Below are 1,153,433 nucleotides of genomic sequence, written 5' to 3' on the forward strand. Positions count from 1 at the left end.
AATCTCAGTTTCTGCTGTGGAGCGATTTCCGGCCAAATAAAGCAGGGATTGGCTGCAGGCCACCAGATTGACTCTGGGCCAATCATCTGGCACAAGGGTAGACTGAGTGATGGGAGATACACAGCTAAAGCAGGAACACATTTTGTTTTGCAGCTGCTGGAGGGATCAAACCAAAGTGCAGCCTGTACCTATTATGAGCAGGCCAGGAACGGCTTAGACCTAGCACGTGTCCTGACCAACGCAATGGCCATGAGACTGGGCACCGGCAACACAGTGGCATTTCCAACTCTGACAATTTTATCGTGACTCTAGCAATTCTGGGGTGTTTTACCTGTGTCATGACAACATGATGGAAGGCTGCCAACTGATGAGTTTTCCTCATTCAACATGGCCACCAACCCCTCTTACTGCCAATGGCGTTGGAGCCAGCAAGATGGCCACCATTTCCTTACAGGCTAGCTGTATGTGACTGTAAGACTGCCCTTGAAGTTGGCTGCCACCTCTTGCTGTTTTCAAGGAGATTGAAGGAAGACAACATGGCTGCCACTCTGTGGTTCAGGGGGTTAGACAAGACACAGGGCCTGAGGACCAGAGTCGTCCTTGTGAAAGGTGGCTGGGGGAAGTGAAGGGGAGCAGGAGGAAAATTTAAGGGTTTCATTGGAATAGTGTGCAAGGGGATCTGAGGATAAGAGGGAGGCTGATGGGAGTGCAGGGGGATATTGATGGGGATGAGAGACAAAGGGATCTCTGATGGCTACTCCTCCAGCCTGGGGTTAGTGGTGAGTAGGGGGAGTCCACTCTGAGCACCCAGGAGAAGGCAATGTTTCACTGTTACCAACTCTTGAAAGTTGATTGAGAGTCATGGGATTGTAGCCCCTGCAGGAGGAGCTGTCATGATGACATAAGAAGCTCCTCCATTGCCACGATTTTCAGAGCTGGGCAGAGTTTCTGTGAAAGAGCCTGGGGGATAAGGACCAAGACACTGAGTCCTGCTGTCAATGTATGGCCGTAGAAGAGGGTTCTGAGGCATGTGGTGAGGGGAATTGGAGAAAAACTGTATCTGGGGCCCACTTACAAGTGAGACTACTTGTGCACTCACAAGAAAGCATATTTTTATAGTGCTTTGTTCAATCGGTCCCAGAGTATGCAGTATCTTATAGGACCGAGCCCTAGCTGTATCATCCAGTCTCATTTAATAGGATTTTGATTGCTATAAATACCATCTTTGAGTTACCTTTCTACTGGTAGTTTGTAATAAAACTGAGCTCTATATTTGTGTTTTACATGCTGTGTAACCCATACTAGGAAAATCAGCTTTTTGTCCTCCTCTAGTGACTGGTCACATAAGACGTTAAAGAGTTGCTGCTGTTTCCAATAATGGCATTAGAATAGTCTTTTATTTTGAGAGGTAGAGCCTATGGGTCTTAGCACCTAAGTTCAAATCTCACTGTTGGCTCAAGAAGGGTTGGCTACACTATCATATCAATAATATGAAAGGCAAACTTAATTTAATCCCTTATTTACCTTTGTATTAAAACTCCAAAATACAGAGATGTATCCTATAAAGGGGAGCTCCACCTTAATATTGCATAAATATCTGGTCTCGTTTTAACTGGAATCTGTGCAATTAAAAGATGTAAGTTTGGCCAGGTTCCATTTGACATGTTCAGATTCTGACATGGCAAAATTAATTTTTTTTATTACTTTCATTTTAATCCATAGGTACTGGAACTAGGGGAGTGCGGAGTGCTGCTGCATTCCCTGGCTGGAAGTGCTTTCCTTCATACACAGGGTTTACAGTTTGGTTAGATGGCTCTCAGCACCCCCACTATGAAAAATTGTTTCAGAACCCCTGAATCTACTGTTTCTTACTCAGTAAGGACCTGCTATCAAGCTTACACTTACTTTACTGTATTCTCTTATTGTAATGACTAGGCATAGAATGGGATTGCCAGTATTTAAATACAGTAAAAGCTGTTTTATCCAGCACTTTAGCAACCAGAAAATTCCATTAACCAGCACTTCTGATATCTCCCAACATAAATCTTCAAGCTAGTAACCAGGACTTGTATACTGCCCAGGAGGTTATGGAATTTCACATTCTTTACTCTACTTTTATGCAAAAGAGGCAGAAGACAAGTAAGTAAGCTGATATCAGGGATTTATTTGAAAAAGCAGCTTCCAGGGTGTGTCACAGAGTCATTACAGATTCAGCCCAATCTCCTACAATTACCATGATAATAATGTTGATAATGATGGTCCTGAGGCACTGCAAGATCCTGAAGTGCCTTCTGAATCATCAAAGAGAGATTAGATTATATAGTACAGTATAGTTTTAGTATTAAGTGTATTTTTAGTGATCTGGGTGTACACCATGCACTGCCCATAGTGATATGTAGTGTCATAAGATAACCTACTGTACAGAAAATTTTACCGGTATACACCTAAGTGTTTCAAGAAACCAAACACTCTGCAGTGCAGTACTATTACTGGGATTGGTGAGTACCTGTATACTATTTAATAATTTATTCATTTTTTGACTTCTAATTCTTTGAAAATTGGTATTCCATTGGTAAGCATAACGTAGCTTTTACTGTACCAGATAACAAAGCTTTTATTGTACTTAAGAGAGGCAGGAGGCCTTGTGGTTAAGGCACCAGACTACTCAGGAAATCTGGGTTCAGTTGTCGGCTCTGTCACACTGCTGTGTGATCTTCAGCAAATCATTGAGTCTGAGTCTCAGTTCAGTTCTCCTGTTCATTCGCTGCCTATGTCTACAAGCTGTTTGGGGCAGGAAGTAGCTCATATTATGTGTACTAGCAAATGGCCCTGTGATTTCAGTTGGTGCTTCTGGGTTCTACTGTAATGTAAATTAATGATGAGTGTGCTAAAGGGGAAAGGACCTATTCTTCCAGGGTCTACAATTTTGATGTCTTGGGCAAATCCCAGTCAAAATAATGGCATGGCTGATACAGAAATAATTCAATGAATAATTAATGAAAATTATTGTAATAATGCCAAGCAACAGGGTGTATGGAAAAAAGATCTTGTGAATGTATCTGATGTCTTTTTGTGATGAGATTACATGTTTGGTTGATAAAGGCAAATAGTGTTGATGTAATATGCTTAGAATTCTCTAAGGCATTTCACTTGGTAATGACATTTTGATTAAGAATGGTACAAAATCAACAAGACACACTTCAAACAGATTAATAACTGGCTAACTGATAGAGTAGCCTCATCAATTGAATGTTTCTAGAGGGGTCCTGGAGGGATTGGTTCTTGGCCCTATGCTATGTAACATTTTTTATCTATGAACTGGAAGGAAACAAATCACTACATGTAAAGAATGCCCATACTGGGTCAGACAAATGGTCTATCTAGTCCAGTATCCTGTCTTCTGACAGTGGCCAATGCCAGGTGCTTCAGAAGGAATGAACAGACCTGAATCATCAAATGATCCATCCCCTGCATCCACTCTTGCTTCTGGCAGTCAAAGGCTAGGGACACTCAGAGCATGGGGTTGCATCCCTAATCATCTTAGCTAACAGCCATTGATGCACGTATCTTCCATGAATTGTTTTTTGTTTTGGTTTTTCGTATGTACAAAGATTGGGGGGAAATGATCAATAATGAAGAGGACAGGTCACTAATACAGAGCTGACTGGATCACTTGGTAATCTGGTTGCAAGCAAACAATGTGCATTTTAATATGGCCAAGTATAAAATTATGCATGTAGGAACAAAGGCCATACATACAGGATGGGAGACTCTATCCTGGGAAGCTGTGACTCTGGAAAAAACCTGGGGGACATGGTGCATAGTCAGCTGAACATGAGTTCTGAATGCGACGCTAATGCAGTCCTGGATGTATAATCAAGGGAATCTTGCATAGGAGTAGAGAGATTATATTACCTCCATATTTGGCACACAGGAAAAACCAGTGGAATACTGATTCCAGTTCTTATGTCCACAATTCAAGATGGATGTTGAGAAATTGGAGCGGGTTCAGAGAAGAGCCAAAGAATAATTAAAAACATCAGAAAACATGTCTTATAGTGACAAAGTGTCCTGTGGCACCTTATAGACTAAGAGATGTATTGGAGCATAAGCTCTTAAAATCTCCTATGATGGGTATCCACAACCTTCCTAGGCAATTTATTCCTGTGTGTAACTACCCTGACAGGAAGTTATTTCTAATGTCCAACTAAACCTCCCTTGCTGCAATTTAAGCCCATTGCTTCTTGTCCTATCCTCGGAGGTTAAGGAGAACAATTTTTCTCCCCCTTCCTTGTAACAACCTTTAATGTACTTGAAAATTGTTATCATATCCCCGCTCAGTCTTCTCTTCTCCAGATTAAACAAACCTAGTTTTTCAATCTTCCCTCAAAGATCATGTTTTTGAGACTTTTAAACATTTTTGTTTCTCTTCTCTGGACTTTCTCCCATTTGTCCACATCTTTCCTGAAATGTAGCACCCAGAACTGGACACAGTACAGTTGAGGCCTAACCAGTGTGGAGCTGAGCCAAAGAATTAGTTCTCATGTCTTACTCACAACACTCCTGCTAACACATCCCAGAATGATGTTTGCTTTTTTTTTGCAACAGTATTACATTGGTCACTCATATTTAGCTGGAAATATCAGCATCTGTAACACTTTCTACCATATCCGCATGGCAAGGAAACTCCATCCTTTCCTGGTGGACAAAGTTCTGTCCTCATTTATTCTTGCCTCACCTCTCAGCCGGAGTACAGCAACATAATATTCCTGGGCATGCAGCCTTCAGCATATAAGAAACTCCAATTGGTTCAGAACACTGCACCATGTTTCCTCAGCAACACAGGCAAACCTGTCTGTCCTCTGTTCTCTACACTGGATTCCTATAGAATTTTGAATCCATTTCAAGGTCTCAGGCCGAGACCATGATGTGCTATTTAGAAGATAATCTAAAGCTCTGGGATGAAGAACATGGTATGCTTATAGCACAATGGAACTCTCAACAATAAGAGTAAGCTCATCTGTGCAGAGACAGAGCTTTCTCTGGAGGCAACACACAAGAAAGGGTATGTTTATATTAAAAAAAAATCTCAAACCCCACGTCCTGCTAACAAGACACTCCCCACTGCACATATTTATCTCCCTTGGGAGCGAATGAGAAAACCACCAACACATGACACATGCGTAGTCATGTTGCTTAATGCACTACTGGAAGGTTCTCAGATACAACAGTGGTTAGTGAGGTATAAAAACCTATACAGAATAGAATAGAAGGTCTTGTAGTTAAGGCACTGGACTGGGACGGGGGAGATTTAGGCTTAACTCCTGCCTCAGTCACAGACTTTAATTGACCTTAGGCAAAGTACTTAATGTGGGTTCCACATCTGTAAAATGGAAATAATAGTAGTAGAATTCCCAGATAGGCAAATTTGCCTTTCATGTTATAAATGTATATGAAAGACCTGATAACACTGATCTGCAGAATAGCATTTGTGTCTAACTGAATGGTGTTGTCAGGTTCATTTGTATCTAGTAGAGTGAGTTCAGGCTATTTCCAGTCAAATAACTTCCCTGAAGGTTAAGGAAGAGTTTGAGGTATTCTGCTGGTATTCTGACCAATTCTGCCAGTCCAGAGACACTTGGATAGAAGTGCTTATAAATCCAAGCCATTTAAGCAAAGCCAATATATCTCATCCTGGATTAGTGACCCCTTTACCCACCCTACTACATAATATGTGGTAGGAGATCAAGTGAAGCCCACTGGAGCCAGTACACACAATTCTTGAAAGAGAAATATGTACAAGGAGGATTCTTAGATGCTAATCACTTCTCTTTCTCTGTAATATCTTGTTTTGACTCCCCAGGCTTTGCCCTTTTATCCACGTCTGTGACTCCTCTGCAAGTGTTATGACCTGCTGTCAAGTATAATTCCCAAATCTGGACCTTAGCGTCCAGGATATGGGTACTAGCATAAAGTCCTCTAAGCTTAATTACCAGCTTAGATTTTGTAGCGCTGCCACCAATCAGGAATTTTTAGGGCCTGATACCCTCTGGTCCCCCCAAAACCTTCCCAGGGGACCCCAAGACCCAGATTTCTTGAGTCTCACGACAAAGGAAAATAAACAATTCCCTTCCCCCTCCCTTCTTCCTCCCAGCTCCTTCCCGCCCTGGGAACACTAGGAGATTGCCTGATTCAACTTCTTGAATCACCACACCGAGAGGAGTGTTACCTTCCCCTCACCAGAGACAATACAAGCTGTGTGAAATTTATCCTTCTCTTCTCCCCACCAATTCCCTTGAATCTTAACTAGGAGAAAAAAATCACACAGGTCTTAAAAGCAAAACTTTTAATAAAAAAGAAAGAAAAAAGTAAAAGGTTTATCTCTGCACTTTAGATGGTAAAAAGTTACAGGGTCCTTCAACTATAAACAATAGAAAGAAACTTTCTCCAGCAGAAACACAATTTAAGCTACTTCCAGCAAGTATACATATGCAAATGGAAAAAAAACAAATTAAAAGACTAAGACCGCCTTTTCTTACTTACAATTCTGAATAGATAAGAGACTGTAGCAGGGAGATTGGCAGAAACCTGGTTTCACCTCTAGTCCCATCCAGGACCCAGGGAGAACAAAGCCAAACCCCAAACCCACAAACAAAGGCTTCCCTCCATGAGATTTGAAAGTATCTTGTCTCCTGATTGGTCCTCTGGTCAGGTGTTTGCAGATTACTGTTTGTTAACCTTTTATAGGTGAAAGAGACATTAACCCTTAGCTATCTGTTTATGACACCTGCTCTGCTGAGCTGGCCATGGTGAGGATTGACAGGAATCTATGAGTTTCCATGCAGGTGCAGGAGTCTGCTAATTGCAGGACTGGGTAAAGCTGTTAGGAGACTGGAGAAGTAGATCACTTCAGTCCAGGCTTTAATGGGCAAGGTGTTTCCAGAAGCATCAATTTTCCTTTGTATTTCATAATATTGTTAACAAGGATGGAAGGGGAAAGTCATTGAATCGTAGAAGTCCAAAATGGTAAGAGACCTATTCTGACATCCACTCCATCTCCTGGCCAACATGGGATTCACTTTCTATGGTATATCTAGCACTGAGTTCTAGCTTGTTTTAAAATATTTTGAGTGATGGGGCTTCTATCACATCGATTGATATTTCACAATTTGTTCAGATTTCCCTGTTTTGAATTTTGTCCTTATTTTTCCCAGTTTAAGTTGTAATTAATTTCAATATCAACTAAGATCAGTATAGCCAAATGTATCACACTGACATCATTGATATAGCATCTGTAATCTTGTAAATAGAAGCATTTCTCTTAAACAATATTTCTGAGGTTATTTCACATATTCCTGACTTTCTCCTCCAAAATATGCCAACTAAACTTCTAAGTCATTATTTTAGCACACATTAATAATGAAGATTTTTCCTCTAAAGAGGGTTGGATATATGGCCAATTGAATACTCTATGTTCTGTCCTTGAACAGAGTTCATATCCATAACCATTTATCACATGCAACAACCAAGCAATTTCAGTACATTAATTCTGCCCAAATCGGCAAAAGATTCATTTCTCTGTTTAGTAGATAGGCTTAAGATGGAAAAATAAATAAAACTTATCGATATAGCACATCACAGAAATGGCCTTTATCAAGCTAGATTCAATGAATAAAAGCAGGCATATCAGAGCAAGTATTCTTAGGAGGTATATACATTGCCATGGGGTGATTGATTTCCTCAGCGGTTGCAGATTGTTAATGTTATTTGTGTTTGAATATTTAAAACTGTTTAGGAATAGAACATTATGAGAAGGAACTGATGATTTTGTCAGTCTCTGTAATTCTCCTGGTTAAAAAAGTGAAGGAAAAACAAGGTTAGTTTTGTGCCCAATTATATTTATTCTGTTATGCATAAAAAGGCCATTTCCCCTCTTAAAGTTTTGTTGTTGCTGCTAGAGAGCTTCTTGGAAGACTAGAGATTTTAGTTGCCATTTGAAGAGGTCAGAGCACTGAATCCCTTATAAAGAGATGCCAAGTCCCAACCGTGTTGCAGTTGTTTGTTGTTAAAGCAAAGGTTTTAAAGTGTGACTGTGAATTCCTTCACCTCAGTTACTCAGCTTTCCCCTTCTTTGTCTTTGTGAGGCCACGTCCAGACTAGATATTAAAATCGATTTTAGATACGCAACTTCAGCTACGGGAATAACGTAGCTGAAGTCGAATTTCTAAAATCGAGGTACTCACCCGTCTGGACGGCGCTGCATCGATGTCCGCGGGTCTCCGTGTCGATTCTGGAACTCCGTTCGGGCTGATGGAGTTCCGGAATCGATGTAAGCGCGCTCGGGGATCGATACATCGCGTCCAGACTAGACGTGATATATCGATCCCCGAGCAATCGATTTTAACCCGCCGATGCCACGGGTTAGTCTGGACGAGGGCTGAGTCATTGTATGAGTTCTCCCATCATTAACAGATGGATTAGAGCAAGCTGGCTGCGTGGTCAAAGCACTGGCCTCTGATGCAAAAAATCTATGTCTTGTCCCTGCCACACATTCTCTCTGTGATTTTAAACTAGTGGCTCATCATAAAACAGGAACAACAACGTTTCCCTTTTCTTGTCTCGTTAGACCAGTGATGGGCAACCTGGCGGGCTGCCGGACAGTTTGTTTACATTGACTGTCCACAGGTCCAGCTGCCCACAGCTCCCAGTGGCCACGGTTCTCCATTCCTGGCCAATCAGCGCTGCAGAAAGTGGCAGCCAGCACGTCTCTATGGCCCAAGCCGCTTCCTGCAGTGCCCATTGGCCAGGAACAGTGAACTGGGGCTGCAGGTTACCCACCACTGACTTAGACTGTAAGCTGTTTGGGGCAGGAATTCTCCCTTCTATACGACTGTACAGAGCTAGCACCGGGGGCATTCTTTTTACACAGCCAGCCAAAGAGGGCACCATTCCCTTTTTCTTTTGTAGGGCACCTTTAAAAAGCTTTTGACCTCCCAAGCTTTGTTTCTGTATCAGAAACTGTTTCAAATGGAGACTCAATCACTCTGCCCTGGCTGCTGAGATGAATAAAATAGTCTACCAATTTTAATAACCTTCATCTCTTTCTTTGTGCCGCAGGTAACTTGCACTGACAGACTTGAATCACTGAGCTTAGGACATCACTACATCTGTTAAACTGGCATGTGCCAAGTAGCCTCAACCCAACTCTTGTAAAGGCAAATGATTATCGATGACTTTTTGACTGTATGTTACCAAGGAACGCTCCAGACATGGAAAAAAACAAGCAATGAGAAGATCAGTGTCACTTCCTCAGGCTATCACTACCATGACCCCTTTGCTAGTGCACTTTGTAACTTGAGATTGGAATTTTCCAAGTTTGCCTATGCCCAAGTGGTCCACTGTGCACTTTTAAACTGGGGCTCAGCATATGTAGCCTTTTTGTAGAAACAGTCTGTTGGTGTACCCAAGTCTCCCGAGAGCTCCGAGTGCTGAGTGCTCCAAGAGGCTGTGCCAAACATGGTGTGTGCTCCTGCAACATTCACCCAGGTACTCAGAGAGCCCTATGTGCCCGGTCAGGTGCTTCTGACTTAGTGGTGCCAAAGGCACAACTAAACCTGAAGGTGCATGTTAAGCCACTCAAGCACCAGTCATTTGCTCATTGGTTTCCTGGATCATCCCACCTTGGAGAATCCCAGTACAAACGGATTCAAGACATCCACTGATGTGGGTGGAGGCTGAGAGTATCAGAAAAGTGGCAGGGAACTGTGTATGTGTCAGATAGGGCACAGGGCCTGAGAAAGTATTCCTCTTGGGTTTTGCACTTCTGGGTGAGGGCTTCACCAGCCACTGATTTAGCCCAATGCCCAACCCTGTGAGGGTGCATATGTGGAGGAGAAGGAAGGAAGATTTGTCCTGGCTCAAAGACGCAGGCAGTACCACTGCCTTCCCAAAAATGAGTCTGAGAGAAGTAGGACCTTCCTTAGCCTCCACAAGGCACTGGTAGTCCTGTGGTACAGATTAACTCTGGATGTCATCATATGATGAGTTGAGGTGTGATCTGGAGAAGGCAACACAGGAGTCATAACCACAGAACCTCCCACCACCTCCCTGCAGATACTACTAGTATAAGCTCATCTGCTCCCTCCTTCTAAAATACTTAGTATCATGGCGAGAAGGGCAACACATTACTCCTCCATGGACAGAAATACACAACTATCCAGCATGCAGCCATTCATTTTCTGTCAGTGCTAGACAGGGTGGCTCACAGATCAAATATGCAACATACAAAAAACACCCATGGGTTCATATGTTATTTCCCATTGTTATCCATATAATTGGCAGACTATCATGCCCAGCAATGATATTATGATTTAATAGTTGTATGTTGGTGAGTCCCACAAACCCATTGTGCTAGACACAGTGCAGGATGTGGCCCCAGCGCTGATGATCTTCCCAAAAAGTGTTCACTTTATTTTTGTGCAATGCCCTATTCTTACACTGAACATGTTGTGAGGCACTGTGGTTCCTTCAAACTATGTGACAAATGCAGTAGAGCAGCTCTGTGTTCCCTGTTTGTCCTTGTGGATGACTAGATGCACGCAGGGGCTCACTTGAGGTTCATTTCCTTGGGATGCCCTTAGCTCTGGGAGTTTAAAGCACCGATGCATGATTAATTGCTTAGCTCTCAGTGCACAAAGTAAAGGTTAGTTTTCTCTTGGGAATAGGGGAAAGGGCAGGGGGAGGGAGGGGAAAAAGAGAAATGGGTCTTAAAGGAAAACACTTATGAGGCCATGTCTACATCTAAAATTTTGCAGCGCTGGTTGTTACAGCTGTATTAGTACAGCTGTATAGGGCCAGCGCTGCAGAGTGGCCACACTTACAGCAACCAGCGCTGCAAGTGGTGTTAGATGTGGCCACACTGCAGCGCTGTTGGGCGGCTTCAAGGGGGGTTCCGGGACGAGAGAGCAAACCGGGAAAGGAAACCAGCTTCCCCGCGGTTTGCTCTCTCGGTCCCGGAGCCAGCCAGCAAACCGCAGGGAAGGAGACCTGCTTGCTCGGGGTTCCGGGACCGAGAGAGCAAACCGGGAACGCCGCGGTTTGCTCTCTCGGTCCCGGAGCCAGCCAGCAAACCGCAGGGAAGGAGACCTGCTTGCTCGGGGTTCCGGGACCGAGAGAGCAAACCGGGAACGCCGCGGTTTGCTCTCTCGGTCCCGGAGCCAGCCAGCAAACCGCAGGGAAGGAGACCTGCTTGCTCGGGGTTCCGGGACCGAGAGAGCAAACCGGGAACGCCGCGGTTTGCTCTCTCGGTCCCGGAGCCAGCCAGCAAACCGCAGGGAAGGAGACCTGCTTGCTCGGGGTTCCGGGACCGAGAGAGCAAACCGGGAACGCCGCGGTTTGCTCTCTCGGTCCCGGAGCCAGCCAGCAAACCGCAGGGAAGGAGACCTGCTTGCTCGGGGTTCCGGGACCGAGAGAGCAAACCGCGGCGAAGCTGGTTTCCTTTCCCGGTTTGCTCTCTCGGTCCCGGAACCCCGAGCAAGCAGGTCTCCTTCCCTGCGGTTTGCTGGCTGGCTCCGGGACCGAGAGAGCAAACCGCGGCGTTCCCGGTTTGCTCTCTCGGTCCCGGAACCCCGAGCAAGCAGGTCTCCTTCCCTGCGGTTTGCTGGGTGGCTCCGGGACCGAGAGAGCAAACCGGGAAAGGAAACCAGCTTGATTACCAGAGGCTTCCTCCTTCCACGGAGGTCAAGAAAAGCGCTGGTAACTGTCTACATTGGATTACCAGCGCTGGATCACCAGCGCTGGATCCTCTACACCCGAGACAAAACGGGAGTACGGCCAGCGCTGCAAACAGGGAGTTGCAGCGCTGGTGGTGCCCTGCAGATGTGTACACCTTCAAAGTTGCAGCGCTGTAACTCCCTCACCAGCGCTGCAACTTTCTGATGTAGACAAGCCCTGAGTGTGCCCTGGAGGAATTCCTGAGCCAGCCAGCACTATTGGAATTATAAGGATGCATAAGGCAAACACGGACAGGACAGGAAGCCTGTGCTTGCACCAAGTACTGCAGTGACTCAACATGCATCAGTGACTTCAAAGGATGCAGCACAAATACATGTTCAGCAAATGAACTCTATGCATATAAATAACCTCCTCCTCCTCCTCCTCCCAAATACTAAAGATAAAGGTTTTACGTGAAAGCACATTGATGTAACAGTGTCAAGTTTGACTTTAAAAAACAAACAAACCAACACCCCCCAAACCATATAGCAACATTTTCTTATTAAACTCTATTGATTTATTTCCCGTACTGTTATTTTGGTATATGAAAATCTCAAAGGGATTTAATTTATTAGGCCCAAGGGAGGACAACTTCTTTTTGTGCCGGAAATAAAAATATTCCCACTTGGCCAATAAAATACTGCACCATGATCAGTTTATTAGTGTGCCACTATTTTAAATTCAGAGTAAAACCTCACACATACAATTCATCATGGCTTGGTTTACCCTACACTCATATTTCTCTTCCCTTAAATGTGATATAACAGAAAAGGCTTCCATTAATCCCGACTGACAACCCCAAATAGATTTTTTTTCAAGGACTCTAGCACAAAAATAAAAGCAGTGGTTTAGAACATATCCTCAGGTTTGCACCTGGATCATCGTTTAGAGCTAATGATTCACCTCTTTCATACACCAGGGCAAATCAGGAGTAATTCATTGAAATCAAGTTTTAACAGTGTGAGAGGAGACTCAGGCCCAGTATCAATGGACAGGAACATAGTCACAGGATAATGGTCTCCTGTTGCTAGATAAGTGCCAGGCACGTTTCTTTTGCTGATAATATTCTAATCCAGGAACTTCCCTGTCTACAGAAAAGATGGGGCCTGACTTTCCCCACCCCTGTACCACATTTACACCAGCATAACCCAATTGATTTCAATGGCATTGCCACTGTAAAAAGAACAGGAGTACCTGTGGCACGTTAGAGACTAACAAATTTATTTAAGCATAAGCTTTCGTGGGCTAAAACCCACTTCATCGGATGTGTGGACTGCATAGAATATCTGTAGTATTTATTGGTGTATCTTAGGTACTTACGTGTCCCCCATCAGCAGAGAATCTGAGCACCTCACAATGCATTTATCCTCACAATATTTCTGTGGGGTAAGGAAGCGCTATTATCCCCATCTTGCACTTGGCGAACTGAGGCACAGAGAGATTTAGGGCTTGTCTTTTCAGAAACAGTTTGCACCAGTCACTACAGTCCAAGACAAGCCCTAAGTGGTTTGCCTATGATCACATAGGAAGTCTGTGACTGAGCAGGGAAATGAACAAGGTCTCCCAAGTCCCAGGCTGGCATCTTAAGCACTGGACCAGCCTGTCTGTGAAGACTTATACCCCTGCCACCTCATTGACCTAGAAATGGATTTAGTTAGCTAGGTCAGAAGGGACAGCTGTGATCATCTAGTCTCACCTCCTATATAATAGAGCCCGCAAAATATTCCCTTTTGCTTTGTGTGGTCCTTTAGTCTCTTGGCTGGCTTACTACACCCAAAAGGGAATATTTTGAGGAGGTTCTATGTAGTGTAGTAAGACAGCTCAGAGGGCACTGTCTCATATCATGCTGGTACTACTTTGTCCTGTACGCACTAGCTTCCTTCCTTTTTCCCAACAGCAAACAAGCAGAAGCATATTAAAACACCTGTCCCTTCGGCAGGTTACACAGTTCATGCTTTCAGTGTGGCCAGGCCTAAAGTGTCTGAGCCCACTCACCAACCAACATTTTAAAGAGCAGATGTGACATGGGAGAGTATATGAAAAAGACAATTCCCCTTTCCCTTGCCTCAGAGGCGACCAGTGAGAATGACCAGAATAGTTCCTAGAGTTATAGCAGGCCAGTTTCCTCTCGTGTTGGCAGTCTCATTTGCTGTGACTCAAGAGCTTATGAGGTGAGTCTTCAGATGAATAATATCTTGGCATTTCCCACCCTTTCTGATCATTTTTCCCCCCTCAAGCTGGTGCATGTATGAGCTGCTTTCCAGTTTGCTGATGGTTATATTCCTCCCTCCTTCTCTCCTGCTTCCCAAACACACAGAAAGAGCAATCCCATGCTTTCACTGGAATGATTTCGTTTAGATTAAAAGCCAAGTCGCATACAGGGAGGTGTTTGCTGTTGTGTTAGTTTTGGTGGAATAGGCCCAGAGAGTCGAAGGGTTAAACAGGATCCTGTCACTGTACAAAACAAAACAATTTAAATGGGTTAGGGTTAGGTGGGCCCAAGATGCCCCCCATATTAACACACTCGTTTGATGCCTTTGTAAGATATCCCATTTTGATTCTGTTCACATTCCTTTGGGGAGAGGCTGAATTTTTGCTATCAAAACTGCAGAATGCTAGCAATATACAGTGTACTCTAGGGATTATGGATTACCCTACCGGCTGGCTGTTGAACTAAGTATTACAGTACCTTCCTCTGGCTAGATCCTTTCCATCCAGCTCAGCGTGGGCAGAGTCAGCACGTTTGCTACACTGCACCACAACAACTCTTTAGTTTATCAGTTAAGTAAAGGGCTAGTCATCTTGCAATTTTGATGACTGGAATGGAGTTCATTTAACAGATCACCTACATTCCTGGATCCTGTTTGACTTGTCCTCTAGGTGATTTCCTACCCAGCAGGATAAATTCTGAATAGTTCCTGTAGAAAAATCTCTTGCAAGACACGAGGGGCTATAAACCTCTATGGCTGCAGCCCAATCATCTTTAACACCAATCGATGCTTCCAGAAGGAAAGTCTAAACTATCACCTGCAACCGCTGCACTGACTCCAGTACCATGTGTCCACACTTGCATTCCTGGGGCAGTCATTGGCTTCGGTGAGAGATTGGGAATGGGCAAGGAACTCAGGATCAAGCACAAGGTATATAAGCCCTCATTTTTCACAAATGAGCTGCAGTCTTTCGTGCCTCAGAGGCTGTGGATGTTGGGCTTTGTGTAGGTGGTCAGTTCCAAAGTTCTTACTCACATAGGTAAATCCTTAATTGGCTAAGCCAGCCTCTTGGAGTCTTAAGAGTCTCAGGCATGTAGCAGAGTCATGAGAATGGGTCTGCTACTGTTAAATCTCAGGTTTGCCTCTGTCATAGGTTTCACCCCCACTCTGGGCTTTAGAGTACAGATATGAGGACCTGCATGTGAACCTCCTAAGCTTAATTACCAGCTTAGATCTGGTTTTGCTGCCACCATCCAAATGTTTGAGTCATCTGGAAAACTCTGTCTTCCTCCCCAAAATCTTCCCCTCCCTGGGTAGCCTTGAAAGACTTCTCCACCAATTCCCTGGTGAACACTGATCCAAACCCCTTGGATCTTAAAACAAGGAAGAATTACTCCTTTCCCCTCCTTCCCCCCCCCCCACCAATCCCTGGTGAGTCCAGATCCAGTCCCCTTGGATCTAAAAAAACAGGGGAAAAAATCAATCAGATTCTTAAAAAGAAGGCTTTTGATTAAAGAAAAGAAAGATAAAAGAAAAAAACCTCTGGGAGATAGCATACAAGCTGATCTCACAGACAACAGATTTAAAACATAGGATGTTACCCTGGGCAAAAACCTTAGTACACACAAGAATATCCAAATTTGATTATTCCCCTAATTGCACAAAGACAAGCTACAAAAGAAAATAAACATAAACCTATTTATTCTTTTCTAAAACTTACTACTCTGATAAGAGGTTGGTTTCTTGATCCTTTTGTACTCTGACTGAAACTGACCAAGACAAAGGGAACTTCCTTCCTTCCTTCCTTTTGAAACATCCTGTCCCCCCACTGGTTCCTCTGGTCAGGTGTCAGCTAGGCTAGGTGAAGTTCTTAACCCTTTACAGGTAAAAGAGGCATTAACCTTTAACTATCTGTTTATGACAGCATCTCTGCTACTTGGGGATGTGGAGCCTGTTGCTCTAGCAGAAAATGTGTCCAGGAAGCATCTCCATGCTGCCCCCTTTTCTTCCACTGTAATGACAGGTGCCTACCTTGTCATTAGTGAAATTCTAGTGCAGGGATAAGGGGAGGGTGCAAATACTCCCCCAACTTGGCTGATTGGTTGGGGTGCTAGCATAGGTGATATTAATCTTTGAGTTGAGCTACTTAGCTTTTCAAGTTACTATCTCTAGTACAGGGCCCATCACTGCAGTATCTAAGAACCCCCCAAAAACTGACAACCAGAATTGACTTGTCACTCAGGGTGAGCACTATAACTTCTTGGTATGCAAGTCACACACTAGCTAGCTCATGAAAGTTACATGACTGGATGCTGTGTGTGCCTCTTGCTGTCTCCTCTCCGCTGAGGTGTATGAGTTTGTTTTTGTTCTGTTTTAAATCCAAGGACATTAAGTTCTTCCTTCTGCAAATTCCCTGGTTGTTTGTTTCTCTATATTAACTTTGAAACTTTAAAGTCTCCTACCAATTTGATATTGTAATTTGGCACTGCTTGGTACCTGAAGCACCTTAGAAATTCTTCTGCAATAATTGACATGTGAGAGAGAGAGAGAGCAAGAGTAAGAAGGGCCATGGAAAATGAGCAAAATGACCAAGACAACCTAGTTATGGGGTTCACTCACCACTAGGCACCTCCTCCTCCTCACTGTGCTGGAGATTAACTCTTTCCACATATGCCATCCCCTTGCAGTTGCTAATGCCATCACTTTGTCAGGACTCAATTTCTCCATTTTGTGCTTGACCCTCCAGCCAGTTCACTGTAGTTTGCCCCTTCCTGGAGATGGCTTAGGGGGTTGGGTATTAAAGTCTTTCTGTACCAACCAACTCAGGCAGCCTTCCAACTCACTGCCTTTCAATGGTGCCACTTCCCTTGTGGCTTGTCAGGAACCCAGGCCCACTCTCTTCTGCTCAGAGATCCTACAACCAGCAACTGAGATCTGCACTGTCCCACATTGTTGCCTTTCCCCTGGACTACTTCCTACAGCGCTTCTCTCAGGCTTTATCTCCACACGGCCCAAATAGGCCTGTCCCTTTGGACCAAGCAACCTAGCTTCAAAGAGAATGACAACAGAACTCCTCCCTACCACCCCTTTCTGGCTTTTACCTGGCTTTATATAAATCCCAGTTGTTCCTATTCAGATAAGCTTCCTCCTTTAATTAGTCCTCTTTGCTCCTTGACTCCTCCTCCAGTTGCAGTCTAGGCAGTTAATTGGCTCATCCATACGCCTTAACTTTTTCAGAGGCTGGTGTGGGATAACAACCCCCACCATAAACCTTTAACAGGATACATGAACCCAGGGGGATAATGTTGTCCCTAGTGATTTCCCATTAAATGTCAGTGAAGCGAATCATAGAGACTCTGAGATGCTTTTTTTTTTTAAATGGATTTTAATTGGAAGGGGACATACTAAAATACCAAAGGTTCTAAGAAATGCTGACTTTAGCTTTATTAGGATTAAATGAACATGAGAAATGCATCAAAACACTACCACCACCACAGTGGAAATGGAAAAAAGTGGTTGATGCTCAAGATTATAGAATCTGCAGGAACTGTTGGACTAGAGGAAATGTTGGAAAGCAAGAAGCTTGAGGGATTTTTTCAGGGATGATTTATTAAATTGCCTGGGCTGGACTATTTCTTGATAGGTCACAGTAGAAAATTGCTATTCATTGAGCAGGATCATGCCATAGAGAGAGGCTGTGCTGTTTCATATAAATGCTTAAGTATTATTTTTTAGAGCAGGGATTTGAGTAAAAGCTTCCAAATATCTGGCCCTTATAGCAGACATTAATTCTCTTAACCAAGATTTTTAGAATACAAAAAAATATTTTTTTGATGTGTTACACTGGATCACATGGCCTCAGAAATAAATACTTCAGGGAGGGGGGGAAAAAAAGCAAATGTTTTGTTCCATTAAAACACTTCCCCAAATTACCTAGTGAAGACAAACTTAGTGAAACAGAAGAAACACATTTAGGAATAAAATACCACTTTTAAACAAGACTGAAGCTGTGCCAATGCCTCAGGAAAAAGGAAAAGGGAAAAACATAACAGGAGCTAAGGATAGCAAGCCTAAAATGGCTGCCCCTCTGGTTACTTCCTCCACTTTCTGGAACAAAAAGTTATCCTTGATACATTCCAAGATCTTATTGGCGATTTTATGTTTTGCTGTATTACTTTCTCAACAGATGTCTGCTCTTCCTTTTTCCCCAGAATTCTGTCTCTTCCCACCTCTGGTCTACCAGCATGCAGACCTCACATGAAGAGGTGCGCAAGAGCAGTGAATGGCCAGCCATCAGGTGGGCAGGGAGCCCTGGGAGATGGCAGCAAAGAGGCGTGAGCAGCCCCCCGGGAGGAGGGCTGAGTGGCACCAGGTGTGGAGCATGGGCAAGGCTTTTGGGAGGAGGAAACTGAGCAGAGGCGGGCCTTGTGGTGGAGCCACAAACCAGGTGTGCGCAGCCTCCCCAAATGGAGGAGTCATGCACTGCCAATGCCCCTCTACATCAATATTACAGTCATGAGACTTAGCCCGTCAAGTCTCTGTGGTGCCAATTAAATAATAATTTAGTTTATATACTAGTGAAATGTAGTCTAGCTGAAAATACTATAAAGTGGGTGCACAACTGGTTGAAAGACTGTATTCAAAGACTAGTTATCACTAGTCACACTCGGACTCCCCTGTTAAATGGGCATAGCTAGTGGGATCCTGCAGGGTGGTTAGGCCTGGGTCTAGTATGATTCAATATTTTCATTAATGACTTGGCTAATGGAGTAGTGAGTATGCTTATAAAATTTGCAGATGACACCAAGCTGGGAGTGGTTTGCAAGAGGCTAGGTTTAAAATTCAAAATGCCCTTGACAAATTGGATAATTGGTTTGAATTCAACAAGATGAAATTCAGTAAAGACAAGTGCAAAGTAGTACACTTAGGATGGAAAAATCAAATGCACAGTTACAAAATGGGCACTAACTGTTTAGATGGTAGCACTACTCAAAAGGATCTGGAGATTATAACGGACCACAAACTGAATATGAGTTGTCAATAAACTGCAGCTGCAGAAAAGGCTAATATAATTCTGGGTGTATTAACAGGCATGTTGTGTGTAAGACACAGAAGGTAACTGTCCAGCTGTACTTGGCACAATTGAGACCCCAGCTGAAGTAGTGTGGCCAATTTTGGGCACCACAATTTAGGAAGGTTGTGGACAAATTGGAAAGAGTCCAGAGGAGAGCAACAAAATGATAAAAAGTTTAGAAAACTTGACCTATAAGTAAAGGTTGAAAAAAACTGGGCATGATTAGTCTTGAGAAGACTGAGGTGTTGGTGGGGAACCTGATAGTCTTCCAATCTATTGTAAAGAGGATGGTAAACAACTAGTCTCTATGTCCACTGAAGGTAGGACAACAAATAATGAGTCAGAAAGTTTTTCCTATTTTGTAACCTAACTATAAGGGCATTTAGCTCTGGAATAGGCTTCCAAGGGAGGGCATGGAGTCCCCATCGCTGGAAGTGTTTAAAAAAACAAGTTGGACAAACACCTGTCAGGATGGTCTAGGTTTACTTGGTCTTGCCACAGCAGAGAGGACTTGATGACTTCTCGAGGGCCCTCCTAGACAGACATTTCTACGATACTTTCCAGATTGAAAGGAGGGAGCCTACAGCAAAGAGACTTCTTTACAAGTTATATCTTCTTTTGTCGCTTAAAGGATCAAAACATGCCAGGAAAGTATCTAGTAAAGGCAAAGTTGAGAACTAAATGCTACCTATGAATGTATTAGAGGGAAAGGACTAAGCTCCGAACTCTAAGCGTTGGAGAATCTGTGCAGAAGACCACCTTCTGAGGTGTTCAGATCTAAATGGTAGGGTGTTTTGAGATATTTCATGTCTTTTCAGTTTCCTATGACATGTTTAGATAATACCAACCTGGATGCCTTTTTGACATCAGTTATGGCCCATGCTTAAGTTTACAACCAGCTCATTGTGACTTGTAATAGGAATGAGGCAGATACACTCATTAATTCTCATGTTCTTTTAAATTTGTGAACCCATTGGTGTAGCCAATTAGCACTAATCAGGCTGTAACAATAGTCCCTGTACTCAGTGGATAATGACTCTTCTCATGTCACAAGCCCTGTCACAATATTAGGTATAGACAAATATTATCAATGGTACGTGTTAGGGACTGATTCAGAGGTGCTGAAACCCACAGCTTCCACTGATTTCTACTTTGGGTGCTCAGCACTTTGAAAATCAGCCCCCTAGATCATTTTCTCTGCCAATACAGTAATATTCCCTATGGCTTTTTAATAGTGCATTGTCCATTCTAAGGCCCCCAATCATAAAAACACTTAATTGAGATTACTAATCTAAGTAAGAGTGGGCCCTAATTGTTCCAAGCAACAGGATTTCTACCGCTTCCCAGGGTGAATTCTCACCCCACTCAATTGAACTTGCTCACAGTCAAGTAGTGTTCCCTTATATTCAGCATAAATCTTCACTTTTCTTAATTATATTCTATTATTCCTAGTTATACCTACTTTCCCCCTTTTCCCCTAGTTACATTTATTCTTATTTCTACTCCATCCCATTTTTCCAAGTTCTACCTTAAAAGTTCCTCTCTTTCTTTAGGTCTCAATCCTGCAAACCCTTATGCACAAGCTTAATTTTAAGCATGAGTAGTTAGGTTGAGGTCAATAAGATTCTCCGTGTGGTTAGAGAATGTACCCATGTGTTTTCTATGATCAGGGCCTTAGTGCTCATAATTTTCAACCAGTTCTTGCCTGTTATTTACCCTTTCCCACCCACCCTTTCTCCTCATGAAGTTACACTATCTATTCTGATTTAGATTGGGCAAACTTTACTTATACTGGTGAACAATCACTCAAAGGAGGAGCTCAAAGGACTTCTTGGGTGAGTAACTGCTTGCCAGTGCATCTAAGAGTCATCCTAGATGTACAGTCATCCTCACTCAAACTCTTTAATCTCTCTTCATAAATCAGTCTCTAGCCTCCTAATTAATTTTTGTTGCTCTCTGTGAATTCAGCTGGATAAAGCTTACAGACTTTTTACCTTTGCTGTGTTGTGACAAATGAAAATCCTCATGCACAAAGCTAGTGAATGTTTCTGTTTTCACTTAGGGTCACTCAGTGCAAATAAAAAAATGCCTGGACTTAGTACACCACATCACACAGGAAGACTTTTGTATCAAAACTTTATTTATTAAACAAAAAAACGCACCATTGGAATAACATTGCTATAAAAATGAATATGAGACTGTTCTACAGTGCATTACAAAACCCCTTTTTTCTTCATGTAGTTAGTATACAAGATTGTGTGTAGAAACAGTCATTTATTTTTAAATCGTAAGCAAGTTTCCTTTCGCATAGAACAAGATTTACACTTAAATATTGCAGTCACTAGTCTAATTTGGTTAACAATGCTAGAATTTGACAATTTAAAGAAACTGTTTATAGGCTCAAAATGCCATTTTTAGGCCTTTTGAAACAACAAGATTTTTTTTTTTAAACTAAGGCTAGTTAAAACTGTAGTGTAACCCATTTCGACCAGATTAAGGTATCACTAGTAGGCTAACAATTTGTTTGAATTACCTTGCAAAGCCCTTTAAATGAAGAGTTAGCACTGTTTTCCTCAGTGTTGTAACAATTAACAGCTTATGTCAGTGTTTCACAGTCAACATCTTTTGCATGACCTCAGTGGCAGATACTAGTGAATATTTAGCAAGACAGCTTTGCCAGTTACTCTTGAATATTCTTATAGTTAGGTCTGAATAATATAGTTTTAAAACACAACACACTGATGAGACATGGGACACGGCAGCTTTAACAGCCAACTCTAGGTTTCCAACCAGATCTCCCTTTTATCATAAATTATCCAAAAGAAAACACTCTAAATAATAAATTATTACTTATAAAAAGTACACCCCTTCCCCCGAACCCTCCCATCCTACACATGGTGACAATTCACAAATATAGGAATTGCCAGGTATATTTTACAATAATAAAAACAGCAGTTTTCCCTTCTTCTACCAACACTGCTTTCTTGCACTTCAAAATACATGTACAGCATACAGTGAAAAACTCCGGCCTGTGCCACTTTATGACATATGTACTGTATTGTTATTGTTTTTCTCTAATCAAAAAATTTCAGAATGAAGATGCTTAAAATGCTGTCTGCTGAGATCAAAAAAGAAGACTGAGCAAATTCAATTTGCAATCAGACAGGACACTTGCTGGCCAATACAGAGACAAGTCAAACAGATAAGAAAAATAATCTCGGATCACATTCAGTTGTTTGTGGCTTCGCTAATAATCATATGTTTGTGACCTGAAATATTTTTATTTTCCATATTTTTACATGTCTATGTAGAGATTCAATAACATTTAACACCCTGACCCTGAAAACACATATGCATGTGCTTAACTTTATTACCATGAGTAGGCTCACCAGTAAAGTTACACATGTGCATAAGTGCTTGCATAGGATTGCCAACTCTCCAGGATTGTCCTGGAATCTCCAGGAATCGAAGATTTATCTTTAATTAAAGATTATGTCATGTGATGAAACCTCCAGGAATACAGCCAACCAAAATTGGTAACCCTACGTTTGCAAGATTGGGGCCTAGCCATTTAAAAAAAATAAAGACTTGGCATGCCTATTAAAGGATTCAGTGAACAGATTTGGCTGTCAAATACAAGTGATACGGTGCTGCTGGAAACAGGATCAGAATGTTCTAGTGGAAATAATCATTTCATCATGAGGTTGAGTCTTGATGCAGTATCAGACATGATTTTCTAAGGCAGTGGTCCCCAACGCAGTGCTCGTGGGTGCCATGGTGCCCACTGGGGCATCTATGCGCGCCCGCATACTGTCCGATGGACAAGCATCCACCAAAATGCCACCAAGAAGCAGCGTCATCCCGAGGCGTTGCTGTTGAAATGCCACTGATTTTGGCGGCGACGCCTCTGGATGATGCTGCTTGTTGGCAGCATTTTGGCGGCGACGCCTGATGTTGCCACTTCTCAGTGGCATTTCAGCAGATGCTCGTCCGCCGGCCATGGTCCTTGGTGGCTCGTTGTCCAGCGTTCGCCAGATGAAAAAGGTTGGGGACCACTGTTCTAAGGTATCACAACTGCCTTGGTTCTCAACTGTGCTACTCTAGTTTTTGTTGATTCAATTGTGTTGATTGCAGTGGGGCTGCCTTAGTGTATAACTGGAGTAACACTGTGGAAATTCAGACTTGAGAATAATATGGCATTTAAGAGAGGACATTTTTATAACGCAATATAAAACTCAACAGCTCCCACCAGACCCAATGGCAAAACTCCCATTCACTTCAGTAGTGAGCAGGACCAGGCCTTTTATCAACATAACAGCTCACAAAACCACTCTTACAATAAGGATGTGAGATTAGTAAATTATGATTCTGCTCTTCGTGTTAAAAACATTCTTAGGGAAAACTTTGAATTGTACAAGTAACTTGGCCATCATATTTCGTCCATTTAAGTCAGAGTGGTGCTATTTATGTTTGTGGTATATTTGAATATTAATGGGGTGTTTATCAGAATTTATTTGTTGAACAATACAAAGTTATGAGACTAACCTGGGAATTGTATGCACAGACAATGAAGTTCCTGGCAGAACTGTGAGGTCTTGCTCAGAAAAATGAATATGATACAAGATATACAGCTGCAGAATTCTTGACTGCAAACTCCAACTGCTACCTGTGATGGTCGCCCAGGAAACTATTCCCAGGTGTGATTAGCTAGCTACTTCCCCATGACAACTTTACAAATTTGTTACAAGTTAATTTATCTTTCTTTACATTTACAAGGGTGTTTAGGGTAGAGAATGATTGAACATCAATAATTTTTCAATTTAAATATTCTGGAAGCTTAGGAATCAGACAAAACTGAAATAAATTTTACATCTGAATTCACTGCAAACGCAGCACTATCAAAATATGCCTTTAAAGGTTTTGTGCTGTTACACTCATGTGAGTCTCCCATGTCTGGATGTTTATTTAAAAGGTCAGTATCTTTGTTATTGGACAACTAAACTGAAATATAAAGTTAAGTAGCTATTTATTTAACAATTCCTTCTCAGTCTCTGGACTTCCTCAGATCAAGTTTCTGAAGAGCATTATTTGTCCAGAGATCCTTCATTTTTCCTGTACACCCAAGTTTATTTTTATTTAGCTTGATGTAAGTCACAGGGCTACAGCTTCTTTTTTACCTATCAAGTGAAACCTTAAAGGACTCAGACTTGTGCGCTAAACCGATACACTATATAAACTGGATTTGCAAGAGAAACAAATAGAGGTAACCTACCAATGTTCATAGCTTAGTACTTGTCTAGAGAATTTGGAATATAGAGAAATTAACAATTAATCTAAAAACTCGGTTACTTTTTTATATGAAATTTTAAACTCAACTTGCAGCAGAAGCATCTTACTAACTAGAACGAAAGGTGTTAGCATGTCTTGGTATTAGCTAATAGAATGAGCTGTTCTTTCCCATCAGGGCTGGCTTCAGGCACCAGCATTCCAAGCATGTGCTTGGAGGGGCAATCTGCAAGGGGTGGCAATCTGTGTGTTTTTGCCCCAAAGCAGCATGCCGAATTGCCACCCCAGACGACGGGGGCAGTCGTTAGGGCAGCATGAGCATTTCCGCGGTGGCAGCAATTCGGCGCCAGCTTCTATCTTCAGCCTCAAGACAGGAGCTGCGCCGCCGCCAAATTGCTGCCGCCGTGGAAATGCACAAGCTGCCCTGACGGCACACTGATTGCTCCTGCCGTCCTAGGTGGCAATTAGGAGTGCTGTTTGGGGCAGCAAAAACAGCAGAGCTGGCCCTCTTTCCCATAGTTTATTTATAGAATAGAGAGCACAGGAATTTATTTTAGCTTAGATTTTGTCCCCAGTCCTGCAAAGCTGTATTGACTTAGATGACACAACTCACTTCTGTAAAGTTAAACACAAGTGTTTGAAGGACTGACACCTATATTAGGACACAGCTATGGCTGCATATGCCTGCAAACTAGGGATGACTGAATTACTATGTAAAATTTAAGAATCTCCTCTTCCGGACGACTCACAGATATAAAAAACCAAACTTGTTCTGGATCTTCTGCAGGTTCTGAAATTTTGCATTTCTCTTTTCATTTCCAGTTTCTGGCTGAGTTTAGAGATGGAAATGCTTTAGAATTCACAAGAAAGGCTGCCCTCAAGAGAAATCCAGACCAATTTTGCAGACATTCAAGGGTCTAACATTTAAATCAATGAGAGTTGCATTCACAAAATGGCTATGATAATCAAAGCCACAGGACAGACATCACAATAACCAACGTTCAAATAAGCATTTAAATATTTGGTTGCTTATCCAAACAAAATCCAGTTGTCAAAACTTTTGAGGTTTACCTATCACATATTTTAGATAATTTTGTACCATGGATATATTCAGTTTTGCGTTAATGTTCTATGATTAAAAATTGCTCATTAAAGTCCTATGAGTCAGATCTTGTTTTCCAGAGTAACTCAGATTTACTCCAGGATAAGACAGTGCAGAATTTTGCCCTGTGGACCTATTTCAAAATAACTGACAATCTCTGCTAGCAGGGAAGAGGCTCTTTTTCAGAAAGGTGTGTTTAAACCTGCTTTGCAGAAACAAGACAGTAGGCTGGGACATCATGGGATCAAATACCAAGACTATGAATTTGGTTGTCATCATGACAAATTTGCTTGCTTTGTTTTCAGTGGAAGTTCTTAGTTACAGATCTGACAGAACATAAAAACTCAACCTCTCACACAGATATGACTTCCTTAACTCTTAGGAAATATCTGACTAAAATCTTAGTCAATTGAATAAAATACATTTTGGTAAGAAACATTTTCACAAACACACTAGAGTTCCCTAATGATGCATCTGAATTCCATCCTTTGCATCTGATTTCTTCCCCAATACATGTAGAAAATGGCTGTAGAAAATAATCTGAATTATTACCTCTGTTACAGTGCCATTTTACTCAAAATATTTTATTCAGGGGTTCACATATAATTACCCACCTAATAAAAGGGACTACTAGTTGTAAAGATCCCAGCCCTTCTGTGCTCTTTTAAAATTATGACCTACTCAAGCTTGAAATCAAAGGCAGAACTGAATGGAGTAATTCATCTGAAATTCTCTTATTGGGTTTTGCAGCCACTTAACTGATAAATATGCAAATCAGTTCCCTTTTGGTGATTCAGCTGCATAAACAGGGATTAACTCTGAATGCAGCTGAAAATTCAGCAATAAAAAATATGCTCACAAAATTTAGTCAATTCAAACAGTTACAGTTATCAAACACTGTAATATGAAGCTAGACTACTAGATAAGGGGGGAGAACACTGAAAGGGTTTCTCTAAGTTCACAGCAGTGTCCTGATGCTAAATTGTGGTTGGTTGGTTGTTTTTTAACTATGACTGAAAAAGGAATATCCTACTGCAATCAAGCACCTGTAATTTTTTCCCAATCATGCACCAACTTCTTAGTTCATTTTCTTGAATTTGTTGTTTGTCTGTAAAAACTGTGCTATGTCCATCACTGCTAACCGATACGTCTTATCTTCCACTGTGCCTGACCTAGGGTTGCTTTCCAATTTCCGCAGCCTCCACTGAGTTAAGGAGAAGTCATTGGTGACTGAATCACAGAGTTCATGGAACTGAGCAGTCTCAAACAAGAGCTGGAGCAGTAGAGAAAGGGTGGGAGGAACTTCACCCATTTTCCTCTTGCTGCTGCGAAAGGTGGCTCTGGAGGAGCTTTCAGATATCATCACAGTGCAGCATGGCACAAAGACCACCCATATTTAGAAGGTTTCAGAGTAGCAGCCATGTTAGTCTGTGTCCGCAAAAAAGAACAAGGAGTACTTGTGGCACCTTAGAGATTAACACATTTATTTGAAGGTGCCACAAGTACTCCTGTTCTTTTTCCATATTTAGTAGTGTTCTAGTCCAAGCTTAAGCACATCATCACTGTGTGTCAGAGAAGATTGCATATCATATCCTCTTTTTGTAAGTATACGGCAGCTGGCAGCATGCCACCAATGCAGATTTTTTTATGTTCCCATTCTCTGTAGCCAGATATAAAATGTTACCTATGGGAGGATTTCCAAAACCTTGCAAAAATGGGTGGACTTTACAGCAACTTGCTAATGCACACTGCTTGGGCAAGATGAGTGATTGAAATTACAAAAGAAATGGGAGTTATTTGTCTTGTTTTGTGCTGTTGGTAACACTTCCAATCCTTTGGTGCTATGTCATGATTATTTGTTACGGGTGCTTTCACATAAAAAAAGTATATAAAAAACAAAAATACATGAAGAGTGAACTTCCACACTGACAAATTATGGCATGGTATATGTTTAAAAATACATTTGAATGATGTAAAACTAGATTTTCATCAAGAACTACACACCTCTATTAAGTAAAATGTGAGATAGTCATGACATCTCAAGTATTACAAAGGCAAGCAGATCAAAATGAGCAATCAAGTGGCAACACCTCGAGCTCTGCTGTCATTGTTTCACTTATTTGCAAGGGCCACACTTTAATTGCTTTAGATGCTTGATCTACAGTAATGTAGCGGATTTTTAGTTATTTATTTTTTAGGACTCATCAAGAATCTTCCTTACGTTGAATGAATGGTACTGAAGAAAGAGTGGTTTTATGGGGTTGCGTACGTGTGGTGTATATGAAGTACTTGTATGCTGCAATGTTCCTGGATAATACAATTTATCTATTCATCAACAGCTGTTAGAAGGCCGAGCCAGTAATAGCATTAAGTTGCTTCATTAGCCCCTCCAAACTGGCCATTTGTTCACTCAGATCATCCTGTTCATATACCTGCAAAAAACCCAAATCAATAGTCAATGTGAGCTATAACCAAAAGTCTGTTTTAAAGGACACAGAAATGACAAGCAGGGGTAGAGCCTCTTGAAACAACACATTAAAACAGTTGTTCTCAGATTCATCACTTCACCCAACTGAGACCCAGTCACCTACTTGCTCCCCTTCCACTGCAGTCAGCAACCTCCTCTCCTATATATCTAGTTGGTGAATTCAAGGACCAAACTCTGTGATGAGTCCTAGAGTTCCAGTATATGCCTTCCCACCAGCAATGTTGCTTGCAATACTCCAAATCTTGGATGATTCCAGAATGGCATGAGACTGACTGACTGAATGGGAATGCAGCCATAGCGCATTGGGATGTACTACAGAGGCTGCTCCCAACTCCCATTATAGCCAGTGAGTCTTAACTCTTACCATTGCTGTTAATGGGATTTGAGGACACTCAGCGCCTTGCAGGAGGTGTTCAGTATTAGGGTCTGTGACAGAAGTGTGTGTAGGGGGGAAAGGGGATGGGTACAGAGGACAGCCAACTGAGTATCTGTCATGAAACCTTAAACAACTGGCAAATGTACCTGTCATTGGGAACCACTGACCTCAAAAGTTATGGAGACAAGAGTAAAATGAATGATTCTCTGCTTTGGATTCTCGGAGAGAGAACTCAAACACTAGTTATTTATGTGGACTTTTCAAAGTAGATGATTTTGAAAGCACTGTGGGAAATCTGCAGCCTAAAGATCTGGACAGAGTTAAGAATCCAATAGCATAATCATGCTTTGCAGAAATAAACTTAAAAAATGCCCTCAATTCACCCCTTCACCCCCAAAACTCTGACTACCTGAAGAGCCTATTAACTCCTGTGCCATTATTTCCTGTAAGTGTTCACACACTTGCTGAGTTTGAAAAGTGTCCCTCTTGGGAAATAAATTGTGCTGCTGTTCTAAGATATTTAGAACCGAAATAGCATTTCATGTTATCAAATGTTCTGTGCTAAATTACTCTTTATGTCAGTAATTTTACCAAAGACGTCATTTTCATTCCTCTCCCCCAATACAAGACTCCCATGTCCCTTATCTCCTCTATGTGGTAGAGCCGGCAGAACTTGGAAGAAGTTCAAAGAAAGAGGCTGCAGTAAGCCACAGGACTGCTCTGCGACCACATTGTTCAGTAACGGATTTTACCCGCCAGTGCGCTGGCTCAGTGCTACACTTCATTCAAAGCACTAGTGGTTTCAGTTGTCAGGTTAGACTGTAAATCATGGAATCATGTTACGCTTGTTGAGTGAAGGTCCAGGTGATTGCCAGAATCAGGAAAGAAAAAAAAACACAGCAAGGGGAGTAAATGCCACTTTGAAAAGTAACCTCTTTAGTTAGGGGAGGACATTTATCTTATCTGCTTTGGAAATAGCTTTGAGATCTGTGGACAAAAGCACCAGGTCATCAATCCTGCAACTAGATATGCATTTATAGGAGTGAGTGCAAAGCATTATCATCATTACAAAGAGCCACTGGTAGCACAAGCACCACTAAAAAAAGCTACTGGGTTAGGAAAGGGTCAAGTAATAAAAACCTATTTTTTGGAGATGGCTCCACACTTTGACAGCCTTTACTCTAACATAGTGGGAGAAGAATTCTCTCAGAACAACACAATAGCACATTGTTTATGATACTCCTAACAATAAAAGGGAACATAATTTAACTGTCCTATATTTATATGGGCAGCAGACCAAAAATCTCTCTGTGCATGTCAAAAACAGATTTCTTGCTTTTTCCCTTCCCCAAGGTTTCAAACATAAGAGGATTAGGTAACAAGATGCCAGATGAACCTGTCTCGCGATGCATAGTAAGCCACTCGCACACACAAGGAAATGAAAATATTGTACATAACAGTCTGTCTCCTTAATTTTTTTCCTCTTTTTTATTTAGTTTCTTTTGCTCTTTCTCTACTTTTTGTAAAGTGCTGTGTCTAAGACTCTTAATAGGAGTTAATGGGATTGCTCTACATTTTCTGATTATTTTTTCAGACATCTTTTCCCTCTGATCCTTTTTCATCTTATCTATCCCTTGCACATTATTTTTTTTCTCTCCATTGTCTGGTATTGCTTTATAATCTTTTATTCCTTAACTTATTTTTTCTGACATCAGTTTTCTCATTCATTCTCTCTTCCATCAGTCCCGTTCTCCTTCTGGATCCCGTGCTTGACAACTAGAATTGTTTTGATCTCTCAGCCGGTACAAAAGAGATCATGTAAATAACAATATGAATTATATATGCACACAACACAGGTTATCTGTCTATCTGTATCAGACACAGGCCCAGATCCAAAGGCACTGAAGTCAACAGAAAGAATCTTACTCACGCTAGCAGGCTTTGGATGAAACCTGTTGTTCCTTAACTGCTACTCACTGGTATAACCTAATACATCAAGTAGGCAGAGATGAAGCTGTTCAACTAAAGTGATTGGACAGAATATGATTTACAGCTATGACCCTGCACTTAAAGTTAATATGGTTTGCGATGAGACACTTTTTTTTTTTTTTTAAAGATTGTTCTTACGTTAGCTGGATCCTCTGTCTGTTTGTGGCCCTCTTCTGACACTTCTGGGGCTGTTGGCACCGAGACTGGAAGCAGAGGGGATCGTGCTTTTCCAGCTAATCCAAGTGATGCTGTTTTAACCTGAGCCTTGGGAAGATTAGGCCCTGAAAGAGGAAACAAATGACAATAATAATGTATGAATAATACATATAGGGGAAAATGAGGTTTAAGCCTTCTGTGCAAAATGCACTTAATTTAACTGGTTATAATTGGTTTTATATTTTCAATCCTAAATACAGATTATCTTTTCCAAATGTTCTTACATTGCTTCTTCCTAAAGGGAAGCCAGTGCCGACTGGAACACTTGTTGAAACTCTGTCAATTAGATTTCACTGTGAGCAAGCTCTGAATCCTCTTGCTGCCACATCCAGATTGTCAAGTATTTTGGGATGTCTTTGTAACTCAGATGGAAGCCATTTTTGCCACTAGGCCAGACCATGATGGGCTCATCTCCCAAAATAGGACTTAAAATCTGCCCAGTACTAACACTTCAGTACTTGTGGGTGGTGGGAGAAGTAATGGTTGCTACACTTGCCACTCCTCTAATGAGTCGTGATGAGGTCCCCGGTGGTTTTTCTGGTGGAAAATGAAGGTCCTCTCCCATGTTTTATCTTTTAAAACAACAGGTAATAAAACCACTGTCCTGTTCAATGTGTCCTCTCAAAATACAATAGCTTCTAATGCTCATGGCTATGTGGAAGCTATTGCTGGTGACATAATGGCTGGCTACTGCAAAGAGTATATGATTCTGATTTTAAAGACACTGGAAAGGTTTGAAAATGAAACAAAATGTGTAGTATTAATTAAGGAAATGGGCACATATCAAAGACTTATACTATTAGAGGTGAGATTTTCAAAAGTGCTCAGTATTGGCCTAACTCTGCTCCCACTGAAGTCACTAGTAAAAGTCCCACACTACCAGTTGTGTAAAGCCAACTCAATCCATTGCATCTACTTCATCCCTTCTCTTGAATATCCCTTAATCTGACTCTCTTCCGCCTTGCCTCTATGGACACTCAACCACAGCAAAGCATGTTGGTTCCCTATGGTACATTTTAGGTTGATATGCCCAGGTTATCAGCACTCTCCAGACTGAAATTTGTTTGGCAGAGTACATTGCTTGCTAGGGTTGTGGACTCTCTCAAAGCATGGCTGCTATCAGTTATCAGGAGATCACTGCCAACACAGATGATCCCATTAGGGACAATGCTACATTTTCTACATTGTGTAAGACATTTTTTTATTCAGCTCATTTGTCATCCTGGGAATTGAGCCCAAAAAATATATCTGAATGAATGAGCCTGGCTCTCCAGCCTCCCCTCCTTATCTCCCATAATTTTACTAGGAGCAAGGCTTTTAAGATTTCCGTGCTTTTGTTTACCCATGTGTAAAATGGGTATAATGATAATTACCTACCTCACATAGGTGAATTATATCTAGATATGGTCATAAAACCACCACCATCTCTGCAGTATCGGAGTCATTTTTGGCTTAATTAATGAATGTTTGTAAAGTGCTATAAGATCGTTGTATCAAAAATGCTAGGAGAAGGTGCAAGATGGCATTATATAATATTTTCTATGTCTATTATTACATCAGTTTTCTCTCCCTCCTCCATCTATAGACTAAATCATTGGGAGTAAGGTGCCTAAATACTTCTGAGGATCTGGGTTTACCTTACCAGATTGGATTATCGTGCCATCCAGTCTGATATCCTACCTCTAATAGTGGCCTATGTGTGGTGCTTCAGAGGAACATGAACATCCCTCCTGGCCAAATAATACACCAATAATACCATCTTCTGATGTCCTGACTCTGGTGGGAAATATCTGATGCCATGAAGCATGAAAACTGATTATCCCATCTTAACAAGCAAATATCAGTTTTGGTCATACAAATTATCCAGCCACTATTTAAATCCAGACTGTCCTTTCTAAATTATAGGGTTTAACTTTAATCATTCATTGCTCTTCTTCTTCCCCAAATAGGTTCCAATCTAATGAGCTCAGTCATTGTAGATCATTAATAGATCATGAAAAATAATTCTCTGGGGCCATCAGTGGTGCTACCAAGAGGAATAACTGTACTATGGTAGGAAAGGCAGTTGCTGCCGCTGGAGAAGAGAAAGTACTCCCCTCCTCCCAATAAATTATTGCAGTCATGACAGTTTTTAGTATTTTTACAGTTCTGGTGAGTAGTCTGGGGACAAAAGCTGCAGATTAATTTTCCTGCATTTCAAAGAATTTTTTTCACATTTTTAATTAGTTTAAAATGTGTATAACAGAGCTAAAGGACCCGCAGCAGAGGAAACACAAAAAAGGAAAGAGAGAATGAAATTCCCCCCTCATTAGAGACCCCCCCAGCACATTAGTTATAAATACATTAACTTCCAATAAAGAATTATAAGACAAAGACTAAAAAGAAAAGAGACCCATGTATGTACACTCCCCAAGTGTCAGTCTCTTTGATAATACAAGTTTAACTGAAACAACAAAAAAAGAAAGTCAATACTGACTAAAAGAGATCACTAAAAAGATAAAAACCCTTTGCCAGCTCCAGTTTAATAGCTAAAAAAGTTATTCAATAACTGGCGCTCCAAACTTCCCAGTACTTAAAAGAAAGACTAGACAACACAGCTATCTCCAACAGATACAATCTCTTAAATGTCACAAATTCAAGTAAAAATTTTAAGCAAGAAAATGTGTTTAGCTTTCAGTTCCTCAGATAAAAGTAATTTTCAAAGGGGAAGAGGCTTTTTTTCCCCCTCCCCTATTAAAGGATTTCTGCTGATATGGAAGTGAATGCATACACTCTTGTTTGCATTCGTGGATGCATTCTTTAAAATTTGTGTTTGACCAAGCAATTTCTGGACCTGGCTGTGGCATCAGAATCCATTTGATATGATAAGAAATCAGTACATGGTGCAAGGCATGCAGAGGAAGAAAACAAAGATCCGAAGATAAAATGAGAATTCATCCAAAACCGAACTCTTACATTCTATTTACACCAAGAAAAACATGATGAGTCAGAGGACGTACATGGGCATATCCATATTGATTTAAATGGAATTATGTCCACTTACACCAGCTGAGGATCTGGCTCTATAAATTATTAATACCCTTTTGTTTGTACAGTAGTTTCAAAATGCGTTCTGTATTTATCTGTCTGTATGATGCAGCGGGACCAGAACTGGCTGTGAAGCCTGCATGACCCAAGCCCACAATACTGGGGGCCTTTCACCTATGGGTCACAGGTGGGAATTTTGCCAATGTTTGTAGTGATCAATGTTCAGTGGTCTACTATATATGAAACAGTAGAGTAGTTTCAGCCCAGTTGTGAAAGGCTGGGCACCAACTGAGCAAAGCCCTTCCGCACATAGCGAACTTTAAACATATGACCAGTGACTTCAATGTGGCATACACACATTCTGAAAGTACATGCTGAAATGTTTTGGTGAATAAGGACTTGGGCCTCCATATCACAAACCCCACAATTTAGTTACCACTCTTGTTGGAGGTCTCACTGGAGAGACCAACGACTGATTGCAATCACAAAAGTGGTTCCCCTGGGTCCCAGTTGAGACACAGTGAAGGGTCCTTTGCTGTATCTATTGTGGATAAAACAGGATTTCAATCTTCAGTACTATCCAGGCAGTGCCTTTTGCAAGCTCTGAATTCAGTCAGCATTGTTTTATTTATACCTAGCTGCCATGGTTCCTATAGGCTTTTAAAGGGCTCAAGAGACCCTGGTTCAATTCCTAGCCCTGCCACTGGTTTGCTGGGTGACTTGGGCAGGGCATTTCCCTCCCTGTGCCTCAGTTTTGCCATCTGTAAAATGGAAATAATGATACTGCCCTCCCTTTGTAAAGTGCTTTGACATCTAGAGATAAAAAGCACTATATAAGTGTTAGGTCCTCCTCCTCCTTCCTCTTCTTCCAACCAGTGCTCACTGGAACGCAGGAACAACTTGAATGGGAACATATGTCCTTGATTACTCTGATGTGGTACAGAATAAAATAATGCAAGCCTGCTCTCCCAATATATTGTCTATACAATATATAATGTATTGTTGTCACAAGCACTTGCTTGGTGTTTGTGACCATAGCATCTGGGCCTTGAACCATGCATCCACATAGGTTTAGAGCTTACTTCAATTGTTTGAATGCTGATGTGCAGTGCGGCTCAAATTGAGAGCAGAGTAATGTAAAGTGTTCAGTAATGCCTTCTGAAATAAGACACTACCTGGAATGTGCATCCGGCAGTCACAGATTATATAACTAATGCGCAAATTAAGCATTTAATATTTTAAAATATTAAAGATTAAAAAAAGTAAAAACACAGTTTAGATGCTGGTGTGCAGAGATCATAGACTATCATGCGGACCGATATTGTCTTATTGTTCACTCATACTCCCCATCTGCCTGTATCCATCTGTTGTGTCTTATGTTATACTTAGCTCGGAAGCTTCCAGGGACAGGGACTGTTTTTTGTTTTGTGTTTGTACAGCGCTCAGCACAATGGGATTCTGGTCTAAGACTGGGGATTCTAGGTGCTATGGTAATACAGATCAAGAATACAATAAACTGTAAGCAGGTATGGGCAGGGACCATACTTATACGTTTTTAAAGCACTAAGAGGACATCTGCATTAACCTGTGAAGAAAAAGAGTGCAACTGTGACCTCTGTAACTGTAGGATTTATTTTTATTTATATTAGCACCTAAAGGGCCCAATAAAATATATATTTATTCAGGTTCCTATTGCAGTACAATTTGACTGGAACCTTTGGCTACCACTGTAACATAATGAAGAATAAAACTAAACAATTGCAAGTCAGACTCGAACCATGCTTGTTCCCTGGTTAACACAGATGTACTGTATAATGTTTCTTTCAGCAAATGACTTCATCCTGTGACTTGCTTGATCTTCATGGATTTGGGGAGAAAGTAGACATTTTACATGGAGGAGAACGAGTTTATGTGAACTGCAGAAATATTCTGCTATAATATTCCTGTTGCAATGCATATTTGTACCTGTAAATCCCCTGGTAAAAATCCTGTTACTCATATGTAACTCATTATAGTAATTGACCTTAAAGAGCTGCTTTTCTGCACAAAGACAGATGTTCCCTCCTGGATATTGTTAATGAAAAGCCAAAATGACAATTAGCATTTTGTTTCCCCTTCAGCTCACAAAAACAACAGGCAATTTCTAAAGCTTGTAACGAAAATGACAACCAGAAAATGTTACTTAAGTAAACCTACATTTAAAGTTCCCCACTAAATGTTTACAGATGATAATCAAAACACCCACTGTATGTAATTTGATTAGTTGTACATACAAGTAAGAAACAAAGAATATTGAAAAGACCAAGTCGACCTTTCAATAAATACACTGGACACAGAAGGCTGATGAGCTAAGTAAGCTAATGTATGCAAATGAATTACTAATTAAATTAACAACCATTTAGTTTCTAATGCTTCCAAACCCAGCAGGACCCTTAGAAGAAAAATAGGAACCGCTGGCTCATGAAGAGAAAAATGACAGTGCTCCTCAGGTGTAGTTCTAAGTAGCCACAGCATGAATTTACCATTTTAAAGTTTTATTTCGCAGAAGGGTTATTAATTAAACACTTCATTTGCTCATTAGTTATACAGCATATGGCTGATAGGTGAGAATTCCAGCTAGTGTTTTATTTCAAAAGGCCTTATTGAGCACATTACGTCACTCTGCATTATATATCAACAGCACTGCACATCGGTGGGCAAACAAGTGTTCTGTAACATCATTAAATGAAGATAACTGTAAATATATGTGTTTGCATGGGTGGTGGCCTAGATGCTGTGATATGGACACCAAGTAACTGTTTGTAACAGTAGTATATTATGTACTGTATGGATATTGAGGTTAATAGCAAAACTCAAACTGACTTCCGAGGGGCCAGAATTTCACTGGATATGTTCAGTACTGGTCAGTCTATCTCCAAAAGGGTCTAGAAGTAATAGAATGGTTCCAGAGACAGCCACAAAATATATTAGTCTTGTTTAGTTCAGAGAGGACATGAATAAAAGGGTGACATGTTAGAGGTACGTAAATCAGGCATGGTGAGCAGGGAGTCAATGGTCCACTTACACTTACCTTCTCTCATAAGGCAAGAAAGGGGAACATCCAATGAAATTTGGACACATCACATTGAAAACTGATTATAGGAGATATATTTTTACAGAATTCATAATCAATATAGAATTCACTGGCATGGGAAGTCGCCTGGATTATAAGAACACTCCTAAGTTTCAGTACAAAAGTGCTCAATACCTGAAGCTTCTATTGACATCATCTGAAGGATGGGAATGTCTCAACACATCTGAAAATTAGGGGCATGGAGGCTGATCCAAGACAATGAGAGTCTATTGACTTTATGAGCTTTGAATCAGGTCCAGAATATAAGAGATATAAACCTTAATGTTTAAACATGAAAGCCAGCCACCAGCTGCCTGCGTGTAGGAAGCAATATCTTCAATGGAAAGATAATTCCATAATTGTCCACTATAGGATTTCTTGCACTTTCTTCTGAAGCATCTGGTTCTAACCACTGAAAAAGGGTCCCTGACTAGATGAACCACTCGGGTGTGATTCAATATGGCAATTCCTACATCCCTTTCTTATATTCTGTTCTTCCTACAAGTGTGCAGCCATAAACATCAATTGAAAACTGATTATAGGAGATATCTATCAGATATAGGAGATATCTGAGCAAGGCATCAGAGAGGATATGAAAAGAGAATTTTGCTCTAAGAGGTATTGTATGGGTATACCTTATTGGTTCCAGTTTTTAACTTACTGGTATTGAATCCTCTGACTCCATAAAGAGTATTGGAGGACAATAACATGTAGCCAACTTTAATTCTGAATGAATTCCCCACCCCATTCTCCATTCCAGCTAGTACAGATCATGGAATGTTTAGGGCTTACCCTCAGTAAGTCATGTAGCCAATTCCTCCCCACTCAACCCCCAGGATTCTAACATGTCACTTGTATAACTAGTACTTTTAGCGTCAATCTCTTTTTTTGAAAATAACTCTTTCATTCACAAAGGTGCAGTTATTTAAAGAGTGGTATTTCCCCCTCTTTTACACAGAGAGTTCTTAGACGTTCTTTTAAGGTTTCATTGAACAATACTGAGAATGAGAGGAAATACTATGTCTGATGAGGTTAACAATTTTATCTATTACTCACATATTGTATTTTCCCAGTTTCACCATAAAGTGGGAATTTGCAAATTGGGAATCATTTTAAAGTCAGAAATTGCTAGGCTCAAAAGGCAGAAGTTGACTGAATGTTTACACACTCTCCAGGGATTTAAAAGCTAATTAGGTAGGCCTTAAAAGACCACAAGAAAGAGACCAAGTGAGCTCAGGTAAAAGTCAAGCTGTTAACTAATTAACTAGCCTGTTACCATTGCAGGAAGGATCAACACATAGCAGCAGTGATTAGAGAGTTTGCCTGTAAAAAGGAAACAGTTCCCAACAGACTCCGTAGAATTTAAGTTAGTCCCCAGTCCTGCAAACATTTATACATGTATTTGGTTTCCAAGGGACAACTAATAGTAGCAAAGTTAAGCACATGCATAAACTTTTGTAGGATCAGGGCCTTATTTCCTATACAGGCTCCCAATTTTGCAAAACATTTAAACACCTGCTTAACTTTAAGCATAAATAATTTCAATATAGAATATAAATATATTTAATCTATAATAGATATTATATACCGTGGGGCTGAATTAAGTCTTTAATTTTGTAAGAACTGGAGCCATTTCCTTGCAGCATTAACAGAACTGTGAGACACTCTGTAGGAATGGACCATAAATGTCTACGTAAGGTACTACAGACACACTGAAAGATATTTAAGCATTTCATTTAACACTTTCTTCCTATGTCTCAGATGCTTCTGACTATAAAGAAGGTGACAGACCAAACTTGAATCTTTATTTTTTTAGTTAGTAATAAAGAAATGCGAGGGTTTTATTGTTATGAACTAAATATTTGTGGAGGGTTTTCTGGGGTTATGTATATCGCAATGTGAAGAGGTCTTTTCTTCCTCCCTTTCAGTTCCAAACAACTACAACAGGAAATCACAAAAGGATCAAAGACAACTAACAGGTTATTTGATACTAACTGTACTAAAATGTATGTTCTAACTGTTTAAATGCAGTTCTGAGCTTGCTTGTACTACATGGCAGAATGTCTCCATTAAGTGAGATGGTGCCTCTCAAGGGAACGGAATGTTAAACTATATGACAAATATTTGAAGACTAGACTTTTTTACACTATAAGTAAAAAAAAATGAAAGAAATAAAGATATTTACATCGTCAGTAAAAATGGAGCTTTTAAAAATGACTTTCCCAGATAATAATGAACAGCAGCTTGACTTATTCTATAGGGAAGACGCTTTTACAAAGAGCCTAAGTTTCATTTGTTTAACTTTGATATTATGGGGAAAGAAATTCAAAAATGAAACCAGAAAAGATAAAAAGGAAGAGGTCATTTTGTGAATTTCAAATGTACAGTACCAACTATTTCATGGAATTGCCCATTGGGAAGACTTGTGAAGGAAGTTGACAAGCCTTTTTTTTGTATGTAATAAGTCTTCATGACAGGTGTAACAAATGGTGGGTATAGAAAGGACACTTGAAGATGAAAACAATCACAGAGAATGTTAACACCTAGAAGAAGAAAGTCAAAGCCTTGAAACATACAAGATGTTTCTTCTGTCCTTTCAGGGCCTCTCCTTCAAAATTGCAGCTATAAACTTTCAGAACATGAAGACATTTACAAACTTCAGTTGGGCATTATGATGTTTTCTTACAATTCCATTATATGAAGTTAATGCGTATGTCAGAATTCCATGAAAAATCCGGTGACTGTTAGGGTTTTACTTTACAACATCACATTGATCCTCTTTGTCTTTTACTTCTCAAAGAGGAAAAAGGCTTTTCATCTCTCCTCGGGAAATATGCAATGAGATCAGTGAGCTGTCAGTATAAAATGGATGTTGCTGGTAGTCGCTGGTCAGTGATATGAACACAATCTCAACTGCTTATTCATATACCCCAAAAAGGTTTGCTCTTCCACCTGTGTGACACTGAGGGCTTGTCTACACTTACATTTTACAGCGCTCTAACTTGCTGCCTCAGGGGTGTGAAATGCACTTGTGTAAACAGGGTCCGAGTGCTGGGAGCCGCGTTCCCAGTGCTCGGAGCTAATCCTCTTGTGGAGATGGATTATCAGGAGCTCTCTCCCAGCACTCGCACGTGACCGCACTCACACTTCAAAGCGCTGCCATGGGAGCGTTCCTGCAACAGCGCTTTGAAGTTTCCAGTGTAGCCATGCCCTGAGCCAAGCCATATTAGACTGACTAGAGCTTTGAAATGTAGACTTGTATTCTTAGAAGAGTTGGAGGAAGGTAGTGATTGTATTGGTCTGTGTTTACCTATATCTTGTTAGAGCTTAACAACATAACCAGATGGTTCCTGTCTGTTACTATCCTTTATCTTCAACTCAACTATATTCAACTCAGCAAGCAGCCCTAGGGTTGCTCCCTGTGCTTATATCTATCATTCTTGGTGTAGCACCCCACACCCCAGAAGGTCTCGCAGAGCCATTAAGGAAGCATCCTGCCAGCCCAGTGGGAGCCCACCACCTCTCCAACAACCTCGCAGTGTGTCCCCACAAAGTGCTTTAGCGTGGTGGGGGTACCTTTGCCCATGTGTCTGCTCTGGCGACCTGCACTCTGTACTGTGAATAGCAGGGAGCTGGCTCTAGAAGGAACCAGACTCAAAGTCTCTGATCCCTCCTCAGCTGGATAAAGGTGTTACACTCTTCAGCCTCGGCACATGGCATTATGGCCAGTGGCTGCCAGGACAGGGGCCTCTGGGGCTGACTATGATGGTGAAGGAGGGGAGAAGAGGTAGAGAGGGGGAATGGGCCAGAATCACCAGTGGAGTCATTGCTGGAGCCTGGGCTGTGTAGCCTGTGGCCCAGAGAAGGCCAGTGCAGACCCTGAAGTGAGGAGGGTGGAATCAGAAGGTGTACAGATTCAGTGTGTTTCCCAGGGAGACTTCTCCTGCCAGCAGAACTCCTCTGGAGCCCAGATGTAACTGCAAATCCTTGGTGAAGGGGGCCTCAGTGCCACTGCCTGGCCTCCCCCCAGTTGTGGGGGGTGAGGGGGCTGCTCCAGGACAAAGCAGCAGCAATGGCCAGGGGACAGACGGATCAGTTTACAGAGAAAGCTCAAAAGAGATCGAATCTCTAGGGCAGAGCTCAGCAAAGGGTGGATGGGGAGTGGCCATGAGAAGTGACTGCAGGCTACTGGAGGATGCAAATGCCATGGAGCAGGGTGGATAAAAATCAATGATTCTTTTTTTTTTTAAATCAAAATCAGATTGTTTTTTAAAACGTTATTTTTAAATTAAGTAGAGGTTCAATTTTTAAAAATAAACCTATTGTAAATTAAGTTTGAAATTGAAGGCCTACATTTATTATAATATATTTAAATAATTTTAATTAAATACAAAAAATAATATTAACCAGTACAGCTTTGCTGCCAAGCATTAAAGCAAGTCAAACTGCTGAACTGGTGGAAGTCACTGACTAGGATCTTGGAACCAGAGTTTGCTGAAGTGGATCACTTGAGTATTACCTGTTTTATTCATTCCCTCTGGAGCACCTGGCATTGGCCTCTGTTGGAAGACAGGATACTGGGCAAGATGGACCTTTAATCTGACCCAGTAGGGCCTTTCTTATGTTATTGATTCAGAGATCAAAAGGGGATATTAACATTAACATGGAAATTGGGTGTAATAATATCACTGTCTATGTTTCTCTTTGAAATCTGTAGTAAACTGTTTAGGAATTGCTTAATGGATAAGTACCTTATGCTGATGAATGCAACTAATTACCTTGTATACATAGGAAATAGAACATTTTACTTCAAAGCCACTATTCTTCACCCAATGAATATTTGCTGTCAAGAGATTATCATAGCCCACCAGAGGTCTATAAACATTTTCTAGGGCCCTGATCCTGTATCGGAGATCTGCTTAAGCTTCGTCAGGGAAATTTAAGTCTCCTCAAGACTGAGGTCTCTAGCTCCAGTCTGGATCACCCGGATACTAGACATGGTTTGCCTATTTTGGACTATAACCTGATGAACTGATTCTGAAAAGAACTTTTTGCAACTCAAAAGCTCACCATCTCTACTGTGAAAGTGACCTAACAACTTTACTCATAACTGTATATGTAATGATCTTTTAACCGATACTCTGTCTCCTTTTCTTTTTTAATACATTTTAGTTCAGTTAATAAGAATTGGCTGTAAGCATGTATTTGGGTAAGATCTGAAATATCCATTGACCTGGTGGGTAATGTGTCAGGTCATTTGAGACTGGTAGAATTTTAGATGCGATGAAGAAGATTTTCCATAATCCTCATCATATTTGACTTGAGTGTCTGGGCTGTAGGCCTAAGGCTGAGCTGCTTTAAGGGAGCTGTGTTTTTGGCTTCTGAGTAACCAGCAAGGTATTGTAGAACCTGTTTGGTTGCTGGATTGGTGAATCTAATGATTAGAAATAACCATCAGTTTTGGGGCTCACCTACCACCCCATTCTTTGCAGTTTGCTCTGATTAAGCAATCTCAGTGTGCCCCCCGGACCCTGATCACAATCTTTAACCAGGTGGTAAATAAGCCATCCATGCAGTCTTTTTATGGATTTGTATTGGATCTTTTGGAAAAACACTCAACATTTTCAAAAGAGAGTTGTTTAGAGACGATGTAGTGATTCTTCAGAAAACCATTTAAAAAAAACAAACAAACAAACTGCTGCCTCATATTAGGCAAAATGTATAATTAATCAATTTACTTCTATAGGGGCTTGATCCTGCAAAGCACGTAAGCACATGGTAAAATTTAAAACCTTAACTAATCCCAGTATAGTCAATAGTGCTATTCAGTAGTTAAAATTAAGCATGGTCTTAAAGTGTTTTGCTGGACTGTGGCCAGACATCTCATTAACATGCATGATTAAACCCCTGTGATCCTTCATCACCAAAGTATCCGAGTTGAATAGAGGAAGCCTGATTTCATAAAATGATATGGGAGCCGAAAAGTTTGAAAGGGTTTTTTTGGGGAAGGGAGGGCAGGGTATATGGATGTGGGGGTGGGGGGCGGGAGGAGAGATGTGGAACAGAAATGACAACAGTCTTTGACTGCAAAAGTTGTGATTTTTTCATCTGATGCTAATGTGATTTAATTTAGGATTCCAACACCAAAAGGTTATGAATATGCCATTAGTTTCCCAAAGAAAGATTCTAATATATCTCCTGCCCTACCAGTGTTTGCTGCATTCTGAAGACATCTGTTACTTTGTATTCTAGATAATTTATCAAGAGAAGAATCTAAAACTCTCATTTCCAGCCAGCATTAAAAGATGAAGAACTGGAACTAGAAGAACCAGAAATGTTCTCATAGTTTTTATGCAAAGAAACTAATAGTTGAATTGGTGGGAGTTAGAACTATATAAAACAACAATATGCTTTTATTTACATTTTCCATTAGCAATGGGAAATATTGACTCTGAGAGGTAAATGTCTAAAAGAGCACACAGATTTATCTGTACAGTTAATTAATTAGTGTCAGTTGGATTAATGTGAATAAATGTCCCGTTCCATCACTAGATTATACCTATCTGCTTTTTTTTTAAGTACAGTTCTGCTCCACAGGGCGTTAGATTTATAGTCTCTCCTAGTTACTTCCTGATCAATTATACTTTGCTTATAATTAAAGAGTTGCCTTTGCACTTGGAACACAATTAGGAGTTAACAGCTATTAATTATTATTATTATTATCATTCATATTGCAGTAGCGCGAAGGAGGCCTAGTGCTGGACCAGGAATCCCTTGCCCTCGGTGTGGTACAAACCCAGAACAAAACGATAGTCCATGCCCCTGGAGAATCGAACCTCCCCTCTCATAGCTTTGTTGGTTCTGCAGTGCCAACAGAAGCAAAACAATAGCAGCCTTTTGTTTGTTTGTTGCTATACTAAGCAGCTATGATTCTAAACACACAGAAGTGTAATGGAATGGTTTTAGCCCACAAAAGCTTGTGTTCAAATAAATTTGTTAGTCTCTAAGGTGCCACAAGTACTCCTCATTCTTTTTGCTGATACAGACTAACATGGCTACCACTCTGAAACCTGTATGATATTGTTCAACTACTTTGTGGCACTGTGAAAAGCAGATCTTATTTAAGGTAATCTCAGCCTGTATTTGTTTTCCCTTTTAGGTGTTTATCATGGTAGGAGGCATTAAATGAATTACATTGGGTCCGTGGAATTGATGGTACAGCAGAGGAACGAGGTAGTGACCATGTGTGATGTTGCACTCCATATGATTTTATGTAAGTATGCTGATGAGTATGAATATAATGTAACTTGAATATGCTTCATGCAAAAGGTCTCTTGTAAGTTATCATTACAAAGCTTACAATCTACTGAGTGTGGTCATCCTGTTTGTATAAATGTATCACTCTTGTATCTGAAACTAGAAATATAAAAGATAACTCTGAGGGCCTATTGTAATTATGCAAAGTGTGGGCCATTAATGGTGGTTTGGAATCTTGATGGCTCCCATTAACCAGGACAATTGTCTGTAGATGGCTTTGTTTTACTTGTGAGTCTTCCTGTATACGAGTGTGCTGGCAAGTGGGTAATGAAGTCTTACAGTGACATGTGATTATGTCACCTGAACTGGAATCCATCTTTAACCTAGTGCTTTTCCATTGAGAAGGGGTGGGTGGGAACTCAGAGGGACAAAGGGTTCCTGCTTATGCAAAAGATATATAAGTGGGTGGAACAGAGAAAAGGGGGCAGCCATCATGAGAAATCCCCTAGCTACCACCTGAGCTGGAACAAGAGCTGTACCAGGGGAAAGGATTGTGCCCAGGCCTGGAAGGTGTGGAGTCTGTGAAAGAAACATATTGAAACATCGCTGAGGTTGAGATTTTATACATAAAGAGGTCTTTATGTATGTGCGAGATTACTATGGCACAGGATGAATTAAGTTATATTCAATTCATTGTTTCATACTGATTTTACCTCTCATTTCTGTGGGTGTGATTTTTGTATTTTTTTTTCAGTTTTCTCTCTTGTTTTTCTGGTTCTTTCTTTGAAATCTTCATACAGAGGAAGAAGTGGCAGACACAGCAACCATCAGATCGAGCTGATTTCCTTAGGCAGGTATGCTTGCTGTGGTAACCTCTAATGAAGGCACTTAGTGGGAGGCTACAAGAAGGCACTGGTAGGGACTTGTACTAATGTGCTGCCATAATTGATTACTTAATATATATATATACACATAGGCATGCATGCTAGACTACTTCTTGCAAAAAACAAACAAACAAAAAGTTATGCCAAGAATACATGATTTCCTGATGAGCCAGAGAACATAAACAAGTCCACATTCTGTGCAACCTTCCCCTACAACTTCCAGATCTTATCCAGTTTAGATCACACCTTCCAGTGTGTAAGGAAGAAAAAAAAATCAAACTCAATTTTGCTGTACAATGATGTACTTTTTAGTTCTGTCATATCCACTGGCATATTGATCCATGGAAGATTGAAAAGATGGGAATTTTTACTTCTGTTTGTACATATTATGCAAAAAAAAGTAAAGTGGCAATAGAATACAGCACTTTTACAACTGCAAAAAATACAGGGGCTAAAGTTATAAAACTGAGATACAGTATAAAAGGCTCTGCTTAAGAGGTCACATTTTCTACCCTGCTAACAGCACACTTACAGCTACAAAAGACAAATGATCTGCTAATCCAGGTTCATTTAAAGTGCAGCGGATCATTTCAACAGTTAAAAGGAATTTCCACTTGTCAGGAATTTAAAAAAAACCACACTCCTTCCCTGGCCATTTGTAGAATTTATGTCAGATCCATAAAGCAATAAGCTCAACACTCCATCAAGCATTTTCTATTTAACCTGAAAGGGGACTAAGTCAAATCGCTTAAATGTCTATGTCCATGATTTGCAAGGAGAAATGACGGCAGCCACAATGGAGTGTAGAAAGGAAAGATTGTGAAGCTACTCTCATGTCTTCAGATTTAGTATTAAGAATCTGAACCACTGTATCATAAAGTGATGATGAAATGGTGTGATCTACTATAAAATATCTATGAAATGGGCCAGCTTAAAGCAGAGAGAGCAAACTCAATGGACTCAAGTAAAAAGGAGTAAATTTCAGCTTTGGGGTATGTTGAATGTATGACCTGATAAAGAAGATTGTGGCCTTTTAAGTTATTTATTAGTTCACTTATGGTAAAATACTATAGAGTTGAATAAAATACGTTAACCTTTCTACAGGTTTGTATGTACTAGCTTATAGATGTTAATAGCTAATTATAACACTTCTATATAATTCTATTGGATGCTAAAATACCTATAGAAAAGATCTTCAATTAGGGCTTGATCCAATGCCCATAGGGGTGCATGTGTGTCAACAAAAAGACTCCCATTGACTTAAATGACCATGACATTTGGCCCTTAAATTCTATGGCCACAATTTTGAAAAACAGGCTTAAAGTTAGTCTCCTAAATCCACATTTACACACATGAATAAATGGTCTGATTTTCAAAAGTGCTAAACATACCCAAGCTTCCACTGAGATCAGTTAGATCTGCTAGATAGTCATAATCTTTAAGAATCAGGCTGCTTATTTAGGTGCCTGCATATAGGCTTCTACTTTTAGGGATCCACTTTTGAAAAAATCTTAGTCCATACAATTCCTATAGAACTCTGTTATATTTCTATAGAACCCTGTTGGCTTCATCCCAGTTCAATTAAACAGGAAGTTTCCATCATAGTTCTTTCTGGAGGGATAAGACACTTTCCCAACATGTTTGAGAAATGAGAGAGTAATGTTTTCCATGACACTCACTTAAAGTAATAAACATTTTGCTTGGTCTAAGTAATGACAAATTTATTACTAATTACATTATTATGTTCTGCAAGTAGAAATTCCTTGAGATCTAAAAAAGCCTAGTGAAAAATTAATTCATTCCATCTATCTGTTGGAGCCAAGTAAATATTTTTCTCAAAAGAGAAATTGCTAGCATTTAAGGGTTGGCATGCCCCCACCTACAGTAAAATCAGAAGGGTTTCAAAGAGGGATATCTCCATGAAGGTGCTCGCCTGGAGTTCCTCCCTAATTGTTCTGTCACTGGGGAGGAAGGAGGAATTGCCTGTCCAGAAACCCTGCTGATCCTCTGAGCTCCATGCAATTATCAGGGACTACCCACAAACAAGCCAGTGTGCCTCCACAGTGGCTCTGGTCCATGGCAGCCACCTTCTCTGGAAATGTGAGTCCAGTGGTCACAATTAATGTAACCTTTTGTCTAATTAACAATACAGACTTATACAGCATAGGGAACACAGAAAATTCTGAGGTAACATAATTACTCACAAATAGCAATTTTAATGTTGATCACTGAACTTTATATGGGGATGGCTGGCTAACATGCCTCTACTTACTCCTCTGCCCCCACCACCAAAGCATGAAGATCAAGTATGAAAACCTGATTGCCTTACTTATGCAAGTAGTTCTACTGAAGTAAGTAGGCTTATTCACATAATAAGGTCAGTAGGATTTGGCTTTCTGTAAACTTGTGGTATTACATAAGGACAAATAGACCCTATCATATATAAAAACATAATTCAGTTGTAAGAGTTGGTGGAGGGGAGACTTTCCAACATTGTAGGGTTTCTCTGCTTCTGTCTGATGTCAAAAATAGAATTACCTAGTGATGGATAGCAGGTGTTCATAATAAAAACATGGTGCTTTTTTTGGTAGTCTTGTAATCACTTACAGTTAGGTAACATATGTTGTGTGGCAAGAATGCTATGTTCAGAGAGCAACATCTGAATATAGAACAGAATTCAACAGAGTTGAAATTTCTGATCTGCGGGTAATTCTGCCAAATTGAGCAACCCATCACATTGCATAGTGTGATTTATCAATATTGGGTCCGATCTTGCACACTTTATTCACACAAGTAGTCCCTATTTACCAGATAATATTATTGACTTCAAAAGCACACCTCACATAAGAATTATTCATGTAAGGATTCTAGGATTGGGCTGATATATATATGTATACATATATATATGAACTCATCTCATTTTATTGCATTTAATACAATATAGAAGAGGTGTGAAATATGGGGTGGTGTGTAGTTGTGCTATCCTAGTAGCATCCCAAGAAAGGAATATCTTTAGTTAAGCACAATCCCTCTCTCTGCTCCATAGTCCATACTAGCAGCAAACAACTACCTTCCCCATGACAGCTCCAGTGTGGAGATGGTGCATTGTGGAGGATGGACCTAAGACTCTACCCTTTCCCCACTTGCTTGTGAGGCAGGGTAGTGGGTGGATCAGGTCATTTTTTTGACAAATACTATATTTGCCGAAAAACGCAGTTTCAGTCAACATGGTACTATTTGTAAATTTGAACCAGGCCACAGATTATTTTGGGATGGGGGTGCACTCAATCTCTCCTTTTGAAGCTGTTCCTCTTAGTATAAATAATCACTGGAGCAGGGGCTTAAACTTGAGTCTCCCTCACCTGAGTGAGTGTCTTAAACACCAAGCTAATGTCTGGGTAGTGATTCTCCTTCTCTCTGGCCAAATGGCTATTCAAATATTTTATACAAAGTGAAGGAGCTTCAGCAGGAGAATCTGAAACAAATCCATCCCTATAGCCTGGAATGGGATGAAATGCAGGTTCAAATGCCTGCTCCAGAGCAGGGATTCAAACCTGGCTCTCCCAATCCCATGAGAGCACCTTAACGACTGGGACACAAGCTCATGTTTTGTTTGATCTGAAATAGAATTTTTCAATTTGCCAACATTTTTTGGCATTTCTGGATTTGGTTTGATCTGACTGATTTCCCCCTCGCCTATTTTTGGAACTGCCAAGAGAACCAAAAAATCTAGTAGTGAGAACTCCTGGCCCCTTACCTCTCTGCACCTGGACCCATGCTGCAGGGGGGGCAATGCAGGAATTTAAAGAAGGGTCTTTCTAGCATCATTCTTATCTCCTAGTGTTTTTTTTTCTTGTCATTGTTTTCTATTACTTCCCATTCATTGCATATTTAATTTTTATTTTTAACAAGTTTGCTGTCAGGACTGGATTCCAGACAGTTTTTCTGGCAAATATACATAATCCTTTCGTTATCAAGAAAGTAAACCTTGAAACTGGAGCCAAGGATTTGGCATTGATTTAATTTATTGTAGTAAATACGAAATCTGAAATGAGACCAACTGATTCATTTGGCTCCTGATTTATTTAATTCTCCTCCCTTATTAATTAACTCTAATTTTAAACTATTGCCTTATTTTGAATTCCCATTCCAGAAAATCCTAATGAAATGCTGGAATACTATCATAAAATGGTCTGAATCATTTTTTCTTTCTACAAGAACTGAAATAAACTTCTTTAAGCTACAGGACAGTCTATATTTTCTTTCTGATGGTTAAAGCATGTATTTTTCTTTCAAGTCTGGGCTGGATGAATGGACTATAAGGTGGATAGAAAGCTGGCTAGATCGTCGGGCTCAACGGGTAGTGATCAATAGCTCCATGTCTAGTTAGCAGCCGGTATCAAGCGGAGTGCCCCAAGGGTTGGTCCTGGGGCCGGTGTTGTTCAATATCTTCATTAATGATATGAAGGATGGTGTGGACTGCACCCTCAGCAAGTTCGCAGATGACACTAAACTGGGATGAGTGGTAGATATGCTGGAGGGTAGGAATAGACAAATTAGAGGATTGGGCCAAAAGAAATCTGATGAGGTTCAACAAGGAAAAGTGCAGAGTCCTACACTTAGGATGGAAGAATCCCATTCACTGCTACAGACTAGGGACCAAATGGCTAGGCAGCAGTTCTGCAGAATAGGACCTAGGGGTTACAGTGGACGAGAAGCTGGATATGAGTTAACAGTATGCCACTGCTGCCAAGAAGGCTAACAGCATTTTGGGCTGTATAAGTAGGAGCATTGCCAGCAGATCAAGGGATGTGATCATTCCCCTCTATTCAACATTGGTGAGGCCTCATCTGGAGCACTGTGTCCAGTTTTGGGCCCCATACTACAAGAAGGATGTGGAAAAATTGGAAAAAGTCCAGCGGAGGGCAACAAAAATGATTAGAGTCCTGTGGCACCTTATAGATTACCAGACGTTTTGGAGCATGAGCTTTCGTGGGTGAATATGTCTGTTAGTCTATAAGGGGCCACAGGACTCTTTGCTGCTTTTACAGATCCAGACTAACACGGCTACCCCTCTGAAAAATGATTAGGGGATTGGAGTAAATGACTTATGAGGAGAGGCTGAGGGGACTGGGATTGTTTAGTCTGCAGAAGAGAAGGATGAGGGGGGATTTGATAGGTGCTTTCAAATACCTGAAAGGGGGTTCCAAAGAGGATGGATCTAGACTGTTCTCAGTGGTAGCAGATGATAGAACAAGGAATAACGGTCTCAAGTTGCAGTGAGGGAGGTTTAGGTTGAATATTAGGAAAAACTTTTTCATCAGGAGGGTGGTGAAGCACTGGAATGGGTTACCTAGGGAGGCGGTGGAATCTCCTTCTTTAGAGGTTTTTAAGGCCAGGCTTGACAAAGCCCTGGCTGAGATGATTTAGTTGGGGATTGATCTTGCTTTGAGCAGGGGGTTGGACTAGATGACCTCCGAGGTCCCTTCCAACCCAATGTATTAAGATGAGGCCCTGAAACATAAACCCTTATCAAAGGCCCGGTTTGAGGCCTAAGACCTGAACTAAAGCAATGGTCAAGACTTTGCTAACATAAAGCAAAGTTAAGCTGTAAGCCAGAAGCAGGCCCTGCTCACAGACGCTGGCAACGAAAGGGCTGATGTTGCAAAAATACACATACCTAAAAGGTACTGGACACTAGAGATGCCAGAGCACTCCGATACTTGCACATTCCACACAGATAACAAGGACAGGGGCAAAAGGGGAATATGATGGATAGAGTTGTTTTGTTCGAACCAAATGTACAAGGTGAGAGGTGGCACCTTACTGAGTAGAGTGCTTGCACCTTGCTATGTAGAGGGATTGCACCTCAATACGTCAGAAGTGATGTATAACTTGTTTGTACCTGTGTACAAGAACACACCTCTGAGTGGATATCTTTGTCTGGCCTAGGGGGCAGTGGAATGTCCCGCCACTGACTGAGCTGGTCCATTGCCAGGGAGCATATATGTACTAACTAGCAGCACCTTAGTAGCACCTTGGATAGCTAATCCAGGGAGCTGAAGACTGTGTTTCTCTTCCATAATAAACCTGGCCCGGGTGCCTTCGTACCTCACAAGAGTCTGTGGTCATTGGGGGTTCTCTCGGGGTCTGCTGTGTCAGCTTTCTGCACAGAGCTGGGGCAGCACACAGAGAGAACACATGCACACAGCTGACTGATATCAACACTGAATAGAACAGAGCACCACACTGGCAGCATCTGACCACACCCTGATATTCTATGATTTTATGATTCTAAGTGAGAACTTAATGGTATTTAATAGAGCTTCCCAGTAGAGAATAAGGAATTTTAAATGTAGAGGGTTGCAACTTTTAAGAAAGTCAAAATATAGGTAAAGGTTGACCTTTTAATTCTACAATTCTCACCAGGATGTCACTTAGTTTCAGTTCTACAAACGGCCTCAGTCCGCAGGCACAACCATCACTGATGTCAATGATGTGACTGGGAGCGGTGTGCATAGATAGAAGGCACAGTACACGGGCATTACGATTTATAGTCAGAGTGTGCTTATTAGGGTCTGGCCCAGGTTGCTGGCAGAGAAGAGCTGCTTTGTTCCAGGGGGCAGCTCTGAAAGCCACAGGAGGCCTGATTAGCATTTACACTCAGGCCACTTTGGAGCACTTATGTGGGCATTAAGGACATTTACACTCACTTCAAGGCCCCCTCCAATGGTCAGAATGCTGCAAAGAAACTTTAGTGCAAGTGAGTGTGAGGCTCACCCCTTAATCACTGCTGCTCCTCCCACTCTCCTTTGAGGTGCGTAGCCCTCCAGGGAGTGTTGAGAACAATCTCTGTATTTAGGAGAACACAAGAACTGCAACTGTGGCTGGCTCCTATCTGAGGTTCTGCTCCAGAAGGGAAGGTCTTTGTGTCCTTCACTTTCCTTGCACATCCGTGCCGGGTCCCAGCATAATACAATTAAATGCAAAACGTAAAATGATGGAAGTCAGTGGAACATAAGCAGAACAAAAATCAAAGCCCTACTGCAGAAAGAGGAAGGATAATCCAGTGTCTAGGTCTTGGAAGATCTGGGTTCAAATCCCTAATCTGCCCAAGAATTTCCTGCATAGCCTTTGGCAAGTCACTTAGGGCCAGGTCTGTATAGGTATTTAAGTTCCTAAAGATGCAGATAAGTACCTAGTGGGATTTTTCAAAAGCACCTACCTAGGTTCCTGCAGGCTTGTGAAAGTCTCACAAGGTGCCTATCTGCATCGTTAGGCACATAAATACCTTTAAATATTTGGCCCTTAGTCTCTCCATGTCTCAGTTCCCCACCATTAAAATAGGGATAACAGCACTTTCCTGCCTCACACGGGTATTGCGAAGATAACTAACTTAAAATTATGAGGTGCTCTCATATTATTCTGACGGCAGAGGGCAGATAAGTACATTAGACAGATAATCCCTGCATCCAGGCTCAGCTTGAATACTGCACCTTGGCGGCTACTAAATAATATCAGTCATTCTTTCCTGAATTATTACCTGTTTGAGACAAAAGTGGTGTATAAGGGACTTTCGGTTCTATTGCACTCATTGGTGGAGGTAGCAAGGGGTTGGCAAAGCTGCGGAGAGGGTGCGTAGGCCGGACACAGGCTGTGGGAATCGTTCTGCTCGGGGCGTCCTCGTTGCTGGCATGTTCAGGCTGTGTCTGTGGCAGCATGGATGGCTGTTGTGGGACTGGTCCTTCACTCACCGCTGTCAGGGAATAATAAAATGAACTATTATTGAAATATTTTTCCAAATCCTATTTCTTACTTTTGTGCTCATTTCCCAAAGAATGGGAAGTGCCAGCCTTTAACCTTTGAGGAGCTGTAAGAAATATGTAAACATTTTTTTTCAAAAGATATTAATAGATGAATTAGAAACAAGACATTCCTAAAAGCAGCCATGTGCCAGAGTGCTGCAATAAATTGTCCTTCAAATAAAGTACAGAAAATGACATTTTTCGCTCCCTCTGTATATTTTATTTGTATACAAACTTCCTAAGTTCCTATCACTATTGGATCTAGGTGCCTTTAAATTCTAAATATCAACCAAAATCATAAGTATATCATATGGATAGTGACAGAAATCTCAGCTGCTGAAACTCTTTACATCCTGCCCAATATTATTGTTATAGCCACAGCTAATGAGAGTTGAAGACAAAGAAGGGACATAATTTCTCTTTAACCAAATACCAATGTCATTTTTCCTTGAGACAGCAGTAATATTCATTGTGCCAAAGCAGTCAGTTGCTGTTTTATTATCCTATACCCAAAGTCAATTTTTCTGTGATTTAAACATGCCATGTCAACCTTCAAATATAAATCAAGGTTACTTTATGTTCTAGAGTGTTTTTTATAAAAGGCTCTCAAAAAGTATCTCTCTCATGAACTTTCTATGCCAAAACACTTGGCTAAAGTAATGTGAAAGAAAAATTAAAGAAAAGGAAAACATTTCAGTGGATGAAATAATTTCTTTTTTTGTCTGCTTTGTATCCAAACTGGTAATTTGAGTGTGATTACAACTGTTTAAAGCGACAAAGAGTCCTGTGGCACCTTATAGACTAACAGATGTATTGGAGCATAAGCTTTCGTGGGTGAATACCCATTTCGTCAGATGCATGTAGTGGAAATTTCCAGAGGCAAGTATAAATATGCAGGCAAGAATCAGTCTAGAGATAACGAGGTTAGTTCAATCAGGGAGGATGAGGCCCTCTTCTAGCAGCTGAGGTGTGACCACCAAGGGAGGAGAAACTGCTTTTGTAGTTGCAACAACATGGTCTGTTACTGAGAATATGCACACATTGCAAATGGAACTACAGAGAAGCTGCTCAGTGATATTTTCAAAGAACAATGTCAGGATAAAAGAGATGCTGTGTGACAGTGCCAACGCTTCTAGACATATTAAGGGCTTTGTATTAATGCTGTAATCCACTTTATTTGCACAGTCATGGGCCATACGTGAAAGTGATAAATGCTCTGGGTTCATTTTTTTTTAACTTAAAAAATTCACGTGAGTTGAGTTCTTATGAAAGGTGTTGGATTAAGAGTCCTGAAATCTAAAATTCTGTCATGGAACTTGGAGGGAAAAGCAAAGGTTGCAGGAGGAAAGAGTCAGGAGGCGGCAAAGGAAGTCAGTCTGTGTACACGTAGCTGGAAAGCTAGCTGCAGTTGCAGAACCTCTGTAAATAGTTCTATTAATAAAGAGCCAGTTTTGTTTTTGAAACATGGAGTTCTCTTATGATAGTACCCAGCATATGGTACATAAAATGCTATGCACAGAACAGGTATAGGACAAGCAACAGCATGGTTTAAGTTTCCCCACACTACTCTGTCAGTAGTTTCACTGGATAGCCTGTGGGGCAAAGGGTAGTTCAGTTTCCATGCCCATTCATTTCTTGGCTACAGATCTCTTTAGAGCAAGAGCTATATTACATTATTTCCTTCTCAGATTGAGCCTGCAAGCGGATCATGTGGTATGGAGGAAAAACATGAAGAAGGTGGGGTCCAATTGAGCAGGGAGGATAGCGGAAGTGTTGACAGACTGGGGTGATATAGTCAGGTTAACAGACCACAAAAGGATCTTAGTGGTTATGGTTTGTTTGTTTATTCTAGGGTGACTAGATGTCCCGATTTTATAGGGACTGGCCCGTTTTTTGGGTCTTTTTCTTATATAGGCTCCTATTACCCCCCAACCCGTCCCAATCTTTCACACTTGCTGTCTGGTCACCCTAGTTTATCCAGAAGATAAAACCCAGGAGGTGAGCAACTTGGAGGAAGAGGTATCTCATTGCATCTGTATATGGAGGGATTGAGGCATAGAAAATGAGAAGGAAGGAGTAAGATCAGATGTCACTTAATCTGTGTGGAGACTGGGTATGAAATCCTGACCCCATTGAAGTCAATGGAAGTTTTGTCATTCACTTCAATGGACCCGGGATTTCACCCTGGGTATCTCACTTTACAAAGTTATCTGCATTCTGTAAAAAGTCTGAGTCCTCCATCTAGTGCTGTCTCTAAGTCACTTAGTGTACTGGTCTTTGCTATTTTATACAGAGACACAATACTGCACCATCAGAAAGCCACTATTGTACTGCAGGACATCCTTCAAGGGTACCACACTGTCTAAATGAAGTTGCTCTGCCAATAGATTAATCAAAAATATGAGGGTGGAGGGAATAGATTATTTTGTACTTGAGAGAAGAATTTTAATTTTGAAGTAGTACACATCTCCAAGGAGTAAATCCTAGTCACCTCTATCTACCATGACAGGCCTAACTAGCTAGAGTTATCCATGAGGAAATAAGACTGTGAGGAAGAAACATTGTCTGGTTATGCCATGGTTATGGGTATAATATACTAAACAGAAAGATGGCCAGGAATCCCCTCTCCCATGTCACGAGTGGTAGCCACTTCTGCACAATGCCCAGTCAACCTATGGAACTCTTTGTCAGAGGATGTTGTGAAGTCAAGCCTATAACAGGGTTAAAAAAACAACTAGATAAATTCATAGAGGATAGGTCCATCAATGGCTATTAGCCAAGATGGGTAGGGATGGTGTCGCTAGCCTCTGTTTGCCAGAGGCTGGGAGAGGGCAGCAGGGGATGGATCACTTGGATATTGCCTCTGGGGCACCTGGCATTGGCCACTGTCGGAAGACAGTACACTGGGCTAGATGGACCTTTGGTCTGACCCAGTATGGCCGTTCTTAGGTTCTTATATGTTCTCATGCTCTGCACAGTGTCTCAACACTCCCATTCCAGATCCTGCATCCTAGGCAAATTCATGGAGGCCCTGCAGCCCTGGGCTTTACTGTGTTTCCTGATGATTTCCAAAACCCTGCCTCATTGTGTAGAGGAATCTCACTACAGCAGGGTTTGTCCATTAGTAAGTAGGCCAAGAGCTTCCCTAAATGACTAAAAATCTTTACCTTACTTGCAAACAGAGCAGTGGAAGGGTGCAAACAAGTTAACAAAGTATAATCAGAGGAGGGATGTATTCCTTTGGAGCAAACTGGATTTGTCCAGTATTGAGTCAGGTAAAAACTCCTTAATATCTGTGCCAGTCAGAATAGCTCATAGCTCAACTGTTAATCTTGTGGCTGGAGCCCAGAAAGCAAAAAACAAACAAACAAACAATCAAGACCCCAAACAGCTCATCCTTCTACTACAGAAAACAACCTTCCTGACACTTAGATATCTGGCCTACTTGTTATACTGGGAATGAAAATGCTCTAAGGATCTGGAACTCCAGAACTCGTTGTAGAAATAACATGTAATTACAGAGCCAGGACAAATCTCAAGGCACTTTATAATAATTAATGTCCATGTATATAAGTAATTACATCCTACTAGGTGGCAAAATTATTTTGAAAAATGGAAATGAGGATTTTTGTTCCAGAATCCTTGTATCTGTTCCTAAGGCAATATTGCAGACCTCTTCAGCAATTTGGAATTCCAGGCAGAGGAGACTAACTACAAGATGTGACCAATTTCACAATCATTTGTAGTTTGTAAAAGTTTACTTGGTTGTAGTGAAGTTTCCTTGTCCTCACTTTCAGTGCTCTCTGCAAAATGACGCCACTGACTGGCTCTCCACTCTTCTTTCCGTCCGCTCCCTTGCTCTGTGTGCCCCTTCTACTCTTCTTTCTTGACTGTTCTCTTTGGACTAGGCTTTGACTTGGACCACATGCCAGTGCAGGAGAGTAAAAGCACCTTTAAATCTCTGACTTGGTGCACAGAGGTAAACTAGTGCTGTGGGAGTTGGTTGGCAAATAACAAGGATGGAGAATGGTGGAATGTTGGCTCCATCCCTACTACTTGCTGGCCAAGGAGAATCTGGAGAATTGTGACTCAAAGGTGTGTGTCTCAGTGGCAAGGTCTTTGAGGGTGACTCCTTGCTCACAGCTGTGCTTAAAGGAAAAAATCCAGCCTTTTGTCTTTTTCTCCTGCTCTTGGCCTCACATTTTCTTTCATGATATTAGGAAGAGCCTACTTCTTCTACTGTGCCCAAGGCGATCACGTCTTTCAAATCCACTTCTTTTGGGAGTCTGCTGACCCACACTCATGGACAAGAGAGAACAGGCACGTATTGCTAACCTCCACTGACCTGCCTGCTATCATCTGAGTTTATGGTCTCGGAGAGAAAAACTTGATCAGCTGGCACCAGCAGTGCAGAAAGTAATATTCTTAACATTAACAGGCATTAGATATAGCTCCTGAGAAAGTTTCTGTTTAAATCCAAGTGGGCTAGAAATGAAAGATGGAGATGGATATTGGAAGGGAAGCACAGTTGTAAAATCTGAAGACTACAATACATTTTATTATACAAAAGTATAATACTATAATACTTGATGGCATTGAGCACTCCATCTACAATTGAAGGCAAGGATTCCATAAAAATTAGAAGGTTTGACTTGGGCTGTAAATATTGAAAGTAAGTTGTCTGAGGAAGATGTCTAGTATTTGAGAAGGGAGTTTTAAAACAATAAAACATTCATGCTTAAAAACCTAATGAGAGCCATCAATTCGCAGTTAGTTCGGTTCCTGAGGGAATGGAAGATGGAAGCTCTGAAAGTTTATTTAAATAATGGATGAAGAGGAGTCTGTTGCTGGTACCACATGATCCAGTTACCTCAATTTCTCACTTAGAAGCCAGACATTTGCCCTTACTAAACACAGCACTGATGTCTAATCCCAGAAGAATTCTTGATTACTTGAACAGATATTGTATTTAAAAATAGGATTTTGATGGAAGCTAGGCTCTCAGAGAATCCTGAATATGAAAAACATTGTATTGGGTCCCAACTGTCCTCACTGCTGAAGTTAAGAGCTTTGACAAGGTAAAAAAAAAAAAATTTGCTGTACCTTGGCATCTGATCCAAACCCCAATGAAACCAATAGGAGGACCTTCCACTGACTTCTACAGGCTTTAGATCAGGCCCTAACTGGAGTACTTTTATGTCCAGGTAAGCTCCATTTACAATGTGGAAGATTTATTTATTTCTTCAAATCCTCTGCTGCTGTCATGTTTTTCTGGATTCCAAAAGGAATGAACTATCTACTAGAAGAACAAAAGGCAGCTGGTGGACTTAACATAGTCTCAGCATTCTACTGTATACTTTTACTTTTCTCTTGCATTTGCATATAGACTAATAGAATCGTAGAAACATAGGCCTGTAAGAGATTTCAGAAGCTTATATAGTTCAGCCCCCTATGCTGAGGCAAGACCAAGTAAACGTAGACCATCCCTGACTGGTGTTTGTCTAATCTATTCTTAAAAACCTCAAATAACAGGAATTCCACAACCTCCCATGGAAGTCTATTCCATTGCTTAACTGATTATCCTTATAGCTTGAAAGTTTGTATTAATAACTAACCTAAATCTCCCTTGATGCAGATTAAGCCCATTATTTCATGTCCTACCTTCAGTGGACACGGAAAACAAATGATCACAGTCCTCTTTACAACCTTAATATATTTTAAGACTATCAGGTCTTCTTTTCTCAAGGCTAAACATGCCAGGTTTTTTTTAACTTTTCCTTCTATGCCAGGGGTGGCCAAACTTACAGACCCTCCGAGCCGCATATGACAATCTAGTGAGATTCCTCTACACAAACTAGAGCAGCTTTAAAGATAATTCTTTGGTCCATCATAAATGACTTCAGAAATATTTCTATTGAATACAGTGAAGCTGGATCTGTCTTATTCTAGCAAATGCAAAAAGAAATAAAAACAAAAACCAACACCCACAGCACCTTTTCCCCAAGAATACAAATATAAATACCTAAACCTCTCACCTGAGAATAAAACTCGTGTTCTAGCAAATTTATTATTCTTATTTGTATTACAATAAAGCCAGAAGCCCTAACTGAAATGAGGGCCATATTGTGTAGGTGCTATACAAATAACTAGAACCTGTCCACAGAGAGTTTATAATCTAAGTAGAAAAGACAGACAATGCATGGAAGGGGGAACAGGAGCACAGAGAAGTGCAGCCCAGGGTCACACAGAGCTAGTAATAAAACTAACAGCTCCTAAATCCCAGTCTGGTACCCTGTCCTCTGGGTCATGATTGCCATTCATGATTAAACATACGCTGGTATAGCCTGGGCTTATCTCTGACTTCATGTCAGAGTGGAGCTAACAGCCACATTCAAAGTGGGAGTACTTCTCAAAGATATCACTGAGTAAAAGATATACAATGAACAGTTCATACATCTGATATCATTATACTTCTCAAATATATCAAACCAAGACCTGTGGGGGGAATAGACCAGAATATATGGAAGTACTAGTCCACAAGCTAAATTATGACTTAACTGGCATTACAGAGACTCAGTGGGCTAAATCTTATGACTGGAATATTGGTATAGATGGCATAGAACAGGGGTGGCCAAATCGTGGCTCGCAAGCCACATATGGCTCTTTTGACAGTTAAAGTGCAGCTCATTGATCCTCCTGCCCCCAAGGCCTCTCCATTCTCTATCTATCAGACAGGGGAGGAGAGACTCAGGGCTTCTGTCCTGCGGCAGGGTGGTGGGTTTTGGGGCTTCTGCCAGAGACAACTGGTGCCTGCTGAGAGTGGGGGGCACAATTTAAAGGTTCATGCCCCACCCAATAGCTTGAGTCATGCCTCCCCAGGCATGCCCTGGCAAAAAAACTCCATGCATCGCCTCTAGCTTCTGCCTGGTGGAGAGGGGGTCTCGGGGCTGGAAGCAAAGTGGGGTTTTGAGTGGAAGCTGACAGCTCATGATCCCCCATATAATAACCTCACAACCCCCTAAGGGGTCCCCACCCCCAGTTTGAGAAACCCTGTACTAGTCCTTAAAACTGCTTCTTCCTGACCAGTGCCACTTCAGTGGTTTTTCCTAGTTAAGGATGAATCATCAGGTCTCATCCAGTTGTTCATTTCTCTCATATTCTGAGATCTCAAGGGGACAGAATTGTCTGTGCTTGATGGGGAGGAGACAAACCTGAGATCCTCTGCAAGTTTGATGACATTGCAGCCTACAGCATCTCACAATCTTTCCCCAGAATCCTGAGGTACACGTGAAACAGCTCAAAATAGAGACCAGACAGATTCCTTAGGTGAAGGCTAATGGTTAGGAGGAACTGCAGAACAGGGTGAAGCCACCTTAATATGACATAAATATATTTCCTGGCAGCAAGGATAGAAAAGCAAGTGTATAATAATTGGTTTATATAAACTTCACTGATAGTGTAAAACAAACAAGCAGATGTATTATTCAAGGAGGTTCTGGTTGATTGTGACAGTCTTTTTTTTTTTTTTTTAAGTTTTCTTCTCAGTAGAAGATGAACAGTAAAACTTGGCTTAAGGAAGATTTTCAACACTGGAAGCTTTGAGGTCAACCATGAATGGTTTCAGGAACAGAAAGAGGCATTCAAGCATGGTCCACTTTACAGAACGCACAGCAACACTTTCCCTAATGACATTGCACATGATATATTCAAAGATTGCTACATCCTGATCAATAGTATGTTCAGCCATGTAGTACAGTAGGTAGAATTCACCACAAAGGAATTATTACAGTGCATGTATTTCATTTTTTTAAAACTTTACTGCAACGGGGCAAGAGTCTCATGGGGTTTTAACTGTGTGGTTCAAATGGATACAAATATACCTTATGCACCTTCCCTAGTATGATCTTCAATTGCCATCATTGTCAAGAAAACCCCACATGATCTGATTAAGACAAATAAGTGGATATGACTGAGTCAGAATCCTAGAGTTATTTTGCTGAAACCATTTTCTGCAGAAGAGAAGCCCTGTGGGAGAGCCAAACATGAAGCAGATTCTCCAGCTGCTTTTTAATGTTGTCTGCTAGCTGAGTGTGTAGGAGGGAAATGTGCAAGAAGGAGCACAGCCATTCTTTCATATTATGTGCTGCTGCCAGTCCCTGTGTTCAGTGGTGGGAGCATATGTGTAGAGAGCAAGAATGTACATACATACACACACACACACACAATTCTATCTATCTGTCTATCTAGCCTCTCCTCCATTCCACTCAGGCAGAAGGCTAACCCACCACTCTGTTACAGAAAGCTAGGAAATTGCTTGGCTGTTTATTTGATAAAACAAACGTATACGAAAATAGTTTCTGCCTTACGGATTTTTTTGTGTATGGAGTTTTGTGGTGCTCCTTTCTGTCATATTTTGCAGCTGAGTCTCCTGCATCTCTGATGGATGCTGCAGAAGTAACAATGTCTTCTTTGACTTCCCACCTGGTTTGCTGCATGTCTGGGAATTTATCCACAGATAATTCTCCTCACTTCTACTCTGCTGTGTAAAAGCGAAATATTTAGCCAGAAATTTTCAAGATGTCATTCTGACAGTAGTACCTCACAATTCCTACTGGAGATCTGCAGAAATATCTGCTTTGGATCAATCACAGCTGTACAGAAATGCTCAGTTGCTCTCACCACCTGCTTCCCGTGATGATTCCAGGGTGGGTAGGTTGGTCAGACTCAGTTCAAAAATGCATTTTTTTTCACAAGAAAAGGGTGAGATATTGATAAGATGACTGAGCTATGACATTCTCTGGGGGAGAAGTCTGGCAATGTAAAATAATTGTTTGTGGATGAAGGCACTTGATGGGGTGAATGCTGTGAGAGGTCACAGGAGAGGTCTGGAAGTATTAGAAAAAAGATGAGGTAATGCCACAAGGAGGACAAGATGATAGCGGCTGACCTAGCAGAGTCCAGAGAGGGGAGCAAAGGGCTTTCTCTCAAAAGGAGGCAGTCATGTTCCAATCCATGCTGTGGGAGGCCATCTACAAGATATGGGGAACAGGACACCAGCCTCCTGTCCAGTGCTCTTCAGGCGAGTGGCAAGTTTGTGCATGCCTTAGTTTGTGTTATACTTTTGAAAATTTATTAAATATATAATCCCTTGTGAAATGTATCATGAAACATACTTATGAAATGTATGATCCCTGCTCCACATTGCCCCAGTGAACACTATCAAAGTGCCTATCAGAGGTGCAATTGCCCATGCATCCACATTTTTAAAAAAAACTCTCCAGGATAAAGACCACACATTCCAGTCTGCCAATCTTCTCTTCCATCTCCATGGGTATCCAACATCTTGTAATATGAAGTTAAAATTCTCCTCCTAAGTTTGGTGTCCATACATCACAAAGCTGAAGATCCTGTGTTTCTGCACGTTAAATCTGTGATAATTTCGGGGTGAGGGAGGTCTATACTCTCACACAGAAACATCCAGCCAGGAGTCAGCTGCCCCAGCCAGGCCCTCCAGAGGCAACTATCATTTAGCCTTGTATTGGATCCAGTCATTGTAGGGGAAGAAGGTGACAATGATACTGGGTTCATGGATAGAACATCTAGGTCCACAGTCTACCAATAAGCCTTCTACTGAAATGTCAATTGCCAGTGACTCTGGGTCTGACCTTAATGACTGAAAGCAAAAATCAAACAGGAGAAAAACCACTCATGGAATTTATTCTCCATGAACTAGCAGCACAGACTGCCAGCAATATGAAAAATGTGTGTGATAGATTGACATAAATATGTAAGTAATTCATACTGAAGAGTAAAATAAAGTTAAGAGGGAATTATAAGAAAATATGAGCCCTCAAGCTAGGATAATTAACATGCAAAAGCATGGTCATAGGCTAGAACAGGGTAGGCAACCTGTGGCATGTGTGCCGAAGGCGGAACGTGAGCTGATTTTCAGTGGCACTCACAGTGCCCAGGTCCTGGGCACCAATCTGAGAGGCTCTGCATTTTAATTTAATTTTAAATGAAGCTTCTTAAACATTTTTAAAACCTTATTTACTTTACATACAACAATAGTTTAGTTATATATATTAGACTTATGAAAAGAGACCTTCTAAAAACTTTAATGTATTACCAGCACACAAAAGCTTACATCAGAGTGAATAAATGAAGACTCGGCACACCACTCCTGAAAGGCTGCTGACCCCTGGGCTAGAACATATGGCCTATGATGTTAGGAGTGCTTATTTCAAAATAAGATGTGAAGGTAAGGCTGAGGGACAACTGTTATGTGCGTATGCTTTCCAAAGAACATTATAAACTGTAAAGTGAGTACAGGAACAAAAGTACACCAATCTATTTCTCTAAAGAATATAAGTCTGGTAAATCTACGCCACGGCAAGCAGTGTGAGCTAGTGGAGAGTGTAATGGTCTGGAATTCAAGAAACATGGGTTCTATTCCTAGCTCTGCCATTAGCCTCCTAGACGACCTTGCACAAGTCATTTTACCTCTCTGTGCCCCAGTTTTCCCATCTGTAAAATGGTGATAATGATACTGATCCATTTTGTAAAGTGCTTTAAGATTTACTGATGAAAAATGCTATGTAAGAGATAGGTATTATTATTTTATGCAAGACTGTTATATCCTTCCTGAAGGGTCCATATATGGTAATATCTTTGTGGAATATGCCATAGGAAGGCAGTTTAAAGTAAACTGAGAGGATGAGGGGGCAAAGGATGATACGAGATGCCTGAGTCTAAGAAATGCTGCCCTGCCAAACTGTCATGGACAAAGGAGCAAGCTGGTAAAAGTATGCATTCTCCAGAAGCATACACTATTTCTTCCAAGTTTAATGACATGGCTTGGACTTATCTAGATAACTTGGTGCAGAGTTTAAGGCTAGGTACATTATGCAGATTTTTTTTTTATTTTGATCCAATTCTCTTTCAGTTCTTAATAAATCTTGTTTTGGTACAAACCAAGGGGTTTTAAAACTTTGGGGGATTTGACACAGATGATCCTGAAGAGGTGCAACAACTTTCAACCTCTAAGAAGAGGTGTGAAGGAAGATTCTCTGGTGTCTCCCCTGATCAGTATTCTCAGTCCACCTGGTACGAACTAACGAGCTTTCTACCATAATATTTTGATTCTCCAAATGCACAAGAATGCCTAATTACACATAGATGAACACCGAGTTTAAGGAGTATATGATGACAATGTTTTATAAGGAACAAATCTGCTGGTAAGAAAATACTAGAGCAATTTTGGCAAACCTGGGTTTAACATAGAGAATGCTGGGTGGGATTTTGAAGACCAATCAACATTGGCCTAATTCTGTTCCCACTGAAATCAATGGGATTTTTCTATTGATGTCAATGTGAATTTTGCCATTGATTTCAAGTTAGACCAGGATGGAGTGCTTTTTGAAAATGCAACCCACAATGTATTCTTTTTATATTGTATACTGGTTAACTTTGTGAAGAAGGAATTAACTGCAAAGACTGCATGCATTCTTACTACACTTCAAAATTATACTGTACTATACAACTGCAGATATTTTCCTTTTTATTACTGGCTCATACCAGAAAACACCCAGAGGAACCCAGTCATGAAGTGAGATGTCATTTTGTTCAAATTAATGTGTACACAAACTCTAAGCTAGTTATAAGCCTTCCTTTAAAGTATACTGTCCTCCTGATAAGAAATTAATACTGTGTTTGCTATTTCATAGATTTATAGATTCCAAGGTCACAAAGGACCCATTGTGATCATCTAATCTGATCTCCTGCAGTCCATAGAACATTCACAAAATTATTCCTGTTTGCAGTAGAACAGATCTTTTAGAAAAGCATCCAATCTTGATTTAAAATTTGCCAGTGAGGAAAATCCAACACAACTCCTGTTTCAACGATTTATTACCCTCACTACTAAAAATGTATGCCTTATTTCCAATCTAAATACCATTTCAAAGCACTTCATCAGAAAACAAACATCAAAATAAAAGGTAAGGCACTGTACTGACTTCTTCCTGTTCCAAAAGTCCGGTCAACAGAGAGTGTTGGGAATGGCACAGGCCGGAGAGTGAACTGCGGATGCGGATATCCACATGTTGGAGATGGCAGAATTCCTGGGTACTGGGCACTTTCTAGTGTTGGCACAGGGATGGCACTGACAACAGCTGAAAAGAGAGAGAAGGGGAGAGAGAATGAAAGATCTCTTAACATTCTGTGGGTATTTATAGAAGGTTAAAAATAAATGGACGGATCTAGCAGAAAACTAGCCATGGCTACATTTTCAAAGCAGGGTGCCCAAACTGTAGCCACAAAATATGTATTTTGTATCATACCTGATACAGTGAGGTCCTGATCCATGACTAGATCCTAAATGCTATGGTAATATAAATAATAGATAAATAAGTAAACAAACAAACAATACGTGTATGCTCTTTATAGACACACCAACACACATACATATACCACATCTGTATACAGAAATAGGCATGTTTCATGTGACTGAGATATTTTCACATACAAAAAGCCACTTTTATGTATGAAACTATCTGCAAACATAAATGCCCATTTCAAGGGTTCAGATTAGGCAGACAAGTTTGAATATTTTCCTGTTAAGTGACAAATATTTGAAAGGAAAATGGATGGATCAAGGCTTTAAGGGCCAGGATATAATCTTAGTGACTCTACTAAAGTTATTCCTGATTTACACCAGTGTAATTGAAACTGGTCCTACTTCCTCACTCAGTGCGTACATTTAACTCTAATAGTTCTAATGGGAATTACAACCAACAAAGACAGGAAAGAGAAACAATGGGTTCTGCACAGATTAGTCACCTGAATATTTAAGGCTTCTCCAAAGCATATGAATAATTTTGGTTTGGAAACTGGCTCAAAATCTAATGAAATCAGGATTTCTTGTGAGTGATTTCCAATATGTTCTGGTTTTGAACAATCCAGGAATAAACAACCAATAACAAAAATAATGGGCCAAATTCTGAATTCCTTTACCAGTTTTTATGCACTTCTTACTCAGGGAAACTCCCACTGACTTTAACAAAAGTTTTGCCAGAGTAAATATTGAGTAGGAACTTCAGGATTTGGCCCAATGATGATTTTTTTTTTGGCTTATGTAGCACTTTTCACATGTGAATTGCAAACAATATTATAAATGTTAAAGTAGACATTATTATTACTTCTAGCCTTTATTATAGCCACCACACAGAGTTGTAAACTCGGAAATTTGCCCCAGGTCACACAAAGAGTCAGTGGTTGTGCCAAAGCTTATTCCTTATTACTTCTTTAAGCACTAAATGACAGTCTTTGTTGGGCATTTCTGTACTTACAAAGGAAAATGGGAAGTATAGAACCGCACAACACGTTTATTAAGTAATGATAATCATAGTATTTTGAACATTCAAAATGTCTAGGTTCAATTTACTCATCCTTAGAATAGTAGTCTTACTATTCAAAGATTTAATTTTATCAGTGGAAATCATTTTATTCACACTTTTGAAAGGTTAAATAATAGTCTTCCTGCTTGTAACACGGTTAATGCACTGGAAAAACAATCATTCTGTACTGAGCCATAAAAACCCAACACATTTACTGAAGTCCATCCCTTCATTCTTCTCCAAGACATAGGTAATAAGAACTTAAAAAAAAAAATCAGAGTATTCACTGTAATGTAATATTTATGTAGAGAAGCTAAAGGAAAAGATAGCTTCAAGCATTTTCAATAAACCTCTGTAATATGACAAGAAATTTGTTCTGACATAGCCTACCAAGAATTGAATTTGTATTTAATACGGATGCTTTAGAAGTTTGAAAGCAGAAATTCCCTTACTAAATTTTGGAGCTCCCTGACCACTGCCCTTCTGCATCAAACATTTTTCACTACGCCCTATAAAAATGTAATCTAAGTATGGCTCGTTGAGATTATGAAGTAGAAACTCCAAAGCTGTGCTCAGAAGCCCAAAGTCTCCAAATATTGCCCAACACAACATCATCATGATCACCTCCACCCCCAAAACGGGGTTGTTGTGATTTTCCACAACTTTGGAAAAAATACTTACATAAAAAAATCAGTGAAAATAAACCCCCCAAAGTGATTCGTTTTATGAGCATATTTTTTCCTCATACAGATGTAAGTTTTATAAAAAATGAATAGATTGGAATTGTGTAGGTAAATCACAAGAACATAATACTAAGTAGTCAAAATTTTTCTACTTTTTTAAAAATTTGCCCTTATATAATGATACACACTTTTGTCAAGTTATTTGTTGTCAGCACCTACCCTACTATAGAGTGACCAGACAGCAAGTGTGAAAAATCGGGATGGGGGTGGGAGGTAATAGGAGCCTATATAAGAAAAAGACCCAAAAATTGGGACTGTCCCTATAAAATCGGGACATCTAGTCACCCTACCCTATTAATACGTTTTGACTAAGCTAATCAGAAAATGAAAAAAATGTTGTGTTGGGGCTGAGAAGGAGCACAAGTCTTTCACCAGTAGATAACACTGAATTCAACTGTCCTATTTTCCAAGATTTCACTCCATAACTTGTCACCATTTTGATACAACAAACTTGATGTAGCCTCCTTCACAAACAGACTTGGGATCGAAATCCAGATCTTCAATTTTAAATGCTTGTGGAGAAGGAAGGTGTTTAGGACTATGTATCATCAGCTGTATTTCAGCCTCTTTTCTGGTTTTCAGCTCAGGTCTGAGATCTGCATATTTGAGATCAATTGCGATGGTTATGTATTGGAAACAATGCTCTGAATTTTTTTTCAGTTTTGTCCTTGTGTGGGTCCAGGTCATCATTATTAATGAGATTAAGCCAGTTTTCCACTAAAACTGACTTTAGCGTCATTGGACTGTAATCTGCCAAAACCCTATGAAACCCCCTTCAACTGCTTTATCAAGTTTAGTGCCTTTTCGTGAAGGAATTTAGAGATTTAAGAGTATCATCATGGTGACATTTCAATAACGATGATGGCTTCAAACAGTCTCACTTGTAGCATCATGAAACTCACCAATGCTTTGCCCTTTCATGTCAATACAAAAAGTTTCATTCAATAGCTCATTTGATCCTGAAGAACTCAAACAAACTGATTTTCTGTGTTTTTTAAGATCAGCTTAAGTTGCTTCTATTTTGCCACTTAACAGTGCCAATGTGTTTATTTTACTTCAGAATAATTACCTGTTTTCATTTCTTCAGTCCTTTCTATAGCGTATTTCCTACCACTTTCAATGTTTGGCACATTGAGTCAGAGAAATGAAAAAATATCACCAAGTCCCTTAAAAAAATACCACTTTTATTTTATGTAGAAAGAAACAGGTTCATTACAACCCAGGCTAAAAAGTTCACAAATTAGACCTGAATGTGAGATCGATTTTCCCCCCATGTATCATTATATATTATAATCTATTAGACATATATGAATGAGTGTAGGATACAGATAGAAAACAGGACCTCACTCTTCTAAAACTATTTAAGATTTGATCCTAAAAAACACAACAGCACGTTTATCCATATACACTGACCTACTATGACGTGGACTGATTACTTATACCGGCATTGTACCATTGCAATTACCATGAGTTTGACTCTGATCTTGCCTATAACACTTCTACGTCAGTGTGATTCCACTGCCGTTATTCATCTCTACCTTGTATCAGGGTAAATCAAGAGTAATGGCTACTACAGCTAGTGCAGTTATTGCAGCGTAAGTCTAGTGTGAGAGAGAGAGGATTATCAGGCCCATCAACATCAGTGATGTAACTTCTGATTTTCTCTAGCGTAAATGAGATCAGAATCAAACCCATTGAATCTTTATCCTGTGCATTCTTCAATATTTTTTATGTTTACAACTCCCCCCTTAGGGAACAGCATGTCAGGCCGGAATGTCAAAGTGTGTATGTGATCGCGTTATCTACAAGTGGACACAGCCAAAAAAGGAGACAGTTCCCAAGAATGATTTTTGCCTCAGTACATTTAAGTACTTCCTTACCTTAAAATACAAGTTGTTTCATTGACATCAATGGGACCTCTCGTGCTTAAAGTTAAGCACCTGTGTAATGGGTTGCTGGATCAGGGCCTTATAGATTACTGGTAATGTAACATGTATCAAATAATGTTTAGATTTAATGTATGTTGAGCAGTTCATTGAAACCAAGGGATTCTTTCCAGAGATAAACATCTCCATCCTGTAATCCATGTTGGGAATCACACTGCACAGTAATGCATAAAATGACATTTGCTGGCTACATTTTATAATGAAGAACAGCAATCATCATAGTAAATATAACTCTTTGTAACGTGTGTCCCCAAGAACTGTACACATAGGATATGTACATATAAGAAATGTGTGGCCTAGTGGTTAGAGCAGTAGACTGGAGGTTAGGACTTCTTGATTCCATTTCCACCTACTGAATTATTGTGAAGCCTTGGGAAGCCATGGTTTACTCCCTTGTAAAATGTGGTTAATGCTACTTATCGTAGTTGTATTATGAGGCTTAATTAATTAATATTTGTAGGATGCTTTGAGATCCTCAAATGGAAAAGACTCTAGATGCACTATTGTTCTCACATAAAATTGTAAGCAGGAGTAAGAGATACACTACTCACAAGGGTTGCTTGGTTGTGAATCCATCGGAATCATGAGCTTGGCACGTGTGGCTCTGCGGGCAGCAAGTGAGCGCTCTAACGTTGACATACTACTTCCCACATCCTCTGTGTCAGGACCTAGTGAAAAGCAACACAGTAGCTATGTTAACAATGGCTATACACAAAACTGTTTCCCTCTTTACCGTATGTCTTGCAGTAAAGTGAATGAATATTTTTTCAGACATCTATCACTAAAACTAGTCACTTATATAGCATCCTCTCCTAATAGCTCTGCACACATCACTTCAGACACCATTCCTGAATAAAATGGTTGTTTCTCATCTTCTTTCAACTGTCTTTAAATGTAAATTTCTCCCTTTACAATCACATCTTGGTTTAACTCTCCTTTCTCCCTACTGCTGAAACAAAAATTGCTTTATAAAAATGATGCTAACTCTCTGCCTCAACATTACTTATTACCCACTTGCTTTAAAGTTCAAACAAAGTATCATGGCCAGATTTGGGTGCAAAAAGTTGGACATCTAAATCCATAATCTAGCACCTATATAACTGGCTTTATTTGCAGAGATGCTTTATATGCACCCACTAAGTCCCAGCCAATTCAAATGATTGGCTCAGCAGCTACAAAAATCAGACATTTCATTATCATATTATTTATACTGAAATATAGATGTAGGTATCTTCAGGTAGCCAAACTAAAAGTTTTAGTCCACTTACACTCATACAGAGATGTTTGGTGTAACCAAAGAAACTATCTCTGATCATGGAAGTACCTTATTTTCAGTGGGATGTTTGGTACAGTAATTCCCAATGAAACAGAAGATATGTTTTCTGGTTCTCAGATTGTATCATATCTGATATGTATATTATATTAATATCACATACGTAGTTATACAACCATGGGGGAAATGAGTTTATTATTGCCATAACAAAATAAACTGAATTTATTTGGTATCTTTGAGTAGTTCAACTCCATTTTGCCTACTCATCTCCACTGAGGCTATTCCTTTCTAAACCTCTGAGCAGCTCGTGACATTTTTTTTTTAATAAGACTCTCCACAAATCTCTTTCCTTTTTTCCTTCAAATTATCTTGATTTAGTTTTCAGGAGTAAAATCTCAGTCTTGCACCAGTAACTGTTTTAAGGTCCAAAACCAGTGATTAAATAGGGCAAGGACAATATGCTTTATTCAATTGGATATTCTAGGATTCCCGGTACTATAAAAGTATTTGTATCTGGCCTAGTTGTTTGCATGTATTTTTATCTAGCCCTTCTGGTTAGGCAACTGGTGTACTGTGACCACTGCTTATCTTGGGTCTGATCCAAAGATCATTGAAGTCAATGGAAAAACTCCAGTTGATCTTAATTGGTTTTGGATTATGCCCCACAATCATCTTACTTATGAATAGATTATACAGCCTTTTGGGCAGGGATTATCTTTTTGTTGTATGTTTGTAAAGTGCCCAGTGCAATGAAGCTGGGGCCTCTAGGTGCTAATCCAATACAAATTAAAAAAAGACAAAAGACAAACCACTATGTAAAATATCAAACACTAAAATCCTGACGGCAACCTATGATTTTTAGATCATTTTAGAGATTTTAAATCCTATTAGGTCTGCCATTTCTTTAACACTAAAGTCTGTACCTCTTATGGTAGGTAAGGAATAGAGATACAAACAATGGTAGCAGCTGAAGAAATCTAAGCATTTAGCATCATATATATCACCAAAGAATCTGCATTATTTAAAACCCTATCTGATTTTCCAGATTAACTTGTCTCTGTCACTCTGTCTGGGTGATGCAGCCATGCAAATGCATGCCAGATACACTTATATTTTGAATCTATATATTGCTTCTTCTTCCCCACCCCATTAAATTTTATTACTGAAAAAAAATTCTCTAACGAAAAGGAAGCCTGTACTGTTTAAGTATAGAAAAGAAAAGCTAGGCTGCCTATATACAACACTTAAATTGCATTTTTTGTATGAGAGTTTCTTTTTCTCTAGGCCAAATTCTGGTCTCACTTACGGAGGCGAAACTCTTTTTTATTGTGTTGTCTCTCTGCTCCATTTTTCATTTGACCTTTTCCCACTGTGTTCCGCACCCCCACTCTGTCACTCCCATCCTCCCCCCCCCCACCAATACAGTCTCCTAAAGTGGAATGCAAACTCAAGGCTTGTCTACATGGAGACTTAGTGCATCACAAGCCAACATACTCGCCTGCCGTGTCCACCATGTGGAGCCTGCAATTGTACACTAAGGTACCGTAGGTTTCAGAGTAGCAGCCGTGTTAGTCTGTATCAGCAAAAACGACGAGGAGTCCTTGTGGCACCTTACAGACTAACAAATTTATTTGGGCATAAGCTTTTGTGGGCTAGAACCCACTTCATCAGATGCATGAGGTGGAAAATACAGGAGCAGGTATAAATACATGAAAAGATGTGTGAGGTCAATATAATGAGACAATTCAATTAACAGCAGGATACCAAGGGAGGAAAAATAACTTTTGAAGTGGTATGAGAGTGGCCCGTTTCAGACAGTTGACAAGAAGGTGTGAGTAACAGTGGGGAGAAATTAGTATTAGGGAAATTAAGTTTAGGTTTTGTAATGACCCATCCACTCCAAGTCTTTATTCAGGCCTAATCTGATGGTGTCCAGTTTGCAAATTAATTCCAGTTCTGCGGTTTCACGTTGGAGTCTGTTATTGAAGTTTTGTAGTTGTCGAAGAATTGCCACTTTTAGGTCTGTTATCAAGTGACGTTACTTTCTTTGTTAGGCCAGTCTTGTAGTAGATGACTTCTGAGTACCCTTTTAGCTCTGTATTTTCCACTCCATGCAGGAATGGCACCAAGGTTTTTGGCGCCGTAGGCGGGGGTCCTTCTGCGCTCGCAGTTGGCGGCAATTCGGCAGCAGGGGGGGCCTTCCACACTTCCAGTCTTTGGGGCACTTCAGTGGCAGGTTCCGGAGCGAGTGAAGGACCCGCCACAGAATTGCCACTGAAGACCCAGAGCGCAGAAGGACCCCCCGCTGCCGAATTACCGCTGAGGGCAGCAAAATGCCACCTCCCCAAATTCTGGTGCCCTAGGTGACCGCCTAGGTCACCTAAATGGAAGCGCTGGCCCTGACTCCATGCATCTGATGAAGTGGGTTCTAGCCCATGAAAGCTTATGCCCAAATAAATGTGTTAGTCTCTAAGGTGCCATAAGGACTCTTCATTGTTTTTGCTAAAGTACCATAGTACACTTTGACTAGCTGGGTCATACAGCAGGGTCCACATGACCAGTTCATATGAGCAGGCTCGGGCACTGAAGATTTACACCCCGGCTGGCGGTGCACTAATTGACTGTGCAGACAAGCTCTCAATAACATTTGATTTCCAGCTGAAGTTGTGAGCTAATCATGAAAGAATGGAGTAGAAATCAAACCTGATGCATACTCTTCTAATAATTAACAGATGCAAAATAGCATGTCATTTTGGAAAAATGAAATTTACCTGTTCTGCAGACACTACCTGTTCTGTAGACACTTCTGAGTTGTTTAAAGTTTGAATTAAAACAATTGGGAATATTTGATTATGATAAGCTAAAACCTTCTAATATTGTATACAATATACTCTATTCATCAGTTGCGGGTCCAGGTGATTTTTCATTCTCTCAGATCTAAATTTCAGCATATGTATTGCTCCACTTGCATTAGAAGCTACCCATGCAGCTAGTCATGTTATTATATTAGACAAGAAGTATCTGCCACCATGCCCAGTTGCAGTGTTGCCAACTCTCACAACATTATTACAAGTCTTCTGATAATTGGTGTGTTTGCCAGAGCCCAGTTGCTAGAATCTGGTTATTATCTTGACAGCATGACTCTAAATATTCCAACACCAGAAGGCAAATAAACAGAGTCTAAATTAATTATTTTTAAATCTTGTGATTTTTAAACCAATCTGTGGATGGCTTGACTTGTGATTTTTGAATGCCTGGAGCTGGCGATACCACCAGAACTCTATTGGGCCTGTTAATCATGGCTGGCAATGGTGGAAGGGGCCTGCAGGAGGGGAGTCCCTCAGAGGCACATTTTAGAACAACCACTGTAGTACCCTTTACAAATGCACACTGCACATTTCCACCCTGTGTTGGCTTGATTTTGCTGAAGGCTCCCTTTGCTAGGTCTAGACTCCCCAGTCCTTATGTCTAGGAATGAAACAATGGGAGGGTGGCAAGTCCATGTACAAGGATTATGAGCACCTTTTCCTCTCTCTGACATAACTGTAAACAGGTAGGCCAAATCTGGACCATAGCACCCAGGTTTATTGATTTCAGGACTGACTATGTTATTCTGCCCCCCAAAGAGAATATTTTCATATCACTACAGATGCTTGAAGTTAAAAACAGCTCCAGGCAGGTTAGAGCTGGAACATTTCATTGAGCACAATGGCAGTGATATTACCAGACTGTGAGGCACTCTTGCTGCCCAGCTGAGTTTCAGACTGGCTGTGGCTGACTGGCGTGATGTCTTGACAGCTCTGCATTGGCGAGTCTCTTCCTGAGGGGTCAGAACCTGATGGCTTTTCAATATTCTTCATCTCCATCTCTTCATGGTGTATCCAGAGGTCGGGGGGCCTCAAGTCTTTCTGGCTGCCCTTCCTTTTTCCAGCACTATGGGTAGCACGCTTTCTGTTGAAAAAGTCCAGATTGAAATCTAAGAAAATATCCCCCAACAACAACAACAACAACAACAAAAAGCCCATAAAATTTAAGTGATCTCAGGTTATGCAACAAATAAATCTGTTTAGGTTTGTCCTACAAGGCTTAGGAACCAGTTATCTTGGATCTGACTGCTATGCCTTTAGGCCTCTAGAGATAAAGGTATTATAGCCATGATATGTTAAATTCCCAGGGCCTGGGGGGGGGGGTACCAGGTGTCTCACTGTCTAGCACTAGCTGCTTGCTGATCCATGAAGTGGCACTGGTGTTAGTTCCAGATGAGGCCACTTGCCAATCCCTTAGAGCTAGACATGAAGGTGTCTTACTGACAGCATATGTTTAGGACATGAATGAAAGGGGCAAGTGAGAGGAAATACAGCTAATTGCTCCAGAGGGTGGGCTTGGGGCTCAGCAGGGTACATCATCTGTGCACCAGCTGATGTGCAATTGGAGAAAAATTCCTTCCAGAAACAATAGGGGAATTGTGAAGTTCCTCTTGGGAAGACTATAATTTTTGATTTAACTACATATAGCAACAGCAATTGAATAATGCAGAATATATTCCCGCAGTGTCCTGCAGGTCTCATACTTTCCATAAACAGCTACAGCATACATTATATTTCTCAAAAGTATATTAAAACATGATTTTTATCACACAAAAGCTAAGAAATTCAGAGTGATATACTCCATAGCAACATTAACTTTCCTCCTTATGTATATTCATTACAATATGTTCTAGCCTTACAAGACCATACAGTGTGTGTGTATATACACAAAACATGCACAAGAAACACATTCAGCGACATATGTGCATCTGCTGTTAAAGAAAACGTATGCAACTAAAATATAAATCAAGAGCTCTCTGTTGCAGCTACCTAAAAAGTCTCATTGGCGATGCATTATTTAAACTCACTTTAAGCAGTTTAAAAATATGGAAAACATGCAGCCCTTCTATTTTATTTTTAATGGTATTTGTAGAACAATCTGTCTGAGCATTCACATAGCATTTTTCATCTGCAGATCTCAAAGCACTTTACATAAATGGATAAGTATAATCCAGTTTATTGGTGAGGAAAGTGAGATACACCCCAGTGAGGCCAAAATTTTCAAACTTGGGTGCACATTTAGTCATCGGAAAAACAGCAGCTTGATTTTCACAGGTGCTGAGCACTCCCAACTTCTGTTCAAACTTGAAAAACAGACTTCAAAGAGAAACTTCTGAGCTACAATTCATTTGCAAACTTAACACCATCAGTTTGGGCTTGATTAGGGCCTGGGAGTGGTTGGCTCACTCAGGACCGGCACTAGGGGTTTTAGCGCCCTAGGCACATGGCAATTTCGCCACCCCGCACCCTGGTCCCACAGCTCTGGTGGAGCTGCCGCAGTCGTGCCTGTGGGAGATCCACCGTAGCTGTGGACCAGCGGACCCTCCACAGGCACAACTGCGGCAGCTCCACCGGAGCCGCGGACCAGTGGACCCTCCACAGACACGGGTGTGGCAGCTCCACCGGAGCCGCCTGCCACCCCCTCTGACAAAATGCCGCCCACCAATAATCCTGGCGCCCTAGGCGATTGCCTAGGCTGCCTAAATGGAAGCGCCGGCCCTGGGCTCACTACAAAAGCAATTTTCCCTCTCTTGGAATTGACACCTCCTCAGGGAGTGGACCACATGCACCCTAACTAAATTGGCCTTCAACATTGGGTCTCCACTTGTAAGGTAACTCCCTTCTCTTCATTGTGTCAGTATATTTATACCTGTTTCTGTAATCTTCACTCCATGCATCTGAAGAAGTGGGGTTTTTACCCATGAAAGCTTATGCCCAAATAAATCTGTTAAAGTGCCACCGGATGCCTCGTTGTTTTTGTGGATACAGACTAACATGGCTACCTCTCTGATACCAACTCCTGATGAACCCCACGAGCTATTCACGCCAAAATGTATTTTATACATCTACCAAGTCATCACAGGCCTGATTCAAAGACAATTGAGCCAGGACCTCCTGAGCTCTAATTCTGCTTTGCCATTATTTGATCAAGTTGCAATCAATAAAATGAATAACATTTACTTACTGCAGCAATCTTGCATGGGAGTCATGAACATTCATTTGTAAAGTGCTTTGAAGATATATGGTGCTGAGTGCAACTACTATTAAATCTTAAATGTCTTTTTGGTAACTGAATTAAAAATTAACATGCACTACTCTTTACTCTTTAACTTTGCAATACATAGAGAGAGTATGGAATTATACAGTACAGCTTGTGGAATTCACTAAGACACACTACACATTGAATCTTTTAAGAAAGCTCTTTCCACTTTGCCGAAACATTGCTTCTTGTTATGCAGACACTATCCCAAACAGCTTGGATGAGGCAAATAAGTGAAGATATAGCTGATAACTCATTAGCATCCGACCTTGGAAAGGATGTTTTGTCCCCTGCAGGAGAACAGCTTTTTGTCTCTGATTTAAACCAATTATTGTACCATCTCATAAGTCTTCCAGCAGATAGGGATTCTATCTCCCTGCAGCTGTAGACAAATAAATAGAAGAGAAGCTCAACGAAGCCCTTTGCGATTCACTCCATTTTCCCTGACAGCATCGTACATATAACAATTGTCTGCACTTTTGTTTTTGTAACAGGCTGCAGTAAAGGGAACGCAGCTGATATAAAGGTGCAAGTAGGAAAAAAATCTCTTTACAAATGAGACGTGATTTCACTTTCAGCTCAGTTCACTTTCAGCTCAGTTATTTCCTGCAGGTTACTATTAAAGGAGTGGAAATGACACGTCTCCCTCACCACTATTCACACTACCAACAAATGCAACCTAATGCCTTGCAGGCAAGAGTCAAAACCATAAGCTGCAGCTAATGAGCAATGTCAAGGTGGGAGATGCAGAGTGAAACGAAAAAAGAAGACATATCCCAAGGGAAAACTGCAGTGACATACTGAGGATGTCTAGTGGTTGCTGACTTATTTGCCTGAATTTATTTTTCTTTCCTTTAAGTCTCCACCTAGTTTCTCCTGTCTCTGTACACATTTGCTACCATCAGTTATAATAGTGGCTTGCAGGCAATCTTTATTTATTTCTCATACTTTTACTTTACCCACTTCAGATGCCCAACACCATATTCACTACTTGACAACTTCTGAAGGACAACCTCCTATCATCTAGCTGCTGTGCTCTGGAGTGGCATAGGAACATAGGATTTACCTAACTGGATCAGACTGGAGGTCCACCTATACCAGTACCTTGCTTCTTGCAGTGGCCAGTACCTGAGTTTTTGGAACTTCTCAGGTTTTCATTTACATTGCACATGTGAGATTTCATGATTTTAGCTTGCTGCAAAGGCCATTAATAAGCATTATATTATACAATCTAAGCACAGTGTCATTTACCATCCAGTCCTGACAAACTCCTGCAGCAGTGAAGTCCACGGGTTGGCTATATACTGCATAAAGTAGAATCACAGACACACTGGGGTAGGAAGGAGCCTCAAGATATCATCATCTATTTCATCCCTCCACGCTGAGGCAGGATTAAGCATATCTAGACAATCACTGCCAAACATTTGTCTAATCTATTCTTAAAAATATCCTGTGATGGGGATTCCACAACTGGTGCTTAACTATCCTTATTGTTAGAAAGTTTTTCTTAATATGTAACCTAAATCCCTTTAATGCAAACAAAGCCGATTGTTTTTTGTCCTTCTGTGGACATACAGAACAATTGATCACTGTCCTCTTTATTACAACCTTTTACATATAATAATAATAGGAGATATACCTATTTCCTAGAACTGGAAGCCATTGAGCCCAGCCCCTTGTCTTCACTAGCAGGACCATGTACTGATTTTTGCCCAGCTCCTTAAGTGGCTCCCTCAAGGATTGAGCTCATAACCCTGGGTTTAGCAGGCTAGTGCTCAAACCACTGAACTATCCCTCCCCCTGAGTGAAGGCTGTTACCATGTCCCTGAACAGCCTTTCCTTGTCCAGTCTAAATGAACAATTCTTTTAATCTTTGGTCCTAGGTCATATTTTTAATATAATATTTAATTTGGTCTCTATTTACTGCCCTTTAGTTTATTGAATTTTGTCTCCTTGTTTACTTGTACTCCTCCATCTGTCTCTCCACCTGTTGTCTCTTGTTTTGTACATAGTTTGTAAGGTCTTTGGGGCAGAGACCATATTTATATTCTGTGCTTCTCCAGTGCCTAGCACAATGGGGTCATGGCCCATGACAAACAAATAAATAAATGTATACACACACATATGGACACTAGGGACACGTGTTACATATCGAAGTTAAATTGCCTGTTCTTTTATTAATGAACAGTAAGGCTGCACATGAGGATGGGTCCGCTGCAGGCACTGGCCAATGAGGGCAAACAGATGCAGTTCCCACCTGAGGGAAGTACCAGTGGCCATGTACCGAGTGCATGCCAATAAACTTCTAGTACTACAGAGGATATGACTACTGAGATGTTTCAGAATGTGAGACAATTCAACATACTTCAAGAGCTGTAGCACCTGCTTTAGGTACCACAGAATAACATAAACCTGAATACTTAATCATCCCACTTTCCTGCTTTTTACGGACATCTAAATTACTGGAAAGCTAGTATGGCTGACACATTATTCCTCCCTGAAGTCAGAGACAGAAAATAGCTATTATATCTCCTAATCCATCCCTCCATCATACAGTGTTTTCCTACAGTATATTTTATAGTGCTTTGCCCACTCATATTTTAAATGCCTCAAGAAGTATGGCCTTCCCTGCTCTTGGGAGATTACTGTATACTACATTATTAAAAACTTTCACCATTAGGAAGGTTTCACTCATATTCAACATGAATCAACCTTTTTCTTGATGTCATCTCATTCAGAGGTTTTGAAACTTACTGATGATTTTAAAATCAGAGGCAAGTCCACATTGGAAGCTGGATCCCAAACCCCTTGTTTCAGCTTAGGTATCTCTTCATAATGGTCTGAACAAGAGGCTCCATTACTCTCAAATTTGAGGAAGTTTGGCTTCGGACTTTTGAATTCTGGAGCTTGAGCCTAAATTTACTTGTTTATTTATTTGTTTGTTTGTTTTTATGTAACGACTTTCCCCCTTCTCCCACACCTTTAGTATAAAAGGTTTCGTTTCGGTTAACTTAGTCGCCACATCCTTCAATCTCTTCTACACAGTAGCAAACCAATAAGAGCTTTAGGCTGCATTCAGAGACCATTGCAGTCAACAGAAAGGCTTCCATTGTCTTTCGTGGGCTTCGGGGCCAGACTTTTCAAGAGCTCAGAACCCACAACTGAAGCTGATATTCAAAATAGCTCAGCATTCAACACATTGAGCTCTTCTAAAAACCAGGTCACTTATTTTGGTGCCTAAATAGGGACCACATATTATGAAAATCTAGCCATGAGTTTAGGTACTAAACTCTTTTGGAAATTTGGGTTAGGGTTAGGGTTATATTATACTATAACCCTATATATTATAATATACCAGTGACTATATTATACTTTAAACTTCCCTGCCTCTGAGCTTGACAAGGTCAAAGCTAATTTCAGCAGACAGTGAAACAGTTTATTCACATAAGAACGTCCATACTGGGTCAGATGGACACCTACGCTGCCCATGACCATCCTTTTGTTGCTCTGCACTCTTTTTAAAACATCAACAAAAATCAATGCAATAGATTTTTGACTTGCACTTCGACTAACTATTTGTCATCCTCATATGCAAAATATGATTAAATTTTATATCATAAAGTTCATTCTTTCACAATAGTATAATTACTGTATAATTCTGAACCAATGAACTAGTAAAATCCAGCTCTGCGGCAAATTAGGTGACTCCAGTGGAATTTCTTCTTATACCAGGTCCAGATGTCACCCTTAACTTTCTGGAACTGGAGCACCCACGGAAAAAATAGAGCACCCACCGGCAGCCTCCCCGATCAGCATCCTGTCCATCAGTGGGCCCTGCTGATCAGCTCCTCCTCCTCCCTCCCAGTGCCTCCTGCCCACCGCAATCAGCTGTTCAGTGGCATCCAAGAGGCGCTGGCGGCAGGGAAGGAGTAAGTACGGGGTGCGCTTGGGGGAGGGGGACCAGAATGGGGCAGGGCAGGCAGGAGTGGGAAGAGGTGGGCAAGGGTGGGGAGTTGGAGGAATGGGGCAGAGCGGAGCTTGAGCATACCCCAGCAACTTAAAAAGATGCCACCTCTGGTGCACCATATACTGTCCCTTTAAAATATATGAAAATGGTCTCAAATGGTCTCAGTGCTGTTTTCTGGCATTTTTTATGAATAATAGGAATAACAGATGTTGACGTCCTTTCGCGGGACAAAAGCCTCACAATAGACTGAAAACTGAACCTGAACATCTCCATTTTTCACCTAGAAGGCATTATTAGCCACACAGACAGATAACATTTTTCCTTAAATCAATGGAATTCATTCTTTCCCCTCTTTGATTGAACAGAAAAAGGGTGGGCCATGAGGGGGCTGTTCGGCTGTCTGATTCTGAGGATCAGCCCTTGGCCCCAATAAGTGTTCGAGCTACTTTTTAGCATCTCTAACTTTGCCCCACCACGCCCTCTCCCATTCTACTGTGTGCTCCCAATGTGCTCCCTCAACGGTAAGCCATGTGTGGCAAAGGCTCTGGAACAGGGGATTCCCATATGACCGGGAAATTCTCTCCAATGGCCAGTTGCATCCAGTTTCTGGAATGTTTGCATCCCTTAAGTGGCACAGTATGACTGGATCAGATCACATATTTCAGCCTGTGACGCCACATCCTCTCAATGCTCATTGAAGACCTTGATCATATCATCTTTGAAACCTAACAACAGAAAAGTGGGCATTTTTTTGTCTGTTTGTTGAGGTATTTGCCAGCAACATACTTTCTCTGTTGCGCTGAAGAACGCCTGGTGCAGATCACAGCCACGATCACCACCACCACCACCGCAATGACCCCAACAGTGACCACAATGATTACTAGAAGGTTGCTGTTCTTTTGAGGTGTTACGCTGCCATGCGGAGGGTGCATCTGCCCTATGGGAGGTTCTGAAAAAATATAAATGATGGGAGAGTTTCAGCAGCAAAATTTAACAACAGAGTGTAAAAAACAGATGTGATGTACAACAGTTGGCAGAGACTGCTAGATCCGGTATATAGACCTTTTGCCCATCAGGTTGCCTGGATAAGTTTTGTCCCCCGTTGAAAGAGACAGGAAAACAAGACATTTTATGCCACACAAATACTTCTCTGACATAATTGATGAAAGGTCATGGTTTATGAGAAATAGCCTACTTATTTCATGCCCAGGAAGACAAATTGCTTGACACAGTGTGATCACAATATACCCTCCTTCTCCTTCAGAAGCCACCCATAAAAAAAAGTCACAATTTAAAGCTTGTCTGGCATGTGTGAATTCTACTTAAAAACAGACAGTTGGTTCAGAATGGTGTCACAAAGCACTGAAATTTATGTTTCACTGTATTGAGTGAAATGTGAGGACTGAAGTGCAAGGTGCTTACTGGAAATTAATGACCAGCGGCTGGGAGTTGATAGCTATCAGCTCCCTATTGCTATTAGCAGCTAAAACTGAAAAAAAAGGTGATATGCATTTTATTCCTTACACAACCTCTATTGATATTTACCTGAAAATTAATGTCTTGTGTATTAGCCAATCTGAATGTGTGATTCATCTCTCAAGATTCCATTCAGCCCATAATCAGCCACAGATTATATTGTATTGTATTTACTGATATAGCTCCTCTGGTGAAAGGTGTTAATCATGCTTCACTTTGAACACAATGGCAGATAGAGAGGTCAATCCTCTGAGAATCTGTGCTGAGAATCCTCATTTTCCATTAACTTCAATGGAACAACAAGACTGGACCCCAAATGATCAAGTTACATCATTTCTTGTTTCAGATCCCAATAACACTGACTTCTAAGGTTGGGCTCTTGCTCACTAGTTTTTATGGATGCTATTATGTGACGGATGGCACATTTTTTAACTGTGTTGACAGCTTCTTGCATAATTTACATAGAAAAATAATTATTCCCCTTGCATACCATCCAGAGAGGGCCCAATCCTGCAGTCTTTATTCAACAAAATTTCCATTTCGGTCAAAGGAAGTTTTTGCCTGAGTAAGGACTGAAGGTTCAGGATCATACATTATAAACACTAGCATAGGACAATATGCAATTTAGTTATTTTGTCTGCTAATGGATCCTATAAAGACTAAGAGCTCAGGAAAACCAAGAAATGATGACACTTAAGTTTGGAGAACTTGTCAATAACTCATGAGCAGAGTCTGTCAAGAGTTTTCAAACAGCGTCATCATCCCAAAAGCCCATCTGTAACTAAAAAAAAGTGACCATGAAATAATTTTGCCTTCATTAGAACTGAATGAGCACAAGACAAAGGTCAAAGCTTTCTAAATTGCCACTTTAGCGAGTGATAAATGTAATTTTCTTGTAATTTTCTATCTTCATTCTGTACTATAGTGTGATTACTTTACACAACAAATTAATTTGCTTAAATAAACTGACTTTTTCTCATAGTTCTTTTTCAGGCAATAGAACATGACAAGCAGTTGTGAGTTTCATGGCTTTTGTCATTAGAATGACCTAGTACAGGAATTCAGTAGTTTTTTCATATCCATATTGTGTATAAGGAATATGACATGTATAGTAAACACCTGTAAAACAAAATTGACCTTTCTTCCTTCCCTAGTTCATGCATCCATCCTCTGTTCTCTCCACAAAACTCAAATTTTCCATGAAGCCAACAACTATTAACCCAAATCTGTAAAACTGCTGTCAACCACTTGCTATATCAAGCATAATAAACAAAGCTGCATGATAGAACCTTTCTGAAGGCTTTTCAGTAAATTTTATCTCAAAAGTCTACTTAGACTATAAGCGTCGCAAAGCATGGACTGTGCCTTCTGTGTCTTGTACAGAACATGGGGTTGATGCTTAAATAATAATTATTATTCCTATAAAAACAGTAAATAAATGGCAGGTTGGGTGTTCCATTCTTAACCGTGTGAAGCAGGAGTAAGTCCATGGACATAGCACTAGTGTGAAATTGATACAAGATGGAGAAAATTGCTAAAGGCTTATTTAAGTTTTTCTCTTGCAACCCAGGATAGTGATTCATGTAATAAAGTACTGACTTGATTTGTCTGATCATTATTAAGGTTGCAGAATCCATGTTCACACATTTTCCTCCAAACAAGATGTCCTGGACTGCAAACCCTCCTCAACCTCTTTCAAGCCAGGAACAGCCAACCAACAGGAATAGACACAGGGAACTTCAAACAAATGCCATAACAACTTAAAGACACATCCAGACAGTAGTAATCATTTAAGCACACACATTACCTTTAGCATCTGAACATATAAACCACAAACTGATATTTTCTAGAGATAATAGGAAGGATTTTCTTTTGTTTAAAATTATAGTATCTCTCACGTCTTCATATAACACATACTGAAAAAGACTAGAGAAGCTTCCATTAAAAAAACCCCACCAGGTTAAATAACAGCCTTCATTCTATCTTTCACACAAAATAATATCCTTTAGAAACATCCATATTTTCTATAGTTTTCTCAGGGATTTAAGACTTGTTATAACCTTATTCCCAGATTCTGGACCTTAGCGTCCAAAATTTGGGGGTTAGCATGAAAACCTCCAAGCTTAGTTACCAGCTTGGACCTGGTACTGCTGCCACCACCCAAAAAATTAGAGTGTTTTGGGGCACTCTGGTCCCCCTGAAAAACCTTCCCTGGGGACCACAAGACCCAAATCCCTTGAGTCTCACAACAAAGGGAAATAATCCTGATTCCCTTCCCCCCTCCAGGTGCTCCTGGAGAGATACACAGACACAAGCTCTGTGAAACTACGCAGAGTGAGTCCCCCTCTCCGTTCCCAATCCTGGAACAAAAGCACTTTCCTCTTCACCCAGAGGAAATGCAAAATCAGGCTAGCAATCCAACACACAGCTCTCCCCTTGATTTCTTCCTCCCACCAATTCCCTGGTGAGTACAGACTTAATTTCCCTGAAGTAAAGAAAAACTCCAACAGGTCTTAAAAGAAAACTTTATATAAAAAAGAAAGAAAAAATACAAATGTTCTCTCTGTATTAAGATGATACAACACAGGGTCAATTGCTTAAAAGAATATTGAATAAACAGCCTTATTCAAAAAGAATACAAATCAAAGCATTTCCAGCACTTACATTCATGCAAATACCAAAGAAAAGAAACCATAAAACTTACTATCTGATCTCTTTGTCCTTACACTTAGAAACAGAAGACTAGAAAATAGAACTACTTCTCCAAAGCTCAGAGGAAAGCTGGCAGACAGACAAAAGACTCAGAGACACACTTCCCTCCACCCAAGGTTGAAAAAATCCGGTTTCCTGATTGGTTCTCTGGTCAGGTGTTTCAGGTGAAAGAGACATTAACCCTTAGCTATCTGTTTATGACAAGACTACATAGTAAATATGAATTTTTTGGAATCGAGAAGCTTCAGATTGATCATTTGGATTTTAAACAGGATTATTTAGCTTCACAGAAGTGGCATATAGCAGTGCAAATATCAGAGGGGTAGCTGTGTTAGTCTGGATCTGTAAAAGCAGCACATAATCCTGTGGCACCTTATAGACTAACTGATGTTTTGGAGCATGAGCTTTCGTGGGTGAATACCCACTTCGTCAGATGCACGTAGTGGAAATTTCCAGGGGCAAGTATATATATGCAGTCAAGCTAGAGATTATCAGGTTAGTTCAATCAGGGAGGATGAGGCCCTGTTCTAGCAGTTGAGGTGTGAAAACCAAGGGAGGAGAAACTGGTTTTGTAGTTGGCAAGCCATTTACATTGGTGGACATGCAGGTGAATGAACCGGTGATGGTGTGGCTGATCTGGTTAGGTCCTGTGATGGTGTCACTGGTGTAGATATGTGGGCAGAGTTGGCATCGAGGTTTGTTGCATGGATTGGTTCCTGAGCTAGAGTTACTATGGTGCGGTGTGCAGTTACTGGTGAGAATATGTTTCAGGTTGGCAGGTTGCCTGTGAGAGAGGACTGGCCTGCCACCTCAGGCCTGTGAAAGTGTGGGATCATTGTCCAGGATGGGTTGTAGATCCCCGATGATGCGTTGGAGGGTTTTAGCTGGGGACTGTATGTGATGGCCAATGGAGTCTTGTTGGTTTCTTTCTTGGGTTTGTCTTCAGTGGGAGGCTTCTGGGTACACATCTGGCTCTGTTGATCTGTTTCCTTATTTCCTCGTGCGGGTATTGTAGTTTTGAGAATTCTTGGTGGAGATTTTGTAGGTGTTGGTTTCTGTCTGAGGGGTTAGAGCAGATGCGATTGTACCTCAGTGCTTGGCTGTAGACAATGGATCGTGTGATGTGCCCGGGATGGAAGCTGGAGGCATGAAGGTAGGCATAGCGGTTGGTAGGTTTTCGTTATAGGGCAGTGTTAATGTGACCATCACTTATTTGCACCATGGTGTCCAGGAAGTAGACCTTCTGTGTAGATTGGTCCAGGCTGAGGTTGATGGAAATCGTGGTGGAATTTTTCCAGAGTCTTCTTCCCATGGGTCCAGATGATGAAAATGTCATCAATGTAGCCCCAGACAGCTTTCCAACACCAAATTCTACAGGCCATTTCCCTCAGATCCCACTGAGGAATACACTAAGAAACTGCAACATCTACTCAGGACACTCCCTACACTAACACCGGAACAAATCAACATACCCTTAGAGCCCCGACCAGGGTTATTCTATCTACTACCCAAGATCCACAAACCCGGATATCCTGGATGCCCCATCATCTTGGGCATTAGCACTCTCACTGAAGGACTGTCTGGATATGTGGACTCTCTACTCAGACCCTATGCCATCAGCACTCCCAGCTATCTCCATGATACCACTGATTTCCTAAGTAAACTACATTGCATTGGTGACCTTCCAGAAAATACCATCCTAGCCACTATGGACGTAGAGGCTCTCTACACGAACATCCCACACACAGATGGAATACAAGCGGTCAGGAACAGTATCCCTGATGATGCCACAGCACAACTGGCTGCTGAGCTCTGTGCCTTTATCCTCACACACAACTATTTCAAATTTGATGACAATATATATCTCCAGATCAGTGGCACTGCTATGGGCACCCGCATGGCCCCACAATATGCCAATATTTTTATGGCCGACCTGGAACAACACTTCCTCGGCTCTCATCCATTCATGCCCCTTCTCTACCTACGCTACATTGATGACATCTTCATCACCTGGACCCATGGGAAGGAGACTCTGGAAAAATTCCACCACGATTTCAACAGCTTCCACCCCGCCATCAACCTCAGCCTGGACCTATCTACACGGAAGGTCCACTTCCTGGACACCAGGGTGCAAATAAGTGATGGTCACATTAACACCACCCTATACTGAAAACCTACCAACCATTATGCCTACCTTCATGCCTCCAGCTTCCATCCCGGGCACATCACACGATCCATTGTCCACAGCCAAGCACTGAGGTACAATCGCATCTGCTCTAACTCCTCAGACAGAGACCAACACCTACAAAATCTCCACCAAGCATTCTCAAAACTACAATACCTGCACGAGGAAATAAGGAAACAGATCAACAGAGCCAGACTTGTACCCAGAAGCCTCCCACTGAAGACAAACCCAAGAGAGAAACCAGCAGGACTCCACTGGCCATCACATACAGTCCCCAGCTAAAACCCCTCCAACGCATCATTAGGGATCTACAACCCATCCTGGACAACGATACCACTTTCACAGGCCTGAGGTGGCAGGCCAGTCCTCGCCCACAGGCAGCCTGCCAACCTGAAACATATTCTCACCAGTAACTGCACACCGCACCATAGTAACTCTAGCTCAGGAATCAATCCATGCAACAAACCTCGATGCCAACTCTGCCCACATATCTACACCAGTGACACCATCACAGGACCTAACCAGATCAGTCATACCATCACCGGTTCATTCACCTGCACATCCACCAATGTAATATATGCCATCATATGCCAGCAATGCCCCTCTGCTATGTACATCGGCCAAACTGGACAGTCGCTACGGAAAAGGATAAACGGACACAAATCAGATATTAGGAATGGCAATATACAAAAACCTGTAGGAGAACACTTCAACCTCCCTGGCCACACGATAGCAGACCTTAAGGTGGTCATCCTGCAGCAAAAAAACTTCAGGACCAGACTTCAAAGAGAAACTGCTGAGCTTCAGTTCATCTGCAAATTTGACACCATCAGCTCAGGATTAAACAAAGACTGTGAATGGCTTGCCAACTACAAAACCAGTTTCTCCTCCCTTGGTTTTCACACCTCAACTGCCAGAACAGGGCCTCATCCTCCCTGATTGAACTAACCTCATTATCTCTAGCTTGCCTGCATATATATATACCTACTCCTGGAAATTTCCACTACATGCATCTGACGAAGTGAGTACTCACCCACGAAAGCTCATGCTCCAAAATGTCTGTTAGTCTATAAGGTGCCACAGGATTCTTTGCTGCATTTAGCAGTGCAAATGTAATTATTAGGTATTTCTGCACTTCTTCCCAAAGGGTGTCCAATGTCCCACAAACAAGCCATTATTTTACTGTGCAACTTCTTTCTCAATCGTGTGCTATAGAGGAGTTACAAAAGTCTTCATCAGTTCTTGATTTTCAAATGCTTTGTGCCTTTTTTTAATCTTGAGAAACAGCTTTAGAAAAGTTTGTTTATAACTGAACCCTACCTCATGTGGTGAGGTTTCGGCTGATAATGTTATAGTTGGTAAAAATGATCTAAAGTCCAGGCCTACCTTGATCTGATAAAAGATAAGTACAAAACAAAGTAGGGTACTAATTAGATAGCTCTGATTGTGTCTAAGATACCATTACTAAGTTGTGGGTAACAGCAGGAGCTATGTCTAAAATATGAAGTATACATCTATCAGATGGCAAAATATAGCAGGGAAAGGTTACTGAGTTCAGTATTCCCTCCCTGTCTTGTCTGTGGAAAGTAATCAGTCTCACTTAATCAGTTAGGTGCCTTGCAATAATTGTGTATTTTCCAGATTGGCTTTATACAGTACCTCAGGTGCTCTGTTCTTCTCATTTATTCAATAATGTGAAAACTAAAGCTCCATTAGGTAACTGGGGAGGAAAAGGTGTTGATAGCATATCTAAAACTCAGGTGATAGTGGTCAGATTCAGTAATCCACATCTTTTCCTCTTGTGTCTTGCTATATCAGCTCAGGTTTAATTAAGATTGCATTTGACAACAGGAGATTTAACATATTGAAACAAAATACTATGACATATTTTTTATGATGTCTTCCCTTTAAGATCTTTTGGTTCTCTGTTTTATTTCTTATACTTCCTTCTTATCATTTTTCTTATGATGTGAGATATAACTAAAATATCTCCTACGAAGAAAATAGCTAACTGGTTTTACAATAAATTTCTACTAGGGAAAGAACATCTTTTTGACTGGAAATGTGACAGTGGATTTATTTATTTTTTACTTTCCTGGGTCAGCTTCAAACAGCCAAAACAGATTTTTTTAAACTTGTCACACACAGAAAAAGAGGGCTACCTTTCCAACATGCTTTTTTAAATGGAATAATTTCCGCTTTCTGTAGTTTACATTTGCTAAATCTACAATCCATATAATAACTATTTAGTCATGGTTAGAAGCTGTCAAGGAATAATTAAATTTTCTCAATTATCTATTTCATTTTACTCTTTAATCTTCCTTAATTTCTTTTCTTTTACAGTCTATTTTGCCCTACTGCTTACAGAGATACCTCAGTTGGAAATGGAATGTAATACTACTACAGGCTTCCTCATAGCAAAATCTTAACAATGTCAGCCTTGTTTAAATTTCACTTCCTCTCTCAAGTGTACTAAGATCCATTAATGTCTATCTAAACTATAATATCTAAAATATGATTTTAACTCATCAAAACTGTTATTTCTCTTCCTCTCGTGACCTAGGACACACAGGGGAAGCAGTAGACAGGATATATCTTGATTTTAGAAAGACTTTTGACACACTTTCATATGACATTCTCATAAGCAAACTAGGGAAATGTGGTCTAGATGAAATTCCTACAAGATGCGTGCATAGCTGGTTGAAAGACCATACTCAAAGAGTAATTACCAATGGTGTGCTGTCAAATTGGGAGAGTGCATTTAGTGGGATCCCACAGAGGGCATTTCCGGGTCCAGTTCTATTCAATATTTTCATTCATACTTGGATAATGCAGTGGAGAGTATGCTTATAAAATTTGTGGATAACACCAAGCTGGAAGAGGTTGCAAGCACTTTAGAGGACAGGATTAGAATTCAAATGACCTTGACAAATTATAGAATTGGTCTGAAATCAGCAAGAAGACTTAGGGGGGACATGATAACAGTCTGCCATTCTCTTAAGGTCTGTAATAATGAGCCTATTGATCAATTGTTATTCATGTCCACTGAAGGTAGGACAAGAAGTAATGGGCTTAATCTGTAGCAAGAGAGATTTCAGTTAGGACACTTGTCTAACTATAAGGGCAGTTAAAAGCTCTGAAATAGGCTTCCAAGGGAGATTGTGGCATCCCCATCACTGGAGGTTTTTAAGAAAAGATTGGACAAACACCTGTCAGTAGTGGACTAGGTTTACTTGGTTCTGCCTCAGAGCAGGGGCTTGATGACCTCGAGGTCCCCTTTCCAACTCTATATTTCTATGATTCTGTAACACAAACTACCATACTCTGAATGGGATTTTGAAAATTTCACCCATATATGAACTGAACGACCTTATAAGTGGTGAAGAAGATTGTGGGAGGGAGTAGGAGGGAGAGAGAGGATGGGGTTTACTACTGAAAAAGGGCTTAATAATGAAACTTAATTGGATGGTATCTAATTTAGTCTATATTTACCATTAAGGCTGCTTCTGTCAATCAAGTTCGTGTCAACTGGCCAATAGGCCCCATCTCCATGACGACCTGTTAACAGAAAAGCATGTGTCAGAAACAGAATGACAGATAAACTGATCTAAGTGCAATCTGCTGCTTCAAACAGAGTTTATCTGACAATACTTAAACCATTAGACAGTGAGGGGAAAAGTAATTCTGTATGTGCATGAGAAAATCTGTCATAAAAGTCGACTTTTAAAACAAGCTGAATTTCAAGCCTTTGAGAAGCTTGCCTCTTTAAATTCTTTCACCAATAATCCTTGTTAAAGTGACAAAATAAGGTGAGGCAGTCATATTAGTCAGAACGGTCTTCCTCAAAAGCTGACAGATCTGATGGAAAAGTTAGTTCATAGTTTAGGTAACAGACATAATATTGGGCTTCCCTCACATTTCAGTGGCTTATGTTCATTTATGGCTTCCAATTGACATTTCTCTGAGTGCAGGTAAATTGTGATTATTATTCTACAAGGTGACAGTACATCTCATTTAGTGTCTGGGTGCCTAGTATTCCTTCTGTTACTTGCCACAGAAGATAAGTTTAATATTTGATTATATTCTTGTATGAGGGAAATAACCCCTGCATAGTTCAGTTTATGAACTGGCATTCTTGGAGGGAAGTGGGGGGGTTATACTTAATATTGAATCAAATCAGTCAGAAGAAAGTAAGAACACTGCAAAATTGTCAAATAGTATTCTACAAGATATTAAGCAAAAAAGAAATCATTTTATTCCATCCCCAGAAATATGATTTTTCATGGAATTGTCATTTTTTACATTGAAAATGCAGGAATTTCAAAATGGATATGATGTGATTATTGTTCTAAAGAAATTACAAAATCTCCTTCAAAATTAATCTTTGTTGTTTTTTTAAAAAAGAACATTTGCCCCATTTCACAGGTTTTGCACAAAAGTGGAAAGTAAGGAAAACTTTGACCTCTGAGATGTTTATACTTTGACCTTAATTTGTTGTATGCTTATACCAATAAGCAATTTTAGGCCCAAATTCAAAATGGTGGCTATGGTCATCTTGAGCCACCCAGGTGATGAATCTGTGCTGTTGCCAAGGACTATGCTTATGCCTTCCCCATACCTGGTAGATGAGGCCTGGCAGGGTTAGTAGGGGGCAGAGTAGAGCTCTGGTATACTATCCCTATCTTCCATTGGTGTAGGATCAATCAAGGACCATAAACCACTGTTAGAATGTAGTGCAGCTCTGGTGCAGGACAGAATCCGAATACTATACCAGCAACATACTGCTAATATGGGTGCAGTTTATACTAGCAAATCTGTGCTTTTGGCAATATTGCTTATTCCGCCCCCATCCCCCTCAGCAAAACAACCTGTACCAGTAAAAGTGCGATTTTGCATTTATTACTGCATTTACATTAGGGTCTTCTGCTGGCACATTTATGTTTGTCAGGGATTGCACCCTTTCACACCCCTAACCATTACAGCAATACAGCAGACATCTGTAGTGTCTGCATGGCCTGAGTAATGTACTTTCCCTATAGATAATGAGGTGACTAAGTAGATGGTATTCTTCCCTCAGTGTCCTAGCATGGAGTCATGGAGCCCAGTTACTTCCATCTTTCAGATGAGACATAAAAACGAGCCGATGATCAATTTTGGACAATAAAGAACTCATGAGTCTTTTTAGAAAAGTTGTATGGGGACATTTAACCCGAAATGTTCTAATTAAATTCCAGCTCTGGTATCTAGTGTTTAGCTACTTCAAATAGCTTAGTTGTTGCAGCTGGAAGATTTTCTTCACTTCCTACCATACTCTATTATTATTGTTGTGCATTGTTAAACAGTTGCTGCATTTCATTCTAGAGGTAGCTGCGTTTTGGGGGAGTATGAAATGATTCCTGGTGTAATTTTGTCTATCAATTTATAAAGTGCTTTTCAATGAAAGGAACTATATAAATGTACGATCATTATCATCATAGGTGACTTCAACATAATCATCTTTTCAATCAGCATAATTACACAGCAAGGTTGTACAATATTTAGCTGTAACACGTAACAGGCAAAAGTGATATGAATGTTGGATGCACTGTAATTCTATTTACAAAGACTGCACTGTATAGGAGTAATATTCCCAGGTTTGCAATAAAAGCTTTCAATATATGGGGATAAATTGTCAATAGAACTAAGTATATTGGGTTTCTCAGTGGGAGATGCTGGTGAGAACTCATATTTGTTTAAAAAATTGTCCTTATTTAGGCATTGAAGTGGGAGTTGATCTCTTTTGAAAATCTAGCGCCTACTGTCTGCTTTAACACCTCTCTAAAATTTGAGATATTAGACTCTTCAAGGCATTACATGTCACATTAACTGATGTACAAATATTTTAGAAACTGGAGGCCAATTTAAGGTTTCATGATCCTCATGAAATCATGGATTGAGCAACTGAGCAAAGTACAAACAACATGGTGATTTCAGAGTCCTAAGGTCAGAAGGGACCTTCAGATCATCTAGTCTGACCTCCTGCACATCATAAGCAACAAAACCTACCCAGTTATCCCTGTACTGGGCCCAATAATCTGAATTAGACTACATTATTTACAGCTCCCAGGAAACTAAACTACTCTGTCCCACAAGCAGAGAATAGGAAGGACCGAGGCACCGCAATAGCTAGACCCCTGCAATGGCAGGGAATTGATTTGGTGAGACTTCTTCCATGTTCATCTCCAACTGAATCCCACCAACTGAATTGCCCTATAGGCAAACCATGGTGAACCTGAATAGAGTAAGAGGAACACTGGGATTCCAAAGATCCAATAACGCTTACTACAGGGCTAGGTTAAAGCACTGGTAATATAGGCTTTTACCTAGAGATCCAGCTCTTGAAGTCATATGATTATAAATAAAATGAAGTTTCTAGCTGTAACAGTTATTCTTGAAAATGTGACCCAGAGGTAATCAACACAGTGATGTCTGTCTGAGTGGGCACGCATTAGGAAACAATAGCACTGAAAGGAATAAATGGCACTATACATCTTCCTGGGATGCTACCACCAAGAATGCTGCTTTTAAGAACATATGAATAGCCATACTGGGGGTAGACCAATGGTCCATCTAGCCCAGTATCCTATCTCTGATAGTGGCCAGTGCCAAATATGTCAGAGGGAATGAACATAACAGGGCAGTTTTGAGTGACCCATCCCATCTTGTCCAGTCCCAGCTTCTAGCAGGTGGAGATTGGGGTTGTGTCCTTGATCATCTTGGCTGATAGCCATTGATGGACCTATTCCCTATGAGCTGCTTAGGATGACCCTGAAAACACTCAGTGTATGGCAGGAGGAGAAGAGTGCAGCCATACCCACTTACTTAAGCAAATACACACCAACTTCTGGGTAAACAATGGGGAGGAGGGCTCTGCTGTCACTCTTTTCTCTTTTGGGAAGGACCTTGCTTCTGTTCCTGGGGGAAGGAAGGATGCCCCTTGATGCTCTGGTAGGGGAGGGGAACCTCTGACATTGTGCAAGGGGTGGGGGAGGCATAGGCACAAGCAGTGAGGTTAGAGCCATGGGGGATCTTGTGTTGTGATGTCCCCAGATTGCCTTACTCTGCCCCGACCTACCTCTCTAATAAAAGGAAAGCTTATTAAATGCTTTTTGGGGGGGGCGGGGAAATAAGCTTCCTGGTGAAGAAAAATGATCTAGTTTTATTCATGAAAGCGAATGTTTTCAAATGGTCTAACTTTTGATAACTGTTCATTAGACTAATAACAGGGCAGAGAAATAAATAACACTTAAGCCCAGCACACAATATTTCAACAAAACTGGATGTTACCAGTAGCTAAAATTGTATTTTGGTTCATGGTATTAAGATAAACAAACAAACACAATTGTTCAATACTTTGATTATCTTGCAAACCAACACATTAGGAGGCTGTAAAGCTGTAAGGTAAATCCTCAACACAGTGTGTTGGAAGCTAGATGCTAAAGAGTAAATGGTGCTGGTGCAGGACTACTAATGCTGTACTTCAAGGCAACATGCCTTCTTGGAAGCTTTCTTCATCTAGCTCTGTGTGGAGTTTACCATATTCTTCCTTTTGAAAAGTAAAATTATGCACAAGTCCATTGCTACTTTGAGCCCAAGTGCTTCATTATGGCTTGATGTCTCATTCTCACATTAGCCTACATACTTAATCTCATCTACACACAAAAACACACCCTTTGTGAATCCTTCTGCACTTCCAACATCATCTCCTACCTTGCTAATCCTACCTCATGTCACTGTGATTTTTTTTTCTGCCACACTCAGAACTGTTACTATTCCCCTGCACAATCTTTCCCTGGATGAAACCCCACCTTTCTCATTTCTCCTTCTTTAGTGGAGACCTTATATTTTCCCCTCAATATCTGACCTATGTAGTTGGCACAAGGCTGGGTTCTTGATACTCTTCAGTTTTTCTCTGAGTTGTGTAATGGATGGCAGAATTATGTTCAAGAAGTGCCAACTTTTCACTCAAATTATGCAGAAAGGATGGTTTTAACTTTGGACATCAATTCAGTGTGAATTATTTCTGACTTTTCTATTTCCCATTTGTGCTCTGTCTTCAATTAGCTCCTTCTTATGAATGTTCTATGACTAAAGTCCTCCACTGAAAAATGTCCTTTCTCCCACAACTATAGATCAACTACCATTATTTTCAATACATGTTTTAACTTTGCCTCATCAAGGCCACAAAACTTGAAGTTCCCCATGACTACAAATTTTCTGTTTCTTGTTAGTTCTCCAGCATTTGTAAATCTGGCGTCACTTCTGCTGTAACTCTAGTGGATTTCTTCCTTGTTAGCTCATTTTTCCTGATTTATGCTTCAGCATTTATATTTTAACTACTGAAAATCCCTTATCTCCAAATTTCAGGTATTCCAGAATTCCCTGGCCAGACTACTCTCACTCCAGGAAATATTGCTTCCATTCTGCTTAATGTTCACTATATTATACATGGGTACTTGCTATGAAGAGTAGTGACTTCATTATAGTATGTCTTGGTCTCCATGAAGTACTCATCATCAAATTCATCTGGCCCAGACATATCCTTTCTCTACCAACGTTTTCAGCCCTATACTCTTTTAACGCTAGCTGAGAAATACTCTTATTTCAATTTACAGAAGCTGTAAGAAATTTTCCTTCCCTCCAGGAGCCATAGTTTGAGACATGATGCTGACTATAAGTCCTTCGGCGCTGTGCATGGATACCAGCCAATGCGAGGCTGTAATATGACCATCATATTTTACTTCAGCAAAAAGCCATTTTTTTATGGGGCACATGATTTCTCTCTATGGGCACAACAGCTGCCAGAACAAACTCCAATACACTAAGGGATACTCCTCAGACATAGTATACAATGGGCAAAAGAAAATGTAAGATAGCCCAGCTCTATCATTTCGCGCTTCATGTTATTCAAAGACATCTTCACTGCCAAGTTTAGGATTGCCTCCTGGTTGTTCACCCTTATATTTCCTTGGAGATAATGACAGTTTTCAATCATAAAAAAGAAAATTATATTTAGTCAAGAATGTCTCAATTAAACCACTTCATTGTGCCACAAGCAGTTCTTCTGCCATAGGATTAATGTTAGCACAGACAGCTTTGGACGTAAGCTGCAGCATCATCCATTCCAGAAGCCACTGAGCATTCTATGTGCCCACAACCATGGGTGCTAACTTGGCCATGTGCTTTGTCTGACTCTGCAGGCCTTATCATGCACAGAAAGGTCAATCTTGTGACTAAGGCACTGGACTGGGACTCAGGAGATCCAGTTTCAATTCCTGGCTCTGCCACGGTGAGTCTGGTCTAGTCACTTAAGGTACGGCTGTACTGCACTTGGGTGTGAGCCTTCCACCTTAAGTAGAGAGACTTGGATTTGTGGGGCTCATGCTAACATGCTAAAAATAACTGTGTGGATGTTGTGGCACTGGCAGAGGTTTGGACTAGCCACCTGAGCTCATATTCACCCTATTCCCTAGGTCTGGGCTCAGGTGGTTAGCCTGAGCCTCCACTGGTGTGGCAACATCCACACAGCTATTTGCAGTGTGCTAGTGCAAGCTCTGCTAACACAAGGCAGCCTACCCAGGATGCAAGGATGACTCCCACCCGCATAGACGCACCCTTAGGGGCAACTTTTTCAAAATTGCTCAGCATGGTGGGTGCTCATTTCTTTCGACAATCTGGTCCTTAGTGTTAGAATGAGAGCTGCTGTTAAGTACTATTGATAATTTGGCTCTTATTTAGGTGGTTAAATGAAGCTGAACTCTTTGGGAAACTTGGTGCCAGTTGAGCGTGCTCAGCACTTCAAAGGCTTTCCTTGAGATATAAAGCAGCTGCAAGAGAGAAGGTCTGAAACAAACTGAGGCTGGCCTTCTACCAGCTTTGGAGAGAAAGCTCAAAGTGGATTGCCAAGCTGCCACCTGGGATACTGGCTATAAAAGCTGGCAAGGTGTATATGAAAGCAGAGTAAGGAAGGCTGATGGAGAGGAAGGAGCAACAGGAGTTTGAGCCTGGAATTGACAGACAGGAATTTGCAAGAGGAAGTAGGAATCTGATTACCCGGAAATCCATCCACAAGAAATCTACCCACAAGGATCACTCGATCCAATTCTTGGGTCTGAGACAGCCCCTTTTGCACCACTCCAGTGGCTAAGCAGGATTCCTCCAGTTCTGGGAAATTCCTAGCCCTGTTGCTACAGTCCTGGTGTAGAGAGCATGGCCAAGATGTTATTGAATTCCATCTATCCTCAGCTGCTTGAATGGCCTCTTAGAGGTGCTGGCACCTGGGCATAAATTAGATCAATTCTAGTGGGCCCCAGGATTAAGCAGAGGATGCTGTAAGAGACATAAATCTATCTGTGCCCCCTACGAGGTCCTGTACCAAGCAGAGTTCAATCACATCCAAGAATGAAGGTCACTAGAGTGGGAAATGGGGGAGGAGAAAGGCCACAGGGGAGAATGTTCACAGGGTCTTAAGCTAGCTTTCCTTCAGCCAGTTAGATCCTGATATATTTCCTGGCAGGGAAACTGGAGTTTTGAGTAGAGATGAAGTTATCCCTTGACTACATTAGCTATATCACCTCTGGATTTGCTCAACTTTTAGTTTCAAACATTGTATTGTCTCAGCACAGCAAAAAATAAAACCAACATTCAGTTATATCTGTTTAGCTTCTTCTCCAAGCATGCTAGCTATGCATTGCTCATTAGCAAAGCTTTCAGTGTCTCTAACACTAAGGATGACTTTCTATTGGTTGTTTCATAATATTAGCCATATAACTGAATCCCTGCTGACTTTGGTGGTGGGGAGATGTTCCACAGACAAACATGGCATTTTAATTCCAGTTTTCCTTAATCTCATTGCTTAATATTCATACAGAAACAGAGTATTTCAACCCACAGCATTATTTGTTTAGAAATAAATCAGACATGCTGCCAAAAATGTGGCGCATGTCAAAAGTCATCGGTCTCCCAATACCTGGTAAAGACCCAAACCAGGCATCAAACTACCACCTAATATTGTTGCTTTCTATGTGTCTTAAGATTTTAGAGCACCTAATTTTACAGTGAATAACATGAGAGGTGGAGAACATCCTGAATGTCGAGGAAGGAGACTTTCAACAAGATCAAAGCGCATGCGAATACTTGTGCTAACCACATTAATCCAAAATGGTTTTCAAAGAAACCTGAAAACAGGCACTATTTTCTTTGACCTCACTGTAGCATATGAGGTGGTATGGCACATGAGTCTACTTGTTAAAACATTAAGAATCCTTCCACCATGGGTCACTGATGTCATCAAACTGCTACTCCGAGACAGATGGTTCAAGGTGCATGTAGCTGAGAAAACAAGTGCTTGGAAAAAAAAATGAACGGGTTGCCCCAGGGGTTTGTTCTAGCCCCAACCTTATTCAATATATATATCGATGACCTGCCACCAACCCAGTCACTGAAGTTCATCTATGCAGAAGACATCTGCCGAGGGCTACAGGCTTCAACTTTCTCTGAGCTGGAGAAGACCCTGGTACCAGCAAAACAATCTCTGGCACATTCCACCTCCACTACACCAGTGCTAAGAGGGAACTAAACATCATAATAAATGGCCAGAGGCTGAAGCATAAAGCATACCCAGTTTACTTAGGTGTGACTCTCGACTGAACGCTGACATACAAAAGATACCTGAGGAAGATAGCAGTGAAGGTCAAGACACACAACAACCTTCTTAACAAACTGGCAGGTTCTTTATGGGGCACGAATTCTCCAACACTAAGGTCTTCAACCCTTGTTATCTTGTACTCAATAGCAGAATACCGAACACCAGTATAGAGTCAGTCAGCACACATCAAACTTGCTGACGTACAACTCAACTCAACAACGTGCATCATACCAGGGACTCTCTGATTGACTCATCTTCCATGCATAGACAACTCGTGCATCTTAATACTAGTGAGGCACAATCTAAAAGGGAGGACACATGACCACCCCATTTGTCTCCTGTGCCCAGGACACCCTAGCCCTGAGCCCGGCCCGGACCACTGTGCTCTCCCTACCCCACCAGAGTTACCTGTGTGGAGAGAGGCTCTCCTTCTCCTACTGTGCCTCCCCCAGGCACAGTCAGACACTCTCCCTGGCAGCTGGGCCAGGAGGGGGGAAGCGGAGGTGGTGGGACAGAGTCACTTCTCATGCTGGCTGAAGGAGGCTGCTCAGGGTCACTGCTCTGTGCAGTGCAGCAGCTGCCTGAGACAGACAACCCAGTCACCACTGTCACTGCCCCAGCCAGGCTCTCACAGGCAGTAGCAGTGCTGCACAGTGACCTGAGTGGCCGGCATGAGAAGTGGCTGGTCCCACCACCTCCACTCCCCACCTGGACCTGGCTGCCAGGGAAGGGGCCAAATGTGCTGGGGGGTAAGGCATGGCAGAAGGAGGACAGAGCCCTTCTCCCTCCTGGTTGTTTAAGCAGAAATCTTGAGGGGCATTTGACCCGGTATACCCCCACACACACACTTGTTGCCTATGGTTCTGTGGCTCCCAGTGCTGAGTCACAATGCTCCCCCTTACATCAAGAGGGAGATTGCAGCTGGCAAGTTGCTCTAGAAGGTATGTGCCAACCCAAGCTTGCCCTTGTTTAATGACCTTTTTAGTTCACCAGCTATATCTCTTTCATCACAACACCTATTGTGGTTGAGGCTGCCATGCCAGGATGTGACAGCAGTGTGCCTGGAGTGGGAAGACTGGTGCTTAACTTCAAGCACTAGTCAGCTTCTTGTCACAGACCCTACTGCCTGCTCACCCGGCTTTGACCTGCCAGGTCATCCGTTGACCCTTCTTAACCGATTCCAGACTGGACAAGGCCTCTGTGCAGTCAACCAGCACCACTGGGGATCTTCAAGACAATCCAAGCTGCAGCTGTGGTCACCTAACAATGATACATATTGTGGAGGAGTATCTGCAAACCAAATTCAGTAGTGGGCTCCAAGAGCTCCACTTGGCCACTCGCAACATTATTGCTTGACTCAGTGAATATGCAAACAGTAAATAAATAAATACATTTGTTTAGAAAGCAGCTGTTTGAGATGCTCATGAATTACTCGTCTTTTTACTATGCTATGTTCACAGCTTCCATGAGAGACTTTGGTATAATACCAAAAGCCTGGAGCAAACAGAAGCTTCAGTAAAAGGTAAAGAGGGGAACTAGCTGCCTTCTGCTGTCACAGTATGGGAGCAGGTTGCTGTCTCTAGGCTGACATCAGGCTATAGATGTACTTGCAGTTGTTTTCATACTGGCTGGGTGGAAGCAGTAAGCAGAACAATGAGATAGTTTATAGTTTTTAGATTAATGATATTGAATACTGGATGGTTTATGCTTCAAACAGCCAAACCGCAACATGCCCACTGTAATCCAAACATGGCAAAGGTTGAATGACAGTAAGTTAAGTTCCCAGCATGACTAGCCTGCCTTACAAACCCTATTTCCCTGAAAGCTAAAACAATTAGTGCTCTTTTTATTCGTGAACTCAAAACCACTGAGGTGTAAAGTGGTTAGGTGCACTGCCAAGTATAATGCATTCATTCCCTATCCAGAAAAGTCAAAATCCTTTGAATTCACAGGGATCTGTATGCTCTCAGAATGATGAAGGCCACCATTTTCTCCAGGGTTTAGAGACATGAGTCTTGGTTTTCAGCCCTGAGTGATCTTTCAGCAGTGCTTCTGATGCTAGACCCATCTGAGGAGAACTTCTTTACATCCTGCCAAATATGCTTGTTAGATCGGATACTCAGCAGGTGTAAATTGGCATAGTTCTTCTGATCCATTGTTTTTTAAAGGTTTATAAATTATAGATAATACAGATAGCACGCCATTGGACCTGTACATTGTGAAATTATTCCTAATGATAGTATATTTTATACATGCACCTGTAAATCTCTAACGCATGGGCTACCACCAAAACGGTAATGTCAGGTGAAAATCTGACTTCTCCTCAACACACTATGTTATTCTAATTTGGAATAACACAGATGTCTATTCTGGCAAATTGAACCTAACCAATTCTGGAAAGCTCAAAGGAGTCATTGCATAGATGATACATTTGAAGAAAAAATACCTACTGAACTTCCCCCAGGATAAGGAAAATATCAACTCAAAGACTCACATGTTTCCTTTGACCAAACATTACAAATCAGTTATATAACTTACCTAAGTCTAAATATAAGAATCAGCTTGTCACCTGAGAAGACATGATTGTCAAATTTTGAACCAACCTTAATTCTGCATGCAACTGCTACTATGTTCTCATTACCTACCTATATACTAATCTGCTCCTATCCAGAGAAAATATGGAATGAAGCACCTGATATTAGCTTATCATATGACAACTGGGATAGGATAAAACAAAATAAACCAACCTCTTCCTCACCCACTGTCCACTTATTAAAAAAAAAAATCTTAAAGAGAAACTAAACAGAAAAGGAGTACTTGTGGCACCTTAGAAACTAACACATTTATTTCAGCATAAGCTTTCGTGGGCTACAGCTCACTTCTTCGGATGCATAGAATGGAACACACAGACAGGAGATATTTATACACACAGAGAACATGAAAAGGTGGAAATATGCATACCAACTGGAAGAGTCCAATCAATTGAGATGAGCTTCCGGCTGATATGTATATATCCACTTTTTCATGTTCTCCGTATGTATAAATATCTCCTGTCTGTGTGTTCCATTCTATGCATCCAAAGAAATGAGCTATAGCCCACAAAAGCTCATGCTGAAATAAATTTGCTAGTCTTTAAGGTGCCACAAGTACTCCTGTTCTTTTTGCGGATACAGACTAACATGGCTGCTACTCTGAAAAGAGAAACTATTTAGACTTCAACAAGACTTTGCTATTCAGCAATTCTAACAAGCTGTTTGAAAGTGTCTACATACCACAGATCCTCTTTCATATGTACTTTGTGCCTCTGACAAAAATTCCTTCTCATATGACCTGGTCTATAATTTTACTTTTACCTTCATGTTGACAGTTATTGCCTTGGAACTTGAGCAGTCCTATAAATCTCACACATTCAGAGTAAATAAGGGGAACCTAAATTCCATTTCCAAATGCACATAACCCATGGCATGAAGGCTCTCAAGGGATTTGGATACATTTGGAAACAAGATTTTGGCTTCTGAGTGACTTAGGCACTTTTGAAAATTTCACACTCAGTGTACATTGCCTGTGTATCTCTAACCTCTGCAGAGGGCAAGGGGGGCTCCCTATTCCTGGACATTCAGGGATGGATTTTTAAAGGTGTTTAGGTACCTAAAGATACAGATTGATGTCTAATGGGATATTTAAATGTGCCTAGGCACCTAATTCCCAATGAGAAGTCTTTTGAAAATAAGAAGGTTTTTAAAAAGCTCACTAGGCACCTATCTGCAGCTTTACAAATCTGGCCCTCAAGCCCTTAAGTCCAATGTAGTGGACATTTTTGCTAATAAATCAAGATTAGCTCTTAAAAATGCCAAATACAGTGCTGTAGTATTACAGTTCCACCTATCCTGAATCACATTTCCTACCCTGGAATAAAATTTTGTTTTTAAAGCAATTGTTTTGCTGAAGGAAGTGGGAATTTTAAAGTTCAGTCATAAAGATGGGAAGACTTCTTGTTCTGAACACAGGATTGGGGATCCAGCTTCTAAGTGTTTTCTTAAAGTCATGGCTCCATCCCTGATTTGCAGCATGACCTTGGAAAAGATTCTCACTACAAATGAAAAAGGGTATTATTCTAATCTGTTAAAAAACAACTTCAAATACAAAGAGAATCAGAGGGCAAAGTTTTAGTAAATCAATTAATTACAAGTCTCAGATGCCCCCAACTCTCCCTACCATAAAAAGTGATCCTCAGTGCTGAATGACATACTATACTACGAGCATGTCTACACTACAAAGGTAAGTCGACTTAATGCAAGTCAACTTCAGGTCTCCACAGTAATTAAGTTGGTCATGTGTGTCCACACCACGCTCATTGTGTTGGTGGAGTACGTCCTCACTAGTAGCACTTGCGTTGATGCACAGAGTGTGCAATGTGAGTAGCTATCCCACTGTGCAACTAGCTAAAGGGGGTTTTGGGAAAGTCTTGCAATGCTTCATGGGACCAAAACTTTGTCGCAGGGAGGAATGGGAACATGATGCAATTTCCTCTCTGCCTCTACCTTCTGCTATCAATGGAAAACAACCCATGTTTTGTTTGTTTGTTTGTTTGTTTTCTGGGGGGAGCTTTAACAGGGGAGAGGCTGTTTTCTGTGTATCTGGCTGCTGTGCAGTGGAGTTGAAAATGATCTCCAGAGCATTCACAGTGGGGCATTATGGGACATCTCCTCTGGAGGCTATTTCAGTCAAATTATACAACTATGTATCTACACTGCCTTTCTGTTGACCCACCAATATTGAATTAAATGCTACACCTCTTATGGAGGTGGAGTTATTAAGTCGACATTACAGGCGAGTTAGATCGGCAGAAGGGATCCGGTAGTATAGATCCATACATTATTAGGTTGACTTCGGACGGCTTCCGTCTGCCTACGTTTGTAGTGCAGACCAGGCCTAAGTAGTCAACAGAAATGTGCTATTTCTGAGTGGCCCAATATATGCTGTCCCCAAAGGTGCAAAAGTCTTAATATTATACATTGATTTAATTTCTATACTTTTGAGAAATTCTAGCTCATTTTGAGAATTATTCTGGCTGAGATTTTACAAGTTAAATGTTGCTGCCATTTTCATCCAAACAAAACTAGGATGAACCTTTAAGATCAAGCACAGTATTCACTCAGTATAACAGCTGCCACTCACAAACGTGACAGAATTAGCTGCAAGGGTTATTATTATTGACTTTGTAAAATTGGGAAAAATGTGATTTGTCACCAGCTTCAGCGGAAGTGCTAATTTTTGAGTACATCTGGAGATTCAGTTCAAATGAATCCAGGCTATTTTGATTGTGTAGAGCAGGGGTTGGCAACCTTTCAGAAGTGGTGTGCCGACTCTTCATTTATTCATTTATTCACTCTAATTTAATTCATGTGCCAGTAATACATTTTAACATTTTTAGAAGGTCTCTTTCTATAAGTCTATAATATATAACTAAACTATTGTTATATGTAAAGTAAAGAAGGTTTTTAAAAGTTTAAGAAGCTTCTTTTAAAATTAAAATAAAATGCAGAGCCCCCCAGACCGGTGGCCAGGACCCGGGCAGTGTGAGTGCCACTGAAAATCAGCTCACGTGCTGCCTTCGGCATGTGTGCCATAGCTTGTCTACCCCTGGTATAGAGTTTTCTTTATATCCTGACACTTTGTAAAATAGCATTGTTCCGTGCTGTTAGACAGTCCACTGCAGAACTGGCTGCATTTTGTTGGTGCACAAGATGATTAGTATACTATACCTTTCACAAAAAAAGTGAGGACTGTTTTGGATGAATGTGAGCTGCATAAATATCTGACATAATTCTACTCAAAATGCCTCTCTGCCTCTTCTTCTCCTTCATATAACAGGGTGCTTTTAAGCAGTTCACTGTGCTCTTATTTGTTTTCTTCATCTACTGCGCTTCTTTTCCCTTCTCCTTTGTTGACAAGTCCCTGCCTTGTGCTCTTGGCTCTTTTCCTACCTTGCTCTTCTGACCTTTCAGATACTGAGCAGCTGACAGCAGGAGCTAGTTGCCTAGGCTGAACTAGCAGTGTGGCTTTGACACCACCAATGCTCCCACCTACTTCACTGGGTGCAGCTCTCATGTTATTGGAGCATGCTGTGGTGACATAGCTGTCACCAAGGGTCATGGTTAGGTCCTGCTGAGCCATGTGAGTTTCTCATCCTCCCTCTATCCCCTCTTTCCCATAAATCTCTTTCTTTGCTCCATCCAAACCATAATACTAGTGGAAGGATAGGCAGGGGGTTAATGAAACAGCTGCAGCAAAAGAAATGTGATGGAGCACAGGTAGATAATTGGAAGAAAAAAAATAATGCATGGGCACATTTCTCAGTAGCTGCTTCGGAACCTGGGGAGAAAATAGATCTCATTATAGGCATGACAGTCTTTCTAGATGCCAAGGTGGAAAGCTCTGTGGGAGAATAACTGGAGATTATGTTAGAAGGAACAATCCTGCACTAACAGTAGAATGAAACAGATGCCATAACAGAGTTAATTTTGTTATTCTATGAGAAGGATATATGTGATAGAATAAGCCCTAAGGGCCTGATCCAACAATTTCTTAGGTATGTCTAGGGTGATTATCACCTTATAATCTAAACTCAGCTTCAAATTGGATTTTATGTTGGTGTGTGTTTTTATTAGGCCAAATCCTGAGATCTTTATTAAGGTTTTACTTGGGGCTTACTTACCTCCACTGAAGCCAATGGCAAAATTACCTTGACTTCAGTGGGGCCAGGACAAACAGTAGTTTGCATAAGAATTGTATGAAAACTGAGTAAGAACCTCAGGATTTGGTTCATATGCTTTAGAAATTTATTAGATGACTTTAGTGTACCTCTTTACTGATTTAGGACCTGATCCACTGCACATTACATACCATAATAAGGGATCCCTAATGACATACCATATTATGTAGTCCTCAGAAATGTGCTATTTCTGAGTGGCCCAAAAGATGCAAAAGTCTTAATATTATCCCTAAAAGAGATATCATAGATGGATGGGAAATTAAAGCCTGGCTTATATAACACAATCCTAAATAACTCAAAATAGAACTATTCTGAGAGCATACTTTTATAGAGGTAATACTAGAACATTTCACAACACAGACCATGAATTCAGAATATCCTAATGTCTGTTAAAGTTATAAACGTAGGATGTCGCATGGGAGTAATGAGATGCAGACTCTTACATGTAGGCCTTTACAAACTACATTTATCAATAATGTGGCCCAGTCAAAAAACTTCCTAAACAAACTCCAAATCAAAACAAACTAGGATATTCGTAGACTATGTCTGAAATCTCAATATTAACTTAACCACCCAAAAGTATTGGTTACACTGGAATCTCAGAATACAGTGGATATAAAAGTTTTTCTGAAACCTATACCCAACCAAATCAAATTTTATTCAAAGTTTATTTCATCATGTATATCACAAACATTCCTCAGATTCTACAGATTGTTCTGGTGACACTATTTTAGCCTTTAGTTACTTCTAAAATTTAATTTTGTATACATGAAAGTGGCTGGACTCAGAGCATTGAAAGACCTACACAGGATATTTCCAGTATGAGCAGAATTGGTAAAATCCCGACCAGCTCTAGGATTCAGAGTTTTTCAGCTGTCAGTCTTTGGTCTGCCTTTTGAGACTGAAAACTAGACTGTTGAAATCTGTACTCTTGTAACTGAGTTGAGACCATTAACTCATTTAACCAAAGAGCAATCCAGTGATAACACTTTTGTAGCTGCTGATACTGACTTTCAATTTATGGCTTACATGTAAGAGTCTGCTTCTCATTACTCCCATGAGACATCCTCAGGTTCTTTTTGCATTTATTTATTTCCTTAATTTTAACTTTTGTGTCATAATGATGATTAACTATGGACTGAAGGAGTTTAATTTTCATGTCTCTAACAATCAAACCTAACTAGTACATTTAAAAGGGGTTTTGATTTTTTAAGAATAAATTTGTGCCTGCCAATACCACTGGTAATATTCAAGGTGCCTTTCCACTCTATTTGACACAATACAGATTGCCAGCGTTCAATTCACCAACAATGCATCCAGCAGGAGCCCTACTGCTATGGCTGGCATAGCTCTGGGGGGGTGTTTTAGACTATTTTTCATTTATGGGACACCTTGGTGGAGAGAATCATCCACAGGAAGTGAGTTGTGATGATGTAGTGGAAGAAAGCCATGAACATGATTTCCATGTGGGATTGAAGGACTGTGCTTGAAAATGGAAGTCAGAAGAAAGATACAGTCTAGCGACACGAGCATGAGAATGGGGACCAGAAGCATCTCAATTCTAAATTTGCTTCATAGAATGGCAATAACCACCACCACCCCCTCAGCCTCAGGGAAGTCACTTTGGCCAAATCTTCAAATTTGTATGCACCTAAACATGTAGGTCAGCACCCACAACTCCCATGTCACTCTCAATTTAAGTGCCTAACTTTAACTGCTTGACAGTGATCCTGACAATAGGTTAGACATAGAAGTCCCTGCATGAGGATCCCAGAGTCTCGATACAGAGAAAAGACAAAACACCCCTATCTTATTCTGCCTGAAAACTTGAGCTCCTACTACACCTATTCGCCAACCTTGCTGTGCTATCTATCCATCCTGTAGTTTTTACAGTATTGTTATAGTTTTCTGTATCAACTTCTATGTGTATTATGAGTTCTCTGTATAAGTTATCATGAGTTACAACTGTGTTTAGTCCTATAACAGGACAGAAAGCCCTGCATGCTCAGTTTCGGTTCAAAAGGATTATGTTAGTGCTGACAAAACCTTAACTGTAACATTACTCATGATACTACACTTGTTCTTTTATCAGTGAATAGGTTACCACGTACATTCTCTGCATAAACTGATACCAAGCCTTTCTGAGCAGTAGTTCTGGGCAAATGGAGCTATTTTCCTAGCAAATGTATATAAACAAACTTGAAATAGCCTTGTTCATATCCTGGTATTATATTTGCACAGTGTTCAAGACCTTATTTGAATCTGTAGTAAAATGCATGTTTATTATAGTGGAAAAGAAAGTGCCCTGCACAGCAAACACTTTGCTGTGATTAGATCTCTTGGTGATACAAGGAATGTATATTCATATATGATACACAGGCTAGTTCCACCTTCAGCTGACATGCTTATTTAGTTCGCCACATGAATTAAACTACAGCACTGTTTTTCAAAGGGGGTTCAACCAGTTTCCCTGCTGAGGCTCTGGTCTTTTTCCAAGAGGGACTCAAGCAAGTCTAGAGAAAATGAAGAGAGACTATACTCCTCCCCCAGCCCCTGCTTATTTATTTTTTAAAAGGGCATAGCCAATGCTGTATCTAGAATATTCAATAAATGTTCCTATATTCTTGCTGGTTTCTACATGAATACAAGCCAGTAGACAAGAAACAAGAACACCGCTGACCCTGACTTCATATTTAAATTATGCACCTTTTTCATGGGTAGTAGTTGTGGGACAAATACAGAAGAATCCTGAACTAGAGGTAAGACAGGCCTGGATAATTAAGCTATAGTAATTTTGTACGCCACGCATTCAGAAATGTAACCCTAGTGCCCACAGAAAAACTACAGCCCTCAGCCTTTAAGTAACTCTAGGTAGGCAAACACAAGCGCCAGTATGGAGCCATATTGGGGTTCCATATGGGTGCAGGTGCCTGTTGTGGGCAGGCGCCTAGATTAGTTATTTACCATCTGAAGTGATAGCAAGTGGGGCAGAAATAAATATATTTTCTCACTTTTCATTCCAAATAATTGTGCCATGACACTAAACATGAAATTGTGTAATATTATATTACGTACATGCAATTTTACATCTAACTTGAATTAATGCACCATACCACAATGCTTTGAAGATCAACAGTTATAACTTAAAAAATCCCACCCTTTTGTTTTCAAGCCTATTTCATGTTATATTGTTGGATTTTAAATTGTTAATCCCAATTTATCATGTGGGTAGCAAGTTAGCTGAACTGTTACCAAAATGATAACTCAAGTTTCCCTCTATTTGCATTTATTTAAAATAATTCCCGAGGTATCTGAGCAAATTGGCATCTTCTTTAAACTCTCAATTTTCTATTAAGATCAGAATAGACTGATTACTTGATTGCCTCATTGGTAATCTGGCACCAAAAGTAGAAGGAACATTTTGTAACTGACACTCCTGGAGTTACAACAGCTGGGGATCTTACTAAAAATCAAGATGCCCCATTTGTTTTATCAGCTAAGGCAAGTCTAATGAAATATGCTAAGATTTTCGCAGTGATCTGATGGAGTTATGTGCCCATCTCACATTGTCTTTAATTAGAAGAAGGGTGCCTACGTGGTTTAGGCCCCACTAAAAAATCATCGCCTATCTACATATTATTCTTAACTGTTTGTCAGTACTGATAATTTTATTATTAGAGCTGTCAATTAATCACAGTTAACGTATGCAATCAATGCAAAACCAATGAATTAGATTAAAGAATAGTCACAATTAATTACCATTTTAATCGCACTGTTATACAGTAATAGAATACCAATTTAAATGTATTTTATATTTCTGGATGTTTTTTCTACAATTTCAAATATATTGTTTTAAATTACAACACAGAATGCAAAGTCTACAATGCTCACTTTATAGTATTAGTTTTATTACAAATATTTGCATCATAAAAAAATATAAACAAAAGACATAGTATTTTTCAATTCATCTTATACAAGTCTACTCAGTCCTACTTCTTGTTCAGCCAACTGTTAAGACAAACAAGTTTGTTTACATTTATGGGAGATAATGTTGCCTGCTTCTTAAGTACAATGTCACCAAAAAGTGAGAACAAGGGTTCACATGGGACTGTTGTAGCCAGCATTGCAAAGTATTTATGAAAGAGATATGCTAAAACATTTGTATGCCCTTTTGTGCTTCGACTTGTAGGCACTAAAGTTTTACACTGTTTTGTTTTTTAGTGCAATTATGGAACAAAAAAAATCTACGTTTGTAAGTTGCACTTTCATGATAAAGAGATTGCCCTATAGCACTTGTATGAGGTAAATTGAAAAATACTATTTCTTTTGTTCATATTTTTTATCGTGAAAATATTTGCAATCCAAAATAATAAAGTGAGCACTTGTACACTTTGTATCCTGTGTTGTATTTGAAATCAATATATTTAAAATGTAGAAAAACTTCCAAAAATATTTATAATAAATGTAAATTGGTACAGGTAGTCCTTGACTTTACAACGTTCGACTTACGATGAGAGGCACTTACGACGTTTATGAATTGATACCCTGATTCGACTTATGACAACTGGTTTTGATTTTAGGACGCTCAGTCCCGCAATGGAGTGGATTGCGGTTCCGAGTTATGACGTTTTGACTTACAACGCAATTTTCAGGAACCAATTGTGTCATAAGTCCGAGGACTGCCTGTATTGTAATCTTTAACAGTGTGATAAAACTGTGACCTATCACAACAATTTTTTTAAATCTCATGATTAATTGTGATTATATTTTTAATTGTTTGACAGCATTATTTATTGCTTGTTAGGCCTGTTTGGAAAGAACAATTATTTTAAAAAGGCAATTTTGGAGAAGGGGGAGTAAACTGAATCTATTTTGCAGCCTATAATTTTTCACATTTTCCAAAACACAACAAAATTGGCTTTTTATGTCAAAGCATGATATTTGTGTGTGTTCTGGTGAAAAACCTGATGTTGGGTGAAATCATATGTCAAGTTTCAAAAAGATAAATGTTGAGATCCCTGTCCCCAAAAATAAAGAACAAAATCCTGAAACTTTAAGGTGTTTTTTCAAAACTGTCTAAGGACGCATCTTCACTGGGATGGGAGATATGTTCTTATCTTGTGGCAACTGACATGATGTAAAATCCTACTTAATATACAATTTATGGCTTTCACAGGTGCTAGCAGGTTGAGATAAAGAAGGGGCAGGCAAACTTTTTGACCCGAGGGCCGCATCGGGTTTCGTAAATTGTATGAAGGGCCGGTTGGGGGAGGGGGTCGTGGTCCAGCCCCCACCTCCTATCTGCCCCCGCTCCAGGAGTCCTGCCCCATCCAACCTCCCCTGTTCCCTGATGGCCCCCCCAAGACCCCTTCTCCATCCACACACCCTGCTCCCTGTCCCCTGACCACCCCCGGACTGCTGCCACTACCACATCCAACCCCTCCTCTCACTCTTGACACCCCCCCGGGACCCTTGCCCCATCCATCTACCCCTTCTCTCTGTCCCCTGACTTCCCCCAGAACCCCTGTCCCTGACTGCCCTCTGCCACCCCATCCAATTCCCCCTCTCCTTCCTGACTGCCCCCCAGGACCCCTGCCCCTATTTAATCCCCAGTTCCTCCCACAACTGCTCCAACCCCTATCCACACCCTCACCCCCCAACCACTACTCCGAACTCCCCTGCCCTCTATCCACACCCCCCCCCCCGCTTGATCACCCCTTACTGCGCTGCCTGGAGCACCAGTGGCTGGCGGCGCTACAGCACGCCACCCAGCTGGAGCTGGGCCATGCCACTGCCACCACCATGCAGCACAGAGACCAGGTCTGGCTTTGCAGCTGCACTGTACCAGGAGCTCACAGCCCCGCTGCCCAGAGCATTGCACTGGCGGCGGAGCGTGCAAGCTGAGGCTGCGGGGGAGGGGCCAGGGGCTAGCCTCCCGGGCCAGGCAGGACGGTCCTGCAGGCCGGATGTGGCCCGTGGGCCATAGTTTGCTCACCTCTGAGATAAAGACTATGGGATTGTATAGGCTTTACTGTGACCTGCATACATAAATGAAAGCTACAAACTTCCTTGTCTTCACTAGGATTTTACATCATGTTGGTTAACTTGAGTTAGCTAACGCACGGTAAGACTACACCGTTTCTCCAAGTGAAGAGAAACCTGTGGGGTTAGGATACCCTATTTACATTTAAATTAGTGTGAAATGGGAGTTCAAATCACCTAAATGGCTTCGTAGCCTTAAACCTTTCAGATATCACTGAATATTTCCCTCTCTCAATGTATTGAATTACCTTACTTATATGGAAGATGCTATAGTTGCATTGGAAATAGGTGCTTACAATAAATCAGTTTGGAGTAAAAAGAAGGTGAAAATTTCTAAGCAACAGACATCACAAATAATAAAAAAAAAACTATAGTAAGTTAACAGCAGAAGAAACATGACTAAGTAGACAACACTTCATATTTGGTAAACATAGCAATAATAATGCCTTGAAAAGCTGACTAAACTTTGCATTTATTAAACAGGGCTGCTGACTTGAGAAAGAAAATGATTCATGATTTTTCACTGCAACACTTCAGAACTTTAATCTATAACCCATGAAAGGGTGCAAGAGCAGTTTGAATATTATGCTGAGCTTAATTACACTTAATGTGAATTATTCAGAAATGCAGCAGAGAGACTAAAAATTTATTTCGTACAAAGAAGCTTGACATTTTAATTGGTCCTTCAGAAAAGAGACAAAACAATTTCCTCTCAAGAAAATTTACATCTTCCTCATCAAAGAAGCAGCCTTAGCGAAGCAGAACTTCATTAACAAGATTAATTATCATGCCAGTGCCTGCCTCATCAGGTGTGCAGCCCAGGTGAAAAGCAGAATGCAAAGTGGTGAGTAACATCGTTCCTAACGTTCAGCATTGATTCTATGATTCAAAGAGAAAATGTGACAGATTGAGGCCACTGTACCTTGGTCATTAGCCATTTTGTCAGGGTGCTCAACTGCAAGAAAAAGACAATATCATTAGACTGTGACAGCTCCTAGTAGCCAAGCTGACATATCAAATCAACAATTTTCTTAGCAGGTTTTCCTATCAAGTTGCTGCTCGCCTGCACTTTTGGCAGATTGATTGGGACAAAGAGAGATATTTTACCTTTCCCTGTTCAAAGAGATTCTGAGGAACAGAGAAGACAAGTACAAGTCACACTGTGTTTCACATCAAATGTAGTCACAAGTTCTTAAAAAAATTAAGCAATTAAAAATGTATATTTCCTCAACTTGTTGGTCTCTGAACTTAGAAGCGTCATCTGGGAAGTTTAATTAAGCTTGGAAGTAAGTGAAAGAGAGAGACTGTTCCTTGAATAATTGCATACAAATCACCTACATATTGGAAGCTAGATCTGAATTATAATGTTATTGTTTCAGCTTTTTACAAAAAAGGATTTAAATTATGTACTTTTTTTGTATAATAATTACACAAACGATGGTGTGATTTGAAGTGCACCAGACAAGGCGTCAGAATTCAATAGACACATTGAAAGCTCTTCTGAACTGTTAGCAGCTCTCAGCATTTTATTAAATGATAGATAGTATTAAGCTTCCCTTCAGATTCAGAAATAACTACCATTACGGAAAATTATCCAATTTTCAGGTTAGTAAAATTTTAAAGGAATTTAAGCTACAGGAGATTAAAAAAAAAAAGATTTTGACACATCTGAGTTTAAGTAGCTGAGTAAGCAGCCTATAAATGTAGGGTGTTTTTTAAAGACTGGTCTATTCTCCCTTTGAAGAATACTACATTACTTGGTTACCCACCTTCAGGTTATGACCACCATGTTATCCCATGATTTAGTTTACAAGATGCTGCCATGAACAATAAAGGCCCAAGATGGTGGACATTTACATGTAGCACAATGACATTAGTGTGTCTATTTCTGATAACAATGTCATCAGCACCTGTTATCATTGTAACTCTCATTAGTACTTATGAAAGTTCCATGCCTGCAGCAAAGGGAAAACAGACCCCTGAATGATCACCATGCACTCAACTATTTTAACTATGTTAACAGAGAAAAATGTATAGAGTTGTACATATTCCCTCAAAGTTTCCAGAAATCTTTTGGGGAGAATGGGTTTCCCTGCTGAGTCATATCTGGGATTATGACCTTCCCCAGAGAACAAATTTATTTATAAAAACGTTAAACTCTTGATTGAAACTGCAGTTACCTCATTCCAAATATTTATGACATTTAAAAGCTGACCTCAACTTTTTCTACCTTCTTCGAGTTATTAAGAAGATGTAAGCTCTGTGACATCTACAGTGTGGTGAAATACTGCTGTGGTGGTTCAGCAGGTAACATTTTTCTCTGGCAGGTCATAAAGGTTCATGTTTTGAACAGCTTAGGAGCAAGGATTTGCTTTTTAACCACCACTCCAATACAGCATTAGAGGGCACTCTAATGCTAGAAATGCTGCCTCATATCAGCTTTGACAAACAGAAATGGGACATCAGCAATATGTATTCCTGATGTCCTGCAGCAAGTCCCCAAATAAAGACTTTCCCTGCTTATCTTGGTATAATGGCATTGTAATATCTGACAAAATTGAAAAGCCAAGATAATTCTCTCTCTCTCCTTTATATAAACAACTGACCATCTATTTCATTCATCCTTGAAATAAAGCCTATAGATGTACAGATTTGTACAAAATGCACTATGTGCATTTTCATATTGTTATCTATGCATGCTGGTTTATTTTTGTGTGTGATATTAATAAACAGTTCAAATACTATTATTTTATTTGCTTCACTGAAAGTTCAGTAGCAAATTATGGGCTGTTTCTAAATTGAAGCTGAAATTTAGAATCAAATTATGTTTCAGTTGAAAAGAGGTTAAGTACAGTTCTGAGATTAATCAGTGTCTGCTGCAGGTGAAAAAAAGTCATTAATAAGTTAATTTGAAAGAATGAGGGGATCTCCTACTGATTGGACATTACTACATTCAGACTTTCGTAGCTAGCCTTTTCATAAGGCAGTCAGAAGTAAATTCCACACTGGAGTTGCTTCCCTATCTTGCTAAATGGATTCCAATTACTTTACTTCAGAAATGTACCATTTAATGTTATTAATTTACATACAGTAAATCTTGTGGAACATTGAGATTGATGTTCTGCTTTCCCACCTGTTACTGCATGCATCTTTAACTTCTAGAGGAATCCATGTCAATAAGCAGTTTAATATTTCAACACATACAAATATAATTTACTTCTAATTTTCTTTATATTTTTTTCAGGACATCTAATGAAATCAACTGGAACTTGTTCACATAAGAACTAAATAAAACCTGAACACCTGATTCAGGTTTTGATCCATAATATATAACAGTAAAAAAGTGACGCATTCCCTAGTAATTAATTATGGAGTAGATGATAACATCTCAGACCCTCATCTCCTCCAGTCACATAAGAACTGCCTGGTAATGCCTGTATCAGAGCAATTATGTCTTAAATTATGAATATGACTAGCCAAAGAACACGTAGGCTGATCCGCAGCTGGAGTTATGACAATTTAATACAACTGGAGATCTCTCCATTGGATTACATTGTTACCAATGGATCTGAGGGGAAAAACCATGAGCACTTTTGCTTATCTGGCAGTGATATTTACAATAAAAGGTATCTGATCTCACACAGATCACTGCATTTTTCATTACTAAAGGCATGTTACTGTGAAAAAAAAATCAGCTGCAGTTTTATACCTGACTAGGGGCTTGGTTCCTTGAAAGAGCTTTGTGTGCTATAATATCTTAAATCAGATAAGGGGTGACATTATAGATGTTTGATGCTTACTTAATTCCTTGTGGTTTAAAATATCTTGTGATCAAAACATAATATTTGCCAACAGAGCATTCATTACCATAAATCACATGCATATCTCCTGTTAATAATCATTAAGGTCAGGAAACCAACATTTTTGCATAATTCAGAATGCACTCAAGCCTTCAGAAGCTCTTTTCATCTTATATGTAGAGACAGATTTGTCAAAAATCAGCTGATTTTTATTGAACATGACATATTTAGGGTGGATAACATTAAATATTCATGTCAGAGTATTAAACATAGTCCTTGTAGACTATTACAAGACGTAACAAATGTGTAAATTTATCTTTTTGGTATCTCTTGATTCTCTGTGATATAGACTTCATTTCTCAAATGAATTTTATGGTACTCTGTGTAAACACTACAAAGTAGGTGATATCTAGTCCATTAATCTTTTTGTTTAGTTAGATATCTGAGTCTCTGTATCTTTTGATGTCTCATTACTCTGTCATTATCATATTTTGATTCTTTGACTCACTTTAAATTCTCTCTAACAGAGTTCTTTTACTTGGCACAAATTGAGAGCATGAAATTAAGTTGGCACCCATCTAGTTGATAGAGACCAAGCATTTGCAAAGTGCTTTCTATTCACATTTCATGGTAGTTGAGAATGAATAATCAGGATCCTACAAATAATTAATTCAGAGTGAAACCAGACTCGGACAAGTAAGTCCTGAAAATCTGGATAGACTGTGATAAGCTCTGAACAAATTGATACATTCCCCCCACCATTTTTCTGATTCATGTGAATTCACTAAAACTGTTATATGAGGGTTTTCACAGTTAGCCTGAATATTTGGTAACATGCTCTAAATACACATAGGGCTTGTCTACATCAGAAAGTTGCAGCGCTGGTGAGGGAGTTACAGCGCTGCAACTTTGAGAGTGTCCACATCTGCAGGGCATCACCAGCGCTGCAACTCCCTGTTTGCAGCGCTGGCCGTACTCCCGTTTTGTCTCGGGTGTAGAGGATCCAGCGCTGGTGATCCAGCGCTGGTAATGCAATGTAGACACTCACCAGCGCTTTTCTTGACCTCCGTGGAAGGAGGAAGCCTCTGGTAATCAAGCTGGTTTCCTTTCCCGGTTTGCTCTCTCGGTCCCGGAGCCAGCCAGCAAACCGCAGGGAAGGAGACCTGCTTGCTCGGGGTTCCGGGACGAGAGAGCAAACCGGGAACGCCGCGGTTTGCTCTCTCGGTCCCGGAGCCAGCCAGCAAACCGCGGGGAAGGAGACCTGCTTGCTCGGGGTTCCGGGACCGAGAGAGCAAACCGGGAACGCCGCGGTTTGCTCTCTCGGTCCCGGAGCCAGCCAGCAAACCGCGGGGAAGGAGACCTGCTTGCTCGGGGTTCCGGGACCGAGAGAGCAAACCGGGAACGCCGCGGTTTGCTCTCTCGGTCCCGGAGCCAGCCAGCAAACCGCGGGGAAGGAGACCTGCTTGCTCGGGGTTCCGGGACCGAGAGAGCAAACCGGGAACGCCGCGGTTTGCTCTCTCGGTCCCGGAGCCAGCCAGCAAACCGCGGGGAAGGAGACCTGCTTGCTCGGGGTTCCGGGACCGAGAGAGCAAACCGCGGCGAAGCTGGTTTCCTTTCCCGGTTTGCTCTCTCGGTCCCGGAACCCCGAGCAAGCAGGTCTCCTTCCCCGCGGTTTGCTGGCTGGCTCCGGGACCGAGAGAGCAAACCGCGGCGTTCCCGGTTTGCTCTCTCGGTCCCGGAACCCCGAGCAAGCAGGTCTCCTTCCCTGCGGTTTGCTGGCTGGCTCCGGGACCGAGAGAGCAAACCGCGGCGAAGCTGGTTTCCTTTCCCGGTTTGCTCTCTCGGTCCCGGAACCCCCCTTGAAGCCGCCCAACAGCGCTGCAGTGTGGCCACATCTAACACCACTTGCAGCGCTGGTTGCTGTAAGTGTGGCCACTCTGCAGCGCTGGCCCTATACAGCTGTACTAATACAGCTGTAACAACCAGCGCTGCAAAATTTTAGATGTAGACATGGCCATAGATAACGGCTAGCCCTCTGCCAATGCTGCTGAGTGCACTGGCCCATTCATTCTGATGTTTCCTTAATGGTAAATCCTAGGCACTGACTGAAAATGGAGTCTCCCTTCCGTCCTTCAAAAGAAGCAGGAGTAGGAAAAATTACATTTCTGTTCCAATATTTGTTAAATGCTGAACTTGCATAATACCTCTCTCCTACAAGGAAAACAAGGATGAGATATATGTAGATCTACAAAGTATTGCATATGAATTATCTTTTTGATCAGTCTTTTTTCCTGGGCTTTCATATATATGTTTAAATTAAAGATAGGCCTGAAGCAGAATATTGGAGCCAGACGTCCCTCTTACTCCCCACAAATGGAATTGGGTCGGAAACCTCTGATCAGAGCTTTTCAGCTCTGGTCCATCTTCATTTTAAGCAGCCTTCTATCAAGACATTATTTTTTATACTCAAAGCTTTGGAATTTTTGCTTTGGAAAAGCTACAGCTCTACTACATGTGACCCTAGCTTCCTAAAATAGGCACATAGCTTATGTCACTCTATTTGTTTCCTTAATGAATTGCCTTTTAAAAAAGAAGACTTTATACTGTCATGTAACTACATGAGTGACAGTTTCGAACATAAGGTGCACAGTAATATGGTCTACCTTTTCATGGCTAACATTGTAGGGGCAGACTGTGACAGATCTTTGCGTGTGTGGATTATATCTCCACTTTGAATTGCTATGGGGCCAAACATGGTTGCAGTCCAGACTTCCAGTGAGCACAGGCACTGCTCCTCATTAACACATGCTGAGGCACAAGCCATTGAAAAGGTCCCCCTCATCTTGTTTTTCCTTCATGCTGGCCAGCAGGAGAGATATCTGGCACAGGCCTACAAATGGTTTGTTCCAAGTAAGAGAGAAAATTCCATATGTACCCAATTAGACTGTGCCTCTGACAGTGTTGATCTGTTCTTTAATTATTTTGTATTTGTTTGATCAATTAAAAAGAAGGAAATCATAATTTTGTATCCTTATTTTCTAGATATGTGAGTGAGTCACTACTAGTTCTTTACAGCCACCAACAGAGATAAAATAAATATCAAAGTGAAACAGTGTCTCACCAGAGAAATTGCAATCATGTGCAATTAGCTTCCTTGCTCATGGGAGGAAGTTGAATAATGTCATAGTTTTTTTACCCAATGGTATGCATGTGAATACAGCTGCTGCATTATTGTGGTGTTCATTTTTGTCTATTGTGCTGCTAGCTACAGTCTCTCAATAATAGTTTCAGAGTGCCTTCTAGAACTTTCTTATTACATTAGCATAACGGACTCCTAGTGTCACTGAAGTAAACTGCAAGCATTGAAGCATGAGTATGTTGTACATCTCATTAATATCCAGCTATCTAAGAGAAAAGTTCAAACCTTTCAGAGTCCGGAAGAGAATAGGATCAGAGAGCGGTCCCACTCCTTTGGCATTGCGAGCTTGGATTCTAAAGTAATACACTGTATCTAGGTTGAGGTCCATGATTTGATGAGTAAGTCGGTCACCACTGATTGACTCCATAACCCAGTCATCAATTGGAGCATTCTTGTCCAAGGTGTAGAACAGAATATAAACTGCATAAACATTGTCTTGGTTAGTACATATACTGTATTTTACAAACCATATTCAAAATTCAAATTTCAGACATGATAAATATTTTTATTTCACCTACATTAATGACATTAAAATCTATTTTGATGAATGTTACAAGAATTAATGCATAATTTTCCTATTTCAAGATCAGAGTATCAATAGCAGTATTCACTGCAATATAAAATATAGGATTAACATTATGGAAATACTTAGCAAGCTTTATTGTGTTATTCTGTGTCAAGTATCAGAGGGGTAGCCATGTTAGTCTGGATCTGTAAAAGCAGCATCTGTACTGGAGCAGGACATGCATCTGACAAAGTGGGTATTCACCCACGAAAGCTCATGCTCCAATGCATGTGTTAGTCTATAAGGTGCCACAGGACTCTTTTCTGTGTTATATTGGTTACTCGTACATTGCATTGTCAAATTCAGACTCGTTATCCAGTATGATATCAGTCATAAATCATATGAGATACGTCTTTAGTGTTTCAGGGCTGGAATAAAAGTCAACTAAATAACTAAATAACATTGATGATGAACATCCTTTAGTGGGTGCTCATAAGAAACCATGCAATATTTCTGGTAACTATATGGTAAATCCATTTGAAAAACCCATGGTAACTCATTGTAATGCTATCACTGTATCTCAAAATCCCCAGGAAAATAAACTGAATCGCCACTGTAGGTAATTTGATTTAATCTTAGGTGGTGCACAGGAGCCTGTCCAAAAGTGAATACAGCTGACCCGCTAAGTAATGATTACCATAATGTAATTAAATTTAACTTCCTGGTAAGGGGGGAAATAGCAAAGAAACCCACCACAGCAGCATTTAACTTCAAAAAGGGGAACTAAACAAAAACGAGAAATTAAAAGGAACAGTTACAAAAGTAACATGCCTGCAAGCTGCATGGAAACTTTATTAAAAAAACATAATAGAGGCTCAAACTAAATGTATACCCTACATAAATGAATAAAAAAAAACCAATACAAGGACCAAAAATGTCACCATGGCTAAACAACAAAGTAAAAGAGGCAGTAAGAGGTAATATTTAAAAACTAGAAATAAAATCCTAGTGAGAAAAATAGAAAAGAGCATAAACTCAATCAAGTTAAGTGTAAATAATTAGGCAGGCCAAAATATATCAGATGACTGAAAGATTCTTCAACAAAAAACTTCAAAAACACACTTCAATGAGAAACTGCAGAGGGCCACTTCATCAGATGCATGGAGCGGAAAATACAGTAGGCAGTATACATATTACAGCACATGGAAATATGAGAGTTGCCTTACTGAGTGAGGGGTCAGTGTGTTAATGAGGCCAATTCAATTACGGTGGATGTGGCCCATTTCCAACAGTTGACAAGAAGGGGTGAATATCAACAGAGGGAAAATTATTTTTTGTAGTGACCCAGCCACTCACACCTAATTTCATGGTGTCAAGTTTGCAAATTAGTTCCCGTTCTGCAGTTTCTCATTGAAGTGTGTTTTTGAAGTTTTTTGTTGAAGAATGACCACTTTTAAGTCTGTTTTTGAGTGTCCAGGGAGATTGAAGTGCTCTCCTACTGTTTTTTGACTGTTACAATTCTTGATGTCTAATTTGAGTCCATTTATTCTTTTGCAAGAGACTGTCCAGTTTGTCCAATGTATATAGCAGAGGGGCATTGCTGGCACATGATGGGATATATCACATTGGTAGATGTGCAAGTGAATGAGCCCCTGATGGTGTGGTTCATGTGGTTAGGTATTATGATGACATCTCTTGAATAGATATGCGGACAGAGTTGGCAATGCAGTTTGTTGCAGGGATTGGTTCCTGAGTTAGTGTATCTGTTGTGTGGTGTGTAGTTGCTGGTGAGTGTTTGGTTTAGGTTGGGGGGCTGTCTGTAAATAAGGACTGGCCTGTCTCCCAAGGTCTGTGAGAGTGAGGGATCATCCTTCAGGATAGATTGTAGATCCTTGATGATGTGCTGGAGAGGTTTTAGTTGGGGGCTATAGGTGATGGCATTCTTTGTTGGGCCTGTCCTGTAGTAGGTGACTTCTGGATCTATCTGTTTCTTGACTTCTCCAGGTGGGTATTGTAGTTTTAAGAACGCTTGATTGACAGAGCCAGAAGGGTACCCAGAAGTCACCTACTACAGGAAAGAGAGTGAGAGTGATTGCTGGACCCAGACTAGGAAGGAGTTTAGTCTGTGAAAGAAGCTTATCGGAACATTCTGAGGGTGAGATTTACCTGCATTTAGTTTCCTACTGTATTAGGCTTAGACTTGCATGGTTTTTGTTTTATTTTGCTTTGTAATTTAATTTATTCTGTCTGTTATTAGTTGGAATCACTTAAGACCTACTTTTTATATTTAATAAAATCACTTTTTGCTGATTAATTAACCCAGAACAAGTAATTAGTTCCTGGGGGAGCAAACAGCTGTGCATATCTCTCTGTCAGTGTTACAGAAGGTGGACAATTTATAAGTTTACCCTGCATAAGGTTTATACAGAGTAAAACAGATTTATTTGGGGTTTGGATCCCATCTGGGTGCTAAAGACAGGAGCACTTCTTAAGCTGTTTTCAGTTAAGTCTGCAGCTTTTGGGGGACGTGCTTCAAACCTAGGTCTGTGTTTGCAGCAGGCTAGTGTGTCTGGCTCAACAAAAGAGGGTACTGAAGTTCCAAACTGCCATGGAAAACGGGCTCAGAGGTAGTCTGAGCACATCAGGTGGCAGTTCACAAGGGGGTTTCTGTGACCTAACCTGTCACAGAGTCATTTTGGATATTTTTCTGAAACCACCTGCTTAATGTGCAATGGCAGTCAAAAAGGCTAACAGAATGTTAGGAGCCATTAGGAAAGGGATAGATAATAAGACAGAAAATATCATAATGCCACTACATAAATCAATGCTACACTCACATCTTGAATACTGAGTGCAGTTCTGTTTGCCCCATCTCAAAAAAAGATATATTAGAATTGGAAAAAGTTCAGAAAAGGGCAACAAATACAAGTAGCAACGGTGGTGTTTTTATAGTGGAGGTGCTGAAAGCCACTGAACAAAACAGCAAACCCCCATATATGATGGAAACCACTTCACACCAGGGGATGCTGCTGCACTCCCAATACCTCTACTCCCAGCACCCCTGATTAGCAGGATGGGACAGCTTCCATATGAAGAGAGTTTAAAAAGACTGGGGCTATTCATCTTGGAAAAGAGGCAGCTACGGTAGGAATTGATACAGGTCTATCAAATTATGGATGGTGTGGAGAAAAGTGAATAAGGAAGTGTTATTTACCCTTTCACATAACACAAGAAACAGCGATCACCCCACTAAATGAATAGGCAGCAAATTTAAAACAAACATAAGGAAGTACTTTTTCACACACGATATTGCCAACCTGTTGAACTCATTGTCGGGGTATCTGTGAAGGCCAAAAGTATTACTGGATTAAAAAAAAGAATCAGAAAAGTTTATGGAGGATAGGTTCATCAATGACTATTAGCCAAGATGGTCAGGGATGCAACCCCATGCTCTGGGTGTCCCTAGAGTGGACAACGGAAGCTGGGAATGGACAACAGGGAGATGGATCACTTGATAATTGCCCTATTCTGTTCACTCCCTCTGAAGAATCTCCCACTGGCCATTGTCAGAAGACAGGATACTGGGCTAGATGGACCATTGGCCTGGCCCAGTATGGCCATTCTTATGTTCTTATGTAACTTATAAAATTCCACCATATAAAGCCACAATAATTGTAAAACACACAAAAAATAAAAAATAAGTATTTATATATAAAACCAAAGTGACTAAAATCACAAGAATTATACTATGAGCAAATTAAGTCCCTGATCCAACAACCAGACCTATGACGGGACTGTCATGCTTTTGTGGACCCCCACCAATTTACATGAGACTCCACATGGGTAAAGATGGGTTTGGTTAGGATTGCAGGATTAAGCCTTCTGGTATTATCTTAAAACATAAGATGCAAGCCCACAGAAACAGAAATTATAGTAGCCCTTAGAATAACAGAACTAACGTGAAATAATAATTGCCTATAGAAATAATTTCCTTGGCTACTCTAATTCTTGGGCAACTTCTTGTGTCTAAATCTTCAGCAGGTGCAAATCAACGTAAATATCATCATCAATATCCCTCTATTCACTTTAAAATAAAATAATCTTTGCAAGCCCCTGTTTCCAAATGAATTGGTGTATTAATACATGGAAAAATAATGTCAGAATGAAAGGCCATGATTGTATTTTTAAGATTTTTGGCATTGTATGATAGGGTTATGTTTACAGGATTGTATGCAATTATTTAGAGGTTGTTCTAACTATGAAAGTTCTTTGTAGTCACGTATCAGTCAGCCCATTTAGGTTAGTCTTTGTGATGATATGAGTGTCATGTGTCAGATATTACCTCAACTATGTAACATATTACAAACCATTCAATGGGATTAGTCACTTTAATAAAGTTTACACACTTGCTTAAGTATTTGCAGATATAGAGTTTTCGTCGTTTTGCCTTTGCTTGACATTTCTAAATAACATTTGGCCACTCCTGGCTGCATTAAAGATTTTCTGTAAGTCTCATTTTTCAAACAATTCCACAAAGAAGAATAGTCATCCATGGATATTTTCAAGCAAAGTCAGCTCTCACAACACTGTAAATAAGAAACTTTATTAAAGTTACTGCCTTTGATTCTTCTCTCACTTACACTTATGGAAATCAGGAGTAATTCTATTTAAGACAATGCAGTTACACAGCAGAACAGAGAGAAGACTCAGGACCACTGACTGCCAATTAAAATGACCATTTTTTCCTCTGAAATTGGGTTAATATTAGAGAAAAACCATTTTCTATGAAAATGCTTATCTTTAACATGCCTTTCTTTTGGATGTGGTCATTGAGTATAAAGTACTGAATATAATGTACAGGGAAATAATGAATGGAGCATTTCCAATCTGAGGTGTATTATCCCTGGGAAACTTCCTGACAGATCCAAATATACCTTATTTTACTGGTAATACTGGACCAGATTCTCCACTGGTGTAAACCACCCTAGTTCTACCAAAGCCAATGGAAATATGTTGATATACACAGGATGAGAATCTGATACAATAGGCTTTGAATTACTCACACAGAACTTATATTTAGAAGGATTCTTGTGCCAACATTTATAGTTCAGGATGCTTTAGCGATGTGTGTCAGGAATTATTAGTAGTATGGTGACATACACAGACTATCTCTGACATACAGAAAATATGCTGCATGACTTCCAAGTGTCTAACCCAACAGTTTGTGTTAATTAAACCATTATGTGCACATTTTTAAGTTGAATACTATTTGTCATAATAATTATATGTCTCTTAGATGTGTATTAAAATCCTAAAGTGATCATTTAGATGCAAAATCTCTGATAGAGTCTATTATACCTTTCATACTAAATTAACACTATGGGCTTGTAATGGATGCCTTAATTATGCATTGATGTTATCAGCAATATTTTGAACAATAAAATTTGTCTTTGTGAAGCATCCATTAAGTTCAGTCGTTGTCAGTCAATATTAGAGTTTTTCTGATCATCAGTGCTTTAAATTGTTATTATAAAGTTCAACATTTACAACAAATCCTACCATTTATGTGTTGTACTAAGCAACCTATCATTATATACTTTATGTATTACATTATTGACAAACAAGCTACTTTTTATTAGTCATTTCTAATTGCCACCAGAAGACCTTTGCTTGGAATTACTACATTTAGAAAGTATATTAATGCCTTCAGCAATGAAAACTAAAGGATTTATATTCTCTTAATTCTCCATCTCACTGTAACGCTGGCACTGAATTAACAACTAACACAACTCAACACTTCTATGAGAAAAAAAAGTCAGTTCAGATGAAATATTATAGTGGAAACAAAGAAAGATGTAAGAAGAATAACTGAGGAATGAAACCAGAAAGTGAAGAGAGCTGTAAAATAAAAAGATAGACATGGGATAATGAAAACATTTACCAGTAATTTTTCCATTGGCTTCTAATGGAGGCTGCCAGCTGACAATGACAGCTCGAGGCTTCCCTTCCCGAGTAATGACTGTCAAATCCTTGGGTGCAGAGGTTGGTGCTTAAAAGAATGGAAATAATAGAACACAAACAATCAGATTCTCAGCTATATATTTGTTTTCCTTAAAATGCTACGTCAGTCATAAACTACTCATTCTGCATTTACCTCTTTTCTTAGATCTGCTCATGCATTACAGATACATTCTCAGGTAATATATGTTGAGAACTAAAACCTAGATTTTTAAGGGAAACTATTGTATGATTCCATTGGTTATGGGTACTTCTGGAAATGTGGATCTTTTTTATCTCATTCCATTTCACTTTGGTTCTCATCTCTCATGCATCAGTGTGGTATTTAAGCACCTATTTTACATGTTGGGGTCTCAAGGCATCACCATATTTAATATTAATACCACTGCTACTATCATATTACAAAGATATTTTAGGTGATTGTCACCATGTCTGAAATGAAATGAAAATACATCTAACATGAAACATGGATATAGTAGCAATACGTGTAACATGGGTATAGTAGCAAAGTCCTGGGAGTATTGTGTAAGAATAGTACAAAAAGAGTCCTAAATAGAGCAATATATCCCATTAAATATAGCAGGCTGGGTTTGTGAGTGTATTGTGCCTTCTTTATGCTGCATTTCCATTGCATGTTTGCCACATAATCTTGCAGCGTGGCTTTGGAATGGATCATTTTAGGCTTAGGGATGATCATGGGATCTTCTGGTGGTGTACAGACTATCAGCAGAGTGGAGAAATGAGGGAGTGGTTATTGTTAAAGAACGTTATCAGGACTGTACTGAGCTATACTTTTCCTGAGCCAGCTGTTCAGTGTTTGGGGTATAATATAGTATGTGTTAATTTAGGGCTTGTTGTCACTACCAGGGTAAATTGACCTAAATTACACTAATCCAGCTACATGAATAACGTAGCTGGAGTCGACGTAGCTTAGATCAATTTACCCCAGTGTTTTCACTGAGCTGGGTCAATGGGAGATATTCTCTGGTTGACTTCCCTTACTCTTCTTCGAGAGCTGGAGTACCGGGGTCAACCAGAGAGTGCTGTGCCATTAATTTAGCAGGTCTTCACTAGACTTGCTAAATCAACCTCTGCTGCATCGATTGCAGCAGCGTTGATCTCTTTGTGGTGAAGCGAAGCCCTTAGAGAATGTCTATACGGCAATCTAAGGTGTGATTTCAGCATAGGTAGTTGTAACCATGCTAGCTTTACCCATGCAAGCATAACTAAAAATAGCCATGTAAATGCAGTGACATAGGCTTTAATGTGGGCTAGCAATGCAAGTAGGTATCCAGGATCCCTGGTGTGCTTGTACAGCCATGATGAAGACTATGCCTCTTTCCTAGATTCATTCATAGATTCATGGATTCTAAGGCCAGAAGGGACCATTGTGATCATGTAGTCTGACTTCCTGCTTAACAGAGGCAACAGAACCTTCCCCAAAATAATTCCTAAACCGTATCACTTGGAAAAACAAACAATTTTGATTTAAAAATTGCCAGTGACGGAGAATCTACCACCAGTCTTTGTTAAATTGTTCCAGTAGTTAATTACCCTCATTGTTAAAAATTATACCTTATTGCCCGTCTGAATTTTTCTAGTTTCAACTTCCAGCCACTGAACTGGGTAATACCTTTCTCTGCTAGATTGAAGAGCCCATTATAAAATAGTGGGTTCCCCATGTAGACCCTTACAGATTGTAATCACATCAGCCCTTAACTGCCTCTTTATTGAGTTAAACAGATTGAGCTCTTTGAGTTTATCACTTTAAGGCAAATTTTCTAATCCTTTGATCATTCTGGTGGCTCTTACTTGAACTCTCTTCAATTTATCAGTATTCCTCTTGTGTTGTGGGCGCAGTATTCCAGCAGCAGAAAAAACAGTGCCAAATATAGAGGTAAAAACACCTGTCTACTCTTTCTCAAGATTCCCCTATATATGCATCCAAAGATCACACTAGCTCTTTTGGCAACACCGTCATACTGGGACCTCATGTACAGGTGATTATCCACCACAACCATAAAATGTTTTTCAAGGTCACTGTCCACCCCATCCTGTAAGTATTGCCTATATTCTCCATTCCTAGATGTATATATTTACCTTTAGACTATTAAAATACATATTGTTTCCGTGCACCCAGTTTACCAAGTGATCCAGATCGCTCAGGCTCATCCTCTTCCTTGTTTACCATTTGCCCAATTTTTGTGTCATCTGCAAACTTGGTCAGTGATGATTTTATGTTTCCTTATTTTAAACAGTGTTAAGTCCAAGAACTGCTACCTGAGAGACCTCGCTGGAAATAGACCAACTTAATGATGATTCCCTATCCACAGTTACATTTTCAGACCTACAGTGCTATTTTCAGCTGTGCTATTGCAGGTAAATCTCATACATGTATGCCTACACATGCTGCAATCATACCTTGGCTTGCAGTACAGACATACCCTTAGAGCAGTCACACAGCTCATTGTGAAAGGCATATGCAGAATAGAAAAAGAACAGGGCAATGCAGTGCGAGCTCCACAGCTCTATTCACCATCTCCTACCAGACTTCCAATATGTGAAGTTTTTGAATATTTGAAAATCTGCCTCAAAGTCATTATTTTTTAAAATACTTTTTCTAAAAATTTCGTTGGGTTGATGTTACATTAGAAGAAAATCTATATTAAACAAAGAGGTTCTAACTGAACATCTGACCCAAAATGAAAAATATATAATGATGCTAAATACTGTAAAACAAATGAACAAACACACATTTAATAAAGAAAGGATTATTAGAATATCGAATACAGGATTCAACAGAATACTGATTAGCTAATCTTATAATTAATCTGACAAATGACAATATTCAAAAAAATGATCTGAAACAATCAAGAAATATGTAAAAAGGAAGCTCACATTATAATTAATATTGATACATTGATAAATAGGTGAGACGATAATTCACTGATGTTTTGGGTGAGGCCTAATGGCTATTGGATGCTAACTTTAACTATTCTATTGGGTTTCCTTATAGCTGAGCCTGGTCATGTTAAGATTTTTCATCTCTCTATTTATAGGGCCAAAATATTCAAACAAGGATTTCCAAAATTAGGCACATAATGCACAGTCTTAGTTCTTCAATCTCTTAATCTATATATATTTACAGTATGACATGCCTGCACACTTAACTAGGAAAATTAGTGTAATAACAATAGCCTCTAGTGGGTGTGCTTCATAAAAAACATTCAACTAATAACCTGTTTATGACATTGGCTCATCAATTTCTGTTGAAAAACTGAAGTTTGGGGTCTGGGATTCAATAGATTGTGAACATAAGGAATTGGGAGTAAAATTAAAAGACCAAATTTTGTTCTCAGTTTTCATTAACTCCCACATGCAGAATGGGTACAAAATAGGCAATAAAGATCAGAAATACAGGATCCCTTTAGCTAATGCAGCCGCATCTCCGGTTTAATTAATTGTATGTAAACCACACAGGAAAATCTAAAGATACATATATTTCCACTGAGTTTCCCCCTGAGAAATAACTGATGTGTCAGCAGTTGCCATTAAAAGGTCAATATTTACCAGCAGACATCTCCACATTTAACATCTGTTGGTAAATGCTGATTTTTAGTTGTAACTATTGTATTTTTGCTGGTTTTTGTCATGCACAGAAAATAATCACACATATTACACAGCCATCCAAGTTTATATATTAGAATCAATAGTCAGTTAAAAAGGAAAATATCATACTCTTTTACTCATACACTTTTTATTGAGCATGGGAAATACAATAAGGTAACTGAACAGCACAGTATATCCGCAGTCTTATGAGCCACTTAGTTTGTGGAAGATCTACCAGCTCTGTAGAAGGCCTACCTACTCAGAAGAAAGACTGGCCTACTCTGGAGGGCAAAACACAAAATGAAAAAAACCCTGTGAACAAGAGAGGTCAAGTTTTGTAAGTGCATTTAAGAAACTCCCTGCCTGCTCTTCTCCCTGTTTAGATTATGTGGCTCTCCCTATGCTGCGGCAAGGCAGCTTATTGGCTTGACTCAAAAGCAATTCTTCTGAAGAGCCTCTAGGAGGAAGATGAATAATTTATTCTAAACACATATAGAATTTAATAGAAAATACTAATCATTCTGTAGAGTAGTGATGCTCAGACCTCAGTGGTTCAGGAGCCAAATTAGTGATCAACATTACCCAAAAGAGCCACAACAGTGTGAATTCATTGTTTCATTTTATATATTTTATACATATGATTCTCACAGAAAATAAGTGAATAACTGAGTGCAATTTAATAACTTAATTGGTTAATAACATAGTAAAAGCATCCTGACTAGTTAATAACTTAAATTGGTTAATAATTAAATCATACAGTGTTCTAATATCATGTACTGCAAAGAACCTCAGGAGCACTTTAAAGAGTCACTTGTGTTTCACAAGCCTCAGTGTGAGTATCACTGCTGTAGAGCATTGCTTTTAACCGTTCAATAGATTTCTATACTTTGGGATACACTTCACCATTAATGTCATTAATATGACAGTTAAAAAACAAAACCCAGAGAAAAGGCATCATTCTCTATTTTTTTAAGGGAGAACAGAGTGGAAGGAAAATAGAAAGGTTGGGACCTGACAAGCTCCTTAGCTTCCTTTTCCTTGTAGATAGAAATAAAGGTCCCAGCCAGAGACCTCCTAACTCTACAGCTCTATTAATAGACGTTCATTCAGCTTCCTTGAGTTGTTATCTTACAATAAATATTACATGACTTCTACCCAAACAATACTTTTCCTCAAAGTCTGAAGTAGCTAACATAGTTGTATTCCTGAGAGACCGCACTGAGCATCTGAGGCCAGCGGCTACGTAAAATCCTTATGCCTAATATCTATTCAATGATATAATAATAATTCTAATAACAGGGGAAGAATAATGGTGACCAGTAGGAGCCTGAATACAGAAGGAGGTATGAAAATAATGGGAGTGTCATCCAGGGCTTAAATTCTCATTCTCATTCTAGGCTCGGGACTGTAGGCTTTTGTCCTTCAGGGGATAAGCGGGGCACTGGGTTTTCAGTACCCACGGTGCATGCTGGGGCTTAAGCCTCCAGCCCCCGGTGCTTCCCATGGGACTGAAGCCCTAAGCTCTGGGGCTCCCACATGTTTGAAAATATTTAATAGAGCTCCACTCTGGTGGGTTCTGGCTGAATTTAAACCCTGGTGTCATCCAAGGAGCCTCATCCATCCAGGCAGTGAGCCTCTTACATGAGACAAGATGTTCTACAGGTAGAAAGGTTGTATCTGTAAATAACATGTAATTTGAAGAGCCTGCTCAATTTCATTGTACATTTTTTGTTTAATTTTGTAGCTGTACCAGCTGCTGTAACTCCAGTTCAGGATCTTTAATCCATCTATGTAACGTCCACTTACAAACACCTCCAGAGTCCACAGAACTGCACATATAGTGAATAGAACTGTGGGCCTCTGGCTTCAAAAGCATCTTCACCTCTTCAGCCAAAAAGAACCTCTATTAGCTGGCATCAGTATTTGAACCATTCCCAGAGGCACTAGAGGGCTAGGACAGAATCACACACACTTGAGCCAGTACAAGTAGCCTTCTATAAATTAATAAATGAGAGAGACTAACAAAGCTGCCATCCTAGTCATAGAAGACTATTTTCATCATTGTTCTCATCTGATGCCAACTAAGTCACATCATTAGTGAAAAGGATTTTTGAAGCTCACTATATTTATGATTCATTTACTAAATTCCAACATCTTGGCTTTGAGTAACTTTAAAGAAGAATTAAACGCCTGCTGTTTTGTTGCCCATAGAAAAAAGTGAAGAAAAGAAATTTAGCTTTTAATATACACTGATGATTTGTTTCGCTGGCATGAAAGTTATATAAATCAGCAGTAGTTCAGGAATTTCAATATATTTAGTCAGTTCCAGATTTTGAAAATTCCTAACTATTTTACACTAATATGGGCACCTTGAAACAAAATCACTTTTTAAGCTATCAAAATATCTAGACATACCTGCTTCATATGTTGTGGCATGTGCAGTCATGCTCCACGTGCTTGACCTTCGACCTTTTGTTACCATGACAGAGAATTCATACATAGTGTTTGGCTTAAGGCCTATTACGCTATGGCTCAAAGCTGTTGTATCTGATGACTACAAAAGGGGGGAAAGAGGAAAACAAATATATGTTTAAGCAAATAAGACTTGAAAAATGCAATCCTAGAAAACTAACTTCCACACACTTTCTCCAGAGAAAATGGAGAGCATAATACAGTAACACTAAATTCCTTTTGTAAGCATACTTTTCTGAGGACAGAAATAACCTTGACACTGTAGCATGTATTTGGGTGGAACTATTATTAGTACTATAAATAAGATACTAAACTTGCTTTCTATAATTTAGACAGTTAACTAAGGTAAGGAAATGCTCCTCCTCACAACCTGTTTTTCTCACTAGAATGGTTCTAACTAAGGCGCTCTGATCTTTCTAAGTTTCTTGGATGAATATGCATTTAATTTCTTATACAAATTAGAACTTTTCAGTCTTGTATTTTTGTTTGTTTAAATATGCATTTTCTTTGTGTTTTATATTTTAAATATGTATTATTTATCTGGTTCACTACAGTATGTTAAGCACAGGTATATAAACTATAATTGATGTGTATATTACATTTTTATAATGTAGATTTACCTGATCTCAGCCTGTTCTAAGAAATGACTTAAGAGGCACAGCACATTTTTATCACATGAGTAGAGCCAGAAGAAAATTGCAGGATAAAATGGGTGAAAATTGAATGAAACCCAATCTGTGTTTTCAGAGCATTATGAGCCCCATCATATTGGGCCCAATTTCTGAAGAGTTAGGCACTTCCAGTAAGGTGCTGAGCAGGGCCGGCCTTAGGATTTATGGTGCCCTAGGCGAGATTATTAAACTGGTGCCCCTGTGCCTGATCTGCTCTTAGCAACACAAACATAAGCTTACAGTATTGGAAAACTTGCCACATTCACGTTATTAAAACCAGTTTAACTTAATTAAGCACACTGTAATGCTGATGGACTAGCACTAAAGAAGCAGCACTATAGAAAAATTCTGATGACAGAATGATGCAAATTTTTTTTTAATTTATCAAAATTTTATTGGAAATTTATATGAAGAGGTATTGAAACAAAGATTTGTTTTTAATTAAAAGCAATCTTTCTGGCTTTTTTGGCTGCAAAATCAATAATAATGTCATCGTATGACAAAGACAAAGTCGTGTCTTGTTTGATTGCAAGAATAACAAGACCAGTTAAGCGTTCCTGACTCATTGTAGAGCAGAGATAGTTTTTAATGAGCTTTAGTTTTGAGAAACTCCTTTCTCCTGATGCTACTGTTAAAGGAATTGTCAGTAGAATACGAGTGGCAATGTACACATTAGGATATATGTTAACAAGTTTGCGGGTATGAATAAACTGTACAATGTCCATCACCGATTTTGCATGTGGCAACATTGATGACAGTGTACTCAATTCTTCGTACAGTTCAAGTCCATTTAAATCAAAACTATCACCGTGCTTCAGGAGGCTCTCTAGGTTCTTGCACTTTGTCATTAGTTGCTCTTGTTTTCCTATTTCGTTGAATTTAGTTATGTCATACAAAAATCCAAACTGTTCATGGTGTACTTGCAAGGTATTAAACCTTTCATCAACAGCAGATACTGCTTTATCCATCACAACATTAAAAAATTCAACCTCAAATTTCTTTTCTGGATCATCTATGGGCATGATCTGCTGTACAGATTCTTCGCAAAGAAGTGTCCCTGGCCTTTTTAACTCATATTAACTATGTATTTACTTTATGAAAGTTGGAGAAAACATTGTGAAAACGTAAAACATTGGCTGCCCAACTTCTGGGCTGGCAAAAGTTATACTGACACACAGGGAAAAAAAAAAGCAGGAGAATCTTAGTACAACATATGGTCACTCTATACCAGGGGTCGGGTCGGCAACCTTTCAGAAGTGGTGTGCCAAGTTCACTGTAATTTAAGGTTTCTCGTGCCAGTAATACATTTTAATGTTTGTAGAAGGTTTCTCTCTATGTCTATATTATATAAATAAACTATTGTTATTATCTGAGGTCTTGGCCACCGGTCCTGCTCAGGCCACTGCCAGGCTGGCAGGAGGCAGAGTGGGGCTGGCGGCTGAGCTCCTGACTGGCAAGGGGCCGGCAGCCGGAACCCTGGAGTAGCAGTAGACAGAGTGCTGCTGGCACCCCAGACTGGCAGCAGACTGAGCCACTCAACCTCCCATCGGCCCTGCTCAGCCCGCCACCAGCCCACTCAGCTCGCTGCCGGCTGAGTGAATGGAACCCCAGGCTGACAGCAGGTTGAGTGGTTCAGCTGGCCTGCTCAGCCCGCTGACAGCCTGGGGTTCCTTGGGGGTCCCCAGGCCAGCAGCAGGTGCTGAGTGGGGCCTATGTCTGGTATGCCAGCTGGCAATAGGGCAGCAGCCGGAACCCCAGAGCAGTGATGGGCTGAGCCGCTCAGCCTGCTGCTGCATACCATCAAAAATCAGCTCACCTGCCACCTTTGACACGTGTGCCGTAGGTTGCCGACTCCTGCTTTATACACGAGTAAGGAGATGAGCATATTACAGTTGTTGGAGGGCTCTTATCAGGAGTAACAGGCTATAGGAAAGTCAGTCAACATTTTTTGTTTCTCTGATGAAAACTGGCCCACTCCCTGCCTCAAACCAAACCTGTCACTAATAATTGTCAATAACTTAATTTTCTGTTTTTGGCTAAGATATTGATTTTTTTTAAAATAATATTGAAATTGGATTCAGGATTGTTAGCAAGAATTTTTGGCAAACAAAGTTGTTAAATGACAATCTAAATGGCAACACAGTACTGCTTTCATGGTTGGCTCACCCCCCAGCCCGCTGGTCCAACAGCTGCAGTAGAGGAGGAGATAGGTGGAAAACTGCAGGACCCCAAAATCTACCTCTTGGGGTGCAGAGTGGCAACAGCAGCAGCAAACCCTCAGGTCCAATCACATGCCAATGGGCACCACCACCAGCCTTATGGACCATCGTGAAGTTAGCACAGCATCTGATCTCAGGGACCGGGCACCCATGGAGCCACAGCAGCTCATCCTGCCCTATGCAGCTCCCCCCGGATGAGATGGATAGCTGGCAGCTGCCAGCCCGGGGAAGAGGCGCTCCCCAGCTAGGGTGGCCAGATCCAGATGTCCTGATTTTATAGGGCCAGTCCCGATATTTGGGGCTTTGTCTTATATAGGCACCAATTACCCCCACCTAGAGTGACCAGACAGAAAATGTGTAAAATCAGGACAGGGATGGGGCGGGGGGGTAAAAGGAGCCTATATAAGAAAAAGACCCCGAAATTGGGACTGTCCCTATAAAATAGGGATATCTGCTCACCCTACCCCAATCCCGATTTGTCACACATCTGGCTAACCCCATCCAAACCCTGTGTGACATTCCAATTCTGGCTGCCTGCCCAGGAAGTGAGTTACTTTCACTTTCATTCCTCAGCAAGCAGCCAGCCTCACCTCCCCCCACCTACCCCCAGCACCTCACCCAACCCAGCCCTGACGGAGGGGAGGGAGGAGAGAGAGGGGTGCTCCTGGGGAGGAGGGAGAAAGGAGGGGGTGCTCCGTGGGGCAAGGGGGAGAAGAATGGATGTTATGGGAGACAACAAAGGATACTGGTTCCAGAGCCACAGCCTCACCTGACCTCAGCGGGGGGGAAAGAGTCACACTCACAGGTGAGCTCCTTTCCCAACCCCCACCTCCTCCCCTTCCCAGAGACCCCAGCAGCCAATCCCGTCCCTCAGACTGTGCTGCATTCGGCTCTCTCTAGGACCCAGCAGCCCTGCTTCTACACTGTCTGGGCTGCCTGCAGAGTGGTGCCCCCAGGCAGTGTGAGGCCCTACGCCGCTGCCTATTCTGCCTATGCCTAAGGACGGCCCTGGTGCTGAGCATCTTCCGTGCCTACTCACAGAAATGAGACTTGACGGCATGCCACATCCAATATAACATGCAATCTCAGCTCATTTTACTGAGCTGTAAATCTTTAACTTGTGTAATATAGCTGATGGCCTACAATCTGCCAAATGATGCCTGAACCACTGGAGTGGGTGAGTGAAATTTATGCCCAATTATGCAAAACTTCTGAATTTCATCATCAGAATGGATCCTTTTTCACTGTTTGGTAGTATGTGTTTGGAACTATTTAACTCTCTGGTATTCACCAATAATGTTACCCTCATGTTGACCTTAATCATCAGCCCTAAAGATGCAAGTTAAATATTTTAAAATGTTACAATTAGCTTACAAGACAGTGCAGAATACTACTTTGCTTTGCTACTCCATAAGCATTCACACTGAGGCTTTGCACAGCAGTTAAACAAAGAAGCTTCTGTATTCAGAGCCAAATTCCGTCATCTTTATACTCACTGGGAGAAATCCTAGTCCTATACAAGATAATGAGAGATTTGCAGTTGACTTCTTTGAGACTAGGATTTTCACTCATTGAATAGTCTCCCACTCTGTGAGTAATCCTAGTGAAATCAAGATGTCAACTCGTGGAGTAAAAGTGGCAAAATTTGACCATTAGCATGAGGTTTTAAACTATGGGACAGATTTCACTGTGGTGGGAAGTACTGTTCACCATAAGTAGCCCACTGACTTAAGTGGGACTATTTGTGGAATAAGGTACTATACAGCATGACTGAAGGAAGCTAAATCTTATAGACAGCACTGTAGAAATCAGAGCTATATTGGTAGGATGACCCTTGCAATGATTGTTGATGGAAGATGACCAAGGGGGAGGCCAAAGACTCAGTATTTGGACTAGATATAAGCTGACTGTAGCAGGGTGGACCACTGCTCCGGCCCTGAAAGGGTTAAAACAGCCCTGGAAAAGGGCTGGGGCTGGAGAAAGCAGCCTTTTAGGCTGGGCTGATTGGGGGAAGTGGCGGCAGCTGGGGTCATGCCCCAAACTGAGCAACAGGCCCTTATATAAGGCAGAGAAGCCAGGAGCACAAACAGTCTCCCTCTGCCTGTAGAGGGAGAAGGGCCTGGCTGCAGGGAGCTAGTACTGGGGGTTGCAAGGTGCAGCCCAGGGGTAGGCCAAGGCAGCAGGTCCAAACCTTCCTTGTCAGTGATGAGTGGCTGATACTGCAGTCTGCCCCAGGGTGTGGGGCTAGACAATGACTGGCAGTAGCCATACACTGAGGCAAGGTGGGAATAGAGGGCAGGGGTTCCCTAGGGAGGGGAGATCCTAAGAGCAAGGGGTCACTGCCAGGGGGCAGCACCCTATGTAAAAGGGCACTGGGTCCAGTGAGGGACACGGGGCCAGTAGCTGAAAGGCAGATCACCGGCCTGCAGAGGGTGCTCTGGACACTGGACTGAGCTAATTCCCGAGGACGACCAGTAGGAGGCGACGCAGGGGTGAGTCCACCTGGTTACACTGACCTTATGGAGACCAATTTGCATGACAGTAGGCATACTATCATGAGTTCTGGAAAAAGGCTATAAAAGCTGCCAACCCCAAATAGGAAAGAAGAAGAGGAAGAGGAAGAAGAGCACTACAGAAATTAAACTTTTTTTTTTTTTTTTTCAAACTTGCTTAGATATTTCACATGCTCAGGATGAAAGGACAGGAACAAAACAAAGGTCAGGTCTCCACTACAGAACTACACTTGCACAGCTGCGCTCCAGTGGTGCATCTGGTGAAGACATGCTATGCTGATGGGAGAGTGCTCTCCCACTAGCATAATTACTCCACCTTGACGAGAAGTGGAAGCTATGTCAGCAGTTGAGCATCTCCCGCTGACATGGCGCCAGTGTGGACAGTACAAAACTTGTCACTCGGGGTGGGGAAGGGAGAATCTTTTTCACATCCCCGAGTAACATAAATTATATTGACTTAGGCTGTAGTGTAGACCTGCCCAAAATGTTTGGCAAACAGGCTGGGGTTGAACATATTCTAGACAAAATAGGCTTTGAGTGAACATACGTTCATTGTGACTTTTTAATTAAAAGTAAAGTTGCGAGATTGCTGCTTCTGGCAGACCTGGAAATAACAAAGGAATAGACTAGTGTGACAGATATTGCAACTGTATGCAGCATCTTTGGGAGAAAGATTGTATTAACACTGTATACTGGGTGTAGAAAACCTATGGCACGAGTGCTGAAGGCAGCACTCGAACTGATTTTCAGTGACACTCACATTGCCCAGGTCCTGGCCACCAGTCTGGGGGACTCTGCATTTTAATTTAATTTTAAATGAAGCTTCTTAAACATTTTTAAAACCTTCTTTACTTTACATACAACAATAGTTTAGTTATATATTATAGACCTTATGGAAAGAGACCTTCTAAAAACGTTAAAATGTATTACTGGCATGTGAAATCTTAAATTAGAGTGAATAAATGAAGACTTGGCACACCACTTCTGAAAGGTTGCCGACCCCTGCTGTATACATACAATCCCTGGCCCACAGGGATTGTATGTCTGACTGTGTTCTGCTCCACAGAGGAGTGTTACCAGAGCTGCTTCAAGAACTAAAATAGTGGGGGGTTAGGAGGAGAGGGAACTATTAAGGTGAATCACTCACAATGTAAACTCCTCCAGAGAGGTACTACTCCCTGGGGAGATTCAGTCTGGATTTTCCAGAGACTGAGACAAATACATGGCTTTTTGCATTAAAAAAGCTGTGTTTAAATTGACTCAAGGCCTTCATTCTGATCCCGCTAACGGACAGAACTTTCTGTCCAAGGGCCCCAACCCCCGAATTGGAAAGACTTTGGTCTTGCCAGGGCCTCAGAAGATTGATGGGTGACTTTTGGTAAGCTTTTTGCATGCGGATAGAAACTTATTGGTTTTTGTATGTTTTCTCTTAATGCTTTTACTATAAGAATAAATGTGCCTGCCTAGAAAGAGCTGTATGGTACTGTAACTGTTAGCAATACACTGTTCATAGCCCTCAGAGAAAAAGAAACACACTGGGCAGCCTTTAGGCAAAGTGGCTTTTGGGGGTATCAGAGTGTAAGGCAGGGAGCTGTACAGCCTTAAAACCTCCAGGCAGAAGGGAATGGGACAAAGGTCCCTGCCCAGAGACAGGTGAACTCTGGAGACTTTAGGCCTGACTGGTCACTCTAAAGTGGACCATGGAGGAGGGGATACAGATGCAGTTACTTGGAAACTGTGACAACCAGTTCATGACATTTCAGCTACAGATTGGCTAAACAAAAAAAAAAAAAGCAGATCTGGAGACTGTCTTGAGTTCTGGATCAACTCTAATTTCCATACTTCTCCTTCCAGCTGGAATCAACATGAGTCACCTCTTTTGTAGTCCGGTTCATTCAAAATAACCCTATCTGATCACCCCACCTTACGTTTTTCTATCAGGCTTGGTTGCCCATACAGTTACTTTATCTCAGCTTAAGCCTTTGTTTCCAGACTTGACCATTCCTAGGGTTCTTTCCTATATCAATGTGCTGTAATAACTTAGTTTCTTCAGTGAGTTCCACTTATCCATTTTAACAGTTTCCCAGCAAGAAACAGGGTACTGACAGGGTGGGTGTCTCAGGCAAACATAGTTAACCTATTAAATTCATTTTACATAAATATGGTCACTTGGCTCTACTGAGATGACACTAACAAAGCTATCTTCATATTTTTTGTTTGGCACCTGCAATTTTCTATTGAGCCGGCACATGATGAACATACAGTGACAACATGGGCAATTTCATCACTGTCTAAATGTCAGAATAAATAATGTTGTGCTCTTTGGATCCTTGCTCTTACTATAGAAACTAAATTAATAAAACTATAGCTTATTCTACTGTATTCCACATTTTAGTGGGAATGGGAATAAATCTCTCAATGGGTATAATTACATCAAAATACAAAATGACACTATTTCAGAAGCCTTAATTCTTCTACACTGGAGCTTACTACCCTGCCAGCAAGCCCCAGTATGTAAATTGACAGAGTTTATTTTTTTCAGGTTAGTGATTGTCACTTTCTGTGCTGTACAAGTGCCAAGCATTATTAAGTATTAATTATCATTATTTTCTCTCCTATCCTATCCCAGATATATATTTTATATTGTTTTGTTGGCATTAGTGTTTGAAAACATCTTTCATTTACAGGCAGTAGGATATTCATGCTATTACAGGGTACTTCCTAACTGAGAAGTTTTCTGTTCTTTTCTGTGCTTTTTGAGTGTTTGTTGTTAATATAATAAAGCAGGGATTTCCAGTGGTGTGGCTGATTTGAAATTGGCAACCCAGTTTCATTCTTGGGCATTATGCTGTCCAATCAATGACTTTCTAACTTACATATGATATCTAAAATTAAAGATCAGAATTTTCAACAATTAGATTTTTAGTGTGGCATTTTCAGACCAATAAATACTCTTAAAAGAACTCCAAACTATATATATTTGTGACCCTATTAAATGCTTGCTATTCAGGACAAATCTCCCGTTGACTATATGAGGAGTTTTTCCTGAGTGAAGTACAGAATTGGTAGATTCAGGTTATTATCAAATAAAATATGAACACAAGAAATTGCAGATCATCAATTCATATCCCTTTATAACTTCACCTTGTATTTAGCACTTGTAGAATAGCTGGTTCTCCAACGGACAGTGTAAAAGCGAACCTCAGTAGTCTTTTGATTCTTTGGGACAGAGTTGTCTGCCCAGCTGACTCTCACTGCATCATGGGTAAGTGCAACAGCCTGGACACCTACTGGTGGGAGCATGGGGGTGGAGATATCTGGGACTGAGGTAGGGAAATCATCAAGCAAAGGATAAAAATCAACTTCTAATGGATCAATGGGATCTGGGTCAAAAACCACCAAATGAGCATTCAAAAAAAAAAAGAATAGCAGTTAAAACAAAAACAAAACAAAACAATCACCAGTGGATACACATCACAATGGGTTAAATGATGAGAGGGGAACAGGAGAAGAACAGAAAGAGAGGCATTAATTGAAAAAGATTATATATAAATAACATTTCACTTACATTATTATAAATAAAGCTACCTAGCAATTAATATTATTTTGCATGGCTTGTTCAAATACTTCCAGGTGTGCTTTCTTTTCTTGGCTCCAAAATGAAGTTGAAATGCATTGTTTCTCCTTAAAATGATTTACTTTGCAGTAATAAAATTTAAATACATAAATGATACATTATTAAAACCACGTACAAAATAGTGTCATTTTAAAAGACACTCTGGTGTGTGTAGGAGTTACCTATGCTTTTTTCTCTCTCTCTCTCTCTCTCTCTGCAGCTTCTTTTGTTCTTTTAATGCTATTCAAAGGAGCACTTCTACATCTGCTTAAATATTTGTCAGGCAAAAGAGAACATAATTTTAATACTAAGATGGAGGTCCATATTGGTTGATTTAATAATGCCAGCATGATAAATGTGTGCATCCAGGTATGGATATGCAGATTGTTGTTTTCATCTCTGAGCACGTTTCTTCGAGACATAAGCACACTTCTCTATGCATTTGGTGGTCATGCTTCCTTCAGACAGATCAATAGACTGAACATAATGGTATGCAGTGGTAGGTGAAGTTAGCACAACATACAGACGCAATCTGTGGTAGGTTTTATTACACAGAAAAGTTTGTTTCCATTTCCAAAAATGCAGTTCCATATTGGAAAGCCATACTTGGCAGTTAGCCAATGCTATCTAGAACATCATGGGCCTGATTCTCCTCTCACTTCATTATAATTGAATTGACTTCAACAGAATTAACCCTGATTTACAACAGTGTGATAGAAGAATTGGATTGCATGTCTTTTTTTAACCTCTGAGTTTTAGGTAATAACTACTGCCTCTTAATGCAGAAAATGTTGGTAAGAGCAGTCTCATTATGTTAAAAATGTTACCTTTTAAAATTATATATATTTGCAATTTAAAAACAAGATTATGATTTTACTAACCAAAAATTTCAGGCTGCAGTAATTATGACAGTACATACAACCATATTTTTTGAAAAATAACAGACTATGTAATTAATCAAAGCACAAATTAATCTGACATTTTCCAATTGATAATTACTTCAGTTTGTCAGCTCTATATGTATTTCAAACTGCTGACACTTTTTGATCACTTTTTTTTTGTAATTAATTATTTAGGACTTCAAGAGACCACAGACTTTGGAATCAAAAATACAGGAGAAAAGCATGTTTAAAATTTATGATGAGCAACTAGATGAACCTTTTAATGCTGTTGTTGTTGCTGCTTCATTCATCATCAGCTTCTTTAGAAGCTTGAACATAGATACTTGGGGAAATAGAGAAATCTGGTTGTTCACCTACAGATCCAAAATTAATTTGGACATTCTGCATAGTAGGATGGGTTGAAACTTCTTTGCCTAGTCACAAAGAATATTGCTACTATAAAGATTTCAATTCCAAGTTCTAAACTGAAATTTTCAAGGAGATTTGTCTACAAGCTGTGACAATAAACACTTTTCATTTTTGTTTCTTTTTTGCTTACATAGTTAATACTGTAAGGTAATATTTATTTGGCATTTTGGCAAAAAATAACACTGCATCTTTCTTTCCTCTCATAGTGACAAACTGAATTCTGAAGGTCTGTTGTACAGAGGATTATGAAGAAAGACTAGGTCTAGCAAAGTAAATGATTAGATTCAATCAATCAAGATAATTCAGTTCTTGAAACATGCCATCACTTAGCTGAGAAACAGTGGAATTTGGTGTCTGAAAATAGTATAATCCTTTTGGTGTCTGAAAATAGGTCCCTGAACACTTCCTCCACTTTTCAAAACAGAGTTATTTGCTGCTGTTCATGTTCGGACATTTGTCGTTTAGATATTGCATACCTTTGATAAAAATTTCTGCTTCCTTTAATTCTTATTTTGCTTGTCACATCATTTGAGATTATATATTATACACATAAATTTCTATATCTGTCTATATACAATTCTTATGCACTGAAATAAATACAATAGTTAAATTTTCTTTTTTACTCAGGGCAAGTCAGTTCAACAACCACTCAGGGAGTTCAACTAAAATGTTTCTCACTTTGTTGAACGTAGTTTTTGAAATACTCTTCCATGAATAACTCAACGGTATTGACTCGCTTCAGAAGCCGCATCCAGAGGGGTAAGAGATTAGATAGGAAGCTCCTTGTTAGAGCTGCTCTTAGAAGTAAAAGAGAAGATGCAAAGTGGCATATAGTATAGAGTTCTTGGGTCAAGTCACCAAAGTAGAACCCAAGCTTGACATACCTTTTTCACATCAGGATAACATTTCATTTCTGAGAGGTCACATATATACGCATACATAAAAAAAAATTCCCCACAGGCTACACATAGATAATTCTTGATCTAGCATCAACATGGAACAAAAGATAAAAAAAAAAACATGGATTTTGAACCAAGTTCATCAAATAAAGATTTCAAGACACATTTGTAATCTCACATGCCTAGCAGGAAGAACTGACCCTTGTAGATACCACACCAGAAGTGATATTAACAATGTTGAAGCCACATGCTCATGGCTATGTATTACATCTGGATATGGTTTCTCACAGTTGCCTTTGCTTTTACATTGAATGTATTTCCCTACCTTTGGGACTTTCCAAGATTTCTTAGGGGAATACTTCACAAACACATATGGACAATGGATGGTTTTCCATTTGGAGCCAGAGTGCTGCCATTTGATTTAATTATCCTTAATGGTTCACCCTAGTCAGTCTGTCTGTCAATGGTCCTTTTGCTCTCAGTGACATAAGCTTCCTCCCTTTGAGGAAGTTCTTAACATGGTGGGTGAAACACAAGGAAACACTACCAAATGATGCTGTTACTCCAGAGGAAAATCATTTTTGTTTTTGTATTTATTCTTTTTGTTATCAGCTCTCTGCAGTTTCAGCCACTCATCCCAAAAACCCATACATGCACAAAGGTCCGATTGGACCAAAGGATCCCTAAACTTAGTGGCACCCTGTTTTTTGTACCAAGAATACATCTATGAAGAAAAATGTTGCATGGTAAGTGAGTAGCCTGATTAATACTGGGTATTCTGTTTTGTGTGAGTTTATATTGTCATTAATTGTTTGCAATACTTTCCTTCATCTTATCTGAGACCTGGCTACCTGACCCTATCTATGTCTGTGACTGTTCTTGGCTTTAATTAATGAATTTCAACTTAGCAAAAATTATAAGAGATACAGAAAATAATTAAATTCTGTGTTTGATTTGTGACAGCAGCCACAATTTTAACCTGATCTTCAGATATTCAAATTGCTCTGGGATTCATGCTGCTCCCAAGCCAACTCAATCAAACTACTAACGGATATGCAAGCATTACATTATTTTATATCAGCTAATGAAAATTTACTGCTGTAAAATATATTTCAGGAAAGTGTAATTAATTAATTATCTTACAGCCATGGAGTTCAACCATTTAAAATGGGGTGGAAAAAATAATCTGATTTATTTTAGCAGAAACTTGGATGTTGAAGAGCTCTTTCTTTATTGGTTTCCCAAAACAGTTTGCCTAATATGTACGTAAGAATGATAACTGATATGGAACAAAATCAGAATCAACATTTCCAACTCACCTGTCAATGATCTAGTGGTGGCGCTTTCATAGAGAGGGACTCCTTCACCCACGTTGTTAAAGGCTTTTAAAGAAATTACATAATGGGAACTTGGTTCTGCAGGCAAAAACAAACAAGGCAAAACACACATTGTTAAAATCAATGCTCTGAATCAGACTGGATCAGCATTTTCATGAAAAATAAATAAAATATGTTAAGTGAACGCCTGTTCAAACTAAACCAACGGCTAGTAGAGCCGCTTAGAAAGCTGTCACGTTTTTGCTTTCATTCCATTCAGGCTTCTAATTTACGGCCAACCTTATAGTCCTTTCTCAGTCTTTAATCAACATTCCCATTTAAGTCAATGAATGTTTTGCCTGAGTAAGGACTGCAAGTTCAGCCTTTTCTTCTATAAGAAGTAACTACTGGTGCACAACTCTGCATGGAGATTCATTCAAGAGTTCACACTCCCCCTGCATGTTGTATGGGGTCTTGCTTCATGTTACTGTGCAGCATGGATTTAGCGGTACATCAGAAATTGGCTCCACTGGCCCCTATATGGAAGGAAAGTTGTCAGTACAGATGCTATGGTTGCTATTCCATTTCAATAATTGATGAGGTTCCCAGCTCACCACCCAGGTACTCAGGCCGGGTATTTGGGGAAGGATTTGAGGCCAAGATTTTAAGATCACTAACTATATATCTGATTTATTTTTTGCATGTCAGTGCATTTTAAATGCCTCTCCTCTCCCCCTCCCCCCCACACCATTTTGCTGGAGATTTTGTTGTGAACCAAAATTCCAACTCACATACCATTACAATTGCTAGCTTGCTGCTGAGGAGTATATCTCACTCCTTAACTTCTTTGTGACAGAAAATACATTGGTAATAGCTATTTTACTACTGTTGATCTTACTAATATTGAGAATTTATCAAGCCTTGAGATATATGAATAATGCTGGCATCCTGACTTGAAATTCAGCCATTGTATATCGCTCTGGTGTGCAGTTAGAGATTTATAATTTACTAACTGTTGTACTAATGAAGACCACTAATCATCTAGAGATATACACCCAAAGCTAACCAGCTATTCTGGCTATGCTGTAAATGTGTGGGATGTGGAGGACAGAAATACTGACATACAAGAATTAACTTTTGTCAACATGAATATTCTGGGATACCTTTATGTGTCATAGGTTGCAATAGGAATATTCTAAATATATCCCAGAAAGAAAGGAAAGTAAACAGAGTAGGTAATGCTTTTTGCTACTGTTTTCAGAAGAAAATAAAACAATCCATTCTCCTGCATGTTCCCATGTGATACCTTGAGGGCCACATTTGCTTCAGTAGGGAAGTTGGTTGTTATTGTATTGACGTAAATTTTAACCAAGAATGCAGCATGGTCACATACGGACCAAACATAGGGAACCACTTTCTTGAGATTCCTTATTTCACAGAAACAAATGCTTTAAGTGAGAAGACATGAATTAATGTTATGTTACAAAGTAATTGCTGTAGAATTACATACTTTATCCACATTAATATTACATGAGTTAAGAATTATAAATATTATACTAAATACTGAATGAAATAATAATAATTAAAAATATATTGTATAGTGTTGCTAGTACCCCTGAATTTTGTAATTAATATTATGTTGAGCAGAAACTGTGACTATTTGTTTAATATTCAGGTAGATGCCCTGTTCATTTCCAAAAAGAGCTAAATTTTTAAAACTGGCTAATGAATGACTGGAGCATTATCCATTAATAATGCTCTACACTAAGTGTTCCACGGTTGTTACTTCAATTGGTATTCACTGTAATATCATTCGTCATGATGAAATTATTTAATATTCATGGAGACATAATACAGATATTCATGTTATTTCCGCGACTCACTAGCTTATTATCTTAGATTTCTAATCTTTAGGGGTACCTGACTTTGTTAATCTTTAGGTTCCATATGAAGATATAGTAGTTGTTATAATAAAAAAAAATGCCTAGTATTCTGCAACTTTTACAGTATGATTCTACAACTTATTTTCTGAAAAGAAACATATGTGATCTACATGTCTAATCAAAACAAATCTTGAACTTTCAATATTGACTACTTGAAATTAACTGCTCACAAATAATCTACTGACCAAAAATTATTCCTAAGAATTATTTGGCAAACAATTTCAAAGAAATTCTTTGTAGAAAAATGTGATCTGTTCACAGAAAATCCACAAACAGAGGCTATATTCAAACACATTCTTCCTTACAACTCTCTATCGAGCTCTAAATTATTATCCATCAACCATTTACACACACACGATACTTTCCTGCTTTCAGCTATATAACTAATTTGAGTGAGGGTCTCATTAGCAAACACGTTTCAAGAGAACTTGGTTTGAAAAGGGGTGTGAGGAAAAGAATTATGGCTTTGAGTAACAAACAAAAGTTCAGGGGTTTCAGTGAACTCTGTTGCTAACTAGGACAATAAGTAATAGGCTAGGTCTCATTTAAATATATATAAAAAATAACATTCACCATACTTTAAAATAGGTCTTCATCCTCTCTTTTGAGTTTACGCCCAGATGCATTCATAGAGATCAATCATATCCCTTCTTAGCCTTCATTTTGCTATGCTAAACAAGCCAATCTCGTTTAATCTCCTCTCATAAAATTCTCTTGTTCATCCTAGTAACTCTTCTCTGCAACTATTCCAGTTTGAATTTATCCTTCTTGGTCATAGGGTGACCAGAAATGTCTTCCAAATGAAGTCTTACCAGTGCCTCTTTTGATGTTTTAATTTATCTCTACTGGAAATAACTTGCATGATAAATCCTAGGATGACAAAATGGGTGAGGTACTTTCTTTTATTGGACCAACTTCTGTTGGTGAAAGAGACAAGCTTTTAAGCTACTCAGAGCTCTTTAGTTCTGACCTGCAATGAAAATTAATACATTGTACAAGGTTTGACCTAAAGAAGGTAGCTCAAAAGTTCTGTGTAACTCAAAAACTTGTCTCTCTCACCCACAGAAGTTGGTCCAATAGAAGATATTACCTCACTAACCTTGTCTCTCTAATACCCTGGGACCAACACATCTACTAAACATGGCAAACATCCTAGGATCACATTTGATTTTTTTTCAAAGTTGCAGCCGTGTTAGTCTGTATTTGCAAAAAGAACAGGAGTATTTGTGGCACCTTAGAGACTAACAAATTTATTTGAGCATAAGCTTTCGCGGGCTACAGCCCACTTCATTGGATGCATGCAGTGGAAAATGCAGTACGAAGATATATATACACAGAGAACATGAAACAATGGATGTTACCATACACACTATAAGGAGAGTGATCACTTAAGGTGAGCTATTACCAGGGGGAGAGAAAAAGAACTATTTGTAGTGGTAATGAAAATGGCCCATTTCCAGCAATTGACAAGAAGATGTGAGGAACTGGGGGTGGGGGGAACATGGGGAAATAGTTCAAAGTCATTATGAAATTTACACATCAAACCCACAACCTTGAATTCTGCCTGAGGAGCAAAGCAGATTTCAGTGTAATGTGCTCTTGACAAGATAGTCTGCTTAACAAGTGGGCTATCACCTCCTGCTCTAGCTCCTTGTACCAAGTTGGTTTAAGATGTAGTCCTGTGTAGCACTTGTTACAATGTTCTACTCTTGGGAAGACAAAGGCCTGGAGGCTTGTAGTGAGGTCTGAAGAAAGGGCGGGTAATCTCCAAACCAGATGCAGCTAAAACAAAGCCATCTTGGTCATGGCTGCCGTATGACTGTCTAACAAGTAATAGGATTCTAACAAGGCATACGAACTGTAAATGTGATAAGTTGAGAGGGACTGGCCCGGATGATACTTAGGAGCTGCTTGAGGGAAATTTGAAGCTGTGCCCCTGACATAATGTCCTTAGACCCCCTCGCTCTTGAAGGTTTGCTATAGTGAGCTCTGCTTCACCACAGCCACTTACAACTCCCCTCCCATCTTCCACCTCTTCTATACTGAGAGTTGAGGTGGAGGTACAAAGCCCAGCTGCACAGGATGGAGATCCCCTCCAGCAGAAGAAAGTTATACTGGACAGTCACAGCAGAATTACGGCTCCTTCGAATCATTTGAGTGGCACAAAGGGGACATAACCTGAGAATCTGGCCCATTCTGTTTTCCATATCTTCCAGTTACCTATCTCAGCCTGCCAACATCACTTCTGTCTTCTCTGGATTGAACCTTATCTGCACCCTTTGGGTCCCATGAAATGGAGAGAGAGCTGAGTGTTGTCAGCACACTGAAGACACTTCAATCCAGGCCTCAGCCCTACTAACAACCCCAGATATATTGAATGGTGGGGGTGGGGGAAAAAGTGGAATCCTACATGAGTGAGCCCTCAGGGCAGGAAACCTATCATTGAAAATTATTTAAGAGAGAAATGAAAGAGTCACCAAAAAGCAGTCCAATCTGCTCCCATTTGGATCTGCGAATGAACCACATGTCATGACTAATAGTATCAATATATGTTGACTAATCTACTGACATCAGCATTACATATTGCCAGAAAGAGATCATTATGGAATACAAGAAGTGCCAAATGCAGGTTGAAAACCAGATTGACAAAAGCCATGGACATCTGAGGCATTAAGAGATGTTCAGAGCCCAGGTTTGGAACAAAGGTTTCCCAGCACATGCAGCAACTTGTAAGCTACACCATTGTATTTTGAGCAAAGACGTCTGAGTCACTGCCTACTTAGGATTTTGCTCTGTGAGACAACTCTGTGTATCTGAGGAATGCTCTCTGTCAAATAAGGAGGAATTTCTTCATAATGGTAGGCACTCAGATCTGTCCCTGGAGAAAACTGCTAAAATATAGTATAAGCAGCAAAGAATCCTGTGGCACCTTATAGACTAACAGACGTTTTGGAGTATGTTACCCTATGCACAATACATCTGCTCTTTGAGATTGATATGGTGAAGGCCATGCAGAGCTGGTCAAGGACGCCAAGGGAATTCACTGCACTACCGGTAGGAATATTGTAGCAGATGTGATTCCCTTGAGGACTGGAAAGCCCAGGGAAGGATTCTACCTTCTTGAAGTGCCCTCTGAGGCAGCATGGGTGTGCACCACCACCAACACAAACATCTTGAACTTGAAAAATTGGAGAATTGGTCTGATATCCATTAAATGTAATTCAAGAAAGACAACTGAAAGTACTACATTTAGGAAGGAAATATCAAATGCACAAATAGAAAATGGGGAATAACTGGCAAGACAGTGGAACAGCTGAAAAGGATCTGGGGATTATAGTGGATCACAGATTGAAAATGAGTCAACAGTGTGATACAGTTGTGAAAAAGGGTAATACAATTCTTGCATGTATTATCAAGAGTGTCGTATGTGGCTACGGGAGGTAACTGTCCCACTCCATTCCGCACTGGTGTGGCCTCAGTTGGGATACTCGGTCAGGTCTGGGCATCACACTTTAGAAAAAATGCAGACAAACTGGAGACAGACCAGAGGAAAGCCATAAAGAATGATAAAATGTTTAGACAACCTAATCTATGAGAAAAGGTTAAAAAAAACTATGTATTTTAGTCTTGAGAAAAGATGGGGGGGGCAAATAACAGTCTTCAAATATGTCAAGTGATGTAAAGCATACTATGATCAATTCCTCTCCATGTCTACTGAACGTAAGACAAGAAGTAATCAGCTTATTCTGCAGCGATGGAGAATTAGGTAAGATACTAGGCAAAACTTTGTAACAATAAGGAGAGTTAAGCACTGGAATAGGCTTCCAAGGGAGGTTATGAAATCCCTGTCACTGGAGGTTTTTAAGAACAGGTTGGACACATACCTGTCAGGAATTGTCCAGGCATACTTGATCCTGTCTCAGCATAGTGGGTGGGAGTAGATGACCTTCCAGCCCTACATGTCTATGATTCTATGTGCCTTAATGTCACAGTTAAGCCCTGATTCAGCTTATTTTCACTGCCATTAGGTGCAGTGAAATTACAAAGAAACAGCAAGATTGATAGGTTCTCCATTTTGGACAATCTTTTCCTTTCCCCTGTGAAAAAGACTGAAAAGTAGACTTGAATCCAGTATAAGAAAATTACATCCTATTTAGAAACAATCTTTTAATCCTATTAGCAGTCTTTAATCATATTAGCTGATTCTCTTTATAAAATAATGTATTAGCATAGTATTAACCACGGGTCATGGTAATGTTCAAAGAAGTTAATTTCTTCTTACCAAAACTTCCCCTGTAGTTACAACTAGATAAAATAATTTTTACTTGCGGCCTTTAACTTCTGCTATGCATTGTATAAAAGCCACCATTCAGAAATGGTTGCATTTCAGTGATGGATAAGATCAACACTGTAATATCAGTGGATAAAGTAGGCCAGGTGATTTGGAATTTTTGCTTGTTTGGCAAGGAACACTTAAGTGATAATTATTATTAAGAATGAAATGGAAATACATGCCTTTTGAACACATTTTTAGTAAATTAAAAGAACTACCAATATATTGGCCATTCTGTAATATACTAGAACTTGCATTTGTTTTTCATCTTTCTGTTAAATTATATGTTGCATTATATCAGGGAGGAAATTACTGTATTTAAAAAAAAAAACATTTTAGTACAATGCAATTTAAACTAGCCTGATAGAGTGCACTTCAAACATTTCTTCTGTATGTCTATAAAATATGGGTCTATCTCTCCTATTTGTGTAAATGAAAAAGCAAGGATTTGTGCACACAACTGTAAGCAATGAGAGCATCTATAAATAGTGAAGGTTGAAGTTTGGCTGCAGATGTGAAAATTCAGCCAATAATATTTTCCTAGGCCAAAAGGTTTAAACTTGTGCCCAAGTTCAACCAGCTACATACATATTTGGACATCTAAGTACATGGCCTGAATTTTGAGATACTGAAGATAGGAGAGTGTGAATCTCCTAAAAGAGATCAGGCGGCTATTGTTTAGGTTCCTAAATATAAACTTAGGCTCCTGAATTAAGTTTGAATGTTTTGGCCTATCAAAATATGATGAGCTGAACTTTCCAACCTGCTGCAGAAAATAAAGACTGGTCTTATGGGCTCCTATCCTGGCTCTGTTACAGACTTCCTGAGAGACTTCATCTTTCCATGCCTTAGTTCCCTGTTTGTAAAATGGTATTAATCATTCTGCCATCTTTTGTCTCCTATGTATTTAGCCTCTCTGTATCTCACTATATGTTTGTATAGGACCCGGTTGTACTAGGCATGGGTCTCAGCTGGATCAACCAGACACTATGGTAATACAAATAATAACAACATAATAATATTAAACTCTTGGTTATATTTAAAAAAAGTGTTTAAATTTAATTTATAATGGTGCCCAAGGACTACAGTGTTACCATGCTGCTGCTGCCCAGGGATACAGTGGGTGGAGAGAGGTCCTGGCTCACCTGGGTTGCAGAAAGGCACAATCTTGCCCTCCATTTTTCATCCAATGCCAATTATTAACCTAACCCACTAAAAATTTTGTGTGGAGTGTTATAGGAGCAAATTCTGTAGTCTTTATTCAGGCAGGCCTCCTACTAACTTTCCTGGAAATTTGACTGGAGTCAGTACCACAGGATTTGGCCTCTTCTGTGACCAGTATAGTAACATTTCATTTTGATGACTCCTCCAGCACTCTGCTTCCCTGACTTCCGAAGACAGTCAATGAATCATTACAAGAATTAGATGTATGCATATCCATAGGGCCAATGTCTCTCTTCAGGCAACAAACAGTTTTAAGGCACTCAGGTAGTTCAGCTGGAGAGTTTCATGATATTAAAATGTTTCATTGTGATTGACTGTTAATTGTGCCACAATATATTAGAGACAATCGTGTATATATATAGATCCGTGTACTACCTCTAGAAATATATTGTTTCTAAAAAATTAGGGAGTTTAATTCTCATTATAAATTCTCTCTTCTCTGTTAAACAATCATCTGCATTATTTTAATGCAGGTCAGAAGATCCCATCAGGAGTAAATCCCATCTATACAGTAGCTTTTAAGATGTCATCTCATCATGCATTATACCTCCTCACTGATTTCTCTTGAGTCATGTCCTGTGTGCATCATAACAAAGCGTACAGGCTTTCAAAGAATGACTGTAACTTGAACATGCTTAGAAATAGGTCTCCTCCCCTGTGGAGACATGAACCTTTACAGCTCCCACAGTGCATTACAAGCTCAGTGCACACTGTATAAGTTATAAAGCTAAACCAAGTTAAAAAAAATAAATGGCATATGTGTTTGGAATTTATGTTACAAACACAGCTGAAATCAGTAAAAGTTAAACAGTGTAGCAGAAACTAAAGCAAAAGACATACGGACAAATGAATTAAAAATGAATAACCACCAACTTACAAGGCATTCTGGCTTCCTAATAAAATGCATTCACTGTGTGAGTAGTGTAAACTCATTTTTGTGCAGGATTTCTTTGGGTACCTGCACACAAAGTAATATTGAGATTTTTGGAGCAGGAAAAGGCTGTTTGGCTTCACAGAAATGGTACTTACATTCAGGGAAATGTAAATATATGTACTTAGCATCTGTTTCACGGTGTTACTCTGCTCTGCATCGGCCTGCTGAGGCAAGCTGAGGCAGATGTAAGCCTGTCTAAGGCCGGGCACGCCACTGAATCTGTGCCCCTGTAGAGATAACAAATCTTTGACAAAATTCACTGTCACTGGATTATTACCATTTGGTAACAACCCTGTCATTTTGCCAATATTTATGAGTAAATATATGTAACTAACTACTCCTTTGTGATATTTGTATCATTTATAAAGGAAACTGGGCCTAAGAGCATTCTTGGGCATTCTGTGCTCTAGCAAGGAATACTACTACTAAAATCTAGCTCTTATATAAATCTTTTCACCAATAGATAGCAAAGTGCTTCACAAAGGAGGTAAATGCCATTCTTTCCATTTTACAGATAGGGAAATGAAGGCAAAGAGAGATGAGTGACTTTCTCAAGGTCACCTAGCAGCCTAATAGCAAAGGCAGGAATAGAACGCAGGTCGTCGGAGTTTCTATCTAGTACACTTGCCACTAGGCTACATTGCAGCATTGCCCTGGTCTCTTGTTGTCCTGCTCAATTTTCATTGTCTTTCTCTTCTCTCACTCTCAGTAGGACTCAAACCTTGCACTTCATGAGTGAGGAGGCAGACACAGCAATTGCTGCAGTATTGTGGTGCATGGGGGAGAGGGGCAAACTCTGGGAGCTCATGTGAGAAATATGGGTTTGAGGGAAAGCCTGTGTGTGCTGCAGTGTCCATCTTTGGTCTAGAGTCTGCCCATCCATTCAGAAAAAGGACTAATAATACTTGATTTCTCCCACCTTTGTCTTTCTTGTCCATTTAGACTGCAAATTCTTCAAAGTGGGGCATATCCATTACTATGAGTGTGAACAGTGCCCAGCACAATGGGGCCCTGATTTCTATTGAGCCATTCTTTCTGTAAAGACACTATTGTAATCATAATAACAATAACAAGAGTGATAGCAGCTTGAGAGGTGCTCTCTGTGAACTTATATTTGGGCAGGCAGGGAGCAAGGCGGAACTAATGGATCTGCAACGGTGAGGATTCATTGTCTCTTGCCCATGCAATGGAGCAAGTGTGCCAGATTTCCAAAGCCCACTCCTGCCATGAGACTGTGGTAGTAGAGAGGCTCTGCAGCTATGCTGTGATCTGGTGTGGGAAGATTCCTCTTCTGTGGAATATCCAGGCCCAAGCCTCGTTACACAGGTTGGCTGAAATTCACCCTGCCTGAGGACCAGGACAAAGCCTCTACACCAAGACCGAGACTAAAGCAGCAAATAAATCTTGTGTTTACCTTCTGCCCCAGAGTAAGGCCTGGTCTGTACCTAAAAGAGAATGACCTAGCTACCTCACCCAGGGGTGTGAAAAAGTCACACCCCTTAGAGATGTAGTTAAGCCCACCTAAGCCTTAGTGTAGATGCTGCTAGGTCTCTGCACTGAAACCAGGATCTGTAGCCACAATACAGAGAGAAGGAAGGAAAATCAGTCAGTGTAATGTTTGGCGCGATGAACCATTTTCCAGACATTTCTCAAAGGAAGGAAACAGAATGAACAGTCCCTGGAGTTTTGAAATGCTTTTTCTTGTTGTTGCTGTGCTTTAATTTGATCTTTGAGGGAGGCAGGGAATAACATGTTTTTGTTTGATTTCTACTGTTCCATTTTGTTTTTAAAAACTGTAAATGGAAGAGAAAACCCTAAACCTATAATAAAAAAGCTCTTTCATTTCCTTTCATGTCTTTGTTGGAATCCACAACTGTCATCTACAGAGACTAAACAAAATGAAGAGCTCTCTCTCTCTTTGTGGCAAACCAAAATAATTATTTGCTTCATTTATGCATGAGGGTCAAATTTAATCTAATCTGTAGTTAAAAGAAAGGTGAATTCAATGAAGTCCTTGATGTTCCTTATGCTACATCCATTAAAATATAACTTCAGATCTCAAGTGATTCATCTGCATTTCTCCTTGTTTGTATTTGTCGATATTCTCTTTGCTCTCATTCTGTGAGCAATGAAGCAATCTCCAGTGTTTGATAGACTCAGAACTATAGTGCACTACCATAACGGTGCATGGTAGCTGCAGGAGGCACGACGCTGCAGAGATAGTTAGGCATTGATGTGCCTCAGAAATGGTCTCTGAACTGGCTCCACATAGGCCAGCACTGAGGCATGTGATGGGGAGAATGCTATGGGCTCCAGGTTTACTTTGAACCAGTAGCTTCAACACGCTCTGTGAGCAGGTTGGCATGGGTACAACTGCTCTTGCTACCATGAGCCTTAGGCTGGTTGGAAAGTGGATTTACCTCACCAACCTATCTGGATTTATCCTGCCCAGAACCTGATTGCTCAAGTTCTGTTGGTGAGAAGCAGATTTCAGACAAAATTAATACAATGCTGCAACACATTGAAAAGCCACTAAATCAAATTTGACACATCCCAAAATTTTCTTGTACTGTTCTACTCGCATATGAGAGATGATTAATGTGAAGAAATTTGAAATAATTCGAATTCACTTTTCACCATTTATTTTTTATACTCTTGTTGCTCTCACTACTTCATTCATTGTTGGAAACAAAAACTATCTAGTATTTTTCAAGTCAATTTAACCTTCCTGCTCCTCACAGTTATTGCAAGGCTGCAACATTTGGTTTGCAAGCACTGTAAGAGAACTAAATTAACACTCATTTAAGGAGTGAAGCTCTGGTTATAGATAACCACTACTTGGTAGTCTTAACAGGGTATAATACCCCTGGGGAAATTCTGCGCCACTGCACATGCGCAGAATTCATGTCCCCCAGCAGATTTTATTTCCTCTGCAAAAAATACATTCTGCCAGGGGCTGCTGTGGTGCCAGAACAGAGGACAGCCAGTCACCAACTGGAACAGCTGATAGGGAGAGAGCAGAGGCTGCATTCCTCAATGTGTCCTGTCTGCAGGGCCAGAAGAAGAGGCACATATGGGGGGAGCAGACAGAGTGGGGCACATGGGGCTGCTGGGGAATCACAGACTGGGGTTCAGTGGAGGGGGACAGACTGGTTCAGAGGCTGAATGGGAGTGGGGTGCAAGGCCACATGGGGATGGAGGGAGTGGCTGCATGGGGACAGGAGTACAGGGACACATGGAGGCAGGGGAAGGGAGGGTGCATGGACACACAGGAGTGGGGCAGAGGTGCCTGACTGAATGAGAGAGGCTAGAGGTCATCCAGGGTCTGCATGGGGGAGGCTCCTCAACTCCCTATCTCTCCTACCCAAAAATGTTCCATGCTTCTCCCACCCACACCCAAAAAGCCTCCAGCTTCACTCTCAGTCTACTTCCCAACAATTATTTCCTTTTCCCTCAGCTCCTCCGTTACCCTTGACTCCCCTAAGTCTTTGCACTGCTTCTGAAGAGTGCAGAAAATGTTTCTGTATTTTAGTTTAAATGAATTATTACTCAAGTTCTGTATTAAAATGTCTAGTAAGGAATCTATTTGTTGGGGAAGTGAGGGGGGTTAGAACATTTCCTGAATTTTTTTCATGTTCTCTATTGTTATAGACATATTGTTGGCAGGTATTTTTAAATAAATTACCAAAATAATTGAAACTGGCATGATAATATTGTGTTATTTTGACAAATAAAATATGCCCAGAATTCTGCAGAATTTAAAAATATTATGTGCAGAATTTTTTAGGTACAGAATTCCTTCAGGAGTAGTATGTGAAGAGCATAGAACTACAGTGTGTAAGTGCAGTTAAAATGTTTCTCTCTGTGAGCTTTATTTGTAGTACTGATGCTTATTATTTATAGTTTAACCTTTATCTTCCAAACTGTTGGTTAACAAAAGGTTGGTTACATCCCCTAGGCTTACACTGTAGAGTTCATTATTTCCATGTATGGTCAGCTTCAGTCCCGCAATGCCATTAATCTCTATAGGACGTAAGCGAACCAAAAACTTCCATATAGGTGCTCTACTCCACAGCAATGGAGTGCCTCTTCCATCTATCCTCCTAAAAGCAGCACAGGGGCTTAGTTTTGACTCTGCAAAGTTTAGCAACTCCACATAACTGAAACTCTCACTTTAAGAAGTGTTCAAATAGCCCTGAGAAAATTTTAAAATCAGGATTTATCTGTAGATAGTGCCAACAATGTACAAAGTATTTTATATGGAAGAATGAAGTCAAAAATAGAAGTCCTTATCCGAGGAGTTAAATCAGAAAAAAACAAATACTTTAAGAAGTCCTTATCTAGATTATGTACAATGGCTGTGTTTCAGGAGATTCAGTTCCAGGGGTGGTGAAAAAGCATCAAAGGTCTATATTAAAAGAAGAAGAATATTTCAAGATGTGTACTCCTGTTACACAAAGATACCCTTTCATGTGCTTGTAGATGAACTCCTACATTGCCATCACATTCAAGGAGACCAATTTGATTTCTTTCTTAGGTCACATGAAGATGCTTAGACATAAAGGTTCATATTTTTAAAAGGTATTTAGCCGTTGCTGCACTCAGAGTTGGAGCACCTAAGTCTCATTTCCAAAAGTGATTTAGGTACTTAAGAGCCTTTGAGATTTTGACTTCTAAATTATGTTTTCTTCTTTTGTTCATAAACAGGTAAAAAGGGAAAGGTGTACTTTAAACAATGAAATTCCCCTTCCTTTAATTTACTGAAATTCAATACGGTATTCATCTGAAATTTGACTAGTAAGGGTTTTTTCAACAGTTAAATAGTAGCAGGTAGTTTTTTATAGTATTCCTCACACATAGATCTCAGGGTATTTTACAAAGAAAAGGAAACATCATTATAAGGGAAACTGAGGCAGTGAGAGTTGAAGTATCTGCCCAAAAGTCACACAGCAGGTCAGTTGCAGAACTGAGACTAGAACCCATGTCACTTGGCTCCTAATCTAGTACCCTATCCTTCGGCACACACTGCCTGCCCTTTCATATGCTCACCAAAGTATCATTTAATATTGTTTAGTTGCTCTCTCACATATGTTATTAACACAGAAATGAAGCTTTAAAGATCAGAAAATATTTCATTCAGATTATCATAGCAATTCAGTTGTTCCAGTGCCAGTCTTATTCATTTTTCACTTACTCAAAGTTTTTGTTGATAGTTGCACATTTAGTAAACTCTCGTATGCTTCTTTCCTGTTCTTTTTCACTTTGATTTCATGTGTAAGTTTTAACACAAAGTTCCATGGATGTGAACCCAGTCATCTCATTACAAGGTTTAATGCCTTTTGAGTTGGAACAGTACAGAAATCATTATAAATTATGCATAAAAGATTAGAATGGGCATGTGTGAAAGTTCCACTATTGAGCATTTGTTAAAACATCCATTAATCAGGCAATAACCTTGCTAGTTATAATCATAAGAGGGAAAAAGAGCACACTGCAAATGGGCCTTCTTGTTAGAATTATTCATTTGGGAATCAGTCAACCACTGATTCCTTTGACACAGAAGAGGTTGAATGAGAGCAGTGGATGATTGCACCTGAAATTTATGAGACTGACACAAATATCTTTCAAGCACTGCAAAAGAAAACATAGCAAATTCTTCACTGACAAAGCTGAAGTCACTGCAGATTTTTATATTCTGACATGCCCAAGAAGAGTATCTCCCAGGCATTATGACCACTTTCTCATGAGATTAATCACGCTGTTTAATATATTCTGACTTTCAGGTGTTAGTACCAGCCAATCATATTCAAAATAATCACTACAAGAAAGAGAGCCCCAAACAGTTAAGACAAAGTGAGTGCTGGCCTTTAAGCTTTTGAAGTGATTTACTCAATATTCAAGCTGTATTACTTGGGCAACTTCTGGAGCAGCAGCAGTTGAAGGCTGATTAGGTAATTATGAAGGCTTCTGGGATACTAAAAGTCCATGAAAACCTGAGATGAGGTGCAGGTAGACAGATTAAGATGAGAGAAAAAGAAGAATTCAAGGTATGATGTTTTGTTTGGGAGATCGCATATTATGAAGGAATCACTTATTTTGGTGTGATATTGCCAGTCATTGAGAGAAATAAAGTAATGTATTTATTGCAGTGCTACAATAATCTATTGCAGGAGATTGTGGGTCTTTGGCTCCATCTATGGATAGTCCTTTAAAAGGCTGATGACTCTGCTACTGCTTCCAGCTGGTGGATTTAGGGCCAGATTTATAAAAGTATTCAGGCACCTAATGCTGCTGATAGAAACCTAGTGGGATTTTGAAAAGCATGTAGGCACCTAACTCCCTGTTGAAATTGGCATCTATCTGCATCGTGAACAAGAGGAGAACACTTACTGAGGAGATGCAGGAGCCCCCTGCATTAAAAGTTTCTAGCTACTTATTGGCTAGCTTGGAGAAGAAGGAAGCTGATTGGTTCCTCACCCTCCCTTTTTGAACACTAGCCGAGGCCATATGGAGCCTCTTTTTGCTCTGTTCCAGCAGCCCCACCCTCTCTGTCCTGAACTGTTACTTCAAAGCTGTAATTTGCAGATATTATGGATCTGACCAATCACTGGTTTTGGAGTCAGGAAGGAATTTTTGATTCCCAGAAGAACCAGACTGGCAGAGGCCTGGAGAATTTTTATGCTCTTCTCAGAGCATCCTGGAGACACAGTTATGTTAAATAGGAACAGGATTTAATTATTGATAGTACTCGGTAAGGATGTTAGTTCATTGCAACTTGTGGCCAGACGTAAAAAACCTGAGATTTTACTGATGGGCCTTGTGCTCATGGGATACGGATGGTCTTGTGGCCTTCGAGGGCCGAGGTCCCCTCCCCCCCTTTTAGTACCCTCTGTCATGGAGTGAGTGGGTGGTAGAACTCCGAAAAGCAAGTTAGGTACTAGGGCTAGGCTGAGGAGAGTCTACGCCAAGTTATGGGTTAGATGGTAGAAGCCCTGTAATCCCAGCACTTAAAATGTGTGCTACATGACAGGATGGGTGATCCTCTCCCCTGTGTTTAAATTTAATAAAGTTGTGGCCTGCCACTTAAAATCCATCCCTGCAGCGTCTATATTAATTTCTTCTGCTTACATTTCTAATACTAATGTCCAGCTCAGGCACTTGCTGATTGCCACTCCCCTGCCTGACCATCACTAGATTTAGGGTTACAAGATATTGGCCCTTAAGCCTTTAGCTAGTGCACTACTGAATATATGGCCCATTCTGCATCTTGGACCAAGCTAATTGGTGGAAACTTCACACTAGAGGTGAAAAATGCTCAGGAACAAATTCTGACAGGCTGGTATCTTTTAATTTTTTTTAAATAGCAGGTGATGGATCTGCTTAAAAATTTAACACCTCAGAATTAGTGAGCAGAGTGTAGGTTAGGCACTCAAAGGTGCGTGACAAATCTAATGACAAACCTGGCTCAACCATGCATGACAAATATTATGTTACCACATATTTGTACACCCGGTACATATCTATATAATGATTGCCACTGTATGTCACTCTGAAGTTTTACTTCATGTTTGGACTTAGAGCAGAGAGAGGTTCATGGGGCAAGAAGTAAGGAAGTGGGGAGCTGGAGAAGTGGTACTGCTGGGTCCAAACAACTGGGAGGGAAAGTTGATATGTTGTGGTTAGGTGATATGAGCCAAAGTTGTAACATGTAATGGGTCCAGTCCTATTGAACATGTTCATAAGTGATCTGAAAAAGGGGAAAACAGTGAAGTGGCAAAATTTGCAGATGATACAAAACTACTCAAGATAGTTAAGACCCAGGCAGACTGTGAAGAGCTACAAAAGGATCTCTCAAAACTGGGTAACTGGGCAACAAAATGGCAGGTGAAATTCAATGTTGACAAGTGCAAAGTAATGGACATTGGAAAATATAATCCCAACTACACATATAAAATGATGGGGTCTAAATTAACAGTTACCACTCAAGAAAGAGATCTTGGAGTCATTGTGGGTAGTTCTTTGAAAACATCCACTCAATGTGCAGCAGCAGACAAAAAAGCTAACAGAATGCTCAGAATCATTAAAAAGGGGATAGATAATAAGATTATATTGACTCTATATAAATCCATGGTACACCCACATCTTGAAACATAAGCCAAAGGATGGAAAAAGGAAGTGTTATTATTCCTATTTTACAGATGTAAGTGCCTCATGACAGTAATTCACATGTACTAGATGAATATGCAGTGCCTCGCTTAATAATAGCAAACTATAACATGCCCCCAGGTTTATAGGTAAAAAAACAACAGTAAGTTATCCTCATGTTTATATTTTCATGTGCATCTCATTTTCCATGTCTATCTTTTGACGGTAAGATCTTTGGGGCAAGAACTCTTTCTTGTTGTGTATTGTAGAGTGCCAAACAATAGATATGTTCTTGGAAAGAGGTTTATGTATGCACACATATACTTCTACTTATGCACACATGTATAGTGTGCACAGAAGTGGTAGCAAAATTGCAAAGTCATGTGATAAACTACATTTATTTGACAGCCTCACCTGTACAAGAATATTAATGCGTTCCACACACCATTTCTTCTACTCTTTGGTAGCCCTGCTTTATCTTATACCTTGTTATTCTAGCCTAATCTATTCTACACTGTTCTACTAGCCTAATCTGTTCTACTCTGTTCTTATGTTACCCTCATTACCACAGTATCTAAGCAGCTTCCAACAGTACATTAATCTGTTGGTTACTTTTTCTGCTACAATGCCACTCATCTACCAATTGATACTCATGCCAATTTGCATCAACTCTCAAATGTTTCACTTATGCCTCTATGTTGCTTCTGTAGTGGATCCTATTGGCCTGATTTTCAGACTGGCTGAGCACCTACAATTCACATGGATTTTAATTGGAATTGTTGATGCTCAACCCCACTGAAATCAGGCTACTCATGTCTTCCTGCTTCAGTCAGAATCCTTCTCTCACTCCCATTTCTAAGCTGTCTGCCATTCCCCCCTAAGACGTCCCTGCTGTCCCAGTTCATGAAGGCAATGCATTTTTCTTCATTAAAGAAGCTCATAAAAGCCATTTCCCTGAGGTCCTCAAAAGTAAGTTTATAATGTTATTTATATTAATTAAATGATCTCTAACCATGGATTTAGGTTGCTAGCTTTAGGTATCCAAATTGCAAAGCATTTCCCAGAGACGTGAGTCAGCATGGATTTGTGCAAGGTAAATCATGGCAGGCAAATCTGATTGCTCATTAATGAACTAACCTATTGCTCTGGAATCCTAATTATACTTAATTCAATATTTAGCATATTTCAAAACAACACCCAGAGCATAAACAAACCAAACACACACTACAGTGCATTTCAATCATAGGGAGGTCAGATAAAAATTAAGTTTGAGCCCTTAAACAATGGCCTAGATTCTCAGTTGCACCTGTTGCCCACTGGGTACAGCTGAAATGGGAGGCCTGAAAGGAGATGGTTGAAGCTCTGCTATTCTGGGGCTGGATTTACAGTGGTTCCATCATGGATTAGAGCAGCTTTTGGGCTGCTCTAATCCACAGTGGCTGGCAATGGCCTTTACTAGCTGGAGGCTCCTACACACCTAACAGGAGAAATCCTCTGTTGGGAAGATCCTTGGCCTTCCAGCTTATTTGCATCACCAGAATAGTACAAAAGGGTCAAAATAAGTAATGGGCTCTGGCCTAAAGAATTAAAAAGAGGGTAACAGATGAAATATGTTAATAAATTACCCCTTTAAAAGTCTAATTGAAGTGCTGATATTCATAATTTGGGACCTTGCGCCAAATTATGAGTAACAGCCCTAAAATTAAGCTCATATATGTACATACAAATATACACTTGGTCACAAAGATTCTCTGTCCGATTTGAATGTGTAAATATGTGTTCTGAACTGACAGCCATTGTGATGCTTTACTAGGTCCTAGACTTACAGAAAATAATTACTAGGTCACCATTGCCACATGCACAATCCTCCAGTGCAGGATCATTCTCTGTTCCACACAAGACAGTATAGGATAGTTTGAAATGTGCCAAGAGATAGGGCTTTCGAACACTTCCACTGGGAGACATCTCTAATAGTTCTCATATTCAGGAAGCTTTTTCCTGATATTCACATATTTTCCCCTTTCTGAATTATATTCTATTACCCCCAGTTATGGGATAACTTTCTTTCATTATGCAAAATAATTCCTTTTCCTCCACAAGTAGGGTGACCAGACATCCAAATATTATTGGGACAGTCCCGATTTTAGGGGATTTGTCCTACGTCCTGACCTTACATCGGTCGGGACACCCTTTGTCCTGATATCAGGGACTGTTTGCACCGCAGCCGCGGCGCCACTGCTCGCTTCCTAGGGCAGCTCCCAGTGCCTGCCGGCAGGAGTGCCATATGCTGCAGGGGCGGGGCTCCTCCCTTCTCACCCAACCCAACCCAACCCGTGACCCTAGGAGCCAGAGGGACCAGCCTACCAGATGCTTCTCGGGACAGGAGCCCTCCAAGTGAACACAGCCAGGACTCCCCACCTCCAGGGGTGGATCTAGGTATTTTGCCACCCCAAACACGGCAGGCAGTCTGCCTTCGGCAGCTTGCCTGCAGGAGGTCCCTGGTCCCATGAATTTGGCAGCAGCCTGCGGGAGGTCCGCCGAAGCCGCGGGACCAGCGGACCCTCCGCAGGCATGCCGCCGAAGACAACCTGCCTGACACCCTCGCGGCGACCGGCAGAGTGCTTCCTGTGTCTTGCCACCCCAGGCACACACTTGGCGTGCTGGTGCCTGGAGCCGCCCCTGCCCACCTCACCCCCTGGCAGGTCCCTCTGGCTCTTAGGGTTGGGGGGCTCTGCTTGCTGCCAGCGCCTGCAAGCCCCACTCTGCAGCTCTGGCAGCTCCCATTGGCGCTTTTCCCAGCCAATGGGAGCTACGGAGCTCGCGCTTCTGGCGGACGCAGCACGTGAAGAGTCTGGAGACTCCCTTCACTGCTCTCACTCTAGGAGCCAGAGACCTCCCAGCAGAGCCAGTGAGTACAGCCAGGGAGAGGGGCAGGGTGTGATGGAGTGAGTGTCTGGGAGGTGTGTGTAGGGTGCTGGGCTGTGAGACTGTGGGCGGGGGGGGCACTGGGTGGGATGTGTGTGCACAGCACTGTGCATGTTGTAGGGGAGCTCTGGGCATAATGGATCCAGGGGGCACTTGGCAGGGGAGCTGTGTGGTGCAGCATGGGCCCACCCCCAACAGGAAGGGGCACGCTGGTAGCACAGGGCCAGGCAGGTCAGTGTGCCTCTGGCTCCGGTTGGGGCTGTGCACCTGTGTCTGTCTGTCTGCACTGTGTCTCCCCACACTCAGACCCTCCTCCCCACCGCTCGCCCAATGTGTCCTGATATTTCACTCTTGCGGTCTGATCACCCTATTGACAAGGTTTCAACATTTAAGATACTTGTAGACTGTTACTGGTATCATGTTGCCCACTTATTTACTGCTTCGCTAAAATACATAATTATCTCCTTCACTCTTGTCTTGTAAATCCTTCAACACATCTGGGCTACATGATCATTTTTGTTGTCTTTCTCCAATTTGTCAGTATCTCTTTGGTAACAAGGTGCTCGGAACTGAATGCGGTAGTCCAGGTCCCGAGCTTAATTATCAAGGTCCCTTTCCATCTCCAGTTATGTACATCTATGTAGATGGAGCTGAAAATAACCTGTAATTGCAACTACCACATTACACTGCAAAATCACGTCTAATGTTCTGCTCGCTATCACCCTTTGCTACTATTACTGATTCAATAGGAGTCACACCCTTGAGAGTGTCTGGAGGACAGCATGAGCATTTGTGGAACTGGGCAGGAGATGAAGGATGGGAGCAGGAGTCAGAACTGGGCAGTGAGTGGGTGAGAGGTGATGCACCAGCAGAGTGGGAATGCAACAGGTGCTGTGTTTGTAGAATGAGGGGTTGGAGACATCATTTGGGGCCCAGGAGGAGTGGAGCTGGGAAAAGGAGGGATGAAAAACAGTGGAGTACAGGGGAGATGGTCCATGAATGGCAGAGTTGTTGAATGGGATAGTAGAAATTTGTTCTTTGGAGCACAGAAGGAAGTCTGAAGTTTCACCATTTATTTAGGAATCCGATTTTTATTATCATATTATGTATTAACAACAACAGAATACATAGGCACTTAATATGTATAGGTTGTGGAACATTTTACAATGGTTCGGATGAGTCCATATAATATCTATCTTTTTTTCTTTCTGTCAGTGAGTTTATTTTGACCCATATCTTCTTGAAAACAATATTTCCACTAGAAAAAGAATCCTGTCTAATCATTTTGTAGTAATTTTCTTGTAATGGCCTCTAATAGAGTTTGGTGAATAGCGTAAGAAATTTTGGCAGACATTTGTTCTAATTTTTAAAAGCATTCTCTGGGCTCTTGGTTGCATCCCTTCAGGGTTCATTTTTTGTGAACATTTGAGCAACTGAATTTAACTAGTGCAGTTGTTCAACAAAAATGATTTTCAAAGTTGTACATGAGAGTATTCACAGAAATTAAGTATAAAAAGTACACATGCCAAAATTCACACAATTTTGTCCCTCAACCAATTAGGGAACAAATGGAAAATCACAACTAACTAGCATTGCTTATATTTTGAATATTTGTGATCAACCAGAGTATGAACATCCAAAAAAACATTTGTCCATTACATTTGAATACTGGTGAAATCTTGAGCTGCTGGAGAATGTTCAGAAAGTAAAAAAAAAGGCTACATTCAGTGAATATGTTATTTATAACTAAATATTTGCTCAGCTTTAAATAGTTTCCTCACAATTTTGGTAGAAGTTGTAGAGTTATTTCTGGAACTACAATAAATTAGAATAATTGAAGCTGCATGAAGCCCTGTTATGAGGCATTTCTTCAGTTGCTAGTTAGAATATCTCTAGTGAAAGGTGTTCATTAAAACCTTTAAAGAATTTGGGTGTATAACTATCTTCTCCTGGGGCCTTGCCAGAGTCCAGAGAACATACTGACCTATGTAACTCTGTTAATATAATTTCTGTTTCTAATACCTTCAGGTCAGTGGAGGTGAGACACTTCAATTCAATCTCATGAAAGTTATGAAACAATTTAAAGTAGGATGATTAAATTTGGAAGACTATAAATCCATTTTGAAATCTAAAAAAATGTATATAATTTCACCTGACTCATTAATTGTTAGACCTGTACAGTCATTAGTAATCACTTTTATCCTTATGTTCCACTCACCTTCTTTGATGGCCCATTCAGACCTCTTTCCATTTTGCATAATAACTTTAATCTCCATCAAAACACTTTCAAGTCAGCCTTTATCTACATAACACTTTGAGTCTTTGGACTTTGGTGGAGAAACCTACACGTAGCTCCTGCAAGTACCTTCACTGGCACAATTTCGAGAAATTCTGAATATTATAAATTTGAGGGACATGGAATATATTAAATGGATTCAGTGCTGTTCATATGAGTTTCTGGGTTGTCCAGAAAAAAAATAGCTCTTTTATTATAAGGGTGCTGAGAATGGGAAAACTACACTAATATCTAGCACTGCATATGTTATGGTTAATTACTTAAGAATTAACCATAGATGAGAATTGCGACAATGCTATCATCATCAGTCATGTACTACCAACATTAAAGGATTTAAAACATTCTGGAGAGATTTTTGATATATGTTACCTTTTTGCATTACGGCTGTTTTTGTTTTTTTTTCTAATTTTGCAAATGACTTTGTCAAGCCAATTTGATTAAAAATACAGATGCCCTAATAGCCCCACAGAAGCTTGGTGAAGTCACAGTAAGCAATTTCTTCACAGTGCCCTTTATTGTAACACCTCCCCCGCAAAGTTTTCCTATGTATGAAGAAAGATTTTATCTGTATAAGACTTCCCTTGAGAACAGGGTGACCATCGAGTTGAATCATATCTGGTTTCTTGTGCTACTGAATGCTATTACCAAAACGGTGTATCTACTGATCAGAGAAGATGACTGGAAGACAAGAAGTTCTGTGTTCCATTCCCTGCTGTTACAATAAATATCTGTATAAATTCTAGTGAGTCATTTAACTTTTGTGCCCAGCCCTAACATACAGGTCATTACGAGACTTAATATTTGTAAAGCATCTGAGCACGCCTAGAGGATCACATACAAATGTTAAAGAACAATAATAATAATAAAGAAAAATAATGTCCTTGAAAGAAAAACGCTATAGAAGGAAAACAAAGAAAACTGATTATTTCTCATGACTTCATTCAAACTTTGAACCATTTTCCCAATTCTTGAATATCAGTATTTCATCACCAAAGTACCCAGTTCCAGGTATACCATGCCCAGCATCTAGATGAATCATCAAAGACAGTGTGTAATGAATAATGGGATAAGAGAATATCTCCTTAAACCTTTTTGACAGATACAAAATATGAGTATTGTGAGTGCCATTAAATTCAAACACTTGGGCCAGCTCAGGGAATAGCCCTGCCAGCTCCTGCTCTCTTCAAAATAGGGGGCCACATAGTGAAGTGCTTATTTAATATTTAGATTTGCTCTGAAGTGTAGGAGCCAAGCTGATATGCCACCAAAGTTGCAGCCCAGAAATATAAAATGCTGATTATATTTTGGAGTCTATCTTCAGCTCAACGAGCTTTCCATTGGTTCATCAATTAAAGGTCAACTACATGACATGCCCACTTGATTAAGAAAACTTGATCTTTCCTGATCTGGCTATTATAGTTTTTGGCACATGATCAAGGACAGAGAATAATTTCAACCAATCGGTTACGAACAAATAAATTCATGATCTCAGTTTAGTAGATTCATTATTTGTTCTAAATTCCCTGATGACAAACAATTCTTATTTCCCCTTTTCCCAGCACAATCCTTGATGTATCTCATTGTTCTGTAAAGGCCAAGCAAAAGATAAAATAGCAATAATTTCAAGCACATGTGAGACTGTATGTGCTGATTAGAATCAAACATTGTAATGCTGTATGATCTATTATTGATTATTGTTTCCAAAGTTATAAATGTAATGAAACTAAGGTTCCATCTAGACTCTAAGTACAACTTTATTCTGGCAACCTGGTTATAACACCCTCATTGACATCCATGTTGCAGAATTATAGTGTTACCACCTGGTTACAGGAAGGCAACCAAGTGCCAGTTTTGGTCAACTGCAGGAGTGAAATCTCAGTAGCCAATGATGTTAGTAGCTGAACAGTAACCATTGTGTGTGTTGGCACAAACCATACTATGGCAAACTCGACCATTAAGTGGCTACAAATTTGGTTTGTACACAAGATCTTAGTGATAGCCTAGGAAAAGTCTCCAAAATTAATAAACTCCAGAAAAAAAACTTTTTTCTTTTAAAATCCCTAAAGAATAAAGAGCTACTTACCCAAGTTTTCAATGGAATAGTAGCGCTGTTTGCTGTCTACTCGCACTGTCTCAGCATACGGACTGCCCACTCCATAGCCAATGATGTAGCCGCGTACAACAATGTTTGGATTCAGTGGTGGGGTCCAACTCATGACGATACTGGTTGTCAATGGCCTGACATGAAGAGAGCTTGGCTGATCAGGAACCTGAGATTCTGGGATACAAAGAAAGGATCCATTAATATCCTGCTCATTGAGTTTTACCATTTACAAAGGCAGAGTTTAGATTAAGAAATATGTTATAAGAAAGCAACCAGGAATCTCACAGCTACATGCATAGTCTACATGCAATTTCCCTTTTGAACATTCAGCCTTATTTTGAACTACATTCTTCAGCAACAAGTGCATTAAGCAGCTTCTTCAACATATAAGATCCCCTTTCCTCTTAAAAAAAAATAGAATATCCCTCTATTCATCCCATTTTTAGTGTATGAATACAAGGCAGATCTGAAATTATGCAGGAAAGTGGAAAATGGAAATGTTTGGAATTGATAAAAAATTCCCCATAACAAATTTTGAAGTCTTCCTGGTTTATTTGCAAGTCAAATAAGATGCTGAAATCAACTAAATGACTTATCATTCGCCAGTAGTTTAACTACAGTATTTAATGAACTGGTTGACTTTGTGAGTGATATAATAGCATTTATAACAGCAATGACCTATCTCATGCCTGTGAAAACTGTAATGTTAATCACGAGCAAGCAAGCTTGAACTTTCTTGGACATGCCTCTCTTGGCTTGGAGGTTGTTCTGAATAATACAACAGCACTCGGATAATAAAATGAAATAATACAATGATATTTTTATACAGGTTCTCTCAAGGCATATTCATTTCTTAAGTAGTATTTAATGACTTGATGTGTAACTAGCACACTTTGTCTTCAGTGAACCCATTTTTACTTTAAAGAATAGATAATAAATGCCTTTTGTTGGAGTGTATGGTAGCTACTATATCACAAGTCTTTTTAGAAGAGCAGCAAGTAGCTTGTCTTTTTGAGAGCAGAAAGAGACAAGCTACTATTTTTCCCCAGTGAAGAGGCCTGTAATATAATAGACAAATGCATGGGCGGAATGTGGAGTGGTACAAAATGCAGGCATAAAACTCCAACAAAAGATATTTTGAGATTGTGAAGCATTCCCACTATAAACCTTGGAAAAGACCATTAAAAGATGGAAGTAATACTTTTCAGTCCTATTGTCATATATGGTACAATGATGTCTTTGGTATTTTATGTGCTTTGAAATGAATTCTATTTAACACATTTGAAGAACTACTGAAACTGGTTAGTATAATACCAGTCTGATACACAAGTTTTAAAAGTTTTTTGACCTCAGTTTTCTTAAAGCTGCTATTCATGGTCATACACTTTAAGAATGAAGGAAATGCATTGAAGGATAGCTAATGACAAAACAAAAACCAGATTACACCAGCAGTGCCACCACAAATCATATATAATTGTCATTCATCTCCTTCTGACCTCCAAACTTTGCTTCAATGCAGAATCTAAAGTTACTTGAATCACTGTCTGTGAATACTGATGATTTTCAAAATTACAAAAGTAGTTCTTACATGAATCAGACATATAGTAGCAGTTTAGCACCTTGTAATAGGAAGTCGTAGAATGAGGCGATACTGGATTCCTTGCACACGGTAGAAGCAGTAAATCTTAAGCAGTTCATGAAGTCAGAACATTCAAAAAGCTATTGGCATCAAGCAATAATCTTTACATCTCACTTATACAATACATAGAGATTTTAACACCAGCATAGACATCCTCAAGTAGCTGTTGGGGTCAAACAATTTTATTCTGATATGCTGAACTGTTCGTATGAAGGAATTCAAACATATGTATCATACAATTTTAAACATCAGTGTCACTGTTGTCTCATTAGCAAAAACCAAACTATAAAGAATTTACCCTTCTTGTGAATCACAGAGATAAAAATGAACATAGGGTGAACTCAACCATTTTGGACTATTTGCCCACGTAAAAGTTTTATGAACATGGGAACAGAGGGCATTTCAGGGGCAGAATTCATTTAGAGACAGAAGAATTCTATTTATAAGTCTAGCTTAAATCTAGCACCTGTCCTACTCCTTTTACATTGTTACTTAGATGATGTCAGGTCTTGTCATAAAGGTTTAGGAAAACTGCAAATGTGGTAAACAGTAATCTTTCTGAATATTGCTAAGTTTTTAGCGTAAACAATCCACTCTTGGAAGAGCTTATTTCCTGCTGGCAGACTCATGGAAACTAAATGAATTGGTTCCCATTTGAAGGTTTTGTTCACAACCAGAAGGAACAGAATTGTAACATCACTCAGATTCTGCGAAAAACACTGTAAATGCTAAGACTTCATCAAGAAATCTTAATTATATGCCAGACTGTGGAATTTCCATGCACAGCTGCTGGAACTAGGAGTGGTGGGGGTAATACTGCCCCCTGGGCTTGAAGTGGTTTCCATTATATACAGGATTTACAGTTTGGTTCAATGGCTCTCAACACCCCCACTATGCAAATTTTTCTACCACCTCTGTTTCCATGGCTGGTACTGGTCTAATTATTATTAGAAATGATACAGAACATAGTCCTTTTGCTTAACCTTATTATCTGATATTTTTCTAGCCTCGAGTAAATGAAGCAATCTATCCATACTCCTGATCTATCCAAGTAATTCTGAAATGTATTGCCTTTGTACCGTTTCTTTTGTGATTAAACAATTTCACCACATTGTTAGCCAGTATTTCTTTGGGTCACACATCTAAAATGATCCAAAATATTTCCCCTTACACGATTACAATCTGCTTTGGATATCCACGTCAGTTCTTTATCTGCTCAAGAAGCTCATCCCAATACTACCCATGTCAATTCTGAGCATAAGCTTATTGGATGATAATGCACTGCAAACTTTCTTAAACAAAAACTATATTACTTTAGGTCTGACCCCAAGGTGGTGTAAATTGATGTAGCTCCATTGACTTCCATGGAGCTATGGTGATTTGTGCCAGCTAAGCATCTGGCTCACTGTGTTCACAGCCACATTCATTCATCAATGAATACTGCCTAGTTTACCATTTTATCTCTCCTGCTTTATTTAATGTCTATATCTGTATACTAAAGCTGGTCAGAAACATTAAAATGGAACTATTTTCCATAGGAAAATTCAATTGTTAAAACCAAATGCTTTGTAAAACTATGTCAAAGTTGTAAAAATTTAATTCCTGACAAAAAATGAAAAAAAGGCCCAATGTCTTCATTGTGCATTAAGCAGTGGGGCCCTTTCTCCAGCTGGATGTAGGAGGCAACTGTTCCCTTCAACTTTAGTAATGAGGCTTGTACAGAGGCTGGTGGAAAGGGGGAATTTTCCCTCATCACTGAATTGGCCTAGGTGAGATCAGTTTATTGCCTTTCCCACAGTGCGGGACTTAATGAGGTAGAATGTCACAATTCATTGTGTGACAATGTGGCAGATGTCCAGTGCAGGTATTCCATTGGGAATGGATGTGGATCAGATAAAAAATGGATGGGTAAAGTTGCTACAGAAGATACACTTTAAATAAGCAGAAAAAGGGGAAGGGATGATAGCTGCCCCCAAGAAATGATCATGGAATTACCTGCACTGTACAATCTTATCAGCCAGGTACTCCCAGGTATTTAAAAAATAAATTTGTGGTCTAAATAATACCACATTCAGGGTCTCCTTCTCCTAGCATAGATGGGCAATGTTGTAATGGGACATTTCAGCATCATTTCCAGAATGAAACATTTCAATTTTTTTCATTGTGAAGTGACTTTTATTTTGATATTTTCTTTTTTATAATATATAATGTGAACCTTTTAAAAAACTCAGAAATGAAGCCAAAGCATTTGTGGTGCTTGATTTGAAACGATTTTTTAAATCATCCCTTGAAAAAAATGTTAAATGTTGGTTTTGTTCTGATTCAAAACAATGCCAAATTTCAAAATCTGAAATACTTTGTGAAACAGAATTTACATCCTTCACACAGTTCTCCTCTTTACATACCTTTTACGTTTAGCTCCAGGTAACTCTCACCTCCCCATCGTCTTCCAGCTAAATACATGTAAACATCTACTTAGACTCAGTTTATAGATATACCTCTTACTCTCTTCTTTATTGCATTTTTTTGCACTTTTATACTCAATATCCAGTGATGCCTTTGTTTCTCACCGTTTTTCTGTCTACCTGATATTAAACATGGTGCAAGAAACATTTCCAAAAGAAGGAATCTTGAAATTCTGTTTCTATACATAAATCCTCAAACCTGCTTTGAAAGATCTACATTCTACATTTGTCAACACTTCTAACGTGAATAAAGATTACACTCTCCTTGCGCTCTGCAATTGTGCATGGAGTTTCTCTGACTGTAATTTGATGTCTCCTGTCCTTGTTCATTGAAGGAAAAATTCTATGTGTACATCAGCTGCTGAAGTCAACCAGAATTGCACACGAGTATCTGAAGGCTGAATCTGGCCCATAGAACTAGTGTGAAACTCTTACTTTTTCTTATGTCTGAGGTTAGGAAACACTCCATGTTACTTTGATTCTGCATTCTTTACCTTCTGCACTATGCACATTTTGAGAACCTTAGGGCTTGTCTACACGGTACCATGCAGTCAAGCTAGATTCTGTAAGAAATGAAACCCTATACCATGCTGTCTCCTTTATTTCATCCTTAATCAAAGACTCTTTTATGTAATGGTCCAAGCACACGTCTTTCATTCAGGGAATGTCGTATGTTTAATGGTCCTTAATTCCTCAGCCTAACTGAGGAATATTTATATTTGGGTCACTTTAGCAATTGTTGTAGAGGGTTCTCTGGAGTTCATAGTTGTATATTTTACAGATTAAACTAAGGCTATCTGATATTATTTTCATTTTCTTCCTGTATTGCCATTTTCAGAAGAAACTACACTGTAATACAGGTTTAGTTTGTCATGCTCTTAAACACTAATTTAGGGTTGAAGTTAAACTATATCACTAATATGTATAATAGCTTCCATCTGTTTAAGGCAGTAAGCAGAAACTGAAAATCCTAAACCCGTTTTCCTGGAGGATACCTTTGCAAACTTGAGTCTCCTGCATCCTTGCTCAAGCTATTTAAACCAAACCCTATGGGGAAAACTAAATTTCCATTTTTTAAAGCACAAAATTTGAGGCTCAAAAATAAATATTTAAAAGCTTCCCAGCTGTCAGTAAGGGCACACAAGCTTTCCAGGGAACCTTGAATAAGCAGTGATGTTTGGCTTTCTAATCACTTTAACAAAACACGCTAATTAAAAGGAAAATCCATAGGGAGTTACTGTAGTTCTCCTAGAAACTGTTCATCTTTGTGTTGCTTATGCCAAGCAGACATACAGTGAAGGCAAGAGAAACTGCATAAACCATAAGAGCAGAAAAGGAATTGCCGTTAACAATCTGTGCAACAGCATTTCAACTATTTAGCTGACAGTTGCAGGACTTTGCTTAACTACAGTAATAAGTCTATCCCTCTCTAGAGTTTATCAAAGTATCTCAGTGATATATATATTATGCAACACAGTGCATGCAAAGTGTCGGATTGCGGCAGCTTCACTACAGATTTTTCATTGGTACTGTAAATGCAAATATGTGTAGACACAATATATGAAAAAAGTCTTGGGTTTAATTTCATTATCAGTGTGTTTTCACTTTCATTGCATGTCCCTTATGATTACACTGCTAGTATCTTTGCATGCATATACATATATATTGTTGGAGGAAAACAAATATCATAATATTTTGCTGTGGATTAAATGCAAATAAAAACAAACATGTTCCAAGAAATGCATTGTATTTCATTTTGCAGCATAAATAAATAAAGCCAAGGGATGTATTTGCTTTTTTAAAAAAAAACGCGATACTGTATTAAATATTGAGACGTGTTTAGAATATATTTAGCTTTACTTACTAAGATCTATCTCCAAATGAGTGGCCAGCTGCTCTCATCTTGAGTAATATTTCTGAAAGCGCTATCCACCCAAAATAGTAGTTAGTAGAATGATAGCATACATCACCACATATCATAGCATATTGTGACCAGTCAGTATGGTCACATCACTTACAAAAGTGTCATCAACTCTTTAAAATGTTTATTGGAACCCAGTTGCATTGAATACAACGTTTTAGATGCCGCAGTGGCTCCAGGCACCATGTGCCTGGGGCGGCAAGCTGTGGGGGTTGCCCTGCAGGTCTCTGCGAGGGCAGCAGTCAGGCAGCCTTCTGCGGCTTGTCTGCGGGAGGTCCGCCGGTCCCACAGATTCAGCAGTAATTCGGCAGTGGGACAATTCTTGACAATTCTCCTTAGTTTTTTTCCCTCAATTTCTATCTGCATCTTTTTGGTTCCATTTTACTTGCACTTTCTTTACTTTTGAAAGTAGGCAGCTGTTTCCATTACTTTTCCTTTCTTCTTTTAGTTCTTCAAATGTCTCAGTCAGTGTATATGTCTCTTTGCTTTCAGTCACATTTTCTTTTATATCAACATCTGTACTCATTTTTACATTCAGTATTTTTCAGGTTCCTGTATCCTATCATCTTTCATTTATTATGTGGCTTCATTGCCAACCATCTGAAAATAGATACGTCAAAGACAATAATCCTCAAGACACTTGTAGGCTCATTTTATTGAGTTAGAGACATCACTATTATTTTAAGTGTTTCTCTGATTGATTATGTTTCTCTTTCATGGTGTTATTGATTCACTTCATACTAATTTTCTTTCAAATAGTCCTGACACACAGGCATGAAATTCTAATACCTGATAATTACAACAAAGACTTTTGACTCTTTATTGGCGACCAGACCAGAGACATAGCTTAAGAAATATTAGTAGTGAAATCTATGTACGCATTATTTGGTTAGTAATTATCCAAGATTATTGTATATTTTTGCAAGTGCAGCAAAAACTGCAAAAAAAAAAAAAAGTAAGACTGAAAATGAGAATTCTTAGAGTGCCAGTGTAAATGAGAGAATAAAATTAAGTTGTCTTGTCTTGTCCCTTCCACTTCACTTGTTCAGAAAGCAGCAGACAATCTTAATAATGGGTAATCACTGAGTTCTTCTGCTCAAAAACACTCAGACAACAGCTCCTGCGACTATAATCATTGGTATCTAACCCAAGACCTGCACAGCATCTGGGTAAAGCCCTAAGTAACAATTAGAATGACACCCAACAGATAAAAACCTAGAAGGAATGTGGTGATAATGTCTGAAAAGAAATGTAATTACCATCAAGATCATTCTCTGGAGTTTCTGCTGTATACCAATCTGAGGAGGGTCCGGTCCCATTGACTGTCATGGCAGCTACCTGGAAACTGTACTGACTTCCTTTGTCAAGTCCTGTTAAAAACATAATATAAACCAAACAGAAGGGAAAAAATAGTTTTATCAAGATTCCAAAGTTTGCAACAGAACTAAAGCAAAATTAATACTCTCCAGTAAAATTCCAACTTCCTTGCCACATTTAGTTGTGTAGATAAACAGACCTGCACTAATATATTCATTTACACAAACAGCAGTAGTGAGTATGTTCCTACAGACATATTTATTTACAACAGAACCACTGGTCACTATAAATTTCTATTACTGTTGCTATTTAGTACCAATTCAGTTTAGCTCATAGACTCAATTCTGGATCCTGTGTAGCTATGGTGAAACAATCTGGCTACCAAACCTCCTGCAAGTGTTTTATCATTTTATTTAGTCCATCCTGACCATGAAGCACAAGAAAAACTGTTATGTTCAATTGCAAACATTCTTTGGGGAAGAACGATCAAAATTAAAAACAGCAAATTAAATTGATCAGACATTGGAACTTACAATAAAACAGATAGCAGCCTTTTAAAATCTTTAAGTTACTTTACTGTTAGAGGTTTCTATATTATCCTGCAAAAAAACCCTGCCTAACAAATAGAGGTTTGTAACAAGTATTTACAACTGAATATTTAAGTCATCCATTTAAAACAACTGTACAGTTCAGCTTCTCTAGCAACTATTTTCTTATTTTATTTTTTAATATTTTATGATAATGATATCTGAAGGAAGTTTTGTTTTTAAACCTGCAAATTTAAATATGTATTTCCACTACTTTTCCAAAACAAATACCTAACCTAATATTTTGAAATGCAGAAAATCTTCCACACATTGAGCGCCCCCACAGAGACAACCAGTGCCCAGTCTTCTATTCCAGGTGCATGCCAACATTTGAATCTCACTTTACAGTTAGAGTCAAAACTTCAAGGACAATCTTTCTTCCTAAGCAACGCTGAATTTTCCAAGATCAAGGTCGCTCTGTTATATTTATTTATTATTACAGTACAGTATGCATGCATGTGTATATTTTACAGAGGGATATATCATAGACTGTGATGATATCCGTGGAACAAATTATGGTGTCATGTGATAAACTCCCTTCATTATGTACCTTTGACCATATCACCTGCATTATTCCCACTAATCTATCACCACTCAGAACACTTTTAACACTTCAAGTCTCTGAGCAGCCACCACTTTTTATTTTGAAATCACCTATCATAGAAATGTTTCATTCTTTCCCAAAAAACCTGAAATTTTTATCTCCCCAAAACTACCCTGCTCTGAATCCAATAATCACTAGTCCTACAACCTTTACTCAAGTAGTCCCATTATCTTAGAGACTCTTTATATGAGTAAGAACTACTCATGATTGTATCATTAGATCTTGATTATGTAAGAATTATCTTCTGCTTTTGATTTTCTGTGACTCTAAACAAAGTTGGTGTTTTTTCAAAATAAATAAATTTTTTGTCCCTTAGATATGTACTTTCATGAGACAGAAATATTTTCAACTCTCAAACAATACTATTTGATTTTAAAATAAATGGAGTGGGGATATTTCAGGGGAAGAGCCTGGGTTTCACCTATGGAACTTAACTTCTTTCACAATAAACACATATTGCTGGTGCAATATGAAAATATACCTGTCATAGTCTGATGATATTCTGGACAAACATTATGGAATTAAGATAAACTTTACTGAAAATAAGTTAAACATTACTCAGAGACTCAGACTTTAAGACTAGAAGGGACTATTAGGATTAATACTTTTGGGGGCCTATTGGTATTAAAAATGAAATGGTATATGCATTATTGTGGAACTGATGTATCTTCTTGGACAGGGAGGGGGATGCTAATATATTTCCTCCATTATCAACCCTTTGAAGGCACCTCCCAAGAGAGTTATGCATATACTAGTTCAACCTGGATTCTTCAGGATTTTTGGATAAATAGCCTGGTTTTAAACAGACTCAGGGCCTTCTTTCTGATCCACAAAATAGACAGATCCTGGTCCATGGAGGGCCCCAGTCCTTAGGGGAGGGTTGGAAACACTGGACCTCCTGAGGTCCATAAGACTATGTGCTTGTTCTGAGCTGAAAAAGTGAGCAACTTGTAAGCACAAGGAATCCCTTTGGATGGGGATTTGAAGGACTGCTTCTGCCAGAATCTATGTTAGGGTTGGGGTGAACCCTGCTAAGCTTATTAGCATGTGTGTAGGTTTTTTATTGTTTTACTATGTTTTCTGTGTAGCGCTTTTACTTTAAGAAAAAAATAGTTTAGTACAGAACAAAAACAAAAACAAAACAGTGTGGTGATGTATAACTGTAGCAATTACACCTGTTAACTATCTCTGAAGAGAAAGCAAACAGGTGTGCTTGGGGAACCTGTCTATGCTAGGAATAACACAGTGAAGGCAGGGAATTATGCAGTCTAAAAATACCCCAGTCAGAAGGCCATGAGATGCAGGTCTCCACTGAAGAAAGGCAATGGCTGGAGAGCTGGAAGCCTGATAGTGGGTGCCTTGGCTGGGCCCCTGAGGAGAAATACAGGTACATCTGCTCTGTGACAACATCCTGCTCCAGAAATGAAGTTATTCTTTGTTTAATTTAATGTTACCTTTAAAGTACTGATTTGGCTGATTACACTTAGCATGGCAATTATATTTTTAAAATAGTGTAGTAGTGTTGGACCTTTCACACTGGGAAGAGAGATTCTGTCCCCGCTAAAATACAAGAAAGACAGATGGAGAAAAAATCTGTGTGGTAGATGCCATTGTACTAAGAGAAAGGATGTGTGATTGACTCAGTGGTCTGGAAACCAAGGTAGGTTTAAGATGAACAGAGGGAATTAGCTTTCATTAAAATGAGGCAATCCAGGGGACAAAATGTATGAAAAAAAGCATTAAGGAGAAAAAGTAAAAAATATATAAAGGTTGTTTCTGTACAGCCCAATAAATGTCACTTGCCAGAAAAGAAATCAATGTTTCCTTGAAGTGAAAATATATTTTATTCCCAAAGCATTTAGTTCATCAAAACCTTGCAAGGCTACACAATGAACACTAACCTGCAAACAAGTACCAGAGGTTGTTTGGCTCCAGTGTTTCTATATCACCCCTGCGAGTAGTCTTTCTGTGTCGGATTTTATAGCCGGTAATAAATCCATTTTGTGTGCCTGACGGTGGAGGTAGCCAACTAACTTTGATGCTCTGTAAAAACAGGAGATGATAATGTTGAAATTTTTGCAAAAGAAGACGAGAAATGCAGTCACAATAAATGGAATCACAAGTAAACAAAAGTGTGTTGGGGTGGGGAGGGAGAAAGGATAGGTGTCAAGGCTGTTTTTTTATAACAACATAGTAACAATAATTAAAATTAATCAAACTTTAGAACAAACAAATGTAATTTAAACCAGGCACCAAATAGGTTTGAAAAGATTAAAACAATGATATCACTAAAACTACCTATCAATTGGCAAAATTAACTATGTAGAAGGTTGAAGCTTGGGAAATAAATAGCATGGTCCCTTGCTGGAAAACTCTTTCAGTTTCAGGAACATTTCATTTCAACAGGCCAAAGGGATGTCTCAGTTCCTTCATGCACTTCTGTGATATTACAGCCGTCATCTTTATATGTGAACATATACTGTGGCTCATCTCCACTTTCCAGTGAACCTCGAAGTTACAAAACCACCCCCATGCTTGCTGTACAAATATTTAGAGACAGGTTCTCATCAAGAGCTCCCTACTTCCAATGACTTCAGTGGATTAATTTCTGACTTATACTAGTCCCCATCAAAAATCAGTCCCCTCGCCTTTAACCTTATTGCTGATTCTAACACAGAGCATTTTAGCAGAATTGTTCGATGAAGTCAACAATAAACTTGATCAAAATTTGTGTAAATACTTTGGCTTGCCTTTTCCAAAAGAGGACTTTAATTGTCTCATTTTTGGAGCACCTTAAAAGGAGCCTGATTTTCATAAGTACTGACCACCACACCCTCTGAAAAACAGGTGTCTCAAACTGGGCATTCCCAATACTGAAGTGCCCCTAAATCACTAGTCACTTTTGAAATCTGAGGTAGTTGCTTTTGGGATTCTTTATGATAATCCACTTTACACCATGTTATCAACAGATACAATAAAATCCCCAAAGGTATGAGTCTTATCTGAAAAGTGAAATCTGAGCTACCATTTGTCAGGGAGCTTTTGTTGTTCATCAATATCTCTTCCCCAGGGTCACTGTCTGGGAATTAACTCTGCAAGATTCTGGTCACGTGAATACTGAGTGCCTAACTCCCATTGACATCACTGGACTGTTAGGATGTTCAAAACCTCACAGGATCAGAGCCCTATAAAAGTAACATACCCAGTCTTTAATAGAACCTATGTAACCAGCTTTTGGACAAAAGGAAGAGTAATCTACAGGGCAGTGGATAGGTTTGACCATATACAATTAAATATCATCATTGAATTGCTTAGTCCATGCACAAATAAAAGTTATGGCACATATCAAATTAATTACTGCAATATAAAAATCAATTTTGCACATCTACTGCATAGTGATTTATTGGTCCAAATCAATTAGACATTTCAAAATCAATAGGTGGGGTTTTCAGTGCTGAATGATGTAATGTAGCAATATGGTAGAACAAGCTTTATTTTTCAATTCAAGGAATGATTGTTTTTTAAAAAATGGAGTTAGCAGCTGTGGCTATAAAAATTGCATTCATGTAATATGTTTACGGGAAAATGCAACTGCTCAGAAAAGAGATGCTATAAACATGGACATAATGGAGAACATAAAAAAAAAGGATTCTGAATTCTTTTGAGAGGTTAACAGCAATTCTGTTAACATTTGCTTAAATGAGGGATTTTAGCTCATAAAAATCTGAGCACTCTGTGGGCCCTAAAAACTGCATGGTACTGTGCCCCTTTGTATGATCCTGTACATCTTTATCTCCCTTTGAAGTTAATAGTGATGGTAGACCCTTGAATGATTGGCCCCATAGGAGCAATGGGTTTGATCTCACATTCAAGGTGTAATGCATAAAACTACTTTATAGCTAGACAAGTCCCAGTCCCTTACAGCTCTACCCAAAGCTGTCACCATTATGGCAACAGTTCACTTTCACCTCAACTCAGTCTCCATGGACACTGCAGCAATGCTTTTTATCAATAGTACTTAACATGTGACCCTTGCTTCTCAAAAATCAATGGCTAAGGCTCTGAAGTGCCTCTTGTCCTTTACTCAGTTTGAGAGAGAATAGTAATTACTCGTACTTTAATCCTTTATGTTTTATAGAAGGGACAATTTACTGAAGGAAAATATTTCACTTCTATTGTGCCAGGATTCCTAAGGAAACCATAAAAAGATTCGGCTATTGTGCTTGTTTTATGAGCCTTCTAGGCATGGCTGCAATGAAATTTTAATAATGCATTGAAAGGATTTTTCACCACCTATGTATTATTGCAATAATTTCACTGTAATCGGCCTGCACTTCTGTAAGGTCATCAGCATCAGCACCGTATGGGTCTCAGCAGCCAAAGATATTGGCTTCATTCAGAGCTGCACTTTTGACCGTCAGATCCTATGCTTATTGTGGCACAGCAATGGACATGGCACTACCCCACTCATAACATGTGGCATAGCTTGCAACTCTCCACCATAACGTTTAGACACATCTTCAAATGTTTTCAAAGGGCCTATTATTTTAGTGATTGCAAACTGCATTGCATGATACACATTGGTGTTAGAAGAAAACGAGCAGGTGGACTCAGAGGTGGAATTGAGTATTGGCTTCTTTATTGCGATACTTGCTCCCCTTGACCCAATTGTTGAGTAAACACTGGATTAGTTACAGCACAGTCTTTTTGTCTAAGTTAGTATGTGTACGCCTACACCCAGTACAACACCTCAAAAACACTTCCTGAGTAATAAAAAACACCCATTCTGTTAGTAAACCCACCCTATCTATTGTGCACAGAATTACACATATCACACAGCATGTCATATCATACAATTGGGTCTAGGGGAACACGTATTGCAATAAAGAAGCCCGTACTCAAATCCACCTTAGGGTCAACTTGCTCTTTTTCTTCTAACCATTAGTTTGACTGAGGTCCAGAAATAGGTAAATCTGTTCAGAAAAAATAGGTATTGGCCTGAACTTTCATCCAACATTCATGCCCTGTTTTATAAACAATGTATACATGGTGTGCATATGCTGCAGCTGCTGCTTTTCTTCTTCTTCCTTTCATTTATTTATTTATTTTGGCAGTGCTAATGGATAATGGGGACACAATTTTCAAAGAAAAGGTCAACTACACTTTTGCATGCTCATTTACAATTACACCATGTAGATCCACAAATCAGGTAACTGCACCCAGGAAAGATCAGTTATGCACCTATTTTGGACATTTTTGAGTTCAAATATGTACCTGATTTGCACATGCCCTTGTTAGAAAACCTGGCCTTGAAAACTGTCAAAAATGTGGGAAAGGGAAATAGAATTAATACAAGAGGACTCTAGAATGAATTTGTGTAACTGTTCTGCACAATACACAGACACATACAGTTTGTATAAAGTTGAAAAAAATAAAAAGAAGAGGATAAATTCAAATCATCTACTGTGGCCACATCTGATGACTTAGAAATGGACTATAGCTCTCTGAACATTCTAGAAGCCAGAAACAACTCAGTTCTAATCCCAGATCTAACTCTGACTTCCTACGTGACCTTGGACAATCACTTAACCTATTCATTGAACAGGGCAGGAAACTTGGGCATCAGGAGACCTAGGCTGTATCTTTGAATCTGACTCCTAGGCAAGCACTTAACTTTTATTTGTTTTCCTGGGGATAACATTTACTAATTTTTGTAAAATGACCTGAGATTGTTGCATAAAAGGCTCTATTTTAAATATTATTTCTGCCTCAGACTAACCATATCTGCCTTTTACCAATACCAACAGCAATGGTGTGAAGATTATTTAAAGTGTGTAAGGTGTTGTGTATTGTATGCATTAAATATTAATAATAATTTCTGTTCAAATTTTATTCTTTCAAATTGTTTACTGCACATACTTACTGTGCATTGAAAATTAATAGAAATGTTATGTATTAGACTTTGGTACATATTCAGTTTAAACAAAACTCCACTCTCCCTCAAAATGAATTCAATTTAGTGAGAATTTATATTAAATAAGAAAGTAAACCATCATTATGGAAAGTAGAATTTTCTGGAATAGACTTTGAAGCATCAGTCATTCTGAATTTCTAGCTTAGCGATGCTAGTTCCTTCAAAACCAGCATATTAAAGCATATTCTACCATATTCCAGCAAAGTAATGGCATCCTGTCTACACTGCACAGTATCAGTGGTCCAGTACTTCCAGGGAATGACATCTAAATGCAGAATACCATTCCCAGAAGACACCAGTTACAAATAACCAGGGGCAACTCCAGGCACCAGCACACCAAGCGTGTGCCTGGGGCAGCAAGCCGCAGGGGGGGCAGCCTGTTGGTCGCTGTGAGGGCAGCAGGCAGGCAGCTTTTGACGGTGCACCTGCGGGAGGTCCACTGGTCCTGCGGTTTTGGCGACAATTCGGTGGCGGGTACCCTGAAGGCGCGGGACCAGCAGACCTCCCACAGGCATGCCACCAAAAGCTGCCTGACTGCCGTGCTTGGGGCAGCAAAATACATCGAACCACCCTTGCAAATAACTACAACCTGCTAAACACATTTGATGGAAGATTTTAAGATTAGTTTGACCCATCTTCAGTACTTAGAAAGGAATAAAGGAATTGTCTCATAGGATCAGACTAGTAATAGTAGCCCAGCTAGTCCAGTATCCTCTCTCCAAGAGCGGCCAATGCTAGCTGCTCTAGAGAAAGGTACAAGATATTTTTCATTAGGCTTCAGGAAAAGTCTGTCTTCAGGAAAAATGTCCTAACCAACTCCCAATATTCAGATGCTGCCTTATGCTGTCAAGCATGAGGGTTCCAATTTCTCCCAAACTCTTTTTAAAAAAAAATTAATTTTAGAACTCATGATAGATTTATTACCCATATAAATGTCCAATTGCTTTTTGAATTCTGCTGAGTTCTTGGCTTCCATGATATCCTGTGTCAATGACTTCCATGGGCCAACTGTGCATTGTGTGAAAAAGTGTTTCCCAGTATTTTGAATTTTCCATCATGCCATTCAATAGAATGTCCCCTTGTTTTTGTATTATCAGAATGGTGCAGTCTGTCCACCCTATCTACCTTTTTAATTACAATTAAGTCCAAGTCTCTTGAATAACCCTATAGTTGTTGAGCCAATCAGAGGAGAAAATGTAGACCATTTCCTGAATCTAGTATCTTTTGAAAAACGTGGGACTTGAGAAGAAACGTAAAGATTATATATGAGAAACAAGTATAGTCTTCAGGTGTATTTTAAGGTAAGTTATTGCTTCAGCTTTCTCAAGTAAATGTTTCCTTTTGCCTGAGAACATGAAAATCAATGTATTATTTGAGCAGTAAGATGTGCTAACGTTGGTATAACTGTAAAGTAATTGATTTTACCAGTAAGTTAACCATCCTGAGGTGAAATGAAGGCAGCTTAATGTACTGACACTTTGCTACATGTGAATTCTCTCACTCATGGGATAAGATCAATTTCCAAGAAAAGCCCATTAGGTTTTATGTATGTGTAATTGGCTTCCATGGAACACAGATTAAGATTATATGCAACTCTCTGTTTAGAAACCAAACTATGGTAGTCTCTGGAATTGCTGTATGATGCTTAGTAAGAAATAAGTGTGTCTCACTTTGAAAGAGGTCACATGTGCCTCAGTTCTGTGAGAAAACAAATGAAGCCAAAGCATTACAAGACCCTCAGACTTGCACACCCCTGTTATCGTGACTGAAAATCATTTACTTGTCCACCTACATTTCAGTCCTTATCTATATATATGCATATAAAAGAGTAACCAAACTACAGAACTCTCAGTTAGGGCCAAATCCTGAATTATTGGCCTGATCAACCAGGCTAGGTCCTGAGGCTCATTGTGAAGGTCCGGATGGAGGAAGTTTTTCCCCTGACGCTGCAAGGCAGCTAAAGAGTTACCTCATGGCCAGTACTGTAGTCTTCAGATTGAAATAACTCTCATTTCTCTTTCCCTGGTCACTTCCCTACCCGTGTCTGTGCACAGAAATCCCTGTGTAGAACTACCTTCTGCACAGCACATTGGGGGTTCATTTCCTGCACTGACTCCCCAAACTGATCTCTCTCTCTCTCTCTCACACACACACACACACACACACACACACACACACACACACACACACACACACACACACACCAGAACCATGATAGTTTTTCTGCTTATGAGAACCCCTGAAAGCATGAGGTGAGGGAGGGCAGAATTCACTCCTTATCCAGTTGCTTTCCATTAAAGCTAGTCAGAAAACTTCAGAAGCTGATGGAAAATAGGGATGACATTTTTGTAAACACTGAGTAATTTTTCAACCAGTTCTAGCAATTCTGCTTATATATGGAAAGCGATGCAATGGATATAAAGGACCTGAGTTCCGTCTGTGCTGCTGAGACATCAGGAAAAAACAACTTAATTCATGATGTTTGATCTCCATAATAAAAATATTTAACCCACAATGTCCGTCTTGTCTTGCATCCTGCATCCCACGACATTCACTTCCTCTTTTGTAGAAGAGGTCTAGCACTATGGGTTAAAAAAAAAAAAAAGAACAGATCCAAAACTTCACTTTAATCTAAACCCAAACAGAACATTTTTTTAAAGTTCCTAAATTCAGATAACTTGTGTTTTCTTCTCACCCCTGGAATCATTGCATGTCTTGACTTTGGCTGGGACTGGAAGTGTTAAGCTATCTTGTAAAAAGACTGTTTACATGGTAAGCCTGGAATATAAAATACATTCCTTCTGACAGGAAAGCCTGTTTGCTCAAGCTTACAAACTCAATATTTAAGACAATTTTTGGGAGGCAGGTCAGCTAAGCCTTCCTCCTTAGAAGGCAGATCAGAATTGAACCTCTGAACACTCAGAGATTCAATCAGAAGTTCAATCACTAGCAAGATGACTTAGGTCCCAGGAACAACACTGTACATACAGTGCAAGACACTACAAGGGAAGGGGGCACAGTTAGAGGGGTACGTTACTCCATGATACATTATTGCAAATGCCCTACCTACCTTAACACATTCTCTTGTCCCATTAGTATGTGTATGCACAAGAGGCAGTGGAGGTTTTATGTTTAATGTTAAAGCTGCATTTCCTCAAATATACTTGCTGCTGTCAGATCTATCTCAATCCTCAATCCTCTTCAGCACCATCGTCACTCCACACCTGACTTACTCTGCACCGTTAGGGAAGTCTCTATTGTACAACTACATGGAAGCTGTAAATTGATTTACAAAACAGGCCTGATGTCAGTGAACTTGGGTTCCAGCAGTTTTGAAGTCCCCAATCATGTTGCTTTTATTAAACCACTTTTGCCCCACTGTTCATCATAACAAAAAAAAATTATAGTAGGGTTTTTACAGCATTCAGACCCTTCCAGTGTGTTTAGGATATTTCTCTTCTGCAAATATTTCCCCAGAGAGCACTCCTATTAAAATTATACTGTCAGATATTCAATACCATCTCAAAACCACAACCTTAAAACCATGTGTCTAAAGAGTTTAAACAACAAGTAAAGAGAAGAATTATTTAGGGTGGCACAAGATAGTTTAACTAAGAGTAATGGGATGAAATTAAGTATAGAAAAAATCATTTCTAATATCCACCCCCTATTTTCAATGCTTCTGTGGTACAACTGCAGTAACTGCATATGCCGTGATATATTGGTCATTCAGCTAACTAAATAAAAAAAACAATAAATATTGCTCTCATTCTTTATAAACTAGCCTACTTTACTATTGCATTTAAATATGACGTGGGTAATAAATATGTACAACTCAGTGAAGTCACCCTAGGAGGTAAAAAATATAGCATTAGAAATACTATCTAGCTGGTTGGGAATTTTTCAGTATTTTTCCAATTAAAAAATGCTGATTTGTTGAAAGCAAAACTTTTAATGGGAAAGGGTCAGTTTTGATTAATTTCCTGTTTAAAAAAAAATGAAAAAAGGTTTTGAAGTTGTCAAAATTCCATTTTGACATTTTCTAAAATGAAAAGTTCCAGGGCTTTTTTGGTTCAAAACAACTTTTCATTTAGAAATGTAAGTAAATTTAGTTAAATAAATAAATAAATAAAATAATAAAGGTCAAAACTGAAGTGAAACATTTCAAAACTGTTGAAGCAAAATGTTTCAATTGACCCAAACCAATTTCCAATTAGCAAAAATTTTCAAGATTTTGACTGTTTGTTCCAATTTGGAATAGGAACATTTTTTGAAAACTCAAAATTTTCCAAAGAGGAAAACCATTTCCTACCCAGTTCTAATACTATATCACAACAGAGGTAAAATATTACTTTTCAGTATGAACACCTTCCCTTCTGACTCAGGTCCATTCATTCCAGTGATATTTGCTTTTTCCCCCTCATCAGTATTCTAGCTTCCAAATGGCTATAAACATGCAGACTAATTAACCCCCCATAAAGGCCAATCAGCAAATTGACATTGATACTGACTGCAGTCTCCTGGCAAAATAGGAATTCTATCATTGTTTATTGACTGTCACATTGCATATGTAATGGCCCTGGCATTTGCCAGCTCCAGACCTACAGGGACAGCAAAACCATTTGCAGAAAGCTGCTTGTTCTCATGCAAATAAACCTATTAAAATTCAAACACCCATTCAACAGCCAGTCAAGCCAATTCTGATCTACAGTACCAATTTTATTCATATGAACTGGAGTGGGCAGGGCCATTGATGCTGATTTTCAGAGCCAATTTTATTCTCCTAAAACTCTATAATATTACACACCTGCAAAATGCTCAAGTCAACTTTCAGAATACCAAGAGGCATTTCACTGCTCCAAGGTCCCAGGCAAGTATCAATACTTCAACTGAGTTTTCAATTACAGATGCAATAATTATGCATTTGACTGAGTAATAATTAGCACCACCTGTAGTTGGCTATCATTTAATTACTGATTACAACAGTGCTGATTACTTAAATGATATCTGCATGAGAACCCTATGATTAACAGTTTATAAAGCAAAGGGCACAACAATTCCAAAATAATTAAGCTATTAAGATTCAGATTAAAACCAAATCTCTAAATATTTCAAAGAGATTTCCATTTTAAACAACAGTAATGTTCTTTTCCTTAATTATGCAGCACAGATCTGAGGAACTTCTAGCAATTGCTCTAAGGGAGCTAATTTCCTGCTTCTCCCTGGCATATGGAAGATGTAAGTTGTCCATTGGAGCAAAAGACAAAACAAAAATAAACAAAAATAATGGACCCCACCCCTTCTAATTTTGTTTATTAAATATTTATACTTCAGCAATGAGAAGTTTGATTTTTTTAAATAATGCATTCTGTGACGCTGGCTGACCAGATGCTAGCTCATGCCAATGTCCCCAGGTCTTAATGGAATGCTGAAATCAATCACACCTGTGTGTGAGTATTGTTAAAATAGATATTAGGATTATAAGAATGAGTTTAGTGTTTACATTTTACGGAATGCTTTTAAGTTGCTGCCTGCATTCATCTCACTTGTAACATCTGCATCCCACATTATAAAATAATATCTGAGTGTTTGCATTGTGGCCCTCTGTCACCATGTAAATCACTAGACAGAAAAGAGACATTAACTAGCATGAAATGCCGATCTCCAACAGAAGGAAGGCTCATCAACAGACAGACAGATTAGAGTGGAACATTAAAGAAGACAAAAGACTTCATCGTTTACCCCATGAAGATATGTGTTGCAAGTGAATTCCTCCCATCAGATGAATTTGCAGCTCAGAAGCAGAATGAGGAAGAAAATAAAAAACTCTAAAAAGGAGGAACTGTGTCTTATTGCTGTTTGGACTCTAGGGGGCAAGATTTCTGGGCATAAGGACATATAGAGCTTACTTACAGAAGCTTCTATTACCTTCCGAAACTTAAGATTCAAACTCATTTTTGTACACAAGTTTACCTGCTTTAGCCTTGGAAATAACTCACTTCCATTTCCTATTAATACATCTGTATATAGTTTATTATAAGGTGGCTATAAGCATTTTTTTGGGCGTGAGATCTAAGGTGCAATAGACCTGGGAAAAATGACTGGTCTTTTGGGACTGGAAGTAACTTGAATATGGCTGTGATTCACAGTGTAAAGGACCATCTATCAAAAAGTTGGGCTTACCTCAGTGGCAGATCGGAGAACACACTCACACTGTGCAAACTCTCCGTGACTCCATGTTAAAGTTGTTACAGTGCCTGAGGAGTTTACAGTTGATAACTGTTTGGTGAAATCTAAGTGTAGAACTCACAACCAATCTGGGGTTTGTGCCCTGGTTTTTAACAGTATGCCCTAAGGTTGGATCTACCTAGGGTGACCAGATGTCCCGATTTTATAGGGACAGTCCCAATTTTGGAGTCTTTTTCTTATATAGGCTCCTATTACCCACCACCCCCTGTCCTGATTTTTCACATTTGTTGTCTGGTCATCCTAGTTCTACCACTGTTAAACCACTGCAAGACAGCTTGACATATTCATCAGTCATTCCTTTTCCAAAGTGCTCTTGATTTCTCTGTCATCACAACAAAAACCAGGTCACTGTGACCACATTAAATGGATGAGAGAGTTCTGCAGAAGTCTACAATTTACTACTTATCTAAGGCCTGATTTTACACTCTTGCCTTATTCATACTGAGTAGTACCTCTCTGCACAAATAATCCCTGATGAGCGCTACTCAGTGTGAATAAAAGTGCCAGAACTGGCCTCTAAAGGTTATGGCACCAATCCTGTTCCCACTGAAGTTGAAGTTAAAACTTCCACTGACTACAGCAGTGCAGGACTGAACTCTAAAACTCAGAGTTTACTCTCTCTTTTCACTGCTTTCGTTGCTGCTTTGACACTGACTGTGTGTGACCTATAGAAAGTCACTTAACCTCTACTTGTCCCAGTGCAGCTGTGTGCAAAATGGGTATAGTAAGTAATTATATACTCCCATAGGTTGTTGGGAAGCTTATTTAGTGAAGGTTTGTCAAACATGTTAAGAATCTCAGATGTAACATGATACAGAAGTGCAAAGTATGACTATCATTACTATTTACTTATTAAGGCTGTGAGTCTGTCATGGGGGTCACAGATTCCATGAGTTTCTGGGATCTCTGTGACTTCTGCAGTGGCCAGTGCGTCTGGCCTAGGGGGCTGCCGAGCATCTCAGGCAGCGCCTGGGTCAACCGCACCGGCTGATGCTAAAGCAGTCTTGGGCCACCACACTTTCCTGCCCCAGCAGCAGCAGGGGTCCCAGGCCACATGCCATCATCCACGCCTCTTAAGCACCAGCTGGGGGACCCAGGCTGTGTGCCACTGCCCACTCCCCCACCCAGGGCCACCTGGGGGGGGCAAGTGGGGCCCCCACAAGAATATAGTATTCTATAGTATTGCAACTTTTTTTTATGGAAGGGGCCTTTGAAATTGCTTTGCCCCAGGCCCAAGAAATCCTCTAGGCAGCCGTGCCCCCATCCCCACCCAGCACCAGCGAGGGTCCTGGGACGCACGCTGCCAGAGCACATGCTGCCTACACCAGCACCCCCTGGCAGCTTGACTAGGCCCTTCGCTCCTGCCAACACCAGGGGCTGAACCATCCTGGCCCCACACTGAGCTGCCTCAGGAGCTACTTGGAGATGGCCTCCTACACAGGCTGCTTAGTAAAAAAGGCTGGACACAGGCCACCACTGCCCCCTCCCAAGAACCAGAACCCCAAGAATCTGCATCCCACCTTCCCCCACAGCCCCTTCCCCCTAGTCCCCAAGCCAGTTCTGCGTTCTCAGCATACTCCCTCCCCCATGGGCAGTATGCAGGGAGTCCTAGAGAGTCAGAGCCTTCTCTACCAGTTGGCAGCAGTAGCAGCCCGAGCTCCTATGCCACTGCCATTCTCTACAGGCAGGGGTAGGAGACCCAGCAGCACGGCACCACGCTGTCTCTGAGGCCACAGCTGGAACAGCACTACCAGCCAAGGGACAAAAGTTTACCAAACGTGTCAGGTGGAAAGCCAGGGGGGCGGGGAGGGGGAAACTTTGCTCATCTCCCTCCCCTCCCCCTGTCCCCGCCTTGTGGTGCCCCTGGAGGTATAGGATGATCCCAATAACAAAATAAAATATGTCTACACCTGGAGATGTGTGTGTGTGTGTGTGTGTGATTCCCAGATCATGTAAACATACTTGCACTGGCTCTCATTAAGCTAGAGCACTAAAAAAGTAGTGTAGCTGGGACAGCGAGGCAGCAGCAAGAAGGTTAGCTGTGCCGAGTATGTACCTGCAGGGCTCAGGCAGCTTTGGACTCAGCCTGGCTAGCCCGTGCTGCTGCTGTTGCCGCTGGTCATGCTACCCCAGCTACACTTCTATTTTTAGGGTGCTGGCTCAATGTGAGCTATCACATGTAAGTCTGTGCAAGCTGGGAATCATACAGACTAATACAGAGTATTTGTAGCCTAAAAAAAAAGCAGAATGAGACGCAGCAGTCTGCATACATGGCAGCTTTGAGCTCTCGAAGGAAAAAAGAAGCCACGTAACTTGCATCAGAGCAGCTGACTGAGGACAATCTATAGTGGCAAGAGAAATGGCTGGGGAAGTCACTCTGCAGGAGGCTGAACAAGCAGCTAATCAATGAGGAGGCAAAGTTACAGGTGGTGTGTACAACTGCTACTGAAGTGCTCAAAGATATAAGAACATGAGACCTAGGAGAAGGTGACTGCATCATCAAGCCTGAGGCAACCAAAAAGCAGCTTATGACTGGAAACGGGCAGGAATAATTCCAGACTATTGCAGTTTAACAACTATTATGAATGTGTGGTTTTTAGAATGAATGTGCAATTACACATTCACACTGTGCAAACTCATAACAAAGACAGAAATGGATTTCCTACCCAACAAGACACTTCACATTTCTTTTAAAATTCTCTTAAGAGGTAACATTTCATATGCCAGGGTCCAAGAATACCATTAATTCCTATTGACTTCCATAAAAACTACTGATATCCTTTGGAGAAACAAAGATGGGGAATGACAGGGCCCCAGAAGTTAATAATTAAACCTTACAGACACAGGCGCTGGCTTCCTCTGGGCCATGGAGGTGCTCAACCCATCCAGTTCTGCCCCCTCCCCCAAGAATGCTCCATCCCCACTACTCCCCCTCCACCCAGCGCCTCTTGCACACCACAGACCAGAGAGCTGATCCTGGCAGACAAGAGGTGGTGGGAAGGAGGGAGGGGGAGGAGTTGACTGACAGGGCTTCTGGCAGGCAGGAGGTGCTGGGGGAGGTGATGGGGAGAGCTGGCTGCCGGTGGGTGCTAAGCACCCATTAATTTTTTTCCATGGGTGCTCCAGCCCTGAAGCACCCAAGGAGTCGGCCCCTATGCTTACAGATACTCTTGGGTTAGCATATGAAGCTGTTTGTTTATTTCTACTCAGTCCCTTCCCCTCACAAATGATAACTGACTCCTGTCTACTCTTAACATACCATTGTGCACAGGATTGGTCTTAAACTTTTTGGGAGGGGCATGGGGGATAAAAGGGTCTGACTGTAGGACAAGTGGAACCTAGGTGTGTGTGCTGGGATCTGCATATCATTTCTGAAATTTAGGAAAGTGTTTCAATGGACAATCCTCAAAACAAGCTGCGTGGGTTGTGTACTAAAATTCACCTGAATGCACACTTATTAGCACGGTTTTACAAATATTAACTAAACAAACACACAACACCCTTGGGATTGGTATACGAGAACATCCTCCTCTTGTAGAAGGAAAAACGAAGGCAGGAAGTTTTAGTGACTTGACAAAGACACAGATGGAGTCAGTGTCAGAGATGGAATTAGACAGTACTTTCAGAAGTCAATGGTTAGTATTTCCAAGGAATCATGGATTTTAAGGCCAGTAGGGATGATTATAAACCTGTAATCTGACTTCCTACACAACACTGGCCATAGAATTTCACCAAGTGTTTCCTACATCAAGCCCATAACTTCTGATCTAGAGCACACATTTCAGAAAGACAGATTTCCCAGCTGCCCATGGGTCAAATTCACCTTGCCCAGAATGCCAACACAAGGCATTTGCAAGACTTTTAGACCTCAAAGTAGTGCTTAAGTTGGACTTAAGTTGTGCATAGGCCTTTTGTAGACCCCCTGCTTGAGGGTAAATTCTATCCTATGTGAATAGTTCAAGTGAGCTTAATTTTGAGGTTCTTCAGCTTTTATGAAGTTCTTACTCAAGACTTCAATGTCAAGAGAAATTTTACTTAGCTCGATCCTTGCTCAAGGTCTTTTGAATTTGATCCAATTACTTTGGTGGGGTTTCCTGGCATGAGTGTGTAAAACAGAATTCAGCACTGAGCTATGCATGACTTTTTAACAGGCATAACACCTCACGCTTTTCAATACAGTGTTGTTACAACTTGAAACCCACAGTGACTATGGGAGGAATAAGTCCTCTTTGTTACTGCTATTCTGCGATTGCTCTATCCTGTGTTTTATACAATATTCTTGATATTATGCTACAATATTATAGACATTGGAAATAAAAGACTTCTCAGACATAGGTAAAGATAGACAGGCAAGGACCAAGTCTCTGATACTGTCTAAAATTAAAATGTGAAGTTGGCATTTTGGTGAAAAAAGAGGGTGCTCGGCCACTTTCCCTAGAGTAAATCAGAATACATTAATCCATATCAAAGAGCAACTGGCAATCCCACCTTCGGTCTCCTCCCCCACCACAGTTTTATTATCTTAGCATTTTAAATCCTGCTCAGAGTTCACTTCTCCACATTTTGCACCCCAAGGCTGATCTTATTCATAAATTCTGATTGAACTTTATCTATTCTTTTGCTCTAAGCTTTTTGAATTCTATAAAACATTGGCTGTTTAAACAAAAGTACTCCAGCTATCACATATCGCCTTAAATATCTCTGGCTGCAGCCAGCTATGAAAATACATGATCTTTAATAATTATCTTAGTGTTGATCTCTATGTTTTCATTTTTAAATTTTAGGTGCTGGAGGGTCCTGTAATTATCCTGGGCACCAGACACCAAATTCATCTAGAAAAGGTAAATGACTAGAAGTTACTAGACAATGCAACACATTATATTGATTTTTAGGATTAATGACTAGAGTCATTCAGCACAGGTCTTTAAATTGTGCACCCACTGGCATCTGTTTAATTATTTTTTCCCCTGCTGCTTGTGCACATTCAATAACATTCAGCAGAGTTCTTAAAAAAAAACATCTTTGCCATAAAAATACATTTTACTTTTTTTCCCTTGAACTGAATATCTTTTATAGCTGCAGGAAAATAAAACCCTCTTCAGCTGAAAAAATAAAGGGAATATGCCCCAATTACAAACCAATTACACTTATAAGAAACAAAGTCAGACATTTGAAAATACATTTCACAATGAGACATTTTTTCATTTTTAATGCTGGTTGAAGAGGAGCCATTTGAGAAGCCAAACGAACTTGTACAGGACTTCTTTAGCTATCAGCTACATGTTGATGGTATCTTTGCAGAGAGTCTTGTATCCATTAAGAAAACACATTCTACCTATCTGCAACTGATGTTCATACAAATTGTGAGAACACCAACCCTTTCTGTCTATCTGGCTCAGTTCCTTATATGACACCAATCAATGTAGTATGTACACAGGAACAATTCTACTTCCACAGAAGTCAATGAGAGTTTTGCCACTGACTTTAACGACAGCTGGATTTTCAGGGTTGCCAGGTGCCTGGTTTTTGATGCAAAAGTCTGGTAAAAAGGGGACCTGGCAATGTTCGGTCAGACACCAAAAGTCTGGTTACCGCGGGCTGGCTGGGGGTGGTGGAAGGCACCAGGTCATCAATCTGTGCCAGTCTCCGCTCAGCCAGAGGCCACCTCCTGCCTGCATCTCGTGGACAGATAGCAGGCTGCAGTTCCCATCTCAGCCCTGGAGCAGAGGGAGCCCAGTTGGGGAGGGCAAGAGAGGTGGAAAGGATCGAGCAACAAGGAAGGGTGGGAGGAAGAAGAGGGGGAGCAGGGGGCAGGGTCTTGTGGAAGAGGCAGACTGGGGGCAGGGTCTGTTTTGGCAGGCCTAACTGGGCTTTCTTGGATTAGTACTAAAATAAGCAAATTTGAGGGATCTCTCAATATAAATATTTGAAGTAGGAAACAGAGTTGGAAACTAGAGCGAGGCTTTTCAAAAATAAGCCAAAGTTAGGCTCCTAAAATAATAGCCTGGGCTTTCCAAGTGCTGAGTACGAACGGCTTCAATGGGAGTGCTGGATACTCTATATCATTGAAAATTGTGACTTAATTACATTACAAAGACTTGATGGGATACCTCCCATGACTGGAACACAGAATAGAGTGTTAATGAAGGACAGCCAGGGGAAAAAAGGAGGAAATGTTGGATTATACAAACTTGTTCAGAGATTCAGAAAGAGGTGAGAGAAAGACCAGTTGAAAGTCTCTGGGTGAAGATAAAAGAGTAAAAAACAGGGGCAATGTCATAGTAGGGGTTACTATCATCCACCAAATCAGGAAGAGGAGGCAGCTTTTCCAGAACAAAGAACAGAAATATCCAACACCCAAAACCTGGTAGTAATGGGAGACTTTAACTACACCCGGACGTCTGTTGGAAAAGTAATACAGCAAAATACAAAATGTCCCATAGGTTCTTAGAAAATGTACCTGGGACAACTTTTTGTTCCAGAGGTGGAAGAAATAACCAGTGGGACAACCATTTTACTCAAGATTCTGACTAGCAGGGAGGAACTGGCTGGAAATCTAAAGGCTGAAGGCAACTTGAGAGAAAGTGACCATGATTCTAAGGAAAGGAGGAAGTAAGAGCAGTAGAATAAGGACAATGGACTTCAACAAACTCAGAACTAGCAGGTAAGGGCCCATCGCAAGAAAATCTAAGGGATAAAAGGAGTTCAGGAGATCTGGCAGTTTCTCAAAGAGGTGATATTAAAGGCCTGAGATGTTAATGACCTAAAAATCAAAAAGGAATCCTACAAAAAGTCATTTGCTCACTGCATGATCTCTCTCTCTCTCTCTCTGAGACTCTCTGGCAAGATCACAAAGATATATTCTTATATAGCCCCCCACCTCCTTCCTGGATATCAAAGTCCCTCTGGACCAGATGTCTGGTTGGCATCTCCCATAATCCTTTGCCACTTCCTAGTGGCTAATAGGGGAAACTGGACCCACCCACTACTCCAGATTCCAGCTGAGGAACCTTACAATCAGCAGTCATGGTCTGTGCAATCTTTATCTTCTGGTCTTGCTGCTCTTTTGCTCAGCTGTTTCCTACTTCACTGCCCACAGGCTTTCTGCTCCATTCAGTGTAAACCCTTCCCTCTGGGCCAGGATCCCAAGGCTTCTCTCATTTCCCCCTCTAAGCCCACATTGTGATTACTGGCTTCAACACCACAGCCTCTTTCTCTACAAGCTTTCTGGCTTTGTACCTTGGCTAGCTTCTCACCCACCTGGGCTTTATCATCCATTAGTCATTTTTGGTCAAGCCAGATTCTCTGCCAGATGCAGCCTAGAAGATTAATTTGGCCATTGTGTGCCACTTAACTCAATCAGAGATGATGTGGGGTTAAAATACGATCCCAGATGGGTGTAAAACTAGATGAATGATGGTACGCAAAGGATAGTTATCAATGGTTAACTCTCAGACTGGGAGGGCATATCTAGTGGGGTCCTGCCAGGATCATTCCTAGGTCCCATACTATTCGATATTTTCACTGATGACTTGGATAATAGAGTGGAGAGGATAGCATCAAGCAGGGAGAGTTCGCAAGCACTTTGGAGTACAGAATTATGATTTAAAACGATCTTGACAAGTTGGAGAACTGGTTTGAAATCACATGATGAAAATCACGTAAAGACAAGTGCACTATACTTCACTTAGGAAGGAAAAATCAAATGCACAGCTACAAAATGAGAAATAACTGACTAGATACTACTACCGATGAAAAGGATCTGGGGGTGGCAGTGGATCACAAGTTGAACATGAGTCAACAGAGTGATACAGTTGTGAAAAAAGCTAATATTCTAGGGTGTATTAACAAGACTGTCTTATGTAAGGCACAGGAGACAACTCTTCCACTCTACTCAGAATTTGAGGTCTCATCTGAAATATGGTGTGCAGTCTTGGGTGCCACACCTTAACAAAGATGAGGACAAACTGGAGACGGTCCAGAAGAGAGCTTAGAAAACATGACATATAAGTAAAAGTTAAAAAAAGATTAAGGGGGGAATCTGATAACAGTCTTCAATATACTAAGGGATTTTATAAAGAGGATTGTGACCAATTATTCCTCCATGTCCAGATTATTTTTCTGGATTACAATTTTGGAAAATAATCCATTATAATAATCAACTCCTTTACCAACCCTCGCTGGATTCCCAGTTGCTGATCACAATTAACTTCCACAACCTGGAAGAATATTTTAGAACAGTGAAGTACCTCAGCCTGGCAGAATTATCACTTTTAGCAATTTTAATCCTTATTCTTTGTAAAAAAGTTTTTAATACAGCAATATTGGTGAAGATGAATTTGAATTCTCACCATCCTGATTCACATGGACACAATGTTCATGTCATTAGCGGTTTAGAACAAGAACTGTTAATTTCTTGGAAAGTATAGACTAGTAAGAATTTACCAAATCACCTCATGGCGTTGTGCAAAGCACACCAATGAATCAAGCAAATTATGTGTCTGGTTTCAGAACAAGTGCAAGCTTTAGCACTTCAAACTGCCTTATTAAATATTATCAACCTTTCACAAGAGGGAATGCTAGAAGAGACTGTCCTGGAGCTTCCTTCATGACATGTTAGAGTTTAGGTGCTGGCTGTCTACTCCATTACACCAGTTTTACATTGGTGAAACTCCAGTGGAGTTTACTTGAGTTAAACGCACCTAAATCCAGAGTGAATCATAGAATCATAGAATATCAGGATTGGAAGGGACCTCAGGAGGTCATCTAGTCCAACCCCCTGCTCAAAGCAGGACCAATCCCTAACTAAATCATCCCAGACAGGACTTTGTCAAGCCTGGCCTTAAAAACCTCTAAGGAAGGAGATTCCACCACCTCCCTAGGTAACCCATTCCAGTGCTTCACCACCGTCCTAGTGAAAAAGTTTTTCCTAATATCCAAGGAAGAATCCAAAGAAGAATCAAGCCCTTACTTATCTTCTGACCAAATAATTATATGCATAACAAAATTCTGCACAGTGAACCATATTCAATGCCTTTATCACTATTCAACAAAGCAAAACCCCAGAAATCATCCCACACCATGTCCTTCTCAGAGCCCTAATGGGTACATGTCAGGAGCAGTAAATTGCCAGTACATGAGCTATTCTCAGAACTACTGGTTTTATGAATTTGCAGAACAAAGCATTGGAGATACTGGCTATAAATAAAAGCCAGAGTTGGTGTTGATGTGCTCTGCTGAATTGAGGGACTGCTGTTTTTTTTTAACATAGTGTTTTCATCAAACAAATGACCAAAGATTGCTCAGGCATGGTCCATAGAAGAAGAGAAACGTAGATTGTATTCCTCAGAACTTAGTTTGTTCTACCTTTAGCACCAAAACTCTACAGGAAGAAGAAAGCAGCTTAAAAAAAAATCTTTGAATGTGACAAACCACTTCTATGATTTTTTCTAGTTTGCTTAGTTTTTACCTGATGTCAACTCTCAGAATATTCAGGCTGTAGTTAAGATGACAGTATAAATTAGTGTTTACGTCCCATTTCTATTTGGCATGGAAACCTAGCACGCAGAATAACAAACATACAGAATAAACTGTCATCCAACAGCAAAGAGTGACATTTCCATGAACTTCCTTAAAAGAGACTGGCTTCAATCTTGTCATCTGGGTAAAGGCACTCATCTGCATATCTGAACCTAGACAGATAGGGTCATAACAATGGTAATTAGGTCTTATGTAGAATTTTATAAACAGAGATCTCATAATGATTTACAAAGGTAGGTAATCATAGTATTACTGATAAAGAAACAGATAGAGGGAGGTTAAGTGTCTTGTCCAAGGCCACAGAGCCAGGAGAGAGAACACAGAGAATGGGCAAAAGAAACAGTGAGGGCAAAGAATAGTATGGACCCAGCACATTCACATGCAATGAGGGAAGTAGCTAGTTATGGGAGGAGAGCACGAAAAGGTCACTGGAGGCCCAGATGTGGTTTTAATCTAGTCAACTGGCAGAGTTATCTGAAGAACAGAGATGGTTGAAGCCCCAAATCTGGAACTAATTCAAATTTCCCCAAAACTTTCTTTTGTATCCAGTACTACTGAAAAGTGCTTATCATGAATAATAATTATCATAAGCACATACAAGGGCAGAGGGATTTTACAACACTTGGTTGCAGTAAGTAGATCTGTTAAAGCACTGGCATTGTCCCTTTAATATAATGAATAAAGATGATTGCAACAAGGATGTTGCTGCAGATTCTTCAAAGGTAAAAAAAAATACCCAACCCTCTGAATCTGTTTCTCGTGCGGTAATTTTTGAGATACATGCAGAATTTCTCTTTAAAGTTCTCCTATTATGTGTCAGCACTGCTTATCCAAAACCACATTGATTATCTCCTTGCCTCAGGCATGCCCAGGGCCCCATTGTTTAATTGGGAACCCATATTAGCTTAATTGGAGAAACAGTTATGCAAGCATGTGCAGCATATGTCTCTGGTCCATACAAACGCGGCTTCTCTTGGTCCACGTGGTATGAATTCAGTTTCAATAGCTCATTTGGACAAAAGAAGCAAGATGCTGAAGTACTGCTGTGTTCAAATGAAAAGAGAGACACCAGACATCCAGAAGACACCATAAAAAAATGCAGGGAGGAATGGAAAGCAAGGAACTCCCTGAGCATTCAAAAAACAAGCAGAGGAGGGAAGAAATGTTAAAAAGATTGTCAAGTGAAAAGTGCAGTTTAATAATTCAGTATGAGAAAACATACAGATGTGGAGATGTCATAAACAGATAGCTAAGGGTTAACGTCTCTTTCACCTGGAAAGAAGTAATCTAAAACACCTGACCAGAGGACCAATCAGGAAACCAGATTTTTTCAGGTCTGGGTGGAGGGAAGTTTGTGTCTGAGTCTTTGTCTTAAATCTCCCTCTCGGCTATGGGAAGGATTTCTCTATTTCCTGCTTTCTAATCTTCTGTTTCCAAGTTGTGAATACAGAGATCATAATACAATAGGGATTATTGTTTTTTTCTTTTGTATTTACATGGTATAGTTGCTGGAATGCTTTGAATTGTATTCTTTTTGAATAAGGCTGTTTATTCATAATTCTTTTAGGTAATTGACCCTGTATTTGTCACCTTGATACAGAGAGACCATTTTTATGTATTTTTCTTTCTTTTTATATAAAGCTTTCTTTTTAAGACCTGTTGGAGTTTTTCTTTAGTGGGGAACTCCAGGGAATTGAGTCTGTGCTCACCAGGGAATTGGTGGGAGGAAGAAGTCAGGGGTAAATCTGTGTGTGTTAGATTTACTAGCCTGACTTTGCATTCCCTCTGGGTGAGGGGGGAAGAGAGATTAGCTCTCGGTACTTTTGTTTTCCAAGGCTGGAAACGGGGAGGGTGGAATCCTTCTGTTTAGATTCACGGAGCTTGCTTCTGTGTGTCTCTCCAGGAACACCTGGAGGGGGGAAGGGAAAAGGTTTATTTCCCTTTGTTGTGAGACTCAAGGGATTTGGGTCTTGGGGTCCCCAGGGAAGGTTTAGGGGGACCAGAGTGCCCCAAAACACTCTAATTTTTTTGGGTGGTGGCAGCTTTACCAGGTCCAAGCTGGTAACTAAGCTTGGAGGTTTTCATGCTAACCCCCATATTTTGGATGCTAAGGTCCAAATCTGGGACTAGGTTTATAATAGGAGATATTTAGCTACACACATATTTAATAGTAGTTTTCAACTCAAAAAAAGGCAAATAATGTATTCCATGATGATCCCAGATCTAGCTCTCCCTAATGACAATGAAAAAACAAAGAGGTCAACAGCATCATTTGGTTTCATTATTTAAATGATAATATGTTATCAGTCTGGGCAGCTGTGACAACGTCGAAAAATGAGCCGGCTTCATGTGCACCAAACCCCATGTATTTTTCACATCCAGATCCAATGCTCACTGAAGTTTATAGGAGTCTGACTTCAATGGGTATTGGATTGGGCACACAAAATGGGTAATTGTGGACATAAGCAAGTAGTGAAATACACATTTATACACCAAAAATTCAGGTTGTTGTGCATTTGCAAATTGATGCAAACATCAAAACTTCAGGCCCCACTTAGAGGCCAAAAAATCTTTTCTATGATATGTGAGATTACCCACTGCATGGAGACGTTTGAAACATTGTGCTTACAGTAGGCAAATATGAAGGGAGCACAAGTTAGAATTTAGCTTTAGTTCAGAATTTTCCTATATTAGTTTGTTTAATTAAACTTTTACCCTTATTCAAATGTAATTTTGTGGAGATTAAAACTTCTTTGATGATGATTTAACTATTCTGGAAGAAATGCAGTTGGATAATTAGCTGCATTGCATGCTGTGCAATGAAAAAGAGTTAGAGTTGTGCATAGTTTCTGTAATAAACTCAAAGATGTTGAAGCTACTTCTGGAATGCTTCTCCAGAATAACTGTAGTGTTGCTGCATGGATAAAAAAGAACACCAAGTACTCTCCTGCACTGGTCCCTCAATTCCTTTCTACCCAAAAAAAGAAAAAAAAACTCTCAATAACACTGGAAATTTTACATACTTTCTGAATTCTTCCTGAAAGATAACACAGAGTTTGTGAAAGGAATCAATTATGCTTTACTTTACTTTAGGCAAAGTTTTCCCAACATGAATGATTTCACTGAGGATCATGTAATTTAGGCCTGAAGACAGACTATCTTTAAAACTGCTATGTTCTGAGGAGAACGGCTTCTGGATTCTCAATTTTCATGTTGGCTTCAGTGGAGCTATGCCATTTAATAAAAACTAAATTTGATTGAAAAAGTTAGCCTATCCAAACTATCCTCCCCACCACCTGCAACCACCACTGTTTTGGGGGCATACAAAACCCTGCTGATTCTGCAGCATCAGTTAACAAGCAGACATTAATCCCACTGCTGCACTGACCTTGGCAGAGAAAAGCAGAGAAGAATTTAGGATACAAAATAATTAGCAATAGTCTCAAAAATTGTCAAATGAAAAGAATATTAAGGGCCTGATTCTCATTTACACAAGGCCTCTTCACACCACTTGGGCACTATAAATGAATTGTTCCCACCTTAATGCTTCTTTACATGGTATAAATCTGTAGGACACTTTTTTTATATTTTATTTTTATTTTTCAAGCTTGCAGATCAGGTTGAGACAATAAGAGGAATGCAGTAGTATCCCCACTTCCTCCTTGGGATGTAAAACTGAGGTCCGGACAATCTGTGCTCATGAAAAACAATTTTTTTAAAAAACCCACATAACACTATTTTCAAGAGTACAAGTGTGAACTGACCCTATGATCTTGACCAAATTCTTGCTTGGGTAATTAGGTCAACTTAACTCCCACTCCTTCCCATATAGTTTTAACTGGGTAGAATATTTCCTTCTTTTCAACCTCTCAAAACTGTTCTCCAGTGTTCTGGAATTATATTTAACAACTGCAGCATTTCATGCCACAGGAAGCTAGATTTCAGCAATAGATTTCAGATTCCTACCATAATGTACACACACATGGACTGTGCAAGTATGCCTTTGAATGTACATGTTTAGTGAGTGTGTAATCTACACCCACTCAGTGTGGCATCCATGTGTATACACAAATCTACACACAATGTGCATATCAGAAAAATGTAGTCTGTCAGGATGAAAGATACTTTCAATGTGTTTGATTCAAGGGCTAACTCTGGCCCTAACTGGTAATTACAAGCAACAAAAAGCTGGAAGACAATAAAAGCATTTTAAAGTATTCAGCAGTGTGACGTTTTATATTATTTTAAAAATAAATCCTAACATGATTTTCCCATTTGGGGCACAGTGGTAGGTCCCTAATTTTTGATATGGAAACCAGTATCAATAGGAGGAACAGTGTAACATTATTTTTTCTTTTGATTTTTTATCCAAGCCAACACCTGTCCCATAGATGACATTTCTGCTCAGACCGTGCATTCACGGTCCCAGAACAAGGAGTAATGGTCTCAAGTTGCAGTGGTGGAGGTTTAGGTTGGATATTAGGAAAAACTTTTTCACTCAGAGAATATGATTCACTGTGCAGCATTTTGTTATGCATATAATTATTTGGTCAGAAGATAAGTAAAGGCTTGATTCTTCTTTGGATTCTTCCTTGGATATTAGGAAAAACTTTTTCACTAGGACGGTGGTGAAGCACTAGAATGGGTTACCTAAGGAAGTGGTGGAATCTCCTTCCTTAGAGGTTTTTAAGGTCAGGCTTGACAAAGCCCTGGCTGGGATAATCTATTTGAGGATTGGTCCTGCTTTGAACATGGGGTTGGACTAGATGACCTCCTGAGGTCCCTTCCAACACTGATATTCTATGATTCTATGACTAATGTGCTTTTATTCCAGAAAAACGCATTGCTATTGCAAATGACATGGACGATACTCCATAAAGGGAAACTGCGTTTTCTCCCAAAGGTGGTCCTCACCAGCTGGCTTCCTTACTGTTCATCTATCCTCATTTTACACAGATCCTAAACAAACCCAGAGAAACATTTGGCTTTATTCTTGCTCGGATAAAGTGGAAAATAATGCTGCTGTTAGAAACACTCAGGATATCATCTGAAAGACTCAGAAATAACACAGTAATCATGGTACATTCTAAAACTAATGTGACAGCCTAGGTTTGCCGAGTGAAAGTGCTCCCATTTTTACCAAACTGACTTGAGCCAGGTCTATATGTAAATACTGTCATTTTTTTACATATAAAGAGAGGGGAGGTTGGGAACTTACAGCGACCTAGCTACATTGCTCAGGGCTATGAAAAATCCACACTTTTGAGCAGGGCCAGTGCAAGGAAGTTTCATGCCCCAGGAAAAACTTCCACCTTGCGCCACCCCCTACCCAGCTAACCTCGTCTGGGGAACCCACCCCAGCTCACCTCGGCTCCGCCTCCTCCACTGAACACGCTGGCGCCACTCTAATTCTCCTCCCCTCCCAGGCTTATGGCGCCGATTGGAGGAGACTTAGAGTGGGGGCTGTGTGCTCAGCAGAGGAGGCGGAGTGGAGGTGATCTGGGGTGGGGAGCTGTTCCCCTGCACTCCCCCCTCCCGTTAAGGCGGGTGGCTCTCCCCGTGTCCTCCCCCCAGCCCCAGCTCACCTCCACTCCACCTCCTTACCTGAGCGGGCTTTTAGGTGTCCCCAACCACTAGGCACCCTAGGCCCTGCCTCTGAGCATCGTAATTAAGCCAGCCTAACTCCCAATTTCGACAGCACCAGGTTGACAGAAGAATACCTTCTCTCTGGCCTGGTTTACACTATGCGTTTAAACCAATTTTAGTAGCGTTAAACCGATTTAACACTGCACCCATCCACACTACGAGGCCCTTTATATCGATATAAAGGGCTCTTTTAATCGGTTTCTGTACTCCTCCCTGACGAGAGGATTAGTGCTAAAATCGGTACTACCATATCAGATTAGGGTTAGTGTGGCTGAAAATCGACAGTATTGGCCTCTGGGTGGTATCCCACAGTGCACCACTATGACCTCTCTGGACAGCAATCTCAACTCGGATGCAGCGGCCAGGTAAACAGGAAAAGCCCCGCGAAATTTTGATTTTCATTTCCTGTTTGCCCAGCGTGGAGCTCTGATCAGCACAGGTGGCAATGCAGTCCCAAATCCAAAAAGAGCTCCAGCATAGACCATACAGGAGATACTGGATCTGATCGCTGTATGGGGAGACAAATCTGTTCTATCAGAGCTTCGTTACAGAAGATGAAATGCCAAAGTGTTTGAAATAAAAATCTACAGGCTACACAGTGCTGCGTGACAAGCGTAACGGGAAGCCAGAGACTCAAATGGGCGCTCATGGAGGGAGGGAGGGGGTACTGAGGACTCCAGCTATCCCACAGTCCCCAGCAGTCTCCGAAAACTATTTGCATTCTTGGCTGAGCTCCCAATGCCTGTGGTTCAAACACATTGTCCAGCGTGGTTCAGGGTATAGCTCGTCAATTTACTCCCTCCCCCCACCACGTGAAAGAAAAGGGAAAGAAATCATTTCTTGACTTTTTTCAATGTCACCCTATGTCTACTGAATGCTGCTGGTAGACGCGATGCTGCGGCAGTGAAGAGCAGTATCTGCCCCTCTCCCCTCCCTGGTGGCAGATGGTACAATATGACTGCTATCCGTCATCACCATCAGCCCATGCTTGATAACTGCTGAATACCCCTGGCTGGCCTCAGGGGCGGCTGGGTAAAAATAGGAATGATTCCTGGTCATTCCCAGTAGATGGGACAGAATGGCTGGTAATCATTCTCATCATAGCAACTGGGGGCTGAGCTCCATCAGCCGCCTCCCTTTCCTGTGTAAAGAAAAGATTCTGTACTTCCTGGACTATCATAGCAGTGGCATGCTGGGCTCCTCTCCTCTGCACTGCTTAATGTCCTCCCTGAACTGTCATAGCACCGGGAGGCTGCCTCCCCCTCATTTTATTTCACTAACAAGTCACTGTTTCTTATTCCCGCATTCTTTATAACTTCATGACACAAATAGGGGGGACACTGCCACGGTAGCCCAGGAAGGTTGGGGGAGGAGGAAAGCAACGGGCGGGGTTGTTGCAGAGGCACCCCCCGTGAGTGGCATGTAGCTCATCATTTCTGCGGGATCTGACAAGGAGCAGCTGTGCTCTCTGATACACTGGTTCTCTAGTACACTTGCCCCATATTCTAGCTAGGACTGACTCTATTTTTAGAAACCTTAAAGGAGAGATTGACTCGGGGAGTCATTCCCAGTTTTGCTTTTGCGCCCCCGGCCGATCTCAGCCAGGGGCACCCATGATAGCAGCAGACAGCACAGAAGGACAGATAACCATCATCTCATTGCCAAATGACACTGGCAGCAGACGGTACAGAACGACTGGTAACCATCTCTGCTATCATGCAAAAGCAAATGAATGCTGCTGTGTAGCACTGGAGTATCGCCTCCGTCCGCGGCATCCAGTACACATACGGTGACTGTAAAAAAAAAGCTGAACGGGCTCCCTGGTTGCTGTGCTATGGCATCTGCCAGGGCAATCCAGGGAAAAAGGGCACAAAATGATTGTCTGCCGTTGTTTTCCCGGAGGAAGGAATGACTGATGACATTTACCCAGAACCACCTGCGACAATGATTTTTGCCCCATTGGCCAATGGGCTCTCAACTCAGAATTCTAAAGGGCGGGGGAGACTGCGGGAACTATGGGATAGCTATGGAATAGCTACCCACAGTACAACGCTCCGGAAATCGACGCTAGCCTCGGACCATGGACGCACACCACCGAATTAATGTGCTTAGTGTGGCCGCGTGCACTCGACTTTATACAATCTGTTTTATAAAACCGGTTTATGTAAAATCGGAATAATCCCGTAGTGTAGATGTACCCTCAGGGAGATCGATTACCTGCACCGACAGGAGAACCCCTTCTGTCGGCATGCATAATGTCTACACTGAAGAACTACAGTGGCACCACTACAGTGCTGCAGATTCGCCACTGTAGCATTTCAAGTGTAGACAAGCCCTAAAAGTACCGAAGGAAAGACAGAGAAACTATGTGGCCCAACTAATATAAAGCTGATATTTCTCACTGGAGACATATAGAATATTGTTATGACAATTATATTATTCCTCTCTTTTCCATGGACAAGGATTTAAGTTCAATTTTATTATAAAAACAAATAACCTACATTAATGCAACATTAAGTTTACACTTTTAAAATCTCAACAGTCAGAAATTGCAAAAATTAAGTTTCCCAGAGCAAAATTCACTCAGCCTTGTTACACGGGAGTGTTTAGTCTGTTTTTCTGACTGAATGTTTATCTTTTTGTGTCATAAAATGCATAACTTAACATATACATTATCTGCAATTTAGCTAACATTTTTGTTGAAACCTTATTATGCATTTCTTCCTTGTGTGTGATTTTGTCTGTACAATCTTAATAACGCAATAACAGTTTATGACATTTAATGTCCTTAAATTTTTGAGAAAAAGAAAAATAGATGTTGTTAGCATGCAAGTGGTCCTAATTAGGCTTTGAAATTCACACCAAAGGAGGTGAATATGGTTGTGACAAATGTGAAGGTAGTCTTTAATAATTATACATATTGTATCTGGATCTATCACTACCTTGGCACATCTGTACTATATATGAGAAGAGATATTTAACCCTAAGGGTTTGACTGGATAGCAGAGCCCTTTTAATAGTCACCTAATCTCTTACACATAAGTGTCATTAAGATGTCAACATGAGTAGTCTTACTAGGTCTAGTCTTTCTCCTCAGGAGCACCAAAACCAGTTTTCAAAAGGATAGGTCATATGAGAGAACCAGATTAAGAGACATACAGGAGGGCCTGGGTTTGCCAGGACAATGTCAGATGGTTATGCTTTGTTCCTGCAATGGAAGAAGAAAATATATCTAATTTAGTACGTGTGAAGAGGCAAGATTAGATGAGAGTAACCATGCATGTTGGCTGTTTGTGGTTTTAAATGCCTTTTGCCTCTAGTGTATAGTTCCAACTATTAAATAAAATGATTTTGTTTCAAGATGGCCGTTGGTCACTGTAGCACTGGTCACAGGTTCTAGAAGACAGGACAGGCAGGTGCCCAAACCCCAGTTGGAACTGCAGGGTGATAAAAACGGCTGGAATATGCTGCAAGGTGTGCCAAGTTCCCAGTCTTAAAATGGAAAATTTGATATATTTCAACTGAGATACATTACGATCAAGAGGCCTTACACCTGAGGTGCACTCAGAGAGGACAAAAGGGGGCTGGGATGCAGTTAGCTCTATACTGTGACCATGGCAGTGCAAGTTCCAATCTTTGTTTTCTGCAAAACTGGGTTAATGAGACAACAGCAATAGGGCAGTTTATACTCTTATGCCCTGTCTTTGCAATGGGAGAAGACAAAAACCTGGGGCCTAACCCTAGCACACTTAATTCCTATAGAAGTCAATGTAATTTGAGGAAACTAAGCACTATACAGGAAATGGTCAGCACCTGTCAGGACTGAGCCTTATGTATTTTGTTTGGTTGTTTAAATGAGAGCCTAGAATATGACAAAATTTGTACCATGTAGCAAAAAATGATAATGGGATTATGGATCCATGATTTTTTTTCATGCCAACAATTTTTCTCTTGGCCTTGATATGGATTTTAAAATAAATAAATAAATAAATAAAAAAGAAAGACTTAGGGCCAGATTTTCCCACAGAGTTGGCACTTCAGCTGCTTAGATGCTTTTAAAGATTCCACTAGGTGCCTCGCTGCATCTTTCGGTGCCTAAATACCATTAAAAATTTGGCCCTTACGAGCCAAAGCGGCATTGGCACTTGTTCCTAAGTCTCAAGTCTCTTTTGAAATTAGGACACAGGCAATGCTGAAAATTTTACCCCAAGAACAGAAAAGTTCAGCTCAAAATGGGAATATTCCAGAATGTTAGGAGGCCATGAAAAATGGGATTTACAATAGAAACTGATTTGTAATCATGATAGTAGGCACAGCTATTGATGCCTATAATACATTGGATCACGAAATCAGACTGGTAGCTTATTAAACAGCTTTTGTTTTAGGTATTGATTATTATGTGTGTTATAGTAGTGCCTAAAAATCAGGGCTCAATACAGTGTACAAACACATAGACAGAGACAATAATTGCTCAAAGAACTTTTATTCTAAATAGATAAGACAGACCAAGTGTGGAAGTGATTGGTCTAACCCAGCAGGTCAGTGTAAGAGCCAGGAACAGAATCTAGGTCTCCTGAATCTCAGGCCAGTGCTCTGCCTAGTAGACAAACCTGCTTCTTTAAAGGCAAATATGTTGCAAGATTTCATTTCAAAGTGAGTGTGTGTGTATGTGTGCGCATGTGCACACACATTTTTAGTACAAGTCAACCTAAATTCCTGTGATTTCTACCTCAAACACTCAAAATTCATGAAACTGCAAGAATGGAAAGTGAATTCCTTTCTCGTTCCTCATGCTCCCAAAATAAACATTTCAAAGAAACCCATAGACAGCTCTTAATATTAATCTTGTTCATGGACAAATTTGCTTCAGAGACCTTTTAAATACTCATTCCAGTTGCCTGTGTTCAAGTGGAAATCAAATATTACTGATACAGTGGAAGCTCCCAGCTACATCGAAGCAATAAGTCTGCTGTACAACTTTCTCACAGGGGAATCTTTGAGAGTTTCAAGTGCTTTCTTTTTTATGACTTCAAAACAATTATTTCTGTAGTTAGAACACAAAAGAGCCTCTATGGATGAAAAACATCTCTTCCAGGTTTATCCTTTATTGGAACATTATACCTTGGAAGAATGCCAACGAGGAATCTAAACATCTCAGCTTCAATTCACCAGATATGACAAGTCAATGCACATATAGCAACTTTACTTTCATCATCAGTGCTTAAGGTGCATTTAATAAAAAATGTGTGTTTTATAAGGGAATATTCCTTCATAAGTGCAGAGTTTGATTTAAGCTAAGAGTCAAAGGGGAAACTAAAACAAATCTCTCAAAATCCTGAGGGTGACAATGTATTTTGGACTAACACATCAGATCCCAGAACACATCATGGATCATTTTCTACAAGTAGTGACAGCTTATGCCTGTAAACTATGTAATCTATCCTCACCTCCACAGCAATAAGTTATGCTGCTTTGCTATGAGAGTGAGGAAGCTTTGAGAATACATTTTTTATCGAAGGCATCTGGGCTACCATGACTCAGTAAATTTGGATAATAGAGAACTGTGTACCTCTCTCGCAGAAGTCATTGCTAAGGAGTCCATTGTTGGGGGTCATAACTTGGTATTGCTACACGGAGCAGCTTATTCACTCTTTTGACTCACAGGAGTCACAATTACAGACAAAAAAAAATGAAGTCATATTTGTACAGTTTGACACAGACCCCTAACATCTAGGGCAGCATCTCTATCTAGCACTCAGGTGAGTACTTAGAAGGAGGCTTGGGTTCATCATTAGCCACGATTCATGACTCCTAAGGGGCACATAGTCTGTGATTGGGAAACATGGTTTCAAAAGTGATTGCTAGGGGCCAACAACACTGTGTAGCTGGCAAGGCATTCTGCTAGTCCAGCCTGAGCCATCTGGCATCATCATGATAGCTTATCTTTGCACAGTCAGTCCCAATCCACTCCCTCTGCTCACTTCTGATGGGCTCAAGATACTCCTTTAGTAATTGCATATCTGTAACAAGATCTTATGTCATACAAGATAAGTAGTGAAATCATATAAGTGATGATTTTGCTCACTGGTTGCAGGAATTAGCATGAAGAGTCCTAATATTACATATTAAACAAAACTATGCAGCCAAAATTAGAAGACTGTTTTATACCTGGATAAACAAATGACCAGAAAACTACTGATAAATTTGAGAGAGTACAGAGAATAGCAATTCCAGTGATCAGTGAGTGTAGGGGAATTTAGTTATAAGAAAAAGATTACAGGAACATGTTCACAAAAAATGTGTGCGTATTTGCAGACTCAGTTAATATAATCTTGCAAAGTACCAGCTAGGTATGCAAAGTTGTGTGCACATGCAATTTTCATGAATGTGCATGCCAACAGAGTAACTGGCCACACAAATGAAGCACACATTTTTTCTGGAAATATATCCCTAAAAGAAAAAAACATGTATAGCTTGACTAAGTGAGAATAAATGCAGGAACAAGACAACTGTCTAAAAACATATGAAGGTTATAAATACCAAAGGAGAGGCATAACTTGGAGCAAAAGAATGAAGTTAAAAATGGAAAAATTTAGGCTGAATCAGGAAAGACTGATAGTGAAATATTAGCCACTGGAATAGCCTCCCAAGAGAAGTGACCGATAAGCACTATCACTCGGAACTTCCAAAATTAGATGTTGATAAACACCAGAAAAATGCACGGTAGGCAACAAAGGGTGAATTAGGCAAAGAGTGGGACCTGATGATGTAATGATTCTTTCCATCTACAGTTTCAACCATTCTGTGACAGAATCACATAACCCAGAAGCTTTTATTTGCTGGTTCACCGTGAATGTTAAATACCCTCTTACTCTAGATTAATGAACCTCAGAAATAAAGTTTTCATGAAGCCAAGCTTAGATGGACATGTGCTTCATCAAAGGCATTTATTGCCTAATTTGTTTTAAACTGTCTCATATTTCTTCACTCTCCCATTGCAGTGCTCCTGTAATTAAAAACTTTTCCTAAAAAAGGCAATACAAAAGAGAAAGATTGCACCCAACATTATGATTTAAAACCTATAGTGCAAATAAATAAATAAAATAAACCCTTATGGTAACAATTCTACAGACCTGCCCAGTCACTTCTGATCCTTTGAGAATGAAGGATTGTCCTATTATGTTCCCGATCTTCACTGTATATTGCACTGTAAATGTTGCATTTCATTTTCTGGCCTGCTAGTATATTGTGAAAAATTATTAGAATTATAGAGCTTATGAGGAGAGCTCTCTGACGACTAGTTTATAATTGAACTGGGTCTGGGAGTAGCATACCTCTCTCACCTCACTCAAAGAGATGGATTATCATCATCATCTCTCTTAACCGAATAGAAGCAGCAGAGTCAGGTTCACTATTGACCCCATCCACAAGCCCATGAAAGTACACCATTAATTACAGTTAAACTTTAAACCAAGGGTGGGTAAGTGAATATGTTCACTGAATATATTCTACTGTACAGGCACACTGAAGCTATAAATTTTAATCATCTGCAGAGAAGTCCAGCAGAAGAAGTAGGCTGAATGTAGGCATCAACCATGGAAACTACAGCTTGTGCAAGTGTGCACAAGGCGCTATCCATAATTACAGACTTTTCATTCTAAGAGAGCAAAATCTTGAAGCAAGTGTTATCAGTGGTACTAGCTGCTTAACGGTGGGTAAAACTATGGCTATGCCTTCTCTGCCCCAGCCAGTGGAGCTGACTTGATATGAGAGGAATGCCTGCTGCATTCTTTCGGAGTATACAAGCACCATGTTAGTCTGAATTTTCAGAAACATTTTGCCTATCCCAGACACAAATGCACACAAAACATACAATATGCAACTGGTCAAGGCTTATCATTATCCACAGTTGTAACAGAAAGGTCTCAGCTCCCAACAACTTGTCTTTAAGGACAACACTGATTCACAAAATAAGTGCTGTCAACTTATTTCTTATTGGATTCTCTGTCTGGTTCAGATAAATAATATCTTATATTTATTCAGTGCTTTTATCCCAAATGATTCCAGAACACTTTGCAAACTATGAACCAGTTTCTTTATCCTAATGTAGTTGCATCCATTTTGTACATGGTATAAATTACAAAGCAAGCTATAAGGCAGTGATGAATCAGCCCCCTATGCACACAGAGTACCACATTTTCAGGAAATGGTCTCTGGTTATGGACATGTAACTTTATAAGCACAAACACATGGGCAAATGTATTTTGCTCTTGTAAATTCATCTTAGCATGCGGCGGTTAGAATCTACCAACTGTGCACACTGATATTTGTGCTCAAAAATGTGTGTGCAGGTATCTATACATTACAGATGGAGGCCCCCGCACTCACCATAAGCATCATGGAACATATAGCCTGGTGCACACTACATTACACTCAGAAAGGTGGGGAAATTTTTGCTAAGGACACTTTGGCTGTGCCCATTTTCATTAAATCTTTGGGAGCATATTTTGTAACAGTCCTCTGTATGACCTTCTTGTGTGCATGCACATATGTACAAACATTTAGGCATGCAGATGATTGCACAGTAATGTGCAAATTCCAGTTGTGATGACAAATCACACACCAATGTGTGAATATGAATATAAATGGTTACTTATACATAAAAACTGTGCACACACACGATTGTGTGTTGCAAGCTGTTCATGCACAAATGCGGGTCATGTTTTGATAATTTAGCCCTGCACGTCCAAGGACAGACATGCTGGCAGCTTTAAAGATCTTCTCCACAATGCCAGCATACAATAAAATCCATCAATCTATTTCCTTTCTCTACCTCTGGAATTTGCTTCCTTGGATTCCAGAGACTAAATTTGGAGACCTTCACAAGAAAGTTCTCTCAAGTATGTCTTTGGAAGGGTTTAGTGGAGGTTGAGTGAAGGACTGATTGGATAGCTGTGTAATCCTCGCTTGGAGTTGGCCAGCTCTGGCACTCTGTACTGAGCCTGTAAGGGGTCCTCCGTAATAGACTACAACAATAATGACTATCCCCAGAGGCCTCTGACACCATTTACCAGCATGCCCATGGAGTCAGTGGAAGGAGTCAACTGGGGACAGAATGGATTTGACACACCTGCTGAGGCCAATAGGGAGGGTTCTGCATGGGGTGATATGCTCAGACAGTTTGTTAGGCCTATAAAGAGCCAGGGCTGCTCAGCCCCTCAGTGAGACGGGACAGCCTGACTGAGACAACAATTAGTTTCGGGTTTGAGCTTTCAGTTTGGGAGCTGTGAGACAGAGAAGCAGAAAAGTTCAGGAAATGTCTTATTAACTCTCCCTCCTCACAAAGTCTTTGAACTGCTGTGGGATCTACTGCATGGCTCAGGCAGTTCCAGCCCTGCAGAGTCCAAAGTGGCAGAGATAAGACCTGGTGCTGGCTGTTAAGAACCAGCCGAGATCTCCACAGGACTCCAGAACAGGGAGCCAGGAGAGGACCTTGCCCTGTGCAGGGAAAAATACACTCCTCCCCCTCCCCTTTTTTGTTTTATTTAGGCTGGCCATCACTCATATCAGCCCTCATTTCTGGATTCATCCCCAGCATACCAACTGCCTGGGAAGGTGCTAGGGCAGAATCTGGGGTCTGGGAAGAGCAGTGAATTGGGAAAATAGGCATTTATTGTATGTGTCGGGCATCACAGAAAAGAACCCAGGATCAACCCCTTGCAAGGAGAAGGAGGAAGCCACTTCAATAACAGACACCAGGGAAGAGGCCTGAGTCAAACCTCAGGGGAGGGGCTACAGTGAACTGAGAAAAGCTGTTTTGGGTGTTGGTGATATTATAGAAAGCCTTTGTTCTTTTTTTTGTATGATCTCTTTTCTTGTATGACTGGAGGTCTGATCTGGAAAACATTCTATTTCAAATATTATATACAGTTTTGAACAGCAGTAAATCCTGAGATAGGTGCAATGGGTATACTTGATTGAATAAATATCCTTAGAAGGATAAAGGATAATATTGCACAATGCCGCTAGGGATTGGTTCTGTTGAAGACCATCACACAAATGTTTCCAAAGAGTGGGTTTTCATTATTCTATGCTATTCCAAGTTGTCTCTCTTTCAGCACAGGCAAGTTGTTTATCCCTTTGCAGATAAGTTTGTAAATTGTTCTTTCTACTGTTGAAAGTAGTAATTTCCATTACGGCATTATCGTCAGAGGCAGAACTGCTGCATATTCACTTGTGAACAGGAAAATTTCAGGCCCTGAACTTGCATTCTGCTATAATCTATCAGCAAAAACAAATTAAGTCTCCTCCTGTTGGATGTAAAGGATTCAAATTTAATTATAAAAAGGCCAGCATAGCTTAAGCAGGTTATTTGAAAGATTACAGTATCCTGATTCTGATTTGACCAGACTCCCTGAATCAGTCTAGAGGTCTGGAAATATATATTACCAGATTATGTATTACTTCTTGGTTCTGCTTTCCTGAATGTTTCAGTCACCTCTGTATTCCTTTCAGGATCTTATGGATGTCTGGGTAAAGGAATTTGAGCTCAACTCAATATGAAAGACAAACAAATTAGGGTTGTTTTTTGTTTGTTTGTTTTTAAGAAACTTTTCATCTCCCATGTAGAACCCTTGGCCATTATTTTCATTAGGTTTTGGAGAAGATTCCAATAAATCACAGCAACCCACCAATACTACGGGGAGAGGAGAACACCAATCCACCTTGCACTGTGGTGTTGCATTCTTAGGCCTGTCTACACTATGCGTTTATACCGAATTTAGCAGCTTTAAACCGATTTAACCCTGCACCCGTCCACACAACAAAGCCCTTTATATCGATATAAAGGGCTCTTAAAACCAATTTCTGTACTCCTCCCCAATGAGGGGAGTAGTGCTGAAATCGGTATTGCCATGTCGGATTAGGGTTAATGTGGCTGCAATTCGACAGTATTGGCCTCCAGGCAGTATCCCACAGTGCTCCATTGTGACCGCTCTGGAAAGCCATCTGAACTCAGATGCACTGGCCAGGTAGACAGGAAAAGCCCTGCAAACATTTGAATTTTACTTCCTGTTTGGCCAGCGTGGAGAGCTCACCGGCACATGTGACCACGCAAAGCTCATCAGCACAGGTAACAATGCAGTCTCCTGAGAATCGAAAAAGAGCTCCAGCATGGACCGCACGGGAGGTACTGGATCTGATCGCTGTATGGTGAGGATTCCGTGCTAACAGAACTCCGTTCCAAAAGACTAAATGAAAAAAACATTTGAAAAAATTTCCAAGGCCGTTATGCAGAGAGGCCACACCAGGGACTCAGTACAGTGCCGTGTGAAAGTTAAGGAGCTCAGACAAGCCTACCAGAAAACCAAAGAAGCAAACGGAAGGTCCGAGGCAGGGCCAAAAACATGCTGCTTCTATCTTGAGCTGCATGCAATTCTAGGGGGGTCCACCACCACTACCCCACTCCTGTCCGTGGATTCCGAGGTGGGGGTGGTAATCTCAGCCATGGCTGAGAATTCTGCTGACAGGGAAGATGAGGAGGAGGAAGAGAAGGACGAGCTTGCAGAGAGCACACAGCACTCCATTCTCCCAAACAGCCAGGAGCTTTTTCTCACCCTAACGGAATTACCCTCCCAGCCCTCCCAAGCCACTATCCAACACAATGAAGCCATGGAAGGGACCATTGGTGAGTGTACCTTTGTAAATATAAAACATAGTTTAAAAGCAAGCATTTTTTAATGATTAATTTGCCCTGAGGACTTGGGATGCATTCGTGGCCAGTAAAGATACTGGAAAAGTCTGTTAAAATGTCTGGGGATGGAGTGGAAATCCTCCAGAGACATCTCCATGAAGCTTTCCTGGAGGTACTCCAAAAGCCTTTGCAGCAGATTTCTGGGCAGGGCAGCCTTATTCCGTCCTCCATGGTAGGACACTTGACCACGCCATGCATGTAGCAAGTAATCTGGTATCATTGCATGACAAAGCCTAGCTGCATATGGTCCCAGTGTTTGCTGGCATTCAAGCAACATCCGTTCTTTATCTCAATGTGTTATCCTCAGGAGAGTGATATCGTTCATGGTAACCTGGGTGAAATTCAGGAATTTAATTAAGAGGACAGAGATGGTTGGGCTGTTTGCCTGTAGCTTAAAAGAAATCCTTCCCTGCATTTAGCCAGCGAGGGGGTGGAGTGATTGGCGCTGCGCTTTTTCGCCTTTGACTAGCTGGGATCTTCCCTGCTACTAGCCACGCGGTGGGGGGGGAGGGTGGCTAGCAGCAATCTTCCATGATACCAGCCACGCGGTGCGGGGAGGGGTAAAGCGATCATTGTAGAGAATTGGATGGGGGTGGTTCTGGTGCTGCACGTTAACAGGAAAGAAGCAGCACTCAACAGGCTTTGCTTGCTATTTGGGAAAGGAGGGCGCTGGATATATGAAGGCTGCAGAAGCCGAAAGACAATGGCTTATCGTGGCTGCATGCAAGCTGAATTCTGATGCTCGGAACTGCATTTGTGATCTTTGATACCAAAGCCACAGGCACTCAATATTAAGATGCAAAATGCGACTTTGTAATGAGATTCTATGTGCTATGTAAGGTGAATAGTGCTGTTCACTGTGAAAGAGTATAACCATTGTTCTATAAAATGTTTCTTTTTAAATACTTCTTTCCCTTGTTTCCCTCCCTCCTGCAGCTGCAAATTTTTCAAGTCTCCCTCCTCCATCCCGAAGGCTATCTCAGATAAGGCGGCGGAAAAAAAGACGCGAGATGAAATGTTCTCGGAAATCATGGAAGTGAACCGCAATGAAAGAGCTCATCTGAATGAGTGGAAGGATGTGGTATCAAAGTACAGGAAAGATGCCAGTGACCGTGAGGACAGGAGGGACCAACGTGAGGATAGGAGAGATGAACACGAGGAGAGGAGAGACGCTCGAGATGAGAGGTGGCGGCACGAAGATCTGAGGTGTCGAGATGCAACTCTTGGGCTGTTGTGTGATCAAACGGACATGCTTCGGTGTCTGGTGGAGCTTCAGGAACGGCAGCAGGATCACAGTGCCTCTGCAGCCCCTGTATAACCGCCCTCCCCCTTCACCATGTTCCTTAGCCTTCTCACCCACCAGACAACTAAGAATGCGTGGAGGGAGGCTCCATGCACCCGCCCATTCCACCCCAGAGGACAGCCCAACCAAAAAGCTGCCATTATTTTGAAATTTTTTTAGTGGCCTTTTCCTTCCCTCCTATCCCCCTCCCAAACCCCTCCTGGTCTACCTTGTCAGTTCTCGCCCTCGTTTTATAATTAATTAATAAAGAATACATGATTTTAAAATGAGAGTGATTTTATTTCCTTAGGAAGCAAGCGGTAATCGAAGGGGGAGGGTGGGTGGCTTACAGGGAATGAGCCAATCAAGGAGGAGGAGGGTTTCATCAAGGAAAAAAAACAACAATCACACCGTACCCTGGCCTGTGATGAAACTGGTTTTCAAAGCTTCTCTGATGCGCACCGCTTCCTGGTGTGCTCTTCTAATCGCCCTGGTGTCTGGCTGCGCATAATCAGCGGCCAGGTGATTTGCCTCAGCCTCCCACCTCGCCATAAAGGTCTCCCCCTTACTCTCACACAGATTGTGGAGCACACAGCAAGCAGCAATAACAATCGGGACATAGCTTTGGCTGAGGTCTGAGTGAGTCAGTAATGTGTGCCAGCGCACCTTTAAACGGCCAAATGCACATTCTACCACCTTTCTGCACTTGCTCAGCCTGTAGTTGAACAACTCCTGACTACTCTCCAGTATGCCTGTGTATGGCTTCATGAGCCATGGCATCAAGGAGTAGGCTGGGTCACCCAGGATAACGACAGGCATTTCAACATCCCCAACTGTTAATTTCTGGTCTGGGAAGTAATTCCTTTGCTGCAGCCATTTAAACAGAGTAGTGTTCCTGAAGACGCAAGCGTCATGAACCCTTCCTGGCCATCCCACGTGGATGTTGGTGAAACGTCCCTTGTGATCCACCAGTGCATGCAGCACCATGGAAAAGTACCCCTTTCGGTTTATGTACTGGGTGCCCTGGTGTTCCGGTGCCAAGATAGGGATATGGGTTCCATCTATCGCCCCACCACAGTTAGGGAATCCCATTGCAGCAAAGCCATCCACTATGACCTGCACATTTCCCAGAGTCACAACCTTTCGTATCAGCAGATTAACGATTGCTTTGGCTACTTGCATCACAGCCGCCCCCACAGTAGATTTGCCTACTCCAAATTGATTCCCAACTGACAGGTAGCTGTTCGGCGTTGCAAGCTATCAGAGGGCTATCGCCACTTGCTTCTCAACTGTGAGGGCTGCTCTCATCTTGGTATTCTGGCGTTTCAGGGCAGGGGAAAGCAAGTCACAAAGTTCCATGAAAGTGCTCTTATGCATGCGAAAGTTTCGCAACCACTGGGAATCGTCCCACACCTGCAACAGTATGCGGTCCCACCAGGCTGTGCTTGTTTCCCGGGCCCAAAATCGGCGTTCAATGGCTAGAATCTGCCCCATTACCAGCATGATCTCCAAAGCGCAGGGGCCCGCGGTTTGAGAGAATTCTGTGTCCATGTCTTCATCACTCTCGTCGCCTCGCTGCCGTAGCCGCCACCTCCACCACTGGTTTTGCAGGTCCTGGTTCAGCATTGACTGCACGAGAATGCACGAGGTGTTTACAGCATCCATGATTGCTGTCTTGAGCTGAGCAATGTCCATGCTTGCCATGCTATGGCGTCTGCACAGTTCACCCAGGGAAAATGGCACGAAATGGTTGTCTGCTACTTACACGGAGGGAGGAATGAGGCTGTACCCAGAACCACGTGACAATGTTTTTTGTTCCATCAGGCACTGGGATCTCAACCCAGAATTCCAATGGGCAGGGGAGACTGCAGGAACTATGGGATAGCTATGGGATAGCTACCCACAGGGCAAAGCTCCGGAAATCGACATTAGCCTCGGTAAATGGACGCACACCGCCGAATTAATGTGCTTAGTGTGGCCGCGTGCACTTGACTTTATACAATATGTTTTAAAAAACCAGTTTCTGTAAAATTAGAATAATCTTGTAGTGTAGACATACCCTTAGACCCTGCAGTAAGGCAGCAATGAGAGTGGACTCCATATTATCCTATCTTCCCGAGACTCTTTCCCTCTATTCTCTAGCTATAGTTGCAGAAAAAGTAAAGTTTTCAAGATTTTGCACAAACAGTTCCAGGATCCTCCCCTTTCAGATGGAGGCAGCGGGCTACACAGGTTGGAAGTAATTAAAATCCCCCCCTGAATTCCTTTAGCTCCTCAGAAGAGATAAAAAAGCACAGGAGCTGATTCAGCCATTGGTCATGCTCTTAGTGTAGTCATTTGCACCAGTGGGTGTAAAATGCTACTGGATCAGATTCATCTCAAGAAGTGTAGGTCAGATAAATAGCAGCACTGTTGACAGCCTGTTAACAACCCTGGTTGTCTGCATCTCCTCCTTTTTATATTTGATAGGAAATGTTTCTACCTTTTGATCACCAAAATGTTTGTCTATATAAAGTGTTTTGGAGGCCAAAAAAGTATTTATGTAACACCTGGAATGCCCAGGAGATACAATTCTTCAGTCACAGCACTTTAGCACTAAACTGTCTTTGAGAGGCATACTGTTATTTTTATTCACCACGTATGTTGGAATAAATATTAATCACACTTTAAATTCAATGATTTTCTTTTTATGGTATCATAGGGGTTCTCAGTTTCTCAAGAGTGAAGAGATATAAGCTTTCTATATGCTCCCAATAGAATTTTCTTTATTTTACATAACACTTATTTTTCCCCAAAAGTTTGTATTGTTTTTTGATAGCAAAATCAAGCATGGTGTTCACTGAATTCTAATTTTACCAGCAACTAAAGGCAATCCCACTACCTCTCATATTATAGACTTCTGAATAAATAAACAAAAAGTAGGGAAAGGTAGAACAAAAGTTAGTGTTATTCCTAGAAGTTAACCTGAGTGCCTACAATAAAGATACTCCCATTCTATAGGACAGGTGGGATTTCACAGCTCTGGAAATGAATTGCTAAAAGTTGCATATATTGTTTTCACAGTGATAAAAAATACTGAAAATGTCAAAATCATGTAAATCTATATGCTGCGCCATCCAAATGTAGGAGAGGAATTTTCTTAAATAGCATCAGTTCAATACATCTAAGGATACTAAAAGAACATATTGTCAATGTATCCATCTGTATAAAAGGCAATTAAAATATAATGTTAAGAAATTTCAGAAAAATGAAAAGAAAGACACCACTGTCTTTTTTTTTTACACTAACTAATACAATAAAAATACAATACCATCAAGAAACTTTGCAAATGCTGCAAAAATCTTATGACTCATTACACAGCACCGGAAATCAGAAGATAGACGCCGTGAGCAATTGACAACCTAAACCAAGTATATCCAGAGACAGTGGAGGAATGAATTGCCACCGTGTTCCTGATTCAGTAATTCTTTTTATAGTGAATCACTGTAAACATTTCCAAGGCTCATTTTATTTTCATAGTGTTTGAGCTGAGAAAAAAAAATTATCATAATGAACAAATAGACTTTTATAACAAACACTCACATGGTGGTGTTTAGCAGGTTATTTGAATGGACACATCACTTTGGGATGAGCCTTCACCATCTGTTTAAGTCTCTGATTACCAACATAAAAAAAGAGCAGAATTCACAAGTGCATCACAAAATGAAAGCTAGTGATTGGAATGCGTGTGTGATCTCCCCAAGCTTTTTTTATGCATTAGAAACAAATCACTAGGAAAATCTACTCACTCTGTACTGGTATGCAGACTATTGTATAGGCCACTAGAATTCACTGTGAGGGGACTATAATGTACTTATCAAGAGATGATTTGGGTCCTTTCTAGAATCTAGATGGTTGGAAACAATGGGAGTTGGGAGCAGTTGGCTGCTCACAGGCACACTTAGCACTTTTCAGGATCAGGTCCTAAATCAGTAGCAACACTCCCATTGACTTGAACAGGTGAAAGCTCATGTCCTTAATTAGCTTTTAGAAAAAATCTACATACACAAACTTACAAGTATATTGACCAGGAAACACTACTGAAATGCTCTCTGCCCCAAGTTACCTGTTTAATTGATAACGACACCATTTTGGATATCTTATTTGATGATTTCTGTAATCACAGCGGAATAGTCAAAATATCCATCAAGTGAAGACTAGCTAGAAATAGGTAACAGCTACCAAGAAGGTCTGTGCAGTAGAACTTTTAAACCTGGAATACAATGTTTGACTACTCAAGGTCATGAGACCTAATTCCATTTAATGTAAATACTATTTAATAGAGATCACGGTTATCCAAAACCTGAGATCCAAAAATTCCTGAACTTCGAGGTAATGAGGATCCAGATCCAAACATTGTGGTTTTTGTCCATAGATTATTTAATGAGCACTGACTGCTGCGACTGGCATGTTCAGTCCTGTACAATACACAAAAGAAGAGTCAGCACCTGCCACAAGAAGCTTGTGCTCTAGAAAAGACTTTACTCTACAAAACTGACGACAATATGCTGTAGCAGAGGGATATTAGCCATCAACTTAAAAAGGGAAAGTAAATCACAAGAAAATATGTGCTTCCTTAGCACTCTACACACTTCCGTACAAGGGGCAAATCTGGTTTGAGTATTCTAATTTCTTATTACTATTGAAATCCACAAGGGAAAAGGTAGGACAAGGCTGGAATCCTCCCACCAAGGCCAGACCACTGAATGAAAGCTAAGTCTCTGTGCCCATCTCAGGGACATTGAGGAGAAGATCCAAAGGACACGTGCAGTTGTGTTTCTTCTAGTCTTGCCTCTCTTCCAACCCACCTTTCCTCATTCTTGTCCTCAAATGGTCCCAGCTTGCTGCCAGGCAGGAAGCTCTGTAGGGAGGAGCTTCATGCCATATACATGGCACATATCCCCCTTTTCACCCTCAGAATCCTGTTCTCTTGAGCAGAAGGACTCTACCAATTCTGCAGCAGGGAGCCCTCTGCATCTATTCAGATATGGCCAGACAATGTCCCTAATGATGGGAGTACCTTCTAACAATGTTTGCAATGGTTATAAGCTCCTGTTCAAAGGACCATGAAAAACTTGCCTGAGATACTCTCTTCCAATTAAACCAGCTAAAGGCATACTTCAGTGACCTTGTGTAGATCTGCACAGGGCTGTGCAAAACTACAGTTTCACTCTGTGGAAGCTGCATTCAAACATTCTCCTCTGATTCAATCTGTGTCAATTCCCTCCCACCCAAATTTTGCTGAAGTTCAAAGAATCTCAAAATGTCAAAGCATGAGGTAGTCAAACTACCTAGTTTCACTTGATTTTTTAAATAAAAAAAGTGTCTTGTACATCTGAGATGGAAAAATATAAGCCATCCCAAATCCACTCAGAAGGTTTCACTGAATGAGTTTTCTATGGTTCTAGTTCTCTACTGAATGTATTTCCTTTAATAGCTGATAAATTAACTCTGCTCTAAACATAATGGTTCTTAGTGTCATTAAATCATAATATCCTATAAATAACCAAACACTGTCAGCTCCATATACCCTCTTCCTATACACTTGTTGCATTAATATTTTTTAAATAATTCTTTTTTTAAAAAAAAAAGTCATTGACAAACTCAATAATAATTCAAATAATGTGTTTCACAACAAATCTGGAATGAGACATATCAGGGAGAATCGCCCATGACTATTTTTATAAACCCATAATTGTTTGCTTTACTACTGGTAATAACTAGTTGTGTGCCATGCAAAGGGTTGTGTGTGTGTGTATGCATACACCTTTTCTTGCTGTAACCATACACAATGTCTTCAGTCTCAGATACTATACCTACTGGATTAGTATCTTTGCGATTGACCTATAAAACGTATTAGTAATCCACAAACAGCCTACATTATGTTTTCTTTAGCCTTATTAACACCTTTACAATTGCTAAGAGATTCCTATTAAATCTCTTTCTAATAAGCACTTTCTATCTATTAATCCTCCTTGGTCTGCCTGTGATCTGAGCTGACAGGGAAGGGTATGAGCTCTAACTGCTTGGTCATGCAAACTTCCAGCTTGTTTTTATGTGTCTGTATAAACTGTCCACTCTGAAGATGGAAGATCTTAAAATGGGAGGCAAAGTACAGATCAGCAAAACGGCAAGTAACAAACTGGATGTCCAAATAGCCCAACAACCTGTCTGTCTACTTACAAGCAAATAAAATTGATACATTAATGGAAATCCTTTTATTCTCATAAGTACCATTTCTGGACATTTGCATTTCCAGAGATAGTGTCCTTGTGTCAGCCTGATTAGTATCTTTCTATGCTCCAAGTAACATAATTCCAGGAATTTTCAACTTTCAGGAAAACTCCCACTGACCTCTATGGGTTTTGGATTGAGGGCTGAAAATATCTAACATACTTACAGGCTTTCTGAACACTCTTAGCATTAGAGACTCATACAAACTTGACTGAATCAATTTTATTTATTTCTTTTCTGTCGGCCAGAGAAATATTTTCCCAGTGTCCATGCTATTTGCTGTCTACAGTTAATCCTGATTCCTTATTAATTCTCAGATCCTATAAGCTCCACAGACAACTAACACAAAGACTCTCTGAAAGCATCTGGTGCAGTAACTGGCTTGAAGCAAATCTCACCTCCTGACTTTAAGGTACTCCAGAGCTCCCAAATGTGGTAGCAACATGGTATGCACACTGAGGCATTGACTTTTCTAACCGTGAAATGTTTTAGCACAGCAAAGCAATAAAATAAAGAAAACGAGATAAAAATCTTTGCTTGAACTTAGTTTTCAGACAATATAAATCTATAGTATAAGGGTATTGATAGCCTGATTGAATACATCAAATAATACGATTTGTGATATTACTATCACCAAAGGCCTTGTACATCACAGAAGCTGCTCTGGCAGACTCCAGTATTCTTTCGATTGCTGTTCCCTCGAACCAGGATGGCTTAATATTCCTCTTCATGGCAAGTAACAAACTCAGCAAATGTCATGTTGAAACCGGTTCAAAGATGTTTTGATTATTCTCACTACACTGAAAGCACAGTTAGGCTCTGTAGTAAGCTGAGGCACATAGGAGATTGTTTAAAAGGCTTGTAATAACTATTTTAACTGTCTGATAGCTTCAGACATTCTTTTTAGTGCTTTGCTCCAGGACCTGAAAAACATTCTGCAATGATCATGCATAAGATAATCATGTAAAAAGAAGCTGCAGTAAACTGCGGAAAGCCAGCTTATGAATATGGATGACCCTTTCACCTGGTTTGTTCCAGAACACAGAGAGAGGGGAGCAGCTATAGTCTGAGAGTGACAGTTAAAGAGACAGAAAGAAAGCAGAAAAAACTTGCAATGCTTTAGATGAAAAGGACTCGGGTTGATAGTAGAATAATTGGAGGAACAAAGTGTCTTTCCTGACAAAGGGATGAAATGCGTAGAATAACGAATCTCTTTCCAAAGAGGTAAAACCTGCAGATTTGAATTTTCATCTACAGATGATCTGCTGCACCAATAGAAAGGTGCCTAATGAAGAGGAGTATTTTAGAAATGCCTAAAGTGGTTGTCATTAAAATCTTGATATTTTTGCCTTTGATTATTGTAATAGGGCTGTCAAGCAATTAAAAAAAAAATCACGATTAATCACGTGATTAAAAAAATAATTGTGATTAATGGTGCGATTAATCACATTATTAAACAATAATAGAATACTGTTTAAATATTTTTGATGTTTTCTACATTTTCAAATATATTCATTTCAATTACAACACAGAATACAAAGTGTACAGTGTTCACTTTGTATTTATTTTTTATTACAAATATTTGTGCTGTAAAAACCAAAAGAAATAGCATTTTTCAGTTCACCTAATACAAGTACTGTAATGCAATCTCTTTATCATGAAAATTGAACTTACAAATGTAGAATTATGTACAAAAAATAACTGCATTCAAAAATAAAACAATATAAAACTTTAGAGCCTACAAGTCCACTCAGTTCTACTTCTTGTTCAGCCAATTGCTCAGACAAACAAGTTTGTTTACATTTGCAGAAGATAACACTACCTGTTTCTTGCTTACAATGTCACCCCAAAGTGAGAACAGACGTTCACGTGCCACAGTTCTAGCCAGCGCTGTAAGATATTTACGTGCCAGATGCACTAAAGATTTCTATGTCCCTTCATCTTAAACCAACATTCCAGAGGACATGCATCCATGCTGATGACAGGTTCTGCTCAATAACAATCCAAAGCAGTGAAGACCAACGCATGTTCACTTTCATCATCTGATTCATTGTCATACTGGATCAGAATCATTGGACTATCTAGTCTAGTAACTGGTGTGTGATGGTGACCAGCATCAGAAGAAAGTACAAGAATGCTGAAGAGGGAAATTATGGAAAAACTTCCACATAGAGAAAGTTTCTTCCTATCTCTCCATGGTATTTATATGCCCCTTTCTCTCCCCCCATTACTGTGATCCCCTCACAGTTTTTGAGGTATAATATTTGCAATACTTCTGTGAGTAGGAAAGTGTTGTTGTGCCCATTTTACAGATGAGGAACTGAGGCACAGAGAGACTAAGAGACTTGCCCAAGATCACAAAGGAAGTCTGTAGTAGAGCAAAGATTTTAACATAAGTCTCCTAAGTGGTAGGTTAACACCTTACCCACTGTGCCATCCTTCCCCTCTAGCTCCTCAGACAGAGGTTAACTTACGGTCCTTAAGTATGAGGTTTCTAACTAGATATCCCCTTCAAACTTTTTTGCCTTGTTTTCTTTCCTTATAAGCAGAGTTCATAGCACAATACTATTAAGGCCGTCCTATACTTCCCATTATAAGAAACTAGGTTCATTTGCTTGTAACTTTGCCGTCTTTAATTGTTCAGGCTGAAATTTTCCATGTTGGGTGAATTTTTCATGAGGATCAATTGTTCTAGAAAATTTTAGCCAAAAGAGGCTAGGGGAAAATACATTGGTTTTGCCCATATTTAAAAAAAATGGCAAGCTTTTACTTCTAAAAGTCTAGTACTCCCATGCTTTGGATGAGGGACTTGATATTTGACAGAGGTTGGACTTTAGGTCAAGGATATGATTTTTGCTTTCCCAGTGAAAATCTGCCAATATTTGGCCAAGTTATAAGACTCTGGGGAAAACAAAACAAAACCACAATTTGCACATGCTCAGTAGAGACTTCTTAGATTTTAACAGCCAAATTTCCACCAGTTTATCTGCACTGGACAGGCTCAATCCAGAACTGAACAGGACTTTCCCTGAAATTGCAAGTTATGGGCTGCTGGGTCCTGAAGCAGTATGGGGTCCAAGCACCTGAACTGTGACTGAAGAGCTAGTCCCTCCTGTCTCTCCATGACCTCTCTGGCTCAAGCAATATGAAGAAGGAAGCTTCCTGGTTCAGATGAAGAGGGGACAAGAGTTGGAGGAGGGAGAGGGCAGTAAATGGAGACAAGGAACCTCAGCTGGAAGGAGCTAGGAGTGGAAGCTGGCATAACTGGGAGAGAAAGTGTGATGGGGAGTTGGGGTGTAAAGGGAGACTGGGACTGGCAGAGCAGGGTGACTAGGATGGAGAATCACTGGGATGAGGACAAGGAGGTCAGGGGTGATGATCAGAGGCATGGATGAAGAACTGGAACTGGCTGGACAAAGATCCTGGGAAAATGAGCCAGAGCCAGAGGAGAGGGAGAGAAGAAGACACTGAGGCTCTGTCTACACTATCACGGTAAGTCAACCTAAGCTACGCAACTCCAGCTATGGGAATAATGTAGCTGGAGTTGACGTACCTTAGGTCAAGTTACCACAGGGTCTACACCACGGGGGGTCGACGGAAGAAACTCTCCTGCCAACTTACCTTACTCTTCTTGTTGGGGGTAGAATACAGGTGTCAACTGGAGAGTGATCTGCTGTCAATTTGCCAGGTATTCACTAGACCTGCTAAATCGACTGTGCTTGGATCTACTCAGAGTGTAGATCCTGGCTCTAGTGTAGACATAGTCCAGGAGGAAGATTGTGACTAGAGCAAAACTAAAGCCAGCAGCCTGAGATGGGGTTATCAGGATTTCTAGACTTCCTGCTGCACAGTGGGGGATGCATTTGACTCCTGAGGACTCCCCAGGAGGAACCTAGGGAATTTCATTTTGGAAAAATTGAACAGAAATGTTTCAATTTTTTCAAAACCTAGAGAATTTTCAGAACATACTTGCCACTGAAAGTTTTGAAATTTTTAACTTTTATTCTGATTCCAACCCAAAAACATATTTGAAATGTTAGCATTTACATTCAGCTCTAATTGGATCTGGGAGCCAGTGGATATGGGGAATGAGGGTTATGGATTGGGTGAACGAGGCCAAAGTATGTCGGGGGAGAGACAGATTAGTTGGGTAGCCAGGAAGGGCTAGAAATAGGACTAGCTGAGCAACAAAATTAGAAGCAAGGAGCTGGAGGAAACTGGGAATGGCTAGATAAGGAGACTTAGCATTGGAGGAACTGATACAGGGAGTCCGGAAGGCTGACATTAGATTTGCTGGGACTGGAGTGAAAAACCTGAAGTGTGCAGGTTAGGATGAGTTAGGTGAGGACAATGGAACTAGGAGAATGAGCCAAAGGTGGGAAAGACGTAAGTCTGGGATAGGATGGAGGGGAGGAGGAAGAAAAGGTCAGGCTTGGGGATAAATGCACACAGAAGTCTGTGCCCTTCAGAGCCTGAATGGAACCCAGGATTCCTCAGTCTCACAATTCCTCTGGAGGCAGCAAATATCTGTGGAATCAACTGACACACACTGTCACTCATTCCCTTCTAATGCTGGTACATATAGAGGATACTATTCGTTACTCAGTTAACTCAAGTGGCAGAGGTCTGATAGGTAGATATAAAGTTTACAACACTGCTGCTGACCCATATGGAAAAAATAGCATGTGATCATATAATTAAAGATTGTATCATAATGTCTACACACAAGGGGGCTGAATTAAGGTTGCAAAGGGAGACTTAATTGTGACAATTCATAAGTTTTGAGTGCTTGATTTTGCAACCTTACAAATGTTCTTTTAAGAGTTTTTTTTAAATTGTTTTGCTTTGAAGTGTAATTTAATACAGATTACACAGTAGCCTGAAAAGAGTGCTGAATAACCTAGCTATCTTGTGGCCATGACAGGAGATTAAAAACTTCTCCACCTCAATGTACTCTTCTTCCTGCCTTATAATCAGAAAGTAAGCATTAGTACTTGCAAGTCAACCACCAGCTGACTGGATTCTTTGCCTATGCTGATTACTTCTAAACTGTTAGCCAGGTCTGCACTGAACAAGCAAATAGATGAATTGCTGTAGAGGCGTTCAAAGAGTAGGTAGTATGTTTCAGAAGTTAATTTTCTTACTGTGAATGAGGTTATGCTTACTTACCTCATGAGGGTATTAGGATGATTAGTTATTTATATTTGTGAAGCACTTTAAGAATTGTTATAGCTCAATTATTATTAATCATCAATCTAGCACACTCTTTTGAAACAGGGTTTTACTTCAACCAACATGCCACTGAGTATGAGGAGAAATCTAATTTTATACAATGAAAATTATCTTAATTGTCTAATATTTTCAGATAATTGTGCTTTAGAAATATCACTGCAGCCTCCAGATTCCAGAAGTCAGCAACACAATAGCACTAATATTTTACATACTTTGCCATGTAGTGTCATAATCCAAGTTCTTCTAGTGTCATCATCCAAATTCTTCTAGTTTACATTCTTGTGATCACTGCCAATTTGCTTTATCATACTTGTTATCCCCTCACAGCACCAAAGGTATTATGTGTAACCACAGGAGCCAACTGAAAGGATATCCACAGCATGATACTAAGAAAGCCTCAACACCTGATTTACCACAGTTATCGGCCAAGTGTCAGACACCCCATATTCACTATGTTTGGATCAATTTGTTTCAGTCTAGTGCCACTCAATTGTGTTTCTCAAGCCACATTGTCAGAGTAAAGTGCAACAGGATTCTCAAAGAATATTGAATATTTCTACTGCAGTCCATTAGTCAGATATTGTCTTCTGGTTCCCTGTGTGTATGGAGAGGACTCTGACTCATGCAACATTCTTTCAGAGGTTTTCACTGTCCTCTACTAAAATGACAACCAGTTTTGTTGTCAGTGCAGAGGCTTTGATCCAGGAATGCAGAGGAGAAGAATTCACAATTCAGTTTCACTAGTAATACCACTAGACATAGTAGCATCAGCATCGTTTTACAAAAATATGCAGCAATTTAATATCTCATAGTCATACTCTAATATAGCACAGAAGACTGTAGCAGGCCACTGAGAGACTGAAACAATTATTTTCCAAGTTGCTATTGACCTGGAATCTTGAATTTTCCTACACCTATGGATGGTGGGCTTCTATGATTCGGACATGAAATCTGACTGTGTCATCAGAGGTCATCAAAAGGTCAACTTTTTTTTTTTTTAAATCAGCTCTAACCATTTCAGTGTCCTTACATGTGTAGAAGGGGCAACAATTCTAAATGAGTACAGTAATTTCTTCGGTAAGCCAGTCATACTGGATAAATTTGGAGAAATTAAGGTCATTCAGGGCTACCGGTTCTACCTGATGAACTTTAACCAAGAACATCCACACAAGTATCTGGTAGGTGATTACAGAAAATACATTAATTTCCATGTTCTCCTCTGCGAGGGAGTGGAACAAATTCAAACGTGACATATAAAGATGGTATGCAGTGTAGTCGTAGCCGTGTTGGTCCCAGGATATTGGTGAGACAACAGACATTGGTCCAATAAAAGATATTATTTCGTCCAGCTTATTTCGCTAATATAAAGATGGTGTCAGTTTGCCACCCTTATCCCTACCATCAAGCTACAAATGTGTGAGCATCTTTAAAATGTGTGTAACTTACCTCGCAGAGTCAGAAGAAAATGTAGTTAAAATAACCCTACCTATTTTAACCTGTGCCTTTCACCCGACCCTCTAGCTTCTCAGCATGCATCCTTCAACTTAGACCGCCTGGCATGTCAAAAGAGAGGTGTAAAAGGTGATCTTAGAAGTGTAAGGGCATTTTAAGTCCATATTAGGGGTTCTACATTACACCACCTGGAATGTCTGAATCTGAATTTTGTCCCCATCCATTTGTTCACAGTCAGCTGTTTGTTGAAGTCATGCATGGCTGAGCAGAGGCTACTATTAAAACATCAATGGCAATATACTTGTGTCAGAATAGTATCCTTTTTATGCACGCATGGCCAATATAGCACTCCTAGCTCTGAATCAGGCACAAGCAATAATGTTTGTGTGAAAAAAAACTAGCTGCCTGATAGTTTTATGTTTTAAAAAGTATAATGAAATTACCATATACAGTATACTTCGACTTATCCCAACAGCATGGAGGACACAGATTTTATTCACGTAATTGGGAGTTTGGAAAATCAAACGGATAGGTGCCATTCAGTAGTGAGGTGGCCTCCTCGGTGGCCGGGGGCTTGTCTACCACTTCCTTCTTGTAATCCTGGCTGGAGGTTTCTGCTCTATTATCTGACCTCTGCATTAGCGGAATCCCACCCTCGTCCTCCAGCATAAGATACATGGGGGGCAATAAAGGGATTTGGATAATGCAGATGTTCAGATAATGGGGAGTATACTGTATGCCCCTTATGCAATTTCTGTATCCCCTTTAAAATATGAAAAAAAGTATTACTAGAATGATGAAGATCTACATATATGAAAAAGGGATCGAGCTTAGTGACCCACAGTCTACTCTCCTTGTTTCAAATAAAAAGAGCAAACAAAATTGTAACATTTAGAAATTTGAGCAGTGGGTTGCAGCTGCTGACATTGATCGCTATCAACTAAAAAAAAAAACAGTTGCAAGTTTGCAAGACAATTTTCAGCATCTTGACAAAACTGCCGTCCACTTCCACTACCTTGTACGAATGTTTGTACAGCAAACAAGCTCATCCTTCTCCCTCCCTCACAGCAGTGGGCCACTATTATACTGACATTTCTGTGATGTCTCACGGTAAGACACAGCCAAGCATTCAGTGGAGTCCAAAGTAACATAAAATCCACAGACCAAAAGTATTCTCGTTTGCTCTCACCGAGTCAATTCAATAGTGTTCTAGCCACACGGGAACACTGACTGCTGCTTGGCTCTCCTGTAACATATTTTTCTATTTGTCCTTACTTGAGTTATCATCCTCTGTATTTTGTGTCTTTTCAGCTGTAATGGCAGCGTTACTCACACTTACAATTTTGCTGTTCGGTTAAAAAATAATCTGGTTTTATTGCAAGATGTTTTCTAGTCAAAACAATTACAGAACAGGCTTAGGTGCGGAAGACTAAGTGATAACAAAAACCAAAGAAATCAGTGTGGAATAAAATCCCTGGAAGGATTACAGAATTAAGACAAAATAAATTAGCATTAGAGACGAGCGAATAATTCTCAATGAGTAATTTAGCCTCCTTTTCTGCTAACAAAACATCCATGAGAAACTTGCAATTAGCTCATATTTATTCAAGTAATCTTTGAAAAATGTTACTCTGATTTGAGTATACACATTGCATCTGAACTGTGTAGATTTGCTGTGACTGGTCCTATGAGTCACATGGCATTGTTCCTGCTGCCTGAATGTGTGAGCATACAAACACTCCTGTTGCAAAGTCTTGGATGTGCAAGTTTAAAATTTGGTTTCCACAGGTACGGATGTGCTGTCCTCAAGGCTCACAGAAAAGAAACACAGCCAGAGTAGATTCAGCTTGAAATGAATACACAAAAACATGTTTTTGCTTTTGTCACTTACCTCTAATTAACACACAGGATAAAGCAATAGGATAACAGAGAGCTGATTCTGCATAGAGAGGAATAGTTGTAACATTTTCAAAAGCAACTAAATGATCAAGAAGTCTAGGTTCAATTTTCATATATAACTGAACATCAGGGATTTAGGTGCCTAAATCCCAGCATTTTTGAAAATAACTTGGGTACTTGGGTTTTCAAAAATTTTACCTAGATTTTGGGGGGAGGGGACGGGTTGTTGTTTTTTTTTTAATTGATCATTTTGTCATTAACACTTTCCATATTTAATTAGTGTTCCTGTCCAGTTTTACTGAGGGAGGAGCAACACTGGAGGGATTTTATCCAAACAGATGGCCAATATCTTTACTAGATCTTTAATACTGGCATTCAGCAGCAATATTGATTGATAAAAGCAAATACCATGGGCTGATTGAGTCAATGCATAACTAAAGTATTGTAAATGTATATCTGAAGGTAGGTTCAAACATTTTCACAGTGATCTCAAAACCACTTAACTTTACTGAATTAAGCACAACAGGACCATTGTTAAATAATATTTAAGACTGGCTGGAAAAACAAGAATTCTGTTTTGTGAAAAGATTTGAGAGTTTTCAGTATCTGTTTTCATTCTACATTGAAAAAAAAGTTTTCTTTTTATGAAAAAGAAATAAACAACAAACAGGAGACAGATCCATTCCAGAACAGCCAAAAGTAACAGGTCAAATTAAGGAGAAATGTGTTTAGAATCTTATTGTTGATTTAGTTCTGAATATATCTTATTTGTTGTCCTCAATAAGCATAAGCACAAAAGGATCAATATCAGTTAAAGTAATTTTTTAATGTAACTCATTGAGCTGTAGAATCCAAACAGTTTTGACAGAGAAAATATAGACATTTTTACAAAAACATGATTTACTAGTTTTTCACCAAAAATAAAAGTTTTGACATTAGCTATATTTTTAAAGTCAACAATGGGAAAAATAAAGGCAAAAGATTTATACGATAGAACTGTTTCAGAGGGAAAATAGCTATTTTGAATAGCACAAATCCATTTTCAAAACCGTACCACTGTAAGCAAACTTGTATAAGGCAATCAGAATTAGAGCTGGATGGGAATTTTCCAAAATGCCAAGTCAAACAGTAGATGTTTTCTGGAAACATTTTGGGTTCAATCAACTTTTGTTTGACCAACTAGCTCCTGGCCAACTCATCTGACTGGCTGCTGTGAAGCCTAAACTTCTAGAGTCTAAGACTCTGGGGCAATCCAGCCACATGGACTGTCCAAGGGTCCACGGTGGAGCTTGGGTTCCCTGGCTCAATTTCATTTTGAAATTTTCAAAAGAAAAACGTTTAATTATATCAAAATTGTTGCTTTTAATTCTGAAACAATATTTTTCACTTGGAATTACCTACAGACCAGAAATTCTGACTTTCAAATGAGCTCTTGTCAGAGCCTCTATTAAGAATTTGACTCCAGATTGATGAGAGGAGTATATACAGCAGATATAAGTCTCTTCCAGCAGCACTGGAGTCTAAAGAGATGCTTTGACTAACAAATTAAAACAAAACAAATAAACTTTAACTAATATATGTAAGATGGAAAAGTGACCACAGAATGCATCCTTACTTAGAACCCAAAGCAGCGTTACGAGTATAAACATACATCTTTTCTTAAAAGAATAGGAGATGAAATAGTAATAAAATATACTGGGTGAAAAACACTGCCTCTATATAGAGCCTAAGTAATCAGCTCTAAACACAAGAAGTGTGAATGCCCTAGGGAAGATCAAATCTCCCTGTTTAGATTCTTAAGTTACATCCATCATTCTAGTATTTGAGTGTCTGGAAATCCACCCCATATGTGGGGCCTAAGCCTGGGGCCGCAGTGCAGTCCTCCATGACTGCTACTTCCGCCTATGGGCTAAATTAGCAGCCATAGTCCCTTTGTAACACACATGGGTGTTGGGACCACATGTGACCTTCTACTGTCCTGTTCCCTCTAACAGTGCTGGCTTAGGCAAGACTAGCTTGGAGACCATAGGGAATGCCCCACAGCCTATAACCTTCCCATGAAATTCCAGTGTGAAGCATAGGTGTTATATATGACTTTGTAGTACAGGTAAATTTCACTCACAGCGGTCCATCAGTTGGGCAACCCACTGAAGACTGACAGAGAACAGCATTTGGCTCACATTGTATAGGGAAGGATTAAATTCACTGAGCAAAATGATTAGTAGGCTGGATGACTGGAGGGCTCATTGGCTTGGTAATGAGCTACAGAGTTTGTCTTCTATCCCATCCCTCAAATCCAGCTTAATTTGGTAATGTTCAAATGTAACTACTGTCTAACAGCTGATCAGTTGCCCAGAGGAAGTGAGTTGGGTGTTTCAATCTGCATCCAATGGACAGGTGTGTGCTCTGGATACCTGTGTGCTCTGGATACCTTTAACAATTAACACCTTTCTGGTAGTCTGAGAGCTCAAGAATGGGATGGGCATGGAGACTAAACTATTCTGTAGGTCCTAGAAGTGGTCACTACCGATCAGGACTGAGGCGCTCTGGAAGGATGTGTGAGGAGGCTACTAGCAGGGTGTCTGAGCAAGATGAAGGACCTTCAGTCTGCCTCTTTTCCCCAGTACTAAACAATTGGCTTTTAAAAAGATTCTATAATAAAACTGAAACCATGGCTCAGGGCAAAGAAACATAAGAACAATAAATCCATTTATTTTTTTCAGCTGCAGAATGAAAAGTTTGAAGAATTCTAAATATTGTAATGCCATGGAGAATGGATGGGTGATACGTTCTATTTTTCTCATCTGATTTTTATGCATGAATATTTTTATTTTCTTGCTGAACATATTCTCTGTAATTTATTTCCAGAGATGGGGCTTTTAGCTTTTGTAAATTCAAAGATTTCTTCAGGCTGTTTGAAGACAAGTCTTTTTCCAAGAACTCATCAGGCTTGCTAAATATTGCAAGTCACAGTGTATTCCAACAGTACTTGAGATTAGACTTAAACAAAATAAAATCCTTGTAGTTTTTTGTATAGTTCAGCAGAAAGAATTTGGAAGAAAAATATATTAGAGCTTGCAACAGTTAGCTCACTCTTCTCTGAATTCTGAAGGTAGGGTTTTTCAACCATGACATTTACAAAAAAACAACAAATAAACATGTTGCAGTTGTTCTCTGCATAACAAGCAGTCTTAGATGATCATATGAATTTTTCTTTGTGTTGCAACAATGTCATTACAAATGTTTCTTCAGCATCAAGTACAGCAGGGCCCTGATCCCGATTGAGCTGTCTGTTTACTACTGCAATACAAATAATTCTTGTTTTGGGGGGGGGGGGAGGGGAAGAAGAGGCTGGAAAATAATTTTATAAGTAGTGAACAAATCTCCAGTTAAGATCAGTATCTATTGAAGCATGTTAATAGCCACCAAGGACTCCATAAATATGTACTATGTTTCAATTTGATCTCTGGTTGTAATCATACTAATCAAAGAGTTGGCTGACTTTGTATCAGTTGAAAACTCTTTATCTTCTTGTCAATGAGAACATTTTCCTTTTCAATTCAAATTTGATCCTTTGCCACATTTTACAATAACAATGAACTCAGGAAATTTTTTTTTCCAGGTCGTACATTTATTTTTTATTCTTGAAATCGTTGTATAGAGACATCATCTCCATCATGGTTTCCCAGCTCAGAGACTTCAACTCATTTAAAGTTTTCCTTAGCTGCAGTCACTTTTGAGAGGCAACTGATTCCACTTCAGTGTTTGTGAAACTCCTTCACCTCATTTCCAACAGAGCTTCCAAGCAAAGTCTTGTATCAGATGACCCAATCCAGCACCCACATAAATTAGTGGAATATTTCCATTGCCTTTAACAGGAGTTACATCAGGACAATATGAAACTTAGAATTCAACCTATCCCTAAACCAGAAGTGCCTTTTCCTCCATAGCACTACACCATTTTTCAGCCAATGTGACTGTACCAAATTTCAAAATAACAATCGAGTAACACTGAGGAGTATCAGGCCCCAATGTGGTTCATAGGGTTAAATCCTCTAAAATATAGATTAGCACATATGGCCTGATCTAAAGCCTATTGAAATTAACAGCAAAGCACTCTATGACTTCAGAGGTCTCCACAGCTTGTTTGTTTGTATCCTGTCTCATACAGAGCCTCTTACGGGGCTCGATCCATAACCCATTGTAATCAGTTTGAGTCTAAATACTTCAGTACATTATTAGATCAAACCCTAATCTTTAATGGTTCATGTGTAACCATAATATAACTGGAAATAGTTGGAGAGGTGAGATAGTGACTATAAAGGCCTGCTGAATAATGTCATAATGAATAATTTCCACAGCAGTTAAAAAGTTAATGAATAAAGATACTTTGACAGAAAAGTGATAAGAAGGCAGTTGTAAATTCCTTGAGTGCTTCTGGAGTACATTCAAAAAACTAAGGACCTATAGCACTGCACAAATACTCTACAGAATTCAGAGGTGGAGTAGCAACACACAAGTCCTTCCAAATGGGTAAGAGTGATACTGAGTGTAGCGCCTGTTCATAAATGTAGCAAAGGGGTGACACAATGGTGTAAGAGAGTCAGCAAAATTTAGTGAAAAATATAATACGATATAATATATCGTAAAAAATATGTAGATGTATTATATGTAAAAAATATAATACGATGCTTAGAAAGAATCTTTAGAGTAAGCTTGAGGAGTCAGATGACCAAATCCATTAAAAGAGACAGCTATGTTATCCATAGTGCAGTTAAATGCCTGGGAATGCAAGGCAGGCTTTGAGATGGTGGACACCAAAGACTAAAAAGCAAAAAAAAAGTATCCTGATGTATGTCTGGGGAGCCTTTAGTGCCTTTAAATGACCAAAATAAATAAGGACAACCTTGACAAGCCTGCTTAGTAAATAGAAACATAGCATAATTAATGTATTTCCTGCAGGAAGATACAAAAATATAGTAAATAATTTATTAAAAGCATATATCTGATTTAATGCATTCCCAAGGGGTGTCCCAACTGTGACATGTTTACCCCTGGTGGCACATGACCTTGCTGTTCCAATTCATTCACTTCCCAACAATTTTTAAGAAGGTGATAATTGAAACAATAAAGTGTGAGAACTGCTGAATGGAAGCACAGCAGCTTTCCCTCTGCTGGTTTACCTCCCATGTAATCTTATCATTTCCTTCCGTTTTCCCCTTTCCAGACCCATTGTCTTCCAAGCAATAGCTGGCTGAATTATGGAACTTGCCAGTTTTATACACTAGTGCAAAATGGGGAAGGCCCTCATTCAAGGCTTGAGAGTTTCAGTTACTGTGTGAATTTCAGATTTAGTAGAAAGTCACCACTGACTTGCCCAAGGAAATTGTGGCAGGTCAAATGCATTCTTCCCCCTTTGCAAAGAATGATGAAAAAGGGAATAATGGAGTGTAAGAGTAACCCACTGTTCATTGTGTGTTACATGCCCCGCGCACCCATGCCTAACCCCTTAAAGCTGACAGCTAAGGGACTTGGCTCTTTAGCTCAAACTCATGCTCATGCTTTTAGCTTTGGAGAGCCTGGTGGTGACCTTACAACAGTGGAGGCTTCTCTGAGGTCTGAGTTTCTGGGGACCTCAGATAGTTGTATCAAGATTTCGCTGTCCAAGAGAAATATGCAAGCTGCTGTTGAGTGGAACTCATCCCTCTCTGTGCTGAGCCACAGAATATATGAATTTAATACAGCGGGGAAAGCCTCACCTTTCCTAGCACACAGTTGCTAATGATCTTCCAAAGGTTCATTATCTCCAACACTAAGGTTTATGGGACAACTTGTCTCCTAAGCTTATGCAATTGAGTTTCCCAATTCCTGCTGCACTATATGGAACAGGGTAGTCACCTTCAAAGAATGCTGTTTATTGGGAAGGTGACCAGATAAGGGAGAAGTAGCCATGCAGTGTCTCAATCAAGGTTTAGAGGATGCAACAGAGGAGTCCACCAGGTACTAAGAGTATGGAGTCGGAGGAAGCCAGTTCCCTTGAAAACAAAAATAGGTAAGAAGAAGGATCTCAAGCTTGGGCAGAGGGGAAACTGCAGGAGATAACTATGTCAAGAAGGAGTGGGCGTTGTTCTTAGAAGCACTGCTTCTTTGTAGAAGTCTTGGGCCTAATTCCCCATGGCCCTGCATCTTGTGGAGTAATTTATACCTGTGCAAAGTGTAAAATACTTTTACCAAAACAGTCATCTACCCTGGTTTAAAATACTACATTCTAAGAGCTTTTCATTTATTTACATCAAAGGCAGCATTCTGAACTGACTTTGCACATTTCTTAAGAACGACACTACGCTCAAGGCAGTGGAGAATCAGATTCCTTACATCCAAGAAAATCAACAAGAGACTGATTTGCTGCCAGATATTGCTAATGGGCCCAAGAGGACTCAGTTCACAGACAACTTGAGAACAGAACCCTCCAAGATTCTAATAGTTCTGTCTGCAACGAGTTAGGAACAGCTGTGGGCTCTGTGCCCATTTCTGATGCCAGCACATGGAACCTTTGGAACTGGAAATTACACAATACATCAGCTACATGATTATTCTTTGCTGCTACATAACTGGCACTGAAAAGTATTTTGTTGCTATTTTCCAAGGCATAAATGTCTTGACTAGCTCAAAGACTGATTTTGACTAAGAGGGTGGTTTATTCTCAGTCTTGACTATAGGTTTATTATCTAAATGAAATATCATTTTTTATCCTTCAGACTTGACCCCCAAGTTGCACCTCTATACAAGACAGAAAAAATGGAGAATATATAATCTCTTGTAATACCCAGTTTGCCACAGATTGTTGATTGCTCTGCAGTGCACCATGATTCTCAGCAAAGGAGAGGACAAAAGAGGAAATTAGACAAAATAAAACTACCACTCCATTTCCAAATGTTTGCCTATTTCTAGAACCAAACCTGAATGAAATGTTTTTGAAAGTTCTGAGATATTTTGCTGACTCAGTTTTAATATTTGTTTTCCTTTTTGTGCCTATGAACTAACTTCTGCTCTGAATGAAAACAGAAAGTAATGGAATGCTCACAAAAAATATCTTTTGGGAAGATTTGCAGGCACGTTTGCAAAGACAAGAAGCTGAACTCTCTCTGGCATTCAAATGTTTGCCTCAGATAGAAGGCAGTGTAGTCTGGTGGTTAGTGAAAGGAAGTTGGAGTCAATACCACAGGGTTGTTTTCCCCCAACTCTGCCTCTTGATCATTGTGTAACCTCAGGGGAACCAAGCAACCTCTGTGCCTCAGTTTACTAATAGCAGTACTCAGCTTTGTAACAATGCTTTGAGATCCTTAGGTTTGATGCATTGTATTACTATAATCCAAACCTAAAGGAGAGCTCCTAATCTTTCATCACTATAATGAATTCCAAAATCCCAGATTATTACATGTAGCTCAAGCAAATAAGTACATCCACTTGGACTGAAACAATCTGTATTTCTTATTTTTAAAGGAGATCCTCTGAACCATCAAACATAGGTGTTACATTAGATGAGTGACTTAAAATAGAGAGATTTTGGCAATGTCTCTGATCACTTCTTTACAAACTACCTTTTCCAAAGCCTGCACAAGTGTAACAGATGCCTTCAGCATAAAATCTCAATGATTCAAGATATCCAAGAAGAAATTTCAGAGGCTATTGTACAACTATCAACTCAAGATCCATTTAGAAGAGTTAGTATAATCATCATCCTCTATCTTCTGTTAATGAGATGCTTATGTGTTGATAATTCTTTTAGATGGTACAATGCTTTCTTGATATCATCATTCTTAGTTGGATCTATAAATGCAATATACGGATATAGTGTACTCTCCTTATAAACAACTGCCCATTTGAAGGATATTCAGAAGCCTATGGGCAAGGAATTACCAAAATAATATTAGACGCCGAACCACATACTTAACAATTCAAAGTCCTTGGGGGACACTGGCAGTTGTCAAAACATTAATTCAATACTTTTTGAATGTTGATGCTGAGCTGCCTAATGATACAGCACTCAGTTATAGTTAGAGGAAGCAATTATCTGATATGCCTTCCAGATACGAAACACAACAGATTTAACATGTATTTTTCCATACTCCCTTTTTGGCAACAGGCCATTGGCAAAACAGTTAAAATTTGGACAAGAGAAATGGTATTTCTAAGCTCAATATATTAAATGTTCCTTTTAAAAATGTTTCAATCTTCATTCGATGTGTTATATAATTAAACTACTTGGCTTTTTAGTTAAATTGCACCATAACCTTGGAGGACACGGGTGACAGTGAGGTACTAACTAAATAGATTTAGAAAATACACTTAAAACCTAAAACTAAAGCTGAATAAACTAAACCCATATAAATAGTTACAAAACCCATTAACAGATTCAGAACAAAATATTTGAAACACAATATAATAATGCCATCCCGCTACTGAAAATTTTTCAGTGGGATAAGCGCAAAGAATATTTACCAAGAACATGACCCACAAATGGTTTTAATTTCGGGGAAAGTGTATAATTAAAAGTGAGAAACAAAAGATATGTTGACTTACAGACTATCAGCAAATTTCTCCTTTTTAAAGGTTAAGCTCAATGTTCATTGCTGTTCTTCCCCATAAGTAATAGGTTTAAAGGTTAAAGAGCTCCTGCATTGCAGTCCTCTTTATAAGCAATATATTTAAAGGTTAAACACATATCCTAGAGGTCTCCTCTCTAAATAGTGGTGACAATCATTGTTTTCACTTTTTTGTTTTTTTAAATATTCACTTGACTATTTTACAATACATTTTTTATTTGTCCCTGGATCTCATTAAAGTTTATTTATGTCATCATGGGTCAAAAATCTGCTGAATATTTTGAACATTTGCAAAAACAATTTCTTTTTCTTTAAACCCTCTGATTGTTCTTCATTCTGCAAGACTGGAGAAAACATTTTATCATTGCTCCAGTCTCAGTTTTTAAAAAGGCAGCTCACCTTTAGAACTTGTTTCTACTAAGAATATTACTTTGCATTTATGCAGCTCTTCCCAACTTGTCAGTGTTTAGAAACATCAGTTAATTAAATGAGTCAGGCACACACCAAAGCAAATACTGTGCTCAGTTCCAGCATACCTAGCTACCTACTCTAACATTCCTACATCCTTTGATGTAAAAACACCATATTGTAGAAGTTCTCCAGCTGGGGTGACTGAAGCTAATCACTTAAATTGGTGACTTGATTTTCAACAGTAAAGAACTCCTACAAGTTTCCACTGACTTGAGCCCAGCCTTAGACAAACCCTTCTACTGGAGAAACAGTTCATATAGGCAAAACAGATACCAGTTACAAAATAAGCTATACTGGCAAAGGAACTTCCTCCTTCCTCTTCCTCCCGCAGAATTATTATATTTACACTGGCACTTTTGCTGGCATAACTACGTTGGTTAGGAGTGTGATTTTTTTTTTTACATTCCTAACCAACATAGCTATCTCACCAGACCTCGACTTGACCATCTGCAAAATGGGGGTTACTGCTCCTTAGGGTAGCTATTTGACAACGGTGATGTGACTGAATTCTAATTAGTTCCTGACCCTAAGCACCCTCCGCTCCCTCTGAAGTCAATGTATGTGAAGGGCAGTCAGCATCTGGCAGGTTCAGGCCTTCATAGCTGGTCAGTGCTTTGTGATCCTCACATGAAATAAGTGTGTAGTATAAGTGCAAGGAATTATCATAATTGCTTAATGCTCTATTCAGTCTGCTGCAGTGGTCCCCAAACTTTTTCAATTATGCCTCCCCTTACCTGATCAATGCTCCTCCCCTACCTCCAGGAGCTGAGGTGGAGAGGGGAGAGGGGAGTGGAGCAAGACAGGGGAGGGTGAGCCGCACTTGGGACAGGGCAGGGGAGCCACTGGTATCTCTCTCACTGGAGTTGTCCCTGAGTGCTCCTCAAGGGTCCAGCAGCTGCTGCTGCTCTTCTCACCGCGTGGTGGTAGAAGCCAGTTACTGCAGGTAACTGGACTTCTAGTGTGTGAGCTGCTGGGACTGGTGCCGGAACAGAACTGGGGGCAGAGCAGGGCTGGGTGGCACTCTCTCTCCACCCCCCCCCCCCGGGGGCTGATCTGGGCCCACCATGCTCTCCCTAGATGTTCCTCTGCGCCCCCATAAGAGGGCACACCCCACACTTTGAGGGCCACTGCTCTACTGGGAGGTGTTCAGATTCTACAGTGATGAGCTCAGTGTAAGAACCAAAATAGAATATAAAAGGATAGCATAGAACCTGCCCCACTGCCTGGGTTCGGCTGTCCTTGTAGAAGCTAGTGGTGGAGGTGCACATGCTACTTCTGGTCCAACATCAGGTCACAGAATGTATGCAGATAGCCAGAGGGGAGGAACAAGTATGATATATGCAGATTCAGGACAAGGACATGACACCCTCCACCCCCAATCATGGTAACCAGTAGAATACAATGCTGAACCACCATAAGCAATTCCTTGGTGCTTTAAGTGGAGTTAAAACAGACTGTCTGGCCTAATACGTCAATATTGTAAGAATGGTCTGGGATGTATTTGCATGATATTTTAATACAGATTTCATAGGAAAGTAATTTTAAACAGTTGAACTAAATGTGTTGTGACAGACCCGTTGATCCCTTTACTCTGCTACAGTATATAATTTCCCTTCAGTACAGAGCAGTTGCCAGACCCAGATGCCAAGCAATGAAAAAAATATTTTTTCCACTGGCAATATCTGGCTCCTCTGCCTCTCATGTCTGTCACATTGTATCCCACAGCGTGGCTTCTGATGTCTGCGTCCATCTAAGTAGCAGAAATTAATTCCAGGAGCAAAACCAGAAACAGAGAAAAAGCGCAGTAGCATTTTAGAGATACAGTGTTTAAAAATGGTGACAGCTACAGTTGCATGGAAATGATATGAACAAAGGGAAGGTACTGGCTTGGAGGACAAGAATTCCATGCAAAGTGGGTGGCGTGGAAACAGAGACATTTGTGAAAGAAGCAGGTTAATGGTGCATCAAGGCTGGTATCAGTGGTGAAGCAACATGAACTTACTGTGCATTAGGACCATGGGTCCTATTTTCAGGTTTGTCACTCATTGTGATGATGGGAAAGTCCTCTAAACCTTCTGTAAAATGGGGATACCAATACCACTCACCAATCTCTGAGCAGCGTTGTGAGGCTTAAATTAATATTTGTTATTATTTATACAAAATAACCGTGGTGGCCGGTGCTTTACAGAGGAGCTACTCACATGAGTAAATAGCACTCAGGGTTGATACAAGCTGCAGAATTGGCTTTTAAATTACACAAAGGAGTAGGAAGGGAAAGTTTGGTTCCCAGCCTGATATTTCTGAACTATCTGTACTGAAGGTTTTTGTTGGTTTGTTTAATAGTGCCCATCACTCTGAGGGCTCTTTTTCATGACAAAATGTTACCATGACTGAACATGGTTAAAAATTAAGTTAGCAGGCATGATGCTGACTACAATTTGTCCTTCCCTAGGTTGATCAAAGTCAAGCTCAACATTGTGCCAGACAACCATGATGGAACCCTTACATCTTCAGGTTTAATCATGATTAGCCGGAACACTGCTGAATGTGATTTGCTCAGGTCTACCCTGACTACAAAGTCATGGTCAGAATCATATTAACTAACTTGATTCTTGATAATTGTGTTCAAACACATGAATATTTTGACCAGCTCTCAGAGTCATATGAGTGGGAGGAAATCATGAAGCCACAAATATACAGCTGGTGGTGAAAGTAAAGTAATTTACTAAAGGCAGTGGACCTGATTCTCCACTATTTTGCTCCTTATGTAACCATTTAAACTTTTGCAAACTAAGGACGAAGTGACTGTAAGATGCTATCACCAGTTTATGCAGATATTTCAGATTTGGTAGCATTTCATTTCGACTTTGCCCAAGGTGTAAATGACCGCACCAGGCACAAAGCAGGGGAGAGTAGGACTCCTTGAGTCTTAAGTGTTATAATTATTACTACTGTGAAGTAAAACAGACTATTCAACAGTGTTGCAAATAAAACATTCAAAAGGGTATTCCATTATCATCATCTGTTTTTGCCAGTCATGTTTAGCCATTGTCTCCTTTGGCATGGCTGCAACAAGAATCTTATGCTTGACTTAATTTAAATTGCTGAGGATGATCATATTGAAGAACATTCTTCTGAACTTTTCATATACAGTTAAACAATGCATATCTTTTCTCATTGTATTAACTGTGAGAGTTTTATTTGGGGTAACATTCTGCAAACAGTACTTGATAGAGTACTTATTACCATAAGTAACCCCTGGTGAAGTCACACTATGCCTTGGTGATAAGTCATTGATGGATCATTTGTGGTCTTATTGTTGTAAATACTTCACCCGAAGTGTGGCCGGGTCTGATTCTGCTCTCAGTTACATCAGTATAAAACTGGCATAACATTGACTTCAGTGGAGTTTCTTCTGATTTACATCAGAATAAGAGAAGAATCAGACCTGTTACCTTTTATCTCATCTTTGATTAGGAGGAATTATCACATTGCCGGTTCTAAGACCCTTAACTCTATTGTGCAGTGCCTTACTTCACAAGCAGTCCCATTCACTTAGTGCAACAACTTGTGGATGATAATTATTAATAGTAATATTGTAGAGACTAGGAAACCTAGTCATAGGCCAGGACTCCCACTGTGCTAGGTGCTGTACAACCAGAGAACAAAAAGACAAGCCTCTGCCCCAAAGAGCTTACAATCCAAGTAAAAAGCAAGAGACAACAGATGGATACAGACAGACTGGTGGGAGAGTAAAAGGGAAAAATGAGACAATACTGGTGGTGAGCGTAATATGCAGTGGTCTCAGCACACCAACTTTCTGTCAATTTTTTTGTAGACATCACAGCAAAGGAGAATTTTAAGGAGGGATTTGAAAGAGAAGAATGGGGAACATGCCTCTATGTTTGCTGTACAAATCCTTGATGTTCCTTTCATACAGGTCTTTTAAAGTACCACACAGAAAATGTAGACATTGAAATATAATACAACTACTACATACTTTAGTGGCTTTAAAACTGCCAATATACTAACAGGCATCAAAGTTTCTGTGCATCAGAGAAAAATGCAAAGCCTGTACTGTATTAAAAAAAGCTCCATTATAACAAAAATCAAAACAAACTAAAAACAGACCAAAGAATCTCCCCTCACAGAGAAGGGCTCTGATGAGAGTAAAGTCCTTTCCATCTTAAAAACAAAATTGGAAAAATATCAACTTAATGGCTATTGCCTCTCAGCTAAAATAGCAGCTGGTCTGTCAAAGAAATCAGACTGGAATTCTGAAGTGTTTAGATCCAAGACAGGTCTCTTTCTCTCTCCAAAAGAAGAATTTTTTATAGTTTTTACCCAGAGCTAGAGTTATGTAAAGAATTTCACACATATACTCTCCCACAAGAATAACTAAACATAGTTTTATACGAAGTAACTTGCTTTTAAATTAACTTTCTTGGCACATGACACATTTGTGTAGGTGGTTAGTCCCTGGGCAGCCCAGAGGATTCAGGAGGTCTGAGGCAAAGCAATTTCAGGGGCCCCTTCCATAAAAAAAATTGCAGTACTATGCAATACTATATTCTCGGGGGGGGGGCCCTGTGGAGCCTGGCGCAAATTGCCCCACTTGCTCCGCACCCATGGGCAGCCCTAGGAAAAATAAACCTTCTGCATCTCGGCACAAACCCAGTTTTGAGAAAACTTCTTGACAAGGTATCACTGGTTCTCAGCATCAGCTAGTGCTAAAAGGCACTAAAGCTCATTAAAAAGGTTGGACAAATATTTTCCGTCAAAACTTTTTTTGGATCGAAAACTAGGGGTTTTTAAAAAGCAGAAAAAAATCACGGACAATGTCTGCTTTCCTTCAAAATGTGTTGTGGTTTTTTTAAGTGAAAAGCTGAAATGAGTCTGCCAAAACCTGAATATGGTTTGGGGTTTCAGAAGCGTGTGGCCATACATTTGCTGCTTGCTGTGTTTGATTGTTTAAAGAAACAATAAAAAAATTCTACTTAAAAAAAATCCAAAACTTTTGAACCACCTCAGCTTGTGACCAAATGCCTGAGCCCATCCAATCAGATTTTTCCAGGTTTCTGATACTCTGCTGGCTTCCTTGACTCATATCTGTCTCCATAACTTGGGTTCATTTAGGTTAGAACATAAGAACAGCTATACTGGGTCAAACCAAAGGTTCATCCAGCCCAGTATCCTGTCTACTGACAATGGCCAATGCCAAGTGCCCCAGAGGGAGTAAACCTAACAGGTAATGATCAAGTGATCGCTCTCCTGCCATCCATCTCCACCCTTTGACAAACAGAAGCTAAGGACACCATTCCTTACCCATCTTGGCTAATAGCCATTAACGGACTTAAACCCACAGTAACCATCTCCAGTTTGTGAGGGACCCCGTGGAGCCAGTCTCTAGGAAACAGATAAATGCATGGAGGTTGTCTTTAGTATAGCTTATGTACATACTCAACAAACTGAGCATTTGAGCTTGTTCCAGAATCTGGGATGAGCCTATGTTGTGAAAACTGAAATGCTCAAAATAGCACATGCATGTGAATGGACACAGGGTGCTAAAATTAAATTAACCCAGAGGTTCTCAAACTGGGGGTCAGGACCCCTCAGAGGATCAGGAGGTTATTACTGGGGGTCGCGAGATGTCAGCCTTCACCTCAAACCTCGCTTTGCCTCCAGCATTTACAATAGTGTTAAATATATAAAAAAGTGTTTTTAATTTATAAGGGGGGGGTCACACTCAGAGGTTTGCTATGTGAAAGGGGTCACCAGTATAAAAGTTTGAGAACCACTGAATGAACCCCTCTGGAGCCCCAGGGAATGCAGGGGACGAGGGGTCTCCCTTGGTAGGGTTGGGAAGGATATTGCTCTTCTCATGTGATCCCTCCCCCAGTGGCTAATTTTCAATGAAGCTACCGTCCCCTGACATGAATCTCCCTTTGGCACTGAAATTAAATATAGACTATAATTTGGCATTTGAGAAGTGAAAGGGATGGTAGCCCTAATGGAAAAGCTAACAGCTCAGCTCTTCTGCAAGCCTCAACCTGCTGAATGAGCTTTAGGGTAGGGAAGGCTGTGCCTTCCAAACAACCTGTCCCTGCCCCCTATCTGACCCCTACCCACTTCCTGTCCCCTGACTGCCCCTTTCTCAGAATCCGCAACCCATCCCGCTCCTTGTCCCCTCACCGTTCCCCAGAGACCACCCCCAACCAACATCCTGGGATCCCACCCCTGCTCCCTGTCCCCTGACTGTCCCAACCCCTATCCACCCCCCCACTGAGTCCTGACAAGACCCCACGGAACGCCTACAATCCAACTCCCCCATTCCCTGTCCCCTGACTTCCCCCCTCAACCTCTGCCCCCTGACTATCCCCAGGACTCCCTGCCCCTTAGCCAACCCTGCCTGCCCCTTACCCACGGCTCCCCCCTCACCCGGAGCCTCAACCCATCCAGGAGTATCCCTCAACAGCTGCAGCATGGCTCCTTCAGGACCCTTGAGCTCCACCCCGCTCAGAGTTGCATGATAAGGGGACGGGGCTGCGAGCTTCTCGCTGAGCGGAAGGAACTCAGGCGCTGCTTGAGCTCATAGCCTCGCCCCCTTACCATGCAGCTCTGAGCAGGGCAGAGCTCAGGGGCCCTGCCGGAGACACACTGCAGTGCTGTTCAGGGACTATCCTGGATGCGCTGAGGCTCCGGGAAAGGGGCGGAGGCGGGGTCAGGTCGGGGCGGGGAGGGAGCCTCAGCCATTCTCCTGGGGGCCCCTGTGGAGCCCGGGGCAAATAGCTCCACTTGCCCCCCACCCCTGGGCGGCCCTGGCTCATCCTGCTGAAGTTGCATTATGAATTCCATAGGTTTTGTTTTCTTCCAAGATTTCCAATTTTGTCAGCAAATATGAAAAAGCACAGAGTTGTATATAACTTTATGGTCAAACATTGTTCTGAGATGCATGCTAGTTCCCACTGACTAATGAAAGAGGTGCCATCCCCAGCTCCGAGGGCTGAATTTGAGCCCATGTAGAAGTTAAACTGAATGGAAACACACACACAAATACTAATAATGCTTATTTTTTTGTAATGCTGGGATATCACAATGGAACACTCATTAGTAGAAAAAGAAGATTTGGAACAGTCAAGTATTATGTGTAAAGAAGTTATGAAATAAAATTTCATGATAAGATAGACTTTTGGCCACTTAGAAATACGGGCAGTTGTGATTCTGCTACTAATTGGCTATTAATTGCCACACACAGTTCATCTAGTCTCTGATAAGACATTCAATGATTTTTGTTACTCTGTCTTCCGATAACCCTCAGCCACTTGCTTATCTCACCCCCCTGTAATATCTTGTATTTTCAATTGAAAGCTCTTTAGGGGCAGGGACTGTTTTTTACTGGTAAGTACCTAGCAAAATTGAACCCTGATCTGTCTGAGGCCTCTAGACACAACTACAATATAAACGTTAATAAAAATAATGATACTCCAAAAATCTTCTATGTAATTAAATTCTTACATCTCCCATCACTGAGGAAAAATATTATGAAGCCAGAAATCTTATTAAACTCAGCATGAATTTTAAACAGGTACGGGAAGTGTTGGAGCAGGTTATTGTATTAGACAAGGTTGCATTATGAGGCATAGTTGCCCTGTGCAATATTTAAATACAATTTGGGAACTGTGCTAGAATAAAGTTCAGCAACTTTTTTTTTATTTAATCAATTTGTGAAGTGGAAGTGTTTAACTGAACTAATTCTCAGTGACTACTGTCAGGTTAGAAGAAAAGAAAGAATGATCAGGACAAAAGCAGACAGAGCATAGAAGTGTTATATTTTAGATCATTGCAAAACAGAAGAGATAAGAGAAAAACATTACAAACCTCATGCAGACTTTCACTAGACTGGTAAATAATGTAAAGTTCAATGTGAAATTGAGAATTAAATTATGTCTTGGCAACAAATGCCACAAGCATCATATTTCTTAGCTATAAACAAAGGCATTTTAAACACAGTCCATGAAGCCAGTTCTTCTGCTTGATTAACTTTGTTTCTCTAGATTTAGTGAATTTACTTTTCTTTTTACTGTATTAAGATTGTTCATCAAAAAATAAACCCATATTTAGAAATCTATTCTAGCTTTTTCAAACAGTGTTCATGTGTAAATATACATATCTACCAATGTACGTTCTATAGGTTGAGGGCTTTAATGATGGATAAACAGGAAATGTTTCAGAAATTCACTTTGGGACCAATTCACTTTGGGACCAATAAGCACACTCTTGGAATCAATTTTTTTGAATGGCTTGCTCGTGAATGGTGCCTTATTGATAGCTCTAGGAAACAGAAATTCCCTATTAACAGAAGAACACTTCAGGGACTATCTATAGAATATATCCCACACTTCCCTGCCAACATGCCTCAACCTCGACATAGTGGGAGGGCAGTTCAGATTCCATATCCAGCATTCAATCCTTTGCCTTCAGTGTCTTCAGATTGCCAAAATGTGTGCACATTACGAACCATTTGGTTCTGTGATATCAAAACTTGGCCACCGTGAAAAGAACTAAGATACATTTGTTTTGCATGGGCTACAGCACAGCAGTCCTGCAGGCCATGATTCAGCAAAGCACATAAGCATGTGCATAAATCCATCCCCATTTAACAGAGCATTTAAATATGTACTTAACTTGAAGTATATTTTAACATTCCAGTGACGTTTTATGCTAAAATGCTTTGTGAATCAGAGCTACAGCAGCACCTTCTGATTATGACAGATACAGAAAACCTAGAGATAAAAGGCTCTACCCTTTAGCAATAGAAATACAAATTTTCTATTATAATAAATATAAAATAAATATTATTACTATATGAACAAACAAAGAGAACTTTAAAATGGACTTCGTCTGTCCCCATTGCTGTGCAGCATTATTTTCTACAGCATATTTTCCTATTTTTTTAAATGTTTTAACACTGAATGATTACCACATAAGGTTGCTACAGATTATCAGCTGCTCTGTGACATAGGCGTCTTGAGAATAAGTCAAAGACGCACACAAAGATTAGGAATAAGATATTTCTATACACCATTGCCCTTGGGTACTACATATAGGAGGGTTTAAAAAGTAGAGGGTAGCACTTTTTTAAAATACACATTTGCATTCAAAAAAACAAGAGATGGAAAATGCACATCAGCGTGAGTGAAATTTAAGTTCATAATTAACATGAGATTGTAGAAGTGTTTCCAAAGCAATAAATTCATCCTTATTAATGAGCTGTTGATTTAAATTGTGGCTTAAGTGTCAGTGGTGGAAAAGGAAATGTCTGAAGGGCATGTTCTACGAGATCACCTGTAAATACAGATTTCACATATAGACACTTTTTTCATTTTAATTGACAAAGTATGTGTGTACATTTCTTTTAATGCCCTGAAATGTCAATTTGAGGGTCTAAATGGACTTCCTATTGCAATGAGTTACCAAAGAAAAAATTATGTTGCTCCAATAAAACACGGAAAAAGAACCTCTCAAACACACAGCATAATAAAATAGTACATTGCTAACATAATAAAATGCTAACAGAATTAATACCAAACATATAAAATATCAAATGTTGGAGACAGTATTAACCACCTTCAACAAAGGGTATGACTACACTGCAGTCAGAGGCGTGACTGCAGCACACATATATCTGAGCTAGCTTTGATCTAACTAGATCGAATAACAACAATGTAAGTGAAGTAGCAGTAAGTGAAGAGAGGTAGCAGCACAGGCTTTATAAGTCCACAAGGGACCATGGATATGAACCCATGTGACCAAAATAGCTTCACTGCTATTTAAATTAACCTAGCTAGCTCAAAGCTAGCTCAGGTACGTCTACACATGCTGCAATCACACCTCTGAATGAAGTGTAGACAAACCCTAAAGGCTTGTCTATGCAACAAGTTACTGTGTGGCAAGCTGGTGCACAGTAACTGGCCATGTAGACAAGCCCTTAGTGATCTCTTGGATTTAACTGACATTTGTGCCATTGTGAAGGAAAAGATGACAACAAATATATTCATAAAATTAGCAAGATGGAAATAGTCCTACACAGGACATAGGAACAGTGGAAGCCATCTGTGTTGAACATAATTTCCTGGAGAGTTTTCCCCACAGGCAAGTTTGCCTCTCTGTTTTCTAAGTGATTATTTCCTTTGGTGATCATTTATGATTTGAGATTACCTTTCAATTGTTCACCTCAGCTGCACTGGCAGCGCTGTTGGCTGAATCTCGAATGAAAAAAATCACTACTTAAGATGTTTTACAGATCGCTTTCTCCCCTTGCCTCCATCATTTTTTTTCTGCATTGGATTAACTCTGTTGCTCAGTTACAACTTCTCAGTTGACAACCTTAAAATATCTGAACAAGAGCCGGGTTTTGTAAAACTGATCAGTGATTTTATTCTCTTTCTGTGGGTCTGCTTTATTTTAGTAAACTAGCATGGCTTCTTATTGCGATTTCTATTGGAGCATGTACAGTGATTGTTTTTATGAGATAATAAGTGGTTGGCATCAGATGGTATTAATGCTTGTGTGAAGATCCATTCATTTCCTGAAGGTTAAATTTAAGTCAGTCTAATATGTGCTAACATCTCATGTCCACATTGAAAGGATAAGATTAAAGAATACCCATTAGGAGATGGCTGAAATTCTGAATTACTGTCCTGAAGGAAATTCCATGATTTCAAAATGAGTATCATCTCCAACCACTTAGTAATGGTGAAATGTCTAAATTTTTCATGGAACAAACTATTCCAAATATTCTAGTATTTCATTTTGACCTTATCCAAACATTTGGATTCAATAAGATGGAAAAGTTCCATTTCCACTTTAGTATTTTGACATCTATGTTATTTTCATATAATATAAAAGTTGAAACAATAAAGTCCAAGTCAACCTTACCAAACCAAAACATTTAGATTTTATTAAAATGAAACATTTGATAATTTCCAGAAAAAAATAGACAAAAATTAATGTTCCCGTTAAATGTTTCAATTTTATCTGATTAGTAATTTTTTGATGGGAAATTGTTCTGCGGGCAAATTTTTGACCAGCTCTGGCTCCTCATGCGCAGTGGAATTTCATACCACTAGGACAAAACTCATCTGTTCAGGTGACAGAGTTTTTCTGAAAGGCTGTTTCCAGACTGTGGAACAAACTCTAACAGGAACTTAGAACCATCACAACATGACACTCCTCTGCTCAAAGTGCCAGACACACTTCTTTGACCTGCTTTTCTAATACAATCACAGGGCAGCAGATAATGCATATTTATTAGGGCAGTCGATTAATCGCAGTTAACTGACACTATTAACTCAAAAAAATTAATCACAATTAAAAAAACTAATTGTGATTAATCACAGTTTAAATCACACTGTTAAACAATAGAATACCAATTAAAATCTGTTAAATATTTTGGATTTTTTCTACATTTTCATATTTATTCTGTGTTGTAATTGAAATAAAAGTGTATATTATTTTTAATTTTAAATTAATAGTGATTATTTTTAATTAATTTTTAATTTTTAATTAATTTTGTTAATTGCTTGACAGCCTTAAAATTTATTTAAGAGATGAAGACAACTGCCATCACTTACTGCACGAGTGGAAAGTACTCAGCTACTATGGTAATGAAGGTAGTACAAGAATCTATTCAGAATAGAATGCTTACTTACATTTACAACCAGATATTTGTATTGCACACTGTGACAGCGCTCACTTTCACCGTACTCTCCCTCATGGCCCACCAGGCATGACTCACAATGCCTCAGGGTCAAGTGCCACCTTTCGTGATGTCCAATGCAGTGGTGTATAGACCTTCTGGCTAATGCATTCTTCTGTCCCCACCCCTTCGAGAGTATTAATATCCACAAATAAAAGACAAACCAAGAAACCAAAACAGGGTCATCCAAAGAGTATTTGGCAGGACCCTACCCTATTTAGGTCCTGTCTTCAAACAACCAGTCCTTTGGTCAGTCTCTCAGGCCTTGTCATTCCATCCACCAGGAGGCTTGTACTACAACAAGCTGTCTTAGCTTTCTGGTTACAACCAGGCTTCTCTCCTAGAGAGAGAAGCAGAGCTCTGCTCTCCTTCCTGGACAGCCCCCAACTCAGCTTGCTCTTCTCATTTTAATTTCTATCTCCACACCTGACATCTGCTGCAGGTGTAGCAGGGCAGGGCTAATTGGGTCCACAGGTCCTCATTTACCTCCTCCTTGCCAGTGTGGGTCATATATGCCTTATCACACACGATGATTTTTTAAATTATTTTTATTTCTTTCAGAAGCAATTTCTGTCCTAACATCTGACCTAAGAAACATCCCAACATCTGTCCTAAAATTCTTTACATTGCTTTCAGCAGTTTAGCTGTCTATATCACAGAAGCAATCATTTAGATAAACTAGCTTAGCTAAAAGTGGTTGCTTATGACTGAATTGGAACATATTTTTTGCATCTGCTAATAACAACTATCTTATGTAGAGAAATATTTGTGCCCAGAAAGTGTGCATGTGTATGTGCACAGAGGTAATTGTGCACAAAGGCACTGCTACACCAATGAAGTCAACACAAGTTTTTCCATTGACTTCAAGGAGAACAGAATTGAACTTAAAGCATGCATTTTCTTATGAAAAATAGGTACTTGTGAATTCTGGTAGGCCTTGTACACACACAATTACACTATGTGGTCCACATTTTCAGCTGGTACAAACTGGTATAGCTCTAATGAAGTCAGAGCTACGCTGTCTATTTCCGACTGGCAAAAAATCTAGCCCAAATTTGTGAGCACGGGTGTTAAATATGTATGCCCTCTTTGCATCCACACATTCTACTGGCAAACCATAAACATCAGAGAAAAAATTAACTGTGTATTGAAAAGCTAAAGGGACACTAATAAAGAGCTATTTACATTTTCATTTTTTTTAAATGGGAGTCAACTATGTGGTTTTTTTGTTGGGATAGAATGAACAGAGCATAAGACAAGGAATTAGGCAATTCTGTTGAATGGCCCTTGGAAAATCACTTAACAGTTTCCTTGTCTGTAAAATATTAATAATTACCCTACTTTGTTAAAAGCTTTGAAATTTAGGGAGTAATAACAATAATACTTAGCACTTACAAAGTGCTAACAATAAAGCACATTCTTAAGCACATTATCTCTAAAGACTCGATTGTAAAGAAGTCTAGGATTTATTCCTCGCTTTGCTACAGATTTATTGGTCATGTCTTCTAGCTTCTCTGTGCCTCAGTTCACCCAGCTGTAAAATGTGAACATCCAAGTCACAGGATTGTTCTGAAACTTGTTTTGTGATACAGCGAGTACTATTTGTAAATAATGAGTTTCATTCTATGCTTTGAGGAGAGAGACCAAGTCACGTTCTTCAGGAGGATAGAACTTTTCATGGCTTCCAGCGCAAACTGAACTCCTTTACTAGTGATAGGGAAACTCTTTTGTATGCAGGAGAGTCAGCACTGTGCCATAAACGCCAGACTGCAAAATCAAGTGCTACAAGAATGATGCCTCATTAAAAGCATTGGAAGGAGCAATCCTCTCTTTGTTTGTTAGAATCAACAACAAGATTACAAAGTGTCATTCATCAGCAATTAATACACATTCTCATCTAGACTGTTACTGTAAGAAAGTTGTTGTCTTAATTAAACCAGCTCAGATGGACACTTTGGCCTGTGGAAAGGAAAGAAATATAATGCCCACCAAAAAGACAGTCACAAAAGAGAAACAGGGATTTGAAATGGTCAGTTCAACTAATAAGGAAGGATAAAGAGGTGAAAAAAACAAAGCATTGTGTGGATTTTAGAACATTTTCTCTAATGTAAAATCTACACATAACTAGGGCGTGTATATATAGGATGTACCAAATATATATATGAACTCTGGCAATGAGATGAACATATTGCAGACTTACCCTTGAATTAACCACTTCCAAGGAGACATTCTGAGGCATTGCACTTGGTACTAGAAGGGGAGAAAAAATTGGAAATATGTAATTAGTAGAAAAGTCATAAAAGGCTATGCCTAATCTCTCTCTTATTGGAAAGAACTGAGTATGTCTTTCCCACATACTTTACAATCTGATCATAAATGTGGAGTTAATTCAGGTGGCATTTCAGAAGTCCTCTAGAAATATAAAAAATAAATGCCTCTATTTGTTTCTTCTCATTTTTGGTAGACCTATTAGTGAGCCCCTTAAACAGTTAGTCAATAGATTTTCTACAGTGATACCATATAGTTGATTTCAGTTACTTGTTTAGTTCCGTTGATGTTTAGACCAAGATCTTTCAGGTAATTGCTCTGCTGAGCACCAGGTTATTAAAATACATGCATTTCAGAATTCACACCGTATTAAGATGCTATCCTAATTGGTACTAGTTCTGAAGAGCTCCCAAAAAATAAAAGAATTTGAAGTCTTTTTCTGATATTAGTCAAAAATTATTTTAAAATATACCATCTTGCTCTAAGGGTACATCTATCTTGCTCTAAGGGTACCTGCCAGATCGGCGGGTAGTGTTCAATGAATCAGGGATCGATTTATCGTGTCTTGTCTAGACACGATAAATTGATCCGCTAATTGACACCTGTACTCCACCTTGGCAGGAAGAGTAAGCAGAGTCAATGGGGGAGCCGCGGCAGTTAACTCGCCGCCATGAGGACGGCCACGTAAGTTGAACTAAGATACTTTGACTTCATCTATGCAAATAGCACAGCGGAAGTTGCGTATCTTAGTTCAAACCCCCCCGCTAGTGTACCCCCACCTTAGTAATATACGTAACTGGAAGAGACACCGTTTACTAATTTCACTATTAATTTTATTATGTCTGCACTAGTAAACATACTTTAATTGTTAAATGCAACTAATGCTTATTAAGCACCTCATCTTACAAGCTGCTGAGCACCTTCTTTCCATCTGCTGATACCCTGGGCTCCCTCAAAACAGATTCATCAGATCCCCAGAAGAGCAGGCCTTTAATAGGAAGAAATAACTGAATCAAGTTCCTATTTAGTTAAAATTAGAATTTCCTTAAAACATAAAATCTATTTTGATTAAACACCCCCAAAGTAAAGCTTTTGTTCATCTAGGACTCATTTCTGCCATCCTCACCCACATTGAGTGATGCCACTGATATCAATGGAATAGTATTGGGGCTTCACCATAAAGGTGGTAGAATAGGTCCTTATTAACTAAATATTTACAGGACTGATTATTGTCTCCTTCATGCCTGTATAACTCGGCAGATTTGATTTACAGATCTGGCTCTCGGAGGAGGTTTTCTCATATATTTTCTCCTAGGACACAGTCAGTGTTCAACCAATAGCTTAACAAATAGTATCTTCAAACATAAATTCTTGGTTTGTGGTGCCTTTGCACATTTTGTCGTTTACTGTCACACATAGATCTAGACCCATAATTCCTTCTCACTTGAGTATACAAAGAGAGTTCTAGATCACATGGTAAGCTGAGCTCCCTTAAATTTGAACACACATATTAATACAGCTAAATAATACATATAGAAGCTGAGACTGTAGGTCACATGGGGGGGATTGCATTTTCATAGAAATTTAGAGATGAAAGAGATCTTGAGAAGTCATCAAGTCCAATCCCCTGCACTTGGACCAAATAAACCTTGACCATCCCTGATGTCTGTCCACCCTGCATGGGCAGCAGAGAATGGAGGCTGGGTGAGGGTGAGCTTCCACAAACCTCTGCTAATGCTCCTTGTCACAGCCCCGGGGTCGGACCGTGGTGGGACTCAGAGCTCCTCTGGGTGGCCCAGGCTCAGGCCCACCTTCCTGGCCAGGGCACAGGACTCCTCTGGTGGGCTGGCTGGGATTCTTGGCTGCTCTAGGTGCTGGTGGGCCTGCCAAGGCTTGCAGCTTTTCTGGGTTCCAGCTGGTATTAGGGGCTGTGCTGACAGGTCAGACGGTAAGAGCGGGGAGGATCAAAGGGGCATAGTAGGAGGCAGAGCCTTGGCCAGAAGGGGCAGAACAGGGCGGGGCCTCAGTCAGAAGAGGTGGGGCAGGGGGCTAACCTCCCTGAACAGGGAGTGCATGTGCCACTGATGCCACTCTGTTCTTAAAAACCTTCAATGATGGCTGTGCCACAACCTCCGTTGGCATCTAGAGCTTAACTACTCTTTTAGTTAGACATCTAATCAAAATCTCCCTTGATGCAGATTAACCCTGTTACTTCTTGTCCTACCTACAGAAGATATGGAGAACAATTCTTCATAGCAGTCCTTAACTTTTGAAGACTGTTTTAAAAAAAAAACAGTGACTCAGCAAAGAACTTAGGGACCACAGTTAATAATCATCTGAAGATGAGCTCACAGTATAATGTTGTCGCTGACAGACCAAATATGATACTTGGATGTATAAGAAGTAAATGTTTATTAGGAGCAGAGAGCTGTTAATACTATCATATACGATATTAGTGAAACCATTAGTAGAATACCGTGTCCATTTGCATTGTCCACAATTTAAAAATGGTGTTGACGATTTTGAAAAAGGTCAGAACAGAGCTACAAAAATGATTTGAGGTCTGGAAAACCTGCCTTACAGTGAGAGACTAAAGAAGCTCAGTCTGTTTAGCTTAAACAAAAAAAAAATTAAAAGGATGCTTGATTGTGATCTATAACCATATGAATAAGGCAAAGATTTCTAATAGTAGAGAGATCTTTAATCTAGCAGACAAGGACAAGATCCAATGGCTGGAAGCCATTCACACTGGAAATAAGGCATGTTTTTTTTAAAGTGATGGTAATTAAGAATTGGAACAAATTACCTATAGGTGTGGTGGCTTCTCAATGTGTTGGAAGAACAGGATTGTAGTAGTGAATATAAATGATAGTTCCATGGATTACCCTAAACAGCTTTGGTCATGAAACTAAGAACTTTCAAAAAATTTTGTGAAAACCAGAGAGACCCTCTCACACTAGACTAGCTAAGAGCCTAGCAGTTAGGACACTCACTTGGGATGTTGGCAACTCCCGTTCAAGTCACTACTTCAAATCAGGCCCAGCAGATATTTGAACCTGGTTCCTTGACATCACAGATGAGTGCTGTAGTCTATTCTGGGATGGGTCTCTCACCAGAGGAAAGTTTATTCAGAACAGCTACATTTCTGAAAAAGTTTCAGTTTTGAGAAATCAAAAGAAACGTTGAAAAAATTCTGATCAGCTCTAATTGCTATCAAAGTGTACCAAGAAATTCATGTTTTGGATGAATGGTGCAATGAAGTGTTTGACAATGATCTTTGAAACCTTTCCTCAATATATAGCACATCACAGGGGTCTGCTTCGGAAAAGATGATGAGCAATCAAGCATCTGAAGCTTTGGGTTTCTTCAAGTGACAACTGAGTCTTTGGACTTTTCCCCAGTGCTGTTGAGGTTTGGTGTGGTCTTAGGAGCCACGTTCTCCAGGAAGTGTTTACAACTGAACTGATGTTCTAGATTGTTAATGTCCATTTTGTGCCTTTTACATTAGGAGAGTCAGTATGAACCAATGAATAGGGCACTAGAATGCGAATCAAGAGACCTAGATTCAATTTTTAGCTCTGCTACTGACCTGCTATGTGACTCTGGGCAAGTTATCTCCTGCTCTCTTCTCATCTTTTATCTGTCTTATCTATTTAGATTGTTAAGCTTGATGGGACAGGGACTGTTCTTTACTGTGTGTTTCTAGCAGCATCTAGTACAATAAGCTCACATCTTGATTGGAGCCTTAGGCAGTATCATAATTCAAATAATAATAGCACCAATAATATGTTGGTATACAAGGGTCAATCCAGCCGCTTAACATCTAAGGGAGCTGTGGTTGCTCATCAGTTACTCCAGAGATTATATTCATTACTTCAGTTCAACAATCTATATCTGCAGGATACTCAATATTTCAAGACAAAAAGAGAAGTGATTACAGTATTGCTGTGATATTACTGACCTGATCAGAAACAGTGAATAACTGATCTCACACAAGAAATCCTGTCCTCATGAGCTATTTTAAAGAAGCAAGAATTCAGATAATATTTCTATATCTAGTATATCAGTATCTGTAATACGATCATCATGATAGTGTGTGAAGGAATTGTACAGTTATAAAAGAACACCGTGCTCGCAATCTATACAAAGACCAGATTCTTTTTTTCTCCCCTCCTGCCCCGAAAGAATCAGGAATGGTGAAGAACAACATCTGTTTTTTTTCCCCCCTCTCTGTCTTATCCAGAGGACAAGTAAGAGTGTTTGTCTAGTTGGTTTTGGCATAGTGCATCTGTGTATGAGCATTATGGTAAGGTTACAACAAAGAGATAGGTGGATCTTTCACCTTCTCTTGGTGGTGGTGGTCGGGGCGGCTCCAGGCACCAGCACGCCAAGCACGTGCCCGAGGCGGCAAGCCATGGGGGCGCTGTGCTGGTCACCGCGAGATTGGCAGGCAGGTTGCCTTCGGCTGCATGCCTGCGGAGGGTCCGCTGGTCCCGCGGCTTTGGCGGACCTCCTGCAGGCGTGCTGCCGAATCCGCGGGACCAAAGGCAGCCTGCCTGCTGAGCTTGGGGCAGCAAAATACCTAGAGCCGCCCTTGGTGGTGGTCAGCATTCAAATTTGTTGGTTCTTAGGTAATGGAAAATATTTTGAGGTGCAATCCTCACTAATACTGAGGTGTTTAAAAATGTGGGATTTAAAAGGCTATCTGATCAATGCCATAAGCAACTTGTGTCTCCTGAATTAAGGTGGGATGTCACAGCTCATGCAGATCAAACTTGCATTTTTTAATTACCACATTAAACTTCAATGTTGAATTTAATTTGATCTCCATTATCACCTTAGGCCTTTTTTGTCACTATTCCTTTTCCAAGTATTACTGCTATTGATTGTCTGTTTCAAAAGACTCCTCCCCCAATTGTATTAGCCAGCATTTCTCCAGGTTGACTACAATTGTTTTTCCTGTCCATATTGATAATTTTTTTCATTGTTTCTCTGTCCTCACTGTGTGAAACACCTCCTAATTTGGTTTTTGTGTGCAAATTTAATTAATGTGCTGTTTATCCCTTCTTCCAGATCTTCAATCAAGATGCTAAATAAATCCAGACCCAGTACCAATCGGAGTCACTTTCATAGGAACATTGCGGATTGTCTTTACCTTTGTGTACTATACTTCAGCCAATGAGACTGTACTCATAACCAAGACAACGTGATTTAATATTTTAGGCAAAACAAAAAATCTGTGGGTCACTGCATCAAATGCTTTACAACTGTCTAGAAAGATTACAATTGCTTTATTTCCTACTTCTTCTGGTTTTGTACCTTGATCAATCAAAGCAATTGAATTTGTCTGGTACATTTTGTTCTTTGCAAACAAATGAGACTTATCAAAGTTTCCATTATATTTGATTAATCATTGTTCCATTATAACCTAGGTATTTAGAGATTTCTCCTTGCACTTGATAAACCAATAACCTAAAGTTTAGTGAAGTCAACGTGAATACACTTCCATTAACATCAGTGGTCTTTGGATCCAGACCCAAATCCTTACAACAAATTTTGCAACTCTTTCACATTCATACAATTTTAAAAGCACCAAATGTCCTCTCCATAGGCAATTACTCTCTGCTGTGTCATCAAACTAAGTAGGTACACAAGCACAAAAAACTCCAGATTAACTCTTCCTCCATATTCAAATCAAATGTTGCCAAATGCAATTACCCCTCACATCATTAAGCGTTGTCTCTTTGCCTTCCTTTGCTGCATCATGGGATTTTTCAAAACATAGTACATTGTATTTATTTTTGATGTGGACAATCAAAAACAAATAAATATAACTTCAGATTATATGTAGCAGGGGGCAGGGGTAGGGGTAGGAGTCATGACTGGGAGTCTCTCTGAATATGAAACTTCTTATCATTCAATAAAATAACACATGTATCTGGAGAGCGGGATTAAGCAGTTTTATTGTGATCTATTTTTAACTAACTTCCAAACGCAGGGCTAAATTCAGGCCTCATTTACACCTGTGCAATTGCATTCAGAAATTTAAAACAATGGGTTGCAGAGTTGTAGGGGAGGCAGAATGTTGCCTGAAAAATCTTCCTTACTAGCATTTGTGCATGCACTCGAACGAACACATTTTTACTTTCAAATCCCAGGCTATATTTGCAAATCTGGAAGTTACCCCCAAAAAATCATGTTGTACTTGTAAACTGAGAAGATCTGATATGGAATCTTTGAGAGACAATAAACTAGTAACCTACCCACCATTGCTACAAAGTCACTCTTCAGAACTGAACAGAAGCTTGTATTCTTTTTTTGTAGTGCAGACCACACATCCTAATAGACAGATTGCAGTTATTTATTTGTATTTCTAAGTGCTGACAATATGCTTAGGGCTGTGCCAAACAGAAATAAAGCCAGGCCCTGCCCAGAAGAGTTTATATTCTAAAATACAGACAGAGATGAGAGGACAAACTTGGAAATCAAGAGGATAGAATAAGTCTCCACTTTTCAGGGAGCAGGCTGGAAAATAATAAGAGGTAGTACTTTCCAAAGTTATCCAGATATCCAAAACTCTACCTACTTGAGATAAAGGAAAAAATACAACTTTTCTACTGAATAGTATTTTCTAGGTCAGGCAAATCCTTTCCCCTATGTCGACTACTGCAGTGTGTAACCATTATGGTTTCGCTGCTCAAAGGATTGGAATATTCACTCACATTTGATTATATTTATAGTAAGCACTTTTTGCACAACATGGAGCTGTTCTGCAGGAGCTCTCTGAGCAGCACATTATGGATAGGTTGGAATGGGGAGGAGATGGGCTGGGGGACAAGGTCAGAGAAGCTGCCACCACTGGTGTTAAGTACTTGGTAGGTGCTCAGATGATTTCATGATGGGGCCATATATCCATTTAGATTGCATTAGATAAATTAAACTAGGCATTACAGACCTTAGAGATTATATAGACAGGAACTGTGAGAGGAAGGATGGTCTAGTGCTTAGGGGCACTAGCTTAAAACCTGGGATAACTGAGTTCAAGTCTCTGACCTGGCACAGAATGTCTGTTTGACCTGGGGAAATCATTTAGCCCTCTTTGTCTCTCAGTTACCCATCTGTATAATGGGGATATTAGCACTTCCCTACCTCACTGCAAGGTACTTTGATACTATGGGGAGTCTATAAACATACCATAGAGAGGTCAGATAATAGTCTTTAGTTGGAGCTAACTATACCCAAGAGAATTCGGGTGTCAGCAGAACCCCAAGGGGTCCTAAATCATGACATCTCTCATAGAGTGCTTGCAGAGGGGAAATCTGCACTCTTGTTAGTTAGAACCACACAATTCTGGTAATTTTCTACATTAAATATTATAACAGCTTGCATTTCCTTTGCCACTGTGACTGCCTTGCCCCTACACACCTGCAAATAAACACATGAATAGCTCAGGTTATAGAACCAGCTGTTGATGTCTGAATAACTTTATATGCTCAAGTATCGGGGGCAGCCATGTTAGTCGGTATCCACAAAAACAATGAGGAGTCTGGTGGCACCTTAAAGACTAACAGATTTATTTGGGCATAAGCTCTCGTGGGTAAAAAACACACTTCTAATAAATCTGTTAGTCTTTAAGGTGCCACTGGACTCCTTGTTGTTTTTATATGCTCAGTGTCCTGACTTTGTCAGTTTGATTCTCACTCCTTAACTTTTTTTTTTAAAGTGTATTCATATTATCATTATGGATATGATTTTTAATCAAATATTCAGAAAGAATTAAATAAAACTGTCTGCAAATTTTGGGGTTTAAACACATTTTGACAAATTCATAAGCATGATAGCCCAAAGCATTTCTGGAATGGCAAACAGCCTGACCAAATATTAACTGAGCTGTATATTAAACAGAAAACTAAACATTACAAATCTGGTAAATTCTATATGTCTGTGATTCTATACTTCCTGGAATTGAAGAAATTATAATAAATCCTTCTGATTAAAGTATATTTCTTAGACTGTATGTTATATCCCAGAGCTTCATGGATAATTTCTTCTTACAGGCATGCAAGGAAATAGTGTGCTAGGCTTCTTAATGACATCATCTACTGTATCATCTACTGTGAAAGTGCCACAGAGTTTAAGACCAGAAGAGACCACCAGATCATCTAGTCTGACCTACTGTGTATCACAGGACATCAATATAACCCAACACTCACACACTAAACCCAATAACTTAAATTAAACTGAAGTATTACAGCCCACATAGAAGGACGCACAGAAAAAAGGACACATGAATACGAGAGGTGAGGTGAGGACCTACAGAAGCGATGATACAGTAGTATGCACAGCAACAAAGAAAATCAGGTAGAACAACGGTATCAAGGCTTCTTCATCGTTTTAATTTTTTGTCCTGTTTAAAATAAACCCTTGGAAAACTGAAAAGAAAATGTTTCCTTAACAGAATTCCCAATCTCCTTTTTAAACTGTACACTTACACAAGTATGTTGTAGTATTCCTCATAAATGATGGGCTACCAGCACTCTTGGAGAAATAAAATAAGATTACATGGTCTTTACAAAGAGATCAGAAAAAATTGTTGGTCATTAAGTTTTAGAGAGGAAGGCTGGTCTTGTGGTTAAAACATTAGCCTGGGATTTTGGAGACCTATGTTTACTCCCTTGCTCTACACAGCCTTTCTACTTAATTTCTCTTTGTCTCTGCTCTCCATCTCTCACCCTTTGTCAGTCTGATCTATTTAGATCATAAGCTCTTTGGGGTGGGAATTTCTATTACTATTTGTTTGTATAGTACATAGCAGAATAAGGCCCTAATCTTGGTTGTAGTGTCTAAATTCTACTGAAATAAAATAATTGTAATAAGTTTTGGTCCTACACATCTTAACTATATCACTTTCAGCTCCACACTCTTTAATTCCCTACCCTCCTTTGTCGTGCATAGCATTTTTATGGGACCTCAGATCAATGGATGAATGGACAATAAGGTGAATAGAAAGCTGGCTAGATCATCGGGCTCAACGGGTAGTTATCAATGGCTCCATGTCTAGTTGGCAGCCCATATCAAGCAGAATGCCTCAAGGGTTGGTTCTGGGGCCGGTTTTGTTAAATATCTTCATTAATGATCTGGAGGATGGCGTGGACTGCACTCTCAGCAAGTTTGCAGATTACAGTAAACTGGGAGGAGTGGTAGATATGCTGGAGGGTAGGGATAGGATACAGAGGGACCTAGACAAATTAGAGGATTGGGTCAAAAGAAATCTGATGAGGTTCAACAAGGACAAGTGCAGAGTCTTGCACTTAGGATGGAAGAATCCCATTCACTGTTACAGACTAGGGACCGAATGACGAGGCAGCAGTTCTGCAGAAAAGGACTAGGGATTACCATGGACAAGAAGCTGGATATAAGTCAACAGCATGCCCTTGTTGCCAAGAAGGCTAATGGCATTTTGGGCTGTATAAGTAGGACCACTGCCAGCAGATTGAGGAATGTGATCATTCCCCTCTATTCAGCATTGGTGTACTGTGTCCAGTTTTGGGCCCCACACTACAAGAAGGATATGAAAAAATTGGAAAGAATCCAGTGGAGAGCAACAAAAATGATTAGGGGGTTGGAGCAGATGATTTACGAGGGAGGCTGAGGGAATGGGTTTATTTAATCTGCGGAAGAGAAGAATGAGGAGGGATTTCATAGCTGCTTTTAACTATCTGAAAGGGGGTTCCAAAGAGGATGGATCTAGACTGTTCTCAGTGGTACCTGATGACAGAACAAGGAGTAATGGTCTCAAGTTGCAGTGGGGGGAGGTTTAGGTTGAATATTAGGAAAAACTTTTTCACTAGGAGGGTGGTGAAGCACTGGAATGGGTTACCTAGAGAGGTGGTGGAATCTCCTTCCTTAGAGATTTTTAAGGCCTGGCTTGACAAAGCCATGGCTGGGATGATTTAGTTGGGGACTGGTCTTGCTTTGAGCAGGGGGTTGGACTAGATGACCTCCTGAGGTCCCTTCTAATCCTGATATTCTATGATTCTATGACTGTATGATATTATATATAGCAGGCCAGATCCCAGGCCCCTCTACCAACCACTTCTGGGCTATTGCGGCAGTGCAAAACAACTGAGGTGTCCTAAAGAGGCAGCCAGAAATTCCAGCACAAACACCCCCCCGCCCCCATACACACACACTTTGGGAATGTAGTGGGGAGGGCAGGGCCAAAAAGCCCAGGCTCCAGCCTTTCTTTGGCCAGAGGAGTGGTCCCAGTGGCATCATGGAGGCTGGTATAATTTAGTCCATAGGCTGCTCTAATTTATGTTTTAAATGTCTCCTAGTGACCCTAGGATCAGGAAAACGGAAAGATGTCATAAAGACACCTTCCTCTCCTCCCCAAACTACACTAAGTCCCCAGTGTTGTAAAAAGCTAGTTTACACTTTCCTGCAGCACCAGGGGCAGTTTTACGTCTGTGCGTGCTGCAATTGCTGTATTCAGTGGGACGAGTTAAAAGGACAAAATCTAAGTTGACAAGATCAAAATTTGACTGTCCTTGCCACAGAACATTACAATAGTTTTACAAATATCTCCTAGATATTGAAAAATCTGTTAGCTCTAAAAGAGGGGAGGGGAGGAACCTAGGTAAAATTCTTAATTCTCTGCTGGACAGCTCACCCCATCAACAAAACCAAAACCAAGAGCGCTGAATTAGTTTGGATTCATGATAATTTACAGCACATCATCTATGTCCACTGCCTGCCTGCTTCTTTCCTGTAAGCTGAACCTGCAACTGACAAGAAGCTTGCTCTGGAGCAAGAGACTTTTGTAACTTTTAGTCACCTGCTGTTCCTAAAAAATGGAACCCACTTGTGGGGAGAGGGGCAGCATGAAGCAAATCTACACACTTGCATCATGTATACATCTGCAAAACTGGTACCAATCGATTTCATTTCAGACCAGGACCCCAACTTCTCCCCTTGCTTAACAGAAGAGAAGTTAAATGCTTCTTGGGATGCCATATGCTATTCTCCATTCTTCTGTTTTCTGGAATAGTGTCATGGAAGCCTTCTCTTTAGTGACATTTTGTGCTCCTAAAGAGGTGAAATCTTCTAACAAAATTTCTAGAGGATAATTTTCAGACTCATGAATAACAATCTCTCCCTTTCTCACTTATGATGACATTTAAAATCAAAGTGGAGAACAGAGCCACAGTACTGCACTTCACAGTTTGAATTGTATCTACATAAATTATGTAAAATATTCATTTTCACTTGTTTTTCTTTTGTTTTTATAATTATAAGTGTGAAGTAATTTATTCTGGCAAGATCCAATCTGTACTACAAGTGATGACTGAATTAGATGGATAGTACTTGAAAAAAAATATTGAAGAGGTATCAAATGTAAAATAATTGAAAGTTGAAGTGCCAAATGAAGTGTGGGTATCACAGATGAACCTTATAAAGGGTAGTACAATGATGGTCTGAAACACTACAACCTACAATAATATTATCATAGTGTTTTTACCAATTCTGTAGGTTAGCAAATATTTGTTTTTTAATAAGGGAAATATTTGTAAATACAACAGAACTCGAGACAAGGGATCATCCTTATCTATTTAAATCTTTTCTTCCATCACAGGCACTGCCTAGATTAGGAAAAAGAAATGTTTTTAGCAAGTGTGTTAGCTAATAGATCTACAAGCACCACTGTCTTTGCCTCCACTCGCTGCAAAGTGGTGTTTTAAAATGTGTTAATTAAGTGTTCTGCTAACAAGTTTGCTAAACACTTCTGTTTTCCTAATCTTTGTCTTCACTGCAAAAAAATGTGTATTTCTGTACATCTAAGTAGCCATGTCTTTGTAAAAATGTAAAAGAAACAAGGACAGGTAAGTTTTTCATCTAAATGGAGCTGGCTGGGTTCAACTCTATATCCCCACCTGGGTGTGTGCCTTGTCTCCACTAAGATTTTACAACAAGATGGTTACCTAAGTGTAAAAAAACACCTTTTTTGCAGTGAAGACACAACCCTGGTTAAAGACAGCGCTATTGTGAGCTTAAGTCTAACAGTGATTCAAATACAGGACAGCAGCAGGTTTCAGAGTAGCAGCTGTGTGAGTCTGTATCCACAAAAAGAATAGGAGTACTTGTGGCACCTTAGAGACGAACACATTTAAATAAACGTGTTCGTCTCTAAGGTGCCACAAGGACAACAGCAGAGACTGTAATTTGAATACCTAAATTCATAGACATACAGGGAAAAAAATACAGTAATCAGATTACATGCAATTGTAAAAATCCCCATCTAAATAGTTCCGCTTGCAACACATGGAATATATCATTTTTTAAACTCAGACGCAGATACAGGCTCCCCTGGATGCATATGCAAATCTTTTGGTTTAAGAACTCTCTGTTCTCTCTGGGTCAGATTCTTAGATGGCGTACATTAGTGCTGCTCCACTGAAGACATTGGAGACATCTGGGTTTTATACCCACTGAGAAACTGGGCCTCTTTTCTTAAGTTCTCATATACCTTTGTTTTATCTCATGCCCTCCCCTCCCCTGGCCCAAAACTACCACCACCAATATTAATTACTCACTTCTAACTGTCAGGGTTCTGTTTTCCTCTAAAAAGTTGTAACAAGTTTCTAGCAGTGAAAAAAATCTACCCAGAGAAGTCATCAAGGTACCACCAGAAGGACAAACAGATCCATTCTTTGTACACCCAATTATAGGGCTAATTCTCCTATAATTTACACTGGTTTTACACCATGTTAACCAAACTGATCAATGGAGTTACTCCTGATTTACAAGTGTGAGAATCAGGCTCACTGGACTTCACCAGGAGCCACTGCTGCACTTACACATGGATATCAGGCATTAGATGTTTCCAGGCACAAAATAAACTTCAATACAATACCCCAAGAATGCGGAGACACAAAGAACAGTGCAAGACAAGGGGAGATCGACTATGCAATCACTGTGACAGAGAAGAAAGTAAAACAGACATTTTCTACTCCAGTGTTCCAAATATGAGGAAGTTCTATAAAGGTGTTTCTTCAGATTACCAGATATAATAAAATATTTTTCATTAAAAAGTGGTAAGGACAAACCTGTGTATAACTTCAGGAAACGGAAAGGGAGGGTAGAGATAGCATCATGCTATGTAACAACCTTCTACCAAACTAGGAAAAATGAAAAGGACAAATGATCATGAGGGATACGACCCTAAACATTCTGTGAAACGATATAATGGGCAGAAAATGAATCTATGATTTCTGTCTCTGAAAAAGACCTGAAGATACTTATTTATTTATTATTGTATTTAATAGTTTACATTTACATTGGCCAATTTTCATTTAGTTTGTCATGCCTATCATTGACTTGAACTGAGTATATAGTATAGGAAATCCTAAATTTGTCCTGGTCTCAGGATAAAACTTTATACACAGCGATCTGTGATGTTAATCTGCAAAGTGCACATTTTTCTTCTCACGTTGTCCATCCTGGCATCTGTAGTTCTAACTTACCATCAGAAAGTGTCATGACGGTAAGATCTTCAGTGGACACCCCAGGGCCATAGTGGTTATAAGCCAGGAACCGTAAGGTATATTCCGTGAATTTTTTCAGCCCCTCCAGTTTGTATGATAGTCCATCAATCTCTATATTCTGAGCACATAAAAGTGATAATTGTTATTCAGGGAAATGCTAAAGAAGGTCTGATAGTAATGCTGGGGGATGAAAAGATTAGACAGTAGGGCTTTTCTATGTCTAAGAGGTAATGCTAAATCCTTATTTTAAGTTGCTGTAAAAGGTAATTTGTAACATAGCGTTGCTTGTTATAGGTCAGTTCTCAATAGAGTCTCTGATATTAAACTGCCATATTTCAAGTTATAGCTGACTCTGGTGCTTAGACCTTTGGTTTAGTTGTTATTTAAAGCACAGTAGAAAGTTTCCTTGCTTAAATCAATCACTCCTTCTCCCATAAGAAAGTGATAGGGAAAGGAAGAAGGGAAGAGAAAGGAGCAAAGAAGGGCTATGAGTCATGGGGAAATTCTAGGAGGAAAAGAGTGTGTGAAATAAAGGAAAACAAGAGAAGAGAGAGAAGGTTTTGGGGGGTGAAGAAGCCAGATAATTCTACGCTGGGATTTATGATGCCTGTGACTCTTACAAGCTACTAATAAATTAAACTGGCTCAGATGGAGAACTGTCCTCCTCTAAATCTCTCTTTTTTTAAAAAAAGTCACATTTTATCCACATAGCATCTCTCAATGACCTCTACAGGATCACTAGGCCACCTTAACTTTACATCAGCTACTAATGTACTATGTTAACAGCCTGAACTGTTTCAACTATTTATTTTCTACAGTGCAGGATCCTTGGAGCTGAGACCATTGATCTTATATGTTTCCACATAAACACACACAGTCTTTGCAGAACACCAATAATAATGATGATGGGAATTCCCTTTGTTTATCTCTCTCATTTATAAGAAATACAGATAATGCCTAGACTAGGTTTATATATTTTACACTCCTGGAACAGACTTGGCCCTGAGGAAAGGGAAAATGAGCCACTGAGGAAACAAATTAGATCATACCTACCCCCATTTCCTGTGTAGAACTTCCCTTAACACCAGCAGTGTCTGAAAAATCTAAAGGACTTTTATAAGGGGAGGGCCCTTTGCTTCACTTCTAGATTTTGGATAAGAAAGGTAAACTAAGGGCTTGTTTCTCTCCCACTTACACCAATGGTATGCTGGTGTGAATCCATATGGCTTGATCCTGCTGCCTTTTAAGTAAATCATAAGACTAACATGGATTTCAATAGGTCGTCCTATTTACTGCCATGGAGGTACTCCTGTCTTGCACCAGTGTAAGTGAAAGAAGAATGAGTTCCTCTATATATTAAAGTACATTGTAATACACCTGTCTAATATTCAGCTACAGTGGCATGTAAATTCTCACAGTTCAAACCTGCCAGGGATTATAAAGACTTGATTTAAAAAAAAAAATCCCAAGGCACTTAACCTGAAGAGTAACCACTCCACTCTGTTATGCCATTGAAGCACCAAAATTTCCTCTATCAACAGGTTTAAAGCTGCTGAACAGATATCCACGGTCACTTGGATTGAACGCTGCTTCTCCTTCCTGACTGATTTTGTCACGTCATCCAGCAAAAGCCTACTCTCACAACTAACTGAAAGAAGAGCATACAGCACCATTAACTTGCTCACCTGTTCTTTTCCAGTAGCAGTCTCTGTGCAGAACAATCTGTAACCTTGGACTGGACCATTTGCATAGGCAGGGGGTTCCCAGGAAAGAATAATTGAGGTAGGTGAGGTAGATACGGCCCGCAGGTTTTCTACTGGCCCTGGAACTTGCACTGTATGAAGAAAAATTGCCTGAATAAAAGCAGTCATTTATTGCAGCTCAGTTCCTTAATCATTTTGTTATCCTTTTGATTGCTCTGGCATATCCTGACCCAATATGTGTCCCCAAAGAAGCACACTTCTCCTGCTGTATACAACTATGCAGAGCTGAATGTTTTTAACATTGGAGTGAAATGCCTTTCTCTATGAGGAAGTATTTAATAGACTTAAATGGTGTCGGGGCAAGGCACGATTAATCCATAAAGAAGATCTGCAGAGTGATACAACATTGCATCACAATAACCTTCAAAGTACAGAGATGGCTTTGTAAAATACTGCCCTTCATTTAGCATGTTGTTACAAGAAGTATGAGCTATACTTGTGATTAATTTCTAGTGGATGGAAAAAGAAGTTGCTCTCCATTCCCTTCCCTCCCATTGTTGCGCTTTTCTACACTTCTCCTTTTTGTTTTGTTTTTTCTTAATATTCTCTCCAGATTTTTCAAATCTATCTATCTATCTATAGAAAAAAACAGTTCAAATCTGATCAATCCCAAGACTGATTCAAGAAAAGGAGGGACCTTAGCAGACCCATTACTCTCTACTTATAAAAGAGCAAAACTCAAAGACACACAACTGAAAATATCAACACAAAACCCAGTTTTCAGAGAAATACAACATAGCCTTACCATAACTTCTTGTGTGTCTATTCAAGCTCTGTATAGACTGGCTCGAATGCCTCTTGTTTAAAAATTGATGTAATGCACCATATATTGGCTTGGCCTCCTATTACCAGTGCAACAATGGGGTTTTAGTATCACTGTGATATTTCTTATTTACATTGTTTGCTTCATGTCCCTATTTATTTACTTAACCTTAGGTATATTTTATATGCTTTCCTATAACTGTCTCTTTGGATAACACATACATGGTTGCTAAAAATAATCATCATCATAAAAATAATCTTGGGCCTACTGGGAACTATGAGACACAAGACTAATTCTATTGCCTCCTTGGATTCACAGTTTGGCAATGAACATTGCTAGTGATTTGGCAGGAAGAAATGCAGTTTAGAGTGACTGTGAGACCTAAGTAAAAACTTTCAAACCTGGATGCCTAAAGTTAGGTCCTGAAATCCATATTTAGGCACCTAAAGAACTTTCAGGTTTGACATTTTTGGGGAAAGTTAATTATATGAACTGGTAAGAGAATCCAGCACATCCCCAGTTCTGTTTCATAACAAAACTTTTATGCTTGTGCAATATCTAGCACTCCAAAGATGTTACCGGAACTCAATACTTATAAAATAAAAGCAACAATAAAAGTGTTAAAAACTGCAACCATCTGACACAATCTTGCAATTATTGGAGTTAGTGCAACCAATTGTAACAATACTTTAACCTGGAACAGATTTATTTTCAGGCAAAGGAAAAACTGAGACCACAAATACAGAAAGCTGAATTATTTTCCATTTTCAGTGTGATTTCATAGAATTTGGGGTAGGAAGTGAAAGGGGAGATTTTTTGGCATGAACCAACCCAAATTAAATTGCCTGTTTTCTTCAAAAATTTAATGGAAAAGCCTCCCAGTGTTGCACAGCTCTAGCTATACAAATATGTTTTTCACTCTGAATTCTGAGTGTCACTGTCATGAACAGATAGTTAAGGGTTAATGCCTCTTTTACCTGCAAAGGGTTAAGAAGCTCAGTAAACCTGGCTGACACCTGACCAGAGGACCAATAAGGGGACAAGATACTTTCAAATCTTGGTGGAGGGAAGTCTTTGTTTGTGCTCTTTGTTTTTGGGTGGTGTTCACTCTTGGGACTAAGAGGGACCAGATGTTAATCCAGGCTCTCCAAATCTTTCTGAATCAGTCTCTCATGTTTCAAACTTGTAAGTAATAGCCAGGCAAGGTGGAGTCATTTTATTTTTGTTTTCTCAACTTGTAAATGTTCCTTTTTGCTGAGAGGATTTTACCTCTGTTTGCTGTAACTTTGAACCTAAGGCTACAGGGAGTTCCTCTGGGCTATACGAATCTGATTACCCTGTATTTTCCATCCTGATTTTACAGAGATGATTTTTTAGTTTTCTTTCTTTAATTAAAAGCTTTCTTTTTAAGAACCTGATTGATTTTTCCTTGTTTTAAGATCCAAGGGGATTGGATCTGGACTCACCAGGAATTGGTGGGGGGAAAGGATGGGGGATGGTTAATTTCTCCTTGTTTTAGGATCCAAGGGGTTTGGATCTGTATTCACCAGGGACTTGGTGAAAAAGCCTCTCAAGGCTGCCCAGGGAGGGGAAGGTTTGTGGCCGGACAAGAAGTGATCCAGATACTGAAATTTCTGGATGGTGGCAGAGTTACCAGATCTAAGCTAGTAATTAAGCTTAGCAGTGTCCATGCAGGTCCTCACATCTGTACCCTAAAGTTCAGAGTGGGGAAGAAACCTTGACAGTCACATATTACTAATGTTATGCATTCACTGTTGACTTTAGTACTTTTGTTATTTGGTAACTAGTTCACTTGGGAAAGTCTCTTTACCGCTAAGTCATTCCATGCATAATCATTCCTCACATGTGAGGCAATGAGAAGGAACCACTATGCTGACTAATACTTTCAAGTCTGTCTTTACAGTTCATCTGTCCCTTCAACTGGAACCCAAGGAAGAGTAACCAATGAGAGAAAATGGAAGAAAATTGGCAGGAAAGTCACAGAACAAGTGAAGAACCAATTCTGAAAATGATCTAAACTCTAAAAACTGGTGTGAGCAACAGTGTTTAAAATATCTGAGTTGTTGTTGCATGTCAATACCTTTTTCTTGTCTGAATATGAAATGGTCTATTCATATTTTACATACAGAAAATGCCGTCACGCAAAACAAACTTGCCAGTTATTGTGCAGCTGGCAGACAATTTCTATAAAAGGCTTTTCACAGTCAAATGCATGTTACCAGACAGTATCACAGAAGAAAGCTGTTAGGGTAAAACTAAAAGGTTTGTGGCAAGTGACAGGGAAAGAACATGACACTTTCTTCAGCTAATACCTGTGTATTTGACAATATGCTAAGTGCAAAGCGGAGGATATCTAAAAGACTGCCTCCAGCTTCAGGATAAAGACGATGTTGACAATTTCATTCCTCTGGCCCAAACAGAACTCCCTGCAATAAGGATAAACCATGAGAGACAGAACTTTCTCTGGGGCTAGACTGAGATGTGGAGTGAACTGGTCCCTCAGGAACCAAAGACTGTCACTCTCCCCTCCGAGTGCAAAGGGCATTTCTTTGACCTCTAACAAATACATAGCAACATGTGTATTAAAAAACCTCAAACCAAACAACTCACTCTGGTGCACACACTGCACCCTCTGGAGAGAGAAGGAAAAAATGAACAACACATGACAGATGTCTGTCATATAGCTGAATGTACTACTGGAAGGCACTCTGGAAGGATACTGCAGTGATGAGCATGCTAGGAGAACCAATAGAGAATTTTGTAGAAAGCTAAAAATCAGTGAAAGGCTGCCAGTGACATATACTTTTAAATAACATTTAATATTCATGCTAATATAGAATTAATACATTTAAAAAGTTTTTTTTTTCCCTCCAGCTTTCCATTTCATTATATTTCAGTATGTCCGACAGGCCCTCTAATGTGTTTAACTTCTCAACACTTTGGCATGCAGAAATTCTTCAGTCTCTGCCGATCCCTGCTGACAATAATGTAGGGGGGAAATAGCCCTTTGTTTTGGTTCTTGTTTTCCTGTTCTTGTTTGTTTGTTAATGGGAAGACTTTAGAACTACAGCAAAAGTCATTCAAGAAGCACAAACCATGTCTTCCAGAAAAGTCATTTTCTTTAGATCTGTCAATTTTCTGGCCAAAAAAGAGTACACCCAAAGATGAGAAAAAGCAAGATTAAGTGATTCCTGCCCTCCAAAGAATGTGCATAAACTGTGAAGTCATATTTATATTTGATCATTAATAATCACACAAACAAAACATGCTAAGCCTACTTGCTCCATTGAGCATTTCACTCCTGAAGTTTGTGACACTTTTGTAAAATAAAAGCTACAGTAATTGTCAAAAGAATTTGATTCTACTCTCACTCATGGCAGTTTTACATTAGTGAACTGATTTCAGAGGAGTTACTTCTGATTTAGACCATGTAAATGGGAACAGAGTCAAGCCTAAAGCTACAAGTGGCCAAATTCTACATGATTTTCAGTGCTGCCTTTAGAAATATGGTTCTGTTCAATATCTACATAAATGATATTGATAATAGCATAGATAGTACATTTATAAAGTTTGTGGACAATATCAAGCTGGGAGGGATTGCAAGCACTTTGGAGGACAGAATTAGAATTCAAAATAGCAAATAACTGAACGAGTACTGCAGAAAGGGGCCTGGGGCTTACAGTGGATAACAAAACAAATACTAGTTAAAAACTGGAACAAATTACCTAGGGAGGTAATGGAATCAGTCATTGGAGGTTTTTAAGAACAAGTTAAACAAATATCTGTCAGAGATGGTTTAGAATACTTAGTCCTGCCTCAGTGCAGGGGACTTGACTAGATAACCTATTGAGTTTCCTTACAGTCCTACATTTCTTTGATCTATAATACCTTTAATTGTCTTCATTTCTCCATAACTGCTGATGGTTCCACAGTCTCTCACTGTGCCTGACTGGAGTTAATGGGGTCCCATTTCAGCAAAACATTTAAGCATGTGTTATATGTCCATTCCTATTCAGCCAAGCACTTAAGCACATTGTGGGACTTAAGCAGTTGTTTAAAGATAGGCACATGCTTCTGGACTTCATTGAATAGGGATAGACTGCTGAACTGGGGTGTGAGAATTTTAACACTGGTTTCAGTGCACACAGGTTCAAACCTAACAAAATCTGCCTTTTTAATTACTTCCAGCAGATTGTCCACTCTGATAAGGTAGGTCAAGACAAAGGAAATGCAGGTCAGCATTAGAATGCATAAGGAAGGCAGAAAACATTCAAAAGTAGCTGAAATATAACACTGATTTTTTTAAACAGTCAAAACCAATGTTTTTAGATTAGAAGTCAATTTACAAAAACTTTATGAGCTTAATTTCAATAGGTGTATAAAGGTAGGAGGTCCAGGACCTGTTTTTCAGTGCTTAGTAAGTGCTACTGCTTACTTTGGTCATGCATAACCAGATTCATTCACGCCCTGCCCCGCCTCCCCCCTTATTAAACACTATAGGTGCACATATGTAGCCAGGCTCCCAAATTCTCTCAGAGCACAATCCTTCTCCCAAACCTTCTCAGTTCTTTTGCTCTTCATTCTCACACAGATCTCCTAACTGCTACCTCTTACTCAAACTTTTGTGCATAATCCTTAGTTGTTTGTATTGTATCTGTTAAATTCTGTACGCTCTTTTTCAGGGCACAGGTCTCATCTTCTCGAGTGCCCTGAACACCTCTAGTATTACAGAATATGAATAACAAACAACAATCCTTCCCTATGCATCCAAATCCTGACCTGAACTTCCTTTTCTCACACAGTGTCAAGGTGGCTATTTCTGTTTATTATTATTATCATCATTATGTATTATTCTAGCACTCAGGGGCCCCAGTCATGTTTGTGATTGTTGGTCTTCTTCAGTTATATGCAACACATTTTAAAACATTTTTTCTAGTGATTCATTCTTCCTTATGAGATTCAATGATTAAAATTTTATTTTTATTACATTTCACTTTCCCTTAAAACAGCTGGTTCCTATGCTGATTCGCAGTGAAAACATTTAAAATGTGACACATTTACGAAGCCACTTGCATTTATTGATAACAGAGTGCATGCTTTGATTGTGTCTTTGATTTTTCCCCCCTTTCCCTGTGGTTAACAGCTTTAATGATATTTCTATAAAATCTGTTTCTGTGCTGTATGGGGAATTGGGACTTCAAAAAGCCTGCAGGTAATGTAATTATTAGCATAATGAAACCCTTGCTTCCCTGCACTGTATACAGTGGAAAGACATGGCAGCAGTTTGACAAGAAATGCAAAAACTACTCTGTCTGCCTCAGCTGCAGATCCACGGGAGTTCTGCTGGACACTTTTCACTTCTACTGTGACAGTAGCTGTCACTTAAAGATACTTTCACATTTTGTTCTGCTTTGCATCAGGTTATTCTGTATTTACTTACATGGTGTGCAACTATATTCCACAGTCAAATATATTAACCTACTCTACGGTATTTCCTTCACATTACTAGCAGATCACATATCATCAGATATGCAAGCAGCAGGTCTCTTCCATATGCAGGTCTCCCAATTTCTCTGTAGAAAGTTGGCTTTGAGGGGGGAAGTTGCCTTCCTTGCACAAGCCCTCTGTTTATGGGGATGAGGACTAATTTGTATCTAGTTAGAGGGCTTGGGAAAACACCTCTTGATCCACTTAACCGTAATGCAGGTATCTGATTTTTTAAAAAATGGGGAAAAGGGAGGTACAGGAATAAGCGACTTGCTTATTGTCACTGTCAATTGCAGAACAGGACATAAAAAAGAACAGAGGACAAAGTGCACTCTTCATTTACACAGCTGAGATGCCCACTGAAGTGAATGAGATTAGAATTCGGCCTTGGTCTCTACTCCAAGTCCTGCCCAGTAGTCTCAAAATAACAAATGATACTAACAAAATATAACACAAACCACAAAGGAATACACACACACACACACACACACACCCCTCCATGCAAGGGAAGTTATAAGAAAGCTCAGAACAAAGGAAAAGACAGTTTAGATGGAAGAACTTCCCTGCTATCTCTACAAATCCATCCTTGATTAGAAAGATACAGAGTGTGTCTACAGAGCAGGGGCGGTACTAGGTATTTTGCTGCCCCAAGCACGGCAGGCAGGCTGCCTTCAGCGGCTTGCCTGAGGGAGGTCCCTGGTCCCGCGGATTTGGCGGCACGCCTGCGGGAGGTCCGCCAAAACTGCGGGACCAGCGGACCCTCCGCAGGCATGCTGCCAAGGCAGCCTGCCTGCCGCCCTTGTGGCGACCGGCAGAGCGCCCCTCGTGGCTTGCCGCCCCAAGCACGTGCTTGGCTTTCTGGCGCCTGGAGCCGCTCCTGCTACACAGCAAACGTGCAGCTGGCCCGAGTCTGCTGACAGGCTCATAAGAGGGGAGGGTCTCAAAGCCCAGGTTCCAACCTGAGCCTGAACATCTACACTGCAATTTTACAGCCCCGCAGCCTGAGCCCCCAGCTGACACGGGCCAGCCACAGGTGGTTATCTGCTGTGTAGATATACCCACAGAGCATTGACATCTTGAAGGAATCATTACCAGAGCTTTTAAGCTCAAAGGTTCCTACACTGGTCTGTGGAGAGTTGATCTGGTCACATGGGGACAGATTTTCATTTAAGTACCTCATTAAAGACTAGTACTGAGTACTTCGTTTAAGTACCTAATTAAAGACTAGTACTCAGCACCCAGCAGCTCTCCTGGTGACACTGCAGCCAGATTTTCATGCTGAGCTGTTCTAAAAAACTGTGGGAGCTGATCAATTGAGCATCTTGTAGGCTTTCCTCTATGGAGACTACATGTTTTGATTTTATAGGAACAGTCCCGATATTGGGGGCTTTTTCTTATATAGACTCCTATTACTCCCCATCCTCTGTCCCGATTTTTCACATTTGCTATCTGGTCACCCTACTCTCCTCATTGTTTGCAGCTGCTAAGTTGCAGTAAGAGACAGCCAAGCATACATTAAATGATTTATTAGTATTACTTTTCCATAGGAGTAATTGCTGTAGTTGCCAAAGTGAAGCTACATAATTGCAAGTGGAGGGAGAGGTGGTCTATGTAATAGTGTCTGGGTCCAGGAGCCAAGCTCTCTGTTAAGATGAAATTATTGTTCGTGGCTCTGACAGACTTCCCATGTTAGCTTGGATAAGTCACATAATGTTTTTGTGCTTCAGTTCCCCTACTATAAAATGGGGAGAATACTTTCTTTTGTCCACTCCTACTCTTATCTATGTAGATTGCAAGCTTTCTGGGACAAAGACTTAGTCTAAATATGTACAGCTAGCACAATGGGGCCCTGATTTCAGGGTCTAGATACCGCAGATACTACAAATACATATTAATTATAGAGGGAACTACTTTGATAATTATCATCATGGAGTTCAAGGGAGAAAACTGATTTTATAATTGGGGCGGCTCCAGGCCCCAGCACGCCAAGCGCATGCGTGGGGCGGCAAGCCGTGGGGGGTGCTCTGCCGAGCGCTGTGAGGGCGGCAGGCAGGCTGCCTTCGGCGGCTTGCCTGAGGAGGGTCTGCTGGTCCCGCAGCTTCGGTGGACCTCCTGCAGGCACGCATGCAGAGGGTCTGCTGAAGCCGTGCGACCAGCGGACCCTCCGCAGGTAAGCGCCAAAGACAGCCTGCCTGCCATGCTTGGGGCAGTAAAATCCCTAGAGCCGCCCCTGCATATAATGCCTCCATACCAAGTATGTGATTCAAGCCTGGGAAATAAAGCTTGGTTGCACCATGTCAATCTGAAGCATCAACAAGGCTCTTCTTTCACTAACAACCCACAGTTATGATCAAGTTTTAGTTTAGTGGAAGTATTCAGAAGATAAATTCATTACCAACATAGTGGATGTTGACTGGTTTAGAAAGAACTGTATGGAGATAAATAGATTTCATCAGAATGCCATCCAGAAATCGTTTTGGAATGATTCTGAACAAGCTGAAACTGTTGTGCTCTCATGGTGACAGATAAGATCCATTTTATTTTATAGTAATTGCTAAATCATGTCAGATTATGGCAGACAATACTAAACTAAAAACATAGGCATGCTACTCAAGCACTACTAAACTGAAATGATTTTTGCTGGACCTGAAGATGAAGGGAAGAAATTGACCATAATCTTTCTTAAATTGCAAAAGCACTTCACATTAAGGAGACATTTTTTTTCTAAGTAAACACAGAGGTTGCAGATGCTATTTAAAAGCTTTGGATGGACTGTGTTCTCTCTTAAGCAGGTTCTGACTACAGAGAAATGGATAAGAATTCTTGATGCTTCAATGGACATTGGTTTTCCCCATCATCACATGTAGGGGGACATGCTTCTGCACAAACACATAATATATTGTGAGGGATCTAGGCCAAGGCTTCCTGACTCTGTACTGCAGTTTGGTCTCTGTGTGGCATACCTGTTAAAGTGGAAGGTCCAGAAACTGGAGATTTTATACAAATAATACCTCAATTTGTATGTTTGATAAACATGCAAAATCTCAATTGCATATATATGCATGTATGTGTTTAAAACACTACCACAGCAGAAATGGGAATTATTTGTCTGAGCCAAACCAGAAACTGCCATGTTAAGTTCATTGGTGTTTCTGACCTCACAGAAGCCCTGGTGGGAAAAGCTCTGAGATCATTCAGGAGAAGATTCCCTCTCCCTCTCTCTCTCTCTCTCTCTCTGGGGGAGATGTTTCAATTTCACTTTCCCAGTTCCCCACAAGACTCACACAGCCTGGTTCCAGTTCTAGCCCAGCTAGCTCAGGCTTCCATAGTGATATCCACCCATCAACATATAGGCACTATATCCCCAATACAGCCCATAAGCACTAAGCTCTGAGGTCTTCCGGGAAGTAGCAGTGAGATGCTCTACACTTCTAGGCACTAGCCATAGACTGGAGCAACCTAGCTGAGACCACAAACTAGAAGGTCTTCCATAGGATTCGGAGTGGAAATGAACAACTTGCCATGGAAACAGCTTTTCCCTCTTGTGGGTAGCTGGATCCATGATTTTTAGCTGCCCTCTGCTTGTGGAAGCAAAGAGAAGTATGGGGCCCTGTGCTATTACAACAATACACAAAAATACCAATAATCTTAGCATTGTCTAGAATGGGATAAAAAGCATACATCAAAGGGGAATACACATTTCCATTGAAAACGTAATACCTGACACATACATTATCTTTTATAAGCAAAATGATATGTCATGTAGAGTGCAAATAACCTGCACCGAGGAGAGGAAAAAAAGAACTAAAATCAATAGAAAAAAGCTATTTACTTCAATCTTATTGGAATTCCCTCTGAAAGGACTATAATTGACCCTGATACAGTCCATTCAACCAGCAAGAGACAGATTTCCACACTGGGAAGTTTATGTATACACCGATATCAGCCATAGCTAGACAGGTCCCATCAAAATGGTGCAAAGAGAGAATTATTCATTTCAATTATCACTGCAATGCAGCATCAAAGAACTGGGCAACAAGGAGAATAAGGGCTCATGCCAAGCCAGCGATTTACAACAAGGAACAGGAGCAGATGCATCAATTTTGCTTTCAGCATCTTGCGTAGGCTAACTTCAGTGTAGCAGGAGGAAGCCTAGAGTAATTGCTCTCATTGCTACTGTTATAATTATTGATGCTTTTGTGATAACTGATGCTGATATTATACTTAGGGTATGGCTACATTTGGAATTTCAAAGCGCTGCCCCGGCAGTGCTGCGGGAGCGCTGTTGCGGCAGTGCTTTGAAGTGTGAGTGTAGTCGGAGCGGCAGCGCTCGGAGAGAGCTCTCCCAGCGCTGCATGTAAACCACATCCCTTACGGGTGTAGCGTGCAGCGCTGATTACACTGACGCTTTACAGCGCTGTATCTTGCAGCGCTCAGGGGGGTGTTTTTTCACACCCCTGAGCGTGAAAGTTGCAGCGCTGTAAAGTGTGAGTGTAGCCATGGCCTTAGATAACAGTTACCCTGGAAAAGGACATCGCAAGAGACACTCCAGCTCATTAAAGTTCAGGGCCATTTTTATACCTAACAAAATATAAACAATTTAAAAAAAATTCTGCAATAAATGTAAAAAATGCCCTTTGTGCTCAGAGTAGAATCTCCTTCTACTGTAGTGACAACCTCGCTAATCAGGAGCAATCAAATTAAATACCCTTGTGCCTCAAACTGTCACTGATTTAGAGGGCACTTAATCAAATACTATCAGTTCTACCCTAAGTGTGAAGCTAGGGAAATCTCTTTAGAGGATAAATTCACTAGTAAAGATGCACTGTATGCTTCTAATGTAAAATGTATTCCTTGGTTTCTTGCACTATGGGACACAGGATGCAAGTCTCAGAAAGGGAATACGGAGTCTCTCAAAGTACATTGTAATTACATATTTAATGTATCCATGTGAGTTTCTAACAAGATTCACACTTTTCAAAGGAACCAGTAGAATGGTTCAAATAAAAGTAGAGTGATGTCTAGTGTATTATGCCAGTTAATTAAGATGAATGGTGAACAGTAAATAACTAGTTGGTGCTTCTCAGAATTAAACAAAAGGCAATTAAAAAAAATAAAATTACTTTTTGGTCTTGATGAGTTCTGTCCTCTCTCTCTTATCAGGGAGTAGCCATGTTAGTCTGTATCCACAAAAACAACAAGGAGTCTGGTGACACCTTAAGGACGTACAGATTTATTTGGGCATAAGCTTTCATGTGTAAAAAACCTCACTTCTTCAGATGCATGAAGTGAAAGTTACAGATGTAGGCATTATATAATGACACATGAAGAGAAGGGAGTTACCTCACAAGTGGAGAACCAGTGTTGACAAGGCCAATTCGATCAGGGTGGATATAGTCCACTCCCAATAATAGATGAGGAGGTGTCAGTTCCAGGAGAGGCAAAGCTGCTTTTGTAATGATCCAGCCACTCCCAGTCCCTATTCAAGCCCAAATTAATGGTGTTACATTTGCAAATGAATGTGCCAGCAATGCCTCTCTGCCATGTACATTGGCTAAACTGGACAGTCCTTACGTAAAAGAATAAATGGACACAAATCAGACATCAGAAATGGTAACGTACAAAAACCGAAGGAGAACATTTCAATCTCCCTGGACATTCTACAACAGATCTAAAAGTAACTATTCTTGAACAAAAAAACTTCAGAAACAGACGTGAAAGAGAAACAGCAGAACTAAAACTCATTTCTCTTCATGTGTCCTTATATAATGGCTGCATCTGTAACTTTCACACCATGCAGCTGAAGAAGTGACATTTTTTACCCACAAAAACTTATGCCCAAACAAATCTGCAAGTCTTTAAGATGTCACCAGACTCCTTGTTGTTTTTGTGGATACAGACTAACAGTTCTGGGTCTGGTTCTGTTTAATATCTTCATCAATGATTTAGATAATGGTATACAGAGTACATTTATAAAGTTTGTGACTGATACCAAGCTGGGAGGGGATGCAAGTGCTTTGGAGGATAGGATTAAAATTCAAAATGATCTGGACAACCTTGAGAAATTGTCTGAAGTAAATAGGATGAAATTCAATAAGGACAAATGCAAAGTACTCCATTTAGGAAGGAACAATCAGTTGCATGCATACAAAATGGGAAATAACTGCCTAGGAAGGAGTACGGCAGAAAGGGATCTAGGGTCATAGAGGACCACAAGCTAAGTATGACTCAACAGTGTAACGCTGTTGCAAAAAAAAGGGGTGTATTAGCAGGAGTGTTGTGAGCAGGACACAATAAGTAATTCTTGTGCTCTACTCTGCACTGATTAGGCCTCGACTGTAGTATTGTGTCCAGTTCTGGGCACCACATTTCAGGAAGGATGTGGACAAATTGGAGAGAGTCCATACAAGAGCGACAAAATGATTGCAGGTCTAGAAAACATGACCTAGGAGGGAAGATTGAAAAAAAAAACAACCTGGGTTTGTTTAGTCCTGGAAAGAGAGACTGAGGGAGGGACGTGATAACAGTTTTCAAGTATGTAAAAGGTTGTTACAAGGAGGAGGGAGAAGAATTGTTCTTCTTAGCCTCTGAGGATAGGACAAGAAGCAATGGGCTTAAATTGGAGCAAGGGAAGTGTAAATTGGACATTAGGAAAAACTTACTAACTGTCAGGGTTGTTAAGCACTGGAATAAATTGCCTAGGGAGGTTGTGGAATCTCCATCGCTGGAGATATTTAAGAGCAAGTTAGACAAATACTTGTCAGGGATGGTCTAGATAATACTTAGTCCTGCCAAGAGTGCAGGGGACTGGACGAGATGACCTCTTGAGGTCCCTTCCAGTTCCATGACTCTATGATCATCCATATATCTCAAAGTGCCTTTAGAAAGAAGGGTAGGTGTAATTATCCCCATTTTGCAGGTTAAGAAACAGAGGCATAAAGAAATGAAGTGAGTTGCCCCAGCAGCTGGTCCTCCCACAGGGCTCTTTTTTCAGAGCTTCACAGTATAGGTCTACTTACCTCTGGCCTACAGTGCAGTTCTCAGTTCTCCCTATAAACTCCTTCTCCAGCCTATGCATGCATTGCAGGTATGGCAGGATGGAGCTGCCTAGGCCCAGAGCAGTTCTAAACCCCTTTCTCTCCTGTGTGGGCGTTTGTAAACTCCATCATAGTGGCTTAAGAATTAAGTATTGTCACTAGCCCTTGCTTGCAGTGTATGGTATTTTGATTGGAAAATGGGTTTCTTTCCTCCTCCATTACTACAAATGTTCCAGGGAAGTTGCATGTCTGTGGTGCTGATTTGTTTCTCCAATTTCCACCCCATCCTTCCAGTGGATGTAATAGCTATAATATAATTACATGATTAAATACTGTGTTTAACTCCAACTGACTGGCAACTGTATATTGTCAGAGTCAGGGGTGTCTCCAGGCCCCTGTAGGCCAACCGCGTGCTTGGGGTGGCACGCCACGGGGGGTGCTCTGCTGGTTGCCGGGAGGGTGGCAGGCAGCTCTGGTGGACCTCCTGCAGGCGTGCCTGGGGAGGGTCCGCTGGTCCCGCGGCTCCAGTGGACCTCCCGCAGGCGTCCCTGCGGAGGGTCCGCTGGTCCTGCGGCTCTGGTGGAGCATCCGCAGGCAGGTCTGCGGGAGGTCCACCGGAGCCGCGGGACCGGCGACCGGCAGAGCGCTCCCTGCGGCGTGCCGCCGTGCTTGGGGCAGCGAAATGGCTAGAGCCGCCCCTGGTCAGAGTGCAGGGGATGGGATTATGTGACTGACATCTGTCACGTAAAGATTTGCTTCATTTTATTTAATTTTATTTTTAAATTTCAGCACATGCTGAAAACATCCAGTTAGCAGAATCTGTGCAGGCAAAGAGTGAATAAGAGTGTGTATTTTATTCATTAGCTTTGACTTTGTGTTTCCCAAATCCAAAGCCCTTTCTTTGAAGTTAAAGGAATTGGCCTATAAGATGTGTATTCATATATGGTATCCCTTATATATAGTGAATGAGAGGGTGTAAAAATCAAACAGAGGCCAGTTTTTCCACAAAGCTAGATTTTCAAAAGAGTTCAACTACCAGCAGCTCCCATGGTGACACTTTTCTTTTGAAAATATCAGCCTCAATAATTAAAAATCATCAGTGAGTCCCCCTGGAATCACTAGATTGGCTTAAATATAGAAAATTTGAGGTTCTTTTTACTTGCCTCCTGGCTTTTGAGCTCTTAGAGTTTTTGTGCTCTTCTCCACAATTGACAACTAGGAACTTATTATTATTTTTCTTTTAATGAAACCTGATATTCTTACAAGATTAAGAATACGTCTGGAAGTGGAGGGTCAGATTTTTAAAGTTTTTATGTGTTTGTTTGTTTGTTTTTTGTTGATGTTGTTGTTGTTCATTGAAAGAAATCAGATGCTGTGTTTCAATATAACTTTTTACAATGGAATTGAAACAATGGAAAGTAAAGTTAAAATGCACAGCATTAAATCTCCTGAGCCTCTGCTGCTCAAAACTGTATTTCACCTACAGGGAAGTAGCATTCAGCAGTTAGTCTGAATTGGTAGGGCTAGCTTCACACCATTAAGCAGCTCCTGATTTAACTCTAAACAGTCAAACCTGGCTTGGCTGCCAGAGGGGAGTTGTTGGAAGCAACAGTAGTCAGAGGTGGATGTTAGAGTAGAACGGGGTTGGGAAGCAGAAGAGCGAGTTCAGCTCTATGAGGTGGTGTATGCAACTGTACCTTGTTAGATTATGCAAACTCAAACTTTTGAAACTACACCCTGAGATGGGGACCTTTTACATTTTGGGAAGTCCTATGGTCTGAGTTATACTGGTCAGACTAGATGATCACAGAGGTCCCTTCTGGCCTTGGAATCTATGAAATCTTTGTCCACTGATCATTTGTTCCATGAGGACAAGATCAGAGGCTCAAAATGTATAAAGGAGTGACTCACAGATTCTTGCTCTGAGCAAAAGGTGTTATGGACTTTTAACCACAGAAAACAAAACCTTGGAGGTTGAAGTGCTGACACCTACCAGAGCTCTTGTTAGAGGTGGGATGATCTCTGGTTATTGGCATGCATGCAGGTTCCTTTATTGGTTTTAATATGTTTTCTCTGTAATGCTTTTGCCTTAAGAATAAACGTGCTTGACACCTGGCTCCAAGCATGCCCACTGGCCTCTGGTTCCTGAACTCTGCACTGACCACCAGCCCTGGACATCCACTTCCCACTTGCTGGTACCGGTTTTCCACAGATGCTGACCTAGCATGGAGGCATTTTGGTGCATACACCTCTAGCCTGACCTGTGGGGTAGTGTAGACATGTCCTAACTCTCTCAAATTGGAATGGGTGCCAAGCACCGTCAAATGTCATGCTGTTGTGGTGATGCACAAGTCTATTAGAAGGAAGTGGGCAAAAGTCACCAGTGCACAAAACATTTTGTAAATGTACATCCAGCAGAAGAGAAGGTTTTGTTCACAGCCAGCCTGAACCAGTGACCTAGAAATGAAAATCACCTTTCCCTCTACCCCACTCCCATTACCAGATCTATCCAGATGTCTGGGAAGAGAAGATTTATAAATTCACTGAATTTTTTGACATCTTTCCAAAAAATCCCATGCCTGTAGTTTCAGCAATGCTCTGAGTAGATCTAGATGATCACAAGACAGCAATCTGTTAACAATTTCACTGTTACCTGTTCTGCTTTGATGTGTTGTTAAAGAGCCCACTGCTGATCTCCTTGGCATGCAGCCACAATAGCAGCAGCAGTAGTTATTTTTGTATCATTCTTTGCCAATAATTATGATGGTTCCTTCTGGCCTTAAAGTCTGAGTATATAATGCTAGTTGGCCCAGGAATACCAGATTCCTGACATTAAGGGGTTAAGTTGCACCTTTCCCAGTAAGATATCATGAAGAGCTGGCTGGCTGTATAACTTTGCCCTTGATCAAAAGCGTACAAAGATTGTAGAGCATATGTCCTGAGAAACAGACAGATGCTTCATGTCATAAAAATGACAGATGGAGATGTAAAAACTACAAGTCCATTGACCCATCATCTACCTACACTGGACAACATATTGATCTGCACTTTCTGGTAAGATTTTCTAATGTTAGGGATAATAATCCATAGACCAACACTCCATGCATTACACTGAGACTTTCTGAAACCCAGGCTGGCATTGTTTTGTTGGCCAGAAAAAAAAATATGTCATTACTGTTGTTATTACTGTTGAAAGTGTGAGCTAGAAGTTCTAAACACTGACACCTTAAATGGTTGAATGGGAAATAACAGTGGTAACAGTGTGTTGAGCAATGTTGCACATTGAAGTGAGGGGCCTGATACAGCATTGTCATGTGACCCTAGCCAGCCACAGACTAGGAGAGGTACAAACTCAATCCCTCCATCAGCATCTGCAAGGGATGAGTCTGCCCTTAATTTTTTTCCTATAAGAAAACAAAATTTGCAAGTTAAAAGCACAAAGGTGTGTGTATTTAACTTGCCAATTCATCTCTCTTTCTCTCTCTCTCTCTCTCACACACACACACACACACTCCTATCACTCAGGAGCTAGTTGTGGCTTGATATTGGGTTCTGAAATTGGCTTAAAATGGGGTACACGGCCCTGTTTTTCCCAACACCTGATCTTTTCATGTGAAATTTCACAGTGTTATTTTTCATGCTCTTTGAATTTTCTAAGACTTTTTAAAAGTAAGTGTTTAAACTTGGTTGTGGCTGAAACTTGCCTGTGTCAATCTGATTATTTTGTTTACAACTATATTAACATGTTGCTTATCTACACGAAAATTGGTTGAGAAAGAAAACTTGAGTAGATCTAGTCGAAATTTTTTTTTAATGTAGTATTTAGGGATATTTTAGCCATTATTTGGTTAGTTGCAACTGACAAATAAAATCTTCTCTGTTATAGACATAAAATGTGATATTTTCAAAAGCACTTGGGGGCAGATTTACAAAGGTACCTAAAGATGCAGATGGATACCAACTGAGATTTACAAAAGCATCCAAGTGGGCAAGGGGCCTTACTCCTACTGACTTCAATTAAAATCAATGGAACTTGTACATATTTTTTCCGAAAGCATTTAAGTAATTTAGGAGCTTAAATCCCACTGACTTTCAATGGGACATAGGCTCTTAAATCACTTGTGGCTTTTGGAAATCTCACCCAAAATCTTCTGTTGGCAGCCACATATTTCTGTCCAATTTTATTTTCTCACAACTTCTGCACACTGTAGACCAAACACTGCAACCTTAATTCTGTCCCTTATGAATGTCAGTTTTCTAGCAACCCCTTTAACAGACTAAGTCATCCCAATACAATAATCTACCACATACAAATCCACAACTAGTAATGCTAGGAGGGAACAGTTTGGTAGAGCAGTATGTACAGAATAGTGGGTTAAGGGGGCAGGATTAGGGCCTCAGCAGCCTGAATCTCTGAGGTGATGTGAACTGACAAATCTCACAGGATATGTGTAGACTCTGCTTCCTCAGAAAAATCAAGGGGTCATACTGAAGAGCCTAACATAGGCATCCAATTGTGAGAAATTTGGCCTGAGTGTTTGTCTCTTGTTGATAATAAGTACGTGTGCTCTGAAATGCTCTCTGAATAATCAAGCCAGTTCTGTGTTGTCATTGATGTTTGACCACATATTTGGCTCATTTCAACAGGTGGATGTTTTCCTGAGGAAAATCAAACAACAGATTAAATTCCCACTTAAACGAAAAGCTGGCTTTTTCTTGGCATCCAGGAAAAACCTGAAAGTAGCTACCTCACACTTACTGTTTCTAACATGGAGATAAAGAGGGATTTAGGACTGAATATCACTACTTTGATAATCACAGTATGTCCTGTCACAGCACTGTTATTCATTTGATTATTTTTTATCATAGAAGAAGGCCAGAACATAAAATCAAAGATTTCAAGCCTGTTTTTATCTGCTTCCATTACTCCACAACACATTTTTTTTTTAATTAATGGGGATTTGCTCATGGCTAGAGCGGAGCAGATTCTGTAAGTGTAAAAATAAATTACTGCAACTCTTTCCATAATGATATTGTTTTTAGCCATCATAAATATAGTGATAGTTCATTTCTGATATGAAAATGCAGCTCTGCATGATGGATTATAACAGGGTGGATTAGCTCCTCCTGTTCATGAGTTTCCTCTTGATTTATTAGGGAAGAATGGTTTTGATCATGAGGCCAAACCTGAAGCTTTTATTCAGGGTTCGATCCTTCTCCCACTGAAGCCACCAACTTCAGTGGCCTCCTGTTTTTTTACTCAGTGGGCCTGATCCTGAAAGCATTGAGAACTTTCAACTCCTCTTGCCCTTGTGGAGAAAAGAAGGTGCCCTGCACCTTGCAGAAGACATTCAGTACCTCAGAGGATCGGGTCCAAGACCAATAGAACCAATAAAGCTCCTTAATCCTGTGATTGCTCATGGAAAATACATTAAAGAAATGCCAGTCCTTCCTCCAGATTACAGTTTCTTTCTCAAGTCTGCCTTGAATAGTGAGAAATTTACTGTTACAATATATTACAGTCAGCCCTGTAGCACTCTCTTCCAGTACTAGGTGACCTCTCAGATAATGGAAATGCCCTGCTTTTCAGCTCTGTCATAACTAGGATCACAATAAACTGCCACTGAAAAACGGTTACACTGCTGAGACCCCTTAAGACCAAGACTCACGGATGTAGAGATTCACATGATTAGGTTAAGGAGAACAGATTACCCACAGTTATTCATCTTCCCTGAAAAAACTGGTCTCCAGTCCTGCTGACAAAGACCACGTAGCCACTTCCCTTGATTGCACTTATCTCATTTCCAATCACAATAGATATGTACTGAGATAATAGCAATCTTCTACTCTAACCGTAAAACCTTTAGTCTGTTGATCTTTATCACTCCTCAACATATGTTGAAAATTACTGATCGTGACCAGTATTTCACTCTTTCATTTCTCACCTCACACAATTGCATTTCTTTAAGATGGGAAGAAGGATCTGAAGCAGCAGAATCAGGTAGTACTACACTTTTTTCAATAATACATAGTTGATTTGCAAAGTCAGGTCTAGTTAACCATGCCTCTCTGAAATGATACGCTCATCTTACTTAATTTTATAAGTCAGGCCCTCCAACTTCTAGCAGCAGTGCTCATAGCAATCACTCTACACTGATTTGGCTGCTAGAGGGACTTCCATGGGTATGGAGAGGCTGGATTGGCCCAGGATGTGCAGCAGAGAGTTAATCCCATCTCAAGCAGCAATAACTCTTCAGCCTGTAGTTGGTTTGGTTTCTGGAGGAGGAGAAAGCCATGTAATGCAGCCCCTCCTCCCAAACCTTCAGCTCACCCACTTTTCCATTGTCAACAGAATATGTGGCTATTTTGTGGACGGGGCAAAGAGACTAGGCTCCATGGAGAGGGGCATCCACTTGGTCACTTTTCCTCCCTGTGTAGGATCACTGGCTTTTGGTGGATTTGCTCCGTACTGCACCATGCAGTGGCGGGGTGGACATATGGATACACAGATGGGCCTCTGTGCTGCAGTTAAGCAGGTATAATAATACTTCCCTACCTCAGAGGGATGTAGTAAGGCTTAATTAATTAATCTTTATCAAGCCCTTTAAGACTCTGGGATGGAAGGTTAAAAATAATTGCAAAGTAAAAGGATTCCATTAGACTGCAGATGATCAAAGGCAATGTTTACAGGCTGCAAATTACATGACAGCTAAGCAGTAAATCAATCGAATTATTTAAGTGTATACTGACATGTCTCCCTATTACTCTTTTCTTTCACCAACCTCTTCCAATACACACATCACAGAGAAACAGGGTTATTAAAAGAAAAGTTTTAATAGCTAAGGGTGGTGAAGATAATGGAGTTGGTGCCCCAGCAGGGAGGCTACCTTCAAAAACCAGATAGAAAAGCTCAATCCGCCAGCTAGAACTTAACCAATTTCTGTACGCTCTGCTACTCAGCTGCTCTAACAGCATCTTGAAGAGTCAAAATAATAACTCACAAAGTCTCCACATGTGGTATGAAAAGATTAGACAAGTCTTAAGCAGGCAGGGATTTAAATCCTGACTGATAATACAGTGGTGAAATTATACACCATAAAAAGCAGAGGAAAAGGGGTTGGGGTTCAGTCGAAAGGAAGATTTAATCTAGAGACAAAGACCTTCAAATAAATCCATCCCATATATTTTGGATTATTATTTCAAAAGCTGGAACTTGTGCTTGTTGATCTCTTAAACTGATTACTGAGAAAATGTATGCACTTTTAGAAATAGTCATTGACAGACATGCATTTCAGATATCCTTTTTCATTGGTTTTTATTTCTTAACAAAGCTAGATTGCCTAATACTTCTGATATTTTCAAATAACACAGATATCTTGAAATTCAATTTGTAGTGCAGCTGTATAATTTATTGTACAATGGCTACATCGTGTTCCAGGAGACAGCAACATAGAGACTGACTGAATCCCAGTACAGAAGAGAGTTGTTTCAAAATGATAAGATCATTTTATCGAGGAGGAAAAAATAACGATGGGAAAAGATATTTTCTCCACCATCAAATTTTGATACTTTGGACCACCTTCACGTTACTGAACAGAAGAGTATTTTTATTAACTAGTGTAGGAGTCCCTATGTCATTTGAGCTTCATATACACCAAAAACAACGCTAGGGAGTGTTGGTACATGTTTATGCCAGGATCTCTTATAAAAGTGCTTTCATGATAGAGACATTAATGTAATATTTTAAATTGCAATATATCTATATTATGGTTAAAAGGAACACAGAAATGGCCATACTGGGTCAGACCAATGGTCCATCTGGCCCAGTATCCTGTCTTCTGACAGTGGCCAATACCTGTTGTCCACTCCTGGAGAACAGAAGTTAGGGACACTCAGAGCATGGCATTGCATCCCTGGCCATCCTGGCTAATAGCCATTGATGGACCTATCCTCCAGGAACTTATGTAGATATTTTTTCTACCTGTAATCATAGAATATCAGGGTTGGAAGGCACCTCAGGAAGTCATCTAGTTCAACCCCCCTACTCAGAACAGGACCAATCCTCAGACAGATTTTTACCCCAGTTTCCTAAATGGCCCCCTCAAGGATTGAACTCACAACTCTGGATTTAGCAGGCCAATGCTCAAACCACTGAGCTATTCCTCCTCTCCAAAAATATATGGAGATTTAACTATCTCAGAGAACTGGAAGGGACCCTGAAAGGTCATCAAGTCCAGGCCCCTGGCTTCACTAGCAGGGCCAAGTACTGATTTTGCCCTAGATCCCTAAGTAGCCCCCTGAACTCACAACCCTAGGTTTAGCACGCCAATGCTCAAACCACTGAGCTACCCCTTCCCCACTATAGTTTTGGCCTTCACAACATCCCCTGGCAAAGAGTTCCATGGATTGACTGTGCATTGTGTGAAGAAGTGTTTGTTTTAAACCCGATGCCTATTAATTTCATTGGGTGACCCCTACTTCTTGTGTTATGTGAAGGAGTAAATAACATGATAATAGCTAACATTTGCATAGCACCTTCCATCAAAGGATCTCAAATTACTTTTCATATTTATAAAGTGATTTTAAACCTGATTTCTCCTCACTCAGGGCTGAAATGTAGCTACCTCTGGTGGACCACAGAAGTCGAATAACAAGACAAAACAGCACTGCAAAAGAGTTTCATGGCAGGAAATGTAGAATATTTTGCCCAAACAAATCTGCAGTACAGGAGAACTTTAGGGAAGCTGAATGTAATTTCCCAAGTTGGCACTGGTCCTGCACTAACATCCCTACTTCTGCTGTGGTGGGGAGGGTTTGTTTGTTTGTTTGTAATGATCACAAATGACAGTATCTTGGTTTTCTCTCCTGATTAACACACCCAGTGTGTACATGTGGTTTCACCAGTCCATTCCAAAGACATTCCACACATGTTGTAGTTGGGCTGAAGGTAGCCCTTTCCCGGCAGGGCCGGCTCCAGGCATCAGCTAAAGAAGCAGGTGGTTGGGGCAACCAATACTAAGGGGTGGCACTCCAGCCGCTACTGGGGTGGCACGTCTGGGTCTTCGGCTGCAATTTGGCGGCAGGTCCCTCAGTCCCTTTTGGAGCGAAGGACCTGCCACCGAATTGCCGCTGAAGAGTGGAGCGGTGCGATAGCGCGGCCGCAGCTTTTGCATTTTTTTTTTTGCTGCTTGGGCAGCAGAAAACCTGGAGCTGGCCCTGTTTCCCAGATTTTATTTAATTCACAAAAGGAACTCAAAATTAAACAGTTTAAACTCCAGCTAGGGTGACCAGACAGCAAATGTGAAAAATTAGGACAGGAGTGGGAGGGTAATAGAAGCCTATATAAGAAAAAGACCCCAAAATCGGGACTGTCCCTACAAAATTGGGACATCTGGTCTCTCTAAATCTAGCTAAGTCTTCTCGAGAATCTTGACATCTCAAGGGACTTGTCTCCAAGACCTCAGTCTATTTCCCCTCACCAAAGAGAGCCACTCCCATCTCCTTCACTTAAAGGGGCAACAAGTCACTTGCAACAGTGAATCAGGAAAACCCATTTAACCCTTTCCACTGAGGCAAAATGTGTTACAGACTAAAGGAGATTCCCCTTCTGACAAGAAAGTTGACTGACCAATTGGTGGTGCTGTGAAAAGTCAAAAATTGGTTCAGCCTGGGTCCCTTTCTCTGGGACATTGACTGGCTAAGTGGGACAAGTGGCAACCACATACCATATTGTAGAATATTCTGAACTCAAGAAAGTTTATCTTCCTTTTGAGGATGAAACACATGTGCAAGTATTTACAGCTGAAGAAAACAGAGAAGAAAGTGCAAAGGGCCTGCAAAGAAGCTCCAAAATATACTGAACACTAATAAAAATATTTCCACTTAACCATGACTAGATTAAGTATCTAGCAACTGGAAATTGTTCCATGCCTTTCAAGGGGACTAGTATTTGGCCCAGTATGTAAAGTATGAGAGAACTCTGTGTGTGGTGTGTGTGTGTGTGTGTGTGTGGTGTGTGTGTGTGTGTGTGTGTGTGTGGTGTGTTTTCAAATCTAATAAACAATTCACTGATTAGATCAAATTTCTGAAAATACATTGTAGGAACATATATTACATTACAATGAAAATAGAGGGAAGATTATTTTGACCATCCATATGGACTCTATTACTAATATTTATCACAAAGAATTATTTGTAAACCTTAAAGAAATTCAGCATGATAAATGCAGAGCTGCTGCAGAAGTAGATCATTACTAACCCTATATAACATGGAAACACCATTATACTGCATACTTACATTCAGGCTGCGTAACAACCTTGATGGATTGCGAGCTCTCTCCTGGTCCCCATTCATTGTATGCCACCACTCGGAATGTGTAGGTCACCTCTGGTTTCAGATTTCCCACTGTGAGCTGAAGTGTCTCAGACTGTGTTGTGTTCTGTGCCCGTTCCCTAAGTAAACATATTAGCATAGAAAAATAACTTTAAAATTAACATAGCCTTCCAAGCAATACTTATTTAATAATACTTGGCAAGCTAGCAAAGTATTGCTAACTCTTTTAACTCTGACTTTGGGCTATAGAGTTTCCTTTAGGTGCCTGCAGCATTATGTTACAAATTAACTCATGCAATGGGGCCCAAGATAAATGTTGCAAGGACTACAAGAAAGTCAGAGGCGTTCTATTATAAACACTTAATAAGCAACACAATCTTCTGGTTCCTTCTCTGTCTTAATATAATAGGAAATGGAACTGATGGGAAACAAATAGCTATTCAATAAGTAGAAACATCTGTGATCTTGACAGTGAGATGCGTACTGGATCATAAGCATTGGGCTAATGACAGAAAAACAGGTTCTGATGGTTCCACAAATCAAGCTTTGTCAGAGCCGCTAACAGATGCGCCTTCCTGATGATAATGGGGACAAAAGTACACCACCGCCCAGCTAGCAGTGCTGTGTTCAGCAGTGTCAGTTACTGTAGCTAATGCAAAGAGATCACATAGAGATGAAGGGTATCCACTGAGTCCATCTCCATTACAAAGATCTGAAAGGAAAGCACATTTGTAAAGTTTGTGCTCTGCCCCATTTAGCTCTTTTAGCATCTTGGCAAAAATAGCAGTGATTACTAAGGAGTGGTGTTCTCATAGCGTAGGAAGCCAAACAGTCTCTGATTCACCTGTGCAGCTCCCAGTTGCAAAAAATATCTGGGAGTGTGGCCTGCTTAAGAAACTGAATAAGGATTTTAGCCTTAGTCCCTAAAATAAGACTATGGTTGGTCTTGAGCAGGTACCCAAAGCTGGGAGAGAGACTACTAGGAGTCCTCCCTCCTTCGCACATCTTCTCAGATTCCAGCCATGTTATTGATCCTGGCCTCTAAGCGCACAAAGACAAAGGGTGTGCCTGTTGGTGGCACTGGACTCCCTAAATAGGACAGGAGGAAGCCATCATTTCATGTCCTTCCCTACTGACCAGTAGACAGAAGCCAGTATCAGGACAGCATGTTACACCTCGAGAAATGAACTGCTGTGACCGCAGCTGTGTGGAAACACCCTGCATTCTCAGAGGCATTAGTAATACTCCAGGCTCAATGCCTCTGAGGGCTGCAACTGGGGTAGTGCTCCTCCATACTTCCCTACATTAGACTGTAGCTTAAAAGCTACAATAGACTCATATGTGTTAAACAGAGGGATAGGGTCTTCTGATTCGAAGAAATAGTGAAGGTTTAGTAGGTTCAGGCTTGGTGTTTGGGCTCCCTGGAATCTCACCTTCACAGATTCCGAGGCCAGAAGACACCACAGTGATCATCAAGTCTGACACCCTGCATAGACCAGGCCACAGAACTTCCCCAGAATAATTTCTACAGCAGATCTTTTAAGAAAATATCCAATCTTGATTTTAAAAAAGGCCATGATGGAGAATCCACCATGACCCTTGCTAAATTGTTCCAATGGCTAATTACCCACACTGTCAAATTTACAATCTGGATTTGTCTAACTTCAACCATCAGCCACTGGATTCTGTTATACTTTTCTCTGATAGACTGAAGAGTTCCTTATTAAATATTTGTTCCCCATGTAGATACAGACTGTAATCAAGTGACCCCTTAATCTTCTCTTTGTTATATCAAATAAACTGAGCTCTTTGAGTCTATCACTTTCAGGCAAGCTTTCTAATGCTTTAATCATTCTTACAGGTTTTCTCCAAACCTTCTACAATATATGGATGTCTTTCTTGAATTGTGGGTACCAGAACTGACCAAACTATTGCAGCAAGAGTCACACTAGTGCCAAATACAGAGGTAAAATATCTTCTCTACTCCTACTGAAGATTCTTGTTTATGAATCTTGGAATTGCATTAGCTCTTTTGTCCGCAGCATTACATTGGGAGCTCAAGTTCAGCTGATTATCCACCATGGCCCTCATCTTTTTCAGACTCACTGCTTCCCCCATCCTGAAAGTATGGCCTACATTCTGTGTTCCTAGATGTATACATTTACACTTAGTCATATTAAAACACATATTGCTTGCTTGAGCCCAATTTGTCAAGCAATCCAGACCCCCTACCATCTGCAAACTTTATCTGCCTTTTTCTTCTACTTTTTCAGGACTATGTCAAACTACTTCCCTACTCACAGGCTATAGTGTCTGTCTCTCTCTCTGTAGATTAGAGCACTTGGGGGACCCAGGTTCAAGTCCTTGCTCTACTTCATTCAGACAAAGCAATGGTGGATTAGATAAAGCCCTGGTGAATATAGTCTAGGGAGCAAACCAGCAATGTCTTACACAGAAGACAGTGGTGACTTCATAGGTCTCTTCTAATGGTTCAAGCAGATAAAAAGCACCGGTGGATTTCCTATCACACAGGCCGGGAGCTGGGGAGTAGTGCTGTTCCTCCAAAATGGGAAGAGGAGAGGAGCTCCCTTTGCTTTTAGCAGAGGAAGTAGACCTGTGGTTGAGCAACTCAAATCCTCTTAACCTCTGGTCTCTTCCATCTCTAATTTCTGTTATTATTATGGTGGAATTCAGAACATACCAAGCTACTCCCTCCTTTTGGGAAATGGAATCTGTGGAACTCAAAACCAAAATAAGTTATATTCCAGGTTTATTGACCCTGAGTGCGACTCTGCTGAAGTCAGTGAGGTAGCAAGAGATTCATGTCAATGCAGAATCTAGCCCATAACAACCTTCACATTAATCATTGCAACGAGGGAATTCATGAAAGAAAGAAGAAAAAAGAAAAAAATAACTTCAATGAGCTATGGGATGGTCAGGCACGTATTGCTATTGTCTATCACAGTGGTTCCCAAACTTTAACAACCTTCACTTAACCCCTTTCACTAAAATGTCAAGTCTCACTAACCCCCTCCTAAAAATGAATATTTCCAAGATTTTCTCCTTTACCTGAGTATAAATTCTAAAAAGTAGTGATCTTGGAAATATAAGCATATCATAAAAACACATTTTATTACACACTGTTTATTATTTATATTATTTATCATCATTACAGTATTTTTATTACATTATGAAAATGGCAACACTCTTCCAAGATCTCACTTTCATAGCTCATATCACTTTGAATAAGCCTGTTATAAGAAGGATCCTATGTTTCATCAAGGAGTATCAGATGTGAAACAGCATAAAGGTATTTAAGAAGCCGGCTCGGAGTTCCTCCTACACAAGCATTCAGGTCTTGAGCAGTCCAGGCAAACAACACACGTTACAATAAAGCTTAAACTAGTTCTTCATAGTAATTTTAAAACAATACTTGCGGCATTTATTTTAAAAACAGCAAAAAATATCATCTTCCTTTTCATTTTTTCAAGGAGTTTTGAAGTTTAATCTCCTCAGCATGATAGAGATGCTTGCTTTGATCTGCTTAGCTCTTGGAAGTCCAGAGGCTCTGGGCTGCTTGCCCCATGATGCCCAGGGTCCCTATGGACAGCTCTGTCCACCATTAGGGATTTTTTCCCCCCAAACCCCCCGTAACGCTTCATAACACAAACGCCAGTTTGGGAACCACTGGTCTATCAGAACCACTTTTTTGTTGAGAAATAAGTAACAGCAGAGGCCCTTCAAAGTACAAAATGGTAGAAAGGAAGTGATAAAAGGAAACAGAGATGAGGCAAAAATGGGTAATTCCATTCACCTAAATCTCAAAAAATGAAACTTCTCTTAAATTCAGCAGCTTCCCTAGAACTTTTGATGTGCGTATTTACTTTTATATATCTGTTTTCTTCCTCTGTGGCAACACTAACTGCAGTGATGTCCATAGGCATCGCACATTAGGGACGATACACAGCCTCCAGCACTTCTGCAGCAAATTTACTCCAAGTAATATGCAAAGAAAATACTTGAATTTTTTTCTCTGTTATGTAGATCTCCAATCAAGGAACCGAATAGCCTATATTGCCTGCTGAGTACAGTTATTTCCGTAACTGTATCAAATCTACACTTTAGGCTTAAAGGGCCTGAATCTCCACTGCTTTACGACGTGTGCAGACCATGCAAATTGGGTGCAAAATGCTACCAACGGTGTACGTGAAAATGCTGACCTAGTAGCATTTTGTCCTCTGCAAAATAATGAAGAATCAGGCCCAGTGGACACAGACATGGGGGGTATTTATAACTGTTTTGCTCCACAGAGCTACATCTCAGGTTACTGCTTACATCTTAATCCAGTCAGAATTAGGCTTGTCAGAACAAGGGCTCGATAAGTCGATAGTGATTATGGCTGGAACTTTACAAAGCACCTCAGAGATTTAGGTACTCATACTGCATTGAATTTCAGTAGTATTTGGGTGTCTAACTCCCTTAGGCTCTTTGAAAAACGCAGTTTAAGGTGTTCCCATCCCGGCTATCTTGCTCTATACTAACCAATACTTTCTCTTTATATGCCAGAAAAGATGAACAGTATTATACTAGAGCAGGTTCTGTTATTTATTTAACTCCTATTTGGGTTTTTTCCAGCTGTCATATCGAGGAAGTCTTCCAAATAAAGTATTAGAAACCTGACATCTGAGTCTAGAAATGTTCTTTTTGCAACTGCAACGCATAATTGTCCTATATGCCTTATGTCCCAGATTAATGACGTGAGACTAGCTGATGTATTGTTTTATAAAATCTAAAGAGTTTTTCTCTGCTTCCCTCACTTTCTCCTAACTTCAAAAAATAAGAAATGTACCATAGCAAAAGTAAATTTTCCAAACTTGACTGAGTAAGGACTGAGTAATACCCCAACCAAGGACCTCAGGATTTAACCTGGGGAAAATAACAAAGAAAAAAGGGCCCAGATTCATGAAATCCATTTGGGACTTTATGATTGCTTTCAAGTTCACGTGGGAGGCAACCCAATACTATGGTGATGGGCAGTAGCATAAAGCCATAAAACAGACAGACAGATAGACATTCAAAAATGGGTTTTCTAAATTATGCTTTCAAATCCTAAATTCTTACTTAGGAACCTACATAAGTGATTTGATTTTCATATGAGAAGGAAGAGCATTCATTAGGGCACTAGGCTAGTCCTTGGGAGACCTCGGTTCAGGTACCTGCTCTGTGACAGCCCTTCTGTATGACCTTGGGCAAGTCACTTAGTTTTTTCTAATGTGGTTCACCTTTTTATAAGATGGAGCCTACAATACATAATTTCCAGAGGTAAATGTAGATCATCTTACATAAGTGTATCAGGGTGTTAATAACACAATTACATTGTTCCCATACACCTCTTAGGTGAGCAACAAATGCTTTTACAATGTATCAGCCACCTAATTAGTTGTTTCAAGGTGGAAGAGTCATGTTAACATTCCTTGCTGTGAAATGAATACTATTAATTTAATAAGGTTTTAGCTCCTTAAGTTTTTTTGGTACCTCCCACTAGCTTCACTCCTGTGAAGTAGCAGAAATACCTGGATATAACAGAAAAAACAACAAACAAACATGAACAGTGCTTCTGGGAATAACTTGTAAAAGCTTTAGGATTAAAATCTTTCTGGTAGATATGTGCAAGCCAATACAGGGGTAATTTAGTGAAATTCTATAGCCTATACGTAGCAGGGCAGTCATCCTGCTCCGACCCTGAAGGGGTTAAAACAGCTCTGGGAAAGGGCTGCTCCAGGAAGGCAATCATAAGTGGGCCTGAGGCAGCCAATCAGGGCCCAGTTGGGCCAGTACAAGAAAGGCTCCTGGGGAGAAGGCAGGCAGAGATTCTTTCCCTCTCTGGAGAGAGAAGGACCAAGCTGCCTGGAGGAACAAGGGTGCATGAGGCTGAGCAGTGCTGGGGAAGGGCAAAGTTGCTGGGGAGCTCCAGCTTGGCATCTCCCCATGCTGAGGTCTTGGTTAAGGCCTAAGAAGGTACTGGGGCTGCAAAGGGGCAGCCCGGGCTAAGGCAGAGACAGCTGGTCCAACCCCTGGGCAGTGATGAATGGCCTTTACAGTCTGCCTCTTGAGAAAGGGGCTAGATGATGACTGGCAGCAGCCACTGAGGCAAGGTGGATGTAGAAGGTTGGGAGTTCCCTGGGGAGGGGCATGTGGGGGTACTGTGGTGGGCAGAACCCCAGGGTAAAAGGGTACAAGGGTCCGGGAGGGACATGGGGACCAGAGGCAGGCAAGACACTGGCCAGCAGAGGGTGCTCTGGAGCTAGGGTTGAGCTAATTCTCAAGACGACCAGCAGGAGGCGCTGTACTGGTGAGTCTCACTTCACTACACTGAATTACACAGGTCAGACTAGATGATGATCTGATGGCCTTTCTGGCCTTAAGATTCTGCACCTGTTAATTTGTCACCAAAAAGAAAAAACAAATGAATGCCTTGGTCCTTTATGATATTAATGTAGGACCTAACCTCCATACATGGATCTTTAGATCAAGGGGAGTCCTATTGTCCTGAAAGAACCAATCTCTTTGCAAAACCAGGGCCTTAATTTCATTTATCAGAGGAAAAAACTCTGATTTATCAATAGTAACTAAGAAGAAAGATGGGCGCAAACCAAAATACCAGATCCAAATGAACTCAGAATTTGAAAGGTTAGAATCTAAATGTGGACTTTGCTTCTTGGGGCAATGTCTAGCTGAAAATGTTGGACAGGAATATATATATTACAGTATAAATACAGTAGTCCCCTTTTTATTTTCCACTGAATTCCATGAATACTGTGCATGGTTAACTAGACATATTCTGAGGTGATATTTGAACTGAATTTAACTTTTTCTCAAAATAACATGCATTAGATCATGAATAAATTGCCAAAAGTAAACAGTGGGTCCGTCTTTGTGGTGACTAATGTAAAACCACATAAAGATAAAATGCCTGCATGAATCAATGCCCACATTTGTCCAGGGTCAGCCTCTCAAAGACAGAGTGTGGGGGAGGAAGATTAAAGATGAAAAGAAGAGTGAATGCAAACAAATGACCAGCAAGCAAATCTTCATGTTTAAATTACATCAGGAAAGAGATCTGAATAAAACAAAGTTCAATATGAGGACAGGTTTAAAAATAGTTCAGCCTGAATTATGCCAACAGCCCCAAAATTTGGGGGAATATATGAAATCTGAACCAGGATGTGGATCTGAATATTGAATCTATCTCCCTATTATTATGAGTGAATTTTCACAGAAGAAAAATGTGCTACACAGTGCATAGAACAGACACTTGCTCAAAAGAGCTTGCAATCTATATAATATGCCAAACCTAAAGCCTGTATTCAAATGCCCCTGAGCTTTAGCAGATTAAAAAGCTGGATCTGGATCCAGCTTTTGCATCTTGAGTCCATTACTCATTTAAAAGACTTTGAGTAAATTTTTCAAAAGCACGTAAGTGACTTAGAAGTCTAAGGCCTTGTCTACACTACAGGGAAAAGTCGATCTAAGCAATGCAATCTGATTTACATGAATAGCGTAACTCGAGTCAACATAGCTTACATCTACCTACCGCGGGGTCCACACTATGCGATGTCGACGGGAGATGCTCTCCCGTCGACTCCCCTTACTCTTCTTGATCGGTGGAGTACAGGAGTTGAAGGGAGAGCAATCTGCAGTTGATTCAGCAGATCTTTTCTAGACCTGCTAAATTGACCATCAATGCATTGATCACCGTGTGTTGATCCCCCGGTAAGAGTAGACAAGCCCTCAGTCCCATTGATTTTCAGTGAGGTATAGTAGGAGTAGTATTTATTATTTGTATTATTATAGCACATAGGAGCCCCAATCACAGACCAGGCACTGTACAAGCTGCTCACAATCTAGGTAGGTTCCCAAGTGACAAAGTCACTTTTGTAAATGGGATATACATGTTCAAATGGAAAAGTTTTACAGGTTACACAGATACAGCTATCTAAGTATCATTACATCTTTATCAATCTAAAAGAGCCTCTTTTTTGGTAAGCTTATGTCACTTGGGAAAGGTTTAAAATAGGGCTATTGATTAACTGCAGTTAACTTACGCGATTAACTCAAAAAAAAATAATTGTGTTTAATCACACTGTTAAACAATAGAATACAAACACTCAAATGCAGAAACACAAACACTCCTCCACCCCCTCCCCCTAAAAAAAAAACACCACTCTTCTCCTGGTAACTTAGATCTGTTTTGGATCATTATTGAGCAGAATCCGTCATCAGCATGGATGCATATCCTCTGGAATGGTGGTTGAAGCATGAAGGGACATATGCATCTTTAGCACATCTGGCAGTAAATATCTTGCAATTCTGGCTACAACAATGCCATGTGAATGTCTGTTCTCACTTTCAGGTGACATTGTAAACAAGAAACTGGCATCATTATCTTGCAAATTGTAACCAAACTTGCTTTTCTGAGCGATAGGCTGAAGTAGGACTGTGTGGACTTGTAGGCTCTAAAGTTTTACATTGTTTTATTTTTGAATGCAGTTATTTTTGTACATAATTCTACATTTGTAAGTTCAATTTTCATGATGAAGAGATTGCACTCCACTTGTATTCGGTGAATTAAAAAATACTATTTTTGTTTTTTACAGCACAAATATTTGTAAATAAAAATAAATATAAAGTGAACCCTGTACACTTTGTATTCTGTGTTGAATTGAAATCAATATATTTGAAAATGTAGAAAACATCCAAAATATTTAATAAATTGTATTCTATTATAACAGCACGATTGTTTTTAAACGCTTGAAAGCCATAGTTTAACTAAATCATAAAGCCAGAATATGCCAGAATATATTTGTATAACAATATCCATTTAAATTTAGAACCTAGTTTATATCGAACAAAGCTTTCCCATGTAGACAAGGCTTTAGCCTCCCAAGTGACTCTGGCACTGTTGAAAATTTTACTCTTATTTTTAACACTATGACATGCCATTTCCATGATAATTTAATGGAGAAGATGAACATTAGCACCCTAACAGATGTTTATCATTACTTTTGGTCACCTGTTACTTTGAATCATTCCTATTTTTTTCCTTTAAATAACTATCTTTCCTATGTGAGATAGTTTGAAAGCAGTATGTCTTTTAAACTTAACTATTTTCTCATGCAGATAGTCCTTTGAATGCAGGTGTTTTCTGAGGTCTTATTTATTTATTTCCTAAAAGATTTAGGTTTGTTTTGTCATGCTTAGAAGAATTAAAAAACTGCTTTTTACCTTTAAGTGCTTTCCTTATCAGCAAGCAAAACCATTTCAGTGTTTGATCCCCTGAAGCAAGCCTACCCAAGTGTGAAGATTAAAGAGCAAGCCATCAAAAATACACCAAAGGTGAAGGTATATGATAAATGCCTTCACTTCCAAAGGTGTTTCTCTTTGGAAGTGTTGATTCGGGCAGCCCTCTTGCTCAATTACAGTCTCACTCTAAACAAACTTCTCCCATTCTCTCCCCTTTAGATGTTTTTGGTGTCTGGTAAGGAAAGACATCCTTGAAAGGAGTCTAGCTTGTTTTCAGCAATCCACTTCACTTGGCTCTTTGGCATCCAATAACGGAATGTAATGCAAGACAGCTGATGGGGAAGATTTAAAATTTGCTTACTGGATGGCTGGATTAGCAGTGAGCCAATAGCTTCAACCTAGCAAGTGTACAATCTGAGGAGTCTTGGTTTTCAATCTGCTTCTTGAACCTATGAGATGGATGTCACCCAGTAGTTACAGTACAGCTGAAGACTGGCTCTGAAGATGTTTGATGGTACGGACATAGACACATCCCTAGCATTACTGGTACTGTCAATCGTCGAGCAAAATTACTATTATTCTCAAACTGGGAAGAGCTTCTTACTCTAGAGTTACAGTAATTTGCCTGACAATTTCTTTGCATGCCTGAGGTTAATGTCATACCCACTATTTTTGAAAAGAGAAAAATAGCTCTTCTGCAAAAATGTATAAACAATAAATGACTCAGTAGCTGAAAGGAAAACTACATTCATTTGGTTCAGCCTCACAGGCTGAAAGTTCAGAAGACTAGAGGCACTTCTCACCATGGCTAAACTGTGAAATGTATTTTTTAAGAAAGTTTTTAATTACAATTGGCATTTTTAAGCTGAGTGCTAGAGGCTGCCATCCTGCTAAAAAGATTTTTTTTTTAAATATTGGAATCATGAAAACCCTCTTCAAGAGAGTGTTAACAACCTCCATACCTGGGTTAGGGCTAGATTCTGACACCCTCACATTGCATAGTGCCTTACTCTGTGAGTAGTGCTACTGAAATTCAATGGAAGAAAATATTCAACCAGTGTAAGAGAATCAGAAGCTGCCCTCAATATACAGATATAGATGTGGATATAGCTTGCAACCTTAAAAAAACAACAATAGTTCTATATAAATGTTTCATATTTAAATACTGAAATATTCTTTTGACTGTTAAGCTGTTACTGGCCATGGTTGAAACAGGATACTGGGCTAGACAGACCACTGGTCTGATTCAGTATGGCGATTTTTAGGGCTGGTCTACACTGGGGGGAAATTGATCTAAGATATGCAACTTCAGCTACGTAATAGTGTAGCTGAAGTCGAAGTATCTTAGATCGAGTTACCATCCTCACGGCGTGGGATCGATGTCCGCGGCCCCCTGTCGACTCGCTACCGCCGTTCGCATTGGTGGAGTTCCGGAGTCACAGGAGCTCGTTCGGGGATCGATATATCACCTCTAGATGAGACGTGATATATCAACCCCTGAGAAATCGATTGCTACCTGCCGATACGGCGGTTAGTGAAGACGGAGCCTAAGACTAGCATTAAAGCAGAGAAATAACCATAATAATGACAATAACACCCCACTTAACGCCCTCTCACTTAACGTTGTTTCGATCTTACATCCCTGCTCAATTACAGAACATGCTCCATTTAAAGTTGTGAGATGCTTTGCTATAATATCATTTGCTGCCTGCTTTGTCCTATCAGCCTCCCTAGCACCCCTGCCCCAATGCCTCCCACCCACGGCAGACCCCATGGATCAATGCCTTCCTCCTCCTCCCCCAGCTCCTGCCCACGGCAATCAGCTGGCTTACAGTGTTCAGGAGAGAGGAGGGAGAAGTGAGGACCCAGTGTGCAGGTTACCCCTCTGCCTGCCTCCCGAATGCCGCAAGCCATCTGATTGCCGTGGGCAGGAGACAGGGAAGTGAGGACAGAGCCTGCGCGTGGAGTCCTCATCCTCTCCCCTCCGTCCTGCCCCTGAAGGTTGTAAGCCAGCTGATTGCCACAGGCAGGAGGGAGTAGGGAGGAGCGAGGTCAAGGTGCACTCCCCCTTCCCTCCCCTGCATCCTGCCGTGGCAATAATCTGGCTTGTGGTGTCAGGAGGCAGGGGAGGGAGGGGGAGCCTGCATGCCTTATCATCACACCTTCCTCCCCCTCCTGCCTCCTGAATGCTGCAAGCCAGCTGATTGCGCAAGAAGGAGGCGGGTGAGGGAGGGGGGAGGAGCGAGGACAGCATGCAGAGTAAAGGGTGGGGGAAAGATGGGTTAAGGATGGGGCTTGGGGCAAGGGATGGAGTGGGCAGGCCAAGGGTTGAGCCCCCCGCCCCTGGTGCTTGCAAAGCAGGGGAAGCTGCCACTGCTGCTGCACAGCGTGCTTCTCCTTGCCTGCCTCATTGTCTCCACTGCCAGTGGGCTGTGCCTGTGTGGGGTAAGGCGGGGGCACCTCCCAACTATAGTACTGTACTTTATGGCAAAAAAAATTTCCCTGGAACCTACCCCCACATTTACTTCATTCCTATGGGGAAATTGGATTTGCTTAACATCATTTCACTTAAAGTCACATTTTTCAGGAACAAAACTACATCGTTAAGTGAGGAGTTACTGTACCATCCTTCCATCATTGAATCCCAAAGCATTTTACAACATCAGTTCTGAAAGTTCCCATGTGCAGTATTATTATCTCTATTTATAGTTGAGGAAATTGAAGCACAGATGTTAACATCCATATTTCAAGAATGTCCATTTATTTGGCAGCAGCAATTGTTTGGTGCCCAGATTGAGATAGCTAATGGAAGGCTATGATTTAGTCACGGGTATTTTTAGTGAAATCACTGAGAGGTCACGGGCAACAAACAAAAATTCATGGCCGTGACCTATCTCATGACTTATACTATAAATACCCCTGACTAAATGAGGGGAGCTGGGTGTGAGGGCACTGCTGCAGGGAGGTGCCTGGGGGGGGCATTGCTGTAGGGAGCAGCAGCTGCTCTGCCCACCCCAGGGACCACTGCATGCTACAGGCCGCCAAAGTGACTGACAGCAGAGCTGCTCCAGTAGCAGATGGTGTGGCAGGCCCCGTGGCCACCTGAGCAGCTAACCCTGGGGCCAGCTGCTTGGGCGGTCCTGAGATCAGCCACACTGGCCACTGCACAAGTCATGGAGGTGCAGAAATTCACAGATTCCGTGACTTCCGCGACGTGCATGAGAGACATGGAGCCCTACTAATGGATTGATCGTTTAACATGCTGAACGGGCGCTGATCTAAGTAAGATTTTAAGGGCAGTCAGTGGTTAGCATGTTCTAGCTATCTTAGTTACTTGTATATCCCCAATCACCGTAGTATCTGAGAATATCAGAATTTCATATATAGGGCTGTAAATTAATCTTCTTTAATGCAAGGAATTAATGCAAAACGAATTAACTAGACTTAAAAAATACAGTGCAATCAATCAGAATTTTACTTGTATTGTTAAACAATAATAGAATACCAATTTAAATTTATTATACATTGTTTTGTTTTTGAGTGCAGTTATGTAAAACTATGTAAAACTTTAGAGCCTACAAGTCCACTCAGTCCTACTTCTTTTTCAGCCAATCACTAAAACAAACAAGTTTGGTTACACTTAGGAGAGATAATGCTGCCGCTTCTTATTTACAATGTCACCTGAAAGTGAGAACAGGTGCTTGCATGACACTGTTGTAGCCGGCATTGCAAGGTATTTACGTGCCAAGATATGCTAAACATTTGTATAAACATTCATGCTTTCACCTGTAGGCTCTAAAGCCTCTACTAATAATAATTCTGAATTTGTAAGTTGCACTTTCATAAAGAGATTGCACCACAGAACTTGTATGCATGAAGTGAAAAATACTATTTCTTTTATCTTTTTTACAGTGCAAATATTTGTAGTAGATAATAATAATATAAAGTGAGCACTTCACAATTTGTATTCTATATTGTAATTGAAATCAATATTTTGAAAATGTGGAAAGACATCCAAAATATGGCTAATTTAAATTGGTATTCTATTCTTAACACTGTAATTAAAACTGATTAACCACAATTTTTTTATAAATCATGCAATTAATTGTGATTATATTTGTAATTATTTGGCAGACCTATTAATATATTATCTTCATAACGCAAGGTCAGAAGTCTGGCAGACCCATGAATAAAGCCCCAAACCCTGGCTCCTAGAGATGTGCTTTCAACAGAAGCCCATCATTCCTCTTCAACTTTATAGACACTCCACTGGGCTCCCACAAATGACATCATGTTTCAGGAAGACGGCTGCCTCCAGCATTAGCCGCCAAAATGCCAACTTAATTAAAGAGCTTTCTTGAAAAAATACATTTTCACACTTCAATCATAAAAAGATGTGCTGTGGGCATTGTGTTCTGCTGAGCAAAATGGGTGCAGTTTTCCATTACAGAGAATGGTTTGGCTCTTGCTATAAGAATTTCTGTCATAACTGTAGGTTTCTGTTTGTTCTGTGTGGTGCATAGCACTGTTTTTCTTAAAAATCCAGGCATATTATTATAGCATCATCAAATAAACACATAGTGCTGGAGGTCAAGTGCCTAACCCTGCAGTTTTTTGCACATGCTAATCTCCAAAGGGGAGTTTCTCCTTTGGTAAGAATGTATTATAGTAATTATTGATTAGTAGTAGTATTAATGTAGCGCCTGTGAGCCCCAGTCACGGATCAGGACCACATTGTGCTACACACTGCACAAACACAGTCCCTGCTCCAAAGGGCTTACAATATAAGTATAAGACAAGAGACAACAGATGGATATAGACAAGAGAGTATAAGTAAACAATGAGAGAATGGGACTGGGTCCTTCACAGCTAAGTACATATTCAATGTGGATAAGCATAGTTCCCAAAACAACAAGGCTAAACTAAAAATCTCTCTTTGCAGATGCTATTCCACCTCATAAAATGAGATCAAAATGTAGGAAAAGGTTATTGGGGAAAATGACTATGCAAAATGATCCCGGGGTTCCAAGTTCATTAGTTCTCAATGATTCATTGCAAATCCATTACTTCTCAAATCAATATAGGTTTCATTCTAATTCACCCTCAGAATCTGTGTTCTTTTTGGCTCCTACAAGAGTATCATTAACCATCCATAGTTGAGGTGTATTACAAGTGCAGTTAAAGTGAAAGTGACATTTATAACTCGATCTGGATTACTGACAACGATGGGAAGAAAAGGAAAAATCCAACTTAACTCTCAGGCTGATTTTGCCCATTAGAAAAACAAGCTAAACTAAAAAATCTTTTTCACATGTATCCTGAGCACATTAGACAGGGAATCATGTGAGCAATAAACAAGACCCCCTCAACATCTTTATATAAGAATAACTTTTCAATGTACAACTATAAATACTTATGAAATGATGCATAGCATAGTGCAATCTCCAAAACACAACTTGGCTATTAACACCTCAGTTATCACCTGTAATACCTGTACCACTCTTACACCCATTCTTGTTACTCCATTTTACATAATTGCTGAATTAGACATTGGCTTTCTGCTGGAGCTATCCTCCTTGATCAATTAAGAAAGCTCACCAAAATTTACTTTCTCTGTGATTTTAAACAGAATTTGTACCTGTATCTCCACAGGGGAATGAAAGGTAAATGTGCTAATCTACTAGCCATATATTAGACAAGTAATTAGGATGATAAAATTGTTACAAGTAAATTGGGATTGCTACAAACTACAATCAATATATTACCATCTAGCCACAAAGGTGCTCTGATATCAAGGTATTAAGTATGGTATATGAACTTAGATAAATTACAGTAGACAATCTCTGTCTGCATACTGGCTATTATTGTGAAGTTTGTATCCAAAAATATAAGAATAGTTTGTGAGACACTGTTAAAACTTTGTGCAGCTTAGGACTATGAACACCCTGATAACTGTATTGGGCTGCTTATGTTTTCTTAATCATTGGCACCTACCTGTTAATGCTTTCCCTGGAGAAGTAGACAGTGTATGCCAGGATAGTCCCTTTAGTTTCTGCAGGTGGGCGCCAGCTGGACGGACAAATCGACTGGAGACCAAAACAGGGACCACATCGGGGAGCAGGGGGAGGACACTGGAACTTGGGATAGCTGAAGGGGAAGGAGAGGAATCAGTCAGAGGGTTGGGGAACAAGGGTTTCAGGACTGGTGGGAAGTACTGTAGTTGACACAACTGATGTGTGTTAGAAAACAAAGGGCCAAGGTGAAATGGAAGTGTGTGAATAAAATGAATGGGAGCAAGAAAAAGAGAAAACTGACAGTAAAACCACACTTTAAAATACAATATTCTGCGCAAACAACAATCAACAAAGTCAACAGCAACAAAAGTACATTAGATGGGTTACTGTCCTGCTAATATTCAGAGCTTCTCTCTTACATGTATTATCACAAACTCTAAAAATTGTATTGCGCACACACAGATCTTTAGTTATCTGACAAATGAATAATTTTTAGCAACTCTTAAAGATCTATTTTCTACAAGAATCACCCTTATTGGACTGGGAAAGGCAGAAAACTAAGAACTCTTCTACAAATTACTTAATGGATTATTGCTCTCAAATTCAATACAATAAAAGCAGAATGGAATAATTTTAATATTGGTACACACACAGGTATATAAACAGTATAAACGAGTAAATGGCTAGCTCAAGGTTCAGATTGTGAAATTACAAAAGTATTTGCGTGTGTTGAACACTAAATGTTTCTCTTATAGGTTGCAGTTCCAGCTACATACTGTCTTAGCATGCAAACTCCATAACAGCAACCACAATCATCTTTCTTCCTTTGTGACCTAATGGAAGTCTGATGCTTAATCTCACAGGCCCATTGCTGTTACCACGATCACAATCCTTGTCTGTTGTCATGGAGAAACACAGCCATTCACTGAATACTAGCTATTCTATAACTTTTTGAATGGTCCACTTATCTGGTCAAGTGCACAAAAGGAGAGATTGTTTATGGAGGATGCAAGCTTACTGGGAAGTCCCCCCGGTGAGAAATGCTGGGGGTGGAGTTTTCTTCTGGGTTTATTATTTGGTTTTGGTTTGTTGTGTTGTTGTTTTAAATAATATCAAAATGCCCAACAGAGTACCAGATAAGCAAGCACCTTTGATATGTCTGATAAACTTTAATAAAAATAAATAAATAAACTGGTTCATCATAGTGTTGTACAAAATAAGTAGACCAGAAGCCTGACATAAGCCACTTAAAAAATAAAATGCATCATTTAAAACAGAAATTTGCCACTTATAGTGCACCTAAAGTAATTACGTTTTCTTAACTATTCAGCTTTATCGGCCATGAGCAATAATCTCTATGGCTGTCTGCAACCTCTTTTTAGTTTTTGTGTGTGCTGTGAACAGTGTTATAAACATTAACTTACACTGTGCTCGTTAACAGTTCATGAACTGTGTTATCTAAATGGCATATAAAGGACGGCTTGATGTGTTCATCAAATGCAAAAAAAAAGAGCTATTTGCATTGAATATTAGATCAACTAATGAACTTATTTTCATGTCTTTGTCCTCAAATTCTAGAACTTCTGCTGTTAACGAGATGTGCAAAATATGGCCACATCTTTTGATATTTTCATGAGCAGAAATACTCCTTTTTATTAAATACAATACTCAGTGTCCATTAAAAAGTAGTAATGCTTGAAGGATAATTGTCCTCAGTGAAAGAATTGTGAGACCCATGGAATTTCTCTATGATATTCCTCATGCACCTATCTAGTGGAAAAGAAAGGCCATAGTCTTGACAGCTCTTGATACCTGAGGCATATTTTTGATCAACTATTATTATATTTGTTTGTGGTAGTTATATTTCCTGGAAGTCCCAGTCCTGTACAGGGCTGATTTGTGCTAGGAGCTGTACAAATGCAGAACAAAAAATGAAATTTTCCACTCACTTCTTCCAGCGTGAAACTCCGTTTGTTGCAACTGATTTGCAATAGGAAGAGAGATTCTGACTTTTGGTCTAATTTGTATATCAACACCAATGCCACATGCCTTAACCAGGCCTATTAATAAGAATGCTAAACTGCATAAGGGCATTATGGAAGCACCAAGAATCTTTGCAAAGTTTTTAGTTGAATGACACGAGTAGAAATGTTATTAAGTTGACAGGTATCAGAGGGGGTAGCCGTGTTACTCTGGATCTGTAAAAGCAGCAAAGAATCCTGTGGCACCTTATAGACTAACAGACGTTTTGGAGCATGAGCTTTCGTGGGTGAATACCCATTGTCAGATGCATGTAGTAGAAATTTCCAGGGGCAGGTATATATATGCAAGCAAGCTGGAGATAACGAACACAAATCAGATATTAGGAATGGCAATATACAAAAACCTGTAGGAGAACCAGGTATATATATGCAAACAAGAAGATAACGAAAAATCAAATATACAAAAACTTGTAGGAGAACCTTCAACCTCCCTGGCCACACTATAGCAGACCTTAAGGTGGCCATCCTGCAGCAAAAAAACTTCAGGACCAGACTTCAAAGAGAAACTGCTGAGCTTCAGTTCATCTGCAAATTTGACACCATCAGCTCAGGATTAAACAAAGACTGTGAATGGCTTGCCAGCTACAAAACCAATTTCTCCTCCTTGGTTTTCACACCTCAACTGCTAGAACAGGGCCTCATCCTCCCTGATTGAACTAACCTTGTTATCTCCAGCTTGCTTGCATATTATACCTGTCCCTGGAAATTTCCACTACATGCATCTGACGAAGTGGGTATTCACCCACGAAAGCTCATGCTCAAAACGTCTGTTAGTCTATAAGGTGCCACAGGATTCTTTGCTGCTTTTACATAAAGTTGACAGATTTTTGTAAGATCACCCCAACTTTGTGCAGGGTAATGAAAGGGCTGAGGGGAAATGTATCAAGGTTGGGAGCAAGTGGGTCTACCCACTCCTTATTGCTTTCAGTAAATACTGTAGTACTTGAAATGTAGATTTTCTGCTAACTCCAGTAAAAACTATTTCACTTTATAGTTGTTTATGCTTACAATACAGAAATAACCTGTTTCCTCGCCATTTATCTCAATAAGTAGCATCCTAAAATCCTTAAAGTTTCATATGAATATCCTGGATCAATTCACTTGCGTCTGACCAGGGATGAATTTGTCCCATTTGTTCCCACTCTGTAAACAATGGATATTTCTCTATTGTCTTGGCACTTGATTAATCATTTACTCCTATGTAAAGTGAGTGTAAAACACTACAGTTCTGAATTACTTTGCACAGGCATAAATGACTACACAAGATTCAGTGGAGATCATGGGAACAGATGCACATGGGGACCCATTGTCAAGAGAGCTCAATTCCCATTTAGGCACCTAAATAAACAGGCCAGATTATTAATCTGGTTTGAGCTTTTTTGAAACTCCGCCTCAGTTGTGGGTACCAAGCTTCTCTGAAAATTCTGGTTGTAGGATCCATCCCTGCAGGACAAAAATCTATAGGAAATGGGAGGTGTCTCAGAGTTAGGTGCACAAAGCAGCTTTTACACAGGAAGTTCTTATGAATAGGGCACAGGCAGCACCAGTGTATGTCACCAAACTATTTATAAAAATGAAGGGCAACATTTTCTCTGATCTACCCTATGCATTTGATTGTGCCGCACCTTTAAGTGGGGAAGATGTTGTCCGGCTGGCTGAGGGAAAGGGAACAGTGTTCTATGGGTGTGGGGGGAAAGCAAGGTCAGAAGGTGCTGCAAAAAGGGGGGACTGGATCAGCATGGCCACACTGACTCATCTCCTTGGACTGACAGGGTTGAAAGGGGCAAGCCCAGACAGGAAAGCAGGGACAGAGGTGTGGGGGGGGGCGGGATTCAAACACTGTGAAGCACAGATGGAGCAGGATTGTGGGGGTCAGTGGTGAGCCACAGGTAGGATTCTCACAAGAATGGCAGAGGCTGGCCCCACAATGGGTGCTGGTGGGGCCCGGGGTGGTGTGTTTGATTACCAAAGGCAGCCTCCTAGGCTGATGGCAGGTACGGGGGAGCTCCAGGGAAAGCAAACACCCACACAGGTGAGTTGGCTATGTTTTCTGACGGGATAGCCAGCAAGTGGTCAAGATTTTGCCTCTGAGAGTTATTTCTACAGCATTACAGGCTTCCAAAGTGTATGGGGTCACCCTGTTTTATTCAGTGGATTGCAGGAGATAAGGGTGACACTGATGGCAGGAGTGGGTTGGATCAACAGCAGATGGAGGTTGCTGATTGGGGTGATTTGGATCTGCACTGGGTGGAGGCTGAGGGGACATGTGGTACAGGTGGGCCCCTGTCATACAATGTGGCAATAAGTATCGATGGTGGGGCACCTTGGTGAGATGCAGGGTCTGTCACTATTTGTTCTTCTGAGGCCTTATATCTGGGAGATGGGGATGGACCTGGTAGGGTATTAAATGAGCTTACTTCGAAGGTTTCTGGTGAGGTGGTTGCATACCAATGACCCCACGGAGGATTCACATAATTGCATCACAGTTAACATGCTCAGGGATCTTGTGCAGATCCTTGGCACCAGGTATTGTAGTGGACCGGAGGCAGCCTTGTTCAGGGCAGCATTCTTGATAGCATCTCTTTTGGTGCTTTCAGGATCAGTGAGCTCGTACCTGGGTCCTGTAGGGACTCCATGGGAAGGGCATTGAAACTGCTTGATGTACACTGGCAGTGGGAAGCAGTGCTACTAAACTTGCAAAAGTTGAAGATGGATAAAGGAGGCCAGGGTGAATCTGTTATCCTATGGGAGGGTGGTGATTGGGGTCTGCCCCATGGAGGTTTTGAGGGCCGACATGGCAATATAACTGGGGAAGGGGATGGGTCCTTCTTTATGCACAGTGGCAGGAATCCCTTCACAAATATCCATTTATTATAGTGTTGAGACAGGGACTGCTGAAGTTGGGGCTTCCAGCCCAGGAATTTGGTTCCTGTTCAGTCAGAACCATGGCAGCAACAGCAGCAGAACAACTGGGTATGAAGGCAGAGGCAATCCAGGCAATAGGGTATTGGCATTCAGAAGCATACAGAATGTATGCAAGACCCCTAGGTGGGAAATCAGCATTAATTTGTTGTAATCTCATTCTAGATGTTGGAAGACTGGCCATGCAGATGGTGGTGTGGTCTTTTTTGGGAGAATAGGCAGGGGTCCAAGTTGCCTGAGGGTTCGCAGCTGGGGTTCAGCAGGGAAACTTTCCTGAGTTGGCATGGAAAGAGGGCCATGTTAGGAGACCAGTCAACACCACTTCTGAATTCTATGGGGGCTAGTCAGCGGTCCCCAGATATAATTGTGGTGCCTCTTGGGGAAAACAATTTGGGCTGTGTGAAGAGGTGGAATTAATGCTCAGAGTGAAGAGTGACTTGAAGCTGATTCTTGAACTTTTCCTAGGAGTTAAAATGGTGTGGTCATACATGCTTTAACGCAGGGTCTCATGGGGAGCTCTGAGGCCACCCCCAGGTAGACGAGATATGTGAACATGGAGATGGCCAAATCCTTAGGGCCATAGGAGGGACAGTAATTTCACATCCTGGCATAGCATACAGGGTACCAGTTATTTCGGGAGGATGAGGTTCACCTGTCAGACTTGGGTGCAGATACATTTTTGTCGGATATAAAATAGGGCATTAGGAGATGTCTGGGAACCCGATTGTGTTCAGGGAAGAGGCAGCTGGTTAATTGCTGGCACCTCCTTGTGGCGGGATGTTCAGTGGAGGCACTCCATAGGAAAGGTATACAGTGACTAGACAATAGGCTTAGTAAGGACTTAAAAAGGAGGTATATGGAATGGAATGATGGGTTGTTGGAGCTCCTATAAATGGTATGGCAGGAAGCCAACCACCCTTTCTTATAGTCTACCTTAACCCTTCTACAAAGGGGAATGGATTGTAAGGTTCCAGCAATGGATTGACTGGGGGACCTGGATGGAAAAAGGGGGGTGCTAGCAGTAGCCCCCCGGGTAGTTATTGAATGAACAGAGGGTTACCTGCACTGTACACTTTTATCTGCCTGGTAGTCCCAGACATCTAATAATAAAGTTATGGCCTGATTAAAACCATATCAAGTGTCTCCTGTCCTTCTTTTGGTATAGCCAGACAATGTGATTGGCACTGGAATCTCTATTGCATTTTCTGCACTCATCCTGTCTATTCAAGAGGGGCTCTATATGCAAAACCCCATCAAATCTAGGACAGCCAAATTGAATGTAGAATTGTTGCTTTCTTACAAAAAAAAAAAAAATAGATGAAGCAATAACACAACTGACTTTATTTATTTTTATATACATATATATATAATATTTATCTCAAGGCCAAGGCACAAACACAAGATTCTTAAAAGTAAAATATACACAAGGAAAAGTATTACTCATTAGATCATAACAGCAGTATCTCTCCTTTGAAATAGTGTTATTAAATGCTAAGAAGAGTTGACACGTTGCATACAGTAAGAGATGTGAAATGAATGCAAGGGGGATGTACAATTCTTCCAAGAAGGTACATTCATAAAGGTATTATCTGTGCAATGGGGGAGATGACACAGGTTAATTAATTAGCCTTTCACTGAGAGACCTGGATGCAAATGCTAGTAAAATGTTAAGTGAAAATAAGTCTGGTGATCTCATGCAACACCCTAGCAAACATTTGTACATATCATCACCACACAGCTTAGCACAGATCAGCACGATTAACAGATAAAGATATAGAAGATTTTTTTTTAAATCATGGAAAATTGCAAAGATTCATTTTAATTTTCCTCTGGGTTCACATTATTTATTTTAAAAAATGAAAAGTAAGATTTTTGTTTTTTTCCCTCCCTGGAAGCTCATTTTCCTGTACCCAACGCATGCATGGAGTTGATCCTGTGTACCTGGGGGGAATGAGATCTTTACTTGAGGACTCCCTTCTTGGATAAGCTGAATTTTTCCTAGAACCTTGACCCACTGGCTAGTGGTAAAGTACTAGACTGGGACTTGGAGAGATTAGTCCTATTCCCAGCTGAAATAGATCTATTTTGTGAGTGTGACCTTGGGCAAACTAACTTCAGCTCTCTGTGTCTCTGTTTCTCCTCACACTCTATCTTTCTTATCTACTTACATGTTAAGATCTTCAGGGCAGAAACTGTCTCTATTATGTGTTTGTACAGGTCCTAGAACAATGAGGCCCTGATCTCACTTGGGTACTGATAATACAGATATTAAGCAATAAAAAGAATAACTTCATGGTGGGCTAGTGAGGAAGGATGTTCTTCTGGCAGAATCTCTTGCCCACACTCTAGTCATCTCCTGCCTTTGCTGGGTCCCAATGGTTCATTCTTCTTGTCTTTGATTTCCAGCTCTACACCAATCTACCTTCACCTACATCTACAATCATCTCTTCTTTTTCATTCTTCCCTCTTGTCTTGGCTCTGACAATGATAACCCTTTTGTCACTTTCTCTCCTCCTACTCTCTGAGCATAAATACCTCCCATCCCTGTTTGCCCAATCATCATCACCTCCTCACTAAAATATCTCCCAAAAACTCAACTCTAATGGATGCCCTAAAAAAGACAGTTCATTTGCATGCAACAGTAATAAATGATGAGGATACTACATGAATTGCTAGAGCTTGATTCAAAATAGAGGGGAAAATTCACTCAAAAATTTACGGATTTCTTTTTCCCATCACCTCCTTTTTTAATCAAAATTTCCAACTGTCTGACATTTTCCAACTGGCTGAAAGATCTCTCATGGATTTCAGGAATTCACTGGAGGGAAAGGATTGTGTAGACAGATTCTGTATTTCAGCTTTGGCCCTGGCAGCCTCTGAACAGAATAAGTCACCAGAGGAGAGAGGATGCTCCATTCCCCAACCATCCTACCTATCCATATGGATTGATGGGGACTAGAACAAGGTGGGGACAGATCCATGAAAATAGCTGATCCCCATGAAGAACCCTGTAAGAATGGATCTCTGGAGCAAGACCTGATCCTCAGTAAGGATATTGGGATATGTCCTTTTCATTAAGTCTTGGCTGCATGTAGTTTTTTACACCTGGTAGTGGATGGTATCATTGTACGTATCTGGCATTTTCTTTTTTGAAAATTTCTGCCTCCATCTAAGAAAAGAAAGCATTTTTATCATGACCATTTTGCAAATCTCCATTAGTTGTCTCTGGTCAGGAAGCAGGCTCAGGTGTAGAACAGCAGGTGTGTTGGCAGGTCAGAATTCGGATGCATTGGCGGAGGTGAGTAGGAAGAGCATAAATAACATCTGCCCATGCTATATGTGGTTCTAGCCCCAAGCCAGTGGTCCCTCAAGAGCACAAAGAAACTAAAAGGGGTGGGGGAAGAGCACTGCACACACCAATTAGCTTTGTATAAACAGAGCTCCTCTGGCACTACTGAAGGCTTTCAGTAAAATAGATATCCTGGTCAAATATTATGGGACTTCAGCTATGTTGTTTCTTGATTGTTTTAACTTCTTTTTCTATAGTCTCTACTAGTTCCAGGTCATCAATATGTGTGGAACTTATTTTTCGATGTCCTATATAAGATGTTCCTTTAACACATCTGGACCTGTGTTTTCAAACTTAAAAATAAATTATTTGCAAACTCTCCCCAAAGACAAAGTTCCTTCCATCCTAAACCATCATGGCACACAGTCAAAAGCCCGATGTTATGTACAGTTGAGTTCCATTGAATATAAACTTCATTCCCTCCAATCACATAATCTATATGCCCCTGCCACGCATGGCTATCAGTTTTTCTTCACTTGCTGTGTTACGTCTCACATAGGCCCTGAGCCTGCAAACACTTTGGTTTATGCATAAAATTACATACATGAGTAATTCTCTTGACTTCAATGGGACTGCTCACATGAGTAAACTTAAACATGCACATACATGTTTGCAGGATCAAATTATTAATTAGATAGATAGATAGATAGATTTTTATTCAGTGTCCCATCCAGTGTTCCAACTGCATGCAAACCAACAATAACAACTTTTACAAAACAAAGAATTCCTCCATCCCAGCATCCTATCACCTGTTATAATACAATGTTGCTAACTTCCATGAGTACGTCCAGAGTCTCACTCTTTTTCCTTAAAGCCCCATCTGCCATAATCATACTAATGCATGAAAATCTCGGCTTCCATTTGTTTTCTTTACAGTACGTTTCTGGCCCTCAACCTCAGGATTGTAGAGGATAACTTGAAATAAGAAACAAGTGCACCCTAAGACTGAAAATCCAAAAAGCAAATAAAAATGATCCAATATTTAATATCTTTTAAAAATATAGCTTGTATTTTAAGCCACTCTCATGAGTTTGGAGGGCTGCACTCATGGTTTTTGAATGTTTGGGGCTGACAAAACAGTAGATAGCACCCGCTGGAAGTCATTCTTCCTAAACTACTCCTTTCTCAAAAGTCTAGTAGAAATACTGTATAAGCTTTACTTACTGCCTGGAAATCAACAGACTCGGGATCTGTCGAACCAAAGTTAAGTGACAAAAAAGTTATGAAGTTGAGATTCCTACATATAAATGCCATCCTCAGTCCCTATTAGGCTAAACCAATGTTGCTGCCATGGAGTCCCACAAGGTGAACACCGTTGTTCAAATAAGGCACTTACACCGCTGTCTGTTAAAACCAGCAAGTTTATTTGCACCAGAACAAAACCAGCAGCCAATGAATAAAGACCTCAAGAGGTCTTCTAGTCCAGTACCCTGCACTCAAGGCAGGACTAAGTATTATCTAGACCATCACTGACAGGTGTTTGTCTAAACTGCTCTTAAAAATTTCCAGTGATAGAGATTCCACAACTTCCCTAGGCAATTTATTCTGGTGCTTAACCACCATGACAATTAGGAAGTTTTTCCTAATGTCCAACTTAACTGCCCTTGCTACAACTTAAGCCCATTGTTTCTGGTTCTATCCTTGGAGGTTAAAGAGAAAGCTTTTTCTCCCTCCTACTTAGAACATCTTTTATGTACTTGAAAACTGTGACCATGTCTCCTGTCAGTCTCTCTTCTTCAGACTAAACACACACATTTTTTCAATCTTCCCTCTCGGTCATGTTTTCTAGACCTTTAATCATTTTTGTTGCTCTTCTCTGGATTTTCTCCAATTTGTCCACATCATTCCTGAAATGCAGCACCCAGATCTAGTCACAATACTCCAGCTGAGGCATAATCAGCACAGAGTAGATAGAATGATGTTTGCTTGTTTTGCAACAGTGTTACATTGTTGACTTATATTTAGCTTGTGATCCACTATGACCTCCAGATTCCTTTTCACAGTACTCCTTCCTAGGCAGTCATTTCCCATTTGGTATGCGTACAAGTGATTATTGCCTCCTTAGTGGAGTACTTTGCATTTGTCCTTATTGAATTTCATGCTATTTATTTCAGAGAATTTCTACAGTTTGTCCAGACCATTTTGAATTTTAATCCTATCCTCCAAAGCACTTGCAACCCCCCCCAACTTGGCATCATCTGCAAACTTTATAAATTTACTTACTATACCATTATCTAAATCACTGATGAAGATATTGAACAGAACTGGACCCTGAACTGATCCCTGTGGTACCCCACTCAATATGCCTTTCCAACTTGCAGATTGGCAGAAGCCCTGGGGTTTTTTCGCCTTCCTCTGCAGCGTGGAGAAGGGGTCACTTGCTGGAAGATTCTCTGCACCTTGAAGTATTTAAACCATGATTTGATGACTTCAATGGCTCAGACACAGGTTTGATACAGGAGTGGGTGGGAGAGATTCTGTGGTCTGCATTGTGACCTTAAAGTCTATGTGAACCACTGATAACTACTCTCTGGGAACAATTTTCTAACCAGTCATGCACCCACCTTCTGGTAGCTCCATCTAGGTTGTATTTCCCTAGTTTGTTTATGAGAACATCATGCAAGACAGTATCAAAAGCTTTACTAAAGTCAAGATAGATCATGTCTACTGCTTCCCCCATCCTCAAGGCTTGTTACCCTGTCAAAAAAGCTATTTGGTTGGTTTGACATGATTTGTTCTTGACAAATCCATGCTGTTACATATCACCTTATTATCTTCTAGGTGTCTGCAAACTGATTGCTTAATTATTTGCTCCATTATCTTTCTGGGTACTGAAATTAAATTGACTGGTCTGCAATTCTCTGGGTTGTCCTTATGCCCCTTTTTATAGATTGGTACTATATTTGCCCTTTTCCAGTCCTCTGGAATCTCACCTGTCTTCCATGAACACAGAGCAACATACTCTCTGTGGGAAGCAGCAGTGAGCAAGAAAGCAACCAACCATATTCTGCAGTAGCTGAAATTTTCCAAATGGACTTCAGGTATAGCCCTATGAAGAGAATATTGGGATTTGGGAACTATAGTGAGGTCCTGATCCAGATGGATGAGTTGCATCCATCTAGCCAAACTATAATTGCTGGAACAGTGAAGTGCTGTAGGAGCAACAAATAAAATAAACCACTTGTCCACATTTCCACATTAAAGCACAGATATATCACCTCCCTCCTTCAGACAGCTCCACTAATTTCACACTCATTTCAGGATGCAATTAAAAATAATCCTCCGTGTTTAAACCTATCCAATGGACAGTCAGCTGTAGCTCCTGGACTTCACTTTTCTACTGTACAAGCATCAATCCATTTCCACAATCTCCCTACGTAAGAGTCACCTTCTCTCCTGTCTTGCCATGTGGAACAGCCTTTCTCTATCTGTCTCTTCTGCATTTCATGTTTTTTCACAATCTTCATTTCAAACATATTTCCACTCCTTTGCTTATATCACTTATTTTGTCTCTTTGCTATTATGTATCATTTAATTCTGGAATGCAGTTTAAGATACAGGTTGTCTGAAACAAATTTATTCAGCACGTCTATTTCTTCTCCATATAGCACTTTCTCTCCCAATTGTTTCTGCATTGCTCAAACTGAGAGTGGATGCAATATCTACCTTCAGATTAAAACTCCCGTTTTGGAATGAAGCATGGTCAGTGGGCTAGCACATTAATTTGTTACCATGCCAACCTGGCTAATCTCAATTTTAATGTATTGGAGAGGGGAAATTGACAGTAAAGCTGTAAAGCATAAAAAGGGCTCATTGGCGAGAACAGCTCTTGTACTTAAAACCCATTAAGTAGGCAAATGAAAGGAATAACTACTAGCAATGATTAATTAAGGTAATAAAAACTCATTAAGTAATCATCATCGTGGACATGCATCAACCGCCATCTCATTTACTGTCACTTTAAATAGAAAAATATTAATTTCTGGAGTCTGGGAAATAATGATGTGTTAAATATTTAAAAAATAATAACAACACTTCTGCTCTGAAAGAATGTTACTGTTCGAAAAAGTTACTGACCAGTGGCAGGAAATGGCATATAATTGCAGGTGTTAAAATTACTTGTTAACAAAACACATAAAGTTCGATATACAACATACTCAAACTTCACAGAGATACATGAGGCAATCACTCATAATTAGGGACAATTATGCCTATTGCAATTTAGTTATGATTTTTCTAGATCAACGGCAACATTCTATATGTCTTTATTACTAATAAAATATACACCCCGTGCCCCTCCCCCCCAAAAAAACAGAAAACAAAGCTCTGTTCAAATGAAATACGAACAGTGGCCAACAAATAGAACAAAAAAATAAATAAATCATGGCCCATATTTTCAGGAGTGACTAGCAGTTCTGGGTGTCACCTTAACACCACAATGGGGTCAGATTTTCCAAAACTGATGAGCACTTAGCTTCTGAAAATCAGGCCATTTAGAGTATGTCTACACCACTGTTGGACACACAGCTGCCCTATGCCAGCTATCTCAGGCTTGTGGGGTTTCAGCTAAGGGGCTGTTTAACTGTGGTGTAGGCATTTGGGTTTGGGACTGTCCACCCTTCAGGGTCCTAGAGCCAAGCTCCAGTCTGCACCCGAACATCTACACTGCAATTAAATAGTGCAATTAAACAGCTCTACAGCTCTGACTTTAAATTTTTTTTGTTGCAAGTTATTCTGAATATCCACATTCAGGGGCAGCTCATCAGCTAACATTAATCAGCATAGTTCTGTTGATATTTAAGTAAATAATGGACACATATTTAATGACATTCATCCAAGGATCTCAAAGCTTTTACAAATATAACGTGTCACTATACCCCTGTGTGGTGGCCCATTATCCTTGAAAAGATATTATATTAATTTTTCTGGTGGCTAAAGAGAAAGTAACTTTTCTGAGGTCATAATATGTTTGATGGAAGAGGATGACTTTCAACGTTACCTAATTAGTAGTGGATTTGAATTTTATCAGGGTGTAAATGGAGTGAAATGAAACCCATCCAAAATATTTATTCTAAATGTTTTAAATTTATAAATAGAACTGCTCCAGAGTAAAGACAACTACAGCATGCTACTCTCACCCCTACAATACTGCTCAGTAGTGGCTGAAAAGTTTTGAAATTCAAAGTTTTTCAGCAACACAAACAACAATAAATTGATCACATAAAGGCTTATGAAAAAAATCATCCTACTTTACAATCAACTCTACGGCTGATATTCTAAACACATCCAACGTCCTGATGCAGAAATGTGATATTTCAGGCATGACATAAGAACAACAATCCATTCTTATTTCTGAGGCCTTCATGTTTAAAGGAAATGCTACCTAATGGGGAGTGTTAGCTCCAGGAACATTAAAAAACATGATTACCACTTATCACTGCACAAGAATCATTATACATTTAGAAGGCTTTTGTGTACTACTGTGTTTGGATAAGTACCAAAAATTTTCAAAACTAGTTTCACTGAACTTAAGGAAGGCCCAATTGTAATAGATATGGTGGTGAGGGGGGGAAATGCAAGTTGCACGAAAAGCCATTAGGTATCTAGAAAATGAGGCATCTTTCCATTAAAAAAAGTGTTAATATATATAATATCAGCTATCATTTTTAACCTGCTCTTTCATATTTTGGAATTATATATATTTCAAAGAATTGGTTGTGACTTAGTTTTACAGAATTCCTGTTTATTTTAAATATGAAATGTATCTTTAAATCCCCAAACTCCAGGCAACTCAAAGTTAGAAGATAGCTTTAGTTCTACATCCATCTACATTATCATGCCTGACACAAAGAATTTATAGTCTAATTTGACTTTAAAATTGCAATTGTACTAAATGACTTCATTATTTAACAATGCATGCTGTGATCCTAAGATGGAACGAGCCGTATTATTGTTCTCATGCAATGCCATTCATTCAGAGATCACAAAGCACATTGAATATCAGTAAGCTACTACTTATAGGAGGCAGGTGAATTTCACACATCAGTTAAGATGTGTTCAGTGTTGCACAGTAAATCAACAAGAGTAAGAAGTGAGAACCAATGATGACTCCCAGTTTTTGTTTAAGTCATTGATAACACAGTCTCACTTTTAAGCTACTGTAGATAAATTTCAACCTGGATTCTAATGGCTAGAAAGAAAGCAGACAGGAAAATTCTAATGATTTAGGGTCTCATAAGTATATTAGATTAGCCCTGGAGGATCACTAGTTACGATTAGCTGAAGTATTACTCTTCTCTGGATGTAAAACTCCCATTTATTTTCAGTGGGATAAAAGATAGCATTTGGCCCTTACATTTTAAAGGAGAAATGTCATCCAGATTATGAATTGTGCCCCACATTTTCAAAGGGCTAAGTGCATGCAGATGTTTACACTTGCCTAATGTGAGTGCAAATATGCAATATGCTCCGTTTAGGCTGAGTATATATCACAGCATGAGTAAATAGCAGCATATCCTTCTTTAAAATGTTAGCCTGTGGAGATGATTCTAAAGTAAAGTAATGAATAAAAGAATGGTTTTGGTTGCCACACAAACTTCACCTACTTTTGCACTTGCACGGAAATGCATTATTTCTTGGGTCCATAATGATGTCCTTAGAACTAAGTGGTGCAGTGCTAATTTTTACTATGCCTCCTGTGTGATATTAGGGTACCTGTAATAAATACACCTCTACCCGATATAATGCGACCCAATATAACACGAATTCGGATATAATGCGGTAAAGCAGTGCTCCGAGGGGGCGGGGCTGTGCACTCCAGTGGATCAAAGCAAGTTCTATATAATGCGGGTTCACCTATAACGTGGTAAGATTTTTGGCTTCTGAGGACAGCGTTATATCGGGGTGGAGGTGTAAATTATTTATGGGCCTGTGCTAATAATGCCTGAAGTTACTAGAAAATGGAAAGACTGAGGAATTCAAGCAGCACCTCTCAGGATCAGACCCAAAGCTCTTTAAAAAAAAGAGGAAAAGGAAGCAGTAAAAGATTTTTGATAGATCTACGCCTGTGCTATATATCAGAGGGGTAGCCGTGTTAGTCTGGATCTGTAAAAGCAGCAAAGAGTCCTGTGGCACCTTATAGACTAACAGACGTTTTGGAGCATGAGCTTTCGTGGGTGAATACTCACTTCATCAGATGACATGCATCTGACGAAGTGGGTATTCACCCACGAAAGCTCATGCTCCAAAATGTCTGTTAGTCTATAAGGTGCCATAGGACTTTGCTGCCTGTGCTATAATAACCAGATCAAAATTAAACCATTCATTGCTTTCTCCTTTCCTCCAGCTTCCTTTTCTAAAACACAGGAAACAGAAAAGCACATAAGACTAATAGTTAATTGCTAAGTTTTGATAGAGTGGAGGAAGGAGGCTAGTTATCTGCTAAGTGGCTGTGCTCTAAAACTAGTAAGCAGGGATGCCTCTGCAGAGAGCAACCTGTGCATTTGCTCCCACTCTTTAGCACAGATCTTACGGGATTACATGCAGAGAAATTCTGCTAGTGCTGGGAGGGTATCTATGAAGAGACACCAGATTTGCCCTCTCAGGGTTGTGGAGGCACTGCACCCTATTAGCGTGTTGCTGTGTATGACTCTGCAACGATGCTGAAAAGTAAGCTGCCAGGGAGCAACTGGAGTTAGGCTAAAAATAGGGCTATGCTGGGACCATGGACTAGCATAGTCACTGTTCCAACCCAGAGACCTGAATAATGCATTCATAAAGACAGTACAATGTGCCCAGGGTTTGCTGATCATGGTGAGGTTGAATTCCATCCCCACCAATCCCCATTTGGTGACTTGCACAAAGCCAGGATGTTTTTTTTTTCTTGGGAGGACAGACTTCCACCCAATGACCGTTTCAGTGCTAGAGTATTAATTATTTAAGCATCCATTGTTACTTAGTTACAGCTAAGTAGTCAGCTCTAAGGAAGCTCATAGTCTCCTTAAATTAATGTGAGTGTGAGGACATGCTGAAGATCTGTGGTAAACAGGACTTCAGTTTTGTCAGACATCACAATTATGTCAGAGTCAGCAGTCAGTAGAGGGGGAATGAATTGCAAGGAAAATTGTACTGTGACACTGCACTCCATATGTTTTATGGATGTGAATATAATGTAACAAATATGCTTTATGCAAAAGATCTCTTGTAAGTATCAGAGGGGTAACCATGTTAGTCTGGATTTGTAAAAGGCAACAAAGAGTCCTGTGGCATCTTATAGAAACAGAAGTATTGGAGCATGAGCTTTCGTGGGAGAATACCCACTTCGTCAGACACATGTGCTGGAAATTTCCAAAGGCAAGTATAAATATGCAGGCAAGAATCAGTCTAGAGATAACGAGGTTAGTTCAGTCAGGGAGATGAGACTCTCTTCTAGCAGCTGAGGTGTGAATACCAAGGGAGGAGAACTGCTTTTGTAGTTGGCAAGCCATTCACAGTCTTTGTTTAATCCTGAGCTGATGGTGTCAAAGTGCTCAGGATTAAACAAAGACTCTGGACTGATGCTCTGGCCTGCTGCCTTACTCTGTTCTTGCAGCCCCAGCTCACATGGAGGACAGGCCCTGGGCTTTCAACTCCCTCATTAACTCCTGGGGGAAATCTGCGTCACTGCACATGTGCAGAATTCATGTTTCCCACAGATTTCTTTGCTTCCTTGCAGAAAAAATGATTTTCTGCCAGGGAAGCTGCAAGAGCAGTCACACACCACTCCCTAACAGTGCAGGTACAATGGTTCAGGCACCCAGAGCAGCTGGCAGAGAGGTAAAACACTGTGGAGCTGGGGACACCCAGCCAATGGCTCCTAGCCAGAGCTGAGATCAGCCTGGGTGGGCTGGAGGCAGGAGAGGGCAGGACTTCCTCTTCTGCTGGAAGCAGTGGCTGGGGCTGTGTTAAACCCACTCCAGAAACCTCCCACAGGTGCAGGAAGCTCAGCATCCTCCCTTGCTTCCTGCCCCATCGCTCCTCAGTTCCGGAGGGAGGGTCACTGTAGGGGAGCTGCTCCCCATCTGCCCAACCCCCATGTAATCCTGACCTCCCACGTCCAGATATCCCTGCCAAGCCTTACCCCATGCACCCAGAATCCCCCTAGTCCTCCATACCTGAACCCACCCCACTGAAAACTCACTGCCTATCTGAAACCCCACCTAGGCCCCCTGCCTCCAGACCCAAAGCCTGCTCCAGACCACCCTCACTGAGCTCCCTAAACTACGAACCCCACCCTGATGATCCCACCCCTGCACCTTCTCTGAGCCCCATATTCCAGAACCCATGCCACTGACTTCCAATTATGCACCCAGACCCCCACCCCACCAAGTCCACTCCCTGACATCCAGATTCCTCTGCTGAGCCCCATTACCCCTGCCCTGGAATCTCTCCATTGAGCCTCTGTGCATCAGATCTCCCCTCACTCCGACCCCCCACTGAGCTGCCTGCATCCAGATTGTCCCATACAGAATCCTCTTACCCCACACCTGGATCCCACACTGGGGCTCCTTCCATATAGCATCCTGCTGTTGAGTCGGCCTGCCCACACCTGGTGTGTGTGGTGCAGAGGGCAGGCCTCAGAGTGTTTTGGAGGAAGGCCCAGGCTTTTGCTGTGTCAAAGTTGGGTGTGCAGTCTCATACTGACGTCCATGTCCGGCGGGCGAGCGGAAGTGTGTTTGGCAGGATGATCTCCCACTTTGTTGCAGTCTTGTGCCTGTGTTTCCCACTGCCACGCTGGAGCCTCTGCATTTACTTATTGACAAATAAAACTTGCAGATTTTGCAGAATTTTAAAATATTGCGCACAGAAATTTTTAATTTTTGGGTGCGAATGCCCTCAGGAATAACATATGTAATCAATGCCAATGTAATTTTGTCAATGATAATACTAAGATGCATATCTCTTTTACAACCATATGTGCATGAAAAAGACTTTTTCTATGTTATTAGAAAATCTAGCAATGCAATATAATATTACAGACTCTGTAAATTCAATTAAACCCTGGGTGATCATGTTTATTTTGAAAAGCTAAATAAAATGTAGTTAGTCGATGATCAATTAGGAAGATATTATTACATGAATCACAGTTGCTAATTTTCCGCTATACAGGTGGACTACTGCCTGCACAATCACTGCAATTGTGAGGACATATGTATTATTTATTTAACTCTGTCATGAGACACAAGCAAGGGCGGGACAAGGACCTAAGCAGCAGCACTACGCATAGGGGTGGGGGAGAGAAAGCACCCTTATGGATAATATGATTTTCTTGTTGTAATAAAGTTCCTTGTTCACCCATTAGAAGAAAGTGAGTTTTCTGTGATGCTTTACCATTTCACCTGACCGCAATTCTGTCCAAAAACTAGTCTGTGTTATTCTTTTTAGAAGATGGCATCTATAGTTATATATCTACATTTGTTTATTTTCCTTAAATGCAATATTTTCTTAAACTTTTTTATTTACACATCCAAATCTTTTTGGACACAGTTGCGAGGCGTTCCTGTTTGAGTCTTCAATTATCAGAACACTAAAGTGATACAGTTGGGAATGTTAGAATCTTTACAATGTTTTGTTTGAGGTATTTATACATTATATATATATTTTACTTCTCTTCTACAGCCAGGCAAATTGTTGTTCATATTTGCAGGGTGAAAAAAAAACCAATTGGAAATACGACCATAATGCTTGCTTACTTCTATGCAATGACCAGATCTTAGTAATTAACTGACACCGCACTGGAAACAAAATCAATGAACAAAAACACCAATGATCAGCTCACCAATTTCAAAAGAAGAACTATTACTTACACCCTCAATCCTGCAGCATTGGCTTCATAGCTCTTCATAGCTCAGGTGACAGCTGTCACAATCAATTGGTCAACAAGAAAAATTGTTGGGAGAAAATACTGTAGTTTGTTGATTGTAAGAAATTCAATCACTGGCAAATATTCTCTTAGGAAATGCTGGCCAGTTAATCTAGTCAACAATCTTTGACTCATTGAACAATAGCTGCCTTTCATCATAAAAGCAGAAATAAACAAAAGATTTGTTTCAAGTGGCCAGGGGACTTCCAAATAAATTTCACAGCCAAATATCAACAGCGTTAAGCAGAAAATGTAACTGTTATATGTGTTCAGTTCAGCATAAGCAACTGCGAGTGTATTTATTATTTCTACAGGCCATAGTCAGCAGTGCTTCGGAATGCTCAGTAAGGTGATATTGTGGCTGGAACGTCTATCTATCTGTTGCTGCTCCTCATGAGCTTATTATGCATTGTTATATCTTTTTATTGATCACAATGATCATCCTTCCTGGGACTTTGCTCTATGTACAGGTGAGAAGAATCAGTACTGCTGTAGGATCCAGGTGAGAATAGCCTAGTTTGTTTGCTGCTGATAAATACACTGTCCTGTGGCTCTCATTGACTGATCAAACTGGTGAAATTATGATGTGTTGTCACCCATAACAGCCATTCTGTGACTGATGTTGTCAATACATTTTCCCTTCGCTCCAAGGGTATTTGAGAGGCATCTGGGCCTGGGGATCTTTTGTGTGATGGTGGTGTAATGAACTGCACTCAGATGGTGTTTTTTGGACAGTTGGCCTTGATATGTCCCAGTTCATTACACTTAAAGCATCTTCCATCTGATGGATCACTGGGCCGAGGTGAGTTACTGGAGACTGGTGAGGTGGAAGAATACTGTGTCTGTGGCTTTACTTGGGTTGTAGGTGGGGTTTTTGGTTGCCCTCGGTTGTAGGGTTTATGGTCGGTGTGCCCCCTGGGGTATTCGTTCCCCTTGACAGTAGCTTTATGCTTTCTGCCACTTCCATCCATCTGGCTCCAATCTCCCCGCCTCAGCGAGATTTTTGGGTTTTCCATCTTGTATGTACCGTGTTATGTCCTCAGGAACACCATCCAAGAACTGCTCCATTTGTATGAGGAGGTGCAGTTCTTCCAAGGTTTTAACATTGTGTCCTGATATCCAGGCCTCATAATTTTTCCCAACGTAGTAGGTGTTTGGGAAATGACACATCTGGTTTCCACTTTTGGGTTCTGAAACGCCGACGGGCATGATCCAGGGAGATCCCCATTCTGTATCTGGCCTTGGTTTGAAAAAGTTTATAGTCGTTCATTTGCTGCTTAGGCATTTCACCTGTCACCTCTGCTAAAGGTCCACTGAGCTATGGCCTCAATTCTACCATGTACTGGTCTTCGGGGATGCTGTACCCAAGACAGGCTCTTTCAAAATTTTCCAAGAAGGCCTCGCTGTCATCACCTGCCTTGTAGGTGGGAAATTTTCTGTGATGTGGAACCATAATTGGCGAAGGATTGTTAGGATTGGCTGGCGCATGCAGCCCAGCTTGTGCTAAGTCCAGTTCATGTTTTCTCTGTTTTTCCTTCTCTTCATTTCTTTTTGTTGTTTTTCCATTTCTTTTGTTGTTTTCATGTCTCGGCGGTGGGCCGTCTCTTCTTCTTCTTGTTTCCTTCTGTGGGCCACCTCTTCTTCTTCTTGTCTCCTTCTGTGGGCCACCTCTTCTTCTAGTTTTCTTTTGTGGGCTGCCTCTTTGGCTGCTTGTTCTCTTTTGTAGGCTGCCAGTTTGATGCTTTCTTCCTTTTCTTTCAGCTCCACCTCTTTTTGTTTTTTTCCAGTTGTCCCCTGTGTTCAGCTTCTTTGATTTGTTCTTCAGCCCCATTTTTGTATTGGAAGGCATGGTTCCTGTTTTCTTGTGTTGGGGTGCCCTTCGGTGTTTATTGTCTGAACTGCAGGCTCTGTTGCCTCCTGGGGTCTGCCTAGCAACAGTGCCTTTTTCCCTTTCTTCCTTTAGCTAATTTTTTCAATGCAAGGTAAACCAGAAAAACCACTTTATTTGCATGTATATAGTGCTGGTATATGACTCCTAATGGGAGCGCTATTGTCCGACAAAAGACCTGTTTGTCACAGCTTAATGGTTTATTGCTTAATATGCAAGCCACAACTGCCAGAGAGAGCAGAAAAAAAAATTCTCTCTGGTTCCCTTTTAAAACCAAACTGTTTCTCTCTGCTAAAAAGCCCCTAGCAGAGAAAAGAAAAATATAATATTCCTACTGGCTTCTGGATTCTATCTTTCCCATAAACGCTGCCAGCATGTCAATAACCTAGTCCCAGATTTGGACCTTAGTGTCCAAAATATGGGGGTTAGCATAAAAACCTCCAAGCTTAGTTACCAGCTTGGACCTGGTACTGCTGCCACCACCCAAAAATTAGAGGGTTTTGGGGCACTTTGGTCCCCCCAAAAACCATCCCTGGGGACCCCAAGACCCAAATCCCTTGAGACTCACAACAAAGGGAAATAAACCTTTTCTCTTCCCCCCCCCCCAGGTGCTCCTGGAGAGATACACAGAAGCAACCTCCGTGAATCTAAGCAGAGGGAGTCCACCCTCTTTAATTCCAGTCCTGGAAACAAAAGCACTTCCCTCTTCACCCAGAGGGAATGCAAAGTCAGGCTAGTAAATTTAACACACACAGATTTCCCTCTGACTTCTTCCTCCCACCATTCCCTGGTGAGTACAGACTTAATTTCTCTGAAGTTCCTCACTAAATAAAAATTCCAACAGGTCTTAAAAGAAAGCTTTATATAAAAAAGAAAGAAAAATACATAAAACTGGTCTCTCTGTATTAAGGTGACAAATACAGGGTCAATTGCTTAAAAGAATATTGAATAAACAGCCTTATTCAAAAAGAATACAATTCAAAGCACTCCAGCAACTATAGACATGTAAATACAAAAGAAAAAAAACCAATAACCCTTATTGTTTTTATGATTCAGACTCAGACTCAGACTCTAGGACTGGAAGGGACCTCGAGAGGTCATCGAGTCCAGTCCCCTGCCTCATGGCAGGACCAAATACTGTCTAGACCATCCCTGATAGACATTTATCTAACCTACTCTTAAATATCTCCAGCGATGGAGATTCCACAACTTCCCTAGGCAATCTATTCCAGTGTTTAACTACCCTGACAGTTAGGAACTTTTTCCTAATGTCCAACCTAAATCTCCCTTGCTGCAGTTTAAGCCCATTGCTTCTTGTTCTATCATTGGAGGCTAAGGTGAACAAGTTTTCTCCCTCCTCCTGATGACACCCTTTTAGATACCTAAAAACTGCTATCAGGTCCCCTCTCACTCTTTTCTTTTCCAAACTAAACAAACCCAATTCCTTCAGCCTTCCTTCATAGGTCACGTTCCAAGACCTTTAATCATTCTTGTTGCTCTTCTCTGGACCCTCTCCAATTTCTCCACATCTTTCTTGAAATGCGGTGCCCAGAAGTGGACACAATACTCCAGTTGAGGCCTAACCAGCGCAGAGTAAAGCGGAAGAATGACTTCTCGTGTCTTGTTTACAACACACCTGTTAATGCATCCCAGAATCATGTTTGCTTTTTTTGCAACAGTATCACACTGTTGACTCATATTAAGCTTGTGGTCCACTACGACCCCTAGATCTCTTTCTGCCATACTCCTTCCTAGACAGTCTCTTCCCCATTCTGTATGTGTGAAACTGATTGTTCCTTCCTAAGAGGAGCACTTTGCATTTATCTTTATTGAACTTCATCCTGTTTACTCAGACCATTCTCCAATTTGTCCAGATCATTTTGAATTTTGACCCTGTCCTCCAGAGCAGTTGCAATCCCTCCCAGTTTGTATCGTCCGCAAACTTAATAAGCGTACTTTCTATGCCAACATCTAAATCGTTGATGAAGATATTGAACAGAACCGGTCCCAAAACAGACCCCTGCGGAACCCCACTTGTTATACCTTTCCAGCAGGATTGGGAGCTATTAACAACTACTCTCTGAGTACGGTTATCCAGCCAGTTATGCACCCCACCTTATAGTAGCCCCCATCTAAATTGTACTTTCCTAGCTTATCTATAAGAATATCATGTGAAACTGTATCAAATGCCTTACTAAAGTCTAGGTATATCACATCCACCGCTTCTCCCTTATCCACAAGGCTCGTTATCCTATCAAAGAACGCTATCAGATTAGTTGACACGATTTGTTCTTTACAAATCCATGCTGGCTATTCCCTATCACCTTACCACCTTCCAAGTGTTTGCAGATGATTTCTTTGATTACCTGCTCCATTATCTTCCCTGGCACAGAAGTTAAACTAACTGGTCTGTAGTTTCCTGGGTTGTTTTTATTTCCCTTTTTATAGATGGGCACTATATTTGCCCCCTTCCAGTCTTCTGGATCTCCCCCGTCTCCCATGATTTCCCAAAGATAATAGCTAGAGGCTCAGATACCTCCTCTATTAACTCCTTGAGTATTCTAGGATGCATTTCATCAGGCCCTGGTGACTTGCAGGCATCTAACTTTTCTAAGTGATTTTTTACTTGCTCTTTCCTTATTTTCTCTTCTAAACCTACCCTCTTCCCGTAAGCATGATCTCTGTACTTACAACTTGGAAACAGAAGATTAGAGAGCACGAAATAGAAATCACTCCTCATAGCTGAGAGAGAGGCAGACAGAAGACCCAAGAACTCAGACACAAACTTCCCTCCACCCAGAGTTGAAAAAATCCTGTTCCTGATTGGTCCCTTGGTCAGGTTGCTTCAGGTTACTTTTTTTTTTTTTCAGGTGAAGGAGATATTAACCATTAGCTATCTGTTTATGACAGATGTACAGCCATCTCTGTTTACACATCGCCACTGAATTTAGCCTAGATACTACATTGGGTTTTGTAGCCATATAACTCAGGCTTCATTTTGCTGAAATGGTTCCCCCCCGTTCATTGTTTGAACTGTTCTACATACAGTAATATTTCTTTGGCTTAAAATGTAAGCTACTGGGACCAGGGGACCTTGAAATACTGGTCCCATTGAAGTCTTTGGGACCTTAAGCACTGATTTCAATAGAGCCAGGATTTCCACTCTTATCTTTTATGTACTCTATGAAGCATCACATGTACTTTTGATATTCTATAATAATATATGATAAAATATGTTGTAATCATAACTGTTTATTATTGGATGAGTGTCTCATACAATTTGCCAGTTTCACACTCCAAATCTACTGAAAGAACTGGGAGCTGTGTCAAACAGAAAATCACTATTTTCTGCAGAAAATTAAGTCTATTGATTTCGCTGGGCTGCGGGGAAAAAACTCAGTGGACTTAATTATAATTAATTATAAGTCAACTAGTCCAAAACACAGACAAATGTACAAAGTCATAAGACATAAGAACAGCTGTACAGGGTCAGATCAAAGGTCCATCTAGCCCCGTATCCTGTCTACCAATAGTGACCAATGCCAGGTGCCCCAGAGGGAGTGAACCTAACAGGTAATGATCAAGTGATCTCTCTCCTGCCATCTGTCTCCACCATCTGACAAACAGATGCTAGGGACACCATTCCTTACCCATCCTGGCTAATAGTCATTGATGGACCTTAACCTCATGAATTTATCCAGTTCTCTTTTAAACGCTTTATAGTCAACATAGTCTAACATAAAATGATAATTAAAATGAGAAACATAAAATCACTGTAATTAATCTTATATTCTGGTTTCATCGAAAAAAGTACTGATGAAAGGTACCTAGTACCTACACTCTGGTTGAGACATTGTAATCCTGGGGCCAGTGAATCTTAGATTGGTACATAGGGCTTTGGACAGAGTTTTTCTCAATGGAAGAATCTGCTCAGCCATTTGCCTCACAGGTTGAGTTTGGGCACTTTTCAAGGACTTCTCCCTTTATTCAATGTTTTCCACATGAGAAATGGAGTAGGGTAAGATATGAGGCCTTCTGCATTTTTAGAATTAGTTGATTCTGACTGAAATGATGAAAGTAGGTATGTGATTATTATTGTTAAGGCTATGTTTTAGTTACAAGTATTTTTAGTAAAAGTCACGGACAGGTCACCAGCAGTAAACAAAATTCATGTCCCGTGACCTGTCTGTGACTTTTACTATATACTCCTAACTAAAACTGGGGCCAGGAGTGCTCGGAGGGGGCAATCCAGGACCCCTGCTGGTGCTGTGGGGGAGGCGAGTGGTGGCATGTGGCCTGGACCCCCACTGGTGCTGGGCGGGAGGGTTAACCGGGCTCGCAGGGTCCCTACTCAGCTCTGTGAGTCCCTGCAGCTCCTAGGAGGAGGGACAGCCGGGGGGCTGCTCCTGCCACAAGTGCTGGCTCTGTAGCGCCCATTGTCCAGGAACCACAGCCAATGGGAGCTTCGGGGGCAGTGCTTGCACGTGTGGGCAGCCCCGGAGCCCTTGGCCCCTGCTCCTAGGAGCTGCAGGGACATGCCACTGGAGCCAGGAATCAACCCCCCCACCAAGGTAAGCGCTCCCTCCCACAACACCCAAACTGCTCCTGTTGGCCCAGGAGCTCTCCTGAAGCTAGGCACGTGCCACTGCAGAAGTCACAGAGGTCATGGGAAAGTCACAGAATCCATGACTTCTGTGAGCTCCGTAACAGTCACACAGCCTTAATTCTTGTACACAAAAATGCTGGAGGCCATGGTAGGTGTATATTATACTTCAAAAGATTAAGGCATCTCATCTATCTCCAATCATATAGTCATAAATTTTCAAGGCCAGAAGGAACTATTGTGACTGTCTACTCTGACTTCCTGTATAACACTGCCCATGACTTCCCCAAAATAACTCAGAGAGCATATTCCTTTTTTAAATCCAATCTTGATTTAAAATTGTTATCATGATCTTTGGTAATTGTTCCATAGTTAATTACCCTCACTGTCAAAATGTGTCTCTTATTTCCACTCTGAATTTGTCTAGCTTCAACTTCCAGCTACTGGATCCTGTTATACCTTCTTCAGTTAGATTAAAGAGCTCATTATAAAATGCTCAGAAAAAAAAAAATCAGATCTTAGGCATCTCACACTGGGCCCTCAACATTAGTGAATACTTTGAACCATAATCTCTCTGCACCACAGTTCCCATCTGTAAAATGGGTTTAATAATTCACCATAGAGGGTATTGCAAAAAAAAATTTATTGTGAAGCACTCAGACATTATAGTGATGAGCATCATAGAAAAGCCCATGAGGAAATTAATAATTCTCTCTTTAGAGCAGAGTTTGAACTCATTTCTGTAAATAAGGCATGATGCACGCATTGAACATCATGAGAATAGCTTTTCATTATGTGAGCACCATCCATCCTGGGCACCTGAATGAGGCACTGCAAAAATGCTAATTTACAATTGCAGATGCAGTAAAACCACTATTAAAGACACATCTCCTTCTCAGGAGGAAATCAAATCTGTGGTTGAGGCAAGCAGTAAGTGATCAAATTGTAGTTTATTTTATTACAAAACCCAGTCTGGCTTAGTTGACAAACTGAACTATCCCCATCCTTCCTGACCAAAACATATCTGCCTTTGAACTATGTGACTATGGCCTATAGTTTGCAAGCTTTATTCCTCGCTCTCAAAATCAAATCAAACTGTCTTACAGCAGTTGCCCTAAATTCACAAGGCTCTAAAAGCTGCTACACAGTCTGTTCAGGCTTGGTAGGAAAATTAAACTGTTGCTGGACTATCTGACAATGAGAACTGTCTTTGGACTGCCTGACAGTATATTGAAAAGGAGGCTTTATTTCAAATATGCTCAGCATGCCCTTCTCCTTGGTTCCACCCCTTCTCCCAAGGCATCACTTGCATGGCTGGCATTATGCCTATCCCCCCTCACTTCTGATGGGCAGTTAATTCTTTTGCTCTGCTCAGTTCCCCCCTTGTGACTGATAGCTCAGTTCTACTGCCCTGCTCAGCCCCACGCCTGAGGCAATTCAGCTTCAGCCATCATCCTCTCAATGCTGTTGTGCATTATGGTTCTCAATCAGCTTCCCTTGCTCTCCTTGATTGGCATGCAGGAAACTTGTCACTTCTACTTGTCCCAAGGTTTTGGGGGCAATAGGAGTTTTCCTGGCCTGCAGGTTTATGACGATTATTGGCATAGTGACCTACCCTTGCTATGAATCTATGAATAGCACCTAGTTACTATTGTTATAGATTAGAAACAACCTATAAATAAATTAATCAATCTCGCACAGCAGTTTTCCTTAGGAGGAATTTTTAGTTCCCAAACATTCCTGAGTCCTTGCAAACTTCACTTTGTCATCCTGCAAAGAACTGGCTGTACCACCATTGCTCACAGCGGAAATGAATGTTAATGTTCCACAATGGGTTTTTAGGTCTCTTGGTTAAGTGTAAAATCTGCATGCCATTGTTTTTTTGTTTGTTTTTTAATTGAACATCTACCACATCCTGACTCTGTGAATGCTAAGGGAAAAGCAAAGCTGAGCTGATGAGTTGCTTTACTATAATAAAAATTATTTATTATACTTGCAGATAATTTTACATAAACAAACTGCAGTTTGATCAGAGGAAACAACCAATCATCAAGAGTAGGATGGAAAAGAAGTCCTGTGATTAAGGCACGGGTCTGGCACTCAGCAGAATTTGATTCCTGGGTTTGATTCCTGGGTTTGGCGCAGTCTCTTACTTTCTGTGTTTCAGCTGCCTCATCTATAAAATGACCATAATAGTCCTGTATTCTTCTTCTGTATTTCTTTATCATAGCACTTGGAGGTCCCACTATAAAAGGTTGCTGTCCAAATATATGAGAGACATTTCCAAAGAGTTGACCATCTTAGGATACGTGACACTACAGCGTGAGGTGTTATTACAGTCCGGGCAGCCATTCCAATGCTAGCACAGCTAAGAATATTAGTGTATACGCAGAGGCATGGGCCTCCATGCAGACTAGCAACACAAGTAAATACCAGTGTGCTTGTGTAGCCTATTCTGGAGCCCCGTTCCACTACAGCTTCACTGCTATTTTCAGTCATGCTGAAATCACACTGCAGATTGCAATGAAGGCATACCCTAAGTTCAAAGTCATGATGCAGGAACAGGGTGTTGTGAGGATAAATGTATTAATGTTTCAGAGGCATTCAAAATGTATGGCGACATAACTACTGACATAGAGAGATGAGAATATAAGAGGTCTTTTCCCATTTCTAAATTCCCAGGTGTCATGCTTGCTTTGCTCTTACTATTACCCTTTCCTGACAGAGGAGCTTCATCATTCAGTCATTCGGCATTTCCTTTGAACCCATCATTTTATTGTAAACTCCTCTGTGTGCAAACAAGGTGGCTAAAACAAATTTTACCATCTGTGATGGGGTGGACAAACTCCACACTGAGCAACCAGGGTTTAAGGGCTTATTCTGGGCTCAGCCAGCTGCACCTGCAGCAAATGCTCCATCTGCTGGAGGAATTAAAAGGCAGCAAATTAGCTCAGTTTGGTGAGCAGTGCTGAAGATGAGCAGCTCTGCAGCGCAGTGCAGAGTAAAAACTAGAGGCTCTGACGCAGCTGCCCAAAGGGGTCCCCCGTGAGGAAAGGGAGGACCCTCTGCAGAGAGAGAAGTATTCTGTGGCCCTGGACAGTGGTGACTCCCTCTTGCTTCCTTGGGATTTGAATTTTCCCATCAGGCGAAGGCCTTGGACTGAGGTGACCCCAGGGTGGGAGATGAGAGGAAAAGACCCAGGGAGGACAGCCTTAAGTAGTCTTGATTGCTAGGTTACTGGTAGCTAAAAGGGCCCGAGGTTGGGGCCTGATGAATTGGGAGGGCCTGGGCTCCCCCCCCAAACCCCCTTGGCAGTCCGGGGTTGTGGCTGTGACCAGGAAGCCATGTGTCACGGATTGTAGGGTAGACAAGGCCCTGCACCCCCGGCTTCTTGCGATTTACCATGACTCTCAGCCAGCTAGTAAAACAGAAGGTTTATTTAGATGACAGGAACACAGTCCAAAACAGGTCTTGCCGATGCAGACAACGGGACCCCCTTAGTTAGGTCCATCTGGGGGCCCCAGGGAGGCCACAACCCCTCTTTTTTCCTAGCCAGCTCCAAACTGTAAATCCCTTCAGCCTCTCACTCAGCCTCCCCCCGGCTCCTCCCCCAGCCTTTGTGTCCTTTGTCCAGTTTCCTGGGCAGAGGTGTTACCTGGCCTCCAACCCCCCTCCTGGGTCCTCATGTTATATGCTCAGGTATGCTTATGCTCAGATATGCTCCCTTCCCCAATGCAGGAAGTCCCAGCAAAACTCCCCTGCAACCTTCCCAGGTCAATACTCCCCACTCAGTATTCAAAGAACACATCAAGAACATTCCTACCTCATCACACCACGCTTCCCAACGAGACCCTAAGTGAAGACCATTACACCATCTAGCTTCAAAATAAACACATAAAAGAAACAGCTGAAACAGTGAGATTTTTAACAATCTGGCCAGCTCTTGAATGACTTCCTTTACTGCTTGTAATGCACACAACTCTTTTGGTATGACACCTGCACAAACAGCTGGGATACAAGGTCACCAATGAAATCAGCAAACAGCTCAGAAAATGTTACCCAAAGAGCAGTTCAGGAAGATCTACCTCTTCCAGATGTTCTGGCTGCTTTATAGCCAAGGCACTGCCAAAGGCTGTGTGTACCCAGAGCTGCACTACCATCCCAGGCAACAGTGCATACTGCATGTGGTAGTACATGCATGGTGCAGGGATCTTTTGTGCGGTTTAATCCAGCTGAGCACAAATGTCAGGGAACACAATAATGAGAGCAGGGCAGGTAACTGGATGGCAGTCACAGACTGGAAGACTGCTCACTGAAAGCACAACCACTATGACCCAAAGCGCAGATTATATCAGCATTACTGCACATCATAGATAGTGTGTGCCAGGGTTCTGGGGGCTTAAATGGTATCTGCCAAAAATAAGATCAGAATATGGCTAAAAAGCAGCAACTTTAATTGGCTAAGACATGTTTAATGGCAAGGAAAGAATGCCTAGCCAGAATAAAAGGGTTTTTTTTCCCCCCTACATCACAGAAACGACTGCTTTAAAAAGGCCATGAATCTGTGGCAGAGTAAGCAAAATCATCAAGAACTGGAGGCTTTCCAGATGCCCTGTGCAAAATGGACATTATCCACCAAGGTATCTCAATAAAAGTGTTTTTCAAAGGACAGAGATTTGTAGTTACTTCAGCCTTCGAGACTTTTAAACTAAACCACATGACTGCAAAGAAGGAGAAAAAAGTCTGCCTATGGGTTCTTTGAAGAGGTGTAATGCAATCAGAATGAAGTGTTGTAGTGATCAGCAAGGGACTCAGATGTCAGGGATGTTATCTGCAAGGTGGCAGGTCAGTCTCAACTTGCTGCAGTTAACCTATCTCTGCTACTATGCTAGGAACCAGGGACATTCTTCCTAATTCTCAGTCTTCCCAGAAGATGATGTGGACGGGGGCAAATGGCATCACTGAAACTGTGAGATGGGGATGGAACACTCAGTGACCCTGAAATAACCTCAAGGAGAGGCAATTGGCCTAAAGGCAGGATTGTTTATTTATTCACAAATTTCATTTCTGTATAGACATTTCTACAGGTCTCATCTCCATCACATCCAACTAAACGGACGAGTGGTGCAGCATCGTCAAGAAACTGCTGATGACCTACGGTGTGCAATGGGTTGAGGGGAAAGGGAGATGAATCTGTCACGAGGGCGAAGTTTCTTGGGGGTTCAGATTCTGCAAAACTCCAGCCTCCTGCAGGGAATGGATGGTGTCACGCCCTATGCACCAACACCAAAAAAAGTCTGATTTGGTTAGCTCGCGCAAACAGAACCCTGCAGGGTTTGCTCATCCCATAATAGGTAGATGTACTATTGCCCCCTAATGACTGGCTTACAGAAAATAAAAGCTCAACTACTGTTAGAGGTAAAAGAGAATAAGACCGTGATCTTGTAAACACTTGTGCTTACACTTGCATGTGCTTAACTTCACACACATTGAACTCAATGGACCTACTCACATATGTTCAATTAAGCATATGGCTAATGTTTGAAGGATAGGGACCTAAATGGTTATAGCCTGTGTTTCTTGAGCCAAAGTTTAAAGGCATTAAATGAAATCTGTTCACAATTTTCCTTTGTGGCTTTTTTTTTTTTACTCAATCAAAAGATCTGCAAGATCTCTAAGGCAGTTGATTCCCAGATTTCACGTTTTTTTTTCAAGTATTAGTTGCCAAAAATATCTGAAAGGATTCCCAGCCTGAAAGAATTATTGCTTCAAATTTACTACAATTCACCAAAAATCCTAACAGAGAATCAAGGTACAATGACAACACAAAAGAGAAGTGGCAGAGATTTGTAAGGTCTTGATACAATGTGAAAAGGCATGTAAAAACATTTTCTATTCTACCCTATTCTCTGCAATGATACAATTGGTAGCTGCAGGTTCTGTTATCAAAATGACACAATGACAAAATGCATATTTTTAGTTGTGTTTGCTACATGTTTTCCTAAGATAAAATTATCCTAGAATATTGAATTTTACAGACATAAGAAGGAAACCAGCTGAGCTAATCTATGCCTTAATGAAACTCACTGTGTCCCATTAGAAAAGCAGTTTCTTTTAGACAACAGGAAATATATATAGCAGGTTACGACACTAATGGTTTTGTTAACATTATCTACTTTCAATAGATTTAAAAAGAATTAATACATTATAAAGGTAGTGGCGCTATCTTTAAAGTTGCTTCTTTTTATAGGATGTGGAACTTGCCAAACCAATTTTTCAGCAGCCTCATCAGTGAAGTACAGACCTCTCAAATTTGGACAAAGGGCAGTCATCAGTGATGTGTGACATTGTCTGTCTTTGGGCATAACTACATGTGAGATCCTCTCACTGACCCAGGTAGGAAGACTGGCTACGCATTGACCATAGCCCATTCCAAATCAGTTCACCAGGGCTCCAGAGTAGGTTGCAAATCAAAGCTGGGTACACAGTTGATTGGGTCAGTTATAAGAGACTTGATTCTAACATCAGCCAGACCATTCTTCACAGCACATCGATATCACAGAGAAATCAGGGCAAGGCAAGTGGCCCCACAGTGGGTGTCTCAATGACAGTGCGCTCTTGGATGGGCAAAAAGTGTGTGTATAGTGAAAGGTCAGTCATCTGCTGTTGTCAAGTCCAGAAACACAGAACCTGCCTTCAAGTTTTTCTGAAATCGGTCTTTGACTAATATTGTCAAAGCTAGAATTTGTTTGCAGGTGGTCTGACGTCTCCAAAAGCCTGCTTGCTCAATGCTGAGTATTGACTCCATTTCTGGAGAGATGCGCTAAAGAATGAGATGCTCCAGCACCTTGAATGGCACAGACAGAGATATTTGTTGATAGCTTGCAATGTTATGTTGGTCTTTCCCCAGTTTTGGAAGAGGAATTACATATTCACCATGTCTTCAGAAATCAGTGGATCAGTGTTCTTCTTCCACACTCCATGAGTACCTGATTTGTACTGTAGAAATTGATGATCCAACCAGTGGACCACATTTGAAGTCCTTTTTTAGGGCTGAAACTTGGTCATTTGCCAGCCGAAATTCCTGATGTAATTCTGCCCTGCCCTCTCTCCACAATATTTGAGCTATTAGGCTAAGGCAGAGGATAGGGATTGTTGACAACCAAATGGAGCATTAACAGCAATTAAAAGTTGCTGAATAGTTTCCATACTAATTTTCTCCTTACAGTCACTCATAATTTTCAAAATGTAACCTATCAGGTCGCAATTTTCCAGTGTCAGTATCTGCACAACAGTGATTATTGTTTTAGGAGGAGGAAGAGTAGAGATCGGGGTGGGAAGAAACATTTTCCTCATTATGGAAAAACAGCCTTGTGACCATTTTTTATTGCAATCAGTTTCATCACTAAAATTGGTGGGGCCACAACATTGAAATTTGGCAAGGAAAGAAATGTCACCGATCAGTGACTTTGAACGTTCTGAGAAAAGGGTTTTGATTAGACCAAATTACGAGCCTTTGAAAGTTACACTCCATCATGTGCAGCACATTTTGACTAGTAGGTGCAAAAAGCTTGTAAAGTGCACAGCGAGGGAAGGCTGTTTGTACTTGATTAAGAGCTTGTCTACACGATGCAGCAAAGGACACCAGAGGGGTGTGATTGTGAAGTGCACTAACATTCTGTGCTGTAACAGCCCTATGTAGACCCTGCTGGAGTGCTCTAAAAGGTACCTAGTTCAGGTTAACGTAGTATTAAACTAGATACCTTTTAGAGCATACCAGCAGGTCTACATGGGGCAGTCAGAGTGTAACACATTAGTATGTTTTACAAGGCACACCCTTTAGTTTGCTTTGCCGGTGCTGTGTAACAAGCTCTACCCTCCTGAGAAGTGTACATGGGCTGAAGCAAGGGCTCCCGTGCTCCCAGGCTTCCTGAGCCCCCTTCTCATGAGCTCTTCAATTCCCAGGATACTCCTCTTGTCCTGGTTCTCCTAAATGGCTAGGAATCTCCTTAGCTGTAGGTTTGCTGAGGCACACAGGAGGCAAGTGCTCATTTTTAAGTTTTGTGGCATCCCACCAGAATGTGAGTAGCGCTGCCATGTTGTGATTTGAGTAATGGAGAACTTCAACCGCAGAGGACCCACTACTGCAAGAAACTTCATCAGCAGAATTCATGTCAAGGGAGATAAATATTATTTTTATATAATTCATATATTAGTGCAATTCATTTTTAAAGAGAAGATAATGATTTATCTCCCCCCTGCATCTCCAACTCCTTTCCTTGGAGGATCATAATCATAGTGCTGTGGTCTGAAGTGCTGGTTTTATTTCTTTTCCGGGATAGTGCTTTCAACTGGAATACCATTTGCTCACAGAAAAATTGGAAGATTAAACAAATAATCCTTTCCTTTTTCAATATTCAGTGTGATTTTATTTTGAACGGTGTGTCAAAAATAAAAGTGTTGATATTTTGGCTGGGGTTACAATTCCTAATCATCTAAGTAGACAGACTTAAAACAAGTCTATAATTATCAAGGAGTCTTAAATAATTGAGCAGTGAGACACAGAGACACAGCATGGGGGGATGTTTTTGGGTAATAGCATCCCAAGATTCATTATTTATAATCATTACGATGATTATTAGTCGTGTAAGTTCTACACTATATCACTTGTAAATTACACGACTGATTCTTATAACCAGAGAGGTTAGAACAACACTGAGTTAATTTGCCTTCTATTTATATAATCCCTCATCTAAAATTCCATATAGGAAAAGGTTCTCTAGCATGTGAAAAAAGAAAACTCCATTTATTAAAGTGACGATTTCTAGAGCTCGCTTTTAAAAATCATATGTTTAATTATGCCCCTGCTCCTTTTCCAACTGAAGTTAATGGTGGCAAATCTCTCACTGATTTCTAGGGCCTATAAATCAGTATGGAATTAGAAACACTACTAAAAAAATGTGATGTTTAGGGCTGGACTGTGTGTGATACCCTCACGCACATTACATCATGAATAGTTTGAACTCAGTGGTGCTAATTGTGGTATAAGCTACTAACCCTAGGTGAGAGTTGAAGGATCTGGTCCCAAGTATTTAGGTAAAATATACATTATGCTGACATGAACATTGTTCAGACTTGCATGTTAAAAAGGAACAGTTAAATCCATATCACTTGTTGATAGAAATACTTATGGGGGAAAAAAATGAAACAATGTTCAAGTAGAACATGATTTCATTGGTTAAAGAAAAGGAAATCTTCTCAACTGGGATATGTCAAACTTCAGCTAAAGTGGCAGATGGATAAAACAGCTTTCTTCAAATTTCTTATGAAACACAGTTCATCACAAATTGCTGGCAGGTGGAAGTGATCACAACCCTGCCAGTAAAATTATTTTACAGCTATTCATTGATGGGAAAAGGGCACCAGGATTTTACTGCCAGCACTTTTCCACTCTTCAGCAGTTAACATAATATCTGTAATACAAAGTACCATGGTCTTTTTGATATTGAATTTTCTGTGACCCTCCAGACAGTAACTACTCAGTTTACAGTCCAAGACAGTGGAACAAAAATTATCTAAGACACCCAGGTATTTCTGAATGTTTGCTCTTAGCCCTGAATATTTGATGTCAACCTGCAACCATGCGTTGTGTTGTTTTTGCCCCTCCCCCCCAAAATTATAAGTTGCCCTATAACACATGGGAGAAGTTGCAGTTTTCTTTTTTTCAAATGCTTTAAACAAGTCCTTTGCTTTAAGACTCAGACTGGAAGTGTTCTGGGCGGAGTAGTTAAGTCTCCTTGAGATGAAGTTTTCAAATATTTACAATTAAGCAGGGCTTTCTCCTTTTTAAAGTGCGGATAAACTTTTCATTTTTCATTTGTACAAAATGAAAATAGCTCTGCATTGTTCTTAAAATGTTGGATGAATATTTCTTTCCAAAGAGCAAAGTAATACTCACACATGGGCTTTTGGCAAGGGAGTGGGGAAAGTAGGACATTTTTATAAGGGACCTATATGAACAAGCATAGTATTATAGCTTTAGTTTGAATACGGTAGAATATATAAGACATTTTCCAGTAAACGAGATTTTAAACAGGCAACTGCTAGAAAAATTAAAGCTAATATTTACGCAAACTTTAGAAAAGACAAGGCATTTCATTAGCTCCGGCTGCCATGCCTGTTGCAAGATGCAAAAAAAAAAAAAAAAAAGGAATGGAAGCATGGTCTAACAAATAGCCACAGAGAAAATCTCCAGGGAGAAAAGGGAAGAACCATTTTAAAAAGCCTCTTAAGAGCATGCCAGGTAGAGACATGACAAAGGCCAACACACAACAAATGGAGTTTGCCCAGCTAGTGGAACATGTGCAGAAATGTAAGAAAAAACAGGACTTGAGAGGTTGTCTGTTGGAGCAAAGGAATTAAGGAGATAGGTAAAGTCATACTTATTTCCAGGATCCGTGTCCAAAGACAGCATTCACTGTTTAACTCAAGATCTAATATATTAAGTTTAGAACTGATTCAGGAGATTAATTCAGGGACACAGATGTTTTGTTAGAGCAGTCCAAGGTAGTGATCAATAACCTAAAGGGAAATATAAGGTTGTCTGGGTCAATTAGAAGACCATACAACCTATGACAGAAGGCAAAGAGCATGCATTTGTCACTAATTGAGTCATGGCAAGTATACTCTTTGACGTGAGCCCCAACTGTTGAGATGGGCCTCATAAAACACTGAAAAAGCAGATATGGTGTTTGGTGAAAATGTCCTGCTTAAAGGAAGAATCAGGGTGGATTCTATAGAAAGAAAGGGATGTACCCTATTTTCTCACCACAGTACAGAGGATACCAATTTTGCTGCTTCTAAAGTGAAGGAAGAATTGGAGAAGAAAGAGAATTTAGTAGAGTGCATCATTGAACCAAGAGAATCACTATGGTGCCTATTACGAGAATAGAAAAAGGCTCACCTGAACGCTGATTGTTTCTCCAGGAAGAGGGGTTTTCCCCCCAAAATGGGGGAGTTTTTGTTTGCACAAAGAAGCTAAAACTACCCAATCTATGGGTAAAGCGAGGCACTGTCTGAAGCTCATAATGGGAAAGTAAATCATCCCCTCACAGGGGCTGAGATCTCCTTCAACCATTGTGTGCACTGGAATTATGAAACAGTTAATCCCCAAAGGTCACATTTGTGAATGTGGGGCACAGAGCCTTTTCAGCAAGTAGTGCAGGACCATGTATCTGCTTTCTGGCAGACCACAGAGTTCATTGCCTATAGAACAAAATACAGGACTTTATTTAGTCTACCCTATCATAAGACTAAGATGATAGGAGAAGAAAGAGGAGACACTCTTGTATGTACATGTTGAAGGAGAGGTGTGAATAGGAGTAATTCCAGAAACCTCCTAGAAAGGAGGGAGAAATACAATACACATGCAAGACCCTATCTTGTGTTAGCTTTTTTTCTGAGTCACTCAAGTATTAACATGCTAGCAGCTTGATTAAAACATAGATCAATTAGAAACTGTAGAGTAGACACCTATCCTATTTTAGGGGATCAGTTAGTCAAAGAAGAACTTCAGAGAAGTCATGTGCTTCTCCTTTGTTGACTGTTCATGCCTGTCACCTAGAGTGATGACAATAGAGATTGAGCCCATTGTAATCAAGACTAAACCTCTTCTTCGATAAAAAGAGGCAAGTAAAGAGACGGCCCTTGGGAATGATTCTGCAATGGGAGAATAGAAAAAAGAACAAAACATAGCATCTCCAGCAAATGGAAATGCCCCTCCCTTCTACACCATCCCAACAACTGGAGATGGAGGGGTCTAAGCATGTTTGCTCATTGTTGTTGTTTTGTTATTGTTTCTTTAAACAGGAACCTGCTCCTATCACGAGGACAGTGTGCCTGGTTATACATTTGCTAATATTCTTACATCTTTTCCCTTAAGAAAGTCTGCAAAAATACACACAAGGTTTGAGGTAAATGAGAACAGTAGAGTTCATTTAAACCAGAGTTTATCATGCAAGCCAGAACCTACAGGGGTTCATGCACCAGTACTGATTGCAGTGGGTGTGAGCTTTCAGAGTTCAAGATTATAATTGCATTTGGACATTTCTTTCATCAGATTTATAACATTTCTTCCCGTGTATTCCATTTAACTCTAAATAAATGAGTTGACTTATTTTGACAAATTTGTGAATCCAACCTAAATGTAATCAAACAGAAAGGTCTATAGCTTTGGCCTGGTCTATTCAGGGTGATTTGAAGGTCTGAGTTATTCTATACAGGAGCAACTCAGCACTTTGTGGATGATCTGCATGTAAATAATCTACCACCATGGCTTGAAAGAGTGACAGAATGCCGCACTTTTTGCAACCCTGGAGAGACATTTGTTCTGTCTAAGACTATTGTCACAACACTCTCCCTTCTGCCTGCTTTTCAAGGATTGCTTCTTAATTTTGTACTTTTTCAGCTGATTGTTCTAAAACAAACCTCAAAAGTTCTACCATGCACTGCATACCAAAGCAACAGAACAAACACACTCCAGTCTACTTTATACATAGAATTACCGCTTTATGTAACTGCTGTTAGTTATGCGTGAGCTGATTCTCTGGGGAACACATTATGTCGCTGGCAAACACTGGCTATTCCATGGAGCATTAACCATCTTATATAAAACAAAAAGAACTTAAATATTTCCATTGTTGTCAGCATCATATCCCATGTGCAGCAATAAATGGAAATTTTCATTTAAAATCGTATAGTTTTAAATTAAGGCATTGCCAAAATTGAAACAAATGCTACTAACTGGTGCTACTAATGACTATTTGGTAGAAAGTAATTAAATCTATATGAAAATTAATATATTATGTTTTGTTATTATCACAAAGGGACATAAGACAACACTAGCCAGTTACTTTGGTTTTTTTTTTTTTTTATTTCTTCTTTTAATAACAGATCTAAAGTGTAGCCATGGTTCATAACAAGGGCATCAACAAATTTTAATCCAGGGGAATTCTGTGCCATTGCATATGCACAGAATTGATGTCCCCTGTAGATTTCTTTGCTTCCCCACTGAAAAATGACTTTCTGACAGGGAAGCAAAGGGAAGGCACAACAGTGGTCATGCGACCCTCCCTATCAGTATGTTTCGAGTGCCCAGGGTAGTCAGAGAGGTAAATCACTGTGGGGCAGAGGAAGGGACTGGGGAAGACCCGGATGGTAGCTCCTGCCCCGTGCCAGGCTCAACTGCTAGTCCTGGCTGGGCTGGGTAGGATGGGACTTCCTCTTCCCTACATGACATCGGGGCCTGTGTCAGACCCACCCCCAGATTTCTCCCCCAGCTGTAGAAAGCTCTGCACCCATCATTCCTCAGACGTAGGGTGAGGGGATCACTATATAGGAAGCTGATGCCCCATCCACCCAAACCCGTGTATCCAGATCCCCTAATTCCCAGACCCTCCCCCGAGCCTCCCTCCCACACCCAGAATCCCATTCAATGAGCCCCACTCCCCCTGCACCTGGACCATCCTCAATGAGCCACCACACCCAGATCCCCACCCTACCAAGCCCTAACCAGCTGCACGTGGATCCCCAAACCACCACTGATCACCACTCCCCCAGCATCTGGACTCTCCACTGAGCCTCCTACACCCAGACATCTCTGCCAAGCCTCTATCCCCCCCCACACCAAGACCTCTCCTAAGAGCCCCAACCACCTTCACTGGGACCCCCACTGCAGAGTCCCATTACCATTGCACCCAGAAACCCCCCAACAAGCCCCTGTGCATCCAGATCCCTCCCACACCTGGACCCCACATGAGCCACCCGCACCCAGATTGCCCCACACAGAACCCTCTCCACCACACCTATAATCCCCCCTCACACTAAGCCCCTTCACACTTGGATCCTGCCTTTCTGAGCCTGCCTGCTCACGCCTGTTGCACCTGGCAAGGAGGGACAGGGCCCTGGGGTGTTTCTGGGCAGGCCCGATCCTTGCACCATCAGAGTTGGTGCAACCTCACCGTTGAGTCTGTGTCCCAGGAGGGAGCTGCACAGTGATCTCCCATCTCTGTGAATGCCATGCTGGAGCCTCCACATTTATTGGACAAATAAATTTGCAGAATTTGCCAAATTTTAAAATATTATGCACATAATTTTATATCTTGGCTCAGAATTTTTTATGTTTTGGTGCAGAATGTCCCACGGAGTAAAAATTTGAAAAGGCCTCATTCCAATATCACTTAAGCTGGTGTAAATTAGGTGGAACCACACTGAAGTAATCAGAATTTATTGTTGCAAGTGGGATCACAATCAGGTCTTAGGTATTTCCATGGAGATTATTAACATGGTGTCTGCAATGCAGCAAGCAAAGGCAGGGACAAATAGGAAAGCTAGTAAGTGTTACTTAGGACAAAGAAAGTAAGATTGCAACCTACATTGGTTGTAGAAAGTGGCCACGAACACAGAATTTAGTGATGCCAAATTAAGCACATTCTTCAGTAATTCAGTAGAAGAAAATCCAAAGAGATGAGGTTCCTCTGACCGGTTTATGTCGGGCTTAATATGCCTGCATTTAATTGCTCATTGCCAATTAAGTCCAAATGCAATGCAGGTCTCTGATAAAGATAAAGGACATAAGTTATAACTTTTGGCAAAAGAGTATATGGAAACTGAAGTAGTCAAGCTCACTGAACTGAGCAATAGGACTGGACACATATCCCTAGTTAAGCTATATCTCCATATGGCTACATTTTGCTTTCCGTGGATACATAAGGCAATTTATTTTTTAGGGTGAGAAAACAAGTTTGTACTGGAACAAATAAATCTGTACAACAATATGCATAGGATGTTAAAAAGAAGAGCACCGATTATGATGGCTGATTTGATAAATAGCGGGGCTAGATTCTCGATTGCACCAGTATCTGTTCTGTACAGCAGTGTAGGGAGCTAAAAGAGAGACGTTTGCAGCGTCCTGATTCGGGCCAGTTCTGTGCAGACCCCAGTATGGTTTCAAGCAGACTCAGAACTATGCTGTGACTGTGGTTCCAATCAGCTGGCTGTCATTATGCTACAGCCCCATCCCTGCCTCGCTCTGACATGCCCCTGGCATCCCCCACCTCCATAGAAACATAAGAATTGCCTATTTGGTCAGTACCCAGGTGCCATCTAGGACCAGATCCTGTCTCTGAAAGTGGTCAATAATGTAATGGAACACGAGGAGGTATATAGATGCTCGCTTTGCCTGCTCTACACCCAGTGGGGACTACTTGTGCTTGGGGAATCCCCAATTGCAGAGATCCAGCTGGCTTCCACAGGGGGTCACAACAAGGGAGAGTATGTGGCTTCTAACCCAAGAAAATAGTATCAATTCTCTATCTATACTAACATAGACAAATGTATAGTCCAGGTGTGGCCAAACCACAGCTCATGAGTCCACATGGGGCTCTTTTACATTTAAAGTGCAGCTTGTGGAGCCACCCACACCCCAACCCTATTCTCCACCTACCAGACAGGAGGGGGGAGCTTGGGATTTCTGCCCTGTGGGCAGGTGGTGGGCTAGAGGCTTCTGCCATGCAGGGAGGGGGCCTTGGGGCTTTAGCCCTGCAAGGATGCATTGGAGCAGAAGCATAAACCCCCAGTAGGTGCCGCCCTGTGGGCAGGTGTGTGTGTGTCTTGCACCTATCGTACTTCTGAAGTTTATCATATGTGGCTCGGAGGATCAGTAAGCTTGGCCACCCCTGGTATAGTCTCTGGCTGCACATAGTATATCTAGATCAGTTTGTCTGCTCTATAGTCCCATTCACAGAAAAAGACCCTGAAATTAATGTTATATCTCACTGAGTTTTCATCCTGTATATAGATATTTTTAAAGATAAAATATACATCAGCTGTTACTCTAGTTCAACTTAGATTTTAACCTTGTTTCCTCCAAAAGCACATCCAGTGCCGCATCATTCACTGGGATGCAAATGAATGTCTGAAAATACTATTTTAACATTCCATTTTGAACCTGTGGAATCCTAGGAACCCATTTATGAAAAACCTCTCATGGCACAAGGTGCTGCATTGTATTGATCCTATAAATCAGTCATGAGCTAGGAAGCCCAGAAGAGAAAAATCAGGCTGGGATCAAAAAAAAATTCTTACTCCTTTGATATTGCAAGTCAGTATTCCAATTCTCATTCTTGAACTGAGTACAAATGGCACATAACACAGGAACAGACAATATTTGGAAAAGGAATATCAAGCACAAAGGGATCAAGCCAGGGGAAAAAAGGTGTGGGTCTTCTATCCAGATACACTTTTTTTTTCCTGGATGGTGCTAAAATAAGAACACACAACCAAATGAGTTTGAGGGACAGATAAGTCTGATACAAAGGGACAAAACATTTCTATGCTTGAAGGGAGGAGTTTCTCTCTGATTCTGAGAATTGCGAGGAAAAACTTATTTTTCGGTTAGCTGGCAGTTAGAAAATAATAATAAAATAAAATAATAATAATAATAAATGGTTCAGGTCAAACAAAACGTTCTGTTTTGGGCTTTCCCCCCCCCCAAGCAAAGCCAAGGAAGGGCTAGATTCACAAAACTGATGGTGGTACTGCCCTTATAACCTTTAGCTCAGAGATTGGATGGAGGAGACCTAGATTTGAATCCCTGCTCTTGAGGATGGACTTGAACCTAGGTCTCCCTCCTTACAGATGAGTGCCCTAGCCACACAGCTATATAGTCACTGCCTTGCTCTGTAGCCCAATGACTACTCAAGTATTTTACACAAAGTGGAACAGCTTCAACAAAATAACCAATGGCCCAGTGGCCAGGGCATTCACCTGGGAGGGGGAGACCTGGTTTCAAGTCTCTGATAGGGTACTTGATGGACGGGTGACATAATAGTTAGCACATCTGATTTGCAGCCCCTTGCTTTTTCTGAGTGATCAGTAGAGGTGCCTGGCTTCTCATCTTTGGCTGTGAACCTTCTGGCCGCCACTCACTTCTGGGCCTCAGTCCTCAAGAGGGTGTGATAGGGGGACCTGAACTCTTCCCTCCCCTGGGTTCCAGTCCAGGGCCTTTGTCATAACATTTTTCCCAGATCTGGACTTTAGCGTCCAAAATATGGGTGTTAGCATGAAAACCTCCAATCTTAGTTACCAGCTTGGACCTGATAACGCTGCCACCAGCCAGGGATTTATACAGTGCCTAGCTCACTGTGGTCTCCCCAAAACCTTCCCAGGGGGACCCCAAGACTCAGATTCCTTGAGTCTCACAACAAAGGGGAATAGACCACTTCCCTTCCCCCTCCTCCCCTCCAGGTGTTCCCTCCCTGGGTTCCTGGAGAGATATACAGAAGCAAGCTCTGTGAATCTAAACAGAGGGACTCCACCCTCCCTGTTTCCAGTCCTGGAAAACACAAGTACCGAGAGAGCTAATCTCTCTTCCCCCCCCTCACCCAGAGTGTATGCAAAGTCAGGCTTAGTAAATCCAACACAAAGAGATTTTCCCCCTGACTTCTTCCTCCCACTAATTCCCTGGTGAGCTGCAGACTCAATTCCCTGGAGTCCCCACTAAAGAAAAACTCCAACAGGTCTTAAAAAGAAAGCTTTATATAAAAAGAAAGAAAAGGACATAAAAATGGTCTCTCTGTATTAAGGTGACAAATACAAGGTTATTTGCTTAAAAGAAAAAAATGAATAAACAGCCTTATCCAAAAAAGAATACAATTTAAACATTCCAGCAACTACATACATGTAAATACAAAAGAAAACAATATAAACCTATTATTGTCTTACTATTCTTGTACTTACAACTTGGAAACAGAAGATTAGAAAGCTAGGAGATAGAGAGAGATCACTCTCAGAGCCGAGAGGGCACAGACACAAGACAAAGAACAAAGAACTCACACCCAAAACTTCCCTCCACCCAGATTTGAAAAAGTCTTGTTTTCTGATTGGTCCTCTGGTCAGGTGTTTTAGGTCACTGCTTGTTAACCCTTTTTTAGATGAAAGAGACATTAACCCTTAGCTATCTGTTTATGACAGCCTTGTGTGAAGCAACACTGACAGGGTCCTTCCAGTGGAGGGTCTAAGGCCACTGCCCATGGCTACTTCCTACCTATGGCCCTTAAGTTTGGGGTATGGCACCAAGAGTCCAGTCTTGTATACCTTTTGCAGCATCCTGCCATGGCCTCAGGTCCCTCTAGGCAAGAGCAGATGTATGGTTGCAGGGGCCCTAGCCTCACAATGTTCTGACAGTCAAACAGTAAAGTTGACTCACAGTTGGGTGCTCCTCAGTCTCCCCAACAGTCTCTCCCTCAGCCAGGGATGCAGGGCTTTTCTCCCAGTGGCTGTCACAGCTTCCAGACTTGTAGTGAAGCTCCCCTCACATACAGAGGCAGAGCTACCTCCATTCAGGCATGAACTGAGCCAGGTTCACTCCTTTTCTTCCCCCTCCAGGCCCGGCATCGGCTGCAGGTTTAGATGGACAGGGCTAGCTGGGCCCATAGGCTCTCAGTCTCCCTTGAACCCTTTTTCTGACGGTGTGAGGTTTCTCTGCTCCATCACATATCGCTATTCCAGAGAAAAGATTAAAATAGGGGTCTTCCACATCCCCCATGAGCGTTCCAATCACAGGGCTAAATGGCATACGAGGGGCAGTACCATCACCAGCACAATGTCTTGTGCCAAAATCCCCTGGTAACCCCAGACTGAAAATTTGAAATGTTTTGTTTCAACATTACAGAGTGTTTTTTCTTCTTTTTGTTTGGAGAGAAACAATTTATTGAAATTGACATGAATTCAGAAAATGTTTCTGTTGACTTGAATTTGCATTTTTTAGCAAAACAACAAACAACACAACAACAACCAGTTTTATCCAAAAAATTGTAGCCAGCTCTAGCTACATATATGGCCTAATTACTGTAGGGTCTGAATGTGTCTCATAATCTATAATGCATTTACTCTCAAAACACCCCTGTGAGCTATGAAAGTGCTGTTATCCGTATTTTATAGATGGGAAACTGAGGCACAGAGCATCTAAGGGACTTGAAACTGGGTCTTCCAAAATCTAGGCGAGAGTCCTAAATGGCTAACTTCCTTTCACAATACAGCTACTTGGAGGGAGCGGGGGAAAGAAGAAATTTGATCGTCACAGGGAATTAAAAAGGAGAAAGTCCCAGCTTTTCTATGTGACATACAATGCTTGCTTCAAGCCCTAGGCGGTTCCAAGATAGTTGATATATTTAGCTATTGAAAAACTATTTAAGGTCAATTTTAGATATATTTAAAATATATTAGTTACCATTTTTTCTCTCTAAACTCTATACAATTGGACACATGGTAACTCACTTTGCAATTAAAGCAATACAAAAAAATAATCCCAATAAATTGTTTTAAAACTCACTAAAATGTTTCCCAAATCCTTTTTTATAACATATACAGAAAATATGAAAGTGTGATGTGCTGTGATAGTTTTGTCAATACCCATGAGTCCCCAGCACTCAGATGCCTCAAATAAAACCCTTAATAACTATAAAGTGTTCAATATGGCTCCTATCCAGCAAAGCCTTTAAGCGTTGACATTAACAGGAGTCCTTGCATGTTTAAAATTAAGAATGTGTTGAATGCTTTGCTGGATTGGGATGTATATATATACAAACACTGAAACAGAAGATCTATATAAATATATGAAATAAACACACACACACCGCATGTAGAAAGTGGTGTTTGACAGTAGTTGCTAAAGAGAGTAACAGCGATCAACACGGATTAGAGCACCAGTCAAATTTCATTGAGGATGTGTTGATGCTGTCTTCATATACTTTACAGTGGGTACCAGAGGGCAAGCTGCAATATAAAGCATTTGTTTCGGTTTACTTATGAATGACAAAGGAGGGAACACAAAACTATCCATCATACATAGAACTAGCAGGTTTTCTGCTATGTTTGCTAAATAAAAAGTGAGTGGTTTGATATATATTTACAATTAATAGATTCAAATAAAAAGATAAGAATCTCTTAATGCAAAACGCTACTTTAAACAGTAGACCATTTTCTACTTTATAGATCGCGCTCTCTTTTTCAGGTCATCAGGGTAATGTAAAAAATGGCAGGCAGACAAACTGCCTCAGGCAATATTCAAGAGTACACCAAAGAGTACATTCAAACAGTGGTCACACTAGAATAATTCTCTGAGTCTGGTATGATGGCAAAAAGCTGGGGTGTTAGAATACAAATTGTCAGAGACTGATAAGAAAATAATCTATCTGCAGCAAAAATGCATTACATTTTCCAGGCTCCAGAAATTCATGTTGCATTGAAATAAGAACAGGAGGCAATAATGGAACCATATAATTTACCCCTTAGTGCAAAACAATAGTTTTGGTGGCCATTAGGTCCTTTTAGATATTGGTTTAATTTTTTTTTAAATTACAGCTTATTAAGAGCAATTTTATTATAATCCAATTGCTACAAATTGTATGTGGGAAAATTCCACCTAATCAAGAAGTATCTGATAATTTATGAAATCTGATAAAAATAATCTGCTTTACGACAGTTAATGCCATTGCTATGCATCATAAAGCTGACAGGTCACGGATGAAAACCACCTACATGACTGTTTTTGTTATGCTTTGGGTCAATGATCTCAATGATAGGTGTTTGGCTGTGCATCTGTGGTATTTTTTTGTTTGTTTATTTCGCAGCATTATAGACTGTTTAAGAATTTTAATCATAGATCAGGAAAAGCTATAGGACCTTTACGATCTAATTTTCAAAACTCAAAGGCTAAACTAAAAGCAGCAAAGAATCCTGTGGCACCTTATAGACTAACAGACATTTTGGAGCATGAGCTTTCGTGGGTGAATAGCTCATGCTCCAAAACGTCTGTTAGTCTATAAGGTGCCACAGGATTCTTTGCGGCTTTTACAGATCCAGACTAACACGGCTACCCCTCTGATACTTAAAGGCTAAACTGCAATCATAAAATATTCACACACAACTCTCTGCATCTGCAATCAGCAGAAACAACTACCATTTTCTATAAGGGAGTAACTCCAACATCTTTCAGTACGGAGCAGATGCTTATCTTTACTGGTATCAGCCACTAGAGGGAGACATGATCACAGGCACTAATCCAGTGTATGACACGAGCACTGTATCTATTTGCACACCATGTCACCAGTTCTATGGGCATAAATGCTATCACACAATTTTGAAAATCCAACCCTAAATGCCAATGCACAGTTAATGTTGCATCGTCAGTCAAAAGCCACAGCTAATTGCCAGGAAAAGGGAACTTGGGCAACTGTTGCAAACATCACCATCTATAATGAAAGCTGTCAGAAGTTAGTAACATGTAAAAGATATTAAACAACTTGGAGGAACACATTCAGGGTTCAAGTCTGAAAGTATCTTTCCCCCCACCACATACTGTCAGTGTGTTGAAAGAGTAGAATGGATTGTAAAATATTCGGAAAACATCTCTCCAAAATACTGACTACATAGAGTAAAAGTTTCAGGCCGCCACTCTAACTTTAAGCAAAATAGTGGCACAGGTTTTTATTCTCTAATATGGTCATATTCCCTGTCTATGGGGTTAAAGAAGCTGCCTCTCTCCAGGCAATCAGAGAGAGGCACATGTTGATGGAAATCCACAAAGGGCCAGAATATTTCATGTTCTACATCTCCATACCAGCATGACTTTAGGCTAATGAGCTACAAACAGCCTTGTTTTCAGCTCCGAGTTAACTAATTTGTCCTTGTTGTGTCTGCAGTTTATAGCATTTGGCTGTTTATCTAGCTGATTATACCTGTACATCAGGTACAGTAGTCCAATATGTAGCTAACATTAATTGCACCTGCAAATGCAGGCAAGAAGGGGAGTCCAGATTTCAAAACCTAACCCTATCTGTCTTTAGGAAACTCTTATCTTATTGTATTTATACTGCTTTAACCAGTCATTTTGTGTTATGCTCTAATAAAAGGTTGGAGTCTTAAAATTCCACTTAAAATAATAATAGTGAATAATACTACGCAGTTCTGATATAGCTCTTTCAATAGATCTCAAAGCACTATACAAAGTGAGGGAAGTAGCATTATCCCTTTTTATAGATAGGACAAGTGAAAAACAGAGAGATGAAATGCTTTGACCAAGGTCAAAGTGCAGGACAATAGATGAGGTGAGAACTGAATCCAGGCCTCCCTTGTCTTAGCTCATTGCTTTATCTGCCTCTCAAGGAGTCAATGGAATTCATTCCATAGGGCGGATGGTATTTTAATGCTAAAGTACTGCCTATAGTTTTTATGTATATTTGAGCGGCTTTGCCTTTATTTCTTTTATTGGAGATTATTGCAGTGCTGACATTACAGAATATGACTGACAGAATAATGTGAGCATGGATTTTATACATAGACATAGGATTCTAATCATGGGTCCATACAAAGGAACAGTTGTGTGCAAGACTTATGCCACCATAGTATCCAGTGATAAAGGAGAATAGCTATCGTCAATCTACTGTATACGATAGAAACTGGTTAGTATCCTGGAAGAATTGCCTAAATCCACCGTCTGCTAATGTCTGAAACCTGCCATTTCTAATGCTTTAAAAGCTGCCTCCTTCATAACCTCCACACTTAGGATAATTGCATATGCCCTGGCAATGGGTCAAGAGGGATGCTCATGTCCTGTACATGCCAAGATGAGGAAAATTAATTTTAGTGTCCAGAAGGAAGGAACTGCTGGCAACACTGATAATAAACAGAATTGATTCTGTGGCACAAGAATCTTGCAGGCAAAGTCCCACCCCCCCAATGTTTGGAACAACTGTCTAATGCATTGCTATTCTGGGTTGGTGAAAAGGGCATAGGAGAAACTTAAAAATCAGTGGAAAGTGGGCTTCAATTTCTTTTCTTTGCTTCTTTAGAAAGGTCGCATTCTGCTACCAGATAGACACACTCAGTTCCTAATGAAATTGACGAGAACCACATGTAGAACAGTATTTGGTCCAACATGTTTAAGGGAAAAGGAACTGCTGGAACAAATATCCATGCATATCTGATGTTGAAGAAAAGCCAGGGTGTGACTAATATACTGGAGAAATTGTTAAAGAGCGTTTCCTCTTTATGCAAAGATTGCTCCTGTGATTCTGCCAAGGTTATGAAGACTTTGGGTTATCAGCTCTGAAAATACTATTAGCTCAAGTAACAGCTGTCTGGAGGCAGATCTGCAGATGTAACGTGTGTGTAATTTTTTATTTAAACATTTGGTAAGGTTATTTATTATTTTATTTATTTTTACTTCAAAGATCATTGCAATTTGCTTATTTTTTGCCAGCAGCTCCACCATTCCCTCACTCTGGCTCCATATAAATTTTACGTACACTATTTGCATAATGAAAAAGTTTTCCATAAGACATGCACTCTCATGCAAAAAAGGCCAAGCATGTAAATATCAACTGCACATACATTAGATGGGACAATTATGTTCCAGAATTTTGCAATTCTCAGTTACCAGGTGAAGGATTTGATTAGATAGATTACAGTCTCTCATATCTAGCCATCTACAATCTATTAAATCTATCTATGGACAGATCAAATGAATTATATTAAAAGAGAGGTAGCAAATCAAGGGGGAGAGGGGTTGTTCACCATAAGACTTTGGGTTCTCAAAAAATGGTATCTTGCGGTCTGATTAAAATGTATTATATAGAGAGGTGGATGGGAATTTTCTAGCAAATGAATTTCTGACAGAAAATGCAGTTTCTGCAAAATCAAAATTTTATGCCGGAAAATGTAGACTTTGCTGAAAAAAACTGATTAAATTAAACATTTTATTTCTGGTCATTTTGACCTTAATAAGAATATTTAGTTTTTTGAACTGACCCAGAAAGTTTAGTTTTGAATCAGTTCAATAAAACATTAAACTGCATTTTCCCACTGTGGTGCATTGTCTCATGGAAGTTGTAGTTTGAGTTTCCATTCTCTCCTATGGGCTGAGCTCCCTGGAAGACTACATCTGCCATATGCAATGTGGATTTCCTTCTCACTAAGCTCTGTGTGGTGCATCATGGAACACCCATGACTCTAGAGTTTGAATCTGTGATGCTTCTGGAGTGTAAGACCAGACTGGACCATCAGATCATCTATTCTGACCAATAATTTGTGTTTGATTAAAGCGTATCTTCCGGAAAGGCAAACAGTCTTGATTTGAAGACAGAAAAATGGAGAATCCACTACTTCCCTTTTGTAGTTTGTTCTAGTGATTAATCACCCTTGTTGTTAAAAAATTGTGTCTATTTTTTTTATTTGAATTTGTCTGCCTTCAGTTTTCAATCATCGATTCTTGATCATAGAGTCCAAAGCCAAAAGGAACCATTGTGATCATCTCGCCTGACCTCCTGAATAACACTGGCCAAAGAACTTCTCCAAAATAATCCCTGCAATATCTCTTTTAGAAAAGAATCCAATCTTGTTTTAAAAATCATCAGTGAGCTCATTATTAAATATTTGTTCTCCACTGTAATAAACTTATCATTAACCTTGACTGCAATCAAATTGCCCCTTAACCTTCTCTTTGTTAAGCTACTGATTAATCTATCACTATAAGGCAGGTTTTCTAATCCTTTAATCATTCTCATGGTTCTTCTCTGAACTCTTTCCAATTTGTCAACATCCTTCTTGAACTGTGGGCACCAGAACTAGACACATTATTCCAGCAGCAGTTGCACCAGTTCCAAATACAGAGATAAAATAACCTCCCTTCTCCTACTCAAGATTCCTCTGTTTATATATCTTCCTCCCAGCTGATCTGGCTCACAACTGTTTTCAGCTTTGTGAAATTGGTCCTTGTAAAGCACCGAGGATGGATAGATAGCTAGATAGATCGATCTTGACTTTATTCTACTTGCACATTATAAATGTAATCAAGTCATGATCACTTGCACCTAGTTTACCAATATTTTTCAGTACTGTGATCGATTGCTCCTTGTCTGTCAAGATGAGGGCCAATACAGAATTCCTCTATGTTGGATGCAACACTTCTTGAGTTAGGAAATTGTCTTCTATAATATTTAGACATTCCAAGGATGTTTTAGTACTAGCGGCCTGAGACCTCCAACATGTGTTACTCAGATTAGAGTCCCCCAGGATCACACTGATTTTTTCCCCACACATTATAGATAGATGTGTAAGGAGCAGGTCATCCTGTTCCCTAATGTGATTGGATGGTCTGCAGCACCCCATTTTGTGCTTTATCTGTTAAGACAGCGATCCATATGCAATCAGGATGATTTTCTTCAAAAGGAGTCAATGACTTGGAAACAGGAAATGCCTTTCTCCCCTAGATTCAAGAGTGCTTTAGTACCTGGTATTTTCTCTCCATTGAAGTACTGACATGCTGTAATCAAACCATCTCTCAATCTTCTTTTTGATAAACTAAACAGACTGAGCTCCTTAAGTTTTTTATTGCAAGACATTTTTTCAGCCCTCAAACCATTTCTGTGGATGTTTTCAGTGTCCTCTCCAACTTTTTAACGTCCTTTTAAAAATCTGTACATCAGATGCTGTATTCCAGAATCTCTCTCGCCAGTACCACATGCAGAGGTAAAATTCTATTTCTACTCACTAGTCCCTTGTTTATACATCCAAGGATTGCATGGCTTTTTTGCCCCCACTGTCAAATTTAGAGATCATGTTAAGTTGCTTGTCCATTATGACCCCTAAATCTTTTTCAAAGTCACTATGCTTCTGTTTTCATTGAAAGAATGCATTTCAACATTTTTAGGAATACCTGCAAAAAAATTGAAATTTCAACTTCCATTGTGGACTGAAAACAAATGTTGACATTTTGCTCAGCTCTAATTATTTATTTATTTTAGAGATGCATCAAATCTTTCCCTTTTCATTTCTACTTTCCCTCCAAAACAAAGTTGAATCCATACAGAAAAGATTGAAACAACCAGAAATAAAGCGTAGAACTGTTAGATAGTCAAAAGTATATATTACTTTGTTTACATCAGTTCAATTCAAAACTAAGGCTATTGTGTCTGAATTAGCCTAAAGGTCATCTACTGACTGCCAGGTCTACACTGGAATTTATGAAGCCTTTATGTAGTGACACCAGGCACTTCTTTGATCTTATGCCATTTCTAGCAGACTAGATAAAAATACATTTTAAGTCAATAAAACAGAGTCTTGCTTTTTTGAAAACAAGCAGGTAGCTCAGGTATCTTTCCCACTTTTCTGCTTTTAACCTTCGCTAACACTTTAAGCAGCTGCTAAGTTAGTGGATAAAATGTGTGCAACATTTTCTTTTCTGTTTTCTGTTTTTCATAATGGAAGAATGCATTACATACATTCTTTGTTTTAAACTGGCACATTGACTCTTCCTTTAGCTGAGTGCATCTGAGGATAGAGAAGTATTATCCCTATTTTTATAGAGAAAGAACTCAGGCCCCAGATAAGTTAACTAACTGGCTTAAAGAAACATAGGAAGTTGTGCTTTAACCACGAATTCAGCTCTACTCTCCCAAGTCCCAGTTTGTTGCCCTATCCACTAGGCATTCCTTCCATCTTGTCCAGCATGGCTACTCTTCTTTCCCTTTATCCAGTCACACCATGGCTACTACAAGAGCCTTCTCCTTTGCAGCCTTGAAATTTTCATTTTCTCTTATCCTCCTTGAAATGCACTCTCTCTCTCTCCTACTCTTATTTACTAATTTACCTATAGTAAGAATTTGTAAGGTGGCTGTCACCTTGGTATCTCTTTAAGCATGAATATAAATTAAGATGCAATTAATTTACAACCACATTATGTCCCTTATCTAAGCCCCTTTATTCTCACCCCTTCTTCTCTCTTTCTAATATTGTAATTAAACTTTGAAACTGCATTATTTAATTCTGTAAAATATTTTAGGAATAAGGTTTGAGTGACAGAAGCTAGATAAATACAGTATTGCACTGTACAGTCACTAGTAAAGTTTTAGCATAGTGATTTGGTAATGGTATCATGGACAAGCACAATAATACAGAATAAACATCTTCATATATTTTGATCATAGCATGATTACCACCACCACCACCACCACCAGTCCAAAACAATCACTGCAGCATTTGGCTGGCATTTAGACATTTACCACACTTTATTGCTATGTCCAATGTAAAGGACTTAAATATGGCACCTTTTACTGGCTTAAGCCTAAAGTGCCAAAATGCTCTCTCTCTCTCTCTCTCTCACACACACACACTAGTGGCACACACACACACACACACACACACACACACACACACACACACACACACACACAAAATGTAATCAATTTTCATCCATGACTCTCCAGCTCTCCCCAGTGGCAGATAGTGATAATCAGTTTGATGAAGCAAAACATGTCCCAGAAAACCACCTGCGCACTGCTGGGTGATGTAAGAGCCACTTCAAACATGCATGAGAAACACAAGAATTCTAACCACCATTACAGCCCTACAAACATTATAGTTACTGGGTTGGATTGTTTTAGAAACCATTTTCAAAGCACATTGTGAAGTGTCTCTGCTGTCAGTTATATCAGCCAGGACAGCTGTTTGCTTTGTGACTATTTTAGACTACCCAAAAGGAGATCATCAAGGCCCACCAATCCTTTGCTTTAATGGAAAAGCTTTAAAGATGATCCATATAAGACACTGGTACTCAATCATGAGTGGGGAGTTGTGTGAGCAAGAGGAATTGCTTATCAGAAGTGGGGAATTTATAAATGGCCTTAAAACGTCATAGCACCTCAGTCAAGATCAAGAATGTTTTAGTCCATTGTGTAAATCAATAGAAGTTGTGGGGAGCAAATTCTAGTAGATTGTTCACCTTACACACTTCTGTGTAAGGTGTGCTTCAAAGATTCGAATTTCAGCGAGTAGTGTGTGTAGTATGATTTTACAAGTAACAGAACTCTTTACCCGTCACTTAAAGTTTAAGGTTAACTCACTAGTTTGTATCAGCTTGGTCTATGATACTGCCCTATACTCAGGAGTGCCAGCAGCCTTTTTGGCGCCTTAAACGGCAGAAGATCCCGCCCCTGAAATACCGCCGACGACCACCCCGCAAATGTTAGTGCCCTAGGCGACCGCCTAGGTCACCTAATGGGTTGCGCTGGCCCTGCCTATACTTTCCCACATCTCATTTTGAATACTTTATTCCAAGTGTTGGTAAGCCATGAACAAACTCCCTAGCCGTACATGTTACAAAGTATTCATGCATCTTTGCTTTGAGATTCTTCCAATTTTCTAATGCCAAAGCTGACATCAGTTTGCAGAGTTTTGTAGGATGCCTGGCATGGGTGAACAGAATTGTGGGAAGAGCATAATACATTCAGTATACATTCCCAACACCTATATATATATAATATAGATAGTATTAATACCATGCACATAATACGTATAACATGGTATGCCTAACATATATGTATTAGCTAACACAGTTTCCTGACCTAGATGCCAAATGCAATTGCTGTTAGATAACTTTTGTCCATAGAGCAAGCAGCAACACTAGCACATGTCTATGATATAAAAAGTCCTTCTGTTCTGTTGGGTTCTTCTGAACTGAAGGAGCTAGCCCAGTGCTGTTGGTTGAAAATAGTGGAATAAATGTTGTATGATTTGTGGGATGTAGCATGATGAGTTAGTACACATCTTTTGAAATTTATAGATGTGTTCAGTATAATTTTTTTGCAAGCCAGACACACATTCTGCTAATTCTAGCAAACAGTGGGGAAAAAGCCTTTCTTGAGACTTTTGAATTAGTACTGTCCTTCCATTGTAAATGAGCCCTTTGGGAAACCAGAATAGCTGCTATTCAGATATTAATAATGTTTCAAGGCTACAGTCAACCCAGGGATATGGGCTAAAACTTCCTGCTAACATCAGGGCTGTTTTTGGTGAAAAAGCTAGACTTTAACCTGCAAGGGTGAGGGGTTAAAGAAATAGGTTAATCAAGGAATTATGAGGAGGAGAAGGAGGAGGGAGAAGGGAAATGACTGCAGATGATAGACATCAGTAATGCATCTCCCAGAGATTACGCCTCCCTCATAATGTACAGACTTACATGCACACATTCTTCTCACCTCCTTACACAATAGCTCTGTTTGTATGTCATTTTATTGTCAAAGTATTCTATTCCTGTTATGTAACCCAAATAGAAACTACGAGCCTAAATGCATTGTCCTGTAGCTGAAGGTTTTAGCATGACAATTTACTTATTGACCCATTTCACTGTGGGATATTAACATTCTTCATGTTTGATTGATTGTCTTTAAAATTCTCCCTTTGAAACGCCTCACATTTAGGTTGCACTGAGCACTATTTTTTTTAAATGTATTTTTATTCTTAAAAGGGGATATGCTCTTATTAGTTATTCTCTTAGGCTGAATTGCTTAGTCTATGTTTCCAAGGCAACAGACAGGAAGCAGGAGTTAAGCAGAATCTTTCATCTGGGGAGGGGATGATGGGAACGGATGAGGGAGTTTGAGCAAGGTCAGGCATTTACCGCTGAATACAAATCTGTCACGCCTAATAGATGAAGCTCTTTAGTTTCTGAGCTACTCAGGCTGCTCCCAGCAGCCAAGGAGAAAATAAAAAGACACTCAAGCATGAATGCCAATCAGCTTGTGCTGGCAACAATGATGTATATACATGTGCCATAGCAGCTGTACCAGAGTTGGCTATGGATGAAAGGAGAAATTAAATAGGTGTCAATAATTACAGAAGGTCAGGATCTAAAGCTCTGAATACTAAATATATTTTAATAATATTGGATGGAGGAACAGGGAATATTAAACCGATAGGCTCAAGAGTCTAGGGCCTAGAGTGCAGGGAGATTACGTAGACGTTATATTGGAAAGGCAGTCTGGACGGCAGGTGGGAGTCAAGAAAACAGAGGGACTATGAGAGGCGACTGACCAGCAATCACATGTTTAGCAGCTGCAGCTCTTCTGGCTGGCCAACAGGAGGAGCTGCCGCCATGTTGCCTGGATGGAAAGGTGGAACAACATGCTGGTTAGAGTGAGAAGATTTGCAGAAACTGGTCAGGGAGAGCTGGCTTGTGGAGGGCAAGGAGTGGTGAAAAGAGAGAGAACACAGTATGGCATTCATCTCTGGGCTGCTAAGTGGAAAATCAGAATGAAAGGATTAATGTTGGGGCAAGGTGGCACACACAATATTAGGTATATTAGTGATCCTACCCCAATATGGGGAGCCAGGCGATATACTCTATTAAGGATCACACCTGGAAAACTGGGTTCAAAGTCCATCATTGTGACAAAACAAGGGCAATGAGGCTGGCAGCTCTTAAATTCTCCATGACCATTTGTTAGTCGATCGTCACTACAATGATGTGAAACTTTTGCTACCTCTGAATCCCCAGAGCAGAGTGCTCACTTAAACTTTCATAAAGAGGTTTTACACGGCTTAATGGCACCTAACATGAACATCAACCAAAGTTTTTAATTCCAGATTATGCTGTCCTTGTTCAGACAAAACTCCCATGGTCTTCAGCAGTACATGTACCTATAAATGGCCTATGTAAGCAATGCAGTATTGTGCCTAGAGTAGTGAAAGAAATATATTTGCTTAATTCAATATAACAGTGTTCACAGAGACTTGTGTATTAGAATTAAAATCACAAGTATCAAAGAATAAGTGGATCAATTTACATTAAAAGTATTTTTGCGGTGACTATTCCCCCTCCCCCTCCAAACAAATTCTTTTGAGAGGAGCTTGTGAACTGTCCATGGGATGAGATGCTTTAGAACATTGAATCGAAGATGCTACAAACTGCTTAGGGCAACAATATGAAGGTTGCCTGGCTCTTACGTGGGTGCATACGGTGTGGGGGAGAGGTAGTATGCAAGCAGTATTTCTTCCCATCACGTCCTGCACAAGTGCTACTCCCAGTTGCAATTCCTGAACTCGGGGAGTTCAAGGATAATTCCCTCTGTGCACATAGCAGTCTGTGCATTGCCCCAGGGGAAGTAGGGAGAACCTCCCCTGCTCTGCCCACTCACCACAGTCCTATGCAGAGTTGGCCACAGTCCCACCCCAGAGAGGGTGGACTTCTCCATCTAAAACATGATGCAATTTGCATACTTCCCCTCTGAATCAATCCACTAAGGAAAGGATTCCACAGCTCTGCAGCTGATGCAGGCCAGTGGCAAAATGTCACATATAGGCCCTTTATTTGGTAAAAGATTGAATGAAAAACCTATAGAATGGTGGTTAAGCTTTTTTGGAGAAAAAATCTCTGAGTATAATCTCCATCCCACGCTAATTATAAGTGATTGCAGATGACATGGAGGAAATGTACTAGCTAAAATGAACCTTCTTGCAGAGAAGGCATTATAGTACTACTGTACTTTTCTCACTGATTCATTACCAATATAAGGCTGCTTCCTGCACTCTGTAGTAATTTTTTTAAGGGGATTTCAAGTAATTGGAAGCCAGCGAATAAAACGTTCTATGGTTTGTTTTTAGAGGTTTGTAAAGTATGCACAGTTACATAACATAAACAATGTCATATCACATGTAGCTTTACGTTTCCATGAAATAGTGTGGTTTAAAACAGGGCATTGTTAACCATGCCTTGAATGCTGTGTAAAATAAATATAATAAAAATAATGGATAATAGATTATTTTTGTTTTATATCACTAACTGACATTTACATACAGAGATACATTTCACCAAGTTAGGTGCATCGTAAAGGGTAGGAAAAATACTGACAAGGGGTAATGAAAAAGATCCTGATCTCATTTGCACCAGTGTAAATCCAGAATAACTCTGATTTCAAGGGAGTTCACAGCTGAGGAACTCACATCAGAATCTGACCATTTCTTGTTGCTAAACTACGCATAGACGGTGAGTTCAGGGCATAGAGAACTCTAAGGGACACATAGATCAACACTGAGATAAAACTAGGTGAGAAAAGAAATGGTGTACAAGAAAAAGTGCAGTGTTCCTCCTGCCTTTATTATCCATCTTCAAATTCCCCTTTCTCATCCATACCTCTTCTTCAGCTTGACCAAACTGTGGGCAAAAGTGTGGATATGGCACAGACAGCAATACTCTTGGGGAAATAGCCCATGCCAGCTGCCACTGAAGTCAGAGAAAAGAGTCTTGCTGACTTCAGTGGGAATTGGATCAGGCACTCAAAGTGAACAAAAAGTTACCAAAATATCAGAGTCTCATTATTCATTAAATAGCATCAGATTCTGCTCATCTAACTTATACTGAATAGCACTGCTCCATGAGTAGCCTCCTTCATTACAATAGCACTTCTCACATAGTAAAGCGCTACTCATTAAGAATAAGAAGGGCAGAATCTGGTCCATCATGATCGGGTTATCTGGTTCTGGTTTATTTAATTTTTGTTTCTTTTGCACAGTTAGCAATTGTGACAAATATTTCAAGGTTCTCATTCCAACTGTATTAAAACAGTTGGATCTATAAAATTGTAGTTACCAAACTCAAACTGCTGGCACAAAGGCTTAATTGACAACAACTGGGAACAGTTGTTGCAGCCTGAAGGATGGCTATAAAGGTTTGGTAAGGAAAATCCTGCCAGTTGTTTCTATTTAGGGAATCTTTCACATGAGTGACTGACCCAATAATCTACCATACACTGATAGAACAGACTATAAGACTGCTAATTAAAAGATCTAGATTTTCTTATTCCTGGCTCTAAAAGAAACAACAAATGCTATGCAATACAAAGAAAAGCCTTTACAAGCCTTAGTATGTTTTCTTCTACAATAGAATAGTACAGTAGAACCTCAGAGTTATGAACACCAGGGTTACAAACCGACAGGTCAACCACATATCTCGTTTGGAACCGGAAGTACACAATTAGGCAGCAGCAGAGACCAAAAAAGCAAATGCAGTACAGTAAGTATTGTGTTAAATGTAAACTACTAAAAATATAAAGGGAAAGATTAAAAAAAAAGATTTCACAAGGTAAGGAAACCGTTGCTGTGCATGTTTCATTTAAATTAACACAATTAAAAGCAGCATTTTCCTTCCGCATAGTAAAGTTTCAAAGCTATATTAAGTCAATGTTCAGCTGCAAACTTTAGCAAGAACCACAACATTTTGTTCAGAGTTATGAACAATCTCCATTCTTGAGGTGTTCGTAACTCTGAGGTTCTACTGTAGTGCTCTTCAAATACTATATGCTTTGACTCAAATCTCCTTAGCTGAAACAGAGAATAGATTGCTAGCTCTGCTTGAAATCCTGTATTACCCATAACAGAACTCTAGGTCTAGGAAATAAGCAGACCAGAAGGATTTTCAAAAACTGTGAGAGCCAAAAATATTGTTTTCTACATAGGGCACATTATTTACACTGATGAAGTTATGCTGACATGTAAGCATAAAGGGCCTTATTACCTTTTCATTTATAGCATTGTAACACCAATGATCAGGAGTAATCGCACTGAAGCCAACACTGGTATAAATGTAAGAATCAAATCCAAAATTCTTAAGAGTTGATCCAGTGGAGACCTTATTTAGTGTCTGGCTCTAAGCCAGGGAGGAAATGACCTTCTGAGTAATTTTTTGTTGCACTTCTATCAAAACCTTCTGGTAGATGCGTGGAAGTTCAATTCTGCTCTCAGTTTAACCAGTGTAAATCAGGAGAAATTCCCTTTTAATCAATGTAGCTATTCCAGAGTTACATCAGCCTATGTGAGACAAATTTACATCAAAGAATGTTGCTGACAGCCTGCCGATGGAGCTGTATCCAGCCCTACCACCATACTGAAAGGGATACCATGGCCCTCTCTCTTTCAAGGGTGGTGGGGAGGAAAGGGAACAAATCAAATACCTCTCAAGGGGGCTTGCAGAACCCCTCAGGAAGAAATGAAGGTCTCTTCAAAGAGGAGACATCAGAACAAAGGCTTCCTCAGCTGCAGCCACAATGGCACAATGTATCTCAGGAAGAATGTGTTCACAAATGCAGTTTAAGTCTCCTCTGCACTGTCCCAGTGCAGAGTGGACTGTGAACTGGATCAGCCTCCAGGCTACATCACCACAGCTTTTAGCAAAACCAACAAGTGGAAAATTATACATTATACTTACAAAAGGCCCTAAGGGCCCTTACAACAGTCGAAGATCACCAAGAGAGAAGGAAGGGATAGCCATTCCCAGAGGCCATTAATGGGAAACACAGCAGTGTGGGAGCTCTAATGCCAGCTCTATACCACTGGAGTTCATCCTCTCACAGGCCATGGCTACGCTGGCGCTTTACAGGGCTGCAACTTTCGCGCTCAGGAGTGTGAAAAAAACACCCCCCTGAGCACTGCAAGATAGAGTGCTGTAAAGCCTCAGTGTAAACAGTGCCACACTCGACCACACTCGAAACTTCAAAGCGCTGCCGCGGCAGCGCTTTGAAGTGCAAGTGTAGCCATACCCACAGTTGGCTACATCAGCTTTAGGCCTGCCTTGTGCCAGTGTCTGAAACTCAAGAAGAATCTGGGCCAAAAAGTTTAATAATCATTGTAACCAAAGAGAGTTCCTTTTCCGATTTACCAGGAAACCTCCACATTTCAATTCACTAAATGAAACTCTGCCCCCTTCTATACAGGTATTAATAGTAAATGCGGCTTCTTATGAGCACTTGACTGAACGAATTCATTTTCCTTCTCACAATGGCAGCTGCAAATAAGTTTTACTCTGAATTTACGTTTCAAAAGATTTTTTAAAATCACATACAGAGGTATCATGGGCCCAGGAGGAGAAGAAAGATTACAGGCAACTAGAAGGAATGTTCTTATTTCTCTCACGCTCACACACGAGTGAGCACACACAGAGTAGCTGAGGATTCTGGACTAATTTCTCAACTAAGTACTCTTCAGAACAGTGGTAGCTGCAAATATGAGAAAGAGATGATAACCTGTGTCAGTATTTGCAGGAAGTAGACACCAAGGCAAGAGAGAAATTCCTTGATGGGCGTAAGAACAATGGGATGAAATTACGAAAAGAAAAATATTAAACAGCTTGAAGGGAAAAGCCCCTAGTTGTGAGATCTACTATCTTGTGAAAAAGTCTCCCAAAAGGATATGTGAAACAAATGGATTAGACTGGATGAAGACCTAGAAAGAAATACACCAAGGGAAACAGTCCTGCCATGGCTGAGGACTGACTAATGGGTGCCCAGTTTTACAGCCACATCTTACATGTAGTGAACAAAGTCAGTGGGCATCCTTCTGCATAATCAAGTCCTAGCAAGTCCTTTTAAGAATTAACTTTTATGATTACATGAATGGTCATAGTAAACTTGGTGACAGATTCTGATCTCAGGTACAATGGTGTAAGTTTGGCAATTTTAATGGATTTACATCAGTGCAATTGCAATAAGAAGCAGGTCCTCAGGCTAAAACTGTGCTGCATCATAAAAAATAATACAAAAAATTCAGAACTCAAATATTCCATAGAGTATGTGACCAGGGCACAGTTTTAGTTCGCATAACTGATAACGCTTATATGAGCCTTCCACTAAAATTCAAATTAATATAATTGAAGGGTTCAGCATATTTAATTTTGACAAAAACAGAGTTTAGATTGAGAACCTGTGAACTATAAATTCTAACCTTTGATAGCTGGTCACCTTGGCCTTCTATACCTTTCAGAATTGGAGTGTATTCTGTGCAAAGAGCGGATTTTACTGCTGCAAAGCCTTCACTCCCCACTCCAGGGGAAGGAATCGAAAGGCGAGAATGTTGCTGAATATAAATAGGAATAAAGCACATTATAATTACAAATCTGGCTATCGGATGTACAGCTCTAAACCCTGAAATGATAGGCTGACACTGTCATCGCAACCCAGACACCAATTACAATTACATCTAACTGAGGCCACTGAGCCAGACAGAGGAAGGGGCTGGATGAAAGAGGCACAGGGATTCATCTCCAAAACTTCCAAGGAATTTCATATCTGCAAATTATCGGTGGATCACCCAAGCTAAATAATTAATGTTTAAATAAGGTGTATGAGATTATTCCTGAGTGTTGGAGAGGGGGAAGTGGGAGGGAAGGATGGAGAAGAAAAAGTGTAAATAGAGGAAGCCTGTTTTATCTGTCACTCAAAAAGAGAAGATATTTGCATTCCTACAAGAAATGTGCCTGTTTGCTCCCTTGAGAGGTTGCACAAGGCTTTTTCTGGTCACTGTTTGATCCTGCAGATGTAAATAAGTAAATAAATAGACAGACAGAATGGTGATGGGTCACAGTCCATATCAGAAACTAAACAAAGAAAACATCATCTTCACGAACAAGAGCATATTCTGAAATGTCAGAATGCAAGAGTGCTATTTTGATCTTGTTAAGAGATTTGCCTGTTCCTAAACTCTAAACTGAGCTTGCACTGCAAAATCAATTTTTGAGCTCATTACGTAAATCCATATTAAACTATTTAGTCTATATTTAACACTATAACAAGGATATTCAGGGTGAATTAAGTAGATTTTATTTCTAGGTGGCAGAGAGCCAAAGCTTGCCCTTCCTCTTTTAATCCTTTTCTAGGCTCTAATCTTTTGCAACATTAACCAAAAATCTTTTGCATGTAAAAGGAGACAGACTCACTCTGTCTCTCACACACCCACGCACAATGAGAAGAAAAAACTCTTGACAGTCTTCTATCATTGGATCATTAAGTGCAATCAAATCAATGTAGAACAGTTTTCAGGGCGATATTGACAACATACTTTTGTTATCTTATGCTAATGATCCCCATGTCGTCCTGTTACAACAAAGTGCATCGTTGATGCAGTACAGTTCTCAAATACCCTGCAATATTATACCATATATATGGAGACTATGAGCATTTGTTACATCAGTGGAAGATAAAAAGGCTTTTCAAGCCCATCAAGCCCATTATGGAAGAAAATGTAGCATGCTCATTTTGCAAGGCAGAACTTTGTCGTCAATTATATATTAGTAATAACTGCACACCAATGGGCTCCCATGATGACTGCTATGATGCCACAAAGAGAGGCAGATCTATTCTGTTGGCTTACTCTGTGAGTGGGAGTTAGAGCCCTGAAGAAATCTGCTGGGCAAATATTGTGATCGGTTTCGGAATATGACTTTCTGGTTAGGAGGAATTAGGGGCATTTCCTGGGAGGTGCTGAAGGAAAAAGGTAGAATAGAGCTGGGTGAAAATTGTCCAACAATACCTTTTTTGACAGAAGATTTTGTTTTTAAATTAATTGAAAATGTTTGCAGAAAGTGTCTGCTTTCTTGGAAAAATTCCAGTTTTTCGCTAGAAAACCAAAAGAAAGAAAATTAATTTTTTTTTTTTTACTGTTCATCAACCCCACCAGAAACAGTTTTGATTTTCTGACACAAAAAATTGAACATTCATGTGGGAATGTTGATAAAGACAAAAATGTTTTTGTTTTCAATGTACTTTTCCACAGAACAACAAAAAAAATTCTTGATTAAGGGCAACTAGATCTTGGAAGAAAGCTTAGGCTACAGTTTATTCTGTATAGTTAGGATGGTCTAACACAGTGTTTCTCAGCTAGTTTTCTGGGTTGTCACAGAAGCAATCAGGTGGGTTGTGAGGCATTGAAAATGTTATTACAATCTAAAGCAAAGAAAAATTATTTTTCAAGAATAACTGTGGGGGATCTAAAACTTCCAAAGTTTGTGAGAGCAGCAAAGAATCCTGTGGCACCTTATAGACTAACAGACGTTTTGGAGCATGAGCTTTCGTGGGTGAATACCCACTTCCTCAGATGCAAGTTTGTGAGGTCACACGTAGTAGTTGGAGATGTGTAATCTAGCTATGTCCACAAGCTTCTCCCCACACAACCTAGCCCTTCAAGGTCAAACCTTGCCACAAATTATATAGGCTTGTCTTCATTTTACACTAAATGTAAGAAGATTGCAAAAAGTTTCAACTTTAAATAAAGAGACACCAAATTAAAAAGTTTGAAAAAAAATGGTCCAGTAGATGGGAAATCAGGAGACTTGGAGTCAATACCTGCCTCAGTAAAAGGTGGACATGATATACCTTGTCTTTAGCAAAGTTTTTGATACGATCTCCCACAGTATTCTTGCCAGCAAGTTAAAGAAGTATGGATTGGAAGAATGGATTATAAGGTGGATAGAAAGCTGGCTAGATCATCAGGCTCAATGGGTAGTGTGCAACGGCTTTATGTCTACTTGGCAGTCGGTATCAAGTGGAGTGCCTTGGGGTCAATTTTATTCAACATCTTCATTAATGATCTGGATGATGGGATGGACTGCACCCTCAGCAAGTTTGTGGATGACACTAAACTGTGGTGGAGAGATAGATATGCTGAAAGGTAAGGATAGGGTCCAGAGTGACCTAGACAAATTGGAGGATTGGGCCAAAAGAAATCTGATGAGGTTCAACAAGGAGAAGTGCAGAGTCCTGCACTTAGGACGGAAGAATCCCATGCACTGCTACAGGCTTGGGACTGACTGGCTAAGCAGCAGTTCTGCAGAAAAGAACCTGGGGATTACAGTGGACGAGAAGCTGGAAATGAGTCAACAGTGTGCCCTTGTTGCCAAAAAGGCTAATGGCATATTGGGCTGCATTAGTAGGAGCCTTGCCAGCAGATTGAGGGAAGTGATTATTTTCTATTCAGAACTGGTGAAGCCACATCTGAAGTATTGCGTCCAGGACCGGCGACAGGGTTTCTCGCGCCCTAGGCGCATGGCCATTTCGCCGTCCCCTGCACTGATCCCGTGGCTCTGGTGGAGCTGCCACACGCATTCCTGTGGAGGGCCATTGGTCTGTGGCTCCGATGGAGCTGCCACAGGCATGCCTGCGGGAAGTCCACCAGAGCCGCAGGAGCAGCCGACCGTCTGCAAGCACGACTGTGGCAGCTCCACCGGAGCCACGGACCAATGGACCCTCCGCAGGCATGCCTGTGGCAGGTCAACCGGAGCCGCCTGCCGCCCCCCCCCCCAGCAAAATGCTGCCCCCTCAATAATCCTGGCGCCCTAGGCGATTGCCTAGGCTGCCTAAATGGTAGCGCCGGCCCTGATTGTGTCCAATTTTGGGACTCTCACTACAGAAAGGATGTGGACATATTGGAGAGAGTCCAGCGGAGGGCAACAAAAATGATTAGGGAGATGGGGCACAGGACTTATGAGGCAAGGTGGAGGGAATTGGGTTTATTTAGTCTGCAGAAGAGAAGGGTGAGGGGGAATTTGACAGCAGCTTTGAACTACTTGAAAGAGGGTTCCAAAGAGGATGGAGCTCAGCAGTCCTCAGTGGTGACAGATGACAGAACAAGGAGCAATGGTCCCAAATTGCAGTGGGGGAGGTTTAGGTTGGATATTAGGAAAAGCTATTTCACTAGAAGGGTGGTGAAGCACTGAAATAGGTTACCTCTGGAAGTGGTGGAATCTCCATCCTTAGAGGTTTTTAAGGCCCGGCTTGACAAAGCCCTGGCTGGGATGATTTAGTTGGGGTTGGTCCTGCTTTGAGCAGGGAGTTGGACTAGATGACCTCCTGAGGTCTCTTCCAACCCTGATATTCTATGATTCTATGACACAGCCCAGAGTATTGCCACTAGGTGGTACTACCAGGCATGGACATTAAAGCCCCACCTCCCAACACCTTGTGCAAATCATTCAGTCTGTGTTGTTAGTCCCCCATCTGTAGAATGGAGATAATGCTTTTCCATACCTCAAATGGATGCTGTGAAGATAAAATCAAATTAATGATTGTGAGGCAGCCGGATATGACAATGACATATAAGTACCTTGTTTCAGAGTAGCAGCCATGTTAGTCTGTATCTGCAAAAAGAACAGGAGTACTAAGGTGCCATAAGTACTCCTGTTCTATAAGTACCTTGGTATTTTCTCAGTTATGAAAACAGCCAAGCCCCAGGTAAGTTTGACTTTATGCAACATGTGGAGGCTTTATTTGGATTGGGATGGAAATTCGACTTCCTCATAGCTCCATTTAAATTAAATTCTATCACATGTTCTAACCTAGTTAGGTAGTTAGTCTAAGCTTTTACTTCATACCAGGGGCATAGGATCTGCTTGCCTTCACTGGCATCTGTATAGTTCTCAGCCAACATTATTATTGCAGCAGGGCTGACAATTATACTCTCACTGATATACATACTGGGCAATCAGAACTAGCGCGATAGTACAAACCTCTAGGATTCCCCCACCTACTCATGAGGGAAACTTTCGGGCCCTGGTCCCTGATCTCCTATGGCAGACACAGTATTAGGTTCCATAAAGGGACATTTAGGCTAATTTGCAGAAGGTCCCCACTTCCTTTATTAACTCTGCTAATCTTGCTTGCAGTGTTACTTCACAGCTGTTCCACATCCCCCTCTACTCCATCTCCATGGCATTGATCCCTTGATTCACCCTAGATTAACATACCTACAAGATGCCCAGGCAAGGTGTGGCATTAGCTCAATGATAATGATCCTGGGCACCTGTGGAATGCATTTCATTCTCAAACTTTAATTCACTCTACCGAAGCTAGATGGTTTCTAAATTTCTGTACTAATCAGTAATATTTTCTTTCATTTTATACCCGATAGGATGGAGCTCAGGTACAGACAATCATATGCTGTGAATAAACGCACCACCAGCTCTAGATCAAGCAGCATCCTAAGCGGACTACTTGTGTGACTGCATGCTCTCTTCTTCTAAATCCTTTAGTGTCAGGGAGCAGAGCCAGCAAGTGAACATTACTGACAAAAAATGCCTAATGATCAGCTTGCTGTTTCCCCACAAACAAAACATGCTCAGATATGTCTAAGCCTTTCTTGCCTTTGAACAAGCAGCAACTCAAAAGAAAGGCTTCCAGCTCTAAATCCTTCTTTCCCTGTTGTGAGGATGACAGGCTAGCATACTAGTTACAAAACCAGTCAGTACTCGGACAGCTTACAATGAATGTGGTGATCTTATTACAATGGGGCTTAGTATTGCAGCTCCATCTAAGCCTCCATTAGAGACTAATATGTTTAGGAGAAAGCGGCGGGTTAACTCTTGGATTAAATTTCCCTGGGCTGACACATAGTATCCAAAGTCAGAGCCCCAGCACACATAACTCAAGTCAGCAAAATGATGTGGTAAGCACATGCGCCTAGCCTAGGAGGAAAGAAGCAATTTGGAGTAAACAGGTACATCTACCCCAGGTACTTACATGACCCACACCTCTATTACTAGAGTATTTGAGTGCCTCACAATCTTTCTTGTATTTATCTTCATCACTCCTGTGAGGTAAGGAAGTGCTATTATCCCCATTTTACAGTCTGTGGCGGAGCAAAGACTTGAACCCTGATCTCATAAGTCCTATCCACTGAGTGATTCTTCCTCTGTGAGGCACTGATTGGGGAATAGCCACATGTGGAGGTGGGAAATCTCTGGAAAGACCTGGAGCCCATCTTTACAAGGGCCACCAGAGTCCCAGATCAGCAAGTATTCCTGCTTCTGAACAATTTTTAAACTTATTTTTAAGCCTACGGAATTCCTATGCAAAAAGCTGCATCACCCTGGAGTTAGGGATTAAATAATCTATCACTTCTGCAAATAAACACATTAGAGAACACTAGTTAAAAAACTAAAAAGTCTGGAAATTCCAGATTAAGATTTCTACTTCAGAAACAAAATGCACAGTTTATGTTAGACAAAACATCTTAAATGCCTAGCATAATGGCAGACATCTTACAATGAATATGGTTGGTGAATAAATTATATTACCTCACCTACCTTGTCTCTCTAATTTAGTTTAAATCTCTAGTTTATTAGTTGTCCCACGGAATTAGTTGTGTCACAGACCTGTGGATCCTCCCCTTAGGCTGGGGGGAGGTCCTTTAGAAGTAGGAGGGTTTTGCCCACCCACCTCCTGGATACCAACAGGATCAGACTCCTGTACTCCACTGGTTTGGGTCTGTCACAGTGCGCTGAGCTCTGGCACAGGGGAAGAGTGGCAGCGAGAATCAGCTACCCTAGCTGTTCCAGATCAGCTCTGTGTTTTCCTCCAAATGTCACTTGCTATTCTTTCACGGAGTTCTTATGTGCGAAGGGGCTGCTCCTCTACACCTCGGGATCCTGGTGGCCAGGCACATAGTTTTGGGAAGGGGAGCCCAATGGTTTCACACAAGCCAATGTGTCGGCATAAGGGGTGGACAGTCAGGAGTGAAAAAAATTACAAAAGTTTACCCATTTGTGCCCTGGAAAACATTACTTGCAGTATAGTGCTGAAAAGGCAGAGTTACGGGTGGTTGGATAATCTTTGCACCCTTTTGAAAATTTTAACTTGTTTTTTGTAAAGTGTAACTTTATTTTGAAATGCCATGGCTTTCAACTATTTGAGTTTGTTCTGCGAAATCTGCAGTGTTCTCTTATGGAATTATTTTAGTGAAGTAAGTGATAGAATATGTTAATCTTAACTCCAGGTTAGTGAAGTTACTTTACCTGGAGACGTTAAAAATGATCCAGACAAAGCTCTTAAAGGTAGATTTGCTGTACTTGCAGGCAGTTTGAGCTTAGAGTTGCCTCCAATGTGATTTATATGGAAAAGTATATTACCATTTTGCACCTAGATATCCCTGCCTATTAATTTTACAAATTACTGTGTGGAAGTTGCTTATGCTCCCTTGCCTCCATATATAATCTTTAAACTATTAGGTGGTACAAAGGGAAATGCTAGACTTGTTGACAGTTTGCTGTAATTGTGCGTGAATCCTTGTTGAACCTGCACACTGTATTCCTTCCCAACATTTCACATTTTTATAGGTGCCTTTTTGTTATTTTCAAGCCTGGGTACAAATGTCAGGGGACTCAGTTCCACATTTAAGAACTCAAGCTGGCATTAAGGCAAACAAAATGGGTTTCTAGCTACCTATTGTAAGTGTTAACATGGGTACTCTAATTCACCCCATTGATCAAGAAATCTTTGTGGAGGATAGTGGAATATAAAGGTTCTAGGAGAACTGTGATTGTCAAGAGGGAATGTTGTGCTTTGTTTTAAATCTCCATTCCCCCCAAAAGGAGCCCAGCTTCCAAACTTGAGTGTGTAAATTGGGGTACTCAAGTCAACATTTACTGTAGGTACCCAGACACCCATTTTATGTGCCTTGCTTCCAGTTTGAGTGCTCAAAAGTAGATCTGAGTGCCCTGACATATGCACTTATGCTTGAAAATTGGGATCCAGTTGTGTCATTTCCTATTCTCAAAACAGGTTAGCAGGATAACAACAATCTCCATGATGCCTCCTCTGAAACTGGAATCACTGTTTGAGTCACATTCACCTCTACTGAATGTCACTAGAATTTCACCAGCGATGTGCATTAGCCCTTCTCCTCTATCATTTTGTTTTGTTTCTTCTCCTCTTGTTCTTTTTTCCTTTCACTTAACAGTCAGCACCAAATACCCTGCAGAAGCTAACTGTTCTGTTTATGGCTAAAATATGCTGATGCAGCTGGGCTTCCTTTAAGCGCTTAATTATTTGATATCTTGAACAAAAGATGCAATGTCTATTACATCTTCACTGTGTACTTGATTTCCTTTGTTTATGAGTAAGCATGGGCGTGCATATATCACATATATAATGATTGTCACTTTCTTCTTCACCTGTAACTTAATGTAAAACTCAAAAAAAATAACCACATAACGTTATATATATATTGTTTCATCCATGGAATTATAAGTCTGCAGTACACACAATGGGAAATAAAACAAACCCATCAACCTTCTCAGGGCATATTACTTTTGAGAATTGCCACATTCAGAGATGAGTGGAAACAGATGGATAACTGTTAGATGCAGGTAGCAGTAAACATCAACAATTTGAATTCCTCAGACTTAACTGACATTATAACCTATTAAGGCTGAGCTAAAACTTGAGTCAGCAAATTCTGGGGATTTTTTTCTACGTGCTAGATCACTATGTAATGTGCTATATTACTGTAAGTGAAGACATAAAAGCCTGAGGATGTGCCAAACCTGAATGAGCAACTATTACATGAGCTGTTTGTTAGTATCTGGTCTGTTTGTTATCCCTGGGATAGAATTTTGGGTTTGACTTTTTGATGCTCTTATACTACTATGTGTAAATGAAGGACAAAGACACTATGATGTTGCTTCCACCTTGTCAGATGGATTTGTTAGTGCAATGGGAATAGTTAAGAGTAATTAAAGTGTTACTCAGAGCACACTTTAAGATTGCCTCAATCCCTATCTCAAGGCAAAATCAAGCAACCAGTCAGGAGGGTCAAAGGATCTGGGGGGGGGGTGGGGGAAGAGGGAGTATAAAACCAAAGACCAAAGAAATGCCCGTCCCTGACTGGAGCACAACCTCACTCCTTACCCCTCCCATGGGGTACAAAAGAGGTGAAATGAAGACCCCAGACCCAAAATGAAACATGCCACTAAGGTGTAAGGGGTGGGACTGTGGATGTGCATTTCAAGTATAATTATATCTCCTGAGAAGAGGAGGATGAGATACTGGGAAACAAGACTCTGTGGCGTCAGAGTTATGGAATACATGTTTGCTGGAAATAACCCCAATAAACATCTCATTGTCTACACTTTGGACGTCTGATCTTCTGCTTTCTTTCCACATGACAAGAACCAGTGGACAGGGTGAAGGGAAAGCCTCTAACACTGTTCAAGAAAACATTGGCTTTGCACACAAAAATTCCTCCTTGGGAAATGAGGCTTCCGGGGTTTAACGTTCTAGTCATTCACATAATGCTTGTTAACAACATAACACATTTCTTCTTTTTCAAGGTTGAAATGAAATGAAAACAAGGCTCTGAATTTATAGTAGGAGTTCCTATATTAAGTGCTAATAATTACACTTAATTGTCTGCAAGTAACTAATATGAGACTAGGAAGTAGATCATTTTTCATACTCATGGATAGTCAATTCAGTGCTATTACCCTAACAAATTAATTGCTAACAGATCCTGAAGTTTTAGGACTAATTGTGCACTTATTCATTCCATCTTGTGATTCTGCTGAAGTTACTATGTAAGGTCAACATACAGTAAGGGATATTGTAATTAGCATCACTTAATACAATGTGTTTGCAAAATGCCTTCCAACTTTCCCGTGACTTTTATTTATTACTATAATGTATTATTTATTAAGAAAATAAAAAAAACATATTCATTACATTCTGTAGCTGGGTCTAAGAATGAACTATCAATTTAAGAGGAAAACATAACCATTTTATATTATTTATAAATTCAACTATTTGTATATAATTTAATAAATAATAGTGTCCCTGCTAGGCTATAAATAGGAGATTCTCTCTTAAACACTTTAGGTTCTCAGAATAAAGTTTGTAAAATTCTATTATATTCCTATTGGACCCTAATGTTTCATCTTTGTTATATTCTAAACTTTAATTTTCAAAACGTGTCTAAATGACTAAGGAGCCTCAGTCCTGTCAACTTTCAACCAGAATAAGGTTCCGAAGTGAATTAAGTACCCTTTGAAAATGTGACCCTAAACCCCATTTTCAGAGGTGATTTAGGTGTCCAAGTCTCATTGAGAACCAGTGGAACTTTGGCTCCTAGATATATATTTATATGGACCTATTACCCTTGTATCTGAGAACCTCACAATCTTTAATAACGCCCCTCTAATGTAAGGATGTGCTAATATTCCCATTTTATCAGATGGGAAATGGAGGCACAGTGACATTAAATAACTTGCCCACAGTCACAGAAGAAGCCTGTGACACAGCAAGGACTTGACCCAAGAACTCCCCAAAAGCAAAGCTAGTGCCCCCACCACTGAATCATCTGTCCTCATTAAGTCACTTTTATAAATGGACTCGAAATTGTTCCTTGTGATGGCCTGCTACAGCCTGAAGTTGGTAGCCTTCAGCAAGGCACCCATCCTCTATCAGGCTTTCAGCTCAGATAATTTTAGGCTGGACTGTGTCACAAGGCAACTTTAGTGGAAATGTTTTATGCCATAAAGTATTTGGCTAACTTAGCATTTTTGTATGGTTTTATTATAAATTCACAGTCATGATATTATGGTGAAGGCAGCCATAAAATACATAAACAAAATGTATATTTATCATTAATATTACTGCTTATACAATGCTTTACATTTGAATAGCACACTAGCTATGTATGCATACTAAATAAAAGCAATCAGCTCTCAAGTTTCAGGACATAGATAGGTCATGATGAATTCAGGAAGCCATTCTCCACCCCATTTACGGCACTGTACACCTGGCTATATGCTTTATGTTATTAGGGCTTTTTGGCTTTCCCTTGAAGCTTCAGTTAGTAGCCACTGATGGAAGCAGGATTCCAGGCTTGATAAGGACATAGTATATTCTTAATACGCCCACCATTAATTAGTATACGCATTGAGAGAGATGGCACTAGCACTCACCTGCCAGAGTTACACCACACAGCCATACAACTCTGTCAAAAAACACCTCTGGAAAAAGTTTGTATTATCAACATACAAAGAGAAGGCAAGGCGATAAAATGTATGCATGCACTGCAACTTCTGAGAACTCTCTTGTAATTCCCACTCCTTCTCCTCCTGTTCTACTCTACCTCTGGCTAACTTACAGGAAATAGCATTGTAAAATTTTCTAGTCCCTTTTCATATCACAGATGACAAACTCCAGCTCATTCTTCCTTCCTCTGAGGAACAATGTGAGGGTTTGTCTGTTAAATGTATTGGCCTTGAGAAAAATATGGGGAGACTTGAGTATAAGGCTAAAAACAGTGAGAAGAGAGTCAATGTGGCATCACTGAGCCCAGCTGTCCCACCAGCCTGGGTTCACCTTACTCTGTGCTGCTGTGACAGGCTTTCAAGACCGCTTCCTGCACACACACAGGTAGAGACACATCCAGCTGCAGCTATATTCACACAGATGCTGAGATCAGCTCTGCATGGGAGAGCTCAATTAAGGAGTTGCCCAGCATGCAAGTGTACATCCCCTCTGGAGTGTAAACCCAAAACTGTAGCGTCTTGCGTTTCACAGAGAACCATACAGTGTAAGCTCATAAAATTCATCCTCTCCCTCAATATGGAGACGGGTATGCAACAGCTTTCTGCCCCCAGTATGAGCTTTAGAGAGAAAACAAAATAAATTTATTAACTACAAAAGATAGATTTTAAGTGGTTATAAGTGATAGTAAATAGATCAAAGCAGATGACCTCAGTAAATAAACAAAAACCACAAAGTGAGCTTAACATACTAGATAGGTAGGACATAAATTAGCAAATTCTCACCTTGAATGATAAACAGACTGGCAGATTCTTAAGGCCCAAGCTTCCTTGGCTTTCTCAGGTTTTCATACACAGGCTAAAAATCATTTTAGTTTGGGACCATCACTTCCCACAGTTCAGTCTTTGTTCCTCAGGTGTCTCCAGTTGTGTTGTTGTAGGGAGAGTGAGGTCCCCCCATGATGTCATTTTCCCCCTTTTATATCTTTTCCTCACTTTCTGGAAAGCTCTTTTGCTGTGACCTGGGTCAACAGTTCCCATTGCATAATGCTATCTCTGAGAGGTTTCTATTGTACACAGTTCCTGGGGTATTCCTTGTGCTTGTGTGCATTTCCTCAATAAACCATTAACATTGTTTGACCTTTTTACTGTCACACCTGGAAGGCAACTTGTGGGTGTTTTCATCCTCACAGCATGTTTCAGTAACACATACATAGCAAAACTTCGTAACTTCACATACAACCCAACTAGATATTACTCTCTAGCAGATCAAGACTTTTAGACACCTCACAAGGCATACTTTGTATAAGGCATATCCTAATTACATGGCAGTGGTGAATACTGGGGTGTTAGGATGTCACAGTACCCTATACTAAATTGCCAAGGGTGCAACAACCAGCTGCAGCTGCACCTTCTGCCCCAGCACTGCAACACTAAACCTGGCCTAGTTAGGAGGGAATGCCCAGAGAAAGGGAGGAGGGTGGCTTGAGAGTGGCAGCTTCTGCCCCACAGAGCTGGGCCTGGCTTCCCACTCCAGACATTGCAACCTGGCGCACGGGTAGGCTAGGGCCCTACCAATATAACGGCCATGAATTCTGATCTCCCTTGCTCCTGGGATACCAGGGCTCCGAGCTGTTAGTCTGGCCATGCTGGGGAGGGACAAGAGTTGTCCTTCCCCTGCATGGCCACTCTTGGTGGGGAGATTAGTCCTACCTCCAGAGGCAGAGCAGAAATGAGGATGATATATCCTCCTCGAGGGCTTCCACTTCCGGTGGCTGCAACTGGAGCACGGGCAGCCCAGGCTCGGTGCTTCTGCCCCCTGCCACTCCAGCTGGGGGCTTGTAGCCCAGTGGGCTAGCTTGCCTTTACTATATTCACTGCTTTGCATTATATTCAGCAATAATGCAAGAAACCTACAGGTCTGTATCCTGTAAGACATTGGCTTCAACAGGTTAGCGTAAGGCTTGAGGCCTGTGAACTTTGAACAGATAAATGGCCCAATGGAAAACCACAAGTATTTGGGGAGCTAAAAATAGAATTTAAGGGGATGTTCTGACCACAGATACATGAGTCAACTACAGAAGTGTCCTGGTAATCAACTGACGTACACAACAGGTACATGAGATATATCTAAGGCTAGCCTCCTTGCTTGCCTATATATCTTTTCTTATATGTTTCTTATTTTCTTATGAGCTTGATTATTTGTTTTATTATAATAGTTTTATAGGTTTATATTAGACTATATTTTGGCTGTAACACAAGGGACTTACAGGCCACATCCTGTATATTGAGCTAATGCAAAGTTAGCATATACGTTTGGGACCTTTCACCTAGATAGATGGTCATGAGCTAAAGCATAAGACCCATATATGGCGGCGACCTTTAACATAAAGGATGTGTTGAAGTAGGTTGGCATAGGGGGCTTCCTAAGTTCATACCCTATTAGTCTGTAGTTTGAAACTGCCTCTCTCATTTCCTGTAGCAGCGGACGGACACATAATAACTGATTATTAAAATATTTCCAATACAGTATGTCCTCCCTGTATAACATAAATAGCGCATATACTTTCCTGTTGTCTAGTTATTTTATGTAACAGATGATTTTCTTTATCTTTCTGTTTTCAAGCTAGCTACTTATAATGTCTGGAGCTCCCAATGGTAAATAATATTCTCACGCATCTGTGGTAAATTGTATATCCATAAGTTAAAATTTGACTAGCAAGAAATTTATTAAAGAAACATGGTTGACAGTTATCCATTTATGCAAGCTGATTCTTTCAGGATTATATTGGCTAGTTCTTTATCTGTTCTTGCACACTATGGAGTAAATAATTCTCCTCCCACTGCTTCTTCCCCTCCCCCACCAAGCTATTTGAAGGATCGATCTGAGTGAAAGTATGAAAATAATTGTTTGCAAGTTCTTTGGGGAGAATTTTCCTCTGGGATCACGTCCATCATATCTGCAGTTATCCATGTCCATCATGTTTCATGTTCAGATGTACAAGTGATGTTTTTTAGTTTCTAAAAATAAATAATTCACTAACAAAAACTTCACTATTAACCATCCTGTTCTCTTTATGAAGTACATAGAGGGGGCTTTATTCTAGCAAACCTCTAGCAGCAGATTCTACAGATTATAAAAGGTCCATAGGGATGGCCCTTCTCCCATAGGGAGCAGGAACAAAACAGGTTATCCTGGGATCTTAGCGGGAGGCTGAAGAACATAGGGAAGCTGAGCTGCAGATGACAGAGTTAAAAAAATTTTTTTTTTAAATCGCTTCCAAAATTTTTAAGGGATGCAAAGGGGACGGTTATAACAGGACAATGATTGCAGCTTTCATTATGGAAAGAAGAGCAATTTCTCCAATATGTATTTCAAAGATGATGAAATGAAAGAAAAAGAACCCTAACCCAAGATTTATTTGCCCAAGTATCCTATAGTCCAAAGTCCTAGACTTCAATTTGTTGAGTAAGCCATGTATTATAGACTATATATACATCATATTTCTATCTCATACAGTTCATAATATAATGTTAAATACATTGCCTCCATAACTATAATCTCAGCTAAAAGCTATAATTTCAGTTAATTTTCCCAGGAGGCTCACTTGCTCCCCAATGTCTAACCAATATATATTTAAATAGCATTTAACATTTTATAAGCCCATCTGGAATTCTAGAAGTAAAGGTTATAATCTGTGTAAACTCACTAACCATTAGCTTGCATTACTCATTTCAGTGTTGTCTAGTTTCTACTCAGCATACCATAGTATTTACACTGAATATAATTTATGAGTCTGAATCAGATCTCACACTGGTTTTATAGTTAACATCAGCAGTGTTACTCCTGTAATCTCAAGATCTTCTGATTTACCCCCTACCAGACACTATACTGGATATCTCCAATAGACTACGTATCAGCCATTGAATAGATGACACTCCTAATTTTAAATTCATAGGCTGGCCAAGAATATTTGCAACAAACTAAAATGCCAGTACCCATGATTTTACAAATCTCATAGAGGATAAATGGTCATCTATTTATTTTCCTCATAATGTTACTTTATGGAATAAAAAGATTATTAATTTATCTAAGGGTTTTTTCTGATAATTCTGACCCTGGCTATAGGAAAAAGAAAACTCTGTTAGGTCTTCTACATGTCTTGGACACTGTTCCCTCAAAATTAGTGGTTACAAAAAGGGGTATATAACTATTTATAAAAGACTATATTGAAACTTCATTAGGCTCTCGTAAATACTCACCAGCAGAGAATACTGGATTTAATAGGTCATTGTCTATGCCTTAGCAAGAAGCAGATTGTCATGGTTGCTAGGGGTAACCCTTAGTTTGAGGCCTGTGGACAGGCCAAAACTGAACAGCTGTGCAGTGCAGAGCTCACACTGAGTGTGAAAGATATGGTGACCGTATATTGACTGAATTTAAACAGAGAAGGCTATGTACTTCCCACCATGGTCGGCCCCAGCACTTAATTTGTATTTATAGCTGGCTTCTCTGCCATCTGTGCATGCTGGCCTTCTCGACATCTCAGAGGAATTGGAGTGGCATTGTTTGAAGATCTGATTAAATAGCCAGGAAAAAGTAATCCATCAGTTATAAAGGGAAACAGAGACAGTTACAATAGTATCCCGTAGCTCTTTAGGATTTTGCCTTCATTTTCTTTTACTTTCATTCTAATCCAATGCCAAACATCATAAACACTGACCAAAAGTACAGAATTTACTGACAGCATTTGAACATCTAGGTGGAAACCGTAATGAATTATCCCATTTCCTTTAGACTGGTCCTACTGAGAAATAAAACTACATTACCATTCACGATGGTCCCTTTTCTCCAGGGTTGCACCTGTCTAAATATATTCCAGAAGCATGAGCTAAATGCAAGATTCAGTTTTTAAAAAAACTCAAGCCCTTCCCCCACACAAAAAACCCTCTTTCCCCCCCATTACAATGTTTAATAGAGATTAACTTATTTTTAAGTACCATTGTATCGTTCTGATCCCAGCTGCCCATCTAAATATCAGTGGAGTTATGTGCTATGTAGAGTTACTGTGCCAAGGTTTTTTCTTTAGGCACCTTCTCATGTTCATGTTTCCCCCAGAGGAAAGGTAACACCTTTTCTAGCGACTGGTGACTCTGCGCAGGAGAGAAATACTCATCTGGCTTGATTCTGCACTGTGTGGGTGTAGAGTGCATAAAGGCCAAGTAAAAAGTGATGAGCCATACAGGGAGCAAAAGTGTAGCTTTATCCTGCTGTGCAAACATCCAGTCTATTAATAGCATAAGTCAGGCCTACGAAGAGAGTTGCCCAGTGAAGCGTCTCATTAGCACAAGAAGGATGAAAATCATGCCCTGTCCAGGGTTCCCATTAAGCAGTGTCATTGCGTAGCTGCATCCCCTGCTAGCAGGCACAGTTCACAGTGGGGGCTTATTGCACAAGGAAGCTGGCTCGAGGTGAGGGCTGGGAAGTGATCCGTGCCTTCCCCAGGTGCTGCTGGTGTTGCATTTTGGACATGGGTTGGTTGGAGAAACAATGAGTGAATGAAGGAGGGATTGGATAGCAAAGGAGAGGGAATAGGAGTGACGAACTGCTAAGAGGTTTAAAATTTGAGCTCCGGCAATCATTCATTCTGTACTCAGGAACAAACATAGAGAAAGGACATTGGTCCTGTTCTCTTTTCTGTTTACCATGTATATTTGTTGTAAGGGAATTGTTATGCCAGGGACTGGAGACTTACAAATACTCAGTGTGGAGCACTGGACCTAGCAGTTAACCTTGGTTGTGCCCACCTGGAATCACTACTTGCATTTGCATTGCAGTGCAACTACCTGGCATACTACTGCCCACAGGAGAAAGGCCTGCAGCATCAAAGCCTTTCAGGAAATTGATGGTCTTTAGCAACACATTACAATGTTATTAGAGTGTTCCATATTACTGGTCTAAAACATTACAATAGGTGGGCGTGTTACTGCAGTTTTGGGCCATTACTGGAGAATGCTGTTTTTTCAAATAATGGCAGAGTTTAAATAAAGCTTTACAATTTTTAAATGATTCTGTGCGCACTTATCAAAACAAATTCTATAGCACGGACTATAAAACAAGTCAAACAAGATGATCAAAGTGGTCTCTTCTGGTTTGAAACTCTATCAACAACTATGAATTACCAATTTTCTACTTTTTCCAGTCCAGGTCAGGGTGTGAGCGAACTATGGCTGCATCGACGCTACAAGCTAGGGTGGTGATTCCCAGCTCACAAAGACATACCTGTTCTAGCTCTCATCGAGCCATCACACTAAAAATAGTAGCATAGCTATGGCTGCACGGGCAGCCACCGTGAATATGTACCTATGGGATCCAGGTGAGTTTGTATTGGAGGCGTCTAGCCCATGCCACTCCTCATCACTTGTCATACTACCGCAGCTACACTGCTATTTTTAGCACACTAGCTCAGTGAGATCTAGCACAAATATTTCTACTGGGCTGGGAATCACATCCCTAGCTCCAAGTGTAGATGTGGTCTATATTTCTGAATATTCCACAATTCTACATAATTAACAAATACAGCAGAATCCACTTCAAGTAAACGACTATCATATAAAACACAGAAAGCACATTAAAGGCATTTAGAAATGTTTTACCTTATATGGTTTAAAATGAATTCATAGTTTTTATGTTTATACAGTTTAATATTCCATAAAGAAACAAACCCCACCAGTATTGGCACAAGAAAGGACAGTTTATAATTCTTGTGAAACTATTCATTTCTATGCCACAGAAACACACCTTTCTTCCCTTGATGTATAAGAAACACCAGCCTTGCAATCAGGACTCTTTGCTACCCCTACCACCACAGTGCTAAAATTTCACCTACCTTTTCCCCTATGACAAATATTCTAAGTGTTCAAAGTGGAGCCAAACACTCCATTCCATATGGACTGCTTCTTCCATCTCCTCACGCACACACACACACACACACTCTCCCCCTGGCCCTTTATAATCCCCAGCCTCTTCTCATATTTCAGCAAGATAAACCCAGTGGTTGAAAAGGAAGACACCGTCTTTGATTTTTCATGCTGAGATTTTGACCTCTAGTGTCACTTCTGGGATGCACCTAGCATCTGTAATTGTTCCAGTGACAGAGAGTCTCAAGGTTACACCAAGAGAGACCTGCATCTCCCCTAGTGCCAAGAACACACTGTTATAAGTCAAGCAATCCAGCTAGCTAAATATTTGTGAACATGGCTAAGAATGAAGGTGGCGGGGGGTGGAGGGGGAGAGACAGTAGGTGCCCAGCTAGGATTTATGCTAATTGTATTAATCACTGATATGATTCTCTGTGTCCTTTGTATCTTACCCGGCTCAGGGATGATTAGCTGTGCACTGGTCTGGGCATTCCCAGCATCATTTTCAGCTACACACTGGTAAAAACCTTCATCTGACTTTACAAGGCCCAGAATCCGCAAGTTGCTGCCACCCTAGAGAGACAAATAGGGGAGAGAGGAAGGGGAGGGAAATAATTAAACAAAACTGTCACAGTGAATGTTACTTGCTAAGGAGCTTCAATAATATTTTGTTTCTGAAACAAGAGCAGAGAGTATTAGGAAACCTCAGCCTCCGTTCATATTGTCTTTGACTCCGGTGGATTGTAATAAAATGCACGTTCATTGGAATCAACTGATTCCTTTTGTTCTCTTTGCACCACTCTGTTACAAGGATGGTGCTTGTGCCCTTATTCACTTTGGTACGGAGGAGGACCAGCTCAACACCCTATGCAACAGTTAAACCCCATATTAATTGCTAGAGTGGGACTTGAGTGGTGAATAGGGCTTGCGTTGGCTTTTTGCAGCAGGGGAGATATAAAAGAACTTCCAACTTTTGTATCTTGTGTACAAACAGTGTTCTGAAGGTCAGATCCTACATCATGACATGAGACCCAAAGACCCACAGCAACAGAAGAGTTACTCAATGTGTGCTGCTGGTGCGCAGGATTTCAGTTTTAGTTGCTGCTAGCACAAACAGAATTAAGTGATGTGGCAAATGTTGGTTTCTAAGGGACAATTCTTTGCATAAGAAAATGCTGCAAGAGAGATTCCCTTGCTATAGATATTTCTTCAGGAAATACAAATTGAAAGGATAATTGCCCTCCTCATTATAATAATAATAAAGGGACTTTCCATTCCTTGGCAAGTATACTTATTGCTGTTTGATTCTCCTCATAACAAATAGTGATGTTGCGTAAAGTAGCACGAACTTGTGATTCCATACAACTGAGTAAATCTTCTCCATGAGAAAAATATGGTAAAAACCAACCTTTCTTCATTGGAAGATGTTTAATTTACAACAGCATAGTCCATTTTATTGATTAGAATGTGTATTCACTAGGAAATTGGCACTAAATATTGCAATCTGATCTATGAATCTTGAAGACAGGGTCAAAATTCAAAATGATCTGGACAAATTGGAGAAATGGTCTGAGGTAAACAGGATGAAGTTCAATAAAGATAAATGCAAAGTGCTCCACCTAGGAAGGAACAATCAGTTCCACACATACAGAATGGGAAGAGACTGTCTAGGAAGGAGTATGGCAGAAAGAGATCTAGGGGTCATAGTAGACCACAAGCTTAATATGAGTCAACAGTGTGATACTGTTGCAAAAAAAGCAAACATGATTCTGGGATGCATTAACAGGTGTGCTGTAAACAAGACACGAGAAGTCATTCTTCTGCTTTACTCTGCGCTGGTTAGGCCTCAACTGGAGTATTGTGTCCAGTTCTGGGCACCGCATTTCAAGAAAGATGTGGCGAAATTGGAGAGGGTCCAGAGAAGAGCAACAGAATGATTAAAGGTCTTGAGAACATGACTTATGAAGGAAGGCTGAAACAATTGGGTTTGTTTAGTTTGGAAAAGAGAAGACTGAGAGGGGACATGATAGCAGTTTTCAGGTATCTAAAAGGGTGTCATCAGGAGGAGGGAGAAAACTTGTTCACCTTAGCCTCTAATGATAGAACAAGAAGCAATGGGCTTAAACTGCAGCAAGGGAGATTTAGGTTGGACATTAGGAAAAAGTTCCTAACTGTCAAGGTAGTTAAACACTGGAATAGATTGCCTAGGGAAGTTGTGGAATCTCCATCTCTGGAGATATTTAAGAGTAGGTTAGATAAATGTCTATTAGGGATGGTCTAGACAGTATTTGGTCCTGCCATGAGGGCAGGAGACTGGACTCGATGACCTCTCGAGATCCCTTCCAGTCCTAGAGTCTATGGGTCTATGAGTGAATGAGACATGTTAACCTTCTTATGCCAAAGTAATCAAAAGAATAATATTATCTCATGGCCTGTGGATATTTTTATCATGTTGCAACAAAAGATAGACATATTGGGGATGGGATTTTCTGAAGCACTCTGCAGTGTCTCAACTCTGCTCTGATTGAAATCAATGATAAAATTCTTGTTGACTTTCATGAGAGTAGTTAGGCCAATGCTTTTGAAAATTCCACCATTGATGTTTAACTTTTAATGCCTCACATATAATGCTATTTGTGTAATACAAGATGAGAATGTGACATGATATCACACTATCAATTATATGCTATGGTGACAAAGTTGTGTACGTGTCAAATGACCATTATCATTATTAATTTAACTGTGGTGAAAATACTTTGAATTTGAAGAAACTGATGGATTGTCACTGAAAGATCAAGTTCTGCAAATATGTTCTAAAACAGATTTCAAAAAAATGTAGAGAGGGATGCCAGCTGAATGTCATACCTGTGGCAGAAATACCTGTTTCACTTTTAACTCCCCTGGTTCCAAATGAAATTACACAGGGGAAGAAAATGCTAAGAAGCTGCAAGATCTGCACACCTCTGTGAATTTCAGATGGCATTTGTTAGCTCTCTTCTAAGATATCAACCTTTCTCACTTATGATTACTTAAAATATATACAGTAATGTATCCTTAAAACAGGGGCTTGAGATATTAAGGCTGGTTTCCCCTTTGTCTGCGATTATCCCACTGTTGCAATTGTGGCTCACTGCCTGTTTCTCTAGCTAGAAAGGCGTTACCCCTTTGCTCATGCAGATGTGTGAAGCATCACTAACCTCCATTGTAACTGTTGATCCACTATCTTCAAATTTAAACATATCTATTTTTAAAAGGAGAGACTAAGAAGTTGTGCATGTAGCAATAAGCACAGTTGATGATTGACCACTGTTGTATTCTTCATCCTCCCACATTCACTTCCTTCCCTTTGTTTCTCATCCCTTACTAACTTATGTCTGAAAGTGTAATTTCCTCTGAGTGTGGATTCATCATTTTTTGTCTGTAGTAAAGCATTATACATGACATTGATGTTACTTTATCAAAAACAGGTGATACATAATAAAAATAATTTAATTGAAAATGTGACATAAAGTTATGGTAAATGTTCTGTGCTTGAAGAGATCCTAAACAAAATCTAAACTACTGTTGAATGAATGAGTAAGGGCCTGATCCAAATCCCAGTGAAATCAGTGGGGAAGACGTCAACGGCTTTGGGTCAGACCATAATAGAGCACTCTGGTGCACATATCCCCTTTGTCCACCATGAGGCAAGAGAGATTTGATCTGTTTTGCTTAGATGTTTCCTGCTTCTGCTAAACTAGTTCAAAACACTGGTTATGAAAAGAATGAACAAATCAGAAATAAAAATATACTTTAAGTCAAATAGTGAATTTGCAATGACAAAAGTCAGATAATTACCACTATCTGGAAATAATCACTAGGAATGACCACTTCTCCATTCTTGATCCAATCCACGGTAGGGACAGGCTTACCAGAGACAGCACATTCAAACTCAATGTCCATACTTTCATAAGCATAGAGGTTTGAAGGGTGATTTAAAAACCATGGAGGAACTGCAAGGGGAGAGATAAAAAACAAAACAAGTAGTGAGTGGATGTGAATGTAAATTTAGCAACCCAATAATTTCACTAGGCCTGGAAAATATTAAACAGAAATAGAAAACATATCTGCAAGTCAAATTATTTCCCCAAACCCTCAGTTGTTTTTTTTAAATCAAATAATAAGGAAAACATTTATTTTAGTGAATACAGTTTAACAGTTATATGATTTTTGCAAGAAGGGAAGCTTGAGAACCCAGTATGGAGAGTACGTAAGATTTGTGTGAAATATACACAGTAAGCACCTGAGGAACCAGGGACCTGATCCAAAGCTCATTCAGTGGATCAGGTGCCAAAAGCATGCACAAACGTGACATGCACATTAATATGTAGGTAGGTAGCTTTTAGACAAGTACACTGACTGTCAGTGCAGAATGAAGTATATTTAGGCTTGAGAAAACAGTTTCATATAACCAAGTGGAACTTGTGACTGGATTTACAAAATATGAGGATTTCACTAATAAGAATGAATTTTGTCCATGATGATAGAAAGAAGAAACAATCTGGATTATCATTGCTGAGGACAAATTCTTATTAAGATAGCAATTATCTGTTGCCTTGTATTACTATAATGTATTCCCACTTTTGCAGTATGCTAATTTAATTTAATTTCATCATTACCATAATACTGGTATGATGGAGATTTGCAATTTGAGAAAACTGCTAATAACATCAAATTTCTAATGAGCTCCCTGTCACAGAAAACACAATTCACATACAGTTCATCAGCTTTCACAGGGGAACAATGTTTACTATTTTGAATATTCATAGTTGCTAGGAAGCCAGATTACATTCATTCCTAGGTAGCATCCATGATTTCTCGTTTGAACAGAAAATGCAATTGTATTTCTCAAGCAACTGTTTCCAGTGTCTGATTTATAATATATCCAAATCCATTAAAGAGGTGCGGGGGGCGGGGGAAGAACAACTGACATGAAAAGACTGTTCACATTGTAAAATCAAGCACTCAAAAGTTAGAAAATAACAGAAATAAATTTGACTCCTTGTGCTTATACATTATGATTGTGTATTTAATTAAATGACCACAGGTCTCCTGCTTCTTTTAGTTAATTTAAGAGGTTAAGTTAAGGTTAAGTGACTTATCCAAAATCACATAGGAAATCTGTGGCAAGCAGAGATAGAATCCAATTCTCCAGGGAGGCATTTAATTGCCTTAACCATGAGTCCATCCTTACTCTTCCTGCAATCTCCTGCCTCACCCACTACGTACCTTCAACTTGTGCAACAAAGGAAGTAACGTTGTGACTCAGGAATCCTATGTTCCACTGCAGGTTCCGACAGAAATATTATCTAGGAGTTATAGACTCTTCTGCCCAGGACCCTTGAAACTCTCAGAACCTCTCAGTGCAGGGTTCACCATTCTAAACAGCAACTCCTATCAGACCTGATAAACTCACTACATCTAACATGACACTTTGATAACATTTATCCACAGATAATGTCTTTAAGGCATTAAATGAAAGTCACAGTGACACACTAGTCATCATAAGCCTTGTGAGATGTATCTACAGATGGTATGTAAGTTATAGAGGGGTAGCCATGTTAGTCTGTATCAGCAAAAATAATGAGGAGTTGAACTGAGTTCTGGCCCACGAAAGCTTATGCCCAAATAAATGTGTTAGTCTCTAAGGTGACACAAAGACTATTCATTGTTTTTGTGTAAGTTATGTGTACCTACTAAAATGTATTTTAAACCATGTAACAGGGCAAAGGTAATAAACAGGTTTTCTGCCAGACAAAAGCATGTCTATTCACCTACTCCTATCTTTGATGTAAATTAAGCATTGTAAGCCAAACACAGTGGGAGCTACATTTGCATTCCAAGTCACCATGAGGATATGATGTCAACACGGGGGTCAGCACATGGGAGAACAAACAATAGAAGGGCTCTTCAAAGGTTTACTGGACTATAACTAGGGGACAAGTAGAGCACTTTGTTATCCAGTCATGGAGGAAATCCCTTGAATGGTGTGGGTTGTTCATGAAAACTTGGATCCTGCTTATGACTGAAAACCATAATCTCTGTCAAAGACTGAACTCTTGGGACAAAATTTACTTTATTAAATAGGAGAGGTAACCATTAATAAGTGTAGACCTAGGATTGGATTTTATGTTTTTTCATTATATGTGTAACCATTTCTGTTTCCACTCATTATCCTTACTCATTATTTCTTAAATCTTAATCTTTGATAATAAATGTAGGATTGTTTCACTGTAGCTCTATATATCCATGATCTGGAGTTGTACCAATCAAGCTGTGTGTATGCTGTTCTCTTGGGACTCACACATTATTGTGAGTGTCCAATGGTAGGGGCTGGACATTACAGACGGATGCTTCAGAGAAGCTTGGAGACTGGGGTACCCCAGATATTAACCTGCAAGGCAAAGTAAGAGCTGGCAGAGCCATGAGAAGATTATTTGGGTGACTAATTGGCTGGTAGTGTCAGGGAACTGACACCCAGTTTAGCACCAGCAAGTTTCTCTCTCTCTCTCTCTCACTAAGTTGAGGGGTAACATAGTGACTAATTATCCCAGGCACCTTGAGAAGGGTCACACCCCTCTAGCCTGTCCTTGTCCTTTTCCCAGTTTCTTCTCTACCTCCCGCTCAGCTCAGTTAGGGAGCTTAATGATCAGGGATACCTAAAAGAACAAGGCCCGGAACCAGGGTAGCTAACGTAATCCCAATTTTTTAAAAAGGCTCCAGTGCCGATCCTGACAAATACAGTCTGGTAAGCCTAACTTCACTCCCAGGCAAATTGATCACAACTATAGGAAAGAATAGAATTATCTGAGACACAGATAAACAGGATATGTTGGGGAAGAGTCAGCATAGCTTTTGTAAGGGCAATCATGCCTCACCAGCTATTAGAATTCTTAGAGGCTGTCAACAAGCATGTGGACATGGGTAATCCAGTGGATATAGTGTACTTGGACTTTCAGAAAGCCTTTGACAAGGTCCTTCACCATAAGCTCTTAAACAAACAAAGCAGTCATGGGATAAGAGGGAAGGCCCTCTTATGTATCAGTAACTGGTTAAAAGATAGAAAACAAAGGGTAGGAATAAATGCTCATTTTTCATGATGGAGAGAGGTAAACAGTGTGGTCCCCTAAGGATCTGTACATGGACCTGTGCTATTCAACATATTCATAAATGATCTAGAAAATGGGGCAAACAGTGAGGTGGCAAAAACCGGAGACGATACAAAATTACTCAAGATTAAGTCTAAAGCTGAATGTGAAGAGTTACAAAGGAATCTCACTAAATGGGGTGACTGGATGACAAAATAGCAGATGAAATTCTATGTTGAGATGTGCAAAGTAATGCACCTTGGAAAATATAATCCCAATTGTACATACAAAATGGACGTTTGCTGTTACAACTCAAGAAAGGTCTTGGAGTCATTGTGGATAGTTCCTGAAAAGATTTGCTCAATGTGCAGTTGCTGTCAAAAAAGCGAACAGAATGCTAGGAACCATTAGGAAAGACACAGATACTAAAACACAAAGTACTATAATTCCACTATATAAATCCATAGTACGCCCACACCTTGAATACTCTGTTCATCCCATCTCACAAAAGATATATTAAAATTGGGAAAAGTACAGAGAAGGGCAACGAGAAGGATCAGAAGAATGGAACAGCTTCCATATGAGGAGGGATTAAAAAACTGGGGCTGTTTGGTTTAGAAAAGAGATGACTAATGGGGAATATGATAGAGGACTGTAAAATCATGAATGGTGTGGAGAACTACAAGTCACTCAATGAAATAAATAGGGAGCAAGTTTAAGACAAGCATAAGGAAGTACTTCTTCACACAATGCACAGTTAACCTGTGAAACTCATTGCCATGGGATATGCTGAAAACCAAAACTATAACTGGGTTCAAAAAGAATTAGATAAGTTCATCAATGGCTATTAGTTAAGATGATCAGGGATGAAACCCCATACCATGGGTGTTCCTAAACCTCCAACTGCCAGAACCTGGGAGCAGATGACAGGGACTGGATCACTCAAAAGTGCCCTGTTATGTTCATTCCCTCTGAAGCATCTGGCACTGGCCAACGTCAGAAGACAGGATACTGGGCTAGATGTTCTGATCAAGAACCATGGCTCTTCTCTGGTATAAGAGAATGCTCTGCTGGAAGAGCAAAGCAGATTTATGCAGGACTCAGAACTTTCTGAGGGGCCATCGAAGGATGGAATGAACTCCTGCAGCATCTCAGAACCACCACACATCTCACCACTTTTCACTCCAAGTGCAAGGCATACTTTAATAAAAACACACAGCGGCAGAAACTTTTTTAATCCACAGACTATTTCCTCCTCACAAGAGGGAGAGAGAAAGAAGAACTACATGGGGCAGATGCTTCTTTTTAATGAACTCTTGGTAGTGTGGCAAATTACTGCCACTATTATGATGGGTCTCGCACTTTCTCTTCTTTGGGGGGAGGTCAGGGTGCCATTTCTTGCCCCTGAATTGGAATATTAATTGCCCCACTACTACTGTCCTTGAAGAGGGGACTTGGGAAAGTGGAACCTGGTCCCTCTACTCCAGGTCCCAGCCCAGGGGCCCTGAGGATAGTGGTGAACCACTTGAACTAGCGGTTCTTTCCCCTGGGCTACTTCCCTCTCCTGCCCTTCAGCTTGGGGAGGGGCTTCCTGTCCTCCCTCTGCGCAAGCCAGGTGCCCCTTACCTAGGGTCTTGGACTTCTTAGCCCACCACAGCACTCCTCCAAACTTTCCTCTGCTTCCCTTTAAACTGTTCTCTGTTCCAGCACCAACCTTCTCTGCTCCAACTCCTTCAAACTGTTCTCTGCTCCAGTACCAATCCTCTCTACTCCAACTCCTTCAAACTGTTCTCTGCTCCAGTACCAATCCTTTCTGCTCCAACTCCCACACTGTCTGATTGAAGCAGGGGTTTTTATCATGTGACTGACTGCAGGTGCTCTAATTGGCTGCAGGTGCTCTAGTTAATCTATAGCAAACTTTCTTCCCCTTACAGGAATAAGGCTCCCTTCTACCCCTCTCCTGCTGCCCTCTGGCCATGCTGTATCACAGTAGGCAATCATATACCCCAGTGATAGATTAGAATAGGGTTACCATATCTGAACATTCAAAAAAGAGGAGACTCCATGGGGGCCACGGCCTGGCCCCAACTCCACCCCTACCCCACCCTTATCCCAACCCCTTCCCCAAAGTCCCCACCCCAGCTCTACCCCCTCCCTTCCCCATTGGACCCCTTCCCCAAATCCCCTCCCTGGCCCCGCCCCCTTCCCTGAGCATGCTGCATTCTCCCTCCTCCTCCCTCCCAGCTACGGGAAACAACTATTTTGCGGTGCAAGCACTGGGAGCTAGGGGGAAAAAGCGGGCACTCGCTGGAGTGATCAACATTCACTTTCTTTCTCGAATGATCAACATTCACTCTCTTTCTCAAATGATTCACTCTTCTTTGGGGAAAAATAATAATGGCAAAATCCTGGATGTTTTTAGATATTTAAAATTTTCTCCCAAACAGTGATTTAAGAACCAAAAAGCTGGACATGTCTGGTAAAATACAGACGTATGGTAACCCTAAATGATTAGAATAGAAAATAGGTTCTTCTCCCCTTCCTTTTTTTCTCCTCTCTCTACTTTTCTTCACTTTTCCTATTTCTTCTGTTCTTTTCAGAAGAAATGAAACAGAATTAATCTCCCAGAACACTAACAGGAGAATGGAAGGGATACAGGTATGTACTGGGCCACATGTAATACTGTAAATTACTTTAATACACAGGATTGTTGAACAGAGAACAGAAATATCATATTTACCAAAGTATAGTATAAAAAGAGCTAGGATCATCCACAATCTTTAATTTTGTGAAAGCTTCTCCGCATCAATTTCATGTCATGCTTACCAAAATACAGATGTGATATTGTGTAGTTGCAGATAAGGTATTTATTTTAATCCTTCACCAATTATGTAGTCATAGTGATAAATTAAACTAAACTGATTCCAAAGCACAGATTCATGGTCAGAAATAAATTAACCCCAAGTCCAGCAAACCTTAGTTTCTAATCAGAGCTTCCATACACCTCACATTACCTCCAGTGAGAGGCAATAATATTTACTTGCTAAAAATCAGTGACAAATCATTTTTCAATTCACTTTAGGAATACTGAATCAGTGTTTTGAATGAATGAGGAACAAGAATCTTTTTATAACTTCCCAACTCAAATCTGTAGAAGGGGAACAAGATGAGAGCGAGCCATGAGACTACTCTAAAGAATAATTTTGAAGAGCTTTCGTATTTATATGAGCAGATAGACTTGTGCAATGCAGTCAAGACTAGATGTTCACGTGTTTCGCCTACTTGTAAGTAACTAGAAACCATCTTTTAATTCTAGTCTAGGAAGTGGCATCAATGAACCAAAGGCTCCTTTTTTCCACTCCGGCTTCTGTTCTTTAGTCTATGTAAAGGTTACATTTCCATTGCTTTGAAATTCCAAGTTTTTCCACTAGCATTTCAGAATGGTCTACTGGAACTTCTCTCCCTAGCACTTCACAGTGATATATCAAGTACAATAGACAGCCTACAATGTAACATATGTTTTGCTCAATACAGCAGGAACATTCAGTAGTGTGTGGGCAGTTAATATCATAGTGATACAGTGTTGTCCAGTACAGTGGTTCTCAAACTGTGGTCCGTGAGTTCTATTCAGGTGGTCCATGCAGGGCCGGTGCAACCATTTAGGAGACCGCGCTAGGATTTGGGGGGGCGCCATTTTCTTCGGAAGCGACCGCGGCGGCCGGATCTTTGGCAACCCCAGTCGCCGCCGGCATTTAGGCGGAGGGAGCTGGGGCAGGGGAGCGCGGGGAGGCCTGCCTGCAGCAAGTAATGGGGGTGGGAGCGTGGAATGCAGGGGAACTTCCCGCCCCAGCTCACCTCTGCCCCACCTCCTCCCCGAGCACGCTGTGGCTGCTTCACTTCTCCCACCTCCCAGGCTTGCGGCGCCAAAGCTGATTGGCGCCACAAGCCTGGGAGGCAGGAGAAATGAAGCAGTTCACCCTGCTCTGCCACCTCCCTGAGCATGCCTTGGCCACTTCTCTTCTCCTGCCTCCCAGGCTTGCAGCACCAATCAGCTGAGGCACCACAAGCCTGGGAAGAGGGAGAAGTGAAGCAGCGACAGCGTGCTTGGGATGCTCGTGCACGGAGCTGGGGTGAGCTGGGGTTATGGGGTGCCTCAGGGCGGAGGATGGGGGGTGGGGAGCTGCTGCAAGGAGGGCACCTCAGGGCGGAGGGGGGGAGCTGCCACGGGGGAGAGGGGTGCCTCAGGGCAGGGGGCGCGGGGAGGGGGCGCAAGATGGAAGTTTCGCCTAGGGCACGAAACATCCTTGCACCGGCCCTGGGTCCACGGATAGTTCCCTCTAAGGTGCGCGCCTGGGCAGCCGCACGTAAGAGAATGAAGGGCCACCTACCTAATTAGTGGGAGCCATTGCAGGCGTGGCTCCATTAATTAGGTACCTGGACCCTGGAGAAGATGCACATGTAAGATGAGGTGGTGGCCTTGGCATGGAATAAGGGATAGATGGAAGGGGGGCAGTGGGATGAGAAAGGGGACAGCGGGAATTTGGGATGTGCAGGGGTACAGTGGCTAGAGAAACAAGTGACTTTCCCCAGCTCCAAGGCTGCAGCTGCCAGGGAGAGAAGGCCCTCCTTCCCAGCCTCAGCTCTGTGGCTGCTGTGGTGCAGAAGAGACCCCCCTCCTTTCCAGCCCCAGCTTGGGGGCAGCTGCAGTGGGAGAGAGAGGAAGAGACCCCCCCCCTCCTTCCCAGTCCAAGCTCAGGGGTTGCCACGGCAGGGAAAAGAAGGCACATCCATCATATTAGAAAGATAAGACTACTGATATTAAAATATGTGTTGTGTGTTTTTATTTGTAGAACAAAAAAACAATTATTATTATATAGCATTTATCCAAAATGCTTTACAGTAGTTAGCGAATGGTATAAACAACATTTGAAAAGATCATTAAGCGGTCCACTGAGACCCTCAGCAATTTTCAAGTGGTCCACGAAAAAAGAGTTTGAGAACCACTGGTCTAATGGGTAGGTAAACTGACTGTACTTTTACGATATTTTGACAGCTGTATTATTGACTCACTTTGTTACCTTGGGCAAGTTGCATAATCTCTCTGTTGGTGTTTACCCACAATACACACACACACACACACTGGGTGGGGGGGATATTAGTTGCCTACCTAAAGGAGTAGTGCAAACTTTTGTTAATTAAACACATAAAGCATTTTGAGTTTCTAAGACGAAAGATGTTCTTAGTACAATGTTGTTATTATAGCTGTTGATTTTTACCATTGCTTTTGTTCCTAAAAGTCAGTGCACATTTAAAAATACTCCATGCACTATTTTGTGGCTGATTTTGTTTGGTTGTTTTAAGTGTGTGAGAGTAACCTTGCATAGTTCACAATATGGTACATGCACTGTGCATTTTTGAATAACAAATGACAAACAGTGGATGTGTTTTCATGTGTAGTTTGCAATTCCCCAATTTTCAGCCTATGGCAGATATATAAAGAACATATTAATATTCAGAGCCCAGGTCATGTTTGAAGCTTTCAGGATTTCAATTGTGACTTATAAAAGAAGAGTTAAGGAAGGCACTAGCTCCTCTCAACTGGTACTTGCCACTGTCTCTGTGCAGTGGGAGAGCATAAGGTTGTCTCAGTTAGAATATCAGCAGCTCAAAGGCGCCACACCGGGTCCACAAGGCAGCCTTGCTTTGCCTTATCCAACTCACATATTCAGCAGCACTGAAGCAGTTAACTTATTACTAAAATTAGGCGTTTCAAAATAGTTGCTGACTGAATTTCCATGCCAACTAAGTCTCACCCAGGACTTTGGGAGACCCTGTGTGGTGATTCTAGACTGCAAAGGCTGCATTCAGTGCTAGCCTGGCAGTTAAAAAATGAGAACCACAGGGTCCATATCCAGAGTCCTACATAAAATACCCCCTTCTTTATAGCCATTACAACAGAGTCCTGAATCTCCTCAGCCACAAAGGATGCTGCACCTAGCCATGGGTGTTATTTGTGTACTGAACATAAACTGGTTATTTAAAGTGGAAACATCAAAGTGGGTGAAATGGCCCATTCTACAATGAACCCTATTACTTGCCATCATAATGAGTTTGCTAGAGTATATTCCACTTGGCATTGGGAACAGGTTTTAAATGTAAATACTTATACACAAATAGTAAAGATTTTGGCCTAATCACTTTACACACAAATAGTTATCCACCTATCACTTTCTGGTATTTTAGCTATAGCAGCAATGATAGTTCAAGGAATGTACAGGAGTTTAACGCTGCAGACCATGCAGTGTGTATATCAGTAACATCCCGAAAGTCATCCCCATAAGTTACTGGTTTTCACACACAAAGATCATGATTTGACCTTGCCCCTGAAACACTGCAGATGCAAGTTTCAAGCTGATGCTTTAGGCACCTGTTGACATTGTGTAGGTGATGTGTAAGGCGTTGTAAAATAGACATTGTTACATTCATATTGACTCAATGGGTCAAATTCAGAAGAGAATGGTGAGAATGTAAATTACAGATTGGTATGTGGGTGAGATACTGAGAAAGCCAGTAAATCAACCAGATTCTAAATTGCTGCAAAACACACCCTGAGGGGATCAGAAGAAGGTATAATATACACCAGCTTAGACTCATCTCCAAATTTGGCCTCATGATTGTAGTCACTGTCAGTTTTCAGGGACTTCCAATGTGAGCAGAACTACAAATAGGTGCATCGTCATTTGCAGGAGGCACCACAGATAGTAAGTGCTACTTTCAAACTTTTTCGCACTGCTTTAAAACTTTATTTAAATTAGGCAGCTGGGGTGCTGAGACCACTTCCTATCCTGTTGACTAATACTGTCTCATTGTTTCCTTGTGCACCCTTGTCTGTCATGTCCACCTGCTGTCTCTTGTCTTATACTTAGATTGTACAGAAACAAGGTGGGTGAGGTAATATCTTTTATTGGACCAACTTCTGATGGTGAGTGGGACAAGCTTTTGAGCTTCAACTGACCTGAAGAAGAACTCCATGTAACCTCGAAAGCTTGTCATGCTCACCAACAGAAGTTGGTGCAATAAAAGATACTGCCTCATCCACCTTCTCTCTCTAATATCCTGGGACCAACACAGCTACAACACCACTGTATACACACTTAGACTGTAAGCATTTTGGGAGTGATACCACCTTTTGTTGTGTGTTTGTACATCTCCTGGCACAATGAGGACTTGATCCATGACTGGGGCTCCCAGGTGCTACCATGATAGAAAGAACACATAATAATAAAAGAGAAAAAGGAAATGCCTCCTGTGATTTATTTTTCATATAAAAAAATCCTTTATGAGGGAAACATTGGTGAGTAAATTCTAATTAAAGCAATTTGTGGGTTTTTTTGTTTTGTTTTGTTTTGCTTTAACTGGAGTTGAGAGAAAAACACAGAGAGAAAATTTAGTGAATGTAGCTGCCTCCAAAGTCAGAGGGAGCTGCGCTCACTTATATCAGGTTTGCATCTTGGTCAAGGAAACAGCAAGAAGATACAAGATGTGTAACTGGATATAAGAGAATTGAAGGACAAAAATGGGATAAGAGGAAATATATTCATCTATTAATTCTTTTTTCTTATTTGTCTTAGTCTAATACATGCATTATAGTCAAATAAAAATGGGAGCTGTGTGGCTCGCAAGCCATAAATACATTTCAGAGTCTGTCAAAATCATAAACCATTCAATCTTCGCTTGTATAGTTTATTATGCTTTTACCAGAAACTCTCAATGAATGTATAGACTTGTAATTCATAGACACTTGTGAGTTATTATGTATACAAACACAACTCAAAGAGTCTGACTTCTACTTGTATGAGACTGTTCGTTTTCCGCTATGAAACAGAGTTGCTTCCCTCTCCCCAATTTTTCCTTATAGCTGTAGTTTTTCTAGGCTGCAAAAAACATACATCCACGTCATTAGATCCATGAATGTAACATGAGGCTCATGCTGGGAAGAAGGCAGTTAGGACACCAGTTATAACCACGTCAATCAGAAAGAACTGCCTAATCTAAGGGAGGTATTTACCAGTCCTGGAGTGCAGTATATTTATCAGTTCATGTTTTCCTATAAGCAAACTATGGGCTTTCTACTTTTCTCACGCAAAAAAGGGTCATAATCCAGATTACATTATTCCATTTCAGGAGTTTGGACTGGAGTCAGTGAGTGGTTTGTGTGGGGACTGAGACTGGAATATGGCCTGAAGTTTGTAATCCTTCTTCAATACCCTTGTATCTGTTCATCCATTTCCTTCAGCTCAGGATGATGCCTGGAAAGTACAGCAATTGCTCAATACTGTCTGATATGCTTACTTATGTGTTGAGTTTGATTGTGTGTGTGTGTGTTTTATTTTGTCTAGGGAGTTTCATTTGTAGCTGGTTGTATATCTGAAGAGGTTTATATACATGCACTTTGGGTAATTTATGTATGTCTCAAATTTTAGAGTAGGATTTCTTTTTACTAAAGAAGACAGTACTCTTAGTAATATGTATGGTTTCTTTGGCTAATACATTGTATAGCAGTGAACTGAGAAAGACTTAGATACTACAATGAAAAACCTTAAGAATAATATGTGCATAGAAAGTTATTGATGGGAGCCATGAATAAAACAAAAAATAAAATAAAAGCTAAGAGCATCTGTATTGTTATTTATATTGCAGTAGTTCCCAGGAATAAAACATATCCAACCATTTTCAGCTATTCTCTTTTCTGTTGAAATCAAAAGATTTATTTGAACTTTTTGTGGGAATGTTTCTCAAGTACAAACTGGAATTTTTGGTTTCAGTCTTGGTCTCTCTTTCATTCATATATGTGCCATAACCGCCAAGTTATTCTGTGTGTCTTTCTCTCATATATACACACTGAATAGCTTGGTGGTTATGGCACACATATGAATGAGAGCGAGACCAAGACTGAGACCAATATATAAAACACATCTCCTGGGATCTAAAACACCTAGGTTTAAGTCTCTGCTCAGAATCAAGGCAGAGTAGGGACTTAAGCCTGTGTCTATTGCATCCCAGGAGAATGCCCTAAAGAAATTTCTTTTTCTCTGTTTTTGTACTGAAACATTTCTGAAGGTCTCTTTCCCCCCATCCACCCACCCCCAATCAGAACTCCAAATTCCAAAAGTTCATTTTTTTTCACAAAACAGAATTGTTGTTTTCTAGCCAGCTCTGCCTAGGACCCCTCCAAGCATGCTAGAAACTGTACAAACACACAATAATAAATAATAATAATAATCTTATAATCTAAGTTGTTTTAGTGATCTAAGAGTTCTTAGGAATAAAGGAAAGAAAATTTTATTCATAGAAATGTAGGGCTGGAAGGGACTTTGAGGTCATCTAGTCCAGCCCAGCCAGTGAGGCAGGACCACATATACCTAGACCAGCGGTTCTAAACCTATTTACCATTGTGGTAGACATATGCAGCTTTCTACATGTTTTAAACATATATACTACCTGTATGGCCCTGAGGATATCACAGACCACAGCTGTGTGCTGATTGGTCCACAATCAGCACACAGGCTGCAGGCTGAGAACCACTGACCTAAATAATCTCTGACAAGTGTTTGTCTAACGTGTTCTTAAAAACCTCCTGTGAAGGGAATTCCACAACCTCCCTTGGAAGCCTATTCCTACCCCTGTAGTTGGAAAGCTTTTCCCAATATCTAACCTAAATCTGCCTTGCTGCAGATTAAGCCCATTACTTCATGTCCTACCCTCAGTGGACATGGATAACAATTAATCACCATCCTCTTTATAACATATCTTAATTGAAAACTGTTATCAGGTCCCCTGCTCAGTCTTCTTTCCTCAATATTAAACATGCCAAGTTTATTTGTCTTAATTTCCTCATATGTTGAGTTTTCCATATCTTTTATCATTTTTGTTGCCCTCCTCTGGACTCTCTCCAGTTTGTCCACATCTTTCTTAAAATGTGGCATTCAGTAATGGACCAGGAGGCCTGACCAGAGATAATTAGCTTCTCCAGATTGTTTTCAGCAATACTACTGCCTAGTCAGTTATTCCCCATTTTGTAGCCATGCATTTGATTTTTCCTTCCTAAGGGGTCTACTTTGCACTTGTCTTTACTGAATTTCATCTTGTTTGATTTCAGACCAATTCTCCAGTTTGTCAAGGTCATTTTAAACTCTACTCCTGTTCTCCAAAGTGCTAGCAACTCCTCCCAGGTTGGTGTCATCTGTAAATTTTAAAAGCATACTTTCCATTCCTTTACGAAAACCATTAATTAATATATTGAATAGTGCCCAACTCAGTACAGACCCCTGCAGCAAAATAAGGCTCCCTGGTTTGACAGAGAACCATTGATAACTATTCTTTGAGTATAGTTTTGCACCCACCTTGTAGTAATTTAATTTAGACTGCATTCTCCTAGTTTGTTTATGAGATTGTGTCAATGGTTTTACTAAAACCAAGATATATCATGTCTACTGCTTCCTCCTATCCACTAGGCCAGTAATCTAAGTAATAAGTCTTTGTTCTTCATTTTGACATCGCAGTTGGCCTTTGCAGAGGGTCAAAGAAAGAATGAAATGTAGTTTAGCCCAGATTTATGTGCCAATGTCCCCACTAACAATGCTCTGGAGGACATTCCGCACAAAAATATGAACCCTAATGTGCAGTTATGTTTATTAGCTAAAAATCTCATTGATGTAAGTGGGGCCAGTTAAATTAATAATGATTTCAAGATCAGGACTGTCATCAACTAATTTTTTTAAAACAAATACCATGTTTTCTCATGCAGATATCTGGTGTATGTAACGTCATATGCTATGATATCTAGGCACCAGGGATAACCAAGACATTTTATATAGAGAAAAGATTTTTTAAATGGTTAGTTTATACGTTTCTATGCTGAGTGCACCTGGCAGTCTTGCTGGTGAAGTCACTCAAAGAAAAAAGCTGGGTTTATCTCAACTGTAATGTTTCTTTTGCAGTTCACCACTAAATGTGACACTAAAATTATCACAGGTTGACACTCTGGATCTAAGAGAACAGTACTGTGGCATCTTCCAAAGAGTTTCTTGAAAGGTCAGTCAAAGATGTACCTTTCCTGGGGATTCTACTGTGGCTTAGAATGTTGGGTCTCAGTCTGGATACTGACAAATGGGACTTCCTCCTTAAGATACACAGGAGGATGCATTTACTACAGGAAATGTCAGAGAATCTCTGTAATGAGTCTGCAAAGGAGCCTTAGAGACTGAGTGCTTGCCAGCAGGAACAGCTACTTTAGTGAGCTGCGTGTTGGGATGACCTCAATATTTCTAGAAATACCTTCTGTGAAATGACAGCTGATCTTAGGACAAGAGGACACATTTTTAACTCGGAGAAATGGCAGCTTTTCCTAATGCAAAGTGTCTTCTCTTTGTATGTTTGAACAAAGAATGTGTTCCTACTGACCCAAAAAAGATAACAGCTGTCACCAACTGCCCAACCCCTGTCAACACTGAGACTGGGAAGACTCTCACATGCATGTAGTTAAAAGGTGGGGCTTGTCATCTCCTATATTCAGATCTTTTAAAAACATTTTCCTTGCATTTTTCAGTGTTAACTTGCAAGATGCGTGAATTTTTAAAAAAGCTATATTTAAGCAAATGCACCACAGTCTAACTGTGTTAGACTGGGATAAATTCAGAGTACCCACTGGAGTTACTCCATATTTACAATAGTATAACTGAGGGCAGAATTTGAACCCTTCATTTATTCTCTCCTCTGTTTCTTGTCTTCTTAAAGTCTGAATAGCTGCTTTGGACCATCTGTACATAACATCATTTGACAGATCAAATATTCCCAGGTCACGAGAAGCTATATTGAAGTAATGCAGTGAAATTAAAACATAGGACAAAGGAAAGCAATTGTAAGGAAATGCAGGATTTTTAAATTGCTCTGTAGATATCAACTCTCAAAGTGATCATAACTTCAGCTGGGAGCACACACGTCTGACCCTGCTTCCCATCCCTGCCATCTGTATCCATCTCTGCTGCTTGCTCCTAACCACATAGCTCTTATCCAACCCCATCTGCACCACATCTCTTCCATGACTCTCCTGCAAGGGTGGACTCCTTCAGCAGCCAGCATTCTACACTGGTCTCTTGCAGCAGAATGAGGTCCAGGATCACTTCTGAAATCACTTCAGGATCAGGGTCAGAGGTTATAAAGTGCTTTGAGATTAAAGGTACTACTAAAAAGATGAGGCATCTTTTCTCCTTGGCTCTGTCCTCAAAACAGGCTAGGTCATCACAAGATAGCCTAATTCAGGGCACTTTGCAAGCAGCTTCTATAGTCAAGGTTCCTATGGATACCTGACTGAAATTTAAAATAGTCTTTCAGAGAAAAAATGCTCCTCTCCAGATGAACTCTGTTTGTGGGAGTAAAATTGGCCCACTATTTTGTTAAGATTGCTTTGTTGAAATTGGGCATTAACATGAGACATTTCAAGAAAATACCTGTGAGGATCCATCTACTCCCATCCTGCTTTATATTGCAGGTACACTTAATAATGAATTATGCTAGTATTACTGCAAGCAGAAGCCTTACATCTGAATATGGTGTTAAAATACAGATATCAGGAACTGTTTGGGAAGTTCATGAGTTAGCATTTTTTTTCTTTGACAGATTAACCAGCCTCGTCGATTTATTTGACAGAGTGACAACCCTTGTGGATAAAGGGGAAGTGGTAGATGTGGTATGTCAACTTTAGTAAGGCTTTTGATACGGTCTCACGTGACCTTTTCATAAACAAACTAGGGAAATAGAACCTAGATGGAGCTACTATAAGGTGGGAGTATAACGGGTTGGAAAACCATTCCCAGACAGTAGTTATCAGTGGTTTATAGTCAAGCTGGAAAAGCATATCCAGTGGGATCCTTTAGGGATCAATTCTGGGTCCAGTTCTATTCAATATCTTCATCAATGATTCAGATAATGTCGTAAAGAGTACACTTATAAAGTCTGCAGACGATACGAAGTTGGGGAGGGACTGCGAGTGCTTTGATGGATAGGATTAAAATTCAAAATGATCTGGACAAACTGGAGAAAGGGTCTGAAGTAAATAGGATGAAATTCAATAAGGACAAATGTCCCCTCTCAGTCTTAGAAGGAACAATCAGTTGTATATATACAAAATGGGAAATGATTGCCTAGGAAGCAGTACCGCGGAAAGGGACCTGCGGGTCATAGTGGATCACAAGCTAAATATGAGTCAACAATGTAACACTGTTGCAAAGAAAGCAAAAGTCATTCTGGGGTGTCTTAGCAGGAGTGTTGTAAGAAAGACACATGAAGTAATTCTTCCACTTTACTCTGTGCTGATTAGTCCTCAGCTGGAATACTGTGACCAAGTCTGGGCACCACATTTCAGGAAGGATGTGGACAAAGTAGGGAAAGTCCAGTGAAGAGCAACAAAAATGATTAAAGGTCTAGAAAACATGACATATGAAGGAAGATTGAAAAAATTGTGTTTGTTTAGTCCGGAGAAGAGAAGACTGAGAGGGGGCATGATAACAGTTTTTAAGTACATAGGAGGTTGCCACAAGGAGGAGGGAGAAAAATTGTTCTCTTTAACCTCTGAGGATAGGACAGGAAGCAGTGGGCTAAAACTGCAACAAAGCAGTTCAGGTTGGACATTAGGAAAAAATTCCTAACTGTCAGGGAGGTTAAGCGCTGGAAGAAATTGCCTTGGGAGGTTATGGAATCTCCGTCATTGGAGATTTTTAAGAGCAGGTTGGACAAACACCTGTCAGGGATCGTCTACATCAGGTGTAGTCAATTATTATTTGTCAAGGTCTAAATTTCTGGGTCAAGATATAATCAAAGTCCAGACTCTGAAGAAAATAATAAAAAATACTAACAATAAAGATAATAAGTAAGTAAAAACATTTTGGGTCCATTCAAAAGCATCTGGCAGTCTGGATTTGGCCCACATCTGCCTATTGACTATCCCTAGTCTATATAATACTTAGTCCTGCCTGAGTGCAGGGGACTGGAGTAAAAAACCTCTTGAGTTTCCTTTCAGTCCTACAATTCTATGACTCTATGATATCCCTTTTCTACGTGCCTTCAAAGGTCCTAGTTTCAGAGGCACGTATACTTTCCAGTGCTATACTCCTACTGCTTCAGACTGCTCTATTGCTCCCTATTGCTCAGCAACAATTTAAACATTATGACTGGCCATGGCATATCCAAACTGAGACAGTAAGTTCTCAATATATCTCCCATCAGTAATTATAGGCCCTGAGTAACTATAGGCCTGTTAGTTTGACATCTGTAGTATGCAAAGTCTTGGAAAAGTTTTGAAGGAGAAAGTAGTTACGGACATTGAGGTCAATGGTAATTGGGACAAAAGACAACATGGTTTTACAAAAAGTAGATCATGCCAAACCAACCTGATCTCCTTCTTTGAGAAGGTAACAGAATTTTTAGACAAAGAAAACACAGTGGATCTAATTTACCTTGATTTCAGTAAGGCATTTGATATGGTTCCACATGGGGAATTATTAGTTAAATTGGAAAAGATGAGGATCAATATGAAAACTGAAAGGTGGATAAGGAACTGGTTAAAGGGGAGACTACAACAGCTTGTACTGAAAAGTGAACTGTCAGGCTACAAGGAGGTTACTAGTGGAGTTCCTCAGGGATCGGTTTTGGGATCAATCTTATTTAATCTTTTTATTACTGACCATGGCACAAAAAGTAGGAATGTGCTAATAAAGTTTGCGGATGACACAAATCTGGGAGGTATTGCTAACACAGAGAAGGACCGGGATATCATACGGGAAGATCTTGTAAACTGGAGTAATAGTAATAGGATGAAATTTAATAGTGAAAAGTGCAAGGTCATGTATTTAAGGATTAATAACAAGAATTTTGGTTATAAATTGGGGACACATCAGTTGGAAGTAACAGAGGAGGAGAAGGACCTTGGAGTATTGGTTGATCACAGGATGACTATGAGCCACCAATGTGATATGGCCATTAAAAAAGCTAATGTGGTTTTAGGATGCATCAGGCGAGGTATTTCCAGTAAAGATAAGGAGGTGTTAATACAGTTCTAAAAGGCACTGGTGAGACCATCTGGAATACTGTGTGCAGTTCTGGTCTCCCATGTTTAAGAATGATGAATTCAAACTGGAACAGGTACAGAGAAGGGCTACTAGGATGATCTGAGGAATGGAAAACATGTCTTATGAAAGGAGACTCAAAGAGCTTGGCTTGTTTAGCCTAACCAAAAGAAGGCTGAGAGGAGATATGATTGCTCTTTATAAATATATCAGAGGGATAAATATCAGGCATAGAGAGGAATTATTTAAGCTTAGTACCAATGTGGACACAAGAACAAATGGATACAAACTGGACACTAGGAAGTTTAGACTTGAAATTAGACAAAGGTTTTTAACAATTAGAGGAGTGAAGTTCTGGAATAGCCTTCCAAGGGGAGTAGTGAGGGCAAAAGATATATCTGGCTTCAAGACTAAGCTTGATTAGTTTATGGAGGGTATAGTATGATGGGATAGCCTAATTTTGGCAATTAATTCATCTTTGATGTTAGCAGGTAAATATGCCCAATGGTCTGTGATGGGATGTTAGATTGGGTGAGATCTGAGTTACTACAGAGAATTCTTTCCTGGGTGCTGGCTGGTGAGTCTTGCCCACATGCTCAGAGTTTAACTGATAGCCATATTTGGGGTTGGGAAGGAATTTTCCTCCAGGAAATATTAGCAGAGGCCCTGGAGGTTTTTAGCCTTCCTCTGCAGCATTGGGCACGGGTCACTTGCTGGAGGATTCTCTGCACCTTGAGGTCTTTAAACCACGATTTGAAGACTTCAGTAACTCAGACATAGGTTAGGAGTTTGTTCCAGGAGTGGAGGGGGGGGGGTGAGATTCTGTGGCCTGCATTGTGCAGGAGGTCAGACAAGATGACCATAGTTGTCCCTTCTGACCTTAAGTCTATGAATCTATGACTCAGACCAGTCTTGGAAACAATAGCGTCTTAAGAAAAATAATACTGAAATTCTACATAAAGCCTTGCATTTCAATCCAGTAAAGATACTACTTGTCTTCCTTGATGCTTTTTTGATTATTTTCATGCTTCTATAGTTTTCAACATGAAGGTCAGTTAGTGTAAAAATTCACAACAGCAGATCTTCATGGCTCTGAAGAGAAACAGATTGGAGCCATCAGAAATGAAAATACAATATCATTGTACTTATGCATGAAAAGTAGCTGTAGAGGATTTGGAAATATGTCAAATGGTTAGAGCAGGCATGGGTGATCAGAGCATTTTGAGCTTGATCCTCAATTGCAGCTGAGACATTCTTGGTGCAAGTGCGTGCAAAGGTTATTTTTAACCAATTAAAGTCTCCAGTTCTGGAGTCAATAAATGTTCTAGCATAACTTAGAACAGCCTCTGAATTTCAATATGTTGCACCCAACTTTTCATGATCCCAAGAGGTCATTCCAGCAGCCAGGGACCACCAAAGCACAACTATGCTTAGTCAACACCTTTTCCCCCTCTGAATGCTTCCTACATTGCTACAGTGTGGAGTTAGCTATGTCCCAGATAGTGGAACCCCATTGGTTGGCAAATCTATCAGAGAGAGAAGAGGATAGGACAAGAAATTATCATCATTCACCCCTTATTTCCTATAAAAAGAGAGCCCAATTGAATGTAACATCATCCAGTTCAGAAGCTGCCAACCTTTCCTACTGTCTTCATCATATATTGATACAAAATCATTATATAGAAATGATTATTTTCATTGTCTCCATTAAAACATTAAAAAAATACCCATATTAATAAAAGTGCCAGGACCACACATTGAGGGTATATGCAGGGATCATGCCTAGCCTAGCCTAGCTTGGCTATAAAGCTCTTCAAGGGTAACCAATACTTTAGTAGACTTGAAAATATTTTGTTAATGAAGTCTAGACTCTGGACTGTGTGTTATGGTTTTGTTTTATACATAATCATTTGATTCCAATATTTCTAATTGTTACTACTTGAATCTCTATGCTTTGTTTAATAAATTTTTACTTGATTTTACTATAAACAAATCTAAGTGTGGTGTATCAGCCAAGGTGAACCTGGTACTCTGGGTTATACTGTTTCTTTGGAAGCTGTGAATTTTACTCTTCCTAGGAGTGCACAGAGTTGTGAGGAACCTTGCTACCTCATGCTGTTAGTGTGAGAAAACCTTGTCTGGGCCTGCCACAGGGAGGGTGACCAGATAGCAAGTGTGAAAAATCAGGACAGGGGGTGAGGGGTAACAGGTGTCTATACAAGAAAAAGCCCTCAAAATAGGGACTGTCCCTATAAAATGAGGATATCTGGTCACCCCAGCCACAGCTCAGGTCCCCAACTCCTCTGGCCATGGACAACACAAGCTTTCCCCTCTAGGCCTCGCTGTGCATGTTTCGTCTCTACAGATTAGTGATTGTCAAACTCTAACCCAGAGCCCTCTGAGTGTCTCCCTGGAGCATCCAGCCCTTGGTTCACTGGACACTCACAGTATTCACTGAAACTGCTGCTTTCAAAGAAGCAGTACACTTCGGAGTAACAATTTCTCTTCAGATCACTGCTCCATTCAGCTCACAGCATTTAAATTTTACACTCTTGAATATTACATGCAAGATCCTTGTAGCACACATGTGTGAAACTTGTACTTCTCCTCCATGGATGTTTACTCTTGGGGAAAAAAGAGTTTACGACAAAGTGGTGGGTTTGTGGTATAATTGTATATTGTTTAGAGACCTGAATGCAGGTATATTATTAACAAATGAGAGATATTCCTGGTAATGTGTGTTAAGAATGATCATATTTTTGCTTAGAGAATAAAATAAAAAGTCTGAGGAGTTATTTTTTAAAACCTAACAAGGAGATAATCTGCATCTAAGAGTAAAAATTCTGTTGGCTTTAAGGGGGTTTGCTACCCTGGCCATGTGGCTAGTAGGAACTCAAACTTTACAAGCCTCCTGGTAATTAGACTCTAATAACTTTGGTAAGGTCAGTAATCATCTGTTTAAATTACTAGAAGCTCTCCCTGGCTATTGCTAGGTTACTGTAACATCAGCATTTCAGTGCTGATGGGACTGTATACATTCTGCTCTTACAGAAAAGACCTATAGAATTCAATAGGGATGAAGTCAGTTTAATAGGGATCTATAGACTTTTAATAGGATCAACATAGATTACCTTAAAAACCCCAGAATATCCTTTCTGTAGATTTTATGAACCATTGCAAAGAATTCTTCAGCACAAATATAATTTTCTGTTAAATTTTAATAGATTTTTTTAAATAGTATGCAAAGTGTATCCTCTCAAAGCCCACAGGACTTTTCTATAAGGACTTTTAGAACTAATCATAAATGAATTATAAGAGCATTCCCTTCTAATGATCCAAAATATGGTGATGCCAGTTTAAGCAATAGCATTCTGGATCATTATTACAGAATAAAGGTGTAAGTTTTGTTGTTGTAATATGGAGAAGCATGGGTGAGGGATTTTGACCCTACATTCTAGGCATACAAGCAGTTAAATCTCACAATATGTTACGAAAAATACTGCTTGTCCTAAGTATAGACTTCAGTATGATTCTTGAATGAGGATGCCTGTTTGAAGACCACAGCAGCAGGATGTTAATAAATGCTCTCTCCATGTAATCGACTCCTAATGGGGAAAATAGGGAGAGAAATCAAAGGTCACAGTTATCTGTCACTTCTTAACAGCCAACAGATTTTATTTTAGTGCTGCCTTTATGACTTACAGTACAGACATCAGTTATTGACCACACACCATCTGCAGTGTGGATAAATGTGCCTTATTTTTTCACTGTGCACTTTATACCTACCAGTGGACAAATTTTTGTCCTTGGATGCGTGAACATGATTCCCATTGAGCTCAATAGCAGCTAAGCATGGGTCAGACACCAATATGTATGGAAGCTTCTAAGGACTGGGATTTAGTTAAATTGTGACTAGAAAATGTAACACGAAAGAAAGATTCAACTCATAAGAAAAATTACAAGAACAACGGAATTTTCCCAGGCTTTCCCCCCACCATCTTGTCTCTGTAGCTAAGGATGGCCAATGACTACAAAAAAGGAAGACAGCCCAAAAGAGACATGCATTTTATACTAACAGAGAATAGTTCAGACATTTGCTCTGCAAGAGCACTGCAGTCATGGCCTTTCAGGTCTTTTAAAGAAAATTTCCACGCTTTTTCTGAGGACTGAAAATAAACACCTACCTCAGGCCTTTATGCTCTATGTAAGCATAAGCACTCTGGTCCCTGTGGCTTGTCAAAGACCAAGGAGGAACATTTTGTGGGATTCTCTTGTTAAGACATATGCACATACTCTGACACTTTCCACTCATGTGCACTAGCACTTTTCACCCAAGTATCGCAAAGCTCTTTGCAGATGTTGAAAGTCACTAAGTAGTTTGCAGATGGGTGAACTAATACAGAGAGACAGCGTAAATGACTTTCTCAAGGTCGTTCTATGAATCTTGTGTTATGAATCAGTGACAATTATAAAATAGCATAATTAATCTTCATACCTGTGTGGCAGTCCACATTTCTAAGAACCTTGCCCCTCCCTTTATGGGCACCTGTAGCCAAAGCTGTAGGCTTTTTTGTGGTGGAGGAGAAGGGGTTACGAAAATCCTTTCTGACTGTTTGCCCCAGAATATTCACTGTAAAATCAAATTGTCACTGTGTCTATTACACAGAGCTGCTTTTATTTCGCTTACATAATCTCAGACTCTTTTTTCTTTTAAATTGAGATTCACGGGCAGTGATCACTGGGTTGAGAGACCTCCCAAGTCACAGGGTCTTATTATAACCATTAGTTCCCATCTGAGAAAGAAAGTGACCTAGTGACTCTCCTCTCTAGTTAGCTCAATAATTGAGCCAGATCTACAGTTTTCTGCTCTCCCCAATACTCTGCATCAAGAGAAGAATATCAACTGGTATTCTCATTTAATGAGAAATTAGAGAGGCTGCAACCAGATGAAAATACCGTACACGTGAGGGGAGGGATGAGAGAGAGAATTTTCCTACCTACCTCTCCCAGTAATATGTGTTTTTTAAAGTCTGTTGCTGTCAGTGTAGCAGGCTTTGGTCATTAAAGGGCTTTGTTTGCTCATTATTATACTTATTTTACAACTAGCACCATCACCAGGCTGCTTCTTTGGATGCAAGTCTTGCATCTGGGAAACGTTCCTACCTTTTCTGACACTGAACGTTTTGCAGAATAACAACAGCAATAGAAATTACAACAGCGTGCCCCTCTAACTCAGAATTTGGTTGATATTGCAGAATGTGGCTGACAAGCCTGTGGGAGTAGAAGCCAACAGGGTAGCTGTGGCTATTAAAAAAAAAAAAAGTTAACTTTTTTTCATTACATCTGAGAGCTATGTAGCCTGTAGCAACAGGTTGGGGGGAGATGAGATTCCAGTGACATATAAAAACACACAAGAAAATAGGTAGTGTGACAAATTGTAAAGATAAGGCTATGTAGGTAGCTTGCGATGTAGAGAAATGAAATTTATTGACAGAGCTATGTTCTGCTCTATGTGATAGGGCTGTATACATCCCTCTTGTGCACATAGACCTGTATGATTCCATAATTAAGGAGTAGGAGTTGTTTTTAATTTCAATCATAGAAGACATCTTAAGAAAAATAATAGACAAAGGTCTAAACTCTAGACCCTACCTTAGCTGATTCAGGATTGTTTCTTCAGTAATACACTACACATATTAATAAACTAATGGGTGTTGAAGGAACACAGCCCCTCACAGGACTGGGCTATGGGCAACGTGCCCAAGAAGGTGACTTATCCAATACTACATAGGAGGTCAGGAATAGACTCCAGATCTTCTAACTCTCATTCCTTTGCTGTAACCACAAAATCAATGCTTTGTCTAATCTGCTTTTAAAATGTCCGAAACAATGGTTTCAGAGTAGCAGCCGTGTTAGTCTGTATCCGCAAAAAGAACAGGAGTACTTGTGGCACCTTAGAGACTAACAAATTTATTTCAGCATGAGCTTTTGTGAGCAACAGCTCACTTCCTTGGATGCACAGAATAGTCTCTAAGGTGCCACAAGTACTCCTGTCCTTTTTGCGAAACAATGGGGTATCTTCTATCCACCTCTTCTCTCTTGAGTCTATTCCACAGTGTAACAGATGAAACTTTTTTTTCCTAGTAGTCACCCTACAATTTCCCTTTCCTAATATCATTGTGTTAACCCCATGTCACAAGGTGCACCTCCCCAAGCATGTCCTGCTTGCCAAGTGTGGCACTATAGGTCCTCCCTGCCTCAGTTTACCTTAATGTCATCAATAAATTTAACAAAGCTTTATATAGGAAACAATGCCCCTTTTGAGGGGTCTAGTGATTAATCAAAGACCCAATGAAAATACAAGAAAGGTTTCACCCTGGATCTTAGTGGAAATAGAATAATTTAGTTTCTCCATCCTCACCTGGGTCCACCACTCCCCTGCAGTAGGGTTTCTCAGCTCGGGTCCCTTTCCTGGAATCAGGTCTCTTGCTACAACCTGGGAAAAATACTTCCACATATCCAGGGGGTCTACAGAGATGTGCAAGAAGAGAGGATCCTGGTAGGAAGTCATTGAGGGAGGCAGCTACATAGCACCCTAAGATGCAAGTCTTAGCTGGCTACCATTGGGCCCTGGATTGGAGCCTGGTGGAGAGGGTGGATCATACTCTCCTATCACTCTCTAAGGAGGGGACACTGCCAGAAGTCCATCCCTTGGCAGGGAAGCTAACTGGAGTCCAGATTATGAAGGTGCAAGGGTCCAGATGCTAAAACCCCAACCCAAGGGGAGAAGCCCTGAAGTCCTTACTGACTCCTGTAGATTTCTTCATCATTGGATTCTTCATGTGTACCCCAAAATAAGTGTCCTTAAACATGTGATTGGGATGCAGGGCTGAGTTTCTAAAAGGACAGACCCTTACACAGCAGATTTATAGTGAGAAAGGGGAATGCCCAGGAGGAAGACAGCCTGCCACACCGCAACCTTCAGAGGTGTAATTACTTCCAAACAGGGCTGAGTTGGTCTGTTCTCCCTTGCAGGAGCCTGTCACAGGTAGGCTGGGCCCTGACTTCCCTTAAAGGTTCAGCCCCCATGACACTCCAATTATATTCCCTCTTATGGGACATCAAAGTCACCAATTTAATTTGGGCACCACAATACTTGCAAAATAATATAGGCATTAAGGCTGATGAATGGTTGTTGGGGTGTGTGGAGGAGGAGGGGGGAGCAAAAACAAAATGAGGAATTCAGTCAAAGCAGCACCAATTGCATTTATCAAGGAAACGCGGAACTTTGCAGGCTAAGTTTGTATTCTGATATGCTGAGGTATGGAGGCAGTCTGTCACAGTGCAAGAGCAGGCCAGAGGCACAGTGCTAAAAAAATTATCATGTACTATTTATATGGCCCAAATCATCACAGTATCTCAGTGCGTACGTGGGCAGGAAAGGAACAGCTGTCAATTAAAGGGGCACTATATATAATATTTACTATATCTAACACTTGTGTTTAGTGTCACAGGTGCATATGCTGTTTTACATAGGCCGAATTCTGATACTATTTACTCATGCTAAACACATAAATAAATAATACCTAACTCTGCAAAAAGTCCTATTCAAACCAACAGGACTATTCATGGAGGGAGGTACTACCCAACTTGAGTAAGGGAGGTTGAAATCTGTCCCAGAGGAAGTAAAGTGATGGTCTCTGTCCCACAAAGCTTACAATCTAAGGTCAGAGACGAACACAGGACAAACAATCAGCGAGGGAGGAATATTTTGTCCCTTTCCCATTATTTACAAAGCTTAGGGGAGTCATGAGTCTAGACAAAGCACGGGAAAATAATATACTGTAGGGAAGAATATAATCTACAGCTCTAATGTCTCTGTCTCCCTGCTTCTACACCAGTGCATATCTCCTTTCAAAATGAACTAATCTTTGTTAGGTGTAGACTGATTTTCAGTTGTGCTCCAGTCAGCAATCAACTTCTAACAAAAACCATCTAAAAACTGCAATTGGATTAAAAAAACATGTATTATGCAGGTAACTTGAGAAGCAGGGTTTCTTCGGATAGAAATTCCACCCACTAGCTTAGCCAAGATACAATATCAATAAAATTATAAAAAATGTTAAAAACACTTTAAATGGAATGAAGGTTGTTGTGAGTTGTTTTCTTCCCTGTTCTGCCATTCGATGCTCTGGGGACATAATAACCTTTGTTCTCAGCATTAAAAGTTAAACGCAGATAGATGAGAGGGAGTCAAACAGGCCCCTCAACTACGGACAGTCCATTACAATACTGCCCTTCTGCTTTGGGTGAGTCAGTTGTATTCTGATCTGATAGAAAGGAATCAACAAACTCTAATTTGAATGTCAACTGCTTTTTAAGTAATCCAAGGTTATAGGGAATAAAAATGTTTCAGTTTTACATGTGGTGTTCAGTGAAACATAATTTGACAACAGCCAAGTCATTTACTTCAGGAAACTAAGTGTAGCCTTTTGTTCAGGAAATGAGCGGTCACATTTTACTGTATCAAAGAGGAAGAGGAACCAAATAGTGACCCCTCCAAGTAATAGAGTGCCTGATCTGTTCCTGAGGAAGTACAACTACATACTGCCTCTTACAGTGGGCAGACAATGGCATTACAATCTAGACGTAAATGACTTGCCCAAGCAAAAGTATCAAGTTAATAGAATGGCAGAGCATAGGAAGAAAGTCCTAAGTTCCTGTCTTGTTTCCTCTCGCAGAATAATAAGTGATATTAAGATGCATATTTAGAGTATGTATTTAAAAGAAAAATCAGTGCCATAAATCACAAAAGAAAGGTCAGATCAATACATGTCTACCACACAGCCAAACTGCTAAAATAGGAACTGAATAAAATATCATTGGTTTTTACTAATATATATGCCAGTATATTATTTGTGGCCAAATGAAATGTCATACTTTTTAGGAGTGAAATCACACACAATGGTTCAGAAACAGTTTCCAATTATTCTAGTTCCACTGTGCATTTTTTGTTTATTGTCATCTTTTGTATAAAAGTGAAAGCAACTCCACACAAATTTGAAACTACATCACTACTTTCCTGCCAATTACTAAGCTACTGGTGCTTTTGTAAGCAACCCTAGGTATCGTACAGCACATAGTTAAATATACATATAAGACATAATAATACATTCAGTCATATAGCTTGAATATCTTTCTATCATACTGTAGAATCTCTACACTGTCTGGAAATATGACCACACGCTATCCTTAGATGCAAAATACTTTAAGCTTGTTATTAGAGACAGAATGTAGGTGAGATAACATCTTTTAATGAAAGTAATGAATTTAAGTTACACTCTCGAATGAGCTCACACAGGAAAATGATAAATGACAAAAACACCTTACTCCCTGTGGGTGAACACTTTTCACAATGTGATCACTCTATCTGACTTACTAGTCCTCATCCTCAGAAGAAACCTGCACAACACTTTCAAAAGACAAGCCTAGGAATTTAAATTCATTACTCTACTAGACACTAAAAATCATGAACTGAACAGAGACACTGGATTTATTGCTTATTACAACAAGCTGTAACCCACTAACCTCCTCTTTTTGTCCTTTGACTGCAGAGGCGTTAACAGGCCACTCTAACTTGAATGGTCCCTTAAAATACTTACTAATGCTAAACAATCAGTCCCACCTTGCATTTTGCTGTGACACAGAGTATCTTTCCCAGACCTGAAGAGCAGTTTGTGTGGCTCGAAAGCTTGTCTTTCTCACCAATAGAAGCTGGTTCAATAAAAGATATTACCCCCTTTGTCTCTCTAATATCCTGGGACAGATACGGCTACAATTATACTGATTTAGACTTCTTATTTACTTCATCCTAATAAAACCGTTAGCAGCTCCAGAATGCTACTACATTGTGATTTAATTATTAATTAATTAATTATATTTTATCATTTGCAGGCATGCAATATTTGTAATTCTTAAAGATCCCAAATCACTGTTTAACTGCTATAATCTGTGCAACATGGCAAACTTAATTTTGTTTCACCATATAGAACTAGGCCGCACTTAAACCTGCTTTTAGGCAGGGCCGGCTCCAGCTTTTTTGCTGCCCCAAGAGGCGGGGAGGAAAAAAAAAAAAGCCGATCCGGTAGCACTTTGGTGGCAGCTGAATTGGTTCACTTCAGTCTTCTGCAGCAATTCAGTGGCGGGTCCGTCACTCTCTTTCTTCCTCTTTGGTGGCACTTTGGCGTCAGCTCAAAGAGGAGGAGAGGGACCGAGGGACCTACCGCCAAATTGCTGCCGAAGACCCAGACAGAGTGCCGCGCCTTTCTATTGGCCGCCCTAATTGCTTCCTTAGCTGGTGCCTGGAGCCGTCCTCACTTATAGGGATGATTAAGGTGATGCAACAATCATTCAGGCTAACTCATGCAAAAGTGAATCCCTTTTGTCTAAATACAAACAAACCACATCTGCGCCTTGGACCATGTACTCATCAGAACATGACTTTGTTGACTTGTGGATGGGAGACCTTCAAGGAAATCTTACAGTGTCCGTCATTCAGGCCCCACTTCAGCAAAGCATTTAAACACATGTTTAACACTAAACACACACAGTGCAATTGTTATCAACGGGCATGCACTTATTTATGTAAGTGGTACGACTCACAAGGTTAAAGTTAAGTGTACGCCCAAGTGCTTTACTGAACTGGGACCATATTACTGAATTTCAGTCTCCACCATCAGCAATTCTTCTTTGAAAGTGAGTTCTAAATCAATGGCCCATCATGGTATTATGCTGCTGGAGGTGCTGTCTCTTTTCATTACACTGGAAATTGAAGTCCTCACCACTTACTTGTGGTGACTGAATTGCCTAGAGCATCTTTTTCACAAGAAAAGTACAGTGTTAACTCTGGTGTACTGGCCAAATCTCAATGTAAGGGATTACTATTCGCCTATGTTCATTTCCCTTATAGTTTCAACTGGCAAAATAGTTACATACATCCGTTCACTGCACGATGTGTGCACCAGTGATATTATTGTTTATACAACCCCAGTGTTCTAGGCACTTGAAGAAAAAACAAAAGATATAACCTCTGACCCTAGGCTCTGAGGCTCAGCTCCACAAAGAGACTTTATTGCCTAAACCCTAGATTTAGAGACTACTGCGATCCACAAAATCCATACTCAGCTGCTACCTAACCGTGTATGTGCCTAAACTCACTTGGTATCTTAATGTTTGCTGTAAACGTTCCCTACTTGCCTGTGTTTCAGCCTCTGGGCATGGGCACTGGTGCCTCAAGGAGATGTCTGAGTACCTATCTTATGCCTAAGCACCAGGTAAAGATAGGCAGAGCAACACTTATCTCATCTGTAGGGCCTGATCCTGTAGGCATGCTCAGAGCCCATCTAACTCCACACAAAATGGCAGGGCAGGAGACCTCCCTCATAACCTTTACCCAGGTGTTAGGGTACTCATCTAGGATGTGAAAGACCTTGGTTCAATTTCCACTTCTTCCTGATGCAGAAGAGGGATTTGAACAGGGGTTCTCCACTTCTCGGATGACTGCTCAAACCACTGGACTATGGGATATTCTGATGTAGGTTCCTCTTAATTTTTCATGTTGAAGCCATTCCACTTTGTATTAAATGGGCCACAGAAAGAATGAGGATTACTCTACAGTCCAGTGGTTAGGGTATTTACATGAAAGGTGGGACCCCAATCAAATCCCTTCTCCACATTAGGCACAGGAAGAAAACTAAACTGGTGTCTCCCACATCCCAGGTACCTTAACACTGGAATAAATGTTATAAGGGAGGTGGCTTTCTCCTCCTCAGTTGTGTGTGCTATTAGAATAATAGAAATGTAGGACTGGAAGGGATCTCAGTACATCATTTAAAAAATTACTTCAGATAGGAAGGAAGGAAGTACTTATTTCAGGTCATAAGTAAGTACTTCAGGCAGGTAGGAAGAATATAAGTGTAAACAAAGAAACTTACTGGTTGCCAGGGGATAGGAAGAGGTAGACAGTTTCCTATAAGTAATTCAGGGTTTGCAGTACAGTTTGATTCATCCTTTAAAATGGCCAACTTCATAAGAACAGCCAATTTTCTTTTGTTTCCTTGATTGCTTCAATTACTTGCTTATCATGGGCAGATACTTGAAGTATTGCATCTATCTGCATTTGGCAGAAACTCAAGGCTTCACTCTTTTCATGTTAGCCTTGTGCCTGCTAGGAAAATGAACAGTTACTGAAAATGGTTCTTAGCATGGGTTCCCACAAAAAGGTATTGAAAAATGATGTATGTGCTAGCGAAGATCTGACAAAACTATTTTAACATCATTTCAGAAAGCATTACTGAGACTTGGTGGATGCAAGGTTCAGAAATGGCTCAATTTCCTAGTATAGACAAGCCTATTGAGACTGGATTCTCAATCCAGTTTTGTGAAATGGTATTGAAATCTCTTTTGCCTTAGCACTTAATCAGTTTTCAATATTAGTTCAGAGAAATCAATGCTGAAAACCATTTTCAGCAAAAGTTCATTTTTCTGGGTGCAAAAAGGGCCTTCTGGCAACCCTCAGAGCATCTCATGACAAAAAATATTTCTGAATTTATATCTTCTCCATTCTACAGTAATAAGCGAGGGACCTTTCACACTTGGTAACAATTCTTGTGGTCCTCACTTAGGTCCTCACTGCAGAGTTAAATGATAAAGAAACAAGAAGTTGGCACAAAAAATTATTTTCCTTTTGTTATTTTACCACAGGAATCTGCCTCTAGTTCTGTCTTCATTTCTCTCTCTCTCTCTCTCTCTCTCTGTTAAGCTTTCGTTTTCTCTCTTTTGATTAAGGCACAGAGCTCTTTTGAAAGGAGAGATATACAATGAAAAAATAAGTTGAGGGGAAAACACCTTGGGGGGAAAAAAGCCACAAGAAACTTTTCACTGAAAATTAAAAACAGAGATGAAAGTAAAAGAATAATGTCTCACATTACACAAAGGCTGTACATCTATCAGAGGGAATTTGTTTTTTCTACAGTAAGTGCTAACTCCACATTATAGAAAGAATCGATGAACAAGCTGGGATAAAACACAAGCTGATATGTACTCACAGCCAAAACTCAAGCTGAACTTCTCTGGTGGTTTGAAAAAGCTCAGGGAACATTTTAAAATCTTTTTTTTTATTATATTTTTGTGCACTTCCTCATGAAAAAGTTAGTACCAAGCTATCCTTGTGCTAACTGAAATCAGGAAAAATATCAAAAATCTTGCAAGAAATCCTGTTCTCACTAAATTTCCAATCCAACAGCTCCTGGCCTGCTTCCACTGAAGTCAATGTAAGCATTTCCTCTGAGTTCAGTAGAAGCAGGATTCAGCCATTCTGCCAAATCTATATATTTCTCATGGTTCCTTACTAAACATTTTGAAGTTTATTGAAACCAAGCAGAGCCCCTAAACTAGAGATATGCTTGAGCCACAAAGTTTGAATCTCCCCCAAATTTGGCAGATGTTTTCATCAGAGGAATTAACTTCTAATTCCAAACTTTCAAGGGAAGCCCATTGTTATTTAGCCATCAAAATGTCATTTATTATTGTTCAGACCAGTAGTTCTCAACCTTTCCAGACTACTGTACCCTTTTGAGGGGCCTGACGTGTCTTTGTGGACCCCCAAGTTTCACATCACTTAAAAACTACTTGCTTACAAAATCAGATAAACTTACAAAAGTGTCACAGCATGCTATTACTGAAAAATTGCTTACTTTCACCACATAAATATAAAATAAATCAATTGGAATATAAATACTGTACTTACATTTCAGTGTATAGACCAGTATAAACAAGAATTTGTACTGACTACACTAGTGCTTTTTATGTACCCTGCTGTAAAACTAGGCAAATATCTAGATGAATTGATGTACCACCCTGGAAGACGTCTGCATACCCCCATGAGTACACGTACCCCTGGTTGACAACCACTGGTATAGACCCCAGTCAGTTAACATTCTGCCCCAGCAGCACCTTTTTTTGTTTTGTTTCAGTATGCATTAGTTTTAATCTTCAGAAGGGCCTCTGAACCGCTTAATCCCACACTGGGACTGCACAGAGCTGCTCTCAGCAGAGCAAGATGTTCTGAGGTGCCTCTGAACATCCTGCCCCCCACAAACTGGGTCTCCATCCTAACCTCGCTCAGTTCGTGACAAAGTATAGTGATGGAGGCGGAAAAAGGATGAGTCAACTTGTTGTTTATTAACTCATATAATAAATCCTGGAATATAGGTGGTCACAAATAGTGTGCAGGCAATCTCCACACCTGCAGAACTTGCCATCCTTTCACCCCAAACACTCATGTTCACATCCAAGGGACCAGTTCTGAATCAGTTAATTGACTCTAGGTAGAGAAATTAAGGCAGTGAGCAAACACCCTCCTTATTTGCCTCAGCTCCCACAAAAACTGCAACAAAACACAGCATTTCTTTCAAGACTAAAACTTGCTCACATACTAAGACAAAGACTATGCCTAACAGCATCATCTAGTGACCCCAGCCATAATACTCCTTCCTTCCATGCACCATGAAGTCCACTGAACATCAAAGAGTTTGATGCAAAGAAATCACTCCATTTCTGCAAAATACTGGATTATATTCTCCTCTGCTGCTGACGGAGCTCAATAACATCTTTTCTATTTTACTTCATCAAAGAGCTAAGATGATGGCCTCAAGGATTTTCCTATTATCATCGCATGTATTTCTTAGCTTGGTTCATGCCTCCAGACCTATATCACATTTGTCTATATCACACTATGTTTTCATTCATTTTGCTGAGTCAGCACAAAAACTAAGCCCTTCTAAATCTGGCTGCATTATTCCTCATTAAGGACAAAATTGACATTGATCAGAACGCAAGACCTGAACTAGAATGGAGAGCATAATGTGAAACGGAAGTCCTCAGTATAGATTCAAGGTCACAATTCTACCATATGTCTTCAAATCTGTTATCATCAGCACAACAGAACTGTACCTCTTTCCATCCACCTTATTTCATAGCTCTCTGTTTCCTGTATGTTATATATATAAACACACGACAAGGAAGTCCGCAACAAATTATTTCTTGGCATTTTCTTGTTCTTTCCAGCTAGAAATAATACTTACGTATTGGCAATTTTCTGAAGTTTGCCAATTTTCTGTCCAACATGCAATTTTACCCCCTATGTAGTACCTAATCTTATCAATAATCCTCAGTGTGGAACCTTATTTACATATTAAACCTTAGTAAATGGCTTTGAAAAAATTAGTGTATAACATCCAATAGTATTTCTCTAGTCTATCATTAAAGTAATAGCTTCAGAGAAGATCAACAGCTTATTTAAGCAACACTGTCTTCTCATAAATTCATGTTGGCAGTCTCTATTCAAATTATTCTCTCACATTAAATCCCACAAAATCATTTCTAATATCTTTCTCGTAGCTGATGTTGCCTTCATTTTTCTATACATACTTCCTAAATCTCCTGGCTAAACGTAATATTTTGATTGTCAATTTCCTGTAATTACATTATTAGTTTGAATATCTTAATTCTGGCAAAACAAACAAACAAACAAAAAACCCCGATCATAATCACATTTGATCTTCAATGAGAACCTCTCTCTAAAAATCCACTTTATACCAGTGTTCTATGTTCTTATTTATCAGAGGGGTAGCCGTGTTAGTCTGGATCTGTAAAAGCAGCAAAGAATCCTGTGGCACCTTATAGACTAACAGACATTTTGGAGCATGAGCTTTCATGGGTGAATACCCACTTCCTCAGATGCATGTAATGGAAATATCCAGGGGCAGGTGTATATATGCTAGCAAGCAAGCTAGAGATAACGAGGTCAGTTCAATCAGGGAGGATGAGGCCCTGTTCTAGCAGTTGAGGTGTGAAAACCAAGAGAGGAGAAACTGGTTCTGTAATTGGCAAGCCATTCACAGTCTTTGTTCAATCCTGAGCTGATGGTGTCAAATTTGCAGATGAACTGAAGCTCAGCAGTTTCTCTTTGAAGTCTGGTCCTGAAGTTTTTTTTGCTGCAGGATGGCCACCTTAAGGTCTGCTATAGTGTGGCCAGGGAGGTTGAAGTGCTCTCCTACAGGTTTTTGTATATTGCCATTCCTAATGTCTGATTTGTGTCCATTTATCCTTTTCCGTAGAGACTGTATGTTCTTATTTGGGAGCTTTATTGAAATTAATGAGCTGTGCATCATTGGGAATAGTGTTGGATCCCTCTGTGACTATATACTGTATTTGCAACTATATGACCCATTCCCCATTATTCTCCTAAAAAGAATTTAGGAAGCTCTGAAAAATAAAAAAAGCTACTGGAAATAATCTCTTGAACTCTACCTCTCTTTTCCTTCTATCAACTTCATGTGTTGAATGAGGGCTTATTTTTAAGTTTAAACCCCACAAGTAGGGGCAAATCTCCTGGAGAGCTGAGCAAAAACACTTGTCAGAGTCAGACCCCAGCTCCTACTAATGCAACAAGCAAGCCATTAGAACTATTTTACTCCACTATCCCTGTGTTCTAAGGAATTGTTTAAGTCTAATATGAAAGACATGGAAACATCAAACAGAAAAGCAGGGTAGTAATTTCTTTAATGGCCTTTTTTCCTCTCTAAAAATATTTTATATTAAAATATTAGCACATTTTTATTTGAATTGTAGTTTTATGGATTCAGGAAATTAGGTTGAAAAAAGGTTGTAGAGACCATCTTTGATTGACCAAATATTTGTCCAGTTATAAAGGAAACAATCTGCCTTTCAATCTGCAGTCCAGCGTTTGGTTTCATCTTCCATGTTTGTTCTGTCTGAGTGGAATTTCTGTTGACATTAGTAGAAGATTTATGTGCAGGATAAGCACTAGAGAGCCACAGTATACAGAGGAGAATTTTGCTTTTCCTGTGTTTTTATATTTTAATGAATATGTGTAATATTTATCTAACACCTTTCATCTGGACAAAGTGACAGATTAAGTCACCACTTAATGAAATCTCTCCTCTGGTATGTAGGGTGGAAACTAAGTACACCACATTCTGCAGACTGCAAAGGTGGAAACAATTGTGGCCAAGAGTCCTGAGGCAAACACAACATACTATTTAATCTCTAATGTCCACGCTGACCTTCTGTATTAAAACCTCATCTGAAATGAACACATATGCAGAGAATTGCATGGTACTCTATTTATTTCCAAAAAATGGAAACACGAAGTCTATACTGCTAGTACTTGAAGTTGTGTTCTAGGGAGTTTTTAACATTCCATGCCTGATGCCCAGCCTTTAAACTATTCCCTCTTCCAGCTCTCCCCTTTAGTATCTGACCTGTGAACTTTCAGATTTGCTATGTCTTTTTTACACTTGCATACATTCAACTCTGTTGTAAGATTTTCATATGGTAAATGACAGTCTTAAAAGTAAATGCATTGCTATACATCATACCAATAGCATCATTAACTCTCATATCTTATGTGTGTGACAGATGTAATAAAGGTAATAATTGGAGATATACCAATCTCCTAGAACTGGAAGGGACCTTGAAAGGTCATTGAGTCCAGTCCCCTGCCTTCACTAGCAGGACCAATTTTTGCCCCAGATCCTTAAGTGGCCTTCTCAAGGATTGAACTCAGTACCCTGGGTTTAGCAGGCCAATGCTCAAACCATTGAGCTATCCCTCCCCCCTTTTGGAAATGTGGAATATTCAAAGATTATTATATGGAGATGTGACAGATGCTCAGGACACATGGGATAATCAACAACTATTATGCAGACTTTATAAATATTATGTGTATCTTCCTGGGAAGGCTAGTGATTGCATTGCTGGCTCAATGGGTGAGCTAAATGATTCTTTGTACAGCAACTAAAGTCACTGTGGGAAGGGGTAGTTAATGCAAATCCTTAATGCAGATAAAAGTCTGTGAAAGTTCCACCTTGGGGGAAAATAATATAGACTGGTTTGACCTAGTTCAAGGGGCCTTTCAGAGAAAGAACTTAAAACTGTACAAAATGGCTGCCCCAACCCATCCCTCACACTCGATCCAAGAGACACATGACCTGAGCAATGAGCCTGAAGTACTTGAATCTTCTCCCGGTCTTCATGTGGAAGTTGGATGATTGCCTGGAAAGCTAGAGTGATTTATTATTTGTATATGTTTTCTCTCTAATTTTTTTTGTTTTAAATAAATAGTACTTTGCTTTTTGAGAGTGGGTTGATCCCTGGTTAGCCCTGTCATTGCCCCGGAGCGAACAGAACTGCAGGTGCTGAACTCAAGTTAGACCTGCTAAGATCATCTCAGTGAATTGCAGCCTAAGTCACTGGTCTGGAGGGGAAGGATTGTGGGATCCCATCCCAAGATAACTAGAGGTCTGAAATCAAAGTGGGAGTGCCCTCGAGGTGATCATGAATAGGCCAGAGGTGCAGTTACCTCAAGAACTGCAACAACATGGATGCACACACACACAAACGCCAGCTTTGGCTATATCTTCCTCATGGTAAGGGAAAGAGAATGTACGTAAGCTTCAGGGGTTTGCTCTGCAGAGAAAAGAAACTGCAGCAGGTTTATGTGACTCTGGAAGTAATTGTTATCCTGCTACAGATGAAAAGCATGGAACCTTGCTGCAGGTGAATGGAGGAATGTGAAGAAGCATTAATGTGCAAAATCCTTGTTGAGTGGGACACAGTAACATCACTCAGCTAACCTGGCAAGGGATATTTTTACTTATCTGTTGAACACACAATTATTATGTATGCTTGTTACCATGTTGCAATATGTTCAGGTTAAATCATATTTTGATTTCTAAGTTTGAGTTTTATGCTCAGGTTTACGTATCTCTTTATCTAGTGAGCTATTACTATGGACCCCATCATCACAATGCTTGAGTGCATCTTATAACAACAGCTACCCTGACATTTTTAAAGGGTGCTCAGCTGTATATTTCTTTGTTCTCCTCACATAAATATTGCATAACCACTCAACATAATCTCCTGCATATTGGCAGAAACTACAATGGGGAGCCATGTGAATACCATAGATTAGCTATGGTTTTGAGGCTTTCAAGATATAAGAGATGAGCAAACCATTTATGCCATTCTGCTAGCAGGCAAAAGGTTAGAGTTTGGTATTCAATGACCTTTGGAGGTTGGTGTTTTCTTCAAATAAAAACTGTATTTACAGTGACTGTAAGAGCACAGACTACCACGATTCCAATTCACTAATGGTTTGTAAGTTACAAGGAGATGCATAGCTGTGACCTGCCAAATTAAAAAACCATGACATGACATTTCAGAGCTGGATGGCTAGGATTCATGGACTATGGAGCATTCTTCTTGGCAGATACAACAACAGATCATGAAAACGTGTTTATCTGGAGCTATGGATATTTTGATGTGAGAAAGCTTCAGTTTAATAAGTTTAGCTCCTGAGTGCAAGGTTTACACCCATTCAATCTTAGGAAGGGAATGCATAATTCACCATTTCTAATGGCCTCTTTTGTTTCCAGGATTAATTTTAATGTTTTATTACTCGTGTTAAAGTATGAGGTCCAGAATCTCAGCTAGCATAAACCAGTGTAGCTCCACTTAAGTCAGTTTGCACTAGCTGAGCTAAGCTGAAAGTGTTTGGGCCTCTCTCACTCATTTATGAAAGCACTAGCTAACATTAACCACTAGTCTGTATGCTGCTTTGTTTACCAGCGCTGGCATTGCACCCTCAGGGAACCTAAACTTTCAGTCACAATGGTCCCATTAGTGAACTCTTTGATTAATTTAATCAGGGGTTCAGAAATAAATTACAGTTTAAATCTTGCCTATGTCAACCTATTTGTTTCAACAAGCTATTTACAATTACTGGGGCATCCATATTTATGCTCTTTTGAACTCCATTTTTATCCGGCGTATGTTATAATAGTTCCTACTTACTGATTATTTATAAACTGGCTTGAAAATACATGTCATAGAAGTGCTATAAAATCAGAGCAGGGTGTTACTCATGTTAATATCTGCAATCTGTGAAAGCAAGCAGAGCACTAATGGTTTGTATTTCAAAATCTTGCTCGTGTTAAATACAGTAAGGCTCAGGAGCTTATAAATATTGAAGAATTAAATGTTTCAAGCCTCAATAGAACCTAATGTAGTGTAATTTTTTTTTAAATCATCTTAGTGAGTTGTTGATCTCACTGGGAATTTTCCATCAGAATGATTTGCTGATGGAAAACACAATGGCCACAAAATCAGAATTTTCTGTGGGATTTTGCTAAACATATTCAATTTTCCATTAGGGAGATCAAAATGAAATATTTCATTCTAGGTTGGAAGTTTTTTGAACTGAGGCAAAATGTTTTGTTTCAAATCAGTTCCACAAATATTAAACTGCATTTTCCTGTCAGTGCATTGCCTTATGAGATTTGTAGTTTGCTCCCATCCACCCACTCTATCCTAGGGTTGAACCTGGAGGACTACATATCTCATAATGTAATGTAGATTTCCCTCTGAATCAAGCTGTGTAGGAGTCACAAGACTCTGGGTGCATTAAGAGAGATGTAGTCTGATCAAGAATCCTGGCTTATAGGAGAGAAAGGGGACATAAGGCTCCCAAATTGCGACTATCATGAGGCAATGTGCCACAATGGGAACATTGTTTTTAATATTGAACTCACTCAAAATGAAATTTTGAATGTTTTCAAAATGTCTGTGCTGCAAAAACATTACCATTTTCAACTTTGTCCTGATTTGGGACAAAAACAAATTTTGAAGTGTCAGAATTCGTTTGGGATAGAAATACGAAATTTTGCTCAGCTGCTGTCAGCTCTGATTGTTTTAGAAAATATCATCTGTTCCCCTACTTCCGCCCAACATTAGAGCAAAATTAAGAAATGAAGTTCGACTTGTCAGCCATGTTCCTTACCAAAATCAGTGCCAAATCTACATGCCACCTAAATACCTGAATTTAAAAGTTATGGACTATGCAGCTTTTTTATAAAATGATGGTGGAATTTTCAAAAACAAAAGCACTGACCTGACTCTGGCCTCATTGCAGTCAATGGGAGTTTTACCATCAACTTCAACAGACTTAAAACAAGACTGAATGTAGAATTGATAAATGAAATTTTTTTTAATTGTTCACTTTATTAATGTAACTTCTGTTCACCATTCACTACACTTGCCTACACTGTAACTTCTGTTCCATATTGTAATTCAAACCCCATTTTAAAACACTCACTCCATTTTGTAAAAGCTTCCTCCAACCTTCATTTTTGCAAACCCTGCTGTAATCTTATTAATTTAGTTTAGATGTGTGAATGAGGTATGTATGAATGATGGAATCAACCTCCAGTCCCAGCCTGTCCTGATGAGATAAAGTTCAGATACCAACGGCTGAAGACCTAGACAACAGCCCTAAACAAAGTAAGAAGCATCCACCCTAAAAAGAAACGGACAACAGAACAACAGAAGGAAGATCAAAGCCAGGTCCAAGGCTGAAAGTCACACCTGCAATTGATGGGTGATCAATCTAAACCCAGAGGCAGCGTGACACAGCAAGACCTATAGACTTTGAATCCAAACTAAAAGCCTATAAAAAAGAAGGGTGAGATGAGAGACTCTGGGTAACATTCTGTTGCCAACATGGAAGAACATCGGTGCCTGCCCAACAGAGATCCAGCTCAGCCTTGTGCCCAGCTTTCCTGGCCAGCTACGAACCCAAGCTGCAAAATCAAGCCATGAACTTAAGGTATCTTCAGGACTGGTAACTATGCAGCAGCTGCAGAACACCTGATAAATGTGTGTGTGTGTGTGTGTGTGTGTGTGTGTGTAGGTATTAGGTATAATGTGAATGTGTGTGTGTGTGTACAGGTATTAGGTATAATGTGTGTGTATAAGAATTAAGATATTAGTTATTAGTCATAAATTGTTATCATAATAAATGTGGCATCTTTGCCTTGTCCCCTTTAATAAGATCCTGCTGGTTTTTACTGGTCTAATATAATTGGTACAACATGAATACTTTTGAAATGACCACTCCACTAGTCTAAATGCCACTCAAGTTGGTAGCTAACAGAACTAATCACCAATGAAAGCTATTTAGTGGTTTATATGAGATAGTATTCTGAAGTGTAAATATTCTTAAGGAATCAGGAAAGGCTAGGAATGAGCATATCTAGACATATCTGTAGCTTTTCTTTTCTTTTTTTCTTTTCCTTCTGTTATTTTTGTATGTCAACAGCCCAAGTCAGTTTTAGGTGTTATGGAGAGAATTGGGATGTGGGGGAAAGGAGGAGGAAATGAGAGCTAAATCTTTATTGGACTTGTGCCAACAAAGGGACTCTCTTTAATTATTTTCCTTTAAATTTAATCAGCTTCTTAAAGGGTTTGCTTACGCTTTTGAGTAAGATAGGAAATCTACATTCATGCAATATTGTAACTGAAAATTTACACGCAGACATCAGGAATTTCCAAAGTAAGCTTCCCAGAATATTTCAAGTGAGTAAATGCTGCTTTGGGAAATTTAGGATTAAAGCTAAAGATTTAAACAAAACAAAAGAAAAAGAAAATTCAGGATTATTGGGGTTTTGTTTTTATGATAAATTTATGTTTAAATATATGTTTTCTAATACACAGACCCATAAGATACGTGGTCTTGAAGACTGAAAACAAAATCTGAACAACTGGCTAGCTTCTACTTTCAGCTACATCTTTGCGAATCAAAGACTCAATGTCACTGAAATTATTAGATTTACACTGGTATAACTTTTTTATATATGTAGCTCTGTAGAGGCATATGATGCTTCAAAGAACCAGTTCATATGGATTCCCTGATCATAACACTTTTCATTCTAATTGAGAGCAAAGTAAGTGCAAAACTTCTGATCCGCCTTCATGATGGTAGACTTTCCATTACACTCCCACTGTCACAAGAGTTCATTTTATATCTTGCCTACAAGTTATCTCATCTCTCTGAAAGAAGAGATCTGAAAGCATCTGAATTTCTGATTTAAATAGCTCGTGTGCTTCTGTAGGCATTTCTGCTCTTCATATTCTTTCCCTCCCCCCTCCTCCTTTCCTCGGATAGATTACTTCATTTTAAATAATTCATAAACACAGAATTGTTTATGATGTATAACAATTACCTAATCCAGGGGTCCCCAAAGCGGTGCCCACGGATGCCATGGCACCCGCAGGGGGCATTTAAATGCACCTGCGTCCTGGCCGGCGGTGGAGCATCCGCCGAAATGCTGCTGAATTTCGGCGGCAATGCCTCTCGATGATGTCACTTGTTGGCGGCAAGTGACGTCATCGAGAGGCATCGTCGCCGAAATGCCGCAGAAATTCAGCAGCGACGCCTCTCGATGACATCACTTGCCACCGACAAGTGACGTCATCAAGAGGTGTCGCCGCCGAAATGCTGCAGAAATTCGGTGGCATTTGAGCGAGTGCTCCACCGCCACCACGGTCCTTCGTCTGGCTCCCACCAGATGAAAAGGTTGGGGACCACTGACCTAATCCTTCCACAAGTGCAGTCCCTCTTCTCCAGTACCCCATCCACTACTGGTATCAAAATCAATCATCAGTGTGTTAACACTACTGCTCATCACAGGAAACAAAGGAGCTTACACACTAAATAATAATAGCTAATATACCTAGAGTTGCTTTTTCAATGTAATTCAGGCATAGAATAATATATAAAAAGAACAAGAAAAATCAAATTATGTTATTTACAGACAGCACAAGCCTCTCAGGATTCTTGGAATACTCACTATCGATCCAGCATCAAACTGCCACAAGGGAAAAGCTTCTATCAGCTCTTTAAACTGGGTTTCATTGATATTGATATTGAGCCATAAAACAGAATATAAGGTTTTGAAGAGACCACACCCTAAGGCCCGGAATCTCCTCGTGCTTACACTTAATGAAGTTGCACTGCCGAAGTTAGGACTATTTATCTTAGGAACTCATATAGCCTCCATTTCTAGAGTATCTGAGCAGCTTGCAACATTTAAAGGAGGTATGTACCCTCACAGGATCCAAGAGAGGTAGAAAAGTGGTATTAGCCCCATTTCACGGGGAAGGGAAAGTATAAGTGACTTATCCAAGGTAACAGGAGAAGTCTATGCCAAACCAGGGTACTGAACCTCATAAATCCCAGATTCGTATTTTAACCATGCTGCATTCTTCCTCTTGGTTCTGCTCCTCTAACTCACATTGAGTAGTATCCTGCTTAACATGTTATCTCATGCAATGGGGCTACCTCTGATATATGATGTTGTCCAGTTTGACTAAAGGATTTGAAATCTAGCCATTATTTTGTAAGACATTTGCACATTAACTGATTCTAATACTACTTTGCACTTGAATGGTGTTTTCCATTTGTAAATCTCAAAATATTTTACTAAAACTAATCAAGTAAATTTTATTATGTTCCTCTGAGATAGGTACTGTATTATTATCCACAGTATAAACTGGAGAAGTGGAACCATGGAGATGTTAAATGAATTAACCAAGGAAGAAGAAAGTGACAGAGCTAGGAATGAAAACCAAGTCTCCTGACTCTTTGTCTTATTTTTTTGTTCTATTACAGTACCTGTTGCAATGGGGTCTTGGTCCATGACTAGCCTCCTAGCTGCTATGGTATTAAAAATAAACAAGCAAACAAATAATAAATAAATAGACAAATGCTCTTCTCAAAGATAATCGAGATACCTTGGAGAGTGAAATGTTTGAGGAATCATCAATGCAATCCACAATGAAACCAATGGGAGTTTCTATCTATTGACCACAGAAGTGGACCTACGTGGTCAACTTAAACCTTAAGTACAGCCATGATTGGCAGGTTTTTATATAAAGCTACAGTAATTTTTAGTACACAAATGGTAGTGGAGGACCATCTGATTTAAATAAAGTATACAAATCAGAATGGACTGAAAATTTTGCCCAAAACTTGAACTAAAGCTTTTTAGTGGTTTGAAAATGAGTATATTTGTATATATCTATGTGTATTGTCTTTTGGCAATGAAAAAAACATAATCAAATTAGGAAACAAAAACAAGTTACAAAAAACCAAGTTATCTGAGTGCGAAAACTCTCCTCAAGTCAACAAAGTTAGTGCCTGAAGCACTGATTCTCTCTCACCTCACCATAAGAAGAAACCGTATTTCCTTTAGTAGTTTGGGAAATATCCATCCAAGAAAATCAAACATACACATTAGGATCATTGACTGGATGTTTTTCAGAGTTAGTATTTGAAGGATGGAATCAATGGTAATGGGTTCTTCTAAAATAGTTCGTTTCAGTGTATCAAATTGACATGGTAATAATCTTGAGCCAAATTCTATTGTTATTACTGAAGCAAAATTCCACGTCAGTTAGAAGTTTTACCTGTATGGAAGTGGCTTACTAATATAGATATGGCCCATTGATTTGGGATATGGAGTAGGCTGAAGACCCTGGCCCTTCAGCATCAACCCCTCTAACAATAACTTCAGAGCATTTACAAAGCATTTAACCATTGGCAAAGTTTCCTATACTTATTTCCAAAACAAAAATATATATTGAACACTGACCATGCATCATCCCATGCTTCATACATGCTTCTTTATTCTGGACAGTAAATGTCAACAGGAGAAGTACAGCAAAAAAGTCTGTTCTGATTTTTGCTCTTTTACTCCCCCTTTCAGCCTTACTGGTTAAAAACGTAGAGCTTTTCACTCATGAGATTCTATGTTCAGCTTTAATACTTGAGAGGGTCAGACAGTTCAGATCAGCATCCAAACTTCTGAAAAAGCTACTACTTTATCAGAATCAGAATCTCCAAGGTTTCTGAGGCTTACCTATCATTACTTGAAGGGGGCTGCTGCAACACTGGATAGAAACTTGTCACTAACAGATGACGGTTGCTGCAATGCTGATAGAAACAAGAAGCAAAACTCTGGGTCTAATACTGCACTGTTGTCACCCTATGTAATCCAACTGAAATAAAGGGATTATGCAGGATGAAGTCATCAGATAATTTGGTCCATTGTAATTATAATGAAAAATAAAATAATAATAATAATAAAGAGACTACAATGAAGTTTTATAACACAAGCACTTTGATGACCAATGACATAAAAAAAGTAATATGTGGGGGAATTACTGTAGCTATGCAAACAGCTCTGTTGAAAATACAATTCTTGTATTATACACATATTAGGATACAGAGGAACAGTAACTAAAGTTTGTTGCTTTACATATGTGATCCCTTGGACAGGTTTGGTCCCCTAAGGCTTTTTAATGTGCTAAAAATTATTACAGTCCAATAGTCCATTTCATGAAGTTACTAGAGCAGCCAGAAATCATTACAAATTTATATAGCCAGAAGTAAATAGAGTACTTTCCACAGGAGAGGAATGGTTAACCTCTAGTCTTTCACCTAGAATATCCCACTCAGCCAATCAGCCCTACTTTAATAAAAAAGAGACTTCCACTCAATTTTTCTAGAACATGGATAACTCTGGAATGAAACCAATCATGTAAAGATAATTCTCCATTTAACTAAAAATGATGCTGAAGCTTCATAATGGCAGTGTGCCTTTAAGTCTCTTTACAGCAGTAAGTAGGAAACTCAAGCCCTGTTGGTACATGAGGTTTTTTTTTAATCTCCACAAGATAGTACTTGGAGGAGTAATAAGCCAGAAACTCTCTTGCACTTGAATTTTTTTCTCATCTGATAAATATAGAGATTAGTCTCAATTAGGGCTGTCAAGTGATTAAAAAAATTAATTGCGATTAATCAAACAATTAAAAAAATAATTGTGATTCATCGCACTGTTAAATAATAATAGAATACCGTTTATTTAAAATATGTTTGGATATTTTCAACATTTTCAAGTACACTGATTTCAGTTACAACACAGAATTCAAAGTGTACAGTGCTCACTTTATATTTCTTTTTTATTATAAGTATTTTCACTGTAAAAACCCAAAAGAAATAGTATTTTCCAATTCACCTCATACAAGTACTGTAGTGCAATCTCTTCATCATGAAAGTTGAACTTACATATGTAGAATTATGTACAAAAAACCCTGCATTCCAAAACAAAACAACTTAAAACTGTGCAACCTACAAGTACACTCAGTCCTACTTGTTGTTCAGCCAATCAGACAAACAAGTGTGTTCACTTTTGAAGGAAATAATGCTGCACACTTCTTGTATACAATGTCACTTGAAAGTCAGAACAGGCATTCATATGGCACTGTTGTAGCCAGAATCGCAAGATATTTATGTGCCAGATGCACTAATTCCCTTCATGCTTCAACCACCATTCCAGAGGACTTTCATCTGTGCTGATGATGGGTTCTGCTTGATAACAATCCAAAGCAGTATGGACCAATGAATGTTCATTTTCATCCTCTCAGACACATGCCATCAGCAGATGGTTGATTTTTTTTATTTTTTTTTTTGGTGCATTGGGTTCTGGAGATTCCGCATCACACTATTGCTCTTTTAAGACTTCTGAAAGCATGCTCCGAGCCTCGTCCCTCTCAGATTTTGGAAAGCACTTCAGATTCTTGAACCTTCTTGGGTCAAATGCTGTAGCCATCTTTAGAAATCTCACATTGGTACCTTCTTTGTATTTTGTCAAATCTGCAGTGAAAGCGTTCTTAAAACGAACAACATGTGCTGGATAATCATCTGAAACTGCTGTAATATGAAATATATGGCAGAATGTGGGTAAAACAGAGCAGGAGACATACAATTTTCCCCTTAGTCACAAATTTAATTACCACTTTTTTTTTAAACGAACTTCATCAGCATGGAAGCATATCCTCTAGAATGGTGGCCGAAGCATGAAGGGACATAAAAATGTTTAGCATATCTGGCACATAAGTGTCTTGTAATGCCAGCTACAAAAGTGCCATGTGAACACCTGTTCTCACGTTCAGGTGACGTAAATAAGAAGCAGGCAGCAACATCTCCTATAAATGTAAACAAACTTATTGGTCTTAGTGATTGGCTGAACAAGAAGTAGGACTGAGCGGACTTGTCAGCTCTTCAGTTTTACATTGTTTTCTTTTTGAGTGCAGTTATGTAACAAAAAAAATCTACATTTGTAAGCTGCACTTTCATGAGAAAGAGAATGCACTACAGTACTTGTATGATGTGAAATGAAAAATAATTTCTTTTATTATTGTGCAAATATTTGAAATAAAAAAAATTATATAAAGTGAACATTGTACACTTTATATTCTATGTTGAAATTGAAATCAATATATTTGAAAATGTAGAAAAACATCCAAAAATATTTAATAATTTTCAAATGGTATGCTATTGTATGACTGTGTGATTAAAGCTATGATTAATCATGATTAATTTTTTTAGTTAATTGTGTGAGTTAACTGGCATTAATCGACAACTCTAGTCCCAATATTTAAAAGACTTAACATCCAAATATGAAGCTACTTAAGCAATATATGATGATGCCCACAGCATGTGATATATTTAATTTTAAATATACCATTCATTACAAACTTATTTTTACAAATTAGCTTATTAAAAGTACCACATACAAACCAAAAATGCCATACAACTTGCAGTAATATGCCAAATGTTTGTACTTCATGGCTCAGTTCTGCTCCCAGTTGTGTAAATTAGGCATATAAATCCACACACGTCAAAAGCAATTTCACTGTATATAACCTGTGTGAGTACAGAATCAGACCCCATATGCCCACTACTCTTGAGATGTAGAAAGCATCTGCAGTACTCCCATTCATATCTTCCCTGCCATGTGTTAGCAAAGCAGTGTAAGTATGTGTGAGCACCTGACTGATGGGTCATAAGCACTCACTCACTCACTCATGCCCGTCACCCCAATCGGGGTGTGGGCCGCTAACCACAGATCTCCAGAGTCCTCTATCCTGGGCCATTCGCTCTAGCTGGTTCCAGGTATAGCCCATTTTTTTGCTATCAGCCTGAAGGTCGCATCTCCAGGTGTTTCTTGGACGGCCTCTTTTCCGCTTGCTTTGGGGGTTCCACCGCAGTGCCTGTCTGGTGATGTTAGTTGGCTGCTTACATAGTGTATGTTCTATCCAACCCCACCTTCTCCTTCTGATTTCTTCCTCTGCTGGGAGTTGACAGGTCCTCTCCAAGAGGTGGATGTTACTGATGTGTCTGGCCAGCGGATCTGGAGAATCCTTCTGAGGCAGCTGTTAATGAAGGTCTGGATCTTCCTGATGGTTGTTTGGTTGTCCTCCAGGTTTCAGCTCCATACAGTAGGACTGATTTCACATTGGAGTTGAACAGTCGAATTTTTATTGCCAAAGACAGCTCTCTGGAGCTCCAGATGTTCTTGAGCTGTAAGAAGGCTGCTCTTGCCTTACCAATCCTTACTTTGATATCTGCTTCTGTGCCACTCTGCTGGTCAATGATGCTACCTAGATAGGTGAAGGACTGCACTTCTTCCAGGGGGCTTCCATTCAGTGTGACTGGGTCATTGCTGATGGAGTTAATCCTAAGGATCTTGGTCTTGTCCTTGTGAATGTTGAGGCCAACCTGCGATGACGTGGCTGCCACTACGTTGGTCTTCTCTTGCATCTGCTTTTTACTGTGCGAAAGGAGTGCAAGGTCGTCAGCAAAGTCCAGATCATCAAGCTGGGTCCACAACGTTCACTGGATTCCGTTCCTGTGCTCGTAAGTGGATGTCTTCATAAGCCAATCGATGACGAGGAGGAAGAGAAGTGGTGACAACAAGCATCCTTGCCTGACTACAGTTTGCACCTGGAAGCTGTTAGTAAGCTGCCCTCCATGGATCACTCTACAGTGTATACCATCATATGAGTTCTTGATCAGGCTGACCACCTTTGCTGGGATGCCGTAGTGCCGAAGGAGCTTCCAGATGGTCTCTCGATCCACGCTATCGAACACTTTCTCATAATCAACAAAGCTGATGTACAACGAGGAGTTCCACTCCATAGACTGCTCAACTATGATGCGAAGCATTGCTATCTGGTCCGTGCATGATCTATTCTGCCTGAAACCTGCCTGTTCATCTCGTAGCTGTGGATCGACGGCATCCTTCATTCTCTCTAAGAGGACTCGGTTGAAGACCTTCCCTGTCACCGACAGGAGTGTGATTCCTCTATAATTGGCACAGTTGCTAAGATCTCCTTTCTTGGGGATTTTGATGAGATATCCCTCTTTCCAGTCTACCGGAATCACTTCTTCTTCCCATATCTTCTCAAAAAGGGGGTACAGCATTTCCACTGAAGCATCCAGGTCTGCTTTCAGGGCCTCTGCTGGGATGTCATCAGGTCCAGCAGCCTTCCTATTCTTCATCATGGTGATGGCTTTTCTGATCTCATCTCTGGTTGGTTTATTGCAATTAATTGGGAGGTCCTCATTGGCTGGGTTGATATCTGGTGGATTTGGTGGTGCTGGTCTGTTCAGGAGTTCCTCAAAGTGCTCCGCCCATCTGTTCATCTGTTGTTCTATTCCTGTTATAGACTTTCCCTGCTTGTCTTTAACGGGACGTTCTGGCTTGCTGAACTTTCCAGACAGTCGCTTGGTAGTATCATATAGCTGTTTCATATTACCGCTGTATGCTGCCTGCTCCGCTTCTGCTGCCAGTTCATCCACATACTCTCTCTTGTCCTTCCTCTTCACTGCTCTATGGGCTTCAGCATACTCTTTTTGAGCTTTGGCCTTTGCTGCTCTAGTCCTGCTGCTATTGACTGCTGCCTTCTTCTTCTTTCTGTCTTCTATTTTGATCAAGGCCTCTGCTGTGATCCACTCTTTCTGCTGGTGTTTCTTAATTCCAAGCACTTCCTGGCATACTAACCTAAGTGTCTCTCTCACTTTCTGCCATCTGTTTAGTACACTGTCTTCCTCTTCCTCAGACCGATCCTGTAATACTGAAAACTTATTCTTCAACGTCAGTCCAAAATCTTCCTTGGTCTTATGGTCCTTCAGAAGGCTGACGTTTTCCTTCACTCTTCTGTCTTTGTCTGGGAGAATCTCTAATATTTTCTGGAGTCTTTTGTAAAAATAATCTTGGTCCTCCTCTTCGCTGTCATTAGTTGGAGCGTAGCACTGAACAACATTCATCTTAATCCTCTTCCTTTTAGTTCTGAAGGATGCTATGATGATCCTGGGACCATGTGCCTCCCAACCAATCAGTGCTCTCTGTGCCTGCTTGGACAACATGAAGCCTACTCCCTGTGTGTGGGGTGCATCACTCTCTTCATGTCCTGAATACAGCAACAGCTCTCCTGTCAACAGTTGTCTCTGTACCGCTTGCGTCCATCTTGTCTCGCTAATGCCTAATAGGGTCAGGTTGTTGCTCCTCATCTCTGCTTCAACCTGCGCCGTCTTTCCTGACTCGTACATGGTCCTCACGTTCCATGTGCCTATGGTAATCCTCCTGGTTGCAAGAAGGGTAATTGGCTTAGTGGCTTCCTCATGGCTTTTACCACTCAGCGTCATGCATCTTCAAGTTGAAGACCGTTCTTTTTCCAGGGTAAAAGTCTCTGTTGTCTCTATTGTTGGCGTTTCTATAGCAAGTTGATTTTTTACAAGGTGGAGTTGCTAGCCCGACACCCAACCCTCCTCCTTTATTCTGACTTGGGACAGGCAGATGGCCCCAAAGGACCTCTCTGGTGGAGTTGATGGGTCATAAGACTGGAGTTCTATTCCTTGGTCAAGCGACTGAATGAAGAAAGGTAAAATGAAATGTACAACTATAAAATGGGGAATAACTGGCTAGGTGGTGGTACTGCTGAAAAGGACCTAGTGAGGCCATACCTGGTGTATTGTGTCCAGTTCTGGGCACTTTAGGAAAGACATGGGCAAATTGCAAAGAGTCCAGAGAAGGGCAACAAAAAATGATAAAAGGTTAAGAAAACCTGACCTGTGAGGAAAAGGTTTAAAAAACTAGTCATGTTTAAACTTGAAAAAAGACTACTGAGGATGGATGTATAATAGTCTTCAAATATGTTGAGGTCTGTCATAAAGAAAACTGTGATCTATTGTTTTCCATATCCTCTAGAGGTAGAATATGAAATAAAGCGGTTAATCTGTAGCAAGGGAGATTTAGGCCAATTCCAGAACAAAGAACAGAAATTGCATCCACAGAGTCCATAAAGTCAACAATTATTGTCATGATTTGTGTTACTCACTGGGCATCATCTGTGTGCTTAGCACTGTTCAGAATATATGGAAAATGTAGTCCCTGAGCCATGGTATATAAGATTTCTAACTCTGGATAAGATGGCTCAGATATTTAAGTATGAAGTGCATAGTTATCGATCACACATGATATCACTTGTTCACTGTGATGTTTATGAGTGAAGGCACTGATGGCAATAGAAGTTTTACTTGATTAAGGACTAGAAGACTGAACCCTCCAACTTTCTTTCAAGAGGAAGAGCTGCCCAGAAATTATTATCTGACCGGAGCACTGTACCTAAGTTATCTCCAAAAAAAAAAAAAAAATTGTTTTCAGGTGCCCAAGTAGCCTCTGGAATCAAAGTTAAAAGTTGCTTTTCCCCCTCCCTCCAAATCTGAAATGGCACCCTAGAAGAGACTCGTGGCATGGCATTGGGCACAGAAAGGAGTTAGGAAAAGTTTTAGTCCAGTTTGAAGACTGAATGCAGGTTTGTGTGACTCTTATTTTACTCATACAAGTTTACACATCTCTGCATAGCTTAGATTGGAGACAGGGCTCATCTCTGACATCTGGGACCTAGATCTGAACTTCAGCTAAGTTTGGTTGGTTCCAAACAACTCTCTAGCTCTGATTTAAAGTATAAAATCTTTCAGGAGAGATTTGGCAGTTTGCTCTAACTAAACATCAGCCCTTTTTCTAGGACAAGGACAAAGCCTTTGCTCCACTTATATCCTATTTTGAGGACTTAAGTAGTGCATAGACCCTCTGCACAGGAGTGAATTTCATCCTCAGTGAAATATTAAATAAATACCAGTGCCTCATGGACAGCTATGCTAGAAAGAGCTCTGCTTCTATAGTCCATACGTCCCCTACTTCTCATCATTTGTTCTTCCTAACTAATGACTTCTGTCTAAAAATGGGATTTTGGTTGCTAAAATGTATCTCCAAACCCTGGTGGCTCATTTCCCTGCTTGAAGTGGAAATTCTTGAACTATCGGAACCGACTGCTGTGGAAGCAATTATGTCATTGTGAAGACAGAATTATAACTTCAGGTGAGAAATAAGCTGTAGGAGTAGATAAACATGAAAAAAAGATCCTGTTTTCATGTAAATAAGTTCAATTACAAAAAAACTAGGTGAAAAATACAGAAAATATAGGATATAAAAAAGAGTTGTTTTTAATAGAATGTTTACTGAAGATTTTCATGACACATAAATAGCTCTTTAAGTGGCAAGTTACTGGTTTCCTGCAGATTATATGCTTTACAATCCAATTGAATTATTGAAATGTCTTCCATCCACCAATTTATTTACCTTAAGTACACTGTTTTATTTTCACACTCTGATACCAGCCTTCACACAGAGTGTTTACAAAATGAGTTTAGGGCAATTTATTTATAAAAATGACATTTTCATTTTCACATTTAGTGTATATAGTAAAGCCTATGAATTCTGTATTTAGTTTTATTCATTACAATGATTAAACCTTTACTTATTTTATAGCAGTAGAATAAAACCACACCAAAGCAGAAAAACAAAACAAAACCCCCATAAAATGCATTGATATGTTAATAAACATCTTCCTCATTCTCAGAGAGAGCAGGGTGGTCTAGCCAAGGGATTCAGAGGAGCCTGGAAATGTGGTCCTGATACTACAGCTAATTCCCTATGTGACCCTCGGCAATGTATGTAGGCCTTATTCTATTCACTTTATGGCCCCTTCACACTGCTATGGGTTTTAAAGTGAGCATAAACTAAAGTTGATCAAAATATTGATGAAAACTTCATTTGCAACATGAATGTTTCAACAAAATTTTTTATCAAGAAGTTTTGGGCTTTTTAACCAGTGTTGGTATATTATCCTTTAAGGCTCCTGTTCATTGGCAGTGGTATAAAGGGGCCTTAGTGTAAATGAAAAGCTGCCCCTTTGTGCCTTGGTCATGCCATCTCTGAAATGGAAAAAAATGCCCATCTTTATAAAGACATTTAGAGCTCCTCGGATGAAGGTTTATATGTAATTATTCAGTATTATATTATGAAAGTGCTCTTATTTTTAACATTAAAGGTACACTGATCAGTTTGAGAAAGGAAATCAAATTTGAAAGAATTATGGTCTATATATGCCTGGTATATTATGACTGATATTTATTACATTATATAGAATACTGTACTTTCCTGAATCATTAAGAACAAATAAGGAAATGTTACAAGCACTCTATGCCAGGTTTTCAGATGGAATAACTTGGCATAGCCACATTGAAGTCAGTTTCAGGGCTCCTCACTCATCTCAGTCCAAGTTTGTGCCACACAATGTGATTAATTACCCCTTGGGCCGCAAGGAGCTACATTTTTTAAGGCTGCTGATGGGAAAGGCACAGAGCCAGTTTTGTTTCCCTGCATGTGTTTCTTTCCCATCCGCATGCTGTGCAGTGAGGCACATTATCTGAATTATCAGTCAGTCTACATATAGCCTAGCTAAATTCTTGCTGGTTGTATTCCATCAGGACAAGTTCAATTTTTTTTGTGTACAGTTAAAAGTAAACTATCTTGGGTATCATAGAGTCTCTATCGGTGGGGGAAGAGGCTAGGACAGTTTTGGTCAAGAATCCAATGGAAGGAGGTCACAGATACTCAGATTATAGGATGGGACAGAGAAAGAGTCATTGCCAAAGGATGGGGATATCCACTGATAAAGATTTCAGTGTCGGCCTGCTAGAAGAGTTCTAAGCAATGCCCTTATTTCACCCAACTAACACAGCCAAGGTGAAATGAAAAGGATCACATTCATGTCAGTAATAATTAAACATCAGTCTTACATTCACTCTAATGTATGATGTAAGGATACACTTGCTCGTTTTGCTAGACGTAAGGATTCTGGTTCATCAAAGCCCATATTGCCTAAGTGCTTATGTCCAAGCATCGATGCATTATGTGTTGTGAAGTGCCCCTATTCCACATTTAGCAAACTATTACAAAAGAAAAAAAGTAACATTAAGAACTATATTACGACAAACAATCTTCACAATAATTAGGTTAAATACATCAGTCTCTAGAGGACATAATTGTATCACTCTATAACAAAACACCATAAACCTGCTGCTATTCCCAATAAGAACAACAGTTCTGATTAGACAGGGTGGGAGAGGCACTGCACTAGATTTAGACAAACTGATCATGGCATGAAAGCAGCCCAGGGACAAATCAGATTTTTGCTAAGATTAACTGCATCATTAACTAAACAAAACAGAACTGGTATAAGGCAATATCACACAACTGGGCCTAATCACTTTTTAAACAAATATAAAATGGTAATAACACTTGATGTATTTGACTTTAAAAAAGCATTTGTCATATTAATTTTAAAGAGATGCTCCTATGGCGTCACTGCTTCTTCTGAGAGGATAAAGTACCACTCAGGCACAGCGTTGACGTGACAACCAGTCTCAGTGGCACTGACATTTCAAGTTCTTATTCATTTACAATTGGACAGGAAATAAGCTACTTCCCACCAGGAAATTAAAGATAAAATAAAATATCAGTCACAACAAGGGATCATTTCAGAACTTTTGATACACTGATATTTTCATTCAGTTTAGGGATCGTTTGCATTTCCTACTTACTATATTAAAACATGACAATATTAAAAAAAAAAAGTTGTCTTTCCCCTGGGTATACAGCTGAATAATTGTGATGGACCAGAACTAGACTGCACTCATCTTCCATCAGATATAGCTATGTTGAAAGAAATATAAGCCACATAGCTGGATGGCCAACTTGTTTTTCTTTTAACTATCTATTCTCTGTAGTTGTAGCCATGTCGGTCTGTGGCCACTCTATCTTGAATGATCCCAGAGAATATGTGCTAACTACTTATGCTAAACAATCTGTTCTACCTTGCATTTAGCTGTGACACTGAGTACTTCTCCCAGACCAGAAGAAGAGCTCAAAAGCTTGTCTCTCTCATCAATAGAAGCTGATCCAATAAAAGAGGGGTTCTCAATCTATTTTTTCTGAGGCCCCCCTAACATGCTACAAAAACTCCATGCCCTACCTGTTCCACAACAACTGTTTTTTCTGCATACAAAAGCCAGGTCCAGTATTATGGGGTAGCAAGCAGGGGAATTGCCTGGGGGCCCACACCACAAAGGGCACCATAAAGCTAAGTTTCTCAGGGTTTGATTTCAGATGCAGGTGGTAAGGCTCAGGTTCCTGGGCTGCAGTCCCGCATGGCGGGGGTTCGGCTTTCTGCCAGGGCCCTAGCAAGTCTAATGCCAACCATACTCGGCGGATCCCCTGAAACCTGCTTGTGGCCACCCGGTTGAGAACCACTGCAATAAAAGATATTATCTCACCCACTTTGTCTCACTATCTATTCTCTGTCCTTTTTTTATGCTATTAGAGTTTATTATTCTGCCCTCTGGTCTACTTCCTGTAGCTCTATAGCATTGGTGGGAAACCTGCTGGCCACCGCTTCCTGCAGCTCCCATTGGCCGGGAACGGCAAACCACAAACACTGGGAGTTGCGGATGCCATGCCTGCAGACGGTCAACATCAGCAAAATGTCTCACAGCCCGCAATCAGATTACCCTGATGGGCTGCATGCGGCCCACGGGCTGCAGGTTGCCCACCACTGCTCTATAGCCTTTGATGTTAGGAGCTCATATGTCAACATAGGTAGTTCTGTTAGGTTAAAAAAAGAGGGAAAAAAGAAGCTTATTTTAGATGTGCACAGTGGAGAATGGTTAAGCATAATGTTTTATCTAGCCAATTATATATGCATTTTGATTACTGTCCTGGCGAACTAGGAGCTCATATGGAAATAGAAATGTGAGGCAATATTTTTACTACAAGAATTACCAGCTTCAAGGTAATTTTGCCAAACACTGAAAGATAAGAAAATAAACTGAAATATTCCAATAATTCCATGGCCGAACTCATTCTGACACTGTGGTCACCAACTAAGCAAACACACTTGGATCTGATAGTATAATTTAAAGTGCAGTTCTGTTGTGAAAAGGAACTCTTATAAAGAACAATATAGGGTTCCATGTTTAATATCTCAGTGATATCCAGATAAAATTTGGTCAGTTCATAAGTAAAATTATTCAGAGAAGGGGGTGCAGGGTTCACACTATCAGCATTGCAAATTCCCCTGGGATCTAATGTCAACCTTCTTCTTGCACAATTTCACCAGAAATAAAGATTCTTCAGGCCAAATTCTGTCCTCAGGTAGACCTTTGGCTGCCTCGTTTTCTTCAAGTATGGTCTCGTCTTCTCCAAGAGGGTTGGAACCCACTTCCACCTGTTCTGTAACAACCTAAGATTGTTAACCTACAGTGCACAGTGGCAGTGCAAAACCCTTCTATTCTCACTGGTCCATGGGGAACTGGGAGATAGGTAAATGTATAGGAGGGTAGAGGTAAAAAATCTGGTGATAACTTTGTTAGTGAGGTTTATTAAATGTGTGTTAACCTATGTTGCTGCCAAGAAAGCATTATCTGGGAGTAATCGTTGGAATCCATTAATTTTATTGTATTCATTTCTAATGTTTGTCAAAGATGTGTAGATGGGCACTTTTGTTCGTTTTAGTATAGGCAGGAATAAATAAAATAAATGACGGAGCACAAAATTCATCACTGAAATTAAAGCTAATCTGTTGATGGCAAGTGAAAAAGAAAAGAAACCTCAGTTCATTCTCCTATTGCTGGTCTGGCTACAATTTAATAGGAGTAAAAATAACAAAACCGCCATCCCTTTTTTTTTGTCACTAAAGTTGATATGGCTCTGAATACACTCAAGAAGATAACCTCTGATTCATTCCTAACCATACCTACAAGAAAGAAACAACAGTGGAACTAATGGGACATTTGTTGTCCTCACATTATGTGTTCCACTTTTCCCCCGCCACACTTCTGTTTTGTAGACGGTAAGTGCTTCAGGGCAGGGACTACCTTTTTGCTCTGTGTTTGTACAACACTTAGTACACTAGGGGAGCCTTTGTCCGTGACTAGGACTCTGAGGTGCTATGGCAATAAATCATCACCATTGTCATTTTCAGAGTAAAATAGCACTTTAATAACTTTCCAAAAAAACAGGCCTCCATTCATGCTAAGAAGAGCATTCACTATTGATAGCATTAGCTTTACATCCTCTGAAGGCTGCAGCCACAGTGGAGCAGCATCAGGCTGAACTGGTTTGCCTATCTATAAATGTACTCAGTAGTGTGCATCTGTTGTGTCAAAGGCATTGATGTTGTCAGGAAAACAATGAGACACAACACCAGAGTATGGCTAAATAGAGAGGCAGCAACTTCAATTAAAACAATTACCCAGTTGGAGTAACCACCCCCAAACTACCCAGACCTAGCAGGGCTGTTCCAGTATGGACTACAACTGGCACTAATGGGGTATTACACTTTGCGGGGGCGGGGGGGAGATGGAGGTCATGCCCCCTCTACACCCACCAGCTGCCCTGGAACCTGCCCAAGTTGTGGCAATTGTAATTTATGCTCTCAAAACCAGACCTCCAGGATGCCACATGGCAGTTTGCCAACTTGTTACAGGGGAAGAATCCCTTCTAAATCCCAAAACTGATGATGAACCTAGCCCCTGGCACCAAAGAAGATCCAACATACTAGTTTAAGGGAGGGGTTGAAATAGGGAGCTCCAAAAGGCTACTGATCTATGCAGAAAACCATAGAAACTTCTTTTGTCACCCCTTCTATATTAAACTCTCTGTGTCTTGATAGATTCCCTCTTCAAATTTTCAGGCCTTACCACCTAGTAACTCTCCAAACAACTGATAGGTGACAGTAAATGAAATAGTAAACTCTGGCTTCTACATATTCAGTTGACTGACATCCGCTTCTGACATTATTGAAGATTTACTTTTAGATTTTTCAAGGTCCATTTTGGCCATTACACTAGCAATCTTAATTATTACATCCAAATCTAGTTCTCCTCCCGTATCTCAAATTAAAATATAGTCCAATCTTGCTGCCCCGTTGCAGATAACCAAGCAAGGTATAAATAGTTTCCTAGACATCTACTTAATAAGTTGTTACACAATGGCACAACCAACCTCAAGTCCTGATGTGACGATGTGCTTGCACTGAAGTATCCCATTACAATTAGTACGTCACACTTATGCACATCACTGGTGATGTGGCACACTGAAGGCTGCTAAATAATTCCTCTGACTCTCCAGGGTCATCATCATTTGTCAGGGCACAGCACAAAACTCCTGAGACCTTGTCATGCCCCGATTGAACTGAACCAGCTGCCACATATTTATTGACAGGGTCCACGACTTAAGCTCTCTTCTCACCAGATCTGACAAGGGCAGAGCAACTCCGGGGTAATATAATGGAGTTGAGTCGAACAGCTACTGTACAAGATGGCTTTGACATCAGTCTTTGTTTCTATACTTCTTTCCATGTACTTCATTTAAACTGAAAATATCCATAGTATATAAGAAACTCCCACTGAAAACGTACTGTCTGTGCTATGAAGATTTGCTTCTTCACTTCATATTCTTCAGTCAATTTTTGTGGGCATGGATTATCATCTGGCAACACTTTTTTTTTCATGTTCTCTGTGTATATATATCTTCCTACTGTATTTTCCACTGCACGCATCCGATGAAGTGGGTTTTAGCCCACAAAATCTTATGCTCAAATAAATTTGTTAGTCTCTAAGGTGCCACAAGTACTCCTCATTCTTTTGCTGATATAGACTAACATGGCTGCTACTCTGACATCTGTAGAGTAGTTTACTAGGTTTGTTTTCCCTTTCTGGTGATTGCACTGCTTCTTTTCCGAGGCCTCTAAAATGTTTTATTTTCCAAGGCAGACCTGCTAGCCTTGCACAGGGCTTTTCCATTCATCCTAGCTCAGCATCGACAGAGAGGGAATAGATTCATATCACTGTTCTTAAGCTAAGCATTTTGACGCTGAGGAGTAAGCACTGTAATTAAATCAAGCAATATACACCTTGAAAAGTGCTAATTCTACACTTTAATCATAACCAAAAGTATATTAGACACCTTTTCCAAATATTAATTTAAAGCACCTTGAAGGCTGCTGCTCTGCAGTTTTAACATGTGTATGTAACCAGTTTGGACATTCCATCTATTTGTTTATATGATCAAAAGGATTTGGGTGTTCAAATAATAGCCAAGAGATAACACGACATAAAAAAGGCCTAAGCAATCATTTTTTTTAACGATGGCAGAAGGCAAATGTAAACTGTATATGCTAAAGCTCCAGCAAGAGCTACAGAGATAAGCTCGCCTGGGTGCACTTTCATTGACTTCATCATTGTCTCCCAACAGCAAGCTTGGCTTTCGCTTAATAAATGGCAGCCACAGTGGGAGACACTATGAGAATAGTATTGATTTTTTTCCTTCCTTTCTGACATTTAAGGCATGCTGGGCTTTGTTAATGGAAGACGAACAACAAAACCCACATGATTAGTGACCTCAACAGAAAAAGTACTGCATTTCTGCAGGAAACTGACACAAATTAATTCAAATCCAAATCCTTGTGGAAAGTGTGAGTAGTTTTACCTAGAGCAGTACACTTTATTGGAATTACCTGATTCTGTATAGATTGCTAATCAAGGGCTTGGCCCAGAGAGGGGCAGAGCACCTGTGATTATGTAGGAGTTGTGGGTTTTTAACATACATCAATATAATGGGGAAAGTTAACCATTAAATACATGAGGATTTCATTGTAAAGCTCTAGGCACAGTAAAATTAACTAAAAGAAACAGATTAATCAGTAGCGATTTTTTCTCCCACATCTGCTTTCTTCCCCCTCCCTGAAATCCTTTTCAGCTTGATGGGAGCTCCAACAGCATGCTTGGTATTCTTCACTTGATGATACCTATAGGAACAGAAGTTAGAGAAATGGGGAAGCGCCACAAAAAAAGCAGTGAAAGAAGCAGCTTTGAAACTGAAATGCAGAACTTGGTGGGAAATACAGTTTCTGATAGCCTTCCCTCAAAATCCTATCACTAGCACATACCACAAAGGTAAATCAAAGGTTCTTCCTACCAAAGTACTGCCAGTGCTTATTACTGAAGGAGAAAAAAGGAGTATTTTGCTTCAGCCAGAAACATACTATGCACCAGGAAGGAGAAATGAAAATAGCATGAACAGCAGTGGCAGCAGCTGTACCAAAACTGTTTCACCACACTAACTTTTATGTGGTCAATTATAAGGCAGCTAAAAGGCCAGAACAACAGTGTCCACCCTATTAAACTTATAAAAAGATACTGAGATTGACTGTCATCTTCACAGAGCAAAAAAGAAAGCTGACTGACCAATGAAGTTAAAACTGTCACAGAGGGCAAGAATCATACTGGATAAAGGATGTCTTGTCTGTTTGCCAGACTAACAGCCCTAAAGACAAACGTCATTTAGCAACACTACAAATATAGCATAGGGGCATTGGCAGTGCAAATTTTCTCATGTCTTTCCTTGAATGCTTCCTCATTCCTGACCTGGACAGACCATATACAAGCTTCATATACAAGATCCATCAGCACAAATTCTCATTCAAACCTTGGCCTCTTGAGTAAGCTAACACTAATGAGTGCCAATTAATAGGGGGGCTTAAAAGAAATTAACACCTCTCCACCGAATCCACCAAACTCACTGCCATATAAGTATTGTGAATAGCCACGAAGCAACTTTAGGCTGCTACTACTTTGGGCTGGCCTTAGCATATGCTCAAATGTGTTGCTGAATCTGGGCCTTAAACAGGGCAGGTTCCATTAGTGCTCCCTCCGGGCATGTAATCAGCTAAAGGAACAAGTTTTCCAAATCATACATGTAGCAGGAATTGGTGTCTGCAGTGCACCATGGTGATAATTTTTCTCATGCTTTTTGAATACTAATTTATCCAATTTTTGATCAGAGCATTACTCAGTCATAGTAGACCATGGTAGATCATATCCTTTTATTATTATGCTGTCCTATTTGCTCTTGTATTCTTTTCTGATCATCTCACACTTGCCTGTTGGTAGCAGAGGAGAATAAACACAATAGAGGTGTTCCCTGCTAGCTATTTTCCTTTCATTTGTACCGGCATGATGGAGAGATGCATATTGTACAGTTACCCCTCTAAGCCATTATTACTACTACTCTCCAGCATAGCTCTTTCCCTGCAGATTTGCACAAGAAACTACTTAATGGGAGCAGTAAATAATGCTAGATTTCTCAATTTTAATGACAATGATTATAATTTTTGAATGTGTCTGGAAAATCCAACTTCAACAATCCTGCCTGTCTGCTTAAGGAATAGTCTCTATTTTTGAGTCCGGATCCTATGCAAGTTACAAAGGCAACACTCCCCTGGGAATGAAGAGCAAAGGATTAAGCCTTTCACCAAACACAGTACATTTCTTTGAGCCTCTTTCCCACTATTTCCATTCTCAGTTCAGCACTGCCGGATTCCAGGAGAAAGCATATAATAAAACAAACCTCCCTCTTTCAATTTGATTGGGGCTCAAGCTATCCTGTTCTCCATATTTTTGGCATTCACATCTTCAGGAACCCCCTACTGGTATGTTTAGCCATGGTAACTTGGAAAACATGCATTCTTCAAAGAGTCTTAGGATTTCTGATGCATCATTTTTTTATTCTTTAGAAACAAGAACTAACCTCCTTCCTTGCTCCCAAATAACCCAAATTTATTGCTATAATTCTATTTATTCTCCCGGGCCTTTGAAAAAGGGAAAGAATGGTGAAGTGGAAAGGGTATTTATTTATTTTGTTGGCTAGATATACTTTGTGAGGGGGGTTGAAGTGAAATGACTGGCTCAATAATAATTAAAGATTTACCAAAGGCAGTTAAAACTTGGGATCGGTACTCTTTATTGTATTTATCGAAATGAAAGTAAATAAATAGAGATGGGCAAACAGGTTTGAGTAACACGGGAACCAATGCAAACAGGTTTCTGGGGTCAGTAGGAAGTGAAGCTACCTTTTCGCCTCTTATTTCAAAAAAAATCAAATGCCCCTGTTTGTCCTGTTTTGGGGTTTGTTTCATTTTTTTTGGGGGGGGGAGTGAAAAACACCAAAATACTATAAGAAGGTTTGTTTCTGGCCTAGAGGTACTAGAAACTAAATGAAAAATAAAAAACTGCTGGTAATCATCTGGGAAAGCAGCATCTTGTGAGCTTTTTCACTCAATTTCCAGACCAAAGAATTCAGATAAGTGTTCAAGATCCAATCACTAGAAACTGAAAGTAGACCAATTCAGACTATAAATAATGTGCAATTTTTTAACAGTGTGGGTTCTTAACCATTCCCTGAAACCACTGAACCAATTTACCTGGTGAGGTCTGTGGGGCGTTCTCCAATACCTGCAGTCTTTGATTTAAAGAATGAATATTGTATCTTTCTAATGGATGTATACTAACTCAACCTGCAACTATGGATTTGATGCAGGAATCATTTAGGGAAAGTCTACAGCCTGTGTTGTGTTATGCAAGAGGTCAGACTATCATAATGTTCCCTTCTAGCTTTAATATCTAAGACGTCTTTGGCTATCCCTTGATGCAAGGATGATGTCTGCCAAGGGGGTTCATTGATGGGCTTTTAGGTGGCTGAGGATCCCAATTCGTGCCCTGCAGATTTTCCCACAGAGATGACAGGGGTAATTTTGGTGGAGACATAGTTGTTAGCTGGAGTGTTGTGTTCTTTCTTTCCTCATTTGTCACTTCTCTGTCCTGTGAGCATGTCTGTTCTCCTCAAAGTGGGCTGTGGCTTGGTGTATGGTGTGGCACCATTGTGTTCTGTTCCGAGCCAAGTCCTCCCAGTTTGTTGGGTTGATGCCTCCCTTTTTAAAGGTGTACTTTCAGTATGTCTTTGAAATGCTTCTGCTGTACTCCACGAGCCCTTCTTCCCTGACTGGGCTGAGAAGATTATTTGCTTCGGGAGGTGACTGTAAGGCATACATACACAGTGGTCAGCCCAGAGGAGTTGCTGTTTCATGACCTGCGCTTCTACACTGTTGATGTTTGGCTGCAGAGAGAGTGTGGATGTTAGTGTGTAAGTCTTCCCAGCTGATCCTGAGAATTCTCCTGAGGCAGCGCTGCTGGAACCACTCCAGCCACTTGAGATGTTGTCTGTAGGTTACCTAGGTCTCACGCCCATAGAGAAAGGTGGGGATGACAACTGCCTTGTAAACCAAGATCTTGGTGCCTGTTTGCAGATCCTTATCACTGAAGACTCGTTTGAGTGGTCTTCCAAAGGATGTGCTTGTACAGTGGATCCTGTATTCGATTTCTGTGTCAATGCTGGCTGTTTGGGAGAGATGGCTGCGAACACATGGAAAATGGTCCACTTTTTCCAGGGGTTTTCTGCTGATGGTGATTTGTGGTGTATGAAGAGTAGTTTGTGCAGGTGAGAGCTGGTAGAGTATCTTGATTTTCCTGATGTTGAGAGAGAGATCCAGGCTGTGATAGGAACCTGCAAAAAGATTTAGGGTGCTTTGCAGGTTGGCCTCCGTGTGTGCGAGGATGACACAGTCATCTGCATACTGAAGGTCAGTTATGCCAATTCTCCTGATCTCAGATTTTGTTTGGAGATGTCAGAGATTGAGGAGTTGGCCATCCATACGATACTCAATCCTGATTCTGTCAGGAAAGCGGTCGTGGATGAGAATCAGGATCACAGCAAGGTAAATTGAGAAGAGTGTTAGAGCTATGACACAGCCCTGATTGACACCAGTGCGAATGAAGAATGGTTCAGTCTCTGACTCGTTGCACAGAATGGTGGCAGTCATCCCATCATAGAATAGTCAGATAATGGAAATGAATTTCTGTGGACAGCTAAACCTGCACAGCACCTTCCATAGAGCATCACGACTGATAGAGTCAAAGGCCTTGGTTAGATTGATGAATGTGATGAAGAGTTCCTGGTGTTGCTCTCTGCACTTCTGAATCTGTCGTGCCACGAAGATCATGTCAGTTGTGCCTCGGGATGACCTGAAGCCACACTGTGATTCGAAGAGGAGTTCCTCGGCAAGGGAGAGAAGGTGGTTTAGTAGGATCTTCCCTGCGATGGAGAGGAGGGCAATACCTCTGTAGTTCCCACACAAAGATTTTCCCCTTTCTGGAATATTGTAACAATGTTGGCACTCTTAAAGTCAGATGGAATTTCTTCCCCGGTTCAGATTTTGTTGAGGAGTTTGCTAAGTTTGTTTAGGAGGTCAGTGTCAGGACTTGGACAGCTTATCCAAACTGAACTTTTTTTTCAGCACTCATCACAAAGACAATGTGTAACAGAATTCTTTTTAAAAACAAAGAGATGTAGAAAGCTGAATTTTAATACTATCTCCCCCCTGCAGTAGGTGAAAGTCAAAATGGTTTCTATTACAACGTATGTCTCCTCCCCCAGTCCTGGACTCATTTCATTTAAAAGGTGAAAAGGCAAAATGTTAGTAATCTTGTTACCTTTGTAGCCCATGTGTTAGGTATTACATGATGCTACATAATAATGCACAATATAGATCTCTTTGCTTAGAAACTCTTCATTTAAAACCCTTTTCAATCATTTATTGATGGTTTGCTTTCAATAATCCTTTTAAATTTTTTTTTTAAATTTAAGAATTCTTTCCAGCATTTTAAGTACTAAGTAAATGAACATGTAGGATGTCTCAAGTACCCAAGGAACATTTGAGCTGATGGAAAGCAAACATGCTAGGTAAACTTGCTAGGTGGGACTGGGCTTGCTGAAAATATCTTCAGGAAACACTGATTTAGCATTTTCTAGGTAGCTTATAGTGGTTCTGGCTTCAAGATATTACAAATTCATACTGTGCCCTGCTGCTTCACATGTGTAGGTTTCCTCATACAGACTCCAACTGCAGCATACATACACTTCCAGGGTAGAGCTCTGACCCTCTCACCAACAGGTAGGCCAACTGTATAGTGATAGTAAAATCAGTTTTCTGACTGCCTTAAAGAAGCCCCATGCTGGTAGATTATAGAGTTATGTCAGAGGATCTTGTGGCCCCCCACCTCACCCACCTACACATACACAAGCACCACAAGCCACAACATGCCTGTGCCAACAACATTTCTAAAATAAACAAATAAAAGTTGAATCCCTTCTCCTTTGGTGAGTTTGAAGTCTATTTGCCACTTCTATTTTGGGTTAGATGAAGATGGCTTAAAAGTGTTAGAAAGAGAGCCCTGTGTAGGAAAGGAACAATGCATGTGCATTGTCAATAAGGGCTTCAGCTTCACTGCTGTACTCTTCACTGCTGTACTCTGAGAATTCTGTGCAGCAGTGGGCGCTCTAATCCCTCTCTTGCCATGTAGTGAAGGATATTAAATCATGCTGCAGAATAACCACAGGTATTGTACCATATACACATTGCTATGAGAAAGATGTGGCTGTCTTACTGGATCAGCACTACTGGCTATATATATTCAGAAAATACTATTAGTCTCATTGTTGAAAGGAACCATATGTCTATCTTCCCAGCCAGAGGTAAGGTACCATGACAGCATCAGCTACACAAGCAAAATTGTGCTTCGAAGGTGCAGGGAGGAAGTGCACAGCTTTTGCCTGCATATAAACAGATTAGGACTAAAGTTACTGAACATGCCAGCCTGGACATCAGGAAAAAGAACATGACACATCCAGCAAAGGGTTGATATGAGAAAAACCTGAGATGAGAACACAAATGTGAATTTAGAGTTCCCCTGAAATCACACACTCAGCAAATCAGTATTATTTTTCATAAAAGCAGCTTGATTTTTGTTGTTGTTAAAGCTAATTGTTGCTAGTAGTTCCCAAAATATGCTTTCAGATACTCAAAAAAGGACATTCCCTGCCCACAAATGTTCAAAATTTAAGGATGGGCAGACAATTACACAGTACTTAGTGGAGAGGAACAACAAATAAGGAAATCTGAATATCAGAAGCTGTCCTTATCTCATTCTGTGGCATCCTCCCATTGCTAACGTCTGTGTGCTGCTTTTTAACATTTGATATTTCAAGCATAATTAAATAGATCACGAAGAAGAAATACAAGTTGGTTAAAGACACATTCTATGCCTCCAAAGAGTACCATCCACACGGAGAAAATAGTTTCTCGGGAAATATCTGCCTTCTCTGTTCATGTTATTTAACAGGACCTCTGAATCAAAGGCAACCTTGGTGACCATTCCAAGTCAAGGCCCCTCCGGGTTGGGCATGATACCAAGTTGGGAATCTCTGGCACTGCATTCCTTCAGTGCTACACTGCTACCATCCATTGTCACAACAGCTTAAATGATCACTTAATAGGCAATAACCTCTCAACTCCTGTAGAAGTTTAATTGAATACATATTCTAACAAATATTGTCTTTTAACATCAAAGCTTATTATCCTCTTGAGCCCCACACTTAATATCAAAAGGAGAGACACGTGCAGAACAGAGGGGGAAATAAATCAAGTAATGTGTCCCAAATTCATTATGTAACAGAAACAACATTAATCAAAACAAAGGTCATACTTTATATAATTATGTGTGTGTTCCATTTACAAATACTTTATAAATGGTTAATAAATGATAAATGGATGCCATAAGCATATTACTGGCATGATTTGTATGTTGTTATAGATAGTTCTAAGCATAGAAGTAGGTGTTATGGATGATTATACAACATGGTTATAAGCAACATATTGACCTTTTAGTCTCAATAACTGATTAACATTTAATAACATATCTATTAAACAATTATTAACCATCCATAAAACTATAGAAATGGAACCTTATATACAGTGTATTTATAAAGTGTGACCAAATTGTGTGGTTCACTTGACTCTGTTGTTTAATTGCATCAGTAGCATGCAAATATTTTATTCAGGGGGGGTTTCAAATTTCACAAGGAATACAAAATCTTTCTGTCATAGTAGACTCTTTGGTATAAACATTCAGAAATGACCTGTAATTTTATACACACAATATTACGTTATACCCACCACATTATACCTAAAAGTTTGGAACCTACAAGTTTGCACTTACAAGAAGCCATGGCCCCAAATGGTAGCAATTAAACATCCAATTAAATGATTTTGGGAACATATAAGTGGTTAAAGTGTCCAGTCACTTTCATGTGTACCTACAATTTGTTGCCAGCACCAAACACTGGGTGAAATCAGAAGCTGGTTTGAAGTGTGGCTGAAGGTCAGGTCCTGTTTACTTCTGCTTATCTGTGGAGTGGTTTTCTTGCATGTTCACCTTCTGATCTGACTTCTCGTTCTTTCTTTGCAGCATTTAATTATGTGACTTTAGCACATGACTCTGGGTTACTTTGGTTTACTAATATAAATCCACTAAGACAATGGAATTAGCCTCTAAAGCTAGTAGATTTGCTTTGGATTCATGTTAGTATAAATGAAATAAGACTCTAGTCCCTGCTCTGGTGGAATTCTCTATCATTTGAAATCATAGTTTAGGTTGCCTTATTTCTTCTATAGTTCAATTTAAACAAATATTTTATACCTATTTCACAGAAACTTGGTGGAATAAGGATAATCAATGGGACACAGTAATACCAGGGTAAAATATATATTGGAAGCACAGAACAGGTTGTGCTGGTGAGGAAGTGGCACTATATATGAAAGGAAATATAGGATCAAATGAAGTAAAAATCTTAAATGAACCAAACTGTACCATAGAATTCCTAAGCGGAGCACAGGATCATGTTCAAGAGATGATTATAGCTGGATCGCTTGGTAATAGTGACCATAATATAATTAAATTTAACAACCCTGTGGCGGGGAAAACACCACAGTCGCCTAACACTGTAGCATTTAATTTCAGAAAGGGGAACTATACAACAGAAATTAAAAGATACAGCACCAAAAATAAAATCCCTGCAAGCCACATGGAAACTTTTTAAAGACACCATAATAGAGACTCAACTTCAACGTATACCCCAAATTAAAAAATATAGTAAGCGAATCAAAAAAGAGATGACAGAGTAAAAGAAGCAGTGAGAGGCAAAAAAGCACCTTTAAAAAGTGGAAGTTAAATCTTAATGAGGAAAATAGAAAGGGGCATAAACTGGCAAATTAAGTGTAAAAATATAATTAGGAAGGCCAAAAAAGAATCCGAAGAACAGCCAGCCATAGACCCAAAAAGTAATAGCAAAAAAATGTTTAAGTACATCAGAAGCAGGAAGCCTGCTAAACAACTAGTGGGGCCACTGGACAATTGAGATGCTAAAGGAGCACTCAAGGACAACAAGGCCATTGCCGAGAAACTACGTGAATTCTTTGCATTGGTTTGCACGGTTGAGGATATGAGGGAGATTCCCAAACCTGAGCCATTCTTTTTAGGTGACATTTGAGGAACTGTCCTAGACTGAGGTGTCATTAGAGGAGGCTTTGGGGAAAAAATGATAAACTAAACAGTAATAAATCACCAAGACCCAAGAGTTCTGAAGGAACTCAATTGTGAAATTGCAGGACTACTAACTATCATCTGTAACCTATCATTTAAATCAGTGTGTGTACCAAATGACTGGAAGATAGCTAATGTGACACCAATTTTTTAAAAAGGGCTCCAGAGGTGTCCCCAGTAATTACAGGCCAGTAAGCCTGACTTCAGTCCTGGGCAAATTGGCTGAAACTACAATAAAAAACAAAATTGTCAGACACATAGATGAACATAACTTGTTGGGGAATAGTCAATATGGTTTTTGTAAAGGGAAACCAGGACTCTCAATATACTAGAATTCTTTGAGGGGATCAAAAAGCATGTGTACAAGGAGGAATCCACCGGATATAGTGTATTTAGATTTTCAGAAAGCCTTTGACAAGGTCCCTCACCAAAGTTCTTAAGCAGAGTAAGCAGTCGTGGGATAAGAGAGAAGGCTCTCTCGTTGATTGGTAACTCATTAAAAGATAGGAAACAAAGGGTAGGAATAAATGATCAGTTTTCAGAATGGAGAGAGGTAAATAGTGGTGTTCCTCAGGGGTCCGTAACACGAGTCCTATTCAATATATTCATTCATGATCTGGAAAAAGGGGTAAACAGTAAGCTGGCAATATTTGCAGATGACACAAAACTACTCAAGATAGTTAAGTCCCAGGCAAACTGTGAAGAGCTGCAGAAGGATCTCTCAAAACTGGGCGACTGACAAAATGGCCGACGAAATTCAGTGTGGATAAATGCAAAGTAGTGCACATTGGAAAACATAATCCCAACTATACTTATAAAATTATAGGATCTAAATTAGCTGTTACCACTCAAGAAAGAGTTGGAAGATAGGATACTGGGCTAGATGGACCTTTGGTCTGACCCAGTATGGCCGTTCTTATATTCTTAAGTAAAAAAGCTATTTCCAAACTTACTGAAAGGGTGTAGTAAGTGATAACAGAAAACCTATTCCCAAGATCTTTCCTACCTGAATTCTAGGCTCAATGGCTCTGATTCAGGAAAGCACCTAAGTGTGTGTTTAAGTTCATCCCTATTTAGGAAAGCACGAATGCATGCACTTGATTTTAAACACACGTTTATGTAACATTGATGGATTTAAGCGCAGCTTAAAGTACTTTCCTGAACAAGGACTTCTTATTCAAACAGAACCAATGAACATCCACATAAGAACGGCCATACTGGGTCAGACCAAAGGTCCATCTAGCCCAGTATCTTGTCTTCCAACAGTGGCCAGTATCAGCTGCTGCAGAGGGAATGAACAGAACAGGTAATCATCATGTGATCCATCCCTTGTCACCCATTCCCAGCTTCTGGCAACTTACATTTTTGTAAGTTTATCTGAATCCAATCCCTTGAAGTCTACCCATCACTGCATTAAATTTAAAACATGACCTAGAAGAAAGCAAAACCATGACATGATCTGAAGATATAAAGTTATTTATATTGCTTCCATAAAATGCAGTATTGCGTCATTAGCACTATGCCTGGATGAAATCTTTAATCAGAGTCCCTACACTGACAGAATAAGACAGTCTCCCCTACTCTTCATCATCAAGGAAGACAGAACACTAGCTGTCTTGTCCTACCCAATACTTTCTACATATCTTAGGGGTTTGTACTGCTGCCCACCACTGTAGCATCTGAGCACCTTCCCCATTAATCAGACTGGAATATTAGACCATCCATTGATTTTACAACTGTGATATATATTAAATAAGTATTTAAAGTTTGTTTGAGGGTACACATTTTCTGAGCAGGAGTCCTTAGCTTGCTCTCCAGGCACAGTGTGCAATTCTCCCAACTCTTCACAATCCCCGACATAAAATAAATTATCTATGTCGAGCCTGAGCACCTTCAGTTGAGCCTAAGCACTAGCCAGGACAGCCTCCAGGCTGATTAATGAGCCCAGCTGGGTTGCTCTAGGATCTTCTGATTGGCTAGCCTGCCTGATTGGCTGAAGGGAGCCAGCAGGCCTGCTTTTAAGCCCAACAGCAGCAGCTGATCACCGGCTGTTCAATGTTTAACCAGCTGCTCAGTGTTTCTGCCTGCAGATGCAATCATTCTTGCCTCTGCCTGCTCCTGCCCTGGTTCTGTCCCTGCTTTGTTCCTGTCTCACTCCTGCTCTGCTCTAGTCCTGCCCTGGTTCTGCACCCGCCTTGTTCCTGTCCTGCTCCAGCCTTGTGTTCCCTTCCTGGTTCCTACCTCCAGCTCCCAGTTCCTGACTTTGGGTTCAACCAATAGTTACGGTTTCTGTCTCTGGCACTGACCCCGGTTCCTATTCTGGCTCTGTTGCCTGGCTCCATCTCCAACCCCTGGCTCTGGTTTCCAACTTCAGCTCTGACCTTTTGCCCTCAACTCTGGTTCCTGGCTCCCTCAGCCCAGTTCTAACCATTGAGTTGAACTGCCAATGCCCACTCTGACAATCTATAGGAATGCAGGGGTGAATGTTTGAGCTTCATAAAAATCAGTGAGTGTCATGGCTTTATAATCTAAAGAGTGTTTTCAGTCAGTAAGGTACTGACACCAACAGATCTTGGTCATCCATGGGCGGGCGAGATTGAACCTGTGATTTCTGAAGCTTAATGCATGAGCATCTACGGCATGAGCTAAAAGCCACATGGCTCTTGGCTAAGGTGGTAGCAGACTCATTCATCTCTGAGTGGTCTCAGTGCCACTAGAAGGGGACAGAGCACCACACGCAGGAGATGTGCGGGTTACACTGGTTTGGATTTAAAGAGGAAAAATGTGAAAATTCTGTTTTTTTTAGTGACTTTACTTGACTTTTTCACATACAAGAATATTGACAAAAAATTTAAAATAAATCTTTAAACTAGGTTAACAGTTCATCAACTTCTTTTGGTTCCCCTTTAGCAATTGTTATTGATTCTGAAATAAAATAGTGCTATGCTATTAGTTAAAATAATGAATGGCATTATAGGTCAAATTTCTGCATTAAAAAAAATCACTCAGTGAAACAACTTGTACATTAGTCACAGAACTATTTAACTGAACAGAAAGCCTGATGTAACAATGATTTTGGCACTAGGAAAAAAAATAGCTTAAAATGGAAAACTACGAGACTAGTCAGTAAGATGTGTATGATTCTCGGACAGACACAGAATATACATACAAAGTACCTCTCTAGAATGATAGTAAAGAGTCTCTATAGCTTTAATTTAATTAGCATAGGTATTATAATAATTGGAAGAAATACCTTAAAGAAACATCAAAATCTACTACAAAACTTCAGGTGCTGGGCATGACGGACATTTGGTGGTTTCATGCAACAGTAGGAGGCCCAGGTCACATAATGAGAACAAAGGTTCTATTAGAAATCATAAGCAGACCTACTGTATTAAAGAATAATGCAATAAGATGTATCTAAAAACATATGAAAGTAGAACATCCACATCAGACTACATTAAGATGTGAAGAGAGCGCAACCCTTTTGGGAAAAAATGAATACCTAGAATTTCATTTTGAAATCTGTGTTACTCAAATGTAAGGTGGAATCAGCATTCCTCAAATGTAATATTAGGTCCATTAGCACTATAAGCTTCAGTAACCATGATTCACATAGGAAGTGAGTCAACTACAATAATTAGTGGGTATATGTACACACATGTGCATGTATAATAAAATACACACATTCACATACACCTAGCAGAAATATGAAGTGAATGAAACAAATTTACTGTCAGCTGAGACACCTAAACTAAGTAGCCATGTCATATTACTGCTATAACACCATTCTTTATCTCCCCATTGCTTGCTATCCAACTTCTCATGCCACATCTAAAGAAGGACCCCATCCTCCTGGGTGAGTTTCTGTGCTTGAACAGGATTCTTATACGATCAGGTGCCTAACTGCATACTCATTGTGGTTCATTGCCTCAGTTCAGATCAGCAGAGCTACACCCCAGCTCACATCACTGCAAGTGCTCACAGCAATGTATATACCCCAGCAGAGCACACAGCGCTGTACGTGGTATGGATTCAGGGCTTCATCCTGTTTCCATTCAAGTCAATGGAAAAAACGCAAGCCATCAGGTCCTAAATTCTTTTTTATTATTATTACAGAAAGTCCAGCACATTTTTAGACAACATAATAATTTATATTTGAAAAGCTGATCAAAATGAAACCATCAGATTGACTTTTGACTGGTGCTGTGTGTATAGCTAAGTTATATCTCCATATAATGTTATGACACTCAAAATAATTTTTTTCTTTTTTTGCATAGTTTATTGAAAACAATTACTACAGAGAATACTGCAAAAAGCAGCAACAGAAAAGCCCTGTCCACAGAAGCTACATTGGAGTAAGACTTCTATGTCTGTAAAATGTCAGCAGTGTCTTATTAACAGTATCTGAATTAAAAAAATACAATACATGGGAAGTTATTCCCCATGAGTAGGCATGATATGCTGTTGTTGTAAGAAATAGCTTAAAATATATTGCTTGTTTCATACCAAGCTCTAAAAAGTCAATATTCAATTAAAAAAATCTCACTCTATTGAAAAACATCTTTTAATAACTATACCATCATACACCTTTAAGGCTACTACATGGATTTTGCATATTTGATGAGAGCAAAATCTTCAAAAGAGTGCTTAAATCATTTAAAGGCTGTCATTTTTCCAGCTAAACACCCCTTCTCATACTCATAATATCTGACTGGCTTTGTGACACAAGTCACCACTAATTGCTCCCTTTTGCAGTGCACTGAACCTTTATACTCTTTGGTGCCGTAAGGACAAGTCCCAAATGGAAACTCAAATTCACAGTAAGACAGCAGTGGACTTGGGGACTCCATTTCCCTTGACAAACAGGTCTTTCCCCTTAGTGAAGAAGAGGGAAGGAAGCAACTGGAACCAGCTTAAGCTTGCCTCCTCCATGCATCCGAACAAGGAGGAAGTTTTAATAGACATCAGTTAAGACAAAGGCTTCTGGTGTCTCCTACTGATCTCCCCAATGTTAATTTACAAACATGATATAAGCATTATAAAAACAAACATTTAAGGGAATATAAGAAGGGACTGAAAACAGCAGTTTGCGTCATTTGCTTACCACATGAAGATTTTGGGGCAGTGTGTATTTCTCAAAGGTGCCTGGGAAAGTATGTGAAAGTGTGTGAAAACTGACAATATCTTTAGCAAATAAGGACTGCATTTCCTGTATATTAATGTATCTCATGAATATCAAACAGTAGAGACTCATGACAAGCTCAACGTCATCCTCACTACCTGCTGGAAGTCAGTGAAAATGCTCCTTATGCAAGAAGATAATGTGGTTCCATGGTCAGAGCCAAGGACTGCATTCAAAACTATTGGACTCTATTCCTGGTTCTTATACTAATGTGTTGTGTAATCTCTCTCTGTGCTCTGTGCAGCAATAAAATGTAGCTGTTTGGTTCCGACCTCTGAAACCAGTTTGAGATCTACAAATGCAAACTCATTATCTAATGTTGTTGTCGGTGGTGGGGAATTTAAGAGAATTTAATGAGAATTTAAATGGGCGTTGGGTATCTAATTTAACTTTGTGCCTTTAAAAATCACCCCCTAAATAGTTAAGTATTATTAGTAAATTAACTGCTTGCTCCAGGGTTTTTGCCGCCCCAAGCAGCAGGAAAAAAAAAAAAGTCATGATCTCGATCGGCAGCAGCTCCACCGCACCACTTTCTTCTTCGGCAGCAGGTCCTTCCCTCTGAGAGGGACCAAGGAACCAGCCACTGAAGAGCCCAACGTGCCGCCTCTTCCCCTTGGCTGCCCCAAGCACCTGCTTGCTGAGCTGGTGCCTGGAGCCGGCCCTGATTATAATGATAAATGTTTATTTTAGCAGTATCATACAAGTTTATATGTGTTAAAGCAGACCCAAAACTGAAGCATAAAGGTCTAATATGCAGTCACTAAAAGCCAAAATATCAAATGTAAGTCAACTATTAACAGTAAATTTAAATCACTTCCAAAGGAAAAGGAAGAGATGGGAGATAGAAAGCAGCGGCATCTGATGATAGGAAGAGCTGTAAAGAACAACAACAGTGGTGATTCCCTCTCCCAGTAGACCTTGCCTTTATAAACACACTAAAATCAACTATATTAAAAATACATATACAGCTTGGATCAGCTGCCTTTTATTCCCAAAACAGATAAGTAACTGTCAGTTGTGAAGAAGCTAGTAATGCACAGCACAGGTTTATAGCATAAACAACATTCCCTGAATTTAAATGTTTTGATTCACGAGTAGACAAGACACTAGCTGGGCTTGTGCTGCTGGAACGTAGTTTGCTAGTATCATGCAGGGAGGCAAGAGAACTGGGCAGCTGATGTTGAAGTGCAGATTCAAATAAAGTAACAGTAGAAGTTTTTACAGATCATGGATTGGGTATATGAGGCGGCTCAGGGCAGGGCTTGGGAGTGCAGGGAGGAGTGCAGCAGGAGGCTCAGGGCAGGGCATTGGAGTGCGGGCTGCAGGAGAGGTTCGAGGTACTGGCTCTGGACCAGCGCCGCTTACCTGGAGCTTCTGAACACCTATGAATTCCAGGAAGGATTGCACCTTCCTCAATATCCATGGGGTGATATGACTCTGCATGGTCCCCAAGAGGGGCCAGCTGCAACCTGAAACTATAGTCATAAGATTCAAGTGGAATCTTCAAATGAAACACGCAATGGTCACCATCTCTGATGACATAACAAGGATTGAACTAAGGACCCTTCAGAGCTAAAAGCATGAGTTTCTAAAACTTAAGCTAAAAGGTCAAGGTTTTGTTAGGTAGGACTGTAGCAGACTCATATCCCGTGTAGATTGGGCACAGAGGGTGACGGTAATACTGCGTTCAACATGCACACAGAAAGCACAAGAGAACTACTAAATTCATCATGGTTTATAGCAAATCCTGAACTACTGACCAAATATAGAGTTTGGTTCATTTTAATCCAGAGACTGTAATTGTGCCTACTCTAATGAGAAAAATCTAGTACTCCAGCACCTTTCAACAAGTGATCTTTGATACAACCCAACTGAAAAATCTCCCAGAGAAAAAACAAAATGCCTCCAAGAAGAAAAAAGTGCATCATATATGCACTGTATTCATAGAGATGTTCTCCATTCAATGTCATGATTCTGCTTTCTATTATTTTAAATTTTTATGTTCCCCAGTAGATACCACAAAATAATTGCATTTGTCTCCAGGGGATTTTTTTTATTTTATAATAATTATCTTTACTCAGCCAGATCACATGAAAAAAGAAACCCATCGTTGAGGAAATAAAAAACATTTTGGTTCATTGTATTAACCAAATTTTATATTGTGCTAAGTTTTGAAAATAACATCTATCATGTAGATGGATGAAAATGCCCCATGAAAGACACTATAGTAAAACATCTGAAAAACTCAAAACTGAGCTCTCTTCAAGGAACTGTTCCCTCAGATACTGAGGAGCAGCTCCTGTTCATTTAATGTTAGTTGTATATGAGTATTAAGAGGAGAATCCAGGTTTTCATGATACCCAATTCTACTCAGTTAGACTATATGCACACAATGGCACCAAAAGGGGAAATATATGCCTCTAGAGAAAAGGGAGAATGAAAGCAGTCCACCTTTACCAAAACAACCAAAGTTGTTTGGGGGATAAATGGTGCTAGTGATACTAACTTTCTTGATAAACATGGTCTGAAAGTCACGTGATTTATTATTTATTATGCACCAAAAATGTGTGCTTAGATTCTGATCCAGTTAAGTCGATAGATAAGATTAGAGAGAGAACTAGCCAAGACTCAAATACAGATCCAGGGTCAGATTCACCACTTGGTTAGCCCACTTTTATACTTAAATATATTGCTGCCTTGAGGACTTGTCATTTTTAAAACAGAAAGATCAGCCAAGAATGCCTATGACCCAGAGGAAGGTGATGCATAACTAAAATATCTATTTTATTCAAAAAATGGAGTTAGTTATGGCATCACAGGGGATAGCTTTTGTAGGTCTCTCAAGGAAGTGCATTTGCAGGAGCGATTTCAATAAAGGGAGACTAGAATTGTTCTAGAATACATGTAAAGAAGTGAAAGTTGGAGGATTGAGAAACAAGCTGAGGAGCCTGGAGTCTGTGACAGAGTGAAAAGGAAAATAGATAGGAAGTTTCAAGGAAGACGATCAGAGAAGGAGGCATCATTGTAAAGAGCCTTGGAGGTAAAGAAAATAATCTTGAATTTAATATGGAAGATGAAGGGGCACCACTGGAGTGATTTGAGCATGGGAATGATATGGTCCAAATGATGGACCAGGAAGATTGTTTTGGCTGCTGCCTTTAGGATGGACTGGAGGGGAAAATCATGCTCTCCTGATTATGTTAATAGGCATCACTCTCCTGGGGCCTGGGTAGTTTCCCAGTAACAACTTCAAAACCCAGCAGGAAGCCAAATTCTAAAATAACATCAAAAATAAATTCTCATTCGATTAGCTATTTAGATCAAAGACAAGGAAGGTCAAAACTCAGGGGATTAAAGAACAAAAATTATTACTTCTTTATCACACAAAGGCTAATCCCTTCAAGACAAATATGTGGGAGATTTTTTTCCCTATGATTTTAGAAAAGAGGAAGAAAGATAAACTACAGGAAGGATTACAGAAAAGAATTATCTCTGGGATTGTCAGAGCAAAGATTTTTTTTTAGCACTTCCTCTGATCTGAATGAGTAAGATCTCAGCATTTCTAGGGCATCCATAAAGATGACTCACATGTTGGAACATATTTGCCAGCTTTCCAGTCCTGTCACTTGATCTCTCAGTGGCCTAGGAAAATGCACATACCGTGTCATGGACATACATAGTAAAGGACTATTATTTAACACATTTACAAGTTTAATTCAGAATGACAACACATTTTCATTCACACACTTCCTTTCTCTGCTGGGAAGGAAAAAGGAAAGTCAGTTGAAAATATAGGGTGTGTTTATGTCGGGTTCCTCCAGTCTGTTCATGCTATTTTTTTTTCAACCTGACCACCAGTTTCTGACATTCAATATCTCAGTGAAGTGACTAATACAACATTTATTGGGTAGTCTACAGGTTGTAGAGCAGTTTTTAAACTAGGAGATGGGGAAAAGCCGACTGCTGCAGAGGAGCATGTGGATTGGACACAGACTTCTCTTAGGGGAGAGTCTGATGATAGAGAATCTCCAGGTTAGAGTCAGGAGCAGAGGATGTAAGGGCCAGATCAGATGATAAACAGTCACATAAAAAAGAATCTGGCACATCAGAAAAGGGCAGACAAACAGGGACAAGTTTTTAAAATGCTTCTATACAATGCTAGAAGTCTAAATAATAAGATGGGTGAACTAGAGTGCCTTGTGATAAAGGAGGATATTGATACAATAGGCAACACAGAAACTTGGTGGACTGAGAGAGGTCAATGGGATACAATCATTCCAGGGTACAAAATATATCGGAAGGACAGAACAGGTCATGCAGGGGGAGGAGTGGCACTATATGTGAAAGAAAATGTAGATTCAAATGAAGTAAAAATCTTAAGCAAATCCAAATGTTCCATAGAATCTCTATGGATAGAAATTTCATGCTCCAATAAAAATATAACATTAGGGATCTATTATTGACCACCTGACCAGGACAGTAATAGTGATGATGAAATGCAAAGGGAAATTAGAGAGGCTATCAAATTAAGAACTCAATAATAGTGGGGGGTTTCAATTATCCCCATATTGACTGGGAACATTTCACTTCAGGATGAAATGCAGAGATAAAATTTCTCGATACTTTAAATGACTGCTTCATAGAGCAGCTGGTATGGGAACGCACAAGGGGAGAGGCAACTCTAGATTTAATCCTGAGTGGAGTGCAGGAGCTGGTCCAAGAGGTAACTATAGCAGGACCGCTTGCAAATAGATACCATAATATAATAACATTTAACATTCCTGTGGTGGGAAGAACATCTCAACAGCCCAACACTGTGGCATTTAATCTCAAAAGAGGGAACTATACAAAAATGAGGGGGTTAGTTAAACAAAAGTTAAAAGGTACAGTGACTAAAGTGAAATCCCTGCAAGTTGCATGGGCTCTTTTTAAAGACGCCATAACAGAGGCCGAACTTCAGTGTATACCCCAAATTAAGAAACACAGTAAAAGAACTAAAAAAGAGCCACAGTGGCTTAACAACCATGTAAAAGAAGCAGTGAGAGATAAAAAGACTTCCTTTAAAAAGTGGAAGTCAAATCCTAGTGAGGCAAATAGAAAGGAGCATAAACACTGCCAAATTAAGTGCAAGAGTGTAATAAGAAAAGCCAAAAAGGAGTTTGAAGAACGGCTAGCCAAAAACTCCAAAGGTAATAACAAAATGTTTTTTAAGTACATCAGAAGCAGGAAGCCTGCTAAACAACCAGTGGGGTCCCTTGACAATCGAAATACAAAAGGAGCGCTTAAAGACGATAAAGTAATTGCGGAGAAACTAAATGGATTCTTTGCTTCAGTCTTCACGGCTGAGGATGTTAGAGAGATTCCCAAACCTGAGCTGGCTTCTGTAGGTGACAAATCTGAGGAACTGTCACAGATTGAAATGTCACTAGAGGAGGTTTTTGGAATTAATTGATAAACTCAACATTAACAAGTCACCGGGACCCGATGGCATTCACCCAAGAGTTCTGAAAGAACTCAAATGTGAAGTTGCGGAACTATTAACTAAGGTTTGTAACCTGTCCTTTAAATCGGCTTCGTCACCCAATGACTGGAAGTTAGCTAATGTAACGCCAATATTTAAAAAGAGCTCTAGAGGTGATCCCGGCAATTACAGACGGTAAGTCTAACGTCAGTACCAGGCAAATTTGTCGAAACAATAGTTAAGAATAAAATTGTCAGACACATAGAAAAACAAACTATTGAGCAATAGTCAACATGGTTTCTATAAAGGGAAATCGTGTCTTACTAATCTATTAGAGTTCTTTGAAGGCGTCAACAAACATGTGGACAAGGGGGATCCAGTGGACATAGTATACTTAGATTTCCAGAAAGCCTTTGACAAGGTCCCTCACCAAAGGCTCTTACATAAATTAAGCTGTCATGGGATAAAAGAGAAGATCCTTTCATGGATTGAGAACTGGTTAAAAGACAGGGAACAAAGGGTAGGAATTAATGGTAAATTTTCAGAATGGAGAGGGGTAACTAGTGGTGTTCCCCAAGGTTCAGTCCTAGAACCAATCCTGTTCATTTTATTCATAAATGATCTGGAGAAAGGGGTAAACAGTGAGGTGGCAAAGTTTGCAGATGATACTAAACTACTCAAGATAGTTACGACCAAAGCAGATTGTGAAGAACTTCAAAAAAGATCTCACAAAACTAAGTGATTGGGCAACAAAATGGCAAATGAAATTTAATGTGGATAAATGTAAAGTAATGCACATTGGAAAAAATAACCCCAACTATACATACAATATGATGGGGGCTAATTTAACTACAACTAATCAGGAAAAAGATCTTGGAGTCATTGTGGATAGTTCTCTGAAGATGTCCACGCAATATGCAGAGGTGATCAAAAAAGCAAACAGGATGCTAGGAATCATTAAAAAGGGGATAGAGAATAAGACTGAGACTATATTAATGCCCTTATATAAATGGCTATTAGTCAGGATGGGTAAAGAATGGTGTCCCTAGCCTTTGTTCATCAGAGGATGGAGATGGATGGCAGGAGAGAGATCACTTGATCATTGCCTGTTAGGTTCACTCCCTCTGAGGCACCTGGCATTGGCCACTGTCAGTAGACAGATATTGGGCTAGATGGACCTTTGGCCTGACCCAGTATGGCCGTTCTTATGTAGCTCTGTGTTTAGGTGTCATGTTCCTCTACAGGACAATAACGTATGTTTAGGGAATACGAAACTCTCTGGTTTCACTGAGAGTTAACTCCTAATTCTTGAATTGGTGGGCAGGATTTACCTCCCTTGTCCCCTGTGGAAATGACAAAGCGTTCATCTTCCAAACTTTGGAGGAGCTGCTGAGGCCACAGCCGTGGGTGCAAAGATCTATCTTCCACCTCCTTAGCAGCACAGTACCAACAGAGCTATTGCTGATCGGGGATCTTCTATTTCAGAGAGGAACCAGGAATCCCATCTCCAGAGCAAATGGCATTTAATTAAGCATCATTCAATGAGAATATTTTTTGTTCAAATCACAAGACCTTAATACTTATTTAGGATACACATCACTTTAAACAGGCAGCATCAAACACACACTACAGAAATCTTCACCACAGCATTTGCTACCAGGTGTACACTATACTATTAGAAAGCAAGAACCTAAAATAGTAGATACTGTATTGACAGCTGGTACTAAAGTATTGTTTCAAATCTGTAAAATACTTATTTTTGAACCATATTCTAAACATTTTGTTGTTTTATATTGAAAAGATCATGATGGATGTTTAAGGTCATTGCTCACAATTAGCAATGGGTGAACCATGGGATAAGTATCCAGAAGTTTAGCTGCTTAAGTGAACTCTATTCTATTATCTGCACATTTGTACAGCGCTTCGCAAAATGGGGCTTTGATCTTGGTTGGGGTCGTAAGGTGTTGCTGTCATATAAATAGTAATAATCAAAGTAATCCAAAGTTTGGAAGTTTGGAAGTTGAAGTTTGGAAGTTGAAGCTAGGCAAATTGAGACTGGAAATAAAATATACACTTTTAACTGTACAAATAATCAACCAGTGCAACAATTGACCATGTTTAAATCCAGACTAGATGTTCTTCTAAAGATCTGCTCTAGGAATGATTTTGAGTAAATTCTATGTCCTGTGTTACACAGGAGGTCAGACTAGATTATCACAATGGTCCCTTCTGGCCTTAGAATGTATGAACACATCTCTCAAAGATTACAATAAAACAACAAAAACATTAAGTCACTCTGGTCATGAGATGAATAATTATTTTAAATTCAAAGCATCTACTGAGATAAGGCAAGCAGGATTTGACCCTGAGCATGCCAGTCCTTTCCAAAACAATCTGAGCAGTATAGACCCTTACTCCATTCCACATTGAATTATTACTTAAAACATCCTCATTAAAGTTGAAATACAGAAGTCCTTACTCGGGCAAAACCTGCATTGAAATCAGAGTGGCTTTTGGTTGGGTAAGAAGGATTTGGCCCATTATACTTGCAGACAGCTTGCCCAGATTGTGTGGGTCTGGACAAGATGCTATTTCTAGTAATTTGCTTTCAAATATAGCAGTGCATTACACACACACAACTTTTATGTGAGATCCTTTGTGCTGTTTTTCTCAAAACACATTCTTATGTGTCTTAAAGCAGATTTTAATTAAACAATCTGCTGAAACACAGTAGCTTTTGGTTGTTGCAATTTGATGGTGAACAAAAAAAATTGCCTAGTACTGCTCATTGCAATGTTAGAAAATAAAGCACAGGAGGCAATGAAAAACGACCAGTCATTTCTTTTATCCCAGCTGATACATATCTTATTTATTCTTCCTTGTAAAGTGTGAATGCTGTGCCATGCTCTATTTTGTCTTCCACCTCAATTAAAATGTAAATTTTCTGTAGCCCATCTCTAATTCCAAACTGCTCCAGGCTGGGGAATTTAAACTGCTCTTAATAAAACCAACTACAGATGCTGCAATAAGATTCCTTTCAGTCTGTTTGAAATCTATATTTTTAATGGTATTCTGTGTGTTACACAGTTATGTCATTGCTATGAACTTTCCCATAAAAGCAGTATCTGAAGAACTATGCATTGTAGATAAGTACTGTCAGAACTCCATACAAACATGCACACACCATTCCTTCAACAATTACTTATGGCAATTGCTCCTTTTTATACCTATGAAAGTCATAATGAAATTAACACACTTAGGGTTGTGCTCTGCATCTTCAACGTTCTCAAAACCTTTTCACGAGCCAGGATCTATAAGTAATCTTTATCAAATTAAGTTTTCAACTAGTAATTAACAATTCTGCATTAGCAGGGAAATGGACTCTAACTTTTATCGTTTTCTTTCCCCTCTTCTCTGAGTTCTATGATGCTGAGCTAATGACTCAGAAGGTAAATGTCACTCTCACATTTAGAAGTATGTTATATGAAGCAGTCCTGATAGGTGTATTTTTAATTATAGAGACTTAAAGGAAATCTACTCAGCTATCTCCAGGAAGGGCTGAAATCCAAAGTGAGGATTCAGAATTAACTCCTGTCCACCATACTGCTGTCAGTAAATTCTTGTGTGGACAAATCTTGACTCTTCCCCCCGCCACACACACATACTTTTGCTGGCACACAAGAAACAAAAAATACCAAGTTCTCTTGTGCAGGGGGAGAAGGCCATGAACAAGAGATGCAGTCGTCTCCAAAACTCCTGTATACCAAAGAATAGGGTACTCAGTAGAAATAGAGTCCCAAGGTGAGGATTAGAATCCACCCATACACAGGATGGGAACTGACTACATGGATGCACTGCACAAAATTCCACTATAGTCCAAGAACGTTCTGGTAACCGAACTAATTTGCCACACAAACTTACACAAAATAATAACCCACGCACCATGCTCTACATTTCAAAGCTCTGTATAACACATGGCAGTTGTAGTGAGCGTGGAGCACCAACACTGGTATTCCACATCCTGCCAGCACTTTGGATAGGGGGCTTTTCATCTTCACAATCCCTGACCAGTTGCATAAAAAAACTCTAAAGGAGTATTTGTGGGTCTTGACATACATCGTGAAATGTGAATGTCTCTCCTCTCACTTCCTCTTTCATTCCACTTAAAAAAAATTTTTTTTTGTATGACACTCTGACAGTGCACATCAGCTCTGATATAAAGATGAGTATACTTTTGCAATCCTTTAACTGAATGTTTGAGTATCCAACACACTGTGACCATTCGACACTGTCAACCTTCCCTACTGGCCTAATTCATAGACACTCTGTGAAACAATCATTACATTTGATCATTCTAATGCCTCTTCAAATGTATATTTGTCATCTTCTTTCCATTCCATTAACATTTTGTATGCATTAGCTCCAGCGGATCTCATGCCACTGAATTTACCATGGACAGATCTGAGGGCTTGAGAAGTCTTTGGAAGATCTCTGTAGAGTACAGCTGACCTTATAGCATCTACAGATTTTTGGAAGTTTTAAGAAAAGGAAATAGGAAATGTCTGTGTTACAAATATTTATTCATTTCATTTGAATTTGCTTTCATCTACTGTTCTGACAATATCTCAGCATGGAGATAACAAAACCAATCAATCAACGGGCTCATGGCCTATTATAAAAATAGCCACTTAAAAACATAATGCATATGGTGTGGCTGACAAAGCTCTGGCTGATCTTCCAACCAGGGACACCATGGCAACTGCAGAGGAAATGTTGGTGCCAGTTGGAAATGGAGTGCATAAGTGCAGTGCAGGGTCTGCTAGAGGGAGAAAGAAACATTAAGTGGAATGAGCTCTTCTCAGAGTTTTCAGGGTTAAAGAAGGAAATGACACTAAGTAGCTGAAAAAAGCTAGAAGAAAAGTCAATGTGAAGGAGCAGGTATAGACAGAAGGCCTGTTCCTACCCCCATTGAGTTTGTCATTGAGTTCAGCATGTGGATGACTGGGTTCAAACTAATTAAAATGAAAAACACATGGAGCAATCATGTAAGGAAAGGAAGAGTAAGGAAATTTATAGATGCAAAAAGCAACACACATACATTGGAGGAAGATCAATGCAACAGTGTAGATGGAAAGATTTGTCAGACGAGCCCATCAACCCACTTTTACTTCCTCTGAAATCACACAACTAGAAAAGTGTCCTATTACTTCATTTGAGCAGACAAATTTGGAAAACATGGTTGGGATTGTAGTTTTGCTGGACACTAAAGCAGCCACCTTTAAAAAAAAAATCTGAATTCTGAAGCTGAGGCATATTGATCCCTCTTCTTGACCTGACAGAGCATACCCCGTTCCCACAGGAAAGCCAAAACATCTGTATAATTCATTAAATGTTTCAGGAAAGAGAATTGTAATAAGAAACCAGATGCAAGCAGTTAGATACCATTAAACCCCACCTGCACACAAAAAGAGAAGATCAATAAGGCACCCAAGATGACAATTATGTAATTAAACTTAGAGCTTCATGGACACTGAGAAACAATGAGATCCAAATAAGGCAGGAACTCCTCAGAGAAACATTAATTTATTTAATCACCATAGAACAGCCTTCATTCTTGCTCTCTCCCTCCACATACAAACACACACATTTGTGGATCATAGCTGAACATACTAATTGACATGAAGTCTATACTATTTATAGAGACTTTAGAAATGTGTTATCTCAAATGACACTGTAAAATCAAACTGAAAAACTCAGAAATGTTTAAAGCTGAAATAATTAAAAACATTTATAAAATTACCACCCAGTGGTGTTTGAGATACCAAAAAGAACAGGAGTGCTTGTGGCACCTTAGAGACTAGCAAATTTATTTGAGCACGAGCTTTCATGGGCTAAAGCCCACTTCTTCGGATGCATGGAATGGAACATATATTGAGGATATATATTTATACATACAGAGAGCATGAAAAGGTGGGAGTTTCATGCTCTTTGTATGTGTATATATATCTCTTCAATATATGTTCCATTCCATGCATCCAAAGAAGTGGGCTGTAGCCCACGAAAGCTTATGCTCAAATAAATTTGTTAGTCTCTAAGGTGCCACAAGTACTCCTGTTCTTTTTGCGGATACAAACTAACACGGCTGCTACTCTGAAACCTGAGATACCAAAGTTTCCCCTACAATTGGAACAGAAGATATCCATTGGTAAGTGTGGAGTAATTGTAAGCCAACACTGAGTCTTTAATAGCAATCAGTGAATTTTATTTTTAAGGAGATGTATGAAAGGGGCTTCATGTACCGAGCAAGAGGAACATATAGCAGACAGATTAGCTGAGAATATTTAATGACAGAAGAGGGTGGACAACATGGAATTCAAAACATAGAGGGACTGCTTTGCTTCTCTGGAAGTTGAACTAATCTTACTCAATTCCAAAATCCACAGTCCTGAACCTTTCATTGTTAGTGTAACTACTGTTAAGCTCATAGACCCCATTTAGTCAATTCACTCCTCCTGAAGTCAAAGACAAGGACTTAAGCAAATGCTTAAATTCTTTGCTGAATCCAGGCCAGGGTTAATTATCACCATCTTCTATAAAAAGCCATTTATTTAAAACTCCAGTTCTATAGTCTGTATGTGGTCGCCCTATATTTGCAATCAATCATCATAGGAAAACTGAAATAGAACAAAGGGCAGAGATATGTGGATCAACATTTTCAGTTATTCTTTTTTAAATTTATATAGCAACATAGTGAGGTGGGTGTTTTGAATTTGTGTTTGAATTTGTGTTCCCATTGTGTTCATCAATGTGACATCTGAGAATTTGACAAAAGTTAATGAATTAATCCTCAGAACACCCCTGTGGAGACAAGGAAATGTTACTCTTCCCAATGTGTAGGTGAAGATACAGAAGGCTAGATTCTCAGGTGGTATAAAACCAGGGTAGCTTTTGCTGTATTCAGTCAAGCTGCACTGATTTACAGAAGACAATAGTTTTGGCACACAGAAATTAAGTCTCCTCCCAGAAATCTACAGTAGAGCCAGGTATAGGAATTTTGAGTCCCAGCTTTCTGCCTTAAACACAAGATCATCACTCTTTGAAAGTGCATGTTCTTTTTCTCCCAAGACACTTATGGCAAAGGAGCCATTTGTGCATTTCGTGTCAATATGGAGCTTTTTACTCATTTTCATAGTATTTATTTGCATGCCACCTGCTATAAATATAAGTACTGTTGCCCTATCACTAGCTCTCCCCTGAGCTAATGCCAAGAAAAACAAAAACAAAGAACTATAGCCAGCCCAGACATGCCAGGAGCAGGCTACACTGCCAACTGGGAAACCTGATTTCCAGTGGGGATTCAGGCTCTGAAATGCTAAACCAGAGAAAATAGAGCTCATAATTGAGGTGGTACTTTCAGCTCCCATCCATTGGGATGAGGAGGATCTGTAGATCTCCTGGTGCCCCTTCCCAACCATTCTAGAAAGTATTATTAGAAACAAATTTGGAAGGAAATATTCATCTGCATTCTCAGTCAAGGAAAAGGTACATTAGACATCACCAGCATTGTTTATGTATAAATTAAGAGAGGAAATAAAACAAAAGCAATACATAAATCAGATTCTCAATCTAGCTCAAATTGAGAGGGAATTTTTTGAACATCAATTCACACAATATTTTTCCATGAAAATAATCTCAACAGTCAAGATGGACCATTTGAAGATTGGCATCAAAAATCCCAAGTATTTTATTTAGAAATTAGTTGTGGGGCTGGTATCAATAGATCCTTCTACTGCTGAACTTCTCTTGAAGTAGCTTATCACTTTTGAACAACTGTCTTGGTAGTCAGACCAGAGCTAAACTGCTTCAAAACATAGGGCAATGAAGGAACAGACTGAGTTTATAAAGGCACGCCAAATTTATAAGAGGAACCCAACTTTAACTATTTGGGGAGGGGGAGGAAGAGTATGGGCATGCACATTTGCCACTTTGGCCAGTGGTGAAATTGCAACACCGCAGTTTGTTTATTTAAAAACAAATTATCCTCAAAGGTCAACAAAATGGCAAATATTTCATCCATAAAAACAATGTATGGTTTCCAGCCTCCTCCTCCTGCACACACTATTGATATGCAACAATAAAAAAAGTTAAACATATTGTGAAAGCAGAAAAAACACAAGCTTTTACCCAAGCGGTGAGAACATTTCTCACAGGTCTATTTTGTTTTCCAGGAGTTCATCTTTGATCTGTTTCAGTTTGATTGTGACACACAAGATTTTGAACTTAAGTTTCTTCAACTTATTGACTTTCATTTCTAAAATTCAGTGAATTATTCCCTGTCACCACTAGTTAAGTCAATATATTGAGGAACCAAAATCCATATTCTATGGACCTTAAAATGAGAGAAAAATTGATAAACATGACTCCTCAAACAGGTTTTTATTAAGTCTGTTCAGGCAACACAGGGTGGATAACATCTGTAAAATTTATGAACCAAGACCACATTCTTAAGAACATGCAGCAACTTCAAAAAGATGCCTGTGAGCATACTCCATGATAATTATCAGGCTTGCCTCATAAATTACTAGAGTTTCCAATATATCTGCTCAAGGACAATCTAATGCAATCTTTAGATCTCTCCTCTTTGTGTCTTTTTGAAAATATTATTTTCAAATGTTTTAATGTTACCAAAACTACTGCATCTTTTGGCTTGTAAACTGTTTGAGGCTCTTTCAGACTCTTTTTTTGTTGCTGTGTGTTTATACACTAATTAATACAATGGGGTTCTGTCCTAGATGTTATCACAATAAAAATATAATCTCAAAAGATTTCCTAAATCTCTATGATTCACTTAGTTAATTGAGATGATTAGTGAAATTTGTGAACACCTGCAATAGATAAGTTATTATATTGTCTACTTGCTCAGCATAATCCTCATTAAGAATAGACTTTTGTCATAATTTTCTATGACATGACTAATTTCACAGTCTGGGGAACATTTTCTCATGATCTCATCCCAACTTCTTGTCACTGTCTCCAGTTTAAAAAAGAAAAGTGCTGCATGTGTCTAGGGAAATAAGCTAAGACAGAACAACCAGGGAAATAACTTGAGGTTGGACAGCTAAAAAACCCTCTCTATCTGACAGGGAAAACAAACAGACCATGATACAACAATACTATTTGGATGAATGTCATCCACTGTGACAACTTCCACCAAGCAGGTATTTTCAGTTAAAAACACCTCCTTATAATTCTGAAGAAGGGCATTCCCCTACACACACACACACACACACACACACACACACACACACACACACACGCAACTCGTGAGAGTAGTATATACTGCCTCACACATACCACTTGCAATGGCATTGCATGCTCTAGAATCTCTTATGAATCAAGGAAAAAAGAGACAACATTAAAAATATAAACACAATGTCTGACAAATATCAACATTCTCCTTCTCATTGAAATACTTCCTGTTTCTCGGGAATGACAATTTAAGACTTCAGTAAGCCTTTTTTTTTTTTTTAAACTACTATAGCACTTAGGGACTTGAAACCTATTTTCCCTATACAAAATAGCTGCCCCAAATCCTAAACAAAGAAATACAAAAAGAAGCAGTAGCACCAGGGCCTCATAAAAGAAGGACAGTCCTATTGGTGTGGTAAGAGTCAAGCAATTCTGCATGCATGTCATTGTCATACTAAATTTTAACAACATACATCACATACCCCATGCAACTGCTACTTCAGAGTTCTTTCCAAGGTATGAGATAGGGTGAAGAAAAAGATCTGCCAAACATTTCTACCCATTAAGCTTCACACAAAAGTGTGATAAAATTCCCCTGAGGAAAGTAAAATAACTTTTGTAATTATTTATTACAAAAGCATTATTTTCTAGTACTGTAATAAATAAACAAATAATTTGAGTGGCACTATAACTTAAGTATGATATTACAAAAGGTCAACTTTCTTTTTAAAATGTAAAGATCTTGCTGATTAGTTTTAATTGTCTTTTAAAGCCTGGAGAATTTAAACCTTCTCAAAAGGCAGAGAATACAAAATACTGTGGTATTTGTATCAATTTTTCAAATTCAGTTTCTGAAAATGCTGACATCATATCTGGTTTCTAAAGATTTTCCTGAGCATTACCAGTGAAAGGGATACATTCTCCCCTCAGTTATCCTAAAGTAAAAATATAGTAATTCCATCAGCTTTGCTGGAGTCACTCCAGATTTACTCTGATGGAATCATGAGCAGAGTTTGATCCAAAGTATTCATGTCTTCTTGGAAATGAATTAAAACAACTTTGATTTGTGAACTGTGCAACAATTTTTTTGTGTAACAAGCTCTAGGTACAATCTTCAGAATGGTGCAGAACTTAACAGCTTATTCATATAGAGGCATGTGTTCTGCTAAGAAAAAAAAATGTTTCAAATAAAATGAGAACTGACTGGCGGAAGTCTTTTCTGTTTGTTTCCTGAGGCAACAAAACCATTTCAGTTAGTAGCAATGAAAAGCTGAGACCAACAGAGTACAGAGTTGTAAAGGCTTTCCATAGCTCAGTATGCCCTTAATTCAAAATATCTCAGAGACATAGCTTCAAATGTAAAATAGGGCTCTCAAGTGATTTAAAAATATTTTAATTGCGCGATAAATCGCACTGTTAAACAATAATAGAATATCATTTATTTAAATATTTGTGGCTCTTTTCTATATTTTCAAATATATTGATTTCAATTACGACACAGAATACAAAGTGCACAGTGATCACGTTTTATTTATTGATTACAAGTATTTGCACTGTAAAAAAAAATGTATTTTCAATTCACCTAATACAAGTACTGGAGTGCAATCTCTTTATCATGAAAGTTGAACTTCCCAATGAAGCATTATGTACAAAAAAACCTGCATTCAAAAATAAAACAATTTAAAATTTTAGAGTCAGTCCTACTTCTTGTTCAGCCAATCGCTCAGACAAACAAGTTTGTTTGCATTTGCAGAATATAACGCTGACTACTTCTTGCTTACAAGGTCACCTGAAAGTGAGAACAGGCATTCCCATAGCACTATTGTAAGATGGTGTCAAACAGATGTGCCAGATGTGCTAAAGATTCATATGTCCCTTCATGTTTCAACCACCATTCCAGGGGACATGTGTCTATGCTGATGATGGGTTCTGCTCAATAACAGTCAAAAGCAGAGTGGTCCGACGCATGCCAAGCAGCCCACCATGCTGAAGGCAAGAGGGAGGAAAAGGAGGAAGCAGAGGGAGCACATGGATCACTTCTGTAGTTGCTCCTGGAGGTGATTTCATCTCCCCCGACCCTGAGGATGTCTCCACTGCTCCCAGCCCCATAGAACCCAACCCGAGCTGGCAAAGAGAGCATTTGTGTTGCTTTTGGTTTCAGGAACTGACACCCACTATTTCAGTGAGAGAGCACTAGCCAAGTACAGCACCTAGACTGTAACATTTTAAACCATGTTCCCCCGGTGCTAGATGATTAATATCATGAACTTAAGAAGTATTGAAAATATTGCTGCGAGTGGTAGGATCAGTGGGTATGCACAGGAAAGGTAGACAGCAATTTACCCAAGTACAATCCAGTGCAGTTAACATTGCTCTGATTGAAAATCCTTCTATTCCCACTGGTTGAACTATTCCTTCTTTCTTTCTTTCTTTTTTTTATTATGAATGCAGATGTAACACATTCAACAGTCTGCTGCCCCACATAAAGAACATATATAGCCAAAGAGATGTTCAGAATTGTATTCAATGATGCATTTGAAGATAATGTGGTGCAGCAAAGATACAGTGCAGACTTAACTACAAACACTGAATAACTATAGTTTCTGTTCTAAACCAGATCTAGCAGCACCAGTGACAGATGTAATACTGTGCATCCTTTAGGAAGAAGGAGAGCGAAAACAGTGATTTAGGAAAAAGGGGCAAAAGGCAACCAAGTGGAAGATTTGGTCTCCATTGAAGGAGAACTTTATTCTTTTAACCATGTTAAATGTTATACTATAGTATGTATTTAGGAGTATTAAGAATTTTATATGTGATCTCTTTGAAATAAAGGTTCAATTGCCGTCCTTACTCAAGCAAAACGTCCACGGATTTCAATAGGAGGTCTGAATGCATATGGCAAGCAAGATTTGACCCGAAACATATGGATGATCTATTGAAGATGTTCTCCTTGGAATATCCTATTTTCTACAGTCACAGAAGTCAGTCACACTGCCATTCTATTTTACTAGGAATCATGGGAAATTAGACATCATTTGTTAAACAGGCCACAATTCAAATTGTGCCGAGCCAGCTAAATATCTAAATCCAGTTAATAATTCTCATTTGGTAGCATGGGAGCCACAAACCAGTAAGATTTGATAAGATGACTAACTAGTCAGAATGTGAAAGCTCTTAAATGGAGAACTCTGGGTAAATGAAAATGAAAATGCTTATGAAAATGAAAAGAAAGAAAAAAGACTTGAGTCTGCACCACTAATAACCATCAAGTCTCCTGTTGGAAATTGTTTTTCTCAGTAGAAACCATATTAGTATATTGCAGGAATTTCTTTGGAAAAAAATTAGTGACATGCCACTGACTAAATATAGCACTGATAACATAGTAAGGTTCAAAATGAGATGATTTATATACAGAAGCTCAAGTCAAGATCCGCCTACCAAGTGTGAATTTTAGTGTTTCTAAAAGATGCCAGATGAAGTCTTCTATACACAATATACACAGCAACAGTGACTTCCTCATGGTATCCCACAAACCATAATATAAAGAGACAATCTGAAAGGGTAGTTCAGTCTCCATGTGAATTCAGTTCTTGCATTTCTGCTTACATTACTGAAAGAAAAGGAGATCAATGCCAATTGTGGTTGTGAATTTTTGTAATGCAGACTTCTGTCCTCTGCAAAACCACAAAAATCATTTCACATATGGGCATCTGACACTATAGTTAGTAATAATGTTCATTTTCCACTAACCCACTTAATTTTTAACTAAGGGAGATCATAGCTGAAGTTGAAAGATTAAAGATGAATGGTTCTATTTCTAATTGAATGAGCCATTCACTCTCTTCTCTCTAAAGCCACTTGATTTTTGTTTTAGGAAGACTTCTCATGGATTATATTCTGAAAAGAAATTCTAATCCTCTTGTTGTAAGGATGCTACATCTCTTCATTTTATCCCATTTTATCTCTGTGAATAATTTCTAAATTTTTTTTGCAGAATATTTTGATTTTTTGATGAAAATATTTGAAAGGAAAAATACATGTATTTAATTTCTTATTGATACGTTTGGTTCTCCTTGAATTTTCATTTCATTTTGTTTTCTGAAAGCCAAAATTAAACAAATGTGTCATTTTGAAGTCTAAAAGGTCATTCTGTTTCATTCTGAGTTCTCTATTGTGAAAAAAATAAAAATGTTTGCCTAAACCAAATGTTTTGCAAAACACTTTAATTTTGATGAAACTACAATTTTCATTGAAAAAAATTCAAGTAGAATCACTTCAAATAGCTCTAAGCTGATACCAAATAATAACTGTAAAACAGAGAATTTGAGGCTGTTTTCCAACATAGTATTAGTGAGTTATAGCATGCCATGAGGAATATATACATTAATGAGAGATAAGAATTTCTCCATCCCGTTTCCATCTTCTAAATCCATTCATAAATATGTATTGAAAGATCAAGCAAAAATTTTCCATATTAATTCAGAGGTCAGGGCGACTTTGCATGCTATGATTAATTTATTTACTAAATAGAACAAAATAATTTGCCTTCATATACAGTATATGAAACTCTAGTGCACACTGTGCTGTGTTTTGTAGAGTTTGCACAGGATACAGAAAGTCAAAAGAAGACTTGTATCTTTTCCACTCCCACAAAAAATACCCCACACTCTTTGCATTGGGTACCATCTTTATGAAGCACAATACTGAATTAGATTTTTCATGCTACCTTCACAGAGAAATAAATGTCCTTTTAAGTATGGGCCCATATAACCAGAGTGAGGGAGCCAGGTTTTAGGATGAAAGAAGATTCTATGTGTGAAATTACTGTATCCAGCATTCACATTTTAAAAAAAATTCCCTTTTGTCCTCAGAGGCAAAAGGAGAGGACAAGTTCCACGGCTGCCCGGGGAGGGCGGAAGGGCAAGTGGGGCAATTTGCCCCAGGCCCCAAGCCCTGCAGGGGCCCCCATGAGAATATTGTATTCTATAGTATTGCAACTTTTTCTCATGGAAGGGGCTCCCGAAGTTGCTTTGCCCCAGGCCCCCTGAATCCTTTGGGGGGCCCTGACAAGTTCCTCCTGTTAAACACTTGTTAATGAGTTACTGGTCAAGGATTGTTTAAACCACGAATTATCAGGAATATGCTCTTCATTTTAAGAGAAGTTGTATAAAATTGTGCTGGAGTATACTGCAGAGGCTGTAACACACTCACATAGGAAAGAACTGCTGCACTGAAGAATAGACCACATTTGTATGGAACTTTTCAGATTTACTCCTCTGCCTAAAGGGGTCATTTTCTTTTCTGCCTCTTTCTACAGACATTATTTATGGGAAATTAGAAAATGTCAGAGAAAAATGGTTTGGGATAAACTTGTTTTGAGTGGTTGTAGGGAGAGAAGGGGTGAGAAAGCTTTTAAATCTGCAGGTTTTGCTACTGGACTGAATTAAAAAACAACTTCTGGTCTCCACATCCATTGCCATGTCGCACTTAATGCATATGTGCTGAGATAAACTACTTGTGATAAGACTCTATATTGGGAAGAAACGTGGGGAGTGAGGTAGATCCAAAAGGCAACCAATCTTAATATTCCGGTGCTTGGAGATTCCTGCCATTAAAAAGCAGATTTCAAAAGATATTTTTATAGCCCACCCAAAAGCTATGAATTGTGCAACATTTCTGGGAAGGCCCCAGTTTGACAAGAGTTTAATTCCAAACTTCTGTTACAAAACCAGAGAGGAATTTCAGCCAGTCACATTACAAGAATCTAACATTAATCCCTCCAGGGCTGGCTCTACCATTTTTGCTGCCTCAACCATAAAAAAAAAAAAAAAAAGCCACTCGGACTGTGCTGCCCCAAGGATGGACGGCATGCCGCCCTTAGCATGTGCTGCCCCAGGCACATGCTTCCTTCGCTGGTGCCTGGAGCCGGCCCTGAATCCCTCACAAACAGCACTAAAATCCTCAGAGACAGGTTTCCTGCCCTGAGCGGATAGATAGCTTAGTGGTTAGGACGCTAGTCTCACAAAGGTGTTGTAAGGACAAATTCTTGAATTCAGTCTGGTAGCAAAAACTGCAGATTTAAAAGCTTTCCCCCACTCCCAACCATTCAAAAAAAAAAATTAAAAATGATTAGCTACCCGTTCAGTTTAAAGTATATATTTATCAATTGCTAGTGTGCTGGCATAAACAGATGACTGACAAAAACTGCCATGCTGCAAATTATTGTGAATTAAAGACTCTGGCAGTAAGACAAATAATATATTTGTAAGAATGTTAAAAATTAACATGGAGTGAACAAAGATGAATCTCAGCCTCCTGAACCAATAAATTCAAAAGCCATTTGAAAAATATTTGAAACTCTAATTCTAAAGGTACTATATGCAGTTCAACAGCACTTCACAATCTAGTTTAATTACATGTTAACACTTTGCTTTGTAAATATCAAAAATGTATGTGCTATCAATAGACATACTTTTCAAATTCAGTGTTTCTAGATAATGGCCAAAATAGATACTTCAATTCACTCCCATGCTAAATCACTCAAGTAGCAGTCTCAAAGACTGACTCTTTTTGAAACAATATATACGCACGTACCCCTAAATTAGTAAAATGTTCCCCTGTAACAACTAATGAACTATATATTTGTGGACTTTAACCACATTCAGGAAACCCTCACCAAAAGAGAAGCTGCCGCTGCAAAAATAATCAGGGATTTGACCACCAAAGTCATTAAAGAACCCAAGCTTATTTTCAGAAAAATGGACTTTTTGCTCCAACTTGACTAACAACATTTATAGTTTTGTGAAACTCATTAGACAACCCCAAATCACACGACTTTCTTTACAAATTTGATTCCTAGTCCAATCTCATGACAAACTTTGCAAACAAATGTGAGCTACTTTAATTTCACAACAAAACCAGTGAATTGAGACAGTTTTGACAAGTTTGCTTTAAGTCCATTTGAATCCAAAGTTCAAAGCGAGCAAATCCACACAAACTGTGAACAAAGAGTTTTTCCTTGCATTGCTGTGCTTAATCTCTTAAATTGCAAACGTGAGAAGATATCTAACTTGACTGCTTCTAAAATACAGTAATAAATATATGGAATGAAACAAAAGAAATTAACCATCAGCTCTGAAACTGTTATAAGAAAAGTAAGGGTTAGAGACATTAGGATCTTTTGGGTTTGGAGGTGGTTGTTTTTGTTTTCATTAAACCAGATGAAAGAAAGTCCAGCAAACTTCCTTGCCAAGTTGGCTAACAGGTAGCTACTACAAACCATGAAAAAATGCTTTTACTAAAATTCATGAGCTCAGTATTGCATTCTCTAGAGTTCAAAGCATGCTGTGCATACTTGGGTGGGTAGAACTCCCATAACTTTGAAGCAAACATTAATGTTGGAACAGAGAGATTCATAGAAGTTTTAGGCACATTGTATGGGGGGAACTGCAGGGAAGGAAAAAGAGCAGCAGTGAAAAGAGCAGTGAAAAAGAGAGAGGGTTTGGTCAGATGAAAAACAAGTCAGAGAACAGATCCATTATCTTCTGTCTATGGGAAAAGGGAGGGATTGATTTAGACTCAGCTGGATGATAGGGATAGATATGGAGTCAGATAGGGTTAGCAGTTAGAGCAAGGAAGTGAACTAAAGTAAAAAGAACAAGTGGACTTTGTGGTTATGGGGAGAGGGCTTTTCAAAACCTGAACCAAGATTCACTCTTGGTCAGAGGGATGGCTGAAGGCTCTGAAAGGTTCTTCTTGTGTACAAGCTTGTATGTCTATCCATACTTTATAGAGTTTGTAGTATGATTCTTAAAAAAAACCCTATCAAACAACCCAGCTATGGGAGATGCATCCATTATTGCAAGAACACTGATAGTAAATAGGAACATGAAAACCATAAAGTGTATATTGTCAGCACAAAATATACTGCATTTCTGGGACTGTGCACTCTTTTTTCTGGATATTTTAGAATGTTTAGACCTCATAAATAGTTGCATAATGTATCTTTTTTTCCCAGATGGCTCCTTTAGAGAAATGTATCTTGTTGCATATAATTTAAAAATAATCTTCTGTTACTTCCCACCAAGACTATTTCCTCTCCCACTTAAAAAAAGAAAGAAAAAAGAAAAAAAAGAGTTCATTAAAAATTGCTCCACTCGTTCTTCTCTTCCTTTCAACGAAACCATCAGTGTAAAAATGATAATATTGGCAAGGGGGGAACCTTACTGCTGAAGGGTAAAACAACAGGAAGCTGCATGTGGCTTTCCCTTTTATAGCCTAGCTAAAGTTCAGCGACAGTAGGCATGCTGCAGTCTGCTGATGCCTTATTCTCTGTTCTAGCTAGAGTTGTCCGACTAGTCTGCTAATTTTCTCACTGAGTTTTAATATCTATGCATAAACAGCAGCTCTCTCCTTTATCTGAGAAAGAGAGACCTCATTTTATGATTTCTTCTTATAAATAAAAGATGGCTAAAACACTCTTGCTTAAGTCTAATTGGCCTACAGCTATGGTTTAATTAGATAAACTGAAATAAAACATTGTCTTAACTAATATGCTTATAATAGACTTAAAAGGGAATCAGAAAGTAAATCCTAACTATATTGGTATTTCCCAGCTACATACAACTAAAGATATTTGGAGCATTCTAAAATGCTGCATATTTAAAAATTGATTTCTGACTGAAATCACACTGTGCTTTTTATTTTTTTTAATGCAGTCAAACTCTCACTTCACTTCAGGATTGTTTTGAGCATTATGAAGACTAATTTGACAATATTAAAGCATGTCTTGCTACTGCTTGTGCCATATGCAGTCTGTGGATTAGATGACCTTCTGAGGTCCCTTCCAACCCTGATATTCTATGATTCTATGAATCTATGATGGAGAATTTCAGGGACCCTAGCAGCTTTCACAGCTTACACAGACCACTCTTACAAGGAATTTATACTGTAATATGTAATTATGGAAAAAGTCAAAGCAAGGCTGGGTTACTGCTGACTGTATAATTATCATACATTTAAATACATTTACTAGGAAGATTTTTACTTTACTTTCCAGCTTCTATTTTAGGTGGGAGACAAAAAGTAGTGCACCTCATCCAAAAATCCACATTTATTTATTTATTTAGCAATCATTTGGGATTCATGTAGATTTGCTTATGCAGTTCATATGAACAATGATGTATCCATCACATAGATACAATTCAGTATTCCCCTCAGGCATATCTGAAATATGTGCCTGAGCTTTTTTTTTAAATCGAAGGTTAGCAGCTGTACCGATTTATGTTAAACATGCTCATTTTATGTGGACTACTGTATAATCCATATCTGATTGAGTGGAGCTCACCATTCACTTCACTGAAGATCTACTAAAACCATTAATCAAGCTGAGGTTCAACCACTCTTGTTAGAGGCTGAATCAAACTGGAGCTTTGAGGCAAAATGGTAGAGACTGATCCAATGAACACTGTCAGGAATGTCAAGTTATAATGGAATATTCAGGTGTTCCACAAAATCTTTTAAGTGTCATGCTTCTCGTTTTCCTGTAGTCTATGAAACTGTACACACCAAATGTGATGCTTTAGATGGTCCACTTCAGAGACAGAATTCCACGTCCTAAAATTTTCCTCGACCAACAAAAAAACAACAATCAAACCCAATATATTATCAATTTGATTTTTTTTCAAATGATAATAATGAAACTAGACAACATTTTACATGTTTATAAATGTACCAGCCTAAGATATTTTTGTCAAGCTCTTTGCTGCCAAAAGTGCTCCTGAGCGCTTCAATAAATGTTGCCCCAGAACTGTAGTGCAAAACACTTTGACAGAAACAAGAAACCACTTATCCCATTATGGTATATATTTATGCAGTCTTGAACTTATAGCTTAAAAGATCATGTTCAGAAGCACTCAGCTACAAGCACTTCTGTCCATGCTGCTAAGTAACAAAACAAGATGGTGAAAATCCAATAGGAAATTTGAACATATTAAGGTCAAAGTATGAATCAGGAAAAAAACTCCTACCAGAAAAATGAGACAGCTCCTCCACAGGAAAGCTTTGGGCTGAAAGAGACCTACTTCTCTTAGGACTTCAGCAGTATAATCACTCCTGGTTTTGTTTGTTTTTTTACAAGCTGTTTGGAGCGTCTGTGTGTGTGTTGCAAGGTGATCTGTCACTTTTACTCCACAAAACCAGTCAGCTTTATAGGGACAGTGCCCTTTCATTTTCCTAGCTTATCGTCTTCTATTTTTGGAATGTGCCTAGCACACCCGCGATGCTACCGCAAATAAATAAATAAATATGTTAACATTCATAATATATTAATGATGAGACAGTACTATGACATGGAGGTTTCTAGCTTTATTATCCAACAGTCACAGGAGAAGGTGCTGGGTGATACAAACCCAGCACATGCAATGCAATTTTTATGAGCCGTTCGCAGTGTATTTTTGAAATTACCCTTAAGGCTAGAACTCTCAGGAAAGTTCAGTACCCAAATCTCAGTGTCTGAGTTCTTTTGAAAAGCTAGCCCTTATTCAGGTGTCTCAAGGGGAATGAACTCTTTCTAAAAATCGGCCCTGATGTGGGTATTGAGCACTTGAAAATATGACCCTAAGCTCTTTTGAAAATCTGGTCCCATAACCTCCTGTGGGGTCTTGTTGTAATGGGGGTGTGGAATTTACTATAAGCAGAATAAAGATGTTTTCTTTCAAGATTTATTTATTTGTTGGGTTTTTGGGTTTTTTTGGGTTATTCAGTGAATCAGTTTGGTAGCAGTTGATGCCAATATCTCTTTAAAAAAGCAAAAACTAAACAAAACACACCCACTCTGTCGGCGTAAAATGAAAAGTAATTTCAATTTTCCTGAATGGATTTTTTTTGGGGGGAGGAGGAGGGTTACAACTATATTTAATGACTTTGCCTTTATGCAAAAATAAAAAAATGTTACTTATTTCAGTCACAAATAGGGAATAGCAGCATAGATGTGGCAGATACTGACTGGGTGTAGAGAGATGTGTAGGGCACTTACCATACAGTTCTGACACCTCTTTACACAAGTCTCCTAAGTAGTATCTCACCATCTACACTGCTATATATATATATATATATATATACACACACACACACACACACACACACACACACACACACACACACACCTGTGTCGGAGTGCATGCAGAATACGTACTCTACACATTACCATAAGGTTAGACATAGCCTAAATTCCCATAAATTACACTCCTTTCCTGCGGGTTAGGAGAAATTTTAAAGGGCTAGGAGGTTTCAGAGACACCTGTAGTGATTAATCTTCAAAACAATGAGACAGACAGACATTACTCTTCCCATATTAAAGCTGGAGAAAGTTAGGCACTTAGGATCAGAGTTGTCTTGAATTACATCTTCAGGGAATCTGCCACAGTATTGTTCAAGGACTGATGTCTCAGGCATGATGAACTGTACATTCCGCTAATTTGCAGAGTCATTCAGAAAATGTAGGTCTTGCCAGTCCACAGCTTTAACCACAAAATTATCCTTCCTCTTTTGAAAGACAATAGGTATTTATAGTCTCACTGTTAAGGTCTTGTCAATAATAATCCACCATAGGAAAACAGAATCCGGTAATTTAGGCCCATTTCCTGTAATTTGCCTCACAAGCAGAGTCTGTTTTGCCAACATGCAATGAATTGCAAGATCCAGGCTCAAATCATGAAATTGTTTTCTTTTCTGACCTCTTGAAGAATGAGGAGGAGTGAGTTATAAATACCAGATTAATTACTAGAGGAAGAAAGAAAATTGGGGTGCCATTAAAACTGACGTTTTCCCCTGCACAATGTAGAATAGTGCTAGGACTGCCAAGAAGGCATAGAATCAACATATATAACACAGTGGTAACAATTAGTTTTAATTTATTAGGTAGTTTGCTAACAACTATACTGTGTTCTATTAGAATTTATTACTTTTTATTCTCTTTCACCATGGATGTCAACACATGCTTTACCTACTCATAACTATTCAGAGTCAGAAGCAGCAACAATAAAACTTAGCAAAATCCATCACGCAGTCACAACCCTAAACTGGAGCAATGTAGAAGATCTTGGAGTTTAATGAATTGACATTTTGGCCTGATTTTCAAAAATGTGTGCTCAACCACAAGCCCTGCATCTGAGAGCAGACAACCATTTGTATGGGCAAATTAGTTATGAAACAGCATACAAACCAGTTTTGAAAATCAGTCTGAGTCAAGATGGTGTAGTTGCTAAGCAACAGCATTAAAAGAATGCAAGATTTTTGTTTGTTTGTATGTTCCTCTCTCCTGTTGCTTATTTCTCAGCGGTGGGGAGGGGGGAAGACAAATATTTGGAATTTAATAACTGTTTTTGCTTTTTAATTACACTACATTGAAAAATTGATGAATAATATTAGTTCTTCTGAAGAATAAGAGATTCAATTAAAAGAGAAAAGTGTACATCTGCATGCATAGTCAGGGACACCCAGGGTAGTGAGCATGAGTGGGAGGGACAGCAAATGAAGCTATGTGCCTGCTGTGTTCATATATGGCCCAATCCTGCCTCTGAAATAGTGGGGAAAGTCCACCTTGACTCCAGTGGTGTCAGAATAAGGCCCTAAATTTTGACCCTCATGAGCCAAACATCAATGTACATCTCTACCCCGATATAACGCTGTCCTCTAGACCCAAAAAATCTTATCACGTTATAGGTGAAACCACGTTATATCAAACTTGCTTTGATCCATGGGAGTGTGCTGCTCCGTCCCCTGGAGCACTGCTTTACTGCATTATATCAGAATTTGTATTATATTAGGTCATGTTATATTGGGGTAGAGATGTAGTACCAAAAAAAAATAAAAAGTACAGTCTACAGCTTAGTTTTCCAGCAAGGACCTAAGGCATGGCCTTAAATATTAGACGAAGGTAAAATTTTGAAGAACAATTAAGTAACTTAAGAACCTAAGGGGGAGATTTTCAAAGGCACAAGGAGCAGTTAGACTCCTTTCTCTCACAGAAAGTCATGTGGAGTTAGGCAGCCATTCTCCTTTTGTGCCTTTGAAAATCTCCCGCTATATCATTTTCAAAAGTGTCTTAAGTGCCTAGGAATCTAACACCCATTGACTTTCAATTAGAATAAGGTTCCTAAGTGTCCAAAAGCCAGATTTACAAAGGTATTTATGTGCCTAAAGATACAAATAGGTGCCTCGTAGGATTTACAGAAGATTAACTTGAAGCCTGTGGGAGTTAGGTGCCTAACCTTTTGAAAATCCCAATAAGTACCTATCTGCATCTTTTAGCACCTTTGTACATCCAGCCCTGAGTCCCTTTTGAAAATGGCCCTTAGGTTCGTAAATCACTTAGTTGGTTCAGAAAATTTTACCCAAAGCCTAAAAAGTGATTATCTTTGACAGTTTCTCGAACAGAACGCATAGGCAGCTGCACAATACAGATGCCATAAGTGGTTGACTAAAGCAGCAAAGCATCCAGTAACTGTTTGCATGGTGACAGCAAGCTGCTATGGTACAGCAGTACGAATTGGCAATTGCTGGTTTGCCTATAACATAAGAATCATTAGCGTAGCCCATAAGGGGGAAGTATATAGGTGTCACTGCAGAACGTTGAAATATAAATAAAAACAGAGCATTCTAGTTACCAGTATAGTTGTTGTTCTGCAGGTTTGAGGACTTATGTGCAGTAGATCATTAAACTATCCATACAGAACGACAGATTACTACCTGCTATTGTGATAATCTGTCCTTTACGCAGAATAGATCTCATTTCTTATTATGCAGTACAGTTGAATCTTTTTATAAGGCTCAATCTGAGCAATTTCCATTCTGATTGTTATAGAGTATCTGACTGATCACTACAGCCAGATCTACAAAATGATGTATTTCCTAAATTAGAGAGTTATGCATAGAAGTAGCAAAGGCATCATGCCATTACTGATCTTCCTGTGCAGATGGATTTGAACAGGTTTTCCCATGGACTGATGCATTTCCATTGCCACAACGAAGATCTGGGGAAATCATCCTCAAATTCAATGTTTCCAACAATTTCCCCTAGGTCATTTGAGAGAGCACCAACAACAAATAGCTCCTTCCTACATACATATTCCGCTGTTGGGTTGAACATGAATATGCATATTAGCTGAAACTGGCAACAAGCGGAGTTTTGTTCAAGCTTTTCTCATAAATAAGTAGCACAAAAGAGGTGTGGCCCATACATCTGTAGGATGCTAGCCGACAGATGTATTGACAAGGACTATGTTTTCAGAAGTGTCTGAATGAGTTAGGGGCTCAGCTCCCACTGAAATTCAATGTAAATTAGGTGCCTATTATTAGATTACCAAACACCATCCAAGACATTCTTGATCTGAGTTCATTTTCAATTCACTCTTGTGAGAGCCCATTAAAGGCAAGACACTACCAAAATTTTTCCATCATGCTGCTGCAGACCTAACTGCTCATATCTACACCAACAGGTTCAAGAAAGCAAGAAACACAGCAACAAAGAAAATGCTATACTGGATCAAGCAGTGCTCATCTTAATCCAGGATCCCGTCTCTGACATTGACCAGTTTCAACAAGTTCAGAGTAAAGCAAAGTAAATTTATGGAACACCATCTCAAAAGAGAAAGTTTCTTCTGTACCCTTCATTAGTTAGTTATTGACTAATGCGTGTAAACACAGGGATTTATATCTCTACCAAAACTCTATTTTTAAAATCCTTGTTTACAACAACTCTGGATGTTTTCATTATCCATATAAAATGCCTATTCTTTTTACAATCCTACTAAACTCTTGTTTTCAATGCTACCTTCAATATCTTCTATATTCTAGCAATGAAGTTTTCTTTCCTTGAGGCAAACTTGAACCAGAGACTCTAAGCAGACAAATCTTCACTACACCTCTGATTCTCTCCATTTCTCCCCACATTTCTGCCTTTCTCTTTCTCTTTTTATTTCTGTTTTTCACCAAAAGCAAAATTCACCTGGGATGCAAATCACAAGAAGGTCTATTCATGATCAAAACCTATCAGGTACTCAGATATCTCCACCCTAGGTGATCTGTCTTGCACGCAGGCACCCAACTTATGGGGTAAGGTAAAACTTCCATCACAGCCTTAATAAAAACAGAGTCAACAAATATAACATATTCTATATGACACAGTCTGCAATTTTCAATTACTTAAAAAAAATGTTAGCAAAGGACTTCATAAGATTTTAAGATAAATACAGGGTATGTCCCCAATAGCATTGCTTTTCATAACATTTTTAATACCTGCATCTGCATCAACATCACAATCCTTCCATTTTTTCCATAAGCATGATGCAACAGTGGATGGAGTGATTCCCAAGACACATTACAGCCTCTCAATCAATTGCATAAAACACATTCTGAACATTGTTCAAATGGGTCTTTACTGGATAGAAAATCACTGTGGAGCCCTTAAAGTCTATTGATCACATAATATGTATTTTAAAAATTTTATGAATAAGAGAAAACAAAGATGAAAGGAACTATTGATCCATCCAGTTTCACCCCTGTCTTTTGGAAGGACTAGCTGCATTTTAAATACCATTGAAGTGCCAGCAGTCCTCAGATTCATCCATTCTTTTTTATGTTTGCAGCTCTTGCTACTTCTTTGAGCACGGGCACCCTATCCCATTTCCCAACAGCACAATGCAAAATATGTTCCCAATGCCCAAGCTAAATACATTATTTTTACCTCATGTCAAATCTCAAACATATTTCTGATAGTTAATATTACTGTGAAAACACCCAGAAACAAAAGACATCAACATAAAGCATACCCTTACAGTTTCAAAGTTCAAAGTTGGAATTTAACCACATAATTCCCATTAATGCCATCAAGAAAGAAATCCTAAAAAGAATGAGAAAAAAATGGACAATGCAGCATGATGAAATTGACAAATCTCTCAGCAGCACTTTGCCCATTCTTTGGTCTGAAGAGCTGGGGCATGGGGAAGCAAAAGAGGAGGGACTCTAATAATGGTAAGAGGAAATGACAGGGTGAATGAGTTATTCTCTTGTGTCCTTAGTTTGATTCTGCATTCATTTTGGATATATACAGAAGAAATGAAACAAACAAACAAACAAACTGATATCCTATATTCTATTTTTGGACCTTAATCTTATAGTGATGGTAAAAATGACTTGAAGGGAGTTTTTGCAGCCTTTTTGTGACTTGATGTATTTTTTGAGTGTGTTTTTTTGTTTTGTTTTGTTTTGTTTTTTTAAGAATTCCCTGAGATAATCCATCCTGGAACAATCTTTTGGATTATCTGTTTCCTCTTTAGCTTTCCATCGTATACATAAACATACAATGTTCCAGATAGAGAGAGAGATTCAGTTAGAGAATAAGTAAACAGCTTCAACCATGTTTGATATTCAGAATAAAACAGCTGACTGAACAATCTACTTCAGCTAGATCATAATGGTCCCTTCTGACCTTAAAGTCTATGAGTCTATCAGCTGCTGTGGGGTTAGCTATTGGCCAGACACAGAACATTCAAAGTTATTAGCAGAACAGACTGATGTGGGATCCTTAACTCACTCTATCAAGCATAGCTAAAGAAGGACAAATCCTCAACTGGTGTAAATTGTTATACTCCAGCAACTTCAATGGAATTATTACAATTTCTACCAGTTGAGGATCTACCCCAGAATGTTTCTGTGTCAGGGATTTAAGAACAGTGAATGATCTTTTACAATGTGGGAACTATTTTACCATTGATGTTTAGTAATATGGTACATCCTTGGACATATTTTTCATATCCAAAGTAGACTGAATCAAGATTTGTGCCCAGTAGGATAAGTTTAAAAGATGCTTCTGTAGCCTTAATATAAAATTGTTTGGCTTTTGTTCCTAGGCATGTCAGACATTGTTTTTTCAACATAGGGCTTTTCCCCTAGCATTTACTCTGTTCCTAAATTATTCACATGCAGGAACATGTTCCAGGCCTCCATCAGTCAGCATTTTTCATCCATTTGATCTGTGCACACGTATTCTGGAAATGGATGTTGTGGAATGGAAATAAAACCAAACAAGAAAGATTGGATTGACCAGCCTTTGCAATATTCACTACCTCTTGGTCTTGGCAAACTAAACTAGACTTGTTGGAGACCTGGCTCATAACACCACGGAGGCTCATCTTTCTTAAATAATAAAACCGAAGCAAAAAACAGTTGATCCTAAAAATTCAATAGTAAAAGGTGCTTGTTTCCCTGGCTGCAGTTTGGAAGCATTTTCTAAGTTGTCTCTTTATAGATTACATATAACTTGCTTTGTAAAAGCTAGGAACAATGTTTTTCTGTCAATACCGCCTTTTGGACCCAGTCTTCTGCTTTTGTTGGCAGTCTCTCTAGTCACTGACCTGAAACCATGCAAACTCAGTCTGCTGACCTAGCAGTGCTGTGAAACTGTTTATTTCTGTATTACTTCTCAAGGGACATTTACAGGATCTTTACATCACAGAGAGAACAATGATTATGTTATGTACAGTAATCTCAACCCAATTAATAGTAGCTTTAAGATCCAAGTGCAATTTTATTATGAACCTGAAAATGTGTCACATTTATATGCAATTGTTTATTTGATGAAAAATCTTCTTTATCCTCAAAAGGCCATGTATACCTTCTTGGACTTCACAGACACAATTCTAACTCTATGTTATTTGAAATCTGGCAGTCACATTATGTTTGCCATTGGAACTGATAGAATTTAGAGACTGTCAGGGATAGGCATTCATTACAATCAATGCTTGCAAAAGTCAGTTTTGCAAAATTAAGCTCCAATCCAGCGACTGGATCTGGAAACCCTGACTCTTGCTCCAGCATAACACTGTGCTGAAATCAATAGGATTCCATGCAGGAATAAAGATCTTTGCTTGATCAGTGCTATAATCCAGTGCACCTCAGGCAAAAGAGATTTTGTTCAAACTTTAAATTCACCTCCCAAAGACCAAACAGGAAAAATTCCAACCCCAAAAGATGAATGCTTCTGAAAACTTAAGAAGATCTAGAAAGAAGGAGCTATAATGGACACTCATTAGCAAACCTAACGATAGCAGTCATCTTGCCAGTGATTGTCACCATTAAACATTTGTTTTTACTTAGCCTAGTTCTTTAAAATGATTGCCAAGCATGCAGCTGATTTATAAAGCGAGAAGGTAATATTTACTGGACTTTTAAACTTTCTACTGCCCAAGGAGACATGACTAACATCCTGCCAAAAAGGATTTGTACATGAAATATTCAAAGTTCAAAATTTAGCAACAAATATTATTTAGCCTTTCCAGCAACTTCATTCCTCTCCGCATTTTTAGCATTATGGCCAGTACAGGTGAGGGGTTGTTTTAAGATCCACAAAAGAAATGATACATAGGATCTTCCCAGTGAAAGATATTTGTTTTCCTGTCAGATAGTCTTTTATCTTTTAAATAATGAAGCTATCACTATCATGTGATGCAACTAACTTTGATGTAGTATTGGCCCACTCACATAGCCTTCAGGAAAGATTTAATTATTGGAGTGTTTAATTTTTTAGCTGACATATGTAAAATGCTTTGCCTGCCCTTCTCTCCAGAACATACTCTCACACAAACTGTTTGAATGAAAACAATTATCTTTCTAATAAACAATGGATGCTTTACAACTAAATATGCATTTGCAATTCACAGTTTTTGTTTGATATATAACCGCAATTTTTTTTAAAGAAAATATACAGATTTATACCCTACCAGTGGGAAATGAATAAAACCATCAATTAATTATTACATGTCTATAAATTAGGCTAATGGTATGAGCAACTCTGGTAAAATTCTCAGAGAGTTTCCTACTTATGGAGATGAATTTAACAAATATATATGGCCAATTTTTATGAAGATAAGGATAGATGGGGATTTCTATTGCCCTCCATTAATAGGTGTGCAGTTTTTGTTGAATCTTTTACATATTCACTCTAGCAATACAAACATAATACCTGTTGCTAAGCAATATGATACATGGTGTTAATTTAAACCTGCCACCCTACATGCTTATGAAAATAAATGACCAAACTTTTAAAAGTTATCAAAATTATACCTCCAAAACTTACACCCATATTTCATTAGCTTATGTGACTAGACACTTATGCAAAAAAACCACACCCACTTTACTTTGTATATACAATTGATTTGTTTTGCATGCACAATGTTTGTATTATGTATTTTTATTACACTTTTGCATGCACATGCATGTTTCTTTGTCAGATTTAGATTTCACTTTCATTGTGTCAGTGATTGTGCTATCCTTTATGTTGGTACAGTCCCAATCAAACTGTGGTGCTCAATAAGTAACAAGTGCCACCTTTTGAAAACTCTCTTCTGCCATTCGTATATGACCATTATCACTGAAGTATCTGAATCCAAGTTTATCCCCAAAATTGTATTACACTCCCTGTTACATATATCTCTCTGTATAAGCATGAAAATAAATACAAATTTCTATACAATGCATTTTTAGCATAACATTATTATATATTTATACAGAGTCATAGTCAAGCCATAGTTCAGTGCATTACAGAGAATGAAGATATGGGGTGAGATTTTCAAGTCCTGAAAGAATTTGGATGTGAAATTTCTATTAATTTTCATGGAAACTGGATAGCCAAATCCTTTACAGAGCATTGAAATTTCAGCCTTGGTCCTATAGTCTACTATATATGAGGAAAAAAAATAAGATTCACATAATCAATAGGTGTTTCTCAATCCCCAAATAGCTGCAGTTCTGTATAATTTCATTGTTGATTTCCAATGAGCATCTTTCAGCAAAGCTAAATAAGCATTTTATCCCAGAAGTTATCTTCCATTTCTGCATTTGATTCTTTGCAGATTGGAAACGTAGGTTTACAATAAATAGTTAAAGTGAACTTTTGCAATTATAAAATCATTTTTTAATTTTTAAAATGTAGCCAATAAAACATTGTATTGTATTAATGTACCTAAAGCAATAGAATGAAAGTTTCCATCATGTGTAATTACTATAATGTTGCATTATGACTTGATAAAAGGATATTGTTATACAAGCATTGAATATCCTATAATCCAACTTGGGGTTCTGTTCTCTAATGAAAATATTTTTATGCATAAGCTTTAAAACCAAGATGCAAAATGAACAGCACATTGAAATTATGCTATTGTTTCACAAAGTATTATCTATGTAGTTTCTTAAATCTTATTGAATAATGCTAATGTAGCTTGGTATTGTTCTCCGATTAAAAAAAAAACACCTCTCAGAATTTAATATAATTATGGTTCTATTAAAATTTGACACAATAGGGGAAAAAAGCCTGTTTCAAAATATCTAAGACATCTTTCCTCATGTTTCTCAGACAACATATTTTGTTAGTTAGCCAGTAAACCTACCATCTGAAACAAAAGAGAAAACATTTTTATGTGGAAGGTAACACCAGAGTGACCAGATGTCCTGATTTTATAGGGACACTCCTGATATTGAGGCGGGGGGTGCTTATATTGACCTATTACACCTCACTCCCTATCCCAATTTTTCACACTTTCTATCTGGTCACCCTAGGTACCACAGGAAATCCTCACTGCATCATTGCTTATTCATGGTTTCCACTAAAAGCAAGAAAATAGGCACATAATACGTGATGCTAAAGCAAGGCCATGGAGTCATAAGATAAGAAGAAAGCAGTAAAACAATGTCAGTAAGCAATACTATAGTTATGCACAACTTGCTAAAATAAGTTTGTAGATCACCATTGTATCCATGTGTGGTGCCATACACAAGAAAAAACAGTTAACTGAATTGGGCAAATTGGGATTTGACATCAATAAATATTCTAGAAATTAGATTATAAAACAGAGACATTGTAAGAAGTTTTACTCTGCTGTTTGATGTTCTTCCATGAGGTATATTGATTATGTGTGTATACCGCTGTCGGTGAGTGAAAATCCTGTTCAAAGTAAGGTGGGAACCCCACCAGTTTACAGATAAGTACATGGAGACCCGCAGAGGAAGGAGTTATATAAGCGCTAATGATTATCAACATTCTTGGAAAAGCAAAGGACTCCTCTTGCACAGAGTCCAGAAATCTGTACTCACCCATAACTGTGAGCTCTGCAGAGGCACTACTGTTCTCATTCTTGTAGCTGACAATGCAAGTGTACGTCCCAGAATCGTCATCAGTCACATTAGAAATAAGTAAGTTACTGCCAGCCAGTAATGAATATTTTTTGGATCTGTAACATTGACAAAAAAAAAAATCCATGTTCACATTCATCTCCAAAGAAAAGTACTCAAGATCTAAGATACTCCATAGAACCTTCTCAACTGGCTAGCTCTGATCTTATAATGTTGTTAGTAAATGTGATAATTAACTTTTGGATGCTGCTCTACCTGATTTAAATACCATTTCATAAAAGAAGATATTTATGGCCAAATTCTATCCTCAGATGTGCATGCACAGCTGCAAATGAAGAAAACAGGAGTTTCATGCGCACATCCAGTCTTATTATTACTTAGAATGAAAGCTTGATCTTCTCCAAGCTGAACCAAACTGACAACACTTAAAATGGTAGTTAATGTTTTACTCGTACTTCACCTTGGGAAACGAACTTTCATTACATAAGAGACACGTGTATGAAATACCTGACTGGAATAATTTCATCTCCTCGCATCCATGTGAAAGTGGGTGTGGGAAACCCAGAAACACAACACTCAAGAACAGCATCTTTTCCCTCAAGGGCTACCACATTTGATGGTCTCTGCAGGAAAAATTGCTGTCTGTGCAAACCTGGATCTATGAAGGAAAAAGAGAGAGTTATCATAAAACGCTGTTTGTGTTCAGAACATGGAATCAAAACAGCCTATCAATAATGGACCCAGGGAATTCATGTCTTCAAGTCTTATCTCTGAAGAGAAAAAAAAACAGTAATAAAGAATTATAGAAAGGGCTATGGAATGGAGATCTGATGGAGCTGTTTGTGGATGGAAGCCAATGGAGCTGTTTGATTCTGGGGCGATGCTATCTTTTTGAATAACTGTAGAAGCATTCTTTAGGGACTGGAGTCAGAGCTGAGTCTTGGGAAGGCCACAGAAAATGTTTCACTTGAGGGAAAAAGAGACAAAGGCATGTATAAGGATGTCAGAAAAGGTGGGGTCAAGGTAGTCACAGTACCTTGAAAGTGGTGGTAATCAGATTTACAAATATGAGAGGTGAGAGAGAGGAAAAGGGAAGCTCTAGTAAATCACGGAAGTCATCGACATTATGAACCATGGACAGAAACGGAAAGTGTGAGTTGAGAAGGAAGCTAGGAAAAAGAGTAGTGTCCTAAAAGCTCCTTTGGCTCAAATTTACTAGGGGGTTGTTGAGATACAGCTTCAAATTTAGTTGGTAGTATGGCAGCCAAAAAATAGACAGAAAGGGTAACTAGGAAAGAGTTAAAGTGAAAAGTTTGGACAAAGGCAGACAGATATCCCTATATTTGTTTACTGAATATATATAATAGCAAGCATCAAGAAGTTTAACTACGATAGCACTTTAGTTTACAGGGCAGATAAAACACTTGAGAACAGAACCGTGGAAATTTCTGATATGCCATGGGGATGAGATGTCTTAAGTTTGTTCCAGCTCTATTTAAAATGATTTTTGAATACACACACGCACACACCACACACTGTAACAACCATTACGTATACTTCCATATCACCTGACATGGACACCTGCAAATCTCACTAAAGTTAGCAGGAAGCCATAGTACTTAGCATCTCTCAGGATCAGGTCCAAAGTAATGGCTCTGTTTTACCAAACATATAGCTACAAATTTTATTTATTTGTATACACTGGATGATCTGTTTCTCCATGTCTACCGTATACCCAGCCTTCCAAGGTATACATGCCATGCCTAACCGCAAGTTAATAGACACAGACAGGATTTACTTTGTGAAATTCTATGAGCTGCATTATGCTGGAAGTTGGATTAGATGATCAAAATGGCCTATAAGATCACTACCTTAGAAGGCATAACAAATATACAGTAGCTATACAGAAGTAAAAATCGACATGCTGCTTTAAAAAGGCCAATTTTCCAAAGCTAAAAACAATTGTGAACAGAATTGAATAAGAGACAATTTCTGAACATAAAAATTTGAATGCCAATTAGGAATTGTGACTGCTTTATTAGATGCTCAGAAAAACCCACTATTCTGCTACCATGAAAGAAGGTTTCTTTGGTTTAAAAAGTCCTGATTAAGAGGGGAGATAAAGGCAGCAGTAAAAACTAATATACAGAAAACAAATTAAAAAGCGAGGAAGCTGATAGCAATGAATACAAACTAGAAGTTAGGAAATGCAAAAATAAGACCAAAGGTATTAGTGATTTTTTTTTGCAGCCAGTTAGGTTAAGGGCAATAAGAAATAAATCTTTAAATAGATCAAGAATAAATTAAAGCCTAGCACTATTACAGGTCCAAATAACACTCAAGGATAATAAAATTATGCATCATGATGCAGAAAAGGCAGAAGTATTCAATACATATTTCTCTTATATATTTTGAAAGAAGCTTTTTAATATATTCCTATATTACAGTGATAATTAAATATCCTTAATTCCATCAGAATCTAGGGGCAATGTTAAATTTAATAATGGCTATTTAACTTCTTGTTTAGCCATTCTTAAAAAAATGTTTCCAGATAACAGCATCCTCCTTTTTCAGATCAAGACATTATTAAGTGGAGGTAATTAATGAAGCAGGACATAGTTTTATGTAAAAAAAACAGTGAAATGTTATGATCTGTTATTTCTTGGTCTGATAAGCAACTAAAAAAAATTATTATGATTTATCACACGATTAATCACGCTGATAAACAATTATAGAAAACCATTTATTTAAATATTTTTGGATGTTTTCTACATTTTCAAATATTTTTATTTCAATTACAATAGAGAATATGAAGTGTACACTGCTCACTTTATATTTATTTTTATTACAAATATTTGCATTGTAAAAAAACCAAAAGAAATATTATTTTTCAATTCACGTAATACAAATACTGAAGTGCAATCTCTTTACCATGAAAGTTGAACTTACTAATATAGAATTATGTGCAAAAAATAACTTCATTAAAAAATTAAACAATGTAAAACCTTATAGCTAGAAAGTCCACTCAGATCTACTTCTTGTACAGCCAATCACTCAGACAAACAAGTTTGTTTACATTGCAGGAGATAATGCTTCCCACTTCTGGTTTACAATGTCAACTGAAAGTGAGAACTAGTGTTCGTATGGCACTGTTATAGCCAGCATCGCTAAAGATGCTAAAGATTCCTATGTCCCTTCATGCTTCACCCACCATTCCAAGGAAATACATCCATGCTGATGAGTTCTTCTAGATAATGATCTGAAGCAGTGTGGACTGATGCATGTTCATTTTCATAGGCATGCACAGCACATTTCATTAGGGTGTGCACCCAGGGATCCCCGCCCTAGCCGCACCCCCACCCTGTCCTAGCCCGTCCCGCCCTCATCCACTCCCTCCTACAAATGCAAATATTTGTAATAAAAATAATAATATAAAGTGAGCATTGTACACTGTAGTCTATGTTGTAATTAAATCAAAACATTTGAAAAATGTAGGAAATCATCCAAAAATATTTAATACATTTCAATTGGTATTCTGTTGTTTAACAGTGTGGTTAAAACTGTGATTAATCACAATTAAAATTTAAATCACAATTAATTTTTTGAGTTAATTGTATTAATTAACTGCGATTAATCGACAGCCCTAGTTATTTCACCTATTTCTCAATTACTTCAATTTTGCCTGGCCAAATTTTTGATATAGTTGAAGTGTATCAGAAACACACACTTTAATGGAAACCCTATTAAAAAGGATACAGCTAGATTAGTGACTTTTTAAATTTGAAAATGCTTATCTGAATGTGAAATTGCCAAATTTCATCTAAATCTGAAATGTATTCCACCTTTCTTTGATGATAACTTCAAATCATATCTTAAACTATTTAGATGAAATAATTAAGATAGACACAAAAATCTAGGTTGCAAGAAAACTTATTTATTTTTCCAAATCTTCCTTAGACTCAAATTTTAAAACAGGAGGCTTGATGCTTGAGCATATCTGCCCACCTGCATCAGCACATGTAAACAACACAACCAGCATTGGCAATCACGCAGTTTCTCAGTACACATATGTATAATATCGTTGCATAATCATGCTTCTGCTTTTTTTTTTCCTCCAAAATTTGCTCTTTACATTCATCCAAGCCTCATTTGTCTGATTTCTCTCACCCTCTGACCATCTATTTCCTAGCAGGACTGTTTTGTTTTTTTTTAAATCTTCAGTAGTTTCTAAATTTGCAGTTTGGTGCCTTAGACTCTGCCCATTTGCCTCTCTCTCTCTGTCACCTGGCTGTTTCGACTTATTAATGCATAAATTGCCTAGCAGAAGAAGGAGGTACTATGCTGTATGGTAACAAATACCATTTCAATATACTGCCTCATTAAGACCTTACAAGTGCAAGGCCAGACCTCTATCTGAACTTTTCTTTCCTGCTTAGCCACAGAAATGCTAGTTGAAAAGGCAGCATTATCTACACATCCGTATTTCATTTGGAAGTCCACTTCAAAAGCAGATACAAATTATAAATGAGTTATTCTGGAAACATCAGCAGAATTGAATGAAAGCTCTACCTGAGTGAGGGAGTGCAGGGCACGGTCAGAGACTGTAGCAGAATGGTACATAAAGATCTTAATAGAAAATCAGTTACAAAAAGGAAGGATGAGGAAATCACCTGCAATTTTCTGAAAAGCAAAGTGAAGAATAGGATCTCTGGTCTCAGATCCCTGAAGTCTACTTAGAAATGGTACGAACTCCTGCACAAAGTGGAGCAAGTCCCTGTAAGGTGCTGAGGGCCTCCTGGAAGTTGATGACTGTGCTCTCATCTCCCATATAAGTCATTAAGACTCGAATGTGTTCAATGTTTCCCCAAAGGTGATCAGCACTTCACAGAATCAGGACCTTAGCCCTTCCTTATGCCAGCGGTATAAAGGCTATAATAAATTTTAGGACAAGAGGGATACATTTTGTTAATTGCTGAGCAAATCGGACATTTTGGGTATTGAATGCTAGTCCCACCATCAATATTTGGAAACAGGATTTGATCTGCTATCTCAGGGTAGCAAAGAGTCCTGTGGCACCTTATAGACTAACAGACATATTGAAGCATGAGCTTTCATGGGTGAATACCAACTTCGTCGGATGCCTGTATCTCAGGGTATCAAACCTGACATTTAAACCCAAAAAAACAACTGCCAAAACTCACATATGCTGGTTAACTGGAATGTGAAAAGGAATGTCAACTTTAACTTAAAAGAATGCAACTACAGGCTTCTGAAAAGAACACTCATCAGGGTGTTATACAAACTTTTTCTGTGCCATGAAAAGAAGAACAGCTTTTAGCACACACTGATTACTTCACAATTCGCATATTTATTACTGTTACTTTTTGGTTTTTATGTTTGATTGGGCAGATCTTCAGCTGATATAAAAGGTTCAATGAAGTCAGAGGAACTTCGTCAATTTCACCAGCTGAGATTATGGTCCAATGTGATTTTATTAGTGATATTTAGTGAAAAAAAATTGACTATGAAAGTATACTGGATGATATTTTTGCTTAGCCAGAAGGAGGTAAAATAGCAATACAAATATTACAAATTCATTTCCTGTATTTTTGCCCAAACTGTATGCAATTTGTCACTTGTACTTGCCATATTCACACTCTATACATGAAGAGAGAAGAAAAAAGGTAAGAAGAAGAAAAGAGTGTCAAGAAATAGAAACTAAATACTGTACTAACATTCAAGAATGCCTAAAGGAGAAGGGAAGTGGTCAAAAAAATAATTCACCCTGCCCCTTCAGCATCCTTCACAGACATTGTGCACAAGGATCATGAGAGCCCAGTACAGACAACACATAGCCCTGTTCTGCCCCAACCAGTTAGTAGAGCTGGGATAGCATTAAAAGGGGGTCATTTAGGCCCATGCTGTCCCAGTGCATGTGAACGTTTATGCTCCACTGGAGTATCTGCATGCTCACCCAGTTCAGAAGGAGTGCACACTGAACCCTGGCAAATATTATGGCAGGGAGCAATTAGGCATGATCTATCAGTGAATCTGGAGGCCCCAGGCTTAAACACCAACAGCTTGATTCTGTCCTTACATAAGAATGCCCATACAGGCCAATGGTCCATCTTGCCCTGCATCCTGTCTTTGACAGAGGTCAATGCCAAATGCTTCAGAGGGAATAAACAGAACAGGGCAATTATTGAGTGCTCTATCCTGTTATCCACTCCCAGCTTCTGGCAAATGGAGGTTTAGGTATACCCAAAGGAGAGGGTAGTATCTTGGCTAATAGCCATTGATAGACCTATTCTCCATGGACTTATCCAATTCTTTTTTGAACCCAGTTACACTTTTGGCCTTCACAACATCCCCTCGCAATGAGTTCCACAGGTTGACTGTGTGTTGTGTGAACAAGTACTTCCTTTGGTTTGTTTTAAACCTGCTGCCAATTCATTTCATTGGGTGACCCTTGGTTCTTGTGTTATGTGAAGGGGTAAATAACACTTCCTTATTCACTTCCCCAGACTGTTCATGATTTTATAGACTTTTATCATATCTCCCCTTAGTGGTCTCTCTATTCCAAGCTGAAAAGTCCCAGTAATCTTTAATCTTTCCTCAAATGGAAGCTGTTCCAAAACCTTAATCATTTTTGTAGCCCTTCTCTGTATATTTTCCAATTCTAATATATCTTTTTTGGGATGGAGCAACTAGAATTGCACAAAATATTCAATTGGTACTCATACCAGGGATTTATATAATATTTGTATTTACTGTCATACTATCTATCAGTTTTCTAACAGTTCCTAACTTTTGTTAACTTTTTTGACTGACACTGCACATTGAGCAAGTGTTTTCAGAGAACTATCTACAATGACTGCAAGATCTCTTTCTTGAGTGGTAACGGCTAATTTAGACCCCTATCATTTTGAATGTATAGCTTCCATTATGTATTCAAATGTACATTATTTTGCATTTCTCAACACTGAATTTCATCTGCCATTTTGTTGCCCAGTCACTCAGTTTGTGAGATTCCATTATAACTCCTCACAGTCTGCTTTGGACTTAGTTATTCTAAATAATTTTGTATCATCTGTAAATTTTGCCATCTCACCGTTGGCCCCTTTTTCCGTATTTTTTATGAATACGTTGAATATAACTGGTCCTAGTACAGATCCTTGGGGGACACCACTATTTACCTCTCTCCATTCTGAAAACTGACCATTTATTCCTATCCTTTGTTTCCTATCTTTTAACCAGTTACTGATCCATAAGAGGAACTTCCCTCTTATCCCATGACTGCTTACTTTGCTTAAGAGCCTTTGGTGAGGGACCTTGTCAAAGGCTTTCTGAAAAGTCCAAGTACATTATATCCACTCGATCATCCTTGTCCACATGCTTGTTGACCTCCTCAAAGAATTCTGCTAGATTAGTGAGGCATGATTTCCTTTTAAAAAAGCCTTGTGGACTCTCCCCCAAAATATTCTGTTCATCTATGTGCCTGATAATTCTATTCTTTAATATTGTTTTAACCAATTTGCCTAGTACTGAAGATAGGCTTACTGACATGTACTTGCCAGGATCACCTCTGGAGCCTTTTTAAAAAATTCGCATCATATTAGCTACCCTTCAGTCAGCTGGTACAGAAGCTGATTTAAGTAATAAGTTACATACCACAGCTAGTAGTTTTGCAATTTCATATTGCAGTTCCTTCAGAATTCTCGGGTGAAAACCATCTGGTCCTGCTGACTTATTACTGTTTAATTTATCAATTGCTTCTAAAATCCCTACTGACACCTCAGACTGGGACAGTTCCTTGGATTTGTCACCTAAAAAGAATGATTGATGTATGGGAATCTCCCTCACGTCCTCTACATTGGAGCTGGATACAAAGAATTAATTTAGGAAGTACTTTTATCCCCATATCACAGATGAGGACCTGAGACCCAGAGAGATTAAGTGACTTATCCAAAATCAAACAGGAAGTCTGTGGCAGGGAATTAAGCTCCGGTCTCTCCCACTCTCTTATCATAATTTATTGTTATTATTCATTATTATTTACTGATTAGTCCTTTAATCAAACCAGGGGTATGTTTTATGTCTGCATCTTATTTTATAAATAAGGGTTGTGATGCATTTAATCTCATATCAAATGGAATTCAGCCAAGAATAATTCAAATTCTATTTAATATCCCATCCCATAAGCCTCTGCAAGAAGGAATAACAAAGGAAGTTGCAAGGAATTTGGCTCATTCAGCGTTACAGAAATGGAGACTGCCTGGCAGGAGATAGAGACTGTCACTACTACATTTGAGCTATGCTGTACATTACTATGAAAATGGGGACTGGTTCCATACAATGACCTATTTTGTTGGCCTGCAATGCACAGTCTCTTATTGTACTCAATTACTTTTGCACTACAGTCCATTAGTAAGAGTTGTTCAGCTGAAAGAAAACTATCATATCATATATATGAATTTTGCTGAACATATTTGCTAATACTGTATATCAGGCCAGTATAATGTTATTTTATTATTGCAGCAGTTTTTCTATTGCAAACTGCAGAACAGATTCCTTTAATATGACATTAATGTCTATAAGTGCTCATAGTCACATTTCTAAATTTGATTAGAAGAGATAAAGATTCATACTTACTAAAACCCAGTTTTGCTCTCTCTTGTCACAGAGACAAGGACAAACCAATTCCCTGACCTGATCTTACCATCACGCCTAGAGGCTGCATAGTTAATCCTACCGAAAAAGCAAAGGTTATGTGTGAAGAATGATAGAGAAATGTGTCATTAAAATGATACTGATCTGTCAATATACAGCATGCATTAAAGTGTATAACCACAATGTAGTAATATGTTTGGGATTTTGCTTCCCCACCCCCACTCCCCGAAGGAAATTCAAGCCAGGCTTAGCGGAGCTATAGGACATCATATGAGGCTATGTGGATAAGCAATAAAGAGGTTAAAAGATCATAACATTTGTACTGACACCCATCAAGGCATATTTGCAAAATATATTTACAGTTTGCAAAAGAGGCAGTCAACTAACAGTTGCAATACAGGACTAGAAGTCAGCTTTGCGGCTGCCTTGCTGTGTGACCTTGAACCTTCAGTTTTCCTAACTTGTGATGGGAATAAAAATATTTACAAGCCTTTGAAATAATGAACATTTTATTATTGGGATTATTACTTGTAGCTATTTAGGTGGAGGGCTTTTTTTTAATTAAATGTATTAGAATTTTGTCAAGAAAACAGTTGTTTTGAAAAAGCTTCAACTGTGGTTTAATTATCAGTGGCAAAATAGAATGAGGAACTGTAATACAGCTAAATTAGCCCATAACCTTAATAAATTATGAATCCACACAGTCAAGAAAATATGAATGTAACCTTACATAATTCCTTTAACCCCACTCAATATTGCTCTGTTTATACATTCAGGGATGGTATTAGCTCTTTTGGCCACAGGGCCACACTGGAAGTTCATGATTACCATTACCCCCAAGTCTTTTTCATAGTCACTGCTTCCAAGGAGTCCCCTCATCCTGTAAGAATAGCCTGCATTCTTTGTTCCTAAATATATGACGCTACATTTGGCCATATTGAAATATGTATTGTTTGCTCACACCCACCTTACCGAACAATCCAGATCGCTCTGTATTAGTGACCTGTCCTCTCCATTATGTACCACTTCCCCAGTCTTTGGGTCATCTGGAAGCTTTATCAGTAATGATCTTATGTTTTCTTCCATTAATAAAAAATGTTAAATAGCATAGGGCCAAAAACCCATTCCTGCTGGACTCCACTAGAAACACATCTGCTCAGTGATGATTCCCCATTTACAATTACATTTTGAGACCTATCAGTTAGCCAGTTCTTAATCCATTTAATGTATGCCATATTGATTTTGTATTGTTCTAGTTTCTTAATCCAAATGTCATGTGGTACCAAATCAAACGGTTTACAGAAGACTAAGTATATTACATCAATACTATTACGTTGATCAAGCAAAGAAATCACATCAAAAAGATAAAGTTAGTTTGACAAGTTCTGTCTTCTATAAATCTATGTTGATTGGCATAAACAACATTACCCTCCTTTAATTCTTGATTGATCCCTGTATCAACTGTTCCTTATTTTTCCAAAGATCCATGTCAGGCTGGTGGATGTATAATTACCTACCTAATCCTCTATCTTTTTAAAATACTGATACAACATTAAGAACAAGGCATACTTGTGGCACCTTAGAGACTAACAAATTTATTTGGGCATAAGCTTTCATGGGCTATAACCCACTTCATCAGATGAATGCAGTGGAAAATACAGTAGGAGGATATACATATACAGAGAACATTAAAAAAAATGGGTGTTCCCATACCAACTCTAAGGAGACTAATCAATGAAGGTGGGCTATTATCAGCAGGAGAAAAAAAAGTGTTTGTAGTGATAATTAGGATGGCCCATCTCAAACAGTTGGACAAGAAGGTGTGAATAACTGTAGGGGGAAAATTAGCATGAGGAAATAGTTTTTTACTTTGTGTAATGATCCATCCACTCCCAGTCTTTTTCAAGCCTAATTTAATGGTGTCCAGTTTGCAAATTAATATTAATTCTGCAGTTTCTCATTGGAATCTGTTTTTGAAGCTTTATTTTTTGTAGCAGAACTGCAACTTTAAAAAACTTCAAAAACAGACCTTTTCCCTTACTGTTATTCACGCCTTCTTGTCAACTGTTTGAAATGAGCCATCCTGATTATTAATACAAACATTTTTTTTCTCCTGCTGATAATAGCCCACCTTCATTGATTAGTCTCCTTAGAGTTGGTATGGGAACACCCATTTTTTTTAATGTTCTCTGTGTATGTATATCCTCCTACTGTATTTTCCACTGCATTCATCTGATGAAGTGGGTTATAGCCCATGAAAGCTTATGCTCAAATAAATTTGTTAGTCTCTAAGGTGCCACAAGTATGCCTTGTTCTTAATGTTGGTATGGTCCTTAGAGTTGGTATGGTAATCCCCACCTTTTCATGTTCTCTGTGTAATATATATCTTCCTACTGTATTTTCCACAGCATGAATCTGATGAAGTGGGCTGTAGCCCACAAAAGCTTATGCCCAAATAAATGTGTTAGTCTCTAAGGTGCCACAAGCACTCCTGTTCTTTTTGCTCATACAGACTAACACAGCTACCACTCTGACACCTGACACAACATTAGCTTTCTTCCACTTTTCTGGAACTTCTCCAGTGTTCCGTGATTTACTGAAAATCCTCAACAACAGTCCAGAAAGCTCCTTGGCCATCTCTTAAAATTGACAGATGCATGTTTTATCTTGACTTGCTGATTTAAAAAAGCCTAACTTTTTAACATCCTCCTGAGTTACTGTTGGAATGGAAAGTATTCTATCACCATCATATGATATAAATACATTATCTGTCTTTTTTCCCAAATACAGAACAGAAATATTTGTTGAACGCTTCTGCCTTCTCTGCATTAATATTGACAATTGTACCATTTTTATGTAGCAATGGAAAAGTACTGTTGTTAGGATCCCTTTTGTTCCTATATACTTGAAACAATCATTGTCCTTAACTTTGCTGGCCACTGGTTTTGTCTTCTGTTCCTCTTATCATTTTTCTGCAATTCCTAGCATCTAATTTATATTAATCGCTATAAAATGTCTCTTTTTTTTATTCAATATATATCAAATACACACACACACACACACACACACACACACACACACACACACAGAGTTTCTACTTCCCGTCTCAGCCACACTTGTTTTCTAACCAATGTAATCTCTCTCAATTTTGGCTTTTTGAGCATCTAGGAAAATATATTTAAACTGTTCCCAGTTATTTTCATTTTTCTATTTAATTCTTTCATCCAGATGATTCGGCTCACAATTGTTTTCTGTTGCACCTTCCGTAGCTATAGCTGTGTCCACTATGACATTGCCCCGCCAATCCCTGGCCCTGCCCCTTACAACAGGATTTGCATAGGGAGCCTTCTAAAACTGCCTATGACTGTCTTCCTCAACTCTGCACAGAGAAAATTCGCTCCAAGCTGAACCCTGGGTTTTAATGGCCCCTTCACTGCAAAATAAAGAGTCAATAACAGGAGGGAGAGGACATCCTCAGGAACCCTTACACACAGTTCCCTCTTCTAAATAACTGTTAACCCTGCCTAATTCTGGACAATTATTGGACAGCTACTTGCCCACATTACATGTTGCACATAAACACTGTGTGTTGCAACACACACACAACCTAGCCCCTAATCTGGCACAAGTGCCTATGAGTCTTGAACAGCTGAAGTAGCAGCTCCTATACCACTCCTCCTCCCTCCACCTTCAGTGGATGTATGACATACAAAGGTGCATGGGTTTCTTTATACCCAGAAGATCCCAGCTGTACAACACACAGCAGGTCAAGGATTGGAGAAGGGTGAAGATGAGCTTTATGCAACCTTTCACACCTCTTTACATGCCTTACCTGTGCACTTCTCAGCATCTAACTCAGTATTTCTAATTTTTCAGCTCTCCTATGACAGAATAATTTTTTTTTTTAGCACCCAACAATTTTCATTATTAAATCTGTAGTGCCATTATGTGGTGTAAAATAGCGTTGCCACTGGAAACTAAAGGCAGATTGTCCCAAATTGATTTAAAGTGAAAAGAACTAGTTCACTCTTGTCTCTATCCCCAGATTTGTAAATTAATCTATTCTCCACCTACTGACAATCTTCAATCTAGTTAGATCATCCTCAATCTAGTTAGATCTCATAAAGTTCATCCTGTACAATGGGTCTTAAGATAACAAATTGTATTTCAAATACATTCAGAGGCAAATTACATGATATTATTGCCCTTCTTCTGACCTATGTCTGTGCATCAAATACCTTAAACACAAAAATCAATCCTATCCAAACTGATCACAGGAAACTGAATTTATTTAATAAAAAAGAAAAACCCTAATCTGACAACAAGCCAAGGAGTTTTGAGCAGACAAGGAAAAGTCAGAAGTTTCTTGGTAGCTATTTGTTATTGCACTTACAGCTCTGTTATTTTACTTATACCAGTTCTATGCGAAAAATGACACATTGACTAGGTATATATGCCTATATCTGTATTTATTTCCCCATCCATCTGCATATTTGCTTTTTACAGTGATATTGGTATGTTATATGTTGTGTAGACAATAGATTGGACTATTCAGAACACCATCCCATTATATTCTCTAAGTATCATACACTAATTTTCTACCTATAAAATTTTATACCACGTCTGGAAAAATATACATTTATGAGTGGACGGTTATTTACAGCCAGGACTGAAATTCAGGACACTATTTTGTTAAAGCTTAGCATAAAGCTAGCTTGGAAATACAAAACCTTTATATAATTAATGGGTATGTCACATAAAAGATATTTTCATACTGAGAAAAAAGGAAACTACATCATGCTAATAATATGGATTTATCATTCTGTGTTGTGCTTCCATAAATTTCCGTCCCACTATGGCTAAATAGCAAGAAAGCCTGTCTCCTCCTGGGATAACAGACAACCTTTCCTACACAATCCTTCAGTGAAGTCAAAATCCTGATTTTATTTTTTTATAATTAAAGTATTTAGTCAAATTTTCTACTAGCAATGCTAAAAAAACCCAACATACCAGAACCTTGATGAGGATTCTGTACCCTGCACTCAGATGAGAAACCCCACTGATCTTGGCTTACTCATATGAATAAAAATTGCTTATGTGAGTTGGAGGACTAGGTTCCAAAATAAGGCACATAAGTAAAGCAGATATTGTCAGACACCTGTTAAGGTTGAAAACAGTATCTATGATAATTATAATCCCATTTTCACACACACTTACACCTTTCTGAAACAATCAGCTTTTGAGTTGAAATTATCCCTGTTTGGCCTCTTCCATAAAGGTGAATTTTCCTAGAAAATTTGAGCAAAATCATGATTTATGAGGAGAACATAGGTATTTCTGAAATCTAATACCTCCCCCTAACCAGCTCACCCATATGGCCTAGAAAAATGAGCCACAATTCCAGAATTCTGTTCCCACTTTCCCCACTTATTGTCCTTAATAAAACACTTCTCACTTGTCTCGCACATTAAAAACACATGTTAAGCTTCACAAAACGTGTGTGAGGTACTGAATTATCACTCTGCACCTTGTGACTTTGCTGCTCTTTATTCAAGAAGCTTTTCTTCAACAGTTCTCGGCATTCTTGAGCAATCAAATATGTGCAAATCTGTCCTTTCAAGGTATACATTGCCTATATGCTCCTCATTATGTGCTATACAGTACATTGTACACAGAGTGATAGAGAGAAGAATTCCTCTTCACTCTTTGTATTATATTTCCTGCTGAAGGTATAACCAAATGTGAATAAAATGTTTAGGGTCAATAATTTTATTTTTAGTATTTGTTTCATTGGGTCTTGCTGCTTTCATTTTTTCTCCCTGAACTAAAATCACAGTTGTCCAATGAACATTTTATTTTATTACTCTATGTAATACCACAATACTTGTAATATTTCTGTACACTTAGTAAAGAGTGCCATGACTGACAAACTACAGTACAAATTACATAACTGCAAACACAGAGTTTAAAAATTATGTGCTAGTGTCACAAATCCACAGCATTAGTGACAGTCCTTAGTTTGGAACAGTCTCCAGGAGGAACTTTTTCAGTGTACTAGACCCCCAAGGGGTTTCTCTCTTCCTCCAGGGTAAGCCGCATGGCCTCACCACTTTCTGCTTCATACCTTGAGCACCCCTGCTTCAAACCTTGCTCAGTGAGTCCAAATGAGACAGGCTCCTGGTAGAGACTTGTACACTCATCAGGAATTAATGCACCTCACCAAGCCTTTCAATGACACTCAAATAGCATTGTCAAAATTGTAGGATTTATTAGTCAATTGGAACACAACATAGGAAGTCCCGAGGTTAGCCTAGAGAACTGAAGGTTAAAGCACATAAACCATTCTGGTTAGTCCAGAGCCCTGCCAAACTGTAGTGAACTCCCATGCAGGGCCGGCTTTAGGCCTATTCCACCAATTCCCCCGAATTGGGCCCTGTGCCTAAGAGGGTCCGAGCCCAGTGAGAATCCCTTCCCTAGCTAGAGGCACGTTTTTAATTTTTATTCACCTGGCGGCGCTTCGGGTCTTCAGTGGCACTTCGGCAGCAGGTTCTTAGCTTGCTCTGGGTCTTCGATGGCATTTCGGTGGCGGGTCCTTCAGTGCCGCTGAAGACCTGGACCGAGTGAAGGACCCACCGCCAAAGTACTGCCGAAGACTAGGAGAACCACCCGGTGAGTACAAGCCCCAGGTGTTTTTTTACATGTGTGGACTTTTTTTGTTTGGTTGGATTTTTTTAAGTCATCTCTGCTGGGGCCCTGTTGAAACTGTTCGAATTGGGCCCCACATTTCCTAAAGCCGGCACTGCCCCCAGGTTCAAGATGTCTGTCTTTCAGTCTGACTTACTTCATCAAATTCCAGGTGAGAGTCCTGACTCTTATCCTCCCTATCTGACACCTCTGTCCTTTGTTCTCTAGCTTGGGGATGTTGCTCAGCCTTCCTGCTAAGAGAGGTGGGGAAATCCATCTCTCTGTGGTTGCTTGGCGTCAGTGTCCTGGTGACTGGATTTGTCATTGTTGTCTCAGATTTTCTGTTGCTATGGGGTCAGCCTCAGCTAGTCTTTTTTCAATGACCCATTCAGGCTCAGACACCAAGGTGGCATTCATACCTGTGTCTCTTGCCTACCCTGAGAGAAAAACAATCTTTCTACCCTCCCCACATCATAGCCTTGCAAAGACTGAGGGAAATCGAGGCACAGATAGGTGTCAATATATTACAGAAAATTCCCACTTCATTACAGCAAGGCCACCAAAATGATGAGATTAAAAAATAATAATTTGATTATTTTAAGTCAAACAATAAATATTGGGTTCTTTTTATTTGTTGTCTGGTTTCTGAGCCAGTGAGGTGCACTTAGGCTCCTCAACCATGAGGACTAGACTCTCACTACTTCCTCAAACAGAATCTAAAAGTTACTTGAATCCAGAAGCCGGGGATTTAAGTAAAACACCAAATATTTCAAACTCAGTAATCAAATTGCAAGACTTGGCTACACTGGAGTGAACATTAAATATTTAAACACAGTAAATTTCAAACACATCATTAGTGACAACTAAGTTAAAAAAGTGCAAAATCCCTCATGTGTAGTGAAGAAAAGAGTTTGGCAATTGGACCAGGCCGTAAAAAATAAGATTTTTTGTATTTGCAAACTTCACAAACCCCAACATGGTTGGGAGGCAGGGGAGAGTAGGAAATTCCTTTCTAACATTGTATTGAGAGGAACAGCAATATAGAGACAGTATGCAGATCGAGGGAAGTGATTACTCCCCTCTCTTCGGCACTGGTGAGGCCACACTGGAGTATTGCATACAGTTTTGGTCTTCCTACTACAGAAGGGATTTGGACAAACTGGAACAAGTCCAGCAAAGGCAACAAAAATTATTAGGGGGTTGGGGCACATGACTTACAAGAAGAGGCTGAGGGAACTGGGACTATTTAGTCTGCAGAAGAGAAGAGTGAGGGGGGATTTGATAGCTGCCTTCAACTACCTGAAGCGGGGTTCCAAAGTGGATGGAGCTCGACTGTTCTCAGTAGTGGCAGATGACAGAACAAGAAGCAATGGTCTCAAATTGCAGTGGGGAAGGTCTAGGCTGGAAACACTATTTCACTAGGAGGGTGGTGAAGCACTGGACTAGGAAGTGGCGGAAACTTCATCTTTGGAGGTTTTTAAGGTCCAGCTTGACAAAGCCTTGGCTAAGATAATTTAGTTGGAGTTGGTCATGCTTTGAGCAAGGGATTGGACTAGATGACCTTCTGAGGTCTCTTCCAACCCTAATATTCTACGATTCTATGCTGAGAATAATTCAGCTGAGTTGACCTAACTGTTCCAGCACAAAATAAATTAATGCTCCGACGATAGGAAAGCTAAATATAGCATTGAAAAAAGTCTAAACCAATAATTTCCATATCAGTATGTTGTTTGGGCTGAGGCTGGCATCTTCCTTATTATCTTCAGTCTTATTCTGAGTCTTTTTTTTTTTTAAAGTCCCTCATCCTATTTCTTGGCTCCTAGTTCTATTTAGCTGTATTAAAATACATGTTGTTCAAGTGAGCCCAGACCACTTACCATCATTATTTACCACTCCACTAATTTGTGTGTCATATGAAACTTTGTTGGTAAAGTTTGCAAATTTTCTTCCACAACACTGATAACCATATTGAATAGAACTGGGCCAAGAACAGATTCCTGTAGCACCCCAGGGGACCAATTTAGCCTAATAGTGATCTACCGGTCCCATGCCTTTGGCATACCCGCCACTGAATTGCTGCCAAAGCCATAGGACTGGCAGACCTCCCATAGAAATGCCACTGAAAGCTCCCTGACTGCCTCCCTCACGACGACCGACAGGCCCCACACCCCGGCTTGCTGCCCCAGGCATGCACTTGCTGCGCTGGTGCCTGGAGCCGCCCCGTCCTTGGTGGAGCACATTGTGTGTGATGTTTTTTGTAGGGAAGTAGGGTGACAAATGCTGCACTGTAATTCAGCAGAGGTAAGCTGTGTGAGGCAAAAGAGAAAACTCCAGAATAGATAACACTAGACCCATCAATGTCATCTGCCCCTAAGGACAATACAGGGTTATTATTTACAAAAGGAAAATTAATGCTTTTAGACAATGAACTATACAACTTATGCATTGGGGGGAAAAATCATTGCACTTCAGCAGGGTACAGACTTCTCAAGAAACCAATCGGACCAATCAATTTACACCAGGGATGAGTTTGGGAGTGATTTTGTATCTTAGGATTCTTTTCTGTGTATAAGAAGATTCTTTTCTCTATATTGATTAGAGGTGTGTATGTGGTGATGTGAGCATTTCTCTTGTTTTCTGCAGTCTTGTAATGTCTGTCCAAAGTGTCTGGTTGAGGTTATGTTTCTGGAACCTGAAGTAAAGAGGTGCATTTTAATTAAAGGTTAGGTCTATGCATCAGGAATAAGCATTCTTTGGGGAAAAATGTGTGCTGGCTATTCGTAAAACAAAGGAAGAAGTGAAACAATGAAAGGGTGTTGGATTGGTTAAAAAGCCTTTGCTCAGATAAGCATCCAGTAGCTCCAAAGCTCATCCCAAATTTAATCCAGTGATGTGTTGGAGTCTGACAGCAGAGGCTAGTGGCTCTCTTTTTGAAATCCTGCCTCCAAGCTGAAGGCAAGTTTGGCTACTACTACTGCACCATCCCATACCTGCCAGAGATGACTCCCTCCAGGTTCTCATAATAGTACATTGCAAGAGAAAATGTTTTGCCTTTGGAATAAACCAGATTGCACCAACTGTCAAGTATTATCAAACATATTCTCATGGGAGGACACTCCCCGACATCCTTATCTATTTGGTATTATAAATAAGAGTTGAACTTGGTGTCTCTGTCTTTGGTCACGGTAATGACAGCACATTTTCAGTTTAAATGAGAAAATAAATGAATAGATTCTCCAGTCCCTCAGCTCTCCTCTCTGCCATCATACATACATCAGGTACATGGCATTTATCATAGGCTCAGAGGGATATTTACAGGATCTCCCTTATTTAACCATGGACAACACAACATTGAATTTATTGATGTTTATCCCAAATTCAGCCATGTTGACCCAGCACTGAAAATACTGAGAACAGGATTTCTTGTGAAATTTCCACTTCTCCTTAGCTTCACTGAGGTTGGAAATTCCATGAGAATACCCATTCTCTCAGGATTTTGGCACTACTGCTTCTGGTCCCACATGGAATCAGGAAGTGCAAGAGCTCAAAGTAAACTGAATTTTCCAGACATCAGAAAAGATCTGGCTTTAATTTGGGCTTTGGATGATGGCCTGAGACAGCTCGCATTTTATCCAAACTATCCACTTCCCATATTGCTAGTGAGGCTCAGGAACGTAGTTTTAGAAGGTGGAATTCAAAAGATTCTCAGTATAAAGAAATGCTATCAAGACCCATCTTTCTATGGCCAGATACTGCTCTCTGAGTTGTGCCTGTACTGAAATCAATGAAGGCTGGATGCACATATGTTCAGACTGAATTTGACTGAGAGTCTCTTAGAAGACTAATAGAAGACATTTCCAAAACAAAATGTTTCTTCTTTTGAATTCCCCCCACCCCCATTCTGATTTTAGAGGAACACAGCTTGCTTCTACCTATTTTTGTTCAGTAGTGTCTTGTTTATTTAGAGCATCACTGATCATGCCACAAGAAACATTTGAGTTATAGGTTCAATGATCTAAATAAATTTGTGCTCTTCGGTGGATAAATGGATTAAAGGTGTCAAATTTTGTTTTGCTCCTCATCCCCACTTTCAAAGCAAAAGAATAAGAGTATTTATCCGTTCATAACTAAAAATTCCCTTTCTTCAAGCAACAACGCTTATAGAGCCATTACAATGGGAACTTCCGCCTGCTCGCAGCTTGAGGCCAGCCAGACCTGTCAGTAACTGGCAGCAGGGGAATGCCCTGCCCCCGGATGTATCCTCCAGTTGAGAAAATTTCTACAATTAGTATAATTCAAATACACTTTCTTAAGTTGCATATTTTGTAAAATATACTTTGAGGAAAATCACAAAAAATTCTCCTACTGCAGAACATGGTAAATTCCACCAAATGGCAACTAACCCTAATCTTTGGATGCCAGTTTTCATCTCTATTCTGCAAAATCCACTGGTCTCGAGGGTGGGCCAGATCTGTGGACATTATTACCTGAAAAAAGGCAATTTTCAGATAAGCATAGATAAGTTTTCCTAGTCTTTGAGCCATTAAAATTATTTTTTGGTGCCAATGTGCCTCAAGAGTGGGAAGCAAAATCATCCTTTAAATATGGTTACCACCTATGGAAAAACTCTGCCAAAAGGGGGAAAAAATTATGTTGGCTAAGACTGGATGACCAATTTTCAGAATTTGGTGAACAAATGGCCATCTAGCAGATCTCAGTACTGGAGAAACTACTACTCTGCCCTGAGATTGTCAATGTGCTCCTAAAGATTGGACTTCAGTGCTGAACAGAAGGAATATTTCTTGCATTTACTTAGGGAATAAATGGTATGATAGTTGTGAGGACCACTTATCTGAATTAGAAGTACAATATGGAGCCTCATTAGAGAAAGCTCCCAACTTCAAATAAAATTTTAAAAAAACAGAATAAAAACTGGAGCCCTTGAAATGCCTACTCCAATGGATAGAGAACATAACAGCCCCTGCAGGGGTTCAACCTAGGTAGTGCTGTAAAGAGCAGAATGAGGTTCCAAGGACATATTCTATTCCCTCGGGCTGGAAGAAGTTTGGTGACCAAGAAAGCATTCGATGTTGGTTTTTATATAAAAAACTTTTTTTTCTTGAACATGCTGAGAACTTTATACTATAGAGACTTGATCTTTTCGCTTGGACACTGTTATATACCCACAACCAAGCTTCCCTGGGCTATGGCCACTCTAGGATGTGTTTCACTGGCTTAACCAGCCAATAGAATAAGATCTAGATGTTGATTTCTCTGTTGGATTCTATGAAAGCAATCACTACTTCATGCAAGTATCCATTGTAAACCTCCCTGCTCCTGGGTGGAAGACTGGTTTTGCAATAGCCACGCTCTGTAAGACAGAGTCATCTGAAGCTCCAGGGCCAAGCTATTCAAGCCTGAGTATCATAGTCTCTACATCCACAAAGGCATATGCCGTATCTCATTCCCATGTTTTGTATTGTCCTGTGGAGCAGTGGAAAAGATTAGAAGATGTAGCAGGAACTTTGCCCAGCTTTGCAAGATGCCATTCGCTGCCTAATATCCTGAGCCCTGACACACAGAAAGGCCACAGGGCACTTTATTTTCTGTTTCTAGTTGCAAAGAAGTTGATCACCAGCCCACCAAATTACTTATGATGAGTGATGATATTTCTGGGTGCAGAAGCCACTCTGTTAATCCAACGTGTGCCATGTAGATCTTGATGTTGTTTGTCTCCCACTTGCACAATGACTAGGGCAGAGGCAGCTGGACTGGTACTCTTCACTGGACTGGGGTCAAAGGCAGGAGTCAAGACTAGTTACCAAGCTGAGGCAGGAGATGAATACCAATGTCAAGCCAAGCCGGGATCAATGGCAGGAGTCAGGAGTGAGATGGGGTAAAAATGAGATCTGTAGCAAGCCAGAGTCTTCATTCCTGCTTGGACAACTCTGCAGGACAATGTCCTAATTTAAATAGTTGATGTGGACTAATCAGGGGGCTGCAGAATTCTGTCTCTCTGGCCTCTTCAGATAGTATTTCCTGTGGTGCCTAATACTCCAAGAAATTGTTGGGTGCTGCTTCCTTGGTGGCCCAGGACCCTGAAACCCTGATTATAGACTTGCAGATCCATACACATTGTTGGGCAATGCACAACTTTGCTCCACCCAAGGCAGGAGAATCACTCTGGGATGGAGCTGATAATGTTCTTCCTACTTATTATGAAAATCCCATCAGACACACTAACTGCTACAACCACAACAAGTCTGTTATCCATGGAAGTAGGGTGACCAGATATCCTGATTTTATAGGGCAGTCCCAATATTCAGGGCTTTTTCTTATATAGGTGCCTATTACCCCCCAATCCCTGTTCTGATTTTTCACACTTGGTACCTGGTCACCCTACATGGAAAATACAAATGCTGTGAGATCCAATGAATCACTGTGTTTTGGTGGATGTTGTAATCTGTTTCTGGTACACATTCCCTGACCTGAACTGTAAAGATCATTTTTTAAAAAATCTGATTCTCTGCAATCACCTCTCTCAGATTCCAAAGTCAGAAGGGACCATTGTGGTTATCTAGTCTGACCTCCTGCATAACATAGGCCCTGAAAAAATTCCTAGAGTATATCTTTTATCCAATCTTGAATTAAAAATTGCCATTGGTGGAGAATCCCTTGTGACACAGGATAAGTCGTTACAATGGCTAATTATCCTCACTGTTAAAAAAGTAAATCTTATTTCCAGTCCAAAATTGTCTAGCTTTAACTTCCAGCCATCGCATCATGTCATACCTTTCATGGTTAGACTGTAGAGCCCATTATTCAATATTTTCTCCCTATGTAGATACTGATAGACATGAACCACCTCACCCCTTAAACAAAATAGATGGAACAAAAAGAAAGTTAACTGTGTCTTTCACAACAAGCCACATTTTCTAATCTTTTAACTATTCTTGTGGCTCCTCTCTGAACCTTCTCCAATTTATCAACACCCTTCTTGAACTGTGGGCACCAGAACTGGGAACAGTATTCCAGCAACAGTCACATCAGTGCCAAACACAGAGATAAAATAACCTCCCTACTCCTACTTGAGATTCCCCTGTTTATGCATCCCAGGATTATATTAGCCCTTTTGGCCCCACTGTTGCACTGGGAGCTCAGGTTCAGTTGCCTATGCACTACCATCTGCAAATCTTTTTCAGACTCACTGTTTCCCAGGATAGAATTCCCCCATTCTGTAAGTAGGGTCTACTTCCTTTGTAGATCTCTACATTTACAATATTAAAATGCATATTGTTTGCTTACACCCCACTTACCACGTACTTCAGATTGCTCTGTATCAGTGACTTGTCCTCTTCATTATTTACCATTGTCCCAATTTTTGAGTCATCTGTTAATTTTATTTGGGATAATCTTATGTTTTCTTCCAGACCTTGATAAAAAATAGTAAATAGCATAGGGCCAGGAACACATCCCTGCAGGACCCCACCAGAAACACACTGGCTCAATGACGATTCCCTGTTTACAATTATATTTTGAGACCTATCAGTTAGCCAGTTTTAAATCTATTTAAAGTCTGCCATGTTAATATTATATCATGCTACTTTTAAAATCAAAATGTGCAGTATCCAAGTCAAATGCCTTAAAGAGGTCTAAATATGTTATATCAACACTTAACTTTTATCAGCCAAACTGGTAATCTAATAACAAAAGGGAAATCAAGTTAGTTTGAGAGGATCTCTTTTCCAAAATCCCATATTGATTGGCATTAATTACTACCCCTTTATTCATCAGATTCCATATCAGCCACTCCACTATCTTGCCTGGGATCTAAGTCAGACTGACAGGTCTATAATTACCCGGTCACTCTGTTTACCCTTTTTAAATACTAGCACAAAATTAGCTGTTGTAGAAGCAGAGAATACAGAACTGGAGCTAGATCTCTGCCAACAGATGAAATAGAGCGAGATGTAGATGGTTTCTCTGGAATTACTGAATAGGTATCATAAAATCTGGATCATTGAATCATGCCTATGTATGAGTTTAGAATTCCCAATAGGCTCCAATATGAACTGGATTTCCATCTCAGTGATACCACCTGTATTACATTATGGTCATCTTCATATTTGTGCACATTCTTCTGAGATAAAACCTTATATCAATAGTATTCATTCTCAACTCAGGCCTATAACTGACTTCCCAGGCATCATATGTCTGTGTCTGTCCTAAACCCAAGATATTCCAGGAAATATGTAACTTTGTGTGTTTGCTTCAGCTTTCTCTGTAGAGAACTGTGATCAGAAAAATTGTTCAGAAAGAGATAAGTAAACTTCCTTCTTCCTTAAGGCCACTATGTGTAGAGTATTTTAGATATATTGTAAATATTTGATTATCTAACGCTGATTTTGACCACTGGCCTTCCTGCCCTAAGGAGGAACAATTCTATTTGTGGTGAGGGGCATGCATGCATGCCTAGAGAAATCAGTATGTTTATGGCTTATTCTCTTCTGTATTGATCCACCATGCTGCACTCATCTCATGAGCCAGGGAACCAGGTGCTGAGGATCAGTTGCTCTGCTGCATTCCAGGGAGGTGAGCAGAGGAAACAGAGCTGATTTTATTATTCAGTTATTTATGGGAGCTTGTCCCCATAATCCTGCTTTAGATGGGGAAATGAAATTGGGTCCAGAGATTGTAAACCACTTGAAATATTTTCAGAGCCATCTCCCTGTCCTAAGAGAGGCTGGAACTATTTGTGTCCTTCTCCAAAATAGGCCCTGTCTGGGTCTCAAGTATGGATCTGGGATTCTGGGTCTCAAGTCCCCAGAATCACAACCCTCTGTTGCATGGGATCCACATGAGCCAGATAGGTCTTTTTCTTTCCTGGAATTCCTAATCCTGGTATATCAGTAGAGGGCTGAGGGGCGATTACAGAGATCACAGCAAGGGAAGAGAGCTGGACATGAAGGCTCCTTACTGCCATTTGCAGTGTCTGTACTGAGCCCAGTGCCCGCCATCCACAACTCGTAGGGAAGTGGACGGGGAGGAGGTGGCTGTGCTCCATAGTGTGAAGCATGGCTGGGACCCAGGTGCAACCACATCTGGTGTGCTGCCATTTTGGCTTCACTCCCATTGTGGAGATTGTGGGGCTCCTTGCTCTGTAGTCTGTTCATTTCCAATCCTGCCTGCCACCTTTCCTGCTGGGAGGGCTGAAACCACTGAGGAGGCAGAAAAAAACTGCAGGGAACTTCAAGAGGTGGGGTATTACCTTGCTACCAGCAAATGATGGGTTTGGTTCTGCCCCCAAGCTGCAAGCAGTCTGTAATGCATCCGGAGGAGTTGGATTTGGGAGCTCTATTCCCAGTCTGTCCCAGGGGTTTTGCCCTGGCATCAGAATCTAAAATACAGAGAATGTTTGAATCTCACAAATCCCATTGGCTCTGCCCATCAAATCAATGGTTCCAAGAGCCATCTACCACTCCCCAAAAGGGAGAATAAGCAGAACTCTGTGAGCCATGTCCCTATAAGAGATCCACACATGGACAGATTCATTCTAATAGTTCATGGGTAAAATCCTGGCTCTGCTGAACTCAGTGGCAACACTGCAAGTGGCTTCAATGGGGTTTGGATTTCACCCCAGCAGTCCGAGAGACCTGCACTGTGCCCTTTGGCTTAACTAGAAGTTACATATGCTTATGATAGAATCATAGAACTAGAAGGGACCTCAAGAAGTCATGTAGTTCAGTCCCCTGCACTCAAGGCAGGATTAAATATTATTTAGACTATCCCTGACAGGTATTTGTCCAACATGCTCTTAAAAATCTCCCTCCCTAAGCAATTTATTCCAGTGCTTAACCACTCTGACAGTTAGGAAGTTTTTCCTAATGTCCAAACTAAACCTCTCTTGCTGCAATTTAAGCCCGTTGCTTCTTGTCCTATCCTCAGAGGTTAAGAAAAACAATTGTTCTCCCTCCTCCTTGTAACAATCTTTTATTAGTTGAAAACTGTTATCATGTCCTCTCTCAGTCTTCTCTTCTCCAGACTAAACAAATCCAGTTTTTTTTCCAATCTTCCTTCACAGGTCATGTTTTCTAGATATTTAATCATTTTTGTTGCTCTTCTCTGGACTCTCTCCAATTTGTCCACATCTTTTCTGAAACGTGGTGCCCAGAATGGGACACAATACTCCATTTGAGGCCTAATCAGCGCGGTCTAGAATGGAAGAATTACTTCTCATGTCTTGCTTACAACACTCCTGCTAACACATCCCAGAATGATGTTTCCTTTGTTTGCAACAGTGTTACACTGTTGACTCATACTTAGATTGTGATCCACTATGACCCCCAGATCCCGTTCCACAGTACTCCTTCCTAGGCAGTTATTTCCAATTTTGTATGTGTGCAACTGAATGTTTCTTCCTAAATTGAATACTTTGTATTTGTCCTTATTGAATTTCATCCTGTTTACTTCAGACCATTTCTCCAGTTTGTCCAGATCATTTTGAATTTTAATCCTATCCTCCAAAGCACTTGCAACCCTTTCCAACTTGTTATCATCTGCAAACTTTATAAGTGTACTCTCTATGCCATTATCTAAATCATGGATGAAGATATTGAACAGAACCAGATACAGAACTGATCCCTGTGGGCAGGGCCGGCGCTACCATTTAGGCGACCTAGGCAATGGCCTAGGGAGCCAGAATTTTTGGGGGGCGCTATTTTGCCGGGAGGGGGTGGCATGCGGGTCTGGTGGACCTACCGCAGTCACGCTGGCAGATGGTCCGCTGCTGAAAAGGCTCCGGCGGAGCTGCCGCAGTCATTTCAGCGGACGGTGTGCTGGTCTAAAGGCTCCGGCGGACCTACTGCAGTCATGCCTGCGGCAGGTCCACCAGAGCCTTTAGACCAGAGGACCGCCCGCCAGCATCACTGCGGCAGCTCCACCGCAGCCTTTAGACCAGCGCACCGTCTGCCGGCATGACTGTGGTAGGTCCACCGGACCCGCAGGGGGCAGCGAAATGGCCGTCCGCCTAGGGCGTAAGAAACCCTGGCGCCGCTCCTGCCTGTGGGATCCACTTGTTATTCCCTTCCAGTACAACTGTCACCCACTGATTACTACTCTCTGGGAACGATTTTCCAACCACCTTATAGAAGCTCCATCGAGGTTGCATTTCCCTAGTTTGTTTAGAGAAGGTCATGCGAGATAGTATTAAAAGCCTTACTAAAATCAAGATATTCCATATCTACTGCTTCCCCCATCCACAAGGCGTGTTAGCTTTCTTTGCCAGGGTATCAGGTTGGTCTGACATGATTGGTTCTTGACAAATCCATGCTGACTGTTATTTATCACCTTATTATCTTCTAGGTGTTTGCAAATTGATTGCTTAATTATTTGCTCCATTATCTTTCTGGATACAGAAGTTAAGCTGACTGGTCTGTAATTCACTGGGTTGTCCTTATTTCCCTTTCTATAGATGGGCACTATATTTGCTCTTTTCCAGTCTTCTGGAATGTCTCCCATCTTCCATGACTTTTCAAAGATAATTGCTAATAGCTCAGATACCACCTCAGTCAGTTCCTTGAGTATTCTAGGATGCATTTCATCAGGTACTGCTGATTTGAAAACATCTACCTTGTCTAAGTAATTTTTGACTTGTTCTTTCCCTATTTTAGACTCTGATCCTACATCATTTTCAATGGCATTCACTATGTTAGACATCCAATTACCACCAACCTTCTTGGTGAAAACCGAAAAAAGATGTCATTAAACACCTCTGCCATGTCCACATTTTCTGTTATTGGCTTTTCCCCCTCATTGAGTAATAGGCCTACTCTATCCTTGATTGTCTTCTTGCTTCTAACGTATTTGTAGAATGTGTGTTTTGTTCCCTTTTATGTCCCTAGCTAGTTTGATCTCTTCTGTGCCTTAACTTTTCTAATTTTGTCCCTACATATTTCTGTTATTTGTTTATATTCACCCTTTGTAATTAGAGAGTTTCCACTTTTTATAGGACTCTTTTTTGAATTTTAGATCACTGAAGCTCTCCTGGTTAAGCCAGGGTGGTCTCTTGCCATACTTCCTATCTTTCCTACTCAGTAGGATAGTTTGCTCGTGTCCTCAATAATGTCTCTGAAAAACTGTCAACTGTCTTCAATTGTTTTTCCCCTTAGACTTGATCATCCAGCAGGAGGGCTTTCCGAGTAGATTCTAAAAATATGATGGTTAATGTCCTTGCAGAATTTCACTGGTGTTTGCCTTTAGACACACAGGACTAGACGGCAAGACATTTCTGCATGCAATCTTCTACTGCTCAATAATATTCATGGTAATATTTCTAGAAATAAAGAAGCTGGAGCTAGACCGAAGACTATTGAAGCAGTGGAAAGCCTGACACAATAAAAGGTACATAGAGCAAGATGTGGATACAGGACAAGATGTGGATACAGGAATGATTATGGATATAGATACAGGAACATAAACCTTTAACTAAAATTGCATCAGCTCTCAAACAATGGCCTATGGAAATTTGGCTAGTCACATAAAGCCAGCTACTCACCTTCATACCCAGAAGCTTCTAAACGTCACCTGGCTCTTCAAAATAAAGAACTCAGAAGCCCATAGAAGCAACTGGAAAGAAAACTTAACTGCCCCCCATCAGGAGCGACAAGGTGGGTGAGGTAATATATTTCAGTGGACCAACTTCAGTTGGTGAAAGACAAGCTTTTGAGCCACATATAATTGGGGAAACATAAGGACAATGTAAAATCTATGGTTCTTACCTGTCAAAACTCGGATTTCTGCTTCATTTCCAGTTCTGGTACTAGCAGGATTTTTTGCAAGGCATCTATAGATCCCACTGTCTCCTGCTTGGATTCTGCTAATCTGTAAAGCTCCAGAGGGCAAGACAGCCACTCGGGTGTCACTGGGGCTCAGGATCAAGTCCTCCAGGTTTTTTTGCCAGTGTACCATCGGCATAGGCTCTCCAACTACTTCACACTTTAACAAAACTGTGTCTCCCGCAAAAGCTGTGACAGATTCTGTCTGGGAAAGAAACCTCAATGGTCCTGCAAGCACAAGGAAAAGAAGCAATTATATAGTCACTGAAAATATAAATTGCATGCTGTGTCTGTGTTGATCTGGATTTGGTTAATCATCCATTCTGAAGAATAAGTGATGTTCAGACAAGTACTTTGAGGCTTCTGTGATTGCTGAATGACTATCAGTATGCCACTAATGAGTGTAATTTAAAGAAGAAAATAATAGATGTGTTATTGACATAAGACAGTATCAAATAGCAACCCATTACTTACAAATTACTTCAGGAATAACTTTATCAAAGTACAAACACAGTGTTATGCAATACACACTATTCAGAACAGGATGGAATTCAAAGAAAGTTGTACTGCAATTAAGTAGGATTAAGAAACTTTTTGTTATTTTCACATCTTTCCACCTAATGGAATCGTTCTTCCATGCTGCACATCAAACTGTATGACTGACATGTCCTCTGAAAGGATACTATTCATTGTATTGAAACAAGCGAAGTCTATGTCCATGTTATTGCAGGCGGAGGTAGCAACTCCTGTCACTTTTCATTATAAAGGACTCTTGCAATCTATTTTTTGAGAGGCTCCAACACAGCTGTTGTTTGCAAAATTCAATAGGATCCAAGCCTTTGAGCTAGACGTGGGTCTTTTACTTGTACCATGTCATTCCATTGAGTTTTGGCTGAGATATAGACTGTTAAAAAAATCACTATTTCTCCAAGGAATGCAAATGAAAGATGTAAGTATCTTTCAAAGCAACAGTGGCAGCAGCACTGGTTTATGATTTATGGTTGCCAATGAAACAGTAATTCTACCCCCTCGCACATCTGAGCATGATAATGTTTTTAAAGATACAAACAAACCATTCCCACCCACCCCACGTACACCTAGATACCAAAACTAAAAAGCCAGATCTGTGCAATGTCAAGTAGGTAGAAGCTGCAAGAATTGGACCTGGACTGAGTGAGTCAAAGATAATGTCCAGATTATAGGCCTTTATGGTGATGTTATCAGTGGTAACAGAACACTAAGGGAGAAGGGGAGAGGAAATGCTCAGTTGCCAAATGATGACCAGATGTCATCAGAGAAATGGGTTGAAGTTAGGGTTTAGATAAAGGGAGACAGGTCTTTAGCAGAGAGATAGATCTGTGAACCATTGGTATAAAGATGGTATTTGAAGCCACCCTTATGGATAAGATCATTTAGAAATAGGAGATAGAGAGAGAAGAGCAGGTGGACAAGCATAGAGCTTTTTGGAGAGGTCTATCGACAAAGGGAGAGAGTGAAGAAAAGAACCCATCAAAAGAGATTTTGAAAGCAAATTAGAGGAGTAGAAAGAGACCAGTAAGAGGCAAGAGCCTCCAATGACAACAGAGTGCAATATTTCAAAAAGTAGGGGAGTGGTCGGTGGTGTCAGAGGCCACCAAGAGTTCGAGAAGAAAGAAAATAAGGGCTCTGGCATTTTTGCCAGTAAAAAGTCAGTCAAAATTTCACTGAGTGGGTAGGGCAGAAACTAGTATAGTCTAATAAATGTATTGTTAGAATGGGATTCAGAAAACCTGGGTTCAATTCCTGGCTCAATCACATTTCCTGTGTGATTGGGGTCAAGTCACGTAATCTACCTGTTGTCTCAGCTCACCACCTGAGATACTTCACACAAGGGGGGAGGGTTGGGGTGTGAGGATAAAATCCATTAACAATTGTAAGGTGCTCAGACACTATGGTAGCAAGAACTATATATTATTATTATTATTTATATTTCTATAGTGCCTAGGAACCCCAGTCATGGTCTAGGATCCTGCTGTTCTAGGTACTGTACAAACACACATATAATGTAGACACATTTAGCTAAACAGTCAAGGATGCAGTTGAAGGAGAGGAACTCACAGGTGAACAACCATCAGCTGCACCCTTCTATAACCTACAGAAAGAGCAAAAATGCTACATTTCAAATGAAGCTGTTGGCACAGACACAGGATGTAACAGCTTTTCGCATGAAGCAAAGCTGATGTAAACTCAAAAGACAGAAGCATTGAATGCTTTTTATTTTAGCTTTGCTTTAAATAAATAATTAAAAAGTTAAAAGCAACATGCGTGTGAATGGAAAGCTGTTAAAAGCCACCACTACATTCATGTCAGCAGAAAAGAAGGTTTACGAAAGTTTAAGGGAACAAAACAAACAAACAAAACAAAAACAAAAAAACCTGTCTGTCAAGATAGCATATGAACAAGGCTTTTGCCACAAACACCTGGTTGTCCTCAAGAGTCCATGCAGCAATTCCAAAAATCTATTTATTTTAGGCAAATAAAATAAATAAAAAAACTACGGGACCAAGGCTGATTCTCACAATCACTTAGATCTGGCCACCTTAGGTAGTGACTCCAGAACTCCTTTAGAATTTTAGGTATAGTACAAACCACCATCAACCTCCATATGTCACAGATTTTATTTAGGAAAGGGAGAATATGCTTCACTTTACCTGGAACCCTAATGGCACATGCTCCTTTCCCGAGACACCACACAAACCCCTTCATGGGTTCTGTGGGGGAGTCCAGACCCACAAGTTTGGGGTGGGGTTAGAAAGAGCAGAGGGTTGGAGGTCTTCCTTCCAAGCCCATATGCAAAGCAGTGCAAGTGACTGCAGACTTTCCACCCTTGCTATGGAAAAAGCCCTTCTAAACAAGGGTGTACTGGGGACAGTGGTGGTGGTGGTGGCTGAGAGAGAGATGCCTATTTCAGTGGTGAATTTGGCTCTACTGTATATAACACATATATTGTTACAACACATGGAAAAGATGGAGAAAGACACTGCAGTTAGGTTTTTCAAGAGTGCCTGAGTTACTTAAAAGCACAAGACTTTGTGACCCCCAATGGGACTTGTGCTCCTGAGTTACATAGGTGGTTTTGAAATTCTACCCTGTACATGGCTACAGACTGGTGGAGTGTTGTATAAGGATTTTATCAGTCAGAGATTGGATGGCCATGTTACGTATGCGAGGCTAAGTCACAAGTTATGCACTCAGCCCAAAACACCACCACTCAACACGACCATACGTTCTATATATGCCACGTCTGTTACAGAAAAGACATTTTAGGCATGTTTTAGAGAGTTTAAAAACATGATTGGGACTTTGCATTTTTTCTCCATCTGTAAGGTCAGGTACCTTCATTCTCAGTCCAAGCATTCAGAACACAGAAAGCAGGGCCGCCCAGAGGATTCAGGGGGACTGGGGTCTTCAGCAGTGGGTCCCGGAGATGAAGGACCACCCCCACCACCGAATTGCCACACAAGACCCGGAGCGGAAGAAGCTCCAGGGGCCCAGGCCCCACGAGAGTTTTCCAGGGCCCCTGGAGCATGTGAAGGACCCTGCTCCACAGGCCTGGAAAAACTCTCGTGGGGGCCCCTGCGGGGCCCGGGGCAAATTGCCCCACTTGCCTCCACCCTCTGGGTGGCCCTGACAGAGAGAGCCAAAAAAAAAAAAAAAGTTTAAAAATAATCTACTGTAGGCTTTCTGTATATATATAAATGTCATGGTTTTACTTTCTGATCTCCTGGGTCCTTACAGCTCTAGAAGCATGTACTGTTCCATTGGAAAGCAGGGAGTTTCTCTTTTCCAGTGGTTATGTACAATGCTCCTCTTTATAGGTCTCCAGGATGCCACTCTAGCAGATCCCAGGGCTGTCACTATATATTGCCTGGCAAAGGCCTCAAGCCTGTATAGTTTTTATGGTGAAATTCCACAACATTTTTAGGCTTTTTTTTTCCTTTGAAGCTGCTCAAAAGCCTGGAATGTTGTAAGCTTTTTTCAGGGAAGAGGACTAATGAGTAGATACGGAGACAGACAAAACATTTCTCACACGGTCAGCAATTTATCACAGTGTTTTCCCCACCACACCTAAAGTATTTTAAATATTAGTAGACCCAGACACAATCCTCATTACAGTATTGACATCTGGTCCAATTGGTTTAGTCTAACAGTCCGACATTGAATCCCTTGCATAGCTATACTAGTTTTAAGATAACTAAAAAAATAAACCACTTCACAGTTCAGGCTCATGCCATCCATGGCTTTTCACACACTGGGCTGGCTGCCTTTCACCCACTGTCTCAGGACATTACAGCCAGATCTGCTTTTAAATTCTAATCTAAAAATGGCACACAAGTCTGATTTGCCCTGCAGCCTGGTTGGCAGCCTATCAGGATCCCCATCCTTCCCTACAGAAGGTCTAATTATTAAGTAATTAAAGGTCATTTAATAAAACGGCTTATCATTTGGGGGACAGACCTTGGGGTCTGGAGCATGATTAGCTATTAAATATTCAGCAATTTAGTAACACTCAGTAAAATCCCCTGAATGAGAGCTGCTTTAAGTGTTTTGTTTGTTTCAAATTAATGTCTGCAAGGTTACATAACATCAAGGCAAGACCTTTTTTCCCGACTTTCAATGCACAAAATAGCTGAAGGGCAGAGAACCAAGTTAATGAAAAGGAGCTATATGCTTCTGTTAGGTTCAGGCAGCACCAAAGAAAGAGCAGCAGTGAGTCTGGAAAAGAAAATCTTCCATAAACCTCTTCCTAATTAGCTCTCCCTTATTTATTTTTTTCATCGTATTTTTTTAATCTTTCCTTTTCCATATTTTTATTCTACTTCATCTTCATTAGAAAAACTCTCCATATTAGTCAGGAGCGATGCTAGGTATTTTGCCGCCCTAAGCAAGGCAGTCAGGTGGCTTTTGGCGGCATGCCTGAGGAAGGTCCACTGTTCCCGCGCCTTCGGCCTACCCGCCGCCAAATTGCTGCCGAATCCACGGGACCGATGGACCTCCCGCAGGCATGATGCCGAAGGCTGCCTGACTGCTGCCCTCACAGCTTGCCGCCTCTCGCAGCTTGCCGCCCCAGTCACACGCTTGGTGCGCTGGTGCCTGGAGCCACCCCTGAAACATTAGCTGAGCCAGGGAGTCAACAGCAAAGAAAGCATGGGAAAAGTATCAGCATGTATTCAGGTTTCAGAGTGATAACCGTGTTACTCTGTATCAGCAAAAAGAACGAGGAGTACTTGTGTCACCTTGTAGACTAACACATTTATTTGGGCATAAGCTTTCATGGGCTAAAACTCACTTCATCAGATGCATGCAGTGGAAAATACAGTATGAAGATTATACACACACACACACAGAGGACATGAAAAATGAGTGTTGCCATATCAACTATAATGAGAGTAATAAATTAAGGTGGGCTATTATCAGTAGGAGAAAAAAACCTTTTGTAGTTATAATCAGGATGGCCCAAGAAGGTGTGAGTAACAGTAGGGGAAAAATAGCATTGGGAAATAGTTTTATTTTGAGTAAGGACCCATCATGTATTCAGTATTCGTGGCTTGCAGCCATTCTTTGGGCTATAATACTATATAAATCTCACACACTAAGCTAGCTCATGATTGAATAGTACTTGTACAAGCACCTTAAAGGATCACTCGTGATAATTCTTGAAATGGTGATGTCTGCACGTGGAACTTTTCCTACTGAGATTGTGCTGAATCAGGATAGCAGAGTAGTGTTTGGTGGCACTGCATTGCTGGAGATGCTGTCTTTTTAGAAGAGATGTAAAAATGAGGTTTTGGTCATTATGGTCATCACAGAACCAATGATACAGTTCCCCCTCCATCAATAGTGGGTGTTTTTGGCTCAGACACTAAAAGTAAGGTCCTAATTCCTCTAGGGCAATTTCTTTCTATCCAACTAAAATACCCTCTCATCTCTGCAGTTTCAAAGGGCTACAGCACGGATAGGCAACCTATGGCACAGGTGCCGAAGGCAGCACGTGAGCTGATTTCCAGTGGCACTCACACTGTCCAGGTCCTGGCCACTGGTCCAGGGGGCTCTGCATTTTAATTTAATTTTAAATGAAGCTTCTTAAACATTTTTAAAACCTTATTTACTTTAAATACAACAATAGTTTTGCTATATATTATAGACTTATAGAAAGAGACCTTCTAAACATGTTAAAATATATTACTGGCACACAAAACCTTAAATTAGCGTGAATAAATAGTGGCAGAGCTCTAACCTTGCCCCCACGGGTCCTGCGCTTCCAGGCGGTTTATGCTAGCCTCAGTGGCTCACTGTGACCCTCCACGTAGCCCTTCAATCTCTTGGGCCAGGGTTACAGTCTATTGAGCCCTTTTCATCACAGGCCAGCAAGGAGGTTGGTGAGAGAACTCCCACAGTCTCTGTTGTCCCTGGGGACTTATTTCAGAACAGTTTATCCTCCTGTCCTGACAGGGGCCTGACTTCCTCTCCCAGGAGATGTTCCTGTAGTGGTGGACTGGAGGGAACTCGGACCCACCCTCTACTCCATGTTCCAGCCCAGGGACCCTAATGGTAGCAGCTGTTGGCAGCTGACCTTTCACTGGCAGAGTTGCTACATTTCCCTGGGCCACTTCCCCACAGCAGTCCTGCTTCTCCCTTCTTCATGCTTACCGTAGGGTTCCCTTAACGATGGTTTGAAGGTGTCTTCATTAACCAGCCCTCCAGCCGCACTTCCTCTCCTCTGGCTCCCTAGCTCTCCTCTGCCTGACTGGAGTAAGTCCTTTTTATAGTATCAACAGGGCCTTAATTAGAGTCAGGTAGTTAAATTAGTTTAATGGCCTCACCTGATTTTGCAGGTTAACTGGAGTCAGGCGTTCTCATTAGTCTGGAGCAGCCCCTGCTCTGGTCAGTCAGGGAACAGAAAACTGTTAATCCAGTGGCCAGTGTATCTGCCTTCTGCTATTCTGCTGTACCCAACTGGCCTGGGTCTATCACAAAATGAAGACTCAGCACACCATCTCTGAAAGGTTGCCAATCCCTGAGCTACAGGATTCCTTTTTCCTTCCTCTCCTAAAGGGTTTTGAAGTTTTGCTGTGCACCATTAAATAACCAACATGTTCCTTGCAAAAAGTTGCTGCATTTTAGTGGTTGGTGAAGAGAAGGGTGCCCTAAATGCGTTGGTGGAATTCTAGCTTGGGGTGAATGAATGAAAACATTTGCTGGAGTGGCACTTCAGTTTGCTGAGGCAGTATGCAGAAGAAATGTTAGAACAGAACATGCATTTTAGTATATGGTTAAATAAAGGTATTTTTGTACGAGGGTTAATTTGTAATAATATAATCTAATGGTTTCTTGTTACAAATCCCATCTTGGGAAATTGGAGGCAGTAAACCACAGCAGAGGTAATAACATTGATGAAAAGCTTCTGGTAAAGCTATATAATTTAGATTTCTGATTTAGAAGAACCTACTGGGAGAAAATTGAAGTTAATGATACATATTTAAAAATACTTTTATAATGGAAAGCCAACCAGAGGAGATGCCTCAACCTCTACAATAGAGCTATTCTGAGTCCCTTTTGTCAATCTAATTAGAAAGATTCACCAAGCTTTTAAGTTGTTCAACATAATGCATCTTAATAGGATATTTTATGCATATGCAATTACACCTAAAATTTAAACAATTATAGTTTTCAAAAGAGAAAACTTGACCAGACAGTGACAAAGAGCAATGGATGGGAAAAACTGCAGAGGCTGGAAAGTGAAGATACATCTACACTGCAGGTTAAGGTGTAATTGTAGCACAGATGGGCACACCCATGAACCCTGGGTACGTACTTGGGTTGCTTGTCCATACTGAAACCCATGCCATCATGTCTTCACTTTTATTGTTAAACATGCTAACTAGATTAAAAATAGTGCAGATGTGCCTACCCCTGCTACAATTATACCTTAATTTGTGATGCAAATGTACCCTGAATGTCTCAGGAGTGGAGCTGGCCAGGAGACAGGGCTAGGAGAAACAAAGGAAGCTGGTGAAACATCTCTGCTCTGCTCTGTTTAAAACTACACTCATAGGGGAGGAAAAGTTTAACCAATGCTCAAGCTTTTGCTTAATGACATTCAAAGCCTTTCATTCTGACAAGTTCCTGATGTTTCAAGTAATATGTTTTGAAAGCCCCCTGGAGCAGCCCTTAAAGCTTTCTAAACCAGGTGTTCAAATGCAAAGCAGAGGAGATACAATTCTTCAGCTAGTTCTACAACCTCACTTCCCAGCTAGCCCCTTTTCTGTCATATTCTATTCAGGTCCTTATGTCACCTTCATCACCATGCTATTCAGGGGATCAGGGAGTATCGTTCCATCTTCTCAGCTAGGCTAGCCCTAAGTCCTCACTCATATTTATAAAACCAAACCAAAATAAACACTCTACATTAATAAAGTGTGTATGGAATTTCCTAGAGTTAAGATTGGTTAAGTATTAGCACTAAAACACATGGAAATCACAAGTTAATGTATCTTTTTACACCCAACACAATTCTTCAGTCTCAAGTCTTTGCATCTACACCAGTGGTTCTCAAACTTTTGTACTAGTAACCCCTTTCACATAGCAAGCCTCCAATTGCGACCCTCTTTATGAACTAAAAACACTTGGCTATACATTTAACACCATTATAAATGCTGGAGGTGAAGCAGGGTTTGGGGTAGATGCTGGCAGCTCACAACACCCCCCCATATAATAACCTTGCAATCCCCTGAGGGCTCCCGACCCCAAGTTTGAGAACCCTTGATCTATACCAACAGACTGACACCCTCTCCAACACATCAGAACATAAGAACGGCCATACTGGGTCAGACCAGAGGTCCATCTAACCCAGTATCTGTCTACTGACAGTGGCCAATGCCAGGTGTCCCAGAGGGAGTGAACTTAACTGGTAATGATCAAGTGATCTCTCTCCTGCCATCCATCTCCACCCTCTGACAAACAGGCTAGGGACACCATTCCTTACTCATCCTGGCTAATAGCCATTAATAGACTTAACCTCCATGAATTTATCCTGTTATCTTTTAAATGCTGTTATAGTCCTAGCCTTCACAACCTTCTCAGGCAAGGATTTCCACAGGTTGACTGTGCGCTGTGTGAAGAAGAACTTGCTTTTACTTGTTTTAAAACTTCTGCCCATTAATTTCATTTGGTGGGCCCTAGTTCTTGTATTATGGGAATAGGTAAATAATTTGTCCTCATCTATTTTCTCCACATCACTTATGATTTTATATACCTCTATCATATCCCTCCTTAGTCTCCTCTTTTCCAAGCTGAAAAGTCCTAGCCTCTTTAATCTCTCCTCATATGGGACCTGTTCCAAACCCCTAATCATTTTAGTTGCCCTTCTCTGAACCTTTTCTAGTGCCAGTATATCTTTTTTGAGATGAGGAGACCACATCTGGATGCAGTATTCAAGATGTGGGCATACCATGGATTTATATAAGGGCAATAATATATTCTCCATCTTATTTTCTATCCCTTTTTTAATGATTCTTAACATCATGTTTGCTTTTTTGACCGCCTCTGCACATTGCGTGGACGTCTTCAGAGAACTATCCATGATGACTTCAAGATCTTTTTCCTGATTTATTGTAGCTAAATTAGCCCCCATCATATTGTATATATAGTTGGGGCTATTTTTTTCCAATGTGCATTACTTTACATTTATCCACATTAAATTTCATTTGCCATTTTGTTACCCAGTCACTTAGTTTTGTGAGATCTTTTTGAAGTTCTTCACAATCTGCTTTGGTAGTAACTATCTTGAGTAGTTTAGTATCATCTGCAAACTTTGCCACCTCACTGTTTACCCCGTTCTCCAGATCATTTATGAATAAAATGAACAGGATTGGTTCTAGGACTGAACCTTGGGGAACACCACTAGTTACCCCTCTCCATTCTGAAAATTTACCATTTATTCCTATCCTTTGTTCCCTGTCTTTTAACCAGTTCTTAATCCATGAAAGGACCTTCCCTTTTATCTCATGACAACTTAATTTACATAACAGCCTTTGGTGAGGGACCTTGTCAAAGGGTTTCTGGAAATCTAAGTACGCTATGTCCACTGGATCCCCCTTGTCCACGTGTTTGTTGACCCCTTCAAAGAACTCTAATAGATTAGTAAGACACGATTTCCCTTTACAGAAACCATGTTGACTTTTGCCCAACAATTTATGTTCTTCTGTGTGTCTGACAATTTTATTCTTTACTATTGTTTCAACTAATTTGCCTGGTACTGATGTTAGACTTACCGGTCTGTAATTGCTGGGATCACCTCTAGAGCCCTTTTTAAATATTGGTGTTACATTAACTATTTTCCTGTCATTGGGTACAGAAGCCGATTTAAAGGACAGGTTACAAACCATAGTTAATAGTTCTGCAACTTCACATTTGAGTTCTTTCAGAACTCTTGGGTGAATGTCATCTGGTCTCGGTGACTTGTTATGTTAAGTTTATCAATTAATTCCAAAACCTCCTCTAGTGACACTTCAATCTGTGACAGTTCCTCAGATTTGTCACCTACAAAAGCTGGCTAAGGTTTGGGAATCTCCCTAACATCCTCAGCCATGAAGACTGAAGCAAAGAACTCATTTAGTCTCTTCACAATGACTTTATCATCTTTAAGTGCTCCTTTTGTAATTCAATCATCCAGGGACCCCACTGGTTGTTTAGTCGGCTTCCTGCTTCTGATGTATTTAAAAAACATTTTGTTATTACCTTTTCAGTTTTTGGCTAGCCATTCTTCAAACTCCTTTTTGGCTTTTCTTATTACATTTTTGCACTTCATTTGGCAGGGATTAGGCTCCTTTCTATTTACCTCACTAGGATTTGACTCCCACTTTTTAAAAGATGCCTTTTTATCACTCACTGCTTATTTTAGATGGTTAAGCCACGGTGGCTCTTTTTTAGATCTTTTACTGTGTTTCTTAATTTGGGGTATACATTGAAGTTGGGCCTCTATTATCGTGTCTTTAAAAAGCGCCCATGCAGCTTGTAGGGATTTCACTTTAGTCACTGTACCTTTTAGTTTCTGTTTAACTAACCCCCTCATTTTTGCATAGTTCCCCTTTTTGAAATTAAATGTCACAGTGTTGGGCTGTTGAGATGTTCTTCCTACCACAGGGATGTTAAATGTTATTATATTATGGTATCTATTTCCAAGCGGTCCTGTTATAGTTGCCTCTTGGGCCAGTTCCTGCGCTCCACTCAGGACTAAATCAAGAGTTGCCTCTCCCCTTTTGGTTTCCCATAACAGCTGCTCCAAGAACCAGTCATTTAAAGTATCGAGAAATTTTGTCTCTGCATTTTGTCCTGAGGTGACATGTTCCCAGTCAATATGGGGATAATTGAAATCCCCCACCATTATTGAGTTCTTAATTTTGATAGCCTCTCTAATTTCCCTTAGCATTTCATCATCACTATCACTGTCCTGGTCAGGTAGTGTTGCGTGGAACAACATATAAGCAAGCTTAGCTCTAATTTAACAGCATTGTTGGCAAGGGAGCCACAACTTAAGCCCGAAGATAAATCAATAGAAGGATAAAAGCCAATAGAATACCATGGCCAACTAGCCCGATACATGCCTAGCAAGGCTGCAGATGCTTGCTGTACAGCAGGCTGACTTATAGGACCAAATTTTGAAAGTGATCATAAAAACAGCCTCAATGTTTGCATGTGCAATCCAATATATGTGCCAACTACCTGATTTGTGGGCAAAGTCAAGTAATCAGATTTCTTAGTCTAGTATTTGCCTTCACAATTCATTGGACCCAAAACTTTGCTTGAAAAAATGAAAACCATTAAAAATTATGCTCAGCTAAAATGAAAAATTACAGCTGATGAGCACTGCAGAGATACTCAGAGAGAGGAGGAGAATGCTTGTACAGAAGCTCCTAAAAGCATTATGATTCACCAATCCTTTTTCTCCCCTGTGCTGTATCTGTGCAGCTCACATAAAAATTATTTCCTAGGGATGAATTAACTCAGTCTTAGTCCTTATTTTCAAGGCATTCAATGGCCTGGATCCAATATATCTAAAAGATCACCTAAAACACTATGGCAAGGGCTGTAATCAACGGCTTTTCTCCTATGGCACAATAGAACTCTACATCCTACAACTATGTAGGGGACAGCGTTTTCTCAGGGGATGGTCCCAGACTATGGAACAAACTCCCATAAGGACCATCACAAAGCTCACTTCCTTCTATTCCAAATACAAGGGACTCTTCTTTAATGAGCGTTTTCTAACATAAAAACATAGCATTTTGTGCATAAAAGAAACAAAAAATATTACATAGGTTGCACACACAATTCTCTCCCTGGGGATAGGATACGAGAGAGAACAAACTACACATGACAGATATCAGCCATGCCGTTTAATGTACTATGGAAGGCATCCAGATACTACAATGATGAGAGTGGTACAAGAACCTACATAGTATAGAATTGAAAAGCACTGTCCCCATAGATGGCCGCAGTAGATGAAATGAACCAACTCTTTTATGAGGCCCACTTTTAAATGCTTCCTTAGCTGAGACAATGTCAGCCATCCTAGGAAGACCCCATCCACTGCTTTACAGCATCCAGTGACAAACTGGTTTTACCTGAATGTATTCTTCCATGAGCCTGATTGCTTTTTCCCTAGCGGTCGAGTCATAGGTACAACTCAGCCCAACTGCTAAAAATAACCATCTTTGGAATTCCAGAGAGCCTGCTAAGTGGCTATCACCTTATCATAGAAAGAAGCCAGTCATAGAGGTGGCTAACAGCAACCACAGATACTACTATAGGTAGATAGGAGCCTAGACTTCTAAACTCAGAAGTCAGACTGTAAGATGGTGGCAGACTCCAAGGCCATATATATAGGAAATAAGGTTTTCGAGGCAGTGATTTTAAAATCCTACATTAGGAATCAAGGTAACTGCTGCTAAAGCCTGCTGGCAGGTGCCTCCATGTAACTCCAGTGAGAATATTGTGATACTCTGTGTCTCAAAGTGATACTCTGCACCTCATATTCACCATGGTGATATAATTATGATATGTTTTGTACAAAGTCTGTGTAACCCACTGTAAGCCGGTCGTGTCGGGGCTCATCCCTCTCAGGCGCGGCGAGGGGCCAGGGCGCCTCCTAGCACGCTGCAGTCCGGGTAGGCTTAGCCCCTCCGTAGGTGTTGAGGGGGGTACAGGGTCTGCAAACAAGGTAGAACCCAGGCCCTCTAGCCGGGTCCGGGCTCTCAAAGTAAATAAGCCCCAGCCCTTGGACAGGGCGGGATGGTAACAGTTCAAGCTCAGGCCTCTAGCAGGGGCTGAGCAAACACAGTATCAGCCCGGGCCCTTGGCAGGGCGGGGCAGTAGCAGTTCAAGCTCAGACCTCTAGCAGGGGCTGAGCAAACACAATATCAGCCCGGGCCCTTGGCAGGGCGGGGCAGTAGCAGTTCAAGCTCAGACCTCTAGCAGGGGCTGAGCAAACACAGTATCAGCCCAGGCTCTTGGCAGGGCAGGGCACCAAACACAAGTCTAGTTAGCTCTGGCCCTTTGGGTCAGGGCAGAGCAGTGGCAAAGTCAAAGGGGCTCAGCCCTTGGTTCGGGCGGGGCACCAAACACAAGTCTAGTTAGCTCTGGCCCTCTGGATCAGGACAGAGCAGTGGCAATAGGCGGGAAGAGGGGGAGTTTGCCACCCGGTTACGGGTGGCAGGGGGAACGCAGGCCCTCCCACTCCACTGCGTTCCAGCCCGGGGCCCTAGCAGCGGTCAAGACCCGCTACGGTCAGTGGGGATCCTGGCCGCAACACAGTGACATGGGTTCAAAACAGAGAGCTAAGGGTTAATGTCTCTTTCACCTGAAGCACCTGACCAGAGGACCAATCAGGAAACCGGATTTTTTTCAACTCTGGGTGGAGGGAAGTTTGTGTCTGAGTCTTTTGTCTCTCTGTCTGCTTTCTTTGAGCTTTGGAGAAGTAGTTTCTGCTTTCTAATCTTCTGTTTTTAAGTGTAAGGACCAAGAGATCAGATAGTAAGTTATATGGTTTCTTTTCTTTGGTATTTGCATGAATATAAGTGCTGGAGGGCTTTGATTTGTATTCTTTTTGAATAAGGCTTTTTATTCAATATTTTTTAAGCAATCGACCCTGTATTTTGTCACCTTAATACAGAGAGACCATTTGTATGTATTTTTTCTTCCTTTTTATATAAAGCTTTCTTTTTGAGACCTGTTGGAGTTTTCTTTTCTGGGAAATTTCAGGGAAATTGAGTCTGTACTCACCAGGGAATTGGTGGGAGGAAGAAATCAGGGGGAGATCTGTGTGTATTGGATTTGCTAGCCTGATTTTGCATTCCCTCTGGGTGAAGAGGAAAGTGCTTTTGTTTCCAGGACTGGGAACGGAGAGGGGGAGTCACTCTGTTTGGATTCACAGAGCTTGTGTCTGTGTATCTCTCCAGGAGCACCTGGAGGGGGGAAGGGAAAAAGGATTATTTCCCTTTGTTGTGAGACTCAAGGGATTTGGGTCTTGGGGTCCCCAGGGAAGGTTTTCCAGGGGGACCAGAGTGCCCCAAAACACTCTAATTTTTTGGGTGGTGGCGGCAAGTACCAGGTCCAAGCTGGTAACTAACCTTGGAGGTTTTCATGCTAACCCCCATATTTTGGACGCTAAGGTCCAAATCTGGGACTAGAGTTATGATAGTCTGCCACCCGGTTACGGGTGGCAGGGGGAACGCAGGCCCTCCCACTCCACTGCGTTCCAGCCCGGGGCCCTAGCAGCGGTCAAGACCTGCTACGGTTAGTGGGGATCCTGGCCGCAACACACTGACATGGGTTCGGGCTCTTCAGGAGCCAAACCAGGGTCGGCTACCCCGGGCCACTTCCAACCTCCCTCTCTCTGGGTACTTGGTCCTTGCCAGCGTCGTCTGGGGGGTCCCAGACCATGGGCTCCTCTGGGTACCGGTCGTGGGGAAGCTCAGGCCACTCCTCGGGGCATCGGGTACACGGCAGGTCAGGCCGACGTTCCTCCGGGTACCGGATCTGCGGCAAGTCCAGCCAGCGCTCCTCCGGGTAGTGGGCACGGGGCAGGTCCGGCCAGCGCTCCTCCGGGTAGTGGGCGCGGGGCAGGTCCGGCCAGCGCTCCTCCGGGTAGTGGGCGCGGGGCAGGTCCGGCCAGCGCTCCTCCGGGTAGTGGGCGCGGGGCAGGTCCGGCCAGCGCTCCTCTGGGTAGTGGGCGCGAGGCAGGTCAGGCCCGGCGGGAGCCCGGACACCAGCATCTGTCCTCTCCAGCAGCCTGCGCCCAACTGAGCGCTGGGGCCGGGCTTTTATACTTCCTGTCCCGCCCCTTGACTTCCGGGGGGTGGGGACAGGCAGTGCTGGCTCCGCCCACTGAGGCACCTGCTCTGGCTCGTCCCTCTCAGGCACGGCGGGGAGCCAGGGTGCCTCCTTACACCCACACACCTTCTGAGTGTGGTGTTGTGTCCCATCTAGCAGCCGTAGCTAACAGGCAGTTGACTTTTAGCTCATGCTATAGCAGTTCATGCACTAATCTCCCAGAGGTCCCCTGTTCGATCCTGCCTGCCGACGACCAGGGTCTATCGGTGTTACATATGCCTTGTGAGGTAATTTAAAAAAGTATTGATCGACTGAACATTAATATCCTGTTGGATTGTATGCGCTATCATTGTATGTGAAGTTATTACGTTGCTATGTATGTGTTGCTGAAATATGTTGTGAGACTGGAAACACCTACAAGCGGCCTTTCAGGTGCAACAATAAAAAGGCCAAACAATGTTGATGGCTCATTGAGGAGAATACAAACACTCATGAAGATTACCCCAGAACCTGTGGACAATGGAAACCTCTCAGAGATAGCACATACCCAAAGGAGACTGGTTGACTCGGGTCACCACAAAAGATGTTTCCAGCAAGTTGGAAGAAGATACAAAAGGGGGAAGTGACATCCTCGCTTGGCCTCACTCCCGCTAAAACACAGCACCTGAAAACACCTAAGGAATAAATATTGAACAGGAAAGGGTTGCCAGACAGGAAAGAAGAAAGCTTGCCTGCCTATGGAAGCTTGGTGTACTGTTTGTACTATGTAACAGGGTGAGAAACTGCTTGATTCAAATCCTATCCAGTTTAGAGAACTTAGATTGTGTTTTTGTTTTATTTCTTATTGTAATCATCTTTGATCTGTAAGCTATTACTTATATTCACTTAAAATCTATCTTTCTGTACTTAATAAATTTGTTTTATATTTTTTACCTAAAACAGTGTATTTTGATAGAAGTGCTTAGGACATCTGCTCAGTAATAACAACTGGTGCATGATCCTCTCTACTTTGAGGGAGGGGAGGATTGGGTAATACATTTATACCAGTCAGGCTTTTGACTGGGACAAGATGGTACAGCTCTGGGGTTCTAGGCTGCGAAGCTGGGGAGAAGCCTTCAGGTAACTGCAGCTGGGTGTGTCCCTGCCTGTGTAAAGGTTTGTATGAGTGCAGAACTGGGAGCGATCTGCAGCTTTTCACAGAAGCACAGTGTGAGAGGATGTGCCCAGGCTGGTGAGACAAATGGCTTGGCGTACCCCAGTTCCAGGTTACATCCTGGGGAAGGCAGCATCACAAATGTAACCTACCTATTTTAGATATGCATATAACATCCAAGTGCTTAGTCTTTAACACATTTATCCTCAAGACATTTCTGAGAAGCAGGCCAGCGTTATTATCCCCATTTTGGGGAACTGAGGCAAAGGGACTAATGGTAAAATTTTTTAGAGGGAACTTAGGTACTTAGGAGTCCCACTAAGGCCTTTTTTACACTACAGAGTTAAGAAGACATAAGGCAGCTTACGTCAACCTAACTATGGAGGTGTATTTACTGCAATGCTGCTCCCGCTGCTTTAACGCTCCTGTTCTGACATAATAAAACTATTCCAGTGAGAGGCGCAGAGCATAGGGCGACATAGCTAGAGTGATGCAGTGTCAGTGTAAACACTGTGCTGCTTACATGGTCCTAAGCGGCCTCTAGGAGGTGTCCCTAAATGTGCACCATGACTGCTCTGGTCACCATTTTGAACTCTGCTGCCCTGCAGCCAGGTACACAGGCAGGCACCCCTCCCCTTTCAAAGCCCCAAGGAGTTTTGAAATTGCTCTTCCTGCTTGATTGTCATGGAGAGCTCACACAGCAACTGCCCAGCTGAACATGCCAGCTTCACACAACAAACATGCTCTGGCCTGGAGTACACAGGAGTTGGTGGATCTCTTGCGTCTGAGGGGAGAGGAAGCTAAGGGGCTGTGGGGAGAAATCACTGTAGGGAAGCGGGGAAGAGAATCACAAGGATCTCTCTTCCTCCCCTCTGCCTCATTACACGCATCTTCAGGGGCCACAGCAGTACCCAAGACACTCTGCCCCCCGGCAGAGCAAACACAATGACAGCCGCACATACACCCAGCTGTGAGCGCCTCGTTGGATATGTGCTTGTGAATTCCCTGTTCCCTCCCCTTTAAAGATACTTTTCCCTGCATGTATGAAGTTTACCTCAGCATTACATAGGTATATTTGCATAGGTCTGGAACAAAAATCTATTTATGGCAATTGAATTGATCTTTGTTATTCTCCATCACATGATGGCTGCTGCTAAAATTCAAGACAATAGTAATAGGTGCATGTGCATTATTACAGTCAGGCACACACAGCAATCATTACAAGATTCATAGCACGGTGCAAACTATGTGAGACAGCACACTACAGCAACACACATTACTGTGGCTCTGTGTTAACATGCTCCTTTAAGGCCTCCATCAGCCCAACAGGTCCCCTCCTCCTCCCACTGAGCTCCTCTGATAGCCTTGCATTCAGAATACACAGCACAGTACTGAAGAGCAGTGCAGGATTCATGCTTTCTGACAAGAGCTGACAGCTCACAGATTACCAGTGCAGTTGAAAAGCAGCTGGAATGGGACTGAGAAACCTGCATCATGTGATGCTGAACCTGACCCCATAAGGCACTGCAAATTCTTCCCAAGACATCCTGCAGCCAGCAGCTACCCATGGTGCACTGCTCTCTGGGTTGATGCAAGAGCTGCTACTGTGGATGTGCTGTGCCAACACAAGAAGTGTAGTGTGAACATGCAAGAGCAATTTAATTATAGCAGTGGCTGTACATCAGTGTAGCTTAAATCAGCTTAACTTTGTAGTGTAGACATAGCGTCCTACATACATAAGTTTGTTTTAAAAACAGGACTTAGGCTCCTAAGTTATTTAGGTACTTTTGAAAAATGTTATCTTAAATGACTTACTCCAAGTCTCTCTCTCAGTTTGTAGCAGAACAGGAACCAAAATTTGGGTTTCCCAAAGACCATCTTTTCTTTTTAGATAAAATAGATGGGAGTGTCTTTTGGGGGGTGCAGAAATCCTGACAGAAACTTTACAGGTGAAAAGGAAGCTTAGGCTCATGTGGTGGTGTTAGTTTTCAGCTATAGACAATAAAATGAAAAAAAGAACCTGAAAGGACATAAATTTGGACTCCAATTCAGGTCTATGCTCTCTGCTGAGAATGGGGTGGGCATTTAACTAGTTCACACAGACCCATGTGGGAAGTTATCATTTGGCAATAAACCCTGCATCCATCAGTCTATGGACATCAATTACTTTCAGACACTCATTTTTTCCTCCATTTAAAAAAAAAATTAACAGATGCTCTTTATGCTCAATATTCACCTGCCAAAAAGTCTTCTTTTATTATGCTATTCTGATGTTCCCTTAGCTAGTGCCTCTTTGTTTTGCCATCCCAGGGTGAGTAATATTGCTTTCTGCCAAGAGAGCAAAAGAAGCTTAAATGTTTTCAACCAGATTCATTTCCCCAAAAAACAAAGCATTTGGATTCACTTCTGAGGAATCAAACTGTTTTCAGTTCAGGCATCTGAGGGTAAAGTAAGATGTCATTTCAGCAATTTGCATTTAGCAGTCTATTACTGAATTAGGAGCCTATTACTTCATTCTGCTACAGTGCCACAATCTTTTTTAGTAGATTCTTTCAGTAGAATTTCACCTTGGAGATTCAGGGGTCAAATGCCATAAGGTTTGCATATTATATATCATGACATCTCTACAGTTATATTTAATGTAAAATATAAAAAAAAATATTTTACATTTTCTTAGCAATGTTAAACTAGCTAAACTACAATTCTACATGCCTGGGGTTGTACTGAAAACATTTTCCTGTATATCATAGTATATTTCTATTAGAATTAGTCTCAATAATATCTGTTATTGTTTTTTATAAAGTAGAATGTGCCAGATGCTTTACAGACCACTACCCTGTAAAGACCAGAGGGGACATGTTCTAAGTACGTAAGCAAATTAGAAGCCTATATTACCATAACTTTCAGTGAGGTTTAGGCTCCTAAGTCATTTAAGTGCTTTAGGAAATTGTACCCCAGGTCTACTGAGCCCTGGTCTACACTGGGGGAGGGAGGAGGAATAACACAGCTGAAGTCGACATACTTAGATTGACTTACTGTGGTGTCTTCACCGCGGTGAATCGACTGCTGCTGCTCCTCCGTCGACTCTGCCTGCGCCTCTCATGACGCTGGAGTACAGGAGTCGATGGGAGAGCGCTCGGGGGTTGACTTATTGCATCTAGACTAGACACGATAAATCAATCCCCACTGGATTGATCGCTGCCCGCCGATCCAGCGGGTAGTGAAGACGTACCCTAAGACTCTAATCAAACTGTGACTACTCACAGGTGTGAATTTAAACACCTGCATAAACACTTGCAGGATCTAGTCTCAAAACTGTCAATGCAAAACAAATGGGGTGGAGTAGAAACCAAGACAAATCTGTGTACTCAGACACTACTGTGTAACATAGATCTTCTTAGCTCTACAAGTCTGTCCTCTTATTTTGGTGTGGGGAGTATTAATGAGCTGGAGTCTCTGCTGGTGTAAGCTGATGTGTCACTGTAGTCGGTAGCTGATTTACAGCACCTGCGAATCTGGCCTGATGTGTCTAGTTAGTTAAGGCTCCTTTACGGAGAGAGCCAAGGTGAAAAGTTCTCAGGTGGCAAGGGATAGAAACAGCATTATAAAAGCTAAATATATTGATTAAGGATGGACTTGGCAAAGAAGAGGGGAGACGTGTGGTTACTAACATAGGGGGTTGCATAGGAAGGGGCCTGGCACCAAGGATGTGTGACATGGAGAGAACAGTCAATTGAGGGTGACAGGGAGCCGAAAGAGATCATAATATAGACAGGGTTTTTTTTAAATGCATAATGATGAAAAAAGTGTTAGCCCCCTGCCCCAATCTGAAGAATTAAGACAATTCTCACAGAAATATTCCCCACAAAGAAAGTTTAATTGTGATCTATTAAGTCATCTGTAGTCAATGCTCAACAATTATGGTGGGTTTACCCATCTTCCGCCAGTTCCCATTTTCAAATTTGCCTGAAGTGTTATTTTTAAAACCTAGTCATGCAGAAAGTGTATGTACTAGAGATTTTTCAGCCATCACACAGTCTTATATGACCTATATATGACCTAAACAAATAGTCTCAAAGGGACTGTCCAGGTCTGAGGCCAAATACACAGGCTGGTTAATGGTCCCTTTGTGACCACTCAAGTGGCACAATGGAGCCATGACCTATGTGCAAATGCCCAGCAGAAAGACATCCTGCTGGCACATCCGCATCCCTTTCCCGCACAGAGACAACACAAAGTTCCACTTCAGCACAACAATCCTCCACTGGCTTAGTCCCATTAAGGAGTTTAAACCAGTCATGCAATTTAAAGTTGCGTGTCAGCAAACAGATTGAGTCACAGCCGGAACCAGAATCAGCCTCCTGGCTTGTCCCATCTAGCCAATTATTTCCAAAATGGCTTTCCCCTAACCAGTTGCTGACATTAAGCTCAGCTCACATTATCAACATAAAGAATTTAAAAATCTAATTTCCTTGCCATCCTTTACTCTGATTATTTACTTCTTGAACTTTACTCAGTGTGACCAGTGAAGTTTGACTCTATTTTCCCATCTAGATACTAATTCTGCAGGAAAATGTTCTGTGAGAGTCAGATGTTTTATGGTCAGTTACTTTGCCTTAGTGAGTTTTGCTTTCTGATTCAATGCACTAGCACAGTGTTTCTCAAATGCAGCCAATGTGGCCACATGTGGCCACCAGGGGCTTTTCTTGTAGCCACAGTCTCCTGGGCTGGATGGAGGGCAAAGTAGCAGCCACTCCCCCTCCCTATTGCTCCTGGATGCCCCGCCTTGGTGTTGATTGCTGGGGCTGCCAGCAGAGGTTGGGCCATGTCCCTCTGGAGACAGCTGGGGCACAATGCTGGAGTAGCAGGCAGCTGGTGAGTTCCCCACCTTCCCTAGGGCAGTGGGGGTTCAGCCCTGGGGTGGCAGGCTCAGATTGCACAGCAGGCCCCAGGCTCTAGCCCTCTACTGCCTCCCGTGGCCAGCTATTCAGGGCTTAATTTGTCCCCAGGCTTGGCAGGGCTGAGTACATCAGAGTAAGCAGTTTTGATTTAACTATTTAAATGCAATCCTGACTGTGTTTGTTTATATAATAGATTTCTGAGAGGTCCAAAGTCCGTAACCAGGTTTGAATCTCATCTATCTTAAAAAAAGTCAGAGGTTGCTCAGATCCAGGGCTTTGTTCTTGCCTAATAGAAATAGATGCATTATATGAAGTTCTTATTCAGATGTCAACTCCCCTGAAGTTTGTTCAGGTCTGTGGGCTTTGACCTCGTTCCATCTCTAATTCTCAGTAAATTTATATATATTCTTTGAAACAACCTAAATTTTGGGCTTAACATGTCTTAGCAATGTCTCTAAATGGAGAAAAAAAACCCACTGAATGTGCAAAGTGATGTAGCTTTTAATATTTACTAAGAGTTCCACCTGGGTTTGAATCATTGTGGGTGTAGCTATCTGTCATCCACACCAGCTGAACTGTTAATTTTCAGCGACAATACACCTGTGGGGAAACAGGAAATACCACCCTTATTTTTTTTTAATCCACTGACAAATCCACATACTGCTTTGTCTCTGCTCAGACAGAAATCAGAGGGTACAAATCTCTTCATCTTCCTTTCAGCACTTCTTGCCAAGGTGCTAGTGGCTTGCAGCCAGTAAATGGAGTAGGCTTCCTGCCAATCACCAATGAAACCATTTCAGCTGTTTCTCAAAACAGGAAGTCAGAAAGTAAAAGGCCTTTCACTGCTGTAGGAGCTAGAGCGAGCCATATTTCAAAATCCCTAATTAAAAACAAAAAGAATGGAGCTTTTGTCATCCGCATGCCATGCATTGGTAGTACACTGGTATCATAAACAGATAAGTAAGAGTTAATAGAACAGAAGTACTTCATCTCTCTTTTGCCTGTAAAGGGTTAACAAGATCAGTGAGCCTGGCTGTCACCTGACCAGAGTGACAGGATACTTTCAAAAGATGACAGGATACTTTCAAATCTTGAGAGAGGGAAGTTTTTGTGTGTGCTGTTAGTTTTTGGTTGTTGTTCACTCTAGGGGCTCAGAGGGATCAGACATGCAACCAGGTTTCTCTCCAATCTCTTTGATACAGTCTCTTATAGTCCAGAATAGTGAGTATTAGGTAGATAAGGCGAGTTAGGCTTATGGTTGTTTTCTTTATTTGCAAATGTGTATTTGGCTGGAAGGAGTTCAAATTTGTATTTTGCTGAAAGGATTTTAATTTGTACTTGTATACTTAGGCTGGGAGGGTATTCCCAGTGTCTATAGCTGAAAGACCCTGTAACATATTCCATCTTAAATTTACAAAGATAATTTTTACTGTTTTTTCTTTCTTTAATTAAAAGCTTTTCTTGTTTAAGAACCTGATTGCTTTTTTTATTCTGGTGAGACCCCAGGGGACTGGGTCTGGATCCACCAGGGAATTGGTGGAGAGAAAGGAGGGAAGGGGGAGAGAGAGGCTAATTTCTCTCTGTGTTAGGATTACTTTCTCTCTCAGGGAGAGTCTGGGAGGGGGAGAGAGAAGGAGGGGGAAGGTGCATTTTCCTCTCTGTTTTAAGATTCAAGGAGTTTGAATCACAGTGATCTTCCAAGGTAACCCAGGGAGGGGAAGCCTGGGAGAGGCAACAGTGAGGGAAAGGGTTTACTTTCCTTGTGTTAAGATCCAGAGGGACTGGGTCTTGGGGGTCCCCGGGCAAGGTTTTGGGGGGGACCGGAGTGTACCAGGCACTGGAATTTCTGGTTGGTGGTAGCGCTACAAGTACTGAGCTGGCAATTGTGCTTAGAGGAATTCATGCTGGTACCCCATCTTTTGGGGAATTATACCATGACAACTGGTCATAAACAATATAGTGTATTAATTTCAAAACTCAGCTGTTTGGAGCAGGGACCTTGTTTTTATAAGTGTTTATATAGAGACCAGCATAATGGAGTGGGATCTCTGAGTGCTATTACAAAAGTAATCATTAATAATGCATATATTTATTCTTCCCCATATTCAAACTGTTTAGTTTCTCAATCACTTTGAAGAGACGTTTGGAGAAATTAAAATTCCTTTGGCAAAACCATAAAAGCTTTCTCCTAGATCAGCAACATCTTGGCCTCCGCTTGAGTTGAATAGCTCACAATTGTCTGCCATGAGGATGCCTGAGAGATTCCTTGAGCAATGCTGAAGGAAATCTCTAATGCTCTGTTATGGAAACAGAGTGATATCATGCTCTGGGTAAAGAGATGGTGTATAACGTGGCATGTCTTGTCCTCTGAGGATGAGTAATTGCTCCTAGACCCTCATAACTATATTCTGCTGCACGGGAGACCTACAGCATTTCCATGGGGCACAAACAAAACCCTGTTGAATCAAGGGCGCAAAGCTTGGGCAACCCACTACCCAGACGGATTCTTCATTGTGAGACAGTGATAGAGAGCCCAGCAAATGTAACAAAGGTCAGTGTGATTTGTGTAAAACTAACACATCTGTATCAGCAAATCTTGTTCATCATGGCTTATGAATCCAGCTCTGTATTTTGGAGCTGAAGCTTTTAGAAATCTCAACAGCTGTCTAATGTGACATGACGAGTGGGTTTATTCTTAAGTAATGTCATGAGGTATTCTCAATATGACAGACCAGTTCTGACATGCTGAAGGTCAAATGGTTCAGTCAGAGGACTGACTGCTGTCATAACTAACATGTTGCGCCTGGACTAGACTACAGGGCAGAAAATGCTTATGTATGGTCCTTTTCCAACCTCTAGTGTGAAGCAGGGACCATCCATCTTTAGTGTTTCGAAAGTGCTTAAATTCAGAACACACAAAAAATAAAAAAATTATAGCATGCCGCATATCCTCCACTCTCTACAGTGGCTTTCTATTGAATATTGAGTCAAGTTCAAGGCCTCAGCCCTTATTTCAAGCCACATAGGGTTTGTCTAGGCAGCAATTAAACACCCACAGCTGGCACAAGTCATCTGGGCTTGAAGGGCTCAGGATACAGGGATATTTAATTGTAGTGTAGACTTTCAGACTGGATATGGAGCCCAGGCTCAGGACCGTCAGGATATAGAACTTTCTTAGGGGCTTCTCCCAGACTGTGGAATAAAATTCCACAAGAATTAAGGACCATCTCAAATCTCACCACCTTCCTCTCCCAGTGCAAGATGCACTTCTTTGATCTGCCTTGTCTAATAAACGCAAAGCTGCAGGTACATATTAACACAAAACCAAAAAACACACAACAGCAACAAGAGACCCTTCCAAAACACTCTACACTACATACATGATTATTCTCATGGGGAGAGGATGAGAGAGAAAACAAACCACATGCGACAGATGTCAGTGGTGTTGCCTCAACCGCTGGAAGGGTGATCAGATGCTACAGTGATGAGGATGGCATAATCAACTATATAAACTAGAAAACACTTTTCCACCAAACTGAGCTGAATTTGAACAAGCAGTTACGGTCATAATGTTAGTTTAACCAATTATTACTACCTTCATTTTAAGCTCAATTCTGTGCTGAGCACCATTACTTATTTCAACGGGCTCCCACTTACTTCAATGGGCACTAACATCAATAGACATTAAGGATGGCAATGTTTTGCAGCTTTGGACCCATTGTTTGTTTATTTACAGCAGGATACAAAGCTTATGCTTTCCAAACATTCAAGATGGATAGTTCAGAGCTCACAGTCTAAGCAGACAGACAAGCTGGCAGATATCAGGATAAAGGGAACAGCCATGGGCAATTTATATTGGTCTCCTTGCTTCACAGTAAGCAGCGTGACAGAAATGGGTCTTTAAGAGGGACTTAAAGATGGACAGGGTAAAAGCCATGTGGATGAGATCAGGGAGGGGACACCAAGCACAGGGGGCCGTGTGGAAGAAGGTACAGAGATGATTGTGCACTGAAACTGACAAGTAAATAAGGCTGGGAATATTGATGGAGCAGAGGGGAAGGGAGATAATACAAAGCTTCACAAGAGAGAATTCCTGCCCCGTAATGCTGATTATAATTGAATTACTATCAGGTAATGCTTTTAGCACTTTGGTTCAGCATAGTTCTACTGTTCACATCTGCTGCCTGAGGAAACTCTGCAGGCCACCAAGCCTGTAAATGCTAATTGTGATTCTTCAGGGGTGATGGAATGGTGGTAGGGCCCTGGAGGACAAACTTTCACAGCTCCTTGTCTGGGGCAGGATGTTGTAGAACCCTGAGGCCTCCCAACAGGGGCCTTAAAGGGCCTGGCACTCTCCATCACATTCATCTACTAGTAAAAACTAGAGGGAAGTTTTGAAGAAGCAAATTAGTTGACAGGTTCATTCCAAGGATCTACACAGCCAATAATTCAAAAATCACAAGTCAGGCCCCCAAAATCATGATATTGTCTTAAAATCATGAGGAGTTGTGTTGTTTTTGTTTGTTTGTTTGTTTAAATAATTGTTTTGGGTTCTGTTTAGTTGTGCTTTGCTTATGGCCTTTAGGGTTCAAGTTTATGCTTTTCTCTCCAACCACCAAGGCTAGAGAATTATTTTATTTTTTTTCTATATAAACTGAGATTTTCACATAATCACATGTATCCAAGAGCTAGAACTTTAAGGAAAACACCAAATATCAGGAGGTTTGTGCTAAAGACTCAAGAGTTGGTGACACTGTACACTTATGAACTTGTACTGTAAAGGAATAGTGTAACATCACATAATCCATATTATGAATAGTGCCAAGTACTATAGAGGCATGAACATACAAGAAACTTAGCATACTAAGCATTATATCATTATAGATAGAAATATTCTTACAATACAATGAAATTCCTCTTATGTTCACAACATTTAAATATTTCTTTATAAAGATACCGTTAAATGTACTTGCTACACATGGGAAGATTTGGTCAGGAATTTATTGCCCCCCCCCCTTTTTTTTCGGTAAGCCATTCACTAATAAAATTATCCTCCCCCTCAAAAGAAGTTATTGTCTTGTTCATGGACGCAGGTGGAGAGTGATAGGAATTTGGGTCTGGCAGGTTGTGAGGGACCAGGGTATAGGTGGGCTGGCCTAGCAGTCACAGCTATACTGAGGTCCATGGCAGAGTCAATAGTGATGAGCAAGGATTGGCCTTCTGGTGGCACTATGGGAACATCAGCTGTCCCAGGTTCTGCAGCACCAGATTTTAATCTCTGGAACCTTATGTCACCCACCACCCCTTAGGGACACCCTTCCTCTGGATAGGTTGCAGAATTGGTTTATCCAAGTGGTATTGATGAAACCTTTTTCCAAGTCAGGGGCATGGACATGGGCAACAGGTTCCCAGGAGCATTCTTCGGGATCATAGCCTTCCCAGTTGGTTAGGTAGTATATTATCCTACTCTGCAGTTTAAAGTAAAGGATAGCATGGACTACATATTCCTCAGATCCCTGGATCTGGACTGTCAGAGATAGCTGTTGGGACTAATCACAGAATCATAGAACCTCAGGGTTTATTTTTTATCCATAGCTGAGGATGGGTTACATGAAATTGAATAGCCCCTGTGAATTCTTCAGTCTTATGTTTTCTGTATACTTACTGCCCTTCTCCCTCACTCCCCCCCCCACTGGTTTATGACTGCACAGAGGATATTATGCTCAACATTTGCATTTCACTGCTCTGTATATCAGGGTTAGATGGGGATATATTGTAGCAGTACTAGATTTGTTCAGTGAAAAATAAAGAAGTTACATTACAGTGCATCTTAGGTGGCCTTGACATTTCATGAAAACAGAAAATAATCTAATTTTATGATGCACCTCTCTCCTTCCACTCAGACACCTTCCCCCACCCTCCATCTCATGCCAGGAGTCTCAGTGGGTTTGGAAGCAGCTGCTCATCTCACCCTTTCAGCAGGTAGAAGGATAGTAGGCAGCAATAATCAAGAGCAACTGGGAAAGTAGGATGGGAGCAGATAAAAGTTGGGGTCATCTACTAGCCTCTAATGATCACACAGTCATATGTTTTGCACTTACATAAATGCTGTTTAACCAATGAGCTCAATATGAGATATAAATGTTCATCCACTCACAAAGCCTTTCATGTTTTTGGTCAGGTGAGCAAGCATCATTTTATCAGAGACACATTTTACTGATGGAAAAACCTACAGAAAGGTAAAGTTACTTCCCAAGGCTATAGAGGGAGCCAGTGAAAAAGCTGGAAGTAGAACACAGGAGTGCCATCTCCCAGGCCTCTGCTCTAACCACAACACAACATTTTAAAGGAAAAGGATGCTGGGGAGTCCATTCCTCCTAGCAGTGAGAGCCTTAAGGCCAGAGTTCAATTCCCAGCTCTGCCTCTGGGTGGCCATGGGCAAGTCATTTCACCTTTCTGTCACTTAGTTTCCCCAACTGTAAAATGGGGATCGTGGCACTTATCTCCTTTGTAAATCACTTTGAGATTTAGTGATGAAATCACTATTTAAGAGCTAAAAGAACAAGGAGTACTTGTGGCACCTTAGAGACTAACACATTTATTGGGCATAAGCTTTCCTGGGCTACAGCCCACTTCATCAGATGCATGCAGTGGAAAATACAGTAGAAAGATATATATACACAGAGAACGTGAAACAATGGGGGTTGCCATACCAGCTGTAATGAGAGTAATCAATGAAGGTGGGCTATTATCAGCAGGAGGAAAAAAAAACTTTTGTAGTGATAATCAGGATGGCCCATTTCCAATAGTTGACAAGAAGGTGTGAGTAACAGTAGGGGGTGGAAATTAGCATGAGGAAATAGTTTTTACTTGATGTAATGACCCATCCACTCCCAGTCTATATTCAAGCCTAATTTAATGGTGTCCAGTTTGCAAATTAATTCCAATTCTGCAGTTTCTCATTGGAGTCTGTTTCTGAAGGTTTTTTTGTTGGAGAATTGTGACTTTTAGGTCTGTAATTGTCTCTAAGGTGCCACCAGGATGCCTCGTTCTTTTTGCTGATACAGACTAACACGGTTCCCACTCTGAAACCTGTCACTATCTAAGAGCTAAGTATTGTTATTTTTACTTATTATAGGCTCTTACACTGCCATAATCACCATAGGATCTGAGTGCCCCCCAGTAAAGTGTTAACTGACATGACTTAAATCTGTCATGTGAGGTTTGTTTGCTTTACTATAGTCCATTATTGTAACAAAACTGTAGCTTCATAGAACTTTATGGTAGTTCCTGAGCTGCTCACCACAGTCATTTGGAACAGCTGAGCTAGAACTCAGGTTCCCTTGCTCCAAAAATATGGACCCCTTCCTTTTGAGGAAATTCTAATTTTCTGCATTAGAAGGACTGGGAAGTGGAACACGTATCCGTAGGCCTGTTCATTTAACGATTGTTTCTGAAATAAAGGCTTAAGAAGCAAACTTTTCATTTCAGACAATTAATACACTAGGTAGTTTGTTATTAAAACATTGCTAACAAGTCACAGCTTATTTTCAAATTAAATGGCAAAAATGGTCATTAACACAGACTTACTGTTGCCCAGTGATAGCTCATGCCCCTACAGAAGGTTGAGTTTTGCAAAACTCAAACTTCTAAAAACCAGGAAGGCCATGCAACCTTAACTCTGCCCTCCTGGAGCTGGCTTGAGCCGCTGAGAATTATCTGCATGCACTCAGATTGTTTTCAGTGTTTTAGGTGTAACTATACTGAAAGGTGGAGCCAGTAAGTGGGACAAATTGTCAGAGGTTTTTGATCTGAGAAGATCAGGGGATTAATCTGAGGAATGTCATTGAGCTGTGATTGTGAAATTTGTAGATTTGGGTCTGCATCCCCCCCCAAGAGCGATCAAAGGAAAGAGATGAATATTGAGTCAGTAGCACACGAACTATGGTCTTTTTGCTATTGATATTGTCAGTAATGAGGTGGGATAGGAGAGCGGTCTGTGGATTTAATGGTAGCCAGGGGAAAGCACAGGTTAAAGTGGTATCCTGTGTGCAAGTGTAAAGGGTAGCAAAAGGTTATGAAGCGCTCATAAATTTTATGAGTACGGTATTCTTTCAGGGAATAAGCTCATTGTTTGAATGTAGGGAAAGTGCAGGTAACTCCTGTCCATTGAAGAGAAAGAGCACAGCTCCCACCCCCGCAGATCCCAGCTTACATGGTTGGGGAAGGAGAGGGCCTCAAACCCCCCAAAAGATGCAAGATCTCCCAGATTCCAGCACACACAGCAGACAGGGTGGGGGCTCAGAGCCCTGCTGTGGGGTAGACTCCCCCAGATCCCAGCACATACACTGAGGGGGGAATCTATAACTTCATCTGCAATCTTGAGACCCTCCCACTCCTCCTAATTCCCCATCCTCTTTACTTGAGCCCCAAGTCCTCTTCCTTCTCCCCAATCCTATAATACCCCGTCCCTCACTACAAACACAAACCCTTTTCCCTCATTCCCACCTCCTCTTGTACCCCTAATCATCCCTTCCCAGTGAGCATTCACATATCTCATTTATTTTCTTTTCAAAAACAGTTTGAGCACCTTCTTATTTATCGGCTGTACTCAGATTACATTTCTCCAATATAAAATAATCTTGACAGAGGCAGATTTTTCCCAAAACGTTTACAGCTCGTTCTCAGTTCTGCCCAGAGTGGATTTCAAACTTCAAAGTCACAAAAATCTGTGAACATAATAAAAATGCTGATTCCTCACTACCCAGAGGCTGTACCTTGGGAACTCCTTGCTCAAAGGACCCCACCCTACCCTACCTGCTCCGGAAGCATAACGAATTTCACAACAAGCAGTTTAAACATGTGGATTTTAGAGCACTTAGAAGAGTCATCCTTTAAACAGAAAGGGCTTCCTAACCTCAGCTAAATCAGAGCTAGTACTGCACTACAAGACTGTACAAAATTTGAGGGGAAATGGAGGGGTGGGGCTATACACATCCATCAGCAACATAGCTCACAGAGGTGTAATGTGGCCCATTCATCTCAATGAGATGTTCTCATCTGAGAGAGAATGCACAATGGAGACAAATACAACCTGAAACAATAACTCTGAGAAGGGTGAACTGCTCCATTCATATCATGGGGTGTTGTCATCTCCCCTGTCCAGTGCTGAGATTCTGATATGTGTCAAGTATACCCATTCTCAACTCCTCACCCCTTTCCTCACCTGATTGTTTTGGGTACATGGTCCAAGCATACCTATTCTAAGCTCCCAGCCTGGGGCAGATTCCCAGATCCTGGCTCACATGAGGGTGTATGGTGAGGGGCTCAGATGCCCCCAGAAAGGCAAGGTAAGCCTCCTCCAGAACCTGGTTCACATGGGGTGGCAGGTAGAGGGGGTCAGACCCCCAAAGATGGGTAGCAACCTCTAGATCCTGAAACACACATGAGAGGAAGGGAGAGGGGCTCATGCATCCCTGGGGGCAGGGTCCCTATATCCCAAACCAAATGAGGAAGGGAAGGAGTGGGACTCAGACCAAAACCTAGAAAAATCTCCCCACCCCCGAACCTGTCTCACGTAAGGGAGGAGGACAGGCCCCCTTTATATGGGCAGGGAAGCTCCAGTACCTGGCATATACACACAAAGGTAGAATGTGGGGCTGGCAGGTGTCCCTCCACTCACTCTTATGTCCCCTTCCCAAGGTCCTTCCCCATCACCTGAGCCCCACAACCCCTCTCACTTCCCCTACCACCCATACGCATTTATCTCCCTGTGACTGAATTCCTTCCTGTATTCACACCCTACCCGCTATTGTAATAATCTTTGAATAAAATATGCCATGTGAAGTATCATTTGAAAACTAATAACTCACTGGTCAATAATATCATGGTGAAACATATGGAGTAGTAATATGTGTAAAGTTAGGAAATCCCCCGATGATGTTAAAGGCACATGCTCAAACTCATATAGCCCCAGTCAAGCAGGCCAGTCTTAAACAAGGGCATGTATGTTTACCTCAATTTGTGAATAAGCTGTAAACAGAGTCCTCAGACAGCAAGAGGGGGAAGAAAGAAGACAAAAAGAATCTGCATTTCAGCATACGCAGGTGAAAAGAAACATCATGAAGCCTCCTATATCCATCAGACTGTCTTCTTACTCTCAGCCACAAAGAATTTTAACTAGGGGTTACACCGAGGAAGATGTTTTTCAAAGGATGACTGAACTATAAAAATAAGGGGCAAAACCTCCCCAGTCTCTCTCTCCCTATCCATCCCTCTTTTTCTATCTAACAAGACAAAAGAAACAGCCTATAGACTTCAGGAGCAGATCCTGGCCTGAGAGTTTGGTCCGTAAGGTACTGAAAACATGGTAAGAACGTCACCTTGAACCAAACCTAGTTTATTATGTTTAAACAGAGTTTTATTTGTATTTTTCTTGTAACCATTTCTGATTTTAATGCCTCATTACTTGTACTCACTTAAAATCTTTTTCTTTGTAGTTAAATAAACGCGGCTTATTCTTTAATTAAATCTAAGCCAGTGTTGTGGATTGTTTGGGTAACTCTATTTAACATAGCAGACTGTTGAATATTGATTCCCTTATGGGGCAATGGACCTAATACATCTGGACTGTCCAGGAGAGGGTTGGACAGTGCAACACACACATTTCTGGGGGAAAATCTGGGACTGGGAGTGTGTTGGGGTCACCCTGCAAGGCTGTGGGAACAGAGAGTGGCTGGTGTTTGCTGACGGGCTCTGGCGTTACACCTGCTGAACCAGACCTGTGGCTATACACAGACACTCAGGGTGTGACCTGCATGCTGTGTGGATGTTTATGAGGAGCCCAGGTTGCCAGCTACAAGGGTAAGTGGTGGCACAGCCTCTCATTGGTCTGGATTACAGCCCAGAATGTCATACACCCTTCCCTCAATGCAGCCCCAACCCCCTACTACTTCCCACTCCTCCATCCCTACAATGCCCTTCCCCTGCCAGCAAGCATTTACCTGTCTAGTTTTAAAAAAATTCCCATACCTCACAGAGACAAATTTTAGCAATATTTATTCTGATCTTTTCCAGATTTCTGCCCAAAGGGAACTCAAACTGTCCCTGGACGAGGGGGGCTCAGGATCAAGGTCTTAGCCTCTTGAGTTACCTACCTCTGTCTCATAAAGCGTCCACCTACAAATCCTCTTAGCTAGGCTCTCTACACGTTGTCACCTGATTTTGGGTGTGTTAGTAATGTTGATGTAATTTATCCACTTAATGTAATTTTATTTAATTAATTTTAATTAATAATATTAATAATTATTATGACTATTAATTAGTATGGGTTTAGGCTTGCCAATTTGCTTGATCAGAAGATAAAAGTTCGTCCTGAATCAGGCTTCATAGAGTTTATAAAAAGACCTTCGAGGGTGTGACAGGAAGCTCACACTGAGATATAGTCATAAATACCTTTTATTAAAATCAATTAAATAGTAAGCAAATGGTAAAAGAGTTAGAATTACAGAGTTGCAATTGTACTACTGTTATTCAAGAGATACATATGATAATACAATATTATGGGCTGCAAACTGTGGTTAATACTCACACTCTGTTTTAATAACCTGGTGTTGGAAGATACAGGACCACGCCTCTGGTGGTTCCGGCTTCACACCTCTAGCAGAGGAAGCTAATGCAGAGCTGTTAAAGCTGTTGACTCTCTAACTTAATTCAATAAACCTTAAACTGAAATAAAGCATAAGTAAATGAAGCTTAGCCTAGTCCCCTTAAAACTTAAAGTTTGTAAAGAAATAAAGTACGGCCTATTAATAGTTAATAGCCATCGTAGATGGGTAGCATCAATATGTTATTGAAAATGGAGACAATGAAGAGTAGATAGGTGGGTAGATTGCCTCCCAAATGGCAAGATGAATTGCCTTTTTATAGGGCATTGGTCGGAAATCCTTCCTCTTATGCCCAAATTCCATCCTTCCTCCACAGAAATATTAGGGTACACTTACCTCATAGGCTAGTATGTATGTGCATATAGATGACAGATATGTTTGCACTTGTGGTGTACTTGTTAAGTCTGTGGGTACAACTTTGAAAAATCCGCTTTGCCATCCTTCATTGTTTCTAGACATCTATATACGTCATCTTTACTTTCCTAGGAAAAGGGTCCCAATATAGATATGCTAACTTTGCCTTAGCTTAACATATAGGGTTTTAGCCTGTAGGTCTCTTGCATTACAGACAAACTTATTTTTAATATAAATCTATAAACCTATTACATCAAATGCTCAAACTTATAAGAAAAAATATATCTATGCAAGCAAGCAGACTAAACCTTGGGGCTACAACGTGCTCTATGTGATTTGCTAGGTTCTCGAGTAAGGGTCAAGCCCCAAACTAGAAAACTAAACTCTTGCTAATAATTTTCTAAATTTTGCTCACCAAAAGGGCTACTGGGTGCCATGCACTCTCTGAGGATAACCCTCAAATCATTGAGACATTTGTACTGAGATCAGATACTTGGTTTGATCTCTAGGCCGGGGTGTGGGGGGTAGCGGGGTTGGGAGGGAGGAAACAAAACATTGCCAGAATATGCCAACCTTCAGAAAAGCTGTTCATTTTTGGGGGCTGTATTTCAGGAACCTCTTGCTCAAATGATTCCACATTTGGTTCACTAATCACACCCCACACCTACATGAAGCTACCAAATTTCAAGACAATCTGAGTAAGTGTGCAAATTTTACAGCACTTAGAAAAGTAGACCTTTAAATTGAATGCCATTTTTCGAACAACTATAGGGGAGCTGGTGCTACCCTTTATTAATAATAATGAATAATCATCCTAAAAGCAAGTTGCTTAGGCCATGACAGCGTTTCTGGTATCAGCAGAGATGCTGAACTCCCCATCTTCCAAGAAAACACTAGCAATGGGCATAGAGAAACAAAAAGGAGGTCTATTTCCAATTTGCTATTAGCAAGAATCTTTTAGTGGAAAGCAGCAGTAGCAAAAGATGGTTCATCTGACCAGTAGTGCTTAAACACAACCCTAAAGTCTCCCTATCAAACCCATGAGTAAGTCTTAAAGTTTCAAAGACATGCTAGGTCTGTATTGTCCAATGATGACCTTTCACTAGTTTGTACCAAAACCGAGGGCTTGCTTCAAATATGTAACTATTTTACCTGTCCTGTGTCCAGTAACCAATCTGTCTCTGTCCCATGACCTATCTTCAAATTTTGCTCTTCCCTGCTTTTTTTTTAAACTTTGTCTGCCATCCCATGCAACCTAGGCCCCTTTCAGCCTTGTCCCTGAGGCAGGTACAGCTCTAACAGAGCAGGTCCATTCTTGAAATGGATATGGATTTTCCTTAGACCTATCTGCAGTGGATTCTGAAATATGAAGACTTTCTCTGTTGCACTCTGGGAAGGATTCACCTCTCTCCTGAGAGCCATGCACCACTTCAGTTTTACTTGAGCCTGAGGATTTAAGTGGTGCATCTTCAAGGCCTCTTCACAGGGGCCTTGAATTACACAGTCTAACACAGAACGGCTGAATTTATTTTGCATTAGCTTTCAGGTAATCAAAAATAAATGCACACAACTCAACTTCTGTTAATCACTAGGAACGTGTTTGTTGTCTTCAGCCATAAAAAAACTGCAGTTGATTGGCTTTATCCTCATCTTGCAGGAGCTGTGTTTTATGGCTCTGGGCCACACAGCGGGCAATCCTTATCTTAAGTATTCCACCAAGGAACTTCTAAGGTTCTCTTTTTAGAAGCATTCATGCAAAAAAGAAATACTCTTCCTAGTCCTAGTTAATATGTAACCTAAAAACCTAGTTTGGGCAAACAGAACAAATGGAACACAATACTATATCATCCTGATATCTTTATCTGAGGAGTTGTTCTCACCCCATACTTCTTCCTGAGCAGACATCTTACTTAATCCTTCTCATAAGCAGCAGTAGATATGACAACTGTCTGGTGTCTTCACCTTGGAGGACACTGAGTGAAAGTGATTCAATCCCTTCAGTGATTTCTCCTGGCCTTCTGCACCATATTCAAGCTCTTGATTTTCAGGGCTCTGCAGAACTGCCCTCTTGCCCATATCTCATCAGACACCTTCCTAAATCCTTTCTTGCATGATTCATTTTGCCAAAGCCTACACTTGACTGCTTCCTTCAACACATTCTCCCATTTGTGCCTTCTACCCTTATATCTGGAAAGATTTTCCTTGATCTTGTGCACCAAACAACCAGCATTCCACTACTGAAGCCTCTCCTGAAACCTTGTGTTTTCCTCAAAACCACCAAGTCCATTGAAAAATTAATGTATGTACCCATGCAAATATTTAAAGAATAATACAAAGAAGTAACTGTAATGTTGCATTCCATATGTTTTATGGAAATATGCTAATGAGCGTGAATATAATGTAACTGGAATATGCTTCATGCAAAAGGTCTCTTGTGAGGTATCATTACAAAGGTTATAATCTATTGAGTGTGTTCATCCTATTTGTATGTATGCATCATTCTCGTATCTGAAGCTAGAAAGATAAAGTATAACTCTGAGGTACTATTGTAATTTCCAAAGTATGGGTCACTGATAATGGTTTAGAATCTTGATGGCTCTCATTGACTAGGACAATTGGTTGTAAATGGCTCTGTTTATTTGCAAGCCTTCCTGTGTTCATGTAAGCCAGCCCAGGGAGAATGGAGGCTGAGGGTTTCACAGGACAGGTGACCATGTCACATGATGCTGAAATCCATCTTAAATCTGATACATTTCCATTTAGAAGGAGGGGTGGGGACCCAGAGAGACAAATGATTCCTGCCTTGGACCAAAGCTATAAAAGGGGGTGGAACAGAACAAAGGGTGGCCAGTCATGAGAAATCCCCTAGTTACCACCTGAGCTGGAACTAACAAGGACTGTACCGGGGGAAAGGACTGGGCCCAGACTAGGAAAGAGTTTAGTTTGAGAAAGAAGTTGGAACATCCCTGAGGGTGAGATTTTACCTGTAAACAGATTCTTAATGTATTAGGCTTAGACTTGCTGTTTTTGCTTTATTTTGCTTGATGACTTACTTTGTTCTATTATTACTTGAAACCATTTAAATCCTACTTTTCATACTTAATAAAATCACTTTTGTTTATTAATTAACCCAGAATAAGTGATTAATACCAGGGGGAGCAAACAGCTGTGCATATCTCTCTATCAGTGTCATAGAGGGTGGACAATTTATGAGTTTACTCTGTATAAGCTTTATACAGACTAAAACGGATTTATTTGGGGTTTGGATACCATTGGGAGCTGGGAATCTGGTGCTGGAGATAAGAAACCTGCTGAGCAGTTTTTGGTTAAAGTCTGCAGCTTTGGGGACATGGACCAGACCTGGGTCAGTGTTGCAGCAGGCTAGCGTGTCTGGCCCAACACGGCAGGATTCTGGAATCCCAAGCTGGCAGGGAAAATGGACTCAGAGGTAAAGTCAGCATGTCAGGTGACAGTCCCAAGGTGGTCTCTGTGACTGAACCCATCACAGTACTGGGAAAGTTCACAACGCAACTAGCTTTTACTACCTCTCAATCCCTGTGATGATGTCTCACCTTTTCAGGAAAGAGAAGGCTGGGGTGGAGGATATTTAATTAAACTGCGGTTACATGTCCACACTAGTTCCTTGTGTTGGCAGAGCCAGGGGCGGCTCCAGGCACCAGCATGCCACGCGCGTGCCTGGGGCGGCAAGCCACGGGGGGCACTCTGCTGGTTGCCGTGAGGGCGGCAGGCACGTTGCCTTCGGTAGCATGCCTGGGCAGGGTCCCGCAGGCGTGCCGCAGAATCCACGGTGCAGGGACCTCCCACAGGCAAGCCGCCGAAGGCAACCTGCCTGCCATGCTTGGGGCAGCAAAATACCTAGAGCCGCCCCTAGGCAGAGCACATCCACATTAACAGCTCTTGCATTGACACAGAGAGCAGTTCACTGTGGTAGCTATCCTACTGTGCAACTGGCCGCAGGGTGCTTTGGGAAGGGTTTGCAATGCCTCATAGGGCAGGTACAGCATCACATGACGCAGATTTCTCAATCCCATCATTCCAAGGGCATCCTAATAGATTGTCAGCCACTTTTCAACTGAAACGTGTGAGGGGGAGAGGAGAGTGGTGTGTATGTGTGTGTGTGTGTAGGTGGGTGGAAGACAGCAGACTAACTGATCTACCCTGAGGCAGAGGGAAGAGGACACCCTCGCCACATCAGCCCCTGGCTCTGCTCCGTACAGCAGTCTCCCCCTGCTCCCATTCCTGGCAGAAGCAGCCCACTCTGCTTGTCTGCCTGTGGTTCTATGATTCCATCCGAGTTCTCTCACATCCTCTTCAGATGTCGGAAGTCACATCCTGAGCAGCTGTGTGAGCTCTCCATGCTGAGGAATGTTAAAACAGCACAGCAGTTCCTCTCCTACCCCCACCTGCACACACACTCTCCGCAGCGGCAGTCTGCCTGTTTCTGTGTTCCTAGTGCAGGGGAGAACAGCACCATTCTACGTTAATGATTTGCTCTCTGTTTCCCAAAGGAAGCAGCAGGCTCAGCTGTCAGATACTTCCTGGAGCTTTGAAAGAGGAGAGGTGCATGCCTGCAGGGCAGCGGAGATCAAAACAGTGAGCAGAGCAGTCATGGCAGGCATAGGCGCTGACTTCCCCTCTGCCCGGTGGGTGCTCGAACCCACACCCGCCATTGACCCCACCCCTGCTCCACCTCTTCCCACCCTTGCACCACCCTCACCCCACCCCAATTCCACCCCTTCCCCAAAATCCCCACACTACCCTGCCTTTTCCCACCCCAGGCCCACCCCTTCCCACTCCTATTCCCCTCCTTCCCTCAAGTCCCCGCCCCTGCCCTGCCTTTTCTCCACCTCCTCCTCTGAGTCTGCTGCATCCAAACTTCTCCCTATCCCTCCTGGAAAGTACTAAGCACCACCAAACAGCTGTTAGGTAGCAGGGGCGAGGGGAAGAAATGGGAACGTAGCGCGCTTGGGGTGGGAGAAGGAGTTGAGGAGCCGGGAGCTTGGCTACTGGTGGGTGCGGTGCACCTGCAAATTTTTCCCCAGAGCACCCAGAGAGTCAGCACCTATGACGGCAGGCATTGTGGGATACTGGGGGAAACCAGTTATGTTGACATAACAAACAGAATGTCTATATTCTGATGCTTTGTCTCTTTAACTTTGCTGCAAAAAGCTTTATGCCTCTCATCAAGGTGGTTTTATTGTGTCAGCAAAACAACAGAGCTTTGCCGCCAAAAGTACTTTGTAGTGTGTGCATCTCCACCATTTTGTCAGTCAAAAGCAACTTTAGCCAGCAAACCTATGTAGTGTACACAAGGTCTACAGGACTAGCTTCCAGAAAAGCATGATGAGAAAGGCTTCTATAAAAGAGTGCATCTAAGGTCTTGTGTACACTAGAAAATTAGATTGACATAAATATGTTACTCAAGGGTGTGAAAAATCCACACTCCTGAGTGGTGTAGATAAGCTAACCTAAGTCTCCATGTAGACAGCACTGGGTCAAAGGAAGAATTCTTCCATCAATCTAGCTATACCACCTCTCGAGGTGGTGGATTACCTATACAAACAGGAGAAACCCTCCCATCAGGGTAGGTAGTGTCTACACTACAGTACAACAGCAGCACAGCTGCAGGAGCATAGCTGTGCCATTGTAGCATTTTAAATTGAGACAAGCTCTCGAAAGGCAATCTGAGAGGGAATAGCTTTTAGGGAAGAAGCTGCATTTCCCCCTTCCTGAGTGACAGGGATCTGTGCAAAAGTCAACTCGACAAAACACTTATATGGTTTTTGTTTTCCTTCGCTACTATAAAGCTTTGCTTAAAAACAAAACAACAACAAAAACACAACCTAGGTGAGTTGTGGATATCAGCTATTTCCTGTGCTTAAAGTTTACTAACATTGACCACAATCCCCTTCCGTTCATTTAACATCACCTCCCATCACCCTCAGTGTCTTTTGTCCTTTTGTTTTAACCTAATTTTAAACTAACCCCTTCTAAGAATAGCTCTTTCACCACACATCTCTCTGTAAAGCACGTGTGTCTCCAGTACTATAAAAACAATATTTCACATTGCTAGAGAGATTTCTCCAAATCCTGTGGTCAATCCTTAAAAAATGACAGGTGCTAGTCCATCCAGAATCAGAGCGGTCTGAAGGCTCTCTCAATTGGCTTTGAATGCTGATTCAGAAAGAGCAGTAGAACCTTTTCTGTCCAGTGGTTTTAATACAGCTCTCATCCAGAGTATGTCTATGTGAAGTTTTAGCTCTGAAGCCAGGATGACCACAAATGAAAAATGAATAACATACGCAGTTCAATAATCATCAAGACTGGTCAATGAATAGTATCATGGATCCCAACCCTACAGACACATATCAGATGCGGTCCTTTTTGACTTCAGCAGCATTACAATAAGTTTATAGGACCAGGCCCAAGGTTGATATCTGCATCCTGAATTGCACTGGAAGAAAACTATAGTGTATTAACTTTTCCTTTTTGGTTAAAGAAACTAATTCTGAAATTCAGACTCTGAAGACTTTTAAAAAAATTATTTCCTCCAAACAGCTATGTCAAGCGATATTTAATTACGAATCCTTTTTAAACAATTACTGAAAAACGATTTCATTATTTATGGTCAATGTTTAGACTAAAAGAGGATGCTTTAATTACAAGATTATTATTTTCTCATTGGTAATGATTTGGCTCATTAGAATTCTAATCCCTTTCCTTCATTTTACAGACTGCCGTAACCTTTCTGGTGACTTTGATAGTAAAATTATCCACTTAGGACCTGATCCTGTGAGCTGCTGAGTGTTTCCTTGGGGGGTTCACAGCACCTTCAATATCTGTGGACTTCTAACAATGTCCAGGGCACTCAGCACCTCCTAGAATCAGGTCTTTCTGGAGAATATAACTGCATAGTGAGGCAATGACAAGTGTAACATTCAGTCAAATAAAAACAGTGAGTTAGCAAGAAATTGTTCCTCCTATTATGTGCATGCTTAATGCTTGGTGATCACTCAAGACACTTGCACTGTTTCATCTCTGTGGCCTCTTAAGGATGAGATATTTGATTCTAATTACACAGTATATCACAGAAGTGTCTAGCAAGCAGAATTCAAATAACAACCAGCTCATATTTTCCTAATATTTCCAACCATTTAACCACTGGGACATTTATAAAACTCTGTCTTCATGGTTTGACATTTTAAAAAGGAACATGAATCATGCACAGAAGTCTTAGCAAGATCAGACGCTAATGGAACAACTACTTTTCTTTTAAAAAATAGATACGGAAACACAACTACTGAAACAGAGTTACTCTGTGTGTTATCACTTGAATAGCGCGGAAAGAAATAACTAAGATTCTAGCCCCCTCTCGCCCCCACCCCACAATACAGCTTCCAGTTACCACCTCAGTTTACCAATTTTCTGGCCAAGATCTATGCTTATATTTACCCGACAGTCCCAAAGCTATTTTCAGAAGAAAGTGCTTTTCTCATGTTTTCTACCAAATTACAGCAATTAGAATTCACTCTCTAAACACTATATAATCAAATCAATGTTCTTTGCAAGCTGACATTTTAAGAATGCAATACATTTCAAAACTCTAAACTCTTTAAAGGTTCAGATTTGGGCACCCTTAATAACAATGTATCTTAAATCTATGAGTAGCTCTGTTGAAACCTATGAGATTATTCACATAGCATCAGATTTTGAGAGCCTTGTCTTTCTCTAAATAGTACCTTACTCCCCAAGTAGCCCCACTGATGAGTAAAGGAGGTAGAGTCTGGCCCTAAATATGTGGAAAAAAAACCCATAAGTAGTAGTTCTAGAAATGATGGGAAGTGGATGTTAATTTTCCACAAACCAAACAAATTATTTTCAACAATAGAGTAGTTGCAGTTTTAAGTATTAGCATAGTACACATCTATAGATTTGTTTTAAAGTAATAGCTTTATGCCTAGTAGAATATTTCTTTGAAAGGAATGTATGTTGTATAAATCCCGTGGGCCCATTTAATGACCATTGATCAAGGAAGCTTGATTTATAATATATATCCCATCAAAAAATGAATATTGCATATTGAGAGAGGCTATCTTTTATTTGTCTTATAATGCATTAGTAAATCATAACATATAAGACATCTCTAGAGCGTGGAAAAATACGGGCACTAAAAAACCTTGTTAACCTTGTCTTGCTAGCAACTATCATCTGCTTTTATCAGCTGGAGAAAAAATACACAATAGAATAAAAGGAATTTCAAAAACATTTAACATTCTTCCATCAGAAGAAACACTCTGGAGACTTACAAAGATTTAATAGGCACCTACAGGAAGCAAGACTGATCACCACTTTGATTGCTAGGCAGTTTTATAGGATAATTACGTACCGTACCAATGATGTTAGAGGATATTACAAGACATTTGTTTGCTCTTGCCGACTCACAATCATTTTTGTCAAAGAAGTGGGCTGTGCCCCTCTAGGGGAGCATACAGGAACTTTCTTGGGGAGGGGTGAGTGGTGATGCAATGCTAGGGTGACCAGATATCCCAATTTTATAAGGACAGTCCCAATATCTGGAGCTTTTTCTTATATAGGCACCTATTACCCCCTCACCTCTCTATCCCCATCCCGATTTTTCACACTTGCTATCTGGTCACCCTATGCAAGGCGCTGGGTGGCAGGATTCACGTGGCCAGCTTCAGCCCCAGCCCTGTGTGGCACTGGGCTCCAGCAGTGCAGGGCTTGGGCCAGGGGCAATGCCAGGTGGCTCAAGCCAGCCCTCTGTGGTGTCCTGGGAAATATGGTCACCCTATCACTAGCTACCATCACTGTCCCCAACGGGCTTTGGGGGCATCATCCACATCCTTTTGAAGACACTGAGAGTCTTGCCACTGACCTCAATGTCAATAAAAGCAGACCTGAAATATTTTAAAGGTTTTAAAAGTAATTCTTCAGAAAAGATGAAAATCACTTATATTTTTTACAGGTATGAAGACTATTTACTAAACAAAATAAGATTTTTTTGTTGTTGTTTCTCTCCCTACCCTGCATAAAAGAATTTCACAGTATCTTCATATTCGGTTATCCAAATAAAGCAAATATAGGTAAAAATGCTCTTATTCCATCTCATAAATGGGACCTATTTACCTCTTTGTATTTCCGTTTAATATCTTTAGTACAAAGGAATTATCTTAAATTAATCCTGAGACTAATAGTTCACTTGCAGCTTTTACATTTTCTCCTTGTCATGGAATTTAACCAACTATGATTATTTCAGAAAAAGTGACTGCAATATTCGCACCAATAACTCTTCCAAACTAATTAACATGGAAACTCCTTTGCTATCTCCCAAATAATCAAACTGCCAGCCAGTGTCCTTTCAAACTAATCTGCACTATCTTAATGAAGGCAGAGACAAAAGCTTTATCCAAGACAGGCAAAGCTCAATGGAAATTATGTGGAAGGTCCTGGGCAGTGATGAGAGAGAGATAGGTCTAAAATTATTCTATGTTAAATTTACATTTGTAGCCAGATTCTAAGCTGTGAACTGGCCTCTTTGTACCACTAGAGACATACAAAGGAACCAAAAAGTAGACAGATAATTTCCCCCTGTGGGGTAATGCACACCTGATGCAGTCATGTCTTCCCTGCTCTGTGTATTTCAGAGGTAGAAGTAGATGTGGCTAACTTGTGGGGGACAGAGATTGTGAGTTTGGTTCCAGCAGCCCAAAGGCTGCTCTAAACTGCCAGGACCAGTTTTGAACCAGCCCCAGAATCAGGGAACCATAACTCTGTTCCTCTGTAGCTTGCTCAAACCCCCACTCCAAACTGTGGCTAGTGGACACTGGGCCTTTTAACTGTAACTGTTATTCTGAAAACTTAATGCTTGACCCAGAACCTTGCCTTGTTTTGTTTACATGATCATCCACTAAGGGCTTGTCTACACTGGCAATTTACACCGCTGTAACTTTCTCGTTTAGGGGTGTGAAAAAAAAAAACACCCCCTGACAGGGCCGGCTCTAGCGATTTCGCCACCCCAAGTACGGCGGCACGCCGCGGGGGGCGCTCTGCCTCTCGCTGGTCCCGCAGCACTGGTGGACCGGCGGGCCCTCCGCAGGGACGCCTGCGGGAGGTCCACCAGAGCCGCCTGCCACCCTCCTGGCAGCCGGCAGAGCGCCCCGCGCGACATGCTGCCCCTAGCACGCGCTTGGCGCGCTGGGGCCTGGAGCTGGCCCTGCCCCCTGAATGCTGCAAGTTTCAGGGCTGTAAAGCATCACTGTAGGCAGTGAACCAGCACTGGTAGCTACACCCCTTGTGGAGGTGGGCTTTTTAGAGCGTCGCTCCTAGCACTGTGCCGCGACCCTACAGTCCATGTCAAAGCGCTGCTGCGACAGCGTTTTAGCGTTGCCAGCGTAGACTAGCCCTAAGCCTCTGACCCAGTAAAATTCCTATACTGGTTGCATGATGTTCTCCAACAGGGATTTCTCGTTGTACTTTATTTTAGTCCATATTGTCACATCCCATATATACATTCCTTAAAGCAATTATATGAGTTTTGCTTTCCTCATTTTCTTATGTGGGCAGTACCAACTATTTTCTCTTAATCCTTTAAAGCCAATCCAGACCAACACCAAATTAGAAAGATATTCTGGCATCAAAAGTACATGAATGAAATCATTGTGCAAATCAAGGCACTATTTTCTACCTCTAAATATGTTTATAACCTCATTAAGCCTGGGAGCAAATCTATCTTCTAAAAACACTGCAAGAAGGTTCTGTGGTCATACTTTTGACTTCTCTGAGAATAGACAGATACTGGCATTTCTGGCTGACAGTTTTAGAAGTCACTCAATATCTTCCTACTATATATGTGGAAAAATCACACTGAATCCTCCAATAAAAAGTATTCTCTTGAAATTAGTCCTTTGGAAGCCCACAAAGAGAGAAGAAGAAAAAAACATCAGTATGAACAATAGCCTTCATCTTGATTTACTTTACTTGAAATTTCAACTGCTAATAAAAAAATAGATAAGTTCCATGCAATTTAGAGGCATTGTACTCCTGTCACTGCACCTCCATATTTTAGGATATATTAAATTGACTTGCTGTATAGGTTAGTGAATTAAAATAAATATTACAGGCTGCTTAATATTTTCTTGAGCCCCTTCAGAAAGCGAGAGTAGAGAATTCATTATCATCATCAATTAATTACTAGAGCTGACCTGAGGATGACAACGCTAATTTTGAAGCAACTTTCAAAGGTTTCAAAATTTGTTTTCATTCTGTATTGGAACAGAAACAAAACCACATGCATGTGAGCATATGTAGTCTGGTGGGAGACTCAGCTTAAGGCCCCTGCTCTCTCTGATTCAGAGCAGAGTTTTTCATCACAGGTTACACTATATCAGGCCACCAGCATATAGAGTCTGTCTTTCTCTCCCTCTCTCCCCAATGAAAACATCGCTGAAACCGACAAGTCTCTGAAAAATATGTTGGCTTCAATGAAACAGCATACATCAGTGAAATTTAATTTTGCCAAAAATGTTATGACCAGCTCTCACTTTTATTCAGAAGAGTGCAAAGTTCTTTACAGAAGAATCATCATCTTATAGGAGGATATTTTCAGGTTGCTCAATATTATACAGAGATGCATGACAGTGAAGGGATAATTAAACTTGGTCTTCTCAGGAGAAACTCTTGATAACCAAGAGTCTAGTACAGGGGTAAGCCAACCTCTAGCACATGTGCTGAAGGCGGCATGCAAGCTGATTTTCAGTGGCACTCTCACTGCCCGGATCCTGGCCATCAGTCTGGGGGGCTCTGCATTTTAATTTAATTAAAATTTAATTTTAAATGAATCTTCTTTAACATTTTAAAAACCTTATTTACTTTACATACATACAATAGTTTAGTTATATATTATAGACATAGAAAGAGACCTTCTAAAAATGTTAAAATGTATTACTGGCACGCGATACCTTAAATCAGAGTGGAATAATGAAGACTCGGCACACCCATTCCTGAAAGGTTGCGACCCCTGGTCTAGTATAAAAACACATTTAGCTAAGGGCCCAATCCAATACTTATTGAAGTCAGAGAGAGTCTATCCACAGATTTAAAAGACGTTGGATCAGGCCCTATGTTTATGTAGACATCAACTGGTGTTATCAAGTTTTGGAGATTTGTATGTTTTTCAGAGGTTTGCCGTCATTTTCATGTGGGGTATTTGTTTGTTTTCTGGAGTATGGCAAAGTACACATCATTAGCGTAAGCAGAGTCTGAATGAGCTTTCCCCGGAGGTCCGGTGATGAGTGTGTGTGGGGGTGGGGGAGGTTGGGGGAAGACTTTAGGAACAGTCCATATTTGTATAAACATACCTACTCTACCTAGGTATTCAGCAGGAGGACTGCTTTGCCAAAATGATCGATATTGGCTGGTGTTGGGTTAAATAAAATAAAAATAACTAGCCCTTTTCTGAAATCTTGCTAGTGGACTTGAGACTTTTCATTAAAAGAGAAGAGGAAAATAAGGGTTTTTTCCACCAACGTACTATTAAAATCCGAGATTTCTTGTTGAATAGTTTAATTGTAAATAATCAGCTATAGTATTTTTAGAAATATGTTTTAAAAACCAATTTTTAAAGTTAAAGACTAATTATAGTTCTCTGAAATTTCTTTACAGGAATGGCATGCACCCAGATTAATTAACTTTACTTCCTAAGAACTGAGAGTACTTCCAAATTTTGACTAGTATGATTACTATACTTCCATGCAAAATGTTACCTAAAACCCTGCCGTGGTTAAATGATGTCAGAAATGCCCTTATATAATTGAAATTTAAACACAGAAATAAATCTCCAGTATGGATTCATAGAATCCAACACTATGTATCTGTCTGATTAGGGCTCACCAATTGAATGCTATTGGGACTAACCTAACTGGAGTAAAAACACATTCTTAGTAAGATAATAGTGTCTAGAGGCCACACACAGCATTAAGGCCCCATTGTGCTAAGCACCGTGCAAACACATAGTAAGAGTCCCTGTGAAAAACAGCTTATATTCTATATAAACAAGGCAGTCCAAGATGGAAGGGAGCAAGACAGAACCTACAGAAGAGTATTAGGAATTCGGGCACAGAGAGATTAAGTGACTTGCCCAAAGTCTCACAGTAAGGCTGGGACAGAGCTGGGAACTGAACTTTGATGTCCTGAGTAGAGCTGGGAGAAGTTTTTCATTCCAAACTCTTTTTTTGCTGAAAAATGCAGATTCGTGTGGGCCAAAAATATCATGAATTCACATTGAATTTGTCCAATTGTTTTAGTTGAAACTCCCTTCACCCCCCCCCCCTCCCCTGGCCACCCATGCTTTGCAAAAAATTCTAATATTTGTTTTGGCATTTTCAAAATGAAATGTTTCAATGTTTCAATTTGAAACAATTTTCATTTTGAAATTTGCTTCAACTTTCTTTAAAATTTAAACTCAAAAATGAAAATGTCTTATTTCAGGTCTAACAAAATGTTTTAGGTTGACCCAAAATTATTCTTTTTTTTTTTTGCCAACAAACTAAAAAATCAGTTACTCATTCCCCACCCCGATTCCCTGTCTAGGGCCTAAATTACAAGCTGAACCTTCTACTTGTCTTCGTCTCATTTTAGACACGATCATATTGTGTTTTCTGTGATGTTTATTGTCCATGATTATTCCACAAAAGTTTCACGGGTTTTAAGAAAAGATCAGATAAATGAAGAGCCCATGTTATCCTTTTGCTTAACTTGAAACAGCTGCTCTACTGTCAGGCATACACTGTGTATTCCACCTTCAAATATAAAATTCTGTAATGAAAGTATTATGCTAGAAATGGGATAGAGAACTTTCCAATAATCAACTTATAATACCAACACTTATGAGTCAATCCACAAAGGAACACATTGTATTGTCTGTATTGTTTTTGATATTTTTAATGCCATTCACAGCATTCACCTCATTTATACCTCAGTGTATGTTTTGTTCGATCATTAGGAAATGTTTTGTGCATGCTGCTTGATGCTCATGGTTATTGGATTTAGCATCTGTATCTCAGCTAGCAGCAATGATTAGTTATAATGTTTCCCCTGTAGAGTAAAGAGAAGGAAGGCAGAACTGGACAATTCAGTAAGACACTAGAATGATTTTGAAAACAAAACTGGCAAGATCTACATTTGTAGTCTGAAGAGTAGGCAGGGAACGTATATGCATAACTGACCTAAAGAGACATGACCTGGGTCAGATGCCAATGGCTGCATGATCAGGAAATATTGCCTAGAATAAATAAGGCTCCCCTGATGAAGAAGAGCAACAGACTATATATTTCAAAAATAACAGAAAAGCTGAAAACAAGGTTTTAAAATATATTGGAATGAAACCACCTGATTATGATTGGAGTCTACTGCATAGATTCCAACATGTACAATTGCCTCCTCCTGGGAGGAAGTGCATCCTAGAGGGAACCTCTGCCATCTCCCAAAGACAGTCAAGGAATGACTGCAGTGGACTTTTTCTTAGGGATGAGTTCCACAACCAAAGTTCCTAAACTAAAGGAAAAGACAAGACAGACGGACCTACTCTTGGCCTAATCCAGGTTGAACCAAGAGCAAATTAGCCCCAGCTAACCATAACTGCTAGACAAGGAAACAGAACACTACAACCTGAATGATTTAGAAACTTGGCCAGTGAGATTTCTCCTTCACTCCTGCCCATTTTATAAACAAAATTATTAGCCCCATTTCTATGCATTATTTGTGCTGTTGCATCCAAGTTCCCCAAACACCAGTCCACAACATTAAAAAAAAAACAACCCACACTTCTTGTCCACCTCAGAGGAGAGTCCAGGAACTAAGTGGGAGCGGAGCTTGAACTATCTTCTAGAGTAGGTGCCTCCTAGGCTGTCTGCTCAACTTTGGACCATTATCGGGCAAAACCTATCATCAGCATGGATGCATGTCTTCTGGAATGGTGGCTGAAGCATAAAGGGACATATGAATCTTTAGCGCATCTGGCACATAAATATTTTGTGACACCAGCTATAACATTGCCATGTGATCGCCTGTTCTCACTTTCAGGTGACATTGTAAATAAGAAGTGGGCAACACTATCTCCTGCAAATTGTAACCAAACTTGTTTGTCTGAGCAATTGGCTGAAGTAGGACTGAGTGGACTTGCAGGCACAAAAGTTTTACATTGTTTTATTTTTAATGCGTTTTTTTTGGTACAGAATTCTACATTTGTAAGTTCAACTTTCATGATAAAGAGATTGCACTACAGTACTTGTATTAGATGAACTGAAAAATACTATTTCTTTTGTTTTTTACTGTGAAAATATTTGTAATAAAAATAAATATAAAGTGAACCCTGTACACTTTGTATTCTGTGTTGTAATTGAAATCAGAATATTTGAAAATGTAGAAAACATCCACAAATATTTAAATAAATGGTATTCTATTATTAAGAGTCCAATTAATTGCAATTTTTTAAATCACTTTAATTTAAATGAAACAGGCACAGAAACAGTTTCCTTACCTTGTCAACTCTTTTTTTTTTAAACTTTCCCTTTAACTTTAGCAATTTACATTTAAAGCAGTACTGCATTTCAATTTTAACTAATTTCTCTTGCTTCTTTTTTAGTGTTCATTATCCATGAAAAAAAAACCAACACAAAAGCCAACCAATTTAAATGTTCATTCAAATAGCACTAAAAGAAAATGCTGCAGCAAATCGTACTGGCACTAGTCTTTATAATGACATTAAAAAAGAAAAAGTATCCAAACTTCACTTTCCTGCTTAAGTACTACAGGATAAACTATATAAACTAGAAAAAAAATCTATGATACTCTGCTTGAGATTGCTAACATGCTTTTTTGCTGCCAAAATGCATAACTCTTGAAGCATCAGGATGTTCATTGGTGTCGCTTTAGGCTATTGTTCAAGCCACTGAAGACAGGTATTGGAAGTGCTCTTCTGCTTGCATGTGTGGGATCTTCCTGACATTCTCTCCTACTTCACTGGCTCTCTCTCTCCGCCTGGAGTGGCACCTGGGCTGCCAGTGCTGGTGGGGGGCCTGGGTCAGCTTAATGGGGGAGCCCCAGCTGCTGCCAAGGGGATGCCACATGCCGAGCTCCTGCTCCCCCCATCTCCCTTCCCCACTGCCTCTTCCCCATCCCATTCCCCTTCCTTACCCCACAGTCCCCTGTCCCTCTCCTCCTGCCCCATTCCCATATCCCCTTCACTTCTCCCAGCTTAGCCTATCCCTCTTCTTTCCCCACTGCCTCTTCTCCCACCTCTTTCTCCTACCTCCATTTCTCCTGCTACACCCTGAGCCCTTGCCCAGCCTCACTGTGGGCACTCACAGTTCTACAGGACACTGGATGGTGGCCGGCAGGTCACCCAGCACACATCAGAAGGGGAAAACAACTAGCACTAGGACCCAGAAGGTCGTGTCCGGCTGCAGAGTTGTCCCACCCCCTCCTGGGCCTGGCTTGCAGGGAGAGGGGTTGAGGGAGCTGGAAACATGCATGGGGGGGAGGGAGGACAACATGGGATTGACAGAGCCCTCCTCCCCCTGGCAGGCCGAGCAGAGCAAGCCTGGGCAGTTCAGAGCTTGCACACATAGCGCTGTGCACACTACCACTTATGCAGTTGAAATTTATGTCACTCAGGAGTGTGAAAAAACACACCCCTGAGCGACATACATTTTACCAACGTATATGGTAGTGTAGACATGGCCTAAGGGTAGACCCAGGTTCATGTTATATGATTTTGCTTTATATTCTGCTATATATTTATATGCTGCATCCGATGAAGTGGGCATTCACCCACGAAAGCTCATGCTCCAAAACACATGTTAGTCTATAAAATGCCACAGGACTCTTTGCTGCTCTTGCTTTATATTGTAACCATTTGTTTCCTTCATTCTCTCTGGTTTCTAGTTAAATTTTAATTCTTTCTTAAATAAACCTACTTTTATTTTATTATAAGTGCTCACAGTTGCTATGTGGTTTACAGAAGCAGTGATTTAAGATGAAACTCAAACTGAGGCACACTGCTTCTTTGGGAGCAGAGGATCAGGGATTTCTGTTAGTAGCCAGCATCAGGGGTTGGATATCACAGAGGAACAATTTGAAGGGATTAAGGAGGACCTATTGCTAACCTGTAAGGTGAAGACTGGGATGGTATAGCCAAGAGGAGAATGTTTGAGTGACTGAAAGGCAGGTGTGTTAGGGTGTCGAGACTCAGCCAGACAAGACTTCACACTGAAGGCAGCGGGTAACAAGATGACTCAGTCCTGAAAGCCCTGAGAACTATCATGACGATGGTGTAAACTGGTGGGTCAACTGACTAGCCAGTGCATCAAACAGTCCCAACTGTGATAGGATTTCAATTCCTTTTCTCAGGGGTCTTCCAAATCAAGACAGTTCAGCATAAATCCAAAAGATAAACCAGGGGTCTCTTGCAAGAGCCTACCTTGTCCCTGCTGATACAACTATCAATGAGCTGTTTGTTCGCCTTTTATCAGAGGACCATGTAGCCTCACAGACTATCAACTGATCCCTGGCCTAAGTCCCATCACTTGAGAGGCAGCTAATCAGTCACTGGTGGAGGTAATTCCAGCTTCTTTATAGGGCCATCCCATCCTCTGTCAGATGGTATGTCAGCAATGACAGAGAATGGGGGCAGGGAGAGGGTTGACTTTTCATTTTTATAGTACAAACCTTAGCAGATAATGTTTAAGTGAAATATATTTCACATTGGAATACTTTCCATCTCATCTTGATCACAAAATAAATTACTCGGGCAGTTGAATTTGTTATATTAAAAATGCTTTAATGACATGGTTATATTTTTCACTATATGGTACATATTCAACGCTTCATGCTATTTTAGTGTATAAACTTGTACCACAATGATCTTTTCACAAAGTGATGTGTTAAAAGTGGTATATCCGAGTTTATAATAAGGTTCCATTTGTAAATGGTTTATTAAAGGTAATAAAAGATTAAAAGATGTTTTAAGCATATTACAAATATGAAAAGGACATGTTACAGCAGATTCTAAGATCATCATAATAAATAATACCGCCTAGCACTTATATAGCACTTTTCATCACTAGATCTCAAAGCACTTTACAAAGTAGGCCAGTTTCATCAATCAAAGATGTTATAGAAGATAATAAGCAAACAACTGACCTCTTTAGTAATCAATAACAATTGATATGCTGTTTGTTAAACTGTTAACCAATTATTAACCTTATATGAACTATTTACAAATGAAACCTAAATATAAAATGGCACCCGATTTTTTTCCTTAGTTAGTTACTTTATAGTATGGAACAATTAATGAATTGTATTCTAGGGGATTTATGCCTTTCTATGACACATGCACCACTGTTGAATATAGTAGCCATGTTAGTCTGGATCTGTAAAAAGCGACAAAGAGTCCTGTGGCATCTAAAGACCAAAAGACATATTGGAGCATAAGCTTTTGTGGGTGAATACCCACTTTGTCGGAGATAGGATACCTATCTAGATGGATTATTAGTCTGTTCTGGCATGACAGTTCTAATGTACCTATGGTTTACCTGATTTGCTGCACAGAGATAATTACATAGACATCTATTCCACCCTTGGTGTCAGATGCCAATAACTTGGATTTTCTCAGACTTCAACCAAAAAAAGTGGCAATACAAGGGACTGTTTCCAAGTAAATGATGAATGTTTATCTCCCCTGGATTTCTGCACATATGCTGAGAAACAGGTCAACAGCAAATGTGTAAAGGCAAATGGAGAGATGGGATGGGTGTGTGGAGAATAAACACAGCCCAAATGGACAATTGATATATATTGACAATTATTTTGGGGTACTGTCATTGGCACATGGAGAATTAACTTGAACAAGTACCATTAGATGCTACCATTAAGAGCCCACTTTTCGCTCAACATTTTTGCCCCTGAGGAGCTTAAAACTTTCATCACCAGCACTTAGCATCATGCTAGGTCTCACTGACCTTGGCAGCATTAAAGAGGTCACACGGATGAACAGGTTTTGAACTATTTTTCCACTGTATTAAGCACAGAAGGCTTCCCTCCACCATCCTGCCTATTTTTCTTTTCTCCGCATCTAGCTTTCCTTCGAAACCCATGATCAGTGCAGGGCAGATTCATACATTCTACCCTCATACTTAAGCCCCACTCTTCTCATCTGGGGTGAAAAAAGACACAGGATCAAATGTGCTTCTAGATGTCAATATCACAGAGTTTCCTACAGACATTTTACTTTTTAGGAAGAAGCAAGGGGCTGGATAGAATTACACCCTATTTTGACAGGCTACAATGAAGGACCAAATTCTGCTCTCAGCCTCATTGACTTCAGTATTTCAGGTTTGTGATGGAGAACTCTACTAAAATATCCTGTATCCCTGCTCACAAAGTATCAGGCCTACAAAGGAAAAAGTCTTTGTTTTACACAGTAATGTTCCGTTCAAATATTAATGTGACTATTGTTTATATTAGAGCAGCTCCTCCAGACCCCAGGCAGGGAGCTGTGACCCTATTGTGGTAGGTATTGTACACAGTCTCTGCTACAAAGAGATACAATATAAGTATATGAAAAGGTCCAACTGGTGGCATCAACAAACAGACCAGGAAGCATCAGGTACCATTGAGGTGATTATAAGCAGCAGGATAAGTAGCAGTCACAGCTTACCAATTGCCTGGCCATTGTTAAGCATTAGGTGGGCATAACGGAGGTGAGTCTTAAGGAGGACAACACAGTGGCTTTTTGATGGGATCCTCTCAATCATAAGGGGCAGCATGGGAATAAGCAGGATGGTGTTTGGGGGGAAATTGGACTGACCCGTGATCAAAGCTGGCATCTTTGCGAGAGCAGAGATGGGGATTTGCAGCTCAGTATTTAAACAGATATTGTAGAGGATGGTAATTCCAAAATTTAATTTACCTTCCCCTCCCTGACCCCCAAGAACTGCACAAATAATGAATTTTCCCATTGGCTTGCAATTAAAAAAAGAAGTTTAGTTTTGAGTTGAACCGGAAATGAAATTCTTCAGTGAATCCTTTTGACCTGACAAATTTCATTTACATTTTGGTCATTTTTGACAGGCGGCCAAGGAGGACTAGATCCACAAAATACCCAGAGACAGCAGGGGAAGACAACCTGCTTTATAACCTTTAGCCCAATGACTTTCTTGGGATGTGGGGATACCCAGGTTCAATTCCCACCACTGGGTAATGTGGGAAAAGGATGCGAACTTGGGTCTTATACACTGCAGGAAAGTGCTCTAAGCCATTGAGCTATTGGAGGAGTTCTCAGCCTCTCCTGTGGAAGCTGTGCCACTTTTTCTAAATAATTAAAAACAGTCCTTGGAGCAATTTGGATCTCCCTACATACTTGGTGTGTGCCCTAACCCCCTGGTTATGGGGTTCTCAGGACAAAATTTTTGATGGCCTCAGAATGCAGCCACCAACTTTTGCTGGTGGCCACTCTACGTATTTTTGGAAAAAGTCTGAATTAGCTTTAGGAAAAACAAATAAATATGCACACAGACATGTCCAAATCATTGTAATTTATTTCCTGCTAGTGAGTAAGTCTCTTTTTAAAAGTGATATTAACAAACATACAAATATCACGTTTCACAGCAGACTTACTCAGCCCTGGCAAACCTGGGGACAAATTAAGCCCTGGATGGGAGACTGCGGGGGAGACAGCAGAAGACAGGAGTGATGGGGTGCAGTCCTAGGGGGGACAGAGGCAAAGCCCCATGGTTTGGGGAAGAAGTCCAAAGCTGCATGGACAGAGACTGAGGCCTGCCACCATGCAGCCAAAGCCCAGGGCTGGAGCCTGAAGCCCCATGGCTGGTGCCTGCCACACCACCACCACTCCAGGGGTGAAGCCCAAAGCCTGAGTCCCACCGCCCCTGGGAAGGTGGGGAACTCACCAGCTGCCTGCTCCTCCAGCGTTGTGCCCCAGCTGTCTCCGGGGGGGAAGGGCCTGACCCCTGCTTACAGCCCTAGCAGCCAACATCAAAGCAGAGCATCCAGGAGCAACACGGGGCGGGGGAGAGGGGAGAAGGGCGCTGCTCCCCCATCACAGCCCAGGAGGCTGTGGCCACAAAAAAAGCCCCTGGTGGCCGCATTTGAGAAACCCTGATTTAGAATCATTCTCACCGTTTTCTCCCAGCATAATGACTGTTCATTGTCACTTTGATTTTTTTTTCCGTTCAGTTGCAATTAGTTGGCAAACTTGGTCCAAACTGGCAGACAGTTTTGGTATATATATGTACTGTAGCTGTAGCCATGTCCGGCCCATCCACCTTATCTCTGTAAATAGTTTTGGTGTCGACTGAAACTGCATTTTTCAATGAATATACCATACTACTCACATTTTTCTATCTGTGTCAGCCCCGGAAACCCATGTTATTCTTTTTTTTCCAAATGAGTGTTTCAATGCTGTCTTGTGACAGTACAAAGTCACCACCTCAGTACTTGCAAATAGAGGGTTAACTCCCCTGCTGCAATCGCCTGCAAATTTCATTTCAATTTTGGGGGATTTTGACAGAGGCCACGGAGGACTAGAATCACAAGCTATCCGGAGACACGGAGGCAGGGTAGTCAGGCAGAGCTGAAGGCCCACTAGGGAGCTTAGCGCTAACCCACTGAGGCTCTCTAAAACCAGTTCCCTGTTAGCTAGAAAGAAGAAAGCCAGAGGGTACTAAAAAGGGAGGTGGAGTTCTGGTACCATCAGCTGAAGTGCTGGAATACCGTCCTTTTAGCTCCTGAGGAGCCTTTTCATTTTGCCTTTTGGTTTTGTTTTTAAAAAGTGTTTCCTTGTTACAACCCAGGAACCTTAAAACCTATGAATAAAAGGGAAGAAACTTTCTTGGCAAAGAGTTATTTTCTTGTTATTGAAACAAATTGGGCCACTCTACTAGCTGATGTTATCTCCCCCCCACCCAGCCCCCCGCCCATACAAATGAAGAAAATGATGCTAGTAGCAGCCCAGCATGCATAAGCAACTCTACAATAATACACCACAGTGTGAGAAATGGAACAAAACAATTTTAGGAAGGAAACATATTTCAGTTTCATGCATCCAAAGATATATGTATAAACAGCAGCAAGGGAAACAATGTTTTAAAAATCATCGGTAAAGGCTTTCTTGGCATCAGCTAATGGTTGTGTATAAATCTAACTATTTAGAATAAATCTTTAAACAATCATGAACCAAATGAAGAAGCCATGCTTGAGCTACTTGAAGTATGTATTTGATAACATCAGCTATGTTTTCAGAAGGCAGCAGGGCAGGGAGGAGCCAAGTCCTTCATCAAATATCAATCAGCTAATCATTCTGCCTGGTTGCACAATCATTTCCTCTAATGAGAGGTTTGTAATTGTCATTCATGATGACTTTACACATCCTTGCTGATTAGTACTGGAGAGAAACATCTCTGTAACCTGCTGCTCCCAAAGTTCATCTTCCCTCTTGTTGTGAAAAGTCTTTTGCCTTTCACATGTTCTAACATGTTCTAGCTGTTTGCTATTTATTGCTGGTAAAGTCTAGCACATGCTCACCAAAAAAATCACCCCCAATTAGGGGATTATTTCTGCTTCAATAAAAAAAGTTCACTCTGTTTTATCTTCCCCCATGTACAAAGACTGTACATATGTGTTTCAACAAAGTAAGCCCAGTGACTTCATAACGTGGCCTAAAATTAATCTCTTTATCTGATTTGTTTTGATTTAAATCTGGAAAAATTTAAAACGAGAATTTTAAAATAAAGCATGATTTTTTTCTAAAAGGAAGATATAATCGCAAAATGCAGGTCATTCCTCAGTTCTGACTCAATGGCACTAGTTTGAGAAAACAGCTGGATGCTGGATGGATTTTTATCTTTCCTTGCCTACATATCTTCTAAACAATCTATATTGTTGTTTTCAGTTAAAAACAGTCTATGGCTATTTCCAGGTAAAAATGTATGTCCTACTCCATTCAGCTACAGGCATAAAGACAGAAAACATAGACTGTTCACTCTTATACTGTAATATATTACTTGGAACTCTTTACAATTAGTGTCTGTGTAAGATTTCATTCTTAAATATATTGTTTCAATTTTTTTAAAGAGACAAAAATCACACTGATGTCTGAAAATTCTGAACCTACAGTAATTTTAGGGATTATTTGTAACTAAAAACATGTTTTATTTTTCAGCTTGTTCACTTTTGCATTTGCCAGAGCTTTTGTTACAGTCATTTTCATTATTTTCTTTTTATAGGGCAGTTAGGCTCTGATTCTCTGAACACTTGCACACATGCTTAACTGTACTTGCCTGTGTAAATTTAAGCATGTTCATTAGTCTTTGCAGGACTGAAATGTTAATTTCTCCTTTTATAAAAAGACCATGATAACCAGGGGAGCAGAAAATCATTAGAAAATCGTTGTTTTTCTTACAAGGCCTTTCTTTTTTTAGATTCTAGACATTATTTAAAGGACATGATTCAAGATGTTATTTTATTTCACATATTATCAATTGCAATTGATTATAATTAGTTCATTTTAAAAAATCAGATTGATAGACTCCCTTTAAATGGTCAGTTCCAAAGCCAGAATTACAGAAGCAAGATGAGATTTTCAAAAAGGTGCCAGCAGTTTACGAGCACAGGTCTTATTGACTTTCAAAGTCACTAAGGCCCACCCATAAAAATAAATACACCATTTTACATTCAAAATGGTTAGTGAACTGTATTTTTAAGTTGCAGCATTAGAGCTAACCAATGGACAGATGCAACTTTAAGCTACCTAGTTTGTGAATGACATAAAAATGTGAAAGAGACCAATATGACAGCATATTGAGAGAAACCTAGCTGTAGGCCAAAATGCTTAGTCCTATACAGCTATTCCTCAGTCCTCCTTGATTTAAATGTGAATTTGCCTGTGGAAGGGCTGCGTTAAAAAAAACCAAGGCCCTGATGCTGCAAGTTATTGCACACAGATTGAACAGATGTTGAGGGTCAGAGACACACTGACATGCAGAGCCATTTGTAGGATCCACGATTGCATAACACTAAAAGAAACATAAATTCATTTTTTAAAATTACTTTAAATTGCAGATTACTCAAATGCGGTTTTAAAGTGTTCTGTATACCATTTCTTAATGCTTCAGATCAGATTTGGGTTTTGTTTGTTTGTTTTGTAGCGGTTTGAATAAGAATATTTTCATTATATTATATTTCCCCTCCCTGGAATTGATTGGAAAAGGACAGTTCTACTCAGATAATTAGTATAGTGATATTGTGCAAAGCACTGCTCCAATTTTATTATATAGATAAACAACATCAACATTTTAAAACACTTAAATAAGTCATGTTGACTTGGGAGCCACGTGCTCAAAATCAAAATACAATTGGTTCAGGAAGTGGGGAACTGTTTGTCCCTATTCAGTTATTAGAATGAGCATTATCCTGCCCTAAGCGCTGTGGCCTAGGCCATGCCATGCATTAAAGCAGATATTTGACTTTAAGCATGTAAGCCATCCCTCTGAAGTCAGTGGGAGGGTTAATGTGCTTAAATTGTAGCAAGCGTTCAAGTGCTTTTCAGGATAAGGGCCTTAGAGAGGATGTTCTAAACATTCCTTGCAAGCCATATGACTGTGACAGAAAATATGGCGTAACTGTGTGAAATCATCAAAGAAGAACATTGAGTTAATTATGTATTAAATTATACTAAGAAGCAGCCAGTTATATAATTGATGTTTTCCAGTGTAGCTGTTTTCAAGTTCTGCAGGTCTTGAAAGCACTTGTGACGTTATCACACATTAGTATCTTAACTAACCATATGGAGGGCCTCATTGCTACAGGCTTCAGGGTTAAACAAAAAATATTACTCAGATTTTTTTTTAATTTCTCAGATATCTACTCCTATTCTGTATTCATCCGGAAGTGTTGAATAGGACCATCTAAATTGCCTTTAACAGTTTTTCATTATATAAAATGCATAATGATAATGCTTCAAATAAAAATAGTTATCTCTGTCATCTTGACTGTGGCACATTTGCCAGAATAGCAAGATATTTGTACATACTCATATTTACGAGATATGAGCCTCAAGCAAAATCTCAAATACAAACTTTAGATATCTAAATCTATATTTTGCCACCAGCACCTATATTTATAACATGTTGAACCAAACTCCACCAGACATGAATCTCCCCATAATGACAAAGTGTTCAAAATCTGTGTCTAAAATTGATGACTCTGATATAGGGTCATCTCTAGTCTTAACCTTCATATTGAAAATGTACAAAAGGAAGCAGTATAAAAAAAAGTATAGACTCATAGACTTTAAGGTCAGAAGGGACCATTATGATCATCTAGTCTGACCTCCTGCACAATGCAGGCCACATAATCTCATCCATCCACTTCTATAACAAACCCCTAGCCTATGTCTGAGTTATTGAAGTCCTCAGATTGTGGTTTGAAGACCTCAAGCTGCAGAGAATCCTCCAGTATGAAGGTATTCAGCTACAAACAAGCAGAAAAACCTTCTACAGCATGCTGTCACAGAGTGCAAGTTATCCATCAAAGGTTCCCTTAAAATCTTAACATAAATTAAACTACTGTCCCAATCCTGCATATGCTTAACTTTATGTACATGAGTACAGTAACTTCTCACTTAATGTTATAGTTATGTTCCTGAAAAATGCAACTTTAAGTGAAACCATGTTAAACGAATCCAATTGTCCCATAAGATTTCATGTAAATGCAGGGGGTTAGGTTCCAAGGAAATTTTTGGGGAGCAGACAAAAGGCATTATACTGTGTATTGTACTGTGGTTGGGAAGTGCCCATGCCATACCCCACAGCCCGCTGCAGGCAAGGACGCTAGGAAGCACCTTTGCAGCAGCAGTGGCAGCTTCCCCGGAGAACAGGCTCAGATTTTGCCAGGAATGCTTCAGGCCAGCCTCTTCCTATCCCTGCTCCACTCCAGGCCCACCTCTTCCCACCCCCACTCCACCTCCTCTCTGGAGCACACCACTTCCCCCCACTCCAAAGTCCTAAGAGTCACCATATAGCTGTTTAGCGGCGCTTAGGATTTTCTGGGGGAGAGGGGGAGGATTGGAGAAACAGAGCTTCCCTACTCCTGCCCCTCCCTCACAGAAAGTCCTAAGCACCGCCAAACAGTGGTGGGGGAAGCGCTGGGAGGGAGGGGGAGAAGCGGAACTTGTGCAATGCTTCCTTGTAAAGTTGCTGCTCTTCCACAGAATCTTACAAGCAGGAAGACAAACGACATTCAAAGGGAGTTTATAGTCTAGCTACAGCAAAGGACCTTAGAATAGTGACATGAATATCCACCTACATGTCTACTGTTGTTATTCATTATTTGTATTACATTATATCATACTTATGTGGCACCCACTCTATGCTAGGCACTGACTTATGAACCATGGCCTTGTCATTCATTTTGATCATGGCTGAAAGTGAACCTCATAGCAGGAATACTTTAAAAATCAATATTTGGAATATTATCACACCTTGCAAAATTCTAATTTACCCTTTCATCTGGGGCAACTAAATTATTTTGAGCAGACAAGTAAAATATCCTTTAGCTTTTTTTCCATTCTCATCAATCATCATGGCAAAAAGCAGACAAGTAGATTCTGTGGCTGTGACAGATACAGCAATTCCCTTGGAAAACCTTATTGAATTAAGTTTAAATAGCTGTGGAGTCCAATGTATTAGAAATGCAAAGTTTATGTATTATTATGGAATTGTATGTAACTTCCACAGCAGGGAAAACCTGGGAAGTTATAACCCTCAAAGGACTATTTGAACAATGTGCCAGAAAAGAATAAACCTGTGGGACAAAGTTAAGTGGATTTCCCAGGTGACCTTCAGGAGGAAATGAATGTGAATGTACCATCTCCAGTTATGCAAAAACTCAGCCTTTTGAAGTTACAGTCTGAGGAGACTTTTTGTCTGCTGATCACCTGTTATACGAGGCCCAGACCAAAGGCCTTAGCTGTATAAAGGAAAGAATGAACTATTCACAGTTGTTCTTGTTCTGAACAAAAGCTGTTATGAACTTGTAACCACAGAAAAATCTGTGTGTGTGGAGTATGAAGGATTGACATCTATCAGAGCCTCAGGTTTGATTTAGGGGTGATCTCTGGTAAGCTTATTAGCGGGCATATAGTTTATTTTATTTGTTTTTAAATGTGCTTTCTCTATAATGCTTTAATTTTAAGAATAAATGTTTGCTTTGAAAGGGCTGTGTGATTCCTTATAACTGTGGACAATTATGCTGTTTATAGCCTTCAGAGAGGAAGCAAAGTGCAGTCTGGCTTTCAGGGAATAATAAATAAGAGTCAGGGAACCGTGCAGCCTTGAAAATTTCTGATCAGGAGGGAGAGAGACGCAGGTCTCCAATCAAGGGAGGTGATAGTTGAGGGGACAGAAGCCTAAAAATGGGTGCCCTTGCTTGACCACAGAAAGGTAATATACATGCATTTGCCCTGAACTGTGACAGTGACTGGGCTATTAAATGTTCATGCCAACTTTGCAATGCTAAATCAGCAAGATTGCATCAAGTTACCAATTTTCTGTGATTTGTTATCTATGTTTTCAAGATAACACATCATATCAATATACCTTTCAGATTTCCATTGCTAGGGCTTACATTCTATAGCAGTAATAGCAAGAATGGGAAAATCACAACAATACAACCTTTATCTTAGATTTATATAGGGAAACTACTCATGCTTACTTGATTTCATTCTCATCAAGGACTGTAAATATAAGAGGAGGCACATGTTCCTCTCTTTGTAAATTAATTCATGCACACAGTCCATGCAGGCTCATAGGCTCTGGCATCTAGAGTATAAAGAATTGTAGTCTGTACATGCTCTCCCTTGAAATACCATGATGCCCTCGTACCCAGCTGTGCTGTCATATGTCATGTATGGAACTTGAAAGTGGCTAATCATGGCCATTGCATATATTATATATACTGCTGCCTTACATTGACAAGAATAGCAAGACATATTGATCCAATAGTTAAACATCGATCAAGGAAAAGATGAGGTCAGTTTCTTTCCTGAAAGGACAATAAATCTTGATGTCCACCAAAATATTGAGCCATCATATGAATAGTGTGACACACACCTCTTTCATCACATCAGGGCTCAGCACTTCTCCCTCTGGCACTGGGGGAGAGGGAGCTGGGGTAAAACAGTCCCAATCTAGAGGTTTCATTCTTCATTGGGATATTTACAATATTTACATGGTAAATCTCAGAGTTGACCCAAGGAAACAAAAAAGTACATTTCCTAACCTCCACTGGAGTACTGCTTCTTCTTATGCTGGCTGGGAGCTTCTGGGGCAGCTGGGCTCCCAGCAGGGAGCTGCCAGCAGAGTAGAGAGACCGGGCTCTCACCTCCCACACTGTCCTGGTGAGGACGCAACCACCGATGCAAGCAGGGCAGTGTGGACATGCAACATTGCAGTAATTACTGTAGTGACTGGAAGTTGACCTAATATATTGCCTAGAGAGGTGGTGGAATCTCCATTGTTGGAGATTTTTAAGAGCAGGTTAGACAAATACCTGTCAGGGATGGTCTAGATAATATTTAGTCTGGCCATGAGTGCAGGGGACTGGACTAGCTGACCTATTGAGGTCCCTTACAGTCCTATGATTCTATGACAGGGGTGGGCAAACTATGGCCTGTAGGCAACATCTGGCCCTTCAGATCTTTTAATCCGGCCCTTGAGCTTCTGCCGGGACAGGAGGTCGAGGGCTTACCCCATTCTTGTGCTCCAGTTGGGGAGTGAGGTTCGATGCTTTCCTGGCTCTCCATGGCTCCCAGAAGCAGCAACATTTCCCCCCTCCGGCTCCTACACAGAGGTGCAGTGCTGGCTAAAAGGGCTGATCCTCCTCCCACCTGTCGAACCCCTCTGTCCCAGCTTAGAGCACCCTCCTGCACACCAAATCCCTTATCCCTAGCCCCACCCCCGCTGGAGCCTTCAAGCCCCTCCATATCCCTACCCCCTGCCCCAGCCCGGAATCCCCTCCCGCACCCTCAACTCCTAGTTTCTGGCCCCAACCCAGAACCCATACCCCCAGATGGAGCCCTCACCCCCTCCCATACCCCAACCCCCAGTTTCGTGAGCATTCATGGCCCACCATACAATTTTCATATCGAGATGTGGCCCTCAAGCCAAAAAGTTTGCCCACCCCTGTTCTATGTCTTACATTTCTAGTGTACACATATTCTCAGACTAGGTTTAGGATGAGGGTTTGGATTTTGAAGCTAAAGTGTGTTAAGTTTTGGGTTGAATGCTGATATCTCATGAGCTGTTTTCATGATATTTTGATCCCAAAGGGTGCGCATTTCACAAAAAGTGCTTGTCTTACCATATTTAAGATATCTTGAATTAGGGAAATAGCTACATCAAGTTGTTCTTGTGATGTTTCTGACATGTTAGACTGTACTGAACCAGATCAGGAAAATAGTTTTCTTTAAAAAATATGCTTAGGAATCAACACTATAGGCTTCATCCAGCTGTACTGAGGTTGGAAACTAAACACCAAGTCTTTAGGGTAAGGAGATTGGATTTGAGATTTTACTTTAGACTCACTTCTACTTTCCTTTAACTGAGCTGTAGCTAATTAGTATGCACTTACATACATAAATTATCTGATTGGTTCACATTTTTCCAGATGTCAGCATTATTCACTTCTTTTGCAATAAATAGAAACATACTGACTTACACATGACTGTGATCAATCAATAGTGGGCCAGGATTTTTTTCTTGTCTGTAACAATAGAATATTGGACACTCTGGTTACCTTCCTCCAGACCAGAGGAAGGGCTCTGTGAAGCTGGAAAGCTTGTCCCTTCCACCAACAGAAGTTGGCCCAATAAAAAGATTTTACCTTACCTAACTTGACTCTCTCATTTTTATTTTGATACATTTAGGATTTTGTAAACCAAACGCCATAGGGATTAATGGATGTTGTGTTTAATTTTAAACCATTCTGGCAAGAAAATATATCATAATTTCTTTGGGAGTATTAAGGATCTTCTAATTTAAACAATATCTTGTAGAAAATAGAGAAAATTAATCTTCTAATTTGACTTGGATGAGAATAATGAACATTTTAAAACTTATCGAACATGAGAATTTCACCCTCATGAAAGCACATGCTGCAGTGAGAAAGGAACATTTATCAATGTAAAGGTTTTAAAACATCTTCGACCACTATGTGAAATTATTTCTGAAATCATGGTTATATTGATGAGTTTAGCAGAAGATCCACTGTAAAAAATTAGAATAAAGAAAAGTTGATATAGTATTATATCTCATATCATAATAATTCTGCTTGTTATCATTAGATGAGAATACTGTATCATTACTTCCTTATGATTTTTCTGTTTAGAGGATTGCTTTTTGTGATTAAGATCCCCCCACCCACTTCTCATTTTCATAGGTAGAATGATAACTTCTAATTGCTCTGAAGGTAAAACTATACTATTAGTTATGCCTATATGGCAACTATATTAAGTATAAAAATGTGGAGCTTTTTCCTTTGAGAAGAAATAGGAGAAAAATTAGTATTCTCAAAGTATCACTCTCATTCACACTTGCAAATTCCAGAGTACACCCAAAGACTGTGATCTATGTCCTGCTCACAGGTTGGGTTTCCTTTTATCTTTAACATTTCTCTCCAACAGAGCATTAAAATGAAACCTTGCAGCTTTCACTATATGTATTGTTTCAAAGTGGTAGCTGTATTAGTCTGTATCAGCAAAAAGAACGAGGAGTCCTTGTGGCATCTTAGAGACCAACAAATTTATTTAGGCATAAGCTTTTGTGGGCTAAAACCCACTTTCTCTCACTCCAGCAAAGCAGCACGGCTTTGTATTTATATTTTCATCGCTCAGTGAAATCATGGGTGATTGATGACGTCATTTTTCCTTTCTCAAAACCGTTAAGCAGGGGAAAAATAAGGATTGCACAGGGCAAATGAAGAAACCAAGTTTTCAGAGATGTTAAACTTATCATGTGAATCAAAAGTGGGCCTCCCAGACATCAACCATCCGTGACCATGTCAATACAATTAATCTCCTTTTAGTTTTTAATATTTTCTTAGTAACAACACACTGTCCACTTTCAGTGGTGCATATAATTTAAGGGAAAACAATATCTTTTTGGAAGTGTTAAGAAAAACTAGGTATCAACAAAAGTTTTCCATCAAAACTGCCTTTTGATGGAAAATTGGATTTTGACTAAACATTTTCATGAAAAGTGCCTCTTTTCCCCAAAAGAAGTTTTAAATTATGTACTTATGTATTTAGGTTGAAAAGCCAAACACCTGAAAATTGAAATACTTTACCCCAAACCCAAAATATTTCAGCTAAAAATCAGAATATTTTTATGTAAATATCCCACCACGGTATGTGGTAGAAGTTACATTTCACTTTCTGTACATAGACATTCTCCTCAGTTGGCTGGGCTTCCTAGACAGACTACATTTCCCATGATGCGCAGTGACCAGATACTTTCATGACACTGCCCTCAACATAATGGGAGATAGATTACATGCCCCATGAACAGACCAGGGAACCCAGCCTATAGAGGAAAATGGAAGTATGAGCCACCTAAAATATAACTCGAGGCACCATGGCAGCATTTCCAAATCAAAATATTTGCGTTGTCAGCTGAAATATTTTGAGTGTTTGTTTTTTAATTGAAAACGTTTGTTGTGGAAAATGTCAAAGAGAATGATTTCTTTCTCTCTCTTAAATTTTCCACTGAAAAAAAGCCGAATGTCCAACCAGCTCTAATTGTATCCAGTGCACAAAGCTGTGTGTTGATGTGAGGGAGGCATACATGCAGTCACAGGCCCAAGTCTGAGCTGAGAAGCGGAGCACAACAAGTAGTATATGGGAATGAGCAACTGCGGAATATGACTGTTCATGTTGCCTCATCACTTTGTTTCTTTCTACCCTTTCAGATTCTTTTTTTCTTTATAGCCTTCTCATTCATTGCTTCGGTCTTAAAAAAATACATATGAAATAAGCCTCAGTTATGAACAGGAATAGGTTTGGTTGTCACAGTCAGGGCTATTTAGGTAAATGGGAAGGTGGGAAAACACAGCCAAAAACTGTGTTTGGGCAATTCCCTTTATTTCTAAGAAATTAATCAGTATCTAGGCACCAAATTTATTACTAAGTCTTGCAGGAGAAGCTTTTAAAGGCATTTGGATTCCCAGGTTCCATAAAAACAGATGGGAACTGAACATCCAAACCCTCTTCTCAGTTGTGAAGATTTCAGCAGTAATTTCCATGTTAAAATAAAAGGCAGTTATACCTTGCTTAGGCCATAGGTGAATTTAATTCCAGGTGTTTTGGGGGCAAGGAAAGAAGTAGACTTGTAAGTATTATTAACTACTGTTAATACAGAACCCTCCTAGCTGGTAACCGGTAATCAAAGTAAAAGAGAACTCCATGGTTAAACGAAGTTTTAGTTCAAAGTGACTTAGATTGCTCCACTTACATTTTATTATGGGAACTTTAGTTCAAAAGATCAGTGTTTCCAACTGTAAGGAAAGAAGAAGTTTATAGCCCTAACATCATCTGATCTTAAAAATGTACATGCACACATTAAAAAAACTACATTATGGTTACAAAGTCAAGCACTTATACTGTTCATGATTTATTCCCAGACAGGTCCATGCTGTGCATTGAATGACGGAGGTGTCCTGCGGGGAAAAAAGACTATGTGATCATGTAATTAAAGACTATCTGAATGCATGTGCACAAGGAGAATTAAGGTTGCACAGGTAACCTGAATTCTGGAATTTCCCAAATTTTGGATGCTTGACTTTGTAATCTTAATAGTGTTCTTTTAATGTTTTTGTGTGTAATTTCATAGGTTTTTAAGAAAGTGAACACTGTCATGTAGTATCATACTGATACCCACATGGGTCATCAGGGTTAGAACCCTTGGATCTATCACACAGAATTCTGCCTTTTGAGGTAACAGAGCAGTAAATCGCAGTAGTAGGCTGTTCTCCTCACTTGTGGACCAGCATTAATGGGGCATAGGACATTTTGCCAGTCGGTTTCACAGATATTTGCTGACAGCAGAGGAATAGTGAAATACAGGAATCTTGGGTTCCATTCCAGGCTTTGGAGGGCCATGCATTCTATTGGTCATAGGATCTTCTGCATATTCCCTCCAAGCATAACTTCTTCTGCCCCATTGTCTCCAACCTATCCTTGTCCCAATCCTGTCTCTTCCCTTTCCATGACTCTCTGTCCTATTTTCCTTACTTAGTTCTTGTCTCCACTCTTAAGACTTCTTATTCCAGTCCCAATATTCTAACCAAGTGAGTCCCACTCTCACTCCTCCAAATTGCTCATATAAATCTCAGTATACACCCCAGTCCCAATCCCTTGCACATCCAATCCTCATTCTATCCATGCACCTGCTCCTTGTCAAATCTGTCTCCCTCTTCTTCCTGCCCAAAAGTTTCTCAGTCCCAGTCTCCTTGCCAAGTCCACCCCAAGTCCAGACCTACTTTCTGCTTCTCACACACCCACTGGTACAGCTCTTTCTCCCTCTGAATTCAAATCAGGCATCTTCCTGCTCCATGCGACCTGGGCCCAGTGGGAGAGGGTGGGAGCATTGACAACACAGGAGATACAGTCTCCTTGTTGTCAGTTCAGGTGTTTGAACCTGGACCTGGCATGATCCACAGCATCCCAGAGCTACAGTTGCAGGGAAAGTCCTGCTCAGTTCTGGGCTAGCCCATGCCCAGAATCTTCAGAGAGTTTAGCTGCTAAAATATAATCTACAATGTTGTGTTTTTCAAAAGCTTATAATTTGGTCAATTTTTGATAGATTTTCATGGCAAAAGCAAAAGACATATCCCTTACACAAAGGTCATTCTCTAGCAAATGCCAAGTCCCTGCTCCAAACCATGGGGTGCTTGAGCCTTTCAAAGAAAAGGTTGTCAGAACTTTTTAAACTAAGCAAAAGCATTCATTTTTGGCTAGAAAATTTCAGCCTCAATGGTTAGACTTTAGCAATTTCACAAGCAACTCAAAACAGGATTTTGTAATGGGAAATATCAGCAACCTTAATAATAAAGTAAGTTCTCCAGCAAGGTACCTAAAAGTCTAAATGAAGAAATCATTGAAACACAATGTTGCCTACTGGTCTCCTCTTAATCTTTCAATATTTGCACCACTTTTTTCCCTGTTCAAGTGAAACAACAAGCTTTTTCCACTCCCATTCTCCTAGAACCTCCTTACTCATAATGATCTTTGATTCTGCACCCAATCTTGCAATCCAATTTCCCGTAGGCTTTGGATCCAAGGTTTGTGCCTCTATAAGGACCTTTCTGCCTACCTGCATGCAGCCACAGTTTGTTACAATATATCCCAAAGCAACTTCAAATGTGGTGTGAGTTTCAAACATCATATTATACAGAGCCAGAGCAGGGATTTGACCTTCGGTCTCCTACATTCCAGCAGGGCAGTGGAGGGGCCTCATGCCATAGCCACTGAACTAGTAGCTAGTTCCTTTTCTCACTCTCTCCCTCCTGCCTGCCCCCCAAGTTTCAAAAAGTCTCTGTTTCATTCTCATGCAGAACAAAAACAAATTTCAAAACTTCAATTTTTTTCCTCACAGAATTGAATTCTTCTTTTTCAGCTAGCTTCACATAGCAGAAAGTCCATTTAGAACTACACATTCATCAGACTGATTCCTCTAAAGGTCACAGAAATGAGTGAGACATTAAAAAGTCATAATGGAGGCTCTGATTTCTTCCAGTCACCCACCAGATCTCTCTCAACCTGTCACTGGTCTTTGAAGGAATACCACACCATCTCCCTTTCCAAACCCAAGGGGTTTAGAGGCTAATCCACAGCCAACAGAAATCAGTGGGAATTTTCCTATTAATATCAATGGTTTGGCTCAGGCCCTTGGAATGTGCTCCTCAGGAAGCATAAGACTGGGACCTGGAATAAATTCCTAATGGAATTTTCCTACTCGTACCAGTACCATATGGAACTATAACCGAGCACTATAATAAAGTGCTGTCCACGTGCAAAGGTTTAATTATAGACCACCGCCGACTATACAACCCTAAACAATTCAGGTAATGAAAAGCTTTTGTCTGTATATCACACCTTTTCATTGGAGCATCTCTAACACATTTTATAAACATTAATTATGCCTCGGTGTGTTCCTGTGAACCAGGCAAATATTATTATGGGTATCTCACAGGTGAGTAAACTAAGTGCAAGGTGGTTAAGCAACATTTTCAAGGTCTTAAGCAAGAAAAAATTTGGGATTGCATCCTGATTTTCATTCCTCATGTGCTAACCCCTAGACCGCACACGCTAAACAAAAACAACTTAACACATGTTCCACTTTATAGCCTTGTATATTCTATCAGGTTGGAGGTCTCAGAGCCTAAGATACCACTGCCTAAAACACACAAATACAGTCCTGTTTTGCTTCTCAATGGCCACAGGCTTGTGCACTGTGACAGATGCATGATCATATCTTTAGCCAAAGATTTTTTCCCACTCAGTTGTTGTTGTAGTCTTCTGAATTTTAATGAACATTGTCCTATGGTCATGCATGCAGCAGAAGATCAGTGCTACGGGGCATAGACTAGTGACATAAATTATTCTATCCATTTAATTAAATTTTCATTTGGGGCACTCTCTAAAATACTAAGTTTAAACGTAGAGATTTATTCCATTCGGTTTACTAAAATGAACTGTTTTGTTTTTGTAATTAAAACAGTATAAACTACATTTTTAAAAAGAGAAAAGATGAGCCTTTGGATCGTCTGCTTACCATTGTAGTCTCCAATTAAGATTTTCTGAAAAGTCTACAGTGAGATTCACTACACAGACCTCTATACGGAATTGCACTCTAAAACCCCAATCCTGCAAACACCGATGCATGTACTTTATTTCACTCATGATAATAGTAGTCTCATGCACTTCAGTGTGACTACTCACATGAGTAAATTTAAGCACTTGCATATTTGTAGTGTCCAGGACATAGTTGGTTTTACAGTTCACCACACTGCTATAATTTTAATTAACTTAGTTTTTCAAACGACAACTGCACAAGACACATAATTCTGGTGGAGACTCAGACAGCACTAGAAATGAAATGTTAGAAGGCTGTGGGACCGGACAGTCTACAAAGTGTGGCATTTCAAGCAGTAGGCCATGGGGAATGGTGACGATAATGCAATTCAGCTGAATTCTCCATACTGGAAAAATGACAGACAAGTGACAAAGATAGGATCAATGTGCTATTCAAGTGTAAAGGGGACGTGCTGAAATGTAGTAATTAATGACACATCAAAGCAGCAAAGAGTCCTGTGGCACCTTATAGACTAACAGACGTATTGGAGCATGAGCTTTCGTGGGTGAAAACCCACTTTGTTGGATGCATGTGGGTATTCACCCACAGAAGCTCACGCTTCAATATGTCTGTTAGTCTATAAGGTGCCACAGGATTCTTTGCTGCTTTTACAGATCCACACTAACACAGCTACCCCTCTGATACTTGACCCATCAAGTTACTGAGTCACAGGATGAAATGTCTGGAAAGAATTATCAAAAAAGACTTTGTAAGGAACGAAAACATCAAACAAGGAAGATCAACAGTGGATGCAGTGGTTTCAGCTCAAATATTACAGGAGAAGCAGAGAGAGAAATGCAAAGAATTGCATGTAGTGTTTGTTCATTTTGAGAAGGTATAGAATTCCTAGAGAACTGATACGGTGGTGCCTCCACTCATCTTCTCCCTAAGCCCCAAACCGGAGCGCCACCTTCTTCAGTACTATTGGCCACTCACTTTCCCAAAACAAAGAGGAAATTTGCCACTTTATTACACATCCCCTACACACTCCCTCACTCTCGTTCTCTCTCCTTGATTCTAAATGACAGAACACTTAAGAAGGAGCAGGTTGACCAAGAGGCAGATTTGAGTACGAGCTCCTTTATTGCAATACTTGTTCCCCTCAACCCAATTGTCGAGTAAGCACTGGATTAGTTACAGCACACTCTTTTTATTTACGTTAGTATGTAAACGCCTACATCTGGTACAACACTCCAAAACCCCTTATTAAGTAATAGAAAAAACCCATACAACTAGTATACCCACCCCTCTCTATTGTTCACAACATTACACATGTTATATGGGCATTTTTACCTTGAAAATACATCTCTTTGCAATAATTTGTTGCTACAAGTTTCTTTAATCAGCAGTTCTCAGGGGAGGGAGGAAGGGGCCATGACTCAGGGCTCGCTTATGTAGCTGGGAAAGAAGGGAGGGGGAGATAATACTTTTTTTTTTTAAACCACAAAGGGTATTCTTTAGACAACTACATTTTTTAATGCAGCTGCAAGGCTTATTAATTTCTCAACAAGCAACAGGGAAGGGAAAAATAAGGCAACTTATTTATTAAACAAAGAAATACTGCCTGTCTGTGCCTTTCTTCGCTAATGTCATGTCAGCATACCAGCAGCTTCCCAGGTCTTTACTTAACCCTAACATCTCCCAACAAACACCTGTTTGTACCACCAACAGGCCAAGAAACATATGATCTATCTGTCATCCAGACTGTAGGTTCCATCTACATTCTGCTCCCCATTGCTAACATGTCTGTTTCCCTGATGCTCAGCCTAACCGGTCTACTTCACTACTCCGCTAGTTCCTAGAATGAGAAACAGGTAGACAACAGGCAAAACAGACAGTCGAGTCATATTGGGATTGCAAGCTGAGGCAGAGAGAACTTCCCAGGAAGTAAGAGTACTGACCTGGCCCTGCTTTCAGGCAGCCAGAAAACTCTCGTCTTTCCTGATGCCCCTTGGGAGAACCTAGTGGCATCCATCAGGCTATAGTTAAGTTCCTAAGGGTTAACCAGATGCTGAATTCATAGCATTTATTAGGTCAGAAGGGATCATAGATCATCTAGTCCAGTGTTTCTCAATCTTTTTAATACCAGGGACTGGCTTGCTGCCTTTCTAAATTGAGAGAGATCTCAGGGACCAGTGCCGGTTCACTGACTGGTTGCTGAGAAACACTGATCTTGTCCAGCCTTCTGTATATCACAGACCATTAAATTTCACACTGTTATCCTGGTATTGAGAGCAATAACTTGGGTTTGAGTAAAGCCAAACGTATACTGAGCTAAAAGGGTATCTTCCAAAAGACACATCTGGTCTTGAATGGAAGACATCAAGACATCAATTAAAGACTTCCTTTGCTAGTTTGATCAAATAGTTAACCACTCTCATTGTTAAAAAAAAAAGTGTGTCCAGTTTCCAAATTGAATTTATCTGTCTTCAGCTTTCAGTTATAGGCTCTTGTTATGCTTTTCTCTGCTAGGGTAAAGAACCATTTAGTACCCAGTATTTTCTCTCCATGAAGGTATTTATTCACTCTAATCATGTTATCTCAGATTTTCTTTTGGATAAACTAAACAGATTGAGCTCACCAAGTCTCTCGCTGTAAGACATTTTCTCCAGCCCTCAAATAATTTGTATCGCTCTTTTCTGCACCCTCTGCAATTTTTCAACTTCTTTTTGAAACGTGGACACCAGAACGGGACACAACATTCCATTACCAGTCTCACCAAAGCCACATACAGAGGTAAAATCACCTTCCTACTCTCTTGTTTACACATCCAAGGTTTGTATTAGCCCTTTTTGTCACATCATCCTACTCGGAGTTCAGTTGCTTGTCCACTATGAACCGTACTGTCCTTTTCAGAATCACTGCTTTCCAAGACACAGTCCCTCATTCTATAGGTATGGGCTGAATTCCTTATTTCTAGACATACAACTTTGCACTTGGCTGTATTAGAACACATTTGTTGGAACTGACCCACTGGAAAGCAGAGATCATCATGTTTATTCTACTACTTTTATTCAGCAGAACAATTTACACTATTCTGTGTGTTCTCAGGCTTTTCTTTTGAAGACATATCCTCTTTGCCCATTCACAACGATGGATACACCAGTGGACTAGCTCAGTCTAGAGGATTCTGTTGAATTAGATTAATTATGGACAGCACGTGTTTTTGTTCTGTAGCAGATTTCACTTCAAGTCTGTTTCCAGGTATGATATTCTAACCTGAGTAATACTCCAACTTTTCAATCTTCAGATCCTTTTACAGGTGTCATGGTATAATTCCCCATGCTGAACCTTAGAGTCCAAAAGATGGGGTACCAGCATGAATTCCTCTAAGCTCAATTACCAGCTTAGTACTTGTAACGCTGCCGCCAACCAGGAATTCCAGTGCCTGGTACACTCTGGTCCCCCCAAAACCTTGCCCGGGGACCCCCAAGACCCAGACCCTCTGGATCTTAACACAATGAAAGTAAACCCTTTCCCTCACCGTTGCCTTTCCCAGGCTTCCCCTCCCTGGGTTACCCAGGAAGATCATTGTGATTCAAACTCCTTGAATCTTAAAACAGAGAGGAAAATTCACCTTTCCCCCTCCTTCTCTCTCCCCCTCCCAGACTCTCCCTGAAAAAGAAAGTAATCCTAACACAGAGAGAAAATTAACCTCTCTCTCCCCCTTCCCTCCTTTCTCCCCATCAATTCCCTGGTGAATCCAGACCCCATCCCCTGGGGTCTAACCAGAATAAAAAAAACAATCAGGTTCTTAAACAAGAAACTTTTAATTAAAGAGAGAAAAACAGTAAAAATGATCTTTGTAAATTTAAAATGGAATAGGTACAGGGTCTTTCAGCTATAGAATGGGAATACCCTCCCAGTCTAAGTATACAAGTACAAATTAAAATCCTTGCAGCAAAATACAAATTTGAATTCCTTCCAGCCAAATACACATTTGTAAATAAAGAAAACAAATATAAGCCAAACTCGCTTTATCTACCTAGTACTCACTATTCTGAACTTATAAGAGCCTGTATCGGAGAGATTGGAGAGAAACCTGGTTGCACGTCTGGTCCCTCTGAGCCCCCAGAGTGAACAATCACCAAATTCTAACAGCACACACAAAACTTCCCTCCCTCAAGATTTGAAAGTATCCTGTCCCCTGATTGGTCCTCTGGTCAGGTGACAGCCAGGCTCCCTGATCTTGTTAACCCTTTACAGGCAAAAGAGAGATGAAGTACTTCTGTTCTATTAACTCTTACTTATCTGTTTATGACAACATGGTATTATGTTATCAAATCATCTGTGTAACAATTACAGTTCTGGGCTACTCCCCTTTTAATTAAGTGGTATCATGTGTTCTAATTTCTGTTTATATACTGAATTTCCCCAGCATAACAAAGGAAACATGTCACAGTCTAGCAACATTCCAAAGTGTAGGACAGAGTTTTAACAACACAAAGCATTAGTGGCCATAGCAACCCTAATGCAGTGACCTTTGGGACATTTTATTATGGCATCAATCAATATTACTGCATCAAAGAAAAACTGGGGCAGTCCCACAATGGCCTAGAAGAATCATCTAAGAGTATAATATTTTTTTCATACTGTCTTAAGGAAGATTAGAAATAGCTGTTATACAACGGGATGAGCCCTGAGCTACTAATGGAAAAAATATAAAATCATATTAAAATCTTAAACTTGCACCTATGTTAAAACTGGCAGCGCCTGGCAAGGATGGGGCTAAGCCCTTGTTTGTGTCGGAGTTTGTAAAATTACACAGTGTTCCAAGATTATTATGGATCTTGTCAAAACTACTCCAGAGGCAGAAGGGGAGGATTATGGTGGAATTGACTTCCTCTGACTGATTTTAATGAAAAGTCAGATTTCTGAGACAACGTTATAATAACGTTTCCACTTCTTTCCACAGCCTGAAGCACTTTTTTTTCCTGCTGCTTGTCTGTTACTAAGCTGGTATCACACTTTGATGTTCTTTTTTTTTTGCCAAAGCATGTTCTCCCTGCACATCCCTTTCGGAAAAACATATGGTTTCCAAAACACCAATAAAACTATATTGTGTCAGACACAGATCAAAGCAGCATGCTGTCACATCTGTCTGAGAAAAAGAAGCAGTTTGTACTTGATCCATTACATCCTGCAGAACACAGGTTCTTACTGTAAAATTAGCAGTATTGAACACTGTAACCATAGGTATGTTCTCTGTAGATATCCAGATGAGGAACAAATGTCTAATTATTTTTATGACTCAGTGTAGTTTACACTGTTATACTGAGCAATCTGACTACTAGTAATTGAAACAAACTAAATTCTTTTGTAGAGAAATGAGCTTGTGTTCATAAAAAATACTAACTTTACACCATCATAAAACGTGTTTATGGGAGTGGAGAATCAGGATCAAAATGTAAGAATTAGTGAGATTATGCTATATTTATCATTTGCTTTAAAAAAACAAACAAACAAAAAGAAACCTTTAACTTTGCTACTTGTCAAAGTTGTTTATAAACTGGGCCATCCAGAGGCTGACTTCTTCAAATTAGACACAGTGTGTCAGTTGCAGAAGCTGATTAGAACCCAGAAGTCCTGGGGTGAAATCTTGGCACCACTGAAATCAATGGCACAAGTCCCAGTCACTTAAAAGGAGCCAAGATTTTATTCCTTCTGTATCCAATCCAATCCCTTGATCTAACCCAGGTGTCAGCAACCTTTCAGAAGTGGTCTGATGAGTCTTCATTTATTCACTCTGATTTAAGATTTTGCGTGCCAGCAATACATTTTAACGTTTTTAGAAGGTCTCTTTCTATAAGTCTATAATTTATAACTAAACTCTTGTTGTGTGTAAAGTAAATAAGGTTTTTAAGATGCTGAAGAAGCTTCATTTAAAAATACATTAAAATGCAGAGCCCCCGGATTGGTGGCCAGGACCCAGGCAGTGTGAGTGCCACTGAAAGTCAGCTTGCGTGCCACCTTCGGCACCCATGCCATAGGTTGCCTACCCCTGATCTAACCATTAAGCCACAAACTCCTTTTTGATTTGTTTATATTCTCAATTTAATCAAAGCAGCAATAGGTGCTGCAAATTCTGTCTACTTTTATAATATTCTGCCTGCATGGACATCTGTTATGAATTAGGAAACAGACTTTGTCTGAATTCTGAAACCTATATTATTAAATATTTTCCTTATAATTTTTAGCTTGTATCTAGGATGGTGCAAGAAGAGAGGATGCCTCTCCTGTATTTATCATTTGTAAATGGTCCTGAACAATAGCTGAAAATCATTATCTTGAGTATATGTACCTTATATGGCAAATGTTCAAATCCTGTGGGGATTGAGTTTTTATGAGAAATTCTTCACATCTTTTCTTCTCTCACTACAAGATGGATCACTACTCTTTCTGCTCAATTATCTATATAAATAAAAAAATGCTCTGAATTTAATGATACTATTTTAACAACTTTTTGTTTGAGAAACAAAACATAATATACTGTTTGGTATTAAGTTTCATTTTCCTGAAATTAAATTTTATATGCATGTAGATCTCAGCACGTACCAAGGGATACCTTAGAACGTATTGGCTCTACATTCAATTTTCCTGTTTGAGGTGTTCTTTTAAAATGTACTATTACTCTTATTTATTAATTGTAGCACATAGGAAACCCAATCATAGACCATGACCACATTGTGCTAGGTGTTGTATGAACACGGACCAAAAAGATGGTCCTTGTCACATTGAGCATGTGATAATCTATAAACAGAACGAAAGCCACTGGATGGATACAGAGAGAGAGAAAGCGGAGTACAAGGAAATAATATTGTAAATGTAAATGCATAAATGTAAACCATTTTTCTTTCTCCTTTCACTGGAGTTAATCACAGGATCACTGTCAAACTTTTGTAGACCCAAAATTTAATCTCATTTCAAAGGTACTAACTGACAAGTTATTTGTTTCTGGAGTGTGACTGTATATCTATTTGTTTTAAACTGGCTAGAGTTTTACATGCTATGGGTCACGTCTTAAGACAGGGATCCTCCCATGGACCCATCACTTCCTAATTTTGATTCAACACTAATTTTGTCAACCATACTGTTTAGTTATTAGCAAAAGTAATATCAGGACAAAATTAAACAGAGAAGGAAGTGAACTTGCTTTAATATTATCGGTACAGTTGGTTAGGTTCATCCATTCTGTATCCATTCTCTTTATTTCATTTTCCTGACTTTATATTTATGAGGGACAAACCTCCCTTGATTGCTTCCAACGCTAATCTCTCCAGGTCACTCTGGAATTTGGTTCTGTTTTCCTGTATTAGAACAAAACACTCAACAAAGAAGATTATGACGCAGCCACACAGGGTCTTTGGTTGTTTTCAATTTACTGGACAAAAGCCTCTGGAAACCCAAAAAAGAGAATGGTTACAATTAGCAGGAAACACTGCTTGAAGTCTGCTCACTGTGACAGAAGTAGTTCCATTGACCAGCGATGGTGCACTTACCAGGTCAAGAGAAAGTGCATTATTGCTATAATGGGGAAATATTGCAAAAAGAAAAAAAGAGAATGGCACCAACTGAGACTCTCAGTGTAAAAGCAGTTTCTCTGTTGTTGATATCTGTCCCTGCCTGCAGGTATATGGGATCTTGGGGAGCAATTACCACACAGCTGGGGTTCCAATTAATTTCTTTATTAAAGGAAAAAAAGGAAGTGGTGGGAATTTAATAATGAAATACGATGGGATGGGGTGTATAGGGTGTTTACAATAGACAACAATGGGGGGGGTTCTTACTGAACAGTGTAGGGAGTTCTAATAGTGGGCTACAGCAAGTGGGGTTCAGCACAATGAGATACAGTACAGTCAATAAGCAACTCTAGATACAGTGTGGAAATGCAAAGCGTACCCAAAAGAAATGCAAAATAAAATGGTAGCTTCTATATGAGTTAATAGCTAGATACACAATGTAACACAGTGGCATCAATGTAAATACAAAGTATATCAGAAAAGTGGAGGCAACCAATGGGGTGTTATAATTACAAGTAAAATGTGAGTTACAGTACAACAATACAATATCAATATAAAGGCTGGGTCAAGAAACGGGGGGGGGGGGGGTGAGTGAGTGATTAGTGGTATTCAGACGAGCGGCTGGAAGCAGCGAGAGACTCTGAAGCCCTGCAGGGTAAGGACAATGGAGCAGTGTGATGGTGATCTTCGGGAGGGGAGGAGCAGCGGAGAAGTGTAAAGAAGGGCTAGAGAGAGGTTTAAGCAACAAGGACACCAAAAACAAAGGTAAAAAAAGCAGCAAAGGGTTTGGGAAGTTTCACAGGGGGAGAAGCAGCAAGGGGTTTGGGAAGTTCGGAGGGTGATGCAGACGCGGGGGGGGGGCAGCAGCAAAGAGTTGGGAAGTTCGGAGGGAGTGCAGATGCGGGGGAAAAGCAGCAAAGGGTTATAACAGGGAGACACGGAGGAGCACACAGAGGGGGAGATTGGAGCGGGGGAAAAACAGACACAGGAAAGTTCAGGGAGAGATCGGGACAGCAGGAAGGCGAATTTAAGCAGCAAAAAACCTTATCTATCTTAACCAACAACTAGGCAAAACAACAAATATCACAATTCTAAGCAAAGCTATAACAAGCAACTATACGGAGCAACAAAACAGTAAACTATAACAAGGCAGTTGAAACTTACAAGCTCTACAATCTTAACAAACTATGACTTATTAAACTAAAAAAAACAAGACCTATGGTGCACCTTATGCTATGGGGAGGTTACAGAGGGCAGAGTGGTATGTGTCCAGGACCCAGCTGCCAAGGAAGCCAAGGGATGGTGGCTACAGCGATGGATACAGCTGAAAGCAGAGAGCCCCAAGGCAAAGCCCACAGGAGCAGAGCTTAGCAGCGGCACAAAATTATTTTTAGCGGCAAAGAGCCCTGGAGTTTAAGAGAGGTTTTAAGACACAGACCAAGGTTTAGCTTGAGTCTGTGTGCTGGGGAAACAGAGCCAGCAGCTAAAATAATAAAATAAAAGTATAGAAAGTTTTACAGAGAGATTCTTACCAGTCCCCAAGGCAGCAGCAAAGGCAGAAGCAGCAGCAACATCAGAAGAGGCAAGGAGGGCTCGGTACAGTCTCAATAATCAGGAGATCTCTCAGGTAGCAATTCATGCTTCGTGAGGGGGGGGGCATTCAAAAAATGGGGGTACGCTCAAAAATAAAACGAGAGCGGAGAAAGGACCCCCCAGAACTCCTGGCTGATCCGACCAGGCAGCAATGCAGGAACCTTTCTGAGGTGTGTTTCAAAAATGTCTGGTTTTAAAGGCAAACTTGGGCAGTTTCCCGCCAGTAATCCTGATAGGCTCCCTCTGTCACAGGGGAGGGGGCACAGGGAAAAAACTGAAGGTAAGCCCAGAGACATGCCTGGACATAGTCCTGTGCAATAGGTGACTCAAGAGCACGAGGCCTATGACTCATGCTCAGGATCTTAAAAACACATTAGGTCTTGCAGCTCTGGACATTGCCTACCCTACACCAAGCCCAGGCTCAACGAGGTAATAACAGGACTAACCCTTTGAACAGGGCAGTGGTCCCACTTAGCATGCAGCACAAGTGGCCATCCCTTTGAGAAGGGCAATGGCTCTTGTTAAAAAACTTAAGGGGCCCTCCCTTTGAGAAGGGCAGTGGCCCTGGTAAACAACTTAACAGCCAGGGAAGGGCGGTCACAGGAGAACAGAAAACATAATGGAGTCTGGGGACAGCTGTAAGAAACAAAATGGAACAGGGGATAGCTGTAACAGACAATATCCTTGCTTACAGTGGTGCTCCACAGACCGTGATCTCCTAAAATAAGCAAAGTATTGGATTTCATATAGCACATTTAGCTTTACAGAGGATGAAAGTTGTACTCACCTGTTTCATGTTGCCATAATGTTACAGCTTATTCAAAAGGTAAAAAGTTAGAGCTAGAAAGTTAAAGATGCTTCAAGAGTCCAGAAGTTTTTAAGACATTACCAAGGTTGAGCAGCACTTTAACTAATAAGTGGTCACATTTGGCCTTTCACAAGCTTGCACTTTAGCATGGTTTTACAAATTCAACTACAAATCAAATTCAATTTCCTAATTTTCAGTTTTGTAACTGTTTGTGAGTGAACAACTTGCATGGTAATGCTCTGGTTACTTATTTAAAAAAAGAAAAAAAGGAGGGAGAGAGGGAGACAGAGAGTCTCTTGGTTAGGTCTCAGGCTGGAAAGTCCAGTCTACTCTAGCCCAAAGATGCACTTCCCTCCCCAGCCCATGAGCAAGGCCAAATATACCATTTTGTTGGTGCTTTTGAGGTGCATCCTCATTGCTTTGGTTCCCATACATGGTTCAAGACCATAGCTATCCTCCTTTCACACCCTGTGCGTACAGAATATGGTTGTCAGCTCTGTTCTGTGTCTAAGGTAAAGTATACCCCAATCTCTAGATAGTCCGCCCTCCTGTCCTGTGCTGCATCAACAATCTCCTCCTTCGCATAAAAGTTTGCACACCTTTTCATACCTTCACTTTTGTAAAGGGACTTCTCACGAAGTGCCTGGCTCAGTGTGTCCCTGCAACCCAGCTCTCTGTCTCAGTTTCCCTGTTCCAATGGTAGCAGTAACTCCACACAAGCTCTCTACAATACAGATAGCCATTTGAGAGGTTAATTTATTAGAAAAGTCCCACAACTATCATCCAGATTTCCCTAGTGCAGAAGATACATTCCTCTTTCTAGTCCCACGAACTATGAATACCAAGTACAATTATGGCCATGTCCCAGCTCTCAGGTACAGCTCTGGCATCTGATCTCTGTTTCATTAGCAACATATCATGCAGAAATCAGGCAGAGTTCTAGAAAGAGATCTTTATTGAGCATACATGCTAAGAGAGCTGTGTTTGTCCACCACCATCCTGGCCCAGCTTGCACCATTCTGCTGAAGGTATCACATCACACTAGGTTTCCTCTCAGAATCCAATCCTCTTTCTCCAGTTCCACTCATGCCACAATCTCCAACAACACAAATCCTCTAGGCCAGACTGAATCCTCACTTACACTTGTGACATCCTGCTGTATCCAAATCCTGTCCCTAATGATACTTGTGGAACCTCGTTGCCTTCAGCAGTTCACACAGGTGTAACTGATAGGGACTTAGCAAATGATTCTGTTAAAAGATGCACATGAAGGAAATAAAACCCAGCTCCCTTTCTGTTAGCTCTACACTTTTAACAAGAGTAAAACACAGCAGACACTTATCTTTCTCACCAAAGTCAGAAGATATGACTCTGAATATATACAAAGAATGGAGCTTTTTAGCAAGAAATTGGTGTTCTTAGAAAAAAACACACTTTAAGCAGTCTATTCTCTTAACAAGTATTCATAGGAGAAGGTCCCCAAAGCTTTTTTTTTTTTTTTGGTTTGGTGCACAGAAAATGCAATAAATGAACAAATATCTTCCTCTGACAGCTCTCTTTTGCATTGCATTTTGTCTTTTGGAACTGGAAACTTATCCATTCATCAGATTTATTCCTTTATCAGGTCTTCATCAGAAAGGTTTTCATTATGAGTTGGTTTCTGTGTCTGAGTCAGAATAAAGAAAATGCTTCTTTTAGCAGGTTGGTTCTTATCAGGGATTATTTCTTTGGGTCTCTGGCTAGTCTGAAAGAAAAGAAAATTACTCCCCGGTAATTCCTTTAATTGGTTTCCTCTTCTCCCATTTTAGGAATGAACATTTCAAACATCCAGGCTCCAGTCCTAGGCAGTGCTCCCCTGGAGCAAAGCTGTCCTGAACCCAAAGGACTTCTCTTTCATAGGGGGCTCCTCAGGTGGCCAGAACCCCTGGAGCAGCTCCTACCCTGTCTACCATCTCTACAGACCGCACAAGAGTCTGACTGAGGAAAATGGGCATGAAAGCATTTATCCTTTGCCCTTTCACTGGAAAACATCTATAAAAAATGGCAAAAAACAATGGTAGGAACTACAGTAATACTTGGCCTCAGAAATGGTAACAAGTGATTATCTAGCAGGGTCCCCTAGGGAAAAAGGAAGGGAGAAGTATACACTACTAGGATTTAACCCCAAAGACATGAATCATACCAAGGAATTGGAGAAGCTTCAAGGTAGTTTGGTTGCCAGAGTGGTTTTTCTGCAGTGTGTTTGAGAACAAATTATCTGGTATGAATCATATTCATCTAACCCTGAGATGGAATGGCTTCCGTTTACCCTTACTAGAGTATTCTCATTAGACCTTACACCTGACTGGTTATCTTTGATTGTTAACCCACACATCATCTATTCAGCCTAAAGAGAGATTTTGCTGATCCATATTCCAGAAAACAAATTTTACACTATAAGCCTATTAAACTGGAACACCAATCATTGTGTCATTTCTACCATAAAGTTAAGCAGTCCACTGAGATGGCTTTAATCAGGTTCTCTTAGAAATCAATTGCTCCTCACAATGTACTCTCAGACCTGCTGTTATTATCCTCCTGATATTCATGGTTTACTGGTTGTTTTTATTCATGGTACAATGAAACCCTGTTGAAAGAATAACTGTGAACATGAAAATGCTAAGCTATGAAGCGTTCAGTACTGCTAGACTAAAAGTTCTTCACTGTAATATCTCCTCAATAAATAGAGGATTTCTAATAGGTTGCAAGGGAAACTCAGCAATTGATGAGAACTAAAAAGGTTTATTGAAAAATTCCCATGGGTCCTATTGATTCCAGAAGATGCCTCTTGAGCCATCCATGTATGCTGAAAGCTGCAGAAATATTAAAGGGTTAATAAAGTAAATGTTAAATGTTCAGAGGATTAGACGGGGTATTTCAGCTAAAGAGAGGAGAAAAGGAGGCCCAGATAATACCTAATTACTTAAAAAAAATTAATATATGACCAGATTCTCAGCTGGTGTGAATAAGCACAGTGATACTGACTCTGCAGAATGCAGGAATCTAGCAGTAGAATGTATGGACTTCAGTGGACCTAGGTTGAATTATATCAGTTGAGAATTTTGCCTCTCGTGTTTTAGAACATGTGAATAGCTAAGTTTTCAATAACTCTAGTAATATGCAAACCAACTGTTTGCTCAAACAAAAAACCAAAACCAACTGTGTTTCCAATTCTTGGAATTGTACTTCAAGTATCATGATCTTGCTATAGATCTTAAAAATGTAACTTCTGAAATCAAGAGGTTAAATTGGAATCTCAGTTGTAATTTAAAAAAATAATAATAAGTTTCTAGCCCTTATGGTGTGGAGAAAAGCTTGAAAATGTGAAGCCACTGTATCCCTGTAGCTCCTCAACCCATTTCTTTATTTTTGGGTCTGAGTCATGATTTTTGAAAGCCTGAGGTTGGTAATACTGAAGGCCAGTGCAATCCGCAGCACGCTAGACCTAAATTCTCTGGCAAGATTCCTGCATTCTGTAGTGCTCTTATGTGGCAGGTTGGAAATTCTGTGGGGGCTTCATTTAAATTTTAAGTTTGTGTTTGTTCAGTGAATTCAGTGGAGTACTGAATAACACAATCAGTGCCTTAGGTCCTGTGTTATTTTAAAGTATTTTAAATTAAAAGTATTTTCCATCATCCCTACATTTTCAGTTTTCAGAATGCCAATTTTTTTTGTATTGACAATGCAGAACCACACTGTAGAAATTGCTAAGGGCATGTCTACACTAAAATCTTAAGTCGATCTACATATTAGGCCAACTTACAATCACCGCAGTAATTTGCGGTGGTTCATGTCCACCTTACCCTCCTTCAGTTAGTGATGTGCATCCTCAGCAGGAGGGCTTTCACTGACCTAGGAGGGGCAGTGTGGGAAGCTGAGAGCCTGTGGTCTTGCCTCCCCATCAGGAGCGGGGCAGCCATCCAAGCTCCCAGCAGGGAGTGGGGAGCCAGGAGTACTGGGGACAGCCTGGCTTGGGAGTGGGGAGCTTGGGCAGCAGCCCTGCTGGGAGTGGAGAGGACTTTCATGCCAAATTCATGACTCCAGTGTCATGAAATTGACAAAAAAGATAGCCAACAGCCAATGTAAGTAACATAAGCTGCCTTACACCTCGACATAACTGTGTAGTGCAGACCATGGCTAAGAGTGAATATGGAGTTTTTGGCAACTGAATAAGGGGTGGCTAAAGTTTTTTTGCACCTTAAGAGGATTGGAAGTCAGTCAGAGATTGTGTGATAACCATGTTTGTTTACACATACGGACCCATTTTCTCTATCTCAAATTTCTGCTTTCACACCAGATTTCAGGACCCTCCTTTTCCTACTCTTGTCTTTTTCACTCTTAACTTAACAAAGCGTGAGTCCAAAGTTAATGTGTTTGTTAAATACACACAAATATGCAAGGTGCACTATATGTGCAAGAAGACAGTGCATTCACTATTTACATGAATACTACCCTATTCCTATGCACTATACTTAGCATACATCAACGGTAATAGGAAGGATCGTAGCTTGGTTTAATATGGTGGCATATTAGCAATATAAGAAAATAAGAACAGCCATAGTGGGTCAGACCAATGTTTTATCTAGCCCAGTATCCTGTCTTCTGACAGAGGCCAATGCCAGGTGCTTTAGAGTGAATGAACAGACCAGGCAATAATCAAGTGATCCATCTTCCAGCAAAAATAAGGAGGTGTTAGTACCGTTATATAAGGCGCTGGTGAGACCCCACCTGGAATAGTGCAGTTCTGGTCTCCCATGTTTAAGAAGGATGAATTCAAACTGGAACAGGTTCAGAGACAGGCTAATAGGATGATCTGAGGAATGGAAAACCTGTCATATGAAAGGATACTCAAAGAGCTTGGCTTGTTTAGTCTAGCCAAAAGAAGGCTGAGGGGGGATATGATTGCTCTTTATAAATATATCAGAGGGATTAATATTAGGGAGGGAGAGGAACTATTTAAGCTTAATACAAATGTAGATACAAGAACAAATGGGTATAAACTGGACACTAGGAAGTTTAGACTTGAAATTAGACGAAGGTTTCTAACCATTAGAGGAATGAAGCTCTGGAACAGCCTTCCAAGGGGAGTAGTGGGGGCAAAAGACATATCTGGCTTTAAGATTAAGTTTGATAAGTTTATGGAAGGGATGGTATGATGGGATAGCCTAATCTTGGCAACTGATCTTTGATTATCAGCAGATAAGTATGCCCAGTGGTCGGTGATGGGATGTTGGATGGGATGGGATCTGAGTTACTGCAGAGAATTCTTTTCTGAGTGCTGGCTGGTGAGTCTTGTCCACATGCTCAGGGTTTAGCTGATCGCCATATTTGGGGTCGGGAAGGAATTTTCCTCCGGGGCAGATTGGCAGAGGCCCTGGAGGTTTTTCGCCTTCCTCTGCAGCGTGGGGCATGGGTCACTTGCTGGTGGATTCTCTGCAGCTTGAGGTCTTCAAACCACAATTTGAAGACTTCAATAACTCAGACATAGGTTAGGGGTTTGTTATAGAAGTGGATGGGAAGGGTTCTGTGGCCTGCTTTGTGCAGGGGGTTGGACTAGATGATCACATTGGTCCCTTCTGACCCTAGAATCTATGAGTCTATGAGTCTATGTTGTCTACTCTCAGCTTCTGGCAAACAGATACTAGAGACACTCAGAAAATGATGTTTCATCCCTGCCCATCCTGGCTAACAGCCATTGATGGACCTATTCTTGCTGAACTTATCTAGTTCTTTTTTGAACCCTATTATAGTTTTGGCCTTCACAACATCCCCTGGCAAAGAGTTCTGCAGGTTAACTGTGCATTATGTGAAGAAATACTTCCTCTGTTTTGTTTTAAAACTGCTGCCTATTAATTTCATTGGGTGAAGCCTAATTCTTGTGCTATATGAAGGAGTAAATATTTCCTTATGCACTTTCTCCACACCAGTCAAGATTTTATACAGCTCTATCATATCCTCACTTAGTTGTCTCTTTTCAAAGCTGAAAGTCTCAGTCTTTTAAATCTCTTTTCATATGGAAGCTATTCCTTCCCCGTAATAACTTTTGTTGCCCTTCTCTGTACCATTTTGAATTCCAATATATCTTTTTCAGAGATGGGTGTGACCAGATCTGCGTACAGTATTCAAGATGTGGGCATACCAAAGATTTATATAGAGGATATTTTCTGTCTTGTTATCTATCCCTTTCCTAACAGTTCCTAACATTCTGTTAGCTTTTTTGACTGCTGCTGCACACCGAGTGAATGTTTTCAGAAAGCTATCCACAACGATGCCAAGATGTCTGTCTTGAGTGATAATTCCTAATTTAGACACCAGCATTTTGTATGTATAGTTTAGGTTATGTTTTCCAATGTGCATTACTTTGCATTTATCAACATTGAATTTCATCTGCCATTTTGTTGCCCTGTAAACCAGTTTTGTGAGATCCCTTCGTAATTCTTTGTAGCTGCTTTGAACTTAACTATCTTGAGTAATTTTGCATTTTCTTCAAAAAAATTTTCCTCACTGTTTACCCATTTTTAAAAATCATTTATGAATATGTAGAATAAGACTGGTCCTGGTACTGACCACTGGGGGACACCATTATTTACCTCTCTCTATTTTGAAAACTGACCATTTATTTCTATCCTTTGTTTCCAATCTTTAACTAGATACTGATCCATGAGAAGATCTTCCCTCTTATCCCATGACTGTTTATTTTACTTAAGAGCCTTTGGTGAGGGACCTTGTCAAAAGCTTTCTGAAAGTCTAAGCACACTATGTCCATTGGATCACCCTTGACTCCATGTTTATTGACACCCTCAAAGAATTCTAATAGATTGGTGAGGCATGATTTCCCTTCACAAGTGCCATGTTGACTCATCTCCAACAAATCGTGTTCATCTAGGTGTCTGATAATTCTGTTCTTTATTATAGTTTCAGCCAATTTGCCTGGTACTGAAATTAGGCTTACTGGCCTGTAATTGCCAGGATCACCTCTGGATAGGCATCACATTAGCTATCCTCCAGTCATCTGGTATGGATGCTGATTTAAATGATAGTTTACCTACCACAAAACAATATTTTTATTTGGGAGCAGTAGCATGGCAATGGTAAGGTAGGATTACAGCACCAGCATCACTATATATTCTTGGCAGAAAAATTGACATAGTGGTAGAAGATGTAATGTTCTCCTCTTCCTCCCTGCCACCACTGACCATATGCCATCAGAATGGAAACCAGGATTGTCATGGTATAATTCCCCACTCTGAACCTTAGCGTCCAAAAGATGGGGTACCAGCATGAATTCCTCTAAGCTCAATTACCAGCTTAGTACTTGTAGCGCGGCCACCAACCAGGAATCATAGTGCTTGGTACACTCTGGTCCCCCCCAAGACCTTGCCCGGGGACCCCCAAGACCCAAACCCTCTGGATCTTAACACAAGGAAAGTAAACCCTTTTCCTCACCGTTGCCTCTCCCAGGCTTCCCCTCCCTGGGTTACCCTGGAAGATCACTGTGATTCAAACTCCTTGAATCTAAAACAGAGAGGAAAATCCACCTTCCCCTCTCCTTCTCTCTCCCCCTCCCAGACTCTCCCTGAGAGAGAAAGTAATCCTAACACAGAGAGAAATTAGCCTCTCTCTCCCCCTTCCCTCCTTTCTCCCCACCAATTCCCTGGTGAATCCAGACCCAGTCCCCTGGGGTCTCACCAGAATAAAAAAAACAATCAGGTTCTTAAACAAGAAAAGCTTTTTAATTAAAGAAGGAAAAAAAACAGTAAAAATTATCTTTGTAGATTTAAGGTGGAATATGTTACAGGGTCTTTCAGCTATAGACACTGGGAATACCCTCCCAGCCTAAGTATTCAAGTACAAATTAAAATCCTTTCAGCAAAATACAAATTTGAACTCCTTCCAGCCAAATACACATTTGCAAATAAAGAAAACAACCATAAGGCTAACTCGCCTTATCTACCTAGTACTCACTATTCTGGACATATAAGAGCCTGTATCGGAGAGATTGGAGAGAAACCTGGTTGCACGTCCGGTCCCTCTGAGCCCCCAGAGTGAACAACAACCAAAAACTAACAGCACACACAAAAACTTCCCTCTCTCAAGATTTGAAAGTATCCTGTCCCCTGATTGGTCCTCTGGTCAGGTGACAGCCTGGCTCACTGATCTTGTTAACCCTTTACAGGCAAAAGAGAGGTGAAGTACTTCTGTTCTATTAACTCTTACTTATCTGTTTATGACAAGGATATTAACATGGAATTTTGCTGTCAGAGGTAAAAACCATATTCCCAATCACCAGGAAACCATGACGGCATGCCAATGACAGAGCACTGGTAAGACAATGGCATCTGTTAAAAAAATCATTTAAGATAAATGTCCTCCCTCCCCGTTTGAAGTGTGTGGGCACTTTCTGCTACAACACACTCTGTCCTGAGGCATCCCTTTCTTCTCTCCAAACTCCTCTGTCTCCTTTCTACACTCATCCTCCTCTGACTCTACTCCCAATCTCCTTTCTTTGCTCTTCAAACCTCTCTGCCCCAGTCACTTACAAGTCTCTAGCTGGGGATGTCAAACCACGTCACAGACTTGAGCTACAATGTGGTGTAGAAGACAAGCACCAGATTAGGAACTGAGGCACCTCAACTCTATCCTTTGCTTTGCTACTGACTTCCTGTGTAACCTTAGCCAAGTAATTTAACCTCTCTGTGCTTGGGTTTCCCCTTCAGTGAAAAGGGGAGAATATTTCTACTTACTAACCTCACAAAAGAGATTTGTGATCACTGGATGAAAAGTTCTACATAAGTACTCTAGTATTGTCATTATTTAGTATCCAAGGTCCTGTTCATTTTCAGAGCCCTGTTTAATTTAGATATGTCCAAACACATTATTTTCAAAATGAGTGAACTATTTACTCCTGAGCTAAGATCTTATATGCCAGACTTCAGCCTAGATGAGTTCTTAGAGCGGAGGTAAACATATAAAAATGGAGTTTATAATGGAATGCTGACAGATGTAACTATAGCTACCCTAATGGAGATCACTGTAATAAAATGAATGCAATTACTCACCTCATTTTACCAGATTTGATTGCTATGGAGAAGATTAAGAAACTTAACAATTTTGCACTCCACTAAATTGCTTTTTTCCTCCAGACTTTTTGGTGTTCCCTTTGTGATACCACTTACTTGTAAACATCATCTTTTTTGTCTCCATATTCAAACAAATGCATTTAACAGCTTGCATTAGCATTCTCTTCTCTATAGCACTTAATTTCATATCAGGCCAATTTTACTCTGAATCTTCTTCAAATTAAAGCAGGGTTATTATGAAAGGTACAAAGGTTCAATTTAAGTAAAATCAAGACCATTTTCTTTTGTTTGACTGTTTGTTTTGCATTGAAACCATAGCCTAATAAATTTTAATCATGTCAATCTTTTTCAAATTGAAAGCTTTTCAAGAGCATTTTTGCACTTAAGAATATAAGACATGCTTTCTGTGTCCATTCTTAAGGCTTGCATAGAATCATAGACATTAGAACTGGAAGAGACCTTTGCGTCATCCAGTCAGTCTCCTGTCAATGAAGAATTGTGTCATCTAGAGGTGAATAGAGAATGAGAGAGTTTAAGAATTATACATTTCTCCGTGTAAATCGGTGAACATCCAACATCAATTATGGCATGCAGTGAAATCTGGAGACATAAGTTTCCCCACACCTAGCTTGTCAGTCAAATCCCCAAACTGTAAAGTGCACACTAAATAATTCTATTGTTCAAATGCAGGCAGCAGCTGGGAGTAGAGAAAGCTGCCATGCTTTAATTAATATGCTTTGATATTGTGCTTTCTGAACTTGGAGATTGACTGAGCTCATTTAAATGTCTCCTTCCTGCAGTGACATTCTGTGGCATCTAAAATGACCTGCTTCTCATTTGCCCACCTGAGGTCATTAAGGACAACTAAAAGCATTGTAAACAGCTCCCCTCATCTTATTAAACACCACCTTTGAAATGTGTATAGATTTCAAGTATGGGAGGTCATGATACCATTACAGAGGTTAAACTGGAAACAAGAAAGCATGCAAGGTGGTCACAAGATCATTTCAAGTTACACAATTAAATTAACCTATACAAATCTGTGCAGGTGGCTACATCTATATTACTGATCTGGGACAGGAGAGTGAAATCCAGAAATCGAGGGGGAGGAATTGTCAAAAAGGAAACTGATGTCTAGAGATGAGCAAATTCCATGAAGCATTGTCTACAAATATTCCTATTTAAAAAAATTAAATTTACTTTAGCTTGCATCATTCAACCTTTTCTACTCACTTTATGTGAACATTTAGTTTACTGACTTTTACTAGCATGAATGCGTGTGGAAAGCAAATCTCAAAGCTACGTGGAAACTATATTTTAAATCCTTGCTTCACAAAGTATTTATTCCAAATGGCCTGCATGGTCATCCAATTAGGGAATCTGAAAAAAAAATGTAGTGTGAATTATCTGACTAATCAAAACAAAACAACACCGCTCAAATGTCAAATAAAAGGATAAAATTCTTGTACTGAACTGTTTACAATTTTGAAAAAGAATATCATATGCTTCAGCAAATATAATTAAAAAACAAATATATCCAAAGAAACCGAGATCTGCTCTTGATAATTTGTATAGTGGTTTTGTCTAATAAATTATTCATTGTGAATTATTTGCTCAGCTATAGGTATTTTGTAAGGAAAGCCTTATCTACTCTATGTCACAAATAAAGACTTAAGATTTCAGTATGTTTGCCTCTCTCTGTGCTATAAATTGCATTGCAGATTACAAAATGAATGGGTGAGGAATAATCCCAAAAGGTTTAGTATTAATATTTCACATGTGTGTGGAATCCTTCACCCCAAATGATCTCACCATGCTATGGAAACCATATTAATAAAGCACTTCTGAAATGCAGACACATCCTCTGTGAAGGGTATCAAGCAACCAACACATATAATGTGCCTCACCTGTAGAAAGGTGGAGACTTTTCCCAAAAATATCAGTGAAAATCCCTACTCTCATGAAAACTCCTTGAGATCTTTATTTTGAATGCAGAGCAGATAGGCCTTTAATATCTGGCCTGAAAACCTGCACATGAAGTGGTAATCGGTTTATCTACCTCAGAAGGATGATGGGTTGAGTTGAATCATGGAATTTGAACCTGAGATTCTAGAGGTTTCAGAACAAAAAACTTAGATCACTAAACTAGTATCACAGAGTGACGCTGGCCCTCTAAGAGGGATCAGAGTAAGTGAAGCTGTGACTCATCAACTGCCTCCTAATTGGGTTAAAAAGAGGGCACCTGGGCCATAATGGGGGAGAGACCTGGTGAGTAAGGGTTGCCTTAGACCACAGGCTGAGTCAGCAAGGAAAAGGGCAAGCAAGAGTTGCCTGAGAATCCGAGACACATGGAAGGTCCTGGAAGGAAGCTGTAGTTGGTTCCTGGGGAAAGACGGGGAGGTCAGGGAGCAGTAGAGGGAGTTGCCTGCTGACGTCTAAGTTGGAGAGCCAAAGCTGAGGACCAGCAACTGCTGACATAGCTGATTCAGAAAGCTGGGCCAGCGGAACAGTGAGAGGGTCAGGGGGAGCGAGAGCTGCTCTTTTTGGAATGATAATTTCCCAGCAGAGAGACGGGGGGAGGTTCCCACTGAAAAGAGTGGGGATATAATCCTGCCGGAAGGGCTGGGGTGGCTGTCCTGCCAGAGGGATAGAAAAGGACAGACACCATCCAGGTGTGATGGAAGATGCTGTAATGTATTATGTCAATGGATATGCTGTCTGGAGATTTTATGGACTATTTGTACTGGGGTGATAAATGGACTATGTTTTGGGATTTAGAATTTGGACTATTCACACAATGATTTTGTAATAAACTAACCTCACACAAGGGTCTTACTGAGGTAAGAAAGCATGGCATAGACTTATGGGGGACTCTGAAGGAGGGAAACCTGAGGTAGGTGTGGATGTTGTGTCACAGGAGGATGTTCCAGGCAGGGCTATCCTATGACATATACCCTAGCGGACACTTTAGCATGAACCTGGTGGGGGAGGGGAATATAAATAGGTTTCTATTTGATCTGGGCAAATAACTGATTTTGCAGTTCACTGGCAGTTCTAAAAAAAAAAAAAAAAAAAAAAAAGTTTGACCCAAACTGAATCTGAAAAATGAAAGTTTATTTGCTACCCAAACATAAGAATGGCCATACTCGGTCAGATCAGTGGTCCATCTAACTCACTATCCTGTCTCTTACAATGGCCAGTGTCAGATGCTTCAGAGGGAATGAACAGAACAGGGTAATTTTGAATTGCCCTGTCCCAGCTTCTGGTAGATTTAGGGACACCTGGAGCATGGGGTTGCATCCATGATCATCTTGGCTAATAGCCATTGATGGACCTACCCATCATAAACTTATCTAATTGTTTTCTGAACCCAGTTATTCTTTTGGCCTTCACAATATCCCCTGGTAATGAGTTTCATGTGTTGACTGTGCGTGATATGAAGAAGTGCTTCCTTTTGTTTGTTTTAGCCCTACTGCTCATTAATTTCCTTGGGTGACCCCTGGTTCTGGTACTGTGAAGAGGTAAATAACACTTTCTTATTTACTTTCTCCAAACCATTCATGATTTTATAGACCTCTACCATAGCCACTTCCCCCCTCATCCCAGTGATCTCTTTTCTAAGATGAACAGTCCCAATCTTTTTAATCTCTCCTGATATGGAAGCTGTTCCATACTCCTAATCCCTTTTGTTGCCATTTTAATATACCTTTTTTGAGATGAGGTGACCTCAGCTGCACTCAGCACTCAAGGTTTGGGCACACTATGGATTTATGTAGCAGCATTATACTATTTCTGTTTTATCATCTATCAATTTCCTAATAGTTCCTAACATTCTGCTCACATTTTTGACTACTGCTTCCCATTGAGTGCATGTTTTCAGAGAACTATCCACAACGACTCCAAGATCTCTTTCTTGAGTGGCAACAGATAATTTAGACCCCAAAATTTAGTATGTATAGTTAGGATTATGTATTCCAAAGTGCATTACTTTGCACTTATCAACATTGAATATCATTGGCCATTTTGTTGCCTAGTCACCTATTTTAGTGAGATCCCTTTGTAAAAATTTTCATTCAGCTTTGGACTTAACTATCTTGAATTATTTTGTATAGTCTTCAGTTTTTCCCACCTCACAGTTTACCCCTTTTTCCAGATCATTTATGAATATTATACACACTACAGGTCCCAGGGCAGAGACCTCAAGAGGTCATCAAGTCCAACCCCCTGCACTGAAGCAAGACGAAGTAAACCTAAACCATCCCTGATTGGTGATTGTCTAACCCCCTCTTAAAAATCTCCAAGGATGAGGATTCCACATCTTCCTTTGGAAACCAATTCCAGAATTTAATTATCCTTAAAGTTAGAAAGGTTTTTCTAATATCTAATCTAAATCTCACTTGCTGCAGATTAAGCCCATTACTTCTTGTCCTAACTCCAATGGACAATTGATCACAGTCTTCTTTGTAAGTGCCCTTAATATATTAGAAGACTTATGGCCCCCTGTCTTCTTTTCCCAAGACTAAACCATATATTTTAACCTTTCCTCAGAGGTCAGGTTTTCTAAACCTTCTATCATCTTTGTTGGTCTCCTCTGGACTCCAATTTGTCATCCCTCCAAAAATGAGGTGCCCAGAACTGAACACAGTACTCTAGCTGAGGCCTCACCATGTACTAGTAGTGCCTCATCTCATGTACTAGTACTAGCATCACATATCAACACTGAATGACGATCTAATAAATAGCAGGGCTTACTTTGATACTCCGACTTTTTAATTGTTTGTTACATCACTATTAGGCCCAGAAGGAAAAAAGTCATGGCAAGATTGAAAGCAAGATTAAGAGAAATTATAGACTGCAGAAGAAAGAAAGAACAAATTTATGTGGGTTGCAAAGCAAATAATTCTAAAGCTGTTGGGGACTTAGATTACATAACTGGGGTCAAAGACAGCCTTAGGCAAAAGCAACATAAGTGACCAGTTGGCCCCTGTAGTCATACACTAACTCAGCAACTCAAAGTCTGGCCTCCCATCTGGAAGATTATAGCTGAACAAGTATAAAACTGACTCTGAACAGTGAATTTGTTCAGATGAACAGCAAAGGGGAGCAAGACGGGACCAACCCATGAGTAAGAGAAAATGTTCCAAATGGAAAAGCACCTACAATAGACTGTATGTGAAGCTAGGAACTAAGAGCAGGACCTTTGATGACAAAGATGACGAGGGCCTCGCCTTTCCTTGGGGTCTGAATGACTGGTCAATGTGGAAATAGGGAGGAGATAGAATGGGAAGAAAAAAAAACCCATAATTATTCAAATAGTTTCCTGATAACCATAGGTTTAGGGAAGTTTCGTGAGTCATAAAGGATGTTTCTCACCAAGATAGCTGCATATAATAGATTCCTTGCTTATTCTACTGTGGTAGCACTTGTGGAGATGCCCAACTTAGGAAAATGAATTTTCCTTTGTATCAATTCTAAGCATCATTCACAAATATTAATTTATGCTTGAAAAGAAAACAGAAAAGTGACATCAGTAATGATCAGTACACCCATTTATTTTCAAGCTTAAAAGCACTATGACCATAGCACTTACTTAATTTGGTGCAATAAAGGACAAGCGGGAAGCTTAATATACAGGAAAACTTCCCAAGAGATTTGTACAACAGACTCCCTAGGAAATCACACCACTTGGGACTTTGAAAACCAGAGTGGACATAGCATGAGAAAATGTACTGTAGGGAACACTTCTTCCCTGGTAGGTTGACCAGCTGGCTGATCTAATAATTAGTAGATTATGATTCACCAAATCTGCTAGTTCTCTGGAAACCATTTGGTGCTTGAGGCAATGCTAAATGTAAGTGAGGTATAGAAAATCATCATCAAAGCATGGTTCACATACTCACGCCTGTTGCTTCACTGAAATGGATCTATATTTTTACACTCAGATTATCAACTAAGGATATAAATTGTACAAGTGAGGAGCATCTTCCCTCATATTTTAGAAGTCACACACTAAAAATTAAGTGTCCTTATTATGTGCCATTATTCCATTCTGGGTTAAGATCTTCTCAGATCTCATAAATTGAGCAAGATCAGGCTAGGCCAGTTTTGGATGCAAAACAGGTGAGGAAATCAGAGTTTCACAGCTGTAGAATTGGGGTAAATGAGAGAAGAATTGGGACCATGATTCATAAAGTGCTTTATGATTATTCAAGATCAAAGGTGTCATGAACAAAAGGCATTTCAGTTTCCCACCTTGGGTAGTCAAATAAATAACAATGGTGCAAATTAAGTGCAAGGAGCATGTAAAACACTACCACATCAGAATAGTAGTGTTTTGTTTTTGTTTTTGTTTTTACACTTTGCACAGTTGTAAACACCGAACTCAGAACTGTGGAGAATCAGGCCCCACGTCAGGGTGCAAGTGAACAGTCAGGCATATTATTTGGTTTCCTAATATGTCCTTCTAATTTTCAGATCATGGCATAATTAATTTTTCAGTTTCATTAGAACGGTGCGTAATCTACTTTAACAGTGTGACAGAGTGATAATTTGTATGTGGTTGCACATGTACATGTAAATCTTACAGAGATAACAATGGGGCAGTAAACAGAAATAGCATGAAGTGTATGCTCAGGAACAGTCCATTTCATTAAGCAAAAACCCAATTAAGTAGTATTGGTCACCAAGTGATACAGGAAGCACTCCCCTTTTTTAAAGTTACATGGCCCAATAGTGTTGGGCCATGTAACTTTAAAAAAGGGGAGGGGGAGAAAAAGAAGAAAAACAAAACTTCAAGATCGTCCTTCAGCACAACAAAATTAACCAATTCCCGAATGATTTCTAAGTGGTCCTACACACCAGTATTCAGTGTGCTGCCTAGGTACAGTGCGCTGCCTAACTTTATCCTTAAATTATTCACAAACTTAATACATAATAGAACCACTTCAGCTCCCAGGCCTTTATAACATATTGAATTTGAATAAAAGAATCATCCCTTGAATATAAAAAGAAAAACAAGGAAACATCACGGATAAAGAGTTCATAAAAGTCCAATCACACTACTGAATTTACTATCACATGATCATATTTTTATCAGTTTTCCAGAAGTATTGTCTCTTCTACTGAGTTACTAAGATTTAGACCTTTGTAATTTTAGCAGTTTTCAAGAAACTCAATGTTTTGAGACCCACGGGGGATTTTTTGGAAAGAAATTGGTTTCAGTTTTCTTCAACAAAATTATTTTTAAAAGTTACTACCTAGATTTTATTGTGGCTTATTAATTCCTTTGCAGTTTGGCTCACTTTCATTGTTACTCAAATAACACTTTTTAAGACAAAAAAGTGAAATCAGGGTATGGGATTGGCTGCAAGCAAAAAAGATTACTATGTTGGGGATACTATATCAGACAAATAGGATGCCAAAGAAAATAACAACAGAGTCAAGGTCAAGCAGGTCTAGAGGACTACTACTGACTAGTTGGCTAGGCATTGTATGCAGGGACATGACCAGTCTGAGATTAAGATAGGAACAGCCATGGGCAGGAGTGAATGGCAATGCTGCATTGTACCTATAAAGATGCTTTGGGATGAGAAGAAGAATGAATAAAATTAATACTTGACAGCTTAGGAGGTGGACATATGTTAAAGGATGCTTGCCTCTTCTGTAAAAGCGAGTATCACAGAATCATGGAAATTCAAAAAGTAACAGCCTAGTGCTCTGTGTTACATTTTCTAGTGCTGTCTCCAGTCTAGCATTTGCTAATATTCAGTTGACATTTACTTTATTGCATCCCATTATCCCCTAGGTAATGGATAGCCCTTGTGACCCTCTAAATAATTCATTTTTAACCTTAATTTATTAGCACCCTAAAATTCTTGTAAATAGTAATGCCCCTTAGTCTTCTGACTTGTTAATTAAACATGCTGTGCCACACATAAATAGTTCTTTTAAAATTATTAGTGGGTTTAAAAGTTTTAAAAATTAGGAAAATTTCTCTCCCTGTTGGAGAGCTTTGAACTGGGATTCAGATTTCTCTTTTTTCACATCTATAAGATTTTCATCTCAGGTTCAGTCATGATCCTATTCACTAGCTTTGTATTATTCTGAATTTGGGAATGCTGTTAGAGAAATTACAATGTGGAACAGTTCCCAGGAATGTATGCCCCACAACCATGGACTCTGGGGAGCACTGGGGTCCCAGCTGCCCACCATAAATCCAGGCAGGATTCCCTGGAACCCTGTCTCGGATTTGCTAAAGTTCATTGAACCAGCAATGTTTTAGGCAAAACACTTTGGACTGCATGAATAGCCCAATTGATTGCAGTTGGAACTGAATGAACGGGAATACAGTAAGATATTACTCAAGGTGAGCGAGATGGCAGAATGTGTTCAGAAATGATTTTCAACAGTTATCGCTTTAGTCATAATTTGCCACGACAAACAACGTAATCAATTTTTTTGGCATGACAATCATGCAGAGTGCTCAAGAAGCATGAAGCTGAAGTGCAGGAATTCTGTGCAATCTAATCTTTTGGCTTGTCTTTTAACAAAATAAGAATACTGGGGCCAACTAGTTCAGAAACTGTCTAGTTTGGAACCATAGTTTGACCCTCAGATTCCTGCCCTTCCTTCCTCAGTCTAATTAACAAATCTGTATAACCTATCCTACCTTATTTTTCACCATTACAAGAAAAAAGCATGCCCTGTTGTAAGAAGGTATACGAGGCCTTTGTGGACACTGTTGAAAATCCCGGCATCCTAGTACATCCCATTCTGGCAAAGTGACAGGAAAGGAGCAACGAAGGTGGATCCTCCAGGTCTGCCTAGAGAGGCTTCAGGGAAGCAGCCCATCAGAGCCCAGAAGGCTCAGCTAAAAAGAGCTGCAGGGCCTTTGCAGGTCAGTTCTTTGCTGGGACAAAAGGGGCAAGGAAAGATGCTCCTGTCTGGCCAAAGGAGTTTGAGAGATAGCAAGGGGGGGGTGTTTTTTTTGCTTTTTTCCTGATTGAATTTTGAATTGCTGGGTTTGGGAGAGAAAGAGACGAAGAATCTGAGGTAAGGGTGATGCTAGAATGGAAGAGGCCCAGAGAAGCAGCAGCAACTATTGAATCAAGCAGGAGATGGGTGCTGTTTATAGGGTCCTTGGGTTTAACTCGAAGCAGTGGGCTGGACTGGGCTCCTCTGCCACTGCAGGCAAAGTGGCATAAACCCAAAAAGGTGGCAGAGCTTATTTGGAAGCCAGAACAAAGGGCTGAATTTAAAGGGCCCAGAGCTGGTCTGAAGACCCTAGCAAGGACAAAGAGACTTTTATTTGCTAGGGTCTTTAATACCCTGGAAGGGGTTCATTCTGACTTTATAATTTGACTAGAGGCTTAAGCTGCTCAAGACCCATCAAGGTCAGTCAGCATCCCACAGGTGGCACCAGGGACGTGTAAAGGGCTGTGGTCCACATCCAGCAGCTTGGAGGTGCTCAGGAGGTAAATGTCCCATTACATCTGAATGGAAAAGTTTACCCCTCTCAGATTAATCTAGTTGGTAGCCTCATTCAAAAGCCAATTGCTGCATTCAGACCAATAGGCTCTTCCCTCAACCCCCTCAATAAAAGAGCAAGGTTTTAGGTTGGTTAGGCTAGCGTTAAAGCCAGAGACTTTGGATCACTGATCCAAGAATGGTATATGAATAGAAATCAAATTGCTCAATGTAATGTCTATATCTGAAGACCTACCCATTACTAGAAATACCAATAATCAGTAGCCTGTTAAATTGGGACTTTTAATAAGATGTTAGACTAGGAGGCAGCTCTTAGTTTCTCTTCACTGCTCTCATCCCCACTTCAGCCAAGAACACTTTTACAATTGGTGAGTGTCAAGGCCTCAAGAGCCCTTGAGAAGTTCCTGGAAAACACGATTTGTGGTACATAGAAGGTTCCATGCATAAAATTTCTTAACTGATTACAGACAGCTTTCATTTGACACATTTTCTTCATCAAATAGCACTTTAAGAAGTGAAAATAGAAGGGGGAAAGGGCTTGAAAAGAGCAATATACTTTCAATACTCCTGAGCAGTTTGTTCTCAGCAAAGTTGACTGTTACCTTTTAGTGGTGACTGGTTTACTGACTGTTAATGCTTTAAAAATGAGATGAAATCAGGTGTATAGTCTTTATTGCAAGAAAGATATATGCCCCCGTGCATAGCAGTAGTTTGGCAATCTTAATCTCCAAAGACATAACGCTGATGTATGTTATGTTGCCAAACAGCACAGTGAGTGTTTAAAATGCTGTGAACAGCCCTATTGCCTCCACATGATACAATCTAAGATTAGATTGTAACTCAGTGACTGAATCCTTTCCCAAGTCCTGCATAGAATATTAAAACTCAGGCCATTTACTTTAATATCTTGAAAGAATGATTTTTTTTCTTTTTGCCATAGAAACAAGAAAGCACATAGAGTGGGGATATACACTGTTGGCAACATGAAAGCATATAACCCACATCAGGCAATTCCATTGTAATATGACGTCATCATTTCTATTTCGATGAAAGCTTAAGGCTGTGCAAATGGATCTGTATAGCAAGCATGCCTATGGTATCATAACTGAACACAGACGTTCAAACCTCAACTGATATATTAACCTAAGATCTATCCAGCGCTTCTCCTGCATCCTTGATATCTGCCATGTTAATTAAATGCACATAGAGGTCAAGGTGTTAATTCAGTCTGTCACCCTTCTGTACTTTTTTCCAAATAATTTTATATAACAATCTGAGTTGATCTTCTGTTACTTTGGACAGCTTAAAGTACCTTGCACAACACAGCCCTGCAAAAGCAGCTTTATGCAATAATTATTGCAACATTCTGTAATGTTAGACCTTTATTTCTCCTCTTACCCTTCTTCCCTACCCTGTCCTATCTTCCATTTGCCTGTGTCTTCAGTCAGCAGCGTGCTGCCAAAATTTTAACAGAGACTTCTTTGAATATTTTCCAGCTCCTGTATGAGTTCATCTGACCTTCCATCACCAAAATACTCTTCCCACACCTCAAATAACCCCACGTACTTATCCTCTATCCCACAAAATGTAACAATTCTACACTTTTCCCCCACCAAACAGCTGCATCAGTGCTTTCACTCTCACTCACACCAATCAGTCTCTTTAACATGCCATGCTTCCCTCTCCCCTGCATTTCTTTCTTCCTTTTTTAATAATAGCATCTAGGGACCTCAATCAGGGCTTTGGCCTCATCACTGTACAAACACCACAAGGACAATCCCTGCCCCAGAGATCTCACAGTCAGGGATTTAGGCAACACACTACCCATGAATAAGTTGACAGGGAACAGTAGAGACAGGTGCATTTACTTAAATTAGTAATCAGCGAAAGTCCAACCAAAGCCAAACAGCATCTCAGAGGCTCCCCTCTTAGGCAGCTGTTCCTCAAAACAGAGGTGATTGTAGCAGGCAGCTGTCCTGGAGCCTCTGGCTTGTGGGTGGTTGGTCAGGTAGAGAGTGGGTCCCCTCTGATGGTGGAATGGGTGTTTTCTGGTAGGTTGGGGATGTACGCCGTTGGTTCTTGAGGTGGGAAGTTTTGTCTGACTATGAGGGGTCTACTCCACATGGTATAGGAATCAAATAGAGGAAGTAGGTCTCCCATTGCCTAAGGATATTAGGTTGTGGGGTAGCTCTCCCAGGATGATGTGGAGGGCCCACATGACTGGTATGAGGAGTCAGCAGGAAAGTGGATTTCTCCAGGTAGTGTGGGTGAGTGAGTCTACACTGACTAGTATAGTGGTCAGGTTGGAGAGTGAGTGTCCCCTAGACCAGTGGCTCTCAACCTTTCCAGACTACTGTACCCTTTCAGGAATCTGATTTGTCTTGCGTACACTCAAGTTTCACCTCATTTAAAAATGACTTGCTTACAAAATCAGGCATAAAAATGCAAAATTGCATTATTACTGAAAAATTGCTTACTTTCTCATTTTTACTGTATAATTATAACATAAATCAATTGGAATATAAATATTGCATTCACATTTCAGTGTATAGTATATAGAGCAGTATAAACAAGTCATTGTCTGATTTAGTTAGTACTGACTTCAAATTTTAGTTAGTGCTGACTTCATTAGTGCTTTTTAGGTAGCCTGTTGTAAAACTAGGCAAATACCTAGATGAATTGATGTACCCCCTGGAAGACCTCTGTATACCCACTGAGGTACATGTACCCCTGGTTGAGAACCACTGCCCTAGATGGCAGAAGGGGTCATAGGAGTTAAAAGATGAGGAGAAGGTCTCCTGTTGCTGGTAGTATTGAAGTGGGTATTGAAGTGGGTCTCTGCTAACTGGTGGAGAAGGGAAACAGGCTCCTTTCCATATGTTGGAAAAGACTTGAACTTTCCCTGGTCATTGGAGGGACTGGCTGAGGATAGCAGGGTTCCAGGCTCCATCCCACTATTTACTCTTCAGACTCTGGGCTGCCACTGGGCAAGCAGACAAGTGGTGGGGAGAGAGACAGGCTCAAAAGCTCTTGGATTCTCACTCATGGGTGTAATAGCTTGGCCCTTCCCCCTTTCCTCCTCTGTTGGTGGTGGAGCTGTCAGGAAGGGAAGTATGTGCAGGAAGAACAGAGCATTGGATCTCAGGAGGCACTGGAAGGAGAAATTCCCTTTGCATCGGCTGTCCCAGAAACAGTAGCCATACCCACAGAGTGGCAGCCGGCTGTGTGACCTGCAAACAGCCCATTCCCAGCCTCAGAGAGGGATGGAAATCTTAACAGGCAAAGTCTACCTTTTCTTCACCATTCCTCAGGTGAAACTGATTCCTGTCGATTGTTATCACACCACTGTGCATAGGGCTGGGCTGTGGATTCTCTGGCATACCCCTAAACTTACCTGATTATTTTATAAAGAAGAGGGTGTGCACTTCTTTATTGTGGGGCAGTGCAGGAAGAAGAGATTACTCACCTTGTGAAGTAATTGTGGTTCTTCAAGAGGTGTGTTCCTATAGTGCTCCACTCAGGTGTTCATGTGCCTCTCAAGCCTTTGATCAGAGACTTCCCATTAGCAGTGTCCATTCAGCCTGCACTTGCATCCTATGCATCCTTGTGCCAGGCATGGAGGTTATATAGGGCTGCACAGCTGGACCACCTTCTCCAGCCAGATGTTCTATAGAGAAAAGTCTGAAGCAGAGGGGAAGGAGGGCAAGTATGGAGCACCAATAGGGCACAAATCTTGAAGAACCACAGTTTCCACACAGTGTGAGTAACCTCTCCTTCTTCTTCAAGTAATATCCCTAAGGGTGCTCCACTTCAGGTGACTCCCAAGTAGTATCCCACAGAGAAAAGAGCTTTGGAATTGAGTCCAGAACCGAAGATAGAACCACATTACCAAGAACCACAACTGAACTGGATCAAGGCATAGTGTTAGAAAATGTATGTCCTGAAGACCATGTATTGGCCTTACACATCTCGGAAACTAGAATGTTTCTGAGTAATGCCATGGACATTGATTTTTATTTGGTTAGAATGTGCTATTATCCTTTCGGGGATGGTAGTAGAACACCAGTTGCACTGTAACAAGTAACAATACACCCAGACATCTATCATGACAGTCTCTGGGCAGAGATTGTGGACTCAGTCTAGGTGACTTCCAAAATTGCATCGTCCTTTCTAGATAGAAGGCAAACCTCATCTAATACCCAATGATATGAAAGCAAACTTTCCTGTTGAGACTTGTGTAATTTTGGGGGGAAAAAAAACACAAGTAGATCAATGGACTGGTTAAACAAGAAAAGTGATACTTCTTAGGTAAGAATTTAGGGTGTGGGCATAAAGAGACCTCATCCTTGAACATTGTAAAGGGTGGATCTGCCATTAAGGCCCCAATTTCTCTGACTCCACAGACTGACGTCATAGCTACTAAAAATGCCATCTTCATGCATAAGTGAAGCAAAGAACAGATTGCCATTGGTTCAAATGGAGGTCTTGTGAGACATTTAAGTATGAGGTTGAGGTTTCAAATCTGAGTGGGGTACCTAATTTGGGGGTAGAGTTTCCCCAAGCCCTTAGTAAATCTAAAGCAAACATAAAAAATCCTTCTACTGGAGGATGAAACACTAATATTGTACCGAAGTAAACCTTAATCGGGCTAACTGATAAACCCTGGTTTCTTCAAGTCCAACAGATAGTCCAGGATGGCTGACAGCAATGAGGATTCAGACAGAAGTCTGTAGCATTGACACCAATGGTTAAATCTCATCCAGTTCTGCAGGTAACTAATTTGGATGGACTTCTTTCCACTATTCAATATCACCTATTCTACTTTCACAGACTAGATAGAGTCTACTCCTGCAAACCATCAAGAAACCATGCACTAGAGGTGGAGGTTCCCTAGGTTGGGTGTGAAGTAACAATCCACAACTTGGTAGAGGAGAGGGAGAAACTATCATAAGTTTGATGGTCAGGTAAACACACGGGTGAAGCATGGTAAAGATACCAAGCTTGTCTCAATCAGGTTGGTACTATAAAGATAATCCCAGGCTTGGCATGTGTGATATCTTGGTATTAGTGGTGTTGGGGGAAATGCACAGACCATTCCCTTCATCCAAGATCAGAGAAAGACATCTTCCAGAGAGAGAGAGCCTAGCCCTCCTCTTGAGCAAAGCAGATGACACTTTTTGTTCTTGGAGGCAATGAAGAGATCTACCTCTAGGAGACCCCAATTTTGCAATATATGATGGAGAATTTGAGAGGTCCAGTTTCCCTTCGTAGCCTGGGAGAAACACCTGCTGAGGTATCAGCTGTGATGTTATCAACTCCAGGGAGGTTAAAAAGCTGAAATTTGGATCTGATGCTACATACCAGTTCCACCAATTGCATTGCTTTGGCGCACAGGGAGGGCAATTTGCTCCCCCTTACTTGTTGATATAGAACATACAGGCTACATTGTCAGTCATTGATTTTCTGATGAATTTTCCTTTGATGAGGGGTCAGAAATGAAGGCAAGCATTCCTGGCTGCCCTGAGTTTCAAAAGTTAATGTGGAGACCATTTCCTGAGGTGACCATCCCTCCTGGGCCGTTGAGGGTATTGAGGCTCCTCATCCAAGAGAGAAACATCTGTTGTCATGGTTACCATTGGGGTTGGGTAAACAAAAGGAATCCCTTGCACCGACATGATTTGATTTTCCTCAGGCCTAAGGAGTTCTTTACATGACGCTGGACCATACTTGCTTGTCCAAATTGTCTCTAGAGGGTGAATAGACCACTCGAGCCAGTCCAGCAATGGGGGCATAGTCTTGCATAATCAGTCACAAAGGTGCAAGTTGCATATGACCAGGAGCTGCGGATAGTTTCTAACTGAGGGTCATGGATTCCCTTGAATGGTCCTGTCTTGATCTGAGAAAGTTAAGAATCAGTCAATGGAAAGATCTGCCCGGGCTTGTCATTTGAATCAAAATATACCTCTATGAACTGTATTCTCTGTACATGGGGGGTCAGTGTGGATTTCCTTACATTGAACTGAATACCTATCCTGGAAAAGAGAGTGGGCCAACAGGATGAATGACAGTTCAGCTTCGTAAGGCTTGATCCTTGAGCAGCCTCAGTTGTTGAGGCACAGAAAGACTAAAATTGCCCTCTAGGACCTTTGAGGACACCCTTGGGAACAAGGAAAGGCAGATGGAAGCCCTCTGTATTAAAAAGAGTCCTGGCCTACAGTAAAGCATAGGTATTTTCTGTGAGATGGGGAAGAGTTCTGGGATTTTCCAGACCCACCAGTACTGGAGGAGGAGTCTTTTGCCTCTACACTGCTGAACTGAGAGGTTGAGGCTTCTGATACCGTGGACTCAGCAGGGGATGGGGGAGTCTCTTGGGAGCAGGTTCCTTATGATAACGGTCAGCACTTCTCTTTTGGGACCCTTCACTGAGACCTCAAGAGTTTTGCCCCTCTTAGGGGAGATCTGTGCTGAGGTCAAAGGGGAACTTGATCTGCCCAAAGACAGATTTTCTGTGGAGGTCTTCTGACCTGATTCTGAAGTGGGTCAAAGGAGCACTCCAGCAGCAGCTTGACCTCACAGGTCTTCCTTGCTCTGATTTACGAGCCAGGCAAAAGTTACACTTCTGGGAGACATCATGACACTCTCAGGCAGCGGACCTCACTTATAGTGGCCATCATTGACTGGGATAGGCTTCCGACAAGAGAGCAATGTTTGAATCTGGAGAGTTGGGCCTGCCCTGTCAGGAGAGAATGATTCTCTCCCTCACTTCAGAGAGCCTAAGTTAATCCTCACACTACTTATCTACTAACTACATGACAACTATCTAAAACCAGCTAACACTAAAGAAAAAGTTAGCTTAGGCACTCTAAAGGCAGACATGCTAGGGCTCTGTCTTAGGCCGAGATGGTTGAACGGGAACTGAGGGCAGATCGACCATGGCAGCCGTATGTAGCCTCAGTGCACGGCACAAGGCTGTATAGGACATATAGGCAGGTGAAACAGACACCGCAAACAGGAAATCTCTGATCAAGGACTCAAGATGCATAGGTGCACCTGACATGGATCACCCATAGGGGCATTACTCAATGAGGAATTTTTAGCCCATCTCCCCCAATCTGCTGCTGAAGGAATGGATCCCATCTACGTTCAAGTCTAGCAATCAAGTTGCATTTTCTAGGTCTATCTTTGGAACAAGAGTGGCTACAAATTTATTTTTCTTCTTCAAGAAAAGATTCCTTTCACATGGCTCAAAGAATAACTCTGTTAACAGAGGACCCTTCCAGCTCTTCTGCGCTTCAAGTACCATCAACTCTGATTCTTAGCATAACTGTAAAAAATACTTATCTAGACTCCCAAGGAGATTTAGTCTGTCTGATTAGAGACTTGGCTTCTTTCAACCAACGTAAGACCAAGGATCCTGTGCCTGCAAGTCTCCCATAGAAAATAAAGTGGATAGGGGACTATAGCCCAGGTCTGGATATGTACTTGAAGGAAGTCCAGTTCAAGTTCTGGGCATTCTAGGCAGCCAAAACATTATTTCAGTCAGAGCCAGATATAGTAACACACTGCTCCAGACCAAAAGAAAACCTACTGCCCTGTGAAATATTTTAATAATGGTTTACAATGATCCTACAGAAATAGGCTAAAAGCTAGATACCATGGATACTAATATTAAACAACACTTCATTCTTTAACCGTTCATTCAAGGATCTCCAAAGCAGTTTGCAATGATTAGCTAATTAAGGCCTCACGCCACCCTGTGAAGCGGAGTACAGTTATTCCCATTATACAAATGGGGAAACAGACCTGGATAGGCCATTGCCTATCCTTTTAAATGCCCACTAACTTGAGGTGATGACATTTTTGACACACATAAAGCATTACAAAGGCTACCAATCCCTTGTGTCTTCAGTGGCATTATGGATGCTCAGCACTTTGAAAATCATATCTAGGAGCACCAGCTCAGGCCCCCAAACAGTAGCAGCATCCAAAATTATGTGGCCACCTGTAATAATTTAGGCCTAAATGGCTATCATATAGAAACTCGGTACTAGAGCCACAACCAAATCCAGGTCTCTTGATGAGCAATATCTTGTTCTCACCACCATATTTACTTCCTCCAGGTATTTCAAAAAAGAGCTACAGACATTAAGGTTACAAATTCCAATAAGTTGTATAATGGATGCTTGTCAGTGAGGGAAAAAAAGACAACTAAAAACAAATATGCACATTTTACATCCCACAGAAGTTCAGCATTTTACTTTTTCTAAGGCTGAATTAACTTAAAAAGCAGTTAATTTCCAACTTCAAAGATTTTTTCTTGTTTTGAAGACAATAAATATGCAGCAAATATCTCACAGCAACAATGAGCTGATTAGAATGTCATGTCTGCCTTTATTTTATTATTTTGGGGGGGGGGCGAGAACCAAACCACACATTTCTGCCTGAAGAATGTTTCCTTGTGTTTTAATGCTTCTTTAAAATTGTTCTCACAAGACAATGTTTCCAGCAGTTCAAAGGACAGAAGAGTTATTCCTACCTGCTACCGTGACTTTAGCTGTCCGACTGATGATAGCCCCAATTCCTTCTAAAGAGGCCTCACACTGGTAGAGACCCTCATCTGGCTTATGGTGTCTGGAATGGACTATGCTTTGTATCAAGAGGGAACCATTGGCCATCTGCTGTCTCCTTTCATCCACTGCCAGGTTTAAGAAGACTGAATCTTTCTTCCACTTGATGACAGGAATTCCTTGATCAGACTCCACTGTGCAATTCAGCAGCACATTACTTCCGCGCATGGTGACAGCATCTGAAGGCTCAGTCAGGAACCGCAATGATGTAAAACCCTTAACTTGTGAACCTAAAATAAGAAAAGCTGCGTTATTCATTCACATACAGGGAGATAGATGCCAGTTCTGGTGCATTAGCTCATTGAAGAGCATGAACACAAAATCCCACAAGATACTTCGGGTGCCCGGCAAACATTCTGAGAATTAATTTAATTAAAAATAGCGTGTCTCAGCAAATTGACTGAAGGAAAACAAGATGAATATTTTGGTGCCATCAGTACAAAAACAATATTTACAGAAGAGAGACAAATATGTAAACAAAGCAAAATACCTCTAACTGTCCCACCCCCCATTACTTCAAAAAATAAGCTCCAATGTGTTCAATTTTCTCTAGTGCTGTGGATCAGTACAAAGCCTATGCACCACTTCAGTACCATTTTGAGGGTATAAGTGGAATTTACTCTAATTGGCTCATAGGGCTTTGTGGTGGGCCCCTGCACAGAGCTGAATTTCACAATGAAAAGTCTGCAGATAGCACTTGGGTGGCTTTATTTTTATGAGAAACTTTCAGAGGAGATTAGACAAATCCAGAGTCTGGCCACCTTTCAGAAGTGCTGCCAAACCTTTGTATATGATGAAGCTTTTCTCTCCTAACCAGAATGACACTCACATCTGTAGTAGGAAGAGAACCTGAGACATAAGCCCTTATATCAGAGGCCTAGTATGAGGCAGGACCTGCTCACAGAATTTGGCAAGAGCAGGGCTGATATTGCTCATGCAAACACATGCTGATATCCAGTGGTTCCAGAACATCCCAATATCATGGATGGTACAAAAACATTACCCAAGGATAACAAGAACACACTGACCCATCCTAAAAGATAAGGTCAGGATGATAGTACGTAATAGATGTTTTGATCAAACCAACATGTACAAGATGGGTGACTACTAGCAACATAAGAGGGCAGTAACTAACTACATCAAAGGGGCAGTACTAACTTGTTTTATTGGGGTATAAAGATGTATCTCAGAGGGAGTGTCTTTGTCTGGCCTTAGGGAGGAACAGAAAGTCCCACTGTTCACCGAGTTAGTCCATTGTTACAGGCATATATATGCCATGAGATACTAGTACTATGCTTTGTCAACAATACACCTGGCTGGGTGCATTCATCCCTTAATGGATCTTGTGGTCATTGGGTAGTTCGCTCGAGGTCTGCCATGCCAGCTATCTGTGCAGGGCTGGGGCGGCACACAGAGTGAACACACACACACAGCCAAACAGCTACCAACATCTAACCACAACATCCTCAAAATCACCTCCTCTTAACTTCTTTTCCATTCCTCTGCAATGGAGAGAGCAATGCGGGAGATACTGAAGTCCCTTGGGTACCAGCTGAGCAGGAGTCACAGCAGCAGACGTGACAGGCTATTCTTACAGCATAAATGTGTGACATCACAGTAGGATATCAAGAATGCATGTCAGGGCTGCAAAATGCAGAGTCTAGGTCCCTTTGCAGCCCTGTACAATTAGGAGGCAATGGAGAAGAAGCTTCCATGGAAGGCCCATGATATGAATATAAACCTTCACTGCTAAAGACTAGAAAACTGTTAAGATGCTTAAGAACTAGTGGGATTTATACATACTCTAATAACACAATAAAGGAAGGAAATGGGCTCGATTCGTGACTTTCTATTGGAATGCCCCCTTTTCCAGTCCATTTACACCCTGTGCAAAGTGCATGCCAATTGGATTCTGATTGGTGGCATTTTGTATGCCACTTTTCCACAAATGTAAAATTACTAGGACTATGGTCCAGGCTGTGGAGAATCAGGCCCTATAATTTCCATTGATGGCTAAATGGTATCAGAGAGTCAAAACTTACAGGACCTTGCATGCCTTTAAAGCTGCTGTCTGTCAATGGAAAGGAGGCAGATATTTTCTGTTAAGCAAACCTTTTCCTCAACCTTTCTCCCACAGGTATGCTATATATGGCATTCGTAGCTGTTAAGGGTTGGGTTGCCAGCATCACCTTAAACTGCTTGCCTCCTGATTGACAAAGCCTCCAGCATATGATATTCCCAGCCCCTTCCCAGCTACCATCCTCCTCTCCACATTACCTTTTCTCTGGCCATGTTCTAAAGGAAGAACAAAATTCATTGACTAGCAAAAGATGTATCCAAGGCCTGATCCTGATCTCACTCACACTGGTTTAATCCCACTTGAAGTCAATGGAGCTACACTGGTTTCAGTAACCTAAGATTGCATACTGGTGGAAGATACATTTTTGTCATAAAACTGCTGTTAATAGCAAACAGACCCGTTTCCAATTTAGGCAAGTACCGTTATCTTAAAAACATTCATTGCTTTTTATTCTTCCATAGGCGTCTGGTGTTTTGTTTTTAAACACAGCTTCTTGTTGGACATTTTTATTTATGCCACCAAAACACAACACATTTTAACACCCAGCTGTTCATGACAGTATGTTAATGAATTTATGTGACTATTATCAGAAGTAAATAATCCACTTCTTCTGAAACAGTGGGGTTATGACAGATTTCAATTCAGGGAGTTCATAAATTACGGAAGTTAAATAAAGATTAACTTTCTTTTCATGCAATTACCCTTGCAGTTCAGTCACAATTTCAGCTATTCAAATCCTTTGCAGAAGCCATAGTTATCTTAAATTGCTTTAGTACACAATACCTAACAGCTTGAATAACCTGTAATGCTTTTGGAATGTGAATACAGTTCAAACCCTTCTCTGAAATATTGCTCCTGGAGGCTGAAGTGGTGAGAGGTTGATGAAGTGATCATATGCTTTCAAAGACAATTTCTTGGAAGTCCAGGAAGGAAGAGGGATTAAGAGACAGGTTTTTAAAGGTATTTAGGTGCCTAATGATACAGATAGCCACCTACTGGGATTTTCAGAACTGCCAAAGTGCCTAATCCCTATTAAAATCAATGGCAGTTAAGTGCCCACCAGGCTTGTGGGCACTTAGTGAAAATCCCACTAGGCTTCTATCTGGCTAGATACCTAGGAATTAGTTCAAGCAACCTGAACCAAAATATTAGATCTTGAATGCTAACCAATCTTTGGGAACATTCCAAATCATGTATCATCATTATTTTAACAAGGTACTTCCACAAACCTTTTCCTCCCTAACCTGTAGTAAACCCCGGGTACCAGAGTGCATGCATGCATCTGCTGACAGGAAGGCTGAGAGACCGAAGATTGTTCAACATTTTTATGAAATGTCCAAAGATTACACAGATTTAGTTTTCGTTAGATTAATAGGGAACCAGATTCCAGACGAGAGCTGGAAATACAACCGTAGAGCCTGTCAACTGGAACACCTTGGTACTCAGAAGCCCAATCATGGAAAGTTTTAAGTTGGAAACTCACAATGTAAATTGCACTGAGAAACCAATATGAGGGAAGTGCAGTTTATAAAGCACACATTAAATCGTTCTAAGTAACCAGGCAGCGATATTTTGCACTGCTAAAGTGTTCAAGCAGTCACATGTTGGCCCTATTTCCAGTGGATTGCAGTAATCCAGTTTTCTTTTTCTTCACACACACTTTTTATAGGTTTCAGAGTGGTAGTCATGTTAGTCTGTATCAGCAAAAAGAATGAAGAGTACTTGTGGCACCTTAGAGGCTAACAAATTTATTTGGGAATAAGCTTTTGTGAGCTAAAACCCACTTCATCAGATGCATGCAGTGGAAAATACAGTAGGAAGATATATATATACATTTCATGTTCTCTGTGTGTATATATCTGTATATATGTATATATATATATATATCTCTATGTGTATAGATATACACACAAACACACACAGAGAACATGAAAGAATGGGGGTTGACATACCAACTCTAATGAGACTAATCAATTAAGGTAGTCTATTATCAGCAGGAGGAAAAAAAACATTTGTAGTGGTAATCAGGATGGCCCATTTCCAACAGTAGACGAAAAGGTGTGAGTAACAGTAGGGGAAAATTAGCATGGGAAATAGTTTTTACTTGGTGTAAGACCCATCCACTCCCAATCTTCATTCCAGCCTATGTAATGGTGTCCACTTTGCAAATAATTCTAATTATGCAGTTTCTCATTGGAGTCTGTTTTTCAAGTTTTTTTGTTGGAGAATTGCGATTTTTAGGTCTGTAATTGAGTGACCAAGGAGGCTGAAGTGTTCTCCGACTGTTTTTTGAATGTTATAATTCTTGACATCTGATTTGTGTCCATTTATTCTTTTGCGTAGAGATTGTCCAGTCTGGCCAATGTACATGGCAGAGGGGCATTGCTGGCACATGATGGCATGTATCACATTGGTAGATATGCAGATGAACGAGCCTCCTATAATGGTGTTCCTTGAATATATATGTGGACAGAGTTGGCAAAGGGCTTTGTTGCAATGATAGGTTCCTGGGTTAGTGTTTTTGTTGTGTGGTGTGTGGTTGCTGGTGAGTATATGCTTCAGGTTGGGGGGCTGTGTGTAAGTGAGGACTGGCCTGTCTCCCAAGACCTGTGAGAGTGAGGGATCGTCCCTCAAGATAGGTTGTAGATCCTTGATGATGTGCTGGAGAGGTTTTAGTTGGAGGCTGAAGGTGACAGCTAGTGGCGTTCTGTTTCTTTCTGTGTTGGGCCTGTCCTGTAGTAAGTGACTTCTGGGTATTCTTCTGGCTCTGTCAATCTGTTTCTTCACTTCAGCAGGTGGGTATTTTTTAGAATGCTTGATAGGGATCTTGTAGGTGTTTGTCTGTCTGAGGGACTGGAGCAAATGTGGTTGTATAGTTAGACTCCAGGTTCTCTGGGAGAGAATATAATTTCTTGATGGAGAATAATATTTTTCCCTAGTGAGTGATTAGTGCAGCAAGAGTTGAACTCAAAACAGGGAGAAAAGATGAATTTATAAATATGTTTTATAAATTCCAAAATGAGTTTAGTTTCCCAAATTATGATCTTCAAACCTATTTTTTGCTGAGGCCTAAATAAATTCAACTTAGAAATCATTGTTCTGCACCTCTTTCTCACAGCATTGCAACTCATGGTGACCTTCCTTCCAGTGAGCAGAACTGGAAATAGCTACTTCAGTGCACAAGAAGGGGTGGGGAAACTCCCACCGTGTTTTCCCTTATTCTGCCAAAAGCTGAAATGCCACCTCTGAAATGTTCCTAATGCCCAGCACAGGGACATCTATTGAAGCCAATGGCAAAACGCCTGCTGGCGTCAATGGAAGGAAGAGTGGGCTGTTGGGGACTAGATCCGAAGTCAAATCTTTGCATGGCAAAGCGCTGTCCTGAATGTTTCTCTCTTCAGCTACAGCCAGCAGAGGTTTTTAATCTTGTGCTATTGGAAGACCTGAAAATGCTGTAAAATTTCTTTAGCATTTTCTTAGTCCTTAAGCAGACTCTTCCCAGCTGTGCTTTACCTTAAATATCTCATGAAATCTAAGATGAGTTAACAATGCAATTGAGGCACCTAAACATAGCACAGTTTACAACAAGCCATTATGCACTTCACCCCTAGCATTTTTTTTCCCCATCAGAGATGGACAATGGGTTCATTTTATTTCTAAGAACCAGATTGATATTTTCCAACTGTTTTTAAACGTCTAGACGACTAAAACTTATGCCAATAGCTCAAATTAAGGGGTGGGGAGCAGGGGTAAACTAAGAAGGTATCTGCAGAGGATATATGGGAGCTCTTTTAAAGTATACTGCAATACAAAATATCTTTTCTACAGTTTTAGTGCTTTGTGGTGAGAGGAACTCACTGTCTTTATCTGGCACCTTTGATCACCTTAATTTTTTTCCCCATCTTTCCCATGATATTTCCCTTGCAATCTCTCAGACTTGCAAAAAGTTAGTTTATGAGTATTAATACTCCCAAGCATTCAACATCAAACCCAATGAAATGGAATCTTGGGTTTGATGTGCATCAGTGTGTTTGGAAACCCTATGCTTATGAAAGTTTGGTGAACACAGACTGAGGTTACTTGCAGAGACTCTTAATTACTTCTATGGGATCGTCTGCATAGGTAAATGTTAACCAACATGAGTAAAATTTGCACAGTTGAGTCCATGCCTAGAAGATGCTGCACTTCTCTCACAAAAGTTTACCACTCTTGTGACTTTTCCCCAGCAAGTGGTCTCAGGTTCTGTGCCCCTCAAAGACATCTACAATCGGAGCACTAGATGTGTGCGCTTTTCTAATTGTTTTAAGTGTTATAACATAGCAAATGCCTGTCCCATATTAACACGTGCACACACAAACATCTACTGTCTCAGTTTCAGTGCTAAGAGGTGGAAACTTCCAGGGGATTGAGTTCTACAACACAGGCTGAAATTGATCAATCCAAATCAAAATTTTTTTTAATTAGAACATTCACAGAGAGACTATGAATACAGATTTATTAGATCTGTGGCTCAATTACAAACCTGAACTTGAACAGAAGTATTGTAAAGATTAAAGAGCTCCAGTCCCACTCCCCCCCCGCCCCGCCAGGCCCATTTCAGCTATTCTGAGCACACGCCTTGTCATAAACAAAAGACATGGCACTGCTTCTGTCAAGATCTGAAGCTCTGAGGCGAAGAAGAGAATGCTCCAGGCAACAGCCCAAGAGTCATCTAGACAAATAAAAGAACATCTAAAGGATGAAAAACCCAGTCCTTGGTCTCTTGCTGTTTCAGCAACCAAACCATTAACCTGTACGATGGTCTGCTGTGTGATACAGGTTTGGAAGCCCAGAGTGACTTCAGAGTTATCATTCTTCAAGCCACATATGAAATTAACATTTAAAAAATCAATCCTGATGTGCTCTTAAATCAGACCCCTTCCTGTTCTGGCATTGTGAAATGTAATCCGCTCTTTCTGAACGTTCTACATCAGCCACTTCCATTGCAGAGATAGAAGAGATTTCACAGTTGCAATATTATTTGACCAGGCCACCCTGGGAGCTTTTTTATTTTTCAAAACACATATTAAGAAATAAAAAGTTTTGTACACAAATTATTTGAAATCTGCAAATATAAGGGTACCTCCAACTATCTGAAACATGGTAGCATAGTATACTAGCTGAACTAAATCTATTATAATAAAATGTATATATGGAAGCCCTGAGTATTTTTGACTTCGTCTACAGACCCCGCATTAAATTAGCTTAGTGCTCAGACAAGTAAACACTTATTTACAATTTCATGTAGCATACAATACAGCAAAATTTGGAGCAAATAGAAAATTGCGACAAATCAACCAAAACTGAAATGAGGCCTCAAATAGATTAAAATGAGGTAGTTCCTTTTAATAATTTTATTATAACTTATGTAGTGCTGATTGTTGGTGCTAAGCACTTTAAATTCTAGTCCCATGCACTTTTGAATATCTGGTCGAACACGTGCATTAATATTACATGTTACATGTAGAAAGACAAATCTGCTACCCTCAAGGAATTTACAGTCTGATTCAAAGGAGTACGGTACATAGAACAACTCTTCAGGCATTATATACAATTCTGCACTACTCTATAGTGATGCATCAACTCATTACATTTTAATAGTTCTACTGTAGTGTTTTGGACTGATACTGTAGTAATTTTTATTAGGAAAATTGTGTCACTAACTCCCAAGAATCCTGGTGGTTACTGAGCACATATGAAGAGTAGGTTTTCAGTTTAAACATTTAATTTTGATGTTCGTAATTCAGATTTTTCATGTATGTATTTAGTTGAGCTTAGAGCTGGTTGAGAATGCTTTGATGATATTTTGTTATATTGGAAAATGATGATTTGTTGAAACCAAAATTTCTCATATTGCCTGATCCTACCATGAGAAGACAGTTTATCCATGCAGGAACAGAGCTCTGTAGGGTCAGTCCAAGACTGTAGAGTGAACTCCCACAGGAACCAAGAACCATAACAAATTTCACAAGCCACAGTTCCCTGTGAAAGCAGCACTTTTCTACCTTGCTTTCACTAATAAATACTTAGCAGCATGTACGTAAACTAAAATAAAAACCCTACCAAACTAAAACACCCCACTACAGACACAATTCTCCCTGGGGAGGGAATGAGAGAAGAATAGGTCTCATTTTAGTCACATCACGGAAGGTGCTCAGATACTATACTGAAGAAGGTGGTACAAGAACCTATATCTAGTGGGAAAGGTTGGAGTCAGCTGCCTATGCACCCCAGCAGGAGTCACTCAGAAAACTGGCTAGCTGCTCTTGCGGAAGACAGAGATGCCACACTGGCCAGCCTGTTTGAGCCTATTTGAGTTGATGCCATCAATGATATCAGGTGTAGACATGCATCCGACGAAGTGGGTATTCACCCATGAAAGCTCATGCTCCAATACGTTTGTTAGTCTATAAGGTGCCACAGAACTCTTTGCCACTTTTACAGGTGTAGACGGTTTCCCCTAATATGCACTATTTACTTCGGAGAGCAATAGCGCAAATCTAATTCTTGTCACTTGACTAATTTTAAGCCAATCTGGTTAACAGAATCCAAGGATCACTTGCCTATTAAATATTGCATCACACCTTGCTTTTCAAAGAGAACTGCGAAGTCAACAATGTACGAATTTAGAAGAACAAATCTGTAAGTCAGCACTGTCGCTCAGCTGCTCTTATGACAAAATATGGCCGCTCTTTAGCAGCCTACAGAAACACCACATGACACAGAATTTGCCACTTGGAAATTCAGAGTGGCAAAGAGCTGGAATCTACTGTGGCCAACACACTAGTGTGAACTACTTTGACAAAAAAAATGCCCCTGGACCTTTAGTGACCCACCACTAGTTAGGATGTTGGTGTTACATATCATGCAAAAGATATTAACTGTAATAGCACGTGATCTCCTGGCAGCATAAGGGGGCATTGCTTCTGCACTGACTCAGAAGGTGCATCATCACTTGATCTAGGGCCTACATTTTCCTTAGGTTTCTCCAATCTTAGAACTGCCCCATCCTGACCCTGCTTATCTGTGGCCTGGTGAGGAAGATACAAATTCAATCATAAAGTGTGTTACCATTTCAAAAAGTATGAGAAGCAGGACTCCTCTACCCTTAATAGAAACAGGCTGTCTTATCTTTTCATTAAAAAAATACAAGATTACACACTGTCGAGGTCATGCCACAGACTTGACCAACTTTGTAGGGCTGCTTAATATAGTTTACAAGAAATTAAGTGTTCATCTTTTTGGGATTCAGAAGGAAAATATCAAGAATTAATTCTGTAATAATTTGACAGGTTTGTTGCAAAATCTAGACAAAGTGGTAAAAAGTACAGAACCAGAGTAATTGCAGAGAAGAACTTGCTGCTAGTTCCTTCACTGCTGGATATTTTTTTAGACTTTTTATGGACACTGAATTAAAAAAACCTGACAGTCCTATAACTGGAACACACACTGCATAATCCTGTCTCTCTGATTTGTTTTTAATGTTTTGCTCATTGTAGGAGTACAAAAGTCAGCTCTTTTCTTATAGACAGTTGTTAAAGTCAGCCACTTCTTTCTATCTTCTGCAGAAAGCTCTAAGTCAGATCAAGATTAAAGTACTCTCTACTTAAAAGAAACTCTCTTATTAAAGGAATACTATGTCCTCCAATCACTACTAGCAGCTACAGAATCTCAGTCTCCTCACAAACAATGACTGCTCGGTAAGATTCTGTCTGTGGCTGATTTCTTATTCCCTATAGGCTCCCAGCCCTCTCATCCACTGGCCCACTGCCTTTCTTCAGGGCCAGCTCCAGGCACCAGCGAAGGAAGCAGGTGCTTGGGGCGGCCAATACAAAGGGGCGGCATTCCATCCAGAATCGGGGCAGCACCTCCGGGTCTTTGGTGGGAATTTGGCAGGAGGTCCCTCAGTCCCTATCTTCCTCTTTGAGCTGCCACCTAATGGCCAACGAGGAGGAAGAGGCGGAGTGAAGGACTCGTTGCCGAATTGCCACCGAAGAATGGAGCAGCCCTATTGAGCTGCCGCCGAAGTGCCACCAATCGGCTTCTTTTTTTTTTTTGGTTGCTTGGGGCAGCAGGAAAGCTGGAGCTGGCCCTACCTTTCTTGACCCATCTGTGGAGTCCAGCAATTTTATCTGGCTCTCTGCTGGGACTTTGGGGCCTCTGCATTAAAGTTTTGTGCAGTGTAGGGTTCCAGCTGTGAAAGGGACCCCAAAATACTTTATACACAGGAGGTGAGTGATTTCCAGATAGAGTGGTTCCCAGAGACCAGCAAAGGAGTGACCACAACTTCTGGGCCCTACAACTTTAGCATAAAAGTTATCCTACCAACTGTTTCAAAATTCAATAAATTTTGAGTTAGTCTTAGATGCAGTTAAGTTCAGACCAGTTCTTATCTCAACTCATCCACTGGCAGCTGTTGAATGTGATTTGCTGGTGCGATTTTGTGCTATCACCTATTCTCAGGTTGTTGTCAGACTTTTTATGGCATGAGCCAAAAGGATGTTGTTGTTGTTTTTATGATCACATTTAATGCTGTGCACAATAGCTAACTCATCCAAGCCCCCAGCAATTGCAGGTGAAGTTGGAACACACCAGTTTCCTTATCCCATCTATGTACTATGCATGCTAATTTGCACATAAAAGTTCAGTGGGAAAAAATCCTTGTAAAAGTACTGCAACATTTTCGGTCTTCTCCTTTTCAAGGGTCCAGATGTGCTAATTTCGTTTGCTTCTCAAGGTTAAAGGGAGTTAGCAGTACAGGCAAAATACTCAGGCCTGGTGAACAGCAGTGCTTTAAGGCGTTAAAAAGCTACACTTCCAATTAAAGAGACACTATCAACATGAAAAAATAGAATCCCATTTCTGTCTGAAAATGTTGTACCTACTATAATTACAGGTACCATCTAAGATGACTGTCACTGAAAGAAGGTAGGAGAAAGATTTTTTTCCCCACTGAGTTTACTCTATTTGACAGCACTCAGCATGCAGTCTCTTTCACTGTTCTCCTGTATAGCCATCTCATTTTCTCCACCAACAGGAAAGCAGAAGATCCCTTATCAAAATGTTTTAAAGCATTTTTTAAAAAAGCTCAGGGCATGCTATTTAAGGTGTTCTCTGTCAGAAACTGCTCTCTTTTCTTTCTCTCTCTTTTTAGTTAGTAATTAAAAAACAACAAAAAACAAGCTGAGTGTCTTTCTAAGGAGCACTGCTGTGTTGTCAATCCCATCCAGTCTGCTGTAGCCAAAAATGTACTGACCATGGCTTGAACCCTCTAGAACAGTGTGATGTTACTGGTGATAAATGTGAGGAGAATCGCCAAAGAGGGGAAGCACCAATGTCTGAAACATTTGGGAGGTATAACAACATGTAAATGGCTCAGAGAGGGGAAACCTGGCCTGTTGTATAAGAGAACAAACGGGGAATGAAGGGGGATGGGAGAGATGAACTGCTTGTCTGCTAACTATGAAATAATCTAATGATCCTATTTTCAGAGGATGAGCCACCAGGATTTGTCCACAGTATGTTGTGGGAGATACAAGGACCCAGTTCACCAGGCATCCAGCCAGTCTGTGATACTTACTAAACTAGAAAAGGATCCACTGGGATCAAGCTCAGAGGGAAAGACAAAGCGGGCTGGAGAGAGCAGCCTGGGAGTTGGGTGCAGAGACAAGGAAACTGGTTTAATTACTGCTGACTGGGCTAGACTCTGGCATGTTCAGTTGCTTGGGATTTACAGCAGAACTGTTCACTCCTGCATTGCAGGATCAGACTGAGTTTTTCCACCCTCTTATTCTCCTATCAGGGCAAGGCACAAGGACACATTCAGACTAACAATACCTGTGGAACAAGCTACCCTCAAACTGGCAGGACAAGTGCAGGACCTAGCCCCGTTATCCTCCCACACTAACCAGAGGAGCACTCAGCACAGCTGGTACTTTTTCAAAAGGTGGCAGAATTGCCACTCCAAAATCCCTGGAGGAATTCTAGCTGCGTTGGAGTCTGAGGTTCCCCCTGCAGCAAGGTCATCAGGAAGTCATGGCTTACAGCAGCCAAGACTACCCTTCCCCATGTCTCTGCCTTCACACCACAATCTCCTCAACTATTATACCATGTACTTTTTCTAAAATAGCCGAAAGGTTTAGAAACACAACAAATATTAATCTGCTTATCTCTACCACATGCTTACATGCACACTTCCTGTATGTCCTGGTGCCTCCAGGTAAGAAAGTAGCACAATTCAAAGCTTACCCATTTAAAAAACTATTAAGACAACAAACTACACCCAACGCTACAATGTAAGGCTATATTTTTATTGACAAGAACATAAACCATCAGATCAACACTCAAGTGGTATGAAAATGTCAACAAAAAGAAACCAAGGCCAGAAATACAGCTTTATATTGTGTACAGTTGGGTATCCTTTGTTGTAAATGATACACAGAGAAAACAAACCAAAACAAAGTCATTTTTCTGTTATCAGACGGACTGTTCTTTCCTGATAGAGCAACACAGTGGAGCTTGTTGCTGGCTTTATGAAGACATCCCTCAATGTACCAAAACCTGAATGTTTATGATATTATCTTATTTTGAAATGGGTATTTTGTATGTTGTTGAAGTTTCTCCTACTACGGTTTCTTGGTAACTTCCTTTTGGAGTCTGAAAACAATAGGGTTGTCTCGGCTGACTCCACTGAGGCATGTGATGACATTATGAGCCATTCGCTCTTCTAGTTAACATAGAACATCTAGATAAAATTCTAGTACAGCCAATTTGTAATTGCAGTTTCGTATTTTTAATGTAATCTGATATAGTACATTTATTTGAATACCCCAGCACCCCGCCCCACTCCAACCTCTATTCCCAAGTTTGTGGCCTGCATGTGTTGCTACTTCCCTCAAGCTCCTAGTGCTGCAACACAGATGTGATTGCTGAGCCATTGGCCATTATCTTTGAAAATTCAAGGTGATCGGGGGAGGTCCCGGATGACTGGAAAAAGGCTAGTGTAGTGCCCATCTTTAAAAAAGGGAAGGAGGAGGATCCGGGAAACTACAGGCGAGTCAGTCTCACCTCAGTCCCTGGAAAAATCATGGAGCAGGTCCTCAAGGAATCAATTCTGATGCTCTTCAAGGAGAGGAAAGTGATCAGGAACAGTCAGCATGGATTCACCAAGGGCAAGTCATGCCTGACTAACCTAATTGCCTTCTATGAATAAATAACTGGCTCTGTGGATGAGGGGAAAACAGTGGACATGTTATTCCTTGACTTTTTCAAAGCTTTTGATACTGTCTCCGACAGCATTCTTACCGGCAAGTTAAAGAAGTATGGGAAGGATGAATGGACTATAAGGTGGATAGAAAACTGGCTAGATCAACGGGTAGTGATCAATGGCTCCATGTCTAGTTGGCAGCTGGTATCAAGCGGAGTGCCCCAAGGATTCGTCCTGGGGGCGGTTTTGTTCAATATCTTCATTAATGATCTGGAGGCTGGCGTGGACAGCACCCTCAGCAAGTTTTCAGATGACACTGAACTGGTCAGTGGTAGATAAATTCGAGGGTAGGGATAAGATACAGAGGGACCTAGACAAATTAGAGGATTGGGCCAAAAAGAAATCTGATGAGGTTCAACAAGGACAAGTGCAGAGTCCTGCACTTAGGGCAGAAGAATCCCATGCACTGCTACAGACTATGCACCGAGTGGCTAGGCAGCAGTTCTGCAGAAAAGGATGTAGGGGTTACAGTAGACGAGAAGCTGGATATGAGTCAACAGTGTGCCCTTGTTGCCAAGAACGCTAATGGCATTTTGGGCTATATAAGTACGGGCACTGCCAACAGATTTAGTAGGATGACCGGATGTCTTGATTTTATAGGGGCATTCGTAATTTTGGGAGCTTTTTTCTTATATTGACACCTATTACCCTCCACCCCCATCTCAGTTTTTTACACTTACTATCTGGTCAGCCTAAGATCAAGGGATGTGATCATCCTCCTCTATTCGGCATTGGTGAAGCCTCATCTAGAGTCCTTTGTCCAGTTTTGGGCCCCACACTACAAGAAGGATGTGGAAAAATTGGGAAGAGTCCAGCAGAGGGCAACAAACATGATTAGGGGGCTGGAGCACATGACTTATGAGGAGAGGCTGAGGGAACTGGGATTGTTTAGTCTGCAGAAGTGAAGAATGAGGGGGGATTTGATAGTTGCTTTCAACTACTTGAAAGAAGGTTCCAAAGAGGATGGCTCTAGATTGTTCTCAGTGGTATCACATGACAAAACAAGATGTAATAGTCTCAAGTTGCAGTGAGGGAGGTTTGGGTTGGATATTAGGAAAAAAATTTTCACTAGGAGGATGGTGAATGGGTTACGTAGGGAAATTGTGGAATCTCCTTCCTTAGAGATTTTTAAGGTCAGGCTTGATGAAGCCCTGGCTGGGATGATTTAGTTGGGGATTGGTCCTGCTTTGAGCAGGGAGTTGGACTAGATGACCTCCTGAGGTCCCTTCCAACCCTGACATTCTATGGGAAAAAAAAAACAAAAAAACATAATTGATGTATGAAAAGTCCAGCCCTCCAAAAAGGGACACCAGTGTTGAATAGAAGAGGGAGTGGGGAGCCACTGAGGGAAATGTTGAAAGGTCATTCAAAAAGTAGAGAGAAAGCTAATGCAAGACAGAATCAAGGCCAAGGAGGAAAGAGATTCAAGGAGGAGAATCGATGTGAATGTGTCAAAGGCAACAGATGGATCAAAATCGATGAGGATAGAAAAGAGGTCCTCACCGCTGGCCAGAAACAGATCATTAGTGAACTCAGCGAGAGTGGTCTTAACGAAAGGGAAAGGACAAAAGTGAGATTACAGGCGAGAGAGAAGAGGCAATGGGAACAGACAGAGGCATTGCTGGTGAAAGGGGTGAGGGAAAGCTAGAGATGTTTAGGATTAGAGACCTGGTATCTTGCTTGAAAACAGAGGGAAAGGTGCCAAATGAGGAAGTGGGATGGAAGGATGGGTAAGAGTGAGAGGTACCAGGATGATACAGGGTCAAGAGAACACATGAATGGGTTGAAAAAGGAGAGCCCCTCGAGGGAGGACTTGGAGCTGAGAATAGAGTTGAAGGGGCACTCTGAGCATGGAATGTTGGGTGCACACGTGTAGAGACAAAGAGACAGAGAATTGTTGTAAAAAACAGCTCCACCAATGAGATCTGTGTAGTAAGAACCAAATCCAATTTAACATAGAAACACCATAGCTCCTATGCAATACTACAGCATAACACCTTTCGAACCCACACTGAACTTCCACAGTGAAACCACTTCTCAGAGAGAAAATATATTTAGGTAGTATTTTTTCTTGTTTCCATTTTTGTTCATTCTCTAAATGTGTTCCTTTCTTCCTCTGAGGCCATTTAGTAATGAAATAAATTAATTTGTACTTTAGAGTGAACTCTTTAATCCTTTTTGTTCTCTCCCCTCCCAATCAAATGCGCACTCGTAAATTTGCATATATTAGCATAATGAAACATTAATTACATAGTATTCCAGATAGGACAAGCACAGCGCTTCAATCAATCTCAATAACTTGCATCAGGAAGGTGAAACTGGACAGTCTTATCAGGACAACATAATAGACACAAACACATCCGCAGCGGCTGTTGTGGGTGTGATTTATATGCACCATTGGAAAACAAAAAGCAGAAAATTACAAAGAGGCTAATAAATATCAATTATCTTAACGGTACACAGACAAATTTTATTCTGTTATTTATGTCAGATTCTAGGGCTGTGTTTGCCTTGGGGGATGACAAGGGATGAGCTGGCACATCCCCAACAGCATAGGGTTTACCTACTTCCCAACACACCACCTGCTTCAGCCACTAACACTAGCTTGTGTATATCCTCCAAAATAAACCTTGATGAGCCTCAGCTGGAAATGGTTCAGGTCAGAAAGGACCATTATGATCATCTAGTCTGAGCATCTGCATAACACAAGCCACAGAATTTTCTGCATTAAGTCCAATAATTTGGGCAGGGAAGAATAATAGCGTCCATCTTCCCCTTGCAGAGTAGAGGATCCAGGTCATACAGAATCCCCTGGCTCTCCTGCCCACCCATGACAAAGTCCTACTCATCGCCAGCACACTAGAAGCATCCATGGAAGTTATTGCCCACCTATTTTATGGCTTCATATACAAACCCAGCCCACTACAAAATAGAACTGGATTTACCTCTGACACTAGAATTACAAATAAAAATAGCTGTTCCCTCTTTGTGTCTCTTTGTTGTCTCCATTCTCCCACTTTATCCGCTCTAAATTTATAAATGGAGAGGGGCAGCGGCTCTCACTTTCATCCCTGAAATTAAAGTGCTCCCATTTTTAGTAAAAGGCTTCTGGGAGAATAGCAAAACGGTCTTTATTAACAAAACAAACTGCGCTGCTACAATAATGAATGGGAGTGCTAAGGAAATAAATGGTATATTCTCTGCAGATGCAGAGCCTTTCCTTCTTGACACAATGAAAGTGCACACTATAAAGCCATGAATGAATGGTTATAGCTTTTGAAAAAACCTCAAAGAAGATTTTTTTTTTGTTTTAAAAAGAGCATAACCCGAACATAATCCAAATTGTAAGACATCCAATGGCAAATAAGACTGCTGGATTGGGGGATAACCAAGTGAATATCAGCAAGCCTTTACCCTCATGCTCCCCAGTGCATTGGCCCTTCCAAAAGGGAAAGATTTGGTTTCATAATCAATCACAGCTTCCATGTCTCACTTTCCTTTTAACTCAATTAATTCCACAATTTCAATTTTAAAAAATTATTATAGCCTAGGGAAATATAGCCTTGACGAACCTACTATAAAGTGATTCACAGAACTGGTTTGAAAAGTATGCTCAGTAGTTGTCAGTGGTTCACAATTAAATGGAAGGGCATATTGATTGGGGTGCCACAAGGATATGTCCTGGGTCCAGTTCTATTCACTATTTCCATAAATGATTTGGATAAAGGCATAGAGAGTACATTACCAAGATGGGAGGGATTGAGAGCACTTGGGAGGACAGGATTAGAATTCAAAATGATGTTGACAAACTGAAGAAATGGTCTGAAATAAATAGGATTAAATCAAATAAGGACAAATGCAAAGTAATCCACTTATGAAGGAATAATAAGTTGCAAAAGTACAAAATGGGAAATGACTGCCTTGGAAGGAGTACTGTAGAAAAGGATCTGGGGGTCATAGTGGATCACAAACTAAATATGACTGCATCCGACGAAGTGGGTATTCACCCATGAAAGCTCATGCTCCAATACGTCTGTTAGTCTGTAAGGTGCCATAGGACTCTTTGCTGCTTTTACAGATCCAGACAAACACGGCTACTCCTCTGAAACTAAATATGAGTCAATGTAATACTGTTACAAAAAAAGCAAACATTATTCTGGGATGTATCAGCAGGAGTGTTGTAAGCAAGACACGAGAAGTAATTCTTCTGCTCTACTGCACGCTGATAAGGCCTCAACTGGAGTACTGTGTCCAGTTCTGGGCACCGTGCTTTGGGAAAGATATGGCCAAATTGGAGTAAGTCCAAAGGAGAGCAACAAAAATTATTAAATGTCTAGAAAACATGACCAATGAGGAAAGATTGAAAAAACTGGGTTTGTTTAGTCCAGAGAAGAGGAAACAGAGAAGGGACACGATAACAGCGTGTAAGTAGGTAAAAGGGTTATTATAAAGTGGAGGGTGATAAACTGTTCTCTTTAGAACTGGGGACAGGACAAAAAATAACGGCTTTAAATTGAAGCAAAGGAGATTTAGGTTAGGCATCAGGAAAAACTTCCTAACTGTAAGTGTAGTTAAGCACTGGAACAAATCACTGGGGCAGGCTGTAGAATCACTGGAATCACTGTCATTGGAGGTTTATAAGAATAAGGTAGACAAACACCCATCACGGATGTTCTAGGTAACTTAGTCCTGCCTCAGTGTAAGGCAGTGGACTAGATACCTATCAAGGTCCCTTCCAGTCCTACATTTCTACAATTAGAAATATATAAGTAAAACCTGCAATACACAAATTGGGGTAAACCACAATATTAGCATCTTCAGGATTAGGTGATATTACAGAAATAGATTATTTGCTACCCTGAAACATTTAATATGTGAGTTACTGTAGCACCTAAGAGACCAGGGATGGAGCAAGATCCTGTTGAGCTGTAGAAACACAGATTGTAAACTCTTTGAATCAGAAACCAGCTTTTTGTTCTAATTATATATACTATATTCTTTGCACCAAAACTAAGGGGCTGATTCTTTCCCCACAGGATCTGCATAACTCTCATGAATTTCAGTGGGAGTTATTCATGTCTTTCATGGGGAAAACTGAACCCTTGCTGTCCCTCTCTCTCACTCACACACACTTGACCAAAACCTAAACCAGGGTCAGAATCAACAACTTTTTCAACTAGAAAAATGTCAGGGAAAATGTTTTGAAATTGTTAAAAGTAAATGTTTTGACATTTTCAAAACAAAAACTCCAAAATGACTTTTCATTTCAAAATGTAAGCTAATTGGACTGAATAAAACGTTTAGAAGAGGAGGAGGATGTGCCTCATAACTTTTAACCTAGTGGCTAGGGTACTCCCTTGAGATGTGAGAGACCTCTGAGTACAAGTCCCTCCTCAGCCTGAGTGGGAGAAGGGATCTGAACTGCGCTCTGACACCTCTCAGGCAATTGCTCTAACCCCAGGGCTCTGGGATATTCTGAGGTGGAGAACCCATCAATCTCTCCTGCTGAAGCTGTTTCACTTTGGCTAAATAATGAAAAAGCCATTGGCGCAGAGCAACTAAAACCTGAGTCTCCCACATTCTGGGAGGATGTACTAAACCACCAAGTGGGCACCCCTCGCTCAATCTGCGTCATATTATGCAAGTTCGTCTCAGGTGATTTCGAAAACTGAGTCCTTCCCCTGGTTTCTCGAATCACTGTGAGACTTAGAGGAGATAGGCGTCCAAACACTCACAGGGGAGCAGAAGTGTTCATTGTCAGAGTCGAAAATCTAGCACCTAAGGAACTTTTACCTGCAAAAACTCAGGTGCTGAGTGACTTTAGGTGCTACAGGGTCCAGGGGAATTCTGTGTACCATTGCAGTGGTCCTAAACACTGTGACTTAGGCACTGTTTGTCATAAACAGATAGTTAAGGGTTAATGTCTCTTTCACCTGAAGCACCTGACCAGAGGACCAATCAGGAAACCGGATTTTTTCAACTTTGGGTGGAGGGAAGTTTGTGTCTGAAGTCTTTTGTCTGTCTGCCTGCTTTCTCTGAGCTTTGGAGTAGTTTCTGCTTTCTAATCTTCTGTTTCTAAGTGTAAGGACAAAGAGATCAGATAGTAAGTTATATGGTTTCTTTTCTTTGGTATTTGCATGAATATAAGTGCTGGAGTGCTTTGATTTGTATTCTTTTTTGAATAAGGCTGTTTATTCAATATTCTTTAAGCAATTGACCTGTATGTGTCACCTTAATACAGAGAGACCATTTGTCTGTATTTTTTCTTTCTTTTTATATAAAGCTTTCTTTTTGAGACCTGTTGGAGTTTTCTTTTCTGGGAAATTTCAGGGAAATTGAGTCTGTACTCACCAGGGAATTGGTGGGAGGAAGAAATCAGGGGGAGATCTGTGTGTGTTGGGATTTGCTAGCCTGATTTTGCATTCCCTCTGGGTTGAAGAGGAAAGTGCTTTTGTTTCTAGGACTGGGAACGGAGAGGGGGAGTCACTCTGTTTGGATTCACAGAGCTTGTGTCTGTGTATCTCTCCAGGGAGCACCTGGAGGGGGGAAGGGAAAAAGGATTATTTCCCTTTGTTGTGAGACTCAAGGGATTTGGGTCTTGGGGTCCCCAGGGAAGGTTTTTCAGGGGGACCAGAGTGGCCCCAAAACACTCTAATTTTTTGGGTGGTGGCAGCAAGTACCAGGTCCAAGCTGGGTAACTAAGCTTGGAGGTTTTCATTGCTACCCCCATATTTTGGACGCTAAGGTCCAATCTGGGACTAGAGTTATGACACTGTTGTATTATTTAGATGTAATATAGGAGCCTAAAGATGTTAATATAACTTAGTTACCATCTAAAATTAAAACAGGGTTTAAACAAGGTCAGGGTTTTGTTTGCACAGCTCTTAGTCTGCTTAGTACCACGGCAAATAAAATAATGTTTAATAGCGTAGCCTTTTATTAAAAATAAAGGAAAAAGAGTTAAAGCATTTTAAAGGTAAAGTATTAACTTTAATTTTAACTATAGTTCTTATTCCCTTTCCTTTTAGCTGGAGGGAGTTTTTAGAAGGAAACCCCTTTGTCTGATAGTCTCTTAGATGGTATCAAAGATAGCTCTGGCTGGGAATGCTGGCTCCAGGGTAGGGCAAGAAATGAGGAGTGGAGGATGTGGGAGGGAGCTCCGGGCTGAGGCATTGGCTGGGATGTGTGAGGAGGTGAGGGCTCTGGAGTGGGACCAGGGATGAGGGGTTTGGGGTGCAGGAGGGGGCTCTGGGCTGAGAGGTTGACCCAAGGGGTTCAGGGTATGGGAGGGGGTTCTGGGTTGAGGCAGAGGGTTGGGGTGTGGGAGGAAATGAGGGTTCTGACTGGGGGCATGATGTTGTGTGGGGCTGAGGCTGAGGGATTTGGGTTGCAGGAGGGGGCTCCAGGCTGGGGCACGGGGTTGGGGGGTGTGTGGTGGGGGGGTGAGGGCTCTGGCTGGGGGTGCAGACTCTGGAGTGGGGCTGGGGGTGAGGGGTTTTGGTTGCAGGAGGGTGTTCCAAGCTGTGACCAAGGGTTTGGAGGGTGGGAGGGGTATCAGGGCTGGGGCAGAAGGTTGGGGCATGAGGTGGGTAAGGGCTCTGGCTGGGGATGTCAGCTCTGGAGTGGGCTTGGGGATGAGGAGCTTGGGGTGCAGGATGGTGCTCCAGGCTCGGATTGAGGGGTTTGGAGGATGGGAGGGGTAAGCAGGGCGTCGGAGGGTGTCAAGGTTGCAGGCTCCATGTTCCTGCTCTGGCTCCTATGCAGAGGCACGGCCAGGCAGCTCTGCATGCTAACTCATCCACAGGTGCCACCCCTGCAGCCCCCATTGGCTGTGGTTCCTGGCCAATGGGAGTTGCAGAGCCAGCACTTGGGTTGGGGGCAATGTGCAAAACCCCCTGGCTGCCCCTACGTATAGGAGCCGGAGGGGGGACATGCCACTGCTTCTGAGCCACGCAGAGCCATGGCAGGCAGGAAGCCTGCCTTAGCCTAGCTGCACCACTGATCAGACTTTTAATGGTCCGGTCAGTAAGAGATGCCAGGGTCCCTTTTCGACTGGGCGTTATGGTCAAAAACACTGCTCTACCGCCAAAATGCTTCTGAAATAAATGTAGTCCAACTTTACTAATTCTGGGTCACTGAGAACGAAAATGATGCTTAAAATTGTTGATTGGCTCTAGTTTTCAAGATATGCTATTGGGTCAGTATATACAACCCCTGACTTGGGAATGGCGGAGGATAAGTGAGTTATAAAGGGAAGAAATCTCAATTTAAACCAGAAATGACTAAAATACATCTTTGACTGGATCTATGAATAAATCTATGACTGGGTTTGGACAGTACTTGCTTTTTAGGCAAAACAATGAATGATGCAATCTGAAGCTGGTATTGCATCATACATGATATGAATTGCATCATGTTATTCCTAGAAGTCATGGATAATGCAATCATAATGAAGCTTACATCACTCTGCTGAACAAATTGCCCTATATCAGCTCTAGAAATCATACAGTGTCGTGCTCTCTTATTTGTCAGTGTTTGATTTTGCAAAGGGACACATTTCTGTTTAGCCAAAGTGAGCAGAGATGCCTTGTACTTGTGTGAACAGTGCAGATAACTTCTGCTATGTTTGTGGTGAAGTGACTTTTGCATCACATAAGCGCAGTATAACCACTATGGTTAAGAAAGCCTATCACCTTTATTTTGGCTGCAAAATTGGAGATCAGGACAAGAGGTGGGCCCCACACATATGCTGCAACACTTGTGCAACAAATCTTCGCCAGTGGTTGAACAGGAAAAGGAAATCTATGCCTTTTGCAGTGCCAATGATTTGGAGAGAGCCAACAGATCATACCAGCAATTGTTACTTCTGCATGGTGCCTCCAGTAGGGAAAGGTGTGTCAAAGAAGAAAAAGTGGACTGTGCATTAACCAAACATTCCATCAGCTATACCCCCAGTACCCCACGGAGAAGGACTGCCGGTTCCTGATGCACCAGAATCATTCTCACTTGCGTCAGACGAGAAAGAGGAAGAGGATGAAACTTCTAGTCCTGAACCATCAATGTCACAGGACCCACATTTTCTCCCATCCTCCTCCTCTGAACCACACCTCATAACACAAGGTGAACTGGATGACCTTGTCAGGGATTTGGAACTACCCAAGAGTAAGGCAGAGCTGTTGGGCTCCAGACTACAGCAGTGGAATCTCCTGGCAGGCTATCAGGGCAAATGGAGCCTATCAATGCTTGCAGACTATTGCTGGGCAGTGACAAGAGATGCTCCATTTAATGAATACAAGAGACAAGCCAAGAAGCGCCAAGTAGACACTGAATAGGACTAAACTATGTACATAATAGTTTTTGCCTTTTGTTTCATAATAAATTTTATTTATATAACCCTTTTGCTGATTTTTAAAGTGTTACATAAACAGGACAGATGAAATATTATCATGTAAAGCAACCATAAACACATGAAAGACCTAGGTTTACAATTTATGATTAAAACTCTATCTACACAATATACATAGACATAAAATGTAAAAACTTAAATATCTTAGAAACAGTAGCCAATCAGTTGTTTTAATTGTCATATTTGAATTCAGCATATCAAAATACATAATAAATAGCACATTTTATCTCTGAAGCAGACGACTTCTCAAAAATTGTAGACCAGCGAAACCGGATACCTGGCAACCCTATTGTTAAAGTCTGGTTCCATTTAATCTCCGGTGGCATTTTGAATTCCTCTGGAGCTGATAGGGGTGGTGCTATCATCTGGATCCCTCTCTCTGGCCCGGTCAGGTAAGAATCTCTCTCAGGACCAGGATGATGAAGGCCTGGGGTTCCAGGAAATGACGGACAAGGAAGCCATGATAGTGAAACTTGCTCCAGCAGTCTCCATCTGTTCCTCCATATTTTCCCCCCTAAGTCTCTTTTTTTAAGAACCCTAAAAGGACCTAATGGATGGAATAGCCCATCCCCTCATTATTTTATCCAGCATTTGGGCCTAATATCCAGTACACCAATTTTGGTTCATTAACTTCCGGACCTACATTTCCTTGTTTACCAAGCATGATCTTAACATAGTCCTTGAGTTATAACAGGAGGCCTTTTTTTTGGGACTAATTCAGTCTGTTTCCCTTTCATACATTTTCCCATCAACATTAGTTATTATAGGTTATTGTGACATTGTATGAACTTTCACATACTTTCTATAATTGAGCTCACAGTTAAGGTAAATATGTAGGTCCAATTACCACACCAGCACTGAAACAGAGGTTTAGGCACCTAACTCCTTTTGTGCATTCAGGCTTTAACTTCTTTGTGCCTCAGTTTACCTACCTGTAAAATTAAGACCATAATGACTATACCCAGCTCACACAGGTGTAGTGGACCCATACATTAATGAATGCTTTCAACTTTTTGAGATCCTTAGATACAAAGGCCATGTATGCCTTATATATTATATGCTATGGAGTTTTTACTTCTTACTCTGACAAAGCTCCCTACAAAAATAAACAAGTAAATAATACAGCATATGCAGGAAAAAAAAAAAGAGTCTGCAGTCCATATAAAGAGATGAGGCTAAGCAATGTGAAAAGCTCAGTTGTTAAATGTGTCCTTTGATATTAGACTGTAGAGAAATCTCAGAGGTCAGTTCAAACAATTTAGTCACCCATATTAAAACATTATGCCACAGCAATAACTCGCGGTCAATTTTATGTTTGGAGCAAATAAATCTGAAACCCTGCACAGTCCTATTATGAACTGTATAAGTTTGCTCATAATAAAATTATTTTTAGAAGTTTTCCAGCTTCAAGGGAAAACAGAAGGAACAGTCCTACATTAAATTATCCACTTGAATGAGTTTCCAAATTGAAATCACCAAGATTGCAAGTACAGAGTTGTAACTACATGGGAATCCATTTAAAATAATTTCAGATCTGAATATCGCCATACGGTCCTGTTGATTTCAATAGAGAAAATCTACTCGTGCGGATAATACTATGCAGATGGGACACTGGCTTTGAGGCCTTTTGCCAAGGCCTTGTACGCTCCTGGCCACCCCTGCAGCCAAATGCTTTTTTATTAAAATCCATATGGATCACAAGTCTTATGAAAGAAAAACTGTATAGCAAAATATTTATTATCCCTCAGTGAGGACTAATGCTGCTGTTGTAGCCATATGGCTGACCTGCTTCTTGCAGTACTCCAAACTACAATGCACTACACTCAATGCTCTCTGAAAGCAAAACTTCTGGAAAATGTGAAATCCTAATGGTTGTGCAGGTATGAACAGAGGAGGGGTGAAAAACCCACAACCTTGCAGAAATATTCAGCATTCCCCTTGATTCACACAGTGCATGAAATGTATGCCTTAGAGTTTCCCCCCTCTCCCAAATATACCTTGAATATTATAGATTGTAATCAGTTTGTACATTTGAGCCAAATTTTCAAAGAGGCCAATAACTTGACCTCCATTTGTTTGCAAGCCATTTTGCTTGTGCAGTTACTTGTATATATAGTGTTTAATCAAGCAAATAATAGAATTTGCAGCTGCAAATGCAGTTAGCAAATGAGTTCTGTGCATATATATTCTATACTCTGTGTGAGTAACTCCAGTGGTTGAGCACAAGACTAGGAGTCAGAAAACCTGAGTTCTGTTCCCAAATCTGCCACTGACCTGTTGTATGGCCCTGGGCAAGTCATTTAATCACTTTGTACTTCCATTTCTCCTTTCATAAAATAGCCCCAGCTCCGCCTATTGAGCACTTAGAAGATCAGGACCCTGAATATAATCCAGTATGAAATGGACAGCAAGGAAAGGCATTAGTGAATCAAAAGATGTGTAGATATCATTCTGGGCTACTGAGTAGGTGGGCTACCACATGCTGAACCAGCAGAAGCTTTTTCTAATGCCTATGTTTTCATTCCTTAAGTCTGTACTTTCCAATAATCCAACCTGGAGGTCACGGAGGCCTGGATCACCATGCCAAAGTTTGCATTATTTTGGCTAAGGAACACTCTGACTACTATGGGGAATTAATTAGCAGCCTTTTAAACTAAGAGTGGCTTAGGTAAAACACTGAAATGAGTTTGATGGTCATAACAGATGATTGTCTAAAGAACAAAACACCATACAGTTTTTCCCAGTATCAGCAGTCTGCAGTGCTTCCCCACACGATGCTTGGCTCTAACCACAAGTACACCTCTACCTCAATATAACGCTGTCCTCGAGAGCCAAAATATCTTATCACATTATACGTGAAACCACATTATATAGAACTTGCTTTGATCTGCGAGAGTGCACAGCCCCCCCGGAAGCAGTGCTTAACCACGTTATATCCAAATTCATGTTATATCAGGTCGCATTATATTGAGGTAGAGATATATCATTTTTTTTTCCTTTCACGACTACTGACATTTCTCAAAATATACCCAAAAGCTAAAAAAATATAATATTGCTTCAAAGAGTACTACGGATGACAAACCTGGCTTTCCATCTTAGTAAGTAGTCCATTTAAAATGTTTTATCATGGAATGGTTTTATGCTTGAAATAGAATTATAATTATTTACAGCTACCAAAAATGTGTCAGGTGTTTCACAGAAGACTGTCAGTCTCTGCCTCACTACCCATTTCGTTTAGTTACATAAAAACTTACACAGACCCTTCTGCCCTTGAGGCTATGTAATAGGTTTCTGCACCCTGCTTGTCTATGCAGACAAATCTTGGCCTGATAACAGACACTCATTTTGGCTCATTCTACAGAAAACTCCCATAGCGAGCCATAAAGAGCGGGACTTTATTTAATGCTTCTCTCCACTGCCCCTCAGCATCCCACCTGATTCAGACTGGGCAAAGGCTCAATGCAGACAATTTCAGAAAATAGTTAGAACCTAATCTATCTCTGAGCCAGATGAGGGGCAGAAAATGAGAGAAGACAAGCACCTGTGGTAGAAGCTTCCAAGGAAGAGAACAGATAAGAGCTTAGAGACAATTAAATAAAAGGAAAATTACCAAGACTCCCAGTTCTGTACCCATTGGTAACAAGACAGGGCTTGTCACATGACCCGCTGCCATAGCCTGTCATTTGTAGGCAGTTTGATTGTCCCAAACTTCAACATAACACAAAACACACACACTTCTTCAGCACATCCTAGGCAGCTGGACTATAACTCCCAGGGGATTTTTCCCCCCCTTTGCCTCTCAGGCTCTCACAGCCGCCTCCTCTCCCAGGGGACTCTGGCAGTCCTGCTATTTCTGATCCTGATTCCTGCAGCTTCCTAACTCCAACCTGCCAGGTTGGTTACAGACCCACTCACTCACTCCCACTCTTCCCGTGGCCCAGGTACCCTCTTTTACTGCTTAATCTGTGTCAGCTGATGAAGCACAGGTGCTCTGGTCCTGCTCCCTCTTACAGGGCTAGCGTCATCCTGAGACACCATAAAAATGTCTAATGGTTTCTTTTAAATGCAGATTATAAAATCAGTACCTATTATTATTTTTCTGTATTACAGTCATACCAGCTGATACCAGGGCCCCACTCGGCACTATACTAACTCACAATGAGAAACGGCCCCTACCCTAAAGATCTTACAATCTACACAAAATAGGCCAAGGACAACAAAGAGAAGCACAGAGACTGGGCCCACTGTCACATGGCAGGTGAAAGAGCCGGGACTAGAAGCCAGGTTGCCTGACTCTCTGCTCGGTGCCCAGGACATGAAAACACACTGCACCATCAGCACAGTGTGTTGAAACAGTTTGGAGCACAATTCACTATTGGAGCCACCTGTTGTGAACCCAAGCTAGCTTCAATTTTTTTTTTCAGCTCAGAACCCACATGATCACTTTGGAATTGATGCTCTTACTGAGAACCTGCCAATCTGGTTCCTTGTGTCACCACATATGCATATAATACAACCACCTGCCATGTAGCGTAGACTCATGACATCCATGGTAAAAACATATCCTTAGAGACAAGACATTGGAACCTCTAGCTATGGATTCATCAGCATGGGCAATGATTACAATCATTTTAGATGGGAGTCTATGCACATTTGAGTCACATATGTAATCACATATCTATTCCAGCTCATGCTAATCTGTTACAATATAATTAGTACTGTATATGATCAAAGGACTATACGAACATCTAGTTAATCCTCAACACCATAGAGGAAATAGCCCCCATTTAGCAGATGGAGAGAAAGAGTCACAGGCAGTTGGCCCAAATTCACGCACTGAATCAGAGGCAGAGCCGGGATTAGGACCCAACAGTTCCTTGCTCCTCAACCTATTTGATTCATTAGACTCACTTTCTCTCAATGGTAGCGTATTCTTTCCTGAGAAGTTGTTTTGACCTTGGTTCATTGTCTAGCTGCTAGGCAACGAGAGGTTTAGATTGATACTTTCTGGAGTCATGCCATTAACAAATTTTCATGCCCCATCATCCTTTCCCTTTGCTGAATTATTAGTGCTTCCTTCCTCCATGTGGTTGTTCCCTTATAGTGATACATATGTCAAAAGAAGAATCACCGAACAGTGGGAGGAAAAGAAAGCACAAAGTTCACACAAAGGCATTTCTGGATGCCAGCATGACAGATTGCATACCACATATTCACAAAGAAGCCCATTAAGATCACTTGGGGTGTCAAAATTATGTAACATGAGACGTACAGCCTGCAGGCACTCTACAGGCTAACCGATGTCTGGAAAATTCACCTGGGAAGAAACTGAACCACAAAGAAATGACTTCAGCAGACTGCATATCCTGGATTCTGTGTTAATGTGTGACCAGCTGAATAGTCATAAGCCTGACTGGTCAACCACAGGGTGTACAGTATGTTCATTTGTTCAGTGGGCCCGTAGAAAAGAGGAGATTTTGCTCACTCTGCGACAGACACCTCTGATTGCACAGACAGCATGGACGTGCATAAGATCAGAAAGCAAAGAAAAAATAAATCTGTTCTTGCTTACAAGACACTAGCTAGGAGAGCATTCAAAGTCTATGTGGGCTCCAAAGGAACCTCTTACAGCACATTAACACTAAAGAGAACCATGGAATTCTTCTTTATGCATATCTGCTTCTCTCTTGCTAACACGCATCCGGATTAAAGTGGCTGCAGAAACACACTGGGTTAGTCTAATTCTGTCATTGTGCTATCCACGCACACCTGTGAGACTCAGGCTGATGTTGTTAACACATGGGCATGTGAAGAGATGCAACTTAAATAGGATAGGTCTGGAATGATCAGGGAGATATTGCCCAAATTGTGAGCCTGAGTGCCACAGAGCTAGTGCCAAGTGATTCATGGCTCCTGAATCAGGGTCAGGCATCATGATGGGAGATGATCATGGAAAATTATAAGGGGTTGCAGCCACCATCAAAATTGGAATGATGGAAAGAACTTTGTGAGATGGAAAATTATAGTGCAATAAGGGGTTGGTGTAAAGGGGATTCCATGGAGGCTACAGGGGACAAAGTCTTCTGCACAGACTGACTTGATTCTCCTTATTCTCTCATGTGGAAGAATAGGTGCATTAAAAACATGTTGGAAACTAGAATTTCCACCTTTTTCCTCTGTGAACCAAGAGACAAGTCAACCCCTTTAATGGGAAAGAGCTTGGTGATTTCATTCCACTCTTTCATTCTGTGATATAGCTTCTCAGTCTCCCAACATATAGCTTGTTTCTAGACTTGAAAAGGGGGCCCTTGAAAATTCTGTTCTCCGTTATATCAGATTAAATCTGCAGTAACTCTATTGCATATAGTGGATTTACATCAGAGTACCTGAGTGCTCAGTTCAGTCATACAACAATCCCATTGAAAGAAGAGACACCAAAGGCCAAATTCTCCTCTCAGTTACACTAGTGTAAATCCACTGAAGTGACTCCAGATATATACCAATGTATCTGAGAGTCTGCATGAATCCAGATTCTAGAAAATGGCTAGTCTCATTGGCAGCAATTATGCTATAAAAGTAAACAATTTATTGAGTCGGTCACTCTCCAACTGTTGGCTTTTTCCTGGAAAAAAAGCAGTAATTGTACTGGTGTTTGGTAAGGCTGTGTCAGCCTTTTCTTTAAAATCCCCATTTTTCAAAGGTTTGCAACTCAGCCATAAAAGTTGGCTCCATGTGGAAACTTGGTTGCTACAGAAAGTCCCAGCTTTAAAGGCAGATGTTTATGATGGCTGTTATTTGTCAGCTAAAGGATGATGGCTGTTGCAAGAGAGATGCCAACAGACTCTTAAATACACACAGTTAACCTCTTCACTGCTGGCATCCAGGGTAGTTTCTGTGCAATGGAACAGACTCCACATCACCAATTATTAGTAGGATTTTAATCCGAAACTTTCACTCCCAAAGGAACTGACTTCTGCTACTTGAGCTAAAAAGGTTGCTCCCTTAGCTAGCAGCAGTAGATAACCCCTAGACTATCCACCAGAAGGTGGAGGCAAGGTGCATGCTTTACAAGGGTGTTACACTATGTTTCCTATACACAAGTAGCAAGACAAGAACTTTCAGTCTAGATGGTTTTTATTTAGGATTAAGGAAAACAAAGAATGAACAAATATAAAATCCCCAAGGGAGAGAAAGTAGAACATATTTCTCACTCTGTAAAATCCTTTTGTCTGAAATGCCTCCTAGCCCTGCCCTTTAGCAGACTTGTTGGAAAACAGCTTACCTATAAAATATACAACACATAGCTGCACACATAACATTGTGCTCAGGTCTTAGAGTAAACTCTTCAGGACAGAGACCATGTTTTCATATACAGTGCTTCGCACAATAGGGCCCCTAGATACTACTGTAATGCAAATATTATTTTCCATAATGTACTTACAAATTAACATATGATTGTTTTTCCTTTGGAAAGGGAGCAGTTATGTTTAGTCTACATGGTTCTCTAACAAATTTCTGATATTGCAGTATATTGTTTTAATCTTTCACTTTTCTTGGAGACTCTGGGGTTCCATTGCGTCTTGCATAAATATGTAAGCCACTAATAAGCTATAAAGAAGCCATATGCATGTGTAAACACTGAGGGTGCTTGGTTTGCTTGGATCTGTCTTTATCTGTATCTAATGCAATAAGTAAAGGAGACTATATTGGAGAGAAAATAGGAATAAAACACTCAGTGTGAAAAGACTAAAGGTTAGGATTCAAGCATTTTCCTTTAAATTACTGACACTTCTGCAAATAAACAGCATTCGGTAATTTCAGCTAGGTGCTAAAGAGGTTTTAGCTCCCAAATGGGCCATTTCTACCAATTATGCCAATTAATTAGCAAAAAAAGATGGAATGGTGGCGCTTTGGTTTCTCTATAAACAAAAATAGGAAGAATGGAAAACAAATTTAGATTAATAAGTAGTCATCAAAATACTCTGACTGACAATCAACATAATGGTGCATTTACGGCACATATGGTTTATTACTGGTTGCTCATTGTGTCTGTTCTGCACACTCTAAAGAAACATGTCTATAAACAGCTCCTCTAAAACATGAAATAATTGTCATTTTCATGTTAAAAAAATAGAATGTGCAAAGAAATAGATGTGACTTTTCAAATACAACATCTATAACCATTTCCAAATCTGACATTGCCTCCACTGTAAAAACAGTATTCACTTCCAAGGCCAGGAGATACTCTCTCATATATTTTAACACATTTAATGGCAAAACCAGGAAGAAACATCTATTATGAACAGATGTTTCTTACTGCATTTAAGGAGAAATCACCCCTTAAAAATAGTTTTGTGAGTAAATTTAAGATCAGAATTTTTTTTTGTGTCATTCCTTAACAATACAATGAACATGCGACCACCAAAAACAATATTTTATATCTTTCCCACAGAAGTAGTTCACAAATTATACACATTCAGTAACATCAAATGTAGCCATCTCTGGGGTGGAGGACAGCATGCAGGAAGACCCCAACCATAGCTCTCAGCCTAACAGGGTGGGGAAAGGAACTTTTGCCTGGGGTTTAAGGGGCAAACTTCTAGGACAAGATTTTCAGACAGGTTTGTAGCACAAAGAAATCATAAGGGCCTAGAAGAGAATTCTCTTTTCATAGTGTAATCTCTTGTTGGTGTATTTACACTGCAAATGGACTTCATTTCCCTGCCCGGTCTAGGTGGCATGTTGGGAAAGGGAGAGGGCATAACTGAGTTCTGCTCCACTTTTTCTATCCTCAGTGGTTTAGTGTCCATTAAGGACCCCATATCAACAGTGCAATACTGTTCAGAGTAGCAATAAGTCCCACTGGGGTCAGGCCTTGGGAATCAAGAGCTATAATTGTCTCTTTGAAACTGAGCTCTGACATAGAAGAAAATCTGCCCCTACTCTTATGAAAAGTATCATGGGAACTATAGCGCTGAATTTTTAATACCATGCTCATGTAATCATATGGCTTATTTGTGCACGTAATTACAGCAATTTCCATGTGCAAAAACCAACAGTTGCATGGAAAAAAAATCAGGCATACATGTTTTACAGTCAATTGGGCATCCCTTTTTTTAGAAAAAGACGACCTTTTTTAGAGAGAAAAAATTTTTTTCAGGTGTCATTTGAAACACCCCCATACAATAAACCACTAATAAATTATTATCTACTTTGCATAGCTAAAGGGGCAGAGACAAGTTTGCTAGAATTTCAGCATGTAATTCTACACCATCGTATTTGGCTTTAAATACAGTACATAAATACAAAATATCAGAATATCTCATTTTAGAGTTTCCATCAACTTGGAAAGCAGACTTTACAGTGATTATATAGAACTGGTTTTTGGCCATGCCTCAGCCTGTTACTGACTCCAGTTTTTAATATATAAATAATAGTGTGAATGCATATCCTGGTGAAATAAGGTTTGACTTTGCATTTCTGTTTGCCAAATGTTTTTTATTAAAGCGATTAAACAATTATTCCCTCTACTCATTCAATATCAGGTTTTCCTTCAGCAAAAACTTAACCACTGCTGGGGCTGCACCAAATGTAGTATTTTTTGCAAAGTAGTACTAATATAAAAATAAACTACCCATTTATTATCCAATTTTGCTGTATCTTAAAAAATTAAAAGGTTTGCAACTTTTCTTACTTTTATTATTGTGATTTTAGTTCTCATAAAGGATGCCAGATGGAAAATGCTGAAAACTGAAAATACAGGTTTACATTTATGTACTGATTTATTTTGTGTTCCTCCCAAACACCACATGTGGGCTGCTTTTAGAGGTAGGATACTAAACTAAAAAGTCCAGATAGTATGTCCATTTCTATGTAACTAATTGTGTTCCTAACCAGTCCAGCTCTCCCATCTCACTAGTCTAACCAGACCCCAGAAGTCATAAATTTCAGGCCTTCCTGTTTTAATTCAGGTGATTACAATAAGTTGGATACTTCTTCCAGTGAAATCAATAGGAATTTTGCCATTGATCTCAATAGGTGCCAGAGGAGGCTGAATGTAGCTATATCTAATTCTCTGTTCCTGGAGACTGATGACTGGATCTTTTTTCGCTGGCAGACTGACCGAGGGAAATCCTCAGATGGTACAAAGCCAGCAGACCTAGCTTTATGGCACCAGTTCTTCACATCCACCATATGTTGGGGGTGGGGAAGAGAAATATAGTGCACAGCACACATCATTTTGCCACCTGGCACGGTGGCTGGCTGCAGCTGGTGTGAGTTAGAGCAGCCCTCAGGGTGCCCTAAGGGCTTGTCTACAAGGGACATTACTGCACAGCAAGCTAAGGTGTGAAGCTACAACACACTAGCTTGCTAGATAGCAACATCCAGTGTGGAACCTGCTACAGTGCATTAAAAGTTCCATAGTGTGCTTTGATGTACTCCAATTTCAAAGAACTCCAGAACTTTCAGTGCACTGTTCACATGGGACATTACTGAGTGGCAAGCTAGTGCACTGTAGAATCACACCCTGGCTTGCACACAGTAATGATTCATACTGATGTGCTCTTGCACCTGGGACTATTTTGGCCACTTGCTGATATATGATCAGATGATCAAAAATGTGGCTGAATATTATCTTTCTCCCCTGCCCCATCAGCTATTTCAAGTGATTCAGTCTTCAGTATTCTCAAAATTTAAAATGTTTATCACAGCTACTGTTAGCAAGATGAAGCTGAATTTCTTAGCACAGAAAACACAGTTTCGACTAGAAAAATAAAATTGATGGCAAGAAACCCCATAATGAGATTTTTGTAATTCAATTGTAAAAACATTTTAAAATACCCAACCATCTATCCTATTAGGTAATTTGTTATTATTAGAAATCATCATGTTTTATTTACCCAAAATAGAAACTCAATTAGCCTTTGATCAGATCTTACTACAACTATAATATGCTGCCAGTGATGACATTTACTATTAGTATGTGTTTGTTGCAAAGAGTCCTATATATGGTTTAATTATTTAGCTTCTATTGGATACCAATATGCAATTACATATGTTTAATACAGTTCAATCAGTGGCACGTTCCTTTTTGCTGCTTTGACATCTGCTTCTTTAAAAATGACCCACTATATTTCATTAAGAGAGATGACATATTTTGAAGACTTTTCTTTTACCAAATTCACTGCAGTTTTGGGTAGGAGGAATACTTTAATAATAATTCTAACAATAGAGTGCTCTTAAATATCTTTGACACTGCATTACTATTAATTAAATTAATACAAGGGTATAGTCTACCAGTCATTTAGGATTTTAAGTAAAATCTTACCTCCATGTATTCCAATACTCTCATTGATTTTGTGGCTCTTCTGAATGTGATTAACAGGGGCCAGAATATGGCACATCCAAGTACTGAAAGAGTTTTATAACTCACCATGTAACTGATTTTCCTTGCCCATTAATCTGACTATGGTCCTCATCTCTCATGTGTACTTCAGTTGACTCCCTCTCGCACACATCAGGAAGTGTAAAAATCTTGTGCTCATCTTCTCAGATATAAATAACTCACTCTGACCTACATCTCAGACTTTTCTCCTATCACATTTCTCCTCAAAAATTCTGCTCTGCTGGTGATACCATCCTTGATGTCTTATTTGACTAGTTCAGTCACCTCTATCTTTGTACCTTTTCCTTTGTACCTGCTATGTCTGCAGTACCTTTGAACACCAAGTCACCAGTGTCTCCTCTCCTTCATACCCCTCCTACAAGCCTCCTCCTTTTATGATGATCCAAAGTCATAAATTTATAATTATGGAAAGGATGAAAAACAAATCTGTTATCCCCACCCCTTTAGATTTCACAGTGTATTTTGTCTTTTATCTGTTGGCCTGTAAGCCCATTGGGGCAGGCAGTGTCTATTTGTGCTCACTTTACTATGTTTAGCAAACTATTTTTGATCTAAAAATGGATAGCAGTAATATGAGCAGACACCGTAGCTCAGTTCAGCAGGCTTACACACCTGAGTCAAAGAAAACATTCAAATCAGGTATAGTAAGGCCACAAAATCAGAACCCTTGATACCAGTCCTGATCTCACTACTGTTGCTACAATCACTGATTGATGTGCTTCTCACTCAAAACACCACCCAACCTTAGATGAATAGCATGTAGGTATCAGCTTGTCCATACCATCTCATTGTAGAGTACTGGAATTGTACAAATATCAACATCTCATAATTCACTAGACTCAATTATGATCTCACATCATTTTTTGACTGGTGTAACTCCAACAACTTCACTGGACTTTCTCCTGAATTACAGTGTTATATGCGACATAAGTAAAAGGACACTTGTGTTTCCCAATATACATTTTGAACCTATACATATTGAAATGGTTCGAAATTGACTCAAACTCTTTCTTCCCATCTTGATTGCAAATTAAGTTTCTTCTAAATATATATAGTTAGTTTGCAGTAATTTCAATTGTATGATCAAACAAAATTAGCCCTGTCCAAAGCACAGCCCGGGGATTTGCACTTTTGAATTAAACGTTTCAATGTGCGGTCATTGAGAAATGGTATAAATAAGTATTGTTTTCTGGTCATTGCTGGCCATTTTCCCAAGTCAACTCTTAGACACTCTTTTAGCACAACGTATTGTTCAAAAGGAATAATCATAGTTTGTTGGGTCAAAGAGTCTAGTGCTCAAACTTAAATAAAGTCAAATTGTAAGATTCTCCACTGCTTTGTCACTAACATAGTCAAATACTTCAAAACAAGCAATTTCAAAGTGAGTGTAAAACGTTACCAAATTAGAATGGTAACATGGTCACATATTTATGAAAATGGCATTTTCGAACACTTTATTTAGGATTCAGAAATGATTAATAGGAGTTATAACCATGTCACATATGTGTAATATACTTTACAGATGGCTATATATATTTTGATAGGAGTATTATAAGTGTTATAGGCCATTTTAAGCCATTCTTATATGAAAAATATTGACTTGCTGGATTGTACAACAATTGATTAACATTTCATTAAGATATCTATTATTCAGTTTATTAACACATCATAAACTATGTACCTTTAATTTAACATATGACCTGTAATGTTTTATATGAACTTTGCACTTTTATAAATGACTATGAAAGATCTATTTACACTGGTAATTTTGTCCCAGTGATGGCAAAATGCTACCATCTGGCAGTGCTTTACAGCCATCTTACACAGGTGGAATTGATTACACAATGGATGAGAGAGTGGAGAATCACGCTTGATACGTCAGCTACTATTCAGTGAAGCAAACTGTAGAACAATGGTAAAGGAGAATTTATGGCAGAGTTTGAAAAAGGGATGGATCTTAAAAAAAAAGCAGCTGGCAAAAAGCACATTCAGCAATAATCTTCAGCACTCAAGAAAATAAGGCCATTCTACTGTGTTTAAAACCACTCAAATATTACTCTCAGACACACACGCTCATAAAATATAGAGATCGAAGTCTGCCACTAGCTATAGAAATAGATTATGAGTGCTGTTTCTACAGTATGGAAAGAAACAAAGGCTTTTCAAGATAACCCACTCACTCATTGACAGAGATGACATGATATGAATCTGCTTTTGAGACAAGCTCCAGACGTCACAATCAATGAAGTACTCTGTCAGGTGTACTGACAAGTGAGCTTCTTGATCTCTCTGATGCTGATATTTTGCTTAAGGAAGATTGAGGAGAGAAACTTGAACCCAAAAGCCCAGTACATTCAGGAAATGACAGATGAAAGAAATCTTTAGAGAAGGAATATAAAATTCAATGCCACAAAAGTTCACTTGACAAATCAGAAGTTGTCAAGTAAAACAATTCTTCAAGATCTTTTAAAGTGAAATATTTTTAAATGAATGATTTGATATGACCATAAAGCGGCACCTTATGAACACTAGCAACATTTGTAGGCTCACTCACTAGGTTCTTGCATAATCAGTATGCCAAATTTGGCAGGTCTAATTAAAGAGGCCTGCTGAAAAATATCAGATAATATTAGTCCCATTCCATCAGACAAATACTAACACAGTTAACCACTTCCTGCTACCTGAGTTTCAAGATGTTTCTTTTATCTTGTAAGCAATTAACAACAGATAAAATGGAATAACAGATGAAAGATCATGACCATTATTCAATGAATCAGGTTTGTTCAGTAACTCACAGAGGAAAGAAGAGACTCTGAAAGTTTGGAAAGGTAAGATAATATTTTTATTCTACTTTTTCCTTTTTGCTGCTTTTCTTGGTGAGGGTTGCGGAAGCAGCATGAAGAGTAGGGAAGACCAGACTTCCTTTTCCTCTGCAACAAGTTCCAGCTCTTCCTGGGGGATCCCCCAGTGTTCCCAGGCCAACCGGGAAATATAATCCCTCCAGTGTGTCCTGGGTCTGCCTCAGGGCCTGTCATAAACAGATAGCTAAGGGTTAATGTCTCTTTCACCTGAAACACCTGACCAGAGAACCAATCAGGAAACCGGATTTTTTCAACTTTGGGTGGAGGGAAGTTTGTGTAAGAGTCTTTTGTCTGTCTGCCTGTTTCCTCTGAGCTTTGGAAAAGTACTTTCTACTTTCTAGTCTTCTGTTTCCAAGAGTAAGGACAAAGAGATCAGATAGTAAGTTATATGGTTTCTTTTCTTTGGTATTTGCATGAATATAAGTGCTGGAATGCTTTGATTTGTATTCTTTTTGAATAAGGCTGTTTATTCAATATTCTTTTAAGCAATTGACCCTGTGTTGTATCATCTTAATACAGAGAGAACATTTGTATTTTTTCTTTCTTTTTTATATAAAGTTTTCTTTTAAGACCTGTTGGAGTTTTTCTTTACTTCAGGGAAATTAAGTCTGTACTCACCAGGGAATTGGTGGGAGGAAGAAATCAGGGGAAAGCTGTGTGTTGGATTGCTAGCCTGATTTTGCATTTCCTCTGGGTGAAGAGGAAAGTGCTTTTGTTCCAGGTGCTCCTGGAGAGATACACAGACACAAGCTCTGTGAAACTACGCAGAGTGAGTCCCCCTCTCCGTTCCCAATCCTGGAACAAAAGCACTTTCCTCTTCACCCAGAGGAAATGCAAAATCAGGCTAGCAATCCAACACACAGCTTTCCCCTGATTTCTTCCTCCCACCAATTCCCTGGTGAGTACAGACTTAATTTCCCTGAAGTAAAGAAAAACTCCAACAGGTCTTAAAAGAAAACTTTATATAAAAAAGAAAGAAAAAATACAAATGTTCTCTCTGTATTAAGATGATACAACACAGGGTCAATTGCTTAAAAGAATATTGAATAAACAGCCTTATTCAAAAAGAATACAAATCAAAGCATTCCAGCACTTATATTCATGCAAATACCAAAGAAAAGAAACCATATAACTTACTATCTGATCTCTTTGTCCTTACTCTTGGAAACAGAAGACTAGAAAGTAGAAAGTACTTTTCCAAAGCTCAGAGGAAACAGGCAGACAGACAAAAGACTCTTACACAAACTTCCCTCCACCCAAAGTTGAAAAAATCCGGTTTCCTGATTGGTTCTCTGGTCAGGTGTTTCAGGTGAAAGAGACATTAACCCTTAGCTATCTGTTTATGACACGCCCCCCAAATTGCAGACAGTGGGGAAGCTCACTGGCGGCAATTTCCTTCTAGAACTTGAAAATAAACAGATTAATACAACACATGCACCTTTACATATACTACTAAGTATATAACTAACAGACTTTTACATTTTAAGAACACTTTTAACTACTGGATTCTGGGAAACTCTCACGGGAGAGTGCATCAGCAACTTTGTTAGAAGCTCCTGTGATGTGTTGAATTTCAAAATCAAAATCTTGGAGAGCTAAACTCCAACGAAGAAGTTTCTTGTTGTTCCCCTTGGCAGTATGAAGCCACTTTAGTGCAGCATGGTCAGTTTGTAGTTGGAACCGCCGTCCCCAAACATATGGGCGTAGCTTTTCCAGGGCGTACACAATGGCATAGCATTCCTTTTCACTGACTGACCAGTGACTTTCCCTCTCAGACAGTTTCTTGCTGAGAAACACGACAGGATGGAAGTTGTGATCTGTTGCTTCCTGCATGAGCACTGCTCCTATACCACGCTCAGATGCATCTGTGGTTACTAGGAATGGTTTGTCAAAATCCGGGGCCCTGAGTACAGGGTCAGACATGAGCGTTGCCTTAAGCTGGGTAAAGGCTTTTTGACACTCATCAGTACACTTAACTGCATTTGGCTGGGTCTTTTTGGTCAAGTCGGTCAATGGGGCAGCGATTTGGCTGTAGTGTGGTACAAATCGCCTGTAGTATCCGGCCAAGCCTAAGAAGGATTGGACCTGTTTCTTTGACCTTGGGACAGGCCACTTTTGGATAGCATCCACCTTGGCCTGTAGGGGGTTTATGGTTCCTCGACCCACCTGGTGCCCCAGGTAAGTCACTCTGTTTTGGCCTATTTGGCACTTTTTGGCCTTAACAGTTAGTCCTGCCTGCCTGATGCGCTCAAAGACCTTTTCCAGGTGTAGTAGGTGTTCGGGCCAGGAGTCTGAAAAAATGGCCACATCATCGAGGTAGGCAACTGCGAATTCTCCCAGTCCAGCTAGTAGACCATCTACCAGCCTCTGGAAGGTGGCGGGTGCATTTCGAAGGCCGAAAGGAAGGACATTGAATTCATACACCCCCGCATGGGTGACGAATGCTGACCTCTCCTTGGCAGGTTCATCTAGCGGTACTTGCCAGTACCCCTTGGTTAAGTCTATTGTAGAGATGAACTGGGCACGTCCCAACTTTTCCAATAGCTCATCAGTACGTGGCATTGGATAGTTGTCCGGACGAGTTACAGCATTTAGCTTACGGTAGTCCACGCAAAAGCGTATTTCCCCATCTGGTTTGGGTACCAGAACCACTGGAGATGCCCATGCACTGGTAGATGGGCGGATTATACCCATCTGTAGCATGTTCTGGATCTCCCGTTCTATAGCAGCTTGGGCATGAGGAGACACCCGGTAGGGTGGGGTTCTGATTGGGTGAGCATTACCTGTATCAATGGAGTGGTATGCCCGTTCAGTCCGTCCTGGGGTGGCTGAGAACAATGGGGCGAAGCTAGTGCACAGCTCCTTGATTTGTTGCCGCTGCAGACGTTCCAGGGTGGTTGAGAGGTTCACCTCTTCCACGCCACCGTCTTTTTTCCCGTCGTAGTAGACACCGTCAGGCCACTCAGCATCATCTCCCTGGACTGTAAACTGACAAACCTGTAAGTCTCTGGAATAGAAAGGCTTGAGAGAATTAACATGGTACACTTTAGGCTTTAGGGAGGAATTGGGAAATGCTATGAGGTAGTTTACAGCTCCCAGGCGCTCTTGGACCGTGAATGGCCCTTCCCATGATGCTTCCATCTTATGGGCCTGTTGCGCCTTCAAGACCATAACCTGGTCTCCTACCTTGAAGGAACGTTCTCTGGCATGTCTGTCATACCAGGCCTTTTGCTCTTCTTGAGCATCCTTTAGGTTCTCTCTAGCAAGGGCTAAAGAGTGTCGGAGGGTGCTTTGTAGGTTGCTTACAAAGTCCAGAATGTTAGTTCCTGGAGAAGGCGTAAACCCCTCCCATTGCTGCTTCACCAACTGTAATGGCCCCTTAACCTCGTGACCATACACAAGTTCAAATGGTGAAAACCCTAAACTGGGATGTGGTACAGCCCTGTAGGCAAACAGCAACTGCTGCAACACTAGGTCCCAATTATTGGAGAATTCGTTGATGAATTTTCTTATCATGGCCCCCAAAGTTCCATTGAACCTTTCCACCAGGCCATTGGTTTGATGGTGGTACGGGGTGGCAACCAAGTGATTCACCCCATGAGTTTCCCACAGTTTTTCCATGGTCCCTGCCAGGAAATTAGACCCTGAATCTGTAAGGATGTCGGAGGGCCAACCTACCCTGGCAAAGATGTCTGTTAGGGCCAGGCACACAGTGTTAGCCCTGGTGTTGCCTAGAGCTACTGCTTCTGGCCATCGGGTAGCAAAGTCCACTAAAGTCAGTACATACTGCTTTCCTCTGGGCGTCTTTTTTGGGAAAGGGCCCAGAATATCCACAGCTACTCGCTGAAATGGGACCTCAATTATGGGGAGTGGCTGGAGAGGGGCCTTGACCTGGTCTTGAGGCTTACCTACTCTTTGGCATACCTCACAAGACCGGACATACTTGGCAACATCCTTGCCCATCCCCTCCCAGTGGAAGGACTTCCCCAACCGGTCCTTGGTTCTGTTCACCCCAGCATGGCCACTGGGATGATCATGGGCTAAGCTTAAGAGCTTCTCCCGGTACTTAGTTGGAACCACCAACTGTTTTTGCGGCTGCCATTCTTCCCGGTGTCCACCAGAAAGAATTTCCTTGTATAAAAGTCCTTGGTCTATAACAAACCGGGATCGATTTGAAGAGCTGAGAGGCGGTGGGGTGCTCCGTGCCGCCGCCCACGCTTTCTGAAGGCTGTCATCTGCTTCCTGCTCAGCCTGGAACTGTTCCCTTGAGGCTGGGGTCACCAGTTTTTCCTCAGACTGTGGACTTGGGCTTGGTCCCTCTGGAAGCGATGTAGGTGATGGGGTTGTTTCCGTTGCTGGTGAACCGCTCTCCGCTGGTGCACCTGAGGGTATTTCAGGCTCTGGCTGAGCCTTTTGGGTATGGCTGTCTTTTGCTTCTGCCAGTTCTGGCTTGCTGGCGCCCTCTGGCGTTGAGTTTGAAGATGTGGTTGCACTTGCTGGTGCTGGTTGCTGTTCCAGTTCCGGGCCTGGGACTGGAGATGCTGTGGCTGTTTCAGTGGTAGGCATGGAATCCGGGTCCACTGCCTCTGTCTGGGTCTCTGGTAACACAGATGGGGCTTCTGTGGACGGCTCAGGAACAGGAATGGGTCTGGAAGCTTGCCTGGTTTGGCTACGGGTAACCATTCCCACTCTCTTGGCCCGCCTCACCTGGTTGGCCAAGTCTTCCCCCAGTAGCATGGGGATAGGATAATTGTCATAGACTGCAAAAGTCCACCTTCCTGACCAGCCTTTGTACTGGACAGGCAGTTCAGCTGTAGGCAAGTCTACAGCTTGTGACATGAAGGGGTAAATTGTAACTTTGGCCTTTGGGTTGATGAATTTGGGGTCAACGAAGGATTGGTGGATAGCTGACACTTGTGCCCCCGTGTCTCTCCACGCAGTAACCTTCTTTCCGCCCACTCTCAAATTTTCCCTTCGCTCCAAGGGTATTTGAGAGGCATCCGGGCCTGGGGATCTTTGGTGTGATGGTGGTGTAATGAATTGCACTCGCATGGTGTTCTTGGGACAGTTGGCCTTGATATGTCCCGGTTCATTACACTTAAAGCATCTTCCATCTGATGGGTCACTGGGCCGAGGTGAGTTACTGGAGACTGGTGAGGTTGAAGAGTAGGGTATCTGTGGCTTTACTTGGGTGGTATGGAGGGTCTTTGGCTGTCCTCGGTTGTAGGGTTTATGGTCTGTGTGCCCCCTGGGGTAATCGTTCCCCTTGACAGTAGCTTTTTTGCTTTCTGCCAGTTCCATCCATTTGGCTCCAATCTCCCCCGCCTCAGCGATAGTTTTGGGATTTCTATCTTGTATGTACCGTGTGATGTCTTCAGGAACACCATCCAAGAACTGCTCCATTTGTATGAGGAGGTTCACTTCTTCCAAGGTTTGAATGTTGTTTCCTGTTAACCAGGCCTCATAGTTTTTTGCAATGTAGTAGGCGTGTTTGGGAAATGACACCTCTGGTTTCCATTTTTGGGTTCTGAAGCGCCGACGGGCATGATCTGGGGTTATCCCCATCCTGTATCTGGCCTTGGTTTGAAAAAGTTTATAGTCGTTCATTTGCAGCTTAGGCATTTCAGCTGCCACCTCTGCTAAAGGTCCACTGAGTTGTGGCCTTAATTCTACCATGTACTGGTCTTCGGGGATGCTGTACCCAAGACAGGCTCTTTCAAAATTTTCCAAGAAGGCCTCGGTGTCATCACCTGCCTTGTAGGTGGGAAATTTCCTGTGCTGTGGAGCAATAATTGGCGCCGGGTTGTTAGGGTTGGCTGGCACATACAGCCCAGCTTTTGCCATCTCCAGTTCATGTTTTCTCTGTTTTTCCTTCTCTTCATTCTCTTTTTGTTGTTTTTCCATTTCTTTTTGTTGTTTTTCCATTTCTCGGCGGTGGGCCACCTCTTCTTCTTCTAGTTTTCTTTTGTGTGCTGCCTCTTGGGCTGCCTGTTCTCTTTGGAAGGCTGCCAGTTTGAGGCTTTCTTCCTTTTCTTTCATCTCCATCTGTCGCCTGTGTTCAGCGTCTTTGATTTGTTCTTCGGCGTCAATCCTTGCCTTAGAAGTCATGGTTCCTGTTTTCTTGTGTTGGGGTGCCCTCCGGTGTTTATCTTCTGAACTGCAGGCTCTCTGTTGCCTCCTGAAGTCTGCCTAGCAACAGTGCTTTTTTCCTTTTCTCTCTCTAGCTAATGTTCAATTAAGGGAAACCAGAAAAACCACTTTATCTGCATGCATATAAGTGCTGGTATTTGCCTCCTAATGGGAGGGCTATTGCATGACAAAAGACCCTTAACAGTCTTCTCGCTTAATATGCAAACCACAAACTGCTAGAGAGTAGAAAAAAAAATTCTCTCTGGTTCCCTTTTAAAACCAAACTGTTTCTCTCTGCTAAAAAGCCCGTAGCAGAGAAAAGAAAAATATAATATTCCTACTGGCTTCTGGGTTCTGTCTATATCCCGCCGCTGCTACACCATGTTATAACCTTATTCCCAGATTCTGGACCTTAGCGTCCAAAATATGGGGGTTAGCATGAAAACCTCCAAGCTTAGTTACCAGCTTGGACCTGGTACTGCTGCCACCACCCAAAAAATTAGAGTGTTTTGGGGCACTCTGGTCCCACTGAAAAAACCTTCCCTGGGGACCCAAGACCCAAATCCCTTGAGTCTCACAACAAAGGGAAATAATCCTTTTTCCCTTCCCCCCTCCAGATGCTCCTGGAGAGATACCCAGACACAAGCTCTGTGAAACTACGCAGAGTGATTCCCCCTCTGGTCCCACTGAAAAACCTTCCCTGGGGACCCAAGACCCAAATCCCTTGAGTCTCACAACAAAGGGAAATAATCCTTTTTCCCTTCCCCCCTCCAGATGCTCCTGGAGAGATACCCAGACACAAGCTCTGTGAAACTACGCAGAGTGAGTCCCCCTCTCCGTTCCCAATCCTGGAACAAAAGCACTTTCCTCTTCACCCAGAGGAAATGCAAAATCAGGCTAGCAATCCAACACACAGCTTTCCCCTGATTTCTTCCTCCCACCAATTCCCTGGTGAGTACAGACTTAATTTCCCTGAAGTAAAGAAAAACTCCAACAGGTCTTAAAAGAAAACTTTATATAAAAAAGAAAGAAAAAATACAAATGTTCTCTCTGTATTAAGATGATACAACACAGGGTCAATTGCTTAAAAGAATATTGAATAAACAGCCTTATTCAAAAAGAATACAAATCAAAGCATTCCAGCACTTATATTCATGCAAATACCAAAGAAAGAAACCATATAACTTACTATCTGATCTCTTTGTCCTTACTCTTGGAAACAGAAGACTAGAAAGTAGAAAGTACTTTTCCAAAGCTCAGAGGAAACAGGCAGACAGACAAAAGACTCTTACACAAACTTCCCTCCACCCAAAGTTGAAAAAATCCGGTTTCCTGATTGGTTCTCTGGTCAGGTGTTTCAGGTGAAAGAGACATTAACCCGGGTATCTCTCCAGGAGCATCTGGAGGGGGGAAGGGAAAAAGGATTATTTCCCTTTGTTGTGAGACTCAAGGGATTTGGGTCTTGGGTCCCCAGGGAAGGTTTTTCAGTGGGACCAGAGGGGGAATCACTCTGCGTAGTTTCACAGAGCTTGTGTCTGGGTATCTCTCCAGGAGCATCTGGAGGGGGGAAGGGAAAAAGGATTATTTCCCTTTGTTGTGAGACTCAAGGGATTTGGGTCTTGGGTCCCCAGGGAAGGTTTTTTCAGTGGGACCAGAGTGCCCCAAAACACTCTAATTTTTTGGGTGGTGGCAGCAGTACCAGGTCCAAGCTGGTAACTAAGCTTGGAGGTTTTCATGCTAACCCCCATATTTTGGACGCTAAGGTCCAGAATCTGGGAATAAGGTTATAACAGGGCCTCCACCCAATGGGACGTGTCTAGTATAGTTCCAACGGAAGCCGCTCAAGGGGCATCCTTATCAGGTGGCTGAACCACCTCAACTAGTTCCTCTCGACTGGGAAGAATAGCAGCTCTAGCCCGAGGCCTTCCTGAATAGCTAAGCTCCTTACCCTATCTCCTAGAGTAAACCCAGCCACCCTGCAGAGAAACCTCATTTCCACCACTTGTACCTGCAATCTTGTTCTTTTGGTCATTTCGCAAAGTTCATGACTATAAGTGAGGATGGGGACATAGAACAACCTGTAAACTGAGAGCTTTGTCTGAGAACTCAGCTCCCACTTCACCACCACGGATGAGTACAGCACCTGCACCGCTGCTGCCACCACCTCCAGAACAAGACTCCTAGATATTTGAACTCTTCCACTAAGGGCAGCTGTTCCCACCTCACCTGGAGAGAGCAATCCACTTTGTTCCAGGAGAAGACCTCTGATTTGGAGGTGTGAATTCTCATCCTAGCCACTTTATACTTTGCAGTGAAACGTCTGAGTGCACATCAGAGATTGTAGTGTGAAGAAGCAAGGAGGATAACATCATCTGCAAACAGCAGAGATGCCACCTCTGAGTCTCCATACTGGATGCACTCAACAGCTCGTCTGTGCCTTGATATCATGTCCATGATAATCACGAACAGGAGTGGGGACAAGATGCACCTTTGGTGAAGTCCAATACCCAACTTGAATGAACTCGACTTAATGCCAAGAATTCGAAAACAACTCTCACTCTGAGAATAGAGGGACCAGACAGCAAGCAAAAGTGGCCTCATACTCCCACAGCACTTCCCACAAGACATCTCGGGGAACACAGTCATATGCCTTCTCCAGCTCTACAAAACAAAGTTAGCCTGGATTAGCAAACTGCCATGAGTCCTCGAGTATCTGCAAGAGAGCAAAAAACTGGTCTGTTGTTCCATGGCCAGGATGGAATCTGCATTATTCCCCCTGGATCCGAGGTTCAACTAATGGGTGTAACCCCATCTCCAGCAACCCTGGCATAGGGCCTTGTAATCTAGAGAGAGAGACATTAAAAAATTGATGCAAGTAAAATTATAGGCCACTTATGAACAATTTAAGTTGTGGATGTGCATAAATTATAAAAACAGAAATAGTCCACTATTCCACAGTAATGGCCCAAACATTATAACTCTTACTACACTATTTGAGGCTCATTACTATACAAGACCATGACTACAGAACAATATAATTGTGAGGGGTTTTTTTGTTTTTAAAGAAAAAGTACTTGAAGACCCCTTATTGAACTGTAAGATGGGAAACTGAGGTACAAGTCCACCCAATTTAGGTTTAATCGATTTGAACGATTATTTATAAGTTTTTAGACACAATCATTGTCACTTATAATTTCTGATCATACATTTATGTCAGAGAACAAACAAATAAGATGGAACAGATAGAGCCCCAAGTAACCATGGTTCTGGGGAACTGGGAAACTCTTCTCCTCCTCCTCATGATGGTTGTCTCAGTCTCTTGTCCAGAATGCTCCGACTTGAACCCTTGTTCATTTGTTTTTTGTATGTTAATTTGTGCATCTATGTCTACATCATGAATCATCTCACATTACATATTCATTAGTTGTCTTCTAATCAATGTTAAGATTGTGTTTTAAATAACACATACAATACACATGCATAAGGTTCAATTTACATAATTTTTGCTGTCTACATTAATTTTCCTGTCATCATGTCTTAATGTCACCTTACTCCTGTTTTTCCCAATGAAGGGCCTTTTTAACATTGCGTTTTGTGTATTTTATTGTAATGATTAATTTAGTCTTATTGATACTCTCCAACAAAATATATTACACTAACAAAATGTCACCTTTATCCTGTCAGCTGCGAGCATTACTTAGGAGAGAGAGAAATTGTCAAGACAACACTCATGTCAAGCAAAGCTATGCCAAAGCCTTGGCATAAGTACTAATCCTGGCCTATCCAAACTCACTCACTGTACATAAGCATAAACTATTAATATTAAGTTAAAATTGTAACCCTTCTTTTTACCATTCAGAAATTCTTCATCTTTGAATATTATAATTCAAAACACGTTTCATCCTAAATTATTCATTAACCTTTAATTTTTTTTATTTGAGTAGGAGAGTTATGGAGAACAAGATGACTTTAATGTCAGCATTTTCTTATCTTTTCCAGACATGGGTTTTCAGAAGAATTTTTGCTCTAAGTCTAGCACCATGTTTGTAAATCCTGAAAATGCCTTGTCAGTAATTTTGCCTGTTGCACTTTGAAGTGCTTTATTCAATTTTAAGGCCTGGGTATTTAATTGTCCCCAACAGAAACCTAAACAAAATATAAAGAAAATGTATAGTATACAATAAACGGAGGCAATAACAATATGCCAGAATAAGTCCCCAAACCAGAGCAATGCGTCCAGGAAAGCTATAGGTATGCAGTATCCATAGCAGATACTAAAATGCTACCTGTTTTTAGAGGGCAAGTATCTTGGAATACTATCCCCTCCCACCTTCTTAACTCCCATATTTGAGTGAGACATTAAAAGTTATTGCACACTGCTGACTGACAAACACAGCCATGTCACAAAGACAGCCACAGTTCACCACTCACCTCCAAAAGATTCCATCTATAAAAAGCTTTTGAGGTACCAAAGTGCCTCATGTTGTCACAATGATTTGGGTCTGCACTATAAATGCTCGCACTTGAGTCCAATAGTAGGAGAGTGGGTGCGTGTTTGGGCACATGCTAAAATATTAAGCATTTAAATGATGTGTGCTATACCCCCTCCTGAGCTGCAGCCAGCAGCCTTGTTTTAAAGCAATGATCCTATCTATCAGAAACAGCAGTATGGCAAAAAATGTGTGGCAGGGAAAGGATAAATTAAAGGCCCTCACCATCTGGCTTTCACGGTTCTTCCAGATGTTGAGCTCCTTTTCAAAAGAGTGGTTAGCATTCTAAGAGTTCGGATTAGCAGCCATTTTCTTACTACCATGACTAAAACTTCAGCAGATGAGCTCCAATTCGATACACAGACAGCAGCCTTGGAAACCTCAGCATACTCACTGCACAAGAGACAGAGAACCAAATTCATCTTTCTGTTCCATGGACGTAAACTCATAAGTGGGTTTGTATCCCTGTGTGACAGAGAAAAACTGAGCCCAAAGCTTTCATTTGGAATATTATATCATAATCTAATCTCCCAGCAGGTGTCACTGTGGCACGAGGAAGCACATCACCATGAAACTGCAGTGACTGACTACTAGCCAAGATATTCTTGGTGGCGGTGCCTCAAATCCAGCAAGCCCCATTTGTTCCTCCCAATCACTTACCCACCTGATTACTGTAATCACACTTCATAGCCTCAGGAAGCAAAGTCATCCTTTCTCACATTAACTTAAGCAGTAAACCCATTAAAAAGGTGCATACAAAGAGTGTGTGGGATGGGGAAACAAATCTCATCTGGTATTGTACTTATTTCTACTTTCACCTTCTAAGAAGGAAGCCATATATGTTTTCTGCAGCATCCCTAGTGTAAATAAAATTCTTTCGAACCTAGGCATAAAATAAATGAATTGCAAAAAAGGCATCACTAGTGGTTCATTTGCTACAAAGCCTACAAAATAAATACATGTGGATTTGTAATATTGCACAACTGGAAAAGTCCTATAGTAATGGATAGGAAACCCTGACCTTTCTGTACATTTTTAGTCATTTCTACAAGAATCACTAGACAATTATATCCCTACTAGAGAATTTAATAGGATTACAAAAAAAAAATCTATAAAAAGGCTAGCATTTTCTGTTCAATTCTATAGGGTTTGAGAATAATTTTTATATAAACTTGTTACAAAATCCCATTGGGTTCCATCCTTAGCAAATTCTCTAAAATCTTTAGAATCATATTGGTTAGATGCTAATTTTAAAGTGATAGGAATCTATTTTATCTTTTGTAATCAGCATTTTAGCTTTTTGCCATTCAGGAAAGCAACAGGAGCCCTCACTTCTGTCAGGGCTCAGGGTGCATGCAAAAGGAGCAGGATTCAGCATTACTTCAGAAAGGCTAATTGCTGCATAGTGTAATGAAAGGATTTAGTTCCTTTAGCTAACACTTAAGATGATCATGGCACTGAATTAAACTATAGCTGATCTTTACCAGCAGGAGAACACAGGACTCAATTGCTGTGCAAAGTAAATTTCATGTCAGAGGTGGGAATGCCTCAGCTATCTGATGCTTAAGAATACTCAAGCAGCACCTACCAGACAGCAAATCCCATATGTGGGGGTTCATCTTGGAGTGCCCAGTTCAGACTTTGTGAAGTACAATAGATGTCTGTGATAGAATTTTGGCAGGAATCTGAAGGCTACAGCTAGTCTCCATACAAATGTCCATCTTTTTTTAATAAACAAATGAAGAAAGTCATAATGGATGCTTCTACAGTGCTTGTCCTGTCCTTGACGCATAGAAATTGCTTACTGTATGATTACAAATGATCACCCTGCCCAGATGGAAACGGCCTACAGAATTTTATAGGTGTGAAAACTAATAAGGTTATAGAAATTATTCTGACGCCTTATAGAATTCAATGGAAACTGAGGTCTTTCCTATAGGCTTGGGTTGGGGGTGTTTCGTTTTGTGCTCTTGTTTTTGAGCCATCCTATAAAAGGTCTATAATAATTACCATTTGTGGGATGAGTAATTGAGAATGAGAGCCTTTCTATACATATTTAGATTCTGTAAGATTTCTACCACAAGGATATAATTACAAGGAAAGCCGTGGGCTTGTGTGGCATTTAGTCATTGGGCTACTCTTTGGGCACTCCTGGGCTAGCGCTTGCTCTCTTGCTCAGATAAGTAACCACTTTGGCCTGGTCTATAATAGGGGGGATCAAGCTAAGTTATGCAACTTCAGCTACGTGAATAACATAGCTGAAGTCGACTTATTTAGACCTACTTGCCGTGGTGTCTTCATTACGGTAGGTCGACTGATGACTGATGACGCTCCCCCATTGACTCCACCTATGCTTTACTCTGATGGAGAACCGGAGTCGATGGGAGAGCGCTTGCGGTCGATTTATCGCGTCTTCACCAGTCACGATAAATTGACTTCCCCTGGATCAATCGCTCCAGAGGTAAGTGTAAACGTGCCCTTTGTTACCTAATTTTTTTAAAAGACCTACAAAGAGAACAGCCTCCTTGAGTCTCTCTGTGCATACTACTACTTAGGTTTTAAACTCCCTTGCTCTCTCTAACCTCCCAACAGGCTCTCTCTCACCCCCAAGTAACACATTGTGACTTACTAAACCTGATATGAAGGACCAGCATTGATCAGCTGGCAAGTGTGAACAAGAAAACTGAAAGACAAAACATGTTCAAAGAACTTCTTTACAAAACAAAGATCTAAGTACCTTTGAAAAGATTCAAGCCAGAGCTGTCCAGCCCATGGGTTGAGGCAGGTAGCAGATAATTTAATTCTGGCACATCTGTACTTTACAAGGGACTTCAGTGAAGTATATAACAGCCTTATATCAAAGGATAACTTTTCAAGGAGCAAACGTTATAGGAAGAATGTACTAAATCTAATGATCAAAGAATCTGAGGACACAAGGAAAGAAAAGGGTGGATTTTATGGTTTCCTCAATTCCTGTAATGCTGGAAATCATTATTGTCTTACTTGTCAGACAGCGGCTAGGATTCCCCAGTGTTCTGAAGCGCTTGTGTATTGCTAAAACTGTCACTTTATCAGGGTCTCAGAATGCTGGGTGATTCCTGATTCCCACATTCCTTTAGAAGTTCAAGGCAATTGTTTGTTTACTACCTTCCATTTAGCACTACCCTGACCTCATTGTTAGTCCAACCAATATTATATATGCACTGTTAGAATCCATGAGAGGGAAATCTGTTCTCACTTACACGCATGCCACACCAATGACTTCAGGCTGTTGTTCTCATGTAACCAAAGACAAATGTGGGGACTTCAGTGGGACTTCTTTTGGCTAAGGACTATTCAGATTAGTAAAGTTTTGCAGAATGGAGTTCTTGGTCTGTACTGAGTAAAAAGCAGATGAAATCCTCTTTGTCTTGTCCACCCAACCAAGTAGCCCCACTGACTTAAGTGAGACTATTCATGCAAGTAAGGGAAGCAGAGTTTGGCCCAAAGATAGTTAAGAGATAGGAAACAAAATAAAGACCCAATCCTTATTCCCTGGGCATCTGAATAAGGCCAGCAGGACTGAGCTTTTAGTTAGCAGTCAAATAGAAAATGTTTTTGATTTGTCTGATAAATATTCTGTTTCTGTTTTCAAAAACCATACCAGAGGGGAACGTACATGATTTTATTTTCATTAGCACTTTAAATAGACACACTCCCTGCATATTTGAGAGACTTCTTTTAAAACAAGTTCTTATCTTAAATTAACATTTTAACCATTGCATTCAACAGGAAAAGTTGGCTCCTCAGGCTCAATCCTTTTTCTCAGAGCTTTAAATCAACACCTGCAAGATGGAGGAGCTCGTGGAACAACTGCCAGGGACCCTTGCTTTACTAGTCTTGACTCATGTCAGACAAAACATCAGAGACTCCAGAACTGCTCTTGGCAATACACCGGATGGAAGCAATCCAAATTCAAGCAGCTGAAGGGGCTGCACAATCACTACACAAAGGAACTGATGTGTTGCACACTGAATTCTGACAATGATTACATATAATTGTATCGTTACCTAGAGTGAAATTAATGGATGGAACTATTCAGGAAAATATGAAAGAAATTAACTTTGAAGTAGCATAATGGAAGATTTTAATTATGGAAGAAATCAGTCACTTTTTTAAATTACTGGTTATGGTGCCATCAAACATACACTATCCAAATATCTTTGTCACTTGGGCTTCCATACTTTTTTTTTTTTGTCTTAAATCACAGCATTATTTGACAACAGTCAAATGTTTGTAAGAAGCATCTTCATTTTGATGTCTAAAAAAGTGCATCAAAATTCGTAGTCTGAATTCATATTTGCGGGTGATGGGGAAACTGCATGTTGCCAGATCAATAAGTGAAAGCCAATATTTACTGATTGTTTTAAAATGTAAATATCAGAGCAAGTTCCAGTCAAGCAAGATTCAAACTGCAAAATTTCAAAAGGAATCACATAGCTACAAAGTAATTGGTCTCTCTCAAACAGATCAAAAAACACTCAATAATTGGTTGAATAGCAGTTTGCAGCCTGGTGCTGAACAAGAGCATTTCTATGCCCAAGGAAAATAAATAAGATTTATCGTCTGCAACTTATTACCCTAACTAGCATAGAATAAGGCACAGAAGCTTTTGCAGGGAAGATGTGGCACCAGTTATAAGACTCCAAGATGCTCTGACAGTTTTAAACAAATGAACTATTTTTTTTTTAACAAATTAAACTGAATTGCACCATTTACTGTTGAGAAGTTCATATTCAAGGTACTGTAAGGGACAAAACTGAGGCAGTCAATAATACATGGAATATATGGCATGTTGCTCTTTCTGCTCATATACCCTATTTACTAACTGCAAGTTTGGTAGTGTTCCTATAAAGCTAAATGTTTCCAGTACAAATTGAGTTACAATTTGCAACAAAGCCTCCAACACAAAACAAGTTGAGAGCATGCTTAATAAACTCCAGTCACTAACTGAGAGCAAATGGGGCTGGATGTAGTTTAACTTACTATATAATTGTGTGGGTTTCTAAGAAGGGGAAGGTTCCTAATTAGAAGCACTGAGAAGAAAGTTGTATTGGTGATACAAAGACAGCACTTTACCCTTCTTGCAGTTGTGAATGGAGCACAAAGTCTCCCTTGCATGCTGGCTAATCACATTACAGAATGAGCTGGCTCAAAGAACTGTAACTTCATTCCAAATCAGCAAAGTAGGTTTGCTTGCTCTTGGTCTCTCTGCAGCAGGAAAGCTGGATCAGCAGTAGTACCATCACTGACATAATTGGATTTAAACATAATAAAACAAGGGAAACTGATCTGAAAGGCTTTCCAAAGCACTTCATAGCGGGTCAGTGGGAAATTTCCCTGAGTAAAAACTGTGTACAGCCTTCATGATCTGGCCCATAATTTATTAAAAAAAAAAATGTGAACATAGTCATTCCTTTATTCTTGATGACAGCCTGCCACACTAATGCCACTCCCACAGCCTCAAAGTTGAGGGGTTTTGTCTGGACTGGAGGGGGAAAAAAGAGTAGTATCTTCTTTAAGGGTCCCCCCTTAGTTTGGGAGTAATGAGGGAGGTTGGGACATGGGGATGGGGTGGGGAGAGGAAGACAACATGATTAAAGCTAAGATTTAATCACAGGTATTTTTAGTAAAAGTCATGGAGAAGTCATGGGCAATAAACAAAAATTCACACCCCATGACTAAATTCACAATACACCTGACTAAAACTTAGCAGCTCCTGGGGTCTCTGGGTGCTGCGCTTCTAGGAGGTCCCGGGGGGAGGGGGGGCAAATGCTAGCCTCTGCACTGACGATGGGGGGACTGATTGGCCCCAACCACCCGCTGTTCCGAGGTCCTGGGGACCGCTGCTTGGGCACTCCCCGGGGCCACCCCTGGGACTGCTGCTTGGGCACTCCCCCAGGCCAGCTGCCCAGGGTCGCCTGAGTGGCGGCTGGTGCAGCTAGCTCCGGGGCTGCCCCCAGGACCACTGCTTGGGCACCCCAGGGCCAACTGCACCAGTAACTTAAGCTGCAAAAGTCAGAAAGGTTGCAGAAAGGCACGGAATTCATGATTTCCGCCACCTCCATGACAGAATCGCAGCCTTAATCACGACATGAGCTGGTGGGCAGGCCACTGGGTCTCAGGTAACTCACTGGCCCCAGCACATCTAGGAAAGTGTATATAAGTCACATCCCTCTTGCCTGAGCCCCCTCTTATGCCCAGATCAGCAGCTCCCACTCTCTCATCTCTGGGATTAGTGTAGGACCAGGATTCTACTCTGCTGTGGGCATTGTGGTAGTTACTTTTGGGGTCCCGGAAGGAATTTTTCCTTTAATGCCAGATTGGCTGGGTGATATGGGTTTTTTGCTTCCTCCACAGCAGCTCAGAGACCCAGTGGGCAGGTCAGGTTCAAGTTGCTACACCTTAGCAGGTGGGAGGCGCCCAATGAAGTTACTCCATATTCCACAGGAGGTCCAGTTCCCTGATAAGCCAGACATGGAAGAGGACTTAGGGGCAGGTATCTCCTAAAGAAGTTGGGGAGTGGAGCTGGAGCTCTTAATGTCTGGTACAGTGAGGAGACAACCCCTTTCCCCCAGCTTCTTAACATTTACATGAGAGGAGGGCATTGGAGGCCCAGCAACAGGCTGGGGAACAGCTGTGGAGGGGTGGAGTGCCTGAGAGCAGCCCGCTACTGGAGATGATTAAAGAAGGAATCATGACGTGCACTGTACCAATTATTACCTGGTACTTCCCAGATGACATAAGTTAATAAAATTGCCACCTAATTAAACCACATCCCTTGCATCTTGTCTTTTTTTCCGCCTCATGAGTCTAGGACAATGCTAAAGCTGCAATGCATCCAACATAGTGCAAAGCCAGAGACAGTGAATTACACAACTACTTCCTACTATGATATTACAAGGAAAGGTGACAACTTCTTCTAGGACAGTATATACAAGCCATGTGTAACTTTGCCCTGCTTTCATTATTTGGGTTGCAATCATCTTGTGCTTTGGACTGCAGCAAACCAAAACATTTAGGCAAAACTGCAACTTTCACCTGATTTTGATACGAACGCATTAATCAACCCACCTTTGTGACTCTTACTAAACCTGGTCATCCTGGGATGAATTTAGGGCTGAGCTAACTCGAGTTTCCAGCTGAGCTGAGTTTTCAGGTGAGCAGATTATTGTTGGTTAAACTGAACTGACTCTTGTAATTTTTATTTTATTATTATTTGTACTGTGGTAACACCGACAAGCCCAAGTTGTAGACCGGGACCCCATTGTGCTAGGTGCTGTACAAACAGAACAAAAGGACTGTCATTCCTAATGAGTTTACAATCTAAGTAATGAAACCCCTGAACCACCCAAATTTTGCCTGGCTTCATGTTTCATGGGAAATCCAGATTTGATATCCAAACATTTACATGTTATATTAGAACATCAATCAGATCCATTTGAAGTTCTGTAGTATAGAAATCAGTCTAAGTCTCACAACAGTCTCATCTCACAAGATGCTTCCTGATTCCTGTCAGGTCGGAAAGACCATGGCAATCACCATCTTCATGGTTTCTCAGCACTTCTGTTTCCAGTTCCAGATACAGAAAGGACAGAGGCAAGTAAAAATGGTAGGAGAAAATAAAATGAATATTGTTTCAGTCTCAAAAAGGTTTTGGTTTGTGCTGAATTTGAAGTTTGAATAAATAGTGAGCCTAATAGTGATGCTTTGGCCCATCCCAGTAATTTGAGGATGTACCCACTGTCTAGCTTGCTCAGATCGACTTGATAGGTTTTTGTACCTCCTTTAAACCTATCAATAGACTTATGTTTAAGGTAAGAAGTTAACCAAATCCTCAAAGGTAAAAACAGAGCCTCTGATCATAGTTCCAAAACACGGCTCCACTTACTTACATGCAGTCTGCCTAACACAGCTGCTCTCATCTCAGAATCCCATAAATAATATTCTTTCAAAGGAAATGATGAAGCCCTGAGGTAAAACTAATATTTTAAAGCTCTGTTCCTTGTAGGCTACAAAACTTCCCTGCTGACCCTTCCCCCGTGGGCCCATATTGATTTTTCAATTAACAATTTATCAGGACTTGAGAAAGTAATAAAGCAGCCAAGATCAGTAAGAGAGGTCCGAGGAACTGGAGGAGGTGGGCCGGTATGGAAAGATGGTTCCTTTGAGGGACTGAAAAGGACCCAAGCTTCAAAGAGCAGTTGATGCATGCAAATCCAAATGTAAGGCTAACATGGGTCCATTACAAAGGGAGTGAGAAAGACTGAACAGGGAGGAAGAAAATGGAGATGATCAATGGAGTTACATTCTAGTGAAAAGGTTAATTAAATCTTTGGCTGGCTTGTACTTTGGGACTCACTTTTCCTAATGTAAATATATAAAGTGCCCTTTTCCAAGCCTCCATTTACACAAATAGTTGGTGCATAGAAAACAAAGCCCACAATAAATCACTTTACTTTCTGAAAGGTAGAGTGGTGCAAATGTATAGCTGTTGACCTGCGAATAAATCTTACTAGCCAGACATGTCTATTGTTGCCTGGTGCATTAACTACCAGCAGGATTTTTTTTTTCTTTAAACAACAGCCACCAGCAGCTCATAGTATAGGAATACACTATTACAATAGACCCGTGCAGACCACTATGTGCAGGCCAGCATGCATAAATCTGTTTGGCTAGGTCAGGCAAGTCACTTCTTCAAAGCTCAAGGAACAGAGAATTGTATAAGCAGAAGAAAGTGTCACTGAAGCTTCACTGTATTTTCACTGAAGGTCACTGGTAACACCACAACAGCAATATTTTTCTCTCACTCTCAGCCTCTCAGTGTCACCCTGACTATCATTATAGCTGATGAAAAAAGTTCAAGTTGCATGAGAATTGTTTAACACAAACACTGGAATGCAGCTCATGTCAAGAATCGATAGAAATAGCAGCACCCACAGAAAGCAGCAAAATACTTATTCTTAAGTTTCCCCCAGCAGAGAAGTGGACATTTTTTAAAAAAACTGAATTTGGCCACCAGTGCATTTGGATGCTACGTTAGGTAACACAGACCAACTTACAAAGCTCTTCTTGATTTGTGTGTTTTGAAAATTAGACAGTATCCATGTTACCAAAATAATTGCATTTGATAGAGTTGGAGGTGGGAGGAATTATTACCATACTTTCTTACCAACATGCCAACATTCATAGATTCTCATAGACTCATAGACTCTAGGACTGGAAGGGACCTCGAAAGGTCATCGAGTCCAGTCCCCTGCCCTCATGGCAGGACCAAATACTTCTAGACCATCCCTAATAGACATTTATCTAACCTACTCTTAAATATCTCCAGAGATGGAGATTCCACAACCTCCCTAGGCAATTTATTCCAGTGTTTAACTACCCTGACAGTTAGGAACTTTTTCCTAATGTCCAACCTAAATCTCCCTTGCTGCAGTTTAAGCCCATTGCTTCTTGTTCTATCATTGGAGGCTAAGGTGAACAAGTTTTCTCCCTCCTCCTGATGACACCCTTTTAGATACCTGAAAACTGCTATCAGGTCCCCTCTCAGTCTTCTCTTTTCCAAACTAAACAAACCCAATTCCTTCAGCCTTCCTTCATAGGTCATGTTCTCAAGACCTTTCATCATTCTTGTTGCTCTTCTCTGGACCCTCTCCAATTTCTCCACATCTTTCTTGAAATGCGGTGCCCAGAACTGGACACAATACTCCAGCTGAGGCCTGACCAGCGCAGAGTAAAGCGGAAGAATGACTTCTCGTGTCTTGTTTATGCTTGAACAGAAACCTCTCATGTGTAAAATCAAAAACTGAGGGATGCAGTTGCTTCTGGGAGCTGATAGTTTTTCTCTTTTTGCCAGAATGCAGTCTTATAATACTCTCTACTACAGTATCACAGGATATTCACACAGACTGCAAGATGATCCACAATGTGACAGTGGTTTCTAAAGAGAGACTTTGTTTTACCCTTAGATAGGCCGTTTAGTAGCTACAGAGGATTGACCAGGGAAAATTTATTCAAATGAGCAAGGACGACATGAAGCCAAATTTGGGCATTTAGCCACTGTCCTCTGTTGGGATTGAAGTAGCAATGCCCACCACCTATGGGAAACTCAGGAAGATGCAACACCTTCTCAAGCAGACCACTGTGAAAGAGGACTGCATCGGCTACACCAAGTCTCTGGCTGATGCAGTCAAGGCCTCCCCTCTCTGGAACACCATGCAGCCAGAGGATGCAGCATCAGGGCTTCCTGAATGTAATAACAGGCTTTCATGCAATCCACGGAGGTGGTCCGATAGGCTCCTTGTGAATTCCCCTCCCCATGTGGTCTGCCTAAAGGTATTCCACAATACAGCCCCAAATGTACTTATTTTGCTTTTTAAAATCTGCTCCTATCCAAGGCTCTAGACCTGTCTGCAACTCAGTCCTTAAAGATGTCAGGCTGACCATATTACAGCATTACAACCTTCTCAGAATGCCGAGGCAGTACTTTCATCGCAGCCCCTCGGGAACAGCCTGGGAAAATAGGCTTTGCAGCCTGCTCTTAAGATTACCAAATCTGGGCTTTTTTGGACCAAGGAAAGGAAAAAACTCCAGATGCTATGAGTGCCTAATCAGGACCGCCTACTCCTATCCCCCAGACAAAAATATCCAGAAACTAAGCTCAAGTATCCCCCTGTATCTCAACTATCAAGGTGGGGGGCGGGGAAGGAGAAAGGCGTGCTTTCCACAGAAGGGAAAATGACAGTCATGAAATATGTGATTATGCATTTTCAAGGTCCAGAATCCGTTGGCTTTATGTTCAGGGTAAGAATATGTAAGTTTCCCAAAGAGCCCCAGATTCAACCAACTGCTTTCTTTATGCATAAAACATCCTATATTTGTAGCTGGTCTAAGTCACCTTTTGGTGTGTCCAGATCACACCCCAAAATTACAAACACCCTCAAATTTTAAGGTATTCAAATCTAGCCTTTAACCAGGATAAGACTTTGCTGATAACAGGCATAAACCAAACACCACAATTTGATGAAGGAGGCAAATTGGTTGAAACTATAATGAAGAACAGTTTTATCAGACACACATGTGAACACAATATGTTGAGGAAGAGACAACATGGCTTTTGTAGAGCGAAATCATGCCTCACCGATATATTAAAAGTTCTTGAGGGGGCCAGCAAACATGTGGACAAGAGTGATCTAATGGATATAGAATACTTGGACTTTCAGATAGACTTTGACAAGGTCCCTCACCAAAGGCTTTTAAGCAAATTAGGCACCTATGGGATAAAGGGAAAGTCCTTTCAAGTGTCAGTAACTGGTTAAAAGATAGAAAACAATGTATCAATAAATGGTCAGTTTTCACAGTGGAGAGAGATAAATAGCTGAGTCCTCCAAGGATATGGAGGGGGATCAGTGTTGTTCAACATACTCATAAAAGACTTGGAAAAGAGGGTAAATAGTGAGGTGGCAAAGTTTGCAGATGATACAAAATGAATCAAGATTGCAGTCTGCTTTGGACTTAACTAAGAGTTACAAAAGGATCTCACAAATTTGGGATATGGGGCAACGAAATGGCAGATAAAATTCAATGTTGATAAAGACAAAGTAATGCACATTGGAAAACATAATCCCAACTATACATACAAAATGATGGGGCCTGAATTAGCTGGTTAAACTCAAGAAAGAGCTGTTGAAGTCATTGTGGATGAAAATATCTGGTCAATGTGCAGTGGCAGTCAAAAGAACTAGCAGAATGTTAGGAACCATTAGGAAAGGGATATATGATAAGAGAAACCTATTATAATGCCACCATATAAATCCATGGTACACCCACACACTGACTGTGTGTGTAGTTTTGATCACCTCATATCAAAAAATATATTTTAGAACTGGAAAAAGTGCAGAGAAGGGCAATGTATTTCCATATGAGGAGAGATTAAAAAGACAGACTGTTCATTTTAGAAAAGAGACAACTGAGGGGGATACAACAGAGATCTATAAAACTATGAATGGTCTGAGGAAAGTGAATAAGGAAGGATTATGTACCCCTTCACATGACACAAGACAAGGGGTCACCCCATGAAATTAATAGGCAGCAGGTTTCAAACAAACAAAAATAAAAAGAACAGGAGTACTTGTGGCACCTTAGGAGACTAACCACAAGTACTCCTGTTCTTTTTGCAGATACAGACTAACACGGCTGCTACTCTGAAACAAAAGTAAGTACTTCTTCACACAATGCACAACCTGTGGAACTTGTCAGGAAATGTTGTGAAGGCCATAAGTATAACTGGGTTCAAAAAAGATTTATGAAGTTTAGGTCTATCAGGGCTATTAGCCAAGATGGTGAGGGATGAAACCCCACGCTCTGGGTGTCCCTAAACCTCTGACTGCCAGAAGCTTGGACTGGACAACAGCTTACCTTAATAAATGTCTCTGTCCTGTTCATTTCCTCTGAAGCATCCGGCACTGGACGCTGTCAGAAGACAGTGTACTGGGCTAGATGAACCATTGGTTTTACCCAGTATGTCCAGTCTTATGTTCTTATGAGAGGATTAAAAATTGAGATCATGAGCTGGGATCCACCTCACACTGATCTCTTGTTCATCTGTAGTTCTTTTAATGTTGTTGGTTGTTATATGAACACACTAAACAGAGAAGAGACCCTAAAAGGTTATAGAATGTTATTTTAATTGATATCTGCACCCACTGCACAAACCTATAAAATGCAGCAGAAAACAAAATAGCCAATTGTACATGTGGTCTGTCAATCATGCAGGCCAGTGGCTGTTTTGTTTGTTCAAATATCTGTTTGCTGACAGGTGCATGGTCAAATTTTGAGGGTCTAATACAAGAAGCCAATTTGATGCAGAGAATGTCTTTATTGTACAATTTGGGGGAGGGGGAGAGGAAGAAATGCAGGAGAGGAATTGCAGAGCACCTAAGAAGAAAAGTTTAATAAAAAAATATATTTAGCAATTTAAATGACGATGAAAATGAGCTGAAAATATCCAGTTGTTGGGGTTATTCATGCCATTATCACAAATTTTAATTCCAGAAACTCAATAGTAAAAAGAGAAAACATGCTGGCACATGGAACCCAATGATGCCATTGTGATTGTAAATCAGATTGAGAGGGAAAATGGCATCATCTGGTCCCTTTGATGTTATAAAAAAAACATATTGGAAGAAGATCAAAAAGCAGAACTTTGCTTTTCATATGAAACAAGATCACTAATATAACAGAATGAACTGAGAGGAACAAGCAAAAGGCAACATTTATGATAAATGTCTTTTTTAAAATTGTTCACAGTTTTAATCACTCATTTCAATCACTCATTCTCCCCAAAGATTAGTGATCAGCTGCCTATGATCTGACTGTTTATTTTTTTATCAATCTGTGTCTGTCCAGTTCACCTTGCTTTTCAGAACTATATAATGCAGTCTGGAGAAGTTTGTTTCTCATAAAATCAAACTGCAGAGATACCTGAATCTGATCATCTTGATCCTCCCCAGCAGGGGTCACTAAATTAATGATAAATATAATATAGGCTCTACAAATGGAAATATATATTTTGCCAACAAAAAAGATGCAGCAGGACTTCTGACTGCAGAGGTTTATTTTGAAATCTAGAAAATCTCTTTCTATAAAATGGTTATGAAGAAAGAAAACCTGATGATTCAGTTTTATGCGGCTCAGTAATAAACAAAGTTAGTATAACTGCATATTATATATGATCATCTTCAGCCTGTGGGCTTCTACTATTGTATACTAAATCTTTCTTAATATTTTATAGCTTTAGGATGATACGTAAAAACCCTTGGGCAGAACTTCAGTTGGCGTAAACTGTTGCAGCCAGAGAATCCGGCCTACTCAATTCTGATTTCCACCAGCCAAGGTTCTGGCCCCTCCTCTAGATGATTAATTGCAGTGTTCTCGCATCATTTTTGTCTACAGCACTAAGCATAACTTTAAATATTCAAAGACTTAGGAAAATTTCTAGTAAATAACTACATTCTAATAAGATATTTTCCCTTAACTTTCAAAGAAACACAGACAAGATTAGAAAAACCAACAGCTTTTCTTCCCCCTTATCACCATCTTTTCACAAATGGTACTTTCTTTAATCTTCATTCTGTCTCTTCTTTCCACACACTTCAGTTTACTGACTGGATTAAATTCCTCATTTACTGATCTTTATAAAAAATAAAGTATGGAAGTGTTTGTTTTTCCCTCAGTGGAGCTTCTTTGTTTGTTATGTATAAATGAAAGTGAAAAATATTGAAAAAATATGTTGCTCGATGAATATGTTTAAGTGTTGACATGTCTGTTTCTCTTTTTAATTTTTTTAAGCTGGCACATTCTCAAAGTCGCATTGTTCACTTTGCAGTAGTTTCCCATTGTTTCCCCAGCAGTCTTATCAAGGCCTTCTGACAGATGACCTGTCAAAGGCTGTTCCTTTGTCTTCCAACCTCCTTATCACCCTTAATTTTTACTGAAAAGGGACAATCTGCTTGGCCTACTGCCTCTTCCTCTAGGAGTAGCAGTTGGTAAGCCAGGAATCTCCATGTACCCATTGGCTTTTATGCAGAGCATGTCTGCATCCCAATTAGCCCAGGAGAAGTTCTGCATAAATTAGCAGATATTGTTACTAAAGCTGTCAGGCATAAATTGTTCTTATTTGCCACAACTGTCAAATGGAGGGAGGGGGTTCCCAGATGAGCTTTGAAAGGCAGAGATGCAAATAGCACCTCCTGCCAGGGTGTTGTCCTGACGACTCCAGCTATACTTGGGAGATTTTTATTATTAATTATTATTATTATTATTATTGCAACAGCCATATTATGAATATCAAGTTTCTGTATATATGCCAGAGTCACTGCCTTCTTGAGTAGGGAAAAGCAACAACAGAACAGGACAGCACATATCATTACCATTTTCATTCCCAAATTTTGCAGGGATGTCTAAGGGCAGGCTTATAATGGAAACTTATATCAGCATAGCTACATCTCTCAGGAGTGTGGGGGGAAAAAAAAAAGGTTTAGACAGGACTAGGTCGACCTAGCTACTGCGTCTCAGGAAGGTGGATTAACTACAGTGAAGGGAGAACTCCTGTCACTGTAGTGAGTGTCGACACTGAAGCTGTGCTGCTGTAGCATCCTAAGTGTAGACTTAGGCCATGTCTATACTGCAGGCCTATATTGGTATAAGTACATCACTCAGAGGTGTGAAAAATCCACACCCCAAGCAACAGTTATACTGACCTAACCCTCCTCCCCTCCCCCACCTGCATAGACAGTGTTATGTCAATGGGAGACCTTCTCCCACCAACATAGCTATCACCTCTCAGGGAGGTAGATTAACTATGCCAACAGGAGCTGCAATGCTGCAGCGCTATATGTGAAGACAAGCCCATAGCCTAAAAGGCAGAATTTAGGAACAGAGGGCCCCATCCTACTCCCATGACAGTCAGTGAGAATTTTGCTATTGACTTAGGAGCATTTTTTTGCCTTTATGGTAATTTACAAAGTGGGAGCAAAAAAGTATCTAATGTTGTTTTTACTCGAGAGTATTCATTCATTCATTCTAAAAGACTTTGGACCCAATTCCCTATGGCCGCATACTTTGTCTCATTGTTCACACCAGTGAAACGTGAATGCAAAATGGGTGTAAAACACTCACTAACTCAAATATGTCTCTCACTTATGCTGGTGGTAGTGGCTTGAACCTACTTTTTACTGGTGTCAGTAACTACACAGGAGCACCAGAGGATAAGGAACTTGGGCTGTGCACTCTTCTCACAGATGTGAGACACTGGGCCTGCCTATCCTTTCACTTACACCCGTGTAAACCAGAAGTAATTCCACTACAGTCAATGGATTTACATAGGCGAAAAACTGCTTTCTCAACCTTCATCCAAATAAACTGAAGGAGGCTTTGTTCTCAGTATATAATGTTTTATGTCTGGTAATACTAGTTGCTTGTGTGGAGTTACTTCTGATTCAGACAAGTGCAAGCAAAGTGTAAAGCAGCTCCAAGGACTTTCATCTTGTATTATTTTCTGATTTGTGGTAGAACCTAGAGGCCCCATTCAGGGATCTGGATTCTATTTTGCTAGGTGCTGCACAGACATCCAATAAAAAACAAAAAGACAGTCCCTGTGCCAAATAACTTATATTAGCTTATATCAGAGACAACAGGTGATGCAACAGATAGACAGGAAGAGAACAAAGTAACAGAACATCAAATAAGGCCAGTGTTGGTCACAGGATATTTTGAAAGCCATTTATTTTTTCAAGAAGTTTCTTGGAAACATGTTTCTACATAAAACCAACCTACCCAACTTCTTCAAGTTTCAAAACCCAACAATAGTTCCAGTTTTTATTCCCCCCTTTTTCTTCCTCCTCCACACCCATTTCCAGCAGCAAGCTCAGCATGTTACCACCTTCCTAGCCATTGTCATTATGTCTTCCATACGTAGAGAAAGGACCATCTTCCATTAAAAAAAATAAAAATAAAAATAAAAATAAACCCACATAGATATAGATTGGTGTAGGTTTTCAGCCAGACACAAAACTAATAATCAGACAGAAAGGTTGCTAATTCTCTTCTTGCCTACAAAAATAAACAATATCTTATATGATTTTGCTATTAAGCACATTGCAACTGCTCTGAATCAAGAACAAGATACAAATTGATCCACAGATTGTCTCTGCTTGCATATTCTTATGCAACTTTTTAAGGACAGGTGATCACATTCTGGATCTTTCTGATGTGATGGGGTGTCCACCCAATACAAGGCCTGAAGGGGTTAAGGTAGCGAGGCAGGCCAATTAACCATGAAGGCCGTCCCTGGAGGAGAAACCACTGAGCAAGGACTAGTTAGAGACAAAGCTCAGCTGGACAGGAACAGGAGGTGCCTGTATAAAGTCCAGTAGCTGAGAGAAGGGAAGGGGGGCTGCAGAAAGAGAAGCTGCAGTCACTGTTAGGATGAGAGACAGCAAGGTAGGACGTAGCCTAGGGAGACAGCAGTAAGGGACAGGACTGTGCAGACAGTGACTGCTTGTTGTAGGGTCCCTGGGCTGGAACCCAGTGTAGAGGGCAGGTCTGGGTTCCCTTACCAACCACAGGGAAAGTGGCACTGTAAAGGGCATTGAAAGAGAACACTGCCTGGAACAGTTGGTCCAGAGAGACTTGGAGTGTGTGTATCCCCCTAGAAGGGGAGAACTACAGTGACCTGGCCTGAGGGCCAAGCCGCAAAGCAGGAGCAACTAAGTCCTGAGAGGGCTAGACTGCAAGAGCAATGGAATGAGTAACACCAGAAAGAAGCATTGGACCGGCAGAGCTAATCCCCAGATGCGGCCAGAAGGAGGCACTCCAGTGGTGAATAGAGCACCCTATGACAGTGATAATTTATTACAGTTAAGTACTGGGGATGATAGGAATGAAGGTGTAATTCCAATACATTAATAAGGTTAATCTGCTTCATATTACTAGGTATACCAGTACTGTTTACTCCTTCCAACTACTGTACACACTGGCTATGCATCAAATCTATTGTTTCTAGCAGCCAAGCCATTTCCGAGAAACATTTTCAGAGACATTTCAATGGAACCCTATGTCCTTTGGAATATGTGGGTTCCATCAAAATTCAAATGCTTCATGGAAATGTGTTTCAGAAGAAAACATGGTGGGGGGGATGGGTTCAAACAATGTGAAAACATCCCATTTCCAAATGTTTGGAACAAAATGTTTTGCTGTTGAATGACTTTTCATTTAGAATTTGTTTAATTGTTCTAATATATAGTATAAAAACTACAAAATCAGAACAAAAGGTATTGATCAACCTCAAACTTTAAAAAACATTTTTTCCATGATAAAGAATTTTGAATTTTTTGATTTTTCAGTTCTAATTAAGAATAAAGCTAAAATTTGAAATTTCAAAATCCTTTACACAATTGCATTTCCATTCTCTACACAGCTCTGCTCAGGAGTTTCAGTCCTTTTCCCACTTACATCAAAGGGAGTTTTGCCATTAATTCAAAGGAAACAATATTAGACCCTGCTCCATCTTCCTACGTCACATAGAAAATTTCTCCTTTATGACTTCCAGGACATAGTTACTCATTCTAACTGTTAAGGAGCTTTGGTTGACTTCAATACAGTGACACCATCCTAAATATAGTCCTAAACAAAAATAAAAGTGTTTTTGTAAGAGAAGAAGTCCAGAATTCAGATTGCCCATTGTTTCTGGTGAGTAATGACTCAGTTTATGAATGCATCATAGTAACAATTCAGATACAGAAACATACTGTGTTTTACTGACACTCAGTTGCTGATTTATTATTCATTTTCTCTATCTATTTGGCCTGTCTAAATAATTTCAAAGCATTTTGACATAATTGAATTCTGCAGGAAATTAATTTTTTGTTTAAAATGAAAGCTGAGCAATTTTCCTGGGGGGTCAAACTTTGAGATTTATCATCTGGATGTAGCTACAATGTCCTTCCTAGAGTTGCTAAAATATTCATTATGAATCATATTCATTGCAAATTTTAAGAATTTTTTATAAAATTAGTTGAACTTATCTTCTCCAGAAGAAACATTAGGAGTTGGGCATTACAAGAACTTGGATTTTTAATACCAAACCAGCTCTACAGACAGCAAATAAACTGCTGCAAATTTTACCGCTCTCATGGAATATTTATTTATACCTTTCTCCATTATTTGATCAGCTTTAAAGAAAGGGATAATTAAAGCTTAGACCTCAAACCTTCAAAATCATCTTGAAGTCAATGGGACTATGTGGAAGTAAGGGTCCAGGCTTTGTAGGATATGAAAGAAGGAAAAAGACCTATTACAGCTTGTCTATTGGAACATTTAGCTCACAGCAAGCTGGGGTGTAAATCTACTCTGCCACGCACTATAAATGGGACTAGATCAAAGCATACTAAGGGACTGTTAGTGCTCGTCACCAGTGTCCACAGAGACAGTTAGTGTACAGCAGGCTAGCACACCCCAGCTTGCTGTGAACTAAATGTTCCTGTAAACAAGCCATTAGACTGAGTCAATTTCCTTGCTAAATAAGAGTATATTCTCCTGATAAGGAAGAGTCATTCTGTCTTACTGGGGTGGGGGAAGGATGTTTGGTTGGACTGGCAGAAGAATGACCAATCCTTCGGGTCCTGGTTGGAGTTGGCGAGCCCCCTGGACCAGGGCTCCTTCCTTTCCTCTCTCCCTACCCAGATGGCTTGTGGGTAGATGGAAGCTGAAGGTGGGAAGAGTGGAGCAGTGGACCACAGCAATCCTGGAAACCCAGATAAAACTATCAAAGCTGGGCTTCCGGGATTGCTGTGGATCTAAACCAATTTCTTTTGGGGTCAGGAAAGAATTTCCCTTCTGGGCAAGACTGGCAAAGTGAGATTTTTCATGATCTCCATGGCATCCTGGAGGCCTGGTAAGCAGAGAATAAATATGAGAGAGTACCTTTAAAAAAACCAGTAAGAAAGGAGTAATAAATATTTGCACAACTTGTGGCCAGTGACCAGGCAGTTTGAGACTTCAAGGGGCCAGTTTTGGGGTAAATCTGAGCACAGAACTAAGAGGGATTGATGCCCCCTGTTTGCCTGTATGGAGAGAAGAGGTCTTAAATCTCAGCTCCCTGCTGTCTGTCCCATCATTTCCCCTTGTAAGTGGAAGGTGGTGGGACTCAGGTTTGGGTTGAATCAGGAATTGAAGATTGGGGCTTTGGTTACGGGAGCCAACGTTCATTCTTTGGTCATATGACAAAGAGCCATTCAACCTTTCACTGGACTCAGTAATTGCCTGGTAATTTGGCGGATGGTGCAGGGGGTGGGAGCTCACCTCTCCTCCCTGCTGTCTACTCCTTCCCCTAACCCCGTATTTCATAAACTTGTGTCCTGCCACTTTAAATCCATTCACCTATCTCTTGTCATTCACCTGTATGTCCTGATCAAGACTTACTGTTTACTAAACTGGCAGCATAGCTAATCTATCTGTATTAGAAGAGTGGCCTATAGTTAAGGTACTAGAATTTGGGCAATCTGGATTCAGTTCCTGGGCCACAGTACTTTAAGGCCTTGACGAAGGAGCTAGGAGAAAAGTAGTCCTAGTCCTCCTTATATATCTGCATGTGTACTTAGACTCTGATGATAATTACAGAAACACTATTTAACAATTAAACATCATTATGCACAACACAGTTGAATCTCCTATATAGATATATATGTTTTCCAGCATTATTGTAAATCAAGATCAGATTATCTAGTTGCAAACTGGCAACTTCTGGATGACTTCCAATCTCTTTCATGCACATCTGCTCTATACACCAACAAAATGTACAGCACCCAGTGCTGCAAAATTTAACAGAACAATTTAAATATTTTGTATAATTAATTATATGTAATTAAATGTAATATAATTATGTTTGCGTTGTCTGAGGTAACTACTTTATAATTAGTGTGCCATCAACAAATGACTTTTTTCTTTCAGTATGAAAAGCAGCTCAGAGAGTGGAGACATCCTGTACATTTGTGATATTTGTGAAATAACCATAACACCAATCAAAAAAGAAAGATTCCAACTCATCAACCTCCATTTTCTGATTACGCTCCTTAGTAACACAGGCCTGTTACAAGCTCAGTGACATATCACTACAAATATTAATAACATTCCATGCAGCCCGGGCTTCGAGTTCAGAGGTCAGACACTCTCCTCCTCTGCTTTTATCTGCAAAAATGGACAGTTTGCCAGATCAACAGAGACAGCAAGCATACCATCCTCACTCTATGGTGTGTCTGCATGGCCAATAAAGCCATGTCTGTCCACCTGTCACACTTTCATGGGTCAGGAATTTAATTAGACTATGGAGTGTGGAGAAAAGCACCTGTTTAGTTCTCCTCAAATTTATTTATAGTGGCAATTTTGCAGGGGCATTTTAAACTAGATTTCCATGATGTGGACATGGACAGCATAATGTCACCAGTGCTATTTCAGAAGTTTTACAGTACTTAAAACTAATGGTCCATGTCATATACCAACTAATATAGCAATGAAGAGGTTCTATTCTGATCTCTGCATCTGGCCTTCTGGGTGACCTTGGGCAAGCCTCTTCATCTCTCTCTAAGTTCCCACCCTTTGTCTTATCTATTAAGATTAGAAACTTCAGGGTAGGAACAGTCTCACATTATGTGTATATACAGTACCTAGCACAATGGGAACCCAGTCTCAGCTGGGGTCTTTAAGTTCTATGGTAATACAAGTAATAACTATCAATTCCATATTATAACCCAGACTTATTTCCTTTCAGAGTAAGTTCTGGGATTTCATGGTAATATGCATCTTTATTTAGAGCAGCTACCACTTAAAAAACAAAACAAACAAATCAGTATTTATGACATCATCAGATCTGATTCACTGCAGCCTTTCCCTGTACATAGAATGGGAGATAACACTGGCATCTCAGACACTGTGACATAAATGCGTTTTCACAGCAATCCCAATACACTATGTTGATGTAGACACCTGTTCTCAGTTCACCAAGCAACTCCACTGATTTCAGTGAGATTGGGCCGGTGAAACAAGAGCAGAATTCAGTTCATAATGTCAAGTATCAGAGGGGTAGCCGTGTTAGTCTGGATCTGTAAAAGCAGCAAAGAATCCTGTGGCACCTTATAGACTAACAGACGTTTTGGAGCATGAGCTTTTGTGAGTGAATACCCACTTCCTCAGATGCATGTCCAAACCCATGCATCTGAGGAAGTGGGTATTCACCCACGAAAGCTCATGCTCCAAAACGTCTGTTAGTCTATAAGGTGCCACAGGATTCTTTGCAGTTCATAATGTGTTTGTTAAGGAAAAATTACTGGCAATGCTGGAGTCTTCTCTTTACCTAGATAATTGCAATATTTTTCCAGACTACCCTGAAGGATGGCCTGTTGGTTTCTCTGAGACACATTTGCAGTCAATTTTAAAATGAGGCATACACTTCAACTGCAGCACTGGGTACTTGCACAGTTTGATAAATGTCAAGGAGAGGTTTTTTTGCTAGCTCTGGATTTTGGACTATAATTTGCCTCATTCTATGGCATGAAATTGGTTGATGTTCTTGCTTGGTCTTTCATTCTCAGTAATTTTTACTGGGATTCATTTACTAATGTAGTACATCTTGAATCCTTCTTTCCAACAGAATTTAACTTTAGAATGGAAACCTTACAGCAAAAAGCCACTAGTTTAGTTTTTAGTCTAATTTTGTCCATAACATTGTGTCTATTATCGTACTCTGTTTTTTATTCTTGTGACCACAGCACCCAAATTCAGCCCTATCCCATACAAAGGTCTTAAACTTGATTCTGATCTCTGTTTACTTCAACAGGGTTATTATGGGTTTTACATCAGTTAAAAATCAGATCAGAATCTCTCTCTTTGTCAGCTTTCCTTTATAAAATCTATCACATAAGGGTTATGATTTCAGTGTTTCCAAGCACATCATGGTGAAAAAATCTCCCCCTCTCCAAAATAAAACAAAACAAACAGAATATCAGCATTTTGGGATTTGATCAGTGAATGCTCAGAATTTTGTACGGTTGCTCAGAAGCTTTTAGGAACAAAATCATAGACCCTTGTTTTGGTGCCAAAATACTTGCCAAAACAAACAAACACACACACACACACTTGTTTTATTGTTAAAAAGATTTGTCCAGATTTAAAAGTTAAGCATATCTGTCTGCATGCTGTGATAATGGCTTTCCTAAAATATGGATTATATGTATCTATTATACACACAAAAAACCCTATAATTTAAAAGAAATAAAAAATAATCAGTCTGTGGCAGACAACTGGCTTTAAGAATTTCAACCTGAAAAGATATAGTGTGGCAAAAGTTATAAGCAACTGAAACAGTGTCTTTTAATGGGAAATGTCAGGCAATCTTAATTATAGACTGCACTACCAGCTTCACCTATAATGATAGAATCTAGGAATGTTAGGGTTGGAAGAGGGTTGGAGGTCATCTAGTCCAATCCCCTGCTCAAAGCAGGATCAATCCCCAACTAAATCATCCCAGCCAGGGCTTCGTCAAGCCAGGCTTTAAAAACCTCTAAGAATGGAGATTCCACCACCTCTCTAGGTAACCCTTGCCAGTGCTTCACCACCCTCCTAGTGAAATAGTGTTTCCTGATATCCAACCAAGACCTCCCCCACTGCAACTTGAGACCATTGCTTCTTGTTCTGTCATCTGCCACCACTGAGAAAAGCAGAGCTCCATCCTCTTTGGAACCCCCCTTCAGGTAGTTGAAGGCAGCTATCAAATACCCCCTCACTCTTTTCTTTTGTAGACTAAATAATGCCAGTTCCCTCAGCCTCTCCTCGTAAAGTATGTGCCCAGGGCCAGTGCTTCCATTTAGGCGACCTAGGCGGTCGCCTAGGGCACCAGGATTTGGGAGGGCGGCAATTCGGCGGCAGGGGGTCCTTCCGCATTCTGGATCATCATCGGCAATTCTGTGGCGGGTCCTTCACTCGCTCCGGGACCCGCCACCGAAGTGCCCCGAAGACCGGGAGCACGGAAGGACCCCTTCCTAGGGTGCCAAAAACCCTGGGGCTGCTCCTGTATGTGCCCCAGCCCCCTAATCATTTTTGTTGCCTTCCATTGGACTCTCTCTAATTTGTCCACATCCCTGCTGTAGTGGGGGGGACTGAAACTGGATGCAGTGCTCCAGGTGTGGCCTAACCAGTGCCGAATAGAGGGGAATAATCACTTCCCTCAATCTGCTGACAATGCTCCTACTAATACAGCCCCAGGAGCGGAGCCAGGGTTTTTGGCACCCTAGGCGGGGGTCCTTCCGCGCTCCCGGTCTTCGGGGAACTTCGGCGGCGGGTCCCAGAGCAAGTGAAGGACCCGCCTCAGAATTGCTGACGACGACCCAGAGCGCGGAAGGATCCCCCGCAGCTGAATTGCCGCCCTTCCAAATCCTGGCGCCCTAGGTGACCACCTAGGTCGCCTAAACGGAAGCGCCGGTCCTGTACAGCCCAATATGCCATTGGCCTTCTTGGCAACAAGGGCACACTACTGACTCACATACAGCTTCTTGTCCACTGTAACCCCCAGGTTCTTTTCTACAGAACTGCTGCTTAGCCAGTTGGTCCTCAGCCTGTAGCGGTGCATGAGATTCTTCCTTCCTAAGTGCAGGACTCTGCACTTAACCTCATCAAATTTATTTTGGTCCAGTCCTCCAATTTCTCTAGTTCCCTCTGTATCCTCTCCCTACCCTCCAGCGTATCTACCTCTCCCCTCCATCTTCATGTCATCTGTGAACTTGCTGAGGGTGCCGTTCATCCCATCATCAATATCGTTAATAAAGATGTTGAACAAAACCGGCCAAAACAAAACAATCTCTGGTACAACAGACAAAGCTATTTTCTGTGCTCTACAGAAGACTAGTTTTCAAACTCAAACAGCTACCTTGCTAACCACAACCCCCTGTTGTCTTTCTGAAGCAGTACCTTCCCTTGCTGGGATCTGATTTATATTAAAATAGAGAATGACAGTTTAACGTGACCATGTTTTAACTTTATCTTTCTAAAAAACTGAGGAAATAGCACATACCTTTTGCACAGGCAATCAAATTTAATCAATATTTTCTCAATAGAAGTTTGAGAAACTATCTTGAGAATAAAGATTATTTAAATAATTCTGAACGAAAAGCTTTCCAATTTAGCAAGGGTCATTTGTTGCCAGGAGATCATAGCATCAGGAAGGTATTTTCCCCCCCATTTTAGATAAGAAATGTTCTGCCATTAACATGCTTAACTGACAATGAACAAAAGTATCAATGTTGTATCAGATACTGAATTGAATATTCAGGGCCAGATCCTCTGGTGATGTAAATCCTAAATTATTAAATTCTAAATTATCTAGCTATATGTTCAGTAAGTTACAAGTTCCTCTCTGCCCCGATCCAGAGGATACAGCTGTGCTACAGCTTCCACCTAGCGCAGTGGTGCTCAAACTTTTTCAGTCATGCTCCCTGTGACACTGTATGACTGAAACATGACCAGTTATATCATTAATTATGCCACTGTCAGACAATTGCAACAAATCTTATACAAAGTATGTCATGTAAGGTATTAATGGAAAAGTCACTATCTGTCAAATTTGATTATCCTGTTTGTATGCATGTATCATTTTTGTATCTGAAGTAATAGATATTGACTATGTACTGGTATCCTACATATGTGCTGTGTTCCTGATTAACATCCATCAGGTAAAATCGACATTGAAACCAGACTGCACACTGTGAATGGACTATTCACGTTGATGGACCAGTCAAGGAATACTTACCTCACAATGGGCCACAATGTTCCTGTGGACGCCTTAGCCAAAGTATGGGTAATGGCTGCTCCTCTGAGTCATCAAATCATGGAAGGACGTGCTTATGTGACCCTGAACTGCATCTAGTGCCTGTAACTTTCCTCAAACTAAGACTAAGAATATCCTCTCCACATGGGTGAAGATATAAAAGATCCTGGAAGCATCTCCATTTTGCCTCTTTCCTGCTCTGACCTCTGGAATATGGACTTACCCTAAAAGGAGCATTATAACCAATGGACTGAGGACCTTCCAATCTTTTAGAAGTCACCAGAGACTTCACAAAGAAGCAATCCATAACATCACTGCTAAAAATCTCATATATACACTGATTGCAAAGTTCATGTATTTGATTTCCTTAACTATTTTAACTCACTTTTCTTTTTTTCTCTTATAAATAAACCCTTAGATATTATATACTAAAAGATTGGCAACAGCACGATTATTGGGTAAGATCTGAGTTATATATTGACCTGGCTATGTGGCTGATCTCTTGGGATTGGAAGGACCCTTTGATGAAATTGGTTTTAAATAACCACTCATCATAAAGTCCAGTGTCTGGATGGTGATACAAGAGCTGGGATACCTAAGGAGACTGCAGTTTGGACTTCTTGTTAACCAGGGTGGTGAGACAGAAGTTTACTTTTGTTACTGTCTTGGTATCTTTATGGAAGAATAACCACCAGTGTGGGGTGGGTCTGCCCTATTTCTCAGAGGTTTGTCCTGAATCTGGTATCCTCAGCCACTAAGGCACAGTGACACCCCACCTGGACCAATAATGGTATCTATCCGCACCCACCTCCATTACTGTATAGCCAAGGCTTCCTCAGCAGCAGAGTTTAGGCTGAAGGCAGAGATGAGGTAGAACTGGGGATGGGTGAGGAGCTGGGGCTACTTCCTGCAGCCTTCCCTACACCCCTCACTGCCGCAGCTCACCTCCGCTCAGGGCCGGCTCCCGGCTTTTTGCACCTCAAGCAAAAAAAAAAGAAAAAAAAAAGGGAGCCGGAGTGTTGCCCCTTGGAAAGTGCTATCCCAAGCACATGCTTGGAGTGCTGGTCCCTAGAGCCGGCCCTGCACTGATCTAAAGGAATTACTCTTTAATGGTAGAAGGTAATGCTTTGATTCTGGAGGTCCCAGGTTCAACTTCAGATCATGGCTAATCTGATAATTTTTCTAACTGCAGTATGTTTTCATAAGGGCAGTAGTTGTGTGGCTGAGGGAGTTTGCATTGTGACTATAAAATTTTTTTATATACCTGTATGAGTACTCATGGTGGAGATGTTGCCATGCTGAACAACTCATGATTCGTGCTTTTTTAATTTAAGCTGAGACATGCTAAACCAGTGTTCTCAAACGTTTTTACAGGTGGCACCTTTCACACAGCAAGCCTCTGAGTGTGATCCCCCTTATAAATTAAAAACACATATTTTTATATATTTAACACCATTATAAATGCTGGAGGGGTCCCGACCCCCAGTTTGAGAACCCCTGTGCTAAACAGTAGAGAACTCCTCTTTTTTGCTACATACCTTAACAGTTTATAATAAAATCTGAACCTCGCGGAGTCATTTTATGTCTAAAAGCTTCTTTCTAGGAAAGGGGGGAAAAAAATTCACATTTTCACCACTTATAAAACTGCTGAATGAGCTCTTTACTTTATAGTGCAGAATACACAGTCCTTCCTCCACATCTAGAGAAAATACCAAGGTACTTGTTGAAAGGCAAAGGAAGTACATGGGTTAATGAAAAAAGGCAAAGGTTCAGCTGCTCAACATGATGTATTCACCCTTTATGAATGCTTCAATTCCACTACACAGCACAGAGAAATTTATTCCTGCAGTCATGCATGGAGGATTTAAGGGTGGCTGGCTTGTATTTATGGCATGTTGCAGATAAACAATACAAGCATTTTCCTGACACAGCTGGTGAGAGTGCTTTGTTGGGGAAATACAGGGTGCCATAAGGAGAGCTGGTCAGGAACTGGAAATTCCAATTCAGAATGAAAAACCAACATTTGTTAAATTTCCCAGGACTTCTGAAAAATTCAGTTTGGGACCTGCAAGTATTTATTTGGATAGTGTCAATTTATTTTGACTCAGCTGGAAACCTCGAGTGAAATCCTGACCCACTGAAATCAATGGCAAAATCCCAGTGACTTCAATGAGACAAGAATTTTACTCCAAATGTCCAGCATGCTCTTCTCTTCCCATTTTTAGCTACATTAGGAATTAACACTCAGAAATACCTAGCAAAAGTCCAGGTATGTTGGTTTGTTGAGCTATAGAGGAGAAGGTGGCTTTGTATATTTTTATAAGAAAAGCTGATTAACAGCAGTGAAACATTCATAGATTTTAAGGTAATTTAATCATCTCTAGCCTGACCTCCTGTACAGCTGAATTTCATTCAGCTACTCTTGTACTGAGTCTAATAACTTGTGTTTGGCAAGCCCATATCTTGCAGAAGGACATCTAGACTTGGTTTCAAGACATCAAGAGATGAATAATCTACCAGTTCCCTTGGTAGTTTGGTCCAACGTTTAATCACCTTCACTGTCAAAAATTTATGTCTTGTTTCTAATTTGAATTTGTTTGGCGTCAGTCTCCAGTCATTGGCTCATGTTTGTGATGGCCGGACATAGTAGTCAGAGCCAGAGTCTGCAGTCATTGGACAGGAATCAAGAGTCAGCTGGATCAGGATAGCAGGAGGTCAGAGGCAGAACCATGAGTCAGGCACTAGAGTCAGGCCAGATCAGGATACCAGAAGCAGGAGACAAAATAGAAATCAGGAACCACAAGTCAGAAGCCAGGAGTCAAACTGGGTCAGGATGCCATGAAATCAAGCTGGGGGAACAAAGGTACACAGGCCAGAGCAAGGTGTAGCCCAATTGTTCAGATAGCTTCCTGTTACTGCTACTGGCTTAAATGGGGCCAGTGGACCGATCAGCCACACTGGGACTCTGCCAATCAGACCTCAGGAGCAGAGCCTCGCACTCAGGCTGAGCTTCAAGGGTCCCAGGTAAGTTGTTGGCAGCAGGCAGCTGGGTGGAGGGTCTGAGCTTGGCTGCTCCTGTGAATCCTGCAAGCCTGCATTCAAGAGCCTTTTAGATGCAAAATCTAGTCACAGAGACATCTGATGTCTTTACTAACCATCTGCTTTCAGTTTTGAAGCACCAGGGCCTAAATGACTGAGCTCAGGAATTCCTGGGTTCTGTCACTGACTTTTTGTGTGATTACAGCCAAGTCACTTAACCTCTGAGTGTCAATTCCATCATCACTGAAATGGAGAGGATCACTAATAAAACCCTGCAACACTTCTGTGCTTTGAAGATGTAAATGCCATTATGGAGCTCTATGTATTATCATCTAGGGGCCTTTTCCATCATTTTTATCTGCTACCGGGGTCTTTAGGTGCAGTTTCTGAGCTGGATACAGATCCTGTCTCCATCTCCTTAGCACCACTCTGATGACACAAAAGGGGCAGAGAGTAGGACAAATCCCGAGTGGCATGGAGTCTAGAGCTGGGCAAATAATGGATTCTTTGGCAATTTAGAAAATCTGGAAAACATAGTCGGAGGTCAGAGCAGAACCAAAAATGTTTTAAATTGTTGATGAATTGAAAAGTTGGAAACAGTTTATTTTGGCTCAAATGAAATGCTTTGTTTGACCTAAATTGAAATGTTTTGTTTTGATTTTGGAATTTTTTTTAATGTTTTTGATTTTTTTTAAATGAAAGTAAAGGAAATTTCTAAACAAAAAGTCATTTTCAATGGAAAAATCAGAGCATTTCACTTTGAAAATATCAAAATTAACATTTAGATTTTTCTTTTAACCTTTGGGTTGTTTTTTTTTCTCCAAAAGTAAACAATTCAGCAAAACAAACACATAATTGGAAAAACATTTTGGTGTCACCAAATCTTCATTTTTTGCCCTCACCTCCCCCTCAAAAAAGATCAAAATATTTCACCCAGCTCTAGCCAGTGCTACACTACATGCTACTATGTAATCACATGGGGCATTCCTAGATGGACCAGTGATGAACTCTGATGATCCTAGGCTGGCAAAAGTGGTCCCATGTGTGTGCTAGTTAAGGTGCTCTAAGTTACATCAAAAGTCAGTTCAGTCCCCGGTCAGTCACAAAAATCAGGGGAGCAGAGAGATGGCTTAGGGCCAAACCTTCTTTCCCCTGCACTGAACTCAGTTTATCCAGACTTGAGCATCTGTCCCTATACTGAAGACTTACATTTAACTGTTTCACTTCCAGTTGTTGCTATCAGAATGTTATACTAGGAAAAAACATGATGGTACCTTTCCTGTTTGTTTGTTTGTTTTTTCCTTTTGTTTGTGTCTGCTCTCATCAGGGGGTGGATTCTTGGCCTTGCTAAAGAGACTATTACACTGTTTGCCAACCATATCAAAGAGCCTCAATTGCTCAGTATCTTTCTGCGATGATTCCACAGTGTCAGTGCCTATTGAGATGAAGAAGAAAAGGAAAAGCATGATAGTAATTTGTTTCCCCTGGCAGCAGTTGGCTGTGTTGGGCATGGATTTCAGTGCACTGCTACAGCTCAAGCTGCAGTGACAGCAATGAAGTCACATATTCATAATTCAAAGTACAGATGGCATATTTGTTGTTTTTGTTAAAATCCTGTCTAGTCACATTGAGTACTTGTTTCATTTCACTAGCATATCACAGGCTGAACTGGGAGCCAAAAAGCCTATAGTCCCTTAAACAAAGTAAACAGGAATAAATAAATTAAATATAAAATTTGTTATTGTTTTTTGAAAGTTCTGTCTAGCTACATTGAACACAAATTTCATTTTCCTCCCAAAGCACAAGCCACACTGACAGCACATAAGTCAAATATTCTTATCTGTCTAAGCACAACGCAGGCATATTTCATTTGCCGGCATAACGACACAGTGAGCTGCTTCAACCATCTCAACAACAAACTATCAATGCGTCCTTGTCATTGTCATATTTCACACATTCCCTCTATTGCATGGGTGCTCAATATCTCTCAAAGAAACCTATTCTCCTTAATCGACTTCCATTGGCTTTTAATATGGAAGGAAAACTGGGCCCCATAATGTCAAATATAATAAAAGAGAAACAAGATCACAGGAGGGGAAGATTTTCCAAAGCCAGTCCGATAAGTTCTTCTCTCAAAGTCTCTGGATTTTTTCCCCTCAATGCAGCAAGCAAATTTGTTAGAAAAGATTTTCAGCATGCATCTTGCTACCACTACTTTTACTTTTATTCTCTATCTGGATGAAGAGTGGTACAAGTTCCATCACTTGAGGTGTTTCATACCAAACAACACGTTTCAAAGAACAAAGCGCTTGATAACGTACCATAAGGAACAATCCTGCTGTGGCCCACCGATGACAGTTTTTCTTCACTAACTTCTATGATCCTATGACACAGCCCAGCTATTGCGATAATACTAGAATTCCTTCGCCATTCTTCTCTACCCCCAATCTCAGGGGAAAAACAGAGCAAAATCTATTGCTAACGTAACTAGAACATGCAGGTCTGCCTTTTCCTCTTTCCACGATCTCGACAAAAAATTCTTCAGAAAGAAAAGTTGGAGGTAATCGAATCTCATGCTTCATGGGGCAACATTATCATCGCAAGTGTCAGTAAGGAACCCTCTTATCCTTCCATAGAACAATTGTCCAGATCCATTGTTCTAAAATGTTTTCACCATGCTCTGAAGTTTGGACCACTTGCTAGAGCCAGGCTGCTGATGCAATAGTGGTCTAATCCTGTGAAAAAATAGCAAGCCAGTGGCATAATCATTAGCAGTAGCTGAAAAATTCTGTTACACCTATGCTTTGTCCTAACAACAGAGAGCAAGTGGCTAGTTTGGAGTTTTTCTTATGTGCATGACAAACTCAACCTTCCTCTTTGTTGGAGGCAGAATATTTTCCCACTAGTGTATTATGTTAAACTGTGGCTTTTACTGAAATTCCCCACTGTAACATACATTCAACGGTGATAATGTTGATTGCATTGCAACAGACAGTAGCAGCACCAAGCTTGGAGCAATAGGCAACAGGCACCCAACTTTTTAAAGGATGAACGTGAAAAACTTCCCAGGTTTATAAAAAGCAACAAAGAGTCCTGTGGCACCTTAAAGACTAAAAGACTTCCTAGGTTTATGTGTCTTTCCTTTTAATGTAGCACAAATTAGATGAAACTGCACAGTGAGAGGAACTGTAGCAAGAGGAATAAATGTATATGTAAAGACTCATGAGTGGATTTCTCTGTCTTTCTCTCACTCCCTGCAAAAACATCTGTGAGTAACTCCCACCTCTGAAAACAATGTCTGATTGCGAATTCAGGATGAAACACATGGAAGCTGGGTATGCACAGCTGTCTAAAGCTGATTCCTCTGCAGAGTAAGTCGCATAGTTCTTTGATTTATTGTGGGTTGAGAAGTGGTCCTACTAGAATGAGAATAAATCTATAGCACCATTCCAGTGACTCATTTTCTTTCCATTTCTTCCCCATTCTCTCTTTCCACTATGCTTCTTTTATTTCTAGTCCATACTATAGCAATGACATGAAACACGTTATCGGATACAACATAATGGCATTTCAGACAGTCATTTGAATGGTACTGAACACAATCCACATCTTTTGAGGTACCAGATAAGCCCTTTGATAAGAGAACATTCAGATATTAATGGGCAGGATTAGCTCAATGTGCTACCATCCTCTGGTCAACAAGCTAGTCAATGGACAAAAGCTAACAACAGATGTGCCCTTAAAATTCAACAAAAATGAAGTTACCCATTCGTATGTTAATAAAATGATCATATGTGTAGGATTTTTCCAGTCATGCACCAAATTACATTACTGGCATATTACTTCTGTTGCATTTCTTAAATAGATATTAAATGTTTAATAAAATGCTTGTAGACAATAGTTAGAGGAGAGTATAAAACTTATACTGAAAAATCTCTTTAAATATAATTTCTTTCTAAGGTATCCTAGTTCAAGACAATGGATTCCTGGTTTCCTATGAATTATGTTAAAAGACAGATATGTTTCATAGTTAAATTTCTGAATTGTTTTTCCAAGCTTTCAAAAGCTAGTACTATACTTAGCGGTAATTGAAAAAAAAATGGCTAGCAGCATCTACGGAGGAAACTAAATAGTTATGCTAAAAAACTACTGATGTAAGTATAAACTTAATTCTATGTATATGCATTAAAATAAGGTTTCTTTGTGCCTTATGTTTTCAGAAATAAGCTGCTAGACAAAAAATTGATAATATTCAAATTCCATAATTTTCAGCAGACATAGTGACTTATCTTCTTAAGTGCTTCTGAGTGTACAATGGCAAATTTTGGAATTGACATTGTTTAGCCTACGGCTATATAGTATTCGATATGTCTTTCTGCTCTTTCCACTTCGGAGAACCCAGCAGAGACACCTGTAGAAAGAGGTTGTCACTGGCATTTGCCAAAGATTCCTTAGCATGGGATTTGGCATTTAGATGGACACCTCAGTTACTTGTACGCAGTGTTGTAGCCATGTCAGTCCCAGAGTATTAGCGAGAGAGAGAGAGAGGTGGGTTAGGTAATAGTACTGCTACCTCACCCAACTCAGTTACTTGGTAGTTTGTTTAATGTTGAGTTGGTCTTATTTTCCAGTGCAAAAGAAAAAGACTGATAACAGGTCTAAGAGTAATGAAGCAAAATAAGATGGAATAAAGAAAATGTGGTAGGTAATGGGAAGTAGAATAGCATTAAATATAAAAATAGTGTTCTATAGGAAGGAGCAGACACTCTTTTCTTTACCGTCATCATTACCGTTACCCTATAGATTAAGACCAAAGCAGTCTAAATATGTCAAGTCTCCAATACTGGCTGAATACATTGATTTTCTTCTTCTTTTAAGTGATTTTCCATGTCTCTGAACAAAAGAGAAAATCCTTAATTGCTCAGAGACTGGCAGCTTTCTTGTACACTTCTTTAGGCTATTAGAACACACTCTGATTTGAGAGGTTTGAAGGGATTTTGTGTCTTTTGCTCTTTGAGCTCTCTATTCTGAAGCCCATCTCTCTTTTTTGGGTATTTTGGACAAACATAATAAGGGTCATGCTTGAAATACTGATTTATTCAAAAATAACTTTGAACAAAGAAATACAAAGATGATAATGAAAAATGCTGCTTAGTTTGAATAATTATAGAATTTCCATAAACATATACAACAGCTACATATATAAATAGGACAATGCTACCGCTGCACATTTATGAAGTGTCCATCAATAAAAGTATGACTAGAAATATTTTATTTTTATTTGTATTTCTAATCACTATCAAGCCATAAATAATGAAAATGTCATTATTTCTTTGGAGCAAAATTTACCCTAATGTCATTTAAGCCCCAATTAAGCCCTCAGGGTGGGATTTTTGAAAAGTACTCAGCACTGGCCTAACTCAGCTCCCACTGAAGTCAATGGGAGTCCTACCACTGATTTCAGTGGGAGTAATGTTAGGCTAACATGGAGTGCTTTTGAAAACAAAGGGTACGTCCAGACTACCTGCCGTATCAGGGGGTAGCTATTGATTTTTCGGGGATCGATATATCGCGTCTCATCTAGACGTGATATATCGATCCCCGAACGTGCTCCCATCGACTCCGGAACTCCACGGAGCGAGTGGCGGTAGCGGAGTCGACACGGGGAGCCACGGACGTCGATCCCGCGCTGTGAGGACTCGAGGTAAATCGATCTAAGATACTTCGACTTCAGCTATGCTATTCATGTCCTTGCGTATCTTAGATCGACACCCGCCCCAGTACAGACCAGCCCTTAACACGGAGTCAGCTGGTACATAAGGCTTTGCAGCAGCTAGCTGCATCAGGGTGCATTTCACCTTTTGAAAACCTGAATTGGATTTTTGCCACACTTGAGCAGTCTACTGGTCCATCTTCCTCCAGCAGTGTGCAATGACTGATATTTTGAGGGATGGGGAAAACAAACAAATAATCCCCACCATTAATAAAAAACCACCAATCTAGCCCAGTGTTGTGCATGGTAGAAAACTATTACTTTCTGACCCCTGCAGATAATCATTTTGCATTTTTCAAAGGATAGTATCTGAATACATGTAACTTGCAAAATGTCCAAGGTTCCCAGTGATGAAAAAGTCAAGTCTGCCACCTCAGGGTGCTGCAGAATTCCTGGCTCTGCAGATTTCCCAGAGCCTGCCTGTTGAAATTCCAATTGCTGCCTTATCCCTCCTAATCCTTGCACAACAAAAGCCAGTGGTTTACTTATTATTAACACTTCAATAGCAGTTTGTCTTTCGAGGTGCCCAACATCACTCAAATAAATCGCTGTACAATGGGATCGATATAACCACAGTTGGGCCTAAGCAAAATAGGTACCAAAGAAATTAAGCCAATGTGCACTTTAGAAGACTTTTGCTCTTCCAGTTTAACTCCTGAGGCATAAAGGCTGAATGACCCAAATTGAGTTCTGTATGGTCATTATGAGCCATATGAGCCACATTATGAGCTGTATGGTCATTATGAGCTATATGAAAAGGTATAGTCTGTGTTTTGGGGCAGCTTGACCTAGTAATGTTTTGGGGCAGCTTGACCCAAAACATAGACTATACCTTTTCATATAGCTCATAAGTCACTCAAAAATGCTAGATACACGTTTTTGCAAAATAAGAGACTGCAATGAGGACCAGGGAGTTCAGGCTTCATCCTGTCTCAGTGTAAACATACTAAAAACAAAAGACCATACATCAGATGTGCTTTATTTCCCTCATCCCTCTCCACACCTGCACTGTATAAAGATATGCAAGCAGTAAAACCACATGGAAATGAATTGTCCAGAGACACAAAATAACACTCCCCCTCCCCAAAAAAACTCCAACAACATAAGAGCCCTTACCACTCTCACCAGAAATAGCCTGTGATGTGTTCTAGCAGACTAAAGCTTGGCAAAATTGGCAAACAATTTTCACAAAAATTTGTGCATAATTTCCCATTATTGAATTTAATGTTATTTTGCCCCACCCAAAATATCTGATTTTCTATGGGAAAATGGGCATTTCTCACATTAAATCATGTGAACAAACAAAAAACAGTTTCTGAACTGAAGTGGAGAAGAAAATTGTCCCTAGAGGCCACATGATCTAATAGACTGGGCATAGGACCAGGAGCTAATAATGTTCCTTTTCTGCCACTGACTATGTTTTGCACTTCCATGACAATGTACGTGGGTGATTGATTTATGCCACACAATACCTCTCCAAAACAGGTAAATATTATTGGCCCCTTGAAAGTCACACAGAAAATGAGTATCAGACCAAGCTCTTTTTGACTCAGTGACAGCTCCATTCCACTGACAAGTAGTGCACCCCAACATCTCAAATTTCCCTGTATCTCTGTTTTCCCATTTAGGGGGACAGGGACACTTAGTTTGCTACATGACAGTGATATTGGGGGTGATGGGCTAGCCAGGCACAACAACTGTTTTCTCCATACTGATGCAGAAGAGTTCTAAACAGGGGCGGCTCCAGGCCCAAGCACGCCAAGCACGTGCTTGGGGCGGCAAGCCACGGGGGGCACTCTGCTGGCGCCGTGAGGGCGGCAGGCAGGCTGCCTTCGGCGGCTTGCCTGCGGAGGGTCCGCTGGTCCCGCGGCTTTGGTGGACCTCCTGCAGGCTGCGGAGAGTCCGCTGAAGCCGCGGGACCAGCAGACCTTTCGCAGGCAAGCCGCGGAAGGCAGCCTGCCTGCCGTGCTTGGGGCAGCTGAATTCCTAGAGCCGTCCCTGGTTCTAAAGCATTTTAATCCCAGAAAATACTAAAAATGTGGCCATTTCTGAAGCCCAAAACAGGGAAAATTGGTCAAAAAACAACATTATCAACAAATATTTGTCCCTACTTCAATGGAAGTCCTCTCTTCAGTCTTTCCAAACCAAGCTGAACATCACTGGAGAATAAATCATAGGGATAATCCTGCATTGACTGAGAGGGATGGACGATGTGACCTAACAGCAGAGATCATTCATTGCTTCACTCAGAAAAACAAAGAAAATAAAATGCAGTCATTTTGCCTTCCTTGCTACAGTGTCTCTTTGGAGAAATAGGTGTTGAAAGAAGTAGAAAGCCATTGTTGTAGAAGTGCTCCATATATGTAAATAGCTAGTTAGCGGATAACAAGCCCGTAGATAGCATTCCAGAATATATAGTACAAGTCCTGGGTTTTGTCGTACCAATAAAACTTCTTCTTGAGAACTACCAACAGCATTCTCTTGCAGCTATTTACATCATCATTTGCACTTCGAGCATTGGAGCAGCAACTTTGTTAGTTCATAAGCTAATACTGCATGGAAAATAGACTCATTTATCACTGGATGGCAGCAATAATGTGGATGCATCACTTACCAGAATATTTTAATATGGGACAGTTCCTTATTACGTTGAAACAAATAATATAATACTATTGCCCTGTGATGTTTGCTGAAGTAGTAACATAGATCTTCCATTTCCAGGTGGAGGCAGATACCTTTGTATCCCAAAAGTAGAGAGTACATATGTATCCCACTGGTGAGTGAAGGTTGACCAGATGTCCCAATTTTATAAAGACAGTCCTGATTTTGGGGTCTTTTTCTAATATAAGCTCCTATTACTACCCATCCCCTGTCCTGATTTTTCACACTTGTTGTCTGGTCACCCTAGGTGACAGTGTGTTAAGAGTTCCCCCTCTGTCCCCAACCCACAGAGGCTGGGAGTCTGTGACAGCCCCAGCTAAAGTGCCAGGGCTCCCTAACTGAGGCTATAACAAACTGAGCCTCCTGGGATGAGGCAGGGGGACCTGTAACACACACTTTCACCATTGGATTACACAAGTTAATAGTTTCACAGTGCAAGACCAGAAGGGACCATTAGATCATCTAGTCTGACCTCCTGAGTATCACAAGCCATTAAATTTCACCCAGATACCCCTTCCCTATATTGAGCCTAGTAACTTGTGTTTGATTAAAGGATTTAGTCTGCAGGAGACTAAACTGTTGTGTGCCACACACAGAGAACAGGACAGACTCAGAGGCTACCAAAAAGCAGCAAGGATCCTGGAAAAGTACTTGCACTTCAGTAAACCGCAGCAGCGACAGCATAGGGCTGAAGAGTGCTTTTAAAAGAGCCCCTTACCAAGCACACATGCAGCTATGAAGCTGTACGGCCTTCCCTTAAACATTTCTCATGTCACCAGCAGTGCAGCAGGATTTTCAGAGAGGTAAAATCATGGATTGGAACCACTCGGATTCAGCATTAAATCACTTGAGGAGTAACACTATTAAGGGCAATGGAGATACACCCTTGCAGAGTGAGAGGAGAATCAGGCCCAGAGACACTCAGTTGCAATGGTATCTTAAGTCAATGGAACAATGCGAAATTACAGTGGTGTAGCAGGCAAGAGAACATGATCCTCTCTCTATGAAATTAGAATCTCTCCTATGTTGTTTTTGAAGAATGTGCGGAACAAAAAAGAAACATCCTCAAAAGTATCAGTTGATCTACAATGACGACTGGTCCCAGGGTTCTGAAAATTAACATCAATTCTTCAAGGAGCCAGGACATAGAATATCATGAATTTTTCATGCCTGCAATATACTTCCTCAATAATTGTCCCTTCTAATACAGTTGCTAATATTGTTTGAAATTCACATTCTGAAATAGGCTATTACCATTTCCCCTACCACAAGACATAAGCCATGTGTGATATTAATATTCATATTTCCCCTCCTCCGCACACTAATACTTTTCTTACCAAATCCATTAACATGATAATACTTTGGTAATGAATTTGCAAAATGTCCACACAACTACTACATAGGCTAATACAATGAAAAACTGTGGAAACATTATACATAATTCATTAGCTTTTGTGACAAAAGGCTTCCAGAAGCAGTGTTTGGCAAACAGTAATAAATGTGAAACACAGCTATCTGATTAAAATTTATAGCTGGCAATAGAGCCACTGCAAACACTAAACAATCTATGCTATTCATGCACTGGCAGACATACCAGTTCACTGACTACGCACTGACTCAGGAAATCTTCACAACTAAGGATTTAAAATGAAATTATTTGTGCTGTCTATAACTTTTCATGGGAAAAGTTACTAGTCTGAAAGAACCCTAGAGGGAAAGGGCACTGGGAGGCATTTGTCTTGTTAGCACAGATGAAAGGCCTGTAAATGGTCAAAATGTTGACAGGGAAACTGTAAGTATTCATAAATATACAGGGTATCACACCCAAAGGGGATGGGCACGCATTTACAAAGGACAAGCAGGATTTTTTCTGCAGGATTTTTTCAATAGCTCAAAGTCAAAGTCTATTCTGGTCTTATAGCTGTGGTAGGAAGTCAGACAAGTATGATTATTATTGAAATATTACTTGTATTATAGTAGAGGCCCTAGCTAAGATTGGGTACCGCTGTGCTAGGTGTTGTACGTACACATAGTAATAGGAGTCCTTGACCTAAAGAGTTTTCAATGGAAATAGACAAGAAAAACAAGGATGAGGGGAATGAATATTATTATCCTCGGTTTCCAGATGAATCACTGAGGGATGTTACTTTTAAGAAAATAAAAGACTTACACAGTGTAGGAATGGGCATGAATGGCAGGATAAAAAAAAAACCTGCTTAACCACTTCCCAAACTTTTGCACATTTTGAGAACAAAGCCATTTTTGAGGTTTTGAGATATATCTATTTAAATTACACACCCCCACTCCCCTTTTCCCTTCATTTTCACATGACATAATAAGTACGCTTATTAAGTTTGCGGACGATACCAAACTGGAAGGGATTGCAACTGCTTTGGAGGACAGGGTCAAAATTCAAAATGATCTGGACAAATTGGAGAAATGGTCTGAGGTAAACAGGATGAAGTTCAATAAAGACAAATGCAAAGTGCTCCACTTAGGAAGGAACAATCAGTTTCACACATACAGAATGGGAAGAGACTGTCTAGGAAGGAGTATGGCAGAAAGAGATCTAGGGGTCATAGTAGACCACAAACTTAATATGAGTCAACAGTGTGATACTGTTGCAAAAAAAGCAAACATGATTCTGGGATTCATTAACAGGTGTGTTGTAAACAAGACACGAGAAGTCATTCTTCCGCTTTACTCTGCGCTGGTCAGCCCTCAGCTGGAGTATTGTGTCCAGTTCTGGGCACCGCATTTCAAGAAAGATGTGGAGAAATTGGAGAGGGTCCAGACAAGAACAACAAGAATGATTAAAGGTCTTGAGAACATGACCTATGAAGGAAGGCTGAAGGAATTGGGTTTGTTTAGTTTGGAAAAGAGAAGACTGAGAGGGGACATGATAGCAGTTTTCAGGTATCTAAAAGGGTGTCATCAGGAGGAGGGAGAAAACTTGTTCACCTTAGCCTCTAATGATAGAACAAGAAGCAATGGGCTTAAACTGCAGCAAGGGAGATTTAGGTTGGACATTAGGAAAAAGTTCCTAACTGTCAGGGTAGTTAAACACTGGAATAGATTGCCTAGGGAAGTTGTGGAATCTCCATCTCTGGAGATATTTAAGAGTAGGTTAGATAAATGTCTATTAGGGATGGTCTAGACAATATTTGGTTCTGCCATGAGGACGGGGACTGGACTCGATGACCTCTCGAGGTCCCTTCCAGTCCTGGAGTCTATGAGTCTATGAGACATTTCTGGAAAGGCCATTCCCATAGTATCTACGTCTGGAAATCTCACAAGAATGATTTCCAACCCAATTTTAAACACTTAATGAGATACATTCTGCTCAAAAACACCCCAGTGTAAATCTAAAGTAACTCTGCCTACTGGCGGCACACAAGCAAATTTTCAGTGGCACTCACACTGCCTGGGTCCTGGCCACTGGTCGGGGGGCTCTGCATTTTAATTTCATTTTAAATGAAGCTTCTTAAACATTTTTAAAACCGTATTTGCTTTACATACAACAATAGTTTACTTTTATATTATAGACTTATAGAAAGAGACCTTCTAAAAACATTAAAATGTATTACTGGCACGTAAAATCTTAAATTAGAGTGAATAAATCAAGACTCAGCACACCACTTCTGAAAGGCTGATGACCCCTGCTTCAGATCAACTTTCGATAAGCACTCATATCTTATGGATGTTTATATGGAACTCAAATTCCAAAGATATAATGGTTTGGACATCTCTGCTGTGAGGGATTGATTGTATGGAAAAATCTATGGCTTGAAAGTGGAAAATGCTGTATTTAAGAAATCCTTTTGACAAGCACAATGAAAATTCATTGTTGTTAACCCCAGAAAATGAAAAAGGCAACAGAGACCAGTGTGGTTAAGCAGGGCTGTAAAGATTAGTATAATAAATCAGAAGGCTTTTAAAAAAAATATTAACAAGCTTGGCTTGTGGGTGGGGCGGAATGGGAGATCTATCAAACAATAAGTGGAGACGAGCTAAAGGATCATTAGCAGAACAAAGAAACACTGACCATGGAACTGCATTGTGCAAAAGAACAACAATTTTGAAATATGTATTGTAGCAGACATGCATCATCATCATCAAATGTATGCAGTGTACTGAGGACTGTTGCACCACCCAGAGTGATCATGGTATCATACCAGGCATTGTAGAGTGAAGTTCCCAGATCTGGCTGAGTCCTGCGAATACATAAATCTTTGGGGCAGATGATGGCAGGTAGGGTCAAAGCATGCACCCCTTGATGTGTCGGAGGAGAGTCTGAGAAGACTCTATGCTGGGGTGTTTTTGTCCATCCTGGCGAAATGGTCAAAGAGCATGTAACACCACTTTTGAATATGGTGAGTGAATGGAAGAAGGCTAGACCTCTGTAAGATTATGGCATTTCACAGAAAGTCAAACCACTCTTTGCACAGGATTTGGCATTGACAGCACACATGGAATGCCTCTAGCCACTCCAAGTCTGCCTGTAAGAGGGTCCAGGTTTGACAGAGGCTGAACTTCATCTCAGTACAGAGATGTTTTCATGTTGTGAAAGGGTGCACTCCACTCCTGTTCTCTTGCCCTGCGGAAACTGCAAAAACTCCCTTAGCTGTACATTCACAGTGCCATTTATTCTGTGGTCCCTCCACCAATATGACTACCGTTCTCATGCAACAATCTATTTACAATATCTTTGTGCTTTGGCCCTCTCGTCAGGACTTGCTGAGGGGAACAGAAGTGTCCTTTCCCTGAGGCCTCTGTGGGTAAGTTTGTCCTGCAACATAAACCCGTGCTTGAGCCCTGGCTCAAGTCGAACACCCCATGCGTTTGCATTGCAATTGCACTAACCCAGGGTACCAGGACCATGCAGGCCTGAAGGGTCTGAGCTCGATTTAAGCTGGTACCCATGGTCTGAGCCCTATTATTTTGCAGTGTTGACACAGCCTGTAGCAGGGCACAGCTGGTCCTCCTGGCTCCTACCTCTGCTAGACTCAGATAAAGTCACTCAGAGACCCTCGAGTTCTGAAACCACTGGTGCTTTTATCAACAAGTTTGTGCTCCCACGTCCTTTTCACCATACACAGTTCTGGGTTCCTTGTGTCTGAACCCAGGAGGGAAGGGACTTCTCCCTGCCTGCACTCCCTTGCTCTCCTCCATCCCACCATGCCCGCTTCCTTCTTCCCAGCCTCTTATATAACCTTGGGCTAATTGGGTTGGTGGCTGGCTCTCATTCCCCAATTAGGGCAAGTTCTTTCCAGCCAGCTCCACTTTGTTCACTTAAATGTGGCTGGTGTGGCAGGGGGCTGATTCTGCAGTCCTTCTGCTCAGCACCCTGTCATACAGTCCCTCTTGACTCGGGTCCTGGAACACAACTGGAAGTATCCCACAATTCCATAGGGCAACTTCCTCAGTTCTCTCTATCCTCACAAACTGCAATTCACTATACTGAAAATGGAAGCCCCCTTCTTTGTGAACGGCAGCAGCTTAGGTCAGCGTTAACCCATTCTCTTGTGATTACCTGTCTACATACATACCACCAAAAAGCCTCCTAGGTTTGCAATGGAGAGCAAACTAATCAAGCCTTTTGAAGAAGCCAGAGAGTAAGGACAGTGTCCACTGTCAACCTCCCAGCATTGAAACTCAATTGCTGTGGATGATGTCATCTGTTAAGCAGCAGCTGCATTCTACTCAGCAGAACATGAGCTAAAACTTTTCCAGGGACCAATGGGAATGAGATTGGCCTGTAGTTGTCACACTGAGTGTGACATCCTTTACACTTGTACAGAGAACCTATGATGCTGATCTGCTGATACTCTCCCTGATGCCCACTCTTTTAAAACACCTGAACCAATGCTCACTGGTTCCAAAGTTGAGCAGCCAAGGTGGAATACCATCAGGTCCACAAGCACATCCATTGCATTACTTTAGGATGGTACAGTAGAACCTCAAAGTTAGGAATACCTTGGAAATAGAGGTTATTTGTAACTCTGAACAAAATGTTATCATAGACTCAGACTTGAAGGTCAGAAGGGACCATTATGATCATCTAGTCTGACCTTCTGCACAACACAGGCCACAGAATCTCACCCACCCACTTCTGTATCAAACCCTAACCTATGTCTGAGCTACTGAAGTCCTCAAATCATGGTTTAAAGACTTCAAGGTGCAGAGAATCCTCCAGCAAATGACCCGTGCCCCATGCTGCAGAGCAAGGTGAAAACCCCCCAGGGCCTCTGACAATCTTCCCTGGAAAAAATTCCTTCCCGACCCCAGATATGAGTTGAAAGGAATTTTCTGAGCTACAGCAAAACATAACCATGAGATCTACACCAGCTCTCTGGTTGACAAAAACAGAGGACAGTCTAAAGCACAACAATCTATTCTGCCTTCAGGGCTTTTACATAAGTGTCTGGCAGCCATAATTAGCTTTCTAACATTCCCATCATGAAACCAAATGTCTTTCCCCGCTGATCAGTGGAGCTGGATTCTTTTCCCATTTCTACCTTGGACTTCCCACGTGATGAGGGCAATTAATAGGGCCAAATTTGCAAGAAGTGGCCAATATGTGCACACACAAAAACAGCTGCAAGTGCAAGAGAGTGAGTAGATCAAATGCATGAACTAGATGACACCTACTTACATTCTGCATTTATAAAATGGGGATTACAAAACTCATTCACCTTTTTAGAGCGCTATGAGACTTTGGGATGAAAGTGTAAAGTACATTGCACTTATGGGCACCCATAACTTTAATACTCTATGATGATGCTTTAGCATACAAGTAGGTAGTTAAGTAGAACAGTAGTAAACAATGCCAATACAATTAGAGCGAGAGTTGGGTTGTTTTTGTGAAAGGTCTAAAATATAGCACATGCTATTCAGTCAAATATAATAATACCTCAAAAAATCAACACTAAGAGAGAGCATTTTTAAATGGAGCAGGTTTATAAAGCTGTGACCAGGAATGGACTTTAAGAGTTATTGTCAATAAGCTATTTGATACCATCAGTCTAGCACTTGATTAAAAAGGCTCCAAAGATACCAGGGTGACCAGTAACAAAATACTAGCGAAATAAAGATGTGATGCAATTATCATGCAAGGAGCTTCTTTGGTTTGATTTGAATCACTCCAATTTATTCAGTTTTGGTCACCTTCCTTCCCTGGGAAGGTTTTTTATGACCCAGAGGAAGGTTCAATGAAGGATAAGCAGAAAGTTTTAAAGGTTGATTTTTTTTTTGCTGTTGTTTTAGATATTTGTTTGTGAGTGAAAATCAAAAGATGCTGTATATTCTCTCTGAAGAAGCAAAGATACAGAGGTCACCTCAGAGAAGTAGTTAAAATTAAGAAGGAGTCTTCTAAAGTGGGGAACGAGAAATTGTTCATGTGGCCAAGGGCGGAACTCAGAATCCTGGGGAATTATCATTTAATAAATAGGAAATTAAAAGGGAGGAAGGAAGTCAAGCTAAATCATATGGGATTAACATGTTAGGGACGATTATAAAAGCATATCAAAGAAAGGTGAGGAGAAAAGGCAACCCCGATTCAGCAAAACACTTAAGCACATACTTAAGTTAAAGTCAACAGGATTTGAGCATATGCTTAAACTAAGCATGTGCTCGAGCAGTTCGCCGAAGAGCGACGGTTTGCTGAATTGGTTAAGAAGGAGGTGGGGTGGGGAAGGGTGGGTTACAAAAGATTTAGTTCCAATTGAAAAAATCTGAATTTTATCTAGATCTGCTGTTTAATTGTTTAAATGCTTAAGCAGAAAGGTTTAAAGCTCTAAAGAAAGAGAAATGAGGGCATAAGTTAAACTCAGAATTATTGGTCCCCCAGTTTCTAGAAAGGATCAGGACAGGTTGTATGGGAGACTCAATATGGTGATTGACTTCTATGACTAAACGTACCCCTGTATTCACACCCAACACACTACTGTAATACTCTTTGTACAAAATATGCCTTGTGATTTATCATTTGAAAACTAACAACTTGTTGGGAAATAATATCATAGTAAAATGTACATAGCAATATTGTATGTAAAATTATCAAATTCCCCCGTATGATGATGATAGCATATGTTCAAAACCACGCAGCCCTGCCTAGGCAAAAGTTGTTAAACGGACCTAACCTAAGCAAAGGAACGTGTGTTTACCTCAATTTACATATAAGTAGTAAGGTGGGCCCTTGAGACAGCAGAGAAGGAGATGGCAAGAAACAGAATTTGGATTTCAGCAAAGACACATAGTGGAAGAAAGAGCATAGAGCCTCCTTCACCACCAGACTTCATGTTGTCTTATTTACTGCTGTTTTCTCTTTCATTTGCTTGTAATCCTTTCTAACTTTCTATCTTATATGTGAATTCATTTAAAATCCTATTTTCTTTGTTAATAAAACTTTTTTTAAATCTAAACCAATCCAGTGCTAGGTTTGAATTGAACTGGTTGGTAACTCCAGTTAAAGTAGCAAAGTGTGCAATATTGACTCCTTATAGGGGCAATGGATCTTAATATCTATACTGCCCAGAAGAGGGCTTGACAGAGCAGCACACATGTTTTTTGGGGAGACTGGGAGTGTCTTGAGGTCACCTTGCAATTAATAACCAAAGCTGGTAGAAGCCAGAGTGTGATTGGTGTGTTGCTGACAGGCTGTTGGGATCAGAGCTGCTGGACCAGGGCTGCAGCTATACACAGACAATCAGGGTGTGACTTATACACGTGTAGGCTGTTTGTGAGGGTTCAGGTTGGAAGCTACAAGAGAAAAGCATTGTGAAGCACCACAGGTTGTGGGACAAGTGGTGACACCACCTCACACTGGTCTGGACTGCACCCCAGAGTGAGACAATTTTCCAGCAGGAAGGCATTTTCATGCTCTCTGAAGATGCACAAGTTACTTTGTCATCTCCCACAAAAAAGAAAAGAAAAGAATCTTTGAAGAATCTATTGACAAAGCAAGAAGCTGGGATCAGTTTAAAGAGAGAAAGATGATTTAGGAAATTGGTAACAGGATAGAGAGATCCTTGCACTTTTAAGCTGCTAGATAGAATGTGTCTGAGGCTGACAGAAGAAGTTTTTTCAATCCTAATGGCTGTTTGGTAGCCTGTGCAACAGGAGTCAGTCTTACTCCTGTTCTTGATGGACACCATAAAAACCCAGGCTATCCTGACTGGCATTCTTATGGAAGTTCCAGCAGAAGAGTCAAGGACACAATGTGTATGGAGAGAGAGATACCCTTTCACCCTGTGCTTCCATACAGATCAAGAATGAGACACTCACTTGGCAGCATGGAGACAGTTGATTGAAATCACCTCTTTCCCCGTATCCACACAGTCTCTATGGCGGATAATCCATTCAGAAAAAGATACTAAGTTTGTTCCACTAGGTGGATTTTTAATGGGTTTCTATTGGCTCTACTTGACACCCTGGCTTTGAATAAGAACAATGGACTACTTATTTTAGGGGTACGAATCTGCCTGTAGAGTCCCACTTTCTGCCAAGCAACATATTACCATACAACTATATTCCTTTATGGGCCTGATCCAAAGAGCATTGAAGTCAGCGGAAAGACTCCCATGGACTCCAGTGGGCTGCAGATCAGGCCCTATCTGGAGCAGCGCATTTCAGGGTCTCTTTAAAGAGCTGAGGTTCTTCCCTTAGAGATTTTCATTTTCATACTTCAGCCATCTCCTTTGTTATAAAAACTATTTACATCTCAAGTCACTGCTAAGGACTGCAGGGTAATAAAGATCTTTTTGTTCCCTCATTCAGAACACGTGAAACAAAGTGAGGCTTCCTCCCCCTCCCCCAAACACACACTTGCCTTTTTCCATCTTTAAAAATATGAGCACATAAAAAGGGAAATAGAAATGTTAATTTATATTTAGGTCTAGAGGAACTGGCACAGTTTTAATTACAGGATGCAAGTCTCAACTGAGAGTCATTTAATTTTTGTTGAGATTTATGAGGAAGCACTCGCTTAACAGAGTTTGCACTGGAGCATTTAAAAATGCTTTATTGAGAGAATTTCATCTTCATAATTTACTGCACAGATTTAGACTTCTTGCCCCACCCCCCCCCAGCCCCCACCACTTTCATTGTGGAAGAAATGAATCTCTGCCCTTGAAGTGGAATTCATGGTTGGGGGCTCTGGGAGGATCCAATGCACTTGCCACCCAATCTGAATGAAAAACAGGAAATGCAACTGCAACGACAGAAAACAAGGTTACTGGAGCAAAGCTGCTTTTTGTTTATTTGTCAGAAAAAAAAAATCTCTCGATATGTCTAGCACACACTTGTGCATCACTGAGTTATTCCACTGTCCTTGCTGACATCATGATAAGTCTGAAAGCAGTCTTGCCATGAGGAGATGCTGCTTCTTACTGCCAGCAAGCTAAAAAAGAAAAATGTGAAGGTTGGGGAGGTGAGGGAAATAAGAGAGACAGAAACTTGAAAGTGTGAAAGTGAAAGCTCGACTATGGAGGAAGCTAAATGTCACCAGAAAAAAAATGATACAAAGTAGGGTATCCTTGAATAACCTTGTTTAGAAAATTGCATACAATAAGTCAATCTATGTAATCCAGTTACAAACTGTTATCTTATGGGCTTTATTCACAGAGAAACTGTGTAATGAGATTAAGCCACACAAGTAAACATGCCTGGCTGTAGCTTAGTGGATCAGAAGACAAAAATCCAAAATAAAGAAAGCACTAAGAGGACAAATATAATGTGGTCTTTTGGAAAGCAAAACAATTAGGAAGGAAGCTTGTGAGGTAATAAGAATGCAGCCTCACTCCACTGCACATCCCTGTAGAGAATAATTGTACTGGCTTCATTATATCAACATTCATTTCTCAATGTCTTTTATTATATGTAAAAGTTACTTGGTTTTCAAAGAGAGACACAAAGACGGCTGATTGTGCCTGATGAATCTTCATGTTTTCTCTGCTGTCAGAGAAGGTTTGAAGCTGTTGGGTCTAAACTTTTGGTGAACTTTGGAGCCAAAACACACCCAGACTGGCCGTCTCTGCATAATCCTTTCTGAACCCTTTATCGAACAAAGCACTGACCTGCAAACTACTCATGACACCCCCTTTATCAAGTAGCCATTAGCCTTTATCTCTATGCATTTACTTGTTAAACTTGCTTTTCCTGTAAAATCTTGATTGATTATGCATGACCATTATCTTTTATTAATCACTTTGTTTACTTCTGTGTATAAATATTGATGCTCACCCCTAATAAAGGGGCCACACTTATTCTAAAGCTTTTGGGTTAGTGTGAGCCCGTTGATCAACGCATTGGTGTCTGGTCTCTGACAGAATTGTGTGCCCATACCCACTCCGCACGAACTCGGGTGCTGGAGAGGTGAGTAAGGACTTGCTTTATTACCTAACAATTTGGGGGCTCGTCCGGGATACCTTCTGGTGCGGTACCTCTGTCCAGTGGTCGGACCACTCATATATGAATTGGCAAGGCGCCACAGGAGATTTCTCCCAGCCAATTCAATATTGAGGGGTCGTGTATTGGACAGCAGGGTAAACGCCAGTTGGAGGGCTCCTGTCAGACACCATGGGTCAAGGGACTAGCGTGCCTCGAGAGTCCGTTGGGGATTGTAAATAAGTTATGGAACGAAGGGAAACTCCCAGTACAGACAGGAATGTCTAGGAAGAAATTGTACACACTATGTGTAAGGAATTGGACTGGGTATACCGCGGTATTGGCCGACCCGGAGATGAGGTGGCCTTCGTATGGCTCTTTCGAACAGGCTGCCTTAAGAGGAGTAAAGAGCCAGATCGAAAAAGACCATCCGGGACAGTTATGTTACTGGTTTTGTTGGGACACAGCAGCAGAGCTGTGGAAATCTTTGAAAATTATGGCAGTCAGGTACTCTCCCGAGAGTGAACCCCCTCCAGGTTATTTCGATGAAGGGTGTAGACCACGGCGTATTTCGACTCGTCAGCTGGTCCCCTCTGCACCTGCCCCTATTCCTCCGCAGGGGGACTCTCTCCTTGTAGCAGAAAGGAATCTGCAGGATACCAGATTGGAATTTCTGCAGAAAGATGAGGAGGAAATGGAGGGGCAAACCTCGGGAGGAGTAGTTACTAGGCTTATGTCCAAGCAGGTACGGCAGGGTGCATGCCCCCCCCCCGAGGAAAGTATAGTTAGAGAGATGCCTTTATAGGTGCACGATCAACCTTATATGGGCAATGATGGACGGTTGCAACATGCTAGTATTGTGGAATATAAAGGATGGCTAGAATGGGACTTGAAAGAGTGGGGACAGTTGTCAGGGTCTTTTGGGGAAAATCCCCGAAAGATCATAGAACTTCTAGAAAGATTGTTTTTAAGTTATAATCCTACTTATACGGATGTGGATCAGTTGTTAAGTAGAGTTTTGACCGGAGAGGAACGTAGTAAATTGTGGATGGCAGAAAGGACATGGGGAGATAGCAATGCAGTTAATCTTACTTGGATGGATAGGCGGGATCTGGCCGCTGGCTGGAATCCCCTAGACTGGACTCAGCCAAGGCTGACTCAGCTGCGAGCAGATAGAGAGCGATTGTTAGAGAGACTCAAGGAAATGGCTCGCCGCTCGCCTAATCAGGCTAAGTTCATGCAGATTCGGCAGGAATCTGATGAGCCGCCCAGAAAGTTCTGGTCGAGGCTATTGGAGGGGGCCCGAATGTTCACTCAGATGGATCCTGAGAGAGAAGCAGACCACCCTACTCTTATTTCATTTTTTGTGAACCAGTCGGTGCCCCCTGTAAGGGATTACTTCTTAAAGTTTCGCCCTGGTTGGGGAGGTGAGTCAGTCACTTCAGTGTTGGACGTAGCTGATTTTGCCTGGGAGAAAGAAAGGGAAAGTAGTAAAAAGAAAGAGAAAAAGGAAGAATATAAGCTGATGGCTTTAGCTTTTCACGGCGGTGTTCGAGGCAAAGGCCGTGGCCGTGGCAGGGGATTCCAGGGTGCTCGGGGAAAGGGGTCCTGGCGACCCCAGCCATCAGGAAATTGTTTTCAGTGCGGACAGCCTGGTCACTTTAAACGTGAATGCCCCTGGGGACGCCCAGAGGGTCTGGTTGCATCCGCAGATGCTTACACAATTGAGGAATACACCCCTGCACCACCAGCTCAGCCCATTCCCCAGGCCTGGATCAACTACGGGAAACAGCAGCAGCCGCAGCAAACTCAGCCTCCTCAATGACGGTACCCCGGGGGCGAAGGCAAACAATGTGATGGTCTTATTTCCTTAATGTCTTTAGCCGGCTCCTTTCTCACTTTCTCCCCTCCCAGCAAAGAGCCTCGTTTAACCCTTTCAGTCCAGGGACTGCCTGTCTCTTTCCTCATTGATACTGGGGCTACTTTCTCTCTTTTAAATCATGCCCCCTCTCCCTGGCTATCCTCTGAGGTTAAAACTGCGACTGGGGTGGAGGGCAACCCACAGTCTCTGGGACTCACTTTGCCTTTGAATGTTGTTTATGCTGATAAATGTTTTCCTCACCGTTTTCTTTTTCCCCAGCTTGTCCGATCCCTTTGATGGGCCGGGATTTACTCTGTAAGCTTGAGGCTACTTTAACCTGCACTCCTGAAGGGGTAGGATTATTGATGACAGTGTTAGGAGATTCGGCCCCTACTCAGGGTAATTGGGAAACACCCCCCTCTCTCTCCCCTGACCTCACTGACTTGCCTTCAACCCTCTGGGGAATTTCTGACACTGATGTTGGCCTGCTCCTTTCGGCAGAACCCGTAAGGATTCAGGTGAAGCCTTCCTTAACCCCCCCGTCAGTCCCTCAATACCCCCTGTCGCTGGAAGCCCGGGAGGGCATCCGCCCCATTATCGAGGGATTCATTGCACAAAAGCTAGTCCGCCCTCAGCGCACTCCCTGTAACACCCCTATACTGCCTGTCAAAAAGCCTCCTAAAAAGGACGGAGACCCTGTTCGTTGGCGCTTTGTACAGGATCTACGAGTTGTTAATCAGTATGTGGTCCCTCTTCATGCAGTAGTTCCTGACCCAGCTACTATCATCAGCCAAATCCCCTGGGATGCTGAGTGGTTCACTGTTATTGACTTAAAATCAGCTTTTTTCAGCATTCCTGTGCACCCAGACTCTCAGTATCTCTTTGGTTTCACCTGGGAGGGACAAAGTTATGTCTGGCAATGACTTCCTCAAGGCTACAGAGACAGCCCCACGATTTTCAGCCAGTGCCTCCGCCACGACTTGGAAGGTTTCACAAGTCCGCAGGGATCCACATTGGTCCTATACGTAGATGACATCCTATTAGGTAATCACGAAGAAGCTGCCCTCCGCATCGATGGTAAGGCACTTTTATTATACCTACACACCAGAGGCCACAAGGTAGACCCTAAAAAGATTCAGTGGGTCTCACAGAAGGTCCGATATCTGGGCTTCCTGTTAACCCCAGAGGGAAGACAGATGGACCCAGCCCGCATAAAGACTATTCAAAACTGCCCTCTACCGAACACCAAGAAACAACTTCGAGGTTTCTTAGGATTAATTGGCTTCTGTCGCCCCTGGTTGCCATCCTGCGGGGAGTTAAGCAAACCGCTCCACCGACTCACTGCTAACCTTGCTCCTGACCCTTTGCATTGGTCCCCGGACACTATTAAAGCCTTTCAGTTACTCAAGGACAGTGTGGCCTCCTCCATGTCTCTCCGCCCCCCCAATTACAGCAAACCCTTTCACCTTTTTGTCCACGAGAGGGGCGGAATTGCTAGTGGTGTCCTTACCCAGCTGAGCGGGCCCCACCATTTCCCGCTTGCTTTTTACTCTCAGCAAATCGACCCTGTCGCTCAGGGAACCCCATCCTGCACCCGGACTCTGGCAGCAGCTGCCCTGCTGATCACAAAGGCAAAGAGCCTAACCCTGGGTCATTTTACCACGGTTTGGACCTCTCATGCCTTGTCAGCCCTTCTGCGTAGGGGCACAACCCAAGTCTTTTCGGCCCATCGTCAGCAACAGCTAAAGGCCGAACTCTTAGAAGACACTAACCTAATTTTTGAAAGGTGTGGACCCCTTAATCCAGCTACCTTGCTTCCTGACCTGCCAGTCCTCCAGGATCAGCACAACTGTGTGGAAGTAGTTTCCAGCATCTTACAGATAAGGGACAACCTGTTTGACGTGCCACTGGACAATCCCGATTGCATCCTCTTCTCGGACGGAAGCTCCTTCTATGTTGATGGCAAGCGTTTCACTGGTTATGCTGTCACCTCTGAATGGGACATTCAAGAGGCCGCCTCACTGCCAGGCAACTGGGGAGCCCAAGCCGCTGAACTCTATGCCCTGGCCCGAGCTTGCCAGTTGGCCGCTGGTAAGACCGTTACCATTTTTACTGATAGCAAATATGCTTTTGGAGTTGTGCATTGTCATATCCACCTCTGGAAGTTTCGAGGTTTCCAGACAGCTGCCGGTAAACCCATTCAGCACCTCCCCCTCATCCACAAGCTTTTGGACGCCCTCCAAAAACCCTCTGTCCTGGCTGTAGTTCACTGCCGGGCCCATACTAAAGATAGTAGCCCCGTTACCCGTGGGAATGCCCTGGCTGACGCCTCCGCCAAGAAGGCTGCCACCTTACCTTTAGCCATGCCCACATTGGCTATTGCAACCTCCTCCTTTACTCCACCGCACCCCGTACCAGTACCCGCTGCTGAACTACAATCGTGGGAGAGCCTCGGGGCCACTCTGGTCAAAGGGACCTGGCTTATGCCAGATGGCCGAGCCTGCCTCCCTCGCTCCACATACCCCGTGGCAGTTCGCTGGCACCATGATAAAGGGGGTCACTACGGCACGCACGCCCTCGTGGACACTATCGCTCGCTTTTGGTATGCTCCAGGCATTCAACCCTATTGCCTATCAATAGTGAAAGCATGCAGCACATGTCAGCGTAATGGACCTGCTCCGCCTCTTAACAAAATTAAGGGTGGAAGACCTCCGCCTGCTGCTCCATTTCAACATCTCCAAATTAACTTTGCAGATATGCCAAAGGGTTTTGGGAAAAAGCACCTCCTTGTTTTGGTTTGCCCTCTGACTTCCTGGGTCGAAGCTTTTCCTACTGCTAATTGTACTGCTGCCACAGTGGCGAAGATTCTCCTTAAAGATATTGTACCCCGTTTTGGCATCCCTCTTGTGCTCGACTCAGATCGCGGACCTCACTTTACTGGTCATGTCCTTGGCCGTTTAGAACAAGGACTGGGCATTTCACACTCCTTCCATACACCCTACCACCCCCAGTCTAGCGGGAAAGTTAAGCGTATGAATAGGAAACTTAAGTTTACATTGGCTAAATACTGTCAGGAAACAGGATTAAAGTGGCCTCAGGTACTTCCCTTGGTCCTGTTTCACCTTCGTACTCGCCCAACCCGCGCATTGGGATTATCCCCCTTTGAACTGCTCTATGGACACCCCCCTTTCAAAGGCGGGGCGCTACCACGTGCTGATGTTTCACTATTGGGAGGGGATCATATGACCGCGTGTCAGTTTCTCTCCCTACAGGCTCGCCTCCGTACCCTTTGGAAAGCCTCGCAGTTTTCCCAGACCGTGCCGCTGGAGGAACAAATCCACCCGTTCCAACCAGGGGACTTCGTCTGGGCCAAAAAGTTCATTCGTGACGACACCCTCCAGCCAAGGTTTACTGGACCGCACCAGGTTCTTTTGACAACCCAGACTGCAGTGTTCCTGGAAGGACGCAAATCTTGGATCCACCACTCCCACGTCAAGCCAGCCGTAGTGGACCACAGTGACGGACCAGCAGCTCTTGTCACCACTGAGGACACTGCCTTCGACCAGTGGACCAGCTTACCTCTCTCAGACATTAGACTTAAATTGACTCGAAAAAAATGAGAGGACCCTTTATTCTGACAACTGTATGTTTTTTATGCTTTTTTAGTTTATTTTCTGCTTATAAAGATAATGCTTTTATTAGATATTCCCACGAGGTTAAAACTCGTATTTTAGGAAATAGAAGTGATTGCTGGGTATGTACTCAATTTCCAGTAAATGCAGCACAGGGACTCCCCTTCACACCCATTCCCCTAACCACTGCTAATATGACTTGGATGCCACCGACTAAAATAAAAGATCCAGTCCAACCCAATCTTACATGGGACAAAACAGAAGTGCCAATTAACAGATATCTCAGGGTAACCAATCAAACAGAATCACTGTGTTTTGTTAAAAAAAGGGTCAACTTTTGTGGAAACAAGTAAATGCAACATATATTTTAATGGCACCGCCTTTAGTAAAAATCTTGGCTTCAAGCCTTGCGCATCCCACTTATCCCATATGTGGATCCCTCACCCCGATCCAACCTTTTCAACTTTTTCATGGAGGGGCAGGTTTTCAGAGTCAGTTTTTAAAAAGCCCTGCTCAGATCTCGAGGGTGTCCAACTAATTGTTAAAGAATACACAATTGCCTTCTACAACTGCTCAAGCAGTACTACACTGCCCTTTGAAGACAACACTACCAAATTGTGCCTCTGCAGTTCACACAACGACCCCTCTGCGTTACCAGGGGAACAGTGGTACAACGGGTGGTGGGTTACCTCCTACTTTGAAAAATGGAATACCCAAAACGCATTATATGGAACATACTGGGTGTGCAGGCCCAAGGCTTATTATTTTCTCTCCCCTGATTGGGCAGGGTCATGTTATTTGGCATGGCTAGCACGGCCTTCTCGCATCTCCCTCACTCCCCCTCATTTTCCCCACGTTCGTAACATCCGTGAAACTGACAGAAATATTAATCTCCGTGATGGTTTGTCCTGGCAGCGGTGGGCTGGTCACACTAGCTTGAAGGGTGCTATCATCCGTCTACAGGGACTATTAAAATCTTTGACCAATGAAACTGCAACCCTATTTGAAAATCAGGCCGGGGAAATGTCCCAGCTGCGCCAGTTAGCTTTGCAAAACAGAATGGCTTTAAATATGATGTTAGCAGCCCAGGGAGGAACTTGCGCCCTCATAAATGAAGAATGCTGTGTTTTTGTAAATGACACCTACTCTGACACTTTTCAACGTACCAAACACCTAAGGGAAATGGCTAAAAACTACTCCTCTGGCCAGCCACCTTATGATTGGTGGGGAGCCTTATGGAATTGGCTGCCCGGACTTGGGTGGGTTAAAAACCTCTTGGTGGGTGTTGTTGGGGCCATAGTAGTCCTTATAATACTGTGTTGCTGTATTCAGTGTGTCCCCTCCCTCATAAACTCATGTAAGTCAGTTTATTCTTTTCCCACTTCAGCTAAAAGCCTTACTCTCTTCGAATTGGCCCAGGCTGAAATTGCCAAGCGGCCCTTGAGATCTTGAAATAGGGTGTAGCTTTTTGATTAATAGTTATCTCAAAGCTACAAATGGAGGAATGTTGGGTCTAAACTTTTGGTGAACTTTGGAGCCAAAACACACCCAGACTGGCCGTCTCTGCATAATCCTTTCTGAACCCTTTATCGAACAAAGCACTGACCTGCAAACTACTCATGACACCCCCTTTATCAAGTAGCCATTAGCCTTTATCTCTATGCATTTACTTGTTAAACTTGCTTTTCCTGTAAAATCTTGATTGATTATGCATGACCATTATCTTTTATTAATCACTTTGTTTACTTCTGTGTATAAATATTGATGCTCACCCCTAATAAAGGGGCCACACTTATTCTAAAGCTTTTGGGTTAGTGTGAGCCCGTTGATCAACGCATTGGTGTCTGGTCTCTGACAGAATTGTGTGCCCATACCCACTCCGCACGAACTCGGGTGCTGGAGAGGTGAGTAAGGACTTGCTTTATTACCTAACAAAGCCAAAATACTTTCAGCCTCACTTTTATTGTTTTTGAGAAGAAATGCATTTCCAAATGATTGTTTAAAAGCAAAATTGTAGATTTTCCCTTGTTTTCTAGTTGAACAATTGATATCGGTGTCAAGTATCAGAGGTGTCAAGTTAGTCTGGTTGGTATTGGTATGTGTCACACCTCTCCCATGTCCCTTAACTGGAGGGATATTACTCCTTTTAGCACTATAACTACCTATGTTCTACACAAATGTTGTGTTCTTCTGTCTTCTAAAGGAATCAAGACCATGCAATTTAACACATTCTTAGTCAAGCATTACAGACTACAGAAACCAGGCTCTGCTGGATGCTGGAGTGTGCCACTGTCAGCTTTGCCTCTTGCAGTCTAGAGCCCCGCCTTCCAAAATGGAGGATGATCGTTGGTCTGCATAACCCCATGTCCTTATCTGAGGACACCTGCATCACACAAATGTGGTGTCCCTCACCTTTATTGTTAAACATTATTTGAATCAGAAATAAATAACCATGAAATTAAAAATATAGAAAGAGAAACTTGTTCCAAGGGAAGGAAACAAAGAGCGAGTTTATGAATGGGACACATCCAAGAGGGTAGAAAATTCCCCCTAATAACTTGATCTTTTGGATCATTGTTTTATGCATTTAGGTGACCTGCAAAGGTGTATGTGTGAAATTACACTCAATCTCTTCCTTCCACAATAGTTCGTGTTTCACTCTTCTTATTTGTGAAGTCATAACAGCTATGACCTCTTTAGCCATCCATGGAGTCTTCCTGAAATAACAGGGCAGGGAGACTTGAATTTCTGATTTAAAAGCAGGAGGAGCAAGCAGGGCCGGCTCCAGGTTTTCTGCCGTCCCAAGCAGCCAAAAAAAAAAAAAAGCCATGGCAGCAGGATCACACTGCTCCACTCTTCGGCAGCAATTTGGTGGCAGGTCCTTCATTCTGACAGGAACTAAGGGACCCGCTGCCGAATTGCTGCCAAAGACCCGGACATGCCGCCCCAAGTGGCCGGAGTGCCACCCCTTGATATTGGCTGCTCCGAGCACCTGCTTCCTTAGCTGGTGCCTGCCTGGCTTAAGGGGCTAGACAAATGCAGTTGGTACAATGTCCCATTCCCACAGAGTCAGAGAGGAGGCAGCAGCTGCCTCCCTTCTCACCGCAAGAGAATGAGACGGCTGGGCTCTGGAGCTCCTATTCAGTACAACGTGGCCCAATGGAAAGGAAAAGGGTGGAAACATTCCCCCCCCCCTCCTTTTTGCACATCGCTTTCAATGTCTTTGTCCCATACATTACATACCTCTTACCATGACTAGTTCACAGGCACTGTAGGTGCCTGAAGCTACTCCCATTGAAGTCAAGGGTAAAACTCCTACAGGATCAAACCCTAGGAGCATCTCCGCTGAACTTCCCCCACACATAGTCCTACTGCTCCCAGGAGACCCAATCTTGCAGTCATACAAGTCAACAGCAAACACTCCCTTTGACTTCAGTAGGAATGATGGGAGCTTATCAGTCCTTGAAAATTAGGACACTTATTCAAGTGTCTGAATATGGATTTAGCTGTCCTAGGTGAAATGTTTTTAGTCTTAGAACTGTGCGACTATATGAAAAACCTCCTTAGGTAGGAAAGAAATCCCTTCCATCCAAGATGCAGCCAAACAGATTGAGAGGCAGCTGAAAACTGTCCCTTCAATTCATTCGAGGTCAAACCACAAGCATTTCACCCCACTCCCACACCTGACCTACTGCCTGCAGAGGGAAGCAATGCATGCAAAACAAAGCTAGAAAATGATTCATCTTGCAGTTCTCTGCTCTGCTGCCATCTGTAGTCAGCATTTTGCTTTGGGAATACAACAGCAACCTCTGTTCCTGAGCTAACAGACTGTGTTCTGTGCAACTTCCAGTAGCAGACATGATCAGACAGAAGGGATTGTCCCACATGTCCCTTTTGTAATTTCCCTTAGAACTGTGCTTCAGACAGACCTACTCCTAAGTGACTATGCATCTATGTCAGACTGCTGTTCTTTCTGTCCTAAGGGACATGTAAAAGAACACATACTTTGGGGGGAAGAAGGGGACACTGAGACAACTAGAACCTGGAGAAATTTTATCTTTGAGGGGAGTTCAAAGAAACTTCATACTGAGATTTCTCAAACTTGAATAGAAGCCTTAAAACAGCGTAATTTACAGTTCTTTTCTTGGACTTCTGTTCTTGGAACAGTGGGATTTAAATGATCCTATAAGACATTTTATTAAGGAAATCACAAACTAGAGGCTTGGAGATTGGTTGCTAATTTGAAGCTTGGCTCATATCCATTAAAAGATTCACCATGCTTTTGGTGAACCTGAATTTTGTAGAACATGGTTCAAGTTATATTTTTTCACTGGAAACCATAAGAAATCAGGTGGATTTGCATGGCTTTGAACCTCAAACCAGGAATAATTTGGGCTGAGTTTTGAGGTTTATTCATTTCCCATTCAAGATGAATTCAAGCATGAACAATACACATACCACATGGGAAATGACTGCCTAGGAAGGAGTACTGAGGAAAGGGATCTGGGGGTTATAGTGGATTACAAGTTAAATATGAGTCAACAGTGTAACATTGTTGCAAAAAAAAAAAAGCGACCATCATTCTGGGATGTATTAGCAGGAGTGTTGTAAGCAATACATTAGAAGTGATTCTTCTGCTCTACTCTGCACTGATTAAGCCTCAATTGGAGTATTGTGTCCAATTCTGAGTGCCACATTTCAGGAAGGATGTGGACAAATTAGAGAAAGTCCAAAGAAGAGCAACAAAAATTATTCAAGGTCCAGAAAACATGACCTATGAGGGAAGATTGAAAAAATTGGGTTTGTTTAGTCTGGAAAAGAGAAGACTGACAGGGGACATGATAACAGTTTTCAAGAACGTAAAAAGCTGTTACAAGGAGGAGGGAGAAAATTTGTTTTTCTTAACCTCTAAGGATAGGAAAAGAAGCAATGGGCTTAAATTGCAGCAAGGGAGGCTTAGGTTGGACATTAGGAAAAACTTCCTAACTGTCAGGGTGGTTAAGCACTGGAATAAATTGCCTAGGAAGGTTGTGAAATCCCCATTGCCTAACCTGCTCTTAAAAAACTCCAACACACACCTGTCAGGAATGGTCTAGATAATACTTAGCCCTGCCATGAGTGCAGGAGACTGGACTAGATAACCTCTGAAGGTCCCTTCCAATCCTATGCTATGATTCTATGAAAAAGCAGAAATAAGGATTCACTCAAAAGTTGAGCACCCGTGAATCAACCTTTGTTTGAAGTTTAGAACTGGAACTATGAATCGTGTCCCTTGAATTCCTACACAAAGAAACTATTAGTTTAAGGGCTATTGTCTTAATAATATTTATGCTTTGTTTGACTCAAACTTTGTGCCCTTGTGAAAGAACAGCATTAATCTTTCAGTAGCGTATATTTTTGTAAAGAAGAATGTGTTTGAAGGGAACACAGATTATAAGTTCTGTCTCTTTAAAGGTCAAATCAGCTAGATACAGTTTTATACCTGTAGCCAGGGACAAATGACTTGCACACCAGGATCCAATCACCTCGGCTATCTAGGTTGACTAAAGTGGTATCTGAAATGCCTCCATTTTAGAGAGGAGATTGAAAGAAATACCCTTAGAACTAAATTGTGTTGCTGCTAGTAGGTACTGAAGACAATAGCCACATGACAGAGGCAATTCCATTCCTCTCCGATAGTGCATGTGATCAGATGTTCCATTGTTGAGAGGCTGATGTTGACCTAGTATGCCTGGTATGTTGATGCACTTAATCTCACCTTCAATATAAAAAATGGTCACATGCTACGGGATCCCAAGGTGCACAGGAGAAGGGAGGAGGAGGACAGTAAGAGACACCTGAGACTACAGGCCATCTCCCAGGTATGCAGTATAGCAAAAGGATCAATGATTAGAGGACAACCTAGGAAGCAAGGGTTGCTTATTTTCCTGTAATTACCCCAAAAGAGGACCTCAACCTATGACTAGCTAGATACCTTAGACATTCTTTTCTTTTACCAGGATTTTTGACTTTGTGGTCTTGAGAAATCTTATTTTACAACTCCACTGATCATAGATGATCTGGAAATGTCACTCAAACCTCCCTGAAGAGGTGAAACAACCTCTAAGGAGGAAGAGCAAAGAAACAGTGTCTGGAAACTACCACGTTCAGAATTCTCCATCTAAAGGCCACAGGTCTTCAGGAAATCCCTTCTAGAATGTAGGTTGCTTGCAGCACTGTAATCCTCCAGCTACACAGAAAATGCTTCATGACTCCAGATAAGAACACAGTTTCAAAAGCCTAGAGTAACAATTATGTCAGATTTCTCCTTCATATAGAATTATTAATGCCACAGTACAGTAATACCTAGAAGCTCTGAGTGAATCAGGGCCTCACTATGCTAGACACTGTAAAAATACATAGCAAGAGAGATTCTCTACCATGAACAGCTTAGAATCACAGAATCATAGAAGATTAGGGTTGGAAGAGACCTCAGGAGGTCATCTAGTCCAACCCACTACTCAAAGCAGGACCAACCCAATCTAAATTATCCGAACCCGGGCTTTGTCAAACCAGGTCTTAAAAACCTCTAGGGATAGATTCCACCACCTCCCTAGGTAACCATGTCCAGTGCTTCACCACCCTCCTAGTGAAATAGTTTTTCCTAATATCCAAGCTAGACCTCCACAACTGCAATTTGAGACCATTGCTCCTTGTTCTGTCATCTGCCACCACTGACCTCAACCTACCTCCATCCTCTTTGGAACCCCCCTTCAGGTAGTTGAAAGCTGCTATCAAATCTCCCCCACTCTTCTCTTCTGAAGACTAAACAAACCCAGTTCTCTCAGCCTCTCCTCATAAGTCTTGTGCCCCAGCCCCCTAATAATTTTCGTTGCCCTCTGCTGGACTCTCTCCAATTTGTTCACATCCTTTTGGTAGTGGGGGAAAAGGAGGGCCCAAAACTGCATGCAATACTCCAGATGTGGTCTCACCAGTGCCGAATAGAGGGGAATAATCACTTCTGTCAATCTGCTGGCAATTCTCCTACTAATACAGCCCAATATGCCATTAGCCCTCTTGGTTACAAGGGCACACTGTTGACTCATATACAGCTTCTTGTCCACTGTAATTCCCAGGTTCTTTTATGCAGAGCTGCTTCTTAGCCAGTTGGTCCCCAGCTTGTAGCAGTACATGGGATTCTTATGTCCTAAGTGCAGGACTCTGCACTTGTCCTTGTTGAACCTCATCAGATTTCTTTTGGCCCAATCCTCCAATTTGTCTCGGTCACTCTGGACCCTTTCCCTACCCTCCAGCATATCTACCTTCCACCCATCTTAGTGTAATCCGCAAACTTGCTGAGGGTGAAATCCATCCCATATCCACATCATTAATAGATATGTTAAACAAAATCTGTATCCAGCAAACAGACAAAAAGTGGGAGGGGATGCAGAGGCACAGAGACGAAACGACTCGTCTAAGGTCACACACTAATCAGTAGCTGATCCTGGAATAGGATCCAGCACCCTCTGAGGTCAAATTGGAATCTTTCCTTTGACTTCAATGGGCACTGTATCAGGTTCCAGGTCTCTGGACTCTAGGTTCAGCATCCTATTCCCTTAGGTTATGCAACCTTCCACATTAGCTCAAACTTTTATTCCTATACTCCCTTGATGACATTATTGTTTCCTTCTTTGACTACTGAAAATGGTATGGCTCTACACTTGTCTAGAAGGCACTGCTCAGCATCTGTCTACAAGGCTAAAATACACCACAGCCAGTTCCTAGAATGGAAATATATGAATTGTGGTTAATTTCTGTTTCCCAAGTGAATTTCCTGGCCCAAAAATCTGCTCTCAATGTAGCAATTACTTTTACCATAAAGGCTTGAAATGAAATGGGTGAAGCTGAGGTGAAGGGCTGATTTACCTTATTAAGGCCTTCCAAAGATCTGAAGGGTACCAGGAGACTGGGATAGTCCCCTTACAATGCAAAGTGTTCACACTAAATATACACTAGGTTCTCCCCGCCCAGCCTTGAAACTGTGACTTGATGTTTCAAAGATGTTTGGGCTACCTTACATTTCCATGAAAGCTGTCGTCATGCAGATGGAGATCTCTGGCACAGTCACTTTATAAAGAGTGATGAGATGGGATATTATCCACAAAATAAGTTTCACAGTCCATGGCAATAAGAAGTAGGTAACACTTTCCTCAACCTCAGAAAGCTGCATCTTTCATGTATTTGTGATATGCCAATAACAAAGTGCTATATTAGGGATACCATCCCAAATTTTTCTCCTGAGACACACAATGCATAATAGCTCCAGCAGTGTTGGTCTTCTCCAACAAAATTCCTATCTGGAACAAGGAAATATAATTGAGCAACCCACCGAATCCCATCAGTGGGCCCTCAGTAAAACTCTCTCATGTCCACCGTCCATAGGACTCTCCAGCATCCCACCCCTCCATGCAGATGCTTACCACAGTGCCCATACTTGTTGCAGGTCCTGAAGCTAAGCAAAGGGAACACTGGTTGCTGAAAGAGGGGTAAGACTGGGCAGGTCCCCAGGAGGAAGCCCTGGGGAATGAGCTGTCCCAATGCAGCCACAAAAAGGAACAGTGCTGGCCCCTCAGGTTTGGTCCTATGGACCTCTATCATGACAGGAAGTCATCAGGACCAAAACTTAGTGAATAGTAGTGTGACCTGTGAACAGGAGTCACAGGGCATCTCTAGTTTGGCCTCTCATGCTGGAGGCAGGGCAGGGCCAAACTTGAATGACATTGCAATCTAGCACAGATTGCAGTCACTCAGATTTGGCCCAGTGGCTGCAGTCACTCAGATTTGGCCCAGTGTCCCCTCCATCATGACCTGAATGGTGAAGCGACCTCCATGTACCAGACCACAATGCTACTCATTCACTTTTAGCTCTGCCACCCCCTGTGATGATGAAGGGCAAAGGGCCAAACCTGAGTGGGGCAGCCAGTGCTGCTGCTCCTTGCCACAGCCAGGACCAGCTCTGCCCCAACCAGGGATACGCGCAATGTGTAACATTATATATATGTGTGTATGTTGTTGTTATAAGGAGTATATTTTTAACCATCCCATGGCGTAGCCCCTTGTTTTAAGGTGCAATTTACATCTGCCACAAATCTGAACAATTCCACCTATAAAATTTTCTGATTTGCTCTAGAAATCTGGTCGTTAGCGGTGCAACTAAGTTCTGCTTCCATTTTTAAAATGTGTGCATACATTCTGAGGCCCCGAATTGCCTGTCCTTGCTGAAAATAAATCCTTAATTGTATGACTGTTTTGCTGATTTTCCTACTTCATTCAAATGCACATTTTTGAACTTTGATGTCTCATTAGAAAGACAAGACATTGGCCAGTAATTAATTAATAAAAGTAATTATATTTATATCACCCTGGAAGACAGATCACAGTAAAAGTCTACCATTTATACAGTAAAAACAGACAGTTGGTAGAGGTGGGGAATATAATTGCTAAGGCATCCATATTTCCTTGTCTAGAAGAATAACCATGAGGTTCACTTTGAATTTATCTTTGTTCTCTGATAGACATTGTGTTGTATTTTTTCCTCTCCCCTTCCAGGGAACCGGAGAATTTTTGATCTTGTCATTGTTCAGTTTTCAAGTGTAAATACTTTAGATCTCTTAAAAAATGTATCTTATAAAAGACACAAACCATTCCTACAGCTATTACATTTTTTCCTGATGAAGAACAAAGTTACCGTTATTTTAAGCACAAGAAAGAAGGGATGTGTCAAGGTTCTCGAAGGGAAGGAACAAATGAGACCAGAATGAAGAATTTATTAAACTGGCAGCAGTCCATTCTATCTTGAATAGAGCTGGTCAAATAATAATATATAAAAATAATATTTAAAAAAGCCAAAATTCACAAATTATTGAAGCAGCTTAGATCATAGGTTACAATAGGGAGGGCTGGTAGTGGCCCCTATATTTGCAATGCCTAATTATTTCCCTTAGTAAAGATTCTTGTGACTCTTACTAATACCTTTATTGTTTGCAGCAGACATTTGAATTTCACCAAGGAGAAAGCCCTATGGGTAGAGAAGTGCCTTGTCTTTGTCCCATACAATTCCACCTCAGGTTTGGCTGGGATATAAACCGCTAAAAATTGCTAATTCCCTGCTTTCACTTGGGTGGTGCACATTTTGGCAGGCAGCCAAAATAAATGAACGTTCGCATACTAAGGCTGGGCCTGTACTGAGGGGAAAGTGGCAGCAGCAGTATATGCTGTACTGGGAATGCCTGAGAGCTGCCTATGCATTATGAGTCAGTCTGTAATTATATACTCATTCACTAGCTTTCCACTAGATTTCCTTGCATCATTCAGTGCAGAGACTGGATGCACCAAGGGGCAGAATGTTGCTTGCACGGGCAACTCTAAATCTGAGATTTCTGAACTTTTGAGTGCTTAACTCTGCAACAAGCATTCTTCTTTTAACATAGTTTTTGTAAGTAATATTAAAATAACTTTTATTAATACAACTTGTCATGGTTACAGGGTTAGCTGCATCTTCGTCCCCTTTCTGGGCTCTGAGTCGCTCTCTTCAGTGTCTGGTCTCATGCCTTTACCTATCTTGGGGTAGAATTTTGTAATTCTCCTACTCTTAGACAGGCCCTGGGCTACAGCAACCTTTTTTGCTTTTTACAGCAACCTGCATTGTCCATCCTTAATCTATCAGATGCAATGAATAGATTCCAAGGCCAGAAGAAATCATTGTGATCGTCTAGTCTGACCACATAAAAAACATTCGCCATCTGACCTTCCCTTATCTTAATTTAAAAATTGTTAGTTATGGAGAATCTTCCACCAGTTTTGGTATATTGTTCCAATGGTTAATTACCCTCACTGTTAAAAAATTTATTTCCCTATTTATCCAGCTTCAACTTCCAGCTATTGGGATATGTTTCTCTGCTAGATTGAAAAACCCATTATCAAATATTTGTTCCCCAAGGAGGTAGTTTTAGACTGTAATCAAGTCACCCCTTAAACCTCTTTTATTAAGATAAATAGGTTGAGCTCCTTGAGTTTATTGCTATAAAGGAACATTTTTAAATCCTTTAATAATTCTTGTGGCTCTTCTGTGAACCCTCTTCAAATTATGAACACTCTTCCTGCATTGTGGGCATGAGAGCTGGACACAATATTCCAGCAGCAGTCGCACCAGTGCTAGATATAGAGGTAAAATAACCTCTCAACTCAAGATTCCCCTGTTTATGCATCCCAGATTTCCATTAGCCCTTTTGGTCACACTGGGAGCTCATGTTCAGCTGATTATCAATTGGGTTGAGCACTTGTGGTTCTTCCCTTTGGGAGGTTGTGACCAGCGGTGTGAAGTGACTAGATAGCCTTCTTTAAATGAAAGTACTATTTATTTTAACAGGGAAACAAAGCATTTTGAGGGGAAAAAGGATATTAAAAATAACAGTCTACATTAATCACTATTATACCTAATGGCTTACTATTCCCGATGGCAACCTAAAGAGGTCTAACTTCTACAGATACCCCAGTTGGTGTCTATTTTTCAGTCTGGTTTCCCTGAACAACTAGCTGCCTCTTTGAGTCCCTTTTAAGTTGCTATATTCTTTTGTTCTTCTACATTCTCAGGCTTTGGCTCCTCTTGTCAAAAGCAGTTTTGTAAGTTGGCTGGAGTCAACAGTAAAATCACCAAAGGGAACAGATTTGGCATTATCCCTGAACAACTCTTAATGTTTCTTGATTATCTTCAGCCAGTCTTTTTCCTTCCTGCTTGTTTTTCCTGACAACCAACATATTCCTACAGTAAATATCAAACATCAACACACAATATTAATAGTATTGCAGAACAACTCCAAATCCATTACAACAACCATGTTTTAAATCTAAGGATCTGGTAGGAATGGAAACTGAAGTTTTCTGACTCCAGTGAACACAGGATTGGGCCCTTAAATTTCCCAGTGCTTGCTTCATTCTCAATTACCCTCATTAGCTTGAACTTTAGTGAATAGTCATGTGGTGGATAATTTAATTCTGTATCATTTTAGTCCTGGATCCTCCCTGATACAGGTTTTCAATCACATCAGATTGCGTTTTATGGTAGTTATGTAATATGAGATCCTTTCTGTTGTGAGTCTATGAGACACTGGAGTGAGCCAGATCAAGCTCATTTTATATTAAAACTTAGATCACTGTGAAATTCCAGCAACTTCTGCAAAAGGCCTGATCCTCAGCTGGTACAAATCAGCATAGCTCCCTTGACCTCAATGGATTTTCATCACTTTATGCCAGCTGAAGAGCTGGACCCTTGTCTTTTTAACCACTTAAGTCCAAGACCACGGAAGTAAATATCTCTACAGGAATTGTGTATACATTCCTATATATTTGAAATCTCCTTTACTATTTTTCATTGCACAAAAACAGAGGTTCAGACCTATTGATATTCTGAAAGCAGTTGTAGTATAGCAATTGTAAGGGGAGTGGGTGGGAATTCCAGCTGTAACTATGCAGTAGATATAAGAATGGCCATACTGGGTCAGACCAAAGGTCCATCTAGCCCAGTATCCTGTCTGCCAACAGCAGCCAATGCCAGGTGCCCCAGAGGGAATGAACAGAACAGATAATCAGAAGCTAGGGACATCATCCCTGCCCATCCTGGCTAATAGCCATTGATGGACCTGTCCCCCATGAATTTATCTAGTTGTTTTTTTAACCCTGTTATAGTCTTGGCCTACACAACATCCTCTGACGAGGAGTTCCACAGGTTGACTGTGCATTGTGTGAAAAAAATGCTTCCTTTTGTTTGTTTTGGTGGCCCCTACTTTTTGTGTTATGAGAAGGAGTAAATAACACTTCCTTATTTACTTTTTTCACACCAGTCATGATTTTATAGACCTCTATCATATCCCCCCCTTGGTCATTTATTTTCCAAGCTGAAAAGTCCCAGTCTTATTAATTTCTCCTCATATGGTAGCCATTCCATACCCCTACTCATTTTTGTTGCCCTTTTCTGAACCTTTTCCAAGTCCAATATATCTTTTTTGAGGTGTGATGACCACATCTGCACACAGTATTCACGATGTGGGCATATCACGGATTTACAGAGAGGCAATATGATATTTTCTGTGTTATTATCTATCCCTTTCTTAATCATTGCCAATATTCTGTTCACTTTTTTGACTGCTGCTGCACACTGAGAGGAAGTTTTCAGAGGACTATCCACAGTGACTCCCAAGATCTTTTTCTTGAGTGGTAACAGCTAATTTAGACCCCATCATTTTGTGTGTGTAATTAGGATTATGTTTTCCAATGTGCATTACTTTGCATTTATCAACATTAGATTTCATCTGAAATTTTGTTCCCCAGTCACCCAGTTTTGAGAGATCCTTCTGTAGCTCTTTGCAGTCTGCCTGGGACTTGAATAGTTTTGTATCGTCTGCAAATTATGCCACCTCACTTTTTATCCCTTTTTCCAGATCATGAATGAATATGAACCCAGGACAGACCCCAGGGGGACACCACTGTTTCCTACCCTTTGTTTCTCATCTTTTAACCAATTACCAATCATGAGAGAACCTTCCTATGACTGCTTTCTTTGCTCAAGAACCTTTGTTGAGGGACCTTGTCAAAGGCTCTCTGAAAATCTAATCACACTATATCCACTAGATCTCCTTTGTCCGCATGCTTGTTGAGCCCCTCAAAGAATTCTAGTAGATTGGTGAGGCATGATTTCCCTTTACAAAAAAACATGTTGACTATTCCCCAACAAATTATGTTCATCTATGTGTCTGACAATTTTGTACTTTCCTATAGTTTCAACCAGTTTGCCTGGTACTGAAGTCAGGCTTACTGGCCTGTAACTGTCGGGGTCACCTCTGGAGCCCTTTTTAAAAATTGGCATCAGATTAGTTATTTTCCAGTCATTTGGTACAGAAGCATCAATGATACAATAGTGCATCATTCTCACCTAAGCAAAGTAGCCTTTTAACCAACTCAGTAAAAAATACTTCAACAGTAATTTAGCAACATTACTTGGAACAATGTTTTGTAAAGAGCTGTGGTTTCAGAAAGTCAAATTGTGTGGGGACATCTCATCTGCCCTGCCTTAGCCCCTTAGTCATAGCAGCACAATCGTTTTGCCAACAGTTGCTAGGAAGCTACAATGCTGTGCTGCTTCAGATTGATAATTCAGTATTGTGTGAATACTTCTTCACCTGCTGAGTGTTGCCCTCCAACTGCCCTCGCCATCTCTTTGGAAATTACATGCAAAATGCTCTAAAAGATATTGTTTTGTACTTAATAAAATACCAGCAGAAAATGTATTCTAGACAAGCATCCTCAGATTACTTTATTTTTGTGAGGATAAGAAGTTGGATGGCATAAGCCAGTCTCTGTTTTATTACAGCGCAGGTTAATTTTCCAACAATACTGACAGTGGCTCACTTCCATCTACCAACCTTGAAATAGCAAGCAAAGCCAAGTCACTGAGCAAACTTAGCATACACTTCAGCTGCTTGAGGGCCTCTTGTTCAGCTGCATTCCTCCCACCATCCTCCATATCAAGGCTAATCACAATCTGGAGCCATGCCAAATTGTCATAATGAAACCCCAGACCAGTCTCTGTTCATTTCAGAGCCAAGTCTTGGGTCAGGTTTACTGAAGCTGTAATCCTTTCACTGAACCTCAGTTCAGTTCAAGGGAATCTGAACTGGTTTCTAGTTAGCATGTGTTCCACACAAAAACTCAGTGAGGAACCCATGTGCTCTCCAATCTGAAACCATTAAGAAAAGACCCTGGTTATGGGGCCACCAGAACCTAAAATTCAAACAAAACTCAGAATGGGGGGAGGATAGCAATTCTTATGACCCAGAACTACAAGCAAAAATACGTGCCCAAAGTGACCCAACTCTGATCTCATACTATACTGGTGTAAAAACAACATGAGTTCAGAACAGCCCAAGTTTCATATGAAATTCTACCAAATGAAACAGTCTAGTAACTTATGGGCCAGATTCAGGTGTAAATCCACAGTAATTTCAACATGGAAATGGTGCACAGGCAGCATAAAATGCTTATCTGGAGCATAGATGCATCCCGCTGATCAACGTTTCTTCATTGCAACCAAAATAATCCTTCACTGGAGCTGCTTATCTGAAATCCACCCCGCTGTTTGGATAGGAGGATTTAGCTTTTAAGGGACTATCCTTCAAGATACTGAGCCTTTCTGCCAGGTGCTCAGTGTCCTCAACTCCCAGTTAAGTCAACTGGAAAGGAAGCCACTCAGAACCTTCCACAAACTGGTCAGGATTGCACAGGATCAGGTACTTTAGAACACCAAAACAGGACCCCAGTTGCCTTGAGTTCCTTGGAAAATTAAAAGAATAAAGGTGTCTTAACTTAGCTGAAGCTCCCCAAAGGAAATACTTTTTTGCTCTGAAAATGTTTTAAAAGCCTGTTCCCAACATTATTAAAAACAAACTGTCTGTAACGAAGAATATGGAGTTATTCTAGGTTTACACCAGTGTAAATAAAACCAGAGTCCAACTTTGTATCTTACTGGTAATGCTGAGCTTTGAATTCTTTGCCCTTATAGCTCGCTCTTTTTTTGGCCAATTTTATGTTTTCTGCCCAAGTCCTGATAAACAGTTTCAGCATAAAATCGTTATTTCCTTTCAGGAACTTCAGGTAAATTCAGTTGCTCTCAATTCTTTTACCCTGGGATTTTCCATTGAACCTTAGGGAGTTAGGCACCCACTGGTTTGTTGTTTGACTGCTCACTTGAATAGGTGCTTAATGTGAGGAAAAGTTGCACAAATGGCCCCATAATGTTTGTAAATTGCTTTGAGATACTCAGGGGACACGAGCTTTAAGTTAGGAGCATTAGTATAGTTGTCTACAGTAGTAAAAGATTAGGAAAAACATGAAGCCCATAAACCAAACAGATTTCATGTATATATGAGATTGTAGAATTAATTATACAGTTATGATTTATATGTAATCTGTTTGATTTATGGGCTTAATGTTATATTAAAAACTCATGCATACAGAATATTTCCGTATAGTAGAAACTCGCTTATTAGCACCAAGGACCAAGTCCCATTGCAAATTGCTGAATTTTTCCAGATAGTAAGCAAACAAGCAAACAAGAGAATGGGTCATGTATTACAAAATTGATTTCGTTTGTTAAGGCTGAGATTTGCAAAGGGGCCTAAAAGGAGTTAGGCACCTGGGGGGTTGGGTGCCTAGCCCCAGCCTGAAGCCTAACCCTGCAAGGTGTCTCCAGTGGGAGTTGAGGCTGCAAAGCAGCCTACAGGATTAGGGTGAGATGCTGAATGTTGATTAACTTCAATGGGAGTTGCAGATGCTCAGCAACTCTCTGGATGAGGCCCATATTTTTTTTGGATGCAGTTTGGTTGTGATTATTTGATAATATTTCATCACGGACTTATAGGGCTACAATACAGTGGACACCATGAAACACCCTCCATATTCTTGCCCTGGGTAGTTCCTGTAGCCTCAGTAATTAGAAACTCTTTTGGACAGGGGGTATCATTCATGTTATGTGTGTTAGCCTAAGAGAGAGAGCACCTGACCAGGAGATGTGGGTTCTATTCCTGCCTCTGGTCTGCTGTATGACCTTATGCAAGTTATTTCACCTTTTTGTGCCTCAGTTTCCCAATCTGTAAAACAGAGATACAGATACCCCTTTGTAAACCCCTTTGAGCCTGTTGACGAAAAAAGCTATAAGCTAGGTATTACTATAGCACTGAATACTTTGTTTTAGTTTATCATTTATTAAACACTGTCAAACACAGTGTTTCAACTTTTTAGAGGCAAACTTAATACACAGGTAAAAATGTGTGTGTCCTCACAGTGACTGCAAAATTCCACATTTATTCACATAAAATAGCCACCTGCATATGGTAACTGGCATTCATTGGTGTACATGCAGAATTGCTACAGGTGAAGCATTCTATTGAAGTGTACACCATTTGTGCTCTACTTTAAGAATATGTCCAAAGGGATATTCAGCCATGCATATCTAAGTTGCTGATTCAAATCCACCCCAGTGCAGTAGCGACCTATATTCAAGTTGGCTCATTCCATTTCCTCATGGACACCCCAAGAACCACCACCACAATTAATGTTTTCATTGGTGGCAATAGATAAGGGGCCAGGGACTGAATAGCCATAAAAAAACTGAAATGCCATCTCCTTAAGAAAGGTGATCTCTTTTGACCAGTTCAGAGCATCACTGGAGGAATGGCATGGAGAGGCTTACACTGCTGCTGTCCATCCTGTACCCAGTCAGTGAATAAACAGAAGAGTAAAGTTTCCAAGGGCTGGCAATCTGGCACTTTTCCAAAGGGATTCCAAAGAAAAGAGGAGAAAATTTGACTCAATGTGTCAAACTATATTTCTGAAATGATGGAAACTGGCCAGCTCAGTATTTGAAATGTGTTTAGCTAGAAGGATTTGAAATATGCAAGTGACATGAATACAATGTGTGCGCGGAGCACTGCCATAATTAAACGTTTCAAGAGCAGATGACACTCAGACTGTCAACAGCATTAAGCAGGCTTGGAAAAAGGGCTACAGAAAACAAGCTACTGTAAAGAGAACTTATGACACCTATATAAGCATAGCTGAATTGATAAAGAAACAAGATGACAAATTCCCCAGTAGTGGGAAAAATGAAGTGAAAAGAAATGGTGGTGGCTGAATTAGTGTCCTGTCAAAGAAGGCCATATATTCTTTCCTTTTAGCCGGGGTGGGGAGAATGTGGTTGACATGAAAGCAGGAAAAATATGATTTTAAAGGAGATAAATTGAATATCACTTTTATCTCTCCACTCCCATTCCCAGTCATGGACACACAGACACCTCTCTTTGCTTTGGACTTCTGTAAGTGAAACAACTGCCAGACAGCTTTGCTATTACTTGAAATAGATATAAACCACTTGGGGCTTTTTAACATTGTGCCTGAAAACCATGTAATCCAGATAAAAGCTGCTGAGGAGACTCATAATAATCAATATAAAATACATTTCAGAGGGCATTTTAATTAATTTCCTTCAAACATGACATTTATTTTTCCAGTATTAAAAACTGTGACAAACTCTGTATGACTCCCAGATAGCTTGCCTTTCTTTAATTGCTACAAGACAGTAACCCTGATCCCAGTCAGCAACCTATAGCATTACCACAGCGAAGACCTGACCGAATGTATTGATTGGAGTTCAGAAGCAGGATGGACTGCTGGATCCAAATGTAACTACTTCCATTATCCTTAATCAGTTACGTCTTTGCTCATGTAATACTCACTGTATGACATTCAAAATCAAGTCCAAACACAATGATGAAAAAGTTGCAGTGAGGCAACAAACTAGAATTTGACAAAGTACAGTCAGATGGCATTTAGTAATAAGAACAGGAATTATGAATAAAGTGTATGTTGCAGAAATGACAATACATCACATCAGGCTTCTGGCTCCAGACAATTTTGAATTTGCGGTATGGCATTTTATCCATTCTCTATTGAGTTTGGGTTATGATTACCTGCGATTTACTTGTGTTCCACATTTATTTTACAGCACTATTTTTTATGCTGCTCGCAGCGGCAATACCTGAACAAGTAGCAGGTTCATCTTAGTAGTTGCATGGCAGCAGATGTAAGAGCCTAACTAATGGAGTACAATAGCTTCTTAGTTATAATTGCTGTTTTTCTCCCAGTTTCAGTTGTTCCCTATTAAAGTAGTGTCATAAATTTAAGATGAAATCTACCATTGCTTTTACAAATCTGTCATTAATACTAGTTTCACCTCAATGACTGTCTGAGATGATGTACTAAACAGTTTAAACTCTGAAACCAATTTTTTTATCAAATAAATTAAACTCATTATTTTGAGGGGAAGAGGGTTTCCATCAGCCTTGTCAGCTGTAGTTGATCATAGAAACAGAGCTTTAAACACCACTATATTTCCCTCTTGAGCAGTGACAGGTTAGGCTTCAGGTTAGCTTAGCTGAGAACAGTGGCTGAATAAAAAATTCAACAGAAAACAAGCTTTTCATTCTAGAGAAGATATTCATAACCTGATGGGTAAACATGAAGAATGAGACAAGCGTGTTGTGTAAATCTTACACAGAAAAAATTATTTTGTTTCATGCAAGAGAGTTTAGCTGCTTTATGTTTTATCTTTGCAGTGTTGTTCAATTCAAAGAGAGGTTTTGTGCACACAGATGTTCCTGTCTTTCCCAGGCCACATCAAGATGTAGCACTGTAGTTCTCATGATTTTTAATCAATAGGTAATTAACTATTCTGCTTTGAGATCTCGAATACGCTGCTGACATTGTCTTATTGGCTCAGTTTGGTGAACTGCTGCAGCTGATGGCTGACCTGGCTGGGCAAGACGCAGTGTGCATGGTCAGGTTATGAACCCAGATAAAACTAAATCTATGTCAATTACCATCGAGCAGCCTCTAGATCAGTATTAACCTGTCCAGATGGGACGCTGACAGTTGCCACCTGCTCAGATATTTGGAGTAGTGCTGGAGTTTGGTTGTGGACACTTATATAGCAGCAGCTGCTGCCATGTTTTGGGCCCTTCAGAAGCCTCTGTGGGGACATTGTGAATCAAGTTTGCTACAAAGCTGTGGATCTATAGAACCATGGTTATACCAATGCTACTGTATGGCCATGATACATGGGCACTGAGGAAAGCTGAAGAGGAGAGAATTGGTGTTCTGGAATGTAGTCACCTTTAACAGTTATTCCATAGTAAGTGGCAGGACAAGATAAAAAATGAGGATATTTGTAGCCAAACCCAGTAATTACCTTCATCAGCACTGGTTCAGTTTCAGCAAATTTCTTGGTAGATATATTATTGGGCTGGAAGACCAACGGATTATGAAACATGCTTACCAATGAATGCTGCTACAAGGCCAGAGATAACATGGTGGCCAAAAGTTTTGGTGTCATGATAGAGGATCACCAGGGACACACAAACTGAGGAACTAGACTGAATATGTTAAGGATCTATGTAGAGAATGATCTGGGTGGCACTCAATCTACAAGGAGGCTAATGCCTCGTTTACACTACAAAATTAAGTTGACTTAAGTAACATTGATGTATAGGCACCATAGTAATTAAATTGGAGTTGCATGTCCACATTACATTCCTTGTGTCACAAACATTGCTACTGTGGATGCACACTGGTATCAACACACAGAGCAATGTACCATAGGTAGCTACCCCACTGTGCAATTTGCCACCAACTAGCGCAGGGTGTTTTGAGAAGGGTTTGCAATGCCTCATAGGCACAAACAAGTCCCGAAGGGGTGACTGGAAACACGAGTTCAGTGCCCTGTGGTGCAGTTCTCTCAATTCCCCTTTCAAAATCCCCATTAATCTGTGCATTTCCCATCTCTGTGAGAAGCATGGATCCTGTACTGCTTTTCAGTATTGCGCTGAGCATTACGAACACAACACATCTGATCCTGCAGTATTTCCTGATCTGAGAGTCTCATGATGCCTTGGTGGATGTGTCATGGAAACAAACAATTCAAGATTGGTGTTGGCATTCGTGAGCAGCTGCATACAGTGGACCACCGGTTCTGGGCCCAAGAACAAGCATGGGCTGGTGGATCACATCATTATGCAGATATGGGACGATGAGCAGTGGCTGCAGAATTTTTGGATGCGCAAATCCACAGTCCTGGAGGAGCTTGCCCCAGCTCTCCAGCACAGGGACGACAATAGGAGAGCTGCATGCATGGTGGACAAGCAAGTGGTGATCGCTGTGTGGGAGCTGGCAATGCCAGACTGTTACCAGTCAATCAGGAATCAATTTGGAGTTGGTAAATCCACCGTGTTGGAGTTGCTCTGATGCAAGTGTGCAGGGCCATTAATTATGTCCTCTTATGAAGAACTGTGACTCTGGGCAATGTGCAAGAAACAGTAGATGGTTTTGTAGCTATGGGGTTCCTAAACTGCAGTGAGTTGAGAGAGGGCACATATATCCCTATTTTGGCATCCCATCACCTTGCAACAGAGTACATCGATGAAAATGGGCATTTTTAAATTTAATATCCCTGTGGTGTGGAAAACACCACAGAACTTAATTTCAGAAAAAGGGACTAGACAAAAATGAGGAAGTTAGAGAAACAGAAGTTAAAAGGTATATGACCAAAAGTGAAATCCCTGCAAGCTGCATGGAAACTTTTTAAAGACATCATAATAGAGGCTCAACTTAAACATATAACCCCAAATTAAAAAACATAGTAAGAGAACAAAAAAGTGCAAATGTGGCTAAACAACAAAGTAAAAGAAGCAGCAATAGACAAAATGGTATCTTTTAAGAAAGGGAAAGTTAAATCCTAATGAGGAAAATAGAAAGGAGCATAAAGTCTGGCAAATGAAGTGTAAAAATATATTTAAGATGGCCAAAAAAGAATTTGAAGAACTAGTGTACTTAGATTTTCAGAAAACCTTTGACTAGGTCTCTCACCCAAGGCTCTTAAGCAAAGTTTAACACAAACTACATTTTTATGATGATTTCAATATAAATTTAGAGGAAACTTCTATTAAAAGAAAACTCACAAAAAGTATTAGTACAAAATGAAAGATGGGTCTGTTCTGAGTTCTGCAAAATGGAGATCACTTTTTTTCCATGAAATTGTTTTCCAAATTTTAACTAGCATTATTAAATATCAGATGTGTCAATTTAACTAGCTAGATATACCATCATTAGTGGTAATTCAGCATACTGCCATTGACTTCAGTCTGCACCTATATCCTTAACAAAACATTATATTGAATAGTAGGGAAAGATCCTGTCTTATAGTTAAGTAGCTCAAATTTGGCTCAGAGATACATCATTGTAGATCTGCAGTTATTCCAAATCAATGGGCCAAATTTTATCCTTTTACTTAAATCACATAAAGCTCCATTCAGATGGGTAGTAAATGGTGTAAGTGAGGGAAAAACGTAACCCAATATACAACATACAACGGTGTAAAAGAGCAGAATTTGGTCACATTATAGCTTTACATTTCACAAAAACCTTCAATGCTATTGCCATGTCCGTTATTTCAGCGGGTCCAGCTTTTTTCCTTATTTTCTCTGTTTTAAAATCTTTGGCCAGGTTTGCCAGCTAGAAGAAAGATTGCAGAGAAAAGAATGAGTAAACATCCTAATTGGTGTGATCGCATATTTTCTGCTTTGTGAAGAGTGGCAGAAGTCATATTGACCGATCACTGCCAGCTGATGGCGAAATGTCAAGACAGGGTTGCAACAATATACTTTGTAATGAACCAATTCTGAGTACAAAGTCAAGCACAGAGAGCAGAAATTAAGTGAGAATGAAAAAGTATAAACACTTCTGATTAACAGCCAATAGCACCAGCTGGAACAGACAATACAACAGACTTCCTAGAGCAAAAGGGTCAGCTACGCTGGTGACAGGCTTGGCAATGCAACCTTGTTAATAGCAAGATGAAATCTCATTTGCTCCCAATTGCATAAGCTGTTTCGTGGACATCTATTGCAAATTGATGTTAGTAGATGGAATTGTATTTAGCTCTGAATCTCTGGCAAAAAGAAGGATTAAAAAGAGTATTTTAGCAAGATGATCTTTGACGAGCAAAGCAGATGTGAGTTACAGCTGCCCAAACACCTTCAAAACAACAGTAACAAAAAAACCCATACAAGTCTGTAAATCTGGTTTCTGAATGAATGGCCATGTGTGCTTTTATTAGGCTCTCAGAATGCCATGGAAGCTGATAAAGATCTTCCACTACAACAAGAAAGCAATGTAATTGTTGAATGCTGAATGACTTAGCTCGGTTCAAAAATAGTTAGACAACAAAAGATATTTTCAAACAAGATCTCCAGTAATAAGTAGAGGCGAGTTAAAGAACATTAAAAGGCATTTAAGCTTCATTGTCTAACCTCAGAACTATTACACCTATTTGCATGGCACTTTGAAATTGCTTTATCGAGATTTCATTTTAAGCCTCAATATTAAGCTTTGGTTTCTCTTCAACATTCTAGCACTGAAGTTCTGTTTAGTTTCACCACTCCGGAGATAAATGAAAGATTTTGTATATAAATAAATCGAAAGAAGGCATGTTTCTTTGTAAAGAGGTTATGAAAAATGTGGGAACTAAACAACACCCAGGGATGGCTCCAGGCCCCAGCATGCCAAGCGAGTGCTTGGGGCGGCATGCTGCAGGGGGCGCTCTGCCAGTCGCCAGGAGGGCGGCAGGCAGGTTGCCTTTGGCGGCATGCCTGCAGAGGATCCTCTGGTCTCGCAGCTCCAGTGGACCTCCTGCAGGCGTGCCTGCGGAGGGTCCGCTGATCCCATGGCTCCACCGAAGACGCTGGACCAGTGGACCCTCCGCAGGCACGGCTGCAGGAGGTCCACCGGAGCCGTGGGATCAGCAACAGGCAGAGCGCCCCCCGCAGCATGACGCTGTGCTTGGGGCAGTGAAATGTCTAGAGCCGCCCCTGACAACACCTACCTCCTAGTGCAGGACCAATGTAATATTACATCTGGCTCTACTGAAGAACAACAGAAGTATAGCCGCTGACTTCAATTAATTCAAAATGTCACTCAAATGCCCTGTGTGTTAGACAAAGGCTACAACATTCATATATTTTCCTATACAAATATTCTAGATCTGATTGTGAGATTCTGACTACCTCTTACCACAGCTTATCATGCTGACCAATGCCTCATTGTACTCCCTCTCTCTCTCTCTCTCTAACCATCTTTTGCTTCTTACCTTATTCTTCATGGTCTTTTTATTCTGTTTGTACTGTACCAAGTAAAATTGGTCTGGGTCCATGACTACAGCTCTTAGTTATGGACCAAAATACCACCACCAATTACAAAGTTCTGATTACCTTGAACTAACTTTAATACAGGTTGAGATGTTCAGCATGTCACAAGACCAGTTCCAAGGTCCTGACCCTGGAAACACATATGATAATACAATATATTTAATTAGTCCAACTAAACTCACTGAGCCAGATCTTCAGCTGGTGTAAATTAACATGGCTCTATTGATTTCAAGTAATCTGTGCTGATTTATACCAGCAGGGGATCTGGCCCAAAAGCAGTACATGTGATTACAGAATCAGGGCCCTCACTCCAAACACTTGCACTTTACCTTAGACTAGCACACGGACAATAAGGTTTCTCAGCCTCTGTGAAAGATAGCTTACATCAGTTGTCCAAGGCAGTGGTTTTCAGATTTTTCTGGAGACTTAGTTGAAGAAAACTGTTGATGCCCGCGACCCAACAGAGCTGGGGATGAGGGGTTTGGGGTGTGGGAGAGGCTCAGGGCTAAGGCAGAGGCTTGGGGTGCAGAGGTGAGCACAGCGGGATGGGAGTGCAGGCTCTGGGGATAAGGGGTTTGAGTTGCAGGAGAGGATTCCAGGTTTGGGGAGGTTCAGGGCAAGGACAGAAGCATGGACTTACTTCTGGCGGCTCCCAGTCAGCAGTGCAGCTGGGGTGCAGAGGCAGGCTTCCCGCCTGTCCTGGTGCCACGGGCCACACTGTGCCCCGGAAGCAGACAGCAACAGGTCCGGCTCCTAGGTGTAGGTGCGTGCAAGTAGCTTCACGCGACTCTCACTCGCAGGCACCGCCACCACCCCCCAGCTCCCATTGGCCAGTTTCTGGCCCATGGGAGTGCTGAGCTGGTGCTCGGGGTAGAGGCAGTGCACGGAGCCCAGTGGCCCCCTGCCTAGAAGCCAGACCTGCTGCTGGCCGCTTCCGGGTCAGAGTGCGGTGTCAGAATAGGTAGGCACTAGCCTGCCTTAGCTGTACAGCACTGCTGATGGGACTTCTAATGTCCTGGTCAGCAGTGCTGAGCAGAGCAAGGCAACACTGGTCTAACATATGCCTACTTGGAGTTGTACTGTCCCCATCTAGTTGTGGCTAGGTGTCACGGAGTGTGGGGAGTCCAGTCCTGCACCCCTCTTCCTGGGACCCTCTGTGACTCTTAGCCAGCCAGTAAAACAGAAGGTTTATTGGACAACAGGAACACAGGTTACAGCAGAGCTTGCAGGCACAGTCAGGACCCCTCCACCGAGTCCTTCTGGGCTTTCAGGGTGCTTGGATCCTAGCTAGGATACCCTGAATTCCGCCCACACAGCTCCAAGCCCAAACTCAAACTGCTTCCCTCCTTCCACTCCCTTCCTTTTGTTCCCCCTTCCCGGGCAAAGGTGTTGACCTTTCCCCTCCCTTACCTAGCTCAGGTTACAGCTCCGGTGTGGTCCATCCCCTAAAGTCCTCCCCTGCTCTCCCATTCCCCACACAGACAGCCCCTACCCCATCACATCTCTCCCCCCTTCGAGACTGAATTGAGCAGGGTCACTCTGCCCAGTGACCTGGGGAAGTTCAGGGCCCCCTCTCCGGGACAACGCATCCGCAATCAGATTGGCACTTCCCTTCACATGGACCACATCCATGTCATAGTCCTGCAGGAGCAGGCTCCACCTCAGGAGCTTGGCATTGGCTCCTTTCATCTGGTGCAGCCAGGTCAGGGGAGAGTGGTCGGTGTACACGGTGAAGTGTCGCCCAAAGAGATATGGCTCTAGCTTCTTAAGGGCCCACACCATGGCCAGGCATTCCTTCTCGATGGCCGCGTAGTTTTGCTCCCGGGGTAGCAGCTTCTTACTCAGGTACACGATGGGGTGTCTCTCTCCCTTTTCATCCTCCTGCATTAACACCGCCCTTATTCCCCTGTCTGAGGCGTCAGTGAACACCATAAAGGGTTTGTCAAAATCTGGGTTTGCCAGAACTGGGCCACTAACCAGAGCCTCCTTCAGCGCCCGGAAAGCCTCCTGGCACTGCTCAGTCCAGATCACCTGGTCTGGCTTCCCCTTTTTGCGCAGTTCGGTGATGGGGCCGGCTATGGCACTAAAGTGGGGCATGAACCTTCGATAGTATCCCGCCATCCCAATAAAGGCTTGGACCTGCTTTTTGGTTTGGGGAGCAGGCCAGTCTCTGATCACCTCCACCTTGGCTGGTTCCGGCTTCAGGCAGCCGCTCCCCACCCAATGGCCCAGGTAAGATACTTCAGCCATCCCCACTTTGCACTTCTCAGCCTTTACGGTTAACCCAGCCTTTCGGAGTCGGTCCAGGACTTGTTTAACCTGGGACATGTGGTCCTCCCAGGTCTGGCTGAAGACGCAGATGTTCTCAATATACGACACGGCAAAACTCTCCAACCCCCTCAGTAGCTGATCTACCAGGCACTGGAAGGTGGCTGGTGCTCCCTTGAGGCCGAAGGGCAGGGTCAGAAACTCGTAGAGCCCCAGCGGGGTGATAAAGGCCGATTTCAGCCTGGCATCTGCGTCCAGCGGCACTTGCCAGTAGCCCTTTGTAAGATCCATAGTGGTGAGGTACCGAGCACCTCCCAGCTTGTCTAGGAGTTCGTCAGGCCTGGGCATGGGGTAGGCATCAGATATGGTAATGGCACTGAGCTTTCGATAGTCCACACAGAACCGGATTGACCCATCCTTCTTGGGAACCAGCACCACTGGCGAGGCCCAAGGGCTGGAAGACGGCTGGATCACCCCCAAAGCCAGCATGTCCCTGACCTCTCTTTCAAGATCCTGGGCAGTTTTACCAGTGACCCGAAAAGGGGAGCATCTTATAGGGGGATGGGACCCGGTCTCCACCCGGTGGACAGTCAAATTAGTGTGTCCAGGCTGGTTGGAAAACAGCTGTCGGTATAGATGCAGCACCCCTCTGATCTCAGCGTGCTGGCCCGGGGTCAGCTGATCAGAGAGGGGAATCGCCTCCAGGGGGGAACCAGCTTTGGTCCCAGGGAATAGATCTACTAAGGGGTCATCTCCCTGCCCCTCCCAATGTCCACACACGGCCAACACCACATTCCCCCTGTCATAGTATGGTTTCATCATGTTCACACGGTACACCCGACGGTGATGTGCCCGGTTTGACAGCTCCACCACATAATTTACCTCATTCAGTTGCTTGATAACCTTGAAGGGCCCTTCCCAGGTGGCCTGGAGTTTGTTTCTCCTCACGGGGATGAGAACCATCACCTGATCCCCGGTGGCGAAGGCACGGGCCCGTGCCGTGCGGTCATACCAGACCTTCTGCCTCCTCTGGGCTTGGGCTAGATTCTCCCTCGCCAGGCCCATGAGCTCGGTCAGTCTTTCCCGGAAGGTCAGGACATACTCCACCACTGACTCTCCCTCGGGAGCGGCCTTCCCCTCCCATTCGTCTCTCATCAGGTCTAGGGGCCCCCTTACCCACCTTCCATACAACAGTTCAAAAGGTGAAAACCCGGTAGATTCCTGGGGTACCTCCCTGTACGTGAACAGCAAGTGAGGTAAGTACTTGTCCCAATCCTGCGGGTGCTGGTTCATAAATGTTTTTAGCATCATCTTCAGCGTCCCGTTGAACCTTTCCACCAGCCCGTTGGACTGGGGGTGACACGCTGAGGCCCAGTTGTGCTGGACCCCACATTTCTGCCATAAGGACCGGAGCAGGGCCGACATGAAGTTGGACCCCTGATCCGTTAAGACTTCCTTGGGGAACCCCACCCGGCTGAAAATTATCAGCAGCGCATCTGCCACTGTGTCTGCTTCGATAGAGGACAAGGCCACCGCCTCGGGGTAGCGAGTGGCAAAATCCATCACCACCAGGATGTATTTCTTCCCTGACCGGGTCGTCTTGCTGAGGGGTCCCACTATGTCCATGGCCACCTTCTGGAAAGGTTCTTCTATGATGGGTAAAGGCCTCAAAGCCGCTTTCCCCTTGTCCCGGGCCTTCCCCACCCTCTGGCAGGGGTCACAGGATTGGCAGCACTGTCGGACCTGGGTAAAGACCCCAGGCCAGTAAAAGTTCTGTAGCAGCCTCTGCCTGGTGCGCCGGATTCCCTGGTGCCCTGCAAGAGGGATGTCATGGGCCAGGTACAGCAGCTTGTGGTGAAACTTCTGGGGGACCACCAGCTGCCTCCTGATCCCCCATGATTCTACTTCCCCTGGGGGAACCCATTCTCGGTACAGGAACCCCTTCTCCCACAGGAACCTCTCCTTGCAACTTCTCCTCATGGTCTGTACTGCACTGAGGTCAGCCCGGTCCCTGGGCTTCTGCAAGGATGGATCTTTCTGCAACTCGGCCTGGAACTCAGCAGCTGGGACAGGGATGGCGACCGTCTCTCTCTTGCTGGGTGGGTCTGAGGCCGCAGCCTCTGTGAACCGTGCCCCTGAGCGTTCCCTGCTCCCTGGGTTAGGGTCCTGCACCTCGGGTCGAGTACCTTCCCCGTTGTCGGGGTGCAGTGCCCTTTGCCGACTCACTACGAGTCACGACCAGGGCACTCTGGGTGTTACTAGGCCAGTCCTTGAGGTCCCCTCCCATCAACACATCCGTGGGCAAATATCAGTGTACCCCCACATCCTTGGGGCCCTCCTTGGCCCCCCACTTCAGGTGTACCCTTGCCATGGGCACCTTAAATGGGGTCCCGCCCACACCTATCAGGGTCAGGTAGGTGTCGGGCACCATCCGCTCTGAGGCCACCACCTCGGGCCGGGCCAGCGTCACCTCTGCGCTCGTGTCCCAGTACCCAGTGACCTTCCTCCCATCTACTTCCAAGGAAACAATTCACTTTTTCCGGAGGGACAGCCCCGCGCCCACCCGGTAAACCACAAACCCTGAGCCTGGAGCATCCACAGGTGGTATGTTGCCAGCCCCCCTTTCCTGGGAATGTAGACCCTCCTCCGATTGGGTTTTTACCCAGTTCACCCTCTGCGGATTGGGTCTGCTTGGTCTGTCCCTGAGCTTGGGGCACTGGGCCCGTATGTGGCCTCGTTGGCCACAGCGATAGCAGCCCATGTCTTGTGGGTCCCCTTGAGTGGGTCGGAGGGACCTGACGCTGGATGTTCCCCTTTTGGGGGGGTTCTCCATAGGCCCTCTTTGGGAGATCCCATGATGACACTCTCTCTGCATTGAGGCAGGCCTGCTCCTTCGAGACTCCTCCCTGCCATCCCCTGCCCGACTGTCCACAAATTGGTCGGCCAACTGGCCTGCGTGCTGTGGGTTCTCCAGCTTCTGGTCCATCAACCACAGCCTCAAGTCGGACGGGCACTGCTCGTACAGGTGCTCCAGTATGAATAGGTCAAGCAGGTCCTCTTTAGTTTGGGCCCCAGCTGTCCACTTGCGGGCATACCCCTGCGCCCGGTTGACCAGTTGTAGGTATGTGACCTCACGGGTTTAACGCTGGCTCCGGAACTTTTTCCGGTACATCTCAGGAGTCAGCCCAAACTCGCGAAGCAGGGCCTGTTTGAACAGTTCGTAGTCCCCTGCCTCCGCCCCTTTCAGTCGGCTGTACACCTCCACAGCTGTGGAATCCAGTAAGGGGGTGAGAACTGCGATCCTGTCTGCCGGGTCAACCCTGTGCAGCTCGCAGGCATTCTCAAAGGCCGTCAGGAAGGTATCTATGTCCTCTCCCTCCTTACGCCGGGGCAGCAAGTGCTTATCAAAGCTCTTTGTAGGCTTGAGTCCCCCCTCACTCGCCGCAGCCGGGGCCTCACTGCTCCTCAGCTGGGCCAGGTCCAGCTCATGTTTACGCTGTTTCCCCTTCTCCTCCAGCTCATGTTTACGCTGGCTCTCCTCATGTTTCCGCTGGTTCACCTTCTCCTCCAGCTCTTGCCTCTTTAACTCGAGCTCCTCCCGTTTCAGCTCCCTTTCATATTCCAGCCGCATCCGCTCCACGGATGCCGAGCGTCGCCGGGAGGATCCCCTGCTGGGGGGTGAGCTTCGCCGGGAGGCTCCCCTGCTGGCCGGGGGGGTCACGGTGCCCTCGGTATTCACTGGGCTCCTCCTCGCCCTTCCCCTAGGCCTAGGAAGGGGGGGTCTCGGGAAGTCCTCGTCCGCCGGTTGACCAGTCCCAGCAGGGACAGACACTGGTGCCTGCGCTGCATCTGCCCGGCTACTTCCCTCAGAGACAGAGCTCGTTCATTCAAGCGATCTTCCTCCTCCAGCTGGGCAATCAGCTGGTCCTTGGTGAGCCTCCCCGGGCGCAGCCCTCTCTGCTTGCACAGCTCCAGTAGGTCGCACTTGCGCCGCTTGGCATACATCTTCCTGCTGGCCACTCACAGGGTGGACCCCTAGTGCACCAGCCCTTCTTGAGGTCACCACCTCTCTGCCAGGGTCGAGCTGCAGACTCCTCCGCCCCTGGGACCGCTCGCTGCAATCCCCTGGGGGACCCTGTTACTGCAAATTCCTTCTCACTGGGCACACACTCCCAGGGGTTAACCACCCCTTCGTTTTACTGCTCCCCAGTCACTTACTACAGGAAGCGTCGTCCACGGGGTGCAGTATCTCCCGCCGCTGCCACCAGTTGTCACGGAGTGTGGGGAGTCCAGTCCTGCACCCCTCTTCCTGGGACCCACTGTGACTCTTAGCCAGCCAGTAAAACAGAAGGCTTATTGGACAACAGGAACACAGGTTACAGCAGAGCTTGCAGGCACAGTCAGGACCCCTCCACCGAGTCCTTCTGGGCTTTCAGGGTGCTTGGATCCTAACTAGGATACCCTGAATTCCGCCCACACAGCTCCAAGCCCAAACTCAAACTGCTTCCCTCCTGCCACTCCCTTCCTTTTGTTCCCCCTTCCCAGGCAAGGGTGTTGACCTTTCCCCTCCCTTACCTAGCTCAGGTTACAGCTCCGGTGTGGTCCATCCCCTAAAGTCCTCCCCTGCTCTCCCATTCCCCATCACACTAGGCCACATAGATATTGAGGAGTCTACTACAGTCTTGGATAAGATAGGTGGGTCTTTCAGTTCAAACAGTAGAAGCTCTTGTATTAAGATACAGAGGAGTGGTTCTCAACCAGGGGTCTGTGTACTCCTGGGAGCACACAGTGGTCTTCTGGGGGTGCATCAACTCATCTAGATATTTGACTAGTTTTACAACAGGCTACATAAAAAGTACTAGTGAAGTCAGTACAAACTAAAATTTCAAACCATGACTTGTTTATACTGCTCTATATACTATACACTGAACTGTAAGTACAATATTTCTATTTCATTTGCTTCAGTTTATAATTACATGGTAAAAATGAGAAAGTAAGCAATTTTTCAGTAATAGTGTGCTGTGACACTTTTGTACTTTTATGTCTGATTTTGTAAGCAAGTCATTTTCAAGTGAGGTGAAACTTGGGAGTATGCAAGACAAATCAGACTCCTGAAAGAGGTACAAAAGTCTGGAAAGGTTAAGAGCCATTCACCTAGAGGTCCCAGGTTCAACCTCCACTAATAGCCCATGAAGTGGCACAGGCATTACTTACATTTTGCAGTTTCTTCTCCTCCTTAATCATACTGATGCTGCAGGAGAGAGAATTATTGTTTATTCTCTCTAAGGCCTTGTCTATACTGGCACTTTACAACACTGCAACTTTCTTGCTCAGGGGTGTGAAAAAAATCTCCCCCCTACCCCCACCCCATGCACTGCAAGTTGCAGCGCTATGAAGGAGCAGTGTAGACCATGCATCAACACTAGGAGCCGCGCTTCCAGCCCTGATTGCTACTCCCCTTATGGAGGCAGGGTTTGGGGGGTTTTGGTTTTTATAGTGCCACCCCTCATGGAGGTGGGTTTTTTATAGTGCCATGACTACACGGCCACATTAAAGTGTTGCTTAACATTGCTAGTGAAGACATGTACAAGTATGTCTTTTTCTAAAGTATTGGGGGGTGAGGATTACCTAAATTCAGAACATATGGAAGAAAATGACTGCTCCAGGGGTGCCATGATCACAGTTTATAATATATCTTAAGAAAGAATTACTGACAGTCTGAGGAGGTAGAAGAACAAAGAACAGTGGTCTGGAACTAAGAGTTCGATACCTGAGATCAAAGACGTTCTTAAAGGCAAAAACAATTACTGGAAAAGACTCTCAAGGAAATGGATGAAGCTACTTTGGCCACTGAGCAGGGGGAGTTTGGAGCCAAGACTCCATCTATTCCCTACTTGCCTAAACAGGGGAGGTAGGTAGGTAGGTGAGTAAGTAGCGTCATTGATGACAACATATCTCAGTCTAAGGTCCAGGCGGCACATATATGCATACACTTTATCTTACCCACTTGCATGTGTCCTCTAGTCCGAGTTATAATCTCGCCAAATGCATTTACCACAAGGGGTAGTTCAGTTCCCATGACCATTCAGGCACTGCCCTCTCTGGTGAAGCTGCCAAGAAGGTCGCCAGTTATTGCCAGTTGGGTTGCTGGTTTCTTTGAAGTTTGAACAATCGGTATGGGCCTGATTCTCCACTGCCTTGCACCTTGTATGGTCATGTACACTTACAGAGTGAAGCATTTTTATACCAAACTTTCCCTTCACTTTGCAAAGGTATGGATGATTATACAAGGTGCAAAGAAATATACAGTTGAGACTTTTCTATCCCAGATCACATATTCGCCACCTATGATCTATCGTAGAAAATACAAAAAAACAAACCCATTCTGCCAGCTAATAAACAAAAATGTACATTTTTTCATTAGGCTCTAATGCAGGGGTTCTCAAACTGGGAGTCATGACCCTCAGGGGTTACAAGGTGGTTACATGGGGATCATGAACTGTTAGCTCCCTAGGGCTGACAGCGCCAAGCCCCAATTAAATTAAATTAACTCCCCTTCCCGTTTTTAATTTATAAGGGAAGGGGGGGCACACAGAGGCCTGTTGTGTGAAGGGGGTCACCAATGCAAACAGTTTGAAAACCACTGCTCTAATGTGTCTGTCAACCAGAAAGCATTGTGCCAGGACTGAGTTAGTTCTTGGAATGGATAATGAAGAAGTAGAAGAAGAGAGAGAGAGAGAGAGCATGAGCGAGCGAGCACACGCTGGCTTTTCAGTAGGTGAAACAAAAGTCCAGTAATGTATTTTGAGGATTATGGTAAATAATTTTCAGAGATGAGTGGCCTAGACAACTGGGTATCCTCTACTTATTACAACACATAATAAAACAGCACCAGCAACAATAAAGAGTAACCAGCACAGGTGTCAATAAGAAAACATACGGTTCCAGATGTAATAGTAGTAGACAGCGACTCTAGTGTCCTCCTGAGAGACATGTATCCTGATGTTAGTTTTTGCATAACTATAGTTCTTAATAAAAAACAGACATGCAGCTGCACAAAAACTCTTTAGGAATAAAGCCTGTAGCTCTGTAAAGAAATACATCTCTTGAGAGCAACATCTTAGATCCCAAAGCTGATTTTTACAACCAAATGCTGGCAACTATAAAACTAGAAGCTTGTTTGCTCTTATGAGCCTGTCAAGAGTGTCTGAGAAGGGTAGAAAGATATTCATTTTGTTGTAACAGTTGCAGGAAAAACATCTGATCAGAGAACAACTTGTAAATGACTCCTTATATAAAATGGTTTCTCTGATTTATCAGAACAAGTCCTCATATACTACCTTCCATCAGGAAGAATTCTGCTCTGCACATTTCAGGTTTGATTTAAATTACATGGATGTAAATTGGGAGTAGCTATTCTGCAGTCAGTAGAGTGACACTGATGTAAAACCTGTGTAAATGACTACAGCATCAGGCCCACTGTAGGTATGCTAGGATCAATTCATCCACCACTGGAATGCAGTTATAGGGAAGACTGGTTTCAGAGGGGTAGCCGTGTTAGTCTGTATCAGCAAAAAGAACGAGGAGTACTTGTGGCACCTTAGAGACTAACAAATTTATTTGAGCATGAGCTTTCATGGACTAAAACCCACTTCATCAGATGCATGCAGTGGAAAATACAGTAGTAAGATATATATACACAGAGAACATGAAAAAATGGGGGTTGCCATAACAACTGTAACGAGGCTAATCAATGAAGGTAGGCTATTATCTGCAGGAGAAAAAAAATTTGTAGTGATAATCACGATGGCCCATTTCCAACAATTGACAAGAAGGTCTGAGTAACAGTAGGGGAAAACTAGCAATGGAACCATAACTATTTGCCTTTCAGCAAAGCCAGTTGATATGTCCATCTTCAGGTTTATGCTCCTACAAACAGCTGATAGTGATGTGATTGATAAGAAAAAAAGGACGTGCATACTGGGTCAGGCCAATGATCCATCTAACTCACTACACTAGAACCTCAGAGTTATGAACACCTTGGGAACGGAGGCTGTTTGTAAGTCTGAACAAAACATTTTGGTTGTTCTTTCAAAAGTTTACAACTGAACAATGACTTAATATAGCTTTGAAACTTTATTATGCAGAAGAAAAATGCTGATTTTAACCATCTTGATTTAAATGAATCAAACACAGAATTAGTTTCCTTATGTTGTCAATTTTTTTTTAAACATTCCTTTTTTTTTTTAGAAGCTTATGTTTAACACAGTACTATATTTGCCTTTTGGGGGGAGGGGATCTCTGCTGCTGCTTAATTGCATACTTCCAGTTCCAAATGAGGTGTGTGGTTCATTGGTCAGTTCATAATTCTGGTGTTCATAACTCTGAGGTTCTACTGTATCTTGTCTTGTGACAGTGGCCAATGCCAGGTGCTTCAGATGGAATGAACAGAATGGGCAACTATTGAGTGATCCATCCTATCGTCCACTCCAAGTTTCTGGCAGTCAGAGACTAGGGTTCCCCGGAGTATGGGGTTGCATCCCTGACCATCATGGCTAAGAGCCATTGATGGATCTATCTTGTATGAACTTATTTCATTTTTTTTTAACCCTGTTACAGTTTTGGCCTCCACAATATCCCCTGGCAATGAGTTCCACAGGTTGACTGTGCATTGTGTGAAAAGTTCTACAAATGGGTTAAAGAGACACTCATTAAATATCGAGCAAAGATATCACCTTTGTAATGGGGAACTTGAATGTGAAATTTGGATGTGTACACTAGTATAAAGTAGTAATCAGAAACAGTGGTTTGGGTTCACATAGTGAGAGAGTCACCTGGTCATTACCAATAGCTTTTTCACCAACGTCCTATGTTTATATACATAGTGATCACACAACAGCATAACAAAAAAAGAAACAGACTATGTAATGATACGGCAAAACTGGAGCTTGAGCGTCCAATAAACAAAGACTTTCCCAACTAGAGACTGCACATTAGACCATTAACTGTTAGCCTCAAACATAAAATTAAAACAGTTAAGACATACGACAGGGCCCTCTCTCTGTGCTTGTCCAGAATCAATTAAACTGTCTGACTTCTTCCCACTTTACTCAAGGGTAAATCCTGAATAGATCCATTGGAGTTTCTCTGATGTAAAACTGGAGATCTGGGTTTGAGTCTCAGCTTTGCCACAGATGCACTTAACTGGTCTATGCCTCCGCTGCCCATCTTTATCTATTTAGATTGCAAACTCTTCCTAGGAGGGAGTGTCTCTTATGGCATGTTATATTGCACCTAGCATAATGGACTCAATCTCAATTTAAGTCTCTAGGTACTATTATAATACAAATAATAATTACTATTAATTATATTATAATAATACACTTCCTTATTTTACAAGGCTATTGTGAGGATTTAACCTTTAGTGTTTGTAAAGAGCTTTGAGATCCTCAGAGGGAAGGACCAACAGGACTGCAAGCTATTATTAATATTGTCATTACATTCTGTGATTTCAGTACAGCAGGGTTAGTGCTGCTCTGTTTTTGCTTTGAGTTGCAGCCTTATGATTAATTTTGGGTGCAAAATGCACTTAGCCACCAAAGAATGAACCTATTATTAGTGACATGAAGCAATTAAATTAAGAAGATGATTGCTGAGAGACACAGACTTTATGAGTTTTATTATATTACAATTAATGTAAGCAATATGTCAGACCTAGAAAGAGGAAAAAAAAAAGCAGCAGAGTCTACATCACATATACTCATGAATCATGGGACTCTGGGTTCACCTTAAGGCGAGATCAATCATTCAGATAGTCACCATTCTGCTTTCCCAAGATCCTGCCGAGGGTTGGGTTTGAGTCCGTTTCAATGCACCCGTTCCTTATACCTATGTATTCCCAAGATCACATATATGGTTAAGTCTTAGCCTCTGGTTCATGTGTCTCATTCCTGCTATCCATTTTGGGGGTTCTGACAACTGTTGTAAGCATTTGCACAGCTAGGAGGTTCTCTGTACAATGTGGTTAAGGAAGTCTAGATAAATAAAGCCTTTGCACTCTAGACAGTTTCTCACAAGAAATATATTACTAAATCTTCTAACTCAAGGTTACTTACTAACACTAACTTTTAGTAGGCCTAAGGTTACCTTATGCTATAACCACCACCACTAGGCCTTGAACTAAATACTAGCCTTCAGGCTAACTGCAAAGCTCATTTTAAACAAAATGTTTAAGCGTCTTTGTTTATTCCTATTTCATTATAGTTTTAGTTTCATTTGCACTCATTTTACAAGTATCTTCTTAACTCTAAGATATAAATGATTGTTTACCTGATCACCTGAGCTCGGGTCATGGGTCAAAGGTCAAAGTTTTGCAGGTTCAATCAAATCTAATATTTCAAAGAGAAACTCAGATGAAACGGCTGAATTTCACCGGAGTTCAGTTTTGAAACCTTTTAAAGACAAGCAGTGCTTGTGATATTTGAGCAAAACACCACATCAACTGGGGCTGGTTTGAAGCATGGCACAGGTTTGTCCAAAAGGTTTGTGAGCTTTAAAGAATCTTTTGATTAACTCAGTCTTCACTACTAGAGACTGAATCAAGATCATGGAATCAAACCTGTTCAAAGTTAGTGGGTGTTTGAAACCTGGACCACGTCTCCGAACCAATATGTAATGTCACTGGGTGGTTTTGGTACGTGGCTCTTCTCTTTATAAATGAATCATATCACAGATTCTAGTCTAGATCTGAATATCCCTGAACAATGGACTAATCAAACTCTAGATCTAAATTTTGAGCCCATCTGGAAATGGGGAGCTGAAAGCAGGGAAGGTCAATATCAAAACTGTGCATACTTTTTGCACAGCTCAACTTGACACTCCCCACCTCCCCAGTGCTGCTTTATATATATATATATATATAGAACCAGAAAAAGGACTCCAATTTTGGTAACTGAATTGCACTGCCAAGTTGCCAGGGCTCCATTTCCCCCACTAAAAGATTCAGCAGTCTTCTATTTGTTCTTCCATATATGGCGCGATGCAAATATTATGAGAGAGTTTAACTCAACACGTGAGCTCCTAATGCTTTCTCTGTCTTCTCTAAGATAGTCTTTAATTAGTCAATAATTGCTTGAAGGCTCCAATTGATTGGCATTATAAACACAGGAAAAGGAAAATGGTCCTTTTATTTCAGAGCTGTATTTAAGGTTTAGTAAAATGTTAGCAGCATATCATTAAGCAGAACAGAGCAAAGCAGCCTACAAAGCACAGTTAAGGAGCATGACTAAACACCACACTATCCTGCTTTACTTTTCAGATTAGGCTAGTGACAAGAAATAAAATGAGGATTATGCATGTGCAGTTCTAGAAGACATCAAAATACTATATTCTGCATTGTCTTGCTTAGAAATACCCTCATGCATCAGGGGAATTTGACAAACAGCTGCAAAAGCTCAGCAGGTTTCTGATGTCATTTCTGGTGAGATTTATGCTTTCTTTAGATCCAGAATGCTATGTTAGATCCAGAATGCTATGCTATTTATAAAGGCAGAAATAGGTTTAATCTGTGCTTCTGTGGATTTCATTCATCTGTTGTCAGGGTCTACTGAAATACATTATAGGCTGGTATTTTTTGAGATGTCAGCCCACATCCATTTCCCAAACCTACACTCTTTTTTTGCCTACTTTTGAGAAACTGTATGTAGTGTCTGAAAAATCTTAACACTAGTCAGTGACAACAAATATAGCACAACCCCTTTAAACACTAAGGTCATGCTGAACACCAACACAAATTATATATTCATGAGATGGGTGATTCACAGTAAGCAGAAGGAAAGATTTGGATACTTATTTCCCACACTCTGCCTTAATGTTCAGGTCCCAGCCAGCAACTGACCTGCTAACCCCCTGTAGCACCTTTTAACTGAACCTGCTGGGCTCTGATTGGCTGCTTCTTAAGAGGCCAGTCTAGGAAGGTCTGGAGGACCCACCTTTGCTGCTCTTTTCCTGGGGCAGGGTGTAGTAGAGCCTGGGGCCTCCAGCAGGGGAACTCAGAGGGCCAAGCGTACCCTGTCACAGGGTGGAATACATATGTAAGGTTGATACACCACTAAATAGGTGTAAGTGAGACTTTGTCTCACTTGTCTATGTTTAAAACGTTGCAGTGGCTGCGATGCTGTAGCGCTTCAAGGAAGATATTACCTATGCTAACGGGAGGGCTTCTCCCATCAGCATAGGTGATCCACCTCCTTGAGAGGCAGTAGCGAGGTCAATGGGAGAATTCTCCCATTAACCTAGTGCTGACTATACTGGGGGCTACTCTAGATGAAACGCGATAAATCGATCCCCGATAGATCGATTGCTCCCCACCAATCCAGCGGGTAGTGTGGACGTACCCAAGGTGTGTGTCTATCTCTGTCTGCTATGCTGTCTCCCCTCCCCTCCATTCCTGCTGCCTGGTAGAGTGAGAGAGGCTACATTAACAATGTGTTAACCCTTGAGGGCTCAGCCGAGTGCTAGTCCATCATTCAGCAGCAAGGCATTCCCTGGGAAATAGCTGTCCCTCTTCCACCCTCTAAGTTCATCACCTAAACCAAGCTTCACAATCATCATAGCTGTGAACAGTATTAAATTGTTTGTTTAAAACGTATACTGTGTGTGTATATAATATATAGTTTTTTGTCTGGTGAAAAAAATTTCCCTGGAACCTAAACCCCTACCCCATTTACATTAATTCTTATAGGGAAATTGGATTTGCTTAACATCATTTCATTTAAAGTCGCATTTTTCAGGAACATAAACTACAATGTTAAATGAGGAATTACTGTAAAGGTAATGGGAAAAATGCCTTTTATGGCTATTACCTTATTATTATTCAAGTCCAGACCAGGGTAATAGTGACCAAAAGGCATTTTCACATGATGGCTATTTGGTAGCCTGTTTGAAATGAGTTGATGCTGGGTGGCACCACAATTCCTAATGGATGGGCATACCTATAATGAAACCATAAGCCCCTCAGATGGCAATTTGTCAGCAGGCAGACCACAGAAAGAATGGGCATGGACACTAATTTACTCTCTCAGTGGTGGCCTCTTCTCCAGGCACAGTGAGGATAAAACTTGTGTTTGCTGCTGCCCAGATTGTAGCAGGTCTGTGAATAAGTATAGCACTTTCATTTCCAAAGCTGTCAATTGGGACACTTTTCACAAACTCTGTAATTCACTCCAAACTAATGATTAGCAATACAATAAAATGCCCACTGTTGCTCTGTTTATGTTAGTATTTCAAAAGTACTAGGGACAGAGGAGTAGCTAGACATTTCTAGAGTAAATCAGAAACCTCACTTTGATATTTTCCTGTGAACTTCTCAGCTGATAAGTGTTTTCTAATTAAATTATTCAAAGCAAACTGGCTCGTAATAATAGCTCACTAACATGCCTCATCTGACAGAACCCCAAATAAACTGAAGATTACATTTTTTGGCCAGATTCTAAAGTCTTCTCTGACTAAAAAAAACCATAATCAACTCATTTTGTTGACCATCAGAATGCACCCCAGGCTCTTATCTGAACAAAGGAAAACAGCTAGGTAGGTGGGAGTTTTAACTCCCTAGATCTGGTCACCAGATATTCTGAAAACATTTAAAAAGCATCTGGAACTGGAACAAAACTGGAAAGTCTAAAAAAAACTGCAGAGACATCTATATTTCTGGTGCACGCCCATGAATCCTGGATCAGAATCCCACTGACAGCATTTCTGATACACAGCATATTTCCTGCAGAGGCGAACTGCTACAATCTTAGTCTCTACACTGGAATACTCTACTTTAGATGAAACTAGAACCGTGGAATGGCCAAGGCTGGCCTGCATCAGCTGATGTGGGCTCACACTGTGAGGCTAAAAATTGCTGTATGGATGTCAGGACTCGGGCTGGAGGCTGGGCTCTCCACTGATGGTGCTCCCAGATCTTCAGCCCCAGCTCAAGCTCAAATGTCTATGCAGTAATTTAAAGTGTTTAATTGCTATGTAGATATACCCTATGTCTTAATTCCCCAAAGCCACACCAGCTAAGATAAGTTCAAGTTCATTGTTTTAAAGGCATCAATCTTGCATCTGCTGTTAGTCCAGCTCTTCTGCCTAGCACTGAGCCAACACTTGCAGGAAGTTTACTTTGCTCAAGAACTGATTAGCAAGCAATTAAGCGTCAATCCCAACTCAAACCCATTTATGAATAAGAATGAGTCAAAGAAGAACTAAATTGTTAAAACTGGTTCCTGGTAGTCGCAATGACATCTACGGTCACTTTATAGATGGATTAGATAGAAATGGTTATACATGTATCAAGAATAATCTAATAGTTCATTTTATGTGTTTGCTAATGGAACCAAGTAACACCCATGGTTTGACTTCGCTCAACCCAGAAATGTTCTGGTTCTCCCAAGTTTATTATTATACAGCGAACACCATTAAAAGGAGAAATAATTTACTAACAGTTCCCACCTTGTGGTGCATTAGAAGCCACAACATTATATTGTAATTGAACCAAAATACCGTTATGTCTCATACAAAGCCATATACTAATTGGTCATGGATGCATCTTTAAAATGGAAACCACAGCTAAAATAAGACTTTTTCGAGCAGCTAATTTAAAAAACAAATCTTGGCAGCAGTGAGAAGCATAAAGTATATTAATAAATGTAGACACATTGGGCTAGATCAATAATTAGTGTAAACTGGCATGACTACACTGAATTCAGTGGCTCTACATCACTTAATACTATCTGAGTGTCTTGCTCAACCGATGTTTCTATGCAGTTTGATCTAATCTATTGAGTTACAGCAGGCACTTTTGGAGCATGCTTTACTAACATAATGAGGAATAAACTGTACTGAAGATCTGAAGAAACCAGAAAATGAAGTTCACTAGCTTTCAGATGGCTATATATATACTGTACACATTTTCTCTCTCTCACACACACTCACACACACACACAGGGACAGATTTTCAGAGGATGGAAATCAGCATAGCTCCATTGACTTCACTGACTTTAATAGAGCCACACCCAATTTACAAGAGCAGAGGATCTGACTCAATAATTGTTTAGTTCTCCATTTATTTTATTTATTTCACATATTCCTAATGGCCCCATCGCTATACAACATGGGCATGCCTCATGTGTTCCACTGTGGTAGGTACAGGAACTAAAGCTAGATGGACCTTTTAGATTTTTTGTCTTCAGAAAACAATTGTTCCACTTATTAACTAGCTAATCTCTTTTTCACAGATGCTGGTTAGACAGGAAAAGCATTCCTGTTCTAAGAACTTCATATGCTATCACGTGCTATTTTGATATGTGGATAGCATCACTGAAGGTAACGGCTGGTCCCAGGTCATTGTTTATCCAGATAATCTCACATAGTATTTATGTATATTTATACAGTAAAAATGCAAACGAGAACCATCTCAGATATGAAGAAAAGCCTCTTACACTGATTTGAAGCCATGCATGAGAAGGTTGGCTTGTGCCAGACATCTAGATGACATGTCAATAATAAATATGGATGCATTAACTCATTGGTTTTTCAGATATGAATCAGGCTGTTGTAAAATTTTGATGGAATATTTGATAGAAAACTGCCTTGCAAAATTACAGGACTAATTGTGTCTGGAGATTAAATTGTGAATGTCATTAAACACAACAAGCTGCCAGTTACTGTGGTTTCCTTAAGCAAGTTAAGTCCAGCCCTCAACTGAGAGATAAGTCCACATTACAGAGAAGCCCCAGAGGGCCTTTTTCAGGGAAATTTCCCTTAATTAGAGGTTTTCCTGTGTCATATGAAAACACAAACAGTATTAATTGGCTAGCATTAAAAATCGTTGTTCGTTAATCATCTATCTTTGGAGTTTTTCTCTGAGTCATGGTATAGCATGGCATGAGCGAAATTAGGCTGTGGAATTTCAATGACATTTAAAGTATTTAGGAAACAATGACCATGATTGGGTTGTGGGTTTTTTAATAGCAAGTTAACAGAACAGGCTAAATTTTGGAGATGGCTCAATCAAATGAATTCTCCTGATGTAGAGACACAATGACATTCTGCTTTTCCCCTAAGAGGCAACTTTGATTTCCTAAATACATTTTCATGATTTCTTCCACCTATTGTACCCAAGGAACCATTTTCACTATATGACAGACACTTTCAAATAATGGCAAGCATCTAGATATACTCCTTGTAATGAAGTCATCCCCCAGATAGTTGTAATGATAATGGAGATTTAAAAAAAAGAATGGAAGGTCAATTTGATAAACACAAAAGGAGGAAAGTGGTGTCACTTCAACTCAAGCTGAAACAGGGCTATTATAGCTAATTGCTTGAAGGCTTTATGATAAATTATGGTCTTGTGGGTAAAACGCAGGACTGGAACTTGGGAGATCTGGATTCTCTTCACAGCTCTGCCTCAGGGTTCCTCTCTAATGCTAGTTAAGTCACTTAGCTGTTCTTTGCCTCAGTTTCCCCATCTGTAAAATAAGAATACTGTTTAATATTTATCTCACAGTGGGCTGTGATGTTCAATTACAGCTACATCATGGCATTTTACGACAGGCCTGAATATGCTGTGATAGTAACACCCCCAGTGTGCCTCATGGGCTACAGGAATTGATATAGAAGTGGTTGGAGGTCACAGCACTGCCTTCTTCCTGCCATTTTTGGAAGCTATGCGTCATTCCCAAGGGGCACAAAGCATTCAGCCCTAGTGCACCCTTTACCTCAGGGACTGCGATTGCCCCTGGCTCTTGCACAGATACACAAGGGGATGTGGTCTTTGTGACCTATAGCCTATAGGGAAAAGGAACTTCAATATAATAATATTTTTGCCTTTCAAGCCAGGTATCAAAATATTTTACAAACATTAACTCATTACACTTCAAAAGACATCCATTATAGTACATATAATGCCTTCTTTTCTATCCAAAGTAATTCTGGCTCTCTTTATTGAAGTATCTGAGCACCTCACAATCTATCTTTAGTGTATGTATCTTCACAATGCTCTGGGAACTAGGGAAGTAACGATTATCCCCATTTTACAAACGCGCAACTGAGGTACAGACAGAATAAGAGACTTATCCAAGGTCACACATGAAGCCTGTTACAGAAAAAGGAATTGCACTCAGATTTCCAGCTAGTGCCCTGCCCACTGGGCCATTCTTCCTTCTTTTATCAATAACATTTGTATAAAATATTGTTAAAGAATTTATCCATAGATTTCAAATTGTTCTTTTTTGTCCAGATTTCCGTAAGTGGCAGTTTTACCTTTCCTATGTGTCTTTTTATCCAAGAGACCTCATTACTGATTCTTCACCTTGTTTTTAGCCCATTGCTGTTTTACATCTGGATCCCAAGTCTTGTTCTGATTTCACGTACAGAGAGCACAATGTATTGTTTTTCAAAAGACGATTTCTAGATTATAGAAAACTACAAAAAATATAAAGTCTGTGAAAGAGCACAAAGCGTGACTCTTTTGTTGCAAACCAGAACCACCTCTGAGAATAAAATGGCTGCTTAGCTTTGTGCAAAGGAAGAATGTGAATGCTTAGAAACATAAAGGTGCAGGGAACACAAAAAAAACAGACATACTAGTTTAATAGCTATAAACACCATACCTACAATGTATGTAAATATTATATCCACATCCACTTGAAAGATGAGAACACGGAAACAGAGAGATACTAACTGACTTATGCAATGCCACATGAGGTGCAAGCAGGATAGCCAGGAGCAAAATGTCTTCACTATCAATCCTTATGTTCAGCCAACTAGACCACATTCCTTTTCAAACTTTTACAGCTCTTGGAGAGTCTATATTATCCACACTATATTATTAATTTATTGAGACTAGGAGAGTTTGGTAGACACGCTCTGGTAAGTGATCATTCTCGTTTTTATTTTTCCAAGGATTTGACCTTCTGTTTTTACCTGTGCAGGGATAGTCTAAAAATATTATTCTAAGTCACAAACTGTCCCCTGGGAAAACAGTTAGAAGGCAGGCTTATTGCAAGATTCAGGCCTTTTTTCTGGAAGAGTACTTGCACCTCAGGGCAGAGTGAAATTGGCAATATTGTAAAGCTGCAGGAGGAGCCTACAGGTTTCCATTTACATGACAGTTGTGTTCCAACCATCAGGTCAACTGCTGCTCATTACTATAAGGTTGACTGCCTCCCTATTACGATGGTTAGCAACACTGTTAGCCTCTGCAGATGCTCCGATACTCATTTCTCTTTGTAAAGGAAGTTCCTAATGTAATGCCTGCTGGTAACTTTCCCACAACTGACAGCAAAATTTGTTACAGAGCTAGGCAACCTTCCAATACTGGGGCGGGGAGGAAGAGAAAAAAAATTCCTATTCCTTTCTGTGCTGAGCCACAGTTCGGCATTCTTATTTCATTGTTCATACTATAAATGATTTCTGAGCCATAATTACTCACTTGCTTGTACATCAGTAACGACTCTGATCAGTTGCAATTGATTGTCCATACCTGCTTTTGATAGCACGGAACCTGTTCACCACAAAGAAGATTACTGCTGCTGGGCAGTCCTCTTCGAACTGAAGACTACAGGCTGCTTTAAAGGGCTACAAACGGGCTTAGTATAGACAGTAAACACTAAATAAAAAAAGACAAGTCTTTGTAAAGACCAAGACAATGCACATGAAAGGCAGGAAAACAGACAATACAACTACCTATGGAAAATATGAAGCTGTGAAGCCTTACTGTAATGTTACCTTGTCAAAGCAGTATCTGTGCCACTGAGCAGATTGTCATTTTCTCTGTCCTTTGTTTTCTCACTGCTTTGAAGATAGAAAGCACTGCATGAGGAGAACAGAGTGTCGAAGAGATTGTCTTCTGGCTAAAAAAAAAATGCTACAAAAGTACTGAATAGGCGCTAGGGATTTTAAATAATTCTCTCAGCAAACCTTTGTCTCAGATTATCTTAAAAAATTAATTAATATGTGAATGAATATGAAAAAAAATCACATAAGAAGGTTTTTCCCTGACATACTTCGGGTCATGCTACTGAAACACATCCTTCTGTTCTGCACCTTTAAAGCCGTGCATCCTAATTTGCGTGCCAACTTCTGTGCAACACACTTTTTGTTTGTCCTAAAAGTCAGTTAGAACACCTGATTAACATGAATAAAAATCATGGAATTTGCAAATACTGGATAAGCCAAAATTATTGTCTCAAATGTGAGTGTCAGGTTTCAGAGTAGCAGCCATGTTAGTCTGTATCAGCAAAAAGAATGAGGAGTCCTTGTGGTACCTTAGAGACTAACAAATTTATTTGGGCATAAGCTTTTGTGCTATTTCGTGCTATGTGGGGGTGCTATTTTGACCATGCAAATGTAGAGGAAGGTTTTAAAGCTGCTTGCACCTGCACTCTTAAATTGCCCCTGAAAAATACATGCCTGTAAGTACATGTTATAACTGCATATGTATAGAGTAACATCTGCTGCAGAAGGATGGACCAAAGCCCACTGCAACACTAAGGTCTGTAGCATGGCTGGCCATGAAGGCAGTCCTCTGCAATCCCTATACCATCACATAGATGGACTCTGCCACAACATCCAGTAGGCTTAAGCAGAGAATGGATAGAACAATGGATGTTTGTCCAGGGATCAGTTCTGGGTCCAGTTCCGTTCAATATCTTCATCAATGATTTAGATAATGGCATAGAGTGTACACTTATATAAAGTTTGTGGGCGATACCAAGCTGGGATGGGTTGCCTCATGAAGATAGGATTATAATTCAAAATGATCTGGACAAACTGGAGAAATGGTCAGAAGTAAATAGGATGAAATTCAAGAAGGATAAATGCAAAGTACTCCACTTAGGAAGGAACAGTCAGTTGCACACATACAAAATGGGAAATGACTGCCTAGGAAGGACTACTGCAGAAAGAGATCTGGGGGTCATAGTGGATCACAAGCAAAATATGAGTCACCAGTGTAACACAGTTTCAAAAAAAATGAACATCATTCTGGGATGTATTAGCAGGAGCGTTGTAAGCAAGACACGAGAAGCAATTATTTAGTTCTACTCCGCACTGATTAGGCCTCAGCGGAATATGGTGTCCAGTTCTGGGTGCCACATTTCAGTAAAGATGTGGACAAATTGGAAAAAGTCCAGAGAAGAGAAACAAAAATGATTAAAGGTCTAGAAAACATGACCTATGAGGGAAGATTGAAAAAATTGGGCTTGTTTAGTCTGGGAAAGAGAAGACTGAGAGGGGACATGGTAACAATTTTCAAGTACATAAAAGGTTGTTACAAGGAGGAGGGAGAAAAATTGTTTTTCTTAACCTCTAAGGATAGGACAAGAAGCAATGGGCTTCAGTTGCAGCAAGGGTGGTTCAGGTTGGACATTAGGAAAAACTTCCTAATTGTCAGGGTGATTAAGTACTATAATAAATTGCCTAAGGAAGTTGTGGAATCTCCATCATTGGAGATTTTTAAGAGCAGGTTAGACAACGCCTGTCAGGAATGGTCTAGATCAGTGGGGGACAACCTGTGGCCCGTGAGACAGTTTGTTTACACTGACCATCCCGATGGCCACCGGCAGCTCCCATTGGCCAGGAATGGCAAACCAGGGCCACGCCTGTGGACAGTCAACGTAAATAAACTGTCTCACAGCTCACCAGCAGATTACACTGACGGGACGCAGGTTACCTACCACTGGTCTAGGTAATACTCAGTCCTGCCATGAGTGCCAGGGATTGGACTAGATGACCTCTTGAAGTCCCTTCCAGTCCTATGATTCTATGTATAACTATATGCATCCTGTAGCTGAGAACACCCTGAGGAGGGCAACAGATACTATTGTAGGCTATGGACTGGAGAAATTCTTCTCAAGTTGCCTGTTCCCAAAGCTGGGAGGTGGATTTCATCCTCCCTGCAGTCTCAGTGCAGAATTGTTGTGGGGGGGAGACCAAATATTTGTTTTATTTGGCACTCAGAAATTTCACTCATATGTTGTGAGCACAATCACAAACAGATAGGTCTTTGTAAAGAGGTGGTATCTCTTCCAAGCTGTCCAACACCTATGGAAACTCTGAAGCTCTGCTTTAATGTTATCTTGTTTGAATGGTACCATTAATGTTACCCTAGGCAGCAACTATGTTGGAAAATGTATTCCTTATTGTACAGTACATTATATATAAAGCTGTTGGGGGAAAAAGTTGCTAAGACAACACTGACAGTAACTCTCCATATCGAGAAGCCACTTGTCTTTTACTGTATCAGAACATAATGCAAGAAAAATCGTGGAAGTCCTAGCCTTGGTTCAGTGACTGTAATGGGTAATTACTGAGGGCAAAATTACTCACTTAAAATATGTATTGGCATTTCTAAACTGCTTTAGAATATTGAAATGGAAAATGAAAAGGAAAACTAGGAGGGGAAATCTAATTTACTTCTCACCACTTTTGTCACCCTCAAACTGGTCAGTAAAATCCTTCATTGTTAGCGTAAGTTTCATTTTCTGATTCTTATGAAAAGTGATTAGTTATTATTGGCTAAGCACCACCAGCATGCTCAGTTCTCCACAAGACAGATAAATAGAGAGTGAGGGCAGGGAGGACCTAATGCACAAATGGGAATGGAACACCTAACTGCCACAGACGTTCAAAGGGAGCTGAATGTGAAAAGGGTCTTTGTGCCTTTGAAACTGTATCCCCAGTGAGCTTATAATAAAGAGATGAAATGGAAAAGTAGGCACCAACTGAGGAGCCCAGGGAAAGGATTAACTTCCGACACTTTTATTGATCTCTTTTAATTTTGTATGGCATCGCTATTAACTTCTATAAATTTTCCATACATGTATTAACACATCTTAGTCACAACCTGTATATTACTTTTAAAATATCCATTTGTGTTCAGCAAACCTCTTATGGCTATCTGTGTATTTATTTTGTTCATTTTCCCAAAATGGTAACCGTATAGTATAAGCGCCACATGATCCAGTATATAGCTGGTAAGATTTTTTCTATTGAAAGAATTTCCGAAACTTTATTTCTACTCACAACTAATGTTGGAGGAACTGCCCTTTTCCAAAAACAAACTATAACATATCTGGTTGCTAGGAGTAATTCAATTTTCAATGGGTCCTTCCTTGCATCAATAACGTCCTCTCAATAGAATTACTATGGGTCCCATATTTTTAAAGAAAGTCTTACTGAGCATCCCAGAAGGAGCAAGTCTTTAGGAAGAACTTTATGAAGCATTACGAGGTTTTCATACCATGCACCGAGAACTGGTTAGTGATGAACAATGGAACCTCAAGATTGGTGGTGGGTAAGATACAACAAGAGACAAGTTGAAAGAGGTAGGCCAGGGCAGAGCTGTGAGGAGCCCTGAAGTTTAACTGTAATGCAAGAGAGAGCATTGGATGGATTCAAAAGAGGGTGGGTGACAAGCTTTTATCAAGTACAAATTACTGGGCTGAATGCAGGTGAAACTGAATTACTCCTGAGGGTATTCTGGGCCAAAAATAAAAAAAAAATGCACCAAAAAAAATTTAAAACTCTCTGCAGAATATTTTAAAATTCTGCAAAGTTCTACAAATGTTATTTGTCAAATAAACGTAGAGGTTCCAGCATGACACTAGGGAGCACAGGCCACTGGCTGCACAGAGGTGGAAGATAACTGTGCAGATCCCCACAAGGACACAGACTGAGTGGTGAGGCTACATTCAACCATGACACAATGCAAGCACCAACCCTGCCCCAGAAACACCCCAGTGCCTTGTTCCTCCATGCTAGGTGCAGGCCAGCAGGATCCAAGTGTGGAGGGGCTTAGTGTGGGGGGATCCAGGTGTGGGCTGAGAGGGTTCTGTGCGGGACAATGTGGGTGTAGGTGGCTCAGCGGGGGATCCACAGGGAGTTATTGGGGGGGTTCTGAGTGCAACAGCGATGGAACTCTGCAGGAGAGTCCAGGTGAAGGTGTTTGGAGCTCAGTGTGTGGGGGATAGAGCTCAGCAGGGAGTAGGAGGGGGGACTCAGTGGGAGGTCCAGATGCTGGGGGAGAGGGGCTCAGTGGGGTGGGGATCTAGATGCAGCTGGTTGGGGATTGGTGGGGTAGGAATCCAGGTGTGGGTGACTCACCAGGGTAGTCCACGTGCAGGGGGAGTGGGGCTTAATCGGGGGCAGGGAGGGCACTTGGTGGAAGGATTTGAGTATGAGAATGTCTGGATGCACAGGAGTTGGGTGGATGGCGGGGCAGCTCCCTGTACAGGGAACCCTCCCCCTGCAGCTGAGGAGCGATGGGTGCAGGAAACAAGGAGGAGGGGGAGTTTTCAGAGCTTCCTGTAGCGCAGTGATGCAAAATTCCCCGAGGAGTAACTGAATGAAATTTTCCAGCCTTTATTATGCCTGAGGTCAGACTAGATGATCTAACTGTCCTCTGAATCTATGGCCTGACAGATCAGGAAAATCATTTTCATCACTGTTTGCCTTTCTAAGCACTGTGCTAGTGGCCCTAGCTCCCAACAGCAGAAGCCTGGTAGCCTTCCCACAGACAGAATTTGATGGTGGTGGTAGAGCCAAAATTACATGTAAGTCTTTTTCGATGGGCTTCAGGGACCCCAAGGCCCTGCTGATGGCGGATTTTTTGACATACGGACTTGTCAGCTGGACCAGAGTTGTGAATTTATGCCCTGTAAGCTACTTATCTGGATTATATCTGAAATAGCATCTTAGCAGTAAAAGTCTCCATCATCCATTCCTGTATCTCTCTGCTTCACTGATTGTCCACCTTCTATAAATTACATCTGAAATATATCATTCACTATTTTTGTTAGAGCTTTTACTCGATTTTTCCCTTATTTATTGCTTAACTTTGTATGTATATTATTAAACTCTAGAGCATTTGGGGACAGTCTGTATAAATCACAAAAGCATGGAAGCGAGAGATAGGGGAAGACCTAACAGGGCATCTAGTTCATTTCCTTGCAACTACAGAATTATTGCTACTTCTCTCTATATTCTCGGTTTCTTTTTTTTCCCCCTTCACACCATAGTTCTAAGTGTCTCATAAAAAATTAAGCTTCCTCACTTTGTAGAGAGAGGAATAGATCTTACTGTTAAAGACGCTACAAAGAGCAAAATTGCATTGTATACCGTTCATAATTTGCTGATCCATCCCATCCAGCAATGTAAACAAGGCAAAGAAAAGCATGGGCTACATCGTCAGCCGATATAACTCTAGGTTAGGTATTTATAAGTAAGGCCAGGATTTAATCAAGGGTATTTTAAATAAAAGTTATGGGCAGGTAACAAAAAATAACAGCTGTGACCTGTCCACGACTTATACCATAAATACCCCTGATTGAATCTTGGGGGAGGCGGGGCAGTGTGTGTGGGGGAGCCAGTGGCATCAGCTGTTGGGGAGGGGGAGCCCTAGATGCCCAGGCACCAGGTGGGGAGAGAGCCCCCAAAAGCCCGCAGCTCTGTCCCCTGCTGGAGGGGGAGCCCCAGGGGCTGCTCCAGCCACCACCAGAGTTGGGGTGGGGGAGAATTGAGATAGTGGACATTTCAGAGATAGTGAAGTGACAGAGAATGTACTGTATCAACACAACTATTTGCTGTTACTAAAGGAAGCCCGTTACTGGAGTAGAGGGGTTCACTTTGATTTACTCATTGAAAAGTTGGCATATTTGCCAGTAATACTATTCAAATATGGGAGGTACAGCATCAAGAAATAGCAGCCCTTCCATGATGTATCGCCTATCCTATTATGAGCTGCATCGTGGAGGAAAAAACGTTAGTCTACTTCCTTGACAGCAAAGGACAAGGTGATTAACTATCGGTTTGTATATTTAAACAGCATGAATCATGACAGAAAGAAAAGCTACAGAGTTGTTTAGGTGAATTCATCCCCTATTCTCAGGCCTTTAAAGTTTTGAGTTTTATAGCATTGAAATATTCTAAATCTGAGAAAGCATTGACTTGGTGGACTGAATTTATTTCCAGGAGATTTCTTGTAATACCTAAATCTGTCCAGTTTTATAATTCACTCCCAGAAATTCTTGAACTCTCCTACATTTTGAATCTTAGTAACCACAGCTCTGCCTAACGATTTATGAAGAAGGTTATAGTATTATGTTCAAATGATGTTAAAGGAAAGGAAGTGTAGCTGAAAAGAATTACTAGCTAAAAAAACGAAGTGACTTGGAAACGTTACAGATGTTATGAATTCTATTGCAGCCAATGTGGTTTCATCTGAAGGCTTGATTTTCATCTATGCCTCAATTCAGCCTCACTTGATTTTGTGAAGACAATTTTGTCCCCACAAATAACTGGACCACATTTAAGTGCCTGCAGTTAACCATGGACAAAAAGTGCAGTAGTTACATTTGTAGGTGCAAATGGATAATTAACATTATCCTCACACTATAAATAGCAGGTACTAAAATGTGCAGGTAGATGAGGGCATGAAATTAAACATGACACACACACACAAATAAGCCTGTAGTGAAAATGAGTCCTTAAACGCCTCAAATTAAAAATACACATTTCTATTTAATATTATCTCTCTCTCACACACACACAAAGCTATGGTCTTAACTAGGCTGTAGCTTGTGATGGGGTACTGGCAACAGAGTAAGTACATTTTAAAGGCTTGTAATCAGGAACATGTTTTCCCATGGATTTATTAATAGAAGGGGTGGACAATGTGCTGGCCAAAACCATGCAAGCATTAAGTGGATCAGTGACATACATTATTAAATTATACCCTGGGGCAAAAGGATTAATCTTTAGATTATGGTACGCAGCGTTCTCCCTATGGGAGCATGACCCTTCACATGCCTTCCTGGAAGAGATCGTACTCCTTCAATTGATCTTCCCTAACTATCTGCTAATTGATCTTGCATGCTGTATATATTTAGCCTCTCTGTCATAACCTATAAAGTATAAACAGAGTCATTCCCATTGAAATAATCCTGCATTGTTGTAATGCCATTTTAACCTATAGTCTTTTCCTATATTTGTATAATGATAACCAGTACCAGGCTAACCAACTTTTGCAGATAATTTATACATTTGAATAATATTTTGCACCTCTACTTAACTTTGCATCTTGTATTAATGGCAATGACTTTTGTCTAAACTCACCCCTGTGAGTTAGGAAACTATCAACTCCATATTGCACATTAGAAAATTGAACTGCAGAAGGTTTGAGGTCCAGAAGCTACACAGGAAGTCTGTTGTACAACCAGAACAGAACACAGATTTTGCTTTTGGTCCTCTGCTTTAACCACAGGACTGCATTTATGTGTATTTATAAGATCCCCCAGGAAACAGACAATTATTTCTGGACTACTATTGCATATACATTATGTGATTTCTGATTGGCAACAACATTAACAGCCTCCAGGCACCAAATTCACTTTGATTAGTCCCAAGTTGCGAAATGTAGCAAAGTTTTCAGGTCCTCAACTGCCAAAAGCTCAGCAACCAGGGTAGGGAAGGGCAGCAGGCATCCTTACCTTTCCTGTAGTGCCCAGTTATTATGAACATCCCTTGGAAGAGATGTTTACTGCCCACCTTCCCCACAAGCAGAAAGATGTATCAAAAAAAACTTCTCCTAAGCTTACGAGGAAGTTTTATACTGTGAAAAACAAATAGGGTAAAGATGAACTTAGAGGGCTACAATCATCCCTGGAGTAGCACCATTGACTTCAAAACAGCTACAGCAGATATGAATTTGGCCCAGTGTGCCATCTATTTAAAAATAGAAGAGTAAAATGTAGGTCCAGGTCTTTGATAACATCTTTAATGACCATTTAAAGATCCACACGAAAAATATCATGAGATCTAGCCAGATAGCAGCCAAATTGGCATTCTGAAAGTAACTTCTGCATCATTGTACTGCAAAGAAGCAGTGTACTCAGAAATACCAACGGATAGGATTACTTACAGCTTATTTAACAATAGAATCTCATGCAGACATAAACTACAGTAACATTTGAAATCAATTTGACACTTAGTGTTGCACTTCTCTTTACCTTTGGTAGAATAACATTCCTATTTTATACACAAATGGTACTCGGTGCCACCCAACACACTATAGAGTATGTAAGTACCCTTTTGCATGTCATCAGGACAGACCATCAAAAAAGAACAGTTAATCTAATATTTAGGAGATATATATATAATTATGACTCCCTTGAATTATCCAGTATGCTGTTGGAAGCTCAATGCTAGCCAAGAATATTTTATGGAGTCAATTATTTAAATAAATGTGCTTGATAAATAGCAGTAAAATTAGCAATGTCCCAAGGCAGTCCACTGGGCTGAATTTATTTAACCAAAAAAAACCAAAAAAACAAAACCACACACTGCTCAAAGTGGTTTAATTGGGAATAACTTTTGAAAGTCATATAACTAGAATTAATTTGCAAACTGGACACCATCAGATTAGGCCTGAATAAAGACTGGGAGTGGTTGGATCATTACAAAACCTAATTTCCCCAATACTAATTTCCCCCTACTGTTACTCACATCTTCTTGTCTACAGTCTGAAATGGGCCACTCTCATTACCACTTCAAAAGTTATTTTTCCTCCCTTGGTATCCTGCTGTCAATTGAATTGTCTCGTTAGACTGACTTCACACTTGGTAAAGCAAATCACATCTTTTCATGTATTTATACCTGCTCCTGTGTTTTCCACTACATGCATCTAATGAAGTGGGTTCTAGCCCACAAAAACTTTTGCCTGAATACATTTGTTAGTCTCTAAGGTGCCACAAGGACTCCTCGTTGTTTTTGCTGATACAGACTAACATGGCTACCACTCTGAAACCCATAACATTGTCTGATTTTCGCTTGCACCAAGCTATGGCTATTGATAATTGCATGCACACCTCAGTTTTCTTCAACTTTTCAATACATTTTGCAAGCTGTGGATATTGGGATCTATTAAGAGACTCTAGCGCACTGAAAACAGCAAAAGGACAAGAAAACATCACGCATACACATGTGTAGAGAGGAACTAAATCCAGAACCATTTATATTACTCTCAAACTTCAATCCTACATGGTATTTTGAGACTCAGATTAAATTAGATCTGAACCATCCTTGTTTTCTGTTCTGAAAAACTGAAACCTAACCAACATTTTGCGAAGTAAGGAGTGGGTCCACCCTTTATTTTGCCCAACTTTACAGAAAGGATTTGTGTTATAAAAATGCAACTCCATATCAATGAGTCCCATGAACATCCTGCTGAAGTGCATGGGACTGAACATGTATTGATGTGTCAGGAAAGAACAGCACATTTATAGGGACCTTCACGAGCCTTCACCTTCCCACTGAGCATCGGTCAGGATCAACTGAAAGAATAAGAAAACTTTTGGTGTGAGAAATTCTCATACTATTGGTTTCTATTACTAATAATAATATTAATCAATAATCATTTGTGTGATGGCACCCAGTGTGCCACTTGTGGGGGGAGGGGTGGCAAATGGGGCTTCTTAAGAAACACAGGACACAGAGAAAAATGGAAGATTTCAGAGGCATAAATGATCTTTCTGTTTCTATGTTTCTGAGAAATGAATAACCAATGGGTCATCCTCATTTTGGACCACTACCTCTGGAATTATGTTAGATGCTATATTTTGCTTTTTTTTGTTGATCATCATACGTGGTCCTGGACAGTAGCTATTTGGGATGAGTGAGCAAAGAATGGGGGGAAAAATCAAAGAATGGAAAGTCCACTAAGTGGAAAGGTGTATAGGAAAGAATACAAACTCATTACTTATAAGAAAAAACAACAAGGAGTCCGGTGGCACCTTAAAGGCTAACAGATTAATTTGGGCATAAGCGTTTGAGAGTAAAAAACCCACTTTTTCAGATGCATTACTTATAATAATCCTGAATTAAGTATTCAAATTGAACCTGACAGAGTTTGACTTGATCTGTTTAATGATGACCATCCCTCTTAACTGTGCTAGAAGGCTGTTCATTTGGAAAGCATCAGGAGGCACGCCTAGTATTTCTATCAGAATTCAGTGATCTGAACCAGTAGAAGCTGTGACACTGGCATACCAGGTGACAGCTCTTGCCTCAACCAAGCCATGACAAATTCATTGCTGGAAACCAGTCTCTTTCACCTATGTGTTAGTATGGTTATTGGACTTATAACAATGTGTTTAATGTTTGGACTTTATGAAATGCAAGTTGCTGCTGGGTTAGCTCTTAAAGACTTTGAGACATGACAGATTACTACAACTCTGTCACCTTCTGAAACCACAGACTAACTCATTTTATGTATATTTGTTTGCCTGCTTTAACTTCACAATAACTCTAATTACTTTTCTTAGTTAATAAATCCTTAACAGTTGAATATAGGATTGGCTGTAAGTGTTGTCTTTAGTGTGAGATCTAAGGTACAAATTCACATGCAGTAAGTGACTGGTTTCTTGGAACTGGGCGCAACCTGAGTATTTTGTGATCTTTGGTGTGTAGCAACCATCTAATCGCTAAGTCCAGCTTGCAAGAATGGCTAGATAGACTGGAATGTCCCAGGGATTCCATGGTAATATTGTTAGTGCTTTAGGAGTTCACATTTGTTACTGGTTGGTGAAATCTAATAACAGAACATGTAACAGTTTGGAGTATCTGCCCTGCCTCTCAACAGTCTGCACTGAAGTTGGCAGCTATGGTCGAAAGCCATTCCAGACAGCGTAACAGAAGGGTTTCTCAAACTTACCAACAGACATTCAGCTTGGAATTATTTCTTTAGCAATCAGTCAAAGCTAAAATGTTGTATTTGTTGTATGGCTTTCACGGGTACATGGTAGTGATATTCCAGCACAATCTGTCTTCAGATTTGAATGAAACATGAGCAGCAGGAACACTGCACCTTTATCTTCATTGTCAGCTAATTTTTACAGACAGAAAACAAGTTTCCTCATTTATTGATTCTGACAACTTGAAAGTTTAAGATGTTTTGCTGCCTTATGATTTCAGCATTACTGTAGCGAGAAAAATTTGAATGACATGACTATATTGGTTGCCAATATTTTTACTTCAGTCAACATTCACTAAATTAGAATTAGAATTCATGGAAATTAGAAATAACAAAAAAGACACAAATATACATATTTCCATCTTCTTTTGTCCTTCGACGATCCTCTTAGTTCAAGCTGACTGCGTTGAGGGAAAATGGTGGAAGCCACACATCTGCATTTGTGCACAATGCAACAGTCCATTTCAATAGCAGGAAAATTATATTTTATTCTAATGCTCATGTCTTAACAGTAATATATTCTATATTCTTTCTGGGAATACATTTTAATTCTTTCTTTTCATTTGTAGGAATTGTCATTTGGGATTCTACTCCACAGCAGACAACCTCCAATTTTAGCCAATCATCTTGCATAATATGATAAACTAAAACACAGAGAACAAATACTTCCTGGAGGAGTAAAATTATTCTCAATGAAAGAGTAATCTTGCTTGCTAAATTTAATTGAGCTCATTATCTTCCCTGCCGATCTATAAGAATCCTAGGCATTTATTTTCACCAGCATCTCCCAGAATGGAATGCCCTGGAATTTCTTGCTTCATTCTGGAACTGTTCTATCTTAAATAAGATAGAGTGACCACTTCCAAAATACATAGGAACCTCCTATAAAAATCTATTCCAATGATTACCTATTTTTATTACTGACCTCAGAATGAAGCATTCTTCACATTTTGAAATGTTTGGCTTTGTATTTCATGCTCCCAATCGCTTCTTGAAACAAGACTTGGAAGGGTGACAATGTGAAAGAGCCTGTTCTCACAGCATTTCCAGCTTGGACCAGAAGCAGAGTGCCAGATATTTCATCACAAAACTTGAGTCTGTGAGATTTCCAATCCAGTTTTGCAGATCCTTAAAAGTTACAGATATGATTTCACAGATTCAAGGCCAGAAGGGACCATTGTGATCATCTGGTCTGATCTCCTGTATCACACAGGCCAGAGAACTTCCCCAAAATAATTCTGGGTTCCAGCCCAGGGCCCTGTGGACTTCAGCTGTCTAGAGTGCCTCCTGGTAGAGTTGCGCGACAGCTAAAACTACTGGGGCTACTTCCCCATGGCCTCCTCCCAACACCTTCTTTCTTCTCACCACCAGACCTTCCTCCTCATATCTGATAACGTTTGGACTTCTCAGTCCTCCAGCAGTATGCCTACTCACTCAGCTTCTTGCACACCTCTTGCTCCCAATTCCTCACATGCACTTCCTCTCCCCTAGCTTCCTTTCTCCTGACTGGAGTGAGCCCTTTTATAGCATCAGAGGGGCCTTAATTAGAGTCAGGTGCTTAACAGCCTCACCTGACTCTTAGCAGGATAATTGGAGTCAGGTGTTCTCATTAGCCTGGAGCAGCCCCTGCTCTGGTCACTCAGGGAACAGAAAACTGCTTATGCAGTGGCCAGTATATCTCCCTTATGCTACTCTGCTGTTCCCAACTGGCCTGGGTCTGTCACACAAGATAGCATGCTGACACGCTCTACCCCACAAAACACACTGTCTCTCCCAGCACATACAGACAACACACTTACTGTCACACTCGCCACCCCCTCATTTGAACTACATTTGCTTTTTTTTTTCATAAATGTAATTTACATATGCTATAATGCTTTTGTGGAGTAATGTTGTACCCCACGATCGTATAAATTATGCTAACTCATGAACTTGTGGCCATCCAAAGATGCTATTTTAGGATGTTGCATATGCTAATTGACGATGCATTGCAGTGACAGTGGTCGCTGCAGACAGTCACTCCAAGGTACTCCTCATAGGTTCATCCCTTCAAGTCCGGGCTTGTTAGGTATCCTCATGCCAGAATGGTCTGATGCTGGCTCTCTTGTGACTGTGGAGCATGTCCATATTAGCAGCTCTTGCAATGCCACAGGGAGCAGTGCATTATGGTAGCTATCCCAGTGTGCAAGTGGCTGCAAAGGGTTTGCAATGCCTAATGGGGCAGGCACAGCATCATGTGATGTAGGTTTCCCAATCCCATTGTTCCATTGGTATCCTACCAGATTGCCAGCTGCTTTTCAAATGAGGGAGTGGCTACTGAAGGATACTGAATCTGCCTTTTGTATTTCTGGGTACATTTCCTTCTAAGGGAAATTCTCCTATCGGAAAAATAAAAACTATCATATTTTTGGCTTCAATGAAATTTTGAGAGTAGAAAGAGGAGAAGTGTCAGAGTTGAAACAGAGCTTATCACAGTGTTTGTGGGGAATGGGGGCGGGGAATTACGTGTGTGGAGGTGAACATCTTAGAATGACAGAGAAAAAAGGAAGAAAAAAGTGCTAGAGAAATGAATTGGAAGTGGATGAAAACTTGTTAGAGCTTTTTTCTTGCTACACACATTGAGATGAACTCAGACTAACTGTGAGAAAGCTTTCTGTTCTGAGAGAACCTAGCTGGTCACAAGAGACTCATGGGACAGTAAATGGCAGACAAAACCCCGCAAAGGATGCAAATGAGGACAGAAGCAGGAAAAGAAAGGGCTGAGCCATATGGGTGATAGGCAGTGAATGGTAACAGCAGTCTCCAAAGCAAAATGAAAAGAAGAAAAAGAAGGGGTAGAAGAGGCAATACGTTATACACTTAGATACCACAGTCATTGGCACCATACAAAGAGCACAGACAGCATCTCCTTCCTTTGCTGTGAGCCCATCCCACGCCAGCCTCATCGGAGAGCTCAATGTCCTCCAGAGATTTGATTACAATTGTGGTGCAAGAGTTCACGTTCATTCTCAGCTGTATCTTCTTAGAGTCCACCAAACTACAATGATCTGAGCACACCATGTTCTCAAACTACAGCATAACAGATTTAGATTAAATCTCAGGAAAAACTTCCTAACTGTAAGAACAGTAGGGCCATGGAACAGACTCTTAGATGACCCTCGCAGTCCATTCTACCCATACAATTCTATTTCTGAAAAAAGAGATCTGTGCCCCTCCTCCAGGCTCTAACATCCTAATAATGCCTGTTGTTTGGGTGTTAGTTGTGTAAGCAGAGTCAGGATGAGCTCTACCTAGACATCTGTTGGTGAATTGTGGCGAGTTGTGGAAAAGAATTTCAGGGGATGATCTTGTTTGCATAGGCACACCCACCATAAGCCCAAATGGTCACTTTAGCTGTTGTGGGATCCCCAGTTTCTCTGTCATTGGGGCAGGAAGAAGAAAGTGTTGTTACCCTGATTATGTGAATCAAGGACAATGAAACCCTTTTATGACAGAAGGACTCGCCATCAACTAAGTAGCACTCGCTAGACAAAAGACCTGGGTTCCAACTCCCAGTGAATGGAGAGAGGCTGGGGACAGATATTTGTACCTGATTGCATGGGCCCCCTTTGAGGGCCTGACATACCAATTGCACCTCCTCCTCTCTCCTTATTGTTGAATATCAGAGCTAATTTTAATTCCATTAGGAGTCTAGTTACAGTCTGGTGAGCTGAATTTACTTTGGGCCAATGGTGCACCAACACTGAGGCTCCCCTACTACAAGCTGAAATCACTAAAGAGCTTAAAATTACTATGAGCTGAAATCACTGAGTGCTGTGGAGGGGCCTGAAGATATGTTGCTGAGAAGCTGGTGGAGCGAAGTGACTGGCGCAGTGGAGCAATTCATGGAATGGCTGGAGCGGCTCACGGGATGCCTGGTGGAGCAAAGCAGCTGGTGGTGTGGAGCAGTTCATGGAACAGCTGGAGTGGGTCGCGGTGCAGGCTGCAGCAGAACCCCATGGAGAGGTGGAGCAGTCAGCCTCGGACCACATAAGGTGTCCCTTAACACCGCTGTCCCCCACCCCACTGATGCTATCACTAGGCCTATTGCTTTGATCTACATTTGTCTTTCTGATCTGCCTGTTCTGCTGTGTGTATCCTTCTGGAGAGGAGACAGAGTCAGGAAAGCTGTAAAAGGATGGAGCCATTGGAGGAGCATTACCAACCAAAAGCACAGCTTGGATCAGACAGATGAGGGGCAGGGGTGAACGACACACTATCTAATTCAAGGCACTCCTAAATAATTAATGGTGGGAGGCCTTTTTCTATCTGCTTGCTTTAGGAGGCGTGAGAGGCACTGCGTAGGATGGATGGATGAATGAATGAGTTAAGGAATCCCTGAGCTTACTGATGGGCCCAGAAATTTTTGTGGAGGTCCTGCTACTATCCTTCCCCCTGCTGATTTAATTTCGCTCCTCTGGTGCGCAGTAGCCAGCAATAAACCACATGTGTTCTGTCTCTGAGCTCTGCTTCAGTGCCCAATTCCATGAACTTTCACCTATTGCTCAGAGTGATCACAGTAATGAAATTTCCATACAGTACCATCATTCTTGCAAACATGGCCTCTGTTCACATGTGCAAAATGAAACTCTCCTCCTCTAACCCCCATCTGTTACTTCACCTTTCTGGACCTGTCCGTGGTCACTCACTTATTACCCAAAGTACTGTAAAAAGGAATGAGGTTTTTAAACTGCTGCACTCAGACAAAACATTAGTTGAATGGCAGGGAATGTTTACAGTCTCCTGTTAAATACAGCAAAACTGTTAAATACAGCAAAACTACAAGAAGTCTGTAAACCAAATAGGTTGCAGGACTAACCCTTATAAACAATTAGAAGACAGTAACCTCATATTTGCCAAGTGAGGAGAAGGGCATGTAGGATTTTTGAAAAAATAAATGTGGTCCAGTTGGACTAGCAATTAGGACACCTGGTTCATCTGTCCCCAGTTTGGCCACTGACTCCTGCTTTGGCATTGAGCAAATCGACAATGGCTGGTCTACATGAGAAAAATATTCTAATGTAAAGCACTATGACAATTGGGGAATAATTCCCTATCTGGTCACTAGAATTATTCTGGAATACCTAGAGGAAAATTTCCTTCTCAGTGCAGGAATATTGTGAGGCTAAATTCTGTAATGTTGGAAAGCGCTTGGAACCCTTTGGATGGAAGTTGCTAGAGAACTGCAAAATATTCCTATTTTTCTAAAAAATCCCTTGTTTATTTACCAATCTATAGGTGAGGTGGGGAAACAAAACACTTTCATGTCAAGTCCAAGACAGAAGATCAATGAATTATTTTAAACACCAACAAAAGTTTCCTTGACAACCAGGTGGTGGGGAAAAGGGACAGGCCAGCTAAAAATTCTGTGGAGACTTGTGATTGATTGCAGAAATGCAATACTGATTTGATTTTTTGTAAATAGTGATCTGATAGTTTTAATCAAGATCGAATCAAATGGCAAATAAAAAATCACAGAATAAATCACACCTGAATAAATAAACAACAGGTGCTAAGGGTGGAAGGGAGAATAAAAAAGGAAATATTTAAGAAATCTGAAAAGGATTGATGATTGAGGTAAACACCTCAAGTTCTTTCCTATGGCATTTTGGTGATAATAAGGAGACTGTCATGCAGGATGTTAACATATCATAGCCAGGTGCATAGCTTAAATGAATACTGTATACTTCAGGACAGCTGAGATTCTGCTGCTAATGGTCTCAAGACCTTAGCAATCTTGAATGTGGGATAAAAGGATGTCAATGTACAAAGAGGGTGGGGGGAAAACTAGAGTCCATTATCAGTGTATATATTCCTATTGCTGTTAGGATACTGGTGATAAACATCAATGTTTCTGTCAATGATTCTCCCTCATTATTGCTAATGTGTGACTAGCGTCTCACTGGATTATGAGCAGCAATGATGGCTTTCGAGCTGCACAGGTTTTATCTCAAAAATAAAAGAAAGAATCTTTATAAAAATGTCTGATGCCAGCAATCATTCTTGCGTGCAAGCCAAGAGGACGGGGCAGAGGCTGGCAAATTGCTGCATGTGGTTCCTTTCACCCAAGGATCTCAATCTGTATTATGAATATTAATTAAAATCACACATTGCTCCGGGGGCAGGGAAGCCTTACGAGGCCAAATGACAAATAAGCACATTGGGGCACAGAAAGATTCAGGCCAAAGAGCCACATTTTTTTATTTGCATGCAGATTTAGTCTCTCTAGAGCACTTCTCTGGCCACCCGCAGATATTAGCTGAGCAACTCACAATCTTTGATACACTTTGACTCAGAAGGGCCCTGTGAGGCAGGAAGGTGCTATGGTACCCAGAGCACTTAGGTGAAGAACTCCTACTGATTTAAATGAGAATTAGGTGGTTAAGCCCTTCTGGAAACTCCAGTAGGCACCTATCTGCTTCTTCAGGCACCTAAATCAGTGTTTCTCAAATGCAGCCACTGTGGCTGCAGCCGCAGCCTCCTGGGCTGTGACTGGAGGAGGGGAGGCACAGCAGCAGCCCCTCTCCCTCCCTGTTGCTCCTGGATGCACCACCTCAGTGTTGGTTGCTGGGACCCACAGCAGGGATTGGGCCCTGCCTCCCTCTGGAGCCCCCCCGGGTACAATGCTTGAGGAGAATACTACTGACTCTGGTCACAGGGCTTCAGGATCCAGCCCCCTGCTGACTCCTTCACTCCCATCTCCCCTGACCCTCCATCCAGGGCTTAAATTTGTCCCCAGGCTTGCAAGGGCTGAGCAAGTCTGCTGTGAAAAGTGGTACTTGTATGTTTGTTAATATCACTTTTCACAACAGACTTACTCACTAGCAGTAAATAAATTACAATGATTTGGATGTATATCTGGGCATATTTATTTAGTTTTCCTAAAGCTAATTAATTATTTTAAGAAAAAATGTGAGAGGGCACCAATGAGAGTTGGTGGCTGCACTATGAAGCCACCAACAAAAATTGTCCTGAGAACCCCGATTCTAAATGCTTTTACAACTCTGGCCCTAAATGACATGCCAAGGGTCACATAGGGAGTTTATGGTGGAGCAGGAACTTGAACTTCTGTTTTCCTCGAGACCCAAACTAGGGTAGCCAGGTCTCTGGTTTTTGACTGGAATGCCTGATAGAAAAGGGACCTGGTAGAAAAGGTTCGGTCGGCAGCGCACTGGGGCTAACTCAGGCTTCCTGCCTGCCATGGCTCCTGGAAGCAGCGATGTGTCCCTCCCTCCATCTCCTATGCTCCGTGCACTGTCCCCACCCCAAGCACCAGCTCTGCAGCACCCATTGGCCGGGAACTATGATCAATGGGAGCTATAGGGGAGGCACCTGCAGAGGGGGCAGAGTGCAGAGCTGCCTGCCACAGCTCCGCATAGGAGCCAGAGGGGGGACATGCTGCTGCTTCCGGGAGCTTCCTGAGGTAAACGCCACCTGGATCCTGACTCCCTCCTGTGCCCCAACCCCCTGCCCCAGCCCTGATCCCCCTCCTGTTCTCAGAATCCCTCAGTCCAAGCCCAGAGCACCCCCTACACACTCCCTGTACCCCAAAACCCTCATCCCCAGCTCCACCCCAGAGTCCACACCCCCAGCCAGAGCTCTCACCCCTTCTTGCATCCCAACCCACTGCCTCAGTCCAGGGCCCCCTCCCACATCCTGAACTCCTCATTTCTGGCCTCTCCCCAGAGCCCACACTCCGACACCCTAACTCAGCCGGTGAAAATGAGTGAGTGAGTCTGGGTGGGTAAAGCGAGCAACAGAGGGAGGGGGGAGGATAGAGTAAGCAGGGGGCAGGGCCACAGAGAAGGGGCAGTGCAAGGTTGTTCAGTTTTGTGCAAGTAGAAAGTTGGCAACCCTAGTCCTAACCAGTGGATCATCCTCTCTCAGCTTCTGTCCTCCTTGGTTTTATTTCCTGGTTCTGCCACTGATTTGCTGCACAGCTTCAGGCAAATTAATTTTTAGTTGAAAGTTTTTAAATGTCAAAGTCCTCTACATATAGATATAAGATGCTTAAAGTTAGTCACACACAAGTCAGTGGGAAAGCTAAGAATGGAATCCAGGAGGTCCGGACTGCTCCAAACACCACACACACTTCCCAGATAAAAGGTAGTTTCCTCAGGCTATGTATTGTACAGCTAGTTGTAATTTACAATGACTGCAAGAAGCTACCCTAGTTTTAATCACTGGCCAGTGGCATTGTATCTATCAAACTGGCATTAGCCATATTGCTGGAGGCTACATCTCTCTCACTCACGACACAGAACTTCTAATAATTTATAAATAATAATAAAGTATATTAGAAGCACACAGCCAGGTAGATATATTGGGTCAAACTATGGGGATATATTGGGACTCACACTCCATGGTTTCGTAAATCAGTACGAAATGTGGTTCCTCAGCAGTTTTACCCTTTCATCAGACAGTCAAAAGGAACAGTTTTCCAGTGTGCAGACCTAGTTTATCATAAACTACTCATTTTCTGAGACAGTCCTTCTCCCTTGTCTTTTTCATTGTTTGTTTTTGGGATGGTACTCTGCAGAAGAGAAACACGGAGAAAGACATAGCAAGAAAATGAGAATGCTCTAGTCTCAAGCACTGCATTATTAGATGCCCCGGAGCTGCAACTCTCAGCAGAAAAGATTTCTTCTAATCATGCATTTGCCCATAGGCAGCAGACGCTACGAAGAGCCCTGTTTACCTTATTATAACATCAGGGAAAGTTATGTTGAAAAGACTAATTGCAACATATCAGAATCTAGCATAGACTCGAATGACCTTAATATAGCATTTTCATGCACATATACCATAAATAGGATTTATATACTGTGAAAAAAAGATTTTCAGAACAAAAGTCTGCTGCTTCAGAATGGAAAGCTCAAGAAGATGGTCTTGTTTATTCTAAGTACCTTAGCATCAAGTTGTTTTCTCTTATGTGCTGAACATAGTCTAGCTTTACTGTGAAGGACCTCTGATGGATGAAGACCAGGATGGGAGAATCACTGGACAGTACAGAGAACCAACACTATGAAGAGAAAACTCTGTTGTACTGGCAATTATGTAGACTGATAGTGCTTGTGCTGACTGAGTTTATGTTAACTAGGTTCCTGCTAAGCCGGCCAGCCAAAAGCAAAAAATATATATATATATATATATATATATATATATATATATATATATATATATATATATATATAAGCACAAGTCTATAACAACATTTGTGAATTATCCCTGAGAAACCAAAATGTGACACCATCATAACCTTTAGCACATTTATCAAGCTCTCATTTTCAAAGTGCTGTATAGACATTAAGGCGGAAATTTGCAAAGCTTCATAGATCCCGTTAATTTCTACATTCTTAGACATGTTTGAAAATCCCACCATAACCAAATAATTCTCACAGCACCCTGGTGAGGCAGGTGAAATATTAGTCATCATTTGGCAGATGGAGAAACTGAGACAGAGGGAATCATGAAACTTACTTGGTTCAGCTATTTTGTACCCAGGACAATAGTGAAAATTCCAGATCTTGATTCTTTGTCAGATTAGACAGGAATTATGATATTGTTGGATTGCTCAGGAATGCCTGTCTTGAAACAGTTCTGACTTGTAATACAAATAGTTTTGTAACAGTAACTACACCTCTACCCCCATATAACGCTGTCCTCAGGAGCCAAAAAAATCTTACCACGTTATAGGTGAAACCACATTATCTCGAACTTGCTTTGATCCGCCGGCGCGCACAGCCCCCCCCCTTGGAGCACTGTTTTACCACGTTATATCCGAATTCGTGTAATATCGGGTCACGTTATATCGGGGTGGAGGTGTATATACACTCAGTTATTCCAGTGCAAAACCCTAAGATCAATATACGTGGCCAAGTGCTAATTACAAGGTAGAAATAGATCTATATGCATATTTTAAAATATATATATATCACACACACACGAGATGATTGTGGGGGCACTGTGAAACCTGTGAGAATGAGAATATGACACTCTCAGCACTCATTTTTCTTTTAAGATAGTAAGTTTGTTTGCCTCGCCCTTTTCCTGGTGAGGCAAACAAAACAGACATTTTTATTTGTCCATCACCATCACAACAAGCACAATTCTGAGAATCTTGATTAACTAACAGCAGCTGAAGAGAAACAGAGAATAAGACATTGTATTTTATAGGATCTACAAAGTATGTGGGTATTTTGCTTGAAAACATAAACCGATCACTGACATGGTGATCCTGAGATCTTTTCAACATGTACATGTACAAAACTCAGTTGTGTTGGTGGTGTATTATAAAAGATCATCTCATTGTCCTGCCCAGAAATCTTTATGCTTGCCCTGTGAATAGCAATGTAACAACAACACAAGGAGCCATGCATGTGGGGGCAGCAAACCATTGTTATTCAGGCCTGCTCAAAAGTGCTAACGCTGGCTTTGACATTTAGTATATTATTATCCTCCAGCACAATTCAAAGGAAGAATAAGGCCAGTCCTGATGCGCCATATTCAGCTCAATTACTTTGTTGTCACTTTCTTAATTGCTGTTCCAAAATTCTGACAACATTGCCTAAAAGTTTACGACTGCTTTCATTTTCCAAAACACAAAGAACTGCATAGGGAGCTAAATATGCCTTTTAAAAGTGCCTATAATTTTAAACAGCAGAACAGAGTATCCATATTGAAAGGTGATGTACGATTACTGTCACGAATGGCCTGATTGATTATTGATTGCAATCATCTACTACTTTCCATGATGAAATTGGCTATAACTCCTTATGCAGCTACTGATAACACTGTCCCTCCTATTCAAAGGCAACATATGCCTCTGCACATGATAAATCACTCAATGCAGGAAAAAAAGCCACCCACCCATTGTAAGACAGCAACTATGGTTTATTAGAGGCACAATGATGTAGTACACAAAAGGTCTATGGAATTTAACTGAAAGTCCCTATGGGCTAAATTCTGCTCTCAGTATGGAGTCCTGAAGGCATTGCTCCACAGGGAAAGGCTTTCATTTTTCTGTAAAGCATCAGGCACTGTTTTGCATGGTGTAACTCAAGGCAGGATCTGACCCATTGTTTTTAGGAAAACCTGTAAATGGAAGGACAAAATTCTCGCCCTTACGGTAAAATCATCCTTGAAGAATGACTTGCACTGTACAGCATATTCAAAAAGTTATTTTCAGCTTGGTTATTCAGGCCTCAGTCATTCCATGCAGACCCAGACCTGTGTTGGGGTCACTGTGACCAAAATTCTTCAGCATGGTCCAGGGCTGGAGGAGGCCTCTTGCTGATACACCCTTCTTGGTAGATTTCCCTCAGGGCACTAGATTCACACTGCAAGGTGGAGCAGAAAAGGGGTAGGATCCCCACAATATGCACTCGAGTGCAGTTCCTGCTTTACCATGAGTACAACTCCCATCAATTGTGACAGGCCCTTAAGAAGCGTACACAAGGTAGGTTGAGGCTTCTTTGTTCTCATCTCCCCACTTTCCCACCCAGTTAAGAAGCAGTCACTAACAGGCTTCAAGGAACCAAATGTTCTACCCATGTGAAAAGAGTGACAAAAGATGTTCAGCTATTTCCTAGCCAGATGTGCAGAGGTTATGATGACATGAACACCTCTAAAAACAGATTTCTATTGTGTGTGTTTTTCCTACCTCTTAACTTCTCACTTCTTTGCTGTACTAAAATGGCTTATAAATAATAATGTTTGCACTTCATTACTACTTCCCATTAGTTGATCTCAAAATGCTTAAGAAACAACTCATTAAATTAACCTTTACAACTCCCTACTCCTCCTCCAGGTGATAGAAAAGTACAAAAACATTAATACACTCATTTTACAGCTGAGGAAACTGAGGCACGGAAGATGAAACTTGGGTACATGAAAGCACCTGTATGAGTAGACTGGGTTTTAGAAGCTCTGGATGTTCACAGTGAGAGCTGGAGGTGCTCATCTCTGCAAATGAGATCACTTATTTAGATATCTCAACAGAGAACATTTTGACGTAACTTGCATGAGATCATCAAGTCAGTAGAAGAGCTGGGGCTGGAACTCAGAAGACTGGTGGCATCTAAGTGGGGTTTAATCTCTTGGACCACAACTGCCTTCATAGGAACTAATGTTAAACAATATGGGGCTTCGCCATCTCAGCTATGCACTTACAAGGAGTCAGGGTTTTGTCATGCCATGATATTGCATAAGATAGCTCACTGATTAACCTGGTGTAACAAGCACAGAAACATTGTTTTTCTACTAAAAAATTAAAGTGCTGTGACTTAAAGATTAGACAAAGTGATAACAGTTTATATAGCTGCCACCCTCCAGTTGCAATTGCTCCTGCTGACCAGCAAAGCTAGCAGTCTCTTTCCTGTTTGGGCATCTAATGCAGACTAGGAGGCTGGTCTGACTCCAGTTAAAAGGAACACGACTGTTTAAGTAAAATACACAGTGAGACATTTAGCCGATTCTTGAAGAGGGATCTCAAATTCACTCAGTGCTTTGTATTTCAGAGCTACAAGAGCAACTTTCACCATCAGGCTAACTATAAATACCAAGTGTCAGACTTTTCTCTCAGGGATTTCGTAAGACAACTGAAGTTAAGACTTCAATGAAATTTCAGTTATAAATTTTGATTTCCACTGACTAAAGGGCACTTTCATACAGCCCTTCTTTTGTCATTCTCTCCGTTCATCGTGATATTCTTCCCAAAATCTAGACATCATTTTTTCCTCTCTCCTTATTTTACCATGCATTGAACTGATTTAACATGGCTGTTTGACTGAACTTCAATGTTTAAAGGTTATTTTGTTATATATACAAACATCTTTGTCTAGCACCACTGTCAGCTAGGAATCTTTAGTAGCTGACAGCAAGGCAACACAGGAGATGTCTACACAGCAGCTGACAGTGCACCTCCCAGCTCACGTAGACAGATCACCCGCGCTACTGCTGCATGAGCCAGCACATTAAAAATAGCAGTGTGGATATTAAAGAACAGGCAACAGATAAGGCTACGTTTATACTACATCTACTCTTGGGGCTCGGGGTGTGATTCTCAGCTCATGTAGACATACTCACGCTAATGCTCATCGAGCTCGTGCACTAAAAATAATAGTGTTGCCACAGAAGCAGGGGCAGCTGTGAGTGGCTGCACGGGCCAAGTATGTACCACAGGGCGCCCAGCCATCACCGCTCAACTATTTTTAGGGTGATCTCTCAATGAGAGCTAGCACTAGTATGTCTACTTGAGTTGGGAATTGCAGCCCTAGCTGCAAGCATAGACACAGCCTACAAGGGCAACTGTGGTTGTACCTTTAATCTAGCTAGAACAGGTAACAATCGTAGTGAAGACATGGCAGCGTGGGCTTATCATGAGCTAACAATCCCAGGACAAGCCCACTGGGGAGTCTGGGTATGCACTCAGGTTATTAGCCTGCATTAAAGGCCATACCACAGGCCTTCACTACTGTTGTGTCCTGTGATAGCTGGACAGAAACTAGCACAGATAAGCCTACCCATGCTACAGTGACACCTTCACTTGCGCTGTAGACATGTCCACAGAGAGCACATGGCATTTTTCTGTAGACCCTAAAAAGGCAATGGTTGCATGGATTTTAGTTTCTAAAAAGTGGCTAAGTGATTTAACACCTGAGTATTATACACAATAAGACTTTGTGCAGATCCCAGTGTAAAATTTGAATTTAAATGGAGCAAAATGAAGCTTTACAGTGTCTCTTGTTGGGTATCCATCATGTGCCCATATATTTGGTTAGGTTGACGGAGCACTGCATGCTGGGAATATAGCCTCCATGGAACATACCTCAGTGCTGACTTATTGGCTTTGTCTTCAGTGGGCTCTTGGATCCAGCCCTAAACCATGAGGACAACTGCAGTCTATTCCATTTATGTAAGAAGTAGGCCTTGGGTTACCAACGATTTTTGGTTGAGCATAATTTCTGCAAACACTCACATAGCAAACCTTGGGAAGATGGTACATTTTTGAAAACACTGCTGATATTAATCAGGTTTGGTGATTAAAAATTAATCTCAGGAAAACTGCCTGAGGCAAAATATTTTCCATGTTGACTCAAAATGATCTTAGATAGATAGAGATATAAAAATAATCTAAAGCTACATTTCCTGTTCTTTTCTAAACCCAGGATCTCAAAGGCTTGATCTGGATATCCCTTCACCCATGTGTTGTGTGCATATTAATACATTTAAATTACTACATATGTAAACATTAATATGCTGATTTATCAACTACAGAACTCCAGTTTTTCCTATCACATTTATTTTCATTCACACGTCTAACAAACTCTGCAACAAACAATAGCATAATACCCCATCAATTAAGTATAATTAAGCTTAATAATTGTTTAAACTTGTCATCCATAAATCATGACCAGCAAACCATTAGGAACGAATTAATCACTAGTGGCATCATTAGATATTTTTATTTAGAGAATATTTATAAAATATATAGTGATGATATGATACAAAAAAATTAATAAGCATGAGTTTGGGGTGATTATATTACTCACGAGTGGTGAAGCTATGAGTGAGGTCAGACCAGATGAGTACCTATAAAATCTTTATACAACACCACACCATTCTATATTCTGTTTATGCCAAACTCAGGCACTTGTGAAGCAGGATAAGTCTAACTAACTGATCTAGTCAAAGCTGAAGGGAAAAATTTTAAACTAATAAATGTTTAGAAACAAACAACAACAAAACCCTTAAAATTTAAATTTGATACATATTATTTTATTGATGTAATTAATCATATTGTGGAAGTACCTAGGGGCCTCAGTCATGTTCCAAGACCCCATTAACTAAGGACTGTACAAGATGTCCAAAAAGGTGGTTCCTTCCCCCAAAAAACTTAATGTCACAGTTAAGAGTGCGGGGCTGAGATTTTCAAAGGAGTCTAAGGAAATTAGGTACCCAAATGCCATTGAAAGTGAATGGGATTTGAGCATCTAATTCCTACTTTTGCTCCTTTGAAAATTCTAGCCAGATAGCATTTCAAGGTCTGAGTTAAATATATCATGTTTCCCACTGGAAAATCTCCTTCTGTATTTGGCCTTAAACTTATTGCTGATCCAGGACTGAGTATTGCTTCATCTCTGACTATAGCTATTTTTTTTTTCAATAAAAGAAAGAAAGGGTAGTTGTTTGAAGGTACTCAGAGGTTCAGAACACGAGTATTACTCCCAGGTGCGGATGGATTGGCAGATAAAGTGGTGAAAGGTGTGTGCAGCAATGCAATTGATAACTTCTCAAGTAGACATCTCTGTTCAAAAATTTAAACAGGGTCTGCTTGCACGCAAACAAAAAAGTTATGAACAGAACAGCATATCTGTTGATCAACTGGTTCTTGGATACAGGTCTTCTAGTAGAAACCACCAGCCAGTTAAAGGATTCTAATGAAGTCTATATAATTGGTCATTAATATATCTCAGTGGTGTTCATGCCTGTCAATCCTAATATAACAGGCACATTTATAAATGTGCCTATCACCATAGTATCAACTCATTTCATCATAGTGGTAGCTACTGATATTAGATTAACTAAATTATCATCATTATATACAGTATACTCAGTTTATAATAATTATATTCAGCCTTGGGGCCTGAATCTAGCATGTTTTGAGATCAATGGGAGTTTTGTTTGAGAAAGAATTGCAGAACTGGGCCTTGAGAGTTTAATATTTATTCTTTTATTTTACTAGATAATTTGAAGTCTTCCAGCTCTTCTCCATTAAAATGACAAATGCTTTGTTTAATTTGTATATGCTAACAACCAATTATTAGTAAATGTTTCTTACATGGGAGAGAGATTTTTTTTTTTTTCTAAAAAGGTCAATATCCGCTCCTCATAGTCTGCCTCCAGGATGCACCATTAACTTACAGTGTAATGATTTTGCACTCTTAAAAGCAATCAATTGTGTGTATGCTGCCCAAAGTTGCAGAACTGTAATTGGCCCCATAGCTAAAGGATGAGACAGAAAAACTCCACACAGGTCAGCTAAATCTCATAAATGCTATATTATCAGGTGTGGTATGTGGGGCTTTAGTTAGAACTCTACCAAAACTCTATTTATATTGACAGGCGCACTTTACTCTTCTTTGATAATGTATACAATATTGGTATTTTTGTTTAACTATGCCAAAATGTCATCTATTACTTGAAATACAAAATGAAGCATTTGCTATGTGTTAGATCTATAGTTTAATAGTTCAACCAACAAACGCTATGGAAACTTCTACAGATCATCACTCATTACTCTGGTTTAAAAATATATTATATATGTATTTCTCTCTTAATAAAATGGTTCTCCCAATTCCTTGATATTATCAACAAACAAAGTTTTAGAAATATAAACGTTACTGATCCAATGCCAAAAAGTTGTCAGTGTTGTGTAAGTTAGTATCAACATATGTTAATACAAAATTCACTATTCGCAACATGGCTTTGTTGAAAAAAGTGATGAAAATTCATGAAAGAAAGCATGTAGCCAGTGGCATTCATAACGTAAAGGTAACAGTTTAGAATTGCCATATGCATATTTTAAATGTGTATGTTAGACTCTCAAACCCAGATGACGTATACAATGTATTGTGTATATGTAAATAAGAGGTGTGTGTGTATATTAAACATTTCTACTGTTTCAAAACATTCTACTGTTTTCAGGGATGTTCTCTCTCTCTAACGAGGAATTCTGCTAGAAATGATATCACTCTTTCAGAACAATAGACTACTTTAAGTGTGCTTATTGTATACAATATGCAAATATTGGGGCTGAAGAGAAATTGTGTGCCTGTACTGTTTTTAAATGGAAATCTGGATTTTTTATGAGATAAATATTTAACAGAAAATGTCTGCTTCCCACAAAAAATGTTGCCTTTGTCAAAAAACTGATGACAAAACAAAACTTTTCAGTGAAAAACAAAAACAAAAAAAAACTTTTTTGAAAAACCAAAAAGTCAAATTTTCTGCATGGGTAAAAATCAATTACTGCCAGCTCTAGCAAATATATTAGCACACATATGTCTGGTCCTGTGTGTGCGCGCGTGTGTGTGTGTGTGTAAATACACGAATGCCAACCCAAATCTCTCAATCTATTCCTCATTCTCCTATGACCATATTATCTAGGTTTCATAAAATATCCGTGACAGACAGCAAAGCAATGGTTCTCTATCTATTTGGATTTAATATAGTTTGGTGAGGACTCTCTTACACGGATACAGATATAAATACAAACACAACATGCAGCATTTATGCCACACCCAGTGTTCACAAGTGAAATGTATGCGCAAATGAACGCTATATGCATGCTGGTTAACACTATTTCTTTAAGGGTAGAGAATGAAAACACAAAGAGGTGTTGTAAAAACAGAACAGCTATTCAAACGTCAACAAAAAAGCTGTCCTTAGGCACCAGCCTTGGAGTTCATTCAACACATTATCCACACATGAGGACACGGATGCCTTTTTTATTTCAAATTTATCATCAGAAAAAGAAACACATTGTCTTTTTTGCATATACATACAACTGCAAAACTGATCAATTTATTCTATTTTTAGAACAGCCCTGCAGCATTCCCCCCAGAAAATGGATTGCGCTCCATACATTTCACTAGAAATGCAAGTATTGTCTAATTTCCAGGATTGTGTACTTATTGCAATCTTAAAGGCTCGTTGTAAACTAATTTGAAATAACTTCATTGTTTAGAACTGAAAGCTTTGATTGCATTTGAATTGACCTCACTCAATGATTGATACAAAAGAGAGTTTAGAATCTTTCCAGAAATGATTTACTCATCTCCACTCCAAGCATCCTGTTCACATTGAAGATTCCCCTCTACATTTTCACTGACATCACAAATATTTGCACTCATCAACTCTAAATCAAATCAAACAGGATGCGTTTAGACAAATTTAATTGTGGCTTTGCAAAACGGAGTCCCTAATAAAACTCCCTTACTGAATTTGGAGCCACAGGTGACTGCAAAGCATCTTTTCATTTTATTTATGGGACAGTGGAGATGGGCTGCATATTTTTAAAGACACATCGAGAATGAATATGAATGAAGCCTAGAATGGATGATTATTCAGACTTACGATATAGTCATACCCACAGGGCCCAATCAGGCCAAAGGCTTACAATGACACAGTCCTTGCCGGAGAGAGCTTACAGTCTCACAAGACAAGGAGGGAGAGGCAATCAGGTAGAAGTTATTGCATTGATAAGCTAGTCAACACAGTTGTCAATTTCCTTTCTATCTGAAGATGTATCAAAAATTTAAAATAACAAGGTGGGGGCAGAGGGGAGAAAAATCAGCCCCTCATGGAGAGTACAAGAAAAATAAGCCCTGGGACTTTTCTGAATTTTTCTATTTACATACAAATGTTAAGATTAAAATAGACAGCAAACCTGGCTTTATACTGAAATTTAGCTGCAGCAGCTGTGAGAAACTATAGCAGAACTGTTAAACAGCATGCACACCTTCCTACCCATACAGCGCTTACATTTTATGGGCCGGAGCCACATGATATCAGAGGTGATGGCATTACCACTGAGACACATTTAGGGATAAAACATGAATTTTCTCTCTCTCTTGCTGACGGTTTCTGTCCATCACGGTTCACTAGAAGTTCTTCATCTCCAAATCAGGCCCCACTCAGCTGCCAGGCAACCCCCAGCCAGAATGGCAATTAGCCAGATGTCAGCAGTCCTATTATCTCCATTGCTCAGTTCTACATTATTTAGTCACTGCAGGATAACAGCAAGAAAAGAGAGAATTACAGGAGAGTGTCCCACCAGGACTCCACTTTAGAAACCCGCAAGGAACCTGAAGGAGGGCCAGAAGAAATGCCAAAGTGAGGCAAAAGTAGCTAAGTATGCTGTCTTTTTTCCTGTTGTGATTATTGTTGTTTTTTCTCACCTTTAACTCTTTGCTGGAAGAGACAACAGGCCCCTCTGGGCCATATAGAGTATGACAATATTGCACAGAGTTCTTTTTACTTGGCACGTATCAGCAAAATTCTGTACATAAATTATCCGTTTTCTCCAAAGCACTGGCTTCTAACATCTGAAAATACAGAGGCTTCAGTATACACACAGCAAAGAAGCAGCTGGAATGGGTCTCATGTTTTATTTTATTTTACGAGAGAGAAAATGTGTCTCTTTGGTGGCAGACTAGAGGAAACTATGTTTTACGTAAAACAAAATATCAATCTTGTTAATTTGCATCCAGCACCTGAAGGGTTATTTTCTTCCATCCCTTTATATTGTAAAGAGGTGATATATCTGTGGGGGGGGGGGACAAAAATGACACAAAAAGATATAATAATTGTGAAATCTTGGGAAAACTTTTATTTTTACCTGCCAGTATGCCTTTGCATTTGAAAAAAGTGTTTCAAACTGAGGGGCATGCTCATTAGTGTTTCTGGGTAATTATACAGGGTCATCAATTAATCAACACTTAAGATGCCCAGGCAGGCAATTAACCAGTGGCCTGAGAGAAAGATAAACCATGGATGAAAAGCAAACATGACAGCAATACTTCGTAAATACTTAAAGTGTGGTTAATGTTTGAAAAGGGACTCTGTAAAAGTGACATTGCAAGGATCAATATTTATTTTTTGCTTGCATACACATTAGAATCAAAGGATCTTTTTCTAACCACCAATAACTTAAACACTACCCAGAGGCTGCAAATAAAGATGCCTTCTTTCCACTTCTTGCATTTTTACAACATTTTGCACTTCCATAGCATCTCCCAGCTGACGAATTCAAAGTGTTTCAGAAACCTTCATGAACTAAGCCTCACAACGCTCCTGTGAAGTAGGTAGGTTTTATTACTCTCCCATTTTACAGATGGAGAAACCAAGGCACAGAGACATTAAATGCTTTGCTGAAACTCAAACAGAAGTGGTCTCACTGTGACCAAGGAAGGCGAGGACAAAGCCAGGAGTAGCTATGCCCTAACTGCTGCTAGAAGAATTTAGAAGTCAAACAGAATTGTAAAGCGATGTTGGTTGATGAGGAGACTGAGGGTACACTGCAATAGAACACCCATGGCTGGCCCACATCAGCTGACTTGGGCTCACATAGCTCAGGCTGAAGAGCTATAAAATTGTAGTGGAGACCTTCAGGCTTGGGCTGAAGCCCAGGTTCTGGGATCCTGCGAGGAAGGAGGCTCCAAGCCCGAGCATTAATACTGCAATTGTATAGCCCTCCAACCTGATCCCAAGTTAGCTGACACAGGCCAGCTGGGGGTGTTTTATTGCAGCGTAGGCATACCTTGAGTGGCTGTCATGTGACCTTGGCACAGGTGTTTTTTTTCCTGCTTAGATCTGTGGTAGCTACTGGATGAGTGATGTAGACTTATAGAAAGTATAGATACATATACTTATGTGTGCCCCCTTTGGGTCAAAAGCTCACTTGACTGTCTCATCTATTTTGAGATTCAGAGGTTCTCTAAGGGAACTATTGTCTTCTGAGGGTAAAGTCAACCACCGAGTCTACTTTAGGCTGAGAAGTCCAAGTTTTGTGGAATGTACTATAGGGTCCAATCTGAGGACTTTTAGGAGCTTCTGGACTGGGCTAAACCTTGTGATGGGGTCAGGCATGGCTGCCACCTTCCATTCGGAATAAATGTGATGACAACATTGTATTCAGGTGGCTGAAACAATAGCAGTTAGGACCCAAAAACCAAAGGCACATGGAAAAGCCAAACAGCAGCTGAGTCAAGTGGCCCACAGTGTTTCAAATGCAGGGGCTAGGGATTTGATTGGTGGACCTGTTTGTGTGTGTGCACATGTGAGATAGAGACACACCCCAACAAGCTGATGCACAACAAGGCAAGGAGAAGCTACACAGAAGCAGAGAAAGAAAGCCAAGACGACATAGCCTGGAAGCACAGTCAGGTAGTCTTGAGATAAAGCAAGGAGGGGAAAAAAGTGTTTTGAGTACAGAGTGTTGGCTGGGAAAGCAGACTTGGAACACGAACAGAGGAACTGCCTCCTGCTAGTTGAGTCCTCTTGCGTTCAGAGAAGCAGGACTTGGTATGTTCCTTGTGAATAAACAAGACTGCATCAAAACCAAATATCTGACTCCCCCATCAATTCCTGTTCCCAAATGGAACCCCTGCAGGGCTAGCCACTCAGGTCAATAGCATTTCTCTATCAGAAGGGTGGACTAGCAGGGCCTTTTCCAACAGACTCCCTGCAGGGGAGAAAAAAAACCAAAAACAGGAGGCCCTCTGACCCCCAAGGGAAATCTTCAATAGCTGGTCCATGATACCAGATATGCCTACTTCACAGAGGGAATATATATATAAATAAGGACCTCCAAGAAGGTATGTTGGGGGGGGGCGGTGAGAAGGAAGGAGGCTAAGCATTTAGGATCTTGCTCCACAAGGATTACACAATGAGAGGGCAGTCCCAGACCAAAGCTGGAGGACCTTTGGCAGGGTCCCAAAGCATGGTGCATTCCTCCAGCCTGGCTGAGGCTAAAGCCCAGTGAGCGGATGCAGAGAACTACAGGTCCCACAACAGAGGAACTGCACACTGCAGTACTCTGACCGCTTCCCTCATTCCCTGCGTGGGAACTGCTTCGGCTGCTGTTGCTGCTCCAGGTTGATTCTCTCCTGAAGAAAGTCTTAGGCGTAAAGAACAGCGGCCTGAGGAAAAGACACGGTGCCTCAGCAAAAGGTACCAGCTGTTCCTTCCCAGAGAGGCAGGATACAGTTGGGGAGTCTGAGGCACGATTTGGGGAAGGATGTGGGCCTAAAGCCAAAGCTTTGCTCCTGAGTGGGTGACACTGGCCTGATGGAGAGCCAAGATGCAGAAACAACAACAACAAGGCTCCTTGCAGGAGTGACGGTGCCATCATGAAAGGGGACTCAAACCAACAGTGTGGAGGGACCAGCTGTGGAGTCCCTTCCCAGTGGATGTACTTCATTCATGGAGTTTTATTCCTTACCGTCTCTGTGGCCTGCCAATGCCCTCCCCACTGAGAGGATTAGAAGAAGGAAATTTTGTGAGTTTAACCTTGTGGAGTTTCAAGGACCAATTGTTTCCTCTTGTGGATGTTTCCACGTTTTGGCCCTTGATTTTTTTAAGCTAGCTTCATTATGCCATTATAAATACACCTCTACCCCGATATAACGCTACCCGATATAACACGAATTCGGATATAACACGGTAAAGCAGTGCTCTGGGGAGGCGATGCTGTGCACTCCGGTGGATTAAAGCAAGTTCAATATAACACAGTTTCAACTATAAACTATAAGATATTTTGGCTCCCAAAGACAGCGTTATATCAAGGTAGAGCTGTATCACAAAATTGGAGAAAGTGTATATCTTACAATATATTAACATGTTTTACAGGCTATTAAAAATAAAACATGACAAATACATTCTGTGTAGACTGCAGCTAAAACATACCCAAGTTTAGCTGTGATATACATGTGTTAAACCTTCCAATACCACTTGACACCAGTCAGATCTTTTGCATTTGAACCTGCTTTCCACTCTCCCGATAGCACAATATTTACAAATACTACATTAATCTAGATCAGTGTGTTTTGGAATTTAGAAAGCGTTTGGAAAATGACACCTCATTTCCTGTGCTCTTGCTTAGTAGATCTGGCATTGTTTGATACAATTAGTTAAACTTGATTGGTTTGTATTAGAAAGGAAGATAGCTAAATCATAACTAATGATAAGAACATAAGAACGGCCATACCGGGTCAGACCAAAAGGTCCATCTAGTCCAATATCTGTCTACCGACAGCGGCCAATGCCAGGTGCCCCAGAAGGAGTGAACCTAACAGGTAATGATCAAGTGATCTCTGTCCTGCCATCCATCTCCATCCTCTGACAAACAGAGGCTAGGGACACCATTCCTTACCCATCCTGGCTAATAGCCATTTATGGACTTAACCACCATGAATTTATCCAGTTCTCTTTTAAATGCTGTTATAGTCCTAGCCTTCACAACCTCCTCAGGTAAGGAGTTCCACAGATCGACTGTGTGCTGCGTGAAGAACTTTCTTTTATTTGTTTTAAACCTGCTGCCTATTAAATGATGTTATTAAACAAGTCAGTTGCTTTCTCCAGATACCTGAGCCATGGACATTTTTTGGTCAAATTTTTTCTTATGCTGAGCAAGCAGTGTACTCTTGTGCTTAGATAGGGGAGTAGGCATCAGGTATTCTGGAGTCAGCCACTGACAAATGGTATAATCTTGATCATGTCTCTTCATCTTTCTGTCACTCCATTTATTAATATATTCTTAATGTTTCTGAAGCAGCTTCAGATCCTGGGGATGAAAAACACTAAAGAAATGCAAAACTATTTTTCACTGCTTCCAAGTACTTAACCTCTAGGCATATATATATATTGTGTGTGTGTGTGTGTCTGTCTGTTATATGAGAATCTATATTATGCACATTGCCTAGGCAGCGGTGTTCATTACAGCATTTAAAAACACAAGTGATGCTCACAACATGTGACAAATTAAACTAATCCCACCAGCGGCCACTCCGACCCACCAGCGAACACATTTCACCAACTGCAGCTGCACAGCCAGCAGTCAGGAAAAACTTAAAATAAAAGTAATAATTTGCAAAAAAAAATGCCCTGAAGACCACCAAATTACTACTCAGCTAGACTGGGAGAGAGAACAAGCAGAGCTGGGGATCTACCTACCTTTCCATCTTTAGGTCCCCTAGATGGAAAGCCTCTCCTGATATATGGAATCCAGCTGTGCATGGAGCCCCACAGTACATCTGGTTTCTCACCCTTGATCAATACAAACCACTGTAGCCTAAACTTTAATGCAATGATCTAAAAGATCAATGATTCACCTACAACTGTCACTTTGGTATTGTTAACGATTGTTCTTTAAATATTTCACTGATGTGAAGGGTAGAGGGAAAAGTTATACTGATGGATAGAAAGAGCAAGACAAGATGACAAATTAGCACAGCATTTAATTATGGCAATATCAACAAGTAGTGCCTAAGTTCTTTCCTGCTGACATTTTTAAAGTGTAAAGGGAAAAGGTGGTCTTTGTTACTCATGAACATATTTACTGAAAATATGTCACAGAGACTTACACACGATCAATCCAATCCGGTGCAACCACTCAAGTGACCAACAAAACTCAGATGCTTAACAGAGAGGACCTTCTCATAAAGGGAGGAGCAAAGCTGAACTCAGTGAGCCAGGTCTTCCAGGGGAGTGCGGCTGCTTTGCACCATACCACTGGCACAACCTGCCACCGATGCCATCTTAAATGCCCTGAGGAAGATTATCCACTATATGAGGAATCCTCCAGTAGTGCACAGAAATTCTTACACCACTCACTCATCATCCTTGCGTGGGGGAAAATGGAGGTCATGTGGCAGGATCCCCTCTACTTTGTGGATCCTCAATTGTGTTGTTAGCTTCTGTGGTCTCTGCTGTACAGCAAATGTTAGTTCAGCCCTTAGCCTAACAAAGCACAGCAGAAGAGACAATGTGGTACAACAGAGAGAACATTGGAATTGGGGTCAGGAGGGCTAGGTTCTATTCCCAGATTTGCCACTGATTCACCATATGCCCTTTGCCAAGTCACTTAACCACTTTTCCTATTTAGAGAAAAATTGCAGGGGGATAATAATGTCTAGGTGCTGAGATACTACAGTGGTGGGTGGGAGCAGCAGAATCACCAGAATAGGCCTCTGCAAGCCCCTAAGATCAGACAAGTGCACAGGCAAACTTTCAGCCACTGTTGCCTGCTCACTCCAATTTCCATTCTGTACAGTCTGGCAGCACCCTGGAATCTGGCCCCTCTCACTTACAATGGTTTTACACTGCACTGACTTTAGTGAATTTACAGTGATGCAAGTGAGCAGAAAAATCAATCCCAGTATGTTTGACACTTTGGAGTAGGCAAGGCAGGATGTGATATAAAAAAGCTGGTCTGTGGTACAAGTTTTTCTGCATGTGATATTTCTGTCCATGTTTGATTTAGGGTGAGTTAAATTTGTTATTAATTATTCCATAAGGAAATGATATTAGTCCTAAGAATGCAGAACCCCAACCTTTGCTGAAAATGTGCTGAGCACACTCAGTGAAATGACGCTTATTACAAATGCTGTCCTCTGCATCCAAAATAATTGGAGACATCCCTCACACTGAATTTGGTTTTATATAGGTAGTAGAATCCTCTTCTAGGAACAAAGCCTGAATCTCTTTACTTAGCTCTTATTATCAATGGGAATTTTGCTTGAGTAATAACTACAGAGGATTTGGCCCATGGCACAACCATAGGGACAAAGCAAATTGATAGACTTGAGATGGATGAAAGAAACAGCGGATATGGAGAAACTTACCCCAAAGATATTGAAAACTGTTGTGACAGCACAATTTTTCAGATCTATTTATCCGTGCCCTTGTAATTCCACCAAACACACCACCTGACTCAAACACAGAGTAGCTATGTCTGTTGGCTTCATGTCATCCTATGGGAATGTAGGATTGCAAAACACACAAAAGCCAAGATGCTGTGATCACATTAATACATCTACAGTTCTTATAACCCTGGCAGAAGGTGTGAACAGTGACCCTTTACACCACACCATAGAATGTATACTCCAGTTCTGTTAAAGAGGTCATTAGCAAATCATTCAAAAAAAAAAGTATCACAGCTGCTTCATAGAAGCTCTCTTGCCTTTTTTTTTTCTTTTTAAACTGGAATGGATGACAATTTGGTATTGCCTGTTATGCCTGAGAGTTTACAGACTTCTTGTACTGACCATGCAGTCTTTTCAGATCTTTAATGAAATAATACAGCACCTAGCTCTTATATAGTACTTTTTTAAACATACATCTCAACACGCTTTACAAAGGAGTTCAGTATCATCATCTACATTTTAAAGATAGGGAAACTGAGTCATGGAACAAAAGCAACTTGCCCAAGATCACCCAGGAGGTCAATAGCAGAGCCAAGAACAGAACTCAGACCTCCTGAGTCCCCGTTCAGTGCTCTAGATCAAAAAGGAAGTGTTAGAAAATCTCAGCTTTAGTGAGTTGTGCTAAGTTGCTTAACAAGTTGGCCACCAAACTGGCACCTAATGTCTATTGAATTTCAATAGGAGTTGGGCACTGAGGGCTAGGTTTAGAAAAGGACATAAGCACTTAACTGCCACTTTAGGTGCCTAAATCTCAGAACCTGACCCCACTCAGATTCACAAAATTCAAGCTCTGCTGCCACCAAATCACATAGGTCTCTAAACATACTCAGTGTTTCCATTTTTGCAGTGAATTTCCCTTGGTACTTATGTTTCTACTTCTGCACGTGCATCTGGACAGCTATGCTCCAGAACAACGCAGGAACCAAAAGTGTTCCGCTGGCTAACTCCCGTGTGGGGCCCAATGCAGTAAGTGTGCTCAGAGCTTACCTACCAGATTAGGCCCTGAAAGCAAACTTGTACAAAACAGCTAGGGGGAGGGGTGAAGGAGAAGGACTTCCCTCACAACTTTTAGCCTAGTGGTTAGGGTACTCACCTAGGATGTGGGAGACACCCACTTCAGGTTGGGAAGTGGGGAAAATTGATTTGGATGGGGATCTGCCATCTCTCATGTGAGTGCTCTAGCAACTGACCTATGGGATATTCTGATACAGGAGATCCCACAGCCCCTCCTGTTGAAGATGTTCCACTATGGATAAATAATTTTAAAAGCTATTGGGTCAGAGAGAGGGAGAGCAAGCACAAGAATGACTGTACCCTGGCGGTTAGAGCACATACCACCCTGGAGACCCAGGCCCCATTCTCCTGAATTTGACAGCATTACTTAGAAATGAGAGAAAGTTTACTGTACCTGCATGAAGCAACTCTGGTGAAGAGCACAGAAAAAAGACATTAGTGAAGGAATTCCCTTACATACAAGCCACCTGTCAGAAGGTAACTGGCCTTCTGAAGGGATCAAGGACCCTGTCTATCTCTGGTAGCCTCCACAAGAGGGAATGAGGTAATTCAGATACACCTGGGAGTAGTTAGTTCACTGGGTAACTGGGAGGCAGTTAATTAGGCAAGGAAGCACCTGGACTGAAGTTTAAGGAACTCTGTTAGAGAAACTCCTGAGGAGAAAGATAGCTACTAGAAAGATTGAGAGTTTGTAGAGAGGGGAGCCCTCCAGAACACTGGTGACAAGCAGCTAGGCAAAACCAACACTCGAAAGAGGGAGAAATGGAGGAGGAGGCCAGAGAAAGCCACAGAGCTGAGCTCAGGGAACTAAAGAGCCACACTCAGCCAGAAGGGAGTAGTTGGGAGGTGACAGTGCCCCTTCTATACCCAATCTTTGCTCAGATGGTTTCTCTGGCCCTCGGGTACTGATTCTGGGAGGCAGGTAGTATCTCCACCTAACTTAGAAATTACATGGAAAGTAGGATTTACTTAAGTGATAGGTTCTCAACCACCAGCGAATTGCTCAGCACATGCAAAGAGACACTCTACCTGCATGTTGAGAAAATATAATTATATAAATCCATGTTTAAATTAAATATATAATTTAAACATGATTTTATTCAAGCTTTATTAATAGCAAAGAAATTTTCTTAACAGAAAGAAAAGTGAACCACTTTCACCAGTTTCAGGGAAAATGGCAATAACAAACTTCCCTGGCTCTGCTTTACACTCAGGGCAAAAGTCATCCTGCTGTACATCCATCCAAGTCAATGGTCTTATAGTAGGGATGAATTTGGTCCACAGAGATGAAGCTGAACTCTGCTGTATTATGTGGGGAAATATTAATGTTGTGTGAGATAAATTAGGAGCTATAGTGGACCCCTTAGAAGAAATAATTTTTTTCAGAGTATGTGGAAGTTTTCCCAGGCTGTGGTTAAAATGGACATCACATTTGGAATGTGAATGAACTCTGGCTTCTGGAGCATCTCAATAAGATTATGTGAGTTATTGAGTTGTGCTGTGTTGTAACCAGGCAAGACTCACCCCCGCAGCACCTCCTGCTGGTTGTCCTGGGAATTAGCTCAGGTTCCAGTGGAGCGCCCTCTGCAGGCCAGTGATCCACCTTGTTTCCTGCTAGAGGTCCTGTGTCCCTCCCTGGACCCCGGTGCCCCTTTTACATGGGGTTCTGACCCCTGGCAGTAATCCCTTCTCCTTTGGGCTTTCTCCTCCCTGGGAACCCCCCACCCTCTATCCCCACTTTGCCTCAGTGTAGGCTACTGCCAGTCATTGTCTAGCCCCCCACCCTGGGGCAGACTGCAGTATCAGCCACTCATCATCAGCAAAGGGGTTTGGACCTGCTGCCTTGGCCTACCCCTGGGTTGCACCCTACAACCCCAGTACCTCCTGGCCTAATTCTAGGCCACAGCCTGGGGCTTTCCAGGCAGGAGCTCCCCAGCTCCACTACCTTTTCCTAGCCCTGCTTTACTCTAGGTACCTTATCAGTTCTATGCAGCCAGGCCCTTCTCTCTCTGTGTACAGAGAGAGACTCTCTGCCCTTGGCTTCCCTGGCCTTCTTATTAGGCCCTGTGGCTCAGTTTGGGGCGTGGTCCCAGCTGCAGCCACTTCCCCCAATCAGCCCAGCCTAAAAGGCTGCTTTCTCCAGTCCCAGCCCTTCTCCAGGGCTGTTTTAACCCTTTCAGGGCCAGAGCAGGGGTCCACCCTGCTACACGTGTATGCAAAACTTCAGGCAATTCCATGACAGTGTAATAAAGTATTTGTCAGGTTCCACATTGGAACAATCAATGAACTGACTATTGGCAATGCTTCTGCTGCTACAAGCATAATGCACAAATATTTTGCTATCCTATAAAATAGGCAGAATGTTCAGTCCTCACTGTACAATGGACTGGTATTCCTCATCACTAAGTGGGAATCCTATATTGTGTTAACAGTGCTTAAAATATGATCCTCTGAAGCAGTTGTTTTCAACCTATGGTCTGCAGCCCGCTGGGGTGTCCTCAGACTATGTCTAAGATTTCCAAAGAAGTCCACACCTCCATTTGAAATATTTGTAGGAGTCCACAAATGAAAAAAAGGTTGAAAAGCACTGCTCTAAAGTAACCGCCTACAAAGGAAAACATTCCTTCGGGTTTCATATACAGGAATGTGCCCTTAAAAGAGCATTTAACATTTCTGAAGTGCTGAGAACACTTCTGAGAAGTGGGTATTGTATGCAGTCAATGTCAGAGGTGGAAGTAAAGTTAATGAATTCTAGATTCCAAGTTCTCTGCTAGAACAGGTGATCTCACCATTTGAGGTAACTTCAGTTAAAAAAAAACACATAAAACAAATATGATTGAAAGTGTCTATTATTTTTTCTCAAGGAGACTTGAGCTTCACCTACTAGCTATTTCATGGCACCAAACATCAATTAAACATCTTTTCATGCTCGTAGCTCATTCTTCCTTCCTCTTCCTTAGATAGTATTGCTTCATTGCACTAGGGGCATTAAAATCACTGTTCCTTTATGAAAAGTCCAATAGGAAATGCCATGTTGTTTGTTTTAAAAAGGAAAGTAGTAACACGATGAAGTCCAGAGTGCCATAAGATCCGCTGTGATCCAGATGGATCAGATACTATTGCACTCACACATTAAGGTGGTGGTGACAAAATACAATTCTTGCAAACTAGGGATCAGAGTCACCTTTGTTTAGCAGCAATTGGACGTGATTAAAGGACATGGTAGGCTGTTCTAGTGGTAAAACAGCGAGGTACCACACAAAGGATCAGAGTTTGGTAGAGGACTGGAGTATTGCATGTGCAACCTGCTTGGTCCCAGGGTGAAAGAACCACCTTATCTTATTTATTTTCATTGTATGAAGAATACGCAGACAGACATTTTTCTCCAGCAAGATCCATTATGGTATCATCTATAACATCTGTAAAACTGTTTCACTTTATTTTACATTAAGCCTTAAGGGCCTGTACTTCCTTCCCAAAATGATAAATCCTACAAATGAATAGCAAGAGGGAAATTCCTATGTAAAAACTACATCCTAAATTCCTAACACATCGCTATCAATCAGAGGTTCTCTGTTCTCAACCATTTGTAAATCATGCATATTTCACATGCACCGCGGAAGAAGCTCTGCACAGCATTGTTTGCAGACTTTTCCCAGACATCACTGCTTTCACAAAGGAGAAAATAAAAGGTGTTTTACCATTCTGCTGAGTTGGAACACATTCACTCTGTCACCTGTGATGAGGCTCTTCAGCATATAGAGATGGGGAAATGAATGGCATATACATTAGTAGTGTACTCCTGCCATGGGTGAGGACACACACTATAAGTAGAAGACCTCCTGCTGAAAAGGACCAGAGACTATTGGGAAAATCACCACATGCTTTTACGCAATCTGCATCACCTAGATCATCCCTCTGCCAGGGCAGTATTGTTCCCTCCCAATATATTCTTCAGATTTTTGTCTAGCTCGCTTGTAAATATTTCAAGCACAGTGACATTCACCACTTTGCTTGAGAAAGCTAGCATTAAAGAGTTATGGAATGAGTAAAACGGGACTAGAAAGAGACCACCAGGAATTATTTTCACTTGTGATTCAAGTTACCATCAGAATTTAGATTTTCAGAGATCAAAGTCTAGCCACTAACTCACAGCATCACTTCAACATCACTCTCATTTTAGTGAAACATGGAACATATGAACTTAATACTGACCACACTATATCAGGCCAATTGTCCATCTAGTTTGCTATCCTATCTCAAATAGCAGCCAGATGCTTCAGAGGAAGGTTCAAACTACTCCTTGAGGAATAGTTATAAAATAAGCTGTGCAGGAGAACCTACCAAATGAGACCGAGAGTCAACCCACTGCCACCTGCTTTCCTTCAGGGCGAATTCCCATTCCAATGTAGGTGTCTCCCTGTGTGTAAAAGGGTTTGCCAGCTGCGCACACGTGCACACACACAGCCTCTGGCAGTTAATCTGGCCCACAATGTATTGTCTATATGTGTATTCCTTATACCTCTTTGGAAGCTCCATGCACTTTTTCTTCACCTGCGCCAAATGATTGTTTTGATGTTCTTTTGGCTAATAAAAAACCAATAGTGTCTGCAGCTCTGCACTCAGGAACAGTCCTGCAATAACAAGCCACACTGCACACATGCATGGAGAAATAAAAAACTAGATCGCTGATTCAAGGGCAGTTGCTACTAACACCATCAAGCGAAGATATTTAAAACTAATTATTAAAATGCCTTAGGGTCAGTGTATCCCAGTCATTGATGGGCAGGCTTGAACTGGGGACCTCTGGAGCTTAGTGAATGAGCCTTTACTGCACAAGCTAAAAATCCCCCTGCCTCTTAGGTAAGACTGCAGAGAAGTCTCATTTTCTCTCTCTCTAAGTCAGGGGTCCCTAATGTGGCACCCAAGGGGCATCTTAATGCCCCCACATCCTGGCCCCCGGGAGAGCACCTGCCGAAATGCCGCCGGATTTGAGCGGCATTTTGGTGAGGATGCCTCTTGATGATGACTTTGTCACCAACAAGTGATGTCATCGAGAGGCATCACCCCCGAAATTCGTGAGCGACACCTCTCGATGATGCAACTTGTCGACGGCAAGCAGCAGCTTTGAGATACACCACTGCTGAAATTTGGGGGCGGCGCCTCTTTCCGTCGACAGATGACATCATTGAGAGGCATCGCTCCCGAATTTCGGCGGCATTTCGGCAGATGCTTCACCGCAGCAGTAGTTCTTCCTCTGGCACCCGCCAGAGTAAAAGGTTGGGGACCACTGCTCTAAGTGGTCTCGACCCTACCAGATGGGACAAAACACCACACCCAGGAGGTATGTGGGTTACACAGAGCTGGCCCACAACATTTTGGCACCTGAGGCGAGGAGCTCAAATGATGGCCTCATTCCACCTCACTTGGGCCAAAACTTTGAAAGGTCTCAATTCTGCCTTTTTCCCGTTCTACTCCTCTCATGGTTCTGCTCTACTATTTACCCTAATAAAGGAGAACTAACAACTTAAAATGCCTTGTTCAAAAATTTTAAGTAACACTTAACTTTCAAATGCCTGAACAACAAATGTAACTTTTCTTGTTTGCATATTAAGTGGACCTTGGGAATCAGTGGAGATTACTGGATCTATATAATCACAGATCCAATTACCAGGTACAGTCTCTCCCTTGGTTTGCTGAAACTCCGACCTCCTGCAAACTAAGCTATCCAGAGTAGGAGTGGATCTCAGCTGCATAGCACAGAGTGAGCGGAGAGTTACCCTGGATCTGCTGTTCCCCCAGCCTGCTGTATTATTAGTGTTAACTATTTTTATTATTGTAGCAATTAGAGGCTTTAATTCAGATTGGGACCCCCTTCTCCTAGATGCCGTACATACACATGGTAAAAGACAGCCCCTGTCCTGAAAAATTTACAATCTAAACAGACAGAGAAATTATTATACCCATTTTACAGTGGGGGAACCCAGGGCACAGAGACATCAAAGTCACAGAGTCAGGAATTAAACTGAGATCTTCTAAATCCTAGTCTGCTTCCTTAACCATCAGATCTTTCCACAAGGTGGAAACGTTGTGTGGTTCTTGGGGCCTTCTGCTGCACTAAATCCCCAAGTTGAATTTCATCCATATTGCAGTCCAGAAAAATCCCATTCATATCAAACAGAAAGTAAGTCTCAAATGGATCTAGGTCATTGAAATGTGTGAATTCCAATTCACTTCAACTCATGCGAATTTGCTATAAAAAACATTGATATTGCTAGGAGGCAGTGTAACGTGGTGGCTAGAGCACTGCACTGGGACTCAGAAGACCTCTGTTACATTCCTGGCCCCACCACTGAGTTGCTGGCTGACCTTGGGCAAGTCACTTCAACTGTCTGCCTCAGTTTCCTTATCTGTAAAATTGGGACAATGATACCGATTTCCCTTGCTAAGTGCTTTGAGAACTATAGATGAAAAGTGCTATATAAGTGTTAGGTTACTTTCTCTAGAGTTAGAAACAGTAACCTATACCATAGTCATAGTTTTTGCTGTGTAAGTTAGGAGCACGTGATGGCTATAGTACTCCTCTTTTGATTACACCTAACACCCAAATTACAGGCATTATTAGGATGTCAGAGCCTGGCGAAGGGGTACAGACCTTTTTTTCCGGACATAGAATCATATGATTAAAAGGGACTGCAAGGGTCATCTAGCAGTCTGTTCCATGGTCCTAGTGTTCTTACAGTTAGGAAGTTTTTCCTGAGTTTTAATCTAAATCTGCTATGCTGTAGTTTGAACCCAAACCCTCAATGGAGAGTTTGAGAGCATGGTGTGCTGAGAGCTTTGTAGTTTGGTAGCATCTAAGGAGATACAGCTGAGAATGAACATGAACTGTTGCACCAAAAACGTAATCAAACCTCTGGAGGACATTTAGCTCTCTGAGGAGGATGGCGTGGGATGGGCTCACAGCAAAGGAAGGAGATGCTGTCTGTGCTCTTTGTATGATGCCAATGATTGTGATATCTAGGAGTGTAATATATTTCCTCTTCTACCCCTTCTTTTTCTTCTTTTCATTTTGCTTTGGAGACTGCTGTTACCATTCACTGCCTATCACCCATATGGCTCAGCCCTTTCTTTTCCTGCTTCTGTCCTCATTTGCATCCTTTGCGGGGGTTTTTCTGTCATTTCCTGTCCCAGGAGTCTCTTGTGACCACCTAGGTTCTCTCAGAACAGAAAGCTTCTCACAGTTACTCTGAGTTCATCTCAATGTGTGTAGCAAGAAAGAAGCTCTAACAAGTTTTCATCCACTTCCAATTCATTTCTCTAGCCTTTTTTTTCCTTTTTTCCCTCTTTCATTCTAAGATGTTCACCTCCACACACATAATTTCTCCCCCCCCCCACACACACACTGTGATAAGCTCTGTTTCAACTCTGACACTTCTCTTTCTACTCTCAGAATTTCATTGAAGCTAAAAATATGCTAGTTTTTATTTTTCCAACAGGAGGATTTCCCTTAGGAAGAAACCAGCAAAGTAAAGAATCCACCTACCCAGAAATACAAAAGGTAGATTCAGTAGTTCTGCAGTAGATGCAATTCTTTTTATGCAGCACTGCAATAATTAGAAAACACACTAAGCACAGTGAATGTTAGGATACTGGGGGAGATTCTGTATTCCACAGGCATCATGAAATGTTTGCACTGAAGTCCCAAAACATAGAAATCTCATTCATGTCTTTGAGGTTCATCACAAACTTAAAACTCAGACAAAGCTTAAAGAGGTTTTTGAACATTTCAAAGAAATAAAAGACCTAGGGTCATCTGAGACCACTACAGTTTGTGTCAGAATCATGCTTTTATATTGTCATTGTGAAGCTAGGTGACACTCAATGGTTTCAACTGGAGGTGAGCACACATGAAACCTCTGGAGATTAACATCTTTCAATTTATGGGCATTCAAAAATCCAAAATCAAATCCAAAATGTTGCCTGAGCTCATCTTAGGTTTCAGAGAGTCTCTCTCTTAGATTCTGAGATCATTTGAACACTAATCTGAAATAAAAACATAGGGCTTGTCTACACTGGCAATTTACAGTGTTGCAACTTTCTCGCTTAGGGGGGTGAAAAAACACCCCCCTGAGCGCAGCAAGTTTCGGTGCTGTGCACCACCAGTGTAGACAGTGCACCAGCACTGGGAGTTACACCCCTCATGGGTGCGCCGTGACCACACAAGGCAGGTTAAAGAGCTGCCACAGCAGTGCTTTAGCATTGCCAATATAAAGTAGCCCTTAAGGAGTAAGAAGCCAAGTGGATGGTAACTAACCACAATGCACAACCCTCTGCAAAATCAAGTCACCAAACTGTGTATGGTTGTAGCATCACCCTTTCAATTTTTTTTGCATGATTTTGGCTAGTGGTTATTCACAGTAAACCTCAAAAGAGATCAAGCTGAAGTTTGAACTGCTTCAATATCTAAAAAGTTCCATTCGTTATGTATATGGCCCTGGTGTGACCAGTGCTGGAATACTGCGTCCAGTTCTGGTGCCCATAATTCAAGATGGATGTTGATAAATTGGAGAGGGCTCAGAGATTAAAGGATTAGAAAGCATACCTTATAGTTATGGACTCCAGGAGTTCAATCTATTCAATTTACCCATGTTTGTGAGGTAATGTTGTATCCTGTGAGCATATATGTTATGATAACTCATGAACTAGTGGCCTTCCAGTTGTGCTGTTTTAGGACATTGTCACCTAGCCACATGTACACTATGAGGTGGAAAACATATTTTAGAATTAAAAAAACATTTTTTTTCTGTTTCAAAAAGTATGTGGGCTACAAATGTGCTCCAAACATGTTGCACTGTTATCCTGTATTTTTAGCTGGGTTATATCAGCGCTATGTGGAAGCCTGAGCAAGGCTGGTGCAAGGGAGAAGGTTGCTGTCCTTTACACCCCGATAGGCTGCTCTCCCCCCCACCAGGGGTTTGTTTTGGCCCCTACAGCAACCTGGAATCCTAGTCAAGCACATCTATGCTGTCTGGCTCAGGAGATGCAGCACAGATTCTGGCCCTTTATTAATTGTATATTGATTGACTCTGAAAGTGTGCTGAGCAGCTGGAAACTCAGACTCACTTTCATGGACCCAATCATGGAAGTCTATGGGAACTTTGCTGTTGACTTCAGTGACAGCAGGATCATGCTCATTGCATACAAGTACTCAACACAATCTCAGCATCAGCTTCCACCCTCTCATTCTCCTTTTTCTTCTGGCAGAAATTATCTGTCTTCTCTCCTTTTTAATATCAAAATATCGAAACAATTGCACATTGGGTTTGGTAAGATGACATTTTCATCATGGAGCTGACATGTACAACCTTAAGAGAAGCCTTTATAGTGAACCGTTTGCAAGTAAATATTGGGATTTAAACTGATGAGAAACAGATTGGGTGTTGCCTGTCAAAGCCCCAAAGGCCACATAATAAATGGCTAGGTAACAACAGCTCCAGCTCATTGAAATGCAGACATTATTCACCGAAATTTCATTTGCACAGCTTATTCTCCACTGCCTCCTTAACAAATGTCAATGAATCAGAGATACATGTTCAGTGAAATGAAGTGCAAATACCACTGAAAATCAAGAGGAAAGCTAGTGGAGGCACAGAAATGCACATCGGTTCGTGCCAGTGTGTCTGCTCTGCTACCACAGCCATAAAATTCCCTCTTGAGTGTTTGAGGTACCGGTGAGGAAGAGGCAATTAGCCATGATGGGGCAAAAGAATAGCATCCTGTCTCTCTGTGCCACTGTGTCATCAGACCCACAGAGAAGTGTACCCATAATACAACATGAAAAAGTAATGGGCCATTCACAGAATGCTAGAAATTAGATATGGCAAAAGAACTATAAGGTTATTTAGAGCAAAATTTTCAACAGTGAATTAGACATTTAAGTCCTACTGACTTTCAATGGGCATTAGACTCTTAAATCACCTAGATGCTTTAGAAAATGTTACCCTTACCATATCCCATCGCCAAAGCATGTTTATTCCTATGCTACAGTTAGTACTTACAGGACTCTTCCTTTCGTGCATGAACTGATATGATATACACCGATATACAGAAACTGCTCCAATACATTTGAATGTCCACCTGGATTTACATTAGATATAAACTCATAATAAAACATTTAGAAATGGGACTGTCAGATGTTACAGAGGTTCTGTCAATTTCTAGATATGTGTATATGGGACTTAAAATTCTAGGATTATTTTTGCTATGACAGTGAGTTTTCCCCCTTACACCTGTGTGTCCCGGCACCAAGTCCCCTGCTCTATGGTAACTCAGTAATTTTTCCTTGTTTGTGGGTCTTTCACACAGCAACAGGGAATAGAAAAATCATTTAATAATATAAGAAAATGGGATGTAAAACCACAACAATTGACAGGGGATGGTGCAGGACCCAAAATACTTTATTAAATGTAATTATTTCTTTAATTGAATTTTAACCCTGATTTTGAAATTGACTATGTTTCAAGGTGATGTGTCCCTTTAAAACACCAACAGTATTAACATTAGAGAGGAAGGGCGGTGGTTAGTACATTATCCTAGAACTTGGGATATGCAGGTTCAATTCTTAGTCCACCGCAGATTCCCTTGGTGACTTTGGGCAAGTCACATGATCTCTCTGTGCCTCAGTTCCCAAGCTGTAAAAATGGGGATAATATCATTTCTCTATGTCACTCTAATGTTGTAAAGATAAATACATTCAACATAGTGAGGTGCTTGGATAATACAGTGATTGGGGCCACAGAAGTACTTGTGATAGAACACAGGACTTGCCAGATCTGGGCTATGGTGCACCTTGTATGGTATCCTGTCTTAGGCAGTAGCCACTGTCTGATACTTGAGAGGAATGGGAAAAAAAAATCCCTACCAATGACCCTAGCTTTCTGGGCAATCCTGTACATAGAGGTAGGAGACTGCTTCTTACTGACGTGAGTAGAGCTGGCTAATTTCTTTTTACAACTTTTTTTTTTAATTAAAAAATGGCTTTTCAACTCAAATGAGAATTTTTGCAGACATTATTCACTGAAGTTAACCTTTTCCTACTTTTTAATGAAGAGCAAAAAATGTGCTTTTTGAAAACTGTTCCCCTGCCCTCATGGTTTTTGTCCCTTTTCTCTCCTTTTCCAGTGGAAAAGGGGGAGAGGAAGGCAAGAAGGGAAGAAAATAACAAAAAAAGAAAAAATGTTTTTAAAACCTGAATATGGGAGTGGGGAGGAAGGTTTTTTGTAAACTGTAAACTAAGAACTTTTTCAATTTTCATTTAGACAAAAAAACTGAAAGATTCCAGCAAAAAACATTGACAACATTAACATTTTCCATTTTCTTTTAATTCCCCTCCCTACAAGGCAGTTGCTACAGCCTGAAATAAAAGATTTGCATCCACTTCACTTGCACAATTACCAATGTTACTACTAAGTCTTACATGTTTTCTTATGGGTTAGACAAACTTGGAACAGCACCCTGAGAGGTATCTATGAAAGTACAAAACTCAGAGGAGCCCAAATTTGCTGTTCTCCCACACAAAACTATGCTAGTTTCACCACATTTATTATGGTAAATTATAAATACAGGACCACAAAATGGACTACAGAAAGTGTTAATTTGGCTACTGAAATGAATAATCAATTATTTAAATCATTCAAGCCAGTTCTATTGTCTGGGAAGAGTATTTGACCATGTAGGCCATCAAAACATTAGGGAGCTCAAAATGCTGAGTGTGTGAGTGAGTGTGCCCTAAGACCTACCAAATATAAATAGCTTCATCACTCAACAAAGTTCTAAGGGTCCAGTTCTCCCTCAATGTCCCTGCTCCCATATAGATCAATGGCAACATTCCCCACAGACTTCAGTTGAGCAGGACCAGTCCTTTAGTGCCCCTGGAGCTTGAAAGAAAATCATGTGCGGAGAGTATATTGCAGAGAAAAGCACTTCACTAGTCAAAAATAAGAATTGACATCACTGGGGATTTTTAAGAGCAGGTTAAACAAACACCTGTCATAGATGGTCTGGATAATACTTAGTCCTGCCATGAGTGCAAGGGACTAGACTAGATGACCTCTCAAGGTCCCTTCTAGTCCTATGATTCTAGGATTAGAGATTCATAGATTTTTGTTTTAAAGACAGAAGGGACATTTATGATTATCTAGTCTGACATCCTGCAAATCACAGGCCATAAAATGTTGCCACATAATTTCTGCATCAAATCTATGACTTCTTTTTGAGCTATATCCTCTTACCTCAGTGATATCAAAGGTCAATATTAACGAGTCCATAGCGAGCCATCTGAAAAAAATAAGTGGCAAGACACATCTGCAGATCTCTTTCACTTCAACAAGAGCTGTGGATCTTCAGCACTACTTCAGCCATTTATTCAAGTGACTAATTGTTGACTTAGTAGACTGGGGGTACGTCCCGACTACCCGCCGTAACGGCGGGTAGCGATCAATTTTTCAGGGATTGATATATCGCGTCTCATCTAGATGCGATATATAGATCCCTGAAAGTGCTCCCATCGACTCCGGAACTCCACTGGAGCGAGCGGCAATAGCGGAGTCGACAGGGAGAGCCGCGGATGTCGATCTCGAGCTGTGAGGACCTGAGGTAAATCGATCTAAGATACTTCAACTTCAGCTACGCTATTCACGTAGCTGAAGTTGCATATCTTAGATCGATTACAAACCCCTCCCCAGTGTAGACCAGCCCTGGTTTAGGTTCCTAAGTCTGACAAAGCATTTTACAAAAATTAAGTAGACTAAGATTCAAACAACACCTATGTGACATACCAACAGACATTCTGATCTCCATACCATAGAAGGGGAAATTTAGACAGAGAAGTTAATTGATTTGCCAAAGGCAGTGGCAGTACTCAGAGTAGAACTACTCATGGTGCCTACTCCGTCCCAAACAGACGTACATTTACATTTATCTCATGATCTCCTTGCATACTGCGCAGCCTGTCGAAGACTAGATATGGAACAAAGATTCAAGAGCAACAGACAGAAACAATAAATAGTGCTAGTTCAAGGGATTCTACTGCCCTAGGCAAACGGACGTCTTTTTGAATGTTTGCTTTCCCAGAGGAATCCATGCTCATTTTAACAAAGTCCCTTGTTCTTCTTTTGAAGCAAAGAAAAAGATCTTCTGTTAGTGTGAATCTGGAAATTGGTCAGATCCTGCTGTCAGTTATGCTGGTGTAAATCTGGAGGGGCTGCACTGCAGTCGGAGCAGACACTTCGATTTTCACAGATGTAACAGAGCAGAATCAGAGCCATTTTTCTTCATTCTTAAACCAAGAGATTTACTTGTTGCCACTTTATTCAATGGTCAGAACTGTCAGATATTGGGCTGGAACACAGAACATTCTAAAAGCCGGGGACATTCCCTGATTTCCTTACGATTGCAAAGAGACATCCACTATACTTCTGAGGAAATCAAGAGGACTGTCTGAGTTCAAAGTCTTTGAAGGGGCTATTAACGAACGGTTGCGCTTTAAAAAAGTCAACTAAACTTGGATGGTTTCATTAGAGATCACATTCTCAGCTTTAATCATGCCTTCTATTATGTCCCACACCTCTGTCACTGGACCATAGATAAACATTTTAGAACAAGGAACAGCTTTGCTCTCTATTCTTTTTTTTCCCCTCCCTTTTTTGTCTCCACTGGACTATGACATGCCATTTTTCAACCTTGTTAAAAGCTGCTGTTATATAAATTGCCAGATCTATTAGTATATCTCAATTACTGCATCTTGTGCTACTCTTAGCCTCTCGTGAGGCACAATTGTCATGATTTATACTATAGTAACAATGATATTTTTACATTAGTAAGCAATTAAAGAACTGAACAGCACCCCTGGGAAGTTCAGAAAAGCTTGGAAAATACACCATCATTTTGAGTTATATCTGGTCTAATTGTATTTACAGAAACCTTTCAAAAGAATAAATAACTTGTCAAAATATTTGCAGTGTTCAGAATAAATGTATGTGTAAAGAGTATCATTAATGGCTCAAATTTATTATAGGAGTAAAACAAAGGTAAAGAAAACGGACTCTGATGAGGTTATACAGGGAAATTGATCACTAGATTTTAGGCTTGTCAGACAGAACCATTCAGAAGAAAATAAAGCAGATTCAAATACTCTTATGGTCTTTGCAAACAGTACAAAGATGACAGATATGGTCATTAGAGCATATATTCCTTTAAGTTTAATATTACAAAAGTGACAACTGTGCCATGTTAGAAGTTGCAATGCTCTGACTACAAAATATACTTGCCACCACAGATGCAATCAAAGCTGGGTTTTCCCTCAAGGCACACACCACCATGCAGACATACTATCTTGTGCAATTGTATGTATCACTCAGTAATTAAAATTAGAAAAGATAGTGAAAGATACATGACTGAACTTGCTTCATCGTCAATGATAAAGTGGTTTCGAATAGCAAGATTTAGGGGGAAAAAAGGCAGGGGGGAATCCTTGACTAGATTCAATGGTATAAAATAGACTATTCCTTTCATTCACCTCCTAGGGGTCCAGATTCAATCACTGTTGCAAACACTGATAATGCTTTTCTGTACATATAGTCTAGTCCATTGAATGGCATGAACAAGTACTGCTCAAACCAAGTGTAGGTGGGAGAATTGGGATCTATGTAGCAAGAATCCTGTCTATTTGTTTAATTAAAGAAAGGTTTAAGAACAAAGGTACAGAACCCTGAAGACTTTGGGTACCACTGGCTAGCATAAAAATAACTTCATTGTCCCTTTAAAAGAATTCCACTAGCCTGATCTTCAGAAGTGCTGAGCACAGAGTAGCTTCCGTGGAATCTTCTGGGTGGGTGCTCAGCACTTCTGAAAATCAGCCACAAACAGCTAGTGAAAGGATGCCTGGCTCTGACACAACTTCCCCTTCGTTCACACCTTCTGCTATCAGTGATGTCTCCACCTCACAGCCCTGTCTTCAATAGCCCAGAAGAGAGTTGCAGATTATTCACAGCAGGGCATGCGACATAAAATACTCAACACTACTGCCTTCTTTTACTTTCAAGGTGAAGGCGGGAAATAATTTTCAATCTAAAAACTATCAATATGTCAAGCAGGTGAATATACCTGACTTTATTTCATGAGGTAAGAAATATGAGACTCTTCTGTCTTTCGAAGTCCTTACTCAGGAAAAATTTCTGTTAAAATCAATAACAGTTTGAGGGCTTTCGCTTTACCAGAGCAAGAGCTGTAGGATCTGTCCCTTGTTATGTCCCCAGATGGCCTCACTGGTATGCTGTTTTCACCAAGTCTATTTCTTGTATCCATATGTTGTCTCTCGTATACCTTGACTGTTCTCTCTTTGGGGCAGGGAAAATCTTTTTGTTATAAGTGTTTAGCAGAATGAGGCCCTGATCCTTCTGTGATGTTTTTAGGAGTTATCACACTACCAAAAAAACCCAAACCCTAGTATTGTTCTGAAACATCCAGACTGTGTGTCTAAAGTGACTGGAGTGAACATAAATATGCTCCTTCATATGAGGTTAACGAGGTTATACAAGCACACAGCTCATGTTGCATTCATATAAATGTAAAACAAGCCATTCACATTGATAGTGAAACTATCACCTCTTGCATGAATTATGCTACACATACTCATACGGTATAGACAGGATAAAAAGACTCTTCCACTGCCCACCTTCACAGATAGTCTACACAGATTCTTTCTATTCCCATATCTTCTACAAATAGAAATAATATATTAAGAGACCTTCATCACAGCTTGGATTTTTTCAGTTACATTTTTCAGGGTCTTCATTTTTACACTTTGACATAAATTCAGAGTAAATTTTGAATATACATAGTCCAAAGTTACCTTTTAACTCTCAATTCCTATTAACAAGGCTTTTTCAGATGAATATTCACTAACAGCAATCAAAATAATTGTATACATGCTATACAACCGCATAAATGCTAGTGCAATTAATAGTTGCCCTTTCCTTTTTAGCCTTTATTTTATCCTTTCATCCGTGTCTATAGCAATACAAAATATGGGCTTTTCTTTTCCCATATTACTATATTTCTGTTAGTCAATGGTCTAATATAGCAGTTCTCAAACTGTGGGTCGGGACCCCAAAGTGGGTTACAACCCTATTTTAATGAGGTTGTCAGGGCTGGCGCTAGACTTGCTGGGGCCCACAGTCAAAGCCAAAGACTGAGCCCCAATGCCCAGGGCCAAAGCCCAAAGGCTTCAGCCCTGGGTAGCAGGGCTCAGGCTTTGGTTTCAGCCCTGAGCAGCAGGGCTCAGGTTACAGATCCCTCTCCCTAGGGCTGAAGCCCTTGGGGTTCGGCTTTGGCTGCCTGGCCTGGGGCAGTGGGGCTCAGACTTCGGTGTCCCCTCCTGAAGTCTTATAGTAATTTTTGTTGTCAGAATGGGGTTGCAGAGCAATGAAGTTTGAGAACTCCTAGTCTAATGGTACACAGGAGCTTAGTGATTCAGAATTGTACTTAATTAGTTTTCTTGCTCCCTCTGCTCTGGAGGTGCTGCTTCAATAAAGCATAGGTTTTAATTATTGAAAATTTCCCCTTGAATTTAATTGGAGTCGTAAGTCTGAAATCCTGCATCTCACGCTGCAAAAATTAAGGTTATTGGTTTATTAAAGGAACTGCAGTAAATATCGCAAGGACAAGAAGAAATGTTTGTTATAATTCAATATGCAAGTCAAGGAGAAAAGAAATTGTCCAGGTAGGCACAGTCCTCAATCCTAGGTATTCTAAAATGCATATCAGGACCGAATCTAACCATCAGTGCTCATGCAAAAATATAATGGATGACAGGTAAAGTTACACTATTACTGGCAGTACCAAGAATCTCACTACAAAACAATAAAGATCTGAAACTCAGTAGTCATACTTGTGGAAATGGGAAACAAAGCATCATTATATAATGTGATGATATAGTGCCACAGATTATTCAGGTTGGAAGGGACTTCTAGTGAGCAATAAATCTATCTTCTGGCATAACATTCCTAAATTGTCTGAGACACATGGTGTATGAACTTTGCATATCTCAAATTACATGATTATGTCTTGGTAGTTTGATCCTGGCTTTGTTAGTCTTGGGATTCTAAGGTTACACAAATTCTGAAGAAATAAAATCTTTAAGGCCAACTTTTCAAAAACCAGTGTCTACAACTGATTTTCTTTGCAACTAAAAACTTATCTTTGAGTGTGCAAATCTCATTTCTGAGCACACGTTTGGTGGTTAGACAACTAAGTGCTTGATCTGCATGCGTACAATGTCTGCACAGGTAAGTTTGAAATTTTATGTGTGCAAACTGCAGCGACATGTGCAAACTGGATATTTGTGCATGTAACTGACTAGTAAAGAGTCTAGATTACATTAGTTAACAAATACACAAATAATATGTGCAGTTATGACAAATCCATGCATCGATTAAGTGTGCAATTGTGTCCCTGACTTTTTCTGAATTATATCTTTAGTGTCCAAAAAGCTTGAAAAAATCAATTATTTTGACTAAGCCCATAATACACTTCAATTGGGTCAGAATTATTGGTAATGACACATGAAAAGGAAAGAACATTGCTTGACTTTCAGTCCCCAGAGTTTGTTTGTAGAGCAGACTGTTAGAAAAAACAATAATATTTTCCTCTTGTAAAGAGAGCGAATTTGATCTGGAATCAGTGAGACACAAAAAACATGATTCCAGATTCAGTATTCAGAATAGAACTAAACTTTTAACCTGAAGTCTAACGTCTAGATAATTTATCAGTGAATAATTATAAATAAAAATTGAATGACTTAAGGACACAGCTCCACTGCAAATATAACTTAAAGTGTGTAGTGTTGTAGTCTTGACCCCAAACATGCTACCAACTGAACTAATGCTTTCAATCATGTGCCAGTTACAATATGGCTAAATTCCACCCAGGCTACAAATTTTGAATGTGTTATAACTGGGTGTCCTGCAGTAACTGGTTGTACAGCACAGACAGGCTTTAAAGTGAGGGTACTTAAAAATGTCTTGGGACCTTATTATGGACTCATCTACACTGTGGCAATCTGGATAACTCCGCTAACACAGTGGGGAAACACTGTGCCAAACATGACAAAATGGGAAGTCGTGTGAGGAGTCTGGATTTTGATGCATGTTTGTTTACTAGGTCAGGCCTATTATTACCAATTCTCAGTAACACAACAGAATTGGTTTCTAGTAGAGGAGACCTAGAGTTGGTTTAGAACTTACTTTATAAAAACAGCTGAAAGGAGTTATAGAAATTCGTCGATTCACAGCTACATAGAGCCAGAAGGGACTACAGCAGAACTCCGCTTATCCAATCTAGCTGGGACTGGATCCAGATTGGATCATTAACAATTCAGATAATTCGGAGAATGGGAAAATGCGAGGCTGCAGCACCATCTAGCAGCCACAGGAGAGATCACCTGCGTGCTCTGGTTGTTCGGTTAATATAGAGAGCTGTTATGCCACCCAGCTCTGGTTACTACCTCCCCATTTCCCAGCACACCCAATGCTGGGAGCAGGAGGATGACTGCAATCAGATTGTCTCCCAGCTCCCACAGCCAATGGGAAGACAATAACAAGTGCAAGATAGCATGAGTGACGGAGAGGTGGCTGGACCAATGGGTGGCATTGCAACCTGGAACATGAGCTCCTGCTCCTCTTCCCAGCCTCCACTCTGTACCTCCTACAAGCCTCCTCACTCTCAACACTATGCCTGATGCTCAGATTTGGGTGGGCTGTAGACTAGGTGCTAACTGGGTGAGCTGTGGCCAACCCAGATCCACTCATAGTTACGCCCCTGCTCAGCCACCCCTCCCCCCAAAAAATAATATTTTCAGCAGCCTTGGATGGGCCAAATTAAATGATCAAACCGGCTGCCCATCCCTGCTTTAATCAGTCTCATGGCTCTTCTCTGCACTCTCTCCAATTTTTCAGCATCCTTCTTGAATTGTGGACACCAGAATTGAATGCAGTATTCTGGTAGTGGTCACACCTGTGACTAATACAGAAGTAATATGACTCTCTGCTCCCACTTAGTATTCCCTTGTTTATACAACCAAGCATCATATTAGCCTTTTGGCCACAACATTGCACTGAGAGCTCAGATTCAACTCATTATCTACCAGGGCTCCCACATATTCTTCAGGGCTCCTGTAGCCCAGGATAGAGTTCCACTTTACTTTTGGCCTGCTGTACTGATTATAAATAGAGGGGCTGTGGCATTACTGAAGAGGAAAAGAAGATTTTAGCACAACTCCTTTTTAAATTCCTGTGTAATCTTGAAATACTAATAACCAGGAAATGATTTAAGATCGAGGACATTGGGGTCAAGAACTCTTACCAAATGATCAAGCACAAAATTTTGAAAATGAGAATGATTTTTTTCTGTGGTATTATACACTACGATCTGTATTCAATACAGATTAGAGCTATAGCTGCTAAAGATTCTATATCATGGGTTCAACTGTTATATCCTTTAGAGAACAAATTAGACTTTTTCACCTATTTTCTATTCATTATTATTTTATAGCTAACACTGGTATTATGGAATGTTGTCATGTGGGAGCCCATTTCCAACATAAACCTGAGCCTACTTTTTCAGCATAATACATTTCCAATTTCATTAGGTAACTTCTTCATTCTTATCCAGCTGGTTTTCAACTCAGACAAGGCCTGTACTGATGAGAGCATTAAAATTGTGACTGTTGTACATCATGCCTACTTTCATCCTCATACACAGGGAAGTGTATTCTTAGCAAGTATGATATTCATTTGACAAAATATCCATCTTTTGAAGAAGTTCAGTGCACAATCATCAACATTTTCAAACTAGAATTCCTTGTTTAGGAATCTAAACTGATTTAGGAGCCTAAACCAGTTGCTTGGTTTGCAAGGGTGGTGAGCTCTCAAAACTTTATATCTTCATAGTTGGAGGTGCTCAGCATCCGTCAGTATTTTACAGGATTGGGCCCCAGCAGCTGATCACACAAACATTTTGGTTGCTTATCTGAACTACACAAATCTTCAGAGCATGTAAAATTTGGCCAGAAATCTCACAACAGGTTTCTTAAAAGATATCTTTCTTCCAGTCAGATCAGAAATAGAACATTTTTTTTTGTTTTCTTCTTTTTTCTGGCTTGTACAGAAAGTACAAAGGTCAATCGAAAGGGGGAAAAAATAAATGTAATTGATCATTTCACTACTTTGAAGGTTCTAGGAATGGCCAGAAGTTTTGGAGATGGCAGAAGGGAGGATTTTTTTAAACCAATTTGATCACCCCTACTTATAATCCCAGGTACTTTCTCTGCAGCAACAAATCCAAAAACACCTGTGGAAGGAGTGACTGCTTGAATTTTTGACTTGCAGAAACTCAAGGGATTTTGTTTCCTCTATTTTTCCTTTCTGAGATGGATAAGCTACTGTCTCTTAGGATGGAGAACTAAGTCTTGAAAGCCACTTGATCCTATTTCAGAACTGCACAATAAGAGCTGGTTGGCTGGCTGGGCAACTACACAGCAAAATTTGCAATTTCAACACTTATGCAGAGGATTATGCCGATGTAGCTCATCCTGAGGTGGGCACATTGTATAAGCATTCCTGAAGCCAGCATATCCAGCCCCAAGAGGAACGTGCCATGCCATGTGTTCTCATATTGCACATACCATATAATGATCTGTAGCAGGAAGGTCAGATGATCAGTTTGCCTAGTGGTCAGCTAATGGCCTTATGGTTTCTGCCGGTGTAGTCATCCCAGAAGGGGCCCCAGCTGTGGCCTTAATCAACCCCTTGTGTGCCAACTACTCCCCCAGAGCTCAGTCACTACAAAGCAGCTGTGGGGAGGGGGCAAGGTAGGAGGACCCAGGCCCACCTACTCCATAGGATCTCAGGGGCTAGAGATTAATCAATGTTTCCAGTCCAGTTACTGAGCTACCCAAAACTATGTTTCCCCTGGGTCACTTCCCACCAGTCTGGAGCTCCTCAATTTGGAGTGTAGTCATTGGCTTAGCAGACTCTTCTCAGTCTCTTTGTTTCCTGTTCAGTCAGTCAACCTCTCTTAGAGCTTTCAACTCCAAAAGAAGGGGGTCAAATTCCAGACTAGGGACTTCAATGGAGTTTCACACAACTTTATTCCAGGTCTGAACTTAGCCCCCAATTTGGTTTTTAAAGCCTTGTACATTGAAGTGCATGTTTATTAGAGCAGGAATGAGGATACTAATTGTCCAAAGTCACATTCTCATTGGCTAGCTACCTGGACCCTTTTCATCATAACTCTCAAAGTTACATGTAGCCCAAACCAAAAAATCCCTATGCCCATTAAGTCCCATTGACTGGGAATGGTGACTCGGGACCACAGGGAAGTGAGGTGCTCCATGCCTGCAGATGCTCCAGGTAAACAAAACATCCCGACCCACCAGTGGCTTACACTGACAGGTTGGGAGCCAAAGTTTTCCAACCCGTGAAATATAGGGTCGGCTTATGAAAGAGTCATACAGTTTTTCCTATTTTTACTTATCCATCTTGGGGGTTCGGCTTATAAATGAATAGGCTAATGAAGAGTATATACGGTAGTTTACAATGTGTGAAATTTATGAGCTATATTCTAATAGCAATAAGCCACTTCAGGGTATGTACTGGTGAGCAAACTGATTCACCTTTTGGATGGCTGAATGCAAGGCCATTCTACCCCAATAGCTTTGTAATGCAGGACCCTGTTGCGGCTTATTACTGTACTAATTTCCATTATAGCATACGCACTTAAAAATATAGAGAGATCAGTACTTCTTTTGTTCCAAAACAAAAAACGGAATCAGGAATAAGCTCTATTGATATGACTACTCTACCCTATTGGGGAACTCTTTCAAATGTAATGAGGCTGAAGCCAATAGGATTCTATGGAAACTTATCAGATTTCTACAGATGTTATTCTTAAAGAAATCCCTGGAGAATTTAATGTAGAATATCATGTCTCTTGCTTTTTGAAGAAACACATAGAATTCTATGCCAGAGATTTAATTTCTATTAAATTCTATAGGACAGCCAAGAAACGTTATCATTCTTCATTGTATTCTATAGGATTTTTCATAAGACTAACAGGCAATAGAAAGTATCTCCAAGCTATCATGCTGGAATTACCCCAGTTGAAATAATAAATATGATCTTTCTATTCTATGGATTGTATGGATAAGGAGCTATTATAATATTCTAAAAGAAATATTTCTGTGCCATATAATTGATGGACAGTTTGGAACTGAAAAGGATTGCAGCTCTAAAGCCATTTTGTACAACACTGAAGGTCAGTCTCTCTCTCTCTCTCTCTCTTATTGATTTTATACTGTAGGCATGTTGGTACAGTAAAGATCAAAGTTAAGTTAACAGAGCATGTTGTTGGCAAGAACCCTTGAACTAGAATTTAATGGATTAGTTAAGGGAAAAAAATCTTTGTAAACATAATTTTGGAATTAGCAGCAGGAGGAGAAGTAACAAACTGAAGTGAAATTAAAGGATCACCAGGAAAACTGGGTAGAATAGGGCTGCAGTTTTTCTGGGATGGATGCCACAGAGTGTATCTTCTCACTAGTCCTGATCTTTCTTGACCCACAGCTTCCCACCATGTGGTATGCCTGTGGAATAACTTCTATAGCCTCTATGGGAGGGCGAAGCATCTTACAGAGATGCAGCTCATTCTTCCATGGTCCCAACCCTCACCATCATCACAGTATCTGAGCGCCTACCACACAGGAGGCATCAATGTGGTCAGTGTCATTCTTGCTAAGGTTTCTCAGTGTCTCTTAAAGATGATCAGGCTGGATCTGAATAAACTCCTCTAGAAGTTCACTCCCCCTTGATTGCAAATGCTTTGGCCCCTGCAATTGCATGCTTTGCCCTGGGACTCCCTTCTGCCTGTGTGCATAGGGGGGAGCATCAGGAGCACAGTTACTAATTAGATACATTTTCTTACTCTGATTTCCCCATGCTGCAGTCCTTACCTGTAACTTCACTTCCTTTGGTGGGGTTTGCCAAGGGGAGGACTGCAGGATTTGGCCCTGCAGATCAAGGCCGCCCAGAGGATTCAGAGGGCCTGCGGCAAAGCAATTTCAGGGGCCCCTTCCATAAAAAAAATTGCAACACTATATTCTCATGGGGGCCCCTGCGGGGCCAGGGCAAATTGCCCCACTTGCTCCCCCCCATGGGCAGCCCTGGGAAAAATAAACCTTCCACATCTTGGCACAAGCCTAGTTTTGAGAAAGCTTCTTTACAAGATATCACTGGTTCTCAGAATCAGCTAGTGCTAAAAGGCACTAAAGCTCATTAAAAGGGTTGGACAAATATTTTCCATCAAAACTTTTTTTGTATCGAAAACTAGGGGTTTTTAAAAAGTAGAAAAAAATCACGGAGAATGTCTGCTTTCCTTCAAAATTGTCGTGTTTTTTTTTAATTGAAAAGCTGAAATTAGTCTGCCAAAACCTGAATATGGTTTGGGGTTTCAGAAGCGTGTGGCCAAATATTTGCTGTTTGCTGTGTTTGATTGTTTAAAGAAACAATAAAAATCTGCTTAAAAAAAATCCAAAACTTTTGAACCACCTCAGCTTATGACCAAATGCCTGAGCCCATCCACTCAGAGATTTTTCCAGGTTTCTGATACTCTGCTGGCTTCCTTGACTCACATCTGTCTCCATAACTTTGGGTTCATTTAGGTTAGAACATAAGAACAGCTATACTGGGTCAAACCAAAGGTCCATCCACTCAGTATCCTGTCTGCTGACAATGGCCAATGCCAAGTGCCCCAGAGGGAATGAACCTAACAGGTAATGATCAAGTGATCTCTCTCCTGCCATCCATCTCCACCCTCTGACAAACAAAGGCTAGGGACACCATTCCTTACCCATCCTGGCTAATAGCCATTAATAGACTTAACCTCCATGCATTTATCTGTTTCCTAGAGACTGGCTCCATGGGGTCCCTCACAAACTGGAGACGGTTACTCTGGGTTTGTCTTTAGTATAGACTATGTACATACTTCACGAACTGAGCATTTGACTTTGGTCCAGAATCTGGGATGAGCCTATGTTGTGAAAACTGACATGCTCAAAATAGCACATGCATGTGAATGGACACATGGTGATAAAATTAACCCAGGGATTCTCAAACTATAGGTCAGGACCCCTCAGGGGGTCACAAGGTTATTACTGGGGGTCATGAGCTGTCAACCTCCACCTCAAACCCCGCTTTGCTTCCAGCATTTATAATAGTGTTAGATATATAAAAAAGTGTTTTCAATTTATAAGGGCGGGGGTTCGCACTCAGAGGTTTGCTATGTGAAAGGGATCACCAGGACAAAAGTTTGAGAACCACTGAATTAACCCCTCTGAAGTCTCAGGGAATGCAGGGGAGGGGAGGCAGGGTCTCCCTTGGTAGGGTTGGGAAGGAGGTAGGAGGTGTAGGATATTGCTCTTCTCCCCTGACCGCCCCTCCACCTCTGCCCCCTCCCTATCCCCTGACTGTCCCTGGAACTCCCTGCCCTTATCCACTCCCCTCTCGGCCTTTTACCCCGGCTCCCCCCTCACCCGGAGCCTCAGCGTGTCATATCCAGGAGCGTCCCTGAACAGCTGGGCAGTGTGGCTCCGGCGAGGCCTGAGCTTCTTCCAGCTCAGAGCCGCATGGTAAGGGGCCGGGACTGCGAGCTCCAGCGGGGCCTGAGCTCGCAGCCCCGCCCCCTTACCACGCTGCTCTGAGTGGGGCGGAGCTCAGGCCTCACCGGAGGCACGCTGCCCAGCTGTTCAGGGAGGCTCCTAGATGCGCTGAGGCTCCGGGAGAGGGGCGGAGGCGGGATTGGGCCGGGGTGGGAGCCTCACCCGTTCTCTTGGGGGCCCCTGCGGAGCGCGGTCCTGGGGCAAATTGCCCCACCTGCCCCCTCCCCCCTTGCGGCCCTGCTGCAGATTGCACAAAGCAGAACATACAGCAGCAATAAAGATGCTTCAAGCCAAAAGTTAATGAGGTTTAACCTGCATTCTCTTTAGCAGTGGTGATGCTGCATGAGAAACAAAGAATCCACTTATAATTTTCAGGGTTGGCAGTTAGGATAAACATAGTTACGCTCATAAATAAAATACACTTTATGGAGTCTATGACAGGCAATAAACATAGAACGCAAAATGCCATTTTTTCAGTCACTTTTCAGAGTAGAACCACAGTTCAAACAACATATAATTCAAACCAAAAAAATGAGTAAAGAGACACCCATTCTATGAATTTAAAATGCTAAATTTACAACATATTTTAACTTTAAAATAAATTACTTCTGAAAACTCATCTAGATCTCTTTGTAGTTAACAAACTTGATTTTTAAGTACTTTTACTTGTTCTCCTCTTTCTTCAGAGTGTAGTCTAGTAATGCATTTTAAGGGCTTTCCAAAGGACATTTATGTCTTTGAAAGTTTTATTGAATTGCAAGTAAACGCATATGTGGATTACTTTGGAGGGGAGGGGAGGAACAGTCTTGACAAAACTATGAAATTAAAGTCCCTGTAGAACTATTCAAGAATCAAATTGGGATGAGACAGACTCTCTTTTACCACTTAAAGGATGAGAATTTATTTGGGCATAAGCTTTCATGGGCTAGAACCCACTTCATCAGATGCATGGAGTGAAAAATACAGTAGCAGGTATATATGCATAGTACATGAAAAGATGGGAGATGCCATCAGTATAACGAGACAATTCAATTAACAGTAGAATACCAAGGGAGGAAAAATCACTTTTGAAGTGGTAATGAGAGTGGTCCATTTCAAACAGTTGAGAAGGTGTGAGTAACAACAGGGGGAAATTAGTATGGGGAAATTAGTTTTTGTAATGACCCATCCACTCCCAGTCTTTATTCAGGCTTAATTTGATGGTGTCCAGTTTGCAAATTAATTCCAGTTCTGCAGTTTTACATTGGAGTCTGTTTCTGAAGTTTTTTTGTTGAAGAATTGCCACTTTTAAGTCTGTTATTGAGTGACCAAGGATATTGAAGTGTTCTCCTGCTGGTTTTTGAATTTTATAATTCCTGATGTCAGATTTGTGTCCATTTAATCTTTTGCATAGAAACTGTCCGGTTTGGCCAATGTACATGGCAGAGGTAGCTTTTGCCCATTTCAGGCCTCTGAAACAACTCTACACAAACACAATAATGTCTTATTTATAAATAATGCTCTGTAACAATTTCATCCATCAACTTTCTAGAATTAGAGAGACAATCTGGCTAATTCTCTCTTGTGTTTATATAGCACTTGATCACCAAGTGTTTTGGGACCATACACACAGATTATAGCTATATACACCATATGGTAGTACAGCATATTCTAAAGTGGAACATAGCAGCAATGTTACACAACATTTTAGGACAGGAAATAAATACTACTACATACAGTTGAAATTTTAAGGGAAATTCAGGGCTAAAAAAACACCATATTTGGGGGGTAAAGTATCATAGAACCTTTAACAGTCCCATGTCTTTAATACCTTGGTTTTAAATCTCACTTGAAAGAGCACACTACCTCCTCACATCAATTCAGTAATAACTCAAGGGGAAAGTACCCCCTACCACACTGCCTCCTTTTGAGTATTCATGGAATATTTTCCATTCCAGCAGTGACCAGGCACAATCATACTTAGCTTATAAGTAGGGCTCTGTGTTTGTCACAGAGGTTGCAGAAGTCATGGATTCTGTAACTTTCTGAGACCTCCATGACTTCTGCAGCAGCCAGTGTGGCTGACCCCACTGTGGCTCCCCTCCCGGCGGTGGCTGGGGCAGCCTCTGGTCCGCCGGGGCTACTCCCCCATGGTGACAGCTGGAGCAGCCGCTAGCCCCCTGAGTCTCCCCATCCCTACAGTGGGCCCCCTTGGGAATTCCCCCTGCAGCTAGTGCTGCAGGCTCCCCCCCACCACCCAATTCAATCAGAGGTATTTATGGTATAAGTCATGGACAGGTCACGGGCTGTGATTTTTTCTTTCTTGCCCATGACCTGTCCATGACTGTTACTAAAAATACCCATGATTAAACTGCAGCCTTACTTATAAGATAAGATCACAGCTCCAAGTGCTATTGTGACAGGAAGTTAACATGATTAAGTATTTCCTTCCCAGATGGGATATGGAGTTTGCAGTTTTTCACCTATTCATAACACTCACTCAGTTTCTGTGCAATGCATTGTGGAACTCTTGCTAATGGTAGCAGGACAGTTCCGCACCTGTAACAGGGAGAGTAGAGATGCCATACAATGCGTGATGTCTGTTCTGAAAGCGGAAGCATTTCACGATGTGGTCACTGGTGAAGCTTGTCTATTATAACAGTAAGAGGCAGCAATATTGCTTTATTATTGCACAGAAAACTAAAGGGCTATGAACTAGAAAGCAGGGAAAGGATTGTGCGTACTGATGGATGACTATCGGCAAACATCTCTTCTTCAATCTTGTTTTTTAAGTGTTTAAAATTCACATCGTGTTTCAACATTAAACAGAAGCCAATAGACACAGAGACTACAAACAAAGGGAAAACAAATAGATATAGTGCAAAGTTTTTCTGTATTGTAATATCCTGTAGTCTTAAAAATTCCACTTTGGCTGTATGCAGTGAGCTCTTGTTAAAAATACGTATTCTCTTCTCTCAGGATCAGTGAAATATTAGGCCACTAGTTTTTGTAGGAGTCATCCTTCTTAATTACAATGTGAAAACAGAGAAAGAATTAATTGGCTTCAAGGTAAGTAACATGAATGAAATACTGGCCCCATTGAGTCAAGTAAAACTTCCACTAACTTCAAAGGATCCAGTACTTTACCCTACATTTCTATGCAGCCAGAAAAGCATCAATTCATAACTATCCAACTGTGGTATTACACCTCTACCCCGATATAACGCTGTCCTCGGAGTCAAAAAATCTTACCGCGTTATAGGTGAAACAGCGTTATATCAAACTTGCTTTGATCCACAGAAGTGCGCAGCCCCACTCCCTGGAGCGCTGCTTTACTGCATTATATCCGAATTTGTGTTATATCAGGTTGCGTTATATCGGGGTAGAGGTGTACCTAGACACAGTGCTAATAATGAAAAAGTCAACATTTGCCAACAGCCTCTGAGCCACAAAGCTAGCTGTTTATTTTCCTATTCCAAGTAACCAGAGAAAAACTAGTATCTCAGGGATAAAGTGGACACCTTTAAGAACATGCCAGCTGACTTTAGATATTTAAACAACGTTACCTCAGCAAATGCAGTATTTAAGTATAGTAAGGACAGAGGAACATGGGGAATACTACAAACAGTAAGTTTATATTATCTATACCTAAAAGAACACTGGCCAGTTTTTGTTAGCACCAACTACACTTGTGTTCACTTGCATTCAATGCTTTTAAACAATAAGCACTGTTCTGTATGGTGCCTTTTATTTTCTGAAACAAGATAAAACCTCTGCTGTTTTTCTAGCAATCTAGAAATGCCGTAGTTATTACTAAAACTGTTCATATTTTGTTCTTATTTGCTTTTCAGTTCTCACAAAGGAAAATGTCATCCAATTTTCTTTTAATTTGTTTTAAAATGACTACATCATCTCAAGCCGTGTGACAAACCGAGTCCTGAGTCTGAATTTAAACTCACCCAGTTCAGTACAGAGCTGTGTGTGCTGCAGATTAATTAAGGGCAGAGCCATTACTAGTTTGCATAACAATTTTTTTTTCCACAGACAAATTAAGGGAGCTGAGTCAGGTTATAATGATAGAAACTGAAACCAATCAATAAGAGCTCTCAGAGCTTCAGAGTTGACAAGCTCGGCAACAAACCACCTTCCCCCATACCTCCCCCCCATACCTCCCAGACGGGTTAAATTTTCCGCTCATTTTCATTGTCTGAGATTTAATTTGGCTTCTGCCATCTTAGTGAGGGGCAGGAGGTGGTCACAGCCTCACTGCCTTTCCAGCCACATCCATGGCACTGATAGCTACCAAGCCAGAGCTACGACAGCTCAGCACTCTGACAGTGAATGAGGCACAGCTAATGCTGTGTGTCAAGAGGCCGTGTGGACTGCCATTAAAATTCATTACCGGCACAAGATTGAAGGCCTAAATTGATGCTTTTGACAAGCCTGAAATCAGCAAATGAGGATGGGAAGGAAAAAAAGGCATGAAAACTTGGCTAATTTTACAGCCTGAATTTTCTTTTCTCCCTCTTCTACTTGTTTCATTTTTCTTTTAAACTAATATAACATTAAATTAACTGCTTTTATTTCCCCCTACTAAGCCTGTTAGGATTTAAATATGGAAAGTTTAAGTAATTTTTTTCCTGCTAAAGTTGTCTTGGTAGTGAAAGGCTGGGCTCCAGCTGTCAGGCCCCCCAGAGGTTCAATAAGATTAATCCTAAAAGATCTTAAGAGTCATTCCAATAGCTGCAACAGCCCTGCTTCTTCAGAGAAAACTATTTTATTGCATCCCGTCAGTCGAGTGTGGGCTCAGAGCTGAATATAGGCAGCTGGGAAACACATGAAGCACTGAAGGCAAGTGAATCCTTCCTGAATGACACACTTCGGCTTTTGCAAAATTTAATCAACTGGCTCTAAATTAGCCCGTCTTTCAACTGGTGCAACTGGTGCTGACTACATTGGACTTACTCCTGAACTATGCTGGCGTAAACAATAGCAGAGTCAGGTCCATGGGATACAAAGTTACTTCAAAGGTCAGTGAACATGAGGCCCGATTCTGACATCATGCTAGCATAAATCGAGAGTAACTCCACTGACATCAATGGAATCACACCATTCTTCTTAGCATATGCATACCTCAGGTAGCACGTGACCAGGGTTCATCACCAAATCTGGTCCACTGGTTAGATCATTGGTTTCCCCGGCCCGGGCCAGGTACTGACAGGGAACATGAGGGGGACACAGATTTATAAAGTGCTGACTATGAATCATGTCCACCATCTCGCTGTTGACATGTTCTTTATCTTTTAGGAGTTAGTGAACATGTGCAAGTGGACCAAAAGCCACTGGTTAGACATAATTTGCACTTCTATATTACTGTTAATCAAAGGATCTGAAAGTATAATACAAATGTATCTTAAATGCCATATTACCCCGGTGAGGTAGGTAAACATTATTATTCCCATTCTACAGATGAAGGAACTGAGGCATGGAAAAGTCAAGTATCTTCCCTAAAGTCACAGGAAAAAGTGGCAGAGACAGCACTAAAACTCAGAAGTCCCACACCCATTCTTTGACCATTTACCGTGCCTTTGCTTTCCCATATGCACATAGACTTTGGTTTTCAATCTTGCAATACAAATAAAAGATCCTACCACTCAAGCTCATTAAAAATCGTAAGTTTGGTTACAAAAGAGTGCATATTCCCATATGTTGTTCAGGCATGTCAAAGGGGCTTCTTCAGTTTTAGGCATGATAGCACTGTGCATGTGAACCTGTGTGTAAGGAAGAGAATTGGGACCCCATTCAGTTGACTGTGTCAAGTTACCCAGAGGATTTCCTTTCTCAATCGCAGGAGTTAAACAGTACCATCAAGGAAACAGCACTTATCTTAGGCAATGAGTGAAGAGAATATAAAGCCTGTTGTAGAATTGTATGCATGACTACCTAATCCTGTCTCATTTAATAATAACCCCCAAGTCATTTGGTCAGTACTTAGCACTAAAAAATATATATATTTTACTGTTCCCCAGAGCTTCTTTTTCATATTGTAGAAGAGAACAGAGAGAGTTAAGGCACTAGAATGACCTTAAAAGCATCACAGTGCTCCAAAAACACAGTTCTTAAGGTCAACAGAAAAATTCAACACATGCTGTATGCTTAGTTCCTATTTTACTTCATGAGTCATACACACGCTTTATATTTTCACAAATAACCTAGGAAAACAGTCTCATTTTCAAACATGTCTTTTGTTGTTGGGCCTTTTTTGAAAAAGAAAAAAAAAGATGCTCTCTCTCTCTTATTAGGTCTGAAACAAGAATGCAAATTAAACCTCAAAAAAAAAAAAGCTCTTCTACAGTATACTGGAGAAGGATATTCTTATCTTCTAGTAAGTTGAATACAAACACACACATATATTAAACAGGACTGATGGAAGGATCTCAGTAAATAAATAAGGCAACAGGGCTCGTTCACAAAGGAGCCTGAATGTGTATACCACTTCAAATACGTAGAACAAAAAGTTTCTTTAACAAAGCACTTCAGGAATATGCTAATCTCAATGCTAAACACAAACGAAAGAGTGTGATCAAGGGGACAAGACATGGATGGAAACTCAAGAGACTTGAGTTTTGTTCCTGGCTCTTCCTCTGACCTGCTGTGTGACTCTGAGCACGTCGCTGTGCCTCTGTTTCCCCCTTCTCTGTGTCAGTCTAAATAGCTGTTGGCTCATCAAGACACAAACTTTCTCTCTTTATGAGTTTTTATGATGGGTCCTCTAAGTGCTATTATAGCACAAGTAAATAATAGGGAATTGAACACTGGCGCACAATGATTTAAAAACACTGATAGTTTCAGGTTTCATACACAACAGAGGAGGCCATTTGAATAGTTGCTGACTTGGGGGAATATTCAAGCTCCATTTTTTTTTCAAACTTTCAGAAAAATACTATGCCCAACCCAAAACCTTATGTGCCAAGAAGGTGCACAAATAAGGGTATATCATGTAATCGCAGAGATTATAAACGAAATCCTGGCCTGTCTGAAGTCAATGGAACAAAAATCCCATTGACTTCAATGGACCTGTTAAATCACTTTTCCCACCTCTAGCCTATGAAGAGCCCTTCATTTTATTTGCCAGTGCTTTACCCAGGCAAGCCGCATGCAGCATATGAGACACCCACTGAGGTACTAAAGCCTAGTGGTGGGACTTTCAAAAGCACTTAAGAGGGTTAAGCACCCAATTCCCATTGAAAACTAATGGGAGTTAGGTGTATTATTCCCTTAGATACTTTTAAATACCCTCCCCATCCACATGTGTTTAATGCACCAGAGCAGCCATCTCACTAGGTACAATGCATCTTCCACAGATGACATGTTAACTTTTGTTCTCTGCTACCTTATGATCATTTTTCAAAGGAACAAATGGCCATTAGCTGTGTAACTGCTACTGACTTTCACTGGCGATCAGGCTCCGACCTGCCTTTATTTATTTTTAAGTTCACTCCCTACAAAACGAGTTATTTACTATAGCATTCATTGGTGTGATTATTTCATTTGTATTGCAAATGTAAATGCCTTGAATTATGAAGACATTAACTATTAATAACAACTAAAACTGACCATAGAGAGCAAAGCACTAATACATTACAAGTAAATACTTCATATTAACAACCAGAACTTTTGCTTGAAGGCATCAGTCAAGGCTTCACCAATGAAATTAATTTTTAAAACTAGTACGGAACAAGTTTACTAACCACTGAACAGACTGCAGAGGATTTTCAAGGACCCAGTAAACATCTTTCAGAAGAGGTCAAGCTACCGAGGGGCCAGAGTTTAAGCATTTTATTTTCAGTTTCTGGGCAAATCTTCACAGTCTGATATTGAAATGACTGGTCATTATAAAGTATAATGAGGAGGATCTCAGCTCCCTCTTCAGGGAAAGCCAGGACACTTCTTTGTTTAGCTTTGCAGTAAATCCTTATGGCTCATGTATGATATCTAAAGTTGCAGAAGACTTAGCAAGAACTACATGGAATACTTTGGCCCTGATATTGCCCTCTTTACTCAGGAAAAATCTCTGAATTAATAGGAATTTTGTCTGTAATTAGTTCAGGACCAAAGTAATTGTCTTCATAAGAAATGTGTTAAATAAAGGTCAGCTGTCTTGTATTACTGTATATTTTACACTCATTAAGAGTAGCCATTATTCAGGAAGAACAATTTTAATATTGCTGTTGAGACATATATTAAGAAGCAACTATCAGAAATGTTACAGTCTATGTAAAGATAGAATGTCTAAAGAACCTGGGCCAGACTCTGATCTCCCTTGTATTAAGTAAATCCAAAGTGATCATAAGATTGCAAGTTAACTATTTAGGGCCAGATCCTGCTTCCACTGAGGTCAATGGCAAAGCTTCCACTGAAGTCACGGGCTCGATGTAAGGCTTGTAGTCGAGCAATTATGGAATCATTCCAGATTTACACTGTGTAATTGATATCAGAGTATTGAGATAGAAAGATGAGGTGTTTATCTACTCTAAGGTATTTATATTGTGCTCATGACCCTAGTATCTGAGTGCCTTATTACAAATTAGACAGACATCACAGACAGAGACATACAGTTAGGAAATAGAAAATCCATAAAAACAGATTCAGCAAGAGACATAATATTTGCTAAACAAAGAATCAACTTTATTTGATTTTCCTTTCTCAAAGTGTTACATTTGTAGTAAACAACGAAAGTGGCAATTAACAGGACAAGCCTAGCTACAGTGGGCTGAATAGAGCCACTTCAAGCACTAGACCTTAAACAGATGCTTCTTTTGGTAAGATAAAGGGCCCTATGCCTTCTTTAGATAGCTATTGTTGTGTCAAGTTCCCTTGGGGTGGGATCTTTAAAAAGTATGTGCTCACATTGACATGATGTGCCCATTGTGTCTTAATAACTGTGCAGTGGAGGCCTCAGTGTGGAAATGAGGAGGAAGAAAGCAGCGCACCTGGAGTCCTGCCTTCCTTGCAGCAAGGAATCATGGGGAGGCAGTTTGGTGACCAAACGATTTAGTAACAGATGTCTATTCCCAAGCCGGGAGGCCCTCAGCTTGGTACAACTACACAGAGACAGTTAAGTCCCCTGTTGGAATATAGTTTAGCCCTCCCAACAAACGAATTCCTGGTAATTTATTTTACCTACTGCTGTGGCTTGGGGTTTCTCCTGCCTGCAGGGCATATATTATAAAAGCACATTGGACAATCTGCTGGGGTTTAACTGATAGCTTTTTGGAAATTAAGAAAATAAACCCAGTTCTTAGGACTCATGAAAATGTATTTCTTCATGTTTAAATATAAAAAATGAATCCCCTGAATAAGCAAAGGTGTAAAAATCTTTATTACACCACAAAAAGTTAAATATCACTGTATTATTTAAATAGAAATGTTCATTATGTAAATAGTAAAATTTGCATAGCTAATAGTCTGCTAACAAAAGCTAATGGTGATGACATAGATAATTCCATATACACAGTGCTATTAATGCGCCACTGCTAAAGTTTGAAAATATCTGTTAATGTTCAGCTTCACAGTAAAATATTATTATATGGGCTTGCAAGTTGACCCAGTTTTTTCATGTATATTTTGCTGTAACAGTAGAATTATAAAATGGGTCATTCTGCACCTAATTTTACATATACAATGACTTATCTGTCTTACAGGCTTTTGATTGAGGGGTTGGGAGACAAAGGAGAGAGCTGATGTTTAGTTTTGATTTTCAGGGTGAAGTCTTAGTTTTCAGTTAACATTGATTAACACCTTGTGGTTTTGCAATAAAACAATGGTATATGCATCAAAAGAGGCAACCGAAAAGGTTCATTTTGTAACCAAAAAATAAAATACATAAATGGAAGCTGTACACAAATTTTGCATGTGCAAGTTGTGCATCTATTTGAACTTGCTAAACCCATTTTTCTGCATGCAACCCAATAACTGTACATACAAAAGGATAAATGCACATGCAAAACAGATAATTGCATGTACAAGCACATGGTTGTGGATGTGCATTCCTTGAGGGGCACTGTTGTGCAGTGGCTGAAGTGTTGGCCTTCAGTCTATAAAGGCTCAGTGCTTACTCAACCAAAACACTCATTGATAAGGGCGGACATTCTCTTCTAGTACCTTAAAAACTGTATGAAGGAGAGGAGGGGAGTTAGTATTTTTCACCATCCCTTTGAGCCTATAAAAGTTCCTCTAGGGATCTCTAGGATTAGGGTGCTTTGCCAGACAGAGGAAGGAGAAGGCAAGGTATAGATCCCTGGAAAATCCAGAGAATTTCAGCTGGGAAATACCTGCAAGATTTAATGCTGCTTCTTGCAGCTTTACCTCCAGTTCTGCTCCCTCCTTCCCTCTCAGAGAAGGGCAAAGTGAATAGGTGGTGACTTAATGGTTGAACAATTACTGAGTGAACGAGGGGGCAGAGATACTGAGGAGCAGCACTGAGGAGCTGTCTATCTGCCAAATGCCCCAAAATACATGAGATTTCACATTAATCAAAGGACATCTGCCCTCCTACTCCCTCTGCAGACAAACAAACACCGCCCCCTCTCAGAGGGATATTGTGCCCATACATAATTCCTGAATACATTTTACCATCACATGGGAGATGTTTTAGCCCAGGGAGAAGAATAAGAGCACCAAATTCGTTTCCACATCTGCACAGTTCTAATATCACTTTGGTGAGACTGCCTGTGCACTTCAGTGCTTTGCTAGAGTAAGCCACAGTGCTCTGTCTCTTGCAAGACTCTAACTCTAAAGCTCAAGTCTCCAAGGAAGAATGATTGCTACACTATCATCACAAGCTCCTGGATCCTGCACAGGATACATTCCAGCAAACAAGTAAATGGTGTGTTTGTTCCATGCAGAACAATAACCCAGTGGTGGGCAACCTGCGGCCTGTTAGGGTAATCCACTGGCGGGCCGCGAGACAGTTTATTTACATTGACCATCCTCAAGCATGGCCACCTGCAGCTCCCATTGGCCGGGTCTGCGGATGGGCAATGTAAACAAACTGTCTCGCAGCCCGTCAGTGAATCACCCTGATGGGACGCATGTGGCCCATGAGCCCCAGGTTGCCCACCACTGCAATAACTCATTTATTCTTGTAAATTTTAAAGTAATGTATTAATAATTGCTCGCCAGAGTTCCATTCCTGCTCCCATTTAGGTCCACAGTAATATTCTAGTCAACTTCAATGGGAACAGGATCATACCCCTACTGTTACGCATAGCTAGCAAATATGTTTGTATAAAGAATGGAGACACGCGAAAAAAGTAGTTGAATAATCTAGGAATAAATTACACATATTAGTTACTTAAATACAATATGTTTCTATATCCTATTTCTTCCACAGGAGGAGACAGGTTGGACAGGAGTTCTTATATCAGCCTTTCACTTTGGTAGGTTATAAAGGAACAGGAATTGTCCAGTTATCTGGAAAAAATATTTCTGTCTGAACAAAACTTTTTTATATAGAGTTCCACTAATTATACCAAACCTTACAGTAAAGCTGTATAATACTAGTTCTTCCCCTTAAAAATTATGCTAGTAGGACTTTTATTCTGATAACCTGTATTTGTTTTTAATTACAAGAAATCATCTTGTGATTAAAGTTTAAAACAAGCCAGCAGATTTGAAAAAAACTTAATGGAACAGAAGATTTCTCATTTTATACTTTTTCTCTCTGTAGCTTTGTTCCTTAATCACTCTGCCAGACAATAGATGTACTGAAGATATATATTATTCATAAATATTTGTGAAATAGTATCACTAAATTAAAACCCTCAGCTTAATGGACCAGAATTCCATTTAATAACAATAAAAATGCCTGAATTTTAACAAGCTGATTCTTCTTCATCTTGTAGTACCTTTTGTGTTTACCTCAGCTTGTTAACTATTCTCCTGGAGAAATGTGAGGGTTAGCATATCACACACCAGGAGCCAAATTCACTGATGATGTAATACTGATTAAGTCAATGGAGTTACATGGATGAATTTGATCCAGTGTGTTTAAAGTGAACACAACATCCAGGTGTAAACCCCTGAGCACTGCTCACTGAGTCTGGAATTTTGAGTGTGATCCATTTATTTATCAACTGTCAGATGAAGCAGGCCCCACCGTTTACTCCTTTAATGTTTGTTCTATAAGCCACACCTTGGGATTCCAATGCTTTCTCATAGACTTTAAGATCAAAAGGGACTATCATGACAGTCTAGTCTGACTTCCTGCACATTGCCGGCCACAGAACCTCACTCACCTACTCCTGTAATAGACCCTTAAACTCTGGCTGAATAACTGAAGTCCTCATAGCATGATGTAAAGACTTCAAATTACTGAGAATCCACCATTTACACTAGTTTAAACCTGTGAGTGCCCCCATGCTTTAGAGTAAGGTAAAACCCTCACAGGGTCTCTGCCAATCTGACCCAAGGAAAATTCCTTCCTGACCCCAAATATGCCAACCAGTTAGACCTGAACACATAGGTAAGATCCACCAGCCAGACACCTGCAAAATAATTCTGTGTAGTAAATCAGAGCCCTCCCCATCTCATGTCTCTTCATTGGAGATATCTGCTGCCAGCAGTAGCAGATCGGCTACATGCCATTGTAAGCAGCCTCATCATACCATACGTGTTCACTCTCCCTGGTATGATTGTGTCCTAGTTATTATAATTAAACATGATGCCTGTTATGAATTGTAATTCATAACTCTAAACTAGTTCTTGAGGTTAGATCTCAATGAAAAGAATACCAGCAATGAACAGTAAACTTCCTTTTTCATACTGTGCAGGATGTTTCATTTCCATGTAACAGAATGAACTCTGCACACTTTCACATAAATCAAGCACTAAATAAAGGGGAAACATACTGACACATACTTTGAGAAAGTAAAATGCAATATGAATTTTCTGTGGAGGAAACGGTACCGAGGATTCTACTCTGTGTACGCTCTATAAAGGATACCAAATTTTTTTTACCATCAGTCACTCCTGTCACTGGCATCTGCATCCATTTTTCACACATTACAAAAACACTTGAGTGGGAAGAGGAAATGTCTTATGAAAGTCTATTTTCTTGTCATTTTTTTTAACAAAGGATGAAAATTATAATGTTTATATGCATATTTCTTATATATAATAAATTGTCTGTCTTGTGCATTTAGATTGTAAGTTTTTTGGAGGAGACACTGTCTCTCATTGTACAATGCCTAGCACAATGGGCCCCATCCACAGTCAGTATCTTGGCACTACCATAATAAGCAAACATAATAATCTGATAGACACAGCTTGATCCATAAAAGAAGGATGAAACAAAAATTACCTTTATAGAGAAGGCTTATAGAGTTAAAAGGGATGAAACTAATAAGGTTCTATAGAAAATACTCTAAACTCCTATAGAACTGAACAGAGAATGATCTCTTCCACAGGTTTTTTTTTTTTTTTTGAACAATCCTATAGGCTTGCGCAGCAGGAATATAGTTCCCTATTAAATTGTGTAGGATGGTTGCCTTTTTAAGTATCTTTTGTTATTAAATTCTATTTTTAAGTGCTCAAACACTACATTTTTCTATTTGTGATATGTGCTGAGAGATACTTTGGGAGGATAGAGTCTGATATGACACTCCGGTGTTACAACGTTGCCACACATATACCTACAACATGAAGGACCCAGTGTGTGTCTAGGGAATTTATAAGCTTGTTTGGGAGTTTATCTGACATTTTGAACAGTTTGGTTCACAACCCTGCTGCAAACAGGAAGAAAAAAATGGTAATACCAATAGTACATTTTCAGTGCTGTCACATAATCTGCATTCTAGGTAATAAATTGCATTATTTAGTTCATTTAATTTCAGACATACCAAAGTTACAGTATACTGCGTGTAAGCTATTGAAAAGAGAAAAGCTAAAAGCATAGACCTTCTATTAATTGTCTCCATTAAATGAAATCCAAGTGAATTAAATTATAAATAAAATGTTAAGATGCGAAACTGCAGGGTCTATGTATTCAAACATAATAGGGACTTCTTGCTACCAACTAGGAAAATCAAGTCCTAAAGGTACAATAATATGAAGCAGCCAAAGATTTATTGTTAAACATGTCGAAATGAAAATGTGTGTAAGCCAGTGTTGTGCAGTCTGGAGACTTGAATTCAGTATTTGCCTCTGTTACTGACCTACTGGGTGACTTTGGGCAAGTCCTTTCACCTCTCTGTGCCTCAGTTTGTCCACATAACTACTTGCCTTCTGATACTTACTATGCTATGCTTATAAAAGGCTGTGAGAGCTATAGGTGAAAAGCACTATGTTGAGAGCTTATTATTATGTAGGGTCTCGTTATAGAGCCAGTGACCTTCCAGGGAGAATCAGGGCCTAGCTGACCCATGATGATCCTGTAAATTACACCTGAGAGCAGGTGGTGGCTCGTTAGCCAATTAGAAAGGGAGCAGCTGAGTTCTATAAGACTGCCTGAGCAATACAAGCAGAAAGCTGCTCAGTTAGGAAAGATGATCCTAGGTGAGAGGAAGAAGAGTTCCCTCCCTGGGGAAGGCCTGGGACTGCAAGCTAGGAGGAGCCTACAAGAAGCAATACAGGGTCCTGTAAGGGAGGAACTCTGATTTAGGGCGTGGAGGTAACTGGGAGAGTCCCAAAAGAAGACTGATAGAGCCCTGAGGAACGGAGGCCTCTGGTTATTAGCTCAGGGAAGAGAGCTGGTGAATGCCTTTGAAACAGCCCGGCAGTTAGGCTGTAGCAGGAGAGCTGAGCTGCAGGAGAGCTGAGCCACAGGAGTAGTGCTAATTTCTATCGTGGACCCCAGGAGCAAGGGGCCAGGTGTTGAGATAGGGGGACAGGGAACAGGAAACAGAAGACACTCACAGGGTGCAGGGTAGGCTCCTGAGGAGGAGCCCTGAACTGGCTCTGAAACAGGGGATAAAAGAAAGGCCCAGAGGGGGCAGAGCACCCGTTTATGTTGGATTTGGTCTCCCGGCAGGGAAAAGCCTGGGGAGTCACAACTCTGATACGACTGAGAAAGAACTGTGAGTTGAGCTTTAGATCTTTTTTTTCCCCCTTCTATCCTTCTTAGCCCCTTTTTCCCAGTGACTGAAGTGATGGCAACCAGAGAGCTGGGAGACTAGGTAACGGTCTCATCCGCCTACGTTATACTGATTGTAAAAGACAGAAGAGTGCACCATCTGGGTTTAACACAGTGCTTTCTCATCCAGCACCAAGGCTCTTATCTGGGGCTATAACACACTCATATTTTCTGTGGATTGGGCACAGATGGGATCTGTAACACCCACTCAGCAGTGATTACATTTGTACTTTCCCTAGAACAGGGGTCGGCAACGTTTCAGAAGTGGTGTGCTGAGTCTTCATTTATTCACTCTAATTTAAGGTTTCTCGTGCCAGTAATACATTTTAACGTTTTTAGAAGGTCTCTTTCTATAAGTCTATAATATATAACTAAACTATTGTTGTTTATAAAGTAAATAAGGTTTTTAAAATGTTTAAGAAGCTTCATTTAAAATTAAATTAAAATGCAGAGCTCCCCTGGACTGGTGGCCAGGACCTGGGCAGTGTGAGTGCAACTGAAAATCAGCTCGCATTCCGCCTTCGGCACACATGCCATAGGTTGCCTATCCCAGCCCTAGAACAAACAGCTGCAGATATATGGTGACATTGCTTAATGCAATGCTAGAAAGCGAGCAGATACTACAGCAATGAACACAATATAAGAGCTTCTATAGACTAGAATAGAGTAATGGGGCCCTGATTAGGACCTGTAGGCTCTTCTGCAATATAAATTATAAATAAATAAAACAGAAATAATAATTGGTCCTCCTGCATGCAATGAAGATAGCAAACACAGGTGATAGTGTCTACAGGTGGGTTTTGTATGTTCTATCAACTGCACATACACACGGATCCTGCTGCAAAATGAATACTGACACATTTGCATGTCCACAATCTTATGCACACACACACAGTTATCAGATGAAGGCCCCTTTTGAAAATTTGCCCTCAAAGAACAGCTCATGTCAGGTAGAACTTGTCATATTGTATCAACTACAGAATTCCAGATTGTTCCTCAGATCATTCATAAAATTATCCAGGTAAAGCTCTATTATGTTCAGTGGAACATATTCCTTGCATGTTAGTGCCATGGAATTAATATTAGATAAAGGATCATTAATAAAACTTGGTGAAGCATCATTGATCTATGAAGGTTTAATGACAATTGCAAATGATATAGCATAGAACATTGATACATCTCTCCATCATCATGCAGGTTTTCACTGTTCATGATGGATTCAACTGGAAAGCAAAGTCTTATCTTCATTAATGGCTACATGTAAAAGCTTTTCATTACAAAATAGACTATTATGGCCTTGATTTATTAATTAGGCAAGCATTTCTGTAGCCCTGAATAATTTAACCAAAAGGGCAGTAGCTTTTTACTCCAATCTCTTAATGGTTCAGAGAAAGGGCCCACTTGTCTCTTTGGTACATTGAAAACCTGCAGCCATTTAATTGGAATTATAGCTAATTACTGCAAGTAAATGAAAACCAACAGTTCATCTATACTAAGTATTGTGCAGCTAGCCAAACTGCTCTCTCTTCCTTATCAATGACATCTTTCTGGGACTACTACTGCAGAACAACAACAAAGTCTAATCTGAATGCTAGGGGAACAGGTGGCAGTGAAAAGCAACAGTTATGTCAATGAGATGAAGTGTTGTACCTCTTGAGGGAAGTTCTGCCTAGAAGCAATGTCACATCATACTGTCTACTGACTTTTAATTTAGCAGTTTTCTAAATTACCTCTTTTTCTCCAGCACCTCTTCCCTTGTGGGGGGTCCAGTTAACAAAATGTCCAGTTAACAATGAAACTTCCATTTATTACAGACAACTTCAGTGGAATATGTAACAGATTTTGGTAGAATCCGTTCAGAGCTCAGAATTTCTCCTGGCTAGGAATTATTAGGTTGTCAGAATCTCTTTAGTTACTCTTTCAATAAGCGGCAAGCTCTTTGGGGGATATTAGATGCAGGAGGATGGTTGTATGGTGAAAGCACAGGAGTAGGAGTGGCCATGGCTACACTGGCGCTTTACAGAGCTGCAACTTTCACGCTCAGGGATGTGAAAAAAACACACCCCTGAGCGCTGCAAGATACAGCGCTATAAAGCCTCAGTGGAAACAGTGCCGCAGCGCTGGGAACGCGGCTCCCAGCGCTGCAAGCTGCACCCGTAGAGGATGTGGAGTACGTGCAGCGCTGGGAGAGCTCTCTCCCAGCGCTGGCGCTGTGACCACACTCGAAACTTCAAAGCGCTGCCGCGGCAGCACTTTGAAGTGCAAGTGTAGCCATACTCAAAATATTTTCAGCTCTTCTTTCAGTTCAGCTCCTCTTTATGCTGCTCTAAATGACATTAAGACCTGCATAAAATTGGCCTCAGCATCAAAGAGCTACACCACCACCTTTGCAGGGCAGATCTGTAAGCTGAATACAATGAAACTTGGGCACACTGGAGAATCTGACCCTGGGCCTGTGCTTTCTTATCTGTAAGTGGGGACTCTGCCTACTGAAATAGGTGTCATGACCAGAGCTGCGTAGATAATTGATGTTTTTTTTTGTTTTCTGGCAATTCCAAAATAATAATTTGAAAAAAATGTTTCAGGCTGTACCAAAAACAATTCTTTAAAAACAAATGTCAGCTAATTGAAAAGTCACAAATATTTCAATCTGGGTCAAACCAAAATATTTTGTTTCAACCAGACTTTTTGTCTGTTTTGATTTTAGGCATTTTAGCAAAAGCTAAGAGAACTAGATTCACAAAACACAGGGGAAGGTCTGAGGGGGAGAAGCAGTATAACCCTACCTATAATCCTTAGCCCAGTGTTTTGGGGTATCTTGTAAGCGTTTCACCATTCAAGATTGTAGGAAATTCATCACAACTATGGATACTATGAAAGTTTCACTACTTGGAATCGAAAGGCCATTATGTGCCTGATTTGTTTAGAATCCAGAATCCCAACCCTCCCACTAATCAGGATCTAAATCTGAATTTTGGCTCATCTATATCATGTCTATAATTTTCATTCCTATTTGAATGATTTTATTGTAGTTAATTTGAAGGAAAGTTAACAGAAAGGCTATGGAAAGGTCTGCCACAGTCTGCTTACTATATAGAATATTAAGACACAATGAAATAAAATGTCTCAAAAGAAGGGAATGCTTGCTTGTGTTAATCATCTTACTCTAGCTTTGATTTCACATAATTATTGTTAATCATGGATAGTATCTTTAAATAATGTAGGGATTCTTCTTATATTAGTACAATTTTTTAGAATGTTTCTCATCTTCTTTCATTTTTTTATCCCAACACAAATTTTTCTATGTGATTTAAGTCCTACCTCTTATTAACCAATTTTAAAGGATGAGTCCCACCATGAAGTACTGCAATCTTGCAAACATTAGGAACCAAGATTTTCATTATTTTTTATACCAGACATAAATATTTGCCTGGGTAGATTTAAGCTTAACTTGTGCATAATGAGACAGCCCAGGGGTGCTGTGACCATTTGGAATTTTGCACACTTAGAGCCCACTCATCCAGTATGCACACTGAATTAACTTCATCCTAGTGCAGAGGGAACAGCACCAGGCCAATCTGTCGCTTAAGTTCCACCATTTTGTTTTACTGCTACTTGCTGATTTACTTATACTAATACAGTGATATCAGACACCTATGTAGACCTAAAAGAATATGGTCAGTTTCCTTTGTACATTTTCTTTGCCTTTGTCTCCCAAATCCAAAGAACTAAAGCTTTTTTACATTATCCTCTCCTTGAGTCTCTCCAGGGACCTCATCTATAACATTAGAGTCAATCTTCTTATCAGAGTCTCAAATAGGAAAAGAACAAATTAAAAATTACTTAGACAAGTCAAGTCACTGGAGGCCTGGTGAAATACATCCCGGAATACTCAAGGAGCTGACTGAAGAAATATCTGAGCCATTAGTGACTATTTTCGAAAAGTCATGGCAAATGGGAGACAGGATTGGAAAAGAACAAATATAGTGCCAATCTATAAAAAGGGAAATAAGGACAACCCAGAAATTACAGACCAGTCCGCTTAACTTCAGTGCCTGGAAAGAAAATGGAGCAAATAATTAAGCAATCCATTTGCAAACACCTAGAAGATAAGGTGATGAGTAACAGTCAGCATGGATTTGTCAAGAACAAATACTGTCAAACCAATCTAATAGCTTTCTTTTACAGGATAATCAGCCTCATGGATGGGGGGAAGTGGTAGATGTGGTATATATTGACTTTAGTAAGGTTTTTGATACTGTCTCACATGACTTTCTCATAAACAAACAAGGGAAATACAACCTAGATAGAGTTACTACAAGGTGGGTGCATGACTGGTTGGAAAACCATTCCCAGAGAGTAGTTATCAGTGGTTCACAGTCAAGCTGGAAGGGCATATCGAGTGGAGTCCCGCGGGGATCAGTTCTGGGTCCAGTTCTGTTCAATATCTTCATCAATGATTTAGCATAGAGAGTACACTTATAAAGTTTGTAGATGATCTCACATTGGGAGGAGTTGCAAGTGCTTTGGACAATAGGATTAACATTTAAAATGATCTGGAAAAACTGGAGAAATTGCCTGAAGTAAATAAGATGAAATTCAATAAGGAAAAATGCAAAGTACTCCACTTAGGAAGGAACAATCAGTTGCACATATACAAAATGGGAAATGACTCCCTAGGAAGGAGTACTGCAGAAAGATATCTGGGGGTCATAGTGGATCACAAACTACATATGAGTCAACAGTATAACACTGTTGCAAAAAAGGCAAACATCATTCTGGGATGTATTAGCACAAGTGTTGTAAGCAAGACATTAGAAGTAATTCTTCCGCTCTCTTCCATGATGGTTAGGCCTCAACTCGAGTATTGTGTCCAGTTCTGGTTGCCACATTTCAGGAAAGATGTGGACAGATTGGAGAAAGTCCAGAGAAGAGCAACAAAAATGATTAAAGGTCTAGAAAATGTGATCTATGCAGGAAGATTGAAAAAATTGGGTTTGTTTAGTGTGTGGAAGAGAAGACTGAGGGGCAACGTGGTAACTGTTTTCAAATACGTAAAAGGCTGTTACAAGGTAGGAGAAAGGAAAATTGTTCTTCTTAACCTCTAACAATAGGCAAGAAACAATGGGCTTAAATTGCAGCAAGGGAGGTTTAGATTGGACATTAGAAAAAACTTTCTAACTGTCAAGGTGGTTAAGCATTGTCATAAATTTACTAGGGAGGTTGTGGAATCTCCATCATTGGAGATTTTTAAGAACAAGTTAGACAAATGCCTGTCAAGGATGATCTAGACAATACTTAGTCCTGCCATGAGTGCAAGGAACTGGACTAGATGACCTCTCAAGGTTCCTTCTAGTCCTATGATTCTTATTTCTCTTAAGGCTTTACAAAACTCCACCCCTCCACCATCTGAACTAGTCTCTTAGCATACTGACCCAGCCCCTTCGCTAATGAGGCCAGCCTTGATCTCCCATTTGTCCGCTTCTCCCACAGCTGTCTTTATGCCTACTTCTCTGCACTGCCATGCCAGGAACACCCTTAGTGAGCGATTCTACTTATCAGCTACCATTTCTCCATTCAAATCTAGCCTAAAGATCCACATCTACCCAAATCTAGCCTAAAGACCCACATTTACTGTGATGACTACAAGAAACTGACTGACTGATAATGGCAAAAAAAGGTTAAAGATAACTGGGAACAGTCTGTATGTATTTTTTAAAAAAAAAGATGAAGTATATTACCACAACATGACCTATCACCAGCTTTAACCCTTCATTTGCACATGGTACCCCTTAATCTTAACCATTGTATGTATTGTATTTTTAGATTGTAAACTCTGTAGAACAGGGACCATGCTCTCTATAATGTTTGTACAGTCCCTAGCATATCAAGAGCACTGTCAGTAAGCAAATAAAAGGACCACTATAAACAATCGAGAATAGGTCACCCTTCCCTGTTGCTACTTCTCACCCAGTTCTGCCACAAGTAGAGATAAGTTTTTGCTAATTAAAAAAACAAAATTGGAATATTTACTTAAAGGTCTAGTCTTGCAAGGTGTAAACCAGTGGTTCCCAAACTTGTTCTGCTGCTTGCGCAGGGAAAGCCCCTAGAGAGTCGGGCCGGTTTGTTTCCTTGCCACGTCTGCAGGTTTAGCCAATCGCGACTTCCGGTGGCTGCGGTTGGCGGCTCCAGGCCAATGGGAGCTGCTGGAAGTGGTGCAGGCCAAGGGACATACTGGCACCTGCTTCCAACTGCAGCCACTGGGAGCCGCAATCGGCCAAACCTGCGGACGTGGCAGGTACACAAACCGGCCCAGCCCACTAGGGGCTTTCCCTGCACAAGCAGTGGAACAAGTTTGAGACCCCTGGTGTAGACTGTCTCATGTAACCAACTGAGTACCTTCAACTCTCATTGACTTCCATGGGAGTGGAGGGAATCTCACCATTTTACGGGATTAGGCCTCCATGAAACAATTATTAAATAATAATACAATATATATTTTAAGCTATTTTAGCTTTTGGCTGCATCAGCCACGACAGTGTCCCTTTAACCATGATGCAAACATGATGTCTTTTAAAAGTGTGTTGATTACAAAGGGGAAAGCCGTTGTGGCAAATGCATAACAAACAGCTGCATTTGAAGAGCTGACACATGGCATGTGCGTTGTTCCATTGCAAATGCAATCAGAAGTGCAAAAAAGATTATTGCAGTGTGGCTCTGCAGAAAGAACCTTGTTTGTACCATGTCATGAGAAGTAAAGAAAACTGTAAAGATTAAACATTATAATAATCAAGACAATCTATATTTTTCATACCCTGTGCATTTGTCAAGTCTTCTTTATTCTCTTAACAGTTGATTGGGGGAGAGAGGGGAAAGTCACTTGAAAGACTCTTATTTATTAAAAATGCCTCCTTTCAAATCAAAAGAAAGAGATTTGTGCTATCCGTAAAAGCAAATGAGCCATTTTTTCCCAGCTTTCATCATCAAAACCTCAGAAGCCTGTGTACAAGCTACCTTCAGTATCTACTTCCAAAGTTCTATTTGCACAAGAAGGAGTCAATTGAGCCAGAATCACTGTAATCCCAGATCTCACCAGCACTTCCTCTGGGCCAAATTCTACATTCTTTGCTCAAGATTTACTAAGCCAAAGTTCTCACTGATGTTAATGGAAATTCAGCCTGAGCAATTCATCAATGAGGACTCCAGCATTTGGTTTGATACCACTTTGGTAAAGAACTTAAAAGGTATGTGTACAAAATAACCATTGGAGAACATTCCATTTTCCAAAGCTGCATGGCATTACATTGATTTTGGGCATACACATCATAGTGGAACCTGCTATCATTAAGGTTGTTTACAGGTTACAAGTGCATCAAAGAAACTCAATGAAGTTCTCCATTTCAGTACATTGGCTCTCCTGCAGGCACGTCATCACTGCCAACTTCATTAAATCAACACAGTGCAGTGGAGATTCAAGTCCCAGTATTTAATTCTAAATTGATAGCTATCATGTCAAAATATGTATACTCCATTGCACCAGGGATTAATCAAAAGCAACATTTTACTTACAGCCTGCCCATATTTCCCCGCCATTTAGCTAAATGGTTTCCTCAGTAGGCTCACTGCACTTAAAACAGTGTATTTACTTCAAAAAGTGAAAAGAAATGCTGAGAACATCACATGCCATGGGTTGAAAAAGGAATCACATTAACATTTCTGATCCTCTTCTAAGGACCTTTGAAGGGATTAAGCTGCACTGGGGAAACTGGTGACATAAGTTTCAACATGTTAATGTTCTTCAGCTAAAACATTGGGATTGGTCTATAAAATAAGTACACTGTCCCCATTTACAGCTCTCCAGCACATATCTTTATTCACACCACAAGAAACTAGCTGATTAAGCTGCCTGAGTGTTATTTTCTGAAGAAAAATCCCAACACCTCCTATATTTTCATGTGGTGTGCTAGCTTTTGCTTAGGTTCTCCTTAATCTTTGTGATTATGCCCATGTCTTTACTCCCAACCCTTACTGTCCTTGTTATCCATGCATTGTTTCTCAGTTTATAAACTCTTCAGGAGAGGAATAATATCTTATTTGTATAGAGAGAGACACCTGATTTTCACCCGGATGCTGTTAAAATACTAAATAATAATAATGAGGGAATAATATGAAGTGGCTTAGTACCAAGGAACAGATAGTTACAAACAAGTTCTAGAGAATTCTATTGCTCGCCAGGAAATTAACTCACCCATGCCAACGTGGGATCAATGAAATCCAAGTAGCTTTAGACACTCCAAAAGAAGTCTAATGGTAGGAAGAATTGAAATGTCTCCATTTTGGTAGGGCAGGATTACAAATGATAAAATAGCTCGATATATCCAAAAGCATAAGAATGTATTAGCTCTGTGATCATGAGAACATTCCATTTAGGGATATACTTTTCTGTACGAACAGCCATCCCTTTCAATATCCCCTTACATTCACAGTGCACAAGCCCTTGTGTGAATCAATCATAAAATGCAAACATCATCTACTATGCAAAAATACATTGAAGAAGCCAACTAATGCTTACAATTTGGCGCTTGAGCAGAAAATACTATTTAAAGACATCTCAGCATCTGAACTTTGTTTCAGGTTTTATATTTGCAGTGCATGACATACACAAATATACAGAGCTGCTTGGAAATTTTCCAACAGATCATTTATCTCATCAGAAACTGTGAATTTATTGATATCTTACTGACCTCAGAACCATATCCATTTTGCCAAAATTCTGATGAAAACCAGACAGGACTCCATTTCTGACAACTCACCTGCCCAGCAACTTAGTACCCTGCCTTGATCCAAGGCTTATGGGTCCTCAGCAGCCTGGAAGACTTGGCTCCCTGTGCTGTCCAGCTCCCAGAGCTCCCTGGAGAACCTCAGGGACATTTTGAAATTCTCCTTTCAAAATTGAATGTGTTCTATTTCTGAACAATTTTTTTATTTCTCATAGAATGAGAATTCCAGATTCCAGCCAGCTCTCCAAATATGTATATATCAAGTTTTCTACTGTTGGTGTCTCTCTACTACTGTATTCATTATTTCCCTGTAAAGAGGAAGGCAAGTAAATACATATAGGATGTAAGATTATTCATTGACTAAAATCCCTCTCCTTTTATTAGGAAAAAAGTCAAGCTGTTTTAAAAACCTGACATTTTTATATGACTCATCAGAAGAAAATAATCTGATGCATTGGTGGGACTAGACACTAATAACGTCTAGTAACTTTTGATGTCTAATAGCAGGGATTTTTTTTCATACTCCACAGGGCATGGTCTATTCTATATTGTTTCCAAATGGATGGGGTATGTTGAATAGATTCTGCTGTACTATACAGAATGTTGGGAGGTTTTCTGAAGAACTAAAAAAGAAAATGCAGATTTTGTTGGAATTGATCACCATTTAGCTTTCAACTTAACCCACAAATCAAACAAAGCTATCAAATAGTTTTAATATCCACATAAAAGACAGATCAGGAGTTCAAACTCAAGAGCGTGAGGATCTCTTCAACAGCAATTCTGCAGGATGTCACATACGGATTCCAGGTTTAAGGAACAAGTAAATCATATGAAAAATAAATATTCCACGATTACTATGACACTAGAACAAGTAACAAAATATTTTAACCTTTTGTCTCATGGGGTTAATAAACATTAATTTAGTTGTTCTAATCTCAGAGGTAAAGAAAAATACAAAAAAAAAAAACCCATCAGGTTAGCAGGTCTTGGAGAAAGATGGTTCTTTTATCTCATCAATTTTATTTAAGGCAAAGGCACTTTAAGGCAAAGTAATGCTACTGACACTGCTTAATAACTATCCAGCTGCCTTTCCTCAGTGTGAGTCAAATGCTCGTTATTGCAAAACTAAATTTTGGAGAGGTTCCTTTCTTGTTGTGACTTTTAACTACTGGTCCTTGCAGACTTTAGTTTGCAAAGTGATTTGGCAGTTTCTGAAGAGAGAAGAGTAAGATCTGCCAGTCATTTTGAACAGTGTCCTATGAGGCATCAACTGAAAACTCACCATTGCTAATCCCATTGGAGGATGCCCTCATTAAAATAAATGTCTGAGATGGATCAAGATTTAGATATTTGAAAAAGCCTTATTTTTAATGAAATCTAAAAGACCAATATTTCTGTACCTCAACACAACAAAACACCCACTCAAGTCAATGGACTAGATTTATATCTCAGCATAAATCTGGAATAACGCCACCTTGTTATACTCTGTATTTATAGCAATGTCAGACCAGACTCTGGCTCTGGTAGAGCATTTTGGAAGAAGTAATATAGGATTGGACTTAGTAGTACTGTCGGAGGGCAGGTGTAAATTCACCTTCTTCTACACTAATGTGGCTGAAGTGCAAAATGATGATTTGACCAGTATAATCTGGGCTCTGCCATATCCTGAGCATACACAGAAGTATTCTCTGTGCTCTGATTTCTTCTAAAAGTGGAAACACTGGCTCATGTTTCATTAATAGCAAAGAGACCATGAACCCAGATTTTAATGCAGCGCCATTTAGTTGCAATGCTTGCCATTTAAAGAATGCCAGAAGCATTAATAACTCTTCTTGACAGGCTAAAATCAGGATGAGATCTCCTTTTATAACTAAGATTATTAGCATTACATCTGACATGTCCATTTTTGCATTATAGGTTAGTCTTCAGAAAGGGCAATGACATGAATAAATATCACATATTGTTACCATGTTCTCCTCTTTCCACCCCTCCACCCAAAGGACAGACTAATACCAAGCTCTAATATTGCTCATTCGATTGACTCTGCCCAAACAGCCTTTTATCGGGCACAAGCTACTTCTTTATGATGGATGGCTACAGTTTATGGCATAACTGTCATTTGCAGGCAGTGTTTAGAAATTCTCCTTCATGGGCAGAATTCTGATGAAGCCCACAGCATCATTATCGCATGCTAAACTCATTAGAGTGAACGGACGGAGATGGTGGGCTGGGATTTCTGAAGTATCCACTAATCTTGTTGTGTCAGAAAATAAATTCAATTTTTCTCTGTGGGACCTGACCCAACTTGAACTTTTGTTTCCTATTAGCCACCAGCTTCACTTAGAGATTGCAAACCCACAAGGATGTTTGGAATATTTCATTTTACATTTTTAAGGTTAAGGAAGGACGAGGAAACTCAGACCTGGCTGAGAAATATGCACTCAGAAACAAACTTAGCTGCATTGATTATGTCAGTGTAAAGCAGATGAAAAATATTCTGCTAGCAAAAGATATCAGCATCAAGTATACTTGCTTAGGAAAAACAATATGTAAGCATGCATAGATAATTGGTCCTTGAGATCTCTCTCCCTCTCTCAGATTATGGTAAAACACAAACACCCACAACAATGTGGAGATTTAAGTGTTTATAATAAACCAGAGGGAATTGTAGCAACAATTAATTGAGCAGAGGGAAGGAGTCAAGATGGGGAAAACTTACACAGCAATGCATTTTGAATTGTTGGATCAATAGAAACATCGCTCGACTCTAATGCATTTGCTTCATGTCCCATTTTCACAGCCCTCCTACATCATGTCATCCTCATTTTGGATTCCATATCATACTGTAAAGCTTTACTGATCCTCTAACAAATGGCCTTGGACAAACATGTGCTTCTGCTGCTCAGCTCCATCACTTCAAAATTCCAGTGATAAGAGAGAGTGCCTCTAACAGGTCATTGATATAATTAATTGTAAGGAGAAGTTATCAGCTGTTTGCTAAATCAGCAGATCAAGCAAAGCCCAGGTTGGTTAATACACTAACAAACCTTTCACTAATTTACAAACAGCCTCTGAAGTATTTTCTACCTAAAGATACTTTTTTAGTAGTCTGTAATAGCAGCAGCATATTTTAAATTATTTTGTTTCCTGCTTGTGGTCATTCAATACAGAGCATCTGTGAGTTTGGCTCAGAGGTGTTCATGCAACCATTTCTCTGCATTTGAATAAATACAAACTTTCAAAACAAAACTCAACTGAAATCAGAACGTTTTGCCTGTGTTGTCTGAAACTATGCAAAATCACTGAGTATTCTCTAGATTCCACCCAAAACCATACCTCGGCCAGAGGATCTCTGTCCAGAGTCACTAAAGATTCATGAGCCCTATCAAATTATTGGTGAACTCGGTTTTTGCGTTTGTAACCAGGTTTCAAGTTTCGTTGCTCCTGTTTCACCCGACCCAAAATACACACCGTAAATAGAAGTGCCAGTAAAAGTACTGGTGTCATCAAAATCATTCTGTACTACCATCATCACAAATCTATCACAGATTGTTACCAACAGCTAACAAAGGCTGGTTTTCCCAGAAAGCAACGGTGCTTAAGTAAAATGAACACTTCAACCCTGCAATTTAGAATCCTACTAATATATCAGCTATTTTTTTTAAAAAAAGCAAAAATCTCTCCCCATTCTGTGAAACATTAACCATGCACTAGCCCTTTCTTCAATCTCTTCTCCCCAATGTGCAGAGAAGAAGCAGCTGGCAGAGGAACTGCACCATTAAATGTCAGCACTATAATTCAAATTCAAAATGCAGGCAAAATGCCCCACTTACAGGTCTGCTTAACATCGACACATATAATGATTATGAATCTTGCCAGTCTCTTGGATTCACCCATTTAAAAAAGCCTCTCGGTGCATCCTATAGTGTTTATAAAATCTGGCACTAGTGACTAATTCATCATGTCTGACAGTTTAGGATGAAATGTCTTTACTATAAGGATGGTAAATCAGGACAAGCCTGAAAATTTAGTTGGTTGCTTTAAGATTTAGGCTGGGATTTTCAAAGGCTCCAGTCCTAAATCATTTAGGAGCACAAGTCCCATTGACTTTCAGTGGGGCTTGTGCTTAGGATTGCCAACCCTCCAGGATTGTCCCAGAGTGTCCAGGAATGAAAGATTAATTAAGTCTATTACTCTGGCAAGCGAGGACTATGTGAAAACTGAGGGACCGGATCATGTCATCAATCATAGTATGAAATGGCCTTGACTAAAGTGTCTCTGCATTTGAGCCTAACTTATTTGAGCCTAACTCATGATCTGGTCTCTCAATTTTCACCTGGTCCATGCTTGCCAAGGTAATAGTCCTTATTTTTAAAGTGACCTAGTTCCTGTGTTGCTTTAATCTGAACACCATGCCATTGGAAAGCTCTATTTTTGTTTATTTCAGCATGAGATTGAAAAAAACGATCTTTTCTTTAAAGGGATTTCTGTGTTGTAATGTATGTTTCATTGTACCATATGACTAAATGTTGCAGATTTTCCATGTGGGAAGAGGCTACATGAGCTAAGTAAGATTGTGTTAATGTGCAAAATTAATAAAGTTCTCCTTCATAGGTCCAGAAGGGTGCCTAGTACCTAAACTACCCTTTTACAACACCCCAAGAAACCCTCGCTAACATCTGTTTGAACACCATATGCATAAGAAACGTTTTAGGGTTCTGTTGATTAAAGTCGAGAGATCAAATGGAAGACTAGAATTTCAGGATGATTGCATTAATTTTGCATGCAGTCAAGGTGTGATTGCACCTCATGCAGACTGCATTTTGAGCAGAGTGGAACAGGAGGCAGTGAAGAAACAGTAGGATTAAGTAAGTGAAAACTAATTCCAAATCCTTCTGTAACTGGGTAATCTTGATGGAAGAAACCATGCATTTTAATACTCTATTTCATGTGCTAAATTGTCTTCCTGAAAGACATACTTTTTTGTCAGATCTAAATGGTAATGTTACCAAAGGAGGTGGAGGTTCTAAGATAGTTAATCTAGCTGGAATGTGTAACAAGGTAAGTGGAAGTTGTAGAAGCCCCATCACTTGGGATACTTAAAATTGAATGAAACAAAGCACTAAAAATGTTTTCCAAATGGCAACAAACCTGAACTTGTAGATGGGGTGGATGCCCAAAATATTTTTTGCATCTCTAATTTATATTGTTCTCTCACTATCAAGAACAGTCCAAATTGCTATCCCAGGAAAAAATGGGTCTGCTTTGTTGTTGAAAACGGCAAGCACAACTGATTTTTATTATCCCAGTGTCTCTTTTTGACAGTGTTCCTTAGATGGTAATGTGAATAGCTTATTGAAAGATACAAGACAAAGGGTGTACTGAGGGCAGGATGGGAATCAAAGGTGGGCAGATGATATTGCTCTCATCTCTAGTGCAGAGAGAGTAACATTCATTTTAGAGACTGTGTCTATAAATGCCAAAATAATCTGGGTCATAGGGAAAGGTACGTATCAATCTAAGCAACAGATACAATGAAAGCATAGCCTAGGAGGAGGTTAGTAAAGTGGATTGCTATCATTATGTTGATGAATGGGAAATTCTCTTCAACTCTACGAGTGGAGAATGGGAATCAGCTCGCTCATTTCTAGCATCCCAGGTAAAGCTTTGCATGGTGCTTAACACTGACAAGTCTGTAAAGATGCTCCAGCCAGTTTCCACAGCCCTATCTAACTGCGGACTTCAACAGAGAGTTGATGTTTAAGTGCTTTCATCTTCTTTGCCCCTGTGAAAAAGACAGCATGGAAACCAAACAAACATTTCAACTGCTGCGTGTGCAATGGACGCTCTTTGGAGAATACAGCAAATGAAGCAGAGGTATTTTTCTTACCCACACACATACATAGGTTTCTACTGGCAATCTGGAGTGGTAGTTTCTGCAGGGTCAAGTACAGAAAAGCAATAAGCAAGTGAGTTGAGACAACTGTTGGAGGAACAATATTATAAATGGGAAGGCCAAGTCGGGTCAACCAGCAACTAGGTTAGCAGATTACAGAAAGGACTGAAAAAAACTTCATCACTAATATTGAGCCTTGGGTGATGATAACAATGAAAAAAAGAGCAGAGTAAACACCTATGTGAGAGGAGAAGGAAAGATGAGCTGGTTGTAATCCCTTGTTCACCAAGGAACAGGAAGTAGAACAACAATTACACAGGCAGATTCAGATTCTGGGATTCAAATCTGAACCTCTGCACGATTGGAAAGGATTGGGAGAGGACATTTCAGTTCTGGCCAGTCTCTGCTAACTCTGCTAGCTAATAACTCTCAGCATAGATTTAGATTTATACACTATCTCTGGCTCCCTCCATACCTGCATTTGGAGCCAAATGCGTACATCTTTACTCAGGCAAACCTCCTACTGAAATCAGTGAGAGATCTAAAATCAATGGGAGTAAAGGATGGGGAAAACAGCATTTGGCCCTTTGCAGAGTGAGATCAAATAGTCCTGTTCTGTACATGTTGTGCTCTGGATCAAGAAAAGATGGGGCATCTCACATAAAATTTTTAAAAAAATGAAATAAAGAATAAAAATAGATTACGACAAAAAGGTCAAGAGGAGACTTTCTCAAGAAATGAACAATTCCTTAGGACTTCTTTTTTATTTTTCTCCCTGTGTTCTCCTGTAGTGAAGAAATAATTTATTCCAGTGTCACAAAAGGTGAGACACACAAAGCACTTCCTGCAGATCCTACAGACAATAATATTCTGTCTTTGCAGCATTGCACTCTTGCCTTTGCCAAATTATATCATACACCTTCCAATAAGAGGATAGTTTTATTAATGCCATTAGAGAGCACTTAGATAACATAAATTAGATGCAAGTGGAGGGGAAACATTTCTTTATTTTGTTCCTCTTTCTTCTTCAAAGGAAAATAGCACATAGACATCAGAATAATAACGTGCATCAAGTATCTAAAGCCTGCTGATGAACAGCATATGTGTTAATATATCAAAGGAGTCAGAGCCAATAGGGTAAACCACTGTCTTAGTGTAGCAACAAGGACATCTCTATACCAGATCATGAGAGCAAATGCATTATTAAAGAAAGAATAACAACAATCATGCAACATGTTGAAGATAAGCGGTGGTCAATGAAATCCTGAGAAGGGTACAAGGATCAGCTAAAAGGAGATACAACGCTTTCAAAGCTCGGACAGCAGTGGAGAAAGCAGCCTGTCAAGTAGAGAAAGATAAAAGTGGTAAACAGTGCAGCAAAGGTGAACCACAGATAAAATAGGGAAAAGGGGAAATCAACAAAGGCAGTTCTGACATTTCTGACGTTCTGCTGCAATGCACTTAGGTTTCCAGAGTGTCAAGGGCTGAAGATATTTTCCACAGCAAAGCTTACAAGGATCATGCCATGAGAGAAAGAAGGCTGAATTCTAGCTCACCTTCAAATGTTTTGCCAAGTAAAAGATTCATCAAATGATTCCAGATATTCAGATGCATGGCCATCTGGGAAGGAACTTCAGATGGAGAGGAAATCTGTCCAGTTAAGGTAGAGTTTAAGGCCCTACCCCCTTTTCACTGTTGTATGTGTGTATGTCGTAGGAAAATGTTCCCCATGCATTTAATTAGGGTAATGATGTCCCAAGAACTCAAGGAAAGCCTCTCCATGTCATGAAATAGAAGGGTCATAAATGTTACTAAAACAACGATAGACAAGAACATAAAGCACTACCATAACTGATAAACACCGTAACAGTCAAATCAGATCTGCATTGCTAAGAATAGTTCTTTTGTTCCAAAATACTGTAATTCTGAAACTTTTTCCATCTGCTTTACTAACGCTAGTTTACATCAAGTCTTACAGGACTCAAACCTTGCTCAAGTGAGTATTTTTAACAGTACCATTCATGCTGAGTAGGAGTGTACCATCCTAAATCCTGCAGATTTTACTAGTTTCTAACAGAGACTCATTGGAAGCTCAGGGCAGCCATTGTAAGCCTGAATCAGATACACCAGCATATTTACCTGCTGCTGTAAATCAGCCCTTACTGCATCTTTACATGTCAGTTTTGCCAACCCATTTCAGTCAACAGTCAACATTGCCATTTTCTCCAATGGGAGTTACACCTCAGTAGGAACTACAGGATTTGGCAAACAAAAAGAGCGTAAAGAAAAGCAAATGTATTCCACCCAACAGTCTCCCTCACGCAATGCAAGTTGCGATGGCAGCATTCTCAGCCACCCCCAACTAAACTGAGTTGTTACTTTTGTTATTTCAGATCTAATTAAGTCTTCCAATGTTTAAAAGCCTTTGTGCTACATCCAAACCCCTCTCTGAAGTAATTGATTAAGAATATAATGGAATGCAGCTTTCTAGTGCTGCAGGACATGATCCTGAGCCTGGTTCAAACCAAGAAGGTTGAGAAACGAGACAAGAAACTTTGTCATACCATTCACAGTGAGTTTGAAAGGCCTTGGGAAGGTCAGAAAGGGCATACATGCAGATGGGAGGTCTGGGATTTATTGAGGACAACCAGCAGTAAATCAGAAAAATCTTCAGCTTTGGAAGATAAGATGAATCAACAGTGTGCCCTTGTTGCCAGGAAGGCAGGGGTGCCGGCCTAGTGCCTGGGCTTTGCTCCTGGCCCTGCACCTGGGGTCCTGACTCCCAGCTGCAGAACCCACACCCGGGACTGTGTTCTCAGCCCTGCACCCAGGGCTCTGCACACAGGGTCCTGGCCCCACATTCAGGGGCTCAGCTCCTGGTTGCTGCCAGCCCCGTACCCAGGGCTCTGCACCCAGGGTCCTGGCCCCACATTCAGGGGCTCAGCTCCTGGTTGCTGCCAGCCCCGCACCCAGGGCTCTGCACCCAGGGTCCTGGCCCCACATTCAGGGGCTCAGCTCCTGGTTGCTGCCAGCCCCGCACCCAGGGCTCTGTTCATGGCCCCGCACCTGGATTCCACATGTGAGGTCCCAGTTGCCATCGGCCCTGCACCAGGGGCTCTGCTCCTGGCCCCGTACGTGGGGTCCCAGCCTTGGATCCCATACCCCTGTCCGTGTCCCTGCCCTGAGCCAGGGCCCTGCTCCTGGCCCCAGCTCCGGGAGGTGTGTGTGGGGGGCATGGATAGGAGTAAGGGGCGTGAGGTAAAAAGTTTGGGGTGTTGACCACTATTTTTCAGCACCTCCACTGTAAAAAATGTTCCAGCACCACCGGTGTTCAGTTGGGAGTCCTGATGCCCATGTTTCATATTGCCTCACCCTACTAATGTTGGGATGCCCTTCTCCATAGGTTATTAATCCTTTTCCCTCAAGTTTATTAGCATATACATGAATTAGTTACCATGGCATTCTTGTGGTCAGACATCTGCTGATAGTCCTAACTAAAAATATCCCAAGCTGCTAAAAACTAGCATTTTGTGATTGACTACCAGCAATTTAGTCCTTACATCATTCTGTCTTGTGATAGCTTATGAGCTTGGTTAGCTACTCCTGCTAAGGCTTTTTGGACCTCACGCCGTAATTAGTTTAACTAAGCTATTATCTTACAGGCGTTGAGGCTTGCAGGCTCATTGCATTATTGCCTTAACTTATACCTAAGCTTCACTTAGCAAATATACCTATAGGCTACATACCACATTATAGTTGAACATGTTAGTGATTGCTACTGACATCAAAGACATACTATCAAGATTAAAACAGAGACATGCTATAAGTATACTACTCAGAGGAATAAAATAATTAGATTTCCCCAAGCCTGAAGAGCTGTCCTCATCGGACGCACTAGCACCAACAACTTCACATAACAACTCGAGTGCTCTTGAGTATGGAATCACATTGGATTCTGAGATCAGAACCTGGTGCAATACGTGTTGCAGTGGCCCTTAGGCTGCTGATTTATTGTGAACTTAAATCAATCATGGAGGAAAATGAAACTTTAAAAACGGTATGCTTTAAAGGGCTTGGGGAGCCGCTGCGGGGAGCCCCGGACCCTTTAAAGCACCACCCAAGCCCTGCTGCCAAAGCCCAGGGACAGCGGCGGCAGGGCTTGGGCAGGGATTTAAGGGCCCCTGGCCCTTTAAAGTGCTGCCCGAGCACCATAGCGGCAGGAGCCCTGGGCCCTTTAAATCACCAGCCGGTCTGGTCCAGCACAGTGTACTGGGTTACTTTCACCTCTGTCCTAAGGAGGCAGCCCCTTTGTGCCATTCTGGCCCTTTTACGCTGTGTAAAGGGGCTGGAGCAATAGGGACTGAAGATCTCACCCAGAATGTCTGGAGACTGGGTCAGAAATAACCATGGCCTCTAATGGGCCAGAGGAGGATTATTTTTATGTAGGGGTTGTTTCTGCTCTTCCCACTCCCACCCCCCGACCCTCATCAAGCCACTCCCCTTCTGAATGACTTAAAGGATCTCTTTTCAGTAACTTAAGAAGGTGCTTACAGACCCTTTTTTAGAGGCAATGCATTAATATCTCATCTAATCCGTTCTCATTTTTCTGTGTTTTCTATCCTGTACCTTAAAATAAATATGTGTTTGGTTTTAGCTAATATAGAAGGAATCTATTTGGGGAAACACACCTGTACCATCCTGGAAAAGGGTAGAATTCACCTTCTTTCAATTCAAAACGAAGGCAATGGAGGTATGTGGGTGGGGAGTATGAACAGATAAGTTGTTGGCTGGAGTAGAAGAAGGGGATGCCAGGTCATTTCACAGAAAATATTCTGGTAGAACCTACAATAAGTTCGGCAGGGGACCAAAAGAGATACAGACCAAGAGGGCAAGAGTGGTTAAGCCTTTGCAGAGTGATCTTTCCCAGCTGACTTAATGCAGCTTTTACAGTACTTAGCCTTTGGCTTGGAAGGTGAAATACATGGAATCTCTTGAAACCACAGAATATGGTTGTCACTCCACCTTTTGCAGGGATATTTCAAGCTGTAGATTTTCACACTGGTGTAAAATTCCTAACCCAGCACTAATGCATTGATTTTCAAAATCCTCCCAGGATTGCCATGGTACATCCATCCCATTGGGTATCACCACTAATATTATTAATGTGATGAGAGATGGGAAAATGACTACCTGGTAAGTTAGATTGTCCTTCATTCCCTTTTTTTCCCCTTCCTGTGATGGAAAAATTCCAGACAACTGCCTGCTGCCAAGAAGCAAGGAGATAAAAGTCAGTGGATCAGTCAGTTTCCTAGCTAACAGCTCACAGTCAAGATGGGATCCTCCACAACATCAATGGGAGAGATGCATGAGGCGAGGCAAGGAGGGACTCTGACAAATTTAATTACTGCTCAGTATTTTTTCCTTGTTTTCTATTCCCTCTCTCCCTCTTTCCATCAGCTGGATTGGGGGAAGCTGATTGGTAAACTCTGTTAGCTATACTTGCCTCTGCCATTTATGTCCACTCGGTAGTGGGTAATGAACATGTGAGTCAAGGACAATGAAGCAGCCATGTGAGTTTCCAGTGCAGTGCTTTCAACGTAGGAAGTGGAAATACTCCCAGTAAACTGGCCCTTCATTAGTGGAGGTGGAATTTTCCCATCTTTTTCCCAGGTCAGGTTCGTGAAGGATGTTAGCCAAGTGCTGACTGACTGTCAAATGAAGTCAAAAACCCTATCTTAGGTCTGAAGGGTATTTTTCCTTCCAAAGAGCTGCATATGATGCAGATAAAACATAATGTCTCCCCTTATACCCAGAAAATACAACCTCTTCTCTAGCGGAGAGGAAGGACTTGGGTAGAGCACTGGCAGGGCCATGAGTTGGTTGGTAGGGGAAGCAGAAGTGGGTGACAACCTGGGCAGCAGTGACCATGAGATGGTTGAGTTCAGGATCCTGACAAAAGGATACTGAGGGAGTTGGCTGATGTGACTGCAGAGCCATTGAGCATTATCTTTGAAAACTTGTGGCGAATCAGGAGAGGTCCCAGATGACTGTAAAAAGACACATATAGTGCTCATCTTTTAAAAAGAGAAGAATGAGAATCTGGGGAACCATAGACCAGTCAGCCTCACCTCACTCCCTGGAATAATCATGGAGCAGGTCCTCAAGGAATCAATTTTGAAGCATTTGGAGGGGAGAAAGGTGATCAGGTAAAGTCAACATGGATTCAACAAGAGCAAGTCATGCCTGACCAACCTGATTGCCTTCTATGGTGAAATAACTGGCTGTGTGGATGTGGAGAAAGCAGTGGACATGATATACCTTGATTTAGCAAAGCTTTTGAGATGTTTCCCACGGTATTTTTGCCAGCAAGTTAAAGAAGTATGGACTGGATGAATTGACTATAAGGTGGATAGAAAGCTGGCTAGATCGTTGGATTCAATGGGTAGTAATCAATGGCTCAATGTCTGGTTGGAAGCCAGTATCAAGTGGAGTGCCACAGAGGTCAGTCCTGAGGCCGGTTTTGTTCAACATCTTCATTAATGATCTGGATGATGGGATGGATTGCACCCTCAGCAAGTTCATGGATGACTCTAAGCTGAGAGGGAGAGGTAGATACGCTGGAGGGTAGGAATAGAGTCCAGAGTGACCTAGACAAATTGGGGGCAAAAAGAAATCTGATGACTTTCAACAAGGACAAGTACAGAGTCCTGCACTTAGGATGGAAGAATCCCATGCCCTGCTACAGACTGGTGACTGACCTTTTCTGCAGAAAAGGACCTGAAGATTACAGGGATCGAAAAGCTGGATATGAATCAACAGTGTGCCCTTGTTGCCAAGGAGGCTAATAGATTGGGCTTCATTAGTAGGAGCGTTGCCAGAAGATCCAGAGAAATGATTATTCCCCTCTATTCAGCACTGATGAGGCTACATCTGGAGTATTGCATCCAGTTTTGCATTAGAAAGGATGTGGACAAATTGGAGAGAGTCCAGTGGAAGGCAATGGAAATTATTAGGGGGCTGTGGCACATGACTTATGAGGAGAGGCAGAGGGCATAGGGCTTATTTAGTCTGCAGAAGAGAACAACGATGGGGGATTTAACAGCAACCTTCAACTACCTTAAGGGGGAGTGATTTCAAAGAGGATGAATCTAGGCTGTTCTCAGTGGTGGCAGATGACAGAACAAGGAGCAGTGGTCTCAAGTTGCAATGCAGGAGGTCCAGGTTGGATATTAGGAAAAACTATTTCATCAGGAGGATGGTGAAGCACTGGAATGGGTTACCTATGGAGGTGGTGGAATTTCCATCCTTAGAGGTTTTTAAGACCCAGCTTGACAAAGTCATGGCTAGGATGAGTTAGTTGGTCCTGCTTTGAGCAGGGTACAAAAGGTACAAAAGTCCAAAATCAACTGAGGAAAACTCCTCTAATCCCAGAAGGAAGAAGTTGAAGGCCAAACAGCAGAATCTGAAGGCCTTCACATAGATCTGGAGTCCAACCAACTCACCACAGGGGTTCCCCACTGGGGGCAGAGAGAGGACATCTCCTAATGTAAGCCGTGTTCCCTCTCCTAGGATAAGGAAATGTAAATCACCTCTGGGGGATCCACTTCTTATATTTTTTTCTGTTATGGGAGGGAAGCAGGGAAGGAAGCTAACTGATAAAAAGAAAAAGTGTAGAAGATTGAGGCATAAGACTGTACTCCATGTTTCTGTGATGAAGGATGTTTCAAATCAGGGCCACTTCAAAAGATTGTGATACCACAGCCTGAACACAAACAAATTCTAATGAATGATTAGTGAGCTCTATCCTTACCTCTTCACAGCAGCAATAGGAGGCGTAACTCAATAATTAGTGAAGTTCTTTGAAGTTCTAGGATAGAAGCTGTTGTATTAACCACAAAATTATTATGTGTTGCTTTGGTCATAACACAGAGAAAAGCAGGTAGCTGTCCAGGACTGAAAAGTCAAGAGTATAGCAGAATTTTACAAATGCAGAATCCAAAAGCTGTAACAAATGCAGTGACAGCAGCAATTCTAAGGGTCACTACTGAGATCTCAATAACCTCTTGAAGGGAACATTCACTACCTAACTCAGAAGCAGAGGGGAGCCCTGTCTTAGATACTTCAAACATATTAGCTGTATAGATATGGAGCACAGGCTATTAGGGGAGAAGCTTTAGAGAGAAAATGTCTGTCAGCTAGGCCCCATTACTGAGCTGTAACATCCTATGTGGAGTGAAGGTCACGTTGCTGAGTTGAGTCGTTCTCTTAAAAATATTCATCCCTGGTTCTGACTGGAATCTCCACCACAAAGGTGGCTAGCAAGCTAAAGATGATATATTCCTGGGGTTCTGCAGAAGAGAAATTGGATGGAAATCTGTTACTGAGGAGCAGTGTAGTCATTGTTTGGTGAGGGAAGGCAGAGACCTGAATTCCAGTGTCCAGCAATTACAGTTTCCTGAAGATCAGAATCCAAAGCCAGCACTGCCAGCCCTGAGGAGCTAGGGACAGTGAACACATTCAGCCCTACGAGGTGATTGCTGGGCTGCATCAGAAGGTTTAACATTCATATTTTGGCCAAATCCCAAAGACCAGAAAAATCTAGGCATCCACCACCACACACTCCAGTACCCTCCGAAAGAAAACTAATAGTAATATATGAATGCAGAATGTATTAGGTGTACATACTTTCCTTTCTCTGCCATTTAAAACTAATTTCAATGAGTGAGGTTACCCCCTCCCCAAGCACAAGCGGCAGGAAGGCCAGAGGTGGGGGGGATGAAATGAGATCCCCTCAAAATTTCTATGCCATCATCTCAAAAGGTAAGCGACACATCACAGAACAGGCTACTGGAATACCATGCCCCCAAAACTCACTGGGTCCCAGAGGATTTGCAGAAAGCCAGAGCCACCTGCAGATGGTCCTGTTCATCCACTGAAGATCTCACCCCACACTGTGTTATGTGCTCCCTACCAGAGACTCCACCTGATCACAACTGCCCTGGAGATATCTTAAAAAGAGGGAGCCTCACTCACAGTAGAGGGGTTCTGCAAGAAAGATAATACAGCTGCACTTTCTTGTCTGTAAACTGCAGGAGGCCAATAAGCAGGATGTGGACCCTCATAACCACACTCCCAATCCACTCATTCTTCCCTGATCCCCTCCACTCCCTGCCCCTCACTATGCAAGTCTCTAGCATGCCCTCAGTGCATGGGGAAGAAAGAGACAGGGCTGATGTTGGGAAGGTGGCTGAGGAGAGGCAAGATCTATGTATAACCCACACACCTCCTGGGTGTGGTGTTCTGTCCCATCTAGTGGCACCAAGACCACTTAAAGAGAGATTAATGACTCTGCTCTACAGTCTTTGCTAAGGGCCATATGGCTTTTAGCTCATGCAGTACAGGCTCATGCATTTAGTTCCAGAGGCGGGCCCAGGTTCGATCCTGCCCACCAATCACCGGGGTCTGTCAGTGTTACATATGCATGGAGGGTCACATGAAGATCAGTGTGGTGGACATGATGCTGCACATACATACAGTTAGGAAGATGAACTTGACTATAGTACTACCTGCTGACGTATTCAATATGCCGGATAATGAGACATGAACTTACAAATAGCTGCCTGAAAATGGTTTGATTCCTCCCATCCTGTGCACCCATTTTGGTAAGTACAATATCCTTCCTCTGTACATCTTGTCCATTGAATATTCCAATCAAATATTAGTTCTAATCAACAATTCTCTTAGCTTTATTATTTTAAACCCCTTTATTCTAAAAAAAACCCCCAAAGTATCTTTAGAGTATGTGGGGGGGTTATTTTTCAAATGATTTTTACAAAATAAAAAAGGAATAAGAAGGAAACACAGTAAGTAGGCAAGCATTATTTAATTAAAGCAATTTCTGCCCAGATGAGACTCACACAATAGCAATTCTTAATAAGGCTCTGGGTGTTATCAGGCAGAAAAATTAGACAGCTAATAACTATGCAGGGAAGTGTGCCGGGTGGTAGTAAAGCTTGTGGAGGGATGATGGTTCATGGATAGAGGACAAAAGATACGTAAAAGTGGATAAAAAACGAGATAAGGAAGGTAGCATTTAAAATGCAAGGCCAGGGAAGTAGTAAAGACGCATTCCAAGACACCAGAAAAGACAATTGAGTCTCAGGGACGTGACAAGAATGAACAGCAGACAGACTTGTGGAAGATTTTTCTCCTGGTTCCAGATCAGTAGTGTGAAAGATTAGTCTGTTTGTCTCATAACATGTTAAAGAAATCCTTCAGCCAACTTCTGCTGATAAAAACTATTCATTGAGAAAGGAGAGGGGGGAGACAAGTGGGCTCGTGGACACTAGAGGCAGATCAGGAATTAAAACAGCAAGGATATTCAAATATGGGAAAAAGAAGTGATTATTCAACTAAGTGAGTTATCAGTGTCTGCAAATAAGTGGAATTATCCCTCCTTTCACAAGATAAATTATCAACTCAAAGCAGATAATTGCTTTGAGTATGATCCATGTCCTTCCTATGCCTACTATCTTCGATGTGGTATAGTCATACTGATAATGCAGCCAGATCAGGTTTGCATGCCAGCTAAGGGTTTACATTCAGTTCTTTTTGTGCAACATTAGTGGATCTGATCTCCCTTTGATCCACATTGGGGAAAAAGCTTTCAGTCAAGGAAAATAGAAGACAACTATATTGCGTATAGCGGTGGTGGATGGAAAGAAGGGCATGTTAGCAATTGATCAAAGTTCACTCACGCGCGCGCGCACACACACTTTGCAACCTGTTTTCATCTGCAGAGATGATGGTGCTGACACTTTGTTTCAAGTGCCAGTTGACAACTGAAGCAAAATACATAGAAAGTGAAAGCCAGTACTACTTCACAACATCTGGTGCTATAGATCCATCCTTTGCAGAGACAATCGTGTCCTTAAAACAAATGGATAAATGAAGGTCCATATATGGCGCACAGATAGCACAGCTTTCCAGTGATGACACTGAGGCCAGGTCCACACTACAGCATTAAATTGATTTAAACAGCGTTAAATCGATTTAACGCTGTAACCGTCCACACTACAAGGCACTTAAAATCGATTTTAAGAGGTCTTAAAATTGATTTCTGTACTCCAGCTAAATGAAAGGAGTAACCCTAAAATCGATATTACTAAATCGATTTAGGGTTAGTGTGGACGGATATCGAAGTTATTGGTCCTATTCTTTTACTGAGCTACCCAGAGTGCACCGCTCCGGAAATCGATGGTACCCTGGGACCATGGACGCACACCACCGAAGTAATGTGCCCTAGTGTGGACGCGTAAAATCGATTTTATAAAACCTGTTTTATAAAATCGATTTTACTAATATCGATTTAAAGCTGTAGTGTGGACGTAGGCATAGTAAATAAAACTCTTAGATCCAAATTTTCTGCTGTTGTGTAAAGGGAAAAAATGAGGGTTAGGTTGGAGTGAAAGCTAGACCTCAAACGCTTTCATAATAGAAAAATGTTCATTGTGTCCTGTTCTCTCATCAAAGCAGGGGAGCTTGATATCTGGGAACAGCAATCAGCAAGGGTAGCCAAGGAATGTGCCATTGTCAGGGAGAAGCAACATTTACCCTAAATGCATTTGGATTTATGGCACCTGGGACCCAAAACACATCAGATTGCCAGTAACCACAGAAATCAACACTTCTGTTTGAAATCCCTACTATACTAAACACGGAAGTAGTATAAGGCTCTGCTGGTTTTATTGGCTACAATGGGAAACAGATTATACTAGCTGTAAAACTAGTTTACAGGGAAATCAATATAATGTATTTACTACTTGTGATAGGAAAATAATTTTACTAGCTATTATATGTTCGCAATAAACCCATTATACCAACTGCCATGTGGAACAACTTTTCTGTTATAAATACACCTCTACCCCATTATAACGCCACCCGATGTAACACAAATTGGGATATAACATGGTAAAGCAGCACTCGGGGAGGGAGGGGCTGTGTGCTCCAGCAGATCAAATCAAGTTTGATATAACATAGTTTCACCTGTAATGCAGTAAGACTTTTTGGCTCCCGAGGACAGCGTTATATTGAGGTAGAAGTGTACTATACTAGTTTCCCAATATACAAGTATATCTAATAATGACAAGTTACCATTATAGTTAGTACAGTGGCTTCCATTAAAGTTTTGCTACTTTTGCCTTTGCAGTTCAGATAATATTACCATTGTACTTGCAGTATTCCTTAAAATATCCCTATTATTGGAACAGGAAATACTACATAGGAATCGACACACAGGATTGGATCTATGGTTCATCTATTCCAGTATCTTGTTTCTAACAGTGGCCAGCACCAGATGCTTCAGAGGAAATTACAAGTAACTCCACTGTGGTCACGTGAAAGCAAGCAGACATATCTCTCAGTGTCCTGCATTGAGGGAACAAGCCTAGTAACTGCATCCCCTGCAGGATGGGGTAGAAAACACCTACCGGCCACTGGGCACACTCAAACGCTGAAGGGGCTGTTGAGAAATCAGAGCATAAGCAATTGCTTTGTCCGCTTTTCTTTCACCGTGGCTCTTTTCCCTTCTCTTTCACTATGTGCTTATATTATTTAGGTAGTTGTTCATATATACTGACCAGACAATGACATGGAATTGGGGAATTGAAAGTACTTATGCTTATGCGTGTATTTATAAATACATAAATAATATTTCCACAGCAAAAGTATATTTCTACTTATAAGTACTTCAGTAATGGTGTGCTTGGCACTTATATGTAAGTCCTTTTTATAACTACTTACATCAACACTGGATCATATCCACATTAAACAAATTATGGACACTCTCCCCCATAGTAATGCAAAACCAAGCGATAGATAGCACATATCCCCAAATTACATACATTGCACAAGACACACACTGAGAGATCATTAGGATAACGATGTCACAAACCAGCAAATTTCAATTTTTTACTGGTCCGTTAGGCAACTACTCACTGTCTCCACAAAAAGCAATGATCCCCCAACCAACACCAGAACGAGATGTGAGGAAGGGAATGGGAGTATGTATGTCTGTCTTGCTTTCAGTGCTTATTTCTTTCTCACTTTTTACCTTGATATTGGAGGGGAGTATTTGATCCTGACCCCCTCTTCTTATATAGAAGGGCTACATCCATTTTTTCTGCAGTCTAAAAAGTGAGCAAAAGCAAATCACGTGCTCTGCATTACCCTTTCTGTTGCTAAGGTTAGGAGAACAGTGCAGCTTGCTTTGTTGTAACTAATGACCTTTGAGAAAATTGATTGTAACTAGGGCTGTCAATTAATTGCAGTTAACTCAAGTGATTAACTCAAAACAAATTAACTCCATAAAAAAATTAACTGTGATTAATCACAGTTTTAATTGCACTTTTAAACAATAATGGAATACCAATTTAAATTATTCATAAATATTTTTGAATGTTTATCCACATTTTCAAATATATTGTGACAGACCCAGGCCAGTGGGTTGCAGGAGTCTGGTAGAGGGCAAATATACTGGTCATTGGGTGAGTAGTTTTCTGTTCCCTGAGTGACCAGAGCAGGGTCTGCACTAGAGTAGTCAGGAACTTGCTAGAACCAATTAAGGCAGACAGGCTGATTAGAACACCTGCAGCCAATCAAGGCAGGCTAATCAGGGCACCTGTGTTTTAAAAGGAGCTCTGTCCAGTCAGATGGGGAGGAGCCAGAGGAGAGGAAGTGCGTGTGAGGAGCTGGGAGCAAGAGACACAAGGAGCTGAAAGTGAGAGGCTGTGCTGCTGGAGGGCTAAGGAGTACAAGCATTATCAGACACGAGGAGGAAGGTCCTGTGGTGAGGATAAAAACGGTGTTTGGAGGAGGCCTTGGGGAAGTAGCCCAGGGAGGTGTAGCTGTCACACAGCTGTTACAAGAGACACTATAGACAGCTGCAAATCCATAGGGCCCTGGGCTGGAAACTGGAGTAGAGGGTGGGCCTGGGTTCCCCCCAAACCTCCCAACTCCTGATCAGACACAGGAGGAGTTGATCCAGACTGTGGGGAAGATCACTGAGGTGAGCAAAATCTGCCAATAAGCGCAGGACCCACCAAGGTAGAGGAGGAACTTTGTCACAATATATATTGATTTAAATTACAACACAGAATACAAAGTGTACAGTGCTCACTTTATATTATTTTTATTACAAATATTTGCACTGTAAAAAAGATAAAATTAATAGTATTTTTCAGTTCACCTCATACAAGAACTGTAGCTCAATCTCTTTATCACAAAAGTGCGACTTACAAATGTAGATTTTTGTTACATAACTGAACTCCAAAACAAAACAATGTAAAACTTTAGAGCCCTACAAATCCACTCAGACCTACTTCTTGTTCAGCCAATCGCAAAGAGAAACAAGTTTGTTTACATTTACTGGAGAAAATACTGCCTGCTTATTTATAATGTCTCCTGAAAGTGAGAACAGGCATTTGCATGGTACTTTTGTAGCTAGCTTTGCAAGGTATTTACGTCAGACATGCTAAACAATCGTATGCCTCTTCATGCTTCACCCACCACTCCAGAGCACATGCTTCCATGCTGATGACGCTCGTTAAAAAAGTACATGCGTTAAGTTTGTGACTGAATTCCTCGGGGAGAATTGGATTTTTGCCCACATTCTGCCATACATTTGTGTTATGGCAGTCTCGGATGATGACCCAGCATATGTTGTTTGATTTAAGAACACACTCATTGCAGATTTGACAAATGCAAAAAAGGTACCAATGTGAGATTTCTAAAGATAGCTACAGCACTCAACCCAAGGTTTAAGAATCTGAAGTGCCTTCCAAAATCTGAGCGGGACAAGGTGTGGAACATGCTATCAGCAGTTTTAAAAGAGCAACATTCCAATTCTGAAACTACAGAACCCGAACCACCAAAAAAGAAAATCAACCTTCCATCAGTGGCATCTGACTCAGATGATGAAAATGAACATGCATTATTCTGCCTGCACTGCTTTGGATCATTATCAGTCAGAACCCAACATCAGCATAGAAGCATGTCCTCTCGAAAGGTGGTCAAAGCATGAAAGAGCATACAAATGGTTAGCATATCTGGCACATAAATACCTTGTGATGCTGGCTACAACACTTTCAGGTAACATTGTAAATAAGAAACGGGTAGCATTATCTCCCATAAATGTAAACAAACTTGCTTGTCTTAGTGATTGGCTGAACAAGAAATAGGACTGAATAGACTTGTAGGCTCTAAAGTTTTACAGTTAAAGTGAGTGCAGTTAAAAACATCTGCATTTGTTAACTTTCAGTTTTATGATGAAAGAGATTGCACTACAGTACTTGTGTGAGATGAATTAAAAATTATTAATTATTTTATCTTTTTTACTGTACAAGTATTTGTAATAAAAAATAATACACTGTACACTTGTACAGTGTACACTTTGTATTCTGTGTTGTAACTAAAATCAATTTATTTGAAAAAAGTAGAAAACATCCAAAATATTTAAATAAAATGGTATTCTATTATTAACAGTGCAATTAAAACCGATTGTGATTTTTTTTAATCTCATGATTAATCATTAATATTTTAATAATTTGATAGCCCTGAAATGAACATAACTAAGTAGGTTGGTAGATAGAACATTTGCTCTTTATCTCTGAAATAGATTACCTTTATGTATAACCTTGTGTCATATGGGAAGCAAACTTTTCAGGTCTCAAAGTGTAATGCCTCTAAAATCATTCATCTAAGCAACTGTGGAATACAGAAAACCGACACGCCATAAACTGCTTAGTGGATCTTTAGAATACTCAGGGGCTTTCCTGAATTTGATCTTTTTATAATGAATAAAACTGAACCATCAATAAGTTACATATGTATACAAACAAAATACAACAAAATATCTTTCGGAAACTGCATTATAAATATAAAAGCAAACACAATGAAATGGATTATTTTTTAAAAATCCACACATTCAAATGCCCTGTCCCAAACAAGATACCAGTATATATGAAATTTCCCATATGCAGAGCCTTCTGTAGATAGAGTACCAGCTACAGTTCAGGAGTCTGCAAGTAGGTTACTACGGTGAGTGAATAAGCTCTCTTCACTGACATATTGCTGAGTTCATTGACAAAGCAATGAGGGCAAACCTGCATTGTAGCTCTCTGCAGTATGACCGGCCTACAACACTTCAGTTTGCCGTGCTGCCAACTGCTTAGTTTCTACTGCAGAAATAATTCCTTAAAGTCTAAAAAAAAATGGACCACCACCAGGATTAGTTGATTGCTATCCTACAGACAGACTGTAGGGAAGTTACTGAAAGATATTCTTAACTAAATTCCCTACTTTCAATAGCCCTAATTTTGAACAATAAAAAGTAATATTATCTATATACCAAACTCTCCAGTCCAACGAAAGTTTTGCTTGAGTCAGAAATTCAGGATTTGGTCATGTACCAAGAATAGGAAAATAAAACTGCAGTCTGAATTGCAAGAATTTCCTTTGAAGATACTGAAAGGTCTGTAAAATACCGAGAAACTGTAATTTCTAACAAAGTTGTCTGGGGAATCAGGTGGCTAAAGGCCAGTATTGCTATCAGAATATACTGAACAGCCTTTCCCCTTTACGTGGCTGGCTCAAATTCAGTCCTCATTTGTACTGGCTGAAAGTTATGTGGATACCGTAGATTAAACACATTCAAGGAAAAAAAATTTTTTTTAATTGCAAAACAAAACAGAACACTAGATTCTCAGCTGCTGTCAGTCAGTGCACCTCCATAGACTGCAGTGGAGCTTCGATCTTTAGTGAAAGATCTGGGCCTATATTTGCAAAAAGCCATTCTAAGTGCCATTGCTTTCTGGGCCAGGGCAACCTTTATTACTCCTACATATGCTAATATGATTCTAAATTATGTGAAATGAACACAAGGCTCGCCAGCCGCCAGAAGCAAAACTGCCACAGTGGGTAATGTAACCCAACCTATAATCTACTGATCTTTGACAGCTCACTCACACAGGCAAACCACAATTGGTCACATTTCTGATCTTGATTATGTGTGCTGCGTTGAGTATTTGGTATTCTATACCATGTTGCTCATAAGATGAGTGTCAACCTTTTTATATGTTTTATAACTGGCTATCTGCCTCAGCATGCAGCTTAAAATGAAAAGTGAAGGTAACCCACAGAACGTGAAATTTACAATGCAGAAACCGTGCGGTTTCCAATAACTATTGTATTTTTCTTCTCATTTCACATCTACAGTGCTAATATTACATGTAGGTTTGGCTAGACCCAGTACTACAAAGTAGCTGCAGTCATTTTCTCATGTGACACCTAGAAAAAAAAAAAGGACCTTATTAGATCACCTCAGTTGCACAGGAATTAAAAAAAAATGCAAAGGAATTATTTGAATTTATGATAGGATTCAAAGCACATTAGGTTAAATCCAGATTGTTCATTTGTATGTGATTTTATTTTACCTTTTCTGCCACTAAACATCTTCATGACCTTTCACCTAGAATATTAATGGTTGCATGACAATTTTGCTTTTGTGTATAGAGATAGATTTAATAATAGCTTTATAATTTGTTTTGTCATTGGCTGTATGGTCTTAATCTTAATACTTTAAAAAATTACAAACAAAGAAAATGTCTGAATGAAGTTTCACTCTGTGAATACTCAGAGACTTCAAGATGTGTGTTTGTTTATCTTGTTCTATATTTGCTGATCTGACCTTTAATTTGTCATTAATATAATAATGTTTGAAATTATTATTTTAAGAACACAGAAGTGATGACTATTTTCAGAGGATATGATCTGAAGGAAAAGATTTTATTGGAATGAATTATGTTCAGTCCACCATTACAATAAGCCACTGCAAAATATAAAATTATATAGGAATTTTCCTTCCAAAGTGTTTTCTCCTTTCACAACTGCTGCTGCCCTCAACATTATTAATAGCGCATCCATCCAGTACAGTACAGCCCAAAGGAGGCTTCAGTATGATTACCAGTAAGAAGGTACAGTAATGTTTGAAGGGTTTTTTTTTTTCAAATTGACTTTACATTTCAAAGAATGACATGTGCGGTGTTGGTTCCCTACATTGTGCATTGTTCTGTCTTTCTAAATCACCATCAGGTTAGTTTGCTTTGCATATCATTTTCCCTCTTGGAGTTCCAAAGACATCATCATAGGTGATGGATGTATTCCAAAGTGTCTCACTGCCGCGAAAAACAGAGGAACTGCTGCCACATTGAACTCCAAGATTATCTACCCATCATAAATTATAATTGGTAATATTTCAGATGCCTCATGCCTTTTTACAGCAGATGAGATGACATTTGGGGAGGGGAAAAATAAAGACAGCTAGGAGTCCAGATGGCTTGAAACTTACAACAAGGATGAAAAACTGACTGTGGAAAAAGAAAAAAAAGGGGAAGAATGAAAGGAAAAAACAAAGTGCCCCCATTTGGGTGAGTATTCCATAGTGTGAAGGAAACCCCTCATCTGTAGCATGTTGAGTAGCAGAATTCCACCTGCCCATACACACTTCTAAACTCACATTTGCAATTTGCAGCTAAAAGTAACAAAAAGACTAATCTGTTGGTGTTAAAATCTTCTGCAATCTCTGCAAGCCAACTGGTATCCCTGTCTCTTGCAGTGCAAGATCGTGCTTGAGAGAAACATAAACCAATTAAATGTCGAGAGCAATTAACTTCTGCATTTTTCATGTAGCACAGAATGGGAAAATTTTATAGAGCTTCTATAATTAAAGTTAATAAAAATGAATACACAAAGCCCCAAGGACCTGTAATCATAGAAGTTTTTCTGATCACAAAATACCAGTATTAGCCACCCTGCACAGTTATTCCAACATCCAATGAAGCACCAGAGAACCTCTTGTTCTATACATTGCATCTCATGAAGATTTTGTATTGTGTTGTTTGAGTCACACTGGAAACTGTGTCTGAGTGAAATGCAGTGCAAAAATAGTTTGCTCTTCATCAGTGAATTACCCTTTATTAGCTCTGTAATTGCAATGAACCATAGGTGGAAAAAACATTATCATGGCTTGTGTTGATAAGCTCAGTAGGTAGATGAATGACAAAGAGTAGGAGGCATTTTGTGGCAGGGTATATGGAGCAAGGTTAGTTTTTGTTCTATGTTCATAGTACATGGACTGGTTCAAGCCAGAACAAGAAGTAATGGTCTCAAGTTGTAGTGGAAGAGGTCTAGGGTGGATACTAGGAAACACTATTTCACTAGGAGGGTGGTGAAGCATTGGAATGGGTTACCTAGGGAGGTGGTGGAATCTCCATCCTTAGAGGTTTTTAAGGCCCGGCTTGACAAAACCTTGGGTAGGATGATTTAGTTGGTGTTGGTCCTGCTTTGAGCAGGGGGTTGGACTAGATGACCTCCTGAGGTCTCTTCCAACCCTGATATTCTATGATTCTAAGACAGAAGTATGTCTTCATTAGATAGAGATGAGGCCTCACAGTCAATAATCTACCTGGGTTCGCTGCCCAGTTCTACGTATGACACTGACTCACTGTGTGATCTTGGACACATCACTTAACCTTTACATACCTCAATTTGATCTCCTTAACATAGGTACACTAATTCACCTGCTCATAGCTGTAAAGCACTTTGAGATCTTTGGAAGTGCAACGTTAGTATATAGTCTTGGTGGAGAAAACATTAAATATTATATTGCATGGAACAATCCTACACACAGGATGGGGTTTCCAGGTAACCCAACATTCAATTCCTAATTCCTCTGATTTATTATTTTTTAAAAGCACTCAGACATACACATTATGTATGTATGTATCTTAGAGTTGGGTCTGAATCAAATCCCTATCCCTAATACCCTTGAACTTTGGAAATGTTTGTCCCCAAGACAGAAAACCAGAGCCAAACACCTCCAAACTTTGGGAAAGTTTGAATCTTGACACAAACTTTACACCTCAGACGACTCTGTAATATACAGGAATAGACAAACGCATACTAAAGAATTGTTATAAGTCGGGGAGACCATAATACTCAGAATCCATAAGCCAGCTGTAGTAATTCTGCATGTCAAGTAATATTTTTACATTTCAGTGTCCAGACTGTTACAGAGTCTGTGAGTGCTTATGTTGTGGTTCATTTCCTCCTCCTCAGCATTATTGTAAGACTTGTTGTTCTCAGTGCACAATAATTGCAGGTAAGTCACATTCTTTCTATTTCCACCAGAAGATGGGAACAATGAAGGAAATGGCCGAAAACTCCACTTGCTAAGCATATTTGCAATGCCATCCATGGCTCTGCTGAGAAAACTCTTGCTCAGTTGAATTATGTCATATAATCCCACTGAACAAAATTAATCCCTGGAACGGTGGAATTACACCAGGGATTAACCCAACCCACTAACTACCGAATAAGAAATCCATACAACCTCTCTGTTATACTGGGTGCTCACCAGCTTGCCAATTTGAAAACGAAAGCCATTTTGGATATCTGCTGATCACGAGTTTTCACACATGGTGTACAGCCTGTTCTCATTAGATTAGTAGGTAGAAAAATGTTTATCAACATTTAGACAGTTCTCTGGATAAGAACTTTATTAAAAGAAGACAGAAAGACGCACAGAAATCTATTTTTAGTGTGCTTTGATTATTCATTGGTGATGCAGTCCACATGGAAGCAGTATGCCCTTAAGTAGTATGCCATCAAATGCCATTGGTCCAGACAGCATTACAAGCAACATACATGGCTTACTGCCTCTGCTCCAGCATATTTTAGAAGCAAGAGACATGAGTAAACCAGTTTGCATTGCAACATCTATTATTAATTCCTTTTTGTGTGTGTTTGTTTTAACAATTGTTAATAAAAATATTGAACAGGCAATAGTTTTCAAAAGGTTTTGAGGACCACAGCCTGCAGCATCCTTGTAAAGGGAAGTTGTTTCATATGAATCTAATTCAGAGATAAAAATCTCAATTGGATTCAAACCTGGCCCTTGAATTACTCGTGTTTTGAATAAACACGTTGATGTCACACATTAGCTGGATGGGTTAGCAGAATGGCCGGAAGTAAATTCTATTCTCGTGTGACTTGCAGAACTCGGATCATCCCTGTGGAATAAAACAAGCTGGTCTGGCTTAATCTCATTCACGGGGTGATTACATATAAGGGAAATAATATAAGGCCTGAATCTGATCTCCCTTAGGCTATGTCTACACTATAGAGCTTACAGTGGCACAACTGTACCGATGCAGCTGCACTGCTGTAAGATCTCTTGTGTGGCCACTCTGTGCTGATGGAAGACAATTCTGCCATCTACATTATTAAACCACCCCCAGTGAGCAGCAGTAGCTATATTAGCGGGAGAAGCTCTCCTGCCAACATAGCACTGTCCACGCTGACTCTTATGTAGGTCTAATTTATGTTGCTTAGGGGTGGCTTTTTTTCACATCCCAGAGCGACATAGGTTATGCTGTAAAAAGCGACAGAGTCCTGTAGCACCTTATAGACTCATAGAAGAATTGGAGCATGAGCTTTCGTGAGTGAATACCCACTTCGTCAGACGCATGTGGTGGAAATTTCCAGAGGCAGGTATAAATATGCAGGCAAGTCTCAGTCTAGAGATAATGAGGTTAGTCCAATAATGACATGACTGGTAGTATAGACAGTCTTACACTGGTTTTACAGTGGCATAACACCAGTGGAGTTACTCCTGCTTTATGCTGGGTGTGAGACTATTAACAGGTGCATAGAAGTCACGAAGTATATTAGGGCTGAAAATTAGCAGCTGCTTCCAAGGACAAAGCTCTGCCGTTTCTCATGCTGCCCTAGAAGAGACAGTATAAACTGACCTCTTATGGGAGTTGTAGTTATGTAAGAGTACCCATACACTGAAGTGCATCCCAACACTTCTTAATTTACACTTCAACCACTTCAAAAACCTCTCCTCTATATTCTTTGCAAGACAAGGTTTGTACCAATTTCTAACTACTCTGCAATTATTGGTTTCAGAGTAGCAGCCGTGTTAGTCTGTATCTGCAAAAAGAGCAGGAGTACTTATGGCACCTTAGAGACTAACAAATTTATTTCAGCATGAGCTTTCATGAGCTACAGCTCACTTCTTAGGATGCATCTGAAGTGAGCTGTAGCTCACGAAAGCTCATGCTGAAATAAATTTGTTAGTCTCTAAGATGCCACAAGTACTCCTGTTCTTTGTGCAATTATAATATACTATATATATAAAATGAGAGCCTAGTAATCACACACTGAGCCCTAGTCTACTCTACAAACTTACGCTGGTATAACTACATTGCTCAGAGGTGTTGAAAATCCACACCTCTGAGCGACGCAGTTATGCTGACCTAACTGCCAGTGTAGACAGTGCTATTGATGATAGGGCTTCTCCTGTTGACGTAGCTACCAGCTCTCAGGGAGGAGGAGTCCCATGCTGACAGGACAACCTCTCCTCTCGGCGTAGGTAGCTTCTTTACCAAGTGCTACCAAGTGCACAGAAGCACCGGGGCAGCTACACTGCTGCAGTGCTGTAAGTGTAGGCAAACCCTGAGGCAGGGATGGATTAGGTATCCTCTGCCAAGAAAGAACTTCAAACCAAAACAGTGTATGCAGCAGTACTAAAAATTGTAGTTACTGAAAATCTCATGAACTCTTAGCATCATACAGATATAGAAAAGCAATCGAAATATTGAGGCAAACTAGAATCTTTACAGAAATAGTACATGAAAAACACTTATTCGGGTGCTTTGAAAGACATTGACCTTATTGTGCTTCAGTTTGTATGTTAATTTTAATAATTTCAAGCCAAAATGTGGATGCATTTTAGTTATTGGACGATACTTTTCTAAACAAATTCCAATACTCTTTTAATAGTATTACATACCGACAGGATCGGCGCTAGGGTTTCTCGCGCCCTAGGCTCACGGCCATTTTGCCGCCCCTCGCGCTGATCCCGCGGCTCCGGTGGAGCTGCCGCAGTCATTCCTGTGGAGGGTCCGTTGGTCTGTGGCTCCGGTGGAGCTGCCGCAGTCGTGCCTGCGGGAGGTCCAGCGGAGCCGCGCGAGCAGCCGACCGTCCACAAGCACGACTGTGGCAGCTCCACCGGAGCCATGGAGCAAAGGACCCTCCGCAGGCACCATTTCGGCAGGTCAACCAGAGCCGCCTGCCGCCCCCCGAATAATCCTGGCGCCCTAGGCGACTGCCTAAGTCGCCTAAATGCTAGCGCCGGCCCTGCATACCAAGGTATACACTGTCCCACAGAATGAGCCATAGCAATCTTTCAGGAATCAACAGGAGAAAAGATCTCTCATCTTTACAGGAACATTTTAGCAGAGCACATTTTAAAGTTAATGATTTTAAAATTAAAAAGTAAATCTCTTATGTATTTGGCAAAACATAAGAACATAAGAACGGCCGTACTGAGTCAGACCAAAGGTCCATCTAGCCCAGTATCTGTCTACCAACAGTGGCCAATGCCAGGTGCCCCAGAGGGAGTGAACCTAACAGGCAATGATCAAGTGATCTCTCTCCTGCCATCCATCTCCATCCTATGATGGACAGAGGCTAGAGACAACATTCTTTACCCTTCCTGGCTAATAGTCATTTATGGACTTAGCCACCATGAATTTATCCAGTTCCCTTTTAAACATTGTTATAGTCCCAGCCTTCACAACCTCCTCAGGTAAGGAGTTCCACAAGTTAACTGTGTGCTGTGTGAAGAAGAACTTTCTTTTATTTGTTTTAAACCTGCTACCTATTAATTTCATTTGGTGACCCCTAGTTCTCATATTATGGGAATAAGTAAATAACTTTTCCTTATCCACTTTCTCTACATCACTCATGATTTTATATACCTCTATCATATCCCGCCTTAGTCTCCTCTTTTCCAAGCTGAAGAGGCCTAGCCTCTTTAATCTTTCCTCATATGGGACCCTCTCCAAACCCCTAATCATTTTAGTTGCCCTTTTCTGAACCTTTTCTAGTGCTAGAATATCTTTTTTGAGGTGAAGAGACCACATCTGTACACAGTATTTGAGATGTGGACGTACCATGGATTTATACAAGGGTAATAAGATATTCTCTGTCTTATTCTCTATCCTCTTTTTAATGATTCCTAACACTCTGTTCACTTTTTTGACTGCCTCTGCGCACTGCGTGGGCATCTTCAGAGAACTATCCACGATGACGCCAAGATCTTTTTCCTGACTCGTTGTAGCTAAATTAGCCCCCATCATATTGTATGTATAGTGGGGTTATTTTTTTCCAATGTGCGTTACTTTACATTTATCCACATTAAATTTCATTTGCCGTTTTGTTGCCCAGTCACTTCGTTTTGTGAGATCTTTTTGAAGTTCTTCACAATCTGCTTTGGTCTTAACTATCTTGAGTAGTTTAGTATCATCTGCAAACTTTGCCACCTCACTGTTTACCCCTTTCTCCAGATCATTTATGAATAAATTGAATAGGATTGGTCCTAGGACTGACCCCTGGGGAACACCACTAGTTACCCCTCTCCATTCTGAGACTTGACCATTAATTCCTACCCTTTGTTCCCTATCTTTTAACCAGTTCTCAGTCCATGAAAGGACCTTCCCTTTTATCCCATGATAGCTTAATTTATGTAAGAGCCTTTGGTGAGGGACCTTGTCAGAGGCTTTCAGGAAATCTAAGTACACTATGTCCACTGGATCCCCCTTGTCCACATGTTTGTTGACCCCTTCAAAGAACTCTAATAGATTAGTAAGACACGATTTCCCTTTACAGAAACCATGTTGACTATTGCTCAACAGTTTATGTTTTTCTATGTGTCTGACAGTTTTGTTCTTAACTATTGTTTCGACTAATTGCCCGGTACGGACGTTAGACTTACCAGTCTGTAATTTCCGAGATCACCTCGAGAGCCCTTTTTAAATATTAGCATTACATTAGCTAACTTCTAGTCATTAGGTACTGAAGCTGATTTAAAGGACAGGTTACAAACCTTAGTTAATAGTTCTGCAACTTCACATTTGAGTTCTTTCAGAACTCTTGGATGAATGCCATCTGGTCCCGGTGACTCGTTAATGTTGAGTTTATCAATTAATTCCAAAACCTCCTCTAGTGACACTTCAATCTGTGACAGTTCCTCAGATTTGTCACCTACAAAAGCTGGCTCAGGTTTGGGAATCTCCCTAACATCCTCAGCCGTGAAGACTGAAGCAAAGAATCCATTTAGTTTCTCTGCAATGACTTTATCGTCTTTAAGCGCTTCTTTTGTATTTTGATCGTCAAGGGGCCCCACTGGTTGTTTAGCAGGCTTCCTGCTTCTGATGTACTTAAAAAACATTTGTTATTACCTTTGGAGTTTTTGACTAGCCGTTCTTCAAACTCCTCTTTGGCTTTTCCTATTACACTCTCGCACTTAAGCTGGAAGTGTTTGTGCTCTTTTCTTTTTGCCTCACTAGGATTTGACTTCCACTTTTTAAAGGAAGTCTTTTTATCTCTCACTACTTCTTTTACATGGTTGTTAAGCCACGGTTGCTCTTTTTTAGTCCTTTTACTATGTTTCTTAATTTGAGGTATACATTGAAGTTTGGCTTCTATTATAGTGTCTTTAAAAAGGGCCCATGCAACTTGCAGGGATTTCGCTTTAGTCACTGTACCTTTTAACTTTTGTTTAACTAACCCCCTCATTTTGTATAGTTCCCTCTTTTGAAATTAAATGCCACAGTGTTGGGCTGTTGAGGTGTTCTTCCTCCCACAGGGATGTTGAATGCTATTGTAAAACCTACTGAATATTCTGAATGAGTTATCCCCTGCCTTCTTTTCTCCCCAAGTATCAGCTTCTGCCCTGAAGCATGAGATCTTATTACTATTATTTTAACTAAAAAAGTTATTTTATACACAGAACTTTCAAACTGTACTGAATTACGTCTTATGCATTATTATCTTATACAGTTATAGTTCTATTTCTGCTATAGCAAAACTTTCCAGTTCCCTCCTACAGCAAATACTCTTATACTGGAGGTTAGATGACTCCCAGAAAGCGTCTCTTTGATCTGTGGGCAATCACAAACCTCAAGGAAAATGTTGGGAACACTAGCTGCTTTCCATTCAGGCTAAATGAGGGAACAATTAAATGTGCCTTCGTTTCAGTATACCTGAAACAATAGAAGTCACCAACTGAAGACTAGACTGAGGCCTGGTCCACACTACGCAGTTAAATCGATTTAAACAGCGTTAAATCGGTTTAATGCTGTACCCGTCCACACTACAACACACTTTAAATCGATTTTAAGGGCTCTTAAAATCGATTTCTGTACTCCTCCCCAACGAGAGGAGTAACGCTAAAATCGATATTACTATATCGATTTAGGGTTAGTGTGGACGGAAATCGAAGTTATTGGCCTCATCATTTTACAGTAGCTACCCACAGTGCACCGCTCCAGAAATCGACGCTAGCCTCGGACCATGGACGCACACCACCGAATTAATGTGCCCTAGTGTGGATGCTTAAAATCGATTTTATAATATCGGTTTTATAAAACCGGTTTTAGTTATTTTGATTTTATGCTGTAGTGTAGACATAGGCTGAATGTAAACACAGGGGCTGGGGATTGATTTGATTGTAGCTGCTTGTGTGTGTGACGCAAAGAAGCAGAAGCAGCCTTCAGGGAGAAAGAAGCAGACAATCAGGACACAGCAAGAGAGGCAGCTTGGTATCCCTGAGAGAAAACCAACAATATGTACTTTTTGGACAGAGTGTTGGATGAAAAGAGGCATGGAACAAATAAACTGAGGCAAGTAAAAGAGGCAAGTAAACTGTCTCTGGTTTGATTCCTACTGTGTTCAGGGAAACAGAACTTTGTGTATATTCTTTGTAAATGAACAGGATTGCAGAGCAAAGAAATAATTGCACTATCAATTTCTCTTCCTAATAGAAACAACCTGCAAGGTCCCAAATATTGGTTGGCTGCTCAGGCTATAATAGGCAGTGCATGTACAAATTGACACAAAAAAAAAATTACAATTATACTACACAGTCATTACTTACCAAAAATGATCAAGTCCCACTAATTGCTTATTAATTACCATTATATGTCTGACAGGTATTATACATCAAGTTTCCTGATACTATATTCCTTATCCACTCAAAACTCCCACTGATTGCCATTGGCTGCAGTGGGAAAACACAAGGACTTTATTTTCCTCAGCACATAAGATTTAACGTTCAGAAATGCTTAAAATAATTTATTTCAAAATATACTGGATACTTTTTACCACTTTTCATTTTCATGCTCAATGGACTTTACCTTGAAGCATCAACTTATGTAATTAATCCTAGGAATATCTCTATGGTGTGTAAAATATTATTTTTTACATGTTAAGATACTGAGATAGGGAGGTTAAGGCCAACATTTTCAGCCTTGGGTGCCAAAAGATAGTTTCAATTAGATTTTTAGAGGAATGAGTTCCTGCAACTGATTCAGCACCTCTAAAGTCAAACCACTTATTTAAGAGCCTAAATATGGACTTAAATGCCTAATTCTAGGTCCCCTAGTTTGAAATTTCTGCTCCAAAATGACTTGCCCAAGGCTTCATAAAAAGTCCTAAATAATAATCTTGACCAACTTTCAGCAGTGTGGTTAAACCAGTGGATCAGAACTCATTCAAATAAGGTGCCACAAACTCTCCAGTCAACACTTGTCAGTTCACTAGCAGACATTATTCATTATTATTATTATTATTATTATTATATATTAAACCTCTACCCCGATATAACGCGACCCAATATAATACAAATTCGGATATAATGCGGTAAAGCAGCGCTCCAGGGGGCGGGGCAGCGCATTCCAGTGGATCAAAGCAAGTTCGATATGACGTGGTTTCACCTATAACGTGGTAAGATTTTTTGGCTCCCAAGGACAGCGTTATATCAGAGTAAAGGTGTACTTGTATTACAAAAGTGTCCAACTGCCCTGGTAGGGATTGAGGCTCCATTGTGCAAGGCGCTAAACCAATAAACAAAAAGATAAGAGGACAGAGTTGCAAGTATCTGCCACCTACAATCACCAGACTCCCCCTCCCCAAAGGTATTGGCTGCATATATTTAAAGCATTGGTGTTAATTATTTGTAGGAATGGATCTATAATTTAAAAACCAGTTTCATCAATGGAAAACTGAAAGCTAGACAAGTCAAAAATATAGACCATAAAATCTACAGTATCTAGTTTATAATCTCTGAAATGTCTAAACCTTAGGTGCATTTGATTCATAACAAGGACATATTCTCTACTTTTCCTCCTCTGCCCCCATTTTCAATTTCCTGGGTTACCAATTGAAAAACTCGTTAATAAAAGCTCTTTGCATCCATAACTTAAAACAGAGAGATTCTTTTCAAACCCGGCAATAAAGCACCTTTTAGGACTGGTTAGATCAAATACCAACTAATCCAAACGAAAGAAACAACATGGCAAAAGTAATTGCTCATTAGCAACACCCCCCCCCCCGCAGCTGCAGCATTTTATACTGCACAATGAAGTATGCTATTGAGAAGCACAACTCAATGTCAAAGGACATGCTGATATAGGGAAAAGACCAAGTAAAATCAGAGTCATTGACCCATATTTAGCATGTGTAACTCTATACAAAGAGTTAATAAAAAGAAAACAATGTTAAAAACCAAACTAAAATTAACACACTCGACTTCCGGTAACAATCCATCATATATAAATGCATCTGTTCATTTAACATACACATGCGATTAATGATATTTTTGACCATGAAAAGGAAGTTGAGATAAATGTATTTTTTTGGATTTGCAGCTATGAGCACAAAGAGTTGAATTCAAACAAGAGGATATGTATGTGCTCAAAATGCCACTGCCTGGAGACTTGTACGGTGCAGTGGCTACACTTTCCTATCCTGTTTCTCTCCCCTCCTTGCCCAAGACACAGAATTTATATTTTAGAGGATATCCACTGCTGCCAAGAATTTAGCCAGATTCAGATAGGGACTGATTATTTACATGGATAACAAGAGTTTTTATAGTTAATGCTAAACAAAAATGGAAGGGATGGGGGGATATAAAACTCATGTTCAGGGTTTAAGGCAATCTCTAACTATTAGGGATTAAGATAAGATTTTCCTGGGGGCACATTTTCCCACACCTGCCTACACTGAGGTTTCTTGTATCTTCCTCTGAAGCATCTGGTGCTGGCCACTGTCCAAGGCAGGCAACTGAGTAACCCAGATCATGGATGTGACCTAGTATGGCAACTGCTATGTTCCTCCATATGTAAGCCACATGCTAAACTGTAGAGGCATATCTGGGGCTTACATATAACTAACATGATAGGGTGTGCAGGGCGCTCATTTTAGCAGGTACCCCACTGCTTTAGCCACTCCCTCAGTGCACTAATTCTGTAGGGATAACTTCTGCATGGGTAGCTATGCAGGAATCATGAGAGAGCCCAGCCCATATTGGCTACAATATATGCACAAAATTGTATCTAAGGTGCCAAATGCAAAAGAGATCCAGAATTTTGTCCACGTTGTTTTCTTTCCCATTTGGTTTGTACAGTGAGTAAAGATATAAATTGCATGAGCTATCGAGCAAAAATAGTGTAGATACATCTTCCTTTCCAACACCCACAGTTATGTAAATATCACCTTACAAGTTTACTAGTGATACTGCCACCAAGTGTGGCTTTGCTTATTAATACTGCCTTACTGAGTCATGTTACCAGCAAGAATCTTACTGGCACAGACAGGCCATCTTTATTTTTTTCCCTCTAGCGCCTTTCTAAGTGTTAGGGTCAAAGTGTGTCACCAATTTTTAAGCCCAACTCCTCATTGATTCCAATGGGACGTTTAGGAAAAAAAATCAATGGCATAATATGGGCCCTTAGTTATTACTCAGCTTGTTCTGACGCACTCTCTTCTCTTGTTTTTCTTTAGGCGTATTCTGAAACCAACAACTAGGCTGCTCCCAGTGAAGAGGCTGGTGGTTTAATGACGTCTGTTTAATTTCAATTCATTACCTCTCTGCAATATGTAACTATTATTCTCCTCTTTTAAATATGAGGAATGTTTTTAGTAATCTATACATTCGGGAGAACAAAGTTGCATTTTGCTATGCAATTTATAGACTGCATCTTGGCTCTTAACCAGAGGAAGCACTGCCTTCTACTCCTTAGAGGCTCAGGGAACAATTGTGGTTTCATTCCTTTTCAATCCCTCACACTCTGTTCAAGCATCCTGCCAGCTCTGCCCCTCTTGAAACATACAGCACTTTTGTTCTTAAAGAAAATGACTATTTTTAGCTCATGAAATATAGTATAAATCACAGTGTGGGTCAATGCTTGCTAATTACCCATGACTAAATCCCAATTTAATGTGTATTGACACAGAGAAATTCCAAATAATTATGCCTTCTCCCTTGCTGCTCTACACAGTCATAAAATATACATTAAAGAGGCCTTCTTTTAGGAGAGCAGGTGCTGAGCCTACATACTGACAAAAAGGCACTTCTGGGGTGTGAAATACGTTATTGAATTAGCAATGAATGCATTAGTTAGGTCTGAGTTATTCTTTGAACATTTAAAACGTACACAGCCACACCATTTCCCTCCCTCCTCCTTTCAGCCGATCTTCACAGTGAAAAATTAATTCATCACCTGCTGAATACAATTTGGGACACACCAGGCAGTACAGAGAACACTGAAAAACCAGGGAGAGGAACAATTGAGATCCAGGGTGGTTTGGAGAAAATGGACTAAGAGGAAAGATACGTATACAGAAGGGGTTAAAATGAAAGTTATTGCAGGTGAGGTAGGAATGAAGTCATAAGAGTCTCATTTATCGGCAGGTCTGAGAGAAAAGAAACCGTGGGTGTGACTTCAGGCAAGTCTCTTATCCTTTCTCAGTGGCAGATTCTCCTTCCCTAAAATTCAGACAAAAGCTCCGTTTAAAAAAACAAACAAAAAAAACCTGTTAAGGGTACAAAGTGCAACAATGTACTCGCCTATCACATTATTTAAAAATCTCAAGCACCTAAAGCCAGGGCAATGAATAGTTTATGACACCATAAGTCTTACTCTGCCACATACACATAAACACATTTTTCTTACCCTGTATGAGGGAATGAACATTTCATCAACCTGACCCATTGATTTCTTTTGTAAAGCATTTTTTTGCTATTTTGAGGTCAATATCTTAATATTACCTTTTAAGGGACACTGTTAAGAAGGATTTATCAGCTAATATATTTATCAATTGATAGATATTTGGTCAAGTACTTACAATTGCTCTTTCTTAAGAATAATGGAGGATATGGAGTCTAATAGGAAGAGTGTATAATATTGTGAATATATGGCAAATTATTCATGTACGTGGACCTGATTTGAAACTCAGATATATATGGATGCAAGAAAATAAGTAATTGCTTATATGTTTTTTTCACAAGAACTTTGTTTCCTGATTCATATTTTGAAACTACTGTTGAATGGAAAGGATTTAATTGGGGTTAGTGGTAAGGACAGTTGTGTTTTGCTGAAATGTGCACGTCTTTGTGTTCTGTGAGAAGAATGGGCCACATTTTCCTCTTGTTGTAAATCACTGTGGCTCTGTTATCTAAATGGAGCTGTTGTGCCCATTAGCACCAGCTGAGGATCTGTCCCAATGCCTTTATTTGCAGTATGCGGACAGGGAAAGATTTATGATGCTTTCACTATTGTTATGATAGGACCCAAAAGCCACAAAGTGGATCAGAGCTCCATTGTGCTCAGCATCTTACAAACACAGAGTAACAGAGAATCCCTGCTTTGAAGATGTTAGCACCTATTCGTTTCATTGCTTTTAAGAGCTTGGGTGTTTTAGTCAATGTGAAAGCTAGAGACCATAATTATCACCAAGTAACCACAACCAGTTTAGGAAACAAAGAAGAATTAAGTTTGGGGATTTCCCGGGCTTGGGTTTGGGGGATGAGTGTTTGTTTTGGTGTCTTGTTTTGTCTCTCCCACCCCACAACCAGCCCCATGGTTGTCTCATCAGGCATCCATGACTCTACCTTCCCTCTCTAAATATGAGCCCCCCCTGGAACTTCCTTTATGTCCTGTGTCTCCAGAGCAGGCCTCCAATCTCCAGTGCTGTTGTGGGGGGAAGAGGGAGGCAGGATGCTCAAGTGTGGTGCGGTAGGCACAGTTGAAGAGCAGAAAGGGGAAGACACACTTGGCATCACTTCCCAGTTTCCTAAAAGAAGCTTCACATTTCTTCCACTCAGGGGGGACTCTGGAAGACTTAGAAAACAAGATGATGCCTCAGAGAAAGGGTGCCAGTGGCAGCTGCTCCAGCAAGAGTCTGGAGTACGACCAAGAGCACAACACCTAGCTGTGAGAAGAGGAGGGACTCGGAGTGAACAATTCTGAATCAGGATTGGTGGCCACGTGGCTGCTTGTTAAGTGAGAGGAGATACACCTATGGTGTATATTGGTGGCAAGCAACCATTCTGAAATATTTGACTGTAAATCCCTGTGTACATGCGCAGTGTAAGAATAACAATAATTAAGATCGGCACATAAAAAAGTGCTAGAAAAAGCAATGCAAAGTGAGGGGAGTGACATTGTTCTCATTAATTAGCCAGAAAACATTAGAGATGAGAGATTTTAAATGAAATAATTGCTAAATTCAGCATAAACAGCAGACAGACATTTTAGCAGTGGAGAGGCGTGTGGCTAAAGTAGCAAAGTAGAAATCAGGGGTTTTGCAATCCTGCTCTCAGCTCCACTACTCATTTGCCAAATGATGTAGCGTACACCATTTGGCCTCTCTTTTCTTCAATTTCTTTATCTGCAGAGGGGGAACCATAACATTTACTGACATTTTGAAAGGCACAAATAGCAATTAGGTGCCCAACTTCCACTGACTCTCATTTGTAACTTTGAAAATCCCCCCTGAAATGTTTTGAATTCATTCAGGAAAAGCTGCTCTAGAAATGCAAAAGCCTTCTGTGAAATGATAGTGGTCTCAATGTGGTTAGTCTCAGAGAGGCTGAAGATTTCATATTCAGGTGCAAGGTAACCTGAACTACCTACCTCTGGAGGTCAGGATGGTACAAATAGGTTGGACTTCGTGTGGGAGTTTTCTGCTATTTCACAGTGAAACAGACTTCAATCCAGCCTTTCACAAGCACGGAGTTCACTTTCATTTTTTTTTCTCTTTAAAAAGAATCCTAAAAGAGGCAGGGCCCAGAGCCCCTTAAAGCCCCAACAATTCTGTAAACTCACTGTTTTTCAAAAGACTTTTTTAAAATTATGTTTTCGTGGCACTTTGAAGAAACGGTGCTACATGAAACTGCACTACAGCTCACATTATTAAGTTCAACCCAGTAGGTTTATATGACATGAAGTTCTTTGAATATGCTGAATATGATTAGTTTGTCCAAAATGCAGCCTCATTTATTACAGTTTGATTTAAGCTCACTGGAAAAGTAATTCATTTGGATCCATTTCTGGAAAAAAATAAAAATAAAAAATAAGAACGCTCCCTCTTTCCACTACTACCACTCCAAACCAATGGTGGTTTAATTTTCCCTTTTGACTCTAGGGCTGATGGTGCTTGTCATGCACCTAGTTTGAGAAGCATTACACAGAAACTGTTGCAGAGGAAAAAAAGCCTTTCTTCATTCAGCAGCGATATAATCTCCCCGCTGCCCCCCCCGTTTGCTCACACAAACATTTTCAATTATAAAATGAACATATTCAAATGTATATGCCAATAATTACTGAAAACATGAACTAGCATATTTAGGAGACCTGGTCAGCATTTTTTGCCTTAAAAGTTAACCCTCTTCCTAAAAGGCCATTACATTTTTAGAGCAAAACTTTTCACGAATAATTGTTGACATCCAAGTTTTCTGCAACATATTTTGACAAAATCATTGATTTTTTTTTTGGGGGGGGGGGAGTTCTGAAAACTCCGCTTTCAGTAAGTAAAGACAAGTTTTGTTAAGTAGAAAAGTTTGACAAGAATTTTAGAATAAATACTGTGAAAATTTTCACCCAGAATGGGTCCGTTTCAAACCCTGTAAACTGGAAATTAGGTTTGAAACTTTTGGGCCTGATTGTTTTCCTGATTTTTGACCAGCTCTGACATTTGATTTTCAACAACAGAAACAGAATTAGATTATATGAATTATCCTATTGCACCATAGCAGCAGCCCATCTAGCCTAGCATCATGGCTCTACCAGTGGGCTTGTCTTCACCAGTGGGCTTGTCTCCACAAACACTTAGTTCATGGCAGAAGGGTCCACCTGGACACATAATGCACAGCAGGCTAGTGCGGATGAGATTCACACTCCAGCTTGTTGTGAACTAAATGTTCATGTAAACAAGTTCCTAGGTTTCTAAGTGCTCTCTGAGAATGAGACAAAGGTTCTTAAGTAATGTAGAAGCTTTTGAAAATTTTACTACTTCTTGCATTCAGTTTCATGGTTTTGGTTCAGGCCATCTCTATTAATATGTTATACCTCCCAGTTCATAATTTATGTACTGGGGGCTCAATTTCCCAAAGTATCTGCCTCAACTACACATGCAAATCCCACATATGTATATTGAAATGGGAACATCGGTATACAAAAGTTCCACTTGCATTCAGGAAGCCACTTTGGAAAACTGGGCTTTGTTTATACAAGAAACTCAGTAGCCACTAATATGCAGCACAATACACCACTTACAGGGAGGGGAAGTGAAATGCAACTTAAATCAAAATGCATCTTGCATGGCTGCTCATATAAGAACACATAAAATGCAAACAAAAGACCGAGCTCCAGTTCCAGCCCAAGCTGGTTGTAGCTTCAATGATCACAAGCAGAAATTATGACTACAAGCTACTATTACTGATGCCAAAACACACACATACACAGACACCCTGAGTGTTTGAAATAATTGCAGCAAAGAATCCTGTGGCACCTTATAGACTAACAGATGTTTTGGAGCATGAGCTTTTGTGAGTGAATACCCACTTCGTCAGATGCATGACGTGCATGACATGCATCTGACGAAGTGGATATTCACCCACGAAAGCTCATGCTCCAAAATGTCTGTTAGTCTATAAGGTGCCACAGGATTCTTTGCTGCTTTTACAGATCCAGACTAACAAGGCTACCCCTCTGATACATGAAATAATTGGCTGTTTTTACTATTTTGTGAATCTAGCAGCTGCATGAGTAATGCCGTTACTATAGTCAGATGCGATAAATCTTCCTATCTGAACTGATAGAAGGTCTAAATAAAATGTGTTCTCTGTGCCTCTGACTTGCTCAGAGTTTGAGGGACTCTCCCTTGCTCTAATTACAGTGTCAGCCCTCATTAAAACTGAGATTGCAACACAGGAAACAAATACAGAGGTTGCAAGACAACACAATTTTATGTGTGTGCTGTCTTGCCCACAGACCATATTATAAAATGCTTTATAGAGCTGCTGTTAAATAATACAATTAGAGAGTTAAATAATAGCAGAGCGACGTTAGGAGGGAGATATGAGGAAGAAGAGAGATGTTTTCAGCAGAGTTCTGAAATGAGACAGAGAAACTCTGAAGCAGTGATAAATCAAAGGCTACTCTTTCACCAGCAATGGCAAGTCTAGAGAGACTGTTGCTGGATGAGGGAGAGCAGTCAAGAAGGGTTTAGAGAGCAATAGAGCAGTTTTCACTGGATTCTGTAATGAGTGGAGAGCCAGTAAAGTGACCCACAGCTCCGAAGGATGCAGTGAGCCAGAGGGGGAAGAGAAGGAGGTCATCATTTGCAGAACAGGTCATGCATGTGAAGGAGAGCAGATTCTCTTAGAGCCATAGACTTTAAGGCCAGAAGGGACCAGAATGATCATTTAGGCTGAACTCCTGCATGACACAGGCCATAGATCCTCATCCAGTAGTTTCTGAAGCAAGCCCATAACTTCTGTTTGGGATACACCATCTCTTTCGAAAAGACATCCAGTCTTGGTTTAAAAAATTCAAATGATGGCATGAGTGCACTCTTATCAAAATCCATAAAACCAATATCTTTTCCCCCTTCAAATCCATACTTAAGACTGACTTCTGCTGTAATCTCTATGTTTTCTCAGAAAGGTTTCAGCTATAAATCATAAGCCTCTATTGTGGGAATGTAGGGAGAGAGAAAAGATTGAGCATCTTTTCATAAACTTTGTCGTAGTTTCATCAAACATTCAGATAACAAGCTGATGGGCACCTCAGAAATACCTAAAACAGACATAAGTGATGGGGAGAGAGACAGACCAAATAAAAATCACAATACTTTTGTAGAAATCATTTATGAAATTTTCCATTGATTGAAAAACCAGTTTTCAGTAAGAACAGTCCTTGGTAAACAAAAAATTCAATAACAATTTTGATTTTATGACTTTTTATAAAAATATTGAACAACTTCCATGTTAAATTTCATAAAAAATGCATCAATTTCAAACCCTGCAAGATGGAAGCCACTTGAAAATGTTCAGTGAATTTCCATTTTTTTGACCAGCTCTAGGATTACTGTGTGATATGTAATCAGAGAGACCAGAAATGGCTATTTTGTCTGGCATTTACCATAAATGGAAGGGTTAGGAGTTGTGCCATTACTAACAGGAAAAGTGAGGATCTAGGAAAAGATTTTCATAGACTCTAGAACTGGAAGGGACCTTGAGAGGTCATCGAGTCCAGTCCCCTGCCCTCATGGCAGGATCAAATACTATCTAGACCATCCCTGATAGACATTTATCTAACCTACTCTTAAATATCTCCAGAGATGGAGATTCCACAACCTCCCTAGGCAATTTATTCCAGTGTTTAACTACCCTGACAGTTAGGAACTTTTTCCTAATGTCCAACCTAAATCTCCCTTGCTGCAGTTTAAGCCCATTGCTTCTTGTTCTATCATTAGAGGCTAAGGTGAACAAGTTTTCTCTCTCCTCCTGATGACACCCTTTTAGATACCTGAAAACTGCTATCAGGTCCCCTCTCAGTCTTCTCTTTTCCAAACTAAACAAACCCAATTCCTTCAGCCTTCCTTCATAGGTCATGTTCTCAAGACCTTTAATCATTCTTGTTGCTCTTCTCTGGACCCTCTCCAATTTCACCACATTTTCTTGAAATGCGGTGCCCACAACTGGACACAATACTCCAGTTGAGGCCTAACCAGCGCAGAGTAGAGCGGAATAATGACTTCTTGTGTCTTGTTTACAACACACTTGTTAATGCATTCCAGAATCACGTTTGCTTTTTTTGCAACAGTATCACACTGTTGACTCATATTTAGCTTGTGGTCCACTGTGACTCCTAGATCTCTTTCTGCCATACTCCTTCCTAGACAGTCTCTTCCCATTCTGTATGTATGAAACTGATTGTTCCTTCCTAAGTGGAGCACTTTGCATTTGTCTTTATTGAACTTCATCCGGTTTACCTCAGACCATTTCTCCAATTTGTCCAGATCATTTTGAATTTTGACCCTTTTAAGAAGGAAGAGAACAGTGACAAATTGTAGAGAAAATGTATCAGCAGGAAAACGTTTTTGTCAGTGGTGGGAGCACAGATGTGGATAATAGGATCAAAAAAATAAGCATGGAATGGGGTTTGAGGAAATGGCTGGCTTATTATGTTAGGAAAGTGCTGAGGGACAAAGGGAAAGTAGTATTCTAATGGACAGGAATGGAGGAGTCAGTATCCTAAGTTGGGGCAAGCGCCAATTGATAGAACAGAGCCACTGGGCTGAAGAACGGCTTGGAGGAGAAAGTGGAAAAAATGTTCCATAACAGTTACTCTTCAAGATGAGCTGCACAGGTCCATTCCACTCTTGCTGTGTGTGAGTGCTCCTCACACAGTTGTTGAAAGTTTTTCCCTCAAATTGGGTGCAGCTCGAGCACCCTCTGCTTCCATGTGCCACTGTGTTCAGGTATAAAGAACAGAGCCACCCCTGACTCCCCTCTGTTCCTTCTTGCTAGAAAACTCTGATGCAAAGGGATAAGAGGGCAGGTCATGGAACAGACATGTGCAATACATCTCGAAAAACAACAAATTACAGAACAGGTCAGTAACCATTTTTTCTTCTTTGAGTGATTGCTCATGTGCGTTCCACTTGTGGTGATTCACAAGCTGTGATATCAGGAAGTGGGATCACAGTCTATCTGAACAAGGACTGAAGGACAACTGATCCAAATCTAGCATCGTCCCTAAAGCGCTGAGTGATGGCATAATGGGATGCAAATGTGTGTACTGAAGACCAAGTTGCTTCCCTACAAATGTCTAGGATAGATATCTGAGCCAGGAAGGTCACAGAGGCCACCTGTGACCTTGGCAAATGTGCTGTCACTCTGCCAGACAGGATAACATTAGCCAAGTCATAGCACAAACAAATATAGGAGGGTATCTGAGATGATATTTGTTGAGAAGAGAATTAGAGCCCTTTCATCCTGTCTGCGATAGCCATACACAGTTAGGAAGGCAAATGGGTGAGCAAGAGACAAAGATGGTACCACAGATGATGAGGGTGCTGCTTTGGGCCCAGATTTGAAGGTGCCTGCCCCAGCACCAGCATCAATAGTGCCGCTTTAGCAAATGAATGAGAGAAGGAGTGCTTTGATTTTGATTTTGTATGGTAGCACCCATTGTTTCATGTTCTGTGTGTGCATATATATACACAATCTTCCTACTGTATTTTCCACTGCATGCATCCAGTGAAGTGGGCTGTAGCACACGAAAGCTTATGCTCAAATAAATTTGTTAGTCTCTAAGGTGCCACAAGTACTCCTGTTCTTTTTGCTACTAGCAGTCATAGATCAGCAACATGCCATTGTAGGCAGTCTCATCATACCATCCCCTCCATAAACTTACCAAGTCTACTACTAACTGACACTAAAAACCTATAGAAATAGGTAACTATATAAAATTATAACATGCTGAAAAAACTTGTGAAAGCAAGACAAACAGGCTCCTGTAACTGTCATGGGTGGTGTGACTTTACAGTCTATATGATTTTATAAAAATATGCTAATGAGTGAATATACTGTAACTGGAATATGCTTCATGCAAAAGATATCTTGTAAGGTATCATTACAAAGCTAATAATCTACTAAGTGTGATCATCCTATTTGTATAAAGGTAATACTCTTGTATCTGAAACCAGAATATGAAATATAACTCTGAGGGCCTATTGTAATTATGCAAAGTGTGGGCCATTAATGGTGGTTTGGAATCTTCATGACTCCCATTAACCAGGACAATTGACTGAATGGCTCAGTTTGCAGGCAGGCCTCCCTATGAGTCAGGCTGGGAGGAATGAAGGCTTGGGGGTCTTATAGTGACATGTGATCATGTCACCTGAACTGGAATCCATCTTTATCCTAGTGCTTTTCCAATGAGGAAGGGTAGGAACCCCAAGAGACAAAGGATTCCCGCCTTATGCAAAAGATATATAAGGGGTGGAACAGAAGAAAGGGAGAAGAGCCATCATGAAGAATCCTCTAGCTACCATCTAAGCTGGAACAAGAGCTGTACCAGGGGAAAGAATTGTGCCCAGGCCTGGAAGGTGTCCAGTCTGAGGAAAAAACTTGCTGAAGCATCTCTAAGGTGAGAAAGCAGGGAGACAGGCTAGTTTTTGGACGGAGTGAGGCAATGAAGATAGCTGCTCAGACAAAAGCAGGGAAGGTTTTGATCCGAATAGAAGAAATAGGAGATGAAATTGATGATAATGGGAAAGAACAGTGAGGAAGTTGAAAGAGTCATGGCCAAGGGGCTCGTGAATATGCTCAAAGCACCAAACTCACCTCTGCTGTAATACTGGGGAAGTCAGGGGAGATGCAGGAGGTATGAGTTTGATGGTTTTTCAAGTGAGTGTGTGGCTTTAGAGTCTCTGAGCTGTTGTTGGTATTGGTTTCCATCTCCCCCGACACACTTTTCACTGTGTTGTTGTTGTTGGAGATTGTAAGCTTTTCACTGTGTTGTTGTTGTTGGAGACTGGGGTTTAGATATCCACGTTTGGGTGCTGGAAGGAGACTGGCTATTAAATGTGGTAAATCTCAAAAAAAGGTAAAAAGTCATGGAACCAATAAACCATACACAAGACATAACCATTCATCACACTGCTATTCATTTCATCCCATTTCCTCATCCTTCATTTATAAATTGCCAAGCAAAGCCTTAATCTTTCATTCAGATCCATGCGGGCTGTGTGTGGGCACAAGGGCTTGTTCCTGGATCTGATTGTCGGGTCAGGCTGGAGACAGTAAGATTTTTGGGGTAGGGACTTTGTATGTAAAGTGCCTTATTGGCTCTATGCAGGTAATAATCATATTAATGATGCTGAATTTAGATTTGACATGTCATGAGATGCAGCATCTCAGCAGCATTGGGGATGTGTACCAGAGGTTTGCAGAGTAAAATGAATAAGCAAAAAAATCTCAACCTCCTGATCATACTGAACAAATTATGCAGCCCAAATACCATCTATCACACATTACAACTGCACCTCACTGTTATCTCAGTAATTCGCGTTTTGTTTTATATTAATTTGAATTGGACTTATTTATATTATCCACTCTCCCACCATTTGTTTCCCTTTATTTTGGCTTGGGTTTTCTTCTTATTGCTTGCTCTCTGTGCTGACACGGGACCTATAGTTATAAATCATTAAAGTTTGACAGCACTGTTAATATTGGTATTCATGCGGAGTTGACACTTTAATAGCATCCGCATGCAGAGATGTGGCATACAGATTTCCTAATGGCTGGAGTTAGCTTTGTTAACATGATTGTGACTCATTTAACTACATACCTTAAGACATTTGTAAGTGTGGAAATGTAGGAGTTCCTGTCATTAGGAGGGGCGATATCACATTTCAATTCTCCAAATTACACATCGGAAGCATTGAGAAATTAACAAATAGATCCCCACAGCTTGCTATCCATCATTACGGAACATGCGTTTACCTGGAACTTTGGAATGGACCCAATTCTGCAGCCTTTATTCCAGACTCTCTTTAAAGTCATGCCTGCCATGACATCTACAAAATACTTGACAATGGCTAAACCACTGGCAGGATGAGCCTGCTGCGCAGATCCTGTTCATTTCACTGTTGCCCCAGCCTCCTCCCTGGCTGTTTGTTGTAGCCATGTCATCTTCTAACATATGCTAAGATTGTAAACTCTTGCGGGGCAGGGAGTACATTTTTGCGTGTACAACATCTAGCAAAATGGAGTTCCGTTTGCTGATTGGGGCATCTACGCATTACCACAATAGTGAACAACGATCAGCATTGTTATGACAATCAAACCCAATGAGAGTTTAGCCTCAGTACAGATAGTCTTCAGGATTTGGTCCCTCTTATGTTTGTATGTACAGGGCCAATGCCGAAAGACCTCACGCAATCCTTGCTCAGGCAGAACTCCCATTGACTGAATAAAGGCTTCAAGATTTGGCCCATGAAAAGCACACAGATATTTGGTCCCTGTTCTCAAAGAGAGTAACTGAACATGCACATGCGGAATACAAGCCTTTTCAATTGCCTTCAGAAACTAAATAATGCTATCTCAGAGTTTGCAATAATCCCCAGTTACATCTTAGAGCATAATTTAGATTGTAAACTCTTCAGAGCAGGGGCCATCTTTTTGTTGTGTGTGTGCGTACAGCGCCTGGCACAGTGGGGTCCTGGGCCATGACTAGGATTCTGAGGTGGTATGATAATAAAAATAATAATAAATATTGAGGGAACTATCAACTGATCTAATACAAAACTCAACCTTTTTAAAGCACTGCCATTACCCAGCCCAGTTTTAAATGACCCAAGCAACTGGTCTTCCACAATGTCTCTCGGACAATGATTCCACAATCCAGTATATCGCACCATGAGAAACTTTCTCCAGAATTGAGCTTAAAATCTCCTTGCTATCTCATCCCAAGTGCTCCCAACCAAGTTTACCATTCCCAATAATTCTTCATTCCTCCTGGATTTTTAAACTTTTCAAATATCATATCCCTCCTTAAACAATAACTTAGTCGAGTACCACAGTGCTGTGGATATAAGCTGTAATGCTGCCATTACATTGAACCTCATTGTCTGCAGTTTTGTGGGAGTTAGGCCCTGGACAAACAGTCTGGAGATGTGCTTCTTAGATAACAGCCGCACAGTGGCCTAAAAATGGATGCATCATTACAAAAGGCACTTTAAAACAGTTATAAACAGCATTTTTTATAGCTCACTGCTATAACCGGAGCATAAAACGGGGTGCGTAGCTGCATAGATTGATGATTAATGTATTAGGGACACTTTTGAGAGACAATCTTTGCCTGGGTAAAGTACATAACATAGGTTGTTTATCCTATTTGCACAGGCAAGCTCTGCCTGCAAACACAGACTGCCAGACCTCACTGAGATCCCTATCCTAACAATCCTATTGTTTTCTCCATAGGAGTGCATTTAAGCAGCTTTTGTAAGCCTTAGTTTAGGATGGCCATGTGTAAGGTCTCATCTTTCACAAATGAAAATCTTTTACTTTGAGGGGTCCATTAATCACAGCTGGACTAGTTCTGAGATTCACAGCATAACTGCTTCTAGCTGAAGATGCAAGGCAGTTTTGCAAATATGAAAAAAATCAATTTATTACTCCACTACAGTGTTTCCCAAACTTGTTCCGCCGCTTGTGTAGGGAAAGCCCCTGGCGGGCTAGGCTGGCTTGTTTACCTGCCGCATCTGCAGGTTCGCAGTTCGCTGCTTTAGGCCAATGGGAGCTGCTGGAAGTGGCGCAGGCTGAGGGACGTGCTGGCCACCACTTCCAACAGCTCCCATTGGCCTGGAGCAGCAAACTGCAGCCAGTGGGAGCCATGATTGGCCAGACCTGTGGACACAGCAGGTAAACAAACCGTCCCGGCCGCCAGGGGCTTTCCCTACACAAGCGGCATCCCAAGTTTGGGAAACACTGCTCTACTATGGTGAATAGCAAGGGCAAGCTGCGAGTCAAGCCAAAGGCAAACTCCTATGAGTCCCAATGGGAGCAAGTTGAGCCACAAGTGATTTTCCTGGACTACACTCTTTAAATGAAGTGTTTGTGATAAATTCCACAGACCACAAATGCAATGCTTTCTCCTTAGCTTCACTCTCTCTGTAAAAGATCAATGCTAAGGTCATTCCACTATGGCCAACAGGCCAACATAGATCTGGTGTGCCAACACAGCTTTCCATTGCATTTGTCATTGCGTCTTCCAAATGGAAGACTGGCTTCCCCAATTTATTTATTTAGCCACCACAATTTTAGTAAATAGGTTCCATCACTGGACCTCAAAGGATAAAGGACAGGATTGCTGCATGAAGAGATATGTAAATACTTGCTATCCCTCTCCCACCCTTGAAAACTTTTTTTAAAAAGTGTATTTTATTAAGTACTATTAATACTGCATGACAATTTTAAGTAACCTTCATACCAGCCCTAAGAGTTGGATCACTATTATTAACATTATGGATGAACAAAGGAAGAGACGTTAAATGATGTGCCCTTGGCTACAGAGGGGAGACAGTGTCATAGACTGGAACTCGGGTTCCCTGCTCTTACTGAAATGCTCAGGCCACTAGTCTACCCCCTTATATAAGTGTGGGGGGGGGCATACATAGAAACTGAGCACTTTCAAAAATCTATGTATAAATAATTGTATATAAATAAGCAGCCAGATTTTCAGAAGAGCTCAGTATGCTGCATGCTGAAGTCTTGTAAAAATCTAGCTGTGAGTGTCACAATGGGAGCAGGTGGGTACTAAGCACTAGTGAAAATCTGGCCCCCACTATGGGTGCAATTTAAAATCTCGCCCCGAATAATAAATCAGAATAAAAACAAGATAAAACATCTGTAATCACTCTTAAATGTACTTGTTCCCTTTCTTTCCACCCCTTTTTAACTGTCTACATATATTGATCATCTTGAGAATTCATCTGGAAAAGTGGGGCATTCTCTACATCCAGAGAAAGCAGAAAGGACCTTTTCTTAACAGCACGGCATCCTCTCGGAACCAAACAAACTGGATCTTGATTATTAAGGACAAACAAAGGTCCCTCACCTGTTGAGGTAGCCTTACTCACTCACCAAAAGGTAGCCTTAACTAAATGCCACCATATCTTCAAATGAATTTCAGACTTTTTTAGCTATCAATAGCGACAGCAGAACTTGTGAAAAAAACATCACGATATGAGTTATGCCATCTGAATGTGAAAATAGGCACAGCACAGTTTATTAATTCTACCATTGTTCAGCCCTGTTTCATGCTGATCTTCCAATTTGACTTTAAGGTGGTTGGAATTTTAGGCTGGATTTTCAGAAGTTTCGGAAAGAGTCAGATAACAAATTTCAGGCAACTAATTCCTAGTCTCCTTCGAATATTACAGCCTTAATACTGATATTTTCAGCAGGCCAAAGTCTGACATGCCTACTTTGCAGGTTCAAGTCTGAGTATGCATGCTTCTAACTGCCTTTGTACCCAATATACGGATGGATAAAATGAGGCACATAGAGAGGTGAATGATTTGCCCAACCTCACTGACAAGGGCAAAGTCAGGAATTGAATCTATATTGCTTGTTCTAACCTATGGATCAAGAACAGAATAGGCTCCAGAGAACTGCATGGTGGACAGGGAAGGCTTGGAAAGGAAAATGTTTAATTACATAACCTCCACAGACTGTCAACTACCATACTGCCATGAGGATCCAATCCCATCTGATGTGATGCATGATAGATGAAGACACTTGATACCACATTTTCAGTAGTTCATGCCTAACCTGTACCCTCAGAATTTGCATATCTACTTGCAAAACCCACATTTCTGTGCAAAAAGCACATTTTTATGCACAAACCAACTACCCACACATAGAATTACCCATTCTGCATATACAAATTCTGACATGCAAATGCAGCTTTCCTGTGTGCAATGGATTTGTCTACTAATTTTTCAGGCTCATCTTGAGAATCAACCATTGAAACTTTGGCCATTGGAATTATTGTTACATGCTTTTTCATAGCAAACTGAGTGTCAAGTTGAACTTGAGTTTATGGTACTAGTGCTGTATGTTAAGACTATTTAAACATCTGCTACTTAAATATATTCATTAATGTTACATCTACCTCTATAAATGAATCCATTTTCTATTATGTTCTGAAGAGACCATTCATTCTCTCTATTTGCAGACTATAAGGGGGCGAGAGCAGTTGCAGTCAGGATAATCTGAATTTGTATCTAGTTTTATTGTGAATTTCAAATAGTTTTTCCTGTTGGTCTGAGGAAACTTTGTGCTGATGCCATAAAACAGCTACATCAAAATATGTGGGGAAAAAAACATATCTGACTTTTATATTTTTCTTCTTTAAAAGAATTTTAAGTTTCAGTGCTTCAATAACACAGTCAACTCTCCTCCAGCATAGCAAATGCCACCCTGACCTTCATTAATGCTATTAATTCTACAGATTTATTTTTTTACTGCCATGATTTAATCCCTTGGCCGCTCCTCAGTATTGCTAATGAACGGAGCCTGTGGGAGGGAGCCGTACCAAATGAAACATGATACACTTTCATATATCTCTCGAGGTGTCTGAAGTGCATCAGAACAGCCACTGAAAATACGAGCAGGTCTGATGCACAGTACTATTTGTACTGACAAGGAAACGAATATGGAACAAATGACAATGTCTTCAATTTTGGTGATAGATTTAACACAGTCATCAGCTTTGTTTTGTTATGTTTCTTTTCCTAATGCACCGTTACCACAAAATCACAGCCATTGACGATGGAAAGAACCTATTCAGTCAGTGACTCCATTAATCAGCCCGGGATTGTTCCTTACTATCTAGTACTGAGATTATTTGTATTACATTGTCTTCTGGAGACCCAGTCAGCGTAAGGCCTTCATTGTGTTTGGCGCTGTACAAACGCACAGTAAAAGATCAAATCTAATCTAGTTTTAAATAATCCAAACAGTGAGTCTTGCATCCTGGCCTTTCAATAATTATTCCCCCAATCTCAGCATTTCCCTGATACTCAGACTCAAGTATATTTTGCTTAATTTCATCTCATTATGGCTAGCTATGTCCTCATTTACTTACTCCTCCTTATTCAAATTCCTCTTCCCAATGAAGGGGTCTTGGACTGCATGTCCAGAGTGTAAGAGGGAATCAGTGTGTCCCTGCACAAACTGGCCACACCTCGGGTTTTGGTGCACAGAATTAATTGGTTATGTTGCATGTGCCACTACCCCACATCCTGAATCAAGGGTACTGGGAGAGTTGGGGAAATGGGTGGAGCCTTGAAGGCTCTGGCCAGCCTCAAGTTGACCTGGCACAAAAGGTGTTGTAATCTGACGCTGGCATAGGCCAGTTGCAAATACCACCTCTCACCCTGTGACAATGAGGGTGCAGACACCCTAAAAGGAGAACAGGGGCTCTGAACTCCAAACAGTAATCAGTTGAATCAACTGGTTGTATACATTATTGTGTACAGAAATATGTCCAGTAAGGTCTTTTATGAAAGCCTGTAGTGTTCTGATCTTGATGGTCATTATGAGGTATGCATATAGACTGTGATTATGAATCTACATATTTATGTATATAGAATACTATGCACATACCTGTACTACAACATTAAATACACTTCACAGCCAGTTGCTTACACAACACCTAGAGTGACCAGACGTCCTGATTTTACAGGGACAGTTCCGATTTTTGGGTCTTTTTCTTGTATAGGCTCCTATTACCCCCCACCCCCGTCCCGATTTTTCACATTTGATGTCTAGTCAACCTAATATCAGACACAAGCAACAACCCATGGTACAACCAGGGCCGGTGCAAGGATGTTTCGGGCCCTAGGCAAAACTTCCACCTTGCGCCCCCCCTGCGCCCCTGCCCTGAGGTGCCCTTCGCCCTGAGGCATCCCCCCTCCACCCCAGCTCACCCTTGCCCCGCCTCCTCCCCGAGCACGCTGTGGCTGCTTAACTAAATGCCGGCGGTGACCAAGCCGGCTGAAGATCCGTCCACTGCAGTTGTTGCCAAAGAAAATGGCACCCCCCAAATCCCAGCGCCCTAGGCGACTGCCTAGGTCGCCTAAATGGTTGCACCGGCCCTGAGTACAACCCAGGAAAAGACAAACAATGGACCATTACAGTTAAAGGAAGGACACTGGCACACCCCAGCTACTAAGCTGAAGGAATTTCTCTTGTTCTGAGTAACCTTGGATCATCATAGTCTGAGAAAAAAGGGGAAAAAATGAAAACCCTTAAAAAAGAAGGAGTTTGAATCAGAAACTGAGGGATAGTCTCAAAGGCAGAGGGCTGTCTGTGAATGCTGGCTCCCTCCTTAGAGGTAGGGGGCCCGCTGGAAAACTCGTCAATAGGTAACTTACAGTAGACAAGGATACTTATCTAATGTAGATGTGCAAAGCCTGAAGTTGTCTCTTTATGTTAATTTCTGGGTATGCTGTATGTGTTTGCTTTCCCTTACTGTTCCACCTCCAAATCTGTGGCTTTTCTATTAAATACATTTTTGTATAGTTTTACCCCAAGCAGGTCTCTGTGCGGGTTTCAAAGTGAACTGGGGGGGCTGTTTTCTCACCTGAGGGGGAGGTGATGCACTGGAGGGGAAAAGTTCGAGTTTCTTGTAGTTAAGAGATCTAGGTAGACAGATTTGGGGAGACTCAGGCCCGGAAGGGCTTTGAGGTCATCCTGCAAGGAGTAACTAGGCTGGTGGAAGCCTGGGTGAGACCTTAATGCTGGTGGGTTGGCTATTGGGGTCAGGGCTCTGAGCCATAGCAGCATGTCACTAAGGCACCCAAAGTGACAAGGCTGACAGTGACAGGACCTCTTGCTGGTCTGGGTGATCCCCAAAACATCACATACAGCCTTGGAGCAAAAATAGGGAGGGAATTGTAGCTCCCTGGACCACAATTCCTTCCATAGGATGCGTCTGGGGTCGGGGCCCCAACACCAAGCCCCACCCACTGAAGGCTGTGTCTGTCTGGTACAACTTAGCCTGTAATGTTTACATCCTTTCAATTACTGCACATGGCTATTATGTGTCCCATTAATCATCATTTGGCCAAGCAACTACAAAGCATAATAGACATTACTTTGGTGATTTCTGTGGTTCCAAATAGAAGCCTCTCCATCATATAGCATAGCAGTTACAGCATTAAGTCTGACTTTTATTTTTAAACTGGAACTCTAGCTTATGGACTCTACAGCCCTAAAATGGCATTTAAAAATAATTAGGAACTCTTTCTCATTTGTCTAATTAGTACCCTGTTTTCAGGCATCTGGCAAAGGTTACAATGGCAAGCTGCTCTTTGTGATTTTTTTATTGACCTCAGTATGTTCCCTAATGGTAGGTTTATATCATCAGCTCTGTTCATTTAAGTCTGGGCACACAAAACCTATCCAATTCTACAGAGGGGGAAAAAAGACTCAAGAAAAATCTTTAATTTTTTTTGGGTTCCTGGGGGAGTTTCAGTGGTACAAAGATCAGGAGAGAAACTTTCTAGGATTATTGACTTTTAGACCTATTGAACAGAGAACGATTTCAATTGATCTCCAGTTGTTACAAAGTATTTTTGGCTACTTCACTCCAGAGTTTGTGGGACTGTGGCCCACTAAAGATTTTTGTGGCCTTAGCTCCAATGCCTTCTTCACCTGGGAAATTATGGTGCCAGAGATGATACATTTGGAAGAAACTTCTTGGGTTGTTTATTCAAACTCTTATATCTCCTCTTTATTTGTGCTAATTCATCGCAAAACAAACTTCATCTACTTTCAAAGTAGATTCTCTAATTTGCAATAACTGGTCAGGTAATTCAAAAGAAGAATTGAGTCCGGTGGATGTAGGGCATTTTAATTTGAAGAAAAAAAACCCCACAAAAGTTATCGTGAAAAAATCTCCTAGTGTAGACAACATTTCAACTCTTTTATCCTAGCCATACTGCCTGCAACAGCAACATTAATTCAGGAATTTTAGAATGTGATGTTATTATGGGTCAACTCCTGCTTGCCTTATCACATAAGTAGCCTGACTGAAAACAGAACAAATAGTATGAACGCATAAATAGTAACAGGCAATATAGGAGCATGAAGGAGTATAACTCATCTATCACTTGCTTTTGTTAGTAATGACCATGTACATTTCCATTTGTCCCATTTAATTATGCACTGCAGCTACCTTTCCGTATATAGCTCTACCAAACTCAGCCATTCATCATTTCTGTAGTTTACATTCTATTCAGTTTCATTTCCCCCTTGTTCTTATTAAAGTTTAGTTTGGTTTAATTTTAATGAAGTTTAGCTGAGCTTTTGTTCACAAATCCAGTCTCTTTGCTGTCATTTGCAAAGAATTCTTGCTTGCCTTGGAAGAGATTTGTATCCTCGTCTATGTCCCATAATAACTAAGCTTACATCCCAGAGGCAGCTGCTATTGAAGTCAGTGGGAATTTTGCCACTGACTTCATATAGAAGCAGGATCCCTGGGAAACAAAACAGATGGGGGAAGTGGGGTTCCCAAGGATTTTGAACCTTGGGAAAGAGCTATGAATAGGCTGGTGCTTTTAAGAGCTATAAACTGGAGAAGTAAAAGCGGCAACTTAGGACTTCCTGTGGTTTCGAAACTTTTTTATGAAAAGCTGGGAACATTTTTGACAGAGGGGTCAACCCCCGACCATTCTCCTTTCATTGTGTCTCTCTCAGTCTACCTCTCCCACTCACTCTTTCTTCTTTCTCTGTAGCTGCCTCCTGTCCTCTCCCACATTCTGAGGGGTCTATTCTTCTCTTGGTGTGTAACTCACATTAATGTCAATTGGAGTTATGCACGCGTACAAAGGGGAGAATAGACCCCTTGGAGCGGAGCTAATTAAGCTCTTCTTTAGAAGTCAGAATCTGCAATCTCACAGACATCAGTAGCCTGCTGTCAATCAGGTGCATCCTGGTTTGTCAACTCTATGCACTTTCATTTCTGGGTTTCCAACGGGTACCAATAATTCAGGGTGGGGGCCAGGCAATTGCCTACTTCACCTCTTTTGGTACAGCCAAGATAGAGACTCACTTTTAAATCATTCCCTAAATGGACTTTGGCTATCAAATATGCTGTGTGCATTCATTGGCTATCAAATATGCTGTGTGCATTCATTTTTTTGTGTACTGCAGGCTAAATATTTCTCAGTTAGACCTGTACAACTCCATTGACATCAGTGAGCTTGCACAGGTCTAAGAGAGCACTATTTGATCCTGTAACTGTAACTCCCTAAAACCTTAATTATGGTTTGTAGACACCATAATATCTGCTTGGGATCGCCCCTGGAGGAACCAATACAAAAATAATTATGAAAGCAAGCAAGCACATTTCAATATTTATCCTATCAGGTTATGGTCCATTTCTTTCTCCTCCATTCCCCATTCAGCCACCTTCCTGTGAAATTCCATTTGTTCTTGGATCAGCGTGTTAACCTCTTTGGTAGCTCCTGACCCTCACCCTTCTTACCCAGTAAAGTCAAGCAGGATGCAGCTAAGTACCCTACTTACCCAAGTAAAGCCAAGTTGGTATTCAGGCATTATTCTGCCACCTATAGTCACAGTTCTTCACCTGAATATTGTAATGCTTTCTGTCATTCACAACCCAGCAGGCTTTGCACAAGCTGTTAGCTACAGGAATTTTATGTCACCATGGTAAATAAGGGCCTAGGCCCAGATTCAGAAAAGGGCTTAAGTGCTTAACTCACATATTAGGTGTATACATCCAAAATATAGGTACCACTGAGAGCCTCAAAACCCCTGCTTAGCTGCCACCTAACCCTGAAGGTTACTAAAATCCTTGGGCATCTACATGTCCATGTTAAAGCTCCATAGGTACCCAAGTTTCTGTCTCTGGGCCTGCGCACTGCTGCCTCAGTCCTGTCTCACATCTGCAGGGCCCAGTAGCATGCTCAAAGTCCTTCTCCAAAATCGCAAAGTAGCCAGAGGAGGGCCCCATATAACCTTTAGTCCAGTGGTCAGGAAACTCACCTAGAATGTAGGCGATCCCAGTTGCATTCTATCCTCTGCCTGATGTGGAGAAGGGATCTGAACACGGGTTTCACACCTCTCATGTGAGTGGCACAATGACTGGACTATAAAGACTTTCTTAATGGTCCAATATAGTTTAACTATAAAAGTGGAACAGCTTCAACAGGGGTAATGGCGAGACCTATGTCAGAATGTCCCGTAGTCCAGTGGTTAGGGCACTTGTCTGAGAGCTAGAACACCAATGTTCAAATCCCTCCTCCACATCAGGAACAGGGGGGAATTGAACCAGGGTCTCCAGGGGAGTTTTCCTAACCTCTGCGCTAAAGGTTATAAGGGAGGCTATTACAAAAACAAACTAGCATCCGTAGCCTAGCACTGAAGAACAAGCCAGGATACACAACCCTGAACTCCAGAGCATCTGTACTAAAATATTGCCTTGCTAAAACAAATGCTGTAGACATATTCAACCACAAGTTGTTAGGCTAAAACAGGGGTGGGCAAACTTTTTGGTCTGAGGGCCATATCTAGGTATAGAAATTGTATGATGGGCCATGAATGCTCACCAAATTGGGGTTCACAAAGGGTTGAGGGCTCTGGCGAGGGGTGTGGGCTCCGGGGGACGGACAGAAATGAAGAGTTCAGGGTGCAGGAGGGGGCTCTGGGCTGAGGCAGGGAGGGTGAGGTGTGGGGGGGCAGGTGAGGGCTCCAGCTAGGAGTGTGTGCTCTGGAGTGGGGCTGGGTATGAGGGGCTTGGGGTGTAGGAGGGTGCTCCGGGCTGTGACCGAAGGGTTCAGAGGATGAGAGGGAGATCAGGGATGTGGCAGGGAGTTGGGATGCTGGGGGAGGTGGCTCGGGGTGCAGGTTCAGGGCAGCACTTATCTCAAGCAGCTCCCAGAAGCAATGGCGTGTGCCTCCTCCAGCTTCAAGGTGGAGGCGCAGCCAGGCAGCTCTGCTGCACGCTGCCCCCTCCGCAGGTGCCGCCCTGCAGTTCCCAATCAATGGAACTGCAGGGGTGGCACTTGGGGCAGGGCCAGCATGTGGGGCGGAGCCCCTGGGTGCCCTACACATAGGAGCCAGAGAGGGGCCATGCCACTGATTCCAAGAGCAGTCCCCCTATGCTGCTCCTCTGCTGGAGTGCCAGAGCAGGGCAAGCACCACACCTCATTCCCCAGTGGGAGCTGAAGGGCTGGATGAGAACAGCTGGTGGGCTGCATATGGCCCACAGGCCGTAGTTTGCCCACCCCTGGGCTATAACCCGGAGTCACTGGGTGAAACTTATGGCTTGTGTCATACAGGACGTTAGATGATCACAATGTCTCCTTCTAGCATTGAAAAATCTATGGATCAAGATACTAAACAAGTGTGTGCAGATATGATGGGAGAAAAGAACATTTTAAAAAAAGGTTTTGTTTCAAGCTTCTAAGGAGAGCAGGATAAACATTGAGTGACGGAAGGATATTATTTTTAAAAGTTGTAAATCATCTGGTTGGAGGTGACCCCTACAGAATTCGAGACAGATAAGTTGTCTGTGGCTTACAGGAAAATGTAAATATTCTGTTTTCAGTTACATACATTTTAAATATAACAAATTAAGCATTTAAATCTCAGCCTATAAAATGAAAGGCATGAATATTATATGAGTAGGTAAATTCTGTATTTCATATACATTTTAATGATAGGTGAATAGCCAAGTTAGCTCCCTAAGGCTTAAAATATAAATACAAGACCTTTAAACATGTAACTACCTTTTACAACAATGCCTATATTCTAGCTGTGAAAATACTGCTGCCATCTTCCCCAAGGCCCTTAACTATGTTTCATATTTTACTCACAGGGAATTGTTTTGCTGCATATTGTAATGTGGTGTTTAACAACCATTCCAAGCAATCTAGAATGGAAAAAATCTTAATGGTCCAAATTCACTCCAGGTGGAAGTAAAAGCAAAGCCACCAAGTACAATGGAGTTAGGCCCATTTCCACTGGTTCTGAATTTGACCCACTGAGTAGAAATATTTCAGTTTGCAGGTAGTTTGTGCAATTTTTTTTATAAAGTTTTTGTTTTTTTTAATTAATAGGCAGCAGGTTTAAAATAAACCAAAGGAAGTATTTTTTCACAAAACACACAGTCAACCTATGAAACTACTTGCCAGAGGATGTTGTGAAGGCCAAGACTATAACAGGGTTCAAAAAAGAACTAGATAAGTTCACGGAGAATAGGTCAATCAGTGGCTATTCGCCAGGATGGACAGGGATGGTGTCCCTAGTCTCTGTTTGCCAGAAGCTGGGAATGGGCAACAGGGAATGGATCACTTGATGATTACCTGTCCTGTTCATTCCTTCTGAGCACCTAGCATTGACCACTGTCAGAAGACAGGATACTGGGCTAGATGGACCTTTGGTCTGACTCAGCACGGCCATTCTTATGTTCTAAAGTATATCAGGTCACATGGGTTTATATATCCTTAGGTGGGGAATGAAGGGATCCAAAGTGCAACAAGATATTCAATTAATAATGAACAATTTTGCCTGCTGTTAGCTCAAAACCATTAAAAAAACCATTGATTTTAACATTGTTTCTGATTGGAATCCTATCACAGCCCAGCTGTGCTAAACTGTACCAAAACTGAGCCCAAGATCTCACAACCCTTGCAGAGAAATCCTACAGAATTGAATACAGAGCTTACTGACATGACTTTGAAAACTATAGAATGTAATAGAGAATGAAGCCTTCCCTTTAGGTTTTTTGATCCATCTCATGGAATTCTATTGAAAGGTTATCATCTGATGAGATAAGAAAATGGGCTTTTCCCCATTTGAAAAAAAAATGGTTTTTGTTTGTTTGTTTGTTTTTTGGCCAAAAAGAAGAGAAATTTTTAGTCCCAAAACCATAATATTTCTGTTTCTGAATGGTCCCTCATTCTCCCATTCTTCTCTTTAACTCTGATTGGATTCTCTCTCATATCATGCACCAAGGTCTCTCTTCATGTTGAGGAGGTGGCTGTATCACAGGTATCCCTGGCCCAGGTGCAGCATGGACAGAGGGAGGGGAAGGCTAGTCTGGCTCAGGAACCCTGCCCATAGAGGAGAATGTGAACATGGGGAAACTGAACTCAACTCCCAGGAGGAGCAGTATATTCATACTGAAATATTTTGGTTTCTGGTTGATTATTGTCCATTTGGTTTTTCAACACAAAATCGAAATGTTCTGGCTAACACAGAAACTTTTTGGAAAACGTAGTTCGTCAAACCCCCCAGTGTTCCCTCAAACAAGTTGTCATGAAAATGTTTTCAACCATCCCTAAGTTATTTGTTTTCTATTACATTCTGTAGGAATTTGTCATTAGGGAAATCTAGGCCAGGACTCCCTTAACTCTAGGCACAGCATCCCTCAGAACCTTCCACACTGCATTCAGAATTTGGAGACCTGGGTTTCATTTCTGATTCTGCCACACACACTTCCTGTGTAACCTTACGCAAGTTAAACTCTCCTCTCAAGACTTTCAACAGTGACAAGTGATTTGCAGTGCCCATTTTGTCACACCACAAAAGGGCTTGATTTGGCTGCTCAGCACTTTCTGAAATCAGGCCATCTTATGATGCCTCAAGCTGGGCAACTAAAATCACTTATCACTTTTGAAAATCTTAGTCCTTTATGCCTCCATTTCATCACCTATGTGATGAGAATAATAATATGGCCACTTGCTTACTGTGGTGCTGTAAGGTTAAATTCATTGACATTTATAAAGTTAGTTGAGATCCCTGGATGTAAGACACCAGAAACATATTCATATTAATTTATCTGCAATATCTGCAATAACAAAAAAGAGGCCTTATTTTAATATTACCCATTAAGCTTCTATTTTCTTGCTACTGCTTCTTTGTGATTGATTTTTTTTTTAATTTCAGCTGTACAGTGCAAAATAAATTATACCAGGTTTCCATTCTTTTTTATTGGAATAATTATAATTTTAAATGCACAAAAAATATTCAACAGCTAATTAAGGTTTGCATTTAGAGCAATTAACAAATCCTGGTGTCAAGTATTTGTTTGTAAAAATGTTCCCAAGTGACATGGAAACACTGTGAGTCAGCAGTACTAACACACAATCCTTCATCAGTAGGGGAAAAGACAGATCTCTGGCTCACTGGAGCACCCCTGTTTTGTTCTGCAGGAGACCCAGGTTGAACTACCAGTGCTAATCGTTTGCTTCCTGGACCAAAGAGACCTATGCTCATCTTCCAGAACCAACATCTGCACAACTAAAAAGCACAACTGATAGACTCTAAATGGATTGCCATTCAGCACTCACTAAGGCAGAAGAATGGATGAAGCACAACCATAAAGTTAAGCTGTAGTTCAAGTAGGAATTATGTCAGGGAAGTTCTATGGCTTGTGTGAGAGAGTGCAGGAAATCAGACTAGATGATCACAGTTGTCCCTTCTGGCCTTAGACTCTATGAACAGAGCTCTTCAAAAATGTGAAGGGGAAAAATGGAGGGAAATAGAATGGCTTTCTGGGGTAAGTCAGGGATGTGGAGACCTACTCTGGATGAAAATGGCTACTCTATTCAGCTAACCAAACAGGTAAGTTTGCTTCAGTCTAACTTAAATGATGGGAATATGGTAGGTTAATCGCTCTATTAATTAGCTAAATTGCTCACATAGCTAGCCTATAAAGGCACTCATTCTCATTACTGTAGCCCTCATCAAGTCTCTCTCCCAATTTCTCACTTATATCTTGTCTGACGTTGGACTGCAGGTCCAATTCTTTATGTGTCTGTACAGCATCTAACATAATGGTGACTTTAGGGTCTACTTTAATACTTTAATTTCTAGAGATCCAGGAAAGACTTGACTGTTGACTAATGGAAAGCAAATTCTGTTGCCAAGGCCTTCTGGAGACATCCAATTTACCCATTAGATATAAAACCAAGATTCTGACAAACCAGGGGAAATTCTGCAGCTAAGATACAATGATTGCATTTAGAAGTTGGACATTTACAATAAGTAACCGCACTATGGCATGTGAAATGTGAGTGGTTTAGAACAGGATTAATTATGTTATCTCAGATACTGAAGTTTTGCCAACCCTAAGAACTCAAACAATCATGAATGAGTCAGGTTCAAGCAAATCATGAGATTGGCTTAGAAACCATGCAATATTTTAAAAAATAAGCTTTGGGTTCTATTATCCTTCTGCTTTCTGAACCTTCAGGGTACATTCAGGTCACATTTTCAAGCTTTTCTCCCCAACTATGAGGGCTAGAAACTTTTTTAAAGGAAATCTGAGATTTTCACATAAATACTAGATTGCAGGAGCGGTGGCTTTAAGAAAAACAACAAGTGTCATAAGAATGGCAAGAAAATCTTGAGAATTGGCAAAACTGATATTGCAGCTTCGTGACAGTTGGTAAATGTTGCTTTTTTAGTGCTGATTACTGTATTATTGCCTCTAGAATCACTGCTGGGCTGGAAGAAAATGGAATAGGATTACAGAAATCCATGGGTTGAGAAATTGCTTTTCTATGCATGCACTTAACTAAAAGACTCTTGAACAAGTGTTGTGTTTCCTTCCTCTCTCCCTACCATACATGACATTGAGAACGGAGACTCAGAGATCACGTGGCACTTTTTGCCAGAGTAGGAGTTTTGACCCAAGTGTCTGTCCCCATTCTACCTTGGGCAATCACATTACACTGACCCAAATCCGTGCAGTGTCTCAGAAAATGCAGTATCTTCATAGGGGAAGATATAAAAGGAGTGTAAAACACTCACTAAATAGAAAAAAAGAGATGGAGATACTTGTGCTGAAACAGCCTGGTGCAAAACAACCATTTTAGAGCTGAAATTGGTTGTTTCTTCCAGATTTAAAAGGCCATCTCCAAGAAAGGCGAAATGGGGAAAAAGTTGCCATAAGAGATTAACCTTGCACAGAGTCTAGTAAACAAGGTTCAGACAATTACTAATTAAAGTGTTATATCTGCATTCCACTTATCAACACTATATCACACAGATGTAAGTGTTGTTTTTAAATTTTATACCCTAAATGGTTTGGTTGTGTTCTGTGTTTTTTATCTTCTGTCTTTCACCCTAGAGGTGCCTGCATTTCAGGAATAGCCAAAGTGATTCCTGTACAGTTGTAGAGCTAGGAAGAGAAAAGCGATAGAAGACGTTACTACTATTAAAAATTGCTTTTGTAAGGAGTTAGACACAGCATTAATGCTTGGCAGCAAGTGCTTGCTAAAGTTAATACTTCAAATCTATTTAACGGTAGTCGCACTAAAATGTATTTTGATTTTCATAACCAATCAGAGAGAGAGACCTAATCGCTGAACTGTTGCTTGGTGTTAATGCATCATTTTGAAGATAAAATGATATATAAGTAATTAGACTCTACAGTTTGTAAGATGAGCCAATTTCAAGTCCAACATATTTTTGTTTAATTATTGCTGCATCTCATCTTAAAGAAATAAATAGCCTGGAACTCTGGAAACCATTTTAACTAGAGCTGGTTGAAGGAAAAAAATCACAAACTTTTATTTTGAAAAACACCATTTTATTCAAATGGATCTCTCTTGACCAAACCTTTGGGGAGCAGATTCCTCAGGTCCGGAATGGAATTTCAAGTCAAAATGACACAGAGAGGAACTTGAGTATCCCACATCCCAGATGACTGCTCTAATCATTCTTAAGCATCTCACTCTCAGGTTTTTTATGAAAATTCAGAACGGCCATATTTTTGTTCTACATCAAAACAAATTTCAAAAGCTAAAATTTTTTCAGAAAATCAAATTGTTGTTTTCTGGACATCCTTTGTTTTAACTTATTTTCATTAGCTTCTGTTTTGTATTCTGGCCTATCCACATTAAGTGAATTTGACATATATTCACTCATATCAATTGGACTTTGATACCTGTAGCCCTCTGATATCATTAAATATCTAGATGTATCCATGCACTTTATTTGAATAAAGCACTTATCCCTTGTTAGAGCATTTTTAAGTGTGCAGCCACCAAAAGGATTTTTTTTTATAACCTAACCTTTCATGAAACTAATAACCTAAAAGCCATATGGATCTCTTTCAACCATTTTTAGACAAATATCAGAGTTACTATTCAAAGCATGACCATTTGCAAACAGAGACAGTTCTGTTAACTCAGTGAAAAATCAATATACAAGGGGGAGGGAGGGAATAGCCTCCTCCCCCCCGATCCCACTGTGCTGTGTAAAATTATCATTTTTAGGTAATAAGGCATTTTCCGGATTAATCCTTCCAATCCACATCAAAGAATCAGATCTGACTTCGACTCTCCAGGGTCAAAAGAAGCCACAGCTGTCGATCGAAACAATTTATTAAAGCTAGCAAAAGATGCCCTTGGGAAGAGTCAAGCTCTATCCATATTATTGTACTGCCTACCTTCAGCTGTAGGTTTTAGGGTGGGGTGTATTTTTTTTTTCAATTTTCCCATCTCTGTTTCTTCTCAAAGCTGAATGAAGTGGGTGTGACAAGAACCACTGTATATTTCTCACTTCAAATAGACTAATCAGATCGCTCCATTTCAGAGCCTAACTCAATAATTAAGGACTTACCATTTTAGCTAAAGAAATAACCCATGTACCCTAGATGATATTAAGTACCTTTATTTTCAGTGAGGCCAGCCACTAGGCGACATGTTCATACACAATATAGAATCATAGAATATCAGGGTTGGAAGGGACCTCAGGAGGTCATCTAGTCCAACCTCCTGCTCAAAACAGGACCAATCCCCAACTAAATCATCCCAGTCAGGGCTTTGTCAAACCTGACCTTAAAAACCGCTAAGGAAGGAGATTCCACCACCTCTTTAGGTAACCCATTCCAATATGCTAGCATATTATGCAGTGATTAATAATATATTGGGCCAAATGCTTCTTTGTAAATCCTCTTAATTAAGTTACTTATAAAAATTATATGGGCCAAATCCTGAAGATTTTAGTCAGCAAATACTCCCACAGACGCCAAGTTTATGGGAATTTTTACTGACTCTGTAGTGCAAATTTTGGCTCTACTAATGAAAATTTGTCTGCCTCTATAACCTAGTTATTTGTTTTCAGTCTCTCTATGCTGTGTGTCCATCACAATAATCAAGGCCTGGCACTGGAGAGTGGAATTTATTGCTCAACTCTCACAAAAGAAGTGACCCAAGTTTAGGATCTTCATGTACTCTTCATCATGTATTGTCATTTTGTCCTCACTGGTTCAACACTATCCTGTGCCATAAAACTCAAAATCAAGATGTATGCAGTGCTTATTGTTAAAGCTAATGCTGTCACCTGCATAATGCTGGCTAAATTGTTCCTCTGTTTTTTTTTTTCATTCCTAGGAAACTCAATATATAGATTCATATGAGATTATATCATTGTTTATAAAGGACCATACATTTGCATGGCACATTGCAAGAATATAAGGAAAATAAATCTGGGCCCAGTCAGTCTTTGCCTAGATGCACTCCACTGGTCTTTGGCTACCATGGAACCACTTTTATCCTGGTAATGATACCCCATTGCTCTGCTAAAAGGCCTGTGGATATTTTAACCCTGACACTCATTAGTGTGCACTGTGAGCTGGATGTTATTGCCTGATTTTGCAAAACAGGAAACACAGGGAATTCTGAGATGTGGAGCGTCAATCTATTTTTCTATGCTCCCGCTCTCCCCAGATGCATATCATAGAAAGAACTAGGTATAAACTGTGGTGGAATATTGTATATTGGTGGCATTTCTGTGTTCTGGGAATCCTGTGTCTCATCCAAGTAATTTAAGACTTCATATGTGTGTGCAGCAAATAATAGTATGAAGAGGAGGGTGACAAGCATTACATATACGTATTTATTATTTCTCTTGACGTATTAAAATGCACTCAACCAGTGCTCTGGCTATATGTACAATCTCGGTTTAAAAAAAATACACATCGCAATAAACTTGGGGAGCAATGTACAAGTGCATCTGTCATCTTCCCCCAGAACAGAAAATTCTCCCAGTGAACCTATGTAGCTCACACATACTGAACAGGCTGGGAGAACAGAGAATATTTGCAGCTTCAAGAAGTGCAGGCTCACACAAATTAACAGGAGAAGCAAATGAAACAGAGCAAGACATGTATCTAGCGAGTTCAGATATAAGATGAACACCACTCACCCTCTCGAAACTCTGAACCTTTGCCTATCCTTGAAGCAACCGCAAAGCAACTTGTTAAAAATTCCAAAAAGTTATTTCATCACACAAGCACTGCAGGGTTATACTCTTGGGTATTTTTTGTATAACTATCTGGCAATGATACTTCTAAGGGACTTCAGTATCTAATTGCCACTTAATAGGGCATGCGCGTGCTGAAAATATGTTTTTCACATTGGAGACGTGGGCAACGGAAGAGCAGAAGAAAGAGAGGGATTATACTGCAGCAGAGAGTGAGGTAAAAAAAATCACTGCAGCTCCCCCAAGAATGACAGATAATTCAATACCTGGGCTAGTGCCAGTATGAACGGTAAACAAGATACTACTCACTGTCTTGCACTGATGGGGTGCCCTTGGAGCCTGCCCTAACCTGAGAAATGCCCATAAATTTCACAGCATATTTGTTTTAAAGATTTTGGGCCACATTCTACTCTATACTCATCGGCTTCAACAAGGTGCCATGATTATAACTGAGGGCAGAATTCAGTCCTCATTAATTACATCTGTCAAGCCAGCATGGGCTTTTGGGGTTTTTTTAAACTTCTGTTTCCTGACTAGAAAAAAAAGCAGTAGCTGTCTTTTCTGAGAGGATTCAAAAGTTAGAACATAGATTATCACACTTCATCTCCTAGTGGTGGGGTCCTCACCTAGTGCCTACCATGTACCACCATATCTAACAATTGTATTTTCCTGGCCTATCATTCTGACTTCTAGTTCCAGCTGGTTATAAGGGAGAGGAATGTTAGACCCTCTGTTAGTCTCCGGTATTGTAACTGCAGTCTGTGCCTTCCTGTTTCCTACTATCTTCTGGTCAGTTTTTAAACTTGTCAAGAAATTACAGCCTTGCAGTTTTACTGTGTCTGAGATCACTGTAGTTCTGACTGTTGTACCAGTTTCAATACTGGCGAGATTCAGCAGCTGGAGCTATTGGTCTCGCTAGTTCTCTTTATGTGAATTAACAATTCACAGAGGACTGCTTATTGTCAGCTGTGGTGCATTTTTTAAAGATAATGAACATATTTCCAGTAAAGTTTGTTCCCTGTCTGCATCTCTTTGACTCAAAATCACTTTCTTAGGCCTGGTCTACACTACGTGTTTAAACCAATTTTAGCAGCACTAAACCGGTTTAACGCTGCACCCGTCCACACAACGAGGCCCTTTATATCGATATAAAGGGCTCTTTAAACTGGTTTCTGTACTCCGCCCCGATGAGAGGAGTAGCGCTGAAATCGGATTAGGGTTAGTGTGACCGCAAATTGACAGTATTGGCCTCCAGGCGGTATCCCACAGTGCACCATTGTGACCGCTCTGGACAGCAATCTGAACTCAGATGCAGTGGCCAGGTAGACAGGAAAAGCCCCGAGAACTTTTGAATTTCATTTCCTCTTTGCCCAGTGTGGAGCTCTGATCAGCATGGGTGGCGATGCAGTCCCAAATCCAAAAAGAGCTCCAGCATGAACCATACGGGAGATACTGGATCTGACCGCTGTATGGGGAGACAAATCTGTTCTATCAGAGCTCTGTTACAGAAGACAAAATGACAAAGCATTTGAAAAAAATCTCCAGGCTATGATACAGAGTCCACAGCACAGTGCTGTGTGACAAGCGTAACGGAAAGCCAAAGAATCAAATGGATGCTCACGGAGGGAGGGAGGGGGTACTGAGGACTCCAGCTATCCCACAATCCCAGCAGTCTCCGAAAAGTATTTCCACCCTTGGCTGAGCTCCCAATGCCCGTAGGGTCAAAACACATTGTCCGGGGTGGTTCAGGGTATAGCTCGTTAATTTACTCCCCCTCCCACCCCGTGAAAGTAAAGGGAAAAAAATCGTTTCTTGACTTTTTTCAATTTCACCCTATGTCTACTGCATGCTGCTGGTAGACGCGATGCTGCGGCAGTGAACAGCAGCATCCTCCCCTCCCCTCCCCCCCCGGTGGCAGACGGTACAATATGACTGCTATTCGTCGTCATCATCAGCCCGTGAGTGCTCCTGGCTGGCCTCAGCTGAGGTCGGCTGGGGGCGCCTGTGTAAAAATAGGAATGACTCCCGGTCATTCCCGGTAGATGGTACAGAATGGCTGGTAACTGTCTTCATCATAGCAACTGGGAGCTGAGCTCCATCAGCCCCCTCCCTTTCCTGTGTAAAGAAAAGATTCTGTACTGCCTGGATTATCATAGCAGCAGGATGCTGCGCTCCTCTCCCCCCCCCCCGCACCATTTAATGTCCTGCCTGGACTATCATAATAGCTGGAGGCTGCCTCCTCCTCATTTTATCTCACTAACAAGTCAGTGTTTCTTATTCCTGCGTTCTTTATTACTTCATCACACTAATGGGGGGGACATTGCAACGGTAGCCCAGGAGGGTTGGGGGAGCAGGGAAGCAACAGGTGGGGTTGTTGCAGGGGCACCCCCTAGAATGGCATGTAGCTCATCATTTCTGCGGGATCTGACATCGAGCGGCTGTGCTCTCTGGTTCACTGGTTCTCTAGTACACTTGTCCCATTCTAGGCAGGACTGACTCTATTTTTAGATAAACCATAAAGGAGGGATTGACTTGGGGAGTCATTCCCATTTTTGTCTTTGCGCCCCCGGCCGACCTCAGCCAGGGGCACCCATGACAGCAGCAGACAGTACAGAACGACTGATAACCATCATCTCATCGCCAATTTACGATGGCATGGCAGATGATACAGAACAACTGATAACCGTCTCTGCTATCTTGCAAAGGCAAATGAATGCTGCTGTGTAGCGCTGCAGTACCACGTCTGTTAGCACCATCCAGTAGACATACGGTGACAGTAACAAAAAGCTGAACGGGCTCCATGGTTGCCGTGCTATGGCGTCTGCCAGGGCAATCTGGGGAAAAATGGCATGAAATGATTATCTGCCGTAGCTTTCACGGAGGAAGGAATGAGTGACAACATTTACCTAGAATCACCCGTGACATTGTTTTTGTACCATCATGCATTGGGGTCTCAACCCAGAATTCCAATGGGCGGGGGAGACTGCTGGAACTATGGGATAGCTACCCACAGTGCAATGCTCCAGAAATCAACGTTAGCCTCGGACCATGGACGCACACCACCGAATTAATCTGCTTAGTGTGGCTGCGTGCACTCGACTTTATACAAGCTGTTTTACAAAACTGGTTTGTGTAAAATCGGAATAATCCCGTAGTGTAGACATACCCTTAGGTAGAGATGCTGCCTTTAGGTTATACCCCGTCAAGCAAACAAAACAGTACATGGTTTTAAAATGTTTCATTTATTACCCTAATTTTTAAACCATCATCTGCACAGGTGCAATGAATCCATCCCTCCCATCCACACTAAGCCAACACAGCCCATTCTTCACCGTCATTCAGTATCTTAAGCTGCATGATGCATATAGTATATCGTTCCTTTTCCATTTTTACTGCACTCTGTCTTCCACATCTTCTCAGAAGGCCTAGAGGGCACAGAGAAGAGTGTTATATTCATCCCTGTGGGCACAGTGGTACTATAAGTCCACTTCTACTCTCTCTCATCCACAGCCAATTCCTCCCAAGGGACCCTGGTGACAGAAAATCTGCTGCAGGAAGTACAAAGTTGTGGCAGCACAAAATAGAAAATAGTTCTCACATGCCAGGGAGCATAAGGGGTCAGTGTGGCCATGAAGCTAGCATGGGCAGGGAATCCACTAGTTCTGTATCTCTGCTGACAAAGTGCCGAAAAAACTCTGTTGAGAATAGACCCCATATCAGAGACCCTGAGGGAAGGCTGAAACAGTGTCTACCCATACAGCCAGCCCTCTCCTAGGATAAATCTCCTTTCATGAAAGTTATTTACACCTTCCTTTGACAAATTTCTGAATCTGGCCCACTGTCTGATACTGTACACAATGTACGCAACTGTCTTCCCACTACACAACAAAGAAATCACATGCATAATGCCAAAATTCTGCTTTTCTGTTTCACCTTGCACACCTTCCCATCACTAACCACCAATGATAATATCACTAGGAAAGATGTCCCAACTTTCTATTGCAAAATCTGGCACTCCCCTTTACTGAGTACTGTGCATGTGTATCAATCATTCTGGCATTTTCTTTGATTCAAATGGAATAAGGAATCGATCATTAATGCACACTCTGACTTCTTTTTTCTCCTATGGGGCTGATGGTCTTTAATGTCATAAATTTGTAACTTGTCTCTGTTTATTTGGCCCTTGACATTGACTTAGGCACCAGAGGTTTGGATAAACATCTGTTAGGCATTACTTTGGAATCTTAACATAAACACACTTCCCAATTTTCCCATCACCGACATTCACCGGCAGCCCTTGATACATACAGCTAAAGCTGTAAAACAATTTCCATAATAAACCTCTGTCTGAAGCATTTCATATTTTATCTTCATAATTTATCTAAGATGACTGTTTTTTCTAAGCAAAGCTGGAGTAAAATCCTTTCCACCAGTTCGTAGTTATTGGCGCTTGAAAAAAATTACACTTTAAAAAAGTTCTGATCATTTCTTTTCCACTGAGTGACAACTCAGAAAAAAAGATAGAAGTCAAACTTTGCAAGTAAAAAGTCCTCAGTAAGAGTACAGGCCAAACTTTGCCAATATTTCTTCACCAGAATAAACCCACTGACTTCAATGTAATGTGAGTGAGAATTACCTGTGTGAATAGGTGTTTGCAGGGTCAAGTACCAGAGCTTGTGCTGCAGCAGAGGGGAACTCTGTGTCATCCAGTGGAATTCATTCTACAGCAGAGAACATTCACAGAACTGGACTTACTTTTTTATGGGAAAATAAAGTTCTGAATATTTGAAAATACAGCACTATGTTCAGTGTGATATGAGCTACCACGAAGTCTTATTAACCATTTTTATGAATATAAATACACATGTTCACAGATGGCTGATCTCTACTGTCACATTTGTAAGTCACAAATGAGCTCTCCAAGTCAGCTCACGAGCAAAGGTAAGTGTCATAATAGCACTGAGCTGTTATATATTCTACTATGTTCTATAAATGCATATCACACCCTTTATACCATTCACTCGGACTGAAAGCGCTTTACATATCAGTTAAACAAAATGTCACGTGCTTTTAAAGAGTGGCAATAGACAGGTTTGAAAATGTTACAATAATTAAAAACTTGTGGGTTTCTTTTGCAAGGTAAATTATCAAAAACAGAGTTACATGAGTTATTTTGTCTGGTTCAATGAATACATTTTATATGGTTGTGTGTATATAGTCCACTTGTGCTCTAGCAATGCTATAATATACACAGTCTTTCATCTCGCTCATTTACACGGTGCTACCTTCCATACTCATCAGCCACTTCAGGTAGTCCTGACCATGCAAGACCTCTAATTTGGACTTAGCCATTTTGCCTTGTTTCTCAAGCCTCCTTCTCTTTTCTCACCTTGCTTGTTTCCTGTTTATGAGTGTTTTCATTATAAAACTTTCACTATTACATTTCATGCTGGCATCCAGTTTTCTTCATTCATTTCCCCTCAATTTCCTGTTTGCTCAATTCTTTCTTCTTCTAACCCAGGTTCATTTTTCTACCACCATTCCCCAGTCTCTCTCTTAATGTCAGTCCTTCTGAGATAATTTCCCTGCTCTGTTTTAATAATATTTAACTTTTATATAGCAATTTTCATCAGTAGATACCAAGATGCTTTACAAAGAATATTAAATATCATGATACCCATTTTACAGATGAGGAAACAGAGGCAAAGGAAAGTGAAGCGGCTTGTGTAAAGTGAATGGCAGACCCAGGAACAGAATCCCTGTCTCCTGACACCTAGTTCGGTGCCCTACCCATTGAACTATGCTGCTTCTGTCTGGTATTCTGCCCTATTAGTTTCTTTTGATCTTTAGTAATTTAAAAATCCATCTCAACACAACTTGCTCTCTCTCCTAGAGATATATCTTCTCTTCCTCAGAAACACCCATTGCTGTGCCATTTGTGTTGATGTTAATAATCATCATCATAGTGCCTGTAGCATCTTGCTGAGATGAAGCCTCTAATATGAAAGAAACTATATTCAGAAGTGAGTTTACATAACTTCCTATTACCCTCTAGCTGTAGGCTGCCACTAAGCCTGTCCTGTGCGCTGCTGTTGTTTCTATTACCCAGCATGCAGTGCCTCTCATGAAAACCAAAAGACTGAATCAACAACTGCACAGGAAGCGTGGTCTCTCTACACTTTCTGGTAAACTTCCTTTAAAGCACATGCATAAAGATGCCACATCCAGGGATCAGGGTCCCATTGTACAAACATTAAGAAAAAGATGCACAATTCCTATTCCAAAGAACTTTCAGTTTTACGCCAAGACATAATATAAAAATGAGACAGGTAGAAGGAGAGGATGATGGAATAAAAAGGACTTAAGACAGGATGTCTTTCAAAAAGATTTGCTATAGCTCAAAAAGACATTAGGGGCTGGATGCAAGAATTACTGGGGGAGGTTCTGTGTGGCCTGCGGTATGTAGGAGGTCAGATTACATGACCATAATGGTTTCTTCTGGCCTTAAAAAAAATTAATTTATGAAACAAGAAGTTTTACAGTAAGCAGTAATCATATTTATTATTGAACGCTTACTGCTGTGACCCTTTATGTTTTGGAGAAAAAAGTGCTCCATATATTAATAAAATGAAATGTATAAGTAGTTTGTGCATATGGAAGTAGATTTATTTTTCCCCCAACTTGTTAAAACTCTTTGAGTACTTGATTTCAGCATATTAGTTTCAAGGATGGGCTTCAGTTTGGTGGTAACTTACCAAAGAGGACAATAAATCTATCTCCAGCCCTTGATAAGGGAGATGCATGGAATCCTGACTAGTACAGGTACAATGCTGAAGAAAATGTGGTTGTTCCTGTCAAGAGTAAGTGCTGAAGCCCGAGTGAAGGCACTATCTAACTACTGAATTACTTTTCAAGTATCAGAGGGGTAGCCATGTTAGTCTGGATCTGTAAAAGCAGCAAAGAGTCCTGTGGCACCTTATAGACTAACAGACATATTGGAGCATGAGCTTTCGTGGGTGAATACCCACTTCGTTGGATGCAACCGCGAAAGCTCATGCTCCAATACGTCTGTTAGTCTATAAGGTGCCACAGGACTCTTTGCTGAATTACTTTTGCAACTCGCCAGGTAAAATTCTAGGAAAATTCTTGGACTTACATAGGAAAAGAATAACCATGACTGCCCAATCCCTGTTCCTCGTCAGCCATGATAGCTGGATCAGTGCATACCCCTCCTCAGAAAGGAAGACAGCACAAAGACCTTTCAACTACCAAACTTCCTGAATTGCTCACCAGAATGAGCCCTCGTCCAGACTAACCCGCGGCATCGGCGGGTTAAAATCGATTGCTCGGGGATCGATATATCGCGTCTAGTCTGGACGCGACGTATCGATCCCCGAGCGCGCTTATATCGATTCCGGAACTCCATCAATCCGAACGGAGTTCCGGAATCGACACGGAGAGCCGCGGACATCGATGCCGCGCCGTCCAAACTGGTGAGTACCTCGATTTTAGAAATTCGACTTCAGCTACATTATTCCCGTAGCTGAAGTTGCGTATCTAAAATCGATTTTAATACCTAGTCTGGACGTGGCCTGAGAGGCCTTACCATCAGAATACCTGTAATCTTCCTGTGTATTAAGCAATATACTAGAGAAGCCATTGATACATTTCCATCAAACCTGATTAATCTAAATCAATGTGAACTTCATGCCTATTTGGCTACACGAGACACTGGTACAGTTTATGCACAGGGGACACTCTAACATTGTTTACCATATGGAGCTTTTGGTCACCTAGGCATAAGTGACCAAATGAGACATGGATTAACAAGGTCTGGCTGTATTTAATTTACTACATAAACAGCACAGTAGAATATGTAGTAAATCCTCTAGCATGAGGGGGTAATTAAGATACCAGTTCTTTCTGATCAGAGAGTGCAAAGGCAGATACATTTTTAACTATGCTTTGACACAAGACAACACATTTTTAAAGGACTCTTGTCAAGGTATTTTCCATAGTCCTTTCTATAATATTGTTTTATAGTGAACATGCTTGGAAGCTTGAATCTGAAACATTTTACTATTTTTATCCCCCTCCTCTTTAAAACAAATAAGATGGGTTGTCATTTTGGGTAATGCAGGGCCCCTGTGTGGGGCAAGAGTAGCAAGGATTGACTCCAAGACCTTTGGGTTTTAAAGAATAAGTCTCAACTACCTGAGCTAAAAGAAACCATTCAGTTAGTCAAGGCTGTACTAAGCTCATCAACCTCCCTAGGTGGCCCATCCACCACTAGAAGGGGACAGAGCACCACAATGAGTGGTATGTGGGTTACCCTTATTTTCCTATCTGTAAGATGTGGATAATAATACTTACCTTCTTTGTAAAGCACTTTGAGAGCTACTGACGAAAAAAGTGCTATATAAGAGCTAGGCATTATTTTTATTGTAAGGTGGCTCAAGAATGCCCAGATGCTATTTTAGTTGTTCTTGTTTGTTTGTTTTTTAGAACCGAGGGTGAAGTTTCCCTTTACGCACAGGCATAAATATCACTTAGATCCCACTTATGTGCCAGTGCACAGACCTTCTCTGGCCAGTTGCATGGAGATGAGTTTCACCCAAAGAATGCTGAAGCAGGCTGAATTAGGGCCTTACTCACCTTGACAATGTCCTTGTAGGAAGGGCTTTCAAAGAGTTCTGACTGCATTTGGAAAGTTTCTAAATATCTGTATTGCTTTGAGTCCAGTAATGGGAGGATGCTTTCCAAACCATTCGTCACAACAGACATTTGACTCAAGTCTTCCCATCCTTTGACTTCGTAAAGGAAGAGACTACTACATTTGTTCCCAGGGATCATGAGAGAAAGAGAAATGAGCAGTGGAAAAGGGTGATCTCATGTATCTCTACTCTGGTGATGATGGCTCATTTAAAAGTAATGATTAACCTAGAAATAGAAACATAACCAAACAGTTATTCTATCTGACAAATTAGACAAAGCTAATGTAAGACTGACAAACCCCGGTCGCCAGCAGGCAAGATCAAAGCTGGGACCTCTGGAGCTAAATGCATGAGCCTCTACTGCATAAGCTAAAAGCCACATGGCCCTTAGCTAAGGCTGTCATGGACTCATTAATCTCTAAGTGGCCTCAGTGCCACTAGATGGGAGAGAGCACCATGCCCAGGAGATGTGTGGGTTACATTAAACCTGGCTAAATGCAGAGTTCAACATGAGCTTCCAAATCCCAAGAAGGTACTAAACACAGTGATGATGTGTCAGTTCCATTGAGCAGCTGCTGGCAGAGTACAGAAAAGCCATGCATGCAGCAGAACCCCGTGTGTCCCCTGCATGCTGTACAACTGTACTCCTAGCGACACTCTCCACAGCAGCGCAACACAGAGTTGAGGATTAGTGGGACAGACATTCAGGCCCTAATTCAGCAAAAGATTTACTCATGTGCCCAAGCCCATCTGTATCCAACAAAGCACTCAAGCACATACTTAACTTTAAGCACTTGCTTCAGCATCCTTGAAGTCAAAGAATCTTAAATACATGCCTAAAGTTAAGCACGTGCTTCCTGATTTCCTCACTACACATGTTCAGCAACCCCACTAGGTAGAGGAATTGCAGCTACTGCCACATCTTCTGGTCTTTAAGCTCTGTGCTCAGGTTCCCTTGAAAAAGGTTGTTTATTCAGGCTTTGTGCCTAGGCCCTGGATTTTTCCTGAAGAGAGCAGAACATAAAGCAAGGTTTCAATTTGATCATGGACTGGGGGGGGCCTATTTTATATTACAAGACCTGTTTTCAGGGTGTTGTGTTTTTTCCCTACAACAGCAAATGAAGCCCCTAACACCTAAGTCAGCACAGCCAGATGTAGTCCTGTGTTCCTCACACAACATTAGAAAGCAGCTCAGGGGAACGAGCTCCGCTGTTGGCAGGGAAAGAAAGAAATGATATAGTACAGTGGAAAAAGTGAAAGGAGGAACTGATTTTATTTTGTACGTTACTCTGATATCTGAGCACCTCGCGATCTTTACTATAGTTATCCTCCCAACACCCCTATGAGGTAGAGAAGTTTGGGTCCTTAACAGAGCAACAGAGGAGAGAAACTTTTTTAAAACAGGAGAATACAGCTGTAACATCAGGTAGACGGGCAGGAAGACCACTTTTTGGTTTTGAATTACTCTATTTCAGGTTGATGATATCCCTTTTATACTACAGGCCAGATTTTCAATAGAGCCTAGTACTCATTCGTGCACAAAAATAATTGGCCAGATTTTCAAAGGCGATCAGACTCTGGTGGGGTGAACTCTTTGGAAAAACTGCCTCTAAGTGTCACAATGAGAGCTAATGGGTGCTGAGCCCTTTTGAAAAATCTGTCCACAAAAGTGACTGCTGAGCCCTTGAAAATCTGGCCCAAATGCTTATGATGCTCTGTCCCCACACGTGTGCAAACCTAGATCAAAAGACAATGGAAGTCTGTTGCAACAGCAGTTACTTACTTGTAGCACTTATTGTGAAGGTACAGTGCTTTGGGACTTTCATATTAAATTGATTTCATTTTCACTGTCGGATACAATTCTAACTAGATTGCTCACATAAATTAAACACCCACTTAAATGAAGGATCACAAATTTCAAACTGGGGAATACTGAAATCCAAGTGCCCCAAACATTCTTGCAGGGTAAACGTTTCCATCAGAACCATCAAAAATATGTGTAGGAAACTCAACTTTAATGCATTACAAATCAATATTTCCCCTCTCTGTCTTCACATTTACCATCTCTGCACCTATCAAGCCAACTGTTTCACAAAACAGAGAGATATAAAAATGATTCCAGTTTCCTGAAAAACTCAGCTGGAAACAAATCCAATCAAATGGAATAAATTCTTGCTAGAGAGAGCTTGATGTCTCTATGGCAGCCTATAGAGCCTTAGGGACACGTTCTGTTCTTAAGTGTTCAACTTAAGCAGAAACCCCCTGGAGTGACTGCGTTTGCATCAGTGTAACTGAATGCAAAATTTAGCCCTCAAGCAACTAACTTTCTTCTGATAACAGTTTTGCACTGTTGCAACTCCATCACCTTCAGTTAAGTCACTACTGATTCACACTAGCATAGGAAAAGAATCAGGCCTATAGAATCTAATATCAGTCTACTTTTTCCTATATTTATTTAAAGTCCTCTGAACCACTGGAAACCTTAGAATATAAGAGATCTGTGTAAGCTCAAAAGCTCTTCTTTCTCAGCAAAAGAAGTTGATTCAGTAAGGCCATGTCTACATCTAAAATTTTGCAGCGCTGGTTGTTACAGCTGTATTAGTACAGCTGTATAGGGCCAGCGCTGCAGAGTGGCCACACTTACAGCAACCAGCGCTGCAAGTGGTGTTAGATGTGGCCACACTGCAGCGCTGTTGGGCGGCTTCAAGGGGGGTTCGGGGAACGCGAGAGCAAACCGGGAAAGGAGACCAGCTTCGCCGCGGTTTGCTCTCGCGTTCCCCGAACCACCCTGCAAACTGCAGGGAAGGAGACCTGCTTGCTCGGGGGTTCGGGGAACGAGAGAGCAAACCGGGAAAGGAGACCAGCTTCGCCGCGGTTTGCTCTCGCGTTCCCCGAACCACCCTGCAAACCGCAGGGAAGGAGACCTGCTTGCTCGGGGGTTCGGGGAACGAGAGAGCAAACCGGGGAAGGAGACCAGCTTCGCCGCGGTTTGCTCTCGCGTTCCCCGAACCACCCTGCAAACCGTAGGGAAGGAGACCTGCTTGTTCGGGGAACGCGATAGCAAACCGGGGAAGGAGACCAGCTTCGCCGCGGTTTGCTCTCGCGTTCCCGGAACCACCCAGCAAACCTCAGGGAAGGAGACCTGCTTGCTCGGGGTTCGGGGAACGCGAGAGCAAGCTGGGGAAGGAGACCAGCTTGATTACCAGAGGCTTCCTCAGGTATGCTGGGATACCTGCTTATTCCACGGAGGTCAAGAAAAGCGCTGGTAAGTGTCTATACTTGATTACCAGCGCTGGATCAACAGCGCTGGATCCTCTACACCCGAGACAAAACGGGAGTATGGCCAGCGCTGCAAACAGGGAGTTGCAGCGCTGGTGGTACCCTGCAGATGTGTACACCTCCTAAGTTGCAGCGCTGTAACTCCCTCACCAGCGCTGCAACTTTCTGATGTAGACAAGCCCTAAGAGATATTACCTCACCCACCTTGTGTCTCTAATATCCTGGGACTGACACTGCATACAGGTTTTCTTAAAACATTGGCAATGTTTCCTGGGTTTGGCCAGATAGGGAATACCACAAAAACAGCCTTTTCCATGGCTAATAAGCAAATCAACTTCTGCTGATACCTGGAAGTGCAGATACCCGGAAGAAAATTAAAACAAAGGAAAACAAATCCTGATCCTAATCAAAGTTAATAAAACTTTTTCAAACTTCTGAAGACATTTGGTTAAGTTTGGGGTTTTGCAGAGGCTTTAAAAGCCATACTTCACCAAATTTCAGTGCACAGCAATTTTGATTTACTTCCAATCATTTGTTACAAGCACATTCATGCCTCATGTTAAATTCCCTGTTTGTCTTTTTTGGAGGCAAAAGTGGGAAAATCCAGGATAGTGAGAGTTGGCACTAAATTAAATCCCACTTTTGATATAACATAGTAAATGTTAGAAATACATGTTCTCTTCAAAACCATGATCCCAAATAGCATTAACTATTATACTTGATAGAAAGAGTCACTAAATTTCTATTTAAAAAGTGATTATTTAATAAATGGTGCACTGATCACAGATATTTTTTTTTCAATGAAACATCATCTCTTTAAGAGAAAGTGGACATATGGATTAATTGACTATATGTTGCTCAATGCCAACTGAAGCAGAAGTATGGAAACAGTACTGAATGTTCATAATTAAAAAAACAACCCTGCAACACTACGCTACATACTTTCATTATTACAGTCTCTTCTTTTAATGAAGACATAGCACAGCACTTTGTTGGCCTAATTTACACTATAGATCAAAACTATATGAAATTTCCTAATACTATAAGGGGAAGAGAAATTGCTATATACATGACTTACAGTGCACATTATTATTTTAGGTTTTTGAAAATAGCATCGCAACACAGTGGCAAATGATTGCTAGGATGTGTTTAATCTGGCAGCAAATTTCTGGGTCTCAGAAACCCAAATAATATTAAGGCTATTTTCTCCCTACCAATAATAGCTAAATCTGCTGTTAAAGCTAAATCCATCCAGCTTGTTTGTTCAAATGTTACATGTCACTTTAGAAGATGGGAAATAATTACCACTGCGGTTTTTAGCTGCAATTTTTCGATCAGAGTTAATTGCACTTCCAGCATTTTAGGTTGCTACTATTGTTTTCCTTACTACCAGTCTACCGAACTCTCTCACTTTCTGTTAAGCGGTGAATATACATAGGGCTATATTTTACTCTCATTCACACACGTGCAACTCCCACTGAAATCACTAAATATAACAGAAGGCAGAATTTAACCCACAGACTCTAGAGGGATTTGCAGGCTCATACTGAAGGATGCAAATTATAGCACGATTTTTGTCCAGTAAATTAAAGCACTTACTGCCAAGATTCCATGATTCTCACTTACATCAGCATAATACCTGATTAATATAATGCGACTGAAGTCAATGCAGTTATGCCAGATTCAAACTAGTGTAACAGAGTGGAACAGGTCTGATACTATTCTGCCTGGGCTTTAAGTTAAGTAAATAATTACTGAAATACAGGAAACTATTTTAACAGTATCAGAAGGGTAGCCGTGTTAGTCTGTGTCTGTAAAAGCAGCAAAGAGTCCCGTGGTACCTTATAGACTAACAGACGTGTTGGAGCATGAGCTTTCATGGGTGAATACACACTGTTGCATGCATCCGAAGAAGAGGGTATTCACCCACGAAAACTCATGCTCCAATATGTCTGTTAATCTATAAGGTGCCACAGGACTCTTTGCTGCTTTTAACAGTGATATGGGGTTTCAGAGTGTGGGCAATAACCATGTATCTACCTGTGCAGTACGCTAAGGAGCATTTCGTCTGAGTGAGTGCCAACGTCCAAATGTCCATTTGTCCCACAAAGTGACAGAGACAATTAGGTGTTTACTGTGACATTAAAATGCTAAGAGTGGGGAAGGGAGAATCTTTCTTATACCCTAGCACACTAGTACAAGACAGAGTACCTGTAATATGCTAACTGAATGATGTCACCCTCTAGTGACTGGGACACAGAAAGGATAAGGAACCAGATGCTCTTATACCATTGAGGAGCCCATCAATTTCCTTCCCCAGAGATTAGAAGTGGATTTATTACATATTTGAAGATACACACCAAATTAAACCCCAAGAAACCAAGGACAAGAAATCTGCTCACTTAGTTCAGAACTTACAGTTACTGGGACTGATCCAAAGACCACTGAACTCAATGATCAGTCTTTCATTGACTTCAATGGGCTTTGGATCAGTCCCATTAACTATATCTACTAACATGTTTCTCACCTATTATATTTAAAATATATTTTATTTAATGTTCCATTGTTTCACTCTCCCCACTCCTCTGTTCAAATGGACTTTCTGCCACAAGAAGCCTGCAGCTTGAGTTCACAACAATATAACAGAACAAAAAAACCTACAAAGCCATACATTGCAATATCAATAAAGAGCAGAATGGGCTCTCTCATTAGTTGTAGCCCTTATTTTGCTAGAAAGTTGGCAATGAAGCCCTCTGGTGGGAAAAATGTGGACATTCCTGCAATACAGATTATGGAGCCAAGGTACATATGCCCCTGATTTTCTTATTTACCTTTTGCTTACTGCTGTCATTACTTTTCTGTGTGGGCTTGCTGTGCATCTGCCCAGAAGGTGTATAATGAAGAGAGTGGTGACATTAGAGGTAATGTGGTTAAGTCACCTGTGATAGCTCATATGAATACAGAGGGGCGTTCTCCATCTGCTCTTCAGTTCACTAGGGCACAGAATGTAAAGAAAATTATCTGGAGTGATGACAGAGAAGGGGGGAAAAAAAGCTTTTAGCTACAAGGGAGTGTTTTTCCACTTACCATTCAAAGACCAATGGACCGAAAGCAAGAACATTTTTTTCGTAATAGTTTGTGAAAGATGTCTTCAAATGACTTCAGGAGAAAGTTTACCTGTTATTCTTACATAACTTGAAAAGACCAATTACTCCCTTATGGAAGTCACATTCCTAGGATTTTTGTGGAGACAATTATTCACTAATATTCTTATGTTGTACATTCCTCCTATATGTGAAGCAACACATGTTCAGGTAATATGAGTAACAAAATTCAGCTAGCTGGGGATAAATGAAGAGAGGATAAATCCTTATTTGTACTTTTGTGGAACTACCTTTTAAGTTTTATTTATTGTTGAGCTAACTCACATGTTCATTTGGGTTGTATCAGAATTAGTAGGATTAGCTTTTATAATAGTAACATATTACATTTGTATAGCACTTTTCTTCTAAAAGGAAAGTGTTTTACCAATTGAATCCCTGATTCTGTAAAGATTTTCACACTGACTTAACATTAAGCATAGTCTCACCACTGACATCACAGTGGAGTTGTCCCATGACTAAAATGGAGCTGCCTCTGGAGTGGAAGGTAGGAGAAGTGTAACAGTCCACTGCACAGCAGATTAGGAAAGGAAGTGTAAAATAATGTATCTGATTGAAAAAATGAAAGGGAAAATTAGGGAAGCAGAATGCAATTAACCAAGTTGGAATTTGGCCAAGACACAAGTAGTAACACCCCTGCTCATGAAAAGAGACGTGGAATCATTAACCACTTGTGGTTTGGATTTTAGTTTTACATTTCAGAAACACTATGGCCCACTGTTGCTTGCCAGGATCATGTGGGTCATTTGCCAGAATCATCTGGGTATATCTCACTTAATTCTCTGCTGCTGCAGGGTTTGGGGCACTAGTGCCCTTGGTCCCTCCTATTCTCTGCCTGTGGCTCATAATAGTTTAGTTTCCTCAAGGCTTTGACATTTTGATCTAATTTTGGTTGTTGGGTTTAGGGTGGGGATGCCTGGTGGTGTTGGTGCGCTGTGATACCAGATGATCTGGTGGTTCTTTCTGCCCTTAACCTTTATGTCTCTATAACCTGCAGCATTGATTCAGTTTTATCTTTGAGAAAAGTGCCACCAACTGAAACATCAGCCTCACTTCTCACAGCAACTGGGTGTTCTTTGGGAGTTTCTCAGTCAAGCGGTGACCCTGGCCAACCCCACATAAAAGGTTTATTTACTTCTGACACATCACATTTGCATATCATACAGGAATACACTGATAGAGGGCATTGTACAGAGCACAGCACAAAGTAACCCACTGCCATTTTTGACAAGAGAGAAGATGTCAGAAATAATCAAAACTAAATAGTGCCTATCAGTTAGTTGGCATATTAATGAACACACACAGAATTCGTTTACAGAGGCAGACTTTCGCAACGTGAACAAGAAAATACAGTAAATGCCCATCAAATGTAAAGGCCATTTGAATTACACCGAGGTTGTTCTACTTATCCATAGTCTGAGAATTCTTTAGTAATATGGGACCAAATCACTCTCAATTTTTAATCAGCATTTCCCATTAAAAACAGTGAGAAGCACTGCTTTAAAAATAATGAATGGTACAACATTGACCATGCTTTTGCTATAACAGACTCCCAGCATTACAACTCTCTTAAGTCTCATAGCTCATAGTGACAGATAATCTTGTTCATCTTGCATTTTCACAGCAGTATCTTTCCTTTGCACTACTGTTACAGCCGGAGGCCTCTGTGCCACCAGTGCTTGTTGGTGTCCACCTCTGATGAGTAGTGAATGAAATAACCAGCAAAGAATCTATAGCTTTCTTTTTACTTCCCTGAGGGACAATGTTGGATTTCATCAATAAGAACAATATCGCTGGCGCAGCACAGACCTGGGAGTACACCACTATGATCCTTCTATTTTAGATTCCACTCCAGTTTTTCTGTTAGGATTTGAACTTATTATCCCAAGACTCACAGTTTCAATGCATTTTGTGATGCTAGCTAGTTTTATAGCTATGTTTAACGGCTGCATCTCCCATTCCAAGGATCTACTATGAGAGCTGATGATAAAAATAGCTGGACAATATGGCTAAAGCACTGCATGTTTAACGGACAAGGCTCACAGCACATTGGACTCTACCTTTTCATTCTCAATTCATGGCCTCACTCTGCAATACTTTGAGAATTTGCATTAAATGGGGCTTAAGCTTAAGAAAGAGTATAAAACCCAGCATTATTTCACTGCCTGTTAGAGATCAAAACTATTTCACTCTTGATTCACAAAGACAATCCAAAACAAAGCAACTGTGCCAAGGGATTGGGGTGGTTCTTTGCCAGCATACACATTTAATCAGGAAAAAAACTCCATCAGTCCTGGAAAATTTGCTCATTTTAAAACAATCCATGCTTTTGTTCATGTGAACTGTTGGTAGAGCATTATAAACAACCACAAGTGCCCACATCCTCACAGCAGTATCATCTGCCATTGATTTTAATTGTGTTTTATTAATATGATACAATTCAGTTATGCCCAAATCAAGATATAACTAATACTTTAATAATATAATATCAGCTCCCAACAAATTCCCTGCACAAAGATGAAAACCTGATTGTGTTACTGATGCTAGAATGGCCTCAGCAGTGATGTTAATAACACTTTTAATATCAGTACAGCTGCTTTAGCAAAGTCTGACTAGTCTACTGTGGTTGTGAAGAAAGAGTTAATATCTATGTTATGATGTGGAACATGCAAAATCATCATCAGCAAATTGCATTAAAAGGTTATTGTTCCGACAAAAATTAGCTGATCTAAATTGGTGTAACTCCATTCATGTCATTGAAGATTTACATCAGCTGTGTATCTGGCCCCAGATATTAAGTGAATCATTTTCTCTATTATAACTTCTAGATCATTAACATAGGCAGATTTTAAAAAAAAAAAATTAATTTACTCTTTAATACTTGGAGCTTAGGAAAGCTGCTGGAACAGTGTGGAAGTACCGCTGTTTTGTTTATGTCACGTTCCCCAACGCTTTTCAGGCTATATGATCCAGAGAGAGAGAGAGAGAGAGAGAGAGAATGCATAGAGAGTCAGAATGTAACATTCTGCATCTGAACTGAAGATATTCAAATGTACCTATTATTCCATGGGACATCACTTGTTTTAGTTCCAAAATTTGGTCTCCCCTTCTCTTTTATTCCCAAAAGTTATTTACATGAGAAAGAATCATTAAATTGTGTTTTATAGAAGGAATAATTTGCAGTAATGGGATGACTCCTGCAGCACTTTAAAATTTCTAACATGAATGATTTTTGGTCTCCTTCATTTGTAACTCTGTTAAATATTGCTTCCCACATTTGGGCCAGTTGAGGGGTATTTTTAAACTATAAAATAGAAGCTGCCTCATAGTTGTCCCTGTAGCAGGCAAGGAAACTCTCATTTATAGGTGGCAATGAAATGACACCTTTCAATTACTGCAAAAAGCTTCATAGACCATAATGTCAATTTTACATTTCACTCATCCTAAGCAGAAAATTGAGATTGATTAGAAACAGAAGTGAAAATAGCCAGTTTCACACTGATATTCTTATATTATATGATAACCATGTTCACGCATCTGACAAAGTAGGTATTCACCTACGAAAGCTCATGCTCCAAAACCTCTGTTAGTCTATAAGGTGCCACAGGATTCTTCTTTGCTGCTTTTACAGATCCAGACTAACACAGCTACCCATCTGATACATGTTCGTTTTGTGTCCCCAACACTACATTAAAATGTTTAATTTATCTGAAAAAAGTTTTCTTTCACCAAAAATTTCCCCAACCTCCTTTTTCTAAAACAAAGTCTAAAACCTAAGGCCTTAAAATAATTTCAGGTGTATAACAAGATGTTCTTCATTGATTCCGATGAAGCTTTTCAATCTTATGAGCAGTGGACCATTTTGGAGGTTTTAGTTCTTAAAGCAAACGAGGTGAATCTGTGGTGAATAAGGAATGGGGAGTTAGGGAAGTCTCCTTCCCCAAGTGCTATTTCAGAAGCATACACAGTATACAAAAGGAGGTGAGCCAGTATGAACTGATTTTTACTTTGGATAGCAGGAATACTGTGTGAAAGATACTGTGAAATTTACAAATGACTATGAAAATTACAAAATTTGATAAATCAGGGAAAACACCCACACATCCCAGCAAACAAACTACTGAGAAATGTCATATAATTCCAACCTACTTTCACACACACTACAAAGCCCAAGGGTTTCCTTGGTGAGCTCACACAAACATTTCTCCACGAGACTCTTAATAATAAAAAAAATGCTCTTAAAAACACCTGAGCTTTATAGCTGTCCACCAGGAGCTTTACAAAAACACCTGCCACCAAGATAATGTCACAAAACCTCAACCTGTACAAGAGCCCACAGCACTTGAGTAATACAAAGTAAAGTTCAGAACCAGGTCACTGCATCAGGGAATCATTCTGAAGATGTTCTGTGGTGTGTCATCAGCTTCAGAGAATCTGAGAGAGGAGAGGAGGAGAAAAGCTGAGGGGACACTTTTAAGTGCCATTTTTCCTGAGCATTAGAGAGGCAGCAAAGAGAAAAAGAAGAGCATATAGACTGAGGCCCAAAGAGTTCTTTAAAATACTCCCTCCCTCACTCCATGTAATAAAGAGGAAAAGCGTGGATATTCTAGCTAGAACCCCCCCAAAGAGTAGTTTTTCAATGCTTTTCAGTCTTCAGCTAGCAAGAGGGAAAGGATCAGAGAGAACCTCAAAGAAGAAGGAGGTCAGCATGTGAACTCAGCACCAAATGAGCACTTTTAAGTAGGCATGGCTGGGGACTAAAGTACCTAACTCCGCTTGGTATGCCTGCAGGTATCCCGCAAGTACCCCACTACTTCCTTAGACGTCTGTTCAACTCATAAGGAAGCAACTTTTATTTAAAATAAAAAAATCACAATGCTTTTGGAAATCCTTCCCCTAGAAAGACGCGCTTTATATAATTATATCAATCGATCTTGCCCTGGATTGCATCTCCTGTAAGTACTGCTTTCTGGAGCTGTATAGCCAGGTGGAAATGCCTACCAGTTCAGCAGTCAGTCAGATAGTTAATATAGTCATAGGCCTTCAGACATCCCTAGCAGAGAGATTCCTGAGATTTGCTGAACCAATTTTGGCTTTCAGATACTTTTCTTTTATCTTACACCTTAAAACATATTCAAAGACGAAAACAATGATGTCAACAGGAAAATGTTGGACTGAGCCCCTGAAAGAATATTTATGGGACTAATTATTGGCTGTTCTCACACAGAATATTCCTGACAGTAGCAGCATAAATGACATGGAATGGGACAGGTGAGGCTGCATACACAGACTATCAGGGCCTCTATGGTCAATTTGTTCAGCTAACCCAAAAGAACACTGAGTGGTGACTTATCATGGTGTACACCTTCATATGAAGAAAATACCAGGGCTCTTTAATTCAGCAGAGAAAGATGTAACAAGAACCAATGGGTGGAGATACAGTCAAACAAATTCAGATTAAATATAAGGCCAAAAAAAAAAATCACTGGTGAGGGTGAATAACCATGGGAACAAACTACCAAGTGGTGGATTCTCCATCTCTTGAGGTTTTCAGATCAAGACTGGATACCTTTTTGGAAGAGATGCTTTAATCAGGCAAGTTACTGGACTCAGTATAAGTGTAACTGGGTGAAATACTATGTCCCACGTTATACAGCAGATCAGACTAAATTACCTAAAGGTCTCTTCTGGCATTAAAATGGATGAATTTCTTCATCTAATTATCTGTAGGTTTGCTGGGAAACCAGAATTGGGCATAGAAGTGGATAGATAAATTGTGATTCAGGTTTCCCTTGTTGGCTTCAGCTTTTCAGGCATGAACAACCCGAGCCAGGATTTGGCCCTAAGCATTTTCCCTTGGAGATTTAAGACTCAGCTCTCATATCCATAACCAGTCAGGGAAAGGCGACAAAGCCAACAAACCAGTATTTATTTTTTCAGAATGTATCGTCCTCTACCGTATCAAAACACCAGGTAGAGAGAGCAAAATTAGCCTCAACCCAATTTACCATGCCACAGCTTCTCTCTGTTCTCTTTGGTCTTTTGTCTAAGAAAATCACTTTATTCCATCCATCCATTCCATCAAATAGCCACTGTGGTGGCGGTGTAACAAAAGCAAGTGGAGCAGAGGGCAAAACTGCTCTGGTGGAGATTAACCCAGAGTTGGAAGGTTAGCTGTAATAGAAGACATCAAGAAGTTTGGGGAACTGGAAGCAGCAATGGGAGCTAATGTAGTTTGAGGAGGAGAAGCAGGAGGAGAGAAAAGCAGCAAGCAAGTACTATCTGGAAGCATAGAAATTAGCTACCCATACATCCCATCCATATATATACATAGATCATACCACCATAGTATCTGAACCCTTCAGGTATTGGTAGGCGTGTACAGGACTATGGAACCATGTATTATGTAAAAAAATTTTAAAAAATGAATTGAGACTATATTTCCATTTTAGGACTCTTCTGGTCAGATGAGTTTTACCTTCAGTTCAACTCATTTCCAGAACCCAATGGTAGAATTATAGCCTGACAATTCATAGTGGTTTCCTATTTATTCTACAGGGTACATTATTATACTTGACAGCAGCAACTGCACGGTGTAGCCTATATTTTCTGTTCGCAGGGTACCTGGGACTTTGGACATCTTCTATAATTCATGACCAGAAATCCTAGATGACAAGTAATCTTCTTCTGTATTCATCTTAAAAGCAATTACATTCCTGATTGTATTCATTTGTTACTGGTTACTTTTAATTGTCTGGGAAATTGAGAGCATAAATCAGGTATTTTAGCGATTATGACATTTTGAAGTGTGTTCCCATGTGTTTATTGCACACTTCTCCCCAGCTTCCAGTTGTAAGATCATAGTAGAGGATATTGGGAAGTATTATTTCAATAAGTCTAACTTCCTGGAAGTTCAGCCTACAAAACTCCAAGAGAGGATGGAGCAGATGTTAAAGCAATTCATAGATTCTAAGGCCAGAAAGAACCATTGTGATCATCTACTCTGACCTCCAATATAGCACTTGGTATTATCCAAGGCCTCAAGTCCAGCAATAAGTTGAGCCAGGAGTCCATCATGAACCTGAGCAATCAAAAGAAGGAAAGTACAACAGCTGTTGGTTCCAATCTCAATAGTCTCATCAGCCAGTGCTCAGTTGATCCAAAAGTCCACTGGAGGCAAAAGGAGTGTTTCCATTGATTTCAGTGGGATTTGGATCAAGTCCTTAGAAAACACGTGATGTTCCTGAAACTTTACACTTAAAAACACACCTTTAGAAAGGGTTACAAGGGTTTTTTCTGCTTCCCAGCAGATGTTCACAACAGTCCTCTATCAGATCCATCCATCTACCTCCTCATTCTCTCGGCACACGTCTGTTTGCCTGATTATTGCTGCCTTTTCAATTTTGGCTTAGGTATTTCTGAACTGGGATGGTGTGGGGAGAGGAAGGGAGCGAGTACAAAAAACTTCCTAACTGTCAGTGTAGTTAAGCAATTAAACAAATTGCCTAGGGAGGTTGTGGCATCTCCTTTGTTGGATGTTTTTAAGAACAGGTCAGACAAACACCTGTCGGGAATAGTCTAGTTATTACGTAGTCCTGCCTTGAGTGCAGGGAACAGGACCTATTGATGTCCCTTCCAGTCCTACACTTCTGTGATTCTATGTGAGCTCTCCCTGCAGGCAGGGTTTGAAAATGAGGTTTTCATGCAGTACTAATGCTTGAGACAGGTTGCCAGCAGATCAACAAAACAGTGAAAATGACTATCTACAAAATGTACAATAGTACTGATTGTGTCATTTCTACGTAGTACCCCATGGATGGAGTGGTCTTGAATCTGCATTTCTTGCATGTAAAGACGTGATGAAGACAATTTTTCACAAACTGTTTGCTGATGCTTTATTGATCCATAATATCAGGGGCTTTCAGTTGTTTATTGACTGCTTTGCATGTGCAGCAAATCATTTTGGCTTAATGATCAGCCTAAGGAAGACTGAAGTCATGATCTAGCGTTGGGAAATACTGCAGCTACTCTAGTTGTGTCAATTAATGATGCACCACTCAAGATCATTGACAAATTTTGCTACCTAGGCAGTGTCATTTCATGAGATGCAGTGACTGACAATGACATTACAAAGTGCATTGGTGCAGCCAACGATCCCTTTGGAAAACTTTAGCAACATCTCTGGAACAAACACAGTGTTCGACTGCAAACAAAAGCTGATGTTTGGCATGCCATTACCATCACAACACTCTTGTATGGCTGAAATACATGGACTGGTTATCAACGTCACATAAAACTTATGATGTCTATGGTGGATAGTGGGAGTTAAATGGCAAGATTTTATTCCAAACACTGAGGTCCTTGGGTGCTGCAACATCTCGTGCAACGATGCTTTTATAGTGAGAGCATGGTTGAGGCAATGTGGCCATGTGGTCTGACAGTAAAATACTGAAAACCATCTTTTTGTGGAGAACTGCAGACTGGAACCCATTTTAGGGGCAGACCAAGAAAACGCTATGAAGACACTCTTCACTGCAACCAGTAGCATAGCTAGCGGGGTTCAGTGGAAGCAGCCACTTCCCCTCAGGGCAGCAGGGGCGGAAGCAGCGCCTGCTGGCCGGCGCTGCCAGCAGCACGGCCAGAGGTGTTGCGGGGAGACTTTGGCAAACCAGTAAAGTGCCTAAAACCACTATGGCTTATTGTTAAAAAGCAACAGCACGTCCGGAGGAGCCATGCAGGGGTGGCAGGCGAGGCCGGAGAAGCGAAGGGGCTGGCTCTTCGGCTCCAGGCTTGGTGGCCAAGCACTCCCCACCCCACCCCCCTTGCTAATGCGGGGGGAGGTGAAAGGGCCCCTGTGCCTTTCAGGCCACCTGGCTGGCGAGCCCTGCGTGGAGTGCGCTGAGTGCTAGGAGCAGGCCAGGGACAGGCCACGGCACAGGATAGAAGGTGAGCGGGGGGGGGGGTCCAGTCGGGGGGGTGTGGTCAGAGAGGGAGCCGAGGGAGGGCACCTTTTTTATGTTTGCTCCCCCTACACTGAAAACCTGGCTACGCCACTGACTGCAACCTCCAATCTTGCAGTGTTGACCTCAACACCTGGGAGCTCTTAGCCCAAGACAAGATCCAAGGGCGGTACTTCTGTCACCTCAGACTGAAAGATTCCAAGAATTTGCATATAGAGAGTTGTTTGAGGCTTAAAGCAGTGCATTCATCTAAAATTGTCTTCATCTGTGGATGGGATGCCAGCCTGAAATTGGTCTTTGATCTCCTCAAATTTGATGGGAAACTCCTTCAGTAAAACGTTTGTCTTCTAAGAGCTTTAGGAGGCTATATTTGTAGCAAGAGTAGGAACCAAATTTTCAGGTGGACATTTAATTTCCATGGTGATAGTATCTCTTTAAAGGGCTTCTCTGTTTGATAAGTAGTATTTTACCAATTCTTTGGGCAGCCGCTTAACTAGTTTTCAATATAGTTTGAGTATTCATAGCATTTATAAAATTACAGTATGTATTGGTATTACTGCTGGTAAATGATTGCCATCAATGGAGACTGAAACAGATATGTAATTGTGCATTTTTTCATGTCTCTCTGTAGCTGCAGTTTCCTTTACCATGAGGATATCTATAAACTACCAAATGAGGCGTTCTTACATTATCCCAATATAGCTGTAGACTTTCATATCAAATCGAAAATTGACAAACATTGTTTAAAAGAAACAATTCTGAAAGGTCAGTTATCCATTGTGTTATCTTTGAAGAAAAATATACTCTGCTTTATCAGTGTATTGATAATCAGAAATCACAAACTACTCTTTATAACTTTCAGCCATTGCTATTTATAGAATAAAGCTAATTTGATAGCTTTCCTTAAAGTATTCTATATGGCAGACCCAAAGGAATGAATCTCTTTAATGTTTAAGACAAAGACATTCTACCAACATTAAACTAGGATACACAAGCATCAAGCATTCTGAGCATTAGTTAGCAATTACAGTTGCTTATCATCAGAAAGAGTGCTAAAAAAAACCAGCAAACTTTATGGAAAGCAAGGAAGAGAGTGGGTGCATATGCAGTGAACACACTAATTGTTATTTCATGAGGATCAAAACCAATAGCAACTTGGGACATCTCCACAAATGCTCATAACATTTGAGAAGAAAATCTTTAAGATGGGAGTGAAAAATATTTGACAGGAGGTCTGGTACAATACAGTACAATCATTCTGCTGCTAAAGTCTGCATAACATTATGGCCTCAACCCAGCCTTGAAATTTGCACTCAACATTCTGTCCCCTGGGCTTGAGGAGTAGAGATAATGACATCTCATTTTTGTGCACCCAGAATCTCAGACATGCATACACAAATCAAAGAGGTTGCTTGTGCAAATCTGAATTTGGGGTGTGCAAAGCTTCCCAAAATGACAAAGTCAATAATTTACCCATTTTATTGAAAGTGTAGCAATAAGAACCCAGACTTCAGAAAGGTGACATGCTTTCTGTCAGGTGCTGACTCAATGAATGTAGAAGGCATTCAACAACCTGCAGGGTGGAACCCTACATATGCAGATCTCACACTGGTTCAAATCAGGAGCAACTCCACTGAAGTCAGTGAAGATACATTACTATAACTGTGGTATAGCTGAAATCAGAATTAGGCCTAACATGTTTACCTTGGATTGTAGTAGAGATATAAAATGTAAGTCAATGATTCACCCTAGGGATTATTTTAACAGAACCATGTTGTCATAAACAGATAGCTAAGGGTTAATGTCTCTTTCACCTGAAGCACCTGACCAGAGGACCAATCAGGAAACCGGATTTTTCCAACTTTGGGTGGAGGGAATTTGGTGTCTGAGTCTTTGTTGTCTGTCTGCCTGCTTTCTCTGAGCTTTGGAGAAGTAGTTTCTGCTTTCTAATCTTCTGTTTCTAAGTGTAAGGACAAAGAGATCAGATAGTAAGTTATATGGTTTCTTTTCTTTGGTATTTGCATGAATATAAGTGCTGGAGTGCTTTGATTTGTATTCTTTTTGAATAAGGCTGTTTATTCAATATTCTTTTAAGCAATTGACTCTGTATTTCATCACCTTAATACAGAGAGACCATTTGTATGTATTTTTCTTTCTTTTTATATAAAGCTTTCTTTTAAGACCTGTTGGAGTTTTCTTTACTTCAGGGAAATTGAGTCTGTACTCACCAGGGAATTGGTGGGAGGAAGAAATCAGTGGGGGAGATCTGTGTGTGTTGGATTTGCTAGCCTGATTTTGCATTCCCTCTGGGTGAAGAGGAAAGTACTTTTGTTTCCAGTACTGGGAACAGAGAGGGGGAGTCACTCTGTGTAGTTTCACAGAGCTTGTGTCTGTGTATCTCTCCAGGAGCACCTGGAGGGGGGAAGGGAAAAAGGATTATTTCCCTTTGTTGTGAGACTCAAGGGATTTGGGTCTTGGGGTCCCCAGGGAAGGTTTTTCAGGGGGACCAGAGTGCCCCAAAACACTCTAAGTTTTTGGGTGGTGGCAGCAAGTACCAGGTCCAAGCTAGTAACTAAGCTTGGAGGTTTTCATGCTAACCCCCATATTTTGGACGCTAAGGTCCAAATCTGGGACTAAGGTTATGACATGGTGTAGCAGCGGTTGGGAGATAGACAGAATCCAGAAGCCAGTAGGAATATTATATTTTTCTTTTCTCTGCTAAGGGCTTTTTAGCAGAGAGAAACAGTTTGGTTTTAAAAGGGAACCAGAGAGAATTTTTTTTTCTGCTCTCTCTGGCAGTTTGTGGCTTGCATCTTAAGCAAGAAACCATTAAGGTGCTATTAAGAGTCTTTTGTCACGCAATAGCACTCCCATTGAGAGTCATTACCAGAACTATATAAATGCAAATAAAGTGGTTTTTCAGGTTTACTTAACATTGAAGATTAGCTAAAGGCACTGTTGCTAGGCAGACTCTAGGAGGCAACAGAGCCTGCAGTGCAGAAGATAAACACCGGAGGGCACCCCAACACAAGAAAACAGGAACCATGACTTCTAAGGCAAAAATTGAGGCCGAAGAACAAGTCAGAGAAGCTGAACACAGGCGACAACTGGAAATAAAACAAACAGAGATGGAAATAAGAGAGAGAGAAAGAGAGGCAGCCTACCAAAGAGAACAGGCAGCCAAAGAGGTGGCCCACAGAAGGAAGCAAGAAGAAGAAGAGGCGGCCCACAACAAAAAGAAATGGAAAAACAACAAAAAGAGAATGAAGAGAAGGAAAAACAGAGAAAACATGAACTGGACTTGGCAAAAGCTGGGCTGCCTGTGCCAGCCAACCCTAACCACCTGGCGCCAATTATTGCTCCACAGCACAGGAAATTTCCCACCTACAAGGCAGGTGATGACACCGAGGCCTTCTTGGAAAATTTTGAAAGAGCCTGTCTTGGGTACAACATCTGTCTTTAGATAATTAGTCTTGAAGGCCTCTGTGGAAGGTTGTCATTATTCATTTCACACAGGCAAAGCCAACATTTTCAGAAAATTACTTCTATTTATACTACAACAAAGAGAGATTATTTGCATAGGATCCATCTATAACAATTCTGCATTTCAATCAGAAATGAAGCTATAAACAGGAAAACATAATCTGCATTTGACGGTCAAATTCTCCTACAAGTTTTGCACTTGTAAATATGGAGTTACTCTGCTGATGTAAATGAAATTACTCCTATTTACACTGGTGTAATTAACACCAGAGCCTGACCCTTAGTTACCAGTGTAAAAAGACAGATTCTCCACTTATTTGCATTATCATAAATCAGGAGTAACTCCACTGAAGCCAACACTGTAACACTGGTTTAAGATTAGTGTAAGAGGAAAATCAAGGACACCTCAGTCTAGCAAGTTTTTGAAGTACTGCGATGGGACAAACTTCTTACGGTATGGTAGTAAACACATTTATTTAGTGATCTCCTCCACAAGGATCTCTTCCATTAGAAGTACAGTTGCAAAATCAGTTTAGAAACTGTATCCTGGTAGCTGCATTTGCTGTACAAACAGCCACATAGAAAACTATTTTGATTTTATAACTTCTTTTTTACTAGGCAGAAAATAAGAGCCAGAGGTTCAATGGTGGGTCTCTAAAGTACGTGTAGATGAAAGTAAGAGCATTGTGAGACTGTGAGGAGTTACTCTGAAAGATCATCAAAGAGAAAATATTTTATTAAAGGCAGCATATCGTTGAGGGAATTCATGAAATGCCACTTATGCACTATAAGAAACCAAACTGGGCAGCATTAAGAATACACACACCTGCATATACATATCTTGGAGATTAGGTAAAAGCACAACACAAATGACAAGTAACTTTGCAAAGTGAAGTTAAAGAGAATACAGTGGCATATCACATGCACACTGCACAAATGGTGATACAAAACTAGATTTTCGCCTAGCAGAGGGAAAAGATGCTAGTGTGGTGGCAGAGGGCGGGAGGACCCAGGGGCAGCTCCAGGCACCAGCGCAGCAAGCACGTGCCTGGGGCGGCAAGCCATGGGGGGCGGCGTGCTGGTCTTCATGAGGCGGCAGCCAGGGAGACTTCAGCAGCATTTCTGCGGGAGGTCCATTGGTCCCACGGCTTTGGCAGTAATTCAGCGGTGGATACACTGAAGGCAGCGGACCTCCCGCAGAAAGACCGCCGAAGGCTGCCTGACTGCCGCGCTTGGGGCAGCAAAAAGCAGAGAGCCGCCCCTGAAAGGACCCATTTGGAAATTCAGACTACTCTGTCAGTGTACTAGAGCTTGTTTTAAACTGATGACCCAATTATGCAGGTCTTACTCAGACAAAACTCCACATGGACCTCAAGTGGGTATTTGGAGTCACTCACTCCAGAAGACTTGGTTTAAGTCTGCCTAGCATGGCTGTGTATATCGAGGTGGCACCATCATGGCTCAGATTCCAGAATAGACAGCTGGTTCTGTGTTATGTGCTGGGAAGTACATTGGAGGGGAATTCAGGAATGAGAAATAAACAGAGGATGAAATTCTGATTTCAAATCTGGAGACACTCCATTGAAAGAATTAGTCCATATTTATGCACATGTAACTGAGAGCAGGATTTGGCCTTAATTTTGCACAAACTGGGAGGGGGAGAAAGAAAGTAAAAAGAGAAACAGAAGGCAAATAGTTTTTCTGTACAAGTAAATCAAGTAATTATAAAAAGACAAAGCTGCAAATATATAGATTGAAATGCTTGCCCTCAAATCATAACCATCACAACTTTTAAAAACATGTAACCATATGCCCTAAGCCTAACCTAACACATTCATATAACCCACGCGTCATAACACAGAGGGCAACTGTGCTGCGTGTGAAATGGATGTTGTGACAAGTCACTGTTGATTTATACTGCACCGTTCACAGAGACAGGGATTGCCATATTGCCCAAGCACCGCAAGGTTCTGACATGTTGTACCATGCTAAACAGCATACCCAGATGTGGGAGTAAAGTAATAAATAATCATGTTGGTTTTTGTTTCCCTCTCCAGACAAAAGAGTAGTTTGCATTTATTTAATTATGAGTGGCAAGCAAACTATATAGTATCACGTATGTGATTACTTTCCAGTATTAAGTCCTAAATAGTCAGAGATCTGGTTCTAATTAATAATGTCTTTTCCTGTTCTTTTTCCAAAACAGTGAACATTGCCCATCAATTCTTGGTCAGTAACATATGCCTCTGTGCATTCATATTTTGTACAGGTAAAAGCACATTCTTTCTTGGATTTTACTTTTGATCACCTATCACATAACGTTTTGCATCTTACAGACAATGGAAGTGTGAATGGAAAGGACTTGAATGACTTCATTCAGGCAGAAAAGTAGCATATTCAGCCTCATATGTTGACACTGTGCAACGCTGCTCTTTGTTATTAAAGTTTTTAACAAATTTTTACATCTCCAAACCAGCTTTGGCGTTTAGTTAGAAAGTGTGAAAGGATACAGTCCCATTGTGTTGCATCTCTATAAGCCCTTTGTTACGAGTCAACAAAGTCTTTAAATGCCCTGCCAAATGGGAATTTTGCCAAACAGCAAACCAGCTACTTGGCCTTATTAAGGGCACCTCCTACTGGTCCTTTCATAGAGTGAATTATGCTTTCTTCGCTATCAGTCCCCTGCTAGGTTTCTGAACAGAGAAAATAGCTACTAAGAAGAGTAGTGGAAATTCAGATACTAATGAGCAGAGGCCAAAGCCACTTAACAACATTTCCTTAAAGACGCAGGATTTCTTTTCTTTTCTTTGTCAGTTGAATCCAGAGATTGTGAAAAAGGGGCTCAAAACAACAATCTCAGGAAGGATCTGGAGGCTAACCATAGGGAAAACTTTGCACAATTCTAGCTTGCAAAGGACAGATCAGGGAACTTGGTACAACACAGAGATGCATGCCTCCAAAACGCAATGCAATAAATACACATTATACATAGAGGGTGAAATGCACAACCAAAATGTACAGCTAGGAAACAATCTGCTCCTGTAATGAGTTTTCTGCATAATATCAGACATCATTCCCCCCCACTCCATCATTAAGGCAGTGTGAATCCTCACTCCCTTCCTCTCTCGCACGCACACACGACCCCAACTCGCCATATGCCCGCAAAAAAGTCTGCAAGTCAATCATCGTTCCAGAAGGAGGATCACTGACATGTCTCCAATCTACTAGCCTTTAAGGTGGAAATTCAAGAGAGATACCTATTATCCTGCTCTGATTGCCCAAATCCCACCTTCCATGCAAGCAATTGCAGAGGACATTGCTGAGGGACACAGACACACACAATGAACCTTTTTGTATTTAACATAAGCATCTTCCCAATTCACTTACCAGCTCTCCAAAACAAGACAAACATAACATATATATATATATTTTTTTTAAAGGAAGCATCATCTATATGAACAATTTACGGCATTTCTATTTGCATACAGCTGATATTCTGAATGATATTAGTGTAGGGTAAAGATCTTTTTGCAAAGGCTTTCATATGCAGCCCTTTACCCATCACAAAAAAAGCTGCTTTAGTAGCGTTTGTGTGTGTGTGTGTGGAGGGGGGGTGATATCGGTTTCTATTGTTCAGCAGCAGCTGGTGTGGAAGCAATTTGTGTGTGTTTATTTTATTTATTTTTGCTTTTCATGCCTCTCTCCTTCTAAGATTGCTCCTAATGAAACACAGCTCATTTTCTTCTGGAGAAAAAACGATCACTGGAGAATAATATTTTCCCACATACATTCTCCACACACACATACACAGAGACACACACACAGTCACCTACAAATTGAAGCTGCACTTTCTTAGTTCCTAACACTTCTCTTTAATACTCCAATTCCTGATTTATTTATTTTTAAATCTCTAATTCCCAGCTTTTCTCTGCCTCCAACACGGACATCACAGTTTCAATACCCCCTTTTTCCTTCTCTATCCTAATTCAATACACACACCAGTTTTGCCATTTTTAATCAGAAAATGTGCCTGCCAAGTGCAAAGAAAGAGAGGCAGCCCCAAAGAATATCAATCAAATGGAGTTTGGAGATGCTCTGCAAATAACTACATTTTCCATCTTGCGAACTAATATTTTGCTTTTTATCATTTACCCTTCCCCTGCCATCTGAAAAATATAAATAAAACTATAGATCCCATCTTAGCCTGAAGATCCAAAAAAAAAAAAAAAGCCACAGGCAAATAAATACAATTGCAACAGTGGTCAGGTGCAAAGGAGAATACAAACCAGTGTATATATACACACACACACACGCTATCACCACCTCCTCCCACATTTCTCCTTTATTTTTAGGGGTTTCTTTCCTTTCAGTTGGTTTTCCTTTTTCAAAGGCTGCTCAGGGTGCTTCTAAACCAGATTTTGTCTCACTCCTTTCCAAATCTCTGTCAACTACCTGCAAAAGCCTACACCAATCCACAACAACAACAAAATCAAAAGAGGGGGCAAGTCTGATAACATATAAGAGACAGGCACATTCCTTACAAATTTTACAAAATTCACCCTTCTCCATGGAGTGCGAAAGACAAATAAGGCAGCAATCACTTACCGGTGACTTGAAGATTCAGGCTGATCAGAGAAAATCCGAAGAGTAGAAAAGCCAGCTTTGGTACCCAAACACATCCAAGACTATTCTCCATATTTCAACACGCACCTACAGAGATTTGGGTCCTGAGCACCAGCAATAATCACACACACAGCCCCTCCTGCCTCCTCCTCTTCTGGTTTTTTTTTTTCTCCAGTCCCCACTGACAAGGCTCAGCAAAGGGGGAGTTGGGGGATGTGGAGGGAAAAAAGTTATATTCAGTTCAAGAGCCACCAAGCCTCCAGATGATGTTAGGAAACTAACTCAAGGAAAAGGGGGAAAGGTGGGGAACGGTGCTCCCAATGCTGGAAAACCATACATGGAAAAATACTGCAAAAAAGCGAACCAGGGTGCATCAAAAGATTGGGGGTTGCTCCATTTCCACAGCTGGGCAAAGTACTATATATATATGTATTTATAAAAAATGAAAAAAAAATCAGAAGAATACAAAAGGGAAAGTGTGTGGGTTTTTTCCTTCTTGGCAGATGTTGGTGTGGGGGGAAAAGAAGGGGGATGTAAAGCTCTCACTTGTTACTGGAGCTGTCCACCAGCAGTATGTGAGATGGGAGTTAGAGCTGTAACATCCATTGATCCAAAGAAGTGGAGGGCTGGAAGGGAAAACGTGGAGAGTGGAGAGAAACCAACCGGATCACGGAAAAGATTCCACTGGAAAAAAAAAACAAACCCTGAGCCCTGCTGCTTCCAGCAGCTGCATTCACTGAGTTTACATATGAATGAGCTGGGATGCCCTCTGTAGGTAAAGCGTGGGAAGTAACTTTTCCTCAACGGAGCTATTTAATACTGTGCATGTCCCTGCTTATGTAGCTAGCTCACCTCCTGTTAATGTAAAGCTCCCCGGTTTTGGTTTGCATGGGGGTTGATTGGTTTGTTTCATCTGCTCCTAGGAGTCTGTTCTGCAGGGACAGGAGTTTAAACCATTAACAAAAGCATGCTGTTTTTTAAAGCTGATCAGCCTTGATTTTTCCATCTCCAGTACTGCCAACTCCAAGCATTCAAAAATCAGGAGTCAGACCCCAAATAATTACAGTATAAACTTGTCTTTAAAAATGATAGGATTTTTTTAAAAAATTGAGTTATTTTCATTTATCTTCTGAAATTTGAAATTTTATGGTCCACATTTCCTTAGCTACTGTGAGGACAAGAAACTTACTTTTTAAAATGAAAGCTGAGATTTCCACAAAACAACATGACTCTGGGAGCTGGATTTTAAGATAAACACCAAATATCATGAAACTTATAATAAAATCATAAGAGATGGCAACATGGATTTTATCCTCACCATATTCTTTTATTTTGCAATATTCACCCTGGCATATAGGATGGGTCAAATAACTAATTTGTTCACTCTAGTTCCCAGCATCTCTAGGCTGCCAGTACTTAGTCATCATCTTCTGCTGGTATTGCTCACCGTTCTTTCCTTTCACATGGTAAGGAAAAGGGAGTTTGTAATAACTGAGCCTAGAAACTTACCCTAATTGTAAGCTCAATTGTAAAAAAGTGAATAAAAGTTTAAAAATGCTCCAATCACATGTAATAATAAATGTTGATGAGAAAAGGTGCAAAAAGAAAACAAAAAGACTAGGGATAGGTCTATTCCAGCGCTTAAGTCGATCTAACCTATGTTACTCAGAGGTGTGACACAAGTTTCCCTCAAGCAAACAAGTTTTGCACTGTCCACACTAGCACTATGTCGGCAGCAGATGCTCTCCCACCGACATCGCTTCCGCTTCTTGCCAAGGTGGAGTAATTATGCCACCAGGAGAGCGCTCTGCCGTTGACATAGCACGTCTTCACCAGATGCGCTACAGCAGCACATTTGCATTGGCCCATCTGTGCCGATGTTGCGCTGTAGTGCAGACATGCCCTAAATTAGTCCAAAGAAAAAGGCCCACTAATATAATTCAAGAACTGTACTAAAACCACACTTGGTAACCAAAAGAAATGTGGGGCCAAAATTTGTGTCTCAGGAATCAGGCCTAATTGGAGGATTCACTAATAAGATGGGCTAGTGTGCCCCATCACTCCCTTTTGGGGTCCTCAAAAAGAAATTTTGGGATGGAAGACTGGCTATTGCGACACTGGCTGACTGAAAGAAGGGGAATCATGGTTGCCCCCTACTACACCAACTATCTCCCTGGGATCCAGCATAACACTCCTGTACCTTCAACATCCTGATCATGAGAGTTGTTCTGACTAGACCAGGCCAGAGAGAGGGACCCAGATGACATCACCATTGGGCTCTGGCTAAATGCTGAATATCCTCTGGAACATGAGACTGTGTCACCTCCCTTGTCATCCCCCCTCCCATGCATCCTTTTCCTTCTCCATTTCATTTCTTCTTTTTCCTATCCCTCTTCTTATAGAAATCTGACTTAGCTGACCAAACTGTATATTTTGCAACACTGCTGTAAGCCTGTGAACACAGAGGCAAGTAAAAGCAATGGCCTAAACAACCCCATACCAGTACAAGTTTGCCTGGTCTTGAAGTGACTGATCAAACCATGTGCTGTGCCTGTACTTTTCCAGCAGCAAGGTTGCAAGTCAGCATTAACATAAAAGAAGCTGCCTTTTCTCCTTTACTTCTCCTTTCTACCCTCTTGTGTGTATTTTCTTCTAGAAAACAAGATCGGACTTTAACAACAACAACTCCAGCCCATCTTGTCTCTTATCCCCCAAAAGGACAATTATTACTGTGTAAAAGACTGTCAAACAAGTTTTTTTTTTCCTTCTCTTTCTAAAGACTTTCTTGAGCTCCCAGGAAAAGGAACAAGAGATGGAAAATAAAAACCTTACTTAATACTTTACCTTTCAAATGCTTTCACTGTCTTTCCTTCCTCTTCCGTATCTTTATTAAAAGGTTTAAAAGACTGCTAGTGGTGTGTTTGCCATGGAACTGAACAGGCTAAAGTCTCTTGCTTAAAACTTTTCCATGCTGGACAGTGACAGAGTCATGTCCACTTTTGACTCTTTGGGTCCATTATTCCACCTAAATTAATATAACAGGGCAGAGCAAATGAGCCACCTGTATGATGATATGCACTAGTCAGCTGAGATGCTGGGATCCCTAATACTATTAGCAACCTAGTTCAGCTGGCAGCACTCTCACTACTGGATTATAAGGGCTTGAGCTCGAGACTCACATCAGAATGTGACATGTCCATTATAAGAACTACGATGGACAATGTGCAGTAGCTCAAGGGAAGATGTTACATTGTTAGAGTCATTGTCCTTCAGATGAAACTTTACCTACAGTCTGACATCCACGCATCCATTTCTGGTAGCTGTACATTTAAGGGATAGTGAACAGGACAGCACTTCCTGAGAAAAGTAGGGTGCACAACATTTCCAACCCTGGAGTCTTTACCAGAGCAAAATTCCCATGGAAGTCTAAAGTCTGACATGACGAAGCAGGAACTTCAAATTCAACCTTAAACATCTCCTAGGCACAGCAATGCAAAACTTTGTCAGTGCTGGCTTGACTGGGTTGACTTTTGCACAGGCTTTTTCATAGGAGGTGTGGCTGGCATGGTTTCAGACCCTAGAGTCATGGTTTCAGAACTTAGAACCTAGTTTGAACTATTTATTGGGAAGGTGAAAGGCAATACCAAACTGGTCTTTTTTTCAATCCAGTAATCCATTCCTTGATTACCCAATCCAGGCTAGGACAAAGGTAGACCATGTGTGGTAATATTGTGTAGCCCATGCTGAAGTTCTCAGTCTGCAATCTGGGGAGAGTACGAGCCACAGGGTTTGTGGGTGTCAAACAGCCTCAAAAAAGAATCCTCTTACTGCTTGTTACACCTTTGCTCTGTCCTTTATCTGTCACAAGCAATATTACAATATTTAAGCTCTGTGCATTGGATATGGGTGGGAGCTTTGACCCAGAAGACTTTCCATATGACCAACTGATTAAAGTTTTATTATGAATTCCAAACCAATATAAAACTGTGGAATTCACCCAAAATTACATCTTGACTTCCTTATGTCCCATTCAACCCTTGACCCTCCCCCAGTCCACCTTCCACTTTCCACACTATCTATTCCACTGAAACCAAAGTCACTGATGACCTCCTTCTAGCCAAGTCAAAGAGGTATGTCTTTCTTCTCTTTCTCCTTTCTCTATCTGCTGCCTTTGACATTGTTTATCACTTAATTCCTTTTTTATTTTATCTTTTTTCTTGGCTTACATGACCTATACTCTCTTGGTTTCCTCCTACCTTACGGACTAGTCGTTCAGTGTGTGATAACTTTTCTCTCTCCCTTTGCCTGCTGGCATCCTTCAAAACTCCTTCCTTTTTCCCTCTCCTCTTCCCGTTCTTTCTTGGGGACTTCTCCCATTCCCACAACTTCAATTCAATCTTTCTGTGGATGATTCACAAGTCTACCTCTTTCCCCATCTTTCCAGCCTCATTTTCATATAATTATATAACTTCCCAAATATCCCCTTGACTATTCCACTACCGTATAGAACAATTAACAAAACTAAAAGCCAAATTGTGTTTGCACTTCTGCACAAAAACTATTGGATTAGAACAGAGGACCCCAAACTGTGGGGTGTGCCTCACTAGGAGACATGGAGTCACATTTGAAGGGGCACAGCTGGGGCCCAGGACATCCCCTACGGAGGGTCGGAAGGCATGCCACCCAGCTCCATTGCCAGCCCCGTGCCTGCCCACAGCTGTGGCCCCAGCCTTAGCCCTCTTACCCCTGTCCATGTTCCCCTCACCCTTCCAGAGACACGGCTCTGCTCCCAGCCCCAGCTGGGGGTGGGGGCGAGGGCACAAGGGAGAATGTGAGGTAAAAAGTCTGTGGACCGCTGGATTAGAAGGATGGGACTATTCATAACACTGCCTTGGCCTTATGAAAACTAAATAAGGGACTTTGGGATACAAAATACACCAAGTTCACTTGTTTCTTTGAAAGAAACTGCAAGTGAAACAATGATCCTGAGCTTCAGCTGGTATAAATCAGCATAGCCGCACTGGAGTCAATGGAGCTATAATAAATTACACCAGCTGAGGATTAGCCCCAGTACCTTTAGAGTAAGAAATCTCAGTTGCTATGGATTTAAAAGGGGCTCACACAGACTAGATTAAACTTTATGGATGGATGCTAGGCCAGTTGGGAGGTACAATGATGAAAGCTGCTCGAAAAATCCAGAAATTTGGGCTGTATTATTCAGAAGGGCTCAGCTCCTACAACTAGAGCCAGATTTTTAAGAAAGCTCAGCTTCCAGTTAGGCATCCAAACAAATGGTCAGATTTTCAAAAGAAATCAGCACTTGGGTTGCACATTGGGTGCTGAGCACTTTTAAATATCTGGTCCCAATTCTGAGCGCAAAGAACTTGAAAATCTGGCCCCGAGGCCTTGCATAGGTGCCACTGCTAGATGGGTTAGTATGGCTGATGCAAACAGAATTCTCTGCTGCTATATTGCTTATGTGCCTTGATTTGTCATCACAGAAAAGTAGCATGAGGCTCGGGGGCCAGCAAAGCACTGGACGGTGTTAACAATAGCGAAGTTCTTTCAGCAAGAGTGGGGATCAAAAGAGCCAGGTCACTTGCATGGGCATGACCTTTATGACGTGAGCCTACCTCTATGATGGACAGATCTCCACCATTCCACCATCTAAAACTCTCTGAACTTCAGGGAAGTTTGGGCTCAAACTTTGTAGCTCTGGCCAAACTATACAAAAGGCAGCAGATGACACTGACTGAAATGTTGTTCTGCTGTGAAACTCTGACTTTCTAATTTCATATCATCTTACATGAGAGCAATTCAAGAGAACCAGTAAACCAGCATGCTCTGTCTGCAGTCATTCTTTTGTCTTAAGTAGAGTGTTATGGCTTAGGTCAGACTGTGGTCTCTACAGTGGTGAAAACATTACCAGGTGCGGAGAAACCCCAGCAACCCCTTGCTGCTTATTTGCCTGCCATCTGCTTGATTTGCCTGGAATGGAACACAAAGACCTGCCACACACATTTCAGCAGATTTTTAGCTGCAGGAAAAGCATGTGTTGGGGATGGAACTGAAGGCTGATTACCTAAGACAACTGTATTTGCATAAAACAGTTTATTTTAAATTACTTCTGAATGAACCTCTAGAGGCTGTGCTTAGTTTCGACAGAATGATGATGATCTAAAATTATCTGAATGTTTGTGGACACCCTGAAACACCAACACACCCACCTAACTCCCAATACACCCACCACCTTCAGCCACCAGTGGCTCCCAGATACCTAACAGGTGATCATCTTCTTTACAGTAGAAACCAGACAGTCCACTGCTCTGCTCTGGAATCAGGTATCTTCAGGGAAGAGTTTGGACAGGAGGCCCTTGTTACCCTGTGAAGTAACCCAAGAAAGCTTGCTGTAAACCAAACTGGAGGACCCTCACCTAAAGAGACAGGCAGGAGAATGTATAGATCTTTTTTTTCATTTGACTTGATATGATTTGATGGCTATGAAAGGGACTTGTGGCATTGGGTCCCTCACCAAAGTGATTCTTGTGGTACTACTGTGTTTTCGTCTGTTAGAATCTAATAAGTTCAGCACTAAAGGAAGGCACCTTTACCAGCTACAAGGGGCTTGTTTCTCCTCTCAGATACTCTGGTTTTACACTGATGTAATATACCAGTCAGATCACTGGAGTTACTCTTGATTTACACTAGTGTGAGAGAAAAATCAGGCCCAGAGAAATCAGTGTTTGCATGTACGGTGAGAAAATCCCAGGCTGGTAATGGGTGGGAACAGGAGATTTGAAAATTTAATATAGATGAGTACAATTTGGAATAATGTTAGGCCCCGATTCTTCCCAGCGTTACATCAGTTCTGCATTGATGGAATGTAATTGACTTAAATGGAGCTACAATAATGTAGTAACACACCAGCGTGGAGAATCCGGCCTCCTTAGTATTCAGAGATAAGACACTATCCCATCTCTTCCTCCAGTTTTCTTATCCTAGGATGCTTTGGGCCTTTTCCTATTGTTCCTGCTACTTCCTGCTCTCACAAACAGTCCCAAAGTGCTTCGAAAGGGTTTTAGTGCATTGAGAGGAACCTTCAGGGCTCTGCATTGGCTTTATGGGAAGCAACATTTCTGGTCTGCAACTGAAAAGAAGGTGCTGTTTCTGGCAGGATGGAGATTCTAGAACAGCCTTCCATAGGCATGTGGGGGGCCTACAACCTAACTAGTTTTAAGATGGAATTTGATAAGTTTATGAATGGGAATACATGCAGCAGGGGACATGGCTAAATGACACAGGAGGACCCTTCCAGTCCTATACCCTGCAACTGACTGACTCTTGGTATCTTTCCTCTTTTGTTTTTTCTGCTCATACTTCTGTCATCTGTTTCTTTCTTAATCTTTGCTGTCTCTTTCCTGTCATTAGCCCTATGAGCTCTCCCTCTTGCCTACATTTGAAAATTACACCCAATGTGTTCAACATAGCTCTCAAAGTGGCAAATTTCTTCTGGGTAGTAGAACAGTCAACTAGCTGGACTATCATATATGCACAGAGGAGGTCTCTATGACCAACATTTCCTGCTGTCTCTGCTTACGCTCCCTTCTATTTGTAATAACTGCTATGCATTGTGAGATAGCTGCATTAATTTTTGTGTCTGTTCCCACACTAATTAATTCCCCAGAAGACCAACTGCTGTGATTAATAAGAATAGATTGCCGTGGTGTACAGTTCTAGTGGATTTTTTTTAAAGACTCCCCTTCCCAAAGACCTCAAGGAAGATATTCAGTAAGGACACACTCATGAGAAGCATTACGTCCTTAGAGTAAACTCTCATTGGCTGATCACATCTTGATGATCTAAATGTTTCCAACAACTCCTGGAAGCTTCCTTTCTTCAATTAACCTTTTTGTGGGCATGTGTTCCAAATGCATGAAACATTATAAAGTGAAATTGAGTTTTCTGATAAAAGTTCTAACCTTTTGGGGCTGCTTTGTTTTGATGTTTCAATGCAGTGGAATGGCTAGTACAAACCCAGTCCTCCAGTTTTAAACAAGTCTTTTGTAGTTAGATAGGACCCCTTTATTACTAGAGGGTGCTGAATAGTACCTTATTGGATAAGTAATCCACTGAAGTCAATGAGGCTATTTGTTGGAATAAAGTAAGTAAGGATATATATACATATATATATACATAGACTCTATCAATCTATGAGTCTATATCACTATCTGGCCCTGAATACGTGGTTTAATCAAATGTTATTAGTAGATTCTGTGAAGCCCAAAGACTGTCTCTCAATCAGGATTCATGCAGGTATATTTTCTAACGTATACAAAGGCAATCTGAAACATGGATCAATTATTCTCAAGCTAAAAGAGTAAATACGATGGTGAGTATTGAAGTAAGTATCATTTTAAAAGTGTTGCCAATAAATTACAGCATAAACTATTTCAGAATATTAGTGAGAGTTCAAATATTTTTGTGTTAGGAGCTGGAGATTTAATATGTTGGTTTGGGATTTTAATTTTGTATTTGTTCTAACAGTGGACACATAATAAGTCCTGCTGAGTTGCCTACAAAAATAAATATCAAGACTAAGACAGAATTATGGAAACAACCCTTCTTTCCAAAGCTCCTGAATAGAATTATATGGCACTTGAATACCTTGTTCAAATTGTGAGTGAATTTTAGTGGAAAACTAAGAAAACTGATGTGAGCAAAGCACAAAATATACAGGCGCTGTGCTGTCTCCTGACACGAGATCTCTCTTATTTTTGCCTTGAGCCTCTTTGAGAACCAACTGCCAATTGTGCTGCGTGTTGAAGGTTTATGAGCTGCACAAATGGGTGAACAGGTTTTCACCACCAAACACATCCCTGTTTTCAGACTGAACACAGATCCTGCAGGATGGAAGGCTGGTGCATGCCTGAAAGACCAGCCTCAACAGAAACAAATATGTTCTACCTTTCAGGAAGCAAGTATGATGCAAAAATCAAATTTCTGGTTCTCCTTGGTCTCAGGATTGCTAGTGGGACATTGCATGCTGACATGAAGACCCTCTATATACTGAGATGCACTACAAGATTTCTCTTCAGTGAATCTGGCCTTTGAGTCCTTCAGCAAGGAGCACATGGTACAAAAATATCAATGAATGTGAATCCTTTCATTTTGCAGACTGCATACTTGTGGTTGAATAAGTTCAGTAAGAGGAGCACTCTGTTGTGCCTGGACAACTACATGCAACTAGTGACTGAAATCAGTGGGATTTATGGGTGCTCTGAAATTCTCTAGATTAGGGAAGCTTTCCTTCTTCTTAGATTACAGAATAGTCTCACCAGGCAACTGAGTGCTTAAGGGCCCGATCCTGAAATGTACTGCATGCCCTCAACTCAAGACTGGGTCCTAAAAACAGCAGTAGGCAAAGCCTTGGAGATTAGAAATCAGGCCTGCATCAGCTTCTGGGGATCATGGATGGATTTAGGGCATGCATGTCTACATTGCAAGTGAAGGTGTCACTGTAGCACAGGTGGGCTTATCTGTGCTAGTTTAACCTAGCTAGCGCAGGTAACAATAGTAGTGCCAACATGGCAACATGGAGGCTAGTTACCAGAGTACAAGCCCCCTGGGCTCCCTGAATCTGTATGCAGGTTGCTAGCCCATGCTGCCACGTGTCTATTACTAGTGTTACCCATGCTAGCTAGATTAAAGCTAGCACAGATACATCTACTGGTGCTACAATCATACTGTCCCTTTCTGACCTCCATGGCATTATTCAATGCTCACTAGACCTTCTTAGTTTGACAATTGCAGCATGCACATAGAAACACTTTACTCTCTGAATTCTAATTTCTTTTACCCGAACAGACCTCTAAGAACACGAAGGTTCCTTTCACCCATTTTTACATTCCAATAAAGCATATGTAATACTCCATTATACATTTTAGGATTATGTGCAATTACCTTCTTCTCAAGTAATTTTGTTCTCCAGCATTACCACTCCCCTCTCATTTGTTCCTGGTAATATTTTATGCACCTTCATGAATTCATCCAGCTATGCTGTAGATCAGAACATCTAATTTCACTACACTTTGCTTAAATGTCATTTAAACATAATTAGAAAATTGGGTAAGTCAAACTAAGATTCAGTGCAATTCTGTTTTTTTTTCCATTGAAGCCAATTTCTCTTTTTTCCTCACCCACTGACAACTGCCTGCTCCCTCTAATATCTTGTCCAGTTCTTTCAGGTCCTGACATCCCATTACTTCTGGTCAGAGGGTTTTCTCAAAGGCGGTTTCACTTAGCTCGCTTTCCCAGGTCTGTGTGTGATGACCATCCTCTTGGCTGACACACGTGGAAGGAACCAGAGAATCTCCAGAGCTGGAAGCATGAGCTGTAACACAGTGACCAGTGGGTTATATTTGCACTACTGCTTCCATGAAGGTTCTCCCCCTGGCTCCTAATCGCTCCACCATCCCTTCAGCGATCCCTGCAGTCCTGTCATTCTCAGATGAGCTAGTCAAAGTTTTCTAATGTCAAAATTTAAATGACAAATATTATCCAAATTTTATATTTCAAGGGAAAAATATGGGGAAGAGAGGGTGTTACATATACACATACACACTAACTATAAAGCTGGTTGGAGTGCAAGGAAATTTTTGATTTTGCAGTTTTAAATGTTAACAGACAACAGGAAAACATTTCCAACATTTTTTCCTGGTTTTTGACCAATTCTCATTGGATGAGATACCCCGGGTGGTTCCCTAGGATGACACTGGCTTCTTGCCTGGATCGTGCCAAAGGTGCAAGGTTCCACAGCAACTCCACCATTAACTCTGCCCTTCCCTAACAGTCTCACTAACTCAGCCCTCTCTGCCCCTTTGCTCTTCTCTTCCCTCTCTTTTGTCTTTCTCAGTCGCTTGTTCTGGTTAATCCATCTCCTCTTGTCTTTCTCCCTCACCGCATTACTCACTGGTTCAAATCCGGTTTTGTATAGAAAGGCACAACAGAAACCAAAGCAAAACCAAAGAAGCCAACTATTAAAAGGTTATGGCAACAACATGATCTCTGTGAACCACCATAGCACTCACTCTGTGTGTCATGTTTCTTTCTCCCAGGCTCTGTTGGTCTTGTCTACTGAGGCCCTGCATCTGCAATGTGCGTGTGTGGACAGACCTACGTTGAACCCCCCTGACTCCACATTTAAGTCCATGGGACTCTGAACAGTTGCAGCAGTCCATCCACAAGCCACAAAGTTACAGAAGGATGCTGGCCACTGATTCAGGAAAGCATGTGCTTAATTTTAATAGTGCTCAGAGTCAAGCATGTACTCAAGTGCTTTTGACTATGAGCTCCTCAGGGCAGGAACTGTCAGGGGTGCTGGAACAATGCTTATAGTGGGGGAGCTGAGAGCCATTGAACTAAACTGTAAATCCTGTATACGATGCAAACCCCTTCAAGTCAGGGAGTGCAGCAGCACCCCCTGCACTCCCACTTCCAGCAGCTAAGGAAACTGTCTCTACCTACGTGTTTGTACAGTGCTTGTGTTGTTCTTCACATTAATACAAGGAAAGTTTGTGTGTAGTTGTAACTCCACAGAAACTATAGCCTGATTTCATGTTTTGTGAGGGTAAAGCTTTAGTTACAATATGATCTTTTTGGAAAGGTGATCATAGTCCTAGCACTTGTTTGTTAAAGGTGCAACAGTTTCTAGTGATTATCATTATTATATAGAACCAGAACGTGCAAATATGTTTGTTGCAGCACAGTTTGATATTCTTGATCTGACATTCCAGTTACCGATACATGCAGAAATTCGGTAAATATCACAAAATCAAGTCAAACAAATAAAATAATTAATAATAAACAGGAAAAAGTCTTACGGTTATTCTGACAACTAACTGAACATGCAGATTGCTCTTAAAAACAGGGCCTGAGGAGTCATTCTGAGAAGCTCTGGGAAACTGCCTGACTGCCACGTAGAAGCCCCTACTGATAGCTGAGACTGAAAAGGCCCAGGGAAGGGAAATTAATAGGATTGAAGTTATGGCAGGGTAGAAGGAGAAGGGAGGAATGGGAAAGGTAAAGAGGACTGAAAGTATTCAGGTTTAGGAAGAATATAGTGAAAGATGGTAAATCCCTCAGATTTTAAACTCAGAAGAAACCAATATAATCACGTGTCTGATCCCCTGCATAACACAGGCCATAGATTCCACCAGCTGATTCCTGCATCTACCCAAACAGCTCATGGCTGAATGAGAGCATCTCTTTTAGAAAGTCCTCCTGTCTTGATTTAAGGACTCCAAGTGATGACGAATTTACCCCATCCTTTGGTAGTCTCCTGGTCTAATTTTGGCTGTTGGGTTTAATCTGTAGATGCTGGGTGTTGTTGCTAGTCTGTGATAGACAGGAAGTCAGACTAGATAATCTGGTAGTCCCTTCTGGCCTTAAACTCTCTGATTTCTTATCACTCTGTCTTGTAATATAAGAAGAGGTCACACTCCCACAATGATATTAATGGCTGGTTAATACAGACAAACAAAACAAAACTCTGCAGAGAGCCAGCCAGTGGAACTTATTGTCACAGGAGTTCATCTATTATAGCTGGAGTCAGATATAATGGCTGCATTTTTAAAAGGGTTAGACATTTTTTATGGCAATTAATGACATTCACTCCTTCTTTACCCATATTCTGCTCACAGTGACACTATTGTAAATCTGGAGCAGCTACACTGATTTACACAGAATTACTCCAGGGTTACTCCAGCATAAGTAAGAGCAGAATCTGGTCAACTCACAATAATAACCTTTCACAAAGCATTTTATCTTTTCAAAGCCCTGTACAAACATTAAGTAATTAATGCACTAATTAGCTGATTTGTTAGATTAGATAAGACCTGATGCTGCAGGGGGTAAGCTGACTGCTTCAATAGGACAGGCAGCTATTTTACACTGCATAATTTCCGGAGCACATGTTTGGAAGGAGACAGGAGTCTGTGGTTTCACCTCCCTCTGAAACTTCCTCTGTGGCAGGACTGGGCTTGTTGGATTAATGGTGTCAGAAGCAGGATACTGAACTTGATGGGCCTATGGTCTAATATCATATGGCAAATCCTGTGTCCCCATAAATCCTAGTGTAAAGACTCTTTCTCCTGCTTGCCCCACACTTCAAATGAGCAAACATTTATAGATTTTGGGTCAAGGTATAGCTGTGAATTTTGTTCCAAGAGTTCTTCTGACAATTCAGCAAAACTCATGAGTTCATGGGCAATCCCATCCCTATTCGTTAAAGTGTGAAGGCATATGCTAAATGCTAAGCGTAGGAGTATTCCCATTAGTTTTACAATGACAAAAAGGATTAGTCAGATGATTAAAATGAAGTGAGAGTTTAGCTGCTCTGCTGAATCAGGGTCTTCAGTCAATGGCAGATGTAAGAGAATTTCAATACAGCTAATGTTGAGCTATGTGAAAAGTATTTACTATAACTAAAGTTACATTTTTTTGAAGGAAGTGTGCATGTGCTCCTATGCATTAGAGATAGAAGAGACTTACATTAGATCATGTTGATTTTATTTTATAGTTCACATGACAGAAATTCTTCACTACAGATCTTTGACAGCCTCAGCATTCATGTATGTGGGCTTATGGGGCCCCAAGACCCATTTGCTCAGCACAGCTACTCATTTCAATGCACAGTTGCGCTTGTTCACTTCATAATTCCTGTGGCTCTGGACACGGATTTATGGCACATTAAATCCGGTTCTTTGATATCCAATCTAAGTGAGTAGTGTAATCTGATCAAATTACTGTGATCATGTTGCCCTCTAATGTCTGGCCTACCAAAAGAATAAAAGCTTTATTATTGTTACTATTTAAAGTCCTCTGTTAGCTCAAGTATCAGTGGCCTATGTTCTTAGCCTCTGTTCAAGGGTTTTCTTCCTGAAGCTACATGTGCACAGTTTAGCTGGTGACCGTGGACACTTATTTAAGTCTTGATCCTGCTCCTATGGAAGTCGGGGCAATGTTCCCTTTTAATTCAGTGGGGCGGGATCAGGGCCCTTATTGTGCCAATGGTGGGAGCAAAAAGGAGGTTAGACAGCCAAGGCTTGGGCCTGGTCTACACTAGGAAGTTAGGTCCGCATAACTACATTGCTCAGAGGTGCGAAAAATCCACACCCTTGAGCGACACAGTTAAACTGACCTAGCTCCCAGTGTGGACAGCGCTTCTCAGGGAAGTGGATTAACTACACTCCTGTCTGGATAGGTAATGTCTTCACGGAAGCGCCACAGCAGTGCCACTGTGGCATTTTAAGGATAACAAGCCATTGGTCACCAGTTGGACATCTGGAGGTCACACCTCTGCCTGCTGCAGTGGTTGTGTGTCACTAGGTATGTTACCAGCTTGCTTTAAGAAACCTCTTTGGTAAGCTCTCATGATGCTGTGATAACTGTTGAGAGACAGTGCTCTTACAAAGCCTGATGCAAATCCTAGGTGACTGATTTGGGATAGACACAGATACTGGAGCGCAGCACTTGGTCAAAGTTAAACCAGGGTTGGGGACTAGTTTATTGTAGAGTTGGCTGTCCTTACACCCCTTCTGAATGAGCAATACTGGTAGGAAAGATGGTTGCATAAACTAAGCTCTCTTTCTTGTGTTGCTAGGTATTTATACCACAATCATTAAGGTTCCTGAGCACCTCTGCCCCAATTCCAGCTGAAAGGATTTAGATCACTTACATGAGCAATGAATGACACTGATGTGCAAATTAAATTTCCATCTCACTTACTTCCCCCAGGTGGCTTTCTTTACCCACGTCGAACTCATTAGACCATCCTTTTCCCAGCCTCTGAATCAAGTCTGCTTTATCTGCCTCAGAATGATGAAAGGCTGGGTTGACTCTGCAGGGATTTGTACTGGTGCTTTCTAGGAGTTTAGTTATTTCATACCTGATGCTTAGACCACTATGCCCCTATGGGAAAGGTGGGAACATCTGGTCATTTTTTCCCCTGTCCTGGATTATCCAGGCTGTCTGAAAGACAATTTGTTCACATCTGAGAAGTGTTCTCAAGTATTGTGTTCAAGATTAGACAGAATTACATTGAAACCGAAAAAGTAATACTCAGTGCTCGACTTCTCCAGCTGAGCTATGGTTTCCAACTAGAAAAGAAACGAATAGCCAAACCGGATAATCTCTACTCAAAAGAATAAATGGACACAAATCAGATTTCAAGGATCATAACATTCAAAAACCAGTTGGAGAACACTTCAATCTCCCTGACCATTCGATTACAGACCTAGAAGTCGCAATTCTCCAACAAAAAAACTTCAAAAACAGACTCCAATGAGAAACTGCAGAATAGGAATTAATTTGCAAACTGGACACTGTTAAATTAGGCTTGAATAAAGACTGGGAGTGGATGGGTCATTACACAAAGGAAAGCTATTTCCCCATGCTAATTTTCCCCCTACTGTTACTCACACCTTCTTGTCAACTGTTAGAAATGGGCCATCCTGATTATCACTACAAAAGGTTTTTTTTCTCCTATTGATAACAGCCCATCTTCATTGATTACTCTTGTTAGAGTTGGCATGGTAACTCCCATTTTTGCATATTCTCTGTGTATATATATCTTCCTACGGTATTTTCCACAGCATGCATCCAATGAAGTGGGCTGTAGCCCACGAAAGCTTATGCCAGAATAAATGTGTTAGTCTCTAAAGTGCCACAAGTACTCCTGTTCTTTTTGCTGAATAGTTTAATGTTAGTTCAAATATTAGTAAGTAGTTGTTTGCCAGTTTACAATCACTTCCATTCACTCCCTGTTGGTTTCAGGACCATGTTTCAGTTTTAAAAGCTTCTGTAGGAGCTGAAATAGCCTTATTGTTAAGTGAAAACTAAATCAATACTTGCAGGTGGACATCATTAAATCATTTAGTCTCACTGGAGTCATTACTGGATTGACAACAAAACATGTTTATTAGCAATCCAGGTGGCCAGAGTTACAACTTCCTCTCCCATGCCTCCAGACCAAATCCAATACCTGTAGTTGTTGGTTACTATGGACTGCCATGATTTTTGATAGTTCTGGATGTGACAACTTAATGTTGGTCAATCCGCATTGGCAGGAACTGTCATGTTTTTATCCCTAGGTGTAACACATCTGACAGTCTGTATGACAGCTGTGATTACTGAAACATGTCATGTGCTCCAGACAGCATTTCTCACCCTGAAACTATTCTTGTTTTCACATTTTCTTTTGGAAACTCATTATTGAGACACTGTAACAAGAGCTCAGGACCAGGAATTGGACAACAGGGCAGAGGCCTGGCTCCACCACTGACTTTCAGCATGGTTTAAAGAAAGTTAGGTAAGGCAAATTGTTCAAACCTGTGTACCAAGTGTTAGGTGCTTAAATCCTTATTTAAGGACCTAAAGAAATGGCCTGAATTTTAGAGGTACTGAGTATCTTCAGCTCACATCAGAGATGTGTGTCCTCAGCCCCTCTGAAAATTAAATGATCTTTACTTTGATGTCTCAACATGGATTTAGGTGCCTAGCTTTTAGAACCCAAATTCAAACAATTTGGTCTTATCCGTGCTCTCTGCTTCCCCTTCTGAAAAATGGGAACAACACTTGTTACAGGAGTCATCACAACATTCCTGTAGGATAAGAGTTAATTAATATTTGTAAAGTGTTTTGAAATGCAACACACTAGATAGTGTAAGTTCTAAGAATTCAGATATTTTTACTGGCCTGTCTCTGCTTAGGCAAAGCATTGAAGCAAAAGCTCAGCTTTAAGCACGTGCTTAAGTTCCACTGATGTCAGTGGATCTTAAACAGTTGTAAGCATATGCTTAACTGCTTTCATGACTTGAGGCCCTAATTCCCAATCCCAAAATATATCGACTGCCCTAAACAAACACAGTTCTATGCAAGTGGGTGCTCATAGAGCCATAGGACAGAAAAGGACCTGGAGAGGTTATCTAGTCCAGCCCTCTATACTGAGACAGGACTGAGGGCTTGTCTTCACTACCAGGGTAAATTGACCTAAGTTACGCTACTCCAGCTACATGAATAATGTAACTGGAGTCAACGTAGCTTAGGCTGACTTACCCCAGTGTCCTCATGGTGCTGCGTCGATGGGAGACACTCTCTGGTCACCTTACCTTACTCTTCTCGAGGGGGCTGGAGTACCAGAGTTGACTGGAGAGCGCTCTGCCATTGATTTAGTGGGTCTTCATTAGACCTGCTAAATTGACACCTGTTGCCTCTATTGCAGCAGCGTCAATCTCCCAGGCAGTGAAAACAAGTATACCTAGTATACCTATACCTATATCTACTTAGTATACCTAAGTATACCTAGACCATCCCTGACAGGTTTTTCTCCAACTTGTTCTTCAGAACCTCCAGTGACAGGGATTACACAACCTCCCTTGGGAGCCTATTCCAGTAATGAATTATCCTTATGGTCAGAAAATTTTCCTAATACCTAATCTAAAGTGCTTTCCAAAATCTGAGAGGGATGACGTGTGGCGCATGCTTTCTGAAGTCTTGAAAGAGCACCACTTCGATGTGGAAACTACAGTACCCTAACCACCATTAAGAAAATACAACCTTAACAGAAGTGTCAACTTAACAGACACTCCTCCACTCTCAGCTGGGTGGGAGCAATGGCAGAAGCCTGAGGGGCCATTCCCCTGCTCCCTGATGGGAGCCAGGCAGCCTTGTCAATTTCATAGCTGGGTGAGCCATGAAATTGACAACACTGGGGAAACTGAAAAGTCCTGGGAGGTTTACCCCCAACTCGGGGCAGGGAATGGGAGGTGAGAAGACTGGGACAGTTTGCCCCCTGCTCCCATCAGGGGGTGGGGAGGCAAGAAGCCCTGAGAAGCCCCACTTCTGGTGAGGAACGGGGAAGGGGGGGCAAGAAGCCGTGGGTGGCTTTCCCCCCACTCCCAGAAAGGAACTGAAGGTGGGAGGGTGAGAAGCCTCAGGCAGCTTCCTCTCCACGCCTGGCAGGCAATGTATGTGGGGGGAGAATGGGGTCTCACCAACTCCTGGTGGGGAATGAGGAGTGGGGAAGGGGCAGCCCACGGGGAGCCTGTGGGGCAGCAGGGAGCTGCCAGCAGAGCTGAAAGACCAGGTTTTCAGCTCCCCACGCTGCCCCATTTAGGACAGTGGAAAGACTCCTGATGAAGACACACACCACCAACCCAAGCAGAGTAAGGTAGACATGCACTTCTGCAGTAATTACTGCTGTGGCTGTAAGTCAGCCTAATATAGGTGGACCTAGGTTTGCTGTGAAGACATACCCTAGGATATTTGGAAATATAACAATACAGTACATATGTTTAGTCAGTTATAGGGCTGTCAATTAATCGCAGTTAACTTGTGTGATTAAATCAAAAAATTAATCGTGATTAATCACACTGTTAAACAATAGAATACCAACGGAAATGTATTAATTACTTTTGGAAATTTTTCTACATTTTCAAATATACTGATTTCAGTTACGTCACAGAATACAAAGAATATATGTTATATTATTTTTTATTAAATATTTATCACTGTAAAAATGATAAACAAAATGAATAGTATTTTTCAATTTACCACATACAAGTACTGTTGTGCAATTTCTTTATCATGAAAGTGCAACTTACAAATATAGATTTTTTTTTTGTTACATAACTGCACTACAGCATTCAACCCAGGGTTTACGAATCTGAAGTGCCTTCCAAAAATCTGAGAGGGACGAGGCGTGGAGCATGCTTTCAGAAGTCTTGAAAGAGCACCACTCCAATGTGGAAACTACAGAACTGTAACCACTATTAAGAAAATCAACCTTCTGCAGATGGCATCTGATTCAGAGAGTGAAAATGAACATGCGTCGGTCCGCACTGCTTTGGTCATTATTGAGCACAACTCGTCATCAACATGGATGCATATCTTCTGGAACTGTAGATAAAGAACCAAGGGACATAATCTTTAGTGCATCTGGCATGTAAATCTCTATAACAGTGCCATGCAAATACCTGTTCTCACTTTCAGGTGACGTTGTAAACAAGAAGCAGACAGCATTATCTTCTGCAAATGTAAACAAGCCTGTTTGTCTGAGTGGTTGACTGAACAAGAAGTAGGACTGATTGGACTTGTAGGCTCTAAATTTTGACATTGTAGAAAATGTAGAAAAGATCAAAAATATTTAAATAAATGGTATTGTATTATTGTTTAACAGCGTGATTAATCACGAATAATTTTTTTAATCATGCAATTAATCATGCTTAATTTTTTTAATCGCTTGACAGCCCTAATATATTAAAGCTAATCAAAGAAATTCCAGAATGTCTCTGCTTCTATCTCTCAAGGACAAGCAAATATTAAGAATTACAAACCATGTAAAACATTCATGTTTTAGGAAGAGGACTGATTTTGAAAGGAATTTAGGGTGTATTATCAGAGTGATAAATCTTGGTAAAGTGAGGCCTACCAAAATCATCATCTTGCAAGAAAACCTTCTTATGTTCTTAAACTTGAGAGGAAAACATATAGTTAAAATGGAAACTTCTCTTTATTTCTTAAATACTGAAATGACAAACCATCTTTGTGAAATTCATACTTGCAAATATGTTAGCTAAACGCTAAGTTCCTAATATTGCTGCTATGTCAATGATAAAATTCTTTATGTACCAACAAGGAACCTAATTATCTTACTAGACAAGTGTAAGGGCCAATTTAAGTATACAATATTTATATTAATTGAGGATTGATTAATTAATTACTGGCAGTGCAGAAGAAAACCCTCACCCAATTCAGGAAGACAAGAAAAACATTGTTCTGAAAGTTAGTGTGTACAGGGGCGGCCACAGGCAGCAGCGCAACAAGTGCATGCCTGGTGCGACAAGCCGTGGAGGGCAGCCTGCTGGTCACGGTGAGGGTGGCAGGCAGGTGGCTTTTGGCAGTGCACCTGCGAGAGGTCTGCCGGTCCCACGGCTTCAGCGGCAATTTGGCGGTGAGTACCCCGAAGGTATGGAACCGGTAGATCACCCGCGTGCTTGGGGCGGCAAGAAACATAGAGCCGCCTCTGATTGTGTCAAATCAACTAATTATGCTAAAGACTTTCTAAAAGTTATTCAATTTTGAAAGTCAGTTTTGAGAACGAAAAACTTTTAAGACGACGCAGTATTTCCAGGAGAAATAGAAGTACTTGGACTTTTTGAGAACAGATTTTTATTTCCTATCAAACTCTAATAAATCTGAAAGAAAATCTCAGAGAATAGACTGAATAAAAACAAAGTTAAAAAAATCACTTTGAAAGTTATCTGATGTTTTCCTGCCACAGGAAGAACAGTGGCAAATCAAGAAATGTTGCATACCATTAATAGATTGCAGATGAAGATGCTCCTAAAGACTACCCATGAAGTCATGGAGCCAGCAAAAGAGAGAAAGCAATCAACTTGACTCTAAACAAGCCTGAAAGAAGTATGTTTTCCTACCATTTCATTAAAATAGGAAAGTAAAGGTTATAAATGACTAACATGAGCATACCATATACACACACACTCAGATACTCAGTTTAGACAGTAGGCACTTCACATCTCTATAAGCAAGTTGCCACAGATAAATAAGAAACCAGCTCAAGGAAAACCTCCCCAAAACTTCAACAAGAATTAGTGAGAGGATGTTAGCTAAAACACTCCCAATGGATTAGGTTTATACTCTTGTAATGATTTTATTGGGATAGAAAATACTGTCGTAACTTAAATTACCAACTATTGATCTCTAGAAGGTTAACCCATACATTGCTGGACAGGAGACAGGGACCAAACATTGGTAAACAGAGAAATAGTGGGATTTAATTGGATTTAAGATTCTTAATATTGGTTAATTGGCCTGTTCTGAGACAGCTTCTTTAATGACTTCTTCTAAGTAACTAATTTAAATGTTTTTTTCTCCAATTGTATAGGATTTAGTTAAGATTGCTTACTTTCCCTGATTATAAACTGTCTGGTTATTTATTAAAAACTAACATGATCCACTTGCCCTTAAACAAATTATTTTGCCCACACATAAACAGTTTAAGTATCTAATAAGATACTAAACTGAGTTCACAGTAGTTTCAGGAGACAATATACTTTGGTCTTCACTATCAAAAGTGAAGAACACTCTAGCTGCAGTTTCTCTCCAGGGTGTAAGAGAAGGTTACTCACCCTGTGCAGTAACTGCGGTTCTTCAAGATGTGTCCCCCCATGGATGCTCCACTCCAGGCGCACTTGTGCCCCCTGTACCTCAGATTGGAGCCTGGCCAGCATAGGGTACGGTTAGTGTCTGCCACACAAAGATACCTGACTGACAAATTCCAAAGTTTGAACTGAGTTTTGGGGAACTGAGTGGAAGAGAGCTGCAGGGGATCCCAACCAGTCCCTGCATATGACACCCCTTGGGCCAAATCATTCAGCTTCTACTCAAGTTTTTTTATGTCTGTGTTTTGTATGCCACATATTTACATTTATCCTGAATGTCAGGTAAGAGTTACACCTACCCATAACAACAAGGTTAATACAACCTATAACACTATTTATGTCTGCAGCATCATAGCCCTTGACAGAAAATTAAAAGTGACAGGTCCCTTACAATCTAAATGAGACATAGAATATGAAGGAATGAAAACCAGTATGTCAGGGGTGGGGAATGGTACGGGAAGGACAAGGAAAAGATAATGAGATAACAATATGTGCATATAAAATGGGCTAGCTCCTTTTTTTCTCTAGCATGTATTTATAATCACATCCTCAATGGGTGTAAAACAGTGGAGCCCCACTGAAGTCAGCTTACACCAACTGAGAATGTGGCCCATACTTTCTGCATTTTTATGTTGTATTAATATAACAGTTTGAGAATGCTAACTCCAGCAAGAAGGTAGAAGTGGTGTAGCAGAGGTGAACATTCTGCTATAGAAGTGCAAATTATCATCATCATCAACTCAATTAAGGTTCTGGTTATGGAAATTGGCTAGTAAAGTATCTCTGAGCATTTTCATTCATACTATGTGGTTATGGGTTTCTGCCATGCCTGCTTGAGAATTCTGTCTTTTCAGTAGCTTGTACATAGCTTCAATTTACAGGCCGATTCCAGTGACTCATTCTAAGAAACAGGCTTATCATTTCATGATTGCAGGCTTAAACTATTTTCTGTAATGCTCAGAATATGTGGCAAATACTTGAATAGGTTTATCAAATGCCCAATAATCAGTTCAGTACAATAATCAATTCTGTAAACCAGGGGCTGAAAAAACAAAACAAAACAAAACCCCACCCCTATGTGATATCCATCACATATAAACCATTGGCAAATCCTCTAGATCACAAAGCAGTAACTCTTTCAAGGAAGTTAAAGTGTAAAGTAACAGATTACTTACTGAATATTTGAGCATACCATCTGAGTAACTAAAACCCATGGAGTATGAAATCCATCTTCCTACTGAAATTGAGAGTTGTTTTTTTTTAATATCTCAGAAAAGATTGTACAGCTATGGTCTGGGAATAAAGTGAAATAATGGATAATATACAAAGGGTTTTTTTAACCTCTGAAGGTCTGGGTCACTACCAAAACATATTCCCTTGCAACATCTGTGCAGAACTTTCATAAGTGTTATGCATGTGCTCTGATGCAGAATATACCTTTTAGGATGTAGAAACCAAATCACAACATGATACATTATTATGTACAGCATCAATCATGCAAGTTCAAACTCCAAACACTTCAAGCAGTTGCACAGAGACCGGGTCAACATTTTCCAAATTTCAATTTTTGATTTGCTAGAGGAAAAAAACCCAAAAAGATTTGATAATTTTTTTCATTGGAAATTGTCAGAATTTTGACTAGCTCTAGTTATAGAGTTCAAACAAAAAAATTAATAATGGGACAATGGTTAAAGGCCAGGTTGAAGAGAAACTTTCACATGGGATTTGAGAATGGATGGAGCTCAGTAAGGACTGATACAAGCATAGAGAAGTATTGTCCTGTTATATCCTTGAACAGAGCTTCTCCTGCTATGACCTTTGAATCTAGAGTCCCTCTCTTCCACGCCCGAGGCTGGCATTGTCTGGCAATAACCTGAAGCAGCTCCCTTATTCCCCCTGAGCATGGAACTGCAATTATGACTAATCATTGAATAAGCCTTGGAAGAAATAAACTTCCTGAGATACAGTATATTAAACCTCAAGCTTCAGGGTTTAAGACAATCTCTTAAGACAATCTCAGTTACAGATGTCAAGTATCAGAGGGGTAGCTGTGTTAGTCTGGATCTGTAAAAGCAGCAAAGAGTCCTTTGGCACCTTATAGACTAACAGACCTATTGGAGCATGAGCTTTCATGGGTGAATACCCACTTCGTCGGATGCATGTAGAGATCAGTTAGAGATCAATTTCAGCCCTATGTGGGGGGTCATATTATCCCATAACTGGTTATTGCAGGGTTCTGCTAAATCATCAGTCCTTCCTCTGAAGCATCTGCTAACTGGACCAGGGTTGCTACCTGTCCAGGTTCTCCCAGGACTATCCCTTTTATTGACGTAACTGTCCTGGGAAAATCTATAAGGGGGTTTAGTATACACTGTTATATGTTCATTTTTATGGGCTCTGCATTATTCCAGATGTCCTTGTGTTTTATACCTCAAAGATGGCAACCCTATACTGGACTTGGGTGATAGAGTGGGGCACAGAAGGGGCACTTCTAAGGAGGAGATATTTAGCTGTAGGAAGTGAAGTTTAAATCACAAGTTTACTTGATTGAGGCAGGCAAAGAGGTACAAATATCCCCATTAGTAAGAGAGCTGGTACAAAGGTTGGTCATCTGAGGAATCAGCTTTGTTCAGATGATCCATTACAGAAAAAGGACACCAACCTCATGCTTGTCCTATCTCTGGCCTGGTCTACATTACGCATTTATACCGAATTTAGCAGAATTAAACCGATTTAACCCTGCACCTGTCCATACAACGAAGCCCTTTATATCAGTAAAAAGGGCTCTTAAAACCTATTTCTGTACTCCTCCCCAATGAGGGCAGTAGCGCTAAAATCGGTATTGCCATATCGGATTAGGGTTAGTGTGGTCGCAATTCAACAGTATTGGCCTTCGAGCAGTATCCCACAGTGCACCATTGTGACTGCTCTGGAAAGCCATCTGAACTCGGATGCACTGGCCAGGTAGATAGGAAAAGCCCTGCGAACTGTTGAATTTCACAGGTGACCACGCAGAGCTCATCAGCACAGGTAACAATGCAGTCTACTGAGAATAGAAAAGAGCTCCAGCATGGACCACACGGAGGTACTGGATCTGATTGCTGTATGGGGAGAGGATTTCGTGCTAACAGAACTCCGTTCCAAAAGACAAAATGAAAAAACATTCAAAAAAATTTCCAAGGCCATGATGCAGAGAGGCCACACCAGGGACTCAGTACAGTGCTGTGTGAAAGTTAAGGAGCTCAGATAAGCCTACCAGAAAACCAAAGAAACAAATGGAAGTTCTGGGGCAGGACCAAAAACATGCCGCTTCTATGCTGAGCTGCATGCAATTCTCGGGGGGGTCCGCCACCCACCACTATTCCACCCCTGTCCGTGGCTTCTGAGGTGGGGGTGATAATCTCAGCCATGGCTGAGGATTCTGCGGACGGGGAAGATGATGAAGAGGACGAGCTTGCAGAGAGCACACAGCACTCCGTTCTCCCCAACAAACAGGAACTTTTTCTCACCCTGACGGAATTACCCGCCCAGCCCTCCCAAGTCACTATCCCACACAATGAAGCCATGGAAAGGACCTCTGGTGAGTGTACCTTTGTAAATATAAAACATGGTTTAAAAGCAAGCATTTTTTAATGATTAATTTGCCCTGAGGACTTGGGATGCATTCGCGGCCAGTGGGGATGGAGCGGAAATCCTCCAGGGACATCTCCATGAAGCTCTCCTGGAGGTACTCCAAAAGCCTTTGCAGAAGGTTTCTGGGCAAGGCAGCCTTATTCCGTCCTCTATGGTAGGACACTTGACCACGCCATGCATGTAGCAAGTAATCTGGTATCATTGCATGATAAAGCCTGGCTGTGTATGGTCCCAGTGTTTGCTGGCATTGAAGCAACATCCGTTCTTTATCTCACTGTGTTATCCTCAGGAGAGTGATATCGTTCACGGTAACCTGGTTGAAATTCCAGAATTTAATTAAGGGGACAAAAATAGCCATTCCTACTGGGCTGTTTGCCTGTTGCTTAAAAGAAATCCTTCCTTGCATGTAGCCAAGCAGGGGGAAGGGGGACGGGTGATTGGCGCTGAGCTTTTTCGCGTTTGGCTAGCAGGGATCTCCCCTGCTATCAGCCAGGCAGTGGGAGGAGGGGTAAAGCGATCATCCCAGAGAATTGGATGGGGGGGGGTGGTTTCTGCTGCTGCATGTTAACAGGAAAGCAGCAGCACTGAACGGGCTTTGCTTGCTATTTGGTAAAGGAGGGCGCTGGATATATGAAGGCTGCAGAAGACAATGGCTTACCATGGACGCATGCATGCTGAATTCTGATGCCAGGACCTGCGTCTGTGAGATCTCTAACACCAGAGCCGCAGGCATTCAATATTAAGAAGCAAAATGCGACCTCGTAGTGAAATCACATGTGCTATGTAAGGTGAATAGTGTTGTTCACCGTGAAAGAGTATAAGCTTTGTTCTGTAAAATGGATCTTTTTAAATACTTCTCTGCCTTTTTTCCCTCCCTCATGCAGCTGCACATTTTTCAAATTTCCCTACTCCATCCCGAAGGCTATCTCAGATAAGGTGGCGGAAAAAAAAGACGCGAGATGAAATGTTCTCGGAAATCATGGAAGTGACCCGCAATGAAAGAGCTCATCTGAATGAGTGGAAGGATGTGGTATCAAATTACAGGAAACATGCCAGTGAACGAGAGGACAGGAGGGACGCTCGAGATGAGAAGTGGCAGCAGGAAGATCAGAGGTGTAGGCAGGAAGATCAGCGGTGGCGGATGCAACTCTGAGGCTGCTGCGTGATCAAAGTGACATGCTCCGGCGTCTGGTGGAGCTTCAGAAACAGCAGCAGGATCACAGAGTGCCGCTGCAGCCCTTGTGTAACCACCCTGACCCCTCACCATGTTCCATATCCTCCTCACCCAGACGTGTAAGAACGCGTGGGGGGAGGCTCTGTGCACCCGCCCACTTCACCTCTGTGGACAGCCCAACCAAAAGGCTGTCATTACCTTGAAATTTTTAGTGGCCTTTTCCTTCCCTCCTATCCTCCTCCCAAACCACACCCGTGCTATCTTGTCAGTTCTCTCCCTCTTTTTATAATGACTTAATAAAGAATACATGATTTTTAAATGATAGTGACTATTTCCTTAAGCAAGCTGTAATCGAAGGGGGAGGGTGGGTTGTTTACAAGGAATGAGTCAATCAAGGATGGTGGGTTCATCAAGGGGAAACAAACACAGCAGTCATACCGTACCCTGGCCCGTGATGAAACTCGTTTTCAAAGCTTCTCTGATGCGCACCGCTTCCTGGTATGCTCTTCTAATTGCCCTGGTGTCTGGCTGCGCGTAATCAGCGACCAGGTGATTTGCCTCAGCCTCCCATCGTGCCATAAAGGTCTCCCCCTTACTCTCACAGAGATTGTGGAGCACACAGCAAGCAGCAATAACAAAGGGGACATTGGTTTGGCTGAGGTCTGATCGAGTCAGTAATGTGCGCCAGAGCGCCTTTAAACAGCCAAATGCACATTCTACCACCATTCTGCACTTGCTCAGCCTGTAGCTGAACAACTCCTGACTACTGTCCAGGCTGCCTGTGTATGGCTTCATGAGCCATGGCATCAAGGGGTAGGCTGGGTCACCCAGGATAACTACAGGCATTTCAACATCCTCAACCGTTATTTTCTGGTCTGGAAAGTAATTCCCTTGCTGCAGCCGTTTAAACAGAGTAGTGTTTCTGAAGACGTGAGTGTCATGAACTCTTCCTGGCCATCCCTCGTGGATGTTGATGACACGTCCCTTGTGATCCACCAGTGCTTGCAGCACCATTGAAAAGTACCCCTTGCGGTTTACATACTGGGTGCCCTGGTGCTCCGGTGCCAAGATAGGGATATGGGTTCCATCTATCGCCCCACCACAGTAAGGGAATCCCATTGGAGCAAAGCCATTCACTATGACCGGCACATTTCCCAGAGTCACAACCTTTTCTAGCAGCAGCTTAATGATTGCTTTGGCTACTTGCATCACAGAAGCCCCCACAGCAGATTTGCCCACTCCAAATTGATTCCCGACTGACTGGTAGCTGTCTGGTGTTGCAAGCTTCCAGAAGGCTATTGCCACTTGCTTCTCAACTGTGAGGGCTGATCTCATCTTGGTACTCTGGAGTTTCAGGGCAGGGGAAAGCGAGTCATAAGGTTCCATGAAAGTGCCCTTAACGCATGTGAAAGCTTCACAGCCACTGTGAATCATCCCAAACCTGCAAAACTATGCAGTCCCACCAGTCTGTGCTTGTTTCCTGGGCCCAAAATCAGCATTCAATGGCTAGAACCTGCCCCATTACCAGCAGGATCTCCAAAGTGCAGGAGCCCACAGTTTGAGAGAATTCTGTGTCCATGTCCTCATCACTCTTGTCTCCGCGCTGCCATAGCCGCCTCCTCCTCAACTGGTTTTGCAGGTCCTGTTCAGCATAGACTGCTCGATAATGCACAAGGTGTTTACAACATCCATGATTGCTGTCTTGAGCTCAGCAGGGTCCATGCTTGCTGTGCTATGGCGTTTGCACAGTTCACCCGGAAAAAAGGAGCAAAACGGTTGTCTGCTGGTTTCACGGAGGGAGGGGTGAAGCTGTACCCAGAACCACCTGAGACAATGTTTTTTGCCCCATCAAGCACTGGGATCTCAACCCAGAATTCCAAGGGAGACTGCGGGAACTATGGGATAGCAATGAAATAGCTACCCACAGTGCATCGCTCCGGAAATCGGCACCAGCCTCGGTACATGAACGCACACCACCAAATTAATGTGCTTAGTGTGGCCGTGTGCACTCGACTTTATACAATCTGTTTTAAAAAAACAGTTTCTGTAAAATCAGTATAATCCCGTAGTGTAGACATACCTTCTGTCACTGAAATTTATTGTTTGGCTAAGTCCCCTAAGGTACAAAGTATGAAAAAAAAGTGTGTATTTATATAATACAATGCTAAGTAAATCCTTTATTTCTCAAACTCCTGCCACTGGACCATAGGAGTTTTGGTTTAAAATGTCATCTACCCATGTTGCAGCTATTGATAGGTCATCTGCTTCCTTTATTAGAAAAAACAGACAGCAGCATGCTAGTGCTGGAGGAAGAAGATGATCTATAGACAGTTGAAATGAGACATTTGCTTTATTAAAATGTCAGGCTTAAAATCCACTTGGCGCACACACTCCTTTGAAACGATTTGCACCTAAATAGGACTATGCACAAGGCTTCTCAGAACAGAGTCCTCTCAAGCCTTGTGGTTTATGTTCGTGTATAGCCCTCTTACAACGCATGTTATCAAGGCCAGTTTTTTTTTCCCCCAGTCACCCATTGTGGAAAATCATTTAATGTCTCTGTCAAAGCTTGGAGCACTATAATCACATACAAATCATTCCCCTTAGCAAAAGCTCTTCTCTAACTATGTGGATGTAGATAGAGTTTACAGGCCACAGTGAAAGTTTATAGAGGATATAAAAATGATACATAGATGGCCCGTGAAAAAGGTCTTCCCAAATACACATTCGCATATACACACACACGCAAAAACATTTACTTTAACATTTCTCATGCCTTGGACAAAGTCTTACTGGTCCTCTGTATATTATATTCCATTTGCCAGCAACTTGTCGGCTAGTAATTGCAGTAAACATGTATTTAACTCAAGATCTGATCTAACTGTAATGGTGATGCTGGGTTATGAACACAGCTATGCTGCCATGGACCTGAATTACATCAGTAGCCCTGTAGTGTGCAAGTTCTTTTTCTAAACCAGATATTAGATTGTGACGTTGTGCACAGGCAATGCTCAAGCTCCACTCTCTGTTGAAGTGGCAGCCAGTTTGTAAAGGCTTTTTGGAGTAGGGTTTGGCAAAGATCATCTATTTGTTGAGGCTGCTAAACCAATAAAACTTTGGGGAAAGTTGGGATTTATCAGATTAGATAATACAAATCATAGCTTTTATCAGTTCTCATGGGAGTAATGCACGTCTATGAAGTGATTGTCTCTGTGTGGGCACACAGGGGTAGAGGAACAAGCAGTGCAAAGAGCCTTCCTCTCTCCCATTGTCCCTCTGGGCAGTGGTCAGTCAATCACAGAGTGGAGCACAAACCTTGCTAGCTGTGCCAGGGAGGATGCAGTTAGTGTTGGGCCAACATTAGAAGAAGTGGGGTCAGGGAAGGCCACACTGATCCTTTTCAGAAGGTAGAGAAGCTCCATTTCCAGGCTAAGATTTTCAAATGAGCTTAAAGGAATTAGGTGCGCAAATCCCATGGATTTAGGAATTGGGGTGGGGCTTTCAAAAGTCTTTACTGTTGACCTAACTCTGCTCCCGCTGAAGTTAATATCAAATGGGACCAGAGTTAGGCCAATGCTGGGCTCTTTGGAAAAATCTCACTCTCTGTGCCTAATTCCCTTAGACACCTTTGAGAGTCCCAGCCCCAGTACATGCTCCCTACGGACTTTCACACACAGCTCCTCCTCACCCCAAACTCCCCAGTGGCTTAAAGCTACAATCCCACCCATTATGGGCAATGTGTAAACTGTGACACATCATGTACAGTGCACTCGTGGACTAAAGAAAAAAGTGAAATCAGCTTACAGTACAGCACAGGGATAGACAGGAACACACTATTGAAGCTACAAGCTACAGATTTTCATTTTTAGGCAGCAACAATTCTTATTGCAATTGAGAGATTTTATTTCACACTTTATCATGACTGTTATTAATGTGCTGCTAGATATCTCTGTCTAACTGTACCTGCTGTGGTAATAACCCCAGTGTGTAATACCATGCATACCTTGGGGGATTATGGGTATACTACAGGTAGCAGACAAAGGATCAGCCAGTGTGCTACAAATTTACAATAGCTACATGTATCACCTGTAGCTTCTTGAAACTTCCTCTCTGTGCATATCCTTCTGCCTTGAAAAGAGACAAGGTGTGTGAGGTAATATCTTTTATTGGACCAACGTCTGTTGATGAAAGAGAGGAGATTTTGAGCTACACAGAACTCTTCTTCAGGTCTGCCACACTCAGACTGCCGCAGCTAAATGCAAGGTGGAGCAGATAGCTGAAGTAAATAACATGTATTCTAAGCAAAGAGAGCATTCAGTACAAAGCGGCCCAACACCACCTCTGCAGTCATAGGACAAAAAATGGGGGGTTAGTGGGTTACAGGTTCTTATAATAAACCCTAAATCCAGCACTTTTATTAAGATTTTTAGTGTCTAGCCCTGAAGAGGAACAGCTCTGTCCAAGGTCCTGGAGTGGATATACAATCCAGAGATTGCATACATTCCCCTTCCTACCAAATTACTCCTTGGAGTATGCCCCGCCTTACACTTCCAAGGGCATAATGACGGGGTATTAACATTCTTAGATAACTTCTTTTCCAAGGAGGCTCCCTTTGCCCAATATGGATAATATACATTTTTAATTGTGCCAACTCTTTGGATCAGGGGGAGGCCTTATTTCTGTCTTGTAGCTTTTCTGGAAATTAGTATATCATTTATAATAGACATTTTTCATATTTATGAAACATCTCTCCAAGTGTGTCATTTACATAGTAGTTTCCCTTGTCTTCCAACCTTCATTTTTTAAATGCAGTTGCGAAAAAAGCCTGATATCATTGGGGGGGTGCGCTGACAGAAGTATCATACGTAATTGTCTCACTCCACTCGACACTGGTGAGGCCTCCACTGGAGTACTTGTTCCAGATCTCAGTGCCACATACTAAAAAAGATGTGGATTCACTGGACAGATCCAGAAGAGAGCAAGAAAAAATAATTTAAAAATATGACATATGAGGAAAGCTTAAAAAACCGGGGCCTATTTAGTGTTGGGAAAAGTAGGAGCCAGATAACTGTCTACTATGTTAAGGGTAGGACTGTCAAGCGATTAAAAAAATAATAAAATACCATTTTGGAATGTTTTCTACATTTTCAAATATTGATTTCAATGACAACATTGAATACAAAGTGTACAGTGCTCACTTTATATTTATATTTGATTACAAATATTTGCACTGTAAAACACAAAAGAAATAGTATTTTTCAATTCACCTAATACAAGTACCATAGTGCAAGCTCTTTATCATGAAAGTTGAATTTAAAAATGTAGAATTATGTACAAAAAATAACTGCACTCAAAAATAAAACAATGTAAAACTTTAGAGCCGACAAGTCCACTCAGTCCTACTTCAGCCAATCATTCAGACAAATAAATTTGGTTACAATTTGCAGGAGATAATGCTGCCAACTTCTTGTTTACAATGTCACCTGAATGTGAGAACAGGCATTCACATAGTACTGTTGTGGTCAGCATCACAAGATATTTATGTGCCAAATGCCCTAAAGATTTTTTTGTCCCTTCATGCTTCAACCACAACCCAAAGCAGTGCAGATTGACATATATTCACTTTCATCATCTGAGTCAGATGCCACCAGCAGAAGGTTGATTTTCTTTTTTGGTGGTTTGGGTTCTGTAGTTTCCACATCTGAGTGTTACTCTTTTAAGACTACTGAAAGCATGCTCCACACCTCATACCTCTCCGATTTTGGAAGGCACTTCAGATTCTTAAACCTTGGGTCGAGTGCTGTAACTATTTTTGGAAATCTCACATTGGTACCTTCGTTGTGTTTTGTCAAAATCTGCCGTGAAAGTGTTCATAACATGAACACGTGCTGGGTCATCACCCAAGACTTCTATAACATGAAGTATATGGCAGAATGCAGGTAAAACTGAACAGGAGACATACAATTCTTCCCCAAGGAGTTCAGCCACAAATTTAATTAACGCATTTTTTTTTAATGAGTGTCATCAGCATGGAAGCATGTTCTCTGGAATGGTGGCTGAAGCATGAAGGGGCATATGAATGTTTAGCATATCCGGCATGTAAATACCTTGTAACACTGGCTATGAAAGTGCCATGCGAATGCTTGTTAACACTTTCAGGTGACTTTGTGAATAAGAAGCCGGCAGCTTCTCCCATAAATTTAAACAAACTTGTTTGTCTTAGCAATTGGCTGAATGAGAAGTAGGATTAAGTGCATTTGTAGGCTCTAAAGTTTTATATTGTTTTGATTTTGAGTGCAGATATGCATTTGTAAGTTACACTTTCACGATAAAGAGATTGCACTGCAGTACTTGTATGAGGTGACTTGAAAAAAACTATTTATTTTGTTTATCATTTTTACAGTGCAAATATTTGTAACAAAAAATAATACTACAAAGTGAGCACTGTACACTTTGTATTTTGTGTTATAACAGAAATCAATATTTTTGAAAATGTAGAAAAACATCCAAAAATGTTTAATACATTTCAATTGGTATTCTATTGTTTAACAGTACAATCAATCACAATTAATTTTTTTAGGTAATTGAATGAGTTAACTGTGATTAATCATCAGCGCCAGTTAAGGGCTGTTACAAAAAGGGATTCATTGTTCTCTACATCCAGTGAAGGTAGAGCAAGAAAAAATCAACTTAATCTGATGCATCTGTGAGTTAGATGTTAGGAAAAACTTTAACTATAATGATAATTAAGTACTAGAACAGGTTACCACTGGACGTTTTGGTTCATTGGAGGTTTTTAAGAACAGGTGAGATGAATCGCCTGTAAAGGTTGGTCTAAGTTCACTTGGTCCTGCCTCAGTGCGGGAGCCTGGACTAGATGACCGCTTGAAGTCTTTTCCAGCCCTACACTTCCATGACGTCTGTTATTGTTATTTGCTTTGAATAGTCATTTAATCATAAAGACATCTTTTCCCCCTCACAGATTTAATTCACACTTTTGGCTACTCAACTGACTTTCCTGCAGGGGAAGTAATCTACAGATCCATAGAGCCTGTGGGTGACATGCTCAGATTGGAATGTGGCTTCTGGATGGGGTGGTGGTTTGTGATGTTAACACTTCATGCCACTTCTATTTAGATAAAAATATATCCAAGATAGAATTTGGCGGGTTAATACCTGGAGATTGCTGATTGCGGGTAAAGTTTTTGTTCATATTATAATGTATATTATTGAGTCCTTCTTCTTTACTTCTCATCTACAGATCTCAGAGCACTTCCCAAATAAATAGAGGCAAGCATCAATCTCCCCACTTTGCAGATGGGGGAATCTGAAACACAGGGAGATCAAGTGACTTGTCTATGGGTGACACAATATATCAACTCCCACTGATTCCCATCCCATGCACCAACCACTGGCTGACAGGGAGTCCCTGTCCTGAACTAAACTTAAGCTCCCTGTTATTTTCCTCTTTTCAAAGAAACAAAAAGTAATTTTTGGGACACTGAATCAGTGCACTAGAAAATTATTGCAGTTATTGAAACTAAAGTCACCTACAATTCACCTGCTTCTAGATTGTGTATCAACTTGAAACCCGAATAAGATGCAACAGGTTGCAGTAAAACTTTCAAGCAAACCTGGGCTGGTTTAGGAATCTGCATTGACATGTGATATTTGTGGGTTTGCAGCATTTTGACACATAAAGAGAAGAAATTCAGTTATCTTAACTGATTTTGAGATTGTGGGTATGACTATGAAACCCTGCAAACCCTTACGAATTTAAATCGATTGAAAATCTGCAAAAACTGCTTTGATGAAACAATGTTGCCAACCGATATTAAATCAGCAGTTCTGTTGTTGTTCATATCCACAGATTTTAAGAACAGAAGGAACCATTATGACGTTCTAGTCTGACTTCTGCCTACCACAAGCTATTGCACTGCCCTGTATTAATTCCTGCTTCAAGTTCAGTTGAGGAATGATCTTGTCCCCATTGACTTCAGTAGGAAGTCCTATTGCTCCACAGGACTTCAATAAGAATGGAATCTGCCCCAGAGTTTGCAGTTACTTGTACTGCTGTATTGCCTAGTGGTCTCCACTGACATCAAGGCTTTGTTGTATGAGGCACTATATAAAGATATAGTATGAAACAATCCCTGCCCCAGAGAGCTACAAATCTAAAGACGCTTACATAGTACAATGGATTTGTTTATATCTGCTAAAAAAAGACAGGGTCAGAAGACATTTTACGGTACATCTGATTTATTCAGATTACTGTGAAGTATGTAACTGTGACACTCTGAATACTTTCCCCAAACATGAAGAAGAGCTCTGGGTAAGCTTGAAAGCTTGTCTCTCTCACCAACAGAAGTTAGCCCAATGAAAGATATCATCTCACCCACCTTGTTTCTCACTGTTCAATATTCACAGCCAAATTAAACAGTGGTTTTGCAGTGGATCGAGCACTGTGCTAGGATTCAAGACCTCATCTCTATCCCCAGTTCTGCCACTAGCCTGCTTGGGCAAGTTGCTTCATCTCCCTTTGTAATAAATTTGCTCATCTGTAAAATGCGGGTAATGGTACCGACCTCCTTTGTAAAGCACTTTGAGATCTGTGGATGAAAAGTGCTATGTAAGAGCTAGATATTATATTACATTAGAAATAATAAAAAGTTAGTTATCATAGCACTAAATGCTAACTAGGTATCAGATTGCTAGCCCCTGGAGAATGAAACCCTCATTTTGCTGTAGTGCATTTACAGCCTGGGTTGCAATGATACAAGTTTTCCTACACTGTCCCATCAACGTTACTCATTTGTGACTGGCTTGGACCTCTTATCGGGATGAGCTGGAAGTTCAATTTCTGTTTTCGTGTCTATTCAGGTCCATGAACTGTGGATTGAAATTGCAACCAATAGCAATGGTGTCTTTTATGAAGGGCATCTGTGCACGAGACTCAAACTGCAGAAAAAAAATGCAGTTACTATTGACCTAGGATGGATTTGTATCTAAGACAGAGAGATGAAAAGCTCCACAATCTATTATAGTCCTGTGAGCCATCTTATCCCATAATATTATAGCAATCATGTCATGGTCTATGTAGGCTACTCAATATCAATTACTTCATCATAATGAAATCAGAACTAGGGGCGCATCCAACTATACACTAGTAAAACACACAATAGGGATAGAAAATGAAATTAGAGGCAATATTTTGGCCATGAGGCCTGTTTAAGTTCAGGTAGAGAAAGCTAAGCCTGATCAAATCTGCCTCCATAACCCAAAGCAGGCTCAATGATGAGATATGACAGTTAATCTGGTTTTCTATTTCTGCAGTGTCATTTACTGAACCTTTTAGGTCTGATATTAGGAGGTTTCCTTCACAAAAATGACCATGAGCATTGTTTCTGCCACATCAGTAGAATGATATTTGGGGAAGTGCTAAAAGCCATAAACCCATTAGCACCATGAATCAATATTTCCCAGTACAGTAGGTATTTATTTACACAGATTTCTAAATGACAAAAGAGCCCTGTGCATGCTGACAATAACAAATTCACAATCGTTCAACTAAAGAAGAATATGGTCATAATAATACCAGGTCAAATATATACAAAATAAAGACCCCCTAGTTTTATCTTCTACCCACAGCTGCCCCATCCCTAAATGCCTGAGAGAAAAGAAGTATGGAGACATAATGAGGTGAGAGCATTCCATAGACCAGGGGTCCCCAATGCAGTGCCCGTGGGCGCCATGGTACCCATCGGGGCATTTAAGTGTGCCTGCATACTAGCCGGCGGACGAGCATTCTCCGAAATGCCGCTGACAAGCTGCGTCATCCAGCCATGTCGCCGCCAAAATGCCACTGATTTTTGGCGGCATTTTGGCAGCAAAGCCTCTGGATGATGCTACTTGTTGGTGGCATTTCAGTGGCGATGCCTATTGACGTTGCCGCTTGTCGGCGGAATTTTGGCGGATGCTCATCTGCCACCACGGTCCTCCATGGCTCGTCGTCTGGCACCCACCAGACAAAAAAGGTTGGGGACTACTGCCATAGACAGGAGTATCCCCATAGAGAAAGCACAACACAACTTTCTAAACCAACGATTTTAACAGGAAACTGTTCCAAACCAAATCTATCTCCAGATCCATATAGTATTAAACATAGGCGGGATTTAGAACCTACCTGATTCTGCATCTAAATTTTATCCCAGCACATTCTCTATAAGATGGATCAAACCAGCACCTTGGATCAGACTGCTCCATAACTTTAAGTGTCCAAAATCGGGATGAGAATGTAATGTCTCAGGTCCATTGCTAAAAATAACTCTGTCCTCACAGCACTTCACACTCACTAATATATTCAATAACATTCCTGAAAGGCAAGTATACTTAAGTATTCCTTGGGGGAAACTGAGGCACTAATAAATGTCCTGCCCAAGACGATGCACGGGCTTTGCACTGACTTCAGAGTCAAGATTAGAACTCTTCTGGCTCACAGGCCTGTTTTTTTAACCACTAGACTATGCCCTGAGGTTAGATTAGATTATCTAGAACAGGGAGTTACAAAAAGGCCCCTTATATTACAAGTGGCTTAAATTTATGCTGCTAGCTGGAAAGAACACAGTGCCTAAGGTCCATTCCCCTTCTCTAAACATGTTTTGCATTCCCTCATGTAGTTTCATTATTCATAAAGTTTATTAATTTTTAGTTCCAAACACAGTGGGTTCTCCAAGGGGAGCAAGAGCAACTCTGACATCTTGGCTCAGTGGTTTGCCAACTTCAGACACAGCAGGAATTGGCCTTTCATTTCAGTCAGCACTGACGTCTTTCGAGCTCACCGCTCCACCAAGGCCGCACGTCTTTTTTCAGTCACATTGTTTTGCCTCATTTTTCCTTTCACAGTATTAATTCAGCTTATTTGCAGGATCTCATGTAAACAATTACAAATATGCCTTAATTAGACGACTTATGAAATTTGGCAAGAGGTATTGATTTTATAAACCATGTGGGTTTTTTACATCCATTTTCTTTAGATTTTATTGCTTAAGCTTTCCTTGCTCACAGTTTCTTCCCTTCCATGGGAAACCATTTTATTACCTGCTGTAATGAACAGAATGATGATGGCAAAGGTTTTTTCCCCATATGCTTGAAGCACCTAAAAAGAACAAATATCCTTGTACACCTCTACCCCGATATAACACTGTCCTCGGGAGCCAACAAATCTTACTGTGTTATAGGTGAAACCGCGCTATATCGAACGTGCTTTGATCCACCAGAGTGCACAGCCCCAACCCCCGGAGCGCTGCTTTACTGCTTTATATCCAAATTCGTGTTATATCAGGTCACATTATATCTGGGTAGAGGTGTACTTAAACGTGGTTTAGAATCCTGCTTTAAGGCTGAAACCTGACCTGCAGGGTTTCAAATATTGAATAATATTCTCTCTCTGGGACTAAATCCCTACCTGATGCAGCAAAAATGTGAATGATTCTGCACTCTGTAGTGCAATATAAAATAAAGCTGGGCTAATCCAAATCTGAACTGGCAAACCTATCTGACAATCAGGTTTGCCTTTAACAAATACATTTAAAAGGTCACCAGAGTCCTGACGCAAGAAAGCATCCCTGTTCAGAAGAGATCTTTTAACTTTAGGCATGTGCTAAAGTTCCTCTGGGGGAACTAAGCATGTACTTCAGAGCTTTCCACACTCTGGGCTCAGTTTTGCACCTGCATATACCTGGGGGGTGGGGAGAGGAATTGGAGAGACACAGAATGACCAGAGAATCAGAAAAACTAGGGGGAATATGGGTCTGGAGAAGGAGAAAGACCAGAGAGGGTAAGAATGCATGAAGCTAATTTGTCAGAATAGATTTTGCTGAGTTTAGCAGCAGGGCAGCCCAGAGGATTCCGGGGGCCTGGGGGAGCTGCGGCGCTTGTACTCACCCAGTGGCGGTCTGGGTCTTCGGCAGCATTTCAGCGGCAGGGGGCCCTTCAGTCGCTCCGCATCTTCAGCAGCACTGAAGGGCCCCCTGCCACTGAAATGCTGGCTGAAAACCCAGACTGCCGCTGGGGCAGGGCTTGTGGGGTCACTTGCCTCCTGCCCCCTGGGCAGCCCTGCTTAGCAGAGAGAGCAAATAGGATTTTTGTTGGTTGTTGTGTAGTGCTTTTTGGTAGAAAACGGAGTTACAAAATCTGTCTAAGAGGGAGAAGAGAAACTGTGTGAATGAATCTTCACTTTTAGGTCCAAAGCCAGTAGAAAATTAAACTTATCCACTCCACCCCTTCCCTCCCCGGCTGTTCAGAAGTCTACTTCAAATGAGTTTGGTGGATTTAGTTCAGCCCTCAGCATCACAAACAGCACCATCCCATTATGGGACAGGTGCTGGAAATCAAGTAAAGGCCATGTGTGATGAATTAGCCAAGCCATGATTGGCAACAGAGGGCAGTGTGGCAAATCAGATAAGAGCAATTCTGATGCTGCTCTTTCCCCCCATGTTCCTGGGTAGTCTGGGACAAAATAGGAGGGGTAAGTTACAAAGGCCAGGTGAGTGGGAGGACTATGACAGTGAAAGCAGTTAGAGAGTGGTATGGGACTCACTAGATGAACATGATCTGACAGAATTCAAGATCCTAAGGAAAGGAGGATGTGAGAACACTAAAACAAGGATGCTGGACTTCAGAAAAGTATATTTCAACCACCTCAGAGAATTAGTAAGTAAGGTCCCATGGAACAATCAATTAGAAAGAAAAGGAGTCGAAGGGGGCTGGTAGTTCTTAAAAGATGTAATAGTAGAGGCTCAACATCAAGCTATTTTGATGCAAAGGAAATACAAGAAAAGCCACAGAAGGCCACGGTGGCTACACAAGGAGAATTTTTACGCTATCTAACCCAGTCAATACACCCATCCTCAAGCAGTGGAGGACACAGGACATGAAGATTTGGTACCTATGAGCCTGGGAGAGGGTGGGTGGCTGTATAGGGATTTGAGTAAGAAGTGCTACTGGGTGTCTGAGTTTGCTGGGTGGATTGCCAGGGGTTTGAGTCTGAGTGCTGTTGGCAGTGGCTGGGGTAGGAAGATGGGTGCTGGGGTAGAAGTGCTTGATGTCAGGCATGGTAGAGAACTGGGGTGCCTGGGAGTGCTGAGACGTGGGTGGGTGCTGTTTGGGGAACTGGTGGTTGGTGTCTCTGGAGAGCAGAGGTCTGGGATTTGGCTAAGCTGTCTCTGGTGGGAAGCAGTCTGGACAAAGGGGACTCTAAGAGAAGGGGATCTGGCTGTGGTTTCTTTGAGAGCCTGGGGTCCAGCTAGCAGAAGAAGCTGAGCTTCATGGCAGCATCTAATGGCCACAAGGAAGAACTACAAACATGGCTTACAGCTCTCCCCAGGACATGACACTCAAGCTGTGGGCAGACGACACTGGAGCAGTCAAATGCACAAGAGTCATAGGTGATGCTGAACAGTGAGTAACCCTGGATTTCACTCTCCAGAGCTGTCAGTCTAGCCCCTTTATTGAGCACTAAATTCATACCATTTGAGAGTCTGTTAGGGGTCCCTTAGTACTGTTAAGTATTTTTTGTATTACAGCAGCACCAAGAAATCTCCTAGCAGAGATCAGGGCCCCATCATGCTAGGCACTGTGCCGCGATGATGTGACAGTCCCAAATGCAAAGATGCTTTTAATCCAGAGCATCTTACAGAATCAAAGCTACCGTAGTAGCTCCTGGCGTATTTGACAGATGCCAGGAATGACCTTTCCAGAATCACAGAAGTGAAAAGCGCCTGTTACTTCTGCCTCCCTGTCTCTCCCAATACAATATTGGGCAGCATCATAAATATAGCTGTGCCTAAGTATTCACAAACAAAATGCTTTCTCTGAGCTACTCGAAATGGAAACTAAAATGTTTATGTATGAAACCATTTATTGCTTGCACCTTTAATTTCCCAAAAACTCCTGCTTTTTTTAAAAAGTAACATCTGAGACAGCTTTACTAGAAAGGCCTATGTGTTCTGTTGCGTCTTGCTAATAATCCTAAACAAGTGTCAAACACACAAGTTATTCCTGGTTCAACATATCATTTCATTTGCAGTGGCAGTTTTATTATTGCTTGAAAATCATAATTTCATGTGTAAGGTGGAGGGGACTCGTTAAGCCCTGATATTGCCTTTTCTGTATGCAAAGCTAACATCTCTCTGCTGTGCAGTATATTGCTAAGCAATGCTTTGCTCTGCAACGATGAGAGCATACAGAGCTAACCACTGAAAGGTGAAATGCTCATGCCCAGCTTTCAGACTGAAACCAATTACACCTATAAACCTAGACCCTTTGGGCCAGACTCTGCTCTCAGATACATTAGTGCAACACTGAAATCAGCCCCTCTGAGTGAAATTCAGATACCTACACTCTGCATAATGCTCAATAATTGGGCCTTGTGTCAGGTACTGTGCAGGAGTCTGGAATGGACAAGTCCTTCTGTAACCTCAATACAGATACTTCGAGGTCACTGAATCCATAAGAGAAATATTAACAAATGAGACTGTCCTCCGCTATTTGTGGATTTTAAAAGATTGCCACTTTTTAGTTTTGCTACAGGGTCTTCAGCCAACATTTTCCCTCTTTGTGCAGTTATGCAGTCTTCTGTGCACCATTAACCCATCTGCCCTCTGTCCTCTATCCCAAATGGCTGTATTTCAACGGTACCATATGTCCAGTCTATGGGGCCAACTTCTGTCCTCAGACACACATGTCCAACTGCCATTGACTTCCATTGACAATGCACTCCTATATGGAAGCGCAAAACTTGACCCCCAAGTTGTGAAGCTCTCTGGGATCCTAAAGGATGAAAGATCGGAGTAAAGGCAAAAAGTTCAATTGTTTTATATTCAGTCATCAATGCATTGTCTGTCATTTTTGGATTAGGAAAACAGGGATATGCACAAACACTCCATAGCTGCATACAGAGTCACTCACCAATACAAAGATGGGGCCAAAATGTTCAAAGCTTGCATTTCTCAAATAAGGTTCCTAAATCTGTATTTAGGCAGAGGCGCTGAGCAGCAAGAATATTCCTGAAGTCAACAGGAGGCACAACTGCTCAGCACCTTCTATGGAGGGCCCCAATTCAGCAAAACTCTTGAACACACCCTTAAGTTTAAGCACATATCTAAGTCCACACTTGTCAAGCAAAGCACTTAAACACAAGGCTAGGGTAAAATTTCAAATGCCATTAAGTGAATTAGGAGTCGCACTGATAGTTAAAGGGACGTACTTAGGTGCCTAAGGAACTTTTGATAATTTTACCCTGGAAGCCTGAATATAGATTTAAAAGCCTAACGTTAGGCTTCTAGTTTGGAAATTCTGGCCTTAGCCAGGTAGAATATCGGTTATCACAAGTACAAATTCAGAAAATACAAACTAAGATGAGTTCACAGGAATTAATCAACAGCAGCCTCTTCTCTGTGCCAAGGAGACCAAATGCCCAAGCCAACAGTGAATGCCCTTGATAGGACATTTACTCCCAGGACACATCCAAACAGAGGGTTTTCCCTTGCAACCCGAACATTTATCCAAAATAGATTTCAAAGGATTTTTCAGGAACTTAATATAAAAATGCTTTTAAAAAATATTTTTATTAGTCCTGTTTCCTGTCCCCTTTAAAAATATATATAAGTCTCTGTAGAAGCTGCACAATCACCCACTGTGTGGCCTAGTGGCCAGGCACATTGTCTCCCCACACAGAAAACAGTCCTGCCCTTGAGTGCCCCCACCCCAAGAGTTTCCAGTCCTGTGCTTTACAACAGGGAGGGCCCTTGAGCAGTCCTCTCCCCATAGATGAAGGCCTCAGTGTTGTAATGGCTTCTAGGAGTGAGTACGGGAGCCCAGGCCCACCCTTCTCACTGGGCTCCAGTCCGTAGCCCAGTGGTGGACAGCTCTGCTGGACATCTCAGGGTGCTCCGCCAGCCCCCCCACCCGACCCCCAGACCACTTCCTACCCCATCTCCTTTAGCTTCCCAGAGTAATTCACTCCCAGCAAGTCTCTGACCTGCACAGCCACTTCTCTCCTTCATAGGTTGCATAGGTCTGAGTAGCCAGGCCTCAAGCAAGGAGCCCCTGGGCAGTACGTTCACCTCAGAGCAGCCCTCTGTTCCCTTCTACTACCTTCCACTGAGTTGGTCTGCTCCCCCTTATAAAGCCCTGTCTCCAGCTTGTCCAGGCCCTGCAGGTACGGCTGGGCAGGGCTAGGCCCTGAATTGTCCTTAACCCCTTGCTTCCCAGTTTGGTTTGCATACCCCATCACAGCCTCTCCTTCAAATGCTGTACTGTATCCTTTGTTCTATAATCAAGACATTAAGAAGCTGACTGAGAAATAGCTGACAGACCATGCAACATAGCAATAACTTTCTCCTCTAAGAAAAGAGCAAATAAAACATGGTTCTCTCACATGCAAGGTGGATGAGTCCTAAGGAGAAGAACTTATAGAAGAAATTTATTAAAGTTCATTAAAATGTAACACATGTAAAGAAGTCTTAAATTCTTCTTCTTTCATATGGCTGGTGTAGGGAGCATCTACAATTTTACGTGAAGTTGATCGAGCTAAATGGCTACATCACGCATAGCAGAATTTATTGCAGTAATGCCTCCGTCATATTTATAAATTGGGCAGTAGGTAATGATACGTTTGATGGTCTTTCATGGGGAACCATATTCACACATTGAGTCCTTGATTTTCCATTTGCGCATTAGACGTCCGCATCTACCATGGTTGGTTCGAATTCAGTTCAGAGTTGACCAAGATGACCATGGACGGTCAAAGCCAGGAACCTTCTGCATGGGATCTGGCACATGGTGCTTATTTTCAAAGTCTTGTTTAGCTCAAGCTTCCTTCCAAGCCTGTTTGCATGAGGCTAAATGAATGTTCCTAGGAAGGCTTGCAGGACTTAAGATGTTGCAAGGGGGGATATGTTGTCAAAGTCAAAGGAAGGCATCTGTTTTCCTGGATTAGCTGAGCTTCACGGAATGTTGCAGCAGTTCATCATATCGGTGATGTGAGTGATGTTAGACAGGACAGGTAGCCATGGTGTTAGTGTTGACTTAAGGGTTCCCATGATGCACCACATCACTGTATTCAGCTGTGTATCCACAAGTCATGTGTGGCTGCGTCTGCTCCATACCGGTGCACAATATTCAGCTACTGAATATATAGGTGCTGTTGCAGATGTTTGCAACACTAATGCTGATGCATCCCAGGTTGTACCTGCTAGTTTCTGGACTATGTTGGCTCTTGTTTTTATCTTTGCAGCTACCTTCTCAAGATGATCATGGGAGGAGAGGGTGTGGTCAAGTTTACAGTATAATATATCTCAGAGTGAATCGTGTTCACATCTTTAACACAGAAAGCTACTTTGAGTGTGGTTTTGGCACTTAATCTTTTCAATGAGTTTCAGTCACCAATTTGTATCAAAATGGCTGTGGTCTCTTATTATTCTCAATGTGGCTGAAGGCCTCCTAGGCTGCCCTCAACTAAGATGCATTCTTTCAAAGTGGTCACAGCTTCCCATTGTTCCCAGTGGCAGTGAAGTCAGTTGCCCTCAAAAATGGTGGCCCCTGATGATTTAAGCAAAATGAGGTTCCTAGTGTCTAAAGTACGATAACCAAAAATGAGGCACCCAAAATCAGTGACCACTTTTGGCCTTACTGATTTCCTCAAGATCATGCAGAAAGTGCAACCACATATTCAGGCACAGACTCCAGATTTCCTGACTGCCAGTCTTGTACGCTCACCAGCAGATCATGCTGCCAGTCAAAGCTGCAACATTTCTCATTCTTAATAATCTTAAGCATTAACACAGATAACAAGACCATCTACTCACAGTTAATTGTTTTGCAAAGTAGTCTTCAACAGAAAAACTGGTTTCTCCTTCATCTATTAAGGCAAATTGATGCATACAAAATTTACCATCAACTGTTTTCTTTTGGCAATGAGAAAAGGGTCATAATACAAGTGAACCTAAGAGCATTTTCCCAATCCTGTGTCCTCTCATTTGTCAAAAGGGAATACTTACTTTGCTGATTAACATGAATATATTTTAAGTTCACAGTTGCAAAGCAAAACTGAGCTTCCCTGAGAGACGGAGGAAGACTATTAGAACACACTTATAAATAAGGGATGGAGCAGTTTACAGTCTGCTGTGCTAATGAGGTACTTGGCTAGTGAAAGTGCATGATTGTGCTTATAAATCATTTGTTTCTGTGACAGAGGATATAGCAATTTACATAGCAGCAAACATTAAAAACTGTAAACATCCCCATTTCAGCATTTTAACTCATGAGTTTCAGGAGCTATGCAATCCTGAGTGACACTAAATGTTAGCAGCACAGTAAGGAGTGGATTATACTTTTCATTTTGTGCCAAGACATTTGGGTGTCAGAAGCTTGTAGATTTTTGACACTGCAACCCTGAGGGTTCTGTAACCTGTTTCATATTAAATGAACATACCAATTAAACTAAATAGCAGCCTGGCAAGTCTGTAATTTGTAATTTAGGATCTCTTCAGAGAGAAGACAGGATAGGTCAATGAACAATGGAAGGGCCACAGCTCAGCCACTTCCAGTTCATTTGTCAACCCCATAACAAGCAGTATAGAACCTGAGATGGGTTAAAAAAAAGATTTTTAAAAAAATAAGGTATGTTATTAGAAATGACAGCTTTCCTAATCACTTGGCATGATGATTATGGGAATCTGTCTGCACAATTTATGAATTTTTGTTGTTATGAAATTGCTGTATCACAGAATACCTCAATATGTATTGAGTCAGCCATGAATCTGATAGGTGCATAGCACATCCCTCCCTGACTAGGGACATTCATGGGTCATTAAATATTAATGGGTCCCCTATACAGGTGGAAACACATAGGGAGAATGCCTTATCTGAAGCTAGCAGAATTAGTTCCTCAAACTTCTCCACAGGGGAGAGTAGAAAATTCCCAGACAATGCTGCAGCTTGCTCCAGCCAAGGGAAACCTAAAGCACACAGGCCCGAAACACAGCTACCTGGTGAGTGTCCCACCAGGACTACCAGGGTAGTGCATGAGATACATGCACTAAGGACAGGGCTGAGCCACAGTCCCAGACCTGAACAACTCTAGTGCACCTGCCTACAAGGCAGAGCCGCAGGGGAACAAAAGCTAGTTTGAGGATGTGGCCAGAACCCAAGCTCCCTGTTCCACAAGCTGAGCTTATGGAAAAGGGGGAGTGCTGCTTTGCTGAGGAGCAGTAAGGAGTGTGGCAGAAAGCATTGCCCCATGGGTCCCGGAACCACCCTTCTCTGCACTAGTAGGAAACCCCACTTTCTACTAGCCTATTGCTGCTCTGTTGGCACCACCACTGGGCACCTTTCATGACTTAGGCAAGGAGTTTGTTCTGTGTTTCTCTGTACTTCAGCTAATAGAGCTGAGTAACATCCAAACACAAAACAAAAACTTGTGTGATTTTGAGTTTTGGCCCCCAAAATGTCAGGCTGAGATGAACTTGGAAGACAACTCTGAAGATCCAGATTCTTCTCCTCCTTAACATTATTCATCCTCTAGCCTTTCCTTTCCTGGGATCTTCTTTCTGGATTCTTGGCTGGACCAGCAGTTCTACAGTTTGCCTACTGGGAAAATGTTTAACAGGAACACTTAACTCCCTGGGTTAGTTCTGAGATCTCATTCATGGTTATTTTGCAAAGCTGTCTGTAATCCTTAGATAAAAGGCACTAGACAAGTGTCAAGAGCAACATCCTTTATTATCCCTAATGCCAACTGCCTTTCATTACTAGGCCTGGCATTTTCCAAAGCACTCAATAGCGGCCTAACCCTGCTCCGATTGAAGTCAAGTGTAAAGCTTCTATTGACTTCAATCGGAGCAAAGCTAGGCCAATCCCGAAATCTTTTCAAAAGTCTCCTCCTAAATAACTATTTGCAGTCAGATAACCTCAGTAGTTACAACATTCGTGGTATTTCTTACCATCAGTACTCAGAAGTTGAAGGGAATTCTGCAGATAGTCAAGTAACCACATCTATTTATTTTGCATAAGTCTGAAATGTCTTGAAGACTCACTACTGCGCTTTGTCTCAAAGGGAAGTAGTTTGAAGCTAGCCACTTCAGAAGCAACTGAATGTTCTGAAGCCATTTCCAAAGCTATTGTGAAAGCACAGCATTGGCTAGTGTGTTTTAATCAGTAATGGAAATTAATCACAGAACAATGCATGGAAGAGTATTGTCAAGGTTCCTTCCCCACTCTGAACTTTAGGGTACAGATGTGGGGACCTGCATGGACACTTCTAAGCTTAATTACCAGCTTAGACGTGGTATCGCTGCCACTACCCCCAAGCACTAATTTTCCTCCCTCTTGAGAGACTTCACCAATTTCCTGGTGAACACAGATCCAAACCCTTTGGATCTTAAAACAAGGAGACATTAACCATCCCCCCTCCTTTCTCCCGCCAACTCCTGGTGGATCTAGATCCAACCCCCTTGAATCTAAAAACAAGGAAAAATCAATCAAGTATTAAGAAAAAAAGGCTTTTAATTAAAAAAAAAGAAAGGTAAAAGAAAACCCTCTGGGAGAGATTAGCATACCAGCTACTCTCACAGACAACAGATTCCAAACACAGAGGATGTTCTCCTGGGCAAAAATCTTAATACACACAAGAATACCCAAATTTGATAATTCCCTTAATGGTACCAAGACAAGTTAGAAAGAAATAAACATAAACCTATTTATCCCTTTCTAAAACTTACTACTCTGATAAGAAGCTGATTCCTTGATCTTTTTCACTCCGGCTGAAACTGAAACTCTAAACAAAGGAAAACTTCCCTCTTTCCTTTTGAAACATCTTGTTCCCCCATTGGTTCCTCTGGTCAGGTGTCAGCTAGGCTAGGTGAACTTCTTAACTCTTTACAGGTAAAAGAGGCATTAACTCTTAACTATCTGTTTATGACAAGTATGTTTCAAATAAGGGGCAATTTCTATTCTAAGCAGAACACTGTTTGGAATTCCATATCAAATACAGCACAGAAAAGGCATAATCATGAGGCGCCTGTTAAATCAGAATACGGTTTTTCATTCTAGTCATGCAAGTCATGGACCACATTTATCTCCTTGGTCAACAAAAAGAAAATGTAATGGTTGCAAGTAATAATTTTCAACTACACATTATTGAAATTCAGGCACTGAGGTTATTTGCTCTGGATTCTGCACAGAAATATGAGAATGATCTTTTAACACTGGAAACCATTGCACAAGTCACCTTGTCATTGCAGTTAATTTATGTTTGAAAGGATTACGTGACACCAACATGCAGACTAAAGCAATTACTTCCAGACAGAAACAAGGATGGTGCTTCTCTCACTAGTCTATAAAGAAGATTTTTGTTCAGTGACATTTTTCTGTTGGCCTTAAATACTATAGCTGAAAATGCCTTTCTTTGTATCTCTATAAAATAATTGTCAGAACCAATTATGTATTCCAAGCGAGTGACGGACGTCCTCTAAAGTATGAGTGTGAGATCTAGTGGGTGCTACATTCTTGCAGGCTGATTCTGTCTTTTGCAAAAGCTGCAGTGTGGTAGTGGTGATGCTAAATAATAAAGTATAAATGCAATCCTCAGAACACGGGACATCTTTTCCTTCAGTCAGTTTGATACAGCCCTGACATCCCCAAAGAGGGGATTCTTATTTATCTACAGAACAGAGTCAGAACAGGCATCACATGCTTCTATACAAAACCCTCTCCTTGTGTCCCAATACTACCCTGCAGAAACCATTGGTAGAAATGGCTGGGTGGTCCAGTCTCTATATTGCCAACAGAGGCCAAACAGTCATTTGCAAGAGTGACTTTGGAGATACTAACACCTGTTCAGTAGGGACTAGTCTGAATCCCCCAGATCATTAACAACTTCTGTTCACTACTATTGTGGAAGGGATTTTAAACCTCGAGGTGAAGTGCATTCCACTATCAATTCCCTGAGTCAACCAGTTCCCTCAAAATGTCTTTATTTTAAAGGAATGTAATCATAAGGAATACAAATAGTAACTACAGTATTGAGAAGCGCTTCTGTGTGCAGCCTAAGATAGGAGCCATAACTCATCTCTCATGAGTCTCTGAGCCAAGCACAAGAGTAGACAAATTGTTATTGATATCTTGATAGTGAGGAATGTGAACACCTGTATCTGTCCTATCTTTATCTTGTTTTAGACTGTTGTTCATCCACTGTTACTTGAATTACAGCTATATTATTCCCACTTGCTCCCAGTCTGGTGCTATGTTCTTTACATTTACCTGGTGAGCCATTTCTTTTTTTTAAGATTAAGTTCAGATGAGTCAGAAAAACGATACCGACATTCTAAGGGAAAGAAAACTATGTACAGTAGTTATTTCTTCAGGGTTTTATACCCTTGTTCACACAAAGTTCTTGTGTTCAAAGAAGGGGTATATAAAACGTATAGATAGAAAATGCTGTAATTGCACCTATTTACAGATTTCAAGGCCAGATGGGACCATTGCGGTCATCTAATCTAACAGGCCCTCGAGGTACCCCCAAAATAATTTCTAGCAAACACCTTTTAGAAAAAAATCCACTTTTGATTAAAAAAATTCCTGTGATGGAGAATCCACCATGACCCTTGGTAAATTGTTTCAATAGTTAATTATCCATCCTACTAAAATTTTACACCTTATTTCTAATCAATTTGTCTAGCTTCTGCTTCCAGCTATTGGATCATGTTATATCTTTCTTGGCTAGATTGAAGAGCACATCATCACATGTTTGTTCCCCACCTAGATAACTTATAGACTGTGATTGAGTCACCCCTTAACCTTATTTTTTTTAAGCTAAATAGATTGAGTTCCTTAAATCTATCACTATAATGCTTTGTCTCCTGCAGAAGTCCCTCTGTGAGGCTTCTTGTGCTAGGGCCTGGAGAGGGGTTGGGAAGTTAACTAAGTTCCTCCAGGCACTCCCCCCCCTCAGACCCACAGGGAAAGCCTGTACAAGCTAATACAGTTTGAGACTGTATTAAATCAGACAGATTTCAACCTCAATGAACTATGATGTCGACAGCAACAGTTCTCAAACTAGGGTCCACAGACCCAAGGGAGGTCCTTAAAGACTGCACACGGGGTCCACAAAATATTACAAAAAAAGTCTATCGCATGTCTGCATTGCCTAACGATTAAAACCAACAAATCTACTATTTGTGTTTACACAACATATTCCGTGGTGCATGAACACCACCATAATATTCATATTGCATAAGCATCAACATAACAAAATCTCATGACTTTGTGACAGCAAATTAAAGTGATGTCCTTTTTTATTCTTTATGACAGATGTTTTTAGCAGGTGGAAGTGGAATACATTTTTACAGTGGGTGAGCAAATTATATTGAAAATTAATAAGTTTTGTAAATGTTCTCATTTTCGTATTGCTAGTTGTGCTGAAGCCATGGACAGTGCAAAGTCAAGTACTAAGAAACAAATGAAAAACAGAACATTTGACCAAAGTTGTATTGATTTTATGGAATTTAGTGATGGACAACTGCAATGTGTTGTATGCTTACAAATCCTATCAAACAAAGCAATGAAACCTACAAAGTTGACAACATCTCAACAAGGCATTTGGAGTATAAAGATAAATCTAGAGACTTTTTTCAACAAAAGAAAGAATATAATCAACAGAAAACTCAAACAAATGTAACATCGGTTCCGGAAAACCTCTGAAAGCATCTTTCTTAACAGTGCTTCGGATTTCAAAAAGTAAAAAAGCCCATACCATTGGAGAACTGATTCTTCCAGCTGCTATAGAAATGTTCAAAGAGATGGTTAAGTGAAGATGCAGCAAAGAAACATAAGGTTATACCACTTTTTAACGACAGTAAGAAAATTGAAGAGCTTTCAAATGATGTAAAATGCCAACCAGCGTGAACAGTTTGAAATTCAGCTTGATCAGACAACTGGTGTTGGAAATGCAGCACAATTATTAGTTTTTGTTCATTATATTTGGCTGGGGGAAATTTTGGAAGAGTTTCTTTCTTTTTCTTTTTCTTCTTCCCAGGAGTTACCAGAATGGACAATAGGCCGGAAATATTCAGATTACTGGATGATTTCATGAAAGCTGATTTGGGAGAAGTGTATTACTGTTTTCATGGACAGTGCTGCCGCTATGACAGGCAATAGGAGGAGTGCAGTTTCATCAGGAATACAAGCCATAAACCCACAGGTAATGTATGTTGCATCACCAGGCCCTTGCATCAAAGAAAATGTAACCTGAATTACATGATGTGCTAAATGCAGCTGTGACAGTTAATTGTGTAAAGTCCTGGCCTTTGAACTCCCACCATTTTGCAAAACTGTGTTAAGAAATGGGCACAGGACACAAAAAGTTATTGTTTCATATGGAAGTGCATTGACTATCTTGCAGCAAAGTGCTGGAAAAAGTTTTTGAGCTTTGCAAAGAGCTGCTGGGTTTTCTTTCTGTACATAATCCCAAAATCACCATAAACTTTTCTGATTCAATATGAATCATGAAGCTTGCATATTTCATAGACATTTTTAACTTGTTGAATGTGCTGAACCTGTCCACCCAATGGGTGATAACACCATACTTGAGAAGAAACTATTTTCTTCAGAAGAAAATAGAGATTTGGAAAACTAGACAGAGCAGCAGAATCTCATATACGTTTCTGATACTGACAGAATTTCTAGATACTAACAGCATGGCAATTGACTGTGAGGGTGGGAGGATCATTACTTACCTTTCAACTTTGTCAGAGTATATTTCTAAAATAAACTCTTAAGTAAACATGGAGGAAAATGATTGGGTTTGAGATCTGTTCTCAACTTCTGCCATGTCATTTTGCTGCTTGAGTGGAAAAGCAGCTGTTCCCACAATCCTGTGACCACACAATGAAAATTTAGTTTCAGGAGCACACACCTTGCCAGTTTGGGCCAACTGTTGCTGCAGAATACCCAGTTTTAGTCACAGAAGCAATGAAAGAGTTGCTACCTTTTCCAACAACATATATATGTGAAGCTTCATGACAGCTATGAAGACAAAGTTCAGACAAAGAAGACTGGAAGTGGAGAATGATTAACGAGTTTGCTTGTCAACCATCACACCAAGGATAGATAGACTGCAATAAGAAGCAAGTACACATCTCTCTGATCTCTGTACTCTTATACTTTTTTTTTCTTAAAGCATTACAAGGAGTACCTGTTTATAATGAAATATACACTTTTGTCAATCAGTTTCTCAGCTGGGTATCTGTGATTAACATTGTGTTTGAAAAAGGGTCCATCAACAAAAAAGCTTGAGAACCTCTAGTCTAGGGGACAGAGTGAGCCAGTGGAATTGGGCAGCAGAACATAGGCAAAAGGTACACATTAAAATGTTCTTGGCTCCCTGCATATATTTAAGATAAGCCTTGACAGCCTTAGTGAAAGGACAAGTAGGAATCGTTGCAAACTGCCTCTTTCCTATGCTAGTTGTTCCAGTATAAGGGAAACACAATGGGGCTATTATATTAGAAATTCATTCCAGTGGGAATAGTGGGTAAGATTCTAAATGTTATTTAGGAGCTTAACTCCTATTGATTTCAATTGGAGTTAGGTGCCTAAATACCATTGTGTATTCCACCAAGTGTCTTCTGGCCCCAAGCAGATGGGTGCTTAATAAATAATGATAAAGCACTATGGCCAGTTCACACTTATGTCTCCCTGAAAGACAGTGGGTACATAAACACTTGTGATATGCAAAGAAACAAACTAACTACAAAAATAACGTTTCAGTTCAAATGATACCAGCATGAACTACAGCCATAAACAAAAACTACAAAATATTTGTTGTTTGCAGTGTTGTTGTAGTTCAATTGATTCCAGGATATTAAAGAGACAAGGTGGGTGAGGCAATATATTTTATTGGATCAATTTCTGTTGGCGAGAGACAAGCTTTCAAACTACAAAGAGGTCTTTTTCGGGTCTGGAAAGGTACTCAAAGTATCACGACTAAATACAAGGTGGAACAGATTGTTTAGCATAAGTATTCTAAGGGACCATTCAAGGTCAAGTGCTCAGTTAACACCTCCACAGTCATAGGATAAAAAAAGGGGGATTAGTGAGTTACAGGTTGTTGTAATAAGCCATAAACCCAGTGTCTTTATTAAGACCATGATTTTGAAAGTCTAGCGAAGTTATGAATTTGATCTCCCAGGCTGATCTTTTGAAGGTGTTGCGCAGATTTCTTCTGAGGACAGGGACTGAGAAAGGCAGTAATGGAGTAAAAAGTGTTCAGCAAATGGTCTTATGTTGTTTTTGGCTTTTATCATTTTTCTGTGAGAGTTCATTGGGGAGTGTACTGATTGTCCAGTTTTACCCACATAGTTGTTAGGGCATTTAGTGCACCACATGTTGTGATTGGCATGTATAGGACCCACAGATCTTATAAGCTATGTTATGAGGGATATTGATCATTGTAGCAATGGAGATATGTCTGCAGGTTTTGTATTTGGAAAGTATGCAAGAAACCTGAAACAGCTATTAAAAAAAACTTGATAGCCACCCAACACAAAAAATCAAAAAGTGGAACCACCTACAAACCTGCTCCAGGAGGATTTAAGGATATCATCAAACACTTCCCCAAACAATTTCAAGGGAAACTCTACCACCTCACCCCCTACAAACCCACCCCAAGCACCATCTAAATGCTTCCCAAGAGAACTCAGGCAGACTTATCGTATCTGGTCATGGAACTCTTACTGACGGAATATCAGGACACATAGAAATCATCCCTCAATCCACTCTACACACAAAGGGCCAGCTTGTCCAGGATACAACCGACTTCCTCCAGAAACTTTGCAACATTAACAACCATCTTTGCCATCAAGAATGATACCTCCCTATGCACCAACATCCCTCACAAGTATGGCATTGCTGCCTGCTTCAACTATCTACAAGACAAGAGACAACACACTGATATCCACACTAAACTCATCCATTTCATCCTAACCCATAACTATTTTATATTCAACCACAAACACTTTGTCCAAACCACAAGGAAAGCAATGGGTACTAGGATGGTTTCCCAATACGGCTATCTTGGGGCTGTATTGGGGAGCCATGGGCCCGCTTGAAGAATTTCTGGTCAAATGCACCATGAAACCAATACTACACCTGAGATTAATCTAGAATATTTTCATCTCCTGGACAGATGACCTGAACTCCTTCATGAATTTTAACCACAACTGCAACAATTATCACCATCCATCAGATTCTCTCTAGAACACACTTGAACCAGCATCAAATTCCTGGACACCACAATCTTCAGCAATGGAACCCTACAGATAACTATATGCAAGAAACCCTCAGATCACCACACTTAACGTATCCAGTAAGCATCTCAAACACCAAAAAAACCTGTTATCTACAGCCAGGTGCTCAGATAAAACAGAATATGCTCTGATGAGAAAGTCTGGGATATACACCTTAACTAGGGTTGCCAACCATCCAGGATTATCCTGGAGTCTCCAGGAATTAAAGATTATACCATGGGATGAAACCTCCAGGAACACATGCAACTAAAATTGACAACCCTAACCTTAACACATTTAAAACAGCCTTCACCAAACAAGGACTTGCCACCAGAGAAGTAGATCACCTATGGAATGGGCCACCCAAATACCCTGAGAGAACCTGCTTCAATACAGAAAAAAAATCTGATGGTACGCCTCTAGTTGTCACCTAACACAACATACTGGAATCCATATGGATATCATTAAACAATTAAAACCCATATTAGATGGGGACCCCATCCTGAAAGAAATCTGTCCTGAACCCTCTTGTCTGGTCTTCAGACAACCCCCAACCTCACCAGAAGCAAGCTCCCCACAGCCTAGGACCCACCAACTCAATGTGGCACCACACCCTGCCACAACAAGAAATACAAACCCTGCAGACATATCTCCACTGCTCTGATGGTCAGCACCCCCCACAACTCACCTTTCAAGATCCATGCCTGCCTTTCACAACATGTGTTGCACCTCATCCAGTGAACTCAACGTCCCCAATGACAAATATGTGGATATCTTACTCTTTTATCCTATCTAACTCTGGCTAGATAGGATAAAACATAAAAATAATGGGTATACAAACCATCATGCTTCAGAGCATAAGCTGGGGTATAGGAGGAAATTTCCCAAATAGACAGGTTGCTCACTACAGGATTTCTCAATGGTATCAAAGCATCTGACATGGTTTACTATCACAGACTTGATGCAGCATTAGGTGGGCCACTACTCCAACTTGAAGAGAAGACTGCTATCCATAGAATTATCCACACTGCTTCCTGCAGAATCCTGGGATTCCCCATGGAGATCTGATACCCAAGCACTAAGGTAGCCCTGACTTACTTTACTTGGGAGTTCTGACACAAAACCTGGTGGTATAAAAGGCTGTCTGAAATTTTTCAGACTGGAGATTTTTGGTGAAAATTTTGATTCCAAAAGGTTTTACATTTTTTAAATAAAATATTTCAATTTTTCAGTTTGAAATAGCAGCAAAGAGTCCTGTGGCACCGTATAGACTAACAGACATATTGGAACAGGACTCTTTGTTGCCTTTACAGATCCAGACCACCACGGCTGATACTCAATTTGAAATGACTTTTTTCCTTAACTTTTCTTTAAATTTCATTCTTAAAAAAATCAAAAATGTTTGAAAATGGTAAAAAAATTTAAACAGCGTTTGATTTTGTGAAAATGAAACATTTATTATAACCACCGACTCATAGGAAATGTTGGGCTGGAAGGGACCATGAAAGGTCGTATAGCCTATCCCCCTCTACTGAGGCCAAACCAGGTACACTTAGACCATCCCCTACAGGTGTTTGTCTAACTTCTTCTTAAAAACCTCCAATGATGAGGATTCCACATCTTCCCCTGAAAGACTACTCCAGTATTTAACTATCCTTATAGTTAGAAAGTTTTCCCCCCCAATATATAATCTAAATCTCCCTTGCTGCAGATTAAGTCCATTACTTCTTGTCCTATCTTTGGTCGACATAGAGAAACCATCCTCTTTAGAACAGCTCGTACTATATTTGAATACTGTTATCTGCTCCCCCCATCCTCAGTCTTCTTTTCTCAAGAATAAACAGGCCCCTTTTATTTTTTTTAACTTTTCTTATAGATCACATTTTCTAAACCTTTTATTGTTTGGACTCTTTCCAATTTGTCCACATCTTTCTTGAAGTAGGAGACGGGGGAGATCCAGAAGACTCGAAGGGGGCAAATATAGTGCCCATCTATAAAAAGGGAAATAAAAACAACCCAGGAAACTACAGACCAGTTAGTTTAACTTCTGTGCCAGGGAAGATAATGGAGCAGGTAATCAAAGAAATCATCTGCAAACACTTGGAAGGTGGTAAGGTGATAGGGAATAGCCAGCATGGATTTGTAAAGAACAAATCGTGTCAAACTAATCTGATAGCGTTCTTTGATAGGATAACGAGCCTTGTGGATAAGAGAAGCGGTGGATGTGATATACCTAGACTTTAGTAAGGCATTTGATACAGTCTCACATGATATTCTTATAGATAAACTAGGAAAGTACAATTTAGATGGGGCTACTATAAGGTGGGTGCATAACTGGCTGGATAACCGTACTCAGAAAGGAGTTGTTAATGGCTCCCAATCCTGCTGGAAAGGTATAACAAGGGGGGTTCCGCAAGTGTCTGTTTTGGGACCGGCTCTGTTCAATATCTTCATCAACGATTTAGATGTTGGCATAGAAAGTACGCTTATTAAGTTTGCGGACAATACCGAACTGGGAGGGATTGCAACTGCTTTGGAGGACAGGGTCAAAATTCAAAATGATCTGGACAAATTGGAGAAATGGTCTGAGGTAAACAGGATGAAGTTCAATAAAGATAAATGCAAAGTGCTCCACCTAGGAAGGAACAATTAGTTTCACACATACAGAATGGGAAGAGACTGTCTAGGAAGGAGTATGGCAGAAAGAGATCTAGGGGTCATAGTAGACCACAAGCTTAATATGAGTCAACAGTGTGATACTGTTGCAAAAAAAGCAAACGTGATTCTGGGATGCATTAACAGGTGTGTTGTGAACAAGACACGAGAAGTCATTCTTCCGCTTTACCCTGTGCTGGTTAGGCCTCAACTGGAGTATTGTGTCCAGTTCTGGGCACCGCATTTCAAGAAAGATGTGGAGAAATTGGAGAGGGTCCAGAGAAGAGCAACAAGAATGATGAAAGGTCTTGAGAACATGACCTATGAAGGAAGGCTGAAGGAATTGGGTTTGTTTAGTTTGGAAAAGAGAAGACTGAGAGGGGACCTGATAGCAGTTTTCAGGTATCTAAAAGGGTGTCATCAGGAGGAGGGAGAAAACTTGTTCACCTTAGCCTCCAATGATAGAACAAGAAGCAATGGGCTTAAACTGCAGCAAGGGAGATTTAGGTTGGACATTAGGAAAAAGTTCCTAACTGTCAGGATAGTTAAACACTGGAATAAATTGCCTAGGGAGGTTGTGGAATCTCCATCTCTGGAGATATTTAAGAGTAGGTTAGATAAATGTCTATTAGGGATGGTCTAGACAGTATTTGGTCCTGCCATGAGGGCAGGGGACTGGACTCGATGATCTCTCGAGGTCCCTTCCAGTCCTAGAGTCTATGAGTCTATGAGTATGGCACCCAAAACTGGACACAATATTACAGTGAAGGCCTTCCCAGTGCCGAGTAAAGCAGAACAGTTACCTCCCATGTCTTACATACAGCACTCCTGTTAATACACCCTAGAGTATAACCTTTTTTGCAACTGTATCACATTGTTGGTTCATATTCAGTTTGTGATCCACTATAACCCCCAGATCCTCTTCAGCTGTTCTACTGCCTAGCCAGTTATTCCCCATTTTGTAGATGTGCGTCTGATTTTTCCTTTCTAGATGCAGTATTCTGCACTTGTCTTTATTGAATTTCATTGTGTTACTTTCAGACCAATTCCCCAATTTATGAAGATTTTAATTTTTAATCCTGTCCTCCAAAGTGCTTGCAACCTCTCTCAGCAAATTTTGTAAGCACACTCTCTATTCCATTATCCAAGTCATTAATGAAAATATTGACTAGTACTAGACCCTGGACAGAGCCCTATAGAACCCTATTAGATAGTTCCTCCCAATTTGGCAGTGAACCACTGATAACTATTCTTTGAATATAGTTTTTCTGCCAGTTATGAATCCATCTTATAGTAATTTCAGCTAGACCTCATTTCCCTAGTTAGTTTATTAGAGTGTCATATAGGACTGTGTCAAAAGCCTTATTAAAGTCAAGATATATCACATCTATTGCTTTCTCCCATCCACTAGGCCTGTAAACCTGTCAGTGAAGGAAATTAGGTTAGTTTGGCTTGAATTGTTCTTGACAAATCTATGTTGTGTATTACTTAACATCCTATTATCTTCTATGTACTTACAATTGGATTGTTTAATAATGTGTTCCAGTATCTTCCCAGATACTGAAGTTAGGTTGAAATGAATTTTTCATTCAACCCAACATGAACATTTTTTTTACTTCAATTTGCCAAAAATTTCAAAATGTTCAGTTTAAACCTGAAGCTAATTTTCTTTTTTTTCTTGCCTTTTCATAATTTCCAATTACTGAAAAAAACATTTTTTGCCCCGCTCTAGTAGCAAGTCTGCAGGCCATAGTTTGAAATGTCAACAACCAATAACTTAAAATGAAGACTGATTTTCATTCCCTTTTTCAGAATAACTACTGTCGAATTTTTCAAAGGCTACCCACTACATGCAGATGTGAAATGCTGAAACTGTGCTTTTTTTTCCTGTGTGAAAATGATTTTTTTTAAATAGTCACATGCATTTTATACAAACTAATTAAGTCTATTTGATCTAATAAAGAAAGAAAATAACTTTATCTGAGCTCTTAGTAAGCCACCATCAGGGTAAATGGCATACTATGAAGACTAGCTGTGCTAGGCAGAAGCAGAAACATAGTTTCTTGGGCATTGACCAGAATACATCAGTTAAGCTTAAAATGAACTGGTTGGTCCACAAGCAATTGATCTGACAACACCGTCCCTCCTTCCTCTAGCATTCAGTGCATTCATTCTGACTGACAATGGTGCGCCGCATAGGCAGCTCTCTGTATGTTACACGAACCACATCCACACAATATATATACTACCTGTATGGCCTTGGGGATGTCACATGGGCCACAGCTGTGTGCTGATTGGGCAGCAAGTAACCGGTTGGCCGCAGATTGAGAACCACTGGTCTACAGCCAGCTCACTCTCTCCCAGCCCTCTCAAATATACATTGACCATACTGAGGAGGTGACTCTGCATGAGACCCCTTCCTTTCGAGGGAGCATAATTAACTAACCTTACCTCTGGGAGGAATGGAATCCCTTAACTGCAATCCTGTTCTCCTCTGAATGCTTTGTGAAATCTAAGGTTGCTGACAGTTTTAAAAGAACCAGCATAGATCTCTGATTTGCATCCATCAGTAGAAGATCAACCTCAGGGACCAATTCAGTGTCTTTACTATACCCAGGCCTTAAACCCATCCAGAAAACCTCAGGATTCAGGATGATGCTCCATTCTCACCATAGTCTGCCGTAAGCCCCATTGTGTTTATGCAAAACACTTAAGAGGACGTCATCAAGGAGTTTTTTTATTTTAAACAGTCTTTCTTTTCCCTTCGCTGTGTATGATCAATGTCCTCTTCTCCAGCTTGTTCCTGGTGGGATGATGTGAGGAGGAGACTCCTGGGAACTCCTGATTCAACTCCTACCACCAATTAGTAAGGTTGGGTTGATTTCCCTGCTCCTGATGAAATTAATCCTCCCTGCCTGGATATTGCCAATTCATCATTGCCAGAGATGGCTTATCCCTGAGGCTCCTAGGATTTTCTCTGAAGAGCAAATTTTCTATTGCTTTTGGAATGGAACAGAGTGCACCAAATGGCGGGTATTTGCAAATGATTTCCCAGGGTGGATATTTATGGGACCCCCAGAGGTACAACTGAACACTGTGGGGTATCCTCAATAACTCCCTATATTTTTCAAGAACAAGGTAGGAATATTTCCAGCAAGTCTGTTAAACATATGTCTGCTTGCCCAGTGGTGTCACCATCCCACTAGGAGAAAGGGCTTTTGTTTAGATGGGGGGGAAACAAGCTCCCTGTCCCTGGGAGTGTCATAAACAGATAGCTAAGGGTTAATGTCTCTTTCACCTGAAACACCTGACCAGAGAACCAATCAGGAAACTGGATTTTTTCAACTTTGGGTGGAGGGAAGTGTGTCTCTGAGTCTTTTGTCTGTTTGCCTGCTTCTCTGAGCTTTGGAGAAGTACTTTTTATTTTCTAGTCTTCTGTTTCTAAGTGTAAGGACAAAGAGATCAGATAGTAAGTTCTATGGTTTCTTTTCTTTGGTATTTGCATGAATGTAAGTGCTGGAATGCTTTAATTTGTATTCTTTTTGAATAAGGCTGTTTATTCAATATTCTTTTAAGCCATTGACCCTGTGTTGTATCATCTTAATACAGAGAGAACATTTGTATTTTTTCTTTCTTTTTTATATAAAGCTTTCTTTTAAGACCTGTTGGAGTTTTTCTTTACTTCAGGGAAATTAAGTCTGTACTCACCAGGGAATTGGTGGGAGGAAGAAATCAAGGGGAGAGCTGTGTGTTGGATTGCTAGCCTGATTTTGCATTTCCTCTGGGTGAAGAGGAAAGTGCTTTTGTTCCAGGATTGGGAACGGAGAGGGGGACTCACTCTGCGTAGTTTCACAGAGCTTGTGTCTGGGTATCTCTCCAGGAGCACCTGGAGGGGGGAAGGGAATCAGGATTATTTCCCTTTGTTGTGAGACTCAAGGGATTTGGGTCTTGTGGTCCCCAGGGAAGGTTTTTTCAGGGGGACCAGAGTGCCCCAAAACACTCTAATTTTTTGGGTGGTGGCAGCAGTACCAGGTCCAAGCTGGTAACTAAGCTTGGAGGTTTTCATGCTAACCCCCAAATTTTGGACGCTAAGGTCCAGAATCTGGGAATAAGGTTATGTCATGGTGGCAGTGGCGGGAGATAGACAGAATCCAGAAGCCAGTAGGAATATTATATTTTTCTTTTCTCTGCTAAGGGCTTTTTAGCAGAGAGAAACAGTTTGGTTTTAAAAGGGAACCAGAGAGAATTTTTTTTTTCTGCTCTCTCTAGCAGTTTGTGGTTTGCATGTTAAGCGAAAAGACTGTTTAGGGTCTTTTGTCATGCAATAGCCCTCCCATTAGGAGGCAAAATACCAGCACTTATATGCATGCAGATAAAGTGGTTTTTCTGGTTTCCCTTAATTGAACATTAGCTAGAGAGAGAAAAGGGAAAAGGCACTGTTGCTAGGCAGACTTCAGGAGGCAACAGAGAACCTGCAGTTCAGAAGATAAACACCGGAGGGCACCCCAACACAAGAAAACAGGAACCATGACTTCTAAGGCAAAAAGAAACGCCGAAGAACACATCAAAGAAGCTGAACACAGGCGACAACTGGAAATGAAACAAAAAGAGATGGAGATAAAAGAAAAGGAAGAAAGCATCAAACAGGCAGCCCAAGAGGCAGCACACAAAAGAAAACTAGAAGAAGATGAGGCAGCCCACAGAAGACAGATAGAACTCCAGAGGGAAGCCCACCAACAGGCCATGGAATTAGAAAAGGCTAAGCAACAGACTCCAGCCAATCCTAACAACCCATCGCCCATTATTGCTCCACAGCACAGGAAATTTCCCACCTACAAGGCAGGTGATGACACCGAGGCCTTCTTGGAAAATTTTGAAAGAGCCTGTCTTGGGTACAGCATCCCTGAAGACCAGTACATGGTAGAATTAAGGCCACACCTCAGTGGACCTTTAGCAGAGGTGGCAGCTGAAATGCCCAAGCCGCAAATGAATGACTATAAACTTTTTCAAACCAAGGCCAGATACAGGATGGGGATAACCCCAGATCATGCCCGTCGGCGCTTCAGAACCCAAAATGGAAACCAGAGGTGTCATTTCCCAAACACGCCTACTACATTGCAAAAAACTATGAGGCCTGGTTAACAGGAAACAACATTCAAACCTTGGAAGAAGTAAACCTCCTCATACAAATGGAGCAGTTCTTGGATGGTGTTCCTGAAGACATCACACGGTACATACAAGATAGAAATCCCAAAACTATCGCTGAGGCGGGGGAGATTGGAGCCAAATGGATGGAACTGGCAGAAAGCAAAAAAGCTACTGTCAAGGGGAACGATTACCCCAGGGGGCACACAGACCATAAACCCTACAACCGAGGACAGCCAAAGACCCTCCATACCACCCAAGTAAAGCCACAGATACCCTACTCTTCAACCTCACCAGTCTCCAGTAACTCACCTCGGCCCAGTGAACCATCAGATGGAAGATGCTTTAAGTGTAATGAACCGGGACATATCAAGGCCAACTGTCCCAAGAACACCATGCGAGTGCAATTCATTACACCACCATCACACCAAAGATCCCCAGGCCCGGATGCCTCTCAAATACCCTTGGAGCGAAGGGAAAATTTGAGAGTGGGCGGAAAGAAGGTTACTGCGTGGAGAGACACGGGGGCACAAGTGTCAGCTATCCACCAATCCTTCGTTGACCCCAAATTCATCAACCCAAAGGCCAAAGTTACAATTTACCCCTTCATGTCACAAGCTGTAGACTTGCCTACAGCTCAACTGCCTGTCCAGTACAAAGGCTGGTCAGGAATGTGGACTTTTGCAGTCTATGACAATTATCCTATCCCCATGCTACTGGGGGAAGACTTGGCCAACCAGGTGAGGCGGGCCAAGAGAGTGGGAATGGTTACCCGTAGCCAAACCAGGCAAGCTTCCAGACCCATTCCTGTTCCTGAGCCGTCCACAGAAGCCCCGTCTGTGTTACCAGAGACCCAGACAGAGGTAGTGGACCCGGATTCCATGCCTACCACTGAAACAGCCACAGCATCTCCAGTCCCAGGCCCGGAACTGGAACAGCAACCAGCACCAGCAAGTGCAACCACATCTTCAAACTCAACGCCAGAGGGCGCCAGCGAGCCAGAACTGGCAGAAGCACACGACAGCCATACCCAAAAGGCTCAGCCAGAGCCTGAAATACCCTCAGGTGCACCAGCGGAGAGCGGTTCACCAGCAACGGAACCAACCCCATCACCTACATCGCTTCCAGAGGGACCAAGCCCAAGTCCACAGTCTGAGGAAGAACTGGTGACCCCAGCCTCAAGGGAACAGTTCCAGGCTGAGCAGGAAGCAGATGACAGCCTTCAGAAAGCGTGGGCGGCGGCACGGAGCACCCCACCGCCTCTCAGCTCTTCAAATCGATCCCGGTTTGTTATAGACCAAGGACTTTTATACAAGGAAATTCTTTCTGGGGGACACCGGGAAGAATGGCAGCCGCAAAAACAGTTGGTGGTTCCAACTAAGTACCGGGAGAAGCTCTTAAGCTTAGCCCATGATCATCCCAGTGGCCATGCTGGGGTGAACAGAACCAAGGACCGGTTGGGGAAGTCCTTCCACTGGGAGGGGATGGGCAAGGATGTTGCCAAGTATGTCCGGTCTTGTGAGGTATGCCAAAAAGTAGGTAAGCCTCAAGACCAGGTCAAGGCCCCTCTCCAGCCACTCCCCATAATTGAGGTCCCATTTCAGCGAGTAGCTGTGGATATTCTGGGCCCTTTCCCAAAAAAGACGCCCAGAGGAAAGCAGTACGTACTGACTTTAGTGGACTTTGCTACCCGATGGCCAGAAGCAGTAGCTCTAGGCAACACCAGGGCTAACACTGTGTGCCTGGCCCTAACAGACATCTTTGCCAGGGTAGGTTGGCCCTCTGACATCCTTACAGATTCAGGGTCTAATTTCCTGGCAGGGACCATGGAAAAACTGTGGGAAACTCATGGGGTGAATCACTTGGTTGCCACCCCGTACCACCATCAAACCAATGGCCTGGTGGAAAGGTTCAATGGAACTTTGGGGGCCATGATAAGAAAATTCATCAACGAATTCTCCAATAATTGGGACCTAGTGTTGCAGCAGTTGCTGTTTGCCTACAGGGCTGTACCACATCCCAGTTTAGGGTTTTCACCATTTGAACTTGTGTATGGTCACGAGGTTAAGGGGCCATTACAGTTGGTGAAGCAGCAATGGGAGGGGTTTACGCCTTCTCCAGGAACTAACATTCTGGACTTTGTAAGCAACCTACAAAGCACCCTCCGACACTCTTTAGCCCTTGCTAGAGAGAACCTAAAGGATGCTCAAGAAGAGCAAAAGGCCTGGTATGACAGACATGCCAGAGAACGTTCCTTCAAGGTAGGAGACCAGGTTATGGTCTTGAAGGCGCAACAGGCCCATAAGATGGAAGCATCATGGGAAGGGCCATTCACGGTCCAAGAGCGCCTGGGAGCTGTAAACTACCTCATAGCATTTCCCAATTCCTCACTAAAGCCTAAAGTGTACCATGTTAATTCTCTCAAGCCTTTCTATTCCAGAGACTTACAGGTTTGTCAGTTTACAGTCCAGGGAGATGATGCTGAGTGGCCTGACGGTGTCTACTACGACGGGAAAAAAGACGGTGGCGTGGAAGAGGTGAACCTCTCAACCACCCTGGAACGTCTGCAGCGGCAACAAATCAAGGAGCTGTGCACTAGCTTCGCCCCATTGTTCTCAGCCACCCCAGGACGGACTGAACGGGCATACCACTCCATTGATACAGGTAATGCTCACCCAATCAGAACCCCACCCTACCGGGTGTCTCCTCATGCCCAAGCTGCTATAGAACGGGAGATCCAGAACATGCTACAGATGGGTATAATCCGCTCATCTACCAGTGCATGGGCATCTCCAGTGGTTCTGGTACCCAAACCAGATGGGGAAATACGCTTTTGCGTGGACTACCGTAAGCTAAATGCGGTAACTCGTCCGGACAACTATCCAATACCACGCACTGATGAGCTATTGGAAAAGTTGGGACGTGCCCAGTTCATCTCTACAATAGACTTAACCAAGGGGTACTGGCAAGTACCGCTAGATGAACCCGCCAAGGAGAGGTCAGCATTCGTCACCCATGCGGGGGTGTATGAATTCAATGTCCTTCCTTTCGGCCTTCGAAATGCGCCCGCCACCTTCCAGAGGCTGGTAGATGGTCTACTAGCTGGACTGGGAGAATTCGCAGTTGCCTACCTCGATGATGTGGCCATTTTTTCAGACTCCTGGCCAGAACACCTACTACACCTGGAAAAGGTCTTTGAGCGCATCAGGCAGGCAGGACTAACTGTTAAGGCCAAAAAGTGTCAAATAGGCCAAAACAGAGTGACTTACCTGGGGCACCAGGTGGGTCGAGGAACCATAAACCCCCTACAGGCCAAGGTGGATGCTATCCAAAAGTGGCCTGTCCCAAGGTCAAAAAAACAGGTCCAATCCTTCTTAGGCTTGGCCGGATACTACAGGCGATTTGTACCACACTACAGCCAAATCGCTGCCCCATTGACCGACCTAACCAAAAAGACCCAGCCAAATGCCGTTAAGTGGACTAATGAGTGTCAAAAAGCCTTTACCCAGCTTAAGGCAACGCTCATGTCTGACCCTGTACTCAGGGCCCCGGACTTTGACAAGCCATTCCTAGTAACCACGGATGCATCTGAGCGTGGTATAGGAGCAGTACTCATGCAGGAAGCAACAGATCACAACTTCCATCCTGTCGTGTTTCTCAGCAAAAAACTGTCTGAGAGGGAAAGTCACTGGTCAGTCAGTGAAAAGGAATGCTATGCCATTGTGTACGCCCTGGAGAAGCTACGCCCATATGTTTGGGGACGGCGGTTCCAACTACAAACTGACCATGCTGCACTAAAGTGGCTTCATACTGCCAAGGGGAACAACAAGAAACTTCTTCGTTGGAGTTTAGCTCTCCAAGATTTTGATTTTGAAATTCAACACATCACAGGAGCTTCTAACAAAGTTGCTGATGCACTCTCCCGTGAGAGTTTCCCAGAATCCAGTAGTTAAAAAGTGTTCTTAAAGTGTAAAAGTCTGTTAGTTATATACTTAGTAGTATATGTAAAGGTGCATGTGTTGTATTAATCTGTTTATTTTCAAGTTCTAGAAGGAAATTGCCGCCAGTGAGCTTCCCCACTGTCTGCAATTTGGGGGGCGTGTCATAAACAGATAGCTAAGGGTTAATGTCTCTTTCACCTGAAACACCTGACCAGAGAACCAATCAGGAAACTGGATTTTTTCAACTTGGGTGGAGGGAAGTGTGTCTCTGAGTCTTTTGTCTGTTTGCCTGCTTCTCTGAGCTTTGGAGAAGTACTTTTTATTTTCTAGTCTTCTGTTTCTAAGTGTAAGGACAAAGAGATCAGATAGTAAGTTCTATGGTTTCTTTTCTTTGGTATTTGCATGAATGTAAGTGCTGGAATGCTTTAATTTGTATTCTTTTTGAATAAGGCTGTTTATTCAATATTCTTTTAAGCCATTGACCCTGTGTTGTATCATCTTAATACAGAGAGAACATTTGTATTTTTTCTTTCTTTTTTATATAAAGCTTTCTTTTAAGACCTGTTGGAGTTTTTCTTTACTTCAGGGAAATTAAGTCTGTACTCACCAGGGAATTGGTGGGAGGAAGAAATCAAGGGGAGAGCTGTGTGTTGGATTGCTAGCCTGATTTTGCATTTCCTCTGGGTGAAGAGGAAAGTGCTTTTGTTCCAGGATTGGGAACGGAGAGGGGGACTCACTCTGCGTAGTTTCACAGAGCTTGTGTCTGGGTATCTCTCCAGGAGCACCTGGAGGGGGGAAGGGAATCAGGATTATTTCCCTTTGTTGTGAGACTCAAGGGATTTGGGTCTTGTGGTCCCCAGGGAAGGTTTTTTCAGGGGGACCAGAGTGCCCCAATCCCACTAGGAGAAAGGGCTTTTGTTTAGATGGGGGGGAAACAAGCTCCCTGTCCCTGGGAGCACACAGGGAGTTATTGCAGGCTGTGGGGGGGGGGCACTTTTGTTTGAAGCTCCTTGTTAAAATATCGGCAGCACCATATTTGTGCTCTAGGGTTTCTGGCACAGATGTTTTAGAATAAAAGAGAATGGAAAGGTTTGCTTTGAAAAAAAATTATACATATAAGAATCGCAAAGTCTTTCTATGCTAGTATAAAGGAAACAGGCATCGGTTCAATTTGGAAGATCTCCTAGTTTTCGCTGTTTGGCCCTTTTAGACTTCCTATTTTCTTTTAGGCCTCTCTGTTGTGTTGGCTTTAAGGTGAGTATGAGGAATCACGTGATATGTATGATGTGTAGGGGAGAATAAACTGCTGCATTATGTTTCCTAGCAAGGTTTCTGCGCTAATTACCAGTGATTATTTCCTCAACTACATTGTTCCAGGATAATGAAAATTTTCTTTTGTAAAAGTTTCCATGACAATTTTTTCTTAAACAATACAGGAAATGGAGTCGTTAAGGCTTCAATCAGCCAGACTGTAGAAGTATGTAGGGAAAGAAGTTCAATGTTATGTCTCTGTGATCCAACTTTCAAAACTCCAGGCGGCGAGTATTTTTATATAGTGTACATTCAAGAAAGAAAAAACAGAGGAACCTTCATGGTTAAGAGCTACAGAATGCGTTGATTCTGTATGCGAAATGTTACCACCATGGAGCCTGAAAAATACCAGGATCATGTTTGAACAATAGGAGATTTCAGGGAAGTTGGTATAAAGGGTTTGCTTGTGTTGTTCTCGAATCAGTTGCTGGTTGACCTATATTTCAATCAGACTAGGAGGAACCACTTAACATAATGTGCTGCAAGTCAGTTATTCATTTTCACCCTGACTAGTGAGAAGAGAGATTATTTTCTTCACATCACTAAAGAAACTACTATTTTAGCCAACAGATAAAGTAAAATCTCAGTGTGACATTTTAGTACCCACAGACTACTGTGCCTCCAAACTCTAAGAGCATTTTAAACATTGGCTCTCTCATCTCATCTATGTACTCCAATAAAAGCCAGTCCTGCTTACAGCACCATCATTGCTGAATTTAAGCCATACAACCCTCCTCAAGAACTTGGATCCACTTCTGTGCCTGATCATTATAGCAATTTTTGTGTTAAACCAATAAGTGTCAAAACAATGTTTCTGTCATGTTAGATGTGATGATAATTAGGGGTCCAGAGGTGAATTGAACATTCAAACAATATATTTAATTCCTCTGCACGAGCTGGAAGATGAAAAGTCTAGTTCATTGCCAGTTGCACTCACACAGCTCTCCAAGAGAAGTTGAGAGACGTGGCAGGGTAGACTTGCATGTTTGAGCGACACTGGCAGGATAAGTTTAAAAGTAGCAGCCTGGAAAACTAGCAATGATATTTCCCCTCCTCTCCTGCCCCTAAAAAAAAAAGTTTGTTACAAGCAGTTTGGAAATAGCGTCAAACTTTCAGCACATGCTAGATCTTTGTCCTGCTGCCCACTGAGTACTTCCAACATGCACAGGAACAGTAGGGGTTAATACTAGTGAGTATTATTCCATCTGACCAGAAAATAGATAGAGTAATATACTGAATACAATACCAGACACTGCAATAACTAAAACAGTAAGTTAACTTCTGTAGGAACAATATCCTCCAGACACCAATTAGACAGTGATCTTTATCAGAGCTATTTATTTATTCCATTTCCTCATGCTGTGGATTAGTCACAATCACAATTGTTGCACTCGCTGAGTGGGACTAGCGCATCTTGCCCTACCAATCATGTCAAAGAGGGTGGGGCAATAGAGGATAAGGCACAGTCATAAATTCACCCTCCTCCTCACCAGCCAGAGGAGATGGCCATCTCCAGAGGAGAGTGCATGCTGCACCACCTGAAGGGGTGAACCAATGGCTGTGCTTCCTGTATGTGTTGGAGTGCGCCAGTGTTTCTTGGAGCTACCACTTGGAGACTGCAGTGGTGAACTACCCCAGTTTAGCCCACTGGGTCATCTTCATGCATTATGCTTTTCCGGGATGATGAGTAAACATCCTCCCTATAAAAAGACAAAAATGTGGGGGAATGCAATAGGAAAGGAGCCTGAGACATAACCCCTTGTATCAGAGCCCAACCTGAGGCCTGAACTAAAAGGGGTCAAGCCTTCCTAATACAAAGCAAAGTTAGCAAGAGACAGGCTGTAAGCAGAAGTCAAGCTCTGCCTGCGTGCAGGCTCACAGAACCTGGCAAGAGCAGGGCTGGTACTGCAAAAACACAAACACTCCTGAGAAGTGCAAGGCACAGGACACTCTCACAAACACATTCCAGAAGGGTGGTACCAGAACACCCCAAATAACAATAGGTTCCCCTTCCCCCACAAGGATAACAAGAACTCTGTGATGGGGTCCGCTTAGCCTGCACTAGCCCAGACAAGGTTAAGCCCCAGGTACTGACAGCAGAAGTCTCACCACCCTGGCAAGACTGGGCATGCTCCAAGTGCTCTAGTAGTATAAAGGGAGAGAGACCAGCTCATTCTGGACTGGAGGCCACAGAGGAAGGACCTGCCTGGGAAATGCCTGCGGAGGGCCAGCCACAGCCACAACCTCTGACTATGCTGGGCATTGAAGCTGTTCACGGCCTGCCTGCACCCTGGCAACTGGAGGAGACCCTGGAGTTGGCTGGACCTGCCAAACAGAGGACCCAGCGTCTCATGGGAAACCTCAACACAGACTCTGGTAAGAAGTGACCCAGGGAGGGTGGCAGAGTGGTACCTGCTGCCTAGTGAAACTCAGCGTCTTTCGGTATGACAAGGAAAAGTCAACCCTCCCCTTGTTGTAGGCCTGAAGCCTTTTCCCTGTAGGTCTTAAGCCTTTAGCTAAAAGCAAAATTTAGAGCTTCTGCTTAGCTTGTTTGTCTGTATAAAGGGCATGCAGGGACAGAAAGGCGGTCAGGGCCCCAAAAAGAGGAACTGGAATTGGATAAAGGGGAACAAGGAGATCTGTTAATTTACAACAGCTGAGCTTGCTGTCGGGACTACAGAAAAGGTGTTAGAGCAGTCAAACCGCAGACTTGACTGGCAAAGACAATAACAGGAAAAGCCATAGATGGAAAATTGGGGCTCTGCCATAGATGGAAAATTAATTGGTCAGCTTGCTTGTTATCAACATTATATTCCAAATAAGGCAAATAACGTGTAACCAGCATGTTACGTTTTGCGGTTTTAACCTTTATAAGCATGGTAAAATTTGTAGAAAACAGAGCAGCTTACCTCTTGCATGGGGTCATGCTGTCTCTCCCTGCATATATGCTTGTATAAAATAAAGGAGCCTCAGGCTGTCTGATCTAAAATCAACCGTGTGGTCAGTTTTCCACAACAGGTAGGACCCCTCCCCCACTGAGCCAGTGGCAAGCTGCTACACCACTGTTAGGGCCCTGGGTCAGATCCTGGTGGAGCTGGCTGGGCCCAAGCCCCCATACCAGGGCTATCAAACCCCAACACTATACACTCTGGCCGTTCGGCTGTGCCACCTTACACCAAAGGGGGCATTATAGACTTTGGCCGTTGAGCCATGCCACCCTACACCAAAGGGCTGCTTTGCGAACTATGATGGATAGCCCATGCTGACCTGACCCTAGGGGTGTGGACCATCACAAACACATTGACCTCTTTTAAAGATAAGGTCAGAATGACTGTGATAGATAGAGATGTTTTTATAGAACCAACATGTACAAGGTAGAGAGTGGTAGCTAATCACAAGGTAGAGAGTGGTAGCTAATACTTGTTTGTATTAGTGTACAAAGAGGTATCTCAAAGGCAGTGTCTTTGGCTGGCCTAGGGGTCAGTGGAAAGTCCTGCCATTGACTAAGCTGGTGCATTGTAATGGGCATACATATGTGTTAGTGGTCCTGTAGAGTCTACGGGATACTAGTACCATGTTTCAGTAACAATAAACCTGGCTGGGTGCCTTAGCTACTAAATCAACTCTGTCATTTTTATTGGGTGGTTTGATCAAGGTCTGCTGTGCTATCCGTCTGCACAGAGTTGGGACAGCACACAGAGAGAACACACACATGCACGCAACCAACATCTGATGACACAAGGCACAGTAGATCCACAAGTTAAGATACAGATAAGAGGTGGTAATATATACTTGGGGGAGGTGTAAGAGTTGAGGAGGAAGGATAGTCCTGTGTTCATGGCACTAGCCTGGGACCTGGGAGACCTGCAAACATCTTAAGTGACCTTGGACAAGTCACTTAGTATCTGTGTGCCTCGGTCCTCCATTTGTACCAAGAGGATAAGAGCATTTCCCTACCTTACAGAGGATAAATACATTAAGGACTGTGAGATGCTCAGGTGCTAATGGGAGGGGCCATACAAGTATCTTGGGTAGGAACAAATGGGTTAATTTTTTTACAGTGCATGTTGCTATGGCAACTAGATGCTAGAGCATGTCTGTCTACTTGAGCTGGGAAGCACAGTTCCAGCTATAGCGTAATTTAACCCACCAAAGCAGAGGATCTCCATTGGAAGACAGCCAATAATGCATGAAAGATGAATCCAAGAAACTGATAGAAACAGCTTCTTAACATCTATCTTTCTATAGAAGAGCAGTCAGCTGAGCAATCCAAAACAGGAAGCAACTGACACTACTCCAAGATTAGTTCAGCAGGGGATCTTGGCATTTATCTGCCAGTCAGTTAGCCTGTACTTTGTAGTTTGCCGTGCCACCTACCCAACACCTATCATCAAGGTTTAATAGGGCTCAAACATGAATGTGAAAAACTCTTGTATTTCAGCATGAATAAAATCCCAGTGATTCTCTTCTGAGGGCCACAAAACATCACAAGAAATATTTTTAAGTCCCCTTCATTTCAGGCAAACTGTTTCTTACTAGTGTTTTTTTGTTGATGGGTTTTGTTGTTGTTTTTTTACACACAAACAAATGGGGGGGGAGATTCAGTATAAAAAGAGAAAAATCTTTTCTTGCTGGAAAATACATCATGAAAGGTCAAGAAAGGCACAGGGGAAAATTAAACTTAATTATAACTAGGAAACATTGGCTATTGCAGCTGAATTACAGAGCTGGCACTGCAAATGCTTATCTGAGCGGACTTGACTCACCCATGACTACAGTCAGAATACTCATGTGCATAAAAACGACTGACATGAATAAGTGTTTGCAAAGAGGATCAGTTCAGAAAGAGCCGCCAAACCTACAGTAGCAGGTCACAGGAGTGCATAAGAGCTACTGAGAGGTTTACTGCTTTTGGTCCAGTGGTCAGAAGTGAATACAAGACACTTCATGCTGGCTGAGAACTCTAGGGCTGGCATTTGCAAAGAAGCCTTCATGAGTTAGGACTTGAATTTCAATGCACAGGAAATTTTTAAAATTCACCTAACTCCTTTAGGTTCCTTTGAAAATCCCACTTTATGGGAACAACTACCTTTCCACTCCCCGTCGAGACAGCTCCTGCTTTATCATAGACCAGGCACATTGCATGTTTCTCCTGTCCTCCTTTTAACAGGAAACCACTGTCCTGCACTCTAAGTTTACTTCACAAACCAGTTCTAGTCTTAGCTCCATTGCAGGGATAGTCTCTTACTCTAGGTTTGTATAGTACCCCTGGACAATGGGGCCATGATAGCTGCAGGACCCCACGTGCTACCACCTAACAAATAATTAACACATAATAACCACTTATCCTCTACATTCATTCCCAGAGGAATTCATCCCCGGCTGTTAACATTAAAAAGGTTGCAGAGCAGTTTTTAAACTAAGAGGTGGGGGAAAGCTGATTGCTGCAGAGGAGCTTGTGGATTGGATAGAGACGTCTCTTAGAGGAGACTTTATTGATAGAGATTCTCTAGGTTTTAAGTCAAGAGGAGAGGATGGAAGAGGATAAATTATGTGCCAGATCAGACGAGAAACATTCACATAAAAAAGAATGACACATAAGAAAAAAGCAGACAAATAAACAGTGACAAGTTTAAAATGCTTGTACACAAACGCTAGAAGTCTAAATAATAAGGTGGGTGAATGAGAGTGCCTCGTGTTAAAGGAGGATATTGATATAATAGGCAACACAGAAACCTGGTGGACTGAGGACAATCAATGGGACACAATCATTGTGGGGTACAAAATACATCAGAAGGACAGACCAGGTCGTGCAGTGGGGGGGAGTGGCACTATATGTGAAAGAAAATGTAGATTCAAATGAAGTAAAAATCTTAAGTGAATCCACATGTTCCATAAAATCTCTATGGATAGTAATTCCATGCTCTAATAAGAATATAACAGTAGGGATCTATTATTGATCACCTGATCAGGACAGTGATAGTGACGATGAAATGCTAAGGGAGATTAGAGAGGCTATCAAAATAAAGAACTCAATAATAGTGGTGGATTTCAATTATCCCCATATTGACTGGGAACATTTCACTTCAGGATGAAATGCAGAGACAAAATTTCTCGATACTTTAAATGACTGCTTCTTGGAGCAGCTGGTACGGGAACCCACAAGGGGAGTGGCAACTCTAGATTTAATCCTGAGTGGAGCTCAGGATCTAGTCCAAGAGGTAACTACAATAGGATCGCTTAGAAATAGTGACCATAATATAACAACATTTAACATTCCTGTGGTGGGAATAACACCTCAATGGCCCAACACTGTGGCATTTAATTTCAGAAAGGGGAACTATGCAAAAATGAGGCAAGTTAAATAGAAATTAAAAGATACAGTGACTAGAGAGAAACCCCTGCAAGCTGCAGGGACACTTTTCTAAGAAAAAAGAGGCCCAACTTAAATGTATACCCCAAATTAAAAAACACGGTAAAAACTAAAAAAGAGCCACCATGGCTTAACAACCATGTAAAAGAAGCAGTGAGAGATAAAAAGGCATCTTTTAAAGTGGAAGTCAAATCCTAGTGAGGTAAATAGAAAGGAGCATAAACACTGCCAAATTAAATATAAAAAATATAATAAGAAAAGCCAAAAAGGAGTTTGAAGAACAGCTAGCCAAAAACTCAAAAGGTAATAACAAAATGTTTTTTAAGTACATCCGAAGCAGGAAGCCCACTAAACAACCAGTGGGATCCCTGGATGATAGAGATACAAAATGAGCACTTAAAGATAATAAAGGCATTGCAGAGAAACTAAATGAATTCTTTGCTTCAGTCTTCATGGCTGAGGGTGTTAGGGAGATTCCCAAACCTGAGCCAGTTTTTGTAGGTGACAAATCTGAGGAACTGTCACAGCTTGAAGTGTCACTAGAGGAGGTTTTGGAATTAATTGATAAACTTAACAAGTCACTGGGACCAGATGGCATTCACCCAAGAATTCTGAAAGAACTCAAATGTGAAGTTACAGAACTATTAACTATGGTTTGTAACCTGTCCTTTAAATCAACTTCTGCACCCAATGACTGGAAGATAGCTAATGTAACACCAATATTTAAAAAGGGCTCTAGAGGTGATCCCGGTAATTACAGACCGGTAAGTCTAACGTCGGTACTGGGCAAATTTGTCGAAACAATAGTAAAGAATAAAATTGTCAGACACAGAAGAACATAAATTGTTGGGCAAAAGTCAACATGGTTTCTGTAAAGGGAAATCATGTCTTACTAATCTAAGAGTTCTTTGAAGGGGTCAACAAACACGTGGACAAGGGGGATCCAGTGGACATAGTGTACTTAAATTTCCAGAAAGCCTTTGACAAGGTCCCTCACCAAAGGCTCTTTCGTAAATTAAGCTGTCATGGGATAAGAGGGAAAATCCTTTGACGGGTTGAGAACTGGTTAAAAGACAAGGAACAAAGGGTAGGAATAAATGGTAAATTTTCAGAATGGAGAGGGGTAACTAGTGGTGTTCCCCAAGGGTCAATCCTAGGACCAATCCTATTCAACTTATTCATAAATGATGCGGAGAAAGGGATAAACAGTGAGGTGGCAAAGTTTGCAGATGATACTAAACTGCTCAAGATAGTTAAGACCAAAGTAAACTGTGAAGAACTTCAAAAAGAGCTCACAAAACTAAGTGATTGGGCAACAAAATGGCAAATTAAATTTAATGTGGATAAATGTAAAGTAATGCACATTGGAAAAAATAACCCCAACTATACATACAACATGATGGGGGCTAATTTAGCTACAACTAATCATGAAAGAGATCTTGGAGTCATCGTGGATAGTTCTCTAAAGTTGTCCACGCAGTGTGCAGTGGCAGTCAGAAAAGCAGACAGGATGTTAGGAATCATTTAAAAAGGGATAGAGAATATGACGGAGAATATCTTATTGCCCTTACATAAATCCATGGTACGCCCACATCTTGAATACTGCGTACAGATGTGGTTTCTTCATCTCAAAAAAGATATACTGGCATTGGAAAAGGTTCAGAGAAGGGCAACTAAAATGATTAGTGGTTTGGAATGGGTCCCATATGAGGAGAGATTAAAGAGGCTAGGACTTTTCAGCTTGGAAAAGAGAAGACTAAGAGGGGATATGATAGAGGTATAAAAAATGAGTGGTGTGGAGAAAGTGAATAAGGAAAAGTTATTTACTTATTCCCATAATACAAGAACTAGGGGCCACCAAATGAAATTAATGGGCAGCAGGTTTAAAACAAATAAAAGGAAGTTCTTCACACAGCGCACAGTCAACTTGTGGAACTCCTTGCCTGAGGAGGTTGTGAAGGCTAGGACTATAAAAGGATTTAAAAGATAACTGGATAAATTCATGGAGGTTAAATCCATTAATGGCTATTAGCCAGGATGGATAAGGAATGGTGTCCTTAGACGCTGTTTGTCAGAGAGTGAAGATGGATGGCAGGAGAGAGATCATTTGATCATTACCTGTTAGGTTCAATCCCTCTGGGACACCTGGCTTTGGTCATTGTCAGTAAACAGGATACTGGGTTGGATGGAGCTTTGGTCTGACCCAGTATGGCCATTCTTATGCTCTTATGTTTACATGGCATGGGACTTGGGGGAAGACCGAAAAAGAAGGTCACACACAAGCCTGAGGCTTGAAGATGTAGGTCCCAACTGGACAGTTTGGGGTCAAAGTTTAATTTGAACCAGGCTGTCCGAGTTTCTTCTAAAATTACTACTGTGCTCTGCAGTAATAGAACAAAAATGCATAACTCAGCAACATTGCAGTGCTTGGACTGATACTGCATTACAGGACAAAATTGAATTACAAGGCATTTTATAAGGCTTTGTGTTACGTTTGATTTACCATTGTGTTTCGACCATTGGTAATTCTCTATGTTTAGCATTAAAAACTGGGTGTTGTGAAGCTATTCACTATGACCTCGGTGACTTTTCTAGACAGATAGGGTTTGCCCTCTGGACTGATCCTGTAGGAAACACTAAAATAATGCTTTTGTTTTAAAGAAGGGATCTCATTGGTGGGTGTTTTGCCAAATATCCCAATTACAGGCACTTCCAAGTATGCAATGAAGATTCCTTTAATACTGTTGGCATCCAACTTAATGTAAATGATTAATTGCTCATACTGTTTTACATGCCCAAACCGTGCAAGCAATAGATCATGATAAAAGCAGAGAGTGAAGGGATGAAAGACACATTCTGATTACCACTTAGAATTGAACAGACTGCTTGATCAGAAGGACTGTAGAGATGGTAATGATTCTGCTCTCACCTCCTGCAGCTTCATAAATAAGCTTGATTGTCAGGTTATGTGAGAGGCACGAGGAACAGTGTACAAACAATCAAAGCTCCAACACATTTGCATTAGGTTAGAAATGAAGAGGGGGCTTTAGTGTCAGGCCAAAGCCACTTTCCCTGGAAACACAGGAAAGCCACATCTCTCGCTGCTTACCTGTAAAAGCTACACGGTAGATTGCTGAGTCTTTCTAATATAGTGAGTTTACGACCCTGTCTGATATTAGGACACAATGGGCTGGTAGAGGTGCTTTTGTAAACCACACACCTCCTGGGTATGGTGTTCTGTTCCATCTAGTGGCACTGAGACCACTTAGAGAGAGAGAGAAAATGAGTTTGCTCAACAGCCTTTTTTTGGTTAGGCTAAATAAGCCAAGCTCTTTGAGTCTCCTTTCATAAAACAGGTTTTCCATTCCTCGGATCATCCTAGTAGCCCTTCTCTGTACCTGTTCCAGTTTACAAAGTCATCCAGATCTTCCTGTATGATATCCTGGTCCATCTCTGTATTGGCAATACCTCTCATCTTTGTGTCATCCACAGACTTTATTAGCACATTCCCACTTTTTGTGCCAAGGTCAGTAATAAAAAGATTAAATAAGATTGGTTCCAAAACTGATCCCCTGAGGAACTCCACTAGTAACCTCCCTCCACCCTGACAGTTCACCTTTCAGTACAACCCATTGTAGTCTCCCCTTTAACCAGTTCCTTATCCATCTTTCAGTTTTCATATTGACCCCTATCTTTTCCAATTTAGCTAATAATTCCCCACGTGGAACCATATCAAATGCCTTACTGAAATAGAGGTAAATTAGATCCACTGCATTTCCTTTGTCTAAAAAATCTGGTACCTTCTCAAAGGAGGAGATCAGGCTGGTTTGGCACAATCTACCTTTTGTAAAACCATGTTGTATTTTGTGCCAATTACCATTGACTTCAATGTCCTTGACTCCTTTTTTCCTTCAAAATTTTCTCCAAGACCTTACATACTACAGATGTAGTTGCCTGGATCACGTTTTTTCCCCTTTCTTAAAGATAGGAACTATGTTAGCAATTCTCCAGTCGTACGGGACAACCCCTGAGTTTACAGAGTCATTAAAAATTCCTGCTCATGCACTAAGCCCCAGAAGTCCCATCCTGTCTTCCGATGACCAGGGTCTGTCAAGTGTTACACTAAGGCCACGTCCAGACTAGGGTATTAAAACTGATTTTAGATACGCAACTTCAGCTACGTGAATAACGTAGCTGAAGTCGAATTTCTAAAATCGAGGTACTCACCTGTCCAGACTGCACGGCATCGATGTCCGCGGCTCTCCGGGTCGATTCCGGAACTCCGTTCGGGTTGATGGAGTTCCGGAATCGATGTAAGCGTGCTCGGGGATCGATACATCGCGTCCAGACTAGACGCGATATATCGATCCCCGAGCAATCGATTTTAACCCGCTGATGCCGCGGGTTAGTCTGGACGTGGGCTATATTTCACACCAACACCCTATCCTGTGGTCATTCACACTTCAATGGCCTCAGATGAAAGATACGATAATTAGGTAAGGTGGGTGAGGTAATATCTTTTATTGGACCAACTTCTGTTGGTGAGAGAGAGACAAGCTTACAGGGAGCTCTTCTTCAGGTCTTAGAAATGCACTGAATGTCATGGCTAAGGTGGAATGGATTCACTAGAGTACCTTTCCCAGGCCTGAAAAAGAGTTTGGCATAACCTCAAAAGCTTGTGTCTCTCACCAACAAAAGTCGGTCCAATTAAAGCTATTACTCACCCACCTTGTCCCTCTACTATCCTCGGACCAACACAGCTTCAACAACACTGCATACAATGATTGTTAATCACATTTTAATTGTATTTTAAAGCAATTAGCTTCAATACTCAATCATGTATAGACACACTGAAGTTTATCGATGGAGAGAACTCCAATGCAGCTCCCAACTACCTTCCAGGAAAGCCTGGCTGCTATAACTGGTAACATTACTGGGAGAAGTATATGTACATTCTTAAATGAATCCATTCTGCATGCTCCACCACTGTGAATGTAAACTTGATAGTGGTAAGAAACTCGTCCTACTATCAATTCTAAAATATTCATTGCCAGCTGACCTCTCATTTTGCCATTGCCCTGCAATTTGAGCAGCCGTTTCTTAGGATCCTGAGCAGTTTTAAAGGTTTAAGCAATTTAAACAAATCCCCTCTCCCTCCTCTTTTGTTAAGGCTGCTTCTGAAATCTTTCTTTGGGAGATCACTCATCTAATTCCCTGATAAGCCTTGTAGCTGTTCCTTTGCACGCTTTAAAAAATTTGAATATCTGGTTTTAAACTCATTGCCCCGTACTGGACAAAATATTTCAAATGCCATTTCACAATTGCTTTGTATAATGGAATCATCATCTCTCTTGATTTAGAGCTAATCCTCTTGCTCATGCACCCTAAGATCTGATTAATCTTTTTTGCACTGGCCACATACTGGGCATCTTACTTTTTAATTATCCTACTCTTTTTTCCCTAAGTCTCCTTTCTCGGCTGTTTCCTTGAGTCTGTTATTCAGGGCATACTTTGCTTTCGTGTTGGCCATCGGCAGGTGCCTCATCTTACAGTTACGGACAGTAAGGGTACATCAATACCATTGCTGGGAGGTGTGATTCACACACGCTTACTAGCTCTGCTTGAACTAGTGCCTAAAAACACTAGTTGCTCAGGTGGTTGCTCAGGCCAGCTACCTAAGTATGTACTAGGGGGTTGAACAGAATTGTACTCACTCCCTGAAGCTCCTTGGTACAGGCCAGAGACAGAATACTCAGGAAGATGGACTACGGTTTGAGTCAGTCTGGCAGCTCTTATGTTTTTATGGACTGCAGGTCAGGGCTTTGGGCTCTATTAATGGATCTGCCAGAGACTCTCTGTGTGATAGGACTGGACTGGTAGACTCAAGTGTCCCAAGTAATCACTTTTGAGCAGGCTACTAAATTTTAATCCCCTCAGCTGGCCAGAACCATATGCTGTATAATATAGGTAATCAAATATTGTGCATGTTTTAGTACATTTTGGCATTCATAGCATAGCTTTAAAAGGGGACTTAGTGTGGCTCTGTGATAGGGTGCACCACTCACTGTTGGTCTGGTGCCTCCTCGTGGTCACTTTAACTCTCGAGGCCAATGCCCCTTCCTGTGGTCACATGCCATCCCTCTCTCAGGTCTGCAGCTCTTCTCTTGTCTCAGGAATTGCAGCATCCTCTTTGTGACTCAGCCCTTGAGCTAGATCACTCATTGTTTCCCCCCCTTTCGGCATATAGTCCTCCAAATTCTCCATCACACCCACAGAGACTGGGAGTCTTCCAGTTCACTGCCCCACCGGTGCCACTTCCCCAGTGGTGAGTAGGGTAACCCAGACCTGCTCTTTACTCCAGGTTCCAATCCAGGGACCCTCAATCCAGCAGTACTTTCCTCTCCCAGCTCTCAATGCTCCTTCTCTGGACTGCTTTCTAAAAGTCCTGGTTCTCCTCCTTGCCCTGGGTACACAAGCTCCAAGCACTCCTCCCTCTTCCCAGGAAGTAACAGACCCTTTCCCAGCAGTAGGCCCTGGCTGTTGCTAGCTTTATAGACCCCACCTGTTCCTCCACAGCTTAATCTGCCTGCAATCAATTCCCTGATCCCTGGCTCTTCCCCCAGGTCCAGCCTGTGGAGTTAACAGGCCTACCTAGCCACCTTAAGTCCTCTGTGAGGTGGACACCCCATCAGAGGCTCCCCTATATTTTGTTCTTCCAGGTCATTCCCTTTACCCTACCCTCTACTCAATGTGTTCCTTATGTTTTCTTCCATTTTTTTTCCCCAATGTTTTTGCAGTAGGTTTGTATAGGGCCTTGTGCACTGTGATTCGTGCCTGTGGAATCTGCTGTGGAATCCACCCCTTGCTATAAAACTGTGCCCCAGAGCCAAAGTTTCCCTTTTATTTATTTTTTTAAAGTATTTCAAGCCTTTATGGTTGCAAAAGAACCATGAAAACAAGTTCAACAATGGAGAGGTGTCTTCCTAAGTTTGCAGACTCTCTTAAATGATACCTCAGAAGGGTTTGAACTGTTTCAGTCACCCTAATGGGTTGTTAACACTGAACCTTAAAGACAACAACTGAAGGGTCAACATTTTTTACTGTTTCAGTGATGAGGATTTTAGCAGAAATATCCAGCTATCACACTTATCCCGCAATCTCAAATTGCCTGCCTAGGTGCCCAGAAGCCCCAGCTCTCCCTTACCTACCATCCTAACCTTCCAGATTACCCCTCTTGACAGCTGCCAGGATTCAGTTATGAGTTGTCAATACAAGAATCTTTAGCGTATTGAAAACTGAAAATGTAGAGAGACAAGAGTGTAATAAATTGAGTAAATAGGTGCTACTGCACTGTTTGTATTAATCAGTTTTCTCTTTAATTCATTTTTTAAAAATCTGTGTTTTACATTTAACTAAAGCTAACGCAGACCTTCCAGTTTGCTGCACAATTTAGGTTCAGAATGGCACAGAGTACAAGGGCTTAAATTATCATTGCCGATAGAGTTTAATGCCAGAAAGGACAATTGTAATCATCTAGTCTGACCCCCTGTATAAAATAGCCCATAGAGATTCATTCTATGATTCTGGTGTCAAGCCAAATAACTTTTGGCTGAATTAGACTACATCGTTTAGAAAGACATCTGATCTTAATTTCAACACTCCAAGAGATGGAGAATCTACCACATTCTGGGGTAAACCGTTCCAGTGGTTAATTATCCTCACTGTAAAAATATGGTGCCTTATTTCCTGTTTAAATTTGTCTAGATTCACCTATTTAATTATTCTCACACTTTCCTTCATTCCTTTAGGTTTTTCTTTGTTAGGGTACCGCTCTCCATGTCTTCTTCCTTCTGTCTCCAGACCCTCAATTTTTCTTTCCTTCCTCCATTCTCTAATCTCTCCTTCCTCACTAATTTCTGACCTATTTTTGCATCCCCAGTAAAATAACACAGATTTCTCTTTGGATAGGAGAATAAACATAGTTTAAAGACTTGCACCACCCTTGATTAAAAAGATTTATGGGATGAAAAGAGAGGCTCAAAGAGAGGCAAAGAAAAGAAGTTTGCACAGTTGACAAAATCATAGACTCCAGGAGTTCCCCATCTCTACATCAAGTTGTCTCAGCTGTTCAGCTTTGGGAGCTCAGATGTGGTTAGCCCTGCATCTACCACCCTACTGGATGTAAAGTCACTGCTCAGTATGGCCTTTGAGGTGCCTTGAGTAAACAGCATAATTTCTCTCTGCCTCGGTATCACCAACTGTACAGTGCAAATAATACTCCTCACAAGGGTTATAAGTAGAGCTGATCAAAAAATACCAATTTTTCCTGACAAATTTCAAAATATTTTGGAATTGTCAAAATTTCCCATGACCTCTTTTTGTTTTGATAAAAAAAAGCAAGATTTAAGACCAAAAATTACCCGGGGAAAAATCTGTTTTCCCGACAAATACTCCTACCCATTTTGCAATGGCAAAAGCAGTCTGAAGAAACATCACTAACTGTGGGGTGGAGGTTTTTCCCCCCTTTTTGTCAAAAACGCCAACATTTCTAAAGAAACAAACTTTCATTTCAAGAAAAAGGTCATTTTCCATTGACAAATGGAAAGTTTTCTACCAGCTGTTGATCAAAGGTAGCAATTGTTAACAGCAACACATTTTGAGATTCTCTGATAAATATATTGCTGTCTATGAGCCTGATCCTGCACTCATTTTAGTCAATAGAAAAATTCTCATTAACTTCAACAGTGGCAGGATCCATTCCTTTGAGAGCAAAGTATTAATATGACCTTCTGCACTTTGCCAGTAGTCAGTATATTTCTCCAGCCCAGCATTTTATTTTATTTTTTTTACACTTTATTCTCTAGCTTCTTGGATTTATCTCAGTTTCAGCAACATGTTTGGTAAATGATTACATCAGCAGCTCATCTGTCATCTGTGAACTCAGTTATTATATCCAAAAACTGCATCAGATTAATCAGACGACAAGATTGATTTGTAGGAAGTCCAGGACAGAACCTGCTCATCAGCATCCCACTTTCCTCTAAGCACGGCATAGTCCCTTCCCCACTAACCGACTCACTGCTGTACTTAAACGGAGTCAAACTAGATGTTGGTAACTCATTTTACCTTTTTAAATAATACATACACCAGATTTCCTTCTATCCTCTGTCAGATTTCAGCCCTAACCTGCAAACATGCTGTCAAGGTTCCTCTCCCACTCTGAACCTTAGGGTACAGATGTGAGGACCTGCATTGACACTTCTAAGCTTATTTACTAGCTTAGATCTGGTAACACTGCCACCATCCAGAAGTTAGTGTCTGGAGCACTCCCTGTCCCCCCAAAACTTTCCCCTCCCTGGGTTGCCTTGAGGGATTTCACTAATTCCCTGGTAAACACAGATCCAAACCACTTGGATCTTAAAACAAGGGGAAATTAACCATCTCCCTTCCTTTCCCCCCACCAATTCCTGGTGAGTCCAGATCCAATCCCCTTGGATCTAAAAACAAGGAAAAATCAATCAGATATTAAGGGGAAAAAAAGGCTTTTAATTAAAGAAAAGAAAGATAAAAATCATCTCTGTAAAATCAGGATGGAAAATACTTTACAGGGTAATCAGATTCATATAGCCCAGAGGAACCCCCTCTAGCCTTAGGTTCAAAGTTACAGCAAACAGAGGTAAAATCCTCTCAGCAAAAAGGGACAAGTTGAGAAAACAAAAATAAAACTACTCCGCCTTGCCTGGCTGTTACTTACAATTTTGAAACATGAGAGACTGATTCAGAAAGATTTGGAGAGCCTGGATTGACGTCTGTTCCCTCTTAGTCCCAAGAGCGAACAACCCCCAAAACAAAGAGCACAAACAAAGACGTCCCTCTACCAAGATCTGAAAGTATCTTGTCCCCTTATTGGTCCTCTGGTCAGGTGTCAGCCAGGTTTACTGAGCTTCTTAACCCTTTACAGGTAAAAGAGGCATTAACCCTTAACTATCTGTTTATGAAATATGCAGGAGGTGCTGAGAATGTCATTGCTTAGTTAATGTAACATCCTTGGGAGAATCAGAGTATGCAGCACCAGACCACGTTCAATTTGTTTGCTAATCTGCTGCAAACCCTGTCCAGCCCTGGGACATACTGATCACTTCTTCTCCCCTCCTCTGCTCTCTACAGTCACACAGACTAAAGGTAATAACAGAGGAATTGCCATACTGGCTCTACTGCAATAGCATGTCTCCAGCAGTGGTCAGCATCAGCTGCAGTAGATTAAAGTATAAGAAATATTGCAGTAGACAGTTGAGGGATAACCTGCCCCCAGCAACAGCTTCTTCCTAACTTGTTTTGATAAGAGGTAGGCTTATGCCCTGAAGCAGAAGAGTTTATACCCCTTCCAAAACACCTTTGTAATCTTTACTATTCTAATTCTGGATATTCTCACAACCCATATAAATATCCAACCTAGTGCTTGTCAGCCACAGATCTCAAAACACTTTGCAAAAGAGGTCAACAACATTATCCCATTTTATAAATGAGGAAACTGAGGCTGGGGGAGATGAAGTGACTTGCCCAAGGCCATCTTTCAATCCAGTGGCAGAGGTGGGAATAGAAACCAAAGGTCCCAAATTCTAGTCCAGAGCTGTATCAATTAAGTAACATTGCCTTGGTAAGCTCTTAGTCTCAATACTATATTGTGGCAAAGAGTTTAATAGGCTCTGTAGCATGAAAAATTGTTTCCTTTAATCAGTTTTTAAATGTGCTTCCTTTCAGTTTAACTTAATGTCTCATCATCTGTGTGTTAAGAAAAATTATAATGAAAATGATAATCACATTTTCTGTTCAAAAGCACAAATTGATCATTTGCATCTCCCAACTAGTCCCCATTAAAGCATCATTGACCTGATCCTTTATGGAAGTAAGTGGAAAGTGCATCTTCTGAGCTACAGTCGGAGGTAGCTGATTGGTATAGCTGGACCAATTATTTGATGCTTTATTGAAAATTTGTTAAAGAGAACACCTTTGGAGAGAGAAGTTTATTTGTTCTGCCATCTCTCAAGAACCTGCTTTATCTTTCATTGGGTCATACTTTACCCATGAATAGCCAGAACCTGTTCTACTGAAGTCAATAGGACTTTTGCCATTAACTTAAACACAAACAGGATCAAACACTAAAACCCACCTCCTGAAATCCATGGGAGTTAGGTGCCTAAATAACTTTGAGGATCTAGATTCAAATACCTTTATTCCTTTCTGCATTACTGTACTTGCCGCTTCCCTGATGCTGGGAGGGCATGCTGACACCTCACAGCATCAGGCCCAATGGTCCTCAGGATACGTCTTCACTGCAATAAGTAAACAGCGGCACTGAGTCTCAGAGCCTAGGGCAATTGACTCAGGCTTATGGGGCTCGGGTTGTGGGGCTAAAAATTGCAGTGTAAATGTTCACTCCTGAGTTGGAGACTAGACACTGACACCCATGCCCTCCATTGGGTTCTTGAGCCCAGGTGAGCTCAGCCATGCCATGGGTCTTTCATTGCAGTGTAGACATTCCCTAAGTGTTCTCTGAAATTTTTCATGTCAACATGGAGGATATGTTTTTATTCTCACATTGTCAGAGACTTCAGATCTCAATGCCAGCCCACAAGGTTCTTAGGTGCTACTAAGTTCCAACCTGCCAGCCCGTGGTTTGCTAACAGTCACTAGAACTAGAAACTCAATTATTGACAGCAGATGCCAGTCCTGGAATCTGATTGGCAGAACACTGGGGGTCTGATTGGTTCCCTGCTTCTATTTAAACCAAGCACAGGAACAGGAAGTTGTCCAAACAACTAGGCTTCCTCTACTTAGGGCTGCTTCTCTTGTGCTACCTGCTCCAGCTGCCTGTCTCTGATCTCCTGATAACCTGACCCTGCCTGCCATTTGGCACCTGGCACTCAGTTTGCCCTCTGGTCTGTCTCAGAGTCTGATCTCCTGGTATCTGACCCCGTCTGACTCCTTCTCTGAGCACTAGGTCAGATCACCCACATCCTGGTCGTGACACACACATCCTAAATGAGTGCCCTCACTAGCAGGCTATAGAGTCACCCTCTTGCTTTCTGTCCTAATGAATATTTAATTTTTTATACAAAGTTGAACAACTTCAATAGAGGAGACCTGAAAAGTTCTACCCAAAATACCCAGTATCCAAGTGGTTAGTGCACTCACCTGAACTATGGAAGACCTGGATTCAAGTCCTTGCTTCAAGTCAGGGAGAGCAGGGATTTGAATCTAGCTCTCCCATGTCCCAGATGCATGCCTAAACCAATGGACTACAGGTTACTCTGTCATGCACTGCTCTTGTATTTTCTTATGAGAAAGGACTGAGCTGGTTTAGGTGCTTAACTCCAGGAGAGGGTTCACAGCTGAAAACCCTAAATGGAGACAGGTACCCTGTCTCCAGCCCATTAGTCAGGTGCCTAAGATCCAGATCAATAGAAGTTAGGCGCCTAAATACCTTTGAGGATCTGGGACTAAACCCAGCCCCTTTCCTCTGCATTTCAATCCTGGCTAGTTTAGGCAACTTCCTGCTCAGCTTGCTGGTTTTGAGAATCCTTTTCTTAGGTGCTAACTCTGGGCCGAGAATTCACTAAGCAGCCAGGCTTCTAGGAGTTAGGCATTGCAATGCCTAAGTGCTAATCTAGCCTTATGTGCCTGAATTACTTTTGAAAAATGGGATTTAGGAGCCTAAGTCACTTAACTGCTTTTGAAAATTTCACCTTTTGTCCCTAGTATTTGGAATAATTAATTAGATAAAGCTAAAGAGCAGAGAATGAGAGGGGAAACTTTTCCGGGAACATGGAAAATTGTTACCTCTAGTATCTGATTTCTTGGGAGGCAGAGATTACTGTTTGTTTAATAAATAAGCAAGTAGAGAACTTATTTGGTCTTTCAGAGCAACATCTCTATCATATTCACTTCCCTATCTTACCATCCGTTTTCTTTGGTGAGACACAGAGGGGATTTTGTGTTGGTTCAGTTGGTAAAACAAGCTTCCGTTAATCTTCTTTACAGTGCTCTATTTTCCCTCTTTTCCACTGTGCCCCGCAATGGGATCTTCACTATGCAGAGAGTCCTGCTGGATTTTTCAACACTTTCATTCCATTGCACTGAATAAAGACATTAGCATTTTAAGAAACAAAACACAAAAAGTTAGCCAATAATTTCAGATATGGAAATTTTTGTACATTCTTGCTTAAAACCCCCAAAGCGTGACAGGCGTCAAGTCCTCCAGAGACAGATTTTTCTAAAGCATGTGGAAGAGAAGCATACCATTGAAGAGCCACGTTCTGTAGTGTTATACCATCAGGGAAAAGAGCACTTTAACAGACACATAATAGTCAGAACTTTGCCAGAAGAGAGTGGGTTTTTTAATGCTTTTTTTTTCCTATTTCAGTGAATATTTTCCAGGAAAGGCTGAAATATTCTTTTAAAGAGAACATCAGATTGAATGTTCCAGCTCAAACTAGAGTTATTTACTTTACGAGTGCTATCTACTGTGGCAAGTAATGGAAGAGGAACACGGCATGACCATTTTCCTCTGCAACAAGAAAATTAGAAATAATACAGGCCAAGAGGAAGCCTGAGGAGAACCACCAAGAACTTTAGTGTTTGTAGCCAAGTACCCACCTAATTTGTTCCTAGACATGCCGATAACAGCAATTCAATTGGTGCCCTGCAGAGGGCGCTCCACAATTTATCACCTACTACATTACATTAAGGTGCTGACTCAGCAGAGCACTTAAGTACATTTAACTTTAACATATCCCATTAAAAATCAGTGGAGCTACACACTTGCTTAAACGGCTTTGCTGAATCCCAGAGCCAGCTCAGTTAGACTAAATCTTCGCCTTTTTTCAGTTTGTATTTCCTTTGTTTTTTGACAAGTTCCATGAATTCCCAGGCATTGTTAATTCAAAAACCTTATGTCTCCTGTGGTTATTGACTGCAGCTTTTCTCCTTCAACTATGATCCCAGTTTTCCTAGCCTTTCAATAGCCCCCCCAATCACTCTTATCCTTCTCTTTGACCTCTGCTAGCTCTCTCCTAGTGTCCCCTTTATTGAATGGTGCCCAAAAGTAGTTCAATTATGTCCTTTATTGTTATTTGTATTACAATAATGCCTGTGGTCCCCAAACTCTGTTGTACTAGGCACAACACTGACATGTCAGTGTTACGTTCAAACTAGTAGACAGAGGTCAGGTACAGGGCTGGCTTTAGGCCAATTCCCCCGAATCGGGCCCTGTGCCTAAGAGGGCCCCACACCCTAAAGAAGAGTGCCTCACTTAGGTGCCTTTTTAATTTTTACTCACGCGGTGGTGCTCCGGGTCTTCAGCTGCACTTTGACGGCGGGTCCCTCACTCGCTCCAGGTGTTCAGCAGCATTTTGGCAGTGGGTCATTCAGTGCTGTGGAAGACCCGGAGCGAAGACCCAGAGCACCATTGGGTGAGTCTGTGGAAGACCCAGAGCGAAGACCCAGAGCACCGCCTGGTGAGTCATCCCTGCCAGGGCTCCATTGAAACTATTTGAATCGGGCCCCGCACTTCCTAAAGCCGGCCCTGGTCAGGTACTTGAGCTGGCCTACATGTACAGGGAGATTTTGGCAAACTAGTAAAGTACCTGAAACTACTATTGGTTATTACTAAAAGCAAACAAGTCAGCAGGCTGTAAAGTGGCTATGCAGAAGCCTCAGCTTGACCAAGGCAGGAGGAGAGGGATTTTGGAGTGCCACAGAAAGTACAGCTTGACCCTGCATCTTTCCTGATAAGAATTGTGTTTGAAGTTTCTGATACATGCATTTTATAAGAGCAGGATGTGCCCTCAGGAATGTGTCTGCCACATTCTGCCAGCTCTGGGGAAAAAAACCACACCTGGTTAATCAATAATCAGAAGAAAACCTCTTGCTTGACCACTGAAACTGTTTGCTTAAGTTTTCTTTAAAGGACATGTCATTGTATTACTAATGTGTAAAATAAGGGGGGAAATTTTGAGGTACTGGGACTCTTTGGGACTGGACTCTCCCTCTGAATGTATCTTGTGTTCCTTACTGACAGACGGGCTGCTGCTGTGCAGCTCAAGAGCCACACTCAGCTTCGGTAATTATCGAGAGCTGGGGGTGTTTTACTAACCTGTTGCAGACGTGTGTAAGTGCTTGAGACTAAGTAAAGTTTAGTAAAGCTTTAAGTGAAAGCACTAGTGTTGTCCTGTTTGTGCCAGCCATCTATCGGTCGGACAGCCATGTCTCCCTTGATTTATTTCCTGACACCACCTTGCACAGAGTAAAAGTTACCAAGAGCTTTGGGTTGAAAGAACCCTGGGTAACAAATAGTATTAATCACCTGTGGAGTGGAGTGTCAGTACCTCCCACTGCCCTCTTAACTTTAATAAAGAAAAAACAGAAAGATATTCTTCAAAAACACAAAGAAGATTTATTAAGGGAGGGAAAAGGGGAATAGCAATCTAGATAAAAGTGATAAACTGCAACTGTGGTTGCCCAGAATGGTAGATGTGAAGCCTAGTCCTTCACACCCCCTTTGGCAATAACTTCCAACAGAATAAACCCTAAACAAAAATACCCCAAAACTATCCTGTGTCACGACAAATGACCTTGGTCTAGATTAGGTAGCTGGAGGTGATATCTGTCCCTACAGCTTGGGTTCATTGGACGACCAACCATGCAAGACCCAGACTAACACCCTAACTGATTAGCCCATCATAGACTATTGGGGTTGGAAGAGACCTCAGCAGGTCATCTAATCCAATCCCCTGCTCAAAAAAAGACCAACACCCACTAAATCATCCCAGCAAGGGCTTTGTCAAGCTGGGCCTTAAAAACCTCTAAGGAAGGAGATTCCTCCACCTCCCTAGGTAACTCGTCTCAGTGCTTCACCACCCTCCTAGTGAAACCGTGTTTCCTAATATCCAACCTAGACCACATCCACTGCAACTTGAGACCATTGCTTCTTGTTCTGTCATCTACCACCACTAAGAACAGCGGAGCGCCATTCTCTTTGGAACTTCCCTTCAGAGAGTTGAAGGCTACTATCAAATTCCCCCTCACTCTTCTCTTCTGAAGACTAAATAATGCCAGTTCCCTCAGCCTCTCTTCATAAGTCATGTGCCCAGCCCCCTAATCATTTTTGTTCCCCTCCATTGGACTCTCTCCAATTTGTCCACATCCCTTCTGTAGTGGAGGGATCAAAACTGGATGCAATACTCCAGGTGTGGCCTCACCAGTGTCAAATAGAGGGGAATAATCATTTCCCTCAATAGGCTGGCAATGCTCCTGCTAATACAAACAAATATGCTGTTGTTCTTCTTGGCAACTCATACCCAGCTTTTCATCCACTGTAATTCCCAGGTCCTTTTCTGTAGAACTGTTGCTTAGCCAGTCGGTCCCCAGCCTATAACGGTGCATGGGATTCTTTCTTCCTAAGTGCAAGATTCTGCACTTGTCCTTGTTGAACCTCATCAGATTTCTTTTGACCCGATCCTCCAATTTGTCTAGGTCACTCTGGATCCTATCCCTACCCTCCAGCATATCTACCACCAGCTTAGTGTCATCTGCGAACTTGCTGAAGGTACAATCAGTCCATCATCCAGATAATTAATAAAGACATTGAACAAAACTGGCCTCAGGATCGACCCCTGGGGCACTCTGCTTGATACTGGCTGCCAACTAGACATCAAGCCATTGATCACTACCTGTTGAGCCTGACGATCTAGCCATCTTTCTATCCACCTTATAGTCCATTCATCCAATCCATACTACTTTAACTTGCTTGCAAGAATACTGTGGGAGACCATATCAAAAGCTTTGCTAAAGTCAAGATATATCACATCCACCGCTTTCCCCGTATCCACAGAGCCAGTTATCTCATCAGAAAAGGCAATCAGGTTGGTCAAGCATGACTTGCCCTTGGCGAATCCATGTTGACTGTTCCTGATCATCTTCCTCTCCTCCAAGTGCTTCAGAATGTATTCCTTGAGAACCTGCTCCATGATTTTGCCAGGACTGAAGTGAGGCTGACCGGTCTGTAGCTCTCTGGGTTCTCTTTCTTCCCTTTTTTAAATATGGGCACTATATTTGCCTTTTTCCGATCATCTGGGACCTCTCCCACTTGCCACAAATTTTCAAAGATAATGGCCAATGGCTCTGCAATCATATCAGTCAACTCCCTCAGCACCCTCAGATGCATTAGATCTGGACCCGTGGACTTGTGCACGTCCAGCTTTTCTAAATAGTCCTTAATCTGTCCTTTCACTACTGAAGGCTGCTCACCTTCTCCCCATACTGGGTTGCCCAGTGCAGTAGTCTGAGAGCTGACTTTGTCTGCGAAGACGGAGGCAAAAAAAAGCATTGAGTACGTCAGCTTTTTCCACATCATCTGTTGCCTCCATCATTCAGGAACGGTCCCACACTTTTCCTAACCACCTTCATCTTGTCTACTGACTTTTCTTTCCCTCTTGTTCACAGGTTGTATCTTTTCAGTTGGAAAATATCAAGCCTGTGAGATATCTTGTGCCAGAGTTCATTGGATGGCTGAGCAACCTTGAATGTCGAACAGCCTCTGGAATTAGACATACCTAGATGATGTAATCATTCATATACGAGATTGGGGAACCCACTTGGAGAAAGCTGAGGCAGTACTGTGCACTTTAAGGTGGGCTAGCCTCACTGCTAATCCTGCTAAATGTGCCACAGGGCTAGCATAGGCTAAGTACATGGGGTATATTGTAGGAAGGGGCATAGTGAAGCCCCAAATGAAAAAGCTAGAAGTGATTCAAAACTGGCCCCAGCTTACCCAGAAGAAGCAGGTCCACACATTCCTAGGCATAGTAGGGTATTACCAACATTTTATTCTCCACTTCGCCACTAAAGAAAGTCCCCTAACAGACCTGGTAAAGGCCCAAGGTCCAGACATGTTGAAGTGGACCGACGCAGCAAAGGTGGCATTCCCAGACCTTTGAACAGCCCTCTGTAATGACCCCGTACTCACAGCCCCAGAGCAAACAAGGAATTTATTTTACAAACAGGAGCTTCTGAGGGGGGTTGGGGGCTGTTTTGTCACAAATGGTGGGAGAATAGGAACACCCAATCCTCTATCTAAGCAGAAAGCTTCTCCCAAGAGAAATATGCAGTAGTCGAGAGAGAGTGTCTTGCTGTCAAATAGGCCATGGAGACACTATGTTATTACCTCTTAAGCCAATGATTTACTCTTGTGATGGAGCATGCACCCCTCCAGTGGATGAAGAAGAATAAGGAAAGGAACACAAGGGTCACCAGGTGGTTATCCCTACAACAATTCCAGTTCCGCATATGGGACAGGGCTGGAAGCCACCATGGCAACGCTGATGGCCTGTCATGAATACACTGCCTAGTGTCCCAAGTTGCCCAACTCCATTGTGTTGAGCAGAGTGGAGGGGGAGGGGTATATGTGACGGAGCAAGGCCAGATGGCTATAGGAAAGTAGTGAGAAACAGGTATGTTAGCTCCAGGTTAAGCAAATCCCTGCTACGATGGTAACCAAATGGCAGTTGCTCCAGGTTATTCAAGACACCTGGGGCCAATTAAGATCCTTCTAGAAAGCAGTGGAGACAGTTAGGTTGATTGGGACACCTGAAACCAATCAAGGGCTGGCTGGAACTAGTTAAAAGCCTCCCAGCTAGTCAGTTAGGGGTGCTTGTCAGGAGCTGTAGGAGGAAGCCGTGCTGCTGGGGAAACTGGGTCATACAAACCCTATCAGGCACAAGGAAGGAGGTCCTGAGGTAAGAGTGAAGTGGGGGACTGCTGTGGGGAAATGGCCTAAGGAATTGTACTCATCCTGTTTCAAAAAGGCAGCTACCAATAGGGTTCCTGGAATGGAGCCTGGAGCAGAGGGCCCGGGATCCCCCACTCCTCCTGATTAATCACAGAAACTGTGAAACAACAGAGACTGTGCGAGGGAGGGTTGCTTCTTCCTACCTCCCTTGCTGGCTTATGATGAAAATGACTCAGTAGGCTGTGACCCTTGCCTCTAGAGAGAGATCGGCTACATGGAAGGTCACAGTGAGCCTCTGAGGCTAGTGTAAATACACTTGAAAGCGCAGGACCCACTGAGACAAGGTGGGCACTTTACCATACTAACTAGTCTATATTCTTTAGGTTTACACAATGTCCCCCATTTCTCCTCTTCTCTTCAAAAATGTAAAGAACAATAAATGGCTTCTCTCTAAAGCTAGTTTTGCCTTTGCATAGTGAATACACCTTTGTAATGCAGAGTGTAATAAGATATAGCCAGGTGAGACGCACTCCATGCTCAGAGATGGACTGCCAAAGTTCACTATTTTGCTGCATTTATGCATAGGAGAAGAAAGAAGATCCTCTTTTCCACCTGGTTCAGCTTTTCAAAATTCTCTGTTGCACAGATTTCATCTTTGCGTACATGATGGGATGTGAGAATTGGGTGCTGAAGGTAGATAAGTAAATTCAGCTGCTGTCTGATATCTCCCAACATGAGTTGTACCCATAGAACATATGACCAGTGATGCAGACTTTGATAGAGGAATGGTGATGAGGTCAGAAGGACAAAACAGACTAGATGAGTATTCTCACATATTAGGTGAATCTACTACACTCTATTAAAAGGAACATAAGACTTGCCTAATGATAAACTGAGTAGCCTACCTACGACACTGTTCAATCCTGAATGCTTCACAGGAAGGTGTAAACCTAATTATGCAACACTGTCTCCTGAATGAAAATTCTTCCTGACAATTCATTTTAAGCCCTGAAACATGCTAGCCCTTATGGGTTTCATCCTAGCTAGTGTCTATTACAGCTGCCAGTTTTATTCATATAATTTTTCCTCCTTATTTTGATTATGTGTATAGTTTTGCTCTTCTGTTTGCTTTAAGGAAAAAGTGAGCAAATTGTGGTAGACTAGACACTGGGCAGGAGATGGGTAGGATTAAGGACATACTATCATGGGGTCCACTGTTGAGAAAAATGTAAGATTGTTAGATACAGAGGCAGGAGAGTTTACTGTCGCAATGTGGAGGATATGACAGGAAAATAATGCCACTGAAAAATTAGCAGGGCGTGGGATCATCTCAGTTACACCAGGGCTGAATGAGGCCCATTGATTACAGAATGTAACCATGACCAAAGGGAGTGTCTAGAATAGAGCAAGCACCTTTGTGTGCTTTCAGGATTAATACAACTACCATCCTTCAAAATTGAAGGCAATGGCTCTTCCTTCCCTCTGTACTGAGAGCAGATAATACCAAAGTCAAAAGTGTTTGTCAAAAATATTGCTCTGGGGTTAATTAGTTCATAAGTGACATACTGCAATAACAAATGAAAGACATTTATAAATATAAAAAGAACATTTCCAAAAGATCAGGACTGAAGGGAGAAAGATGTATGCCTTCCAGTAACGGCTGGCATCAACAGTGACAAAAGGCCAAGGAAAGCCTGAAGCACTGGGAATGAAGTTTAACTGCTTCTATACTGCTCCATCTACTTCTGATCTGTGTCAGAAGAGAACTGGCCTCAGCATAGACCAGGGGTTGACAAACTACGTCCTGCACCATTTTAAGCCGGCTCCGCTCCAGCACTCCATCTGAGGCACTGGGTTGGGGGCCCCACCACACAGCTTGGCCCCATTCAGACTCTCCAGCTGGAACCTCAGGATGAGGGCCCCACCATGCGGCTCCCAGAAGCCATGGCATGGCCCCGCTCTGAGGGTCATGGACCACTCCACGCCTAGGAGCCGGAGAAGGGACATGCCATTGCTTCCAGGAACCACTTGTGGTAAGTGCCACTCGGAGCCTGCACCCCTGAGCCTCTCCCAATACCTTTCCCCAGCCCTGATTCCCCCTCCTGCTCTCACTTGAGCCCAGCACAGAGCACCCTCCTGCCCCCCAAACCTCTTATCCCCAGCCCCACCCCAGAGCCCACATCCCCAACTGGAACCTGCACCCCTTCCTGCAGCCCTGCCCCAGCCCTGATCCCCCTCTGAACCCCTCAGTCCCAGCCCAGAGCACCCTCCTACACCCCAAACTCCTCATCCCCAGCCCCACCCCAGACCCTGCACCCCACAACCAGAGCCCTCACTCCCTCCCACACCCCAACCCCAATTTTGTGAGCATTCATGGCCCGCCATACAATTTCTGTTCCTCGATTTGGCCCTCACGCCAAAAAGTTTGCCTACCCCTGGCACAGACACTGATGGGGAGAGAGAAGTACTATAGAGAGAAAGGATGGCATGTTCTCAAGGCACTGGATTGGCCTTAGAAGCTATGGGATACAGATCACAGCCTTCTTCTGTGACCTAGGCAAGTAGCTTGGGGTGAGATTTTAAAAAGCACTTTAGTGAACTGGAAGAATAAGTCCCAATGACTACTGCTCATAAGTCACGTTGTGTATGTCTACATTGCATCTGGAGGTACGTCTAGACTACCCGCCATATTGGCGGGTAGCGATCAATTTCTCGGGGAGCAATATATCACGTCTCATCTAGAAGCGATATATCTATCCCCGAAAGTGCTCCTGTTGACTCCGGAACTCCACCAGCATGAACGGCAGTAGCGGAGTCGACAGGGGGAGTCGCGGTCATTGATCGTGCGCCGTGAGGATGAGAGGTAAACAGATCTAAGATTCTTCGACTTCAGCTACGCTATTCACGTAGCTGAAGTTGTGTATCTTAGATCGATTTTCTCCCCCCACCCCCAGTGTAGACCAACCCTGGGAGTGAGCCTCACAGCCCAAATCCACACACTTATGCTAGTGGGTCTTGTCCTTGCACACTAAAACAGCTATGGGGACATTGCAGCTCAGCCAGAATTCAGCCTCTGAAGCCGGGGGGGGGGTGTGTGTGTGTGGTGGGAATGAGGAGTTGAGAAACCAAGACACAACATCAAAGGACCATCCACATAACTATTTTTAGCATGTTAGTGCTAGCCCCTCTAGCACAAGTCTGTGGACCTGGGCTAGGAGGGTTGCTCTGAGAAGCAGTGTAAACATAAGCTTTAGGTAGTCTTGAATATCCCCTCTCCTCTCCCAACCCCACAGAACCTCTTTGTGCCTCAGTTCCCTAGTTAAAAAAACAATAAAAGACCACTCTTCCTGCAAGCCTCTCTCTGGCTCATCTATTTTGATGCAAGCTCTCCATGACAGGAACTTTCTCGCACTAGGAATATGCATAGTACCTAATACAAAGGGCCCCTGATCTCACTTGTGGCCCCTGAGTGCTACTGTAATATAAATCATGAGTATGCTGTAAAACAGCAGCTTGGTAAGCAGGAGGCAAGTCTTATGTCTGTTACTCAACACTAGGTCTCAAGCTCTGAGAATGTATCCTGAGCATTTTGAAAAACATTCTACTCACAGATCCACTCAGACAGCACATGTATATTTTCTTGTCTCTCCCCACTCTTCCTTCGCTTTCTATGACATTTGCATCCTTGTTTATACAGAGTCCATCTGCTTCTGCACCTGAACGCACTATAATCCTCTGTCTGTGCCATCACTATCATTTCTCTCCAGCAACCAAAGTCATGTCAAAAACAAAGGATTATGACTTCAGGTGGAGAAAATAAGCAGCAGGAGCAGATGGACCCTTAAGGAACAAAGATACTGTTTTCATGCAAATGTTCCAACAATCTAAAGAACAACTGGAGAGAAGTGAAGAGAAATGTGTGATTCCGTCCCAGTATAATCTGTGACAACTGTGTAATGTTTCTCAAACTTTTTGTTGGGGGTTAGACAGAATTTGAGGGAGATAAAAGCTAGAAGAAAGAGCGGAAACAGTCAGCAGTAGGAAGGAATTTAAGCAGGCCCTCTGAGGCTAGATACTAGCTGGTGTATATCGCCACAGTTCAATTGACTTGAATGGAGCCACACCAATTTACATGAGCTGAGAATCTAGCTAGTTATAATCACACAATAAAGATGACCAAGTGAAACACTGTTCAGGATCTGTGCATTTCTATGGATGACCAAGATGATGGTTGGGGAAACAACTCTTCCACAAACCTGTTCATTCCAGGTTCCAAAGTGATGAGTTCTGCTACTGGCACCATGTTAAACAGTATGCAGTACAAGCCCATCAACCAAAACAGCCCATTACCCAAAGTCCAATTATGTCACCCAGTACCGTAGGCAGTCCAGGACCTTCTCATTTGGTTTCACGAGCCAACAAGTCTGCATTTACTTTGACATATGCTCCATGTCTCCCCACTTGTCCTCAGTGATGATCTGCTTTTGGAAAAGCCACCCAGCTCCTTCCAGTGCTAGCCCACTGGGAGGAAGCCAATCTGAATCCATTTCACTGTGTTCTTTGTTTCCCTTGCCTCAATAGAAGTTTCTTCTCCAGTTTTGGTTGGCCTTATGCATCAGCTGGTCTCCCCCTCACTTTGTGCTGGTCTTTTTGGATCCAGAGTGCTGCCTGCCATCAGATGTGGCCTACCGTCCAGACTTAGGGAAAGCAGAACTTGCTCCTCGGGGAAAAAACAGTTGGCATGCACCTCACTGCACTTTGGGCTTCAAGGACCTAACACATGGAGTTGCTTCCAGCAGCAGCTTGCTGTCATTTTTTTTTCCCCCCTGCGCTCTGGGCTTTGAAAATCAGGAGAGAAGGACTCTCCTCTACAGCCAGTCTTCACTGCAATCCAGGGAGCTGGCCAGCAGGCTTTGAACAACTCAGGTTACAGGGGTTTGGAGATCCAGAGTGCAGTATTCAAAGCTTTGAAGGCCTGGTTTCTAGCTTAAAGGTTTTGGCTGTCCCCCAAGACAACATAGCTGTCCTATTTTCAGAATTCTGATATGTCGCAATACAAACAAGGTGCTCGTATTGCTTATTATACATAAATAAATGTGTGTTCATTTATTTTCCTGTCTGAAGAATGACAGCACATGGGCTGCAAATCTAAATTAGACCAGTTAAGAACATTTTTGTCAGGTAAAATAAAGATGAAATGCGGGTGCATGGGGAGGTGGTAATTGCAGATTCTTTTGAGTATCTGTTTTGTATTAGTGGGTGACTTTTACAGTAATCTTTGAATGTCTGTATACAGTGCTGTTGGCTAAAATAGGTTATCCCAGACCCGTGCTGAGGGATGGCAGTCTAGGAGATTACACCCACCTTCCCCTATGATGGCAATGGAAGGTGAACTTCCACCACCATGTTGTAGTTGGTAGGATCCTGGTTAAAGTGAGTGGGGGAGAGAAAACATGCAGAATTTGGACAAAACTATGTGGATGCCCAGAAGACCCTGCAGTGTATATAAGTTGTCTGTATTAGACTCTAGTAGGCTTTGAGGAAAAGTCTCTAGAGCAGAGGTCTCCAAACTGTGGGGAGTGTGGAGGAACATTCAGGGTGGGCCAGTCCCCATGGGGGGCAGTGAGGGAGCACCACCCAGCCCCCAGGTCTGCTTTGGCCCTACCCCCAGTCTGGCCCTGACCCTGTACCTAGCCCCGTCCTCCGCCTCAGCTCGGGTCTGCATCTCGCTGCCAGCCCCAGCCTCCACTGTGGCCCCATCCCCAGTCCCATCCCCACCCCCAGCCCCAACCCCTGACAGTGGCTGTATTACCAGCCCGGGGCTAAGCTGGGGGCCTAGGCAAAGCCACACCCAGCCACCAACCCCCACTGCAGCCCAGCTGCAGCTCCGCTCCTGCCTCCAGCCTCAACTCCTGTCTGCGGCTCCATTCCCTGCTCTGGCCTTGCTCCTGGCACCAGACCCACCACCAGCTGCACCCCCAGCCTGGGCCCCCTTACTCTCTCTGCATCCCACTTCCCCCTCGGGAGCTGTGGCCACACTCCTGACCCAGCTTGGGAGGCAGCAGGGGTGGGTGCAAACAGGGGCTGTGACCCTTAAAAGTTTGAGGACCATAGATCTAGAGCTCCCAGCTCTGAATCACAATCCTGGAGACTTCAAGGTGTGCCAGCCAGCTCCCTTGCTTTTAAGGGTTGCCAAACAGCTTGTCCATGAGTGATCCGATCTGGAGAACTCTGCTCTATCAGTCCTCAAAGCTTGGAACACAGTAAAATCTGATGGTCAGCTTCCTGAAGGCTGGATGTGGGCTGCACACTTCAAGTCTCTGAAGCTCTGAGGGCAGTGAACTGGATGGCAGTCACCTCTTTGAAGGCCAGTCAGCCCTGGAGAAAGATTCTGTGTAACTCACTGGTGAGTCTGTGCCCAATCCATAGATGACAGAAAGCTTTAGCTCAAGCTATAGCAGCTTATGTTTTTTAGCTCTGTAGAGCCATAGTTCAACCCCAGTGTTGCTCAAGATGGTGTTCATGCCACCCATATTCTGTTTCCTCCCACAGTGAAAGGATGCCTAGTTGGCTACCACTGAGATCACCAGTGGGAGTTGTAGACACATGCCACCTGGTTTTCAGTTGAGATTGTAAATATGGTTTACTGATAGCATTTCAGCACTCCCACAATCTGATACAGGCAGACACCAGGAGTGAAGAAGCTTTTTCTGATTACTTATTAAACATCTTAGAATAATTATAAACCCTTAGGAGTAGAGCTGGTTGGAACATTTTTGACTAAATACATTTTTTTTTGAAAGATGCTGTTTCATCAAAGCTGAAATGTTTTGTGGAAATATATCAACTTCAACACAAAGTCTTCAATAGGCAGCTTTCTGAGATCCAGATCTCCTGCCTCTCTTTTAACCAAGACTCCCCTTGCCGCAACTGAAAACCTGACCTTTTAAAATCCAAAAATGGATGTTTTGTCACAATTCCACTTAAGGAAATGTTTGAAAGGGGTGGTCTTCACTCCAAATGCAGAACCAAAACAGATTTTGAAGACTCGAAAGTTGTCATAAAACTGAATTGTCCTCCAGTCAGTTCTATTTGTGATGAAGAAAAGAGCCTGTACCCAAAGGTAGTGTCCAATATATCTTTGTGCTGTGCTTTACCATCAAACACAAAACCAAAGCTCAATAATTCCCTACCCCTTTAAGGGCCAAAGATATATCATGGTGTAAAATATATGGTTTAATTTAGCCAAGTTGCAAGACAAAAGCCAATCTACTTTTCCACTCAGGTAGAACCTCTCTCTAGAGCAGGGATCGGCAACCTTTGGCATGCAGCCCATCAGGGAAATCCACTGGCAGATCGGACTGGTCTGTTTACCTGCAGCATCCACAGGTTCAAACGATTGCCGCTCCCGCTGGCTGCGGTTCACTTTTCCAGGCCAATGGGGGCTGCAGGAAGCGGTGCGGGCCGAGGGATGTGCTGGCTGTGACTTCCTATAGCCCCCATTGGCCTGGAACAGCAAACTGCAGCCAGTGGGAGCTGTGATTGGCCAAACATGTGCACGCTGCAGGTAAACAAACCAGCCTGGCCTGCCAGCAGATTTCCCTGAGGAGCCGCGTGCCAAAGGTTGTCAATCTCTGGTCTAGATCTTTTTCCCTGATCCTCACTGAGGTCTGATCACCCCAAAGCATATTGCTCATCTGTGTCTGTGTGAAAATAAGTTCCCCACAGCTGGCCCAGCCCAGCTCTGTTATCTCACAAATCCCTGAACTCAACAGGTAATTAACCACTTCCCAGTCACCCTATGGATGGGATAATGCACTTGTCATAGATACATACATTTTAAGGGCAGAAGAGACTATTAAATCATCTAGTCTGATCTCCTGTATAACATAAGTCGTACAATTTCATCTAATTAGTCCTGTAATGAGCCCAATAACGAGTGTTTCACTAAAGCATATCTTCCAGAAAGGCATCATGACCTTATAGACTAAAATGATACAGCCTCAGTGAATGACTGTCAAGATGCAAAATTAGGCTTTTGCCACTTCTGTCTCACCGCATTGATCAAGGAAAAAATAGGTGTCAATAACACACTTTTCATATGCTCTGGGAATTCATATAAGAGGCACTCTTTTTATATTAGGAACTCTTCAATATTTATGAGCTGAAAACACAAGGAAAGCAAACAGAGTTAAGCAAGGAAAGGGGGGTGGGAAACAGACAATGCAAAGGTTTTAGTTTACAGTGCAACATTCCTCTTGACGTTATGGAAGAGAGGAGATGGCACCATGAGGTACAGTAGCTCAAGCATTTTACAACAGCTATCATGCGATGTCAGACTGCAAGTGTGGGTTTCTTTAAAGACTTAATTATATGCTTCCTCCTTGTATGCGTGGGTGACCTGAAAACGGACACATCCCTTTGACATCTTGTTTTCAACATGTAGCTTTCCTAATAGTTACGTGTCACAAATACATGTTTATTGGAAGCAGGTTTTCACTGATACAAGGAATGAGCTGGCTTTTGTCAGTGTGTCTGTGTGTAGGTGTATCATTATACTGTATAGTTTTTCTTTTAACTTCTCCACTTCTTACAAGAAGTGATTTTGACACAGAGAATATATGCAGTATGAATGGGAAAGTGAGTGCACAAATGTCATTTGTTTGGGGCAAATCAAAAGAGAACTTTTCCCAACTATTAAACATTTCCAAACTATGCTTTTGTCTCTGCAGTTTTATAGAATGGCCAGGCCCAGACCAAAACCTGAGATCTGAAGAGCCCCTGTTTAGATCAGAAACTTGTAATGAACTATGTGGCTCAGGTTCACCTCCCATTGTTGTTGCGTTATTTCATTCAAAGGGGGTATATATTGGAGTCCATGATGTTCCAGAGAGGGAGTCATTGTGAGAGGGGGAAGGGAACAAATTGGAAAAGTGGCAGTTGGATGGCAGTGTTTTCTCAGTCACAGGAAATACAGCTTTCACACAAACAAAAATGTGGTTCACACAAGCACAGAGCAGAGGGCTAGGAGTTTCCAGTTCCTTTAAAGACTCTGAAGGAGTTATTCTCCCTCATTAGTCTCTCTTAGTTCGTATTCTATCTGGGGTTCCTGCTTCCCCATCAAAGAAGAAAGGGGAAGCTACATACCTCAAAACCAGCTGCATGAACTCCAGACTGTATCTAGATCAATATTTCCCAAATAACCACTTCTGCCTCTCAGCATTGCTCTCGAAAGCTTTATTCTTGGCAATGAATCATTACAACTCCATCTGTAAGAGAGGAGGAATTGTGTTTATCAGTGATCTACAAATTCTGCTTTGTGGGAAGGAGTTGACAATGAACTGGATAGTGCAGAACTCCTCTCTACTGGAGAGAGAAGAAGAAGGGCCCAGCTGTGTGTCATAGTCCCTAACTGCTAAACCTAATGAAGATTCTTCTTTAACTCTTAACTCTTGTGCTTTTGGAGCAGGAAGATTTGGGTTCTATCCATGCTGTCCAGTATGGCCAGCTAAAGTGTGCAGTTTAATGAAAACCAAGGAATACTAGGTGGTCGAAGACCTGTTTCGATACTGCAGGTTCTCGAGTGCTTTCCTGTAATTCCTGCTCTCCACTAGGCCAGTAGGCCCTCAAAAAACAGCCTTTTGTGTATTTCACCACTTCAGATTCCAACACCATCTGCAACTGAGAAGTTCAGAGATGCATGGATGTGAAACGTAGGAAGGATGAGTGAATATTTCAGAACCTTTCAAGTGGCTTAGTTTGGATTGGATTCTTGTTATGGGTAACTGACAAGGAGTTTTCTTTTTTCCCAAAACTGGAACAATATTCCTGTTTATCATGGTTTCATGTTATGGGTTGAATGTCTATAGGTACAAGTATAAGAACATGAAGCCAAACTCTGCCACCTTTTAGTCATGCTGACTAATATCTCATACTCCATATGTAGTCCCCTTGATTTCAATGGGACTCTTCCTATAGAACTTTTCCACTCAGGGTGTGTAAGGGCAGCAGAATATGGCCCATAAAAATCAAACTGGGTTGGATAAAGTATGAAGAGACTCAAATTTCACTCAGAACAAACTCAACTAAACTAGAAACTGTTTGTGAATTTAAAGTTCAGTTAGATTTTTTTGGATCAATTTTCCACATCTCTGCTTCCTGCTTTGAGCCAGAAGGAGAGACAGGTGCCAATGAAAATCAATTTCTAAACACCCGCTATCTCATGAAAACTTTGCACTCAGGTTTGTCCCTAGTCACAATTGGAAATAATGAAACATTATGAGTACAGTTATTCCTGGGGAAATATTCTTACCTAGACAACTCAGAAGCAATCAAAAAGAGACCTACTCTAGAGTGAGTAAGCAACCATGATAATAAATTTCAGAGATAGCTACCACAGCACATCTTTAAAGGAAATAAACACCACAGGTATAAGACTAATCCACAGAAATGATTTAGGGAAAAAAAACATTTTACTGGGAATTTTTTATGGCAAGTCAGTCAAACCCACTGATGTGTAGCCTTTATCCTTAGTGTGTGAAATATTAGTGGGATTAGAGCTCTCCTTTGGACATAAGCAAAAATCTATTACACGCCAGATTTCTTTTTTAAACACACTTCCATGAGTCTGAGTGGACTCTCAGTGGTTATTTTTTTCCTCAAAAGAGTTGCTAGTCAGAAGGATGTTACAGCGGTACTCAACTTCTTTAAAAAGTTCCAAGAGAGCAGCACTAAGTCAGGGAGAAGTGTTCTGATAAACCCGAGGGGGATGATCTTCTGTGTCCCAAGATAAAAGCTCCTCACAGCAGGGTACTGGGTTCTACTGTGGAAGGCAGGCACTTTGTGTCAGTGAAAGTTAGCTCTTTGGGGTGTGTTCAGAAGGCTGCTACTGAGAAGGAGAAAAAGGGAATTCTTAGTATGCAAAATGGCCTCTGCATAGACCTGTTGGACATTCTTTGGGTTCTAATATCACCATGAATTTTCTGCCGCTCACATTCTTCTTTTTACCCTTCTCTCCTCCTCTGAGGCTCATTATCAAGGGAGGAGGGATAGTTCAGTGGTTTGAGCATTGGCCTGCTAAACCCAGGGTTATGAGCTCAATCCTTGAGGGGGGCCACTTAGGGAGCTGGGGCAAAATCAGTACTTGGTCCTGCTAGTGAAGGCAGGGGGCTGGACTTGATGACTTTGGTGGTCCCTTCCAGTTCTAGGAGATAGGTATATTTCCAATTATGATTATCCAAGAGCTCTGGAAATCTGTAGGAACAGTGATCAGTACAAATCCAACATTTTGGACTGTTGTGTCACACTGTAGCAGGTGTCTGGTCATATGATTCTCCAGATTTACATCTCCTTGATCGGCTGCTCTCACTGTCGGCTATTGTTTTCACTAAGTTTGTTTTATAATTCAGTTGTATTCATGAGCTTCTGGGACCAGAGCATAAGTGCATGGTGGTCTTGTTCCCTGGAGGCAGAGAGAGTTCTGATCACGGCTCATCTTTGCAGCAGCCAATGATGTGTGTCCACATCTTGTCCAAATATTGATCAAAGGAATGAGTAGCTACATGGGAAACAGCTCAGAGTATCCATAAGCAAATCTGACTCCTTTCTTCGTGGCCAATCCTGCAGGGTACTCAAATCCTTTCTCATGCAAAACTCCCATTGGTGGCGGTAGTCGTTTAGCCTGGATAAGGACTGCAGGATTCATTTTCAAGGTAAAGAGACTATATGTGGAGCACTAACAACAAAAATGAAATCGCTAGCCAGATTCTGATCTCAATTACAGTGGTTTAAATCTGGCTCCATTAACACCAATGGAAATATTCTATATTTAAACTAATGTAACTGAGAGCAGAGTCTGGCCACAGATAAGGTAGACACCTAAATCCATTTTGCACCCAAGCATGACATTAACAAGGAAGTTGCAAAATCTTCTGGCAGATCAAAAAAAAAGTTTAAGCTTTGGTATTTAATACATATATCTGCATTCTCAAAACCTCATGAAAAAGAGTATTTTATTATGAACCAGATGAGGTAATTAATGTTATCTAAACAGTTTGCAGCCCAAAGAAAATTTGAGCCAAGCCCAGACAGCCTAAAAATATTATCTGACCTAGATAATGTTTTTTTCCTTTATCTATTGACAGTTGAACTCTTAAAATCTGATCCATCCATTCAAAAGGAGAATTAGGTAATTTTCTCAGTTTTCAAACTCTTAATTTATGGTTTGTTCATTTATTGTTGGTCTTTTAACATTTCACTCCAACTCTTACTCTCCCTTCTCTCTATTTGCCTTCTGGAGTTTTTGTTCTCTCCCATTTTATTTTTACTTTTGTAACAACCAAACAATCTCTCATTGGGTAAGGAATATTTGTCCATTGTAAATCCTCCCCTTTGAGGTTTTGAGTGAGGGCTTTTTGCCTAAAGACCCATGTGTTGGGCCTAATACCCTAATTTCTCATTGTTCCTTTCCTGTGATTCCCTTACCACATACAGTTCAGATGACAAAGCTAACTTCATACATGCAAATGGATTTTGCACACTGGCTTATTGGCAATGTAATTGTTTGTTCTGCGCAATTAAGCGGCCAGGCCTCTGAACTGATCAGAGGCAATTCTTCCTTTCTTGTTCTACATTTTAAAAAGAATGAAATATCTGTAAGTATTGGTGGGCTTCCTTTCATCCATGGGATTTGAACAATATTGCACCATTTTAATGAAGACATGAACACAGAATGATATTTAACTCAGGCCACCTTCCTTGTGCTTACAGCTATTCATGGCCAGATTTCCTTCGTGGGTCACATACATACTCCTTCTAACTTGAGTTTTCTTCCACCGCCCTATCAGCTTCCTATATCCCCCTTGTACCTCTCCTGAATTGTGGGTAGTCCCTCTGGTCCCTCCAGGTTCCTTCACAATTGCACCAGCTGTAATATGCTTTTATCATAATTCCAAGTCAACACAAGCCATTTCCAAAAGTATCTGTCTTAACTAATAAAACATACAATGGGGAACCCCGATCAGGAGTGGGGCCCTGGATGCTACAATAGCAATAAACAACCACAACAAATAGGTGTTATATTTTCCAAGGGAAATGACAAAAGCCTCCTCACATGAGACATCTCAAACTGGAGAAAGCACTGAAAAAAATTATAGGAGAAATGTTGTATCATTAATGGATGGACAAGGTGACTTCTTCCATGTTTAGTTTGCATGATAGTTATGAGCTGGAAGCTGCTGCAGAAAGCGTTATACAAAAGAGATGGGGCTTAATTTTTATATTTTAAAATAAAAGTCAAGCCATATTTTGTTGGCAGTAATAACATGCCATTATGAGTATTATACATGTAAGAACTACAAACAATGAACCATGGGGGAGTTTCTTTTTTCCAGTGAATTTATATTATTGAAAACAAAAGCTTCCTTCTAAAGCTGCATTCCAATGAATGTCTGAGTTAACACTCATCAAGAAATTCTGTAAAGAAAGAGCTCTACAATGTAAGGACCTTGCCCTGCTAACTCTTATTCATGTAAATTGACCTTCACAGGAATACTCCCATTCTATTTAACTGCAGAAGTATATAACATTTTGGAAGGAGACATCCAGTTGATACAGAACCCGAGGTGGCCTGGTTGCTGTAGAGCTAGTTTATTTACAGCTAACGAGACAGAGTGGTTAGAATATCAGCTGTTTAGAGCAGTGGGCCCTACATTTCATAATTAGCAGTAAGTGTTACAAAATCATTGCTGAGAATACATTTAGCATGAGAACTGTTTTAAACCAGTCAGTGGATAATATCACTAAAAATAGATTAAGCACTACATTGTCACCTGGAAAATCATGTTTCTGTTACAGTGAAGAGTCAGTTTGGAAGGAGATCTCCACCACAGTTTCAGCCCATGCATGCCCCTCTTTTCCTTCTTCCCCAACCTGTGCCCCTCACACACACTCCTTCGCTCCACTGTTCCCTTTCCACTTTTCTTCCCATTTATCATATCCCATCTTAACTAACTCCATTCCCTCCCCCCCAAATATAATGGAACTAACCTGACATTGTTCATTCTGCTTGCGTGTAATACCCCTTACCCCATGCTTGTCTTGTCTGGTTAGATTGTAAGCTCTTGGGGGCAGGAACAGTCTACTACTCTGTACAACGCCTACCACCAGGGGCCCCATTCTTGGTTGGTCCTTAGGTATATCTGTAGTCAACAGGAATAATAAATAACCTAGACCCTAGCAGACATTTGTCTTCTAGTTAAACAATAGACTTTTCCATGATTCAGAAGCGTCTGCTGAACTGATGATGGGAGCTGGTCCCAGGCTACCAGTTGAACAGGCATGTAAGGATGTGTAACCGATTCTGGTCACCACAAGGGCAGACTTTTGTTTTGCTGGTGGGTGATCCTCTCTGTCCCCCACCCCCACCCTATTTTTTTTCAGTGGGTGTTTGAGCCCCAGAGGATCCATGGAGTCGGAGCCTATGCAGGTCACAGTAAATACTAAATGAGCCATGGCATAATTCCAATTACTTCAGTGGAGTTAAACCAGGGATGATGTTGGACCAATGGGTTTTGTTGGTGACAGCCTCATTATTGCATCAGAAAATTATATGGAGTCTATTTTAGAACAGTGATGTTAATGGGATACAGTTAGCATGTTGGAGGAAACTAGCACAACGGCACCCTAGCCTACGCCTGGCTCTAGCCTGTACCATCAATCCACCGTACGATCATCACCAGATTTACAATCAAGTAAAATGCACAGGCAACTGCCTTACCCTGATTAACTATGATCCACATTGACAGTTCTTGGCTCTGCTGATGAGCTAGTGGAGGCCACATTCCACTCTTCAGCATAAATCCAGAGTACACTCATCAGAGACTGGCATGTGGGTGGAGCAGGAGTCAGGAGTCAGGAATCTGAGCCAAGGGGGCTGGAGCCAGAGGTCAGATGCCAGAACTAAAAGGTAAGAACCGAAATCAGAACTGAGGGTGAGGACTGGGTTATCCTAGGGCAAGGTAAGACAGGGGAAAGGCTGGGGCCAAGGCAGGAGCAAGCAGACACTGTCACAGCCATGGGCAAATGGTCTGAGTAGCCACTGCTGCCGGGCGTAAGAGCCAGCCTGCTGACTTTTTCAACCAATCAGGTAGCCTACTGCAGGCCAGCTGTGCTCATTAAGGAGCCTGGGGACTAGTTCTGCAGACCCTGCTTCCAGACCGGCTCTGCTGAAGACCCTGGTTCCTGACAAAGCCCATTGATTTCAGGGGAATCAATTCAGATACAGGCTGGTACAATAGAGAACAGAATTTGGCCACCAGACTTTAAAAGTGTAAAAATCACTAGGAAACAGATTCTGCCTTGCTCTTACATGGTGAGTGAGGGGACGGTGTAAGGAGACTCCCCTTCTCACCTGGTGAAGACTGCATGGGTATGTCTACACTGCATTGTAAACTCAGGTCTATGGGACCTGTGCTTGTGGACTCAGTGTTTCCAAGCCAGTGCTTGAGCATCCACACCGCATTGTAAGCCCTGGCTTACAATTGCTGCCTTTGGGTCTCACAGCCATGCTAGCACATCCATACTGCACTATGCAAACCTCCTGACTTGGGACTGCAGTTTGAGCTGCTTCCACACTTCAAAAAGAGAACGCTTCATCTTGAAGCACCGGGGACTCTGGCTCAGACCCTCCTCTCAGGTGGATCCTAACACCCAGCTCCGGAGTGCTTGCTGCACCGAGTTAGAAGGATGTGCATGTGGATGGAAAGGAAGATCTGGGCTCAAATCTGAGTCCGAGCTCAAGTTTACAATGCATAAGGGCTAGGCAAGATTCCAGTCCCAGCACCTATAGGGACTGCTCCTTTCCTCCAGCTCTTGGATCCGACAGCACCCCAAAGAGCTCAGAGAAGGAAGGGACATGGCTCAGGCCCATCTACATGCTGTCCAACAAAGATCTTTTTCCACTAAAGGGAAATATGTTGCACCACATGAAGGAATGTAGGGACTGTAGGCTCCCACTACACAACTGGGAACTCCAAGAGACATTCTGCCTCCCTGAGAGCTCAGGGCAAGATTTTCAAATGCTCAGCACCCGCAATTGGGGCCAGATTTTCTGAAGATCTCAGCTCCGAGGTAGGCACCTAAATAAGGGCTGGATTTTCAGAATCATTTGGTACCCAGCTGTTTCCATTGTGACACAATGCCATCCGGAGCCAACTCTGCCATGGGGCAGACTATGAAATGAACACAGTCAAGAGCTGTGGATGAAAATCTATACTGCTAATATTTTTTCCTTTGATTTTACGTTATTTTGAATTTCCTTTCAAGCTGTTCAAAATACACTTAGCTCTTTTGTTAGTGTGCCGGTATTATCAACTGTCAAAAAGTGCTATTAAATTGAAAATAAATGAAGTTTCAAAAACCAAGGTGGGAAAGCCAGGTGGGAAATCTGTTTTGCTTTCATCCTTGTTGTTTTCCTCTTCTTACTAATGCTGCTGATGCTCCTATGTCTTGCCAAAGGCCTGATAAGAGACAGGTTTGCCATGAGATGAGGATTCTCCCAGCTGGGTGGCAATGTTTTTTAAGAATGTTCCTTTATTTGAGTAGTTATAATATGTTCCCAGGTGGCATAATCCACCACAGACATTTTTGCAAACATCCGCCTAGGGATTGGAAAGTAATTTTCCCTGTGGGCATTTCATTCAATAACTGCCTCCTGAAGGGTTTCTTGAAGCAGCTGGTACTAGCTAGCCACACTCAGAGACAGGACAGTAGGCTAGATGATCTTACGGGCCTGATCCCATGTGGCAATGCCTATATTCTGTAATGGTAATCAGGAGCTGCAGAAGCAGATGCTATAAAAATGCAACAAAGTACACAAAGCCTCACTTGAAAGCAGAGAGAAATACTAGAAAACACATTGACACAGCCAATCTGCCACCAACATCTCTGTCATCTAGCACTGTGCCCGCAGTCATGACATTTTGTCCTCAAAAATACAGCTAAGGGTCCTGCTATGCCCTCCAGCAGAGTATGAATATCTACAACTCAGAAAGGAAATAGCTTCATTATCATGTGCGCACATTTAATGGAGCTATATAAATAACAATAGATAAGGATAAGATTCTGTCAAGGATTCCATGACTTTCAAGCACCTCCATGACTTCTAGGGCAGGAACGGAGCAGCTGTGAGCCCTGGCCCATCACCAGAGTGGGGCCCCCCGCCCCCCACTGCTGGACCAGCGGCCTGGCTTGAGTCAGTCCCCTTGGGGCTGGAACAGCAGCTGTCAGACCCTGCAGTGGGGGTGCAGCAGCTTCAAGGCTGAGCTGTGCTCTGTTTGTCCTCCTCTCCCCTAGAATATATTTTGTAAAAATCAGGGAAAGGTCATGGTGCTTCCATGAATTTTGTTTATTGCCTGCAACCTGTCCCTGACTTTTACTAAAAATATCCGTGACAGAACCTTGACCTTAAGAATAGATAAATACTATCTTCATTACATAATAGCTTATAAATGCTTTCAGATCTATACATAAAATCCAGGAGGGCTGCCAGCAAGTAGCATGGATGGGAAAATGCATTCCTAAAATGTTTGACATGTGATTTGTATTTAGGAGCTGGTGAGCACGCTGGGTCTACACTTGGAGCTAGCACTGCGGTTCCCAGATTGCATAGACATACTTGCGCTGGCTCGCTGAGCTATGTGCTTGTCATAAACAGATAGCTAAAGGTTAATGTCTCTTTCACCTGAAGCACCTGACCAGAGGACCAATCAGGAAACCGGATTTTTTCAACTTTGGGTGGAGGGAATTTTGTGTCTGAGGTCTTTGTTGTCTATCTGCCTGCTTTCTCTGAGCTTTGGAGAAGTAGTTTCTGCTTTCTAATCTTCTGTTTCTAAGTGTAAGGACAAAGAGATCAGATAGTAAGTTATATGGTTTCTTTTCTTTGGTATTTGCATGAATATAAGTGCTGGAGTGCTTTGATTTGTATTCTTTTTGAATAAGGCTGTTTATTCAATATTCTTTTAAGCAAGCGACCCTGTATTTTGTCACCTTAATACAGAGAGACCATTTGTATGTATTTTTTCTTCCTTTTTTTATAAAGCTTTCTTTTTGAGACCTGTTGGAGTTTTCTTTTCTGGGAAATTTCAGGGAAATTGAGTCTGTACTCACCAGGGAATTGGTGGGAGGAAGAAATCAGGGGGAGATCTGTGTGTGTTGGATTTGCTAGCCTGATTTTGCATTCCCTCTGGGTGAAGAGGAAAGTGCTTTTGTTTCCAGGACTGGGAACGGAGAGGGGGAGTCACTCTGTTTGGATTCACAGAGCTTGTGTCTGTGTATCTCTCCAGGAGCACCTGGAGGGGGGAAGGGAAAAAGGATTATTTCCCTTTGTTGTGAGACTCAAGGGATTTGGGGTCTTGGGGTCCCCAGGGAAGGTTTTTCAGGGGGACCAGAGTGCCCCAAAACACACTATTTTTTTGGGTGGTGGCAGCAAGTACCAGGTCCAAGCTGGTAACTAAGCTTGGAGGTTTTCATGCTAACCCCAATATTTTGGACGGTAAGGTCCAAATCTGGGACTAGAGTTATGACATGGTGTGCAGCGGTTACGGGATAGACAAAATCCAGAAGCCAGTAGGAATATTATATTTTTCTTTTCTCTGCTAAGGGCTTTTTAGCAGAGAGAAACAGTCTGGTTTTAAAAGGGAACCAGAGAGAATTTTTTTTTCTGCTCTCTCTGGCAGTTTGTGGCTTGCATAGTAAGCAAGAAGCCATTAAGAGGCTGTTAAGGGTCTTTTGTGACAATAGCTCTCCCATTGAGAGTCATTACCAGCACTATATATATGCAAATAAAGTGGTTTTTCAGGTTTACTTAACATTGAAGATTAGCTAAAGGCACTGTTGCTAGGCAGACTCTAGGAGGCAACAGAGCCTGCAGTGCAGAAGATAAACACCGGAGGGCACCCCAACCCAAGAAAACAGGGACCATGACTTCTAAGGCAAAAATTGAGGCCGAAGAATAAATCAAAGAAGCTGAACACAGGCGACAACTGGAAATAAAACAAAAAGAGATGGAGATGAAAGAAAGAGAAGAACAAATCAAACAGGCAGCACACAAAAGAAAACTAGAAGAAGATGAGTTGGCCCACCGAAGGAAACAAGCAGAAGATGAGTTGGCCCACAGAAGGAAGCAAGAAGAAGAAGAGGCGGCCCACCGCTAAAAGTAGAAGTGTAGCCAGTGTATACCAGCTGGTGGTAAGCAGCAGCACAGGCTAGCCATGCCAAGAATGTACCCACAGGGTTCAGGCAGGTTCGTAATCTACTTGCTCACAGCCATCTGTAGCTATGCAACTACTTTTGTGCAAGTATTTCTGTGTGAGCTGGGAGTGACAACCTTAGCTCAAAAAGTGTAGATGCTGACTGAAAGGGCTACTTTCCACCCTCTCCCCACTCACTCTTTTTACAGGCCTGTTTCACAAGTGAATAGATTCTTTTTGCTATTGAACCCATTGTGATGTTGGCAGACCAGGTGCCCCCTCATGCCAAGGCCCCGCAGCCTCAACTGAACATTGACAAGTACACAGTTGGAAATCAGTCTGGCTCACCTGTGTGTTAGTACTGGTTAAATAGTTATTAGATTTATAAAAAAGTGTTTAGAATTTATAAAATGTTTATAAGTTGCTGCATGAATGAATCTCACTTATAATATCTAGGTCCCATGTTATAAGGTGATATTTAAGTGTTGGCTCTGAAGCTGTAAACCATGGGAGGTGCTATTTCCTGCCCAACAAAAGAAGGCCCATAGACACCAGACAAGCCATTGTGGAATATCAGAGGACAAAAGAGTGTGTTGATTGCTTCCCCCACACCCATGAAGAAGAGATGTGCAAAGAAGACTCATCCCATCAGTTTGAACTCTGGGGGAATGGAATAAAAATCCCTGCCAGGAAGAAATGATCTTTATACTGCTTGGACTTTGAGGTGCAAGGATTACTAAGCAAAAGGTCCTCAGTGCTTGGCCTGGATAGGCCTAAAGGATTTATAAAGCTTGTTTTTTATAGAAGCTTTTACCACCTTTAGGAACCTAAGAGTGAAATTCATTTCTGTGCGTATGTTTACCTGCTTTAACCTTGTAAATAAATCTCTTATTTCTTTTTCTTAATTAATACAGCTTTAGTTTATTATAGGATTGGCTACAAGCATTGCCTTTGGTGTAATATCTAAAGCGCAATTGACCTAGGTACTGAAAGTAACCTGAATAGTGTTGTGATTTTGGGTGTAAGGGACCATCTATCACAAAGGCAAGCTTGCCTAGGTGGCAAGAAAGTCTCCTGGGGTGCTCCGGTCTATCTGTGACTCCATGTTAAGGTTGTTAGCGTGCCTGAGGATTTACACTTGATACTTGGTTGGTGAAATCTAAGTATAGAGTTCACAGCCAGTTTGGGGTTTGTGTGCGTTGTCAGATGCCTACCAGCGTGGTACTCTGCTCTGTTCAATGTTGATATCACTCGGCTGCGTGCGTGTGTTCCCTCTGTGTGCTGTCCCAGCTCTGCACAGATAGCTGACACAGCAGACCCGAAGAGAACCCCCAATGACCACACAGTCTAGGAAGGTACGAAGGCACGTCAGCCAGGTTTATTGCCGTATTGGACACAATGATAGTACTCTGTAGATTTCTCAGTCTAACTCAGGGCATACTACAAATATGTGTCCACGGTCAATAGACTCGGCTCAGTCAGTGGCGGGACTTTCCACTGCCCCCTCGGCCGGACAAAGACACCGCCCCAGGGATGCATTCTTATACAAAGGTACAAACAAGTTACACATCACTCCTGACGTATTGAGGTGCAATCCTTCTACGCAGCAAGATACAACTCCTCTATGTAGTAAGGTGCCGCCTCTCACCTTGTACATGTTAGTTTGAACAAAACAACTCTATCCATCATATCACCCTTTTAGCCCTGTCATTGGGATGGGTCAGCCTGTTCCTTGTTATCTGTGTGGAGTGTACAAGTATGTGAATGTTCTGATATCTAGTGTTCAGTACCTTTTTAGGTACGTATCTTCTTGCAGCATCAGCCCTTTCCTTGCCAGCTTCTGTGAGCAGGGCCTGCCTCTGGCTCACAGCTTAACTTTGCTTTATGTTAGCTAAGTCTTGACCATTACTTTAGTTCAGGCCTCATACCAGGCCTCTGATACCAAGGTTTATATCTTAGGGCCTCCTCTTACTACAGTGTCCTGCTTCTGAACAGTCTGCCCTGAGGTAGGCACACAAGCTTTTGAGCCACTCCAGACAGCTTGACACCCATCACTTTAGAGCCTTGTCTCATGCGAATGTGGAGGATTTAAACGTAACTCCCTGCAACAGTGAGATGAGAAGACAGTCCATATTACATATGTCTCTCCAGTAGGAAAAGAAAAAAATGCTCTATAAAGGTACTAGATGTGCTTAAACAAGTCAACCTTCAAACAAAAAGTGAAAAAATAGGGTGGGAGGAAATGAAAACTTAGTTTCTTTTTCTAACCCACACACTTGGTAATACCACTCCCATGTTTTATTAATTCCTTCAGAATTATATTACACAGCCCAGGGGCGGGTGGGTGTGTGTGTTCAAAGCAATCCCTGTGCCCCCTTCCTTAGAGTCAAAACTAATGAGACTAGATAATCTCTAGCAATTATCATAAAGCGTGTGTGTGTTTGGGGGAGGCAAAAATGGGACACAAGGTTGGATGCTCACATTTGGGTGGGATAGGAAAGCTGCGGGGAAGTGCAGTAACCCCAGGAGGCACAGATGGAGCATCTTGCATTCTTGCTGCAGTGATCCTTCTCACCAGTGTAAGAGCAGAGTCTATGTATTCACTAGAAAACTCCATCCAGCCTTAATTGATTGGACAGATGGCCACCAATTTGTAAAGTTTGTATGTGAGAGACTAAGCAGGGATAGAAGGGAAGGGTGGAGGGAATCCCAGAGATCAAAAGGGCACTGGGGAGAGAAATTCATTCCTGAAACTGGGAAACAAATTCCAAGTAACACAGAAAGTCAACATCCTGTAATAAGCCAATGGGGTAATTCCACTGCATGCATTAAGGTAGAAGCTAAGAGAGAATTTTTCCAGCATGTATAGAATTGTATATTTGGGCTTGAGCTAGAAGACCATCTCTTTCAGGCGAGTCCTTAAGCATTGACTTCAAAGAAACTTCCTCATGGATAGACTTTACAAAAACTAGACAAGCCATTTACAATACAAACTTTATTTCTCTGCAAAGGAAAAAGGACACTAAACTATCTAAACTGCTACATGCCACAAGGAGCCACAAGAGTGGTTCCCTTAACCCACTCAACAATATTGTTAATCTTTCCAGCTATACTCTTAGCCTGACAGAAGAGTCTGTCCTATCTCGAGGCCTCTTCTTTTGTCCCTCCAGGCCCACGAAAATGATACAGTTCTGCGATGACCTAGAATCCTGCTTTCAACGTCTCCGACTCAAAGAATATTTCCAACACACCTCTGAACAACATAGTATCCAACAGAAACCTTCTCACCAACACTACCAAAAAAAAGATTCTGCAGGGACTCCTCCTGAAGGTCAAAACAACAGACTGGATTTCTACACAGATTGCTTCCGTCAACGTGCACGGGCTGAAATTGTGGAAAAGCAGTATCACTTGCCCCATAACCTAAGCCGTGCTGAACACGATGCCATCAACAGCCTCAGGAACAACTCTGACATCAGAATCAAAGAGGCTGACAAAGGAGGTGCTGTCGTCATCATGAATAAGTTGGAATATGAACAAGAGGCTGCTAGGCAGCTCTCTAACTGCACATTCTACAGGCCATTATCCTCTGATCCCACTGAGGATTACCAAAAGAAACTACACCATCTGCCCAAGAAACTCCCTGAAAAAGCACAGGAACAGATCTATATAGACATATGCCTAAAACCCAACCAGAGGTATTCTATTTGCTACCTGAGATCCATAAACCTGCAAACCCTGGATGCCCCAGCATCTCAGACATTCACACCCTAACAGCAGGATTGTCAGGCTATGTGGACTCTCTCCTCAGGCCCTATGCTACCAGCTCTACCAGCTATCTTCGAGACACCACTGACTTCCTGAGGAAACTACAATCCATCGATAATCTTCCAGAAAACACCATCCTGGCCACTATGGATATAGAAGCCTTCTACACCAACATTCCACACAAAGATGGACTACAACCTATCAGGAACAGTATCCCTGATACATGGCAAACCTGGTGGCTGAACTTTGTGACTTTGTCCTCACCCACAACTATTTCATATTGGGGACAATATTACATTCAAGTCAGCGGCACAGCTATGGGTACCCACATGGCCCCTGCGTATGCCAACATTTTTATGGCTCACTTAGAACAATGCTCCCTTAGCTCTTGTCCCCTAACACCCCTACTCTACTTGCACTACATTGATGACATCATCATCTGGACCCGTGGAAAAGAAGCCCTTGAGAAATTCCACCATGATTTCAACAATTTCCATCCCACCATCAACCTCAGCCTAGACCAGTCCACACAAGCGGTCCATTTCCTAGATACTACTGTGCTAATAAGTGATGGTCACATAAACACCACCCTATACTGGAAACCCACCAGCCGCTATACTTACCTATATGCCTCCAGCTTTCATCCAGGACACACCACATGATCCAATGTCTACAGCCAAGCTCTAAGATAAAACTGCGTTTGCTCCAATCCGTCAGACAGAGACAAGCACCTACAAGATCTCTATCAAGCTTTCTTAAAGCTACAATACCCACCTGCTGAAGTGAAAAAACAGATTGACAGATCCAAGAGAATACCCAGAAGTTACTTACTACAGGACAGGCCCAACGAAGAAAATAACAGAACGCCACTAGCCATCACCTTCAATCCCCAACTAAAACCTCTCCAGCACGTCACAGATCTACAACCTATCCTGAAAGATGATCTCACAGATCCTGAGAAACAGACCAGTCCTTGTTCACAGACAGCCACCCAACCTGAAACAAATACTCACCAGCAACCACACAAGAAAAACATTAACCAAGGAACCTATCCTTGCAACAAAGCCCGATGCCAACTCTGTCCACATATTTATCCAAATGACACCATCATAGGACATTAGCCACACCATCAGGGGCTCATTCACCTGCACATCTACCAATGTGATATATGCCATCATGTGTCAACAATGCCCCTCTGCGATGTACACTGGCCAAACCAGACAGTCTCTGTGCAAAAGAATATATGGACACAAATCTAACATCAGGAATCATAACATTCAAAAACTAGGAGAACACTTCAACCTCTCTGGTCCTTCAGTAACAGACTTAAAGGTGGTAGTTTTGCAACAGAAAAGCTTAAACAGATTTCAATAAGAAACTGCTGAGCTTGAATCAATATGCAAACTAGATACCATTAACTTGGGTTTGAATAGAGACTGGGAGTGGTTGGGTCATTACACATATTAAATCTATCTCCCCATGTTAAGTATTCTCACACCTTCTTGTCAACTGTCTAAAATGGGTCATCTTGATGATCACTACAAAAGTTTTTTTTTGTCCTGCTGATAAAAGCTCATCTTAATTAATTAGCCTCTTACAGTTGGCATGGCTACTTCCAGTTTTTCATGGTGTGTGTGTGTGTGTGTGTGTGTGTAAAATCTTCTTACTATTTGTTCCATTCTACGCATCTGATGAAATGGGCTGTAGCCCACGAAAGCTTATGTTCAAATAAATGTGTTAGTCTCGAAGGTGCCACTAGTACTCCTGTTCTTTTTATTGACTTCAATGGGATTTAAGCGCATACTTAAAAACTGTCCTGAAAGGGATGGATTTAAGCATGTGCCTAACTGCTGGTCTGGATCAGGGTATCGGCTTGGTGCATCATGAGTGGGGAGGAAATGTAGTTGTTATTTGCCCAAAGCAGGCTACCACACTAGATGTACCAATGGTCTGATGCAATACAGGATTATGCCAGTTTGACAGATGAGTACCTTGCTGATTGCTATCTTTTGTAGAGGCTCTCACATAATATTATGACTCTGTACTTTGCCCATTGTTCCTCTCTTTCCCCTTAAGATTTTGACTGTTTGTTGAACCAGACTTCTTACACGTTATTTGCACTTCGCAGCTACAGATACCATCAACTCACTGTGCTACAAACACAATGTAAGTGTGTAAGGGAGCTCTGCATATTTTCTATCTGAACCACAGATTAGGGACCTAAATTCTACTCCTATTGAAGTCAGTAACAAACTTCCTGTGATGGGATCCCCACGGTGCAGCCTGGGACTATGGGACTGCTGTGCCCCCTTAACTCTCCAGCCTGGGCTGTCTCTCACATTGCCTTGCTATTGACCAGCAGCAAACCCCTCCAGGTGCTGTTATCACTCAGCACAACCACTTGTGGAGCCACACACTCAGCTAGATTGCATGAATGCTCCCAGAGCCACTCATGAATCACACAGAGAAAGACACCAACCAAATCGCACCCCCAACTACTAGTTTGTACCTCAGGAATATATCATCTTGCACTGCTCAAATTTATTAATTGGTTCACCACTTCAACAATGGAAAGTGGACATACACCAGTGTTTGTAAACCTGAGCAAACACCCTTACCAAACACTTCAGGTAAACTCGCCGAGGGCTTGTCTACACTGGCAATTCACAGCACTGCAACTTTCTCACTCAGGGGGTGTGAAAAAACACCCCCCTAAGTGCTGCATGTTTCAGCACTGTAACGTGCCAGTACGGACAGTGCACCAGCGCTGGGAGCTGTGCTCCTGGTGCTGGTAGCTACACCCCTCATGGAGGTGGCTTTCTTAGAGCACAACTACACAAGCCACGTTAAAGTGCCGCCACAGCAGCGCTTTAGTGTCACCAGTGTAGATTAGTCCTGAGTGTCCTTGTTTCTTGCAGCATAGGTGGGGGAAGGAGAAAGGACAAGCATAGGGCCCTTGTGTTCTGTTTTATACCCTTAGTAGTCCTGTGTGCTTGGAGAACAAGTCCAGGCATGTCTGGTGGGCATTGCTGAGTCACATAGTGAAGCAATACCCAGGTGTGTCTCCTGTGAGTGAGTCATTGAATTGTAACTCCTCTGCTGGACAATAGCTGGTGATGTCTGTTCAGCACCCACCCGGGTATTGCTTGCTTCTTCCCTTGTCATTGTCTCTGGAGAGCTAGTATCTGGGCACCTCCCAAACACACAGCATATGTTAGTGAAAACCATACAACACAATTCTTATAATTTTATATGCATTAATTATGCACTTATTTAGATGGAACAATGGCTTTCAGCAGATCATAGCCTCTCTTGTGATACCTCAGATGGCATGCTTTATATGCAATATCACAATTATAGTATCTTTATGATACCACACCCTCCGTTCAGAAAATCTGGTTTGAGGTTGATTTGTTCATTACCCATGGTGTCATTTGACTCCCTCTCATGTAATCAGTCACTAGCTTGTCTTTTCTTTTATCCTCCAGTGTTCCCTTCTGCCTTGGTTCTTAATACAATCACGTTTCTGGGATTTTGGTACCTCAGGGTCTGGCAAGATACAGGTCCAGGGAGATCCTGCATATTGGCTGACCCTTTGGGGAGCTGTCTCCCAACCCCAGATAGTACATAGGCAAAAAATCCATCCCCCTTTTTGGGGTTACCCTGTGTTTCTCCCTCCCAGCACTGAGTCATTCCCTGCCCTCTTTTCCTAGAGGGCTGTGATCTGTGGTCTCTGGGCTAGGTGAGTTTACTCTTATCAGATGTATCTTTTCACAGCAGTTTTTCCACAGCTGCTTTCTATATCTCACCAGCCTGGGGGAAGACACCCCTTCCCTCTGTTAGTTTGGTCATTTGTATTTTCACAAATTACTGTGTGGTAATTTCCTGGTCTCAACTCCTCTGTTATCACAGGCATTGGAGCTGCATCTTGATTTAAAGAGACATAGGCCTTGGCTACACTGGAGAGTTTCAACGCTGGTGGTGGGTTTACAGCGCAGCAACTTACTCACTGTCCACACTTGCAAGGCACATACAGTGCTGTATCTCCCTGGATACAGTGCTGGCTCTACTCCTCCTCTGCCTGGGGAATAACAACTGCAGCGCTGGTGATGCAGTGCTGCTCCGCCAGTGTGGCCACCAAAAGCGCTGTTATTGGCCTCCAGAGGTATTCAGAGGTATCCCAGAATGCCTGCTCAGCTACTCTGCTCATCAGTTCAAAGTCTACTGCCCTGGCCTCAGGTGACCCGCAATTTAAATGCCACAGGAATTTTAAAAATCCCCTTCCTGTTTGCTCAGCCAGGTGTGGAGTGCAATCAGTGACTCTTTCCAGGTGATCATGCCTTCACGCACCAAACGAGCCCCAGCATGAAGCAATGGCGAGTTGGTGGACCTCATCAGTGTTTGGGGGAAGGAAGCTGTACAGTCACAGCTGCGCTCCAGCTGTAGGAATTACGATACCTATGGGCAGCTATCAAGGGCCATGCTGGAAAGGGGCCATGACTGGGATGTGGTGCAGTGCAGGATTAAAGTGAAAGAGCTGCGGAGTGGCTATTGCAAAGCCCGTGAGGGAAACTGCCACTCTGGTGCTGCCTCCATGACCTGCCATTTTTACAAAGAGCTGGATGTGATACTTGGGGGTGACCCCACCGCCAGTCCAAGGACCACGATGGACACTTCAGAGCGGGGGCGGGAGGAGGAGGGGGTGGAGGAGGAGGAAACCAAGAGTGAGGGTACTGGGGTGGAGGGAGACACCCCAGAGTCCCAGGAGGCATGCAGCCAGGAGCTCTTCTCAAGCCAGGAGGAAGGTAGCCAGTCGCAGCAGCTGGTACTTGGTGAAGGACAAGCAGAGGAGCGGGTTCCCGGTAGGCGGCTTTTATTTTCAGGATGGAAATGTTTCGGGAGAGGAGGGAGGGTTAGGGCTGCATGCATGCATGCCTAGATGTGGAATAGCCCATTGATGTGGTCTATCACGTCGTGGTAATCGGCCTCGCTAATCTCTTCAAAGGTTTCAGCCAGAGCGTCAGCAATGCACTTGTGCAAGTTTACTGAGAGAGCCACTGTGGTCCTTTTCCCAGTCAGGCTAATGCTTCCATGACACTATGCCACGAGGGGTGGGGGGACCATTGCTGCACACAGGCAAGCTGCATAGGGGCCAGGGCGGAATCCGTATTGCTGTAGAAGACCCTCCCGCTCTTCCTAGGTGACCCGCAGCAACGAGATATCTTCCAGGATCAACTCCTGTGGAAAATGTTGGCAGAGTGTTCACTGTAGGTGCTCCCTGCAGCAGTTTGCTTTCCCCAATGCACAGAAACCCCTGCACAGCCCTGAAGCAATCAGTCCCCCTTACTCACCATTTTGGGGCTCCTGTGGGTTATGTGCGCTCTCTTTGCTATGGGAAAATTATGCTAAAGTGAAGACTGTAAACTCCTTCACTGTCTGGGAATAACTGTCTGAGATATAAACAATGCTGCCTCTGTTAGCTGTTGCCTTTTTTTCCCTTTCCACAAGTGACCTTGAGTTCTCAGCTGCCCGTGTCAACAGCAGCTCAAAGACTGCAAAACCTGGGGAAGAAGCCACGAAAAAGCAAAGACAACCTGTTGCAAACAGTTATGGATCACTCTGCCAGAGAGAATAAAAAACTGCAGGACTGGAGGGAAAGGGAAAGCAGGATCAGCCAGAGAAACGCAGCAGCCAGGAAGAAAAGCACAAAGCAGCCGATAAGCATCCTGGCACGCCAAGTGGACTCTATAGTTTCAACCAATTTGCCTAGTAGTGAACTTTATGTGACAACTGTCCTACTGAATAGACCAGACTCATTGACGGTCTGATTCTCTGAACTACTCAGCACTCTGAAAGTCCCACTAAAGAAACAAAGTTGTGGTTGTTCAGATGACTCCCTAAAGAGCATTTGTCTGGGAATTGCTATCAGTGATCACAATTTTGTGCTACACTGAAAAGTATAGTGCTAACGGGGCAGATTCAATGTATTTCATGTAATAACTCTCCTTCCCTAAAATTATTTTGCAACTCTATGTTTATCAGCTAAATTAAGCATTAAAGAACAATAATAGAACAATTTGTTTCCAGGTTATGCAGGATTCCAGTAATAAAGGTTACTAATGGTTCATTTTGGTGCCCTGGGTAGCTAATTTAACCTTTTTTCCTCATTATAAAGACAATTCATTTAATTTGAAGAGGCCATGTTCTTTCTATTTTATTAGTATTTGGCCCTTATCCAGCATGTCTTAATCAAAAGGCTTATTATTTTTGCCTGGCTATTAAAGCAAATCTAGTTATTATAGGGATAGTAAATTACAGTCAAAAAGGGAGAATTTTGTTTCTACCAAAAATTTGCATTGCTACATGTGCATAAAAGGAGGCGATATTTTCGGTTCATTGGCATCAAGTCATTTCTAGCTCAATTGAGTAATTTTAGAATAGCATGATCCTTTCCGCTAGCAACATGGAGAAATGTACGTTGTTTACTTTGAAGGACATTAACTACTTTTTATTCCCCTCTCCCTTCAGAGAAAAAAGCCTGACAAATACATTAGGCTAAAGCACAAAGTGGCAAACAGCAAAGACTATCAGATTTACAAAGCATCTTTTATTGCTAAGATGGACTTCAAACTTGGAACGTTCATTAGGTTAGTTGGATGTTTAGTTGAATGATCAGATTATGGCCAAGATTGTTACTTGATCTGCACATCTGAGCTGGATACTAATGGATGTAAGGCACCACTTGCTTCCCTCTACGAGCTACCTACATCACTGGTCTATAAATGTGCTGAAGAGTAGTCTCCATATGATGCTGCTCTCCTGTGTGCGCAGATGTGCAGGGAAATGGTCAGAACCGTGGCTCTGCCTCCAACATGCCAACTAGCAGCTTCATCAAGCATAAAGGAGGAAGTAATCTGCTACTAGCATGGGCCTGTAGTAATTTTTCCCCCCATTCTGCTCCTAAAGAAGTGCCACAGCTATTCTCCACCTCTCACTATGGTGGAAAAGAAATGTTTTAATCTAATGCTAATTTAGTCTGATGTGAAATAAAGGGAATGTAAACGTCTAATGTCACTCTTTTACAATACTCTGCATGTTAACAAAACTGAAAGGCACAAAGGATAGATTTTCAAAATGTATTTATTTATGTGCTCAAAGACGCAGATATGCATTTTTGAAAATCTCGCTACATGCCTAAGCAAGTTAGGCATCTGACTCATATGCCTTTCAATCCTACTACATGACTATCTGCTTCTTTAGGTACCTAAATACTTTTGAAAATCTGGCCCCAAGTATGCTATGAGTTTATCATGAGTGATTTTCAGTGGGCCCTCCATAGTCTTTACTTGTGTACTTTATGTGCAACTTTCAACAAACATACATCCATAGGTGCATATTTATGTGCTAGATCCTGGCAGAATTTTCCCATGCAAGCTCATTTGCCCAAATGGGATTGAGCTTGGAAAAAATGCTGTTATGTGCATAAGCATGTGTTAGTTCACAAAAGTGCATACATGCAAGCAGAGTCTGAAAATTAGACCCAACATTGTTCCTACCAATCTCCTACACATTCAGATAAGTGTAGTCAGGTAGTTACACACACTCCGTTATCTGGTGCCTTATTTTGTCATATAAAGATTAATCTTTGCGTTAGTAGTTTGAATTTACATCCATCTTTACTCAATATGGTAGCATTTGTCTTTTGCTGTATTCCCAGAGCAGTAGCAGAAACGTGACACAGAAGTCAATTGACATACTCTGTCCTCCCTGAGCTCCTATCACTCCCCTCTTCACTCAAGTCTAACCCTTTTACTGCCGTTGGAACAAGCTGATTTTTCACAGTGAAAATGAAAGGGATGGGAAAATGAAAAGACAAGCAGATGCGGACTAAATCGAAATGTAACCCATGTCTGCCTGTGATGTCTATAAGAGCTGTGCTGTCTACAAGGATTTTACAGCCACATCATGGTTGGGCAGGTGAGGGGAAATAAGGAAGTAGCCCTTACACACCCATCCCCCCAGATTAAGCCAGACAGTTACCACCTTTAATGCTGTTTGACAAGGGTAGGAGTTTGACAAACCCCATCCCAACTGCCATATATGAATATGACATCAAGTGAGTGACAGAGACTGGACAGATTAAGCCTATGGAAGACTGGTTCCCTGTAGGTATTAGAGAAGACTTAGTACTGAGGTCCCAGCAGAGGAGTTAGGGGAAGGTTAGGATCCACAGGAATTCTTGACGACAGGGATAAGTTAGGAGCATTTCCCTGTGAGCTTCCCCACTTTCTGGGTCATGAGTGGGTTTAGGATACCTGCCTCCCAGCCCCCTTTTGGACAACAGCCCCACTACTACCACAGTTGGTTGGCCCATGGCACAACTGTTTCATAGAGCCTGAGAGAACTTTTTGCCCATACTACTATGTACCTGGGTCAGATTTTATCCCGTAGAGCAGAACTGTGGCTGGTACTGAAAGATAGGAGAGGGGCTCCCCTAGCATGAAAGCCTACTACAATTTTTAAACCATTTCAGTCATGAGATACGTTTCTTTGCCAAAATCTTCATGCCTGCCGGAAAGCGTGCATGAACCATATTTCCATCCATCATTGTAAGTATTAACAAACATGGGTCTTGTAAAATCAGTGTAAATTGCAGGTATCTGAAAGTAGCTTTTGCTTACAAGTTTGTGTTTTATGAATATTTACTTCAGACTCCCCCTGTGGATTCTGCTGAGTCATACAGAAACAAAGTAGTAGCTAGGAAAGCATATCTACCAGTGCCCACCTCCTGAAATTGATTGTGAAAGATACCTTGGCCTGAATCCCTATCCATTTTTTTTTAAGAGGAGAGAAAAGTCTAAAACACAAAAAAACAAAACAAAACAAAAAAACACACCCCTTCAAAGTCTTCACCATGGGGAAAAAAAATCTTACTGATCCCAGATCCTATGTCTAAGCCTCATGATAAAATGTTTGATGTTGGCTTGCATGGAAGTGAGCACCTTCAACTCCCATTGTGAGAAATGGGTGCTATCTGGGTAGCAGCTCTCAGGCTTTGGCCTATGTGGACAAGACCTAGCATGGTCAGGAATCAGATCCATTTATACCAAGAAACACCTTTGGAATCCAAGTAATGGCATTACGCATAGGTGAATATTGGCATTGCAGCTGTCGATTAATTTGTTTTTGAGTAAATCGTGTGAGTTAGCGGCAATTAATCGCAGTGTTAATCACACTATTAAACAATAGAATACAAACTGAAGTGTATGAAATATTTTGGATGCTTTTCTACATTTTCAAATATATTGATTTCAATTACATTACAGAATACAAAGTGTACAGTGCGCACTTCATATTTTTATTACAAATATTCACACTGTAAAAAATATATTTTTTCAATTAACCTAATACAACTACTGTAGTGCAAGCTCTTTATCATGAAAGCTGATCTTACAAATGTAGAATTACGTACCAAAAAAAAACTACATTCAAAAATAACACAAATGTAAAATTTCAGAGCCTACAAGTCCACTCAGCCCTAGTTCTTGTTCAGACAAACAAGTTTACCTACCTGTGCAGGAGATAATGCTGCCCTCTTATTTACAGTGTCACCTGAAAGTGAGAACAGGCGTTTGGATGGCACCATTGTAGTCCATGTCGCAAGATATCTATGTGCCAGATGCGCTGAAGATTCATATGTCCCTTCATGCTTCAACCACCACTCCAGAGGACACGCTTCCATGCTGATGACAAGTTCTGCTCGATAACAACCTGAGGCAGTGTGGACCAACACACATTCATTTTCATTACCTGAGTCAAATGCCACCAGCAGAAGGTTGATTTTCTCTTTTGGTGGTTAGGGTTCTGTAGTTTCTGCATCGGAGCATTGCTCTTTAAAGACTTCTGAAAGCATGCTCTACACCTCGTCCCTCTCAGATTTTGGAAGGCACTTCAAATTTTTAAACCTTGGATTGAGTGCTGTAGCTATCTTTAGAAATCTCACATTGGTACCTTCTGCGTGTTTTGTCAAATCTGCAGTGAAAGTGTTCTTAAAACAAACAACATGTGCTATGTCATCATCCAAGACTGCTATAACATGAAATATATGGCAGAATGCTGGTAAAACAGAGCAGGAGACATACAATTCTCTCCCCAAGGAGTTTAGTCACAAATTTAATTAATGCATTATTTTTTTTTTTCAACTAGCAGCATCAGCATGGAAGCATGTTCTCTGGAATGGTGGTGAAGCATGAAAGGGCATACTAATGGTTAGTGTATCTGGCATGTAAATACCTTGCCATGCGGCTACAAAAGTGCAATGTGAACACCTGTTCTCACTTTCGGGTGACATAAATAAGAAGCAGGCAGCAGTATCTCCCACAAATGTAAACTAACTTGTTTGTCTTAGCGATTGGCTGAACAAGAAGTAGGTCTGAGTGTATTGTTCCTTCCAAAGTTTTATATTGTTTTGTTTTTGAGCGCATTTATGACAAAAAATAAATCTACATTTGTAAATTGTGCTTTCTTGATAAAGAGATTGCACTGCAGTACTTGTATGACATGAATTGAAAAATACTATTTCTTTTGTTTGTCATTTTTACAGAGCAAATATTTGTAATAGAAATATTGTAATAGAAAATAATAAAAACTGAGCACTGCACACTTTGTATTCTGTGTTGTAATTGAAATCCATATATCCGAAAATATAGAAAGATCCAAAATATGTAATACATTTCAATTGTTATTCTACTGTTTAACAATGCAATTAAAACTGCAATAATAATTTTTTAATTGTGATTAATTTTTGAGTTAACTGCAATTAATCGATAGCCCTAATATATGTAGTATTCTATTACTGTATAACAGTACAATTAAAAAATTAATCACGTGATTAAAAAAAAATTAATCGCTTGATAGCCCTAGTTTCCATTAACTCCTGGACAATGGATTCCAAACAGCAACAAAGAGAAAAGGATTATAGCGGGATTTGACTCCCTTTTGCCTGACTTCACATCAGTTGGACTGCAGCCTCTCAGATACTTAACAGGCAGCTGTCTGCCAATGCACAGGGAAAATGAGATGAATGCATTCAAATTAGTCATAATTTACTGAGAAATGTATTCTGAATAAGATACGTAAACCCAAGGGAATGGTAAGTGTAATTATTTTTGTGAATCAGATTCTCAGTCATTAGCTCGTAGCCATAAAATGCCGTTCTCATAATTCACTCTACCATTTTGGAAATGGTTCTTTAAAAGGTAAATTAATTACTGGAATAGAGTGAGTTGCATGTTGATCACCTCTTTGAAAGGCTCACATCGAAGCCTGTTCTTCAGTAGAAGCATTACTTGCGTACTTACGTATGCAGCTATGAGAGTAGTTTCACCCACTATTTTTTGTTGTGGTTTCAAGTGAAGTAGACTGAGCCTGAAATACTAATTACAGTGTGTGAAGCAAGAACCACCACGTCATTCTTCTTCTCAAAGCTTCATTTTAGAACTCAGCATGCTAATCCCCCACCATTTTATAGATCCTTTGTGGTTTGACAGAAGCCCCTGTGCTTGGGGAGTGTAGCTTTAAGGGCTGAGCTCCCCAGGAGAGCCCGAGTGGAGCACAGAGAAGCTCTTGTTACATACACAGGCTGCTAGATGGAAGGAACCAGACACAGAATAAAGCAGAGCTTTTTCAAGCTGAATGATCACTGAACACCACAGCCCTTTCCTCCTGGAGGCACATACACACAGATATTCATTTAGGGAGGGGTCCTTGAATACATTCTCGTTCTGTGTCCAGCCACTACCATCATCTGCAATAGAAGAATTCATTCAATATTATCCTTGTATTCTTAGGGGACATCTCTGCTCCCACGTTTTGACATACCCCTGTCATGTGTCTAACTAGTCTCATGTCAAACTAAAATCCCATGGTCCTGGCACTCCAAACCTGGATTACTTGTCAATGTTGTCATATTGCCCAGATATGCTTGCTATCACTTGTGTTTGAATATGCCCTTGTCATTCTTCAGCCCCCATTAAATACAAGCATGGCACATTTCACTCCACTTAGGAGGACAGAGCACATCAGAGGTTTAGGTAACTTTACTCCATAAATCAGAAGAAACAGGATCCCTCCAAAGAACTACAGCTTCAACTCTACCTAATCTAGACATCTGAAATGCTTAGTCTCCCTTGCCCTGAGAAATAGGTGTTCTGAAGTCATGTGGCTATACATGTGCTTGTCACTAATCTAGTCTACAATGGAATGATACAGTAGAAAATTCAGTCAATAGCATATTGCGAGCGGCCTGACATCTATGTATGCAAGGGTAAGCAATGGAATAGTATCCCAGGGAATTTTCCCTGTTTCTATACTACCTTGGTGGTATTGAATAGCAAAAGGATTGAGCCCCCTTCCCAGCTCCCTTTATCCAGGTGCCTGCCTGACCTCGAGGACTCCTCTTCCTCTCCCCCATGGGGCAGAGTCCTCATAACCTCAGTAATGCTGGGCCAAGGATCCCTGGGGGGGCTTAACCCACACTCTCATCATGGGTTGCTCAGGTCATGGGCTACGGTGTCCGCATTCCAACATACTCTCTCCTCGCCAGACCCAGTGATCACCACATTGAGTTTAAATCATATACAAAATGTATTAAACAGCCATTGCAAAACCAGAAGGGAAAAACTGAAAAGATTAAAGGATGAAGGAACCCTACCCTTTGGGCACAGGGAACACCATAAACAACAGGCTCTGGGACTCAGGAGAATTCACAGCTTATTCCTCACACCTGATACCACAAGTAAGACACCTGCTTTGGTGGTGGCTACACACCCTCAGGCTCTAGATAGTGGAACCCTTCTCCCCAATATCAGCCCATAGGTGCTGGAAGTAGGAGCACCCCATCCCCTCCCAGCTTGAAGTGCTTTCCGTTATACATAGCCTTCACAGTTTGGTTCAATGCTCTCAGCACCCCCACTGTACAAATTGTTTCAGCACCTCTGTATCAGCCCTCTCAGAGTTCTCATCCCCACCCTCCAAGTCCAGTCTTCAAGGCCCTCTTGTCTTGTCCGGAGAAGTCCCCGTCTATTGGGTCCTCTCTGTGCAGGGTACCCGCATTGTTCTCTCCAGCCAGTTACTGTACCTTGCTCCAGTTTACTTGCAGCACAGTGGGCACCTCTGCAATCCCAGCTCGGGTCCCACGGCTCCACACTGTAACACTGTCCTGGCTCACCATTGGCACAGCTGGTTTCCACTCCTCCAGCTCCAGACTGATGCTCTGGCCTGCTGCATTCTTCCCAGCTCTGCCTTACTCTGCTCTTGCAGCCCCAGTTCACATAGAAGACAGGCCCTGGGCTTTCAACTCCCTCATTTACTCCAGGGGGAAATCTGCGCCACTGCACATGCACAGAATTCATGTCCCCCACAGATTTCTTTGCTCCCTGCAAAAAAGTGACTTTCTGACAAGGAAGCTGCAAAAGCAGACACACACCACTCCCTAACAGTGCAGGTACAATGTTTTGGGCCCCCAGAGCAGCTGGCAGACAGGTAAAACACCGTGGGGCTAGGGACACCCCAGCCAGTGACTCCTACCCAGAGATGAGATCAGCTGCTAGTCCCAGCTGGGTTGGAGGCAGAAAAGGACGAGACTTCCTCTTCCCCTGCAAGGAGTGGCTGGGGCTGTGTCAGACCCACCCCCAGAAATCTCACTCAGCTGTAGGAAGCTCAGCATCCTCCCCTGCTTCCTGTCCCCATCACTCCTTAGTTGTGGGGGGATGGGTTCACTGTGAGGGGAGCTGCTACCCCATCCACCCAACTCCTGTGCATCCAGACCTTCCATACCCAGACACCCCTGCCAAGCCTCACTCAGTACATCCAGACCCCACCCCAGCCCTCCATACTCATACCCCATCTGACTGAACCTCATCCCCTGTACCCAGACCCCCAGTCTCCAGACCCACATCCCTGCACCTAGACAGCCCACTGAGCTTCCTGTACTCAAATCTCCACCCCCTGCATCACCGAGCCCTCATGCCACTGACAGCCAACTAGCTGCACCAAGAATCCCACCCACCAAGCCCCACTTCCCCAGCACCCCCACTAACACCCAGATCCCTCCACTGAGCCCCAACAACCTTCACCTGGAAGCCTCTGCAGAGTCCCAGTCTCCTGCACCTGGAACCTCTGCAATGATCCTCTGTGCATCCAGATCCTCCTACACCTAGACTCCCCCCCCCATGAGCTGCCTGCACCCTGATTGTCCCACACGGAATCCTCTCACCCCACACCTGGATCCCCCCACACTGAGCCCATCCACACTTGGATCCTGCCTGGTTGAGCCTGCCTGCCCCACACCTGGTTCAGAGGGGCAGGGCCCCAGGGTGTTTCTAGGGCAGGCCCAGGCCTTGTGCTGCGTCAGGGTCAAGTGCAGCGTCACCACTGAGTCTGCATCCTAATGGTGGGAGTAGGGGCCTCAGGGTGATCTTCCACCTTCATGCAGCCAGTGGCCTCTGCTGCCCATTGCCATGCTGGAGCCTCTGCCTTTATTTATTGACAAATAAAACTTGCACAATTTTAAAATAGTGCACACAGAATTTAATTTTTTGGCACAGAATGCCCTCAGGGGTACTCATTGGCCTGCCCACCCTGTCAATCCAGTGACTTGCAATCCTAGTCTCTTGCTATTGGCCCTGGGGACCTGTCAGTCAGCCCGCCCTTCCCTTTTCTCTTGGTATTGGGACATGGCCAACCAAAGAACCCACTAAGATTTAGTAAGGGACCAGCAGCCCCCTTAGACAAAGCAGGCACTACTGGCTTTTAGTTATCCAGCTGGTAGTCCATGGGCTGGATCTGGCTCGTGAGATGATTCTATCAGGCCCTCAGGGAGACCGCCATTTTGTAGAACCAAATGGTGCCCTCTACACAGTGTATCTCACATGCACCAAACAGTGCAAGGTCACACCACATGGAGACACAGTTGTTGCATGCCTTACTAAAACCGTCACAGCACACCACTGCATATTGTTCTTGGATTTATGGAGTTTCCTCCATTAGATCTATTTCACTTTGTCTCCGAATTGTAATGTTCTCTTTGGTCATATTAAGCACACATTTCATATTACAACCATGTCATGGACATCTGGTCACCCTATGTAAGCTGTACTAACAGCAACAGCAGCACTATAGTCACACAACAGCTCTTCAACTCAAAGCAAAAACCACATTTCTGTTTGTGTAGACTAAGACTTGAACTATGCAGTGCCTTTCTGAGTCTTGCAGTGTTTAACAAACAGGTGTAAACTGACATAATTCCATTTACGTTTGCAGTGTTGTTGTAGCTCTGTTTGTCCAGGATATTAGAAAGACAACATGGGTGAGCTAATATCTTTTATTGGACCAACTTTTGTCAGTGAAAGAAGATTTCAAGCTATCCAGAGCTCTTCAAGTCTGGGAAACATACTTGGAATATCACAGTTAAATACGAGATGGAACAGATTGTTTGGCATAAATACTTAACCGGTATTGTAAGAGAGCATTCAAAGTGAAGTGGCCAGTTAATACCTGTGCAGTCATATGACAAGAAAGGGGGATTAGTGGGTTAGAGAGTGTTGTAATAAGCCATAAACCCACTGTCTTTATTAAGACCATGATTTTTAGAGTCTAGCAAAGTTATGAATGTAAGCTCCAAGGCTCATCTTTTGAAAGTGTTGTGCAGGTTTCCTTTGAGGATGAGGACTGAGAGGTCAGATATGGAGTGATATGTTTTATGAAAAAGGTTTGCTTATGGGTAATGTGGTGTTTTGATCTTATCGTTTTTCTCTGTGAGTTCATTCATCTCCATTTTCATCCATATAGTTGTTACTGGAACATTTCGTGCATTGGATGAGGTACACCACATGTTGTGATAGGCATGCCTAAGACCCATGGATCTTGAAAAGTGACCTTCCTGGGACTACTCACTTGTATAAGGACTGGGTCTTAGTTTGATTTACACTTCATAATGGCATTGTGCATACTATTCTGCTAGCCATTCTAAAACAAAATTAATCCATCTAAAGAAGAGTAAATATGATATGCTAAGAAATATGCTACTGCCTGAACTCTAAGGGAAATTGAGCCTTCTTCGCAATGGTATTTGCATGTTCGGAAAACCTGTAATCTAGGTATGTGTAAAAATTTGTATCATAATATTCCCTATATCCTCCATTTTCTCCTTCCAAGCCTTCCTTCTAACCCATCCCCCATTTTTTCTCCCCTCTTTTTTTCCTTTGGTATCTCATCCTCTATTTCTTCCTATTTACCCATTACTCCTCCTTCAACAGCCTATCCCCTAAACCAAGAGACCCACACATTGTTTGAGTAGCTAAGCTAAAAAAAAAAAAATTACTTCCATGAGGTATGCACATTCCCTCTCTGCACCCTACAACATGACCTTATTGAGCTGACCCTTGTTTCATTGCTTTATCCTGCCTATTGTCTGTCACCACTAGTCTATTCTTAGATTATAAAAACTCCTTTGAGGTAGGAAGAGCCCATTATGTGTATTGTAAACTCTAAGACAGCTAGTGCTGAATAAATGTTTAACGATGTTATGCTGAAAGGTGCTAATGGCTGCCATCAGGTGGGTTTTGTATTCAAAGACAATCAGGGACCTCATTAAAGCCAGTGGATATGCTCAAAAGAAGGAGCAATCAAGCCCCTTTATGGAGTAAAAACAGCTGCAGACAATGAGGCTACTGCCTGAGGCAATAGGCCACATGGCAGGTCACAGCTAAACTGTGTGGATTAAGGGGTTTCCCTGATTGCCAGTGCATAGGCGTGGGGTAAAACGATTGGTTATAGGCTACGGTGGGTGCTAAAAGCAGCAGGAAGCCAGCTGAAGGAGTTGTAAGTATGATACTGAAAGGAAGCAAAGTTCATTGCAGTGGCAGATTTGGCGGTTGTGAGCAAGAAAATTGCCATTTCAAAATAAAGAAGATTGTACAAAGAATATACCTGCTTCATATCACTGATTTCTCATCTTAATGGAAAGAGTCCTGCAAAGCCCCAAATCTTGGCTACCCACTTGGGGTAGTGGGCGAATAATAAATATGATTTCCTGGCTTTCTTTCAACCAATTGGTCATTAAAATAAGAGGATGAAGAGGTGATTTTACTGACTGACACCCACCAACTTTAATGGGAAGGATTGTTCCATTAAAATCACAGCAATTAAAGAGGGTAAAGATGTATTCACTTATCTAGCCTAGCCTACTGCCAGTAACAGTGACTGCCTATCGGATTTTCTCCAGTGCATTTAGAAGTTCAGTTTTAGGCAGTAGGACTCTAAACCACTTCCACTGGGAGATTATTCAACAGTTTAGGACATATTCCATACTATTCTACTTCGGTTGACTTCCATCACTGCACAAAAGGATATGATATTCCTTCTCCATTCCTCTCACCAGGAGAAATGTGCATACGGGACCAGTTTTCCAGCTGGTGTGAATCAGCATAGCTCCACCAATGGACATGTGCTTATTTGCACCAGCTAAAAGAAAAAATCTAAATCACAGAAGAAACTTCATAAATGCAAGATCAAGATGCTAGTTTGACTGAATGTTATATAGTATCATTCCATTGTGGACTAGATTAGTGACAAGCTAACACGTAGCCTTGCAAGAAACCAGAAAGGAGAAATTTCAGAATCCTACTTCTAATGGCACGGGAGCCTACGCATTTAGCCTTTGCTTTGTTTTCATTTAGGAAGTTCTCCTACTATCCAGCCCAAGTTTAATCTTTTCTTAAGAGATTACCTCTTTTCACCTACAGTGGTTACACATCCTTGACTACGTATTTGCATTTACATCCTTATACAATTGCAGGCTATTCTACTCTCTCAAGTGAGAGTTTAGTCACCCTATAAAATTCTTCCCTTCCAGCCACAGGATTCTTCTCTGAACTCCTCGCAATCCTTCTAAATTCCAATATGTTGTGAATTTAACCCCCATATGATATTTATCTTCCTAAGTCTAAGACATGAGTGAATTCTACTTTAATTTTGGTAAGAAAAATAAGGAACAATGGAGCGAATCCTCATTATTTACAGCAGCTTCACAACAATGTAATTCTATTGACTGCTTAGGAGTAATCCTGATTTACTCTGGAAAAAAAAAATCAAACAAATAAACAGTGTTTTTAGAGAGCCCATGGAAGGCATGAAAAGAAAGCAACCTAGTTCAAACGCTCTGGTGATGAGCACAGTGTTAGAACCTATATAGAATAGAAAAAGCAATTTGACCTTATTCCATTTAGGTACTCGCTCGTTTCCATTCTTCTTTTTCCTATCATAGCAAACAAATGCTGAGGATGACATTAATTTAAAGATTTCTTCAATTACAAATGTGCCAAATAAGCCACTTTGTGAATACTCTGTCACGAACTCTATTCTTCACATGCAGCAAATAATGCTGTCCAATAAATAGCATTAAAATGGTAATGTTAGCAATCCAAGTCCTTAATTGGCTGAATATATTTGCGAGCCAATGAGGGTGCTTGTGTAATCAAGATGCCCCTGTGTGTCTTAAAAGCAGAGCTTCTAACAGATGTCTTTAAAGGAGAGGGTGGGGGGAAGTGAATTTAAAAGGATTTTGCAAATAGGCTAATCTCAGTTTCTGTATGCATACATGCAAAAAGCAAGATATTCTCCCCCACGCTGCTTTGAAGTCTTTTGACCAAGACAGCATGGACCACAGGTGGCAGCTTATCCAGATGCCCCTAAGCTGTGAAAAATGAATTCCTGACCAAATCTTTAGTGTAAACATTTTATTCTTATAGGATTGGTAACAGTTGTTCAGTCTTGCATTAGGGTCCAGCGCTGCTCCCATGGAAGTCGATGAGAATTTTACCATTTAATTTCCATAGGATCAGGCTTGTCGTGTATGAATTAATTTCAGTTCGACATATGGAACAAGCAAAGAGCAACTGAAAATTTGGTCTGTGATAAATTTTTTATTTCTCCCTTGTCATCCCAACATGCACACATTTCACATTTGAAAATTTAGACATGTCTGATCTTTCTGGCAGAGAAAAAGATTTGCAATATTGGATATGAGGTTTTCGGCTGGGCATTATGGGGGAAGGGGATCGTAATCTTTGTACCTTTAACCTACTGTCTTTCATTTAAGGTAAAAATGTTCAATGAATATAATCTTCAAAGAAAAAATTGGCAGTTTTCATTTATAGTGTGAAAATGAGCAGACCAAGCTTTATTCCTCCTGGCCCTCACAGCTTTATCCATGAAATCCATATGCCATCTGATTTTGAAAAATATGCCCCTGAATTTCCTTTTTTCATCATTTGTTAAAAAAAAATCTAATCATTCAAGTGGCATAATCAAGATTTATGGGCCTATACTTATAAAGTTTGCAGATGATACCAAGCTGGGAGGGGTTGCAAGTGCTTTGGAGGATAGGATTAAAATTCAAAATGATCTGGACAAACTGGAGAAACGGTCTGAAGTAAATAGGCTGAAATTCAAGAAGGACAAATGCAAAGTACTCCACTTTGGAAGGAACAATCAGCTGCACACATACAAAATGAGAAATGACTGCCTAGGAAGGAGTACTGCGGAAAGGGATCTGGGGGTCAAAGTGAATCACAAGTTAATACGAGTCAACAGTGTAACGTTGTTGCAAAAAACAAAACAAAACAAAACAAAACAAAACAAAAACAAAACAAAACAAAACAAAAACAAAACAAAAACAAAACAAAACAAAACAAAACAAAACAAACATCAATCTGGGATGTATTAGCAGGAGTATTGTAAGCAAGACACAAGAAGTAATTCTTCTGCTCTACTCCGTGCTGATTAGGACTCAACTGGAGTATTGTGTCCAATTCTGGGTGCCGCATTTCAGGAAAGATGTGGACAAATTGGAGAGCATCCTGAGAAGAGCAACACAAATGATTAAAGCTCTAGAAAACATGACCTATGAGGTAAGATGGAAAAAATTGAGTTTGCTCAGTCTTTTCTTCTCCAGACTAAGAGGGGACATGATAACAGTTTTCAAGTACATAAAAGGTTGTTTGTTACAAGCAGGAGGGAGAAGAATTGTTGTTCTTAACCTCTGAGGATAGGTCAAGAAGCAATGGGCTTAAATGGTAGCAAGGATGGTTTAGGTTGGACATTAGGACAAACTTCCTAACTCTTAGCATGGAATAAATTGCCTCAGGAGGTTGTGGAATCTCCGTCATTGGAGATTTAAGAGCAGGTTAGACAAACACCAGTCAGGGATGGTCTAGATAATACTTAGTCCTGTCTTGAGTGCAGGGGACTAGACTAGATGACCTCTCGAGGTCCCTTCCAGTGCTGCTATAATTTAGTTCACCTTTTATTTTTATAGATAAAGTTAATTTTTATACATATAGGCTCTTTTATACACATTTGAACAAACACCATATGTACAAGTGGATTTGGGAGCCTGGTACTATACGCTGATATAGGATTTAAGTCATTGGGCCAAATCCTTAGGTTGTTGAACAGTTTCCTTAATATACACTTCACCTCCTGCTGAGTGTACAACTGAACCAACTTCTCTTCAGGTTTCTGTCCTCTCAGAATGGTTTCTTGAGCCTTATCAAAAGCAAGCATATGCAATGTCACCCAGAATTGCCATTGTGAAAGTAGAATTAATTATATTGTAAAAATAAGAATGGATTAAAGAAATGTTGTATGTACCTTTAAGCAGAAATAAGAAATGTTGAAATACAAGTGCCAGGAAATGAAACGTTAGGCATAAACAAGGGTGCTAATGGCGAAACATTAACAGAAGATCGGTAATAGTTAGTAAGGAAATAAGATATGCATGCCTAGCCTAGGTAAACTCATCAGATTCTGCTTCCTTTGTTATCTTGTTAAGTGCTCGCCCTTTTAACTGTATAAATAAGATAGTTTGTGTCTTGCATGGTACTCACATTATCTGGGTGTTATTAGCAGAGTGCTGTGCTAATAAAACAGAGTGGTCTGCCAAACTGTGAGTCCCGAGTCTAACTTTGACACCATGGAAATGGAAACACCCCCTAGTGATTATGTTATTGGGTGAGAATAGAGCCCTCACTCCCTCTCTCTGCTCTCTCAAAAGTCCAGAGATTTTGAAAATTTTGGATTCATGCATCTTGCTTGGTTACCCTATGTATGCATAGAGGAACTTGCCATGATGATCCATTGAGGCCTGAATCAGAATTAAATTAGTACCCTTTCCTGTAAACATATCCTTGGGTTTGGTTGGGAGAAGCACAGAATGAGCACATGGGCTCCTGCACAGTTCAGGAATCTTAACCTGCCCAAGGAAGACAGACTATCCTAACTGCAGAATCCATACTAATTAAAAATGGAAAGAACCTTCTGCAAGAGAGTAGTTATTAATGGCTCCCAATCCTGCTGGAAAGGTATAACAAGTGGGGTTCCGCAGGGGTCTGTTTTGGGACCAGCTCTGTTCAATATCTTCATCACGATTTAGATGTTGGCATAGAAAGTACGCTTATTAAGTTTGCGGACGATACCAAACTGGGAGGGATTGCAACTGCTTTGGAGGACAGGGTCAAAATTCAAAATGATCTGGACAAATTGGAGAAATGGTTGAGGTAAACAGGATGAAGTTCAATAAAGATAAATGCAAAGTGCTCCACTTAGGAAGGAACAATCAGTTTCACACATACAGAATGGGAAGAGACTGTCTAGGAAGGAGTATGCAGAAAGAGATCTAGGGGTCATAGTGGACCACAAGCTTAATATGAGTCAACGGTGTGATACTGTTGCAAAAAAAGCAAACGTGATTCTGGGATGCATTAACAGGTGTGTTGTAAACAAGACACGAGAAGTCATTCTTCCAATTTACTCTGCGCTGGTTAGGCCTCAACTGGAATAGTGTGTCCAGTTCTGGGCACCGCATTTCAAGAAAGATGTGAAGAAATTGGAGAGGGTCCAGAGAAGAGCAACAAGAATGATTAGAGGTCTTGAGAACATGACCTATGAAGGAAGGCTGAAGGAATTGGGTTTGTTTAGTTTGGAAAAGAGAAGACTGAGAGGGGACATGATAGCAGTTTTCAGGTATCTAAAAGGGTGTCATCAGGAGGAGGGAGAAAACTTGTTCACCTTAGCCTCCACTGATAGAACAAGAAGCAATGGGCTTAAACTGCAGCAAGGGAGATTTAGGTTGGACATTAGGAAAAAGTTCCTAACTGTCAGGGTAGTTAAACACTGGAATAGATTGCCTAGGGAAGTTGTGGAATCTCCATCTCTGGAGATATTTAAGAGTAGGTTAAGTAAATGTCTATTAGGGATGGTCTAGACAGTATTTGGTCCTGCCATGAGGGCAGGGGACTGGACTCGATGACCTCTCGAGGTCCCTTCCAGTCCTAGAGTCTATAAGAACAGGCAAACAGGACAATGTCCTCTCTGCCTGCAGCCAAGACATGAGATCTGACTCCAGGATCAGATGATCTTCTGAAGTCAAAGGGCAACAATCTGCTGGTGATGGAGCGTATCAGCATAAATACTGCTTAGTGGGATCCCTCACAGACTCTAGATGACTTCAGGGTATTTGGAAGGGTGCTGAAGGGGGAAAAAAGTCCAAGTGATCTTCGAGATCCTTCCTGTCCCACAAGCAAAGGAAGAGAGGAGGCAGAAGCTTCTGGAAGCAAACCACTGGCTATTTAAGTGGTGTAAAGAGCAGGGTTTGGGGACCAATGTTTCACTAAACCACTGTACTTTTGGATGGCCTCTCTCTCAGTAGAAGGGGAATCAATCTTCCCAAGGACAGGCTTGTACAAATTTGCTAGATTACAAACAAAAAACAAAAGAGGAAGGTGAAAAGGGGTGTCAAGGCTGAATCCCCACTCTGAGTGCAGAAAGTGGGGACCTGCAAGAATTCTAAAAATTAATACTTGCCACTTCAGGCTTGTATTAAACCCCCAAGGTTACAGCTTTTCTGACCTTGGCTTGGTAAATTATGCCACAACAAAATGCAAAAACCCCTTGGACTCAGGAAGGAGCATTTGGGAATTCTTCCCTGTGAGGTACCCTCAAGCCCTTTCACACACACCCTCCGGGGAAGAGCAGAGAAAGAAAACAAAGGAAATTAGCTGGTAACAGCTAATCAAACAACATGCATAAACCTCTTAGGACACCAAAAATCCAATCCTGTTCTTAAAAAAAGGTAAGATTAAAAACAAAAAGAAAGGAAATACATTTGGAACTTAGGCTTTTTGCTAGATCTTAAAACAAACAATTACAAAAGTTAAGCATCAAGACAGTTTTCTTGAGGTTTAGCTTAAAGGTTACAAGCAAAACAAGCAAAACAAAAGTGGGGTTAGCACAGAGGAGATCCACAAGCCAAAATAAAATAAACCTAATTGCATTTATTTAAACATGCCCTGTACAATGAATTCTAGGTATAGAAGACGAATTTTCAAGCCTTACACAGCATTCCTGCTTATAGCATTGCTGCTCCGTCTCCTTCTCTGGAGAACAACAGACAAAAGGAAAAAGTTTCTTTCCCAATTTTAAAAAAGTTCTACCTTCCCGTTGGCTCTTTTGGTCAGGTACTCACTTCCTTTTCTTTACCTGGGAGACTTTTAACCCTTTACAGGTAAAGCAAGCAGAGAACAGCTACCAAGAGGGATGTTACAGTTAACTGGCTGGCTGGGTGTCCATCAAAGGGAGTTACCCTCCCTCCACTTCATTTATCACAAGGGGGAACACATGAGCACTGATTTAGGACAAAATCAAGATATCAAGAACAAAATTAATCTAGGCTCCAAGGAACATGAAAAGAAATGTTTTAACTGCCTATACACTAGTGCTAGTAGAAGGCGTAATAAACAAGAGACATTTTAATTGCTCATTTATGAACATAAATCCAACCTACCTGTTATTGAAACCTGGTAGGAAGATCTGCATGACTGGACTGTTAAAATCAATGGCAAGATCTGTGTGGGTAAAAGGGAAGGGAGTAGATGTAAGACAGTATGTCAAAAATGGCATTACCTGTTTGAGTCTCTGACAACTCATGATCTTGAATGCTATGGATAAGTGTCCTAACAGATAAAGGACAAGGTGAGGTGGTACTTGGTGTCTGCTACAGACCACCAAATCACAAACAATCTGTAGCATACTGGCCACCTTGGTCACATGTTCTTGCAACTCACTGTGTACAGTCAGGTTAGTCTCCAGCACAATGGCACTCAACAAGGACTTCCCAGCCTTGCCCATGTGCCCAACTGACAACTGTCTGGGACAGGAAGTTTCCAAAGGGCACAGGCCACTCTTCCCTTGTGAGTAGAGTGTGTCTTTCTGGTGATTTTTCTCATTGAGGCATGCCACCACTGCTACATGTCCTTGGGCTCGAGCACAACAGTATCATCAATCGGTGGTTGTGGACTGGTCACAAAACCAGCTCTTCACTCAGGCTATGTCTACAATACTGTGGTAAGTCGAGCTATGCAACTCCAGCTATGTGAATAATGTAGCTGGAGTCAAATGTACCTTAGGTGAAGTTACCATGAGTCTACACCACGGGGGTTTGAGATGGGAGAAACTCTCCCATCAACTTATCTTACTCTTCTCGTCGGGAGTAGAGTGCAGGGGTCAACTGGAGTGTGATCTGCTGTCAATTTGGTGGTCTTCAGTAGGCCCGCTAAATCAACTGCTGGTGGATCGAGCTCAGAGCATCGATTCTGGCTGTAGTGTAGATACAGCCTCAGAGAAGTTCATACCAAATACTGCAAAGAACTGTCTATTCCAGGGGAGTGATGGGGTGGGGGAGAATGTACCTTGAAGCAGTAACAGCCTCAGTTTCTGGTCAGTCTCTCTTCACAGAGGCTGTTGGAACACACTTCACTGCCTCAAAAGGCCTCGTTACGTCTCTCCAAGAGCTCTAGAAGCACTCTCTCATTCCTCTTGGTCTCCATTTTGAGAAACCCATAGGGAAGGGCATCACTAAAGAGAGATTTATAGGAGTTCCCTTCCAAGGAAGCATGGGAGCTTGCTGACTTCTGCCACACTTTTGGGGGCACCCAGAAGCCACTGCTTCACAGAGCTTCCCCAAGAATTGCAATAGATAGATACCCAGAGGACAGTGCAATTACAATAGGCAAAGCAGAATACCAGTACGGACATGAGGCAAAACTGCAACCAAAATGGCATGAATAGCATGGACACTGTACAGCCAGTACCTGCACCGGAGAAAATCCACCAGTTCCATTACCAGTGGTTCAATTTTCTAGTGTAGACACAGCCTCTGATACCACTAAAACTATTCTGTCCTTATCAGCTGCATGCCCGAGTAAAGAAGAATGAGTGTAGGGGATGGGAGACAAATGGTCTGTGACAGAATTACAGACATGAAACAGAATGCCAGGTGTGAAATCAGATTTTCCCAGATTGCTGCTGAGAGAGACACACTGAGAGATTCTTTCCTTGGGTGATTTATACCCCAATTTGGCCTGATCATGTCTGCATTTGTCTCTATACTCTTAGCTTCCTGAAAGAAAACAAAAAATTAGAAACGATTCTTTGAAAACTCTCAGGCAGACAGCATTCTCTTTCCCACCTAGTAAGCATAATATTTATGACACATCTTAAGGAATAATTACTTCCAATGATAGTGCATCTCTCAGCAGGACCAGCGTGGCTGTCTGAAGCCACAATTGCTGCTGAAAATCTTTCTCACTGTGCATTTATTAAAGGACAGTGCACCTAATTTCTAGAGATTAGATTGTCCCCCCTCTCAACTCCTGCATTTTACATCCAACTTGGAGGGGTTTTTTGCAACAGAACTCACATTGTGCAACCACAATTGTGCTAGAGCAGTTTTCCACAAAACAAAATACCTTTTTGATTATTAACTGCTTCAGCAGTATGTCAAATCCAACTCATCAGAAACAAGCTTTAAGCTGTTTATAGTAATTGAAAATCTTTGGAAATCAGTAATTGCTCTGTTTACACACACACAGTTGGAAACTTTGAAGAGAGGCCCTCATATTTACTGATTATCGGCATTCCTCCGCTTTGTGGGTTCCAACAGAAAGATCTGTCTACCTCAATTACAATAATTCACAACAATTCTCATTTTCAAAACAGTAGTATAAAATATTAATTGCTTGTATTTAGAGTAAATGAATGTAAGCTAATACATTTACAAATTCAATTACCATGAACTATCCAATTAATTTTATGTAATTACTATGGATTACCCTTTAGGCATCATAATGAAATTAATAGTACACACTGGTAAATCAATGGTAGCTGATTAATTGATTCATCAGCAACACTTATGAAGTCTTTAACCTCCAGACACTTATTACATTATAGTGTAAATGCAAACATACACCAGGCAAACAGAAATGGAACATATCTAGGAATGGAGTGAAGATATCTGGAAGTTATCCAAAGTTCATTATGGGACAATATGGGATCTCTTACTCTTGAAGAGCAAGTATTGTGTTGCTCATTAATATATCAAGGCCTCTTCATAAGTGAAAAATAAATCCTTCATGGGTGAGCTGCTTGTATTTATTCCACAAAGATTTATTAAAAATTTAAATGGTATCACATGTCTGCTTGGCCCCATCAGGACCTAAGAGAAATATTCAGTGTTTTTACATATTTTCATTTGTGCACTGACTTTTTAGGAGTCTTCACACTAAGTAGCAACATCTGCAGTTGTGAGGGCTACTGCCCAGAACCAGCACTTCTCTTTCAAGCAATAGCTTCCCTAGCCTGGGCAAGCAGAATGAACACAGGACAAGTTTTTATACAGCACCCCATCAATATAATATGCAAGTACCTTCCAGGGGAATAATGCCACCACCTAGCTCTGATATCGTTCTTTTTACCCACAGATCTCAAAGCACTTTACAAGGATAATCATCATAATTATATCCCCCTTTTACAGATATGGACACAGAATTGGGAAGTTGTAGTGACTTACCACGGATCACGCAGCAGGCTGGTGGCAGAGCTGGGACTAGAGTCCCAGAAAAGAGCTTTATCAGCTAAGCTACACTTGCCTTCTCTGAAGATCCCTGCACAGCATCCTCCATCCCCCTTAGCAGGAACACTGGAAAGCACTCAGAGGTATAATGGAAGGCCACTTGCTCTTATTCCCAGAAGTTCCCCGCCATGTCCTTGCCTCTTGTGTGTTCCACCCATTTAATGTAGGCTGTGCTCCAGTGAATGCTAGCAGGGAACAGTCCTTGTGCACAGGAAAGTGTAAGAACTGCAACTGTGCATAGCTCCTTTCTGAGCAAAGGGGGAAGATTCACTAACTCTGCACTCTGCTGCTCTTCGTGAGGAAGCATGGGGCAGAGATGATCTGCTCACAGTTAGAAGATAAGGTCCTCTCTCTCCAGTGGAGGTAAAAGAAAGCATGAATTCCTATGCAATAGGTGTTCTTTGGAATGGGCCAATTCATCAGACCTGAAATGCTCCCTGAAGCTAATTTCATTTTGATGAGGTTTCTCCAGAAGCCAAGCAGCTTTGAAACCTGCCTTGTTTCTTACCAGCTTGCCCACCCAGATCCTGGGCTGCCCAGGCTTCCAGAATCCACAGGTCAGGGCAGCCCCGGCACACAGATGGTCTGTGAGTCAGGGATCCCAGGCCCAGAGCCGGCACTAAGCATAAGCGGATAAGCAATTGCTTAGGGCCCCAAGCAGCTCTAGAGGGACCCCTCATTGCTTTTTATTATGTGTTTTGGGGAAATCCCACAAATATTCCTGCTTAGGGCCCCAAATGTGCTAGCACCACCTCTGCCCAGGGCTTCCAGCACCTGCAGCCGGGGACGGACAGCCAGCCAGGCAGACTGGAGCTTTCCTTTTCACAGAGGATTTTGAAAATTTTGGTTTCTGAACTGAACAGAAACAAAAACAAAATTTAAAGTATCAAAATCCTCTACCAGAATTACCCTTCTCCACACAACTCTGGTGAAGACACTAGCCAAATCTGGCTGGTACATGTGCAAGGAAAGAACAACACTCAGGAGGCAGCAATCTGCCTTCCCTCATCTGAGATTGCTCTTCTGCAATCAAATCAGTGCATCTGGAGCTGCAGGGGTTGAGTGGAGGAAAGGTCAGATGGAGAACATCATCAATTCCCAGCAACTCAGAGCTTCCAAAGGAAACTTCAGTAAGCTAATGCTCTTCCTTTTAGTGTTAAATATTGCCTGTGCTTTGTTCTGCCTCAGAGCAGAGCAGTGCATAGCACTGGTGGTGTCTCCTCCTATGTAGAGGGATTTGGCCTTATAGTATATTTCAGACTCCCCTCCATTGCTTTACTGTCCAGGCCAGATCTTACAAAGATCTGTGTGGTATCACTATGAGACACATGGTGGGTGACGTAATATTTTTCCTAGACCAAGAGACATGCTTTCAAGCTACACAGAGCTCTTCATCAGGTCACCGCTACAATTAACAAAGCTTGTGCTGCAATCTGGGAGGAAGATAGCCAAAGGCAACCACCAGCAGCCTCCGTAAACACCCTCTTAGTATGCATTGCATCAGAGTCCTGTCTCTCCTCTACCGTGAGAAAGGCAACAGAACATAGGTGCTCTGAGATCTATGGGATTTTCCTGTAGATTCTCTCAAGATGAGAGCAAGTCTGCACATATGGACAATCAAACTTGTTTTGATTTGGCAAATTTATTAGGATGAATTTGTCACCTCATCAGACACTGCTTTTCTGGGTAGCATTAGGCTATTTGTCAGAGTGGTAAGGAGCATTAACCAGTATTACCGCCATGGCGATCATCAACACCAGTCAATACTGGGACCGAGGAATGAGCCATCACACCACCACGGATACTGTTTCTTGATCCTGACCAAACCCAACCATCACCAGCACAGCCATCTTCATGGCTGTATGCTGAGAAAATACCAAGGAGTGAATCAGATTCCTACAGTCATCCATCAAACTGCAGGCCAGATTATGATGTGCATTGACCCTTTTTCATTCTTCCCAACCATTGCTGATATATTGCAGTCATGCCTAGGAGTCCCAGGCATGGAACAGGCTTCCTCTGTGCAAGGTAGTGGGGTCGGGGGGTTGGGAAGAGACCATTCCCCAAAGAGCTTCCAATCCATAGAACAAGGCCATTGGATGTAATCAGAGAATCAAGTAAGGGCTTTTTTCTTTCAAAGGAACTATACAAGTAAAGAGCAGGAGGAAAGGAGAATTGTTAAAATTAAAACTCAGTTTCAAGTAAATGGTTTAAAAAACAAAACCTTTTTAAAAATGTATTTTCATTTTCTGGCATGCAGGCAAAACCAAATGCTTGGCATCAAAACACTGAACCCAAATTACTGTTAATAGAACATAGATTATTAGGTTGGAAGAGACCTCAGGAGGTCATCTAGTCTAATCCCCTGCTCAAAGCAGGGCCAACACCAATTAAATCATCCCAGCCAGGGCTTTGTCAAACCAGGCCTTAAAAACCTCTAAGGAAGGAGATTCCACCACCTCCCTAGGTAACTCATTCCAGTGCTTCACCACCCTCCTAGTGAAATAGTGTTTCCTAATATCTAACCTAGACCTCCCCCACTGCAACTTGAGACCATTGATTCTTGTTTTGTCATCTGCCACCACTGAGAACAGCCAAGCTCCATCCTCTTTGGAATCCTCCCTTCAGGTAGTTGAAGGCTGCTATCAAATCCCCCCTCACTCTTCTCTTCTGCAGAGGGAATAATCCCAGTTCCCTCAGCCTCTCTTTGTGAGTCATGTGCCCCAAGCTCCTAATCATTTTCACTGCCCTCTGCTGGGCTTTCTCCAATCTGTTCACATCCTTTCTGATGGGGGAGGGGGAAGAGAGCAGAAACTGGATGTAGTACTCCAGATGTGTCCTCACTAGTGCTGAATAGAAGGGAATAATCACACTTCCCTCCGTCTGCTAGCAAAGCTCCTACTAACGCAGCCCAATGTGCCGTTAGCTTTCTTGGCAACAAGGGTCCACTGTTGACTCATATCCAGTTTCTCACCACTGTAATCCCCAGGTCCTTTTCTGCTCAACTGCTGCTTAGCCAGTTGGTCCCCAGCCTGTAGCAGAAGTGGGATTCTTCCATCCAAAGTGCATAACTCTGCACTTGTCCAAGTTGAATCTCAGATTTATTTTGGCTCAATCCTCCAATTTGTCTAGGTCATTCCGGACTCTATCCCTACCCTCCAGGGTATCTACCTCTCCTCCAAGCTCAGTGTCATCTACGAACTTGCTGAGGATGCAATATATCCCATCATCCAGATCATTAATAAAGATGTTGAACAAAACTAGCCCCACAACCGACCCCTGGGGCAGTCTGTTGCCAACAAGACAGAGCCATTGATCATTACCAGTTGAGCCTGATGATCTAGCCATCTTTTTATCCACTTTATAGTCCATTCATCTAATCCATACTTCTTTAACTTGCTGGCAAGAATACTGTGGGACACCTTTTAAAAAGCTTTGCTAAGTTAAGATATAGCACATCCACCCTTTCCCCAAATCCACATTGCTAGTTATCTCATCAGAGAAGGCAATCAATCAGGTTGGTCAGGCATGACTTGCCCTTGGCGAATCCATGTTGACTGTTCCTGCTCACACTCCTCTTTGCCAAATGCTTCAAAATGGATTCCTTGAGGACCTGCTCCATGATTTTTCCAGGAACTGAAGTGAGGCTGACCGGTCTGTAATTCCCCAGGTTCTCTTTCTTCCCTTTTTAAAATATAGGCACTATAGTTGCCTTTTTCCAGTCATCCAGGACCTCCCCCAATCACCATGAATTTTCAAAGATAATGGCCAATGGCTCTGCAATCACATCAGCCAACTCCCTCAGCACCCACGGATGCATTAGATCTGGACCCATGCACTTGTGCATGTCCAGCTTTTCTAAATAGTCTTTAACCTGTTCTTTCAACACTGAGGGCTGCTCACGTCCTCCCCATACTGTGTTTTGCCCAGTGCAGTAGTCTGGTGTCTGGAAGCTGACCTTGTCTGTGAAGACAGAGGCAAAAAACAAAAAACAAACAAAAAAACACCACGCATTGAGTACTTCAGCTTTTTCCACATCATTTTTCCTCTTTTTCCACAATAGTATAACAAAAATGGCCATGCTGGGCCAGACCATAGGAGTATCTAGCCCACTATCCTGTCTTCTGACAGTAGCTAGTACCAGATACTTCAAAGGGAATTGACAGAACAAGGCAATCAGTGAATGATCCATCCCTTGGTGTCTAGTCCCAGCTTGTGGCAGAGAGAGCTTGGGGTTGCATCCTTGCCCATCTTGGCTAATAACCATTGAGGGACCTAACCTCCATAAAAGGTAGATATATTAAAAATTATAGCATTCTGAAAACACTTAGCCAACCCTCACAACATAGGGGTGATTTAGCCCATTGAAGTAACATATTTGCTGTTTTTACTATTCTACACTGTTTTCCTAGAATGTACAATTTCTGTCCATATCCATGAAATAGTTTTTGCTGCTGAGCCACTTTAAAGAGCTGCTCTTTTAGCTCCATTGGTTAAGCCCCTTTTTGCTGCAGGTTGTTGGCATCAGCATCTGATCATATCCTTTGCCATCCTCTCTGGTCTCTCCTTAATGCTGCTAGAGTGAACTTCAGTTAACTGGAGGTAGCAGCAGCTGTGCATATCAATTGAGTAGATCAGCTAAAATTATTGGATTGTTCACAGTTGCTTATGTTTCTGTTCTTATAACAAAAGAGCACTGGACGCTGCCATGTGGGGCTCAGCAATATTTCTTTTAGTCAAATGACAGTGTTCTGGCTAAAATGCACCTGTGCACATGAGAAACTTCCAAGACAAAGCTCAAGATGACACATTTCATTTCAGCTGGATCTGCAGTCAGGCCCCTGGAGGGACACATCTGTTCCTGCTTTCCATCAGGGGCTTATAGGGGTTTTCAGAGGTGATGTCTACACTACGGGTGTGACAGCGACACAGCTACGGCGCTGCAGCAGCACTGTAGCATAGAGGCTTCCTGCAGTGATGGAAGGGATTTTTCTGTCACTGTAGGTAATCCACCTGTTCATATGGCAATAGGTAGGTCAATGGAAGAACTCTTCCATCTAACTATCCATGTCTATACCAGGGGTTAGGCTGGTATATCAATGGCACTCAAGGAGGAGAATTTTTCATACCCTTTAGCCCCATAGCTATATCAACCTAACTTTTTAATGTAAACTAGGTCTGATGATTCAAAGAAATCTACAGGTTTTCAGCACCCTGGAAGATCACGCCTAAGGCCTGTTCTACATTTCAAAGTTCTTCTGTCAACTGAGCTACCACAACTCAGAGGTGGATTACCTATGTCAATGGAAAAATCCCTTCTGTTGCTGAAGGAAACGTTTACACCAGTGGTCCAGCTGCAGGGCCACAACAGAGCTGCTGTTGCATCCATAACAGAGACATGCAGGGCCGGCGCTTCCATTTAGGTGACCTAGGCGGTCACCTAGGGCGCCAGGATTTGGGAGGGCAGCAGACTGCTCCAGTGGACCTCCTGCAGGCGTGCCTGCGGAGGGTCCGCTGGTCCCGCGGCTCTGGTGGAGCATCCGCAGGCACGCCTGTGCACATCCACCGGAGCTGCGGGACCGGCGAGCCGGCCCTGCGCCTAGGGCGCCAAAAACCCAGGCGCCGCTCCTGGAGACATGGCTTCAGTGTGCAGCGGCACCTGTTACATTCATAGCACACAAACAGTGAGGCAAGGGTGCCAGAACATGGGGGACTAAGGGGATCATGACTATGCCCTCCTACTTTTTACTGGCCATAAGGGCAAGGAATACAGGGGTACGTGGTGGAGAAGAGTTGGACACAGGGGTTTTTTTTGGGGGGGGAGAGACACCATGGGGGTGGGACCTCAGTTCAGGCATTGGTGCCCCCCCACTTTTAGGGACCTTCTGCTGCTTCTGCAGTGAGGTTAAATAAAAACAAAATACTCTTTCTGGAAAGTTGCAGAGTAACACTTCAGTAACTCCTCACTTAACGTTGTAGTTATGTTCCTGAAAAATGCAACTTTAAGTGAAACAATGTTAAACTAATCCAATTTCCCATAAGATTTAACGTAAATGCGGGGGGTTAGATTCCAAGGAATTTTTTGTGGGGGGAGACACGTCATTATATACTGTACAGTACTGTACTGTGGTGCGGAAGTGCCTCTGGCTTACCCCTGGGGCTCAGGGCTGGAGGTGCAGGGTCTGAGAGGGAGTTAGGCTGCGGGAGGGTGCTCAGGGTAATTTCTTAAAATCCAGCACCTTAACGCTCAAGGGAGTGAGGCGCAACTCAGCAGACCTGCTCTAGGCTAGCTCTTTGCAGACTGACTGCTGAAAAACTCCTCTCACATACTCCCATACAGAGACCCCTAGCATGCAAGCAGGACCAGGAAAACCCTTGAGAATTTAAACTGATAGCTTACAATTTTAAACACAGTTTTTAGTACACCACTGCTGTGTGTACTTGTTCTGACTGGCTGACTCTGGACAAATCCCTTTCCCTCTCTGAGACTCGGTTTCCCCATTTTACAAATGGGGATAATGATTTTGACCTCCATGATAAAGTACGTGAGGTCTACAGATGAACAGTGACATTTGTCAGTGATGGAGAATCCATCACAACCCTTGGTAAGTGGTCCAGTCGTTAATTATCCTCACTTTTAAAAATTAAAGCAGCATCAGCATCCAAGATAAGTGAATATTTTTACCATCCTTTGAGTCTTGAAAAATGTTTTTACTCTTTTTTTTAGTTATTACAGATACTGAAAACTGCTCTAAAGATACAAGTTTAATATCTTTTTTTCATATCTGTATCATGATATCATGCTTGACTATTTTTGTAATCTTGGTATCATTCTTCATTACCGATGGCTTTACTGCCATATTAAAGAATAATATGGAATTATAACACGGTTACAGTGTAAGTTACCAAAAATATCAGTAGGCTAATAGTGAAGAATAGCATCTGTTTTCACTTCCTATGCAAAATTCGACATGCACAAAGAGACAAAATGGAAGGTAAATTTAGAGCACTTTACCCTGGGACACTATTGCTATGACTCATATTTTAGCACTTATTATAAAAGCCTTAAAATACGGGCATTATAACAAGTACAGCTTCATGGTGCTAGTGAGTTACTTGGGTGATGTGTCTAGCAAAAGAGACTGTAAGCACAAGTTCCACCATGAGGTAAATATGCTAAGTCCAGTCTGCACCAAAAGTGTGCAATGTTAGCAGTTTATATTGGCTCCAAACAGCCAAACTGCAATCTTTAATGCATTATTATTATTTGTATTTCACTAATACCAAGAAGCCCTAGTCACAGACCACGAACCCATTGTGCCAATGTGTGTATACACATGCAACTACCATTGACACTAGTAAGAGATTTAAGCCTGTTCCTGTTTAATTGGTCAAAAGATTTGAGTCAATGTTTAGTAGCAGGTGTTTTACAAACTAAAGAATCTGAAGGACTTTTCTAAACCTTTAATATTTTTTTTATTAAACATGACCTATGAGGTAAAATTGAAAAAATTGGGTTTGTTTAGTTTAGAGAAGAGAAGACTGAGAGGGGACATAACAGTTTTCAAGTACATGACAAGTTGTTACAAGGAGGAGGGAGAAAAATTGTTATTCTTAACCTATGAGAATAGGACAAGAAGCAATGGGCTTATATTGCAGGAAGGACAGTTTAGGTTGGACATTATAAAAAACTTCCTGTCAGGCTGGTTAAGCACGGAACTACATTGTCTAGGGAGGTTGTGGAATCTCTATCATTGTTTAAGCTGCTCTTAAATAAAACTCCAAACACCTGTCAGGAATGGTCTAGATAATACCTAGTCCTGTCATGAGTGCAGGGGACTGGACTAGATGACCTCTTGAGGTCCCTTCCAGTCCTATAATCCTATGACTTTATGCAGCTATTTCCACACAGCAACCTTGGACTTTATAAAGATGCGGTTTTTCAGACCATTGTCTCCTAATAAATGTCACATGCCAACACATCACTGATGTCACACACACCAACCCATCATATACAGATATATATTTTCACTGAATGTTAAGTAGGAAGATATGACCTGTCACATCAAATGAAATCATTGCTTTGTCTAAATCACTGTCCTGCAGTGGCCAATAATTGATCCTTCAGAGGAAAATTAATCCCTTCCACAGTCTCCCTATAGTAAATGTAGCCAACTGCACATTGGGGAGACGGGAATAAGTCTTTTTAGACTGAGTTTATGCCCTGAGACAAGAGGTTTCATTGCTTTAATTACCATTTAACTTGGATAGCCACTAATTTATTAATGGTCATTAAATGAATTTTAAATCCAATTAAACTCAGTAATACCATTTATGTATCAACTTATTCAATGTTCAAGTTCTATTCAAAGACCCTTTAGTACAAACTTTGAGCCATTTAATTTTTAAAAATAAAAAATCCCGTTTTCTCCTAGCAGCAGGAACACCAATTACTTATTCCGCGCCTTGTTTGTGCCAGCAGGTACTACAGTGATGGATGCATTAGAAACAACTAAAATAGATTAGATAGAAACACTATTCCCTTTCACATCAAGGCCCTTCTCTACCAGCATTAGGTGTGGTTTAGTTACATTTCTGACATTGCCAAAATGGAATGTTTGTACACTTCGTGTACGAGGGACTCAGACCCATAATGCTCGTACTGGCAAAATCTTGAATTAATTTCATACCCATAATTCCCCACATACTCATTATAATCACCCTCCTCAATTCCCCACAAATTGATTCAAGTTAGTGGAAACATAATTACTTAAAATAGGCAATAAATTAACTATATGTTTACTTTCTAGTCTAGATAGTGCAAAAAGGAACTTTGACATATAAAGACTTCCTGATCTATTCAGTTCAAGATACAGATATAAAGCTGGTTTGGAATTTTCTGTAGAAACTGAAATTGTTTATGGGAAATGGTCAGTTTCTAATCTCCTGATTTAAAAAGAAGCTTTGAAAAAAAGTTTTACAACTGTCAAAATGTTCCATTTTGACATTTCCAAAACCAAACGTTTCATATTGGGTTTAAAGCAGGTTTTTATTTTGAAATTGTAGTTAATTTATACTAAAAAAGTTCTAAAATTAAAATGGTCCAAATCAAAATGGAGCGCTGTAATTGACCCAATCAGGTTTTCTTTTAAAAAAAATGAATGTTGCATGAATATTTGAGATTTTAAAGTTATTTCACAATTTAGGATAGGGAAAATTTTGGGATAGGAAAAATTCCTGCAGGACAGGAAAAGAGTTTCCCACCCAACTCCATAGGGATACCGCTGTAGGCCAGTCAGAAACAGAATCAATTCTTGTTACTCTAGTGTAAATGGAATGACTCCATTGACCTCAGTGGAATTCCTCCAGATTCACAGGGACTTAAGAAAGAGCAGAATTTGGCCAATGACAGATAACAAATTTAATTTAATAGTGCTCTGCTTCCTTAACTGCCAGACTTTACTGTGAACCAGAAATGCACTTCCAAGATCTCATATTAATTCACTTCATGTATCTTATATTAACTATCTTAAATCTCTAGTTACAATCAAACACACATTGATTTGTTTTTCTCCTTCTCCCCCATCCACTCCATCTGCTTGATTTCCACTTCCTCCTGTCATCTCCCAGCTTAGTTCCTTAGTTACACTGGACAAGCACGGACAAGCTATGATGCAAAATCATTGGGACTCAAAGAGATCCCCATCCAAAGCGGGGGGCTAAAAGCTTCAGTATTACAGTTTGTTTTCTTGGTCTTATGGAAGATATTACAATGAGCCTCTGGAATAGGCCGACCTTTTGCCATGAGATCTTCCTTTCCTTTTACTGAGTTTTACTTTTAAAGGCCACTCTATTAGGGAAGAGCACTGAAACATTTGGCTGAGTCTGTTCTAGTAAAAAGTTGGTACTTGGTCATAAATGTTAAGCCTCCCATCATATTGCCTGAGGGATGCAGAACTCTGACAGGAATCCTAGGAAGAAGGGTCAGGATTCCCTGGTGAAAGAGCTGCTGAGGCATTAAAGTAGCAAAGCAGGACCCTGGGGTTTATGAAAGCAAGTTAGAGGTTTTAAACCAAAGGAACAGAACAAAGAATAAAGCACTTAAGAAGCTTTGCTACCAAAGAAGAGCCTTGCCAAAGTGTTTAAAAGAGTATATAGGTTAATACTGGTGTTTCAAAGTTTATCAAACTTCAGTCAGGAGCACTGGAAGCTCTGTAGAAGTCAGGGGGCCCATCAGCACCTGGACCATAGCCCTCTCTCCCCGCTCTACCCCTCACCTTGAGGTCATGCCTGTACTCAACCCCCCCACCCTCTACCCCTGGCTCCACCCCAATCCCCCATCCCCATTCTGCATCTTCCACAGGCCCCACCCTTGCTCCATCTCTTCCCTCCCCACTTATTCCCCTGAGGCCCCAGCTACCGCTTCCTTCTCTCTGGCCCTTCTCCCTCCCCGTCACTCACCTTTAAGGCAGGAAAAAAGTGAGGGGGTCTGTGGTCCCTGTGTTCAGGGGCATCTCTAGACATTTCGCCGCCCCAAGCACAGCAGCATGCCACTGGGGGCGCTCTGCCGGTTGCCGGTCCCGCACGCCTGCGGGAGGTCCACCAGAGCCGTGGGACCAGCGGACCCTCTGCAGGCATGCCACTGAAGGCACCCTGCCTGCCGCCCTCCCGGCTACCGGCAGAGCGCCCCCCCCTCCGGCATGCCGCCCCCTGCCTGTGTTCCAGCACCCCTGACTTCAATACAGAGCAGTGAAGTAAAGAGCAGCAGATGTGAGTGAGGAGGTCCTCTTCCTGGGATGGAATGCCAGATGGTCTGGAAAAGACCCCCAGTAGCGATTGCTGCCGAGTGGCCACGAGCATCCATCCTCGAGAAAGACAAGGACATCCTACTGAACGCAGGGACATTATGGAGACAGGGGGATTAAAGTCTTTTCACTCAGATTTGATTTTTTTAATCAGGGTACATGGAACCTAGATATTATGGAGATGAGTGCATTTAAAAAAAAAGCTTTAGTTTCCCTTACTCCTTTAGCCCCAAACATGATTCTTGAAAGGTGATTTGTAAACTCAGCAAAAAGTCCTGTGGCACCTTATAGACTAACAAACGAATTGGAGCATGAGCTTTTGTGGGTGAATACCCACTTCATTTGTAAACTGATCACATCCATTGCCAACCAAACCAGATCTACACCATCCTGTCCCATTTGCCTCTGATTCTGGGAACAGCTGAATATGTGGAAATTAAGATACCACAGTACAATAACAGTTCTGCCAGATTTTATCCACTGTACACAGGTTCACTTATTCTTTTTTTTTGTGCCATCACTTGTACAGATCATCGGCCAGAATTGGATCCCAAGGTTTGCATGCTTTTCCAAAACTTCTTAGAATCTTTGTTAACTTCTCATACAAACATACACTAAAAAAGAAAGTAAGGAAATCAATGAGAGTACATCAGGAATGAATTTAGTCCAATAAGTCATTATGATAAGATAACTTCCTAGTTGTATCAATATCAGTGTAAGAGATAACTAAATAAAACTGTACTGATCCCTAGAAAACTGAAAAAGGGGTTTCACGCTGTTAAGCTGCTAATGGCTGCCATCCACGAAGCGTTGGACCCAAAGACCTCATTATGCACAATCCATGTGTCAAGCTCAACAGAAGAAGCAATCAAAACCCTCTATGTAATAAGGGCACAGCTGCAAACAATGGAGACTACCACACAAGACACTAGGCTGCATGGCAGATCAGAGCTAACTCATACAGACTGGTTGCAAACACAGGAGCTAGGAGATTGGGTTGCAGCCTGTGCATGCTGGAGGCAAGAACACCGGAAGAAGAAAGTACAAGCATGATCCTGAAAGGGAGAAGACAGTTTCTTGGATAGAGCTGCTTGAACAATCAATCATTTTGCTTTCCAGTATTTAATATTTTTTAAATTGTTTTTTTTAATAGAAAGGTAATTCTAAACAAAAAAGTTTTAAACTAAAAAATTGAAATGGTTCATTTTGAAAACATTGAAATGAAACTGAGTGAAATAATTTGGAGAAATCAACAGGATTTCACAAAAATCTTTTGATTGACGTGAATCTGCATTTTTATCAAAAAATGCTCAGAAAATTTCATCCAGCTCTGTTCTGGGGCACAGAGCTCACTGGAATGGTAGTCTTGAGGATTTCTGAACAACCAAATGCCTGCTTTTGTTTACAAAGTATTCAAAGAAACAGAACTTAGTGTATGTTTTGCAAATGAACAAGATCAAGAGCAGGATAGGCCCCTTACTATTTCCCCTCGCTTCACTGAGTAATAGAAAATGTGGAAATGGTAGAAGTGCTATATGACTTTTTTGTTTCAGTTTTCACCAAAAAAGGATAGTAGCAATTGGACAGCTAACATCCTGAATGCCAGTGAAAATGAGGTAGGATCAGAGGCTAAAATAAGGAAAAAACAAGTTAAAGATTTAGTCAAGTAAGATGTCTTCAAGTCACCAGGGTCTAATGGAATACATCCTAGAATCCTCAGTGAGCTGACTGAAGAGATAGCTGAATCATTAGCAATTATCTTTGAAAAGTCATGGAAGACGGCAAAGATTCCAGAAGACTGGAAAAAGGGCAAATATAATGCCCATCTATAAAAAGGAAAAGGACAACCCGGGAAATTACAGACCAGTCAACTTAACCTCAGTACCCGGAAAGATAATGGAGCAAATAATGAAACAATTTGCAAAACACCTAGAAGGTTATAAGGTAATAAGTAACACTCAACATGTATTTGTCAAGAACAAATCATGGCAAACCAACTCAATAACTTTTTTTTTTGGACAGGGTAACAACCCTTGCAGATAGCAGGGGAAGCGGTAGATGTGGTATATCTTGACTTTAGTAAGGCTTTAGATATGGTCTCACATGACCTTCTCAAACAAACTAGAGAAATACAACCTAAATGGAGCTACTAGAAGGTGGGTGCATAACTGGTTGGAAAACTGTTCCCAGAGTAGTTATCAGTGGTTAACAGTCAAGCTTGAAGGGCATATCAAGTGCAGTCATGCAGGAATCAGTTCTGTGTCTGGTTCTGTTCAATATCTTCGTCAATGTATTACATAATGGCATAGAGTACTCTTATAAAGTTTGTGGATGACAACGAAGTGGGAGGGACTGCAAATGCTTTTTTCGAGGATAGGACTACAATTCAAAATGATTTGGACAAACTGGAGAAATGGTCTGAAGTAAATAGGATGAAATTCAATAAGGATAAATGCAAAGAACTCACTTAGGAAGAAATAATCAGTTGCACATATACAAAATGGGAAATGACTGCCTAGGAAGGAGTACTGCAGAAAGGGATCTGGGGGTCATAGTGGATCACAAGCTAAATATCAGCCTAACACTATTGCAAAAAAAGCAAACATCCTTCTGAAATATATTAGCGGAAGTAGTAATTCTGCCACTCTACTCCATGCTGGTTAGGCCTCAACTGGAGTATAGTGTCCAGTTCTGGGCACCACATTTCAGGAAAGATGTGGACAAATTGGAGAAAGTCCTGAGAAAAGCAACAGAAATGATTAAAGGTCTAGATAACATGACATATGAGGGAAGAATAGGTTTGTTTAGTCTGGAAAAGAGAAGACGGAGAGGGGACATAACAGTTTTCAAGTACACAAAAGGTTGTCGCAAGTAAGAGAGAGAAAAATTGTTCTCTAACCTATGAGGATAGGACAAGAAGCAATGGGTTTAAATTGCAACAAGGGCAGTTTAGGTTGGACATTGGAAAAAACTTCCAAACTGTTAGAGTAGCTAAGCACTGGGAGGTTGTAGAATCTTCTAGTCCTCTGCACTCAAGAAAGGACTGACTAGATGACCTCTTGAGGTCCCTTCCAGTCCTATGATAAGTTTACACCAAGAATATACCTGACTTGTATGAGCAATCTCTCATCCAAACAGAAAATCCTGCAAGGCCCTGAATTTTGGCTAACCACTTGGACCAAAGGGGCAACCCTATTTTAAGTTCCAGTTTACATCCTGAGCAATCCCATGAAGTACCATTTCCCTTCAGATGCCTTTCATTACATACCACCCTAGGACTAGATTTTGATGCCTTTCCTCTACAGAAAAAACTGAAAAAATTATGGTTCAAAACAAAGGCATCAGGTGTTGGGTTTTCCTATGAAAAAACTCGACATTGTCTTTAGGCAGCAGACAGACACTTCTCATGAGGAATTTTATTTAACAGAAAAACAGACTTGCTGAAAAATTTTGAAACCAGATCTATTGGGAGCTTCCTCAGTGCTCCCACAAGCACCCCAGCTCTGTGAGCAGTCACCTCTCACATACTATCAGGGCAGGGAGTTATGAATTGCCACAATCTTGTTCTGTTACACGTTGTATAGCATGAAGCTTAAAAGAGTGTCACATTTCCTGTTTATTGGCTAATATACCCACAAGCTGTCTTTCAGCACAGCATCATGCAAAGGTCAAAGGAGAAGTGTCAGCCATCTTTGACATGGAATGATCCCAAATTGTCATAAACCGATAAGAAAAGTTAATAGCACAGAAGTACTTTATATCTCTTTGACTGTAAAGGATTAACAAGTTCAGTAAGCCTGGCTGTCAGCTGACCAGAGGACCAATCAGAGGACAGGATACTTTCAAATCTTGAGAGAGGGAAGTTTTTTGTGCTGTGCTGTTAGAATTTGGTTGTTGTTCACTCTGGGGGCTCTGAGGGACCAGACGTGCAACCAGGTTTCTCTCCAGTCTCCCTGATACAGGTTCTTATAGATTCAAAATAATGAGTACTAGGTGATAAGGCGAGTTAGACTTATGTTTGTTTTCTTTATTTGCAAATGTGTATTTGGTTGGAAGGAGTTCAAATGTGTATTTGGCTGAAAGGAGTTCAAATTGGTATTTTGCTGAAAAAGATTTTAATTTGTACTTGTATACTTAGGCTGGGAGAGTATTCCCAGTGTCTATAGCTGAAAGACCCTGTACCTATTCCATTTTTTAAAATTTACAAAAGATAATTTTTACTGTTTTTTCTTTTAATTAAAAGCTTTTCTTGTTTAAGAACCTAATTGTTTTTTTTTATTCTGGTGAGACCCCAGAGGACTGGGTCTGGATTCACCAGGGAGTTGGTGGGGAGAAAGGAGGGAAGAGGGAGAGAGAGGCTGATTTCTCTCTGTACCACGATTACTTTCTCTCAGGAAGAGTCTGGGAGGGGGAAAGAGAAGGAGGGAGGAAGGTGAATTGTCCTTTCTGTTTTGTGATTCAAGGAGTTTGAATCACACAGTGATCTTCCAGGGTAACCCAGGGAGGGGAAGCCTGGGAGAGGCAACGGCGGGGGAAAGGGTTTACTTTCCTTGTGTTGAGATCCAGAGGGTCTGGGTCTCGGGGGTACCCGGGCAAGGTTTTGGGGGGACCAGAGTGTACCAGGCACTGGAATTCCTGGTTGGTGGCAGCGCTACAGGTTCTAAGCTGGTAATTGAGCTTAGAGGAATTCATGCTGGTACCCCATCTTTTGGACGCTAAGGTTCAGAGTGGGGGATTGTACCATGACACAAATACATAACATAAACTTGTCACTGTTATTTACTCCAGTCCTGGCTCCCTCCTGCTTACTGTTCTATGTGCATTTGCCTACAATTTTTTTTTATTGCAGTCTCTTTCCCCGGTCCCCCCCAAACATATATTTGTGAGTTGAAGCCTGAGATAGTCAAAGTTATCTGTGGGTGGAACCCAGGCAGCTTATTATTTCTGTCCTTTTAATGCTATAGTTCTCAAAACAAATATTGAAAAAAAAGTATGTAAAATGCCTCTTCTTTCACCACCCTTCTTAGCAGTGCACTCAGACATCTAAACATTAATTGATTGCATAAGATAAGAGGAAGGAAAGTAGGTAAAGCTAAAGAACGAACAAGCTACCCATGCTCCATGAAGATATTTGATTAATAAAAGGGAGGTACCCGACAAAGATCTACCACCGTTTATTGCATGTACTCTGGTTTTTCAGCTCCAGTGCTGTCTTTTGTGGCATTTATTTATTACTACTAAATATTTTGTTCAAATAAAAGTCATAAAAACAACCACACAAACAAACAAAATCAGCTCCTACTGCAAATCATTCCAGTTCTCAAGCTATTCCCTTTAGGCTAGTTTCATGGTTTATTTATTTCTTATTTTGTAAATAAACACATCTAGTTTAACACTTTCCTAGTGTGTTCCTTCTTTTTCTCCTACCATTTGCTTTATTTGTCTTTTTCGATTGTAAGCTCTTTGGGGGAGTAACTGTGCCTTCCTGTATGTTTGTTCTGCATCTAGCACATTGTGGACATTCTGAGAAACTAGACCCCATGGGAAGATGCAAATGTGCAGAGGACTTCCCCCCTCCATCCAGGGCCAGCTCTAGATATTTCGCCACCCCAAGCACAGCGGCACATTGCGGGTGGCGGCGCTCTGCCGCTCGCCTGTCCCGTGGCTCTGGTGGATCTCCCGCAGGCATCTCTGCAGAGGGTCCGCTGGTCCCGCGGCTCCAGTGGACTTCCCACAGGGAGGCCTGCGGGAGGTCCACCGGAGCCGCGGGACCAGTGGACCTTCCACAGGCACGCCTGCGGGAGGTCCACCGGAGCAGCCTGCTGCCCTCCAGGCAACTGGCAGAGCACCCCCCGCGGCATGCCGCCCCAAGTATGCGCTTGGCGCACTGGGGCCTGGAGCCGGCCCTGCCTCCATCTCTCCCCATTGAAACATGATATTTTGAAATTTCCAATTGCTAAATATTTCAGCCAGCTCTACTGGAAACAAAAATATTTTGCAAAGGCAAAAAATGTGATTCAGAGGTATTTTGAAAAACCTCTGAATTAGTATCAGTTACACACAAAACACATTAAGGTCGCAAATCAACAACTCAAGTGTTCAGAAATGCCAGAGTTAAGGTTGCAAAGAGTCCTGCAGCACCTTATCGACTAACAGAGATATTGGAGCATGAGCTTTCATGGGTGAATGCCCACTTCGTCGGATGCATGTTGAGGTTGTTTGTGCAACCACAATAATGCAGACCCTTTGTGCATATACATTATGATACAGTCTTTAATTATGTGAACATACTATTTTTTTTCCACAGGACCCTTATCTGATTCATTGCATGGACAGAACTGAATGAGCAGCTATTGAATATTTTGTTTTATCCTCAGCGTGTGGCCCCAGGCCTCATTTACTGCAGACTCTTCAAGCCCTGCTCTGAAGACAGAATATTGATTTCCTCATGACTATAGTATCTGAGTGCTTCACACAAACAGTTAGACGTTTTGGAGCATGAGCTTTCGTGGGTGAATACCCACTTTGTCGGATGCATGTCAGTCTATAAGGTGCCACAGGATTCTTTGCTGCTTTTACAGATCCAGACTAACACGACTACCCCTCTGATACAAACAGTTTTCAAAACACCATATGAGGTTCAGGCTATAATTATTCCCATTTTACAGACAGAGAGCTGAGCGGCAGAGAGATTAAGGTCAAAAGTGTCCATTAATTTGGGGTGTCCAATTTGAAACACTTAAGATCTGATAATTCACTATTCATGCTCCAAAACATGGGAGTGCTATGGTTTCACAACCCACCCCCACTCTACTTATCACCTCTCATTCACTATCAAAAGGTCAAATCCCACCTCCGATCGGCCCAAAATGCCATCCTCCATCACTTACTGTTTATATTTTCAAACAAAGCGCCTCCGTGCTTTCTCCCATGCTGCCTCTCATGGCTGAGAGGTGCACAACTAAGTCATTATTCTCCTTCAAATTCTCTTTGTCCATGAAGCCTACAAAGAACTTGACAGTGGTTAGATTGCTGATGTGCTGAGACCAGTCCCTAAAATGCATTGTGTCATTGTTTCCTTGTCCTCCCCCATCTGTCTGTATCCATCTGCCGTCTTTTGTTTTCTACTTAGATTGTAAACTCTTTGGGGCATGGTCTGTCTTTGTTTTGTGTTTGTACAGACCTTATCACCCAGGGGCCTTGATCCATGACTGGGACTCCTAGGTACTACGATGGTAAAATTAATAAGAGGGGGAGGGAGAGGGAAAAAAAGAAATAGTTGTATAATTTTTTTTTTATTTAACATGGGTAAACCAATTTTCCTCTTAGCTCTTTTTTGAAAATGCCTGAACCATTTTTTGCTGAAACTTTCCAGAAAATTTCAGCCCAAAGTATACACACGGCACAAACATTTTCAACTCAAACTGTTACAGTTTAGTAAAAATTACAAGATGCAACAAAAAATGCACCCGACAAAGTGGGTATTCACCCATGAAAGCTCATGCTCCAATATGTCTGTTAGTCTATAAGACACCACAGGACTCTCTGCTGCTTTTAACAAAAAAACAGGGTCTTATAATGGGCAGTATGGAAAACCTTAAGTACCAGCACCACCTATTTTACAAATTTTCTCCCTCCCAACACATAGTCCAATGACTATTTAAAACAAAAACAAACAAACAAAAACTTTACTACCAGCAAAAAAAATTCAAACTGTCATAAGTTAATAACATTTTTCATACTTGCCTCAGGGTGGTTTTTTTCCCTCCTCTCCATGTAAACAAAGTAATTCTGGCAGGCAGAAAACTTTGAGCCCATTCTTGAAGCAAAGTCACTTCTACCTGTCATCATTTCTCCAGAATTTCACCAAATTTTGCTATGCAAAACTGTGTTGACCAGCAGAAGTGACAATGGTTTGTTACCAATTGTATGGTCACTGTCAGTTTATGAATGCTAGCAACATTTAACAAGCTGATAGTGAACTAGAATATAGTATATCCCTGACTAACTGAACCCAACCAAACATTTTTAAAAAACATTTTGGATCTAATGTGATGTTTGCCACTATTATACTGAGCCCCTCTCCCCTTCCCCCTGTCTTGACTGATAGATTGTAAAGTTTACTGGGCACGGACTAGCAGTGTTTACTTCTCCATTTATACAGTGCCTAGGAAAATGGGGTCCTCTTCTTGGTTGGTTCTTAGGCACTACTGTATTAAAAATAAATATGAATCATTACAATGCACTGTAACATGCAAAATGCAATTCCAGTTATATGGAACTTCCTTTCTGAGCAAAACGATTCTTTGAAAAAAAAATTAAGAATTTGCTATTGAGGGATTCCATTGTACTCAGCAAGTGAGATTAATGAGTTTAGGATTAGATAAACATATTCTGACTGCAGAATCAGTATTATGAACCAAAGGGTCAGCCATATCTAGAGATGGGGGAATATTGCAAAGAAATTCTACGGATATTTGTTTGCATTTGTACATGAAATTCTCTTCAGAGGTATTTATGCCCTTCTTGTATTGGTTTCACAAACAAGTTACTGACCAGAAAGTTAGCAGACACAGAAAATACAGTAGTCACAAAAAGCAATCTTTTGCATTTCTGAATATACAAATTAAAAACTTGATTCTAAGAGTGACACTCATTCACAAAACTATTATTTATTTGGATTATGATAGGACCTAGAGGCCCCGAGCATGCAAGTATCTTAACCACAAGATCATTTTAGTTTGCTACATATCATTGACCATTGAGCCCAGTCAAAACAGACTAAACAGCGTATACTCATGTATCATATTGAGTATTCAGAACAACTATACAGACCAACAATTATTCACAACAACAAATACATTCAAACAAGAGGTAAAATTCATTGAATCAATTATTCACCCATCTCTACCCACAACAAACAGATTAATAGAACCATAGAACACCTATGCTGGAAGGGACCTCAGGAGGTCATCTAGTCCAGCCCCCTCCTCAAAGCAGGACCAACCCCCAACTAAATCATCCTAACCAGGGCTCTGTCAATCCTGACCTTAGAGGTGTTTAAGGAAGAAGATTCCACCACCTCCCTAGGTAACCCATTCCAGTGCTTCACCACCCTTCTAGTGAAATAGTTTTTCCTAATATCCAACCTAGGCCTCCCCTACTGCAACTTGAGACCATTGCTTCTTGTTTTGTCATCTGCCACAACCAAGAACAGTCTAGATCCATCCTCTTTGGAACTCCCTTTCAGGAGGCTGAAAGCAGCTATCAAGGCCTCCCCCTTAAGTCTTCTCTTCTGCAGACTAAACAATCCCAGTTCCCTCAGCCTCTCCTCATAAATCATGTGCTCCAGACCCCTAATCATTTTTGTTGCCCTCTGCTGGACTCTTCTCAATTTTTCCATATCCTTCTTGTACTGTGGGGCCCAAAACTGTGCACTAGGATGTTGCTATGAGCAGTGTGCCACATCTTAAAATCAACAGCCAATTGCAGTTGCTCAGCACTACTGAGGTTTTAGCTCTAGGGGCCACAGGCTCACTTCTACTATGTGGAATGGAGCAAAATGAACCGGAAGAGCTCCTTTTTCTATGGAAGGGATGAAGTCAGGGCCGGCGCTTCCATTTCGGTGGCCTAGGCAATCACCTAGGGTGCCAGGATTATTGGTGGGTGACGTTTTTTCGGAGGGGGTGGCAGGCGGCTCCGGTGGACCTACCGCAGTCGTACCTGAGGAGGGTCCGCTGGTCTGCGGCTCTGGTGGAGCTGCCACCGTCGTGCCTGCTGACAGTCGGCTGCTCGCACGGCTCCGGTGGACCTCCCGCAGGCACGACTGCGGCAGATCCACCAGAGCCGCGGAGCAGCCGACCGTCCGCAGACATGACTGCGGCAGCTCCACCAGAGCCGCGGGACCAGCGTGCAGGGCAGCGAAATTGCCGTGCACCTAGGGTGCTAAAACCCCTAGCGCCGGTCCTGGATGAAGTAGTGCTTCTTCAGTATGTTACCCCCAGTCCAGAGATGGGAGTAATTCCTGTGTGATAGCCCTACAGGCTCTGCATTATATGCAGGTCACACTCCCATTTCAAGGAGCAAGGACAGCCATAAGCAGTCAAACCACGGCAACAGCAATGAGGCCAAGGGCTGGGACTCAGGCCATGGACTCAAGAAACAGATCTTTAGCTACATCAAAGTTGAAGGGAGGTGGGGGGGAAAATGGGCACAAAAGTGCCTTTACAACACCTTTGCACTTAACCAACCAGAGAAGAATGAGGGCTATTTCAACTAGCACTGACTGCCACTAGTCCCAAGGAAAAAGTGGTGCATTAGGATCCCACCAAGCACATCCTCTCGATCTGGCCACTAAGATTGTGGGGAGTATATGGGCCATTACACCAGTAATACAATGCAAAGAGGCTGCATCACAGCCTAGATCTAGGTCAGAATCTCCATGTTCATGGCCCTGGACTCTAATGTTGATCTCTGTGGTTTCAAGAGGGCTGACTCGTTTTCCAGTTTGCCTGGGAAGGGGCATGACAGAGTAGGAACCTGTGGACAAGCAGTCCACCTAGCTTAGCCATTTATATATACCTACCATTACTGTGATATTGAGCACCTTGTAAGTTTCAAAGTATTTATCTTCACAAAACCCCTGTGAGGTAGAAGTGCTATCATCCCCCATTTTACAGATTGGGGAGAGAAGCAGAGACACACACTATGGGCTTGTTTACGCTCCTCCTGAATCACTTCATGTGTGGACACTTGTTCCAGAATAAGAATTCCTGTTTAGCTTAACCCACAGAGTATTCAGAAAGACCTGATCTGGAAGAAATGTAGGCAAGCCCCAAGAGACTTACCCAAGGTCACTCAGGGAATCCCCGGCAGAACAGAAGATTAAACCCAGGTTTCCCAAATCCTAAATTAGTGCTTTAACTACAGGGGCATCCTTCTGCCGCACTCCTGCTGCATGCATGTGTTCATTCTTGTCCCCAGGAATAATCTGGCTCTTGGTATCTGTCCATTTAGAAATCTATTTGCTTAAAAAGAAAGAGTTAAGGTGTATGGCTACAAACTACTCCTAGCAGTCACAAAAACTTCATACAAATAGTAAAGTTTTAGTAACGGAAGAAATAAAGTTAACTAAAATAATAGTTTGTAACTTCCATCATTAGCTAGAGACAACTGTATTCTTCACTACCATGTACCTTTTTAAACTTCTATAACGTATTTGAGTATTAATGCCAATGGATACAGTTTCAATTAGGGTGTCACTTAATTTTAAGATACCAGCATTAGCTGGGATTCAAACATCGTTTTATGCAAATTATGAAGGAAGGGACCTGCCCTGAGTATTCTGCTCACCGACATTATTTCAGCCTGCCTGGGAGCTTACTTTAAACAAATGTTATAACCCAAGCTGTATCCGCCTCATTTATTATGAGGGCCCTTTTAATTTTTAATGGAAGCCGCAACTTCATTCTAAGCCCCAGCATCAGGGAGGTTGCAGGTGGAGGCCAGCTGGGGACAGAGCTACATTGTTTTACTACTAGCATGGGAAGAGACTAACAAACCATGGCCTCAGGCCTTTAGGGATGTACCACTTGGAATTCAGTAACAGCAGCTATAGCTTTCTGTCCACACAATTCAATATTTCCGGGAAATGAGCCCAACATGGACTCGCTATCCTTGAATGATAACATTGTGTCTTTAGCTATCATCTAAAACTAGATGTGAAGCAAAATGGTTTAAGATAAAGCGCAACCATTATTAAGGGCTGGTTGAGGCAAGAGGGTGAGAAAGAGCCACTAAACGCTGTAACAGGCTATAGTTTCGCTGTCATTTTCAGTTCCCTATGGACATGCAAATGCATGCACAAAAAGCTTAGCGATTGACCTAGACCAATGGACATGGCAGCCAGTCCCAGGGCTGATATATTTGCTTACAGTGAATTACAGAAATTGGCTGTTTTCTAGATGTAAATTTGAAAATAATCAATCTTGTGTCAAAGATGACTGCAACACATGCATGTGGTATGTTCAATCAATTGCAGATCCCCCTAGGTTTGGTTTTGAGATAGAGGTGGTAAGTAGTTCAAGCAGGCAATGATATCCTTCTAAACTAAAACTGGGTAGTGACTCCGATATAATCTGAACAGAGGTTTATTTTAAAATGCCCATGTCCTTTTCTGTACTGTAAGAATAGTATCTAGCTGTGAGTAGGAACGTGTTACTCTGTGAGGAAGTACCTTAATTAAAGGACAAACATGCGATCTCCACAGTTTTTGCAAATCTTTTTCCCAGGAGAGCTCAGCTGAGATGTAGTATCAGGGTTTCACTGAGGTTCCTTCTTAACCAAAATTTTCTAGCTGGGTTCGCTAGGCATGAGGAGGGAAAACAACTTGCACAGTTAGTGGCTCGGCCAAGATCAGTAGCCTAGATCCTCCTCGTTCATGGTCTTTTGATCTGACCAGTGGGGCACAAAATTCCAAGGGTTTTAGGTTCCCACCCCCACTCCAACTGGTGAGGCTGTTTAGTAAGTGATGAAAATTATTTAATCTAAGGGCCAAATCATGCAAGCCCTCTGACTGTGCAACTCTCCCCAAACACAAGGCATGTGGGAGCAAACAGAGGCATGATTCTCCACTCAGTTGCACCCTGCGTTGTTATTCACACACCCACGCACATGACCAGAAGGGTAGCATTACACATCCACTTTGCCCAGATGTAAATGACTACAGAAAGGCAGCAGGGCTTTGCAGGTTCAGGTCCTAAGTGTTTTCTCCTCTCAGATTCTCCTACAATATAACAATTAAATAGACAGTGTCCTTAGGAGCTGTTCATGCACTAAAAGGAAACAAAACCAGCACTAGTCGATTGAGTCATCCTTGAAATAGGAATAGGACCGCACTGCACCAAGAGAAGTAATGAACTGAAAGCATGACTAAAGGCAGAGCAGTCTCTGAGTAGTATTAGTGATTCACATTTAAGATAAAAATAAAAGACTAACAGAATGCCCAGTACTGCAGCCTTGCAGGCCACATGCAAACACTGGGCAGCACTTATGCACCGTTTCCTGTGGCCTATTTTAACAATAGTTGTGCTTTGGACTGAATGCAGCCAGCAAAGGGCCCAATAACAAACAATAATAATATAATGAATTAGATTTAAATAGGGCCTTTCATCTCAAAGAATCCCCAAACACTGAACAGACTGAGCTAGACGGTGTCTTGTTCTGCACTGCCTAACAAGGCAAATTAGTCACAATCTAGTCTTTGCAAGGATATTTTTAATCGGAGCCACCATTTCATTCATAATTCCTATGTCACTGAGGTTGCAGATGAAGACCAGCTGGGGACAGAGTGGTATCTGATGGTTTTAACATTAGCATGAAAGAGGCCAACACATCTTAGCCCCAGGCCTTCGGGGATGAAACACTTGGGATTCAGTAGTGGAAGGGACAGTTTTTCATTTGCACAATGCTCTTTTCTTGAGACATTAGCCTAGCACAGACTCACTATCATTTAGGGTTGCCAACTTTGTAATTGCACAAAACTGTACACCCTTGCCCCACCCACTATCCACCCCTTCCCCAAGGCCCACCCCCATTCACTCCATCACCCCTCCCTCCGTCGCTCACTTTCCCCCACCCTCACTCACTTTCACCAGGCTCGGGGCTGGGGTATGAGAGGGGGCGAGGGCTCCAGTTGGAGCACACTCCCAACTCTGGGGAGGGGCTAGGGATGAGGTGTTTGGGGTGTACAAGGGAGCTCCAGGTGGGACCAAGGGGTTCAGAGTGTGGGAGGGGGTGCAGGCACTGCGATGAGGCCTGAGATGAGGAGTTTAGGGTGCAGGAGGGGGCTAGGGGTGCAAGATGTGGGCTCTGGGAGGGAGTTAGGGTGCAGGAGGGCAGCTCAGGGGTGGGACTGGGTGCAGGAGGGGGTTCAAGGTGAGTGCTCTAGCGGGGTGGCACTTCCCTCAGGCAGCTCCTGGAGGCAGCCAGCATGTCCGGCTTCCAGGCCATGGCTTCTGGAGCCAGACATGCTGGCCATATCCAGGAGCCACGTGAGCCAGGGCACATAGGGATCCTGCCTGAGGCCTGCTGCACCACCAACTGGACTTTTAGTGGCCATCAATGATTCTGACCAAAGCTGCCAGGGTTCCTTTTCAACTGTGCGCTCCAGTCGAAAAAAATCAGACAACTGGCAACCCTGATACTACTGAATTCAAGTAATTCACTTGCAGTGCCAAGAGCTATGCTGTGCTGATGTAACACCACATCACTATGGATCACCCGCAGGGACTTTCCTCAAAACAAAATCCTTTACCTCTTACGCTAAGGAATTTCAGCTACTGGCTGCTGCAGGAGGCAGTTACTGACTGTGTGCGCCAGCCAGTCGGAACGGGACACAGTACGCATAGCTGGTGTACTATGCAAGGCTCCCGGACAGGGCAAGGCTGGGCTCAATGGGCAGCAGTGCATTTATCTTCTTAAGTTACTCCTTCCTTGGTTGCTTACCTTTCCCAGGGGTTAATACTGGATGGATTCATCCCTGCAGGAAGCTATGTTGGTTAGCCTGAAAATGCAACGATCACCAAGGACTGAACCAGAGATCTCCAGACCTGAAAGCACAAGCTGCAACAACATGAGCTAAAGAGCCAAGACTCTTCTGCTGGGAACCATGTGGACTGGCACACTGAGGGAGAGGGTGCTTGTAACTCACCCTGAGCCACACAAATTTAGCACAGAACTGCCATGACTTGCACCTTGTCAAAAGTGCACCTTAACTTGGATGGGAGGGTCTTCCAGGGATCTAGCTTTCATGTCACGATTGACCTTCCTCCCTGTGTGGATACAGAAAACTGAATATGGCTCAGTCAATCCCTCTGCAAGCTCCCACAGTGGCCATGTGCTTCTGCATAACCCCCTTTACGATACTGTGACTTCCTTGTAGCATCTCATGGGAATACAGTCACCTCCACAATGCAACGCAACAGCCATTTTGCCTCAGCAATGCAACATGCCATTTAATTAATGTATTATGAGGTTGTTCATTTTTGCTCCTTGTGAGGGGCACACCTGCCCGTTAACACTTAGGCTTTTGTCTGACAATTGTCACCTGTTCATACACAGTATCTCTGAAAGAGCCTGTAATTAATACTTCACTGTACAAATGGTACAGGGGGTAGAATGCCGCAGAGCAGATGTGAGACTGCTCTAGCCAATCATATGGCTCTTAAATGTCCTTCTACTTGCTTCTTTGGGCATCCATCTGTGGCACGCCGGTATTGCATTTGAGTCAGTGAATCCTAGCCTCCTGGTCCCTGCAGTCTCCAGGGACTTTTTGTGAGATATTTCACAGAGAAAATAAAATATATATACACATACACATACACATATACATATATATACACACATACACATATACATATACATACACACATACACATATACATATACATACACATATACACATATACATATACATATATATACATATACATACACACCCCCCCCAAATTAAATGCAAAAAACCCAGATGCACAAGGGTGGAGACTATCCTTTGGTAATCTTTGTACACAAAACAGTGTGCAGAATATACCATTGCTGCCAAAGATAGCTGTTAGCCCTCTTTGTGAGCCCTTATGAATGGAGCACCTTCCCTGAATTGACCGGTAAAGCACTGTACTCTCCTTCAAATCCCCCCTAAAGACCAACTCAACAGCAACATTTACAGGTTGGCAGGCTAATATTGACTCGGTTGAGGGCCATTTGGGAATTGCTTATCTCGTTATTAGGTATTATTTGTATTACATTAATACCAAGAGTCCCCAAGCAAGGTGGGATCCCCATTGTGCTAGGCACTGCACAGACATAAAAAGAAACAGTCCCCATCTCAAAGCTCTCACCAGAAGGAAAGGATTACTTAGGTGTTGGTTCCTGCCTCAAAGACTCTTTTTTTTGCATTTGTACAGCACTTAGCACTATGACTGGGGCTCCTAGGTGCTATCATACTAGAAATAAAATTAATTATCCTCATTTTACAAATGAGGGAACTCAGGCAGACAGAGGTTAAGCATTACACTACCAGTCTCTCAGGGTATGTCTACACCACGGAATTATTCCGATTTTACATAAACCGATTTTGTAAAACAGATTGTATAAAGCCGAGTGCATGCGGCCACACTAAGCACATTAATTTGGCGGTGTGTGTCCATGTACCGAGGCTAGTGTCAATTTCCAGAGCGTTGCACTGTGGATAGCTATCCCATAGTTCCCGCAGTCTCCCCCTCCCATTGGAATTCTAGGTTGAGATCACAATGCATGATGGTGCAAAAACAGTGTTGCCGGTGATTCTGGGTAAATATCATCACTCATTCCTTCCTCCCTGAAAGCAACGGCAAACAATCATTTCACACCCTTTTTCCCTGGATTGCCCTGGCAGATGCCATAGCATGGCAACCATGGAGCCTGTTTTGCCTTTTGTCACTGTCACTGTATGTCTACTGGATGCTGCTGACAGAGGTGGTACTGCAGTGCTACATAGCAGCATTCATTTGCCATTGCAAGGTAGCAGAGATGGTTACCAGTCATTCTGTACCGTCTGCTGTGCCACTGTAAATTGGCGATGAGATGAAAGTTATCAGTCGTTCGGTACCATCTGCTGCTGTCATGGGGTGCTCCTGGCTGGCCTTAGCGGAGGTCGGCCGGGGGCATAAAGACAAAAATGGGAATGACTCCCCGAGTCAATCCCTCCTTTATGGTGTATCTAAAAATAGAGTCAGTCCTGCCTAGAATATGGGGCAAGTGTACTAGAGAGCCAGCGAACCAGAGAGCACAGCCGCTCCATGTCAGATCCCGCAGAAATGATGAGCTGCATGCCATTCTAGGGGGTGCCCCTGCAACAACCCCACCCGTTGATTCTCTTCTCCCCAACCTTTCTGGGCTACTGTGGCAGTGTCCCTCATTTGTGTGATGAAGTAATAAAGAATGCAGGAATAAGAAACACTGACTTTTTAGTGAGATAAAATGAAGGGGAGGCAGCCTCCAGCTGCTATGATAGTCCAGGCTGACATTAAAGGGTCGGGGGGAGAGGAGCCCAGCATCCCACTGCTATGATAGTCCAGGCAATACAGAATCTTTTTTTAGACATGAAAAGTGGGGCGCTGATGGAACTCAGCCCCCAGTTGCTATGATGAAGACGGTTACCAGCCGTTGTGTACCATCTACCGGGAGTCATTCCTATTTTTACCCAGGCGCCCCTGGCCGACCTCACCTGAGGCCAGCCAGGAGCACTCACGGTCTGATGATGACGATGGATAGCAGTCATATTGTACCATCTGCCACCAGGGAAGGGAGGGGAGAGGATGCTGCTATTCATTGCCATAGCACTGCGTCTACCAGCAGCACGCAGTAGACATAGAGTGACATATAAAAAAGTCAATAAACTATTTTTTCCCCTTTTCTTTCATGGGGTGGGAGAGGGGGTAAATTGACGACATATACCCTGAAACACCCCAGACAATGTGTTTGACCCTACAGGCATTGGGAGCTCAGCCAAGAACGCAAATGCTTTTCGGAGACTGCGGGGACTGTGGGATAGCTGGAGTCCTCAGTATCCCCTCCCTCCATGAGCGTCCATTTGATTCTTTGGCTTTCCGTTACACTTGTCATGCAGCACTGTGCTGTGGACTCTGTATCATAGCCTGGAGATTTTTTCAAATGCTTTCTCATTTAGTCTTCTGTAACAGAACTCAGAAAGAACAGATTTGTCTCCCCATACAGAGAAGTTCCAGTATCTCCCCTACGGCCCATGCTGGAGCTCTTTTTGGGTTTGGGACTGCATCGCCACCCATGCTGATCAGAGCTCCATGCTGGGCAAACAGGAAATGAAATTCAAAAGTTTGCGGGGCTTTTCCTGTTTACCTGGCCACTGCATCTGAGTTCGGATTGCTGTCCAGAGCAGTCACAATGGTGCACTGTGGGATACCGCCCGGAGACCACTACCGTCGATTTGCGGCCACACTAACCATAATCCGATATGGTAATACCAATTTCAGCTCTACTCCTCTCATCGGGGAGGAGTACAGAAACCTGTTTAAAGAGCCTTTTATATCGCTATAAAGGGCCTTGTTGTGTTGACAGGTGCAGCATTAAATCGGTTTAACGCTGCTAAAAATCGGTTTAAACGCGTAGTGTAGACCAGGCCTCAGAAAGCCAAAAATTCAACCATCCTCTCTCTCTTGTATTGTACGTCTTATCTCTTTCCCTCATTTCTAACAGGCTGTTTTGCTTCTTAGATTGCCAACTCTTCAGGGTAGGGACAGTTACTTTCCCTCTTGGTGTTGACAGCACTTCGCAGAATGTAAGCACTGCAAAAATAATACAAATCAGTAATGAAGAAAAAAACCTCTTCATTGTGTTATAAACTCAGGCTACCACCTCTAAGAGTTAGCTATATTGTAATATTTTTATGAAGTTGCATACATTTGCAACAGAGCTTTACGAGTTCGTCATGAAATGCTAGAGGCGTGTGTATATGTTGTAGTCTCGCATTTACTAGTACTAAGATTATTGCACTGTGAATATATTTGCGTTATACAGAGCATAAAGTCTACAATCTAGTTGCATCTTCATTGCAGCATCAGAGTAATGAATCCATTAGGTTATTCGTATTTGGAAGCCAAGTAATTGGCCACGTAAGTCTGCACTCGCACATTAGAAGCTATTGAGTATGAACTCCTTTACAGAACGGTCACACTTAGCACTATGCAACATTTTCATTTCTTTTTTAAAGTCAATAAAATACAACAAAATGTAAGAAATCATGTCCTGAATAGTTAATGAATAATCTATCAAACTTGATTTAGTATTCCTCTCTCAAAAAATACACAGAGGACAGCATGGACTCATGGTGATAAATACAATATCTACCCTTGGAAAAAAAAATCTGACCTTGCATCAATTCTGTAGTGTCATGTTAAGATACAGTTAAAGATGCAATATAAAATAATTTCACTGATTAATTTACAGTATAATCAGCATCCTAGGGAGGTTGTGGAATCTCCATCTCTGGAGATATTTAAGAGTAGGTTAGATAAATGTCTATCAGGGATGGTCTAGACAGTATTTGGTCCTGCCATGAAGGCAGGGGACTGGACTCGATGACCTCTCGAGGTCCCTTCCAGTCCTAGAGTCTATGAATCCTGACTTGCATGGCCATATAATGGGCTTCCAAATAATAACAGATCCATTATTATGATAATACTCTCTAATACAGGAACAATTTTTCACACACTACATAACATTTTTAGGCACTGATCCTGCATCAGGATTCATCTTCCCTACACCTTTTCAGCATAGTGGTAGGTTGTTAATGAGAGCTATAGAGAAGAAGGATCGCCCAGTGGTTAGGACACTATGGAGACTCAGACTCAATGTCCTTCAAGTTATTGGGCTCAGTACAGGAGTAACTAGACGAAATTCAGTGGCCTGTAATACAAGGTCAGACTAGATAATCTAATGCTCTCCTCTGGCCTTAACCTCTATGAATACTATGGCAATATAAACACTAAGCGGATATGCCTTGACTTTCTAAAGTGTGAAAATTCTGGTTTATAACTAAAAAAAAAAATACATTAGCTTGGTTCATCACCCTGGAGGTGTATTTGTTTGTGTTTTTCCATACAGTGCTTGTCGATACACAGAAGTTGCACTGGTTTAGCTTGAGTCACCTTAGTTAAGCCACTGCCACTTGTGTGTGGACTTCCTTATACTGGTTTAAAATTGGTTATATTCATTTTACTTGCATCTGTACATTTACAAATGCAAGATCTGTTTTCAGGTTGTCATATCAATCTGAGCATTTACATACCAAAGCTGCACCAGTTTAACTACATCAGTATAAAAATCACACCGTTAGCTAATTTGGCATAACTTTACAAGTGGATCAGACCATACATAAGCCACAAAATTCACTAAGTGGCAGTGGTTCTATCCACTGATGTAGATTAAAGATGTTCTTCCCTAAATTATAACCCAAAATCCCTGTGGCACAACTGCAGTATCCTTTCTCATTACAAGGGATGCCTTACAACTTGCAATGAATACTTATGATTAGAACATAAAAGAATAATTTATAACATGAAGGTAACAATATTGTTATTGTACAGTATTTCAGAGGAATGTGCAAATATAGGGTTTAAAGAATCTCAACTACTGTTTGCAGAAGCGTAGCTTATGTTCTTATAAAGTCACTGATGCTATCAGTGGACTCCAAGTTATTATACGACTGGAAAGCCAAATATTACCAGGAAGGGGAAAAGCTTGAAATGGAGTAAAAATCTTATCCAAAATGTGATTACCTGTAATGACAAACTAACAGCAACATTAAAAACTCCCACTAACAGACGGCATACAATGGGGCTTTTATGATTTAAATGAAGGACACTACAAACAACTCTTTGATAGCGTCATGCCGGGCTATTGTTCTGCTGGAGTCAGACTTGATTAGGATGCACTTCCCTATTTTATGAACACCTGTGTCTAAAGCCGAGGAATAATTAGCTTAGCCATACCATTTCACTCCCATAATGGTGTAATTTGCCATGCCTTTCAGACCCAGGACAGCTGGTGCTATTGAAAATCACCTCAGGATTAGGCCTGAACTCTCAGGCCTGACTCTTTGGGGGCTTCTTAAGTATCCATGGTAACATACTTAGGCTGCAAATTATCACCTCTAATAATAAGTGTAATGTCTATTTTATTTTATTCTGGTTATATCCATAATAAAAAGATAACACACAACAATTGGATAGAACTTTGTGATCTGAATAATATTACCATCCCTTGTCTAGGAATGAATCAGCATATACAGACAGAAGGTCTTTTTTAATCCTGAGTTATTTTTCTTTTAAAATCCTACCTGTTTAGTTGCTTTTGACTTTTAGGAGCTGGGGCCGTGGGTGGTGGAGCCACCATTTCATCTGTATGTAGTGGGGAAATTACATTAACAACGGGACTGGTCAGCACTAGTTGATGCAGTTGCCTACAGCTGCACAGTAATAAGAAGGCAGGTCATTTTATGGAGGGATCCTCAGCTGCAATGAGCTGTGAAAATGCATTCCCCGCCCTCCAGTGAATCTGTTCTGCAGCTTAACCATGGATAGGTGAGCACAAAGGTGACAGTACAAAACATTTAACTATGCACACACACTTCATGGGGCTCCTGAATACTGCACTGGTCACTTCAACTTGATTATACTCTAATGAAAAAGACAGCCAGGCAGTGAAAGCTACCAAAGGCAAAAACCAGTGCTACCTGGAGTGCTCCCAGGGCAGCAGAGCTGAATTGCTCAAGTTCCACTCTGCAGCAGAAGCAGGATGCAAGAAGCTTTCTTAGGGAAGTTGCATACCCTCATCCCAGCTTCTTTCCTACCTCCATGAGGGATTTATTGCTTGGTGGGGTGTGCCAGTATGTAAATTACCCATTTTTAAAATTAAGATGCTCCCTCCCCATGTGATTTGGAGGTGGAAAAGCAGAGCAAGAAACCTGTCCTTCACAAGCTCCTCTTTTCCTCCTGGCTGAGTTCTGAACAGCAATCAGAATAGTTCTCTGTGCCACACCACCCCATTGTGCCTACCCACTTCCTTGGCTGAGACTCACTGCACCACCTGATGTGAACAATTTAAATGTACTCCCTGACAATCCTGATTGCCACACAGAGCTATCAAGCCTTGCACACACTGTGAGGGAGGGACCAGTGTAAAGCCTAAACCAGCAGGAGGCCATCACTGCTGAAGGAGAAGTACCCAGGCAGAATACAGAAAAGCATTTGCAGCTACATAGCCAAGGAGCTTCTGGGTGGACACAGGTGCAGAGGCCATTTTCTGCTTGCTAACACCTTTTGCACAGAGAATGAAGTTTGCCAGGGAGGGTACAACTTGCCACTGCCCCTTAACATCTGCATCTTCTTCTAGAAGTTCTTTTAAAAGTATATGTACAGAGTAAGGGCTAGTTACTAACATCGATAGGAACACGGATTACCTGATCACACTTGGAATACTCATCCAAGGGCAGAGGGCTCAAGCCCTAGCTCTAACTGGCATAGAGTATTAGGGCCAGTTCCTAGAAAACGCTGAAGACCCTCAACACTGGTTGACTTCGACTAGAAGGGAAAGCCCTTACCATCTGGCAGGATCAGGCCTTAAAGCACCACATCCTGCGCAGGCAGCAACATGGAAAAAAATAGACACTATTTTATACAGTTTTGTAATTTACGGTACATGAGCAGTGTGCTTTGCCTTGATGGAAAGGTGAGAAAAAAGAAACAGATCTGGAACATATATATATTTTTAATGTTTTACTTCAAAATGTTTCCTGAGCCAAATACTCAGCTGTCACTGAGATATGCTTGGCATAGCTGAGCAGAGGTAGATGGTGAAAAGGCAGCTTTAAGATAATGTGACTAACTCCTCCTTGGGTTGCTCTAAATTAAGTCTAGTTGACTTGGCCTTTCGGGTTGATGGGGATTGTCTGCACTCAGGGGCAATCCAACCATATTCCTTTTTACCTTGAATATGCCCAGTGCTGGGCGGGACTGGCAGGGGAGAAGAGCATAGAACTGGTTCTGCGCTACTTGGAAATTCACCAGTTCTACACTACAGACCAGTGGGGTTTGGGTCTGCTCTGTGCAGAATGTGGCAGAGGATTGAACACAATCTTTTTAGCCTCTGTGCGAGTAATAGATGGAATAGTGGGAACTAGTGAATGTTGGATGTCTGCTATCACGTCACCTCTTCCTCCAAAAATTTGTCACAGTGCTGTAATGTTATTTGAAATGTAAGAATTATTCTTCCCTGCCTATGCTTCAAGTCTGCAAAAAAAAGTTTCAGTATGATCCAGATGTAAGACATATTATACATTAAGCCCTATTTTCCAACCATTTGTCCCTTGCATGGGGCTAGTTTCTATTTTAAGTTGCAGAATTCACACAATTATTAGTTTACATTACTGTTGCACAAGGAGGCCCCAGATAAGATTAGGGTCCTATGACAAGTTATTTTACTCACCACTGGATAGTGCTACCTCCTAGTGGTTCTGTGGATTAGCATTGTCAAGCTGATGCCCCTTCCAGCTGTCACACCCTGGAAGTTTCTCCTCTGCAGCCCTTCTCTTACTCCAGGAACTGCAGTATGGTCTTTGTGACTCAGACCTCTGGCTCAGTCACTATTGTGATTTCCCCTTCTGGGAGTAGGGGTAGTGTATCAGGCAGTCTTCTGCTTCATTGCCTCATAGTGCCATTCCTGCAGCGGCCAGCAGGTGAACCTGGGCCCACCCTCTACTCAGGGTTCTGGCTCAGGGACCCTCTACAAAACAGAGAAGGTCCATTCCCTGCACCTTGCTGCCTTTCCCTGAGCTGCTGCCATACCTCCTGGCCTGCCCCATTCCTCTGGATTTGGGAGTCTCTTCTCTCTCTCCCCTCCCAGGGAGTCACCTCCAAACAATCCTCTGTCTTCCTAGGGAGCAACTGCAGCCTTTCCCAGCAACCCCTTCTGTTTCCATTTTCCTGTATTATATAGAAGCCCCACCCAGGAGCACCGCCAGCTTTTTTGGCGCCCTAGGCAGCGGAAGGTCCCGCCCCTGAAATACCACCGACAACCAGGGTGGCCGACGATCTGGCCACCACGGTCGCCACCCCCTAAATGTTAGCGCCCTCTTGTAGGTGAGCTTCTCTTTAATTAGCTGCCTCCAGCTTAAAGCTCTCCCCCTTTGCAGCCTCATTAGCTGATTAGGCCCATGTGGCCTAATTCAGCTCTTGCAGGGCCAGAGAGGAGAGCACATCCCACGACAGGCCGCAAACTCAGAGACTTAGAACATACAAGATGACAGTCCTGGCCCTGAGAATTTTACAAAGTAATTGGACAAGACAGACAAAGTATTGCTATCCCTATTTTAAGATGGGGACTAAGACACAAAGAGATTAAGTGACTTGCCCAGGATCCTACAGGCAAAGTCCGTGATAGACCCTGAAATTGATCCACATCTTCCGAGTCTGAATCCACTACCTTAACAGTAGGGCCCTCCCTTTCTTTCCCAAACAGCTGGAATGCATTCACCTCTAACTTTTCATGTATCAGTATGCCACATCATAGATTCTTGGCCATGTGATTAAATGCGCATCCAAAACCAGCAGGGTCAGTGGGGGAAACTGTGTAATTCTGAAAGGTGATGGACAGTGATGGGAAAGTGTGGAAGAGGTAGCACAAAAGGCCAAGTCACATCTTGATCATGAAAGTAAAATTTAGAGATTATCACAGAAGTCAGGTGCATAAATTCATGCTTCCCCCACGATCACCACTGATATAACAGAATTCCTGCAAGATAGAAACCTTGGCACCATTACAAGGATAATATTTTCCCAAGGATGAAATGTTCCTATATAATTTTTTAAAATGCGTTCAGAAGGAATAAGCTACTCTCCAACATGTCTGACTCTTTGTTTCTTCACTTTCTCTGTGAACTCATTTAGTGACCAGTGGAAACAACTGTTCATGAAAAAGACTGGCAATGCACGAAAAAAAAAGCACACACACAGGACAGATTCTGTCCTTAGTTAGAGTAGCTTTGTGCTAGTTCTGCAGCACAAGGCTGCCCTAAAGCTAGCAGATCCACAGCCTCTGGAGGATGCCCCTAGAGAGGATTCCCCTAGCAGCTCTCATGTTACCCTCCTCCCTGAGCCACTGGGCACGGCTGGGGAGAAGGGAATTGATTTACCCTGGTGATCTCCGCTGCCAGAATGGTCATTTGAGGCAGTTGGCATAATTTAGAGCAGCACTTGGGCAGCTCTAAATTGTACTTTGGAACCAGACCAGCACTTGGCAGCCTAAGAATAGAGTGGTTTAAAGAAACCTTAACCCCCACCAACCTCAAGCAGTCCCAAGCCAACAAAAAACAGACCCAAGGCTCTAGCATTGTACACGGGCTAATTATTAATTAAATCTTGACATATAGTTTAGTCTCAAAAGTAGGGTTATGCTAAAAATAAAAAGTTAAAGAGACTGATATTGCTAGAAGTGTTCTCTTATTACAATGAAGACAGATTTTTCATGTGGAGTAAATGTTTCTCTGAGGCGTGTATCAGAAACAGCAAGTGACATAAATATGTTCTAACAAATCCATAGTCTTCCAGAATGTCACAGTGCTGCTACCATAGTCACTCAGAACATCATAGGGACCAAGGGGATAAAATTCAGATTATCCTCTTCCAAAATACAGATCTAATTGATGCTGGCAGACCAGGTCATGTCAGAATATATTCTGGTCAATTCACCTGCATATTAGTATTGATCAAAGGAATTGTTAACTGTGTAAAGGTGTATTTGGTATTTAAATATCATAAAACTAATGGGATGTTACATGCATTGTTTTTACTTATCTGTATCCTCTCATAACATAATAGCAACCACTTACATTGTAAATACCCCTGTAACTAAATAACTCAGACATCAAAGAAGCCTCGTGGAATGCTAATGAAGGATTTCATCAGAAAAGTTGCTAATTCCAAAGTAAATAGCCATTGTGTGTGATAACCTGAGGACAGATACTCAAAGTGCATTCCTCACTCATGGTCATCAAAGGGAAAGACCATGTGAGAGAGGGTGTCAGCTTGCCTTCTGGGAGAAGAAGAATGGATTCAAAGCAAGATCCTTCATCTCTGAACTGTTTGGACTCTTACAAGGAAGTGTACCAGATGCAAAACGGAGATCCCCAAAGACAACCTGAGTACTTGTAATAAACTGCCAGTTTCCTAAATCACTACAACCATTTGGAGTTACAAACTGTGATTCACTTGTGCATATTTTACCTGCTTTAACCTCTCAATAACGTCTTTTTTTCTTAGCCAATAAATCTTTAGCTAGTTTACTACAGAACTGGTTGTCAACATTGTCTTTGGTGTAAGATTTGGAGTATCAATTGATCTGAGGTAAGTGACTGGTTTCTTGGGACTGTGATGTGATTTTTGGGTTAAGTGAATTATCACAAAGTTCAGTTTGTCTGGGTAACAAGATAGGCAAGAGCGTCTGTGACTCCAATGTAAGACTGTTACAGTGATCCAGGAGTTCACATTTGTTACTGGTTCGGTGAAATCTAATTATAGAGCACACCACCAGCTTGGTATATCTGCCCTGTTTCTCACAGTCTGCCCTGAGGTAGGCACTCAGAGTTGTGAGTCACTCCAGACAGCATGACACTAACCACTTGAGCTAAAGTAGAATCTTTGTTGGCCATTAACAGTATAACATCTATGATACTCAGCTGAGCAGCTTCAATTCTATATAGTATGGGGCAGGAGCACTCATTTACTCACTAGTTCATTTCAACAGATGTTTTAAAGCTGAGTGTACCCCTTTAAATGGGAAAACAGACATCCACATTTGAAAAATCTGGTCTAACATTAGTCACCTAAAATATAGATTTATCGAATGCACCTAAATTAGACAGGCAAGTTTTCAGAGGTGCTGAGCTTGTACACTTTCCATTAACTTCAGTGGAAATTCTGGATGTTAGTATTGCTGAAAAAAGACAGGCAAATTTGAAGATTTTTGCTTTAATTAAAAACATTTCTGTTCAAATCTTTTCCCCCCCTAAATGAACCCCCATTTAGAATCTGACTGGGCCATGACTGGTTGAGTTTCTCTCCTTCCCTCTCAGAAACAGAATGTGATTTGCTGACATCTAACAGTAGGGTTACCAAGCCTCCTGAATTGTCCTGGAGTCTCCAGGAATTAAAGATTAATTTTTAATTAAAGATTGTCATGTGATGAAGTTTCCAGGAATTCATCCAACCAAAGGTGGAAACACTAACAGGCTCATCATTTTTTCCCATTACTAATCATGAGTGTCTGTGTTTTCACCTTTGGCCTTTGTAGCAAAACATTATATTAACTCTTATCCTCATGGTAAATCAATCTCCAGGGTTCTGCCTGATGGGAACATTCCTTACTTACTGACCACCTCTTAATCCTGTATATATCTTAAGGCCTGACCTTGCAGAAGTGCTGAGTAACCTTGATTCTAATTAAAAAGCTGAAGGTGCAGAGTAGCTCAGACCACAGAATCATGCCCCAAATGGATGATGCAGGGAACTTCATCACAACTCTTGAACTAAGGTAATAAATGAAGTCACTCCTGAAGAGTGCCAGGTTGGTGTAATATTATTATAAGCCAAGGTCTGAATGAGTGCTCCCTGGCCATCTATCAATGAATTTAGGGGAAAAAGGCCTTAGGAATAGAATGTGTTTGCATAGAGACAGCTACTTTGCCTATGTGCTCAGCAGACAGACCTGCTTTCCACAAGTGTTCCATTTTGGCTGTTTAACCTTAAACTTCACTTCAATCTTGAATGCTGCAGGGTAATTAAATGTTATCATCCTTACTGTATGACTAAAGGGCAACAGAACTGTACTTAATATGGCCTGAGGGGGACTCCTAACTTTAACCTCACTCTCTAAGCAAGGGGTAATGATGTCAAATCCAAGTGAAAGTCAGAACGGGTGGGGACAGGTGACCCTACCTAGTGGTATGAACTCTGTTTAAAGAGGTACCATTTGATCCTCCCCACAGCCTTTAAAAAGAAAGCTGTTCAGACAAAGAGTCCTTGTTTCTGCTCAGTGAGCACTAGAGCTGAAACCACTGATAAGCAGGTGGGGAGGGGAGCCTTAGAGCAGGTGTGTGGACAGCATTGTGGTGAAAGACATTGCAGAGAGGTTCCCCACTAATCAGGAAAAGCTGCACTGAATGATAGAATCTCGGACCACAGCATTGCAGCTAGAAGCAGAAGTGGCAGAGACAGAGGTGAGTAGCAGTAGCTGCAGAGATATTGCTCAATGCTTCCCACTCCCAAAAGTGGAAAGTGAACCCGTGTGAATACCCTCCTGAATTCTCGGACGCTGCTGGTTTCAGACAACACACCATGAGTGGGGTGCAGCGACAGGAGAAAGGAGTGGTGCGTTAAGGGACATTTGTCCATTAAGACTTTCATACCACAAGGTGGGAAACTGAGGCAAAGGACTACTGTGGGAATAGTGTTTATGTATGTTTGCATATTTTTCATTCATTGTTGCCATGTTTTCCTAAGTTAATGCTATGATCTCTCTCCCTTTTATTAAATTTTTTTCTTGTGTTAAACACAAACTCAGCCTTTGCAAGTGGGGAAGTATTGACTTTTGGTGCCAGGGGATGGTTTAGTTTTCCCAGATTTCTGAGTGGGACTCAGGCTGATTCTGTAGCATAATGGTAAGAAAAACTCCTAGATATGGAACCTGCCCATTGCTGCTGCTAACAGCATCATCATCTTTCATTTACTAGTCTGGGTCACTTTCCAAGCATAGAGGAAAATATCCCCATGACCAAGAAAAGCTTAAACTGTAAGAACCAGATTCTCTCCTCATTTGCATCTTCTTCTATCCTATTGTATTCAGTGCAGTTGCACGGGAGGAGACAGTAAAATATGACCCATTATTAGACCCAGCCAATACAACTTGGAAGTTTCGAAGAGCTAGATTCTACTCTCAGTTACACCAGTGTGGACATAAGCACCAATTTCCTCTTTACCTGGGGGTGATCAATCCCCCCTCTGTCCCAGGCTCTGCCTCCACTCCACCCCTTCCCACCAAACCCCACTCCTGGCCCCACCTCCACTCCACCCCTTCCTCTAAGTCCCCACCCTCACCCCACTTCTTCATACCCCCTCTGTGAGTATGCCCTATTCCTCCTCCTCCCTCCCAGCATCTTCTGCATGCTCCTGGACAGCTATTCCATGGTGTGCAGAAGGCACTGGGAAGAAGGGGGAGAAGTTTAATCAGCAGGGCTGCCGGTGGGCAGGAGGCACTGGGGTAGGGGGCAAGCTTGGCTGCTGGTGGGTGCTAAGTAGCAAATTTTTCTTTCCATAGATGCTCCCACCCTGGAGTATCCACTGAGTCAGCACCTATAAGTTTGGATCAGGAATTAAGCTACTGAAGTGAGTGGGATTGCTGCAGATTCACTTCAGCAAGACTGAACTTTCATCATATAAGGCCTATAAAAGACAAAGTCCAACTAGTTTTTCTTTAAAAACCCCTTACAAACCTCATACTTGAGCAGTTTGCTATTGAAAGGCTGCATGGAGAAAAGGTGTGTTAAGGGAAAATTGTGTAGAACAATAGTTCTGCTTAATGGACTAAAGATAATTAACTGGGTTGTGCTTTAAAGGCATTAGTTTTCCACAGAGCTCATCATATTATCTCTCCTTTCATATCAAAAAGACTTTCAAGGAGAATAGGCCCTTAACAAGCCAGCCTTTGCACCCAAGAGTCATCTATACTGTAATGAAATGCAGTGTCAACATTTCATTCATGTACTCCACTGCAGCATATGAAAGATGGGTTATTGCATGGGGTCTGAGGATTGTTCTAAGTCTATGATCAAATAGATGTGATATAATGTACCAGCACTTCAGGAAAAAGGAGGGAAAACAACAGCAATGTCAAGCTTACTTACCAGATGAAAGAAAGCTAAAGCAAACAGCATCACATTACAAAATGGTCACTTTAGGGTTGCAGCTGCCTGTCTTTACCAAATTTATAGAACCAGCACTGCTCCCCTCCCTACCCTGTGAAAAATGCTTGCTAGAGAAAAGCTCCTGTAACATGATGTAGTGGGGGGTTGTTCACCCCCATACCAGCCTTAAAAGGCTAATGAGGTTGAGAAGGGAGCCAATTAACTTGAAAGGCTGGACTTGAGGGAGAGGCAGGGTGGAAAGTCTGATTGGATATGGAGCCCAGCTGAGGAAGAGTGGGTGGGGGAGCCGACAAAGACAGGAAGTTGACAGCAGAAAGGGGCTGCTGGGGAAGTAGTCTGTAGTTGCTTCCTGGCAGAAGGGAGTTTGGGCTGGCAAACCCAGATGGGGAGGAGTCAAAGTAATGCTGAGAAATAGGAAGGCATCCAGGGGAAGCACAACATGATCTGGGAGTGAGCAGGCCACCATTGCTAGAGATGAGTCCCAGGTTCCCCTCGCTGCTACTGGAGGAGTGGCACAGTCAGGGCAGTGAAGAGAAGGCTGCCATTTTGTATAGTGAGACTTTGATAACCCAGAAGGGGAGGACTATAGTGATCTGACCAGATAGTTGAGTTATGAAGGAGCACCCTGAATCTCCGAGAGAGACCATGGAGAGAGGAACTGACAGAAGGGGGTATTGGACTGTGAAGAGTTAATCTCCAGAGCAACCAGGAGGAGGTGCCCTAGTGTTAAGTGGACCTTGTGACACATGGTAATCCTATCCCAGGGAAAATAAGTAGCGAGGCAGGAAGGGTCATCCAGGGATTAGGCTACTGATTTAGGTAAATCTGGGTTTGATTTCCCAAGATTTCTTGTATAACCTTAAGCAATTCATTCAGCCTCTCTGCCTCAATTCCCTGTCTGTGAAATAAGGATTACAGTAGCTTTCTTCACAAGAGTGTTGTGAGAATAAATGCATTAAAGATTGTGAGGTACTGAGGTAATAAGGACTGTAAGTACCTAAGCTAGGTAGTCAAAGGAAAGTGGGTCTTCTGGGTTGTGTGCATGTCCCAGTATGCATCTATAGCACCTTTGACCTGAAAATCTCAAGCAATAAATTCAGCTTCATAATTAGGCTGGAGCAAATAATTCACAACACAGGGTGCCTTGGTTTAGTCGCTCTTCCCACTTGTGGAATGCCCCACCTTATCTGTAACTGGGATTTATTCAACAGGGCCTCTTGAACTTTTCACTGTGTGTATTGAGTGTGAACCTTGAGCCCAGTTGCTTAGTTGTGACTTGTGAAATAAGGCGAGTGACGTTGTTCCTTGGCTGGATGAGTGCACATAATCCAGCACCAACATCTGTCTGCCCATTTGGTTTATGGGAATGGTATCCTATGCGACTTTGAAATTTGCTTTCACACTGACATTTGCGGTAGTTAAATTTAATGACTCAGCCATGTGAGGAAAGCGAGCACAAAAAGGATGCATACACAACTGAGCCAGGTTCATTTCAGTGTAGTTTGTAGAATTCCCTCAGGGGTCAATTCCAAAAAAAAATCCAGCAACTGAAACAAATTCACGTGACAGGAAGGTAAAGGAGGTGTCAGAGATTGTTTTGTCACATGACCCATGCCACATCCAGAGTCAGCAGCCCAGTCTGTCAGACTGAGGGCACTTCACAGAGGGAGGAAAAAACAGGCGGAGACAAATAAAAACATCAAAAGAAAAGTTCCGAAGCTGGTAAAAAGAAAATAACCTAACAGGTCATTGAATGACTGGTGTTTAACCACGGTAGGGGATCATCCAAAATCCATTTAAGTCAATAGATTCATTGATTGATTTCAGTGGGCTTTATATCAGACCACTGGGCAATACAGCCTAATCAGCAAACAGGTCCTGCCCAAGGATTCTCCATGGAGCTTGGATGGAATTGTTCTCCCTATTCTACTACACCAGTAGCTATAAGTGATTCCTACTAAATGCAATGGGACTTAATGGAACCTGTGATAGAAGGATAGTCCCCACCCCTGCAACATAGCTGTTCTAACTGCTACTGTACTCATTGGGCTACAGGATCTTTCACATTTGGGCAGCAGCTCTAGGCAGAGGCATGGATCCACTTGCCATGCAAAAAAAAAAACTTTCTAAACTATCACAGTAGGAGCACCACCCCCGGCCAACCCATAGCTCTGCAATGTGCAAAGGTCTCTGTGCTACCTTCTGAGTCTGCAGAGTGTGCGGGGTTAAGAAAAAGGGTGTGGACCCTAAAGTGAAGTTACCTTTGCACTAGATGACAGTTCACCAAAGCCTGATGATCTTTCCATTCCCAGTTAATAGCATAATTTTCCTCTCCTGCATCAATAAGCTTCTAAACCTTCTCCTTTCTATCCTTTACTTTTTCTTATGCCTCTAATCCACAACTATGGCATTGCACTGGCTGATTCTAATCACAAATTCTAAAGGATATGATGGAACAGGGAATAAGCACATATAAAATGAAGTCCATGCTTAATGAAAATGATCTGCCTCCTTCTTTGTTAAGAGAAACCCAGGGGTAAAGGAGGGGTGATATTTAGAGTAAGAAGCGCTATAGAGCAGAGCTCCATTATTTGTTTTTTCTGCTTCAATTAATAGTCTGAGGTTGGCCTCTCAGGTCAGCAGAAACTCCAGGGTGAAATGTCAGATTGCAATTTCTATGCCTCCCACTTGCTTCAAGTGAGAATAAAAGCTTTGAGCAATTATCTTGGAGCAGAGGAATTAGAATGATGTATCTTTGTCCTTGATAAATATTTACAAGTTGGTGTAACTGTGATATTGATAATAAGGCACTTGATTCTTTCTATCTTCAGAGCATGTGACAAGCATTTATTAATTCTCATGCCACTTTTGCAAGGTAGGTGGGTATTATCCCCATTTCAGTCTTGCCCCAGGATTTTTATGAAATTATGAGTCAGCCCTCCCTGCCCCAAATAATCATGAGATTTATTTTAAAAAATGTGAGATTCTTTTTATTTGCCTTCTGGTGTCTGAGCTTTCAAGGTTCACATTTTCATACTTTTCCCCACAACCATAATGAAAAACTTATTTTGTTTTAAATAAAAAACTGAGATTCTCATGTAAACACCTGACTCTAGAAGCTGAGGTTTTCAGCCAAATATCAAAAGACTTACAATAAAATTGAGACATTTAGCAACACTGCTTTATAGATGTGGAAACCAAAGCCTGTCTTCCCCATGCATTTGCAGATCATCTATGAACATAGGCCCAGATACACAAAAGCATTTGGGGCCACCAAGATCCTCAAAACCCCTGCTTACAATCCCAAAGCTGCTAGGCTTGGGCTAGCCCTAAAGGACATAAAAGCTTGCTTATTATAGAGTCTTCTTTTACTTTTTGAATTTAAGATTGTACCTGATTTGTGTATATGTTTATCTGCTTTAATCTTGTAAAATATGTATTTCTTTTTCTCTAGCTAATAAACTGTTAGTTCGTTTGTTACAGGCAGTGGTGGTTTAGCCATTGGACCAACAAGGCCCATGCCCAGGCATCCCAGCCAATTGGGGGGCCCCTGGAAAAATGGGCATCCCTGTGCCCTGACCTGCTCCATCTGCCCACCTGGCACTCCTGCCAGGGAGGGGTCGAGGTGCGAAGGCTTTCCCCACTCCCCAGCAGAGGGGCAGGGCAGGACAAGCCCCCGTGCCCTGACCGTATTTCCCCAGCAGGAGCGCCAAGTGGGGGAAGACCCCATGCTTCGACACAGCTCCCGGGCAGGAACACTGGGGGGGATTCTAGGCAATAGATATGGGGAGAGGCTCCTTCTAGCTCTGGCCCAGGCCCCCACAAACCCCTAATCCATCTCTGGTTACAGGATTGACAACATGCATTGTCTCTGGATTGAGATCTGAACACAATTGACCTGGGGTAAGTGACTGGTCCTTTGGGACAGGCAGTAACCTGAAAAATGTGATTTTTGGTGTAAGGGCCCATCTTTCACAAGAGGCAGATGTGCCTGAGTGGCAAGATAGATCAGAGTACCTAAGGGGACACTCTGGGATTCCCTATTAAGGCTGTTAGTGCCTGAGGAGTTCACACTTGTTACTTGGTTGGTGAAATCTAAGTCTAGACCACACAACCAGGGGAATTTGTGCCCTGTTTGACAGTCTGCCCTGAAGCTAGCAGTCACAGTAGTGAGCAGATAGCATGACAGTGGCACCTTGGTCTCTCCCATTACCTTCCTGTGGCTCACAGATAAATTTCCTGAGTACTGAAATGTTTGGATCTAAGTAAAGTCTTTGGGTTTGATATAGGACTATCAAGGTGAAATTCAATGGCTTGTGATATACAGGAGGTCAAACTGGATGATCTGAGGGTATCCTCTGGCCTTAAGCTCTATAACCCACTGGTGAATGGGTTAAAGATCCTCTTTTGCACAGAAGATGAGCATCACAGCACCACCAAGGCAGACTTGGCTCTTTAGCTGCTGCTGTAAAAGTGCAGGATTTTTTGGGCTGGAGCTCTCCAGTTCAATTCCTGGTGTCAGCCTAGAGGGTGTTTGGTGCATACCCAGGGTACAGGGACAGCTGTGCAGTGCACATAGGGAAAGGTTGTCATACCATTATGAGCAGAACATCTCGTGCAATTTGCTACTATTCACATAATGGTCAAGTAAGTAACTAATAAGCCAGGCATCTCATTTGTTTAGTTCCTTGGGCATCTATCCTTGTTTGCATTGCTTCTTAGCTTGTGCTATGCTGTATATTTCTTCACTTTGTCCTGACTACAATCTCATTTCCTCACCTACAGCTCCCTTCACATTTCAAGCTTCCTTCTTGCTGCTGATTGCAATTCCGTCCCTATAATACAATATGCAGTACACTGAGAGTTCATGGATCATTAACTCCTCCTAATCTGACTTTAATGATATACCTACCTGTGGGTCCCTCATTAATAGCAGATTTGTTAGCTGGAAGAGGGTTCCAAATCAGCTTGGAGACTGCTGATCCCTGCAGTCACTGGAAGCAGCAAGAACTAACGAGACTATTTACTCAGCGCCCATTTGGTTCTTATTTTTTACCCACATTTGGTTTATTTAATTCATGTTTCTATAGAGATGGGAAGTCTAGTGCTTAGAGCAGCAAACTAGGAGTTAGGACTCCAGAGTTCTTTCCCTCTGTAACTGACTTGCGGTTTGACTTTGGGTAACTAATTTATCTCCTGTGCTTCATTCTTTAAAAAATCTTCCTGTAAACGGCAGGTAATTTTGGGACTGTCAAAAAGCCTTTGACAAACTCCCTTCCAAGAAGCTATTAAGGAAACTAAGTAATCAGCAGGCAACATATGCAATTAAGTACTTAGTTATAAAAGTATCAAGAAACATTAACAAACTAGTGAAGACAAATTGGGATCCTGTACACTCTCATATAAAACTAGTGTAACCCTTTTGGGGTTTAGAGAGCATGGCCCAGGGAGGGGGGGAGAGAGAGAAAAAGAGGGAAATTCCAGGGGGCGGCACTGGAGCTC

General features: G+C 41.1%; 1 protein-coding gene across 1 annotated transcript; it reads right to left on the reverse strand.

The window, feature by feature from the left end:
• Positions 1-26,949: 26,949 nt before the first annotated feature.
• Positions 26,950-966,419, reverse strand: DCC (DCC netrin 1 receptor). Its single transcript, XM_030567485.1, is given in 30 exon segments — positions 26,950-27,876; positions 30,436-30,578; positions 52,337-52,549; positions 64,616-64,771; positions 69,236-69,352; positions 73,682-73,908; positions 80,837-80,999; positions 89,916-89,981; positions 111,849-111,881; positions 118,151-118,345; positions 124,372-124,479; positions 130,473-130,611; positions 139,077-139,315; positions 143,077-143,172; positions 166,957-167,151; positions 174,262-174,372; positions 177,412-177,553; positions 253,845-253,894; positions 267,436-267,574; positions 269,142-269,290; positions 292,825-292,979; positions 308,158-308,236; positions 308,239-308,310; positions 387,714-387,834; positions 391,099-391,253; positions 500,120-500,256; positions 500,666-500,816; positions 528,289-528,573; positions 634,874-635,194; positions 965,916-966,419. Coding segments are annotated over 30 exon segments (4,338 nt in total). The 5' UTR covers positions 966,007-966,419; the 3' UTR covers positions 26,950-27,786.
• Between the last annotated feature and the right edge of the window lie 187,014 nt (positions 966,420-1,153,433).

Source organism: Gopherus evgoodei, chromosome 6 (genome assembly GCF_007399415.2).
Source record: "Gopherus evgoodei ecotype Sinaloan lineage chromosome 6, rGopEvg1_v1.p, whole genome shotgun sequence".
Classification (NCBI taxonomy): Eukaryota; Metazoa; Chordata; order Testudines; family Testudinidae; genus Gopherus; species Gopherus evgoodei.